At 41.5% G+C, this 1,153,433-nt stretch overlaps 2 protein-coding genes and 1 long non-coding RNA gene across 5 annotated transcripts in view; 1 reads left to right on the top strand and 2 right to left on the bottom strand.

Annotated features, from left to right (window-relative positions):
* Positions 1 to 53,077: 53,077 nt before the first annotated feature.
* On the top strand, positions 53,078 to 666,870 carry LOC106567646 (opioid-binding protein/cell adhesion molecule). Of its 2 annotated transcripts, XM_082960288.1 has the most exons (9): positions 53,078 to 53,502; positions 412,277 to 412,367; positions 547,433 to 547,665; positions 601,766 to 601,891; positions 626,909 to 627,037; positions 639,403 to 639,523; positions 642,995 to 643,146; positions 645,036 to 645,071; positions 662,192 to 666,870. In XM_082960288.1, the coding sequence occupies exons 1-9, from the start codon at positions 53,442 to 53,444 to the stop codon at positions 662,296 to 662,298; spliced, it is 1,056 nt and encodes a 351-aa protein (XP_082816414.1). In that variant the 5' UTR covers positions 53,078 to 53,441; the 3' UTR covers positions 662,299 to 666,870. The 2 variants fall into 2 exon arrangements, with proteins under 2 accessions (XP_082816414.1, XP_013992657.1); XM_014137182.3 differs by lacking the exon at positions 53,078 to 53,502 and having other exon boundaries at positions 411,550 to 412,367.
* LOC123726236 (uncharacterized) lies at positions 221,740 to 222,569 on the bottom strand. Its single transcript, XR_006758614.1, has 2 exons — positions 222,323 to 222,569; positions 221,740 to 222,052 (listed from the first exon to the last, which is right to left on the bottom strand). It is a non-coding gene; the product is annotated as an uncharacterized LOC123726236 (long non-coding RNA).
* Positions 666,871 to 692,074: 25,204 nt separating the features above from the next.
* Positions 692,075 to 1,153,433, bottom strand: part of LOC106567659 (opioid-binding protein/cell adhesion molecule) — a 469,819-nt gene continuing 8,460 nt past the window's right edge. The window contains exons 2-8 of one of the 2 annotated variants that reach the window (XM_045693500.2): positions 985,640 to 985,715; positions 831,051 to 831,286; positions 782,374 to 782,499; positions 710,902 to 711,036; positions 710,191 to 710,311; positions 699,163 to 699,314; positions 692,075 to 695,537 (exon numbers count right to left, since the gene is read on the bottom strand). In XM_045693500.2, coding sequence (XP_045549456.1) covers positions 695,434 to 695,537; positions 699,163 to 699,314; positions 710,191 to 710,311; positions 710,902 to 711,036; positions 782,374 to 782,499; positions 831,051 to 831,286; positions 985,640 to 985,715 — 950 coding nt within the window. In that variant the 3' untranslated portion in view covers positions 692,075 to 695,433. Of the gene's footprint in view, positions 695,538 to 699,162; positions 699,315 to 710,190; positions 710,312 to 710,901; positions 711,037 to 782,373; positions 782,500 to 831,050; positions 831,287 to 985,639; positions 986,358 to 1,153,433 lie in introns of those variants that run through there. The other variant, XM_045693499.2, reaches the window with a different exon arrangement.

Raw genomic sequence — 1,153,433 nt, forward strand, 5'->3', positions numbered from 1 at the left:
TAAAATCGGACACCGCGATTGCATAAAGGAGTTCTCTATCTATAATTCTTAAAATAATTGTTATGTTTTTTGTGAACATTTATCGTGAGTAATTTAGTAAATTCACCGGAAGTGTTCGGTGGGAATGCTAGTTCTGAACGTCACATGCTAATGTAAAAAGCTGGTTTTTGATATAAATATGTACTTCATTGAACAAAACATGCATGTATTGTATAACATAATGTCTTAGGAGTGTCATCTGATGAAGATCATCCAAGGTTAGTGCTGCATTTAGCTGTGGTTTTGGTTTTTGTGACATTATATGCTAGCTTGAAAAATGGGTGTCTGATTATTTCTGGCTGGGTACTCTGCTGACATAATCTAATGTTTTGCTTTCGTTGTAAAGCCTTTTTGAAATCGGACAGTGTGGTTAGATAAAGGAGAGTCTTGTCTTTAAAATGGTGTAAAATAGTCATATTATGTTTGAAAAATGGAAGTTTTCGAGGAGTTTGTATTTCACCTTATCATTGGATATTGGAGCAGGTGTTCCACTAGCGGAACGTCTAAATGTAAGAGGTTAACCATGGAAACTTGACTGGGAATATGGCCTAATATAGTAGTCATTCACTCCGCAAGGCAATCAAACAAGCGTAATGTCGGTATAGGGACAAAGTGGAGTCGCAATTCAACGGCTCAGACACGAGACGTACAGTATGTGGCAGGGTCTACAGGCAATTTCGGACTACAAAAAGAAAACCAGCCGCGACGTCTTGCTTCCAGACAAACTCAACACCTTCTTTACCCGCTTTCAGGATAATACAGTGCCACCGACATGGCCCACTACCAAGGACTGCGGGCCCCCCTCTCCTTATCTGTGGCCAACGTGAGTAAAACATTTAAACGTGTTAATCCTTGCAAGGCTGCTGGCCCAGGCGACATCCCTAACCGAGTCCTCAGAGCATGCGCAGACCAGCTTGCTGGTGTGTTTACGGACATATTCCATCGCTCCCCATCCCGGTCTGCTATCCCCACATGCTTCAAGATGGCCACCATTGTTCCTGTACCCAAGAAGGCAAAGATAACTTAACTAAATTACTATCGCTCCGTAGCACTCATTTCTGAAGTGCTTTGAGAGACTAGTCAAGGATCATATCACCTCCACCTTACCTGCCACCCTAGACCCACTTCAGTTTGCATACCGCCCCAACAAGTCCACAGACAACGCCATCACACTGCACACTGCCCTATCCCATCTGGACAAGAGTAATACCTATGTAAGAAGGCTGTTCATTGACTACAGCTCAGCATTTAACACATCATTAAGCTTGAGGCCTTGGGTCTCAACCCCACCCTGTGTAATTGGGTCCAGGACTTTGACGGGCCGCCCTCAGGTGGTGAAGGTAGGAAACATCTTCACTGATCCTCAACACTGGGGCCCACAAGGGTGTGTGCTCAGCCCCCTCCTGCACTCCCTGTTCATCCATGACTGTGTGGCCATGCATGCCTCCAACTCAATCATCAAGTTTGCAGATGACAACAGAAGTGGGCTTGATTACCAAAAATGACGAGACAGCCTACAGGGAGGAGGTGAGGGCCCTCGGAGTGTGGTGTCAGGAAAACAACCTCTCACTCAACATCAACAAAACAAAGGAGATTATCGTGTTCAGGAAATAGCAGAGGGAGCACTCCCCCTATCCACATCGACGGGACAGCAGTGGAGAAGGTGGAACGTTTTTAAAGTTCCTCGGTGTACACATCAGGGACAAACTGAAATGGTCCACACACACAGACAGTGTGGTGAAGAAGGCTCAACAGCGCCTCTTCAACCTCAGGAGGCTTAAGGAATTTGCCTTGTCACCAAAAACCTTCACAATCTTTTACAGATGCACAATTGAGAGCATCCTGTCGGGCTGTATCACCGCCTGGTACGGCAACTGCACCGCCCTCAACCGCAAGGCTCTCCAGAGGGTGGTGCGGTCTGCACAACGCATCACCGGGGGCAAAATACCTGCCCTCCAGGACACCTACAGCACCCAATGTCACAGGAAGGCCAAAAAGATCATCAAGAACAACAACCACCTGAGCCACTGCCTGTTCACCCTGCTACCACACAGAAGGTGAGGTCTGTACAACTGCATCAAAGCTGGCACCGAGAGAATGAAAAACAGCTTCTATCTCAAGGCCATCAGACTGTTAAACAGCCGTCACTGACACAGAGAGGCTGCTGCCTACATACAGACTTGAATCATTGGCCACTTCATAAATGGATCACTAGTCACTTGAGTAATGTAATATGTAAACATTATTAATCTCATATGTGTATATACTGTATTTTATACCATCTATTGCCTATGCCGCTCGGTCATCACTCATCCATATATTCAGATGTACATATTCTTATTCCATCCCTTTAGATTTGTGTGTATTAGGTAGTTGTTGTGGAATTGTTAGATATTACTGCACTGTCGGAACTAGAAGCACAAGCATTTCGCTACACTCGCATTAACATCTCCTAACCATGTGCATGTGACCAATAACATTTTATTGGTTGAAAGCCATGGTATATCAAATCAGCATTTGGGGCTCAAACCACCCAGTTTATAATTGTAAATAAATCCTGTTTGCGCTTGTGCGTAACTATAGATAAATCCGACAGGAGAGTTTGAGTGATAAAAGTTGGTCAGAGGATCTCAATATCTGTGCAAGAAACACTTGGACGAACTTCAAAAAACGAATGTTGGGCTATTTTCTGGCAATTGTGCTGTTATTATGTGCCAGATGTTAAGACTACAAACCCTTGTAAATGGCTTATTTTACAAGATTGACTTGTTATTCAATAGGCATTGGCTACTGACTAAAATCTGGGTTTATAATTGCAATTCAACTTTGCCATGATTTGCTGAGCTAGATGCAGGTAGCGTATAGCCCATGATAGGGCAGCATCTCATTTAAGGGAAAGGTCTACAATGAAACTGACATTTAAATGTGGAGAGTGATACATTCGCGATAGAGCGGTGACTACGATCACAATTGATACTGTGGCAGACCAGGGGGTTTGGTCAAGACGTTTACCCATATCACACACGGACAGAGAAGGATTAGCTCAGTTTCAAGGCTGTTTATTTAAATAATAGGTCTCCCCTATGAGACCCTCTCCAGGATGCCATCTTCTGGGTCTGGCTGTATCCCGTCAGGCACAAAACTGAACTTCCTCTTCTTACCTCTGCAACCGTCAACAATACCACAGGAGTCCTTTCTTCACACGTTCCTCCTGTGTGCTGCCCTTCTGGCAGCTTTATGGGCGTTGCACAGCTGGTGAGAAATCCGCCCTTGATTACTCACCAGCTCCCAATCAGCCCCAATTAGTCCTGGCTGGAGAGCCTGTCGAGACCTGGCACGTCCAGCAGATGGAGCCATCGCCTCGATGTATACTCCATTTGTTACCAGGCCTCGACGAGTCTCCCCCTGGTGGCTGACCTGCTGTACGCCACAATACCTTCCAATCTAATTAACTAAACATGGCCATTAACAATTGCATAATAATATAAGGCTACAACAACAAACTGAAGTTATAGGCTATTTATTAAATCCATTTGCCAGCTCCAGGTAGGGTAGGCTACACAAGTGGACCAAATTGATTTACAATGACTCCAGTGATATCGTAATTTCAACATATTTATTGTACTGTATGAAATGGTAGGCTACAATGTCAGTCGCCTACAATGGCATAGAAATGAATAGCCTACTTGATGGCCAACAAATGCAAATGTAGCCCATCACTCTCCAAAGTTAATGTCATTTTCCTTGTGGAAGCATGTGAATGAGTTCCATAACTTCCATTTCAAATTTCCACTCTCACAGCACTCCAGACCCTAGAACTGAGCATGAGTAAAACCTTTCGCTTGATACAGACATCCATAAGAAAAGTTGACATTAGAATGCAGTTTATTTTAAACCACCTCTGAGCAAATGTATCTAAACAGTTCTAGAGCGCCTTAAGTCTTTTTCCATTGCTCTGTCACCGTTATTTAAGTTCCAATGTGTTAATATGTTTTATGGAAAAGGGGTGTCTCCACAATGACCAATCGAAATAGACTACCTACAACTAGTTAAATGGTGTCACAATGTGTGTGCCTGCTGCTCTGTCTTCATGACTCAGCTGCTTTTTCTGCAGCACTCTCTCAACCAGTGCTCTCAACCCACACATAACCCTCTGCCCCTCCTCACTCACTAGCCCAATTTTCCGGAAAACCGAGAACAGGCAACCTTGCACATAGCTTACATACCCACGCCTCTACTGCAGCTTTTTTTGCAGTGAGAACATGCAGGGAGGTATTTTGCCAACATCTATTTAGGCATATTAAAAGACTTCCGTTTTTTCAGATGACGAGTAGTATCCGATCCAACAATCAACTGTCAGTCATGTGCGGTCTAAATAACTCAACTGGCTAGTTTGCCTGTCTGTAAAGAGAAGGGCGGGCTGTATGTTGATCCTACTGCTCTGATTGGATAGAGTGAAGCTGTATTTCTCGTCCACTAGCTTCAAAATTTCACCCATCACTTTTCAGTTTTCGGTCTGATCATTTACATTGCTGCTGCCTGCTAGTATGATAAATCACATGGTGAGGGCATTTGCTATCAAGCTATCAATGTGCATAATATCTAATAAATGGGACAAGGGTAGGGAAAAATAGGAAACAAACCCAGGTAGCCCAAACATCTAGCCCACATCTGGCCTGATTCCGGCATGCCAGATCTAAAACTGCTGGGCTGGGTCTGGCAGCCAGATTAGGACTGAGTCCGAAATGAATGATGGTACAGACTAGGACCAAGTCATTCGGCCCAGATCTGGCAGCCTGAACTAAGCCAAAACTGCCATTTTAGGGCCAGAATCAGCCCAGCAATGGCCCAAATCCACTCGATTCCCTCCCACCACTCCAAATGTTATTATATTAAATGTAAGGTAGTAATATTGCAGCTATCAACAGAACTAATGACAACATAAACATAAGTTCTCATTTTAAAACAAAAATATAAACGCAACATGCAACAATTTCATAGATTTTGCTGAGTTACAGTTCATATGAAGAAATCAGTCAATTGAAATACATTCATTAGGCCCTAATCTATGGATTTCACATGACTGGAATACAGATATGCATCTGTTGGTCACAGATACCTTAAAAACATGGGCCTCGCAATGGGCCTCAGGAACTCATCACAGTATTTTTTTGCATTCACATTGCCATCGCTAAAATGCAAATGAGTTCGTTGTCCGTAGCTTATGACTGCCCATACCATAACCCCACCGCCACCATGGGGCACTCTTCACAACATTGCCATCAGCAAACCGCTCGTCCACACAACGCCATACACGTGGTCTGCGGTTGTGAGGCTGGTTGGACATACTGCCAAATTCTCTAAAACTACATTGGAGGGAGCTTATGGTAGTGAAATTAACATTCAATTCTCTGGCAACAGCTCTGGTGGACATTCCTGCAGTCAGCATGCTAACTGCATGCTCCCTCAAAACTTGAGACATCTGTGGCATTATGTTGTATGACAAAACTGCACAATTAAGAGGTGGCCTTTTATTGTCCCCAGAACAAGGTGCACCTGTGTAATGTTCATGCTGTTTAATCAGCTTCTTGGTATGCTACACCCGTCAGGTGGATGGATAATCTTGACAAAGGAGAAATGCTCACTAACACGAATGTAAACAAATTATCTGGAAGTAATAAACTTGGGTAGTACCAAGTCGTCCATAATTTCCAGACAATGTACAAAGCGTCAGTGTTTATCCCTTACATGTTGGTATGTATGTAAATGTATCTATGTCTCTCTGGGTCTGTCAGCCCTTTCCTTGCAGTGTTCGGTCCTCTCCTTTCTGCCTCCATCTCTTTCTGGTGCAAGCTGCAGCCACCGTATGACTAACTTCTCCTTCTCTTCATCTGTAGGCTTAAATATGAAAGTGTTTCTCTTGACAGCACCTTTTGAATAACAGAAAAAAAGAGCAAAAGAAGTACTTACAACAATTAGTCCGATTTTGACACCACACAAAATCCTAGGAATCACAATCCAAACCTCAAATGGGAAGCACATCAACACAATAACTACAGAGGTTTTCAATTTCAACACTGAGTCAAGCAGATCAAGAGATATAAATATGTTATTGTTGTAGCGCCACCGTGTGGTCAATCTAAATATGCTTGCATATGTTGAATGTGGACAGGGTTTGGAACATGTGTACCAAGTTTGGTTACAATACAAATATATGTGTCTGATTTATGTGCCAGACCACGCCCACATGAATGCTTATTGGTCAGTTGTTTGACATGGTAGTCTGGAAAATATTGTGTTGAAAGACATTGGTCCATAACATATATCAAGTTCTGGAGGAGGTGTCATTTAACCTGTTGGGGCTAGGGGGCAGTATTTGCACGGCCGGATAAAAAACGTACCCGATTTAAACTGGTTACTACTCTTGCCCAGAAATGAGAATATGCATATAATTAGTAGATTTGGATAGAAAACACTCTAAAGTTTCTAAAACTGTTTGAATGGTGTCTGTGAGTATAACATAACTCATATGGCAGGCCAAAACCTGAGAAGATTCCATACAGGAAGTGCCCTGTCTGACAATTTATTGTCCCTCTTTAGCCTCTCTATCGAAAATACAGCATCTGTGCTGTTACGTGACATTTTCTAAGGCTTCCATTGGCTCTCAGAAGGCGCCAGAAAGTGTAATGAGATGTCTGCAGTCTCTGGGCTAAGTACAGCAGCAGAGTTTGTTACTGGCCTGCCTGGGGACAGTGACACTGGAGATGCGCGTTCATGTGAATTCTCCATTTTGTTCTTTCAGACTTTGAATGAATACAACATCGCCCGGTTGGAATATTATCGCTATTTTACGAGAAAAATCGCGTACAAATTTATTTTAAACAGCGTTTGACATGCTTCGAAGTATGGTAATGGAATATTTTGAATTTTTTTGTCACATAATGCGCTCGCGCGTCACCCTTCGGATTGTGACCTGAACGCACAAACAAAACAGAGCTATTTCAATATAACTATGGATTATTTCGAACCAAAACAACATTTGTTGTTGAAGTCCTGGGAGTGCATTCTGACGAAGAACAGCAAAGGTAATCAAACTTTTGTAATAGTAAATCGGAGTTTGGTCAGGGCTAAACTTGGTGGGTGTCTAAATAGCTAGCCGTGATGGCTGGGCTATGTACTCAGAATATTGCAAAATGTGCTTTCACTGAAAAGCTATTTTAAAATCGGACACCTCGATTGCACAAAGGAGTTCTGTATCTATAATTCTTAAAATAATTTGTTTTTTGTGAACGTTTATCGTGAGTAATTTAGTAAATTCACCGGAGGTTTGCGGGGGGTATGCTAGTTCTGAACGTCACATGCTAATGTAAAAAGCTGGTTTTTGATATAAATATGAACTTGATTGAACAAAACATGCATGTATTGTATAACATAATGTCCTAGGTGTGTCATCTGATGAAGATCATCAAAGGTTAGTGCTGCATTTAGCTGTCTTCTGGGTTTTTGTGACATTATATGCTAATGTTTTGCTTTCGTTGTAAAGCCTTTTTGAAATCGGACAGTGTGGTTAGATTAACGAGAGTCTTGTCTTTAAAATGGTGTAAAATAGTCATATGTTTGAGAAATTGAAGTAATAGCATTTCTAAGGTATTTGAAAATCGCGCCACGGGATTACACTGGCTGTTGTGTAGGTGGGACGATTTCGTCCCACATACCCTAGAGAGGTTAACACAGAGGCTGCAGGCCTTGCGTACTAGCCCAGAGAGGTTAATATTGCCTGCTAACATTAATTTCTTTTAACTAGGGAAAATGTGTCACTTCTCTTGCAAACAGAGTCAGGGTATATGCAGCAGTTTCGGCCGCCTGGCTTGTTGCGAACTGTGAAGACTTTCTTCCTAACAAAGACAGCAGACTTCGCCAAACGGGGATGATTTAACAAAAGCGCATTTGCGAAAAAAAGCACAATCGTTGCACGACTGTACCTAACCATAAACATCAATGCCTTTCTTAAAATCAATACACAGATGTATACATTTTTAAACGTGCATATTTAGCTAAAAGAAATCCAGGTTAGCAGGCAATATTAACCAGGTGAAATTGTGTCAGTTCTCTTGCGTTCGTTGCACGCAGAATCAGGGTATACAGAATCTGGCTCGTTACGAACTAATTTGCCAGAATTTTACGGAACTATGAAATAACATTGTAGGTTGTGCGATGTAACAGGAATATTTAGACTCATGGATGTCACCAGTTAGATAAAATACGGAACGGTTCCGTATGTCACTGAAAGAATGTTTTCGAGATGATAGTTTCCGTATTTGACCATATTAGCGATAAACTGAAGTCCAAACTGAACAGAACTACACTCTCTTCTACCATTGTCTTAAATATATTTAATGGTCTCGTTGCAAAAGCTAAATTGTCGCAAGGGAACTTTTATTTATTTATTTATTTTATTTCACCTTTATTTAACCCGGGTAGCAAAGATTATAGCAAACACCACTGAAACTGAATTGGTGCTCGCTAGCTTTGCAAATTCAGCTATTGTTGGAAGCCAGACAATATGAAACAAACTATTACAATTACAAAAGGTTGCAGCATATGTTGTGTAAATGGTGAACTCATACAGCTGTCAACTCTTGTCATTTTAATCCGTTTCACATTTGCTAGCTACCTTTTTAGATCGAAGCCCAAATAGAATGATAGAAGATGATAGAAGCCCATCTCCTACTGTAAATAACCTACACACTGTGTGTGTAGCCAGCCAGCCAGCCAGCCAGGTAGAAAAATGGCAGAAAAATAAGACGGACATCAGAGTATTTTTCAATACACCAAAACGCATAGTAAGAACACTAGTAGCCTAATATCTCAAAGACTAGTTGATAAAATGTTCATAAGAAAGAAATGAAATTCTAATGGAAATGTTTCACAATGTCATTAGGCAGAGCAGGCAACAGATGGCACACAGACAGCAGAGTTGGGGACAGATATGCAGGGACAGACTGGCAGAGACAGGGAGTCTCAGGTAAGTTTGTTGAGTCTTTGTTTGGCAACATTATGAAAGGTTCTCAATTTTTGTTGACTTGTAAAATAGGAACATAATTGGAAAATGCCATGGATACCCCCACTCTCAACTTAAACTGGTGACCTGAACTAAGATTTGTTAAAGGCAATGGTATTGCTGTTGTGATTAGTTGTGTAGTTTTGGGTACCGGTAGTTAGGAGTACGGCAAACACCTTATTTCTTTGGTTCCTCAATATACATTTACCATATTACAATGTAGGCTATGTGTTACAGCACTACTTTTGGTGTCCCCCTCAGGAATTGCTCTTGAGAAAATTTCATGTAATTGTCCCCTCCAAAGTTTATCAGATTTTCGCCCCTGCACTGACCATAAACATATAGGAGCTATGGATGCTAGGACTAGCTATCCATTATATACGAATTATAGTTTTAACCATGCTTTGAGGTGTTTGTTTTCAGTTAAACATGCCTATGTTTGGTTCTGATGGGGAAGAACAATTAAACTCAGTTCAACAAACATTTCTAACTTATTTTCTTCAAGAATCAACGGGTATACAGTGCCTAGTGAACGTCTACATACCCTTGAACAGTTTTCACATCTGAGATTGACTCCTTTAATTGTCCAGCCACACCATCTCAGGCTCAAGGTGCCAGCCTTCAGATTCACAGTTTGAGTATTTTGAGCACGGTGGTGGAAGGTGGAGACAGTCCATCAGAGAGGCTGAGGGTGGAGAGACAGAGTCTGCTGTTAGGGAGACAAACAAGAAGACATGTATTGTAGAGCACATCACTTTACATGGGGTTCAAGTAAGGAATGGGGTCAGCTGGAAACATTCATCTTTCAACCTATAGAATGTTGTTTTACATTATACTTAATAGTTATTATTAGCGGAAAGTAAAAATGTATTGTTAACCAGAATGGATGGACTTTAATTGTTGTTCAGCAAACAATATGTTATTATGAGTGATAACTGTTGGGTCACATACGTTTCTGGCTGTGAACTGTCTATTTGGAGCATGGTGGTCTAAGGTGGAGACAGTTCGTCAGAGAGGCTGAGGGTGGAGAGAGCGTCTGCTGGCAGGAAGACAAACAAGCAGAGGTGTGGACTCGAGTCACATGACTTGGACTCGAGTCAGACTCGAGTCACAAATATGATGACTTGCAACTCGACTTTGACTTTAACACCAATGACTCGTGACTTGACTTGGACTTGAGCCTTATGACTCGACCTGACTTGATACCCTCCCCAAGCCCAAATATAAAAAATTATGCTATTAAAAAAAGTGTGCAGCGCATCAACTCTGCATTTAACGGACTAAAGTTTGAATCGGACAGCAGCCAATCAAATTGTACCATCGGAGAAAAAGTTGTGCGTGGCAATGCAGAGGAACGTCGGCGGGTGAATTCAGATTGAGCCATTGGAACAAAAAACAGATTGCAACTTGCCAAACATGCGAGAAGAAAATTACAGATGGAGGCACAACAACTTCCAACTTTGTTCGACATTTGAAGCTGTGCAAAGAACGGTAAGTCGTGGCTAATATAGCCGACAGCTATATATAACTTTGCTAGTATAGCATGTAGGCTAACATAACGCTATATCAATGAGCCTCCACACAGTCAGTCAGTGCGGGAAAGTGATCATTGCACTCAAGATTGAGACCAGGCAAGATTGTGCTACTGCCCCACATTTTTTTTTATATGCTTACAGATTTGAACAATACCAGATGAACAAAAGTGTTACAAGTGAACCACGACAGTCTCCAATCTCACAGTTCATGGAGACCTGTGTAGGGCAGTACAGCATGAATAATCCACAGCAGAAAGCCATCAACAATGCAATACTGTCCGACCCGGTTATCGATTGCAACTTGCCTCTGTCTATTGTGGAAAACAAGAGTTTTCGTAACTTTCTGTCAGTGGTTGACAGTAAGTACAGCCCAGTGTGTCGTAGAACATTGACATCAAAAGTAGAGAACCTCGTAACAGGGAGACGTTGAAAACTGAAAACTCAGTTGAGCAACACTGACCATGTTTCAGTCACAGTGGACATTTGGTCCGACCGAAAGATGAGGAGGTTCCTTGGTGTCACTGTGCACTGTATGGAGAAAGATGGAGAGAGGATACAGCTCAAGTCCAATTTCTTGGCTTGTGACCGCTTCAAAGGCCAACACACAGCCAAAAGAATCTGTGAGCAATTTGAGGCCATATGTGGTGAGTACAGCATTAAAAATAAATTGGACTATATCATTAGTGACAATACTGCCAACATGAGAAAAGTATTCACGGTGTGCTTCCCCATTGAACAAGAAGAAGTACATGACAAAGATCACCATGATGACCCAGAGCTCTGGAATGACCTAACCCTGGAAGACCAGCAAACAGTGGATGCTGCTATTGCAAAAAAACAGCGCTTGCAATGTTTTGCCCACACTCTCCAGCTGGTGGTGGGAGATGGCTTGAAAGAAGCAAAAGTGATGACTCCTTCTCTTTCAAAGTTATCAAAAATCAGCTCACTGCTACATACAAGCACAACATTCAAAGAGGTGTTTGAGGCTGAATTTGGGGAAAGAGGCATCCCTGCTGCTGTCAACACAAGATGGAACTCAACACTGAGACAAGTGAAGGCAATTATCCAATGTGACCATCTAAAGCTCAGTCATGTTCTAGAAAAGGCTGGGCACAAGGAGTTGTTGTTCACAGTACGGGAGTGGAATAAGTTGAAGGCGTTGGTGGACATCCTGAAGCCATTTGGAGAAGCAACAGATATGACACAGGGGGAGAAGATGGTCACAATCAGTTCTGTTGTTCCCTCGATTCTTTCCCTGAATCACCACCTGGAGCAGCGGAAGCCTCAAGTCCATTTCCTGAGCGGCCTGGTCAGAAGTCTCCAGGCATCCCTGAACAAAAGATTTCTTGGAATCTTCATCAATGTAAAAATGGCCAGGACACAAGATGGAATCACTGCCCCCTTTTCAGATCCAGTCTACCTCAAATCACCTGCCTTGGATCCGGCTTTTTCTCTAATGTGGGTGGAGCACCATGTGCTGGTCAAGGAGGAGGTGGCACAAAGAGTGAAAGGTAAATATTATTGAGTTTAATGTAACTTTTTCTCATAATTTAATCCAATTGACTGCAACAATAATACTTTTTTACTTTAACCCACTGCGTCACCAATACTCTTAATACCGGCCTTTTTGTTTCTGCTATGCTTTTACATGTTTTGCCAGAACTGATTCTGCAAGATGCTACAGGGACTGAGCAAGCTGTGCCTCTTGTTGATGAGGAAGAGCGAGAGGACCATAGTCTTGGACAAGTAGAAGCTCTGTTTGCAGCATACTGTAAGAGGCAGAAGAAAGCTGTTGGGACCACTCCAGCACTACAGCCAAGTCACTACCTTGACATATGCGAAGGACAGAATGCCCTCTTGTTCTGGGCAATGAACAGGAAGGCTCTTCCTTCACTGTCCCGAGTGGCCATCAGGGTCTTGGCAGTGCTTGCCTCCAGTGCTCCGGTGGAGCGTGTCTTCAGCCATGGTGGCATCATACTGCGGCCACATCGTGCACAACTGACTGACAGACTTTTATTGAATTTGGTCTTTTGCAAATGCAATGCATCATAGGGCGCTGAGATAAGAGAAAAAATGTAACTGTTTATGCATTACACACACACACGTAGTCTCCATGTTCTGGTTTTATCTCCCATCTTTGGGATCTGTATTTTTTCTCAGACTTTAAGGCCAGTGTTCAAATCGTAGGCCTACTTGAAGTTCAGTGTCAGTTGTTTTGATTTACCTTTTAATAAATGATTAACTTTATGGCAGGATTGTTTTAGGTGTCTAGAGTATATCTGGAAAGAGAGCACTACAATGTTTTTGTGTTGTGATATTGATATTGATGTGTCTTTCTCATGGCTACCCATGTATTTCCATGGAAATATAAAGTTTATTTGGAAAGTAATATATATATATATTTTTAAAAGCATTCATGATTTGCGTAAATTTAATATACTATTACTCTTGTTAAATATGAAATGGTATTACATTTGGTGAAGAGCACATTATGACTTGTTTAGGACTCGAAACTCAAAAGTTTAAGACTTGAGACTTGACTTGATATTTGACCATCTTGACTTGAGACTTGACTCGGACTTGCCTGTTGACGTGGGACTTGACTTGGGACTTGAGTGCTAAGACTTGAGACTTACTTGTGACTTGTAAAACAATGACTTGGTCCCACCTCTGCAAACAAGAAGACATGCATGTATTGTCAAGCACATCGCTTTATATAGGTTTCAAGTGAGGAATGGGATCAGCTGGAAACACATCATTCAACCTATAGAATGTTGTTTTACATTTTCCTTATAGTTTATTTTCTTTTTGTTTAATATATTTTCTTTTCAATGAAGAAGACAGAAGCTGATTCACCATTGACTGTGTAGGGTCAACCATGAACAGTTTCGCAAAACTATTTATTGTTTTGTGGTCGACCAGTAACTATATCCAAATAATTTAGGTAGCTAACGTTACACAGAACCACCAGGACCATAAATATAAAAACATATATATTTTATGTGTTACTGTAATTTAGCGTTTAGCTTCCATAGAACACATGAAACGAAATAAACCATTGTCATCATAATTGAATCTTGAAGCGCTCTTTGCCATATCAGCTCGTGACCAGTAAGGGTCGCACGGTTCCTTTTGTGACACACTGGACATAGCTAGCTAGCTAATATTAGCTAGCTAGCATAGCTAACTGTGACTGTTAGCTAGCTAGTTATGTTAACAGGGGGAGGCGCTGGAAGATGGCGGCGAGTGTAGACGAGATTTCAGCTTGCTCCGAGTAACCTTAACTTTTATCCCTCTCAAACTTACTTAAATGTAACGGAACTTGGCTTATAGTAAACACAATAGAGAACAACACTTAGTTGACCGATAATTTGATTCATAACTTTGAGAAATGGAAGGAAAAAATGTGCGAAAGAGCAAAGGGAGGAGAAGGCAGTTGCTAGCTGAGCACTCATACGTTGGAGAAAAACCGCCACCTGACTCCTCAGGAGAAGAAATGGAGGATTCTGGACATTCGGTTGATTCTGAAAATGCAGTCAATAGTCCTGCACCCAAAAAGACACATAAAGAATTATCTTTGCGCGAACTACAGATCAACATAATCGATGCTGTAAACGAAAGAGCCGACGGTCTGGAGAAAATGATACGCGAAAACACATCAAAAATAGTTGACCTCGAGACCTCTCTGAATCATGCATACAAGAGTATCGAAGAGCTTAAACTTGCAAACACTGCTACGTCTGAGAAATGCATTGCTCAGGAGAAGACCATCGCAGACATGCAAGAGCACTTATCGGAAGCAGAGCGATACCGGAGAAGGTGGGGGCTACGGCTTTACGGTGTCCCCGAGGACCAGGATGAGAATGTGAAGCGCTTAGTAAGAGACATCTGTAACCGTGTGGCACCGGACTTTCCCGATGGATATATGGATATGGCTGTGGATGTCGCTCATCGTATTGGGAAGAAACAAGATGCCATCGTCAGCCGATCGATCATCATCCAGTTTGCTTTTTGCACAGCGAGAGATGCAGTTTGGAAGAAAGCAAAGGAAAGCGCCTTTCTGAAAGAAAGAAAACTTAGATTCGGTGAGGACTTGACTGCAGCAGACAAGGCAGCAAAGGCAAAATTGTGGCCTCTCGTACAACAGGCCCGAAATCAAGGAAACGGTGGATACTACAGGGGAATCAGAGCTTTTTTCACCAACAGTAAAGAAATACGACCGGGGTGATTTGATTTGTTCTGTCGGTAGGTTTACAAGGTAGTTCCTTCCCCACTGCAAACTGAACGTTCTACTTTTGAAACATGGTGTTACTATTTTACAAGTTAAGAAGTCTGTTAATACATATATGAAGCAACTTTTTATAGAGAGGGTAAAGTTGAGATTGCATAGGATTTTTCTTTCTATTCTATAGATATGGACTTGAAGTTTATGTCAATCAATGCCAGGGGGATACGTAACCTGTTGAAGAGAAAAGCTTTTTTTTTGTTTTGTAAGGACTGCAACGCAGATCTTGTATTCGTTCAAGAAACACATTCATGCAAAGAGGACTATAATTATTGGAAAAATCTGTGGGGCAGTGACATTTTTTTGGCCCACGGGACAAATCATTCAGCTGGGGTTGCAATTTTAGCACACAATTTCAAAGGGAAATTTTTGTTTACTCAAATGGACTCCAATGGACATTGGCTAGTAGCGGTCATCAACCACATGGACAGATTATTTGTGTTGTGTAATGTATATGGATACTGTTCTAGTCCTCCAAATAACTTACTTCTAGAGGAAATTGAAGAAATTCTTAAAAATCTTCTGAGAAAATACCCATCCAGTCAGATAATAGTTGGTGGAGATTTTAATATGGTTTATTCTAATGAGACTGATAGATTGCCTCATAGGCCTAACATTGGTGTGAACAAGTTGGTGAATTTCTGCCAAAGCCTGGACTTAATTGACATATGGAGAGTAAAAAACCCTGGAGAGATACAATACACATGGAGTAATAGAGATCGTTTCTTACAATCAAGAATTGATTTGTGGGTGATAACCTCTAGTCTTGTGCCCAACACTGTAGAGGTAAAAATACTGCCTGCAGTCCTGACGGATCATAAAGTCATATGGTTGACTGTAAGAATATGCAGTAATGATGGTAAGAAATACTCTGGTGGTTACTGGAAACTAAATAACTCATTGTTATTGCATGATGATTTAAAACATGTGATTAAGAATCTAATTTCTGTTTACTGGAGTTTAGCCACATCTAATGCAGAATATGGGAAATATTGGGAACTGCTGAAATTTAAAATCCGCTCAGCCTGTATTACTTATGGAAAACGGCTTGCTTTAAGAAGGAGATGTGAGGTAGCTGAACTCTCTAAGACAATTGCCGTTATCACAGAGATTGAGCATCTTGATCTTAATGAGAAAGCTAAATTGAATGATTTACAGAATCAACTAGATACATTGTATGAGGAAAAGGCTAGAGGAGCTTTCATAAGATCTAGAAAACAATGGCTTGAAAAAGGTGAAAAGAACAGTAGATACTTTTTTAATTTGGAGAAGAGGAGAGGGGAACTCAACACACTTCGGAAACTTAAAATTAATGGGGTTACCACTGAGGATAGAGAGTTGTTATCAGAATTTACCACTACATTTTATGAGAATCTTTACTCCTTAGATAACAATTTGTGTGACTCTAAGGATCTCCTTGATTCTATAGAGAATGTTAATTCGATTAGTGAAGAACTCAATCAGTCTTGTTGCCAAGATTTATCCATTATGGACATCCAGTACGGGGTTGCTCAGTTAAAAAAGAACAAATCTCCAGGTTGTGATGGATTAACCTCTGAATTTTACAAAACCTTCTTTGAAGAAATAGCACCTTTTTTACTTGAAACCTTTAAGGAGGCTATAAAGAAGGGAGAACTACCTGCCTCTCTGAAGCAAGGGGTTATTACTCTTATACCTAAACCACACAAGGATCTCCTAAGTATTGATAATTGGCGTCCAATCACACTCCTAAATAACGACTACAAAATTATAGCCTTAATCTTTGCAAAAAGGTTAAAGTCTTGCTTAAATGATCTGATTGAGGAATGTCAATCAGGGTTTATGAAAGGGCGCCATATATCTAATAATCTGAGGCTGATATTAGACTTGGTTGAGTATCGTGATCTATTAGATGACTTCGCTGTTATCCTATTTCTGGATTTTCAGAAAGCATTTGATACAGTAAGTCACAATTTTATCTTTGATTGTCTTAAGCATTTGAAATTTGGTCGTTTCTTTGTTGATGCTATTAGAACTCTGTATAATGGTGGCAATAGCTGTATCAAACTCTGTCATGGAACATCCTCAAGATTTAACATTTACAAAGGAATACGACAAGGTTGTCCAATTTCACCTTTTTTATTTTTGTTAGTTTCTCAAATGTTATGCTCATTAGTTCATAAAAGTCCATTTGAAGGCATTACATTCCAGTCCAGAGAGATCAAGATATCCCAACTGGCGGATGACACCTCACTTTTTTTGAAAAATGTATCTCAAGCTAGATTAGCATTGGATATCGTGAAGCAGTTCTCCAAAATCTCAGGCTTGACTTTAAATCTTTCCAAATGTGAGTTGTTTGTTGTGAAAGGAGCTGTCAACCCAGCAGATTGTAACATCTCTGAAAAAGATACTGTAACCTACCTCGGTGTAAAGATCACCAAAAATCTTAAGGCTATGAATGATCTTAATTTGAACCCTGTAACTGAATCTGTCCAAAAAAAATATCCTCATGGTTAGGGAGGGATTTAAGTCTTCAAGGAAGGGTGCTTTTATCCAAAGCTGAGGGGCTATCTCGTGCATCCTATCTTTTTTCATCTATTGACATTCCCAAATCCACTTGCTGTACCTTAGATAGGCTTTTGTACAACTTCATATGGAAAAACAAGCCACATAAGATAAAAAGAGATGTTATCACCAACAGGGTTTGTGATGGCGGTCTAAATGTCTTAGATTTCACTCTCTTCAATCAGATATCAAAGGTCAACTGGATTAAAAGGTACATAAAAAATCCTCATAGCTTCTGGAATATTATACCTCATTTTGTTTTTCAGAAGTTCGGCGGTCTTAATTTTTTACTACAATGTCCATATATTGTGGGTAAAATTCCTGTGAAACTGGCGGTTTTTCACAAGCAGGCTTTAATGTGCTGGGCTTTGTTGTATAAACACAACTTTTCACCTCATAAATGTTTTATTTGGAACAATGGGTCAATATTACAAAGAAATAAGATGTTATTTAACCATAAATGGTTCTCGAAAAACATTGTTCTTGTCAGCCAATTGGTTAATAACAGTGGGAATCTATTTACACGGAGAGAATTTATGGAAATATACAACTTTGAGGTTTCAAGCAAGGAATATGACACTGTTATTAAAGCTATACCTAGTGGGATAAAAACTTTACTTCAGAATAATGCATATTTTGGAATATCTCCGATTGTAAGCATTGGTCTACTAGATACGAAATTCAACAATCGTTTAATAAGGGATATTTTCTACAGGAAGTCTATTCCCTCTGCGATATTTTGTTGGGCTTCATCGTTTGATGTAAACTGGCGCCGTGCTTGGCTCACTCCACACAGATTTATGGTGACCAATAAAGTAAAGGAGATCTCCTTTAAGATAATCCATAGATGCTATCCGTGTAATAGCTTGATTTCTAAATATATATTTGACGTTACCAGTGAATGCAGTTTTTGTGAACTAGAAACTGAATCTATTGAACACTTATTCTGTAATTGTTTATATAGTGAAGTATTTTGGACTGATGTAAAACTATATCTTAGCCGTAAATTGCATACAACCATTGATATTACTAAGTTTGACATATTATTTTACTACACTGATTCCACAATTGAACGTGAGTATGTCATAAATCTCTTTATTTTATTAGGAAAATCTTTCATCCACAAATCAAAATTTATGAAGAAAAAGCCCCTTTTCTTAATTTTTTTATCTGATTTGGAACAGTACTTAGAATCTTTAAAACGTATACAAAACAATATGTCAAAAAAATGTATTCGATATATGTCTGTATTTGATTTGATATAATAGTTTTTTTTTTTTCTCTAATTTCTTTGGATTCCCTCTGGCTGTTATGTTATGTTTATGTTTTGCATGTTACTGTTATTTACAACAAGTTAAATAAAGATCTGTGCAAACTAAATTTAAAAAAAAAAAAGTTATGTTAACAGGGTGCTTTCTTGCCTAGTCTTAGCTAGACTACCGATGTTTTACAAACTAAAACACTAGCTAGCTAAATTAGCTACCTAATATCACACAGGCTAGACCCTAACTAGCTACCTTTGCTCTAACAGTTAGCTAAGATAGCTAGCTAACATTAACGTTAGCTGATGTTAATTTAGAAACTTTGACAACAACCATGACCAGTCCCGAAATGAAGCTAGCTACAGTGTCACAAACTAATTAGCGATAATATAATAGTTACAATTACCTATTTTGAACTTTTTGGTATCTTCTAAGGCTGTCCTCGACTGTTAACCAACTGACTGACTCTCACAACGACCATTGGAAAGTCAGGCGCCGAGTTCGGCTCGAGCAGCAACTGCTGGATCGTGTGTTTTTGGTTCCTTTAGGGGTAATGTTAGGTACCTATTAAGGATACTTCAGAAAGTATTGATGTTGGCAATTGACGATACATGTATGCTGCTATTTGCTATGTTGAAAATTACAATCACAGATTTGTAAAAGACAAGAAATAGTAGCCTATTTTTGACTTGGTGTCAGATCTCAATCCCAAATTAAACCTTATCTATGTTTAGTTTCAGCAAAAATTTGGCATGCAACCTTGGGTTATGACAAAGAAACACTAGAACAAAGTTACACAGTTGGGGATACAATTCCTGACTCATCCGGTTTACATACGTTGTTTTATTTTCTTTAGTCTTCTCAGAATGTGCAGGCAGCCCATAGCTACTGTCAAATGTTCTATGCAGAAAGATTGTCGATGTCTCACAAATATGAGGTGTTCAAAAATAATACATGTGACATTATGCAGATGCTTTTTTCCAAAGCGACAGTATGCATGCATTATTTTTCCGTTCGTGGCCAAGGGAATTGAACCCACAATCATGACGTTTCGAGCTCCATGATTTTTTTCATTGACTGTCATGGTCGTTATTTATTTAGCTATTATAATAGGCTATAGACTAAATTTGTAACAGTTTAATAGGCTATTGAAATAATTCAACATGCATGGTGTTGCGTCACTCCTTCAGCCTAGGTAGCAGATGATCAAATGGAAGATATAGGCCTATGTGTGCCTCCAGGCTGCGCTCTGCGTTCTCCGGGCACGCTCCACTATTGATATCATTAAGCCTATGTTTTTCGAAAATACAATTATACCACAACTGTCAGGTGGATGAATTACCTTGGCAAAGGAGAAATGCTCAATAACAGGGATGTATACAAATGTGTGTGTAACAGTGTAGGTTCCGTCCCTACACTCACCCCCCTTTTGACCTCCTCCTTTTCTGCAGCAACCAATGATCCGGGTCCCGGCACCAATGTAACAGTGTAGGTTCCGTCCCTCTCTTCGCCCCAACCCGGGCTCGAACCAGGGACCCTTGCACACATCAACAACTGACACCCACGAAGCATCGTTACCCATCGCGCCACAAAAGCTGCGGGGGGAACCCTACTTCAAGTTTCAGAGTGAGTGACGTCACTGATTGAAACGCTATTAGCGCGCACCACCGCTAACTAGCCATTTCACATCGGTTACATGTGCACAAAATTAGAGAGAAATAAGTTTGTTGTGCATATGTACAATTTTGGGGATCTTTTATTTCAGCTCATGAAACATGAGACCCAGACTTTACATGTTGTGTTTATATTTTTTTCAGTGTAGATACATTTCAATGTTTTTTAACACACAGTAACCAAAAACCTGATATAATTTGCAAACAAAATGTTCGCCACAAGTTTCCCAGAAATTATTTTTCTCCAGAAGTTCACAAGTTTTAACCGCAAAATTAACCGCAACAGTTTGTCACAAAACTCATTAGGCATGTGAAAATATGAGCTTGCTGCAAATTGGCTGAAGGTTTGCCACAACTGTTTGCCAGAAGCCTGTTTTTCCGGTTAGGGTACTTCTGTGGCTCCCCTTTTGTTGAGGCTTACATGCTGACCAAACCGCGCGTGCGACCACGTGCGCTATTGTGTGCAAGTTGATTTTGTTCACCCACACCAGAAGGGATCAGGACATACAGGTTGAAATATAAAAACAACTCTGAACCAATTCTATTAATTTGGGAACATGTCAAAAAGCATTACACATGTATGGCAATTTAGCTAGCTAGCTTGCTGTTGCTAGCAAATTTGTCCTGGTATATAAACATTGGGTTGTTATTTTACCTGAAATGCACAAGGTCCTCTACTCCGACAATTAATCCACAGATAAAACGGTAAACCAAATTTGTTTCTCGTCATCTCTCCTCCTTCCTTCAGGCTTCTTTTTCTTCTTTGGACTTCATATGGTAGTTGGAAACCAACTTTACAGCATTACTACAACTGACCGGAGTGTGGACCTAAGTTCATCTTTCAATCACCCACGTGGGTATATGCTCCTAAAAACCAATGAGGAGATGGCATGTGGGTATATACTCCTAAAAACCAATAAGGAGATGGGAGAGGTGCATTGCAGTGCATTGAGCGTCACAAATAGAACCAATTTCTATTTTAGCGCATGGCCACGCAGACAATGATTGAATAACATGTATGTGTACATTTATTTTGCAACGGCGCAGTGTGGTCAGCATGTTAGATGAACAGGCGAGAAAAGAGAATGTATACAAGAAATGTCTGACAGACAATTCTGTTTTCTTTGCCAGGCCAAAAAAGGCAAGTTTCCCTTTATGTTCTTTTACCTGTCCCTTAGTCCCTCTTCTGCTTTTTCTATTACCAGAAAACTGCCCTGCAAACGATGGTGAAAGAAATTATAATCAAAGTGAATATTTTGGACAGTAACCATAGTGTAGTGAAATGGCACAGTTTTTCAAAGCAAAAACATATAATTAGAGTGCATTAGCAATGCAGTTGATGGCCTCTCGAGTGAACTGTTTGGTCGTCAAAGTGTTGGACCGGGCAGGTTTGTCAATATGGAATTATTTTAATGGATTTTCACAGGAAAGGGGCTCATTTAGGACAATTGTGTGTTCTGAGTGGGATCTGCTGAGTAGGTGCTGATTTAATGCTTTACGTAATGTTGTGTTATTTTACAGTCTGACACACACAGTCCACCCACAAGGATATTGATGGGATTGCACAACATCTTCATTGGGCACACGTTTAACCCATTGCAAAGGAACTATACTTAAAGTAACTTTTCAGTGAAAATCTACTTTTAAAAGTTAATATTCTGATAATACATACCCAAATAATGTTGCTGGCTCATCCTACAGTGTATACTCGTATTTGTGGCAAAAGCATACATTGGAGAAAAAACAACATTTTTAGATCCCCAACTTGTCTCTCAAACAGACCGTTTAAAAAATGCTTGCTATTTCCTTATAGAGGATTGAACTGGCCAATCAGCGGTCTACTTACATGAATATTTTTTATGACCAGTATACGCCCACGCCATTCTGTTGTTTGGGTACACCCACACCATTCCAACACAGAAAAGTTGCTTTTCAACATACTTAATTTCTGTTTTTGGAAGGAAAACTATTTCACTCATATTCCAATTAATTATAGGTCATATTTCATAGTAATCTAGAAACACTGGACAGTTACTTTAATGCTATTGTCCCAACACTTGGTGCACCACAGAAAAGTGTACAGTAAGCATGGATATGTTAACACTATAAGTGTCACGTCCTGGCCAGTATAAGGGTTAATTGTCATTGTAGTTTGGTCAGGACGTGGCAGAGGGTATTCGTTTTATGTGGTTCGGGGTGGTGTGTTTGTTGAAGGGGCATTTGATTTAAGTATTCCGGGGTTTTTGGGCACTGTTTGATTTTCATGTATTCTATGTTTAGTCTAGTGTGTCTGTTTCTATGTTTGGTTAATTGGGGTTGGGACTCTCAGTTGAAGGCAGGTGTTGTCTATTTGCCTGAGTCCCATATATTAGGGTGTGTTTGTCATTTGTGGGAGATTGTTCTGTGTTTAGCCTTGTGCCTTGCCAGACTGTTTTGTTGATCGTTCGTTCTTTTTTTATTTTTGTACGTTCATTCTGAGTTAATAAACGTCAAGATGAGCATACACATACCTGCTGCGTTTTGGTCCTCCTTTACCAACGACAACCGTGACAGAATCTCCCACCACCAAACCAGGACCAAGCAGCAGAGGAACGAGGAGGAAGGATGGACGTGGGCAGAGCTAAGGAGGAGCGTTTCCAGGGCAATGGAAGAGTTTAGGAAACTCGAGAGGCCGCCCCAATAATTCTTTTTGGGGGGGGCACAAGGGCAGTTTTGTGGGGCAAGAATGGAGCCCCAGGCCAGCTCCCCGCACTAGCATGGAGGTACGTGTTCCCAGTCTGGTACGTCCAGTACCAGCACCACGCACCAGGCTTCAAGTGCGTCATCCCAGTCAAGAGTCGCCAGAGCCGCCCGTCAGTCAAGAGTCGCCGGAGCCGCCCGTCAGTCAAGAGTCGCCGGAGCCGCCCGTCAGTCAAGGGTCGCCGGAGCCGCCCGTCAGTCAAGGGTCGCCGGAGCCGCCCGTCAGTCAAGAGTCGCCGGAGCCGCCCGTCAGTCAAGGGTCGCCGGAGCCGCCCGTCAGTCAAGGGTCGCCGGAGCCGCCCGTCAGTCAAGGGTCGCCGGAGCCGCCCGTCAGTCAAGGGTCGCCGGAGCCGCCCGTCAGTCAAGGGTCGCCGGAGCCGCCCGTCAGTCAAGGGTCGCCGGAGCCGCCCGTCAGTCAAGGGTCGCCGGAGCCGCCCGTCAGTCAAGGGTCGCCGGAGCCGCCCGTCAGTCAAGGGTCGCCGGAGCCGCCCGTCAGTCAAGGGTCGCCGGAGCCGCCCGTCAGTCAAGGGTCTGCCCGGAGATGCCAGAGCGGCCAGACTGCCCGGAGCTGCCAGAGCGGCCAGACTGCCCGGAGCTGCCAGAGCGGCCAGACTGCCCGGAGCTGCCAGACTGCCCCATCTGCCCAGAGCTGCCAGACTGCCCCATCTGCCCAGAGTCTGCCGATGACCAAAACCCAAGGGAGTCTAGCAGCAACCTTGAACTGAGTAAGCCTGACAATTCAGAACTTAAAGAGATTAACTGTTTAATTGCTGAGTCTGCATACAGGGTGGAGAGACCGAGTCTGCGTCTCTCACATGGGTTGGCAGACCATTCCATAAAAATGGAGCTCTATAGGAGAAAGCCCTGCCTCCAGCTGTTTGTTTAGAAATTGTAGGGACAGTAAGGAGGCCTGCGTCTTGTGACCGTAGCGTACGTGTAGGTATGTACGGCAGGACCAAATCGGAAAGATAGGTAGGAGCAAGCCCACGTAATGCTTTGTAGGTTAGCAGTAAAACCTTGAAATCAGTCCTTGCCTTCACAGGCAAGGAAGCCAGTGTAGAGTGGCTAGCACTGGAGTAATATGATCACATTTTTTGGTTCTAGTCAAGATTCTAGCAGCTGTGTTTAGCACTAACTAAAGTTTATTTAGTGCTATATCCGGGTAGCCCGAAAGTAGAGCATTGCAGTAGTCTAACCTAGAAGTGACAAAAGCATGGATACATTTTTCTGCATCATTTTTGGACAGAAAGTTTCTGATTTTTGCAATGTTACGTAGATGGAAAAAAGCTGTCCTTGAAACAGTCTTGATATGTTCGTCAAAAGAGAGATCAGGGTCCAGAGTAACGCCGAGGTCCTTCACAGTTTTATTTGAGACGACTGTACAACCATCAGGATTAATTGTCAGATTCAACAGAAGATCTCTTTGTTTCTTGGGACCTAGAACAAGCATCTCTTGGCTCCAGTGACACAATCCCTCAATTGACTGGTCTACTGGTGCCATCGTGGGCTGGAGTCCATTCTGCCATGCTCATTGCCTGAAATCAGCTCTGCCTGCCCCTGGACGTCTTCCTGGGGGCTTGGAAATTGCCCCAAACCTCTCCGCCATTCCAGCGTAGTACCAGGACTTCCAGGAGGGGTTCAGTAAGGCCCAGGCCACTTCGCTTCCACAATACCAACCGGTGCAGCTACACCCCCGGAAGCCAAGACCTTTCCACCCTGCTCCAAAATCAATAGCCCCTCTGCTGTTCATTCTCTGTTGCCCTGTACCCTCCGTATACTTCCTACTTTTCATGTGTCTAGATCTAAACCCATGTCTCACAGCCCTTTGTCTTCTGTCTCCACCCCCCTCCAGGTGACGCCCATCTTCCCCACATATTTATACCTGTGTTTTCTGTCTGTCTGTGCCAGTTTGTCTTGTTTGTTCAAGTCAACCAGCCTTTTTTTCTCAGCTCCTGCTTTTCTCCAGTCTTTCTTTTTCTCATCATCCTGGTTTTGACCCTTGCCTGTCCTGACTTTGAGCCTGTCTGCCATCCTGTGCCTTTGCCTCTACTCTGGATTACCGACTTCTGCCTGACCTGACCCTGGCCTGCCTGCCTGCCTGCCGTCCTGTACCTTGGCCCCACTACTCTGGATTATCAACCCCTGCCTGCCTTGACCTGTCGTTTGCTTGCCCTTGTTGTTGCAATAAGCATTGTTACTTCAACACAGTCTGCACTTGGGTCTTACCTGAAACCTGATGAAGGCAGTGTTGAGCATGTCAAAATACTGAACCAGAAAAAAGGGAACAATACCTTGAGAGAGAGCATCAGAGATGGAAAAGGCAGGGAAAAAGAAAAAGATCAGTGATTTAAGTGAGAGACCAGAGTCAGAAGCGTAAACAGTGGAGTGGAACAGCATACAAAAGAAGCAAGGAGAGGAAAGGAGTACTGAGGAACTTGACCACTCCTCCACAAAGTCCAGATCATGTTCCAGAGCAGTCAGGAACATTGAAGAGTGTGGCGGACAGGTTGGTGGCTAAGGGCCGTGACATCAGTGATGCACAGGAACTTTACAAACACATCAGTGAAGCTGTTCTTTGTGAAGAGTGCCAATGTTGAACGTGTGATGGAGATGATGCCAAGCCCAATAATAGCAGTGCCCTCCGCATGAGAATACACCAGGTCATCACCCTTGCTCCTGGTGAGCTGTTGTCTCGTGATGTCAGCTGCCTTTGTTCAACAAACAAGGACCTAAACTGTACATGCTTTAAAACACAGCACTTCAGTTTCAGGCAGAAGGTCCTGGCTGCTCCAGAACAGCCAGCCAATGAGGAAAATCAACAACCTAGGGACAAAATCCAGTGGGGAAATCCAGGTCTATTTGGGCAGTGGTGTGTAGTGGAATATGATGATGACCTTTATCTAGGCATCATCCTCAGCACGGATGAAATGAGTCTACAAGTGCAATGTATGCATCGTGTAGGACCAAACCGTCTTGAGACGACATCCACTGGTTTCAGTTTGATGAAGTCCTTGCGATGATTCCACCCCCACAGCGTGTGACATCCCACCACGTAGAGGTTGAGAGAGATGTGTGGGCCAGACTCTCAGGAAGGAAACCATGAATTAATGAATATGGTGCTCCTGAGAAGAAGGATAGCCATGCTGACACTAGTGCTGTAGTTACAGCTGTTCTAGCATTCTAAATGCCCTTGGAAAATTGTCCTACAGTTTGATGACACGTTGAACTTTTCTGAAGTTAATGCCTTGTCATTGCTGAATTGTAATTTAGCTATACAAATTTGAATTAGGAATTAGAATACTAGAATGGACATTATCCTTCTGATAATGGTCTAAAGGTCAGCCATTTTGGTCAGGGAGTTGGTCAACCATGTGCTATTATAAGATAGTGTAAAACTAGATGGTAACTTTACATGAATTAAAGTTGTGGGGCTTGCTTTAACTCTTTAAAAATATGTTTGTGGTTGTGGAAGAAGTTCAAAAAGTTTTACTTTACTATTTAAAGCAAAGCAGTTACATATAGTCAAAGTTCAATTTAGTAAAATAATTGGTCTGATCACTTCAAGACTACTTTATCAACCTTATTACTTTGGACTGTGGGGCAGTTAAATGACAATGTCTAAACTAATGTCATGACTGTCATGTGAGGATCAAATTGCTCAGATCTTCTTGGCAATGGTTGACATAGACTTTTGCCCGCCCAAAACTCTAACGTCCAAAAAGTTAATACCTGGACAATATTTCTAACATAACCATTTGGGGAATGGTCAGTGGGGAACTATGGAAAACAAATGTAATATTGGTTTTCATTTTGTGATTAAAAAAAAATTAGATGGACAAAATACTGTAACTTGGAAAGTACATCCCCTTTATCTGTCAAGTTTCCATCCAATACGTTGTGCATATAATATGAACAATTATGAAAGTATTTTTGTTAAGATATTAATCTGATTTTAGGAGGTATGATATAATCTATCTCCTATAAACTGTGCATAAGTAAGTAGCCACATCCCGAGTGAGGTCGGAGAGAGTGTCAGTCGGACAGAGCCGTCCCCTTTGGCGAGAGTGTATAAAAAGCCTTGGTAACAAAATTAATGTTAGACCAAAAAAGCGTGGTGTGATCGCTACACGTCTGAAATGGTTGGAACTTTGAACCCCAACACGAGGTGAAGAAAATGAACTCACCTACCAGACCAGGACATCACCAGTCTGCAGCTGTGCGTGTAAAGTGGTTCAAACTCTGGTTATCCACACGAGGTGGAGAAAGGAGAAAGAAACTGAATGTTATCTAACCTGTTGGGAAAGTGGCCAGAAGTTTGAAAGAAAAGAAAAGCAGAAAGGCATGACATTTTAGCATGAGCCCTGCCCATTCCGGCGATGTTCAGGCCCTACCCTTCCCAGGCCCAATTGCTCAACATGAAATTAGAAATACAGTAACTTCCTCTGTTAGTATCCATAGCTGATTGTCTCTGTCTGTTCCTCACTCCCTGCGCTGCCCCATACGGTCCTCTGAGTATCCATAGCAATGGCTCCGTTTGGGCTGCTCAATGACGAGACATGATAGCACTGTTAGCTGATGTTAGCTAGCTACTTTTCGTTACTCTAAACTCTGACAAACAGCTGTAACTTTGATTGGTAGAAAACAATTATGTTCTGATTCCAGATTGTAAAAGCAGAGTAGACCAAGATGTCATGCCCTCTTAGTGTTTGTTTAAAGTGAACCTCTCTAGGGTAGGTGGGACGTTATCATCCCACCCACCGTGCACACTATTCAACAGCCAGAGTGCCAAATTCAAAATGTCATAATTCAAAGTTCTCAAACATAGGACTATTTTACACCATTTTATAGATACACTTCTCCTGAATCAAACCACGTTGTCCGATTTCAAAAAGGCTTTACAGCGAAAGCAAAACATTAGATTATGTTAGGAGAGTACATAGACACAAATAACCACACAGCCATTTTCCAAGCAACTGGATGCATCACAAATACCCAAAACACAGCTAAATGAAGCACTAACCTTTGATGATCTTCATCAGATGACACTCCTAGGACATCATGTTACACAATACATGCATTTTTTTTTCGATAAAGTTCATATTTATATCCATAAACCCCATTTTACATTGGCGCGTGATGTTCAGAAAATATTTTGCCTCCAATACTGCCGGTGAATCAGCACAACAATTTACAAAAATACTCGTCATAAACGTTGATAAAATATTAAACTGTCATTCAAAGAATTATAGATGAACATCTCCTTTATGCTAACGCTGTGACAGATTTTAAAAAAGCTTCAAGAGGAAAGCACACTTTGCAATAATCTGAGTACTGCGCTCAGAAAAATACACTAGGCAATACAGATACCCGCCATTTTGTAGTCATCTAAAATATTAAATAGCATTAGAAATATTCACTTACCTTTGATGATCTTCATCAGAAGGCACTTCCAGAAATCCCAGGTCCACAATAAATGCTGCTTTGTTCGATAAAGTCCATAATTTATGTCCAAATAGCTCCTTGTTGTTAGCGCGTTCAGTTAGCTACTCCAAGTGTAGGAAGCGTGCGGAAAATGTCACGACGAAAAGTAAAAAATAAAATCTATTTACGTTCGTTCAAACATGTCAAACGTTGTAAAGCATCAATCTTTAGGGCCTTTATAACTTGAAACTTCAGTAATATACCAACCGGACGATTCCATTGTCTTGAAAAATGTTTTTGAACACAGCTACGTCCTCACGTGAATTCGCGCCAATGAACTGATGTCCTTCCCTGGGTCACCAACTTCCCCACCTTCTTGTTCGCTCTCTCTCTGTTCATCATAGACGCCTCAAACAACCTTCTAAAGACTATTCACATCTAGTGGAAGCCTTAGGAAGTGCAAAATGAACCATCACTCACTGTGTGTTCGATTGGCAATGACTTGAAAGGACTACAAGCACCAGAATTCTCACTTCCTGGTTAGATTTTTCTCAGGTTTTTGCCTGCCATATGAGTTCTGTTATACTCACAGACATCATTCAAACAGTTTTAGAAACTTCGGAGTGTTTTCTATCCAATATGCATAATAATATGCATATTGTAGTTCCTGGGCCCGAGTAGTAGGCCGTTTAATTTGGGTACGTTTTTCATCCGGCCGTGAAAATACTGCCCCCTACCCTAGAGAGGTTAAAGTGCTGCGAAAGTTGTAAAAATGTCTGTTGTTTTGGAAAAGTAGAAAAAACACATGTTAATGTCCTTACTAAACAGCTGTATTGTTAGAATGGTAGCAGATATGTTTGTTCTGATTTGAATAGCAGAGAAGTAGAGGAAGATTTCATACACTTACTTTTTGTCTAACTTTTGGGAAAGTGTTCAACATTTTGTTCAATGCGATTCGTTAAACAGCTGTATCGTTTGATCGGTAGAAAATATTTTTGTTCTGATTTCAGAATTGAATAGCAGAGAAGTAATTTAAATAATTGAGTAAAACACTTTCTAAAAGTCTAAAGTAGTTTCTGCGAGCTGCCATGTTTGTTTTTTCGCATCAGCCAAAGATAAGAGGTGACAAGATGAATTGCAGTATGTTGAAGGGGTTTGTTGTCTGCCATCATTCACTTCCCATTATTCTCTTCCAAAAGTTTACTCTAAAGATGAGTGAACCATCCCTTTACCTAGATTTGTTATAACATCTTTGGTTTGACAGATGTTTACGTGACACCCAGAATGCATTGTGTGATATCAACAAACATGGCTCCACAAATAGTTGGCAGTCAGTACAACCTTCAAATAATATTTTTTCACACATTATACGTGTCCATTACAATCTATGCAAGAATTGGAATGCATGATTTGTCACCAGTACTTGAAAACGTGAATAAAAGTAAATAAATAATGAATTACTACACAAACCATTTTCTGATAATGATTTATTGATACAAGTGGTGCGTGCCAGCAGTCAATCACGTAACCTCTGACGCTCACTTGGAGCCATTCAGTGTTGTTATTTATTTATGTAGCTAGTGGGCTAAACTGTAGCGTTCACGTCACAAATGCAGAAATTCTGGAGATTACATTTTTTTTCTGACAATGAGTCTGAATATGAAAGTGAGGAATTAGATTCTGACAGTGACTGTGAGGAGCTGCCCCCCAACTTTGTGGCCATTGAGAACACTGAATCTGAGGACCCCTTGCACACTGACGAATTCCCAGGTTCCTCGAAAGATGGTGGAGGTGATGGAGGAAGACCAACAGTAGGTGAAGTACGAGAGGTCTGTGGTAGCTTGAAGCCATTTTACCCCTCCTGGCCCCGTTGTTGCTTTGAGTCCCAGTCTGGAGTGCAAAGCACCTTGCCATCTCCCTCTGAGGCAGAGTGCTTCAAGCTGTTTTTGACAGAGGAGCTGGTGGGAGACATAGTGGATGAGACCAATCGCTATGACTTGGAGCTACTAGGCTGGCGTTCCGCCAATATATTCCCTCCAAAAGGCACATTTTTGGGGTCAAGTTATTTGTTATGTGTTACTTATTGTCTATTTATTCTTCGTTTTATTAGCTTTCTATTATTTTTCTCTCTGCATTGTTGGGAAGGGCCCGTAAGTAAGCATTTCACTTTTAGTCCACACCTGTTGTTTACATTGCATGTGACAAATAACATATGTTTGATTTGTGAAGACAAGATTTGTCCAGGCCATTATAGTCTACAGAGGGTCCACCCCTGACATCCAACATTATGAGGGGCTTGGGGTATCCAGGTCCATGGTGATGACCATGCTGGCTCCTCATCTCGGGAAGGGCCATGCTTTGTATATGGACAATTGGTACTGTAGTCCCAGACCCTTCCATCATCTGCTCTCCAACAGCACAGGGGCTTGTGGCATAGTCCAGTTGAAAAGGAAGGGGATGCCAGCATTCTGAAGATGCAGACGGGGAGTTAAAGTTCATGGAAAGTGTCATGACAAATGAGATGTCCTTGTCCTCTCCACTGTCCATACAGCAACCTTGTTGGCCACAAAGAAGGTGGGCCACCTGATGGGAGAGAGAAAGATCAAACCAGACTGTGTGCTTGACTATAACCTCAAAATGGGGGCAGTGTCATTTTTCCTACACTTTGAAGGTGGGTGAGATTGTTGGCTTCTACTTGGCAGGTCAGAAGGACATTTTTCCCCTTGAAGGCTTTGACAAGGTTGTACATCTGATGTGCCAAAAGGTCCTTTCCTTGTAGTTTGGAATTCAGTTCATTCATGAGGGCCATGACGTCCATAGTGAAGGCAAAACCAGCCAACCAACCATTCTTTATCTTGCAGTTGAGGGAAATCTAGATATTTTCCTTTCATTTGCAAAAACTCAGCCATCTCCTACTTCAGGTACCACACCCTTTTAAGCACCTTCTTCCCCAAATTCAGCCATCTCACGTTTGTATGGTAGGGGCAATGACGGACTGGCCATCTGGAGCACTGGGAGTTATCCCGGTGGGCCGCTTGACAATTGGGGCCAATGCAATGCAAAATATAAATAACCCCAGCCCCCACTTAAATAAAAATAACCAAGTGCTGTGTGTCTGACTGGCCCAGGCGAGAGTGCTGCCGGCCCACTGCCACTGCGGTTGGGTTTTACATCTGTCAGCCTCTCTCTCCCAGCCAATTACTTTTGGTCCAGTCCATTCTAACTTACCTGGGCCCCACCCCTTTCCCATCTCTGTTAAGTGGTGACATTTGGATACATAGTGGAGTGGAGCAAGATGGACAACAAAAAGAGAAAAAACAAAGGTGGTGCTGAAAAGCAGAGAGAGAAGAGATTAAAGTCCCTTGAGGCTGATGCAGCCAAATGTTTTATAATAACAAATAATTAATTTGGTGCCGTTACCAGACAATCATCTCAGCCTAGTGAGCCTGAAGGCACTGGCAACAGAGAGGAGAGAGAGCAGAGAGAACAGCCCATTGAGCTCACCGATACCAGTTCAACTGTTAGTCAAGGTTTTGCAGCTGAAGCGGTAAGACAGAAGACAATAGGGATAAGATAAGCAATGTTTGGGTTTGGCTAGCTGGCTATTTAGCTACAGTATATCAGGTACCTTTTGTTGAAACAAGTACTCGTCAATGTCACTTTTTGTGAACCAACCAATCACAGCCTGGATGGGGCGGGACATTAAAAAAAGGTTGACATGAACAGCAACCTTTTGAAAAGTTGAACTCATTGTTATGCACGAATGGTTATGATTATTGACAAGTTAGTACTTAGCATTAACAAATTAGAGACTAACCAGCAATGTAGACCATCTATCTTGGAGGATTTAATGATGGACCAAAATCTGTAAAAATTCTAAATGTTGGTTGTGTATTTCTTAAACTGCTGCATTGTCCAATTGGAATTATTATTATACTAATGGTATATAGTATACTATTATATGAAATTATATGAATATACTAACATTATATAATTAATATCATACTAACATTATAATATTATATTAACATTATACTTTTTATTTAATGTAATACTATTATACTAATATACTCATTTATACTAAATACTCATCCAGGTTGAGGATAGTGCATCTGCAGTGGACAGATGTAGATTGAGCCAGAGTCAGGATGCCATTGCCACCCCAATATTTTATTATTTTAAGAGGCCGAAGTCAGGGGACCTAGATATGTTTTTTAATTTCCACCCCCAACAAAAGTGTGAAAAGTCTGTGGTGCAGAAGATGGGACCAACAGGAAGTGGCTGTCATACAGTGAAGAGAACCATGCTTTATTCTGCTTCAATGGCAGACTGGAAGCATATCCATCAGAGAGTGGAAGAGCATGAGAAGAGCATTATGCATAGAGATTATGCTGAGGCCTACTTTCTAAGGTCCTCCAAAAGGTAACATTGAGAGCCTGTTCATCGGCAGTCAGATGTCTGCTCATAGCACTCACTTCTGTCATCATGAAGTGCTTTGAGAGGGTAGTCAAGGATCATATCACCTCCACCTTACCGGCCACCCTAGACCCACTTCAGTTTGCATACCGTCTCAACAGATCCACATACGACGCAATTGCCGTCACACTGCACACAGCCCTATCCCATTTGGACAAAAAGAATACCTATGTAAGAATGCTGTTCATTGACTACAGCTCAGCATTCAACACCATAGTACCCTCCAAGCTCATAATTAAGCTTGAGGCCATGGGTTTCAACCCCGCCCTGTGCAATTGGGTCCTGGACTTTCTGAAGGGCCGCCCCCAGGTGGTGAAGGTAGGAAACAACATCTCCACTTCACTGACCCTCAACACTGGGGCCCCACAAGGGTGTGTGCTCAGCCCTCTGCTGTACTCCCTGTTCACCCAGGACTGCGTGGCCATGCATGCCTCCAACACATTCATCAACTTTGCAACCGACACAACAGTAGTGGGCTTGATTACCAACAACGACGAGAAAGCCTACAGGGAGGAGTTTTGGGCACTCGAAGTGTGGTGTCAGGAAAACATCCTCTTACTCAACATCAACAAAACAAAGAGATGATTGTGGACTTAAGGAAACAGCAGAGAGAGCATCTCCCCATCCACATCGAAGGGACAGCAGTGGAGAAGGTGGAAAGTTTTAATTACCTCGGCGTACACATCACAGACAAACTGAAATGGTCTACCCACACAGACAGTGTGGTGAAGAAGCCGCAACAGCGCCTCTTCAACCTCAGGAGGCTGAAGAAATTTGGCTTGTCACCCAAACCTCTGACAAAATTTTACAGATGCACAATTGAGACCATCCTGTTGGGCTGTATTACAGTCTTGTATGGCAACTGCAGCACCCTCAACCGCAAAGCTCTCCAGAGGGTGGTGCGGTCTGCACAACACATCAACGGCGGCAAACTACATGCCCTCCATGACACCTACAGCACCCGATGTCACAGGAAGGCCAAAAAGATCATCAAGGACAACAACCACCGGAGCCACTGCCTGTTCAACCCGCTATCATCCAGAAGGCAAGGTCAGTACAGGTGCATCAAAGCTGGGACTGAGAGATTGAAAAACAGCTTCGATCTCAAGGCCATCAGACTGCTAAACAGCAATCACTAACTCAGAGAGGCTGCTGCCTACATTGTGACCCAATCACTGGCCACTTTAATAAATGGATCACTAGTCACTATAAACAATGCCACTTTAAATAATGCCACTTTAGTAATGTTTACATATCTTACATTACTCATATCACATGTATATACTGTATTTTATACCATCTATTGCACCTTGCCTATGCCGCTCAGCCATTGTTCATCCATATACTTATATGCACATATTCTCATTCACCCCTTTAGATTTGTGTGTATTAGTTAGTTGTTGGGAATTGTTTGATTAGTTGTTAGATAATACTGCACTGTCGGAACTAGAAGCACAAGCATTTCGCTACATTGCGTTAACATCTGCTAACCATGTGTATGTGACCTATAAAATTTGATTTGATTTAGAGATCAAGTGTGCAGAAGAAGGCAAGTGCTAGAGTGCATTATAGATGTTGTTAAAGTCATAGGCAAGAGGGGTCTTAACATGACACAAGGCGAGACCCAGATGCAGACACAGGAGGTAGATGGTTTGAGCTCTGGTATTTGTTATAATCCAAGGGACAGACAAAAGGCAGGTCGGGGACAGGCAAGCGTTCATAGCCAGGGCAGAGTCCAAAACGGTACAGGGCGGCAGGCAGGCTCGAGGTCAGGGGCAGGCAGAGTGGTCAGGCAGGCGGGCTCAGTGTCAGGACAGGTAAGGGACAAAACCAAGAGGATGAGAAAAAGAGAGACTGGGAAAAACAGGAGATGAGAGAAAAATGCTGGTTTACTTGGCAAACATGACAAACTGGCACAGACAGACAGACAACTCAGGTATAAAAACCCAGGGTAAGAGTGGGGAAGATGGGCGACACCTGTAGGGAGTTGGAGACATGCCCTAGGACAGGTGAAACAGATCAGGGTTTGACAGGTCTGAGCTACAGAGGCATGCTGTCTGAAGCAGCTTATATGCTAGATGACAGCAACATTGACCATGGCAACTTTTTAGAGCTCATTCTGCTGGGAAAGTACGACCTGTGTATGAAAGAGCATCTCATTGCCTGCATTGAGAAAAGCAAAAAACTACATGGGTCTGGGGGGCAGAGGCTCTTTAATCCCTATTATCAAAGACTACCATCGATAACATCATTACCACCATCCAATACACAATGCAGGCCACCATAGCAAGTGAAATCCAGGAAGCTGGTATGTTTTCAGTCCAGATTGACACTACGCAGGACATTACAACACAAGATCAATGCTCTGTCATAGTCAGATATGTGACAAACGTCATCCATGAGAGGCTTGTGGCTGTGGTGAAATGCGAGGCATCCACTGGACAATACTTTGTCCAGGTACTGAGTGAAGTACTGGAAAACATGGAGGTTGACATCAGCAAGTGCATTGGCAATTCCACTGATGGAGCCTCCAGTATGGAAGGCCAGTATAAAGGCTTCTCTGCCCTGCTCTCTGCAAAGTCCACTAATCAAGTGCATGTGTGGTGCTATGCACAGATTTTTAACCTTGTTTTGACAGACACAACGCAGAGTGTCTTGACAAGTGGGTCAATTTTTTGTGCCATGAACAACATAGCTGTGTTTTTCCGTGAATCCTACCAGAGGATGAACATTTAGGAGAAGGAGAGCAAGGACCCAAGACACAGACATCTTGCTCCAATTGGAGAGACACGCTAGTGGGCTAAAGACAATGGCTTAAAGAAGGTCTTCGGAGCTTTTGGAAATCCAGATGAGGGTCTGTATGTTGATGTCCTTCTCACGTATCTTTCAACCATACAAGATCAGAAAAACATCAACACTACTGCACGGGTCAAGGCACGAGGATACATTGAGGAGTTGCTGAAGTATGAAACAATACTTACAGCTCAGATATTCCTTACAATCTTTCAGGTCACCTCACCAGTCTCAAATTATCTTCAAACAACTGGAATGGACATTCTGTCTGCATATCGTATGGTTGTGTCTACAGAGGAGCAGCTGGAAGGAATTGCAAGAGATTTTGAAAAAGTCAAGGCAGCTGCAGACACATTTGTTTAGTAGGCCAACTGGAAGTTGCAGCAACGGGATGAGGAAACAGTGCTGGATTTAGAGACCACTCTGCCAACGAAAAGGGCACGAAAGAAGAAAACCATGCCTGGAGAGATGGCACAAGTTGAGGCTTTTACTGGGGCAGATAATTATGGTGTCCATAATCAAATTCTGGATACAGTTATAGATGGCATCAATCTGCGATATCTGAGTAATGGCACTTTGTATGCCGACATGGCTCTTCTGGACCCTTAAAACTTTAGTCAGCTAACATCCAGTGCCAGTGACCTTCCACAGACAGCCCTTAAAGAACTAAGCAAATGTTTGATCAAATTTGACAGCAGAGCAATAGTGGCCAATTTATAGAGTGAGCTCATAAGTCTGGCAGAGCAGTGGACTAGGTTAACCTGTTGGGGTGTAGGGAGCAGTATTTTCACGGCCGGATGAAAAAACGTACCCAAATTAAACTGGTTACTACTCTTGCCCAGAAACTAGAATATGCATAATATTAGTAGATTTGGATAGAAAACACTCTGAAGTTTCTAAAACTGTTTGAATGGTGTCTGTGAGTATAACAGAACTCATATGGCAGGCAAAAACCTGTGAAAAATCCAACCAGGAAGTGGAAAGTCTGAGAATTGTAGTTCTTCTTTTGATTCTCTATCGAAACTACAGTTTCTGTGGGGTCACGTTGCACTTCCTAAGGCTTCCATTGGCTGTCACCAGCCTTCAGAAAGTGGTTTGAGCATTCTCCTGTCACTGGGCAGAGTATAGGAGCTCAGTTACTGAGTGGACTGCCTGGCAACAAAGGGATTGGATATGCTCGATCCCGCAAGCGTGCCGTTCTTTCTTTTTCTTCTTGAATGAATATGATATTGTCCGGTTGGAATATTATCGCAATTTTTCGTAAAAAATACCATAAAGATTGATTTTAAACAGCGTTTGACATGCTTCTAAGTACGGTAATGGAACATTTTGACTTTTCGTTTCTGGTTCAGCGCTCGCGCGTTATGCCTTTGGATAAGTGATCTGTACGCACAAACAAAACGGAGGTATTTGGACATAAATATGGATTATTTCGAACAAAAACAAAATTTCTTGTGGAAGTAGCAGTCCTGGGAGTGCAGTCTGACGAAGATCAGCAAAGGTAAGAGAATATTTCTAATACTAATTCTGAGTTTAGGTTGCCCCAAACTTGGCGGGTGTCTGTATAGCTCGCTGTGATGGCTGAGCTATGTACTCAGAATATTGAAAAATGTGCTTTCTCCGTAAACCTATTTTAAAATCTGACACAGCGGTTGCATCCAGGAGTAGTCTATCTATAATTCTTTAAATAATTGTTATATATTTTGTCAACATTTATGATGAGTATTTTTGTAAATTGATGTGCACATTCACCGGCAGTTTTGGTGGGAATACATTTTCTGAACATCACGCGCCAATGTAAAATGCTGTTTTTGCATATAAATATGAACCTTATTGAACAAAACATACATGTATTGTGTAACATAATGTCCTAGGAGTGTCATCTGATGAAGATCGTCAAAGGTTAGCGCTTCATTTAGCTGTGTTTTATGTTTTATTGACACATGTCCTTGCTTGGAAAATGGCTGTGTGATTATTTTTGTCTATGTACTCTCCTAACATAATCTAATGTTTTTCTTTCGCTGTAAAGCCTTTTTGAAATCGGACAATGTGGTTACATCAAGGAGAAGTGTATCTTTAAAATGGTGTAAAATAGTTGTATGTTTGAGAAAGTTGAATTATGACATTTTGTTGTTTTGAATTTGCCGCCCTGATATTTCACTGGCTGTGTCCCGCAGGTGGGACGCTAGCGTCCCACGTAGCCGATAGAAGTTAAAACAATCAGGATTTGAAGAATACACAACCAGGACTATGGAGGATCATGGACCTGAAGGAAATGAAGACGAGGTGGAGATGGTGAACAAAAGCTGTTCATCTTGCAAGGACTGTCCAGTGTGTTGCTACTGTATTCTTAGTCTGTACAACCTACTGACCGACGCATACCACATCCTGGGCCTTGCTTACAAGTTCCTACTTACCCTGTCAGTAACCCAGGTAGCTTGCGAGCGGAGCTTTTCTACTCTGAAGTTCATCAAGAGTAGGCTCAGGAGCATTCTATCTCAACAGCACCTGGAGGCTTTTATGCTCATGGCTACTGAGCGAGATGTTTTAATGGCCCTGGACAGTTACCTGGTTATAGATGGCATTGCGGAGATAATTGAGCTGCTGCAGAAATCACAATTTAAAGATGTAGGAAATATGTTTTATTTTATTCTATGACTTGCCTACTCACCAGTCTTTTCACTACCAAATTTATTCCGGTATTATACTCAGAAAAAAAGAAACGTCCCTTTTTCAGGGCCCTGTCTTTCAAAGATAATTCATAAAAATCCAAATAGCTTCACAGATCTTCATTGTGAAGGGTTTAAAGATTGTTTCCCATGCTTGTTCAATGAACAATAAACAATTAATGAACATGCACCTGTGGAAAGGTCGTTAAGACACTAACAGCTTACAGATGGTAGGCAATTAAGGTGAGAGTTCTGAAAACTTAGGACACCAAAGAGGCCTTTCTACTGACTCTGAAAAACACCAAAAGAAAGATGCCCAAAGTCCCTGCTCATCTGCATGAACGTGCCTTAGGCATGCTGCAAGGATGCATGAGGACTGCAGGTGTGGCCAGGGCAATAAATTGCAATGTCCGTACTGTGAGACGCTTAAGACAGCGCTACAGGGAGACAGGACGGACAGCTGATTGTCCTCACAGTGGCAGACCACGTGTAACAACACCTGCACAGGATTGGTACATCTGAACATTACACCTGCAGGACAGGTACAGGATGGCAACAACAACTGCCCGAGTTACACCTGGAACACACAATCCATCCATCAGTGCTCAGACTGTCGGCAATAGGCTGAGAGAGGCTGGATTGAGGGCTTGTAGGCCGGTTGTAAGGCAGGTCCTCACCAGACATCACCGGCAACAACATCGCCTATGGGCACAAACCCACCGCAGCTGGACCAGACAGGACTGGCAAAAAGTGCTCTTCACTGATGAGTCGCAGTTTTGTCTCACCAGGGGTGATGGTCGGATTCACGTTTATTGTCGAAGGAATGAGCGTTACACCAAGGCCTGTACTGTGGAGCGGGATCGATTTGGAGGTGGAGGGTCCGTCATGGTCTGGGGCGGTGTGTCACAGCATCATCGGACTGAGCTCTTGTCATTGCAGGCAATCTCAACACTGTGCTTTACAGGGAAGACATCCTCCTCCCTCATGTGGTACCCTTCCTGCAGGCTCATCCTGACATGACCCTCCAGCATGACAATACCACCAGCCATACTGCTCGTTCTGTGTGTGATTTCCTGCAAGACAGGAATGTCAGTGTTCTGCCATGGCCAGCGAAGAGCCCGGATCTCAATCCCATTGAGCACGTCTGGGACCTGTTGGATCGGAGGGTAAGGGCTAGGGCCATTCCCCCCAGAAATGTCTGGGAACTTGCAGGTGCCTTGGTGGAAGAGTGGGTTAACATCTCACAGCAAGAACTGGCAAATCTGGTGCAGTCCATGAAGATACTTAATGCATCTGGTGGCCACAACAGATACTGACTGTTACTTCTGTTCAGGGACACAATATTCCATTTCGGGTAAATCACATGTTTGTGGAACTTGTTCAGTTTATGTCTCAGTTGTTGAATCTTGTTATGTTCATACAAATATTTACACATGTTAAGTTTGCTGAAAATAAACGCAGTTGACAGTGAGACGACGGTTCTTTTTTTGCAGAGTTTATTTATTTTACTGGTCAGATGGTTCCAGAGATTCTTGCCACCTTGCTGCCAGTGCCATTGTGCCAATATCTGCTCATTCTAGCCAGCCTCCTCCTAAGAGCAACACGTTCCCCTTGTTCTATTTTACATCTATTTTAGATGTAGAAATATTGTTAGAAATATTGGTCAGTAATCTTGTTCACATAAAGTGTGGCGTGGGTTGTGTGGGTGGTGGTGGTGTATCGCTGGGGGGGGATTTGGTGGGTCGGTCTGAGTCAAAAAGTCCAGGGCCATTTTTCATTCCCAGTCCGTCCCTGGGTAGGGGAGATCTACATGACCCAACTCTGTCTCTTCCAACAGTGAGACAAACTGCCTGTGATTTAAAGATTTTGCTCTTATGAAGTTAGTGACTGTAGTGACTTTAGTGACATTAGTGACTGTATCCACAACATGACTCATTTTCAGAACACATTTACAGAGCACCTCCTGATGAATAATGCAATGTAGGAAAATAATTTTCTGATCTGTGTTCAGCTCAGCTACTTGATCTTGTATTCCTTTCAAAAGGCCAATGTTTTTTCCTGTCAAGTTTGGGCACCCATCAGTGGTCCCACTGGATAACTTTTCAAAACTCAGTCCCAGCTTTGCCACACACTTATTAACCTCCTCCAATAAATCTTTCCCTGTGGTTGTGCTCTTCATTGACTGCACTGAAGCAAGCTCCTCTGTAATTTCAAAGTCTGGGGTTATGCCTAGTAAGAATATCAACAACTGCGCTGTGCATCACTGCTCTCATCCAGGGCCAAGGAAAAAAAGGTGAAATCCTTTACCTTGTTCATCCAAGTATTCTAGCTACATTTTTAGATATTATAATTTTATAATTTTGTCATAAACTAGTTTTCATTGCAAGTTAAAGCATACTATTAGCTAGCTAGCTAGCTAGTTATGGTTAGCTGGCTGGCTCACTCGCTAGCTAACACTAAGTGTATGATCTGTGTAGGCGCTCTAGAAAGATGCCAGAGTTTTTTCAGTCTTGAGTTTTAATTTTTTCCAGAGTTCCCAGTTGGTGGTCTAAACAAAAGACTCCACTAAGCAAGTAACCATTTCATTGTACAGTTTACACCTTCTGTATCCTGTACATGAGACAAATAAACTGACATTTTATTTGATATAGTGGGTGTTACCCAGATACATTAATGTGAAGAACAACATGACCTGCACCAAAGTCAGATTAGGATATAAGCCAAGGACCTGATTAAGTTTATTTTTAGTACTACTTTTTGCTACTACTTTCACCACTTTTAGGCTTGAAATCTGTGGTTGTTTACTACACTGTGAATTCTTAAAGAGATGGGTGGGGCTAAGGCTTAAGAGGGTGTGAACGATGTTAAATGTGTGTAGAAAAAGTAATTCATGGACCATTTTCTCAAAAGTGGGGTTACAAGTTTATCAACTTTGAAAGCAGAATTACTTTCTCATTGTTCCTCAACTGCAGTGTATGTTATATTTTATTTTCTAGCTCGGAGTGTCTAGCTTTATCCAATGTAAAAAACACAATTTCAAATTTCGCTACATAGGACCGAATCCAGGTGGTGGTTCACAAATTAATACACAGGCCATGGTCATGATAAGGCCACGGCAGCTTCAAAGGATACAGCACAAGCTAATACTTCTCTGATGCCATTCACATTGTTTTACAGAGCTAATAGAATAATGTAGCTTGCTACATAAGCACAATTGAGTATAACACCATAAAGGTTATGAAATTAGTACCTTTCGTGTCCGCGGTTATAAAGGAAAACACACAGAATACATTATGCTCCATACATAGCTACATACGGTGTGCTACAGTAGAAACGACAACACAATATACAGAAACTATAAGGCATTTACTTTAAGGCATTTACTTTAATAGGAACACACACATGCCCAAAGAAATTGACCAGTTGAAACGTAGCCTATAGATAATTAGCATGCAGCATGCCTTGATTTAAGGACAGCGTTATGGAACGCCGTTTGGGTCTTTGCGTGTCAAAAAAGATACACTCCAGATAACACTATTTCAGAAATATGGCACGTCACATAATAATTCATAAATGAATGTTCATCATTTTTTTACATAATTATTACACATTGATTACACTATCACTTGTATTTCATATGTCACAGCGATTCACCTATAAGTATACTATGAGTAATAGATTTTGTTGTTAACTGTTCTTCTGAGGTAAAAAAATCTAGCTAGTTAACAATGGCTGCCCAGTTTCTCAAAAAAATTGTATTTACCATCTCTGATTGCACCAGACTGCTGCTCACAGACAGAAGAGAAGGACTTTAACCATCAATAGCCAGGTAACGTTAACTTAATGTGTTGAGTGAGAGTGGTGTAACAGCTGTAAAGAAAGTAGCTAGATAATATAATGTTACCTAGCTACCAACGTTAGCTAGCTAGATCTGCCTGCCTTTGACATTAAACTAGTCGTCTATAAATCGTTAGCCAGCTATTGTAGCTAGCTAGCTATAGTGATGTTTGTATGAAGAATCTTCTGGGTTTTGTTGCTAGTTTGTTAAAACTGCATCGCCTGTCAATGCACGATTGTCATCATACAGTAGGGCGGAGGCTCTGAGAGTTGGAACAGATTAAACAATTTAATTCTTTAGGGGTTGTTAGCTACATAAAAATTAAAATGTCACTGGAACAATCGGATTGGAAGGTATATCTTCAGCGCCACTCTTTCCTACTCTCCAACCTGACTTACTACACCCCTGATACTCCCCTACTGAGACGACGGATTGGACGCTATATCTTCAGCGCCACTCGTTCCTTTGAATCAGTTAATTTTTAAATGTTGACTCATGTTTTTTCAGTCCTTGAATCAGTTCATTTTTATATCACCAATAATAACACCACCAATTAGGACGCCACCATCAGTGAACTTTTCTTCAACCAGAGCTTTGGAAACCCCCTCCTCCTTGCACAGAAACTGTACCCGAGGTAACACTCCCCCTCTTTCACACACTGTATGATTTGGTCTCTAGAAAGGTACTACAGACATCTTCAGTCCTTAAAAAAGAGTCTCAAGGTTTATGGCCCCTCAGTGCGTTCAGAGACATATCTATGTGTTTAGGTACTACTGGAGTTGGCAGTGCGAGGTAACTAGACAAATCGTACTGTAGCTGAACTGGAGCGGACCTTGACCAGAGATGAAGCTATGAGAGGAGACCTTCCCAAAAGCAGAGTACTTCTCCATTCAACATATACCCCGCCTCTCCATTTACCTTTGATTTTGAATTACATTATCACGCTTTGTTGATTTCCCTATTGGGTTGTGGATTTATCTACTATTATTCATCATTGTTTTTTGCTTTGCCATTACTGTATTCCCTGCTTTTGGAAACACCTTCCACCCTCCCCCCTATACACACTGTATGATTTGGGTGTCTAGAAAGGTACGACAGACATCTTCAACTCTTAACGGACTGGGACCAAAGATTAGAAAGAGATGGCCATAACAAAAGTTAAGTACTTCTCTATTCCATCACGACTTATAAAATAAAATTTGGAGAGAGCCCGGTGCTTTTAAGATATACGACCTATGGTTAAGGTCTATTGTATTTTGCTCTATGGCACTTTAGCACAACAGTGCCATCTGCTAACATAATATTTGTCTTCCACTTAGTACAACACGGACCCAGGAGAGGCCTATCGCTCTTCTCAAACAAAAGCATGGTATTTCTTCTCTGTAATAGCTATGTTAAATCGGACAACGCAGTTTGATTACCAAGATTCTAATCTTTTGAAGGATGTAAGACACTTGTATTTTCAAGAATGTTTAATGTTACGATGTTGTATTTTTAGTTTGTCGCTCTGAAATTTCCCCCGGATGTTGTCAAATCGATCCCGATAATGGGATTTCTTCCATAAGAAGTTAAGGTGCCTTTTGGCAAACTCCAAGCAGGCTGTCATGTGCCTTTTACTCAGGAGTGGCTTCCGTCTGGTCGCTCTACCATAAAGTTCCGATTGGTGGAGTGCTGCCGAGATGGTTGTCCTTCTGGAAGGTTCTCCCATCTCCACAGCGGAACTCTGGAGCTCTGTCAGAGTGACCATCGGGTTCTTGGTCACCTCCCTGACCAAGGCCCTTCTCCCCCGATTGCTCAGTTTGGCCAGGCGGAGGCCAATGTGTTCTTGGGGACCTTCAATAATGCAGACATTCTTTGGTACCCTTCCCCAGATCTGTGTAATGACGCAATCCTGTCTCTGAGCTCTACAGACAATTCCTTTGACCTTATGGCTTGATAGTGCATGTAAGAGCAATAACCAGCTGTGGGACCTAATATAGACAGGTGTGTGCCTTTCCAAATCATGTCGAATCAATTGAATTTACCACAGGTGGACTCCAATCAAGTTGTAGAAACATCTCAAGGATGATCAATGGAAACAGGATGCACCTGTGTAAATAAGGTATTTCAGTAAAAAAAATACTAAATAGCTTTTTCATTATGGGGTATTGTGTGTAGATTGATGAGGATTTTTTAAAATGTATTTAATTCATTCTAGAATAAGGCTGTAACGTAACAAAATGTGTAAAAAGTCAAAGGGTCTGAATGCTTTCCGAATGCACTGTAGCCAATCTAGTAATTTACCCTTCACTAAGACCCACCTCCCTCTTGGGTACTGTTGCAACCTCGGTCAACGTGTTCCCGGGAAGCCCATTTCCCCATATGTACCACTGGCGAAATCCCCTCACCATGATCTCAAACTGTGTTTTTAATACACAATGCAATTAAACACATACTACCCCTTGTTAATCAGCAGACTCTCAGGTATGTTGTGGTGGACTGTCATTACAATTGCTTCACAGGAGCCTGGTAAAATGAAGGTTGTAGTGTGGGTAACCACTGCTGGATGGCTCTGAATGAATGCACCGTTACTCTCAGCATGCAGCCAAAGTTACTAACCACTTTTGGAGCTGACTACTGCTCTCAAATTGTACCTGATGTCGACAGCAGATGAGAGTTGTATTCAAACATGAGTATCTTACAGTAGCTAGTTAACATACTGTACATTTTGAGTTATATTAACTGGCTAGCTAGCTAGTGTTAGCAATGTTGTGTGATCAATGATACTGACTGGGAGCTAGCTAACCAGCTGAGCTGGCATCAACAGGCTCAGTATTTCAGGAATCACAAGAGCCAGTACCCCATTTAAACATTTTGATTTTGGATGAAAACTGTTTTTTCAATATCCTCAATGGCTTCTATGCATTTAAAACCTGAGCTTGTTGGAGGTGTCAGACTCGACAACAGTTGCTATGCATTGGAGCGCTGCGATTGGTTGCCCCAAATTCTGTGGCGGGGCTTAGCGAAGGGTCAATTTAATAGGATCTCTATGTATAAAACAGCACATTTTTCTCTCTGTCACATGGCAAAAAATAAATAATACCCCACCCCTTTTAGGAACACCTGCTCTTTCTATGACAAAGGCTGACCAGATGAATCCAAGTGAAAGCAATAATCCCTTATTGATGTCATCTGTTAAATCCACTTCAATCAGTGTAGATGAAGGGGAGGAGACAGATTAATTGAGGATTTTTAAGCCTTGAGATAATTGAGACATGGATTGTGTGTGCCATTCACAGGGTGAATGGGTAGAACACAATGTTTAAATGCCTTAGAACGGGGTATGGTAGTAGGTGCCAGGTGCATCAAGAATGGTCCACCACCCAAAGGACATCCAGCCAACTTGACACAACTGTGTGGAGCATTGGAGTCAACATGGGCCAGCATCTCTGTGGAATGCTTTTGACACCTTGTAGTCATTGCCCCAATGAATTAAGGCTATTCTGAGGGCAAAAGGGAGTGAAACTCAATATTAGGAAGGTGTTCCGAATGTTCTGTACACTAAGTGTATATTTTTTGGGTTGGGCTGGGACCTTGCTCGGACCTAGCAGGGCCCCATGAAACTGTTCTATGCCACTGTTTACATACTGTTCTCCACTAACACAAGTAAACTCAGGAAAAAAGCAAAGCTGTTTTTGAGCTGTAGGGTTATAAGTAGGTCCATAATGCTGAGTATACACTACATGACCAAAAGTATGTGGACACCTGCTTGTCGAACATCTCATTTCAAAATCATGGGCATTAATATGGAGTTGGTCCCCCTTTGCTGCTATAACAGCCTCCACTCCTCTGGGAAGGCTTTCCACTAGATGTTGGAAAATTGCTGCGGGGACTTGCTTCCATTCAGCCACGAGCATTAGTGAGGTCAGGCACTGATGTTGGGCGATTAGTTCCGGCTCGCAGTCGGCATTCCAATTCATCCCAAAGGTGTTCGATGGGGTTGAGGTAAGGGCTCAGTGGAGGCCAGTCAAGTTCTTCCACACCAATCTCGAAAACCATTTCTGCATGAACCTCGTTTTGTGCACGGGGGCATTGTCATGCTGCAACAGGAAAGGGCCTTCCCCAAACTGTTTCCACAAAGGTGGAAGCACAGAATCGTCTATAATGTCATTGTATGCTGTAGCGTTAAGATTTCCATTCACTGGAACTAAAGGGCCTAGCGCGAACCATGAAAAACATCCCCAGACCAAACTTTACAGTTGGCACTATGCATTGGGGCAGGTAGTTTTTTCCTGGCATCCGCCAAACCCAGATATATCCGTCGGGCTGCCAGATGGTGAAGTGTGATTCAAGACTCCAGAGAACGCATTTCCACTGCTCCAGAGTCCAATGGCAGTGATCTTTACGGTGAGCTTTATTTTAGCCAACTCTTGGTATTGTGCATGGGGATCTTATGCTTGTGTGCGGCTGCTCGGCCATGGAAATCCATTTCATAAAGCCCCCAACGAACAGTTCTGGTGCTGATGTTGCTTCCAGAGGCAGTTTGGAACTCTGTAGTGAGTATAACAACCGAGGATTTTGGTTGTAATACAGACATTTTATGAACTGAATTGTTGGACAGGTGGCGTCCTGTGACAGTGCCATGTTGAAAGTCACTGAGCTCTTCAGTAAGGCCATTCTACTGCCAATGTTTGTCTATGGAGATTGCATGGCTGTGTGCTCGAGGGCGAATAGGTTTTGTCGTGCCCTCTTCACGACTGTCTTGGTTTGCTTGGACCATGTTAGTTTGTTGGTGATGTACACGCAAAGGAACTTGAAGCTTTCAACCTGCTCCACTACTGACCCGTCGATGACAATGGGGGCATGCTCGGTCCTCCTTTTCCTGTAGTCCACATTCATCTCCTTTGTCTTGATCACATTGAGAGAGAGGTTGTCCATGCACCACACGGTCAGGTCTTTGACCTCCTCCCTATAGGCTGTCTCGTCGTTGTCGGTGATCAGGCCTACTACTGTTGTGTCATCGGCAAACTTAATGATGGTGTTGGAGTCATGCCTAGCCGTGCAGTCATGAGTGAACAGGGAGTACAGGAGGGAACTGAGCACGCACCCCTGAGGGGCCCCGTGTTGAGGATCAGCGTGGCGAATGTGTTGTTACTTTCCTTTACCATCTGGGGGGGCGGCCCATCAGGAAGTCCAGGATCCAATTGCAGAGGGAGGTGTTAAGTCCCAGGGTCCTTAGCTTAGTGATGAACTTTGAAGGCACTATGGTGTGGAACGCTGATGTCAGAAGGTGAGTGTAGCTGGTGCATGAAGTCAGGTGCAGGAGAGCAAAATGAGTGAGCAACGTACTTTACTCAAAATATAAAGGCACAAGGTAAACAAATACACTTGACCAAGAACCAACGGTAAAATAAGCACGGGTGAACACAGCACCCATTGAAATAAACCAGCCATAAAGAACCGAACTGAACATAGAAATAATCACACACAACAAACATGGGGGAAACAGAGGGTTAAATACATGAACATGTAATTGGATAATGAAAACCAGGTGTGTAGAAAATAAAGACAAAACAAATGGAAAATGAAAGATGGATCAGCGATGGCTAGAAGACCGGTGACGTCGACTGCCGAACGCCGTCCGTACAAGGAGAGGGACTGTCACGTCCTGACCAGTGAAAGAGGTCATTTGCCATAGTAATATGGTCAGGGCGTGGCAGGGGGGTTTGTTTTGTATGTATTTTGGGTTTTCTGTTTCTATGTGGGTTTGTTCTAGTTGTCTATTTCTATGTGTTGGTTTTCATGTTCGGCCGGGTATGGTTTCCAATCAGAGGCAGGTGTCTTTCGTTGTCTCTGACTGGAAGCCATACTTAGGCAGCCTGTTTTTCCTTTGGGGTTGTGGTAAGTTGTTTTCCGTTTTAGGGACTGATGGGACTGTGTTGGTCGTTTTTGTAATTTTGTCAAGTGTCATCATTAAAAGATTGAAAATGAGCACTATCCACACTGCGTCTTGGTCTCCATTTCACGACCCCTATGACAGAACTACCCACCATAAAAGGACCAAGCAGCGTGAGAGGAGGTACCTGGATTCATGGACGTGGGAGGAGATCCTTGATGGAAAGGGACCATGGAGCCAGGCAGGGGAGTACCAGCGCCCGAAGGAGGAACTGGAAGAAGCTAAGAGGGAACGATGGTATTACGAGGCGTTGTATCCTCCAATTGAGGAGGTGAAGAGGCAGCCCCAAACATTATTTTGGGGGGGCATAAGGGGAGTTTGGCGAGGTCAGGGGGGAACCCTGACCTAACTTCCCGGGCATTTTGGAGGGAACCATGGAGGAAACCAGAGCCAGTTGGGGAATCAAGAGCGGATTACGATGCTAGATTCCGGAGAGAGGGACTGGCGGAAAGGGCACGACGGAGCACACGCACAGAGGGAAGAGCTTTGCGGTATGGAGTAATGCGCACTAGGTCGCCCATACGCACTCACAGCCCGGTGCGGTCGAATACAGGCTCCTCAACGTAGTCGTGCGACAGTTAGCCGGCAGCCAGGTAAAAGTGCGCCGGCTCAACGTATCTGGCCACCGTCAATGACGGCTCCTGCGCTACACCCAGACCTTCCGCCAATCCTCCAGCTCCGGAGGTGGCTCTGCTCCGGGCGTAGCCCCCGTTCTGCCCGCAGATCCCTCTGCTTCTGGAACCCTGACCTGTGGATCATTACCAGAGGTTCTGCGCTGCCGACCCCTGCTGAAGGCTCTGGGTTGCAGACCACCGCTGAAGGCTCTGGGTTGCAGACCACCGCTGGAGGCTCTGGGTTGCAGACCACCGCTGGAGGCTCTGGGCTGCAGACCACCGCTGAAGGCTCTGGGTTGCAGACCACCGCTGAAGGCTCTGAGTTGCAGACCACCGCTGCAGGCTCTGGGCTGCAGATCACCGCCGAAGGCTCCGGACTGAGAGGCGTCGCCGGAGGCTCCGGACTGGGAGGCGTCGCCGGAGGCTCCGGACTGGGAGGCTTCGCCGGAGGCTCCGGACTGGGAGGCGTCGCCGGAGTCTCCGGACTGGGGGGCGTCGCCACAGGCTCCGGACGTACTGGGCCATGGAGGCTTACTGGAGGTCGGTGTTACAGAAGCGGTGGGATCTGCGAGCGGAACGGGGGTTAAGCCCGGAGTCGGAGCCACCTCCGCTGCTGGAGGATCGGAGGGATAGGAGGGTTCTGTGTTGAGCACCAGAGCCGCCATAGACTTTTGTCGCCCTCCCTACCCTCCCCTTGTGCTTTGGTTGTTGTGTTGGGGCGTTTGTTTTTTGGGGTTTTGTGTGCAGTCGGGGTCTGCACCTTTGGGGGGGGGGGGGGGGGGGGTACTGTCACGTCCTGACCAGTGTAAGAGGTCATTTTCTATAGTAGATGGGTCAGGGCGTGACAGGGGGGTGTTTGTTTGACAGTCTGTGTTGTTTGACAGTCTATGTTGTGGGTTCTAGGTTTTCTGTTTCTATGTCGGGTGTTGTTTGGGGTTGATCTCCAATTGGAGACAGCTGTTTCTTGTTGTCTCTGATTGGAGATCGTATTCAGGTAGGGAGTTTTTTTATTGTATGCTGTGGGTTGTTAATTGTGAGTAGTGTGTTTTCCTGCTCTGCGTCACGGCTTTATTGTTTTGTATTTTCAAGTTTATTGTATATGGCATTTGGTTTCACGATTCAATAAAAGATGTGGAACTATGAACACGCTGCGTATTGGTCCGATCCTTCAGAAAGCCCTGTCAGGGACTGACCTCGGCGGAAGTTGTGACAACTGAGCTGTAGTCAATGAACAAGATCAGTTTAGTCCTGAACCCTTATGTGAAAAAGTAAGTCCCTGTGATAAACTCTGCAGATTCTATTGACATAAATCTGATTTTGAAGTAAGATATATTTTGACCAAATGTGTCTTTGTGATGGCACGAACTGCTTCATAGTTCCATTCACAAAACTTCTATCAAGTTTATAACTAGTCTGTGTAGAGATATTTCATGCAAGTTAGTAGTGCTAACGTTTTTTTGGTTGTAAGGGTCAGGGTTAGTTGTAATAACTTGCACAGTTGTATGGCATATGTCATGTGACTCTGTACAGATTCTGTAAAGAGAGAAAGAAGCTACTGGAGAAGGGGTCAAGAGAGCTTCCTCGTGTATTATTTATGCCCACTGTGCCCACTGCTCTCCAGCTGCCTCTCAGCCCACCTCTCCAGCTGCCTCCCAGCCCACCTCTCCAGCTGCCTCCCAGCCCATGTTGGCGGATTAACCTGTCAAGCAGGCATTGGAAGAAGTGCATCAAAAGTTAAGCACTCAACAACAACAAAAATTGCCCTGCCTTAAAAAACAGCTGGAAAGAAGCAAGCCAAGACAAACCACACTGAACAAAAAAAAATAAAACTGTCCCGCTCAAGAAAAAAGCCAAAACAAAGCAGATTGGACCATAAGATTCCGATTCCTCCAACGAGGAAAACTTCTGCATTGTATGCATGGAGCACTTTAACAATTCCAAGTCCAAGGAAGTCTGGTTGCAGTGCTGGGAATGCATATTATGGGCCCACCAAGCCTGTACCCCAGGACAGCCATACAGTACCACTGTCACAACTGTGGTACTGAATGTGAACATGTCCAACATTCAGTCACACACACAGACACACACACGGACGCACACACACGCACACACACACACACCAGAAACGTCCAGGTTTTTAGTTTAGCCTAGTTGTTTGGTTGAGAAAGACCATTTAGTGGAGGGTAAAAAAATAAACATTTTATTATTTATATATATTTTTTTCTTCTGCCAAACAAAATGTTAAACATGGCAATGTTGCTCTCTTGGTCTCAATAAAGGCTTCTAATAATTTGTTGAATGTCATGATTTATGCACTTTTTCATTATTTTACAATTCACCCCACTGTTACAACTAACCCAGACCATGGGGTAAATTGTAACACTTCACTCCTTGTGTTTAAGACAACACTATGCATTTACAGTTTGATTTACATATATAATAACCACACCAATTTGTAAAGGACATATGTAGATTGTTTGTATCACGTTTTGAATACACTACCATAAATGATCTCTGAGAAACTGACGAAAAGGTGAAAAGTGTTACCATCCCCAGTCTCCCCTAGTGGTGCAAGGGTCAGCTGCGCCTGCAATTGCTAATAACCCATCTGCAACCGCCCAAATATATATGATGAAGTGAAAATCTGAGGCCATCACCCGACCCTAACCGACAAATATAGAAAATGCGCTGTACTGTAGGCTACAGTTAGAGACAGCAGAACGATTTTTTGACAAGGGGTGCAGCATATTATTTTGCCTAATTTCGATATGTTTCTGTTAATAATTTCAGAAATTTTGGCAGGTTATTTGTTAGTCAACTTGTCTATAATTAAATACATGCAGCTTATTTTCTGTCATATTATATGTTGCCACAGAAGACTAAATAAACATTTGCCCAGCAGAATAATATTATAGAATGAATGCTTCAAATTAGTTGACATCAGTAATGTTTTCGCTGTCATCTCTGTTTATTTCTTGGATCAAATACGTGACAGTCGAATTTGTATAGCACCTCACAACCATCACACATAGGCACTGCAATCATCATCCTCTTTTACCACTTCACCAAATCATTCTCAAACATTACTTTTCTGGGCCTCTCTTCTCTTTGTTTTCAGCTCTCCTTATCGCAGCTTTCCTCTTATTAAATGAAACTCCGACATTGTCCTTTTTGCCTCAGTGTAACTACGTTAACTTTTTCTGCCTGTTTCCAAAAGCGTTTGGATTGTAGGCTATTTGGGGCGCGTAAAGGTAGGCCCCAAAGCTTAGGTTTACGCACTAATGCCAGATAGCCTAAAAATAATGAAAGAAAAACCTCAATGTAGCTTATAGATATATAGATTTTTATGTATTGTTTTTTCTTTATTCAACCCCGACGGATATATATTACCGTGGGGAAAGCCAATAGCAAATGTGTGTGGTGTGGGAAGAATTGGGCAGTGACTTTTCCCAACAAATAATGCATGCCGCCTTATTGTGCCAAACACTGGCCGCGCATTCTGCTAGATTGATTGTCCTTCAGAACAATTTAAAAGTAAACGCTACACTCTACACTTCTAAGCAAAATACGAATTGTTGTTCAATATTTTGTTTATCAATACATGATTGTGTTTCTATCTCCTGCCTTGGTAAGTATACTTTAGGCTCTGAAATGAAACAGGCTAGGCTATGATGTCGCGCTCCTAATATCGCACAGCAATTCTGTAGCCTACCCATATTGTCACATAGGCTACTGTCTAGGCTAACGTTACCCGTATATTTACTTCAATTCTGTAGCCTACCCATATTGTCACATAGGCTACTGTCTAGGCTAACGTTACCCATCTATTTACTTTAGAGCATGCTTGGGTATTGAATGACCAATTAATCAATTTGTTGTGTATCCGGAATAATTTAAACCAATTTTGTCAGCAAAGGAGAGACATGTCCTGCAATATGTTTATGATTTAGACATATAGGCTGTAATAAAAGTAAAATAAATATTAGACGACATCCTGCTATGCGATTTACCAATGTCGAATGCATCTGTTTAATCATTACGCCTACGTTTTAATGTTTTTGCCTAAAATTATTATAATTCCCTGTCCATCAAACACCTCCCGTTTCCCCCAAACGAACAATAAGCATATTTGCTTGCAATACAGCTGATAACCTTCTAGAAGTTGTGCGCACGAATGGTGTGAGATTGGCGTGGAGATATGCACACTTCCCGTCAAGTTCAAAACTAATAAATACCAACCTTTGCGGGAAAACTGGCGCACACAAGATTTAGAGTATTTTTGTGCGCACGCACCTTTGATAAATGAGGCTCCTGGACAGCAGCGTCTTTGTAAGCCACTGGAAGCCTATCCAAGCAGCCTCTTACAAATCACGACCAATACATTAGTGAAGGAGGGACTTGGTACTGCTTGTGTTGGTGGCTGCTTTACAGTCAGAGGGACCCGGGACTTAGTCTGGTACACTTCACTTTTCCCAGGATTTGCGTTTGTAGTAGCCTATATCTGAGCGACAACACCATCTTCTACTACTACACAGATAAACGACCCGTCAAATCACCATGAAGAATCCAATGTTCTGGGTTTTGCTGACCGGAATGACCATTCTTCTGATTCAACAAGGTAGGCTATTTTAATTTTGCTGGAGAAATGGCAGGTGCCATTAGTTTTATAGCTATTGCATTATCATGTAGCATATATTAGGTGAGCGCGCACCTATTCTAGAGATGCGCGCGCTTTTTATATAGGCTATTGTAGACCCCTTACATATTGCGTGGATCCGAGATTTGACATCACATGCCAAAAAAAGTGGCAGCGTAGACCAAGCGATTAGTGTGAGACTTGACTGTCATGATGTTGGTGGCCTTAGTTATCAAGGGATTTCGAGGTTTGTCTTACTAGTATAGCTCCAAGTGCTTGTAAACCCAATTAAGGCTACATTATGAATACGTCCCCTATCATTGCTTCTGATGCAGCAATTTGTCTGTCTCTTGATGCACCTTGTGACTCTTCCCGCCGAGCTTATTGACGCATTGTAAATCTCACTCTGACAGGAGGACTTTGCGTAAAGTTGATTAAGTATTAGTGGTTAATCCGCATCAACAACGTGTTCAGGCCATCGAAGTTAAGCCAGGCAACCCCCCGTGATTGGAAATGCGACATTTGCTATTGAGGGAGTATCCTAGCCTACTTCATTAGTGACATGTGGCATGTTTCTAATGTTTTCTCTGTAGGCCTAAGTGTTGTGGGCAGCTTCACTGAATGTTTTTCTATTAGCCAACAAGTTGCTTCTTCACATAGTCCATATGTTTTAATATTTTAGTAAATACAGTAGAATCTTTTTACCTGGGGCGGTAGGTAGCCTAGAGAGTGTTTGGCCAGTAACCGAAAGAACGCTGGTTCGAATCCCCGAGCCGACTAGGTGAAAAATCTGTCGATGTTCCTGTGACAAAAATGGAAACGTTATAGACTCCATCAATCAAATTTAATCACCTGTCTTGTTATGCGCCATCATGAGAATGCCAAGGCAAGTGAGAATGGGATACATTAGGCAATGTAGCCTTGTAGATGAGCAGTTTGGTAATCAGTTTTTTTTTTGTGTAAGTGACATACGGTATGCCACTTACAAAAAAAGCAGATTACCAAACTGCTCATCCACTAGCCTACATTGCCTAATGTATCCAATTCTCACTTGCCTTGGCATTCTCATGATGGCACATTAGAGAGCCACAACAATGTGTAGAGGACAGGGATGTCCTTTGTGGAAATCAGCCCTATGACAATTTCCCCCTCCAACCACTCGGCTCTGTGTGTTGAGAATTGAGTGCATTAGATGAGCACAAGTGGCAAGGCTGTGCCTCGTTGTCTAGGAGGCTGAGCAGGCTTGTGTTTTCCTCCCCTCTACCCCCTCCCTCTTCCCCCTCCTCTCCCTTGAGCCTCTCTGTGTGGCTCCGAGGCAGATCTGGCCGAGCGTTGCCAGGATGCAGCACATATTCCTGTGGCGCTCCGGCCAAGATCCTCGCAGGTCCTGTCTATTGTGTCCCCCAGTCCTTCCACCAGCCTGCCTCAGCCAAAGGCGAGAATTATTGGTGGTTAAATCGAAATTTGGAGCAACAGCTGTTGTTCGACTTCCAACCGAGAGTGCGGGGGGGGGGGGGGGGGGGTAAGCATCGTGAGGGTGTTAAGCTTCCCATGTGAAAAGACATGAAGATCATTGCTGATGAGTAGAGTGTCCTTTTCTTATAACAAGGCTACTTAATAGAGATCCCCTCCCCTGGCAAAATATGCTGTTTTAGTGCGCCCTCCCTGTGGAAAGTTTACATTTGTACATTTTAGCAGACGCTTTTATCCAGAGCGACTTAGGGTTAAGTGCCTTGCTCAAAGGCACATCTACCAATTTTTCACATAGTTGGCTAAGGGATTTGAACCAGCGACCTTTCAGTCACTGTTCCAACGCTCTTTCAGTCACTGTTCCAACGCTCTTATCCACTATAGGCTACCTGCCACCCTGTCAGTCTATGCCCACTGTGCCCATCTCTTTGTACACAATGCACATAATACCTTATAGTGCTTTTGAAAAATGAATCAATGAGCATAACACACAGATGGAACACTATTACTAGCCAAATCTGACCAATCTGCATTGAAAAGTGATGTTTAAAATTTGACGAGAAAGAGGAACATGACCAATTCACATTGAAAAGTGAGGACGTTATACTATAGAACCCCAGAAATGACCTATTATTTTCCTTTGCTTTAAGTTGTGCAATTTTGTTGCAAGAAAGTGCCATTTTATTGGGTTCGCCCTCATTTTTCCAAAGTGACACTTCCCCTGTGCTTCCCAGCACAATATGTTATTAAGCAAATTAGGTGCATTAGGTGCAGATGAGGATCGTGAATAATTAAACACCGGTTACTACCCAGATGTGAAATTGCCACTTTGCCCGTTTCATCAAAATAACAACAGGGCTTGCTCATTTCCTGAAGGTGCAAATTATAAGTGAGAGGTTTTTAGAGGTCATAGTTATATTAGTGGCACATTTGTCACTGTTGTTTGGGACAATTTATTGTCGCAGCATTACAGTATTATAGCACAATATTTCAACACTCATACATGTTTGTAACTTGTTGATGTGCTTGTGCTCTGTAGACACTTCTTTGTCATTTCAATCCAATCATATATAAAACTGTCTATTGAAACACCATCAGGTGTGCATCAGAGGTGGTCTGTAAACCCGATTGCATGATGAGCAACCTTGTCTGAGACCTGACTTGTGTTAGCTCCCCGAGTGAATGTCTAAGCTTTAGCTCAGGGGACTAACACAGTCTTGTGGCACGCAGGAGACAAACCCTGGTTGGTCACATATAGAATCTGCTAATTATCAGGAAAAATATTCACAATGCTTAAGCCTACCCTTTGGCATGACATTGCCAATGCTATTGACTGCCATAAAAGTATACTCACTATTCAAATGGGATGTCGATATTTTATCAGTAAATAGCTAAGAAATATGATGCGAAAAGATTCCAAATATTTGCTTCTTGCAGCTTTTCCAAACCAAAGACATTTAATTAATTAACATAAACTCTTCACCTCAAATCCATATTAATTTAACGTGTGCACAAATTGCATTCTAAAGCCGTTAAATGTGTCTTCCCGGGAATATCAATGTGCTGAATTAGCCCCGTCCTCGTTGCAATTGGCTCTCTGCTTCCTTGAAAGAAAAAAACGCTGCACTGTCATTATGCCACATTATTATTATTATTAGTGTTATTGTTATTATTTTTATAATTTTTTTTGACAATTTGTTTTTTATTGTTTTTCCACAGCGCCCCACAAACAACACAAAACAAAGACAAATCTACCACTGTACAACACATTCCCCAAGGTGATCAACATATGATTTCCAAATTTTGGGGGTTTTGTTTAACTTTATAATATACACTGAACAGAGACTTAAACGCAACATGTAAAGTGTTGGTCCCATGTTTCATGTGCTGAAATAATAGATCCCAGAAATGTTCCATATGCACAAAAAGCTTATTTCGATCAAATTTTGTGCACAAATGTACAGTATATACATCCCTGTTAGTGAGCATTTCTCCTTTGCCAAGATACTCCATCCATTCTATTTATTTATCTAGGCAAGTCAGTTAAGAACAAATTCTTATTTTCAATGACGGCCTAGAAACAGTGGGTTAACTGCCTTGTTCAGGGGCAGAACAACAGATATTAGCTTGTCAGCTCGGGGATTTGATTTTGCAACCTTTCGGTTACAAGTCTAACGCTCTAACCACTAGGCTACCTGCTGCCCCATTTGGCAGGTGTGGCATATCAAGAAGCTGATTAAACAGCATGATCATTACACAGGCGCACGTTGTGCTGGCCATGATAAAAGGCCACTCTAAAATGTGCAGTTTTGTCACACAACACAATGCCACAGCTGTCTCAAATTTTGAGGGTGTGTGCAATTGGCATGCTGACTGCAAGAATGTCTACCAGAGCTATTGCCAGAGAATTGAATGTTAATTTCTCTACCATAAGCCACCTCCAGCGTCATTTTAAAGAATTTGGCAGTACTTCCAACCGGCCTCACAACCATGCATGGCGTCTGGCGAGTGGTTTGCTGATGTCAACATGCCCCATGATGGCGGTGGGGTTATGGTATGGGCAGGCATAAGCTACGGACAAAGAACACAATTGCATTTTATCGATGGCAATTTGAATGCACAAAAATACTGTGACGAGATCCTGTTGCCCATTGTGAAGCCCATGTTTTAAAGATATCTGTGACCAACAGATGCATATCTGTATTCCCAGTCATGTGAAATCCATAGATTAGTGCCTAATGAATTCATTTAAATTGACTCATTTCCTCATATGAACTGTAACTCAGTAAAATATTTGAAATTGTTGCTTGTTGCGTTTATATTTTTGTTCAGAATACAAAATCTAACGGTATATAGCTAGATTGTTCATTTGAAATATAGTATCTGTGACCAATGATTTTCCTCAATTTCTTACTTTAGATCTGTTTCCCATTTTTTCCTTGTAGGTTCTGAACCATCAGGTAGAGTTTCAATCAACCCTTGATATAACTTGGAAATCATCTTCTTTTGGTAATTCAAAAATATTTCTGAGTTGTATGATAAGACAGATAAGATGACGCCGACAGATATGCCAGCTCTGCTTCTAGCTCTTAAGCAACTTTGCAGTATTTTTTGTGTGTGTTATTTCTTACATTATTAGCCCAGAATTTGTTTTGTGTTATTACATACAGCGGGAAATAAGTTTTGGATATCAGCGCGCCAGTAACTCAGCAGAATTACAACCAGAAATACAACTTTCCCGAATTGGATCCTATGTTCGTACCCCCCAGGGCAATTGAAATTATTCCAGAGGCTGCTCTAAAACACCCCTGGTGGAGATAAGGTATTCGGAGTGGATTGTAGTCTGACTCAGGAGGCGTGCACACCATCCACCACTTCCGAGTATATGACTCGGTAATGTTCAGTCTCTGGATAATAAAGTAGATGAGCTCAGGGCGAGGATCTCCTTCCAGATTGACACCAGGGATTGTAACATACTCTATTCCACGGAAACATGGTTCTCTCTGGATATACTGTCCCCGTCCATTCAGCCATACTCCATGTTGCTGCTCCCTTTCTATAGGCAGAAACTCATACAGGAAGTACCCATGCTAAGGTCTATTCAATGCTGGTCTGACCAATCGGAATCCATGCTTCAAGATTGTTTTGATCACGCGGACTGGGATATGTTCCGGGTAGCCTCTGAGAATAACACCAGAAAGTGTATAGCGGATGTTGTTCCAATTGTGACTATTAAATCCTACCCAAATCAGAAACCTTGGATAGATGGCAGCATTTGGGCAAAACTGAAAGCGCGAACCACCTCATTTAACCATGGCAAGGTGACTAGGAATATGGTGGAATACAAACAGTGTACTTATTCCCTCCGTATGGCAATCAAACAGACAAAACGTCAGTACAGAGACAAAGTGAAGTCGCAATTCAACGGCTCAGACACGAGACATATGTGGCAGGGTCTATAGACAATCACGGATTACAAAGGGAAAACCAGCCATGTCGCGGACACCGACGTCTTGCTCCCGGACAAGCTAAACACCTTCTTCGCCTGCATTGAGGATAACACACTCCCAAGGACTGTGGGCTCTGATTCTCCATGGCCGACCTGAGTAAAACATTTAAACGTGTTAAACCTCACAAGGCTGCCAGTGCAGACTGCATCCCTAGCCACGTCCTCATAGCATGCGCAGATGAGCTGGCTGGAGTGTTTATGGAACATGCCCCTATTCACATCAGCGGGACCGCAGCGAAGAAGGTGGAAAGCTCCTCAGCGTACACATCACTGACGGCAAACTGAAAAACAGCTTCTATCTTAAGGCCGTCAGACTGTTAAATAGCCATCACTAGCCGGCTTCCAGCCGATTATGCGATTATGTTAAGACAGCGCCGAGCCACAAGAAACCATACAGACATTTTCCAGCCAAGGAGAGGACTCACAAAAGTCAGAAATAGCGATTAAATGTGGCTCAGTTGGTAGAGCATGGTGTTTGCAATGCCAGGGTTGTGGGGTCGATTCCCACGGGGGACCAGTACGGAGAAAAAAATGTAATTAATCACTTACCTTTGATCTTCGTCTAATGGCACTCCCAGGACTCCATGTTACGCAATAAATGTTCGTGTTGTTCGATAATGTCCCTCTTTATGTCCAAAAACCTCCATTTTGTTGGTGCGTTTAGTTCAGTAATCCAAAGGCACAAAGCGCGCTCTCAACATCCAGACGAAAAGTAAAAAAAGTACAATAAAAGTTCGTAGAAACATGTGAAACAATGTTTAAAATCAATCCTCAGGTTGTTTTTGTCATAAATAATCAATAATGTTTCAACCGGACAAAAGCTTCATCAATAGAAAAGGAGAAACAAGAAAGGCGCACTCCCGATCACGCGTTGGACTCATGTCTGTAAATTTCCACTGTCCACTCATTGAAAGTGCTGTATCTCCCTCATTTTTCAGAGTAAAAGCCTGAAACAATGCCTAAAGAGTTGCCGTATATAGAAGAAGCCATAGAGATCATGAACTGGGTCCTAAGTCTTTGTATGGTGGATATGCTTTCAATGGAAAAACAGCCTTTCAAAATAATAGTACTTCCTGGATGGATTTTCCTCAGGTTTTCACCTGCGATATCAGTTCTGTTATACTCACAGACATTATTTTAACAGTTTTGGAAACCTTAGAGTGTTTTCTATCCAAATCTACTATTATTATTTGCATATCCTAGCTTCTGGGCCTGAGTAGCAGGAAGTTTAATTTGGGCACGCTTTTCATCCAAAATTCCGAATGCTGCCCCCACCCTAGTGAAGTTAAATAATGTATATACTGTATTCTATTATTTTTGTCAATTCCACTCCAACATTGCTCAATCTAATATTTATATTTCTTAATTCCATTCTTTAATTTTTAGATTTGTGGGAATTGTTGTGAATCATTTTTAGATACTACCCCACTGTTAGATACTACTGCACTTTTGGAGCTAGGAACACAAGCATGTCACTACACCCGCAATAACATCTACTAAATATGTGTATGTGACCAATACAATTTTATTTTATTTTAAGGACTTAAAAAATGTACCTTGGATAATCCAAATCTTTTTTGTAATTGATTGAATAACAGTAGAGATCCTTCATAAAATTCATGATGGCACTTTGGAACCAAGACTTAAAGGTGTTGTCAACACTGCTGGTAAGGCAGGGTTATTCCAAATAGGGGTATCTGGCGATATCGATTCTCTCCACCTCATTAATTTATTTACATTTTCCCAAATACGGATGGAATTGAGAATCATTGGATGGTCTGTTTTTTTCTTCAACACCTTGGACCAAAAGTAGTGAAAATATTTACGATCATAAGGTAAAACATGTATGGCTTCAATATTCCTCCATGCACAAGGATAGTCTGCTGTCCATTGTTTAAGTGAACGCAGGTGTGCAGCCCAGTAATACATCTTTACGTGAGGTAGTTCAAGACTTTCAGCTTTATAGGGTAAGTCTAAAACAGTCAATTTGACTCTTTAGATCTTTCCATTCCAAATAAAGTTGGGGAGCGTTTATTTATTCAAACAGTTGGTTGGAATTTAAACTGGCAGGGCCTGGAATAAATACATCAACCTTGGTAGTATATTAATTTTGATTATTTTGACCCTACTTAACATAGAAATAGGGAAAGGTCTCCATCTCTGAACAACAGATGCAATTTGATCTAAAAGGAAAATGATAGATTTTATATGCCTCTTCCAGAATGCATGGTATCAGTACACCCAGATATTTCACATGTCTTTGTCCATTTCCACTTAAATTGACTTTCTAAACTTGAGAAGTCATAATTAGAAATGGGAATTATTTTAGTTCTCCCAATTCACTTTGAATCCTGATACTGAACCATATTTGTCCAACAGTAGTCAAATAAATGACAGAGAATGTTCTTGTTCAGATAAATAAAGTAAAATGACATCTGCATACAATGATATCACATGTTGATCACCAATCTCTATGCCCCAGATTGAGACATGAGTTATAATGATTGACGCTAAGGATTCTGGCAAAGGAAATAAATAACTAGACATAGAGCATCCCTGTTTTGTCCCTCTTGATAACTTAAATGATTCAGAGATCTGTCCAGTTGTTCGTATAGATGTTTCAGGGATTTATACAATAGCTCAATCCAGGAAAGAAATACAACACCAAAACCAAACTTTTTTTAAGGCAGCCACCAAATATGCCCATTCCACCCTATCAAATGTTTTTTTAGCATCTATTGATACTGCCACTTTTGGAAAGTTTGCGTTCTTAGCATGATGAATTATATGGAAAAACGGCTGAAGCTGATTGAAGACATCCTCTTCCGTATAAACCCTGTTTGATCTGAGTAAATTTACTTTTGTATTACTGTTTCTATACAAAAAGCCAATACCATAGCAATGAATTTGTAATCCACATTCAAGAGGAATAATGGTTGGAAGGATACTGGTTGGAATGGATCCTTATCTTTCTTTTAAAGTAGGGTGATTGTAGCCAAACATAGTGACTGGGGAAGTACATTTTTCTGTCAAGCTGCTATGAGCATAAGTAATATAGGCTTTAGTAATTTGGGATGAAAGTGTCTATACAATTCCACTGGGAATCCATCAGTACCAGGAGATTTCCCATTTTGTAAATTATTGATGGCCTCCAACAATTCACCTGGGGTTTCTATCAATATACATTTTCTCTTGTTCACTTATTGGTATTATTATTAAGGAAATTGTCTATATCCTCCTTTGAACTTCTGTTTTTTGGATTGATACAGTTTGTGATAAAATGTTTTATTAAAGACTGAGTTGATTTCAGAAGGATCCATTGTTATGCTACCATCTTGGATTTGAATGCTATGGATGGTACGTTCCTCTTCCTCTTTTTTAATTTGCTAATAAATTAAAGGTGAACTTACACCTTGTTAAACGTATTGTTGCTTTGATTCTATGGCAGCAATCTCTGCAGATCAGGTGTTTATTGTGTTATATTCAAGCTTCAAAGTATCAACTGTTGAAGTGTGCTAGCATTTCTATCTAACTGTGTTTTCTTTCTAAGTTGTGAATTTTCTGTTCTAGTATTTTTAATTCGTTATGGGTCTTATTTTTCTTTTGTGAAGAGCAAGACATCATACAACCTCTCATATGTGCTTTGAGACCTTCGCAGACAACAGATGGGCATACTAAATGATCAACATTTATTTCCAAAAGCATCCCGGAGTCGCCTCTAAACTGTTGACATTGAGACTGGTGTTTTGCAGGTACTATTTAATGAAGCTGCCAGTTGAGGACTTGTGAGGCGTCTGTTTCTCAAACTAGACACTCTAATGTACTTGTCCTCTGGCTCAGTTGTGCCCTGGGGCCTCCCACTCCTCTTTCTATTCTGGTTAGAGCCAGTTTGCGCTGTTCTGTGAAGGGAGTAGTGCACAGCGTTGTATGAGATCTTCAGTTTCTTGGCAATTTCTTGCATGGAATAGCCTTCATTTCTCAGAACAGGAATGGACTGACGAGTTTCAGAAGAAAGTTATTTTTGAGCCTATAATCGAACCCACAAATGCTGATGCTCCAGATACTGAACCAGTCTAAGAAGATCAGTTTTATTGCTTAGGGAATCATCACAACAGTTTTCAGCTGTGCTAACATATTTGCAAAAGGGTTTTCTAATGATCAATTAGCCTTTTAAAATGATAAACTTGGATTAGCTAGCACAACATGCCATTGGAACACAGGAGTGATGGTTGCTGATAAGGGGCTCTGTACGGCTTTGTAGATATTCCATAAAAAATCTGCCGTTTCCAGCTAGAATAGTCATTTACAACATTAACAATGTCTACACTGTATTTCTAATCAATTTGATGTTATTTTAATGGACAACAAAATGTGCTTTGATTTCAAAAACAAGGAAATGTCTAAATGACCCCAAACTTTTGAATGGTAGTGTAAGTATTCAGATCCTTTACTCAGTACTTTGTTGATGCGCCGATTACAGCCTCAAGTTTTCTTGGGTATGACGCTACAACCTTGGCACACCTGTATTTGGGGAGTTTCTCCCGTTCTTCTCTGCAGATCCTCTCAAGCTCTTTCAGATTGAATGGCGAGAGTCGCTGCACAGCTATTTTCAGGTCTCTCCAGGGATGTTCGATCGGGTTCAAGTCCGGGCTCTGGCTGGTTCACTCAAGGACATTCACAGACTTGTCCTGAAGCCACTTCTGCGTTGTCTTGGCTGTGTGCTTAGGGTTGTTGTCCTGTTGGAAGGTGAGCCTTCGCCCCAGTCTGAGGTCCTGAGCGCTACAGAGCAGGTTTTCATCAAGGATCACTCTGTACTTTGCTCTGACAGGTCTCCCAGTCCCTGCCGCTGTAAATCATCTCCACACCATGATGCTGCCACCACCATGCTTCACGGTAGGGATGGTGCGTGATTTACTCCAGATGTGACACTTCGCATTCAGGCCAAAGAGTTCAATCTTGGTTTCATCAGACCAGATAATCTTGTTTCTCATGGTCTGAGAGTCCTTTAGGTGCCTTTTGGCAAACTCCAAGCAGGCTGTCATGTGCCTTTTACTGAGGAGTCGCTTCCGTCTGGCCACTCTACCATAAAGGCCTGATTGGTGGAGTGCTACAGAAATGGTTGTCCTTCAATTGTAATTTACCACAGGTGGACTCCGATCAAGTTATAGCTCAGAGTCATATCTCCAAGTTATAGCTCCAATCAAGTTATAGTCTGGCTCAGAGCCTGGGGAACATGAGCCGTGTGTGTGTGAGTGTGTGTGTGCCTGAGTCACCAGCACTCTCTACCCCGTCGACTCCAACACCCTGCAGATTGCTGAGGTGGACAGGGGCAAATACTGGCGCAACCCCTTCAACAGCCTCGTTAGCCCATGGCAACTGGAGGAGTTTATTGTCATGGGTACTGACGTCATCAGGAACCAGAAGCTGGGGGCGGGAGCAGGCATAAGGTCCAGTAAGCACAGCCTGGCTGAGGTGTGAGTGCAGAAGATCTCAGAGATGGACACAGCTCAGCAGTACCACTGTCGCAACCACCTGGGCCACCTGCTCAACATGACTTTGCCAATTCCGATGTTACTGACAAGTTTCTGAACATATTACTGACGTGGTGCTGATCAAGGAGAGCTACAACTGCAGCAAGAGGGTGAATGGCAACTATATTGTAGTAGCTACTATATTGTAATCACTACATCCTATGGATTTGGATACTGCTTTAAAACCTGTTGGGGCTAGGGGGCAGTATTTGCACGGCCGGATAAAAAACATACCCGATTTAATCTGGTTACTACTCCTGTCCAGTAACTAGAATATGCATATAATTTGTATATTTGGATAGAAAACACTCTAAAGTTTCTAAAACTGTTTGAATGGTGTCTGTGAGTATAACAGAACTCATATGGCAGGCAAAAACCTGAGAAGATTCCATGCAGGAAGTGGAAATCTGATTTGTGGAATCACCTTCAACACTTTGCCTATGAAACAAACCGTGAGTTAGGATTCATTTAGCACTTCCTAAGGCTTCCACTAGATGTCAACAGTCTTTACAAAGTGGTTTGAGTCTTCTCCGGTAAAAACTGACCGAACGAGAGGCCTGTAAAGTTGGTCATAGGGGTGGGCCATTACTATTATGACGCAGGCACCTGTGGGTACCCTTTCATTCCGAAACGTTTAGTAAGACAATGCAATCGTCCGCCTTGAATATTATTGAAGCTCTGATTGACAAAGGCCCTAAAGATTTATGTTATACAACATTTGACATGTTTGAACGAACGTAAATATATATTTTTTGCACATTCGTGATGACAAGTCCCGTGATGACAAGTCCCGTACATTATGAGTAGCCTTCGGAACGCGCTAACAAGAAGGAGCTATTGGGACATAAATTATTAACTTTTTCGAACAAAACTACATTTGTTGTGGACCTGGGATTCCTGGAAGTGCCTTCTAATGAAGATAATCAAAGGTAAGGGAATATTTACAATAGTATATTTGATTTTAGATGAGTCCAAGATGGCGCTAACCTGTATCGCCTAGCCTATTTTTCTGAGCATAGCGGCTCGTTTATTGCAAAGTGTGATTTCCCAGTAAGGGCTAGGGGGCAGTATTGACACGGCTGGATAAAAAACATACCCGATTTAATCTGGTTACCACTCCTACCCAGTAACTAGAATATGCATATACTTATTACATATGGATAGAAAACACCCTAAATTTTCTAAAACTGTTTGAATGGTGTCTGTGAGTATAACAGAACTCAAATGGCAGGTCAAAACCTGAGAGATTCCTTTACAGGAAGTGGCCTGTCTGACCATTTCTTGAACTTCTTTTCCATCTCTATCATTTACTAAGGATCTCTGCTCTAACGTGACACTTCCCACGTCGTCCATAGGCGCTCAGAGCCCGGGAAAAAACAGAATGTCGTCATTCCAGCCCCAGGCTGAAACACATTATCGCCTTTCTCAAGTGGCCGATCAAGGGACACTGGGCTTATGCGCGTGACCCGACCGCCCCCGCCTTTGGGATTTTTTCCTCTGTTTGCCGAAAAGGAGATTCCCTGTCGGAATATTATCGCTTTTCTACGAGAAAAATGTCGTAAAAATTGATTTTAAACAGCGGTTGACATGCTTCGAAGTACGGTAATGGAATATTTAGAATTTTATTGTCACGAATTGCGCCATGCGCGCGACACTTCTTTACTATTTCGGATAGTGTCTGACGAACAAAACGCCGCTATTCGGATATAACGATGGATTATTTTGGACCAAACCAACATTTGTTATTGAAGTAGCAGTCCTGGGTGTGCATTCTGACGAAGACAACAAAAGGTAATCAAACTTTTATAATAGTAAATATGATTATGGTGAGTGCTAAACTTGCCGGGTGTCTAAATAGCGAGCCCGTGATGCCTGGGCTATGTACTTAGAATATTGCAAAATGTGCTTTCACCAAAAAGCTATTTTAAAATCGGACATATCGAGTGCATAGAGGAGGTCTGTATCTATAATTCTTAAAATAATTGTTATGCTTTTTGTGAACGTTTATCGTGAGTAATTTAGTAAAATGTTAGCGAATTCCCCGGAAGTTTGCGGGGGGTATGCTAGTTCTGAACGTCACATGCTAATGTAAAAAGCTGGTTTTTGATATAAATATGAACTTGATTGAACAAAACATGCATGTATTGTATAACATAATGTCCTAGGGTTGTCATCTGATGAAGATCATCAAAGGTGAGTGCTGCATTTAGCTGTCTTCTGGGTTTTGGTGACATTATATGCTGGCTTGAAAAATGGGTGTCTGATTATTTCTGGCTTGGTACTCTGCTGACATAATCTAATGTTTTGCTTTCGTTGTAAAGCCTTTTTGAAATCGGACAGTGTGGTTAGATTAACGAGAGTCTTGTCTTTAAATAGCTGTAAAATAGTCATATGTTTGAGAAATTGAAGTAATAGGATTTTTAACGTTTTGAAAATCGCGCCACAGGCTGCCAGTGGCTGTTACGTAGGTGGGACGCAAGCGTCCCACCTAGCCCATAGAGGTTAAATCTGGCAATGCGGTTGCATTCACGAGATGTTAATCTATAATTCTTTGAATGACAATATTACATTTTAACAATGTTTTCGAATAGTAATTTTGTAAATTGTAGCGCTGATTCACCGGAAGCATTTGAGGGAAAATATTTTCTGAACGTTACGCGCCGATGTAAAATGCTGTTTTTATATATAAATATGAACTTTATCGAACAAATAATGCATGTATTGTGTAACATGATGTCCTAGGAGTGTCATCTGATGAAGATTGTCAAAGGTTAGTGCTGCATTTAGCTGTGTTTTGGGTATTTGTGATGCATGCTAGTTGCTTTGAAAATGGCAGTGTGATTATTTTTGGCAGGGTACTCTCCTAACATAATCTAATGTTTTGCTTTTTGAAATCGGACAACATGGTTCGATTCAGGAGAGGTGTATCTATAAAATGGTGTAAAATAGTCATATGTTTGAGAAATTGAAGTTATAGCATTTATGAGGTATTTGTATTTCGCGCGACGCGATTCCACTGGCTGTTGACTAGGGTGGGACGCAAACGTCCCAGGTTCTCAGACAGGTTAAAGCAACTTTCTGCAGCATTAGTAAAGATGTGATCAATACATGTTGATGATTTCATTCCTGTGCTGTTTGTAACTAACCCTAGTACAGTGGCTTGTGAAAGTATTCACCCCCTTGGAATTTTTACTATTTTGTTGCCTTACAAACTGGAATTAAAATTCATTTTTGGGGGGTTTGTATCATTTGATTTACACAACATGCCTACCACTTTGAAGATGCAAAATATTTTTTCTTGTGAAACAAACAAGAAATAAGACAAAAAAACTGAAAACTTGAGCGTGCATAACTATTCACCCCCCCAAAGTCAATACTTTGTAGAGCCACCTTTTGCAGCAATTACAGCTGAAAGTCTCTTGGGGTTTGTCTCTATAAGCTTGGCACATCTAGCCACTGGAATTTTTGCCCATTCTTCAAATAAAAACTGATCCAGCTCCTTCAAGTTGGATGGGTTCCGCTGGTATACATCAATCTTTAAGTCATACCACAGATTCTCAATTGGATTGAGATCTGGGCTTTGACTAGGCCATTCCAAGACATTTAATTGTTTCCCCTTAAACCACTCGAGTGTTGCTTTAGCAGTATGCTTAGGGTCATTGTCTTGCTGGAAGGTGAACCTCTGTCCCAGTCTCAAATCTCTGGAAGCAAAAATTAAAGCAGGAACCACCAGTGACTCGATCAATAATAAAGTGGTCAGATGAATCAGATGCTAAGCTACAGCACTGTTTTGCTAGCACAGACTGGAATATGTTCAGGGATTCCTCAGATGGCATTGAGGAGTACACCACATCTGTCATTGGTTTCATCAATAAGTGCATTGATGATGTCGGCCACACAGTGACCATACATACATACCCCAACCAGAAACCATGGATTACAGGCAACATCCGCACTGAGCTAAAGGCTAGAGCTGCTGCTTTCAAGGAGTGGGACTCTAACCCGGAAGCTTATAAGAAATCCTGCTACGCCCTCCGACGACCCATAAAACAGGCAAAGCGTCAATACGTGTGCTCCCTCTCCGGCCTCTAGGTCACCAGGCTGCTCATTAGGGAGCACACCTGTCACCAGTGTTAGGCGCATAATGACACTCACATGTACTCCATAACCTCCTTGATTACCTGCCCTGTTATATATATGTCACTCCCTTTGGTTTCTTCCCCAGTCGTCAATGTTCCTGTTCTATGTCGGTGCGCTGTTTGTGTTTCTTGTTTTGTTAATTTATTTATTTCACTCTCTGAACTTGCTTCCCGACTCTCAGCGTACATCGTTACAACAGGACTAAGATCGAATCGTACTACACCCCCTTTACTGGCTTAAATAGCTGACCAATCAGCCCTTAGTAAACTTTTGGAAAAAATGGTGTTTGACCAGATACAATGCTATTTTACAGTAAACAAATTGACAACAGACTTTCATCATGCTTATAGGTAAGGACATTCATCATGCACGGCACTTTTTCAAATGACTTATGGCTTTACACCGCCTGCTATATTGTGGATAAAGAGTTACCTGTCTAACAAAACACAGAGGGTGTTCTGTAATGGAAGCCTCTCCAACATAAGTAAGTAAAGCCAGTGTGTCTTTGAGTAAAGCCAGTGTGTCTATGTATGCGGATGACTCAACACTACACATCAGCTATTTCAGCGACTGAAATGACTGCAACACTTAACAAAGAGCTGCAGTTAGTTTCAGAATGGGTGGCAAGGAATAAGTTAACTAAACCCTAAACCTCAACTAAATCTTGTGGCTACCTGGGCTACCTGCATTGACCCAATGATTTGGAAATTGAGCAAGTTGAGGTGACTCAACTACTTGGAGTTCTCTTGGATTGTAAACTCATGGTCAAAACATATTGATACAACAGTAGTTTAGATGACGAGAAGTCTGTCCATAATAAAGCACTGCTCTGCCTTCTTAACAGCACTATTAACAAGGCAGTTCATACTGGCCCTAGTTTTGTCACACCTGGACTACTATTCACTCTTGTGGTCAGGTGCCACAAAGATGTACTTACAAATTACAATTGGCTCAGAACAGGGCAGCACAGCTGGCCCCTGTTTACAATTTCAGCATCTTAGGCTGTATGGCATTTGAAATTCTAAATTCTTTTTATCCGCTGTTCTCTGGAGCTTTTCTCGCTTTTCTCATTTTGTTGTTGTTGACATTATCAGATATTTTCTTAATCTGCTTGAACAGTTTGTCATTGCCAGTGAGAATTTCTGTTATTAGTGTCTCTAAACTCACTTTGTCAGCTACTCTGTGGAGATTTCTGGTATGACGACCGTGTCCCCAAGCCATAAGACTGCTAAATAAGCCTGCTGAATAACTAATCAAATGGCTACCCGGGCTACCTGCATTGACCCTTTTTTGCACTAACTCTCTTGCACTGACTCTATGCACACACACTGGACTCTACCCACACATACTTACACTGACACCCCAACACACACACATGAACACGCACACACTACATATGCTCACACACATAACATGCGCACACATGCATACTGTCGACACACTCACACACATGCTTTCACACTCACCACATACTGTCTCTTATCTATCCTGTTGCCTAGTCACTTTACCGCTACCTATATGTACTGTACATGCAGTGGTTCTTCTTGTAAAAGTTGCGTCATACTGCAGCAAATGAAAAACAAAACCCTCAGGGTTTCCATTAGGAAAATGTGGTGCTGTACAACCTGACGGTCGGGAGTAGGCTAGAGTACTAAGAGCATAACATTTCCACACCCTAATTGTAGTCTAACCAATACCCAAACAGACCTTTATTTAGCAAAGCAAGTCAGTTAAGAACAAATTCTATGTACAATGATGGTCTACACCAGCCAAACCTGGATGACGCTGGGCCAATTGTGCGCTGCCCTAAGGGACTTACAATCACGGCCAACCTAACTAAGAATTACATTTGACAATACAATTCTCCCCCTACCCCCCTTCTCGGAAAGAGTCTATTGTCCTGCTAATATCCTGTAATGGCGCTTGTTCCTCGCCTTCTTCAATGCATCATTCTCCGCCTGACTCTCTGCCAATGACGAGTGACTCTCCGCCAATACCGCCTGGCTCTGGACCAATGCATCAGCTGTCGCCCGTATCTCTGCCCACAGATAATGTTTCTCTTTCGGATGTTAAGGGTGGAGTTTGGGGCGGGGTGAGGAGTACTGGAAAAGTGTGACTTTCAGGTTACAATAGGCCATAAGTATACAGCAGATCGCCGATTGTCCTCACTTTAACCTCTCTAGGCTAGGCGGGACGAATTCGTCCCACCTACGTTACAGCCACTGCTATCCTGTGGCGCGATTTTCAAAACCTTAAAAATCCTATTACTTCAATTTCTCAAACATATGACTATTTTACAGCCATTTAAAGATAAGACTCTCGTTAATCTAACCACACTGTCCGATTTCAAAAAGGCTTTACAACGAAAGCAAAACATTAGATTATGTCAGCAGAGTACCAAGCCAGAAATAATCAGACACCCATTTTTCAAGCCAGCATATAATGTCACCAAAACCCAGAAGACAGCTAAATGCAGCACTCACCTTTGATGATCTTCATCAGATGACAACCCTAGGACATTATGTTATACAATACATGCATGTTTTGTTCAATCAAGTTCATATTTATATCAAAAACCAGCTTTTTACATTAGCATGTGACGTTCAGAACTAGCATACCCCCGCAAACTTCCGGGGAATTCGCTAACATTTTACTAAATTACTCACGATAAACGTTCACAAAAAGCATAACAATTATTTTAAGAATTATAGATACAGACCTCCTCTATGCACTCGATATGTCCGATTTTAAAATAGCTTTTTGGTGAAAGCACATTTTGCAATATTCTAAGTACATAGCCCAGGCATCACGGGCTCGCTATTTAGACACCCGGCAAGTTTAGCACTCACCATAATCATATTTACTATTATAAAAATTTCATTACCTTTTGTTGTCTTCGTCAGAATACACACCCAGGACAGCTACTTCAATAACAAATGTTGGTTTGGTCCAAAATAATCCATCGTTATATCCGAATAGCGGCGTTTTGTTCGTGCGTTCCAGACACTATCCGAAATAGTAAAGAAGTGTCACGCGCTTGGCGCAATTCGTGACAATAAAATTCTAAGTATTCCATTACCGTACTTCGAAGCATGTCAACCGCTGTTTAAAATCAATTTTCACGACATTTTTCTCGTAGAAAAGCGATAATATTCCGACAGGGAATCTCCTTTTCGGCAAACAGAGGAAAAAATCCCAAAGGCGGGGGCGGTCGGGGTCACGCGCATAAGCTAGTGTCTCTTGATCGGCCACTTGAGAAAGGCGATAATGTGTTTCAGCCTGGGGCTGGAATGACGACATTCTGTTTTTTCCCGGGCTCTGAGCGCCTATGGACGACGTGGGAAGTGTCACGTTAGAGCAGAGATCCTTAGTAAATGATAGAGATGGAAAAGAAGTTCAACAAATGGTCAGACAGGCCACTTCCTGTAAAGGAATCTCTCAGGTTTTGACCTGCCATTTGAGTTCTGTTATACTCACAGACACCATTCAAACAGTTTTAGAAAATTTAGGGTGTTTTCTATCCATATGTAATAAGTATATGCATATTCTAGTTACTGAGTAGGAGTGGTAACCAGATTAAATCGGGTATGTTTTTTATCCAGCCGTGTCAATGCTGCCCCCTAGCCCTAACAGGTTAATTATGCTGTAACAACATACTATAGCACCATGACCAGGATCCTCATTTAATTTAAGTGAGCAGACTAGGGCTTTCAGGAGGAATGGGGAAATCTACTGGAGACATTTCAAAAATACTGGTAGAATTGGGGATTTTGGTCACGGACAGTGCTATTCACAAACACTATCATCAGATGCCTGTGTTACGCCAAACGCAAAAGCCTGGGAAAATGAACAGGTACAGTAAGCTACAATACTGTAAAGTAAGCCTAATAATGCAAAACAATAATGCTTACATAAATCGACTGCTGGTATTTACTGTATGCTGCACATTTTTACGTTGTATTCCATTTCCAGCAAGACTATTCAAGCGATCGACTCACTAATGGATGAAGATGCGCTCTGCAAAGGCCATCAAAATTGCTACAGAAAAAAGGAAGAAGATCAAGCATACTGAGTCCCAAGCATCCCCTCAAACTCCATGTGTGGGGGGAAATTTTTCGCCAGGGACCAGGCCCATATTTGATTTTTTATTGTAAGTTTAGCTATTTACAAAGCAAAATGAACATAAAATATAGCAATTTTTCATTTATTTAACCCCTGGTCGGGCACGGGACGGACATCCAGCGAAAAATCCTATCGCCATTAGCATAACAAAATGTAAAACATTTTTTTTTTCAAATATAGGACTATGTTATATCGTTTTATAGATACACCTCTCCTGAATCGAACCACGTTGTCCGATTTCAAAAAGGCTTTACAGCAAAAGCAAAACATTAGATTATGTTAGGAGGAGTAGTAGGAGACTCAAACCACTTTGTAAAGACTGGGGACATCTAGTGGAAGCAATAGGAAGTGCTCAATGAACCATTGCTCACGGTGTGATTTATAGGCAAAGTGATGAAGTTGAGTCCGCAATTCAGAATTCCACATCCTGTTACGATCGGTCTCAGGGTTTTGACTGCCATATGAGTTCTGTTATACTCACAGACACCATTCAAACAGTTTTAGAAACTTTAGGGTGTTTTCTATCCACAAGTATTAATTATATGCATATCCTAGCTTCTGAGTTTGAGTAGGAGGCCGTTTAAAATGGGCACACATTTTTTTCAAAAATCGCTGTAGCGCCCCCTATCCTAGGCGACCGTCAAGAGGTTAACTAGGCAAGTAAGTTAAGAACAAATTCTTATTTAGAATGCCGGCCTATCCCGGCAAAACCCAGATGACGGTGGGCCAATTGTGTGCCGCCCTATGGACTCCCAATCACAGCTGGATGTGATACAGCCTGGATTCAAACCAGGGACTATAGTGATGCCTCTTGCACTGAGATGCAGTGCCTTAGACCACTGCGCCACTCGGGAGCCATAACCAATATGACCAATATATATATATATATTTTTTCAGGACATTAACCTTGTGTGTTCTCTTGTTTTCTACTGTTCTGTAGTTTCGACCCAATGATTCGTCTGACAAACAAAGACATTTGCGTCCTGCAGGCCCAGGCATGGATCAAAGCTGGCGAGAGTATTTGTTTCATTATTTTATTTAAGAAAGCATAAAGATGTTGATGAAGAAGCCACATTTTCCTTGGGATCCATCCTCGTTGGTATTCTGTCGAACCATGCATTTTTTCAGTGCGGCCCGTTGTCCTGCCCTTTGTCCACTGATCTCCACGGATGGTTGTCGGCATGGTTGTACGTTCTTCAAAAACGCATTTACGTTTTTAGTACACAATTATCGATTGTGTTACACAGTATGCCTACACATTGATAGGCAATATACATTTTTTTTTAAGAAAATGCACTGAAAACAAAATACCTTTAATTTTGGTGATCCTCTCAGCTTCGGCTCATAATGGGTGGATGGTTGGCTTATTTTGTATTCCAATGTATTGAATGAATGTATTAACCTCTTGACGGTCACCTAGGATAGGGGGCGCCACAGCGCATTTTGAAAAAAAATTGTGCCCATTTTAAACGGCCTACTACTCAAACTCAGAAGCTAGGATATGCATATAATTAATACTTGTGGATAGAAAACACCCTAAAGTTTCTAAAACTGTTTGAATGGTGTCTGTGAGTATAACAGAACTCATATGGCAGTCAAAACCCCGAGACAGATCGAAACAGGAAGTGGAATTCTGAATTGCGAACTCAACTTCATCACGTTGCCTATTAATCACACCGTGAGCTATGGTTCATTGAGCACTTCCTATTGCTTCCACTAGATGTCCCCAGTCTGTACAAAGTGATTTGAGTCTCCTACTGTGAACACTGAATGAATGACACGCTGTGGAACGTGGTCACACGGAGAGGGCCATCACCATTATGACGCCGGCGTCCCTGGTTACACTCCCCTTTCGAAACGTTTTGAAACACAATGCAATCATCCTCATTGAATCTTATTGGCTCTCTTGTTGAAAAACGCCCTGAAGATTTATGTTATACAACGTTTGACATGTTTGAACGAACCTAAATGGGAAAAAAATGCATTTTCTTGAAATGGCTGTCCCGCGGCCGACGGAGCATTTGGATCAGCTTTCAGACGCGCTAACAAGAACAAGCTCTTGGAACATAAAGGAGTAATTTTTTCGAACAAAAATACATTTGTTGTGGACATGGGATTCCTGGAAGTGCTTTCTGATGAAGACAACCAAAGGTAAGGGATTATTGACAATAGTATACAAGACTAGATGTGATATGCGATTGTTCCAAGATGGCGCTGACCTGTAACGTTAGCCTATTTTTCAGAGTATCGCATCCCCTTTCATCGCAAAGTATGATTACCCAGTAAAGTTAATTTTAAATCAGGCATTACAGGTGCTTTCAAGAGATATTCATCTATAAATCTTAGAATGACAATATTACATTTTAAAAATGTTTTCGAATAGTAATTTAGTAAATTGTAGCTCTGTTTCATCGGATGCATTTGAGGGAAAATAGTTAGTCATCGTTACGCACCGATGTAAAATTCTGTTTTTATATATAAATATGAACTTTATCGAACAAAAGAATGCATGTATTGTGTAACATGATGTCCTAGGTGTGTCATCTGATGAAGATTGTCAAAGGTTAGTGCTGCATTTAGCTGTTTTTTGGTTATTTGTGATGCATGTGGTTGTTCGGAAAATGGCTATGTGGCTACTTTTACGATATACTCCTCTAACATAATCTAATAAATATCTATAAAACGATATAATTTGAAGAAAAAAAATTGAAAAAAAAATTATTACATTTTGTTATGCTAATGGCGATATGATTTTTCGCTGGAGGCCGCACAGGGGTTAATTACAGTCATTTATCATTCTCATTCTCGGACTGGAAACGTTGATTGCAGAGTTCACGATCTCATTTTCAAGTCCTTGTTTAAAAATAATGATATTTTTGAGATGATTTTCTTTTCAAATAATCGAAAGTGAGTGATTGTAATCTGAATAAAGGCCTAAATAATATTTATTAAGGCCAAAATATTTATTTCTGTTTCTAGAGGGAGAGAAACTAAAAGCTCACCATGCCTATTTTTTGGACAAGGACTTCCTGGCCGGCCAAACCCTCCTCTAACCCAGATGATGCTGGGACAATTGTGCGTCGCCTCATGGGTCTCCCAGTTGCGGCCGGCTCGGGTATCGAACCAGCATCTGAAGCAATGCAGTTTCCACTGTAACGCAGTGTCTTAGACCGCTGCGCCACTCGGGAGTTCCCATCCACAAAGTTTTTAATGCTGATCAATTGCCTTGCACAAAGTATCAAAATACAGAGAGGTGTTTGCAATAGTCTATTGTCCTGCTAATGTCGCTGTACAACAAGACCGGTCGGGAGTAGGCTACAATACGAGCAAAATAATCCCAAAATAATCCTAACATTTCCACACCTTAATTGTAGTCTTACCAATACACAAATGGAGATTCAGTGAAAATTTAAAAAATCTTGTTGATTTATCAAGACCAGTCCCCTTGTCTCAAAGCACCTCTGTCTTGACCTCTGAATTCTGTCTTTTCCCCCTTCCATTAATTTTGAAAGAGTACTTTCCAGTAATCAACAATTTGTTTACCTTCATTAGCCTACTTTGTTCCAATATTTCTGTCATTCAGTGATATTTATTCCCATCGTAATTCGGTATGGATCCATATGGAAAATGAAATGCGCAAGAGATGGTGGTAATATTTTTCCTTTTAGAGACTATAATACATGTTGTCCAGGTCAGGACAACCAAAACATTTCTTTATTAAAGACTATCAGAAAGAATGTTGGTACTTATTTATTTTGATCCAAAGCCATGAATACGTGAATTACTCAGCTTTATGTAGGTGCCGAGGCTATATGACTGCGCCATAAACTTGATTATTTAGCAGACATCACTTGCATATATTCAGTCAACACATACTACACTGCCGTTCAAAAGTTTGGGGTCACTTAGAAATGTCCTTGTTTTTTTAAAGAAAAGCACATTCTTTGTCCATTAAAATAACATCAAATCGATCAGAAATACAGTGTAGACATTGTTAATGTTGTAAATGACTATTGTAGCTGGAAACAGATGATTTTAAATGGAGTATCTACACAGGCATACAGAGGCCTGTTATCAGCAACCATCACAGAGAATAGGTCAAAGCAAAATGGTGGATGCCTATATTGAGCAATTGTTATAATCTGTCCAGGTGTTTCAGTATAGATGAAAGGGAGGAGATGAGGGGAGGAAGCCACTTTCGAGATGGCCCCATATGTCTCCTCAGTCCTCATCCACCCTGATAGTTGGGCGTCTTCACTCAATACTTTTCTCTGTCAGCCGAACATCCCTACCAGTGGGAAAAGTGCCTTTTTTGCATTTGGATCTGTCCTAGTGAAGCGGAACTGTAGCGGTGGCCGTTATCGTGGACCAGATGGCAGAGTTAGCCATTTGCTAGCACATGGTCAGTGCAGTTAATCCCTATATGTATGTGATTGCTGGGAGCCTGCCCGGGGCTGGTCCGTTTGGGTACAGGGAATGGGGTAGGGCCAATATTTCAATTAGTGCTATCACTGATTGTGCTGGAAATCTCTTGGCAAAGGCTTTGGCATTGGCAGTCTGCGAGAGTGTCATTAGGAGGCTTTTGAGGCACTGGAAACTGAGAGTAGTGTTTGGATGTTGTGAGATGATGACACAAACCACGTTTCCATCTAGCCATTTCATGCAGATGAATTATCTGAAGCATGAAAAAAGTCACGACTGGGCTGATGGAAACATGAAATTCCGATACAAGATTATAAAGGCCGACAGACAATTAGTTCGCATGACATGGTGGGACCTTTTTCTGTCAGTAAAATTATTTATGCGAGAAAGGGCAGGTCTTATTCTGGTGACATGATGATTGATGCTTGGAATCGTTTGACAAATACAAATAATATTGCTCTTATCCATAATAATCTCATAATGTAGGTAGCCTACCCACCTGTATCTACGAGCTGTTGGCTAGAGCGCATATGCCCAGACCTGAGTGGGCACATTTGCTTTATAATGCAACAGTTTCTGTGACAAAACAATAAATAGAGTTGAAAATGCGATGGAAACCAATTTAATTTCATTTAATTTGACATTCGGTACAATGTGAATGTAAATACATTTTACGGCAAAGGTAATTTTTTTGGTGCACTACGTCATCACGCACAGCCTTTTATCGGCAAAATGTCATATTGTTTGATGCAGATTTAAAAATATTAGCATTAAAATCTGTTGCAATTTGGATGGAAACCTACAGTTGAAGTCGGAAGTTTACATACACCTTAGCCAAATACATTTAAACTCAGTTTTTCACAATTTCTGACATTTAATCCTAGTAAAAATTCCGTTTTAGGCCAGTTAGGATCACCAGTTTATTTTAAGAATGTGAAATGTCAGAATAATAGTAGAGATAATTATTTATTTCAGCTTTTATTTCTTTCATCACATTCCCAGTGGGTCAGAAGTTTACATACACTCAATTAGCATTTGGTAGCATTGCCTTTAAATTGTTTAACTTGGGTCAAATGTTTCGGGAAGCTTCCCACAATAAGTTGGGTGAATTTTGGCCCATTCCTCCTGACAGAGCTGGTGTAACTGAGTCAGGTTTGTAGGCCTCCTTGCTCGCACGCACTTTTTCAGTTCTGCCCACAAATTTTCTGTAGGATTGAGGTCAGGGCTTTGTGATGGCCACGCCAATACCTTGACTTTGTTGTCCTTAAGCCATTTTGCCACAACTTTGGAAGTATGCTTGGGGTCATTGTGCATTTGGAAGACCCATTTGCGACCAAGCTTTAACTTCCTGACTGATGTCTTGAGATGTTGCTTCAATATATGCACATAATTTTCCTGCCTCATGATGCCATCTATTTTGTGAAGTGCACCAGTCCCTCCTGCAGCAAAGCACCCCCACAACATGATGCTGCCACACCCGTGCCTCACGGTTGGGATGGTGTTCTTCCACTTGCAAGCCTCTCCCTTTTTCCTCCAAACATAATGATGGTCATTATGGCCAAACAGTTCTATTTTTGATTCATCAGACCAGAGGACATTTCTCCAAAAAGTATGATTTTTGTCCCCATGTGCAGTTGCAAGCCATAGTCTGGCTTTTTTTGTGGCGGTTTTGGAGCAGTGGCTTCTTCCTTGCTGAGCGGCCTTTCAGGTAATGTCGATATAGGACTCGTTTTACTGTGGATATAGATACTTTTGTACCTGTTTCTTCCAGCATCTTCACAAGGTCCTTTGCTGTTGTTCTGGGATTGATTTGCACTTTTCGCACCAAAGTACGTTCATCTCTAGGAGACAGACAGCTGCGTGGTCCCATGGTGTTTATACTTGCGTACTATTGTTTGTACAGATGAACGTGGTACATTAAGGCGTTTGGAAATTGCACCCAAGCATGAACCAGACTTGTGGAGGTCTACATTTGGAGGTCTACAGGTACACCTCCAATTGACTCAAATTATGTCAATTAGCCTGTCAGAAGCTTCTAAAGCCATGACATAATTTTCTGGAATTTTCCAAGCTGTTTAAAGGCACAGTCAACTTAGTGTATGTAAACTTCTGACCCACTGGAATTGTGATACAGTGAATTATAAGTGAAATAATCTGTCTGTAAACAGCTGTTGGAACAATTACTTTTGTCATGCACAAAGTAGATGTCCTAACCGACTTGCCAAAACTATAGTTTGTTAACAATACATTTGTGGAGTGGTTGAAAATCGAGTTTTAATGACTCCAACCTAAGTGTATGTAAACTTTTGACTTCAACTGTAGCTACTGTGATGCAAAACTTTGTAGTGTGTCCTTTTTAGAGGATCATCATTGCCCTCTATGGCAGTTTTATTTTCACATTGATAATACAATTCATTTGACATCGTCCAAACACGCCTGAAGCTGACAGCGCAATTTTTGGAAATGTACAGAACCAGTCAAAAGTTCGGACACACCTACTCATTCAAGGGTTTTCTTTATTTTTACTATTTTCTACATTGTAGTATAATAGTTAAGACATCAAACCTATGAAATAACACATGGAATCATGTAGGAACCAAAAAATGCTAAACAAATCAAAATATATTTTATTGTTGAGATTCTTCCAAGTACCCACACTTTGCCTTGAAGACAGCTTTGCACACTCTTGGCATTCTCTCAACCAGCTTCATGAGGTAGTCACCTGGAATGCATTTCAATTAACAGGTATGCCTTGTTAAAAGTTAATTTGTGGAATCTATTCCCTTTTTAATGCGTTTGAGCCAATCAGTTGTGTTGTGACATGGTAGAGGATATATACAGAAGATAGCCCTGTTTGGTAAAAGAAGAAGTCCATATTATGGCAAGAACAGCTCAAGTAAGTAAAGAGAAACGAGAGTCCATCATCACATTAACACATGAAGGTCAGTCAATTTCAAGAACTTTGAAAGTTTCTTCAAGTGCAGTCACAAAAACCATCAGGTGTTATGATGGAACTGGATCTCATGAGGACCGCCACAGGAAAGGAAGACCCAGATTGCATCCCAAATATATGCTTCACGGAGTTCAAGTAACAGACACATCTCAACAACAACTGTTCAGAGGAGACTACATGAATCAGGCCTTTGTGGTCAAATTACTGCAAAGAAACCACAACTAAAGGAGACAAATAATAAGAAGAGACGTGCTTGAGCCAAGAAACACGAGCAATGGACATTAGACCGGTGGAAATCTGTCCTTTTGGTCTGATGAGTCCAAATGTTTGACTTTTGTTTCCAACCACCATGTTTTTGAGAGACGCAGAGTAAGTGAATGATCTCTGCATGTGTGGTTCCCACCGTGAAGCAATGGAGGAGGAGGTGTGATGGTGCTTTGCTGGTGACACTGTCGGTAATTTATTTAGAATTCAAGGCTCACTTAATGAGCATGGCTACCACATCATTCTGCAGCAATACGCCATCCCATGGCTTTAATGTGACTATCATTTGATTTTCAAGATGACAATGACCCAAAACACACCTCCAGGCTGTGAAGGGCTATTTGACCAAGGAGAGTGATGGAGTGCTGCATCAGTTGACCTGGCCTCCACAATCAACCGACCTCAACCCAATTGAGATGGTTCGGGATGAGTCGGACTGCAGAGTGAAGGAAAAGCAGCCAACTAGTGCTCAGTATATGTGGAAACTCCTTCAAGACTGTTGGAAAAGCATTCCAGGTGAAGCTGGTTGAGAGAATGCCAAGAGTGTGCAAAGCTGTCATCCAGGTTGGCTACTTTGAATAATCTCAAATCTAAAATATACACTACCTTTCAAAAGTTTGGGGTCACTTAGAAAGGTCCTTGTTTCTGAAAGAAACACATTTTTTTGTCTGTTAAAATAACATCAAATTGATCAGAAATACAGTGTAAACATTTGTTAATGTTGTAAATGACTTCTGTAGCTGGAAACGGCAGATTTTTTTTATGGAATATCTACATAGGCGTACGAGGCCCATTATCAGCAACCATCCCTCCTGTGTTCCAATGGCACTTTGTGTTAACTAATCCAAGTTTATCATTTTAAAAGGCTAATTGATCATTAGAAAACCCTTTTGCAATTATGTTAGCACAGCTGAAAACTGTTGTCCTGATTAAAGAAGCAATAAAACTGTCCTTCTTTAGACTAGTTGAGTATCTGGAGCATCAGCATTTGTGGGTTCGATTACAGGCTCAAAATGGCCAGAAACAAAGACCTTTCTTCTGAAACTCTTCAGTCTATTCTTGTTCTGAGAAATGAAGGCTATTCCAAGCGAGAAATTGCCAAGAAACTGAAGCTCTCATACAACGATGTGTACTACTCCCTTCAGAGAACAGCGTAAACTGTCTCTAACCAGAAGAGAAAGAGGAGTGGGAGACCCCGGTGCAAAAAGAAATCTGCGGTTTCCAGCTACAATAGTCATCTACAACATTAACAATGTCTACACTGTATTTCTGATCAATTTGATGTTATTTTAATGGACAAAAAATGTGCTTTTCTTTTAAAACAAGGACATTTCTAAGTGACCCCAACCTTTTGAACGGTAGTGTATTTTGATTTGTTGAACACTTTTTTGTTACACCATGATTCCATAGGTGTTATTTCATAGTTTTGGTGTCTTCACTTATTCTACAATATAGAAAATAGTAAAAATAAAGATAATTCCTGAAATGAGTAGGTGTGTCCAAACTTTTGACTGGTACTGTATGTGTCCAGATATATATATTTAAAAAAATATTATTTCACCTTTATTTAACCATGTAGGCAAGTTGAGAAAAAGTTCTCATTTACAATTGCGACCTGGCCAACATAAAGCAAAGCAGTTCGACACATACAACAACACAGAGTTACACATGGAGTAAAAGAAACATACAGTCAATAATACAGTAGAAAAATAAGTCTATATACAATGTGAGCAAATGAGGTGAGATAATGGAGGTAAAGGCAAAAAAGGCCATGGTGGCAAAGTAAATACGATATAGCAAGGAAAACACTGGAATGGTTGATTTGTAGTGGAAGAAAGTGCAAAGTAGAAATAGAAATAATGGGGTGCAAAGGAGCAAAATAAATAAATAAATAAATACAGTAGGGGAAGGGGTAGTTGTTTGGGCTAAATTATAGATGGGCTATGTACAGGTGCAGTGATCTGTGAGCTGCTCTGACAGCTGGTGCTTAAAGCTAGTGAGGGAGATAAGTGTTTCCAGTTTCAGAGATTTTTGTAGTATGTTGGTCTTGGTAATGTATTTCTGACCTGTCAGGAAAATCAACATATTGTTTTGTAACATTGAGACTTAATTTTGTTTATGTGATGCTGACTTATATGGATCTTCTGCATAATGCAAAATGTGAGTGTATTGCTGAACAGAAATTAGTTAGGCTCGGAAGTTTACAGATTGTGTGTGTGTGTATTCGTATGTGCGCACGTGGATACATACAGTGAGCAAATGTTTTGTTAGTTTGTCTCTGTACTCCAGCACTTTGGATTTAAATGATATAAAGACAATGAGGTTAAAGTGCAGACTTTCAACTTTCGGGTGAACCATTTAGAAATTACTGCACTTTTTGTAAATAGTCCTCCCATTTTATTGGGACAAATTCACTTATATGTGTATTAAAGTAGTCAAAAGCTTAGTATTTGGTCCCATATTCCTAGCACACAATCATTACATCAAGCTTGTGACTCTACAAACTTGTTGGATGCATTTGCTGTTTGTTTTGGTTGTGTTTCAGATTATTTTGTGCCCAATAGAAATGAATGGTAAATAATGTATTGTGTCATTTTGGAGTCACTGTTTTTGTTAATAAGAATAGAATATGTTTCTAAACACTTCTACATTAATGTGGATGCTACTATGATTACGGATAGTGAATTGTGAATAATGATGAGTGAGAAAGTTACAGATGCACTAATATCACACCCCCAAGATATGCTAACCTCTCACCATTACAATAACAGGGGAGGTATGATATTCATCCCTCAGTAACTTTCTCCCTCATTATTGTTTTAACCTCAGTCATTGTATAATTTCAAATTCAAAGTGCTGGAGTACAGAACCAAAACAACCAAAAATGTGTTACTTTTGGAGCTCACTGTATGTGTGTGTGGTGGAATCATGCAATGCAATGCTAGTGATTTGTGTCACAGCCCCAAGAGTGGAGCGCCAGCATTTCTCAGGCAAATCATGTTAATTATATTTTTTATCACTATATCATATCATCATATCAACAGCTGTCATAGATGAGCCCCAATGGCATTTACAAACATAATTAGGCTGTATGTGGGGATGCTTATATGGATGTGCTGTCAATCTGTAATGGTTCCCTCAGCAGGCATCCCTGAGCCCTTAGTGTGTAGGAAGATCTCCTTAAGCTAACACTGTGATATTATGTTGTCAACTGATGGGTTTTACATTCACTGGAAGAGGGACATTGTCCCAATATTGTCCCAATATTGTTATAGCATGTACTGTGTATGGATGACAGATTTAATGCTGTGGTTGCGTGATATCTTGATATGAATAGGCCATTGTCAAAGGTGACCACACTCAATAATCAGCTCTAGTTAATGGTGGTCCTCCTGTGGTAAAAGGGTCATTGGCGGCATGCTCAATCAATACAGAGATTGGCTCATCGAGTTGTTGTCGCGTTGTCTATGGTTTCACATTAGTGAGATTCAACTAATCTTTATTCATTCCTTGGAAATCTTTTTCAAGCTTCTCCGTCTGTTTTGTTAGTAAAATTGCAATGTCTCTAGAGAAATATCAGACCTAATACTGAAAAATATATAATTAGTAGGTGTGTATATTGAAAACACACTAACAATGAAAGTTGAATGTGGATGTTGATTCAGCACCTCATTTGCATCGGAACTTCTCCACAGATCTCTATGCGTGACTTCAGACTGCAATGTCAAGTCAAATCAAATGTTATTGGTCACATGCAGATGTTAATGCAAGTGTAACGAAATGCTTGTGCTTTTAGTTCCGACAATGCAGTAATATCTAACAAGTAATCTAACAAATTCACAACAACTACCTTATACACACAAATGTAAAGGGATGAATAAGAATATGTACATATAAATATATGGATGAGCGATGGCCGTGCGGCATAGGCAAGATGCAGTAGATGGTATAGAATACAGTATATACATATGAGATGAGTAATGTAGGTTATGTAAACATTATTAAAGTGGCGTTATTTAAAGTGACTAGTGATACCTTTATTACGTCCATTTATTAATGTGGCTAGAGATTTGAGTCTGTATGTTGGCAGCAGCCTCTCGATGTTAGTGATGGCTGTTTAACAGTCTGATGGCCTTGAGATAGAAGCTGTTTTTCAGTCTCTCGGTCCCAGCTTTGATGCACCTGTACTGACCTCGCCTTCTGGATGATAGCGGGGTGAACAGGCACTGGTTATCGTCCTTGATGATCTTTTTGGCCTTCATGTGACATCAGGTGCTGTAGGTGTCCTGGAGGGCAGGTAGTGTGCCCCCGGGGATGCGTTGTGCAGACCGCACTACCCTCTGGAGAGCCTTGCGGTTGAGGGCGGTGCAATTGCCGTACCAGGCGGTGATACAGCCCGACAGGATGCTCTCGATTGTGCATCTGTAAAAGTTTGAGTGTTTTAGGTGGCAAGCCAAATTTCTTTAGCCTCCTGAGGTTGAAGAGGCGCTGTTCCCAAAGTCCATGATCATCTCCTTTGTTTTGTTGATGTTGAGTGAGAGGTAATTTTCCTGACACCACACTCCAAGGGCCCTCACCTCCTCCCTGTAGGCCATCCCGTCATTGTTGGTAATCCCCCTACCACTGTAGTGTCGTCTGCAAACTTGATGATTGAGTTGGAAGCGTGTATGGGCACGCAGTCATGGGTGAACAGGGAGTACAGGAGAGGGCTGAGAATGCACCCTTGTGGGGCCCCAGTGTTGAGGATCAACAGGGTGGAGATGTTGTTTCCTACCTTCACCAGATGGGGGTGGTCCAACAGAAAGTCCAGGACCCAGTTGCACAGGGTGGGGTCGAGACCCAGGGTCTCGAGCTTAATGACAAGTTTGGAGGGTATTATGGTGTTAAATGCTGAGCGGTAGTCAATGAACAGCATTCTTACATAGGTATTCCTCTTGTCCAGATGAGATAGGGCAGTGTGCAGTGTGATGGCGATTGCATCGTCTGTTGACCTATTGGAGCGGTAAGCAAATTGAAGTGGGTCTATGGTGACAGGTAGGGTGGAGGTGATATGATCCTTGACTAGTCTCTCAAAGCACTTCATGATGACAGAAGTGAGTGCAACGGGGCGATAGTCATTTAGTACAGTTACGTTAGCTTTCTTGGGTACAGTAACAATGGTGGCCATCTTGAAGCATGTGGGGACAGCAGACTGGGATAGGGATCGATTGAATATGTCTGTAAACACACCAGCCAGCTGGTCTGCACATGCTCTGAGGACATGGCTAGGGATGCCGTCTGGGCTGGCAGCCTTGCAAGTGTTAACATGTTTGAATGTTTTACTCATGTTGGCCACGGAGAAGGAGAGCCCATAGGCTTTGGTAGCGGGCCATGTCAGTGGCACCGTATTGTCCTCAAAGCGAGAAAAGAAGTTGTTTAATTTGTCTGGGAGCAAGACATTGATGTCCGCAATGAGGCTGGTTTTCTTTTTGTAATCCATGATTGACTGTAGACCCTGCCACATACGTCTCTTGTTTGAGCCGTTGAATTGCGACTCTACTTTGTCTTTATACAGACGCTTTGCTTGTTTGATTGCCTTGCGGAGGGAATAGCTGCACTGTTTGTATTCGGTCAAGTTTCCAGTCGCCTTGCCATGATTAAAAGCGGTGGTTCGCACTTTCAGTTTTGCTTGAATGCTGCCATTAATCTACGGTTTCTGGTTAGGAAAGGTTTTAACCTCTCTGGGCTAGGTGGGACGAATTCGTCCCACCTACGTAACAGCCAGTTGAATCCTGTGGCGCGATTTTCAAAACGTTTGAAATGCTATTACTTAAATTTCTCAAACATATGACTATTTTACAGCTATTTAAAGACAAGACTCTCGTTAATCTAACCACACTGTCCGATTTCAAAAAGGCTTTACCACGAAAGCAAAACATTAGATTATGTCAGCAGACTACCCAGCCAGAAATAATCAGACACCCATTTTTCAAGCTAGCATATAATGTCACAAAAACCCAGAAGACAGCTAAATGCAGCACTAACCTTTGATCTTCATCAGATGACAACCCTAGGACATTATGTTATACAATACATGCATGTTTTGTTCAATCAAGTTCATATTTATATCAAAAAACAGCTTTTACATTAGCATGTGACGTTCAGAACTAGCATACCCCCCGCAAACTTCCGGGGAATTCGCTAACAATTTACTAAATTACTCACGATAAACGTTCACAAAAAGCATAACAATTATTTTAAGAATTATAGATACAGAACTCCTCTATGCACTCGATATGTCCGATTTTAAAATAGCTTTTCGGATGAAGCACATTTTGCAATATTCTAAGTACATAGCCCGGCATCACAGGGCTAGCTATTTAGACACCCAGCAAGTTTAGCATTCACCATAATCAGATTTACTATATGAAAAATGGTCTTACCTTTCCTGTTCTTCGTCAGAATGCACTCCCAGGACTTCTACTTCAATAACAAATGTTGGTTTGGTCCCAAATAATCCATCGTTATATCCGAATAGCGTCGTTTTGTCCGTGCGTTCCAGAAACTATCCGAAATGCTAAATAACGGTCGTGCGCATGGCGCATTTCGTGACAAAAAATGTCTAAATATTCCTTTACCGTACTTCGAAGCATGTCAACCGCTGTTTAAAATCTATTTTTATGCCATTTTTCTCGTAGAAAAGCGATAATATTCCGACCGGGAATCTCCTTTTTCGGCAAACAGAGGAAAAAATCACAAAGACGGGGGCGGCCAGGTCACGCGCCTAAGCCCACAGTCCCTTGATCGGCCACTTGAGAAAGGCGATAATGTGTTTCGGGCTGGGATGACGACATTCTGTTTTTTCCCGGGCTCTGAGCGCCTAAGGACGACGTAGGAAGTGTCACGTTAGAGCAGAGATCCTTTGTAAAAGATAGAGATGGCAAAGAAGTTCCAGAAATGGTCAGACAGGCCACTTCCTGTAAAGGAATCTCTCAGGTTTTGACCTGCCATTTGAGTTCTGTTATACTCACAGACACCATTCAAACAGTTTTAGAAACTTTAGGGTGTTTTCTATCCATATATAATAAGTATATGCATATTCTAGTTACTAGGTAGGATTAGTAACCAGATTAAATCGGGTACGTTTTTTATCCAGCCGTGAAAATACTGCCCCCTAGCCCCAACAGGTTAATAGTCACAGTGTGTATGACATCTCCGATGCGCTTGCTAATAAACTCGCTCACCGAGTCAGCGTATTCATCAATATTATTGTCTGAGGCTATCCAGAACATATCCCAGTCCACGTGATCGAAGCAATCTTGAAGCGTGGAATCCGATTGGTCAGACCAGCATTGGATAGACCTGAGCACGGCGTTTCCTGTTTTAGTTTCTGTATATAGGCTGGGAGCAACAAAATGGAGTCATGGTCAGATTTGCCAAAGGCAGGGCGGGGGAGGGCTTAACCTCTATGGGCTAGGTGGGACGCTAGCGTCCCCCCCGTGGTGCACTCCATCAACAGCAGGTGCATTTCAAGAGCGGCAAATTTGAAACCAAATAAATGTCAAAATTCAAATTTTTCAAACATACAACTATCTTACACCCTTTGAAAGATAAACATCTCCTTAATCTAACCACGTTGTCCGATTTCAAAAAGGTTTTACGGCGAAAGCATAAAGTTAGATTATGTTAGGAGAGTACATTGACAATAGCTGTGTGTAATGTTTTGTCAATTCAAAGACAGGGTCACCAAAACCATAAAACCAGCTAAAATGATGCACTAACCTTTTACAATCTCCATCAGATGACACTCCTAGGACATTATGTTAGACAATGCATGCATTTTTAGTTCTATCAAGTTCATATTTATATCCAAAAACAGCGTTTTACTATGGCATTGATGTTGAGGAAATCGTTTCCCTCCAATAACCGGCAGTCAAGTCAGCACCACAAATTAAATAATTAAAATTAGAAAACATTGGTAAAATATTATATTGTCATTTAAAGAATTATAGATTTACATCTCTTGAACGCAATCAACTTACCAGATTTAAAAATAACCTTACTGGGAAATCACACTTTGCAATAATCTGAGCACTGCGCCCAGAAAAATACGCGTTGCGATACAGACTAGCCGCCATGTTGGGGAGATCTAAAATCGAAAATACTATGTAAATAATCCATTACCTTTGATTCTCTTCATCAGATGTCACTTCCAGGTATCACAGGTCCATAACGAATGTAGTTTTGTTCAAAAAAGCTCATCATTTATGTCCAAAAATCTCCGTCTTGTTAGCACATGATCTAAGCCCGCCGGACTTCACTTCATGAACGAGGGGAAAAAATATATTTACGTTCGTTCAAACATGTCAAACGTTGTATAGCATAAATCATTAGGGCCTTTTTTAACCAGAACATGAATAATATTCAAGGTGGACGAATGCATTCTCTTTTATAACGTATTGGAACGAGGGTACCCAACATGAACTCGCGCGCCAGAGTCTAATCGGCCATCACCGTTCCATGGCTCTTGTTCGGTCAGATCTCACAGTAAAAGACTCAAAACACTTTGTAAAGGCTGGTGACATCTAGTGGAAGCAATAGGAAGTGCCAAAACATTAATCAACCCCTGTGTGTTTCAATGGCATAGGCTTAAAGGTAATTCAACACATCAGGTATCCACTTCCTGTCAGAAAATGTCTCAGGGTTTTGCCTGCCAAATGAGTTCTGTTATACTCACAGACACCATTCAAACAGTTTTAGAAACTTTAGAGTGTTTTCTATCCAAATATAATAAGTATATGCATATTCTAGTTACTGGGTAGGATTAGTAACCAGATTAAATCGGGTACGTTTTTTTATCCAGCCGTGAAAATACTGCCCCCTAGCCCCAACAGGTTAATATGCATTGCGGAAGTTAGAGTAGCAATGATCCAGAATCTACCATCTCGTGTCGCGCATTTGATATGCTGATAGAATTTAGGAAGTCTTGTTCTCAGGTTAGCTTTGTTAAAATCCCCCGCTACAATAAATGAAGCCTCAGGATGTATGGTTTCCAGTTTACATAGAGTCCAGTGAAGTTCTTCCAGGGCTGACGAGGTATCTGCTTGGGGGGGTACACGGCTGTGACTATAATCGAAGAGAATTCTCTTGGAAGATAATACGGTCGGCATTTGATTGTAAGGAATTCTAGGTCAGGTGAACAAAAGGACTTGAGTTCCTGTATGTTGTTGTGATTACACCATGAGTCATTAATTTTAAGGCATACACCCCCGCCCTTCTTCTTACCAGAGAGATGTTTGTTTTTGTCAGCGCGATGCATGAAGAAACCGGGTGGCTGTACTGACTCTGACAACATATCCCGAGTGAGCCATGTTTCTGTGAAACAGAATGTTACAATCTCTGATGTCTCTCTGGAAGGCAACTCGTGCCCTAATTTCGTCCACCTTGTTATCTAGCGATTGGACATTGGCGAGTAATATGCTCGGAAGCGGTGGATGGTGTGCTCGCCTTCTGAGTCTGACCAGTAGGCCGCTCCGTCTGCCTCTCCTGCGGCGACTGCATTGTTTTGGGTCGGCCTCTTGGATAAGATCCCATGTCCAGGATGGAGGTCCGAACAAAGGATCCGCTTTGGGAAAGTCATATTCCTGGTCATAATGTAGGAAGGTTGACATTGCTTTTATATCCAATAGTTCTTCCTGGCTGTATGTAAAAACACTTGAGATTTTCTGGGCTAACAATGTAACAAATAATACATTAAAAAAAAAATAACTGCATAGTTTCCTAAGGCCCTGTAGCGAGGCGACCATCTCTGTCGGCGCCATCTTAAACTTTGTTCATTGAGTTTCATGGAAGCTTATGGGGGCTCTCGTAATTAATGTTCAACGCTTGAGTGGCAATCTTAATGGTCTTTTGAGGTCAATATAAAAATATGTTTCTCATTAATCACAATCCCATTGTTGTGGTTTCTCCAAAATCGTTTTCTTAGGTAAGTAAAACACATCATTCAATTAGGCCACAAAGAAATCGCTACGCATTGTGCAATCTGAAATGTTGTTTCGTTTTTTTTTAAACAGGTCTCATTTTGAAACAATGAAAAATCATTGTTTTCATCAAAAGCCTTAGACTGATTTTCATATGCAAATGTATTTTAATGATCAACACTCACCAAAAGGGCTGGCAGCATGTTCCAGTTTTGCATACTGAAGCCGCTGGGATGTTAGCCATCCCAAATGAGGGGGCAATTAAAGCCGTTACACATGTGTGGCTCTCTGCCATTATAGTGATGGTACTACAGTAGTCCTGACACTAATTCTGAAGATTCTATTAGCAAAATGCTCATTCTTCCACGACAACAGACATGTCTTTGAAAAACATACGTGAATGGCAGCCCAAATTGAAGATGAGGGCTGTTTTAAAGTCCCTCTCTGTGGTTTTACTCCTGATTATCCAAGATAATTGGACAAAATTAGCCAGTCAGTCAATCAGTTCACACTACAAAGGTTGGATTTGAATAGACTTGACACCTTTCTCTAGCCATTAAATACAGTCGGTGGTAAGTAGTTATCCATCAAGTGAAGCAATTACACTTGGTCATTCTGTAGGCTACTCATCCACCAAGGTGCTTCCATTTGAGTCAGGAGGCAACATTGAAAGATTCCCATTCTTGATTGACCATTAAACAAATGTAAGCTCATGGTTAAGCACCAAATTGTATTTTTTTTTAATATAATATATATTTTCTTTTTGTGAAAAAACCCCTTAGACTACAGTTATACACAGCTTTATGTAATGAAAACCAAGTGTTGAATGGATGGGGTCTGAGTTGAAAATGGGGGGTGAAAATGCTGAAAATGGTAATGCTTTTAGAGTGTATTGGGAAGTAAGAGCTTAGAGCTTGTTTGGGGAAAAATACATTCATTTCATACCACGGTCAAGTTCCTTTTGTTTGAACAAATAGATTAACTCAGAAAAACCATTGACTTCTCTTCACCGTACTGTTCATTTTTTCTGACTCATTCTTATTAAACCAACACAGATTTGACTCGGGACTTTTGTCGATTGGAAATAAAAAAATGCAAGTCATCATCAATTTAAAAAAGTGAAATGTACTGCATATCATCACTCCTGAAAGTTGGATTTATATTATAATTTGATGATATCAGTCTACAATTGGGGGCCAGTCTATAATTCATATGTATAACATTTCTCTGAGACCCTCGGTATGCTAAATATGTAATATATTCGCCCATTCTTCTTAATCATAGCAGATTGCACTTGGCCTCATACTAACTAATCTCATTAAAAGTTGACACGTAAGTGACAAACGTTTGAAACACACTCATTTTCATGTCCCCAATGGATTTTGCAGTGGTGGTTGAACATTTAAAATCTGATTGAAAATGTAATGTCAGCTTTTCAGTGTCCAGGAGAGAGGATGGCAATACATTAAACGTTTGTATTTTTTCTTGTCCTCTGAACTGGTGTTGCTCTGTTGTTTTTTTAATACATGGATGAAAAAATTGTATTTAAAGGTTTGAGACCACTAAGACAGTAAGGGGAAATATGGTCTGTGTTTTTACCACAATCATCAGAAAATGAATCCTTTTCCATGCAGGTATTTCTAGAAAGGCTAGTTCTGTTCTGTGATGGTATCTATTTTTAGTGACCAGGGTATAAGTGAGTTGAATGTCTCTTTCATCCGAGAGACATCAAACATACAGTTTATAGATAAGACTTGAATACAATGATAGCCGTAACAATGTACATTTGTCTTGAGTTGGTTTGTCAGTTTAAACATCAGATTATATTGAACTTCCAACCTCACATATCAGCATCCAACTTCAAAACTTCAAACCTGTTGGCATACATGTTTAGCTTACCCATAAACCATCTTGGGTTCTAGATGACACTTAAGAGTAGTGTTTGTCGCTAGTCTAATCTTTCATCTCAACTGTACTGTAAGTTATGCGCAGAAATGGAATAGTATAAACCTACTTTGGTGTTATGAAGCAAACAGTGGCAATAAGATAATATGACATGGGCACTCTGCTGCCAAACGTGTCAAAGCACTTTTTATTTTAAATCTCACTTCTCATCTACTAGATTTGAATATCTCATTACCGGGGCACAATGAGATTTGTGTAGATCAAGATTAATTGTGATATAATAAAGACTCCAGCATTAGGCTCATTGTACAATTTCAATGAGCTAACGCCGCGCTAATGAAAGTGTCATGTGATGAACCTGTGTGCTGAGATTTGCTGGGGTTTTAAAAAGAGCTAGGGTTGGAAACATGAAGCACTGTCAAAACAGACTTTCACACACTGGCGACTGCTGATTGGCTGAATAAACGGGTCGCGAAGTGTTTGGAGTTGTCAATAAAGCAGCATAACAGAAATATGATGCCAACTTTTCTAACTACTGGTAGTTTCTTTGAGAAGATATACAAAGAGATCTGTGTATTTGAACAACAGCATAAATACACCTCTTTCACTTTAGCATGTCAAAAACCGAATGACCACTTCGGCACATGCTGACACCGTTTTGAACAGATTTAATTATACTATTAAGAACGAGCAGCCAGCTCACGAACGAGCGAGTGCACCAGAGAGAACGGTCGTCACTCGTTATCATACCTTACCGCCTATTTGTACAATTTATCTTCTTAAAGTTGGATTTAAACCTAACCCTAACCTTAACCACACTGCTTACCTTATGCCTTACCCTAACCTTAAATAAATGTTTGTTTTCATACATTTTTACAATATATCCAATTTTTACTTTGTGGCTGTGGTAACTAATGGAAAGCAAGGAGAACGCAAAAAGCATGCATGCAATAAGTGAAAACACATTATCTAACTGAGGATAGCTATTGTAGCAAACAAAATGTCACAATGATGTGCTAGCCAGGTAACTTTCGTTCTGAAATAACTTCTTATTTCTGAGATTAGAAAGACTATGGAGCCAACTAGCAAGCTACCATATATGTGTAGCTCGCTAGCTAGCTGCTTATTTGACAAGCCCTTAACCAACAATGCAGTTCGAGATAGAGTTGAGAAAATATTGACTAAATAAACTAAAGTAAAAAATGTAATAAAAAAAGTAACACAATAAAATAACAATAACGAGGCTATATACAGGGTGTACCGGTACTGAGTCAATGTGCGGGGATACAGGTTAGTCGAGGTAATTTGTACATGTAGGTAGGGGTAAAGTGACTATGCATCGATGATAAACAGCGAGTAGCAGCAGTATAAAAACATTTGTAAATAGTCCGTCTGGGTGGCCATTTGATGAATTGTTCAGCAGTCTTATGACTTGGGGATAGAAGCTGTAAAGGGGTCATTTGGACCTAGACTTGGCACTCCGGTACCACTTGCCTAGCGGTAGCAAAGAGAACAGTCTATGACTTGGGTGACTGGAGTCTTTGACAATTTTTGGGGCCTTCCTCAAAAATTATAGGTCCTGGATGGCAGGAAGCTTGGCCCCAGTGATGTACTGCACTGTACGCACTACCCTCTGTAGCGCCTTAAGGTCGGATGCTGAGCAGTTGCCATACCAGGCGGTTAGGATGCTCTCGATGGTGCAGCTGTAGAACGTTGATCTGGGGACCCATGCCAAATCTTTTCAATCTCCTGAGGGGGGGAAATGGCGTTGTTGTGCCCTCTTCACGGCTGGTGTGTGTTTGGAACATGATAGTTTGTTGGTGATGTTGACACCAAGGAACGTGAAACACTCTACCCGCTCCACTACAGCCGTCGATGTGAATGGGGACGTGTTTGGCTCTCCTTTTCCTGTAGTCCACGATCTGCTCCTTTGTCTTGCTCATGTTGAGGGAAAGGTTGTTGTCATGGCACCACACTGCCAGGTCTCTGACCTCCTCCCTATAGGCTGTCTCATTGTTGTCGGTGATCAGGCCTACCACTGTTGTGTCGTCAGCAGACTTAATGATGGTGTTGGAGTCAAGCTTGGCCACGCAGTTGTGGGTGAACAGGGAGTACAGGAGGGGATTAAGCAGGTCGTCTGCTTGAAACATGTAGGTATTACAGACTCGGTCAGGGAGCGGTTGAAAATGTCAGTGAAGACACTTGCCAGTTGGTCCGAGCATGCTCTGAGTACACGTCCTGGTAATCTCTCTGGCCACACGGCCTTGTGAATATTGACGTGTTTAAAGGTCTTACTCACATCGGCTATGGAGAGTGTGATCACACAGTCATCCGGAACAGCTGGTGCTCTCGTGCATGCTTCAGCAATTCATTGTACTCATCTGGACTCAATCAACTGCTCTCATTACCTCCCCTATATCTGTCTGTTCCCCAGCTCTGTTCCCCGCTTCAGCATTATTGTCATCATGTCGTTTTGTTCCCCCTGTTCTGACGCTGTTCCTGTCCTGTTCCATGTCCGTTCATTAAATGTTTAACTCCCCGTACCGGCTTCTCATCTCCAGTGTCGGTTCTTACACAAATAGACACACACCACAACCCCTCGTCTTACCTGATGTAGCTATTCTGTCCTGCTGATGCACGGACAACCCAGCCAACAGTATATTATCCATGTCGTCGTTCAGCTACGACGCAGTGAAACATAAGCTATTACAGTTTTTAATGTCCCGTTTGAAGGATATTCTCGAGCAGAGCTCATCCAGTTTATTCTCCAGTTATTGCACATTGGCCAATAGAACAGATGGTAGAGCCTGGTTACCCACTCACTGACAAATTCTCACAAGGCACCCCGATCTCCTCCCCCTGTACCTCCATCTTCTCTTCAAGCAAATTACAGGGATTTGGGCCTGGTCTCGCAGAAACAGTATATCCTTCGCGTCGGACACATTAAATAAAACATCTTTGTCCAGTTCGAGGTGTGTAATCGCTGTTTTGATATTGTCACGTTGGTATGTACAGTTCAAGTTGGAAGTTTACATACACCTTAATCAACTACATTTAAACTCAGTTTTTCACAATTTAATCCTAGTAAAAATTCCCTGTCTTAGGTCAGTTAGGGTCACCACTTTATTTTAAGAATGTGAAATGTCAGAATAATAGTAGAGAAGTCCCTTAGGGCAGCGCACAATTGGCCCAGCGTCATCCAGGTTTGGCTGGTGTAGGCCGTCATTGTACATTGAATTTGGACTTGCCTAGTTAAATAAAGGTCAGTTTGGGTATTGGTTAGACTACAATTAGGATGTGGAAATGTTATACTCTTAGTACTGTAGCCTACTCCCGTCCGTCAGGTTGTACAGTGCCACATTTTCCTAACAGAAACCCTGAGGGTTTTTTTATTTTTTTATTTTTTTTGGAATAGAAACACCATAATATTAATCAAATGAATTAAGCTACATTTCTTAAAATCAATCCCATATACTATGTTCTTACAAAAAAAGGTTTTAAAATCTCTAGTACAGCCAATATTGAAGACTATCAAATGCTTCCCAAAGATGCCCCCTGGTGGTCAAACTAGCACTAACTAGCATGGCAACAATGGCTGACAATTAAATAACATGCCATAGAATTCTGCGGCAGCCCGCAAGGTGTGCTGCAGTATGACACAACTTTTACAGGAAGAACCACTGTATGTACAGTTGAAAACAGAAGTTTACATACACCTTAGCCAAATACATTTAAACTCAGTTTTTCACAATTCCTAACATTTAATCCTAGTACAAATTCCCTGTCTTAGGTCAGTTAGGATCACCAGTTTATTTTAAGAATGTGAAATGTCAGAATAATTGTTGAGAGAATGATATATTTCAGCTTGTATTTCTTTCATCACATTCCCAGTGGGTCAGATGTTTACATACACTCAATTAGTATTTGGTAGCATTGCCTTTAAATTGTTGTTTAACTTGGGTCAAACATTTTGTGTAGCCTTCCACAAGCTTCCCACAATAAGTTGGCTGAATTTTGGCCCATTCCTCCTGGCAGAGCTGGTGTAACTGAGTCAGGCTTGTAGGCCTCCTTGCTCGCACGCGCTTTTTCAGTTCTGCCCACATATTTTCTGTAGGATTGAGGTCAGGGCTTTGTGATGGCCACGCCAATACCTTGACTTTGTTGTCCTTTAGCCATTTTGCCACAATTTTGGAAGTATGCTTGGGGTCATTGTCCATTTGGAAGACCCATTTGGGACCGAGCTTTAACTTCCTGACTGATGTCTTGAGATGTTGCTTCAATATATGCACATCATTTTCCTACCTCATGATGCCATCTATTTTGTGAAGTGCACCAGTCCCTCCTGCAGCAAAGCACCCCCACAACATGATGCTGCCACCCCCGTGCTTCATGGTTGGGATGGTGTTCTTCGGTTTACAAGCCTCCCCCTTTTTCCTCCAAACATAACGATGGTCATTATGGCCAAACAGTTTTATTTATTTCATCAGACCAGAGGACATTTCTCCAAACAGTACGATCTTTGTCCCCATGTGCAGTTGCAAACCGTTGTCTGGCTTTTTAATGGCGGTTTTGGAGCAGTGGCTTCTTCCTTGCTGAGCGGCCTTTCAGGTTACAGGACTCGTTTTACTGTGGATATAGATACTTTTGTACCTGTTTCCTCCAGCATCTTCACAAGGTCATTTGCTTTTGTTCTGGGATTGATTTGCACTTTTCGCACCAAAGTACGTTCATCTCTAGGAGACAGAACGTATCTTCTTCCTGAGCGGTATGATGGCTGCGTGGTCCCATGGTGTTTATACTTGCGTACTATTGTTAGTACAGATGAATGTGGTACCTTTAGGTGTTTGGAAATTGCTCGCAAGGATGAACCAGACTTGTGGAGGTCTACAGTTTTTTCTGAGGTCTTGGCTGATTTCTTTTGATTTTCCCATGATGCCAAGCAAAGAGGCACTGAGTTTGAATGTAGACCTTGAAATACAGCCACAGGTACACCTCCAATTGACTCAAATTATGTCAATTAGCCTGTCAGAAGCTTCTAAAGCCATGACATAATTTTCTGGAATTTTCCAAGCTGTTTAAAGGCACAGTCAACTTAGTGTATGTAAACTTCTGACCCACTGGAATTGTTATGCAGTGAATTATAAGTGAAATAATCTGCCTGTAAAGAATTGTTGGAAAAATTACTTTTGTCATGCACAAAGTAGATGTCCTAACTGACTTGCCAAAACTATAGTTTGTTAACCTGTTAGGGCTAGGGGGCAGCATTGACACGGCTGGATAAAAACATACCCGATTTAATCTGGTTACCACTCCTACTCAGTAACTACAATATGCATATACTTATTACATATGGATAGAAAACACCCTAAATTTTCTAAAACTGTTTGAATGGTGTCTGTGAGTATAACAGAACTCAAATGGCAGGTCAAAACCTGAGAGATTCCTTTACAGGAAGTGGCCTGTCTGACCATTTCTGGAACTTCTTTGCCATCTCTATCATTTACTAAGGATCTCTGCTCTAACGTGACACTTCCCACGTCGTCCATAGGCGCTCAGAGCCCGGGAAAAAAGAGAATGTCGTCATTCCAGCCCCAGGCTGAAACACATTATCGCCTTTCTCAAGTGGCCCATCAAGAGACACTAGCTTATGCGCGTGACCCCGACCGCCCCCGCCTTTGGGATTTTTTCCTCTGTTTGCCGAAAAGGAGATTCCCTGTCGGAATATTATCGCTTTTCTACGAGAAAAATGACGTAAAAATTGATTTTAAACAGCGGTTGACATGCTTCGACGTACGGCAATGGAATACTTTGAATTTTATTGTCAGGAATTGCGCCAAGCGCGCGACACTTCTTTACTATTTCGGATAGTGTCTGGAACGCACGAACAAAACGCCGCTATTCGGATATAACGATGGATTATTTTGGACCAAACCAACATTTGTTATTGAAGTAGACGTCCTGGGTGTGCATTCTGACGAAGACAACAAAAGGTAATGACATTTTTATAATAGTAAATATGATTATGGTGAGTGCTAAACTTGCCGGGTGTCTAAATAGCGAGCCCGTGATGCCTGGGCTATGTACTTAGAATATTGCAAAATGTGCTTTCACCAAAAAGCTATTTTAAAATCGGACATATCGAGTGCATAGAGGAGGTCTGTATCTATAATTCTTAAAATAATTGTTATGCTTTTTGTGAACGTTTATCGTGAGTAATTTAGTAAAATGTTAGCGAATTCCCCGTAAGTTTGCGGGGGGTATGCTAGTTCTGAACGTCACATGCTAATGTAAAAAGCTGGTTTTTGATATAAATATGAACTTGATTGAACAAAACATGCATGTATTGTATAACATAATGTCCTAGGGTTGTCATCTGATGAAGATCATCAAAGGTGAGTGCTGCATTTAGCTGTCTTCTGGGTTTTGGTGACATTATATGCTGGCTTGAAAAATGGGTGTCTGATTATTTCTGGCTTGGTACTCTGCTGACATAATCTAATGTTTTGCTTTCGTTGTAAAGCCTTTTTGAAATCGGACAGTGTGGTTAGATTAACGAGAGTCTTATCTTTAAATGGCTGTAAAATAGTCATATGTTTGAGAAATTGAAGTAATAGGATTTTGAAGATTTTGAAAATCGCGCCACAGGCTGGCAGTGGCTGTTACGTAGGTGGGACGAATTCGTCCCGCCGGTCCCATAGAGGTTAACAAGAAATTTGTGGAGTGGTTGAAAAACGAGTTTTAAGTGTAAGTAAACTTCCGACTTCAACCGTATGATTCGGGAGACAGGCGCAGGAATGCGTAATAGTTTTTTTTATTTAGCCCCAAATTATGGTGTGCTGTGTAAAGGCACGGGGACAAAGACCAAACATACACGTAACAAAAACACAGTGTTGAAACCCAAACAAAAGAGCGTGGAGTACCTCTAATAAATAACACTAGCGCACAATGATTATCACACGGGACGAGAAACGTAATCATCTGTGCAAACCACAAGGGCACGAAAGCCCAAAACACACAGCACAGGTATTCACACGCTAATCGACAGCCCAATGGAAACCGAAGGGGACACTTATACAAGTACTAATCAGTGGGAATAGGGGCCAGGTGTGCGCAATGAAAGTTCCAGAGGGATCCGTGACCAATATCCAGAAGCTCTTTTCAGTCGTAAGTAGGGCTGTGGCGGTCACAACATTTCATCAGCTGGTAATTGTCAAGCAAATAACTGTTGGTCTCACGGTAATTGACCGTTAATTACCATAAACACATTTGCATCACCTGGCTTCCACACATAGCTTACAAGCCACTGATGCAGACCTTTGGAAAATCTACATTTTAGAAAGTTTAATAAACCCATGTAATTTAGCCTACACCTTCACAATAAATCCATTATTTATTGTAGACTGGTCTAAAAAGCATGATATGAAGAAATTGTAGTCTATTTCAGAAGAAAATAATAGCATACTCTGAGTTGTCCTGATGTGGCTATGCCAAACGGCTGTGAGCTACACTAGTTCATTTAGCAGACAAGATTTGGCATTATTTTATAGTATGAAGAATACAATTGAACATAGCTGAATGAAATATAAATATTTTCTCCAAATGATTTGAGGGAGTGCGCACATGCGGCTATTCTGTGTTGAGCGGTTAACAAAGAAATAGGTACTCCTATATGCTTAATTTAGTTGATGTAACTTTAGTTGTTCTACAAACGTTGGCCTATATGTTTTGATTTTTAATACATTGTAAAGCTGGATGATGCGACTCTAATGATGCAAAGTCGCTTGAAAGGCATGAGCTCTGCTTTGTTTTTTTGCGCAGGCTGTACACACTCCAATAGTCTCTCATTCACAATTTGACAAGCACTTGATAATGCATCGAATTTCACGGAGGCATCCCCTTTGTGGCCGTAATGCACCCTAAACAAATCCATGCCTTTGTTATGCCCTTCGCCCTGTGTGCTGCAGAGCGAGATTAACGTGCTTAATTCTAAGAAGTTTTTTGGCCACTTTAGTTGTGGTACCTTATCAAAACATATAGGCTACATGAGGTGTGCGACTATGATTCGAAAAAGTAAACACGCAGAGCATCATTCACAAGCAATAATATATCATTCACAAGTGATAGGCTAATATTGTGACCCATCAGACTATTCTTGATTTAATCTTGTCTTTACATATACTGAACAATATATGTGTGAAATTTGTTCTGATTTAGAATGGACCATTATCATGCACCTCTCTCAAAACATGTCATCTATGCACTTAAATAGTGGATGGAGGATGCTTTTCCCATGATTCATTTTCATGCCAGCCAGGTAGGCTATACTCCTGTTGTAAATATAAGAAATGTGCTTAATATTAGGATAGTTGATAAATAAATACAGTAGGCCTAGCCTATAGATAGCTCATGGGAGCCTCCTCTATTTAGTAGAGGCCATCATTCTGTTTTCTCACGCAATTGCATAGCCTATAGAAATGTTGCACAACATGAGCTCATTGGCTCTTATGAAGTGTTTGATTTGATTTTCGATTACATTTGCATTGACGTCAGAGTGATTAGAGGGACAATAGGGTGCTGAGTACCAGGCAGTTAGCAAGTTTGGTAGGCTACTAATGGCCATGAGCAGCATCAGAGCTTGGAGAAGCCTAATTACCATGACTAAACAGTCACGTGGAATTTGACTGCATTCATGACTTGTGACCGCTGGTGTGGCGGTAATATGCTCTCCGCAACAGCCCTGGTCATAAGAGACTGTAGCACTAACATTATGTACAAAATAAGTTACAAACAATGTGAAAAAACGCACAAACTAGCACAGTTTGTTTGGAGCCTGTAAAACGGCAGCCATCCCCTCCGGCGCCATTCTCACCATCCACCATTTTTGTCCTACCAGATCCGCAATAAAAAGGTTCTAGCTAGTGTATACCTCTGTCCTTCGACTTTTGTTGGATGTAGTTGTCCGGTTTATCAGGTCCCAGGCTCCCATGACTGTTATGATTATTTGTTTAGAAGTTAATTACAATTAGCTTTTAACTTTAGCTCCATATGTAGTTGATGGAGTAGTTCTAGTCTCACATGCGAAAGTAAGCTGTCTGGCGCGAGAGACTCATTGGGAAGAGACTAGTGCAGACCCAGAAGTTCTGTTATAATTTATACTATGAAATCCTGCGATTTCATTGGGGCAGTTTCCTCTCATAGCAAATTGCCAGCAAGACATATCCAAGCAATGTTCGCTCGGCCTGTGCGCCCATGGAGGCACAGCTAACGCTGCTGGAAGTCACTGAGGGGCAGAGTACTAACTGACCAGCTTGTTTTGAACAATATATTTTTTTTAAACAATAAGATGTGCACATTTACCACGTAAAGGGATAACAGGTGTGGAGATACATACACTTACTAATGATGCTGCTAAGGGGAGTTTATTTAGCTTGATTGGCTAGTAGTGTCTGCCACTTTCCTTCAATAAACTGTCCCATGTCTCCATATCACCACTGTTAGCCAAAACCCCGTTCAGACCAGACACACAGTCTTAATTATGTGAAATGATTTCTCACGACGGTAGGTTTTGTGTATCCACTCCCACGTGGAGCCGATACGCCGGGTACAAGGTACACGCCGTTTCACTAAAAACAAGCCCACACTGGATCATCAATAGTCTGAAACCCTGTTGTGGAGGGGAGGGGGGTTAAAATAATATCTAAATCAGGAAATCCGGGGAGCCAAGACAGAAATGAATCACTCCTGTCTCTTAGCATATTTTCCTGTGCTCTTCTTTGAAAACCCAACACACTGTATCTCTCTCTCCAGATGGAGCGCCTTTTAGAAGTTTTTTGCTTTGCCGCTAGGTACTGTGTGTGAGAATGAAAGAAATAATATGGCTATTAATTTGCAAAAGGGTGGTTAGCCATTCCCCCCCCTATAACTTGGGCCCATTTACTTTGTAACTCACTGTTGGAATTTACCCGAACAAAATAATCCAAACAAGATCTTTTTATTTTTCCGGGGGCCGCAGCTAGCCTAGTGGTTAGAGCATTGAGCCAGTGATCATAAGGTTGCTGGTTCAAATCCCCTGAACTACCCACTGTTCCCTGGCAGGTAACCATTGTAAATAATAATTTCTTCTTAACTGACTTGCCCAACAATATTGTATTATATCAGCAATATGAGGCTGTTATCATGTTGCTAGTATCTGTGTGGGTTGTTAAATTCAAATCAGAGATTGATAAATTCAATTCAAAAGTTGCTGATGGACGAAACCAACCAATGCTTACAAAATAATGGGGATTCGGGGCCTAGATAGGTAGTGTTGGATGCATTTCCAAACACACACACATTGAAATGCATGACTTTAAATAGAAACTCCTAATAGATTTTTCCTTTTGCAAACTTTCAGCGCAACGGCCCAAAATAACCATGGGATTGATGACCAGTCCCCCCCCCCCCCGCGTCCCATTCTACACTAACAATTATGAGCCGTTGTGTAAAGCAATTTGTGCAATCACTTTGAGAGGTGCAGCATTTCTTTGCATAAAATCTGATTCGATTTTTACAGTCTGCTCCTGGCACAGGCGTGATTATCACTGAGAGAGGTATTCTCCGTCAATCTCCTGGATTTATTTGCCACTGTGGATGATTCATGGTCTGATAGCCCCGATTTAATTAAGAAATGCATCAGAGTTTCCAGATTTAGGAAGAGCTTAACAGGGGACGGCAGGTAAGGGCACAGCTAGGCCCTCTAGGCTTAACAACAAACAATGTGCTCTAATGTTGCTTATACTCTAGCCTTTTTTCCTTCCTAATCCCTCCGAGCATTCAGCGAGATATCAAAGCAAGACTAATGGGTGCAACGAGAAAAGGAGTCCCCCCTTTCGGGGAACCTAGAATTACACTCATGTTATATACATTGCTTGTGTAGATTGAAAGTAAACATGTTATTTTCCAATCCAGGCTGTATATCTTTCCAGCTTTAGGAATGTAGGCCTATGTGCCACTGTATTTCTTTGTCAATGTTGTATTTAGTTCCCATAATGTTGCTTTCAGTCAAAAACGTAAGTTCCAGTGTGTGAGAACAGTGTAATTGTGTCCCGGCTCTGTCTCAGAAAATAAATGGAAAAACATTAGGGTGAAAGTAGCCATTTCTAGAATAATGGAGGAAGAAATATTTAATGGGAGCTTTAAACGGCTTCCGGTATCCTTGTCACGTTGTGTTTTCTTTGTAACAAAAGTTTTCTTTGTCGTAACTTGTTTCCGTCATAATTGACAGAGATCTGGACTAAACTTACATAACCAGCATTTTTCCTACATCAAATTCAATGGCTTTCAATTAAATGTTTGGGTAATGTTAAAATGTGAAGGGCCTTTGTCACTTAATGCAGCCCAGCAGTACTTGGACTGTAATTTAAAAAGAATGATAATGTCCAATAGTTTTCCTTCAGAATTAAATGTAAATGAATCTTCTGTTTTGTGATTTCTTGGCATCCAAGACCGCCATCACCTTTTTCTGCCTCAATTCATGCAGAAAAAATAAGTCAACAAGGTATCAAGGTCAATACATTGAGTTGGGCAACAAACACATTGGCAGAGCAGGATGAGGAATGCGTATGGAGCAAGCAATGTGCAAATAGAATTGGTTTTACAGACATTCTGGATGTTTGTCAAAAATAGTTTTATTTCTTTGAAACGGATTCATGTCCCACTTCCTCCAATTTATCTCATATCCATTTGCAAAACAAATGGGCACAGCCAACCTAATGTATTAATATTTGCCGAAGTCAAAGGAAGTGCATTGCTATCTGTATTATTTTATTGGCTCATAGTGTTCAATGGTATAGGGCAAAAAAACTAAAAGTATTAACCAAGCAATGCCACATACATATAGAATTTTAATATAATGTAGTGGCACATAGAAGAAAACTAGTTTTGACGTTAACTGTAATCAATGATGGCTACGACCTTTCTGTTTGAATTAGTTGTGTCGTCCTCCCACACGTTTCCACTGTGAGTGGTGATGTTCCAACCAACACCAGACAACTCCGAGGGCGAGACACTTTGAGCTGACAGGTAATTTTGTCTTTGTCCACGGGGCTGCAGAGTACCACCTGCTTCCCTGAAACATGGTCTGTTCTCTTGTAATGTAGGGCTTTTGAAACGCAGTGCAATAAGACCTTAGACTAGGAGGAACAATGAGTCCAGACTGTCACTGAGAAAATGGACTCAACTCCAGCATTCTGTCTTTTACATCTCCCTATAATGCTGGAGGGTCCTGGAGAGCTGCAGTTTGTGCAGCAAAAGCTTAAATAGTGAATTCTTCCATTAAGTTTTCTCAACGCTCCGTCCGTCGAGCTGCTGCTAAACATACATAAGGCATGTTATAGGACAAGCCAGGGCCTTTTTGTAGCGAATTTGTAAAGTGATGTCCGGCCTCCACCAAGGGGATAAAACCTGGGACCCTTCCAAGTGCGTTGGCAGGCAGTCTGGCACTTGTTTCTTTCCAGCCAAAGTCACAGGTAGCAGTCAGTTGGGCCGTCGATATTCAATTCGTTTACCCAGGAATTCTTTGCATGGGCGCCTGCGGGGGGTGGGCATTCCTCCTTATACTCCACCACTCTCTTTCTTTCTACACTCGCTTATTTCAGCCTCGGCTGGACGACTGGACTGTCTTTATTGGATAAACATCGGAGGATGAGTGAGTGACAAAGGGCCCTCCTGGATCTTATCTCTGTGGCAGGGGAAGAGTACCCAGTGTGCAAAACCTGGTTGATATGATATCATTACAACCAGTTTACAACCCAAACTGGTTGAGAGAGTGGGGAGGGAGAGTGAGAGAAAGCAAGGTTGTTTTATTTTCTAATTACAATCTTATCATCAGATCGACCTGGGTACCCTCAATGTTCTGTTGAAATGGGGTTTGAAATAGCTTTCATACTCCTGCTGCAAAGCTTGTTAGAAGATGCAGGCACTACAGAAAGTTTGTGTTTTGTTATGTGATTTGATTACAGTACTAATTTAGAACATTCACAAGGGGTGTTTCTCAATATGCATTCCAACGTGCTCCGAGCACGCAAATTGGAGCACGGAGAACAGTCGGATTAAATCCAAATCAAAGTATGTGATACGGCGCACAAAGGGCAGTTCTCAGATGCTTACTTCGTTTGTACATATTTCGATTTCCATATACACAAAAATCATATTTCTCTCAAATTTTGTGAACAAATTTGCTTACAGTACATCCCTCTTAGTGAGAATTTCTCCTTTGCCAATATAATCCATCCACCTAACAGGTGTGGCATATCAAAATATATCAACATTATAATGCCACACTAAAATGTACAGTTATGTCACACAACATAATGCCAAAGATGTATCAAGTTTTGAGGGAGTGTGCAACTGGCATGCTGACTGCAAGAATGTCCACCAAAGCTGTTGCCAGATAATTGAACGTTCATTTCTCTACCATAAGCCACCTCCAACGTCATTTTAGAGAATTTGCCAGTATGTCCAACCGGCCTCACAACCGCAGACCACGTGTAACCACGCCAGCCTAGGACCTCCACATCCAGCTTTTTCACCTGCAGGATCGTCTGAGACCAGCCACCAGGACAGCTGATGAAACTGTGGGTTTGCACAACCGAATAATTTCTGCACAATCTGTCAGAAACCGTCTCAGGGAAGCTCATCTGCGTGCTCGTCATACTCACCAGGGTCTTAACCTGACTGCAGTTTGGTGTCGTAACCGACTTCAGTACTCACCTATGATGGCCAATGGCAAGCTGGAGAAGTGTGCTGTTCATGGATTAATCCTGGTTTCAATTGTACCGAGCAGATGGCAGACAGCGTGTATGGCGTTGTGTGGGCGAGCGATTTGCTGATGTCAACGTTGTAAACAGAGTGCTCCATGGTGGCAGTGGGGTTATGGAAGGGCAGGCATAAGCCACGGACAATGAACACAATTCCGTTTTATCGATGGCAATTTGAATGTAAAGAGATACCGTGATGAGATCCTTGGGCCATCACCTCATGTTTCAGCATGATAGCTCCCGAGTGGCGCAGCTTTCTAAGGCACTGTATCTCAGTGATAGAGGTGTCACTGAAGACCCTGGTTTTATCCCAGGCTGTATCGCAACGGGATGTGATTGGGAGTCCCATAGGGTGGTGCACAATTGGCCCTGCCTCGTCCAGGTTAGGGGAGGGTTTTGCCAGGGTAGGCTGTCATTGTAAAATAAGAATTTGTTCTTAACTGACTTGCCTTGGTTAAATAAAAAATGATCATGCATGGCCCCATGTCACAAGGATCTGTACACATGTCCTGGAAGCTGGAAATGTCCCAGTTCTGCATACTCACCCAGACATGTCACCAATTGAGCACGTTTGGGATGCTCTGGATCTACTCGTACGACAACATGTTCCAGTTCCAGCCAATATCCAGAAACTTCACACAGCCATTGAAGAGGAGTGGTACAACATTCCATAGGCCACAATCAACAGCCTGATCAACTCTATGTGAAGGAGATGTGTCGCAATGCATGAGGCAAATGGTGGTAACCTATTTTTAAAGGTTTTGTGACCAACAGATACATATCTGTATTCTCAGTCATTTGAAATTCATAGATTATGGCCTAATTAATTCATTTATTAATTTTCGTTATATGAACTGTAACTCAGTAAAATCTTAGAAATTGTTGCATGTTGCGTAATTTTGTTTGTTCAGTGTTTATATATTTATATAAACATTCAAATACAAAAAGTTATGGGAAGCACAAATAAAGCATCACAAATCACCCAGAAAAACAGGTACATTCCTCCACAAGTAAGTCCCCAATCAATACTTTAAATTGTCTGAACGGCACCAGAAAATCAAGATTTGTTTTGTTTTGTTCCAGCAATAAGGTGCATTTAAACTAAAAACAGATTTACCTAGCTCTGTGGAGACCCTAGCAACCTCAAGAGTTAACCAATCCTATGAATGGGTTAGTCAACTCAGGTGTCCGTACTTCAACAGCAAAGTTGGATAAGACGTAAGTTTAGGAAGTACGGCCTTGTAAATAAAAAGGAGAAATGTAGAGATCTACGGGCCTTTAGCGAAGTCCAGCCAACCTTTTTGTCACGGGCGTCGTAAGGATTGGACCAAAACGCAGCGGGTAAAGTGCTCATCTTCTTTCTTTATTAACCTGTTGGGGGTAGGGGGCAGTATTGACACGGCCGGATAAAAAACGTACCCGATTTAATCTGGTTACTACTCCTGCCCAGTAACTAGAATATGCATATAATTATTGGCTTTGGATAGAAAACACCCTAAAGTTTCTAAAACTGTTTGAATGGTGTCTGTGAGTATAACAGAACTCATATGGCAGGCAAAAACCTGAGAGGATTCTATATGGGAAGTGGCCTGTCTGACAAGTTGTTGTTCATCTGGGCTCTTTTTATTGAAGACTGAGGATCTTTGCTCTAACGTGACACTTCCTACAGCTCCCATAGGCTCTCAGAGCCCGGGAAAAAGCTGAACGATATCGAGGCAGCCCCAGGCTGAAACACATTATTGCTTTTGGCAAGTGGCCGATCAGAGTACTATGGGCTTAGGCGCGTGCCCGAGTCGACCCCATGCTTTATTTTCTTTCGTCTGTTTACCTAAATGCAGATTCCCGGTCGGAATATTATCGCTTTTTTACGAGAAAAATGGCATAAAAATGGATTTTAAACAGCGGTTGACATGCTTCGAAGTACGGTAATGGAATATTTAGAATTTTTTTGTCACGAAATGCGCCATGCTCATAACCCTTATTTACCCTTTCGGATAGTGTCTTGAATGCACGAACAAAACGCCGCTGTTTGGATATAACTATGGATTATTTGGGACCAAACCAACCAGCAAAACATGCATGTATTGTATAACATAATGTCCTAGGTGTGTCATCTGATGAAGATCATCAAAGGTTAGTGCTGCATTTAGCTGTGTTCTGGGTTTTTGTGACATTATATGCTAGCTTGAAAAATGGGTGTCTGATTATTTCTGGCTGGGTACTCTGCTGACATAATCTAATGATTTGCTTTCGTTGTAAAGCCTTTTTGAAATCGGACAGTGTGGTTAGATTAACGAGAGTCTTGTCTTTAAAATGGTGTAAAATAGTCATATGTTTGAGAAATTGAAGTAATAGCATTTCTAAGGTATTTGAATAACGCGCCACAGGATTCCACTGGCTTTTACGTAGGTGGGACGATTTCGTCCCGCCGGCCCTAGAGAAGTTAAAGAAAACACTTAAACTGACAACGAAAACAGTCCAGTAAGGTGCACAGACTATACTGGAAACAACCACCCACAAAAGACAAGTGAAAACAAACCCAACTAAATATGGCCTCCAATAAAGACAACGACAACCAGCTTCCTCTGATTGGAGGTCATTGCCAAAAACCCAACATAGAAATAGAAGACTAGATATACACATAGAAATAGACAATATAGAACATAAACCAAAAAACACCGAAACACACAAAACAAACCCCCCCTGCCACGCCCTGACCAAACTACAATGACAAAAAAAAACATTTTACTGGTCAGGACGTGACAGTACCCTCCCCCCCCCCCAAAGGTGCAGACCCCGAATGCACCTCAAAAACAAAAACCCCACAAAAACAACCACAAACTTAAAGGGAGGGAAGGGAGGGTGGCCACCGTCAACAACGGTCCCTGTGCTACACCCCCCCTTCCCATTCCTCCCACTACGGAGGTGGCTCTGGGCGTAGCTCCTGTTCAGAAGACCCTAGGCTGGGGAGCGTCGCTGGAGACTCCGGGCTGAGGAGCTTCGCTGGAGACTCCAGCCTGAGGAGCTTCGCTGGAGACTCCAGCCTGAGGAGCTTCGCTGGAGACTCCGGCCTGAGGAGCTTCGCTGGAGACTCCGGCCTGAGGAGCTTCGCTGGAGACTCCGGCCTGAGGAGCTTCGCTGGAGACTCCTGGCTGAGGTGCGTCGCTGGAAGCTCAGGGCTGAGGAGCGTCGCTGGAGGCTCAGGGCTGAGGAGCGTCGCTGGAGGCCGAGTGCTCACAGCAGGCACTGGCTGTACTGGGTTATGGAGGCGCACTGGAGGGTGAGTACGTACTGGATTGGGCAGGCGCACTGGAAGCCTGGTGCGTGGGGCTGGCTTTGGAGGCGCCAGACTAGTGACACGCACTTCAGGGCTATTGCGAGGAGCAGGAACAGGACGTACTGGACTGGGCAGGCGCACTAGAGGCCTGATGCGTGGGGCTGGCTTTGGAGGCGCCAAACTAGTGACACGCACTTCAGGGCTAATGCGAGGAGCAGGAACAGGACGTACTGGACTGGGCAGCCGCACTAGAGGCCTGATGCGTGGGACTGGCTTTGGAGGCGCCAGCCTAGTAACACGCACCTCAGGGCTAGTGAGAGGAGCAGGAACAGGACGTACTGGACTGGGCAGGCGCACTAGAGGCCTGATGCGTGGGGCTGGCTTTGTAGGCGCCAAACTAGTGACACGCACTTCAGGGCTAGTGCGAGGAGCAGGAACAGGACGTACTGGACTGGGCAGCCGCACTAGAGGCCTGATGCGTGGGACTGGATTTGGAGGCGCCAGCCTAGTAACACACACCTCAGGGCTAGTGCAAGGAGCAGGAACAGGGTAAACTGGACCGAGGAGATGCACTGGTGGCCAGATGTGCTGCGCCGGCGCACTTCTCCCTGGCTGCCGACCAACTCTCGCCTGGCAACGCTGCGGAGCCCTTATTGACCGCACCGGACTGTGCACGCGTATGGGCGACACAGTGCATACTGTATCTCCGCATAACAAGGTGCTTGCTTGATCCATCGCTCCCCATAATAAGCACGGGGAGTTGGCTCAGGTCTCATCCTGACTCTGCCCAACTCCCCGTGTGCCCCCCCAATTTTTTTGGGGGGGGATGCCTCTCGGCCTCATCTAGCTCCCTTAGTTTCCTCTCCCAGAAACATCGTTCTGCCTCCCACGTCCATCCTTCTCTTCGGTGCTCCAATCCCCGCTGCTTGGTCCTTGTTTGGTGCTCCAATAAAGTGCTCATCTTCTTTCTTTATTAAAGAAAATGCTTAAACAAAATAAACTGACGACAAAAACAGTCCTGTAAGGTGCACAGACTATACTGGAAACAACCACCCACAAAACACAAGTGAAAACAAACCCAACTAAATATGGCCTCCAATTAGAGACAACGACAACCAGCTTCCTCTAATTGGAGGTCATTGCCAAAAACCCAACATAGAAATAGAAGTCTAGATATACACATAGAAATAGAAAATATAGAACATAAACCAAAAACACCGAAACACACAAAACAAACACCCCCTGCCACGCCCTGACCAAACTACAATGACAAAAAAAAACTTTTACTGATCAGGACGTGACACTTTTGATTCAGGATGCTTAAAACCTGTTAGGGACAGACGTTCCGCTAGCGGAACGCCTCACCAATATCCAATGGTAGAGCGTGGCGCGAAATACAAATACCTCAAAAATGCTATAACTTCAATTTCTCAAACATATGACCATTTTAAAGAGAAGACTCTCCTTAGTCTAACCACATTGTCCGATTTCAAAAAGGCTTTACAGCGAAAGAAAAACATTAGATTATGTCAGGAGAGTACCCTGCCAAAAATAATCACACAGCCATTTTCAAAGCAAGCATATATGTCACAAAAACCAAAACCACAGCTAAATGCAGCACTAACCTTTGACAATCTTCATCAGATGACACACCTAGGACATCATGTTACACAATACATGCATGGTTTGTTCAATCAAGTTCATATTTATATATAAAAACAACATTTTACATCGGTGCGTAACGTTGACTAACTATTTTCCCTCAAATGCATCCGATGAAACAGAGCTACAATTTACTAAATTACTATTCGAAAACATTTTTAAAATGTAATATTGTCATTCTAAGATTTATAGATGAATATCTCTTGAAAGCACCTGTAATGCCAGATTTAAAAATAACTTTACTGGGTAATCACACTTTGCGATAAAAGGGGATGCGATACTCAGAACAATAGGCTAGCAATAGCAATAGGCTAGCCATCTTGGAACAATCGCATATCACATCTAGTCTTGTATACTATTGTCAATAATCCCTTACCTTTGGTTATCTTCATCAGAAAGCACTTCCAGGAATCCCAGGTCCACAACAAATGTATTTTTGTTCGAAAAAATGACTCCTTTATGTTCCAAGAGCTTGTTCTTGTTAACGCGTCTGAAGGCTGATCCAAAACTTCCGTCGGCCACGGGACAGCCATTTCGAGAAAATGCATTTTTTCCCCATTTAGGTTCGTTCAAACATGTCAAACGTTGTATAACATAAATCTTCAGGGCGTTTTTCAACAAGAGAGCCAATAAGATTCGAGGGGGACGATTGCATTGTGTTTCAAAACGTTTCGAAAGGGGAGGGTAACCAGGGGCGCCGGCGTCATAATGGTGATGGCCCTCTCCGTGTGACCACGTTCCACAGCGTCTCATTCATTCAATTTTAACAGTAGAAGGCTCAAACCAATTTGTGAAGACTGGGGACATCTAGTGGAAGCAATAGGAAGTGCTCAATGAACCATTGCTCACGGTGTGATTAATAGGCAACGTGATGAAGTTGAGTTCGTAATTCAGAATTCCACTTCCTGTTTCCATCTGTCTCGGGGTTTTGACTGCCATATGAGTTCTGTTATACTCACAGACACCATTCAAACAGTTTTAGAAACTTTAGGATGTTTTCCATCCACAAGTATTAATTATATGCATATCCTAGCTTCTGAGTTTGAGTAGGAGGCCGTTTAAAATGGGCACGAATTTTTTTCAAAAATCGCTTTAGCGCCCCTTATCCTAGGGGAATGCCAAGAGGTTAAAATAGCTTTTCGGTGAAAGCACATTTTGCAATATTCTGAGTACATAGCCCGGCCATCATGGCTAGCTAATTTGACACCCACCAAGTTTGGCCCTCACCAAACTCAGATTTACTATAAGAAAAATTGGATTACCTTTGCTGTTCTTCGTCAGAATGCACTCCCAGGACTTATACTTCAACAACAAATGTTGTTTTGGTTCCAAATAATCCATAGTTATATTAAAATACCTCCGTTTTGTTCGTGCGTTCAAGTCACTATCCGAAGGGTGACGCGCGAGAGCATTTCGTGACAAACAATTCAAAATATTCCATTACCGTACTTCGAAGCATGTCAAACGCTGTTTAAAATCCATTTTTATGCTATTTTTCTCGTAAAATAGCGATAATATTCCAACCGGGCGACATTGTATTCATTCAAAGACTGAAAGAAAAACATGGAGTCGTCTCGTGGACGCGCATCTCCATTGTCATTGTTCCCTGCCTGACCACTCAAAAAAACTCCTGCTGTTTTTCACCCAGAGACTGCAGAGACGTCATTCCACTTTCTGGCGCCTTCTGAGAGTCAATGGAAGCCTTAGAAAGTGTCACATTACCGCAGAGATGCTGTATTTTCGATAGAGAGGCCACAGAAGGAGAACAAATTGTCAGACAGGGCATTTCCTGTATGGAATCTTTTCAGGTTTTGGCCTGCCATATGAGTTCTGTTATACTCACAGACACCATTCAAACAGTTTTAGAAACTTCAGAGTGTTTTCTATCCAAATCTACTAATTATATGCATATTCTAGTTTTTGGGCAGGAGTAGTTACCAGATTAAATCGGGTACGTTTTTTATCCGGCCGTGAAAATAGTGCCCCCTATCCCAAACAGGTTAACTACCTTAGACCGCAGGCTAACTGACAAATAATGGGTAGTTAGCTAGCTACCCACAATGGATTTGTAACTAATGTTGCGATCTACCTTTCATAACAACATTCGTTTTAGCTCGTTTTGTACATGTAAAACTAGCTGGCTAGCAAGGTTAATATGATTCACAAAGAACTGGCTGTTAATTATGAAGTTACAAGTTTGCGTTTGCTTTATGTAGTTATCTTGTTTTGTCTGTATTGGTTAACGGTAATGCAGTAGCACGGTAGTTAGTGCGCAGTGCTTCTCAAATGTACATTTCTATGCGTTCTCAACACTCTTGTCCTCACAAGAACGTACTCCAGAGAACGTCCTCGCAGAACGAGCATGAGAGTGTGGAGCACAGTAGCATGCATATTGCGAAACAACCAAGGTCACGTTATAACGTCAAACAGTTAGATCATAAGACAAAAATATACAAAAATGACCCCAAGGCTACCATTTCTTGAGAAAACGAATGCACCTGAATTACATTTTTTTAAACTATAGATAACCCTTCAGCCTCTCTCTGTATCTCCCAAAAAAGGAGAGAGAGAGGTGATAAAATAAGCCACAGAAACAGCATATTCTGTTTGAACCGCTGCAGATAACAGTTCATTGTGGAGAAACAGGGAGATGGGAAAGTGAGAGAAGGCAAAGATGACTCTTAAAGGTAGACTTAGCGAGATTACTTTGCCTGCACAAAGTAAACACAAGAGTGGGTCAATTTTCGCAACAAATAAGAGCGTTAAAGCGTGAGGCTAAACTTCTCCCCTGTTTTGGTCCCATAGCTACCATGGTAAAGTGCACATGTGCAGATACTCTGTGAGACTGTGTGAGAGCGAAGACTTGCATCCCGCTCATCTCAATATCTGCGTTGCTGCTTGTTGCAATGTCATCTCGCTGAGTCTACATATCAACATCCACACCATGCCCTTTGATGGAAGAGAGCTATCAGATTCATTTCTCCATGTCCTCCGTAGCCTGCATATAGAGCAGCAGCAGGCGTTGCCCTCCCTTTTGTTTGCTTGAAGAGCTGGAGTGGCCACTGTAGTGTGTTTGTGGCACCTTTAAAACGCTGAGTGTTAACTTTGCCCCCTCCCCCCACACACACACCCACCGCCCTTTCCTTGAGGTCAGACGACAGCTTAAGAGCATGTAATACATGGTTAAGTCACTCCCTCTGTGTGAAGGTTGGCAAATGAGATTGCGGTTGCCATATATAGGCTACCCACAAAGCATATTTTTTTCTAGCCACCCAAACAAACACTTGATTTTTAATATCTCCTATTGGATTTGTGTGACGCTGATTCATTAACATAAACACATACTTCAAAGTGAACATACATCTTAGAAGAGCATCTGTCAGTATTAACTTGTGCATGTTGATGCTTTGTCTGGTGCACTCAAACTAGACAGCTTATGTGAAGATGATCAGGTTTTGGATGTATTATGCAACACGGTGGTTTACTGCCCATTAAAGATACATGAGAGTTTAGCTATGCCCCATCAACTTGTGACCGGTAGAACCATAGCAGAGGCTGGCAGCAATGATTTATTTAATGCTCAGTCCCCGCAATGGACATGTCGAGCCAACACACACGCAGACAGCAAAGACACAGCCAGACTTCGTTGGGACACATCCCTCACCGCCGACACATTGGAAAAACTGTTGATGACGGAGGTTGAAACGCCTCCCTCTTCCCCCGTTCTGAAAACAGTGCAAAAACAAATACCCATTCCCTTGTGTTAGCATTGAAATTAGCTTTGCATACCACTAGAGCGTCTGTCCGTGGCGGGAGGTAGCAGCCTAATCCTATTACAGGACGCATAGATGAGCAGACTTCTGCCTGCACAATTCTAATCTGGCCCAGCTCCCAGCGTAAGCACTTTTTTCCCTGAGCAAACTTTAGCTCAAAGGAGAATTTAGGTGCTTGTCGACTGCATTTTCTTTCTCTCCTTCGTAGAGAAAGATCATACAAATGAGTTCAATCATTTTTTTTACTCTGCTGTTTTTCCTGTGTGCTGGTGGTTTTTTAAGAGACCCGCCATGCCAAAAGCAGGGCCAGAGGCCCTCCCTGAAAAAGCTTTGTCTGCTGTATAAACTCTGTCAACAGCACTTTGACTATCAGATAGCCCCCTGAATTATTTCCTTCAGTAGGAGAGACTGATTAGACTAGGGTGAGATACCTGAAGCCTGATACATAGTCCCACTGGACACGGAGGATGTCAAATGGATTACACACATATGTGACTCGTTTCAGGAAATGTCGCACTTCACAGGAGAGGTATTTGAACGTAAACATAATTTTTTTAATCAAAATGCATTTTTGGGCAGAAATGCTTTATGGAAAATGTGAACTTTCATGTGCCTTAATAACAAACTTGTATTCCATCCGTAAATACAAATAAAATTGTTAAATTACGAAACCTAGTTGGTTTAGCCATGGAAAAAGTTAGGAACCTTCCTGCTTGCCATGATTGGTTGAGATAATGAATGGGCTGGACATGCCTGGAGATGAGTTTAGATTGATCTGCCATATAGCATGCTTCTGTTTATAACGTGAGCTGATCAGTATGTGTTGATACTGCTTTCTACCACGCCGTTTTTGAAATATGTAACGTTAGCCATCGAGAACTACAAAAGTTTTGAACTTTTCTCAACAACATTGATGCCTTGTATTTAGCAGTTGGTATCGACAGATCAGTTGGAAAAAGTGATTTGCTATTTTCTGCACACACCACGGTCAGTATGATCCGGAGTGACTTGACACAACGCTGGCAAAACAAGATGTAGCTACAAACAAAACAGACTTACTGTAAATGGTCCAGTCAGCTGTGAAGCGTTCATCCAAGTATACTGGTAAGAGTCTAGCTACATTTTCAGATATTATACATTTCTAATTTTATCAGAAAGTAATTTTCATTGCAAGTTAAAGTATACTGTTAGCTAGCTAGCAAACATTAGCTTGCTGGCTCGCTAGCTAACATTACATGTAAGAACTGTGTAGTAATATTATTCTAATCAGAAAACCATTTTGCATTCTTAGTTATAGCCTAATGTTAGCTAGCTAACATTGAACCTTGTTGGTTAGCTTTAGCTACCTGCAGATTCATACTACAGCTATGACAATGTTTCTACTGGTTGCTAGTAGTATGAGTTGGGATTATGCCGGTTCATTGTTTAGCTAGCTAGCTAGCTACATGTCTAAACAAATTACAAAAGTCTATATGTCTAAACAAAACACTTTGCCAGATGATTACATGACTCATCAAGTTAGCCAGGTATGTCTGGGCGTGATTAAGGATATCTATTGTATTTAATGAACATGTGTACATGTCTAGAGAATAGTGACCCATCCACTTAGCTAGATGTGGCTGGGGGTTGGTTATAGCATTTCCTTCACATGACCCATCAATTTAGACAATTGTGTCAGGTAAGCGTCATCTAATACACGTTCTGTTTTTGATATTGCTACTATGCAAGTAACCATTTTACTGTACTGTTTACACTTTCTGTATCCTGTGCATGTGACAAATCAACTTTTTAGTTTATTTGATATAGTGTATGTTTACCAGAGACAGTAATGTCAAGAACAACATGACCTGCACCAAAGTCAGATTAGGATATAGGCCAACGACAAGATAAAGTGAACTTCTACCTGGAATTTTCCATTATTGTAGGCTATCACTTTCACCACTTTCAGTCTTGAAATCTTTGGTTGTTTACTAAACTAATCACTTTGTTTAGCAAATTGCCTCATGTGAATTCTTAAAGAGATGGGTGGGGCTAAGGCTTAAGAGGGTGTGAACGATGCTGAATGGGTGTAGACAAAGAGGAGTGCTCCAGTACGTGTACCAAAACATTCAAGGGACATTTTCTCAAAAGTGGGGTTACAAGTTTATCAACTTTCCCATTGTTTTTCAACTGCAGTGTTTGATATACCATTTTCTAGCTCTGAATCTTTACTTTATCCTATGTAAAAAAATAAAAAATAAACACAATTTCAAATGTTGCTACTGAATGGAGGCGGTCGGTCACAAATTAGCTTTAAAATAAAACATGGTATAAAGTGGTGACCTATGCCTCCGGCTTGCACATTGCTTTGGCAATATTGGGAGCTCAAGGCAGCCAGGTCACCCGTGATGCAAGTCAGTATTCGACGTCCATCCATGTCTGATGACATCAGGAGATGACACGGAAACCGGTGACTAGGGGCAACAGTGAGCACTGTTAGCTCCAAGTAGGTTTCGGTTTTGCTAGGGAGTTGTGGACGGGGATGGCGGATGCATTTGTGTCTGATTCCAAAGGTTGCAACTTCGAATCCAGCTATAGAAATGTGTTTTTGAGAAATATATTTTAAGCCTATAATAAACATTAACCCTTACCTTAACCATTCGGGGTGAATGCCTAATCTTAAGATTTTGGAGTTAATCCCTGAATTTAACCTTCAACACTTCGAAATGTGATGTTTGCAACAACTTCTAAATGTCACGTTTGAGAAACATGGATGAACGTCTAATTCTTATGTGAGAGCTAGTTGCGCCAAGGACTACCAGTGCCCCAGGTCTGGCGATGTGGTTTGTGTGCTGCGTATTTTTTTATGCTATTGCAATCCTTCTTCGACTTGGATTTGCACAGTTAAGTGTTGAAAATGTATGCCTGCATCAGTCATCACTGTGTATCTTTCTGTAATAGGCAATGTCTATGTAACAATAAATCTTTCCTGAAAAGAAATCAGTACAGACGTCAAACATAGCACCTGAAATCCCCTTTTAGCCAAATGTGGATCTCTTGTCATTATCTGGAAAAATATCTTAAAACCTGTTAGGGCTAGGGGGCAGTATTGACACAGCCGGATAAAAAACGTACCCGATATAATCTGGTTACTACTCCTGCCCAGTAACTAGAATATGCATATAATTATTGGCTTTGGATAGAAAATACCCTAAAGTTTCTAAAACTGTTTGAATGGTGTCTGTGAGTATAACAGAACTCATATGGCAGGCCAGAACCTGAGAAGATTTCATGCAGGAAGTGGCCTGTCTGAGAAGTAGTGTTTCATCTTGGCTCTTTTTATTGAAGACTGAGGATCTTTGCAATAACGTGACACTTCCTACGGCTCCATAGGCTCTCAGAGCCCGGGAAAAAGCTGAACGATATCGAGGCAGGCTCTGGCTGAAACACTTTATTGCTTTTGGCAAGTGGCCGCTCAGAGTACTATGGGCTTAGGCGCGTGCCCGAGTTGACCGAATGCTTTCTTTTCTTTTGTCTGTTTACCTAAACGCAGATTCCCGGTCGGAATATTATCGCTTTTTTATGACAAAAATGGCATAAAAATTGATTTTAAACAGCGGTTGACATGCTTCGAAGTACGGTAATGGAATATTTAGAATTTTTTTGTCACGAATTGCACCATGCTCGCCACCCTTATTTACCCTTTCGGATAGTGTCTTGAACGCACGAACAAAACGCCGCTGTTTGGATATAACGATGGATTATACATTTTTCTTATAGTAAATCTGACTTTGGTGAGTGCTAAACTTGCTGGGTGTCTAAATAGCTAGCCCTGTGATGCCGGGCTATCTACTGAGAATATTGCAAAATGTGCTTTCACCGAAAAGCTATTTTAAAATTGGACATATCGAGTGCATAGAGTAGTTCTGTATCTATAATTCTTAAAATAATTGTTATGCTTTTTGTGAACGTTTATCGTGAGTAATTTAGTAAATTCACCGGCAGTGTTCGGTGGGAATGCTAGTCACATGCTAGTCACATGCTAATGTAAAAAGCTGGTTTTTGATATAAATATGAACTTGATTGAACAAAACATGCATGTATTGTATAACATAATGTCCTAGGGTTGTCATCTGATGAAGATCATCAAAGGTTAGTGCTACATTTAGCTGTGGTTTGGGTTTATGTGACATTATATGCTAGCTTGAAAAATGGGTGTCTGATTATTTCTGGCTGGGTACTCTGCTGACATAATCTAATGTTTTGCTTTCGTTGTAAAGCCTTTTTGAAATCGGACAGTGTGGTTAGATTAACGAGAGTCTTATCTTTAAAATGGTGTAAAATAGTCATATTTTGAAAAATTGAAGGTTTTGCATTTCTAAGGTATTTGAATAACGCGCCACGGGATTACACTGGCTAGCCCATAGAGGTTAATAAATGACATGTCTGCACTCTGACTGTCGGCTCACCAATCGGACAAAAGCATAATTACGGCAGATTAGTTGTACAAATGTAGAGGGGAAGTTTGCTGTCTCCTACCTGCAAGAGAAGGGGCGAGAAAAGGGAGTACAGAAAACGTTACTCATCAAATGGTCACGTTTGACCTTTTGGATGTTGACGTCAGTACGTTTTAGAGAGCATAGAATCCTAATGAATAGAACATGCCATCTCTCTCCTCTTTCTCTTTTCCTCTGATTTGAAGATAATGTGTCACTGGTGTTAGTCTGAGACAACAGATTCCTGCCAAAAGTGCAAACACACTTTCGCAGCCTTGCATCGCTATGCAGGGTTTATCAACCTGTTCTTAAACCATCCAACCACCTCCCACCCCTCCTAAATCCACCGGAAGTCACAGTTACAGGAACACGTGCTCTGAGTGCCTGTCAGCCAATGGAAAATGAAAACCTTTCCGGGGACACTTCGGAGCCGTGATGACTGCATTACGGCGATAACGTGACGCCGGCCTGATGGGTGAGGCAGATTTCCTCACCTCCCAACGTTAACGATATTTTAGGATTGCTTCTGGGGGTGGGGAGATTCTCCCCTCTCTCTCTCTCTCTCTCTCTCTCTCTCTCTCTCTCTCTCTCTCTCTCTCTCTCTCTCTCTCTCTCTCTCTCTCTCTCCTCTCTCTCTCTCTCTCTCTCTCTCTCAGCAATGACACATTCAAGACACACTTAGAGGGAGTGCAGGGGGGAGGTGGGTGAGAGGGGCAATGGTACATTGTGATTAAGTTGGGTTTTAGGCAAGTGGAAGCTGAATTGTGTGGCCCGTGAAGGGTGGCAGAGCTCAGTGCTTATGGCATTTTCTGGGACCTGCGTTCTCCTGGAGAGGCCTGGAAAACATGACCATGGAGCACTCTCTGCGGAATGATAAGTGAAGGGACGGGATTTCGCCGGCATATTCAGTAGCTGTGCTCAACCTTACAGAACGCTCAAGATGGACGCGGACAACCTAGAACAGACGTGGTTCTCTTATCTGGACAAGTAAACCACATTTCCTGCCAAGTCCAGTGGCATTATAGTTTGTTCGTAAAATTTTGTCAACTGTATTTGCCCTCCGGGGGCAGTCCATGTGACCTTGGCTGCATTCATTTGAATTCACTTGGTCTTTCATCTGATTCTAATTCACCCGACCTATCTGATTCTGTTAATTCTCAGAAGCATATTCTCACTTCTTTGGACTATTTTGCCTGCACTCTGAAAACAAGACCAAATTAAAACGGAATGGATTAACCTTAATAAGAACCACAACTCATGCTAAATGAGTCATATCATGATTCAAGTGTAGACTCAGAAAGCACCTGGTTGTATTTTTTTTATAACTGTGAATATATAACAAAAGGAGATGTCCTCGCTGGAATTGGACCTTATTTTCTATGATGAATAAACAACAATAACACAATGCTATACATTTGATGAGAGCCCTATTGAATGATAGTTTCTATGATTTCAGGGTAATTGAATGTGGGCTCATGAGCCTTTATGCAAGTCTAAAATAAATAAATAAATACACTTTATTGTATTGTGCTTATAAATCATATTTCCAAAAATACAACACTGAAGAATCAGAAGGAGGATTTTGGTTCTCATACTAGACCAGTCAATCCAGTTAACATAAAGATTTATCAAATCTTTAGTGCCAAAGTCTCGAATAAGGGGTGCAGATAAAGTGGTGTGTGTGTGCGCACAGTGCATATGTGTGGGGGAAAATGGCTTCCTGTAGACAGTTTTCCATCTGCGGAGACCTGCACGCACCAAGCTAATTCACTTTGAGTGTGCAGATGGATCGGAGCACCCGCTAAATCCTCAATAGACTGATAAATAGCATTCGCAGTGCTCTTGGCACACTATCATGGCTGCAAGAGCTCTGCCGTGGTCAGAAAGTGGTAGTCTCTGGTTGCCTCTTCTACTGAAGCCTAATGCTTTGCTCTATAAGCCCCAAACTAAAGTCATCTCTCTGCTTTGATAGAGATATGACCCCATGAAATAAAGAGTAATGACTAAAAGGTTAAAAGCAATATCCTTTCAGAGCTGCCATTTGTTTCTTAATACCTCTGAAACTCTGAACATTATTGATCTCTGGTGCTGCATGACTTTGCAAAGTAATTACTAGGTTATATGATGGGATTTTGTTCCTCAAAGGATACCTTTATTACTAGAATATAACCTTCTCCCCAAAGAAATACATATTGTATTCCATACAGCATGTTTTTTTTTTTTTTGCAAGAGAGATTAAGTTAAGAGATTAAGTAATGTCCAATTTATATTTGCAATTTATAATATAGAGGTTTGGAAAATAAAATAATTTCCCCCGTCAAAATCCTTCCTGTAATATTTCTTCACATGAAATTTGGTCCCTCCGTATCTGACGTGCGGCATCTCATACGCAGGAAAGCAAACCTCTATATACATAAAGATAATAAAGCCTCTTTTTATTTCACTGTTTTTGACTTGAAAGTGAGGGGAGAGAAGGAGAGAGAGGCATATACATGGCTGGTCTTGGGGGGGAAGAGAGTGTTCTGATTATTGTGCTCCATGCTGTTGAGCATGGCTCCTCTTCCCAATAGCCCGGAGCGGCCTGCTTCGACTCGGGCTGCCAACCAACCAAAGGTGGAAATCAGTATTCCTCTGAGGCTTTCCCGCCTTTCTTCCCCTCCAACTGTGATGTCGTCCACACAGGAAACTTATTTGGTTATGTGAATTATTTTTCTTCAAGTATAGGAGTAAGATGATGCTCTATCCAATGCTCAAACCAATTGAATCCAAATACATATTCATTATCCTATAGTATCAGTGTTGCAAGTTTATAGTTACCATAGCAACCCCTGTCAAAAAGGGGATGCAGGTGAAATGGGAGCTAAAGAAAATATGGTGTTATAGTGAACAGAATTGTAAAATGTTCTGTTTTGGTCGGACTTGAGCCTAGCTGCTGATAGCGAGATAATATGGGCAGCAAGCTTGACCAGACCCATGCAGATGCCCAAAGCACAGCCACTAATTACTCTACTGCATATTCTCAGGAAACATACATTTTGTATAGGGGAAGGTTCCATTGTTGGGAGGCTTGAACTCACAATTCACAATTATGCATGAGGCTCCCCCGAATAGCATTCAACAGCATTGAGGAGGGTAGGATGGCTGAAAACAGCATAAAACAGTCCTAAAATAACCAGTATCAGGTTGATAATTGTAATAGTTGTTAGCACGAAGACAAAATATATACAGGTCAACATTTTCAGGCATAATAAACTTCACAGGCCTCCTGATACCTCAGGTATAAGTTCTAGCCCATATTCATAATTCTCTGTACAGGTTACATAAACACCTGTGATATTAAAATCTCTGTTGTATAGCCCAGTCAAGGCACACACAGTCAGGTCCAAAATGATTGGCACCCTTGATAAAGATGAGCAAACAATACTGTATAAAATAAATAAAACAAATACTGAGCTATATTGTATGCAAAGAAAAGGGGGAAATTATTTTATGATATACTAATATAATTGCTAAAGTTCAGGTTGGTAGAGCATGGTGTTTGCAACGCCAGGGTTGTGGGTTCGATTCCCACGGGGGGCCAGTACGGAGGAAAAAAAATTATGAAATGAAATGTAATGTATGAAATGTATGCATTCACTACTGTAAGTCGCTCTGGATAAGAGCGTCTGCTAAATGACTAAAATGTAAAATGATTGGCAACCATGTTTTTAATACTCTAGCACCCTCCCCTTACGAGGATAATGACACAGCTTTTTTCTAAAATGTTTTATGAGATTGGAGAACACATTGGGAGGGATCTTAGACCATTTTACCATACATAATCTGTCCAGATCCTTGATATCCTTTGTCTGCTCTTATCGACTGCCCTCTTCAAGTCAAACCACAGGTTTTCAATGGGGTTCAAGTCCAGAGACTGACCACTGACCATTGCAAAATGTCTTTGTTGATTTTGATTAGTGCTTGGGGTTATTATCTTGATGGAAGATCCACTTGTGGCCAAGTGTCAGCCTCCTTGCAGAGGCAACCAGGTTTGTGGATAAAATGTCCTGGTACTTGGTAAAGTTCATGATTCCGTTGACCTTAACAAATAATATCAAAAATCAAATCAAATTATTTGTCACATGCGCCGAATACAACAACCTTACAGTGAAATGCTTACTTACAAGGCCTTAACCAACAATGCAGTTTTAAGAAAAAATAAGTGACAAGAAAGTATTTACTATAAACTATATAAACTGAAGTAAACAATAAAGAAATAAAAATGAAAAAATAAGAAAATAGAAAAATAACAAATAATTACAGAGCAACAACAAAATAACAGTAACAAAGCTATATATAGGGGGCACAGGTTAGTCAAGATAATTGAGGCAAATATGCACATGTAGGTAAAGTGACTATGCATAGATAATAAACAGAGAGTAGCAGCAGTTTAAAAATAAATGGGGGGGGGGGGGGGTTCAATGCAAATTGTCTGGGTAGCCATTTGGTTAGCTTTTCCGGAGTGTTATGGCTTGGGGGTAAAACAAGGGCCCCAGGACCAGTGGAAGAAAAAAAGATGCATAACATCAATGATCCACCACTATATTTCACTGTAGGTATGAGGTACTTTTCTGCATATGCATCTGTTTTTCAATGCCAAACCCATGACTGGTGTGCGTGGCCAAAAAGCTCTATTTTCATGCAATCTGACCCTAGCACTGGTTCCAATCCAAGTGCCAATGCCGTTTATCAAACTACAGATGGTGCTATGGTCAGGTAGAGCTCTTTGACCACACACACTAGTGGCGGGGTTAGCGTCGAAAACTGGAAGCATCTAAAATATGGTGATGTATATTTGATATAAAAATATTTTTGAAAAAGGCTCAGTGTCATTATCCTCACAATGGTAGAGCACTGAAAACAGGGTTTCCAATATATTTTTAAATGTATTACTTGTTAAAGGTCCAATGCAGCCTTTTTTTTTTTATCTCAACGTCAAATCATTTCTGGGTAACAATTAAGTACCTTACTGTGATTGTTTTAAATTAAAATGGTCATAAAGAAACAAAAATAGCTTTTTAGCAAAGGGCAATTGGTCTGAGTGGGGGGGGTGGTGGGGGGGGGGGGGGGGGGGGTGACGACTGAAAATGAGCTGTTATTGACAGAGAGGTTTTGAACACTCTTTCTTATTGGTCTATTAACTTTACCGCATGGTGATGTAACCATGGAAAGCCAAAACGCCATCCCATCAAAACAGGCAGAAATTTCAAACTGCTCTTACACTAAAAGGGCCTTATCATAATTGTACAAATTTCACAGTACTTATTATTACAACCTCATACTGGGAAATATATATATAAAACCTAGAGAAAAAAAAATCGCATTTTTACTGCTGTTGGCCTTTAAAAAAATAAATCTGAGCTTGCAATATAGGTCAGTATTTGTATTATTTATTTTATACAGTTGTTTTTGCTCATCTTTATCAAGGGTGCCAATAATTATGGACCTGACTGTATACACTGAGTATACTAAACATTATGAACACCTTCCCGCCGTTTTGCCCTCAGAACAGCCTCAATTCGTCGTGGCATGGACTCTACAAGGTGTAAAAAGCGTTTCACATGGATGCTGGCCCATGTTGACTCCATTGCTTCCCACAGTTGTGTCAAGTTGGCTGGATGTCCTTTGGGTGGTGGACCATTCTTGGTACACACAGGAAACTGTTGAGCGTGAAAAACCCAGCAGCGTTGCAGTTCTTGACACAAACCAGTGCACCTGGCACCTACAGTACTATGTCTCAATTGTCTCAAGGCTTAAAAATCTTTATTTTAGCTGTTTCCTCCCCTTCATCTAAACTGATTGAAGTGGATTTAACAAGTGACATCAATAAGGGATCATAGCTTTTACCTAGATTTACCTGGTCAGTCTATGTCATGGAAAGAGCAGGTTTTCTTAATGTTTTGTATATCACGCCAACAGTTCACATTCACACTGTAACACACGCCTATGAAGATTAGGCTGCATCTTTTCAGAGGATTCCAATTTTCTGGCTAAAAACTTTGTTCTCTGCTGGCTAATCGTCATAGGCCAATGTTTTCTCTCCACATAATTAGAATGGAGAACACAATTACAAATCCTCCAGTCAACATGATTACCTCCTGTCACTCCCGGCACCTCGTTCCCTAATTTAATGTATTGCTCAATGATCACTCCACAGTCATAAAGGCAAGAGGCTCACTGTCCCCACTTGAAGTCCATTTCATAGCCATCAGCCATCGGCTTGTGCTGTGTGATAAATGCCAGCTCTGGGAGGGCACTCTGTGTTTTGAAGCTATTACTTCACCCCCTGACCCACTCTCAGACTCTAGTGATTAATGCCCAGGCCATTCCCTCTGGGCACACTGGTAGAATCAACGTTGTTTCCACATTTCATTGAAATTACATTGAACCAATGTGGAATAGATATTGAATTGACGTCGGTGACCAGTGGGTTTGCTGTTCACCCCCATGTAACGTACGATACAGGATTAACAAGCCCCTGTCATCGCCAATGAGAGCAATAAATGGCTGCCTGAACTACAGTTTGGATACTGACGAGCTCTGTATATGCAATATTATGTAAGTACTGGTGTTTAATTACGCTGATGGTTGCTCGCCGTCTTGTACTAGCTGATTTGGCTTTCCTCTTAAACCTACACCTGCTCTATTGGATTCTCAGGAGATGAATTTGACATTCAGTTGTAGGTGTTTGTTCACATCCAATATTAATCAAGGGTTGAAGAAAAGTAGGCTACTTTTTTTCAAACGTTAAAGATGGGCTGCTATAAAGTGAATCGATTCTATCAACCGTGTAGCTAAACTAAAATATCCAGATGCTGATGTGAAATGGAATAACAATAATGAAAGATAACAGTTCATAACAAGTGTGAATATCATGATAAAAAATCATGTATTATTTTTAAACCTATACCATACCACCTGCATAATTACCTACACAATTCTACAGATCGCAGTGGCTTGTATAATTGAAAATGTGTATGAATAATCTCTTGTAATATGTAAATGGCACACCAGGGAAACACCTTGCAGTCAGTTAGACTGTAAAAAGCAGAAGCCAGAGCCTAATGTAATGAAGAGATATAGGCTTGTATGGAATGACTTTCATACAGCAGTGTTCAGAACAAAAGTGACACGCCTCGTCAGCAAGTACAAGGGTTGGTAATATGTGGAGGTTAATTTCATGCGAGGAAAGTGGAGAGGAAATCAAAATTTCATCCACAAATGGACACCCTTTGAAAGACTCCCTGCAGGAACAGTGTTTTTACATGCTGTGACATTTATGCTGTCTATTCTGATATTTTTTTGCGGGACTGGCTGCTCATTGTCAGTTCTGTCAGGATATTGGTGACGTGGCAGGTGTTGAATGTCATGTCAGCGAGAAAAGTGGATTATATTTGGTCAACAGAAGTAGGTTAGATATTGGAATGCAGCTGCCCAAGCATAGTCCCCAAAAGATCAACAAACACTATTATTTGTATTTTGCTGCCTTGGTGCATAGCATAGTTCAACTGGTGTTTTGCATCATGACCTTCATGTTGCTGTTTGGGGTTTTAGGCTGGGTTTCTGTACAGCACTTTGAGATATCAGCTGATGTAAGAAGGGCTATATAAATACATTTGATTTGATGTTTAGTGCATGCAGTTAATGTATTCAGGCTATTGTACAGTGAAAAACAGTCTACAATAATGCATTAACTGGTTTTAAAATGGTGCAAGTAACTTGTTATATTTTCCTTTAATGGGCAATCTGCCTTTAGAACATACATTTATGGACTTTTAGATTAATGATATTGATGCTGTAAGAATATAACTTATAAATGCCTCATAAGTTTAGTTCTACTGTCATACCCCATCATAACCCCCAAAATAAGCTTGTTTTACTCCATTGTTTGTAAACAATGGAATTGAAAACAAACACTGTATACCCTCAAAACATGGTCAAAACCCTCACTGTCCCTCACTGTCTATGAACTTCAGAGTGGTTACATCTCTCCTTCCCCAAACCTCAGCTGTTTACCAAAACAGTGGTGGGGTAGATATTTTGTATGAATTGCAGATTGCCCCTTTAAGTGGTCTATGAAAACTAAAAAAGTGTTTTTTTCTACTACTACAAGATGCTGCCTGCAGGTTACCCAACTACTCACACAATTCATCAATGCTTACTTTGCTGAATTAGATGAGACATCTGATAAATTTGTCTCAGAATATCATCCATCAGTGAACATGCCAACAGTAAAACCCCTATCCTCACCACCTCCACCTATTCTTCATCCCGCTGTCTTTCTCTCTTTAGTAGCACTCTTTGGTCATATCCTTCATGTGTCTGGCAAGGATTACTGGGCTTGCGGGAGATCTTTGGGGAATGGCTAATTTTCTGACTCAAACCTCTCACTAGATAAACGGCTCAAGCTGCTGTACACTGAATCGGAGAGCTTTCCACATTGCACATTCCGAGCCTGCGCTGAAAGCCTGTTATTAATGAAAAGGTCAAAGCAGGTGGGTGGTTTGATAGTGGCGGGCAGATACTGCCAATTCTCTCTCTTTACCGCCACGCTGCAGAGTAAAGTGAGAAACGAAGGACTGAGCTCATGGGGTGGGGGGTATTACTTAAGAAGCTCACTTAATTCACAAATGGTTTTCTGTTGCAGCCACCTTCAAATTGTAATTCAAAACATGCCAGCCAGCTTTTGTCCATCTCCTTCTAACTGCAGTCATAACCCATCTTCTTACCTCATCTTTTGTCCTTCTTTGGTGTTTGCAGCTAGATTGAGATATTAACATCCCTCAAATGTCTCAAACTCCCGACGCAGACAAATTCATTCATTTGTGTATTTTAATCTATTATCCATCCAAATTAAGGTTAGTTGTAAGGCTACTAATTGGTTCTTGGATTTGAGTATCAGACTATTCTCTGTGGCACTAATGGAAATGAATGGGCAGATCTCTGGTCTGTCTAATTTGGCAATAGAGGAAAAAGACAAGACAATGATATCCCCAGCCCTTTTATTTGCTCCAATATTTGAACTAGCAATTATACCACAGAAAGATAGGACAAGGACCTCCGCAAGTCATTTTGTTGTAGGGGTTATTATAAGTGGTCCTTTATCTTTTTCAAATTTGTTTCAAACGACTTAGTATCACTACAAGATAAGTGAAGGACATTTGTCTAAGACTTAACCAAGAATTTTGATATTTCTTTTATGACTGTTTGTAACTGCTATATAGACCAAAAGATCAATTTCTGTTGATGCAATGCTAACACATTGAGTGGTGATTATAGAATTTGGGGTAACGGTTAATTGTCATGCAAATAGCAAGGTTATTGTCATAATTGTCATTTTTGTTGAAATATGTTTTAAGCTTGTAATGTATCATAATGCATCTTTTAAAATTAGCTTCGACATACCTACTGAATATAACACAGTTTGGTGACACCACAGTCTCAAAAACAAATGGTTTTGACCGCTTTGGACCTTTTATAAATTAAGCTTCACCTCCCGAAGTGTCGTTCTGCTCATAAAATGATTACCAACTTTAACTACTTAATGTAAAAATGTTAAACTGCTTGAGTAAACTGTATCTACTTGAAAATAACGTTGAGACAATTATGCATTAAAGACAATTATGACTGTCCATAATTGTCTGTTACATGATTATACTGTTATTGCGCCAGACCTAACATTGAGGATAAATGAATAAGCAGTTTAGTTACAGGGTTTGGCACAATAATTTAATCAGGACCATGTGTCTTGATAGCAAGCAATACAAACCACTCCAGCCCGGTGCATTCAATAGACCGAAAGTTGTGTATAATTGATAACCAAGGGAAAATACTTCAGCTAATGTAAGACACAAGTTTGCAAGCTTTAATGTAGCTGGTTTTGGGCCCTCACTTTCAAACCTTCCAACAATGTTAGAGTCAGAATTACCCAGACAGTGACTGAGTATTGATAAACCTCCACAATGATCATTGTTTTCAGTATCTTCATTTAATGTCACTTGGACTCCCAGTGTTGGGGAAGCTACTCTGGAAATATAGTTTACTAAGCTACCAATTACTTCACACTGGAAGAAGATAAGCTACACTATAGTTACTCCTAAGCAGCATATACAGTGCCCTTTGTAATTATTGGCACAGTGAAGCATGTGAGAAAGTTACAGATGCACAAATATCATACCCCCACAATATGCTAACCTCCCCTGTTATTGTAATGGTGAGAGGTTAGCATGTCTTGGGGTTATGATATTTGTGCATCTAACTTTCTCACTCATCATAATTCACTATTAATTCAGCACTATCCATAATCATGGTAGCATCCACATTAATGTAGAAGTGTTTAGAAAAATATGGTATTCTTATTTACAATAAAAGTCACTCCAAAATGACAGAAAATGTTATCTACCAACTCTATTGGGCACAAAATTATCTGAAACACAACTAAAACAAACAGCAAATTCATCCAAAAAGTGTGTAGAGTCATATGCTTGATGTAGTCATTGCAAGCTAGGAATGCTAAACTTTTGACTACTTTAATACACATACAGCGGTTCTTCCTTTTAAGGTTACGAGCTTATGCCACAACCGTTAGTGGTAGATGGTGGCATTCTGTCATTGCACCACACTATCACAAGTGGGAGTTACAGTGCCTTGCAAAAGTATTCATCCCCCTTGGCGTTTTTCCTATTTTGTTGCATTACAACCTGTAATTTAAATTGATTTTTATTTGGATTTCATGTAATGGACAAAATAGTCTAAATTGGTGAAGTGAAATAAAAAATTATTCTTGTTTCAAAAAATTCTAAAAAATGAAAAACGGAAAAGTGGTTTGTGCATATGTATTCACCCCCTTTGCTATGAAGCCTCTAAAAAAGTTCTGGTGCTACCAATTACCTTCAGAAGTCACATAATTAGTTAAATAAAGTCCACCTGTGTGCAATCTAAGTGGCACATGATCTGTCACATGATCTCAGTATATATACACCTGTTCTGAAAGGCCCCAGAGACTGCAACACCACTAAGCAAGGGGCACCACCAAGTAAGTGGCACCATGAAGACCAAGGAGCTCTCTAAACAGGTCAGGGACAAAGTTGTGGAGAAGTACAGATCAGGGTTGGGTTATAAAAAAATATCCGAAACTTTGAACATCCATTAAATCCATTATAAAAAAAATTGAAAGAATATGGCACCACAACAAACCTGCCAAGAGAGGGCCACCCACCAAAACTCACAGACCAGGCAAGGAGGGCATTAATCAGAGAGGCAACAAAGATACCAAAGATAACCCTGAAGGAGCTGCAAAGCTCCACAGCGGAGATTGGAGTATCTGTCCATAGGACCACTTTAAGCCGTACACTCCACAGAGCTGGGCTTTATGGAAGAGTGGCCAGAACCAAATTCATTGCTTAAAGAAAAAAATAAGCAAAGACATTTTGTGTTCGCCAAAAGGCATGTGAGAGACTCCCCAAACATATGGAAGAAGGTACTCTGGTCAGATGAGACTAAAATTGAGCTTTTTGGCCATCAAGGAAAAAGCTATGTCTGGCGAAAACCCAACACCTCTCATCACCCCGAGAAAACCATCCCCACAGTGAAGCATGGTGGTGGCAGCATCATGCTGTGGGGAAGTTTTTCATCGGCAGGGACTGGGAAGCTGGTCAGAATTGAAGGAATGATGGATGGCACTAAATACAGGGACATTCTTGAGGGAAACCTGTTTCAGTCTTCCAGAGATTTGAGACTGGGACGGAAGTTCACCTTCCAGCAGGACAATGACCCTAAGCATACTGCTAAAGCAACACTCAAGTGGTTTAAGGGGAAACATTTAAATGTCTTGGAATGGCCTAGTCAAAGCCCAGACCTCAATCTAATTGAGAATCTGTGGTATGACTTACCCTTTTCACATGTACCAACACATGGGTGTGATCATTCTACAGAGGTCCCTGTAGCGTACGATCAAACCGGTGTGATTAGAATGCTTATTTAGAACGTCCAGTTTCGGTATCACGCAACAATCAGCATTTGAGCTGGCCACACTGTTTTTTCAGAAACATTTTGCACAAACACAGTCCTTATGTCCAGAATGTGAGCAGTTTATTTTTGGATGCAATGTTCAGACATTCACAGAAGTAGCCGGCATAACACGATCATCCAAACCGGAAATATGTAGGCTACATTTGTCCTACAGCTAACTGAGGAAAGATTGACATAACACAAGCTGATAGAAACTACAATATGAATTAGCTAATAGCAATTACTATTTATAATTATTCACATCACAGGTGAGCTCACCATTGATCGAAATAACTGAGTAAAACACTTTCTAGAAAAAGATAATAAGAGGAGACAAGATGAGTTTGGTCTGTTTATAGTATGCATGTTGAAGGGGGTGTGTCGTCTACGATCATCCACTTCCCTTCATTCATTTCCGGAAGTTTACCCGATAGATGAGTGAACCATTCCTTCACCTCATTATAATCTTTGGTCAGACAGATTACGTGACACTCAGAATGCATTGTATAATGTCAACAAACATGGCGCCACACATAGCTGGCAAATAGCTTAGCTCATTATAATCAGTACAACCTTCAGAAAAGTATTTTACACACATCATAGGTGTCCATTACAATATATGCAATAATCGGAATGCATTATTTGTCACCAGTAGTTGAAAACATGTGAATTTAACTGTAAATACATTATGCTCCATACGTACATACTGTATGTACCTACAGTAGAAACGACAACACAATATACAGAAAATAAGGAACTTACTTTGATAGGAACGCACACATGTCCAAAGTTATTATTTGCAAGGAAAACAACAAGGAAGGCAAAGCATGCGCAGCAAGAAAATGTTCCAATGCGGAAATACAGTTGAAGTCGGAAGGTTACATACACCTTAGCCAAATACATTTAAACTCAGTTTTTCACAATTCCTGACATTTAATCCAAGTAAAAATTCCTTGTCTTAGGTCAGTTAGGCTCACCACTTTATTTTAAGAATGTGAAATGTCAGCATAATAGTAGAGTGATTTATTTCAGCTTTTCTTTCTTTCATCACATTCCCAGTGGGAAGTTTACATACACTCAATTAGTATTTGGTAGCATTGCCTTTAAATTGTTTAACTTGGGTCAAACGTTTCGGGTAGCCTTCTACAAGCTTCTCACAATATGTTGGGTGAATTTTGGGCCATTTCTCCTGACAGAGCTGGTGTAACTGAGTCAAGTTTGTAGGCCTCTTTGCTCGCACACGCCTTTTCAGTTCTGCCCACATATTTTCTACAGGATTAAGGTCAGGGCTTTGTGATGGCCACTCCAATACCTTGACTTTGTTGTCCTTAAGCCATTTTGCCACAGCTTTGGAAGTATGCTTGGGGTCATTGTCCATTTGGAAGACCCATTTGCGACCAAGCTTTAACTTCCTGACTGATCTCTTGAGATGTTGCTTCAATATATCCACATAATTTTCCTACCTCATGATGCCATCTATTTTGTGAAGTGCACCAGTCCCTCCTGCAGCAAAGCACCCCCACAACATGATGCTGCCACCCTTGTGCTTCATGGTTGGGATTGTGTTCTTCAGCTTGCAAGCCTCCCCCTTTTTCCTCCAAACATAACGATGGTCATTATGGCCAAACAGTTCTATTTTTTTTTCATCAGACCAGAGGACATTTCTCCAAAAAGTACGATCTTTGTTCCCATGTGCAGTTGCAAACCGTAGTCTGGCTTTTTTTATGGCGGTTTTGGAGCAGTGGCTTCTTCCTTGCTGAGCGGCCTTTCAGGTAATGTTGATATAGGACTCGTTTTACTGTGGATATAGATACTTTTGTACCTGTTTCCTCCAGCATCTTCACAAGGTCCTTTGCTGTTGTTCTGGGATTGATTTGCACTTTTCGCACCAAAGCACATTCATCTCTAGGAGACAGAACGCGTCTCCTTCCTGAGCGGTATGATGGCTGCGTGGTCCCATGGTGTTTAAACTTGTGTACTATTGTTTGTACAGATGAACGTGGTACCTTCAGACCTTCAAGAAATTGCTCCCAAGGATGAACCAGACTTGTGGAGGTCTACAATTATTTTTCTGAGGTCTTGGCTGATTTCTTTTGATTTTCCCATGATGCCAAACAAAGAGGCACAGAGTTTGAAGGTAGGCCTTGAAATACATCCACAGGTACACCTCCAATTGACTCAAATGATGTCAATTAGCCTATCAGAAGCTTCTAAAGCCATGACATAATTTTCTGGAATTTTCCAAGCTGTTTAAAGGCACAGTCAACTTAGTGTATGTAAACTTGACCCACTGGAATTGTGATACAGTGAATTATAAGTGAAAGAATCTGTCTGTAAACAATTGTTCGAACAATGACTTGTGTCATGCACAAAGTAGATGTCCTAACCGACTTGCCGAAACTATAGTTTGTTAACAAGAAATTTGTGGAGTGGTTGAAAAACAAGTTTTAATAACTCCAACCTAAGTCTATGTAAACTTCCGACTTCAACAGTATATGCATATTTGATCTGTGCAAGCATGAGTGAAGTGCAGTGGGCTCTCCTCAAAGAGAGAAGTTTGTCCGGCTCAGTAAAGCCTTAAACATAAACTGTCCACAACGCAAGTCTTATTTCTTGTTTGTTTCACAAGAAAAAATATTTTTTTGCATCTTCAAAGTGGTAGGCATGTTGTGTAAATCAAAGCCATAAAAGTTGGTTGCAATTTCAGTTTAATCCACCAGAAAAGACAGAAGTTAGGAACTTGTCTGTCGGCCCTGCATTAAAGACCAAAATTGGTTAAATAAAATTGTGATAAATAAAAACTATATACCAGTTTCATTTAAGGACCAAAAAATTGACAGCTGTGCCATATAGATTGCAAAATAGTTGGGAAGAGATTTTCGATATACAGATTCCATGGCACATGCTTTAGGAAGTCAAATGCTTCTCAAAAGTGCCCTCTGGTGGCCAAACTAGCACTAACTAGCATTAATGGCCACAATGACTGACACGTAAATAACGTTCCATAGAATTCTGCGGCAGCCTGCAAGGTGTGCTGCAGTAAGATGCAACTTTTAAAGGAAGAACCACTGACAGAAAACATTATCTACTATTTCTATTGTGCACGAAATTATCTGAAAGACAACTAAAACAAACAGCAAATTCATCCAAAAAGCATGTAGCGTCACATGCTCGATGTAGTTATTGCATGCTAGGAATATGAGACCAAGTGCTAAACTTTTGAATACTTTAATACACAGTGGTTTTGGAAAGCAATTCCTTCGACCTCATGGTTTGGTTTTTGCTCTGACATGCACTGTCAACTGTGGGACCTTATATAGACAGGTGTGTGCCTTTCCAAATCACGTCCTATCAATTGAATTTATCACAGGTGGACTCCAATCAAGTTGTAGAAACATCTCAAAGATGATCAATGGAAACAGGATGCACCTGAGCTCAATTTCAAGTCTCATAGCAAAGGGTCTGAATACTTATGTAAATAAGGCATTTCTGTAGTTTTTTTGTAATACATTTAAAAAAAATTCTAATAACCTATTTTTGCTTAGTCATTACTGTCTTGTGTGTACAGTACATTGATGAGGGAAATAAATTGTTTAATCAATTTTAGAAAAAGGCAGTAAGGTAACAAAATGTGAAAAAAGGGAAGGGGGGCTGAATACTTTCCGAATGCACTTCATAAGTGTATTTGTTCCAATACTTTCGATCCCCTAAAATGGGGGGTTGTGCAAAAAGTCCTGTCATTTCTAAACGGTTCCCCAGATATGGATGTAAATACCCTCAAATTAAAGCTGCCAGTCTGCACTTTAACCTCATAGTCAATGTAGCATTTCAAATCTACAGTGCTGTAGTACAGAGCCAAAACAACAAAAAATGTATCACTGTTACAATAATTATGGAGGGCACTGTAGTTTACCTAACAAAGAAAATGTCATAGACTACAAATTGCTTTGGAGTAAAATATTAACAGAATGTGTAATTTAGCCTATTAAACACAAGTGAAAATGTGGCACGTCTGATGCCAAAAAAGAAAAAGATTCTTGCCTACTCTTTTCTTTCTGCTAAAGAAGTAGATGTGTAGTTCCAGCAGTTAGTTACACCACTACATGACAAAAAACATTTTTTTTTACTGATAACACTACCAAGATTTGAATTTATCACCAAGCCACAGCAAAATATAATTAAATTAGTCATTAAAATACATGTAGTTCACTACTCCCCAACACGTTGGATTCCCTGTATTTATCTATTGGCACAACATCTTCCAACTTCTTGTTTCTTGGGACATTTATCTTCATTTGCGTCTGTCCTCTTTCCTTTCTTCATTCCTTCCTCCTACATTTCCTGCGTCCTCCTTTTTCACGCCTTGGTTTGTATGTGCAGCACCAGTCAAACGTTTGTACACACCTACTCATTCCAGGGTCTTTCTTTATTTTTTACTATTGTCTACATTGTAGAATAATAGTGAACACATGAAATCTATGAAATAACACATTTGTAGTAATGAAAAAAGTGTTAAATAAATCAAAATATATTTTATATTTGAGATTCCTGGAATGCATTTCAATTAACAGGTGTGCCTTGTTAAAAGTTAATTCTTGGAATTTATTTCCTTCTTATTGCGTTTGAGCCAATCGGTTGTGTTGTGACAAGGTATCGATGGTATATAGAAGATAGCCCTATTTGGCAAAAGACCAAGTCCATATTATGGCAAGAACAGCTCAAATAATTAAAGAGAAACGACAGTCCATCATTACTATAAGACATGAAGGTCAGTCAATCCGGAAAATATCAAGAACTGATGATCTCCACATGTGTAGTTCCCACCGTGAAGCATGGAAGAGGAGGTGTGATGGTGTGGGGATGCTTTACTGGTGAAATTGTCTGATTTATGTAGAATTCAAGACACACTTAACCAGCATGGCTACCACAGCATTCTGCAGTGATACGCCATCCCATCTGGTTTGCGCTTAGTGGGACTATCATTTGTTTTCAACAGGACAATGACCCAAAACACACCTCCAGGCTGTGTAAGGGCTATTTGACCAAGAAGGGGAGTGATAGAGTGCTGCATCAGATGACCTGGCCTCCACAATCACCCGACTTCAACCAAATTGAGATGGTTCGGGATGAGTTGGACCGTAGAGTGAAGGAAAAGCAGCCAACAAGTGCTCAGCATACTTGGGAACTCCTTCAAGACTGTTGGAAAAGCATTCCAGTTGAAGCTGGTTGAGAGAATGCCAAGAGAGTGCAAAGCTGTCATCAAGGCAAAGGGTGGCTACTTTGAAGAATCTAAAATCTAAAATATATTTTGATTTGTTTAACACTTTTTTTAGTTACTACATGATTCCATATGTGTTATTTCATAGTTTTGGTGTCTTCACTATTATTCTACAATGTATGAATGATTAGGGGTGTCTAAACTTTTGACTGGTACAGTATGCTCCGGGTCAAACCCGTTAATTGGTCTCCAAAATATTTCCATCTGAAAGGTCAAATGGGCAGGATGTCTTTATTTGAAGAGCTTTTTGGTTGTGTTAGGCACTGAGTCATTCTAAGAGGCCCTCTTTGATCTCAAGGGGTTCAGCTAATGGATATTGAAAGCATGACACAGTAGTTGACAGCATGATGCCAGGTTCTTAGTTATTAGTGTCAAGGTTTAGTCACAAGGCACTCAGGAAATACCTGGTTCTCTCAAAAATCGATTTTGAAATATACAAACTAGTGCATTGAAAATATTTTTCATTTCAAGCCATAGGCATATGCTGAAATAAAACAGTCCTAAACATATCTTGTAAAAGCACTGTGTCTTTCTGAAATGATTGGCTAACAGATCTGCTCTCTCTATGCCAGTACATTAGTAATCATATTAGGGATGCAGATTATATCTCGGCATGAATGAATAAAATGTTCATGACATTGTAATCTGTTACACAAACTTTGAAGTAAACGCACCCTCCCCTTCTGCAATTTAAATACTTAAATTATGTAATTGGGTCAAGTTGAAAATAATACGGAATTCTCATTTCACAAAGAACCGCTGAAGCTGAGTTTGTATTCATTTATTTGTGATTACTCCACATTTGCCACATATGTTGCTGCTTCGTGAAGACTATTAGCAACAGCCTGCAGCTCTCAGAACCCCTCAAATTACGTGTTCTAGTTGTGAAGGTGTTCCACTCAGGGAAAGCATTCCACAAAGCTTGTTAGGGGCAGGTAGGATACTGAGGAACAGATAAGCCTTGTCATTTTGCAGCACAGAACCGCTCTCAGGTATTTTCTGCCACAGACTGGCCAAACTGTAAACAGCACATTTGCGCCTTAAATGTAGTTGTACAGTGCACTTTCATGGATGACGGCATGAGCACGGGAAATGGCCTCGAGACTACATGTACCCCATGCAACCTCGTAATTGAGACAAAAAGGGAACCAAGTTGAAGGTGCTGGGTTTATTAAATCGTAAATCACGTTTGGACAGTATAGCAATGATGGATGTGTCACACTGGCTGAAATTCGGGCATGTTGATTTGAGCTACCTTGTGTTGGATACCCTACTGTTTGCATTGCGTTGGCTGTATACGCCCACATCCCTCATTTATCTAATATCCATGTCCCTCTCCAACTCTGGTACTAAGATTGTGCCTGCTAACACATTGGACCCCATCTATGGCCACTGAATCACACTTGAACTGAGTGATATATTGTACCAGAGCCCTTAACGTCCACTGCATGTAATATTCATGTCCTCACATAAGAGACGTTTGGTGGCTCTTTCAAGTTCAGTGAACCAACAGTTTATAATGCACTATGACAAGTTTTACAATGCACTTTACCCTCTCTGTGCAATGTATTATGAATGCATTTATAGATTTAAAGCTTTTATAAAGAAAAACGTATGTGCCATGAGCTATAATTAATTGTGTTATACCAAAGTTGTATAGACAGTTTTATAATGCACTAGGCATCATATCTACACTGTTGTTTTCAACAAAGTGCTTCCAGATTATCAGCAGCTCATTTAGTGTAATTCAGTTCCTGCTTAGGGATTGAGGCTATGAGACAAGCATGTTAGAGGAGAGAGAGCTGGACACAACAGCAGTACAGAGAAGGCTGTGCCAAGTACAGCCAGACACACCATTGTAATCAAGATTTACAACCACACGCTCTTGTAAAGAGCGATATGTGGATATTAGAAACATTTATTTTCCATTATCTTTATTTTGAAACAACTCCAATACCTTTATGTTGAAGGTTGAGTTTATAGATGACCTCTCTTGGACACTCGTAGGTATAGTTGATTGCAATTGGTTGGAACCGGAGAAAAATGTTTTTTTTTATGACCTGCTTAAGCTTGAGCAGTTCCTAACTATCCATATTCATTTACAATCCTTGAACCCAACTGTATGCATCAATTGTTTGCCGTTATTCAATAGCATTGAACAGCCTAATTGAGCTGTGTTATCTAAATTTGCATCAATAAGGGAGTATCATATATGCACAATACTCATTAATCTTTAACCCCCTTTGGAGGTTTCCACCTACGTTTGACTGCAGGTATCAATGAGGGGAATGAACAATTGAAATAGGCTAAGGAAGCTAACCGCCACAGCTGTCAATCTACATTAGCACTTTTCATTTCAACCATATGAATGGTCCTCTGGCAGACAGTTTCACTTTAAGCTGCCAAGTAAACATGTTAACAAAATAATTCACGGTTAATTGTCATGCAAGGTGCCACTTTGGTGCTGTTGCTAGGAGTGGAGGCAGCTGGAGTTGGAGGATTGCTGGCGCACTCAAGGTGCACTACACACCCCATTGCCTTGGGAGAGTCTGACATTGTGGTGTGAGCCAAGGCACGGATCATAAAAGCTGCCGGGGCAGTGTTTCTTCACCTTAAAGGGATATATCACCCAAATTACAAAATGACACTGGTTTCCTTATCCTGTAAGCAGTCTATGGACAAGGTATGACACGATCCATGCATCGGTTTAGTTTCCTTGGCACTTTATCCACATACTGAAATTTTAGCATTTTGTGGCACAAATGCCATTCAAGTCATAGGATCAATAGTAGCATTTTTTGCACATCATCATCAATAAGTGACATTGTTGAGCTTCACAATCAATTTGAGGTACTTTGGGATTAACAAATACAAATGCAGTTCTGCACTCTTACATCTGGCTGCCATGTTCATTCATCATACAGAAGCTCAGCTGCTCAGCTTTCTCTATTTTCTTTGCTAAGAAAGTATATTTGAGAGAGGGCCGCAGGGAATCATGGACTGGCCTGGTTTCTGGGTGGAATTTGCTTTTCAGTGCACTGAAGAGCCAAATGACTTGATGGGTGTAATGTTCCACTCACCACTCTAAAGTTATACCAAATGTTATGGGAAGGACCATAAGGGCTCCAAAACATTGGACGACACTGACATGTCTTGATGTTGTGAGCATACTTTACGACTAGCTAGCTGTCGTTGGACTGGCAGCTAAAGGATAAAGATATTTAAACAGCACTCCCATTGAGAGCATGTTGACATTTCTCTAATGGCCCACAGCAAGATCAGCACAAAATAAAATGTGCTTCCCTAGCAGTACAGAAAGTCCTAATTCCCCATTTTGTCCCATCTCTAGTAACGTGTTGCTGCTCTGCTGACTTCAATGCAAAGTTTGAAAATAATCCAGTATTTTAAATTGGTTTTTAACCTTTTTCAAATGCTTGGCCCAATCAATTATTAATCAAAGAACTCAAATTGAACAAGCTCATTTCTGCATATGTTAGCGAGGACCCTGTGGAATTGAAAGCGGTAAAAAAAGCACAGGGGCATCTGCGTAATTTTTTAAAAGAGAATGAATGTTGTTACATTTTGAATTAAACATGAAAGGAGCCATGTTGAATTTTCAACCGTCACAGCCCTCTTATAGTTATTATGTTTATTGTGACAATTGACGGTTGAGTAGCAACACACAGCTCCTCTTATCACTGCTACTCAGGGTCTCTCTCAGCTTAAGGATATGTGTATGTCTCACCGACTGTTGGCAAGTGACAGGACATGGGGAGTGGTTGTTTCCACAAAATTACCATATAAAAGTGTGCCCAAATTGTGTTGAATTGAGCCCTGCCAGTATGATATTAGTATTGTTCTGTAACAACATGGCAGCTGACAATCTAAATGTAAGGACTCGGTCGCTCACAGCACCGACTGTAAAAGTACAACACCCATTGGTTCACAGAGGATGTAATCAAGAATCAGGCGGTGTCAATCAGGGTAAAACTGAAGGGAGGATGTGTCAGGGCATACCCCTCTCTCTGCATGAAGACAGACAGGCCTGGTATAGATCCTTTTCCATCGGTTTGCAATCGGGCAATCCAATTCACAATGAGATCCCTCCGGACTGAGTCAAAGTCCAAGCAATTGGCCTAGCCGAGCCTGTAATTTATATTTGCCAGAGGAAAGGGTGGATCCATGTCAGCTCAGAGACTGCTCTGGCACATTTCGAATGGCAGTACAACGATAGAAGAAACCTGCAATGGTGGAGGTGTCCATTAGATATGCCATCTGCAGGACTATTACGAAATAGTAGAAAAGTCAGGGCCAAGTCACAAGCAGTGTTCAAACTCAATATGATAGTCTCTTGACTTTGCTTTCACTTATCTATGTCAGAAAATATCATTTTCTTGGTGTTTGTCCTTTTGTTCCAAGCACCAGGCCCCCTCTGAAACCTAGACACGCTACAACTGACTCTGAAACCAATGTGGAAAAGCGCTCTGGGAACACGACAGCTAGCTGAGTGTTTGAGAACAGTCATCATGGTTTCCCCACTGTGTTTGAGGCCCTAGTTATTTCCTCAACTGTTGACCTTGTGGAAATTGGTGGTTGGATCCCTCGTGGTTCAGGTCACAGCAGACTGCATCTCATCCTCTAAGCTCGGCCGTGTGAAGTGCCCCTCAGAACTCTAGCTAGTACTCAACAGACTTCTCACTGCTAGGACCCAAGTGATCATTGAGTAACTGTGAGATGCTTCATGGGCCAATCCCTATATTATTAATAAGTAGATATGGCTATTTTTACAACAGAACAGAAGAGAATAAGCACAATAGAGTTTCATGTATTATTAGCAGTTTAGATGCAATGTGTTTTTGACAATATACACTACCATTCAAAAGTTTGGGGTCACTTAGAAATGTCCTTGTTTTTGAAAGAAAAGTACATTTTTTTGTTCATTAAAATAACATCAAATTGATCAGAAATACAGTGTAGACATTGTTAATGTTGTAAATGACTTTTGTAGCTGGAAACGGCTTATTTTTTATGGAATATCTGCATAGGCGTACAGAGGCCATTATCAGCAACCATCACTCCTGTGTTCCAACGGCACGTTGTGTTAGCTAATCCAAGTTTATCATTTTAAAAGGCTAATTGGTCATTTGAAAACCCTTTTGCAATTATGTTAGCACAGCTGAAAACTGTTGTCCTGATTAAAGAAGCAATAACACTGGCCTTACTACATCTGTCCATAGAACATTCTTCCAAAAGTCTGTGATCATCCAGGTGCTTCCAGGTGCTCTTTGGCAAACTTGAGTCAACTATTTGGATGAGATGGGTCCCATTATGTCTGTTGAAAACCAAACACTGCAAGACTTGAAAATGGCTGTCTAGCAATGATCAACAACCAACTTGACAGAACTTTAAGAATTTTTTAAATAATGATGTGCAAATATTGTACAATCCGGGTGTGCAAAGCTCTTGGAGATTTACCCAGAATGACTCACAGCTGTAATCGCTGCCAAACGTGATTCTAGCATGCGTTGACTTAGCGGGTTGAATACTTACAGTATGTAATCAAGATAATGATTTGTGTAATTAAATTTTTTACAAATGTTAGATTTTGTACCACTAGGACATTACAGAGTATTTTGTGTAGATCGTTGACAACAAAATGACAATTAAATCCATTTTAATCCCACCTTATAAAACAACGAAATGTGGAAAATGTTTATGTAATAAAATGATACTTTTTTGATCAGATTTTTATCAACGACTTATCAACAGCTACAACAAGTTGTCCACCACAGGAAATCCTGACACCCTAATTAATAGAAATGCCCTTTTGTAGCTGCAGCTAAAGCAATGGGATGTGCAACAACTTTTAGGTTTAACAAGCCATCCGTCTTTTACGCTCTTTGAGAATGTAGACTTTACTACTAAGATTAAGTGGGTTATTTCTGAATACAATCTCCTGGTGTCTGACCTGTCTGTGTCCCCACTCTACCCCTGAGGGAGATTGTAGTAGAAGAGACTGAGTCTGGTAAATGATAGAGCTGAGGTAAACTCCAAGATGGTGGAAAGCAACCTTGAGGCACGAGGCACGATAGATATAAATGTTATGACAGTGGCAATCTCCCTCTGGATTTTCTCCTCCCTTGTCATAATTAGAACAGGATATACCATTAGGGGAGTGTAGAGGAAAGAAGAGGGTGAGGCTCTACAGTGCAGCCCACACACTTTTGTTTTTCTCTTGTAGGCTTTGGGAACTGAGAAGGGCCCCCTTGCATTTATTGCAAGTTGCAATCTGTAGTGTCAGTTTTGGTCAAACAAATACATGTTTTTAACCCAGTAGATTGAAGGGAAAGGGTAATTAAGAGAGTGCTGTGCACTTATTGGATTAAATACAACTACATGTAGAGTTGTGTGTGCACAAGTGTGCATGCTTGTGTGTGTGTGTTTGAGCATATAGCCACAATAAGAACGATACATGTACACAATTGATCCCTGGGGGACAGTCAACTTCAATTTGCCTTTGGGCCAACGATAAAGCATTTGTGGAGCATCTCAGTAATGCTTGTACGCTACACCTCTTCTCAGAGACCTATAGTATATGAGACTTGAAGAAGAGTGTGTTAAACACAACTTATTGTTCCCAGCCAGGCAGGCACTACATTAATGGTTGCCTAGGGTGGTATTAAAAATGTATCAGTCACCCAGTGATAACAAGCTGCTGCTGTTCATGAGCTTGCTACTACAGCTCTATAAAGGCTTTCCAAAAACAGATGTGTGAGGTGTTTGGCCCTCGAACAAAACACAGGCTTCAAAATGATGACCCTTTGGGAAGAGAGACTCCTAGCTCTCAACCTGTGTCTGTTTCCCACTGATTGTACTGACTAAAATACTGCTTAGTTTACAGTTCAGTATATTAACTCCTAAATGAAATGAAAACAATTCTTTGATGTCATCGTATCACCTCAAAGTAATTGTAAGACCTTATTTCTGCCTGGATACTGGATATCTCACAGCAAGAGGAAGCCAGGGGATAGACATAGCTACTATTACGGCTATAGTGCCAGTGTCGGTTACATTTATCTGTAGAGAAACTCAAATGGCATTCCTCTTAGGCTCTCTCTTTCCAAGTCCTGAAAGTAATTTCATCTTGGCGCTGTTTTTATGTATTGGCGGTGATGGCTACACCCAGAGTCCAATACCGATATTAAATAAAATGCTGACTGCTTCTGCTGTGCATACTAACTGCTTGTGAGAATATGAAAACCAATTCACCAGAGGGAGCCATGTTGGGGCCTTAACAGCCAGTGGGGCTACCAGATGTCCCGTGACACCGATGCTTTAAACAAGACCAATTACCAACATACAGGAATAAGGATTGCATTTTTTTTTTTACAAGACTCTCGGTTCAGGGAGACTGCCGTTTATTTCTCACAGTGAACCTTAAAACTTTTCAGAACATTGAGGTTAATAGCGACAAAAATCGTAGAAGCATACTACCTCAAGATAAAATACTAAGAAATGTTCATGTATGTGAATTTGGTTTTACAAGCCATTACATTGTGCAGACTGCAGTTTTTTTTATGATATGCATTCATCATGTCCTCTCCATTCCAAGACTAGAAGGCTGTAAGCATTGTGGCATATTACATGCAGTTCTTTGTAATCCCACTTCAGAATTATATTTTGTGCACCATGTGAGGAGCATAAAAAAAGAACAATTCTGCTTAATTTAGTGTTCCCCCAGCTTCTGGTGTGGGACTAGAAAAGCATGGTTTGAAAAACAGTTATTGGGTCATAACCCTCTACAAGGGGCACCTGGAGAGGGTTAGGGGGAACTGGAGGCCAGATTCAGGGGACACAGATGGAACTCATGGCCAAATTTCATATCTTTGAATTAATGCTGCGTGAAATGGTCTACGACTTGTATTTTGTATCCTAAATATGGATAACATTTGCTTCAATGGGTATGACACCTTAGACCCTCTCCAATACATCATATTGATTGTCGAGTTTCCTCTTATGACAGACAACACAGTCGTTTCCTTGTCCCATATTTCGAGAGACTGACCTCGTCATACCTGCCAGTGCTGACGAGATAAATTGATACCATGCTGACCTGTGGTTTTGGATTTTCTTCCTTTTCTTGGGGAAAAGTTGCAGTACTTCCTGGTGCAAAAATGATACATCAGTGCCCTAGAAAAACAAGTAATTATATCAGTGGGAGTAGAATCCCAGTGAGAGAAATCTCATCTCGCTAGCATAGCAGCAGGTCCTCAGAATCTGCCTCTCCCTTTCAAAAACCCAGGAAGCAAATTGGGACGGTGACACCGGTGTGCCATATGGGGAGAATATTGTAAACAGACACATTTTTTGAGATTGCAGACTTTAAAGATGTTCTATGTGCATGTTGTTGTTTTGATGGGTGTTTTTCCATCTGAAGTGCTACGCCATTGTATTATCCACTCTGCCTCGAGTGCACAATACACAGAGGCGGCACCCGCATTGATGTTGACTGTCATCTATACATACAATGGGGTCTGAAATTATTGACACCTTTGATAAAGATGAGCAATAATGACTGTATAAAAAAATATTCAAAATCTGAGCTATTTTGTATGCTACAATTTTTGTTTTGATTCTAACATTTTAGACTAATACAATTGCTCAGAGAAGTACACTTTGTTTAACAAGTAATACAACACATTCTCAAAAGGTAAGGGTCAAAGTTATTGATACCTCTAAAGATTCTTATACATAAAGGAGTAAAAAGTTTAGTATTTGGTCCCATATTCCTTGCACGCAATGACTACATCAAGCTTGTGACTCTACAAATGGGTTGGATGCATTTGCAGTTTGTTTTGGTTGTGTTTCAGATTATCTTGTGCCCAATAGAGATGAATAGTAAATCATGTATTGTGTCATTTTGGAGTCACTTTTTTTGTAAATGAGAAAATAATGTTTCTAAACACCTCTACATTAATGTGGATGCTACCATGATTACAGATAATCCTGAATGAATCATGGGTGATGATGAGTGAGAAAGTTACAGAGGGTTAAAGATCATACCCCCACTGTTATTGGTTACAGCCTTGCCTTAAGGCTGTTGCAGCGTAGTGGTCACCTATACGGACTTGTAAAAAGGGCCCGTTCTTTTATGTTGCATGACAGCAGATCCCAGCAAAGTCACATTTTTCCCCATGTTCCTTCAAAGTAATGTCTACAAATGAGGAGTCTTTACATGATGAAGCTGGAGAATAGAGATGTAGGGTGCACTGCATTACGCACTAAAATGGAGCCGTGTAATGGCGTTTCTCCATTGGGTTCATAATGATTTAGTTGTTGAGGTGTAGCTGGCCTTTGTTTGCTTATGGAGTTCTATAGATTGGCCAGAACTACAGTACTTTCATCTATCTACCAATTACAGTACTTTGATCATGTGGATAAAGGCCAACCAGGAACTGGTTGGCATCATGTTTTGTAGCATATAGATCCTCAAAGTATATTATAATTCTGAGCAAGTCAAATAACACTTAGTTTAGGATTACAGAGGACATGCGAGAGGAAAAATAAAAAACGGACTTGACTTTATATACTGCACATATAGGAGCCCCTGTTAGTGGCTGAGCTATGTGGGCTGTAGGCCTATCTTGTTGATATTCCAGGCATGTCCTTGACACCTCCCAGATTTAATTTTATCAGATGCTGGAATTTGAGAACTACCATCTGTGTCCCAATTTACTCAGATGTGGGAGGTGTTCTTTTTTCTGCAGCTGACAAACTACACCTTGAGCTCTGTATTAATATAACTTGTATAACACCTAACCGTATATTTTGTGCACTGTGTTTAGTGGAACCCCAGACAGACTCAGGTGGTAGTGCCGTACTCTGTTGAAGATACTTTTTTGTCAGTAAATGAGGGTCACTTTCCCTTCATTTTATATCGATATATAGATATATCGGTATCATTTTCCGTGTCGTGGGAAGCAGCTGTGTGTGTATGCGTGTGTGTGTGTGTGTATATGTAGTGGCTTTGGCCTTCTTCAACAGCCGTTTGTACAATTATGCCTCTGCCTCTTTTCCATTAAGGAGATAATGCCGCCCATAACAGCAACAGACTCTCTTACCACTAATTATTTTGGAGTAGTGATCAAACATTGATGAACAAAACTGTTTTGTGTTTTGCAAGGAACAAATGCTAAATAATATTCCTCTTGAGAGTTGTAAAACAAAAAACAAATGGGTGGAGTGCCTAACTTGCATTAATGACACTTGTTCGAACATTGAGATGGCATGTATTCTCAACAAGACGATAATTTTGAGCTAGGTAAACACTATAAATAATGGAATATGATTTGGTACATTAAGTCTCAGTGCATGAATGCGCAGAACTAGGCTATATTCCATATTACTTATTGTATTGTTCTTTGGTGTAATGATGCTTGCTTTAGGGAGATGATACTGAGACTTCTTCTTTTAAGGTTTTAAGTCCTAGGGTTTGTTAGGGGATACATTCATGTATTCCTTTCACCCGCTTTTTTCTTTCATTCGGATGTTATTTACTTCGCAAATACGTATGTCAAATTAGAGATCTATTTTTTTAAGAACTTTGTTTTTCAGCTTGGAATAAAATGATCAGCCAAGCGCAAAGGGGAGGAATCATGATTTGCCTCAAAGATATCTGCACAAGGTTTATCTGTTCATGTATATCAAGCTGTGAGCAAGTCTGTACTGAATAAGAAATTATATTCCTGGAATGTGACCATGTTGTTCTCTGGAGAGGTTACGGCTATCAGTGATATGGAGGAGAAAACAATCACAACAGCACTGATGGTTATCATTGTGATATTACAGAGCTAATGTCCTTTTGACTCTGCGGTAGTTGGTTTGCTACCAGACCTCCTCAGACTAGCATTTCATTGAACAAATACATGTGTCCATATATTCTCTATGCTCCTCTCCTATGGTCTTGGCTAACTTAATTATTTTGGCAAATTAAAATAATTTCTCATATTAAGCTTGAGCGTTCAACACATTATTAAAACTGATTCCAAAGAACTCTATGGATTCTATGAAATTATCATGACTCAGGGTGAGACCGAGATGCAGACACTGGAGGCAGATTTATTGAGTACACTGGGGCAGGCCAAAGGCAGGTCGAGGACAGGCATGGGTTCATAATCCTGGTAAATAGTTGGCAGACGTAGACGGCAGGCAGGGTCAGGACAGGCAACCGGGGAGACTAGAACAAAAACCAGAAAGAGTAAAAACACGGAGAAAAACGCTGGCAAGAATTGACGGGACAAGACGAACTGGCAACAGACAAACAGAAAAGCAGGTATAAATACACAGGGGATAATGGGGAAAATGGGAGACACCTGGTGGGGGGTGGATACCAGCACAAGACAGGTGAAACAGATCAGGGTGTGACAGACCTACTCTCGGCCCAGACGAACATCTGGATCGAGGAGTATGTTGACCTTTTCCTCTACCAGTGGCTGAGCAGGGAAGGGTGTTCTGGGCATACTTCACCCACACGAGTTGCTGGCTCCAGGTGGTGGGGGTTGGCCGAGACGAGGCACCGAAGAGTCGTCAACAGGTTCTGATTGGCACACTCCGACTGGCCTTTAGATTGAGGATGAAACAAGGAGGACAGGCTGGCCGACGACCCAATGAGGGTGCAAAACGCCTTCCAGAATCATGACAAGAACTGAGGACCACGATCGGAGTCTATATCGACTGGAAGTCCATGGATTCGGAAGACGAGTTGGGCTGTCTCCTTGGCTGAGGTTAACGGACGTGGAGAACATGCTCCTGAACCGAACAGGAAAAGACAAAGGAGTTGTCAAGGTTGACAAACATGAACCGGTTCAACATGTCACGGAGTACATCATTGACCAGAGCCTGGAACACTGCGGGAGCGTTGATCAGTCCGAATGGCATAACCAGATACTTGTAGTGCCCTCTAGCTGTGTTAAAGGCCGTCTTCCATTCGTCTTCTTCCTGTATCCGAACCAGATGGTAGGTGTTCCGAAGGTCCAACTTCGAGAATACAGTCGCCCCCTGGAGAGGCTCAAAAGCCGAGGAGAGAAGTGGTAGCAGGTAATAGTTCTTTACCGTGATGTCATTAAGGCCCTGGAAGTTGTTACAAGGGAGACGGGCTTTGTCCTTCTTCTCCACAAAGAAGAACCCTGCGCCGGCAGGGGAGGAAGAAGGATGAATGATCCCTGCCATCCAAGGTCTTGGTCTCTAGACCAGAAAGGGAATAAAGACACATCCAAGGCAGTGTAGTGCAAGGGAGGAGGTCAATGGCGCAGTCATAGGGTCAATGTGGAGGAAGAGATGTAGTGTAGGCCTTGTTGAAAACCTCCCGGAGTTCCTAATACTCTGCGGAAATGGCGGAGAGATCTGAGGCTTTACCCAAGCCTGCAGGAGGACATCCAAGGGTGGGCTGCGCCGCATTGAGGCAATGTGCTTGGCAGAATGGGCTCCAACCCCTGATCGAACCCGTAGCCCAATTGATCAGGGAGTTGTGCCTCTGGAGCCATGACAACCCCAAAACCCCAAGTGCACGAGGAAATACAGTGAGTAGAAACTGCATGAACTCACTGTGATTCACTGACATTCGCAGGTTGATAGGAATCGTACTGTAAGTGATCCTGCCAATAGAGCGTCCGTCCAATGCTCTGGCATCCATGGAAACGGAGAGGAGTTGCATGGAGATACCCAGCTCCGACACCAGGGTAGTGTCCATAAAGCTCTCGTCAGCCCCAGAGTCTATGAGCACTCATTGAGATTTAGTCACCCCACAACAGGATAGCATGGAGAGGAGTAATGGGAGATGGAAGACTCCCTGTATGGCCCACCAGCATACTCGCACCTACTGATGATCCTGGGCTTTTTACTGGACAATACAGACAGCTTTTAGAGCTCAGTCTGCGTAAACATTCCCCAGGGGACAATCTAGCCCTGCCCAATTGCATGGGAGCCGGAGGAGGCGAGTCGATAGTCCTCGATGATTTCTGAGGGAACTCGGGAGAGAGAGTGCAGGTATTCCGGGGTATTCCGAGGCAAATGTAAAAATGTTGACGGGTGCGTGTGGCCAGGAACAGACCTCCTCTCCCTACTGCGTTCTTGTAGTTGCCCATCGGTCCTTATGGTCAAGGCTATGAGAGAGTTGAGGTCCAATGGCAGCTTCCGGGCTCCAAGCTCGTCCTTAACTCCTTTCGATAATCCATGAAGAAATGTGTCGAACAGGGATTCCGGGTTCCAGGCACTCTCGGCGGCTAAAGTGTCTACCGTGTAGTTTGCCACACTACGGGAGTCTTGACACAGTTGAAGTAACTTTTGGGGCACCACTCTCCCATTCAATGGAGAGTCAAACACCTTCCTTACTTCCAACATGAAATCCTCCAGACTAAGGCAAATGGTGGATTGTTGCTCCCACACCGCCATAGCCCAGGTGAGTGCCCTCCCGGACATCAGCGTTATAATATATGCTATCTTTGAACGGTCCGACGGAAATGAAGAGGGCTGCAGCTCGAAAATGAGGGAACACTGGGAGAGAAGAGCCCGGCAGGTTCCGGGATCCCCAGCGTAGCGCTCCAGAAGAGGTAAGCGGGGTTCCCGGGAAGCCGGGGTAGGCTGGGGAGAAACACCGCTAGTACCAGGGTTACTGAGAGTCTGGGAGGTTTCCGTTGTGGGTTGCTGCCTAATAGATAGTCTGCGGAATTGTTCCAACAATGCACTGATGGCATGGTCATGGTGTTACGCCAAGGTGTGGAATCCTTCCATAAGGTTATGTAGAAACTTCTTGTGTCTTCCAATGGTGGCTCCTTGTGAGGAGACAGTGTTGCAGAGCTGGTCTAAGTCTGCTGGGTCAGTCATGGCCAGGTCATGCTATCATGACTCAGGGTGAGGCCCAAATGCAGACATGTAAGGCAGATGGTTCAAGTCTCAGATTTATTGACTACACAAGGGCAGGCCAATGGCAGGTCGACGACAGGCATGGATTCATAATCCTGGTAAATAGTTGGCAGACGTAGTCGGCAGGCAGGCTCAGGACAGGCAAAATGTTGTAACTGGGGTGACTAGAACAAAAACCAGAAAGAGGAAAAACCACAGAGGAAAAACGCTGGCAAGTCTTGACGGGACAAGACGAACTGGCAACAGACAAACATAAAACGCAGGTATAAATATATAAAATGAGGGAAATGGGAGACACCTGGTGGGGGGTGGAGACCAGCACAAGAAAGGTGAAACAGATCAGGGTGTGACAGAACTACTCTCTCTTTTTATTGTTCTTCATCGTCAATTTCATTTAAAGTAATTCTTGAGAAACTTGTTTGTCGACTTGAGTTGTATAACTGCTATTATGTGTTTCATTAGAATAGCTTTGTTTAGCCAATGATATTATGTGTTTTTATAGAAACTGAAATAGATTAACCTAGTGTTGTATAACATCAAGCAATAAAATCAAGTACATCCGCAGAAAGCTCCACTCAACCCTTTGGAATATGTACTTGACTTTTATCAGATAGACACAACATGGAACAAGACATTTTCCCAGAAATGTCGAGAAGTCTATCTGACTGGGTAAGACGTGATATCATTTTAGGATGCATAGCTAGTTTTCTCAATGCTCTCGCACAACACCAATTACAGTTAATTCTCCAGGTCAGTGGGGCTTGTCAAATTTATACAGACTGGACCTGCCTCTCTACTTATGTAGATTTTAAGTTGATTAGCAATCTTTGTGCCTTTCCCTCATTTATTTGCAGACAACGAAGCCAGCTAGGTTCAAGGTGCAAATAATAGCCTGAGAAAAAAAGTTATGATGACGCCAGAGTAGAAGTCTATTGAAGGAAATAGCACTTTGACCTCAGTACTTCAAACATGATATTGTGTATAATACAGATACAGATTTTCTGTATTATTCTTCTCCCTTTACCATAGTTTCTATTCATAACAAACTCTCTATAATCTCTGGGGAAATTAAGCTTCTTAAAATACTGATTATTGATCTAGAAACACATAGGAATTAATGAACAAACATATACATTACATGACCAAAAGTATGTGGACACCTGCTTGTCGAACATCTCATTCCAAAATCATGGGCATTAATATGGAGTTGGTCCGACCCTTTTCTGCTGTAACAGCCTCCACTCTTCTGGGAAGGCTTTCCACTAGATGTTGGAACATTGCTGCGGGGACGTGCTTCCAATCAGCTACAAGAGCATTAGTGAGGTTGGTCACTGATGTTGGGCGATTAGGCCTGGCTCGCAGTCGGCGTTCCAATTCATCCCAAAGGTGTTCGATGGGGTTGAGGTCAGGGCTCTGTGCAGGCCAGTCAAGTTCTTCCACCCCAATCTCAACAAACTACTTCTGTATGGACCTCGTTTTGTGCACAGGAGCATTGTCATGCTGAAACAGGAAAGGGCCTTCCCCAAACTGTTGCCACAAAGTTGAATGCACAGAATCGTCTAGAATGTCATTGTATGCTGTAGAGTTAAGATTTCCAATCATGGGCCTAGACCGAACCACGAAAAACAGCCCCAGACAACTTTTCCTCCTACACCAAACTTTACAGTTGGCACTATGCATTTTGGCAGGTAGCATTCCCCTGGCATCCGCCAAACCCAGATTTGTCCGTCGGACTGCTAGATGGTGAAGCGCGATTCATCACTCCAGAGAATGTGTTTCCACTGCTCCAGAGTCCAATTGCGGCAAGCTTTACACCAATCCAGCCGACGCTCTGCATTGTGCATTGTGATTTTAGGATTGTGTGCGGCTGCTCAGCCATTGAAACCCATTTTGTGAAGCTTCCGACGAACTGCATTTCTCTCTGTTTGAGCCTGGTGTTTGAGTAGGCTAAACTAGCTAGTTGCATTCGCTAGTTAAGTAAGTGAAAGTGAAAAAAAGAAATATAGCTAGCTCTTTCTCTTGCTTCTCCTTCATTTTTGAAGAAATTAATTTGTTTGAAAATGTTTAACTATTGTCTTTCTCTCATTATTATTATTATTTTTTCTCACATTAAGTAGTTGACTCACCACTGCAGTGCTAGCTAGCTGTAGCTAATGCTTTCAGTACTAGATTCATTCTCTGATCCTTTGATTGGCTTGGCAACATGTCAGTTCATGCTGCAAGAGCTCTGATAGGTTGGAGAATGTCCTCCAAAAGTCGTCATAATTACTGTCTAAGTCTATGGAAGGGGGTGAGTACCATGAGCCTCCTATGTTTTGCATTGAAGTCAATGTTCCCAGAGGAGGATGGAAACTAGCTGTCCTCCGGCTACACCATGGTGCTACCCCAGAGAGTGCTGTTGAGGCTAGTGTAGACCTTCATTGCAAAACAGTGTGTTTTAATAAATGATTTGGTGACGTGAATATACACTGAACAAAAATATAAATGCAACATGCAACAATTTCGGATATGTTACTGAGTTACATTTGATATAAGGAAATCAGTCAATTGAAATGTATTAATTAGGCCCTAATCTATGGATTTCATATGACTGGGAATTCTGTTGCTCACAGTTAGCTTCAAAAATAGGTTGGAGCATGGATCAGAAAACCAGTCAGTATCTGGTGTGACCACCATTTACCTAACACAGCGTGTCACATCTACTTTGCATAGAGTTGATCAGGCTGTTGATTGTGGCCTGTGGAATGTTCTCCCACTCCTCTTCAATGGCTGTGCGAAGTTGCTGGATATTGGCGGAACTGAAACATGCTGTTGTACTCATCGATTCAGAGCCTTCCATACATGCTTAATGGGTGACTTGTCTGGTGAGTATGCAGGCCATTCTTCAGCTTCCAGGAATTGTGTACAGATCTTTGCCACATGGGGCTGTGGATTATTATGTCAGTCAGTCTGTGCATTCAAATTGTCATTGATAAAATGCAATTGTGTTCGTTGTCCTTAGCTTATGCCTGCCCATACCATAACCCCACCGCCACCATGGGGAACCATGTTCACAACGGTGACATCAGCAAACCGCTCACCCACAGGACGCCATACACGCTGTCTACCATCTGCCAGTTACAGCTGAAACCGGGATTCATCCGTGAAGAGCACACTTCTGCATCGTGCTGGTGGCCATCGAAGGTGAGCATTTTCCCAGTGAAAATCGGTTATGACGCCGAACTACAGTCAGGTCAATACTCTGGTGAGGACAATGAGCAAACAGATGAGCTTCCCTGTGACGATTTCTGACAGTTTGGGCAGAAATCCTTTGATTGTGCAAACCCAACGTTTCATCAGCTTTCCGGGTGGCTGGTCTTAGACAATCCCGCAGGTGAAGAAGCCGGATGTGGAGGTACTGGGCTGGGGTGGTTACACGTGGTCTGCGGTTGTAAGGCCGTATGGACGTACTGCCAAATTCTCTAAAACGACGAGGCGGCTTATAGTAGAGAAATTAACATTCAATTATCTGGAAACACCTCTGGTGGACATTCCCACAGTCATCATGCCAATTGCACGCTCCCTCAAAACTTGAGACATCTGTGGCATTGTGTTGTGTGACAAAACTGCACATTTTAGAGTGGCCTTTTATTGTCCCCAGTACAAGGTTCACCTGTTTAATGATCATGCTGTTTAATCAGCTTCTTGATATGCCAAACCTGTCAGGTGGATGGATTATCTTGGTAAAGGAAAAATCCTCACTAACAGGGATGTCAACACATTTGTAAATAAATTTGAGAAAATGTACTTTTTGTACGTATTGAACATTTCTGGGATCTTCTATTTCAGCTCATGAAACATGGGACCAACACTTTAGAAGTTGCATTTATATTTTTGTTCAAAATATTTAGTATAGTTTGATCTAAAAATGATAACTTTTTTAATGTTTCGCTTTTTAAAATAATTCACTGAGGAGGATGGTCCTCCCCTTCCTCCTGAGAGGAGCCTCCCCTGCTGTACATACCATTTCATTTTCCAAATTATATTCTGTCAATACACACCTCGTATTTTTATGGAAGTGTTAGGGCCAAGTGAAGATAAACAATTAATAAATGATGATGAGTGATGATACTTGGAGGTTGTTTTGCACAGATAGTACTATAAAAACTCAAAATACTTAGAGAATTAAGTCATTATATGGTTATTATGTGCTAAAAGAGCAAGTATGTTCTTGTTTGTATTTGCTGCCAAGGCAGCAGCTACTCTTCATGGGCTCCAGCAAAATTAAGGTAGCTATTCAATTTTAAAAACATTACATTACATTCACAGATTTCACCACGTATGCCCTCAGGCCCCTACTCCACCACTACCACATATCTACAATACAAAATCCATGTGTACATGTGTGTATAGTGCGTATATTTTTGTGTGTTTGTGTATGCATGTGTTTGTGCCTATGTTTGTGTTGCTTCACAGTCATCACTGTTTTTTAAATCAAATTTTACTGCTTAAATCAGTTACTTGATGTGGAATAGAGTTCCATGTAGTCATGGCTCTATGTAGTACTGTGCGACTCCCATAGTCTGTTTTGGACTTGTAGCATGTCTTGTGGGGTATGCATGGGTGTCCGAGCTGTGCACCTGTAGTTCAAACAGACAGCTCAGTGCATTGAACATGTCAATACCTCTTATAAATACAAGTGGGGATGAAGTCGATCTCTCCTTCACTTTGAGCCAGGAGAGATTGACATGCATATTGTTAATGTTAGCTTTCTGTGTATATCCAAGGGCCAGCCGTGCTGCCCTGTTCTGAGCCAATTGTAGTTTTCCAAAGTCCCTTTTAGTGGCACCTGACCACACGACTGAACAGTAGTCCAGGTGCTACAAAACTTGGGACTGTAGGACCTGCCTTGTTGATAGTGCTGTTAAGAAAGTAGAGTGACACTTTATTATGGACAGATTTCTCCCCATCTTAGCTGTTGTTGTATCAATATGTTTTGACCATGACAGGTTTCAATCCAGGGTTACTCCAAGCAGTTTAAACACCTCAACTTGTTCAATTTCCATATTATTTATTACAAGATTTAGTTGAGGTTTAGGGTTTAGTGAATTATTTGTCCCAAATACAATGCTTTTAGTTTTAGAAATATTAAGGACTAACTTATTCCTTTCCACCCACTCTGAAATTAACTGCAGCACTTTGTTAAGTATTGCAGTAATTTCATTCGGTGTAGTAGCTGACGTGTACGGTGTTGAGTCATCCGCATACGTAGACACACTGGCTTTACTCAAAGCCTGTGGCATGTCATTAGTAAAGATTGAAAAAAGTAAGGGGCCTAGACAGCTGCTCTGGGGTATTCCTGATTCTACCTGGATTATGTTGGAGAGGCTTCCATTAAAGAACACCCTCTGTGTTGTTAGACAAGTAACTCTTTAACCACAATATTGCAGGGTGTGTAAAGCCATAACACATACATTTTTCCAGCAGCAGGCTATGATCGATAATGTCAAAAGCCGACCTGAAGTCTAACAAAACAGCCCCCACAATCTTTTTATCATCACTTTCTCTCAGCCAATCTTCAATCATTTGTGTAAGTGCTGTGCTTGTTGAATGTCCTTCCCTATAAGTGTGATACTGACTGCAACTTTTGATTTTGACCCCCCCCCCCCCCCTTTGTTATTCCATTACTGTTAGTCACATGTCTGTGGGCCTTCTACTGCACTGTTGGAGCTAGTAACACAAGCATTCTGCTGCATCTGCCATTACACCAGCAAATCTGTGTAAGTGCCCAATGAACTGATTTGATCTAAGATCTTAGCATACCCACCGACCAAGTAAATAAAAACGCTTAAGCTTAGAGACTTAGCATTGACATTTTAATTCAGATAAACACCTGTCCAAATGCTTTATACTTCTTCACATCATATGCATGAGCTTCTCTATCTACAGCAGAGCGTAACCTAATCTACACTATACAGTGCCTTCACAAAGTTGACCTTTTCCACATTTTGGAAAGTTACAGCCTTATTCTAAAATGGATTAAATAAATACAAATCCTCAGAAATCTACACACAATACCCTATAATGACAAACCCTATAATTCCATTGGTCATCCTTGAGATGTTTCAACAACTTGATTGGAGTCCACCTGTGGTAAATTCAATTGATTGGACATGATTTGGAAAGGCACACACCTGTCTATATACGTTCGCACAGTGCATGTCAGAACACAATGGCCTCCATCATTCTTAAACTGAAGAAGTTTGGAGCCAGCAAGACTCTTCCTAGAGCTGGCTGCCTTGCCAAACTGAGCAATTGGGGAGACAGGCCTTGGTCAGGGTGGTGACCAAGAACCTGATGGTCACACAGTCAGAGCTCCAGAGTTCCTCTGTGGAGATGGGATAACCTCCTGGACGGACAACCATCTCCGCAGCACTCCACCAATCAGGCCCTTATGGTAGAGTGGCCAGACGGAAGCCATTCCTCAGTAAAAGTAAAACGCACATGACAGCCCGCTTGGAGTTTGCCAAAAGACACCTAAAGACTTTTTTTTTTTTCTAAGTTAGCAAAAAATTCAAAAAACCTGTTTTTGCTTTTTCATTATGGGGTATTGTGTGTAGATTTATGATAAAAAAAGTGATTTAATCCATTTTAGATAGGGCTGTAACGTAACAAAATGTGGAAAAAGTCAAGAAGTCTGAATACTTTCTGAAGGCACTGTGTATAGAATAGTATGTGTCCACCCCTTCAAATTCATGGATTAGGCTATTTCACCCTCCACATTGCTGACAGTTGTATAAAATCGAGCACACAGCCATGCAAACTCTATAGACAAACATTGGCAGTAGAATTGTATTTATTTACTTTTTTATTTCACCTTTATTTAACCAGGTAGGCCAGTTGATGACAAGTTCTCATTTACAACTGCGACCTGGCCAATATAAAGCAAAGCAGTGAGACAAAAACAACAACACAGAGTTACACATAAACAAACATACAGTCAATAACACAATAGAAAAGAAAAACTGAAAAATATATGTACAGTGTGTGCAAATGTAGAAGAGTAGGGAGGTAGGCAATAAATAAGCCATAGAGGCAAAATCATTACAATTTAGCATTAATACTGGGGTGATAGATGTGCAAGTAGAGATACTGGGGAGCAAAAGAGCAAGAGGGTAAGTAATAATATTGGGATGAGGTAGTTATTTACAGATTGGCTGTGTACAGGTACAGTGATCGGTAAGCTGCTTTGACAGCTGATGCTTAAAGTTAGAGAGGGAGATATAAGACTCCAGCTTCAGTGATTTTTGCAATTCGTTCTAGTAATTGGCAGCAGAGAACTGGAAGGAAAAGCGGCCAAAGGGAGTGTTGGCTTTGGGGATGACCAGTGCAATATATGACCTTACTGAAGAGCTTATTGACTTTCAACGTGTCAGTTCGCAAATCTGGGTTTGGCGGATCCTTGGAGAATGCTACCTTCCCAAATACATAGTGCCAATTGTAAAGTTTGGTGGAGGAGGAATAATTGTCTGGGGCTGTTTTTCATGGTTCGGTCTAGGCCCCTTAGTTCCACTGAAGGGAAATCTTAACGCTACAGCAATGACATTCTAGACTATTCTGTGCTTCCAACTTTGTGGCAACAGTTTGGGGAAGGCCCTTTCATGTTTCAGCATTACAATGCCCCTGTGCACAAAGTGAGGTCCAAACAGAAATGGTTTGTCGAGATCGGTGTGGAAGAGCTTGACTGGCCTGCACTGAGCCCTGACCTCAACCCCATCGAACGCCTTTGGGATGAATTGGAACCCTGACTGCGAGCCAGGCCTAATCGCCAAACATCAGTGCCCGACCTCACTAATGCTCTTGTGGTTAAATGGAAGCAAGTCCTCACACTAATGCTCCAACATCTAGTGGAAAGCCTTTTCAGAAGAGTGGAGCCTGTTACATAAGCAAAGGGATCGGACCATCTCCATATTAATGTCCATGATTTTGGAATGAGTTGTATGACGAGCAGGTGTCAGCATCCTTTTGGTCATGTAGTGTACATTGTAAACTTTAATTTGTAGGCTAGGTTGTAGCAACCTCATGTTGGTATAGAGAAAGTATAAGTATCATGTAGTAGCCTAAACCTATCAATGTTACATTGCGCTGTGTGAATGGAATATGAGTGACAGTCATCCAATATGCTGTAATAGCTGTAATGCTGTCCTCCCTAATCTTAAATATCACCGTTTGCCACTGATCTACAGTAGTAGGTATATTAGGATCAGCTATGTCGAGAATACTGTATATTCGTACTCAGGGAGTAAACAACAGCACTTACTCATCCATACTGAGAGGGTCCTCACTTCTAATCTTCAAAGATTCTGTGGCACCACTACCTGACTTTCAAACAGCATTAAAATAGATCTCAGCTCAACCATTGGCCGTGGAATGGTAAAGCTCTTATGTTGGGAGGGGGTTTAGAAAGAGTCAGTCAGTTTCGTTTTCACGACACTTTCTATCTTTGGTCTTATCCATTAATCTGTCAAAGGAAGAGCATACATATTTCCCAAATAAATTAGGCCCAGTTTTTAGTACCTTAATAATGGGCTACCCTGCCTGTAGACATCTTTGGTATTCATGATGATACGTTGGATTAAGTCAAGCAGCTGCTTACAAGAACATTGCTTTGTGCTCATTCATTTCTGTCGTGCCTCCAAATGTCATTTCACTTTGGAAAGATTAAGAATGACATGTCTTCTATATCATGGTCTGCTTATTTCTCTTAAGGAATATCTGATCGAGGCTCTCCTTTGAGTGTCATTTCTTGCTCGTCCTCAATTCATATTGCACCATAGCAACCATTTGAAGGGACATCTGAGAATTCTGTTTTAAAGGAAAAGGCCTAGAGTATAATTAAAGAGCAAGCAGAAAATAAGAAGGCATCTATGATGAGACCGACCTCAATCTTCATGATATAAACATTCACTTTCAGTCTTCATTTGAGGTGTAACTTTTTCAGTACAGCTAAAACTATTCACTGGATCTAAAGGGCTACCAAGGTGGATATGAAATACATTAGGAGACTGTACAGTTGGTGGGATGAATTGCTGAGAGCTGTACTAAACTTAGGTCTTTGCTTGTGCCAATGATATGGGGCCGCGCTCATACTGTCTGTGATCAACGAATTCAACGCAACATAGACATCAATTAGACTCCAGTGACACATGTCTGAATAGGTTTCTCATCCCATTAATGTATCTTCTGACGTAAAATAAGTTACACACATTCACCACAGAAGCCCTTCAGTCTGGGAGAGGCTGTCACCGCTTGACTCTGAGTTATGGCTTAAAGAGTATCATTGAGCAACAGAACAACGTGGCAACAAAGAAAATGGTACAAAGAGAGTTACAGGCAGCTCTGATATGACTTGAGGCTAATTGGCTTGAACAACGGCAAAAACTTGGTGCACCGTAGGATAAAAGCATGTCACTTAACGAGCGATGAGGAGGAATTCATTGTCGAGTTTGTTCCAGGGCGAGTTCGCTGCACTCCCGCTCATGGCCAACAGACGTTTATTTGACCGTCCAGTACACTCCTCTTTCATGGTATCGCTAATGGATGGAGAAGCGCTGTGTAGCCTGATTACCATTGATTCTTCCAGCGAATTCCCTATTCTCTCACTTTGTTTGCTTTGATAGAGGAAGTGTGTGAAAGAGCCTGAGAAATTGAAGTGGGGCACTGTCTTTCCACTGTTGTCTGGAAGAGGAACCAGTGAGATGGAAATTGAATGTTCTACTGCTGAGCTTTGCAATACCTGGCTGAGACGGTTTTTGTATGTTTCTTGTTCTATAACATATACCCCTCAACTGAAATACTAATGTTTAGTGATGTTGTCCATAACACAGGTTAAATATGTATTTGTATTAATCATCATCAATAACTAATTTGGTAGAAATACGTCAATGGAATATTGTAGACTGTAAGTCATAGACAGCTCTATGAAATACCCATAATCAAGCCAAGAAACACTTTGAGGTGTCATTTTGTTGTTTTAAATAGATGTTCAGTCAGTCCTAGAAAGAGAATCTCCTCGGATTCCAGTAGAAAGCTACCTACCCAAATTAAGTGCCAACTGTAATGTTTGGTGGAGGAGGCATAATGGTGTAGGGCTGTTTTTCATCGTTTGGCTAAGCCCCTTAGGTCCAGTGAAGGGAACTCTTAACGCTACAACATAAAATGACATTCTAGATGATTCTCTGCTTCCAACTTTGTGGCAACCATTTGGGAAAGGCCCTTTACTGTGTCAGCATTACAATGACCCCATGCACAAAGCGAGGTCCATACATAAATGGTTTTTTGAGATCGGTGTGGAAGAACTTGACTGGCCTGTACTGAGCCCTGACCTCAACCCCATCAAACACCTTTGGAATGAATTGAAACACCAACTGCAAGCCAGGCCAATGGAATATTGTAGACTGTATATCATAGACGGCTCTATGAAATACCCATAATCAAGCCAAGAAACACTTTGAGGTGTCATTTTGTTGTTTTAAATAGATGTTCAGTCAGTCCTAGATAAACATACGCAATGATAAGGATGTTCTGAAAATATAATAAAATCATTGTAGATTGGATTGAAGTTAGACAAAGACGATTACACTGTCAAATTGAATAGCATTACACAGTGTCTTCTTATCAGATACAGTGTGACACATTGTTATCCATGGCTTTGAATTATTGTTAATTAAATGAAATGGATTCCTTGTTCTCCATAGCATGTGTTTGAAAGTAGAGCTGAGGGTTGTCATTTTGACTGGTTACCTCGCCTCAAATTGGTAAAGTACATTTTTATCTTCTCTAGACTTTTTTTTAATTATTGAGTAGATGTCTGTGCCAAACGACTTCAAAGTGCTATATTTAGCTTTTTTTTTTAACTTGAAGTCAATTATACTTTTTTTTAAGTCCCTCAGTCCCTCAGAATTTCTGTGGTAATTCCAAACACGTCAAAAACATTCTCAAAGATAGTTGAATAACTCCAGTAGGTACATCCAGAATTTAATTAGGGCCCAGAACAGACGAAAACAAAAAGGAACACACAAAAATGCAAAATAAATGCAAAGACAGTTCCAATTTTCCTGTCCTCAAGCTTATTTTGAGAGTGGGGTAACTGCAGAGCTAATTTGTAACACCCAAAGGATCCTTCAATGTATTTGCCAAACCTCTGGAGAAGCCAGTTGGCACCAGTAGTGTCTGCTAGGGGTGTCTGCAGGGGGGGGGGGGGGGGTGCAACTGAGCACACATCATACAAACTCTGCTTTATTTGGGATTATACTGTCTTGCTCCCTAGAAAATATGACAGATTCATGTTCTGCTATAACAAACGCTGGTACGCAGTTATCTTTGACGTCTAAGTAGAGATTGTGGGCTTGTGGAGCTCATCTTGGAGGGATGTAGAAGTGTGAAGAGTAGGCTATAATTCTCCCAGGTATAGATGCCCACTGATGTGCCCTTCCACTCCTACCACTGCCACCACCAGCATCAGTTCTACATAGACTGTCATGGTTGTCTTGTACCCACTTAAGACAAACTAAACGAAACAGAGGCAATAATCAATATTCCCTGTTAATTGCTTTGTTTTTTATGTGTTCATGTTCACTCCATGAAAAAAAATAGCCATAAGCCTACGTGATGATGTTCTGATAATTTGTTTGAATGAATGACCTTTGCATAACCCTTGCATACAAACCTGTTATGGACACACATTTTGTTGTCAGCATCTTTGAAGAGAAATGGCAGAGAAACAGTTTGTGCTATTACAGTGGGCTGTTGTGTATTCCCATGCATTCCCATCCACACACCAGGCCTCCTCCCCTCTCTCCCTCTGTAGTTATTAGGGAGAGCCCTCTCCAGTTCATCGACTGTGGTGGGGTACACACATCATCTCACTAGCTCTCTATCACATGATCTGCAGCACACTGATGATACAGCCTTTGAGACTTTTGACATGAACCCATAACCTCCCCCTTTCCCCATGAACTCCCCACCCTAAACCCAAGGCCCTGTCTCTATCCCTCTCTGAGAGGGATACAGTACAGAGATCTCTCCTCCCAGCCCCACCATACCCCCCTATTTGGAGGAGCAGCGGAGCAATTTCCACCCTCCTGGCAGAACAGCAGGGACCCATGATTGATGTGGCTCTCCAGGAGTCAAGATTTTTTATGAGTTCCAGGAACTTGCGAGAAAAAAAATAAAAAAATAAAAGAGGTAAAAATAACAACAAAAAATGACAAACAAGAGAAGATAAATGAAAACCTTGTGGCAGTGAGCGAGCTTGGCATCCTCTAGGAGGATAAAACTCAATTTTTCTTTACCGTTTGACTGGATAAGGAGAATTAAACGGGGCTGAAGGGATTATTTCTTACGGACTGTACTGTAGAGTTACAGTACCTTCAGAAAGTATTCATACCCCTTGACTTATTACACATTTTGTTGTGTTACAGCCTGAATTCAAAATGGATTAAAAATATATTTTTAAATATATCACCCATACACACACAATACCCCATAATGACAAAGTGAAAACATGATGTAATTTTTTTTTGAAAATGTATTGAAAATGAAATACAGAAATATCCCATTTACCTGCTGTAAGTATTCACACCCCTGAGTCAATACATGTTAGAATCACCTTTGGCATCGATTACGTCTGTGGGTCTGTAATAGCTTTCCACACCTGGATTGTACAATATTTGCCCATTATTATAAAAAAGATTCTTCAAGCTCTGTCTAATTGGTTGTTGATCATTGCTAGACAACCATTTTCAAGTCTTGCCATAGATTTTCAAGCATATTTTAGTCAAAAATATAACTCAGCCACTCAGGAACATTCACTGTCTTTTTGGTAAGCAACTCCAGTGTAGATTTGGCCTTGTGTTTTTGGTTATTGTCCCGCTGAAAGTTGAATTCATCAACCAGTGTCTGGTGGAAAGCAGACTGAACCATTTTTTTTTTGTATATCTTTTTTAGGGGTAGATCAGCTTTAATATTGTGGATAGATTGTAGCTTCCATCAAATGTAATTGTCTGCATCATTTCCAACCCCCAATATATTTTTTGGGGTAAATATATATTTATATATATACATACATATACCCACATATATATAAATATACATACATATACACATACATATACATACATACAAATGCACATATATATATCTTTAAAAATATATATTTTTCTTGATTATTTCCCGCAAACCCTACCATTCACTGTCTTCTTGGTAAGCAACTCCAGTGTAGATTTGGCCTTGTGTTTTTGGTTAATGTCCTGCTGAAAGGTGAATTCATCTACCAGTGTCTGGTGGAAAGCAGACTGAACCATGTTTTTCTTTAGGATTTTGCATGTGCTTAGCTCCATTCCATTTCTTTTTTATCATGAAAAACTCACCAGTCCATAAAAATGACAAGCATACCCATAACATGATGCAGCCACCACTATGCTTTAAAATATGGAGAGTGGTACTCAGTAATGTCTTGTATTGGATTTTCCCCAAAAATAACACTTTGTTTTCGGGACAAAAAGTGAATTGCTTTGCCAATTTTTTTCGCAGTATTACTTTAATACCTTGTTGCAAACAGGATGCATGTTTTGGAATATTTTATTCTGTACAGGCTTTGTTCTTTTCAATTTGCCAATTAGCTTAGTATTGTGGAGTAACTACAATGTTGTTGATCCAGCCTCAGTTTTCTCCTATCACTACCATTAAACTCTATAACTGTTTTAAAGTCACCATTGGCCTCATGAGCGGTTTCCTTCCTCTCCGGCAACTGAGTTAGGAAGGACACCTGTATCTTTGTAGTGACTGGGTGTATTGATACACCATCCAAAGTCTAATGAATAACTTCACCATGCTCAAAGTGATACTCAATCTCTGCTTTTATTTTTGGGATGGCGGGTAGCCTACTGGTTAGCGTGTTGGGCCAGTTACTGAAAGGTTGCTGGATCAAATCCCTGAGCTGACAAGATAAAAATCTGTTGTTCTGTCCCTGAACAAGGCAGTTAACCCACTGTTCCCTGGTAGGCTGTCATTGTAAATAAGAATTTGTTCATAACTGACTTGCCTAGTTAAATAAATGTTTCATTAAAAAAACAATTTATATATAGTTTCCCTTCTTTGCGGGGCATTGGAAAACCTCCCTGGTCGTTGTGGTTGAATCTGTGTTTGAAATGTCCTGCTCGACTGAGGGACATTACAGATAATATTATGTGAGGGGTAAAGAGATGAGGTAGTCATTAAAGAATCTTGTTAAACACTATTATTGCCCACATTATTAGTCCATACAACTTATTATGTGATGTGTTAAGCAAAATTTTAATCCTGAAGTTATTTAGTCTTGCCATAACAAGAATAAGCAGACCACCAAAATTAAATAAATATTCAGAGGCTTTGATTTTAATCAGAAGCTGCTTCTTCTCTTTTGATCCTTTTCTTAGATAATAAATAAATGTACAGTATATTGAACACCTATGTAGCTACATTCATAGCCTACCTGATTGTTGTGCGTAAAGGAAGGCTCTTGATCAAGAGAAGACAGACTATTTTGTTCCCTTCAGATTCTGCTGTGATTGATGTATGCCGGGTCATGGACAATATCACTCTAGTTACTAGAGGGGGTCTGATGTGTGGTTAGGGGTACTTGTGTGTGTGGTTAGGGGTACTTAAAGTGTAGTTTGTTAACTAACTACACTTTAAGTACCCCTAACCACACACACGCACGCACGCACACACACACACCAACTCCATACTGTCAGTCTTTTAAGACAAGAAAAGTTTTTATATCAGCTAAGACTTCCCAACAGATTCAATTCATGGTTACTTAAATAAGGAAAGTGCTGTGAGCTGCACCTACAGTATTTAAATATAAAGCTGAGGATGTCAAATGTTATTAGCCTACTAACTGTTCACTTGTAATGGAATGGTATGTGACCGTGGTACATTTTAAAAGCCACAACAGTGGCAATAAAATGGAAAATACCAAGAAAGGGCATATTCAAATCTAATGTCCTTATCGCAACTGCACACAAAGCACGTTTGACTGTGAAATGTCAATGTTTAAGTGATGCACACATAGATAATTCTTTAGTAATACATTTTTTTAATCATTTGATTCATTGAGCAACAGAAATGACGAAAGCAGTCCTTTTATATTAAGGAAAAGAAAGATGACACATTGACAATGACAATTCATTTTGAATAGAGTCCTTGATCCTTCTACTAAATGGCATTTACAACGGACCTATAAATAAATAAATAAAAAGTAACACAATAAAATAACAACAATAGTGAGGCTATATACAGGGGGTACCGGTACCGAGTCAGTGTGCGGGGGTACAGGTTAGTAGAGGTAATCTGTACATGTAGGTAGGGGTGAAGTGACTATGCATAGATAATAAACAGCGAGTATCAGCAGTGTACAAAACAAATTGGGGGGGGTCAATGTAAATAGTCCGGTGTCCTTTTGATTAATTGTTCAGCAGTCTTATGGCTTGGGGGTAGAAGCTGTTAAGGAGCCTTTTGGTCCTAGACTTGGCGCTCCAGTACTGCTTGCCGTGCGGTAGCAAAGAAAACAGTCTATGGCTGGGGTGGCTGGAGTCTCTGACACCGCCTATTATATTGGTATTGGATGGCAGGAAGCTTGGCCCCAGTGATGTACTGGAAAAACCACTATTCTCTGTAGCACCTTACTCTCAGATGCCGAGCAGCTGCCATACCAGGCGGTGATGCAACCAGTCAGGATGCTCTCGGTGGTGCAGCTGTAGAACTTTATGAGGTTCTGGGGACCCATGCTAAGTCTTTTCAGTCACCTGAGGGGGAAAATGTTTTGTCATGCCCTCTTCACGACTGTCTTGGTGTGTTTGGACCATGATAGTTCGTTGGTGATGTGGACACCAAGGAACTTGAAACTCTCGACCCACTCCACTACATCCCCGTCGATGTTAATGGGGGCCTGTTCGATCTGCCTTTTCATGTAGTTCACAATCAGCTCATTTGTCTTGCTCACATTGAGGGACAGGTCGTTGTCCTGGCATCACACGGCCAGTTCTCTGACCTCCTCCCTATAGGCTGTCTCATCATTGTCAGTGATCAGGTCTACCACTGTTGTGTCGTCAGCAAACTTAATGATGGTGTTGGAGTCATGTTTGGCCACGCAGTCGTGGGTGAACAGGGAGAACAGGAGGGGACTAAGTACACACCCCTGAGGGACCCCAGTGTTGAGGATTAGCGTGGCAGACGTGTTGTTGCCTACCCTTACCACCTGGGGGTGGCCCATCAGGAAGTCCAGGATCCAGTTGCAGAGGGAGGTGTTTAGTCCCAGGGTTGTTAGCTTGGTGATGAGCATTGAGGGCACTATGGTGTTGAACGCTGAGCTGTAGTCAATGAATAGCATTCTCACATAGGTGTTCCTTTTGTCCAGGTGGGAAAGGGCAGTGTGGAGTGTGATTGAGATTGCGTTATCTGTGGATCTGTTGGGGCGGTATGCAATTTGGAGTGGGTCTAGGGTATCCGGGAGGATGCTGTTGATGTGAGCCATGACCAGCCTTTCAAAGCACTTCATGGCTACCAACTTGAGTGCTACGGGGCGGTAATCATTTTGGCAGGTTAACTTTGCTTCCTTGGGCACAGGGACTATGGTGGTAGGTGGACATGGCTCTGGCTTCTTATTCTTCACTTTGCCAAGAAGACAGATTCCACTGGATCTTTGCCACTTAATTCATATCAACTTATTATTTTCAATATGTTGTTCCGGATTTTTACTAAATGGAAATGTTTGTGGTGTAAAAAAAATATGGGTTGTGTGTAGAATGGTGAATAGCTTCTGGAAGTTGCTTGGGTACGGTCTTCAAAGAACTACTAAGCCCCTGACTTTATAGCATATTCATCAAAAGTATTTTTTGGTGACATTTCCTGGACCTGAATAAAGCAGAATCTTAGTTTACCGCCATGTATGCTGGCTCAGTTTGCCTACCTGTATGCTGGCTAATTTTGTTTGCACCGCCTCCTCCAAGACTTTAGTTCCAAAGAAAATGTGTTACATCAAACTGAGTATGGTGGAACACATGGGCACTGTCCCAGTCTGGTAACATCAGCCTTAAATAGACATTTCTTAGTCACAGTCCAGTCTCCGGCACACTCAATATGAGATAGTGGAAAACAATGAATGCAAGAAAACGGGGACTTGTAATGTGAATATTTATGAACTGTGTCAAATGCCATCTAATTCAAGGCTTCTTTACTTGCCCTTTCATCCTTCATAATATATCTGTCTAGCATAAGAAGTCGAAGAGTACTCCAACAAAAGACATATCTAGATCATAATGACATCATTACTCCTATAATTAATGCTACATTTCACTTGACATGCAATTACTAGGCTCCCATGAAAATCATCGCCATTTCACCAGTAGCTGATAGTTGACATTATTTGTTGTGTACAGACTTTGTGTGTGCCATTACTTTCAACTGAGTTGTAAAACTTCCCACCATTTTCTGGTTCTCATGAGGGCAGTGCAGGTTACCTTGCCAATCAAAACCCACAGTGCTATGTAGTACCAGTCCAAAGTTTGGAGACGCCTACTCATTCAAGGGTTTTTCTTTATACGTAATATTTTCTTTGTGAAGACATCAAAACTATGAAATAACACATATGGAATCATGTAGTAGACCAAAAAGTTTTAAACAAATGTTATATTTGAGATTCTTCAAAGTAGCCACCCCATGCCTTGATGACAGCTTTGCACATGCTTGGCATTCTCTCAACCAGCTTCAGCTGGAATGCTTTTCCAACAGGCTTGAAGGAATTCCCAAATATGCTGAGCACTTGTTGGATGCTTTTCCTTCACTCTGCGGCCCAACTCATCCCAAACCATCTCAATTGGGTTGAGGTTGGGTGATTGTGGAGGCCAGGTCATCTGATACAGCACTCCATCACTCTCCTCCAAAACAGATGGCGTAACAATGTAGAATGCTGTGGTAGCTACGCTGGTTAAGTGTGCCATGAATTCTAAATAAATCACAGACAGTCACCAGCAAAGCACCCCTCCATGCTTCACGGTGGGAACTATGCATGCGGAGATCATCCGTTCACCTACTCTGCCTCTCACTAAGACACGGCGGTTGGAACCAAAAATCTCAGATTTGGACTCATCAGACCAAAGGACAGATTTCCACCGGTCTAATGTCCATTGCTCATGTTTCTTGGCCCAAGCAAGTCTCTTCTTATTATTGTTGTCCTTTAGCAGTGGTTTCTTTGCAGAAATGAGAGCCAGTTTCATCATAGCGCTTGATGGTTTTTGCAACTGCACTTGAAGAAACTTTCAAAGTTCTTGAAATTTTCTGGATTGATTGTCATTTTGTCATATTCTTCGTCTTCAGATGAGGAGTATGAAATATCGGACCAATACGCAGCGTTTTAAGTGTCCATACTCATATTTTTATTCAAACGTGAACACTAAACAAAACAAGAGAACGAATGACAGTCCTGTAAGGTACACGACTATACAAAGAAACAACCACCCACAAACACAAGAGAAAATACACCCATATAAATATGGCCTCCAATTAGAAGCAACAACAACCAGCTGCTTTTAATAGGAGGTCGTCCCAAAACTAACATAGAAATAGAGAAACTAGAAAAACCCACATAGATATAGAAAACATAGAACATACACCAAAAACCCCGACAACAGAAAACAAACACACCCTGCCACGTCCTGACCAAACTACAATAACAAATAACCCCTTTTACTGGTCAGGACACTATTTTTTTTTTTTACAAAAACAATAACCACAAAATAAGGGAGGGAAGGGAGGGTGGCCACCGTCACCGACGGTTCCTGTGCAAACACCCCCCCTTCCCCAATCCTACCCCCCTACGGAGGTGGCTCAGGCTCCGGCCCTAGTCCCCAACCTAATCTGTCCACCCCCGCTGAAAGCTCAGGGCTGTAGGCGCGAATCTGGAGAGCTCCGGGCTGGAGGCGCGAATCTGGGAGCTCCGGGCTGGAGGGCGACTCTGGGAGCTCCGGACTGGAGGGCGACTCTGGGAGCTCCGGACTGGAGGGCGACTCTGGGAGCTCCGGACTGGAGGGCGACTCTGGGAGCTCCGGACTGGAGGGCGACTCTGGGAGCTCCGGACTGGAGGGCGACTCTGGGAGCTCCGGACGGGAGGGCGACTCTGGCTGCGCCGGTTCCGGACTGGAGGGCGACTCTGGCTGCGCCGGTTCCGGACTGTAGGCCGACTCTGGCTGCGTCGGTTCCGGACTGTAGGCCGTCTCTGTCGGTTCCGGACTGTAGGCCGTCTCTGTCGGTTCCGGACTGTAGGCCGTCTCTGTCGGTTCCGGACTGTAGGCCGTCTCTGTCGGTTCCGGACTGTAGGACGTCGCCGGAAGCACTGGACGGGGAACTGTCTCCGGAAGCTCTGGACGGGGAACTGTCGCCGGAAGCTCTGGACAGGGAACTGTCGCCGGAAGCTCTGGACTGTACAGGCGCACTACAGGCCTGGTGCGTGGGGCTGGCTTTGGAGGCGCCAGACTGGTAACACGCACCTCAAGGCTAGTGCGAGGAGCAGGAACAGGACGTACTGGACTGGGCAGGCGCACTAAAGGCCTGGTGCGTGGGGCTGGCTTTGGAGGCGCCAGAGTAGGGACACGCACCTCAAGGCTAGTGCGAGGAGCAGGAACAGGACCTACTGGACTGGGCAGGCGCACAAAAGGCCTGGTGCGTGGGGCTGGCTTTGGAGGCGCCAGACTAGGGACACGCACCACAGGGCTAGTGCAAGGAGCAGGAACACGACGTACTGGACTGGGTTGACGCACTGGAGGCCTGGTGCGTGGGACTGGCTTTGGAGGCGCCAGACTAGGGACACGCACCACAGGGCTAGTGCGAGGAGCAGGAACAGGGTAAACTGGACCCTGGAGATGCACAAGAGGTCTGGAGCATACGGCCTGCACAACCCTTCCTGGCTGAGTGCTCACCATAGCTTGGCCATACTGAGGAGCTTTCACCAAATGCACCGGCCTTTGAACGTGTCTGGGCAATACAGTGCGCATTTCCGCATAGCTCGGTGCTTTCTCGATCTGTCGCTCCCCGTAATAAGCACGAGGAGCTGGCTCAGGCCTATTGCCTGACTTGCTCCAACTCCCCGTGTGCGCTGACTCTCAGGCTTCCTTGCCAGCCGTGTTCCCACATAACATTCCCGGTTTTCTCCAGCCTTCTTCCATGGTCTCTCTCCAGCCAATATTTCCTCCCATATCCACGACTCTATATAGCTCCTCTGCTGCTCCTTCCTCCGCTGCTTGGTCCTGGTTTGGTGGGTGGTTCTGTCATAAGCTTCGTCTTCAGATGAGGGGTATGAAATATCGGACCAATACGCAGCGTGGTAAGTGTCCATGCTTATATTTTTATTCAAACATGAACATTAAACAAAACAAGAAAACGAATGACAGTCCTGTAAGGTACACGACTATACAAAGAAACAAACACCCACAAACACAAGAGAAAATACACCCATATAAATATGGCCTCCAATTAGAAGCAACGACAACCAGCTGCTTCTAATTGGAAGTCGTCCCAAAACTAACATAGAAATAGAGAAACTAGAAAACCCCACATAGATATAGAAAACATAGAACATACACCAAAAACCCCGACAACAGAAAACAAACACACCCCTGCCACGTCCTGACCAAACTACAATAACAAATAACCCCTTTTACTGGTCAGGACGTGACACATTTCTCTTTGTTTTATTTGAGTTGTTCTTGCCATAATATGGACTTGGTCTTTTAACAAATAGGGCTATCTTCTGTATACCACCCCTACCTTGTCACAACACAACTGATTGGCTCAAACGCATTAAGATTTAAAGAAATTCCAGAAATTAACTTTTAACAAGGCACACCTGTTAATTGAAATGCATTCCAGTTGACTACCCCGTGAAGCTGGTTGAGAGAATGCCAAGAGTGTGAAAAGCTGTCATCAAGGCAAAGGGTGGCTACTTTGAAGATTCTCTATTTGTTTAACCCTTTTTTGGTTACTACATGATTCCGTATGTGTTATTTCTTAGTTGTGATGTCTTCACTATTCTACAATGTAGAAAATAGTAAAAATAAAGAATAACCGTGGAATGAGTAGGTGGGTCCAAACTTTTGACTGGTACTGTATATATATAGATATATATATATATATATATATATATATATATATATATATATATATATATATTTATTTTTTTGTAATCTTTTTTTTTTTTTTTGCAACTGTTGGTAGCGTTAGCTAGAGCTAGTCGGCTGTACCTGCCGCAAAACCCCTCTATTTTTTACTCTATAGCTTGTTCTCCATCTTCTTTTTAAATATTGGGCATGTATTTCCCTGGCTGTTCAAAACTAGTTTTCTCATGTTCTCTCTTGTTTCTCCAGCAGACACACTGTATAGTGAGCAATATGTTTGGAACATCAAATAGCAATACTTACAGAATCATGAGTATCACAATACATATCATATCGGCACTAAATATCATGATACTATTGTATCGTGAGGTCCCTGGCAATTCCCAGCCCTAGTGCTATGTCTCTGATGTTACTGGTGGGAGGTTGTTCCGGCTAGCATAATCTGTGTTACCCTGTTGTTTCCTGAAAGATCTCAGACTGCTCTTCATCTCACTGTCCATTCCTGTGAATGATGGTGCATGAGGAGACACCCCTGGCATTCTGACAGTCATTCCATCTCCAATGTTTCCTCCCTGTCCCCAAGTGGAATTGTGTGCTGAAAGCCTCCCCCCAAAAAAGGCACCTTTGTTTTATCTCAGCACCATCAAACTGTGAATCCTTAAGTGCGTCTTATAATGGCTCCTCTCACATTCAAGTCAACAGAGCATCCTGACACCTACGATCTGGGGAAATCTAGAGAAAACATGGCTGGTAATGATGAATTTAAATGCAAACGGCAAGTTGACACGGGAAACAAATTACACCCCTCACTTGGCTAAATTGCTCCAAATCGAAGACGAGTCCTGAAACTTTAGCAAATTGCATCCCTGATTTATGAAAAAATAGAATATGGGAAACAAGGCAATGGCTAATTTCTCCCCCTAGTCCAATTGACTGTGGTGGCGGGAAGATACAGGCATCGATTTGATGGATAATTACAGAATCAATCTAAACGTTTTTTGGGGTTTTGAATACGTGCCATTTTTCTCATTCCCTGATCGACATGTAGGTGTTAGGTTAGCTATTTTAGGCCTGATTCATAGATTATGAACCGTTTTATACCCATCCATTATGGCCAACCAGGGTATTTACAGTATTTATTCAGTTTCAGGAAATGTCTCTTTCTGCTCCTATACTAATGCAACTTTGATGATTATTGATGCTCATCAGAAACATGGCAGTCATACATGTAGTTGAAAAATAAAGAGTGAACAAATGTGAAAGATGATGAAGGCCAATGATGAAGATGCATCTAGCGACTTGCTGGCACCAAGGCCCAACGTGATGACTCAATCACGATTTATGGCATTGTGCTGATTGATGGCTGACCATATGTTGGCTATCACAAGAGTCAAACACATCTTATTCGTGGCTTTCTCCGGGGCGGGATATTCCCACAGAACCCTGGGAGCATGGACACCATTCGAGGTATGAAGACAGATTAAAACTTTAATGGACAAAATTAATGTTACCGTGTGAATTAAATTGTCTTGTTTGGTTTATTTCAAGAGTTCACGAAGAGCTTCACATTTTTATATGTTCTATTGTAATGTACGAGTTATCAATGTCTTTTTACAGAGTTACTTTGCTAATCTCTTCGCCAGACGGCAGTTAGTTCAGATGTGCGCTCCTCTCATTTAGATAAGAGTTGTGATGATTAGATTCCAGAATGCGTGTGATGTTTTTATGCCCTTTGTGTTTTATTTTGGCCAAGCAAAGTGATGGTAAATAAATGATGGGGGTTATTGAGTTCCGCCGTAGTCAGGATAAAAATTGAAGTGATATTTCATTCGGCGCGTCATTGTAAACCAATCTCCTGGTAAAGCCTATGTTACACCAAAGTGGGTTTTTATACAAAATATCTAAGTATAAAAGTATCTTTTCACAATTGTAGCCTTCTGGTATGTACCATTTAATAATTGTATTCTTATTGCTTAACTGTAATAAATACCTTGGTTTTTGTGGTAAATGTGAATGAAAAAAACTTGTCATACACATACCTTGTCCATAATGTAGAGGCCTATTGGATTTTTATTGAAAAGGTAAAGGAGGAGGATGGTACATGTGATCTGCATAACATACCAATACTAATTGGCATACCTTTATAGCATACATATTCTTACCTCATTGTTGATTGATATCCATTGATTTGTGCCCATTTTCTCTTTTAGAAAGATTTGCACGAATATGAAAAGCTAGATGGAATCCTCATAAAACAATATACATTTAGATCATACAAGGGACAAATATTACATTTTTTAGTTAAGTGCCTGCACCTGCTGTCCTTTCAAATTCAAATCCAAATGTTTCAGTTGGGCAGTTAGGTTCCTGCAAGAACCCCCACCAACTAAGGAGGTTTCTTGATGAACCCCACCTCCTATGGAGTTCTTGGAAGAACCTTTTGGGGGCAAATTTCAGTGCCAAGAACACGAAGGTTCTTTGAAGATCATAGAAGGACCCTTGTTGAACCCCTAATTGTTTGAGTGTATCCACTTTTCCTTTCCTTTCCCATAGCATATTTGCTTGGCCTCGAACTGTGCAGCTTCCAGCTAAGGTTATCTCAATAATTTAATGCTGGGACATTCATTGCAAGATATTAGCTATTTGTCTCTTAACCTCATAATAATTGTATCAAGGTAAACCTAGACAGGTGCAAGTTATAGTACTCCATGTGGGGACGATAAGACTCGCTATCTTACTATCCAATGGAAATGTGTATTGGCCTATAGCATTCACATGATAATGAAGTCAGATTGATTATTATATTATGGTCGTATTCATCCTACACAAATTTCTGTCATCCTCAGTCGAAGTGGATTTTCCCTAATCTACATACACATTGAAAGGTGTTTCGTGTACTATCACCACACCAAGCAGTTTTCCCACTCTGAACTGGCAGAACAATACAGTCAGCTCTAGCACCTATGGATCTCTGCCGACACTGCTTGCACTCGGTGTAAGACATCCTATTAAAGTGCCTGGACAGAGTAATGGGAAATCATGCTCACTTGTTTATAGCGCTTTCTTTCTTCTGTGGGGCCCGAATAAGAATGTGGCGGGTGTATCAGTGGGATTGAACAAGCACCTCCCGGTTGTCTGATAGATTGATTGCGTGACACAGGGCTGACCTTTATCTTCATCCCATTTGAGCCCTCTTCCATTTCTTTCCCACACCTCCCACTAAAAGTGGCGGTCCATTGAAGAACACTAACATGTAGGAATATTGTCTTACATTTACCCCCATTAAACTGAGGAGGATATAAGAAAAATACAAAAACAACGCTGCCATTACCCCCCTGCTAATATTATCCTCAGAGAGAGACGTGGCTCGGAAATACATAAGGGCAGCCGGGAGTTAACTGGTGCCCAGCCTATTTAGCATACCTAATTGACCTCTAGCTCAACGCCCGTTTCTGTATTCCCCTTTCCTAATATTATTTTCTGACTGCGAGCAGACATTTTTGTGATTCTCAAGCTTAATCACGGTTCAAGTCACCATTCCTGTTTTGCTAGATGTTGATGCAACAAATGCGACACTGTGGCCTTCGGTATTGTGTGTTCTTTTCTTCCTCAGACAGTTGTAGTAAACGGGAGCCAAGTTCACTCAGGCTTGAATGGAGGCACTGTAATTTAAAAGGCCTTGCATAGTTCAAGGGTATGATTTGAAAGTGCCAAAGCAGCAATCACTGTTTAATAAATTGTAAGTTACAGTATAACTATTGCTGTGTTTGGCCATTATACATAACATTGTGTGCAATGGCACAAATCCAATTCACTTTTCCAGATAAATGTAAAACAAAACAATCACATAGCGTGATAGGTTTTTTATTTTTATTTCAAAGAATTAGACAAAGTGCTGGACACATTTGCATGATTTAGCAGAATAACAATAGGCTAATTCTATTTATTTCTTGTCTGCTTCTTGGAATCACCCATCAGATATTGGACACTGTCACATTGAACTATTTAGCGCATGAGTAGTGGCCTCAAATAGCCAGTCTATCACAATGGGATATCTCCGGAGAGACTTAGCATACTAAAAATACGCAGTGATTAACTGCTTACATCGTCCTAATGGGGATTATTAACCTGAAAACACAGAGACATCTTATTTTAAGCATGGCGAGGAAAATGACAGGAAAGAGGTTTGGATTTGCCGATAATCATGAATAAAAGTTCCACAGAATTGACAGATTTTCATACTTGTGAGCCCTAGTCAGTTTTATTGACCTTTCCAAACTTTCCATTGAAGTTTACTTTGAAAGGCCATTTTATTTGCTCATGGTGAAATGTCACCAATAATCATGAGAGGTACAGAGATTTTATGCATTAGACAAAGGCTGATCATATATGCACCCTGCGTGCTGATATGTTTAACTGTTAGTCAATGAAAGGCCTGAAGGTCAGCCACCGAGGCTCAGACCATTTGCCTTTAACAAAGGGTACTGTAATGGAGATCTGAGTGGCTCTGAGTCGGCTCCGTTTATCAACCCGGTTGTGGTTTAATTGATTTGGATTGCTGAGTAAGGCCGGCTGACACGGTAGTAAATGCTCGGCCCCACAGTTGTTTGCCGTTCAGCTAAATGTCCCCGCGCCAATGCTGCTTTGCATGGGCAAGACACCACCTCAACAGCTCTGTTTGGGATTCATAGACTGTGGCCACCGCTGGTTCAATATTTAGCAGACTGAGGAACTCATCGAGAAAGGACTCGCTTTTTGGCCCCCGGCCAACATCCTTCCCCCAAGAAGGACTTGAACCTGTGAGGGTATCGTGGCAACAAACTGCGGGCGAGATGGACATAGGCTGCTAATGTTGCTCCTGCTGCTTAATGAAACCCAGGTTGTACATTTACCAGGTTTCTATATCCTTAAGCCATTACACTGCCTCTGTGGTGTCACAGGTAGTAGTAGCTACAGCTCTGAATTGGCTGTCATGGTACCAATTTAGGCTACACACAGCAGAGGTCGAAGATTGGAACAGATGATATGACTCGTGGGTCTGCACTGCGTCGCCAGATGTATTACTCGAGCGGCTCCATAACCGTCCCATTATCCCCTGATTTAAGCTTCTCAGGGCTAATCTGTCATAACAAGCAGACCGGCCCAGCGGCCCCCAGAGATGGTCCTTGTACAGTCCCCCCGGCTCCCTTATTCCACTTCCCAACATTCACTAGATGTTTAGTACCCCACACCTACTCCCTCCCCCTCTTACACCCATCATCCCTCAGATAGCAGATCAATCAATCTCTGAAGGCCAGCGGGACCCTGGTTGTTGAGGGGAGGAGTGATAAGTTGAAGAGGCACGCGGCCAAATGCATTGTGATTAGCCTAGTATCAGTTAGCGATACTCTGTCAACGCGCGATTCCCGTGCCAGGGAGGGCTAACGTTAGATAAATGAAACAGGCTGGCATAAGGACATGCACATCTGCAGAGGGACTTAACAACAGGCACAGGGCTAGAAGTGGCACCTATCAATCAATATGAAGCAAATGTCCAGTGTGCTTTGTAGAGAGGTGCACCGTGCTTGTCACTGCCAAGATGGATGATCATCCTACATCTCTCTGTGCTAGGGGTCCAGTCTGAAAACAACCAACACACAATGATAACAAAAGTATAAACCACAAGCCTCTGTCTGTTGCATACCGTGTCAGTTGCCACAATGCTATTTATTCATGGTATTTTAACACGCTTCCCCCCACCCCCGCCACAGTTCTTAAAAAGAGATAATCAAATTCTAAATGTCCAACATACAAACCACATTGTGACTGCTACTCCCCCCCCCCCCACCCCCCCTCTATTGTAGAGGAATATAATCTCCCGGTTTGATCTTCAAACACATCTGAGCAGTGATCACACTGACACCTCGGTGCCAGCCTGTGTTTTTCGCAACGTGTTGTCTGTGGCATATGAAATGAATGCACAGGGGTGATTTATTGGAGCCGAGGCAAAGACTTGCTGCTGGGCACGTGCGGCGCGCCGGGGTGCAGGTAACCCCTTTTGCACACACTCGCACACACACACACACACACACTCGCCCACACACACACACACACACACACACACACACACACACACACACACACACACACACACACACACACACACACACACACACACACACACACACACACACACACACATCTCTTTCTCTATTTCTCTCTCATTCTCTCTACCTCCCCCCTGCTTGCTGCCTGTGCCGCATTTCATTTGTCATTGCCTAAGTAATCTGAGGAACGTGCTGAATGCACGGCCGGCCGCCCACTGATAACCCTGCCAAACCTGGAGGACCCCAGCTGGCAGCTCTCAGAGGGACGTTGTTCCCGAGTTAATAGAGACTGACTATAGCTCGGCTTCAAGTGGACCCTAATGTGCATCAGGAACAGAATACTTGTTTACACTTGAGAGATCTGTGAATATGAGAAGTAATCAGCACCACCAGTAATCGGCAGTACCACAAGTAGTAAACATGTCCTCCTCGACTGCTGGTTCTTTGAATCATGCTGCCATTGATTAAAAGTCTAATCGGGCTATGGAAATCTATGATAAATATATGGATGTATGTTTTGGTTGGTTGATTGAGATTGAAATAGATAGATTAAGATTGATAAATTGACAGACAGACAGAGACCGGCTGATAGTTTCCTATCATATAAGGTTAAGGAGTGTGGAATCCTTTTCTAAATCTTGAATCCTTGTTTTTGACTTTGATATCTCCCAGGCTCCTCTGCCCTTTGATTTATAACCCATTCATCTTCCATGTAGCGGGAGGTGGGTTGGACGCACTGCCATCCTCTGTTGATTATTCAGTCATTTACTCATTTAGACACAAAGTCACTATTGGAGAAAGATGTTGGCTAAAGGAATGACTGCATAAATAATCCATCTATTTTGTTGACATCAGAGAAATCAGATTTTTAACAGGCCCTCCCACCCAAAAACATACAGATTGGGAGATTGTGTGTGTGTGTGTGTGTGTGTGTGTGTGTGTGTGTGTGTGTGTGTGTGTGTGTGTGTGTGTGTGTGTGTGTGTGTGTGTGTGTGTGTGTGTGTGTGTGTGTGTGTGTGTGTGTGTGTGTGTGTGTGTGTGTGTGTGTGTGTGTGTGTGTGTGTGTGTGTGTGTGTGTGTGTGTGTTGGGGAGGTGGGGGTGAAAAGACATGTCTTTAGATTAGCCGATCATGTGATTAGATGCAGGAATTGAAAAGGCATGGGTTTTACGGCAATGTTGAATGTGCTGTTATGGAGAACTATCCTCAAGGTACGTTCATTTAAGGGAGGGGGGGAATTCTACCTCAAAGCCCAGGCCATCAGTTTTCTTTAACCAACTGTATTTAATAAATTGAACAAGCCATCACGCCTGCTGTTCTCATAACCAAACTAATTTTTGTTGCATACCAAAACCAAGTTGTTATAACCGCCCCCTTCCCAATATGTGATGTCTCATGTGTACATAGCTACTGTATAGCTATGTTGGGGCTGGCAGAACCAATAGACAGACCTATATCGGATTATGTAGATAGCAATTCTGATAGAAAACCATGGCAATCAGATTGTGTGTAGGCTACTTTTTACCAAGTGCCACATGTCACTTACCTTGTATACCCAGGCTTTTGAAAGTGATCGCCAATGTGTTTGTTTGTGCCCTGTGGGAGTTTAGTCTATAAGGGTATTCTTTGCCCCTGGTCCAGGAGGGCAGTGTGTGTGTGTCTGTGTGTGGTCAAGTGTCTGTGTTGGTGTGACCGGTGTAGATTGCCTCTGCGTTGTGTTTTGATCGGCTTACATATGAGCATAGGATCAGCGTTGGTGTCTTTTATTCTCTGATAAGGACAGGAAAAACTTACATAAACAAATGCTGTGCTGCCCTTATTCACCAACTCCTCTCTCTCACATGGGAATAGTAGACAGGGTGCAATAGAACAATAAACTTGTCTCATATAACAGTACAATATAAGGTAAATGCAATGTACAGCATGACATAGAAGTGTACAGTATAGTCTATGGGCCTAGGCTAACCAACTTTCTCAATGACAGCCAGGTGTTATGTACAGTGACATGATATGCACATGCGAACAGCTGTCAGTGTAAGGGGTGCATAACTGGTGGCAGGGAAGTCAGACGCAGGAGAGCAGAACTTTGTAATAGCCGGAGCAGTTTAATAGTAAAACCTACGGCATACAAAATACAAAATATGGGCACAATAACCCGACACGCACCAGTCAAACAAATGTGCACAAACACTTACAAATAAACAATACCACACAAAGACATGGGGGGAACAGAGGGTTAAATACACAACACATAATGAGAAAATGAAAACCAGGTGTGTGGGAAAACAAGACAAAACAAATGGAAAAATGAAAAATGGATCGGCGATGGCTAGAAGACCGGCGACGTTGACTGCTGAAAAACGCCCGAACAAGGAGAGGCATCGACTTCAGCGGAAGTCGTGACAGTACCCCCCCCCTTGACGACACCGGCCTCGGGGACGACCCGGAGGGCGAGTGTAATGGAAATTATATGATTAAAGGTTTGACTAAATGATTTCACCCTGAAAAGGTATAACCGAGTGATTATAAAATGAATGTACTAATGTGTGTGTGTCGGAAAAGTTGACGCTTAATGATTTAGCAATATAAGCAAGACATTCAAGGGAAAAGGGGAACTGTTACCAGACAGCAGACAACTTGTGACTACGGTGAAACTGATAACAGGAAGAAGGTCTCCTCACCCAGGGAGGGGAGAAACCGTTAGGCTTGCAGTAGATTATGTAGCATGTGCAGGATATGATCAGCAATGTATGTATTGGAGCAGCATTGACAATGTTAGAGAAGAGGAGGGGCATTTATATGATGAAATTAGTAATATAAATGGCTGTGTGCATTGTATGAATTTCAGAGCTCTCGTGAATAAACATGATTGACTATTGTAAGCTGGGCCTCCGTCTGTGTCATTTAACCAGAATCTTACAAACTCTGGGGTGCAGACTGAGTAGTCTAATTGAAGTTCAGTTTATGAACACTGGGAACAGAATTCCCATAACAGCAAGGCGCAGGGCGATCCGGCCGGAGACGGTGGAACTCCTGCAGCAATGTAGGGTCCAACACCACCTCCACCGGAACCCAGCATCTCTCCTCCAGACCATACCGCTCCCAGTCCACAAGGTACTGAAGGCCCGACGTCTCGAATCCAGTATGGAATGAACAGAGTACGCCGGGGCCCCCTTGATGTCCAGATGTCCCGCACCTCAGACTCCTGGAGCGGGCCAGCCACCACCGGGCCTGAGGAGAGACACATGGAACGAGGGGTTAATACGGTAATCGGGGGGAAGCTGTAACCTGTAACAAACCTCGTTCACTCTCCTCAGGACTTTAAATGGCCCCACAAACCGCAGACCCAGCTTCCGGCAGGACAGGCGGAGGGGCAAGTTTCGGGTCGAAAGCCAGACCCGGTCCCCCGGTGCGAACATCGGAGCCTCACTGCGGTGCACGGCGCACTGAAGGTGAACGTGGGTGGCGTCCCACTCACCCGGCCGGTCCTGGCAATAGGACCTCAGAAACCTACCCACATCCTGGTTAACTCTCTCCACCTGCCTGTTACTCTTGGGGTGAAAACCCGAGGTAAGGCTGATCGAGACCCCCAGACGTTCCATGAATGCCCTCCAGACCCTCGAAGTGAACTGGGGACCCCGATCAGACACTATATCCTCAGGCACCCCGTAGTGCCGGAAGACGTGCATAAACAAGGCCTCCGCAGTCTGTAGGTTCCTAGGAGCCTTACACTGGGCGTACACTGAGCAGGAGGAAACATAAACAGATGGTGCACGAGACGGAACCTCCTCCGGTCTCCCTGAGCGCAGCACCTCCCAGCTCCATGGGCATTGGAGTGGTGGTGCTGGGGGATGGAACCGACAGACCCCGATCTGGACATCCACGGGTAGCCAGCAGGTTATCCAGCCGAATGGACAGGTCCACCAACTGGTCGAAAGTAAGGGTGGTGTCCCTGCAGGCCAACTCTCGACAAACGTCCTCGCGCAAACTGCAGCGATAGTGGTCGATCAGGGTCCTGTCGTTCCATCCAGCTCTGACGGCCAAGGTCCGCAAGTCCAAAGCGAACTCCTGTGCGCTCGTTGTCCCCTGCCGCAGGTGGAAGAGCTGTTCACAGCTGGACTTATACCTGAGCACCGTTTACCTGGCTCCCTCGGGAAGGGAGAGGGTGTCCGTCCTCGTTTCGTGCCTCTCGGGGTGAACTCCTCGAAGTCATCCAACGCCGTATCTCCTTCTCCCCATTCGGCATTAGCCCACTCCAGAGCTCTCCCCGAGAGGCACGAAACGAGGACAGACAACCTCTCCCTTCCCGAGGGAGCCGGGTAAACGGTGCTCAGGTATAAGTCCAGCTGTAACAGGAAATGATTCGGCGATGGCTAGAAGACCGGCGACGTCGAACGCCAAACACCGCCCGAACAAGGAGAGGCATCGACTTCGGAAGAAGTCGTGACAGTCAGTAAGTAAAATATCGTAATAGTATCTTAACAAACAAAAACTCATGACCCACCTGATAATGACAGGAAAAACTTCCATAAACAAATGCTGTGCTGCCCTTATATGCCAACTTCTCTACAAAGTTCAAATCAACAATGAAAAGGGACAAGAATAACCATGCTAGCTCAATGATGACATCTACAGACAAAAATACAGTAGCTAGCTAGCATGTACTGTACAACATTTACAAATCAGAAATGACTGAAATGCATACATATCACAATATAATTGTGGGATGGCTGAAAACGTCACAAAAATGATGCAGGTGCATCGATGCGGTCGGAAGGTGTGGGTTCTTTTAATTATGAATGGTCAGATGGCAGCTTCTTCTCATTGTTGCTAGCTTTGTGGGGAATCATAGGTGGCTCGATTCAGCTCGGTGTATCTTCTTATTGATACCATGTCTTGTTTTGAGGTGTTTTGACTGATGTCATGTCTATGTTAATACGGCAAAACTTCGCTTGTTAACTAATCAACAACTGTAACTGTAACTGTAACGTATTTGAGAGACATGTGCAAATGTATTTATATTTTCAATAAACATTTGTTGACTAAATATAGTTTACATTACATTTGACATTTTAGTCATTTAGCAGACGCTCTTATCCAGAGCGACTTACAGTAGTGAATGCATACATTTCTTTTTTTTTTTCCCCGTACTGTTGTCAACCCCGTCTGTTTTGCCCCATAGTTGCGTACCCATCTCTTTTGTTGCTAAACAACCAACATGTCGATAGGACTGATTATGATTTTCACATGAGTACAGTGGAAGAGGTTTATGAGGGGAAATGCAGAAGGAGAAGAAATTGTGCTTCATGAAAAAGTGCACTTACAACAACAAAATGAATGTACACTAATATCAGGCAAGGGAACTATTCAGATTGTGTAATTATATAATTATGCTACATGGCCATTCATCCCAATTCAGCACTAACACTGAACAGCCTGTAACAGGTCAACAAGGTCTTGATTATTAATTGATTAGGTTGAACTAGGTGTTTAAGTGTGAAACTGAGACATTAGCCCACACACAAACTCCAGATCTAGAACAGGACACCCAGTTTCAGGATAACTTTCCTGTAATGCAGGACATTTAAAACTTGTAGTGCATTTGAGGTTTAAAAAGGCTTCTGAAGATTGTAATTTCCACTTTGAAATTTCAGACTTTATTTTCCCTTATGAGAAATGTATCTACCCCTACAAAATTGTCCATTAATTATAATCCACATAATAATTTACATTTCCTGTTGCTGCAGGATATTAAAATCCTACATCTGTATAGACCCCTGCCAAGTAAAATAAACATTTATATTTAGTTGGAGAAATTTGCCTTGTGCGTTGTAAATCCGTTACCAAAAACCCACATATCTTAAGATATTCAGTAATTTCTCTCCCTCATGAAAAGGGAGGAGAATGAAAGTTCACAGAGGTAACACGTAAAGGTAGACCTACCAATTAGTTATAGGGCTCTATTTTAGGCTGTCATTAAGGCAGCACTAGTCTACAGTTGTGGCCAAAAGTTTTGAGAAAGACACAAATATTAATTTCCACAAAGTTTGTTGCTTCAGTGTCTTTAGATATTTTTGTCAGATGTTACTATGGAATACTGAAGTATAATTACAAGCATTTCATAACTGTCAAAGGCTTTTATTGACAATTACACGAAGTTGATGCAAAGAGTCAATATTTGCAGTGTTGACCCTTCTTTTTCAAGACCTCTGCAATCTGCCCTGGCATGCGGTCAATTAAATTCTGGGCCACATCCTGACTGATGGCAGCCTATTCTTGCATAATCAATGCTTGGAGTTTGTCAGAATTTGTGGGTTTTTGTTTGTCCACCCGCCTCTTGAGGATTGACCACAAGGTCTCAATGGGATTAAGGTCTGGGGAGTTTCCCCGAGCCACTTAGTTATCACTTTTGCCTTATGGCAAGGTGCTCCATCATGATGGAAAAGTTATTGTTCGTCTCCAAACTGTTCCTGGATGGTTGGGAGAAGTTGCTCTCGGAGGATGTGTTGATAGCATTCTTTACTCATGGCTGTGTTCTTAAGCAAAATTGTGAGTGAGCCCACTCCCTTGGCTGAGAAGCAACCCCATACATGAATGGTCTCAGGATCCTTTACTGTTGACATGACACAGGACTGATGGTAGCGCTCACCTTATCTTCTCCGGACAAGCTTTTTTCCGGATGCCCCAAACAATTGGAAAGTGGATTCATCAGAGAAAATGATTTTACACCAGTCCTCAGCAGTCCAATCCCTGTACCTTTTGCAGAATATCAGTCTGTCCCTGATGTTTTTCCTGGAGAGAAGTGGCTTCTTTGCTGCCCTTCTTGACACCAGGCCATCCTTCAAAAGCCTTCGCCTCACTGTGCATGTAGATGCACTCACACCTGCCTACTGCCATTTCTGAGCAAGCTCTGTACTGGTGGTGCCCCATTCCAGCAGCTGAATCATCTTTAGGAGACGGTCCTGGCGCATGCTGGACTTTCTTAGGCACCCTGAAGCCTTCTTCACAACAATTGAACCGCTCTTCTTGAAGTTCTTGATGATCAGATAAAAGGTTCATTTAGGTGCAATCTTACTGGCAGCAATATCCTTGCCTGTGAGGCCCTTTTTGTGCAAAGCAATGATGACGGCACGTTTCCTTGCAGGTAACCGTGGTTGACAGAGGAAGAACAATGATTCCAAGCACCACCCTCCTTTTGAAGCTTCCAGTCTGTTATTCGAACTCAATCAGCATGACAGAGTGATCTCCAGCCTTGTCCTCGTCAACACTCACACCTGTGTTAACGAGAGAATCACTGACATGATGTCAGCTGGTCCTTTTGTGGCAGGGCTGAAATGCAGTGGAAATGTTTTTTGGGGATTCAGTTTATTTGCATGGCAAAGAGGGACTTTGCAATTAATTGCAATTCATCTGATCACTCTTCATAACATTCTGGAGTATATGCAAATTGCCATCATACAAACTGAGGCAGCAGACTTTGTGAAAATTAATATTTGTGTCATTCTCAAAACTTTTGGCCACGACTTTACAATGCACACATTTTGGCAATTTTGACTTGTAATAGCCAGCACTCTGCTATATTGTAACCCTGACGCCAGGGTTGGTAATTTACCTGTCTTTTATCAGCTAGCTTGCACTGAGGTGGGAGGGGTGGAAATTTCTGAGGTACAGTACCAGTCAAAAGTTTGGACACACCTACCCATTCTAGGGTGTTTCTTTATCTTTTACTATTTTCTACATTGTAGAAAATAGTAAAAATAAAGATAACCCCTGGAATGAGTAGGTGTGTCCAAACTTTTGACTGGTACTGTATGTCTTACAAACATGTGCCAATGTTCCAATTTCAAGAAGCACTACTAGAGATATTTAAGACTCTTAGCAGTAACGCAATTGGTTATGGCATTGATTTTGCCAGTGGAGGTTCACAGTAGCCTATAACTAATGTTTTATGAAAATAGCACAAGCAGCAAAAGTCAACATTTCTGTTTTTTCTTTATATTAGACATTATTTTTGTCCATGCAGCTTCTGTAAACATTTTAGACTTGTTAGGCTTATGAGTGACGCCCATTGGATGAAGTGACTGTAGGAAGTCTGTTTAGGAATATCAAGTTATTACAATATACTGCTTATTGTTATTCCTTTATCATTTAGTAAAAAAAAAGGCATCTTCTACTTTCATCTGTTAGACCGTTTAACTATCAAATCGTGGGAATTCTTGGTGCTGATTATGTTCCTATTTGTTTGTTAACCTTTCACGTGGCAAAGTCACTAACAGGCCATATCAACAGTGATGGTAGGCTAATCTTATTATAAAGTTTGGGCTATGTCCAATTGTCCATGGCTCACACATGGAGTGTATTGCGAATGCAATGTGTATAGACAAATATTTCCATGTTGAAGCCAAAAAAAAACAACTAGATTGGCAACATGTTTGTTATAACTAGGTCTATTGTAGTGTTACTGTATACTTCAATGGATACGACAAACATCCATGCAACCTGACGAAGAGCCTTTAGGCCTACTGTACGTATGCACACATTTGCTTATGCTCATGGAATGAAAGATGCGATTTATGATATCATGCTCCTAACACGATCCTTCTTAGAAATATTGTTGTTGTTTAAAAAAACAGATTGATTGTTTGTTTAATTTGATTAAAAAAAACACATTTATTGGAAAGATTCACTGTCCATGGGTTAATGTTATTACTTTTTCCAATCAGGATTTCAACATCACATTGAATGTTTTGGTTGAAATGATGTATAACCACGGTTGGTTCAACCGATGTCGATGTGCGTCAAGCCCTTGTATGTACAGTGCTTTCGTAAAGTATTCAAACCCCTTCCCTTTTTCCACATTACAGCCTTATTCTAAAATTGATTAAATTAAAATCCTCATCAATCTACTCACGATACCCCATAATGACAAAGTGAAAACAGGCTTAGACATTTTTGCAAATGTATAAAAAAAATTATAAACAGAAATACCTTATTTACATAAGTATTCAGACCCTTTGCTATGAGACTCGAAATTGAGCTCAGGTGCATCCTGTTTCCATTGATCAACCTTGAGATGTTTCTACAACTTGATTGGAGTCTACCTGTGGTAAATTCAATTGATTGGACATGATTTGGAAAGGCACACACTTCTCTATATAAGGTCCCACAGTTGACAGTGGATGTCAGAGCAAAAACCAAGCCATGAGGTCGAAGAAATTGTCAATAGAGCTCCAAAACAGGATTCTGTTGAGGCACAGATCTGGGGAAGGGTACCAAAAGATGTCTGCAGCATTGAAGGTCTCCATGAACACAGAGGCCTCCATCAGTCTCAAATGACAGAAGTTTTGAACCACCAAGACTCTTCCCAGAGCTGGCCGCCTGGCCAAACTGAGCAATCGGGGGTGGTCACTCTGACAGAGCCCCAGAGTTCCTCCAGAAGGACAACCATCTCTGCAGCATTTCACCAATCAGGCCTTTATGGTAGAGTGACCAGACAGAAGCCACTCCTCAGTAAAAGGCACATCAGTTTGGAGTTTGCCAAAAGCCTCCTAAAGGACACTCAGACCATGAGGAACAAGATTCTCTGGTCTGATGAAACCAAGATTAAACCCTTTGACCTGAATGCCAAGCATCACGTCTGTAGGAAATCTGGCACCATACTTATGGTGAAGCATGGTGGTGGCAGCATCATGCTATGGGGATGTTTTTCAGGGACTGGGAGACTAGTCAGGATCGAGGGAAAGATTAACAGAGCAAAGTACAGAGAGATCCTTGATAAAAAAACCTGTTCGAGAGCACTCAGGACCTCAGACTGGGGCCGAGGTTCACCTTCCAACAGGACGACGACCAGCCAAGCCAGCACATAGCCAAGACAACACAGGAGCGGCATCGGGACAAGTATCCGAATGTCCTTGAATGGCCCAGCCAGAGCCCGGACATGAACCCGATCAAACATCTCTGGAGAGACCTGAAAATAGCTGTGCAGCGATGCTCCCCATCGAACCTGACAGAGCTTGAGAGGATCTGGAGAGAAGAATGGGAGAAACTCCCCAAATACAGCTGTGTCAAGCTTGTAGCGTCATACCCAAGAAGAATTGAGGCTGTAATCACTGCCAAAGGTGTAAAAGATCTGCATACTTATGTAAATGTGATATTTCCATTTTCTTTTTTTTAAATGTGCAAAAATGTGTCATTATGGCTATTGTGTGCAGATTGATGAGGACAAAAAAATACAATTTAATCAATTTTAGAATACAGCTGTAACTTAACAAAATGTGGAAAGAGTCAAGGGGTCTGAATACTTTCCCAATGCACTGTATTAAATGCCCACAGGGAGCAATTATGATGCCTGTAACTGTTTAAAACAAGTTGTTGTTTAGTTTTATTTGAATTTGATTAGAATCATACACTGTCTTTTTAGGCCTTATCAATAGCCTAGCGAATGTAATCTTGGTTATTGACTACGTTTGGCATGTCTATGTCCAAACTTTAATTTACAGTAGGCCTAGCCCCAATATCAGTGTAAAGCCTATGTTAACAATGTATTTCCATATTGAAGCAATGTAATTAGAAAGATGTGGACTACAAACATTTAACATATTTAGCAAATTTGGGGCAATCTATTTAACAAACTAGGCTATAACGGATTAACATTTGAATTGGAGTTGATGACAACGCAATCCATAAAATACAGTAAATACATAATTTGAAGCAACCACATATTTAGCCATGTCAAGCATTGACATACCCACAACTTGTTTATTCATGAAAACCCAGCCCTTTCACTCCACCGCCAGCTACTGCACCTAATTTCCAGTTGTGAATATAGCCAGAATATTTCTGACACACCCCCGAACCTATAGCGCTGCTGCTAGAGGTAAGATTAAACATTGCATTGTTAAAATAGACCCCCCGTATTGTTTTTAACTCATATACATTTTTTATATGAATGATTAGGGATTAAAAATTGGTAACAGAATTACAGAAACATCTGTAATGGAATTACTGCAATTGAATTGGCTAAAATGGGAAATCAAAGTAGGACAGCTAGCTTTCGTCCTCCTCTGGGTACATTGACTTTAATACAAAACCTAGGAGGCTCATGGTTCTGTACTCTGTACTGCATAGTTGTAACTGGTTTACTAATGCGTTGGTTCTAGTAGCTATGTTGACTATGGCTTGAAAATGATGAAGGCTTTGTGTAGAGGTTAGTGGTCATGGTATGAAGGTTTGGCTTGGAAAGGTTTTTTCGTCTGGTCACAGACAGCTGATGTGTTGTGCAAGTCCACAAGCGAAAGTTATGTTAGTGATTACAATTTTGGACAGGTAACAAGTAACTGTAACAGATTACATTTTAAAAGAAACCTACCCAACCCTGCTAAGGACGAACCGACTTCAGACGACCATGGACGTTGAAAAGTAGTTGAAATTTGGTCAGTCCGCCCTGGCCTTGATTTCAATTTCCACAGACGTTGATTTTTGGTCGGGTCCGGACCGGCTTTGATTTGGCCCAAACATAAACATCAGTACTGTAGAGTTCAGTACAGTAGAGCAGAGTACAAGAGTAGAGTACAATACAGTAAAGAAGAGAAAAGTAGAGTATAGTTCAGTACAGTATAATATACTGTACTGAACTCCACTGTACTGTGATGTGTTGTGCTGTACTCTGATGCACTGTACTGTTATGGCCAAACTTGTGAATCATAGACGTCTATGATTGGTTCAGATTTGGTCCGGTCCGGTCCGAACCAACCAAATTTGTTCTTGTTTGGGGGCTGAGTTCATTAGAATGATAGCCAGTGTGTAGCATAATACCCATCCAGTATATGCAAAGGACGATATTGCATATTTCTACCTTTGTGTACCTATTGAGGATACATCACCATGAAGAGAATGACATTCTAAGCAAAAAATGAATGCAGTAAGCTAAAAAATATCAGCATACTAGGATTATCATGAGAATGCGTAGTCTAATGTGCAATTGCGTTGATTCCCGCCATTCGTTCATTTTGGTACAGCGTGCCCCTCAGCTGATTATCAGCTGTTGACGTACACACCTGGGTCTCCAAAGACAATTCTCCTCCTCGATAGTGTGCAACGAATTCTACTAGATAAGCCAAAATGAGTATGCCTTCCTGGCATTTAACACTAGAACCGCCATAGGCCAACAGCTACTTACATTTGATGTTGTAAATTTAAAATATCACCCCCAAAAAAGCTTTGTCCTTCTCCTAAATGTTTGTATTTTGCATTGCTAATTTGTCAAAATGTTGAACTCACAAACAGAAAAGTATTTAAAGCCTTTTTACCTGTTTTTTCACACCTATTCTCAACTTAACCTCTCCTTACTGAATGAATGACAAATGGATCATAATTGTGCACATTACTTCACGATTGAATTTAAATTAGGCCTAACTGAATGATAAGGAGGGTGAAGAGGTTGATTTAATTTACAAAGACAATAGTGTAATGATGAGTTTGTGTTATGCCTATTTATCAGCTTTGGCGCTCATGTTTGTAGGAAATAATTTGACCGTGCACCTTGCGAATTGATATCATTTTCTTTTACGTTTTACTTTGTAAAAAGAAGCTGTTACGGGACTGTTATATTCACTATAACTCTATGGTGACTAATCACATTTATTGTAAGGGAAACTAAAACATGCTACGTGTTGCAATAGGCCTTTAGAATAATGAAAAACATCGCTCATCAACTCGGATAGAGTCAAGGCTAAGAGGAAGCATAAGATGCCAGCCCACTGAATGAATGACAAATAGGCGAATGGGCAATAATTGTGCATGTTACTTCACAATCAAATTTAAATTAGGCCTAACTGAATGATAAGAATGGTGAAGAGGTTGATTTAATTTAGAAAAACAATAGTGTAATGATGAGTTTGTGTTATGCCTATTTATCGTTATTGGCGCTCATGTTAATAATTTGACCAAGCGCCTTGCGGGTTGATACCATTCTCTTTTACGTTTTACTTTGTAAACAGAAGCTGTTACGGGGATTTTTTATAGCAAAATTAAATTGACAATAGTGAGTGACAGTATTATCAGTTGTAAAATTGCACATGAAGAGAAGGGCGCATCTTATAATTGACAGATGCAGGGAACGGAGCCTTACTTTATCAAATCCTCCTTCAGATTCACATGCAAGTTAAACATTTTGATTTCTATATGGTATCAGAAAGAGCGTATTCTGCATTTTCTATGACACTTACCATTGTCAAAATTCAAGAGGTGCAGCTGGGCTGTGGCGGTCATGACATTTTGTAAGCTGGTGTATGTCAAGCAAATAACTGCCGGTCTCACGGTAATTGACCGTTAATTAACATAAACAAATGTAGCATTTCCTGGCTTCCACACATAGCCTACAAGCCACTGATGCAGATCTTTAAAAAGTGTAATAAATCCATGTAATATAGCCTACACCTTCACAATAAATCCATGATTTATTTTAGACAGGTCTAAAGAAGCATGATATGAAGACAATGTAGTCCATTTCAGAACAGAATAGCATACTCAGTTCTCTTTATGTTAGGCTCTGATCTGGCTATGCCACATGGCTGTAGGCTACACTAGTTAGTTTAGCAGACAAGATTTGCTTATAATTCTGTAACATTATTTTATAGCAAGAAGAATACAATTTAACACAGCTGAATAAAATAGAAAGGATATGCGCACATGCAGCTATTCTGTGTTGAGAGGTTAACAAAGAAAGAGGAATATGCTTAATTTAGAGTTATTTATGTAACTTCAGTTGTGATACAAATGTCGAGCTATATGTTTAGATTTTTATTACATTCTAAGGCTGCATGATACAACTAATGATGATTTGAAAAACATTGCATGAAAGGCATGAGCCTTACTTTTTTTGTGCAGGCTGTACACACTTCATCAGTCTCTCATTCACAATTTGACAAGCACTTGATAATGCCTCACATTTACCGATTGCATCTTCTTTGTGCAGCCGTAATGCCCCCTAAACAAATCCATGCCTTTTGCGGCCAAGTGTGTCCTTGGGCTGAACATAGCCTAATTATGTTCAGCCCAAGGAACCATGTGAGTGCCGAAGCACCTCTTGCACTCACATGGTTCTCCGACACATGATCGGGTCTTTCTCACAGTCTACAAGTGAAGACAGACACATCCGGGACGCAACTGCGTGGGTCCTTATTCAATTCCATGGTGCATATTTAAGATATTGGAAGAACTGTCCACATTTACTTTTCGTCAGCCAACAAGATCATTAGGCCTAACGAACAGCAAAAGCACTAGCCTATGTCTATCTACTATCCCCCACCGTACAAAAGTTGACCTATTCTATTCTGTGGGTGTCACGTTGTATAAGGATCAGAGACAGGTGCAGAAATACAAAATAGGGGGTTTTATCACTCCACCCAAAATACAACATGTCATGAAAAAGGCACAGGGACGAAGGCCAAAACAAATGCGTATATAAAATACATAGGGATGTAACCCAAACAAAAGAGCGAGGTTTAAACCTATAAAGATTGCACGGGACAAGACCCATAATAACACTACATGGGACAAGACGCGATAAGATAACAAGTGCACAATACACGTCGCATGAAAGCCGAAACAACAAATCACAGGTACTCACAAGACCAACAGACATGGGAAAAATAACCGACAAGGACAGTGGGGAAGAGAGGGCACATATATATCATACTAATCAGGGGGAATGCGAACCAGGTGTGCGTAATGAGACAAGAGTCCGGGGTTGGTGGTAATGAAACCAGTTCAGTCACGCCTAGAAAGCCGTAGACGTGAATGAGCAGCAGTACTGGGGGAATCCATGACAGTGTGAGAAATAAATATTCCAAACATATTCTGGGACAGTTGTGGGATGCGATAGATCCCAAATTAATAACACCACCAGCTTAGAAAAAACTGTTTTAAGCAATGAGCCTGGCGCAACAGATCAGAATGTTTAGCCTAAAATGTTGCTAAACTATAAAGCAATTTCTTTCACATTATAAGCGCAGTAATGCGTACACAGCAGTAGACTATAAGCGCAAATGTTCCATTAGTGGGAAAACACCATTCTCAAAAGTGACCGCAAATGCGATTATGCAAGTAATGCCTTTATTATAAAGGTACATTTTTATGGTGAAATTATCTTTCCCAAACTTGAAACTCAGTTAGGCTCTACACCCGTTGTAAAGTGGATTAATGCGCTTCATTTTAAGAAGTTATTTGGCCACTTTCGTAGTGATACAAACCTTATCAAAAGATATAGGCCTATAGGCTAGGCTACTTGAGATGTGCGACTATGATTTGAAAAAGTCACAAAAAAAGCATGCAATGTTTCTTGCCTTAAGCTGGGCATCATTCACAAGTTATAGGATAATATTGTCACCCATCACACTATTCTTGATTTAATCTTGTCCTTACATATACTAAATAATATGTGTGAAATTTGTCTTGATTTAGAATGGACCATTATCATGCACCTGTCTCAAAACAGGGGCAGGGGAAAAAATACCTGTCATCTTGTCAGATGGTGGGTGTAGCTGGTGCATGAAGTCAGGCGAAGGAGAGCAGAATCAGTGAGCAACGTACTTTACTCAAAATAAAGGCACAAGGTAACAATACACTTGACCAACAATAAACTGTAATCAGTTTATGCACGGGTGAAAACAGCACCCATCGAAAACCAGCCATAACTTACCGAATGAACATAGAAGCAATCACGCTCAAAAACGTGGGAAACAGAGGGTTAAATACATGAACATGTAATTGGGGAATGAAACCAGGTGTGTAGAAAACAAAGACAAAACAAATGGAAAATGAAAGGTGGATCGGCGATGGCTAGAAGACCGGTGACGTCGACCGCCGAACGCCGCCCGAACAAGGAGAGGGACCGACTTCGGCGGAAGTCGTGACACATCTATGCACTTCCATACTTAATTGTCATGGCAGCCAGGTAGGCTATACTCCTGTTGTAAAGAGAAGCTTAATATTAGGAAAGGTGAGAAATAAATATAGTAAGCCTAGCCTATAGAAAGATGATGGGATCCTCCTCTTTTTAATAGAGGCCATCAAAACTCTGTTTTTGCATGCAATTGCATAGCCTATATAAATGTTGCACAACTTGAGCTAATGGGCTCTCATTGAGTGTTTGATAAGATTTTCGATCACATTTGCATTGATGTCAGAGTGATTAGAGAGACAATAGAGTGCTGAGTACCAGGCACTTAGCAAATTTGCTAGACTACTAACGACCGTCAGCAGCATCAGAGCTTAGAGAAGCCTAATTACCGTGACTAAACGGTCACGTGGAATTTGACTGCCATCATGACTTGTGACCGCTGGTGTGGCGGTAATACGGTCACCGTAACAGCCCTAGGTGCAGCTCTGTTTCTAAATGTCACTTTTTTCAAGAATATATGTGCTGTTCATGCATTCAGCACATGACCAATCACATGGCAGCATTGCTCTGGCTACTAAGCAAACTAGTAACATAATACATGTAAAATTCTCTATTCGGTTTTCTTTTAAATGCATTTTCTTATTTCCACAATATTTCTTTAGACCTGCCAAAATGAAATTAAATGGACTTCTTTGTGATGGACTTAAACTCATGGTTTTTAGTTTTTACTTATAGACTAGGGTAACATAAACTCATGAAAATGCTATTATGTTCTTTGAAATAATATTTTTTAGTTTTCAAATGTTACCTAAGACCTTTATAAACACAACCAATTTATTATTGTTCTAAGTGCTTTGGAAAGTATTCAGATCCCTTGACTTTATCCACATGTTGTTACATTACAGCCTCATTCTAAAATTGATTATATAGTTTTTCCCCCTCATTAATCTACACACAATACCCCATAATGACAAAGCAAAAACAGGTTTGTATAATTTTTAGTAAAAAGAAAAGTATAAAAAAACAAGGAAATATCATATTTACTTTAATATTCAGACCCTTTACTCAGTACTTTGTTGAAGCACCCTTGGCAGTGATTAGAGCCTCAAGTGTTCTTGGGTATGACGCTACAAGCGTGGCACAACTGTATTTGGGGAGTTTCTCCCATTCTTCTCTGCAGATCCTCTCAAGCTCTGTCAGGTTGGATGGGGAGCGTCCCTGCACAGCTATTTTCAGGTCTCTCCAGAGATGTTTGATTGGGTTCAAGTCCGGGCTCTGGCTGGGCCACTCAAGGACATTCAGAGACTTGTCCCGAAGCCACTCCTGTGTTCAATCTTGGTTTCATCAGACCTTTGGGTGCCTTTTGGCAAACTCCAAGCAGGCTGTCATGTGCCTTATACTGAGGAGTGGCTTCCTTCTGGCCATTCTACCATAAAGGCCTGATTTGTGTAATGCTGCAGAGATGGTTGTTCTTCTGGAAGGTTCTCTCATCTCCACAGAGGAACTCTTTCTACTATTTAGGACGCAAGTACAGGTATTCGGACATGGCCCTGGTCTGATGTACACTAGGACCTTGTCTAGCCATTGCATTATCAATTATTTCATCAGTTTTTGAAATGAAGTAGGCAAATATTACTTAAGAGATGGATATCTGGTCAATTTCTACACAGTAAATATTTTACTACCCTCTGGACTCTCAATGTGGTGGGTTTTCACGAAACATGATTGATTGTAATCGCTGATTGACAGGAGAGATCCACAGAGTGATAACGCTGGCACGTGGGACCAAGGACCTGACTTTGACTGGAATACAAATAATACATAAAAGATGATAAGGCTGCACTGAGACACAGGGCTGCTGCCTCGGCTCATTCAGTGTGTGTGTGTGTATGGGTGTGTGCATGTGTGTGTGTGTGTGCGTGTGTGTGTGTGTGTGTGTGTGCTGGGACACTGATTTGTGTTTTATTATAGCCATGTGTCTTGTGCATGTCACACTGTGATTGAACGAGAGAAACAGATCATGTTCTCCAGGTTCAAATGGAAAAGAGCTCTGACTTCTTGGTTTAAGTCATGCTATAACCTGTCTGTTCAGTAGCCAAATGTTTAATTTATAAGCCACTTTTTTATAACCACCAAAGGAAGACTCTGCTCTTGCTTGTCAAGCTATGGCTCTGATTTCACATACGTTCAAGCCTTTTAAATACCCTTTAGTTTACAACCCATTTCTAGCTCTTTATTGAAGCACAACTTCAAATAGTATTTGAGCTCAGTTTGAAAACCTGATTGATTTGGTCTCTTTTCATCTCCATTGCCTATGGTAAAAAGCAGTCCTTCTACATTTCAAAATGCATTAATTAGACAAATAAATCACAGGTAGACTGCTGTTCTGTATCTAAGGCCGTCTACAGATGGGATACGCACATCACTATCTGAAGTTGGTTGGTGCGGTGATTGTCTCACTGAACTGTAGCGAAGCTTTCATCCCGCTGATATTCACAAGCATCACAAGGATTGACTTAAATGGGAAAGAAGGCTGGAGCTTCTCGCACCCTTTGTAAATATGCTCTAAAGTGGCAAGAGCATCAAAGGAACTGTCCAGGACTGTATGGGGAAAATGTAATGCTGGGAGGGAATCGCACACAGAAAGCTATTACAGACTACTCGAGCACTCTACTCTCTTGTTTTTTAATCAGTGTGAATGTTTGGGTGTAGATGTTTTTTGGAGTTTGATATTCGACATTTCGACATTGAAAGGAAAGGAAAATGCAATGAGAAACAATGTCTGAGTGTTCTACATTGAGAGATGTCTCCTTCCTATAAGCCTACATCTGGTCGTGGGTTTCTTTGTATCTAGTTCCTCTCTTCTAATCACTGGCTTGGGGGGTGACAGAAGAGACAATGTCACAGCCAGACCCCCGTGGACCCCTGTCACTTGTCATGTGTGAGTGAGCCTCCAGTACACCTTTATTTGCTCCACGAGGTGCCGGTGTGTGTGTGAGATGGTGTATGTGTCTGTGTGCACCAGTGAGCGTGTTTGTAAGTTTTGCACGCCAGTTTGTAAGTGCTCGTCGGTGTGTCTATTTTGTCCTCTATACCCGCCATGCTCCCAGCGCTACACTAGGGCTACTCTCTGGGGGTCCGGCCAGTGCTTCTGCAATAAGAGCCCTGCTGGGTGGAATAACAGAGGGCCGAGACTGAGAAAGCGAGGGGCTGCAGCAGCCACTTTCCCTCTGTCCTTTTGGTTTCCGCTATTATTCTATTGACTTTGCTCTCTGAGGGTCACTTAACTAGCAGCCACCCCAACCCTCCAACAATACTGAGTCATCTATGTCATACTGTATGTCCCCTATTGAATCTTCAATCCCCCCACAACCACCCTTCCTCCTTTCTCCTCCGGCATTTTGGAATCCTTATGTACCCAGCCAACAAGACTGATGGTGATCTGCATCGATTTCCTCTCGGCCGGTGAACGACATCATCGGCGGGAAGTTCATCAGAGGCGCAGGTCATGGTGACATTAATGAAGATGACAACAATGCGCCGGCTCAAATTGATCCCTCTCACTCTCTACCCTCTCACTCTCTGCTCTCTCATTCTCTCTCTGCTCTCATTCTCTATTTTCTGTCTCTCTCTTTCTCTCTTTACCCCCTCTCTCTCTGTCCTTTCATCGAACGGCGGGATTATCTCTGCACTGGTTTGTGACCGCTGAATATTTTATTATCGTTGGACATTTTTAAAAGTTGGGATGTCTGGTTAACGAGCGTGCTTTAACCCTGCTCCGTTAAGCGAGTCGAGGAGAATATCTCTTGAGATCTGTGCATGCTTTTTGTTTCTCCCTTATCTTCTCTGGATCTGTTAGGCAGATTGTAGGCCAGCATATATTTTTAACTGTGGAGTGGCAGACTGTAATTTTTAATGGCATGTTTCACTTCAAGTGCCGGTGGCAAAAGTCTCACTTGTTCTATTAGTAACTGATCTGTGAGGAAGAATTGGTCCCAGTATGTAAACCTTTCAATTAGTGTGTGCAATCTGGAGCTTTTTGTCTTTAACTGTAGAACCTAATATCTCTTATATTGATCTCATCCATTAACAAATCCTGAAGAAGGTTTAAAGGGTCATTACATTTCAAAATAAAAGTTTGTCAGATATTTTCAGACATCTAAAGTGGTCTTATTTTGAAAGAGTTTGATTTTGTTTGTATTAAGTGAAGACAGCATTCATTTCTCAAATTGGTTGAATCATTTGTTATTCAACTTTGAACAAGGAATTCCCATTGAGGTCAAAATACTTATTTCACAAGGGAGACCTAGCCAAAAAAAGCAACTAAATAATAAACACACGGATCATTCAACGAATACAGTGCATAATAGGGCTAGGACGATACTCATTAGGATTGTTGCAAGGAAACAAAACACGAAGCGTATTTCACTTAGAAAAACATCCCTAATGTTGGAAACAAACATCATTATGTTGTCAACCAGTCACATTTATTTATTTTCCAAGCTAAAGCACACAATATTTTATTTACAGCAGGCTTTTAAAGGACCAAAGAATTTGGTCTACTTCGTGTTTTCATTTTTTGTACATGAAATATACGTATATTGTTATACTTGTATCGTCACAGCCCTAGTGCATACACAGCAAAAAAATTACATCGATATCAACAAATACCCACCATCATTGTAAAACATGTAGACATCAATACTTTAAACAGTTGCTCACTTGCTGCAATAAGTCTGTAACTTTAGCGTTGAACTCCTCTAAATACAGTTTATTCGTCATTTTCACACCAATATTTTCCTACCAATTCAGGAAGTAGAAACATTCAACCTGAATGGAGGCATCAAACTCAAAGTATAATAACCATGCCCTTTGACATTACAAATATGTAATTGTTGCCTTCTCAGAAGTCTTCCTATAGACATTATCGGGGAATTTGCAAGGTCTATTCATTGAGCCTCACTTGTGTTATTGGCCTCAGTGAGAGGAGAGGAAGCTAGTGTTGCATAGTGTTGCATAGAGCCTTATCATTCAATTGTGCCACAGCATAAGTGGTTTGCTGAATAGTCACAAATGCTTTGCCAAGGGCATTCCCAAGGCGACAAGCCAAATCAATGTCAGTGTATTTGCTGGGGGTTCAACAGGCACTAAGGCAGTCATTTAACACCAACTACTTTTACTGACCCAGGTGGACTCTCAAAGGCACACATTCTCCCACTGTTTTCAGTCAATGTTGCCTGTGGAAAATCCAGACATTGACCATTTTGTCGGGTCACACTGCATGACGGTTTTGTCAAAGTGTTGGGATATGAGACATTTCTCAAGAAGCACAGATGAAATTACTGGTGTATTACACTGCACCTACGGCTGACTGCTGGAAAAATACATTTTGCTTTAGCTGCAATATGTCTGGCCAAATGAAGGCTTTACAGTAATGGTTAAACATTGGAAAAACATGCTTTTGTGAAGCATCTGTATTGGATGACAATGGACTGATGTTGGTCTGATGATGGTGCTGCACCTGGAAACTGGGTTTTGATCCTGATTAGTCCTGGACTAAAAAGCACTTTTAATGGATAATTTCAAACCTGAACCTATAGGGGAGGGCCCGGTTGGGCATCTATACTCGGTGGCGGCTCTGGTTCGGGGCATAGCCCCCACACCGCCCGCTGATCCCCCCCGCTTCTGTGTCGCCGGAGGAACCAGACCGTGGATCAGCGCCGGAGGCTCTGAACTGCCGACCGCCGCTGAAGACTCTGGGCTGCAGGCCGCCGCTGAAGACTCGGGGCTGCGGACCGTCGCTGAAGACTCGGGGCTGCGGACCGTCGCTGAAGACTCGGGCATGCGGACCGTCGCTGAAGACTCGGGGTTGCGGACCGCCGCTGAAGACTCGGGGCTGCGGACCGCCGCTGAAGACTCGGGGCTGCGGACCGCCGCTGAAGACTCGGGGCTGCGGACCGCCGCTGAAGACTCGAGGCTGCGGACCGCCGCTGAAGACTCGGGGCTGCGGACCGCCGCTGAAGACTCGGGGCTGCGGACCGCCGCTGGAGGCTCCGGACTGGGGAGCGTCGCTGGAGGCTCCGGACTGGGGAGCGTCGCTGGAGGCTCAGGACTGGGGAGCGTCGCTGGAGGCTCAGGACTGGGGAACGTTGCTGGAGGCTCCGGACTGGGGTATGTTGCTGGATGCTCCGGACTGGAGAGTGTCTCTGTAGGTTCCGGACAGGGGACCGTCGCTGCAGGCTCTGTGCCATGGATCATCACTACTGGTTCCGCGCCCTGGATCATCACTGGAGGCTTTGTGCCATGGATCATCACTGGAGGCTCCGGGCCATCGATTATCACTGGAGGCTTCGTGCCATGGATCATCCCTACAGGCTCCGGGCCATGGATCATCACTGGAGGCTTCGTGCCATGGATCATCCCTACAGGCTTCGGGCCATGGATCATCACTGGAGGCTTCGTGCCATGGATTATCACTACAGGCTCCGGGCCATGGATCATCACTGGAGGCTTCGTGCCATGGATTATCACCGGAGGCTTCGGACCACTGATCATCACTGGAGGCTTCCTACGTGGAGCTGGAACCGGTCTCACTGGACTGGGGAGACACACAGGAGACTGGGTGCGCAGAGCAGGCACAGGGCACAGTGGGCCGTGGAGGCGCACCGGAGGTCTGGAGCTCAGGGCTGGCACAACCCGTCCTGGCTGGATGGTCACTGTAGCCCAGCACGGGCGGGGCGCTGGTACAGGACGAACTGTGCTGCGCTGGTGAACGGGGGGTACCGTGCGTAGAGCAGGCGCAGGATAACCTGGGCCATAGAGACTCACTAGAGACCAGATACGCTGAGCCAGGGCACATCTTTCTGGCTGACGGCCAACTCTAGCACAGCAACGGTGAGGTGCTTGCACCGAGCGCACCGGGCTGTGAGTGTGCACTGGCGACACAGTGCGCATCACCGCATAACACTGTGCTTGCTCAGTCACTCGCTCCCCACGCTAAGCACGGGGAGTTGGCTCAGGTCTTAAAACCGCCTTAGCCAATCTACCCGTGTGCCCCCCCAAAATGTATTTTGCCGCTGCCTCTCGGCCTCCTGTTGCTTGCCTAGCTGTTCTTCCCAGTATCACCGTTCTGCTTTTGCTGCCTCTATCTCCTCCGATGGGCGGCGATACTCTCCCGGCCTTGTCCAAGGTCCTGCCCCATACAAGATCTCCTCCCAGGTCCAGTAAGCCTGCCCACGCTGCTTGGTCTTTTTGTGGTGGGATCTTCTGTAACGATCGTAAAGAGGAGTCAACCAAGGTGCAACATGGAATATGTTCATCTTGTGATTTATTTACTCAGAACACGATAAAAAGTAATGAACAAAGGAAATATGACCGTCACGTTCTGTAGGCACTCAAGCAATACAAAAATAAGATCCCACAAACACAGGTGGAAAAAAGGCTGCCTAAGTATGGTTCCTAATCAGAGACAACGATAGACAGCTGCCTCTGGTTAGGAACCATACTCGTCCCAACACAAAGAAATACAAAACATAGAATGCCCACCCCACACCCTGACCTAACCACATAGAGAAACAAACCCTCTGTCAGGTCAGGGCGTGACAGAAACAAGGTTTTCATCACTATTGATGTTTATTGCTTTGAACTGAACAAATTGGAAGGACAAATTTTACATGCTGTACAGTTTTTTTATGGAAATAATAAATGAGCCCCATTGAACACAAATTAAGGCAGGTCTACACACCACACCACGAGTTTTACTGTGTACTGTGTGTGTTGCAAATGTATTTCTTGCACTTGATGCATGTGTACTGTGTCTTCCTGTCCTTCTTGAGTCCACACACCTCACAGCGCTTCTTCTTGTTGCTACCGGCTGCAATCTAGAATGATGAAAACACTTAGTTCAGGAATTTTACTGGCATCTCATTCACTCACTCACATATATAGTTACAGCAGGCCAAGGTAGGAGAGTCAGACACACACACATGCAACAACATCATTCACACTTACTTCTGGTATTGGAGTTGTTGGTTCTGTGGGTCGGGCAGATGGGGCACCAGCATCCTCCTCCAGAACCCTCCTCATGATGGCTGCATATTATTCCTTGGGATATGTTGCCTCCTCTGGATTTGAGGTCTTACCAATGCCTTGCCCAGCTCCTTGAGAAAGAGCCATCTCTTCTGGAGCTTCCCTCTGTTCCAATCTGTGTTCAACGCCATCCAGATGACAAACGCGTTGTGTGCTGAGATGTCCAAGATGTTGAAGAATATCACAAGTGGCCAGCGTAAGGTTCTTCTTTTGCTGCTGTAGCCAGTCACCAGCTTGTCTAAATTGTCCACCCATCCTTTTGTAGCATTGTAATCCATTATGATTTCTGTTTTTTGATGTTCCTGGCCACAGATTCTCCCATCAACATGCAGCGTACGCAAGAGTACCACATTTTTGCCTTTCTTTGACACGTAGGACACTAGGGACGTCTCGGTCGTGAACACAAACTTTGAGGAATGGATAGGCATGTTCCATGTATTCAACAGCTGAGGTGGGAGCTCTGGCTTGTTTTTTCGTATTGTTCCAACTATCGTCAGCTTCTTCTTGAGGAGCTCCAGTCCCAGCTTGTGCGAAGTAAAAAAGTTATTGCATGTGATGTTGTGGTCACGGAGTCCCTGTGTCACATCCAGGACAACCCGCATCCCTTGGTTCATCTCAGGGGCTCCTCCATCTGACTTCTCCATATACACTTGCAAGTTCCACGCATATGATGAAGCAGCATCACAGGCAGCCCAGATCTTAATTCCATATTTTGCAGGTTTAGACAGTATTTATTGCCTGAAGGGGCAGCGGCCCCTAAATGCATAAGCTGCTCATCAACAGTAATGTTGGGCTCAGGGTTGTAAAACAGGGGAAGGCGGTCCACCCACTTGTCCAACACTGACCTGATTGTCCTGCACATGAGTAACCGCCATCCACGTCGGCCCTGGTTGCATCCTTATCACATTGGCAGCCATGCGTGTGGCTCATACCTTGGGCAAGTAGACCATACAATTTCAAAATGTTTTGACATCCATATTTCTCCTCCTGCAGGCTGCTGATGAGATGGTTGCTGACGAGCTGGTCCTGGGGCTGGCTGAGGGTCAGTCTCATCCTCTTCTTCCAACTCACTGTCAGACTCCGAATTGACAGAGACATGATCCTCATATTCGGAAAATTCTTAATCTTCCAAAGTGGAAGACACTCCTTCCACACTAGCTTCTCTTCCTGCAAAAATTATTTCTATGGCCCTCCGAGCAGAGATGATTTTTGCCATACTGATTTATTGTGGTAAGGAGGCGGACATGCAAAGCTATTTATTTGTTGTGTCCCTCCCCCAATTTGAATCTGGCTGGGGTAGAGTGTGGAAAAATACAGAATTTTTCACAATGTATAGAAATCATGTATTGTAATAACATTGTGCAGGTTCATGCAAGACATTGTGTAGTTTCACACACTACAAAGGGTAAATAGTGTGAGAAAAGCGGGAGACAGGCAGACCGGCAGGGAGACAGACAGGTTCTTCGTGCTATGTTGAAACAGCAGGCCCAGAGAGGAGGAAGACAGAGTGAAGGCACACAGCAAACCTTTATTGTTTCATTTTTACTTGTTTTCATCTACACAGACACTTTTCCACACTTTTTTTACCCTTGGCTCTAGTGGACCCGAACACCACATATGTAATATAAATGTGTAGGGGGGTGCACAGTGTGCACTCAATGAAAATGTGTTATTTTACATGTTCTTCACAGAAAATGAGCCAAGGCCAATGAGTCTCAGGTTGAAAAAATGATTCATTGTATTATTTGTCTTTTAGTAAACATTGAAAATGGGTCCCACAGACCCAAACACCACACAAGGGTGAAAAATGTGTGCCAGGTCAAGGGAATATACACTGAGAGTACAAAATATTAGGGACACCTTCCTAATATTGAGTTCCACCCCCTTTTGCCCTCAGAACAGCCTTAATGTTGAGGCATGGGTTTTACAAGGTGTAGAAAGCGTTCCACAGGGATGCTGGTCCATGTTGACTCCAATGCTTCCCACAGTTCTGTCAAGTTGGCTGGATGTCCTTTGGGTAGTGGACCATTTTTGATACACACGGGAAACTTTTGAGTGTGGAAAACCCAGCAGCGTTGCAGTTCTTGACACCCTCAAGCCTGGCACCTACTACCATACCCCATTCAAAGGCACTTAAATATTTTGTCTTGCACGTTTGAATGGTACACATACACAATCCATGGCTCAATTGTCTCCTTCAATTAGGGATAGTGACATCAATAAGGGATAATAGCTTTCACCTGGATTCACCTGGTCAGTCCACGTCATGGAAGGAGCAGGTGTTCCTAGTTTTTTGTACAATCAGTGTAAGTTATTCAGCATGGTGATGCATTTTAAAATCACACTTTTATTAAGTACAGACATGGGTTCAAATATAGTAGGCCTATTTGGGGGTTTTTCAAATACTTTGAGCATTTGATTGAGCCTGCATGTAGTGTGAGAAAAGGTGGGGGTCTCACTTTTGGGACTATTGTGTTGCTTCCATTGATTTAACCTCTATGGGCTAGGTGGGACGCTTGCGTCCCACCTACTCAACAGCCAGTTGAATCCTGTGGCGCGTTATTCAAATACCTTAGATATGATGTTACTTCAATTTTTTAAAAATATGACTATTTTACACAATTTTAAAGATAAGACTCTCGTTAATCTAACCACACTGTCCGATTTCAAAAAGGCTTTACAACGAAAGAAAAACATTAGATTATGTCAGCAGAGTACCCAGACAGAAATAATCAGACACCCATTTTTCAAGCTAGCATATAATGTCACATAAACCCAAACCACAGCTAAATGTAGCACTAACCTTTGATGATCTTCATCAGATGACAACCCTAGGACATTATGTTATACAATACATGCATGTTTTGTTCAATCAAGTTAATATTTATATCAAAAACCAGCTTTTTACATTAGCATGTGACTAGCATGTGACTAGCATTCCCACCGAACACTGCCGGTGAATTTACTAAATTACTCACGATAAACGTTCACAAAAAGCATAACAATTATTTTAAGAATTATAGATACAGAACTCCTCTATGCACTCGATATGTCCGATTTTAAAATAGCTTTTCGGTGAAAGCACATTTTGCAATATTCTCAGTAGATAGCCCGGCATCACAGGGCTAGCTATTTAGACACCCAGCAGGTTTAGCACTCATCAAAGTCAGATTTACTATAAGAAAAATGTTATTACCTTTGTTGTCTTCGTCAGAATGCACTCCCAGGACTGCTACTTCAATAACAAATGTTGGTTTGGTCCAAAATAATCCATCGTTATATCCAAACAGCGGCGTTTTGTTCGTGCGTTCTAGACACTATCCTAAAGGGTAAATAAGGGTGGCGAGCATGGCGCAATTCGTGACAAAAGAATTCTAAATATTCCATTACCGTACTTCGAAGCATGTCAACCGCTGTTTAAAATCAATTTTTATGCCATTTTTCTCATAAAAAAGCGATAATATTCCGACCGGGAATCTGCGTTTAGATAAACAGACAAAGGAAAAGAAAGCATTCGGTCGAAGCGGGCACGCGCCTAAGCCCATAGTACTCTGAGTGGCCACTTGCCAAAAGCGATAAAGTGTTTCAGCTAGAGCCTGCCTCGATATCGTTCAACTTTTTCCCGGGCTCTGAGACCCTATGGAAGACGTAGAAAGTGTCACGTTATTGCACAGATCCTGAGTCTTCAATAAAAAGAGCCAAGATGAAACACTACTTCTCAGACAGGCCACTTCCTGCTTGAAATCTTCTCAGGTTTTGGCCTGCCATAGGAGTTCTGTTATACTCACAGACACCATTCAAACAGTTTTAGAAACTTTAGGGTGTTTTCTATCCAAAGCCATTCTAGTTACTATATTCTAGTTACTGGGCAGGAGTAGTAACCAGATTAAATCAGGTACGTTTTTTATCCAGCCGTGTCAATACTGCCCCCTAGCCCTAACAGGTTAACTACAGGTTGAAGTTTACATACACCTTAGCCAATTACATTTAAGCTCAGTTTTTCACAATTCCTGACATTTAATCCTAGTAAAAATCCCTGTCTTAGGTAAGTTAGGATCACCACTTTATTTTAAGAATGTGAAATTTCAGAATAATAGTAGAGAGAATGATTTATTTCAGCTTTTATTTCTTTCATCACATTCTAAGTGGTTCAGAAGTTTACATACACTCACTTAGTATTTGGTAGCATTGCCCTTAAATTGTTTCACTTGGGTCAAACGTTTCGCGTAGCCTTCCACAACCTTCCCACAATAAGTTGGGTGAATTTTGGCCCATTCCTCCTGACAGCGCTGGTGTAACTGAGTCAGGTTTGTAGCCTCCTTGCTCGCACATGCATTTTCAGTTCTGCCCACAAGTTGTCTATAGGATTAAGGTCAGGGCTTTGTGATGGCCACTCCAATACCTTGACTTTGTTGTCCTTAAGCCATTTTGCCACAACTTTGGAAGTATGCTTGGGGTCATTGTCCATTTGGAAGACCCATTTGCGACAAAGCTTTAACTTTCTGACTGATGTCTTGAGATGTTGCTTCAATATATCCACATCATTATCCTCACTCATGATGCCATCTATTTTGTGAAGTGCACCAGTCCCTCCTGCAGCAGAGCACCCCCACAACATGATGCTGCCACCCCCGTGCTTCACGGCTGGGATGGTGTTCTTCGGCTTGCAAGCATCCCCCTTTCTCCTCCAAACATAACGATGGTCATTATGTCCAAACAGTTCTATTATTGTTTCATCAGACCAGAGGACATTTCTCCAAAAAGTACGATCTTTGTCCCCATATGCAGTTGCAAACCGTAGTCTGGCTTTATTATGGCGGATTTGGAGAAGTGGCTTCTTCCTTGCTGAGCGGCCTTTCAGATTATGTCGATATAGGACTCATTTTACTGTGGATATAGATACTTTTGTACCTGTTTCCTCCAGCATCTTCACAAGGTAATTTGCTTTTGTTCTGGGATTGATTTACACTTTTCGAGACAGAACCCGTCTCCTTCCTGAGCGGTATGACGGCTGCGTGGTCCTATCGTGTTTATACTTGCTTACCATTTTTTGTACAGATGAACGTGGTATCTTCAGGCATTTGGAAATTGCTCCCAAGGATGAACCAGACTTGTGGAGGTCTATAAATTATTTTTTTAGGTCTTGGCTGATTTCTTTTGATATTCCCATGATGTCAAGCAAAGAGGCAGTGAGTTTGAAGGTAGGCCTTGAAATTCATCCACTGGTACACCTCAAATTGACTCAAATTATGTCAATTAGCCTATCAGAAGCTTCTAATTCCATCATTTTATGGAATTTTCCAAGCTGTTTAAAGGTACAGTCATATTAGTGTATGGAAACTTCTGACCCACTGGAATTGTGATACAGTGAATCATAAGTGAAATAATCTGTCTGTAAACAATCTGTAAACAAAGTAGATGTCCTAACCGACTTGTCAAAAGTATAGTTTGTTAACAAAAAAAATTGTGGACTGGTTGAAAAACGAGTTTTAATCGCTCCAACCTAAGTGTATGTAAACTTCCGAATTCAACTGTATATGAACCCAGGCCTGATATGTAGCCTATGCCACCAGCCCGTCTTCAACTGTTTTTATTCAAGTCTAGCTACCCCCGCAGGCGAATATTCCGACAACGAAAAACTCCAACATTGTAACCTCATGAATCACAAAATATACCAATGGCCATACTCAGTAAAAAAACGATTACCGTGTATCTGGGGTTTAATAACAAAGCCATATTTCTCTTCTGCAAAATGGTTGAATGGCTACACATTTGGATCCACATAATCAATATGGATCATATCTGATGTCTGAAACTCAAATAAACACCACCACATATTATTGATACCACTAAACTTACTCACTGCACACTGAAAAATGTATTTATTTTGACATACCCTGGCTGGAAACTCTCGATTGCCAGTTTTGATTGAATATTGTCCAAAGTAAAGGGAATAATTTGTTGTCCTCAAAATAACTGCTCTTGGTCATCAGTCATCAGCTTAGCAGCAACGATTACACAGAGCTTCCCAGAATTACAATGAATAATTTAACAGACAAACAAAGTGGATTATTAGCTAAGCATTGAATTCTCAACCAACTGTAACTGTGATTCTTAGATCAGTGCCCATTTTCCTGGGTAGGGATTATAGCATAAGCTATATCCTAGAAAATGGTTGCTATGCTTGGCAGTAGCCCAGGGGAGCCTTGGCGCACATGTGTATTTGTGTGTCTTTTCTGTGTTTTCTATGTTTGACACATACAAGTGTGTATGTTTGTATGTGTAAGGTTCACATGTGTTTCTGTATTGTTGCCTATATGTTTTTGTATTTCAGTCTTGTGTGCATAGTTTCATGACTCTTTGTGTGTGTGTGTGTGTGTGTGTGTGTGTGTGTGTGTGTGTGTGTGTGTGTGTGTGTGTGTGTGTGTGTGTGTGTGTGTGTCGCTGCCATTTTGCTGGCGCTAAGCAACCCTAACCTTTGTTACGCTATGCCAGATCCTCTGGGAGAGCCTACTCTTTGACACACACTCAGGTAACTAGTTCTCCCCTCAGCTACTGCAGCCTATCCACTTCATGAATGATCTACGGTAGCAACACGGGACACCAGAACACACACTGTAGTCAGCAGGGTCCTTGATATCATGCATTGCTCTAGAGGTTGTGTGTGCTTGTATTTATCCTAATACTTTTATTTCAATCGCTATTTTTTGTTGGGCTATATTGACTCGCTCAAGTTCAATATCGAGACGGTTTACATTAATGTTTATCTTGTATAAGAGCTTATATATATATTTATCAATACACACTTTGTGGATGTCTTACTTCAGTAAACAGGAAATGATAATGCAGTCTATCCAGTAGCCAAAGCCGCTATCGCTCTCCACAGAACAGCAGCGATCTGATAGGGGGACTGTGCTCCAGCCCATGCATGTAGCAGCATAGTCAACATAGTCACGTTATCTCTTTCTCTCTGTTTGGGCTTCTCTAACCTAACGTAGCAGGCATAGAAAGACGCCTGAGCGGATTCCCTCTTCCCATAATGGAAGTTAGGTTGAAAATACCTGCCTCTCTCGGCCCGACCATGGCGAAACCTGCGTCTTGCCACAGGACACGTCATAAGACCAGCTCCTTTTGCCCTGTGTCCCATCCGCCTGCGTGAAGCGTGTCGACAGTGTGGGCCTTCATGGCTCCTCAAACCCAAACCTAGGCTCCTACTGGACATCAGTGTCCTCTGAGCCCATGTAGATTCCTACAGATGTCCAGTCATGCACACACCCGTTTGTTTTACTATCCTTGTGGGGACCAAACGATTGATTCCCATTCAAAATCCTATTTTCCCTAATCCTAACCCTTAACCTAACCTTAACCCCAAACCCCTAACCGTATCTCCTAAACCTAACCCGTAACCCTAATTCTAACCCTAATCCTAAATATAACCCTAAACCTAAACCTGACCCCTAAGCCTAAAATAGCCTTTTTCCTTGTGACATTTTCTTGTTTTACTATCCTTGTGAGGACTTCTGGTCCCCACAAGGATAGTAAAACCAAACACATACACATACCTTCTTCTCTAAGCTTCTCTCTGACTGCTATTTTAGTGCAGTGGCTAAATATCAGAAATAAACCAGGATGATGATGATGGTGGTGTTGGTGGTGGTTTTGGTGGTGGGGAAGGGGGAGGCTTTCCTCTGTGGCTGGGCCTTTTCATACTGATTGATGAGAAAGGCAAGCTGTGTTCTGGGCAGGCTGGGGGTCCATCCTCTGGCTGTGTCTGATATACTTATCTGGGTTCAATGGGGAAATACCATAGTATAGCTGGGGGATTAGCACAGAGAGCATCACACAATCGTGACAGGGGCCCCGAGTGAAACACAATCTGGACAAGGGGGGGAAAAAGCATAGAGGGGGTGGCTCGTGACAGAAAAGCCTCTGGCTTGAGTGGGGGTTGGAGGGAGAGAAGGGGACTGAAAGTCCACGTTTTCTATCTCTCTTGTCAATGGGTTTAAAGAGAATATGGCAATATCAACTGGGTGACAGAGCGGAGAGGGAGAAATGCAATGACAGTGTAACTGGGTTGGGGATTTGCTCGCGATTGATGTGATCCTGTGTGAAATTCTGACTGTAAAGTGTCTGGTCCCTCTGGTAAATTTCATTACCATCTTTGTGTTCGTGACAGTTGTTTTTTCCCCATCATTTTCTAGTCGTGTTTTTCTCAGCAAATTCAGCATAACATGCCTCCCGGGCTTCAAAAGAACAATACAGCTTGTTGCCATGTCACAGAATCACGTTATTTGTCACAGCAACGACTTGCTTAACTACAGGCCAACACGTTATTGCATCAACTTTCATAGCAGAGAGGATTGTAGACAAGTTAAGAAATAAGCTCATCGTATTCCCAGTTTGATATACACGTGTGGTTGGTAATCATGATCAAATGTGGAATTACTTGGGAGTGACATGACCATGCAAATTAAATTATCTGTTACCTTTTTTTGTTTTGTTTTCAGCGATCTATTTATTATTTGGTTCAATGCTATTTCTGTATTCCACATTGACTGCTCTTATAAAAAATGAAGGTTTGTCTCACACAGAGAAGCTTTGATATTCTGTCTGTAAACAATGGAGATTTGTAAGTCCTTAGTGCACAGGATCAAAGTAAGAACTGTTTGGTTCAGTGATGTCATCCACGCTTGCATGCTCGCACAAGCACAGATGCAGGCTCGCATTCTGAAACATGCAGAAACACACACCGACATTCAGAGAAATGCCAACACACACATACACACATGTACACACATTCACACATACGTAAGTGTGAATATTCATAAGTTCATACACTGAGTGTACAAAACCTTATGAACAGCTGCTCTTTCCATAACAGACTGGCCAGGTGAATCAAGGTGAAAGCTATGATCCCTTATATATATCAATTGTTAAATTCACTTCAATCAGTGTAGATGAAGGGGAAGAGACAGGTTAAAGAATGATTTTTAAATTAAGCCTTGAGACAATTGAGACATGGATTGTGTATGTGTGCCATTCAGAGGGTGAATGTGCAGGACAAAATATTTAACTGCCTTTGAACGGTAGTAGGTGCCAGGCGAAACGGTCTGCGTCAAGGACTGCAATGTTACTGAGTTTTTCATGTTCAACAGTTATCCATGTGTATCAAGAATGGTCCACCACCCAAAGGACATCCAGCCAACTTGATACAACTGTGGGTAACATTGGAGTCAAAATGGGCCAGCATTTCTGTGAAATGCTTTTGACACCTTGTAGAGTTCATGCCCCGACAAATTGATGCTGTTCTGAGGGCAATATTAGGAAGGTGTCCTTAATGTTTTGTACATTCAGTGTATACTGCAGTACAGAACATACTTTTGTAATATGGCTTGAGGGATGGGAAAATGTTCATTTAAACAAGTCAGAACAAGAGAGATGGAGAGAAAGAAACTCATCCAGGGACATTATCTACAGCAGAATCATACAGGGCGAAAATATCATGAACCCACTGCATCACCCTAGAGACCTAACCACAGAATAAACATTGCTAGATGTCTTTTTCAATACCTACACGGTCATTCATATTTTATACATCCCTCCTTGTCATCCTGGCGTAGGGCTTCCTGGTCATAATATAGGTGTCTTGAGATTGCAAAGTACAGTACCTCTGAGAGATTTGATGTACCAATATCCTACTTTAGACTCTTCCCTGTTTTACACTCAGCCAGGCTAACAATGTCCCAGTGGTCACTGAGGTAGGATTCAACATCTCAAGAATAACAATGCTCCAAACACTTTCACTACATGCTCACTTGAAGCAAAAAAAATGGCCTTTGTAAAGATTTCCACGCAAACGTGGTTGTCAAGGTGGTGTTCCAACAGACAAGCACCAGTGTTTATAAAGGATTCTAAATCAAAGCAAGATAAATGTTTCATACAAGAATAGTTTAGTATTGATGTTCAAACCTATGCTATAACCTCATGTAGTTTTCCAGATTATAGTTAATTCTGCAATATTTTCAGTAATCATCTTTAGGATGCCTCTAGAATGTCCTTGAAGACGGTAAAGTGTCTTCTACATCCTCAAAACAATCTTGTGACATTTATGACCTTCAGGAACATGGCAGTGTATCTTGTAGTCTGCAGTGTATCTTTAGGATGCCTCTAGTGTACAATGGAGAACATTTTGCATATGTTTGGGTATACAATACAAGGAAAAAAATCTAATATTCCAGATTAAGTGATACATTAGAAAGTGAGAATAGAGGTCATTCAGAAAATCTGCCTTCTGTAATAATGAGTTGTTAGCCCAATTCCCTCAAAAATGTTAGTTGTCTTCTTTAACAATAATTTCTGTAATGGTGTGCCCCAGGGCTCTGTACTTGGTCCCCTCTTATTCACTATTTATATAAATAATTTAGACAAAAATGTGCAAAATTCGCAACTTCACTTTTATACTGATGATACTGTTATTTATTGTGCCTCGTCTCTCACAAAAGCTTTCCAGAACTTGCAAACTGCTTTTTATACCTTGTATCAATTGAAGCTTATCCTCAATACTGACCAAAACTAAATTAATGGTGTTTTCTAAAGCAGGAAATAGATCTCTGAACCTTTCACCTATTACTACCTGTCAGGGCAATGAGATTGAGACTGTAACCTCATAAATATCTTGTAATTTTAATTGATGACGGCCTTTCTTTTAAATTGCATATTCAACAACTTATAAAATAATTGAAGCTGAAGTTGGGATTTTATTTTAGGAGTAAGGACTGTTTTTCTTTTGAAGCCCGAAGGAGGTATAGTATCAGTTACATTTATGCCTTTACTAGACTATGGGGATATTTTATATATGAATGCTTCCGCTTAGTGTTTGAGATCAACTGACACCCTTTACCATGGTGTTTTGAGATTAATTTTAAACTGAAAAACCCTTACTCACCACAGCACTTTGTATACCAGGGTTGGCTGGCCTTCTCTAATCATTCGTAGGCTCCGTCACTGGTATACTTTTATTTACAAAGCCATTTTGGGTTTACTACTATTTTATTTGGGCATTTTTATTGTTCAGAAATGTGGTGGGTACTCTCTTTGTTCACAGGACTTTATCCTGCTAACTGTTCCAAATGTCCGAACTGAATTTGGTAAAAGGGCTTTTATGTACTCTGCGCCATCGTCTTGGAACGCCTTACAAAATACTTTTAAACTGGAAGAACTTGTCCCGATTGGTGTTTTTAAATCACTGATTAATGATTTTGAGACTGATTCCCTGACCTGTCAGTGTTTTTAATTTGCTGTTTTATGATTTTGTTTTACTCTTGTGAATTCAATGGTTTTTGCTAGATTACTTGTAGTTTTTCATGTTGTCTGTCTGTAATTGTGTAATGACTTGGTGCTGCCTATCTTGGCCAGGACGCTCCTGAGAAAGAGATTTAAAATCTCAATGAGCCCTTCCTGGTTAAATAAAGGTTAAATAAAAATGTAATTACATTTAAGATTGCACTCATTTCTTGTTTCTCTTTATTTTTCTTGGTGCTCTGCCTGGCCTTACTGGACTTCTAAAGGTAAGATATTGTAGCCTTGTATCTCTCTAAAAGGGCTATTCTGGCATGGACATTGTGTACTGTTCCCCTAGCCTCTTGAATTGATCACATGATTTACTTAGAACTGTTGGCGAGATAAGTACATAGGCAGGCATTGGGTATAAAGGATCTAGCCCAGAAGTCTAGAAATACTGTGATACACAGTTTACTGTTGGTATGATCAGTGGCTCTGCTCATCATCATCACGGTGTTGATCCAGAAACAATCAATCAATATACATTACAGGATGATCTTTGACATCGTGTTATTGTTGACATCATGTTAAACCGATTGGAAATTGTACCCTTCACAGTATCTCCAATCAGATTGTGCTGGTACTTGCACAGACATATTCAAATGATCTAGTTATATTCAGAAATTGGCCTTTGTTCTGAAAACTGTCACTCCAATAAGCCACCCTATACATCACAGATGTCTAATTGTTTTCCACCATTCCACAAATGCCTAATGAATGATCCTCAATAAGAGAGCAGAAGTGAAAGGAAAAAATGAAAGTACATTTTTTGGAGCAGTCGGCTGGGCAGATCTTTAATCCATCGCAATGCAAGGGGCCACTGGCAATCAAATTAACATAATTATTCATTAATATGCAAATAAGCCCAGATGTTCAATGAGCAACAGATGTGCTCTTTATGTTTAACAACAGCACAATATGATGAACTGCCGGGGGAAAGCACTACTGACTGGATAGAAAGCATGGGTAATTTATTACAATGTGTTTTTAACGATCTCAAGTTATTATTATTTCAAAGCAGGCATAACATCAGATGCCCATACAAAATTAAACTTCCCTTTCACCACCACACCAAAAAAGCTCATTCTAATCTTCTGCCACAACATCCGGGTGATGCAGGCCCAGAAAATGTAACGCAAAAGGCTGCAAAACAATTACTTTAAGCAGGACTATCAAATCAGTCTTGACAGAGAACTGCCGGGCCAATACAAAAATGAGAAATAAGCGGGCTTAAATAGAGCCATTTTACTCGCCGATGAAGATGTGTCATTAATGTTTTAGAAAAGCAAATTTCACATACAATTACAGTACCTTTGCGATATCCAAAGGAGAAGGCACTCTTGAAGCCCAGTAAGGCGTGGACACTTTTAAAAGTGATTTAATGAAGTAATAGATTTAGGGTTATTTGGGGTGTTAACATGAGTATCCAGCATGTTCTCTCACCATGTGGCTCTCCCAGAAAGATGGAGATGACAGCCAGCTAATTATCCAAAATGATCCAAAATTGTTACCACAGCATTTTCTGAGAAGAATGCAACTCCACGGAAGGTCAGTGCCACTCAGCTGTGCGTCGTGGCAAACACCTTGCGTGTCGTGCATTATTTTCCATAGAAGGCATAAAATGTACAAGATATAATTGACTCAACAACCAATATACAAATGTAGCATTCTTAATCAACCAGAAAATGAAGTCATATGTGGCTGTTTATCAAAGTTAGCTGGCTAACTTAGGTTATTCCAGAAAGCAGGATAATTATGTTTTTGCTTTTGGCAAACCTTTCACCTTAAAGTGATAGATCACCCAAATTACAAAATGACACATTGGTTTCCTTACACTGTAATCAGTCTATGGACAATGTATGGCAGCAATCCATGCTTTGGTTTTATTTCCTTGGCACTGTTTCCAAATGATAATGTTTTAGCATTTGTGGCACAAATCCCATTCAAGTCATGGTGTCGATATGTCCAAATCATCTAAAAGCAGTACTCTAAAATAAAATGTTGGATTGGTAGCACTGGTGCTCCAAACTTAAAAAAGTTAGGAGCGCAACATAACATTTAGGATCACCAGAAAATATGTTTAAATTGATTGAGATACAGCATATATTGGGCCTATAAGAATTCTAGCTACTTTTTTGATACTTTTCCTTTCTTTCTGTGCCCCTAAAGGTTTGGATTTGTATGTATTTATTTAACCTATATTTTATCAGGGAGTCATAATGAGATCAAGGTCTCTTTTACAGATCAGCCCTGAATTACATAAATTACAGAAAATACACACCAATATAAATACAAAATGCAAGCAGAAAGAAAAACACAGTCATAAAAAACAAGCACATTCATCAGTAATAAGGTCCTCAATCAGCTTTCTGAATTCCCCTAGAGGCACCAAAACATTATATGTGTAAACATTTTTAAGATTGTTCCACAAATAAGGTACAAGAATTACCTAACTCAGTAGAGACCAAAATCCTTTCCAGAGCTAACCATCTCTGAGACCGGGTGTGTTAACTCATATGCTTAAAGTTTATTAAAGATGTTAGGTACAGTGAGACTTTTTGTAAAAGGGCTTTATAAATGAAAACATAGCAATGCATGAACATACGTGACATCAGGCAACCAACTTTCACGTAGAGAATGCAGTGATGAGTACTAAAATTGTTGCCCGTAATGAAGTGTACTGCTCGATTATAAACTGCATCTAACGGCTTTAATGAAGTGGCAACTGCTTCATATAGATGATGTAGCCATTGTCTAAAACCGATAGGAACGTCGACTGAATAATCTGCTTTCTATCATGACAAAAGGCGAGACCCAGATGCAGACACAGGATGCAGATGGTTGGAATCTTACAATGTTTATTCATCCAAAAAAAGAGAAGGCAAGAGAATGGTCGTGGACAGGCAAAAGGTCAAAACCAGATCAGAGTCCAGAAGGTACGGAGTGGCAGACAGGCTCGTGGTCAAGGCAGGCAGAATGGTCAGGCAGGCGGGTACAGAGTCCAGAAACAGGCAATGGTCAAAACCGGGAGGACTAGAAAAAGGAGAATAGCAAAAAGCAGGAGAATGGGAAAAACGCTGGTTGACTTGGAATACCATACAAGACAAACTGGCACAGAGAGACAGGAAACACAGGGATAAATACACTGGGGAAAATCAGCGACACCTTGAGGGGGTGGAGACAATCACAAGGACAGGTGAAACAGATCAGGGCGTGAAGGCTTTCTACTATTTAGTGCGAGGCAGCACCTATTTCAGCGAATTTTTAATTCCCAGCTTCTTAACTCACTCATCAATATGCCTTTTAAAAGACATATTTGTATCCATCCAGATGCTCAGATATTTGTAAGCAGGGATACGATCAATATGGACACCATCCAAAGTACATACTGTATGCTTAACCCTTTGACACGTACCATCACACGGGGTGTGATAGTTCTACAGTGGTCCCTGAAGCGTATGATCACACGCCGTGTGATTAGAACACTCATTTAGAACACTCATTTAGAACGGCCAGTTTCGAATGACGCAACAATCAGCATTTGAGCTGGCCACACTTTTTTACGAAACTATTTACACAAACACAGTCCTTACAAAGTTATGTCCAGAATGTTAGCAGTTTATTTTTGGATGCAATGTTCAGATATTCACAAAGTGTATATATAGCACAACACGATCATCCTAACAGGAATAATGTAGGCTACATTTGTCCTAGCGCTAACTGAGGAAAGATTGACCCAACACAAGCAGTCATATTTTCTAACTCTCGGCTGACATAAACTACAATATGAATTAGCTAATAGCAATTACTATGTATAATTAATCACATCACGGGTGAGCTCACCATTGATCGAAATAATTAGGTAAAACACTTTCTAGAAATTGAAAGTAATCCGTCGATTAGTTTCAGTGCGCAGCCATGCATTTTTTCCTCACAGAAACCGAAGATAATAAGAAAAGACAAGATGAGTTTGCTCTGTTTATAGTATGCATGTTGAAGGGGTGTGTCATCTACTGTCGTTCACATCCCACCATTCATTTCCAGAAGTCCTCAAAAAATGAGTGAACTCTTACTCACCTCATTTTGTTATAACATCTTTGGTCAAACAGATGATTACGTGAAACCCAGAATGTATTGTATGTTAACCTCTATGGGCTAGGTGGGAAGCCCACCTACTCAACAGCCAGTTGAATCCTGTGGCGTGTTATTCAAATCCTTAGATATGCTATTACTTCAATTTTTCAAAAATATGACTATTTTACACCATTTTAAAGATAAGACTCTCGTTAATCTAACCACACTGTCCGATTTCAAAAAGGCTTTACAACGAAAGCAAAACATTAGATTATGTCAGCAGACTACCCAGCCAGAAATAATCAGATACCCATTTTTCAAGCTAGCATATAATGTCACATAAACCCAAACCACAGCTAAATGTAGCACTAACCTTTGATGATCTTCATCAGATGACAACCCTAGGACATTATGTTATACAATACATGCATGTTTTGTTCAATCAAGTTCATATTTATATCAAAAACCAGCTTTTTACATTAGCATGTGACTAGCATGTGACTAGCATTCCCACCGAACACTGCCGGTGAATTTACTAAATTACTCACGATAAACGTTCACAAAAAGCATAACAATTATTTTAAGAATTATAGATACAGAACTCCTCTATGCACTCGATATGTCCGATTTTAAAATAGCTTTTCGGTGAAAGCACATTTTGCAATATTCTCAGTAGATAGCCCGGCATCACAGGGCTAGCTATTTAGACACCCAGCAGGTTTAGCACTCATCAAAGTCAGATTTACTATAAGAAAAATGTTCTTACCTTTGTTGTCTTCGTCAGAATGTACTCCCAGGACTTCTACTTCAATAACAAATGTTGGTTTGGTCCAAAATAATCCATCGTTATATCCAAACAGCGGCGTTTTGTTCGTGCGTTCTAGACACTATCCTAAAGGCTAAATAAGGGTGACGAGCATGGCGCAATTCGTGACAAAAGAATTCTAAATATTCCATTACCGTACTTCGAAGCATGTCAACCGCTGTTTAAAATACATTTTTATGCCATTTTTCTCATAAAAAAAGCGATAATATTCCGACCGGGAATCTGCGTTTAGATAAACAGACAAAGGAAAAGAAACCATTCGGTCGAAGCGGGCACGCGCCTAAACCCATAGTACTCTGAGTGGCCACTTGCCAAAGCGATAAAGTGTTTCAGCCAGAGCCTGCCTCGATATCGTTCAACGTTTTCCCGGGCTCTGAGACCCTATGGAAGACGTAGGAAGTGTCACGTTATTGCACAGATCCTGAGTCTTCAATAAAAAGAGCCAAGATGAAACACTAGTTCTCAGACAGGCCACTTCCTACTTGAAATCTTCTCAGGTTTTGGCCTGCCATAGGAGTTCTGTTATACTCACAGACACCATTCAAACAGTTTTAGAAACTTTAGGGTGTTTTCTATCCAAAGCCAATAATTATATGCATATTCTAGTTACTGGGCAGGTGTAGTTACCAGATTAAATCGGGTACGTTTTTTATCAAGCTGTGCAAATACTGCCCCCTATCCCCAACAGGTTAACAAACATGGCTCCATACACATAGCTGGAATTAGCTTAGCTCATCATAATCAGTACAACCTTCAAAACATTATTTTACACACATACTATGCCCCCATTACAATTTATGCAAAAATCGGAACGCATGATTTATCACCGGTAATTGAAAAACGTGAATAAAATAGTAAATATATCAATAATATCACACAAAACATTTTCTGATAGTGATTTATTGATACAAATGGCGCGTGCAGGCAGTCAATCACAGTAACCTCTCACTCCCACTCTGAGCCATTCAGTGTTGTTGTTTATGTAACAATCACGTTCTGGAATGGAGAGAACGTTCGAACATCACTTGCATAAAAAAACTCACGCGGGGGCGACCGTTAGAGATATTTGGAACTCAGGGTTAAATCGTCTGAGTTATTTTTGGGCGCTCTAGAGAAATACATTATACTTAGTTTTACCGGCATTCAATACTAATTTCAGGTCAATAAAGTTTTTCTGTAATACAATAAAGGCAGACTGTAGTTCAGATAGAGCCTGGTCAACCGTGGGGGCAATACCATACACAACAGTATCATCGGCATACCATTTTTTTTTATAGACAAGTCAATATTGTTAACCTGTTAGGGCTAGGGGGCAGCATTTGCACGTCTGGATAAAAAAATGTACCCGATTTAATCTGGTTACTAATCCTACCCAGTAACTAGAATATGCATATACTTATTATATATGGATAGAAAACACTCTAAAGTTTCTAAAACTGTTTGAATGGTGTCTGTGAGTATAACAGAACTCATTTGGCAGGCAAAACCCTGAGACATTTTCTGACAGGAAGTGGATACCTGATGTGTTGTATTACCTTTAAACCTATCCCATTGAAAAACACAGGGGCTGAGGAATATTTTGGCACTTCCTATTGCTTCCACTAGATGTCACCAGCCTTTACAAAGTGTTTTGAGTCTTCTGGAGGGAGATCTGACCGAACAAGAGCCATGGAACGATGATGTCCCATTAGACACCTGGCGCGCGAGTTCATGTTGGGTACCCTCGTTCCAATACGTTATAAAAGAGTATGCATTCGTCCACCTTGAATATTATTCATGTTCTGGTTAAAAAAGGCCCTAATGATTTATGCTATACAACGTTTGACATGTTTGAACGAACGTAAATATATTTTTTCCCCTCGTTCATGACGAGAAGTCCGGCTGGCTTAGATCATGTGCTAACAAGACGGAGATTTTTGGACATAAATGATGAGCTTTTTTGAACAAAACTACATTCGTTATGGACCTGTGATACCTGGAAGTGACATCTGATGAAGAGAATCAAAGGTAATGGATTATTTACATAGTATTTTCGATTTTAGATCTCCCCAACATGACGTCTAGTCTGTATCGCAACGCGTATTTTTCTGGGCGCAGTGCTCAGATTATTGCAAAGTGTGATTTCCCAGTAAGGTTATTTTTAAATCTGGCAAGTTGATTGCGTTCAAGAGATGTAAATCTATAATTCTTTAAATGACAATATAATATTTTACCAATGTTTTCTAATTTTAATTATTTAATTTGTGACGCTGACTTGACTGCCTGTTATTGGAGGGAAACGATTTCCTCAACATCAATGCCATAGTAAAACGCTGTTTTTGGATATAAATATGAACTTGATAGAACTAAAAATGCATGCATTGTCTAACATAATGTCCTAGGAGTGTCATCTGATGGAGATTGTAAAAGGTTAGTGCATCATTTTAGCTGGTTTTATGGTTTTGGTGACCCTGTCTTTGACTTGACAAAACATTACACACAACTCTTGTAAATGTACTGTCCTAACATACTCTAAATTTATGCTTTCGCCGTAAAACCTTTTTGAAATCGTAAAACGTGGTTAGATTAAGGAGATGTTTATCTTTCAAAGGGTGTAAAATAGTTGTATGTTTGAAAAATTTGAATTTTGACATTTATTTGGATTCAAATTTGCCGCTCTTGAAATGCACCTGCTGTTGATGGAGTGCACCACGGGTGGCACGCTAGCGTCCCACCTAGCCCATAGAGGTTAATGTTAACAGATAAAAGTACAGGACCCAGAATTGACCCCTGCGGGACACCTTTTGTAATATCCAGGAAACCTGATTTAACACCATCAGTAGATACACATTGAGTTATAATTGTCAAGTAATTTTTAAACCAGTTACATGCAGCCTGGTCTAGGCCAATTGAATCCTACAGACGAAGAACCATATATGTGACAATTTTTCCATTTTAAGATAATCAGTTATTTTTATATTATTCATTGTGTGTACCACATTGGGTGTTTTATGGTTGACAAATAATTCACCATACTCATATCTTCCAACAACAATTGATATTTTTTTGTTATTTCAAAAAATACTTTTTTTATTGTCGTTTTAATTTTTAGAATGTGGAAGAACAGTATATCTCCAGTGATGATTTCAGTTTGTGGAAGAACAGTATATGTGACATTTTGCATGACACTTGTAAGATGTCCTTTTTTAATACCTGATATGATGTTTTAAGTACTTTCAAGTACAGATGCCCTTCATGTAAATAACTTAAATGCAATATGTAGTTAATTCATTTAATGGAGGTTCATTTAAAGGTGGTCTATCAACTTTAGCACCGATGACTTTTCTTAAAAGTTGAGTCATGAAATCTTAGTCTCATTTAAAATGAAGCCCTCAATGTGAACATACCATAGAATAACTACAAAAATAGAATACAATTAAATTAATTCAATCAAAAGAAGTACAACTTGTACATATCAAATATGGATCAATGTGATGTGCCAATATGCATGTCCATTATGCAGGTCCCTAAGGTCAATATTACAAAACGTTCAGAAAACCATTCTCTTTGCGTTTAACACTATGATCTGCAATTAAGTTTTGAATTGCGTTAAACCCATGCTAAAGGCAAGAAACGTCCTGTACTGAGGTGACAGCTGTAAATAAGTATTAACTGCTTAGAGTTGATGCTAAATGTGGTGACAGAGATGTATATTGTAATGAATAAAAAAAGGGAATCATTAGGATATTTTATTGTTAGAACAACATGTTGCATGTTGATGGGATGTTAGTAAACTATTCTCTGTGCAATACATGTGACTTTTAACCACCTCACTGAAGTGGTCTGTAGTCCAGCTGGTCGCTTGAGAACAGAATCTGGGAGGTGACTGAAGTCTTCACATTGCATCCTCATCACCTTGAATGGTTTTGCTGGTTGTGCTTGTTGTTTCTCGTATGGGACAGTGTAGAAACTGTTGAACAGATGCAGCTTGCGCTCATCAATCAACTTTCCACAATCCTTTCTGCACGTCGTGGAACACGCTCTTCCCTGCAGGATACAGTGTAACGTTACATATAACTAGCTAGCTACTGTAGCCATGTCGAATCATCCGGTGGATGGACAAAAAGTAGCTAGCTATGTTTCTTCTATAATCTAGCAATAACATTTGTAACGATAATGTATAAGTTAGTAGCCAACGAACTTTAGCTAATATGTTTTCTCTATAGTTACAAATTAGACAACCCAGAACATACATGTTAGTTACTGTACTCTATAGCTAGCTAGCTTGATTGTTTGATATACGGTTCTTCCACATACCTCTTTTGGACAGCTTTTCCCAGTTTTTTCTTGACCCTTACGATTTGTATAGGGTTTTCCCGCATCCCGTAAGATCTTCCTTTGCCTGTCTTTCCATTCTTTTAGTTTTGTTTTACGTTTCTTTCCCACATTTCGGTGATTTTCATCAGCAACAGAAAAGTTGTGCGCTTGTCCGTCCATTCTGAGTGGTGCACATAAACGGTTATTCCACGAGAGCCTATCTTTAAATTTAAACATATCGTTAATTAGCGCGTGGAAAGCTTGTGAAACCGGTTCACTATAGAAAAAGGGTGTCCAATAATGATTTTTCATGTATATCTCGTTTTTTTGAAAAATGTCACATATACGGTTCTTCGTCTGTAGGATTCAATTGAGGAACTCCTCTGAATAGTTTCTATCAAATAAAAAGCCTGCCGAGATAAAATGATGATTAAAAGCAACACTTATTGCATTCTCAGTTATGATGCCAGCATCAGACAGAACTTGCTTAGGCAGGGAAGAAGAGACATTTGTATGATTCAGTGCATTAACTGTTTTCCAAAATTTAGAAGGATCACCAGCAGAGTCAAAGATATAGCTTAAAAAGTTGCTTGATTTAGTTTTCTTAAACAAGATACTTCATCTGTTTCAGAATTGTCTGAAAGATTGCCAGTCCACTACAGTCAGTTTTCCTTGTTCAGACCTGCTTTCTCATCTGAATGAGCTCAGATAGCTCTGAAGAAGCCCAAGGGTTAGATCTATCTTTGACTCTGAATTGTTTAAAAGGGGCGTGTTTAACTGCTAGAGGAATACATATGGAGGAGAATTTTTCCAGAGCCAACTCAGGGTCATGAATACAGGAGATAGTGGCTAAATCAAAGTAGAAAATGTCATGTAAAAACGCGAGGAGAAACATTTTTTTAAGTTAGCCTCTTAATTAAATAAGGATTAGTATTTTGCTGTTTCGTATCTCTATGCATACTATGGGACAATGATCACTGAGATCATATGCAAATACTCCACTCGACAAATATTTATAAGGGTTATTATTAAGAATTAAATCAATCAATGGTTATACTGGTAAATTACCAGATTGTTAGCTAGCTAGCTAATGAGGTAACATGACTGAATAAGGTGTTAACAAATGGTTAATGGCCCACGATTAGTTTTTGAAAGCCCCACGACATGGTTTATGAATGTAAAATTTGTCCACCAAAGCATGATAGAAGGAAAAAATGTAGTGCTGGTAATATAGGTACAACTGTTTAACAGTTTAGGCTAGAAACAAGCAGTTTTGTCTTTAGTAATGGTGTAACCATGGCAATCATGACATTCACTTTTTTCTCTAAGCCACACGGAAACAGTGGTACAGCGAAGCCTAATCATTATAACAATTATTACATTCCAGCTCTCACAGAAAAATATTTAGGCGCATATGCAACAAAAATGGTAGCAATTTAGAGCCCTGTCCGAGAGTACCTTGTGGTGGCTAATTTCTGCATTACCAAATGTGGAGAGTTACAAACTTCACACACCAGTCAGAGTTATACTTATAACTACATCTTGAATAATTAAGAGCTTTTTGCAAAAGCACTTTGACTTTCAATGATGCGCTATCTCTAATGAACCATTGAAAAGTGATTACACAAAAGTACAAAGATCTTTTATAGCCAAGATACACCCCTCTCAACGTACATGACAAACCACAGATACATAGAATGGGTCACAAGGTTAGGTTTTGTATGAAAGATATCTATAAAACATAGCAGACAGCAACTGCTGTATCAACAGTGTTCATTGTATAGACCAGTGTCTGGTCCTCCTACTCCAAACTGGAACAGTCTCTCTCTGGTACGGTATAGAACAGAACCATTAGCTCATCCAATGGCATAAATCAATTGACAACTCTAGATACTCCCATCTCAAGTAAACCCCCTCTTGACTCCACTCCTGGACAAGCTCACTGAGGGGAGTGAGCCTCTAGGTCATACACTATCCCAAGATAAGTGCAACATCAGAGGGGGGCATACAATGGTCCAGACACTGCTATACACCTTCCCCCAATGCCAAAGGAGGGAGTGACTTGCGCACAGACATTGTGGAGACAAGTAATTGGTTCCCCATTAATCACGCCATCCCTTCACATGGTTTAACAGATACATTCACATATGACAAGTATCTCACATAAGCATATTATGCAAATAAAACATTTTAATTATCTATGTTACCCAACTAATTCTGATTCATCCGCCACATTCCCCTCTCAAGGGACTCCGTCCCTTCTAGAGAATCAGAACAGTAACGTTACACCTTACTAACAGTAGTTGTAGATTATATGAATTATTAAAAAAAATAATACATTATCAAATTTAAAAGAAAATAAAGAATCAAATCCCTTCAATTTCGAGTACCTTAGCTTCATGTAAGCTTTCTCCCTTCGGAAACTGAGTTTACAACCTTGATTCTACAAGACAGACTTGCACGTTTAATCACACAGAATAATACATTGTTGAGGAAAATACAAAAAGAAAACAGAACATAGAAATGCTCCCTACGTTACAGGAGAACCAGAGTCTAAACACAGGCTTCATCACAACAGAAAGGACAGTCATCCCTCTGAGTCCCCTCTGAACTTCAAAGAAAATCACAAGATTTAAGAACATTCATTCACATAGAAAATACATATATTGTACATAAACCAAAAATCATCAAACAATAACTCATTGCATGGGGTTCCTGCACATGTCCAGCTTCCACAACACTAACTCAGCCTCATTCAAACCCCCAACACATTTTCTAAACACTCTAGCAATTTGTCTGGGAAGGTTATGATACACAGTCACCTTCACGAACCCACGAAGAAAAACAAAAAATGCATACAGTTCATGAGATTCAAAGCTATATTTTCCATAGACAGTGAAAAGCACATATTTAATGCATAATGCAGTGCATGCAACAATGGATTTTAATAAAATAATCTTTAGTTATCTATCACACTCCAATGAATCAGCATAGTATGTTGGAAATGACTATTTCCATCCCAGAAACTAAAATTAGCATATCTTGTTGAACAAATCCAGGTAGTGACTCCTAGTTAAAATAAAATGTATCCCCTTGGTACCTAATGAACATGACCCAAGACAAGCATCATGATTCCCATATTCATAAGACAATGCCTATAGATCAAATAGATTAGGATAATTTTCACTCTCCAGATCAGAGTTCACCCATGTCATTCACCATGGCATGCTTATAATAGCGTCAACATCTTTAGTTCATAACAACAATCAAAACAATCAATCCCTATCACATTAATTGCTTCACTCATATAGATTTTAACATACTCAACTCAAATCAATCCTTCAGTTTTAAAAATCATTACATTTCCAAATAAAATCATAATTAGAACCCAGTTAATTATCCAACCAAAATTTTAAAATGACATTGCTCAGTGATTCAAATTGGTCCTATCACTCAATTTAACAAACATCAATATTAGCAGAATGTACATTTATATTAACATCCAGTATAATTATCCCATAATTCTACTATTAACTTTTTTATCACGATTATTATACAGATCAGTATCTCAATGCATTCTTAATCTAGATTACAATAATTTTACGTGGTGTAGACCTCTACAGTCAACCTGATACCCCAAAAGTCTAAACAGTTTTGGGCACAGGTGACCAACCCCCTCCTCCAGGCACTGATTCTTCTGGCGTCCTTTTCGTTCTTCTTCAGATAGCTTTACAGTTCAAAGTGAATGGCCCATTATAATGTCCCAATTTCAATGTTTCACCTTAGACGCCCATTATGTCTTGTCCATTCGTCAACCAGTATAACAGCAACATAAGAGAAGTTTAGAAGAGCACCTTTCCCCATGCTCACTCCACGTGGACTCTTCTCACACTCCTGAGAGAAACATGAGAGAAAAGCAGTTGATAGCTTAGATCAGATACTGTACACCGGTTGCTGGCTCGGCCATTTCTCTCGGTAGAAATGGTGCGGACAGGGCCATATTCAACGCCTTTGTCAGTCTTCTTCAGCCAGTTAGAGAGGGTTTGAGGTACACACACTGTTCGGTCCAATTATCTATTCCATGCATTAAGATTCCGTCTGATGTCACTTTTCATGATAACCTCGAAAGAACAGATCAGAACAACAGTTTAGTTCAGTTCATTAACTACATGATAAATTATTACTTTTACCAATTATTCTTAATACAAATGTCTAAACATATTTCAAAGAGAATAACAACAAATTCTATTGAAACTTTTCTTTCAAATTGGCTTATACTTCCCATCACAATTTCAACTTCATCGCAGAGCCAAAAGATCAGGAAGTTAGATCTATAACCTATCTGGAATAGAACAGAACAAACAACACAACAATACACTCCTTCACATATCCCTCAAGGTGTGTAAACTTCAATCCAAAACCTCAAAGGACTGTATCCTTCCCCATTTTTAACATATAACTCTCCATGAGAGTAATGTATAAAAAAACACTACTACTGGTCAAAAGATAAAACAAAATTTCAAATAACATAATCAAATCAAAATCACTACTCTGAAAAACTCCACAAAGAAAAATCATTGTACCCATATGGTCATAGGAAAATAGACTTAAAGCAGCCTACCCTTAGTTAAAGGCAAAGCGTTCTATCACATTGGTCCAAATAACAAATATGTCTAAGAACTATGAACTCCATCATAATTATCAATTTCACGAATTACCTTGAAATCAGTGTAACAAATGACCTAAAATTCTTTATCCAAATGGCTTTTCAATGAGGGTGATCAAGCCACAATGAAAAGTCATGATACGGGTCATAGGTCATACAAACCCTTCAGAAAGTGTTTCTTACTATACTAGACAAATTAAAGAAAAAAACGTCAAACATTTTCTACATGTTGTATCCCAGGTTCCCGGAACATTTCTTTATGAAAATAATTCACATGTTTAATTAAAACTCAGAAAATAAAAACTTCGAAAAATTCCATGTGTGTATACCCCTTTAAGATATCTTAGCACTAAGTCAAATGGAAAACTCACTAAACCCAAAGGAAAGAGCCACAGGAAACATTCCAAAGAGAGACAATGAAATCCCCATTTTCCCCAAAGAAAAACACAAAACACTTCGTTAGCATTCATTATACTACACCAATTCAGAAACCCAAAAGGTAACTTCAAACAAAACCTAATAATAATTCCACTGTACTCCCTCAAATCATTAATCATTAGTTTAAATCTACATCAATGTATATGTATGCTTAGTTGAACAGGAAAAATTTCTGTTAGGAAAAATAAAAATAAAATAAAACCGTTTCAGACCTTAAGGGCAGTTTTATTTCAACTGTTGTACCCAGACGGAGATAATCCAATAAGCATTTATAGTTACATTGTTAGGGTAAGATAACCAAAAGTGGACACACTCCAATCAGTTTCTAGAGCATCATTTCCTAAACATTGTAGACAGTTTACAAATGCTTAAAACCTCATCTTTATCAAATTATCCATTAAAGATACCAACTCAAAACCTACGTATGTCTGCGAATGGGTGGTTCAAATTGAATCTAACTATATTCTCAGCATTACTTTGTCAAATATCTAGTAATCGATTATACACACATACAATTTATCATATTTTTATATATTCACAGAATCCATATAAAACGTTAGCAATTCTTAGGTACTCACACAGAACTTTAAGGATCACCCACACAGGATTGGCCAGATACTCACACAGAACTGGTCAGATGTCCATACAGAACATCAGAACATAATTGAAAGGTTACCCACACAGAGTGAATCTACCCCGCTCACACAGAATTCTCCTACCACGATTACCTAGTGGTAACGTTAACAAAATACTCACACAGAGTAACCCAGGGCATACCTGGCTAGCACATTTAAAATAATTGGAATTCACTACCTCTGAGGGTCACTTAGACAGTCACACAGACATTTTCAGAACGAGGTAGTTATTCCAATAGGGCTTCACCAAGTACCATGTTTCACACAGAACACACAGTCACCCTGGCCCCTCACCCCCTCAGACTGCACCAATCCCCACTGTGATCAATTCAGTGTCAGGATGGCTCTAGGTCACCCACAACCGACCAGTGGCAGAGTATCTTTGAGTCCGCAAACTCTCAGATTACGCTCCTCTGACTCGGCTCTGTTTACGCCTCCAAGGTGCCCCCCTCACAAAGGAATACACACTCAGAGCTCACGTAACAGAGGCTTTTCTAAAAACTCGACTTCAAGTGTGGTTTGCTCACCTCTTTCTTTAAAAAACTAAGTTCGAGATGTGGTATCCACTCGGCTCGCTACCTCTCAGATCAAAGGTGGGTCCATCTGCTTCGTTCCCGAAGTGTGGTTTCCCTGAGATCCCAAGTTTGAGGGATCCCTCGTGCACGATTTACCTAGGTCGTCAGGAGCGGTCACCAAGTGAAGATTCACATCCCATCCCCGTCGCCAAATGTGGTGGCTAATTTCTGCATTATCAAATGAGGAGAGTTACAAACTTCACACACCAGTCAGAGTTATACTTATAACTACATCTTGAATAATTAAGAGCTTTTTGCAAAAGCACTTTGACTTTCAATGATGCGCTATCTCTAATGAACCATTGAAAAGTGATTACACAAAAGTACAAAGATCTTTTATAGCCAAGATACACCCCACTCAACGTACATGACAAACCACAGATATATAGAATGGGTCACAAGGTTAAGTTTTGTATGAAAGATATCTATAAAACATAGCAGACAGCAACTGCTGTATCAACAGTGTTCATTATATAGACCAGTGTCTGGTCCTCCTACTCCAAACTGGAACAGTCTCTCCCTGGTATGGTATACAACAGAACCATTAGCTCATCCAATGGCATAAATCAATTGACAACTCTAGATACTCCCATCTCAAGTAAACCCCCTCTTGACTCCACTCCTGGACAAGCTCACTGAGGGGAGTGAGCCTCTAGGTCATACACTATCCCAAGATAAGTGCAACATCAGAGGGGGACATACAATGGTCCAGACACTGCTATACACCTTCCCTCAATGCCAAAGGAGGGAGTGACTTGCGCACAGACATTGTGGAGACAAGTAATTGGTTCCCCATTAATCACGCCATCCCTTCACATGGTTTAACAGATACATTCACATATGACAAGTATCTCACATAAGCATATTATGCAAATAAAACATCTTTATTATCTATGTTACCCAACTAATTGTGATTCATCCGCCACAACCTAAAATGTATTGTGAAGCTCAACACATTCACTTATAGATGATTTTAACATGATGCATGAAAAATTATATCTGTACCATGAATTGAATTGTGCCAAAAATGCTAAAATGTTAGCATTTGGAAACAGTGCCAGGGAAACTAAACCAAGGCATGGGTTGCTGTCATACAGGACAAGGAAACATCAAGTTTAAATGTCATAGGACACAACCAGGGCCTATTGTATAATATACAGCCAGACTACCTTTTGTAAACTTTCATTGAGTCCTAACAGATGAAAGACACCTCCACACATTTCCTACTCTGTCATTCCTTTTGAAACTGGCGTTAATATGCATTGTGTGGGGTCTGCTGGGTTACTGTGCAGCATGACAATTGCTGGGACTGTTTCTAATGAATACAGTATGACACCACATGAAATTGAAATAAGCATTGTAATTCTATGGCTCAAATTATATTCCATTTCTCTCTCTTTTTCTCTCATTTTCTTTTGCTCTTCAATCCCCTCTCAATCACCTCACAAGACATTCACCTGTCAGCGAATGTCTTGTGTCTGTGAACAACATCATTATTCATCATTGGCCCTCTACGGCTGAAAAGCAGCTCGTTCCTTCAAAAGATTTTGTCAGCTCTCAGTCTCAATCAACGGGCCTTAGTAGTGAGAGGATGCGTCAAGATCACAATATGATACTTGTAATGGCATGCTCCTGGTAAACAAATGAATAAGGCGGTGATGAAAGATCCCCCATGCTGCTTCGAATCATTTACATCTGATATGAAAATACTGGCTGAGACACCAAAGCAAGCCTTTCAGGCCTGTTGCTCAGAGTCAAACATAGGGTACACTACAGTAACTATAAATCTGTATCTTCCACCACTGGCGGAGAACATGCTCCCTCAGAAAGGATCCTACAGGCAGCAGGCAGACAGTGTTTTTTCTTATGATGGGAAAATAACTAGGTTCAGTGTCATTTGGTGTAACCTCACAGCTCAGTTATATCGGTGTCACTAGGAAGCACCCAGACGTATTTGACAAAGGTTTCTCCTGCAGTGTCGTGAGTTTATAGATGTCAGGTCCAACGATCGTTCCTCTAATGAGATTGTTTCATTGGGTATTTTAGACAGTCGCCACATGGCATGCAGGTCAATAACAAAGATGAATCTTTTAGTAAGCCTGTTGCTAAGTAACACAGTGGTACAAGGCTACTGGTTTTGGCTCCTATACTGCATGTACCTCAGACAACACTGAAACATCACCTCGCACATGCAGTGGAGCTGAGAACAGAGAATGGGTTTCATCGATCCAATTAATTCTAAATCGACAATACAAGATGGCCGTCACCCTTTTGTGGGGCACTATGTCCATAAAGCCTCTTGAAATGCATGTCTGAAAGCACATGGAACTAGCCTGTGATCATCAATACAACACGCTTAATTTCAATTGAATGAATTTTTTTTTTTTTTATATTTAAAACATACAACATACTTGCAGTGAAGCTGCTCAACAACTATATCACATTAGTCAACACCCTGCTCAAGGGCATGTTGACAGATCTCCCACAAGGTCAAAAAAGGGGACCCGAACCAGCGATCCATCAGCCACCAGCCCAAGCTCCCAACCGCCATCCTTCCAAGATCCCCCCCCACAGTTCCCCAAGAGCTGCTCCTCAACCATCCATACTTTTTGTTATATATATATTTTTTACTTTTATCTTTGACCGGCATTCTATCCCCCATCCAGCAACTCCACTCCCACTTGTTTCCAATTTTACATCCCAACACTCAGTTTCCCTCAGCCCATCCCACCTATCTCTGCTGGCCACCCTCTTCAGATTTCTACGCACCACATATCTTTCAAATATGCTGTGATGTTTAACATACAATTTCAATCTATCTAATCGAATAGAATCCACAGATTGTGAGTTGAAAAGAAATTAATATATTATTTTCAGCCATTCCTGAAGCTGAGACTAGAACAGACTACCTGAGGGCAATACCAAAATAAATGGTCTATTGATTCTGTATCCTCACAACAAAATCTGCAGAGCTACGATGATTGTATGCCCCAAATATTCAACATTTTGTTGGTGGCAAGAATTCTATATAATAATTTTAGCTGAAAAGCACGAAGTCTTGAATTTTGCGTTGTTTTATGTATCAACTCATTCACCCTGTACCACGGAATCGGTACATCAAAAATCTCTTCCCAACTATTTTGCAATCTGTATGGCACAGCTGTCATCATCATGGTACTCAAATGAAACTGGTATGCTTTCCTATTTATGATATTTTTATTCCTCTGCCAGTTTTGATCCTTTATATTGGGCAGACAGACCAGTTCCCTACCTTCTCCTGCTGCCACCTGCCACCTCCATTTTTGGTGGTTATATGGTAATCAATTGGTTGTAATCTTGGATTGAGCAGACCTTCCCGTACAATTCTGATAACTCCATGAAATACATATCTGTACCATTCCAATTTACAATATCATTTAAAAACAAAATACCCTTTTCAAACATCTTTCCCATAAATACAGGTCTTTTATTAACTAGCACATTTGAGTTCAGCCATAATATCTGTTGTAATATTTGTTCTATCTTTTCAGGGGAATGAAATACGCTTAATTTACCATTGTCCGTGTGGGGGAATAACACACAAAAGGAATGGCCAGCTTTAAACTCAAAGTACATTGTATGTTGTCTTTAGCATGACCTATATGGTCCCAACCACAGTGCCCACCCTCACACACACATCTTCCTGACACGCAGCCCATTGTGCGACCATTAGAGAACACACAAGGATAGCCATCTCCATTTGTATTGTGCAGAGAGTTTTTTCTTCCCTTTCTCCATGTTCAACTGAATTCAGGGCCGACCTTGCATCCCTCCTGAACACTTTTCCCTTTGTGCCTTTAATTAAAATCATTCTCAACTGTTGAATGAGACCTCGCTTTAGATGTATCACTGATTCCCTCCTGTTTCATAATTGTCTCTCCTTGAAGTGCAATTTGTGTTCTGAAGCCACACAGGGTGTATTTGTACCTGAAAGTGAACACAGTTTTTTTCTTCACTTTGTTGGTTAACAAAAACATACTGTATATTGAAAAAAAACACCCACAACCACCCACAGATTTTTATGTACAGTATTGAAGTATATGGCAACACTGTGGTTGAGGGATTATAAACCCTACATGATGCTGATCTGTCTTGAGGGATCATGGCAATCATATACAACACCATATGAGTTTGTGACTACTCTTCATGGAATTTATCACAAAAAAAAGTTGAAAACATGAGGCTGTGCTCTAGTATGCCTCTGTTTTGGGATTCATTAGTAAATATTTTGGTTTTGACAGTGGAGCCAGGTTGGCTGTGCACTGTCACAGATAATCTGGTAGTTGAAAAAAGATGCCATATTCAGCTGTAGTGTCTCAAGTGACAGAACAAAGTTAGGAAGTGGGTTTTAGTGGCTGTGTACCTCGCAGTTGGGAAATCATATGCTAATATGATAATAGGGAGAAATCCTACAAAACAAACTTCCACAGTACTCCTCACCGTTTAATGGAATGTACTTGTTAATATCCCAACTTTTTCAATTTTGTGCAGAGTATATTTCCAGTAGCATTTCAGAGTTTAGAGATGGTGAGGAACATATTTTGGTGGGACCACAGCCACCGGAATTGCCTGTTTACCGTTTTAGCGAGGCAATGGTAATTATGGTCATTCAACGGCTGATAGCACAGCGCTCTGCCTCATGTCTTCATCCCTAAGGCAAGCCATGTTATTACATGTCAACCTGAATCAATATCGCTGGACACCTTACATTTTCTATTTGCCGTAGATCAGTGCTCTCCCTCAAGACCCCTTTTCTAAATGAGGTCAACCCCTGGCCCTCACCTGGAAATGTATTAAATTAGAGCCATATATTTCAAATGACACTCGGCTGTCGCATTTTAATGAATTACCCAATATGACTGAGCACTGCTCCCTAGACATTTACAATTCTCCTTCTCCTCCCCCTCCTTCACCCCTCAAGAGGTGAGGACTACTGAGAAATGGGGCCTTTGTTTGTCGATGCTGAGGTATGTTGGTTCTTTAACCTACAGTACGAGGCATAACCTTCTCCTGAGGGTGCCTTGAAGGAGGCAGAATTCTAATAACTATGACCTTGCAGCTACCGCTTCTTGGATTGATGGTGGTCTATGCTTGCTGGGTGATGTAATCCTCTGATTTTTTGTCTGGACATTTGCCAGCAGCATGTTATTAAAAAGTGTAATGTATTGGAAAAATCCTTCATCCATTATACATGAAGATTCCAAAACTTAACGTGTGGGTTGGTAGACTCACATTTGGGAAGGATCAAGGGATGGGTTTGAGTGAAATACTTCCAGGAGGGCAAAACAGATCAGAGGGGTTAAGGTTAACCAAGAGGTCTGTCTCCCTTAGAGAGTGCCGATGTTCAATGGTTATTTATGTTTGGGACCTGTGGTAGACCCAGGTTTATTGGCAGTTACTAAGTGGGGTATTGAGTGTTTGTTTGCATTGTCTCTGATTGAATAATTGTAATTTTTTCTCTGGAGCGACCACAACAAATAACCGTCTTCTGCATTGCTATTGATTGCATCTCCTTGACTGTCAATCGATAGCAACTGGTATCTGTGTTCAAGAACAACAAATCACATTATAAATAATATTAAAACATTCCCTTTGTAAATGAAATGGGTCCTGAAAATAACAGAGCAAAATCTGAAAACTTTTTTGGGAAAATCAAACTTTTAGTTACATGGTAGTGAGTCATTCCACAAGTTCTAGTGTATATTTGGAAAACATTTCAGTAAACTTCAATCATAACATAAGTATGTGATGCATTGCATCTGTAAGTAGGCCGTCATTGTAATTAAAAATGTGTTCTTAACTGACTTGCCTAGTTAAATAAAGGTTAAATATATATATATATAGATTTTTTTAATCTGTAAAACATGTGTAAAATACACCAGAATAAGAATCCATCTAGTACAATATCTTAGGATAGCTCGTGGTTATTTACCAAAATACCATAATCTTTAAAGTAGCTTCATGATTGATGGTGCATTTCTTTTGGACTGAACATTGCCTTCAGGGACAGATTTCCTTGATTCATGGCAAGGCATTCTTACCAAACATTCTCTGTTTCAATTCTCTGTATCATACCGCGATGCAATATCTTCTGACTGAATGCTTGTAACATCTAAACAGGAATCTAGTTGTTGTTATGAGGTTATGATTCAACGCTACCAATATAGCACGAGACCTCCAACGTTCCCTTCTCAAAGTGAGTCACGGTGTTTTGCCACAGAAATCGAAGTTGGACAGAACTTCTGTGACCGGGTCAAGTGAAACGACTATTTAGCCCCAGTGCCGGTTTGGGTTTAGCCCTGGTTTACTGGGCCTGCCAAGAGGTGTCACTGTCAAAATCCTGTCCAAAGAGAGAGAGGGGGGCTTCAAGTGACGAGCCTAAGCAGGAGGCTCTTTCATAGAAAACCTCAGCAAAGCCTGAATTAAAAAGCTCTACAGTGTTCCGGAAATTGATTCCCCCCTCCTACTTTTCTCTCCATCACTCGATACTCACCCGAAAGCTTTTCAGCTGTAGTTTTTTGGCACAGCTTGTGCCCATCACTGATCTCTTAAATACAAAACCCCATGGAAACCCACATTGGTGTCATGTCAGTCCATTGTTGAAGCATTCAAAGTGAGAGATTAGAATTGTGAGGAGTCCGTTTTTGTGTTTTAGTGGCTTCGCCTTCCAAAGCTGGCACAAAGCACTGTAGTCACAGCAATTTGGCAAGGGCAAGTATTTAGTGAGCAAAGCCTCCACAAACAGCTGTGATTGTGGCCAATGGCATAGAGTGCATTGTGTTTGGGCTTTGCTCGTATTGCTCGAGTCAATTGTGTAAGCCAGGCTTTAGAAAGAATAAGCAAACTGTACTTATACCACAAAGAATAGTACAATCCAGTGTGAAATTAAAACTTTGAAACAAAAGACGGAAGAGAGAAATTCCAGTGTTCTTCTTCCTTCTTTTCACAATCTTATATTATAACTCATTTGCTGGGCAATGAGCTAATTAGTTTATGTGTCTGTATAATGCAGTATTGTACATTGAGATGTTCGTAGATAAAAATAACAACATACTGAAGAGCACCATTAAGAAAAAAAAACAGTTTTACAGAAACGCAATACAACACTCAATTAATTTAGTCTCAGTCAAGTGCAATATACTGATAGGCACTCTCTCCCTTTTTGCAGACAATATTTGATGTTTTAGTGAGATGTTGTGGTGATGTTTTGCAAACCCCCGTGGACAGAAGATAAACTCGAGGGTAATGTGCTGGTGCTTATCTTATCTGCCAACTCTGCCACACTGCTTACTACAGCTGCGGGCGCTAATACGAATTAACTGTAACACACAACTCCATTCAAACTCATATTATTCTCTCCTCATAACAACAAAGCCATGGAAAATAAGTGTATATGGATTCTCTCTGCACTAGATCTTGATATTGTATCTTTGTCCATGCAATTACCATCCCGCTCAATTGTGCTTAATTCAGTTATCGGCTTGCAGCAGAGTAGCAATAGCATCAGACCTTGGGCCATAATTTGGGCCTTGCACAACTGGATTTGTATTTAGAAAATCAAAAAAAAAAATTGGGGGGGTATATGCCATTTATGCATTATATTGATTTCTAGTATGCTCAGGCCTAGTATGTTTTTTTTTTACATATAGAAAGTGTTTCACTGTACAGCTGCTCATTCTCAATCTGTAGGTGCCCATTGGGACCATTTAGTAACAGAACATCTGACACTTGTACAAAGAACCCTACCTAACTACCTTGTGCAGAGTGAGCACATTTGCCACATCCCAAATGTACAATAAAAAGTCATTGGAACTATGAAATCATGGACCTAAATCATATTATAATCCAGAATCCATAGGGAAGCATTAGGTTAGGTACTCCTTGGAAAAGATCTAGGATTCCTAGTGGCCACATTAGAAACGTGACCTCTGCCAGCCCTGTCTAAACCTTTACAATACATTGGATTTTCTCCATTTGCTGTCTCCCTTTGAAGTGTTTTCCATACATTGATTGAATAGGCCCTCAGCTTCCCCATGCTCCTCATCTCTCAGGGCTGCCAACCCTATCCCTCTATCTGACTGGGGCACCTGAATGTGTGCCAACTCAATTGGGTTTCACTATTGGCAGTGGGATTTGCCACAGTAAAAGGAACTGTCCCCAAAATGGCAGGCCAGAGGCTTGATTAAGTATCACTGGTGCATTAGTTCAGGCCAGGGCATATTGGATTCACACCTATGGCCAAAGTGAGTATGGCCAAATGGGCCATGCGAGGGAAGGTCCATGCAAGGACAGGTCCGTCTGAGCCTGAGCGCCCCCTTGGCTTAAAGGGAATGATAGCACATTGAGGTCCACAGTCCCTTTTCAGGCAATAACAGCTCTTTAATGGCACCTGCCCATTCAAAGTCATTCAACAGTGCACAAAACATCCTGCCTTGTTCATTTGCTCTGGGCCTAGGGACTCTCTAGTATTTGGCCTCAAAGGTTCTTCAACAGATCACTGTCAAAGGCTCCTCGATGGATAGCTATATGGCCTCACTTTCAAGCAGAAGCGTCCAAAGCCAAGTCAAATATATATGATGGCATATAAATTGCATGTGAGGAAAAATTCATGGGACACAGAGAGACTGAGAGCTCACGCTGTGATTATTCTTTGGGGACAGTCAGAAAAATAGGTCACAGACAAACGTAAATCGGAGGCTGCTTTTGAAGGAGAGATGATTGCAGTATTGCTGCTCTGTGGCAATTCAAAAGAAAAGAGGATCTTACATTCAGGAAATTGTGAGGAGACACATAGTAAAGTTCAAAAAGGTCTCGGGAAGAGTGAACTCTTTTAAGATTTTACAGTAGCACTTGTTCTTCCTCATAATCAACGTTGTACTGTGTTTGGAATGGAAATTGCCTCTGCCAGGAGGTTGAAACTTGGACATAAGTGGATCTTCCAGCAAAACAATAACCCCAAGCACTAATCAAAATCCACAAAGAAATGGTTATTTGACCACAAAATCAACATTTTGCAATGGCCATTTCAGTCTTTGGACTCAGACGAATATCAAGGATCTGGAAAGATTCTGTATGGAGGAATGGTCTAAGGAATGGTATTTTTTTATCAAGGGATACAATAATTTTGGACCCCACCTGTACACACTCACTCACATACTGTACATATTTAAATGTCTGAACAGAGCCAATCTGCACTTCCCTCCACTCAAATGTGCAAAACACTCTTGGGTATCCCCCCTTTCCTCTGTGTTGTTCTTTGCCTTTTTAAACCTTTGCCTTGAAGGCTAGGCCATGCTCCCCTGCGAGAGCATGAATAAAAGGAAATCGATGTGTCTGCTACGGTGCGCCTGTGTGTGCGTCCTTCAGGGACGTCCAACTCCAAACAGACACTCTAGTCACTGGAGTTCCACACCTGATCAACTTAACTTTTGATTCATAGAATGTTTCTGCTAGGTAAGGAATAATGCAACAGTATACATATTTTATGTTTTACAGAATGCTATCTCTAGAAACATTGCAGGAGCAGTCCAGTGGGACTATAGTCACTGCATCAATTGAAGAGAATGTTTTTTGTTCTAATAATGTTTCATTCTATCCACTGTCACCTTGCAAACAAGACACAATTTCCCCCCTGTACATTCCGGGACGGTTTCCTGTTAGCTCTGGATGCTCAATGCACTTCCAGCCCAGCATCCACCACAGCACGGGAGCACACATTGTTCCACCTTTCAATAATGTTGGACGGGAGCTTCCACTCCCGTCCAACATTAGCGATATTAGCTCAGTTGTGACGTCTGTGGCGCAGCATACGCCCTACCTGTTAATGAAGCCATTTTATCCATGGCTTGCCATCCATGGCGGGTATGGTTATTTCAGAACTCTCTCAGTGATACGCTCATTAAAGCCCCAGTGTCTCAGAACAATTGTTTCTTTGCCGAAGTGAGTAAATCTCAGTCTTGAATAGAAGCCAGATCTTTGGAAAACATCTTCATATTAAAGCTACTGTGTGTAAAAAAAAGAAGCGTAAGTAGGGCGAACCCTGTTTCTGTTAAGATACGGTATGAGAATGATGTGCGCTACACCAAAACTAGAGTTTGGATAGAATACACCATAATTTCATATAGTCATTTGAAACAACTATGTGGAAATACGCAATGCATTTCTAACTAGGTGAGGCCCATAAATGCATTCATACTCCACCCATCCACTCATTATGGTAATCCAGTAACTCAGTAGCCTTATTTGATCAAAGGAAAAGTAATCAGTGTGACACACACAGACTGACATATACAAACACCGTCATTGTGGCGCACAGACGGCCACACAAAAACACACCTCGAAAACAAACACTCAAGACACCGAAACAAATAAACAAATTACAAAGCCAATTATGGCACGTGGCAGCATTGTAGCAAAGAGAGAGATGGAGCGAGACAGAGACTGCCGACCGTATTACCTCCCGAGAGAATTCTCTATATACATCGTCACAGCTGTGTATATTCCCCCTCAAGCCAATACCACGACGGCTCTCAAGGAAATACACTGGACTGGAAACCGCACATCCTGAGGCCGCATTTATTGTAGTTGGGGACTTTAACAAACAAATCTGAAGAAAACGCTATCGAAGATCTATCAACACATTGGCTGTAGTACTCGCGCTTAAAAACTCTCAGCCATTCTTACTCTCCCTTCCGGGATGGCTACAAGGCCCTACCCCACCCTCCCTTCAGCAAATCAGATCACGACTCCATTCTGCTCCTCCTTCCTCAAACAGGAAGTACCCGTGCTAAGGTCTTTCAACGCTGGTCTGACCACTGATATCATGCTCATGGACAAGGTAAACACCTTCTTCACACGCTTTGAGGATAACACAGTGCCACCGACATGGGCTGCTCCCAAAGACTGTGAGCTCTCGTTCTCCGTGGCCAACGTGAGTAAGACATTTAAGTGAGTTAACCCTCGCAAAGCTGCCGGCATCCCTAGACGCGTCCTCAGAGCATGTGCAGACCAGCTGACTGGAGTGTAAACGGACATATTCAATCTCTACCTATCCCAGTCTGCTGTCCCCACTTGCTTCAAGATGTCCACCATTGTTCCTGTACCCAAGAAAGCAAAGATAACTGACCTAAATGACTATCGCCTCGTAGCACTCACTTCTGTCATAATGAAGTGCTTTGAGAGGCTAGTTAAGGATCATATCACCTCCACCTTACCCGACAGCCTAGACACACTGCAATTTGCATACCGCCCCAATAGATCTAAAGATGATGCAATCACCACTGCCCTAGCCCATCTGGACAAGAGGAATACCTCTGTAAGAATGCTGTTCTTTGACTACAGCTCAGCGTTCAACACCATAGTACCCTCCAAGCTCATCATTAAGCTTGAGGCCCTGTATCTCAACCCCGCCCTGTGAAACTGGATCCTGAACTTCCTGACGGGTCGCCCCAAGTTGGTGACGGTAGGAAACAACACTTCCTCTACGCTGATCCTCAATACAGGAGCCCCACAAGTGTACGTGCTCTACTCCTTCCTGTACTCCCTGTTCACCCATGACTGCTTGACCACACATGCCACTAACTCAATCATCAAGCTTGCAGACGACACAACAGTGGTAGGCCTGATTACCAACAATGACGAGAGCCTTCAGGGAGGAGGTGAGGGCCCTGGCAGAGTGGTGCCAGGAAAATAACCTCTCCCTCAACATCAACAAAATGAAGGAGCTGATTTTGGACTTCAGGACACAGGAGAGAGCATGCCCCCATCCACATCGACAGGACCACAGTGGAGAAGGTGAAAAGCTTCAAGTTCCTCGGCGTATACATCACTGACCATCTGAAATGGTCCACCCACAAAGTCAGCATGGTGAAGAAGGCGCAACAGCGCCTCATCGACCTCAGGAGTCTGAAACTACAGATGCACCACTGAGCGCATCCTGTCGGGCTGTATCACCTCTTGGTACGGCAACTGTACCGTCCCCAACCACAGGGCTCTCTAGAGGGTAGTGCGGTCTGCCCAACGCATCACCAGGTCACACTGCCAGCCCTCCAGGACATCTAAAGCACCCGGTGTCACAGGAAGGCCAAGAAGATCATCTAGGACCTCAGGCACCTGAGCCACAGCCTGTTCACCCCGCTATCATCCAGAAGGCGAGGTCAGTACAGGTGCATCAAAGCTGTGAACAAGAGACAGAAAAACAAGTTTTATCTCATAGCCAACAGACTGTTAAATAGCCATCATTAGCCAGCCTCCACGCAGTACGCTGCCCTGAACTTAGTCACTGTCACTAGCCGGCTACCAACCCGTTACTCAACTCTGCACCTTAGAGTCTGCTGCCCTATGTACATAGACATGGAACACTGGTCACTTTAACAATGAAATACTGGTCACCTTAATCATGTTTACATGCTGTTTTAACCATTTCATAGGTATATACTGTATTCTAGTCAAGGCCATCCTATTCAACTATTGCTGCATACGTATTCTTCAGATATATTACATATTATATCCACATACTGTACATCATGCCTATACATCCCATCACATACACTGTTTATATATTTACAGTACCAGTCAAAAGTTTGGACACACCTACTCATTCATTAACATTTTAGTCATTTAGCAGACGCTCTTATCCAGAGCAACTTACAGTAGTGAATGCATACATTTCATACATTTTTTTCTCTGTACTGGTCCCCCGTGGGAATCGAACCCACAACCCTGGCGTTGCAAACACCATGCTCTACCAACTGAGCCACATGGGACCATTCAAGCATTTACTTTATTTTTTACTATTTTCTACATTGAAGAATAATAGTGAAGACATCACAATTATGAAATATCACATATGGAATCATGTAGTAACCAAACATTTTTAAACAAATTAAAATATATTCTATATTTGATATTGTTCAAAGTAGCCACCCTTTACCTTGATTAATGCTTTGCACAATCTTGGCATTCTCTCAACCAGCTCAACAGTCTTGAAGGAGTTCCCACATGTCTTGAGCACTTGTTGGTTGCTTTTCCTTCACTCTCCGGTCCAACTCATCTCAAACCATCTGAATTGGGTTGAGATTGGGTGATTGTGGAGGCCAGGTCAACTGATGCAGCACTCCATCACTCTCCTTCATGGTCAAATCACCCTTACACAGTCATTGTCCTGATGAAAAACAAATGATAGTGCCACTAAGAGCAAACCAGATGGGATGGCGTATCGCTGCAGAATGCTGTGGTAGCCATCCTGGTTAAGTGTGCCTTGAATTCTAAATAAATCACCGAAAGTGTCACCAGCAAAGCACCCCCACACCATCACACCTCCTCCTCAATGCTTCACGGCGGGAACCACACATGCAGAGATCATCCGTTCACCTACCATGCGTCTCACAAGACACAGCGGCTGAAACCAAAAATCTCAAATTTGGACTGATCAGACCAAAGGACAGATTTCCAAAGGTCTAATGTCCATTGCTTGTCTTTCTTGGCTCAAGCAAGTCTCTTCTTCTTATTGCGTCCTTTAGTAGTGGTTTCTTTGCAGCAATGATTAACACAGTCTCCTCTGAACAGTTGATGTTGAGATGTGTCTGTTACTTGAACTATGTGAAGCATTTACATTTACATTACATTTAAGTCATTTAGCAGACGCTCTTATCCAGAGCGACTTACAAAATGGTGCATTCACCTTATGATATCCAGTGGATATTATGGATTTATTTGGGCTGCAATCTAAAGTGCAGTTAGGGTTGTTGCCTTTGGTCACGGTGATTAGGCTTCTCCAAGCTCTGATGCTGCTGCTTATCATTAGTAGCCTACCAAACTTGCCAAGTGCCTGGTACTCAGCACTCTATTGTCCCTCTAATCAATCTGACATCAATGCAAATGTAATCGAAAATCTAATCAAACACTTCATGAGAGCCCATGAGCTCATATTGTGCAACATTTCTATAGGCTATGCAATTGCGTGAGAAAACAGAGTGATGGCCAGTAAATACAAAGATGAGGATCCCATCAGTTTTCTAGGCCTACTAGAAAACCCCCACCTCTTTAACCTCTTGGGGCTAGGTGGGACGCTAGCGTGCCACCCGTGGTGCACTCCATCAACAGCAGGTGCATTTCAAGAGCGGCAAATTTGAATCCAAATAAATGTCAAAATTCAAATTTTTCAAAAATACAACTATGTTACACCATTTGAAAGATAAACATCTCCTTAATCTAACCACGTTTTACGATTTCAAAAAGGTTTTACGGCGAAAGCATAAATTTAGAGTATGTTAGGACAGTACATTTACAAGAGTTGTGTGTAATGTTTTGTCAAGTCAAAGACAGGGTCACCAAAACCATAAAACCAGCTAAAATGATGCACTAACCTTTTACAATCTCCATCAGATGACACTCCTAGGACATTATGTTAGACAATGCATGCATTTTTAGTTCTATCAAGTTCATATTTATATCCAAAAACAGCGTTTTACTATGGCATTGATGTTGAGGAAATCGTTTCCCTCCAATAACCGGCAGTCAAGTCAGCGTCAGAAATTAAATAATTAAAATTAGAAAACATTGGTAAAATATTATATTGTCATTTAAAGAATTATAGATTTACATCTCTTGAACGCAATCAACTTGCCAGATTTAAAAATAACCTTACTGGGAAATCACACTTTGCAATAATCTGAGCACTGCGCCCAGAAAAATACGCGTTGCGATACAGACTAGACGTCATGTTGGGGAGATCTAAAATCGAAAATACTATGTAAATAATCCATTACCTTTGATTCTCTTCATCAGATGTCACTTCCAGGTATCACAGGTCCATAACGAATGTAGTTTTGTTCAAAAAAGCTCATCATTTATGTCCAAAAATCTCCGTCTCGTTAGCACATGATGTAAGCCAGCCGGACTTCTCGTCATGAACGAGGGGAAAAAATATATTTCCGTTCGTTCAAACATGTCAAACGTTGTATAGCATAAATCATTAGGGCCTTTTTTAACCAGAACATGAATAATATTCAAGGTGGACGAATGCATACTCTTTTATAACGTATTGGAACGAGGGTACCCAACATGAACTAGCGCGCCAGGTGTCTAATGGGACATCACCGTTCCATGGCTCTTGTTCGGTCAGATCTCCCTCCAGAAGACTCAAAACACTTTGTAAAGGCTGGTGACATCTAGTGGAAGCAATAGGAAGTGCCAAAATATTCCTAAACCCCTGTGTTTTTCAATGGGATAGGTTTAAAGTCAATACAACACATCAGGTATCCACTTCCTGTCAGAAAATGTCTCAGGGTTTTGCCTGCCAAATGAGTTCTGTTATACTCACAGACACCATTCAAACAGTTTTGGAAACTTTAGAGTGTTTTCTATCCATATATAATAAGTATATGCATATTCTAGTTACTGGGTAGGATTAGTAACCAGATTAAATCGGGTACATTTTTTTTATCCAGACGTGCAAATGCTGCCCCCTAGACCCAACAGGTTAAGGAATACCTGGGATAGGACAAAGTAATCCTTCTAACCCCCCCCCTAAAAGATTTAGATGTACTATTGTAAAGTGGTTGTTCGACTGGATATCATAAGGTGAATGCACCAATTTGTAAGTCGCTCTGGATAAGAGCGTCTGCTAAATGACTTAAATGTAAATGCAAATTTATTTCTGAACTTTCCTAATATTAAGCACCTTGCTGATATTTACAACAGCAGTATAGCCTACACAAATGTCACACATATATTATTTAGTATATTGAAATACAAGATTAAATCAAGAATAGTCTGATGGGTGACAATATTAGCCTATCACTTGTGAATGATATATTATCACTTTTGAATGATGCACAGCATAAGAAACAATGCCTTTTTTTTGCAACTTTTTCTAATCATAGTCGCACACCTCATGTGGCCTAGCCCATAGGCCTATATGTTTTAATAAGGTTTGTATGAAAACTAACGTGACCAAATAACTTCTTAAAATTAAGCACATTAATCCGCTTTACAAGGGGTGTAGAGCCTAACTGACATACACTACCGTTCAAAAGTTTGGGGTCACTTAGAATTTTCCTTGTTTTTGAAAGAAAATCAAAAAAATTGTCCATTGAAATAACAGCAAATTGATCAGAAATACAGAAACTACAGATTTTTTTTATGGAATATCTACATAGGCGTACAGAGACCCATTATCAGCAACCATCACTCCTGTGTTCCAATGGCATGTTGTGTTAGCTAATCCAAGTTTATCATTTTAAAAGGCCAATTGATAATTAGAAAACCCTTTTGCAATTATGTTAGCCCAGCTAAAAACTGTTTTTCTGATTAAAAAAGCAATAAAACTGGCCTTCTTTAGACGAGTTGTGTATCTGGAGCATCAGCATTCGTGGGTTCGATTACAGGCTGAAAATGGCCAGATACAAAGAAATTTCTTCTGAAACTCGTCAGTCTATTCTTGTTCTGACAAATGAAGGCTATTCCATGCGAGAAATTGACAAGAAACTGAAGATCTCGTACAACACTGTGTACTATTCCCTTCACAGAACAGCGCAAACTGACTCTAACCAGAATAGAAAGAGGAGTGGGAGGCCCCGGTGCACACCTGAGCAAGAGTACAATTACAATAGAGTGTCTAGTTTGAGAAACAGGCGCCTCACAAGTCCTCAACTGGCAGCTTCATTAAATAGTACCCGCAAAAAAAACAGTCTCAACGTCAACAGTGAAGAGGCGACTCCGGGATGCTGAGGGTACTATTTAATTTCTTTGCAATTTCTCACATGGAATAGCCTTCATTTCTCAGAACAAGAATAGACTGACGAGTTTCAGAAGAATATAATTTTTTTCCGGACATTTTGAGCCTGTAATCGAACCCACAAATGCTGATGCTCCAGATGCTCACAGGAGATAATGGGCCTCTGTACATCTATGTAGATATTCCATAAAAGATCTACCATTTCCAGCTACACTAGTCATTTACAACATTAACAATGTCTACACTGTATTTCTGATCAATTTGATGTTATCTTAATTGACCAAAATTTGCTTTTCTTTCAAAAACAAGGACATTTCTAAGTGACCCCAAGCTTTTGAACGGTAGTGTATATTGTTGAGAACACTTTGCATCTAAACTGCTAATAATACAAGGTGTAGGCTATGTTACATGGATATATTTGATTATTTTAAATTGCTTGTAGGCTATGCGTGGAAGCCAGGAGATGCTAAATGTGTTTATGTTAATTAATGGTCAATTACCGTGAGACCGACAGTTATTTACTTGACAATCACCAGCTGATGAAAATTCTTGATCGCCATTGCCCTAGGTGCAGTTAACTCTAATGAACTTATCCTCTGCAGAAGAGGTAACTATGGGTCTTCCTTTCCTGTGGTGATCTTCATGAGAGACAGTTTCATCATAGCACTTAATGGTTTTTGCTACTGCACTTGAAGAAATTGTAAAAGTTCTTGACATTTTCCGGATTGACTGACCTTAAAGTAATGATGGACGGTCATTTCTCTTTGCTTATTTGAGCTGTTCTTGCCATAATATGGACTTGGTCTTTTACCAAATAGGGCTATCTTCTGTATACCACCCCTACCGTGTAACAACACAACTGATTGGCTCAAATGTGTTAAGAAGGAAAGACATTCCACAAATTAACTTTTAACAAGGAACACCTGTTAATTGAAATGCATTCCAGGGGACTACCTCCTGAAGCTGGTTGAGGGAATGCCAAGAGTGTGCAAAGCTGTCATCATGGAAAAGGGTGGCTACTTTGAAGAATCTAAAATATAAAATATGTTTTGATTTGTTTAACACTTTTTTGGTTACTACATGATTCCATATGTGCTATTTCATAGTTTTGATGTCTTCACTACTATTCTACAATGTAGAAAATAGTCAAAATAAAGACATAGCCTTGAATGAGTAGGTGTGTCCAAACTTTTGACTGGTACTGCATATATTTATACTCCGGACTCCAACATTGCTCGTCCTAATATTTTTATATTTCTTAATTCCATTATTTTACTTTTAGATTTGCGTGTACTTTTGTGTATTGTTAGATATTACTGCACTGTTGGAGCTAGGAACACATGCATTTTGCTATACCCGCAAACCCATCTGCTAAATATACTAAATATGACCAACACAATTTGATTAGATTTGATTCGAGGGGGAGAGAGGGATTAGTGAACGAGACCAGATGGCAGAGGGAGGGAGTTCAGATGGCGTCATCTGAAGCCAGGACCTGAGAAGGGCTGAGCAGATTGGAGGATAAGCATATCATAAAACCATATTACTGGTGTTATTATTATTGTAATAATCAGAGTAATGATACACAAGATTAAGCTTGTTATGTCAAATGGTGGCAGTCAAGAGACCTGGGCCACTGATGGTGCTCTGCTCAGGGCAGAGATGAGCTCTAATCCCATTTTTTTATTTGATATACTCTGTGTGTGTGTGTGTGTGTGTGTGTGTGTGTGTGTGTGTGTGTGTGTGTGGTGTGTGTGTGTGTGTGTGTGTGTGTGTGTGTGTGTGTGTGTGTGTGTGTGTGTGTGTGTGTGTGTAAATTCAATGGAGGTAGAATTTAGTCGAGTCCATAATGGCTTAAAACTGCATTGCAGAAGAACAATATTTTCTCTGATTCTGAAATATTGCTCATATTATTGCTCAGTAGAATGTGTAAATAAAAATAAACCCAGTCCTTTGAAATATTTTGCAACTTTTTACTAAACTTCGCAGACAAAATATTTGCCAGGTCTTTGACATATTTCACAGCTTTTTACTGAACTTCACAGCCTTAAATACTTAGATGGCCTAAATATTTTGCAGACCAAAATATTTTGCTGCTGTGAGATCACTCAGAATGTTACCTGATGTGTTACAGTGCCTTCAGAGGTATTCACACCCCTTGACTTTTTCAAATTTGATTTAAAATTGATTAAATGTAGATTTTTTCACTGATCTACACACAATACCCCATAATATCAAAGTGTGATTGTTTTTATATATCTTTACAAATTAATAGAAAAATTAAAAGCTGAAATGTCTTGAGTCAGTAAGTATTCAATCCCTTTGTTACGGCAAGCCTAAATAACTTCAGCAGTAAGAATTTGCTTAATAAATCAGATAATATGTTGTATGGACTAACTAACTGTGTGCAATAATGGTGTTTAACATGATATTTGAATGACTACCTCATCTCTGTACCCCACACATACAATTATCTGTAAGGTCCTTAGTCGAGCAGTGAATTTCAAACACAGATTCAACCACAAAGACCAGGGAGATTTTCCAATGCCTCTCAAAGAAGGGCACCTATTGGTGGATGGGTAAAAATATTAAAGCAGACATTGAATATCCCTTTGAGCATGGTGAAGTTGTTAATTACACTTTGGGTGGTGTGTCAATACACCCAGTCACCACAGAGATACAGGCGTCCCTCCTAACTCAGTTGCTGGAGAGGAATGAAACCAGTCAGGGATTTCACCATGAAGCTAATGGTGATTTTAAACCAGTTCCAGAGTTAAATGGCTATGATAGGAGAAAACTGAGGGTGGATTTCATTGTATTTATTCCACAATACTAACCTAAATGACAGAGTGAAAAGAAGGAATCCTCTACAGAATAAAGCACTAAAGTAAAACTGCAAAAAATGTAGCAATGAAATTAACTTTTTGTCCTGAATACAAAGCATCATGTTTGGTGCAAATCATACACAACACATCAGTGAGTACCACTCTTCATATTTTCAACCATGGTGGGGACTGCATCATGTTATGGGTATGTTTGTCATCGGCAAGGACTAGGGATTGTTTTAGGAAAAAATAAAAGGAACAGAGCTAAGCACAAGCAAACTCCTAGAGGAAAACCTGGTTCAGTCTGCTTTCCAACAGACACTGGCAGACAAACCCACATGTCAGCTAAAACGCAAGGCCAATTATACACCGGAGTTAGTTACCATGACTACATTGAATGTTCCTTAGTGGCCTACTTACAGTTTTGACTTAAATCGGCTTGAAAATCTATGGCAACACTGGAAAATGGCTGTCTAGCAAAGATCGACAACCAACTTGACAGAGTTTTTAGAATTTGTAAAATAATAATTGGCAAATATTGTATAATCTAGGTTTGCAAAGCTCTTAGAGACTTACCCAGAAAGACTCACAGCTGTAATCGCTGCCAGACCCAGACCCAAGGTGATTCTAACATATATTGACTCAGGGGGTTGAATACTTATCTATTCAAAATATATTAGTGTTTTATTTTCTATTAATTATTAGTATTTCTTTGAATTGTTCTTCCACTTTGACATTACAGAGTATTTTGTGTTGATCATTGACAAAAAAAAGACAATTAAATACATTTTATCCCAGTTGTAACACAACAACATTTTGAAAAAGTCAAGGGTTGTGAATACTTTCTAAAGGCATTGTAAAACTGTAACACCACACAAGCTGTTCACACCACGCAAGCTTGTGGACATTGTGATTGGATATTGATGCTGTTATGTATGTTATGTAGTAAACGTGCAATCACACCAGTTCTGAGTGAACTCTGTGCGCATTCTGTTACCTGCAATTGATTGAATTGGGGCCCAAGTTCTACAGTAATGACTTACTCATTCATCTCCACCGATTACAAAACATGTTTGGCATTTTTTATGGAAGCTAGTAGGTGGGAAGTTGGTGTCAGTCAATGCATTTATCCATAATCCTTTTATTGATATGGACCTGTTTGGGCTAAACATACCAGAGAGGAAAAACAAGCTTGCTTGCTCTCAATATGCGCTGATCTGCCCACAAGGTCTGAACAGAAGCATATGCAGAAAAGTAACTCATTCCTATGGTAAAATGTGGTGGTGGATCTTTGATGTTATTGGGCTATTTTGCTTCCACTGCTCCTGGGGCCCTTGTTAAGGTTGACTTTAGCGGTGGTGTGTGTGTGTGTGTGTGTGTGTGTGTGTGTGTGTGTGGTGTGTGTGTGTGTGTGTGGTGTGTGTGTGTGTGTGTGTGTGTGTGTGTGTGTGTGTGTGTGTGTGTGTGTGTGTGTGTGTGTCTGTGTGCGTGTTTGATCTGATCTATCTAGTGAAGATTCAGTGTCTCAGTTCTCATGTAATCTGTCACCGTCTATATGAATGTGTGCATACATGCTTGTGCATGCATGCATATATGTATGTATTTGCGTGCATGCGCGAGCAGTCTCTGTCCTGCCAAGTGCATGTTAAAATATTTGTAATGTAATTACATTCTCCAGGCTGCATTGCTTAGCATTAGAGTGGGCATGGGGACATCCTCCTGCACTGTTGAATAATACAACAAGTTCATAAACCACGTCCCAAGAACATACCTCACGTGAACACAAGGAGAGAAAAAAAACTAAAATCTGTGATGGAAATGTTGCAGAATAAAGTGTCATGAATAATTGAAGAGGTTTTTGAAAAATGTATAATTACCCCACTAGTTTGAAGGTCACATATGCACTCGAAGGGGAAATTGAGTGAAAACATTCATTTCTTGAAAAAGTGATCGATGACCAAGGGGGAACAATGATTGAGATTTTCGCTAGGCTCCATAGCTGACAAAGGTTGGGGGAAAAGGATAGTGGATGGTAGTGAATGAGGATGTCATCTATCTGCTGGCTTCTCTTATTAATGACGTGATATATCAGTCATGCACAGCTGGGATGGAGTAAGGCTACCACCGGAGCCCTCGAGACCCAGACCAAGACCCAGACTAGATATTTTGAGACCCAGACCCAACCTCTAAAGACCCAGACCAAGACTGGATCTGTTGAGACACAGACCCAACCTCTGAAGACAAAGACCAGGGCTAAGTGTATCAGGACTGTGACAAGACAGTGACAAAGTGCATAAGGCATCTTTTCCCCAACTGTTAGTCATTGCATGCCCAAACAGCTCTCACATTATACTGACTCTTGTGTTGTGTCATTATTCGGCCAATAATGCTGACACGTGATGCACTGGTACCACATGAGTTGAGAAATGCCTAAGACTGGTATTTTCTGAAACCATTAACCAAGACCAGAACAGAAGGTGCCAAGAACCAGACCTGGGCACTCAGCCAGACCAGGACCACTGTTCTGTGTTCTCAGGACCATATGTATCAAGTGTGGGAGTGCTGATTTATTATCAGTTTTGCCTTTTAGATCCCCATTTTTAAGATTACAAGGACAGGGGGGGTCCTGATCCTAGTTCAGCATTCCTTCTCTGAGAAGCTTGATACATAGGGGCCCTGGACATCAAGACTTTATCCCTGATGCACGTGTTATATAACAAAAGAAGGCACACCAGGCATGTGTTAAGATATTTCAAGGCCAGGGTAACTACAGGGCTCCATAGAAAAACAACCTGTGATTTAATGTATTGGAGCATTTAACCCTACTAACTATGATTCTCATTTGGGCTTTGACATAAGCACACATACATGATATGAAGGAAAACACTGCAGACGTCTTCACAGGAAATGATACCCTTAAATTGCTTTTAGCTATTTTGCCACTTATCAGGCAGTTTTAAAAGGCTAATATGCATCAGGAAGATAACTGCTCTGCTAGTGTATCCAACACGACTTGACAGGTCTCTGATGATGTAAGGGTGGTAAACATAAGGCTAGTGAGCTTTTACGACAAAACAGTAGACAACATGTATATTTCTGTAAAGTACTGTATCTGTTAATATAGAGCCCTTTAAAAACTCTCTCCGGTTGAAATGTTCCTCTGTGGAAGACAGTCAGAAGTAAGCAAGCTGTATGAAATGTGAAGGTAACATTCCAACAGAGAGAATGCTGTTATTTGGCACCTTATTTCCCATTCCACTTTGTTATGGAATCTAAGGTCTTGTCATATGGAGGGAAAATGCACTATGGTGCTCTATTCCACAACTTGTAGTTTGTCTGGTTGGTGACATGACATCCATATGTTTTGTTGAGGATTTGTTAGCCTGTCAATTTTCCACCCTTTGATGGGGAACAGTTTTAACCCTCTATCTTCCCTTCTATCCCCCTCATTTTAATATGAATCGGCTGTTGTGTCTGGGCAAATATCTTACAAGATAATTAGTCTGCCCAAATATGATCAATAAAAGTAATTAGTATGGGAATTTAGCACTGTTTAATTATTGATCACTCTTCAGAAAATGGGATCGGCGCTGCTTATTAAAAATACTTCAGATTGCCATCATCGAGAGTGGAATTCATTTGAATTGGTCAGAGCACCAGCTAATCTCAATGTTTTTTATTAAATCATCAGGATTTGAATTTAGTTCACCTCCAGCGAAGTGAGACAAGAGAAGAATACCAACAAAGAAATGAGAAAAGAGGAGGAGGGCTTTCTTCAAAAACTAATCTTGACAATAGTGGTTATCATTATGAGCCCTTATGTTCTTGGGATCAATTAGAATTACTGCAGATTTTCGCTTTGCCTCACTTTGTTTAGAAGTTCAAATATGGGGTGTGGAGATACGTAAAGAGAAGGGGAGTGTGACTCTCCTTGTGAGCTGTTGCTCATAATCATTTTTTGTTGTTACCTTTGTGGAAGAGGCCTGAAGAAAATGAAAATAAATAGCAAACAGTTTTAAAGTCAAGGCTCCTAGCTTGGAAGCTTCCTCAAATCAAATCAAATCAAATGTTATTGGTCACATACACATAGTTAGCAGATGTTATTGCGAGTGTAGTGAAATGCTTATGCTTCTAGATCCGATAGTGCAGCAGTATCTAACAGGTAATATCTAACATTTCCACAATAAAACCTAATATCTAACAAATTCCACAACAAAACTTAAAACACAATCTAGTAAAGGAATTGGATAAGAATATAAAATATATGGATGAGCAGTGACAGAGCGGCTAAGATGCAATAGATAGTATAGAATAGATAGTGTAGTATACTGTATATACATATGAGATAAGTCATGTGAGATATGTAACATTCTTAAAGCGGCATTATTAAAGTGACAAGTGTTCCATTTATTAAAGTGGCCAATGATATCAAGTCTGTAGGTAGGCAGCCGCCTCTCTGTGCTAGGGATGGCTGTTTAACAATCAAGCTTTGATGCCCCTGTACTGACCTCGCCTTCTGGATGGAAGCGGGGTGAACAGGCAGTGGCTCGGGTGGTTATTGTCCTTGATGATCTTTTTTGCCTTCCTGTGACATCGGTTGTGGTAGGTGTCCTGGAGGGCAGGTAGTTTGCCCCCGGTGATGCATTGTGCCACCCCTCTTCACCACCCTCTGGAGAGCCCTGTGGTTGTGGGCAGTGCAGTTGCCGTACCAGGCGGTGATACAGCCCGATAGGACGCTCTCGATTGTGCATCTGTAAAAGTGAGGGTTTTCGGTGACAAGCCACATTTTTTCAGCCTCCTGAGGTTGAAGAGTGCAGTCCACGCACACTAGGGGGGTAGGGGGGTGCTCCCTTTGCTGTTTCCTGAAGTTCACGATCATCTCTTTTGTTTTGCTGACATTGAGTGAGAGATTATTTTCCTGACACCACACTCCGAGGGCCCTCACCTCCTCCCTGTAGGCTGTCTCGTCATTGTTGGTAATCAAGCTTACCACCGTTGTGTCGTCTGCAAACTTGATGATTGAGTTGGAGGCGTGCATGGCCACGTAGTTGTGGGTGAACAGGGAGTACAGGAGGGGGCTGAAAACGCACCCTTGTGGGGCCCCAGTGTTGAGGATCAGTGGAGTAGAAATGTTATTTCCTACCTTCACCACCTGAGGGCGGCCCGTCAGGAAGTCCAGGACCCAGTTGCACAGGGCGGGGTCAAGACCCAGGGACTCAAGCTTAGTGATGAGTTTGGAGGGTACTATGGTGTTGAATGCTGAGCTGTAGTCAATGAACAGCATTCTTACATTTTTTTATATATTTTTTATTTATTTCACCTTTATTTAACCAGGTAGGCTAGTTGAGAACTAGTTCGCATTTACAACTGCGACTTGGCCAAGATAAAGCAAAGCAGTGCGACATAAACAACAACACAGAGTTACACATAAACAAACGTACAGTCAATAACACAATAGAAAAAATCTATGTACAGTGTGTGCAAATGTAGAAGAGTAGGGAGTTAAGGCAAAAAAACGAGGAAGAAAACTTTATTTACATGGGACAAGACGGGACAAGACAAAACACACGTCCGACTGCTACGACATCTTGGATAAGGTATTCCTCTTGTCCAGATGGGATAGGGCAGTGTGCAGTGTGATGGCGATTGCATCGTCTGTTGACCTATTGGGGCGGTAAGCAAATTGAAGTGGGTCTATGGTGACAGGTAGGGTGGAGGTGATATGATCCTTGACTTGTCCCTCAAAGCACTTTATGATGACCGAAGTGCGTGCTACGGGGTGAAAGTAATTTAGTTCAGTTACTTTGGCTTTCTTGGGAACAGGAACAATGGTGGACATCTTGAAGCATGTGGGGACAGCAGACTGGGATAGAGATTGATTGAATATGTCCGTAAACACACCAGCCAGCTGGTCTGCGCATGCTCTGAGGACGTGGCTAGGGATGCCGTCTGGGCCGGCAGCCTTGCGGGGGTTAACACTAGAGGTCGACCGATTATGATTTTTCACCGCCGATACCGATTATTTGAGGACCAAAAGAGCCGATACCGATTAATCGGGCGTTTAACATTTTTTTTTTATTTGTAATAATGACAATTACAACAATACTGAATGAACAATGAACACTTATTTTAACTTAATATAATACATCAATAAAATCAATTTAGTCTCAAATAAATAATGAAACATGTTCAATTTGGTTTAAATAATGCAAAAACAAAGTGTTGGAGAAGAAAGTAAAAGTGCAATATGTGCCATGTAAAAAAAGCTAACGTTTAAGTTCCTTGCTCAGACATGAGAACATATGAAAGCTGGTGGTTCCTTTTAACATGAGTCTTCAATATTCCCAGGTAAGAAGTTTTAGGTTGTAGTTATTATAGGAATTATAGGACTATTTCTCTCTATAAGATTTGTATTTCATATACCTTTGACTATTGGATGTTCTTATAGGCACTTTAGTATTGCCAGTGTAACAGTATAGCTTCCGTCCCTCTCCTCGCTCCTACCTGGGCTCGAACCAGGAACACATCGACAACAGCCACCTTCGAAGCAGCGTTACCCATGTAGAGGAAGGGAAAAAACTACTCCAAGTCTCAGAGCGAGTGACATTTGAAACGCTATTAGCGCGCACCCGGCTAACTAGCTAGCCATTTCACATGGGTTACACCAGCCTAATCTCAGGAGTAGATAGGCTTGAAGTCATAAACAGCGCAATGCATTGCGAAGGGCTTCTGGCAAAACGCACAAAAGTGCTATTTTGAATGAATGCTTACGAGCCTGCTGCTGCCATCGCTCAGTCAGACTGCTCTATCAAATCATAGACTTAATTATAACATAATAACACACAGAAACATGAGCCTTAGGTCATTAATATGATCGAATCCGGAAACTATCATCTCGAAAACAAAACGTTATTCCTGTTACATTGCACAACCTTCAGTGTTATGTCATAATTACGTAAAATTATGACAAATTACCCAGTGTTGCATATACCCCGACTGCGTGCACTGAACGCAAAATGACACAATTTCACCTGGTTAATATTGCCTGCTAACCTGGATTTCATTTAGCTAAATATGCAGGTTTAAAAATATATACTTCTGTGTATTGATTTTAAGAAAGGCATTGATGTTTATGGTTAGGTACAGTCGTGCAATGATTGTGCTTTTTCGCAAATGCGCTTTTGTTAAATCATCCCCGTTTGGCGAAGTCGGCTGTCTTTGTTAGGAAGAAATAGTCTTCACAGTTCGCATTGAGCCAGGCGGCCCAAACTGCTGCATATACCCTGACTCTGTTTGCAAGAGAAGTGACACATTTTCCCTAGTTAAAATAAATTAATGTTAGCAGGCAATATTAACTAAATATGCAGGTTTAAAAATATATACTTGTGTATTGATTTTAAGAAAGGCATTTATGTTTATGGTTGGAGCAACGTGTACCTAAGCGATTATATGCAACGCAGGACAGGCTAGATAAACTAGTAATATCATCAACCATGTGTAGTTAACTAAGATCAGTTTAATGCTAGCTAGCAACTTACCATAGCTTCTTACTGCATTCGCGTAACCTTGTGGAGTGCAATGTAAAGCAGGTGGTTAGAGCGTTGGACTAGTTAACCGTAAGGTTGCAAGATTGAATCCCTGAGCTGACAAGGTAAAAATCTGTCTTTCTGCCCCTGAACAAGGCAGTTAACCCACCGTTCCTAGGTCGTCATTGAAAATTATAATGTGTTCTTAACTGACTTGCCTAGTTAAATAAAGGTTAAAAAAAAAGTTTAAAAAAAGTAAAAATAAATAAAAAAATGGCCAAATCGCCGTCCAAAAATACCGATTTCCGATTGTTATGAAAACTTGAAATTGGCCCTAATTAATCGGCCATTCCGATTAATCGGCCGACCTCTAGTTAACACTTTTAAATGTTTTACTCACGTTGGCCACGGAGAAGGAGAGCCCACAGTCTTTGGTAGTGGTTCAAGTTGGTGGCACTGTATTGTCCTCAAAGCACGCAAAGAAGTTGTTTAATTTGTCTGGAAGCAAGACTTTGATGTCTGCGACGGGTCTGGTTTTCTTTTTGTAATCCGTGATTGTCTGTAAACCTTGCCACATACATCTCGTGTTTGAGCCGTTGAATTGCGACTCCACTTTGTCTCTATACTGACACTTTGCTTGTGTGATTGCCTTACGGAGGGAATAACTACACTGTTTGTATTCGGCCATATTCTCAGCTGCCTTGTTATGATTAAATGCGGTGGTACGTGCTTTCAGTTTTGTGTGAATGCAGCCATCAATCCACAGTTTCTGGTTAGGGAAGGTTTTAATAGTCACAGAGGGTACAACATCCCCTATACACTTCCTTATAAACTCACTCACCGAGTCAGCGTATACTTTAATGTTGTTATCTGAGGCTACCCTGAACATATCCCAGTCTACGTGATCGAAGCGGTCTTGAAGCGTTGAATCTGATTGGTCAGACCAGCATTGGATAGACCTAAGCACGGGCGATTCCTGTTTTAGTTTCTGCCTATAGGAGGGCAGCAACAAGATGGAGTAATGGTCAGATTCTTTAAAAGGAGGGTGGGGGAGGGCCTTATATGCATCGAGGAAGTTAGAGTAGCAATGGTCAAGCGTGTTACTCGCTCGTGTACTGCAATCGATATGCTGATAGAATTTCGGTAGCCTTGTTCTCAAATTAGCTTTGTTAAAATCCCAGGCTACAATAAATGCAGTCTCAGGATATATGGTTTCCAGTTTGCATAAAGTCCAGTGAAGTTCCTTGATGGCCATCTTGGTATCCGCTTGCGGGGGGATATACACGGCTGTGACAATAACGGAGGAGAGTTCTCTTGGGAGATAATATGGTCAGCATTTGATTGTGAGGAATTCTAGGTCAGGTGAACAAAAGGACTTGAGCTCCCGTATGTTGTTACAATTACACCATGAGTCGTTAATCATGAAACATACACCCCCACCCTTCTTCTTACCGGCGAGAAGTTTATTCCTGTCGGCGCAATGCACTGAAAAATCCTGACAGCATGTCCCCAGCTAGCCATGTTTCCGTGAAACATAGCATGTTACAATCCCGGATATCTCTTTAGAAAGCAACTCTTGCCCTAATTTAGTCAACTTTGTTAACTAGGGACTGGGCATCAGCGAGTAATATACTCTGAAGCGGTGGGTGGTGTGTGCGCATCCGAAGCCTCACTAGAAGACCGCACTGGCACCCTCTCCTCTGGTGGCATTGTTTTGGGTTGGCCTCTGGAATCAGTTCGAATGTCCTGTGAGGTGCAGACAAAGGATCCGCTTTGGGAAAGTTGTATTCCTGATCGTTGTGCTGGTTGTGCTGGTAAGTTGACGTCTCTCTGATATCCAATAGTTCTTCCTGGCTGTATGTAATAACACTTCAGGTTATCTGGGATTACAATGTAAGAAAAAATACATTTAAAAAACAAAATACTGCACAGTTTCGTAAGGACTAGAAGAGAAGCTGCCATCTCTATTGGCACCATCTTATTATATTGCTTTTCAAGAGGGTTTTATTGCACTGTAAACTTAGATTTATTTTCTCTGAGCAGTAGTAACAATGACTTTCTGTCAGTTTTAATTACCACAAAACAGTGCACGAATGTCATTGAGCATAACCATGTCAGACTGAGTCTCAGTGGAATTAGAGTTGGGAGGGTTCAGAATTCGTTTAGTCATCACTATGTTTGACATGCTATTCCTTATACTATTCTTCCTACACTGGATCAATTAGACTACACTATTTATGAAGAAAAATGTAAATGTAAGATCTGGGAATCATTATGACCATCATTCATGAATATGATAAGAGACTTCACAATAGTCCAACTGCAATCAAATGTTTTTATGGGCTGCAAGCAACAATGAGAGAGAAATTTAATTGGGCGAGCTGGACATTTTTCAAAACACAGCTAAGTGCACTCCTCTGTATGAAAAAGGAGTACACGTAGCAAGCAGATAATTTGCAGTATGCGTTTTTATTGTACTGGTGTTTGAAGCTGATATTTAAAAAGCAATTTTTGCCTCAATTACATAGTCATGTCTGTTTCAATATGCTGCCTATTATGGTAGGTAGTAAAGTGAACAATGTCATTGACAAAGCAAACTCTTTCAATCCGGGAAATTCCAGGCCCAAATGAGAGGATGTCTAGAACAGAACAAAAGCAAGGGTCAAGGATATTTTTGAAAGTAAAACATTTTCCTCGCTTCATACATTAACGTTGATCAATATTTAATGTGTGGTATAGCAGTGTTTGTTTTCTAAATTAATACATCTGAGGTTATTGTGATTATTGTAGCAATGTATGATAATCATGGAAGTGAAATCGTAGAAATCTTTATCGGAAAACAGTAATTGTCTTGTAAGCAAAATGCAGGTATTTATTGATGTTGTATCGTAACATCTTTCTTACCGTAGTGTATGTATGTACAGTATGATCATGTTCTTGTTTACAAATAAAATATGTTAGATTGAACACTGTTTATTGAAAGCAAGCCTTCTTTACAGTATGTTCAGAACCCAAATGAATTCCTTCGTTTGTTATGTTCAAACATTTCATTTTGCTAATCTTGTAGCCAGAGTTTATACATCACACAACTAACTTTGGACTGAGCTCAAGCCTTCTCCTCATTCTTCTCGCAGTACTTTTGTTTAGATATTCAAACACTTCATTTCTTGTTGTGACAATGGCAAAGTCAGGAATGTCATGAAAATAGAGTTCTTTGGCCACGCACACCAGTGGCGGGTTTGGCGTTGACAAACAGAAGCATATGCAGAAAAGTACCTCATTCCAATGGTAAAATAGGGAGGTGGATCTTTGATGTTATGAGGCTATTTTGCTTCGACTGGTCCTGGGGCCCTTGTCAAGGTCAACAGCATCAGGACTTTACCAAGTACCAGGACATTTTAGCCCAAAACCTTGTTGCCTCAGCCAGAAGACTGCCATTTGGCCGCAAGTGGATCTTCCAGCAAGACAATAATCCCAAGCACTAATCAAAATCCACAAAGAAATGGTTAATATACCACAAAATCATAATTTTACAATGTCCAACTCAGTCTTCGGACTTGAACCTCATTGAAAACCTGTGGTTTGAATTGAAGAGGGCAGTCCATAAGAGCATACGAAAGATATCAAGGATCTAGAAAGATTCTGTATGGAAGAATGGTCTAAGATCCCACCCAACCAGTGGAGGCTCCTCAGAGGAGGAAGGGGAGGACCACCCTCCTAAGTGAATTTCAGGAAAATAAAATAGTGAAACAATAATAAAGTTTACATGATAAGTACATTAGAGTTACCAGCCTCAGAAATTGCAGCCCAATTAAATGCTTCACAGAGTTCAAGTAACAGACACATCTCAACATCAACTGTTCAGAGGAAACTGCATGAATCAGGCCTTCATGGTTGAATTGCTGCAAAGAAACCACTACTAAATGACACCAAAAGAAGAAGAGACTTACTTGGGCCAAGAAACACGAGCAATGGACATTAGACCGGTGGAAATCTGTCCTTTGGTCTGATCAGTCCAAATTTCAGTTTTTGGTTTCAACCACCGTGTCTTTGTGAGACGCAGAGTAGGTGAACGGATGATCTACGCATGTGTGGTTCCCACCATGAAGCATGGAGGAGGAGGTGTGATGGTGTGGGGGTGCTTTACTGGTGACACTGTCTGCGATTTATTTAGAATTCAAGGCACACTTAACCAGCATGGCTACCACAGCATTCTGCAGCGTTACACCATCCCATCTGGTTTGCGCTTAGTGGGACTATCATTTGTTTTTCAACAGGACAATGACCCAATACACCTCCAGGCTGTGTAAGGGCTATTTGACCAATAAGGAGAGTGATGGAGTGCTGCATCAGATGACCTGGCCTCCACAATCACCCGACCTCAACTCAATTGAGATGGTTTGGGATGAGTTGGACCGCAGAGTGAAGGAAAAGCAACCAACACGTGTTCAGCATATGTGGAAATCCTTCAAGACTGTTGGAAAATAATTCCAGGTGAAGCTGGTTGAGAGAAAGCCAAGAGTGTGCAAAGTTGTCATCAAGGCAAAGGGTGGCTACTTTGAAGAATCTAAGATAAAATATATTTTGATTTGTTTAACACTTTTTCAGTTACTACAGTACATGATTCCATATGTGTTACTTCATAGTTTTGATGTCTTCACTATTATTCTACAATGTAGAAAATAGTAAAAATAAAGAAAAATATTTGAATGAGTAGGTGTGTCCAAACTTTTCACTGGTACTGTATATAAAAAAAGAAATAACGTCATGCTCATAAAAAAGAAATCTTCCTCCGTCATCCACTGCTGTCAACATGTTTTTCAATCTTATAAAATATTTTTGAAAAAGGCCATTATCCTCACAAGGGGAGGGTGCTGGAGTACTGAAAACAGGGGTGCCAATACATTTGACACCTGTCTTTTTTATATTTTATTTTATTACTTGTAAAACAAAATCTCTTCCTCTGAGCTCAGTATTATTATTTTTTTCTTTGTCTTTTTTTGCTCATCTTTATCAAGTGTGCCAGTAATTATGGACCCGACTCTATATCCCAGGACCGAATAACTGGTGCCATGTGCAGAAATGTAGGTAGATCATGGAAATTGCTGGATGCAGAAGTTTTCAGTCTATTTTGTAAAAAAATGAAAAATAAAACCACGTGGCTAAGCGGTGTACAATTTATTTTTAATTGCACCACGACAAAGCATAAACGAGACAGAAACATAACAAGACAAGTAGACCACTTATTTTTTGTCTGGCAGATGGGGGGGATGTCTGTGCCCAGTGGGCTGTTTGGTAACTACATCATTTGGGACCTGCACCTGCCCTCTCCATTCTCCCCGAGGAGACAATATACTGTAGGCTATACTATAAGAGAGCTGGGACATAGTTGCCAGAGGCTATGTCACCTTTCTGCCTTGTTGTCAGTTTGCAGTGGCTAAACAGCCCTGAGCTTATTAAGTGGGTGACCAGGAGGTTAGAGACCCTCGGGATAGTAGGTAAGCTGCTAAAAATGGATTTAGCCACCCGGCAATAGGCAGTGATACTTCTTGCTGATCATTGTGCAATGAGTCTTCGGCTCAGAAGTATCCCTCCCATGGCAGCCTCTATGCTCATGTGGCTTCAGGCATGCACGCATGCAGACACAGGCAAGCGTACATGCAAAAACATAGACACACACACACACACACACACACACAAACACAGAATATTGTGTCGAAGCTGAAATAACTTTCACCAAATATCCCGAGAAACTTCAGATGAGGCACCAAATGAAAGCTTAGTGTCGTCTCTGCGACTTGAGAGATGATGGCGCTCATTCCCCATAGATCTCTCTGAGAGTAAGCAAGTCATCATCTGATTGGTTTTAACTATCTTCTCCTCAAAATACACCTCAACCTGTACTAGAAACGTATTCTTGCAGATGGCCACAACGCACAGGTACTGAGGTGCAGTCATGAGGGATCCTTAAATCATATCTCCCCTTCGGCTGTGATGGTAACAGTGTAGCTACCTCTTGCAATTCCTCTTAGTCAATTCATTCAAGTGTGAGCGAAACCTCAAGTAGAGTAATTATTCTTCATTTGTTCTTAACCGGTCCCTATTACAATTTTTACCTGGATGATTTCACCTTGACTTCACCTTGATGGAAGGTTAGGAAGACCAATTGCCTACAAATTAGAACAGTCCTTAGCAAACCCTCCATCAATAAGACGAACAAAATGCCTATCAAGTGACCTTGCTGATATGGTCATCAAACAGGAAAGGCAAAGATCTTTTCCATGTTTGGACTAACAGTAAATGCTCACGTTTGGCTGATTCTGACAGAAAGTACTGTAAATGAACATTGAAAGCATACAACATTTTAAAGCACAGATTGTGGGCATTCTGGTTTCCCTTTTATGAAATTGCCTTTTAATTTCTAATGAGGAATTGCACATTAGAGCATAATAGTCTCTAATTTAAGTAAATTTTGCTCCCTTGAGGGGATTCAAAATCAAGCAGCATCAAACAATATGTGGTAATGGAATTGAAAAAGATTATATGAATTATGATGATATTAATTATTTGTAAAAATATAATTGTGTAATATAATCTTCCACTAGAAAGAGCAGCTAAGTGCACTTTTAACGTTTTGTTATCAGTGATGTTATTTTGTACCACCCACAGTTAACACATTTGAAGATACATCTCTAGGATCCAATAGCCACGTTGGGTCATACTGAACTAGAATGGAGCTAAATGAAAAGACCAGTCTAATGAGGTTAATTGCTATATCAAAGCACAGTTCATTTGATTATCTACATGAATAAACCATGAATTGATCAATAAAAAAGTAAATGCATGTACTGTATACTTGAAATACTGAAAAAAAAGGTTCATTATGGAATAAAAGTGTAGATATACATACATCACAAATCAATGTTCACATTTACAAAATTAGTAAACATATAGAATCATATCCCAGAGGTAACATGCATGCACGTATATTGAATGAGTACAGTCAAAATGTTTAAAGGAGTTTCTTCAGTCAAATTTTTCCTCAGAGGAAGCCTGTGGTCCATTAAGTAGACCACATATCTTAAAACATAATCTCTCCAAATGAATCTTGTATAAGTAGCTAAGTGGAGGTCTGAGGCCTAGGGGGGGCCAATTAATGTGAGGCATTGCCTGAATCAAGCCATAATTCTTGCTAAAAGTTTGTCTTATGTGGCTGATACTTTAGCATGACATTTATAAGGCATTTGTCAAAGTAGCATTCCGTAAAAGGCAGACAGATTTTGAAGTTGAAAATAAAGGAATGCCAGAGCAGTGCTTTGCTCTGTATTTTGATGCACTTAAACGGATAGTTTCTCTAGAATGTAATGTGTGGTTGATGAGGCCTACACATACAGTAAATGTCTACTCTGAGTGCACGAAACATTAGGAACACCTAATCTTTCCATGACGTAGACAGGCCAGGTGACTCCAGGTGAAAGCTATGATCCCTTATTGATGTCACTTGTAAATACACTTCAATCAGTGTAGATGAAGGGGAGGAGACAGGTTCATTAAAGAAGGATTTTTAAGCCTTGAGACAATTGAGACATGTGCGTGCTATTCAGAGGGTGAATCGGCAAGACAAAATATTTACCGTAAATTCCGGACTATAAGCCGCAACGTTTTTCCCAGGCTTTGAACCTCGCGGCTTAAACAATGATGTGGCTAATATATGGATTTTTCCCGCTTTCAATTTTTTTTCTTCCAAAAAAACACATTCTGTGACGTGCTCAGTTTTTTGGCGGCATGAAGCTTTCATTAGACCAATGAAATTGCCGAACGGGTTAAGGTCAAACAACTTTTTTGTTTACTGTTTAGATTAAATCGAGCGCTCTCAAACTTCCCATCATTCTGATTACGGTATTCATTTTGTCACCCTCATCATGGCAAAGACACGGAGAAATGCATATGATGCAGCTTTCAAGTTGAAGGCGATTGATCTGCCTGTTGGAAAAGGAAATAGAGCTGCTGCACGGGAGCTTGGTCTTAATGAGTCGATGATAAGACGTTGGAAACAGCAGCGTGAGGAATTGACTCAGTGCAAAAAGACAACTAAAGCTTACTGCTAATTTTTTATTTTTTGTTACAAGCCGTGTTTCGTTAAAGCCTATTTATTTTTGTTACAAGCCGTGTTTCGTTAAAGCCTGTGTAAAGTTCATTTGTTTCAATGCACCGGTAGGCACCTGCGGCTTATAGACATGTGCACCTTATTTATGTTCAAAATAAATAAAACATTTAAATTCAGTGGGTGCGGCTTATATTCAGGTGCGCTTAATAGTCCGGAAATTACGGTAAGTGCTTTTGAACAGGGTATGGTAGCAGGTTTGACTGTTGAGGCTGTTCTGAGGGGAAAAGGGATGCAACTCAATATTAGGAAGGCGGTGTCCCTAAAGTTTTGTACAGCCAGTGTATACTGAAGTTTGGAGAAATCAGTGTTACTGGTAACTTGCGTATGGCAAGATGAAATCCAACACACTTTTCATGTGTGCTGGGCTGTAAAAAAAACTATGATAAGGTAGAACATGCACACTCAGATACTAAAACAAATGTCATTTGGATCGAAAAATGTCAAATTTAAAGATAAACAAATAACGTTATGGGTTGGAACTTCTGAGTGTGAGGGCCCCACTTTACCAAACCACTACCTTGTCTCCCATATTCCTTTACTTTGCCTTCTATACATACTGTTAACTTAATAGACTCAGAGAAACTATCAATCGCACTCCACACTGCCCTTTCCCACCTGGACAAAAGGAACATATGAGAATGCTGTTCATTGACTACAGCTCAGCATTCAACACCATAGTGCCCACAAAGCTCATCACTAAGCTAAGGACCCTGGCACTAAACACCTCCCTCTGCAACTGGATTCTGGACTTCCTGATTGGCCGCCCCCAGGTGGTAAGGTAAGTCGCTCTGGATAGGAGCGTCTGCCAAATGACTAAAATGTAAAAAAATGTAAAAATGTAACAACACATCTGACACACTGATCCTCAACACTGGGGCCCCTCATCAGTGCGTGCTTAGTCCCCTCCTGTATTCCCTGTTCACCCATGACTGCATGGCCAAGCATGACTCCAACACCATCATTAAGTTTGCTGATGACACAGCAGTGGTAGGCCTGATCACCAACAACATTGAGACAGCCTATAGGGAGGAAGTCAGAGACCTGGCAGTGTGGTGCCAGGACAACAACCTCTCACTCACAGTGAGCAAGACAAAGGAGCTGATCGTGGACTATATGAAAAGGAGGGCAGAACAGGCCCCCATTAACATCGACGGGGCTGAAGTGGAGCGGGTCGAAAGTTTCAAGTTCCTTGGTGTCCACATCACCAACGAACTATCATGGTCCATACACAACAAGACAGTTGTGAAGAGGGCACGACAACACCTTTTCCCCCTAAGGAGACTGAAAAGATTTGGCATGGGTCCCCAGATCCTCAAAAAGTTGTACAGCTGAACCATCGAGAGCATCCTGACCGGTTGCATCACCACCTGGTATGGCAACAAATACCCCAGTCACCCAAGTCATAGACTGTTCTCTCTGCAACCGCACGGCAAACAGTAACGGAGAGCCAAGTATAGGACCAAAAGGCTCCTTAACAGCTTCTACCCCAAGCCATAAAGCTACAGAACAATTAATCAAATGGCCACCCGGACCAGTACCCCCGCACATTGACTCGGTACTGGTACCCCCTTTATATAGCCTCGTTATTGTTATGGAAATATCTTGTGATACTTTTTGATTAGATTTTTTGTACTTACATTTTTTTTGTAAATACTTTCTTAACTCTTTCTTAATTTCTTGAACTGCATTGTTGTTTAAGGGCTTGTAAGGAAGCATTATACGGTAAGGTCTAAACACCTGTTGTATTCGGCGCATGTAACAAATAACATTTGATTTGATTTGATAGACCCCAGGGCAACGTATGTAGCCTAACCTTTTGAAAACCCAATTCATCATCAAAGCTCTAAGCAATCTGAAACAATCTGTGCGTGTTTGGCAATTTTATTTGTGATTCCAAAGCCATCAGCAGCCATTTTCACATAAAAACACTGTTTGAAGTGAGATGACAACAAAGTGAATGACATAAAAGGCTAGCACAGCTACATTTAGTGTTCCATCACAAATCTATTGTTGCGAGTGTTCCAACCCACTGGGAACAGTCAATTCAACATTTATTCCACATTAGTTAAACGTAATTTCATAAAAATGACGTGCAAACAATGTTGATTCAACCACTGTGTACTCAGTGAAGGTTGACTACATTTAAAATACCCAAATGCGGGACAACAGAATGATTTTGCAGGACATTTGCGATACAATGTAACCTATATGCATTTGTTGGGGGGTGGGCAGAAACCGTAATATTCATTTAGATCTTCTTGCAATTGAATTACTGTTTCATGAGCAAATTAGAGCAGATGGTGTTAACAAACTATATAGCTTCCCTGTATTTTGTTTAAATCAAAGCAAAGCAGTATGTGTAGCCCACGTATCTGATGCTGTCTTGACCAAAAGAGAATGACATGTTGCCACATTAGTATTTGATTGATTGATGCCATCAAGCATTTGGCCTCCCTTAATAAAAAATATACAATTATCGTTTTAATACAGCTATTTATTTACTTTTTTAGCTCTTCATCAGAAGCACACTTTTTGTAAGTAGTGAGGCCTAGCTGTCCTCTCCATGTTTAGCTGGAATTTAGCCCAAAAAGGTTTTGAGAAATCTGATTGATTGACGACAGGCCTATGACATTGGCCTACGTTCTGTCTTGCGCTGAAAATAATATAAAATCTCAACAACGATTGGAGAAGTGTTTAACATCACCAGTACCACATCCTTATGATATACTGTATATATCAGATTTGCCATATAACAGATTTGCCATATTTATTAACTCCGATTTAATTGTACTTCCTACTGCTTTCCACAACAGAAGTGAAGTGCAAATGAGCTTGGGAGCGTCAAACAGACAGAATAGCACCGAATTGAAGTTGGTGCCACGAATCAGCGCTGCCAAACTTTGTTGTTTGGCTAGCAGGATGTCTTCGCACACTCGTAATGCTGAGCACCTCCAAAAGTCAATAGCTTCAATGCCTTTCCGGTAACACTTCCTTAAGGATCCCCATCTGCCAAGAAAACTGCACAAACGCTTAGCCCGACTCAGTCGGCACATTGAGTAAATAGCGGCTCTGAACCTTAATAAAGGGACGACAAGCATTAAATTCTTCCAGATTTTTTTTAAACATAGGCCATCATCACATTTCTTTCTCTCTGTGGAAAGCAGGACTGTATTGCAGTTGCTTAATATTCTCCCTTAGTGAATATGAAACGGCGGGGCCTGTCTATTTGAAGGTACCATTTAAATGAGGCGGGGGCCAGTCGGGCGCCCATAGCTGTGCCCTGGCATGACAAGTCACTATGGAAAAAAACTCATCATAATAAACCTGCCAGTCATCTTAGCCACCTAACATTATGTTTTATGTCTTAAAAATAGTTATTTCCCCCTCTCTCCTTTGGAACTCAGGAACCGGGGAACGAGATTAAGCGGCGAATGTTTATAATATCAGCCATAGGTGCACTCATGCGCCGGGATGTTTTAAATCAGGCATGAAATTCATTTTCAAACTCGCTTTCAAAGGAGGCCAATGTAATGAGACCAATATACATTGTGTTTTGGATCTGACGGCTGGCAGTCGCACTAGTAGTCTTCTACAATCTGCGTGAGTTGTACGTCTCTGTCACAAAGGTCCCCCTTGTAGCCAACAACTGCTTTTGATCCAGACATCAGAAGCAAAAAGACTTTGACTTTGCTTGTGTTTATGTGTGTGCAGTCACAGACGGGACAGTTGTGGCAGGACTGTGTTGTGCTCGGGCTTGTCTTTTGGCACATGTGGGAATGCTAAATTATGGCACTTTGCTGTGATCTGGCATTTAGATTAGGCTTGCTTGGAATTGATCATGTGGCTGTCATGGTGTCTATCGCAAGAGCCTTTAGCTAGCTTGTCTGTTTCTTTCAGTCTCGCTCTCTCACACACACTACAGTATCTCTCTCTTTCTTTCTTTCTCCCTCTATCTTTGTCCCTCCCATTTCTTTCTCTCTCTCTATCGTTCCTCACTTGTCACAGCTGCTCGGGCAGTAACTTTAGTTCGCTGCACATCATATACTGTATAATCAGCGTCATACTCTCAGGCATGCTACACTTTGGTTCATGCTACACTCAGGCCCAAGTCCATTACAATGGCTTAGATACAGTGCCTTGCAAACGTATTCAGACCTCTTGGATATTTTCACATTTTATTGTATTACAAAGTGGGATTAAAAATAACTTGTCATTTTTTGTCAACAATCTATACAAAATACAATGTAACGTCAAAGTGGAAGAAATATTCTAATATTTTAAAATATTAATACAAATTGATTAACTAAAATATAGTCGTTACATAAGTATTCAGCTCCCTGAGTCAATACATGTTAGGAACACGTTTTGCAGTGATTACAGCTGTGAATCTTTCTGGGTAAGTTTCTAAAATCTTAGTTTGCACACCTTGCTTGTGCAATATTTGCCCATTATACTTTTCAAAAATCCTCAAACTCCGTTAAGATGTTGGGGCTCATGGCTAGACAGCAATTTCCAAGATTTTAAAGCAGATTTTAAAGCAAAAGTCAAAACTGGCCACTCAGGAACATTCAGTGTCTTCTTGGTAAGCCACTCCAGTGTATATTTGGCCTTGTGTTGTAGGTTATTGTCCTACTGAAAGGTGAATTCCTCTCCTAATGTCTGGTGTAAAGCAGACTGAAGCAGTTTCTCCTCTAGGATTTTTCCTGTGCTTTGCTCCATTACGTTTCTTTTTTTGTCCTGAAAAACTCCCCAGTCCTTAACGATTACAAGCATACCCATACCATGATGCAGCCAAAACCATGTTTGAAAATAAGGAGGCAGTTACTCAGTGATGTGTTGTATTGAATTTGCCCCAAACATGAGGCTTTGCATGTAGGCCAAAAACTGTATTCCGTTGCCGTGTTTTTTTACAGTATTACTTTAGTGTATGCACAACATAGAAATGTACTATATGTTTAGGAATATTTTTACTCTGTATATTTGTATTCTTCTTTTCACTCTGTCGTTTAGGTTATTACTATGGAATCACTACAATGTTGTTTTCTCCCATCACAGCGATTGAACTCTGTAGCTGTTTTAAAATCCCCAATGGCCTCATGATAACATCCCTGAGCAGTTTCCTTCCTGTCCTGCAGCTCAGATCAAAAGGACGACTGTATCTTTGATGTGTCGGGGTGTTTTAATACATAATTCACAGAATAATTATTAACTTGACCATGCTTAAAGAGATATTTAATGTCTGATGTGTTATTGGTACCGATCTACCAATCACTGCCCGTCTTTATGAGGCTTTCGAAAAGCTCCCTGGTCTTTGTAGTTGAATCTGTGCTTGAAATGCAATACTTGACTGAGGGACCTAACATATGTTGTTGTATGGGGGACAGAGGAAGGATTAGTCATAAAAAAATCATGGCAACCGCTTTTATTTCACACAGAGTGAGTCCATATTACTTATTATGTGATTTGTTAAGCCACATTTTACTCCTAAAATAATTTAGGCTTGCCTAAACAAAGGGGCTGAATACTTATGCAACAACTATCCACTGGGTGGACAAAACATAAGGGACACCTGTTTCCACTTATGCAACAACTATCCACTGGGTGGACAAAACATAAGGGACACCTGTTTCCATAACATAGGCTGACCACGTGAATGCAGGTGAAAGCAATGATCCCTTATTGATGTCACTTGTTAAATCCATTTCAATCAGCATAGATAAAGGGGAGGAGACAGGTTAAAGATGGATTTTGAAGCCTTGAGACATGGATTGTGTATGTGTGCCATTTGGAGGGTGAATGGCCAAGACAACAGATTTAAGTGCTTTTGAATGGGGTAGGTGCCAGGTGCACTGGTTTATGTCAAGAACTGCAAAGCTGCTGGGTTTTTCTTGCTCAACAGTTTCCTGTGTGTATTAACAATGGTCCACCACCCAAACGGCATTGGAGTCGACATGGGCCAGGATCCCTCTGGAATGCTTTAAACACTTTGTAGAGTCCATGCCTCAACGAATTTAGGCTTTTCTGAGGACAAAGGGCATGCAAGTCAATATTAGGAAGGTGTGCCTAATGTTTTGTACACTCAGTGTATTTTAGTTAATACATTTGTATTAATCTTTTAAAAAGTTTCTTCCACTTTGACATTACAGAGTATTTTGTGTAGATTGTTGACGAAAAATTACATTTAAATAAATGTTAATCCCACTTAGTAACACAATAAACGTGAAGGGGTCTGATAATATTATCTTGATACTGTGAGAGGGTAATCTTTAATGTTGTTCAATCTTTGAAACATTATTGAATTGGAGCAAACATCCTGTAGGCCTAAACTCTTTTAAGCTCTTTGTCATGCCAGTATGTAAATCCTGTATGGTAATTACACAATGGTTTGAAAAAACTAACAAAAATGTACATTACTCACTTCAGCTATTCAGATTAGTTTCACTTTGACCAGTGGTGGAAAAAGTACTCAATTGTTAAACTTGAGTAAAAGGAAAGATACCCTAATTGAAAATGACTCAAGTAAAAGTGAAAGTCACACAGTAAAATACTACTTGAGTAAAAGTCTAAAGGAATTTGGTTTTAAATATACTTCAGTATGAAAAGTAAATGTAATTGCTAAAATATATGTAAGTATCAAAATTCATTTTATTAAGCAAACCAGATGGCACTATTTTCTTATTTTTTAAATGTATTTCGACTGATAGCCAGGGGGACACTTCAACACTAACATTATTTACAAAAAACGAAGCATGTGTGTTGAGGCAATAGGGATGACCAAGGATGTTCTCTTGATAAGTATATGAATTGGACCATTTTCCTGTCCTGCTAAGCATTCAAAATGTAACAAGTATTTTTGGGTGTCAGATAAAATGTGTGGAGTAAAAAGTAAAAACATTTCTTTAGGTATGTAGAGAAGTAAAAGTTGTCAAAAATATAAATAATAAAGTAAAGCACAGATACCCATAAAAACGACTTAAGTAGTACTTTAAAGTATTTTTACTTAAGTACTTTACACCACTGACTTTGACCAAGTCCAGGAGAGAAATAATTTTGTAAAAGCCCCATCAATTCATCTTGCGTAGCCTACTGTAGCATACACCAAGGGGAGTTAAGAGGTTTACCTGGTTGGAGGTCAGTTAATTTAATGTAAGGTCACATAGTTTCCTTATTATCATCCCACAGGCATAATGACCAAATCCACAATGACATTGCATCCACACAATGCATCCCATTTCCTGTCCCCATGCTATATTTACGGTATATATGTATATGTTTTGCATAAATATGCTTTTACCTCAAGTTCAACTCATCAGATTCCACTCCCCTGTGACATGTTAGACGAATGCTTGAGAGAGGTTTTCCCTGACGTATTTGACAAAACTGACAAGCGGCGGCTGAGCGCAAGCATAATAATGACAATCTCAGGGGACTTCAACTGACGCTGTATCTGACTGCAAACGTCCATGCAGAGGCTAATACTGAGACTTCCTACCCTTGCCTTTGCCACAGACCTGCTATGCCCCCAGAACTACTGATTTCAATGTCCCAACCTCTGTATTGGAATTATTCTTCATTATCCTGTTGACTGAAGTTGACGCCAATTCAGCACAGTATTTTAGATCATGTTTACGTCACAGCTTTGGTTGAACACAATCACTGTATACAAATCACGAGTTCATATTTTTACATTGCTACAGCTTAATGGGAAGGGAAAACATTACAAATGTGATCTATGGTTACTGGCAAGTACAGATTCATGTTTTCTTTAAAATCCACAATTTGGATCGCTCCACAGCCTCATAGAGGATCTAGATAATTGTTCTAACCTCTCTGGAGTACAACTAAATAACTGTAATTTCCGGACTATTAAGCACACCTGAATATAAGCCTCACCCACTGAATTTAATATTATATATTTTTTGAACATAAATAAGCTGCACATGTCTATAAGCCGCAGGTGCCTACCGGTACATTGAAACAAATTAACTTTACATAGGCTTTAACGAAACATGGCTTGTAACAAAAATAAATAGGCTTTAACGAAACACGGCTTGTAACAAAAATAAATAGGCTTTAACGAAACACGGCTTATAACAAAAAATAAAAAATTTGCAGTAAGCTTTAGTTGTCTTTTTGCACTGAGTCAATTCCTCACGCTGCTGTTTCCAACGTCTTATCATCGACTCATTAAGACCAAGCTCCCGTGCAGCAGCTCTATTTCTTTTTCCAACAGCCAGATCAATCGCCTTCAACTTGAAAGCTGCATCATATGCATTTCTCCGTGTCTTTGCCATGATGAGGGTGACAAAATGAATACCGTAATCAGAATGATGGGAAGTTTGAGAGCGCTCGATTTAACCTAAACAGTAAACAAAAAAGTTTTTGGACCGTAATCCAATTTCATTGGTCTAATGAAAGCTTCATGCCGCCAAAAAACTGAGCACGTCACAGAATGTGTTTATTTGGAGAAAAAAAAATTGAAAGTGGGAAAAATCCATATACTTGCCGCGTCATTGTTTAAGCCGCGAGGTTCAAAGCCTGGGAAAAACGTTGCGGCTTATAGTCCGGAATTGACGTTATCCTAAGTATACTATATTACGTACTGGCCCACAAAAGAATAGAACTTAGACATTACCATGTAGTTCATCGATAAAATGGTCTGAAGGTGAAGTGGACATACTCGGTATTCATATCTCGAAAGAAAGACATCTTAGTACAATACATTTTAATAGAAAATTAGAAAAAATAAATAAGATCTTGCTACCGTGGAAAAGAAAATACCTGTTTATTTCTGGAAATATCACCCTGATTAACTCTTTAGTCATATCCTAGTTTACCTATTTGCTTATGGCCTTGCCTTCATCTAGCAAAAAATATCCAATATTATTTAGAACTGCAAGGCAGACAAAATTAAACGGGTCTATTTATAAAATGAATATGCATTCCAAATGTGTTATTTCATAGTTTGATGTATTCACTATTATTGTACAGTGTAGAAAATAGTCAAAATAAAGAAAAAAACAATGAATGAGTAGGTGTGTCCAAACTTTTGACTGGTACTGTATATAGTTTATACAGTTGAAGTCGGAAGTTTACATACACCTTAGCCAAATACATTTAAACCCAGTTTTAAACAATTCCTGACATTTAATCCTAGTAAAAATTCCCTGTCTTAGGTCAGTTAGGATCACCATTTTATTTTAAGAATGTGAAATGTTAGAATAATAGTAGAGAGAATGATTTATTTCAGCTTTTATTTCTTTCATCACATTCCCAGTGGGTCAGAAGTTTACATACACTCAATTAGTATTTGGCAGCATTGCCTTTAAATTATTTAACTTGGGTCAAATGTTTCGGGTAGACTTTGTTGTCCTTAAGCCATTTTGCCACAACTTTGGAAGTATGCTTGGGGTCATTGTCCATTTGGAAGACCCATTTGCGACCAAGCTTTAACTTCCTGACTGATGTCTTGAGATGTTGCTTCAATATATCCACATCATTTTTCTTCCTCATAATGCCATCTATTTTGTGAAGTTCACCAGTTCCTCCTGCAGCAAAGCACCCCCACAACATGATGCTGCCACCCCCGTGCTTCACGGTTGGGACTGTGTTCTTCGGCTTGCAAGCCTCCCCCTTTTTCCTCCAAAAATAACGATTGTCATTATGGCCTATTCTATTTTTGTTTCATCAGACCAGAAGACAACAAGTACGATCTTTGTCCCCATGTGCAGTTGCAAACCGTAGTCTGGCTTTTTTATGGCGGTTTTGGAGCAGTGGCTTCTTCCTTACTGAGCGGCCTTTCAGGTTATGTCGATATAGGACTCGTTTTACTGTGGATATAGATGATTTTGTACCTGTTTCCTCCAGCATCTTCACAAGGTCCTTTGCTGTTGTTCTGGGATTGATTTGCACTTTTCGCACCAAAGTACATTCATCTCTAGGGGACAGAAAGCGTCTCCTTCCTGAGCGGTATGACGGCTGCTTGGTCCCATGGAGTTTACACTTACGTACTATTGCTTGTACAGATGACCGTGGTACCTTCAGGCGTTTGGAAATTACTCCCAAGGATGAACCAGACTTGTGGAGGTCTACAATATTTTTTCTGAGGTCTTGGCTGATTTCTTTTGATTTTCCCATGATGTCAAGCAAAGAGGCAGTGAGTTTGAAGGTAGGCCTTAATTTCTCAGAACAAGAATAGACTGACGAGTTTCAGAAGAAAGTTCTTTGTTTCTGGCCATTTTGAGTCTGTAATCGAACCCACAAATTCTGATGCTCCAGATACTCAGCTAGTCTAAAGAAGGCCAGTTTTGTTGCTTCTTTAATCAGGACACAGTTTTCAGCTGTGCTGACATAACTGCAAAAGGGTTTTCTAATGATTAATTAGCCTTTTCAAATTATAAACTTGGATTAGATAACACAATGTGCCATTGGAACACAGGAGGGATGGTTGCTGATAATGGACCTCTGTACGCGTATGTAGATATTCCATAAAAAATTTTGCCATTTCCAGCTACAATAATTATAATAGTACAATAATTCACTGTATCACAATTCCAGTGGGTCAGAGGTTTACATACACTAAATTGACTTTGCCTTTAAACAGCTCGGAAAATGATGTCATGGCTTTAGAAGCTTCTGATAGGGTAATTGACATCATTTGAGTCAATTGGAGATGTGGCTGTGGATGTAGTTGAATGCCTACCTTCAAACTCAGTGCTTCTTTGCTTGACATCATGGGAAAATCAAAAGAAATTAGCCAAAGATCGGGAAGCTTGTGTAAGGCTACCCGAAACGTTTGACCCAAGTGAAACAATTTAAGGGCAATGCTACCAAATACTAATTGAGTGTATGTAAACTTCTGACCAACTGGGAATGTGATGAAATAAATAAAAGCTGAAATAAATCATTCTCTCTACTATTATTCTGACATTTCACATTCTTAAAATAAAGTGGTGATCTTAACTGACCTAAGACAGGGACCTTTTTACTAGGATTAAATGTCAGGAATTGTGAACAACTGAGTTTAAATGTATTTGGCTAAGGTGTATGTAAACTTCCGACTTCAATTGTATATACCCCAGAAATATATAGGGGATTGGAAATGATGCATACAATTACATGGATGGAAGCCACAATGTATCTATCTTCAATTTTAAATCTGATCTACCCCCTAAATTAAAGAAAGTACAGATCACAGTGATAGCGATGGATAATTTTATGAGGAGTGTCTACTGTATAATGTAGATGTTCCTTGTGAAGCTCTAACAATAGCAGCCAATGATAGTTACAACGATTTGAATTTAAATGCAAATAAAATGTATGACTTAGTCACATATACCATTTTCCATATCAGTGTTTTCTTATGCCTTAGAATAATTTGAATGCCTTTTACCATTCCTGTCCATGCGATAAACATGTTTTATTCTTAATGTAATGCATGTGTTTTTATTTTCTTCTCTTTCTTAGGTAAGTAAAACAAATTGTTCCAACTGATTGAAAGCGGACCACCTCAAGCGATCTCATTCAGCTGACCGCGCCGCCGGTAGAGTATTTACGCTTCACTTTGATGAAAGTTGTATTTATTCTCAATTAATGACAAACAAAGTGAAAAATGTTACAAGGGCCAACATCGGGCATCATTATGCATTTGCACTCGTTTACAACAGGGCGCAAGTGTTCAAAATAGTCCTCTGTAAATGTGAACCTTTCTTAGACTCCGATGCTCTTTCCAACTCATTCTTATTGCCATCTATTACACAAAATGTTTTGTTACAAGCAAAGCAAAGCAAAGAGTAAGCAAAAATTGTGAATGTTGATGTGGGCTTAGCCTGTCTATTGATTCAGTGCCACACGGCAGTGAAAAACTAAAGGCGTTACACAAACATCTTTCAACTGTACCATTGTCAGTAATTGTAGATGTGGTAGTAAGATGTGGTAGTAAATTACATTTTAGGGAAAGTTAGTGCTTTGCCAGTGTGCTGATGTCCCTCTCACATCTGTGTAATGCAGCGTAATTGAGTGCAAATTGCATATCAGCTCCCCATCAATGCAATTAATGCAGGAGTCGATTTTGTCTCATGGGGCATAGGGTGAACGCATATGCTCTGTGATCAGATGGTATCTTCCACATGGGTCCTGAGACAGTGGCATTACAGACACTCCATTTTGACAACTGAATAGATAATTGGCAGGTTGAATCAAGCGCAGACCCTGTTCGAATACTAAAGCATCCTCCCTTCCTCCCTCCATTCACTGATCGGACTTGACTTGATTAGTGCAAGCAAGCTTTTCTCTGCCAGATGTCATCATGTCAGATCAGTGATTACCACAAGAAACCTTGAACGAAGGAAGAAAGGAAAGAAGGATTAATGTTAGGAGTATACGAACAGGTCCGCAGTCTATACACTGGTATAGAGGACTGATAGCATTGGTTTGTTTAGTACTGTAGTTAGAGGTATGGAAATGCATTTCCATGAACAACAGAAACATATGCTGCATTTAATCATGAATTGCATTTCCTGATTAAATTTTACTTTAGTTCATCGGGTCCTTTGATAAATCCCTCCTTTGCCTTATTTAAAAAAATATATATATATATTTTTGACCTTGTCACAGGGGTCGATGAATGGAGACCAAGACGCAGCATGGATAAGGCTCATTCTTAATTCTTTAATGAAAACACTTTGACAGCAAAACAAGAAAACGACCAACAACAGTCCCGTCAGGTACTTACGACTAAAACGGAAAACAACTACCCACAAACCCCAAAGGAAAACAGACTGCCTAAGTATGGCTTCCAATCAGAGACAACGAAAGACACCTGTCTCTGATTGGAAACCATACCCGGCCAAACATGGAAAAACAACACATAGAAATAGAAAACTAGAACACACCCACATAGAAACAGAAAACCCAAAAACCCACACAAAACAACCCCCTGCCACGCCCTGACCATTTTACTATGGCAAATTACCTCTTTACCTGGTCAGGACGTGACAGACCTTTATTTAACTAGGCAAGCCAGTTAAAAACAAATTCTTATTTACAATGACGGCCTACCCTGGACAAACCCGGACGACGCTGGGCCAATTGTGCGCCACTCTATGGGACTCCCAATCACGGCCAGATGTGATACAGCCTTATCTGTGTCTTGTCTGTTTTGTTTTTTGGATGAACAGTCTGGTTATTGATGCACACTGCATATTACAAACAGCACGTGTTCATTCCTGAGCAAGCGCAGTGAGGGCAGCATGATGAAAATGTTTTAATTGTTTGAAAAGATTGTATCAAATAATAACATAACATGGGAGAAAAAGGGAAATTGATTGCCACAGGCTATGTTCAATACGATGCGTATACAGGTCTCTATTAGGTCTCTCTGTATGAAGCTCTTTTGAAATAGGTTTTCAATATCACACTTCCACTCTTTTATAATTTCCCATTGTGCTCTAGCGTGTATCGACAGGCTCCAGCCATGTCATTGTGTTGCTAATTTGGTGTTTTCTGATGTTCCATTTTGGTGTTGCCTGTAAACAAATTAGTATGCACCAAGGTGATAAAACACCCATCAGGGGAGGCGAAAGGGGACATTAATTGAGAAATGTAACTTAAATGTGCTCAAACCAAACAAATCTACCTCCTTCCAACCTCTGTCTCTACTCTCAAAATCTCTAAAAGTCCAATGCTGTCATTTTTTATCTCAATATCAAATAATTTCTTGGTAACAATTAAGTACTTTACTGTGATTGTTTTAAATTAAAATGGTCATAAATGTTGCTAAGACTGTCTGGGAGTTTGAGTTGGGACAGGAAAACTGAAAAATATAGTTATTGGCAGAGAGGTTTGGAACTCTCTTTCTTATTGCCCTATTAACTAATTTACTGCATGGTGATGTCACATGGAAGGCCAAAACTCAATCAAATCAAACTTTATTTGTCACATGTGCCGAATACAACAAGTGTAGACTTTACCGTGAAATGCTGACTTACAAGCCCTTAACCAACAGTGCAATTCAAGAAGAGTTAAGAAAATATTTAGTAAATAAACTAAAGTAAAAAATTATCAAAAGTAACACAATAAAATAATAATAACGAGGCTATATGCAGGGTGTACCGGTACCGAGTCAATGTGTGGGGGTACAGGTTCGTCGAGGTAACAGAACACCATAAATAGACAAAAACAGCTCAAGGACAGAACTACATTAAAAAAATATAAAGGCACACGTAGCCGACATCAATGCATACACACAAACTACCTAGGTCAAATAGGGGAGAGTCGTTGTGCCGTGAGGTGTTGCTTTATCTGTTTTTTGAAACCAGGTTTGCTGTTTATTTGAGTAATATGAGATGGAAGGAAGTCCCATGCAATAAGGGCTCTATATAATACTGTACGCTTTCTTGAATTTGTTCTGGATTTGGGGACTGTGAAAAGATCCCTGGTGGCATGTCTGGTGAGATAAGTGTGTGTGTCAGAGCCGTGTGTAAGTTGACTATGCAAACATTGTGGGATTTCCAACACATGAATGTTTCTTATAAAAAGAAGAAGTGATGCAGTCGATCTATCCTCAACTCTTATCCAAGAGAGACTGGCATGCAGAGTATTTATATCAAGCCTCTGATTACAATGAAGAGCAAAACGTGCCGCTCTGTTCTGGGCCAGCTGCAGCTTACCTAGGTCTTTCCTTGCAGCACTGGACCACACGACTGGACAATAATCAAGATTAGATAAAACTAGAGCCTGCAGAACTTGCTTTTTGGAGTGTAGTGTCAAAAAAGCAGAGCATCTCTTTATTACGGACAGACCTCTCCTATCTTTACACCCATTGAATCTATATGTTTTGCCCATGACAGTTTACAATCTAAGGTAACGCTAAGTAATTTAGTCTCCTAAACTTGTTCAACAGGCACACCATTCATTACCAGATTCATTACCAGTCTAGAACTTAAGGAATGATTTGTAGGAGACACACACATTGTCATGCTTCTGCCAACATATCCCCTTATACCAACAGGATCAGACACACACACACACACACACACACACACACACACACACACACACACACACACACACACACACACACAGATCACAACTGCTGCTACCAGACTCTTATTCTGATTGCAAAATTCTACACAATTTAAACACTTGTCCCCCAATTTCGCTTCCCCAAAACATGTGTAATTTCTGTACTACAAATTGTGCCTTCCTGTATTTTACTTACGCAAAAAAATGTATTCTATTCTACTGTGCCATTTACTTTATGTTCGTATTAATTTGCATTTCATTGGACAGTGTATACCATGTACATATAACTAATACAACTTGAAACTTATCTGTGAAACAGGTAGGAAATTATGCCTTTCTAAGGCCCTTCTCAGTAGTTGGTATTAATACTTATCTTATGAAGGTGCACAATGGGCTTTACAGACGTGGTTCCTTTGTGCATGTTGAATAAATGTAATATAACCACTGAGAACCCTCCCACTTGCTGGCTAACTCATGGAGTTTTCATTCAATAGGGTTTTCAGCAGTAGCGGTCGGTGCCGTTTAAGATGAGGGAGGATGATTTTTTTTCTATTACATCATATTGGATGACTGTCGTATTCCAGTCACCCAGCTCAATGTAACATTGACAGGTTTAGGCTACTACATGATACTTAAATGTAACTGCATCTAGCTGAACTAGGGTGTAATCATTAGTCTAACATTTGCAAATTAGAGTTGTTTAGGTATGTTTATCCCCGTGTTGTTCCCTTTGTTTCCGTTTAAGAAGCGTTTTTCAACAGAATCGGCACATTCTCCTCCTATCACCTTTCCTCTTCTCTTGTGGCAACACATCAGCTGTCTGTGACCAGATGAAAAAAACATTTCAAGCCAGACCTTCATATCATGACCACTAACCGCTACAAACAGCCTACATTGTTGTCACATCATAGTCAACATAGCTGCTAGAATGAACGTGTAAGTAAACCCGCTATAATCATGCAGTTCAGTGTACAGTCAGAAAGCAGTTTAGCAGTTACACTGGTGGGCCCCGGTGGCAATAAATTAATAAAAACAAAAGATTATCTTGACTTGGAAGAGTTCCAGTGTTGGATAGCCATAGCCAGCTAACTATCATAGCATCCCTCTCTGTTTGAGCCGGGTGTTTGAGTAGGCTAAACTAGCTAGCTGCATTCACTTGCTATTTAAAATAAAATAAAATACAACCAAATATAGCTAGCTCTCCCTCTCTCTCACTCTTTTGTTTTTCCTTAATTTTGGAAGAATTAACTATTGTCTTTATCTCTCTTTGAGTCACCTACTCACCACATTTTATGCACTGCAGTGCTAGCTAGCTGTAGCTTATGCTTTCAATACTAGATTCATTCTCTGATCATTTGATTGAGTGGACAACATGTCCGTTCATGCTGCAAGAGCTCTGATAGGTTGGAGGACGTCCTCCGGAAGTTGTCATAATTACTGTGTAATTCTAGAGAAGGGGGTGAGAACCATGAGTCTCCTGGGTTTGTATTGAAGTCAATGTACCCAGAGGAGGACAGAAGCTATCTGTCCTCCGACTATTGTATTTTACATTTTTTTTTCATCTTTATTTAACTAGGCAAGTCAGTTAAGAACAAATTCTTATTTACAATGACAGCATGCCTGCCCCAGCCAAACCAGGACGGTGCTGGGCGAGTTGTGCGCCGTCCTATGCGACTCCCAATCACGGCCGGATGTGATGCAGCCTGGATTTTAACCAGGGACTGCAGTGACGCCTCTTGCACTGAGATGCAGTGCCTTAGACTGCACCATGGTGCCACCCTATGGAGTGCTGCTGAGGCTACTTTTTATTTTATTTAACCTTTATTTAACTAGGCAAGTTAGTTAAGAACAAATTCTTATTTACAATGACGGCCTACCCCGGCAAAACCCTACCCTAACCCGGACAACGCTGGGCCAATTGTGCACCGCCCCATGGGACACCCGATCACGGACGGTTGTGATACAGCCCGGGATCGAACCCGGGTCTGTAGTGACGCCTCTAGAGGCCTCAGAACGCTGCACCACTTGGCCCCCTACTGAAGACCTTCATTGCAAAACAGTGTATTTTTGGTCAGTTATTTGGTGATGTGACTATATTTAGTATAGTTTTATCTAAAAGGGATACCTTTTTAAATGTTTCACTTTTTATTTTTATGAAATTCACTGAGTAGGATGGTCCCCCTTCCTCCTCTGAGGTGCATCAACTGGTTTTCAGTACATTTATCTTAAGCCATCCTTTTAAATAGAGTAGAATACATAGAGAGAATGGGTTCAGAAAATAGCGATCAATTAAAAATGCCATCTATGCATCTTCGTCTCAATTTCAGCACAAACTGGTAGATTTAAAAATACTCTGATCTTGTAGATTATTTAGGTGCATTTTATGGTTAGGAACATATGTATGAATCATTTAAAAAAAAATGGTTTGGAGAGCCTTTGCGCACAAAATACACTGCTCAAAAAAATAAAGGGAACACTAAAATAACACATCCTAGATCTGAATGAATGAAATAATCTTATTAAATACTTTTTTCTTTACATAGTTGAATGTGCTGACAACAAAATCACACAAAAATAATCAGTGGAAATCCAATTTATCAACCCATGGAGGTCTGGATTTGGAGTCACACTCAAAATTATAGTGGAAAACCACACTACAGGCTGATCCAACTTTGATGTAATGTCCTTAAAACAAGTCAAAATGAGGCTCAGTAGTGTGTGTGGCCTCCACGTGCCTGTATGACCTCCCTACAACGCCTGGGCATGCTCCTGATGAGGTGGCGGATGGTCTCCTGAGGGATCTCCTCCCAGACCTGGACTAAAGCATCAGCCAACTCCTGGACAGTCTGTGGTGCAACGTGGCGTTGGTGGAAGGAGCGAGACATGATGTCCCAGATGTGCTCAATTGGATTCAGGTCTGGGGAAAGGGCGGGCCAGTCCATAGCATCAATGCCTTCCTCTTGCAGGAACTGCTGACACACTCCAGCCACATGAGGTCTAGCATTGTCTTGCATTAGGAGGAACCCAGGGCCAACCGCACCAGCATATGGTCTCACAAGGGGTCTGAGGATCTCATCTCGGTACCTAATGGCAGTCAGACTACCTCTTGCGAGCACAGCGAGGGCTGTGCGGCCCCCCAAAGAAATGCCACCCCACACCATGACTGACCCACCGCCAAACCGGTCATGCTGGAGGATGTTGCAGACAGCAGAACATTCTCCACGGCGTCTTCAGACTGTCACGTCTGTCACATGTGCTCAGTGTAAACCTGCTTTCATCTGTGAAGAGCACAGGGCGCCAGTGGCGAATTTGCCAATCTTGGTGTTCTCTGGCAAATGCCAAACGTCCTGCACGGTGTTGGGCTGTAAGCACAACCCCCACCTGTGGACGTCGGGCCCTCATACCACCCTCATGGAGTCTGTTTCTGACCGTTTGAGCAGACACATGCACATTTGTGGCCTGCTGGAGGCCATTTTGCAGGGCTCTGGCAGTGCTCCTCCTGCTCCTCCTTGCACAAAGGCGGAGGTAGCGGTCCTGCTGCTGGGTTGTTGACCTCCTACGGCCTCCTCCACGTCTCCTGATGTACTGGCCTGTCTCCTGGTAGCGCCTCCATGCTCTGGACACTACGCTGACAGACACAGCAAACCTTCTTGCCATAGCTCGCATTGATGTGCCATCCTGGATGAGCTGCACTACCTGAGCCACTTGTGTGGGTTGTAGACTCCGTCTCATGCTACCACTACAGTGAAACCACCGCCAGCATTCAAAAGTGACCAAAACATCAGCCAGGAAGCATAGGAACTGAGAAGTGGTCTGTGGTTACCACCTGCAGAACCACTCCTTTATTGGGGGTGTCTTGCTAATTGCCTATAATTTCCACCTGTTGTCTATTCCATTTGCACAACAGCATGTGAAATGTATTGTCAATCAGTGTTGCTTCCTAAGTGGACAGTTTGATTTCACAGAAGTGTGATTGACTTGGAGTTACATTGTGTTGTTTAAGTGTTCCCTTTATTTTTTTGAGCAGTATACATTGATAAATAAAAAATAGTGGTTTGATTCATCCTAAAAGTTGTCATATTCATGGTCAATCCATTAAATGTTTGAAGATTGATTTTTTTTTATAAATAGGGGTTGAACAATAGTCCTATAAATCTACCCTAATTCTCTTATTAAAATAGGCTACATGTCCCAAATTATTGCACAATGTTAGCCTAATACGATCCACTAATGCTAGCGATATTTAAAACAGAGAAAAGCCCGGGCATAGGCTATAATTAAAACTTTCTAAAACACATACATCAAGCAGTTTCAGTCCTACAGAAGCCTATAGCTTGAGTGTCCAAATTTCATCCGCTTAAATTATGAGGGCATACAATTGAAATTCGGAATAACAGCACAGCTATTTATATCCTATTTTACTGTGGAAAAGGGGCCATAATACATGCCATGGTGATATGATTTTCAGTTTGCTTCCGTATGGCTGGTTTCACATTTTCTCCAGGGATCATAAGGAAATATATTCTAAAACAAGTACTATGTGTATTTACAATCCCCTTCTCCAAACGGATTATTAATTTACCTAGCTCTTATCAATAGGGCTTATCCATTTATAAGATACAGTGCATGGGGAATGCTGTTATTTCAATCAGAAAAAATATTAAGTAGATGCTTTTTCCACTTGGAACCGGCAGGTTTGCTCAACCTTATTCATGGTTTCCTCGCGCGTAAAAGTGGTGGAATTGAGGGAATTAAGTATCAGTAGACACCTCCGCCATGCCATCATTTATTCAATCTCCATCCTTCCTAACAAATAGGATGAATAGCTGGTTATTCTCATGCTTAAGTTCAAGGTCAGGATACGCATAAAGAGAACTAGATAAAAAGGGAATACGGCTCCATTTACACATGCTTAACTTGGGTCGGAATCAGGGCCTTAGTAAATAAATAGCAACATTTAACAGGCGTATGGACAACGCTGCATTGACAGGAAACAGAATGGCTTTTTTTATATATCTCCCTGCTCTGTCTTTATACCTTCTCGCAAAACTTTTGATCGACGTCCCCTTGGGCAAAGGGGGGTTTGAGGTGTTGTCATGCAGCCGGAGTATCAAGTCTCTCCTTGCCCCCACTATTAGACAACAGCAACTTTGAAACGAGAGGAGAGAGGAGAGAGAGGAGAGAGAGAGAGAGAGAGAGAGAGAGAGAGAGAGAGAGAGAGAGAGAGGAGAGAGAGAGAGAGAGAGAGAGGCCTGTGGCTGACAATAATTGCCTGTCCACAAAGAAGGTCGTTTTCAGACGGGGGGGGGGGGTAAAAAAGCCAGCAGAGTAACATACGTCAATCACAGTTACAGCGGTCGGAGTGGATCTCAAAAGAATACCTTTTTGAGGCCTTTCAGATTAAAATTTGAGGCCCAGGAAAAACTGATACAATGTAAGATTATTATTGGTCGAACGAGGAACCAGGGAGCGAGGTCTCATTTGTAGCGGTGCAGAGAGCGACGGCATTAGAGTGAAGCGACCAGCCAGAATTTAAAACGGAGAACCAGAATTAGAGACAATTATCCAGAAAAAGAGAGAAGCCAGCAGACAAGCAATGATGCTGCTATTAAGACTTCCATCGCTCCACACAATGGAATCTCCACTGCAGTAGAAGTCTCTCTCCTCTCTCCAATTTCAATTCCCATCACTTTTTCGTTATCAGCCGCACCACACAGCTTTGTCCTCTTGGTTGATATTGTCCCTGAAAGGCTTGTGTTGTCTCTTCGTCTAGAGCCTGTTCATTGTTATGATATCAGTTAGGCTGTAAGTAACTCTCCCTATATCATATACTGTAGCTTCATGCGCATCCACAACATTATAGACCAAAAAAAAACTTGTGTAGTTGATGATATTGTACTCAGCAATTATACCTGGCCTACGTCTGGGTTCTTGCCCAGACTCTGAAATTACAAAGGCATGAATAATAGGTACAGCACAGTCCCACTTCAGAAGTGAAATGTCATGCAGGTAGTGTAGTGCCACAGAGACAACCTTTCCATTTTAATACTGTATGCTCCATTGGCGGCTCCATTATGCTAATGTTTAAGGCGATGCTGTTGAAATGATTCGTTAACATAATAGCGGGGAGCTAATTGGGCGAATTCCACGCCAGATTACTGGGAGTGGTAAATCACCTGCCATAACCTCCCAGTCATATGTGGCCACACACACACAAACACACACACACACACACACACACACACACACACACACACACACACACACACACACACACACACACACAAACAAACACTAGCATGTACACAAACAAATGCATGCAGGCCCCCCCACACACACTAGCATATGCATGCATGCAAGCACGCATACATACACACAATACAGAGTTTAAATTAGAGTTCTACTTGTGGTTACCCGAATCACTCACTCTGGCTGGGTTGTAGCATAGCGAGGTAGCCTGCTCACAGTACAGAGACAGACACAACGTGAGAACAGAAGTGACTGTGAAGGGAGGAAAGTCCATCTGAATACTGAGTCAACGCCTGTTGTGTAGCTCAATCACATGGAAACCTAAGCAAATCTGACCTGACACTTTCAGATAACTTTTTACCTCGCTGACACCGTAATCACAGAACAATCTAACAATCTCAAGGTTTAAAAACAGTTTATCTTCATCAAAGGTGTTAATAATTTTAGACGCCACTGTATGCTAATGTAACATTATCTATTTAACTCACTGTAGTATTTCAACATGAAATCCCATCACAATTATGGAGCTGGAGACTGTTCAAATGACTAATAGGCATCTTTCATCTGAGGCTCTCAAGAGTCAAGGGTGTCAATCATTTCGGAACCGCTGTATATCCTCTTATTGCTGTGCCTTCCATGTTGTGTGGAGACGGGCCCATTGAGTTAACCAACTCCCCCCAGTATGTCTTCCCTGTAATCAGAAGGCAGTCATGTGTTAACCCAGGTCTGATAAACTGTAATACACAAAGGGACAGGTTGGCCAATATGTTTTTCATATGTGCTACATTTGCAGCTGCGTGTGTGTACAGTAACTGTCTATGAATATATGGGTGTGTATACACGAGTGCGCATTCATGCATGTACGTGTGTGTGTGTTCGTGGGTATGTCTGTGCGTGTGTGCATGGATTAAGAAATGATTAATGCCAGTAGACACTGAATCCTGTAATTGAAAATCCTTGTCGCAAGCTATCCTTTGTTGACTCTGCTGCTCTACTATGTTGATGTACAGTATTGTCTTTGAAGAATCAGAATGCATTCCGCCATAATCAAACAAGAAAACTGTCACCCAGAGGCGACGCTCCTAGTAGCCGGGGACCTTAATGCAAGGAAACTTAAATCAGTTTTACCTAATTTCTATCAACATGTTCAATGTGCAACCAGAGGGAAAAGAACTCTGGACCACCTATACTCCACACACAGAGATGCATTTAAAGCTCTCCTTCGCCCTCCATTTGGCAAATCTGACCATAATTCTATCCTCCTGATTCCTGCTTACAAGCAAAAATTAAAGCAGGAAGCACCAGTGACTAGATCAATAAAAAAGTGGTCAGATGAAGCAGATGCTAAACTACAGAACAGTTTTTCTAGCACAGACTGGAATATGTTCCGGGATTCCTCCAATGGCATTGAGGAGTACACCACATCTGTCATTGGCTTCATCAATAAGTGCATCGATGACGTCGTCCCCACAGTGACCATACATACATACCCCAACCAGAAACCATGGATTACAGGCAGCATTCGCACTGAGCTAAAGGCTAGAGCTACCGCTTTCAAGGAGCTTGAATCTAACCTGGAAGCTTCTAAGAAATCCCGCTATGCCCTACGAAGAACCATCAAACAGGCAAAGCATCAATACAGGACTAAGATCGAGTCGTACTACACCGGCTCTGACGCTCGTCGGATGTGGCAGGGCCTGCAAACCATTACAGTCTACAAAGGGAAGCACAGCCAAGAGCTGCCCAGTGACATGAGCCTACCGGATGAGCTAAACTACTTCTCTGCTCACTTCGAGGCAAATAGCACTGAAACATGAATGCGAGCACCAGCTGTACAGGAAGTCTGTGTGATCACGATCGCCGGAGCCGTTGTGAGTAAGCCCTTTAGACAGGGCAACATTCACAAGGCCGCAGGGCCAGACTGATTACCAGGACATGTACTGCGAGCATGCTCTTACCAACTAGCAAGTGTATTCACTGACATTTTCAACCTCTCCCAGTCCGAGTCTGTAATACCAACATGTAAAGCAGACCACCATAGTGCCTGTGCCCAAGAACACTAAGGTAACCTGCCTAAATGACTACCGACCAGTAGCACTCACGTCTGTAGCCATGAAGTGCTTTGAAAGGCTGGTCATGGCTCAGATCAACACCATCATCCCAGAAACCCTAGACCCGCTCCAATTTGCATACCGCCCCAACAGATCCACAGATGATGCAGTCTCTATTGCACTCCACACTGCCCTTTCCCACCTGGACAAAAGGAACACCTATGTGAGAATGCTATTCATAGACTACAGTTCAGTGTTCAACACCATAGTGCCCTCAAAGCTCATCAATAAGCTAAGGACCCTGGGACTAAACACCTCCCTCTGCAACTGGATCCTGGACTTCCTGACTGGCCACCCCCAGGTGGTAAGGGTAGGTAACAACACATCCGCCAAGTTGATCCACAACACAGGGGCCCCTCAGGGGTGCGTGTTCAGCCCCCTCCTGTACTCCCTGTTCAATCATGACTGCACAGCCAGTTACGACCCCAACACCATCATTAAATTTGCCGATGACACAACAGTTGTAGGCCTGATCACCGACAACAACGACACAGCCTACAGGGAGGAGGTCAGAGTCCTGGCCGTGTGGTGCCAGGACAACAACCTCTCCCTTTACGTGATCAAGACAAAGGAGATGATTGTGGACTATAGGAAAAAGAGGACCAAGCACGCCCCTATTCTCATCGATGGGGCTGCAGTGGAGCAGGTTGAGAGCTTCAAGTTCCTTGGTGTCCACATTACCAACAAATTAACGTGATCCAAGCACACCATGACAGTCGTGAAGCAGGCACGACAAAACCTATTCCCCCTCAGGAGACTGAAAAAATTTGGCATGGGTCCTCAGATCCTCAAAAGGTTCTACAGCTGCACCATCGAGAGCATCCTGACTGTTTGCATCACTGCCTGGTATGACAACTGCACGTCCTCCGACTGCAAGGTGCTACAGAGGGTAGTGCGTACGGCCCAGTACATCACTGGGGCCAAGCTTCCTGCCATCCAGAACCTCTATACCAGGCGGTGTCAGAGGAAGGCCCTAAAAATTGTCAACGACACCAGCCACCCTAGTCATAGACTGTTCTCTCTGCTACCCCATGGCAAGCAGTAGCAGGGCACCAAGTCTAGGTCCAAGAGGCTTCTAAATAGCTTCTACCCCCCTGCACCACTGCCACTTTCGGTTGTCACCTATGCATAGTCACATTAATTAATTAATTCTACCTACATGTACATACTACCTCAACTAACCGGTGCCCCCGCACATTGACTTTGTACAGGAACCCCCCTGTATATATTGTTATTTTTTACTGCTCCTCTTTAATTACTTGTTACTTTTATCTCTTATTCTTATCCATATTTTTTGAATCTGCACTGTTGGTTAGGAGCTCGTAAGTAAGCATTTCACTGTAAGGTCTACACCTGTTGTATTCGGCGCATGTGACTAATAAAATTTGATTTGATTTGCGATTGTGGTTTGGTTTCTGCGAAATATCATCTTGAGGCCTACACACAGGGTTAAATGTAATCTGATTACATAAAAACGTTAACTATTATAAATTAAATTACGAGCACAAATATTGTATTCAGATTACAGATCATTTAGAAAAACTAGATGATTTTTTTCTTTGATTACACTTCAGAAAGGATGTTTGCGGGAAAAAATACATTATGACACCTTTCTGTTTTCTCAATGACGTTCAATTCTGCACTGAAAAAAGGCGCTCGATTAAGTTTGCTCCACCTGAGCAAGTCTGACCACAAGTCTGAGACCAAATGCGTTTGATGGATTTTTTTGTCTTCTTCTAATGCCTCTTAAGGGGAAAGTAATCAGATTCTGTTTCTCAGTTTGGATAATCCAAAAATTACGTCACTGATTACAAATCTGGACAGGTAAATAGTAACGGTAATCGATTAAATTTTGAAAATAACCTAACCAACCATGGATACACAGTACAGTATATTGCACAACAGCTATTGAATATGTTAAAAAAAAAGAAGCTATGCGGGCAAGTAATTGGGCAAATATCTTTTGTGGTTGGAATATGTAGACTGGTAATTTGGCAGTAGGACAGGTATTTGGCAGTACTCTGTGAAATATACTTCATTATTGGACAATCATTTTGATGCTGTCGACCAATCGCATGTCTCTCTGTGGTCAGTCTCTCTGGTCTTTACATCTGTGGTATGCTTTCTGCTTGAGTTAGTGGGAGTAGTCAAATGTCAATCAAAGCCATTTACGCCCATTGGGTTCTGCGAATTATGAGACTCCGTGCCCAAGACGTGGGTGAATCTGTTCCTTGATCGACGGTAAGGGACATGTATGTAATCTATTAACGCGGTACACTGTAGCGTGATACAACTCCAGACAGTGGTCACCTTATGGAATGTCTTGCATGTTAATGTCAAAGCCACCATCTCCACTAACCGCCAAACCCTAAATCGACCCTTTATTGAGCCAAACCCCCATTGATAACCATCAATATGCATATATTCTATTCTATTCACACATCTATGCGGGTACTGTAGATCTAATGCCAGTCAATCCATATACTTTTGGTCTGTCCAGCTTTACCCACCATGTCAAGTCATGAATAGGCCATTGTATTCCGTTTCTGGGGCTACAAAAACACACATCAGACCGTAGGAAGTCCATTTATCGACATAACCCATGTACACAAAAGGAGTCATTCAGTGTTTCCCACATAGTCATCATGTGACATCTGATATTCCAGAGACCACCTAGGTCCCTTATTGAATCGATATTGCCTTGTAATGAACTCTGAAAGATTGAGTGTGGGAAGCCAATTTGCAATGTCAACGCCTACTATAGCTAACACATTCTACTTGTATTATCATCAGTGGTGGAAAAAGTACCAAATTGTCATACTTGAGCGAAAGTAAAAATACCTTAATAGAAAATGACTCAAGTTAAAGTGAATGTCACCCAAAAAAATACTACTTGAGTATAAATCAAAGTATTTGGTTTTAAATATACTTACAGTTGAAGTAGAAAGTTTACATACACTTAGCTTGGAGTCATTAAAACTTGTTTTTACACCACACCACAAATTTCTTGTTAACAAACTATAGTTTTGGCAAGTCGGTTAGGACATCTACTTTGTGCATGACACAAGTCATTTTTCCAACAATTGTTTACAGACAGATTATTTCACTTATAATTCACTGTATCACAATTCCAGTGTGTCAAAAGTTTACATAGAGTAAGTTGACTGTGCCTTTAAACAGCTTGGAAAATACCATAAAATGATGTCATGGCTTTAGAAGCTTCTGATAGGCTAATTGACATCATTTGAATCAGTTGGAGGTGTACATGTGGATGTATTTTAAGGCCTACCTTCAAACTCAGTGCCTCTTTGCTTGACATCATGGGAAAATCAAAATAAATCAGCCAAGACCTCAGAAAAAAAATTGTAGACCTCCACAAGTCTGGTTCATCCTTGGGAGCAATTTCCAAATGCCTGAAGGTACCATGTTCAGCTGTACAAACAATAGTATGCAAGTATAAACACCACGCATCCGTCATACCGCTCAGGAAGGAGAGGGGTTCTGTCTCCTAGAGATGAACGTACTTTGGTGCGAAAAGTGCAAATCAATCCCAGAACAACAGCAAAGGACCTTGTGAAGATGCTGGAGGAAACAGGTACAAAGGTATCTATATCCACAGTAAAACGAGTCCTATATCGACATGACCTGAAAGGCCACTCAGCAAGGAAGAAGCCACTGCTCCAAATCCGCCATAAAAAAGCCAGACTACGGTTTGCAACTGCACATGGGGACAAAGATCATACTTTTTGGAGAAATGTCCTTTGGTCTGATGAAACAAAAATAGAACTGTTTGGCCATAATGCCCATCTTTATGTTTGGAGAAAGGGGGACACTTGGAAGCCGAAGAACACCATCCCAACCGTGAAGCACGGGGGTGACAGCATCATGTTGTGGGGGTGCTTTGCTGCAGGAGGGACTGGTGCACTTCACAAAATAGATGGCATCATGAGGTAGGAAAATGATGTGGATATATTGAAGCAACATATCAAGACATCAGTCAGGAAGTTAAAGCTTGGTCTTAAATGTGTCTTCCAAATGGACAATGACCCCAAGCATACTTCCAAAGTTGTGGCAAAATGTCTTAAGGACAACATAGTCAAGGTATTGGAGTCGCCATCACAAAGCCCTGACCTCAATCCTATACAACATTTGTGGGCAGAATTGAAAAAGCGTGAGCGAGCAAGGAGGCCTACAAACCTGACTCAGTTACCCCAGCTCTGTCAGGAGGAATGGGCCAAAATTCACCCAACTTATTGTGGGATGCTTGTGGAAGGCTACCCGAAATGTTTGACCCAAGTTAAACAATTTAAAGGCAATGCTACCAAATTCTAACTGGGTGTATGTAAACGTCTGACCCACTGGGAATGTGATGAAAGAAATAAAAGCTGAAATAAATAATTATCTACTATTATTCTGACATTTCACATTCTTAAAATGAAGAGGTGATCCTAACTGACCTAAAACAGGGAATTTTTACTGGGATTAAATGTCAGGAATTGTGAAAAACTGAGTTTAAATGTATTTGGCTAAGGTGTATGTAAACTTCAGACTTCAACTGTAAGTATCAAAAGTAAATGTAATTGCTAAAATATACTTAAGTATCAAAATTAAATCATTTCAAATTCCTTATATTAAGCAAACCAGACGGCACAATGTTAGTGTTTTTTAAAATGTATTTACAGATAGCCAGGTGCACACTACTACACTCAGACATCATTTACAAAAGATGCATTTGTGCTTAGTGATTCCGGTGGATCAGAGGCAGTAGAGATGACCAGGGATGTTCTCTTGATAAGTGTGTGGACCATTTCTGTCCTGCTAAGCATTCAAATGTAACAAGTACTTTTGTGTGTCAGGGGAAATGTATGGAGTAAGAAGTACATTATATTCTTTAGGAATGTAGTGAACTCGTAAAAAATATAAATAGTAAAGGACAGATACCCCCAAAAACGACTTGTACTTTTTTACGTACCCTTTTCCTGCAGTCAAATGACCTGGTGGCCTCATGGGTGGAATGTTATTCATACAAAATAAACGCTGGTGTTTTTATGTCAAACCGTTTTATTATATTTCAGTCTTCTGTGATGTATATAAAGTGTAATTGTCACGGCTGTTCGAAGGAGCGGACCAAAATGCAGTGTGTTCGTAGTTCCACATATTTATTAAACGTGAAACTGAATGCAATGCACTTAAATACTTGAATATACAAAAACAACAAACCGTGACGCAGAGAGGAAAACACACTACTCAAAAGATAATAACCCACAAACAAATGAGAAAAACCCCTACTTAAATATGATCTCTAATTAGAGGCAATGAGGATCAGCTGCCTCCAATTAGAGATCAATCCCAACAGAAATAGACAAACTAGAACTTAAACATAGAAATAGAAAACATAGAACAACCCAAAACACCCCCTGTCACGCCCTGCACTACTCTACTATAGAAAATGACATCTTACTAGGGTCAGGACGTGACAGTAATATTGGGATGCAAACTCGAAATTGAATATATTTCGACTCTACAGTATATCTGACATAGTGCATGTGTTTTCTTTTTTGTAAGCCCATAACCATGTGTGTGAGGTGTATACTTTTGACCAAGATCAAGAAACACTCTGTGTGACCCTAATTTAGCCCACTGCAGTATAAGGTTTTAAGTACTTTTCACCACTGATCATCATCAACAGGTTGCCTGGTTTCATTTTGTCGACTGGTGTCTATGTAATCTTGTCTCATAGCGTGAATGTAAATATGTACTGTATTGCTTTTTCTCAAGCAGGGGTGGCTTACAATTGGCAATTGAAAAGAGGAGTTTTCGACAGATCAAACTCATCAACAGAGATATTCATGAGGTCTCACAGTGATTTTCAGTGCAGTCCTTGCTATTCATAATATAATGTATTATCTTGATACTAGACAAATTGATGGCACATTTATTTATGACTTAGTCAACTCAGTGGGTGGCATTTGAATGTTCCATTGTTCCAGACTTGTAACAGCATATCAATACATAGCATTTCATTGTAGTCTTCCACAGACTCTCGTTATGAAGCTGTGTGGGCAAATACTGTATTTTGGACTTGTTGGGTTTGGAATATTTAGTAATTTGGCTGTAGGGGGAATTTGGCATGCCTCCAAAGTCACTTTCTTTATTGGACAATAATTTTGATGCCGTCGACCAACCGCATGCATGTGTGTTGTCAGCCACTCTAGTCTGAAAATGTATGATATGCCTTGTGTCTGAGTTAATGGGAGTTGTCAATCAAACTGTGGCTCAGTTGGTAGAGCATGGTGTGTGCAACGCCAGGGTTGTGGGTTCAATTCCCACGGGGGGCCAGTACAAAAGAAATAAAAAGAATGCATGAAATGTATGCATTCACTACTGTAAGTCGCTCTGGATAAGAGCGTTTACTAAAATGTTAAAAAAATATATCATATTTGTAATCTTTGGTTGGACTGAGACACGAAAGGAAAGTGCCCACACAGCATTGTAAAACAATATTATTCTGTTTAGATTACAGGGGAAGGATTATAATGAGTTATTTTGCTGACCTCAAGACCCAGATAGTGACTTTTAACCATTTTAGTTTTATGTCACTGAAGCTGACATTAGTTATATGTCACAAGGATAACAGGAGAAATCTGGTGATAGGGAGGAGGTGGGGATGTATTGGGGGCATTCAACACCGAGTGGAAAACTGACAAAAATGTGGTTTCCCACTCGATGTTGCATGCCCCAAATACACCCCCACTTCCTCCCTAGAACCAAATGTGTCCTGTTATTCTTCAAGCCGTAGCAGTGCCATGATCATGTGTGGCTCAAGTGGTAGACCATGGCACTCGCAACATCAGGATTGTGGGTTTGATTTGCGCTGGGGTTTCCCATACAATAAATGTATTCATACATACTCTCACTTTGGATAAAAGTGTCTGCTAAAATGACATGTAATTGAACTACAGGTGAGGTGACGTATAACTACTATGGTTAAATGTCAACATTCTGACATATTTCTAATGATATGTCTGGATTTTAATACCTCTGTTCTGTCTCAGATGACACAGGTGGGTTTGTGTCTGTAATGTGCTTCCGAAGGCTCACAAAAATATCTGAACTATGCCTCGTAATTTTGCTTGTGTGGACCTGCTTGTGAGTACATACAGTAGAGCACTCTGCAGCCCTTTCTCCAATGCAATTTGAACTAGTTTAACTCAAGTGTATCTAGAATTGGTTCAGTAGCTGATTTCCATGCTGTTTTGCAATTAACTTCTTTTTTAAATGTTCCATTGAAAATGCTTTGACAATTTTGGGCCCCTACTCTCCCAAACTGACTATAATTAATTTCCTCTAAACTCAATTTTCATAACAACTACAATATGCTGGGAAAACCAAATTGCAATGTTGATTTCTAATTTATTTCCCCTCCAAATTGTGTGCAGGGAGACGTTGATGTATTATCAGCAATCCATTAACTAAGTTTCTAATAAGACACCTAATCCAAGGGGCATAAGGAGACTTCCGATAATGAAAGTGATTTAATGTCACTGTATAGACCTGTATATATCCCAGACAATGTGTAGAAAACAAAATAAATCATAGGGAATTGCATTATTTTGGATCGAAATGTACTTAAATGCAAAATTAATTTAAATACATGCCTTCTTTGTTTCCAAAACTCTACGGAAACACGTTGGAATTACATGGAGAGAGAACTGCGTCAACACAAATCAATGACAGCTAATTAAATGGTGAGGACGGAGTAAACAATGTATTGGACCACACCTTTAATGGTGACTGGCATATATTCTGCTGTCCAGGCCAATAGTCCCAACAGTGAACAACGGACTCACTATATTCTCTAACTTTTGTTCTATTGGATTGTGGATATGTTCATTTTATTGGTTGCCTTAAAGGGACATTTTTCTAAATCATCTCCTGCACCACCCCAACATCAAGATATGTGAAAATGGCTCTATTTTATGTTTGTAGTAAAAAGATATAGGAAGATAAGTGTTTCCAATTACTTCATCAACCAAATAGTTGACAATTAGTAGGCAATTACCTGCAATTGCCTACTCATAATTGGTTAAAATCACATGATGCACACCGATCATGTAGTTGGAAACACTTATCTTCTGTTATCTTTTTTATTACAAAACATAGAAAAACACGCCATTTTCACATATGTTGATGTTGGGGTGGTGTTGGAGATGATGAATATTAAGTTGAAACATTTCCCTATCACGGAATACATCAGTACAGTATTCCTTATGGTAGGAAAAAATAAATTAACAACTTAATGAAAGGTGTTTGAGAAAGACTTTTGTTTAACATCGAAAATTATTGAAATAAATCTTACTTTTCTTGACCAGTTTAGGTGCTTTGCCATCTTGTCCAAGGCACACAACTGCTCTACTTTATAAAACTACATTTGAAGTCGATAGTTTACATTCACTTAGGTTGGAGTCATTAAAACTCATTTTTCAACCACTCCACAAATTTCTTGTTAACAAACTATAGTTTTGGCAAGTCGGTTAGGTCATCTACTTTGTGCATGACACAAGTCATTTTTCCAACAATTGTTTACAGACAGATTATTTCACTTATAATTCACTGTATCACAATTCCAGTTGGTCAGAAGTTTACATAGAGTATGTTGACTGTGCCGTCAAACAGCTTGGAAAATACCATAAAATGATGTCATGGCTTTAGAAGCTTTTGATAGGGTTGTTGACATCATTTGAGTCAATTGGTGTACTTGTGGATGTATTTCAAGGTCTAACTTCAAACTCAGTGCCTCTTTACTTGACATCATGCGAAAATCAAAAGAAATCAGCCAAGACCTCAGAAAAAAAATTGTAGACCTCCACAAGTCTGGTTCATCCTTGGGAGCAATTTCCAAATGCCTGAAGGCACCACGTTCATCTGTACAAACAATAGCACAAAAGTATAAACACCATGGGACCACGCAGCCGTCATACTGCTCAGGAAGGAGACGCGTTCTGTCTCCTAGAGATGAACGTACTTTGGTGCGAAAAGTGCAAAGAAATCCCAGAACAACAGTAAAGGACCTTGTGAAGATGCTGGAGGAAACAGTTACAAAAGTATCTATATCCACAGTAAAATGAGTCCTATATCGGCATAATCTGAAAGGCTGCACAGCAAGGAAGAAACCACTGCTCCAAAACCGCCATAAAAAAGCCAGACTACTGTTTGCAACTGCACATGGGGACAAAGATTGTACTTTTTGGAGAAATGTCCTCTGGTCTGATGAAAAAAATATATAACTTTTTGGCCATAATGACATTGTGTTTGGAGGAAAAAGGGGGAGGCTTGCAAGCTGAAGACCACCATCCCACCTGTGAAGCACGGGGGTGGCAGCATCATGTTGTGGGGGTGCTTTGCTGCAGGAGGGACTGGTGCACTTGTATGTAAACTTCCGACTTCAACTGTAGATTTTTATGCTTCATATTCTTCTTATCCTTCCACTATATTGCTATTCCAGGCCTTCTATCCTGAATGGGCACACCATCAATGATGTGTCTTCTGAAGTGTGGTGAGTAAATGCTAATGGTTCATCGTATACATAAATAATAGAGCAGTGTGAAAAGGCAAAAAGTATCTAATTAACCTAAAACGTTGAAATTGCCTCTTACTGTCCTACATATCGTTAAGAGCAAATTTGCATATTTTAAATTCAGTTTGGGCGAGTACACTAACTTCACTAACACCTACGGATCTAGCATCAGTCAAGCTATGGAACTTTTATTATTATTATATAGCTCAGTTATTCCTAGAAGGCTGCCTCTGGATAGAGAAGCGTACAGTATCCTGGGAAAGTGCCACTGCATGAGTTGCTGGCCAGGAACTACTGTATCTGGCTACAGGCTGAGGTAGTGTTTTAATTGGTTAACTGCCATGTAGTATGTTTTGCATACGTCAATGCTCTTCCACGTTTACACGGAGGGGAAAACATGTTTTCTATTCCGTTTGCTGTCAGCCAAAACATGTTTATCCCTCTCTATAGCAGATTATTAACATAAACATGACATACATATGGGTCTTTGAACAAATCACTGCGTCTCTGAAGATATTTCCCCTTAGAAATAATGACTACATTTGTTTAATGATTTTACGTGATTGATGACCCTGGGTGGTTCCCAATGCTCTTCGTAGCAGTCAGACCATCACAAAATGATATTGTATATTACTGTATCTTAGTCTATGGCGCTCTGACATTGCTCGTCAAAATATTTATATATTTTTAATTCCATTCCTTACTTTAGGTGTGTATTGTGTGTATTGTTGTGAAAATGTTAGATATTACTGCACTGTTGTCGCTATAAACACAAGCATTTCGCTACACTCACAATAGCATCTGCTAAACACGTACAGATGAAGTCGGAAGTTTACATACACCTTAGCCAAATACATTTAAACTCAGTTTTTCACAATTCCTGACATTTAATCCTAGTAAAAATGCCCTGTCTTAGGTCAGTTAAGATCACCACTTTATTTTAAGAATGTGAAATGTCAGAATATTAGTAGAGAGAATGATTTATTTCAGCTTTTATTTCTTTCATCACATTCCCAGTGGGTCAGAAGTTTACATACACTCAATTAGTATTTGGTAGCATTGCCTTTAAATTGTTTAACTTGGGTAAAGCATTTTGGGTAGCCTTCCACAAGCTTCCCACAATAAGTTGGGTGAATTCTGGCCCATTCCTCCTGACAGAGCTGGTATAGGCCTCAGGTTTGTAGGCCTCCTTGCTTGCACACGCTTTTTCAGTTCTGCCCACAAATTTTCTATCGAATTGAGGTCAGGGCTTTGTGATGGTCACTCCAATACCTTGACTTTGTTGTCCTTAAGCCATTTTGCCACAACTTTGGAAGTATGCTTGAGGTCATTGTTGATTTGGAAGACCCATTTACGGCCAAGCTTTAACTTCCTGACTGATGTCTTGAGATGTTGCTTCAATATATCCACATCATTTTCCTACCTCATGATGCCATCTATTTTGTGAAGTGCACCAGTCCCTCCTGCAGCAAAGCACCCCCAAAACATGATGCTGCCACCCTCGTGCTTCATAGTTGGGATGGTATTCTTCGGCTTGCAAGCCTCCCCCTTTCTCCTCCAAACATAACGGTGGTCATTATGGCCAAACAGTTCTATTTTTGTTTCAGACCAGAGGACATTTCTCTAAAAAGTATGATCTTTGTCCCCATGTGCAGTTGCAAACCGTAGTCTGGCTTTTTTATGGCAGTTTTGGAGCAGTGGCTTCTTCCTTGCTGAGCGGCCTTTCAGGTTATGTCGATATAGGACTTGTTTTACTGTGGATATAGATACTTTTGTACCTGTTTCCTCCAGCATTTTCACAAGGTCCTTTGCTGTTGTTCTGGGATTGATTTTCACTTTTCACACCAAAGTATGTTTATCTCTAGGAGACAGAACGAGTCTCCTTCCTGAGCAGTATGACGACTGCGTGGTCCCCTGGTGTTTATACTTGCATACTATTGTTTGTACAGATGAACATGGTACCTTCAGGCATTTGGAAATTGCTCCCAAGGATGAACCAGACTTGTGGAGGTCACCAACTCTTTTTCTGAGGTCTTGGCTGATTTCTTTTGATTTTCGAATGATGTCAAGCAAAGAGGCACTGAGTTTGAAGGTAGGCCTTGAAATACATCCACAGGTGCACCTCCAATTGACTCAAATGATGTCAATTAGCCTATCAGAAGCTTCTAAAGCCATGACATCATTTTATGGAATTTTCCAAGCTGTTTAAAGGCACAGTCAACTTAGTGTATGTAAACTTCTGACCCACTGGAATTGTGATTAAGTGAAATAATCTGTCTGTAAACAATTGTTGGAAAAATGACTTGTTTAATGCACAAAGTAGATTTCCTAACCGACTTGCCAAAACTATAGTTTGTTAGCAAGATTTTTGTGGAGTGGTTGAAAAACAAGTTTAATGACTCCAACCTAAGTTTATGTTAACTTCCGACTTCAACTGTATGTGACCAATAAAGTTTGATTTGATTTGAAAACAAGGATTTAGTATGAGGCTTGCTCTATCTTATTTGACATCGTCCAACTGAATCAACACTGCTGGCCTGAGTAGATAGAGATGATTCATTCATACCCTTCAAATAGTCCCGGGTCAAACACATGCAAAAGTAGCCTGCACCATTGGTTGTCTGCGTGGTTTACAATGATTCTTTGTGCTTTATGATATGATTATGAAATGGCCCCCAGTCAGGCCCTGCCGACGAATCAGTATACGTGTAAATTGCTGATGAGTTTGATTAGAATTATTGTAGCGACGATTATAATGCAATTAGCATAAGCCATTTAATGAGTGGCCACGATATTGCCACATTGTTTTATCAGCTGCGGCTTAACACTAGAACCACAGAGGCAGTCATTTTGACTGCATATTAATTTAAAATGGAAATATAATTTTTAAAGTCAAGCCCCTCTCCGTCCTTGACTTTACCTAAATAAGTGTATTTAACAGACGTATTCTATTTGAATTTTTTATAAAGACGTTTTGATTTCTATATAGTATTAGAAAGAGCAGATTCCACGTTTTCTAAAACAATTACCTTTGTTTCAGAATATCACTTTTTCCAAGACTAACTGCTGTTCCATGTGATCCACAAGTGTGAGCACACAGCAGCAGATAGCCTACAGTAACATAATGTCACGTCCTGACCATAGAAAGCTCTTATTTTCTATGTTAGAGTAGGTCAGGGTGTGACCGGGTTTTTTTTCTAGTTATTATTTTCTATGTGGGGTTCTAGTTTAGTTTTTCTATGTTTGGTTGATTTGTATGATTCCCAATTAGAGGCAGCTGATAATCGTTGTCTCTAATTGGGGATCATACTTAAGTAGCTTGTTTTTCACTTGGGGTTATGGGATATTCTTTATGTATAGTTGCATTGTAGTCACGGTTCGTTTATTCTTTATTTGTTTTGTATTTTTCTAAAGTTTCACTTTCTAATAAATTATGTGGAACGCTACTCACGCTGCGCCTTGGTCCAATCATTATTATGACGAACGTGACACATAAGCTAATGAAAATGCTATTGTGTTCTTTGAATATGAATTTTTTTCATATTCTAATATTACCCAATACTTTCAAAAACACAATGAAAGGATATTTTTTTCTGATAGCATATATAAAATGTATTTATTACTGTTAGAATGTTGCTGTCAAAATGGCTGCTCATTGATGTTCTAAGGGGTTAGCGAGGCCCGGCAGTGAAGTGTTTAAGTTAACGTTGCATAATTACGACACTGCATAGCGCCAAGAAAACTCTGGTCAACACTCTGTGGTGCAGCAGGCAAGAATCCTCAAGAAAGTGTGGGCGTTTCAAGGATAAACAAATGTGTAAGAGGATATGAAACAGGAGAATTTGAGTAGAAGACCGTAAGTCTGTTTTGGGATATTTGGGCCAGTTTTACCCGTAATGCCCGACTGTGGGTCCCAGTCATTGGCTCCTGAAGGATGTCAAGAATCCTAAGTAATAAACAGAGAGCTTAGTGCCACCCCGGCTTAATAAATGTTACTTTTGGAATCTTATTACTCCAAACAGCCCCGAAACGCATGATTAATGACACCCCTCTAATTATAGATGCAGTGTTGGAAGGCGTTTGATGATCTCATCTCCAGGAATATTTATAACATGTTATTGCCAGTAGTGTTCAGATAATTCCTTTACCGACCACCCCTCACCCTCATATATGGACACATTCAAAAATGTAAAATGTGTCAATAGAATAAATCGAAAAAGGCAGCAGCATTAACTGGTGGAGATTCCATCATGGTGAGAAGAGCCACTAAATATTAGGCGAGAAGGGACGTTAGGAGTTTATAGCCGTCTATGACAAGTCGTTCATCGTCGCCAGTTGGGTGGCTGAAGGGCAGACTCGTAAATGTTCCCAAATATATGTGACAAAAAAAACAGGTCATCCTTGGAGGGCGAGTCGAGCCCTCCAAGGATGAGCCCTCACATGTCCTTAGCTAAAGCTCTGTGTTGACATTGCAGATTACCTACGGTATTAGGAGAGGGAGAGGCTATTGCTTGCCAATTGCTGTCACTGATTCTCTTAAATAAAATTACACATGATTGGCTGGACTGAGAAAGTTTTGTTTTAACACTGTATTCTCTTTCTACCCTTTCTCCAAACAGAGATTTGCATTCATGTATTCTTCTAACTATGTTTGATTCTTCAGATCTGCAACCTTAAAATGTTACTTTTCTGTTTCTCTGTCTTAAATGTGTCTTGAATATTCTGAGTACTTATTATACATTTGAAATCTGCATAATTGAGATTTAAATGCAAGCTTTCCTCAGAGTTGACGCTAAAACCACACACACTGGATTGTGTGTTTGTGAAGTAATGGAGAGGTGGACTGCTTTGCATCCATCAACGTCAATAGATTCTGTCTCCTCTCTTCCTGTTATCAATCACACGGCTCCAGGAAAAATATTTCCGGCACAGCCAAGGGGGAATGAGTTTGAGAAAGAAATCCATGTAACATTTAAAGGTTGCCCGGCTCATTAATGTATAATGAGGTGTCCTGAATCTTGCTTAGTTGTAGTCCAGTGTTGATTACTGTCCAGGAGTAATGTGGCGCTAAGGGCAAAGTATCTTTGGACTGAGGGGCTCATTTTCTACAAGGAAGATAGTTAGGGGGGTATGTTCCAATATTATCTCCTTTCTCCTGGATTGTGCACTCGTTCATTACTTACCACAAATCTAAAATCATTGGATTGGTGTAGGCATGGGTTAGTGGGAGTTTCAATCATATTTTTAAACCAGTAATATCCGTTAAAATCATTGGAGAGAAGTTCACAAGGGATTAAAGAGAGCAAAGCCTAGGTCTCTGGACAGGAAAAGATTTGTCTGGCACCGTTTGAGGATGCTCATGGGATAGGCCATAAATGTTTGTCTTCTCTTTTAGCATATTTATTTTGTCCTAAAACTCATATTCCCACCTCTACCAATTTAGAATTGCCCTGGAAGACTCCATGAATCTTGCATTTTTGGGCTTTCCATGAAAATGCGTACAGTACTTTAAAAATAGATAACGGTTCCTTGAAATTGAATTGATGCACATGCATACTGTAAGTTGGTCATATCTCGAGGATGTTTCCATTTGCGTAATATTGTGTTTTTTCAACATACTATATGGACAATTTATTTTCATAATCAACCTTCCTGTGTGCTGTTGATTGCGAATTGAAATGATGTGAAATCTCCTTTAGTACCAGTCTCTTTTAGATGTGGTACTTTAGATGGCCTCCCAACAACTCTCCATTTAATGCTATCGCCACTTGGTTCATTGACAATATCATTTCCAGTGGTGGTTCCCCTAGAGCAGTGGTTCCCAAACATTCTATAGTCCCGTCCCCCTTCAGACATTCAACCTCCAGCTGCGTACCCCCTCTAGCACCAGGGTCAAGGCACTCTCAAATGTTGTTTTTTGCCATCATTGTAAGCTTGCAACACACACACTATACGATACATTTATTAAACATGAGTGCGAGTTTTTGTCACAATCCGGCTTGTGGGAAGTGACAAAGAGCTATTATAGGACCAGGGCACAAATAATAATATAATAATAATCAATAATGTAGCTCTTTATTTAGCCATATTACATATAAAACCTTATTTGTTCATCAGAAATTGTGAATAACTCACAACAGGTTAATGAGAAGGGTGTGCTTGAAAGGATGCACATAACTCTGCAATGTTGGGTTGTGCTGGAGAGAGTCTCAGTCTGTTTTCACACACAGTCTGGGCCTGTACTTAGTTTTCATGCTAGTGAGGGCTGAGAATCCACTCTCACATAGGTACGTGATTGCAAAAGGCATCAGTGTCTTAACAGCTCAATTTGCCAAGGCAGGATACTCTGAGCGCTGCCAAATCCAGAAATCTGGCAGTGGAATTTCGATCAGGCTCTCTTGTTCAGATATCGGTAAGTGGACTGGAGGTAGGGCATGAAAGGGATAATGAATCCAGCTGTTTGTGTCATCCGTTTCGGGAAAGTACCTGCGTAATTGCGTACCCAACTCACTCAGGGGCTTCGCTATATCACATTTTACATTGTCCGTAAGCTTGAGTTCATTTGCACACAAAAAATCATACAGTGATGGAAAGACCTGTGTGTTGTCCTCCAACTTCTTCATCGTAGCCTCAATTTTGTACCGCACATTGAATATAGTTACGGAGAGTCACTGTAATCCTAGATTCAGATCATTCAGACGAGAAAAAACTGTGTCCAAAACGTCTTTCAAGCTGTCAAGCATTCCCTTGGCAGCAAGAGCCTCTTGGTGGATGCTGCAGTGTACCCAAATGGCGTCAGGAGCAACTGCTTGCATGTGCGTTACCACTCCACTATGTCTCCCAGTCATGGCTTTTGCGCCATCAGTACAGATACCAAAACATCTTGACCACCAAAGTCCATTTGATGTCACAAAGCTGTCCAGCTATTCAAATATCCTCTCATGTTGTCCTGGTTTCCAGTGGTTTGCAGAAGAGAATGTCTTCCTTAATTGAACCCCCATAAACATTATGGACATATACCAGGAGCTGTGCCAGGCCTGCCATGTCTGTTGACTCATCCAGCTGTAACGCATATAATTCACTAACTTGTATGTGAAGCAGTAATTGTTTCAAAGCATCTTCTGCCATGTCACTGATGCGTCATGAAACAGTGTTGTTTGATGAAGTAATTGTCTGTATAGTTTTTTTGGCATTTTCCCCCAGCATTGTCCCAGCCATATCCGCGGCAGCAGGAATAATTAAGTCCTCCACAATAGTATGGGGCTTGCCTGTCTTAGCCACTCGGTAGCTCACCATATAAGACGCTTCTAGCCCCTTCTTATTAATGGTATCTGTTGCTTTTATACATTTACATTACATTTTACATTTTAGTCATTTAGCAGACGCTCTTATCCAGAGCGACTTACAGTAGTGAATGCATACATTTCATACAATTTCATACATTTTTTTTTTTTTTTTCTGTGCTGGCCCCCCGTATTACTCGAAAGTCGTCTTTATTCTCGCTCAAAAAACTCCTGTGGTTTATTTTTCCAATTGTCATGTTTAGTTTCTAAATGTCTGGGCAAGAATGAAGGTTTCCCACGAGAGATTAATGGTTAATGTGATTGGATGTTAATTATTTGACTAGGCTACCTGTATTTGACATTGTGTTGTTATTTCACTGAACACTATTTCATTTTGGCAGTGAAACGAGGCTACTCAGGCGAGAAAATACCTCACCCAAATGTATAGCCCCGTTAGAAAATATAAATGTACTGTTTGAAAATGTGAAGAATTTATTTTTATTTTGTTTATTTTTTGAAAATGTGAATCACATTTTTATTTACCTCCGACGGCATTGCGTTCCCCAGTTTGGGAATATCTGCCCTGGAGAATTAGTCAGAATGTTAAAAAGCTTTCAAATGCAGCTGTCAGCTGCTGAAACACAGACTGAAGGAAAGAATCTTCTAAGCGTTTCCGGTGTTGATATCGTTTTAATAACGCTTTCAAAGATGATGACAGTTCACACAGGCAATTAGTCTAGTTTTATCACGTTTTCTTTGATATACAACACTCTTAAAGATGGAACGTTGCATTGATAGGACTATTAGGCCTACATAGAACTTTATTTTATGAAAAAGTGGTTTCTGTATTTATTGATGCTGTCGTCTAGTGTGAGGCATAATGCTCAGAGTTTCCACATTATGCAACCATTTTATAGAGCTGATATTCCTTTACTTTATCAAAGCTACGGAGTAAAGTGGACCTCTTTACTCTGGGTAGCGCTGTCCCAGATCAAATTGTCGGGATGAGAAGAACTGAGGAGCTAGAAAATTGGGTTTAGTTTTTTGATGTATGTGTAGGCAGATGCTACTATTCTCAGTCTCAGCTCGTGGGGAAAAATCTGTCTTCAAACCCTGAACTAACCATGCTTTAATGAAGGCACATTAACAGTAGGTTGATGTCGAGGGAATATTGGCAATTGAGAGCATGTTTTACCTGTTCTCATTTTATTTTATTTTATTTGACCTTTATTTAACTAGGCATGTCAGTTAAGAACAAATTCTTATTTTCAATGACTGCCAAGGAACAATGATGGCCACATAACAACAAAGTAGTCGATGTGGTGGGAGAACAAGACACACACATTGTGGAAGATGCAGGCATGGGAACAGAGGTGAATGATTTCTTGTTATTGTACAGGCCAATTGTTATTGGGACAGTGAACATAGCAGGGAAGCTACTCCCTATCTAATCCAACTACTGACAGAAGGAGAGATTTCAAATATGGACCGAGGTTAGTCCAGAATGAGCTCCCCTTTTTTGCTTCCCGTCGATCCTGTCAGGACTCCCAGACTCCAGAACCCAACGTCTGGGAGGGTTTTTAAGATGTAACACAAAGAAATCGTGACAGCTATATGTTCCCCTCTTTCTCTTAAAATTGACTTTAACACAGTTATAACTCATGAAAACTACATTTTCCCAATTGATCCATCATCATCTTATGCCCCTAATAGTGACATAGGGTTATCATTAGCTGCCTTATAACAAGTGCTGCATCATTCTTATGACATTGTTATCTATCTTAATGGCTCCCTTGCTCTGGTGAAGTGGTAGCGGACATATGTCACTGGTCCTCAAAATGAAATTGGGTTGTCATTAAATCAAATTATTTATTTGTCACATGCTCCGTAAACAACAGGTGTAGACTATCATTGAAATGCTTACTTACGGGTCCTTCCCAACAATGCAGACAATGCATTAGCTGCCACAATGCCTTATAACAAGTGTCGCATCATTCTTATGAAAGTGTTAGCTGGCTAGCTTCATGGCAGCCAAGTTGAGGTGAAGTGTTAGCTACTAGCTGAGTACCGAGCTAATGGAATGCACAGCATGGAGCCAGACTGTTCAGCTCTGGGCCTCATCGACAGGGAGAAGGAAGGAGAGTCTGGTCCCTGACACAATAACTCAGCGCCGTTTACCATCCGCCTCCGAATGAGGAGTAGAGGCAATAGGGGAGGCATAAATCTTGGCTGATATCTCCTAGATTGCATCCGAATGTCCCTTTAAACAACCGCCGTGGCTGCCACTGCGACACCATCAGAACGATCCATCGCCTTTGGCCTTGTACAATGAGTCTCTCCACTCCAATCACAGATAACAACAAAAACAAGGTGCCCCTGTGCAGAAAATGGGTATTGGCACTTTTCTTCTGTACTCGGAATAGCACGTCCTTTAGTGCACAAGGGAAAAAGAGTACTTACACATTCGAGTGGGGTTTGGCTTGTGTTTGAATGTAAAATCTATAAATGCAGAGAGCTATGTCGGAAGTAAGGTTTTTCAAGGTCAAGGAGAAAAGTGGAGCCACTTCAATCATGACTAGGCCTGTTGAAATGAACAAAGGGAAAAAGTATTGCGCACAATCTGTCAATTTATGAGCAGCCATGCCTTTGGACATCAAACAATAGAAGCAGTAAAGTAGGGATTATGTTACTCAAGGTGTTCGGTGAAACTGAGTAAATAATTTCTGTTCTTTTACTCCCCTTTTTTAAATTGATTGGTTGCGGACCATCCTTATTTTTTCTACTGTCCTGAAAGGTATATTACCAAAAACCGTCAAGTCAACTTAGCAAAGTCATCATTTGGATTTTCCGTTTTTGCTGAAATGGATAATACCACAACAAAGTATTATTATTTATTCATAAGCAGTTGTTGGCTGAGTTAACACTAAGAATGGGAAATTACTGTGCTGTTAAAAAATAAACTGTGTTGCAATTTAAGGAACACTAATTAAAATTTGAGGAGTGGTTTGATCGTTAGCGCCGGCGAGGCGGCAATAAGACAAAGTTTTATTTCTTTCCTTATTCATGGCTGTTGGGAATGAAAGGGAAACCTATTAAAGCGGGTAAAATGCACACCGTCCGATCCTGGGGAAACTGACGAAGGCATGACCTTTCAATTCGGCAATAAAATCGGAATGTATTGCTGTGCAATGAGGAAATGTTTTTAATCATAACAAAGTTGCTGGGTTGAAAGTCAGTCCCAATGAGGTCGTTTGTGATTTATTATTTATGATGTAAACAATTATGTCCTCGCCATATGGTGTGGCATCTGCGAGGAATACGATATGGCGGCTAAAGTTATTGGATTGCATGACCTGTCACTGACTAATGCAATGTGAAATGTCATGTGACAGTGTTGAGTGGGCAATCAGTGTTAAATATAGGTTTGACATATAGTACATTATATAATAACATTAACCATTTAATGCCTAATAAGATTTTTTTCCCACTACACAGTTCCACAAACTGCATTGGACTGCTTTGTCTAAGTGTTGGGCAGCCTATAGACCTTTCAATTGATTGTTAGTTTCAAGGCCATGATCATAGTTTGGAATGTGAATGGAATAATAGCTAGATAGTTAGACAGGCGGACAGAAAGACAGGAAGGCAGGGAAGTGCACAGGCAGGCAGGCATTGGGACAGACAGGCATTTTTTATTTAATTTAATTAGAATCCCATTAGCCGACGCCAAAGGTCGACAGCTAGTTTTACTGGGGTCCGACACATAACGAAAAATAAATTACAGACAAAATACTTTACAATTTACATACATTTTAAAACATTAACATGTTGTGTGTGTGGGTGTGCATCTATCAGTTACACATACTTGTAAGTACGTATACAGTGCATTCGGCAATTATTGAGAACCCTTGACTTATTCCACATTTTGTTACGTTAAAGCCTTATTATAAAATGTATTACATTGTTTTTTCATTCATCAATCTACACACAATACCCTATAATGACGAAGCAAAACAGGTTTCCAGAAAATTTTGCAAATGTATAACAATTTTAAACTCAAATATTACATTTACATAAGTATTCCTTTACTCAGTACTTTGTTGAAGCACTTCTTGGGAATGACACTACACTTCTATGCAGATCCTCTCAAGCTCTGTCAGGTTGGATGGGGAGTGTCGCTGCACAGCTATTTTAAGGTCTCTCCAGAGATGTTCGATAGGGTTCAAGTCCGGTCTCTGGCTCAAGGATATTCAGAGAATTGTCCGGAAGCCACTCCTGCATTGTCTTGGCTGTGTGCTTAGGGTAGTTGTCCTGTTGGAAGGCGAACCTTTGCCCCAGTCTGAGGTCCAGAGTGCTCTGGAGCAGGTTTTCATCAAGGATCTCTCTGTACTTTGCTTCGTTCATCTTTCCCTCAATCCTGACTATTCTCCCAGTCCCTGCCTCTGAAAAACATCCCCACAGCATGATGCTGCCACCACCGTGCTTCACTGTAGGTATGGTGCCAGGTTTCCTCCAGACGTGATGCTTGGCATTCAGGCCAAAGAGTTCAATCTTGATTTCCCCAGACCAGAGAATCTTGTTTTCATGGTCTGAGAGTCCTTTAAGTGCCTTTTAGCAAACTCCAAGCAGGCTGTCATGCGCCTTTTACTGAGGAGTGGCTTCCGTCTGGCCACTCTACCATAAAGACCTGATTGTTGGAGTGCTACAGAGATGGTCTCCCATCTCCACAGAGGAACTCTGGAGCTCCGTCAGAGTGACCATCGGGTTCTTGGTCACCTCCCTGACCAATGCCCTTCTCCCCCGATTGCTCAGTTGTAGGAAGCTGTAGGAAGAGTCTTGGTGGGTCCACATTTTTTCCATTTAAGAATGATGGAGACCACTGTGTTCTTGGGGACCTTCAATGTTGCAGAAATGTTTTGGTACCCTTCCCCAGATCGCTGCCTCAACACGATCTTGTCTCTGAGCTCTATGGACAATTCCTTCGACCTCATGGTTTGGTTTTTGTTCTGACATGCACTGTCAACTGCAGGACCGTATATAGACAGGTGTGTGCCTTTCCAAATCATGTCCAATCAATTGCATTTACCACATGTGGAAACCAATCAAGTCAAAAAACATCTCAAAGTTGATTAATGGAAACAGGATGCACCTGAGCTCAATTTCGAGTTTCATAGCAAATGGTGTGAATAATTATTTAAATACTTTTTCTTTTTAATACATTTGCAAACATTTCTAAAAACCTGTTTTTGCTTCATTATTCTGGAGTGTTGTGTGTAGATTGATGAGGGGGGGGGGGAAGTATTTTATCCATTTCAGAATAAGGCTGTAACGTAGCAAAATGTGGAAAAAGTCAAGGAGTCTGAATACTTTCCGAATGCACTGTACACAAACTAGCGCTACAGGAGATGGAAGTTCCATGCAGTTCCATGGAGTTCCTATCAATCATGGCTCTGTATAACACTGTACGTTTCCTTTATTTGACAGACAGACAGGCAGACATACAGGTATGTGGACAGACACGTAGGCATGCAGACAGGCTGGCATGCAGACAGACAGACAGACAGACAGACAGACAGACAGACAGACAGACAGACAGACAGACAGACAGACAGACAGACAGACAGACAGACAGACAGACAGACATGGGACAGACAGACAGAACAAACACAACAGCACAAACAAAAGAAAAATAACAGATGGAAAATAAGACGGAAAATAACAAACAGAAGAAAACCTGTGCAAAACAGTTGTTGACTGCTGATGATCCTTGATACAATCATTGAAAATGTCTTTGAGTGAGTTCAAAATAACCATTTCCCCACACATCTTGGGCCTTTACACCATGAACATGAGGTGAGTAGCAGACTACTACAAGCCTTTGTATACCATTTCAAACCTTTCAGACTGGATGAGGACTCTCAGAATTTTGTAATGCTCAACACAGATCACATAATCAGAAATATGCCATGTGTACGCACATACTAATGTGTTTGTAAGTGGAGTGTCCCCATGTAGTTCGGTACAGCTGCAGAATAGCGGAATCCCACGTGGGGATGCATGTACATCTGCCCCCCCACTTCATCTAGACAGCTGTGTACCTACCGATGCCATGCCGCAGACCGTGTCAAACGCTCCCACAGCGCCATATGGCACAGGCTCCACCCTCTATATAGTCCTGCTAATTTGTATGAATCAAACTCATTTGACTCCCCATTTTGGCTCCAGACGAAATTGAGTATTCATAATTGTTTGTTAGAAATTAATTAGAGACAAATTAAGGGCTCATTTTTCACATTCAGCAAATAATCTGAAACTGATATGGCTACAACTGATGTATAATTACAATTAGAATTTTGTGGGGAGATTAACCTTTGTGGGGAGATATCACCATTGTGGGGTTTAAATAGTATTTGTTAGCCGCGCTTGATTGAACTTGGCTGGTGCAATGGAGCCAATAGAATAGTCCCAAAAGTGCGAACCTTGCCATCTGGCCGGACAGGTTTTCAAATACTATGAAATAACGATTATTGACAGTGAAGGGTTCAGCCTAGAACATGAGGTTAGGGGTGAACCTAAGTTAAGAAAAAGGAAGTTCAATCAGAGACATGAGGGGAGACTGCTGGGCGGAGACCAACCAGGGTTGAGAAAATGGACGTTTAAGGAAAGGGAAGCTCAATCAAAGATATGTAATGTTAAAGTGGTTTAAAAAAAAAACATCTGTAAAAAAATATATAAAAGAAAGAATATATCTTGATTACATAAGTATTCAACCCCCTGAGTCAAATCATGTTAGAATCACCTTTGGCAGCAATTACAGCTGGGTTGAGCAACATTTGCCCATTATACTTTTCAAAATGCTTCAAGCACTGTCAAATTGGTTGTTGATCATTGCTAGACAACAATTTTCAGGTCTTGCCATAGATTTTAAAGCAGATTTAAGTCAAAACTGTAACTCCGCCACTCAGGAACATATACTGTCTTCTTGGTAAGCAACTCCAGTGTAGATTTGGCCTGTGTTTTAGGTTATTGTCCTGCTGAAAGATTAATTAATCTTCCAGTGTCTGGTGGAAAGCAGACTGAACCAGGTTTTCCTCTAGGATTTTGCCTGTGCTTAGCTCCATTCAGTTTCTTATTTATCCTGAAAAACTCCCCAGTCCTTAACGATTACAAACATACCCATAACATGATGCAGCCACCACTGCTTGAAAATATAGAGTGGTACTCACTAATGTGTTGTATTGGATTTGCCCCAAACAGAGCACTTTGTATTCAGAACAAAAAGTTAATTGATTTGCCACATTTTTTGCAGTATTACTTTATTGCCTTGTTGCAAACAGTGTGGCGAAATCCTGAACGGAGCCTTCACAGTGCGCTGCCACTTTAAGAGTGCGTCAGCAGTCAGGAAAGAGAAGATGAAGATAGCTCTTCTAGATCTGGGTTGATGCTCTTGGTTGGCGTAGCAGTTTGACAGTGTGTGCAACTCTTTGCAGAAGTGTTGTTAATTTTCAGCGTCCTTAGTTTGTAAAGTGTTTATGTCGATCACCGGTGTTACCGCTCTAGGTCCTGTTTGGAATCTTTTGTGACCTCTCCTGTCATTAATCTCATGTATTAGTAACAACATTGTTGCAAATCTTTGACAAACAAACCAACAAACCATCAGGTGTATCAGACGGACAGACAGTGCAACTGCAAGTCTGAAGTCAACAGCTAAGATCTCCCCCACTCTCACTCTCTCACTCTCATTTTCCCTTTATCGCTCCAGTGCTTTACACTCCCTTTGATGTTCAGTGTCTCTGGACTATTATTGCCCTGCCGGACATATATTTGATTTGACATTTTGTGTTCAAAGGAGTGCATTGGAGTTTGTTTGTTTATTATTTGGGATTATTGATTGGACGGGATTGTTTTTTGTGTTGGACTATTGTGATTTGGCCGAGGAGACTAGGGACGTTTTAAGGCCTTCTATGTTTTGTCTATGAACACACAGCCACACACATTCATACACCCCTCACTCCTCCACTGGGAGTTAATACAGAATATTGAAAATTCTATAAGGTTTATGAATGGGTTCTTTCTTGTAAATTGTTCCTATGAAGTTGCCTTTGAATTGTTCTGCCATTATTCTTGTATGAGGTATTATTGGTTGGGTTACCCCTGTGCTGTGACGTGTGTTTTATATGGTGTTTTGTCTTATCCTTTTTGTCTTATCCTTTTTTTGTCTTATCCTTTTTGTCTTATCCTTTATCCTTTTTCTCCACTGGCTATCTGGCTAACAAGCTACACTTCAGGTGGTCTCTTCTGCTGACGTGTGTGCGTCTGGTAGCGGGTCTCTATCTGTCCTACTCTTTTCCTTTCGGCAGGGATAATACCTGCCTGGCGCCCAAACAAAAATCTTTATCTTTACCTCTAACAATACCACTACAACAGGATGCATGTTTTGGAATATTTTTATTCTGCACTGGCTTCCTTCTTTTCACTTTGTCAATAAGGTTAGTATTGTGGAGTAACTGCAATATTCTTTATTTTTCTCCTACCACTCCTATTAAACTCTGTTTTAAAGTCACCATTGGCCTCATAGTGAAATCCCTGAGCGGTGTCCTTCCTCTCTGGCAACTGAGTTAGGAAGGACACCTGTATCTTTGTAGTGACTGGGTATATTGATACACCATCCAAAATATCATTAATAAATTCACCATGCTTAAAAGGAATATTGAATGTCTTATTTTTATTTTTTATCCATCTACCAATAGGTGCCCTTCTTTGTGAGGCATTGGGTCTTCCCTGGTCTTCGTGTGTTTGAAATTCACTGCTCGGCTGAGGGACCATACAGATAATTATGACTTGTTTCAAGAAACTAGACGTATGTCGCACGTTACTACTTCACAGTAGTGGCATTTGAACGTGAACATGAGCAGAAATGCCTTCCGGAATGTGCCTTAATAACAAACTTGTATTCCACCCACAATTGTATGTGTGGGATACAAAGATGAGTTAGTAATTCAAAAATCTGAGTTCATGCAACTTATTATGTGACTTGTTAAGCAAATCTTTACTCCTGAACTTATTTAGGCTTGCCATTACAAAGGGGTTAAATACTTATTGACTCAAGTCATTTAAGCTTTTCATTTTTTATTAATTTGTAAACATTTCAAAAAACAATAATTCCACTTTCACATTATGGGGTACTAGGTGTAGGCCATTGACCCAAAAAAATCAGAATTTAATACATTTTAAATTCAGACAGTAACACAACAAAATATGGAAAAAAAATCTACGGCGGTGAATACTTTCTGAATGCACTGTTGTTTAAGAAACTGATGACTGTCAATTGTCAAAACTGTCAAGACAGCCAAACTGAAGGGTGGGGAAAGGGTGTTGAGACTAATGTGATGTTCAAAACAACTAGGACCTCGGAAATCTCGGACATACAACTTCAGTGCATTCAAGACCTTGGAACTTGGAAAAAAAACGAGATGGAGTTGCACACACTGTCAAACTGCCACGCCAACCAAGAGCATCAACCCAGATCCAGAAGAGCTATCTTTATTTTCTCCTTCCTGACTGCTGATGCGCTCTTAAAGTGGCAGCGCACTGTGAAGGCTCCGTCTAGGATTTCGCCACAATGTTTGCAACAAGGCAGTAACGTAATACTGCAAAAAATGTGGCAAATCAATTAACTTTTTGTTCTGAATACAAAGTACTATGTTTGGGGCAAATCCAATACAACACATTACTGAGTACCACTCTATATTTTCAAGCAGTGGTGGCTGCATCATGTTATGGGTATGTTTGTAATCATTAAGGACTGGGGAGTTTTTCAGGATAAATAAGAAACTGAATGGAGCTAAGCACAGGCAAAATCCTAGAGGAAAACCTGGTTCAGTCTGCTTTCCACCATACACTGGAAGATTAGTTAATCTTTCAGCAGGACAATAACCTAAAACACAGGCCAAATCTACACTGGAGTTGCTTACCAAGAAGACATTATATGTTCCTGAGTGGCGGAGTTACAGTTTTGACTTAAATCTGCTTTAAATCTATGGCAAGACCTGAAAATTGTTGTCTAGCAATGATCAACAACCAATTTGACAGTGCTTGAAGAATTTTGAAAGTATAATGGGCAAATGTTGCACAATCCATCTGTGGAAAGCTCTTACCCAGAAAGCCTCACTCACAGCTGTAATCGCTGCCAAAGGTGATTCTAACATGATTTGACTCAGGGGGTTGAATACTTATGTAATCAAGATATATTCTTTCTTTTATATATTTTTTTTACAGATGTTTTTTTTTAAAACCACTTTAACATTACAGATCTTTGATTGAGCTTCCCTTTCCCTAAACATCCCTTTTCTCAACCCTGGTTGGTCCCCGCCCAGCAGTCTCCCCTCATGTCTCTGATTGAACTTCCTTTTTCTTAACTTAGGTTCACCCCTCCCTCATGTTCTAGGCTGAACCCTTCACTGTCAATAATCGTTATTTCATAGTATTTGAAAACCTGTCCGGGCCAGATGGCAAGGTTTACACTTTTGGGACTATTCTATTGACTCCATTGCACCAGCCAAGTTCAATCAAGCGCGGTTAACAAATACTATTCAAACCCCACAATGGTGATATCTCCCCACGAAATTCTAATTGTAATTATACTATAGCATCATCCATCAGTTGTAGCCATATCAGTTCCAGATAATTTGCTAAATGTGAAAAATGAGCCCTTAATTTGCCTCTAATTAATTTCTAACATAAAATTATGAATACTCAATTTCATCTGGAGCCAAAATGGGGAGTCAAATGAGTCTGATTCATACAAATTAGCAGGACTATATAGAGGGTGGAGCCTGTGCCATATGGCGCTGTGGGAGCGTTTGACACGGTCTGCGGCATGGCATCGGTAGGTACACAGCTGTCTAGATGAGGTGGGGGGGCAGATGTACATGCATCCCCACGTGGGATTCCGCTATTCTGCAGCTGTACCGAACTACATGGGGACACTCCACTTACAAACACATTAGTATGTGCGTACACATGGCATATTTCTGATTATGTGATCTGTGTTGAGCATTACAAAATTCTGAGATTCCTCATCCAGTCTGAATGGTTTGAAATGATATACAAAGGCTTGTAGTAGTCTGCTACTCACCTCATGTTCATGGTGTAAAGGCCCAAGATGTGTGGGGAAATGGTTATTTTGAACTCACTCAAAGACATTTTCAATGATTGTATCAAGGATCATCATCAGTCAACAACTGTTTTGCACAGGTTTTCTTCTGTTTGTTATTTTCCGTCTTATTTTCCGTCTGTTATTTTCCGTCTGTTATTTTTCTTTTGTTTGTGCTGTTGCGTTTGTTTTGTCTGTCTGTCCCCATGTTGTCTGTCTGTCTGTCTGTCTGTCTGTTTCTGTCTGTCTGTCTCTGTCTGTCCCCATGTTTGTCTGTCTGTCTGTCTGTCTGCATGTCAGCCTTTCAGCATGCCTTCCTGTCTGTCCACATACTTGTCTGTCTGTCTCTGTCTGTTTCTGTCTTTATGTTTCTGTCTGTCTGTGTGTCTGTCTGTATGTCAGCCTTTCACCATGCCTTCCTGTCTGTCCACATACTTGTTCGTCTAGCTGTCTGTCTGTTTCTGTCTGTCTCTCTGTCTGTCTGTCTGCATGTCAGCCTTTCAGCATGCCTTCCTGTCTGTCCACATACTTGTCTGTCTGTCTGTCTGTCTGTCTGTCTGTCTGTCTGTCTGTCTGTCTGTCTGTCTGTCTGTCTGTCTGTCTGTCTGTCTGTCTGTCTGTCTGTCTGTCTGTCTGTCTGTCTGTCTGTCTGTCTGTCTGTCTGTATGTCAGCATGCCTTCCTGTCTGTCCACATACTTGTCTGTCTGTCTGTCTGTCTGTCTGTCTGTCTGTCTGTCTGTCTGTCTGTCTGTCTGTCTGTCTGTCTGTCTGTCTGTCTGTCTGTCTGTCTGTCTGTCTGTCTGTCTGTCATCCTTTCAGCATGCCTTCCTGTCTGTCCACATACTTGTCTGTCTGTCTGTCTGTCTGTCTGTCTGTCTGTCTGTCTGTCTGTCTGTCAAATTAAAGGAAACGTACAATATTATACAGAGCCGTGATTGCATGGAACGTCCTTCCATCTCATCTAGCGCAAGTGAACAGCAAACCTGGTTTCAAAAAAAGAATAAAGCAACACCTCATGGCACCACACCTCTCCCCATGTGACCTACTTTTTGTGTACAGTGTATTTGGAAATGATTCAGACCCCTTGACTTCTTCCAAATGTTGTTACGTTACAGCCTTATTCTGAAACTGATAAAATACAGCGAAAACAGTTTTTTTGAATTTTTTGCAAATTTATTAAAAATAGAAAGTATTTACATAAGTATTCAGACCATTTGCTATGAATCTCAAATTTGAGCTTAGGTGCATCCTGTTTCCATTGATCAACATTGAGATGTTTCTACAACATGATTGGAGTCCACCTGTGTTAAATGCAATTGATTGGACATGATTTGGTAAGGCACACACCTGTCTATATAAGGTCCTGCAGTTGACAGTGCAGAGAGACGAGTCAGGATTGAGGGAAAGATGAACCGAGCAAAGTATAGAGAGGTCCTTGATGAAAACCTGCTCAGGACCTCAGACTGGGGGGAAGGTTCACCTTCCAACAGGACAACTGACCAGGTCGCAGTTGACAACTGTGTGCAGAGAGATCATTGATGAAAACCTGCTCAGGACCTCAGACTGGGGGGAAGGTTCACCTTCCAACAGGACAACTGGCCAGGTCGCAGTTTACAACTGGCCAGGTCACAGTTGTAAATGAGAACTTGTTCTCAACTAGCCTACCTGGTTAAATAAAGGTGAAATAAATAAATAAAAACAACGACTCTAAGCACACATCCAAAATAACGCAGGAGTGGCTTACATTTACATTTTAGTCATTTAGCAGACGCTCTTATCCAGAGCGACTTACAGTAGTGAATGCATACATTTCATTTCATACATTTTTTTCTGTGCTTCCGGACAAGTCTCTGAATGTCATTGATTGGCCCAGCCAGAGCCCGGACTTGAACCCGATAAAACATCTCTGGAGAGACCTGAAAATAGCTGTGCAGCAACGCTCCCCATCCAACCTGACAGAGCTTGAGAGGATCTGCAGAGAAGATTGGGAGAAACTCCCCAAATACAGATGTTCCAAGCTTGTAGCGTCATACCCAAGAAGACTCAAGGCTGTAATCGCTGCCAAAGGTGCTTCAACAAAGTACTGAGTAAAGGGTCTGAATACTTATTTAAATGTGATCTTTTTTATATTTTAGCAAACATTTCTATAAACTTCCTTTGCTTTGTCATTATGGGGTATTGTGTATAGATTGATAGAATGATGAGGGTAAAACAATGATTTAATCAATTTTAGAATAAGAATGTAACCTAACAAAATGTGGAAAAAGTCAAGGGGTCTGAATACTTCTGAAGGCATTGTAATATGGTCTGAGAAGAACAATATTGTCAGGCCAGGCATGTTGCCAATATGCTAGTATAGTGTATTAGGCCTACTGCCCAAACCACATTCCTACAGATCTTTTTTTATTACGCTGATGATACATTTTTCATGTAATGTTTTAAAAAGATTCAGAGCGGTAGATCTTGGCTTGCTTTTTGACTGCTAAAGTGATCTTGACTCAGAAAAGGTTGGTGAACACTGCTGTACACAATCCAGGCCTTGATTAAAAGGATGATCAGGTGATGGTGTATGTTTCATGATTAACTACTCATGGTGTGATTGTGAAAACGTACAGGAACTCAAGTCCTTTTGTTCACCCAACCTAGAATACCTCACAATCAAATGCCGATTTTCTGTTATAGTCACAGCCGTGTACATTCCCCCTCAAGCCGATACCACAACGACCCTCAAAGAGCTACACTGGACTTTGTGCAAACTGGAAAGAACATATCCTGAGGCCACATTTATTGTAGCTGGGAACTTTAATAAAGTAAATCTGAGGAAAATGCTTCCGAGGTTATATTAACACATTGCCTGTAGTACTCACGCATCCAAAACTCTCTACCATTGTTACTCCTCCTTCCAGGATGGCTACAAGGCCCTCTCCCGCCCTCCATTTGGAAAATCAGATCAAGACTCCATCCTGCTCCTCCCTTCGTATCAGCAGAAACTCAAACAGGAAGTACCCGTGCTAAGGTCTAGTCAACACTGGTCTGACCAATCGGAATCCATGCTTCAAGATTGTTTTGATCACGCGGACTGGGATATGTTCTGGGTTGCCTTTGAGAATAACATTGACGTACAGTATACATTGACACAGTGACTGAGTTCATCAGGAAGTGTATAGGGGATGTTGTTCTCACTGTGACTATTAAAACCTACCCAATCAAAAAATTGTGGATAGATGGCAGCATTCGTGAAAAACGGAAAGAGCGAACCACCACATTTAACCATGGCAAGGTGACTGGGAATATGGTTGAATACAAACAGTGTAGTTCTTCCCTCCATCAGTCATTCAAACAGGACAAATGTCAGTAAGGAGACAATGTGGAGTCGCAATTTCACGGCTCAGACACAAAATGTATGTGGCAGGGTCTACAGACTATCGCGGATTACAAAGGGAATCTGATGTCTTGCTCCCGGACAAGCTAAACACCTTCTTCGCCCGCTTTGAGAATAACATAGTGCCACCGACACAGCCCACTCCCAAAGACTGTGGGCTCTCGTTCTCCGTGGGCAAAGTGAGTAAGACATTTAAGAGTGTTAACCCTCGGAAGGCTGCTGGCCCAGACGGCATCCCTAGCCACGTCCTCAAAGCATGCGCAGACCAGCTGGCTGGACTGTTTACAGGACATATTCAATCTCTCCCTATCTCAGTCTGCTGTCCCCACTTGCTTCAAGATGTCCACCATTGTTCCTGCACCCAAGAAAGCAAAGGTAACTGAAGGCAACGGTAACTGAATACCGCCCCAATAGACCCACAGATGATGCAATAGCCATCACACTGCACACTGCCCTAATCCAATCTGGACAAAAGGAATACCTATGTAAGAATGCTGTTAATTGACTATAGCTCAGTCTTCAACACCATAGTAACCTCCAAGCTCATCATTAAGCTTGGGGCACTGGGTCTGAACCCTGCCCTGTGCAACTGGGTCCTGGACTTCCTGACGGGCCACCCCAGGTGGTGAAGGTAGCAAACAACACCTCTACTACGCTGATCCTCAACACAGGTGCCCCACAAGGGTGAGTGCTCAGCCCCCTCCTGTACTCCCTGTTCACCCATGACTGTGTGGCCACACAACTCAATCATCAAGTTTACAGACAACACAACAGTAGTAGGCCTGATTACCAATACATTACGAGACAGCGTACAGGGAGGAGGTGAGTGCCCTGTCGGAGTAGTACCAGGAAAATAACCTCTCCCTCAACATCAACAAAAGAAAGTAGACTGTGGACTTCAGAGGGAACACGCCCCTATCCACATCGACGGGACCGCAGTGGAGAAGTTCAAGTTCCTGGAAAAGCTTCAAGTTCCTCGGCGTACACATCACTGACAGTGTGGTGAAGAAGGTGAAACAGCGCCTCTTCAACCTCAGGAGACTGAAGAAATTTGTCTTGGCCCTTAAGACCCTCACAAACTTTTACAAATGCACAATTGAAAGCATCCTTTCAGGCTGTATCAATGCCTGGTACAGCAACTGCACCGCCCACAACCACAGGGCTCTCCAGAGGGTGGTGCGGTCTGCCCAACGCATCACCGGGGGCACATTGCCTGCCCTCCAGGACACCTACAGCACCTGATGTTACAGGAAGGCCAAAAAGATAATCAAGGACAACAACCACCTGAGCCAAGGCCTGTTCATCCGCTATCATCTAGAAGATGAGGTCAGTACAGGTGCATCAAAGCTGGGACCGAGAGACTGAAAAACAGCTTTTATCTCAAGACCATTAGTCTGTTAAATAGCCATCACTAGCCACCTCAACCCTGCACCTTAGAGGCTGCTGCCCTATGTACATAGACATGGAATCACTGGTCACTGTAATAATGTTGACATATTGCTTTACTCATTTCATATGTATATACTGTATTCTACTGTATTTTAGTCAACGCCACTTCAACATTGCTCGTCCTAATATTTATATATTTCTTAATTCCATTATTTTACTTTTAGATGTGTGTGTATTATTAGATACTATTGCACTGTTGGAGCTAGGAACACAAGCATTTCGCTACACCCGCAATAACATCTGCTAAATATGTATGTGATCAATACATTTTTATTTGATTTGAATCCCTATATGAACACTGTCACACACAGGAATCGTCGTATTCTTGCTAATGCTCCAGACTCATGTCATGGTCCGTTATGTGGCAATTGCTTTCTTCTAATGGTAGAAACAGAATCAGGGTTTTCACTTGGAGATTATACTGCATTTGGTCCTCTGTTTGATCTAGAATGTGGGTTCACGCTTGAAAGAATTTTAATTCCAATGTTATACGTCTTTAACATGAATAAACCATGAGGGGCCAAGCTGGTTGAAGTCTTATCCAGTCATTTACTGTTATGGGCTTTTGTTAAAAAATTAAGTCAAAGTCATCTCACGGGGCCCTGTGGATGTGTTTTATGTATCTGTTCATCAATGATGGTGCTAAATGGATTTTGCAGTTATGTATCCTATTCTGTTTTGTCATAGACTGAGTTTGTATAGCTGGAAGACTGGTACAATGTTGCAAATGAGGGGAGGCTAATTAGTGTTTGACAGCAGCACATGCCACATTAAAGGTCCTGCAAAGTTATCCTATTTCCCAAGTAAAAATAGCCTTTGAATGACCAAAACATCACCCATAACATTTGTACACTATTAAAATACTATTGTACCAATGGGCCACATATAATTCTGAGCCTAAATACTATACCTCACCCCATTTTCTCTTCAAAATGCCCTCATGGTCAACTGATAATGGACTGATAAGAGCTGATAATGGACTGTTGGATATCAGACAAACAGCAGTAATACACTATTTAATTTCTATTGTTTTGTAACGAATTACAAAATACAGTTAGTTCACTGATACAATTCTTCATCTTCAGAAGAATTAGTAAAGCTTGAGTCATCTTAAAACAGGGTTTCCCAAACTCCGTCCTCAGGACCCCAAAGGGTGCATTACACAGCTGATTCAAATAATCAACTAATCATCGAGCTTTGATAATTTGAATCAGCTCTGTGGTGTTATGGCAAAAACCAAAACGTGCATCCCTTTTGGTCCTGAGGACCAAGTTTTGGAAACGCTGCCTTAGAAGCTGAGACATAAGGGAATGTATACTAAACAAAAATATAAACACAACACACAACAATTTAAAAGATTTGACTGAGTTACATATGAGGAAATCAATCAATTGAAATAAATTCATTAGGCCCTAATCTATGAACTTAATGTGACTGGTCACAGAAACTTAAAAAAAAAAATGGGCCACACGATGTGCCTCAGGATCTCGTCACAGTATGTCTGTGCATTCAAATTGCCATTAATAAAATGCAGTTGTGTTCGTTGTCCATAGCTTATGCCTGCCTGCCCATACCACCGTCGGGCACTCTGATCACAATGTTGACATCAGCAAACCGCTCGCCCATACACGTTGTCTGCGGCTGTGAGGACGGTTGCACGTACTGCCAAATTCTCTAAAATGATGTTGGAGGCAGCTTATGGCAGAGAAATGAATGTTACATTCTCTGGCAACAGCTCTGGTGGACATTCCTGCAGTCAGCATTCCAATTGCACACTCCTTTAAAACTTGAGACATTTGTGGCATTGTGTTGTCTGGCAAAACTGCACAGTTTAGTGTCTTTATATTGTTCCCTGCACAAGGTGCACCTAGGGCTGGGAACAAAATTTCGTCAGCCAGTGATTGTCAAGCAAATAACTGTCGGTCTCACGGTAATTGACCGTTAATTAACATAAACACATTTAGCATCTCCTGGTGTAATGGGTGCGTACTGGCGGCAGAGAAGTCAGACGCAGGAGAGCAAAAACGGTGTTTCCAATGGCGCAGTTTGATAATAAAAAACCCACCGGATAACAGAACAATCAATAAATGGGTACAAAACCCAACGCACACCAGACATAACGTGCACAAGCACTTACAATACCAGATAAGGACATGAGGGGAACAGAGGGTTAAATACACAACATGTAACTGATGGAATTGAAACCAGGTGTGTGGGAAGACAAGACAAAACAAATGGAAAATGAAAGGTGGATCAGCGATGGCTAGAAGACCGGTGACGTCGACCGCCGAACATCGCCCGAACAAGGAGAGGGACCGACTTCGGAGGAAGTTGTGACACCTGGCTTTCACACATAGACTTTTCAAAAATGGCTAGTAAGCTAATAAATCCACGTAATATAGCCTACACCTTCACAATAAATCCATTCTTTATTTTAGACAGGTCTAAAGAAGCATAAAATTAAGAAATTGTAGTCTATTTCAGAAGAAAAGAATAGCATACTCTGAGTTGTCCTGATGTGGCTATGCCAAATGGTTGTGGGCTACATTAGTTCATTTAGCAGACAAGATTTGTTTATACATCCATGGCATTATTTCATATTATTTTATAGTATGAAGAATACAATTGAACAAAGATGAATAAAATATAAATATTTTCTCCAAATTATTTGAAGGGGTGCGCACATGCGGCTATTCTGTGTTGAGCAGGTAACAAAGAAATAGGTACTCCTATATGCTTAATTTAGAGTTATTAATGGAACTTTAGTTGTTCTACAAACGTTGGGCTATATGTTTTGATTTTTAAAGGCACAGTCAACTTAGTGTATGTAAACTTCTGACCCACTGGAATTGTGATACAGTGAATTATAAGTGAAATAATCTGTCTGTAAACAATTGTTGGAAAAATTACTTGTGTCATGCACAAAGTAGATGTCCTAACCGACTTGCCAAAACTATAGTTTGTTAACAAGAAATGTGTGGAGTGGTTGAAAAACAAGTTTTAATGACTCCAACCTAAGTGTACTGTATGTAAACTTCTGACTTCAACTGTACTTTCAGAGGTAAATGTATACAACCAAGTGCTGTGATAAAAGTTTTGTTGTTGTGCACTCTCCTCAAACAATAGCATGGTATTTTTTCATTGTAATATAGTAGCTACTGTAAATTGGAACGTGCAGTTGGATTAACAAGAATGTAAGCTTTCTGCACATATAAGACATGTCTATGTCCTGGAAAGTTGGATGTTACTTACAATGTCATTCTAGTCACCTTAGCGCACGTTAGCAACAATGGTCCCGGTATAGGGACACTGATCCTATAGAGGTTAACCTGTTAGGGCTAGGGGGCAGTATTGACATGGCCGGATAAAAAACGTACCCGATTTAATCTGGTTACTACTCCTGCCCAGTAACTAGAATATGCATATAATTATTGGCTTTGGATAGAAAACACCCTAACGTTTCTAAAACTGTTTGAATGGTGTCTGTGAGTATAACAGAACTCATATGGCAGGCCAAAACCTGAGAAGATTCCATGCAGGAAGTGGCCTGTCTGACAAGTTGTGTTTCATCTTGGCTCTTTTTATTGAAGACTGAGGATCTTTGCTATAACGTGACACTTCCTACGGCTCCCATAGGTTCTCAGAGCCCGGGAAAAAGCTGAACGATATCGAGGCAGCCTCTGGCTGAAACACTTTATCGCGTTTGGCAAGTGGCCGATCAGAGTACTATGGGCTTAGGCGCGTGCCCGAGTCGACCCCATGCTTTATTTTCTTTCGTCTGTTTACCTAAACGCAGAGCTGAAAATGATGTCATGGCTTTAGAAGCTTCTGATAGGCTAATTGACATCATTTGAGTCAATTGGAGGTGTACCTGTGGATGTATCTCAAGGCCTACCTTCAAACTCAGTGACTCTTCGCTTGACATCATGGGAAAAATCAAAAGAAATCAGCCAAGACCTCGGGGGAATTTTTTTTAGACCTCCACAAGTCTGGTTCATCCTTGGGATGTAACGGCTGTCTGTGGAAGTAGACCAAGGTGCAGCGGAGTTAGTGTTCATCTTTGAATTTTAATTAACGAACGAACACGATACAACACAAAACAAGGAAACCGACAGCCTAACAGTCCTGTCAGCTCTGGCGGCTCCGGGCTGGCGGGCGGCTCCGGCGGCTCCGGGCAGGCGGGCGGCTCCGGCGGCTCCGGGCTGGCGGGCGGCCCCGGTGGCTCCGGGCTGGCGGGCGGCTCTGGCCCAGGATTCACCAGGCTGGGGAGACATGAAGGAGGCCCTGGGCGCAGGCACAGGACTCACCAGGCTGGGGAGACATGAAGGTGGCCTGGCCCTGGGCGTAGGCACAGAACTCACCAGGCTGGCGGGCCGCCCTGGCGGCTCCGGACAGGCGGGCGGCTCTGGCGGCTCCGGACAGGCGGGTGGCTCTGGCGGCTCCGGACAAGCGGGCGGCTCTGGACAGGCGGGCGGCTCTGGCGGCTCCGGACAGGCGGGTGGCTCTGGCGGCTCCGGACTGGCGGGCGGCTCTGGCGGCTCCGGACTGGCGGGCGGCTCTGGTGGCTCCGGACAGGCGGGAGGCTCTGGCGGCTCCGGACTGGCGGGCGGCTCTGGCGGCTCCGGACTGGCGGGCGGCTCTGGCGGCTCCGGACTGGCGGGTGGCTCTGGCGGCTCCGGACAGGCGGGCGGCTCTGGCGGCTCTGGACTGGCGGGCGGCTCTGGTGGCTCCGGACAGGCGGGAGGCTCTGGCGGCTCCGGACTGGCGGGCGGCTCTGGCGGCTCCGGACTGGCGGGCGGCTCTGGCGGCTCCGGACTGGCGGGTGGCTCTGGCGGCTCCGGACAGGCGGGCGGCTCTGGCGGCTCCGGACTGTCGGGCGGCTCTGGCGGCTCCGGCCTGGCGGGCGGCTCTGGCGGCTCAGGCCTGGCGGGCGGCTCTGACGGCTCTAGACTGGCGGGCGGCTCTGGCCCTGGATTCACCAGGCTGGGGAGACCCACTGGAGGCCTGGTCCGTGGAGGAGGCACAGGATAAACCGGGCTGTGGGGGAGCACTGGAGTTCTGGTACTTAGGCCATTTACCCACACTCCAGGCTGAATGCCCACTTTAGCCCGGCACGGGCGGAGCGCAGGCATTGGGCGAACTGGACCCTCCCAGTGCCCTGGAGACACAGTGCGCTGAGCCGGTGCAGGATAACCTGGACCGAAAAGGCGCACTGGAGACCAGACGCGCTGAGCTGGCACAATCCGTCCTGGCTCGATGCCTGCACTCGCATGGCACTTGCGGGGGGCTGGCCTATAGCGCACCGGGCTATGCACGCGCACTGGAGACACCGTGCGCTTCACAGCATAACACGGTGCCTTACCAGTACCACGCTGCCTGCCGTAAGCACGGGGAGTTGGCCCAGAATTCCTTCCTGGTTCCGCCACACTCCCCGTGTGCCCCCCCCAAAAAAATGTGGGGCTGCCTCTCGTGCCTGTTGCGCTCCCTCGCTTTGTACCAGCGCCTCTCAGCTATCGCCGCCTCGATCTCCCACTGCGGGCGGCGATACTTCCCCGCCTGAGCCCACGGTCCACCTCCGTCGAGCAATTCCTCCCATCTCCTCAAAAGTCCATGAGTCCATATTTCCCCTCTCCTGCCGCTTCTCCTTCCTCCGCTGCTTGGTCCGTTTTTGGTGGGGGATTCTGTAACGGCTATCTGTGGAAGTAGACCAAGGTGCAGCGGAGTTAGTGTTCATCTTTGAATTTTAATTAACGAACGAACACGATACAACACAAAACAAGGAAACCGACAGCCAAACAGTCCTGTCAGGTGAAAAACACTAAACAGAAACAATCCCCCACAAAACCCAAAGGAAAAACAGGCTCCTTATGTGTGACTCCCAATCAGCAACAACGAACTTCAGCTGTGCCTGATTGGGAGCCACACACGGCCCAAAACAAAGAAATACAAAAACATAGAAAAATGAACATAGAATGCCCACCCAATGTAACACCCTGGCCTAACCAAAATAAAGAACAAAAACCCCTCTCTATGGCCAGGGCGTTACATGGGAGCAATTTCCAAACGCCTGAAGGTACCACGTTCATCTGTACAAACAATAGTACGCAAGTATAAACACCATGGGACCACGCAGCCATCATACCGCTCAGGAAGGAGACGCGTTCTGTCTCTTAGAGATGAATGTACTATGATGCGAAAAGGAAAATTATGTGGATATATTGAAGCAACATCTCAAGACATCAGTCAGGAAGTTAAAGCTTGGTCGCAAATGGGTCTTCCAAATCGACAATGACCTCAAGCATACTTCCAAAGTTGTGGCAAAATGGCTTAAGGACAACAAAGTCAAGGTATTGGAGTGACCATCACAAAGCCCTGACCTCAATTCGATAGAAAATTTGTGGGCAGAACTGAAAAAGCGTGTGCAAGCAAGGAGGCCTACAAACCTACACCAGCTCTGTCAGGAGGAATGGGCCAAAATGCACCCAACTTATTGTGGGAAGCTTTCGGAAGGCTACCTGAAATGTTTGACCCAAGTTAAACAATTTAAAGGCAATGCTACCAAATACTAATTGAGTGTATGTAAACTTCTGACCCACTGGGAATGTGATGAAAGAAATAAAAGCTGAAATAAATCATTCTCTCTACTATAATTCTGACATTTCACATAGTTAAAATAAAGTGGTGATCCTCACTGACCTAAGACAGGGAATTTTTACTAGGATTAAATGTCAGGAATTGTGAAAAACTGAGTTTAAATGTATTTGGCTAAGGTGTATGTAAACTTCCGACTTCAACTGTGAATAATGTTCTTACATTCAGTAATCTTGCTCTGATTTGTCATCCTGAGGGTCCCAGAGATAAAATGTAGCATAGTTTTGTTTGATAAAATACATTTTTATATTCAAATTTAGGAACTGGGTTCTAAAGTTTGAACCCCTGCTGTTTCTGTAGGCTGTGTGTAGTGGTTAGCGGTCAATGGTAATGATATGAAGGTTTGGCTTGGAAAGTTTTTTTTCGGATGGCCGGGGAAAGTAGGGAAAAGGTGAGAGGAGGAGAGTGCGTAGATATTGTAGTTGCGAGAAGGAATTATATTTACAACGAGCAATGTGATCATGCTGTTATGTGGCTGCTATGAAAGTTAACTGTGTTTACGTGTGGTCAGGGTTATATTCACTCCGCCGATTCTGTTGAAAAATCTTTCTTACTAGATTGTAAGGCTGCATGATGAGACTCTAATGATGATTTTAAAAAAGTTGCTTGAAAGGCATTTGCCCTGCTTAGTTTTTTTGCGCAGGCTGTACACACTCCAATAGTCACTCATTCACAATTTTACAAGCACCTGATAATGCCTCGAATTTCACGGCGGCATCCACTTTGTAGCTGTAATGCCCCAAGAATCCATGCCTTTTGCGGCCTGGAGTGCCGCTTTGTGCCCTTCTCCTTGGGTGTGCTGCGCAATCCAAAGCTTTCTCACTCACATGGCTCTCTGTCACTTGATCAGGTCTTTCTCACAGGCTACATACAAGTGAAGACAGACACATCGGGGACTCAACTGTACGCGTCCTTATCCAATTCCAAGGTGCATAATTGAAGATATTGGAAGAACGTTCCACATTTACTTTTCGTCGGCCAACAAGATAAGTAGGCCTAACGAACAGCAAAAGCACTAGCCTATGTCAATCTACTATCCCCCATTGTACAAAGTCGACCTATTCTATTCTGTGTGAGAAATAAATATTCCAAACATAGTCTGGGACAGTTGTGGGATGCATCAAAAAAATAATTTTTATGCAATGTGGCTGACGCAACAGATCAGACCGTTTAGCTTAAAATGTTGATAAACTATTAGGCTATTTCTTCACATTATAAGAGTAGAAATGTGTGCATGGTAGTAGGCTATAAGTGCCAATGTTCCATTAGCTGAAAACACCATTATCAAATGTGACCGCAAATGCTATTATGAATGATATGCTTTTATTATAAAGGTGCATTTTTATGGTGAAAATGAACTTCCCTAAACTTGAAACCCACCCACTGCTTATTTTTATTTAACCCTTATTCTACCAGGTAAGTTGACTGAGAACACATTCTCATATACAGCAACAACCTGGGGAACAGTTACATTGGAGAGGAATGAGCCAATTGTCAACTGGGGATGATTAGGTGGCCATGATGGTATGAAGGCCAAATTGGGAATTTAGCCAGGACATCAGGGTTAACACCCCTACCCTTACAATAAGTGCCATGGGATTTTTAGTGATCACAGAGAGTCAGGACACCAGTTTAACACCCCACCCTACACAGGGCAAAGTCCCCAGTCACTACCCTGGGGCATTTTTTAGACCAGAGGAAAGGGTGCCTCCTACTAGCCTTCCAACACCACTTCCAGGAGCATCTGGTCTCCCATCCAGGGACCGACCAGGACCAAACCAGCTTAGCTTCAGAAGCAAGCCAGCAGGGGGATGCAGGGTGGTATGCCAGTTAACCTCGATACCCCTTGTAAAGCGGATTCATGTGCTTCATTTTAAGAAGTTATTTGGCCACTTTAGTCGTGATGCAAACCTTATTAAAACATATAGGCCTAGGGGCTAGGCAACATGAGGTGTCAAATCAAATCAAATTGTAATTAGTCACATGCGCCGAATACAACAGGTGTAGACCTTACAGTGAAATGCTTACTTAGGAGCCCCTAACCGACAGTGCAGTTAAAAAAATTGATAAGAATAAGAGATAAAAGTAACAAGTAATTAAAGAGCAGTAAAAAAGAACAATATATACAGGGGGGTGCCGGGACAGAGTCAATGTGCGGGGGCACCGGTTAGTTGAGGTAGTATGTACATGTAGGTAGAGTTATTTAATGTGACTAGGTGTGCGACTATGCTTAGAAAATGTCGCAAAAAAAAGCTTTGTTATGCTGTGCGTCATTCACAAGTGATAATATATAATTCACAAGTGATAGGCTAATATTGTCACCCATCAGACTATTCTTGAAAGAATACATGTCATCTATGCACTTAAATATCGAATGGAAGATGCTTTTCCCCGTGGTTTATTTTCATGCCAGCCAGGTAGGCTATACTCCTGTTGTAAATATAAGCAATGTGCTTAATAATAGGAAAGTTGATATATTAATATAGTAGGCCTAGCCTATAGAAAGCTGATGGGACCCTCGTCTTTTTATTAGTGGCCATCATTCTGTTTTCTCCCGCAATTGCATAGCCTATAGAAATGTTGCGCAACATGAGCTCATGGGCTTTCTTGAAGTGTTTGATTCGATTTCCGATCACATTTCCATTGATGTCAGATTGATTAGAGGTACAATAGAGTGCTGAGTACCAGGTAGTTAGCAGGTTTGGTAGGCTACTAATGACCATCAGCAGCATCAGAGCTTGGAGAAGCCTAATTACGGTGACTAAACGGTCATGTGGAATTTGACTGCCTTCATGACTTGTGACCACCGGTGTGGCAGTAATGCAATAGCCCTAGGTGCACCTGTTTAATGATCATGCTGTTTAATCAGCTTCTTGATATGCTATACCTGTCAGGTAGATGGGTTGTCTTGGCAAAGTTGTACACAACATTTGAGAGAAATAAGCTTTTTGTGCGTATGGAACATTTCTGGGAACTTTTTTATTTCAGCTCATGAAACATGGGACCAACACTTTACATGTTACTATAATTGTACTGGACAATTGTTTTAAGCCTGCCTTTGCATTATAAATGACAATATGAATTGTACAGTATATATTGATCAGACATTTATTTGATCATTTACAATAGGCCATCATAGACAGAATATTGATTAACATGAACACTCTTGAGAAATAAAGGTGAGAAATAATGGTGAACTGTCATCTGACAGAAAACTAAATATTAGAACCATAAGACAAATATATTGTAGGCACCCCATTTGATTCGTACAATTTGTAACCCTCATCTCCCATCCGAATGCTTAAAAACAAAACAAAAAAAACAACGTGATAACATATCATGTAAAAGTGAATTACTTATGCTTCAGGAAATGCAACCAACTACAGAGATTGATTGGAAGGGAGCCGGGAGAGGAGAGAGACCCATGTACCCCACTTCAATCAAGCAGGCTTCAGTCACCCCCAAGATTTAAGAGGGAGACAAATCCAGCATTGGCCTCCTGCTTGTCAGGCCTCTCACACTGGGCAGACGGGTCCTGGGATGGACAGCTTGCACAGCTTCCCCACATATGACGATGGATCAAGGGTGACCTCATTGAAAAGGAGATCCAGTAGCCTGTCTTCGTACCCAGTAATGTTTTTGAAAGGGCAAATGTTTGTTAAATGGGTAGTGAATTGAATTTCCTTGTATCTACTGTTCTGTGTTATGATGCTATCAATTTGTTGATGTAGTGATCTACTCATTCTACAATGAGTTTTCTGGTGTTTTTGAAGTACTCAATGTGCAATATTTGGTTGTGCACGTTTTGGTGAAACTTTTCAATCTTTGTATTTGGAATGTGTGTACCAGAAATTATCAATTGATTTGAAATGAATAACTATGACTTACAGTATGTTGGGTCTGTCTTCACAGGCTTCACAGCATATCCCCCTTATTTGGTCTGTTTTCACAGCATATCCCCTTCCTTTGGGAAAGCTGATTTTTGTATCACAGCATTTCTGCTGTGGTGGTGGCCTGGGCAGCTGTGCAGACAGTAGATGTAACATTTTTGAAATGTCTATCATTACAGCTTGATGATAGTGGAAAGATAAAAGATGGAAAGTGAAACAATAATAACCCCCACCCCATCATCATGATTAGCCCCAATGACACAACCTACATCAACTGTAAGACAACAACCCACACAATGGAATGGCAAAATATGATTTTCAGGGGTATATTACAAAGAGTATACACACCGCAACATCTTTTGTGGACAACATTCATTAGTGTCAGCTGTGTGCTGGCAGTTCTCAGACTCAATGTACAGGGCTTAGGGATGGAAGAACAAAAACCATATAGTGACTATCAAGTGTGCTACAGAAAATATACCATTCACAAGTCAAAGCAGCCACAGCTACAGCCACCGTGTCAGACTCAACAAACTCTGATACTTACGTTATGATCAGTGCTTGCAAGATCCACTGATAAAGATGGTACAGCATCCGTCTTCAGGATTAGCTTCCTGGCAAGACCCATCGAATGTTCTTTCCAATTGATAAAGCAACTTCGCTCGATATTTGCACTGCACACACGTGTGACATGATCGTAATTTCCGGTGCGGCCTGTCCACCCGAAATGAAAAGCAGCCACTGTTGTTGGATGTCTTCATTCTTTGTAAAATAGTGTAATGTTGAATGAACACTATGGAATCCAGTCACAACTCAGTGTGCTGTTTCCGGGTTAGTTACCAGTATTGATCTGCCATGTTCTGCTTGAGCTATCTTACGGTTTGTAAACAAAGCTGTATGATGCGCATATGTGATGACGGTTTTAGCTACCATAGGTGTATAAAATGTATGGCATTGCATGACGTTGCATAATACCTGAAGTAATTGTCTGCCTCCTGAATCCAAGCGTTTGACATGGGGGAAGGGGACCAGTAACTTTATGATCAACTTTGTCAACGTACCAGCTACAGTAATTTTTCATACTTGGGTCAATCCAATTTGATGAAAAACATGATTTTTATCACTTTAAACAAAAAAATTAAGATAAAACAACAACATCCCCAAGTACAAGTGCAACCAAGTTTGTCACAAAATATAATCAGAAATACATAAATACTGCATGTATTGTTCAGCCTCCCCGCTACTCTATGATGTTGAATCGCCCCACTCACAGGGTAGCTAGATAGTAGTTAGAGCCCAGTTCATGACAGCCAGGCTGCTGCTGTATAAAGGGCCTGTGTATCTGTATTGCATCTCCCAGTTGGTTCTGTGTTGTTATCCATCTGCGGGCCTCGACTTAGCCTGCGTCCCAAATGGCACCCTATTCCCTATTGTGAGCTAGTAGTGGACCAAATAAGGAATAGAGTGCCATTTGTGACGCATTCTGAAGCCTTCTCCCTGTGCTCCTTCTGTACGCCTCAATAGAGTCATCAACCCTGGAGCTTTGGTAGGCCATAGACTGACTTATGTGGGTGGATATGTGAGTGTGTTTGTACAGTGTGTATGAATACATACTGTGTGTGTGTGTGCGTGTGTGCGTGCGTGCGTGTGCATTGAGTCTCCCTCCCTCTGATATTCACCAAACAGAAATAAATGCCATTAACTATGTTTCTTTTAAATGCACAATTTCTCTTTTATGTCAGCTGGAGAAAAATGGAACACCTCTATGGGGATGCCTCATTTCCAACCAAATTTGATTTGGAGCAAATTAGGATTCATGAGGAGTGATGAGTAAATACCTGTTGATATTTATCACAACCGGGAAATAACAATAAAAGATGGCATCTGGGAGCATCTGATTTTGCTGATTCTGTACTGGGAGGGAAAAGTTGGTAATTGGAAGAAAGTGAAATATACTATATTTATACTCAATTAATTCCCATGATGTCTCCTAGCAACACATTGATGTTGAATAGTCTTTTAAATTAGTTCAAATAAATTCTAAATACAGAGGATTCCAAGAAGTAGCAGTGTAAGGAGAATGGTTTTGAGACAGATTGATTAAAGCAGGGGTGTAAAACTTCAATTAAATGCAGTCTCTAATAGCAGCCTTTCCCTTTTAGACACATTTCAAATAAAAACCAGGTCTAAATTAAGTGTTTATGACTGAACTTTAGTGAGTACCATGAAGATTGTGCAAAAAAATTATAAAGGAGAGCAACATTATTGCCATGGATGAGACAGCAGTGTGGTTTGACATGGTCGGTTCAACTACTCTATGGGGGATACGGAACAAGATCTCACTTCAGTATTCACCATTTGTCCAGAGAAGGGAGTTTAGGTTGTTAAACGAGAAAAAACATGATAGTTCATTTTAGGCATTAATTCCGACTGAGGGACCAGGACAATCATCAAATACTGAAGTGAGACTGAGATGTTGTTGCAACTATGGGGGATACAAGGCACAACAAGGCATATCGAGTGAGAGAATGGTGCTTACGCGTGAAATCGGGGTGTATGATAGTCTGAGCTGCGATGGATTTGCTGCCATAATAGTCATAAACTGTGTGCTAGTCTTTTCAACATTTTATTGAGCAAAAGCTGTGTGCATTAAGGAAATAGACGCCTGGCTGAAATAGAAGAGTCTCTAAAAAGCGACGTTGTGTTCAGTGATTGAAGCAAATAAACGCCTGGGCTATTAATTCAAGTTTTACCGTACTCTCTCTTTTTCTGGTTGTCCGTCTTGCCTCTGTCATCCAATATGCTCACGGGCCCAACCTAAGCAATTAAAGACAAAATATACCAATACCAACACCAAAACTCTCCCTATCTCTCTCTTTCTGACCGGCAGGTTGTTACATCAATCTAATTTCAACATAATCAGCACTATGTATACATTGATTCAGTGTTGATAGTAAAATGGTATGTTTCAATCATCGTAATTGTCATGCCATCAACCTAAATAAAGAGGTAAATTTAAATAAACTGTGAAGCCAGAGTGCAATGATTCATGTCTGAACATTGACTCCTACAGGTATATGAGGGGTAATGCACTTCAGTGAGAAAACAAGTCGACCATCCAGATCAAAACTTTGTTCGATTCAGCTAAACTATCAGCAGCTTCCATACTTATTTGCGTAGACTACCTAAATAACATTGAATAGAAAGTAACTCCAAAGGACACCATGATTTCAATGTGAAGGTATAATATCATTCATCCATGGTTGATTGGGTTTTTTGAACTTTAGAAGTAGGTACGCACAATTCCTTCGACCTCATGGCTTGGTTTCTGCTCTGACATGCACTGTCAACTGTGGGACCTTATATAGACAGAATTTACCACAGGTGGACTCCAATCAAGTTGTAGAAACATCTCAAGGATGATCAATGGAAACAGGATGCACCAGAGCTCAATTTTGAGTCTCATAGCTAAGGGTCTGAATGTAAATAAGCTATTTGTTTTCATTTTAATACATGAGCAAAACTTTCTAAAAACCTGTTTTTGCTTTGTCATTATGGGCTATTGTGTGTAGATTGCTGAGGATTTATTTTTCATTGAATACATTTTAGAATAAGGCTGTAACGTAACAAAATGTGGAAAAGGTCAAGAGTTCTGAATACTTTCCGAAAGCACTGTACTATCCAAGCAGAAGATGCATCCTTCAAATGTTGATGTTTGTTTGCGTTTACAATTCAATATCCAGTTTGTCTACAATTGTAATGATTGATATGTTGGATTCACGTCTCCAACTTAACCAAAAATCTAAGTAAAAAAATGGCACTAAATCAAATCAAACTAAATGCACTTCAAATAAAGTTGGATTTGATTTTGTCCTATTAACTAACTTAGATTTTAAATTGAGATGGAGAGGAGAATCCAGCACATTAATTACTTGTAGATTAAATTTGAAATCGACCAATATACAAGACAATATCTAAAGGTAAAAGTGTATTATTAATATCATGAATTTGGCATTCTATTTGTAGGGCTAATGTTAACTACTTCTAAACTTCCAAAGATCCAATCAACCAAAGATGAATCATAGTTTACCGAGCTACACGTTGAAATTATGGTGTCCTTTGTTGGGCAAATCAGATGTCAATCACAGAAGGTTGGTGGCACCTTAATTGGGAGGGAAGGACAGGCTCGTGGTAATGGCTGTAGCAGAATGAGTGGAATGGTATGAAATACATCAAACACATGGTTTGATGCCATTCCATTTACACCATTCCAGCCATTCTTATGAGCTGTCCTCCCCTCAGCAGCCTCCACTGATGTCAATGTAGCCTACATAAACCCAACCTCAATCCAAATGTACTTTCACATACAGCTTGTATAAGAAAAGTTTGAGGAGTTACTTTCAACTATACAATGTTATTTATGGAGTCTACGCAAATGAGTATGGAAGCTGATCACTGTCTAAATGTGTTGACACGATAGCTCAGCCAAAATGAACACAGCTTGTTTCCAAAACTAAGCAGGGTACATACAGTTAGGCATCTGGATGATAGACTTGTTCTTGTTGAAGTGCATTTGCTTTCATAATTTTATTTTATCTTTATTTAACTAGGCAAGTCAGTTAAGAACAAATTCTTATTTTCAATGACAGCCTAGGAACTGCCTTGTTCAGGGGCAGAACGACAGATTTTTACCTTGTCAGCTCGGGGATTCAATCTTTCAACCTTTCGGTTACTAGTCCAACGCTCTAACCACTAGGCTACCTGCCGCCCCATATACCAGTAGGAGTCACTGTTCAGGCAGAAATCGTTGAACTGTAGCTGTGCATTTTATTTCAATATACCTCTTTATTTAGGTTGATAACATGATGTTGAAACAATGACTGATTCAAACATGCCATTTTGCTATCAACATTGAAACCCCATACCATTTTACTATCAACATTGAAACAACGTCAAATAAAATATGTCTAATCAAATCTAAAGTTTCAACCACCCAATCAATATATTGAATATAGGATCAAAACGATTGAATGCAATTTCAATGTATACAGAGTTCTGATATTGAAATTAGAATTATGTAACAACCTGTTAGTCTGGTTTAGTCAATGTATTTTTTTTTATTATTGTTTATCGAGATTTTGTCAATTTGAGGGACCTAGGAAATTGTGTTGTTTTGAAGCTCATTTCATGCATTTCTACATGATTTAATAGACTCATGACATATTTTAGGTAGGCTAATTCATAATAATAATAATAATAATAATGAATAAGGAAAATAAAGTCCAGACCTGATTTTCCAAAATTATATTCCGCTACCCAATGTTTTATTATGATCATTTATATGAATTTATTTATACGTATTTTATTTTACAAAAAGTGATTAGATCAATTGATAGCGACAGAGCTATACATTGTATAATATTATTTCCCATGTGCATCAGAGTCACATCTTCATCTGGCATTTTACCACTTGTTTCTAGCCTAAAGCATCATGGATTTATAAAAAAAACATTATTATTCTGAATATTTACTTTTTACTCCTCAATCAAGAAAGAGCAGCAACCCCCACAAAATGTTGGCGCCCCCTAGCTCGTGAACCTATCACTTTTCAGGGAAGACCCAGATGCAGACAATGTCGAAGTAACAAAAGTTTATTACTAGTCCAAAAGGTACAGAACGGCAGGCAGTCTCGGGATCAGGGCAGGCAGAGGTCAATAATCCAGGGTGGTGTGACAAGGTACAGAAACGGCAGGCAGGCTCAGGGTCAGAGCAGGCAGAATGGTCAAAACCGGGAAAACTAGAAAACAGGAACTAGACACAGACAGGAGCATGGGGAAAACCACTGGTAGGCTTGTCGAACAAAAGTAACTCGCAACAGACACTGGGGATAATGGGGAAGATGGGCAACACCTGGAGGGTGCACAACACCTGGAGGGTGCACAACACCTGGAGGGTGCACAACACCTGGAGGGTGCACAAAGACATGTGAAACAGATCAGGGTGTGACAGAACTCCTGGTCTAGATTGAACCTGATTGTCTCGCTCCTGGCAGGGCTGGGGGAAGAGGAGTGCTAACTCGAAGCGCCCTTGCCTTGCTCCCGTTCCCCATGCATTAGCTCCGTGCATGGTGGAAGGTGACTGGGGGCTAATAAATAGATTTTTCATTCCTCTCCTGTGGAGATCCCGTAGCACGCTGGGCCCGGGCTGAGGTGGTGGTGGAGTAGCGGCCCACTCCACTGGCTGTCTGATTCCTTCCCCAATGCCTCGGCCCCCTTTTCTCTTTTTCCACTGGGTTTTAGTGTGGATTGATAAAGGCCTCTATGTTGTTTTGTTCCCAACTATTTGTTGAGATGGGATATTATAACCCTGTGCCATGTCCTGTTATTTAGAAGGGTTGATATATGTTCATATTCTTTGTCAAAATTCTAGATCTATATTGTCGATATTCCTTGAATTGATGCAGATTCTCAATGTTCCTTAAATTGCTATGGCCCTATTCCTTGTTGTACTTTTTTATATTTCTTTTTTTATTTATTTAGCCTTTATTTAACTAGGCAAGTTTTGTGACTCCCTTACCTGACTCTCCATGGTCAGTGGATTGATACTTACTTGTGTGCCACGTTACTTGTCGAGGGGTTAATACAGCTGTGTCATATCATATCATGTGTTCTATTTTATTCTGTCATGTTGCCCTATTTCTTGCCTGTCAGCCTCTTTCGATCTAGACTCTCCATGATTGATGCAGGTGTGTGCTGTGTCACATATTTTGAGGCGTTATTACAGCCTTATGCCACATCTTCTCTATTTAGCCTTAATATGGATTAAGAAAGTAGTCCCCTTCACTTATTTAGAGAGGTATATGCAGTCCTATGGCTTCCCATCTCTTTTCAGACTTACTATGGCTTAAACTAGTCCCCTTCACTTCTTTAGAGAGATTAGTAAAGCCATATGGCTCGATCCCTGTTATGTGAAGTGCCAAACATCACCCCTCCCAGGCCTATGCTATATTAATAGTCATTTTCTCTAAGAACAACAACTGATTTCCAATAGAAATGCAAGTTATAGATCTGTCATTCTCATTGAAAGCATGTTTGATAAGCGGTAGATCTGTTCTATGTGCACTGTGCAGTATTTCTATGCTTCCCCTCTACAAGTTTAGTTTTTGCTTCTTTTTACTTTTGGTTTTGTACATCAGCTTCAAACAGCAATTTTGCAACAGAAACATATATTTTTGGTTATTTAAAATATATTTCAGTGCGGTTTCGATGGTACAATGATTCTCTACACTTGCTTGTTGTGTCACAAACATACATTTTGAATTTTGGAAACAGGAAATGGCTGAGATATTTCTATATATGGCAGCTTTAAGTTATTCTACACTGTATGTAAGTCACCCACTGTAGGCCTTTCTATAGATATACCTAAATAGTTCTAGCTGCAATTGCAGCCCAGTCCTCTTTTTATTAGAGGGGTACATATGGTACTATACTGTACCCGTATTCTCTTTACAGATCTTCACTTAGCTAAGACAGCTTTGCGTTACTGTCACGTCCTTCTACGAACATCCAATGAATAATTGCAGCCCAGTAGCATGTACAACTCTAGTGACGGGCTTTCAGTGGTCAGATACAAACACAGATTCAGTCCACACCTCCCTTCTCTCTGGAGATATTTATGGTTAATGGCAGCTTCACAATATGCCCACGTTTACTCCCCTGCCTTCAGAAGGATGGATTCTGTGGCATGGCACTTGCAACGTCAGTATTGTGGTTTTGATTCCCGGGGACAACCCTACGTAAAATGCATGCACAAATGACTTTAAGTTGCTTTGGATACAAGCGTCTACTATATAGCATATATTATTATATTATAGTTATGCCACTCTTATGGGCCCTGGTCAAAAGTAGTGCACTACATAGGGAATAGGGTGCCATTTGGGATGCATTGTCTGTGGGTGAAACGTTCATATGCCCCTATCTGTTGCCTGTAGATCAGGTTTGGGCAATCATACAGTATCCTGTGAGGGCTGTTGAGGTGCAGGCTTTTGTGCCAGGCAAGCAGTGACACAGCTGACTCTCCTAATCAAAGTCCTGATTGAGGATGGGCAATCTTACCCTGCGAGGGTCAATGTGGTTGCAGGCTTTTGTTCAATCAATGGCTTGATTGAAGACTATGACCAGTTGATGAGTAGAATCAGATGTGCTATCGCTTGGCTGGAACAAAAACTAACTTCGCCACACAAACTTGTCTACAGTGGGATAGATTCTGACTCCTGCCTTATGCTTCATTCCACTCTCTGCCTTCCAGCTCTAAACTGCCCATGTACCCTTCTTTCTACCGCATTTAGAGGGTAAAATACAGCCTTTTACCCAAAGCCTGCCTAACTATCCACTTCCTAAACAACTGTTGTAGACTAACAGTGAAATGCTTACTTATACGTCCTTTTCCAATAATGCAAAGCTAAGATAAATATTTTTTTAAATGATTTAGTGACATGAGGAATAAATACACAGTTGAATAACAGAACAACAATAATGAGTAAAAATAACATGGTACCAGTACTGAGTCAATGTGTAGTGGTACGAGGTAATTGAGGTAGCTACTGTATGTACGTAGGGGTAAAGTGACTAAGCAGCATCATAGATAATAGTAGCAGCAGTGTATATGATGTGAGGCGTCAGTAGCAGTGGAGGCTGGTGACTTGAATCTTTTAGGAGGATGGGAGACCCACGGTATAGGCGCGGAATGCATGGAGACAACAAAGTGTGTTTAAAAAAATTGTCATAGACAAATTTAATAAAGACATAGTACAATATTATGTGGAATGGGAATCAGAGGGCTACTTACATTGTTAGAAAGGGATCACAGTGTAACGATCGTCGTAGAGAGGTGACCAAGATGCAGAGCGGTACGTGTTCATGATTATTTATTTAAATCAAACAAACACTCGAACAAAAATAACAAAGGGACACGAAAGCGCACAGTTCTATCAGGTACAGAAACACAAAACTGAAAACTACCCACAAACACAGGTGGGAAAAGGCTGCCTAAGTATGATTCCTAATCAGAGACAACGATAGACAGCTGCCTCTGACTAGGAACCATACCCCCATCTCTTACACCACTGCTACTCTCTGTTGTTATCATCTATGCATAGTCACTTTAACAACTCTACCTTCATGTACATATTACCTCAACTAACCGGTGCCTCCGCACATTGACTCTGTACCGGTACCCCCTGTATATAACAGTAACTAAGATGGGGAGAAGTATGTCCATAATAAAGCACTGCTCTGCCTTCTTAGCAACACTATCAACAAGGCAGGTCCTACAGGCTCTGGTTTTGTTGCACCTAGACTACTTTTCAGTTGTGTGGTCAGTTGCCACAAAGAGGGACTTGGGAAAATTGCAGTTGGCTCAGAACAGGGCAGCACGTCTGGCCCTTAAAAGTACACGGAGAGCTAACATTAATGACATGCATGTCAATCTCTCCATGGCTCAAAGTGGAAGAGATTGACTTCATCATTACTTGTTTTTGTCAGAGGTGTTGACAAGCTGAACGTACTGAGCTGTCTGTTTAAAATGCTAGCACACAGCTCGGACACCCATGCATACCCCACAAGACATGCCACCAGAGGTCTCTTCACAGTCCCCAAGTCCAGAACAGACTATGGGAGGCACAGAGTACTATATAGAGCCATGACTACATGGAACTCTATTCCACATCAGGTAACTGATACAGGCAGTAGAAACAGATTTAAAAAGCAGGCAAAAATACACCTTATGGAACAGCGGGGACTGTGAAGCAACACAAACACAGGCACAGACAGATGCATACGCACACATGATAACATACACACTATTCACACACGTACACATGGATTTTACGTTGTAGATATGTGGTAGTGGAGTATGGGCCCGAGGGCAGACACTTAATGTGTTGTGAATTCTGTAATGATGTTAAAATTGCATAACTGTCTTAATTTTGCCGGACGCTAGGAAGAGTAGCTGCTGCCTTGCCTACAAATACAAATACAGCAGCGCCATCGTAGGTTTGGACAACGAGTTTCTCTATGAAGTTAAACTCAGACATCTCAAAATTCATAAAGTCAAACACAGACTGCGGTGCATCTTGCCCACTTGACACATCAAAGTATCCCCTGAAACGTTCCTGAATAAATCCCTGATCATTCACATACCTGACAACTGCAAGCAGACTGGTGGCTCCACAGGTCCCAGAGCGGTGGGGCACTTTTTACCCCCTGGGGCCTGAAGTTTTTCCTTATATGTTAACCTATCTAGGAAAACTCTGGACCCTATAAGGCATGTGTACCGGTCGTCGTTAGAAATGGCGGACCAAAACGCAGCAGGTATGTGTATACTCATCTTTATTTACCGGAAAAGAAGGAAAAAACCAAACAAACACGTATACAAAAAAAACAAAACGATGAACGACAAAATGACAGCCTTGAAGGCACCACAGCAATCCAAGAACAATCTCCCACAAAATACAAGACAAACACACCCAACTAATATAGGACTTCCAATCAAAGGCAACACCAAACAGCTGCCTTCAATTGGAAGTCCACCCCAATTAACTCAACACACTCACTAGACTACACATAGAAATACTTAAACATAGACCATAACCCAAAACCCGGAAATAATAAATCAAACGCCCTCCTAACTAACACACCACCCCGAACCACATAAAACAAATAACCTCTGCCACGTCCTGACCAAACTACAATAACAATTAACCCTTATACTGGCCAGGACGTGACAGTACCCCCCCCCCCCCCCCCCCCCTTAAAGGTGCTAACCCCGGAAGCACCTTAAAAAAACAAAAACAAAAAAAAACACAACCCCAAACAACAAAACAATTTCCCCTCTACTAAAAGGGAGGGAAGGGAGGGTGGCTGCCGTCAACGACGACACTGTGCTACACCCCCCCCTCCCCAACCCACCTATATCAGGAGGTGGCTCCGGTTCTGGCAGCTCGGGGCAGTCTGGGCGACTGTTGACTGGCGGGCAGCTCTGGCGACTGTTGACTGGCGGGCAGCTCTGGCGACTGTTGACTGGCGGGCAGCTCTGGCGACTGTTGACTGGCGGGCAGCTCTGGCGACTGTTGACTGGCGAGGCTGGGTTTACGCACTTGAAGCCTGGTGCGTGGTGCTGGTACTGGGCGTACCAGATTGGGAACACGCACCTCCAGGCTAGTGCGGGGAGCGGGAACAGGTTGAGTCGGACTGGGTTGACGCACTTCCGGGTCCGCACGAGAGTCAGGAGCTGGAAACCCAGGGCTATGGAGGCGCACAGGCGGTCTTGATCTTACCTCCTGCACAACCCGTCTTGGCTGGATGGAACTAGTAGCCCCGTACGAGCGGGGTGCTTGTACAGGGCAGACTGGGCTGTGCAGGGGCCTGATGGTAGCCGTGCGTAGAGCGGGAGTTGGGTAGCCTGGTCCTCGGAGGCGTACCGGCGACCAGATGCGCTGCGCAGGCATCCTCCTACCAGGCTGGATGCCCGCTCTAGCACGGCACCTGCGAGGGGCTGGAATAACGCGCACCGGACTGTGCGTGCGTATGGGTGAGAGTGCGCTCCTCAGCGAAACATGGCGCTCTCCACCTCATACGCGCCTCCATATAACCACGGGTAGCTGGCTTCCGGCTCTTCCTAGGCCTAGCCAAACTACCCGTGTGCCCCCCCAAAAATGTTTATTGGGGGTGCCTCTCGTGCTTCTCCCTCAGCGCGTCCATGGCCTCGTACCGCCGCCTCTCTGCCTTGGCTGCCTCAATTTCCCACTGCGGCGGCGATAATCCCCAGCCTGGTGCCAAGGTCCAGCCCCGTCCAGAACTTCCTCCCAGGTCCATTTCTCCCACCAGTCCAACTCGAAGTCCCCTTTCTTCTGCTGCTTGGTCCTTAGTTGGTGGGAGATTCTGTCACGGTCGTCGTTAGAAATGGCGGACCAAAACGCAGCAGGTATGTGTATACTCATCTTCTTTATTTACCGGAAAAGGAAAAAACCAAACAAACACGTATACAAAAAATAAACAAAACGATGAACGACAAAATGACAGCCTTGAAGGCACCACAGCAATCCAAGAACAATCTCCCACAAAATACAAGACAAACACACCCAACTAATATAGGACTTCCAATCAAAGGCAACACCAAATAGCTGCCTTCAATTGGAAGTCCACCCCAATTAACTCAACATAGAAACACACTCACTAGACTACACATAGAAATACATAAACATAGACCATAACCCAAAACCCGGAAATAATAAATCAAACGCCCTCCTAACTAACACACCACCCCGAACCACATAAAACAAATACCCTCTGCCACGTCCTGACCAAACTACAATAACAATTAACCCTTATACTGGCCAGGACGTGACAGCATGACAGTGATTCATCAGTTGTAAAAAGGTTTTATATGGGCTATCATGGGACCAGTTTTTCCTAATCAGGTCACATGGTTTTAAAAAACTCCTGAAAAAAACTCCTGGCCCTAGCGGGGATGAAAACCCTGCCAAACTGCAGCTACCTTATATTTGTTCATATAAATATATTTAGACTAGATTAGGTGGGTGATTTCCTCTACCCAGACACATAGACAACAACTGATAGACAACAGAACTCACAGGGCTGAGCTTGTTTTATGCATGTTTGCATCATGCAGGCCTATGCAACTGTACAGTAGGCCTTATAAAAAATGTACTCACATCTGTCATCACTATAATGTTGATTGAATAATTCCAGTTAATAATTTAAAATGTATAGGCAGCCTAGACAGCCCAATTTTGAATATTAACCGAATTTGATCACATTCACATTTTCTCCAAACACACAAACAGACAATAAATACATAACGTCACCAATTAGTTTACCCTGAACAGATGAACAGGGTGCATAGGCTATATGCAGCTGCTCTTACTAGTAGCCTACAGTTGATCAGACTGAAACATTGTCTCGTTTTCATCCCATACAGCATGTCAGATTTCCAATGTTTAGGTGTAGCCTAGGCTACTGTTACATTTATGTAATGAGTTTTTGCTTGTGTCTATCCGGAGTGATTATGTGTTATCATTTTTGATAAATATATACCAGAGGAAAGTGGAAAGCCTACTTAAGCGCAGGTGAAAAAATGTGCTGCGTCAACCTCTCTCTTTAATCTAACTTTTAATGGATGACGCGATGGAAGCATTCAAATAATTTGGAATTGTTTTCGACATCCCAAAAAAGACAGTCGAATGTTCGATATGTTCAGCAAGTAAAGCAAATGTAACGTGCAATTACTTCTGCAAGCTCCTTGTAGTTGCCCTTGTTGGCTTTCCCTCTCGCCGTGTCCCCTAGTGTAAAACCAAATTATTGCATCCCCAAAAACGCAGTGGTGTTGATAAGCCACTTTGAATACACTGACCTTCGTCATAATCGGTGCAGCTTTATCCCAAAAGCTTGAATCTAATGTGGGCATTTATATTCTCCCTGCTTTTGTTTTGTCGTTTAGCTGAATGATCAATGTTCTTCAGGTCACTGTACCCACCTTTCGACCAAGACTTAGACTTTCCAAAAAGCAGGCAAGGCCAGCAATACAGGCGGCTCGATGAAAGGCTCCCTGTTAACCAGCTATACTTTTGATACCAGTTTGTGTTGAACACCCTCACCTTTTCATCAAGAAACTGATCTCAGGCAAAGGTTGACCCTTGCTTTTAATTCGCACATTTTTCGTGTATCCCAGGGAATGAAAGGAGTTCTCAAACAAAAAGTCCACAACATTTTTGGCAGCATTGACCATTCTGGTGGAGAAACCTGCACACTCGCATTGGTAGAAAATATAAATAAATTGCTCTAACTGGACACAAAAATAAAGATAAAACCAAGAAAACTATTTATAATATACCTCCTCCATCTCCTGTAATTTGAAAAAAACTCATTTGAATTGAATATTATCCCAAAAATGCCTCAACTATCACTCTTCACCTCTATCCAACAATGTCACCAAGCTGCTCAACACATAGTACCCCCATAATGCCCCGTGGCACATTTCCAATACAACTAACTAGGTTTATTCTCTGATCCTAATTCTATGATTGGATGGACAACATGTCAGTTCATACTGCAAAAGCTTTGATTGGTTGGAGGACGTCCTCCGGAAGTGGTCATAATTACCATGTATGTCTATGGAAGGGGGTGAGGCCTCTTAGGTTTTGTATTGAAGTCAATGTAGCCAGAGGAGGACGGAAGCTAGCTGTCCTCAAGCTTCAACATGGTGCTATCTCAGAGCAATGTTGAAGTTACTGTAGACCTTAATTACAAAACAGTTTATTTTAATAAATTATTTGGTGACGTGAATATAGTTTTATCTAAAAAGCATAACTTTTTTAATGTTTCACTATTTGTATTTGTATAATTTTTCACTGAGGAGGATGGTCCTCCCCTTCCTCCTTTGAGGAGCCTCCACTGGTCAGTAGACGTGTTTGAGTGCTGTGTGTGTGTGTGTGTGTGTGTGTGTGTGTGTGTGTGTGTGTGTGTGTGTGTGTGTGTGTGTGTGTGTGTGTGTGTGTGTGTGTGTGTGTGTGTGTGTGTGTGTGTGTGTGTGTGTGTGTGTTGGATGTCAGTGTAAGTACTGTATGTATGAGTGTCTGGGTAGAGTCCAGTGTGTGTGCATAGAGTCAGTGCAAGAGAGTTAGTGCAAAAAAGGGTCAATGGACATAGTCCGGCTAGCCATCTGATTAGCAATTAAGCAGTCTTGTTTAGAAGTTGTATGGCTTGGGGGTAGAAGCTGTTCAGGGTCCTGTTGGTTCCAGACTTGGTGCACTGGTACCGCTTGCCGTGCGGTAGCAGAGAGAACAGTCTGTGGCTTGGGTGGCTGGAGTCTTTGACAATTTTTTTGAGGTCCTGGATGGCAGTGAGCTCGGCCTCAGTGATTTACTGAGGGATAGCAAGCAGGCATTCCGAGAAGAAAATGTATTCCACAGGTCATGTCTCCTCTTCTTTCCTTGACGGCATCCCAAATGGCACCTTATTCCTAATATAGTGCACGACTTTTGACCAGAGCCCTATGGGCCCCAATCAAAGGTAGTGCACTATAGTGTATAGGGTGCCATTTGAGACAGAGAACTTCTCTCTCCAGGCTGTCAATGGGTACATGCCCATTTGGGTGACTTTGGAGGGGTAACATTAAAGTCTTACTCTGTGTCCTCTCCAGTTTCCACACCTCCCTGCTTGCTTTCTGAGGGGGTAAATCCAAGACCTGTGCCTGGTCTTCACTGCTGCTTCTTCCTAAAGCTGGGTTAATGCCTAATACCAGGGCTTTTAATCCTCTTGGGTTGTACTGTAGGTTGTGAAGTAGAGGTCTGGCTGAGTGATACACCAATCGAAAGGGAGAGGGTGATCCTGTGTCTTCTTCTCTTATTGTGTTATGGATGAATGAATATGAGTAGCGGAGCATTAGCGCACACTATTATAGCGAGCTTCTACGTGAACTAGAAATGACTTGACATTCGCCACCCTTTAAATAGTGGATGGGATGACGCATTTCTTCCCAGTTCATACAATCCTTTCTTCCGCAACTACATTCAGTCAGTGTGTCATTAGTTGTTTTTTAAGAATGAGCTGTGTCGGTGCCCATGGTCTTATACAGCAATACAAAGGGGACAATCTACATTTTGAAATATCAAGAAATATGTGGGCCTACTTGGCAAATAGACATTTTAACAGACTATAATCTTAGTTTTCAGGGAACAACATAGCCTACAATGCAATTTCAAATGACAGCTACAACACAGAATAGTACATGGAGCTTCTGAATATTACAATAATTAATGCATATGGTGGGTTGGCACATCTACAATACTCTCAACAGTGGTTCAGCTGGAAAATGTGGTTCTATCACCACCTGCAGGCAGACCCAGGGTGGTGCTGTTGGCTCTCACTGACTTTCCTGGCAGGGGAAAACATTTAAATGTTATATTATATTGACTGTTTATTTTTATTTGTTTATGTAAGCTCTGTACTTTGGTAAATTATTTCATTCATTCCTTTCATTGTTGTAAAACCTTTGTACTACTAACAAGGCCAAGTACATTACAGGGTCTGTCATTGAATTTCATGTCACTCATGTTGTGGAGTGCCTCTGTCCCCGACCATTTTCTTTTCAAACTAAGAGGGGACGGAATGTGAGTATAACATAACATCAAACCTGGGTATAGTACTTGAGAAAAAAAAATGAGCTGCGCTTGACTGACTTGCTTGTCTGTCACAATGGAACTAACGCAATAGTCCCCTCACCCATCTGGCACTCCAGGCAAGCTCAACCAAATGTTCAAAACATCTGAAAGATTTCCAATACCATTTGAAACAGGGTTTGCATAAGATAACTCAACACAACACAATCACTTTTTAATCCGAATTGAATGTGAAGAAAATCTGTCCCTAAAAATGCATAGGTAAGGCCCAGTATACGGCCTAGAATGTGGATGAGAAATGAGCTGTGTTAGCCCTATCATCTAAATGTTAATAGCTTTACTACTGGAAAATACTATTGACCTCCCATGGGGAAAGTAGTTAGAACCTGGAAAATACATTCCACCTCTGCTATATTATGGACTATTATGTTGAGCATATTGATAATTCCATTAACATTTCCATGTGTTGACCTGTCCTTTCCACATCACTGTTTGTTGCAGAATAGTTTGTACTCAGTAATGTGTTAAATGTTTTGATCTTTGTGGGTTGGAAAAGGACTTCACATCAATTTTGGGTCAACAACATGTGGACTGCTGTAATGCAGTGAGATACGGCTTGAATGGAAATTGAACTTAAGCCTGAATAATTAAGCTACTTCAGCGATTAGTTATTTTGTCCGGATGTGTGACTACCATAGCTCATGTGGTTTTAGAATGGCAGAGGATATTATTGTAGAATGGCAGAGGAAATGATTTAAGCTTAATTGGTTTAGCATTATTATACAAAGAAACGACTACTACTACGAGGCTGCAGCTACTAATACTAAAAATCGCTACCACTTGGCTGCTACTATTTCTAATACTTGGCTACTTCTCCTTTACCCACTACTACTACTACTACTATTTACTACTTTATGCATTTAAAGGCCATTCCCACAGAGACAAGTGAATAATTGTTCAGCACAAATCCTCCTAAAGTCATAAAATCCACACTGCCTCTGTAACCCTTTCCCCTGCTGCCGTCCACAACTCACAAGCTGAGGCATTTTATTCTCTATATGCTACTTCATTGTCAAGAACGGAGAGTACTGTGCAGGAATTAAAATAGAACAATGTCTTCAACCCATTTGCACAGCTGAGAATCTATCCTACCTTTGGTAGCTTAGCAACCGGCATTGGTATGCGGTATAGAGAGTTTAAGGTTGAGCGGAGGGTTAATGGAACGTATAGAGACTCGTCCCCACATGTTTGCCATTATCATCCCTGATCACTATAAGCCTTGTGGAATCACTCTGTTTAATGGGGGATATCTGCCTGTCTCCCTGTGTCCTAATGACACATGCATCATCCTGTCACTCAGCAGATGTAAATATGGACATGGCCTTTGGCGGTGCGATGGCAGCGTGCTTATAGGATAAACTTAAAGCAGCTACTGTGGAATAATTTGGAAATGCTTCCTTCCTTCTTGAGATCAGTGATCGCATATGTTGGATAGGTTATGTTGGATCGATTACAGGAGATCAGTGATCGAATATGTTGGATATTTTAAAGTGAGGTTTTACAATGCGTTGCTTTCACTAGGCCTAATTGTTTCAAATCAGGGATCTCTTCAGTTTGGGAAGGAAAGAAGGGGGCCATTTGAGGGGACTTGAGAAATATGAATGGGTCCTGTACGGTAACTGAATTTTGTCACTTCAACACGTTCTCAATTGTTTGTTTTTGGTGTATAGAAATAAATAAATAAGGAGATGACGCAAACCACATTTCTTGAGAACGGAGGCAGATGGGTCATTGTCGGCCTTGAACTATCTGAATCAATGACTCGTGAACTGAGTACACAAAAACTATTCCATGTACTGTATTGTTTGTGTACATTTCACTCTCGCAAAACATATTTCACTGGACTTGTATAAGCAATCTGTCATGTCAAGTCGAAGCAACATTCAGGTGTTCGCACCACAACACAAACACACCCCATCCCGCATGTTTTCAATCATTGCGAGAGAGCGCATCGGAAGGCCTCACATACAGTGTACCCTTATTTCCCTATTGTTAAGAGCCCCCCCCACTCCTGTCCATCTGATGTGGGAAAAAGCAATTTCCCATTCAAATACAGTATGCTCGAAATTGCCATTAACTCCCACCACTGCAGCAATCCAAGTTCGCTGAAGCTTGCAAGGCTGCGGCGGCTGCAGTACCCTTTCATGTGGTTCAATTCTGAGAAGGGAAAGGCAACACTGAACACTGAGTGCAATCCCGTAGATGGCCTGTTTCAGGTGTTCACTGTAAATTCCAATCGATTGATGCTATCGAGCGCTGTGCTGCCTGAATCCAACTTGACGGATCCCGCAGAGGCCAAGGCGTCCAAATGGCCCGGTGAATAAGGTTGTTTTGACAGATCCGTTGTGGTTAAAAGGCCCTGTATTGAGCACAGGGAGTGACTGGAGCGCAGGAGCTGCGAGACGAGAGCATTTTAAAGGCACTGCCATCAGGCCGTCAACGCCATTCACTCGGTTCAATGGCATGGTAAACCCATTTAGACCATTTGAAAAGTCACAAACACTCTGGGAAAGACTAGTTCTCCAGCCAACCCTAGTGGGACTACAGATATTGGAGTTTGGCTTTGGCTTTTTAGTAGATTTGGCTTCTCCAAGGTATTCAGAAAGTAACATACAGAAAAGATGGATAACTTGTGCACACGCACACCTTTTCTTATGGCTCATCAGCTTCATCTTCAGACTATGTTAGGAAAAGACAATAGTCATTATGAGAACAGTCAGTTCTCTCTCGGTTGTATGAAGAAACCATATTCTCTTTCACTTGGAATATGCAAGGATTCAGTTCAGTATTCATGTATTCAGCCATTAAGATGTCTGCATGTGTTCACTGCAATTTGCATATTCAGTAGTGGACTCATCGTCATTGCATGTTCCGAATTATAACCACTGTATTGGTTACATGTTAAAAAAATAGCCATTGTGAATAACATCAGTGGTGTATGTGGATCACACAGTGAGCTACAAAAGTATTGGGACAAGTGCCAATTTTTTGTTGTTTTAGCTCTGTACTCCAGCACTTCGTATATGAAATTGTACAATGACTATGAGGTTAAAGTGCAGACTGTCAACTTTAATTTGAGGGTATTTTCATATCGGGTGAACCGTTTAGAAATTGCATCACTTTTTGTACATCGTCCCGCCATTTTAGGGGATCAAAAGTATTGGGACAAATTCACTTATAGGTGTATTAAAGTAGTCAAAAGTTGAGTATTTGGTCCCATATTCCTAGCATGCAAAGATTACATCAAGCTTGTGACTCTACAAACTTGTTGGATGCATTTGCTGTTTGTTTTGGTTGTGTTTCAGATTATTTTGTGCCCAATAGAAATGAATAGTAAATAATGCATTGTGTCATTTTGGAGTCACTTTTATTGTAAATAAGAACAGAATATGTTTAGAAACACTTGTACGTTAATGTAGATGCTACTGTGTTTACGGATAGTCCGGAATGAATCGTGATAAAGAGTAATAAAGTTACAGACACACAAATATCATACCTCCAAAGGCATGCTAACCTCTCACCATTACAGTAACAGGGGAGGTTAGTATGTTTGGGTGGTGTGATATTTGTGCATCTGTAACTTTCTTACTCTTCATTTTTCACAATTAATTCAGGATTACCCGCAATCATGGTAGCTTCCACATTAATGTAGAAGTGTTTAGAAACATTTGAAACAGTTGTTTGTGCTGGGCTATAACAAAAGCATGCCCACCCAGTGTTGGAGACAGCATGCTGAAGCTGGATTACTATAACATACGAAAGACATTGATTCTAAAAAAGCAGCACTGTGCACAGGCAACACTGCATATGTACAGTATGGGCTTATTTGTGGTTCTATTTGTGGCAACAGTGTGAGAAGCTGATAAAGTGGTAAATGTGGAAGTATTGGTAATGCCACAGCAACTGTAGCAGCAGTAGCAGCAACTGAATATATTGAGATTAACTGAATTAAGCTTGCTCCAGCATTCCCATGTCACGAATATCTGACTGGTTATCTTAGACAAACTTCTGGTTCACTAGGGTCAGCGTGAGCAAGACTCTACACATACTTATTATCTGGTTTATAAATCACCTCAACTACCAAACCGCTGGGCATAATCACATCCAAATGATGGTTAGCATCTACGCTCGTTCAATTACTAGAGCATGTCATGGAACATTAAGATGGCGCTGCAGTGGATAGAAGCCCTTTCTGCTATTTTGTGTATTTGTTACGCTGATCTTAACTTTTTATGTACCTAATGTCTCCACCATCATTTCCTATGACCAAAACCAGCTTCTGGAGATCATAACAGCGATCTCTAACCTTGATTTGGATTACAATTTCTAATTCAACAAGTCGGCAGCTCTGGACATTCTGCTTTCTCTGGACCAGGCCCTAATCCTCGGGACTCGAAAAAAGTTTTGTTGAGTCTGTCATGGTCAAGCTCAATCAGGGCAATTTAGTATTGAATGGGGAAGAATGTATTTTTTTTTTTTACCTCAGACGTTTTGGTGATATTTTTCATCACACATGTTTGATCTGATTGAGGAACAGTATGTTTTTTGGGATCGATGTCCATGTCATTGCAAAATAGATCACACTTATTTTCTCTCTCTGCCAAACCATGACTTTGAAACCATTTCAGAGATTGTGTCTGTTCGGTCAGGGTTGTGGATTCATTCTTGTGTCTTAATATTCCATTTTGATGCTACAGTAAAAAAGGCAGCACTTTATTTGGAATACAGTAAACCAGAAGAGGCATATATCTTTGTGGGCAGTTCAGTGTCCTACTACTGCTTAGCCCTACTGTGCACCTTAAATTATTTTACTATTCACAAAAGTCCTACACATAGTTAGTTATTCAAAGTATAATCTACCTTTAGATTACCTTCTCTGACCCAAAATACGTTTATTTGATTATTTTTCAATTTCCACCTTTAATTACACGAGATCATCATTCCACAGGAGTGAGTCTGATGAGCTGAGGGATTGATACAGAGCAAGAAAGCCTTTATACTTTTGACTTCATCAAACGACATTTTTTTCTCTCTTTTTTTATTGTGTCTATCTCGGCGCAGTTTTTTAACCTGAGTAAAATGTAAAATAATGGGCGGGAAGGAGCTTGAGTTCACCAGAGCGTAAGGGAATAGGAATTAGCCGAGGTTGGTTCTAATCAGCCCGTGCCATAGGTGGCTGGGAGACTATCAGCCCGGAGAGAAACTGCTTAATAACAGCTCATTAAGAGAATAGTCCATCACTGATAAGGGGGCCCATGGGACGTGCTAATTAAAAAGAAGGGCTGTCAGGGGCTGAATTGTACCTCGGCAGTACCAGATGAACATGGAAGTTTAAGTGCGAGACAAAAGGTGCTATATGCTCTCAGTTTTCCATTGTTCTACCCACCGTGAAGCGGGGTGACCCCAGATACACTGTGCCAGGTTCCTTTAGCTGTTGTTTAACACTGGTTGTATTAAAAGTTGAAAAGGTTAAATTTGTACAATGATTCCACAAAATACTTTTTTTTTTTCTTTCGTTTACTGTAATGTCATTGTGTGCAGGTCTGCATAGTGTGTGACCGTGTGAGCATGTGTGTATGTGTGCGTGTGTGTGTGTGCAGTGTGTGTGTGTTGCGTTCGTGTCTGTCGGTGTGTGTGTGTCTGTGTGTGTGTGTGTGTGTGTGTCATCCCCCACTTGGTGGCAGAAGAGTTCTACAGAATGAACCTGGTTCTTCCTCGATCACCACCACATTGTTAAATGCACTGCTCCAAAAACACCATATGAGATGATTCAAGAGCACACACTTCAGTCGCCAGAGATCAACATGTGATCATTGCAGGAGTGATGAAGTTCACCTGAGTTTCATGTTCAATTTGAATATGTCCAATGTGTGCTGAGCTCAATATATTTGTTTTTATTTGGTGGTACTTTAATGGAGGTGGTGGACTTCATTGTTATGGCCTCATGTTAGATAACACTTCATTTGACGCTTCCCCATGACATGAACATGACTGTTTCACTTTGAAATGTAGTCTACCATGCTATACTATAGGAAGGTTGTTATGCCGCTGTGCAATATCAGTACAGTCATAATGCAAACTGATACCTCTGTCATGACAAAGGTCATCTGACTTGCGTGGTCATGAATGGACATGACACCCATAGAAATAGAAGCACTAAGTCACACCAACACATTTCTTAACACATTAAGATATTTCCATATTTTCTGTTTGAATATTAGTATTCACTCACAAAGGCCATCCAAAGTGGAGGAGAAAATTCTTATTCCCCTTTATGTGCAGGCAAATGATTAACAGATGACAGAAGAGAGACTTAGAGCTCGATAGAGGTAGAGAGACATTGATCAGGGTTAAATGTATCTCTCTTATCTCTACATTGCCAGAAGCCATGAATTTTATTCCATGTCTGTTAAAAGCATCTGATCACTGGGTGGCACCCACTCTAGGCCACCGCAAATAGATAGGTTGAGAGGCTTGGCAACACTGTCACCGGCACCCAGACCCTTCATCTCCAGTGACCATATAAAAGGAAATAAAATAAAGGTGCTCGGTATTAAGATTCTGTTAGAGACCCACCATTTCCCACACGGAGTTCAGAGTTGGAATATCAGTCTTCTTGATATTCTCTCCTTCAGTGACAAATAGCTGATTTTGCCCAGACAGGACTTAGTTAAATATGATTAGAATGTGTTTACATCTTGGTTGTTTCCCCCTTATTCATTTCATTGGTGCTGCTGCCATTGATAGTAGGGGCAAGGAGCGTTCATACACAAACCATTTCTTTTCTGAGAAGAATTGACTTAATGACAACCTCCTTTGGCCGCAATCGATGGGGAAGAAGGCGGAGGTGCATTATGAAGAAAAGAAGACACATAGTATCAAAGCAAACAGTCATCTCCATCACTCTAAACTAGCGTCCTTAAAATGTCATCTCCAGAAAAGTACCCACCACATTCCTATAATGCATTGTAGATGCCACTACAATATATTTTTGAATGTGCTTCATTATTTAAAAGCAGTAGGTTTACGGCGTTCAAATTCTTCTTGTACTGTCAGAAGATCACTTTTGGATTCATGCACTGAACAAAATCATATTTTTCTAATAAAATGAAATGACTAAATAGTGATTCAAACATGCTTTTCTACTTTGCGGGAAGAGGTTTTTAACTTACTGTATCTTAGAAAATATGTACGCTGCTTTACTTTGAATAGGTCTGAAATAGCACTGTTACCTTGAAATGTCACAGGGTTTTATAAACCATTAATTCAACACAAGTTCTTTCCTCACCACTAAGGTCACTTAATCATATAACCATCAGCAGCTAACCTTTGTGTATTTACAGCAGTTGTTTTTCATTGTTTAGTTCAGACTGTCCGTCACATATTACCTTGACATTTCCTGCCATTTTCAGAGTTCAACAAAAGCCAACCATTACCACAACACTATAACGGTGAGTGGACATTCCCGCTTTATCTTTATATTGTATCTTTATCCAGCTCCTGTGAAAAGTCTAAGTTGCCTTGTATGTATTATACGCCCACGGGGAGCAATTATGGTATCTGTAACTGTATTTAGACAGGCTATTTAAAACAAGTCGTTGTTTAGTTTTTATTAAAATTTGATTAGAATTAGGCTATATACTGTCTTGTTAGGCCTTAGCTATACACTGTCTTGTTAGGCCTTAGCTATACACTGTCTTGTTAGGCCTTAGCTATACACTGTCTTGTTAGAGCCTAGTGAATTTAATCTTGCTTATTGACTATGATGCCCATGTCCAGATGGCAATTTACAGTATGCCTATGTTTAACAATGTGTTTCTATGTTGAAGAAACGCAATTAGAACAATGTGGACTGCAATTTTGCATTTCGATTCATCTTTAAAAAGTGTTGGAATGTTTATTTTAATATCTTATGTTGTTCTTGTCTATAACTGTTCTGTACTTTATCATGTATTTGTACATTGTATGTGGACCCCAGGAAGAATAGCTGCTGCATGTGCAGTAGCTAATGGGAATCCTAATAAACTAATTTAAACCTCATTGTTAAGCTAGCTAACTTGACCATTATATCCAAACATTTAGGGGCACAGAAAGAAAGGAAAAGGGATAGCTTCTTCAGGAAATCAATGATCATAGCAAGGAATGAATGACAGACCTCTTGCATGTGGTCATCACAAACCATAACAAGAGACAATGTACAATTTCCAATTGAATGTACCTCATTAGTAATCTTGTGCTTTTACACAGATAACTTTGTAATTTCAATGACAGGTATTCGTATCAACAATTTAGCTTTTATAATAAGCAGATGTCTTTACAGTGTTACCTATTAGTTTCTAGGGTAGAACATGTGCTTCAAAAGTAGCTAGAATTTATAAAGGCCCAATAAATGCTGTATCTCAATTTAAAAAAGTATTTTCTGGTGCTTCTACATTTCATGTGGTGCACCAGGGCTACCAATATATTTTTTTTAATTTAGAGCCCTGGATGGCACCATTATTTAATGTTAAACATTTGAGGCAAGACCAGCCGTGTTGGTATGTTTGGCTTAAACGTGTATACAAAATTTTGCAATATCAAAATCTGTGTTTTGCTACTGTATGTTGCCAGTGTAGCACATGGGGATGTGTGAAACTTACTCCACAGCCTGAAGTGTCCACACTTGTACCAGTGAATTGCTAGCTTTTATGTGTGGCGCCGACTTGTAAGACGCTTCAGTAGGGTGGTCACGTGTGCTAGCAAGGCAGAGTTCCTGGGTTCGAGCCTCGGTGTGAACTGAATCAGGAGGAAGCAGTATTCACTAAGCAAGCAGCATGACGTCTTTTACACCGGTGCCGTGACCCGGATCTACAGTTGCGATGTTGAGTAAGTTTGAGGGGTGAATGTATCACATGGGGATGTGTGAAGTTTTCCCACTAACTGGTAAGACACTTCAGGAGGGTGGTCACGTGCTAGCAAGGCAGAGGTCCTGGGGCCTCATTTATAAATATTGCGTAGAAACTATTCTAAAATACTACTTATGAACGAAATTTGGAATGTTCGTACACGTATAGAAAAAGTGTGATTTATCAAACCATCCTACCAGCGTCATACACACATCTAGAAGATAACCATAAATAAATACTAATTGTTCACAGCCTCTAGATGAATTTTGAAATGCACATAATTATTCATATGGTCAAAATCATCCCTTTAAAGCCTGTGGGGAATATACAACGCCGAACCATGAAATACAATGTCGCAACCAAAAAAGCTAAGAAAAAAAGACATTTCAGAGTCTGAAATACAGGTGCTAGTGTCAGAGATTGAGTACAACCAAAATGTTTTATTAAGCTCAGTCAGTTGTGACTTGACCAGTAAAAATAAAAACGTAGCTACAAAGAGAGGACCGTTAAGAAAATGAGTTGCTTTAGCTTCAAATATACTTTTAAAAGAGTAGTGAAAGACAGCGACCCGGCTCTATGTGTTTAACTGGTTTGTGACTCACTGACACCACCCCGGTATTAACAAGGGAAAGACTGTATGAAGATGTATATGCTACCAGCGTGTATTACAATACAGCTATACACAAAGGCAGCATACAACAATTGTAACTAACTATTAAGATCAATATTCAAATGTCACACAACTCACTTTCTGCACGCATACCATCCCACAAGTCCAGAAAGATGTTACTGAGTCCAGTTGTTGATGGGCAGAGATAGAGATGTTGCTCTCTGTCACTGCTTGTATTGTGTGACCTGTATAGATAAGAGGATGGGCAGATGTCCATTCTCTTAGTAACATTAGGGTTGTGAGGTACTGATAACAGTCACCGGCAGGGAATTCGTAACAAGTAGGCAACACTCACCAATAAGCCATTAATTCTCAGCATTCTCAGCAGCTCAGTCCTATAGGCGTATAGCCATGAACAGCATCTTTTAAGCATCACCTGCACATTAAGAGTGGAAGCATTTTCTGTTCACAGAGTTGAACTGATTTTGGGATTGTGCTTTTATGGTGATGTGGGTTGCCTTCTATTATTCCGTTTGTATTTGGGAACACATTGTTGGCAAAGAAACCCCTCTTGACTTCAACCTGTAGTGCGATAGTGTATGGCAATTGTATGTTACAGTTTGTTTTGCTGATTGCATCCAAACATTGGCTCATCGCGGTCTGTGAGATGCCGATCGGCAATCTCCCGCTGAAAAGTGTCCGTTGCCAAAAACCTGAGGGTAGATGGCACTTGGAATGGCATGTGTTTGTCTTTCTAAAGTAGGTCTTAAATCCTCACAAATCCACTTAAATCCTATAAGATTGGTTTTGGGAAACAATATCTGATGAGCCAATCTGTACTTCTGCAAAAAGTCTCTAATAACGCGCTCTCTTTGGCATGTGCCAAATCTTCCAACAGAGGAAGATCAGCCTCTCTGTCACGCCTGCTCCCGCTCTTCCCCCCTGGCGCTCGAGGGCGCCAGGCTGCCCTGCATTACGCACTCCTGCCACCATCATTTACGCACACCTGCCTTCCCTTGTCACGCGCTTCAGCGATATTGGACTCACCTGGACTCACTCAATCACCTGTTTATTACTCCCCGTACCTGCTTCTATTCTACAGCGTCATTCCTTACAGAATGCAGCAGCCATCGCACGAAGCATCGGGGAGTACTGGCGTTCTGGTTGGTGGTGACATCGGTCCTGGGTCGCCGCCGATGGAACCGGGGTTGCCTAAGCCAGCTCGTCGGGCGTCCACATCCAAGCTGGCTCGAGGTGTTTCCTTTCCTCGGTTGGCTTGGCAGGTTCCCATCCCACGTCATGCTCCGCCGGATCATCGGGCTTCCACGCCGCAGCGGGATCGACAGGCGTCCATGCCTCAGCCAGCTCGCCATGCTCCCACGCCCCTGCCGGTTAGAGGGGAGGTTACCCCCAGCCGGCTTGCCCAGCGCCCATGTCTCGGCCGGCTCGCCCAGGTGGGATGCCAGGTGGCGCCCCTAGAGGGGGGGGGGGGGGGGGGGGGGGTACTGTCACGCCTGCTCCTGCTCTTACCCCCTGGCACTCGAGGGCTGCCCTGCATTACACACTCCTGCCACCATCATTTACGCACACCTGCCTTCCCTTGTCACGTGTCATATTGGGCACACCTGGACTCACTCAACCACCTGTTTATTACCTCCACTATATTTGTCAGTTCCCCAGCTCTGTTTCCCGCTGCTGCATTGTTTGTCAACTGTCTTTGTGTTTCCCAGTTCTGACGCTGTTCCTGTCCTGTCCTGTTGCATGTCCATTCCTAATTAAATGTCAACTCCCCATACCTGCTTCTATTCTCCAGCGTCATTCCTTACACTCTAATTCGATTTCCCATTATCTCAGTCTTTTATAGTATTTCATAAATGGTTTCACTTTTACACGTGCCTCTAATTTAACAAATGACTGTACTTTATATGGATTATTATCATAACAAATGCACTGATGTAGTCAAATTATATGATATCGCCTGTCAAGATACAGTTGCATGAATTCACAATGGAAATACAAATAAATTATTTCACACATTTTCAACATATACACTGAACAAAAATATTAACGTAACATGTAAAGTGTTGGTCCCATGTTTCATGAGCTGAAATAAAAGATCCCAGAAATGTTTCATACGCACAAAATCTTATTTCTCTCTTGTGCACAAATTAGTTTACATCCCTGTTAGTGAGCATTTCTCCTTTGCCAAAATAATCCATCCATCTGACAGTTGTGGTATATCAAGAAGCTGATTACAATTTTTATTTTTTTACATTTTTTAGTAATTTAGCAGACGCTCTTATCCAGAGTGACTTACAGTAGTGAATGCATACATTTCATTTCATGCATTTTTTTTTTTTTTTTTTTTTTGTACTGATTAAACAGCATGATCATTACACAGGTGCACATTGTGCTGAGAACAATAAAAGGTCACTCTAAAATGTGAAGTTTTGTTACACCAGAGCTGTTGCCAGATAATTGAATGTTAATTTCTCTACCATAGCCACCTTCAATGTTGTTTTAGAGAATTTGTCAGGACGTCCAACCGGACTCACAACCGCAGACCACGTGTATGAAGTTGTGTGGGCAAGCGGTTTGCTGATATCAACGTTGTGAACAAAGTGCCCCATAGTATGGGCAGGCATAAGCTACGGACAATGAACACAAATGCATTTTATCGATGTCCAATATCCAGCAACTTCACACAGCCATTGAAGAGGAGTGGAACAACATTCCACAGGCCACAATCAACAGCCTGATCAACTCTATTCGAAGGAGATGTGTCTTGCTGCATGAGGAAAATGGTGGTCACACCAGATACTGACTGGTTTTCTGATCCTCTCCCATACCTTTTTCTAGAGGTATCTGTGACCAACAGATGCATATCTGTATTCCCAGTCATGTGAAATCTATAGATTAGGGCCTAATGAATTTATTTCAATTGACTGATTTCCTTATATGAATTGTAACTCAGTAAAATGGTTGAAATTGTTGCATGTTGCGTTTATATTGTTGTTCAGAATATTTTTGTTCAGTATTTTTCCCCCGTCCACTAGGCTAAGCTTCACAAGCAGTTCCCTTATTCCACAACTTGTAACTGTCCTTACGCATGGTCATGGCTGTGCGTGAATTTACGCACACTCTCAAGCATCATAATGATAAATCTCACACTTTGCGTGGAAGTGATCCTGTGCAAGGTTTACGCACATATTTGTGCCTACGCATGATTGATAAATGAGGCCCCTGGTTCTCACACCTCTAATCACCCTTTGCTGACACCATAACGGCTACTTCTGTGTCAAAACAATGTGTGAGCTCAGTGACCCGAGTGAGTCCTCATTCCTCTAGCTTCGTTGGGGGAAAAAGGAGCCTTCAGACTTTCAGAATCATCTTGAGCACTCCCAATATTGCACGGCAATGATTCTGCCCATCGCTGTCCCTCTGCACTGGGAGAGCACAGGTGTTGGCCAGGAACAGCTTGTGTGTTGGGCCCGTGAAATTGTGATGAAGTGACAGTTAGTAGCCTCTTTGGAATTCCACCGCCTCCATGTGGTGGTGGTGGCGTTCTGGGGTGACATGGCAGATCTTCGGTTCACACAGCTGGCCGTGGCGAGTGCCAACTGTGCCCGCCGACCGCTCCCTCCCACAGATGTCAGTGCCGGGACCCGTGACCGTATGTCTTGACCTTGTTCTCTCGCCTTAATGTCGCTGAATAGGAAGTGAAATGTGGATACTGGCAGGTGTCCCTTGAAAAAGTGATATTTGAATCTCAATGGGACAACCTGGTAGAATAAAATTATCCAAATATTAATGATTTGAGATGCACCAGGCTGCTTCACGACACACGGCAAAGCTGTGGAGAAAAGGAACATATTGCTTTCTCTCTGTACACCGTCGATAAGAATAAGATTATCGACCAAGTAACATGTTTGCAATAGAATGGTTTTAAAGGCTTGAGAGAGACTGTTGAAATGCAGCTCTCTATATATCCCAATCGTGGTTGCGGTTCCTTTTCTATTTTCCTTTTGGACAATGGCATTTCATTTGTCTTCAGTAGACTCTCTATGAAATGTGTGAAAGCTTGCTCAGTTTTGAGGAATGTGTGTGTGATAGGTTATTTCAGCGTGTGGCTTCGGTCATTCAAGATGTCTACAGTATTTCACTCCCTGCTGTTTTTATAGCTGTACACTGTTTTAAAATGGGTCACCTTCATGACAGTCAAATATCTCCATAGTATGAGATAGCATATTCATTCCAACAGCAGAGGGCCCTATTATTTATTGGTTCCAATTCATATTGGCCTTCACATGATGCTATAGCCTACATAACCAAGCTACAGCATCCCTTCATCATTGTAGACACAAGCTCATATCCACGCCATCCACCCCTCAAACTGGTACCACCACAATCACTGCTCTTTATCAGTTAGCACACTTCAGAGTCGACTGAATTAGACTGAGAATCCCCATGGAATCACTGATGGGGAGCAGGTGCTGTAGTGCAGGGTTTCCCAAACTCGGTCCTGGTTTTTGGTTCCCCCTTTGCCACCCCACTAAATAAATCCTAGAATCGCCCCTGACAATAGTTTGTTGCAATACTGTACCTTGTATGGCATAAGTATGGCATAGGTTTTGTCTGACAACTGACAATTTCCTAATATGGATGCTGTAACATTGGACTTAGAAGACTTTGACTTGAGCTTGCAAACTATCTCAAAGTCTTTGCCCGCTGTCATTAAATAGTCATAATGCCACATTCTTAAAGTGGCATTACACCATTTAAAAATAATCTAAAATGCATAACCTTTTGGCTTTATAGGTGCTTGTGAGCAAACCCATAAGCATTTTATGCCATTTGTTTGAAAGGTTTGGTATCCTAAAACAAAGGATATTGTGGTTTAATGAGGTAAGTAATGTATACATATTGTACCTCAACCATACAGAAATGTATACATATTGTACACAAACCATACCGAAATGTATACATATTGTACACAAACCATACAGCCTAAATGTAAGGTAAACAATTATCAACTAACCTCCGTCTGTATTGTACCTTTAAGACCCCTGATACAACAAATGCAGTAGCACATAGAGTTGGTGCTCATTCCTGAATCAATGGCTCTCAAAGACAAACCAGGAGCTTGAAACCATCCGTTGATTCACAGTACAAACAATAAGCAGTTTGGTGGGGTCATTTGTCAAGGTAAACTAATTGGTGGTAAATATACATAATATATTATAAATGCGTCATGGCAAAACATCAACCAACTCTGCCTTTGGAAAACGATCTAAGTCTAAAGTCTTCCTCGTTTCCTCATGTCATCCACATCTGTCTGGCTGTACAAACAACCCAAGGCTGCCAATATGCAAATCCAATGGTCCGTTTTGGAGGAAAGTGTCGACTGGTGTTTATATCAGTCAGAGTACTGTTTGTTTGTTCTCCCCTGCTTAACATTCTGCTAAGGTGCCATTTTCTCGGGGTCTCTCTTTTGAAAGAGGGAGCGACAGCAAACTTTTTAAATCTCTCTCCCTTTTCTCTTCATGAATATCCAGATTTTTTCTCTCCTTTTGCTCTGACAGATTATGCATCATGGTTTTTAATTGATCCCTCTGGGGTGGGATTTTCAATGTTTGTGGGATTTAGCATTGCTGCGGTTTGAACTCCACGCTGTGATTCCCACAGAAAACACAAACCCTTGAATACCTGACTGACTGGGGATGCATCTAATTGTCTATAGGATGATGTATACATCGCTTAAGCATGTTCTCTTTTGTACAATGTTGTTTTTAGGGCTTTTTAAAGGGGAAAGTGAATTTGTGGTGAATATGTAAAGAAGGTGTTGGGTTACGGAGAGAAGGAAAGCGTTTTAGATATTAAATATTAGGTAGGAACTAGACAGCCTCCTCTTCATTTTATCCTCCAATTTTTTATCTAGCGAGAATGAGCTTTATGGAGCGGTACTGGACTTTAATCAGTTTCCTGATGCCAAGCAGCCTGGTGCCCTATTCAATGCCGATGGCAAAGTTGTCTCAAAACAAAGTGACATATGTTAAGCACGTGGAGTAATGACTCAGGATTCAGATGCGAAAGTGTATGCTCTCGTGACAAAAACTCATACAGTGCATTTGGAAAATATTCAGACCCTTTGACTTTTTCCACTTTTTGTTACGTTACAGCCTTATTAAAAAATTGATTAAATATTATTTTATTCTCAATAATCTAAACACACTAACCCATAATGACAAAGCGAACAGGTTTTTCAAAATCTTTGCAAATTCATGAAATATAAAAAACAGAAATACCTTAATTAGATAAGTATTCAGACCCTTTGCTATGAAACACAAATTGAGCTCAGATGCATCCTGTTAACCTTTATCATCCTTGAAATGGTTGTTTAACTTGATTGGAGTCCACCTGTAGTAAATTCAATTGATTGGACATGATTTGGAAAGGCACCCACCAGTCTATATAAGGTCCCACAGTTGACAGTGTATGTCAGAGAAAAACCCAAGGCATGAGACAGGATTGTGTTGAGGCACAGATCTGAGGATGGGTACCAAAAGATTTTTGCAGGATTGAAGGTCCACAAGAACACAGTGGCCTCCATCATTCTTAAAAGTTTGGAACCACCAAGACTCTTCCTAGAGCTGTCTGCCTGACCAAACTGAGCAATTGGGGGAGAAGGGCCTTGGTCAGGGAGGTGACCAAGAACCCAATGGTCACTCTGAAAGAGCTCCAGACTTCCTCTGTGGAGATGGGAGAACCTTCCAGAAGGACAAACATCTGCAGCACTCCAACAATCAGACCTATCTGGTAGAGTTGCCAGACGGAAGCCACTCCTCAGTAAAAGGCACATGACAGCCCGCTTGGAGTTTGCCAAAAGGCACCTAAAGACTCTCAGACCATGAGAAACAAGATTCTCTGGTCTAATGAAACCAAGATTGAACTCTTTGGCCTGAATGCCAAGCGTCACATCTGGAGGAAACCTGGCACCATCCCTACGGTGAAGCATGGTGGTGGCAACATCATGCTGTGGGGATGTTTTTCAGTGGCAGGGACTGGGTGACTAGTCAGGCTGGAGGGAAAGATAAACGGAGCAATGTACAGAGAGATCCTTGATGAAAACCTGCTCCAGAGCGCTCAGGATCTCAGACTGGGGTGAAGGTTCACCTTCTAACAGGACAACAACCGCAAGCACACAGCCAAGACAATGCAGGAGTTGCTTAGGGACAAGTCTCTTCAGGTTCTTGAGTGGCCCAGCCAGAGCCCGGACTTGAATCCAATCCAACATCTCTGGAGAGACCTGAAAATAGCTATGCAGCAACGCTCCCCATCCAACCTGACAGAGCTTGAGAGGATCTACAGAGAAGAATGGGAGAAACTCCCCAAATACAGGTGTGCCAAGCTTGTAGTGTCATACCCAAGAAGACTCGAGGTTGTAATCGCTGCCAAAGGTGCTTCAACAAAGTACTGAGTAAAGGGTTGAATACTTATTTAAATGTGATATTTCCTTTTTTTTCTTATTTTTTTTAATAAATGTAAAAAATTCTAAAAACCAGTTTTTGCTTTGTCATTAATGGGGTATTGTGTGTAGCTTGATGAGGAAAAAACCCGATTTAATACATTTTAGAATAAGGCTGTAACGTAACAAAATGTGGAAAAAGTCAAGGAGTCTGAATACTTTCAGAATGCATTGTATGTACTTATCTGCCTTCCCAATAAAAACTGGTTCGCAAATTCTAACATATAATTTATGGGGAAAACATGTTATGTGTTTATGAAAGATGCACCATGCTGCCTTGTTGACAATATGACCAGGTGGCGCAGATTACTGTTCAATTTTCGAAGAGCGCTCCCCCCTCCCCGCTTTTGCCCCCTCACGGCTTTTTTCACATCCTGGGTCACAGCCCGGTGCACCCCGTTATATCTTAATAAACTCCCTCATTGACTGTATCCATCTTAAGATAGCCAACATCCAACCTACATCCCACCCAATGACTCATCAGATCTTCCAGTGCTCTCTCCCGTGCCCTTTGGTATTAATGTCTTCATCCCTGCCCTCTGGGTTTTTGAGGCTTAGAGGCCAGATGATCCATGCTCATTAATGTCATACGGTCCGAGGTCATGTGTCATTGCGGTATTCCCTCGTCATTACCACTCGTGAGTAACCCAATCTAACAAATCCTCTTATGAAGATATCATTCTCATATCATCCTATCAGTCTGTCCGTTAGCCATCCCCACCATCCCCACGACCGATGTGGTTCTCTCTGTCTCGACATCGATCAGATGGTATAGTGATGTATTAGGATGACAGGCCATATGGATGACTTGTAATACATTATGAATATATTTCCCTAAAGCGTTTTAGCCCGGGGCTTGATGTCTGATGCATGGCGATCTGAGTTAATTTCGTCTCGTTGGCATGCAGATGAAGAGTTGGGCCTCCAAACCATCAACCACAATAATTGAACTGTCGTCCAAAAAGCTGAATTCCCTATTCATAAAATTTGCATTAGCCCCGTATCGGGCGAGTTTTCTCTCCTTGAGTGCATTTTTAAGATATACAGTAACTGACAGAAGACAAGATTCAGAGCCTCAATATTTCAGATAGAGGTGAACAATTTAAGAGAGAGGAAACAAAGTTTTATAATGATGACCCCAAATTTGTAAAAAAACAACAGCAACAATCGTTTCCTGCCTCTTCTAATCTGACCCAGCCGCTGAGTGACTGATGCTGACTGCAGGTCGGTGTGATACTTTGTGGGCACGGGGAAGGCTACAGAATTGGACTACCAGGAGGTGTGAGGTACAGTACATTCAGTGAGAACATAACGTTAGGAGGAAGAAACAGCTCAATGCCTAAAGGAAATGTTATGAAAGGTGACCTGTACGTGGTGGGATATTTTGGGCGACATGTCAGTTGGAAGACTCTATGCGCTAATGGCACAGACAATGCCTGCATTATCAATGACATAACATCAGCATGACCATTCATTTCTACAGTGCCTTCAGAAAGTATTCATACCCCTTGACTTATTCCACATTTTGTTGTGTTACCGCCTGAATTCAAAATGGATTAAATAAAATACAAATCTCACCTATCTAAACATAATACCCCATAATTACGAAGTGAAAACATGTTTTTAGAAATGTTTGCACATTTATTGAAAATTAAATATATAAATATCTTATTTACATAAGTATTCACACCCCTGAGTCAATATATGTTAGAATCACCTTTGGCAGCGATTACAGCTGTGAGTCTTTCTGGGTAAGTTTCTAAGAGCTTTGCATACCTGGATTGTACAATATTTGCAAATGTAAATTTTTTCAAGTCTTGCTATAGATTTTCAAGACGATTTAAATCAAAACTATAACTAGGCCATTGAACCGTCAATGTTGTCTTGGTAAGTAACTCCAGTGAATATTTGGCCTTGTGTTTTAGGTTATTGTCCTGCTGAAAGATGCATTTGTCTACCGGTGTCTGTTAGAAATCCGACTGAACCAGGTTTTCCACTCTGATTTAGCCTGTGCTTAGCTCCATTCCGTTTTATTTTTATCCTAAAAAAATCCCTAGTCCTTGCCGATGACAAGCATACCCATAACATGATGCCACCACCACCATGCTTGATAATATGAAGAGTGGTACTCAGTGATATGTTGTGTTGGATTTGCCCCAAACATAACTCTTTGTATTCAGGTCATGAAGTTAATTTCTTTGCCACATTTTTAACAGTTTTACTTCAGTGACTTATTGCAAACAGCATGTTTTGAAATATTTGTTTTCAAAACAGGCTTCCTTCTTTTCACTCTGTTGTTTAGGTTAGTATTGTGGAGTAACTACAATGTTGTTGATCCATCCTTACTTTTTTCCTATCACAGCCATCAAACTTGAACTGTTTTCAAGTCACCATTGGCCTCATGGTGAAATCCCTGAGCGGTTTCCTTCCTTTCCGGCAACTGAGTTAGGAAGGACGCCTGTATCGTCGTAGTAAATGGGTGTATTGAAACACCATCCGAAGTGTAATTAATAACTTCACCATGCACAAAGGGATATTTAATTCATATTCAATTCATTTTACCCATCTACCAGGTGTCCTTCTTTGTGAGGCATTGAAAAACCTCCCTGGTCTTTGTGGTTGAATCTGTGTTTGAAATTCATTGCTCGACTGAGGGACTACAGATAATTGCATGTGTGGGGTACAGAGAAAAGATAGTAATTCAAAAATATAGTTAAACTCTATTATTGCACTCAGAGTGAGTCCATATAACTTATTATGTGACTTGTTAAGAACATTATTACTCCTGAACTTATTTAGGCTTGCCATAACAAAGCTGTTGAATACTTATTGACTCAAGACATTTCAGCTTTTCATTTGTAATTGATTTGTAAAAATGTCTAAAAACATAATTCCACTTTGACATTATGGGGTACTGTGTGTAAACCTCAATTTTATTCATTTTAAATGCAGGCTGTAACATAACAAAATGTGGAAAAAGTCAACGGGTGTGAATACTTTCTGAAGACACTATATGAACTGAGTACATTCTGATGTGTCACAGTTTATTCCATCATATTTATTTTGTTGGTGTTATAGCTTTGATTAGTGATTACCTATTTCCACTTTTCATAATTTCTTTCCAGGTTTAGAGCAGTTAATCAGGTTTTATGATGGAAAATATCAATGACATTGCCAGACCCAAAATAGAGCCCGATTCCCACTAAGTGTCTGATGTCGGTCCATGTCTTTTGGACGTCTTCTTTTGGTCCTCTGTCTTTTTTCACGTCTTTTTTAGGTGGTCCTAACCCGCCTTGAAATCCTAACCAATGATAGACATCCACAGACATTCGGACGGCCTATATTTGGCCAAAACATAGACGCTCAGATTTGGTCCGGTCCGGACTGTCCTTGATTTAGCCCAAGCATAGACATCTATAATTGGTTTAGATTTAGTCCTTTCCGGACCGGAACAAATCTGAACCAATCGTCAACATCTATGTTTCACAAGTTTGGACAGTACAGTACAGTAGAGCACAGCAGAGTACAGTACATTACAGTATACAGTAACGTAAAATGTAGAGTACAGAACATTACAGTACAATACAGTAGAGCACACTAGAATACAGTAAAGAAAAATAAAGTATAGTGTACTGTATTGTACCCTACTTTACTCTAAATGTACTCTACTGAATTAAACTCTACTGTATTGCACAGTACTATACTCTACTGAATTAAACTATACTTTACTGTACTGTACTATAGCATACTTTACTGTACTTTACTGTACTTCACTTATCTACTCTACTAAATTAAACTGTACTGTACTGTACTGTAGTCTACTGAATTAAGATAACTCAAGCAGCCTTATTTACAAGTTCGAACACTGGAATGTAAGATGTAATCTACACCTCGATTAAGCAGTTAGAAATCCTCAGTATTTAATTTAATGATTTTCTATTTGAGTGCAATAATTTATTTTTAGCCTACACTTTCTCGTTTTGGAGTTCTAACGCAAGTGGGATGGGTGTGGCTTCCTGACAATGAGCAAGGGCAGCTGCGAACCGACTTGACAGCTCCAAAGCAGTTACACCTTCAACATCAGCAAAATGTCAGGGGCGTATTCATTACGCCGATTCTATTGCAAAACGTTTCTTACGCGGAAGCAAACGGAACGAAACGGGGAGGGATATACCTGAATTTGTCAAATAGAAGCTCTTGTTTTTCTCTGTTTGCCTCTGTTTGGTTCTTAAAAGGTAAATGGTTTCTGTAATGCTTAAGTCCCTGCTATGAGGGTGTCAGCTATTGCCGGTTAACGCTTGATCTGATTGAATCTAGGCCTTAAACAGCTGCAAATGATCAAGATATCAAAGTGTCACCAACAAAAACGTAACCAATAGGCCTGTGACATTCATTTTTAACTTGCAATTAGCACTTTTTGGTAGTGCACAATGCATGCCATTCCATTAGAGCATAATTTATTTTTTAACTCATAGCAATGATTCCAAGTCCTATTGTTGAAGATCAAGGGGTACTAAAATAATTGTAATGACTGGAAATCTATATCTTTAATGTAAAGATATATCCTAATCATATTATTATCTGTACTGAAGTAGAAAGCAATGGGGTTAGAAGAAGCTTACATAAGCCATAAAGTAAAATGCAACATCCATTTATGGCCAGCTATGTAAACTCTGACGTTGATTTATCCTGCAACAGATGTCATTCAATTGATAATATTCATTTTTGTCTGCTTCTAATGCCTCTTAAGGGGAAAGTAATCTAAAAGTAACTGAAGTAATCAGATAATGTTACTGTGTTTGAGTAATCCAAAAGTTATGTTACTGTTTACAATTTTGGACAGGTAACTAGTAACTAATGGATTACATTTAGAAACTAGCCAACACCATCACTGTGCACGTTCGAGTTCAAGAGCATCTGTTTATTAATGTTCAAACTTTAAAGTAATAGGACGGAAGCAGTCAATACTGTTTTCTGGAAAATCAAGGCAACTGTCCAAATCTTGAGGTGGTTGATTTAAATCTCATGTCAGAAGAGATAGAGGCTGATTTTACTCATAAATTCCGACAAATCCATTACAAATCCATTATATATCAAGGTTAAAAATAAGGGCTGTCAAGGTTAATCAATTAACTTCAGTTAACTTTTTGTAATTTTAGTGCACACATTGTTTTAAATTGCGATCAATCACATTGTCTGAAAGCGTTGAAAATACACTGAAAACATCCAAAATACGAAATCTACATAGCTAAAATCTACAATGCCATGTAAAAACAAGTTGCCATTGAGGTTATAGAAAGTCTGCTTTCTAAATGTACCTAATTTTGCTAATCATTATTTAGACAAAATCAAGACGTCAATATTCTTGTAATGTTTTTGTATGACATTTTTTTTATTACAGCTCACTTTGAGCAAATTCTGAATTTGCGATTAATCACCGCAAATCCTGCGATTAACTCGATTCATTGTTTTTAACGTTTGACAGCCCTAGTTATAATCCAATACCTTGTAATTATTATAGTGGAAGTTTTAATGGATTCTACTGCATAACCCTCTACTCCTCCACATGTCCCATTTAGTGCAAGAATAAACATGATGTTTCTTTTGGTGAAATCATGTTAATATTGAGTATATTAAAAGTGTTTTCATCAAACAAAGCCTTGTGATTTTCATGACAAGCAAAATGGGCTCCAAGTAGCTTGACTGTCATCAATGTATTGACTTGTTCCAAGTTTTAATTCATAAATATTTATTCATATGTTTGTGCATTTGATGTAGGCCTACTGTGGCATCAACACCTCTAGAGGCGAATGGAATTCTTCATGATCACATTGTTGCATTGATATAACTGAGGCAATTGTGTTTGATACAAAACAAACAAACATGAATACAAACATGAATAAAGGCATGAATAATAGATTAATAAATTAGGGATAGAATGAAAGATGGAATTAAAATGTTCATGAGGTGGGAATTGAATGTGCTTGTGAACAGCTGCAGAAGAGAGAAGAGTTCCAAATGCTAGGTAAACGACACACAAACATATTCTCAATGGACCCTGGCCTCATTTCCCAGAGCCTTCGTAGCATTAAGATCATCGTTAGAACAATCTTATGATGTATCTTTAGCCCAGAGTCTTAGTTAGTAACACAGCTCTTTTAAACCTTGGACATGTACGAGTGATCCAGACCAAAGTGTATTGTCAGACGTCTAATGTAATATTACAAATACAGTACCAGTCACACCTGGTTTGGACACACCTTCTCATTCAAGGGTTTCTTTATTTGTAGTATTTTCTCCATTATGGAATAATAGTAAAGACATCAAACTATGAAATTACACATATGAAATCATGTAGTAACCAAAAAGTGTTAAACAAATCAAAATATATTTTACATTTGAGATTCTTCAAAGTAGCCATCTTTTTCCTTGATGACAGGTTTGCACACTCTTGGCATTCTCTCAACCAGCTTCACCTGGAATGTATTTCCAACAGTATTCAATGAGTTCCCACGTATGCTGAGCACTTGTTGGCTGCTTTTCCTTCACTCTGCGGTCCAACTCATCCCAAACCATCTAAATTGGATTGAGGTCGGGTGATGGTGCAGGCTAGGTCATCTGAAGCAGCACTCCAACACTCTTCTACATGATTCCATATGTGTTAAATCATAGTTTTGATGTCTTCTCTATTATTCTACAATGTATAAAATAGTAAAAATAAAGAAAAACCCTTGAATGAGTCCAATCTTTTGACTGGTACTGTATGTACAGTGGGGGGAAAAAGTATTTGATCCCCTGCTGATTTTGTACGTTTGCCCACTGACAAAGAAAGGATCAGTCTATAATTTTAATGGTAGGTTTATTTGAACAGTGAGAGACAGAATAACAACAGAAATATCCAGAAAAACGCATGTCAGAAATGTTATAAATTGATTTGGATTTTAATGAGGGAAATAAGTATTTGACCCCCTCTCAATCAGAAAGATTTCTGGCTCCCAGGTGTCTTTTATACAGGTAACGAGCTGAGATTAGGAACACACTCTTAAAGGGAGTGCTCCTAACCGCAGCTTGTTACCTGTATAAAAGACACCTGTCCACAGAAGCAATCAATCAATCGATTCCAAACTCTCCACCATGGCCAAGACCAAAGAGCTCTCCGAGGATGTCAGGGACAAGATTGTAGACCTACACAAGGCTGGAATGGGCTACAAGACCATCACCAAGCAGCTTGGTGAGAAGGTGACAACAGTTGGTGCGATTATTCGCAAATGGAAGAAACACAAAAGAACTGTCAATATCCCTCAGCCTGGGGCTCCATGCAAGATCTAACCTCATGGAGTTGCAATGATCATGAGAACGGTGAGGAATCAGCCCAGAACTACACGGGAGGATCTTGTCAATGATCTCAAGGCAGCTGCGACCATAGTCACCAAGAAAACAATTGGTAACACACTACGCCGGGAAGGACTGAAATCCTGCAGCGCCCGCAAGGTCCCCCTGCTCAAGAATAGAATACATATACATGCCCGTCTGAAGTTTGCCAATGAACATCTGAATGACTCAGAGGACAACTGGTGAAAGTGTTGTGGTCAGATGAGACCAAAATGGAGCTATTTGACATCAACTCAACTCGCCGTGTTTGGAGGAGGAGGAATGCTGCCTATGACCCCAAGAACACCATCTCCACCGGCAAACATGGAGGTGGAAACATTATGCTTTGGGGGTGTTTTTCTGCTAAGGGGACAGGACAACTTCACCGCATCAAAGGACGGGGCCATGTACCGTCATATCTTGGGTGAGAACCTCCTTCCCTCAGCCAGGGCATTGAAAATGGGTCGTGGATGGGTATTCCAGCATGACAATGACCCAAAACACACGGCCAAGGCAACAAAGGAGTGGCTCAAGAAGAAGCACATTAAGGTCCTGGAGTGGCCTAACCAGTCTCCGGACCTTAATCCCATAGAAAATATGTGGAGGGAGCTGAAGGTTCGAGTTGCCAAACGTCAGCCTCGAAACCTTAATGACTTGGAGAAGATCTGCAAAGAGGAGTGGGACAAAATTCCTCCTGAGATGTGTGCAAACCTGGTGACCTACAAGAAACGTTTGACCTCTGTGATTGCCAACAAGGGTTTTGCCACCAAGTACTAAGTCATGTTTTGCAGAGGGGTCAAATACTTATTTCCCTCATTAAAATGCAAATAATTTTATAACATTTTTGACATGCGTTTTTCTGGATTTTTTTGTTGTTATTCTGTCTCTCACTGTTCAAATAAACCTACTATTAAAATTATAGACTGATAATTTCTTTGTAAGTGGGCAAACGTACAAAATCAGCAGGGCATGAAATACTTTTTTCCCCTCACTGTATTTGTAACATTTTGTCAAGCTTAGTTTTATCCAAAGCTGAATCCTATCCGGTACAAATTGGAAACACCTGGAACACTATAAAGGCCAAGCTATTGTCAGAGGTCAGGGGAACAACAATAATACAGCATGCTCTCCAATATAACCGGCGGTACAGTCGGTTGGTGTATATAAATGTGCATATTTGCTACAACTTGAGCCCATTGCAAACTCACAATGATGGAGCTATCCTTAAAAAATACAGGCTCCCACGAGAGGAGATACTCAGACTGCTCGACCTGCACTGACATTCACAGGCAATGTGTACAGGGACATTCTATGGGCGAAAAAAACCTAATCGAGCAGTTAGGATCATACCCTCTGATAGTGAGGACAGTGAGCTTAAGGGCAGTGATAGTGAGGAAGAATGGATCAATGTAATCGCTGCCAAAGGTGCTTCAACAAAGTAGTGCTTAAAGGATCTGAATACTTATGTAAATGTGATATCTGTTTTTTATTTTTAATACATTTGCAAGAATTTCTAAAAACTTGTTTTTGCTTTGTCATTATGGAGTATTGTGTGTAGATTGATGAGGAAAAAAGCTGTAATGTAATTTTGGGGGGGAAAAGTCAAGGGGGTCTGAATACTTTCGGGAATGCACCATATGCTAAAATGTAAATTCTATTCTCCTGACATTTACTTTAACTTCATATTCTTATCTTGTATTATTTCTTATTGATGTTGCATTGTTGAGAAGGAACCTGCAAGTAAGCATTTTGTTGGGTAATGTATACCATGCTTATCCCATACATATAGCTAATGAAACTTGAAACCTGAAATGTGAATAACCGGACACGGCCCTTAGCTCTTAGCTGTCACACTTACAGGTTCACTCTGTTCTTGTTTTGGAAACACTCTTAACGTTTTAATCTCTGTCGCCCTCTGGTGGCATTTTCTGAGCTACACATAAATTGTAAACTACCTACATTAGATACACTTCAATTTCAAAACTAGTCCTACAAACATGTTTAGTACTGTTAGAATGGTAGGAACAGTGGGGTTCTGATTCAGTTCTACATCAACAACGCGACTACAGAGCCAGACCAACAGCAGGCAAAGAAAAGCAAAATAGAAATATTTAAGATATAAAATTGTGGGGTTTTGGTTCCCAAATTGTCCCCTTGTTGGGAAATAAGAGTTTTGATTGTCTCGATTTGAAATAAAATATGTTACCAATTACCATTCCAAAAGGATACAAAAAGGACAAAAAAATAATCTCTTACCTGGCGGTGGTGCTCTAAACAGGCACAAATTCTCATAGGAACACAGCCATTTTAAAAGTGCTTTTGCAATGTGCCATGCCTTCATTGTTCGTCTTACAGGAATGATATACATATGAGGAGAAAGCTGAAGTCGTAACCTTTTCCCTGGTGTAATCAGATCTCCTGTCTGATTTCCAGTTTGTCCATTAGAAAATCACATGACGTGACATGGCCACTGGAAACCAGATGTGTCTGGTGTGATCTGGTTTGGGTAGTACCTCACTGTGCGAAAATGGCACAGTGAGGTACTGAACGTATTTTCAAGCCTAAAAATGGCCCTAGCGATCTGGACTTTTGAGTTATCAAGCAGCTGGGAAACGAGGCCCAGAAATGGATCAGTGCTACCGAAAGCCAGCCAAAAGCCCCCTGTGTGCTCCTTTTGGGCTGAATCTAGGACCCAATTACAAGTCACACAATCACCCGGAGGTGTCCTGTGCACAAATATAGAGATGTATGAGGGAGAGAATATGCCTTATTAATCCTTCATTATGAGATCCACATGAGATCCATTATGAGATCCGCTCTCTACTTATTTCTATTAATCCTCTTTCCTCCTTCTGACTGAAAACTGTCTTGGCACGGTGAGGATGAAACGCGGCCCGCCGCCATCTGCTCAGAACAGCTAATAAAAGCAACGCAGTCAGACTGTTAAATTATGCCTTTTTATGATCATGATGTCTGATGGGAATGTTTGGCTACTATTGACGGCCGAGGCATTCTCTGGTGGCCCACTGTCCGTTGATTCCACCCACCTATTCCCTTTTAGATCATTCTCAGATGAGACATGGTTGACTGAAATACTTTTTTAGGTCAGGGACTCTGATCCTATCAATTTGACTGGGCTGCCTGTTCTCCAGTCACTCCTTGACCCCCCAACTGCCAATTTAAAACCGGTTAATATGCAGCTTATTGTCTGATGTCCCTCGTCTGTAGCACTCAAACATTACCGTGGCAACAAGTCAGGGGAAGACGGATGAGAAAAGGGGGGTGGGGGGGTCAGTTCATCGCTTGCTGTTGTACAGAAACACACCGGTCGACTGATGGTGGCCCGTCTGGTCCGAGGCTGCCCGCAGCTTTCTGTGTGTCTGTCTCATTTCACAATTCATCAAGCAAGCACAACTGTCTTCAGCCCCGGCCATCCATCATGGCCTGTCAGCCAGCCATCAAAACCTGAGAGATGAGGCCCTGGTGTTGGAATTCCATTAGTCCCAGTAGCTAGCCATCCCACCTTGTTTTGCCCTCAATGAGATAATAAAACCATCAGCAAATCAGGAGAGCTCCCGCCTTGGGATGTGATGCAGTATTAAAGCCGTATTGACTTACATTCTTTTTATTTTTCTATCCTTTTGGGTGTTTGCTCATAAATGAAATATTTTTGCTTTTTCCTCCCTCCATTTTTTTTCTTCACATCATCTTTCTGCCTTCTATTCTTTGCATATATAAGGGTTATTCCCCCCCCCCCCCTCACAAAATGCAGGAATAGTTTGGCTTAGTGATTCTATGGCAGCTCAGACTCCATTACGTGGCTGCTGGGCGTATGTAGAACAGATGACTTAGGCTCATAAACAGATTTTGTTTCTAAATATAACTTTGCGTGTCTGTCAAATGGCAATTTGTCTCATAATGGGGGATGGTAAACAAATATTACAACAGGTGTTTCGAGACGGAAGATGGCACAATGACAGTGTTTAGGGGAGACCGGGTTTGGTTGTCACAGTGCTTATTACTCAAAATCCAGGGGGGCTGTCTAATAATTTCAAGATAAAAATGTGTGTCCTCTATGGGAGAGGTCATCCATGTGGTCAATTCAGGTCAGGATCACAAAACATTTAGGTGAGAAGAATATTTGTATTTGTCATGGTTGAATGTAAATACTCATATGGTTGTTATTTCTTTATTATAATCCATAAACAATTACTTTTATTGAAAAGAGCTTAATTTCAAGCCTATTGTCAAGTTCCTAGGTCAAGCCGTGTGATAACTAGCATCTTAATTAGCGGGGGGGGGGGGGGGGGGGGGGGGGTTGTCACAATGGGCGGATTCGATTATACTGAGCCGCAGGGCACCGGTCTATAATCTACCCGGTGAGGTAGGAGCGCCCTTCTCAAATTGATCAGTAATATGCACTGCTCGGTCATGTTGTCAACAAGGCAGCATGGTGCATCATCCAGAAACATACATCTCTTTTCCATTAAACATGTTTTGAAGGCAGATAAACTGTTTTTATCAAAACCAATCACTTTTGCATCTGAAAACACAGAATGTCCAGGCCAGATTGTCACAATCTGACAACCATCCCCATTGTAACAATCTACCCAGTAAGCTAAATGGTGTTGAAAAGACGCCTACAGTAGAAGGCTTATTTTCCAGTAGTTGAAAAGATGTCTTTGTTTCACAAGTTGGACAGCACAGTACAGATCAGCAGTGCACAGTACAGTGCAGTTCAGAACAGTGCCGTGCAGTACAGTACAGTTGAATTCAGTGTAGCAAAGCACAGTACAGTTGTCACATGTGCTCCCTCTCCGGCCTCTAGGTCACCAGGCTGCTCGTTATGGCTACCTGGGAGGCCTCAGCCGGTTTATTGGAATCCCATGCCTCGGCGGATTTGACGGGTTCCCCTGCCTCAGCTGGCTCGATGGGTTTCCATACCTCAGCGGGATCGATAGGCTGCCATGCCTCAACTGGCTCTATAGGGTCCCATGTCTCAGCTGGCTCGATAGGGTCCCATGTCTCAGCTGGCTCGATAGGGTCCCATGTCTCAGCTGGCTCGATAGGGTCCCATGTCTCAGCTGGCTCGATAGGGTCCCATGTCTCAGCTGGCTCGATAGGGTCCCATGTCTCAGCTGGCTCGATAGGGTCCCATGCCTCAGCTGGCTCGATAGGGTCCCATGCCTCAGCTGGCTCGATAGGCTACCATGACTCAGCTGGCTCGATAGGGTCCCATGCCTCAGCTGGCTCGATAGGCTACCATGACTCAGCTGGGTGAACAGGTTCCCGTGCCTTGATGAGGCAACCGGGAAGGCCTCAGCCGGCACATCAGGCTCTCACGCCTCAGCCGGTTCGCCAGGTTTCTGTGCCTCAGTGGAGGCGACCGGTCCGCTCCTGATCCCCGGGATCGTCCCTGTGGTTGAAGTCCTGCGGCCGGAGCCGCGCGCCGGGGAGGGGGTACTGTTACATATACTCTCTCTCCGGCGCTCTAGGTCGCCATGCTCCCGCCCCTCAGCCGGATTGACAGGTTCCCGTGCCTTAGCAGAGGTGACTGGTCTGCTCCTGTTCCCCAGGATCGGAATTTTGGTTGGTGTCCTGTGGCTGGAGCCGCGCGTCGGGGAGGGGGTAGTGTCACGTGTGCTCCCTCTCCGGCCTCTAGATCACCAGGCTGCTCGTTATGGCACACACCTGTCACCATCGTTACACGCATCAGCGCATAATGACACTCACCTGGACTCCATCACCTCCTTGATTACCTGCCCTATATATGTCACTCCCTTTGGTTCCTTCCCCAGGCGTCATTGCTTCTGTTTCTGTTTCATGTCAGTGCGTTGTTCATGTTTCTTGTTTATTTATTAAATTATTCACTCCCTGAACTTGCTTCCCTACTCCCAGCGCACACGTTAAAACAGTAAAGCAAAGTAGAGTACAGTTGAGTTTAATTCAGACATTTCTAAGTGACCTCAAATTTTTGAACGGTAGTGTCTGTTGAATTCAAAAGGTACTCGCACTCAAAACCATGAAAATTGATAACCCAAGGAGGTCGAGACGCAAAAGAATACCAAAAGTGTCATGCCCTGATCTTTTTCACCTGTCCTTGTGCTTGTCTCCACCCCCCTCCAGGTGTCGCCCATCTTCCTCACTTAACCACTGGGTATTTATGCCTGTGTTTTCTGTCTGTCTGTGCCAGTTGGTCTTGTTTGTTCAAGTCTACCAGCATTTTAACTCAGCGTAAGCCTTTTCCCCAGTCTCTCTTTTTCTCATCATCCTGGTTTTGATCCTGTCCTGACTCTGAGCCTGCCTGCCATCCTGTGCCTTTGCCCCTACTCTGGATTACCGACCTCTGCCTGACCTGACCCTGGGCCTTCCTGCCGTTCTGTACCTTGGCCCCACTACTCTGGATTATCGACCCCTGCCTACCTTGACCTGTCGTTTGCCTCCCCATGTTGTTGCAATAAACATTGTTACTTAAACACAGTCTGCACTTGGGTCTTACCTGAAACCTGTTAAAGTGAAAGTGCAATGTGGTATAAAACAAAAATGGCGCATACGTTTCTGCTTATGCCTTCATCAGTGCTGTTCAAACAAATTAGGAAGAAACATACTTAAGGAGACACCTGCTGTGCATAACAGGCGCAACAGGTGCAAGCAGATAGTTGATTAGATACTAGCGAATAGGGAGTCAATGCATATTAACAAGGAATATGTAGAAGACTATAAAAAAATTGACAATTCAAATGTCACATATAATTAAAAAAAAGATATCAGAAGGTAATCAACTATCTGCTTGCACCTGTTGTGCCTGTTACGCACAGCAGGTGTGTCTCCTTAAGTACGTCTCTTCCTAATTTGTTTGTACAGCACTGATGAAGGCATAAGACAAAACTTATGCACTGTTTTTGTTTAATAGCACATTGCACTTTCACTTTTAGTATTCTTTTGAGCATGGATTAAATTATGTACATCAAATCAAAAGTTTATTTGTCACGTGCGCCAAATACAACAGGTGTACACCTTACAGTGAAATGCTTACTACAGGCTCTAACCAATAGATTATTAGGTATTAGGTGAACAATAAGTAAAGAACTAAAAACAACAGTAAAAAGACAGGCTATATACAGTAGCAAGGCTATGAAAGTAGCGAGGCTACATACAGACACCGGTTAGTCAGGCTGATTGAGGTAGTATGTACATGTAGATATGGTTAAAGTGACTATGCATATATGATGAACAGAGAGTAGCAGCAGCGTAAAAAGAGGGGTTGGGGGGGGGGGCTCACAATGCAAATAGTCCGGGTAGCCATTTGATTACCTGTTCAGGAGTCTTATGGCTTGGGGGTAAAAACTGTTGAGAAGCCTTTTTGTCCTAGACAAAAAGGCACTCCGGTACCGCTTGCCATGTGGTAGTAGAGAGAACAGTCTTTGACTGGGGTGGCTGGGGTCTTTGACAATTTTTAGGGCCTTCCTCTGACACTGCCTGGTGTAGAGGTCCTGGATGGCAGGCAGCTTAACCCCAGTGATGTACTGGGCCGTACACACTACCCTTTGTAGTGCCTTGCGGTCAGAGGCCGAGCAATTGCCGTACCAGGCAGTGATGCAACCAATCAGAATGCTCTCGATGTTGCAGCTGTAGAACCTTTTGAGGATCTCAGGACCCATGCCAAATCTTTTTAGTTTCCTGAGGGGGAATAGGCTTTGTCGTGCCCTCTTCACAACTGTCTTGGTGTGTTTGGACCATTCTAGTTTGTTGTTGATGTGGACACCAAGGAACTTGAAGCTCTCAACCTGCTCCACTACAGAATGAGAATGGGGGCGTGCTCGGTCCTCCTTTTCCTGTAGTCCACAATCATTGCCTGTTTGATGGTTCGTCGCAGGGCATAGCAGGATTTCTTGTAAGCTTTCAGGTTAGAGTCCCACACCTTGAAAGCGGCAGCTCCACCCTTTAGCTCAGTGCGAATGTTGCCTGTAATCCATGGCTTCTGGTTGGGGTATGTACCTCATTTGTACCTCATTTCTTACCTCATTTGCACTCACTGTATATAGACTTTTTTGTTTTCTTTATTTCTACTGTATTATTGACTGTATGTTTTGTTTATTCCATGTGTAACTCTGTGTTGTTGTATGTGTCGAATGTCTATGCTTTATCTTGGCCAGGTCGCAGTTGCAAATGAGAACTTGTTCTCAACTAGTCTACCTGGTTAAATAAATACAAAAATAAACATACAGTCACTGTGGGGACGACGTCCTCGATGCACTTATTGATAAAGCCAGTGGCTGTTGTGGTGTACTCCTCAATGCCATCGGAAGAATCGCGGAACATGTTCCAGTCTGTGATAGCAAAACAGTCCTGTAGTTTAGCATCTGCTTCATCTGACCACTTTTTTAAAGACCGAGTCACTGGTGCTTCCTGCTTAAATTTTTGCTTGGAATCAGGAATCAGGAGGATAGAGTTGTGGTCGGATTTACCAAATGGAGGGCGAGGGAGAGCTTTGTATGCGTCTCTGTGTGTGGAGTACAGGTGATCTAGAATTTCTTCCCCCCTGGTTGCACATTTAACATGTTGATGGAAATTTGGTAGAACTGATTTAAGTTTCCCTGCATTGAAGTCTCCGGCAACTAGGAGCGCCGCCTCTGGGTGAGTGGTTTTCTGTTTGCTTATTTCCTTATACAGCTGTCTGAGTGCGGTCTTAGTGCCAGCATCTGTCTGTGGTGGTAAATAAACAGCCACGAAAAGTATAGCTGAAAACTCTCTAGGCAAGTAGTGTGGCCTGCAATTTATCACAATATACTCGACTTCAGGCGAGCAAAATCTAGAGACTGCCTTAGATTTCGTGCACCAGCTTACAAATATGCACAGACCGCCCACCCCCCCTCGTCTTATCGGAGTGTGCTGTTCTGTCTTGCCGGTGCAGCATATATCCTGCTAGCTGAATATCCATGTCGTCATTCAGCCACGATTCCGTGAAACATAGGATATTACAGTTTTTTATGTCCCATTGGTAGGATATTCGTGATCGTACCTCGTCTAATTTATTGTCCAATGATTGCACATTGGCGAATAGTATTGACGGTAATGGCAGCTTTCCCACTCGCCTTTTCCGGGTCCTGACCAGGCATCCGGCTCTTTGTCCTCTGTACCTGCGTCACCTCCTTTGCAAATAACGGGGATGATGGCCCTGTCGGGTGTTTGGAGAATGTCTTGTGCTTCTTGCTTGTTGAAGAAAAAATCTTTGTCTAATCCGAGGTGAGTGATTGCTGTCCTGATATCCAGAAGCTCTTTTTCGCTGTAAGATACGGTTGCAGAAACATTATGTACAAAATAAGTAACAAATAACGCGATAAAAACACATAATAGCACAATTGGTTGGGCGCCCGTAAAACTGCTGCCATTTCTTCTGGCTCGTTTTTCTCGGCCTCCTTGGTTATCCCTTTTCATGGTTTTGAGTGTGAGTACTTATTATGTAAAAAATACTGTTCACTAAATAAAGGCTTAACTTTTTTTATATATAAAGCCTTTACTTTTTCAATTGTTGCTGAAAAAAAAGTGGCAAACACTGTGACAATCAAATCTAATTTGATTTGTCACATGTTTTGTAAACAACAGGCATAGACTGACAGTGAAATGCTTACTTACGGCCGGTACCAATAATGCAGAGAGAACAATTGAAAAAATTATAGAAAGATAACATGAGGAATAAATACACAACGAGTAATGATTATTTGGCTATATACACAATCCCATATGTGACAAACCAACCCTGGGATGGTGCTGGTTGTCACAAGTGGACAGAGTGTGTTTAATGGCTTATCACTCCAATGTTGGAAAAGATATGAGGATAAAAATGCTCCCCATTTCAACCCAAAACCTTAGTCTTGTAAGATATACTGGTGCTGAGAAATACACAAATTTGTAACCAACCCCATTCTCCCCTACCTGAAAACAGAGTTGTGCATTTGATTCAATGTTTAATTGTGCAGGATAAGCCTGTTGTTTTTCAGTGTGCTTTTGCAGTGTAAATAGGATGTCAGTCCCTCCATTTATGGCCCACTGTGAGCAGTATTATGTCCCTCTGTTATAGCAAATGTAATGTCTATCTACATTCTTGTAGCAAATGAGATGCACTGCACTGGTGTCCTAGTGAGAATGGAAGGGAAGGTAACATTATGTTGACAACTGAAATTGATTGACACTGTAGACGTAGACTGCCGAACCATGCCCCTGTGTACTGTGCCACACCACAAACATGCCTGATCACAAACATTATGAATCCCCCCCATGCTAATTTCACTCCTCCCCATGGCATAATTATACTGAACAAAAATAAAAATGCAACATGCAACAATTTCAACGATTTTACTGTATTACAGTTCATATAAGGAAATCATTAAAATGTTTAATATTCTTTAGGCCCTAATCTGTGAATTTCACATGACCTGGCAGGGGCACTGCATTTGTGGATGTGGGTACGTAGATCCGCAAGCCACTGCAACCCCTCATGATGAGTTTCACATTTTTGGGGGGCCAATCCCTGCTTTAGAGGCTGAGTAGACTCGTTTTCTATCCACAACAAGAATGATTTTCTATTATTTCTGTCCCTTTTCAAAGAATAGAATAGATCTCATGTGATATAATGATGTTTTAGGATAGCTCTAGGTGTAATTCTTATGGACATATTTATTCACAGATATTTAGTAAAATATTTCCTTTTCACTACAAGAGGGCAAGAGGGCAGAATTTTCAACTCAAGAACATTCCCACTAATAACTTAAGGGACAGATTAAGGCTCACATTTCCAAAGGAGACTTTGGGGAATATTTGACTTTGCGAGGTGAATTTCTGCGCTCTACAGTCTTATATTATACTTGGGGGTTCCTCTTTGCTGCTCACTGGAGAGAAAGTCTTTCTATGGACGTTGTTCCAAGCAAATGTATGCCCTGCCGTCTTTCCCCTCGTCGTCCCCGGTGACAGGATTATGTCCTGTCACTGTGCCTCTCTTTGGCCGAATGGAACGAGCCCCCAATTCTGAAATCACCCACTCTGTGGTGTTTTAGTAGGTAGAGAAGATGAGCAATGTTGTGTCATCTCCCAGCAATGGCATTACTCCTTTTCCTTAATCCCTCAAATGGACCTTCAGGCAGTCAATTTGCAGCCAGCCGAGTGTGAAGCTCATCTAATGATGGGTTATTGACCTGTTTCCTGTTTTGGGCGATGAGAGTAGAGGCAAACTGAAAGAGTTCCTGTTTTCACACATCAGGCTCGTAACGTCAGCCTCCCCTCTTTCCAGTCAAACACGTACATTTCAATAAGGAAGGCTTTTTTTTCGGGCCACATTTCTCCCGAGCGGTCATCTTCATGTCACAATGGGCATGTCATGTAATCCTCCTGCTGTTTTAGTTTTTTTTGTCAGCCGTCACCAGCTAGCCCTGGGTCTGTAATTAAATGCCAAGCAGATGGAATCATCCTTCATAGTTATTTACATTAATTCATGCGGGGTGTAATTGAATCGGGAGGGCAGGGCTTGGATGGAGGACAGGTCTCAAGGAACTCAAGGAAAAACACATGATATCATAGCGGGATTTTTTCCCATCTTCTACATAAATCGTCAGATAAAGATAGACAACCCATCATGGCTCTGTGCTAGTCAATGTTAGTCAACAGATTTAGGTGATTGAGGAATAACACTTAACTCTGGCAGTGCCAAAATGCCACTGGCCATTGCACTTTGCTTTCATTTTTTGATCTGTTGCCAGCAGGTTTACTCACTCACAGAGCACTGATTCAATTAAAATATATTAAGCTATTAGTTATATGCCGCATATATTACTTAAATTCCCAGTGCAGTCAACATTATGTTTTACCTATGTTTTATGTCATATTGTACAACAGCCGATGAAAGTAAGTGTGACTTTTTTTCTCAGTGTTATTTCCTGATAGTTGCTGGTTGAAAATACAAACTACACAGGACCTTCTAATCAGCAGGTTTGAAATAAATTGGTTAATAGACCGATATCAAAGAGAGTTCCAAACCTCTCTGCCAATAACAGCTAGTTTTTAGTTTTCCCCTCCCCACTCAGAGCACTCCCAGACAGTCCTAGCAAATTCTTGCTTCGGAAATAGTTTTGCCCATTTTAATGGAAATCTATTACAGTAAGGTACTTAATTGTTACCCGGAAATGATTTGATATTGATATAAAAACAGCTGCATTGGAACTTGAAATCTCACAGTAAAAAATATATTAGAGGAATTTGGATGCCTTTACCATTCAATTAATTACTGGCATGATGTTGCATTCGAAGATGCAAGTAAATGAGCATAAAGTAAGTTTGTGATTAAATCGCATTCCCAAAGGGGCTTGGGGACATCCTCTGGTAGTAGGCCGATCTCCCTCCCTCTCTCTCTCTCTCTCTGTCTCCCCAATCTCCCTTTAGCTGTGTTTGAATACTCATACTAACATACTGTATACTACATACTTAATGAGTATATACTACATACTATTAGTTCATTTTAGTATATTGTAAACGAACGGTATCCTTTCAGTTGAGCGTACTAGCGCTTCGCCTGTCTAACGGAAGTTGATGCTGTTGCTATGCAACTTCTTGCTAGCTTGTTAGCATAACAAATTACTAGCTAGACATCTTACGACTTAATTAACAATCTCCATTAAGAACGCACAACAACTATACCACTTAGATAAGCTAAGAATGATGTGAATAATCAAGTCAACTGGTTGCGTTCGTAAATTCACTCTGGCTATCTACTCCAATTTCAGAGCCCTCTTGTCTGAGTGTGCAAGAGCGCAGAATAACTGACGGATTTACGAACACTCAACACCATTGAATATGGTGGGTGTCAGTAAACATCGGCAAAAAAGCAGAATTAAATTGTTGCCAGGAGCACAGTTAGTCACCAACGCTCTGGATAACATGAAAAAAGCTTAAACAGCTCAGCTAGGGTGAGTAAAATGGTCAGAGTGAGGTGTTCACTAATGTGTGTCTGGAAGTAGCTAGCAAGCTAGCCAACGTTAGCCAATTAGCTTGAGGGCTTGACTGCCATTCTGAGGTCAGAATGCTCGCTCAGATCAACCCTACACCTCGACCAGAGTGTCCAGTGTACGTTCTGAATGCTCCGCGATCAAAACGCAATTTACAAACACACAGTTGGGTAGTTGGTTAGATAGCATATAAACTCAGCGAAAAATTCAACGTCCCTTTTTCAGGACCCTGTCATTCAAAGATAATTTGTAAAAATCCAAATAACTTTACAGACCTTCATTATAAAGGGTTTAAACACTGTTTCCCATGCTTGTTCAATTAACCATAAACAATTAATGAACATGCACCTGTGGAACGGTCCTTAAGACACTAACAGCTTACAGACGGTAGGCAATTAAGGTCACAGTTATGAAAACTTAGGACACTAAAGAGGCCTTTATCCTGACTCTGAACAACACCAAAAGAAAGATGACCAGGGTCCCTGCTCATCTGCGTGAACGTGCCTCAGGCATGCTGCAAGGAGGCATGAGGACTGCAGATGTGGACAGGGCAATAAATTGCACTGTCCGTACTGTGAGACGCCTAAGACAGTGCTACAGGGAGACAGGACGGACAGCTGATCATCCTCACAGTGGCAGACCACGTGTAACAACACCTGCACAGGATCGGTACATCCGAACATCACACCTGCGGGACAGGTACAGGATGGCAACAACAACTGCCCGAGTTACACCAGGAACGCACAATCCCTCCATCAGTGCTCAGACTGTCCGCAATAGGCTGAAAGAGGCTGGACTGAGGGCTTGTAGGCCTGTTGTAAGGCAGGTCCTCACCAGACATCACCGGCAACAACGTCGCCTATTGGCACAAACCCACCGTTGCTGGACCAGACAGGTCTTCGCAAAAAGTGCTCTTCACTGACGAGTCGCGGTTTTGTCTCACCAGGGGTCATGGTCAGAATCGTGTTTATCGTCGAAGGAATGAGCGTTACACCGAGGCCTGTACTCTGGAGCAGGATCGATTTGGAGGTGGAGGGACCGTCATGTGCTGAGGCGGTGTGTCACAGCATCATCGGACTGAGCTTGTTGACATCCTCTTCCCTCATGTGGTACTCTTCCTGCAGGCTCATCCTGACATGACCCTCCAGCATGACAATGCCACCTGCCATACTGCTCGTTCTGTGCGTGATTTCCTGAAAGACAGGAATGTCAGTGTTCTGCCATGGCCAGCGAAGAGCCTGGATCTCAATCCCATTGAGCACGTCTGGGACCTGTTGGATCTGAGGGTGAGGGCTAGGGCCATTCCCCCCCCAGAAATGTCTGGGAACTTGCAGGTGCCTTGGTGGAAGAGTGGGTTAACATCTCACAGCAAGAACTGGCAAATCTGGTGCAGTCCATGAGGAGGAGATGCACTGCAGCTCCTACTGCAGCTGGTGGCCACAACAGATACTGACTGTTACTTACCCCCTTCTGTTCAGGGACACATTACTTTGATTTTGACCCCCCCCCCCCCCCCCTTTGTTCAGGGACACATTATTCCATTTCTGTTAGTCACATGTCTGTGGAACTTGTTCAGTTTATGTCTCAGTTGTTGAATCTTGTTATGTTCATACAAATATTTACACTTGTTAAGTTTGCTGAAAAGAAACGCAGTTGACAGTGAGAGGATGTTTCTTTTTTTGCTGTATTTAGTTAATATACTGGCAAGTTCGATGTATTAGTAGCCAACTAACATTAGGTAGCTAGCTAACATACCGGTACATACTTCTGTAATGATTTCCTATGAGGTTCGTGAGGATAGAGTAGCTAACAAGTTTTCAGCCAACATAACGTGTAAAGTTACTTCTTTGAAAAGTCATTACTTTTTTAGATTGCTTAACATTTTCTTAACATTTGTCATAATTAGTTGAAGAAATTCATTTGTATCTGCTCTCGTCAAACGTCGGCTGCATATTTTCCACCATTTTCTTCAAATCTAGAAATGTTTTATGAAGCCACGCCCATTTTCGGAAGAATTGCATTATGGGCCCTAAAAGCACGGAAATCGTGTCCACTGCTTGTATACTTCGTATTTTGGCAAATGTAGTATGACATCCGGGAACTTTTATCATTCTACCTATATCCATACTATGACCAATAAGCATAATTCATACTCAATTTACTTCACAAATAGTATGGTTAGGGCGGTTAGTATGAGTATTCTAACACAGCTTTTCTCTCTCTCTCTCTTATGCTCTCTCACCCTCTCTCTGTCCTGGGTCATTCCATTTCAGCAAGCCATGACACCCACCTTCTCAGATTGTTCTGAAATTGTTTCTGTAGTTAGAAACAGATAAGTATTCCTGCAACATTATTTTATTGAAAGACAATTTGAACTCTAAGAAATTAAGCTAATTGATTGCACCCAAATTGACCATTTCAATTTATTGGATTCATACTGTATAATCTTCAATAAATATAGTATCCAAAGTCCGATTTGGACCAAAACTGATTAAGGCGTGAGGAGTCCAAATAAATGGTCAAAAGCTACCCACGGACCCCCCAGACCCAACACCAAATCCACCCCAGTGGCCAGTATACAGTATCAGTTCCTGTAAGTTGTCTAGGTGTAGCAGGTAAGGCGGAGTCAGGTGCAGGACACAGAAATGAGTAATTCACGTAACTTTACTCAAAACAACAAATATTCCAAGAAGGAAAATAATCAAGCTCACAAATACAGACCAACTTACAACGAATAAACACGCACAAAACCATGGGGGAAACAGAGGGTTAAATAAGGAACATATAATTATGGGAATGGAAACCAGGTGTGTACAATGAAGACAAAACAAATGGAAAATGAAAAGTGGATCGGTGGCGGCTAGAAAACCGGTGACGTCGACCGCCGAACGAACAAGGAGAGGGACCAACTTCGGCGGAAGTCGTGACAGTTCCCTATGTTTGACAAGTAGTATGAAGCTGCTCTTTGGATAATTATTTTTTCAACCTATGTAATGTATTCTCAGTGAATTTTGTGATGTTTTCCTTTCCCTGTTCAGAGAAATTAGTCATTGAAGTTGTTAGGTTTACAATGCATTTGGAAAATATTCAGACCCTTTGACTTTTTTCACATTTTGTTACGTTACAGCCTTATTCTAAAACTGATGATTTTTTTCAATCTACACACAATACCCCATAATGACAAAGCAAAAACTGGTTTTAAGAATTATTTTAGCAAAATAATTAAAAATGAAATATCACATTTACATAAGTATTCAGACCCTTTACTCAGTACTTTGTTGAAACACCTTTGGCAGCAATTACATCCTCGAGTCTTCTTGGTTATGACGCTAAAAGCTTGGCACACCTGTATTCATCTCTGCAGATCCTCTCAAGCTCTGTCAGGTTGGATGGGGAGCGTCGCTGCACAGCTATTTCCAGGTCTCTCCAGAGATGTTCCATCGGGTTCAAGTCCGGGCTCTGGCTGGGCCACACAAGGACATTCAGAGACTTGTCCCAAAGCCACTCCTGCATTGTTTTGGCTGTGTGCTTAGGGTTGTGTTCCTGTTGGAAGGCGAACCTTCGCCCTAGTCAGAGGGCGAAGTTGGATAGTTGGTTAGATAGCATATAGTTAATATACAGGCAAGTTCGATGTATTAGTAGCGAACTAACGTTAGGTAGCTAGCTAACATACTGGTACATACTGCTGTAATGATTTGTTATGAGGTTCGTAAGGATAGCGTAGCTAACAAATTGTCAGCCAACGTAACATGAAAAGTAAATTATTTTAATAGTCAATACTTTATTATATTGCTAAACATTTTCTTAACATTTGTCATAATTAGTTAAAGCAATGAATTTGTATCTGCTCTCGTTGATGTCGGCTGCATTTATTCCCCCATTTTCCAAAAAAAATCTTAAAACCTGTTTTTGCTTTGTCATTATGGGGTATTGTGTGTAGATTGATGATGGGGGTGAAAAAATCATCCATTTTAGAATAAAGCTGTAACGTAACAAAACTTTGAAAATGTCAAAGGCTCTGAATAGTTTCCAAATGCACTGTAAACCTAACAACTTCAATGACACATTTTCTGAACAGGGAACGGAAAGCATCACCAAATTCACTGAGAATACATTACATAGGTTAAATAAACAATTCTCCAAACCACAGCTTTATTTTACATACTTTTCAAACATAGAGAACTGATACTATATACTGGTCATTTTGTGGGGTTTTGGGGGTCAGTGGGTGGCTTTTGCCCATTTATTTCGATTCCTCACATCTTTGGTTCGAATCGGACATTGTGTACTATAGTTACTGAATATTATATGAATCCTATCAACTGAAATGGCCAATTTGGGTGCATTCAATTAGTTTAATTTCGCAAAGTTCAATTTCTTTTAACAAAATAATATTTCAGGAATGCTAATATTATGTGTTTCTAACTACAGACACGATTTTAGAACAATCTGAGATGGTGGCTGTCAAACCTCTTTTCTCTCTCTTTTTTCTCTCTCTTTCTTTAATGCTGGTTCTTTATCTTGGCGGACCCTACCGATCTGGGAGGAGAGGTCTCAGTGGAGGGCTAGACAGGGATCCCGACTCCATGAGTCCTGGCAGTTCTCTATATCCCCCTGCTGTCACCCTGTGGATGTATACCCGCAGCTAGGACGAAATGCTGTCATGTCACTGTCAGAAACGGTATGAAGAGAAAACCACCACCCATGCAATCCAAGGAGTGTGTGTGTGTGTGTGAGTCCCATTTTAGCTAATGTTCAAGTGTATAAAGCCCCTGCTCATCAAGTTCCTTGCCTGAGCAGTTGAAACCAGGATGTTTCAGTCAGAGCACTTCTCCTAAAAGGTCAACTCCTGCACAGTTTCCGAAGAACCCTGACACACCCTGACCCTGATGCAACATGAGTTATGGGAGAAGAAAATACGCCCTATTGATGGTATTTCTCTCTTCACCTTTGATTCAAGATGGCCAACAGATAGTAAAATCTACCCGCCAGAATGGACCATGGGTTTCTTCTTTGTTTATGGTTATGAGAGGTTAAATGGAAATCAACCTACAGATGAACATTGGCAAACGAATAGGCCAGTGACGAGTCACGAATCCCAAGGCCAAAATTAATAAAACAATGAGCGAGCGGGCTGTTATCATGGGCCACACTGACACATAGGACCATCCAGTCCAGGGCCTGATTATGTATCTGTAGTGTATATGACACTAACGCTTAGATAAAGCGCATATACATAACAAGCCTGAGGGTATTAAGATGAATGTGATAACTGTTACAGATGCTAGTCTTGTATCAGGAGGATAGTCTACTCTCGTGCCAGGTCTATAAAATGTCAGGGTATCTGAAAGATGTCAGAATGGGGCTCCAGTTGAATGAATGTAGATCTCCGCCTAAATAGACATACCTAAACATTATTATTTTTCATAAAAAAGAACTGGTATTGTTGCATAGTTTTACAAAAATCTGAAACTCACCTTTCTGGTGAAAATAGTTATACATTGCTGAGGTGTACTCACATTTGAGGACACAAGCTCAAGTACATAGTAGAAAATTATGAAAATATGAACAATTATATACTTTTTTTCTATTCAACAAAAGTGGGCTTGAAATGACTGAAATGCTTTCTAAATATAGTAACAATCAAATTATAAATGACTTACTATAAGATTTAAAATGTTATAACTATAAAATAAATATGATCATACTTAGTGACAGTCATATAACTGTCGACAGATCATTTTCTCCTAAATATCCACCGGGCGGCAAAGAGACATTTTTCAAATGTGTGCAGACTCGTTACAACTTCAGCTTTAAGCACAAAGTGATTTAGAGAAAAGTGGCGAAGAAAAAGTGATCTTAGTTCAATTCTATGAAATGATGTAGTATTTTTTCATGTTGAGAGTTTTAAATCTGGCTGAAAATATAACAGCGAAGAGATTCACACACACAGGAAATAGTTCCTTAGTCTGGATAGGCCAGAGAATGTGACACGTCACTCCCTATGCAAATGTGGGGTTTGAAACCTGACACTTCAAGTCAGCTCCCCTGGGAGAGTGGAAGCTGAGAGCAGAGAGATAGGGCTCTCTGACATTATAAGACATGGGACTTATAGGAACGGTTGCAACTCTTATTAACACTTGGCAACTCTTAGAACTGTTTTCAAATGTATCATATCAAAATGCAACTGATATTGATACCGACTTTCTGTGTTGGTGCCCACCACTTCTGTTTACAGTACCTTATTCAAGACCATGGATTTACCATCTTTAAATTGCATATGGAAAAGAAAGAATTAATTCAAGCGAGAATTGGTCATCTTCTATATCCCCTTAAGCTTCCTGTCTGTAATCAACATTGTGCAATGATATACCAAGAAACCAGTACCTTTGGTCCCTCTGTCTCTGCTTAAAGGCAGTTAGCTCTGCAGACCTTCAGTTCCTTTAAGTCTTTGTCTTGTGCAGGTGAGTGATCACTGGAAAGGTTTTGGTCCCATTGCACTGATGAACTAGTTAGATACCTCACAGCTACACCCTGTGTTTTCGACTGGCGTGTTGTGTATTTAGGATGACAGTGACCACCTCTCTGCTTCTAGGCTTTCAAATGTAGAATTGGGGCTCCTGTGCCTGAACTGAGAGAATGACTGTACTTCTGACTATTAGAGTGACAGGAGCAATATCCAATTCAATTACTTTGGGAGACACTGGGTATTGCTGGGATGTGTCTAGAGGCTAACCCCTATAAAAGATCAGCTTTCCCTTGCCCAGCTGTGTCCTCACTCCGCCTCTGGTACCTGCTACTACTAACCTACCTCGCTCATAAATGCAGATGGCAATTTCCTATTTGATCATTTCAAAGTGTTCCTTATGCACAAAATCAAATGGATTCCGGTAGTGTGAACGATATGGAAGAAAAGTTAAGTAACGTCTCTTAGTGTCGTGGAATATATCACAAACGAAAGTGGAGCGAGGGTCAGAGATTGAAGAGTAAGGGGTAACTGAAGAGTCTTGGAAGCAGATCGATCAGGTCCGATGGAATATGTCTCGGGTTATTCAGGTGGTTTTACTATGTCATTAAGACAGTGTTTACTGACAGCGTTGTTAGGGATCAGGTTGGCGAAGGTGTTTGGATTGGACAGGATTGTGGCCTGATCAGAAGAGCATAGCCTGTGACTGTGATATATGAGTTTGCTGTGCTGGACCCTCACCTTGGGCTGACTTTGTTACCATATTTATTGCGCCGGGATTGCTGACGACTGCCTATTTTTTCTTCTAATTGAACATCATCCGACCTAATTCACCTCATTCTCGTGAAAGAACCAGCCAAGAAGTAAAAAAAAAAAACAGGTCAAGGTTGTGGGAAGTGGTGCGCATTTAGCATATTGAGAGAGTGGAGGAAATAGTGCATCTTCTTCCTTCAAGTTATTGCGAGTAATAAAAGTTAGATTTTTAAAAAAAGATGCTGTGGTGCATCTGCAGTTAGTGCTGCTCCCTTGTCAGACAAGAATTGCAGTGTTTTTCTTCGCCCCTGAAGCCTGACATTAAAGGCTCATGTCTGGTATCAGTAGCAGCACCCCAGTGGTAGACCTGCTGAGGTTTATGCATTATTAGTGGGGGGGGGGGGGGGGGGGTGAGCAGAGCTTGTTATCTTTGCTACATGTGTGACCTCCCCCAGGAAACTCCTGTAATAACTGCTCAGTGTGTGTGCTGTTTTTGAAACATATCCGTGGTGCACCACATCAAAGTGTCTGTACTAATACTTTTACCCCACATTTAATGTTTGATGGGAAGATCTCATGAATTTCCACTCCTTATGTAATTGAAGGGGAGCGAGGGAGGGGTTATAATTCACCAGATAACATGAACACATTAGTATTTTTGTTGATGAGAGGGGCAGTATTTTATCCCTAATCAAAGAAAACATATAGGATTTAGTAGACAAAAATAGGAAAAAAACAAATAGGACAAAATGATTGGTCTTATTTGTCCTGTACAATGTTCTCATACTGTGTCATATTTCGATCAGTCAAGCAGACACTCTACGGTAGACCCATATCGTTACACTGATATGCTTATGGCTGTAGCAATTATTGCACATATGACTTCAACAATTGGTGTACCCTTCATAATGTTGTTTACATTTGCCCTTAAGCATAATGATGTGGGGTAGAATATTCAATTCAATATTTATCTAATGTAATCATTTCAGTAGCTTATCGTAAAGTAATTCCAAGGTTTTAACTGTTTGTATACTGAATGTACCTGGCTGTGAAAAGGGGTCAGAATAAGAGTTGCATTTGAATCCTGAAGCAGCATACGACTCTCGTGTTTCTGCATCCTAATTGGTTCAGTGTTATACTGTTGGTGTTATCAGTTTACACAATATTCATTGTGAGATGAACGCAAGAGCACTGCTGATCACTGGGCGTCGTAGACAATACGAGATAGTGATGACCATGAAGAGAGAATGAATAAACACTCAATTTTCTTGTTGTTGGATCTCTCCCCAGCAACAACCATATTCGTGGCCACTTCTTATTTGATCTTCATGTAAACATCTTCCAATGTTCACATCCTCCATCTAGTCCAATCTGTACCCAAACCCATGGCTATGTGGCCCGTGCTTTAGCAAATTGATGGTTTAAGATGGGCTCAAATGGCTTAAAGTGCAGACTGGCCACACCACACAAAATGTCCTGTGAAGCAGGACTCGGTCCGGTCTGTATCAGTTGTCGGCAGCTTGTGCTCTATGCAATATGGATTTGAACCATCTGCCGAGGGTTTGAGCTGCTCCTCCCCTGTCTGCCTCTTGGGCTGACATCAGAGGATAGGACACTGGAATGAGCAGGCTATGTAGGCCACTCTGAGCATTCCATCTGAGTATCCAAGGTTGCGAGTACATTATGGAGGCTTTGCATTTCTGGCTGTCTGTTTGTTGGCATATTATGAAGAGCCACAGCCATGCAGTGGGAGATATAAAACAGGGATCAATATGTTTATGATAAAAGTGTGTGCAATACACCAAGACAATTAATTTGGTCAGGATGCTAGCAGGCTAATTTGTTCACACAGTCCTTAGCTACGTTCATTAACTTGTCCAGGGATTTGTTGTTGACATTTAGAAAGTTTGCATAGAAAATAGATGTGAAACTTGCCTGCTACGGTGTGTTTTCATTGGTCTGTCTTATGTCAATAAAAACAACTGGAAATAATGACGTCACAAAAAAAGTGTTTTAAGTGTTTCTATTATCAATTTAGGCAAATTGCGCTTTAATAAATTGCCGACAGCCTGTATGCCCTCCCACCTATCTGTTTCATGTCTCAAGTAGCCCGCAAAAGCCAGCACGAATAGAATGTAGAAATGTATTAATACATTTCATATTCTAATAATTCTCATGTGCCAAAGTATCCTCATGGTCCATGCCATTGGGAAACTTGCTCTCCTGTAGATCTGAAATAATTGGATGGTAAAACTTGCATCCAGCCAACCAGAAATGCAACGTGAAGCAATTCAAGCATTCTTGAAAGTCAAGACCATCCTTGTCCTGCAAACAAACATTATTTTTTATAGTTGAACATTTTATTTAGCAAGCAGTAGGCATTTAGAATTAAACGTGGAGTGGAGCTTTATAGTTACGTGATGACATCACGTGCCCCACGGACCTTATTATTTGGCATTCATCATTTATTCGAAAAACACAGTTTTCAACATAATTTGATGCAATAAAGAAAGTTAGACCAAATAAAAATCTATCCGTGTCAAACGGATACAAATGTTATCGCTCTTTAGAACATTTCTCTTAAAGCTGCCATTTCCATTACACATGTTGCAAGAATCTTTGGTGTTGCAACATTGCTTTTGTCGAATAAACCTGGGTCAATGGAAACCTGCCTACTGAGTGATCAATATTTTGGAGCCACTATGACATTCAGGCTTTTGAGCAGTAAAAGAAGCAGGACCAGAAACTATTTTATCAGTCTGTTTTCCATCGAGTGCTGGGTTGATTGTAGGTGGCCATTTAGTCAATTTTTGTGTGTCAATATATTTTCAGTTATTTTTCATGTCCTCTTGGTTTATTTGTGACAGGAAAAGAGACAGGACCAGTTTTGAGAGTATGGATGATGATTTATGTCAATAGATTTTATGTCTGCTTCTTCTAAAGTCTCCCAACGGTTGCGCCAAAGAGCATATAAAGGATAAGTGTCTTCAGTTTTGAACTTTTTGAAATGTAGTGTTATTTATCATTAGCTAGAGATAAGACTTCAAAGGAAATCTTTAAACTACTGAAGGCGTGCATTAGTGGTGAGTAGTAGTATTAGTATTAGTAGTAGTAGAGGTAGCAATGAGTTAGGGTTATATGCATATGCATTTCTTTAGGATACATTAAAAGAAGCACCACTTTGTACCATTTACTACTATAGTTGGCAGTTAACCAAGTAGCCCAAGTACAGGCTGAGGGCACACAATACCGCTATTCTGCAGTCCTGTTTCCGACTGGTGTTATTTACTGAGAAACAGTGAGGTAATAACAGTGTTCAGATTTAATGGAAGATGTTTAGTTGTGTGGGACTTATTCCAGTAGGCTTTCGCCTCCAGATGGGGGTTAGCTAACCTTGGTTAGGTAGCCTCCATATAACCTGCACTGTGAACTGGCATTAATTTTGCAGTAGGTATAGGTATGAAATCGACTCGAGAGTCTGGGCCCACTTGTCCCCTATAATCTTTTTCACAGTGGTGAAATGGAACAGGATAAGAAGAAAGTGTTTTCCCTCCAAGGCTTGTCAAAAAGCTCTCTGACGCACAGAAACTTATCAGAGGAGTTTACCACCATGTTTTGTTTTTTACGTGAGAGGGAAAATAAAGGATGCTATCATATGAGGTGAAAGAAAAATTTGTTGATGTGGTATAGACTTAACTAGCCATGGGACACACACCCACGAGTGCGCACGCACGCACACACACACACACACACACACACACACACACACACACACGCACGCACGCGCGCGCGCAGACATCCATGCACACAAACACATACCCAGCCCAGCTGTGCATCTTCCCGCTGGTTCGTCCCCTCCAGAGAACCCAGGTGACACACCAGGAAGCCACGACAACAACCCTCAGGGTAGACATCGCTGTTTCATGTCTGCCACACTTGCACCTAATTCCTCCAGCGCGTAATGAGCCACTTGATCATCATGCCACCTTTGGCTGGATCAATGCAGAGAGAGAGCAGGGAATGGAGTGTATATTTCCCCTGCTGAGGACTCCTTCTTATCAACAAAGCATAGAGTTGCACAATGGGCCAGGCTGACCCCAATGGCTTCATGTACCGTTGTGGATCAGTATGAGAGGAGACAGCGAGAAAAGCCAGTGGAAGGTGTTAAGTGGTGGAATGCAGGGAGAGGTTATCTCTGAGTGTGGGGATTTGAACTTTTGAACACATTTCTGGTTTAAAACATCCTTCATGGTTCAAATGAGGTTTGTGAATCCTCTCAATAGCTCTAGCCAGCATCACTGTATTGCGCATACATTTGCGGTAAGTTGAAATTTGGTTACAGCAACTAAGACCAATAAATATAGTTTTATGACTTTGTGGAACAAATTGTGAATACATAATGGCATTGAGTGTCAACGAAAATAATACATCGTTATGACTCATACTCTTTGTGTTTTGCATATGTTGTCCGTCAGATAACAATGAATCAATGACAGTATGACACCATACTGTCTGCTGTCCACTCTCTTTAAATGCTCCCTAACAGCTATTCAAATTTTCCAGCTGTTTCTATGTCAGACAGAGGGGTCCTTTGTGCTCGACTCATAAGTAAAACATTTCCTTTCAAAAGGGAAAGGTTAACTTTTGATGTCCCTGTATGTAGTTTATTGAAATGGCATGCCAAGACCGCACAATGACAGCTGTAATAAAGGAAAATTAATAGCTGCTGAATATCATAAATAATTGGATGCCTAACAGGTGCTATGACATTTGTTCACTTTTGATTGCCATACAATGGCATTCGTTTCGTAATTGCTGTGCTCACGACTGAACTCGTCATCTAAACAGACTTGCTTGCCAATACTACCTATAGCTCACGGTAAACAACTATCTTACACAGTACACAACTATCTTGATGTGACAACAGTGAACTCTTATTGAATGGAATTCGGAGGAGAATATACAGTTGAAGTCGGAAGTTTACATACACCTTAGCAAAATACATTTAAACGCAGTTTTTCACAATCCCTGACATTCAATTCTAGTAAAAATTCCCTGTCTTAGGTAAGTTTGGATCACCATTTTATTTTAAGAATCTGAAATGTCAGAATAATGGTAGAGAGAATGATTTATATCAGCTTTTATTTCTTTCATCATATTCCCAGTGGGTCAGAAGTTTACATACACTCAATTAGTATTTGGTAGCATTGCCTTTAAATTGTTTAACTTGGGTCAAACGTTTCGGGTAGCCTTCCACAAACTTCCCACAATAAGTTGGGTGAATTTTGGCCCATTCCTCCTGACAGAACTGAATCAGGTTTGTAGGCCTCCTTGCTTGCACACGCTTTTTCAGTTCTGCCCACACATTTTGTATAGGATTGAGGTCAGGTCTTTGTGATGGTCACTCCAATACCTTGACTTTGTTGTCCTTAAGCCATTTTGCCACAACTTTGGAAGTATGCTTGGGGTCATTGTCCATTTGAAAGACCCATTTGCGACCAAGCTTTAACTTCCTGACTGATGTCTTGAGATGTTGCTTCAATATATCCACATCATTTTCCTGCCTCATGATGCCATCTATTTTGTGAAGTGCACCAGTCTCTCCTGCAGCAAAGCACCCCCACAACATGATGCTGCCACCCTGTCCTTCACGGTTGGGATGGTATTCTTCGGCTTGCAAGCCTCTCTCTTTTTCCTCCAAACATAACAAGGGTCATTATGGCCAAACAGTTCTATTTTTGTTTCATCAGACCAGAGGACATTTCTCCAAAAAGTACAATCTTTGTCCCCAGGCGCAGTTGCAAACCGTAGTCTGGCTTTTTAATGGCGGTTTTGGAGCAGTGGCTTCTTCCTTGCTGAGTGGCCTTTCAGGTTATGTCGATATAGGACTTGTTTTACTGTGGATATAGATACTTTTGTACCTGTTTCCTCCAGCATCTTCACAAGGTCCTTTGCTGTTGTTCTGGGATTGATTTGCACTTTTCACACCAACGTACGTTTATCTCTAGGAGACAGAACGCGTCTCCTTCCTGAGCGGTATGACGGCTGCGTGGTCCTATGGTGTTTATACTTGCGTACTATTGTTTGTACAGATGAACGTGGTACCTTCAGGCATTTGGATATTGCTCCCAAGGATGAACCAGACTTGTGGAGGGCTACAACTTTTTTTCTGAGGTCTTGGCTGATTTCTTTTGATTTTCCCATGATGTCAAGCAAAGAGGCACTGGGTTTGAAGGTAGGCCTTGAAATCCATCCACAGGTACACCTCCAATTGACTCAAATTATGTCAATTAGCCTATCAGAAGCTTCTAAAGCCATGACATCATTTTCTGGAATTTTCCGAGCTGTTTAAAGGTACAGTCAACTTAGTGTATGTAAACTTCTGACCCACTGGAATTGTGATACAGTGAATTATAAGTGAAATAATATGTATGTAAACAATTGTTGGAAAAATGACTTGTGTCATGCACAAAGTAGATGTTCTAACCGACTTGCCAAAACTGTAGTTTGTTAACAAGAAATTTGTGGAGTGGTTTTAAAAACTAGTTTTAATGACTCCAACCTAAGTGTATGTAAACTTCCGACTTCAACTGTAGATGATTCTCAGTGTTTCCTGTTCAGAAAAAATATGATTAGATTTCATATCTACATGGCCATGTAAATACCGTATTTGGGTAATATTGCAGACTAAAAAGCTATACATTCAAGGCGGTTACATATGTATTTCTGTGAGACCTTGTTGTCTTGTCCCGATTCCATCTTGTAGACACTTTAGTCATTACCATTCTCTTTGTACTGGGTGCTGAATCTGACACATGCACAAGGTTAACCACAGTAAATGCATAGCCTTGACCCTGGGCTCGTAATAAGTATGCCCAACATACCTCTGCACACTCACCGGCATCCTGCCTCCACTGCGAATAACCAAGGTTACTGTGTAATAGCTACTACAGTCTGTGTATTACTAGAATTGTATGCATGTAGCGCGAACAGTGCAAGCATCACAAAAATGCCTTTGAACATAGAAGAAATATATTTTTAAAAAACGAATCTATTCCATTGTATATTCAAAAGGCGTGCCAGATGCGTTTTTTATGATAGCACTTCAGCAATCATGTTATGTCACATTCCACGAGTTATTTGTCACCATGATTTTATAAATTTGATTTGCGTCCACACCCACCATTCTGTACTATTTAGCCAAGCCTATTTACATGTATACAACGCCAAGGCCTTAAACATACTCTTGACACTTCAGTCTTTTCAGTTTTTATTAAACCCTTGCGCTTCTCAATTAAATCAGTCAGTTAAAGGAGGTAGATACAAAGGAGAACCATCTAACTAGTGTTCCGTTAAATGCTTGTTTTAGATGTGAAGAGTCCATTCAGATAAGCGGAGTGATTGCGCACAGAAATCGTAGTGAAAATTTAGTCTGCACTTGTTTTTAATGACCAGCAGCGATATATATATATTTTTTTTACCTGTTCCTAGTGCTGAAGAGACAAAGAACTTGAACATTCATGACATTGGCTAAGTTCAGAGAGTAGGGTATTCAATTGCATATTTTGAGTCGGAAAGATAGCAGGCTGAACCTGATAAGCCCAGTGCCCTTGGAGTGTTAAACGATTAGGTGATCAATAAAATACCTTATATTTGAAAGAACTAATCCCAACATTTTAGCAAAAGTTTCTCCCAGGGAAGCAAACATCACTAATCAATCTATCGCTCAATATTTTCCGCTGCTCGACAAAGGGGCGCCGTGACATTAACATAATCTTAGATGGTAATAAGTACAAGGCATTTCCTTAATTCCAGCAAGATTCAATTTGTCCACACTTAATTTGTTTTAAATTGGTAAAAAGCATGTTGGAAATCGAATCTCCATACCAAGTAATTGCTGCCGAAACTCTCTCTGTGTGTGCTTGTGCATGTGCGCACGTGTGCTGGTTTCACCACATAGAGTAGAAAGACCTACTAGGGAAAACGTAATCTGGCAATTTCATAACTGGAATTTTAAGAAAAACTACTACGTAGATATGTAGGATCTTAATTTCACCTATATTGTAACAGCAAAATAATTCTGAAGCAACATGATTTGAACGTTTCAGCTCTTTGCTTTCTCTGTCTGAGAAAGGTCCGCTTTCTTTGGGAGAGATGGCAAATGGAACTTAATAACGGGATATATGGATGGTGACAAAATAAGTTACTTTTTTTGTACTCACACTACTGTAGGAGTTGAGTGAGTCTGTTCACCCTGGTGGGTGAGGCTGTAGAAAATGGCAAAATGGCAGTAACTAAAATGGACAGAGGCTAAGAAGGGATGAATGAGAGTGGGGTTTAAATGCACCTTGTGAGAGACAAATGTACAGTGGGGCAAAAAAGTATTTAGTCAGCCACCAATTGTGCAAGTTCTCCCACTTAAAAAGATGAGAGAGGCCTGTAATTTTCATCATAGGTACACTTCAACTATGACAGACAAAATTAGAAAAAAAATCCAGAAAATCACATTGTAGGATTTTTAATGAATTTATTTGCAAATTATTGTGGAAAATAAGTATTTGGTCAATAACAAAAGTTTATGTCAATACTTTGTTATATACCCTTTGTTGGCAATGACACAGGTTAAACGTTTTCTGTAAGTCTTCACAAGGTTTTCACACACTGTTGCTGGTATTTTGGCCCATTCCTCCATGCAGATCTCCTCTAGAGCAGTGATGTTTTGGGGCTGTCGCTGGGCAACACGGACTTTCAACTCCCTCCAAAGATTTTCTATGGGGTTGAGATCTGGAGACTAGCCAGGCCACTCCAGGACCTTGAAATGCTTCTTACGAAGCCACTCCTTCGTTGCCCGGGTGGTGTGTTTGGGATCATTGTCATGCTGAAAGACCCAGCCACGTTTCATCTTCAATGCCCTTGCTGATGGAAGGAGGTTTTCACTCAAAATCTCAAGATACATGGCCCCATTAATTCTTTCCTTTACACGGATCAGTCATCCTGGTCCCTTTGCAGAAAAACAGCTCCAAAGCATGATGTTTCCACCCCCATGCTTCACAGTAGGTATGGTGTTCTTTGGATGCAACTCAGCATTATTTGTCCTCCAAACACGACGAGTTGAGTTTTTACCAAAAACTTCTATTTTGGTTTCATCTGACCATATGACATTCTCCCAATCCTCTTCTGGATCATCCAAATGCTCTCTAGCAAACTTCCGACAGGCCTGGACATGTACTGGCTTAAGCAGGGGGACACGTCTGGCACTGCAGGATTTGAGTCCCTGGCGGCGTAGTGTGTTACTGATGGTAGGCTTTGTTACTTTGGTCCCAGCTCTCTGCAGGTCATTCACTAGGTCCCCCCGTGTGGTTCTGGGATTTTTGCTCACCGTTCTTGTGATCATTTTGACCCCACGGGGTGAGATTTTGCGTGGAGCCCCAGATCGAGGGAGATTATCAGTGGTCTTGTATGTCTTCCATTTCCTAATAATTGCTCCCACAGTTGATTTCTTCAAACCAAGCTGCTTACCTATTGCAGATTCAGTCTTCCCAGCCTGGTGCAGGTCTACAATTTTGTTTCTGGTGTCCTTTGACAGCTCTTTGGTCTTGGCCATAGTGGAGTTTGGAGTGTGACTGTTTGAGGTTGTGGACAGGTGTCTTTTATACTGATAACAAGTTCAAACAGGTGCCATTAATACAGGTAACGAGTGGAGGACAGAGGAGCCTCTTAAAGAAGAAGTTACAGGTCTGTGAGAGCCAGAAATCTTGCTTGTTTGTAGGTGACCAAATACTTATTTTCCACCATAATTTACAAATAAATTCATTAAAAATCCTACAATGTGATTTTCTGGATTTTTTTTCTTCTCATTTTGTCTGTCATAGTTGATGTGTACCTATGATGAAAATTACAGGCCTCTCTCATCTTTTTAAGTGGGAGAACTTGCACAATTGGTGGCTGACTAAATACTTTTTTGCCCCACTGTATATCCAAGAGGTAGATGGGATGCTTTGAACAAGGTAAGCACAGTTTTTGAAAGAAGTGCTCCAAGATACAGTACGTTATTTCCCTGCCGCACTGAAAAACAACCTTTTCACTTGTTGTTGAATTGGCCTGTTAATGAACTGGATTGCATTAATACACAACTTTCTTATGGTTTCACAATCCATTTGAAGCAATTTGTTTTAATATAAAGTCCTTGATGAAGTGGGAAAAACTGAATTTCAATCAACTGAATGTATTTTAGTACAGTCATAATGAAATAACTTGAATAATAATGTTACACATCCGACTGTAGCTGAGGCGCAGGAGATGACGAGCAATACTGTAATGGAATGAAGTGTCCACGCACTCAGGATCACGGCACACATTTCATTTTATTAGGCTAAGCTTTCGGTCGCAAGACCTTCATCAGAGCATGCTTAGCCTAATTATATGACAGTGTGCATTGCGCCTGCGTGTGTGTGGAGACTTCATTCCATTACAGTATAGTAATAATGAACCACGTAATCAGCTATGATTTTGATCATTATATCACTACCATTGTTTCGTTGATTAGCTAGACCACCCAATTTGGCATTTTACATCTTTGAGTGGCTATGTTTGATATTTAAGCTACCAATGCTAAATATCAGGGCAAAATACATAAAAATGCACCAAATTAAAACTTTTCAATTTAGTTGAACAGGAGTTATAGGTAAAACTATGTTTTCTTAGACTGAATGGATTATTCCTCATTAAAACCATGAATAATGAACGGGTAGCAGCTCATGAAGTTGTCTTGCTGCTATTCTGACATGCAGTAGACATAATGCACATCAGCAATATTACGAATAATAGATAAAATCATAAGATTAAGGCCATAAACATACAGAAGCTCTCATTGTACAGTAAATATTGTATGATACAGTAGACAAGGTAAACATGAAATCTAAGGCACTAAGTCATATTTCCATTATATTCCTTAAATAAATCACTGCAATTAAAAACAAATAAAATAATAATAATAATCTTTATCGGGATGGTAAAAATGTTTCAGTGTAAACTTAAATGACTAAAACCAGATATAAAATATGTAGAACAGATAATGGAGCAATATACAGTTGAAGTGGGAAGTTTACATACACTTAGGTTGGAATCATTAAAACTCGTTTTTCAACCACTCCACAAATTTCTTGTTAACAAACTATAGTTTTGGCAAGTCGGTTAGGACATCTACTTTGTGCATGACACAAGTCATTTTTCCAACAATTGTTTACAGACAGATTATTTAATTTATAATTCACTGTATCACAATTCCAGTGGGTCAGATGTTTACATACACTAAAGTTGACTGTGCCTTGAAACAGCTCGGAAAATTCCAGAAAATGATGTCATGGCTTTAGAAGCTTCTGATAGGCTAATTGAAATAATTTGAGTCATTTGGAGGTGTACCTGTGGATGGATTTCAAGGCCTACCTTCAAACTCAGTGCCTCTTTGTTTGACATCATGAGAAAATCAAAAGATATCAGCCAAGACCTCAGAAAAAAAGTTGTAGACCTCCACAAGTCAGGTTTTTCCTTGGAAGCAATTTCCAAATGCCTGAAGGTACCACGTTCATATGTACAAACAATCGTATGCAAGTATATACACCATGGGACCACGCAGCCGTCATACCGCTCAGGAAGGAGACGCGTTCTGTCTTCTAGAGATGAATGTACTTTGGTGTGAAAAGTGCAAATCAATCCCAGAACAACAGCAAAGGATCTTGTGAAGATGCTGGATGAAACAGGTACAAAAGTATCTATATCCACAGTAAAACGAGTTCTATATCGACATAACCTGAAAAGCCGCTCAGCAAAGAAGCCACTGTTCCAAAACTGCCATTAAAAAGCCAGACTATGGTTTGCAACTGCACATGGGGACAAGGGTGGCAGCATCATGTTGTGGGGGTGCTTTGCTGCAGGAGGGACTGGTGTACTTCACAAAATAGATTGCATCATGAGGAAGAAGAATTATGTGGATATATTGAAGCAACATCTCAAGACATCAGTCAGGAAGTTAAAGCTTGGTTGCAAATGAGTCTTCCAAATGGACAATGACCCCAAGCATACTTCCAAAGTTGTGGCAAAATGGCTTAAGGACAACAAATTCAAAGTATTGGAGTGATCATCACAAAGCCCTGACCCCAATCCTATAGAAAATTTGTGGGCAGACCTGACAAAGCGTGTGCGAGCAAGGAGGACTACAAACCTGACTCAGTTACACCAGCTCTGTCAGGAGGAATGGGCCAAAATTCACCCAACTTATTGTGGGAAGCTTGTGGAAGGCTACCTGAAATGTTTGACCCAAGTTAAACAATTTAAAGGCAATGCTACCAAATACTAATTGAGTGTATGTAAACTTCTGACCCACTGGGAATGTGATGAAAGAAATAAAAGATTAAATAAATAATTCTCTCTACTATTATTCTGACATTTCACATTCTTAAAATAAAGTGGTGATCCTAACTGACCTAAGACAGGGAATTTTTACTAGGATTAAATGTCAGGAATTGTGAAAAACTGAGTTTAAATGTATTTGGCTAAGGTGTATGTAAACTTCTGACTTCAACTGTATTTTTTGAAGAACAATCACCAAAATAAAAAATAAACAGTCAGGGAGAATCAAGAATTCCCAAAATATCATGTCATTTTGTTGGCATTGATTTTGTTATAATGTTTGCGTCACTCAGATTGCATAAGCATGGCAGAATGTGTAGAATTGCAGGAAATTCACTTTAAAACTGCACATGATCTCTCAGCCCCATGGCAAAATCTGTTGAATTGCAGGAAATGTGGTTTAATACAGAAAAATCTTCTATCTGCGGCCAAGAGGACGCCCTTTAAAACCACACCATTGGCCACTTCCACTACCCCAGACAGATGGAAAGATCAACGGAAGTGGGGAAAAATGTGATTTTAATCATTTTCAAATGGATGGCCCGCTGACATTACATTTAGTGTTATTATTGGTTGTCTCAGATTTCCCTAGGTGAAATAAATAGTTCTGACAGCTTTACTGCTGCATAGGCAGGGCAGTTATGTGTGACCTCTCCGTGTTATTGCTAAGGGAGTATAGGACGACCAGTGGTCTAAGATGGTGATATCAATCCAGTCATATTCAGATTTCCCTATTTCACCCGATCGAGAAACATACTGTGCAGCAGTCAAAACATAGGCCTGGCATAGACATGATCCTATTGTGGCCACAGAGAAGATCAAAGGTTGCAGATGATGGTAACGATCATGGATTAACCAACAGATGAAAGACTACTAGAGCCTTGAGTCAAGGCAGTGACAAATACCACCATCCTTTCTGTTCACCCTTGGAAAGAGAGAGAAAAAGAGAGCGAGAAAGAGCAAGCGAGTAAGAGAGAAAAAGAGAAAAAGTGAAGGCAAGCCAGTGAGAAAATTGAAGAGGGATGTGGGAAGCAGGTAAATCAAAGGGGGTTGTGTGGATTTCCTAAACCAAACAAGTTGTTCCAAGCGGTGTGTAATTCACTCCATAGATGATGGGTTTTACAGCCCTTTTGCCTGTATTCTATGCAGCGGTTATCTGTAAATCTGTCAGCGAAATAATAAATTCCATTCCCCCTCTCCATAATCTAATTTGCCTTTGGTGCCAACGGTGCATCAAATGCCTCTGACTTCTTCTCCGGTGGCGGAATCCTGCACTAGTTGCCTTGGCGCTAGCTGCTGTCGCCGCGCCGACGGAGCCCGGGAGTAAATCCCACCTGTCCCACATGAGCCGCTCCGTCAACTGCCCAAAAAATCCATTATCTCGGAATGTTTTATGGGCTTAATGGAGTCCTTATCTTTATTTTGCACTGGGAAAAATATTAATTACACAGCGTAAAAGTTCCTTGGTTATCATCACCCCCCCCACCCCCACCCACCCACACATGTACTGTATCTATCTATGCTTTTCAGTGCTGAATGCAAATGTTTTGTTAAGGCAGGTGTCGACTCGAGCCGATGTGTGTGTTTTCACAGTACTGGTGGCTGCCAATCATTGTGTCTGTTCTTGCACATCGCAACCAACCTCTGAACACAGGAGTTACTATCAACGAGATAAGGGAAAATAATAAGCATGTGAATGTCGCTTCTGTCTGGCAGGGTAGTTAAGAAACCAAGGTGAGGTTTTTTGTTGTTGTGTGTTTTCCCCTTCACACAGCGTGGTGTGACATTTCTCGACAAACCTTTGGAGTGTTGTAAAGGAGAAAAAAACATAATTGGTACTGTATGCTAAGATATCTACGGTGATGTATACATAGGAGATTCAGAGATCAAGCAGTATACACTTTCCCATTGTGTTCCTCTCCATAACAAGCCCTTTCCTACAATCCCTTGGTCTTAATGACTTTGTACTTCCTTTCGCATTTCACTGAAGCACTAACAGGCTGGAGCAGGGAGGCAGGCAGCATCCCTTCAGTAAGGCGAGTGCAAATGAAACCCCATAATTACTAGTCACATTGAGAGAGAGAAAGGACACAAAAACAGCAATGTTTTTGGTTTTTTATTTGTACTGGAAGCATAGCTAACACGTCTGTGGATGCTGTGAATTCAATAGGAGCAGGCTCATTACAGCACAACACTTGCATCCTCTACGTTGGCGGGGTCTCCATGGTGATTAAGGTCTCACAACCTGGTCTCAGAACATTTTGTATTATTCTGTACGTAAATCCAAGACACTCCATTTAGTATGATATGTTCTGTTTCGTATGGCATATATTCATTTGTGGATGTCCATCACCCATTTTGTATGATATGTTATGAATTACAATTTGTATTACATGTTACAAATTTGCAAAACATACAATATGTTACAAATTTGCTAAATGTATGATACTTACAAATTCTAGGTAGGTGACTAGGTGGCTAACGTTAGCTAGCTTGCTAATGTTAGCTAGGCTAGGAGTTAGGGTTAGAGGTTAGGGTTAAGTTAAAGGGTTAAGGGTAGGGTTAGGGGAAGGGTTAGCTAACATGCTAAGTAGTTGCAAAGTAGCAAAAAATGTGTAAGTAGTTGAAAAGTTGCTAGTTAGCTAAAATCCTAAAGTTGTCTGTGAAGAGATTCATCAAACTCGCAGCCTTTGGGTTGCTAGACATTCACATTATACGCCCACCCATCAACCTCGACCAACCACCCTCCTAAGTAACCATCTGTCTTGTGTAACCATATCAAACCTAAGATATCATACTGAATGAATCTACTTGCACATCATCATCTGCTCATTTATTACTCCAGTGTTAATCTGCTAAATTGTAATTACTTCGCTACTATGGCCTATTTATTGCCTACCTCCTCACGCCATTTGCACACACTGTATATGGACTTTATTTTTTTCTATTGTGTTATTGACTGTATGCTTGTTTATTCCATGTGTAATTCTGTGTTGTTTGTGTCGCACTGCTTTGCTTTATCTTGGCCAGGTCACAGTTGTAAATGAGAACTTGTTCTCAACTAGCTTACCTGGTTAAATAAAGGTGAAATAAAAAAATATATTAAAAAATGGAGTGTCTCGGATGTATGAACAGAATAATACAAAATGCTTTGAGACCAGGTTGGATCTCATCACATTGAGGTTAAAAAAGGATAAATATGACACGTGGGTAATTATAGGTAATATTGCAGAAGAGGTGAGATAAAGAAGAGGAAAATGTCGACACACATTGGTTTAGAGCTTAATGAAGGCTTATGGTTTTCTTAGCAAGAAGGTAGAAAAATAACTCTGGGGGTGGGCTTAAGCAACTGCCACCTCATCTTCGATGTTGAGGTCTTATCAACTGACCAGTAAAGCGGTCCATACTTACGCCTCTGTCTTTCAGAAAAGGTGTACTCAGCTGTTTTACTACAGATCAGTTCAGATGAAAATCAGCTGTGTTTTCTGTGAAAGGCATATGGTTGGTTCTGTGAAAGGGTCAAGGTTGGTTCTGGGTTAACTTCTGGACTGACTTATGTTTTCTTTTTTCCTTCTGACTTCTCAGACTACCGAGTGAGCTCATTTAGAATACTTTCATAAACCCACTGTGTTATTATTACAGATAAAGAATGAAACAGCAAGGGAGCTATGTAACAGCATTCAATCAAAAGCACTTTAAAGATGATTGACTAATCAAAGTCGGGGAATTGAATAGGGAAACACAGTGAACCAGATGGCCCTGCGCTGCACATACACTTTTCTACTTTATAAACTGTGAAAGAGATGTCAGATATATATTTTTAGATGCCTTATGACTGTGCTCCCTATTCATTGGAGACGTCTATGTAAGGCCTACTACACATGTTATGAGTTAGCTGACCATGACTCCATCTGCATGAACAAGAATGATGACAAACAGTGCACTACTGTTGGATAATGTATTTTAACTCACAAAATTAAGTTCTAACAAAACCTTACCAAACTGTGTGTTTGTGTGTCTTTGATAGTCAGAGTGAAATGAACTAGGCGTGAAAGCAGCTAAAGTTTATATATCATTATGGGTTCATGATGGTACATTATTAGTGACAGAGAGCAGCTTTCTCCCTCCAGAGGGAAATCTTGTCCAAGAAGATGGTATTATGTCCATGAGAATAGAACCCTATAACGAATAGCCATGTGCACAGTCCCGTCTCAAGCGGACACTTTTACAATGATCTACTGCAAAAGCCCTTAGAACAGCAAAACGTGTTTATTAAAGTGCAATCGTCGAGGGAAACAAACCTTCGAAGTGGAGCAGCTGTTGTGTCGCTGGATGTCGCTCACCCTCGAAATTGCTGAGGTAAAATAATCACACACACACCACCACACACACACACACACACACACACACACACACACACACACACACACACACACACACACACACACACACACACACACACACACACACACACACACACACACACACACACACACACACACACACACACACACACATCCTCACAACTCACTCACAATTCTCATTAATCTGTTCCTCCCCTAATAGCCCCAGTATAAATCTCCTATTGCCTCTAAGGCTGCGTTTACACAGGCAGCCCAATTCTGATCTTTTTCTTCTCATTTGTCTTTTGACCAATCAGATCAGCTCTGAAAAAGAGCTGATCTGAAAAGGATCTGATGTGATTACTCAAAATACCAATAAGAGAATATCAGAATTGGGCTGCCTGTGTAAATGCAGCCTTAGACTCGATTAAAGATAGAACAATAAAGTCAATTTTCTTATCAGCGCGTTGGCAACTGCATGTGAATAGATTCAAAACAGTACCAGACTACATATTTATTTTTTCCTCTTTTTTTTTGTGGTGATGATGCTTGCTTGATTGCCCATGCTGGAGACATACAGCACTGCGGTATTGAGTGTTTCAAGAGATATGCTCCCTATAGAATGATATACTGTACAGGGTGCAGTTATTCTCTCTTCCCACATAACTCTCTCGCAGAGACAGATTCAAACGAAGACACTTTAGAAAATACATGTAACTCCCGCCTAACCTGTGGTCAGGTAGAATGTATGTTCATCTCTCAAAACGAGTTGGTGCTCATACTGCCCAATACCTTTACTGCCCCCACACTGTGATGGCTGAATATAGTGTCACTGCAAAGTGCACTTAATCTGCCTTCCGTAATCTGCCTTGCCTTCCAGTCAGGGAGACATTACCAAGGGGTGATAAAGAGGGGTCCATCGGCATCAATCTTTTTATTAGAAACTAATGGTCTCTTCCACTTCCAAGATGTCCACCGGCCACCTTGAGCTATAGGGCCTTCTCTCTTGTCGATTGCTTGAGCCCCTCCTATGATTGAGATCTGGGAGATGACTCATCCCTGTGGGGCGGGGGTACACCATCACATTCCGAATCCCGAGCCACTTGGAGTCCCACTCCAAAGCCATAACCACTGTCTTCTTCAACAGACTCCTTTTGGTGACTGACGCCTCTCTGGCCGTTTTTCACGTCTTGTTTGCTTACTCCTAATCATAGTTTTTTTCCTGGAACTCAGAACTCTAGAGGAGCATATTGTGGTCGTGCACCTTCCTGGACGCGCCAAAAGCAATTCCAGTTATTCCACACTATGGGAAAACTCAGTAAAACATTCAAATTTGCTGTATTGGCTTTTCACAAAGTTCTGATGGGATGCAATTACACTGAACAAAAATAAGCATCATCAGCCGGGCTAATGACCATGGAGGACCTTCCCCTTTTGTGACTGGTCCAGACAGAAGTACAGACTGACATACACTAAGCTGCCACATAAATTACTTGACATGAACTGTGACAGACTGTGCATATGCATGCCTTTTGTTGAGGACCTAAATTAGGCTAGATTAAGCAAATTGCAATCTATTGTTCACTGAGTTTCAATGGCTCCGATGACATATACTGTATGTGGCAAATATGTGTGCGTGTATGACAAAGGATAATTTCTACTTCAGGGAACATTTTGGGTTATAAACATAATCAAGCACACCCAGCTTTTATAAAATGGCTGAAAATAAATATTTTGACTGACTCATAGGACTGATATCAGCAATAAATACAGTAAGAAAGTTGCAATTGTGTATGCCTTTACTTTAGGTGCTAAAACTATATGAAGCCTGTTTTTTTGTTTGTTTAATAATGCATAAAGAAAGACATTGAGCAAGTGGTTAGTTGTTGAATGGTATTGATAATGTACAAAAGCAAACTATCCACCCAGAGGTAATTGCTCATTGCATACCTGCTACAGTAATTGTTCAAGTATGTGCATGTGTTTTTCTTTCCTGATTGGTGGTTGTGTCCATATAAATAGAATCTCATTCTGTGATTGCGTCATTGTGATTGACAGACACAGGGTCATGTTCAGTAGTCACAAAATGGAGGTTGTACCTGCATTTCTACTATAAAAACACTCGTTTTTGGTTTCAAAGTGTTTCCTGTTCCATACTTTTAATAACGACTGCCTATAATTTCATTTGGCCCTACTGAAAAGATGGGCTTAAAGTGTATAGGAGAGTCTTCCACTAAATAGCTGCTGTTGAACTGCCAATTTTTAAGGACCTACCCTTCACACTCATTTAAACTTTGGCTGCACAAATGATTTTTAGGAATCAATAATGGAACTCCTGGAATGATGGCTCGCTTAGGCTATATAAATGCACTGCAATTAGGCCTCCCGAGTGGTGCAGCGGTCTAAGGCACTGCAGTGCTTGAGGCATCACTACCGATCCGGGGTCGATCCCGGGCTATGTCGCAGCTGGCCGCGACTGAGAGACCCATGAGGCGACGCACAATTGGCCCCAGCGTCGTCCGGGTTAGGGGAGGATTTGGCCGGCCGGGATGTCCTTGTCCCATCGCGCACTAATGACTTCTGTGGCGGGCTGGGCGCATGCATGCTGACACGGTTGCCAGTTATACAGTGTTTCCTCCGACACATTGGTGCGGCTGGCTTCAAGGATAAGTGAGCAGTGTGTCAAGAATCAGTGTGGCTTGGCAGGGTCGTGTTTCTGAGAATGCATGGCTCTCGACTTTCACCTCTCCCGAGTCTGTATGGGAGTTTCAGCGATGGGACAAGACTGTAACTACCAATTGGGGAGAAAAAGGGGTACAAATAAAATAAATGCACTGCTATTAGATGATTGACACAAATGTAATAGCCAGGGGTGTGAAAATGCATGCTATGAGTCATGGGCAGTATATTTAGTCCGCATGCCTTTATCCACACCACCGAAACAGTTGAGTCATACCCAGCAATTTCACTTCAATTTCCCCGGTTCAAGGTTTGAACAATATAGTCTATCTGTAGGTCTAGTCTATAGCATCTGCATCAAAACACACACAGTTTATCCATGTTTACAATTGCATCCCTGATTAACAGTAATGTCCACACACCTGTACAGAGCTATTCACCAAGGTCCCTGCTACCATGACAACCTCACCCCCCTCCCCCTTTCCCCCATTCTCCCTCCTCTTGCCAGAGCTCTTACTGTGAGGGGGTTTAGCAACAAACTCAAATTGGTGGCGCATACTTGTAAAGATTGGGGAAAATAATGGATTCAATGAACCTGATACTCGTTTTTGGTTTTGAGTGAAAATAGAAAGGACATTAGTGCTGCTGTGCTGCTATCCCTGCCTATTTGAAATATGCAACAAATCCCAAGTACTGACGGGATGGTGGAGATCACTAAAACTATATTGTATAGAGTCAATCACAAGAGATAATCACGCATGTGTGTTGTTGTTTGTGCTCTCTTCTTCGGATTTGGCACCAGTGGTTTAAGTTTTATCACGTCATCTCAACCGAAATACATATTTTAGGTTTGCTCTGCGTGGTGTCCACGACTGCAACCGTTAATTTTCCATGAACGTGAAATTGCGCACTGTCATCATCAATACAAGCATTTGGACCATTCGGAAAGGAAAAGTAAACATTTCCATGCGAGCTGCGGAACAGAATGGAACAGGCTGCCAATATATTTTGGAGTGCGCAGTAAGGATAGCTACCCTCTTGCATAGACTATGCTGTACCTGGAAAATATATTTGGATTAACAGATGAACAGTAGGCTATTAACTAACCCGCGCTCGCTCCACAGGACCGCTATACGCATTTGCCTTTTAAAACAACGGAAGCATTGTCTCGACAAGCAGTGGGATTTATAAACCGAAGATGGGTATTTGTGGATACTTTACCGTGTCTTGGAAGTGCCTGGTGGTTCTGTCTTTCAGACTGCTATTTCTTGTCCCCGCAGGTTTGCCTGTCCACAGTCAAGGGGAATCCCAAACCGATAGTAAAGTGATGGACAATATTACCGTCAGGCAAGGCGAAAACGTCTTTCTCAGGTAAAACACTTTCTCATTATTCTTACACTCACTATAAAAAGTTGTATTAACTATGAGTCCAACGTTGCTTTGCCAATTTAAAGTAAAAGAAGAGTGGTTTATGTCTGGTTAAATAATACGATTCTAAATGTTGGCTGTGCTTATGACGGAACTAAGGTGCTTATGATGGAAGAAGCCCCTATACAGGCATGTGCACAGATAGGACTTTACCTTTGCAGAGCACATGCTCCTTTGCACTTCCAGTCTCCAAAGTGCTGTTTTGGCTGGTGGTATAATTTCCCCCAAAATATTATTTTAAATTTTTATTTTGTCATTGTTTTTCAGAACCCACGCCCTCAAGTCCTCTTGACATGGTCAAATTCACCCCCCACCCAGTCCATTTGTTACACCTGTTGATTACGCAGGGCCAGCTCTAGCCTTTTAGGGGCCCTAAGTGAGATTTAGTTGGGGGTGCCACCGACTATTGGAAATTTTCCAGTACCTTGCGAATTTTACAGTATCTATACTGTTTTCTTAGAAGTAGTAAGCAGAATCAATATAGGGTTAACTATTAGACATATGTAAGCAGAATGTAAGCAGAATCCATGTGATTGTGCAAAACTGGATCAACACAGGCCTGGTCATTCTGGGTCTTGTGAAGGCCTTTGGATGTCTACCTCACAGCAAATCATTTTATTGGCCCCCCTCTTGATGGCAGAGATAATTTTTTTGTTTTGAAGTTAATTTCCTGCAATTTTACAGAGAGGTGGCTCCACAGGTTCAAAAGATGTGTGGCAAAATGCCTATGTGTCTTTTCTGGGGCTTGGAGTTTTTCCTGATCTCATGACCTGGTCAGGTAAAACTCTGGGTTCTATTCATAGGCTATGACAAAATATTATTATTATTATTATTAGAGATAGCTTCCCTTTTCATCTGTGCTATGACTATAGGTCTGGGGGTTTTCTTGTCGGGTCATGTGAATTCTAAACTCTCCTGACCTGAGGCGGAAAAAAACTTTCAAACTACCACATACCTTGTTGTGATTCATTATGAATCTGATATCAAAAGAGCCAGAGAACAACTTCAATGGACAACATACTCTGTAGTTTAGTGAACTCCTATGGCAGGGCTGAGCGTTATGCAAAGAATGGTTACAGTGTATTTCTAAATATTAATTTCACTCTTTACACACACACACTGTTAAGCAGTTGACTTTGAAAAATAAAAAGACAGACAGGTTTCAGTGTAGAAAAGTATTTACATTTTATGTCATGAAAACTATTAGTTCATCTCATTACAGTGCTCTTCTGTAATTATTAATTCTGAAAGCTTTATGTAAGGCAGGGTTACATTTAACACTATACACAGTAGACTTTGTAGCGAAGTATTGTTTTTATGTGTAAGTAATAATACCACTAACCTTGTGTTGTCCTGATTGGTTCCCTGGCGCTCACTGTAGGAACTGATTGCCTGTTAAATCTATATATTCAATCATTAAATCAACAATTTTCAACATTTTAATTGAAAATAATATCCCCGTTTTAATGAATTAAATTTTATTGAATGTCACTCATTCTATTGCACTCTATTCTAACCTAACCTGCTAGTCGAAAAAGACTGACGCCATGGCTGTATTTGTGAAAGTTATGGTGATGCCAGAATCTACCAATTCTCTCTTTCTGCATTAGCCATCCATTTTGTTATGGTTGGACAAATGTTTTCAATTGATCTGTGCCGACTGCTCTGTGGCGGATTTGGTGATTTTTTTTACTTTTAAGACAGTGAAATTTATGCCACAAATGTGAATAATCACCAGCAGTGGAAATAAAATAATATGACAACAAACATTAATGGACTAACAAACTGGCTGACTAACCCTTTCAGGCACTTCAGTATCCATTGGCCTTGGATAGCAGCAGCAGAAAATTTCATCTTTATCCTGTGCCAAACACATTTATTCAGTGAGTCTAAATTATTAATATTAGCTGCTGGCTGCATGATTGCATCAACCAAGCTAGCTGAAGTTAGCTAGCTATCTAGCTAGGCTACTCTAAAGCTAACGTTAGTAGTTTTGTGACCTAGATATAGATTGGATAATTCTAGATAGTTTTAGAGGATGACTAAACTGCTTTTATTAACACATATAGTGCCTTGTTTGTCATGAACATTTCTGTTCACTCTTTCATGAGGCAGGCAGGAGAGAAGGGTTTCCACTAAATAACACAGCCACAAAGTCAGATTCCGGCAGGATTCCACTTGGTTTCCACTAGCTTCTACAGTGAGGGGAAAAAAGTATTTGATCCCCTGCTGATTTTGTACGTTTGCCCACTGACAAAGAAATGATCAGTCTATAATTTTAATGGTAGGTTTATTTGAACAGTGAGAGACAGAATAACAACAAAAAAATCCAGAAAAATGCATGTCAAAAATGTTATAAAATGATTTGCATTTTAATGAGGGAAATACGTATTTGACCCCTCTGCAAAACATGACTTAGTACTTGGTGGCAAAACCCTTGTTGGCAATCACAGAGGTCAGACGTTTCTTGTAGTTGGCCACCAGGTTTGCACACATCTCAGGAGGGATTTTGTCCCACTCCTCTTTGCAGATCTTCTCCAAGTCATTAAGGTTTCGAGGCTGACGTTTGGCAACTCGAACCTTCAGCTCCCTCCACATATTTTCTATGGGATTAAGGTCTGGAGACTGGCTAGGCCACTCCAGGACCTTAATGTGCTTCTCCTTGAGCCACTCCTTTGTTGCCTTGGCCATGTGTTTTGGGTCATTGTCATGCTGGAATACCCATCCACGACCCATTTTCAATGCCCTGGCTGAGGGAAGGAGGTTCTCACCCAACATTTGACGGTACATGGCCACGTCCATCGTTCCTTTGACGCGGTGAAGTTGTCCTGTCCCCTTAGCAGAAAAACACCCCCAAAGCATAATGTTTCCACCTCCATGTTTGACGGTGGGGATGGTGTTCTTGGGGTCATAGGCAGCATTCCTCCTCCTCCAAACACGGCGAGTTGAGTTGATTCCAAAGAGCTCCATTTTGGTCTCATCTGACCACAACATTTTCACCCAGTTGTCCTCTGAATCATTCAGATGTTCATTGGCAAACTTCAGACGGGCATGTATATGTGCTTTCTTGAGCAGGGGGACCTTGCGGGTGCTGCAGGATTTCAGTCCTTCACGGCGTAGTGTGTTACCAATTGTTTTCTTGGTGACTATGGTCCCAGCTGCCTTGAGACCATTGACAAGATCCTCCCATGTAGTTCTGGACTGATTCCTCACCGTTCTCATGATCATTGCAACTCCACGAGGTGAGATCTTGCATGGAGCTCCAGGTCGAGGGAGATTGACAGTTATTTTGTGTTTCTTCCATTTGCGAATTATAGCACCAACTGTTGTCACCTTCTCACCAAGCTGCTTGGCGATGGTCTTGTAGCCCATTCCAGCCTTCTGTAGGTCTAAAATCTTGGCCCTGACATCCTTGGAGAGCTCTTTGGGTCTTGGCCATGGTGGAGAGTTTGGAATCTGATTGATTGATTGCTTCTGTGGACAGGTGTCTTTTATACAGGTAACAAACTGAGATTAGGAGCACTCCCTTTATGAGTGTGCTCCTAATCTCAGCTCGTTACCTGTATAAAAGACACCTGGTAGCCAGAAATCTTTCTGATTGAGAGGGGGTCAAATACTTATTTCCCTCATTAAAATGCAAATCAATTTATAACATTTTTGACATGTGTTTTTCTGGATTTTTTTGTTGTTATTCTGTCTCTCACTGTTCAAATAAACGTACCATTAAAATTATAGACTGATCATTTCTTTGTCAGTGGGCAAACGTACAAAATCAGCAGGGGATCAAATACTTTTTTCCCTCACTGTACATGGCCTCAAAGTCAGATTCTACAGTGACAAAGTCAGAATACACAGCCACAAAGTCAAAATTGGCTTTTTGGTATTAGTTTAAGGTTAGGATTAGTCATAAGGTTAGCAGTGTGGTTAAGATTAGGGTTAAGGCTAGGTTCAAAATCAGATTTTAAAAATACAAATTGTAGGAATGCGTGTGGTTTATGAGTTTGTGGATTTAGAAGCTAGTGTTAACCTTTGTGACGACTATTCCACAGACTGAAGAGGAGTGTGAGCCAAGAAAAAAACAAGTGCAGAGTGCAGAGTCAAACAACGAGGTGCTGGTGCAACCAAAAGAGTTGTTGAGAGGCGTGGTTTATAGGCTCTGTAAACTGTAGCTAGAAGACTACTGTGAAACCACCTGTTGCAGCGAGCGTGGGGGTTACTGCTTAAAATCCTAGGGACAGGGTTGTATTCACTATACAAAAGAGAGGCAAAGGAAATTGGGTGAGGTGCTATGTCAACCTGTCCAATAAGAAACACCTGCTTTCTTTTCCGTTGCAAAAGTTTTTCTATGACGTGAACTAATGAATAATGGTGCTTTCAAGACAACTTGGAACTCTGGCAAAAAAAAGGTCACATGACGTCAGTGATCTTCAGGTCGGAAAGTCTAAGCTCTAGAAAGATGTCAGAGTTTCCGACATGGAATTCAGAGTTGGTTGACTGCTCAAAACGATTTCCCAGTTGTTTTGAACATGGCATATGTCTGGTAAACACGTTCAGTGGTGCTGCTTTGAAAGTAGTGTGGTGGCGCCATACCAGATTGAAAAGTCCTGGTGCAAATGCTGTCTCGCCACATGTTTTCCGGCAGCTCTTATTCTACAGATTTTTCCATGGGACAAAGAATATTTTTTTGCAGTTTTACAGCTAATTTCCTGCAATTCTACCCATTTAGCCATGGGGTGGAGATAATTATTTTGCAGTTTTAAAGCATTTTTTTTAAAGCTACAACTGCCGCTTTTCTTTTAGGTCAGAAAATAAATACAAGTTACGGTCTCACTCCTACTTACTTTTAACAGTTCCTAAAATCAGAAAGTGATCATGGAAAAAAGTGTTTTAGTTACTCAGTTCCGTGGTCTTGGAATTCTCTCCAGACCAGCTTGAAACTCCAAGATCTTGTTTCCTTGGAGGAGTTTAAAAGTTTGGTTGAGTCACATGTTACTGAGGAATTTGATTGTCATTAGGACTTCATGCGGTGGTACATATGATAGATTTGTATCTATGATGCTTGTATGTTTCTGTAATTGTAACGTACTGTATGTGTGTATGTCAAATTTTGTTTATGGTGTGTCTATGTCAGTAAGTTGTTATGTCTGATATTTATCTGAAACATTATTCCCTCCTCCTGCCGTCTTGGTTGGACCAGGTGTCTCTTGACAAATAGTTTTTATCTCAATGAGACTTAACTGTCTAAATAAAGCTTTAAAAAAAATCCCTAAAATGATACATATTTTGCCATGGTTTATGCCATGTTAATATGGTATCTGAGTGAGAATGACAAAAGAAAGTTGGCTAGACTAACTACCAATAAAAATATTGATGCACATTATTCTTTTAATAATTCTTCAAGCTCTGTCAAGTTGGTTGTTGATGCTTGCTAGACATCCATTTTCAAGTTGTTGTGTCTTTGGCTATGCCGGATTAAGTGATATGACATGCTATTCTATAGAATCCTTTCTCTGTAATTAATATTACCTGATTGAGCTAATCATGTAAATATAATTAACTAGAAAGTAGGGGCACCACGTAAGAGTGTTTATAGAGCTGTTATCTTCCGAATAAACTCTTAAAGACCTAGTAATATTTTACATCAATAGCAGTCAATATTAATCGTCGCCTTATTTCAGTCTCATCTGAAAGTTGTAAATTCTTGGTTATCTTCACGAACCCTGGCTAACAGGTTGAATCAGCAATATAAAATTGGGTTTAATTATTTATTTACTAAATACCTAACTAATCACACAGAATTACATTTCCACAGAATGCAAATTATGTCATACAGAAAACGTCCCTGGTGGACGGAGCCGACATGATGGCTGGTTACACAAAGGAAAGGGGGTTGGGTTTGAATGAAAGAGCGGAAGACTGAGGAACAAAGAGAGAAGCTATGTTATTGTAAATACAGTATTTTATGCATTCTAAATTACCGCCCATTTGGAAAAGGAAAATGCAATAAATATTTACTCTGAGCTGCAATTCGGTAGGTTGGTCGTAGATGCTGGCCGTGTTGGCCAACAGAGATCTTCCTGTCCTCGGAAGAATGTCTCTGGTGGTAAATTGGATACGTTGTAGTATCGTCTTTGTGTGATAGACTGAATACGTCGTCCGTCCTTTCCTAGCCCACGTTTACAGCGGCCTCTGCAAACTCAACGGCTAGGAGGTATCACTTCTGTAGTGAATAAGAGTTCAAAGTTCATACCATTCGCAACCAAAGCTCACACTGAGGTTGGCTTCATTCTGTAGTTATTATCTGAATCCTTCTGACATCGGACCGTCGCCCTAATGTACCCGGAACAGCAAGTTATTCGCCCTTTTAACCTCTCTAGGGTAGGGGGCAGTATTTGCACGGCCGGATAAAAAACGTATCCGATTTAATCTGGTTATTACTACTTCCCAGAAACTAGAATATGCATATAATTGTTTGATTTGGATAGAAAACACCATAACGTTTCTAAAACTGTTTGAATGGTGTCTGTGAGTATAACAGAACTCATATGGCAGGCAAAAACCTGAGAAGATTCCTTACAGGAAGTGCCCTCTCTGACCATTTCTTGGCCTTCTACACTCTCTTTATTGAAAACTGAGGATCTCTGCTGTAACGTGACACTTCCTACGGCTCCCATAGGCTCTCAGAAGGCGGCAGAACGTTGAATGATGACTTTGCAGCCCATTGCTGAAAAACAGTAGCGCATTTGGATAGTGGTTGATCAGAGAACAATGAGACAGGGGCGCGCGTGCACGAGAAGAGTCCATTTTAGATTTTTAGTTTTTGAACGAAAACAGGGTTTCCCGGTCGGAATATTATCGCTTTTTTACGAGAAAAATCGCATAAAAATTGATTTAAACAGCAGTTGACATGCTTCGAAGTACGGTAATGGAATATTTAGAATTTTTTGTCACGAAACGCGTCGGGCGCGTCACCCTTCATCACCCTTCGGATATTGTCTTGAACGCACGAACAAAACAGAGGATATTTGAACATAACTATGGATTATTTTGAACCAAACCAACATTTGTTATTGAAGTAGAAGTTCTGGGAGAGGATTCTGATGAAGAACAGCAAAGGTAATACAATTTTTCTTATAGTAAATCTGAGTTTGGTGAATGCCAAACTTGGTGGGTGTCAAAATGGCTAGCCCGTGATGGCCGAGCTATCTACTCAGAATATTGCAAAATGTGCTTTTGCCGAAAAGCTATTTTAAAATCGGACATAGCGATTGCATAAAGGAGTTCTGTATCTATAATTCTTAAAATAATTGTTATGTTTTTTGTGAACGTTTATCGTGAGTAATTTAGTAAATTCACCGGCAGTGTTCGGTGGGAATGCTAGTCACATGCTAGTCACATGCTAATGTAAAAAGCTGGTTTTTGATATAAATATGAACTTGATTGAACAAAACATGCATGTATTGTATAACATAATGTCCTAGGGTTGTCATCTGATGAAGATCATCAAAGGTTAGTGCTTCATTTAGCTGTGGTTTGGGTTTATGTGACATTATATGCTAGCTTGAAAAATGGGTGTCTGATTATTTCTGTCTGGGTACTCTGCTGACATAATCTAATGTTTTGCTTTCGTTGTAAAGCCTTTTTGAAATCGGACAGTGTGGTTAGATTAACGAGAGTCTTGTCTTTAAAATGGTGTAAAATAGTCATATGTTTGAGAAATTGAAGTAATAGCATTTCTAAGGTATTTGAATATCGCGCCACGGGATTCCACTGGCTGTTGAGTAGGTGGGACGATTTCGTCCCACATACCGTAGAGAGGTTAACACAGAGGCTGCAGGCCTTGCGTACTTGGAACAGGAGGTTACATTTTCGTAAGGGGCTTATATAGTGGAGGGAGAGAAGGGTGTGTTTCATAGTTTATAACCCATGTCTCTTCACAGGGGCGGGCCACTGATTTGAGCAGAGGTCTAACCTTATGAAAACCCATTTCTCTCATTTGGAAGCTAAGATTACATTTAATCTTTTCACACATAGTTTCATATTTAACTTCCCTGGGCAAGCGTCCCACCCTAGTCAACAGCCAGTGGAATCGCGTGGCGTGAAATACAAATACCTAAAAAATGCTATAACTTCAATTTCTCAAACATATGACTATTTTACACCATTTTAAAGACAAGACTCTCGTTAATCTAACCACATTGTCCGATTTCAAAAAGGCTTTACAGCGAAAGCAAAACATTAGATTATGTCAGGAGAGTACCCTGCCAAAAATAATCACACAGCCATTTTCAAAGCAAGCATATATGTCACAAAAACCAAAACCACAGCTAAATGCAGCACTAACCTTTGATGATCTTCATCAGATGACACTCCTAGGACATTATGTTATACAATACATGCTTGTTTTGTTCAATCAAGTTTATATTTATATCAAAAACCAGCTTTTTACATTAGCATGTGATGTTCAGAACTAGCATACCCACCGCAAACTTCCGGTGAATTTACTAAATTACTCATGATTAACGTTCACAAAATACATAACAATTATTTTAAGAATTATAGATACAGAACTCCTTCATGCAATCGCGGTGTCAGATTTTAAAATAGCTTTTCGGCGAAAGCACATTTTGCAATATTCTGAGTACATAGCCCGGCCATCACGGCTAGCTAATTTGACACCCAAAAAGTTTGGCCCTCACCAAACTCAGATTTACTATAAGAAAAATTGGATTACCTTTGCTGTTCTTCATCAGAATGCACTCCCAGGACTTCTACTTCAACAACAAATGTTGTTTTGGTTCCAAATAATCCATAGTTATATTCAAATACCTCCGTTTTGTTCGTGCGTTCAAGTCACTATCCGAAGGGTGACGCGCGAGCGCATTTCGTGACAAAAAAATGAAAATATTCCATTACCGTACTTCGAAGCATGTCAAACGCTGTTTAAAATAAATTTTTATGCTATTTTTCTTGTAAAATAGCGATAATATTCCAACCGGGCGACGTTGTATTCATTCAAAGGCTGAAAGAAAAAAATGGAGAATTCTGATGAACGCGCTTCTCAGTCTCACTGTTCCCAGGCTGACCACTCACAAACAGAGCTCCTGTACTTCGCCCAGAGACTGCAGACACCCCATTACACTTTCTGGCGCCTTCTGAGAGCCAATGGAAGCCTTAGAAAATGTCACGTTACAGCAGAGATGCTGTATTTTCGATAGAGATGCAACTGAAGGACAACAAATTGTCAGACAGGGAGCTTCCTGTATTGAATCTTCTCAGGTTTTGGCCTGCCATATGAGTTCTGTTATACTCACAGACACCATTCAAACAGTTTTAGAAACTTTAGAGTGTTTTCTATCCAAATCTACTAATTATATGCATATTCTAGTTTCTGGGCAAGAGTAGTAACCAGTTTAAATCGGGTACATTTTTTATCCGGCCGTGCAAATACTGCCCCCTAGCCCCAACAGGTTAAACATTTAAATTGCACAACAATTCCATGTGAATTTGATAACTAGAATGTGCAGACTTTCCCAGATACAGTTTATGTCATCCTGACATCAGTCATAATGTTTCAGATGACAACCGAACTGACATCATATTCATTAAGTACCAACGCATATTCTCAACTGGTTGGATTACCGAAATATGGTTCCTTTCCCCCACCTTTTGATGTCCCCAGACTCTATATGTTTAACAAAGGCTTTTCAAGAGTCCTTCTGTAGTCAAGAGAGAGAGGGAAGGGAGAAAGGTATTTATGGGGGGTCATAAACCTACCCACAGGCCAATGTCATGACAAAGTCCTGCTAAAGATTTTCAAGTAGATTTAACTGGGCCACTCACAAACATTCAATGTCGTCTTGGTAAGCAACAGTGTATATTTGGCCTTGAGTTTTAGGTTATTGTCCTGCTGAAAGGTGAATTTGTCTCCCAGTGTCTGCTGATTCCTTGCCGATGACAAGCATACCCATAACACGGTAGAGGCTGTTGACTTGAAAAATTGAGGAGGATGGGAGACCACCGGTATAGGCGCAGACCGCACAGAGATGACAAAGCGTGTTTCAAAAATCACCAAAGAAATTATTTTAACCTAAAGCATTTAATAAAGACATTTATTGTATAATATTATGGGGAATGGGAATGAAAGGGCTACTTGCAGTGTTGGGAAGGGATCACAGCAGTGATTGAATGAGGGTATGATGAATGAATTGAGGTGTTCTGAGGCTTGACTTCAGTGCAGGACAGGGGTTGAGGTGTTCATAGGCTTCAGTGCAGGACAGGCTCATCATGGATGGATGGTGTTGGAGAGTTATTTCAAGTAAGGACTAAGAATGAGTTAGTCCAAGCAAGGACTAAAATCATTGATGCATGTTCATCCCATACAGTATGTCAGATCTCTAATGTTTAGGTATAGCCTGGGCTGCTGCAACATTTATGTAATGAGTTTTTACTTGTCTGTCCGGAGTGATTGTTATCACCTTTGCTAAATAAATACTGGAAGAAGGGGAAAGAAAGCCTACTTGAGCGCATGCAAAAACATGCCCTGCGTCAAACTCTTTTTAATCTCACTTGTAATAGATCATTCTGAATTGATTTCTATATCCCAGAGAAGACAGTAGAAACTTCCATATGCTCAGCAAGTAAAGCATCGTAATGTGCAATTACCTCTGAAAGCTTGTAGTTGCCCTTGTCAGCTGAATTTTCCCTTTTGTTAGCAGTTGATGTTATTCTTCAATAACACAGACCCCAAAGCAAATCAGGGGGAGAAACATATATTTATTCAAAGAGAACAAATCATAGTTGTTATGCTGGAAAGTAGATGGTAGATGGTCATTCTTCCCTGTTCTAAATGTCTTCTCATCTGAACAAAGAGACAGGATGTAGTTTATAACCCAACCCAACCCTACCCTGTAGTTGACCAATTTGAATTCCTTGCAGTAAAATTGGGCCAATGGCCAAATAACAAGTATCCCATTTCAAGCTCAATGTATAGACAATTTGGACCAATGAGAACTTACCACATGTAGCTATGAGTCCTGGACTGAAATTCCTCCCGTGTTCCTGACCCATTAATCTTCAGTTCCCCATTACAGAAAAACATTTTTTTTCCATTTGATTATTAATTCCCTCTTGACCTTAAGTCCTCTACGTTGTGTATTTATCTTTGAATATTCTTACACTTTCTTTGCGCCTCTAAGTAAAAGCCAACTCTTGCCTATAAGCTGCTTGTGACCCTGCAAGTCCCTGCAGCAATGTTCCAACATCTAGTCAAAAGCCTTCCCAGAAGGGTGGAGGCTGTTATAGTAGCAACGGGGAACCAACTCCATATTAATGCCCATGATTTTGAAATGAGATGTTCGACAAGCAGGTGTCCACATGCTTTTGGTCATGTAGTGTATTAAGAGTGGTACTCAGTCCATTAGCGGTTCTGGGGGGGGGGGGGGGGGGGGCTGTGACAACAATTTTGGACCCCCTTGTGGCCCCCCTAAATGTGGATTATGAAATAATTTTACATAACTATCGTTGCTATCGTTCTTTTTTTACATCCATTATTAGACATTGGCAACGCGGAACACTAATTTAACCCACACATTTTCTAGAGGGACGGCTTTAGGCGGAACACAACAGTATCGTACCACATGTATCTGCATTATGAACATGGTCTTTTGCCTGCTAATGCCTGCAGTGCAGTGAAGAAAACGACATGACAACAATAACGTCTAATGTAACTGGCCCCTCTAACAGTACAACTGGCCCCAGCTTGGCCCCCCCAGTTGAAATGGTCTAGAACCGCCACTGACTCAGTGGTGTGTTGTATTTTCCACAAACATAATGCTTTGTATTCAGGACATAGTAAATTTCTTTGCCATATTTTTTTCAGTTTTACTTTAGTGCCTTATTGCAAACAGGATGCATGTTTTAGAATATTTTTATTCTGTACAGGCTTCCTTCTTTTCCCTCTGTCATTTAGGTTAGTATTGTGGAGTATGTAATTGATCCATCGTCAGTGTTTTCTCCTATTACGGTCATTAAACTCTGTAACTGTTTTAAAATCACCATTGGCCTCATGAAATCCATGAGTGTTTCCTTCCTCTCCGGAATTGAGTTAGGAAGGATGCCTGTATCTTTGTAGTGACTGTGGGTGTATTGATACGCCATACAAAGTTGAATTAATAATAACTTCTCCATGCTCAAAGGGTTATTCAATGTCTGCTTTTTTTACCCATCTACCAATAGCTGCCCTTTCTTTGCAAGGCATTTGAAAACCTCCCTGGTCTTTGTGGTTGAATCTGTGTTTGAAATTCACTGCTCGACTGAAGAATCTTAGAGATAATTGTATATATGGGGTACAGAGATGAGGTAGTCATCCAAAAATCATGTTAAGCACTAGTATTTGGCATAAACATAATTCCACTTTGACATTATGGGGTATTGTGTGTAGGCCAGTGACACACAATCTCAATTTAATACATTTTAAATTCAGGCTATAACACAACAATACTCTCTTCCTGTGAGGTGTTAGCCATACAGTGCATTCGGAAAGTATTCAGACCCCTTGACTTTTTCCACATTTGTTAAGTTACAACCTTGTTCTAAAATGTATTAAATTAAATTGTTCCCTCATCAATCTACACACAATACCCCATGATGAAAAAGGAAAAACATGTTTTTAGAAATTTTTGCAAATGTATTGAAAATAAAAAACAGAAATACCTTATTTACATAAGTATTCAGACCCTTTGCTATGAGACTCAAAATTGAGCTCATGTGCACCTGTGGTAAATTCAATTGATTGGACATGATTTGGAAAGGCACACACCTGTCTTTATAAGGTCCCACACTTGACAGTACATGTCAGAGCAAAAACCAAGCCATGAGGTTGAAGGAATTGTCCGTAGAGCTCTGAGACAGGATTGTGTCGAGGCACAGATCTAGGAAAGGGTACCACAAAATGTCGACAGCATTGAAGGTCCCCAAGAGCACAGTGGCCTCCATCATTCTTAAATGGAAGATGTTTGGAACCACCAAGACTCTTCCTAGAGTTGTTGGCCCGGCTAAACTGAGCAATTGGGGGAGAGGGGCCTTGGACAGGGAGGTGACCAAGAACCAGATGGTCACTCTGACAGAGCTCCAGTGTTCCTCTATGGAGATTGGAGAACCTTCCATAACGACAACCATCTCTGCAGCACTCCACCAATCAAGCATTTTATGGTAGTGGCCAGACGGAAGCCACTCCTCAGTAAAAGGCACATGACAGCCCACTTGAAGTTTGCCGAAAGGCACCTAGATACTTTCAGACCATGAGAAACGAGCTCAAGGGTCTGAATACTTAAGTAAATTATATTTCCATTTTTTAATTTTAATATCATATGCAAAATGTAAAAAATAAACAGTTTTTGTTTGGTCATTATGAGGTATTGTTTGTAGATTGATGAGGGCAAAAAAACTATTTAATACATTTTAGAATAAGCCTGTAACGTAAGAAAATTTGGAAAAAGTTTAAGTGTCGGAATACTTTCCGAATGCACTGTAACTACACATACTGAGGGCAGGCTGCATTCAAAATCTGTTATCCTGGTGTTTCCGGGTTAAAGGGGCAGTGCAGTTCACTTGATTTTCCTCTTTTTTTAATGATATTTCAAATCTGGAATTTCAGCATGTTCAGGTGGGATGGAGTTTTTGGCCCAGATCATGACATCACAATCTGATCGGATTATTTTGACCAATGACCAGTCATCTTTTATTTGCATAATGTATGCTCCATACAATTAGGAATTAGAATAGTAATTTAATAGATTATCAATAAAACATCACAACAAGGTGCAGAGTGTTCAATTTGCTTGCTAGTGGGAAAGGTGACCCCAGCTCCGCTAAAACCATTGACAACTGTGTGCCGTTTTCAATGGATTGTTAAATAACCATTATCTATTTGGTTGTAATACTGTATCATCACCTCTTGAAGAGCATAGTCAGAACTACACATTTTGGATTATTCCATGCAAAATAATTGCACACATTTAGCTCTATCATCAGAGTTATACAGCAAGTAACTACATGCTTTTCATGATCAGTAAACAATTGATCATGTAATTTCAGAAACGTGAGAGTAGCCTCACGATATCTCTCAATATTGGCCACCATTAACAGTGGTGGAAAAGTACTCAATTGTCATACTTGATTAAAAGTAAAGATACCTTTATAGAAAATAACTCAAGTGAAAATGAAAGTCACCCAGTAAATACTACCTGAGTAAAAGTCTAAAAGTATTTGGTTTAAAAAAAACTTAAGTATCAAAAGTAAATGTATTTAATAAAATATACTTAAGTATCAAAAGTAAAAGTATAAATAATTTCTTATTCCTTATATTAAGCCAACCAGACTGCACAATTGTCTTGTTTTTTATATTTATGGATAGCCAGGGGCACACTCCAACACTTACACATAATTTACAAATAAAGCATTTGTGTTTAGTGAGTCCGCCAGATCAGAGGCAGTAGGGATGACCAGGGATGTTCTCTTGATGTGTGTGAATTGGACCATTTTTCTGTGCTGCTAAGCATTCAAAATGTAAAGAGTATTTTTGGGTGTCAGGAAAAATGTATGGAGTAAAAAGTACATTATTTTCTTTAGGAATGTGGTGATGTAAAAGTTGTCAAATATATATAGTAAAGTACAGATACAAAAAAAAATAACTTAAGTAGTACTTTACACCACTATCCATGAATGTGATATCAGTGATATAAAATAAAAGTGAACTATACAAGTATGAGTGGTTTAGGTTAATTTCCCATTCTTTGTGGGCTCTGCCTGTCAAGCAGCATTAGGGCTGTTTCTTCAACCAATGTAGGCCTACCTAGCAAAGTTAGCTAACATCCCCTTTTCAACATTGTTTTTAATAGTGTTTAATCACAATTGCTGCTGACAGACATGATAGGTTACATAGCTAGTTAGCGGACAACAGATCACGTCAATATGGCTAGTTAACAAGCTAACTTTCAGTGGATAAACTAGATGGTTATTCAAATATTGTTTGATTTGCTTACCATCTATAGTGGTCCGACTGACAACTTTACCAGGATGAGGACTTGCTGATGTCAAGTTCTTTCCAAAAGCCTATTCTCTAATTAAGCAAACCAAATGACATGTTGTTTGCTTACCTTGCTGGCTACATGCCAAATGAAGTCTACCCTCACGCATCTGAAATGACTGATCATGAAAGGCATGCAGTTACTAGCTGTATAACTCTGATGACATCTAAATGTGGAATAATTGGAATTGTGTAGTTCTGACTATGCTCTTCAAGAGGTGATGATATTAAAACCAAATAGTTATAATATTTATTTTAAAATCCCTTGAAAACGGCACATAGTTGTCAATGGTTTAGCAGAGCTGGCGGTCTCCTTTAGTCTTGCTAACACCAGCCTCTCTACGTCCTTGACTTGAGTCACAGCTCAAGGGTTTCTTTCGTAGAGGGTGGTGCCTTTTATTTTGCACACCCTGCACTCTGTTTTTGTGATTTTCTTCCGGGAATAAACTTTAATAAATATTCGCACGGGAAAAAATCACAAGAACGGAGTGCAAGGTGTGCAAAATAAAAGGCACCACCCTCTACGAAAGAAACCCAGGGACGCAGCGCAAATATAATTCCTCGTAACCCCAAGAAGGAAAAACACAAACCCTCATCAGCAACATGAACCCTGACAACAAACATCCCGCGCACCCCACAAACCTAACTAGCTAGCCTAAATACCCCTCCCCACTAACAACTAATACAAAACAGGTGCGTAACTAACCTAGACCTAACTAACAGAACGTGAAACATAGATCAGTGGCAGCTAGTAGGCCGGTGACGACGACCGCCGAGCGCCGCCATGGAGGTGTTGTGACATATATATCTATATATCTTTATGACTAGGTCTCAGAAGTATATACTTATACTTTTAAGTGATAATATTGCCATGGGTGTTGTTAGGCCCGAGACACCGGGTTCAGGGCGTTCTCACTTTTATGCAACAGGGTACCAATATATTTAAATAATGATTGATATATTTTCATTAAAAACGTTCTTTTGATGAATTTATTCATACTATTTCATCCTTCCAAAAGATATATCCCCAACACAAATCTAGGGTTGCTACTCAACCCGGTTGGTCAATCGAACTATCGGTTCAGTTGCCAGAGACACGACCTAGTCATTCGTTCTAAAGGTTCCATTGCTATACTGGCTGGCAACGTTCTTATCCCTTGCTTGTTAGCTAGTCAACTACGGCTGCCTTATAGTCACTTCAAAAAGAATATCAGCAACGTAGTTTAATTTGCGTTTGATTAAGCTGTTATCTAGGGACATTTATTTGGATACATCCATAACAATGAGCTAATGAGGCGCAATTTTGCCTGTTGTGAAAAAAGTGCTCACTTGTCAGGACACTGTTGTTCAGAGGAGCTAGCCAACAACACAATCACTTCAAACTGAAGCTTTTTTCAATTTACATTTCTTTGTATATAGCCATAAAAATTATGCCAGCTGATTCATGATTTCAACTGGCTGAGAAACACTGCCTGCCTGTCTGTCTCTTCCCGACTTGTTCATTACTATGGGACAGCTGGAGATCAAATTTGAATATTGAAACAATGTTGCAAATGTAGGAGGGACAGACAGTAAGGTTTAGACAAATCTCTGCTGTTGAAAACGAAATGTTAGTCTAAAAGAAATGTGAGCTAATGTCTAGATGATTTTTATAGTGGAGATCAAGTTTATAAATTGCTTGGCTGGGCTGATGAGACAGTGGATTCCGCGGTCAGATGGAACAGAGTAAATAGGCATTTTAACGTCATAGATTTAGCCGGTTGTAAGTTGTGGAATAGACACTAGCTGGAATGTGGTTTTAACCAATCAGCATCCAGGATTAGACCCACCCTTTGTATAAATCAGCAAGAGTGTAAATAATCACATACTTATTGCAGAAAAAATGTCTCTCATTTGGTGGAGGGGAAATCTACCCAGTACTTTGCCTCAAACACTCTGATACAATCTTTGATACAATTTTTACTCAGCCATGGTGCTTGTCCCTTCCATGTTGTCAGCTAATTTAGCTGCTCTCCTTATCACTGTTTATAGCCTTGTTATTGTTATGTTATTGTGTTACTTTTTATAATTTTAAGGGCTTGTAAGTAAGCATTTCATGGTAAGGTCTACACTTGTTGTATTCGGTGTATGTGACAAATAAAGTTTGATTTCATTTGAAATCCAAAGTTACTGGGCTGTATCAAATCCGCACAAATTTCCAGAGCAGAGGTGCACTGCTCACTTAACTTAAGCTGGGGGTTTTCTCCCTCGTCCTCATTTCAAATATAGCACTAAATAAGTTTTTGAATGACTCTTGGGAGATGTGGATGTACAGAAATTACCAGTGTGGCTGCCTGATGTTTGCACATTTGCAAAACTAAGTGAATGACTAGACATTTTGTGTTCCATCCCCACCTACCTGTAATCTGAAAATGCTGAGGTTAGCGATTAGCACCCAGCGGTGAATGTCACTATGGCGACCGTGTATTGAGTGTCTTCTGAGCTGCTTATCTTCCTGGAGAGATGAGTATAGTCCCACAGCCATGTGACCTCTCTCTGTGGTGGTATCACCATCCTCAATTTGCTGAACAGCAATCGTTAGCCACATTTTTTAGGTTGCGTTAAGCACATACGTAAGTCTTCATATGCTAACTAGCCAAGATATGTGTCTACTACATAATATAGTGCAGTGTCTGCATTGTGCTATGTCTTAAAATTGACATTTTCAGCTTTATTGGCTAGATTGATATTCAATTTAAGGCTCGGCACACAATCATTTTGGTAATCTTTTTCTTGTGTAACAGCCTCTGTCAACCAGTGACATCATTATTGCAATGTAAACCTTGAATATTGTGGTAGTTTAGCAAGGACTCTGGCAATGCCCCACAAGTCGAGAATGATTGTTGGCAACAAGAAATCTCACAGGAAACAATTTATCTTTCTCCTGATTATTGTGTTATTGATTTTCATTCATGCACATTTCCATTTAAAATACTAGATGTAACAACCGTTTTCTTTACAGACAAGCCATCAAATCTGTTAGTGCAGAATAATTAGTTGGTGCATATAACTCCTTGCTGTTCAACAATTTCAAAATGGAGATGTATTTTGCCAGTTCATGTGTCTGTCAGAGTTGTTCAAGCCCTCTTCAAAGAAATATTCAATTTCTCCCCAAAGTTACCCTAGACCAAGGTGATAATTTGATTTCACAGAGGGATGTTAGGGATTCTCTTTGTAATCCCATTTCCCCCACACCTTGCCTCATCTAGTCTTGCATCTATCATCTCCACGATTTCATGCATTGTCCTCAATTTGCAATTAACCTGATGCTGTCATCTGGAGACCAAGTCAGGTTTGGAGATGTCATCAGAGAACACTCAGGGGAGACAAGGAAAATAGTAGCAGAGTGCATGTGGAAGGAAATGGATACTCAAGACAAACTATAACAAGGTTTTGAGAAGCCATTATGCAAATGAATGGGGCAGTGTCGCTGTACATGCACATCCCTCACGTGTCTTGTCTGGCTTACCGTTGATAAGGTACTGTAAACCTGTTATTTTTTACTTTGGCCTTATCAAAGACGAAGCGAGGAGAGGGAGTGCTGTCCGGCTGCCATGGGGTATGTCTTTGAGACAGCTGTTCGTCAGCTATTTCTATCCACAATGTCAGGGGGCTAATGGCATTGTGCTGCCATTCGCCTGGTCTGGCTTGGAACCAAAAAGCTCAATATCAAACCCAGGGCTGTGAATTCGCCACAGCTCCTTAGCTAAGGGGCCCTGGCATGCAGTAAGCTCTGGCATTAACCCACTGCAGCCAACAAACACTGGCAGCTTCTTGTTATCCCCGCAGTGATAGCAATAATCACAAAAAAACGCAATCATAGACTTCCACAAAGGCTCCCCCCAGGGTATGGAATTTGCGGTCAAACATGATTTTGTTTTTGTCATTTCCACGTCTGTGGACAGAATATGATCACTGTCAGAATTGGCTATCTACCTCACTACACCTTTCCACAAGACTTAGGCCTATTCCATTCTGACAGCCACAGGACCCATTTGGCCCGGGCCCTAATGACACAGGACAGTTTTGCTGACTGCAGTTTTGTCGGTCGTAATAAATTGCATGTTTTTTCCTGACTTGTGTCTTTCCTTCCCTTTAAAAGCTCGGGGAAGGCTGACTTGTATTATCAAAACAAATGGGTGAACTTGCCAAATCATATCAACCCGCAAAATTGCCAATCTTCAACAGAGAAAGAGGAAGACACAGTTCGCTGGCATTGGATTTGATTGTATTGTCTCCGGCATATGCAGTGGAACCAGCTTGGCCTACATTCACCAGCTATTTTTTTTTATGGAAATAATCTTGTATTTCCTGTGGATTACAGGAGTGGGGATTCACTAAACTGAGGAACAGGGGCGGTTCACAGTATGATTTCATTTTTTTTCTCTTTCTTTCTCACTCCCCCGATTTAAAGACATTTTAAGGCCTCTGGTAAACTATTCAAGAAATTACCAAGACACTAATGTGGTGTGGGAAATTGAAATTGACAGATTCATGTTTAGCTACCCAGGAAATGTTATAGGATTATTTAGGTTGATACTGTGAGAACAGAACTACTAAGCAAACCCTGAAGCACATGAAGACAGACTCTTCTACTGTAATTTGTTAGCCATTTGTTACCAGTTCCACATAGCTGATAACCCCAGATAAATATGTCATTAGAATGGCCAAGCTTGCTCTTATTTGTTGGGTGTTATGGGCAAAAAGTAATATCATGATAAATTGACACATTTTGCTCGATAACAATAATACAATTAAATAAAATGTAGTTATTTTCCATTAGCGGCAGAGCTGTATGATTCAAGAAATACATTAGCTATTTCATCTAACATTTTCAGGGAATGCATAATTGAAATTGATGTGCTACCTGTCAAAATAGGATCAAGAATGATTAGATTTATTTTTGGCTCTTTAGAAATTAATTTGTCTTAATCTTTTTTGTGCATATTGGCCTAGGCCTCAGCAATATAATTCACCACCTGAGATACAGTGGTGTAAAGTACTTAAATTAAAATCTTTAAAGTACTACCTAAGTATTTTTGGGGGGTAGCTGTACTTTACTTTATTATTTATATTTTTGCTTACTTAACCTTTTACTTCACTACATTCCTAAAGAAAATAAGGTACTTTTTACTCCATACATTTTCCCTGACACCCAAAAGAACTCGTTACATTTTGAATGCTTAGCAGGACAGGAAAATGTTCCATTCACACACATCAAGAGAACATCCATGGTCACCCCTACTGCCTCTGATCTGGTGGACTCACTAAACACACATGCTTCGTTTGTAAATGATGTCTGAATGCTGGAGTGTGCCCCTGGCTATCCGTTAAAAAAAATTAAACAAGAAAATGGTGCCATCTGGTTGCCTAATATAAGGAATTTGAAATGATTTATACTTTTACTTTTGATACTTAAGTATATATAAAACCAAATACTTTTACTTGAGTAGTATTTTACTGTGACTTTTTCCACCATTGCTGAGATAGTGAGAATTCAAAACACATAACCTAGATTGCTAACTCAAAATATTAGTGCTGAGCGATTATTGCTTTTTGAGGTTGATTTGGTTTAGGTTCGTCCTTTGAAAAATAATCACGGTTTTCAATTTCGGTTTCGGTTATTTATTTATTTTATAAATGCATTGTGGGTTGAATGCTGTGACAACAAAGAATAAAACAAATTATGGTAGTGACTGCCCATTTTGTTTACTTATTAAAACCTCTTAAGGATCCTCCCCTTTTTTTCAAATTTTCGCCTAAAATGAGATACCCAAATCTAACTGCCTGTAGCTCAGGCCCTGAAGCAAGGATATGCATATTCTTGCTACCATTTGAAAGTAACCACTTTGACATTTCTGGAAATGTGAAAGGAATGTAGGAGAATATAACACAATAGATCTGGTAAAAGATAATACAAAGTATCTAAACAACTGTTGTTTTGAATTTTTTTTAGTACTATCCTCTTTGAAATGCAAGAGAAAGGCCATAATGTATTATTCCAGCCCAGGTGCAATTTAGATTTTGGCCACTAGATGGCAGTGTATGTGTAACGTTTTAGACTGATCCAATGAACCATTGTATCTCTGTTAATTTGTTTTAATCAAGACTGCCCAAATGTGCCTAATTTGTTTATTAATAGCTGTTCATGTTCAAAATTGTGCACTCTCCTCAAACAATAGCATGCTATTATTTCACTGTAATAGCTACTGTAAATTGGACAGTGCAGTTAGAGTAACAAGAATTGAATCTTTCTGCCAATATCAGTTATGTCTATGTCCTTGGAAATGTTCTTGTTACTTACAACTTCATGCTAATCGAAATAGCCTACATTAGCTTCTCCGAACTCAAAGAAGTTTGCTAATCATAATTTATTAACATTACTTTACTTAATAGGGCTAGGTGTCCCATCAGCGTCACCTGTCGACAACATCCGGTGAAATTGGAGGGCGCGCAATTCAAATAAATTATCTTAATATTAAACATTTATGAACATCTTATATCGGTTAAAAGCTTAAATTCTTGTTAATCTAACTACATTGTCCGATTTACAATAGGCTTTACAGCGAAAGCATACCATGCGATTGTTTGAGTACGGCGCGATTGTTTGAGTACGGTGTGAACTACATTTCTATTCAAGTGTTGATTGACATGGTAATAGACCAATAGAAATGATCAATGGTAGAGTGTAATGGTGATTGTAAAGTTAATTACTTGTCAGTTCATCAATAGTTAATTGAACAATTGTGCGAGCCATCATGACTCAAAAACCATGACAGCCGCAATTTAATTGTGAAGATACATTTAACGTTGCCCTAAAAACCCTATTCAAATTTGACACAAACCTTCAAATAGGTATAAGGACACAATGCGAGACCCAGATGCAGACACGGGAGGCAGATGGTTTGAGTCTTGATATTTATTAAACAATCCAAATGGGGTAGGTAAGAGAATTGTCGTGGACAGGCAAAAGGTCAAAACCAGTTCATAGTCCAGGAGGTACAAAGTGGCAGGCAGGCTCGAGGTCAGGGGAGGCAGAATGGTCAGGCAGGCGGGTACAGAGTCTAGAAAACAGGCAAGGGTCAAAAACCGGGAGGACTAGCAAAAGAGAATAGAAGCAGGAGGACTGGAAAACCACTGGTTGACTTGAAAAACATACAAGATGAACTGAGACAGGAAACACAGGGATATATAAACCAGGGATAATAAGCAACACCTGGAGGGGGTGGAGACATCACAAGACAGGTGAAACAGATCAAGGTGTGACAAATAGGTTCGTAATGAGACATTATATAAACTCTTTATAGTGTTTCATTGACATTTTAGAGGTGATAAGTTGGACAAATCGGGTGAAAACAGTCATTTCCTCACACGTTTCCACACCTCCCTTTCACTATCACGCAGTAGCTTTCGCTTCCCCAACTGCCATTTTTAATAATACTAGGTGGAGCGACATTGCCTTCTTGGTTAGAACATTGGCCGCAGATAGCCTAGTGGTTAGAGTGTTGGGCCAGTAACTGAAAGGTTGCTGGACCAAATCCCTGAGCTGACAAGGTCAAAATCTGTCATTCTGTCCCTGAGCAAGGCAGTTAACCCACTGTTCCCCGGGCACTGAAGATGTGGATATTGATTATGGCAGCCCCCCACATCTCTCTGATTCAGAGGGTTTGGGTTAAATGCGGAAGACACATTTCAGTTGAATGCATTCAGTTGTACAACTTCAAACATGAAGAGCTGGGCAGCATGAAGGTCTTGTCATTGATTTTGCTGGAAACGGTTGAAATTGTGCTTTACAATGGTATTCATATAACAGTTGACCTGGAAGTATTATTTTTTTGGGGCGCTTAAATAAGTTCAAATGTACGGAACAGTGCGATGTACAAAAGTGTGTTAGTTATCGTCAGCTGCCTGCTGTCTGACAAAATCACTATTTCAGTAGTTTTTCAAAGTAGATAAGGCATACTTTTAAGACTGCTGAATAACAACTATCAATCAATTAGATGTATTGTCGGGTAGAGATACCTAAGTAACTGTTCTCTATCCCTCTTGTTTGCAACACATTCTGGTTCTGTTCCTCCCTCTTCATGTCTGTCTGCCGGCCCCACAGGCTTTCCCGACCAAGAACCAATTAGAACAGGCAGCTGTAGGTGCAATGGATTCTAGTCAAGTAGTTCATTACCACATTTTCTGCACTTAACTATGATGCATATTGTAGCCTGTTGAAAAAATAATCTTCCTACAACATCCCACAGTTCATGCTTGATTAGATTTCTGTCTAGAGAAAAGGCATGTTGAGCTCAAACATACCAAAAAATTCTTATTTAACCTATCTGGTATCATTGGGACGCTAGCGTCCCACCTCGACAACAGCGAGTGAAATTGCAGGGCGCCAAATTCAAACAACAGAAATCCCATAATTAAAATTCCTCAAACATACAAGTATTATACACCATTTTAAAGATAAACTTCTTGTTAATCCAACCACAGTGTCGCGAGTTCAAAAAGGCCCTACGGCAAAAGCACACCATGCAATTATGTTAGGATAGCGCCTAGCCACAAGAAACCATACAGACATTTTCCAGCCAAGGAGAGGACTCATAAAAGTCAGAAATAGCGATTAACCTAGGGTAGGTGGCACCAAATCGTCCCACCTACGTAACAGCCAGTGTAATCCCGTGGCGCGTTATTCAAAAACCTTAGAAATGCAAAAACTTCAATTTTTCAAACATATGACTATTTTACACCATTTTAAAGACAAGACTCTCGTTAATCTATTCACACTGTCCGATTTCAAAAAGGCTTTACAACGAAAGCAAAACATTAGATTATGTCAGCAGAGTACCCAGCCAGAAATAATCAGACACCCATTTTTCAAGCTAGCATATAATGTCACATAAACCCAAACCACAGCTAAATGCAGCACTAACCTTTGATGATCTTCATCAGATGACAACCCTAGGACATTATGTTATACAATATATGCATGTTTTGTTCAATCAAGTTCATATTTATATCAAAAACCAGCTTTTTACATTAGCATGTGACTAGCATGTGACTAGCATTCCCACCGAACACTGCCGGTGAATTTACTAAATTACTCACGATAAACGTTCACAAAAAGCACAACAATTATTTTAAGAATTATAGATACAGAACTCCTCTATGCACTCGATATGTCCGATTTTAAAATAGCTTTTCGGCAAAAGCACATTTTGCAATATTCTGAGTAGATAGCCCGGCATCACAGGGCTAGCTATTTAGATACCCAGCAAATGTAGCACTCATCAAAGTCAGATTTACTATAAGAAAAATGTTATTACCTTTGCTGTCTTCGTCAGAATGCACTCCCAGGACTTCTACTTCAATAACAAACGTTGGTTTGGTCCAAAATAATCCATAGTTATATCCAAACAGCGGCGTTTTGTTAGTGCGTTCAAGACACTATCCGAAAGGGTAAATAAGGGTGACGAGCATGGCGCAATTCGTGACAAAAAATTTCTAAATATTCCATTACCGTACTTCGAAGCATGTCAACCGCTGTTTAAAATAAATTTTTATGCAATTTTTCTCATAAAAAAGCGATAATATTCCGACCGGGAATCTGCATTTAGGTAAACAGAGGAAAGAAAATAAAGCATTCGGTCGACTCGGGCACGCGCCTAAGCCCACAGTACTCTGATCGGCCACTTGCCAAACGCGATAAAGTGTTTCAGCCAGAGCCTGCCTCGATATCATTCAGCTTTTTCCCGGGCTCTGAGAGCCTATGGGAGCCGTAGGAAGTGTCACGTTATTGCAAAGATCCTCAGTCTTCAATAAAAAGAGCCAAAATGAAACACAACTTCTCAGACAGGCCACTTCCTGCATGGAATCTTCTCAGTTTTGGCCTGCCATTTGAGTTCTGTTATACTCACAGACACCATTCAAACAGTTTTAGAAACTTTAGGGTGTTTTCTATCCAAAGCCAATAATTATATGCATATTCTAGTTACTGGGCAGGAGTAGTAACCAGATTAAATCGGGTACGTTTTTTATCCGGCCGTGTCAATACTGCCCCCTAGCCCTAACAGGTTAAATTAATCACTAACCTTTGATGATCTTCATCTGGTGGCACTCCCAGGACTCTATGTTACACAATAAATGTTCGTTTTGTTCGATAATGTCCCTCTTTATGTCCAAAAACCTCAGTTTTGTTGGTGCGTTTAGTTCAGTAATCCAAAGGCACAAAGTGCGCTCTCAACATCCAGACCAAAAGTCAAAAAAGTACAATAAAAGTTTGTAGAACCATGTCAAACGATGTTTAAAATCAATCCTCAGGTTGGTTTTGTAATAAATAATCAATAATATTTCAACCGGACAAAAGCTTCGTCAATAGAAAAGGAGAAACAAGAAAGGCGCACTCCCGATCACGCGCTGGACTCATGTCTGGAAATGTCCACTGTCCACTCATTGAAAGTGGTGTATCTCCCTCATTTTTCAGAGTAAAAGCCTGAAACAATGCCTAAAGACTGGCCACATGTAGAAGAAGCCATAGAGATTGTGAACTGGGTCCTAAGTCTTTGTATGGTGGATAGGCTTTCAATGGAAAAACAGCCTTTCAAAATAATAGTACTTCCTGGATGGATTTTCCTCAGGTTTTCGCCTGCCATATCAGTTCTGTTATACTCACAGATATTATTGTAACAGTTTTGGAAACCTTAGAGTGTTTTCTATCCAAATCTACCAATTATATGCACATCCTAGCTTCTGGGCCTGAGTAGCAGGCAGTTTAATTTGGGCATGCTTTTCATTCAAAATTCCGAATGCTGCCCCCTACCCTAGTGAAGTTAAAAACTGTAAATAATCTGAAATGTCAGCTAATTGCTCAGAACTACCATGATTTTGTTGCTAGATTGCCATGTCATTTATTAATTTAACAGTAAATGTAATGTCCTACAAAAACGTTCCATTGGTAGTAGGGATATAACGATTCGCCAATATGTATCAGTCTCTGATTCAAATGTTTAAGACATGAGTGCATTGGTCCACAGGAACCCAAATTGATCCAAATGTAGCATGTACTGTAATCTGAAAATTGATTCCAACTTTACATCTCACCGGTTCACTAACTTTCAAATTACATTTTCTACCTTCCGAAAAAATAACTAATCTTTTGTGACAAATGACACGTCCTCTTCTTCAATGTAGAACTAAGCATCAAGCATGTAAGTGCTTTATAGTAATTGATCTACAAGTCATTTTGTATGCCGAACTACCCCAGGCAATAACAATAGCCTAGTCGAGCTGCGCACTGTGTGTAGCATCACGTGCTGACTAATGAGAGGTTGGCATATTCCTGATCTTGCACATCTGCGTGGCACCTTCCGCTGTAACGCTTTTGGTTTGGAGACGTAGCTGAGTCAGGCGCAGGACACGTTTGAGTACAAACAGTCTTGTTTACTCAAAAAACACAATCAAAATCTCCAACAGCAAAACAACAGGGTGAGGAGAAACACCTCCTACAACCACTGACAACGAACAATCACGGACAAAACAGCAAGGTAAGGCAGAGGATTAAATAAGGAACATAATAAGGGAATTGAAACCAGGTGTGTATAACCAAAACAAAACAAAACGAAAAGGGAAACATGGATCGGTGGTGACTAGAAAACCGGTGACGTCGACCGCCGAACGCCGCCCGAACAAGGAGAGGGGCTGACTTCGGCGGAAGTCGTGACATCCGCATTTAAATGCTTGTAAAATGGTTTGTGCAATATTAGGCTTTATTAGTTGAGTGACAACCAATGTAATTTGCTAGGTTATTGTTATCAAATGCAATGCATCAAAATTATTTGACCTAAATAAAAGTAAGCTCCCGGAGACACAACTCTCGTCTGGCTATACCTGCTGGTCTGAGCTTACATTAAAATTGACCTTCACCAATAGTTTGGTACTTTGCTTTAAACAATCAATGTATATGGTTATTTCTTAGATATAGTGGTTACTGTGATCATATAATAACGAGGACAGCAATAACTTTTGCGAGCCCCACTACATAGTCGAAGAAGGAGGAGAAGAGAAGCTCACTCCCTAAAAACTTCCAAACGGTCAAAACCATTCGAATGGGTGGTAGATGCCCATTCTACCTTATATGGCTCAGCTCAGGTGCCTACATACAACTTAGACATATTTACACGCACGCACGCACGCACACACACACACACACACACACACACACACACACACAGACAGACACAGAGAAAAAGAGAAGTCAGCTCAGAGAGGCCCAGCACATGCGTTCCATCAGCAGCAGATTTGAATTTAAAATAAATAAGTTTATGCAAAACAAGTGTGTGAATCAAATTGTATCGCATCGAACCAAATCGCATTGATTTAAGGAGCGTTGTATAGCCTAATCACTGAAAATTACCCTTGAAGCAAAATTCCTTCAGTAAGAGGAAGGCAATGATGGTGACGGTAATTTTCGGTTTATCGTCCCAACTTTACTGTTTCAAGTAGCATTAGCTTTTTTGGCTAATGGCTACATCTCCTTTTTATATGGTCTTCGGTCATTTGCGCTCTGACAGTCATGTCTTTCAGGCTAAGTCAGTGGACAACTAACCATGAACCTGCTACAGCACAATACAGTCAGCATTTCCTCAAGCAGGGCTTCAGCTTTGCTGCATTATTGTGGTAAACTGCAGTAGATTTGTCTGGCCCAGGTGCAGAGTTCAGAGAGCATTTGCAGTGCTGTAATGTTAGCGTAGCCTACTTATCGAAGACTGTAACCTTGCCCAGGTATTAGCTAGCAAGTGTGGAGAGGGAAAGGAAGAGGGTGCCCTGGATAATGTGCTTATGGGACATGCGGTTCCACCTCCCCTTCAGCCCGAATATATTCAGTGTCAATACTGAAAGAAATACAGAGCATGCTGCATACCCGCACACACACTCACTGTAAGCTACTGGTATTCAGAATGACAGACAGAGACTAACAGATGGATGCATTCTGACTAACACAGACACAGTCAAGACACGCGCACACGCACACGCACACCCACACACACCCACAATCAACTGCAAACAAACATACCCAAAGTGCACTGCAGTTTGTAGCCGTGGTTGGAAATTGTTTCTTCATACATAATTAAGTGGCTTTATGGATTGAAGTTCTCACACTTCATTCATACTGATGTTCACATTTATAGTACACGCCAGTCACCACACACACACATCCATAACTTCAGCTAAATGGCTGTCGGATGTCGTGGCAAAGATGTAGCTCATTACAATTTGTCTTCCTTGACGTTCACTTGAGTTCGAAGACTCAAGGGTTTGTTTTATATTTAGTGCAAAGGTCCGCATCGTAATAGTTTCCTAACGCGACACAATTTGAGAAAGAAATACCAGTGCCTCCCTACTTATTGCTCTGGGGAGGCTCCCCTACCATTAACAGAACAGAAGAGGGATGTTAAAGATCCGTCTCTGGGATAAGAGAGAATCAGATGGTATTTAAGACATATTATAAACTGGGTGGTTCATGCCCTGAATGCTTATTGGCTGACAACCGTAGTATATCAGACCGTATACCATGGGTATGACAAAACATGTGTTTTTACTGCTCTAATTATGTCGGTAACCAGTTTATAATAGCTATAAGGCACCTCAGGGGTTTATGGTATATGGCCAATGTATCACGGCTAAGGGCTGTGTCCAGGCACTCCGCGATGCATCGTGCATAAGAACAGCCCTTAGCCGTGGTATATTAGCCATATACCTCTGCCCCTCGTGGCTTATTGCTTAATTGTATCTTCCCAAATGGCAGTCAGCTTGCTATGCCAACACAACCAAAGTGATACACTCCTCCCCCCCTCCCCCATAGTGGGAACAGAGGGATGAGACTATTGTAAAGCACTGCTGGGTTTAAGGCATCTGGTAAGACTGGAATTTCTTATAGTTCGATATCACCTAATGTTCAAAGGCCAGTCGCTCAGTAGCAAGCGGTTCAATAGAAAGTCATTTACGATTCTGTTTCTTCCCTATACCATAAATACCATGAATATCATAAATAATAAACAGTACATCATATCATAAATACTGCCTATATACTGATTTTAGGATTGAAAATACAATATTTGAAACATACAGTATGTGCCGGTTAAAGACGACTTTCTACAAAATATTTAGATTTGCATGATCATATTTTTACCAATCATTCATGTTCATAAGCAAATTTAGTTTTTTGTTGGTTTTTCCCCGGAAGTGTGTGCTTTGAGGTCCCTAACTAGTATGCCTGGTGATGTAACGTATTGTATTTATGCCCAAGTGTACTGAACCCAATTTTGGACCAAATAAAGTGGCTTGTGAAAGTTTTCACCCCCTCATGGAATTTTTCCTATTTTGTTGCCTTACAACCTGGAATTAAAATGGATTTTTTGGGGAGTTTGTATCATTTGATTTACACAACATGCCTACTACTTTTAAAAAGCAAAATATTTTTTATTTTGAAACAAACAAGAAAAAAGACATAACTATTCACACTCCAAAGTCAATACTTTGTAGAGACACCGATTGCAGGAAATACAGCTGCAAGGCTCTTGGGGTATGTCTCTATAAGCTTGGCACATCTAGCCACTGGGATTTTTGCCCATTCTTCAAGGCAAAACTGCTCCAGCTCCTTCAAATTGAATGGGTTCCGCTGATGTACAGTAATCTTTAAGTCATACCACAGCTTCTCAATTGGATTGAGGTCTGGGCTTTGACTAGGCCATTCCAAGACATTTAAATGTTTCCCTTAAACCACTTGAGTGTTGCTTTAGCAGTATGCTTAGGGTCATTGTCCTGCTGGAAGTTGAACCTCCGTCCCAGTCTCAAATCTCTGGAAGACTGAAACAGGTTTCCCTCAATCATTTCCCTGTATTTAGCGTCATCCATCATTCCATCAATTCTGACCAGTTTCCCAGTCCCTGCTGATGAAAAACGTCTTTATCTTTGGTCTCTTTGTTGCCTCTCTGATTAATGCCCTCCTTGCCTGGTCCGTGAGTTTTGGTGGGTGGCCCTCTCTTGGCAGGTTTGTTGTGGTGCAATTTTCTTTAAATTTTTTAAATAATGGATTTAATGGTGCTCCATGGGATGTTAAAAGTTTCAGATATTTTTTTATAACAACTTATTTTTTTCATTTCACTTCACCAATTTGGACTATTTTGTGTATTACATGTAATCCAAATAAAATTCCATTTAAATTACAGGTTGTAATGCAACAAAATTGGAAAAATGCCAAGGGGGATGAATACTTTTGCAAGGCACTGTATTTGGCTAGAATGTGTTAAAGGGAAATTAAGTCTGGATTTCAATATATTGTCACTGCAATTCCCCATTTTGCAAATATACTGCAATAGTCTACCACCATAAAGTATATTTTGATTAAATGTTTGTGTTTGTCAATGGAAGTGACAATGGTGCCATTAACAATACAGATATTTATGTTCATGGATAGATTGAAAGAAAGAAATCTAAGGCCATCGATTGATTACACAAACAGCTATTCTACTTTATACTCTTTATTGCCATCGCATGAAGAGCTATCGTCAAGAAGGAGCATCGCAAATTACATGCATAACTTCATGACTAATTCCAGGCAGTGTGCTCTCTTCAATGTTAATCATATAGCAGAAAACCCATCACAAACATTTTGAAAGAAGTACTGAAATATAGGATGCATAACAGCATAATGTACATCTAAAATAGACTTCTATGTGCCTCAGTGTCGGTCTATGACACAGAGGATGTCAGCAGTGTTTTCCACTAGCGGTTAAACAGCCAATTAAACAGTCTAATTTTCAGGCAACTACCTTTTCCACTTAAATTAACTAGGCTATTTTTGGAAATCATAAGGAGGGGGTCTACGGAGATAGGTGGGATGGGCTGAGAGTATCAGAGGGCTGGGTTTAAAAAGCTCATGATCGGTAATGGTTATTACTGAAAACTCTATATTGATGTCCGAGTACGAACTATCCCAAATGTTATGTGTATATCAAAAAATCTAAATAAATGTCTTTGTTTTGTAACAGTGTAAAAAAAAGTACCATGTTGGTAAAATGTATGTAAAGTGTGTGTAAAATGTATATGTTACATATATGTAACGAGTGGCGCAGCGTTCTAAGGCACTGCATCGCTGTGCTAGAGGCGGCACTACAGACCCTGGTTCGAATCCAGGCTGTATCACAACCGGCTGTGATTGGGAGTCCCATAGGGGGCGCACAATTGTCCCAGCTTCATCCGGGTTAGGGTTTGGCCGGGGTAGGCCGTCATTGTAAATAAGAATTTGTCCTTAACTGACTTGCCTAGTTAAATAAAAATAAAATAAAAGCTGCAAAAACAACATTTTTAAAACAATATCACTTTTGTCCTCCAAAGCGGGGTGGTGGTGGATGGGCTAATAAAAAATATAAAAATTAAATTGGCTAATCAGAAAAAAAAGTTAGCCAAGCCCTCTCCCGCTAGAATGAACAATCTATTAATAGGACAGGCGCCTCTCCGTCACAAAGCGAGTTATGACATGGTCTATGTGAGTGAATTTGCACTTCCCATACATTGTGGTAACAATGAGTCGAATTGCCTATTGTTTTCTGGCACATTCATTTATTTTCTATCATGTGTTTCATATGCATCCATGTGGTGGTGCACAGGCTATTTACTGTGCTTTGATTGATGAACAGCAAGCTTGACTTGCTTACAAAATGGGTCTAATTTACTGAATAAAGTCGATCTCATATATCCTTGCCATTCATAAATCATACAACTTAATTATATGTCCATGGTAGGGCATCGGGACAACTAAGCTAAAGATCACGTTTGTATTTTTGATATGAAGTCCATTGCCAGACAGTGACTTTAAAGTGATTGTTGCGCCAGTAGCATACCGAATCGCATCGGTAATGCTCCGTATACATTGGCACGCGGTGCCGCGCGGTGAAACACCGCTACCCATTAATTTTCAATGGAAGGAAAGTGGTGAGAAGTGGAGAGGGCGGTGGACCGTTGGGCGGGCCGAACGTGGCGTGGGAGGCGGTGGAAAAAGTTCAACGTTTCCCAACTTTATGCAAATCACCAGAGGCGACCGCTGGGCAATGACCAATCATATCGAGTGGTTCCCATGACAAATTTGACGCTATGCGACCCAAGGCTGGAGACAATCTTCGGCAAAGATGGCTGACAAAAATACGAGGATGGAAGCAAATGTAAGTAATTATAACGTCATAACGAATCATGCAAAAAAAATTACAGTTGAGAGAAATATTTTAGGTAACGCAGAGAAAAACGATTATGCATATTTTTTTGTTATAAAGTTAATTTACAAAAATCGCTATTTAGCAAGCTAGCTGACTAGCTAACAGTAGCCAGATAGCTGACTAGCTAACATTAGCCAGCTAGCTGGCTAACTTTATGGGTGTTGTGACATGAGTATGAAATTGTAATTCTGGGTGTCTAATGTTTTAGGGACTCCTGAAACAACCAGCAAACCAGGCTGTCATCTTGTGAAACAGTGGATGTAAAGAATCTAGCTAGCATTTACTGTACATTGAATGTACAATTTTGTAAGCTTGCCTTGCTGATATTTGCCATGCAATGCAGCTGAAGCAATGTAGCTAGCTAACTATTTTCTTGCTTTTTGTGCAGTGGAGGATAAAAATACCTGTATCAGCAATCATAGCCAGTTGTTTCAACTTCAAAACAGTCTGAATGGCATTATGGATTGAAGCATATGGATTGAGTAGAATATAATATAACTTTGTACTAAGGATGCAAGTCGTATATACATGCAGTTATTACCATGCATGAGAGTCCAACATTGTAGCATGTACATTTAATATATTCACTGATCATGTACTCTGCCTTGTCAAATAAAGGTGTAATTCAGGTATGAATGTCTGCGAGATTCTTTTTCAGTCATATCTAATTCCAGCAGTATCAAATTCCAGTCTTTGAATGATGCTGTGTCTGCATGTATGTATTACAATTATACACTTCAACAGTGTTTACCAATCCTGGTCCTGGGACATTGTAACTATGCAATAGACTAGACACATTATTTAACTAGTTAAAGGCTGATTTGTAATTCGTATATACATAAAAAAAGTTTATAAAAAACAGTACACTACACTTCCTATGCGTCATGTAAATACTCTAAAACCGGTTCATCTCAATATCTCATTTCCTTCATCTGCATTGATCTGATAAACACAGGATAGGTGTAGTATTTCATCAAATGAGAGACTTAATTTCAACCAGTAGAGAATCTAAAATGCTTTATTGAAAGAAGATCATTATCCAAGGGTTATAAATACATAATACATGCATTATAAATTATATAATTGTAATATTATATTATAAATACAAGTTCAATCTCTATTTCAATGCACATATGGTGTGCATTATAAAAACAAAGGAAGAAAGAGGAGGTGGCAATAGTGGTGTAAAAGACAGAAAGGGAAAGAGTTGAGAACAGAGGAGCAGGGAAGGCAGCATATGATTAATGAATCACAAGGCTACCCTAATATTCTCTCAGTTCATCACAATTACATAATAGCGTCTCTAGTGGTGTCTGCTAACCAGCCTTGGGCTCCCAGTCGGCCGAAGGTTATCTTAAGTGCGGGTGAGGTGGCGATGACGGGACTGGGGGTTGGCATCCTCTGTCACATCAAAACATACCTGCAGACGAGAGACAGATTGAGAGAGAGAGAGCATGTTTAAGCCTTGTGTTTTTTTGTCATCATAATCATCAGGAAAACTGACCTTGGATCCTTACCTCTGGGACTACCACATCTATATATGTATTTCAATGTAAAGCATCTCTTTAATAATACTTCCTGTTGAGCCGACCAAGTTACCTCTCTCACCTCTGATCATGCTGTGCCCTCTATGTAGCCAGTTCAGATGCGGGAGGGGTTCAGCTGATATAACCTAGAGGATTTAGGGAGAAAGACTTATTGAGAAAAATTAAGTAGTTAAAGAGACAGTGTTCAACAGGAATCTGTGTGTGTGACCTCACTTGGTAGCCACACTAAGTGGCTGGAGAGTACTTTATGCTGAAAAACATGCACAGACTGTCACGTCCTGACCATAGTAAGATGTTATTTTCTATGGTAGAGTAGGTCAGGGCGTGACAGGGGGTGTTTTGTGTTTTTCTATGTTTTCTATATCTAATTTTAGTTCTAGTTTTCTATTTCTATGTTGTTTTTTGGGGGGATGATCTCCAATTAGAGGCAGCTGGTCCTCGTTGTCTCTAATTGGAGATCATACTTAAGTAGGGGTTTTTCCACCTGTGTTTGTGGGTAGTTATTTTCTGTTTAGATGGCCTGTGTACCTGACAGAACTGTGTGCTTTGGTTTTCTGGTTGTTAGTTTGTCTTTAGTATTCTGAGTTTAATAAATATTCATCATGATTAATCAACACGCTGCGCTTTGGTCCCCTCTCTACGACAGCCATTACACAGACACATGAGGACAAATAATATAACGTAGTTATAGAAATAATGAAATGTCTTACTATTCTCCATGGTTGGCCTTCTTGCCTATTCTTTGAAGGTGGAAGGAGCCACAGTTATACACCTGAGCCTGCATACTGCACAACACAGTCCATCAATCAGATTGATACATGTAGGTGGGGTTATAGGGTATTTAATTGTTCAAATCTTTTTCAATATGGTTGACTTCAAATAGTCTGTTTTTGTTTTTGTACAGACATCACACATTAACCTAAACAGCACCCTCACCTGAGAAGTAGAAACTTTGAATTGAATAACTGCAGTTGACATAGCTAAGTAAATGAAATAATACTCTTATTGCAATGTGGATGGCTCTTAAAAGAGGATTTGGTTGTTCATAGTGTAGTCTATGGTGTTGACAGTGAACACCACCCTCTTCGAAGAAGTAGGAGGTGAAGATCTCCTGCACACGGATTGCCTCTCTTGCTGTATTGTTGGATCCCATCCTTGCAACATCCAGCAGAGCAGCAGACTCCTCCTCTGGCACACGGCGGCGAGCTGCAGATCCTCTCCTGGTTCTTGTGTCCATCCTCATGAAGTTCTGCAGGACACAGTTAGCCTTCACACATCTGAATTCCCCCAGGATGCAGTCCCAGATGGCCCTGGTCACCCAACCATGCAGTGCCCTACACAGTAACTGTAGGCAATTGTTTTGAAGGAATCTCCAGTTACAAAGTATATGTAGGAATATGGAAGATAATGTCATTATTAGACTTTTACATCATCAGGTCATTGTCGATTACTACAGTATAATATCCCTTATTACAAATCATGGATAGATAGATAGATGCATGTGCACACACATGTGCATGTGTAATCAAATCAAATTGAATTGGTCACATACACATGGTTAGCAGATGTTATTGCGAGTGTAGCGAAATGCTTGTGCTTCTAGTGCCGACAGTGCAGCAATATCTAACAAGTAATATTTAACAATTCCACAACAGGAACCTAATAAACACACATCTAAGTAAAGGAATGGAATAAGAATGTATAAATATATGGATGAGCAATGTCAGAGCGGCATTGGCTAAGATGCAATAGATAGTACAGAATACAGTATATACATATGAGATCAGTAATGCAAGATATGTAAACATTGTTAAAGTGACATTATTAAGGTGACTAGTGTTCCATTTATTAAAGTGGCCAGTGATTTCAAGTCTGTATATAGGCAGCAGCCTATTTGTGCTAGTGATAGCTGTTTAACAGTCTGATGGCCTTGAGATAGAAGCTGTTTTTCAGTCTCTCGGTCCCAGCTTTGATGCACCTGTACTGACCTCGCCTTCTGGATGACAGTGGGGTGAACAGGCAGTGGCTTGGGTGGTTGTTGTCCTTGATGATCTTTTTGGCCTTCCTGTGACATCAGGTGCTGTGGGTGTCCTGGAGGGCAGGTAGTTTGCCCCCAGGAGAGCATTGTGGTTGTGCAGTTGCCATACCAGGTGGTGATACAGCCCAACAGGATGCTCTCAATTGTGCATCTGTAAAAGTTTGTGAAGGTTTTAGGTGACAAGCCAAATTTCTTCAGCCTCCTGTGACATCGGGTGCTGTGGGTGTCCTGTTGCGCCTTCTTCACCACACTGTCTGTGTGGGTGGACCATTTCAGTTTGTCAGTGATATGTACGCCGAGGAACTTAAAACTTTCCACCTTCTCCACTGCTCTCCCGTCGATGTGGATAGGGGGGTGCTCCCTCTGCTGTTTCCTGAAGTCGACGATCATCTCCTTTGTTTTGTTGACGTTGAGTGAGAGGTTATTTTCCTGACACCACACTCCAAGAGCCCTCACCTCCTCCCTGTAGGCTGTGTGGTCGTTGTTGTTATCAAGCCTACTACTGTTGTGTCATCTGAAAACTTGATGATTGAGTTGGAGGCATGCATGGCCATGCAGTCATTGTCACAACGTCCACAGGTGGCGCCTCTCCCCGTTCGGGCGGCGCTCGGCGGTTGTCGTCGCCGGCCTACTTGCTGCCACCGATTTCCTTTTCTGTTTTCGTTTGGTAATGTCTGGTTAGGGTAGCACCTGTTTTGTGTTTAGTAATTAGTGGGGTATTTAGTCTGTCTGTTTTGTGTTTGGGGTTGTGCGGGATTGTTTCGTGTCTGTTATTGTAGGTTGGGGGATTTTCTGTTCTGGTCCATTATTATTTTAGCGTTTTGGCGTTAGGGTTGCTGGGCTGCATTCCGATATATTCAGAAGACTGTGTTAGTCTTCCTCTGTTTGAATATTTTTTCCCTGGCCTTTTCGGCTGGATATTTTGGACTGGTTTTTCCTTCATTAAAGTAACTACGTGTTTCACGTACCTGAGTCTCCTGCGCCTGACTTCACCCCTCCTACAGAACTATTATCTGACAGTCATGGGTGAACAGGGAGTACAGGAGGGGGCTGAGCACGCACCCTTGTGGGGCCCTTGTGTGGAAGATCAGTGAAGGGGAGATGTTGTTTCCTACCTTCGCCACCTGGGGGGCGGCCCGTCAGGAAGTCCAGGACCCAATTGCACAGAGCGGGGTTGAGACCCAGAGCCTGAAGCTTAATGATGAGCTTGGAGGGTACTATGGTGTTGAATGCTGAGCTACAGTGGTTGCTCAACAAAAAATTTTGCGATTATGCTGTGGTTTAGTACAGTACCCTGCATCACTTACTTCATAGCTCCAGACCAGCGCAAGGGGGAGTTAGAGCACTGATTATGCTTTTGGGTCCCAAGGCGCTACTGTGCCTCTTAACTGACAATGAATGGGCGACATAAACCAAATAGAAAAGGATAATTGTGCACAACTTCAGTATTATTTACTAAAACTGTTGTTACACTAAGGTTTTTATACTAAGAGAAACTTAGACTACAATTAGGGTATGGAAATGTTTGGATTATTTTACTCTTACTGTACCACTGTAGCCTACTCCCAAACTGCGTTGCTACAGATGCTGGTTCTATACCCGTGCCGGCCACAACCGGGCAACCCATGAGGCGACGGTAGGCTTTTGGTTTGTCTCCCTATAAAAACAGAAATAAATAATTCTAAATAACAAACTGTCTTTATTTACAAATTAGTAACAATGTCTCACCCCATGTTCAAGAATGTCAAATTTCTCCCTGACTTTACGTTATTTGAAAACGCAATCATCTCCAAAATATCATAATTTTTTTAACAAAGCGATTATTTCTAGGATGGGCTATTAGCAGGACAATATATATTGGTCATATTGGTCTCCCGAGTGGCACACAATGGGATTGCCTTGCCTTCTCCAGCTTTATCCACTGAGATAGCAGTGGACACACGAGGTTCAAGGCACGAGGGCAGGGGGCACGGGACGGGCCGCAGAGCAGCGCACAGAAGACGAACCTAGCCCATGGGGAAGGGAGGCAGAGGAAGGGAGCCCCACTGGGTAGCACAGAGCAACACCTTAAGGGATATTGCACTAATATTGGCGCTGAATAGGGAAATGTTCCCGCTGTTCTTAGTGCCTGTCATGAGCGGATGCTTGAGACTCGGTTTGCTTGATCTTCTTCCTTTTTTTCTGTAGCAATTTTGAGCAAATTGCTCAAGGGCCATGGTTGATTCTTCTGTGAAGATGACATCATTGAATGTCTCGCCAGCTTTGATCCATGCCTGGGACTGCAGACACAAAGTTTTTTGTTTGTCAGACGAATCATCTTGTCGAAACTACAGAACAGTACAAAATAAGCAAACACACATGGTTAATGTTCTGAAAAAATATATACATACTGTATATACAGCATATATATCAAATGTCTTACAGAGCCTTTCCATAAGTCCACACAAGTTTCTTCAACTTCTGACTGTGATTAGAGCTATGTTGATGTTGTGCAGTGATGCCAGCAGATTACAGATTGCCTTGCCGATCGCTCATCATCTTCATCATCTTCATTTATTTCAGCTTCATTATTAGGCCTACTTTACATTACTGTACCTATTCATTTTCCTGGGCTTTCGATAGTGTTTGCGAATAGCACTGTCCGTGACCAAAATCCCCAAGTCTACTAGTATTTAGTCTCCAGTAGATTTTCCGGTTCCTCCTGAAAGCCTTAATCTGCTCACTTAAATGAAATGAGGATCCTGGTCATGGTGCTATAGTATGTTGTTACAGCATAATTAAAGTGAGGACAATTAGCGATCTGCTGTATACTTATAGCCTATTGTAACCTGAAAGTCACACCTTTCCAGTACTCCTCATTCCGCCACAATCCTCTTAATTGTATTATTGATGGAGAGCCATATAGATTTCAAAATAGCTGGGAAGCGATTCCATGGCACATGGTTTATGAATTGACAGGCAATTTTCCATTCCTCCTGAAAGCCCTAACAGTCAAATGCATTCTCTGCGTTGCTACAGATGCTGGTTTGATATGCATGCCGGCCACGACCGGGAGTCCCATGAGGCAATGCACAATTGGCCCAGCATCGTCTGGGTTAGGGGAGGGTTTGGCCGGCCGGGATGTCCTTGTCCAAAAGCCAACAGATGGAGAAAACCTACACCAGTCGAGCAATTCATTTCAATAATAAGCTTCATTTTCATTTGACTTTACAAACAACAAGAGGGCTTAATTGGAGTCTCTTTCTTCGGAGCCTAGACCTATATAAAATAACGTAGACAGACGGCTGAGGTAGGCTATGATACTTAACAGCCTTAACCTGTTGAGGACAGACGTTCCGCTAGCGGAACCCCGTTCCGCCTGCAGAACCCCTAGCCAATGGCATCGCACGGCGCAAAATACAAAACCAACTAAAATACCACAATTCAATTTTCTCAAACAATAAATTATTTTACACCATTTTAAAGATAAGACTCTCGTTAATCTAACCACATTGTCCGATTTCAAAAAGGCTTTACAGCGAAAGCAAAACATTAGATTATGTTAGGAGAGTACATAGACACAAATAATCACACAGCCATTTTCTAAGCAAGCATATATGTCACATAAACCAAAACCACAGCTAAATGCAGCACTAACCTTTGATGATCTTCATCAGATGACACTCCTAGGACATTATGTTATACAAATGCATGTTTTGTTCAATCAAGTTTATATTTATATCAAAAACCATCTTTTTACATTAGCATGTGATGTTCAGAACTAGCATACCCAACGAAAAGTTCCGGTGAATTTACTAAATTACTCATGATAAAAGTTGACAAAATACATAACAATTTTTTAAAGAATTATAGATACAGAACTCCTTTATGCAATCGCTATGTCCGATTTTAAAATAGCTTTTCGGCGAAAGCACATTTTGCAATATTCTGAGTACATAGCTCGGCCATCACGGCTAGCTATTTTGACATCCGCCAACGTCGGGGTCACCTAAACTCAGAATTACTATTAGAAAAATTGGATTACCTTTGCTGTTCTTCGTCAGAATGCACTCCCAGGACTTCTACTTCAACAACAAATGTTGTTTTGGTTCCAAATAATCCATAGTTATATCCAAATACCTCCGTTTTGTTCGTGCGTTCAGGTCACTATCCGAAGGGTAACGCGCGAGCGCATTTCGTGACAAAAAAATAGTAAATATTCCATTACCGTACTTAGAAGCATGTCAAACGCTGTTTAAAATCAATTTTTATGCTATTTTTCTCGTAAAATAGCGATAATATTCCAACCGGGCGACGTTGTATTCATTCAAAGACTGAAAGAAAAACATGGCGAGTTCTTGTGGCTGACCACTTGGCTGACCACTTACAAACTCTGCTGCTGTATTTTGCTCAGAGACAGCAGACACCCCATTCCACTTTCTGGCGGCTTTAGAGAGCCAATGGAAGCCTTAGAAAGTGTCACGTTACAGCACAGATGCTGTAATGTCGATAGAGATGCAACAGAAGGACAACAAATTGTCAGACAGGGCACTTCCTGTATGGAATCTTCTCAGGTTTTGGCCTGCCATATGAGTTCTGTTATACTCACAGACACCATTCAAACAGTTTTAGAAACTTTAGAGTGTTTTCTATCCAAATCTACTAATTATCTGCATATTCTAGTTTCTGGGCAGGAGTAGAACCAGATTAAATCGGGTATGTTTTTTATCCGGCCGTGAAAATACTGCCCCCCTATCCCAAAGAAGTTAACAGCCTAATAGAAGTAGCATTTTGTTTTGTTAGGCCTACTTACAATTGCATCTGGTCAAAAATGTAGCATCCTATATAAAACAATTATTTAAAGAAAGAAATGCTGTCTGTGTCGGGGTAGTCTGCTCTTGTAACGACAGAACAAAGAGAACATACTGTAAGCTTGAGATGTAAATATCCCTGGATAACCTCTCACAATAATATTAGAATTTACTAAATACAGTCGTATAGGCCACTAAGTTACTTATTCAATGAGAAAAGTTGAATTTCCCCTCAGACACAATCTTGTGAATGTCGGGTTTGATGGATGGATGTGATTTTGATGTGCAGGCAGTCCTTGATTGACTTATGTGAAAGCCAGTTCCTGTCGTGAGTCTATATTGTGTTCATAGAGGAAAATGAGGTCTCGCAGGTGTATGTCGATCCAAACATTGTTAGCACATAAAATGCAAGTTTCTTTATTGTGCTGTATTCCTCTGAGTATGCCACCTGCAACGCACACAGGGACTCGGCACTCCTGAGCTCATCTCTGATTTGGCTCGATGTCTGGAATTGAATTGCGGCTTCATCCAGCGAGGGTATAGTTTTCTTAGCAAGGGAGGAGTATTCTCCACCTGAGTGGACTGTGAGAGGATCACGTACAAATGCAATGATATCCTTGGGCATGCTGTAGTCTTCAAATCTGGTGGATAAGTTGTCCCTCAGCTGCTTGATAAAATCTTACATTACCTCTGTGACAATGCTGCGGCCTGGTCCAAATCCAACAACTCAAGCTTCCTAGTAAAGGCCTCAAATTACTCCACCATGTCCACAACAGTTTCCCTCTTCCTTGTAACTGCATATTTAACCCGTTTAAATTACAGAATATGTCCGCAAAGAAATCTGTGTGTGCATCTTGCAGTTAACGATTCAATGTTTCTACGTCGTGCTTCTATATGGGGCGGGAGTACCACTGAAAGTTCTATGCTTAGATTCACAATTACGTCTGAGATTGAATTATTTGCAAACGGCGATATTTTCATTACAAATAAGACACACGGGCTTGGCATTGGGAAAAGATGGAGAGCTGAACGCATATCTCGCTGTACATTCTTCTCTGAAACTTCGATTTTCATTATCCACATTTCTTGATACTTTTTGAGAGCGCCATTTTATCTTGCTATCAAGCAAATTATTCTGAACAAATGTTTACTTTAAAAAAAGTAGTGTAGCCTATAGTAGGCTACATACTGTAGACCTGTTTTTCCCCACCAATCAACACACAGAGAAATTGACAAATATAATAATTGAATAGAGACATAGTGATTTTAAGAGAGTAATCAGATCAAAATGATTATCTTATTGTCACTGAATTTATTATGTACTAAGCATATGTGTTAAACATGTTACATTTGTAGTGTAGGCCAATTAATTGTGATAATATTACAGTGGCTTGCGAAAGTATTTACCCATTGGCATTTTTCCTATTTTGTTGCCTTACAACCTGAAATTAAAATTGGTTTTTGGGGGGGGTTTGTATCATTTGATTTACACAACATGGCTATCACTTTGAAGATGATACAAACCCCCCAAAAATACACTTTAATTCCAGGTTGTAAGGCAACAAAATAGGAAAAATGTCAAAGGGGGTAAATACTTTCGCAAGCCACTGAAGCTGGAGGTGATATGATCCTTTGATTAGTCTCTCAAAGCATTTCATGATGACAGAAGTAAGCGCTACGGGGCAATTGTCATTTAGTTCAGTTACCTTTGCATTCTTGGGTACAGGAACAATGGTGGCCATCTTGAAGCATGTGGGGCCAGCAGACTGGGATAGGGAGAGATTGAATATGTCTGTAAACACACCAGCCATGTAAAAAAGTGAGTGAGTTTAGCTAATAATACATTGTTTTTTAACATTTTAGAAATGTATTTACTTACTTACTAGAATAGGTTTTCCCAGCCATGTGGACGATTGGAAACAGGGCAGCAAAGTTTGTTTGTCAGCAGAGCGTTTTAGAGCATATTACTATTTACCTCTCAATAAATTCATGAATTGGAGAATGTATTAATCTATTTACCCATTTAATAACCATAACCACCACATCTTCCACTAATCTCATTGCAACTCCCCTCCAAATCTCCGACCACTACCTTGTATCCTTTTCCCTCTTGCTCTCATCCAACACTTCTCACTCTGCCCCTACTCGGATGGTATTGCGCCGTCCCAACCTTCGCTCTCTCTCTCCCGCTACTCTCTCCTCTTCCATCCTATCATCTCTTCCCTCTGCTCAAACCTTCTCCAACCTATCTCCTGATTCTGCCCGACTCAACCCTCCTCTCCTCCCTTTCTGCATCCTTTGATTTTCTCTGTCCCCTATCCTCCAGGCCGGCTCGGTCCTCCCCTCCTGCTCCGTGGCTCGACGACTCACTACGAGCTCACAGAACAGGGCTCCGGGCAGCCGAGCGGAAATGGAGGAAAACTCGCCTCCCTGCGGACCTGGCATCCTTTCACTCCCTCCTCTCTACATTCTCCTCTTCTGTCTCTGCTGCTAAAGCCACTTTCTACCACTCTAAATTCCAAGCATCTGCCTCTAACCCTAGGAAGCTCTTTGCTACCTTCTCCTCCCTCCTGAATCCTCCCCCCCCCCTCCCTCTCTGCGGATGACTTCGTCAACCATTTTGAAAAGAAGGTTGACGATATCCGATCCTCGTTTGCTAAGTCAAACGACACCGCTGGTCCTGCTCACACTGCCCTACCCTGTGCTTTGACCTCTTTCTCCCCTCTCTCTCCAGATGAAATCTCGCGTCTTGTGACGGCCGGCCGCCCAACAACCTGCCCACTTGACCCTATCCCCTCCTCTCTTCTCCAGACCATTTCCGGAGACCTTCTCCCCTACCTCACCTCGCTCATCAACGCATCCTTGACCGCTGGCTACGTCCCTTCCGTCTTCAAGAGAGCGAGAGTTGCACCCCTTCTGAAAAAACCTACACTCGATCCCTCTGATGTCAACAACTACAGACCAGTATCCCTTCTTTCTTTTCTCTCCAAAACTCTTGAACGTGCCGTCCTTGGCCAGCTCTCCTGCTATCTCTCTCAGAATGACCTTCTTGATCCTAATCAGTCAGGTTTCAAGACTGGGCATTCAACTGAGACTGCTCTTCTCTGTGTCACGGAGGCTCTCCGCACTGCTAAAGCTAACTCTCTCTCCTCTGCTCTCATCCTTCTAGACCTATCTGCTGCCTTTGATACTGTGAACCATCAGATCCTCCTCTCCACCCTCTCCGAGTTGGGCATCTCCGGCGCGGCCCACGCTTGGATTGCGTCCTACCTGACAGGTCGCTCCTACCAGGTGGCGTGGCGAGAATCTGTCTCCGCACCATGCGCTCTCACCAATGGTGTCCCCCAGGGCTCTGTTCTAGGCCCTCTCCTATTCTCGCTATACACCAAGTCACTTGGCTCTGTCATATCCTCACATGGTCTCTCCTATCATTGCTATGCAGACGACACACAATTAATCTTCTCCTTTCCCCCTTCTGATAACCAGGCGGCGAATCGCATCTCTGCATGTCTGTCAGACATATCAGTGTGGATGACGGATCACCACCTCAAGCTGAACCTCGGCAAGATGGAGCTGCTCTTCCTCCCGGGGAAGGACTGCCCGTTCCATGATCTCGCCATCACGGTTGACAACTCCCTTGTGTCCTCCTCCCAGAGTGCTAAGAACCTTGGCGTGATCCTGGACAACACCCTGTCGTTCTCCAATAACATCAAGGCGGTGACCCGATCCTGTAGGTTCATGCTCTACAACATTCGCAGAGTACCACCCTGCCTCACACAGGTCCTAATCCAGGCACTTGTCATCTCCCGTCTGGATTACTGCAACTCGCTGTTGGCTGGGCTCCCTGCCTGTGCCATTAAACCCCTACAACTCATCCAGAACGCCGCAGCCCGTCTGGTGTTCAACCTTCCCAAGTTCTCTCACGTCACCCCGCTCCTCCGCTCTCTCCACTGGCTTCCAGTTGAAGCTCGCATCCGCTACAAGACCATGGTGATTGCCTACGGAGCTGTGAAGGGAACGGCACCTCCATACCTTCAGGCTCTGATCAGGCCCTACACCCAAACAAGGGCACTGCGTTCATCCACCTCTGGCCTGCTGGCCCCCCTACCTCTGAGGAAGCACAGTTCCCGCTCAGCCCAGTCAAAACTGTTCGCTGCTCTGGCACCCCAATGGTGGAACAAGCTCCCTCACGACGCCAGGACAGCGGAGTCAATCACCACCTTCCGGAGACACCTGAAACCCCACCTCTTTAAGGAATACCTAGGATAGGATAAAGTAATCCTTCTAACCCCCCCCCCCCCCCCTTAAAAGATTTAGATGCACTATTGTAAAGTGGTTGTTCCACTGGATATCATAAGGTGAATGCACCAATTTGTAAGTCGCTCTGGATAAGAGCGTCTGCTAAATGACTTAAATGTAAATGTAAATAACCAGACCTTCATACAAATTTGCTATGCTGATTCCTTGATGCACAATCGAACGTGCTGCCATATGCTGCCAGCACGCCCACAAGCGAGCCACTCTGGGTGGCCTCAGCGGCATGCGGCAATTTACCGCGTGCTAGCGTACACGAGCCGTAAGAGAGACATTCATTTAGCTCCCTAATTTGCATACTGGTAGGCTTTTTGGTGAATATCTGCAGATAAACTATGAAAGCATTCAATGAAGATGGTGAACCCTCCTCACTGTAGGAACAATAGGTAGGCTAGTGGAGAGAGAGCCTAACTCTGGTCCAAAATATTATGAAAGAAAACAGATTGAATTGTTTTAAAAGCTAATGCTATATGGTATTTTCAAAATAATGATATAGGACTACTGATTTACTCAAGGTGTTGACCTCACTGTCAAGGTGTGTGTGTGTGTGTGTGTGTGTGTGTGTGTGTGTGTGTGTCTGTGTGTGTGTGTGTGTGTGTGTGTGTGTGTGTGTGTGTGTGTGTGTGTGTGTGTGTGTGTGTGTGTGTGTGTGTGTGTATTGTTCACTTATGCCATAAACAGACATATCATAATAGAAACCACCTTTCCTGCCTCTCTTTTTCACCCAGTGTACTTTTTATTAAATATGAAATCTCTAAAATGTTGTTTTTAAATAACTTGAAGCTATGAAATTAAATTTTAAAGTGGAACTGACAGCGATTTAACCACTTTGCAAATATGAAACAAACAGACAATCTTAATATCAGAAAAAAATGTCAAATTCCCAGTTTATGCTTCAAAACCATAGGTTCTATTCGACTCAAAATTCCATGACGTACAGTAAGGAATTGTTGGCAGAATAGATGGATGCAGTTCAATGCATGATTGTTATAGTTCACTAATACGTGTCTTGGTAATCCCCAAAATATTACTATCAGGTTGTAAATCACAGCTGGATGGGTACATTGTTTGCTGCTTCCACCCATTCGGGATGCACTGTTTCAGTTTTAATGACTCAATATTTTGAACAAAAACATACAACTGTAACTAAGGCTGGGAATGTCAATACAATCAAACTAGCAAGGGCAATGATCACAAGTCAGTTATAACGTGGCTAATAGGCTAGCACACATGTCAAACACAAGCAGTATAAATTATTCAAAAGTTGAGTCATCTACTTTATGAAATTACAGCCTGAGGCGCTCTTATTGGTGAATTCAACTTCAACTGCAACTCTCGTTTGCAGCTGTGCAGAGGAGAGAAAGTGTACAGATACATGCCACAGTCCTAGCTAGGCTAATAAAGTGTTGCAATCTGGCTTCGGTTTTTAAAGCTTGACAATGAATAACTAAAAAACTATATCTGCAACAAAACACCATGCAAAGGAGAAATATAGGCCTATTACAGCAATATTTGAGCAGTAGTTTAGGCTGGCTACTCAACTACAATACATTTTGAGTGCACCATACATCAATGCTGCATTTAACTGCACCGGTGATCCATGCAGTGCAACAAAACAGTTAAACATGTTTTAAGTTTAAATGTTCCAACCAGCCTATAGTTCAGTTTTTGTTATTTGGAGTTATTACGTAATGTCATTGGAGGAATGGGTGAGTGACCAACTTTTTCCCCTCATATCGTTTTTTGGTGGCTACAGCTAGAGATGCAGGTGTAATTTGGTTTGCTAGCAAGACATGTTATTACAGTTAGCATATAGCATTAGTTGTTGATCTTGTTGTTGTAGATGTGCATAGGCAAATGAGGACTCTGGGTCCTGGACAAGACAGATGTATTATTTACTGCAGTATCTATTAATTGTCCAAACGCACAGCTGCTTTCCCACTCTGTATTGCTATAGAATTTTAACAAATGCTTTACTATACATCATTCACAAACATTCTATGAATGTATGAAAATGTGAAAATGACCATATCTAAGTGCTTGCTTGTTAAAAAAAAGTATAATTCTTCCTGGTGGTGTATTTTAATACGATTTCATGTTACTAAAACGCTGTCAGTTCCACTTTAACTTTCATTGTCGTGAAACACTTTTAATATAAACAAGAAGTCTATTTTAGAGATACCATCATCTACTCCTCAAACTCCAGTGTTTGTACAAAAGCTGGATTTCACATTGCTGATATGTTAAACCAGTTGTACTCTTCAAAAACCAAACAGTAAATCTCAGAAGCTAAGATTATATGCATGTATGGAGTATGTGGCTCCTTCACAGAGAACTGTGACTACCACTCCACGCGATGGGTTCAAAGGACCCATATTGATTCCCTTGAGCAAATTGGCCCCTCAAATCTGAGTGCTGTTGTCTTTTTGTAGAGTCAAGTGTCTTTTAAGTCCCTGGGAAGCGAGGGCAAATGGGGGGAATTGACAAGCAGACGAATCAATCTGAAGAAATTTCCACATCACAGAGGCTCTCAAGGCTCGCACGGAGAACAGGAGCATGTGAAGAAGATGAAGGTGCTCCAGCCGGGTTCTTCTAATCAGCCAGGGCTCCAAGAGTGACGCCATCCTTGCTCTCCCATGTTCGGCTCTGATAAAAGCATCCTTTCTTCCATAATCAATGAAGAGAGAGAGGGAGAGGGCGAGAGGGAGCTAAGCTGGGGAGCTAGATCTGCAAGCTCTGCATGGTTTTAAGGGGGGGGAAAGATGAGGTTTCTAACTTTTCTCTGTAATCATCTCCTGTTTGCGTTGATGCCAGGATGACATCCAGCTGAACGTAACACCTTGGAATAGCATTGATATGGTGTAGTGCAGGAATCGTGTTCCAGCGTAACAGTTAAAAAAAAATAACAATGCTCTCTTATCTGCTGACATATTTTCTGATGAATTCGAGCACAGCTGAGGTTGTAGACTTTCCTCCCCTTCAAAGGGGAATGTTTTAGTCAAATTTAAAAATGGGTTCATTTAGGTCTCTCATGCTGAGAAGGAACTATCTCTACTTTGAAGTTGGCCGTTTTAATATATATATTTATTTTTTTGCCTCTCTGGAAAGTCAAAAACGCTAAGCCACTTAGATAACTATTTTCGTATTTGGAAAATGTATAACCTTCTATAGGGTGTTCTTTATAGCAAGTTTTGACAAGAGCACAAAAGGTTTAAACTTTGAAGAGCTCTTTCAAAGATCTTGTTTCAGGTCAGAGGGAAAATAAGCTTACTGTTAATTCAACTAGTTTATCTTCTCCTGTAACCTTGTTCACTCCCATAATGATGCCGGGAGAACAACTTCCACCAAGGGTTTTATTAATACATTTAATATGGTGCCTTGGTAACTGCTGCACACTATTGTAGTTATTGCTTTTATTTTTGTCCTGTAATATATCTCAATGATACGTTGTGCGCCTCCATCAAAGCAACATAAATCTGCCATTTGAACATGCATTAAGATGAACTGCCAAACCCATTAAAACAATTACAAGCAACCCAGTCAGAGACATCAACTTGGCTTAGCACTATTACGGCAACTAACAACTCAACTCCTTAATTGAACCTTTCAACCGAAGAACCATATATAGTAGCTCCTTTTTGGAAAATATTGGTGATATGGTATATTTCCAGTTGTATAGTCAATATAAATCATCCAGAGTTTTGATATTGCATACAGACTATGAATAGACAACATGTACAATACATTTCCATGTCAGTTGAGAACTCTGGACATTATTGTAAACTTATAATAAGATACAAAATCAGTAATCATCTGAAAAATGCACATATATGGTTCTTCGGTTGAGGGGTTACATTTGAGGTGTAATCAGTTTTGAGCAGTCGTTTTTTAACAAAAGCCTGAGTGTTATGGCCAGGTCGGCCAACAAAAAAACCTTGCGGTTCAGCCAGCTCTCCGCTGCACCTGGGGAGCCTCCTGGAGAATGATTGTGTATTCTGCTGAGGTAAGCCAGGAGTTGCGCTCTCTCCCTCTGTTCTCTAACTACTCTTGAGCCAGCTGCCCCCCTACATGTTTCATGATCTAAATGTTGGCTGAGCAGCAGCGAATGTTACTTGGTATAATTTGGGATCCGCCAGAGGATTGGCTCTCGCCTCTTTTCCGCCTCTTTACCGCCTTGGCTGCATCTCAATATTTTTGAGGCAGTGTCTGCTTGCCTTTGTAGGGACTTCTAAAAAATAGTTATTTTTACATATACAGCAGGACAGGGTCTGCTTGTGTATCGGTCTATTCATCAATTGGAAAGTGTTATTCCAGCCGGCGACTCCTGGCTGCATGCAAATGCAATGGCGTCGGTGGGAAATTAATTATCACAGATAGGAAGCATCCGATGCGCAGGCTGACTGGCGTGAACACGGCATCCCCATGTGGGCCTTTGCCTTGTCTTATCTCGAAGGTTAAGTGTAGCTTCACACCAACTGTCTGGTCGACTGTTGCACATGGCTAGCTCCATCATTACGGCCCTGTGCACTCTTGACATTTCCATTATTTCTTATCGTGTAACAGGGCCTTTCTCCATAGAGAGCTGCGGATAAGTGTGTCTCTCGGAACGTTGGCAGTGGTTACAAATACAAACAAGCACAATGTGAATCATGTACAGTGCATACAGCATTCTTCTAAAATTGATTAAATTACTTTTTTATCTCATCAATCTCCACACAATAACACATACTGATAAAGTGCAAACAGGTTTTTAGATTATTCTTTAAAAAAAACATATTTATTTATTTACATAATTATTCAGACCCTTTGCTATGAGACTCAACATTGAACTCAGGTGCATCCTGTTTCCATTGATCATGTTTGAGATGTTTCTACAACTTGATTGGAATCCACCTGTAGTAAATACAATTGATTGGACATTTGGAAAGGCACACACCTGTCTCTGTAAGGTCCCACAATTGACAGTGCATGTCAGAGCAAAAACCAATCCAAAAAACAATTCCGTGCCTCAACACAGGATTGTGTCGAAGGCACAGATCTGGGGAAGGGTACCAAAAAATATCTGCAGCATTGAAGGTCCCCAAGAACTCAGTGGCCTCCATCATTCTTAAATGGAAGAAGTTTGGAACCACCAAGACTCTTCCTAGAGCTGGCCACACGGCCAAACTGAGCAATCAGGGCGAAAAGGTGTATTGGTCAGGGAGGTGACCAAGAACTCGATGGTCACTCTGACAGAGCTCCAAAGTTCCTCTTTGGCGATGGGAGAACCTTCCAGAAGGACAACCATCTCTGCAGCACTCCACCAATCAGGTTTTTATGGTAAAGTGGCCAGAGAGAAGCCACTCTTCAGTAAAAGGCACATGACAGCTCGCTTGCAGTTTGCCAAAAGGCACCTACAGGACTCTAGGACCATGAGAAACAAGATTCTTTGGTCTGATGAAACCAACACTGAACTATTTGGCCGGAATGCCAAGCGTCACATCTGGAGGAAGCCTGGTACCATCCCTACGGTAAAGCATGGTGTTGGCAGCATCATGCTGTGGGGATGTTTTTCAGTGGCAGGGACTGGGAAGACTAGTCAGGATCGATGGAAAGATGAACGGAGCAAAGTACAGAGAGATCCTTGATGAAAACCTGCTCCAGAGCGCTCAGGAAATCAGACTGGGGTGAAGGTTCACATTCCAACAGGACACTGAACTTGCCTGTGTATTAACTATGCTATCTAACCAACTATCCAACTATCCAACAAATTCCGTTACAGAGAGATCCTTAATGAAAACCTGCTCCAGAGCTCGGGACCTCGGACTGGGGCGAAGGTTCACCTTCCAACAGGACAACGACCCTAAGCACACAGCCAAGACAATGCAGGAGTCACGTCCTGACCATAGAAATATGTTATTTTCTATGGTAGAGTAGGTCAGGGCGTGACAGTTTTTTTCCTACGTTTTCTATTTCTATGTTGTCAGGGTCTAGTTTTGTATTTCTATGTTGGGGTTTTGTTTGGGATGATCTCCAATTAGAGGCAGCTGGTCCTTGTTGTCTCTAATTGGAGATCATACTTAAGTAGGGTTTTTTTCCACCTGGGTTTGTGGGAGATTATCTTTGAGTCAGTGTATGTTTCACCTCTGCGTCACAGTTTGTTGTTTTTTGTTATTCAAGTTTATATATATATGTATTGCGTAGTTTCACAGTGTAAATAAAATGTGGAGCGACACACACGCTGCACTTTGGTCCGCTCCTCCTTACGACAACCGTGACAGCAGGAGTGACTTCGGGACAAGTCTCTGGACGTCCTTGAGTGGCCCAGCCAGTGCCCGGACTTGAACCTGATTTAACATCTCTGGAGAGAACTAAAAATAGCTGTGCAGCAACACTCCCCACCCAACCTAAAAGACCTTGAGAGAATCTGTAGAGAAGAATGGGACAAACTCCCCAAATACAGGTGTGACAAGCATGTAGCTTCATACCCAAGAAGACTCGAGGCTGTAATCGCTGCCAAAGGTGCTTCAACAAAGTACTTAGTAAAGGCTCTGAATACTTATGTAAATGTGATATTTCAGTAATTGTTTTATAAATGTGCAAAAATATCTAAAAAACCTGCTTTGTCATTATGGGGTTTTGTGTGTGTGTAGATTGATAATTCATTTTAGAATAAGGTGTAACGTAACAAAATGTGGAAAAAGTCAAGGGTTCTGAATACTTTCCGAATGCACTTTTAAGTGGCAGGTATAGCAGTTACAGCCGACCATGTAGTTGTTGCTTTTTTCTATGAAAAATCCTGCAGTAGGTTGATAGATGAGAGGGCTCAATGATTACACAGAATCACAGCACAAAGCATATTACAGAAGAACATCCTCAAAAGCCCAAATGTTAACTGCATGTGCCATGTGTCCACTGGCAAAACTTAAATAAACACCCACTCCTTATTGTACAGGCTAACTTGTCCTTGAGCTCATGTTCAATCATTCAGTGTTTTCAATAGCTAATTGCAACACTGGGATTATTGTTTGACATTGTATGACCTCCATAATGTAATGGTTTGCATTTGTAATAAAAACCTGGCCTCAAGGGGCTTAAAATGCTCCATGTTGGATAACTGCAAACATTTAGGGGTTGGGCAACTAGTCAAGTGAACTCTTAAAATAATGTATCTTTTTTGTTAATTTTTACTTTTCCTCATATTCATGGAACTCAACTAGAGACACAAAATGTGGGTGATACCCAAACAGAAACAGCAGGTGTCTGAGTGGTGTTCAGTGTCACCACCTATTGTATGCAGTAATCATGCATCTATGAGCTATACTGTTAGCACTGAGGTGGTTTACCATAGTAGGAAGTCCACTGTGTGCAGCTCACCCTGTGCTATCAGCTCAAACATAAATGTCACTGTCATGTCTACCTCTGATATGCCTCCCAGTAAAGCAATAAAAAAAAATAAGATTCCCAGAAAAGTGCTAAAAATAGCCTAAATTAACATATGTGACTCGTTTCAGGAAACTAGGCATATGTTGTGTGTCACTACTTCACAGGAGAGGCATAAACTTTTTTTTTATCAAAATGCGTTTTGGGGCAGAAATGCCTTCTGGAACATTTGCGTTTTGGGGCAGAAATGCCTCCTGGAACATTTGACCTTTCATGTGCCTTAAAAACAAACTTGTATGGCATCTGTAAAAACGAATACAACTGTTAAATAATGAGCCTAGTTGGTTTAACCTCTCTGGAATTCGTTCCACCTACGCAACAGCCAGTATAATCCAGTGGCGCGATTTTCAAATACCTTAGAAATGCTATTACTTCAATTTCTAAAACATATGACTATTTTACAGCTATTTAAAGACAAGACTCTCGTTAATCTAATCACACTGTCCGATTTCAAAAAGGCTTTACAACGAAAGCAAAACATTAGATTATGTCAGCAGAGTACCCAGCCAGAAATAATCAGACACCCATTTTTCAAGCTAGCATATAATGTCACAAAAACCCAAACCACAGCTAAATGCAGCACTAACCTTTGATTATCTTCATCAGATGACAACCCTAGGACATTATGTTATACAATACATGCATGTTTTGTTCAATCAAGTTCATATTTATATCAAAAACCAGCTTTTTACATTGGCATGTGACATTCAGAACTAGCATACCCCCCGCAAACTTCCGGGGAATTTACTAACAATTTACTAAATTACTCACGATAAACGTTCACAAAAAGCATAACAATTATTTTAAGAATTATAGATACAGAACTCCTCTATGCACTCGATATGTCCGATTTTAAAATAGCTTTTTGGTGAAAGCACATTTTGCAATATTCTAAGTACATAGCCCAGCCATCACGGGCTAGCTATTTAGACACCCGGCAAGTTTAGCCTTCACCAAAATCAGATTTACTATTACAAAAGTTTGATTACCTTTTGTTGTCTTCGTCAGAATGCACTCCCAGGACTGCTACTTCAATAACAAATGTTGGTTTGGTCCAAAATAATCCATCGTTATATCCGAATAGCGGCGTTTTGTTCGTGCGTTCCAGAAACTATCCGAAATGGTAAATAAGGGTCGTGCGCATGGCGCAATTCGTGACAAAAAAAATCTAAATATTCCATTACCATACTTCGAAGCATGTCAACCGCTGTTTAAAATCCATTTTTATGCCATTTTTCTCGTAAAAAAGCGATAATATTCCGACCGGGAATATCCTTTTAGGTAAACAGACAAAGGAAAAGAAAGCTTTCGGTCGACGCGGGCACGAGCCTGAGTCTCACAGTACTGTAACCAGCCACTACCCAAACGCGCTACTTTGTTTCAGCCAGAGCCTGCAAAGCCACGATTCAGCTTTTTGCCGCCTTCTGAGAGACCATGTGAGACGTAGGAAGTGTCACGTTATAGCAGAGATCCTTTGTAATTGATAGAGATGGCAAAGAAGTTCAAGAAATGGTCAGACAGGGTACTTCCTGTACAGAATCTTCTCAGGTTTTGACCTGCCATTTGAGTTCTGTTATACTCAGACACCATTCAAACAGTTTTAGAAACTTTAGGGTGTTTTCTATCCAAAGCCAATAATTATATGCATATTCTAGTTACTGGGCAGGAGTAGTAACCAGATTAAATCGGGTACGTTTTTTATCCAGCTGTGTCAATACTGCCCCCTAGCCCTAACAGGTTTTAAGGCTCTCCACTTTCTGGAGGACCGAGTTTTGAAATCAGCGGTATGCCCGGTGGATGCAGAGTATCATAGCTAAGGAGATTGAGAAAATTCAGGCGTTTGATTGCAAATGCGGAGGGAATCGAACACAGAAGGCTGTTGTATAAAACACCTGTCTGGATTACATCTTTAAACTAAGGGCAACCATGGCAAGCATTCATCCATGTTAACGGGTAAGAGAGTCTAGTTGACTGCATTTTCAGATATTACACATTTCTAATTTTGTCAGAAAGTCATTTTCATTGCAAGTTAAAGCATACTGTTAGCTGGCTGGCTTGCTAGCTAACGTTACGTGCATGATCTGTGATGTAATGTTATTTGTATCTCAGAGCCATTTGCATTGCTATTTATAGCCTAATGTTAGCTAGCTAGCTAACTTTAAACATAACAAAATTATTTAACCTTTATTTATTGAACCTAGCTAGTTGGTTCGCTTTAGCTACCTGTAGATTAATATAGGGTAGTAATGTCATGAGTTGGGATTATGGTTCATTGTTTAGCTAGCTACATAACTCTGATGTAAACATTGTAGCCAACAAACATTGGATTTGTATGATAACTACATTTAGTTTAGTTATTGTTGGCTGTCGTGATAGAAATTAATCTAACTGGCTAATGACACAGCTCTGAGAGGCTGCACCGAGCACTAACACGTAGCACTGCGTAGCAAGGAACAGCCGGCGACCTGACACTCATAACCGACCCTGACATTACTCGCCCACCTGCGCTTCTCTCTCGCTCTTCACATTCAATGAGAGACAGACAACAACACAGTTGTGCAGGGGGCTGGTGGAGGGAGCATCTTAGTCCCAGTGGAGCCTGGAAATGTTTGTTCCCTTGTACTGCGTGTAGCAGTGAAAACTCATTTGAATCTGCTGGGTACTTGCATGCTATTAAATGTATAATCTGTGACATGTTCGTTGTTGTCACGGGGAAGGGTCTGATGGATACCTTAATTTGTGAAAAATGTATTGAACTTGATGCAGCTAAAGAAAGGATTGTTACTCTTCATGAATAAATAAATAATTTGACCAAGCACTTTGAATTGAATAAGGATTCTATGAGACTATCGGCATCTTTAAATGCTTCCTATCAAAACATCCAAGAGGATCATAAAGGGACCTTCCTGGACAATAATCAATTTCTGCCACTGCACCCCTCTACTAGCTTGAACCAGAAAATGGCTTCTCATTGTTCGACTCCAGGTGAGCGTAAATGGATGTGTGTCGGAACCAGAAAGAAGGAGAAGAATCGTTCTCGGTGCTCCTGCCTTCTTCCCCTGCGTCCGGACTTAAGACTTTCAAATTGCTTTGAGCCCTTGTACCAGCTGTCTTCTGCCGGGGGCTTGGGTGTTCCCTCCACTGTTGTGGATGCCCCTCCAGCTACCTCTTCCTGTCAAGGTCAATCAACTGCCTGGGCACAGCCTGGATCACCGCGGCCCCCCTCCGCTTTTCCATGCTCTCTGGATCAGAGCTATGTCCCTTTGGCTGTTAAGGCCTGCATGCAGTCGGTGTCTCAGCAGCCCTCTTCGCAGGTGAGTACTGTGGCTCTGGCCTCGCAATTTGCTTAGAGACATGGCAGAGGCCGGATCATTCTGGCAATTGTGATAGGGAGTTCGATGGTGAAAGATATATCTGTACCTGGGGCAAATACTTTGTGTTTTCCTGGGGCAAAAGTTCAGGATATCACCAAGTTGCTTCCCGAGGCTGTGAGTCAGTCACTGGGGGCTGATACTGTCATTGTTCATGTGGGGTCAAATGACATTATGAAGGGCAGCTCAGAACAGCTGAAGATGGATTTTAAAGAATTGATTGGGTCTCTACTTGACACCAACAAACCCCCCATAATATCTGGCCCTCAGCCCTCCCTAAATCGTCACTTTGAACGGTTCAGAAGACTTTTAGCCCTCCATAACTGGCTACGAGACTATTGCAGCTCTGTGAATGTAATATTTATTGACAATTTTGATACCTTCTGGAAACAAAGCTCCTATTATAAGGAGGATGGGATCCACCCAAATCATTTCACAGCATTATAAGGTGCCGTTTAGACAATGACTTATCAATGACCCAAGCCCAGCTTAGTTCATCCCTACCATTGTTTCGCTGAGTTGTCATAATCCTTCAGCGAATGTACATTACCCTAAGGGTGTTGGAAGACAATGTAAATGTATGTCCCTCTTACTGCCTGGAATGCCTCTGCTGATCCTACAGCTTTTGTTTGAAATAGTCTTATGCCTCTGAACCAGAGTAATACAGTTGGCACTGAGGTGGTGTGCCCTAGTAGGAAGTCCACGGTGTGCAGCTCACCCTGCCCTAATAAAAATAACCTGAGTATGTCTATCTCTGCTAAGCTTTCCAGTGAAGCAAGAAAAATAATCAAGCATCCCAGAAAAGTCTTACAAATATCCAACGTTAACATATGTAGCTTAAGAAACAAGGTTAATCAAATCAATAATTTGCTAGTAACTGATGACATTCATATTCTGACAATCTCTGAAACTCACTTAGATAATACCTTTGATGATACAGTGTAGTAATACATGGTTATAAGATCTACAGAAAAGACAGAAATGCAAAAGGTGGAGGTGTAGCTGTTTATATTCAGAACCACATTCCTGTAAAGCTTAGAGAGGATCTCATGTTAAATACTGTTGAAGTAATATGGCTACAGGTTCATTTAAGCTGGTATAGACCACCAAGTGAGTATCTGTCAGTATCTGGATAACATGTGTAAATGCTGGATAATGTATGTGATATCAGTAGAGAGGTATACTTTCTGGGTGATTTAAATATTGACTGGCTTTCATCAGGCTGCCCACTCAAGATAAAGCTTCAAACTGTAACTAGAGCCTGCAACCTGGTTCAGGTTATCAATCAACCTACCAGGGTAGTTACAAACAGTGCTGGAATGAAACCATCAACATGTATTGATCATATCTTTACTAATGTTGCAGAAATTAGTTTGAAATCAGTATCCAAATCCATTGGATGTATTGATCACAATATAATAGCCATATCTAGGAAAACCAAAGTTCCAAGGGCTTAATATTGTGTATAAGAGGTCATACAATTTTGTAGTGATTCCTATGTTGTTGATGTGAAAAATATTTGTTGGGCCATGGTGTGTAATGACGAGAAACCAGACACTGCACTTGACACATTTATGAAATTGCTTATCGGAGCTACTAATAAGCATGCCCACATTAAGAAAATGACTGTTAAATCCCTGTAGTTTGATGAGGAATTTAAAAATTGTATGGTTGAGAGGGATGAGGCAAAACGATGGCAAATAGGTATGGCTGTACAACTGATTGGCAAACGTACTGCAAATTGTGAAATCATGTTACTAAACTGAATAAAGAGAAGAAGAAACTACACTATGAAACAATGATAAATTACATAAAAAATGATAGTAAAAAGCTTTGTAGCATCTTAAAGGAAATATGGGAAAAAAGGCAAACTCCGCTCCATCATTCATTGAATCAGATGGCTCATTCATCACAAAACCCACTGATATTTTCAACTACTTTAATTAATTTTTAATTGGCAAGATTAGCAAACTTAGGCATGGCATGCCAGCAACAAACACTGACTCTACACAGCCAAGTATATCTCACTAAATTATGATAGACAAGCATTGTAATTTTGAATTCCATAAAGTGAATGTGTAAGAGGTGAAAACATTATTGTTGTCTATCAACAAGTACAGGCCACCTGGGTCTGACATCTTGGATGAAGAATTACTGAGGATGACAGTGGACGATATTTCCATTGCTATTTTCCATCTCTTCAATCTAAGCCTACAGGAAAGTGTGTGCGCTCAGGCCTGGAGGGAAGCGAAAGTCATTCCACTTCCCTAGAATAGCAAAGCACCCTTTACTTTACTGGTTACCAACTCTTAGTAAACTTTTGGAAAAAAATGTGTTTGACCAGATACAATGCTATTTTCCAGTAAACAAATGAACAACAGATTTTCAGCACGCTTATAGTGAAGGGCATTCACCATGTACGGCACTTACATAAATGACTGGTGATTGGCTGAGAGAAATTGATAATAAAAAGATTGTAGGAGCTGTTTTGTTAGACTTCAGTGCAGTTTTTGACATTATCAATCATAATCTGCTGCTGGAAAAACATGTGTTATGGCTTTACATCCCCTGCTATTTCTATATTTTTCGTAGCTGTTGTTAGGTTCTGAACAAACAGAGTAAAAATTCAAATGGACGGCTAGGAAAAGCTCAAATTAAATTTTATTCAACCCACTAGGTGCTTCAGCTGCAAGCATAACATACAATCACCTCCTTGCATGTCTAAGATAAACTATCCGTCTCTGACGCTAGGCAGGAACCCAGTCTGTTCCTCTTAATGGTATTGTCATGGCCCTGCCTAAGTCTAGAATCTTCATGTGTGGAAATGTGTGTGTGCAAGATAGGACTGTAGTTGGAGAGTTGTCCCCCCTCCCAGAGGTTTCTTCTCTTCTCTCTGTTGATCTTATCTCGAGTTGAGTTCCACATCCCTCCTCCTAGTTTCACCGACCTTGGGCTGCCTTATCAGAAACTGAGACTAGACTGTTGCTCTTTACCTCCTTTCTTAGGAATTTAATATTCAGCATAACATGTTTGAACAAACAGAAACATCTGTACTTCCTCTTGTCTTGCTCAGTAACTTTTCATACACAAAGCTAGTTAGAACCAAACAGTCCCCCTTTACTGTTCAACATTACATAAGCTTTGAAATTACTTATAAATTAGACACCTTCGAGACTTAGGGCCTCTGTCTGTATAATCTTCACCCACGGCTTAAGGCCCTGGTCTCAACATTATAATCACACCAACCACACTCTTACTTCCCCCTTTCTGTCATTACACCTCCCATTGTACAACTGATAATGCCATTTCAGCTGGAGCTTTTGACTTTCTCTTCCTCCTTCGGGTTCCTAAGAGAGTGATAGCAAAAGACTTGGAAAAAAGAGAGGGAACACAAAGTATTGCAATTGTTATTAATGTCTTAAGCTTAATAAAATTGGCAAAAATCTAAGTTTGACAACGTGACGATTCCCACTCTCCCTTATCCTGACTCTATACCTTCGCGATAATTTCTGCTGGGGTCCACAAAAATAAAGGCTTTATTCACCTCCTCATGCTTGTACCCAGACCACAGTCCCCCTTAGGCTGCAGGTTTACTGGAGGTGTTCCCAGGCCATGTCATCCTCACTTCGCCCTTTATCTCCCTCCATGGCCACACGATACACACGTGCTGTGGCCTTAATCAGCTGTATCTCTTCTTGAGGCAAGTCTGCACATTTCAGCATTAACGCTTTCAGAAGATGATATCCCAGCAATGCCAACAATGTCACTCCTGCTACAACTAACACTTCCCATGCTGCATACTTCAAGATACTCCTCACTTGTTCAGTGGTCCAATTCCAAGCTGTTACTATAGCATTCTTCACCACTCCTACTGAGTGTGATGAAATAGAACTACGGACGTATTCGAATAGACCCAGTTAATTTAGCTGTCACTGCCACACAGCCGAGATAGATTGCCACTGGGACAGTGACGCGTGCATTTGATGACACTCCCGGAACCCCATGAAAGGGTGCTTCACGTTGAGTCTATCACTCAAATTTAAGACCCTTAACTTAGCACAAACAGACACTGGCAGAATGTACATTTACAGGCAGGGAGTAATACTAACGTTAACATAAACTATATTCATCTTGTGTTTCTAGCATTAACTTTTCTCAGTACGGTCCCGTGTGTCCTTGTCTTATACTGTCGCGAGTGGCATGTTAATGACAGATCGGTATGAATGTATTTTTAGTCTAAATTACTATACATTTCCCCAGTGTGCAGACCTCCACAATCAACAAGATACCCCAAATAAAACAATTTTGAGTAATCGTAAATCAATTACAGCCAATGATGACCCCCCCTCCCGGCACTCATTCTTCTGGCATCTCTTCATTTTCTTCTTCAGATACACTACATTACCAAAAGTATGTGGACGCCTGCTCGTCGAACATCTCATTCCAAAATCATGGACATTAATATGGAGTTGGTCCCCCCCTTTGCTGCTATAACAGCCTCCACTCTTCTGGGAAGGCCTTCCACTAGATGTTGGAACATTGCTCCTAGGATTTGCTTCCATTCAGCCACAAGAGCATTATAGAGGTTGGGCACTGATGTTGGGTGATTAGGCCTGGCTCTCAGTCTGCGTTCCAATTCATCCCAAAGGTGTTTGATGGGGTTGAGGTCAGGGCTCTGTGCAGGCCAGTCATGTTCTTTCACACCGATCTCGACAAACCATTTCTGTATGGACCCCTTCCCCAAACTCTTGGCACAAAGTTGAAAGCACAGAATTGTCTATACCCAACAAAAATATAAACGCAACATGTGAAGTGTTGGTCCCATATTTCATGAGCTGAAATAAAAGATCCCATAAATGTTCCATATGCACAAAAAGCTTATTTCTCTCAAATCCATCCACCTGGTGTGGCACATCAAGAAGCTGATTAAATGGCATGATCATTACACAGGTGCACCTTATGCTGGGGATGATAAAAGTCCACTCTAAAATGTGCAGTTCTGCCACAGATGTGTTTACAATTGGCATGCTGACTGCAGGAATGTCCACCAGAGCTGTTGCCAGAGAATTTAATGTTAATTTCTCTACCATAAGCCACCTCCATCATTGTTTTAGAGAATTTGGCAGTACATCCAACCGGCCTCACTACCGCAGACCATGTGTAACCACGCCAGCCCAGGACCTCCACATCCATCTTTTTCACCTGCAATTCCATGCCCATGATTTTGGAATGAGATGTTCGATGAGCAGGTGTCCACATACCTTTGGTCATATAGTGTATCACCAATAATAAAGTGTTATAATGCCAGGCTTCGCCATCAGCTGTGTCCCTGGTGACATCTGTCTTCATCAATTGCACAGTGATTAATGCTAGCAGCTAGCGCCAGTCGTTGCTACAAAATAATCTCGACCCCATACTGTCGCATCCCATTTCATTTGCCTTGTTCATTAGAGGCGCAAAAAGATGACACAACACTCGATGACCGGCAGTGGATGACTATTACAGTCATTTACTCTATGAGAAACAAATGGTTGTCTATTTTGGCGTGTCGTCAGGCATGTTCCAGCATGCCACTTCTCTGCTCACAGCAGTGGCAATCAGTGGCGTGTGGCAGGCTGGCGCTGCCTTTTGTCCTCCACAGGAAACTCAAAGTGCCAATTCACCCAGGGGGTGTGTGTGGCGAGCGTGGGCACCAGATCAAACCCCCTCCACGGGCACGTGTACCATACCAAACCCAATGCACATCAAAGGCTGGAATGACATGAAACATTTAATACATACCACTACATCATATAGATGTATTATTTATCTGTGTGGTATAAATACAGTGTGACAGAGGTATGGTTGCACATTTTGGGGAATATTCAGAGGTGGAAACTTTCCGTGGGAATTAACGGGGAATTATGGGAATTAATGAAAATATATGCAAATTAATATTAATACCATTTAAATGTAGATGTTTTTTGCATTGGATATATTTACCATATCATATGGAGAAAGAAACATAAACATTTTACCTTATCATAAGTAGACATAATTGCAAATGATTAAATCCTTCCAATAAAAATAAAATAAAATAAATGTAGTTATGAATTGAACTTTAATTAAATGAGTTGACTCTTCACATGGGATGATTTCACTGAACAACAAAAGAAAGAGAATATTGAATGATCCCCAATGATCTCCCAAAAATTGGGTAAAATGTATCAAATGTATTTCAGCTTTTATTTCTTTCATCACATTCCCATTGGGTGAAAAGTTTACATACACTCAATTAGTATTTTGTAGCATTGCCTTTAAATTGTTTAACTTGGGTAAAACATTTCGGGTAGCCTTCCACAAGCTTCCCACAATAAGTTGGCCAAACGGTTCTATTTTTGTTTCATCAGACCAGAGGACATTTTTTATGGTGGTTTTGGAGCAGTGGTTTTTTCCTTGCTGAGCGGCCTTTCCAGTTATGTTGATATAGGACTCGTTTTTACTGTGGAAATAGATACTTTTGTACCTGTTTCCTCCAGCATCTTCACAAGGTCCTTTGCTGTTGTTCTGGGATTGATTTTCACTTTTCTCTAGGAGACAGTACACGTCTCCTTCCTGAGCGGTATGACAGCTGCGTAGTCCCATGGTGTTTATACTTGTGTACTATTGTTTGTACAGATGAACGTGGTAACTTCAGGTGTTTGTAAATTGCTCCCAAGGATGAACCAGACTTGTGGAGGTCTATAATTTTTTTTCTGAAGTCTTGACTGATTTCTTTTGATTTTCCCATGATGTCAAGCGAAGAGGCACTGAGTTTGAAGGTAGGCCTTGAAATACATCCACAGGTACACACCTCCAATTGACTCAAATGATGTCAATTAGCCTCTCCGAAGCTTCTAAAGCCATGACATAATTTTCTGGAATTTTCCAAGCTGAAAAACAAGTTTTGATGACTCCAACCTAAATGTATGTAAACTTCTGACTTCAACTGTACCTATTACGATATTTTTATTTGAAATCTTTTGGGCAACAGAGCAATCTTGAGGGAATCTTATTTGAATCAGAAAAGGATGTTCATATGATAGGTAAGATAATATCTTTCAAAGAGATTATCCAACTGACAATCTCTTTGAAAAAAATATAAACTATTGGAACGAAGATTTAAAAAGAACCGATGTTGGCATGAGATGAAGGGAAAGTTGGGGCATAATTAACGAAATTACAGTTAATGAAAATGTAGGCTTAATCCAATATAAACAAATTTATAAAACAATAGACACAATTCACAAATTCTACAACACAACGGCAGAGTCATGTCTTAAGTGTAAAACTAACAATGACGCAATAATCCATGCTTTCTAGGAATGCAATATTTATTATTGAAATAGCATGGGCAACCGAGAAAAACAAATTGGTACAATTTAAGGACATATAGTAAACAATAATGCATGCACTATGGATGGGGGTGTGAGCAGGCGGGTCTAGGCAGATGAGATGTACAGTGCCTTGCAAAAGTATTAATCCCCCTTGGAGTTTTTCCTATTTTGTTGAATTACAACCTGTAATGTAAATGGATTTTTATTTGGATTTTATGTAATGGACATACACAAAATAGTCCAAATAGGTGAAGTGAAAAAAACTACTTGTTTAAAAAAATGCAAGAAAATTCTAAATGGAAAAGTGGTGCGTGCATATCTATTCATCCCCTTTGCTTTGAAGCCCCTAAATGGGATCTGGTGCAACCAATTGCCTTCAGAAGTCACATAATTAGTTAAATAAAGTTCACCTGTGTGCAATATAAGTGTTACATGATCTGTCACATGATCTCAGTATATATACACCTGTTCTGAAACTGTACATCTGTAAAATGATAGTCTAGAAACGAAAGCTTTGGTTGTCTTCCTCTCAGGCTTCCATGTCTTCTCTCTGGACCTCCTCAATGAACGTCAGACACTGAGGCCTCATCTTGAACGTCAGACACTGTCTTCACTGTCACTTTCCAAAGTTGTTGAGGATGGCTCGTTGTCATGCTCAAAAAGCCTCAAATTTGCCCGGGTGGCCACCAATTTTTCAACCCTTATATTGGTAAGTAAGCCTGTTGCGTGCTTTGGTGTGTGTGTTCCCAAACAAGGACCTGTTGCGCTCTGAGCTGGCTGATATTGGTGGGATTTGGAGGATGATGGAGGCAACAGGGGAAAGAGCCTCGGATCCACAAAGTCCCATCCACCAGGTGGCTGATGAGATATGTTGGCACAACTGCCATATTGCATCTCCATCCCAAAGCCCTTGCTAAGAAGTATACTTCTCCAGACTGCCAAGAACCCTGCCCTCATCCGCCAAGGTGGTGAGACATGGTAGTGATGACACCATAGGCCTTGTTGATCTCTGTACCAGACAGGATGCTCTTGCCAGCATATTTCGGGTCCAGCATGTATGCTTCGGCATCTATGGGCTTCAGGCAGAAGTCTTCACGCGTTTTGATGTATTTCAGAACTGCAGTTTCCTCTGCTTGGAGCAACAGTGAAGTGGGCAGGGCAGTACGGATTTATTTTCTTACATCTGCAAGCAGAGTCTGAACATCAGACAGGATGGCATTGTCTCCCTCAATCTGTGCAATGGCTACTACTATAGGTTTCAGGAGTTTCAGGCTGCTTTCCACTCTCTCCCAAAATACATCATCCAGGAGGATCCTCTTGATGGGGCTGTCCATATTGGCAGACTGTGATATGGCCATTTCTTGGAGAGGCTCCTTCCCCTCCAGGAGACTGTAAAACATGATGACAACACCACCCCACCAGGTGTTGCTGGGCAGCTTCAATGTGGTGTTCTTATTCTCACTTTGCTTGGTGAGGTAGATTGCTGCTATAACTTGATGACCCTTCACATACCTAACCATTTCCTTGGCTCTCTTGTTGAGTGTATCCATTGTTTTCAGTGCCATGATGTCCTTGAGGAGTAGATTCAATGCATGAGCAGCACAGCCAATGGGTGTGATGTGAGGGTAGGACTCCTCCACTTTAGACCAAGCAGCCTTCATGTTCGCAGCATTGTCTGTCACCAGTGCAAATACCTTCTGTGGTCCAAGGTCATTGATGAATGCCTTCAGCTCATCTGCAATGTAGAGACCGGTGTGTCTGTTGTCCCTTGTGTGTGTGCTCTTGTGGAATACTGATTGAGGGGTGGAAATTATGTAGTTAATTATTCCTTGCACATTAACATTTGACCACCCATCAGAGATGATTGCAATACAGTCTGCTTTCTCTATAATTTGCTTGACCTTCACTTGAACTCTGTTGAACTCTTCATCCAGCAAATGAGTAGATAAAGCATGTCTGGTTGGAGGGGTGTATGCTGGGCAAAGAACATTCAGAAATCTCTTCCAATACACATTGCCTGTGAGCATCAGAGGTGAACCAGTTGCATACACAGCTCGAGCAAGACATTCATCAGCAATTCTCTGACTACGTTCCTCCATTGAGTCAAAAAACCTTCTGATTCCAGGAGGACCATGAGCTGTTGCTATCGATAAGGTGTCTGATTCATCATTTTCACTTCAAATAGAAGTAGAGGGACTTTTGTCAGAGGTTGCTTGTTGTGAGCGCTGAGGGAAATTTATGCACTTGGCCAGATGATTCTGCATCTTTGTTTTTTTCTTCACATATGATTTGGCACAGTATTTGCAAATGTACTCAGCTTTTCCTTCTACATTAGCTGCAGTGAAATGTCTCCACACATCAGATAGTGCCCGTGGCATTTCCTGTAAAGATTAGAAGAAAAAAAAGTTAAAAAACCCAAATACAATTCCATGTACAGTTAAATAGTTAAGCAGTTAGATTAAACAACTCCTTTGTAAGATAAATGTTTTAAAATGAAACATGTATTGAAACAGGTGAATTAACATTCCTCAGTTAGCAGTCTCAAGCAAACTTAAACCCACATGGTAGCAAAAACTAAATAGCAGAAATTGTTCACAAGTTAGAAATGATTTAAACACACTTTGCTGTAGGCTACTATTTACTAGTTAACAAAAAATCATGTATGTTATATAAAATATATTCACCTAACCCAGTATTGTAATCAAAACTTACCAGAAAGCATGTAGTCCTTGGCTCAGACAGTGTAGTAGTGTGGGCTCAATAGCATCTCATTCTGTGTGCAAGATATTGAGAATCTGCTGTACATGTGATGTAAGAGTGCACTGCACATGTGATGAAAAAATGTACTGTGCATGCAGAGGGTTGCAATTCCATTGAATGGGGATAGTTTAACCAAAATATGCCACAAGACCTAGAATTGTCTTATGTGTATCCCACAAAAAGGTTCACTGTTATAAGCTAACTTTTTTGATGAATTTAAGCTATATTCCCAAAATTCCAGGGCTTAACTTCCCAAGATAATTTCTGGAAATTTCCCGGAAAGTTTCCAACCATATGCAACCCTGAACAGAGGCCCCTTTCACAACACCACAACCAAGTATTAGAGATAAACCCCCCAAAATACTGTTAAAGGGACAATCTGCAGTAGCTGCAAATATTTTTAGACATATAAATTAATGACATATAAATTAAAGAATATAACTTATAAATGCCTCATGATCAAAGTTCAACTGTTATACCCCATCAGAACTCAAAATATAAGCTTGTTTTACTCCCAATGTTTGCAAACAAAGTAAATGTACAAAAAAAAGTATATAGGCTCAAAACATGGTTAAAACTATCATTTTGATATCATGGATGGTCAATCCTTGCATCCATAGCTCTGTCTATGAATTTGAAAGGGGTTACATTCTTCCAGCCCCGTCCTTCAGCTTTTTACTGAAACAGGCGGGGAGGGTACTTTGTTACTGTTTCAACTTATGTTTGCAGCTTTAAAGGAAAAAAGACCCCCGCGGACACGTGTACAGTACCAAACACAATGCTCATCAAAAGCTGTAACGACATGAAACGTAGTATACATCTCACTACCACATAAAAAGTAAGTACGTCTTGCACCTGCCTTGGCTTGTGCAAGCTTTAATGGCTCATTGGAGCAAGAGCCTATCTCCTGTTTCTGTAGTGTGAGGTATCCACAAGTACACCCCCTGGATAGAACGCTAGTCTATAGCAGGGCCTTAGCGCCAATCTATCATCTCAAGCAGAGACAAATCGGGTCCCATTTTTACTAGGGTATGACTCGGCTGGGAATCAAACTCCCAACTTTCCAATCTCAGGGTGTACACTCTACCTACGAAGCCACTGAGTGTGGCATTACCACGTACTATTTATTTGTGGGGTATAAGTACAGTAACAGAGGCCCCCTTTACGACATCAGAACATAGTATTTCTCAAATCAATAACATCTGGTAAATGAGAAGTAATGAAATTATCCATCTTTCTCAAATTCACGTGACACTGGTTAACATGAGGCATAGCGAAGAATAGCAATAAGGTGCTTTCACATTGACACAAGAATGAGACAATTGCTCTGGGGGAGATCACATTTTATTTTCACTTTAGCAAGAGATTAGTGCTTTCATCAATGAAGATTGGTTAATCACTTCCTTCATAATGGATGCAGAGACATAAAAATGGTATCCACGAGTTCATCTGACTCTGGGGAAGTAGATAAAGTTATTATTATTGCCAAAATCCCAAACTATCCCTTTAATAAATTCTTATTACCATTGCATTCCTCATGTTTTATGTGCAACAGAGTGCATTCTGTTTTGTTTCGAGGGGGGCTTTAACACACAACCTTCTACACAACATCATACGCAACTTAAAGCCAACAGTCTTAGAGACAATTTATTATTGATCCGAAAATGTGGTCGCAGGCACCGTATGGAAGGTGTGACGCAATTGCGAAGCCTCCGGAGGCACGCAGAGGCTCCGTACCGCATCACTGTGCACCTCTCAAACTTTGTAACAATGTGGAGGGCTCCGTATTGCTCCGCATTGAGATGATTGGTTGACAGTAGGTGAGGACGGGATGTCCTGTATAAACAAACTCACTTCCTTGACAACAGCTCTGCGCTGCTCAGCGAAGCGCAAGAAGTATGAATGCCCTGACTTCTGCAGAAGCCATATCACCGTAAATGCTGCACGGCCAATGCAGACATTGGAATGACCATATAGCGCCTTTTATCCAATAGAGCAAGAAACTGGTCTGTCAGCATGAGCGACGGTTGGGTTCAGATCACCAATGTACTCCAGCCAATAAACTGAGGGCGAGTTTCACATCTAATATACAGTTGAAGTGGGAAGTTTACATACACCTTAGCCAATTACATTTAAACTCAGTTTTTCACAATTCCTGACATTTAATTCTAGTAAAAATTCCCTGTCTTAGGTCAGTTAGGATCACCACTTTATTTTAAGAATGTGAAATGTCAGAATAATAGTAGAGAGAACGATTTATTTCAGCTTTTATTTCTTTCATCACATTCCCAGGGGGTCAGAAGTTTACATACACTCAATTAGTATTTGGTAGCATTGCCTTTAAATTGTTTAACTTGGGTCAAACATTTTGGATAGCCTTCCACAAGCTTCCCAGAATAAGTTGGGTGAATTTTGGCCCATTCCTCCTGACAGAGCTGGTGTAACTGAGTCAGGTTTTTAGGCCTCCTTGCTCGCACACGCTTTTTCAGTTCTGCCCACATATTTTCCATAGGATTGAGGTCAGGGCTTTGTGATGGCCACTCCAATACCTTGACTTTGTTGTCTTTAAGCCATTTTGCCACAACTTTGGAAGTATGCTTGGGGTCATTGTCCATTTGCGACCAAGCTTTAACTTCCTGACTGATGTCTTGAGATGTTGCTTCAATATAACCACACAATTTTCCGACCTCATGATGCCATCTATTTTGTGACGTGCACCAGTCCCTCCTGCAGCAAAGCACCCCCACAACATGATGCTGCCACCCCCATGCTTCACGGTTGGAATGGTGTTCCTTGGCTTGCAAGTCTCCCCCTTTTTCCTCCAAACATAACAATGGTCATTATGGCCAAGCAGTTCTATTTTTGTTTCATCAGACCAGAGGACATTTCTCAAAAAAGTACGATCTTTGTCCCCATGTGCAGTTGCAAACCGTAGTCTGACTTTTTTATGGTGGTTTTGGAGCAGTGGCTTCTTCCTTGCTGAGCGACCTTTCCAGTTATGTCGATATAGGACTCGTTTTTACTGTGGAAATAGATACTTTTGTACCTGTGTCCTCCAGCATCTTCACAAGGTCCTTTGATGTTGTTCTGGGATTGATTTGCACTTTTTTCTAGGAGACAGTACGCGTCTCCTTCCTGAGCGGTATGACAGCTGCGTAGTCCCATGGTGTTTATACTTGTGTACTATTGTTTGTACAGATGAACGTGGTACCTTCAGGCATTTGGAAATTGTTCCCAAGGATGAACCAGACTTGTGGAGGTCTACAATCTTTTTTCTGATGTCTTGGCTGATTTCTTTTTTTCCCCATGATGTCAAGCGAAGAGGCACTGAATTTGAAGGTAGGCCTTGAAATACATCCACAGGTACACCTCCAATTGACTCAAATGATGTCAATTAGCCTATCAGAAGCTTCTAAAGCCATGACATCATTTTCTGGAATTTTCCAAGCTGTTTAAAGGCACAGTCAACTTAGTGTATGTGAACTTCTGACCCACTGAAATTGTGATACAGTGAATTATAAGTGAAATAATCTGTATACAATTGTTGGAAAAATTACTTGTGTCATGCACAAAGTAGATGTCCTAACCGACTTGTCAAAACTATAGTTTGTTAACAAGAAATTTGTGGAGTGGTTGAAAAACTAGTTTAATGACTCCAAATAATGCAAAATAGCATTATAAAACTTGCTGTAGGCATTCGTAACAGCTCATGGTTTCTTACAATGTACAGTACACAAGCATTACATTCATAAAACATTTCACATACACAACATGACCAAAAATATGTGGACACCTGCTCGTCAATCATCTCATTCCAAAACCATGGGAATAAATATGGAGTTGGTCCCCCCTTTGCTGCTATAACAGCCTCCGCTCTTCTGGGAAGGCTTTCCACTAGATGTTGGAACATTGCTGCTGGGACATGCTTCCATTCAGCTACAAGAGAATTAATGAGGTCGGGCACTGATGTTGGGCGATAAGGCCTGGCTCACAGTCGGCATTCCACGGGGGTATTGTCATGTTAAAACAGGACCGGGCCTTCCCCAAACTGGTGCCACAAAGTTGGAAGCACAGAATCGTTTAGAATGTCGTTGTATGCTGTAGCATAAAGATTTCCCTTCACTGGAACTAAGGGGACACAACAATGAAAAACAGCCACAGACCATTATTCCTCCTCCATCAAACATTACAGTTGACACTATGCATTTAGGGAAGGTAGCGTTCTCCTGGCATCCGCTAAACCCAGATTCATCCATCGGACTGCCAGAGAGTGAAGCTTGATTCATAAGTCCAGAGAACACGTTTCCACTGCTGCAGAGTCCAATGGCGGCGAACTTTACACCACTCTTAGGCTTATGTGCAGCTGCTCGGCCATGGAAACCCATTTCATGCAGCTCTGGACGAACAGTTATTGTGCTTAAGTTGCTACCAGAGGCAGTTTGGATCTCAGTAGTGAGTATTGAAACCAAGGGCAGATGATTTTTACGAGCTTCAGCACTCGGCAGTCCCGTGCTGTGAGCGTGTGAGGCTTACCACTTCATAGCTGAGCTGTTGTTGCTCCTAGACGTTTCCATTTCACAATAACAGCACTTACAGTTGACCGGGGCAGCTCTAACAGGGCAGAAATTTGACGAACTGACTTGTTGGAAAGGTGGCAACCTATGACTGTGCCACGTTGAAAGTCACTGAGCTCTTCAGTAAGGCCATTCTACTGCCAATGTTTGTCTATGGAGATTGCATGGCTGTGTGCGCGATTTTATACACCTGTCAGTAATGGATGTGGCTGAAATAGCTGAATCCAGTAATTTGAAGATGTGTCCACATACTTTGTATATATAATGTAGGTTGTTCATAGAATGTGAAGAAAAAAACAATAGCAGACCAACCAGGCTATTATTCTGGATTTAAAGTCAATTGTCCTGGCTTGAATGCCAAACATATCCAGGGTTTTCAGAAAATGTTATTGGATTATTGCAACGCTTCTGTGTTTTTAATGCTCAACAGTTTCTCGTGTGCATCAAGAATGGTCCACCACCCAAGGAGATCCAGCCAACTTGACACAAATGTGGGAAGCATTGGAGTCAACATGGGCCAGCATCCCTGTGGAAATGCTTTCGACACCTTGTAGAGTCCATGCCTCGACACATTGAGTGGGGATGTAACCCAAAAGTAGGAAGGTGTTCCTAAAAGGGAGACAAGTCATACATACACTCTGCCCTCTCTCAACTTCTCTTTGATTACATGATAGGCACTCAAGTGTATAGCAGGGAAATTTCATCACTTGACTGCCAACGAGTGCAGTGCTGAAAGAAACCACCATGTATCCAGTCAATTTAGCCTGAGCGTCTTGTAGGGGGCGCCAAATGAATTTCCCTCTGCATTGACCTCTACACTCAAATGTTTCATGCTAATATTCATTTCATGTAACCCCCTGCAATTCTTGACCAAACCTATTGAACAAACTCCACTTGTCTGCTTGACCCATTGTCACGTCCTGACCATAGTAAGATGTTATTTTCTATAGTAGAGTAGGTCAGGGCGTGACAGGGGGTGTTTTGTGTTTTTCTATGTTTTCTATATCTATGTTTAGTTCTAGTTTTCTATTTCTATGTTGGGTTTTTTGGGGATGATCTCCAATTAGAGGCAGCTGGTCCTCGTTGTCTCTAATTGGAGATCATACTTAAGTAGGGTTTTTTTCCACCTGTGTTTGTGGGTAGTTATTTTCTGTTTAGTTATCTGTTACCTGACAGAACTGTTGGCTGTTTGTTTGTTGTTTTGGCTTTAGTATTCTGAGTTGAAATAAATATTCACTATGAGCACTCAACACGCTGTGCCTTGGTCCCCTCTATGACAGCCGTTACACCCATAATATAATTGGATGGATAATATACTTTTTCTAGTAAAGTTTCCTTTGTCACAACAACAGAGCCAATAATATTCCAGCACAGATTTTTAAGTAAGGATTCAACCCATATTAGATTGCAAAAGAGCCAGTTGGAGACCTGAGTTGGACATTAGAGTAGCTATAGCTTATTTCCTCGAGGTGTGGAATGCCTGTCGCTTGCTGTTATTTCCCTCCTCTGTTTTTTATGTGTATTACAGGGCCTTATCACTACCTACATAACAAGGCCTATATGTTCTGTCTTTTTTAAATTTCAAGCTTATTAACAGGGGATGAAACTAACGCGGGGGGGGGGGGGGTATTAATGGGTAGAATTAACATTTGTAGCGGGAGCCCCAACTGCTTCCAACTCTCCCTCGCTCTCTCTCTGTCCCTCTCTTGCATGCAAATATATAGATTGGTTTACTTGTTGGCTGCTGTCAAGGGATCAACTTGCAAGTGAGCTTGTAGATCTGCTACAATAATCTCAGACCAAATCATAGGAAAACCATATTCCTCTGGAAATGTTTGTGTACTGTCAGGTTGTTTACTTATAAGGTTTATGCACTTTCACAGCTACAACGTGGACGCCTTTCCACTCTGAGTTTTTTCAGTGGAATTGAGAGGATTTGAAGTGCCGCCAGTTTACATGCAAACACATTGAGAGCTGCCTTTGTAGGAGTGAAGGACAAATCAACCATCTATTCAGGCTCGTTGATGACGCATCAGGGACAATTCAGCAAACAGCTTGATTTCCTGATTGCAGCCTTTGATTTGTCTGCCGAAGGTATTTTACCCAATTGTTTTGTTCCCTTTGGACTTGGCTGGATCGAGTGTTCTTGGTTCCCTGATCGAAGTACCCCATATAGCCCCACGGCAAATTTATGATTTGATTAAAAGCTGCTGCCTTTTGAGGAGGAAAATTGTTCGAAAATTGTTCAAGGAACCAAAAATTGCATACTTGTATAAATGGTAGGAAGCAAAACAGTACAATAGATTACATCAAGGAGACATGGAAATTGCGGCAAAATATAAATAAAAGAATCCATTCTAATGCCCACAATGGCTATTCACAAAAGAGTGAATCCTCACCAATCGAGGACAAAAAAATACCATGATTTTCACAAGATTTGGAGAAAGGATTGTTGACATATATTTGACATTTGTAATTAAAGCATAATTGAGAACATTTACATTTTAGCAGATGCTCTTATCCAGAGCGACTTACAGTAGTGAATGCATACATTTCCCACATTTTTTGTTGTTGTTGTACTGGCCCCCCGTGGGAATCGAACCCACAATCCTGGCGTTGCACACACCATGCTCTACCAACTGAGCCACAGGGAAGGCCGAGAAAGCATAATTGAGAAATAATTTATCAAAGTTGGTATATTTATGACATTGTGGCCATAATGTTTAATCTGTAGGTGCTACAGATTTGTAATATGAGTAGTATTTTCATTTCAATAACAATTTAAAAAATATATATTATGAATAAATAAAATAAAAAATACAATATTGGTCACATACACATGTTTAGCAGATGTTATTGCGGGTGTAGCAAAATGCTTGTGTTTCTAGGGAAATTATTAGAAAATATAAACATGAATATAGAAAATATAAAAAATGTGATTTGGCAAATGTCTCAAATTACTGTTGAACACAAGTTTCAGAGTTGGATCTCTTCTAGTTTTAAAGATATGGCCCATTTTATACAGAGAAATTGGCATAGTAGGCAATGTAACCAATCACAGCCCTGCTTTTATTGTATCATTGCACATCCTGCAAATTACCAGCAAAGGGGACATTTGTTATCAATTTTCACATTCACTATGTTGGCTTACAAATTGGACTAAAAGTAGCACTCTGGAACTTTGATATGCATATAGAGTATTATGTTCAACAATATATTGACACATTTGCTGACCCAACATTTTTATGTTTTTATGTTCATGTTGATATTTTTCAATTTTCATAGAAAATTTTGATTGATATCAAAATACTACTCATATTACAAAGAAAGAGGTAATGTTTTATATGACACTAAGTTTACATTCTCACACCTTTATTAGGAGAGGAAGTACAAAATGAACAGTGGTGGAAAAAGTACCCAATTGTCATACTTGAGTAAAAGTAAAGATACCTTAACAGAAAATTACTGAAGTAAAAGTGAGTCACCCACTAAAATACTCCTTGAGTAAAAGTCTAAAAGTATTTGATTTTAAATATACTTAAGTATCAAAAGTAAAAGTATAAATAATTTAAAATGTATTATATATGACAAACCAGACGGCACAATTTTCTTGTTTTTTTTAATTTACGGATAGTCAGGGGCACACTCCAACACTCAGACATAATTTACAAATGAAGCATTTGTGTTTAGTGAGCCCGCCAAATCAGAGGCAGTAGGGATGAGCAGGGATGTTCTCTTGATAAGTGCATGAATTGGACCATTTTCCTGCCATGTTAAGCATTGAAATTGTAACAAGTACTTTTGGTTGTCAGGGAAAATGTACGGAGTAAAAAGTACATTATTTTCTTTAGGAATGTATGTGTGTAAAAGTGAAAGTGGTCAAAAATATGAATAGTTAAGTAAAATACTGATACTCCCAAAACGAGTTATGTAGTACTTTAAAGTTATTTGATTAAAGTAATTTACACCACTTGAAAAGGAAGGATAAAGGCTTAGAGACTGTGAACTTAGTTTGTTCCAAGGACCTGACATTTGAAGTGTTTTGCAGTATTAAAGTAATTTCTGCACTACTGGTTCCCTGAATGGCTTTGGTTGATTTGATCGGTGTTTTCCCCGAGGAACTCTACAGGTATTTGAATAGAAGAATGATCATGTTCACCATGGTAATAATCATGCCTAAAGATTCTCCCTGATGTGGAATGAATGCTAAACATTGTTAGTCCTTCTGTAATAGGCTTTCATTGATGGGAACATTTCAAAGCCAAATGAATGGACAATCAGGAGGTCCAAGTTGAAACATGTCCTACTGTGCCCATGTAACCGATGTGAAATGGCTGTGGTGCGCGCTAATAGCATTTCAATCAGTGACGTTACTCACTCTGAGACTTGAACTAGGGTTTCCCCTTGCGTTGCAAGGGCCGTGGCTTTTGTGGCGCGATGGGTAACGATGCTTCGTGGGTGTCAGTTGTTCATGTGTGCAAGGGTCCCTGGTTCGAGCCCAGGTTGGGGCTAAGAGAGGGACGGAATCTACACTGTTACATTGATGCTGTTGACCCAGATCATTGGTTGCTGCGGAAAAGGAGGAGGTCAAAGGGGGGGTGAGTGTAACCGATGTGAAATGGCTAGTTAGTTAGCGGTGGTGCGCGCTAATAGCATTTCAATCAGTGACGTCACTCGCTCTGAGACTTGAAGTAGGGTTTCCCCTTGCGTTGCAAGGGCTGAGGCTTTTGTGGCGCAATGGGTAACGATTCTTCGTGGGTGTCAGTTGTTGATGTGTGCAAGGGTCCCTGGTTCGAGCCCAGGTTGGGGCGAAGAGAGGGACGGAACCTACACTGTTACACCCGATAATAATAAATATGATTTCACAGAAATAAATTATATTGCAACTAATGAACACAAATCAAAGGTAATGCAAGTTTATGACCCCGATTAGGCCAAGGTATGAGGCACATTTCAATTATATATACTGTACCAGTCAAAAGTTTGGACACACCTACTCATTCAAGGGTTTTTCTTTATTTTTACTATTTTCTACATTGTAGAATAATAGTGAATACATCAACACTATGAAATAACACATATGGAATCATGTTGTAACAAAAAAGTGTTAAACCAACACTTTTTTGGTTACTATATGATTCCATATTTGACTGACTGCCTTGATTTCAGTCTTATGTAGCAACATTTGAAATTGTGTTTTTTATGTTGGATAAAAGCAGAGACACAGAACTACAAAATGGTACATCATACACTGCATTTGAGGAACAATGGGAAAGTAATTCTGCTTTGAATGTTTAAATGTCCTTTGAATGTTTTGGTACTAACTGGAGAGCTCTTCTTTGTCTACACCCATTCAGCATCATTCACACCCTCTTAAGCGTTAGCCTGGCCCCGTCTCTTTAAGGGTTGATCTGAGCGTTCTGTACTAACAACAGCAGCCAAGCACCCAAGCTAACTGGCTAACTTGCTAGCTACTTCCAGACACAAATGAGAGAACAGCTCACTGAACATTACTCGCCCTAGCACAGCTGGTTAGGCTGTTTTTATGTTATCCAGAGCATTTGTGACTTTAACTGTGCTGCTGGCAACATTTTAATAACACTTTTTTTGCCAACGTTTACTTACACCGGCCATATTCAATGGGTGTTGAGCGTTCGTAAATTCATAATTTACTCTGCGCATCAGGCACACAGTCGAGAGTGCTCTGAAATCGGAGTAGATGGTCAGGCTTAATTTATGATCACACCCAAAATGGTTACTTGCATAGTGGAGTCTTTTGTTGCAGATAGATAGCTAGGTAAACAATGAACCATAATCCCAACTCATGTCGTTACTTCCCTGCATGAGCTATCTAACATTAGGCTATAACTAGCCAAGCAAATTGGTCTGACATACGAATAAGATCATACACGTAATGTTAGCTAGCGAGGCAGCCAGCTAATGTTAGCTAGCTAGCTAACAGTAGACTTTGACTTGAAATGAAAACAACATTAGAAATGCGTAATATTTGAAAATGTAGCTAGATTATTTTACCCGTACTTAATTATCATGGTTGGACGCATCTCCCTGTCACGGATGCCATGGTTGCCCTTAATCCGGAGACAGGTGTTTTCTACATCTCCTTAGCTATCATACTCTAATTTCACTGATTTCAAAACTTGGTCCTTGAGGAAGTGGAGAGAAACACTTATGAAGTTCTACTAAGCAATATACAGTTGAAGTCGGAAGTTTACTTACACCTAAGCCAAATACATCTAAACACAGTTTTTCACAATTCCTGACATTTAATCCTAGTAAAAATTCCCTGTTTTAGGTCAGTTAGGATCACCACTTTATTTTAAGAATTTGAAATGTCAGAATAATAGTAGAGATAATGATTTATTTCAGATTTTATTTCTTTCATCACATTCCCAGTGGGTCAGAAGTTTACATACACTCAATTAGTATTTGGTAGCATTGCCTTTAAATTGCTTAACTTGGATCAAATGTTTCGGGTAGCCTTCCACAAGCTTCCCACAATAAGATGGGCGAATTCTGGCCCATTCCTCCTGACAGAGCTGGTGTAACTGAGTCAGGTTTGTAGACCACGCACACGCTTTTTCAGTTCTGCCCATACATTTTCTATAGGATTGAGGTCAGGGCTTTGTGATGGCTCTCCAATACCTTGACTTTGTTGTCCTTAAGCCATTTTGCCACAACTTTGGAAGTATGCTTGGGGTCATTGTCCATTTGGAAGACCCATTTGCGATCAATCTTTAACTTCCTGACTGATGTCTTGAGATGTTGCTTCAATATATCCACATCATTTTCCTTCCTCGTGATGCCATCCATTTTGTGAAGTGCACCAGTCCCTCTTGCAGCAAAGCACCCTCACAACATGATGCTGCCACCCCCGTGCTTCACGGCTGGGATGGTATTCTTCGGCTTGCAAGACTCCCCCTTTTTCCTCCAAACATAACGAAGATCGTTATGGCCAAACAGTTCTATTTATGTTTCATCAGACCAGAGGACATTTCTCAAAAAAGTACAATCTTTGTCCCCATGTGCAGTTGCAAACCATAGTCTGGATTTTTTATGGCGGTTTTGGAGCAGTAGCTTCTTCCTTGCTGAGCGGCCTTTCAGGTTATGTCGATATAGGACTCGTTTTACTGTGAATATAGGTACTTTTGTACCTGTTTCCTCCAGCATCTTCACAAGGTCCTTTGCTGTTGTTCTGGGATTGATTTGCACTTTTCGCACCAAAGTACGTTCATCTTGTCACAGTCTTCATCGTCTGACGAGGAATCATCGGACCAAAACGCAGCGTGGTAAGTGTTCATGTTTATTGAAATGACTGAACACTAAAACAAAAATAACGAAGAGAATACTGACAACAGTTCCGTCAGGTGCAAAACACTAAACAGAAATAAACTACCCACAAAAACCCTGTGGGAAAAGGCTACCTAAGTTTGACTCTGGCAGCTCCGGACTGGAGAGCGACTCTGGCAGCTCCGGACTGGAGGGTGACTCTGACAGCTCCGGACTGGAGGGCGACTCTGGCAGCTCCGGACAGGCGGGCGACTCTGGCAGCTCCGGACTGGTGGGCGACTCTGGCAGCTCCTGACAGGCGGGCGACCCTGGCAGCTCCGGACAGGCTGGCGACTCTGGCAGCTCCGGACTGGCGGGCGACTCTGGCAGCTCCGGACTGGCGGGCGACTCTGGCAGCTCCGGACTGGCGGGCGACTCTGGCAGCTCCGGACTGGCGGGCGACTCTGGCAGCTCCGGACTGGCGGGCGACTCTGGCAGCTCCGGACTGGCGGGCGACTCTGGCAGCTCCGGACTGGTGTGCGACTCTGGCAGCTCCGGACAGGCGGGCGACTCTGGCAGCTCCGGACAGGCGGGCGACTCTGGCAGCTCTGGACAGGCGGGCGACTCAGGCACAGGACTCACCAGGCTGGTGAGACATGCAGGAGGCATGGCTCTGGGAGCAGGCACAGGACTCACCAGACTGGGGAGACATGCAGGAGGCCTGGCTCTAGGAGTAGGCACAGGATTCACCAAGCTGGAGAGACATGCAGGAGGCCTGGCTCTGGGAGCAGGCACAGGATTCACCAGGCTGAGGAGACGCACTGGAGGTCTGGAGCGCACGGCCTGCACAACCCGTCCTGGCTGAATTGTCACTGTAGCCCGGCACGGGCGGAGCGCAGGCACAGGACGAACTGAGCTGTGCTGGAGATTGAGGGCTGCCGTGCGTAGAGCAGGCGCAGGGTAGGCTGGACCTAGGAGATGCACTGGTGGCCAGATGTGCTGTGCCGGCGCACTTCTCCCTGGCTGGATGCCCACTCTAGCACGGCACTTGCGGGGGGCTGGTATCGACCGCACCGGACTGTGCGTGCAGATGGGCGAGACCGTGCGCACTTCCGCATAGCACGGTGCTCTCCATGTCAACCGCTCCCCACGGTAAAACATATTTTGGGGCTGCCTCTGGTGCCTGCTGCGCTGCCTTGCCTCATTTCGCCGCCTCTCCGCTTTCGCTGTCTCTAGTTCCTCCCTCGGGCGGCGATATTCCTCAGCCTGTCTACAGGGTCCCTTTCCATCCAGTATCTCTTCCCAAGTCCAGGAGTCCTGAACCCTCTGCTCCTCCATACCACACTGCTTGGTCCGTTGGTGGTGGGTAGTTCTGTCACAGTCTTCATCGTCTGATGAGGAGGAATTATCGGACCAAAACGCAGCGTGGTAAGTGTTCATGTTTATTGAAATGACTGAACACTAAAACAAAAATAACGAAGAGAATACTGACAACAGTTCCGTCAGGTGCAAAACACTAAACAGAAATAAACTACCCACAAAACACTGTAGGAAAAGGCTACCTAAGTATGGCTCCCAGTCAGAGACAACGATAGACAGCTGTCCCTGATTGAGATCCATACCCGGCCAAAACAAAGAAATACACAAAACATAGAAAACGGAACATAGAATGCCCACCCTAGTCACACCCTGGCCTAACCAAAATAGAGAACAAAAACCTCTCTATGGCCAGGGCGATGACACATCTCTAGGAGACAGAACACGTCTCCTTCCTGATCGGTTTGAAGGCTGCGTGGTCCCATGGTGTTTATACTTGCATACTATTGTTTGTACAGATGAACGTGGAACCTTCAAGCATTTGTAAATTGCTCCCAAGGATGAACCAGACTTGTGGAGGTCTACAATTTTTGTTCTGAGGTCTTGACTGATTTCTTTTGATTTTCCCATGATGTCAAGCGAAGAGGCACTGCGCTTGAAGGTAGGCCTTGCAATACATCCACACGTACACCCCTCCAATGACTCAAATGATGTCAATTAGCCTCTCCGAAGCTTCTAAAGCCATGACATCATTTTCTGGAATTTTCCAAGCTGTTTAAAGGCATAGTCAACTTAGTGTGTGTAAACTTCTGACCCAGTGGAATTGTGATACAGTGAATTATAAGTGAAAGAATCTGTCTGTAAACAATTGTGGGAAAAATTACTTGTGTCATGCACAAAGTAGATGTCCTAACCGACTTGCCAAAACTATAGTTTGTTAACAAGAAATTTGTGGAGTGGTTGAATTACGGGTTTTAATGACTCCAACCTAAGTGTATGTAAACTTCAGACTTCTACGGTGTATATATATATGTATATAAAACATTTTTTACAAATGCCATATATCTCAAAGGTCTTTCACTAGCAAAAAATTTTTTGAGTCACATAGGAACAGAGTCACATAGGAAGTTTTTAAATGGAGGCTATTTGTTTTGAAGGGTTCCAAGTCCTCAAATGGGTGCAAGTTATTAAGAACTTGTTAGCAGTAAATATTCAATTGCTTTGTTTTCATCACTCTATGTCATTATTGTAGCGCAGAGAAATGCCACGCTACTCACCATTGTTTTCTACCCACAGCTACAATAGACTAGCCTTGTGATTACCAGACTGATTACAGCAGCGCTATCATTCGGTGGTAGCGAACATTCATGTCATCTCGCAAGATCAGGTGGCTTGCGAGTCTAACAATAGACATGCTGAAGTCAGTTTGTGTTGCATGTTGAATGAGCACAGCATCTCCTCCATATGGCTAATTGAAAACATGTAACAGAAGCCATTATTTGAAATTGTGCGATACCTGGAAACAATGTCTCAATTGCAGAAAAGTGAATCCACTCAAGAGCTTCACTTGCAAATGTGTTTGTTTCATGGCAAGTGACTTGAGCACAGCAATCACAACACCATTGTGTCTTAATTAAGTTTTCATAAACATGGGAAAGGCAAGTGGGGCGTGATGAAAAAATACAAATCAGCTCTCTCTGTGAAAGGGATCCAAAAGAAACAAAACCCACGTAACAACAATGTTAGAAATCACAATTTACTGTACATAAGGTCCTATTTTAAAATATAAGATGGAGTTCTGTCAGTGCCTCTGACAAAGCCCACCAACAGAGGGCGACACCAACACTACATAGAACAAAGGGCAATTCAGCTTTCTGTGTTGATGTATCTCACAACCATAACCCTTTTGACTGCAATTATTTTAGGGAATTGGCTGCAGTGGTGTCTTAGTTTTGATCCTCTACACATTTGTGAAATAGTTAGAAAGGACTGGGTGAAAGTGACCTGGCTGTATAGATATGACCATTACCTCAGAGATGTACTGTAGGTCTAGTAGAACTAGCACCAGGAACCAGGAAACAAACACTGTGTCACTTGATATAGGACTGAACAAGTTATTGCATGTCAATAAGTGCATCTGTAATGCTATCTATAAAATGCAGACTGTGAATAAATCTCTCGCTCTCTATCCCCCTCCTCTTTTTCTGTATCTGTCTCTCTATCCCCCTCTCTTCTTCCCTTACTTCCTCCTTTCTTCTCTTCCTCCTTTACTGTCTTCTCTCTCTTTCTCTCTTCTCTCGCTCTCTCTCTCAGATGCTTAAAACACTTGTCATGTGTAGTGAATAATGCATGCTAGCATGCGCCTGCAAACACACATATCCTGTAGTGAGACCACAGCAGTTGCGCCAAACAGGCTACCCCTCAGTCATCTTTTATCAAGTGAGTATTGTAATCATCACATATATTCCACTCAAGAATACACATTGAACTGATAAACACAGGGCTCCATTCACCTGAGTTCTAGAATGTGCGCTGTAGTCCTACTATTATCTTTGGGGTTCATTGTGAAAAAAACAACTATGTGCAGTTAGAGAAAGTCACATTACGGTGATGACTGTTATTCAACATTGAAAATCCACCCCTAGCATTTGAGGAGCAGATTGTTGTCAGCGGGACTGGCTGGTGGAGCATGTGTATGTGTGATAACCTGGATGTTGCTGTGGCAGATCGGAGCGTTAGGGGACCTTAGACAATCTTGCAAGGACATTGACTCTGTTGCCACTCGGGGAGCAGAGCTTGATCCGTGATGAGTATGATGGCAGACACATAGTTATAGCCTAAGATCAGACGATGCTGTTTGATCCTCAAGGGGGAGACATGGGCCCCCACCTCCAAAAAAACCCTAGCCCCTATAACCCCTAGGCACGTCATAGCTAGATCCAAAATAATTGGATATGTATAAGCAATATAGTAACGGGTCCGCCTTACCCTCTGATAGGCTTGTTGGAATTTTTGCCATATTGCTTAAACCAATTCAATCTTTTCAGATTTACAAGTGTATACAGGGTTTTGGAGCTAAAGTGTTGTCAGAAAGTATTCACACACTGACTTTTTCCACATTTTGTTGGGTTACAGCCTGAATTTAAATTGGATAAAATGTAGATTTTTCTCACTGCCCTACACACAATAACCCATAATGTCAAAGTGGAATTATGTATTTCACATTTTTTACAAATCAATTAAAAATGAAAAGCTGAAATGTCTTGCGTCAATAAGTATTCAACCCTTTTGTTATGGCAAGCCTAAATACGTCCAGTAGTAAAAATGGACATAAGTCACATAATAACTTGCACGGTCTAATAAGTGATTAACATGATTTTTGAATGACTACCTCATTTCTCTACCACACACATACCATTGTCTGTAAGGTCCATTAGTCGAGCAGTGAATTTCAAACACAGATTCAACTACAAACACCAGGGAGGTTTTCCAATGACTCGCAAAGAAGGGCACCTATTGCTTGATGGGGTAAAAAAAATAAAAAAGCAGACATTGAATGTCCCTTAGAGCATGGTGAAGTTATTAATTATACTTTGGATGGTGTATCAATACACTCAGTCACTACAAAGATACAGGCATCCTTCCTAACCCAGTTGATGGTAATGAAGGCAAATGTTGACATTAAAATAGTTACAGAGTTTAATAGGAGTGATAAGAGAAACCAGGATAGATCAACAACATTGTAGTTACTTCACAATAACATAAATTACAGAGTGAAAAGAAGCAAACCTGTACAGAATAAAATATTCCAAAACATGCATCCTGTTTGCAATAAGGCACGAAAGTAAAACTTTATATCCTGATGTTTGCGGCAAATCCAACACAACATATCAAGCATGGTGGTGGCTGCATCATGCTATAGGTATACTTGTCATTGGCAAGGACTAGGGAGTTTTTTTAAATACAAATAAATGGAATAGAGCTAAACACAGGCAAAATCCAAAAAGAAAACCTGCTTCAGTCTGCTTTCCAACAGACACTGGGGAACAAATTCACTTAAAACACAAGGCGAAGTATACAGTACACTGGACTTGCTTACCAAGACGACATTTAATGTTATTGAGTTGCCTCGTTACAGTTTTGACTTACATTGGCTGGAAAATCTATGGCAATATGTGAAAATGGCTGTCTAGCAATGATCAGCAAACAATTTCACAGAGCTTGAAGAATTTTTTAAATAATAATGTGCAAATATTGTACAATCCAGGTGTGCAAAGCTCTTAGAGACTTACCCAGAATGACCCACAGCTGTAATCACTGCCAAAGGTGATTTTAACATGTATTGCCTCAGGGGAGTGAATACTTACACTACAGTTCAAAAGTTTGGGGAGACATAGAAATGTCCTTGTTTTTGAAAGGAAAGCACATTTTTTGTCCATTAAAATAACATCAAATTGATCAGAAATACAGTGTACACATTGTAAATGAGCATTGTAGCTGGAAACGGCAGATTTGTTATGGAATATCTACATAGGCGTACAGATAGCTGAAAACTGTTGTTCTGATGCAAGAAGCAATAAAACTGTCCTTCTTTAGGACTAGTTGAGTATCTGGAGCATCAGCATTTGTGGGTTCGATTACAGGCTCAAAATGGCCAGAAACAATGAACTTTCTTCTGAAACTCATCAGTCTATTCTTGTTCTGAGAAATGAAGGCTATTTCATGCATGAAATGGCCAAGAAACTGAAGATCTCGTACAACACTGTGTACTACTCCCTTCACAAAACAGTACAAACTGGCTCTAACTAGAATAGAAAGAGGAGTGGGAGGCCCCGGTGCACAATTGAGCAAAAGGACAAGTACATTAGAGTTCTAGTTTGAGAAACAGACGCCTCACAAGTCCTCAACTGGCAGCTTCATTAAATAGTACCAGCAAAACACCAGTCTCAACGTCAACAGTGAAGAGGCGACTCAGGGATGCTGGCCTTCTAGACAGAGTTGCGAAGTAAAAGCCATATCTCAGACTGGCCAATGAAAATATAATATTAAGATGGGCAAAAGAACACAGACAGTGGACAGAGGAACCTCTTCACTGTTGATGTTGAGACTGATGTTTTGCTGGTACTATTTAATGAAGCTGCCAATTAAGGACTTGTGAGGCTTCTGTTTCTCAAACTAGACACGTATGTACTTGTCCTCTTGCTCAGTTGTGCACCGGGGCCTCCCACTCCTCTTTCTATTCTGGATAGAGCCAGGTTACGCTGTTCTGTGAAAGGAATAGTACACTGCGTTGTATGAGAGCTTCAGTTTCTTGGCAGGGATTCGTCGGACCAGGTAATGTTTTTCTACCCCTTAATTGTCCAGTGTTGGCGATCGCGTGCCCACTGGAGCCACTTATTCTTGTTTTAGCTGACAGGAGTGGAACCTTGTGTGGTTATCTGCTGCAATAGCCCATCCGTGACAAAGAGCAATGAGTTGTGTGTTCCGAGATGCCGTTCTGCACACCACTTTTGTACTACGCCCTTATTTGCCTTTTTGTGGCCCAATTTTGTTTCACAATTCCTGCCATTCTCCTTCGACCTCTCATCAACAAGATGTTTTCACTCACAGGACTGCCGCTGACAAGATGTTTTTTGTTTGTCGGACCATTCTCGGTAAACCCTAAACACTGTCGTGTGTGAAAAGCCCAGGAGGCTGGCCGTTTCTGAGATACTGTAACTGGCACGCCTGGCACCGACGATCATACCATGCTTAAAGTCACTTAGGTCACTCGTTTTGCCCATTGTAACGTTGAATCGAACAGTAACTAAATGCCTCGATGCCTTTCTGGCTGCTTTCTATAGCAAGCCACGGCCACATGACTCACTGTCTGTAGGACCGAACAATGTTCCTGAACAGGGTGGTGTACTGAATAAACTGGCCACTGAGTGTACTTCGCCATGCTGTATGAAGAAATGCAGTGATATATACAGTACCAGTCAAAAGTTTGGACACACCTACTCATTTAAGGGTTTTTCTTTATTTTTACTATTTCCTACATTGTAGAATAATAGTGAAGACATCAAAACTATGAAATAACACATATTGAATCATGTAGTAACCGAAAAAGTAACCAACATATATTTTATATTTGAGATTCTTCAAAGTAGCCACCCTTTGCCTTGATGACAGCTTTGCACACTCTTGGCATTCTCTCAACCAGCTTCACCTGGAATGCTTTTCCAACAGTCTTGAAGGAGTTCCCACATATGCTGAGCACTTGTTGGCTGCTTTTCCTTCATTCTGAGGTCCAACTCATCCCAAACCATCTCAATTGGTTTGAGGTTGGGTGATTGTGGAGGCCAGATCGTCTGATGCAGCACTCCATCACTTTCCGTCTTGGTCAAATAGCCCTTACACAGCCTGAAGGTGTGTTGGGTCATTGTCCTGTTGAAAAATAAATTATAGTCCTACTAAACGCAAACCAGATGGGATGGCGTATCGCTGCAGAATGCTGTGGTAGCCATGCAGATTAAGTGTGCCTTGAATTATAAAATAAATCACAGACAGTGTCACCAGTAAAGTACCATCACACCTCCTCCTCCATGCTTCACGGTGGGAACTACACATGCAGAGGTCATCCGTTCACATACTCTGCGTCTCACAAAGACACAGCGGTTGGAACCAAAAATCTCCAATTTGGACTCATCAGACCAAAAGGACAGATTTCCACCGGTCTAATGTCCATTGCTCGTGTTTCTTGGCCAAAGCAAGTCTCTTATTTTTATTTGTGTCCTTTAGTAGTGATTTCTTTGCAGCAATTTGACCATGAAGGCATGATTGACACGGTCTCCTCTGAACAGTTGATGTTGAGATGTGTCTGTTACTTGAACTCTGAAGTATTTTGCAATCTGAGACTGGTAACTCTAATGAACTTATCCTCTGCAGCAGAGGTAACTCTGGGTCTTCCTTTCTTGTTGCGGTCCTTGTGAGAGCCAGTTTCATCATAGCGCTTGATGGTTTTTGCGACTGCACTTGAAGAAACTTTAAAAGTTATTGACATTTTCCGCATTGACTGACTTTCATGTCTTAAGTAATGATGGACTGTCGTTTCTCTTTGCTTATTTGAGATGTTTTTGCCATAATATGGCCTTGGTCTTTTAAATAGGGCTATCTTCTGTATACCACCCATACCTTGTCACAACACAACTGACTGGCTCAAACACATTAAGAAGGAAAGAAATTCCACAAATGAACTTTTAAAGAATCTGACCCTTTTTTTCACTTTTCGCCTCAAATGACATACCCAAATCTAACTGCCTGTTGCTGGGGACCTGAAGCAAGTATATGCATATGCTTGATACCATTTGAAAGGAAACACTTTGAAGTTTGTGGAAATGTGATATTAATGTAGGAAAATGTTACACATTAGATCTGGTGAAAGTTAATACTAACAAAAAAACATGCATTTTTAATTTTTGGTTTTGTTCCATTATCTTTGAAATGCAAGAGAAAGGCCATAATATAATATTGCAGTTTAGGCGCAATTTAGATTTTGGCCACTATATGGCAGCAGTGTGGGTGCAAAGTTTCAGATTGATCCAGTGAAGCATTGCAATACTGGACAATATTTTGCATGTAGTCTGCCCAAATGTGCCAAATTGGTCAATTGATACATTTTCAAGTAAATAACTATAGAGAACATATAACAATTATATGGTAATACAATTAGGTGCCCCTATACCAGGACGGTTGAGCTAAGGTGCTCTCATGTGATTAGTATGACGTTGTAAGTAACAGCAAACTTTCCAGGACATAGACATGTCTTATATGGGCAGAAAGCTTAAATTATTGTTAATCTAACTGCACTGTCCAATTTACAGTAGCTCTTACAGTGACAAAAATGCCATGCTATTGTTTGAGGAGAGTGAACAACAACAAAAAACTTTTATCAAGGACCTTGGTTTGATACATTCACCTCTGAAGGTAAATAATGTACTAACATTCAGTAATCTTGCTCTGATTTGTCATCCTGAGGGTCCCAGAAATAATATTTCATAGTGTTGATGTCTTCACTATTATTCTACAATGTAGAAAATAGTAAAAAATAAAGAAAAACCCTGGAATGAGTAGGTGTGTCCAAACCTTTGACTGGTACTGACAATATATATACTGCTCAAAAAAATAAAGGGAACACTTAAACAACACATCCTAGATCTGAATGAAAGAAATAATCTTATTAAATACTTTTTTCTTTACATATTTGAATGTGCCGACAACAAAATCACACAAAAATAATCAATGGAAATCCAATTTATCAACCCATGGAGGTCTGGATTTGGAGTCACACTCAAAATTAAAGTGGAAAACCACACTACAGGCTGATCCAACTTTGATGTAATGTCCTTAAAACAAGTCAAAATGAGGCTCAGTAGTGTGTGTGGCCTCCACGTGCCTGTATGACCTCCCTACAACGCCTGGGCATGCTCCTGATGAGGTGGCGGATGGTCTCCTGAGGGATCTCCTCCCAGACCTGGACTAAAGCATCCGCCAACTCCTGGACAGTCTGTGGTGCAACGTGGCGTTGGTGGATGGAGCGAGACATGATGTCCCAGATGTGCTCAATTGGATTCAGATCTGGGGAACGGGTGGGCCAGTCCATAGCATCAATGCCTTCCTCTTGCAGGAACTGCTGACACACTCCAGTCACATGAGGTCTAGCATTGTCTTGCATTAGGAGGAACCCAGGGCCAACCGCATCAGCATGTGGTCTCACAAGGGGTCTGAGGATCTCATCTCGGTACCTAATGGCAGTCAGGCTACCTCTGGCGAGCACATGGAGGGCTGTGCGGCCCCCCAAAGAAATGCCACCCCACACCATGACTGACCCACCGCCAAACCGGTCATGCTGGAGGATGTTGCAGGCAGCAGAACGTTCTCCACAGCATCTCCAGACTCTGTCACGTCTGTCACGTGCTCAGTGTGAACCTGCTTTCATCTGTGAAGAGCACACGGTGCCAGTGGCGAATTTGCCAATCTTGGTGTTCTCTGGCAAATGCCAAACGTCCTGCACGGTGTTGGGCTGTAAGCACAACCCCCACCTGTGGACGTCGGGCCCTCATACCACCCTCATGGAGTCTGTTTCTGACCGTTTGAGCAGACACATGCACATTTGTGGCCTGCTGGGGGTCATTTTGCAGGGCTCTGGCAGTGCTCCTCCTGCTCCTCCTTGCACAAAGGCGGAGGTAGCGGTCCTGCTGCTGGGTTGTTGCCCTCGTACGACCTCCTCCACGTCTCCTGATGTACTGGCCTGTCTCCTGGTAGCGCCTCCATGCTCTGGACACTACGCTGACAGACACAGCAAACCTTCTTGCCACAGCTCGCATTGATGTGCCATCCTGGATGAGCTGCACTACCTGAGCCAGTTGTGTGGGTTGTAGACTCCGTCTCATGCTACCACTAGAGTTAAAGCACCGCCAGCATTCAAAAGTGACCAAAACATCAGCCAGGAAGCATAGGAACTGAGAAGTGGTCTGTGGTCCCCACCTGCAGAACCACTCCTTTATTGGGGGTGTCTTGCTAATTGCCTATAATTTCCACCTGTTGTCTATTCCATTTGCACAACAGCATGTGAAATGTATTGTCAATCAGTGTTGCTTCCTAAGTGGACAGTTTGATTTCACAGAAGTGTGATTGACTTGGAGTTACATTGTGTTGTTTAAGTGTTCCCTTTATTTTTTTGAGCAGTGTATATAGAAAAGGAGGGTGTCATTGGGGTAGGTGGGGATGGGGTTTGGAGCTGTTCTTTGTAAAATATAAATATGAAAAAACTGCTGCAAAAGTTTAAAATCGGTAATAAAATTATATTGAAAGAAAGTATAAATGCTATTTCATAAACCTTTATAAGACATATGTACCAGTAAAGTTTATTTTATATTGTGTGGGAAATGACAAAATTACATATTGGTTTGCACCAAAAATGCTATTATAGATACAGTACCCTGACTTGTATAGGATTTGTACCACAAATACCAAAATGTTAGCATTTTTAAACAGTATCAGGGAAACTTAAATTATGGATTGCTGTCACAACATGCACATAGACTGCTTACAGGGTAAGGAAACCAATAATTGAGTAAACCACTACTTTAAGCAATAAGGCACAACAGGCAAACTAGAAAAAAAGTAAAAAATAAATAAATGTATATTTAATTGGATATATGCATAACAATGATGTTGATGCGTGATTTTGCTTGGCTCAGAAAAAGTTGATGTCTCGTCTGGACTCCGTTTACTCTCTATTGCATAGGGGGACTGCATTTCAAAATGGAAACACTGTTTCTGAGGTCGGACAGGCAGACAGCAAGGTTTACTCAAACCCCCACTGTTACAAACCAAATGCTAGGCTAGAAAAAGGGGGAAATAATGTGCAAGTTGAGATATATTCAGACAGTCACTTGAACATAATTATATTCTTATGGAGGCGCAGTGATAATTCCGATTGAACTGTTAGCAGGAACAGATACGCCAATATCGGTGAATACAGCACGGCTTGGAACGCTGCTCATCCAATCAGCATCTAGGATCCAAACAACCCATTTCATAATTTATTTTACTGACATGTATAATCTATCAAATGCATGATACCTATTATTACTGTTGTTCATCATTCAATAGGTTAGTATTGTCAATACAATGTTTCCCAGGGCATTCATACAGTAGCCTATCCATCTCAGCTGTCGAAGTGGAGTAAAGAAAACAACAAGGCCCAACCCAATGGCAAAAAAAGTCCATCCATTTCTATTGCACGCACAAACTCGGCCTGGATGCTTTGCGTGTTGTCTCCTTTACCCTCTAATAATATTACATACATGTCAGTGAATGGCAGATAAACAAGCAGCCTTTTACTGTTCCACTTGTATGCATATTCTCCAGTGTGTGTCCGTGTGTGTGTGTTGTTTACCTGCACCAGGGGCCACTGTTCTTCCTTGCTTCTCTGCCCGAGTCCAGATTGATGTTCATCAGCAGAGGCCAGGCATCACTGTAAAGGCCTGACAATTGTACAGTATTGATTAGGCCCCTAGACTAATTTAAACCGCATATGGTATTATCAATATCAGGTTTCTGCCACGGTTCCGGTAGGCTAGCACATTCAATCACCTGGGTTAAGAGTTGGGGGCGGATTGGAGGATTGGATGGATGAGTGGAGCTCTGCAGCTTGAATATGGGATAATTAAACTGGAGGGAATATCCCAGACACACAGACCTTTATATTTGCAGCTAGGTGCGGTTTATGTTTTTGTGCTTTTTAAATTCTTTGAACTTGTTTTGAGGTTGATTTGAGATTATGGGACTGTTTGGTTCAATGATAGGAATGTGGTTAATTGATGTATGTCAAATGTGAAGGGCTAATCAGTGTCTTGACCAAGTTTAATGGTAAATGTGTATCTGCATTTTAGAGTTATTGTTAATCGTATTTGCTGGGTGTTTTGATAATGGTCATTCATTTGGCTGTGTGTTCTTTCTGCTGAAAGGTCATGCAAAGTTAAACACCGAACAATATGTAAGCTAGTTATACTGTACACAGTATGTTCAGATTCATATGCATTCCAAAATGTAATACTATAATTATCCAAGCTGTTAATTAGCCAAACTTAAGTTCTCAATTTTGGGGTCCCATTATCTACTGTAACTATTAAAACATTGTCTGTGGTTACATTGCCCACAGTGGGCTTGAAAGTTTGAGCATCAAACTGTGGCTCCAAAACGTAAAGGGGCAAATCCGAGGGTCAGGGCTCACATATTAACGAGGATAGCAATTATCCGAGTGAATGAGGCTGCGATTTCATATCCATCAAGTCTACAAAACTCTCCACTGGTAATCCTTCTTAAACTTTTCACCAGCAATTATGTCGTCGCCCGACACATTCTCCTTTAATGCCTCTTTCATCTTTCTTGGCCAACTTTTCCATAATCTTTGGCTGATTAAAAGATGGAAGGGTGAAACTAATTAAAGATAGGTTGATGACAATGGAGTCACTGTTAAAAAATAACTATACTGAACAAAAATATATAAATGCAACATGCAACAATTTCAATGATTTTACTGAGTTACAGCTCATGTAAGGAAATCAGTCAATTTAAACAAATTAATTAGCCCCTAATCTATGGATTTCACATGACTGGGCAGGAGTATAGCCATGGGTGGGCCTGGAAGGGCATAGGCCCACCCACTTGGAAGCCAGGCCTAGCCAATCAGAATTTGTTTTTTCTCACAAAAGGGATTTATTACAGAGAGAAATACTCCTAAGTTTCATCAGCTGCCCAGGTGGCAAGCCAGGTGAAGAAGCCGTTTGTGGAGGTCCCAGGCTGGCATGGTTACACGTGGTCTGCGGTTGTGAGGCAGGTTGAACGTACTGCCAAATTCTCTAAAACGATGTTGAGGCGGCTTATGGTAGAGAAATTTATATGAAACTATCTGGCAACAGCTCTGGTGGACATTCCTGCAGTCAGCATGACAATTGCATGCTCCCTCAAAACTTGAGACATCTTTGGCATTGTGTTGTATGACAAAACTGCACATTTCAGAGTGGCCTTTTACTCTCCCCAGCTCAAGGTGCACATGTGTAATGATAATGCTGTTTAATCAGCTTCTTGATATTATCACGTATACTCCCTCTCCGGCCTCTAGGTCATCAGGCTGCTGATTATCCCGCACACCTGTTACCATCGTCAAGCGTACCAGTGCCTCATGACACTCACCTGGACTCCATCACCTCCTTGATTATCTTCCCTATATCTGTCACTCCCCTTGGTTCCTTCCTCAGGTGTTATTGACTCTGTTTCATGTCGTTTCGTGTTTATTGTTTTGTTTATTTATTAAAACACTCACTCCCTGTACTTGCTTCCCGACTCTCAGCGCACTCGTTACAGATATGCCACCCCTGTCAAGTAGATGGTTTATCTTGGCTAAAGATAAATGCTCACTAACAGGGATGTAAACAAATTTGTGCACTAAAATTGAGAGAAATAAGCTTGTTGTGCGTATGGAAAATTCTGGTGTTGAGTGCGACACAAAGGATATACTGCTTTCCCGAGACCAGGCCCAAATCCCCGTCATTTGCGTGAAGAAAAGACGGAGATACCGGGGGAGGAAGTCGGGGTGCCTTGTGAGAATTCGTTGGCGAGTGGGTAAACCGCCACCACCCTCCGTCCTATTAGCCAACGTGCAATCACTGGAAAATTAACTGGATGATCTACGATCAAGACTATCCTACCAAAGGGACATTAAAAACTGTAATATCTTATGTTTCACCTTGTCATGGCTGAATGACAACAGACAATATAGAGTTGGCTGGGTTTTCTGTATATCGGCAGGACAGAACAGCTACGTCTGGTAAGACGAGGGGCAGGGGTGTGTGTCTATTTGTCAATAACAGCTGGCGCGCGATGTCTAATTTGAAAGAAGTCTTGAGGTATTGCTCCCCTGAGGTAGAGTACCTCATGATAAACTGTAGACCACACTATCTACAGAGAGAGTTCTCATCAATATTATTCATATCTGTCTATTTACCACCACAAACTGATGTTGGCACTAGGACCGCACTCATCGAGCTGTATAATGCCATAAGCAACCAAGAAAATGCTCATCCAGAAGTGGCGCTCCTAGTGGCCGGGGACTTTAATGCAGGCAAACTTAAATTAGTTTTACCTCATTTCTACCAGCATGTCACATGTGCAACCAGAGGAAAAAAACTATAGACCACCTTTACTCCACACACAGAGACGCATATAAAGCTCTCCCTCGCCCTTCAATTGGCAAATCTTACCATAATTCTATCCTCCTTATTCCTGCTTACAAGCAAAACCTAAAGCAGGAAGTACCAGTGTCTCGCTCAATACGGAAGTGGTCAGATGACACGGATGCTACGCTACAGGAATGTTTTGCTAGCATAGACTGGAATATGTTCAGGGATTCATCCAATGGCATTGAGGAGTATACTACCTCAGCAAACGGCTTCATCAATAAGTGAATCGATGACATCGTCCTCAGTGACCGTACGTAAATATCCCAACCAGAAGATATGGATTACAGGCAACATCCGCACCGAGCTAAAGGCTAGAGCTGCCGCTTTCAAGGAGTGGGACACTAATCCGGACACTTATAAGAAATACCGCTATGCCCTCCGGCGAACCATCAAACAGGCAAAGCGTCAATACAGTACTAAGATTGAATCCAACTACACCGTCTCTTACGCTCGTCAGATGAGGCAGGGCTGGCAAACAATTACGCACTAGAAAGGAAAACCCAGCCGCGAGATGCCCAGTGACGTGATCCTACCAGACGAGATAAATGCCTGTTATGCTCGCTTCAAGGCAAGCAACAATGAAGCATACATGTGAGCACCAGCTGTTACGGACGACTGTGTGATCACCACCTTCGTAGCCGATGTGAGCAAAACCTTTAAACAGGTCAACATTCACAAGGCCGTGGAGCCAGATGGATTACCAGGACGTATACTCAGAGCATGCGCGGACCAACTGGCAAGTGTCTTCACTGACATTTTCAACCTCTCCCTGACCGAGTCTGTAATACCTACATGTTTCAAGCAGACCACCATAGTCCCTGTGCCCAAGAAAACAAAGGTAACCTGCCTAAATAACTACCACCCCGTAGCACTCACGTCAGTAGCCAGGAAGTGGCTTTGAAAGGCTGGTCATGGCTCACATCAACACCATCATCCCGGAAACCCTAGACCCACTCCAATTCACATACCGCCCCAACAGATCCACAGATTACGCAATCACAATCACACTCTACACTGCCCTTTCCCACCTGGACAAAAGGAACATCTCTCTGAGAATGCTGTTCAATGACTACAGCTCAGCGTTCAACACCATAGTGCCCACAAAGCTAATCACTAAGCTAAGGACCCTGGGACTAAACATCTCCCTCTGCAATTGGATCCTGGATTTCCTGATGAGCCACCCCCAGCTGGCAAGGGTAGGCAACAACACATCTGCCACGCTGATTGTCAAGACTGGGGCCCCTCAGCGTTGCGTGCTTAGTTCTCTCCTGTACTCCCTGTTCACCCTCGACTGCGTGGCCAAGCACGACTCCAAACGATGAAACAGGACAACAACCTTTCCCTCAATGTGAGCAAGACAAAGGAGCTGATCGTGGACTACAGGAAAAGGAGGGCCAAACAGGCCTCAATTAACATAAACGGGGCTGTAGTGGAGCGGGTCGATAGTTTCAAGTTCCTTGTTGTCCACATCACCAACAAAGTATCATGGTCCAAACACACCAAGAGAGTCATGAAGAGGGTACAAAAATACATTTTCCCCCTCAGGAGACTGAACATATTTGGCATGGTTCCTCAGATCCTCAAAAGGTTCTACAGCTGCACCATCGAGAGCATCCTGACCGGTTGCATCACCGACTGGTATGGCAACTTCTCGGCATTCCGACCGTAAGGTGCTATAGAGAGTAGTGCGTATGGCCCAGTACATCATTGGGGCCAAGCTTCCCGCCATCCAGGACCTATATACTAGGCGATGTCAGAGGAAGACCCCAAAAATTGTCAAAGAATCCAGTCACCCAAGTCATAGACTGTTCTCTCTGTTCCCGCACGGCAAGCGGTACCAGAGTGCCAAGTCTAGGTCCAAAAGGCGCCTTAACAGCTTCTACCCCCAAGCCATAAGACTGCTGAACAATTAATCAAATGGCCACCCGGACTATTTACATTGACCCCTCCCCCTTTGTTTTTACACTGCTGCTATTGTTTATTATCAATGCATAGTCACTTTACCCCTACCTACATGTACAAATTACCTTGACTAACCTGTACCCCCGCACATTGACTCGGTACAGGTCCACCGTGAATATAGCCTTGTTATTGTTATTTTATTGTGTTACTTTTTAATACATTTTTACTTTACATATTACGTTTATACACAGGTGCTTCTTATTTAGCCATCATTATGTCCAGTGTATTACATCCCTTTTGACTTGATGTTGTTTTTATTGACCGCTAAACTGTTTTAACTGCACATAGCATACACTGGGTCAAGTTGTATGTAAAATACCACCTCTTACAAACTCCAGATTTAGAGTTGATATAAGCCAACAATGTAGACAATAGAAACCAGAAGATTAAGCCACAGTCCGAATACTAAAATAGTGATAAAGCACTGAGTTCTTTCTCATTCTAAACCTTTTGTGTTTGAGGATTCTTATTCTCATTCCGAACTCACTCAAGGTTTTTGAATTTGCATTCAGGAGAGACGGTCCTCTGGATAATTCTTCTTCCATTTAACCATCTGGTGAAGCCCTCTCAACTTTTTCCCGCCCATCTGTTGAGCCGAGCAAGCACCGCCAAGACGCTTTGGAATGTTTGTAGATCGCCGCTGTGACTCTCAGTTTCCTTGTCGCACAGATATGAAAAAAGTCTCTGTGACTGTCGCAACGTCCGTTGTTGTGGTTACTGGACTGCCACAGCAACCTGACCAAATCCTCCTGTGACAAGACGATACAGGTATTGTAAAATTATTAGATAGAATTACGTACTTTTATTTTGTCACACTGTGGCAGTAAGTTGCTTTCTGTACGCTCATCATTACCTTGCAAATAATTATGTTGTTGTGGGTTTATTTTCCTGTAATAATTCATAAAACATAGCTGAAGTTAAGACATCAGCTATCGTCTGGTCATTATTTGATTAGCTAACTAGCTAGCAACGAACCTAAACATTGATTCGAAAATTGCTTTTAATTGCCTGGCTTGTTACATTGACATTAAGTGAAAAAAATGTGATTGTTGTTAAAATAGAGAAAGTATGCTATTTGGAGCACTGGGTTGCTGATGTCATGCAGAGTCTGTTGTTTTGTGTTTGTACTTTGTCATAACAACAAGTTTGATGTTGGACGACAATAGAATGTCCATGATGTCGCTACGACAATTGTCTACAGACATGTCGATAGACGAACTGTAAACCACCATAAGACATATTTTTCAAGACAATATCCAATAGAAGGTGGAAAGGTGACGAGGGCCAGGCCAACGTTATTGCACACTGCAGAACCACATTTGAATAATGTGTTACTATTTTATAGACTATTGATAAGCCCACAGGGTTTCCTCCCTCCCACATTTGACCCAGAAAGACCACAGAGCATGAGCTATGCTGAGAGAGGCCTATATCTTTCTAGGGTTGTTAAAATAGATAGGAAATACACAGCTATTAACTCCACTAACTTTTCTTGAAGTTTCACTTTCTTCAGTCATCAAGTTTGTACTTATTTTTCACAAGACATTTAAACAAGATGACCCAGTGTATTTGGGTCTTTCTATAAATAATGGGCCAATGTGTGACATTAGGATAAACATTTCAAAATTGTTTGAAACTAAAATAAAAAAGATTTTTATGCAGTTCCACATGTGTACTTAGTGGAATATATGCAAATTGGCCCATAACTCCATCCAAACAACATAGGCCTAGGAGGACTAAAAATCCTTTAAGCAGGGTTCATACAGTCATTGGCAAGTCACATTCAAGGACTTTCAGGGACTTTTTCAAGCACTTAATTGTAATTTTCAAGGACCTCAATGTTATACAATTGTATACTTTATATAATTGTACATATAGGGCCTAGACACCCCCAAACAAAAACAAAAAACATGCAAAACATAGGCCAATGCTTTACTTAAAGAATAATGCATTTCTTAGGCCTTGCCAATGCATTGATATTAAAATTAAAATGTGAGAATAATGTTGACTTTCTGATTAGATAAATTGGATGCATTAATAGCGATTGTTCTGTAGCCTATGAAGCTGACGCTGGCACACGTAATAAAGCCATGAATAGTGGTAGCATTAATCTCACCATTTGAATGTCACCATCGCTGTTTTTATAATGAGAACACGACCAAAAATCAGGTTCCTTTTGTATTGGAAGGATTTATATGGAAAGCCAAATTGAAGCCAGCATTACACCATACCCAAACCGGCCGTGCGCCATCGTGCATGAATAGATTTTGTCTCCCCACACCAAACGCGATCACGACACGCAGGGTGAAATATCTAAACAAACTCTGAACCTATTATATTAATTTGGGGACAGGTCGAAAAGCATTAAACATTTATGGCAATTTAGATAGCTAGCTTGCAGTTGCTGCTAATTTGTCCTATTTAGCTAGCTTGCTGTTGCTAGCCAATTTGTCCTGTGATATAAATGTTGAGTTGTTATTTTACCTGAAATGCACAAGGTCCTCTACTCCGACAATTAATCCAAACATAAAACGGTCAACCGAATCGTTTCTAGTCATCTCTCCTCCTTCCAGGCTTTTTCTTCTTTGGACTTTATATAGTGATTGGCATCTAACTTTCATAGTTACCATGATGACCAACCGAACTCACTTCATCTTTCAATCACCCACGTGGGTATAACCAATGAGGAGATGGCACGTGTCTACTTCTATAAACCAATGAGGAGATGGGAGAGGCAGGACTTGCACCGAGTTCAGCGTCACAAATAGAACTAACTTCTATTTTAGCGCTTGGCAACGCAGACGCTCATTGGTGCGTGCGAGCACTGTGGTTGCAATATTTGAATAACATGTGTTTAAATGTATTTTTCAACACTCACGCACCCGACGGGAACGGTGTGGTCAGCATGTTAGATGTTGTCCTCATAATAACCACACATGGTTTTACCGCGCAACACCTTTCAATGGAAACGGCGGGCAACAAACAAAAGTGTCCACATCTCACACAAAAATGGATACAAAATGCAATCATGGATAATTATAAGGCAGCAGGGGAATTTATAAATTGGCTACAATAATTACAAGGACTTTTCAAGCACCAAATTGAGAAAAATCCAGATTTTCAAGGTAGGCCTATTACTGTACTTGAATTTCTGAGCTCCAAGCCCCTTGCATTGTTTAAAATTGCAGGTGTAACATGGAAACCAAAATGTATTTGTCATGTTATTTCATTATCAGATTATATTGTGAAGAAGCCCACTAGGCTATGTAATTTGTTGTCATTATATCAAGGATAATTAATAAGAATATGATTGGGTGTTGCACAATAGTCTATCCTTCACAATTGCTCACAGTTGATTCAGTGTCCAATCCTAAGCACAACAACATATGAAAACAACTCATTACCTTGATGCTTTCTCTGTTAAATCTAACGAGACCCTGCTGTAAATCAAGCCGACAACAACAGATGATCAGCATCAATTCACTAGGGATATTTCTAGGTCGTCATTGTAAATAAGAATTTGTTTTTAAATGACTTGCCTAGTTAAATAAAGGTTAAATAAAAATAAAATAATATTTTATATACACATACACACTACCGGTCCAAAGTTTTAGAACACCTACTCATTCAGGGGTTTTTCTTTATTTTTACTATTTTCAGATGATGATGTGTGAAAATATCACTCTATAATTACAGCTTGACACCAAATGTGCATCCAACAAGTATTATGCATAATTATTGAAGAACCACATTAACCCTCCTGCCGTGTTCCGGTTGAATTGGACTGATTTTCTCTGAAAAATGTAGTTCATTTAATCTGATTGTCATAAGGTTCCGTGACTTTGTCCACACAGGGCATCTGAACACACAAAATACATTTTGATGATTTTCATTTGATTTTGGGTGTTTTATTAAACTTTTTTACACCTGTGGTGTTCCCGGTCTTGAGTTTAGGCACATGCCCATTCATCTCACTCCCCTTCTTGGCTTCCATGGCAACCCCCACGGGAACCTTTCCCCAATAGAATCTTTCCCCCACAAGAACCACACCTGGTGGCATTCTCGCAAACAATCGCAACATTGTTTCAATAATATATAGAACTTTTCTGGAAGCTCTTGTATATAAAGGTTTTTTGAGGCCTTGTTCACAATTCATTCTGTGGCTGCACAATGTCCAAATGAGAAACTGTATGTGAGGCTCTTGATCATATCTTTGATCATGACACTGGTGAGGAGGAGAGAGTCGTTGTTAAACTTTGACACAAAGTAGTCTGTGATAAATAGTACAATATGTTTCATCTGAGTATTTGTTATAGTCAAAATAATCCATACATTATGCGTTTTTTTACTCAAAAACGAGTTGTGTGAGCTCTGGTCAATGAGGCCTACAGGCCATAAATAGCAAATATAAGTTCAAAACTTGTAATGTTCACAAGAACTTAAGTTTCTAAAAAGATCTAACACAACAGTAGATGATAATATATGTATTATTATGGATTTATAATCAGCTATAATGGGGCGGTCATTTTGGACCGGGAACACAGAATGAATTAACATGAAACGAACACAACAGGTGGGTTAATGACAGTATAATTTTAGGTTTTAAGTATCAAGGTAAGGTGACTTTTGGTTAGAAGCATTGGATTTTGCAATCACATACTTTTTGGGGGATTTGTGTGTCCATGAAAACTGTTTTCACCCCATAGCATAAGGAGACACAAAATTGTACATAGTTACATTGCATTTCTGAGATCTAGGATCAAGGATTCTTACAGGGTTCAAGTTCAATGTCTAATTTAACTGATTAATGCCTAATATATGATATAACAACAATTTACACAGCTATTAATGCAACGACAGAAAAGTAATGTTTTATGTCACCAGATGTTGGACAGTCTGTCAAGACACCAACCATGAGAAAGGGTCAAACAACGCGTCAATTTGATTGAATATGTTCCCCCCTAATGTTATGACATGAAAAAAATTGGCTGATTATTATCAAGGACTTATCAACAACTGTAACAAGTTATAGGAAATACTCACTGGTACCCTAGTTTATAGGAAGACTAATTTACTGTAATGGAAGTTTATTTGCCTGCTCGGTAACCAGGAAATCATTACAATTTCCAGCTGATTACAGTTAGGGCCATATGACACCGCTTCATTAAGGATGAACAGGGGTGCAGATTGTGTCACGTCCTGGCCAGTATAAGGGTTAATTGATATTGTAGTTTGGTCAGGACGTGGCAGAGGGTATTTGTTTTATGTGGTTCAGGGTGGTGTTTTTGTAGTAAGGGCATTTGATTTAGTATTCCGGGGTTTTTGGGCACTGTTTGAGTTTCACGTATTTCTATGTTGATCTAGTTAGTTGTATGTCTATGTTTGGTTAATTGGGGTGGACTTCCAATTGAAGGCAGCTGTGTGGTGTTGCCTTTGATTGGAAGTCCTATATTAGTTGGGTGTGTTTGTCTGTTTAATTGTGGGAGATTGTTCTGAGTTTAGCCTTGTGCCTTGCCAGACTGTGTGTTGATCGTCCGGTCTCTTTTGTTATTTTGGTGTTTCATTTTGAGTTAATAAACCTCAAGATGAGCTTACATATACCTGCTGCGTTTTGGTCCTCCTTAACCAACGACAACTGTGACAGATTGTGTATATTAGCTTTTTTGTATGTATATCTGGATATTGTTTTTGATTGACTGTATGACACAAGGTGCTCAAATGACTTGTTTTTGCACTGCAGCCCTTGCCTACCAATAGAGGACCAGAAGTCTTTAGACTTTGTGTGTGTATAATCCTCTGCAATTTTGGGATATGTATTTGATGCCTAGTGTAACAATTGTGTGTATTTTAAATAGTCAAATAAAATACATTAAAAACCCAAAACTTTTTGGCCGACTTTAAGTCTTAATAAGGCTCCATTTTAACAAACCTAATGCAATGGTAAAATCGAAGTGCTGTAGGTAGCGCTAAAGGTTCGGTGTTTTGTCAGAAATATGTTTACTATTTTCACAACCAGAATTATGGGTGCAGTAGCTGGCGCTGGAGCGAAAGGGCTGGGTTTTGATTAAGAAACAAGTTGAAGGTGTGTGGGCTTGACCCCTCACTGACCTATTAGAACATGCTCCGTGGCTAAATATGTGGTTGCTTCAAGTTGTGTGTTTACTGTCTTTTAAGTATTGCATTTTCATCATCCCCAATTCGAATGTTAGTCCATTATAGCCTAGTTTGTTAAATACCCTACAAAAACGAAATATGGGGACCACCGCCCTTCCGAAAATACATTTCTATTGTGTTTTAATGCAATTTTTTTCCCACCCTGCCCCCATGTATTCAATGTATTCTATTTCATATTTGGCTCCCAGTGAGGCTCTACTTCTTGGCTATAATGACGCATCTGGCAGTTCCTTCGCTATGTATTCCTAGAACTAGGGCTGTGGCGGTCATGACATTTTGTAAGCCGATTATTATCATGCAAAATACTATTCTCAGTTTAATCTTGTCTTTACTAGTATGTAAAATTTGTTTTGATTTAGAATGGCCCATTATCAAATGGGCAGGAACAGGGGCAGGGGAAAAAAGACATGTCATCAGTACTCGAATAGCAAGTTTTGCCGGGTAGACTACTCCGGTTCTATCTGCTTAATATGAGCAGCTGAGAAATAAATATTGTAGTAGCTGGAATCTAATTATTTTTAGTAGCAACCATCAAAACTCTGCTTCCACACAGGGTTGCATATATAAATGTCTGGGTTTAGTGACTGTACATTATTTATAATGAGTTCATACCTGGAAATGAAAATGGATGGCCCTAACTTCAGTAAAATATATATTTTACCTGACCTTTCTTGAACGCTTGAAAAAATAAAAAAGTGACCCTCCCATCTACCCCAAAAAATAACTAAAACATAAAGTGGATAGTAGAGAACATGCCTACTGTTTACCCTCACGCCTAGGACCGAACAGATCCTTTAGATATGCAGTTTTAGAAACTGTTCTTCGTGTTGTAAGTATTAGCCTACATGGCAAAGTAGCCAGAAGGTTGTGGATTCACATTCCACCCCGGACAAGGGTAGGGGTGAAAAGATCCTCATTATAATAAAAACACTGCATGAATCTATAATTTTATTTGCTGTCCGATTAAAAAATAGCCTTTTACATTTCATTTCATGCAATTCAACATCATTTTACATGACTGGAGACAAGCAGAATCTTTTAATACCACAACGGAGCATGACAACGAAAGGGTGCATGTAGCTCTTTCCAGTAACCACGAGCACAAATGTTCCTTGATTTTAACTGCCGTTTTTATTCTGTAGTTTTAGTCAGAATTATCACCTTCCGTGAGATTTATAAAATAAATCAAAATACAGTTAAGCACACTCTTAGAACTTTCTTGTCTTATGAGTGACTTATTAGCTTGATATAACTCTGAAGTGCTTACACACATAAAACAGTTTAGCTGGAGATAACAGTATCAGATTAAACACATGAATAAAGGAAAAATACCTCATTGGCTGCTTATTTCAGAAGGGAGGAAATCAAAACTTCACACTTCTTATTCCTGCCATGAATTCACGCTTCATCCTTAATTATTATAACGTTACCATCCGAACATACACACTTCAACCTTTACAACCTACACCCGACGACATGAAAAACCTAGCTAACACAGAGTGGGATTGCCTTCACTCAATAAGTGTGTTGCTACGATAATTATCCCCGTTACAACAGTTCTTAGCCACGTGGTTCCGCTTGTCTTACCATTTCCCCCGCATAGCGAACACGAAAACAATTCAAACAAAAAACAACAACATAGACTGACAAGTTAATTGTCAGTTACACTCCCAGCAATCACCTGTGATTTCTGTGAAGGGGTTCTGCAGTTCTGCGTCATTGCCTGAGATCTCTCCCACATTGACTTGTCCTTTGGGATGTTCCTCCTGCCAAAGAAAGTCTGGACCTTTGAACAAGTTGGAAGCCATGAGCTGTTCTGATGTCAGACCTATGGAAGCATGATCCGCAGGATTCTCTTCAGAGGTCACATATCTCCGTTGTTCAGGACCTGTTCTTTGATTAATGCGTTGAATACGGTTAGCCACAAAGATGTGGAATCTTCTGGCTTCATTGTTGATGTAGCCAAGAACTACCTTCGAGTCTGTCCAGAAGTATTCCTGTAGACCTTGTATCTCTAGCTCCTTTTTGAGCATGTCACTTGTTTGAACAGCTACCACCGCTGCTGAAAGTTCAAGTCGTGGTACGGTCGTAACCTTGGAAGGGACGACTCTCGACTTCCCCATAACTAGGGAGCAATGAACTTCTCCTGCTGTGCTGATTGTTCTGAGGTATGAGCACTCTCCATAGCCTGAGGTACTAGCGTCAGAGAAGTGATGGAGCTCATAACTCTGAACTTCCTTGAAACTTGATGACAAGTAGCCTCGTTGGATCCTTACTTCAGACAAGTTTTGTACACCTTGGAGACAGAATTCCCACTGGGAACATAGGTCATCTGTAAGGGGTCATCCCTGTCAATCTTGTCACAACACATCTGCTGCAAGATCTGCTTCCCTGCTAGGACAAAGGGTGCCACAAACCCAAGCGGATCTTGTTCTGAGGCTACTGTGGACAACACTCTTCTTGTGAGTGGGCGCCCCTTGACAACTACTCTGAACTGGAACTCGTCTGATGCGACACACCACAGTACACCAAGCACTCTCTCCATGTGTGGTTCACCCAGAGCCATATCCAGGTCTTTGGTACCCTTGGCACGTTCTTCCTTGGGAATTGTGGCTATAACTTCCTTGCTGTTGGAGATAAACTTGTGCAACTGAAGTTTGCCGATGCTGCAAAGCTCCCTTGCTTCTTTCACCAGCTGAGCCGCTTCAGCTTCAGATGATACGCTGGTCAACCCATCATCAACATAAAAGTTCCTTTCTATGAACTGGATAGACTCCTCGCTGAGCGGCATCTCGTAATGTCCATCGTCCTTGCGTCTGATGCCCACTTTAATTTTTGTCAGGAACTAGATATCCTCTTGAGATTTGAGGTCCTCTTCTGCGGCTCTCTCGTTGAAGTCGGATTCAAGCGTCTTGATAATGTCCAGTGCTGTGATTACCTCTCTTACGTGTGTTCTACAAACATAGTGTACTTGATTTGTGAGGTTGTAAGAGGGTTGAAGACTTGGCATCACCTGTCTAACGATAACCCGATGACTCACTCCAATAGCGTCGCCATAGTCGATACATGGGTTTCCACAGCTGACTATGCTCCAGCCAAGGTCTGTTCTCTGAGCAAAATAATGATTTCCCTTACCAGACACAATTTCTCTTGGAAGGAGTTGTAGCCAAATAAGAGCCCGACATCACAGCTCTGTTGAGAAGCAATCTCCTCTGCAATGTGTTCAAGATGAGAGCATGCTCTTGCAGTCTCTGGAGTGGGAATATGATCAATGCTTGCGGGAATAAACTCTCTCTCATTGGCAGAGGTATTTTCTTCTCCAAGTAAAACCCTCTAACCTGCAAAGTATACAGCTCTGGCAGGGCACTATGGTATTCCTTGAAGCCATTGTAGAGAGTTTCAGTTGTACTGGCTCCTTCCTTGTAATGAGAGCTTTTGTTGTCTCTTCAATGATAATAGTGGTGTCGCTCTGGGTGTCAAGAAGTGCATACATGAGAACTTCACGATCTGGCTCGCTTGTGGTTGACACCCATACTGGAATGATTGTGGAGGTGTGAGTCTTGTTAATGTCCCTTACGATATTTACATTTACATTTACGTCATTTAGCAGACGCTCTTATCCAGAGCGACTTACAAATTGGTGCATTCACCTTATGATATCCAGTGGAACAACCACTGTACATCTATATATTTTTGGGGGGAGTGGGTTGTTAATGTCCCTTACGATATGGCCTCACTTGACGCCCTTGTTTCCAACTGGCAGCTTCATTAAATAGTACCCACAAAACATCAGTCTCAACGTCAACTGTGAAGAGGTGACTCCGGGATGCTGGCCTTCTTTAATCAACAGTTTTCAGCTGTCCTAACATAATTGCAAAATGGTTTTCTAATGATGAATTAGCATTTTAAAATGATAAACTTGGATTAGCTAACACAACGTGCCATTAGAATACAGGACTGATGGTTGCTGTTAATTAGCCTCTGTGCACCTATGTAGATATTCCATAAAGAATCGGAAATTTCCAGCTACAAAAGTAATTTACAACGTCTACATTGTATTTATGATTAATTTGATGTTATTTTAATGGACAACAAATGTGTTTTTCTTTAAAAAAACAAGGACATTTCTAAGTGACCCCAAACTTTTGAACAGTTCTGCCCACAAATGTTCTATAGGATTGAGGTCAGGGCTTTGTGATGGCCACTCCAATACCTTGACTTTGTTGTCTTTAAGCCATTTTGCCACAACTTTGGAAGTATGCTTGGGGTCATTGTCCATTTGGAAGACCCATTGGCGACCAAGCTTTAACTTCCTGACTAGCTTAACTGGCGCTTCCAGAGATGCAGCCTCTCTCATCGTCACCCAATGCCTAGGTTTACCTCCACTGTACTCGCACCCTACCATTCCCCTGTCAGTGCATTATGCTCTGAATCTATCCTACCACGCCCAGAAGTCTGCTCCTTTTACTCTCTGTTCCGAACGCACTAGACGACCAGTTCTTATAGCCTTTAGCCGTACCCTTATCCTACTCCTCCTCTGTTCCTCTGGTGATGTAGAGGTTAACCCAGGGCCTATGTGTCCCCAAGCGCTCTCATTTGTTGACTGCTGTAACCGGAAAAGCCTTGTGTTCATGCATGTTAACATCAAACTCCCTAAGTTTGCTTTATTCACTGCTTTAGCACACTCCGCCAACCCGGATGTTCGAGCTACTACTTTAAAAATCCATCTCTCCAGAAATAAGTCTCTCACTGTTACCGCTTGTTATAGACCCTCCTCAGCTCCCAGCTGTGCTCTGGACACCATATGTGAATTGATTGCCCCCCATCTATCATCAGAGTTCGTACTGTTAGGTGACCTAAACTGGGATATGCTTAACACCCCGGCCGTCCTACAATCTAAGCTAGATGCCCTCAATCTCACACAAATTATCAAGGAACTTACAAGGTACAACCCCAAATCCGTAAACATGGCATCCTCATAGATATCATCCTAACCAACTTGCCCTCTAAATACACCTCTGCTGTTTACAACCAGGATCTCAGCAATCACTGCCTCATTGCCTGCATCCGTAATGGGTCCACGGTCAAACGACCACCCATCATCACTGTCAAACGCTCCCTAAAACACTTCTGCAAGCAGGCCTTTCTAATCAACCTGGCCCGGGTATCCTGGAAGGATATTGACCTCATCCCTTCAGTAGAGGATGCCTGGATGTTCTTCAAAAGTGCCTTCCTCACTATCTTAAATAAGCACACCCCTTTCAAAAAATTCAGAACTAAGAACAGATATAGCCCTTGGTTCACTCCAGACCTGACTGCCCTTGACAAGCACAAAAACATCCTGTGGCGCACTGCACTAGCTCGAAATAGTCCCCACGATATGCAACTTTTCAGGGAAGTCAGGAACCAATATACACAGTCAGTTAGGAAAGCAAAGGCTAGGTTTTTCAAACAGAAATTTGCATCCCGCAGCACTAATTCCAAATAGTTTTGGGACACTTTAAAGTCCATGGAGAATAAGCACCTCTTCTCAGCTTCCCACTGCACTGAGGCTAGGAAACACTGTCACCACCGTTATATCCATGATAATCGAAAATTTCAATAAGCATTTCTCTACAGCTGGCCACGCCAACCCCGGCCAACAGCTCTGCACCCCCGCAGCAACTGCCCCAAGTCCCCCCCCCCCCGCTTCTCCTTCACCCAAATCCAGACAGCTGAAGTCCTGAAAGAGCTGCAGAATCTGGATGCTCACAAATCAGCTGGGCTTGACAATCTGGACCCTCTCTTCCTAAAATGATCCGCCGCCGTTGTCGCAACCCCTATTACTAGTCTGTTCAACCTCTCTTTCGTATCATCTGAGATTTCTAAAGATTGGAAAGCTGCCACGGTCATCCCCCTCTTCAAAGGGGGAGACCCTCTAGACCCAAACTGTTACAGACCTATATCCATCCTGCCCTGCCTTTCTAAAGTCTTCGAAAGCCAAGTGAATAAACACATCACTGACCATCTCGAATCCCACCGTACCTTCTCCGCTATGCAATCCGGTTTCCGAGCTGGTCAGGGGTGTACCTCAGCCACGCTCAAGGTCCTAAACGATATCATAACCACCATTGATAAAAAACAGTACTGTGCAGCCGTCTTCATTGACCTGGCCAAGGCTTTCGACTCTGTCAATCACCGCATTCTTATCAGCAGACTCAACAGCCTTGGTTTCTCTAATGACTGCCTCACCTGGTTCACTAACTACTTCTCAGATAGAGTTCAGTGTGTCAAATCGGAGGGCCTGTTGTCCAGACATCTGGCAGTATCTATGGGGGTGACACAGGGTTAAATTCTCGGGCCGACTCTTTTCTCTGTAGTTATCAATGATGTTGCTCTTGCTGCGGGTGATTCTTTGATCCACCTCTACGCAGACGACACCATACTGTATACATCTGGCCCTTTGGACACTGTGTTAACAAACCTCCAAACGAGCTCCAAACGAGTAGGATACCATACAACACTCCTTCTGTGGCCTCCAACTGCTCTTAAACGGCAGTAAAACTAAATGCATACTCTTCAACCGATCGCTACCCACCCGCCCGCCTAGCATCACTAGTCTGGACGGTTCTGACTTGTGTGGACAACTATAAATACCTAAGTGTCTGGCTAGACTGTAAACTCTCCTTCCAGACTCATATTATGCATCTCCAATCCAAAATTAAATCTAGAATCGGCTTCCTATTTCGCAACAAAGCCTCCTTCACTCATGCTGCTAAACATACCCTCGTAAAACTGACTATCTTGCCGATCCTTGACTTCGGCGCTGTCATTTACAAAATAGCCTCCAACACTCTACTCAGCAAATTGGATGCAGTCTATTACAGTGCCATCCGTTATGTCACCAAAGCCCCATATACTACCCACCATTGCGACCTGTATGCTCTCATTGGCTGGTCCTCGCTACGTATTCGCCACCAAACCCACTGGCTCCAGGTCATCTGTAAGTCTGCTAGGTAAAGCTCCGCCTTAGCTCAGCTCACTGGTCACCATAGCAACACCCACCCGTAGCACGCGCTCCAGTGGGTATATTTCACTGGTCACCCCCAAAGCCAACACCTCATTTGGCTGCCTTTCCTTCCAGTTCTCTGCTGCCAATGACTGGAACGAATTGCAAAAATCACTAAAGCTGGAGACTGATACCTCCCTCACTAACTTCAAGCATCGGCTGTCAGAGCAGCTTACTGATCGCTACACCTGTACATAGCCCATCTGCAAATAGCCCATCCAACCTACTACCTACCTCATCCCTATATTTGTTTTTTGTTTTTTCTGCTCTTTTGCACATTAGTATTTCTACTTGCACATTGATCACTCCAGTGTAAATTGCTACATTGTAATTACTTCGCCACTATGGCCTATTTATTGCCTTACCTCCTTACTTAATTTGCACACACTGTATACAGATTTTCTATTGTGTTATTGACTGTATGTTTGTTTATCCCATGTGTAACTCTGTGTTGTTGTCTTTGTCCCACTGCTTTGCTTTACCATGGCCAGAACTTGTTCTCAACTGGCCGACCTGGTTAAATAAAGGTGAAAAAAAAATGAAAAAAAAAGAAATCATCCTCTGAGCATCATCTGACCACCCCATCTCTTGGACTACACCATGTGCTACATTCTCCCAATCTATGGCTCCTTCCCCCTGGCCACACCAAGTGTCTGGGTCAGGTGCACGATTGGCATGTGGAATGTAAACAAGGCTAGTGTAGTCTGTGTCTGCAGTAACTAAGGGTTCTTTGTTTCTGTTACTACAGGTTCACTGTTGGGTGACTGGACTGTGCAGTGTCCTGGCCTTATGAGCACCGCTCTCCCTTGTCTTCTTGCCCTAACATAGCCTTTGCACTGCTTCACCCAGCTCTTGACATCCTTACTCATTGTGGGCCAGTAATAGCTCTGTCTTTTCATTTTAAGGGTGCTTCCCTCACTATAATGCCTTCTGTGGTCAGGTTGTGTCCCATACACTTGGAGACGCAGTGGCTCAGGCACAACTAGCTGCCACACTCTCTCGCTGTCCCTAGGGTTCTTGATGCGTCAGAATAGCACTCTTCAGATGTTTCCACTGATAAGTTAACTTATTCAGCTTCGGCCCCACACCACGCAGCTGATCTCATCCTGGTTAGGCATTTGTCTTCATAGCAGTGAGGACAGGACCAATGGAGTCTTTGGATATCTTTCCAACTGTATCCATGGATTTCCCCTACCACATCAACTTCTTTCATTGCGGCCCCAGGTATGCACGTACCTCTCCTGTCATCGCCACCCATTTAGGCTCTCCCTGAGGAGGGATCCATGACAGGACTTTATTTTGCTTTAGCATTCTGCTTCCTGGTGGCCGTTACCTTGACACAACCAGTATTTCCACAGTCCTCTGTGTATGCTACCACGTGTTTCAGGCTGGCTTCCTCTGAACACTGAGTGTGGCAATCCATCTTCGCACCCTTTGCCTTGATGACGAGATCTTGCAGTTCACTAATCACATTCATCCCTATGTCTGTAAGTACGAACACATAGTTTCCATGGCGTTTTCTCTCCATATATTCATTGTCTGCATCTAAACACCCAACAATGGGGATGTGTAGTCCAATTGCAGCTTTGAGTCTGACCTATTTAGCAGACCCTCTGCCTTTGAAATGCTTCCTGAAGTATGATTATTTGATGGTGGTTACCTCTGATCCAATATCCAATAGAAAGTTTGTCTTTATTCCATCGATCACTTCAACAGTCAGGCAAGCCCCAAATGCTTTACTTTGGTGAGACTGTGTCACCCCACCTTCTGCCCATTCTGCTCTTCTGCTTCTTATCATGAATGAGCCCTGGGTACTTCTGTACATCACATGCAAAATCTTCTGTAACATCAACTTAATCTGTGACAGGCTTGGATTTGCGCTCTGCACCTTTGTCTTGCTGGCACAGCTTACTATTATGTCCTGGCTATCTACAAGTGTAACAGATGAACCTCAAGTCATTGTCTTTTGGAGGGGGCTTTTTACGTTTACCTTCTGGGTTATGTACAACCTTGAAAAGCCCTTCTTGATGAGCAGTCAGCTTCTGTATTGCCTCATGTAGCACTTCCAAGGTTAGGGGAGAAGTGACATCTCCAGCAGCTACAGCTTTCATGGCGGATCCAGCACGCCCACTATTCCTGGATGAAACAGTCGTGTACTCCTCTTCTTTCTCAGACCAGGTGATTGCGGCCTCCATGAGCTCAATGAAACTCAGTTTTGTGTCCTCCTTTTGTTTTCCGTTTAATTTCCCTCCTCAGGAAATTGTCCCTGAATCCCAGTACAAGCTGCTCCTTCAGAGCTGTGTCAGTGTCAACACTGTTGAGTTAATCCTGCAGGTTGCTGGCATACATGCGTATAGTCTCGCCAGACATCTGCCTCCTGTCATATTAGTCTTATACCAATAGGGACATTATCACCGTATGTTTCTTCCAGAATACGGAATATTTATTCTATATCAGCCTCTCCTGCACTGAGCATAGACTTCATGGTTAGCTTGGCTTCACCCTTTAGATGCTTTTTGACTAGCTCTATTGGGTCCTGGCACTCTTGATACTTTGAATGCAGAAAGCATGGAGGCTATCCACTCTTCGACACATAACTCACCAGTCTGGGTTGGGTAACCGCTACAGTCTGGGAATTTTCCGTTTTTTGGGATCTACAGTAGATCGTAGCTGGTGCCTGGTGAGCTGAGGCCTGCTTGTCAATGACAGTTTTCGCCAGTGAGAGAACTTATTTTTTCTCTTCTCTTGCCTGCAGCAAGGCACTAGATTGTTCTAACAGCCTAACCTGTAGCCTTTCAAACTATTTCTTTAAATCTTCTAGCTCGGCCATGTTCGAGCCCTCAAAGACCTTTAACTCATAGTACAGCATTTAGGAGGCTATATTTAAGGATTATTTATAATTTTGTGACGCCAGATTTGACGACGGGTAGACTAGTGCTCCTACTCGATACTCTATTGCTATGAAGTCCATTTTGTTTCTCTCACCATTACATATGATAGCCTATTAGTTAGTTCACATAAACATGAATTTATTTATTTGGACATTGAAGCTAAAACGTTTAATTTGGCTCTACTCCAGCAAATGTTTTATATAAGGTGACAGTACTGAATGTCACTTTTTATTTTATGGTATTTTCTTAGAAATGTCCTTGTTTTTGAAAGAAAAGCAATGTCCATTAAAATAATATCAAATTGATCAGAAATACAGTGTAGACATTGTTAATGTTGTAAATGACTATTGTTGCTGGAAACGGCAGATTCTTTATGGAATATCTACATAGGTGTACAGAGGCCCATTATCAGCAACCATCACTCCTGTGTTCCAATGGCACGTTGTGTTAGCTAATCCAAGTTTATCATTTTAAAAGGCTAATTGATCAGAAAACCCTTTTGCAATTATGTTAGAACAGCTGGAAACTGTTTGTGCTGATAAAAGAAGCAATAAAACTGGCCTTCTTTAGACTGGTTGAGTATCTCGAGCATCAGCATTTGTGGGTTCGATTTTATGGTTTCAAAATGGCCAAAAACAAATAATTTTCTTCTGAAACTCGTAAGTCTATTCTTGTTCTGAGAAATTAAGGCTATTCCATGTGAGAAATTGCCAAGAATCTGAAGATCTTGTACAACGCTGTGTACTGCAGTATTCGCAGAACAGCGCAAACTGGCACTAACCAGTGCCGCTGCGCCACCCCGGACGCTGTTACTTTAGAGAAGCCTAATTGGTATTTTTTGCAAAGTGCACCTTCATTTGTGTGTGTCTGTTCCTCGAGAAGACAAGGTGATTTTCAACTGGGAGCTAATCCGACTGCAGCACGCTACGAGCAGTTGGTCTGTCACACTTCATTTTTAGGCCCTGGCAAATCCAACCGAGTACTTTAATTGTCCATTAATTGTGCAATAATTATTCCCTCCCGCTCCGATTATTTGTACCCTCCCCTTGGTTAGGTGGAAATAAGGGGACTTTCATGCTTGCCGTGGATGTAATTATAACACAATTACTAGTTTGGTCCAGTATAAACAGATGTACTGACATGTTATGCTGCTAAAGAGAAAATGGAGGAGATGTAAGCGTGGACGATAGGGCTATGTATGAACTTAATTGTATTCGTCTCATTTGGTTCCTAGAATTAAATGAATGAGGCAGCCGTGTCTACAGTATGTATTTCCCTATTCACTGTTGGAGCACTCAGTATGTCTACTGTATCTTCATGAAAACATGTATCTGACAAAAACATATTTTTGGGGGATATTCAAAGTCCCTGAGAAACCATTTAATCAAAATTATGAATACCATTATGTCACTGCCTCTACATGTGAACTATTGGCATTCCTTTTTAGATTCATACAACTACACATATCTCACATCTCAGTACATTCTAACGTTTTTGTTGTTGAAAATTGTCTGCTTTTAGCCATCAAAGCGAGTTGCTAGTTCAAGGTAACGTGTGTCTGTATTGCTCCTTCATGTCCTCTTCCTTACTAACTTAAGTGCTGGGAGTATATTCAGACATATAAATGGCTTTGAAAGTCTAGAACAAAACGACACAACTTTTGCCCAGGTGACTTTTACGCACCTTTGTTGCACTAATACTGTACATTGGATTAGTTATTGTTATTCGCTGGGAAAAGGGAAACAAGGGCCTCCGTTGTCTCTGATGCCTTGATTTATTGTATTTACCCTGGTCCTGTGTAAAACATTTGTACAGGCGTGCAGAAGCTAGCGCCCCAGTGGTCTGGCCTCTGTGTGTGGGGAGCTGTGAGAGAGTTAATATGATTCATGTGGGTGCTGGATCCTTGGCTGGGTTTTGTGTCCAGCTCAATTAACCGAAGGTTCATACACCCCCCCACACGCCGGGAGACCGGAGCCCACCAGCCCATCCCAATAGTTTACTGTGTGTGTGTGTGTGTGTGTGTGTGTGTGTGTGTGTGTGTGTGTGTGTGTGTGTGTGTGTGTGTGTGTGTGTGTGTGTGTGTGTGTGTGTGTGTGTGTGTGTGTGTGTGTGTGTACGTGGTTGGTTGGATGGTGTGTGTGTGCACAAGCTAACTGTTTTGATGTGTTAATTTGGGACATGAAAACATGTGGGTGGATGTTTTCTTTCCTTTCTTTCCTGTTTTCTTTTCCACGGTGTCAATTGCTTTCACCCAGTGAAGCCAGCTCCAGACAAATCTCCTATTCCCCAAACAAGTGTACCGTCATCTCATTTAAGTGCCCCCGCGAGGCCCAAAGCAAGTAAGTCAACCCAGCCTATATGACCCGCCAGTGACCCCAGCTAGGAGCGGATATAAAACCAGAGATGCAGTATAGTGCATTCATCTCGGAACACATGGGAAATCCCAGTGTTATTACACAGTAGCATTACAGCTTTAGCAGTGCTTGCTAATTGCAGCTTGTGGTTCTATGTAAGAATTGAACCAATGAACAAATCAGTTTTTACACTCATGCTGTCTTCATTCCTTTTAGGATGGTAATTTGCACTGACTATGGCAAGGCTGTTTCAAATATGGCCTGAAAACATTACTCATACATTACTCGTACATTGTTTTCAACTGTCATGTCACAATGGATCTCACTGAATTGTAAGCTACAGACAAATGTTACCGCCTGCTTTTTTGATTTGTGTTCTAATGAAAGGCTTTGGCCATGTTAGTACTGGTCTATGAGATCACTAGTGAATCGTACTGCATGCGGACATGAGATGTCCCCCAATGTTTTAAATGAGGGCCGGACCCACTCTATTGCCTGCCTGTGTGTGCGTGTGCGTGTGCGTGTGTGTGTGTGTGTGTGTGTGTGTATGGGGGTGTGTGTGCGGGTGTGGAGTGTGTGCATGTGGAGTGTGTCACAGGTAATTCGTGTCTATTTCACGATCATTTGTGATAGCGAGTTAGTGCGTCTGTGTGAGTTTGGGGTTGGAGGCTCAGGGCTATGGATCCAGCCGGCACATCAGCTCATTCAAATCGCCAGGCATCCAGAGAAACGAAGCGATCACCATAGTAACTATGGAGGCAGAAGCCGTGTGGGGTTGGTTCACCAGTGTGGTTAAAGGGAATAGAATCAATGAACTCTGACTGACTGAACAGAGCTGGGCTGGGGTGTCTCGGTGGAAAGTCTCTCTCTCTCTCGTTCTCTCCTCCTCTGCCTTTCTCTCTCCCTCCCTCTCTGCCTTTCTCTCTTGCTCCCACTCTCTCTGCCTTTCTCTCTCGCTTGCCTTTCTCTCTCGCTACCACTCTCTCTATCTCTCTCATCTTAACTGAGCCCACTATGTAATCAGAACATAGTTGTTTATATCTGTTTTATAATTAGAATGATAAAGAAAAACTAATTCTAGTGGTAGGATGTTATTGTATTTGTTGTCTAAAAACACATTTCTGAACTGTAGTGTTTGTTTCTAGAGTTCACAGTTAAAGCATTCAGTTATGTAAAAAAAACTCTAAGAACAATTGAATATTGCCTGATAATGGCCACCTGCCTGATAATTGCAGAACCATTATAGAGAACTGTATTCTCAATCGAATGTGTGCGTTGCCCCCCCAGGAAATGGTTCATGGCCACTTCTCACCTTGTTATTACCAAATCCCCCATATACTCAGCAATCATTCAGTCACCATGTTTCGCAGAGTCAACTGTTTGCTTAGGGCAGATTTACAGTGCACAGACACAAACATGAACATTGTGTGTGAGAGAGCACTTTTCTGCCCTCACTAAATAATCAAAACAACAATGGGTCCAACTTGTTTTCATGAAACAAAAGTCTCTATTTGACATTCTGTACTATGCTATCCTAAATGCTACGCTATGCTAAATCATTTTGTGAAATTGACCCGACTGAATAGATACCGATTCATGATCAATGGTGAAACAGTAGACGATAGCAGACATACATATGGCCTAGCAGTTGCGGGGACGACTATTCCAAAGACTAATGTCGCCTGGAAGTTAGGGCTGGGCGTTATGGCCTAAAAATCATTAAACTTATGGGCGATTCACAATATCTTGTTTAAAAAAAACATCTCTAAATAAGTGTTGTAGTACAATTAAAGGTCAAATACAATGCATTTCAAACAGACAGCAAAAATCTAATGAATGCAGGGCTTGTGAAGTTATACCTAGGCTAAATATAAGCCTTCCACAACCATAAGACCCACTGATAATGTAATGTTATTTTATCAAATAGTTTAATTTGCTCTTTTTTTTAGCAATAGTCACTTTTCTGGCTTTCAAGTCTGTCTATGAAAATGCCCTTTTTTGTTACAAATTTAACTAGAACCGGACTAGACAGATAGTATAACAGCTTTTGAAAAAAAATGCTGCTAATTGTATGTGGTACAAATGCCGTTTGCGACAAACTGAGCATTCATTTTCCAGAATCAATGTTCATTGATACTAGAGATATAAAAAGGGTATCGTTTGAAAATGTAACTTCTTTATTAAAGTAAATTAATGTCTTAATGTGTTTTATTGTCCATATTACGGATTATTTTGGACCAAACCTCAAATGAAAATAGCGAGTTGAAACCGTTGGCATAGAGGCAGGGGGAGAGGCTTGGTGTGTGTGTAAACCATTGAGGAAGAGGCGAAGCGCTAAAATCTGTCCAAAATAAGGACAATTTGTTTCTATGGGCTTATTTTGGACCTAAACTTGTCACCTGCCTTCCCGCCTTTGGGACAACGACTCCCATTGTTAGGGCAGAGCGACGTAAAGCTCATCATTATATACAGATCTCTAGTGTAAATTGGGAATGTGCACACAGCCCAGAGGAACGAAGGAGAGGAGACCAAAAATGCAACATGAGAACAAGCGGACATAAACGCTCAGATAAACGAAAAATAACAAAACCTTGATTCTTGCGATACAGGCATTTGGAATATCGCGCAAAAACATACATTCAAAGGAATTTGATCTATCGCCCAGCCCTACTGGAAGTTATCCAGTTATACATTACAGCTGTTTATTTCTCCTGGGTACGTGGAATCTTAATCAATCTAAGCCAAGCAAAAATAAATATATAACTTTGTCGCAAAACAATCAAGGCTGTTTGTTGTAAAACATATTTTCCAAATAAGCTTACTGTAGCCTCTGATGCTGATTCTAAAGTCATTTCCCAGGAAATGCCATTTTACCCCACATGCCATGTAATTGATTTATATGTTCAATCTCAGGTATTTCCACACAAAACAGAATAAATAGTGAGGCTCTCATTATATAGTGAATCTCTTATTATGTTTTAAATGACCTCAACTATTCAGCACTATGGACTTCTTTCTGTTCATTGGCAAGTTTATTGAATGTCATACAGGTATAGCTTGTGCTGTGTATGAGAGACACCTGTATAAGTGTCACTAAACTAGTAGTTTGTTGTACACACAAGTATCCTGCAGAAGGTAACTGTAAGACAAGAAAACACACTGCACATATAGGCACTTGCTCTAAGGCTAATGGATTGACATGCACTTTGGTAAAAACATTATTTTCTCCCTTTCAGGGTTAGTTTAGATCACCGAAAGCATGATGTGTGTTTGTTTGTTTGAGGTACAGTATGTTGTTATTCCTCTTAGCTGTTACCTTGGAGCGCTAACGCTGACAGATACCTATTTGTGTTGGTACACCAAAATAATCCTCTAATAATAATACAGGATTGACCATGACGATCCTGTCATTCCTTTAAAGTGCATTTAAATTACATTAGCGACCTTTTCTACTTGAGAACTAAAGTTCTGCCTCTACATAAACACTGCCAACAAAATCTATTTCAAGGTGCATCATTTCAAGGTTGAATAAACAATCTTTTTTACTTTACTTGCAACAGAGACTCTTAAAATGCACATTTTTTCATACAACAAAAACACATCTATGATGTTGAATTTACATAGGGCTGGGGGCATGTTCAGCAGGGCACAACGTTGTGGACCCTTCTGTTAGAAATATGTTATGTAGAACAAATCTGATATTTTTTCCACTAATTGGGTCTTTTGACCAATCACATCAGATATTTTTCAGAGCTGATCTGATTGGTCAAAAGATGAATTAGTGGAAAAAATATCAGAATTGGGTGGCTTGTCTAAACGCAGCCTCTGGCATGTAGACGAAGCAATCATATCAGTTCTATTTATGACATTTCTATCAGCAACATTCCTGAATGTTTGCCAACTGACACAACTGATGTGAAATAACACAGGGCATCCTTTGCCTTTATATGCAATGCTTTTACGTGCAGATGGACTAAACAAGTAAGAACAGGTTGTGTCAAAGCTTATTATGCAACTTTATTTAATTAATACAGACCCCTCAAATGATCATGACCTCACATTTGTCGTGCAGGGAAGTTCATATGACAAGCGATAGTGTGAAATTTAAGTGACAGCTACTGATTCAAATATAATGGGGTTAGGAAAGGGGGTACCATTCTTATTCAGAGATGGTACCTGAGTTAATGGACTGTTGATATCGTCTCATTTAGCTTCACTTCACCTTGTTATGGTGCTCTCGAATAAGGAAGCAAGCACGTGTGTTTGTGCCTCTGTCTTCTTTCGTCATGGGATGATACTATTTATAGGGATATCATTGATGGGAGACATTTGTGTTTCTTGTTGATTATTGTTTATTTTTGTTTATTTCCTCCAAGATTGAGTGACCGATGAAAGCTCTCCCTTCCTCTGAATGCTTTCACATTTCTTTTTTACATGTTTGAATCATGTTTTTTTTCTTACGACTCTATTTTTCTTTACAATTTTTGTTGTTGTTGTTGATCTAAAAAGGCACGTTTATTTCCTTTTGCTTTCAGTTTGTATTTGTTTGGTTACAGATATTAATAATTTCAACTCAATACTATTGGCATCAAGTTGTCTTCATAGAAGATGACCTCTAACTGATATTGGTTGATCAAAGACGTAAATCTGTGAGTTAAAATAGCTTAATAGAATACGCTGGTCAAATCAATGCCTCTCCCCTGATCTGCAATAACCCACAAGCTGTGCATCTCTGCAATGTCTGATGTTTACAGGCAATGGCAATACATCCCCAGACAGTCTCCTCCTTCAAATTCATGAGAAACCCTCTGACTAATAAGCTTAGTTTAGCACCACATTTTGTTTGATATTCTCCCGTACATAGCCCTTCCATTAACTGCCTGTGGATATTCCAAAATGTGTAAAAAAACAGCAAGACCAGCCAACACCCAAATATAAAATATGTATGTCACAGGAAACCAATATTTACCTTCCTAGTTTTTGTATTTGAACAGTATTAGTTTTACAATTGCATGTAGACTCTTTGCAGAGCCGTCCATATTGTTTAATACATTTCAACCATATAAAATGAATCTTTTGTAGTACTTAAAACATAAATTGTTGTATTCCCTATGAACTAGCCAATGATGACACTGCATTAAACATTAACCAACTCCATTGAAGCTCGCACTGAACAAAGTACACTAGAAACCTCTAATTGTGGGGAAGAGAAATGGCATGCATTTTTTATTATATGCACAGTGCACCAAGGAAGAGGCAAAAGTTGTTTATTTCACTGCTTCATTTTCACTTCTTCCTATGCTGTAGTTGGATCCCTTTCATAGCGCTGAAAGGGTCAACACTTTTTCAGGATTAAATTGGTTTGCAGTCTGTGCTATGGTGTTGAGGGAATAATGCAGGATAAAATATTTATTTTTATTTATTTATTTGTAGGCATAATGGGGATTTGGTGTGGAGGTTGAACACACTGTACTGTATGATGACCTTGCATAGCACATGGTTTGAAAAGCAGGGCTCTTGCTTAACAGCACCCCATAGCAGGCGAGGGCTTTTTGCAAGTCGAGAATAATTTTACCATATAATCAATAACATGCAACATGAGAGCGATATTGTTTTTTCTCAACAGGCTTTGCAATCTCAAGAGACCCAAGTAAGTGCTACAACATAAGGGGACATCTTCCTTATGTTATGTCTATTTTATCATCCTCATATCACCTTGTCAATTACAAATTCTTAACCAATATCTCTGACTTTCCTATTACTTCTCTCCCAGTGTCTCTCAACGTGCTGTTGAGGTATCTTTACATTTATAAGTACCCAGTAGGGTTCTCCAATCCTGCTGTGCTCTCCTCGGTTTTATCTTCTGTAAGGTTTCTGGAATCATAAATAAAATCCTAACTATGGCACTTTGAGCATTTGCAATTCTGAAAAACTGAGACAGAAGGGACTGAATATTAAGTAAATAGTTGACTCTGGTGACATCATTTCTATTTTGAGTCAAACCAGAAGGTCCTGGGAGAGTTGCTAATGCACCATGTGTCTCTCTCGACAACCTTGTACTTTTTGCACCTCGCAATGCATCTCCTTTAGGTATTACTGGTAACAAATCCTTGTAGAGGCTTTGTGGTTACGTTCACCATGGGACACATTTGTCACAGTAGCCAGGTCCCAGGATTAATTCTTGATTCACTGTGGTGCACTTCAGAGCAAGAAGACAAAAATAGTGTCATACTTGGAGAACATAAAAAAAAAACATTTTAATGTTTCCATGTAAGGATAGCCCACAGTATATCATAAAAGAACATCCCACCGGGGAAACAAATGATCTTCACACTTTTAACACTCGCCCATTACAATGCATGACCGGCGCTCTACCCAGTTCCTGTGCCCTTGACTGGCAGTCCAAAAAAGGCAAAATCAGCTACACCTCAGCCAGCTCCCAGGTGATTTTGGAGGTTACCCTTTGTGAAAGAAAGTAGTCCAACAGGGTAAATAAGGCAGGAGACACCATTATGCCATCAACTGGCAACTGGGTCAGGGATTCATCAAGATCATTTATATTTCATAATGAAGAATAAGGAGATGTTTTATAGAATGTGTTGTTGTCAATGGCTCTCTACCTTGAAGTAGCGTTTGATGAATTATTACACTTCCTGTCAAAGAGGTGGTAGTCTGTGGATTATGTTAAAGGACCCCTCCAGAGGAAGTTGCCGTCACTATTTCTTCTTAATTCCTGTCCTAGTGTGGTTTAGTTCAACCCTCCGAACACTGAGTTATGGCTCCTTATAAATATTGATTAATCAGGCATGCACATCTCCACCTTCCGTGTGCACGGCCCATATGTTCTCTGGCACAGCCCACACTCCGCAAATTGTAAACAGAGCAAAAAGCCACGGCCAGGGTTGCTTTGCTAATGCTACGGAGCATTACGGTTTTACCGGCGAAGCTAGAGGCTAGCTAACCTACTCCCTGGACCAATAAAGCTATCTAGTTACTAATACAATAGCCCAACTTCTTGCACATTGTTTTGATGAGTCGGTTAAAATAAGGCTGTCACTTAGTCGATTCATAAATCATGCCTATCAATAACCATCTGACAATGTATACATCATGTAATTCTATTGTATGTGCCTTATTAGCACTCAGGACTCGAACCACCCGGTATATTATATAGGTTATAGCCAGTGTTGTAGTACTCCAGACCGGTCTCACATATTGAGTGTCTCGGTCTTGTCTCTGTGTTGGATACCTTTGTACTCGGTCTTGACTCAGTCTCAGACAGCAATTTCTTCCCGAGACCAGCGGAGTAAAAAACTCATAATAATCAGCTTCCATTCAGTCAGCGCATAAAACCGCTTTGCCAGGCTAAATTTATACACTCCTTTCTTGAAACATTATTATCTTAACAAGCTTTATATCTGTCATAGACATGTTTGTGCAGTGAATAACTGATAAGCCTTCAGTGTGTGACAGGTTTGTGATTCTGAAAGGACAGCAACTGTAATACCGGCGCACTCATGTAGGAGAGTGCACTTTTTGTCAAACACAAAGGGCCTGTGGTGTAGTGGAGGGTATACTTTTTTTTCCAGTGAATATTACGTATACTCACTTCTTAATACCTACTGATGCGTATCAAAGTGGTGTAGTGGAGGAATACAACTTATACAATCGCAAAGCATGTGAAATAGCCTAGTTTCACCGGAATATCATCTGCAGGCAGCAAGAGTGTGCAGCTCTCAACTGGTTTTGGCATGGAGCATCTCACAGAAGAATGACATTGGTACCCGGTAGGGTAGGAAAGACGTTTCAACTTATCATATCAACAATGGGTATGCAAACCAGGTATTGAAAAAGTTTAGTCAGAAGTGTTGGTTAGTAAAAGGGGGTACATAGTCAGTTATACAACTGAATGCATTCAACTGAAATGTGTCTTCCGCAGACCCGACCCCGGTCAGAGAGGTGTGGGGGGCTGCCATAATCGACAACCACGTCTTCGGTGCCCGGGGAACACTGGGTTAACTGCCTTGCTCTGGGGGAGAACGAAAGATTTTTACCTTGTCAGGTCAGGGATTCAATCCAGCAACCTTTCAGTTACTGGTCCAACGCGCTAACCACTAGACTACCTGCTGCTATTTATGATGCGCAATTGTCATCATAACCTGCTTGCTGTAGAGGCGTAGTCATGGATGGGCCTGGGTGGACACAGGTCCACCCACTGGGCAGCCAGGCCCTAACAGGCCCACCCAATCAGATTGATGTGGTTTAAGCATTGTTGTGGACTTAAAACATCACATTTTTGTCCTTTTCTATGAAAAAAATGTATGTGATTTTGAGAGTGTAAATCGGAAAAATCTATAGGAAAACAGGATTTTTCACACAGGGTGCCTTTCCTTCGCTGGGCAGTCCGTTTGGGAACTTTTTGGAAAAATTTGAGTATACCCACTTCTCCAGGCACCACTGCATAGGGCCGATGGAAAGACAGCAGTTACACACAGCATAATGTTAAAGGATAAACAGTCTATAAACTCGGACGTAATAAGCCAGTCGGTCCCAATCATAAGAATACAAAAAGACAACCATCAAGCATTTCCCAATCGAAATGTACAACTATTAATTCCCATTGCAAAAAACATTTCACGTTTAGCACACAAAGTAAATGATGACCTAAAGTTTAAAGTGGAACTGACAGCATTTTAACTACTTTGCAGATATGACACAAACAGACAATCATAATATCAGTCAAACATATCAAATTCCCAATTTATGCTACGAAACCAACTCTAAGAGGTTTTAAAAATAGGTTATATTTGACTCAATGTTCCATGACGTACACTAAAGCATTGTTGGCACAATAGATGGATGCAGTTCAATGCATTACTAATGTAATTCACCAATACATTTCTTGGTAGTCCCCAAAATATTGCTATCAGGTTGTAAATCACAGCTGGCCTGGTATGTTGTTTGCTGCCTCCATTCGGGATGCATTGTTTCAGTCTCAATGACTCAATATTCTGGAAAAAAACTGATGAATGTAAGTAAGGCAGGGAAGGTCAATACAATCAAACTAGCAAGGACAATGATCACAAGTCAGTCATAACGTGGCTAATAGGCTAGCGTATATATTTATGTAGCAAGCTAAAAACACAGAGCCTAATGTTAGCTAGGGTGCGTGACTGACTTTTTCCTCTCATAACGTTTTTTGGTGGCTATACACAGCTAGGGATAAAGGTGTTATTTGGTTAGCTTGATTGAACTTGAACGACTGTTATCCAGTTAGCAAATCTCTTGCATTCGCAAATTCACTCTGGTTATCTACTTCGATTTCAGAGCACTTTCGTCTGAGTGTGCCAGAACGCAGAACAACTGATGAATTTACGAATGCAACACCTGCTGAATATGACCGGTGTCAGTAAACGTAGGCAAAAAAAAGTAAGTTAGTCAAGAATGCTCTAGATAACATGTAAACAGCCTAACCAGCTCTGCTACGGCGAGTAAAATGGTCAGAGTGACCAAGCCTAGCATTAGTTGTTGATCTTGTTGTTGTAGCTGTGCATAACTGAGGGAGAGCGAGACTACCTTTTCATGGTTGTTTGATCAATATCACTGTAAAGTTCCCAAATGTAAGAGGACTCCCGTGGTGTTTACATATTTGCAGGAATCCATTCAGGTGGATTTTGGTGAATGCGTTCTAATGATTTAAAGCCACGCTGTTGCAACTGCCTGTAAACAAACATTCCAGTTCAAAGTGAATGATGGCATGCCCGTGTGACAAATGGCTTGTTTGTATAAAGGCCTACTGTACCTCTGATTGGCAATATTTGGTTTAATTTACTGCACGGCCGCTTTCCCACTCTATATTCTATAGAATTTTCACAAATGCTTAAGTATTCATAATTCCCAACCACTCTAAGAATTTATGAAAACATGAAAATGACCATATCCAAGTGGTTGCCTGTCTGAAAATGTTTAAAACATGTCATATTCTTCCTGGGGTGTATATGAACCGATTTCATGTTGCTAAAATGCTGTCAGTTCCACTTTAAATGCAGCAATGTTTCACACACATACGTTATTTTTAAAGAGATGGCTAACAGCTGCACCATCGAGAGCATCTTGACCGGTTGTATCACCGCCTGGTATGGCAACTGCTCGGCATCCGACTGTAAGGTGCTACAGAGGATGGTGCGTACGGCCCAGTACATCACTGGGGCCAAGCTTCCTGCCATCCAGAACCTATATACTAGGCGTTGTCAGAGGAAGGACCAAAAAATTGTCAAATACTCCAGTCACCCAAGTCATAGACTGTTCTCTCTGCTACCGCACGGCAAGCGGTTCCCGGGGTGCCAAGTCTAGGTCCAAACGGCTCCTTAACGCCTTAACAGCTGCTATCCCCAAGCCATAATACTGCTGAACAATTAATCAATTGGCCACCTGGACTATTTACATTGACTCGCTGTTTATTATCTATACATAGTCACTTTATCCCTACCTACATATACAAATTACCTCGACTAACCTGTACCCCCGCACATTGACTTGGTACCGGTAACCCCTGTAAATAGCCTTGTTATTGTTATTTTATTGTGATACTTTTTATTTAATTTTTTTAATTTAGTAAATATTTTCTTAACTCTATTTCTTGAACTGCATTGTTGGTCAAGGGCTTGTAATTAAGCATTTCACGGTAAGGTCTACCTACACCTGTTGTATTCGGCGCATGTGACAAATAACATTTGATTTGATTTTAACAACAGCACGTGTGCTGCAATTAAAAACACAGTTCCACTCAGCAGATGATAATAATTTGAAACTTAACTTCTTGTTGAAAGTTATTCTTGAAAAGGGAGAAGCTAACAAATTAGCAACAACATCCGCTTTGATAAGACCTGCTGCAGCCGCTGCAAACTAGTCGACAACAAAAGCTAGCTAGCTAGACCGTGGGAAAACTACTGTTCGCTATTGCGTTGTGACCTGTTGGCATTCAAGAAGGCAGATGTTTCCATACATTTTTGTAAAAACGGTTCCACCCATAAAGCCAAAAGGTGATTGGTTGATTCCACTGTCACTCCAAAATGTTGCCCTAATAGAGTTGAATGGCAGATGCCTTTATCTAGCATCTGATGGCCTAGACAATGGCTGACTTAGCTAACTAGATGCATCCCCCCAGAGACCAGCAAAGAAAAATCCTGATTGGATATTTATTTAGCTTCAGTGTTAACCCTTTCCAACAAACACTAAAGAGGTTAAATCAGATTATTGAAAATGTAATTATAATTATTATATTATAATAATAATTTGATCAATCCTTAGCCCTTCTCTGAAGGCGTAGAAGACCCATTGTTCCCCACTGTGTTTGAGTTATTAATAATTTGTAGAGTGGCTCTATTTTCCCTCAGCAGCATTTTTACACTTCTGAATGTCTAAAGAATCCATATCTTGTTCTGAAAGATGGACACAGAAATACTGGACATTTTGAACTCTTATGATGGTGATGATTTTACAAAATTACAATCATGGTCTTGAATTGGACTGGCATTTTTCTGGTCTCAGTCTAGACTAGGTCTCGGGCCCCTTGTCCCCCCTCCGGTCTTGGTCTTGACTCGGTCTCGCTTTTGGTTGTCTCAAACACAACACTGGTTATAGCCAAGAGAGGAGGAAGTGGTGGCTTGTTAGAGCACAGACATGGTTCTAATTTCAGTGGTGCTCATGAGGACCCCAATAGCAATTAAAATGTCTATGTGGCCCCCCTCAAACATATTGTAATATTTGGAACCTTCAGTAGTCAATGTGTGATTGGTCCTGAGCGCAGGAGTAGACTATAATGAACATGTGGGCTTTCTGTACATTGCAATGATTTATTTTCCTTTGTTTTCTCAGCTTGTAACTGTAGTTGGTTATGTTAACATTATCAGAACCTGTATTGAATGATAAACAGAACAAAACAAGGACCCATTCTGTGATTTATATTTTTTAATGATCCATTTAATCAACATCCTCACTTTATGTCAATATTACAACATTGCTGCTTGCTCAGCCTCTGCCCTTGGTCTGCATCCCATAGCCCGGGAGTCCTCAGTCCTGTATGACACATGAAACAGATAGGTAGGTTATTGAACTGCCATTATGTCTGTCATAGATCCAGTCCTACATTACCATTTCACTGTTTTTAGTTTAGCCCAGAGAACTGAGAATCAGGCAGCTATTCTCTCTGTCTGTATACAGTCAAGACATTGCTGTCAGGTTTCTACCCGCTGTGTACATCAACACCTGGGTCATGCCACCCATGATTGTCCAGCCTTGTTGTAGTCCTGACTATACTCTTCTTCACCTAGGTGGCGTAGGGATTTTAGCAGCGTTGGACAATCATAGACAGTGACCTGACTTGCATTTTTGGGGAGATAATCCTCTGTCAGTTTTCTGGGCATGTGTGAGTTGGGATGTTATTTACAGTGATATAGGCCTACCTTCACAATAAGCTACTCAAATGATTGTAGACACTGCATTCTTCTGGAATAACTTCAGTGAGGATTAAATATTGTGTTCTTTTGACTCTACAAAATAACACAAAGGTGGAGTTAGTGAATAGTCACATTGTCTGTCTGTCTTGGATCAATGTATAGCCTAAATTCTATGAATTTGACAATTACATATTCAAGCGTTCTCCACTTGAATATGTCATGGTTTCACTTTAGTGTCTAAGAGAAAATAGCATGTAGGCAACTACAATATTAGTTCTCACATTTGGAGCCAGTTGAATAGGACAGAATGTTACTCTGCTATACACAAATGTGCAAAATTGGGGGATGAACTAATTTCACTAGCCATATATACCTAATCTCTTTTTTTAAAGCAAGCTAGCTAGCTAATTAAAGATGCTCTATGCAGAAATCACTCCTCCATTTCCTGGTTGCTAAAATTCTAATGGTTAGCCTAATTTCAGTTTGTGACAAACAAGCAAGTGTAGTGTAGAGCATCATTGTACCATCTAAACCGCTGTGAAATAGATTTCCATAACAAAAAATATTGTATTTTCAGCTGTTTAAAGGTGGCGTACAAAATAAAATCATAGAAATAGCGCACATAGAACAGATCTACAGATATATCACATTTCTATGTAAATTTGGTCGTGTCGCCCAAAAAATTACATATTGCAGCTTTAAAACGTAGTTATGTTTTGTCCTTACAACCTTACCTGAACTGTAGTTTGCACGTTTTGATATTACTTTGCAACATTTTGTATCACATTGGCCAGCAAGCACACATTCGCTTTGACAGCTAGGTTTACTGTAGAGACACCTTGCAGTTTTGGAGTCAGCTTTGTGTTTGGTAACATAAAAGGGAAAGGGGATACCAAGTCAGTTGGACAACTAAATGCATTCAACTAAATAGTGTCTTCCGCATTTAACCCAACCCCTCAGAGAGGTGCGGGAGCTGCCTTAATCGACGTCCACGTCATCGGCAGTGGTGCAGTAGTATTAGTTAGTACTGGTAAAACAGTGATTTACTCACTGAGCTATATACACTGCTCAAAAAAATAAAGGGAACACTAAAATAACACATCCTAGATCTGAATGAATGAAATAATCTTATTAAATACTTTTTTCTTTACATAGTTGAATGTGCTGACAACAAAATCACACAAAAATAATCAATGGAAATCCAATTTATCAACCCATGGAGGTCTGGATTTGGAGTCACACTCAAAATTAAAGTGGAAAATCACACTACAGGCTGATCCAACTTTGATGTAATGTCCTTAAAACAAGTCAAAATGAGGCTCAGTAGTGTGTGTGGCCTCCACGTGCCTGTATGACCTCCCTACAACGCCTGGGCATGCTCCTGATGAGGTGGCGGATGGTCTCCTGAGGGATCTCCTCCCAGACCTGGACTAAAGCATCCGCCAACTCCTGGACAGTCTGTGGTGCAACGTGGCATTGGTGGATGGAGCGAGACATGATGTCCCAGATGTGCTCAATTGGATTCAGGTCTGGGGAACGGGCGGGCCAGTCCATAGCATCAATGCCTTCCTCTTGCAGGAACTGCTGACACACTCCAGCCACATGAGGTCTAGCATTGTCTTGCATTAGGAGGAACCCAGGGCCAACCGTAACAGCATATGGTCTCACAAGGGGTCTGAGGATCTCATCTTGGTACCTAATGGCAGTCAGGCTACCTCTGGTGAGCACATGGAGGGCTGTGCGGCCCCCCAAAGAAATGCCACCCCACACCATGACTGACCCACCGCCAAACCGGTCATGCTGGAGGATGTTGCAGGCAGCAGAACGTTCTCCACGGCGTCTCCAGACTCTGTCACGTCTGTCACATGTGCTCAGTGTGAACCTGCTTTCATCTGTGAAGAGCACAGGGCGCCAGTGGCAAATTTGCCAATCTTGGTGTTCTCTGGCAAATGCCAAACGTCCTGCACGGTGTTGGGCTGTAAGCACAACCCCCACCTGTGGACGTCGGGCCCTCATACCACCCTCATGGAGTCTGTTTCTGACCGTTTGAGCAGACACATGCACATTTGTGGCCTGCTGGAGGTCATTTTGCAGGGCTCTGGCAGTGCTCCTCCTGCTCCTCCTTGCACAAAGGCGGAGGTAGCGGTCCTGCTGCTGGGTTGTTGCCCTCCTACGGCCTCCTCCACGTCTCCTGATGTACTGGCCTGTATCCTGGTAGCGCCTCCATGCTCTGGACACTACGCTGACAGACACAGCAAACCTTCTTGCCACAACTCGCATTGATGTGCCATCCTGGATGAGCTGCACTACCTGAGCCACTTGTGTGGGTTGTAGACTCCGTATCATGCTACCACTAGAGTGAAAGCCCCGCCAGCATTCAAAAGTGACCAAAACATCAGCCAGGAAGCATAGGAACTGAGAAGTGGTCTGTGGTCACCACCTGCAGAACCACTCCTTTATTGGGGGTGTCTTGCTAATTGCCTATAATTTCCACCTGTTGTCTATTCCATTTGCACAACAGCATGTGTCTTTTATTGTCAATCAGTGTTGCTTCCTAAGTGGACAGTTTGATTTCACAGAAGTGTGATTGACTTGGAGTTACATTGTGTTTTTTAAGTGTTGTTTAGCTACTTCATATGGATTTACTTCACTGCACTGTTACCTACAGCACATTCGGATAGTATTCAGACCCAATTACTTTTTCCACACTTTGTTACGTTACAGCCTTATTATAAAATGTATTAAATTAAAATGTTTCCTATTTAATCTACACACAATAACCCATAATAACAAAGTGAAAGCAGGTTTTTAGATTGTTTAGCAAATGTATAAAAAACTAAAAACAGATACCTTATTTACATAAGTATTCAGACCCTTTGCTATGAAACTCAAAATTGAGCTCAGGTCCATCCTGCTTCCACTGATCACCCTTAAAATGTTTCTACAACTTCATTGGAGTTCACCTGTGGTAAATTCAATGGATTGGACATGATTTGAAAAAGGCACACACCTGTCTATATAATGTCCCACAGTTGACAGTGCATGTCAGAGGTCGAACCAATTGTCTGTAGAGCTCCGAGACAGGATTGTGTTGAGGTACAGATCTGGGGAAGGGTACCAAAAAATGTCTGCAGCATTGAAGGTCCCCAAGAACACAGTGGCCTCCATCATTCTTAAGTGTAAGAAGTTTGGAACCACCACTAAGACTCTTCCTAGAGCTGGCCGCTTGGCCAAACTGAGCAATCGAGGGAGAGGGGCCTAGGTCAAGAAGGTGACCAAGAAGTAGCTCTGTGGAGATGGGGGAACCATCCAGAAGGACAACCATCTCTGCAGCACTCCACTAATCAGGCCTTTATGGTTGAGTGGCCAGACGGAAGCAACTCCTCAGTAAAAAGGCACATGACAGCCCGCTTGAAATCTGTGAAAATACACCTAAAGGACTCTCAGACCATGAGAAACAAGATTATCTGGTCTGATGAAACCAAGATTGAACTCTTTTCCCTGAATGCCAATCATCACATCTGGAGGAAACCTGGCACCATCCCTACGGTGAAACATGGTGGTGGCAGCGCCAGGGACTGGGAGACTAGTCAGGATTGAGGGAAAGATGAATGGAGCAAAGTACAGAAAGATCCTTGACGAAAACCAGAGTGCTCAGGACCTCAGACTGTGGTGAAGGTTCACCTTCCAACAGGACAATGACCCTAAGCACACAGCCAAGACAGAAGGAAATAAACAATTTAGTAAATTTTAGAATAAGGCTGAAACGTAACAAAATGTGGAAAAAGTCAAGGGGTCTGAATACTTTCCTAATTATATATTTTTATTTTTTATTTAGCTAGGCAATTCAGTTAAGAACAAATTCTTATTTACAATGACGGCCTACCCCGGCCAAACCCTAACGACACTGGGCCACATGTGCGCCGCCCTATAGCACTACCAATCACGGCCGGTTGTGATACAGCCTGGAATCAAACCAGGGTGACACCTCTAGCGCTGAGATGCAGTGCCTTAGACCACTGCGCCACTCGGGAGCCAACAGTATTCTAATTCACTGTATACTATAGTTAGCTAGCTTGCCAGCGAAATGTTTATAGTTAGTGACCCATGGGCCTATTCTTGATGCTGTAGTGCTGATGTGCATAACATGTCTCCAGAAACGATGATGTATCCCAGCTGTGTTGACATTTCACCTGTCCATTTCTTCATCCACTTTTGATGTCACTAGCTAGCTATCCAGCTCATGTTAGCTAGGTGACGTTAGCCATGAGGCTAGCCCCTGATAATTCGTTCACCTAATGTGTGCCTAGCCAGGCTGTTTACTTTAATGTTTGCTTTTTTTTACTCACCGTTTCACATTCAGCCCATTCATCAGCTCCAGATCATGCATTACAGACAGCAGTAAGCTGTAGTATGAGGTTGTAAAAAGGGGTAGATGTTTTGTAGGAGGTTCCAAAGGAACTAAAGCCATCCCTCACAAGACACGTAAAGTCAGATATAAATGTACATAATTTTATCATGAAACACGTGAAAAGAATATGAAGTTTGACTAAAACAATGACTTAAATTGTTGTGCAGCATCACAGGTACGCACTGGGCATCATCTGTCAGCTGAAAAAAGTGGATTTTTGCTGGTGTTGGGCGTTTAAAGACATGATCCAGTACTTTGTCGACTAGGAAGTATTTTATGAACTTCTGTTTTGGGCTGGATATGTCAATGTGTAGTTCATACATGCATAGTCTATGAGCAGAATTACTTACTTCCTCAATTAGCCATTGAATCCATAGTTTGAAAGCCAGTTTTCTGGAAGCTGTGCAGCGCACATTTTCCTTACATTTACTCCCACGTGGGCTAGCCCCCTTGCAATTAGAGTTTCAGCCACTCGCCATTTGAGTGATAGTTAGCCAGACACATGCACAGTAGATTGAGCAATGCACATTTGTGATGTTGTACACAATTTTCGGGACCAGTTTTGGCTCGTGGGTGCTACTTTCAGAACTACTGGCTAAAAAGTATACAAAACGTACCAGAGAATATCTTTAACTTGGCAAACATCGGTATTGTGCAAGTTTTTCAGGAGTTGCTCTTAAAATTGCATTTGCTGCCTTATCTTTCAAAAAAATATACAATTGCCAGGGGTAAAAACAGCAGTTTCTTTGCACTTATACATATATATGACGTTAGCCATGACGTAATATATGTACAGCAGCAAGAAAATGAATGTGATCCCTTTGGAATTAGCTGGATTTCTGCATAAATTGGTCATACAATTTGATCTGATCTTCATCTAAGTTACAACAATAGACAGACTTATAGTAATAACACCCAAATTATTGTATTTTTCTTGTCTATATTGAATACATAATTTAAACATTCACAGTGTAGGTTGGAAAAAGTATGTGAACCCTTAGGCTAATGACATCTCCAAAAGCTAATTGGAGTCAGCTAACCTGGAGTCCAATCAGTGAGACGAGATTGGAAATGTTGGTTAGAGCTGCCCTGCCCTATAAAAAACCCTCACAAAATGTGAGTTTGCTAGTCTCAAGAAGCATTGCATGATGTGAACCATGCCTCGAACAAAAGAGATCTCAGAAGACCTAAGAACTGTTGACTTGCATCAAGCTGGAATGGGTTACAAAAGTATCTCTAAAACCCTTGATGTTCATCAGTCCACGGTAAAACAAATTGTCTATAAATGGAGAAAGTTCAGCACTGTTGCAACTCTCCCTAGGAGTGGCCGTCCTGCAAAGATGACTGCAAGAGTACAGCGTAGAATGCTCAATGAGGTTAAGAAGAATCCTAGTGTCAGCTAAAGACTTACAGAAATCTCTGGAACATGCTAACATCTTTGTTGACGAGTCTCCGATATGTAAAACACTAAACAAGAATGGTGTTCATGAGGGGACACCATGGAAGAAGCCACTGCTGACCAACAAAAAAAAAACATCGCTACACGTCTGAAGTTCGCAAAATAACTCATGGATGTTCCACAGCGCAGCTGGCAAAATATTCTGTGGACAGATTAAACTAAAGTTGAGTTGTTTGGAAGGAACACACAACACTATGTGTGGAGAAAAAAAAGGCACAGCACACCAACATCAACCTCATCCCAACTGTAAAGTAAGGTGGAGGGAGCATCATGGGTTGGGTCTGCTTTGCTGCCTCAGGGCCTGGACAGCTTGCTATCATCAACGGAAAAATTACTTCCCAAGTTTATCAGAATGTAAGGCTATCTGTCTGCCAATTGAAGCTCAACAGAAGATGGGTGATGCAACAGGACAACGACCCAAAACACAGAAGTAAATCAACAACAGAATGGCTTCAAGAGAAGAAAATACACCTTCTGGAGTGGCCCAGTCAGAGTCCTGACCTCATCCCGATTTGAGATGCTGTGGCATGACCACAAGAGAGCAGTTCACACCAGACATCCCAAGAGTATTGCTGAACTGAAACAGTTTTGTAAAGAGGATGGTCCAAAATTTATCCTGACCATTATGCAGGTCTGATCCACAACTACAGAAAACGTTTGGTTGAGGTTATTGCTGCCAAAGGAGGGTCAACCAGTTATTAAATCCAAGGGTTCACATACTTTTCCCACCCTGCAGTGTGAATGTTTACACAGTGTTCAATAAAGACATAAACATGTATAATTGTTTGTGTGTTATTAGTTTAAGCAGACTGTGTTTGTCTGTTGTTGTGACTTAGATGAAGATCAGATCAAATTTTATGACCAATTTATGCAGAAATCCAGGTAATTCCAAAGGGGTCACATACTGTTTCTTGCCACTGCATGTATATACCTATCAGTGGAGGCCGCTCAGAGGAGGAAGGGGAGGACCATCTTCCTCAGTGAATATTTAAATAGTTGTCCTTTTAGTTAAAACTATACTAAATATATTCACGTGACCAAATAATTCATTTAAACACACACTGTTTTGCATTGAAGGTCTACAGTAGCCGCAACAGCACCCTGTAGGGTAGCACCATTGTGTAGCTGGAGGACAGCAAGCTTCCGTCCTCCTCTTGGTACATTGACTTCAATACAAAACCTAGGAGGCTCTTGGTTCTCACCACCTTCCATAGACTTACACAGTAGTTATGAAAGGTTGGAGGATGTCCTCCATAAGTTATCAGAGCTCTTGCAGCATGAACTGACATGTTGTCCAAAAAACCAAAGGATCAGAGAATGAATCTAGTACTGAAAGCATAAGCTACAGATAGCTAGCACTGCAGTACATAAAATGTGGTAAGTAGTTGACTCAAAGAGAGAGAAGGACAATAGTTGAACAGTTTTCAACAAAGTAATTTCTTCAGAAATGAAGGAGAAGCAAGAGTGAGAGTGATTGACATTTTAGTAATTTTTTTTCCACTTTCAGTTTCATTTAGCTAGCAAATGTAGATGGCTAGTTTAGCCTACTCAACCACCCGGCTCAAACAGAGTGATGTCATGTTAGCTAGCTGGCTATGACTATCCAACACAACACTGGAACTCTAAGTCAATGTAAGCTTTTGGTTTTATTCATTTATTGCCACTGGGGCCCAATGGTGTAAATGCTAAACTGCTTACTGACTATACACTGTAACGTTACTGCATGATTGTAGCGGGTGTACTAACACATTAGTTATATTAGCTATGTTGACAAGGACATTACTTTAGCTAATATGGGAACAACGATGTAGGCTGTGTGTAGCAGTTATGACATGGTTTGGCTTGGAAAGCTTTTTTTGCCTGGTCAGATACAGCTGATGTGTTGTGCATTGAAGTCCACAAATTAAGTGAAAAGGTGAAAGAAGGAATACAACGTGGCTGCTATGAAAGTGAACTGTGTTTACGCATGATCAGGGCTGTATTCATTCCGCCGATTCTGTTGAAAATCGTTTCTTAAAAACTGTTGGACTAATGATTACACCCTAGATCAGCTAGATGCAGGCAAGAGTGTGCAAGGCGGTATTTAATGTGCCACTGTCTGTCACCTCAACATTTTATCTCGACCTGTGTGCACCTATGTTGTAAACTTTCATCATAGGCTAGGTTGTAGCAATCTCACAATGGGTATAGGGAAGATTTGAGTATCATGTAGTAGCCTAAACCTATCAATGTTACAATGAACTGGGTGAATGGAATATGAATGACTCTCATCCAATATGCTGCAATAGAAATAAGGTGAAGCTCGTGATAAAATGTTTTGTCCTCCCTCATCATAAACGGCACTGACCACCACTGATGCCTTTGCTTTTCCCATTTCGAAGGAATGGCGTGAATGAACAACTAAGGAAGGTGACCGACCAGATATGCCAATCAGCCAAAGAAGTTACAGTGTGTTCTGTTGGATCTCTTCCAGCAAAGTGCCTAAGGAAGTTCTCAGCTTTCCATTAATTGGAGTTGCATGGGCAGAGATGCACACACACGTCACATGCACGCACGCACACACACACACACACACACACATACACACACACACACACACGTGCACTACCCACGTTGTAAGTCTTCTCGTGTGACCTTCAAGTCAAGTCATCATATAACAGTAAACCTAAGGTTATCCAGGCGTTCGACAAATAGAGTATGATGAAAATTCCATTAGCTCCTACTGTAATTGCATATGATTTAGCATAGTTAACATAATCAATATAGTAATCTATTGACAGATATTAGTGATTTGTCAAACACTTGACATAGATAACCCTGGACCAACACCTCCAAAAAGTTAGCTGAGCATGGGTTAAGGTTCATTTGACTTTGATGAAAAGGATATTGACATTTACTGTATCTCACAGAAGATGTTTGAATGCACCACATGCAGTACATATTTCTAAAGCAACAAAGGTCGGGTTTCTTAGATATCCTATAGAAATCCGTCCACAGAGGCATCACAAGCACTGTCGTCATTTGCTATGACCGCCATCGACATTCGATATCGAGCCTACACAAGCATGTAACTTCTGACTTATTTTTCCTTCATGACACGACAGCCCCCCTTGACACTGTCCTACCACCCTCACTCTCATCGCTGGAACAAAAGTGACGAATGCCATAGAGGGAAAGCTGTGACATCGCAAATAGGGCCTGCTGTGGTCTCTCACCTGCTGCAAAGCAAAGTGTTACTTTCCATTTGTATTTCACCTTGTGTTTGATTTGGCAATGTTCTTTCTTTCTCGTCCTACAGGTGCGCACAGGGGGACATCGTCACACACACGGCCTGGCTCAACCGGTCGAGTATACTGTACGCCGGCGAGGATAAGTGGTCTGTGGATCCCAGGGTGAGCCTGGTCACACTCAATCAGGAGGAGTTCACCATCAAGATTGAGGACGTGGACATGACAGATGAAGGCCCATACATCTGCGCGGTGCAGACGAGCAGCAGACCGAGGACGACGTCAGTGCACATCCTCGTCCAAGGTAAGCCAAAGCCTTAGAATCTAGATACAGTCTGGGCGGATGATGGAAAAAAACATATTTTGTCTGATGTACAGTATGTGTGTGTGTGTGTGTGTGTGTGTGTGTGTGTCTCTCTCTTCTATCTCTCTCCCGCTTTCTGTGTGTGTGTCTTTGTGCTTGTGCCTGTGTCGCTCTCCCTCTCGCTCTTTCACTGTATATGTGTGCATGTGCATCTCCCTCTCTAGTGTATTTGTTGGCCTTCATGCCCCTCAGTGAATGAGAACCTCTTATTACCCCATAGAAAAACAAATTGGTATACTTTCTCTTTCACTGTGGAAGGGATGTAAAAATGAATAAATATATATAAAGGGAGAAGCACATGTAGAACAACACCAGTCTGGGAATGCACTTCACTAAGTCATCCATTATTATCTGTGCAGTTGGTGGTGTACTTGTTTTATTAGCTTTTACAATCTCCCAGTAGATTCCACCTAACTTGTAAAAACGTACAGTATGGAAAGCATCCATCGTGTGGTGCTCGTTCACAGTCTAATCAATTATATACAGCACCAGTCAAAAGTTTGGACACAGGGTTTTTCTTTATTTTTACTATTTTCTACATTGTAGAATAATAGTGACGACATTAAAACTATGAAATAACACGTAAGGAATCATGTAGTAACCAAAAGAGTGTTTAACAAATCCAAATAGATTTTATATTTTAGATTCTTCAAAGTAGCTACCCTTTGCCTTCATGACAACTCTTTGTCACGCCTGCTCCCTCTCTCCCTCTCGCTCTAGGGCACCAGGCTCCCATTCATTACGCACACCTGTCACCATCATTATGCGCATCAGCGCTCATTGGACTCACCGGGACTCCTTTAATTTGTAGATGGACCCATCTACTGTATATCTGTCTGTTCCTCTGTTGGTTACCCGTGTCAGTATTATTGTCGTTTACGTTTCCCCAGTCCAGACGCTGTCCGTGATCTGTTTCATGTCCGTGTTTCATTAAATGTTCACTCCCTGTACTTGCTTCTCGTCTCCAGCATCTGTCCTTACAGAATGCTGACACCAATATGTGAAGCATCAGGAAATTATTATAATTTTTTTGTTGTTGGTGACGGGTCCGGGTGCCGTCGCCGATGGAACTGGGGGTGCCTCAGCTGGCTCAAGAGGGTTTCTTGCCTCGGTTGGCTCGGCAGGGGCCCATCCCACATCATGCCTCAGCAGGATCGTCGGGCTCCCGCACCTCAGCCGACTCCCGCGCCTCAGCCGGCTTGTCCAGCGCCTGTTTCATGTCCGTGTTTCATTAAATGTTCACTCCCTGGACTTGCTTCTCGTCTCCAGCATCTGTCCTTACACTCTTGGCATTCTCTCAACTAACTAGTCTTGAAGGAGTTCCCACATATGTTGATCACTTTTTGGCTGCTTTTCCTTCACTATGCGGTCCAACTCATCCAAAACCATCTCAATTGGGTTGAGGTCAGGTGTATTGTGGAGGTCAGGCCATCTGATGCATCACTCCATCACTCTCCTTCTTGGTCAAATAGACCTTACACAGCCTGGAGGTGTGTTGGGTCATTGTCCTGTTGAAAAACAAATGATAGTCCCACTAAGCACCAACCAGATGGGATGGCGTATCGCTACAGAATGCTGTGGTAGCCATGTGTGCCTTGAATTCTAAATAAATCACTGACAGTGACACCAGCAAAGCACCCCCACACCATCATACCTCCTCCTCCATGCTTCACGGTGAGAACCACATAATCGGAGATCATCCGTTCACCTACTCTGTGTCTCACAAAGACACGGCGGTTGGAATCAAAAATCTCAAATTGGGACTCATCAGACAAAAGCACAGATTTCCACCTGTCTAATGTTCATAGCTCGTGTTTCTTAGCCTAAGCAAGTCTCTTCTTCTTATTGGTGTCCTTTAGTAGTGGTTTCTTTGCACCAATTTGACCATTAAGATCTGATTCACACGGTCTCCTCTGAACCGTTGATATTGAGATGTGTCTGTTATTTAAACTCTGTGAACCATTTATTTAACTCTAATGAACTTATCCTCTGCAGCAGGGGTAACTCTGGGTCTTCCTTTCCTTTGGAAGTCCACATGCACTTGAAAAAACATTCCAAAGGTCTTGAAATTTACCAGATTGACAGACCTTCATGTCTTAAAGTAATGATGGACTGTCCTTTCTCTTTGCTTAATGAGCTTTTCTTGCCATAATATGGACTTGGTCTTTTACCAAATAGGGCTATCTTCTGTATACCACCCCTACCATCGAGGCAAAGGGTGGCTTCTTTGAAGAAATATAGTTAACACTTGTTAACACTTTTGGTTAACACTTTTTTGGTTACTACATGATTCCATATGTGTTATTTCATAGTTTAGATATCTTTACTATTATTTTACAATGTAGAAAATTATAAAAAATAAAAAGTATGTGTGTCCAAACTTTTGACTGGTAATATGGATGCGTGTATTGTTATGTATTACTGCACTGTTGGAGCTAGCATTTCACTGTACCTGCAATAACATCTGAAAAATATGTGTATGCGACCGATAAACTGTGATTTGTTTTCATAATGGAGCAGTGGCTAACATCTGTTTTGAGGTAGGCTAGCTATAATATCCTATAGGCTACATGTCTTATCGTTGATGTTTGATGGCAGACTGTAATACTCATGGAACCACATGTAGAAGAAAGGTTAGTTATAAATATATGTAATGGAACTGGAACTGTGCAATAGATTAAGCATATTGTTAACCGGGCCCCTTTGTAACAGGCAGCCAGACAAACGCTGTGTAACAATATTGCAGACCGATTATTAGCTAGTTTACTCTATAAAAGTATCCTCGACTACCGTGGTCTTCCATGCAATAAGAGCTAAAGATATGGGAAGTAGCTATTAACTGATCATAACCCTAATGTTATAACGTTTATGTGTGTGGCTCAAAACTCATTTCTGGGATTGGTTATTAGTGCATTCAATGTGTAGCCAGTGTAGTGTACTGGCTTCAATGCATATAAGCTTTGTTGATGGAGTTTGCCCGAGCAATATTTTAATGTTAAAACCGACAGTGTTCAAGCCATATGTTCTAATGAAGTGGATAATGGTCTGATTTGAGCCCCATTAACGGCATTGCACTCCTGAGATAGTATATTTTTCCTAATCAGCGGATCCTGAGGCAATTTGATTGATGGCGGTGTCATTGCTGAGCACCAGAGCATTAGGGCGGAACAGAAGAGAACTGAGCAGGCTGAGATGCAAGGCTAGCCTGTACAGTGGGGTCCGGAATGCCTTCTTAAAGATGAGCAAGAAAGACTGTATAAAATAAGTAATGCAAATACTAAGTTATATTGTATGCTTATTTTTTTATTTATTATATTAATACAATTGCTCAAGGAAATGGATTTTGTTGAACAAGTAATAATAATAATAAAGATAGGGGTCAAAATTATTAACATCCCTGTTTTCAATACTCTTGCACCTTTCCCTTGTGAGGATAATGACGCTGAACCTTTTTCTAAAACGTTTTATGAGATTGGATAAAACATTGGGAGGGATCTTAGACCATTCCTCCATACAGAATCTTTCCAGATCCTTCATATCCCTCGTCTGCGCTTGTGGACTGCCCTCTTCAATTCAAACCACAGGTTTTCAATGGGATTCAGGTCATTTTGTGGTCATTTAAACATTTCTTTCTGGATTTTGATGTGTGTCTGGGGTTATTGTCTTGCTGGAAGACTCACTTGCGGCCAAGTTTGAGCTTCCTGGCAGAGGCAACCATGTTTTTGACTAAAATGCCCAGGTACTTGGTAAAGTTCATGATGCCGTTGTCCTTAACAAGGGCCCCAGGATCAGTGGAAGCAAAATATCCCCATAACATCAGAGGACCATAACCATATTTTACAGTAGGAATTAGGTATTTTCTGCATGTGCATTGTTCTTTCGAAGGCCAAACCCAAATCTGGTGTGTGTGGCCAAAGAGATCTATTTTCATGTCATATGACCATGTGACTCAATATTTTATACAGTCTTTCTTGCTCACCTTTATCAAGGGATCCAATAATTCTAGAACCCACTGTATGTTCTCTAATAGCTTGAAACTTCCTTTTCTCCCAGCTTTGATGGAAATTAGATTTAAAAACCGCTGTGAGCCTTAAAGGGGGGAAAAAAATGGTATGATGTAGAATACCGGTATAGGTGCAAATTAAGGCTTTTCTGAGGCTTGGTTTATGATGATGTTATGGGGAGTTTTAGGACAGTGATCTTGGATGTTCTTTGGTGCAATATTGCTTACACCTACAGTATTTAGTCTTCTCAGATCTACACAGGTGCATAGGGGCTATAGGGGCTAGGTGTTCTCTGGGGCTAGGGTTTTTCAAGAGATTTAATCATGAACTCTAGAAAGCTCCTGTGGTGTCTGTTTCCAGTTCCACAATATTACCTGCATGTATCAAGGCACAAGGCGAGACCCAAATGCAGACACAGGAGGCAGATGGTTGGAGTCTTACAATGTTTATTAATCCAAAGGGGTAGGCAAGAGAATGGTCGTGGACAGGCAAAAAGGTCAAAACCAGATCAGAGTCCAAGAGGTACAGAGTGGCAGACAGGCTTGTGGTCAAGGCACAGAGAGACAGGAAACACAGGGATAAATACACTGGGGAAAATCAGCGACACTGGAGGGGTGGAGACAATCACAAGGACAGGTGAAACAGATCAGGCGGTGACAGAAAGGGTATTGCATATGTGACAAACCGGCTCGATTCAGTCTTATGTAGCAAAATTTGAAATTGTGTTTTTAACATTGGATAAAAGTAGAGACACAGAGCTATACACTATAGTTGAGGAACAAAGGGAAAGTAATTCTGCTTTGAAAGTTGATAAACTTGAAACCTCACTTTTGAGGAAATGACCTTGAAATGTTTTGGACCTACTGGAGAGCTCTTCTTTGTCTACTACACCCATTGAGTATCATTCACACCCTCTAAAGCTTTAGCCCCACCCATCTCTTTAAGGGTTGATCCGAGCGTTCTGTCCTAACAACATCAGTCAAGCACCCAAGATAACTGGATGTGTCATGAATCCCGCTTCCTGAATCTGTTTTCTGCCTGAGCTGACTGTTTTCTGTTTTGGAGTCTGTTTCCTGAGGTTCCTGAACGCACCCTGTCTGGTTGCCAGGCGACGGAGCTAGACGGGAGATCTCTCGATTACCCGCACCTGCATCTCATCAGCGATCTGCACACCTGGTCCTGATCATCACATCTTCACTTTATAAGCTCTGACCTGACATCCATTCCCTGCCGGATCGTTAGCAATGAACAGTATGTTTTGTCAGCGTATCAGCCTCAAGTCACTAGAGTTAGTTTTGTTGTTCTGTACTTTTTACCGGTTACTCACCTCCGTTTACTCTGTCTACAGTCATTCTCCCGGAACATTCATCCCCCCCTGCCTGGTTGTCGGTGGCTTCTGTGACATCATTGGATCTGCCTATTCACTCTTATCAACTCACCTCCACTGCCGGTCCGTCTCCTGGATTATTCTGCTTTCACCTTGACTCTGTAAATAAATACTCAACTTCATTTTACTCACCTTGTCCTGGTCGGCTTCTGGGTTCTTCTTTAGAGAATCGTGACAGAACGATCCGGCCAAGAATGAACCCAGCGGACCTGGACTCCGTTCGCCATGCCATTACCCTTCAGGAGAAGATGTTGGGACAACACAGCATGGCGCTACAGGAGATAGCACTTTCGGTTCGGAACTTTTCTGCCAGTCTGACGAGTATCCAGGCTCAGCTCCGGTTGCCGGCGGATCATCCACCACCTGCTTCACCCCTCTCACCTGTCGCTTCTGGAGATGTTTTCTTCCGTGAGCCCAAGGTTCCGACACCAGATAAGTACGAAGGGGATTTGGGAAGATGCCGTTCGTTTCTTATGCAGTGTGGATTAGTGTTTGATCTGCAGCCCCACTCTTACACCACAGACAAGGCTAGGATAGCTTTTGTTATTGAACTGCTGCGTGGAAGAGCTCTGGAGTTCCGTTCCCATACGGCTGAAGCCCGTATGGGAACGACAGGACATACCAGGAGTTCACGGCAGAGATGAGGAAGCTTTTTGACCATCCTGTCTGAGGAAAGGACGCAGCTAAGCATTTGTTCTCTCTTCGCCAAGGAGCTCGCAGTGTGGCAGACTTCGTTATTGAATTCAGGACATTGGCTGCGTTTTTTTACCCGGGGTTGTTGGAGCAACTCAAGGATGAGTTGATCTCCTATCCTGAGCCCGGTGACCTGGACAGTCTGGTAGCATTAGCTATTCGGGTGGATAACAGAAGAGAGAAGGAGGGAGAAGCAATGGGTCACGTCCAAGCAATCAGCTACTCGGTTACCATTCGGGTCAGGAAGTGGACCGGAACGAGTCGATCTTGATTCACCACACGGGATTAGTGGAGGGGTCCTGCCTCCAGATCCTGAACCCATGCAAGTGGGGCGGCACAGGTTAACCAAGGAGGAGCGCCAACATAGATGTGAGATCAACAGCTGCCTCTACTGTGGTAGCTCGGGACATTACATCTCCGCTTGTTTCCAGCGCCCGTTAAACTGCCCGGCTGGCTACGTTTGGGAGGACTTTTAGCGAGTCAGTTTCAAACTCTCAATAGTTCAGTTAGACCCCGTTTTCCTGCTACTCTCATGAACAAAGATCAGAGTTTAGCGATTAACGCTTTTATCGACTCAGGTGCCGATGGCAGCTATATAGATGCCGACTTGGTGGAACAGCTGGGGCTTTCCAAGGAGCAATTACCGGAAGCCATTGAAACTACCTCTCTGAACGGCAGTAGTCTGGCACGTATCACTATGAGGACTGAACCGGTTAAGATGCTGTTGTCAGGGAATCATTCAGAGGTTATTTCCTTCTTCATTTTGCCTTCTCCCCATGTTCCTCTGGTTCTTGGATACCCCTGGCTGAGAGAACACAATCCCACGTTCGATTGGGTGACTGGCAAGGTAACTAGTTGGAGCATTGAATGTCATGCTAACTGCCTTAAGACTGCCTGTTCCCATTCTGTTCCCAGTCAGATAATTTATTCTACCCCCCCCAGATTTGTCCCTGGTTCCTGAAACATATCACGAATTGGGTGAGGTGTTCAGTAAGCAGAAGGCTCTGTCACTTCCTCCCCACCGACCATATGATTCTGCCATTAACCTGTTCCCTGGAGCTGCCTATACCAAAGGACGGTTATACAGTATCTCTCTACCTGAACAGGTAGCTTTGGAGACCTACATAAAGGAGTCTCTAGCTGCTGGTCTCATTCGTCCCTCGTCATCACCCCTGGGGGCAGGATTCTTTTTTGTGAGTAAGAAGGATGGCTCTCTTCGACCTTGTATTGATTATCGGGGGTTGAATGATATTACGGTCAAGAACAAGTATCCCCTGCCATTGATGAGCTCTGCTTTCGACTCCTTACAGGGTGCTACGGTGTTCACTAAGCTAGATCTACGCAATGCGTATCATCTGGTCCGGATCAGAGAGGGGGACGAGTGGTTGACTGGGTTCAATACACCGATGGGTCATTTCAAGTATCTGGTGATGCCGTTTGGACTGACCAATGCTCCAGCAGTGTTCCAGAGTATGGTTAATGACGTCCTGAGAGATATGATCGGTCTTTTTGTGTTCGTTTACCTGGATGACATTTTGATCTTCTCTAAGGAGCCTTCCAGCCACGTCCAGCATGTCAAGCAGGTTCTGCAGCGATTGTTGGAGAACCGCCTGTTTGTGAAGGCCGAGAAGTGTGACTTTCACGCCCACACTACATCCTTCCTCGGGTACATCATCTCCCGGGGAGAGATTAAGATGGACCAAGAGAAGGTTAGGGCAGTTCTGGATTGGGCCCAGCCCGGTACGAGATTGCAGCTCCAGAGGTTTCTGGAGTTTGCGAATTTCTATTGTAGATTTATCCGTGATTACAGCCGTGTGGCCACTCCATTAACTGAGTTCTAGCACCAGGACCTTCAGTTGGAATCCTGAGGCAGACCGAGCATTTTTGGATTTGAAGAGTCGATTCACTAACGCCCCGATTCTCTCTCAACCTGACGCTGCCCGTCAGTTTGTCGTTGAGGTGGACGCATCTGATGTGGGGGTTGGAGCCATCTTGTCCCAGCGAAGCTCCACTGACGGTAAACCCCATCCCTGCGCCTTCTACTCTCGTCGTCTTTCGTCTGCGGAGAGGAACTACGATGTGGGTAACCGGGAGCTTCTCGCAGTGAAACTGGCCTTGGAGGAGTGGCGCCACTGGTTGGAGGGGGCAGCGCAACCGTTTATTGTCTGGACTGACCACAAGAATCTTGCTTACGTGCAATCGGCTAGACGTCTCAACTCCCGTCAGGCCAGGTGGGCTTTGTTTTTTGGACGCTTTAATTTTTCCATGACGTTCCGACCTGGGTCTAAGAACGGCAAGGTGGACGCCTTGTCCCGGATGTTCTCCAAGACGGAGGAGAGTGGGGCCAAGACCGAGACGATTCTTCCACAGAACTTCGTCGTGGGAGCAGTTACGTGGAGGATTGAGAAGGATGTTCTGGCGGCCCTTCGGACGCAGCCCGGTCCCGGTAACGGTCCACCCGGTCGGTTGTTTGTGCCTGAGTCTGTCCGTTCTGCTGTCCTCCAATGGTCCCACGCCAGCAAGATGGCTTGTCACCCGGGCGTGGCTCGGACGATGGCATTACTACGCAGACGATTTTGGTGGCCTGCCATGGGAGAAGATACCCGGAGGTTTGTTGCTGCCTGTCCAGTTTGTGCACAGAATAAGAGTGCCAATCGGCCCAGCTCTGGACTTCTTCACCCCCTACCTATTCCCCGGCGACCATGGTCGCATCTGGCCCTGGACTTTGTCACTGGGTTGCCCTCTTCTGATGGGAACACGGTCATTCTGACTATTGTGGACAGATTCAGCAAGTTCGCCCACTTTGTGCCCATCTCCAAGCTTCCCTCTGCCTCTGAGATGTCCGAGATCCTGGTTAGGGAGGTTTTCAGGGTCCACGGGTTGCCCAGTGACATTGTTTCCGACCGTGGTCCTCAGTTTACCTCTGCTGTCTGGAGATCCTTCTGTTTGGCCATTGGAGCTACTGTCAGTCTCACATCTGGATTTCATCGCCAATCTAATGGTCAGGCGGAGAGAGCCAACCAGAAGATGGAATCCACGCTGCGCTGCCTTGTCTCTTCCAACCCCGCCTCTTGGGTCTCTCAGTTGCCATGGGTCGAGTATGCCCACAATACTCTCCCTACATCTGCCACTGCGATGTCTCCCTTCCAGTGCTTGTACGGTTACCAACCTCCCTTGTTTCCTTCTCAGGAGAAGGATCTCTCGGTACCCTCTGTCCAGGCCCACATTCGTCGTTGCCACCAGACCTGGCATCGGGCCAGAAAGGTCCTCCTTAGAGTTTCTGACCGGTATCAGCTCCAGGCGAATCGTCGCTGAATTCCAGCCCCCGCTTATGCCATCGGAGATAAGGTCTGGTTGGGTACACAGGATCTTCCTCTGTGGAATGAGTCGAAGAAACTGTCACCGAAGTTCATTGGTCCGTTTGTGGTGGAGAGAGTGATTAATCCTGTTGTGGTTCGACTCAAGTTGCCTAGAACGCTCAGAGTCCACCCCACCTTTCATGTCTCCTGCCTCAAGCCTGTGCTCCTCAGTCCTCTGCAGCCGCTTCCTCCTCCTCGGATGATTGGTGGTGGTCCTGTCTACACGGTGTGCCGCATCATGGATTCCAGACGGCGGGGTCGGGGTTTCCAGTACCTCGTGGACTGGGAGTGGTATAGTCCTGAGGAGAGGAGTTGGATTCCTCGGCGTCAGATCCTTGATGCTGACCTCCTTCGTGACTTCTACCGCCTCCATCCTGGTGCTCCGGGTAGTCCGCCCGGTGGCATTCATCGGAGGGGGGGTACTGTCATGAATCCCGCTTCCTGAATCTGTTTTCTGCCTGAGCTGACTGTTTTCTGTTTTGGAGTCTGTTTCCTGAGGTTCCTGAACGCACCCTGTCTGGTTGCCAGGCGACGGAGCTAGGCGGGAGATCTCTCGATTACCCGCACCTGCATCTCATCAGCAATCTGCACACCTGGTCCTGATCATCACCTCTTCACTTTATAAGCTCTGACCTGACATCCATTCCCTGCCGGATTGTTAGCAATGAACAGTATGTTTTGTCAGCGAATCAGCCTCAACTCACTAGAGTTAGTTTTGTTGTTCTGTACTTTTTACCGGTTACTCAACTCCGTTTACTCTGTCTACAGTCATTCTCCTTGACTCTGTAAATAAATACTCAACTTCATTTTACTCACCTTGTCCTGGTCGTCTTCTGGGTTCTGCTTTAGAGAATCGTGACAGGATGACCTTTGGCTAGCTACTTCCAAACACAAATGAGAGAACAGCTCACTCTGACCATTTTACTCGCCCTAGCAGAGCTGGTTAGGCTGTTTTTATTTTTATCCAGAGCGTTTGTGACTGCAACTCTGCTGCTGGCAACAATTTACCTTTTTTTGCCAACGTTTACTGACACCGGCCATATTCAACGGGTGTTAAGCGTTCGTAAATTCGTCAGTTATTCTGCGCTCTAGCACACTCAGACGAGAGTGCTACCACAACAGATCCACAGATGATGCAATCGCCATCGCACTGCACACTGCCCTATCACATGTGGACAAGAGGAATACCTATGTAAGAATACTGTTCATCACCCACAAGGATGCAGGCTCAGCCCCCTCCTGTACTCTATGTTCCCCCATGACTGTGTGGCCATGCACACCTCCAACTCAATCATCAAGTTCGCAAACGACACAGGCTGAAAAAAAATCAGCTTGGCACTTAAAACTCACACACTTTTTCAGATGCACAATTGAGAGCATCCTGTCGGGCTGTATCACCACCTGGTATGGCAACTGTACCGCCCGCAACCGCAGGGCTCTCTAGAGTGTGGTGTGGTCTGCCCAACGCATCACTGGAGTCAAACTACCTGACCTCCAGGACACCTACAGCACCCGATGTAACAGGAAGGCGAAAAATATCATCAAGCACAACAACCACCCGAGCCACTGCCTGTTCACCCCTCTATCATCCAGAAGGCAAGGTCAGTACAGGTGCATCAAAGCGGGGACCGAGAGACTGAAAAACAGCTTCTATCTCAAGGCCATCAGACTGTTAAATAACCATCACTAGCACATAAGAGGCTGCTGCCCTATATATATTGCTCAAAAAAATAAAGGGAACACTTAAACAACACATCCTAGATCTGAATGAAATAAATAATCTTATGAAATACTTTTTTCTTTAGATAGTTGAATGTGCTGACAACAAAATCACACAAAAATAATCAATGGAAATCCAATTTATCAACCCATGGAGGTCTGGATTTGGAGTCACACTCAAAATTTAAGTGGAAAACCACACTACAGGCTGATCCAACTTTGATGTAATGCCCTTAAAACAAGTCAAAATGAAACTCAGTAGTGTGTGTGGCCTCCACGTGCCTGTATGACCTCCCTACAACGCCTGGGCATGCTCCTGATGAGGTGGCGGATGGTCTCCTGAGGGATCTCCTCCCAGACCTGGACTAAAGCATCCACCAACTCCTGGACAGTCTGTGGTGCAACGTGGCATTGGTGGATGGAGCGAGACATGATGTCCCAGATGTGCTCAATTGGATTCAGGTCTGGGGAACGGGCTGGCCAGTCCATAGCATCAATGCCTTACTCTTGCAGGAACTGCTGACACACTCCAGCCACATGAGGTCTAGCATTGTCTTGCATTAGGAGGAACCCAGGGCCAACTGCACCAGCATATGGTCTCACAAGGGGTCTGAGGATCTCATCTCGGTACCTAATGGCAGTCAGGCTACCTCTGGCGAGCACATGGAGGGCTGTGCGGCCCCCCAAAGAAATGCCACCCCACACCATGACTGACCCACCGCCAAACCGGTCATGCTGGAGGATGTTGTAGGCAGCAGAACGTTCTCCACGGCGTCTCCAGACTCTGTCACGTCTGTCACGTGCTCAGTGTGAACCTGCTTTCATCTGTGAAGACCACAGGGCACCAGTGGCGAATTTTCCAATCTTGGTGTTCTCTGGCAAATGCCAAACGTCCTGCACGGTGTTGGGCTGTAAGCACAACCCCCATCTGTGGACGTCGGGCCCTCATACCACCCTCATGGAGTCTGTTTCTGACCGTTTGAGCAGACACATGCACATTTGTGGCCTGCTGGAGGTCATTTTGCAGGGCTCTGGCAGTGCTCCTCCTGCTCCTTCTTGCACAAAGGCGGAGGTAGCGGTCCTGCTGCTGGGTTGTTGCCCTCCTACGACCTCCTCCACGCCTCCTGATGTACTGGCCTGTCTCCTGGTAGCGCCTCCATGCTCTGGACACTACGCTGACAGACACAGCAAACCTTCTTGCCACAGCTCGCATTGATGTGCCATCCTGGATGAGCTGCACTACCTGAGCCACTTGTGTGGGTTGTAGACTCCGTCTCATGCTACCACTAGAGTGAAAGCACCGCCAGCATTCAAAAGTGACCAAAACATCAGCCAGGAAGCATAGGAACTGAGAAGTGGTCTGTGGTCCCCACCTGCAGAACCACTCCTTTATTGGGGGTGTCTTGCTAATTGCCTATAATTTCCACCTGTTGTCTATTCCATTTGCACAACAGCATGTGAAATGTATTGTCAATCAGTGTTGCTTCCTAAGTGGACAGTTTGATTTCACAGAAGTGTGATTGACTTGGAGTTACATTGTGTTGTTTAATAAGTGTTCCCTTTATTTTTTTGAGCAGTGTACATAGACTTGAAACCCCTGGCCTCTTTAATAATGGAACACTAGTCACTTTAATAATGTTAACATATTTTGCATTACTCATCTCATATGAATATACTGTATTTTATCCTACTGTATCATAGTCTATGCCGCTCTGACATTGCTCGCCCAAATGTTTATATATTCTTAATTCCATTGACTTTAGATTTGTTTGTATTGTTGTGAAATTGTTACATATTACTTGTCAGATATTACTGAACCATAATCCCAACTCATTACTACCCTGCATGAATCTGCAGGAAGCTAACCAACCAGGTTCAATGTTAGCTAGCTAACATTAGACTATAACTAGCAAAGCAAATGGCTCTGAGAAAATAATATTACTACAGAGATCATACACGTGACGTTAGCTAGCGAGCCAGCTAACATTAGCTAGCTAGCTAACAGTACACTTTCACTTGAAATGAAAATTACTTTCTGCAAATATTGGAAATGTGTAAAATTGAAAATGTAGCTAGCTAGTCTATCTTACCCGTATACATGGCTGGACACTTCTCCCTCTCTGTCACGGTTGACAAGGTTGCCCTTAGTTTGAAGATGTAATCCGGAGACAGGTGTTTTCTCCATCTCCTTAGCCATCATGCTCTAATTCCACTGATTTCAAAACTCGGTCATCCAGAAAGTGGAGAGCAACACTTATGCAGTTCTACAATGCAACATTTTTTTTAAACCGCGTTAGACAGGATTACCTACACATACTGACCAGCTCAAATAGACAGAAGTGTGGCAGACCAATCCGAACTCATCTCTCGGCATGTCCAGCCAACTCATCTCAGCCAATCATGGCTAGCTGGAAGGTTGCTGTCTTTTTCTCTGGCTAAACCAACTAGGCTTGTGTATTAACAGATGGCATACAAGTTTGTTATTAAGGCACATGAAAGTTCACATGTTCCAGAAGGCATTTCTGCCAAAAACCGCAGTTTGTTAAAAAAAAAAGTATGTTCAAATGTCTTTGCTGCACAGGTACAGCACTAGATTACACTTGGAACCTTTCATTTTGACAAAATGCACCATGAACAATAGTTTTTTTTACTTTAGTGCTTGGTGATAACTGCCAAAAGAATGAAACTGCCAGCCCATGACTCAGACAGTAGGAGTAGTTGGCTATTGGCTAACCCTCTGGGTTTCTAGATATTAACAAAAAAAACTGAAGTTGTGTGGTGAAACATATCCTCATAAGTGGAGAGAGCTGTTAGATTTCTACTTCAGAGAGGGATGCTTGCTACTGTGTTGGGAGTAGGATGTGCTCGTTAGAACAGACTTTTTGGAATAATTTATCAGAGAGAGTTATTGTCGTCATGCTTCATTCCAAATGGCACCCTATTCCCTAATAGTGCACTGCTTATGACCAAGGGACAGGTTAAAATAGGGCACTAAATGGGGAATAGGGTGTAATTTGTTTCACAGCATAGTCATCGCAGTCAGTCTTCTTATGTGGGTTTTTAACATGAATAGTCGATGTCTTCTCAAACCTCGCTGATCATAATCTGACATTGTAGTTTTCAGATCTCTGTGTGCTTTAATTGAGTGTGCTCCTGTCAGGCGACTGTGCATGTGTATTTACATTTGTAAATGTGTAAACTCTAATAAAAGGCAAAGAGGAACGGAGGGAAAAAGTAACATGTGGGAGGGAAGCAATGGGGAGGTGTCAGCAAGGGGGAGCAACATGTCAACATCTCCTTGTTTTTTAAAGAAAAGCAAATTTTTTTGTCCATTAAAATAACATCAAATTTATCAGAAATGCAGTGTAGACATTGTTAATGTTGTAAATTACTATTGTAGCTGGAAACTGCAGATTTTTTTATGGAATATCTACATAGGCGTAGAGGCCCATTATCAGCACCATCACTCCTGTGTTCCAATGGCACATTGTGTTAGCTAATCCAAGTTTATAATTAAAAAAAAGGTAACTGATCATTAGAAAACCCTTTTTCAGTTATGTTAGCAGAGCTGAAAACTATTGTGCAGATTAAAGAAAGCAATAAAACCGGCCTTCTTTAGACTGGTTGAGTATCTGGAGCATCAGCATTTATGGGTTCGATTACAGGCTCAAAATGGCCAGAAACAAATAACTTTCTTCTAAAACTCATCAGTCTATTCTTGTTCTGAGAAATGAAGGCTATTCCATGTGAGAAATTGCCAAGAAACTGAACATCTCGTACAACGTGGTGTACTACTCCCTTCACAGAACAGCACAAACTGGCTCTAACCAGAATAGAAAGGAGTGTAGAATAGAACAGATGCCTCACAAGTCCTCAACTGGCAGCTTCATTAAATAGTACCCGCAGAGCACCAGTCTCAACGTCAACAGTGAAGAGGCGACTCCGGGATGCTGGCCTTCTAGGCAGGACAAAAAAAATGTGTTTTTCTTTAAAAAACAAGGACATTTTTAAGTGATCCCAAACTTTTGAACGGTAGTGTATATTAAGCTACTTTCCATGATGTGGACACATGTGTTACTACAATACACAAGCTGACCAGTATGAAAAAAAGTTTGAAAATGTATGCACTCTGGATAAGAGCATCTGCTAAATGACTAAGATGTTAAATGTAAATATATTTCACCACATAGAATTAGGGGGAATTACACATCCTATAGTTAACACGATGATCAGTTGCTTAAAACAGATGAACATCTTTGGTTTTGTACAGTTGATTTTGTCATACGCGTTGGGGGGGTCATAGGACTTAGAACACAGCTATCATTTTCTTTCTCAAATCGAACAGATATTTCGGGTTGGGCTCTCTATACAAGTAGCTGGCCACACACCAATACACTGATTTGAAAGTCAAACTATTACTTAAATGGCAGCCAACCGTTTTCACTGTTCCTATGGCGGGTTGTGATTCGTTGAAGTTAACAGAAAAAGTTGTTTTTTTCCCTTTTCCATGATGGCAGCCTCCCGATATCAACATCCACCATTCCAAAATATAGATGAAGCCTTGTACAAATGTTCATCTAACCAACCATGTATAGGTTATTCCAAGCTTCAGTGAGGCCTTTGAATAGTGTTTGTTTAAACATCTCTACACCCCAAATGTTTGCCCCCTGTTCTATTGATTTCAGCGTGATATCAATGGAAGTGATTAACAAAAAAAGTGTTGCTTTACACTTACCGTGTTGGCGACCCACTTGAATCAAAATGCAACACTTCAAAATGTAGGTAGCTAGCTGTCTTCTACATATTGCCCTCTAACCAGTGAGGTACACATTATTCCCAGATTCTGTGTGGTTTTTGAGCTGTGTTCATTTTAACAGGACGTGCAATTTCATCTCCCCCCTATATCCAGTTACCATGTGTTTTTTGAGTGGTGGTAGTTTCAAGAGCGCATCCCCCCCTCCCCCAATCGATGAGTGATTGCCACTTAACAACACTACAGGGTTTTTGGTGCATGTGCAGTTTATAAGATGCTTGTTTAAAAAAATTCAAGTGATATGAGTTACTATTGTTGCACATGTATGTGTAGACAGTACATTTTATGTTTATGTTTTCAATATATCACAAACTGTTTCTGCATATTGGTTATTGATTTGGACACTTTAAAACTGTTTTGACATTCGGCTATTTATCAATATGTCTTGTCAACATGAAGCAGCGACATCATTTTCCTCTAAAGTTTTAGTAAAATAAATGTAAAAATGCGTGTGCGCTTTGAAGCCCACAACAGAATGTTTACTGTATTGTGTACACAAAAGGTACGCTTTCTAGTACTCCTTTCTGCCACCTCTGGTCTCTTGCTCCTCCCACCCCTACGGGAGGGAAGCTCCTGCTCAGCCCAGTCAAAATTGGTGGAATGGTGGAACCAGATTCCCCCTGAAGCTAGGACAGCAGAGTCCCTGCCCCATCTTCCCGAAAACATCTGAAAACCTACCTCTTCAAAGAGTATCTTAGATAATCCCACAGCACCCCCGCACCCACACATTTGTTTTGCCTTTCGTGAACTAACACTAGCACTTCACTCCCCCACCCACGCCCCCATACTAGTACTGACTTTGCTAATATCTACTTTATTGAGGAAAAAATTACTTATGAGTGAGATATGTAGTTGTCCCACCGAACTATCTTAAAATGATTGCACTACTGTACCTGTCGCTCTGGATAAGAGTGTCTGCTAAATTAATAAAATGTATTGAAAATGCATTTGGAAATGTATTCAACTTTATCATCTGCCAAAACAAGCCGCTGCTATTTTATAATAACCATGTTTTAGTTGTTAATGAGAATGATTGAGTATTTCATGGCTATTATATTGAATATGTTTAAGAGCTGTGTTTAGCGATCCTCGACTGACTGACATCCAATGGCTTGACCCGTAGATACAGGTGTGATCAGATAACGATGAGATCATTACCATTTTAGAGCGATGCAACGCTGGCAGTCCTAATCAAAGACTCCCCAGACCATCAACGTTGCCAAGTGCTAATTTTGCTGCCTCTAGCGCTATATACCTTCCAGAGCTAATATACTGTAGCTGTTGACATATTCACAATCCTCTCTCCTAGTCTTGTTTTGCCTCCGGGCTACTAGACACAATGCCAATATCCATAAAAGAAAGCGTGGACTATAGATGTGTCTTTACTATACATGCATTCCTTGTCATATTATGCACAAGAGGCCCAAAAAATATATATATAATTCTGCATTGAAACTGTTCTAGATGGCAGAATCTTTGTACAAAAATGTGCGTTGTGTAACAGTCACATCAGCAGAATACCCCTTTCTTTGCAGGGCCTCTAGTTGATGCCAACAAGTCTATTTGTGGAAAAATTACCCTGATTAACTCTTTAGTCATATCCCAGTTTACGTATTTACTTATGGCCCTACCTATGCCTAACGACTTGTTTTTTTTTATTATGAGCAAAAAAATATTACATTTTATTTGGAACGGCAAGACAGGCCTATTTATATAATGAATTCTGAGGGCAGAAATTACTAAATATTAATGCATTGGACCTCTTACTAAAGGCTTTAGTCATACTAAAACTATACTTAAATCCGAACTGGTTCTCTGGCAGATTACAACATCTCCAAAATATCTCTATTTCTAAAATAAGCCATAGAAAGCTGGTTGCAATTTCAGTGTAAAAGACCAGAAAAGACAGAACAAATAACACAATAAATATTATGGTTAAACTTAAATATTAGTAATTGATAAAAACAAACATTATAAAAAATGTTATATATGTATATATACACACAGCACACACACACACACACACACACACACACACACACACACACACACACACAGACACACACACACACACACAGTATAATCTTTGTAAATTACATCATAAATAGGACTGGTGGAGTTATGTGACACTCCATTACAAATCAAATTTCATTGGTCACATACACATATTTAGCAGATGTTTTTGCAGGTGTAGCGAAATGCTTGTGTTCCTAGCTCCAACAGTGCAGTAGTAAAAGAATGGAATTAAGAAATATATAAATATTAGATTGAGCAATTGTAACGGTTGTCGTAAGGAGTGGACCAAAATGCAGCGGGTATATGTATCATCTTCTTTATTTTATAAAGAAAAAACACTTAAACAAAACAAACGACGAAAACAGTCCAATAAGGTGCACAGACTATACTGGAAACAACCACCCACAAACACAAGTGAAAACACACACAAATAAATATGGCCTCCAATCAGAGATAACAACAACCAGCTGCCTCTAATTGGAGGTCATTGACAAAACTAACATAGAAATAGACAAGCTAGATAACACATAGAAATAGATAATCTAGAACATAAACCAAAAACCCCGAAACACACAAACCAAACACTCCCAGCCACGCCCTGACCAAAACTACAATAACAAATAACCCCTTTTACTGGTCAGGACGTGACAGCAATGTCGGAGTGGCATTGATTAAAATACAGTAGAATAGAATAGAACACAGTATATACACAAACGATATGAGTAAAGCAGTATGTAAACATTATTTTAACATTATTAAAGTGACTAGTGTTCCATTATTAAAGTGGCCAGTGATTCCAAGTCTATGTATATAGGGCAGCTGCCTCAAAGATGCAACATTGTGTAACCGGGTGGAAGCCAGCTAGTGATGGCTATTTAACAGTCTGATGGCCTAAAGATAGAATCTTTTTTTCACTCTCTCAGTCCCAGATTTGATCATCAAATCAAATCAAATGTATTTATATGGCCCTTCTTACATCAGCTGATATCTCAAAGTGCTGTATAGAAACCCAGCCTAAAACCCCAAACAGCAAGCAATGCAGGTGTAGAAGCATGGTGGCTAGGAAAAACTCCCTAGAAAGGCCCAAACCTAGGAAGAAACCTAGAGAGGCACCAGGCTATGATGCACCTGTACTGATCTCACCTTCTGGATGATAGAGGTGTGAACAGTCAGTGGCTTGGGTGGTTGTTGTCCTTGGTGATCTTTTTGGCCTTCCTGTGACATCGGGTGCTGTAGGTGTCCTGGAGGGCAGGTAGTTTGCCCCCGGTCATGCATTGGGCAGACCGCACCACCCTCTGGGGAGCCCTGAGGGTGGTGCCGTACCAGGCGGTGATCCAGCCCGACAGGATGCTCTCAATTGTGCATCTGTAAATGTTTGAGGGTTTTAGGGGCCAAGCCAAATTTCTTCAGCCTCCTGAGGTTGAAGAGGCGTGGTTGAACCTTCTTCACAACTCTGTCTGTGTGGGTGGACCATTTCAGATCGTCAGTGATGTGTACGCCGAGGAACTTGAAGTTTTCCACATTCTCCACTGCGGTCCAGTCGATGTGGATAGGGGCGTGCTCACACTACTGTTTCATGGAGTCCATGATCAGCTCCTTTGTTTTGTTGATGTTGAGCGAGAGGTTATTTTCCTGGCACCACTCTACCAGGGCCTCACCTCCTCCCTGTAGGCTGTCTCATCATTGTTGTTAAATCAGGCCTACTACTGTTGTGGAATCTGAAAATTTGATGATTGAGTTGGAGGCATGTGTGGCAACGCAGTCATTGGTGAACAGGGAGTACAGGAGGGGGCTGAGCACGCACCCTTGTGGGGCCCCTGTGTTGAGGATCAGCGAAGTGGAGGTGTTGTTTCCTACCTTCACAACCTGTGGGCAGTGAAGTCAGGCCCTACACCCAAACAAGGGCAATGCGTTCATCCACCTCTGGCCTGCTGGCCCCCCTACCTCTGAGGAAGCACAGTTCCCGCTCAGCCCAGTCAAAACTGTTCGCTGCTCTGGCACCCCAATGGTGGAACAAGCTCCCTCACGACGCCAGGACAGCGGAGTCAATCACCACCTTCCGGAGACACCTGAAACCCCACCTCTTTAAGGAATACCTAGGATAGGATAAAGTAATCCTTCTAACCCCCCCCCCCCCCCTTAAAAGATTTAGATGCACTATTGTAAAGTGGTTGTTCCACTGGATATCATAAGGTGAATGCACCAATTTGTAAGTCGCTCTGGATAAGAGCGTCTGCTAAATGACTTAAATGTAAATGTAAATGTAAGTCCAGGACCCAGTTGCACAGACCCAGGCCCCTGAGCTTAATGATGAACTTGGATGGTACTATGGTGTTGAGTGCTGAGCTGTAGTCAATGAACAGCATTCTTACATGGGTATTCCTCGTCCAGATGGGATAGGGCAGTGTGCAGTGCGATGGCGATTGCATCGTATGTGGATCTATGCGGTAAGCAAATTGAAGTGGGTCTAGGGTGTCAGGTAAGGTAGAGATCAACTGATCCTCTCAAAGCACTTCATGATGACAGAAATGAGTGCTACGGTGCGATAGACATTTAGTTCAGTTACCTTTCTTTTCTTGGGTACAGGAACAATGGTGGACATCTTGAAGCAAGTGGGGACCGCAGACTGGGATAGGGAGAGATTAAATATGTCCGTGAACACTCCAGCCCGCTGGTCTGCGCATGCTTTGAGGACGCGGCTAGGAATGCCGTCTGGGACGCCAGCCTTGCGAGTGTTAACCTCTATGGGCAAGGCGGGACGAATTCGTCCCACCTACGTAACAGCCACCTGAATTCAGTGGCGCGATTTTTGAATCGTTTGAAATACTATTACTTCAATTTCTCAAACATATGACTATTTTACAGCTATTTAAAGACAAGACTCTCCTTAATCTAACCACACTGTCCGATTTCAAAAAGGCTTTACAACGAAAGCAAAACATTAGATTATGTCAGGAGAGTGCCCAGCCAGAAATAATCAGACACCCATTTTTCAAGCTAGCATATAATGTCACAAAAACCCAAACCACAGCTAAATGCAGCACTAACCTTTTATGATCTTCATCAGATGACACACCTAGGACATTATGTTATACAATACATGCATGTCTGTTCAATCAAGTTCATATTTATATCAAAAAACAGCTTTTTACATTAGCATGTGACGTTCAGAAAAAGCATTCCGGGGAATTTACTAACAGTTTGTTAAATTACTCACGATAAACGTTCACAAAAAGCATAACAATTATTTTAAGAATTATAGATACATTACTCCTCTATGCACTCGATATGTCCGATTTTAAAATAGCTTTTCGGATGAAGCACATTTTGCAATATTCTAAGTACATAGCCCAGCCATCACGGCTAGCTATTTAGACACCCGGCAAGATTAGCCTTCACCAAAATCCTATTTCCTATAAGAAAAATGTTCTTACCTTTCCTGTTCTTCGTCAGAATGCACTCCCAGGACTTCTACTTCAATAACAAATGTAGGTTTGGTCCCAAATAATCCATCGTTATATCCAAATATCCTCTGTTTTGTTCGTGCGTTCTAGACACTATACGAATGGTAAATAACGGTCGCGCGCATGGCGCATGGCGTGACAAAAAATGTCTAAATATTCCATTACCGTACTTCGAAGCATGTCAACCGCTGTTTAAAACCAATTTTTATGCCATTTATCTCGTAGAAAAGCGATAATATTCCGACCGGGAATCTGCAATAAGCTAAACAGCCGAATGAAATTTCTCCACGGGGGCGAATCGTGCACGCGCCTCATTCAATGGTCCTCTGATCGGCCACTTGGATAAGGCGATAATCTGTTTCAGCCAGAGGCTGCCTCGTCATCGTTCAGGTTTTTCCCGGGTTCTGAGAGCCTATTGGAGCCCTGGGAATTGTCACGTTACAGCTAAGATCCTTACTCTTCAATAAACAGATGCAAGACGCACGACTCCTTGTCAGACAGGCCACTTCCTGCATGAAACCTTGTCAGGTTTTTGCCTGCCATAGGAGTTCTGTTATACTCACAGACACCATTCAAACAGTTTTAGAAACTTTAGGGTGTTTTCTATCCAAACCTGAACAATAATATGCATATTCTAGCTTCTGAGTTGGTGTAGGAGGCAGTTAAAAATGGGCACATATTTTTTCAAAAATTCTCAATACTGCCCCCTAGCCCAAACAGGTTAACACGCTTAAATGTCTTACTCAAATCAAATCAAAGTTTATTTGTCATGGGCGCCGAATACAACAGGTGTAGTAGACCTTACAGTGAAATGCTTACTTACAGGCTCTAACCAATAGTGCGAAAAAAAAAGGTGTGTGTGTGTGTGTGTGTGTGTGTGTGTGTGTGTGTGTGTGTGTGTGTGTGTGTGTGTGTGTGTGTGTGTGTGTGTGTGTGTGTGTGTGTGTGTGTGTGTGTGTGTGTGTGTGTGTGTGTAGGTAAGTAAAGAAATAAAACAACAGTAAAAAGACATTTGAAAATAACAGTAGCAAGGCTATATACAGACATCGGTTAGTCAGGCTTATTGAGGTAGTATGTACATGTAGGTATGGTTAAAGTGACTATGCATATATGATTAACAGAGAGTAGCACACAATGCAAATAGTCCGGGTAACCATTTGGTTACCTGTTCAGGAGTGTTATGGCTTGGGGGTAAAAACTGTTGAGAAGCTTTTTTGTCTTAGACTTGGCACTCTGGTACCGCTTGCCATGCGGGAGTAGAGAGAACAGGCTACGGAGAAGGAGAGCCCACAGTCCTTGGTAGCGGGATGCATCAGTGGCACTGTGTTATCCTCAAAGCGGGCGAAGAAGGTGTTTAGCTTGTCCGGAAGCAAGATGTGGCTGGTTTCTCTTCGTAGTCCGTGATTGTCTGTAGACACTGCTACATACGTCTCGTGTCTGAGCAGTTGAATTGCGACTCCACTTTGTCTCTGTACTGACATTTATCCTGTTTGATTGCCTTACGGAGGGAATAACTACACTGTTTGTATTCGGCCATATTCACAGTCACCTTGCCATGGTTAAATGCGGTGGTTCGCTCTTTCAGTTTTGTGTGACTCGTTTTTGGTCGCAGGTTCAGGAATGGCTGAAGAACTGCAACATTTACCTGCAGCTAACTCTTCGAATAGCACTTCTGGGTGATTTGAAAAGTCATAACCAATCGATCAAAATTACTCTTAGCACAAATGTTTATCGTTAATTTATAATCTGTAGAAACTATGAGAATAGAAATGTTCAGAACATTTGTGAAATATCACAGCAAAATATAAGGCAATTAGGAATAAAAACGGGATGGTTTTCAGAGGTAGATGGGAGGGGATGAGGGTAGCTGAAGGGTGAGACTAAAATATACTGTGTCCGTACAGTTTATATAGTACAGTACCAGTCAAAAGTTTGGACACACCTACTCATTCCAGGGTATTTCTTTATTTTTACTATTTCCTACATTGTAGAATAATAGTGAAGACATCACAACTATGAAAAACACATATGGAATAATGTAGTAAAAGTGTTAAAAATATATTTTATATTTGAGATTCTTCAAAGTAGCCACCCTTTGCCATGAAGACAGCTTTGCACACTCTTGACATTCTCTCAACCAGCTTCATGAGGTAGTCACCTGGAATGCATTTCAATTAACAGGTGTGCCTTGTTAAAAGTTCATTTATTTTGCAGACGACACAACAGTGGTAGGCCTGATCACCGACAACGATGAGACAGCCTATAGGGATGAGGTCAGAGACCTGGCAGGGTGGTGCCAGGATAACAACCTCTCCCTCAATGTGATCAAGACAAAGGAGTTGATTGTGGACTACAGAAAAAGGAGGACCGAGCAGGTTGAGAGCTTCAAGTTCCTTGGTGTCCACATCACCAACAGCTGCACCATCGAGAGCATCCTGACTGTTTGCATTACCGCCTGGTGTGGCAACTGCTCGGCCTCCGACCGCAAGGCACTACAGAGGGTAGTGCGTATGGCCCAGTACATCACTGGGGTCAAGCTTCCTGCCATCCAGGACCTCTATGCCAGGCGGTGTCGGAGGAAAGCCCAATAAATTGCCAAAGATTCCAGCCACCCTAGTCATAGACTGTTCTCTCTGCTACCCCACGGCAAGCTGTACTGGAGAGCTTGCCGTCTAGGTCAAAAAGGCTTCTTAACAGCTTCTACCTCCAAGCCATAAGACTCTTGAACAGTTAATCAAATGGCTAATCGGACTATTTGCATTGTCCCCACCACACCCCCCATATTTACGCTGCTGCTACTCTGTTTATTATCCATGCATAGTCACTTTACCTCTACCTACAGATAGCATTTACATTTTAGTCATTTAGCAGAAGCACTTATCCAGAGCGACTTACAGTAGTGGATGCATACATTTCATACATTTCATTTCATGCATTTATTTTTATTTAGAAGAAAAACAATTGTACTGGCCCCCCGTGGGAATTGAACCCACAACCCTGGCGTTGCACACACCATGCTCTACCAACTGAGCCACATTGACTCTGTACTGGAACCCCCTGCCTCCCTACTGTTATTGTATTGTTGCTCCTTAATTATGAAAACTACATTGTTGGTTAAGGGCTTGTAAGTAAGCATTTCACTTTAAGGTCTACACCTGTTATATTCGGCACATGTGACAAAGAAAATTTGATTTGATTTTGAATGAGTAGGTGTGTCCAGACTGGTACTGTATGTTTTAGCTAGAGGTAGAAGCCTAAGTATTGTTGTCCATTAATTTACTCCAATTATGGAAAAGTGGTAGGGTTAGGGGAAAATAAAGGGAAAAAAGTATAATAATAATAATGTTTTCAGTCTGGCCACTTAAAAAAAAGTCAAACGGCATTATTATTATATTAAAACAAAAATTGATAGGTATGGTGATTATCTAATAGCCGAAAAGAAAGGTTAATAACAATCTTTATGTATTTTGTGGTTCAAGATCATTTGTATTTTATCATTGTTTTGAGAGAGATAGAGAGGGGTTAGAAGCTGGAATGAGCTCCCTTGCTCAGAGGTAGTTTAACACAGCTGTTTTTACAAAACAAATTCAATTAATTGCAGATAAAGGCATACTCTGGATCCTGTCAGAATGTTTACACTGTATCTCAGGTGTTAACCATGTTAGGAGAAGACCCAGATGCAGACAGTGTCGAAGTAACATAAGTTTATTACTAGAACAGGGGGCAGGCAAAACGACAGGTCAAGGGCAGGCAGAGGTCAGTAATCCAGATCAGAGTGCATAAGGTACAGAACGGCTGTCAAGGCTCACTAGAGTGATGGGGGTGAAGTCAGGTGCAGGAGACCAAAGATGCGTAGTAGGGTGTTTTATTCCTATGTCCAACAAATCCAAACAGGCTATGAACAAAAAACATTGTCCACCTCAACAGGGTCGGAACACAGTCCAGAAACAAAATAACGTTCGTCCATAAAATAAATCAGGAAAACAAAACAACCCCAAAACCCCACGACAGGCAACAACGAACAATCCCGCACAAAAACCTAAACCTAGACAGCAAGACTAAATACCCCACTAATTACCTAACTCAAAACAGGTGTAACACAAAACCAGACAAAACCAAACGAAAAGGGGATCGGTAGACTTCGTGACAGTACCCCCCCCACCCCCCGACGCGCGGCTCCCACAGCGCGCCGACGCCGGCCTCGAGGACGACCCGGAGGGCGAGGCGCAGGGCGATCTGGATGGAGGCTGTGGAACTCACGCAACAGTGATGGATCCAGAATGTCCTCCACCGGTACACAGCACCTCTCCTCCGGACCGTACCCCTCCCAATCCACGAGGTACTGCAGGCCCCCCACCCGACGCCTGGAGTCCAAGATGGAACGGACTGTGTATGCCGGGGCCCCCCCGATGTCCAGGGGGGGTGGAGGGACCTCCCGCACCTCAACGTCCTGCAGTGGACCAGCTACCACCGGCCTGAGGAGAGACACATGAAACGAGGGGTTAATATGGTAGTAAGAGGGAAGCTGTAACCTATTACACACCTCGTTTATTCTCCTCGGGACTTTAAATGGCCCCACAAACCGCGGACCCAACTTCCGGCAGGGCAGGCGGAGGGGCAGGTTCTGGGTCGAGAGCCAGACCCGGTCCCCCGGCGTGAACACGGGGGCCTCACTGCGGTGGCGGTCAGCGCTCTCCTTCTGCCATCCACCAGCCCGTTTAAGAGATTCCTGGACGGCTCTCCAGGTCTCCTTTGAGCGCTGCACCCAGTCTTCCACCGCAGGAGCCTCAGTCTGGCTCTGATGCCAGGGTACCAGGACCGGCTGGTAACCCAACACGCACTGAAATGGCGACAGGTTGGTAGAAGAGTGGCGGAGAGAATTCTGAGCCATCTCGGCCCATGGCACGAACCTTGCCCACTCTCCGGGCCGGTCCTCGCAATAGGACCTCAGAAACCTGCACACATCCTGATTTATTCTTTCAACCTGCCCATTACTTTCGGGGTGAAAACCTGAGGTCAAACTAACCGAGACCCCCAGACGCTCCATAAACGCCCTCCATACCTGGGACGTAAACTGGGGACCCCGATCAGATACTATGTCCTCAGGCACCCCGTAGTGCCGGAAGACATGAGTAAACAGGGCCTCCGCGGTCTGTAGGGCCGTAGAAAGACCGGGCAAAGGAAGGAGACGGCAGGACTTAGAGAACCGATCCACAACGACCAGGATCGTGGTGTTCCCCTGAGAAGGAGGGAGATCGGTGAGGAAATCCACCGACAGGTGGGACCAAGGCCGCTGTGGAATGGGGAGGGGCTGTAATTTCCCTCTAGGCAGGTGTCTAGGAGCCTTACACTGAACGCACACCGAACAGGAGGAGACATAGAACCTCACGTCCCTCGCCAATGTGGGCCACCAGTACTTCCCTCTAAGGACCCCGCACCGTCCACTCAATCCCCGGATGACCCGAGGAGGGTAGCGTGTGCGCCCACCTAATCAATCGATCACGTACACCAAGGGGAACGTACTTCCGACAAGCAGGACACTGTGGTGGTGTGGGTTCTGACCGTGACGCCCGCTCGATGTCCGCATCCACCTCCCAGACCACTGGTGCCACCAGACAAGAGGCCGGAAGTATGGGAGTGGGATCGATGGACCGTTCCTCGGTATCGTAGAGACGAGACAGTGCGTCGGCCTTAGCGTTACGAGAACCTGGTATATACGAGATGGTAAAACGGAATATGGTGAAAAACATCGCCCACCTAGCTTGACGAGGATTCAGTCTCCTCGCCACCCGGATGTACTCCAGATTACGGTGGTCAGTCCAGATAAGAAAAGGGTGTTGCGCCCCCTCAAACCAATGTCTCCACACCTTCAGGGCCCTTACTACAGCCAGCAACTCCCTGTCCCCCACATCATAGTTACGCTCAGCCGCACTGAGCTTCCTTGAAAAGAAAGCACAGGGGCGAAGTTTCGGGGGCGTGCCCCGAGCGCTGTGACAGCACACCTCCAACACCAGCCTCGGACGCGTCCACCTCCACTATGAATGGCAAAGAGGGGTCCGGATGCGCCAGCACCAGAGCATCGGTAAACAGAGTCTTCAGACGACCAAAAGCTCTGTCCGCCTCCGCCGACCACCGCAAACGCACCGGCCCCCCCTTCAACAGTGAGGTAATGGGAGCCGCCTCCTGCCCAAACCCTCGGGTAATAATTGGCAAACCCTAAAAACCGCTGCACCTCCTTCACCGTGGTCGGAGTCGGCCAATTACGCACGGCCAAAATGCAGTCACACTCCATCACCACCCCAGACGTGGAAATGTGATACCCCAGAAAAGAGACGGCTTGTTTGGAGAACACACATTTCTCTGCCTTGATGTACAGGTCATGCTCCAACAGTCGCCCAAGCACTTTACGCACTAGAGACACATGCGCGGCACGTGTGGCGGATTAGATCAGAATGTCATCGATATATACCACCACACCCTGCCCGGGCAGGTCCCAGAGAATCTCGTCTACAAAGGATTGGAAAACGGCTGGAGCATTCTTCAACCCATACGGCATGACGAGGTACTCATAATGGCCAGATGTGGTACTAAACGCGGTTTTCCACTCGTCTCCATCTCGGATACGCACCAAATTATACGCGCTCCTGGGATCCAGTTTTGTGAAGAAGCGTGCCCCGTGAAATGACTCCACCGCCGTGGCGATGAGAGGTAGCGGGTAACTGAAACCCACTGTGATGGAATTTAGACCTCTATAGTCAATGCACGGACGCAAACCTCCATCCTTCTTCTTCACAAAAAAGAAGCTTGAGGAGACATGGAGGGCCAAATGTATCCCTGCCTCAGCGATTCAGTGACATGTGTCTCCATAGCCACCGTTTCCTCCTGTGACGGGATATGTGACTCTTGGGAAGTGCAGCGTTAACCTGGAGGTCTATCGCACAATCTCCTCGTCAATGAGGTGGTAATTGAGTCGCCTTCGTTTTGCTGAAGGCGATAGCCAAATTGGCATATTCTGAGGGAATGCGCACAGTAGAGGCTTGGTCTGGACTCTCCACCGTAGTCGCACCGATGGAAACTCCCACACATCTACCCGAGCACTCCTCTGACCACCCCTTAAGAGCCCCCTCTCTCCACAAAATATTTGGATTGTGAACAGCTAACCAGGGAATCCCCAGCACCACCGGAAACGCAGGGGAATCAATGAAGAGGCTAATCCGCTCCTCATGACCCCCCCGCCTTACCATGACCAGTGGAACTGTGGCTTCCCTGACCAGCCCTGACCCAAGTGGTCGACTATCTAAGGCATGCACGGGGAAGGGTTGGTCCAACTGAACCAAAGGAATCCCTAACTTACTCGCGACCCCACGGTCCATAAAACTCCCAGTTGCACATGAATCAACTAGCGCCTTAGGCTGGGAATGAGGGGAAAACTCAGGGAAAGAAATCAATACATGCATATGACCAACAGGGGGCTCTGGGTGAGCCTGGTGCTGACTCACCTGAGGTGTCTGAGAAGTGCTCTGCCTGCCATCTCGACTCCAGGACGAGCTCCTCCAGCACCGGTCAGCAGTGTGCCCTCTCCGACCACAGTTGGTGCAGGAGAAGACTCCCCCTCCTGTCTTCCTAGGAGCAGCACCCCGTATCTCCATGGGTGTTGGAGCAGGAGTGCTGGGAGGTGGAACGAAGAGGGCCTGATCGGGACGCCCGCGGGCAGCCAGCAAGTTGTCCAATCTTATGGACATGTCAATGAGTTGGTCCAGAGTCAGAGTGGAGTCCTTACATGCCAGCTCCCTGCGGACATCCTCTCTCAGGCTACACCTATAATGGGCCAATCATGGCCCTTTCATTCCACCCCGAGCCAGCGGCCAGGGTCCGGAACTCCAGCGCGAAGTCCTGCGCACTTCTCGTCTCCTGTCTTAAATAGAACAGCCTCTCACCCGCCGCTCTGCCCTCCGGTGGATGATCGAACACAGCCCGGAAGCAACGGGTGAACTCTGGGTAATGGTCCCTAGCAGAATCCGGACCCTTCCAGACTGCGTTGGCCCATTCCAGGGCTTTACCAGTAAGACAGGAGACGAGGACGCTGATGCTCTCCTCTCCCGAGGGAGTCGGGTGAACGGTCGCCAGGTAAAGTTCCAACTGGAGCAGGAACCCCTTACACCCGGCAGCCATCCCATCGTATTCCCTCGGGAGAGAGAGTTTAATCCCGCTGGGGCTGGTCGCCATTGGCGAAGGTGGTGGCGCAGGTTGGAGAGCAGCTGATGGTGGTGAAGGGAGAGCGCTTCTCTCCCAACTCTTCATTCTTGCTAATACCTGGTCCATTGCCGATCCCAGACGATGTAGAATAGTGATGTGTTGCGCGACATGCTCCTCCGTCGATGAGTGGGGCGCGTCCGCTCCTGCTGACTCCATATAGTTTGGTGCAGGATTCTGTCAAGGCTCAGTAGAGTGATGGGGGTGAAGTCAGGCGCAGGAGACCAAAGATGCGTAGTAGGGTGTTTTATTCCTATGTCCAACAAATCCAAACAGGCTATGAACAAGGAAAAACGAACCAGACAAAAAAAAAAGTCCACCTCAACAGAGTCGTAACACAGTCCAGAAACAAAATAACGTTCTTCCACAAAATAAATCAGGAAAACAAAACAACCCCAAAACCCCACGACAGGCAACAACGAACAACACCGCACAAAAACCTAAACCTAGACAACAAGACTAAACATCCCACTAATTAACTAACTCAAAACAGGTGTAACACAAAACCAGACAAAACCAAACAAAAAGGGGATCGGTAGACTTCGTGACAACGGCAGGCAGTCTTGGGGTCAGGCAGAATGGTCAAAACTAGAAAACAGGAACTAGAAAAAGACAGGAGCTAGGGGGAAAACGCTGGTAGGCTTGATGGATAAAACGAACTGGCAACAGACAAACAGTGAACACAGGTATAAATACACTGGAGATAATGGGGAAGATGGGCGACACCTGGACGGGGTGGAGACAAGCACAAAGACAGGTGAAACAGATCAGGGTGTGACATGTTAGAACTGACACAAGCTGTTCTTCCAATGTGTTCGCATGAAATTGCATCTGTCCTTTCAATAGAACATAAACATTCCTGTTGAACCCACAGTAAGGCATTCTTTAATCTGCAACTGATTGTTTTAAGGCCATAGCCAGACATTCTGAAATGGAAAATGGCTTATGCCTTATCTCCAATTCAGTGTGTTCTGTCTTGGTGGTTCAGTGTCATAGTCCCTCATGACTGTATATGGCACAATGTAGATTTTTTGTTGAAGGGAGATTGCATCACATCATGAAATAGTCTCCTCGCTTCACCACTTCAAAAGAGTAGTCCGCATCACCTGAGCAATGGAATCAGACGTAGACATGAAGGATTTGTTTAGTTGTGTTTTTTTGGGGCCGTTTTGAAGAACTGACATTCTGGGGGATTGGATTCTCAACCTGCCTTGGTGCCTTCAATGCCTACAAACTGTTAGGGTTGCTGGGGTCAGGAGATTGTTGATGGGAAGCAATTACACAAATTTACACTTCGCAAGCTTTTGAATGCTTGCTTTGCCGATTTTAAATCAAGAGCCCGTTAACCTGTTGGGGGTAGGGGGCAGTATTTACACGGCCGGATAAAAAACGTACCCGATTTAATCTGGTTATTACTACTGCCCAGAAACTAGAATATGCATATAATTATTGGCTTTGGATAGAAAACACTCTAAAGTTTCTAAAACTGTTTGAATGGTGTCTGTGAGTATAACAGAACTCATATGGCAGGCAAAAACCTGAGAAGATTCCTTACAGGAAGTGGCCTGTCTGACCATTCCTTGAGCTTCTTGCCTCTGTTTATTGAAGACTGAGGATCTTTGCTGTAACATGACACTTCCTACAGCTCCCATAGGCTCTCAGAAGGCGGGAAAAAGCTGAATGATATCGAGGCAGCCCCAGGCTGAAACACATTTGCGCTTTTGGCATGTGGCCGATCAGAGGACAATGGGTTTAGCACGAGTCGACCCCATGCTTTATTTTCTTTCGTCTTTTTACCTAAACGCAGATTCCCGGTCGGAATATTATCGCTTTTTTACGAGAAAAATGGCATAAAAATTGATTTTAAACAGCGGTTGACATGCTTCGAAGTACGGTAATGGAATATTTAGAATTATTTTGTCACGAAATGCGTCGTGCTCGTCACCCTTCTTTACCATTCGGATAGTGTCTTGAACGCACGAACAAAACGCCGCTATTTGGATATAACTATGGATTATTTTGAACCAAACCAACATTTGTTATTGAAGTAGAAGTCCTGGGAGTGCATTCTGACGAAGAACACCAAAGGTAATAACATTTTTCTTATAGTAAATCTGACTTTGGTGAGTGCTAAACTTGCTGGGTGTCTAAATAGCTAGCCCTGTGATGCCGGGCTATCTACTGAGAATATTGCAAAATGTGCTTTCACCGAAAAGCTATTTTAAAATCGGACATATCGAGTGCATAGAGGAGTTCTGTATCTATAATTCTTAAAATAATTGTTATGCTTTTTGTGAACGTTTATCGTTAGTAATTTAGTAAATTTTTTGTAAATTCACCGGAAGTTTGCAATACACTAGCCTACTCAAATGGAACACATCCCAGGAAGAGTCAGGATATTTTCCATGTTACTACAAAACTACCACCGATGCAAAGCTGGCATGTAAAATGGTATGCTAGTTCTGAACGTCACATGCTAATTTAAAAAGCAGTTTTTTGATATAAATATGAACTTGATTGAACAAAAAATGCATGTTTTGTATAACATAATGTCCTAGGTGTGTCATCTGATGAAGATCATCAAAGGTTAGTGCTGCATTTAGCTGTGGTTTGGATTTATGTGACATTATATGCTAGCTTGAAAAATGGGTGTCTGATTATTTCTGGCTGGGTACTCTGCTGACATAATCTAATGTTTTTCTTTCGTTGTAAAGCCTTTTTGAAATCGGACAGTGTGGTTAGATTAACGAGAGTCTTGTCTTTAAAATGGTGTAAAATAGTCATATGTTTGAGAAATTGAAGTAATAGCATTTCTAAGGTATTTGAATAACGCGCCACAGGATTCCACTGGCTGTTACATAGGTGGGACGATTTCGTCCCGGCGACCCTAGAGAGGTTAAGTACGTCAATGTCTTTCCTATTCATGTGCTAATTCATTCTCAAGCCGATTTTGCTGATGTGGGAGGAAAACATCTCCACGATGATGTTTGCAGAGGGGGCAGGGAAATGTAACCGTGAGTTTATGCCAAGATGCTAGACGCCCTGATTGAAAGGCCCAAGCTCGAAGTGGTTTAGAAAGGTAAGAGTTACTGGTGGATATTTAACGTATATATCTATATATATATTCTTTAAGTAGTTCCTTGTTGTGTGTGATAAGGAGAGGAGGTCATGGAAAAACAAAGCCAGTTTGTCATAATCCCCACACACAGCTCTTCCGAGCTCTCACCACTGTCACCGCATTTACGAGGGAAGATGAGAATGTTGAGGCTACGGGACTGCACGGCATGTTGTTTGGTCTCTTTTCCCATAGTTGTTGTTTTTCCCTCCAATTCGCTCAGTGCTTGCAGTTCAAACTTGGTCTAATTCCTCCGCACGCTTTCTTTTCTCATCCATATATTATGCTGGAAACTCATTAAATTGAGATTTAGAGCATGAATTAGTCTGAGCTGAATAAGGATAGGATTTGCCTGAGATAATCCCTTTAAACTGTGCTTTGGCTTGAGTTAACATTCTAATGTATTGTCTAACGGTAAAGGGATCATTGACTGTATTTTATGTGATGTGGCCAACCTGCAGACAAAATTATTTAAGGTGTTTGATTGAATGACTTCAGATATGACCTCATTTGAAATACAGTGCCACACCAGTAGATCACTGCTTTATGATGAATAAGATAGAGTGTAAGCCATAACACCTCAAGTATCTACCCAGATGAACCGTTCAAATTAATTTAAAGTAGCCCAAGTAACTGCCACTGTGTTTTGGTTGTTGTCTGCAAGTCTAGTTGATGTACACGCTTAGGAAAAAATAGGTGCTATCTAGAACCTAAAGGGGTTATTTGGCTGCCCCCATTGGAGAACGCTTTGAATAACCCTTTTGAGTTCCAGGTAGAACCCTTTTGGGTTCAATGTAGAACCCGTTCCACCCTTTTTGGGTTCTACCTGGAACCCAAAAGGGTTCCCCTATGGGGGCAGTCGAATAACCCTTTTTCTTGGAGTGTATAGTGGTTAGAGCATTGGGCCAATAACGGAAAGGTTGCTAGATCGAATCCCCGAGCTAACAAGGTAAAAATCTGTCGTTCTGCCCCTGAACAAGGCAGTTAACCCACTGTTCCTAGGCCGTCATTGTAAATAAGAATTTGTTCTTACCTGACTTGCCTAGTTAAATAAAGATTCAATAAAAAAAATTAAGTCCATGAAAATACACCCCTGAAAAAACCCAGACAATTCCTATAAATCCAAATCAATAATCTTTTGCTCTAGTAGCTGCGAGTTTTTTGGATACGCTTTAAGCAGATAACATTTTAAGATCATCAGTACTTATTTAATATGTCTGAGAAATGAAAAGGGAATTCTCTGCAAAGTAGCTATCTCGCTCAAAGGAATGACGCAGGCCTGTTTACGATAGAAGGCAAAGTGCATCAGTGGAAATGCAGATGCCGCAAATATGCTGTGCTTGATTACCAAATGTACATGTTAATCAATGCCTGGAAGAGGTCATCATTTGCATGTCAAAACATCTGACATTTCCACAAGATGCAAACAATGTTGCCGCAGCTGTGGAGCCAACATTTGAGAAGATTAATTCACTCTAAGGGTGTATATTTCTTCACTGAGGAGCAAGAACATCTTGTCTTGTCACATTGGACAAAATAAAGTGGATTGCTTACAACTTAAGTGGCTGTATATGAGATGTTACAGCGTTGGAATTATTGGTTTCACCTGGATGTGCAATGAAACAATATTTTTGTTGGCAATCACAGTCAAGATGACTGTAGTTGTTATTCTGGTGGATATCCTAGTTTGCTAATTGAGATGTCCTGGTTTTAGTAATCTCTACGGGCCTGAGCTTGGAAATAATTGGGTTCAGTGTCTCATAAGGCCTTGTTCAGGTAGGCTTCATTTCATAACAGATCAAAATCTCGAAGACCATACCACCAATGCGCAGGCAGTAATCTCCATTTTCTGTAATAATATTTTATTTTCCCCTGGCTTCCAATGGTGAAGCAGCTGGGATTCTAGGTTAAGAATATAGGGCTAATACAGCCAGCTAGACACAAGCTAATTATTTTCATTCAGCATAGCAGCCTGCTGACTTAAGAATCCTTTGAAGCTCTGAAATCCTCCATCAAAAGTGAAGGGAAGGGACAGCTCTATTATAAATAAATGTAACATACTTTACCTCATATAAAAGATTGGAGAATTCCAATCTGGTGGCAACACATACACAGAGGTTGCATCCCAATTCACATCCTATTCCCTACATAGTGCACTACTATTGACCAGGGCCCAAAGATTGCCATTTGGGACACATTCACACAGGCCGATCTCTTTATTGGCCGTGTGACAGACTGTGCAATATAAAAGGAAAGACCCTCACAGGAAGCACTTTATTGGCTTTGAAAGTGCTTTTTGTGCACTCGACTGGTTATTCGCATTTGTAAAAATATGGTTGGTAAATAGGCCTATATGACTACCAGTAAATATGCGTATATTTTGAATGATCCGTCACACTCGTGCAGCTTTCTTTAATTGAGGATGTTTTGATGAATAAAAAAAGGGTCCTTTATTTCAGACAGTCCTTTATTTTTAACTGTTGAATTAATTTTAGAAGCACCGTTGATGAACGTTTTTATCGAAATCTGTATGTAAGACCTCCAAAGATAAGAAAATTGAATACAGTCGATCCATCAAAATAAAGATATGATTGTCATGAATATTGATGCTCACTTACTATTCAAAGTAAAACATTGATAGAACGATATGTTTTACCAATTACTTGAAACACGTCATCTACTATAAATGGCTGCCGCTGGTAAAACCCCTCAGGTCATTATAACTAACACACAGAGGGGTAGATAATCACACAATGGAGGGGGTACAGTGAATACAAATATGAGATACATATTTTACATATAGTCAGATTTGGGTTGCACAGTTGGAGAGGGGAAGAGAGTGGGCTGTCTTTGAGCCTCCAGTTGTGTTGGTGTGTTCTTTTCTGTCAGTAGACTGGATAACTCAAATGTTTTAAGATGATGTGCTATTTCCTGCCGGGACAACACCCAAATATATATTTTTTAATACCTGACTGACAGGCAATATCTGCAAAATACAAGCATTAGTACACCAATTTGACAGTATCAAGTGGGTTTAAAATGTGTCACTGGCAGAGGATATGTCACATCCATGTAGACTACAGTCTGTTCGATAGGAGGATTTCAATTGAATATCAGTTTCTATTCAATTTTGACACATGCACTGACTAGAATCTAGGAATAGAAATTGAACGGAGCTGTGCCATGGTAAATGATAAGAGCAGTCAGATGAAGTTCTGCAGTGACATGACAGCTCAAATTTAGTTCCTAAACTGAAGGTATTTTTTTAGCTCCAGAAATATTGGAAGATTCACCCCTAACTCGAAGAACAACTACAGGCCGGGAGAACCAAGACAAACAAAGTGTAGCTGACACACTTTCTGGGCACTTGTCATTCATACGGGAGGGAACTAAGGATTAACTTGACATGTGATACATTATTCATGGCAAATGTCTAGCAAAACAAGCCCAATGTGACAAAACAAGATAAAATAGTGGTGTTGCAGTTTTGATATTTATTCAGTTAGTGATCGTCAAACTTTGTATGATGGGACGCATTACTTTAAATTGTAAATACCAAATCTAGGAAACAGACACTGAAACAGATGCATACAGTCCCAGTCAAAAGTTTGGACACACCCACTCATTCCAGAGTTTTTCTTTATTTTTACTATTTTCTACATTGTAGCCGTCAAAACTATGACATAATGAATATGGAATCATGTAATAACCAAAAAGGTGTTAAACAAATCAAAATATATTTTATATTTGAGATTCTTAAAAGTAGCCACCCTTTGCCTTGATGACAGTTTTGCACACTTGGCATTCTCTCAACCAGCTTCATGACCTAGTCACCTGGGATGCATTTCAATTAACAGGTGTGCCTTGTTAAAGTTAGTTTGTGGAATTTCTTTCCTTAATGCATTTGAGCCAATCAGTTGTGTTGTGACAAGGTAGGGGTGGTATACAGAAGATAGCCCTATTTGGTAAAAGACCAAGTTTATATTATGGCAAGAACAGCTGAAATAAGCAAAAAGAAAGGACAGTCCATCATTACTTTAAAACATGAATGTCAGTCAATACCAAAAATGTAAAGAACTTTGAACGTTTCAAGTGCAGTCGCAAAAACCATCAAGCGCAATGACGACTGGCTCTCATGAGGACCCCCACAGGAAAGGAAGACACAGAGTTACCTCTGCTGCAGAGGATAAGTTCATTAGAGTTACCAGACTCAGATTGCATCCCAAATAAATGCTTCACAGAGTTCAAGTAACAGACACATCTCAACATCAACTGTTCAGAGGAGACTGTGTGAATCAGGCCTTCATGGTCGAATTGCTGGAAAGAAACCACTACTAAAGGACAACAATAAGAAGAAGAGACTTGCTTGGACCAAGAAACATGTACAATGGACATTAGACCGGTGGAAATCTGTCATTTGGTCTGATGAGTCCAAATTGGATTTTTGGTTCCAACTGCCGTGTCTTTGTGAGACACAGAGTAGGTGAACGGATGATCTCCGTATGTGTGGTTCACGCCATGAAGCATGGAGGAGGAGGTGTAATGGTGTAGGTGCTTTGTTGGTGACACCGTCTGTGATTTATTTTATATTCAAGGCACTCTTAACGAGCATGGCTACCACAGCATTCTGCATCGATATGCCATCCCATCTGGTTTGCGCACAGTGGGACTATCATTTGTTTTTGAACAGGACAATGACCCAACACACCTCCAGGCTGTGTAAGGCCTATTTGACCAAGAAGGAGAGTGATGGAGTGCTGCATCAGATAACCTGGCCTCCACAATCACCCGACCTCAAAGCAATTGAGATGGTTTGGGATGAGTTGGACCGCAGAGTGAAGGAAAAGCAGCCAACAAGTGCTCAGCATATGTGGGAACTCCTTCAAGACTTTTGGAAAAGCATTCCAGGTGAAGCTGGTTGAGAGAATGCAAAGTGTGCAAAGCTGTCATCAAGGCAATATATTTTTATTGGTTTACTACATGATTCCATTTGTGCTATTTCATAGTTTGGATGTCTTCAATATTATTCTATTATTCTAAAATGTAAATCCTTGAATGAGTAGGCTTGTCCAAGCTTTTTGCTGGTACTATACTGTAACGGTTTTGGCTTGAAGTTATTGTTTGTAGGGGTGCCAGGTAGGTTGTGCCTACCAGAGAAAATATTGATTTCTCCTTTTTGTTTGGGAGGGAATGAGTCCCATCTGGTCCGTCAAGTCTACACCAATACAAAGGACTCATGTAAAAGTCAGTATGGAAATACACTTTTCATAAAATATTCACTGGATATCATAAGGTGAATGCACCAATTTGTAAGTCGCTCTGGATAAGAGCGTCTGCTAAATGACTTAAATGTAAATGTAAATGTAAATAAACCCTTAAAACATTGGAAATAACTTCAAAACAACTGTTCTTTTGCATTAGTTGTATTACCCAAAATAAATGATCACACACATAATGTAAACAAACAATGAGCTCTGGTTCCTCAAGAAAAACCCCGTACCTCGGGCCCAACAGAGTCCAGCCCGGTAAGGAGTACAGTGAACCCAAGTGACCAATCAGATTGCAATAAACTATTTTACCACACAATTATAAAGTGTCACATCTCTGTAGTCTTCACTACAACTGAACACATAAATCATCACGGTATAAATCACACCAAAACAAATGGAAATACCATATGCAAAAAGTTGTAGTCAGTCAGACAATCCAATCTGCCATCAGATCTCCAGCGGGGAAAGGCCATGAAGAAACAGCAGAGACCAACATAAATCAGTAGTCCAACAATAGACATAGGTAGATCCAATAGTGGTTGATCCTGCGTCACGTTTATAATACACACTTTTTACTACAAACAAAACAAACTGGGTCTCAACGAGCTTCCAAGCTGAGGGTAGAACACTTCCCCTCTCGGGCCAATATCACAATCCCACTTTTGTGCAGCTGATGCTGGCTATTTAATAGGGAATTAAAGGGGAAGCGCCCTATTGGAAGGAGAAGTACTGAGACGGTTCAGACAAATTCAGGGCCGTCACACACCCCCTCCCCTGGAAAACGCCGACCATTGCCTTGGAAGGGACATCTTGGTCTGGGAAACCGAGAAAGTCTCCTCATCACTTTCCTCTTCAAAGATATCCAGGACCTTACGGTGCTCAATCTCCTCCAATTCCTGAGCCGAGGGGTAACAGGCCTTAAGGTGTGAGACATGGACAACGCGCATATCTTCACCTGTGTCCTCATTCATCACTAGGTAGTTCAGAGGGCCCATAAGCTCCACAAGCCTACAGTGGTTGCTCAACTAAAAGTTTTAAGATTATGATGCGGGACGTAGGAGGTAATTTGTGGTTTAGTACGGTACCTTGCGTCACTGCTTCATTGCCCCAGACCAGCGCAAGGGGGAGTTAGAGCACTGATTATGCTTTTCGGTCCTAAGGCGCTAATGTGCCTCTAACTGACAATGAATGGGCGACATAAACCAAATAGAAACTAATAATTGTGCACGATTTCAAAATTGTATTTTAAATATCTGAATGATGAGGACGAAGAAGGTGATTGAACTTAGAACAATAGTGTAAGAATTGCTTTTCCACACCCTGAAAAATACACTTATTTTTTTGTTTTTACTCGTCAGTATTACTTACTAAACCTGTTGTTACACTAAGGTTTTTATTCTAAGAGAAATTATATTCTATGATCATCTTAAAATATATGTGTTGACTGAATATAATCAAATAAAATTGTGTTAGTCACATGCACCGAATACAACATGTGTAGACCTTACAGTGAAATGCTTACTTACGAGACCCTAACCAACAATACAGTTTTAAAAAATACGGAGAAGAATAAGAAGTAAAAGTAACAAGTAATTAAAGAGCAGCAGTAAAATAAGAATAGCAAGACTATATACAGGGGGTACCGGTACAGAGTCAATGTGCGGGGGCCCCGGTTAGTTGAGGTAGTATGTACATACATGTAGATTTATTAAAGTGACTATGCATAGATGATAACAGAGAGTAGCAGCAGTGTAAAAGAGAGGGAGGGGGGGGGGCAAAGCAAATAGTCTGGGTAGCCATTTGATTAGATGTTCATGAGTCATGGCTTGGGGGTAGAAGCTGTTTAGAAGCCTCTTGGACCTAGACATGGCGCTCCGGGACCGCTTGCCGTGCGGTAGCAGAGAGAACAGTCTATGACTAGGGTGGCTGGAGTCTTTGACAATTTGTATGGCCTTCCTCTGTCACCGCCTGGTATAGAGGTCCTGGATGGCAGGAAGCTTGGCCCTGGTGATGTACTGAGCCGTACGCACTACCCTCTGTAGTGCCTTGCGGTCAGAGGCCGAGCAGTTGCCATACCAGGCAGTGATGCAACCAATCAGAATGCTCTCAAAGGTGCAACTGTAGAACCTTTTGAGGATCTGAGGACCCATGCCAAATCTTTTTAGTCTCCTGGGAATAGGTTTTGTTGCGCCCTCTTTACGACTATCTTGGTGTGCTTGGACCATGTTAGTTTGTTGGTGATGTGGACACCAAGGAACTTGAATTTCTCAACCTGCTCCACTGCAGCCCCGTCGACGAGAATGGGGGCGTGCTCAGTCCTCTTTTTCCTGTAGTCCACAATCATCTCCTTTGTTTTGATCACGTTGAGGGAGAGGTTGTTGTCCTGGCACCACACGGCCAGGTCTCTGACCTCCTCCCTATAGGCTGTCTCGTCGTTGTCAGTGATCAGGCCTACCACTGTTGTGTCATCGGCAAACTTAATGATGGTGTTGGAGTCGTGCCTGGCCGTGCAGTCATGAGTGAGCAGGGAGTACAAAAGGGGACTGACCCCTGAGGGGCTCCCGTGTTGAGGGTCAGTGTGGCGGATGTGTTGTTACCTACCCTTACCACCTGGGGGTGGCCCGTCAGGAAGTCCAGGATCCAGTTGCAGAGGGAGGTGTTTAGTCCCAGGGTCCTTAGCTTATTGATGAGCTTTGAGGGCACTATGGTGTTGAACCTTCAGCTGTTGTAGGTGTTCCTTTTGTACAGGTGGGAAAGGGCAGTGTGGAGTGCAATAGAGATTGCATCATCTGTGGATCTGTTAGGGTGGTATGCAAATTGGAGTGGGTCTAGGTGTTTCTGGGATAATGGAGTTTATGTGAGCCATGGCCAGTCTTTCGAAGCACTTCATGGCTACAGACGTGAATGCTATGGGTCGGTAGTCATTCAGGCAGGTTACCTTAGTGTTCATGGGCAAAGGCACTATGGTTGTCTGCTTAAAACATGTTGGTTTTACAGGCTTGGACAGGAAGAGGTTGAAAATGTTAGATACGACACTTGCCAGTTGGTCAGCGCATGCTCGAAGTACACATCCTGGTAATCTATCTGGCTCTGCGGCCTTGTCAAAGTTGACCTGTTTTAAGGTCTTACTCACATCGGCTGCGGAGAGCGATCACACAGTCTTCCATAACAGCTGGTGCTCTCATGCATGTTTAAGTGTTATTTGCCTCGAAGCGAGCATAGAAGTAGTTTAGCTCATCTAGTAGGCTCGTGTCACTGGGCAGCACTTGGCTGTGCTTCCCTTTGTAATCTGTAATCTGTTTGCAAGCCCTGCCATATTCGACGAGAGTCAGAGCCGGTGCAGTACGATTCGATCTTAGTCCTGTAGACGCTTTGCATGTTTGAGGGTTCGTCAGAGGGCATAGCGAGATTTCTTCTAAGCGACGTCATCGATGCACTTATTGATGAAGCCAATGACTGATGTGGTGTACTCCTCAATCCCATCGGAGGAATCCAGGAACATATTTCAGTCTGTGCTAGCAAAACAGTTCTGTAGCTTAGCATCTGCTTCATCTGACCACTTTTTTATTGATCTAGTCACTCGTGCTCTGGGTGTGCGTTTTCATGTTTGCTTATGGCGGAATACAGCTCATTCAATGCTGTCTTAGTGCCAGCCTCTGACTGTGGTGGTATGTAAACAGCTTCAAAGAATACAAATGAAAACTCTAGGTAAATAGTGTGGTCTACAGCTTATCATGAAATACTCTACCTCAGTCGAGCAATAGCTCGAGACTTCCTTAGATGTCGTGCACCAGCTGTTATTTACAAAAATACATAGTCTGCCGCCCCTTGTCTTACCATACAACGCTGTTCTATCCTGCCGGTACAGCGTATAGCCAGCTGAATGGTGATAGTGTCGTCGTTCAGCCACAACTCAGTGAAGCATAAGATATTACACTTTTGAATGTCCCGTTGGTAGTTTAATCTCCAACTTAGGTCATTGATTTTATTCTCCAAAGATTGCACGTTTGCTAGCAGAATGGAAGGAAGTGGGGGTTTATTCGATCGCCTATGAGTTCTCAGTAGGCAGCCCGCCCTCTGGCCCCTTTTTCTCCCCCCAAGGGTGTGTGCTCAGCCCTCTCCTGTACTCCCTTTTCATCCACCATTGCGTGGCCATGCACGCCTCCAACTCAATCATCAAGTTTGCAGATGACACAACAGTAGTGGACCTGATCACAACAACGACGAGATGGCCTACATACAGGGAGTCGGTGAGGGCACTCGGAGTGTGGTGTCAGGAAAACAACCTCTCAATCAACGTCAACAAAACAAAGGAGATGATCGTGGACTTCAGGAAACAGCAGAGGGAGCACCCCCTTATCCACATCGAAGGGACAGCAGTGGAGAAGGTGGAAAGTTTTAAGTTCTTTGGCGTACACATCACAGACAAACTGAAAGGGTCCACCCACAGACAGTGTGGTGAAGAACCTCAGGAGGCTGAAGAATTTTGGTTTGTCACCCAAAACCCTCACAAACTTTTACACATGCACAATCGAGAGCATCCTGTCGGGCTGTATCACAGCCTTGTATGGCAACTGCACTGCCCTCAACTGCGAAGCTCTCCAGAGGGTGGTGTGGTCTGTACAACGCATCACCAGGGGCAAACTACCTGCCCTGCATGACACCTACAGCACTCGATGTCACAGGAAGACCAAAAAGATCATCAAGGACAATAACCACACGAGCCACTGCCTGTTCACACCACTATCATCCAGAAGGCGAGATCAGTACACGTGCATCAAAGATGGGACAGAGAGATTGAAAAACAGCTTCTATCTGAAGGCCATCAGACTGCTAAACCACAATCACTAACTCAGAGAGGCTGCTGCCTACATTGAGACCCAATCACTGGCCACTTTAATAAATGGATCGCTAGTCACTTTAAACAATGCCACTTTAAATAATGCCATTTTAATAATGTTTACATATCTTACATTACTCATATCACATGTATTACTGTATTTTATGTGTTATTGACTGTACGTTTGTTTATCTCATGTCTAACTCTGTGTTGTTGTTTTTATCGTACTGCTTGGCTTTATCTTGGCCAGGTCACAGTTGTAAATGAGAACTTGTTCTCAACTGGCCTACCTGGTTTAATAAAGGTGAAATGTGTATATATATATATATATATATATATATATATATATATATATATATATATATATATATATATTTATATAAGCAAGGGATGTCTGCTAAATAATCAAGTTCATGGTGCAGTCATATAGCCTCGGCACCCACATGACGCTGAGTGACTCATTCATTCATAACTTTGGATCAAAATAAATAAGTACCAACATTTTTCTGATAGTCTTTAATAAAGAAATGTTTTGGTTATCCTGACCTGGACACCATGTATTATAATAGCCCATTATGGGCTATTAGCAGGACAATAGACTCTTGCCAACACCTCTCTGTATTTTGATACTTTGTGCAAGGCAATTGATCAGCATTAAACACTTTGTGGATGGGGCCTCCCGAGTGGCGCTGTGGTCTAAGACACTGAATCGCAGTGCAAACTGTGTTGCTACAGATGCTGGTTCGATACCCGTGCCGGCTGTGTCCGGGAGACCCATGAGGCGAAGGTGGGCTTTTGGTTTCTCTTCCTTTAAAAACAGAAATAAATATTTCTAAATAACAAACTGCCTTTATTTACAAATTAATAAGAATGTTTCACCCCATGTTCAAGATCGGCCTTTTTCCTCACTCACTTTAGGTTATTTGAAAACGGAATCCTCTCCAAAATACCGTTATTTTTTAAACAAGCCATAGAAGGTTGGTTGCAATTTCAGTTTAATCAGAAAAGACAGAACAAATAATACAACAAATATTGTGGTTAAACTCAAATATACTAATTGATAAAAAAACTTTATTGGCTGTACTACATTTTCCATTCCTCCTGAAAGCCCTAATCTGCTCACTTAAATGAATAGAGATCCTGGTCATGGTGCTACAGTATGTTGTTACAGCATAATCAAAGTGAGGACAACCGGCGATCTGCTGTATACTTATGGCCTATTGTAAACTGAAAGTCACACCTTTCCAGTACTCCTCTCCCCGCCACAAACTCCACCGGAAAAAACGCATGGTTGCCAAGAAAGCAGTTAGTTTTGCTAGATTGTGTGCTGAAGTCACTTTTAATTCTTAATTGATCTACCATTTCTATCATGGGCCACTGTAATCGATGGGGGCTTAGGGTGGTACCATTCTGCTCATCTGAGGAAGGTGCACATGGATCAGATTCAGCCTTTGAAGACCGAGATCGAGTCATTGAAGGAAGAACAGCAGAAAGAGAATCATTATATGAGGGCAGAGATACGGGCAACAGCTGATGCATTGGTCCAGAGCCAGGCGGCATTGGCGGAGAGCCAGGCGGCATTGGCGGAGAGCCAGGCGGAGAATGACGCGTTAAAGAGGGCGAGGAACAAGATGGAGTCACAATCCATGCCAGACACAGCTGTGAGCTCTGGAACTCCACCACCGACAGGCAGAGTCAACATACGTGGCGGGTTTGTCAGGTTGTCGGTTCAGCCTGACATTTTCATTCCACTTCTTACAACAGAACTTGACCAACTGCTCACCAGGCACAGCAAGGGCCATCCGGACCGTTAGGCTGTTTTGCTATTCCAAGGATGTGCAACCGAAGAGAGATACCACGAGTGGACACCGAATACCAACTCAGATGGATCCCGAGGCAAATGTGGCTTATCAGTGAACCTCCCTATATCAAGGCACAAGGCGAGACCAAGATGCAGACACATGAGGCAGATGGTTGGAGTCTTACAATGTTTAATAATCCAAAGGGGTAGGCAAGAGATTGGTCGAGGACAGGCAAAACGGTCAAAACCAGATCAGAGTCTAGGAGGTACAGAGTGGCAGACAGGCTCGTGGTCAAGGCAGGCAGAATGGTCAGGCAGGCGGGTACAGAGTCCAGAAACAGGCAAGGGTCAAAACCGGGAGGACTAGAAAAAGGAGAATAGCAAAAGGAGTACGGGAAAAACACGCTGGTTGACTTGACTAAACATACAAGACGAACTGGCACAGAGAGACAGGAAACACAGGGATAAATGCACTGGGGAAAATAAGCGACACCTGGAGGGGGTGGAGACAATCACAGAAACAGGTGAAACAGATCAGGGCGTGACACCCTAGTGTTCATCATTAATACTGTGTCTCAGAAGTTTCTGTCCATGACTGATGCAACCCGAAAAAGCATTAAAGACAGAGTTAACCTCCCTGGGCAAGGTGGGACGTTTGCGTCCCACCTAGTCAACAGCCAGTGGAATCGCGTGGCGCGAAATACAAATACCTCAAAAATGCTATAACTTCAATTTCTCGAACATATGACTATTTTACACCATTTTAAAGACTCTCGTTAATCTAACCACCTTGTCCGATTTCAAAAATGCTTTACAGCGAAAGCAAAACATTAGATTATGTCAGGAGAGTACCCTGCCAAAAATAATCACACAGCCATTTTCAAAGCAAGCATATATGTCACAAAAACCAAAACCACAGCTAAATGCAGCACTAACCTTTGATGATCTTCATCAGATGACACTCCTACGACATTAATTATACAATACATGCATGTTTTGTTCAATCAAGTTCATATTTATATCAGAAACCAGCTTTTTACATTAGCATGTGATGTTCAAAACTAGCATACCCACCTCAAATGTACGGTGAATTTACTAAATTACTCACGATTAACGTTCACAAAATACATAACAATTCTTTTAAGAATTATAGATACAGAACTCCTTTATGCAATCGTGGTGTCAGATTTTAAAATAGCTTTTCGGCGAAAGCACATTTTGCAATATTCTGAGTACATAGCCCGGCCATCACGGCTAGCTAATTTGACACCCACCAAGTTTGGCCCTCACCAAACTCAGATTTACTATAAGAAAAATTGGATTACCTTTGCTGTTCTTCGTCAGAATGCACTCCCAGGACTTCTACTTCAACAACAAATGTAGTTTTGGTTCCAAATAATCCATAGTTATATTCAAATACCTCCGTTTTGTTCGTGCGTTCAGGTCAGTATCCGAAGGGTGACGCGCGAGCGCATTTCGTGAAAATTTTTTTTTCTAAATATTCCATTACCGTACTTCGAAGCATGTCAAACGCTGTTTAAAATCTATTTTTATGCTATTTTTCTCATAAAATAGCGATAATATTCCAACCGGGTGACATTGTATTCATTCAAAGGCTGAAAGAAAAAAATGGAGAATTCACATGAACACGCATCTCCAGTGTCACTGTTCTCAGCCTGACCACTCACAAAATCTCCTGCTGTTTTTCGCCCAGAGACAGGAGAGACGTCATTCCACTTTCTGGCGCCTTCTGAGAGCCAATGGAAGCCTTAGAAAGTGTCACGTTTCGATAGAGATGCCACAGAAGGAGAACAAATTGTCAGACAGGGCACTTCCTTTATGGAATCTTCTCAGGTTTTGGCCTGCCATATGAGTTCTGTTATACTCACAGACACCATTCAAACAGTTTTAGAAACTTTAGAGTGTTTTCTATCCAAATCTACTAATTATATGCATATTCTCGTTTCTCGTTTCTGGGCAAGAGTAGTAACCAGTTTAAATCGGGTACGTGTTTTATCCGGCCGTGCAAATACTGCCCCCTAGCCCCAACAGGTTAAGGAGTACTTGTGGTCACCGAGAAAGTCTGGACATGACCCATTCTCCCCTATGTAAGGAATTAGGCACTTTACCATGTTTACTACAGTATGTACTGTAGGCTATGTTTACTTATCAGACTGCACAGTAGCCTAATAAACAAATGCAGGTGTATTTCTGCATCAGCATCTTCATGCTTTCGTTAATAAAATAATGACAAAAATACTCTTTCAAAATGCAGATGTTTATTTTGTTATGGATCCATGACGATTTACTATGGGAATAAATATCACTGAATGACAGAAATATTGGAACAAAGTAGGCGAATGAAGGTAAACAAATTGTTGGTTACTGGAAAATACTCTTTCAAAATTAATGGAAGAGACAGCATTCAGAGGTCAAGACTGCGCTACTCTGAGATGAGCATGGGGACTGGTCTTGATAAATCAACAAGATTTTTATTTTTCACTGAATCTCCGTTTGGGTATTGGTTAGACCACAATTAGGGTGTGGAAATGTTATGCGCTTAGTACTGTAGCCTACTCCCGACCGTCATGTTGTACAGCGCCATATTTTCCTAATGGAAACCCTGAGGGTTTCATTTTTCTTGGAATAGAAACAGTATAATATTAATCAAATGAATTAAGCTACACTTCTTAAAATCAATCCAATATACTATGTTCTTACAAAAAAAGTTTAAATTCTCTAGTGCCCTCTGGTGGTCAAACTAGCACTAATGGTAACAATGGCTGACAATTAAATAACATGCCATAGAATTCTGGGTAGCCCGCAATTTGTGCTGCAGTTTGGCACAACTTTTACATTTACATTTACATCATTTAGCAGACGCTCTTATCCAGAGTGACTTACAAATTGGTGCATTCACCTTATGATATCCAGTGGAAGAACCACTTTACAATAGTACATTTATATATTTTGGGGGGGGAGGGTGGGGGGGGGGTAGAAGGATTACTTAATCCTATCCCAGGTATCCCTTAAAGAGGTGGGGTTTCAGGTGTCTCCAGAAGGTGGTGATTGACTCCGCTGTCCTGGAGTCGTGAGGGAGCTTGTTCCACCATTGGGGTGCCAGAGCAGCGAACAGTTTTGACTGGGCTGAGCGGGAACTGTGCTTCCGCAGAGGTATGGAGGCGAGCAGGCCAGAGGTGGATGAACGCAGTGCCCTTCTTTGGGTGTAGGGACTGATCAGAGCCTGAAGGTACGGAGGTGCCGTTCCCCTCACAGCTCCGTAGGCAACCACCATGGTCTTGTAGCAGATGCGAGCTTCAACTGGAAGCCAGTGGAGTGTGTGGAGGAGTGGGGTGACGTGACAGACATGCAGAGATGCGATTCACCACCTGGTTATCAGAAGGAGGAAAGGAGAAGATTAATTGTGTGTCATCTGCGTAGCAATGATAGGAGAGACCATGTGAGGATATGACAGAGCCAAGTGACTTGGTGTATAGCGAGAATAGGAGAGGGCCTAGAACTGAGGCCTGGGGGACACCAGGTGTGAGAGCACGTGGTGTGGAGATGGATTCTCGCCATGCCACCTAGTAGGAGCGACCTGTCAGGTAGGACGCATGCCAAGAATGAGCCGCGCCGGAGATGCCCAACTCGGAGAGGGTGGAGAGGAGGATCTGATGGTTCACAGTATCAAAGACAGCAGATAGGTCTAGAAGGATGAGAGCAGAGGAGAGAGAGTTAGCTTTAGCAGTGCGGAGAGCCTCCGTGACACAGAGAAGAGCAGTCTCAGTTGAATGACCAGTCTTGAAACCTGACTGATTTGGATCAAGAAGGTAATTCTGAGAGAGATAGCAAGAGAGCTGGCCAAGGACAACACGCTCAAGAGTTTTGGAGAGGAAAGAAAGAAGGGATACTGGTCTGTAGTTGTTGACATCGGAGGGATCGAGTGTAGGTTTTTTGAGAAGGGGTGCAACTCTCGCTCTCTTGAAGACGGAAGGGACGTAGCCAGCGGTCAAGGATGAGTTGATGAGCGAGGTGAGGTTAGGGAGAAGGTCTCCGGAAATGGTCTGGAGAAGAGAGGAGGGGATAGGGTCAAGCGGGCAGGTTGTTGGGCGGCCGGCCGTCACAAGTCGCAAGATTTCATCTGGAGAGAGAGGGGAGAAAGAAGTCAAAGCATAGGGTAGGGCAATGTGAGCAGGACCAGCGGTGTCGTTTGACTTAACAAACGAGGATCGGATGTCGTCAACCTTCTTTTCAAAATGGTTGACAAAGTCGTCCGCAGAGAGGGAGGAGGGGGGAGGGGGAGGAGGTTTCAGGAGGGAGGAGAAAGTGGCAAAGAGCTTCCTAGGTTTAGAGGCAGATGCTTGGAATTTAGAGTGGTAGAAAGTGGCTTTAGCAGCAGAAACAGAGGAAGAAAATGTGGAGAGGAGGGAGTGAAAAGATGCCAGGTCCGCAGGGAGGCTGGTTTTCCTCCATTTCCGCTCGGCTGCCCGGAGCCCTGTTCTGTGAGCTCGCAATGAGTCGTCAAGCCACGGAGCAGGAGGGGAGGACCGAGCCGGCCGGGAGGATAGGGGACATAGAGAGTCAAAGGATGCAGAAAGGGAGGAGAGGAGGGTTGAGGAGGCAGAATCAGGAGATTGGTTGGAGAAGGATTGAGCAGAGGGAAGAGATGATAGGATGGAAGAGGAGAGAGTAGCAGGAGAGAGAGAGCGAAGGTTGCGACGGCGCAATACCATCTGAGTAGGGGCAGAGTGAGTAGTGTTGGAGGAGCGCGAGAGGGAAAAGGATACAAGGTAGTGGTCGGAGACTTGGAGGGGAGTTGCAGTGAGATTGGTAGAAGAACAGCATCTAGTAAAGATGAGGTCAAGCGTATTGCCTGCCTTGTGAGTAGGGGGGGACGGTGAGAGGGTCAGGCCAAAAGGGGAGAGGAGTGTAAATAAGGAGGCAGAGAGAAATGAGTCAAAGGTAGATGTAGGGAGGTTAAAGTCACCCAGAATTGTGAGGGGTGAGCCATCCTCAGGAAAGGAACTTATCAAGGCGTCAAGCTCATTGATGAACTCTCCAAGGGAACCTGGAGGGCGATAAATGATAAGGATGTTACGCTTGAATGGGCTAGTGATTGTGACAGCATGGAATTCAAAGGAGGAGATAGACAGATGGGTCAGGGGAGAAAGAGAGAATGTCCACTTGGGAGAGATGAGGATTCCAGTCCCGCCACCCCGCTGACCAGATGCTCTCGGGGTATGCGAGAACACGTGGTCAGACGAGGAGAGAGCAGTAGGAGTAGCAGTGTTTTCTGTGGTAATCCATGTTTCCGTCAGCGCCAAGAAGTCGAGGGACTGGAGGGTAGCATAGGCATATACAGGAAGAACCACTGTATATGGTCCTTGCAATTTAGGAGTGAGCTTGGCTGAGAAGAATTGTTCAGCTTTTGAGTATGGATGAGAGCGAAGCCACACCCGATCACTAACCTGGAACGGCATGTCTTTTCTCTTCTTATCATAATTTCTCTTCTGCTTGAGATGTGCCTTGATCATGTTCTTTGAGACAAGAGCTCTCAAGTCATGCAGATGGCCTACCTAGTCATAGTATGCAGAGTCTGGAGTAACCTGCTGGGGCTGTAGCACCATATCCAAAGGTTCTCAGAGGCGACGACTCAGGTTCAGCTATGCATGGGTGACTCCAGTGGACTCTTGTACAGCAGAATTCAGGGCAAATCGAAACCCGTGAAGGTGCTTGTCCCAGTGTTTGTGCTGGGTACCAACATAGGAAGCAACCATTGTCTTCAAAGTTCGATTAACCCTGTGGGTGATAGGCCGTGGTCAACATCTGTCTCAGGTTCCATCTTTGGCAGGTCTCAAAGAGATCAGAGACAAATTGGGAACCTCGGTCCAGCGAGTCAGGATCTCTTTCGGGAGGATGTTAGAGACGGTCCTCGCTGTAGCCTGATGAAGGGCAAAAAGCTCCACCCACTTGGAATATTAATCAACAAAAACAAGCATGTACACATTCTGATTGGAGCTTCTAGGAAATGGACCCATCACATCCATGCTCAGATGTGGCCAATATAGTAATGCTTGCAACCGCTTGTAGGTTTGGAACCTGCCCAAATTACTAGCTAACGGGTCTTCATGGAAATGTTGCAGCAGTGGAAGGCGTAGAGGTTCAGGTATGTACATTTGGTAGAGTGTTCTGTGAGGTTGCTGTACAACTCGGTAGACTTTGTCTTCAATGATGGTCAGCATTGTGGTACGATTGACCATCTTTTCTCCATCTTCCAGGATAGTCTGGTACAAAGCCTGTACTTCTGGATCATCCTGTTGGGCCTTCCATATGGCCTCATGAGAAATGGGAAAGTCAGTTTTGGGTGAGTCTTGACTGCTAGACAGGACAGTAGCACATTCACAGTGGTTCGTCCTTAAAAAGTTGAAGTGTACTGCGGTGCAGCTTGCATGGTGCTGCAGAGTTTTATGGCATGTTATTTAAGTGTGAACCACTGGTACCGTTAATGCTAGTTAGTGCTAGTTTGACCACCAGAGGGCATCTTTGAGAAGGATTTGATAGCCTTCAATAGTGGCTGTACTAGAGGATTAAAAATAATAATTGTAAGAACACATGCTCTCAATACTCCTCAAGGAAATGTTGGAGGACATTTATTTGAGTGGGAATGTACTAATCTTTGAAGTTGATTGCTTGTTGAACTATACAGCAGTTGGTGGCAGGTAGAGAGACCAGCCAGCAACGGGAGAGTTGTTGGTTCGAATCCCAGGTTGTTGACAGGAAAAATCTGGTGGGAGTGGGTGGAAAATCAGATGATTGCTGGTATTAGTGTCCTGACCTAGTCACCATCTCCTGCCGTTTTGCCTTTGAGCAAGGCACTTAATACCTAAACTGTGGTTAATCCTGTTCTCCAACTTCTCCGTGGATATGTGTGTAGGTGTGCATCTCGGGGGGAGGGGGGACTCAGTGAAGAGTCACCAAATCATTAGACATTCCTCTGGCTTGTTGACTAAAGTGATGGTGTGACATTTGACACGCATTTAGTTCACAAATTTCCCAAAAATTCTAAACGGTGCTTCAGCATTTTAGGGAGTGGCACGGGCTTACGCATGGCATGCCATTCTGTTCCCAGTGACTCGCTAAATAATATGATTATTTGTATATTTATACTGACTGTTTATTTATATTTGTGCTGACTGTTTCCTTTTTGTTCTCTGCAAGGGTTCCACAAAGACAAGGATTAGGTCTTGCACTGCACTCTTCTCAAATATTGTTCCAAGTACAAAGGCAATCAATACATCAGCCATGAGGTGAATTGGGTCTTGTTTGTGTTTTTCTGGTACTGAACCCACATTTTTTGGGGCTCCTCTCAAAAAAAACATACATCTCACTGTCTTCTTGGAAATAGAAATCCTTGATAGTTGAAAAAGAATAAAGAGAGAGAAAACAAAACGTGTCCGTTGACAGGACATATTGGAGATGTCGAAACACAAGGACACCTCTCTTTGGTTTGGCAGATACCTTGCCTATCACTTGCTGGTGGGATGAAAAGCTTCACAGGTGGGGCACATTGTTCTTGGTAAATACCTTGTCAGTCTGCCATTACACTTCCTCAAAAAAAAAGTGGAACGGGGATGGGCAACTCCAGTCCTCAGGCGCCTGATTTGTGGTGTCACACTTTTGCCCCAGCTAACACACCTCCAACTAATCAACTAATTTTCATTTGAGAATGCAATTAGTTTAATCAGCTGAGTTTGCTAGAGATGGGCAAAAAGTGTGACACCACTCCAGTCCCTGATGTGGAACATACAGCGCCTCATTTAAATGTAGCCTACAATATCACTATATTTCCATGTCTCATTCAAAGGAAGTTGTAGGAAATGGATGACATTTTCACTACCTGAAGTGGCTTGAGAGGAATTATACATATTGTTAGTGGAAAAGCACCCAATTGAACAATGTTTATTGCTACCTCACTCTGGTGCCAGGTCCAGAGTGACATTGAGGAGGGACATAGAAAGGGCTATTGTCACAGCTTTTGTCAAAATGGAGTTTTCGTAGCAGGTTAAGGCGAACTTATACAGCAAGTTAGGATAATTAATGTAGCAGGTTAGGATAATTAGGTGAAGGTTAGGAAAAGGGTTAGGGTTAGTTAAAATGTAAAAAAAAAATCCACTTTGGACATCAATTTCACAAAAGCTGTATCCCATCTACACATGACCATAGAAAGGGGAGACATTTTAAGGCTTGCTTGCAGAAGTCCCTTCTTGTATAGTAAGTAGCTCACTGCTCAACTCGCTCCCCTTCACACTTTGACAGTTTTTAGGTCAAGGTGCTATTCCTGGTGCTTCTGCTTTTTGAAGAATAAAAAATATTTCAAAGACTATTTTCCGGATCTTTGCAGAATTTCAGTGCTTTGCACTGTCAGGAGTGAGCTTTTGAGTGAAGAGCAGGTGTAAAGTAAAAGCTGAAATGTGTGTTCTGGTAAGAGACTCCTGAATGTGGCTGGCTGTTTCTCTTTGGATCTGCACTAGCAACACTCAATGTCATAGCTTTCAGATCACATCCCTGGTTTGCGACCATGTTTTGCTCTCTCTGTACCACCTTCTAAAACCCCATGTTTATGATCTGTATAAATGGTTTCATCTGAATGTACTCTAACCAACCATAGTAATGTTTTGTGTACTTTGTTCTTTGTTCTTACATTACGTTCACCCCCAACTTGAGTAGGCCTAGTTCTAGCTGAACTTATCCGAGTGTATTGATGGTGAGCAGGCTACGGTGGCCCTTAGGTGCACCCATGGCCCAAACAACAATCTAAGGCCTATTTAATACACTATCTTCCTTTGAGGTGGAATAACTCCTGTGACACGGTCACATTTTGATTGAGGTTATGGTTGAATAGCTCTGGCTATTTGTTCAGTCCACTGTACCAGCAATGAATGCTTTTAAGGGTAAACTGTAATGTTAGGAAAGGCTATCTTTTTCTGAGTGCTCCTCCACTTTTCGGAGGCTGGCTTATAGGTTATAAGAGACACTGATGTAGCTGTCACAACGCCAACTTGATATCAAGATTCAGAGAACTCCGTTGCTCGCACCTGTCATATTTACAGTATTTTATATTTCAATATTTTGTATTTTATCTTTTATCCAAATTCTTGGTAACAAAGTTACAATAATAATGTTCTATTAAAATGGTCAAATAATGTTTGTTTTTGTTAATTGTCCAAAAAAGTCAAATAAAATATTACAAAAATAAAATGGTCAAACAAAGCAAATAGCAAACAAGTGTCATTTTCTGTTTTGCAGTGCCCCCCACAATCATCAACTTGTCGAAGGACATCGTGGTCAACGAAGGCTCCAACGTCACCCTGATGTGCCAAGCCAGTGGCAAACCAGAACCCTCGCTCACCTGGAAACTCCTCTCTCCCTCAGGTAAGACAAAACCTACAAACCTCTCACCTCAATTACTTGTTTATTTACATTCCCGGTCTTTCTCTCTTGCTCTTTCTTTCTCACACTCTCTCGCTCATTCCCCAGCCCCCTCCCCCCCTCTCGCACTCACTCACTCTCTCACACACACACGCACACTCCCCCTCTCTCTCAACTCTCCCCAGTCTGTCACCTTGACATTAGGTAACCCCAATGACACTTGGTGAACTGCATCCTTTTCCTTTATGAGTATCTCATTATCTGTCTACTACCTGTTCCCTAATCACCATTACCCACTAATCATATGTATAGAAATACATTGCAGTCAATTCATTTGGGATAATTAATTGGAGAAATGTAATATTTTGGAGGCAAGTGAGTGAATGATGGAATACATTTTAGAATCATTTGCATATCGTGAGCGTTGTTGCAAAGAGAAACATGTCACGGTTGACATCGAGTAGATTTAAAGCACTGTGCTCAAACATACCGCTATCTTGTCAAGAGGACCGAAAACCACAAAATAGTCTGCCTATCTAAGAGTCTATGCTTCACTTAATCAGGCGAGAGGAAGCTTGCATTTGTAATGAGCTACATTTCACGTAGATGTTATTGCGCAACGGTTTCCTCCCCTCTCTCTCTCTCTCAATCTCTCCTTTTTTTGTCGCTACAAGGATCGCAGAATTTAAATGTTAATACGACAAGGATGTGACTGGCCCCGTCTTTTAGGAGATAAGTGGCAAGTTGCTTTGATAGGGCTCCATTTCCACGCACTCCAGGATTCTTCTCGACTGGGGGGAGCCATAATTGGGCCCAGTGACTGAAAAAGAGAAACTGTCACTTGTTGTGCCCCCTGAAAACATTGAAGACTTATGCACATTTACGCAATTATCGCCTCCTTCGGTGTCTATACTTTATAGAATGGCTAAAGTGCACAAACAAGCAGTTAGTCTTTGAGCTATATCACTTGGCATCAAAAAGGTTGATGTGCATGCAGTCAGCTGGAGGGACAGGTGGGGATGTACATACAGTGCCTTCATCCAAAGTGTAATTAATAACTTCACCATGCTCAAAGGGATATTCAATGTCTGCTTTTTTATTTATACCCATCTACCAATAGGTGCCCTTCTTTGCGAGGCATTAGAAAACCTCCCTGATCTTTATAGTTGAATCTGTGTCTGAAATTCACTGCTCAACTGAGGGACCTTACAGCTAATTGGATGTGTGGGGTACAAAGATGAGGTACTCATATAAAAAAAATCATGTTAACCTCTCTAGGGTCGGCGGGACGAAATCGTCCCACCTACGTAACAGCCAGTGGAATCCTGTGGCGCGTTATTCAAATACCTTAGAAATGCTATTACTTCAATTTCTCAAACATATGACTATTTTACACCATTTTAAAGACAAGACGCTCGTTAATCTAACCACACTGTCCGATTTCAAAAAGGCTTTACAACAAAAGCAAAACATTAGATTATGTCAGCAGAGTACCCAGCCAGAAATAATCAGACACCCATTTTTCAAGCTAGCATATAATGTCACAAAAACCCAGAAGACAGCTAAATGCAGCACTAACCTTTGATGATCTTCATCAGATGACACACCTAGGACATTATGTTATACAATACATGCATGTTTTGTTCAATCAAGTTCATATTTATATCAAAAACCAGCTTTTTACATTAGCATGTGACGTTCAGAACTAGCAAACTTCCGGTGAATTTACAAAAAATTTACTAAATTACTCACGATAAACGTTCACAAAAAGCATAACAATTATTTTAAGAATTATAGATACAGAACTCCTCTATGCACTCGATATGTCCGATTTTAAAATAGCTTTTTGGTGAAAGCACATTTTGCAATATTCTCAGTAGATAGCCCGGCATCACAGGGCTAGCTATTTAGACACCCAGCAAGTTTAGCACTCACCAAAGTCAGATTTACTATAAGAAAAATGTTATTACCTTTGGTGTTCTTCGTCAGAATGCACTCCCAGGACTTCTACTTCAATAACAAATGTTGGTTTGGTCCCAAATAATCCACTGTTATATCCAAATAGCGGCGTTTTGTTCGTGCGTTCAAGACACTATCCGAATGGTAAAGAAGGGTGACGAACACAGCGCATTTCGTGACAAAAAAATTATAAATATTCCATTACCGTACTTCGAAGCATGTCAACCGCTGTTTAAAATCAATTTTTATGCAATTTTTCTCGGAAAAAAGCGATAATATTCCGACCGGGAATCTGCGTTTAGGTAAAAAGAGGAAAGAAAATAAAGCATGGGGTCGACTCGTGCACGCGCCTAAGCCCATTGTCCTCTGATCGGCCACTTGCCAAACGCGCAAATGTGTTTCAGCCTGGGGCTGCCTCGATATCATTCAGCTTTTTCCCGGGCTCTGAGAGCCTATGGGAGCCGTAGGAAGTGTCACGTTACAGCAAAGATCCTCAGTCTTCATAAACAGAGACAAGAAGAACAAGATCTTGTCAGAGAGGGCACTTCCTGTAAGGAATCTTCTCAGGTTTTGACCTGCCATTTGAGTTCTGTTATACTCACAGACACCATTCAAACAGTTTTAGAAAATTTAGGGTGTTTTCTATCCGTATGTAATAAGTATATGCATATTCTAGTTACTGGGTAGGAGTGGTAACCAGATTAAATCGGGTATGTTTTTTATCCAGCCGTGTCAATACTGCCCCCTAGCCCTAACAGGTTAACCACTGATTCCTCGACTGCTCTCTTCTCTGCACCTTGGTCCATCCTCACCACGTCACAGCAAGCTTCTGCCTCATCATGGACCCATGGACTCATGCGCGATGGCTGCTGCCTCTGCTGTGGCGCTCTCGGCCATCTCCGTTCTACATGCCCAGAGTTGACGGGAAATGCTGGGGCTCGCCAGGACAATGGGAGACCCTGCTGAGCTGTGTAGTTACACCCCAGCTACCCGAACACCATCTGACACTACCCGCAACCATCCATTGGGACAACCATCAGCACCACATTCAAGCCTTTGTGGACTCCAGGGCTCTGACTTCGCCAGAGAATTACAAATCTCCTGCATGAAATGTCCCATCCCTCTACAGATTCAAGCCCTTGATGGACGCCCCATCGACTCCGGCCAGGTGGAATATCAGTCCAAGCCCATTCTACTGCAGGTTGGGATGAACCACTCAGAGACTCTTAGTTTTATTTTGATCACTGCTCCCGAGAACCCCCTTATCCTAGGGTACCCCTGGCTAGTGCTACATAACCCACTATTCTCCTGGTCCGCGGAACACCTACTAGATTGGGGTAAGAACTGCCTGACTAAATGCCTAAGACCCCCACCAAGAGCCTCGCCCTGTTGCCTGTCATGCATTGAAAACCAAGACTTTTCCGCCCTCCCTCCTGAGTACTTCGACCTCTGTGGAGGTCTTCAGTAAGACGCAATCCACCACCCTCCCTTCTCATCGTCCATACGACTGCGCCATAGAACTTCTACCCAGCTCCACCCTTCCCCGGGGCGGTCTGTACTCCCTCTCGAACACCCTGAAGCAGCAGTCATGGACAATTACATCCGGGAGTCGCTGGAGGCAGGTTTCATTCGCTCCTCCACATCCCTAGCTGGTGCAGGCTTCTTCTTCATGGGAAAGAAGGATGGAGGTCTGCGTCCCTGCATCGATTAGACGGCTGAACAGGATTATGATTAAGAATCGTTACCCCCTACCCCTGATGTCCGCCGCCTTGGAGTTGGCCCATGGGGCCCAATTCTTCACCAAACTGGACCACCGCAACGCTTACAATCTGGTGAGAATCAGGGAGGGAAATGAATGGAAGACTGCCTTTAACACCCCGAGTGGCCACTATGAATATTTCTTCATGCCCTTCGGATTATCAAACTCACCGGCAGTCTTCCGAGCATTGGACAATGACACGCTTTGGAATATGTTGAATTGGTTCATCTTTGTTTACCTCAACGACATCCTGATCTTCTCCAAGACCCATCCGGAACACATCCTGCACGTCTGCCAAGTCCTGAGACTCTTCCTGCAGATTCAACTATACATCAAGATAGAGAAGTGTGAGTTCCATGTATTCCAAGTTTCTTTCCTGGGCTACATTATCTCTACCGCCGGCATCCAAGTTGACCCTGTAAAGGTGAGGACGGTCACCGACTGGCCGCGTCCCGCCTCACTCAAACAAGTCCAGCGGTTCCTCGGGTTTGCACATTTTTACAGGCGTTTTATACACAACTTTGGTGCAGCGCCTCTCACGCACCTAACCCGCAAGTCCCAGAATCGTTTTTCCTGGACCCCCAAGGCTGACAGGGCATTCGGGAAGCTCAAGGGACGTTTCACCTCTGAACCCATCCTCGTCCATCCTGATCCTAACCGCCCCTTCGTGGTAGAGGTGGACGCCTCGGACACCGGAGCAGGGGCGGTCCTTTCACAGCAGAACAAGGGGAACAAAAAACTGCACCCATGTGCCTTTCTCCCCAAGAGGTTCTCGCCAGCCGAACTCAATAACGATGTAGACAACCAGGAGCTCTTGGCAGTTAAGTGGGCCCTTAAGGGGTGGAGACACTGGTTGGAGGGGGCACCTCGTCCTGTCGTGATCTGGACGGACCCTAAGAACTTGGTTTCCATTCAAGAAGCCAAGAGGTTGAACACTCGCCAGGCTAGGTGGGCTCTGTTCTTTAACAGGTTCAACTTCACACTAGCCTATCGCCTGGGATCCAAGAATCAGAAAGCAGACGCTCTGTCCCGCCAACACAATGCCTCTAATGAGGAGATTGACTCTGAGCCCATCATTGTGGCCCCCATGATATGGAGTTTTGAGACCACGGTCCGACAAGCCCAGACCCAAGAACCTGACCCTGGTGGGGGTCCCACTAACAGACTTTATGTTCCGTGATCAGCTCGTTCCCGAGTACTACAATGGGGACACGCATCCAGGGGTTAATCGGACACTGGAGTTCCTGAGGTGGAAATTCTAGTGGCCCAACATGATTGAGGATGTGAGATCCTTCATTACGGCCTGCTCCACCTGTGCCTAAAGCAAGTCCTCACAACAGCGACCGGCTGGGTTGCTCCAACCTCTGCCCATCCCCAGCCGCCTTGGTCCCACATGTCTGTAGACTTTATCACAGGGTTCCCCCATCCCAAGGGCTTACCACTATCCTAGTGGTCGTCGATCGGTTTTCCAAGGCAGCCCATTCATCGCCTTACCCAGGTTGCCCTCATCGAAGGAGACCGCTGATCTCATGATTACCCATGTCTTTCAGTTAGAAAAGCCAAGGCTAGCTTTTTCAAGCAGAAATTTGCTTCCTACAACACAAACTCAAAAAAGTTCTGGGACACTGTAAAGTCCTTGGAGAATAAGAGCACCTCCTCCCAGCTGCCCACTGCACTGAGGATAGGAAACTCTGTCACCACAGATAAATCCACTATAATTGAGAATTTCAATAAGCATTTTTCTACGGCTGGCCATGCTTTCCACCTGGCTACCCCTACCCCGGTCAACAGGCCCCCAACATTTCTCCTTCTCCCAAATCCAGTCAGCTGATTTCCTGAAAGAGCTGCAAAATCTGGACCCTACAAATCAGCCGGGCTAGACAATCTAGACCCTTTCTTTCTAAAATGATCTGCCGAAATTGTTGCAACCCCTATTACTAGCCTGTTCAACCTCTCTTTCGTGTCGTCTGAGATTCCCAAAGATTGGAAAGCATTTGCGGTCATCCCCCTCTTCAAAGGGGGGAGGACACTCTTGACCCAAACTGCTACAGACCTATATCTATCCTACCCTGCCTCTCTAAAGTCTTCGAAAGCCAAGTCAACAGACTGATTACCGACGATTTCGAATCCCACCGCACCTTCTCCGCTATGCAATCTGGTTTCAGAGCTGGTCATGGGTGCACCTCAGCCACGCTCAAGATCATAAACGATATCTTAACCGCCATCGATAAGAAACAATACTGTGCAGCCGTATTCATTGACCTGGCCAAGGCTTTCGACTCTGTCAATCACCACATCCTCATCGGCAGACATAACAGCCTTGGTTTCTCAAATGATTGCCTCGCCTGGTTCACCAACTACTTCTCTGATAGAGTTCAGTGTGTCAAATCGGAGGGCCTGTTGCCTGGGCTTCTGGCAGTCTCTATGGGGGTGCCACAGGGTTCAATTCTTGGGCCGACTCTTTTCTCTGTATACATCAATGATGTCGCTCTTGCTGCTGGTGAGTCTCTGATCCACCTCTACGCAGACGACACCATTCTGTATACTTCTGGCCCTTCTTTGGACACTCTGTTACCTACCCTCCAGACGAGCTTCAATGCCATACAACTCTCCTTCCGTGGCCTCCAACTGCTCTTAAATACAAGTAAAACTAAATGCATGCTCTTCAACCGATCGCTGCCTGCACCTGCCCGCCCGTCCAGCATCACTACTCTGGACGGTTCTGACTTGTGGACAATATGTGGACAGCTACAAATACCTAGGTGTCTGGTTAGACTGTAAACTCTCCTTCCAGACTCACATCAAACATCTCCAATCCAAAGTTAAATCTAGAATTGGCTTCCTTTTTCGCAACAAAGCATCTTTCACTCATGCTGCCAAACATACCCCCGTAAAACTGACCATCCTACCGATCCACAACTTTGGCGATGTCATTTACAAAATAGCCTGCAATACCCTACTCAATAAATTGGATGCAGTCTATCACAGTGCCATCCGTTTTGTCACCAAAGCCCCATATACTACCTACCACTGCGCCCTGTCCGCTCGCTGGTCACCATAGCAGCACCCACCTGTAGCACGCACTCCAGCAGGTATAGCTCTCTGGTCACCCCCAAAGCCAATTCCTCTTCGGCCGCCTCTCCTTCCAGTTCTCTGCTGCCAATGACTGGAACGAACTACAAAAATCTCTAAAACTGGAAACACTTATCTCCCTCACTAGCTTTAAGCACCAGCTGTCAGAGCAGCTCACATATTACTGCACCTGTACATAGCCCATCTATAATTTAGCCCAAACAACTACCTCTTCCCCTACTGTATTTATTTATTTATTTATTTTGCTCCTTTGCACCCCATTATTTCTATTTCTACTTTGCACTTTCTTCCACTGCAAATCTACCATTCCAGTGTTTTACTTGCTATATTGTATTTACCTCGACACCATGGGCTTTTTTGCCTTTACCTCCCTTATCTCACCTTATTTCCTCACTTTGTATATCGACTTATTTTTCTACTATATTATTGAAAGCATGTTTGTTTTTACTCCATGTGTAACTCTGTGTTGTTGTATGTGTCAAACTGCTTGCTTTATCTTGGCCAGGTTGCAATTGTAAATGAGAACTTGTTCTCAACTTGCCTACCTGGTAAATAAAGGTGAAATAAAATAAATAAAAATACATGTAAAAATGAGCTGTCAAATGCACAATTTATGTTAGGCCTAAAACTAACACTGAAGTGGATCTGACAGCGTTTTAACTACTTTGCGATATGAAATATATTAGTCAAAAATATCAAATTCTCAGTTTATGCTTCAAAACCATCTTTATAAGAGGTTTTAAAAATAGGTTATAATTGACTCAAAATTCCATGACGTACAGTAAGGCATTGTTAGCAGAATAGATGGATACAGTTCAATGCATGATTATTATTATACACTGAACAAAAAAGTAGACGCAAGATGCAAAAATTTTTAGGACTTTACTGAGTTACAGTTCATTTAAGGAAATCGGACAATTGAAATAAATTCATTAGGCCCTAATCTATGGATTTCACATGACTGGGAATATAGATATGCATCTAGTGGTCATGGATACCTTGAAAAAAGGTATGGACGTGGCTCAGAAAACCAATCAGTATCTGGTGTGACCACCATTTGCCTCATGCAGCGTGAAACATCTTCTTGAAGAGTTGATCAGACTGTTGATTGTGGCCTGTGGAATGTTGTCCTCTTCAATGACGAGCTAAACTAGACGAGCTAAACTACTTCTATGCTCGCTTCGAGGCAAATAGCACTGAAACATGCATGAGAGCAGCAGCTGTTCTAGAAGACTGTATGATCATGCTTTCCGCAGCCGATGTAAGACCTTTAAACAGGTCAACATTCACAGGGCCAGATGGATTACCAGGACGTGTACTGCGAGCATGCGCTGACCAATTGGCAAGTGTCTTCACTGACATTTTCAACCTCTCCCTGTAATACCAACATGTTTTAAGCAGACCACCATAGTGCCTGTGCCCAAGAACACTAAGGTAACCTGCCTAAATGACTACCGACCTGTAGCACTCACGTCTGTAGCCATGAAGTGCTTTGAATGGCTGGTCATGGCTCACATAAAATCCATTATCCCAGAAACTCTAGACCCACTCCAATTTGCATACTGCCGCAACAGATCCACAGGTAATGCAATCTCTATTGCACTCCACACTGCCCTTTCCCACCTGTACAAAAGGAACACCTATGTGAGAATGCTATTCATTGACTACAGCTTAGCATTCAACACGATAGTGCCCTCAAAGCTCATCAATAAGCTTAGGACCCTGGGACTAAACACCTCCCTCTGCAACTGGATCCTGGACTTCCTGACGCGTCGCCCCCAGGTGGTAAGGGTAGGTAACAACACATCCACAATGCTGATCCTCAACACAGGGGCCCCTCGGGGGTGCGTGCTCAGTCCTCCTTCTTTACTCCCTGCTCACTCATGACTGCACGGCAAGGCACGACTCCAGCACCATCATTAAGTGTGCCCGATGACACAACAGTGGTAGGCCTGATCACCGACAATGACGAGACAGACTATAGGGAGGAGGTCAGAGACCTGGCCATGTGGTGCCAGGACAACAACCTCTCCCTCAACGTGATCAAGACAAAGGAGATGATTGTGGACTACAGGAAAAAGAGGCCCGAGCACGCCCCCATTCTCATTGACGGTGCTGCAGTGGAGCAGGTTGAGAGCTTCAAGTTCATCGGTGGCCACATCAACAACAAACTAACATGGTCCAAGCACACCAAGACAGTCATGAAGAGGGCACGACAAAACCTATTCCCCGTCAGGAGACTGAAAAGATTTGGTATGGGTCCTCAGATCCTCAAAAGTTTCTGCAGCTACACCATCGAGAGCATCCTGACTGATTGCATCACTGGCTGGTATGGCAACTGCATCACTGGCTGGCAAGGCACTACAGTGGGTAGTGCGAACGGCCCAGGACATCAATGGGGCCAAGCTTCCTGCCATCCAGGACCTCTATAACAGGCAGTGTCAGAGGAAGGCCCTAAAAATTGTCAAAGACTCCAGCCACCCTAGTCTGTTCTCTCTGCTACCGCATGGCAAGCGGTATTGGAGCGCCAAGTCTAGGTCTAAGAGGCTTCTACCCCCAAGCCATAAGACTCCTGAACAACATAATCAAATGGCTACCCAGGCTATTTGCACCCCCCCCCCCCTTTACGTCGCTGCTACTCTCTGTTGTTACCATCTATGCATAGTCACTTTAATAACTACCTACATGTACATATTACGTCAACTAACTGGTGCCCCCTCACAATGACTCTGTACCAGTACCCCCCTGTATATAGTCTCGCTATTTGTATTTTACTGCTGCTCTTTAATTACTTGTTACTTTTATTTCTTATTCTTCTCCAAATTATTTTTAAAACTGCATTGTTGGTTAGGGGCTCGTAAGTAAGCATTTCACTGTAAGGTCTACACCTGTTGTATTCGGCGCATGTGACAAATAACATTTGATTTGATTAGATTTTATATTTTTGGATATTGGCGGGAACTGGAAAAACCATCGTACACGTCAATCCAGAGCATCCCAAACGTGCTTAATGGGTGACATGTCTGGTGAATATGCAGGCCATGGAAGAACTGGGACATTTTCAGCTTCCAGGAATTGTGTACAGATCCTTACAACATTTAGCTGTGCATTATGTTGAAACATGAGGTGATGGCGGTGGATCTCGTCATGGTATCTCAGAGCATTTAAAAAGTTCACTTATATAACCCAAGGCAGTGTATGTATGTACATGCTTTTGTAGCCTAGTCCCATACTGTATGTACTGTAGTCAACTCTTCCATTGTTGTCAAGCCTTATGTGTGACGTATGTTAAAGATATAAGAGATGGCAACAGCACACACGGGACTGAGTTCATTATTATGCACTTATGAACCTGCCTTTTCATTTGAAGATATATTATTTGAATTATATAAAAGATACTGCCATTGGGATCCAATGAAAAGTAAGAGTGTGCAGAGGCTCATTGTCAAACGACCAAACAGACGGAGCAATCCAGTCATCTTGAATATGAAGTTACTGCTGATTTGTTAAGTAGGTTAACGAAGTACAGAAATACCCACCCGCACAAAACATTACCAGACAAAAACAGGTTGCACTTATTACAAGATAATTAAACCAAATCACATGACGCCAATTTACGGTAATCAATTTCCATTCCAAATGGATACTTGCCGTATTAAAAGTTTACGGGGGGTGATCATGACGTGTATTTATTTTTCAATTGGTGAAATAAGTAAGCCGATTTGAATAGGTCCACAGCTGGATGTTAAAAACTGTCTTATATTTCCATGTGGGTAGTTTGGCGTTCCAGCTGGGAAGTTAAGAAGATAACATTCTCCCTAATTAGGAAAAGCCGCTTATTCTGTTATTCCCTTGAACAGACCCATCACTAGCCTATAAAACCAACAGAGGGAATATTATGTTTATAACAAGAACATATTCCACATTAAAATCCTATTTCAATTTGAGCTGGAGCATCAAGTGCATCCATTGCTTTAGAATACCATTAACAGAGTGTGCCGCCAGTTGGACTCCTCAGCAGAGCTAACTTTGGAGTCTGATAGATTACACCCGATTTGGCCAAACTCAGGACTTTTAGAGATTCAATTCGTCATAATTGCCTATAAGAGGAGAAGCAGTTTTAAATGTGTGTTGTGGGTTTATGTGTGTACTGTGTATGCTGAATCATGGAGAACATTTTAAAGTGATTGCATAATGGAGATAATAACCATGCAGATTGTATTTACCACAGAAAGGGGAAATTTACAGTACAACAGTGCTGCAGTGGACACTGTACTTGTTCTGCTCTTCTTACTTCAAGGTCCTCTGTTTGATAGTGCTATATTTGTTTATGACTGTCAACTGTTTTTTTGTTCGTAGTGTAGCTGACATAACATGATGTTTACTATTGTGTAAAGCAAAGGTGTAGTCTTTTGTAAAACTAGCTGAAGCATGTGGTAACACCTCTGACACAAACCATACAGTATATTACAGAGCATACAGTATATTACTTTGGCTTCCCCTGCTCTTTATTCCCTGCTATTTCTGTACTGTCTAAATAATAATACAAATACTGAAGGTGTATGGAAGTTTACTGGAATTGTGCAACACTAATTAGTGGACCCATAATTGCACCCTGCTACTACATATACAGTATATTGTATTACGCTTTAGTTGGAATGTGTTGTAAAAATAATCAGTTATGACACAGATAATAAATACTATTAGACCCACATTTGTGACCTACCATAGTGTTTTTACATTGGATAAAATTAGAGACTCAGAGCTAGAAAATGGTATATCATACACTACAGTTGAGGAACAATGGGAAAGTAATTCTGCTTTGAAAGTTGATAAACTTGTAACCTCACTTTTGAGAAAATGGCCTTTGAATGATTTGGTACCTACTGGAGAGCTCTTCTTTATCTACACCCACTCAACATCGTTCACACCTGTTTAAGCTTTAGCCCCAACCATCTCTCTAAGGATTCACATGTGAGGCTTTGTACTAAACAACCAAAGGTTCAAGACTAAAGGCTGGCTTATACTACGGGTGTGTTTGTAAATTTAATCTGGAGTGCCAGTGTGCTCTGGACGTTCGTAAAGTCAGATTGTTTGGCTCTCGGAAAGTTCAGAGCACACACTGGACGCTCTGGCTGAAAAGTAGGGTCAATCTGAGCGTTCTGCCCTAACAACAGGATTCAAGCACCCAAGCTAAGAGGATAACGTTGGCTAGGTTGCTAGCTACTTCCAGACACAAATGAGAGAAGAGCTCAATCTGACCATTTTACTCGCCCTAGCAGAGCTTTAGTAAGCTATTTTTATGTTATCCAGGCATTGGTGACTGCAACTGTGCTGCTGGCAACAATTTAATTACACTTTTTTTGCCAACGTTTACTAACACTGGCCATATTCAACAGGTGTTGAGCATTTGTAAATGTGTCAGTTATTCTGCGCTCTGGCACATTCAGACGAGAGTGCTCTGAAATCAGAGTAGATAGCCAGAGAGAATTTACTTACTTCGTCTATCGACAGTTGTCGTGGTGACATCATTAACATTCTATTGAAATAGTTACTTGCATAATGGAGTCTTTTGTTTAGATATGTAGCTAGCTAGCTAAAAAAATTAACCATAATCACAACTTATAATGTTACTACCCTGCATGAATCTGCAGGTAATGAACCAACCAGGTTCAGTGTTAGCTAGCTAACAGTAGGCTATAACTAACAATGCAAATGGCTCAGATATGATTAATATTACTACACAGATCATACATGTAATGTTAGCAAGCTAGCCAGCCCGCTAACGTTAGCTAGCTAGCTAACAGTTTCACTTTAACTTGAAATGAAAATGAATTTCTGACTAAATTAGAAACGTGTAATACCCATATACATGGATGGACACTTCTCTCTCTCTCTCTGTCACGGATGCCATGGTTGCCCTTAGTTTGAAGATGTAATCAGGAGACCGTTGTTTTATACAACAGCCGTCTGTGTGTTCTCTTTTTGACTCCATCTGCATATTTGCTATCAAACATCAGAATTTTCACCATCTCCTTAGCTATCATACTCCAATTCCACTGATTTCAAAACTCAGTCCTCCAGAAAGTGGAGAGCTACCTTGTGCAGTTCTACTACGTGATATCTTTAAAAAAAAGCTGCATAGTAAAGGATTACCTACACATACTGACCAGCTCATATTATAGACAGAACTGTGCTACATGGCAGACCAATCCGAACTCAACTCTCGGCATATCCAGCCCATTCATTATCTCAGCCAATCATGGCTAGCGGGAAGGTTGCTGACTTTTTCTGTGGCCAAAGCAACTAGGCTTGTAATTTAACAATTTTGTTCTTATTACAGATGGCATGCAAGTTTGTTATTAAGGCACATGAAAGTTCACATGTTCCAGAAGGCATTTCTGCCAAAAATAGCATTTTGATTCAAAGAAAGTTTAAGTTCAAATGGCTCTCCTGTGAAGTAGTGACACGCAACATACAACTAGTTTCCTGGAACATGTCACATTTTTCTTTAGTATGATAGGGAGTTTGACCCAATAATGGATTCAGGATACTATCCAACTGCAAAACGTACAGAATCTCCATCTAAACCTGTTTGATTGAAAGAGCAATTAGCTTGGAAATACAATGAATTCAATTGTTTGTTTTTGTTTTCATTCAACTGAAATCAATGAGCATTATTCTAGATTTCATATTCCCAGAAGGTTGGCATGGAAAGTTAAAGCATTGTCGTTATTAGCAATTTGTGTATCCATCAATACTTAGCTACTTTTAATTCCTCAGAAATGCGAGAACAAATGATAGTGCAATACAAACATCCTAATAGAGACACATTTCCATATGAAATAAACCAAATAAGCCATTTCAGAGGTTTTATCTTTGCCCCCCCAAAAAATTCTCCCAGATGCTCTCCTGTGATCAAAACAGGCACCCTGACAGCTTACTTATTTTTTATTAATCTCTTAACCATCCCCAACTGGGAGCCGCCACTGAAATTAATGGAAGGGATTTGTTATATTCCTTGCACTAATCAAAACCAACAAACTGAGAGATGTAGAGGTCGAAGTCAAGGGCAAGGGGCATTTAGTGGAACAGGGGAAGGGAAGTGTAGATAACCAGCAGTCTGTTGTATCGACTTGAAGTTAAAGTATGCTGTTGTCAATGCTTTGTGTCCCTTAGACAGCACAAGGACGCCAGTGATTCTGACTGTATCCAATTGTTTTTTGTTTCCAACTACGTACTATATGGCACTATTTAAGTTGTTTATGGTTTTGCATTGTCATGGTGTTCAGCCTAAATTGGTGTTATCCAAAGTATTTTGCTATCCAGGTTGGCGTGTTTACTGTAGTTCCATGGCAACTCCAAAATGTGTGTGATTGATAAAGACAGGAGAAATGTTAGACTATTCCAATACTCTGATAATTTAACTGCTCACTGTTCTGTTTCCCTAAGATACAGGCAGTATACACAACCGGATTCAGTTGAATACAGCCAAACCCAATGCCTATTTTCATTGCAGTAGCAGTGCAAGCTTCAATCTCTCAGCCCCACCACCACCATCACAAACAGTTCCAGTGCACTATCCTCTTGCCACGAGGCCATTCAGTGTGGGCCCAGTTATTACAAGGCTTTTCCAGAGTGACAAATAAAGAAGAAAATACGTATCCATCCCAAGAGGGAGAGGAGGGAGGGAGGACAGAGGAGGAGAGGAAGGAGGGGAGGGGGGATTGGTGATATTTCCAGCCCTGTATAGAGCTCTCGATGTAGTCATGACCTAGCTCAGCAGCCGCCCTGCCGCCTCACCGCTTCTCCCCGCTTCATGATAGATAGATGGCTTAGAGGCTTCTGCCAGATCAGAAGGGATCCCTGGTATCTCACACCACCACAGTACTTGACTGGCAATGTTTGTCCGCTAGACCAGGGTTGCGTCCCAAATGGCACCATATTCCCTATTTACTGCACTACTTTGGACCAGGGCCCATAGGACTCTGGTCAAAAAAAGTACACTTCATAGGGAAGGGTTTCATTTGGGACGCTGACCTGAAACCATTGGTAGTGGCCTCGGATTAATTAATATAGCCTCTCCTAAAAAGGAATATATATATGATGGAAATCGGGAATGAAAGCAGTAATAAAAAGCCACTGGAATTGACTTGGCGTCCACGGTTTTTTTTGGGGGGGGGGAGGGGGGGTATTTGCATGTCTTGGTACTAAGACTTTGCCAGCTATTACAGACTACAAAGGGAAGCACAGCCGAGAGCTGCCCAGTGACACGAGCCTACCAGACAAGCTAAATTACTTCTATGCTCGCTTTGAGGCAAGTAACACTGAAGCATACATGAGAGCATCAGCTGTTCTGGACGACTGTGTGATCACGCTCTCTGTAGCCGATGTGAGTACGACCTTTAAACAGGTCAACATTCACGAGGCCGCAGGGCCAGACGGATTACCAGGGTGTATACTCCGAGCATGCGCTGACCAACTAACAAGTGTCTTTACTGACATTTTCAACCTGTCCCTGACGGAGTCTGTAATACCAACATGTTTCAAACAGACCAACATAGTCCCTGTGCCCAAGAACACTAAGGTAACCTTCCCTAAATGACTACCGACCCATAGCACTCACGTCTGTAGCCAAGAAGTGCTTTGAAAGGCTGGTCATGGCTCACATCAACACCATTATCCCAGAAACCCTAGACCCACTCCAATTTGCATACCGCCCCAACAGATCCACAGATGATGCAATCTCTATTGCACTTAACACTGCCCTTTCCCACCTGGACAAAAGGAACACCTATGTGAGAATGCTATTCATTGACTACAGCTCAGCGTTCAACACCATAGTGCCCTCAAAGCTCATCACCAAGCTAAGGACCCTGGGACTAAACACCTCCCTCTTCAACTGGATCCTGGACTTCCTGTCGGGCCCTCCCCAGGTGGTAAGGGTAGGTAACAACACATCTGCCACGCTGATCCTCAACACAGGGGCCCCTCAGGGGTGCGTGCTGTCTCCTCCTGTACTCCCTGTTCACTCATGACTGCATGGCCAGGCACGACTCCAACACCATCATCAAGTTTGCCGATGAAACAATAGTGGTAGGCCTGATCACCAACAACGATGAAACAGCTTATAGGGAGGAGGTCAGAGACCTGACCTGTGGTGTGGTGCCAGGACAACAACCTCTCCCTCAACGTGATCAAGACAAAGGAGATGATTTTGGACTACAGGAAAAGGAGGACCGAGCATGCCCCATTCTCATCGACGGGGCTGCAGTGGAGCAGGTCGAGAGCTTCAAGTTTCTTGACATCCACATTACCAACTAACTTACATGGTCCAAGCACACCAAGACAGTCGTGAAGAGGGCACGACAAAACATATGCCCCCTCAGGAGACTGAAAAGATTTGGCATGTTTCCTCAGATCCTCAAAAGTTTCTACAGCTGCACCATCGAGAGCATCCTGACTCGTTGCATCACTGCCTGGTATGGCAACTGCTTAGCCTCCGACCGCAAGGCACTACAGAGGGCAGTGTGTACGGCCCCGTACATCACCGGGGCCAAGCTTCCTGCCATCCAGGAACTCTATACCAGGCGGTGTTAGACGAGGGGCCTAAAAATTGCCAAAGACTCCAGCCACCCTAGTCATAGACTGTTCTCTCTGCTACCGCACGGCAAGCGGTACCGGAGCGCCAAGTCTAGGTCCAAGAGACTCTTAAACACTTTCTACCCCAAGCCATAAGACTCCTGAACATCTAATCAAATGGCTACCCAGAATAGTTGCATTGCCGCCCCCCTTCTACGCTGCTGTTACTCTCTGTTATTATCTATGCATAGTCACTTTAATACGTCTACCAACATGTACATATTACCTCAATTACCTCGACACAGGTGCCCTCCTGAAATGGACTCTGTACCGGTACCCGTCTATATAGCCCCGCTATAGTTATTTACTGCTGCTCTTTAGTTATTTGTTATTCTTTTTGGGGTATTTTCTTAAAACTGCACTGTTGGTTAAGGGCCCTACACCTGTTGTATTCGGCGTATGTGACAAATAAAATTTGATTTGATTTGAAAGGCCTGATTGGTGGAGTGCTGCAGAGAGATGCTTGCCCTTCTGGAAGATTCTCCCATCTCCACAGAGGAACTCTGGAGCTCTGTCAGAGTGACCATTGGGTTCTTGGTCACCTCCCTGACCAAGGCCCTTCTACCCCAATTGCTCAGTTTGGCCAGGCGGCCAGCTCTAGGAAGTGTCTTGGTGGTTCCAAACTTTTTCCATTTAAGAATGATGGAGGCCACTGTGTTCTTGGGGACCTTCAATGCTGCACAATTTTTTTCTCCTGAGTGTACACTTTTTCTCAGTCTGCGAGAAATAAATGGCGACTGGGGATACAGCGTGCAGAAAGCTGTGTTATTTTTGTGGCATCTCGTCTCTCACTGACAACTTGTCCTCCTGTACCCTTTCAGTATCAAGTACTACTTGAATACTTCAGTATTGAGCATTCAGGACTTTCAAGTAGTGTATTGCATTTTAACACAGTGTTTATTTGTTAGATTTTTTCCAAAGTGTACAGTCTGTTATATTTCAGAGTCCATTTCAGTATTTCTCACACAAGCTTTTTGTGTTCATAGTTGCACAGTAACGCCTGCAGTTGATAGGCAACTCTGCCTCAGCTGAGCTAACATGGCCCCCATGGCCTTCCTCTCTTCTTACTCCACACAGGAAGCGGAAGTCCTGCGGGTGCCCACCAGCGTACGCTGCTGCGTTTTCTCTGTTTTTTGTGGGATTTGTCTCCTCTGTGACTGCAAATATCAGCTAGCTACTTTCCCCCAACGGCACACATATTTTACGGCAGCCATGAAATGGTCTAGGAAACATTGATATCATATGAACACCTCCAACTTGGCAATCATGGCCCCTTCAAACTGTCTGTGTTGTACCGTAAAAAAACATGCTTAACCCAGACACTTTAATGTGCGTTAGATATACTCTTGCTTGTATTTTCTCTTCAAATCATCCTTGTTGGTAATGTCTGAAGAAAATGTCCAGTCTGTACACGTGAAGTTGTGAAGTATATGTTATTGCAGTTTGTCTACTGTTGCCTACACAGTATGTACAGTAGTTGAGCACAAGGTCGGTCTGTCAATTTCTGTCCTCTGATGATCCCTCAGTTAACGGTCAGCCAGGGGCACTGTCTTGAGAATCTGCCATAAGTCTGTCGATAGATACCCAGCCTGCTATAAGGCATATTGTTAGTGTTCATAGGGTGTATGGTATGGATTCAGCTTGTTCTTTGGACAGTGTGGTACACATATACATGTAAGTTAGTTTGTAATTTCTGAGTTTCTGAACAGAACGATAAAGGGGAAAGCCACAGTCTAGACAAAAAACGCTATTTGCAAAGTAGGCTACATAACATTCCTTAGAACATTTGTTTTATTGACGCTTGTCACACAACTGCATGGATTACATGCATGGATTTGAAGATCTAGTGCTCCAAATACGTTTTTTTATGAAGCAGATACTTAGCTTCCTGATGCAGTCTGAATTTGATTTTGCAGTAGTGAAAAAAGTAGTAAGTTAATAGAGTGAGAGGCTAATGAGAATGATGAAAGACAAAGAGAGGGAAATGGAAACGAGGGAGAGGGACACAGGAGAGAGACACATGACAGCGATAGAGAATCAGGGACACGAGCGAACCTGTGCATTCCGAGGGTTCTCCTGACCCTCGTCAGGTGATTCGAGTTGTGAGCAGAGCTGTGATGGTTAAAGCGCAATACTACAAAGGCTAGTGAATCAGCTAGTCATGTTTTCCATAGGAATGTGTCAGTATGTGGAATGGTGACGGGCGTGAAGGCTGTTTTTAGTTTTGGGTCGACATGTTTAAGGAAAGGTGTCACGTCCTGACCATAGAAAGCTGTTATTTTCTATGGTAGAGTAGGTCCGGGAGTGACAGTGGGGATTTTCTAGTTTAGTTGTTCTATGTTGTGGTGTTCTAGTTTTTGTATTTCTATGTTGGGCTTTGTATGGGATGATCTCCAATTAGAGGCAGCTGGTCATCGTTGTCTCTAATTGGAGATCATACTTAAGTAGGTGTTTTTCCCACCTGGGTTTGTGGGAGATTGATTTGGAGTACGTGTATGTTAACTCTTTGTCACGGTTTGTTGTTTTTGTTCAGTCAGTTTATTTTGTATGTATTGCATAGTTTCACAGTGAAAATAAAACGTGGAACGACACACACGCTGCACTTTGGTCCGCTCCTTCCTACGACAACAGTGACAAAAGGATAGAGTGAGGAATACAACATAAATGGGCTGCTCCAAAAGCCTCTGTTGATGTAGTCTTTTCAAAATAGTGTATTTTCATTAAAAACTTAAAAAACTTTTTTTTTACATTTTCAGTTTTCCAAAGACATACAATAACAGTTGAATAAGGACATTTAATATACAAGACATGAAAGGTTTTGTCGTGCCCTCTTCATGACTGTCTTAGTGTGTTTGGACCATGATAGTTTGTTGGCGATGTGGACACCAAGGAACTTAACCTGTTGGGTCTAGGGGGCAGCATTTGCACGTCTGGATAAAAAAAATGTACCCGATTTAATCTGGTTACTAATCCTACCCAGTAACTAGAATATGCATATACTTATTATATATGGATAGAAAACACTCTAAAGTTTCCAAAACTGTTTGAATGGTGTCTGTGAGTATAACAGAACTCATTTGGCAGGCAAAACCCTGAGACATTTTCTGACAGGAAGTGGATACCTGATGTGTTGTATTGACTTTAAACCTATCCCATTGAAAAACACAGGGGTTTAGGAATATTTTGGCACTTCCTATTGCTTCCACTAGATGTCACCAGCCTTTACAAAGTGTTTTGAGTCTTCTGGAGGGAGATCTGACCGAACAAGAGCCATGGAACGATGATGTCCCATTAGACACCTGGCGCGCGAGTTCATGTTGGGTACCCTCGTTCCAATACGTTATAAAAGAGTATGCATTCGTCCACCTTGAATATTATTCATGTTCTGGTTAAAAAAGGCCCTAATGATTTATGCTATACAACGTTTGACATGTTTGAACGAACGGAAATATATTTTTTCCCCTCGTTCATGACGAGAAGTCCGGCTGGCTTACATCATGTGCTAACGAGACGGAGATTTTTGGACATAAATGATGAGCTTTTTTGAACAAAACTACATTCGTTATGGACCTGTGATACCTGGAAGTGACATCTGATGAAGAGAATCAAAGGTAATGGATTATTTACATACTATTTTCGATTTTAGATCTCCCCAACATGACGTCTAGTCTGTATCGCAACGCGTATTTTTCTGGGCGCAGTGCTCAGATTATTGCAAAGTGTGATTTCCCAGTAAGGTTATTTTTAAATCTGGCAAGTTGATTGCGTTCAAGAGATGTAAATCTATAATTCTTTAAATGACAATATAATATTTTACCAATGTTTTCTAATTTTAATTATTTAATTTGTTACGCTGACTTGACTGCCGGTTATTGGAGGGAAACGATTTCCTCAACATCAATGCCATAGTAAAACGCTGTTTTTGGATATAAATATGAACTTGATAGAACTAAAAATGCATGCATTGTCTAACATAATGTCCTAGGAGTGTCATCTGATGGAGATTGTAAAAGGTTAGTGCATCATTTTAGCTGGTTTTATGGTTTTGGTGACCCTGTCTTTGACTTGACAAAACATTACACACAACTCTTGTAAATGTACTGTCCTAACATACTCTAAATTTATGCTTTCGCCGTAAAACCTTTTTGAAATCGTAAAACGTGGTTAGATTAAGGAGATGTTTATCTTTCAAATGGTGTAAAATAGTTGTATTTTTGAAAAATTTGAATTTTGACATTTATTTGGATTCAAATTTGCCGCTCTTGAAATGCACCTGCTGTTGATGGAGTGCACCACGGGTGGCACGCTAGCGTCCCACCTAGCCCCAAGAGGTTAAAGCTCTCAACCTGCTCCACTGCAGCCCCGTCGATAAGAATGGGGGTGTGCTCGGTCCTCCTTTTCCTGTAGTCCACAATCATCTCCTTTGTCTTGATCACGTAGAGGGAGAGGTTGTTGTCCTGGCACCACACGGTCAGGTCTCTGACCTCCCTCCTATAGGCTGTCTCATCGTAGTTTGTGATCAGGCCTACCACTGTTGTGTCATCGGCAAACTTGATGATGATGTTGGAGTCGTGCCTGGCCATGCAGTCATGAGTGAACAGGGAGTACAGGAGGGGACTGAGCACGCATCCCTAAGGGCTCCCATGTTGAGGATCAGCGTGGCAGATGTGTTGTTACCTAACCTTACTACCTGGGGACGGCCCGTCAGGAAGTCCAGGATCCAGTTGCAGAGGGAGGTGTTTAGTCCCAGGGTCCTTAGCTTAGTGATGAGTTTTAACCTCTATGGGCTAGGTGGGACGCTAGCGTGCCACCCGTGGTGCACTCCATCAACAGCAGGTGCATTTCAAGAGCGGCAAATTTGAATCCAAATAAATGTCAAAATTCAAATTTTTCAAACATACAACTATTTTACACCCTTTGAAAGATAAACATCTCCTTAATCTAACCACGTTTTACGATTTCAAAAAGGTTTTACGGCGAAAGCATAAATTTAGAGTATGTTAGGACAGTACATTTACAAGAGTTGTGTGTAATGTTTTGTCAAATCAAAGACAGGGTCACCAAAACCATAAAACCAGCTAAAATGATGCACTAACCTTTTACAATCTCCATCAGATGACACTCCTAGGACATTATGTTAGACAATGCATGCATTTTTAGTTCTATCAAGTTCATATTTATATCCAAAAACAGCGTTTTACTATGGCATTGATGTTGAGGAAATCTTTTCCCTCCAATAACCGGCAGTCAAGTCAGCGTCACAAATTAAATAATTAAAATTAGAAAACATTGGTAAAATATTATATTGTCATTTAAAGAATTATAGATTTACATCTCTTGAACGCAATCAACTTGCCAGATTTAAAAATAACCTTACTGGGAAATCACACTTTGCAATAATCTGAGCACTGCGCCCAGAAAAATACGCGTTGCGATACAGACTAGACGTCATGTTGGGGAGATCTAAAATCGAAAATACTATGTAAATAATCCATTACCTTTGATTCTCTTCATCAGATGTCACTTCCAGGTATCACAGGTCCATAACGAATGTAGTTTTGTTCAAAAAAGCTCATCATTTATGTCCAAAAATCTCCGTCTTGTTAGCACATGATCTAAGCCAGCCGGACTTCTCGTCATGAACGAGGGGAAAAAATATATTTAAGTTCGTTCAAACATGTCAAACGTTGTATAGCATAAATCATTAGGGCCTTTTTTAACCAGAACATGAATAATATTCAAGGTGGACGAATGCATACTCTTTTATAACGTATTGGAACGAGGGTACCCAACATGAACTCGCGCGCCAGGTGTCTAATGGGACATCATCGTTCCATGGCTCTTGTTCGGTCAGATCTCCCTCCAGAAGACTCAAAACACTTTGTAAAGGCTGGTGACATCTAGTGGAAGCAATAGGAAGTGCCAAAATATTCCTCAGCCCCTGTGTTTTTCAATGGGATAGGTTTAAAGGTAATACAACACATCAGGTATCCACTTCCTGTCAGAAAATGTCTCAGGGTTTTGCCTGCCAAATGAGTTCTGTTATACTCACAGACACCATTCAAACAGTTTTAGAAACTTTAGAGTGTTTTCTATCCATATATAATAAGTATATGCATATTCTAGTTACTGGGTAGGATTAGTAACCAGATTAAATCGGGTAAAAAAAAATTATCCAGACGTGCAAATGCTGCCCCCTAGCCCTAACAGGTTAAGGGCACTATGGTGTTGAACGCTGAGCTTTAGTTAATGAATAGCATTCTCACATAGGTGTTCCTTTTGTCCAGGTGGGAAAGGGCAGTGTTGAGTGCAATAGAGATTGCATAATCTGTGGATCTGTTGGGGCGGTATGCAAATTGGAGTGGGTCTAGAGTTTCTGGGATAATGGTGTTGATGTGAGCCATGACCAGCCTTTCAAAGCACTTCTTGGCTACAGACGTGAGTGCTACGGGTTGGTAGTCATTTAGGGAAGGTTAACTTAGTGTTCTTGGGCATAGGGACTATGGTGGTCTGCTTGAAAAATGTTGGTATTACAGACTCAGTCAGGGACAGGTTGAAAATGTCAGTGAAGACACTTGCCAGTTGGTCAGTGCATGCTTGGAGTACACGTCTTGGTAATCCGTCTGGCCCTGCGGCCCTGTGAATGTTGACCTGTTTTAAGGTCTTACTCACATCGGCTGCGGAGAGCGTGATCACACAGTTGTCCGGAACAGCTGATGCTCTCATGCATGCTTCAGTGTTACTTGCCTCGAAGCCAGCATTGAAGTAATTTAGCTTGTCTGGTAGGCTAGTGTCACTAGGCAGCTCTCGTCTGTGCTTCCCTTTGTAGTCTGTAATAGTTTGCAAGCCCTGCCACAACCCAACGAGCTTCGGAGCCAGTGTAGTGCGATTCAATCTTTATCCTGTATTGAGGCTTTGACTGTTTTATGGTTTGTCGGAGGGCATATTGGGATTCTTATAAGCTTCCAGGTTAGAGTACCACTCCATGAAAGCAGCAACTCTACTCTTTAGCTCAGTGTGGATATTTTTCTGTAATACATGGCTTCTGGTTGGGGTATGTACGCACGGTCACTGTTGGAATGACGTCATTGATGGACATATTGATGAAGCCAGTTACTGATGTGGTGTACTCCTCAATGCCATTGGATGAATCCCAGATTATATTCCAGTCTGTCCTAGCAAAACAGTCCTGTAGTTTAGCATCTGCTTCATCTGACCACTTTCTTATTGACCGAGTCGCTGGTGCTCCCTGCTTTAGTTTTTGCTGGTAAGCAGGAATCAGGAGGATAGAATTATGGTCAGATTTGCCAAATGGAGGGTGAGGGAGAGCTTAGTAAGCGTCTCTATGTGTGGCGTAAAGGTGGTCTAGAGTTTTTTCCCTCTGGTTGCACATTTAACATGCTGGAAGAAATTAGGTAAAACGGATTTGAGTTTCCCTGCATTAAAGTCACCGGCCACTAGAATTGCCGTCTCTGGATGAGCGTTTTATTGTTTGCTCATGGCCATATACAGCTCATTGAGTGCTTTCTTAGTGCCAGCATCGGTTTGTGGTGGTATATAGACAGCTACGAAAAATACAGGTGAAAACTCTCTTGGTAAATAGTATGGTCTACAGTTTATCATAAGATACTCTACCTCAGGCGAGCAAAACTTTGCGACTTCCTTAGATTTCGTGCATCAGCTGTGGTTTACAAATATACATAGACCGCTACCCCTAGTCTTACCAGAGGCCACTGTTCTATCCTGTCGAAAAAGCTTAAAACCCGCTAGCTGTATGTTATTCATGTCGTCATTCAGCCATGACTCGGTGAAACATAAAGTATTACAGTTTTAATGTCCCGTTGGTAGGATATACGTGATCGTAGTTTGTCTATTTCATTATCAATTGATTGTACGTTGGCTAATGGGACCGATGGTAAAGGTAGATTACCCTGTCGGCGTGTGATCCTTACAAGGCACCCGACCTTCGTCCCCGATACCTCTGTCTCTTTCTCCTCCAAATGATGGGGATGAGGGCCTTGTCGTGCGGCTGAAGTAAATCCTTCCCGTCCGACTCATTGAAGAAAAAATATTCCTCCAGTACGGGGTGAGTAATCGCTCCTCCTGATATCTAGAAGCTCTTTTCGGTCATAAGACACGGTGCCAGAAACATGATGTACAAAATAAGTTACAAATAACACGAAAAAACATACAAAATAGCACAATTGGTTACGGGATCGTAAAACGGCAGCCATCTCCTTCAGCGTCGGTCTTCATACAACCTGAGTTATTTCATTCCTGCTTTACGTGAGGATGAGGCTTTTATCAGTTCAAACACCCTGCCTTTTAATAAGTTGGTCGGTCTAGAAAATGATGGCTGACCCTTTTCTCCAATGGGAAAACATGTACGATAGGTATTTTGGAGAACAGTGGGGTGAATAATTGGGCCATTGATTTGATATAGGATGGCCGTACACTTCACCTAACCTCGTTGTTGTTGTTGTTTACCTCACATGTTGGGGTTGTTGTTGTTGCTTCTTACTTCACCTATTGTTTACCTCTCCTCTTGTTGTTGTTTACCTCCACAGTTGACTTGGTATCGGAGGACGAGTACCTGGACATCCCCAGTATCTCCAGACAGAGAGCGGGGACGTACGAATGCACCGCCATCAACGACATCGCCACAGATGTCCAGACCGTTGAGATCACAGTCAACTGTGAGTTCAATGTCAGCCCAGTCCTGGCGTGTATTTACTAGGAACCAAACAGAAGCAAACAGGCCAAAACAGGGAGGGGCTAACCTGAACAGTAAGAGAGACTTGTTGCAAAACGGTTTGCTACGATGTGCAGTAAGCATTCTATTCTCTCGCAGACAGTTTCACTGGGTCAATGGTTTCATGAGCAGGGATTTAATATAGACACATGGATGACGCACGTGGCAGCTGCTGATTGGCTGAAAGTGTGGGGTGGTTGGAGTTTTTGAACTACCGGTAGTTTCTTTAAGAAGATATATAAAAACATCTGTGAATTTGAACAACAGCATAAATAAACCTATTTCACTTTTACATGTAAAAAACCGAATGGCCACTGCTACACATGCTGCCACTGTTTTGAACAGATTAGATTATACTATTTAGAACTAGCAGCCAGCTCAAGAATGAACTAGTGCACCAGGGAGAGCGCAACAACATGCAGATGTAATAAGTGAAAACATATGATCTAACTGGGGATATGTAGCTAATATAATGTCGCAAAGCATGATGCACTAGCCATCCTGAAATAATTGAAATATTTCCGAGTTAGTCAGATATTAGCTTAGAAAGACTTGAAATTGGCATGGAAGGTAACTAGCTAGCAATAGCTGATGAACAATACAATTGGCCAGCCACAGTAATGCTTTTTTGTCCTACCAGATCCGCAATGAGAAGGTTCTGGCTAGTGTATCCCACTGTCCTTTGACTCTTGTCGAATGTAGATGTCCGGTTTATCAGGTCCCAGGCTTCCATGACTGTTATGATTATTTATTTACAAGTTAATTACAATTAGCTGTTTGCTTTAGCAGCATCTGTACCTTCTAGTCTCTAGTGCGGAAGTAAGCTGTCTGGCGCGAGAGACTCATTGGGAAGGATACTAGATCAGACCCATAATTTCTGACTGAGCGCACTTTTGAGGTCCCTAGGATCGTCCATTTCCTTTGTGCTGTTATAATTTATGCTATGAAATCCTGCAATTTCATTGGGGCGGTTCCCCCTGATAGCAAATAGCTGACAAAACAATCCAAGCAATGTTCGCATGGCCTATGTGCCCGCGGAGCTGCTGGCAGTCACTGGAAGGAGTGTAGTAAGTAACAACTTGTTTTGAACCGTGTATTTTTTTTACAGGAAAATGGACACATTTACCACACTTTTATGAGCATTTCAAACATAATCTATGAATTATAGTATAATTATAGTATAATTATAGTAAATATATATATATATTTATTTTTATTGACTAATAACAATTGGGCCGCCGCCCCTAACGCACATGTGGGTGGACTGCGTCTGGATGAAGCTCAGTTTGTGTTTAGCTTTATTTTGTTGCAGTTCATCAGAAAAAGTTGCAAAGAGGTTGTGCATGCTATGCATCATGTCTTATTGGACAATTATGGATTACGGTATTTGATGCACTTTGGAAATTATTCTACCCTACATGAAATATGTAGTGTGACTCAGTAACCTAATAAAGTCAAATAAAAGCATTGCAAATTATGCACACTACAGATAATTCAAATGATAGCAGAAATAGATGGGGTACAACAGGGATGTGATGTGGTTTCAGGTCATTTGGTTTGATTCTAATCATTATAACATTAACTGTGCTATACTTGGAATGCAGCCCACATGCTCTGAAGTACCAGCTCAATTAAACGCCACTGCATTTACAAATTTGTTCTCCAAAGAATCACAATTCAACTTGATTACAATTGTTCAACTGTATTTACAGATGACCCCATGTGATACCTTGACTAGGGCTGTTGCGGTGACCGTATTACCGCCACCTCGGCGGTCACGAGTCATGAAGGCAGTCAAATTTCAAGTGACCGTTTAGTCACGGTAATGACGCTTCTCCAAGCTCTGATGCTGCTGGTCATTAGTAGCCTACCAAACTTGCTAACTGCCTGGTACTCAGCACTGTATTGTCCCTCTAATCACTCTGCCATCAATGCAAATGTAAACTGACTATATTTATTTCTCAACTATCCTAATATTAAGCACATTGCTTATCTTTACAACAGGAGTATAGCCTACCTGGCTGGCATGAAAATAAATCATGGCAAAAGCGTCCTCCACCCGCTATTTAAGTGCATATAAGAAAGGTTTTTCCGCTGCCCCTGTTTCGAGACAGGTGCAAGACAATGGTCCATTCTAAATAAATACAAATTCACACATTATTTAGTATATGTAAAGACGAGATTAAATTAAGAATAGTCTGATGGGTGACAATAATATCACTTGTGAATTACAGTTGAAGTCAGAGGTTTACATCCACCTTAGCTAAATACATTTAAACTCAGTTTTTCACAATTCCTGACATTTAATCCTAGTAAAAATTACCTGTTGTAGGTCAGTTAGGATCATCACTTTATTTTAACTATGTGAAATGTCAGAATAGTAGTAGAGATAATTATTTATTTCAGCTTTTATTTATTTCATCACATTCCCAGTTGGTCAGAAGTAAACATACACTAAATTTGTATTTGGTAGTATTGCCTTTAAATTGTTTAACTTCAGTCAAACGTTTTGGGTAGCCTTCCACAAGATTCCCACAATAAGTTGTGTGAATTTTGGCCCATTCCTCCTGACAGAGCTGGTGTAACAGAGTCAGGTTTATAGGCCTCCTTGCTCGCACACACTTTTTCAGTTCTGCCCAAAAAATCTCTATGGGATTGAGGTCAGGGCTTTGTGATGGCCACTCCAATACCTTGACTTTGTTATCCTTAAGCCATTTTGCTACAACTTTGGAAGTTTGCTTGGGGTAATTGTCCATTTTCGACCAAGCTTTAACTTCCTGACTGATGTCTTGAGATGTTGCTTCAATATAACCACATCATTTTCCTACCTCATGATGCCATCTATTTTGTGAAGTGCACAATTCCCTCCTGCAGCAAAGCACCCCCACAACATGATGCTGCCACCCCCATGCTTCACAGTTGGGATGGTGTTCTTCGGCTTGCAAGCGCCCCCCTTTTTCCTCCAAACATAACGATGGTCATTATGGCCAAACAGTTCTATTTTTGTTTCATCAGACCAGAGGACATTTCTCCAAAAAGTACGATCTTTGTCCCCATGTGCAGTTGCAAACCGTAGTCTGGCTTTTTCATGGCGGGTTTGGAACAGTGGCTTCTTCCTTGCTGAGCGGCATTTCAGGTTATGCCGATATAGGACTCGTTTTACTGTGGATATAGATACTTTTGTACCTGTTTCCTCCAGCATCTTCACAAGGTCCTTTGCTGTTGTTCTGGGATTGATTTGCACTTTTTGCACCAAAGTACATTCATCTCTAGGAGACAGAACGCGTCTCCTTCCTGAGCGGTATGATGGCTGCGGACCACGCATAGTATTTATACTTGTGTACTATTGTTTGTACAGATGAACGTGGTACCTTCAGGCATTTGGAAATTGCTCCCAAGGATGAACCAGACTTGTGGAGGTCTACAATTATTTTGCTGAGGTCTTGGCTGATTTTTTTGTTTTTCCCATGATGTCACTCAAAGCGGGACTAAGTTTGAAGGTAGGCCTTGAAATACATCCACAGGTACACCTCCAATTGATTCAAGCTGTTTAAAGGCACAGTCAACTTAGTGTATGTAAACTTCTGACCCACTGGAATTGTGATACAGTGAATTATAAGTGAAATAATCTGTCTGTAAACAATTGTTGGAAAAATTGCTTATGTCATGCAGAAAGTAGATGTCCTAACCGACTTGCCAAAACTATAGTTTGTTAACAGAAATTTGTGGAGTGGTTGAAAAACGATTTTTAATGACTCCAATCTAAGTGAATGTAAACTTCCGACTCAACTGTATATATTATCACTTATGAATGATGCCCAGCATAAGAAACAGCCTTCGAATCATAGTCCCACACCTCATGTAGCCTAGCCCATAAGCTTATATGTTTTTATAAGGTTTGTATCACAACTAAAGTGGCCAAATAAGGACATTAATCCGCTTTACAAGGGGTTTAGAGTTTAACTGGCATACATAAGCAGCGCATGAGTTTCAAGTTTCGGGACAATAATTTTCTCCATAACAATTCACATTTATAATAAAAGTATTACATGCATTACCACATTTACAGTCACTTTTGATAATGGTGTTTTCCGCAAATAAAACATTCCCTCTTATAGCCAACTGCCATGTGCGCATTGCTGCACTTATAATGTGAAGAAATAGCCTAATAGTTTATAAACATTTTAAGCTAAATGTACTGATCTGTTGTGTCAGCCATATTCCGATGCTAGTGGTTATATTAATTTGGGATCTATTGCATTGCACAACTGTCCCAGACTATGTTTGGAATATTTATTTCTCGCACGGAATAGGTCAACTTTTGTACAATGGGGGATAGTAGAGTGACATAGGCTAGTGCTTTTGCTGTTCGTTAGGCCTACTCATCTTGTTGGCTGACGGAAAGTACATTTGCACCTCGGAATTGAATGAGGATGTGCACAGTTGCGTTTCCGATGTGTCTGTCTTCAATTGTAGCCTGTGGGAAAGACCCAGTCATGTGATGGAGAGCTATGTGAGTGAGAGGCGCAGCACGCTCAGGTAGAAGGGCACAACACAGCACTCCGGGCTGCAAAAGGCATGGATTTTTTTAGGGTGCATTAGTATATGACGTTAGTATATGACATTTTCAAAGGGGATGCTGCCGTGAAATTCGAGGCATTATCAAGTGCTTGTCAAATTGTGAATGAGAGACAATTGGAGTTTGTACAGCCTGTGCAAAAAAACAAAGCAGAGCTCATGCCTTTCATGCAACTTTTTTCAAATCATCATTCAAGTCTCATCATGGAGCCTTACAATGTATTAAAATTCAAAACATGTAAACCAAACCAACTTGTCGTGACGTGACTATCATTAATGTGTTGACTGTTATTTATTGAATAATTAACTACTATGTTTAATTGTTACTCAATTAAATGAATCATGTAACAATTAACTCATTATGAATTTAGGGCACTACTGGAAAAGTTGTTTTCCAAGTTACTATCTCCCAACTTAAACTCTAAACTCTAAAGATATATATATATATATATATATATGACATCAATAACAGTAAAATCGCGCCGGAGCAGAAGGCAGACATTTACCCCAACCGATTGTGTTTTTTTGTTCGTTTATCTGCATTGTTTGTAAGTTATTTTTTACTATTTTGTACATAATGTTGCTGCTACCGTCTCTTTTGCCCGAAAATAACTTATAGACATCAGGACTGCGATTACTCACCATGGACTAGCAGAATCGTTTTTCTTTTTTCACGACTCTGACGAGCCCGAGGCGGAGGATATATGGCTCCCTTGGGAACAGGCCTGACCCCAGTGATCTGCGTGAATAGGCAGAGAAAGAGAGGCCGGAGGGCGGGCTGCCTTCTGAGGAGTAGGAGGCAATCAAATAAACCCCCACTCCCCTCAATTCTGCTCGCAAACATGTAATCTTTGGACAATGAAATGGACAAGTTATTGGAAGGATTAAACTACCAACGGACATTAAAAACTTAAACATCTTATGCTTCACTGAGTCGTGCCTGAACGACGACAATATCAACATACAGCTGGCTGGTTATACGATATACCGGCAGGATAGAACATCGGCGTCTGGTAAGACAAGGGGCGGCAGTCTATGTCTGTTTGTAAACAACAGCTGGTGCACGATATCTAAGGAAGTCTCAAGTCATTGCTCGCCTGAGGTAGAGTTCCTCATGCTAAGCTGCAGACCACGTTACCTACCAAGAGAGTTTTTCTCTATATTCTTTGTAGCTGTTTACATACCACCACAGTCAGAGGCTAGCACCAAGATAGCATTGAATGAGCCTTATTCTGCCATAAGCAAACAAGAAAACTCTCACCCAGAGGCGGCAATCCTAGTAGCCGGGGACTTTAATGCAAGGAAACTTACATTTATTTGACCTAATTTCTATCAACATGTTAAATGTCACCCCAGAGGGAAAAGAACTCTGGACAAACTATACTCCACACACAGAGATGGATACAAAGCTCTCCCTCGCTCTCCATTTTGCAAATCTGACCATAATTATATCCTCCTGATTCCTGCTTACAAGCAAAATTAAAACAGGAAGCGCCAGTGACTAGATCAATAAAAACGTGGTCAGATGAAGCAGATGCTAAGCTACAGGACTGTTTTGCGAGCACAGACTGGAATATGTTCCGGGATTCCTCCAATGGCATTGAGCAGTACACCACATCTGTCATTGGCTTCATCAATAAGTGCATTGATGACGTCATCCCCACAGTAACTGTACATACAGTACATACCCTAACCAGAAGCCATGGATTGCAGGCAGCATCTGCACTGAGCTAAAGGCTAGAGCTGCCGCTTTCAAGGAGCTTGACTCTAACCCAGAAGCTTATATGCCCTCCGACGAACCATCAAAAAGGCAAAGCTTCAATACAGGACAAAGATTGAATTGAACTACACCAGCTCTGACGCTCGTTGGATGTGGCAGGGCCTGCAAACCATTACAGACTACCAAGGGAAGCACAGCCAAGAGCTGCCCAGTGACACGAGCCTACCGGACGAGCTAAACTACTTATATGCTCGCTTCGAGGCAAATAACACTGAAACATGCATGAGAGCACCAGCTGTACCGGAAGATTGTGTGATCACGCTCTCCGCAGCCGATGTGAGTAAGACCTTTAGACAGGTCAACATTCACAAGGCCGCAGGGCCAGACAGATTACCAGGACGTGTACTGTGAGCATGCGCTGTGTCTTCACTGACATTTTCAACCTCTCCCTGTCCGAGTCTGTAATACCAACATGTTTTAAGCAGACAATCATAGTGCCTGTGAAGAACACTAAGAAGAAGAACACTAAGGTAACCTGCCCTAAATGACTACTGATCTGTAGCACTCACGTCTGTAGCCATGAAGTGCTTTGAAAGGCTGGTCATGGCTCACATCAACACCATCATCCCAGAAACCCTAGACCCACTCCAATTTGCATACCACCCCAACAGATCCACAGATGATGTAGTCTCTATTGCACTCCACAATGCCCTTTCCCACCTGGACAGATGAACACCTATGTGAGAATGCTATTCATTAACTACAGCTCAGCATTCAATGTTTTGATTTTTTTAATTTTATTTTACCATTATTTAAATAGGCAAGTCATTTAAGAACAAATTCTTGTTTTCAATGACGGCCTAGGAACAGTAACTTGTTCAGGGGCAGAACGACAGATTTTACCTTGTCAGCTTGGGGATTCAATCTCGCAACCTTCCAGTTACTAGTCCAGCGCTCTAACCACTAAGTTACCTGCCGCCCCAATCAATAAGCTAAGGACCCTGGGACTAAACACCTGCAACTGGATCCTGGACTTCCTGACGGGCCGCCCCCAGGTGGTAAGGGTAGGTAACAACACATCCGCCACGCTGATCCTCAACACAGGGGCCCCTCAGGGGTGCGTGCTCAGCACCCTCCTGTACACCCTGTTCACTCATAACTGCACGGCCAGGCTCGACTCCAACACCATCATTAAATTTGCTGATGACACAACAGTGGTAGGCCTGATCACTGACAACAACGAGACAGCCTATAGGGAGGAGGTCAGAGATGTGGTGCCAGGACAACAGCCTCTCCCTCAACGTGATCAAGACAAAAGAGATGATTGTGAACTACAGGAAAAAGAGGACCAAGCATGCTCCCATTCTCATCGATGGGGCTACAGTGGAGCAGGTTGAGAGCTTCAAGTTCCTTGGCGTCCACATCACTAACTAACTAACATGGTCCAAGCACACCATGACAGTCAAGAAGCGGGCATGACAAAACCTATTCCCCCTCAGGAGACTGAAAAGATTTAGCATTGGTCCTCAGATCCTCAAAAGGTTCTACAGCTGCACCATCGAGAGCATCCTGACTGGTTGCATCACTGCCTGGTCAGGCAACTGCTCGGCCTCTGACCGCTAGGCACTACAGAGGGTAGTGCGTACGGCCCAGTACATCACTGGGGCCAAGCTTCCTGCCATCCAGGACCTCTATACCAGGCGCTGTCAGAGGAAGGCCCTGGAAATTGTCTAAGACTCCAGCCACCATAGTCATAGACTGTTCTCTCTGCTACCACACGGCAAGCAGTACCGGAGCACTAAGTCTAGGTCCAAGAGGCTTCTAATCAGCTTCTACCCCCAAGCCATAAGACTCATGAACATCTAGTCAATTGGCTACCCAGACTATTCACATTGCACCCCCCTCCCCTCTCCACACCACTGCCACCCCTCTGTTGTCATCTATGCATAGTCACTTTAATAACTCTACCTACATGTACATACTACCTCAACTAACCGGTGCCTCCACACTTTGACTCTGTACCGGCACCCCCCTGTATATATTGTTATTTTTTACAGCTCCTCTTTAATTACTTGTTAGTTTCATCTCTTATTCTTATCCATATCTTTTGAAACTGCACTGTCGGTTAGGGGCTCGTAAGTAAGCATTTCACTGTTGTATTTGGCGCATGTGACTAATACAATTTGATTTGAACAGTAAATTATTAATTAGTACCTCATCAGTCTCATTCTGAACGTCGTGTATTTCTTGGATATCTGCACAAACCCTAACCTAATTGATGAATCAGCAATACAAACATTGGCTTAATTATTTATTTACTAACTAACTAAATAAAGAATCACACAGAAATACATAAACACACACACGGTATAGGTTGTCGATTACTAACTTAATACAATGAAAAGAGGTCCCTAGTGGACTAAAAAAAGCATGACCATTTGGTTACACAATGGGAAAGGAGGGGTAGGTAAGGAGAGGGAGAGACAAAGAGAGTCAACTTATCGTACATACATTTGGAAGCTACACTCACGGGAATATGAATACTTTGCACATGAACGACTGCTCATTCGGAAAATAAATGCAATGTATATATTTACGCGTATGTGAGGACAGACGCTGGGAGACGAGAAGCAAGTACAGGGAGTGAATATTTAATAAATAACCGACATGAAACAAAACAAGGACTGCGTCTGGACAGGGGGAACAAAATGACATTAATGCTGACATGGGGATGAATCTGAGAAATAGACAGATATAGAGGAGGCAATCAATAAGTGATAGAGTCCAGGTGAGTCCAATGAAGCGCAGATGCGCGTAACGAGCGCCGGAGAGGGTGAGCAGGAGAAGGCGTGACAGTACCGCCCCCTCTAGGGGTGCCACCCTGCGTCCCATCTGGGCGAGCCTGACGGGCCGGCCAAGGCTTGTGAGCCGGCCAAGGTGTGGGAGCCCGACAAGCCAACCGTGGCGTGGGAGCCGGACGAGCCGGCTGAGGTATGATGTGGGATGGGAGCCTGCTGAGCTAACCAAAGAAAGAAAACCTCTCGAGCCAGCTAAGGCATGGAAGCCTGACGAGCCAGCTGAGGAACCCCTGGTTCCTTCGGCAGCGGCACCTGGACCCAACATCACCAACAAAAAACTAAAAACTCCCTGATGCTTCCAATATTGTGCTGTCAGCATTCTGTGAGGGCAGACGCTGGGAGACGAGAAGTAAGTACAGGGAGTGAATATTTAATAAATTACCGACATGAAACAAAGCAAGGACAGCGTATGGACAGGGTGAACAAAACAACATTAATGCTGACACGGGATGAAACTGAGGCAATCGATACGTGATGGTGTCCATGTGAGTCCAATGAAGCACTAATGCGCGTTGATGGTGACAGGTGTGCATAATGATGGGCCGCCTGGCGCCAGAGAAGGGGAGTGGGAGCAGGTGTGACAGCGTAGATGTCTTTGTCGTCTCTCTGTTGAACTCGATGGGTGCTATGGGGAAGTTATCGAGGGATGTAAGACTCTAGTTTGTCCACCAGAGGTCAGAATGTCCTTTGTAGTGGAGCTTTTCTCATCTTGGGGTGTTCATTAGACTAGATACTTCAGAGGGATCCGTTCTTCCCCCTCGCCTTTGGTCAAATGTCCTAGACTACTTTACATACAAAGCTGCAGACTGTGAATGTTCTGGTCTAGTCTTTCATAAGTTCCAACCATTTCGTAATGTTCAGCTCATGCTTTCTGTCACGCTGATCTTAGGGTCTCACCATTTTCAGCCGTGTAGCCACTGCCCCACGCTGTCTGGTCTCAATGGTTGATTATTCATCGTTCAGCTGCTGACCACTTTATACGCCAGCAGTAACCTGGCATATTTTGGTCTAATGTAAATTTTGTTAGCGAGCCCTTTTAAGCACTCTGGCCAAAAGGGGCGTTCTGGGCACAAGTTTATATAAAAAGCCATTATCTCAGTTAGAAGGCTAAAATTACATTGCTATCTTCACAAAAGTATTGTCATACTTAATCATATATTTTATACAACATTTAGATACAAATCTGACAACTAGAATGTGTACACCCTCAGAGATACAGTTATTTAGTTGTACCATCCTTAATGACATCACAAAATAATAAAATAATAAACACTTTGACAGGATTGTTCTTTAACTTCTTATGGGCAGGTGGGACGCTACCGTCCCACCTGGCCAACATCCGGTGAAATTGCAGAGCGCGAAATACAAACTACAGTATTATAAATATTTAACTTTCATAAAATCACAAGTGTAATACATCTTAACTTCTTGTTAATCCAGCCGATGTGTCAGATTTCAAAAGGCTTTACGGCGAAAGCAAACCATGTGATTATCTGAGGATAGCACCCCGCATACAAACACATGAAAAACATATTTCAACGGGGCAGGTGCGACACAAAAGTCAGAAATAGCGATATAAAAAATGCCTTACCTTTGATGATCTTCTTCTGTTGGCACTCCAAAAGGTCCCAGTTACATCACAAATGATCCTTTTGTTTGATAATGTCCTTCTTTATATCCATAAAAACTCAGTTTAGCTGGCGCGCTTCAGTCAATAATCCACCCAGTTTCCCTCCATCAAAATGCATACAAAATGAATCTCAAACGTTACTAATAAACTTTTCCAAACAAGTCAAACAACGTTTATAATCACAACTTAGGTACCCTAATACATAAATAAATCATGAAATTTAAGACGGAGTATCGTTATTGTCTTTACTGGAGAAAAATACCAAAGATCACGCTCTATTCCACGCACTTGGAAAACTACACCTTAAATGGGAGCCACCTAGAAAAACTACAATTTCTGGCAAATTTTTCCAAAAACCAGCCTGAAACTCTTTCTAAAGACTGTTGACATCTAGTGGAAGCCCTAGGAACTGCAATCTGGGAGGACTTGGCCTTATAATAAAAGTGATAGCCATTGAAAATAGAGGTAGGCAGAATTCTTTTGGGGGGAGGATGGATTGTCCTCGGGGTTTCGCCTGCCATATCAGTTCTGTTATACTCACAGACATAATTTTAACAGTTTTAGAAACTTTAGAGTGTTTTCTATCCAAACCTACTGATTATTTGCATATCCTAGCTTCTGGGCCTGTGTAACAGGCAGTGACTTTGGGCACACTTTTCATCCGGACGTCAAAATACTGCTCCCTACCCAAGAGAGGTTAACCATTTCCCACATTCGTTATGTTAGAAATATTGTTTCAATGTCCAATCATTTGACGTTTGAGTTTTTAGGCGGACCACACTCTCTCTAGACAAAGCATTCCTTTGGTGGATACTGAAAGGCAGAGGGGGAAAGTTCCCTCCTGCTTACGATCCAGTGTTAAGGTGTAAAGACCGGCACAGTCCCCCCTTTTCTGTGGGAGAGAGGGGTCTGGCTATCTTCAAACATGTGCCAAGCTGATCTGGCACCTTTGATCCTCACCAAGGAGAGAGAGTCAGGACAAACTAAAGTTACATTAATAACTCTAAATTAAGCATATAGGAGTACCAATTTTTTTGTTAACTGCTCAACTCAGCTTTGTTCAATTGTATTCTTCATACTATAATATAATATAAAATAATGACACAGAATTTTAAGCAAGTCTTCTCTGCTAAATGAATTAGTGTAGCACATTAGGACCTAACATAAGGACAACTCAGAGTATGCTATTCTGTTCTTCTGAAATAGACAACATTTTCTTCATTTCATGCTTCTTTAGATCTGTCTAAAATAAATAATGGATTTATTGTGAAGGAGTAGGCTATTTTACATGGATTCATTCGACTTTTTAAAATGTAGATTTTCAAAATGTCTGCATCAGTGGCTTGTAGTGGAAGCCAGGATATGCTAAATGTGTTTATGTTAATCAATGGTCAATTACAGTGAGCCCGACTCTTATTTGCTTGACAATCACCGGCTGACAACATTTTGGGACCGCCACAGCCCTAACCTTGACTCCCTCTCTGGCATGCTGATCCCATGGGTGCCCTCTTGTGTGCCCGTAGATGCCCCCAGTGTGTCAGAGGGCAGAGACGTTGGCGTGACCCTTGGCCAGAGAGGGGTGCTGGAGTGCGAAGTGGATGCGGTGCCCAAGGCGGACTTTGAGTGGTATCGAGACGAAAGAAGGTAAATTGTTGTGGATGTTTGCAAACATGTTGAATCTGTGCTTTTCCAGGGTTTTAGATTTTCCTGGAAGTTGATTTTCAAGGAAGGTCATTGGGTCATCAGCATATAATATATATACACTGCTCAAAAAAATAACGGGAACACTTAAACAACACAATGTAACTCCAAGTCAATCACACTTCTGTGAAATCAAACTGTCCACTTAGGAAGCAACACTGATTGACAATAATTTTCACATGCTGTTGTGCAAATGGAATAGACAACAGGTGGAAATTATAGGCAATTAGCAAGACACCCCCAATAAAGGAGTGGTTCTGCAGGTGGTGACCACAGACCACTTCTCAGTTCCTATGCTTCCTGGCTGATGTTTTGGTCACTTTTGAATGCTGGCGGTGCTTTCACTCTAGTGGTAGCATGAGACGGAGTCTACAACCCACACAAGTGGCTCAGGTAGTGCAGCTCATCCAGGATGGCACATCAATGCGAGCTGTGGCAAGAAGGTTTGCTGTGTCTGACAGCGTAGTGTCCAGAGCATGGAGGCGCTACCAGGAGACAGGCCAGTACATCAGGAGACGTGGAGGAGGCCGTAGGAGGGCAACAACCCAGCAGCAGGACCGCTACCTCCGCCTTTGTGCAAGGAGGAGCAGGAGGAGCACTGCCAGAGCCCTGCAAAATGACCTCCAGCAGGCCACAAATGTGCATGTGTCTGCTCAAACGGTCAGAAACAGACTCCATGAGGGTGGTATGAGGGCCCGACGTCCACAGGTGGGGGTTGTGCTTACAGCCCAACACCGTGCAGGACGTTTGGCATTTGCCAGAGAACACCAAGATTGGCAAATTCGCCACTGGCACCCTGTGCTCTTCACAGATGAAAGCAGGTTCACACTGAGCACATGTGACAGACGTGACAGAGTCTGGAGACGCCGTGGAGAACGTTCTGCTGCCTGCAACATCCTCCAGCATGACCGGTTTGGCGGTGGGTCAGTCATGGTGTGGGGTGGCATTTCTTTGGGGGGCCGCACAGCCCTCCATGTGCTCGCCAGAGGTGGCCTGACTGCCAGTAGGTACCGAGATGAGATTCTCAAACCCCTTGTGAGACCATATGCTGGTACGGTTGGCCCTGGGTTCCTCCTAATGCAAGACAATGCTAGACCTCATGTGGCTGGAGTGTGTCAGCAGTTCCTGCAAGAGGAAGGCATTGATGCTATGGACTGGCCCGCCCGTTCCCCAGACCTGAATCCAATTGAGCACATCTGGGACATCATGTCTCGCTCCATCCACCAGTGCCACGTTGCACCACAGACTGTCCAGGAGTTGGCAGATGCTTTAGTCCAGGTCTGGGAGGAGATCCCTCAGGAGACCATCCGCCACCTCATCAGGAGCATGCCCAGGCATTGTAGGGAGGTCATACAGGCACGTGGAAGCCACACACACTACTGAGCCTCATTTTGACTTGTTTTAAGGACATTACATCAAAGTTGGATCAGCCTGTAGTGTGGTTTTCCACTTTAATTTTGAGTGTGACTCCAAATCCAGTCCTCCATGGGTTGATAAATTGGATTTCCATTGATTATTTTTGTGTGATTTTGTTGTCAGCACATTGAACTATGTAAAGAAAAAAGTATTTAATAAGATTATTTAATTCATTCAGATCTAGGATGTGTTATTTTTGTGTTCCCTTTATTTTTTTGAGCAGTGTATATATACTGCTCAAAAAAATAAAGGGAACACTTAAACAACACAATGTAACTCCAAGTCAATCACACTTCTGTGAAATCAATCTGTACACTTAGGAAGCAACACTGATTGACAATACATTTCACATGCTGTTGTGCAAATGGAATAGACAACAGGTGGAAATTATAGGCAATAAGCAAGACACCCCCAATAAAGGCGTGGTTCTGCAGGGGGTGACCACAGACCACTTCTCAGTTCCTATGCTTCCTGGCTGATGTTTTGGTCACTTTTGAATGTTGGCGGTGCTTTCACTCTAGTGGTAGCATGAGACGGTGTCTACAACCCACACAAGTGGCTCAGGTAGTGCAGCTCATCCAGGATGGCACATCAATTCGAGCTGTGGCAAGAAGGTTTGCTGTGTCTGTCAGCGTAGTGTCCAGAGCATGGAAGCGCTACCAGGAGACAGGCCAGTACATCAGGAGACGTGGAGGAGGCCGTAGGAGGGCAACAACCCAGCAGCAGGACCACTACCTCCGCCTTTGTGCAAGGAGGAGCAGGAGGAGCACTGCCAGAGCCCTGCAAAATGACCTCCAGCAGGCCACAAATGTGCATGTGTCTGCACAAACGGTCAGAAACAGACTCCACAAGGGTGGTATGAGGGTCCGACGTCCACAGGTGGGGGTTGTGCTTACAGCCCAACACCGTGCAGGACGTTTGGCATTTGCCAGAGAACACCAAGATTGGCAAATTCGCCACTGGCGCCCTGTGCTCTTCACAGATGAAAGCAGGTTCACACTGAGCACGTGACAGACGTGACAGAGTCTGGAGACACCGTGGAGAACGTTCTGCTGCCTGCAACATCCTCCAGCATGACCGGTTTGGCGGTGGGTCAGTCATGGTGTGGGGTGGCATTTCTTTGGGGGGCCGCACAGCCCTCCATGTGCTCACCAGCGGTAGCCTGACTGTCATTAGGTACCGAGATGAGATCCTCAGACCCCTTGTGAGACCATATGCTGGTGCGGTTGGCCCTGGGTTCCTCCTAATGCAAGACAAGGCTAGACCTCATGTGGCTGGAGTGTGTCAGCAGTTCCTGCAAGAGGAAGGCATTGATGCTATGGACTGGCCTGCCCGTTCCCCAGACCTGAATCCAATTGAGCACATCTGGGACATCATGTCTCGCTCCATCCACCAACGCCACGTTGCACCACAGACTGTCCAGGAGTTGGCGGATGCTTTAGTCCAGGTCTGGGAGGAGGTCCCTCAGGAGACCATCCGCCACCTCATCGGGAGCATGCCCAGGCGTTGTAGGGAGGTCATACAGGCACGTGGAGGCCACACACACTACTGAGCCTCATTTTGACTTGTTTTAAGGACATTACATCAAAGTTGGATCAGCCTGTAGTGTGGTTTTCCACTTTAATTTTGAGTGTGACTCCAAATCCAGACCTCCATGGGTTGATAAATTGGATTTCCATTGATTATTTTTGTGTGATTTTGTTGTCAGCACATTCAACTATGTTAAGAAAAAAGTATTTAATAAGATTATTTCTTTCATTCAGATCTAGGATGTGTTGTTTAAGTGTTCCCTTTATTTTTTTGAGCAGTGTATATATATATATATATAGACAGAGAGCGAGCGAGTGAGAGAGCGAGAGAGAGAGAGTCTTCCCTAGAAGGACGTTTTGTGTATTGTTTTACTCGCATGGCTGAGGCAGCTCTATATGCATTTTAAATTGGTCAAATAAATTCATAAATGTATTCACTGACTACAGAGCTGTTTTCTTCTCTCTCAAGGATCTTCAACGGTTTAGACGGCATGGAGATCGAGGACGCCGGGCAGCTCTCCAAGCTGACCTTCTTAAACATCTCAGAGGCAGACTACGGCAACTACACGTGCATCGCCATCAACAAACTCGGCAGCTCCAACGCAAGCTTTGTCCTGTATGGTGAGTACATTATACCATTCAAGGTGCAAAAAAATGAAAATATTTTGTTGGTAACACTTTATAATAACTTTCATGAATAAGCTATTATACATGTTTCTAAATGCTTCGTAAATTATTAAAGATGTTATAAATGTTTATTATGAATGGTTAGAAATAATGAAATGTTTATTTATTATTAGTTTAGAAATAATTTATGAATGCCTATTCATGAATGTTATGATAAAGTGTACGGAATATTGTCTTGTGTTATTTCTACACAGTGCATGACTAACACAGAACCCAAACCGGCTGCGCGCGTGCTCCATTGTGCGTCATCGTGCATAAATGTATTTTGTCCCCCAACACCAAACGCAATCACGACACGCAGGTTAAAATATCAAAACAAACTCTGAACCAATTATATTCATTTGGGGACAGGTTGAAAAGCATTAAACATTTGTCCTGGGATATAAACATTGAGTTGTTATTTTACCTGAAATGCACAAGGTCCTCTACTCCACCAATTAATCCACACATAAAACAGTAAACTGAATCATTTCTAGTCATCTCTCCTCCTTCCAGGCTTTTTCTTTTCTTGACTTTATATTGCGATTGGCAACTTTCATAAATTAGGTGCATTACCGCCACTGACCTCATTCATCTTTCAGTCACCCACGTGGGTATAACCAATGAGGAGATGGGAGAGGCAGGACTTCCACCTCGATCTGTGTTACAAATAGAACTGACTTCTATTTTAGCCCATGGCAACGCAGACGCTTATTGACGCATGCGAGCAGTGTGGGTGCAATAATATAGATTTCTAAATTTATTTTGCAATGCTCGCACATGCAACGCGAGCGGTGTAGTCAGCCTGTCACAGTTCACTTTGAATGGACTATGATATTTCTTTATTTAATTTGTTTGATATAAATAACTGAGGCAATTTCCATGCTTAACATCAAAGCCTCAAACTGATTTTGTGTAAGAAGAACTGCATATACTAATACCCTGACTACACCGCTCGCGCGTAAAATGAATTTAGAAATATATATTATTCAATTATTGCACCCATACTGCTTGCACGCGCCAACGAGCGTCTGCGTTGCCAAGGGCTAAAATAGAAGTTAGTTTTATTTGTGACGCAGATCGCGTAGCAAGTCCTGCCTCTCCCATCTCCTCATTGGTTTATAGAAGCAGGTACCCACGTGCCATCTCCTCATTGGTTATACCCACATGGGTGACTGAAAGACGAACAAGGTCGGTGGCGGTAATGCACCTAATTTATGAAAGTTGCCAATCGCAATATAAAGTCCAGAGAAGAAAAAGCCTGGAAGGAGGAGAGATGACTAGAAACGATTCGGTTGACCGTTTTATGTGTGGATTAATTGTCATAGTAGAGGACCTTGTGCATGTCAGGTAAAATAACAACTCAATGTTTATGTCCCAGGACAAATTAGCTAGCAACAGCAAGCTAGCTAAATATTACAAATTAGCTAGTAAGTGCAAGCTAGCTAGCTAAATTGCCATAAATGTTTAATGCTTTTCGACCTGTCCCCAAATTAATGTAATTGGTTCAGAGTTTGCTTTGATATTTTAACCTGCATGTCGTGATCGCGTTTGGTGTGGGGGAACTAAATAAATGTATGCACGATGGTGCACATGCGCAGCCGGTTTTGGTTCCGTGTAAGTCTGGGAATCTGTGCCTTAATCTAACGCAACATCATCATAATGATTTAGGTTAACAGCAACACCTTTCACATCACTGTATGCCTTTAATACTGCACCCACAAAGCTAAAAACATATTCACCAGCTTGACTTTCACATTGTTCACATTAAGGTAACATTGTCAATGATTGTTTGCTTTTTGTTTGTTTTATATATTTTGCTGTGTTCTGTTCTTCTGGTGTAGAGGTTATTGAGCCTACTAGCTCAACACTAGTGCAAGGTTAGTACCGGTATTCAGCATGAGCATGCGTTTCGACTCACTCTCACCTCTCTGATGCGCTAACAGAATTCTAACAACGCATCTTAAACATTGCCATTTTCACATTGACAACAAACTGATTAGATGCCAATATCACTGGAGTGGCACTCAGTGCTAATACTGAGGTGACAGGAGGAATATGTTTCTGCCACTGGAAGGGGCCAGATAATGTTTGAGCAGTGCCTGACAAAAATTAGATTGTCAGAAGTTTACTGGGCTGCTCCTGAAAACTTTATTAGCTTCTAATTCCATTGATTAATATTGATAACAAGTTAAAAATGTATCTGACAAGTGACATTTCCTGGAAGAGGGCCGGATGAGGAGAAAGTAAGTCAGTAAAATCACTGTGGAAATGGTAAATGAAGAACTCTGTAGCTTTTTTAAATGTTTTGTTAACTCTGTTTTGTTTTTCTTATTTCAACCACCTCTCCGCCTCGCTATGTGGCATGGCTTCATTTTTATTTTGCATGTGCTTCATCTGCTGTGTAAGTATCTATCTGTCCTAAAACTATCATTTGTGTTGTATGTGTTAAAGCTGTTGTGACAATTTGTTAAATAATTTGTCTGTCTGGTTGTGGAATGGTGTCTTTATAGGAATCACAGAGACACATTCCTAATTCCCGTTTTTTAATCAATGCCATGTGTTCTTTTCCAATCCAAACTTCCCTCTAGTTAGTTTGAACTAATACTTGTAATGAACGTTACTACTATAGTGTAGCCCTACAACTGACCTCTTAGCAATGTGTTAGCAAAGCAAATTTTAATGATTGATTTGATGTGTGCTCAACGTCATTGTATTAATTAGACAGATGTTTGGAATTTAAGTGAAACTGGATCATTAACTGTGGGGCCCCTCTTCAGAGATGTATTACTTGCTTTGATTTGGATTGTGGGGGGAAAGGGCACTATTATTGTAATTATCCACATGCAGGTTTAGGAATAATCTACTGTGGCAGCATAATTGGATAGATGTCCCAATAGAATAGCTGGTGAACTCCAAGAAAATCCAAAGGAAATTAGAAATCATTGTATTACTCGGCTTCAAAGTAAAAAAATGCAATAATTTCGTCCCTCTCTCTCTCTCTCTCAATAATGCCCCATGTGGTCCAATATTTATTTATATGGGATTTCGAAAGCCCTTCTGAACCATACGACCCCGCAAGACCAAAGAATGGAAGTATGTTTAACTCATATAAGCCTTATTATATAGATCATCTCGTCAGCCTCCGAAATACAGTATAAATTCACATTCAATATGAGCTTCGCACAAAGGTCATTACTGAGATTAAAAATGTAATCTTGAAAGGTGACATAACACAATAGCTGTGACAATTGTCTCTAGAATTGCACCTCTCTCGCCTTCAAGAAAACTTGTTCCAAATCATATACAATACAAGTGTTCCTTGTCAAGGGCATTAGTTTATGGAGTTCGAGGACTACTCTACTTTGGCCTGGATTGTTGTTGTCTGGCCTGGATTCAATTCTTAATGTTAAGAGCAAATCAATAATACTACATTTTATCTTTAAATGAACAAGTCTTGTACCCTCTCTAGGTGAATAAAATCCCAGACCTTATGGCACCATATTTTTTTATGCAGTACATGATGGATACAACATGACATACTGGTGACAAAACAGTCCTATACATTATTGTTATTAAATACTGATGACAAAACAGTTCTATACACAGTTTATTAGGTACACCCATCTAGTACCGGGTCAGACCACCATTTGCCTCTAGAACAGCCTGAATTATTCGGGCCATGGATACAAGTCGGAAACGCTCCACAGGGATGTTGGTCCAATAGGACCTGAAGGCATCACACAGTTGCTGCAGATTGGATAACAATAATACACCACTGCCACCATCCTAGTTCCGTTGACACCCGGCAGTATGAGTCCAGGAACTTATGCTGCTCATGCCCAATCTTCGCCAAATCTCTGCCATCAGCATGACACAACAGGAACCGGGATTTGACGAACCAGGCAATTTTTTTCCACTCAATTGTCCAGTGTTGGGGATCGCGTGCCCAATCGAACCATTTCTTCTTGTTTTTAGATGATAGGAGTGGAACCCAGTGTGGTTGTGTGCTGCAATATCCCTTCTGTAACAAGGATCAACAAGTTGTGCGCCCCGAGATGCCGTTCTGCACACCACTGTTGTACTTTGTTGTTATTTTTCTGTTTGCGGCCCTCCTGTTAGATTGCACAGTTCTTGCCATTCTCCTTCGACCTCACTCATCAATGAGTTGTTTTCGCCAAAAAGGACTGCCGCTGACTGGATGTTTTTTGGTTGCTGCACCATTCTTAGGAAACTCTAGACACTGTCGTGGGTAAAAAGCCCGGTAGGGCATCCGTTTCTGAAATACTGGATCCGGTGTGACTGGAACCAATCATACCATGCTCAAAGTCGTTTAGGTCACTCGTTTTGCTTATTCTAATGTTCAATCGAGCAGTAACTGAATACCTCGATGCCTGTCTGCCTGCTTTATATAGCAAGTCACAGCCACATGACTCACTGTCTGTAGGAGCAATACATTTTCATAATGGGGTGGTGTACCTAATAAACTGGTGAGTGTACTTTACTGTTATTATATACTGGTGACAAAACAGTACTAAACATTATTTTACTATATACTGGTGACGAGGGTGTTATGGGTGGGCCTTAGGAGCCCTGGCCCACCCTACCATACCTCCTTGCCAATCCAAATAAAATATTGAAATATTGATCATATATTTGAACAAGACGCGAGCGGCAGAAAGACTCATCAATTTCAGTTAAAGCATCCGAGCGAGAGAAACAGCACCCCTCTGTCTCAGTATGTTTACAAAAAAAATAAAATGTAACCTTTATTTAACCAGGAAGGGCTCATGAAGATTTGAAATCAATTTTTCAAGAGCGTCCTGGCCAAGAAAGGTAGCACCTAGTCATTACAAAATTACAGACAGACAACATGAAAAAATACAGGTAATCTAATAAAAAACCACAGAATTCACAAGAGTATAACAAAATCATAAAACAGCAAATTAAAAACATTGACAGGTCAGGGAATCAGCCTCAAAATCCTTCATCAATGATTTAGAAACACCAATCGGGACAAGTTCTTCCAGTTTAAAAGTATTTTGTGAGGCATCCAAACCAATGGCGCAGAGTACAAGCCCTTATACCAAATTCAGTTCGAACATTTGGAACAGTTGGCAGGATAAAGTCCTGCGAACGAAGAGAGTACCCACCACATTTCTGAACAATAAAAATGCCCAAATAAAATGGTAGTAAAACTAAAATGGCTTTGTAAATAGAAGTATACCAGTGACTGAGCCTACGATTGACAAGAGAAGGCCAGCCAACCCTTGTATATAAAGTGCAGTGGTGCGTAAGGATTTTGCAGTTTAAAATAAATCCCAATGTTCCATAGTAAAGGGTGTCAATTGATCTCAAACACTGAGCGGAAGCATTCATATATACAATATGGTTTAAACCATGTATCTGATACTGTCTGGACTAAAATAGTGTGGCATGTCATACAGCATCAGATACAGTCATGGCCAAAAGTTTTGAGAATGACACAAATATTAATTTTCACAAAGTTTGCTGCTTCAGTGTCTTTAGATATTTTTGTCAGATGTTACTATGGAATACTGAAGTATACTTACAAGCATTTCATTAGTGTCGAAGGCTTTTATTGACAATTACATGAAGTTGACGCAAAGAGTCAATATTTGCAGTGTTGACCCTTTTTTTTCAAGACCTCTGCAATTCACCCTGGCATGCTGTCAATTAACTTCTGGGCCACATCCTGACTGTTGGCAGCCCATTCTTGCATAATCAATGCTTGTAGTTTGTCAGAATTTGTGGGTTTTTGTTTGTCCACCTGCCTCTTGAGGATTGACCACAAGTTCTCAATGGGATTAAGGTCTGTGGAGTTTCCTGGCCATGGACCCAAAATATCAATGTTTTGTTCCCCAAGCCACTTAGTTATCACTTTTGCCTTATGGCAAGGTGCTCCATCATGATGGAAAAGGCATTGTTCGTCACCAAACTGTTCCTGGATGGTTGGGAGAAGTTGCTCTCGGAGGATGTGTTGGTACCATTCTTTATTCATGGCTGTGTTCTTAGGTAAAATTGTGACTGAGCCCACTCCCTTGGCTGAGAAGCAACTCCACACATGAATGGTCTCAGGATGCTTAACTGTTGGCATGACACAGGACTGATGGTAGCGCTCACCTTTTCTTCTCCGGACAAGCTTTTTTCCGAATGCCCCAAACAATCAGAAAGGGGATTCATCAGAGAAAATGACTTTACCCCAGTCCTCAGCAGTCCAATCCCTGTACCTTTTGCAGAATATCAGTCTGTCCCTGATGTTTTTCCTGGAGAGAAGTGGCTTCTTTGCTGCCCTTCTTGACACCAGGCCATCCTCAAAGTCTTCGCCTCACTGTGCGTCCAGATGCACTCACACCTGCCTGCTGCCATTTCTGAGCAAGCTCTGTACTGGTGGTGCCTCGATCCCGCAGCTGAATCAACTTTAGGAGATGGTCCTGGCGCTTGCTGGACTTTCTTGGGCGCCCTGAAGCCTTCTTCACAACAATTGAACCGCTTGCCTTGAAGTTCTTGATGATCCGATAAATGGTTGATTTAGGTGCAATCTTACTGGCAGCAATATCCTTGCCTGTGAACCCCTTTTTGTGCAAAGCAATGATGACGGCACGTGTTTCCTTGCAGGTAACCAAGGCTGACAGAGGAAGAACAATGATTTCAAGCACCACCCTCCTTTTGAAGCTTCCAGTCTGTTATTCGAACTCAGTCAGCATGAAAGAGTGATCTCCAGCCTTGTCCTTGTCAACACTCACAGCTGTGTTAACGAGAGAATCACTAAGCTAGTCCTTTTGTGGCAGGGCTGAAATGCAGTGGAAATGTTTTTGGGGGATTCAGTTCATTTGCATGGCAAAGAGGGACTTTGCAATTAATTGCAATTCATCTAATCACTCTTCATAACATTCTGGAGTATATGCAAATTGCCATCATACAAACTGAGGCAGCAGACTTTGTGAAAATTAATATTTGTGTCATTCTCAAAACATATAAAGGAGCGCTGTTTCGTTCGCTCGAATGCTTTCTCCGTTGATATAGTTTAAGCAGAAAGGAATAGGCGACGCGAGAGGGCTCACTCTCTTCCCAATGCGTTTACATGGGAATAATATGCAGACCTAAGCTTGTCGCCTGCCTTCCCACCTTTGGGACAAAGACTCACATTGTTAAGGCGGAGATATGAGCATCTCGTCATTACATAGGCTACAGATCTCTGGCTTCAGCCTCTTGAAAATTGGAAAGTAAAGTTGGTGGGTGCACTGTTAGGATGGTGCATTGTCCTAAAGTAAAATGTTTCACCAAAATTACATAATTACTCCTGTCTAAATAAAATCTGTCAAAATACTTCACCAGGGAGCATGACGTAGCCACAGAGGATCATTAACTTATTTAAAAATAAATTGCTGTGTATTGTTTCAAATCAGAAGTGTCTAGGCCTATGCCTATTTGGGAAGCCCGCAATTTTAGTAGTGCGTGTGGCAATAGGTCTAGCTGATTGAGTTGCGACTGTCAGTGAAAAGAGTCTTAAATATGTGTGAAGATAATGTGTCTTGAGTATAATTTCAAATGTTGCCTCAAGAAGAAGGGGAGGGGTGTGTGGCGAAGATATGGTGCATCTTTTTCCAGAATGAATGCATACTTATGAAAGTGCCCATTTGGCAATGTCTGATTTCTGATTGTCTTAACTCACCACGTACACCACTAATAAGCTGAGCTTTCAGTCATTTTTTATTCGCTTCACACAAGTCAATGAAGTCTGTATTTTAACACCCATTGCGAATGATAGTTACTCAGTATTTGAAAAATCTTTCCAACACTCCCGGCCTCCACATGGGCGAGGATATTGGAAATTTTATCAAAGCCTATTGGATGATAACTTGTTTTTAACTAGGACAGAATAATTTATGACTGACTTTTTCCAACATAATATAGATACAGCTGATCCCCTTATTGTATGGGACACTTTTAAATGTGCCTTTAGAGGCCATGCAATTCAGTACTCATCTCTAAAACAAAAGCAATTTACGTCAAAATTGTCCAAATTAACAAATTAAATGGAAGGACTATCAGTACAGATAGATGGCAATAAAAACTGTACCATAGAGGCACAGAATAAGTTAGAGAAAAAACAAAAATAAATGTAGGAACTTATTCAAGAACGATTAAGTGTAATATATTATACAAATAAAGTGAACTGGATGAATAATTTTTTAGTCTTCAACATAGAAATGCTATCAAAAATAATTTACTGAAACTTGTTAAAAATGTCAGAGTCACCCATGATTCACCAAACAACATTTTGAAAGAGGAAGCAACATACTTTAAGCATATGTTTTTGTTTCAGTCTCCTCCATCTCTACTAAACAAAGTTAATTGTATGGATTTTTTTTCTATTAATTAATGTAGAATGAACAGCTGTACAGAAAGACTCATGTGAAGGCCAAATTACACAGGAGGAACTTCTTGATGCAATTAAAGCCTTTAAGTCTGGGAAAATTCCAGGGCTGGATGGCATACCAGTGGAGGTATACCAAAACTTTTTTGATGTACTCAGAGGACCGTTATTAGCATGTTTTTACCACTCCTTGAAACATTTTAGATTATCAGATTTCTCAACAAGAAGGTCTGATTTCATTAATACTGAAACAGGATCCAAGGTGTAAATATAAAGGTCCAGTCCATAAAAAAAATTGGAGGCACCTTACACTTCAGTGTTGTCATGCAAAGATTCTCGCAAAATGCATAGCGCATAGAATTAAAAAAGGTATTGTTGAAATGTTAGCTATTAAAATCAGATCCAACAATAATATCAAGTGGTTAGAAATACATAGGTTCTAGATACTTTTTCTAACCTCTCTGGATTACAACCAAATTATGTGTACAATATTACGTATTGGATCACAAAAATATAAATATATTATTGTGTAGTTTACCAATCAAATGGTCTGACGGTTATGTGGACATACTCTGTATACATATCCAGAAAGAAAGAAATTATCTCACTACAATACATTTTAATAGAAAGTTAACAAAAATAGATAGAATCTTGCTATCATGGAAAGGAAAATGCCTGTCTATTTGTGAATAAATCACCCTGATTAACTCATATCCAAGCGACCTGTTTTTTTAATTATATGAGCAAAAGATATTCAATTTTATTTAGAATGGCAAGACAGACAAAATTAAACGGGCCTATTTATATAATGAATATGAGTTTGGAGTGCAGAAATGATTAAATATTAAAGTGTTAGACCTCTCACTAAAGGTGTTAGTCATACAAAAATTGTACGTAAATCCGAACTGGTTCTCTAGCAGATTAGTAAGAATGTCCCAGCCCATGTTCAAAATTGCCTTTTTCCCTTTATTCAGATTACAACCTCTCACTTTTGGTTATTTGAAAATGAAATAATCTCCAAAATATCACTATTTTTTTTAAAAGCCATAGAAAGTTGGTTGCAATTTTAGTTTAATCAGAAAAGACAGAACAAATAATACGACAAATATTGTGATTAAACTCAAATATACTAATTGATAAAAAGAAAATGTTTTGTTTTAATAATATATATTTTTAAATCATCGTTGTAAATGTATCATAAATAGTCCTGGTGGAGTTATGCCACACATGCAGCTAACAAAAATATATGGAAATATCTGCTCTACCCAAAATTACAACCACCTAATTGCAGCATTACCGCAAAAATGGAAGAGGAAAATGGAAGGGGGAAATGTAAGCAACTTGTCTGTTGGCCCAATTGGTTAAAGAACATTGCGATAAATAAAAAAGTTGTGATAAATAAAAAAGTATACCAGTGTAATCTAAGGACCCCCCAAAAATACAGCTGTGCCATATAGATTGCTAAATAGTTGGGAAGAGATTTTCAATGTATCGATTCCATGGCACATGGTTTATGAACTGATACGCAAAACGATGCCGGATTCAAAACGTCAAATTGTTCTATGTAAATGATTATACATAATTCTTGCAACAAATAGAATGTTATATATATGGGGAATACAACCATCTCAGCTCTGCAGATTTTGCTGTGAAGAGACAGACTCATTAGATCACTGTGCATATGTAGCTTGTTTTTGGTCACAGGTCCAGGAATGGCTGAAGAATTGCAACATTTACCTGGAGCAAACTCTGCAGATAGCACGACTGGGTGATTTGAAAAGTCATAGTCAATCAATAAATAATATAATAATACTTTTAGCAATAATGTTTATATTTTATTTACAATCTGTAGAAACTATGAGAATAGAAAGGTTCAGAACTTTTGTGAAACATCACAGCACTGTTGAAAGATATATGGCAAATAGAAAACCAAAATGAATGGTGTTAAGAGATAGATGGGAGGGGTTGAGTGGAGAACTACTGTAAATATACTGTTTCCGTAAAAGGTATATAGGTTCAGAACTTTTGTGAAACAGCACAGTTAAAAATATATGAAAAATAGAACTGGATGGTCCTCAGAATTAGATGGGAGGGGTTGAGGGTAGCGGAAGGATAGAAGTAAAAACAAACAACATTTTACTATTGTAAAATAAATTGTGTCCATACAATGTATGTAGTATGTACAGTAGAAGCCTAAGTGTTGTTGTTCATTAGTTTACTCGAATTAGTGGAGGGGTGGTAGGGTTAGTGGAAAATAATAAAGGAAAATATTATTTGAAAATATGTGTATTTATGTAGAGTGGCTTATGAAAGTATTCACCCCCTTGGCATTTTTCCTATTTTGTTGCCTTACAACCTGGAATCAACATTTATTTTTGGGTGGGTTGTATCATTTGATTTACACAACATGCCTACCACTTTGAAGATGCTAAATGTTTTTATTGTGAAACAAACAAGAAATAAGACAAAAATACAGAAAACTGGACCATGCATAACTATTCATCCCCCCAAAGTCAATACTTTGTAGAGCCACCTTTTGCAGCAATTACAGCTGCAAGTCTCTTGGGGCATGTTTCTATAAGCTTGGCACATCTAGCCACTGGGATTTTTGCCCATTCTTCAAGGCAAAACTAGCAGTATGGTTAGGGTCATTGTCCTGCTGGAAGGTGAACATCTGTCCCAGTCTCAAATCTCTGGAAGACTGAAACAAGTGTCCCTCAAGAATTTCCCTGTATTTAGCGCCATACATCATTCCTTCAATTCAATTCCCAGTCCCTGTCGACGAAAAACATCCCCACAGCATGATGCTGCCACCACCATGCTTCACTGTGGGGATGGTGTTCTCGAGGTGTTGGGTTTGCTCCAGCGTTTTCCTTGATGGCCAAAAAGCTCAATTTTAGTCTCATCTGACCAGAGTACCTGTCACGGGCGGATAGAACAGTTTAAGGGTGAGTCAATCGCAGGAGACTGAGGTCCGTTGGAACAAACGTGATTTAATAAATCCAAAGGCAAAATCCATATAAGGCTAGGAGCACAACAGTCAAAAGACTAAAGGAAGCTCCGCTCAAAAAGGCAGACGGGGCGCAGCCCGGCAACCCTAATGCCTAGACAATAAGTAGTAAACCAACGACATAAAACCAACACCACCTCTACCACACGTAACAAAGAACAATCCCGCACGAATCCTAACTAAACACAGACAGACTAAATACCCCCCCACTAATGACAAACACGAAACAGGTGCAATCAAAAAACAGACATAACTAACAGACACTGAAACACAGATCGGTGGCAGCTAGTAGGCCGGCGACAACGACCGCCGAGCACCGCCCGACCGAGGAGAGGCGCCACCTTCTGTGGACGTTGTGACAGTACCCCTCCCCTGACGCGCGGGTCCCGCAGCGTGCCGACGCCGGCCTTGGGGACGACCTGGAGGGCGAGGCGCTGGGCGATCCGGGCGGAGGCTGTGGAAATTCCGCAACATGGCTGGATCCAGAATGTCCCTCGCCGGGACCCAGCACCTCTCCTCTGGACCGTACCCCTCCCAGTCCACGAGGTACTGCAGGCCCCCCACCCGACGTCGGGAGTCCAAGATGGCCTGGACTGTGTGCACCGGGGCCCCTCCGATGTCCAGGGGGGGCGGGGGGACCTCCCGCACCTCAGCGTCCTGCAGCGGACCAGCTACCACCGGCCTGAGGAGAGACGCATGAAACGAGGGGTTAATACGGTAATATGTAGGAAGTTGTAACCTATAACACACCTCGTTTATTCTCCTCAAGACTTTGAATGGCCCCACAAATCGCGGACCCAGATTCCGGCAGGGCAGGCGGAGGGGCAGGTTCCGGGTCGAGAGCCAGACTCCATCCCCTGGGTTAAACACAGGGGCCTCACTGCGGTGGCGGTCAGCGCTCTCCTTGTGTCGTTCTCCAGCCCTCTTTATACACTCCTGGACAGCATTCCAGGTCTCCCTAGAGCGCTGGACCCATTCCTCCACCGCAGGAGCCTCTGTCTGGCTCTGTTGCCATGGCACCAGGACCAGCTGATAACCCAACACGACCTGGAAGGGTGACAGGTTAGTAGAGGGGTGGCGCTGAGAGTTCTTGGCCATCTCGGCCCAGGGCACGAACCGCGCCCACTCCCCTGGCCCGTCCTGGCAATACGACCGCAGAAACCTGCCTACGTCCTGGTTAATGCGCTCTACCTGCCCATTACTCTCGGGGTGGAAACCCGAGGTCAGGCTGACCGAGACCCCCAGCCTCTCCATAAACGACCTCCACACCCTGGACGTAAACTAGGGACCCCGATCAGATACAATGTCCTCGGGCACCCTGTAGTGCCGGAAGACGTGGGTGAATAGGGCCTCCGTGGTCTGTAGGGCCGTAGGAAGACCGGGCAACGGAAGACCGGGCAACGAAAGCAGACGGCAGGACTTCGAGAACCGATCCACAACAACCAGGATCGTAGTATTCCCCTGAGATGGCGGGAGATCCGTAAGGAAATCCACCGAGAGGTGAGACCAAGGTCGCTGTGGAACGGGGAGGGGCTGTAATTTCCCTCGAGGCAGGTGCCTAGGAGCCTTGCACTGGGCGCACACCGAACAGGAAGAGACATAGTGTCTTACATCCTCAACCAAGGTGGGCCACCAGTACTTCCCCTTCAGGCCTCACACTGTCCGTTCCACCCCAGGGTGACCCGAGGAGGGTAGAGTGTGGGCCCATCGGATCAAGCGATCGCGAACACCCAGCGGAACGAACTTCAGACCCGCGGGACATTGAGGTGGAGTGGGTTCTGACCGACCCGCCCGCTCGATGTCCGCATCCACCTCCCATACCACCGGTGCCACTAGACAGGAAGTAGGGAGTATCGGAGTGGGATCGATGGTCCGCTTCTCGGTGTCGTAGAGACGTGACAGTGCGTCGGCCTTCCGGTTCCGAGATCCCGGAATGTACGAAAGGGTAAACTGAAACCTCATAAAGAACATGGCCCACCTGGCTTGACGAGGATTAAGTCTCCTCGCTGCCCGGATGTACTCCAGGTTACGGTGGTCGGTCCAGATGAGAAAAGGGTGACGTGCCCCCTCAAGCCAATGTCTCCACACTGTCAAAGCCTTGACCACGGCTAACAACTCCCTGTCCCCCACATCATAGTTGCGCTCCGCCGGGTTCAGCTTCTTAGAAAAGAATGCGCAGGGGCGGAGCTTCGGAGGAGCACCCGAACGCTGCGAAAGAACAGCTCCTATCCCAGCCTCAGACGCGTCCACCTCCACTATGAATGGCAAAGAGGGATCCGGATGTGCCAGCACCGGAGCGTCGGTAAACAGAACCTTCAGACGACGGAAGGCTCTGTCCGCCTCTGCCGACCACCGCAATCGCACCGGACCCCCCTTCATCAGTGAGGTAATGGGAGCTGCCACCTGACCAAAACCCCGGATAAACCTCCGGTACTAATTGGCGAACCCCAAGAACCGCTGCACCTCCTTCACCGTGGTAGGGGTCGGCCAATTATGCACAGCCGTAACGCGGTCATCTTCCATCACCACCCCTGTGGTGGAAATGCGATATCCCAGAAAAGAGACGGCTTGTTTGGAGAACTCACATGTCTCAGCCTTGACGTATAGGTTATGCTCCAGCAGCCTCCCAAGCACTTTACGCACCAGAGCCACATGCGCGGCGCGTGTGGCGGAGTAGATCAAGATGTCATCGATGTACACCACCACACCCTGTCCGAGCATGTCTCTGAGAACCTCGTCCACAAAGGATTGGAAGACGGTGGGGGCATTTTTTAACCCATACGGCATGACGAGGTACTCATAATGGCCAGATGTGGTACTAAATGCGGTTTTCCACTCGTCTCCATCTCGGATACGCACCAGGTTATACGCGCTCCTGAGATCTAGTTTGGTGAAGAAGCGCGCCCCGTGAAATGACTCCACGGCCGTAGCAATGAGAGGTAGTGGGTAACTGAACCCCACTGTGATAGAATTTAGACCTCTATAGTCAATGCACGGGCGCAGGCCTCCCTCCTTCTTCTTCACAAAAAAGAAACTCGAGGAGACGGGTGATTTAGATGGCCGAATGTATCCCTGTCTCAAGGACTCAGTGACGTATGTCTCCATAGCCACTGTCTCCTCCTGTGACAGAGGATACACGTGACTTTAAGGAAGGGCCGCGCCAGCCTGGAGGTTTATCACACAATCCCCCTGTCGATGGGGTGGTAATTGAGTCGCCTTCGTTTTACTGAAGGCGATAGCCAAATCGGCATATTCAGAGGGAATGTGTACAGCAGAGACTTGGTCTGGACGCTCCACCGTGGTTGCACCGATGGAAACTCCTATACACCTACCTGAGCACTCCCTCGACCACCCCTTAAGAGCCCTCTGCCCCCATGAAATCTGAGGGTTGTGAGAGGCTAGCCAGGGAAGTCCCAGCACCACCGGAAATGCCGGGGAATCAATAAGGAACAGGCTGATACGTTCCTCATGACCCCCCTGCGTCACCATGACCAGTGGCACTGTTACCTTACATTTACATTTAAGTCATTTAGCAGACGCTCTTATCCAGAGCGACTTACAAATTGGTGCATTCACCTTATGATATCCAGTGGAACAACCACTTTACAATAGTGCATCTAAATCTTTTAAGGAGGGGGGGGGGGGGGGGTTAGAAGGATTACTTGATCCTATCCTAGGTATTCCTTAAAGAGGTGGGGTTTCAGGTGTCTCCGGAAGGTGGTGATTGACTCCGCTGTCCTGGCGTCGTGAGGGAGCTTGTTCCACCATTGGAGTGCCAGAGCAGCGAACAGTTTTGACTGGGCTGAGCGGGAACTGTGCTTCCTCAGAGGTAGGGGGGCCAGCAGGCCAGAGGTGGATGAACGCAGTGCCCTTGTTTGGGTGTAGGGCCTGATCAGAGCCTGAAGGTATGGAGGTGCCGTTCCCTTCACAGCTCCGTAGGCAATCACCATGGTCTTGTAGCGGATGCGAGCTTCAACTGGAAGCCAGTGGAGAGAGCGGAGGACCGGGGTGACGTGAGAAAACTTGGGAAGGTTGAACACCAGACGGGCTGCGGCGTTCTGGATGAGTTGTAGGGGTTTAATGGCACAGGCAGGGAGCCCAGCCAACAGCGAGTTGCAGTAATCCAGACGGGAGATGACAAGTGCCTGGATTAGGACCTGCGCCGCTTCCTGTGTGAGGCAGGGTCGTACTCTGCGAATGTTGTAGAGCATGAACCTACATATGTTACATTATATGTTACTCCCTCACTTGGCCAGACCTTAGTGGTCGACTATCTAAAGCGTGCACGGAGAAGAGTTGGTCCAGTTTAACCAGGGGAATCCCTAACTTATCAGCAACCCTACGGTCCATAAAACTCCCAGCTGCGCCTGAATCGACTAGTGCCTTATACTGGGAGTGAGGGGAAAACTCAGGGAAAAAACAGAGACGTACATGTGGTCGACAGGGGGCTCTGGGTGTGGCTGGTGCTGACTCACCTGGGGGGGTCGATGTGGTGCTCTGCCTGCCATCTGAATTCCCGGGAGAACCTCTCCAGCACCGGTCCGCAGTGTCTCCTCTACGGCCACAGTGGGTGCAGGAGAGGCCCTCCCCTCCGGTCCTCCTAGCAGCAGTCCATCCTAGCTCCATGGGCGTTGGAGCAGGAGGGATGGGAGGTGGAATGAATAAGCCCCGATCGGAACGTCCCCAGGCAGCCAGCCTGATGGACAAATCAATCAACTGGTCCAGGGTGGTGGTATGGTCCCGGCGGACGTCCTCACGTAGACTACACCTGTAGTGGTCAATCAGGGCCCGCTCATTCCACCCCGATCCGGCGGCTAGAGTCCGGAACTCCAGGGCAAAGTCCTGAGCGCTCCTCGTCTCCTGCCTCAGATGAAATAATCGCTCGCCCGCCGCCTTGCCCTCCGGGGGATGATCGAATACCGCCCGGAAGCGGCGAGCGAACTCTGGGTAGTTGTCCTTAGCTGAGTCTGGGCCCTCCCAGACGGCGTTGGCCCATTCCAGAGCTCTACCCGTGAGGCACGAGACGAGGACGCTCACCCTCTCTTCATCGAGGGAGAGGGCCGGACGGTCGCCAGGTACAGGTCCAACTGGAGCAAAAACCCCTTGCACCCAGCGGCCGTCCCATCGAACTCCCTGGGAGCCATGATCCGGATCCCGCCTGTACTGGGTTCGGTGGGTGTCGGTAGGGGCGCAGGGTGATAACTTGGTCCTGGTGGGGGTGAAGGAGCGACTTGCTCCCAGCTCTCCAAACGGGTCAGCACCTGGTCCATGGCCGTGCCCAGTCGGTGGAGGAGGCTGGCATGTTGGGAGACTTGTTCCTCCATCGATGGTGTTTCGGTCCCTGCTGACTCCATATTGTGGTGCGGGATTCTGTCACGGGCGGATAGAACAGTTTAAGGGTGAGTCAAGCGCAGGAGACTGAGGTCCGTTGGAACAAACGTGATTTAATAAATCCAAGGGCAAAATCCATATAAGGCTGGGAGCACAACAGTCAAAAGACTAAAGGAAGCTCCGCTCAAAAAGGCAGACGGGGCGCAGCTCGGCAACCCTAATGCCTAGACAATAAGTAGTAAACCAACTACATAAAACCAACACCACCTCTACCACACGTAACAAAGAACAATCCCGCACGAATCCTAACTAAACACAGACAGACTAAATACCCCCCCACTAATGACAAACACGAAACAGGTGCAATCAAAAAACAGACATAACTAACAGACACTGAAACACAGATCGGTGGCAGCTAGTAGGCCGGCAACCGCCGAGCACCGCCCAACCGAGGAGAGGCGCCACCTTCTGTGGACGTTGTGACAGTACCTTCTTCCATATGTTTGGGGAGTCTCCCACATTCCTTTTGGCGAACACCAAACGTGTTTGCTTATTTTTTTCTTTAAGCAATGGCTTTTTTTCTGCCCACTCTCCCATAAAGCCCAGCTCTGTGGAGTGTACGGCTTAAAGTGGTCCTATGGACAAATACTCCAATCTCCGCTGTGGAGATTTGCAGCTCCTTCAGGGTTATCTTTGATCTCTTTATTGCCTCTCTGATTAATGCCCTCTTTGCCTGGTCCGTAGGTTTGGTGGGCGGCCCTCTCATGGCAGGTTTGTTGTGGTGCCATATTCTTTCCAATTTTTAATAATGGATTTAATGGTGCTCCATGGGATGTTCAATGTTTCTGATATTTTTTTATAACTCAACCCTGATCTGTACTTCTCCACAACTTTGTCCCTGACCTGTTTGGAGTGCTCCTTGGTCTTCATGTTGCCACTTGGTGGTGTCTCTTGCTTAGTGGTGTTGCAGACTCTGGGGCATTTCAGAACACATATACTGGGTCCCCCCACTTAAACATTCCATCAGCAGGAATCGGGATTGGAATATATATATATATATATATATATATATATATATATATATATATATATATATATACACTCTTTTACAATTGTTCTTCCCTTTTGATATTACAGAGTATTTTGTGTAGATAGTTGACAAATAAAATTATAATTAAATCCACATTAATCCCACTTTGTAACACAAGAAAATTTGGAAAAAGTCAAAGCGTGTGAATACTTTCTGAAGGCATTGTATCTATACCGGGTAATAAGAAACCAGAACTTAAAATAACAATAATATCCTCTTTTGAATTGGGTACCTAATAGATCTGGGTGAAAATACATTTGTGTTTGTTATTTAAATAATTTGGCCCAAATCAAGTATTTGAAATGTTTTTCAAATAATTTCCTATACATATCCTACTCTTTCAATGTATTTTCAAATACTTATTTCAAATATTATTTCCAAATACCTGGGTTAAATACATGGGAGTTTATTTGCGTCAATGTATTTGAGTATTTTCAAATACTTTCCAAGTGTATCTCCAAATACATTCCTATATTCAACTACTTGTCTTTTCAAATAAAAAAAACTTCTAAATAATTACTTCCAAACGTCTTTAAAAGTAATAGAAATACCCTAAATAGTATTTGAACCCAGGTCTGGTACCTAATGACACTAGCATCCGTTTGGCCCAGGGGGTAGTTTATTTTGTGCTGAGTGTCAATTACTCAGATAATTTTGCATGTGAGCAGCATTTGCTTGTGAGCTGCTCTGTTGCCATTTTTTTGAGTGCCTTCTTTCATATAATCTCTCTTTTTAGAGGGGTCAACCAATGTGTTATTGTTGACTTCATCTGTGTTAGAAAAGACAACCTCTGAAACCTTTGCATTACCGGCAGGTTTGTAATGAATCCACTTTAAAACCTAACACCCACAAAACTAATTATAAAAAAAAAATGTGATCAACACATGATAAAATACTAACCCGTAGATTAACAGTACTGATACCTGTAGGTGATGTTAGGGGAAAGGGGGATGTAGTTGTATATTGTTGTACTACCACACAAATTTGCGAGTATCGGTGAGACACACCTCTCCTTGAGCAGACAGTGAGTTAAGAGTGCTGGTGAGAAGGTATTAGAGCAGTGAATCACTTGTTTAGGCAAGAGAAAGGGCAAAACCAATCTTGAACGCCTCAAACTCATCCAAATGTTTTGTTCCCTCTCCTCCGCCCTCCACCTTCGCCATGACAGGACCCGGAGCAGTGCAGGATGGGAACAGCGGCTCGATGGGGACACACGTACACACCTACACCTGTCTACTTCTGGTCACCCTCCTTCCGTTTCTGCTCAGGTTTTGATGCAGTAGGCTTTCTGGAATCCGAGGGCAAGGTTGCATGTTTTGTGTGTTTTCTCTCACCTGAAACCACAAACGTGATGCACAGAGTGCTTGGGCTACCCTACTACATCATGTCGAACCGCTAAAAAGTATTATGTAACATATGCTTTTTTTAAATTCATTTTAGTTGAGTTTTAAGGACATAACAAATAGCTTTTTTTTGTTTTGATTTGTTTAGTTTTGTCTCCCATTATGATATGATTCTTAAATGTTTATTCATGTGGGTCTTAAAAATAGACCTGTCCGATGTGGTTTGTCTGTTATTTACATTTCATTTATCTCAATTTCCCCCGACTGACAGTCATCTTAGCCCCAAGAGTCTTAGCGCCAAGAGTTAAATGTATGAGGTGAACTTAACACCTCAAACACAGGCAAGGAACAGAAGGACTGAAATCCCTCTAGGGTCTAAAAGCCTGTAATCATGTTTGTTTTTGCTGTAATTATTTCGAATTCTGATACATTGACAAACCACAACGGTTAAGAAGAAATGGAATTTCGACAAATGTTCTAATTCCTCTCGTCATTGTAAATTGTGATCTTTTCAGTTGTTTGTGCTATGCTATTTTTTGGTTTTTAACACATATATTGAAAGGGGTAAATAAAATATAAAAGTTGTATTTATTTGTGCAAAGACCATGTTTATCTTCCCTTTGAACTGGCACAAGTCTATACAAGGTGGTTTGAAGAATAATTACTTAACTAGTTATGAATGGAAAGGGAGTTTATTTCCATTTTTGTAGACATATAACTTCAACTAATGTAATCACTTGCAAAGTTTATTAATGTCTCTACAGCTGGTGTTACCTTAAGGTACTTTGTAAGTTATACTGTATTTACAATGGTCACTTGCACACTTTGGGGTCAATTCTGAAGTGTTCCCATCTAAACTAACCAGTGCTGGTAGCTAAGGAGTAAGATCGTGTCCAATAGCAACTCTATGGATCCCTCTAAGTGCAAATCCTAACTTCCACTTCAGTCACTTAGTGATGCATTGATGTCAGTGGGAGACTAAGTGAAAATTGGACTGAAGTGGAAGTTAGGATCCACCTCTGAAGGTTCTCAGCTGTTAATATCAGTATTTTTGTATGGTCATTGTTTTGAGTTTGTTCCAAAATACTCTCTCATAACCAATAACTATTAACTGTTTGGTTGTGTTGAACCGGTACGTTTTGATTGGAAATTCAAATAGATTGCTTATATTGTCTCCCAATAGAGTGCAGATACATTAAAATATTATCATACAGAGTTAAATAATCAGGGTTGAGTTTGGATTGATTTGAAATCGGGTATATCTTCTAGTCGACGTCTCTGTGACACTCAGGAGCTACAATAAAACGTTCTATAACCATCCACTTAATTTTACGCAATTAGATTTTGTTTAACATTCAAGCACAAACCATGCTTTATGAAATCACTGAACAAAAATATCAACGCAACATGTAAAGTGTTGGTTCCATGTTTCATGAGCTGAAATACAAGATCCCGGAAAGGTTCCATACGCACAAAAAGCTTATTTCTTTCAAATTAGGTGCACAAATTTGTTTACATCCCTGTTAGTGGGCATTTCTCATTTGCCAAGATAATCCATCCACCTGACAGGTGTGACATATCAAGAAGCTAATTAAACAGCATGATCATTACACAGGTGCTCCTTGTGCTGTGGACAATTAAAGGCCACTCTAAAATTTGCAGTTTTGTCACACAACACAATGCCACAGATGTCTCAAGTTTTGAGGGAGTGTGCAATTGGCATACTGACTGCAGGAATGTCCACCAGAGCTGTTGCCAGATCATTTGTTAATTTCTCTACCATAAGCTGCCTCCAACATTGTTTTAGAGAATTTGGCAGTACGTCCAACCGGTTTCAAAACCGCAGACCACGTGTATGGCGTTGTGTGGGCGAGCAGTTTCCTAATGTCAAAGTTGTGAACAGAGTGCCCCATGGTGGCGGTGGGGTTATGGTATGGGTAGGCATAAGCTACGGACAACGGACAAAATTCCATTTTATCTACGACAATTTGAATGCATAGAGATACCACGATGAGATCCTGAGGCCCATTGTCGTGCCATGCACAGCCCCATGTCACAAGGATCTGTGCACAATTCATGGATGCTGGAAATGTCCCAGTTCTTCCATGGCCTGCATACTCACCAGACATGTCACCCACTTAGCATATTTGGGATGCTCTGGATTGACGTGTACGACAGTGTGTTCCAGTTCCTGCTAATATCCAGAAACTTTGCACAGCCATTGAAGAGGAGTGGGACAACATTTCACAGGTCACAGTCAACAGCCTGATCAACTCTGTGCGAAGATGTGTTGTGCTGCATGAGACAAATGGTGGTCACACCAGATACTAACTGGTTTTCTGATCCACACCCCTACCTTTTTTTTAAGATATCTGTGACAAACAGTTGCATATCTGTATTCCCAGTCATGTGAAATCCATAGATTAGGGCTCTATACATTTATTTCAATTGACTGATTTCCTTATATGAACAGTAGCTCAGTCCAATCTTTGAAATTGTTTCATGTTGCATTTATATTTTTGTTCAGTATACAATGATTTTGCAGTTTTCTGTGCAGTGCATCAACTCTTTTTCCCAGTTTATAAACTACATAGCAGGTTCCCTTCTCCATGCTAATTTTTTTTACTTTATTAAAATATCTGTGCCCATATTCACAAAGTGTCTCAGAGAAGGAGTGATAATCTGGGGTCAGTTTTGCCTTCAAAATGAATGTGTTGACATGTACAGGGGGGAATTAATCCTAGATCAGCACTCATACTCTGAGACTCTTTATGATTGCTGACCATGGTCTTGATTTATTTCAGTCTGTCCTCTAAACACCATGTTTTTCAATAGATACATGTGCTGTAATGTAAATGTAAGCAAGACCAACGTTCAGAGTAGCGTTGACAGATGTAATAAGGGATGGATTACACGCAATGAAAAGGGATATATTTGCTGTGGTATTGCTATTCCACAGTTCTCTGACAGGACATTGCAGAAACACCTGAATGTTCATCTCTCATCGCTGCCTCCTAAATGATTAATTCCTGTGTTGGTTTTAACGTTGCCTATATCAGACAAAGCACTTGTGGAGCTCATGACAAACAAATCCTAATTCAGAGGTCTTAAAGGTAGACTCAACATTATGACATCATCATGAACAGCGGGGAAACTTCCTGCTTTCTCCCAGAAATCAACAACAAAATCTAATCTGCCAGGACTGCCAGTATTGGCTCTTCCTTAAGTGGGAATGCCTCAAGGAAGGGCACAAATTAGGAGTCTGTTTTGTCAGTCTTCTGTTGTTGATGTCAGCACGCGTGTACGATGAAGTCTGACTTTAATATTGTATTCACAAATGTGGAGAAAGGGACACATTTTGATGTTACAAAATATTTTACTTTTTAATGTTTCAAACCTGTGGTGCTGCCATCAAAATAGGCCATATTACAGCAGATATATGGGTGCATTTATCACACATTTCAAATGGGCTATGTCTGTGTGAGGGTTGCATTGATTTGATAATGATAAGAAATATACATCACTGTAATTTATGATTCACAAGGCATCGGCATTATTGTAAATTATTCTTGAACTTGGATTTCATTTGAATACATTGTTCCATATGGCAGAACACTTAGCTAATAAAGTGAGATAGCGCACCTATTATCCACTCCACACCGGCATAATTGTTTGAACCCCAAATCCATTTAGAAATAAATACCACATGAGTATTACCCTAGTAAAAAAGGTATTCAGACCTCAATGGGATAAATAAAGGTTAAATAAGTACCACACAATTAGTAAAGTGTTCTACTGTGGTAAATGTACTGATAAAACAGATCCCAATGTCTGTTGAAAGATAAGCTCATTCTAGTGACTGAAACTATATAATATGGGCTCAATGAAGGCCATGCTAAGGGTAGATTCAATAAAAGTTGTATTACTTTTTTTGTAGTTGTTTTAAAACATATGTACAGAAAGCAACATCTGGGGCTTCTGAGAAGTCCACGGTATAACCATTGCAGAAACTTATTTCCAATTATTATTTTTGACTGAGCTTATATTGGACCTACCCTATAGTATAGTGTTGTTTGTGACGTGACATTTAAGTATGCATTGGAGTTTGGTATAATTTATTTTTGAATAGGGACTTTAGAAATAGCAGTGAATTGAAACAAAATTGTAGACATTTGCGGCATACGGATGCACTTTCATCTCAGTTATCAAGAGAAATGTCTTTGTTGGTGCCTGACCAAATCTCATGATCAACATAATGTGTATCTCTGGTGACTGGCACACACACATTCCCTCTACCCCAATACAAGACAGTCAAGTCATTCACCCGACAAAAGTCAGTCAATGTCGTCCCTTTATTCTGGTTGATTCCACAGTGAATGGAAAATTACATTCTATTTGACTCCCTGTAATGTAAAAGATTGTTGGTTCATATGTATTTTCTTGTTGAAGACTGTGTGTTCATATTTCAAACTGACAATAATAATAAAAAAGGATCTTAAATGCCCCATGCTTTGACCATCTTTGTTTGATTGCGCACATTGCTATGCTTTGGAATTGCAAGTCAATCATTCATGTGTGTTTCCTTCATTGGGTAATTGAACTAACCTGGTGTCTCCAGTTACTGTGTTGCTCCATATTGTCAGCCATACAGTACCTGTCTAGGACCCACATGACAGACCTGCATATTTTGTATTTTTCTGTTTGGGAGCCATCTCCAATCTGCTAACCTGCATTAGGTAAATCAATCACCTTTCACGCCAGGTGTCTGCCAGAAGGTGGAGAGAGTAGGCAGGGCAAATCCGTTTTTGTGATTTCTGGTATATCATCAAAATAAATAAATCACAGCATGTTTTTGGACTCATTCAGCAGTTTTTACCAGATTAAGTACAATACCATTGGAAATAATGTTGAAAGTTCAAATGATGTTCCTAAATAGCCAAATGTAAAAACAGTTTTAATGTGTCCAAATCAATAACTAATATGCAGAAACAGTTCATGCTATATTGAAAACCTAAACATAAAATGTACTATCTACACATAATGTACATGTGCAACAACAGTAATCATATTACTTGTATAATTTTTATAATGAGCACCCTATAAACTGCACACGTACCAAAAACCCTATTGTTTTGACAAATGGCAATAAATCACTCATATTGATTAGGGAGGAAATCAGGTTGTATACGCTGTTGAAACTACCGCAACTCAAAAAACACTTGGAAACTGGAGATATTTTGACATTATTGGTTAGAGGAAAACCTGCATTAGACTGTCAGCTAAATTTTATAATGTTGCATTTTGATATGTGGATCACCAACAAAGAGAAATGTAACACTGTCTTGTCAATCACTCAAATATCGATTATCAGGTTGAAATCAATAGCGCAAGCGGGGGGAAATGAGGTTGCAGGTCCTGTTAAAACTAACACAGCTCAAAAAACACATGGAATCTGGGAATAATGTGTACATCACTGGTTAGAGGACAACTTGCAGAAGACACCTAGCTCAATTTGTGTTGCATTTCGATTCAAGTGGGTCGCCAAAAATCATTTTTTATATATCCTGAAAACTTGATTGCTGACATGCAAGACATTTTGGGACTAAATCAACAATGGACTAATGAAACTAATTTTCATTTAAGTGATAGTTTGACTCTCAAATCATTGTATTGGTGTGCGACCATCGACTTTTATACAGAGTGGCCCGGATTTTCTGTGCCAGTTGACCTTAAAAATAATTGCGTTGTAAGTCCTACAACACACAGGCGCGTATAAAAAAAATCTACGGTAACAAACCAAATATATTAATATGTTTAAAGCGATCAAATGAATGTATTTGGGATGACTGTTAACTTTTATTTAAAAAAACACCAATCTGAAAGAAAAAGTAATTCCACTAAATGTTGTGCTTTTATGAAAATGGGAGATTGTGTAATGTAATAACAAAAACTGTCGACATTGGGGAAATTTGGGACAAACTCTACTTTTTGTTCACAAATATTTTTCATAATATTTACAACATTTGAAGTAAATATTTTGATAGATCAAAGTATCAGCTATCACAAAATGTATGCAACTAATTGGATTTATCCTCTACGGCATCGGTGTCCCTATACCGGGGTGGTTGAGCTAACATGCACTAATGTGATTAGCATGACGTTGTAAATAACAGCAAACTTTCCAGGACATAGACATGTCTTATATGGGCAGAAAGCTAAAAGTCTTGTTAATCCAACTGCACTTTCCAATTTACAGTAGCAGTGGAAAAAATATCATGCTATTGTTTGAGGAGAGTGCACAACAACCAAAAGCTTTTATCACGGCAACTGGTTTGATACATTCACCTCTGAAGGTAAATAATATACTTACATTCAGAAATTTTGCTCCGATTTGTCATCCTGTGGGTACCAGAGATAAAATGTAGCATAGTTTTGTTTGATAAAATACATTTTTATATTCAAATGTAGGAACTGGGTTCTACAGTTTGAACCCCTGCTGTCTCTGGCCCCACACCCAACCTGCCCGGCCATCTAGATGTGTGAAAGGTAGTGTATAAGCTAATGATCCATCATGTATGACATTCCTGGGAGTTGGGTTGAGGTCGGGTGATTGCGGAGGCCAGGTGATCTGATACATCACTTGAATTCTAAATAAATCACAGACAGTGTCACCAACAAAGCACCCCCACACCATCACACCTCCTCCTCCATGGGAACCATACATGCGGAGAGGCTGGTAACTCTTATTAATAAACTTATGCTCTGCAGCAGAGGTAACTCTGAGGCTTCCTTTCCTCTGTGGCGGCCCTCATGAGAGCCAGTTTCGTCATAGCGCTTGATAGTTTTTGCGACTGCACTTGAAGAAACTTTGAAAGTTCTTGAAATTTTTCGGATTGACTGACCTTCATGTTTTAAAGTAATGATGGACTCTCGTTTCTCTTTGCTTTTTTGAGCTGTTCTTGCCATAATATGGACTTGGTCTTTTATCAAATAGGGCTATCTTCTCTATACCACCCTACCTTGTCACAACACAACTGATTAGCTCAAACACATTAAGAAGGAAAGAAATTCCACAAATTAACGTTAACAAGGCACACCTGTTATTACTTGAAATGTATTCCATGTGACTACCTCATTAAGCTGGTTGAGAGAATGCCAAGAGTGTGCAAAGCTGTCATCAAGGCAAAGGTTGGCTATTTTGAAGAATCTCAAATATAAAATATATTTTGATTTGTTTAACACTTTTTTGGTCACTACATGATTCCATATGTGTTATTTCATAGTTGTGATGTCTTCACTATTATTCTGCAATGTAGAAAATAGTAAAAATAAAGATAAGCTGTCACGGCTGTCTGAAGGATTGGACCAAAATGCAGCGTGTTCGTAATTCCACATATTTATTTATTCCGTGAAACTAAATGCAATACATAAATACTTGAAATACAAAAAACAACAAACCGTGACGCAGAGCTGGCAAACACTACTCAAAAATGAATCACCCACAAATACAGGTGGGACAAACATCTACATAAATATGACCTCCAATTAGAGGTAACGAGGATCAGCTGCCTCCAATTGGAGATCAACCCAAACAACCTCAACATAGAAATACAAAACTAGAAACTGAACATAGAAATACAAAAACAGACAAACACCCCCTGTCATGCCCTGACCTACTCTACCATAGAAAATAACAACTTACTATAGTCAGGACGTGACATCACCCCCCCCCCCCAAAAGGTGCGGACTCCGACTACACCTCCGAGCTGAGGCTGAGGCTCCAAGCTGAGGAGCGTCGCTGGAGGCTCCGGACTAGGGATGCGCACTGAAGGACTGGCATAGGTGGCGCCAGACTGGTAACACGCACCTCAGGTCGAGTGCGGGGAGCAGGAACAGGACACCCCGGACTGGGCAGGCGCACTGGAGGCCTGATGCGTGGAGCTGGCATAGGAAGCGCCAGACTAGTAACACGCACCTCAGGGCGAGTGCGAGGAGGAGGCACAGGACGTACTGGGCTCCAGAGGCGCACCGGAGGTCTGGAGCTTAGGGTTGGCACACCCCGTCCTGGCTGGATGGTTATTTGAGCCCAGCAAGGGCGGAGCGCCGGCACAGGACGAACTAGGCTGTGCTGGTGAACGGGGGGTACCGTGCATAGAGCAGGCGCAGGATAACCTGGACCGAAGAGACGCACTGGAGACCAGATACGCTGAGCCGACGCACTTCTTCCTGGCTGATGGCCAACTCTAGCACGGCAACGGTGAGGAGCTTGCACCGAGCGCACCTGGCTGTGAGTGCGCACTGGCGTCACAGTGCGCCTCACCGCATAACACGGTGCTTGCTCAGTCAGGACGTGACAAAAACCCGGCAAAAGAATAGGTGTGTCAAAACTTTTGAATGGTACTGTATATATATCTTTTTCCAAACCAGATAGAAACATACACATACGAACATCAATTTACAGATGGACACAAACAACGACTGCAGTGGCTTGCGAAAGTATTTACCCCCTTGGAAGTTTTCCTATTTTGCTGCCTTACAACCTGGAATTAAAATAGATTCTTTGGAGGTTTGTATCATTTGATTTACACAACATGCGTACCACTTTGAAGATGCTAAATATTTTTTATTGTGAAACAAACAAGAAATAAGACAAAAATACAGAAAACTTGAGCATGCATAACTATTCACCCCCCCCCCCCCCCTTTTGGAGCAATTACAGCTGTAAATCTCTTGGGGTATGTCTCTATAAGCTTGGCACATCTAGCCACTGCTCCAGCTCCTTCAAGTTGGATGGGTTCCGCTGGTGTAGAGCAATCTTTAAGTCATACCACAGATTCTCAATTGGATTGAAGTCTGGGCTTTGACTAGGTCATTATCAAGACATGTAAATGTTTCCCTTAAACCACACGAGTGTTGCTTTAGTAGTATGCTTAGGGTCATTGTCCTGCTGGAAGGTGAACATCCGTCCCAGTCTCAAATTTCTGGAAGACTGAAACAAGTTTCCCTCAAGAATTTCCCTATATTTAGCGCCATCCATCATTCCTTCAATTCTGACCAGTTTCCCAGTCCCTGCCGATGAAAAACATCCCCACAGCATGATGCTGCCACCACCATGCTTCACTGCGGGGATTGCTTAACGTGTTTGCTTATTTTTTTCTTTAAGCAATGGCTTTTTTCTGACCACTCTCCCATAAAGCCCAGCTCTGTGGAGTGTACGGCTTAAAGTGGTCCTATGGACAGATACTCCAATCTCCGCTGTAGAGCTTTGCAGCTCCTTCAGTGGTCTCTTTGTTGCCTCTCTGATTAATGCCCTCCTTGCCTGGTCCGTAAATGTTGGTAGGCAGCCCTCTCATGACAGGTTTGTTGTGGTGCCATATTCTTTCCATTTTTTAATAATGGATTTAATGGTGCTCTGTGGGATGTTCAAAGTTTCGGATATTTTTTTATAACCCAACCCTGATCTGTACTTCTCCACATCTTTGTCCCTGACCTGTTTGGAGAGCTCCTTGGTCTTCATGGTGCTGCTTGTTTGGTGGTGCCCCTTGCTTAGTGGTGTTGCAGAATCTGGGGCCTTTCAGAACAGGTGTATATATACTGAGATCATGTGACAGATCATGTGACACTTAGATTGCACACAGGTGGACTTTATTTAACTAATTATGTGACTTCTGAAGGTAATTGGTTGCACCAGATATTATTTAGGGGATTCAAAGCAAAGGGGATGAATACATATGTATGCACCACTTTTCCGTTTTTAATTCTTTTTAGCTTTTTTAAACAAGTCATTTTGTTCATTTCACTTCACCAATTTGGACTATTTTGTGTATGTCCATTACATGAAATCCAAATAAAAATCAATTTACATTACAGGTTGTAATGCAACAAAATAGGAAAAACGCCAAGGGGATGAATACTTTTGCAAGGCACTGTACATCTCATCTGCCTAGACCCACCTGCTCACACCCCCATCCCTAGTGCCTGCATTATTGTTTACCATTATGTCTTTGTACCAATTTGCTTTTCTCGGTTGCCTATGCTATTTCAATATTTAAATAATAAATGTAGCATTCCCAGAAAGCATGGATTATTGAGTCATTGTTAGTTTTACACTTAAGACATGACTCTGCCGTTGTGTTGTAGAATTTGTGAATTGTGTCTATTGTATAATAAATTCGATACATTTGTTTATACTGGATTAAGCCTACTTTTTCATGAACTGTAACTTCGTTAGTTATGCCCCAACTTTCCTTTCATCTTATGCTAACATCGATTCTTTTAAATTTTCGTTCCAATAGTTTATATTTTTTTTCTAAGAGATTGTCAGTTGGATATGCTCTTTGCACGATATTATCTTACCTATCATATGAACATCCTTTTCTGATTCAAATAAGATTCCCTCAAGATTGCTCTGATTCCCAAAAGATTTCAAATAAAAATGTTGTAATATGTACTGTAACTTTTAAGTTGCATGTATTTGAAAAAAAATCTACATTGATCAGTCCAAAATTGCTTTTTAATTATGTAATGGAAATACATTTATTTCCTGTTAGCAACTACTTTACGGTTTCTATGCCTTTAATTTTCCTTGTGGACCAATTTATCGGTGAATTCTGAAAAGCTATCCAAGGATTGTTCCATAAGGTTGTGTTTTTATGGGATTGATATTGGTTCTTGTAGAATACATTTAATTTTCTTCTATATTGTTATAGTGTTCTTAACTAGAAAGTTGTTAATGTTCTTAGCTTTGTCCTTTGAAAATATTCTGGTGATGAGCATGCGCGTCTTCAATATGTACCCATTGTATCTCTTTAGTGCATTTAACTATGCAGTGCATTTTGTTACATTACAGCCTTATTTTAGAATGGATGAAATGTTTTTTCCCCATCATCAATCTACACACAATGCCACATAATGAAAAAGCAAAAACAGGTTTTAGAAATGTTTGTAGATTTATTACAAATAAAAACTGATATCACATTTACATAACTATTCAGTCCCTTTACTCAGTACTTCATTGAAGCACCTTTGGCAGCGATTACACCCTCAAGTTTTCTTGGGTGTGATGCTACAAGCTTGGCACACCTGTATTTGGGGAGTTTGTCACATTCTTCTCTGCAGATCCTCTCAAGCTCTGTCAGGTTGAATGGGGAGCATTGCTGCACATCTATTTTCAGGTCTCTCCAGAGATGGTTGATCGGGTTCAAGGACATTCAGAGACCACTCCTGCGCTGTCTTGGCTGTGTGCTTTGGGTTGTTGTCTTGTTGGAAGGTGAACCTTTGCCCCAGTCTGAGGTCCTGAGCACTCTGGAGCAGGTTTTCATCAAGGATCTCTCTGTACTTTGCTCCCTTCATCTTTCCCTCGATCCTGACTAGTCTTCCAGTCCCTGCCGCTGAAAAACATTCCCCAGCATGATACTGCCTCCACCACTCTTCACTGTTGATAATCAGGCCAAAGAGTTCAATCTTGGTTTCATCAGACCCGAGAATCTTGTTTCTCATGGTCTGGGAGTCCTTTAGGTCCATTTTGGCAAACTCCAAGCAGGCTGTCATGTGTCTTTAACTGAGGAGAGGACTCGGTTTGGCCACTCTACCATAAAGGTTTGGTGGAGTGCAGGAGTGCAGCAGAGATGTTTGTTCTTCTGGAAGGTTCTTCCATCTCTACAGAGAAACTTTGGAGCTATGTCAGAGTGACCATCGGCCCTTCTTCACCTATTGCTCAGTTTAGAAGAGTCTTAGTGATTTCAAACTTCTTGGGGACCTTCAATGCTGCAGACATTTTTTGGTACCCTTCCCCAGATCTGTGCCTCGACACAATCCTGTCACAATTCTTTCGACCTAATAGCTTGGTTTTTGCTCTGACATGCACTGTCAACTGTGGGACATTATATACACTGGTGTGTGCCTTTCCAAATCATGTCCAATCAATTTAATTTACCACAGGTGTTCTCCAATCAAGTTGTAGAAACATCTCAAGGATGATCAATGGAAACAGGATGCACCTGAGTTCAATTTTGAGTCTCATAGCAAAGGGTCTGAATAGTTATGTAAATAAGGTATTTCTGTTTAAAAACCTGTTTTCACTTTGTCATTATGGAGTATTGTGTGTAGATTGATGAAGAACATTTTTATTTAAAACATTTTAGAATAAGGCTGGAACATAACAAAATGTGGAAAAAGTCAAGGGGTCTGAATACTTTCCGAATGGACTATACATTGGAGAAAGACTGCCATTTAAGTACTGTGGTCAGTTTGTGTTAACTTATAAACTAAATTAAAGTCTAGTGGCTGGTGGGGGTCTGCTTCGGGAGAGTGGGTCCATCGGGAGACTGAAATGGGATGAGTGGAGGCCCCACTCTCACCTCAGAGAAGTGTCTGATGCCCTCCCAGTCACCCCATCCCAATCCCCCGGATAAAGCCCCTCGCCATTCTCCCCAATAACCACCATTGAATCTTAGTTATAATGACAAACAAGGAATAATAATAATTCGACATCCTTTCCTAATCTCTCCAGAACTCTTATTAATTTTTCAGCGGGTTTGCAAGTCACAAATAAATAAATACAATTACACTGTAATATAATGAAGTCCTTCTCTCTCTCTCTCCCAAACCAAATCCATCCCTCTCCACCACACTCTCACAGTTCCCACCCCTTTACCCCACCCAAGTCAAGCTTATCACCAACTCCCATCCTTGCCCTCTCTTACCCACCCTTGACAAGTGTTTCCCAACCTCCCATCTTTTCCCCCTCCCTTCTTCTCAGTCACATTTACACCCTTCTATACATCTACTAACTCATCTATTCTTATTCATTCATACACAACATATACCTATGCCTCTGCACACCCATTCTCTCCTGCCCTCCTACACATATTCATATTCAACCTCCTTCACTCTCTCATTCATATGCACAGACTCATACACAAACATACACCCACTCACAACCTCTCGCCCACACACACACACATCCATAGAACAATTATTGACAATTATTGACATACATGCTATATTTCTCCTTTTATATTGTCTTTTCACTGTCCATGTATCTCATTGCAATAGAGTAATTGCATCATTACTTCCTAGAGGAGAACAGTTACTTGGGGAGAATAAAGTCTAGATTGTATTGTTGAGAGGGGGAAAGAATATTGTCTCAACTTACGATAAACTGGTCTTGGGCATCACTGTATGTAGCCAAGTGTGCTTATCACTTTTTTCTGCTTCTTCCTCTCCTCAGGTCATTGGGCTCTTTTTCAACTGGAAAGGTTTCCTGCAGCCTGTTCAGGGCTACATCGGCGCTTGTGAACTCCATCCTCTGTGTTCCCTTCCATACTGTAACGGTTGTTGCAAGGAGAGGACCAAGGTGCAGCGTGGTACGTGTTCATGATGGTATTTATTAAAACTGAACACTGAATCAAAAACAAAGAGGAACAAAACGCAACAGCTCTGTCAGGCGAAAAACACAAGACAGAAAATAACTACCCACAAAAACCCTGTGGGAAAAAGGCTACCTAAGTATGGCTCCCAATCAGAGACAATTGAGAGCCATACCCGGTCCAAAAAAAAACTGATTGAGAGCCATACCCGGCCAAAACAAAGAAATACACAAAACATAGAAAACGGAAAATAGAATGCCCACCCTAGTCACACCCTGGCCTAACCAAAATAGAGAACAAAACCCTCTCTATGGCCAGGGCGTGACAGTACCCCCCCCAAAGGTGCATACTCCGGCCGCAAAACCTGACTCGAAAGGGGAGGGTCCGGGTGGGCCTTCCTTACGGCGGCGGCTCTGGTGCGGGACGTGGACCCCGCTCCACCTTCGGCTTGGCCCACTTAGGTGGCGCCTCTGGAGTGGGGACCCTCGCCGCCGATCCCGGACTGGGGACACTCGCAGCGGGCCCCGGACAGGCGGGCGACTCTGGCAGCTCCGGACTGGAGGGCGACTCTGGCAGCTCCGGACTGGCGGGCGACTCTGGCAGTTCCGGACTGGCGGGCGACTCTGGCAGCTCCGGACTGGCGGGCGACTCTGGCAGCTTCGGACAGGCGGGCGACTCTGGCAGCTCCGGACAGGCGGGCGACTCTGGCAGCTCCGGACAGGCGGGTGACTCTGGCAGCTCCGGACAGGAGTCAGGCACAGGACTCACCAGGCTGGGGAGACATGCAGGAGGCCTGGCTCTGGGAGCAGGCACAGGATTCACCAGGCTGGGGAGACTTGCAGGAGGCCTGGCTCTGGGAGCAGGCACAGGATAGACCGGGTCCTGGAGACGCACTGGAGGTCTGGAGCGCACGGCCTGCACAACCCGTCCTGGCTGAGTTGTCACTGTAGCCCAGCACGGGCGGAGCGCGGGCACAGGACGAACCCAGCGCCCCGGAGACCCAGTCTGCAGAGCCGGCGCAGGATACCCTGGGCCGAAACGACGCACTGGAGACCAGACGCGCTGAGCTTGCACAATCCGCCCTGGCTGGATGCCCACTCTCCCATGGCACTTGCGGGGGGCTGGCCTATAGCACACCGGGCTATGAGTGTGTACTGGAGACACTGTGCGCTTCACCGCATAACACGGTGCCTGACCAGTACCACGCTGCCTCCGGTAAGCACGGGGAGTTGGCTCAGTTCTATTGTCAGACTCCGCCAATCTCCCCGTGTGCCCCCCCAAAAAATGTTTTGGAGGCTGCCTCTCGGGCTTCTTTGCCAGCCGTGTGCCAGCATAGTGTTCGCTCCACTCTCCTGCTGCCTCCACTCTCCTGGCTGCCTCCACCTGTTCCCAGGTGGAGGCTGGAAGGCAATCCCTTCCAGCCAGGATCTCCTCCCATGTGTAGGATCCCTTGCCGTCCAGGATATCCTCCCATGTCCAGGAGTCCTTCTTACCATGCTGCTTGATCCATTTGTGGTGGGTAGGTCTGTAACGGTTGTTGCAAGGAGAGGACCAAGGTGCAGCGTGGTACATGTTCATGATGGTATTTATTAAAACTGAACACTGAATCAAAAACAAAGAGGAACAAAACGCAACAGCTCTGTCAGGCGAAAAACACAAGACAGAAAACAATTACCCACAAAAACCCTGTGGGAAAAGGGCTACCTAAGTATGGCTCCCAATCAGAGACAACGATAGACAGCTGTTCCTGATTGAGAGCCATACCCGGCCAAAACAAAGAAATACACAAAACATAGAAAACGGAACATAGAATGCCCACCCTAGTCACATCCTGGCCTAACCAAAATAGAGAACAAAACCCTCTCTATAGCCAGGGCGTGACACATAACGACAGCACTGCCGGGAATCAGAGTTGAGATTTGATTCCTTTTTCCTCCATTGACTATGCGATCATAATGAATTGCTCACGTTTTTTTCCTCAGTTTAGCAGAAAAGTCTTGGACGAATCAAATGGACTGGCGATGGATTTTGACTTTGGTCTGATAGTTCCACAGCTTAAAGATTACCATGTGAGGTTATTTAGCGTTCTTCTGTTTCACGCCGATGCGATGGCATCGCTCCAGATCCTCCGGTGATACATCCATGCCAAGCACCTCCGATATCAGCTTGATCATGTGGCTGGAAAGGTCTCCTTTTTCCTCATCTTCTGGTAGGGACAATATTCTCATGTTGTTTTGTCTCAATCTGTTTTCTTGCTGGTCCAGTTCATCTTCTAAAGTTTGCACCTTTGTTTCCAGAAGGCCAATTTTGTTGTCCTGTTCGTCCACATGCCCAAATCTGACACAATAGACTCTACTTTCCTTTCAAGAAAATCTACTTTCTAACAACATATTGTAACAGTTTGTTTTGTTTTGGTGAGCATTGAGAGCCTTTTAGCTATGTTTTCCTGGATATTTTTTAGTTGGTCATTGCTCTCATTTGCATCTCCAATTGTTCTTTGTCTTTTCCTCTAAGGGAAGCCATGACTTACCCACAGATTGGTTCAGTGTTGTATATAACTGACCATTTACTCTCTCCCAGTTGCTTTTGAATATATTGAGCTACAGATTATAGAGGCTTAATTTAAACTATGTTGAAAATATAATCACAGTTTTGACAGAACAAAACAGGAGTTACTCACTCCCTGTCACGATCCTCGTCTTCTGACGATATCGCGAAATCACTGTCGGAGAACGTGGACCAATACGCAGCAGGTTGTGTGCTCAACATCATATTTATTAAACACGTTGATCACGGAAAAACAACAAATGCAGACAACACGACAGGAGACAGTTTCACAGGCTATACCTAGCAGTGCAAAAAACAACTACCCACAAAACACAAAGACAAACACACCCTACTATATAGGACTCCCAATCAAAGGCAACTCAACACACCTGCCTTCAATTGAGAGTCCAACCCCAATTAACTAGACATAGAAACACAGACATAGACCAGTGACGAACCCCATAAACTTACATCAACTCCCCTCTGCCACGTCCTGACCAAACTACAATAACCAAATATATTCTATACTGATCAGGACGTGACACTCCCCATCGGTACGTGCATGCGCCTCTCTTGATTGTTTATTTCTAATATTAGGTTATTTAAATACTGTATGTAATACAAATCTCCAAACTTCTTTCATTTTTGTATTTTATAGCGCTATATAATGCTCCAGGGCTAATTTAGTTAGCATTTTGACATGTTTTTTTTAGTTCTAAAGCGAACATTATCCCTTAGATCTAACACAGCAAATATGTCAATACTTTAAGCATATGTTGCCGAACAGTGATTAAAATATTATTTCATAATATTGACCCAAAAAAATTATCATAAGGGATGGAGTGACAAGCCACTGACAGAGTTGACAGAAAAAACTCAAAACAGACATATTTTTTACTCTAAAAATAAAAATATTGAAAAATATAGAAAATTATTCATTTGAAAATCCCCAATAAAAACAACCATTCCATCAGATCTTTCAGCAATCTGACAGAATTTCTGTTTTACAGTGTTGACAAGAATTACATTCTTCTCTTTCTTCATTTACGTGGTATACAACATAGCAATGTTCCTTTTCCTCAGTTGCGTCATGATTCTATAACCTAATTAAAATAAACATATTTTAACCAGAATTCATATCCTATCTTAATCTATCAGGGAGATGAAGTTGACAGTTTATGGTTGTGACCATGGTGATTTCAATATTGTTTGTTTAAATATATAAAAAGTAGAGAACATTTACTACATGTAATGAGAACATGAAATAGGGGTGCTTACGGTGTAGTTGACCCTGCTCATTCCTGATTAATTTTAGACAAATCTGACGGAGTTCACCAAATCTCCAGACACATATTTTAGGAATCACAGTTTTGAGAGAAACATTCTTTAAAGTTAGAGATGGCTATTGTAAGAAACTACATACGATCATTTTTCAGTTAATATTCATTATTGCCAGCTAAATTTACTTTAAAAAAAAAACTTTGGGGGCTTAAAAATGGAATCCTTTACTCCGGATAAGGGCCTTCCATGCATAGGGCCAACATAGAAATGAATAATATTGAAAATATTTGGACAATTCCAAAACAAATCATTTCCCTCATAAAATACCCCTAAACATATTTTTTTTGCTCAAATAATGCAACACATTTTTTTTCTTTTTAATTCAATGTTTTAATTAGGATGATACTACTCACAGTCACAGTCTTTTACAACTATGACATCTATTTCTTACTGCTTTAGCCATGGAGAGAATTGAAAAATACTGTGTGCTCTAGACTAGAGCTTCCTTCGTGCATTAGCCTGAACATTTGTCGTCTCTAGAGAGGGTGTGTGGTGACTGTCACAATAACCGGAGAGCCCCATTGATTTCTCACTGACCCTGGCCACGACTGACTGTGGCCCGATCCAAATAACAGTGCCAACTCCAGCTAATGGCCATGCCCCAATGACTGGCCTCTTGATTCTGAGTACAAACTGTAGTGGTCTGTTTCAAGTGCTCTCCTCTCACCTATCAATTATGTACCATTACAGCATGGGGACTTCCTTAATAGGTTGAATCTTGTTTCTCTACCCTGCCATACCACCACGACACCGGTTGTTAATTGCACAGAGTACAGAGCGACATTTTCACATTCTCATTCATTTCCCCATAGATTATACATGTGAAAAGAGGTGCAGAGCGCCTAGTGTTCTCCTCCAAGACATCACTTAGAGAATAGGTCATTACCAGGAGGAATGCTATGCAGACAGATTATTATTTAAAGCCAGATTTTTCCATTGGGTGTACGGTTAAGTGTGTAGCACATATTTAGGTTTGTGTTGTTTATTGGTGTCTTTTCCCCCCAAAATGCTTCCAAATTGGGCTCCTCTGCTGCTCTGCACTTGCTACCCTGCTGTTCTACTTCATCCTCAACCGATATTTAATTCATGCAAGCATCTGTTAGCTGCAATTGTGAGAAAGTACAGAACGGCACCATTAAACAGAAAATGGACCCATCGATAAGATTACATATTTAACTGTACGATACTTTCTTTATTTTGCAAAGGGGATTACATTTCTTTAACAGGCAATTTTCCAGGAAAAGTACATAATCAATTAGGGAGAAGTTGAGTAAATACAATGGAAGTCAATGCATGTCTGTCTGGAGTCATGTTGGCTGATAATGAAAGGAGTCTCCACGCTGTAACTTACTTCATGATCGATGCAAACAGTCTATCCTCAGTTGACAGTCAGCACAGCTGGTTGCCATCAATAGCAGATAGCAAGGCAGCCACTTCCCTGCTTGTATAGGCATTGAAGCACTTGTTGGTTAAAAATGTAAGAAGTACATGAATAAGGCAGACAAAAAGAAAACGACAATGTTACACTTTTGAAACCATAATGACTGAATGTTTGTCAGTAATTTGATCAGTTTTTGAAAGTTAAGCGTACAACATGTTGAATGTGAAACTTAACATACATAACTCCAAAAGGGATCCACTGAATTCTGTATATTCTTCCTTATCCCTATAAGTAGATTTACTCACATACTGCATACTGGCAAGCTGAACTCAAGTTGTGTCATATTCAGAATAACATGTTTGATGTGTATTGGGTCTTGTAAATACAAACACATGTATATTCAAGTGTTTACCACTTTATATTTAGTTGGAAATGGCTTTCCCACAGCTTACATAAGTAGTTGGCTCTTCAGAAGCCGAATACGAATGTTAATGTTAAGAGAGTGGACAGGTGGATTGGTTATGCACCCAAACCCATGATAGACATTTAAACACGGGAGAAAAGTCATAGCTGTTTGCTTCCTGGCTCCCCGCAGAAACCATATCTCCCAGTGTTATTTCCCCTCTTAATTAGTGTCAAAATGGAGTCACAAAGTTAGAAATCCTTCCTTACCAACTGTTTATTTCTCTCACCACCTTCCCCCCCAATTGTATCACTCTTCAAGGCAGCCGATTATCTTAATGGCAGGTAAATATCTTTGTTTGGCCCGAAAAATATTGCCTCACAGGTCCATGCAGTGCCGACTGAGGAACAGAGGTTCACAGTCTGGGTATTTGGTGCTTATCAGAACCAAAGTGAATACCATCTGTGCTGAAAGGTACCGGGGTGCAGCTCCTTCCACGTGGGATCTCACTCAGATGGAACATGATTTTCTATACTTGCACTTTCATGTTTTTCTTTGTGTGTGTCAGCTAGACTGATTGTGGAGCGCTAATGATGATTGGGAAACTGTGTTTCACACTAGCAGCCTTTTGCTCCCCAAAACAGCACGAAAAAAAAACTGTTTTAAAGACAAGGTGGGGTGGTATAGAGAAGATAGCCCTATTTGGTAAAATACCAAGTCCATATTATGGCAAGAACAGCTCAAATAAGCAAAGAGAAATGACAGTCCATCATTACTTTAAGACATGAAGGTCAGTCAATGCGGAAAATGTCAAGGATTTTCTTCAAGTTTCTTCAAGTTCAGTCACAAAAACCATCAAGCGCTATGATGAAGCTGGCTCTCATGAGGACTGCCACAGGAAAGGAAGACCAAGAGTTACCTCTGCTGCAGAGGATAAGTTCATTAGAGTTACCAGCCTCAGAAATTGCAGCCCAAATATACGCTTCACAGAGTTCAAGTAACAGACACATCTCAACATCAACTGTTCAGAGACTGCGAGAATCAGGCCTTCGTGGTCGAATTGCTGCAAAGAAACCACTACTAAAGGACACCAATAAGAAGAACAGACTTGCTAGGGCCAAGAAACACGAGCAATGGACATTAAACTGGTGGAAATCTGTCCTTTGGTCTGTTGAGTCTTTGTGAGACGCCGAGTAGGTGAACGGATGATCTCCGCATGTGTGATTCCCACCTTGAAGTATGGAGGTAGAGGTGTGATGGTGCTTAGCTGGTGACCCTGTCAGTAATTTATTTAGAATTCAAGGCACATTTAACCAGCATGGCTACCACAGCATTCTACAGCGATACGCCATCCCATCTTAGTTGGACTATCATTTGTTTTACAACAGAACAATGACCCAACACACCTCCAGGCTATATAAGGGCTACTTGACCAAGAAGGAGAGTGATGTAGTAGGTTTGAGATGAGTTGGACCGCAGAGTGAAGGAAAAGTGGCCAACAAGTGCTCAGCATATGTGGGAACTCCTTCAAGACTGTTGGAAAAGCATTCCAGGTGATGCTGGTTGAGAAAATGCCAAGAGTGTGCAAAGCTGTCATCAAGGCAAAGGGTGGCTACTTTGAAGAATCTAAAATCTAAAATATATGATTCCATATGTGTTATTTCATAGTTTTTATGTCTTCACTGTTATTCTTCTATGTAGAAGATAGTACAAATAAAGAAAAACCATTGAATGAGTAGGTGTGTCCAAACTTTGGACAGGTACTGTATATAATTTAGATATTTCTGTATTTCATTTTCAATACATTTGCAAACATTTCTAAAAACATGTTTTTTTTTCACTGTCATTATGGGTTTTTGTGTGTAGATGGGTGCTAAAAATTTAAATTCAGGCTGTAACACAACAAAATGTGCAATAAGTCAAGGGGTATGAATAATTTCCGAAAGGTACTGTAGGTACAATATTCAGCCCTGCCATTTGCATGTTCAACCCGACCTTTCACGTCAAATATTTATGTTCAATAGACCTTGATCTAAAACCAACTGTGGTGGATTCCCTGACCTCACCTGTCAATGCTACAGCCATTTGTTTTTTCAAATGTTTCACTTGTTTGATTGTCTACTAATATTCATTTTCAATATTAAATATAGCTATCTGGATTAGGAATAGTGTTCAATAGCTCATAGACCAAATGTTCTAAAGCTTCCTATCTGCATGGGGTGCAGATCTAAAAACCAACTGCAGCAAGTTCCCTGATCACTATTGTCCATGCTACAGCAATTCATTTCTTAAATGTCCAATTGTTTGATTGTCTACATAAACAATGTGTACATACCAAAGGAATAACTACACAAAAATCAGAATCATGTCTACAATTCCCTAGCCATGATTTGTCCCTTTATTACTGCCATAGGCCTACTCACACCCCATCACAGTAGGTGAGGCCCTTGAGTATATCAATTTACACATTTGATCTATTTCCTGGAGTAAAAAAAGGCAGACTTGGTATATTGAACTTGTGAGGTCCTCTTGATATTTTGTGTGACTATCCCATGCCTTAATAACATCTATACGCGTGAAGGTCAGAGCACTGACAATTTTCCTGTGAAATCAGGAGTGGAGTGTTAAACGGTAACATAATTAGAGGCATGGATAGGCATAATTAACTAGCACAGATCACATGAAAACTCATAAAGACAAGAAAATTAATTTTGTAGAGGTGAGTTCATTAACTCTTTCAAACAAGACAATACGTTGTGCAATTTAAGATTTACTGTACGGACTAGATTGTAAGAAAATCCCTTTAGTCTTCATTCCTTCATACAAATTACATTAAATAAAATGTATAAGTTAAAGTAGTTATATTCATATATTCATTATATTAAAGTTTGTGATATCACATCAAAAAAGGATGGTACTGAACATACTGATACTAAATCAACATACGAAAGTTAATTCAATGATCAAGCTACCTAAACGGTTATGAGGACACATTTATTAAAGACGAATCTTCGTACAGTACCACCAAGTCATGGTAATCGAGTATCAATACAATTGAGATGGATTTCAAGGTGATTTGTTGTAAGGATGTTTGGTGGTTGAAGTAGCAGGAATGGCTAATGTACTTTGATGTTCATCCTTGAAATATGGCACATCTTCTGTGTTGCAAAGTCAAGGAGCAAAACAATTACAATGAAGTCTGGGCTTAATTTGGTTTTGCACGATTCATTGGCTACATAGGCCAACACTGCCTCAAAACAAAAGGCGATATGAGCAAAGAAATACACCAGTGCCGAGGCATCCGGAAAATAGTCCCTCTTTGTGGAGGAAACCAAAACATGATTAATGAGGTGACAGTCATCTATCTACCTTCTCATCCCTTTTGTCAAGGGCCAATGAATGTGTTGTCTGAGCACAAAAGACAGAATCCAGGGAATGATCACCCTATGTGCTCCCTATGTATTCCAAATCCCAACCAAACAACTGTGTGTTTAACTATGCTTTCTGGATGATATTCCATATGGAGTTCTTTATCTAATGCCACAGGAGTGACCTATTGGGCCAACTAATGCCTGGTGGTGAGACTGACGAAGCTAAATGCATGCAGAAAGCCAGATAAACAAACAAACAAGCATTTCATTATCTGTTTAGTACATGACATTTATTTGTTTGGCAGGGGCAGTCATGAGTCATGGCCACAGTAAAATTCCATGTAATCTCCTTTTATGCACGCTGGACATGAGTTGGTAGTACCCAACTTGCTAACGATCATCAGGTCGCTAATGGCCTGGTACTCGGGGCTCTATTGTCCCTCTAACCACTCTGATATCAATGCAAATGTAATCGAAAATCACTTTCAACACTTATCATGAAAACAGTATGTCCTTTTAAAACTCACGTCACTGTGATTAATCAATTTGAAGATAGAAGTTCAACAATAGGTTGAGCGGAAAACATGACCATTGTGGATGTTGTTTCAAAGCCTAATGCAACAAAATGGACAGCACTTTCTAAGGTGATGATTGATTCAAAACACACATATGCATATTAGAGCTTATGCATATGCATAGGCCTATATAGTGTATGAGCCTAAGCCTGAAAAAAATTACTGAATTAAAAATAATAATTGTGTCATTATACAATACATAGACTACCTAATATAATGCATGGAAGAAAAACATAAACAACTGATTTATGATGTCTTTGGTACATAATTGGTCTAGCCTATACTCCAAAATTAAACTAATTCAGAGTTAGCCTACAATTATAGTGAATTTGTATTTGATTTTGAATAGCCTATTAATTTTCATAATTAATAATGAATAAATTTACATTTTCATAATTAATACGCTGAAATTACTTTTAGCAGAATATCTCACCTCCGTGCGTTTCCTTCTCCCCTCTCTCCTTCACACCTTTCTCAAGCGCGCAGAGAGAGGGGCTGTCAACAGTTTAATTAAATATTTTTTGTTGTGAAAACAATCTTCCTGAACAGATTTGACTTGGTTTCCCAAATTAAGCACTTGGTAGATGGAGGAACAGGGTTGGAGAGCCCATGGCATACAGAGTTTGGGCGTAATGTCACCTGTCAGGCAGCTGGAGGCTGCATGCTCATGAAACAGTGGTTGATGTGTGGAGTGAAATAACCGGAGTAGCCTTCCCAGCATGAGTGAAAAACGAACCAGTGGAAAAGTGGCCTCCATTCGCTATTCGGGTGCATATGTATGATATGTCTTTTTCCCCCTGTTTCTGCCCATTTGATCATGGACCATTCTAAATCGAAACTCATTTTACATATTAGTAAAGATAAGATTAAATTGAGAATAGACTAATGGGTGAAAATATGATCACTTGATGAGAGAACAACATCAATAGCCTACAGTCACATCATGCAGTCCGTATATTTTTTGATTTCTAAGAGATTCTAATGTTTGTGTCATTCACAACTAAAGTTGCCAAATAACTCTTAATCTAGCATATAGGACCTATTTCAAATGATCACTTTTACGCTGAACATAGCCACTTCATATCTTTTCTGCTAAGCCAGATAAAATACAATAGGCCAACTTGTATTCTGTTCTGAAATACGTTTTCTTCATATCATAATGTTTCTTTAGACATGCCTAAAATAAATAATGTATTTATTGTGATGGTGTATATTCAATTGATTTATTAAACTTTTTTAAATGTAGATGTTCCAGAGGCGTGCATCAGTGGCTTGTATGCTGCTTGAATGCATGGAGGCATGGAGATGCTAAACGTGTTTATGTTAATTAACAGTCAATTACTGTGAGACTGGCAGGCTTTTGCATGACAATAACCAGCTGACAACATTTCATGACCACCGCAGTCCTAATTCTGAATACCGGTTTACTTGCTTGCTGATTATTGGCATTGGTTGTAAGTGGCCTGTAAAGTCATAAATACAGTGTACAATACAAAACATTGCTTCTGAGCATTTAAAAACCCACTAAAGCTGTTTTTTTTTTACTTTTCCAGTTGAAAAAGGATATTCAAAGTATAAATACAGTAGTAAAGCAAACACTTAATTGGGTGATCTGCAATTGCTGCATCCATTTTTGGACATTTAAATTCATGACATATACCTATTGATTCTTTAAGAATATAACCATTTTCTTACCCCATCAGGACCCAAAATGTAAGCTTGTTTTACTCCTTTGTTTGTAAACAAAGTAAGTCTAAATAAACACTGTATAGCCTCACAACATGGTTAAAACTGTCATTGTTATCTCATGGATGGTCTGTCCTTGCTTACATTGTTCTGTCTAGGAATTTGAGAGTGGTTACATTTCTCCAGCCCCATCCCTCAGCAATTTACCAAATCATTGATGGGGTGCCACTTTGTTATTGTTCAAGAAGTTGGCATTTCAAGGAGTTGGTCTGAAGTAGTGCACTCTGATATCATCGGCCTCCCCCTTGTGGGATCAATCGAGGACAAAATAGTAAATGTCCAAGAAATGCCTTCTTGAACATGTTTAATTGAATGTGCCTTAAATACAAACTTGTATGGGATCTGTAACTATGAATAAACATTTTAAATGATGAGCCTAGTTTAGCCAAGGAGAAGCACTGAGCTATATAAGGAGAAAGACAGGATGAAATAATTGAGGGGTTGACAATGCTGACGGTTGGCCATGCGTTTACATGTAAATTCTTAAAGAGATGGGTTGTGAACGACGCTGAATGGGTGTAAACAAAGAGCTCTCTAGCATATTTCTATGCTGCAATATTTCAACAACTGAAAAATAGCTTTAAACATTACACATTAAGATAGAACAAAAGGCCTACAACAGCTCATTAATTTACTATTTCAACACAGCCATTGCTTTTTGTTAGTTGTGTAAGGTGCAAGGCACATTCTGTTATCATTTAACAGATTCCCATCAAATGTGTACACATTCTTTCTTGTCTAAGGAATTGGATGTAAAACATTTGGACATCTGTAAATTTAATTAGGCGTCTGCTTGTTGCTGTAAATACACAATGGGTCTGTCTTTGATGACATTGTCGTTTTGTGATATGTTCTACCTTGTGACAGCTGTCATCAGGCCTGTGCTGTGAAACCATTGTCTTCTAAAAAATAAATTTGTAAAGTACTCTAGAGTCATTTAAGTGTTTACAAAGGAAGCACACCGAGAATGACAAATACAAGACAGCAATGCTTGAGTTATTGGTCAGATTGTGAGTAAGGACACTTCCCCTAGCTTCTGTACTGTAGATAAGAGGTGTTTCAGTTTCAGTTAACATGTTTATATAACATTTTATATATACTATTTCAGTTTTCACTTAATTTATTATTATATATTTTTTTTTATATATAAATGTTATGTTGAAGGCAGTTCTCTAACTTAGCAGCCAATTTCTATTTGAAGAATGCAATGGACTCATTACATTTACAAAATTGTTCTTCGGCTTTAACAATAGAACCATTTTTGGTTCCAACTGCCAGGCCGCAGTTGTAAATGAGAACTTGTTCTCAACTGACCTACCTGGTTAAATAAAGGTGAAATAAAATGAAATCAATTTAAAAAGGGTTCTTCAAAGGGGTTGAAGAACCCTTTTAGGTTCTAGGTCGCACCTTTTTTTCTAAGAGTGTAGATGGAAACCTAATAGACGGACAAAACAGATGGTTTATGTTGACAGGCATCTTGCAACAGACTACATGATGCACATTGTAGGACACCCTCATCACAAAACTAGCTATCAGCCAGCACTGAAGATTAGTGGTGAAGAATAGCATCTGTTCATTCTCAATTTCTTAGTAAAAGCCTAAAGCAAGTTCCTATGAGAGTGCACATTGCTATATATATAGTTATGAGTTATAAACAAGGGATAAAACACTTATTTAGAGGAAAATATCATTAAGCTTTATTACACTGAACAGATACAACCATCTCTTACTCATTCTCAAATAGAAAAGATACAACTACGCCTTAACATGCACAAATAGTTCAATACTATTACGTTCATTTTGTTTCTTACCAAAAGTCATTGACATACAGTTTTTGTTAATACTTTTGACAGAACAGAAGGGAAAAATAGAAAAAGGAAATGTACAATACCATTTCATTTACAGATAGCGAATAACCTGACAAGTTACGCTGAAAAACAAATGTGCAGCATATTATCTCCTGTAGTCAGTCAATAAACGAGGCAAAAGTATTTGAACATTTGAATGTTAATAAAGTTGATCGCTTACAAATTCCTGTTCCCAGTTTGAATGAATGGGATGAAGATCATAATTTAGGGTAGAACACTATTTTGAGATTAGTGCTCATACCTCACACTTTGGTGCAAATCTTTCATTGACATCATTGCATGGTTTACGCAAACATTTGATTAATGTGCATATCTCGAATTATGATTTGTCCTATGTGCAACTGCCAAATAGTTATTTGAATTCTGCAGTAGTTGCTCCCCCCCCACACACTCTCACTGGTTTTGGGGTAGTTACAATATAATTCAAATAACTACATGGCGGTTACATTTTCCAAGACCCACAAATGTTTACAAACATACGTGTTAGGGGCTCACTGTGGGTGGAAACTGAGATTGAGTAGTGTTCCTTTAAAGTGCAAATACTTATGTGTCAGATGTTTTATTATTCTAGCATGACATTTGCACATGTGGTTGATTTATTTTATGTTTTTATTCAGATGTGTAATAATCATAGCAGAATGGTTAATGTTGCATTTATTTAATCTGAGAATGCAAGTTGCAGTGATGATGTCAAGGGTATCATGTGGAGACACTGATAGTGTCTTGCTCTTCTTTACAGTTTGATACATTAATGTACTTTATATGTTGTGAGGCTACAAGAGTAGGAACCCCGTTGGTTTGAATAAACATCACAGGCGTAGCACACACCACACAGCCCCCACAAGGCGGGAGGGCCCACAAGCTTTGGGCGGGGTCCCCCGGAGGTCGGGCCCCTCAAATAGTATATGAAAGCGTCATAAGCCATGAAAGAAAAGTTTAGAATTACAGGAAATTATCTTTAAAACTGCAACATTTTCTTTCAACCTCATGGAAAAATGTGTAGAATAGTAGAAAATTAGCTTAGAGAAAGTTAGGACAATCCTTTTCCGGCAGGGATAAAAAAAAAAATTACAGTAGATTTTTTGGGGGAATTTTGTTGCATTATTTCGGCTTAACATGTATATTTAGGGCAATTTTAGAAGGGAAAAGATCGGACCTTGCGGGGGCCCTGTGAATCTGTGCTACGCCACTAATCAACACGATCCCGATAAGTGCAATTGACATCCGTTGTTTTCTACTGTATGAATTATAAAATAATTGTTAAAAGTTGCCACGTTTATCGTAAGGATATTGTAACCTGAAATTAAAAAAGAGACATCAAGAGTCAGCAAACTCCAAAACAATTGATATTGGAAATTGAAACATTCACAATATGCATTTCTGATGAAATTGCACCCACTGTTTCCAGATAATACCATTGTTGTTGAGTGTGGTATACTTAACCTGTGGACTGTGGTCCAACTACATTAATAATTTCAACAACAAAAAAGCAAACAAGGCACACTGCTAGCGTGATATAGATCAGGGATGGACAACTTTGATGGGGATGGGGGCCACAAGAAAATGGAACCCATCATGAGGGGCCGCAGTAGCCCCCCCCCCACCTTGCGAGCAAAACATTTTAGTGGCCCCCCTCATGACAGCAAAGAGAAACAATTTGCTGACTTGCCCGTAATTGGGTGACTGCTGATGCGCAACCACATTTTTTAATTGCAAATTAAGTTGAGACCCCGACTGAGTAAAAAATAAAATAATAATAATATGTATTATTATTTATTTTAGGGGGTGAAATTGGTCCATAGACCTACAAAAGGGGGGCCGCCAGTTGCTCATCCCTGATATAGATAATTGTACCCTCTTTCAGTTATACTACATACCTTTCATGTTTCATGATAAACATACTTCCATGTGGTATGACACTGCAATCCATTATTTTGAACTTAATTTAGCCAGAGAACAAATTACTTTAGCGAGGAAGTATTGCATTTTCCAGTTGCATGAAGCCAAATGTGTGTTAATTGTTTCCAATTTAACAAGTTATACTTGAAAGTGGATCCCCATGGTAACTCTGACCCTCATTTTGCTTTTGGTTTATTTACAAACCCAAATCATGGATTGCTATCTGTGAAACTCTACTGGGGGCCACAAGAAAATGGAACCCATCAGTTATTTTTAGAAAATGAAACCTTTCATTAGGTATGGAATTTTGGTGAACTATCCCTTTAAAATAATGCCGCAGGAAAAACAGAGAACTGTTTCTGATTGCGTATTAGTTGTGTTGTATTATGTTGGTTCTGAGGGGTATTACGTTCATACTGTTAGCTGGACATAATGGTTTTTCGCACACAGACATACTACTTGGTGACACTTCCTATCTGTGTGCCATTTGCTAAAGGAATCATTAACAAACATGAATGGAGTCATGTAAAACAATGAGAAAACGTGTATAGATACTTATTACTTGCCAAACGCTGAGCCTTGTTACAAAAGGCTTATCATTCGACAATTAATAAAAGGTTTCCTATGCAAATTCTGTTTGTTGTTTATAGTTTTTTACATAATTAATTAATGCATACGGGTTCATTAACTATTAATAGACCATTAATAAAGCTTTTATTGACAGCATATGTACAGTTTTGCCGAGTACCCAGTATGGTTAAAGATTTGACACTTTTGTACAGTAAACTGGATGAGATTTGATCAAAAAGAAAAAACAACAACAGCTCCCTAGCTAGCCAGTCATTTGCATATGTGCTGCTTAGTTTAGTTTAGTAATGTACGTTGACTCCAGGCATGGAACAGTTTAACTAGATATGACATCGCTATTGTTACTTTTGTTACTTTTGTTTCTTAGGGGGCTCGTAAGTAAGCATTTCACTGTAAGGTCTACACTTGTTGATATTCTGCGCATGTGACTAATAAAATAGGATTTGATTTGTTTCCCAGGGATCTAAATCTATCTTTCGACCCTCTCTTTGTCATAACTGCAAGATTACAGTTTTGACTAATACACCTTTCATGATCATTTATACACAGATTCGCATTGAACTTTAGGTTTATGACAGTGTGACTGCACTTGTGTTGGCTAAAAAAGCTTTCCTTTGAGTTTTCCTCAATTGACAGAGACATTTATTTTGTGGATAAGTTACGACACTCTACAGTTCTTCATAAATAAAAGTGCAGAAATTGGAGAACTTTGAAGAAATACTCATCAAAGGGCCACTGTACATGTGTGGCAAGAAAAACAAAACAGTTTATCCTTCTGACCTAGGAGACACCAGTCTTGATAATACTCATGTTTTACATATAAACATCAAGTTCAAAACCTTGTGTATTGACAACATTTCATTTGATCCGTATTCATCCAGTAATAGTAAATCATTGAATGTTCTCTTTTATAAAACACAATGCACTACATAACCTTAGTTTGTTTTCTCTTACTTTGCATGGTTAGGGCTCTATTCAATCAGATCCGCTTTAGCCGACATCCACATAGCAGTTGTTTTGGCGGCGTCGGAGGTGGAACTGTGTTAAAGCTGTCAAATCCACAACCGGTTCCTGGCATACCTAAAGTGGACATTGCCATTGGCTGCACGGAGTCACATTAACAGAAATCCCATGCAGCCTTGTTTACAAGGTCTAACGCTGGGATGTGAGATGTAATCTACACCTCAATAAGGATGATAGAAATACTCACTATTTCAGTTAATGATTTTTCAGTTTGAGCATTATTATTTCTATATATCCTACACTTTCTCATACACTACAGTGAGTACTGTAGTATTTACAGTATTTACACTAGAGTATAAATACTGTGGAAATGAATTCCCAAGACAGGAGGCCCAACTTTAACCCATTATAGTCTTCAAAATGACATTGTCTGAAGGGTGTCTGTGTGTGTGTTTACGTATATGCATGCACATGTGTCTGCCTGTGTGTGTGTGTGTGTGTGTGTGTGTATACACACTCTTCTCTGTTGCTTCCTGATAACCAGGCAGTTTTGGGACAAGACCAACATGCAACAAACCAGGTGGTGATTGCATTGTGGGGTGGCTGTGCGAAGGCTGATCAGAAGTGACAGCTGTGACATTGAATGGTTCTTATTCATTTGAAAGAAAAGGAGTAGATATAACAGCTTGAGCCCCCCCAAATAGATAGAGTTGATAGAGATACAGGGGACATACCTATCCTCACCCTTTATTATTCAACCCTCTGATTGATAGAACACTGGGGTCAGGGCAAAAAATGTAGAGATCAAATGGCAAGCTACATTTGTTATGGCAAATGAATTGTTTTTCACTGGACATTTTATAATGAAAGAACTTTAGAGCCTGCATTTGATACGCATGTGATCCTAATTGGATTCAAAGCCTCCTACACTTGTATGTCATTGTTTCATTTTGTGTCACATAGTAATGTGTCACATAGTCAAAAGGACTAAGGACTTTGTTTTTACAGTTCATAATTTATGGACAATGTAAAACTTTATCTTCAGCTGACATGTTGATTACTCACCATAACGGTGACATCATTGCGATTAATGGACTCACATGTACGTATGTTTTAAAGTACATTTCCTGCAATTCCACACATTTTGCCATGGGGCAGGGATAAAAAAATGGCAGTTTTACAGCTAATGGGGTGGAGATACTTTTTTTCAGTTTTAAAGCTAATTTCCTGCAGGTCTCCACAATTTGCCATAACTTATGCCATATTAATGATATGTTAATGATATCTGAGTGAGAGTGTCTAATCAAATGAATGGGGGCTCCCTTGAGGTCAAGGTCAGGGCACCTGGGCACGTGCCCTGCGTGCCTGGTCGGTGATTGGCCATGATTACTACAAGTGTAGATAGCTGGCTAGACTAACTTACCAATCTAACATTTTTTTTTAGCTGACATGGCTAATTGAGATAAAAATTGCTGATGCACAACCAAATTTCATACTTGCACCCTGTGTATTCTACTATTTTAACTCTCAACAGTAAGTTGAGATCCCCGAGTTCCTTAAAGAAAAAGTGTTTTGTTGTTGCTGTTCTGGGGCACCCTAGCAGCCTGAGGCCGTAAGCGACCGCTTATGCCTGGAGCCGGCCCTGGCTATATCAAACAGTTAACCATGCAGGTAAAGTACATGAGAAACATTCTAAACTAGAGGAAATAAATAACGTGGTTCAGTGAATTTCTGATAGGCTCTTTGCAGAATTTTTAGAATTGATTGTGACAGTAATTTAGGTAATCAGGCGACGTCATTTGGAAACTGTTCCTAAATCAGAAACCTTTGTGTCTGTTCAATAGATATGCAGATATACACATCCAATATGCACACCAGTTTCAATGTTTATTTGAATAGGGCCTGAAACAGTGGAAGGACACAAACCGACTGACATTCACAATGTTTCAATCTCTGGTCAATGCAGAGGGCTAGAATGACTTCTGGGTTTATACTCTCTTGTTTTCTGCAAGGTTTTACCATTTAAAGAGAGATCAGAACATTTGATCAATGACTCTCAAAGACTCATTTCTCTTCACTTCTTGTAATGGGGAGCGCAGTACGCATTTCTACATATATCCTGTTGGAATCATGTTGTTTTTACTTTACCGTTTGTGGTTTGTTCGTAGACACCCACATTAGCTAAATGGGATTGTGGGATGTCACTGTAGTCAGTGAGAGAACAAATCACTTAAACTGTTTTCATTGTACATCTCTGCCTGTGTATATCAGTCTTGTCTGTCTCAAAACTTCCTTTCAAAAAGGCGTTAGCCAATTTCAGACAACTTAAAAAGCACTGTCATCATTTGTCTTTGACTATGAAGTTATTCTCAGTGACAACCCCAAAAACTGTGTTAGTGCTGTTTATGTTTCAACAGTGCTTTTTTGCTGTGTATGGACTTCATTTGTCACAAATAATCCTTAAATATTTGATATTGTATTGTTCTGCCACTGAAGTTGACATTGTTTATATTGAATGGTCTGTTTTTGTTATTATTCTGTTGCATACAACTGTAAAAATACAGTAAAATGAACAATCACATTGCATGTTTTATTTTTTTGTAATTTACTTTAAAAAAGCTTATGTTATTGTACAGAGAACAAACAGGACAGGACACACCAGTAATCTGAATGTACACCTCAATATTTGGGCAAAACCAGTCAACTATCAACACTTACATTAACTTTTTGTTTCCCCTTTTTTACATACAAAAGCTTGGAGTGACACAAACTTGGTAGTACTACCATCACCTCAGATCAGCTTCCAGGTCGACCCTCTCCCTCCCCACCCTCCTAGATATGTCCCGTCTTCTGGTTTTTGTCCAAAAGAAAACATACCGCCAATGCAAACCCCCCAAAAAAGAAGAGCAAACCAACGATGTTATTGGTGGTTCCTTTTGTTCCATTTCTTCTTCTGGGACCAAGAGTCTTGTTGTTTTTCAGTGCTGATAGAAGCTGAGGATGGCCTGTGTTGCATCAAAACTTGAGTAGGAACAAAAAGAAAACAGTCAGCAGTAGGCAGAACGAGCAGTGGGGCGACAGGGCTGCCCTGTTCACATCGTGCATCATGGTCCCGGGGCCTGTTGGGAAAAATATTTAGATATTAACTTCACAGTAAGGCATCTAAAGAGGCAGTGCTTCCCCCACTTAGCTCTCTTACTGCGTCGAGCTGCATTCCTCCTGCACATTGAATAGGACAGGTTGCTTTGAAAACTGAGCATAAGCTCCATTAGACACTGACCATCTTAACAAAGCATAGCCAGGATCTCAAATAGCTTTTTAAACACAAATCCATCATTCATATCAGAGATGACAGGGTATTCTATACCCTTTGATGATCAAAAAGAAACATGCAGTACAAAACAAACAACATTCCCCAAATACCTTGGCATGTGAAGTGAGGAGCACGACTGAGGCTAGAGGAGATATTCATGATTATAATGTTGAGAATAGGATAGTGTAGAATGGCTAAAATTGCTTCTTAATATGTGTTTTTGTTGAAGTTTGTTACTCTCTGTAAACTGCTGGAGCTGCATTCAAAGGAAAAGTTGACAATACACTGTGGATTAACTGTAATGCTATCCTAAGAGTTTTAGAAGTTTTCTATGACTCAACACATTTGTATACTGGGCTATTGTATTCGCTCAATAGCTATTGTATCCAAATAGGCTCAGCTCATTCACATGATATGCCTCTAGAGATAATCAAGAAGTTGGTGCTTTTTGTCCTATTCATGGCAACAATGTTACAATTAATTAATTCATGGCTTTATTCTACATTACAAAACTGCAAGTTTGGTTCACTGTGGATTATTCCCCCACAACTATGAATAAGACCACTGACAAACCAAATGTACAGTATATGTCTGCTTTATACCCCACCATACAGACACATCTACATTTAGGCCAGGATTCAATCAGATCAGCGTTAACCCCCAGTTACCAGCAACTGCATAGAATATAATTACTTTTGTTTAGGCAATGTCGGAGGTGTAACTGCATTCTGTAGCTAATCTGTAACCATGAAGTGCTTCAAAAGGCTGGTCATGGCTCACATCAACACCATTATCCCAGAAACCCTAGACTCACTCCAATTTGCATAACGCCCTAACAGATCCACAGATGATGCAATCTCTATTGGACTCCACACTGCCCTTTCCCATCTGGACAAAAGGAACACCTATGTGAGAATGCTATTCATTGACTACAGCTCAGCATTCAACACCATAGTGCCCTCATCTCATCAATAAGCTGAGGACCCTGGGATTAAACACCTCCCGCTGCAACTGGATCCTGGACTTCCTGACGGGCTGCCCCCAGGTGGTAAGGGTAGGTAACAACACATCCGCCACGCTGATCCTCAACACAGAGGCCACTCAGGGGTGTGTGCTCAGTCCCCTCCTGTACTCCCTGTTCACTCATGACTGCACGGCCAGGCACGACTCCAACACCATCATTAAGTTTGTCAATGACACAACAGTGGTAGGCCTGATCACCGACAACGATGAGACAGCCTATAGGGAGGAGGTCAGAGACCTGGCCGTGTGGTGCCAGGACAACAACCTCTCCCTCAGTGTGATCAAGACAAATGAGATGATTGTGGAGTACAGTAAAAAGAGGACCGAGCACGCCCCCATTCCCATCAATGGGGCTGTAGTGGAGCAGGTTGAGAGCTTCAAGTTCCTTTGTGTCCACATCACCAACAAATTAACGTGGTCCAAGCACACCAAGATAGTCATGAAAAGGGCACGACAAAACCTATTCCTCCTCAGGAGACTGAAAAGATTTGGCATGGGTCCTCAGATTCTCAAAAGGTTCTACAGCTGCACCATCGAGAGCATCCTGACTGGTTGAATCACTGCCCGGTATGGCAACTGTTCGGCCTCCGACCGTACGGCCCAGTACATCACCGGGACCAAGCTTCCTGCCATCCAGGACCTCTATACCAGGCACTGTCAGAGGAAGGCCATTAAAATTTTCAAAGACTCCAACCACCCTAGTCATAGACTGTTCTCTCTCCTACCGCACGGCAAGCGATACCGGAGTGCCAAGTCTAGGTCCAAGAGGCTTCTAAACAGCTTCTACCCCCAAGCCATAAGACTCCTGAACATCTAATCAAATGACCACCCAGACTATTTGCATTGCCCCTCCCTTCCCCTTCTTTTACACCACTGGTACTCTCTTGTCATCTATGCATAGTCACTTTAATAACTCTACCTACATGTACATACTACCTCAACTAACCGGTGCCCCCGCACGTTGACTCTGTACCGGTACCCCCCTGTATATAGTCTCGCTATTGTTATTTTACTGCTGCTCTTTAATTACTTGTTACTTTTTTCTCTTATTCTTATTCACATTTTTTTTTAACTGCATTGTTGTTTAGGGTCTCGAAAGTAAGCATTTCACTGTAAGGTCTACACCTGTTGTATTCGGCGCATGTGACTAATACAATTTGATTTGATTTGATTCAATCAGATCCAGGTTAACCTGCGGTAACCGACAACTGCATAGCATATCAGTACTTGTTTAGGCAATGTCGGAAGTGTAACTGCATCGTAATTGTCAAATCCACAAGTGGCTCCAGGCGTTATACCTATCGCAGACATTGCCAGTGGATGCATTAATAGAAATCCCATGCAGCTGTATTAGAAGATCAAACACCGGAATATGTGATGTAATCTAAACCTTGATTAGGCTGATATAAATCCTTATTGTTATGTTTAATGATTTTAAATTTGAGTGTCATTATTTCTATATAGCCTACAAAAGCCACATTCGTTGCTGACAGGTGTATAAAATCGAGCACCCAGCGATGCAATCTCCATAGCTAAACATTGGCAGTAGAATGGCCCGAACTGAAGAGCTCAGTAACTTTCAAACTGGCACCGTCATAGGATGCCACCTTTCCAACAAGTCAGTTCATCAAATTTCTGCCCTGATGGAGCTGCCCAGGCCAACTGTAAGTGCTGTTATTGTGAAGTAGAAACTTCTAGGAGCAACAATGTCTCAGCCGCGAAGTGGTAGGCTACACAAGCTCACAGAATCGAAGTGCTAAGTGCTGAAGCTCGTAACACGTAAAAATCTTCTGTCCTCAGTTGCAACACTCAATACTGAGTTCTAAACTATTTTTCATGGTTCGGGCTTGGCCCCTTAGTTCCAGTGAAGGGAAATCTTAACTCTACAGCATACAAGACGATTCTGTGCTTCGAACTTTGTGGCAACAGTTTGGGTAAGGCCCGTTCCTGTTTCAGCATGACATTGCCCCTGTGCACAAAGAGAGATCCATACAGAAATGATTTGTCGAGACCAGTGTGAAATAACTTGATCGGCCTGCACAAAGCCCTGAACCTCAACCCCATTGAATACCTTTGGGATGCATTGGAATGCCGACTGTGAGCCAGGCCTAATCGCCCAACATCAGGGCCCGACCTCACTAATGCTCTTGTGGCTGAATGGAAGCAAGTCCCCACAGCAAGGTTCCAGCATCTAGTGGAAAGCCTTCCCAGAAGAGTGGAGGCTGTTATAGCAGCAAAGGCGGGACCAAATGCATATTAATGCCCATGATTTTGAGCATGTGTCCACATACTGTTGTGTTTAAACTATAGCATCTTCAATTGCTATAATTGCATCCCCAGTGCACACAATAACATGTACAGTATTAAACCGATATTGTACTTTAACAGTAACAGTAAGGCAGTCTTACCATAGAGGATTATACTTGCATTGGTGATCCCCATGGTGTTCAGTGCAACACACGTGTAGTTTCCGTAGTCCTCTTCAGAGACATTCAGAAACATAAGCATGGATTGTTTACCTTGGTTCTCTATCTTAACCCCATTCAGTCCATTGAAGAGTCTGTAAAGAAGAAAATACATTCTTAAAATATTGGTACTGGAATCCCATATCTACTGTATATGTTTATCCATAACAAATCCCTATATCCGTGAAGTTAAAAGCTACATCTTATCTCAATCAAATTTGGCCCATTGAGGGATATGGTTTGAAGGTGTAGTCCAGGGGTGTCAAATACATTTTGCCCGGGGGCCGCATTTCCATGCCAACAAAATTAGCAAAAAATATCTCTCTATCCATTGTTTTGGTAATTTTCTATGCTCCCCTGACTGTCTAGCTATTATTAGCAAGCTGAACAGTCAAGAAACTGTATAAATATAAGTCCATTATCATTTTTACACAGTTTCGATTTGGTTTTAGTCATAAAGAAAATATTGAGTTTATCCCCCAGATTGGACGCCCGTATGTTTAAAACCCTTGGTGTAGTCTGTAAACAATATCAGTATAATCCAGTCCAGTTTGATTTAACAAGGCCCATTGAGTGCATTGCTGTGTAGGTATTTGTGTATGTCACAGGAGGTTGGTGGCAACTTAATTGGGGAGGATGGGCTTGTGGTAATGGCTGGAGCGGAATAGATGGAATTGTATCAAATACTTCAAACACATGTTTTCCATGGGTTTAATGCCATTCCATTTGTGCCCTTCCAGCCATTATTATGAGCCATCCTTCCCTCAGCAGCCTCCACTGGTGTATGTGTCTGTCCCTGAGAAGGGTTTAGCACAAGCATGGCTGCTAGGTAAAGACTATTAGTCTCGGGAACTTACATCGACAAAAATACTTCTGAAATAAGTCTCTAGAGCCCTAATACTGAACACAGCTCATTGGGTCATGCTGAGACGACAGCTCTGGATCGCTGTACAACAATCTGCATTGTGTAAAAAATATATTTGTCTGCACCACTAATATTCCCCACACTTCACTGTGCCGGTTATTTTCGAAACAAGATAGTGTAGTGATTTATTATTAAAAAAACTATACTTTCTCAGAGGTTGTCCAAGCAAAGCAGCCCATTGACAGAAACAAATTATGCAAAAACAAACACAACTCGACATTGGTGGCCATGATGGTTCTTGTCCAAAGAAAGTAAAGTAATTTGAATAGTAAATTATAATTATACAAAATTAAATATTTCCTGTGGAAAATAAAAACAACTGGGGGATATAAATCTCCTAACAACCAACAAAGGCTAAGACCCTTAAAGGCCCAGTGCAGTCAGAACATGAATTCCTCTGTTATATGCATTTCCAGACTATGTTGGAATAATACTGTGAAAATGTGAAAAGGATGACAATTCCCTTTTAGTGTAAGAGCTGTTTGAAAATACCTCCTGAAATTTCAGCCTGTTGATGGGTGTACATGGGGTGTGCTCTATGGCCTATATACAATGGTGGAAAAAGTACGGTCCTACTTGAGTAAAATAAAGATACCTTAATAAAAAATGACTCAAGTAAAAGGGATAGTCACCCAGTAAAATACTATTTGAGTAGAAGTTTAAAAGTATTTGGTTTTAAATATACTTACGTATAAAAGTAAATGTAATTGCAAAATATACTGAATTATCAAAAGTAAAATGTAAAAGTGTAAATAATTTCAAATTGCCTATATTAAGCAAACCAGACGGCACAATTTAATTTTTCTTTATGGATTGCCAGGGACACTTTCCAACACAGACATATACAAACAAAACTTTTGTGTTTTTGTGTTTAGTGAGTCCACCAGATCAGAGGCAGTAGAGATGACCAGGGATGTTCTCTTGATAAGTGCGTGAATTTGTCCTGCTAAGCATTCAAAATGTAACGAGTACTTTTGGGTGTCAGGGAAAATGTATGGAGTAAAAAGTAAATTATTTTCTTTTGGAATGTAGTGCAGTAAAAGTTGTCAAAAATATAAATATTAAAGTAAAGTACAGATACCCCCCAAAAAATATTTAAGTAGTATTTTAAAGTATTTTTACTTAAGTACATTACACCGCTGCCTATACAGTGAGGGAAAAAAGTATTTGATCCCCTGCTGATTTTGTACGTTTGCCCACTGACATAGAAATGATCAGTCTATAATTTTAATGGTAGATTTATTTGAACAGTGAGAGACAGAATAACAACAACAAAATCCAGAAAAACGCATGTCAAAAATGTTATAAAATGATTTGCATTTTAATGAGGGAAATAAGTATTTGACCCCTCTGCAAAACATGACTTAGTACTTGGTGGCAAAACCCTTGTTGGCAATCACAGAGGTCAGACGTTTCTTGTAGTTGGCCACCAGGTTTGCACACATCTCAGGAGGGATTTTGTCCCACTCCTCTTTGCAGATCTTCTCCAAGTCATTAAGGTTTCGAGGCTGACGTTTGGCAACTCGTACCTTCAGCTCCCTCCACAGATTTTCTATGGGATTAAGGTCTGGAGACTGGCTAGGCCACTCCAGGACCTTAATGTGCTTCTTCTTGAGCCACTCCTTTGTTGCCTTGGCCGTGTGTTTTGGGTCATTGTCGTGCTGAAATACACATTTTCAATGCCCTTGCTGAGGGAAGGAGGTTCTCACCCAAGATATGACGGTACATGGCCCCGTCCATCGTCCCTTTGATGCGGTGAAGTTGTCCTGTCCCCTTAGCAGAAAAACACCCCCAAAGCATAATGTTTCCACCTCCATGTTTGACAGTGGGGATGGTGTCCTTGGGGTAATAGGCAGCATTCCTCCTCCTCCAAACACAGCGAGTTGAGTTGATGCCAAATAGCTCCATTTTGGTCTCATTTGACCACAACACTTTCACCCAGTTGTCCTCTGAATCATTCAGATGTTCATTGGCAAACTTCAGACGTCCATGTATATGTGCTTTCTTGAGAAGGGAGACCTTGCGGGCGCTGCAGGATTTCAGTCCTTCACGGCGTAGTGTGTTACCAATTGTTTTCTTGGTGACTATGGTCCCAGCTGCCTTGAGATCATTGACAAGATCCTCCCGTGTAGTTCTGGGCTGATTCCTCACCGTTCTCATGATCATTGCAACTGCACGAGGTGAGATCTTGCATGGAGCCCCAGGCCGAGGGAGATTGACAGTTCTTTTGTGTTTCTTCCATTTGCGAATAATCACACCAACTGTTGTCACCTTCTCACCAAGCTGTTTGGCGATGGTCTTGTAGCCCATTCCAGCCTTGTGTAGGTCTACAATCTTGTCCCTGACATCCTTGGAGAGCTCTTTGGTCTTGGCCATGGTGGAGAGTTTGGAATCTGATTGATTGCTTCTGTGGACAGGTGTCTTTTATACAGGTAACAAGCTGAGATTAGGAGCACTCCCTTTAAGAGTGTGCTCCTAATCTCAGCTCATTACCTGTATAAAAGACACCTGGGAGACAGAAATCTTTCTGATTGAGAGGGGGTCAAATACTTATTTCCCTCATTAATATGCAAATCAATTTATAACTTTTTTGACATGCGTTTTTCAGGATATTTTTGTTGTTGTTATTCTGTCTCTCACTGTTCAAATAAACCTACCATTAAAATTATAGACTGATCATTTCTTTGTCAGTGGGCAAACGTACATAATCAGCAGGGGATCAAATACTTTTTCCCCTCACTGTATACCACGACTAAGGGATGTTCTTATGCACAACGCAACGCGGAGTGCCTGGATACAGCCCTTAGCTGTGGTGTATAGGCCATATACCACTAACCCCCGAGGTGCCTTTTTGCTTTTAGAAACCATTTGCCAACACAGTAAGGCAAAGAACGACACATCTATATTGAAAATGTTGTTTTAATAAATACATTCCGCCAGAAAAAGTAGTCTCGTTGCTAGACTGGTTGCTATGCAACATAACCGCAGGCTAGCTAGCAAGCTTTCATTAAACATATGCAAAAACAGAGCATTAGCGCCACTTCTCGAGTGACTAACACACAGCAATTATTTATTAATGTTGATCTGAATGATGCCTTTTATTGTGCACGAATGAAAAAAATGCCACGTTATTGTTTGTTGTTGGCTTGCCCATGTTGTTGTTTGTTAGATCCATGCTGCTGGAAATGGATGCCATTCTTCTAGTTGGGGAAGTTGCTGCTTTGTTGTCAGAGAGAATAGTGCTCCACCGCTTTGTCGCTTCCAGATTTGGCATCCAGTAACTTTAAAGTTAGGTTTCAGATCTGTGTCCACTGACAGACATTATTTATCGTGCCTTTAGTCCGACATCCGACAGTTTCTGGATCATGGTGGTTCGGAGGCAGTGGTTTGTGTAAATCTGCGACTCCCATCGGCTTTTTGATGTACCTGAAACATATAAAAGACAATAATGTTAGCTAATAGGTAAGCCTACATAGCTACCAGTTATATTGTCAGGGTAAATTTGATTTAGAAGGCTAGCTAACAGTTACATACCATATGTATCCATTCACTGCTTTCCGTTTCGGGAGGAGGTATAACGCCGGGGCGATGGAGGGAAGGAGGGACAGATGCTACTTAAGCGTAGCTATCGGGCAGAGGGGATCACCCGGCAGTTCAAACATGTATCCCCGTCCACTCTCCCTGTTCTTCTCCTGCGGGCAATTGTGTTTTTTTGTGGGTTTGTGGAACGAGAGTCGCACACTGTAAGCCGTTCTCGTCTGTACATATATTAAATGAGTCAGGTTTCAACAGACGGTTTCCCTCCTTCCCCTTTCACTCAAAATGAAGTTGAACATCAAACCATACTTTGTTCACCAAACCATCAGGTGTTTCAGTGTCCAGAACCTTGGATTGTTTGATGAGCTGCATGTCGTTTTCAGTTATGGCTGAGTAGTGGGCAGCTTTGTCGCGTGCCTCTTTCCTCACGTTTTTAATTACGTCGACAAACACATTGTTGCTCGTTGTGAATTCGGTGTCTTTCTGTATATTCCATGCCAAACTGATAGGGGGGGGGTCTTTGATATGTTGGTTCAAACCAGCTCTGAGTCCAGCGTAGCTGCTAATCTCATATTCTTCGCCATTCATGTTCCTGACTGAACCATAAAAGTCTTGTAAGATGTCGTTAAGCTCCGTTTTTTGTTGTATTCCCAAACTCAGAATGTATCCCTTTTTCCACACACCAGTCAGTGAAGCAGGAAAGAGCCCATTTTGTTTGTTTCACATTGTTCTTGTTTCTCTCAAGTTCATCTAAACTCTTATTTTCTACATGGGCATGTCAAACTTTTGTTGATGTAGCCAATTTATCAAAGTGAAAAGGCACAATGATATCAAGATGAAAAGGCTAAACATGGTATACAAGCTCGCATACACACAGCTAAATGTTGCTTTAGCCAATAATCATCCAGTATCTTAACTACCCGGTTTATAATAGTTACTAGACGAATAAGAAATACACTTCCAAACCTCTCTGCCAATAACAACTCGTTTTCAGTTTTCCCCTCTCCACTCAGACTATGCCCAGACAGTCCTATCAAAATTATTGCTTGAGAAATTGCTCCTTGCTAATAAGCTATTTTTGTTTCTTTTAGACCATTTTAATAAAAAAACAATCACAGTAAGGTACATAACCTTTTCACACATACCAACCAACGAGTGTGATCATCTACAGTGGTCCCTGCAACGTATGCTCAAACCGGTGTGATTACAACACTTATTTAGAATGTCAAGTTTCGATTGATGCAACAGTCAGCATTTGAGCTAGCCGCACTGTTTTTTCACAGAAACATTTTGCACAAACACAGTCCTTACAAAGTTATGTCTTGAATGTCACCAGTTTATTTTGGGTTGCAATGTTCAGACATTCACAGAAGTAGAGACAGCATACACAATCCTCAAAACCGGAAAATGTAGGCTACATTAGACCTTGTGCTAAGTGAGGAAAGATTGATCTAACACAAGCCGTCATATTTAGATAATTCTCAGCTGACAGAAACCACAATATGAATTAGCTAATAGCAATTACAATTTATAATTCATCACATCACGGGTAAGCTCACCATTGATTGAAATAATTGAGTAAAACACTTTCAGAAAAACTAAAGTAAACCGATGATGGCTAGTTTGTGCCTGCCGCCATGTTTGTTTTTTCGCGTTAACCAAAAATAATAAGATGAGTTTGGTTTGTTTGTAGTGTGCATGTTGAAGGGGGTGTGTAGTCTACGATCATTCATGTCCCTTCATTCACTTCCGGAAGTTTACTTGAAAGATAATTGAACCATTCCTTCACCTCATTATAACATCTTTGGTCAGACAGACATTTACGTGACACGCAAACGGCATTGTAATGTCAACAAACATGGCGCCACACATAGCTGGCAAATAGCTTAGCATTAGGTCATTATAATCAGTACAACCTTCAAAAAAGTATTTTACACACATCATAGGTGTCCATTACAATCTATGCAATCATCTGAATGCATTATTTTCACCAGAACTTGAAAACATTTGAATAAAACTGGACACACCTACTCATTCAAGGGTGTTTCTTTTACATTGTAGAATAATAGTGAAGACATGAAAACTATGAAATAACACATATGGAATCATGTAGAAACCGAAAAAGTGTTAAACAAATCAAAATATATTTTAGATTCTTCAAAGAAGTCAGCCTTTGCCTTGATGACAGATTTGCACACGCTTGGCATTCTCTCAACCAGCTTCATGTGGAATGCTTTTCCAACAGTCTTGAAGGAGTTCCCACATATTCGGAGCACTTGTTGGCTGCTTTTCCTTCACTCTGTGGTCCATCTCATCCCAAACCATCTCAATTGGGTTGAAGTTGGGTGATTGTGGAAGCCAGGTCATCTGTTGCAGCACCTCATCACTCTACTTCTTGGTCAAATAGCCCTTACACATCCTGGAGGTGAGTTGGGTCATTGGCCTGTTAAAAGACAAATGATAGTCCCACTGAGCGCAAACCTGATGGGAAGGGCATATCGCTGCAGGAAGTGTCCATTGAATTCTAAATAAATCACTGACACTGTCACCAGCAAAGCACCCCCACACCTCCTCCTCCATGCTTCAGGGTGGGAACTACACATGCGGAGATCATCCGTTCACCTACGAATACACGGCTGTTAGCACTGTTAGCACAAATTTGGACTCATCAGACCAAAAGACAAATTTCCACCCGTCTAATTGATCGTGTTTCTTGGCCCAAGCAAGTCGCTTCTTTTTATTGGTGTCCTTTAGTAGTGGTTTCTTTGCTTAAATTCGACCATGATGGCTTGATTCTCACAGTCTCCTCTAAACAGTTGATGTTGTAATATGTCTGTTACTTGAACTCTGTGAAGCATTTATTTGGACTGCAATTTATGAGGTTGGTAACTCTAATGAACTCTGGGAGTTCCTTTCCTGTGGCGGTCCTCATGACAGGCAGTTTCATCATAGCGCTTTATGGTTTTTGCGACCGCACTTGAAGAAACTTTCAAAGTTCTTGACATTTTCCGCATTGACAGACCTTCATGTCACACCATGATCTGTTCCACCTGTCTTTGTCCTTGTCTCCACCACCCTCCAGGTGTCGCCCATCTTCCCTATTATCCCCTGTGCATTTATACCTGTGTTTTTTGGTTGTCTGTGGCCAGCTAGCCTTGTCTCGTCAAGCCTACCAGCGTGTTTTTCGTACTCCTGTTTTCTTGAGCCCCTGTTTTTCTAGTTATCCTGGTTTTGATCATTCTGCCTGCCCTGATCCTGAACCTTCCTACTATTCTGTACCTTTTGACACTGCCCTGGATTACTGACCTCTGCCTGCCCTGACCCTGAGCCTGCCTGCCACTCTGTACCTTACAGACTCTGCCGAGGACTACCAACCTCTGCCTGCCTGTCGTTTGCCTGCCCCCTCTTTTACAATAAATGTCTGTTATTCTAACTGTCTGCATCTGGATCTTATCCTGAGTCGTGATAGTACGAACTGGCCATGACGGACCCAGCAGACTCGGACCAGCTCCGCAATGCCGTCTCCTCCCAAGGAGTCACTATTGAGAGGCACGAGGAGTTGCTTCATGGTCTTATGGAAGGTTTCCAGAGCTTTGCAGAAAGCCATGACCGTGTGTTTATTACATTGATGGAGCAATTCCGCAGGTTGTCTGTTAGGCAGCCTATCACGATGGTAACCTTCCAGCCCCTCAGTAACCCGGCTGTCAGCAGTGCGTCTTTCCCGGCCACCCCGGCTTCCCAAGAACCCCGCTTACCTCCCCCGGAACACTTCGCTTGAGAATTTGGAACCTGTTGGGGGTTTCTCTCTGTGTTCACTCATCTTCGAGCTGCAGCCCTCCTCCTTCCGCTCGAAGATAGCATACCTCATCACGCTGATGTCCGGGAGGGCTCTTGCCTGGGCTACAGCAGTGTGGGAACAACAGTCTGCCGTGTGCTTCAGTCTGGAGGAGTTCGTGGCTGAGGTGAAGAAGGTTTTCGATTCTCCGTTGTCCGGGAGAGAGGCTGCCCGGTAGTTACTCAAGCTTCAGCAAGACTCCTGCAGTGTGGCAGACTATGTGGTGGATTTCTGCACGTTAGCTGCCGAGAATGCCTACAACCCGGAATCCCTGTACGACACGTTCCTACACGGATTATCGGTGGAAGTTAAGGACCAGTTCGCAGCCCGGGAACTGCCGAAGATGTCGAAACGTTCATCGCCTTGACTATCTGGATCAATGGGCGGCTATGGGAACGTAGGAAGGAGAGGAGGTCCAATTCCTGTTCCCCTCGCCCACCCAAGGATTCCACCTTGTCTCTGAAGCATCCTGGAAGTCCCCAACGTCTACGTTTCTGAGACAATCCAAGGCTACCTGAGTTCTCCTGAGAGTCTCTGAAATCTGCCAATTCGCCTCTTCCCGAGCCGATGCAACTAGGCAGAGCTAGGTTGTCTCCAGCTGAATGTTTATGCAGACTTAACACGAAGAGTTGTCTGTATTCCGGGACTAATGGTCATTTCGTGTCTACCTGTCCACTAAAAGATCAGGCTCACCGGTAGGTGTGAGTACTCTGGTGGGCCATACGGATAACTTTTCTTCTCCCCTTACTAGCACCCCTCTCCATGCCATCTTGCTTTGGGGGAACCAGTCAAAATCTCTCCCGGTACTCATCGACTCTGCGGCCCACAATACCACTCCCATCAACCTGCATCAGGGAACCACAGGGAGGCAATACACAACCACAGCTGTGTCAGGGATCCACAGAGAGGCTTTAGAGTTCATGATTATTAAGTCTTCCCAAGTTCCCGTGGTATTGGGATTCTCTTGGCTCCAGTGACACAATCCCCTCATCGACTGGACTGGAGGTGCTATCATGGCCTAGAGCCCATTCTGCCACGCCAATTGCCTCAAGTTGGCGCAGCCTGCCCCGGAACATCTTCCTGTTGGCTCAAAAGTAGCCTCAGATCTCTCCTCCGTTCCCGCAGAGTACCAGGACCTCCGGGGGGTGTTCAGTAAGGCCCGGGCCACTTCGTTTCATCCACATCGACCCTATGACTGTGGGATTGATTTTCTCCAGGGCACCACACCACCCCGGGGACGACTGTGTTCACTGTCAGGTCTGGAGACCAAGGCTATGGAGACCTACATCAAGGACTCCCTGGCCCTGGACTACCGACCTTTGCCTGCCTTTGACCTGTCATTTGCTTGCCCCCTGTTTTATAATAAACATCTGTTATTCGAACTGTCTGCATCTGGGTCTTATCCTGAGTCGTCATACTTAATATGTTAAAGTAATGATGGACTCTCGTTTCTCTTTGCTTATTTGAGCTGTTCTTGCCATAATATGGACTTGGTATTTTACTTCATAGGGCTATCTTCTGTATACCACCCCTACCTTGTAACAACACAACTGATTGGCTCAAACACAACTTTTAACAAGGCCCACCGGTTCATTGAAATGTATTCCAGGTGACTACCTCATGAAGCTGGTTGAGAGAATGCCAAGTGTGTTCAAAGCTTGCATCAAGGCAAAGGGTGGCTATTTTGAAGAATATCAAATATAAAATATATTTAGATTTTTAAACACTTTTTTGGTTACTACATGATTCCACATGTGTTATTTCATAGTTTGGATGCCCTCACTATTATTGGGCTCCCGAGTGGCGCTGTGGTCTAAGGCACTGCATCTCAGTGCTAGAGGCGTCACTACAGACACCCTGGTTTGAATCCAGGCTGTATCACAACCGGCTGTCATTGGGAGTCCCGTAGGGGACAATTGGCCCGGATTTGGCCGGTGTAGGCTGTCATTGTGAATGAGAATTTGTTCTTAACTGACTTGCCTAGTTACATTTTTTATTTTTTTATTCTACAATATAGAAAATAGTAAAACTAAAGAAAAACCCTTGAATGAGTAGGTGTGTCCAAACTTTTGACTGGTACTGTACACATATACATACATACTGTATGCTACAGTATGCTACACGATATACAGAAAATAAGGCACTTACTTTGATAGGAACGCACACATGTCCAAAATGATTCATTGTAAGGAAGACAACAACGAAGGCAATGCGAGCGCCAGTCAGAAAATGTTCCAGTTCGTGCAAGACTGCGCAAATATCTGCATACTTGATGTGCGGAAACACTGTGGAAGTGCTTGGGCTTTCGAAGAGAGAAGTTTGTCCGGCTAAGTAAAGGTTCAAACATAAATTCCTTGAAATGGGCTACTTTAATGTAAATTAACGAGGAGGCGGAACACACCTCAATAAAATTGTATTACATTTTTTTTGTTAGAAATAATAAAAAATTCACAAGTTGAAACATAGCCTATAGATAATTAGCAGGCAGCACGTGTTAATAATCCTGAAATCATGTGTATAAAACAACTCACGCTGGGGCGACCGTTAGAGATATTTGGAACTCACATGTGAAAAGGTTAATTGTTTCCCAGAAATTATTTGATATTGAGATTAAAATGGCTGCATTGGACATTTATAACATAGACTATTTAAAAAATATATTTTAAGGACTTACCTGCGGTCCTCTTTGTACCACTCAAAATCTGCCCCAGGAACAGCAGAGGCCTCACATTGGAGCACCCCTTTTTGGCCCACTGGGGTACCTGTACTCCTGGCATTCGAAATGAAGGGAGCGTCTGTAGGATGCATGACATGAAATTAGTTTTATAGCGGTACATATCCATTTTTATCATTAAAGGTAAAATCAGCAATATGACATCATCACACACAGCTGGGCAACTTTCTGCTTACAGAAATCAACACCAACATTCTGATCTGCCAAGACTGACACTATTGGGTCTTCCTAATGTGGGTATGCCTCACGGGATGGTGCACATTGGAAACAGCATGTTTTTGCAGTCTTGAAAGATTGAAATGATGCTTTTATGAATTATGTCATATTGCTATGTCTACCTACCTGATAACCATTAATTTGCTGTCCTTTAAACTGAACTGTTTCAAACAGATGAAGTATCTGTTATCCTGAATATTCTGTGAAGTCCTTCAATATGTTTTCTGTTGATACCAATGTACACGCTAGCTAGCATGTTAAACTAACAAAAGGCTTCTTAAATTAATTTATTTACCCCAGTAAGCTCTTACAACAAGCTAGGATCAACAACAGCCTTGAAAAACCATGTAGCTGATAAAAGAGCCATATTAGCTGACTATTTAGCTTTGTTTGAGTGTTGAGCTGTTTGCCGTCATTGTTTGTTTTTATGCTTACAATTGACTGTGACTTTCACCGTCCTCACATCTGGGGCTGAGATGTCATTGGAGGAGATGCATTCATACGATCCCGACTGTTCTTTAGTGATCGCTGTCATATCAACGTATTCCCCTTCAGTGACAAATTTGTGGCCTAAAAAAGAACACAAAAACATCAGTGTTTAAATGTAGAAAGCATACAGAGGTGCACAAGGTATTACCTAAAATGGCTCCCCAAAAGCCACATAACTCAAACCATGATAATTACATAAAAATACATAGAACCATAACAAATTCCTAGCAGCAGCTGTTGAATTTGACATACACATATGCATGTACACATACTTCAGTTTTCTAACCTTCTACTGATTATGAAACAGTACTTGCAACCAGGTTAAATCAACCTTTCAAGCTGTCTGCCACATTGACAAAGGTGGCGTGTAGGCTATACAACCTTATGATGTATTATTGCAAGAGAGTACGGACCGTACCTTTTCTCTATACATCAGACACTACAACATAACATTTCTTCACCTGTTCGTTAAATATTTGAAAGCAGGAGCCACTCAAGGGGGAAATTCTCAAGAGATACAGTAGCAGGGTCTTGTACACAACAGCAGCAGGTACCACATTACAGAAATACTGACACTCAAAATGTTATCGAATGTCAACACACGTAGCATCAAATCTAATTTCCCCAGACATCAGCAGTCTTGTAGGATAATCACTGCTCTCGCAACGGACATCATAAAGTCTCTAAAGTCTTGCTATTCAAAGAAACGTGCCAGTATCAGTTATTTATCCTCTGTGTGTGTGGATGACTGTGTGTGTGCGTGTGTGCGTGTGTGTTTCTTTCTGTGTGTGAGGAGGGGGAAATGGGGCTGAGACTAAAATGGAGAGGCACCTTTACTTGGAGATAACCCCTTCCCAATCAGCTGAAATGTCACATACAACATTAGCATGATCTCATTACTTTCCAAAAGCCCTGGTCCCACCAGCAGCTGCTACTGCAACTTACAGGGGACTGACTGGAAAGGTTGTGCTGGGCTGGGTTGTTACTTTTAACTTTAATGGGAAACGGAAGCACAGGTAATTGAGCATTTGTATTTTGTGTTTCTATCAACATGGCAACATTAGATTGAGGCAAAGAAGTGGAAATTGAGTTATTGACCATTACTCTGTTATTTTATGGTTGCAGGGTGAGTGATGGCAAGGTTAACCTAAGATAATTTGGGCTTTAGCGTGACAGCAATTCCTTGTCCAAAAGATGGGCGGAAATGGTTAGGCCTGTATTTTCAGTCCAATCGATTAAATAATGATGTTAGGTTGTTAATGAAAGGGAAAAAGTTTGTGTACTTTCTTAAGATTTGTGATAGAGTTACTCTGCTTTTGTATCTCAGCAGCATATTCTACTTTAAGATTGAACAGATGGTCAAGGCATATGTCACAGCAATTCATTTGGAACGGGAGGTCACCAAGGGTAGGACACTTCAGCCTTAGAGAGAAATAGCGTGTGCAGGCACTCTTGATTGTTGTGATTTTGCTAATTGGCCCAATGAAGACCATGATGAGTTGAACCAGGTGACAAAACAACTAGACCTTCTGGCATTCTATGTTAACCTACCCTGACTCCTGTTGGGGTTTCATTTATACATTCATATCAGTAGTGGTATGTAAGCTACACTAACCAGAGTAAGCAAAGAAATATCCAGGACTTGAGTAGGAGAAAGTTTGAAAGTAAAGTCATGTCTCTCATGGTTGATCTTAAAATGAACCTTGTGTCAAAGCAAAAAACATGTCTTCTGTTCTAATATTCATGCCAGTTTTGGGGGGGTCTGGAGAGATTTGAGAAACACATCAAACTTGACTACATATTCCCAAAATATTATGCCACTAACTTGCTGCACAGATGAGCCATATCCTCCAAACACTGTTTCCTTCTCTTTTGCAACTTTTGGAAGAGTTGGAAATTTGCTGCGCACATAGGCTCTGCCTGACTCAACCCTATTCATATTTTATTATTTTCCTTATCGTTGAACGTTTTCATATTATTTCCACAACACTGCAGAAAAACAGCACCGCTGGTGCACAATTGACAATAATTAATGTTTGCAGAGCGGTTTCTGCTTCAGCATAAGTTGTCTTAGCAACCAAGGCTCTTTCACCTTTTGCTGCTAAACCAGTTAACAATTCTAGAGAAAAATAATGTTTTTGTAATGCTACCCGTAATGGTCCCCAGATGTTTGTGTCCTGTTTTCCGTTAGTAAGGGAGCATTCTATGTACAGTATGTGGGCAAAAACCTAGTGTGAACCTATTTTGCATGTTTTAGAGTTAGAGTTAGGAGAACATTCCCTAAATGTCAAACAGAACTTACCCAGAACCCAGTTGCAATGTTCACTTAAGTGAAAATACTTTAAAGTACTAATTGAGTAGTTTTTGGAGGTATCTGTACTTTGCTTCACTATTTAGATTTTTGAGAACTTTTACTTTTACTTCACTAAATTCCTAAAGATAATAATGTACTTTTTACTCCATACATTTTCCCTGACAGCCAAAAGTACTCATTACATTTTGAATGCTTAGCAGGACAGGAAGGTAGTCCAATTCACGCACTTAAGATGAGAACATCCCCGGTCATCACACTACTGCTTCTGATTGAGTGGACTCACTAAACACACATGCTTTGTTTGTAAATGATGTGTGAGTGTTGGAGTCTGTCCCTGGCTATCCGTAAATAAAAAATAAAATGGTGGTTTCTGGTTTGCTTAAAATAAGGAATTTGAAATTATTGATATTTTTCCTTTTCCTTTTGAAATTTAAGTATATTTTAGCAATTACATTGACTTTTGATACTTAAGTATATTTAAAACCAAATCATTTTAGACTTTTACTCAAGTAATATTTTATTGGGTGACTTTCACTTTTACTTGAATCATTTTCTACTAAGGTATCTTGACTTTGACTAAAGTATGACAATGAGGTACTTTTTCCACCGCTGCCATGTTCTCAGAATATCTATTATTAATGTTCTAGACACGTTTCACTGGAACGCTGCAAGAACATTCCTGTGTCCGGTTTTCTTAGGGTTAGGGCAATATTCCATCAACATCCCACCAAACATATACAGAACATGATTGGTCTAATGTTGGTGGGAAATTTTACAGTGTTTATTTTATATACACTACCGGTCAAAAGTTTTAGAACACCTATTCATTCAAAGGTTCTTCTGTATTCTTACTATTTTCTACATTGTAGAATAATAGTGAAGACATCAAAACTATGAAATAACACATATGGAATCATGTAGTAACCAAAAACGTGTTAAACAAATCAAAATCTATTTTAAATTTGAGATTCTTCAAAGTAGCCACCCTTTGCCTTGATGACAGCTTTGCACACTCTTGGCATTCTCTCAACCAGCTTCATGAGGTAGTCACCTGGAATGCATTTCAATTAATAGGTGTGCCTGTTAAAGTTAATTTGTCTGAATTTCTTTCCTAATGCGTTTGGGCCAATCAGTTGTGTTGTTACAAAGTAGGGGTGGTATACAGAAGATATCCTTATTTGGTAAAAGACCAAGTCCATATTATGGACAAGAATAGCTCAAGTAAGCAACAAGAAATGACAGGCCCTCATTACTTTAAGATATGAAGGTCAGTCAATCTGGAAAATGTCAAGATCTTTGAAAGTGCAGTCGCATAAACCATCAAGTGCTATGATGAAACTGACTTTCATAAGGACCGCCACAGGAAAGGAAGACCCAGAGTTACCTCTGCTGCAGAGGACAAGTTCATTAGAGTTACCAGCCTCAGAAATTGCACCCAAATAAATGCTTCACAGATTTCCAGTAACAGACACATCTTAACATCAACTGTTCAGAGGAGACAGCATGAATCAGGCCTTCATGATCGAATTGCTGAAAAGAAACCACTACTAAAGGACCCCAATAAGAAGAAGAGAATTGCTTGGGCAAAGAAACACGAGCAATGGACATTAGACCGGTGGACATCTTTGTGTCTTTATGAGATGCAGAGTATGTGAACGGATGATCTCCACATGTGTGGTTCCCACCGTGAATCATGGAGGTGGTGTGATGGTATGGGGGTGCTTTAGTGGTGACACTGTCAGTGATTTATTTAGAATTCAAGGCACACTTAACCAGCATGTTTACCACAGCATTCTGCAGTGATACACTTTCCCATCGGGTTTGCGCTTTGTGGGACTATCATTTATTTTTCAACAGGACAATGATCAAACACACCTCCAGGCTGTGTAATGGCTTTTTGACCAATAAGGACAGTGATAGAGTGCTGCATCAGATGACCTGGCCTCCACAATCAACCGACCTCAACCCAATTGAGATGGTTTTTGGATGAGTTGGACTGCAGAGTGAAAAGCCAACAAGTGCTCAGCATATGTGGGAACTCCTTCAAGGCTATTGGAAAAGCATTCCAGGTGAAGCTGGTTGAGAGAATGCTAAGAGTGTGCAAAGCTGTCAAGGCAAAGGGTGGCTACTTTGAAGAATCTAAAATTTAAAATATACTTTGATTTGTTGACCACTTTTTCAGTTACCCTATGTGTTACTATAGTGCATGTGTTATTTCATAGTTTTGATGTCTTCACTATTATTCTACAATGTAGAAAATAGTAAAAATAAATTAAAAACAATTAATCAGTAGGTGTGCCCAAACTTTTGACTGGTTCTGTATTTACAGTGCATCCGGAAAGTATTCAGACCCCTTAACTTTTTACATATTTTGTCATGTTACAGCCATATTCTAAAATTGATTCAATAGTTTTTTTCCCTCATCAATTTATACACAATACCCCAAAATGACAAAGCAAAAACTGATTTTTAGAAATGTTTGTGAATTTAGACAAAAACTTTGAAATATCACATTTACATAAGTATTCAGACCATTTATTCAGTACTTCGTTGAAGCAGCGATTACAACCTCAAGTCTTCTTGGGTATGATGCTACAAATTTGGCACACCTGTATTCGGGGAGTTTTTCCCATTCCTCTCTGCAGATCCTCTCAAGTTCTGTCAGGTTGGACGGGGAGCATTGCTGCACAGCTATTTTCAGGTCTCTCCAGGGATGTGTTTTGGTACGCTTTACCAGATCTGTGTATACAATCCTGTCTCGAAGCTCTACGGACAACTCCGTCAACCTCATGGCTTGGTTTTTGCTCTTACATCCACTGTCATCTGTGGGACTTTATATAGACAAGTGTGTGCCTTTCCAAATCATGTCCAATCAATTGAATTTACCACAGGTGGACTCCAATCAAATTGTAGAAACATCTCAAGGGTGATCAATGGAAACAGGATGCACCTGAGCTCAATTTTGAGTCTCATAGCAAAGGCTATGAATACTACTGTAAATAAGGTATTTCTGTTTTTTAAGTTTAATACATTTGCTAAAATTTCTAAAAACTTGTTTTCACTTTGTCATTATGGGGTATTGTGTGTAGATTGCTGAGGAACATTTTTTATTTAATCCATTTTAGAATAAGGCTGTAACGTAACAAAATATGGATAAAGTCAAGGGGTCTGAATAATTTCCGAACGCACTGTATATACAGTACAGTATATACATGTATATATATTTTGTAACTTTTTACCCCTTTTTCTACCCAATTTCGTGATATCCAATTGGTAGTTACAGTCTTGTCCCTTCACTGCAACTCCCGTACGGACCTGGGAGAGGCACACTTTCTTGAGTGTACTTTTAACAGAGCTGAGAAAGTTCTTAGTTCTCAACTTCCATACTGTCATTATCACAATCTGACTTAAGTGTGAGAACCACTCACCCAGCTGCTGTTTGGACGATAAGTCTTGCAAGATAGCCTAAGCCTAGATACCCTGTGGTTAGCGTTGAAGAGAATTAGGTTCAGTATCTTAAGCAATGACACTGGTAGTTCATTCAGAAGATTAGGCACAGCCCCTGTAGCACAGCTACTCAAATCAAGCAGTTAGCTACTACTGCATGGCCTGTATGCCCCAATTCTATTATTGGAAAGTCTGGAGGGACCCCTTGCCCCCCTTAAGTCTACATTTAGGATCACTAGAAAGCTTTGTTAGTGCTTTACAACACTGACCTTAACCTGTTGGGGATAGGGGGCAGTATTTGCACGGCCGGATAAAAAAACGTACCCGATTTAATCTGGTTACTACTCCTGCCCAGTAACTAGAATATGCATATAATTATTGGCTTTGGATAGAAAACACCCTAAAGTGTCTAAAACTGTTTGAATGGTGTCTGTGAGTATAACAGAACTCATATGGCAGGCAAAAACCTGAGAAGATTCCTTACAGGAAGTGGCCTGTCTGACCATTCCTTGAGCTTCTTGACTCTGTTTATTGAAGACTGAGGATCCTTGCTGTAACGTGACACTTCCTACGGCTCCCATAGGCTCTCAGAAGGCGGGAAAAAGCTGAATGATGTAATTCCAGCCCCAGGCTGAAACACATTAGCGCTTTTGGCAAGTGCTCTATCAGAGGACAATGGGCTTAGGCGCGTGCACGAGTCGACCCCATGTTTTTATTTTCGTTCGTCTCTGAACCTAAACACAGATTCCCGGTCGGAATATTATCGCTTTTTTACGAGAAAAATGGCATAAAAATTGATTTTAAACAGCGGTTGACATGCTTCGAAGTACGGTAATGGAATATTTTGAAATTTTTTGTCACGAAATGCGTCGTGCGCATAACCCTTATTTACCCTTTCGGATAGTGTCTTGAACGCACGAACAAAACGCCGCTATTTGGATATAACTATGGATTATTTGGGACCAAACCAACATTTGTTATTGAAGTAGAAGTCCTGGGAGTGCATTCTGACGAAGAACACCAAAGGTAATAACATTTTTCTTATAGTAAATCTGACTTTGGTGAGTGCTAAACTTGCTGGGTGTCTAAAAAGCTAGCCCTGTGATGCCGGGCTATCTACTCAGAATATTGCAAAATGTGCTTTCACCGAAAAGCTATTTTAAAATCGGACATATCGAGTGCATAGAGGAGTTCTGTATCTATAATTCTTAAAATAATTGTTATGCTTTTTGTGAACGTTTATCATGAGTAATTTAGTAAATGTTTAGTAAATTCACCGGAAGTTTGCGGGGGGTATGCTAGTTCTGAACGTCACATGCTAATGTAAAAAGCTGTTTTTTGATATAAATATGAACTTGATTGAACAAAACATGCATGTATTGTATAACATAATGTCCTAGGTGTGTCATCTGATGAAGATCATCAAAGGTTAGTGCTGCATTTAGTTGTGGTTTGGGTTTATGTGACATTATATGCTAGCTTGAAAAATGGGTGTCTGATTATTTCTGGCTGGGTACTCTGCTGACATAATCTAATGTTTTGCTTTCGTTGTAAAGCCTTTTTGAAATCGGACATTGTGGTTAGATTAACGAGAGTCTTGTCTTTAAAATGGTGTAAAATAGTCATATGTTTGAGAAATTGAAGTAATAGCATTTCTAAGGTATTTGAATAACGCGCTACAGGATTCCACTGGCTGTTACGTAGGTGGGACGATTTCGTCCCGCCGACCCTAGAGAGGTTATGGTCTGCAAACCAAAGCAAACATGGCACTATTTCCATGTTATTTAACCCAAATATTGTACGTTATTAAGTCGCTAGCCGTTAGCAATGTACTGTAGCTGCTAGCTGCACAACTGTTGCTTGCAACCATTTCAACATATTAACTGTTATATTTTTGTAACAAATTAATACCTGCACAACTTCACTTTATTTGTGACATTGTAAAATAGTGTTGTTTTTCTTAATACAAATCAGTATTTTCCAAGTTTAGAGCAGTTTGTTTAGGTTTGGATCGACTGCTTGTGAAGCTTCACAAACTCTTTCAAGAGAAAGCTTTATGTGAAATATTATCACATTTCACATGGCTTTGTGTAGTGGCTCAAATCACCTTAGAGCATTGAATAAAAAAAATAATAATCTGCCAGCAGTCTTGAAAAAGGGGAGAGATTTGTTATCTAATGTTTATCTAAGAAGTTGTTCTATTGCCTGATTCGAAACAAACGATAGAGCACAATCAGACAGGAAAGGGCAAGATTCTCCAAAGGCAATTCGGGCTGATGGTTCTGAGTTTTTCATCTCAGAGCCTTTTACCTGGGAACATATTCAAAGAACAAGTTCTTAAGAGAATGGATATACAGTAGGCTTATGTGAACAGTGCCTTGGGTGACCGTTACTCCACATAGCTTGTATGTTAGTTATTAAACATAACACTCAAAACCTCAAGTGCACTTAGTCCATAGGTATATTAGGAAATGCACAGACAGAACTACTGGACTGTTGCACTTTGCATCACTACTCATTCCTGAAACAGGGCCAGATAGGGTCAGCCAGTTGCTACATCTGCCATGTGGGTTGTTCAGCTCTTCACGTTACTCCTAAAAAAGAATGGTATGATGGAATAGAAATCCTAGCCAATATTAGAAAAATATCTTAAACAGCTACAAACATTTGAAACCAAAGATGTATCAGTGAACCATGTATCAGTTTGAATCATATTGATATTAACACATACCAATATTCAACTAGAATGTAACATTTCTAAGTTAATCACACAAACAAACGAATCCCACAGGAGTTGATAAACATACATCATCATATTTAATCAAATTTCACTTGCCCACTTCTTTTCTTTCAGTAACACATTCTTGATTTGCTTCAGAAGACAGGACATTGTGCCTCAAAAAGTGCCTCAACTTTTCTAAACTGAATGACAGATTTGCCTTGAATACTCTGACACAGACAACAAAGGAACTGGAAATGACTGGAAATTGTCAACAGCAGAGCGATTTCTCCAAAGTCCCTGCTAAATTCAAGACAAGAACACAAAACCACAATCTTTACAGATCAAAGCAACTATTTTCAACCTACGATACTCACTTCCCTTCATCTTCTATTGTGTGTGGTTCTACAACAATGTGATTGCATTGACAACGGAGACAGATCATCTGTGCATTAGAAAAGTAAATGAGAAACATATAAATAAACACCCAATGGGAGAATGCGGCTTTTGATTGACTCCGATGCCGACCGATAGCTGATTTGAGTTAGGCGTAAACAAAGCCAGAGGCCCATTGCAATTACAGCCAACAGCCTCCCTAAGAATCCTGCGGCCATTATGGAATTGTCTGTCCACAGTGAGAGAAGGCTTATTAGATTGTTAAAGGGCGAGAGTGACTGGGACATTATGAGGAGAAATGAATAATAGAGCCATCCCATCTCCTCCACCTCTGGTTTAAAGCCCCAGTGATAAGTTAGGTCCCGGCAACATTATTGAGATTAGCATCGAAAACAACAGGCTCTCCACGTTACACTTCATGTGGACTTGTTTGCATCAATCACCGAGTTCTCCGAGGAGGATGGAGTAGCTTGATGAGAGTGGAGAGTGAGTGCACGTTTGCCATAGACAAGTCTCTTGGTTGTAACAACCACATCTTTGGGGTTTGGCACACTTTTATGAGGGAAAACAACACGCACACATGCACACACACACAGCATCAACATAGGCAGACACTGACCTGTGGTAATTTACCCCTTCAACTATAGAACCATATACACTGTCCTTTGGGTGGTGGAATATTATTGATACACTCAAACCAGTGCGCCTGGAACCTACTACCATATCCTGTTCAAATGCACTTAAATATTGTATCTTGCCCATTCACCCTCTGAATGGCACAAATACACAATCCATGTCTCAATTGTCTCAAGGCTTAAAAATTATTATTTAACCTATATCCTCCCCTTCATCTACACTGATTGAAGTGGATTTAACAAGTGACAACAATAAGGGATCATAGGTTTCAACCGGATTCACCTGGTCAGTCTGTCATAGAAAGAGTCGGTGTTCTTAATGATTTGTACACTCAGTGTATGTTGGTGTTTCCTTTATTTTGGCAGTTATCTGTATATCTTATTCAGTCAGCTAAAATGGGCCGTTGGATACTGTTACACTAATCTGATATGAAGTCTGTCCTATAATTGAAGCCAATGGTCTGTCTTGTTGTATTCTCCGTATTTCCCCAGTCCATTCAGCTTGAGCTGGCTAAGGGGAGCAAGGTTGTCTGTCGCTTTAGCTCCTACCTTTCTGGTTTTCAGTAAATTAATATAAACGCATTATGGGATGACGTTCTACTTCTAATGAGATTCTAGAGTGCTAATGATTTTATAATAAACCATTGACCATTATCAATGTTTGTCAACAAATCAAATTGCAATACGCAATCATCGCTGGATGGAATGGCCCCTAATAGGTCTTCAAAGCGTTGATTATGACTTTTGTCTGCGTAAACCAATTAGGAGACTGCTGAGAAACTTGATAAGGGGTGGTTATATTGAAAATAACGAGAGTGCACCGGGGACTTAGCTACTACTGTATAGCAGAAAGAAGAGGACAAAGCATTATCTTAGCAGGACAGAGGCACATTCACACACAGGCACACAATAGGCTCACTTCAAGTGATTTACACCCTGGTTCATTCATAACCTTGCTATTTAGATCTTTAGTCTTTTTGCAGGGCTGATTAGGACACTTCAGAATTTGTGCAGTTAGCAGGTGTGTAAGTGTAGTGCTGTAATGCATATAAACACTTAGGTACTTTACCTGGAAATTAAACTGGTAACTCTGAATGCACTTTGAATCCACATTGTAGCACTATTACATCACAAGTTGCTGTTTCACATAACCTCTGATGAGCAAAGTCAAAGATGTTAGCCAAACAGTATAGTTGTGTGTTTCTCAAAAGATTCCTCTCATTGAGCACTCTGACCTCTCCTCAATGCTCTGGGCATCAATCCAACACACTAAAAATAATAGCACATGGAAGTGAATAAGAAATGTGATTCTAAGACATTACAATGTTAATTGGAAACGGACTGTATACATGTATAGCTGTATTCTGTCAAAGCCTGTCAAAGGAGTTATTAATATTTGTTGGTTTAATATTGGCTAATATAAGGCTTAATGATGTAAGTAAGTACTACGTACAGCATAGATGGAAGATAATCATGGACCGTGAATCAATTATGTTCATCACAGCTTTTCATCAAGAGTTGTGTATGGATCTCTGTTGTCATTCGTGGAAGCCTTCCCAATATTTATACCTCAACACTTACTGTTATGTCAATCCATTACCATGCTCTGAGTCTCATCCATGTAAAATCTTGGATCTGCTGTCAAAATAGAAATAATAAAAAATAAAAAATATAATGACAGAAAAAGGTGTCCATATTTAGAATACCTACAAGCTATTCAATTATTTGTCAGCTCTTGTTAAATAATTTTACTAGTCTCATCCTAATGCATTATGATAGGCGTGTAACTCCCCCTCCTGTCCATTTTGTGGGATCTTTTTTTTTTTAAAGCCTTTTGAAATGAAATTGCTCTCTCAATTATCCTCCTTATTTCATTAATACTAGCCCTACATTGTGAGAACTGCTCACCAGTTCAGTTAATTTTATTATATCTTAATCGGCAAACCTTTTGCATAGAGGTCAGAGGCACATATTGTGAGGGAAATCCTATTGTTACAGCCAGTGGACAATTGGAGACCTGAGTTGTATTCAGTAGGCACTAGAAGGGAGAATAAGTTTTGATACGAGGAGTGAAATGGGGATTTAAAACTTGACCTTGTCCAGTAACAAAAAACAGCCATTGGATAGGACACATAAACGGTGTGCCCTACTGAACACCATCTGGTTACTGAATTGGTTTATCTATACACTTTAGCCTACTTCTTCACTGTAGCTGTGTAAAGCTGTGCCAGTTGATAACAAAACCTTAAACAAACTTGGATCAGAATCTGTCTGTACCACATCATACAATAAGACCGCAGTAAAAACTGCACATGGTCAATGATTTCAGGGGTCATATGGTTGGGTAACCACTTACTAATTGAGCTTCCCTTTTACATATTATATTGAATTATAAATGAGACAAAAAAGTTGAATACTATTTCTTGAACTACCAATGCATTAAGTGGTGAATTCCGACCCAAGTTAAGTGCGCGTAAATGAAACGTATTTCCCTTTTTATGCACTTTTTCTCTACACGTATTCTTTTCTATTACATTTTTTTGACCAACTTTTTATTTGGGGGAGGGAGGGTTAAAGGTACATTCATGTCAATTTACACAGTTTATACCACATGTACCCGTAGGCTGCAACATACAGAGAAATTATCATATTGATCAACAGGATTTTGTAATAATAAAATTGGTACGGAAATAAAAGAGAAACAAAAAGAGATAGGCCCACCCCAACTGCCCAACCTAACATGTCTCCTTCCAAACCCCCCGCATTAATTTGAGGGTATTTTCATCCATATTGGGTGAACCGTTTAGAAATTACTTTTAGGGGACCAAAAGTATTGGGACAAATTCACTTATATGTGTATTAAAGTAGTCAAAAGTTTAGTGCTTGGACTCATATTCCTAGCATACAATGATTACATCAAGCTTGTGACTCTACAAACTTGTTGGATGCATTTGCTGTTTGTTTTGGTTGTGTTTCAGATTATTTTGTGCCCAATAGAAATTAATATTAAATCATGTATTGTGTCATTTTGGAGTCACTTTTATTGTAAATAAGAATAGAATATGTTTCTAAACACTTCTAAATGAATGTGGATGCTACCATGATTACGGATAGTCCTGAATGAATCGTGAATAATAATGAGTGAGAAAGTTACAGATGCACAAATATCATACCCCAAGTAATGCTAACCCCTTAGTATTACAATAACAGGGGAGGTTAGCATTTGGGGGGGGGGGGGGTGTATGGTATTTATGCCTCTGTAACTTTCTCACTCATCATTATTCACGATACATTCAGGATTATCCATTTCTTGGAGCATTGTTATATCGATATGGTTTCTTGCTAGAATATCAAGACAGCTGGAATGCATGATAGGAATATTAAGGCCTTTGCAATTCCATGAGAGGAGTGAAATGGGGATTTAAAACTTGATCTTGTCCAGTAACAAAAAACAGCTGTTGGATAGGGCACATAAACGGTGTGCCCTACTGAACACCATCTGGTTACTGAATTGGTTTATCTATACACTTTAGCCTACTTCTTCACTGTAGCTGTGTAAAGCTTTGCCAGTTGATAACAAAACCATTTTAAACAAACTTGGATCAGAATCTGTCTGTACCACATCATACAATAAGACCGCAGTAAAAACTACACATGGTCAATGATTTCAGGGGTCATATGGTTGGGTAACCACTTACTAATTGAGCTTCCCTCTTACATATTACATTGAATTATAAATGAGACAATAATGCTTAATACTATTTCTTGAACTACCAATGCATTAAGGGGTGAATTCTGACCCAAGTTAAGCGCGCGTAAATGAAACGTATTTCCCTTTTTATGCACTTTTTTTCCTGCACATTCTTTTCTATTACATTTTTTTTACCAACTTTTTCTTTGGGATAGGGAGGGTTACAGGTATATTCATGTCAATTTACACAGTTTATACCACATGTGCCCGTAGGCTGCAACATACAGAGAAATGATCATATTGATCAACAGGATTTTGTAATAATAAAATTGGTACGGAAATAAAAGAGAAACAAAAAGAGATAGGCCCACCCAAACTCCCCATCCTAACATGTCTCCTTCCAAACCCCCTCGCATTAATTTGAGGGTATTTTCATCTATATTGGGTGAACTGTTTAGAAATTACTTTTAGGGGACCAAAAGTATTGGGCCAAATTCACTTACATGTGTATTAAAGTAGTCAAAAGTTTAGTATTTGGTCCCATATGCCTAGTACGCAATCATTACATCAAGCTTGTGACTCTACAAACTTGTTGGATGCATTTGCTGTTTGTTTTGGTTGTGTTTCAGATTATTTTGTGCCCAATAGAAATTAATGTTAAATAATGTATTGTGTCATTTTGGAGTCACTTTTATTGTAAATAAGAATAGAATATGTTTCTAAACACTTCTAAATGAATGTGGATGCTACCATGATTACAGATAGTCCTGAATGAATCGTGAATAATAATGAGTGAGAAAGTTACAGATGCACAAATATCATACCCCAAGATATGCTAACCCCTTAGTATTACAATAACAGGGGAGGTTAGCATTTTTTTTGGGGGGGGGGGGGGGGTATGGTATTTATGCCTCTGTAACTTTCTCACTCATCATTATTCACGATACATTCAGGATTATCCATTTCTTGGAGAATTATTATATCAATATGGTTTCTTGCTGGAATATCAAGACAGCTGGAACATATGATAGGAATATTAAGGCCTTTGCAATTCCATGAGAGAATATAGTGTTGCCATTATTTTTCTAAAATGTAATTGTTATCTTTAGTGTTGATAAGCCCATGTGAGTAAAATAAAAAGCAGGACACACAGGGAAACCCACCAATTTGTCCCTCTCCACCCAGAAGACCCTCTCTATAAACTGTTCCCCCAGCCTTTCCTCCCCGGTTCCCCCTGCCCTGCACTATAATTACAGGGTTGTAGCTCAATGGCGAGTGGCAGCCTTACATTTGAAATCTCTTAAGCAGTATATTTTTGGTCTTAAGGTATTAAAACACTAATAATAAAGTAAAACTAAATAAGTAACCAATTCAGACCTTTACAATTAAGTTAGCAGACTTGACGAGTAGGGGTGTGTAACGAAGAAAAAAAATACGAAAATTAAGACAAAAATCAGATATGACAGATATGCAAGCCTAATGCCTAAACAGTCAAAAATAGGATAGATGTAGGATCCATATATTGTCCATTGTTCATCATTGTGTAAATGACCTGGACCATAGGCAATATAATTATAACAAGTTCAATGCTCAGAAATAATAGTAATTTTCTTCCTTGTACCCACACATGAGAGGTGTCTTCATAATCTTCTTATGCTGAGGACAGCATCATAGCCATAGGCTAAGCTGCATGATTCTGCATGGATAGCATACCTGAATAATGAGCCAGTCATGGGGCTCCATCTGTTGGCTAGTCCCCCTTGTGTGTTGGGTTTGATGTGCTTCTTGAAGAAGTCTTGAGTTGGGACCCAGCTTCTCCTGCCCGAACAGTTCATAAAAAAATATTGCTTTTGAAGGAAGTTGGGTTGCCCGCTTCCAAACCAGTTTCAAGCCCTGTGACCCACACACTGAATTTACGGGAATTCTTTTCAAGTGATTCCGTTTTCTCTTTAATGAGTTTGATTATCCCTTCCAACTTAGCTTGCGCTGTTTCCAGGTCATGGAGTCGCACCTCTGTCACATTGGCTGTCTTCTCCAGACTTTCCAATTTGGTTGAATAGGTATCCACTTTAGCAGGTATCCACTTTGTAAGTTGAGGGGCAGAGGTAATCTCCTCACGAACAATCTCTCGTATAGTGGCGGCCATTACTTTCTGTTGGCTGGTGTTGTGAGCCACCATGTTCCCACAGTTGAATTGTGGACAGACAAATTCTAGATGCTGGATTGTAATAGATCTGCTAGTTATTTCTTGTCAAACAATGAATGTCCCACACCTTAATAAAATGTTTAGGATTGACAAGTTTTGGGAAATAGAGTAAGTCAGTTAATTCATAGTAATTTGCAAAAGAAAGCATTCGGAGCAACCGGAACTGGAAACCATCTGAACAAATAAAGTCAGGATTTCTGTCACTCTCTACACGTATTCTGATCTTGAACTTAAGCATGAGAATAGCATGCTATTCACCCGCTATACTTTTGGGGTGGAGCTCACAGAAATGAAGGTGTGGCGGCGGTGTGTCTACCTATATACCACATTCTGACCTGGACTTACTTCCCTCATAATTCAAACACCTTTACGTGCGGTCAAATGATGAATAAGCTCGAGCAACATGTCGATTCCCAAGTGGAACAACATCTACTTACTTTTTTGTCGATAGAAATAACACTATTCTCCATGCACTGTAATTTACACATTTTTAAGAGCTATTGATAAGAGCGAGGTAAATGAGTAAGCCGTTTGGACAAGGGGATTGTAAATCTAAATTATAATTGTTTTATATATGTTTTACCTTACGATCGCTGGAGACAAATGTCCTTAATGATTACAAGCATACCCATAACATGATACAGCCACCACTATGCTTGAAAATAGGAAGAGTGGTACTCAGTTTTGTTGTATTATATTTTCCCCAAACATAACACTTTGTAAAATGTAATTGATTTGCTACATTTTTAGCAGAATTACTTTAGTGACCTGTTGCAAACAGAATGCACATTTTGGAATATTTGTATTTTATACAGGCTTCCTTCTTTTCACTCTGTCAATTAGGTTGGTATTGTGGAGTAACTACAATGGTGTTAATCCATCCTCAGTTTTCTCCTATCACAGCCATTAAACTCTATAACTGTTTTAAAGTCACCATTGCCCTCATGGTGAAATCCCTGAGTGTTTTCCTTCCTCTCCGGCAATTGAGTTAGGAAGGGTGCCTGTATCTTTGTAGTGACTGGGTGTATTGATACGCCATCCAAAGTGTAATTAATAACTTCATCAAAGGGATATTCAATGTCTTCTTTTTTCCCATCTACCAATAGGTGCCCTTCTTTGCAAGCATTGGACAAGCTACCTGGTCTTTGTGGTTGAATCTGTGTTTGAAATTCACTGCTCGACTGAGGGACCTTACAGATAATTGTATGTGTGGGGTACAGAGATGAGGCAGTCAATAAAAATCATGTTAAACAGTATTATTGCACAAAGAATGAGTCCATGCAACTTATTATGTGACTTGTTAAGCACATTTTTACTCCTCAACTTATTTAGGCTTGCCATAACAAAGGGGTTGAATACTTAATTTGTAAACATTTCTAAAAACATAATTCCACTTTGACATTATGGGGTATTGTATGTAGGCCAATGAATCAATTTTAAATTCAGGCTGTAACATAACAAAATGTGGAAAAAGTCAATGGGTGTGAATACTTTCTGAAGGCACTGTATGTACATACAGTATGGGTAGGGGTAAAAAGACTAGGCAACAGGATAGATAATAAACAGTAGCAGCAGCATATGTGATGAGTCAAAAGAGTTAGTGCAAATGGGGGTCAATGCAGATAGTCCGGGTAGCTATTTGGTTAACTATTTAGCAGTCTCATGGTTTGGGGGTAGAAGCTATTCAGGGTCCTGTTTTTCCAGACTTGGTACATCGGTACCACTTGTCATGCGGTAGCAGAGAGAACAGTCTATGACTTAGGTGGCTGGAGTCTGACACATTTTTTTCAAACCCTATTGTACACTTTTCTCACCTTCCAATATTTCATGGATTGATCAATTAAATCTGGCAACTTTCAGGATGAATCTGTATTTTTGATTCACCAATAAAAAAAATTGCGTAAAAGCTCTCCAAAACAGTTTTTTTGTTGTTATTCATAAATAACCCTAAATAATATATAAGATCAGAATATTTTAAAATCTACCAATTGGGGCTGAAAATGAATATGTGTGTATTTACATGGCTTTCATTCATTGATGCCTAATATTCTGAACCGTTTTCTCCATATATTCTAGTGAGTCTGTCAAGAAAATGTTAATTAAAGGTACACCAAATTTAAAGGATTGGCTTTAGATAAATGTACTGAAAACCCTATTGAATGAAAACTCCACGAGAAAATCTGTTGGCCAGCAAGTGGGAGGGTTTTCAGCAATTTAATGAAATGTATTCAGCGCACGCAAGGGAACCAAGCCTGTTAAGCCCGTTACACACCTGCATAAGGTACTGTAAGTCTGAATACCAACTTCTTAGAAGTGCGTAGGAAAGGCATACATTTCCTGTCTGAATCGGGTCATTACTCGTCAACAGGATTTCTTCCTTGTAGATTCAGAGCGTATTCTGATATTTCTTTGAATGGTGATATAACAGAGAAATTCACAGAATTCTTTTTAAAGTACTCGTATTTTTCAAATGTGTTTTTGCCTTTCAAAATAAGGAAATTACTTATCAAGAGCCAATTTAGGGAATGACATCCGAATATCAAGGACATTACTGCACATAGAGAGAGAACTGAATCATTTTGATAGCGTATAGAGCAACCGTTGAAAATACTAATTTAAAGCGGCTAAATTCTACACTCTTAGAAAAAAAGGTTCCAAAAGGGTTCTTTGCTGGGGGATAGGGTTCTACCACTTGGCTGTCTATTGTATCCCCCTGTCACAGGCCCTCCTAGTCAACCCCACCTCATAAGTTGAGGAAGTACATTGTTTATGAGGATTGCCTGCTGCAGTTGTTCAAGAGATGTCTAGTTGGCAGTCGAATATGTAACATAGAGAAGACCAGCAAGGGGACCCTGAGAATCACGTAGACATGCCCACGCTTTGAGCATTCCTATAAATGGAACAGGCAGGACACTTGAATCTGGTTGGTGACATTTGACCTGGTCAAAGGTCAAAACAGTTTAGAGTTGTGTCCCAATTCACCTCCATAACCTTGCCTGGTGGACCCATCCTTATTGCTGCGTTTACCATTCTATTTCACTTCACATATCATGATATCTGAAGTGAAATCGAAAGGTGAATGCTGCGATCAGGTTGGTTCCACCATGCTTATCATAACCACCATTGACAATGTAATCAGTGCTGTGTGTGTTTATGTGTGAACAACGAGTATCGTTGATGAGGGGCCAGGAGCGGTTCTACGTTGCCATGCCCATCAATGGGGTGCTGGCAAATACCTTACCTCCAGCCTCACCTTTTGCCTGCTCACCAACGGTCATCGATGGTGAGACCAGAATTAGGTAGGTTTAGTCTGACTGACCTGTTCAAAGTTCAACATGTATAATAACGTGAGTATATTCTTGTATGTCAGATATCAGCTATTCTAACTGTCATTGGTAATAGTTGTGGCTGTTTCGAGTGATGTATTGTTGTCTCTTCCTTCTTGCCCTTTGTGCTGTTGTCTGTGCTCAATAATGTTTGTACAGTACCATGTTTTGTGCTGCTACGATGTTGTGCTGCTGCCATGTTGTTTTGCTACCATGTTGTTGTCACGTTGTGTTGCTATCATGCTGTGTTTTCATGTGGTTGCTGCCATGCTATGTTGTTGTTTTAGGTCTCTCTTTATGTAGTGTTATGGTGTCTCTCTTGTCGTGATGTGTGTTTTGTCTATATTTATTTATTACATTTGTTTTAAATCCCAGCCCACGTCCCCGCAGGCCTTTTGCCTTCTGGTAGGCCGTCATTGTAAATAAGAATTTGTTCTTAACTGACTTGCCTAGTCAGATAAAATAAAAAATAGAACAGTGACTGTGTATGTGTTCACAGATGCATCTATGGAGCCAGCACTTGGAGACTTGCAAGATGATGTGATGATGTCCAAACTGACAGACGGGCTTGATACTGATGTCTCTAAATGGAGAGGGACCTGGCACTCGGCATACCTTTTTTACCAGACACAACTTTTACTTGTATTGTCTTTTTGTATTATTGAATTGAATGGTATCAGTCAATATGGGGAGGGAGAAACCTTGGGCACCAGGATCAGGGACACCACCCTGACATGTTTGCCAAGGTAGCCCCATTACCACCAGACAAAATGCCGATAGGCACAGTATCTGTATCGGCTGGGAATGACAATGAAAGGTGAAAGGTCCACATTGTTATATTAGCAGAACACTGCTTCTATGGTATTATGTAAATGGTTGTGTACATGGACCTGTTACTACATTTGAAAGTTGTCAAAACACTTAGTTTAGAATATGTACATAAATTAGGAATTGCATTATTCTCAAATAACTGTAGGCTACTGACCTATTCAAAGCTTCCTCTGGCATTTCACCATACCTGCAGGACATTTATTTATTGTGATTGAGTGGGGGGAAACAACTGCGGGAAAGGTTCTGACAGATGGGTGTGTCTTGGTGGTGGCAAGGACACACACAAGAAACACCCACATCAAACCACAAACTCAAGCCAATTCACGTTTGGCTCCCGTCAAGCCAAGGCAAAAAACTAACCCTTTAATAACCAGAGTTGAGGATGATTGTGTAAAATACTCAAAACCTCACCCATCATTATCATATTTCCCAGCATGCTCTATTGCAGGTTCATTTTCAGATGTATTTTTGTTTCAATGCCTGTATTTTTGCATATACATTGATTGGTTGATTAAGCTTATGCTACACAAAGATGAATATATTTTTTCTAAACTAATCGAATCCGTTACTAAGATGGTTGTCCTAGTTTAGATAATTTAGGTAGTCCCATTAATCAATCCTCCTTATCCTGGCAGCCATTCTGAATGCAGTTTGTGGGTGATTAAAAGTTCCAATTGTTGGATATCCTCAATCTAGCAATAGGAATTTCCCATCACTTTGCAAGCCAGCATAAGGTGAACTGCAGGCTTGATGTGGCCTGTAAACTACGAGTTTCCTAACACCACTGTGTTAGGGTATAACTAGTCCCTCAAAGAAAGGCCTTCTGATGTAAACCACCGTTCAAAAGTTTGGGGTCACTTAGAAACGCCTCACAAGTCCTCAACTGGCAGCTTCATTAAATAGTACCAGCAAAACACCAGTCTCAACGTCGACAGTGAAGAGGCGACTCTGGGATGCTGGCCTTCTAAACCGTAGTGTATGTCATGTCTTTTCATAAAGTGTTTAATTTTAAAGGGTAATAAGGCTGGTGGAACCGTTCATGGAGGGTTCTAGGAAGAACCCTTCAAAAATAAAAGGGTTATCTTTCAAACCCTTCATAGAGGGTTCTAAGAAGAACATTTAGAGGATAAAGGGGTTGTTAGGAGAACCCTTCATTGAGAGTTCTAAGAAGAACATTTAGAGGATAAAGGGGTTGTTAGGAGAACCCTTCATTGAGAGTTCTAGGCAGAACCCTTCATAGACAGTTCTATGTAGAACCATTTACAGGGGATTCTATGAAGAACCCTACATAGAGGGTTCTAAGTAGAACACTGCAAATTGTTCTACCTATACCAAAAAGGGATCCCTTATAGGAACAAACTGAAGAACCCTACACGGTTCTACTTAGCACTTTTTTTCTAACAGTGTAGTGTTTTGCTTGCTCGCTGTCACCTCTCACTGGAATGGGGCGGAATCCCCCCCAGTCAGCTTGCGGATAAGTAATGGGTCACCATGGTTATGCGGTTCAGCCCGACCAAACCTCAAATGCCTCCCTGAACCCCCTTGATTCTGCATTCTGATCTTTAACAAGGCACTGGGAGATCGCCTCAGCTCTTTACAGTACAAATATATCTTCATTAGGACAGTCATCGCCAAGACAGGGTATAATTACTGAGAGGTTTTGATTACTGACTGCCAATCAATTACTCTGATGTAATTCCTCACCCCTGAGATGGGCTGGAGTGATTACCGCTTCATTGAGTCTCTGTCTTTCTGTCTGTCTGGAGTTGTTGTCTGGGGGTTTTGTCTTGAAGGCATAAACAGCGAAGAGGTCGGAGGCACGGAGAGACAAAGAGACCTGTCAGAGCTAAAGATTAGTGCCAGAGCCGATCCATTCCCTGGCTGGCTTTTCTTTCTCTTCCATGTCTGGTCAGAGCGTTTGAAATCATTCTTTGTACCAGAACTAAAAAACGTCGATAAGATTTACACACATTTGTAGCCAGACTGGCTGGCTGGCCCTTGAGAATTGTGGGCAGTTAGTTAAGAATAGAGTGTCAGCACTGAGGAAGAATGCCTCAGGTACATTGCTTTACCTGGCATAAGCTATAGCTACAGATGTTATCCAAGATATATTAGGGAATATTACTTGAACAGCTTGTTCAATTTACAAGCTGTTGATTATAATCAATAGGTTGTCCAGCAATGTTTTGGCATGTGCATTATCAAATCACATAACTACCCAACCTTTTGAATAATCAAATAATCAAGCCATTGCCTCTAAAAAAAAACATAGAACTATTTTGCATATCAAGACGTATTGTTTAACTACAGTCTAACTTTTCAGACATCAAGGTGGAAAACATTTGACACAACTTTGGCACTGCTGTCATGCCTGCCACGTAACAAGGAACATTCGATGGCATCACTTGTGGCAATAGCATTTTCTTCTTGTAAAAAACATGCCCACCAATCAGCTACAGATTTGAGCAGGACACATCACAGCCGAGAGATACACGACAGCATGTGAAATTCCAGGGCTGGTGTCGTATCAGCCCATGAATTGTACCTGATGATAATTAGTAATGATCCTACCAGTGAGGCGTTCATGCGGTCCCTTTAGACGGGAACCGTGACAATGTTCCGTGCGGGGATGGGAAGGCACACATCAGAGTTTGGAAAGGAGAAGATAAGGGGGGACAGGGAATCAATACGAACAGGCTTCATCAGGTATGCGACTGGTTTAATAACGTGAGAATAGAGTGATTGTGCATGAAACACAGTGTAGCATGGCTAGCGTAGCATGGCTCGCTAATGATGTGGGAGGCTGATGTAGGATAGGAGAGTTAGGTTATGTCGGAGAAGTTAGGCAGATATAGTACTCTGGAGAGACAACAAGCCATTAGCCATTGCATTGGGGACCAAAGAGAGACAGTGTATTGAACTGGTCATTATTGTTTTTTCTCAGGAACCATACATACGGGAAGAGTAGCTTCCAATGAGGGATTTCTGTGAAGGTGGTCATTAGGAAAGAAACACAGGACACTGTTATTGAACTACAGGCCGGAAAGTCAGGTTGATGGTAAAACCCAGGCACAAGTATTTAGGCCTACTCTTTTCCAATGGTGATGATCTAATTATACTGAACAAAAATGCACCATGCAACAATTTCAACAATTTTACTGAGTTACAGTTCATATAAGGAAATCAGTCAATTGAAATAAATTCATTTGGCCCTAATCTATGGATTTCAAAAGACTGGGTAGGGGCACAGCCATGGGTGGATCTGGGAGGGCATAGGCCCACCCACTTGGGAGCAAGGCCCAGCCAATCAGTATTAGTTTTTCCCCACAAAAGGGCTATATTACAGACAGAAATACTCCTCAGCACCCCAACCTGCCCCACCTTCAGATGATCCCACAAGTGAAGAAGCCAGATGTGGAGGTCCTGGGCTGGCATGGTTACACATGGTATGCGGTTGTGAGGCCGGTTGGACATTCTCCTAAATTCTCTAAAACCACGTTGGATAGAGAAATTGTCACACCCTGACCTTAGAGACGTTTTATTTCCTCTAGTGATGATCCATGGCCCGGAGCCTGTAGTGATGATCCATGGCACAAAGCCTTCAGTGATAATCCATGGCAAGAAGCCTGTAGGGATGATTCATGGCCCGGAGCCTGTAGGGATGATCCATGGCACGAAGCCTCCAGTGATAATCCATGGCCCGGAGCCTCCAGTGATGATCCATAGCACAAAGCCTACAGTGATGATCCATGGTGCGGAGCCTGCAGGGATGATCCATGGCACGGAGCCTGCAGCGACGGTCCCCAGTCCGGAACCTCCTGAGACGGCCTACAGTCCGGAACCTCCTGAGACGGCCTACAGTCCGGAACCTCCTGAGACGGCCTACAGTCCGGAACCTCCTGAGACGGCCCACAGTCCGGAACCTCCTGAGACGACCCACAGTCCGGAGCCTCCTGAGACGGCCCATAGTCCTGAGCCTCCAGCGACGTCCCCCAGTCCAGAGTCTACAGCGACGGAATGCAGTCCAGAGTCTACAGCGGCGGTCTGCAGTCCAGAGTCTCCAGCGGCGGTCTGCAGTCCAGAGTCTCCAGCGGCGGTCTGCAGTCCAGAGTCTCCAGCGGCGGTCTGCAGTCCAGAGTCTCCAGCGGCGGTCTGCAGTCCAGAACCTCCAGCTGGGGTTTCCAGTTCAGAGCCTCCGGCGATGATTCACGGTCCGGTTCCTCCGGCGAAAATTCACGGTCCGGTTCCTCCGGCGACGATCCATGGTCCGGTTAAACAAAAGTGGAGGGATCAGCGGGCGGAGCGGGGTCTACGCCCCGAACCGGAGCCGCCACCAAGGATAGATGCCCACCTGGACCCTCCCCTATAGGTTCAGGTTTGCGGCCGGGAGTCCGCAACTTTGGGCTGGTTACTGTCACGCCCTGACCTTAGAGACGTTTTATTTCCTCTAGTTTGGTTAGGTCAGGGTGTGATGTGGGGTGGGCAATCTAGTTTTTGTATTTCTTTGTTTTGGCCGAGTATGGTTTCCAATCAGAGGCAGCTGTCTATCGTTGTCTCTGATTGGGAATCATACTTAGGCAGCCCTTTTTCTCTCCTTCAGTTGTGGGATCTTGTTTTTGTACAGCTCAGTGACAGCCTGCAGAACGTGATGTTCGTTTTCCTTTGTTTGTTATTTTTGTTTAGTGTTCTGAGTATAAATAAAATGTAATCATGAGCACTTACCACGCTGCACCTTGGTCTCCTCTCTACGACGAACGCCGTCACAGAAATATAGTAGAGAAATTAACATTGAATTATCTGGAAACAGCTCTGGTGGACATTCTTGCTGTCAGCATACCAATTACACGCTCCCTCAAAACTTGAGACATCTGTGTCATTGTGTTGTGTGACAACGGCACATTTTAGTGGCCTTTTATTGTTCCCAGCACAAGATTTATAATGATATATAATGATCATGCTGTTTAATGAGCTTCTTGATATGCCACACCTGTGTGGATGGATTATCTTGGCAAAGGAAAAATGCTCACTAACAGCGATATAAACAAATTTGTGCACCAAATTTGAGAGAAATAAGCTTTTTTGTGCGTATGGAACATTTCTGGGATATTTTATTTCAGCTCATGAAACATGGGACCAACACTTTACATGTTGCGTTTATATTTTTGTTCGGTAAATAATGACTGATTCACACAATAGGGCTGACCTGAACCTCTATGCTGGCACATATCATTTTCTTTTCACATTGCTTTTTCTTTGGCCAAAGAATGAATCAGGCATAATAGTCATGTTCTCAAAACATGTCAGTAGGATGTTTACTCTCAGTGAGAGATTAAGCGAACAGATGATAAAAATAGAGGGCTGTTCCCGCGGGATACCCGCAGGCCCTGACAGAGATCATTGAGGTGTGGTCTGCATTTTTCATGCTGATGGCGGGAGCAGGCCGTCAGACAGACAACTTTGGGATGAAAATATGTTTTAGTCCCGCACATTAGGCTACTTGGAAACTGACAACTTTCTGTTTTGTAGGTTATGATTTAGTCAATCTATTGTATTAAAACTCCTCTTTGTCGCACTATTCACACACTCTCATAATTCACTGCTTCAAGTTCAGCAGCACCTCTCCTCTCCTAGTTGGGCGTGCAAGATCAAGTGCGCCCATAGGCTATGTGTGTGGTTTCAATTAAATGCATAGGCGGAGAAGCACAGCACAGTTATCATTCCAAAGGAGAAAAAAATATATATGATTAAGCTATAGATTAGGCCTACTACATTGTCTGGAAATAAATACACTCTCTGCCTGCAAATCGTTCCGCTCCTAAAACGTAGTTCAAGAGAAAGAGAAAGTGCAAGTGTTTGTTCTCGCACCAACTTTGGCTCTCTTTCAAACTATGTCTAGCCTATTGGCTAATATAGCCCAGTAATACCTATAGTGGTGCTGAGTAATTTTGTTAAGTAGCTCTCATGCTAGGAAAGTTTGGAGACCTTTGATCTAAGTGATTGATTGCCTCAGTGGCAACCCATCATTCAGGGCAGGTGGGGCATATCACATATCAGTTTGCAAACAATGTAAAAAAAAATATATATAATTGAGTTAATAAAGCTGCATACAAACATGCTCTCTTTTTTGTATTCTTGAATAAGGCAGCTCCAAAATGCAGTTGTTTCAGCCGTGCCAATCACGTTGCACCATGATTGGCTCATTGTTGTGTCACTCATGGGAACACTACGTCCCCGCCTCATGGTGACACACACTACGTCACCGCCAAATCTAAGGGTGGAGCTCAAAACATCCAAGAAGGTTTAAAGTCATTGGCCACAGATAAAATTCCATCAAATCATGTTATATCTAGAGTAGCTTTGATTGGACTAATCATGTCAACATCATACTTTCAAAATCTTAGCTAGCAGTTATCATCATGAAGTCGACAGTCTACTGGCAAATCCTTTTTAATCCTTGTCATATGAAGAGAAATAATGAAGAGAAATTATAGATAAAACTTATCAGTGCTCATCGGCCATTTGACATAAACATTACACAAGTTGGAAATCGCAAATTCAACAATGAGTGGTTTGGAAGGAATCAGTGGCTGACTGCAAGCATCGCAAAGCAATCATTAGCCTGCTATTCAGTGGAGTGGTTGTGTGGTCCGAAGTCTAAGATTAAGGGTCTCTTTTCCTAGTTTAAAATGAAAAAACATTCAACATTGGCCATGCTGTCAATGAAGCATGATTTGTGCCGCGCTCAAAACAACTGTTAACTCGGAACTCTGGAAAGCCACTGTTCACTCGGGACTCTGGAAATATTAGCTACGACTTTCATTCAACTCTGAATTGTAAATTGGGAACTTGGGCCTCTTTCTAGAGCTACGACCTAGAGATCACTGACATCATCATGATTCAACTTTTTTCCCCCTAGTCTTGAAAGCACCATAAATCCAAAGAATGTTAGACTTTGATGACAAAGCTTGATGACAAAATTTTCCCACGAAGGACAGCCGCGCCACCTTCCTGTTCAAGTGAGCACAGCACAACAAGGTGAGTCCAAAAATGTATTGTATGGTGCTGTATAAATGATGTATTATGCCAGGGAGATATGTATACTGTAGCTAAGAAAGTATTACTAAGTGTATGTTGTGTAGTAAGCTGTTAGTAGCCCATGTGCCTCACCCTAATAATTTGGTCTATTATCACTTCTTAATTTCGCCTACTGTTCTGACTTGGTGGTGCATATGTAACCTATAACCTGTTTTTGAGAAATGTAATCATCAAATATTGTAAGAGCTTTCATTGTCTGCTTATATGCCCCCTTTATTTATCCTACGGTTCTGACTTGGTGTACAGGGAGCACACTTTAAGAACGGCCCATGTTCTGAATTCTGTTGCTGTACATTTCAAAAGTGTTGAACAAATAGTTATATTGACTACGTCCGTCCTAGCTCGCTCATTAATGTCTTAATCAAAATTACGGATTGCCTCTTATCCGCTTGTCGTTCCCTTATGTCATAGTTTGCACATGAGGCTGAATTAACTGTTTCGCTGCCAGACAAGGCTCCGCTGATAGCAGTGGTAAGGTAGCAGTGGTAAGGTGTTGGGATTGCTGTTGGGACTCTGCTGTTGGGACAGCTTTTTGTAGGCCCCAACAGTTTTGTGGGCACCGTTTGTCACCGTTATAGTGCAATTCGTTTTTTACCCCACCAAGATTTACATGGTAAAATCGCCACTTGATTGCCTTATTCACTTTGAAGAACTACTAAAATTGTGATTTTGTCAGACGGCATTGGCAGCAGCTCTATAGAGGTGAGATAATGACTTGTAATTAAATAATACAGTTATCAAATAAAAATAATAAAGTAAGTAGTGTGAATAAATTATGGTTAATAAGTGATCAGCAGTAATGGCAGTCACTACCTGTCACGACTTCCGCCGAAGTCGGCTCCTCTCCTTGTTCGGGCGGCGTTCGGCGGTCGACGTCACCGGCTTTCTAGCCATCGCCGCTCCATTTTTCATTTATCCATTTGTTTTGTCTTGTTCCCTGCACACCTGGTTTTCATTCCCCAATCACACTACATGTATTTATTCCTCTGTTCCCCCTCATGTCTTTGTCTGAGATTGTTTCGTGTTACGTGTCTATTTTGTTTGTTTGCGCGTTTTGCACTTTTGCCAATTGGCTGGAGGTTTCGACGCAGTGGCGTCCGTTTGTTGGTTTCTCCTGCCTAAATAAAGTGTGTGCCTGTTTACAACTCTCTGCTCTCTTGCACCTGACTCCGCTCCCAGTACGCACACCTTTGACACTACCATCATGGGACTTTTAATAATTGTTTTATTCTGTGTTGTAACAGCATTCAACCCACATAATGCAGAGTGCATTCAATGTCCAAAAAATGTGCGAATTCGAAATCCGCAATTTTTTTTTTTAATTCAACCGAAACCAAACCGCCCGCAAAAAACACGAATCGCTCAGCACTAACCGATAGCCTAATAATGGGCCATGTGATAATCTCTGTTAATTGAACCTATTTCATGGGTTATTTTTACGCATTTTGATATTGCATTTTAATATATGTGCATTTTACCAGTATGCATATGGTCTCGAGAGTCTTCTCAAGTACTCCCTGTGGATAGACCAAGCACCCCCGGTTGGGAACCACTAGCCTATAGGGTGCAGAATTGCTTGGACCATGGCTGCCAAGCAAGCTGCGTCACATACGCGGGACTGCGGTCAGTTTTAGGACTTCTTGAGTGAGCGGGTAGAAGTCATAAAAAAAAACAGAGGGTGTGGTATGAAAAGCCGCAGGATGAAAAAATCTGTCCCATGAAGACCTCTAGATCAAAGCATCATTGCTGTCACGATCCATAACTGATGATAGATGACTAGGGGCTCTATTCAATCGGTATCGCGGAAGTTCAGCGTTACAGCGTGATTGAAATTTAAAGGCAATGTTTCTGCGGCGTTAGCTGAGATTGCATTCAAGGTAAAGGCTGCATATGTCAGCTCAATCAGAAATTACCTTCAAATTTATTTAGAGCAATCTGTAACACTTCAGCAATACTGATTCAATAGAGCACTAAATCCTTTTAAAGCGAATATCTCAATGATACATTTATTCAGACTGGGGTTATTTTATTTGCCTGGTACATAAATGCACTGATGCAATCAAATAACTGATTGAAGTGGTTATCCCTTAAAAAAAGTAATAGGCCTAAAAAAAAGAGACATACTTCTGAAGTCAGCTGACAGACTAAATTGCTCTCGAAGCGCCAGACGTTCTGATTCGCCGCTTTAATCACAATTTCCCTGTTTAGTGCCAGCCTTGACATGGGAAAGAAACATTCAAACATTCCACTGGCAGCAATTCCCCCAGCGTAGAAGACCACGTGTCCCCCCTAAGTGACTGTATCCTGGGCTTTTTACAAAAGTATGACAGCCACTCAGTGTGTTCCCTTTTCACCTGTCTCTCCAGCGGCCCTGTCATCCATGAAGGGGGATGAGGACACCTGTCAGAGGGGCCAAAGCCATAAAGAAAGCCTTCACTTAGCGGGAACACTGCAAAATGAAAATGACACTGCTACTGACGAACACCGACACCCAACGCAACGCACCACACCACAACCACCTTACACTCTTAAAATAAAGGTGCAAGTTGGAACCAAATAAGGTTCTTGAGAGCAGTGCCATATGTGAACCATTTTAGGTTCTCTGAAGAATTATAAATGGGATGGTTCTTTGAAGAACCATACAAAAATCCCAAACCAGAAATGTTTTGGCCCTCCAGGACTGGAATTGAATAACCCTGCTGTAGCGTTTTAAGCCTTATTTGCATATTTCCCAGGGTGCCTTTCGAGTGAATTTTAGAGTTACAAGTACCACCCATGACTATGTTTGCTAGTGACCGGCTCGTTCGGCTCAGCTCACCAAAAAGAGCCGGCTCTTTTGGCTCCCAAACCGGTCTTTAAATTTTTTTTTGTATTTTTTCAAGACAAACAGTTTGCGTTAGTTTGACTATGATTGGTGTTAAAACAATTATTATTAAATGAAATCATACTCTACCTGAACCACAATGTATTTAAAAATGCATTGGTTTGTTATGAAAAAGAATGCTATTAAACATTTGCATTTAAAGTATAACTTTTTAATGTATATAAACAAAGTGCATATAAATCTAACCATTCAAAACTAATACAATCTGAACAGCATAATAGAATATTGCACCATATCAAAGAAAAATAAATAACAATTTGTAAAACTGCAGCATCCCACTTAAAACATTAAACTGGTCCCGCTTTTCTGTCTCTTCTTTATTGCCATGTTATAACCAGCAGCACACAGCAATGCTGACCATATTTTGCTTTTATGAGAGATTTGCATTCAGAAATGCAAGCTGCCTCACTTTCGAGGGGCTGATGCGGTTTCTTCTCTCAGTAATTATTTGTCCCATTTTCGAGAAGACCCTCTCAGAGGGAACGGATGTGGCCACTATGCAGAGTCTCCCTGTCATGACTTTAGTAAACCGTGGGTAGACAGAGGCCTTGTTCTTCCACCAGGAGGGGCTCCTCCAAATAGGATCGGACCTCCATTATGGCATCAGCTGAGGGATTCCTTCGTGCTGCATCCCCAGTTGCTCTCTCGTCAAACAGCATCCAAACAGCAGATGTTTGTGGCACTACTGCTGGTGCTTCTCTCCATCTGATCCCTCTTCTTCCTGTTGCCCTGGTACCTGAGCCAGCTGACTGCTGGGGCTGTCCCACCCTGCTGCTGAGGTTATTCTTTGAAGTGCCTCATCAATCGCTCTGGCATCACTGAAGGCGAACTTCTTAAACCCAGGGTCAAGTGCAGTAGTTTCTGATAGCACGTTTTTATATTCCATTCTGTGGAACTTTCTGTCCATTGATGAACATAGGGTTCATCAACTCTGTCACGTGTCCTGTGGTTACATTTGCTTCTCTCTGGCGGATGGCTGTGATTCGCTGCAGACCCTTACACAGGAGTATCATTTTTGAGGCTGTCACATAACTGAAAAGAGAGAACAGTAACTTATTAGTTCAGGTTCATGTTTTGTCTACTGATACTACATTCTCATCTACTGCTCATATACATATATAATACTGGATTAAATAATGATGTAGTAATAACTGCTTACTGTACCTCTCTCCACTGATTTCCACAGTGACCTGCTCAAAGGGTTCCAGGACTCTGCACACCTCCTCCACCACCTCCCATTCCTCTTGGGTCATAGCATCAACAGGTGCATTGACAATGGCCAGGGTAGAGATGATGGCATCCTTTGACTCAAGAAACCACTTCAACATATAAAATGTTGAATTCCGCCTTGTAGTGCAGTCTTGTTTAGGCCTCAGCTCAGGCATCCCCATCTGGCATTGTGTAGACTTTAGTTTTTCCACACCTACTGTGCTCCTGTGGAAGTATTCCACAACTGCTTTCACCTTGTCCACAGTGGGCTTCATCACCTTCAGAGCATCTCTTACAATCAGGTTGATTGTGTGGGCAAGACACGGATGATGGGTCCATTTAAAAATGTTCATGGCTTTGGTTATAACAGCTGCATTGTCGCTAACACAACAAATCACTTTTCCATCTACTTGCCATTCTCTGGCCACTTTCAACAGTTCCTCTGCCAACTTCTCTGAGATGTGTCTGTCGCTGAACTCAAAGCAGTCCAGAAGACAGCTAGACATTGAAAAATCTTCAATGACGTGACATGTAACCAACATGTAAGAAGTGGTTACCCTTGATGTCCAGCAGTCAGTGGTAAGGCAAACTGCAGTAGCTTTTTGGACTCTTTCCTGCACTGAAGCCTGTGTGATCTCGTACAGTTATGGAATAAGTGATTTTTAAAGGATTTTCCTGCTTGGAATTGTGTACATTGGATTTAGGCTATTGCTATAATTTCTAGAACTTCTATCCTCCACGATCGAAAATGGCTGGAAATCGGTGGCAATCATTTTAGCCAATGCAATATCAATTTCTCCTTGTTTTGCTACAGACATAGACTTTGGTATAAACTGGTCCATAGAAGACTGTGGGTCGCGGAGTAGGCCTTCTTGACTGAGTGGATACATCTCCACGTGTGGTGTGCTGGCTCCACCACTATCACTAGCAGGCCCGCTAGTCTCTCGAAGCTCCGCTACAGCTAGCTTCACAGTTGGGTGCACAGTTCGCATATGCCGGTGTAGGTTATGCGTAGAACCGGCTTTATAAGAGATTTTGTTTTGGCAAATTCTACACTGTGCTCTAACATTGTCTACATTATTAAAATACATCCAAATGCTACTGTGCTTCCGACTCATTTTCCAGCTGTTGTTTTCACAGCTGTCCTTCCTCTCTCTCCTCGGCTGCTAGGTGTGTGACTGTGAGTGAGTTGGCTCGGCCCTCCCTCACGCGTCTTTGGTTCATTGGTTTGCATCTTTGGTTCTCTTAGAGCCGACTCGTTCAAGAACGACTCATCACTATTTCATGCGGCCTTCTTTTGAGGGCCTAGTTTTACCCTAATCGCCCTGATCTGTTTCACCTGTCCGTGTGATTGTCTCCACCCCCTCCAGGTGTTGCTTATTTTCCCCAGTGTATTTATCCCTATGTTTCCTGTCTCTCTGTGCCAGTTCGGCTTGTCTGTTTCAAGTAAACCACCGTGTTTTTCCCGTGCTTTTGCTATTCTCTCTTTCCTCACGGTTTTGACCCTTACCTGCTTTCTGGACTCTGTGCCCGGCTGCCTGACCAGTCTGCCTGCCCTGACCTCGAGCCTGCCTGCCACTCCATACCTCCTGGACTTTGATCTGGTTTTGACCTTTTGCCTGTCCATGACTATTCTCTTGCCTACCCATTTTGGAACTAATAAATATCAAACACTCAAACCATCTGCCTCCCGTGTCTGCATCTGGGTGTGGTCCTGAGCCTTTATAAATACAGTGGCCTGAAACTCAGGATACAGGCCACATCAGGCCTGCACGTCACATTGTGCTGGCTTGTAAAGTGATTTTTATTAGAATCCATTTATTTATTATTTATGAATTTCTATTAGAATCCATTTATTCAAAATGACTGTTTAGGAAGACTAAGACAGAAGACCCTCGCAAGGCTGCAGGCCCAGACGGCATCCCCGGCCGCGTCCTCAGAGCATGCGCAGACCAGCTGGCTGGTGTGTTTACAGACATATTCTATCAATCCTTATCCCAGTCTGCTGTCCCCACATGCTTCAAGAGGGCCACCATTGTTCCTGTTTACAAGAAAGCTAAGGTAACTAAGCTAAATGACTACCGCCCTGTAGCACTCACTTCCGTCATCATGAAGTGCTTTGAGAGACTAGTCAAGGACCATATCACCTCCACCCTACCTGACACCCTAGACCCACTCCAATTTGCTTACCGCCACAATAGGTCCACAGACGACGCAATCGCCATCACACTGCACACTGCCCTAACCCATCTGGACAAGAGGAATACCTATGTAAGAATGCTGTTAATCGATTACAGCTCAGCATTTAACACCATAGTACCCTCCAAACTCGTCATTAAGCTCGAGACCCTGGGTCTCGACCCCGCCCTGTGCAACTGGGTCCTGGACTTCCTGACGGGCCGCCCGCAGGTGGTGAGGGTAGGTAACAACATCTCCACCCCGCTGATCCTCAACACTGGGTCCCCACAAGGGTGTGTTCTCAGCCCTCTACTGTACTCTCTGTTCACCCATGACTGCGTGGCCTTGCACGTCTCCAACTCAATCATCAAGTTTGCAGACGACACTACAGTGGTAGGCTTGATTACCAACAACGACGAGACGGCCAACAGGGAGGAGGTGAGGGCCCTCGGAGTGTGGTGTCAGGAAAATAACCTCACACTCAATGTCAACAAAACAAAGGAGATGATCGTGGACTTCAGGAAACAGCAGAGGGAGCAGCTCCCTATCTACATTGATGGGACAGTAGTGGAGAGGGTGGAGAGTTTTAAGTTCCTCGGCGTACACATCACGGACAAACTGAAATGGTCCACCCACACAGACAGAGTGGTGAAGAAGGCGCAACAGCGCCTCTTTAACCTCAGGAGGCTGAAGAAATTTGGCTTGTCACCAAAAACACTCACAAACTTTTACATATGCACAATCGAGAGCATCCTGTCGGGCTGTATCACCGCCTGGTACGGCAGCTGCTCCGCCCATAACTGGAAGGCTCTCCAGAGGGTAGTGAGGTCTGCACAACGCATCACCGGGTGCAAACTACCTTCCCTCCAGGACACCTACACCACCCAATGTCACAGGAAGGCCAAAAAGATCATCAAGGACAACAACCACCTGAGCCACTGCCTGTTCACCCCGCTATCATCCAGAAGGCGAGGTCAGTACAGGGGCATCAAAGCGGGGACCGAGAGACTGAAAAACAGCTTCTATCTCAAGGTCATCAGACTGTAAAACAGCCATCACTAACATTGAGTGGCTGCTGCCAACATACTGACTCAACTCAAGCCACTTTAATAATGGAAAAATTTATGTAATCAATTTATCACTAGCCACTTTATATTATATAATGTTTACTTACCCTACATTACGCATCTCTTATGTATATACTGTACGCTATACCATCTACTGCATCTTGCCATCTGATGTAATTAAATGTATCACTAGCCACTTTAAACAGTGCCACTTTATATAATGTTCTCATACCCTACATTGCTCATCTCATATGTATATACTGTACGCAATACCATCTACTGCATCTTGATGTAATCTATCACTTGCCACTTTAAACAATGTCACTTCATATAAGGGTTTCATACCCTGCATTGCTCATCTCATATGTATATACTGTACTCTATACCATCTACTGCATCTTGCCTATGCCGTTCGGCCATCACTCATTTTATATATTTTTATGTACATATTTGTATTCATTACTTTACACTTGTGTGTATAAGGTAGTTGTTGTGAAATTGTTAGGTTATATTACTTGTTAGATATTACTGCATGGTCAGAACTAGAAGGACAAGCATTTCGCTACACTTGCATTAACACCTGCTAACCATGTGTATGTGACAAATACATTTGATTTGAAGACTACCTTAAACATATAAACTGGAACAACCATTTCAGTAAAGGGTGCAATATGTCCAAGTAACAGATTGGAATATGTTAGAAAAATTTATGTTATTTATGTTTCAGTAGTATAAGATTATCAATCAATTTACATGCAAAAACATAGATATTGGGGGAAAAAACTACTCTAAAAATCAACCAGCAGTAGAGCATGCTGGGAAATATGATAATGATAGTTATGGTTAAACTCTGGTTATTAACATCAGCACTGGGGTTATTTTACACCACTAAGTGCTAATTTAACTCATTACAGTGTTAATGTAACTTTTGAATCAATACTAGAAATGTTACACTGAGAAATCAACACTAGTTAACACTGGCCAATTTGCTGTGTGCTATGAAAGGGACACATCTGCAGGCTTCCATACATTTCAAGTACCTTTTAGAATTCTGAAAAACCATACATGCCACAACAAGAACCCAACTCTTAACTCAAAGGTTCTTTCTTGGGAAAGAGTTCTCCAAGGAACCTTAATAGCTGAAGAAGAACCATTTAAGAACCTATACTTTTTCAGTGTATCTAGAAACACAGCACATTGTCGCCACTGAAATACTGAAATTCCCAGGCATATCAAGGGTGTAAATCAACACAGCACGTTGTCGCCACTGAAATTCCCAGGCCTATTCTATCAAGGGTGTAAATCAACATCGACAGGAATATGTGTCCTTTTCATCACTTGACGAGGTTGGATAAAGTTTGAAACCGGCAAACCTAAGAGGACGTGACACGTGTTCAAACCTATATTTTATATTTCATCTTATTCCTCAAAAACAGAACCTTTTTAATAAAAGGGTTGTTTTGAATTGAATCCATTACAAAAATGTTTTTATCCCTCCTCCATTTCTTGAGGTAATTACTAATCTGTATGTCAGTAGATAAGTGAAGACAATGCTTCCATCCTATTACTTTCACCAATCAAACCTTGGCAGATCCGTAATTACTTCAAGGAGGTGAGGACTCCTTCATACTGAGCCCCACATCTTCAACTGCCGTGCTTCAAATGTTCCTGTATCCTATGTATTTTTGTTCTGGTATGATATAGGCCTAACTATTGCTGCTAATCACATTCTGAGCAGGAAAGTGTAGCGGACAATCAGACGCTACACATTTCACAGTGGCACTGCTCTTAGTCATGTCCTGGAGGATTAATCATTGTCTGTTGACAGCCCAGCATTGATCTCTACAACCCATATGACACAGTCCTGACACACAGACTTCCCTTGACTCTCTAGGTCACTCTGCCACAAAGACCCACACACATGTAAGCAGGGACATACACAAGCAATCACACATACACAAGTAAGTACACATGCATGCGCACACACACACTCAACAGCCCCACACCCCTAAAGACGTAGCCAGTGTTCACTGTAGATAACACAGACAATAATGTTGAAGAGCATATATTTTTAACATAGTATGTGCCTAATGTGTGTGTGTGTGGGGGGGGGGGGGGGGAGTATTGGATAGGAACAACTTGACATATCTACATTTGAAACTTAATTTGACAAGAAAGGAATTTATTTGTGAATATTTGCTATTATACATATTAAGACTTTATCATTAGGCAATATTCCATTTCATGTTATGGTTAGTATAAATACTAGAGCAAACTATAGACAGCGTATTACTTATGGTTCAATGTTTTGAAAAAATTGAACTGGGTGAATATTCCGATGTTCACAGACTAAACCCAGAACCAATGCTAATATGGATTTCCATAACAAACATACTTGCCAGAGGCAAGTATAAGAATCCAGGCATTGAGGCACAACAAAGGAACTGCCTCAGTACTCTTATGCAAAACATCTACACTGAAAAAAAAACAAAAATAATGCAATTGCTTTTTATGGCTGGTCTCCTTAAGCCAATATTTAACAGAATGTCTCCTGAAGGGGAGAAATTTAGAAGCATAAAGAGCTTAGAGTAAGCCATTGATTCAGTGAAATCTAACCCCAAGGTGATATATTTGTTAATTAGACAATAAGAACAATAAAGACAGAAAAAGCTGTCCTACTTAATATGAATTAAACCTTCTCTGAAGAAAAGTATTTCCCCAAAGTTTCCATCTCCCGATATACACATACAAACCCCAAAAAACAACCTCCTCGCAGGCATAGGGAGGAGAACGAGAGATAAACAAATATTGTCTGTTCGTTTGGACGCATCTAGTTTAAAGAATACATCTGCTTGGTCTCACACTTGCTTTTGACCCACATCCTCCCTGAGCAAAAAAAAAAAAAGAAAGAAAAATCAATTTGCAGCCAAGAAAGTACTTCCACTTTCTTGGCTTTGAAGACATTGACAGAATGGAGACAGTTTCAATTTGATTTAATACAAATATTGCTCTCTCAGCAGAGCACAAAAATAAACTATTGAAAAATATTCACACTTTTATTTCCACAATGCCCAAATTACGGGGAGATAGCAGCATAGTCATGTGAAAAACATTTGTCACTTTGCAGCTAAGTAGGTTGTTTTAAGGTTTGATAAATAACCCAAGGAGAAAGAAAAGCAGTCAGAATGTGACAAGTCCTGGAATAGCCCAGAAAACATTACGACACTGTCTTGCAACTTTGCAGAGCAGGAAAAAAAGAAGAGAGCTTTTACTTTCCTTTTTGCTTTCTGAGAGAACTGATTACACTATAATCATCACATTGTAGAACAGAAGGACAGAAAAAATATATTTTCACACCTGACTCTGCAGGTTCTGCGGGCTTTTTATGACTAAAATACACATACAGGTCGAAGAGATGATCAATCGAGTTACCTCAGCCCTGTACACATTGTAAAAGCAATATCATCATCGTATTCCTGATTGCTCCTGCTATGTACAAAGAATAAAAAGCCCCTTCCTTCCTCTATAAGTCTCCCTCTTGAAGACATGAGTTAGAGAGCAGATTTAAGTTCACAAACATCATCACTGTACCATTTTAATTATCAACTGTACCTGAGAATCAATATCGGCCTGGCATGATGCAACTTAATGACCAATGAGATTACCATATTCATGAGTGACCACAGAGGACTTCTAATATAACAGTAAATGTCAAATTTCAATAAACATCCGTCTGGCAGTAAGAACCACCGGTGAACAAACTCAGTTGAATTAAAGCTGGGACCGAGAGACTCAAAAACATCTTCTATCTAAAGGTCATCAGACTGTTAAATAGCAATCTCTAGCCATCTTCCACCCAGTACCTTACCCTGAACTTAGTCACTGTCACTAGCTGACTACTGCCCGGTTACTCTACCATTAAAAGGCTGCTTCCCTATGTACATAGTTATGGAACACTGGTCACTTTAATAATATTTACATACTGTTTCACTCATGTCATATGTATATACTGTATTCTAGTCAATTCCATCCTATTCAACTATTGCTATATATAGTATATATACAGTTGAAGTCAGAAGTTTACATACACTTAGGCTGGAGTCATTAAAACTCGTTTTTCAACCACTCCAAAAGTTTCTTGTTAACAAACTATTTTTTCGGCAAAATGGCTAGAAACAAAGAACTTTCTTCTGAAACTATCAGTCTGTTCTTGTTCTGAGAAATGAAGGCTATTCTATGCGAGAAATTGCCAAGAAATTGAAGATCTCGTACAACGCTGTACAATCGAAACCACAAATGCTAATGCTCCAGATACTCAACTAGTCTAAAGAAGGCCAGTTTTATTGCTTCTTTAATAAGCACAACAGTTTTCAGCTGTGCTAACATAATTGTAAAAGGGTTTTCTAATGATCAATTAGCCTTTTAAAATGATAAACTTGCATTAGCTAACACAACGTGCCATTGGAACAGAGGAGTGATGGTTGCTGATAATGGGCCTCTGTACGCCTTTGTAGATATTCCATAAAAAATCTGCCGTTTCCAGCTACAATAGTCATTTACAACATTAACAATGTCTACACTGTATTTCTGATCAATTTGATGTTATTTTAATGGACAAAAAATGTGCTTTTCTTTCAAAACCAAGGACATTTCTAAGTGACCCCAAACTTTTGAACGGTAGTGTATATATACGGCGAGTATGAAGCGAGGGCCAGCGAACGAGAGCGTACAGGTCGCAGTGGTGGGTAGTATATGGGGCATTGGTGACAAAATGGATGGCACTGTGATAGACTGCATCCAATTTGTTGAGTAGAGTGTTGGAGGCTATTTGGTAAATGACATCGCCGAAGTCGAGGATCGGTAGGATGGTCAGTTTTACAAGGGTATGTTTGGCAGCATTAGTGAAGGATGCTTTGTTGCGAAATAGGAAGCCGATTCTAGATTTAATTTTGGATTGGAGATGCTTAATGTGAGTCTGGAAGGAGAGTTTACAGTCTAACCAGACACCTAGGTATTTGTAGTTGTCCACATATTCTAAGTCAGAACCGTCCAGAGTAGTGATGCTGGACAGGCGGGCAGGTGCGGGCAGCGATTGGTTGAATAGCATGCATTTAGTTTTACTTGCATTTAAGAGCAGTTGGAGGCCACGGAAGGAGAGCTGTATGGCATTGAAGCTCACCTGGAGGTTAGTTAACACAGTGTCCAAAGAAGGGCCAGAGGTATACAGAATGGTGTCGTCTGCGTAGAGGTGGATCAGAGAATCACCAGCAGCAAGTGCGACATCATTGATGTATACAGAGAAGAGATTCGGCCCGAGAACTGAACCTTGTGGCACCCCCATAGAGACTGCCAGACGATACGAAGAGAGGTTGAACAAGCTAGTAATAGGGGTTGCAACAATTTCGGCAGATAATTTTTTGGGGAATCATATGGAATCATGTAGTAACCAAAAAAGTGTTAAACAAATCAAAATATATTTTAATATTTGAGATTCTTCAAAGTAGCCAGCGTTTGCCTTTCTGACAGCTTTGCACAATCTTGGCATTCTCTCAACCAGCTTCACCTGGAATGCTTTTGCAACAGTCTTGAAGGAGTTCCCACATATGCTGAGCACTTGTTGGCTGCATTTTCCTTCACTCTGTGGTCCAACTCATCCAAAATCATCTCAATTGAGGTCAGGTGATGGTGGAGGTCAGGTTATTTGATTGCAACACTCCATCATTATCCTCCTTGTTCAAATAGCCCTTACACAGCCTGGAGGTGTGCTGGGTCATTGTCCTGTTGAAAAACAAATGATAGTCCCACTAAGCGCAAAGCAGATGGGATGGCGCATCACTGCAAAATCTGTGGTAGCCATGCTGGTTAAGTGTGCCTTGAATTCTAAATAAATCACAGTCAGTGTCAACAGAAAAGCACCCCCACACCATCACACCTCCTCCTCCATGCTTCACAATGGGGACCACACATGCGGAGATAATCTGTTCACCTACACCGGTCTAATGTCCATTGCACATGTTTCTTGGCCCAAGCAAGTCTCTTATTATTATTGGTGTCCTTTAGTAGTATTGGTTTCTTTGCAGCAATTCGACATGGAAGGCCTGATTCACGCAGTCTGTAAATGCACATCCCGTCCCATCCAAAAAAGAAGAAACAATAATAACTTTAAAACTTAAAAACACTTTATCACTTAAACATTTAAATCATATGAATATTGCCTTACCAGTATGCTTGCTGAAACAGTCAACTGTGCCTGTATTGTAAGTGAGTGAGAGCAGTGTGATTAGCAGTGAACCACAGCAGCGGAAGCTCTGGGTCATAATGACTACAGGCCCCAGATTGTCCACACCCCTTCCCTTGCAGCCTCAGATGGCCAGAGTAATTTCTCCTCGGCTCCTCAGACCTCTGATGATTGGGTTCAATCTGGCCCACATTGATCACACTGTTTGTTCCACTTGAGGCCCACATGAGTAACCCCCTGCCTGAACGTCATAATTTCATCGGAGACTTGCCGATGACTGTCCCTGCCTCATTCATTTGAAATGCATGACCTCTGTGGAAAACAATGACCAATCAATATGTGCTTTTCCTCATCTTACTACCGCAGATGCAGGAGCAGGTGAAAATATGAGTAAAAATGGGGGGGAATTGGAATTGTTTATGAACATGATTTCATAAATGAGGACTGGGAAGTTTGATCATGGGCAAACTATCACAGAAGTCAGTAAGTTATGTGCGAAACGACTATAACAGTGGTTCAATAAAGTTATTTTGGTAATAGTCTTGGTATTGTTGGTCATGTTGGCTTTATGGACTACTAGCATGTAAAAGCATTTATGGCAGTTCAAAGGAGCTGTTGTATGAATGCCTACAATACCTACCATGCAATAACCCACTATGTAATATACCGCCTGGGTACAATGCATTCGAAATACACAGGCATTTTATATATTAATACAGGTTATACCACAGCGTTATCGAACACTCATTTCTGATTGGCTAGAAGGGCATTCTAGAAAATACATTAAAACCAGATAATGGGACAGTTGGAAAAGATATCGGGACACCATGCAATCATGACTCAATAAGCGCCTACACATGCAGCCCGTATTTGCTACAACGTTACAGAAAGCTAAACCAACAACCACACAACCCGAAATTGGATACATTGTAAACACAGGTCCAACTAGGACAAAACTTAGCTAGCTAACTAACTAGTATTGATATGTTTTTGCAGATAAATGTTTTTTGGAGCATCTGATGACCTAACATGGTGAGTGAATAACATTAATTTATCTGGTCCCTACTGTTGCAGTCATGACGCAAGTGGCGCTATGCTGTCAAATCATCCCATGTTTCTATTTTGACCAGCTGTTTTCAGTAACTGATATTTTTCAATTTGGTTGTCATATTAGCAACAAACTATTTAGCTAGCTTCTAGCCTAGTGTTTGATATGCAATGAGATCAGGGACGAAAATCTGATATCAACTTTGGAGGGGACAATTACATGAAATTTTCTCAAGAGCAATTCCTGAGGGGGACACCAAAAGTAGTGCTGTAACACATAGCCTACATTGTAATATGGTAAATGTATATTGAGGAACCAAAGAAATAAGGTGTTTGCCGTACTCCTAACTATTGGTACCCAAAACTACACAACTAATCACAACAGCAATACCATTGCCTTTAACAAATCTTAGTTCAGTCACCAGTTTAAGTTGAGAGTGGGGGTATCCATGGCATTTTCCAATTATGTTCCTATTTTACAAGTAAAAAAAATTGAGAACCTTTCATAATGTTGCCAAGCAAAGACTCAACAAACTTACCTGAGACTCCCTGTCTCTGCCAGTCTGTCCCTGCATATCTGTCCCCAACTCTGCTGTCTGTGTGTCATCTGTTGCCTGCTCTGCGTAATGACATCATTGTGAAACATTTCCATTAGAATTTCATTTCTTTCTTATGAACATTTTATCAACTAGTCTTTGAGATATTAGGCTACTAGGGTTCTTACTATGCGTTTTGGTGTATTGAAAAATACTCTGATGTCCGTCTTTTATCTTTCTGCCATTTTTCTACCTGGCTGGCTGGCTGGCTGGCTACACACACACAGTGTGTAGGTTATTTACAGTAGGAGATGGGCTTCTATCATCTTCTATCATTCTATTTGGGCTTCGATCTAAAAGGTAGCTAGCAAATGTGAAACGGATTAAAATGACAAGAGTTGACAGCTGTTTGAGTTCACCATTTACACAACATATGCTGCAACCTTTTGTAATTGTAATAGTTTGTTTCATATTGGCTGGCTTCCAACAATAGCTGAATTTGCAAAGCTAGCGAGCACCAATTCAGTTTCAGTGGTGTTTGCTATAATCTTTGCGACCCGGGTTAAATAAAGGTGAAATAAAATAAATAAATAAAAGTTCCCTTGCGAAAATTTACCTTTTGCAACGAGACCATTAAATATATTTAAGACAATGGTAGAAGAGAGTGTAGTTCTGTTCAGTTTGGACTTCAGTTTATCGCTAACCTTATCACAGGGACTTTGAAGTACTAACTTACATCATCTGCATGCTGATCTTGGAATAAATTGACGATAGCAAAGATTCCATCTTTGACGACGCCACAGAAATGGAATAGGTACTAGCTAGCTTAATAGTTAATATTTGCGCGCTAGCTCTGCATATTCAGCTAGTGTGTGTGCGCGATTGACTGGATTAACCTTAAGTCAGTTACGTTCATTGAGTGCCTTTCAGACAGTAGACATGACCCCTCTGTTACCTTGCCAACTAAGGAACTGGCAGTGGATCAAACCATTGTGAGGCAAAGGGTGGGGGGGTCGCAATCTTTTGAAACTTAAAAACGCGCTATTAAGTGTCTATAATCAGCACAATTGCTTTCATTGCGTATTATTAATATTATTTAAATGACATAGTTATGTTTCAGTGATATATTGGGGGGGACAAATCATATTTTTCCCAGGATGGGGGGGTCGTGTCCCCCCCGTCCCCCCCGGGATTTCCGCCCCTGAATGAGATACCCTCGCAATGAACAGTGTTGAGTGTCCTAACGAAAAGGCAAACTTTCCTAGCTATGCCAGGCAAAATCAGGCATTCATTTTTTATTTAACCAGGCAAGTCAGTTAAGAACAAATTCTTATTTACAATGACGGCCTAGGAACAGTGGGTTAACTGCCTTGTTCAGGGGCAAAATTACAGATTTTTACCTTGGGGGTTCGATCTAGCAACCTTTCGGTTACTGGCCCAACGCTCTAACCACTAGGCTACCTGCCACCCTGATTATCAGCTCATTGTTATGGATGTATCCAAATGAATGTCAATAGAAAACAGCTACTTTGCTGTTATTCTGGCTGCAGAGGTCGTGACTGTGTAGCCGTAGCTAGGAATAAGAACGTTGCCATGGAACATAAGAAAGGGTCGCTCCATAAATATCAAACTAATTGAATGAATGACTGGGTCACGTCTCTAGAAACCAAAAGTATGAATTTGCTTATAAAAATGAAAATGTCAACGAAAAAAAAGTATTTCTACCAGTAAATGTGTGTTTCATATTGTTTTCTTATCGACAACTGTAGTATAAGAGGGATAAACGCCTCCATTCTGTACATTACATGGGAAAAATGAACCCCGCAAAGAGCTCCCGCTGGGTTGTCCATTATTTCCAAGGTAAAGTACAGAACATTGGCATGTATCCACTACTTATATTATTGAGCCATGATGCATTATGAATGGTTATGTGGTTCATAACACTACCAATAGTATTAGTTTAATAAATTATTTTAACAGAGTGGGTGTTAAAATTGTGGTGAAAATATGTTGTTCAGTAAAGTTTCACCATCACTGCACATAATCTCTCAACAAAACAAGCCCTACTAGCTGTATCTGAACGGAGATGGAGACAGACAGCCTTTGTATCAACAGACAGACCGACAGAGAAGACATCTTGTAGGAGGCCTGGAGATCCTCCAAGGAGTGATGCATTATTAATCACTGCCGTTAAAAACACAGATGTGTCTGCATCTGGGCCCAGTTGAGAAGTTTCCTAGAGGTCTGTTGATTATGCCACCTTGCCTTCTGTGTTTTAGGAAGAGGCATCTGCAAGCTGCACCACAGGTACAGCTTTATCACTGCACTGCAATCTGGGAGATTCATGAAGGAGAAAGTTTATTTTCTTCTCCAAATATTCAGTTTCCAAACTTCATGTCTCAAAATTTTACTTCATTGTTGTCAATCTTTCATCAGTAACATTCAAGTTCGTATGGAGATCATTTGTATTCATTAGCAAAACATGTATTGGTAGTGGGTGAGGGTTACTACTCTTATTGCACCATGTAGTACTGTATCTTCGCCCTAACAATTGTTAAAGAAGAAATTAGTATGACCTATGCAGCAAACTTTAAAGTTACCCACTCACCTGGTACAGTACTTTTGCCAACACAAGCTGTTATTGTGCAATGTTTCACTTCTTAATCCAGAAAAAGCAATTGCTATAACCAAATTAAAGAAATCAAATAATAAATACATTACCGTAATTTTACCACAGTGGGCTAAATCAGGGTCACAAATAGTCATTCTTGGTAGTCTTAAACAAATCTACTTTGAAACAAAAGTATACACCTCTCACACATGGTCGTGGCCAAAAAAAAGAACACACCTGTGCCTTGTTAGATATAGAGTTGAAATGTATTCAATTTGGCGTTTGCTTCCCAATATTACACTTTATATACATCACAGAAGACTGAACTATAACACAACTGACATAGAAACACTGGATTTGTCAGTTAAAAAAAAATAATAATAATTAATTATGAAATTAAGAAAAATATTAATAACATTCCACCCATGAGGCCAAAGAGGGCACTTTTGGTCATTGACTGCAGGAAAGGGCTACAGTGTTTACTTACTGCTCGAGGTTAAACATTGAACATAAAATTAATAGTTTTGACAATAAATTTGTTTCCCAGAAATGTTTCCATGTTTTTTTTACTGGTTCTGCTCCCATAAAGATGAAGCTGTGTAGTGTTTAGGACTGATGTGATATTGCCAGAACAACGCTCAGGAGCCTCATAGGATAAGAATCTCCAAACAACAACCCAACACAAATTACAACAAACGTGACTAAGCCAAACAATGCAGACATAATATGTCATGAGAGGTAAATCAATCTTGATTTGTTTACACTTTTCTTTAAGGAGATAAAGCCTTCACACACAAAAAAAATGCTTTAGGAGAACCGATGGCAGAGGAGAAATACAAGGCTACCCGTTGAGTCCTAAGCATAACTCTGTGTATGCCGAGTAACAAGCTTTTATAATACAACACACCCTGGGCAATATTGTATCAGATTTAGGTTTCATCTTAAATGTCATGTCCTTTCTCGCCTAAGTCACTTCTAATCTTTCTCAGCAAGTGCCTCCTGAAAGACACCCACAACCCAACCAGTTGTTCGAACCTTCAGTTTTTCTTAGTGCTGGGAAGATGGCCAGTGGTGGATTAAAATATTGACATGTAACTAGATAAAGGGAAGCCTTAATGGATTTACACCCCACATTATTGCACAGGCCATGTTACTCAGCTCACTCCGGGGACCATCCGTGACGTAGGGATGGATTTCAGCCTTCCGTAGGCCCTACCTCAAAACATCTCTGCTGGTTTACCTACAGGAGCCACATGTACTGTAGTTTTGTCTGTATAGTTCACTTCCCTTACAAGTATCACATCCATCATGGACCATTTGATAGAACTACATTGTTAGTATTGTTTGACCACTATGAGAGGATGGTGTTCATATCCGTGATTCGTACAAGTGGAGTGCACTGAACTTAAGGGCGTTTAAGACAAAGGACTGTACTTTACCCCAATTTTTTTAATCATTCACCACATATCCAACAGCAGAGTGAAGTAATTCCATTGATTCAATAGTAATTCAGAATGTGCTTTTGTTTTTTTACCAAACATCAACTTTTCTAATCTAAGACACATTACAAAGAACAGTTTCTTCAGTTCTTGTGCCACCGCCACATGGAAACCCCCAGTAAGATAATCAAGTCAAGAAATTAAATTATGAACCCCCATCACCTCATCCCCCTTTCCCCTAATCCCTCCACCCTGGCTTTGGGGAATCCCATCCTGCTGACCAACTGTTTCTCCCACCTGCTTCATGATTCCTGCTCCTGCTCCTTCACCCTCTACCCCATCACCTGAGAGTCCAGCTCATGGGGTTTCTACCACAGGCCAGTACCCCTCTGGCTCCCTCTCACATCAAGCCTTGAGGGTGTCTGAAGCTCTCCAGCCCCCCTGTTCGGATGTGGGTGGTCAGTCCTCAAGGAGGCTCAGAAAAGGCCGGACGTCCACGGCCATTCACCTTCTTCCAGCCATCATTGGTAGCTCCATGGTGAGGCACATCTCGAGGAAATCCTGGAGTAAAAACCCTGTGCTACCCGGGGGCTACAGTTTAGCATATCACAGGATTTCCTCTGTCCATCCTACATAAGCAGCCAAGGGCTGCTGCTGTCGTAGCGCATGTGGGATCAAATGATATCAAAAAGGGTAAATCAGAGCTAATAAAACAGGATTTTATTGGGCTGACCAACACCCTGAAAGGCTCTCAAAAGCAGCCGATTATCTCTGGTCCCGTGCCGTCGCTGGGAAAAGTTCAGCATGCTCTTAGAACTTCATATCTGGCTTAAAGACTACTACCACTCTGTTGGCATAAATTGTATTGACCATTTCAAAACTTTTTGGAAACAAAAGATGCTCTACAGAGATGATGGACTCCACCCAAACCATCTAGGAGCCTGGAACCGCTCATCACATTTCAAGATATTGACTCAGTGGCAGACCAACCCCTGCTTAGGTAATACCTCCCATCCTTTCTAAGTGTTATCAGCGTACTGTTGTCTATACTGCCAAGAGTGTTGTCAGTTGTAATCTTGTACCTATTCGTTTGAACTCCACTCTTAGATCTGCTATTGTTAGCTAAAAAGAGAAGCCCATTGTGGTCTGCTCACCCAGTGCTTTTAGTTCAAATGTGAATTCCATAAACTTGAATACCCCTCGGTTTTCAAATCAAGTATAGGGCTTGGGCTGCTGCATGATAGCAACCAAAGCCCATGTAATTCAGTTTATAAGATTTCATCATTGGTTACTCTGATATTTCCCTATATTGCCATCGCCTACGGCCTCAGGCCCTATGGTGCTAACCTTGGAAAAGTAATTTCTACTCCATCCTCTATTACTAATAAGGATAGACCAAATGGTGCAGTTCTATGCAATCTTATAGCCATACCGACTATATCAGTATCAACCATCAGACAGGGCCTGCAACCGCCTATTGAACGTAGCTTGTTTGAGTTGGAGATTCCATGTGACTTAAAAAATTGCAAAGGACTTGGGTTGATGCATCTGAACATTAGGAGCTTACTTACTTAGAGGTGGTGGAGTGGCCATTCTTATAAAAAATTATTTCTCAGTCTCCTTACTGAAATCCATTTCCCTTGCCAAAAAATTGGAGCTACTATCTTTAAGCCTTTGTCTTGAAAAAAATGTATCCATAACTGTTATAGTGGTCTACCGTCCTCTCTCGTCTAACCTTTGTGCATTCGAGGAGTTAACTAGTTTGTTGTCTTCTTTTATTAAATCAAACGTTATTATTCTGGGTGATCTAAATTATGATTGGGAAATGCATGCTTCAGACAATCTAACGGCTTTAGTGACCATTGCCCAGTTGTTTGCGTGAGAGATTTGAGAATAAAATAAATCTAAGCCTTGTATCACTTTAAAAACTTCAGTGAACAGGCTTTTTTACATGATGTTATTTTGGTGACCTTGCTTGTATTTCAGCTATCCCTGAACCTGAGTTAGCTTTAAGCCTTTTTGCATATGTTTTCAATACTATTGTGGATATTCATGCTCCCTTCAAAAAATTAAGGGTTATAGGTTACTCCGGAATTATCAGATGTTTTTAATAAAATAGATGATGCTTCGGTCAAGGCCAGGAACACAGGCTTCGGCCCAGACTGTCACATTTTTAAGCAACTGGGGATTCATTGTGTAAGAGTAATCAGAAAGGCTAAATCTGATTATTATGTATCCACTCTTTCGGATTGTTGTGGGAACCAGGCTAAATTCTGGAAAACTGTCAAATCCCAGAAGGGTTGTACTTCCTCCTCTCTGTCACAACAAATTATTTCAAACACTGGACTCATTACGAGAAAAAAAATGCCATCACTGATGCATTTAATCACAATTTTATCTCTTTGAAATAATTTCCAAGCCTATTCACAATGATATTGGGCTGGATGCTGATAGGGGAAACTTGCTGAATGATTAGAGAAATGATAGTCAAAGCTTTTCTTTTCGGCTATTTACAGAAAAGTCCTGGATGCTTTGCTAGCAATAGACAACAAGAAATCCACAGGGGCCGACCAATTGGACCCTGGTCTGCTTCAGCGTGCAGCGCCCATCATTGTTGGCTCAATAACCCACATTTTTTATTTAACACTGTTATCAGCAAATATTCCAAATGTATGGAAATCAGTTATTGTGCTCATAAGGGCGGGGATAGTAGTAATGTTAATAATTGTCACCCCATTTCAAGGCTTCCTTGCCTAGCTAAGATTCTTGAATCCTTGGTAAATGTACAATGTTGCTCTTTTTTGTCTGAGAAATGTATTTTGAATGTAAACCAATCAGGATTTAGGTCTGGGCAAAGCACTATTACAGCAACCACTTTAGTTGTTAAGGATCTTATCAATGCTTAGACCCTAAAATTAAATGGGCTGCTTTGTTGTGGACCTGTCAAAAGCTTTTCATACTGTCATGCTATTTTATTGAATAAGTTGTCCTCGATAGGCCTGAGCTCTGACGCCTGTTCATTGTTCATCGTACAAACCGGTGCGCCTGGCACCTACTACCATATCCTGTTCAAAGGCACTTAAATATTTTGTCTTGTCCATTCACCCTCTGAATGGCACACATACTGTACACAATCAATGTCTCAATTGTCTCGAGGCTTAAAAATTATTCTTTAACCCGTCTCCTCCCCTTCATCTACACTGATTGAAGTGGATACAACAATTGACATCAATAAGGGATCATCGCTTTCACCTGGATTAACCTGGTCAGTCTATGTCATGGAAAGAGCAGGTGTTCCTAATGTTTTATATACCCAGCGCAGATGAGATGGTTAAGAAGCTAAGATTTAAAGTTGTTTTTTCTACAGAAACAGATTGTGCCTTTCTCTAAGCAGTAGGAAGCAGATTATTCAGTCAACCTTTTTATCTGTTCTTGATTATGGTGATATTATTTATCAAAGTGCAGCTGGTACTGCACTTAAACCATTGGATGCCATCTTCCATACCAACTGTTGGATATCCTAACCCTGGGCTGGAGTCCAATAGGAATTACACATCACTTTGCAAGCCAACATATAGTGACGAGCAGGTAGGGTTGCAAAATTCGGGTACATTTCCCAGGTTTTACAGAAATCCCAGTTGGAAGATTCCTGGAAATCCTTCAACCAGGATTTATTTTCTCAAATCTGTGAATTTTGGGAAAGTTAGCATAATTTAGCTAGGCCTCAAAATAAGGCCTTATGAGATATGCAATATATTGTCGTAAAGAGTTTAATATATTTATAACATTTGCCTAGGAACTCACTTGGTGAAGGCCAAAGGACTTCACCAACGGGACATTAAAAACTGTAATATCTTATGTTTCACCGAGTCGTGGCTGAACGATGACATGAAGAACATACAGCTGGTGGGTTTTAAAATGTATCGACAGGATAGAACAGCAGCCTCTGGTAAGACTAGGGGTAGCGGTCTATGTATGTTGGGAAACAACAGCTGGTGCACAATATCTAAGGAAGTCTCTAGGTTTTGCTCGTCTGAGGTAGAGTATCTCATGATAAGCTGTAGACCACAGTATCTACCTAGAGAGTTTTCATCTGTATTTTTTGAAGCTGTCTACATACCACCACAGACCGATGCTGGCAGTAAGACCGCACTCAATGAGCTGTATACGGCCATAAGCAAACAGGAAAACGCTGATCCAGAGGCAGCGCTCCTAATGGCCGGTGACTTGAACGCAGGGAAACTTACATTTGTTTTACTAAATCTCTACCAGCATGTTAAATGTGCAACCAAAAAGGAAAAAAACTCTAGACCATTTACAATTCTATCCTCCTGATTCCTGCTTACAAGTAAAATTAAAGCAGGATGTACCAATGACTCGGTCAATAAAGAAGTGGTCAGATAAAGCAGATGCTAAGCTACAGGACTGTTTTGCTAGCACAGACTGGAATATGTTCCAGGATTCATCCGATGGCATTGAGGAGAACACCACATCAGTCACTGGCTTCATCAATAAGTGCATTGATGACGTCATCCACACAGGGACTGTACGTACATACCCCAAACAGAAGCCATGGATTACAGGCAACATCCGCACTGAGCTAAAGGGTAGAGCTGCCACTTTCAAGGGGCGGGACTCTAACCCGGAAGCTTATAAGAAATCCTGCTATGCCCTCCGACGAACCATCAAAGAGGCAAAGCTTCAATACAGGACTAATATCAAATCATACTACACCAGCTGCGATGCCCGTCGGGTTGTGGCAGGGCTTGCAAACTATTAGACTACAAAGGGAAGCACAGCTGAGAACTGCCCAGTGACACGAGCCTACTGGACCAGCTAAATTACTTCAATGCTCGCTTCAAGGCCACTAACACCGAAACATGCAGGAGTGCATCAGCTGTTCCGGATGACTGTGTGATCACACTCTCCGCAGCCGATGTGATTAGGCCCTTTAAACAGGTCAACATTCACAAAGCCGCAGGCTGAGATGGATTACCAGGACGTGTACTCCAAGCATGTGCTGACCAACTGGCAAGTGACTTAACTGACATTTTCAACCTCTCCCTGTCTGAGTCTGTAATACCAACATGTTTCAAGCAGACCACCATAGTCCCTGTGCCCAAGAACACGAAGGTAACCTGCCTAAATGACTACCGACCCATAGCACTTACGTCTGTAGCCATGAAGTGCTTTGAAAGGCTGGTCATGGCTCACATCAACACCATTATCCCAGAAACCCACTCCAATTTGCATACCGCCCTAACAGAGCCACAGATGATGCAATCTCTATTGCACTCCACACTGCCCTTTCACACCTGGACAAAAGGAACACCTATGTGAGAATGCTATTCATTGACTACAGCTCAGCGTTCAACACCATAGTGCACTAAAAGCTCATCAATTAACTAAGGACCCTGAGAATAAACACCTCCCTCTGCAACTGGATCCTGGACTTCCTGACGGGCCGCCCCCAGGTGGTAAGGGTAGGTAACACATCTACCATGCTGATCCTCAACACCTTGCCCCTCAGGGGTGCGTGCACAGTCCCCTCCTGTACTCCCTGTTTCCTCATGACTGCACATCCAGGCACAACTCCAACACCATCATTAAGTTTGTCGATGACACAACAGTGGTAGGCCTGATCACCGACAACGACGAGACAGCCTATAGGGAGGAGGTCAGAGACCTGGCCGTTTGGTGCAAGGACAACAACTTCTCCCTCAACGTGATCAAGACAAAGGAGATGATTGTGGACCACAGGAAAAGGAGGACCGAGCACGCCCCCCATTCTCATCGACGGGGCTGTAGTGGAGCAGATTGAGAGCTTCAAGTTCCTTTGTGTCTACATCACCAACAAACTAACATGGTCCAAGCACACCAAGACAGTCGTGAAGAGGGCACGACAAAACCTATTCCCCTTCAGGAGACTGAAAAGATTTGGCATGGGTCCTCATATCCTCAAAAGGTTATACAGCTGCACCATCGAGAGCATCCTGACTGATTGCGTCACTGCCTGGTACGGCAACTGCTCGGCCTCCGACCGCAAGGCACTACAGAGGGCAGTCCGTTCGGCCCAGTACATCACTGGGGCCAAGCTTCCTGCCATCCAGGACCTCTATACCATGCAGTGTCAGAGGAATGCCCGAAAAATTGACTCCAGCCACCCAAGTTATAGACTGTTCTCTCTGCTACTGCACGGACAGCAGTACCGGAGCACCAAGTGACAGATTTGATTTGACTGAAAATCTAAGAATCTAATAATCATGTCTCTGTCACTTACCAATACGGTCATGGGTGGTAACTCTATAATTCACTCGAAAAGGCAAGACACACTGGGACATTTTATTGGAGGTGTGGCTTAGTTGGGGTGTTACACAAAATGTTCACGCTGATACAACTCAAATCTGGACCTCCACAGCGACTCTATTGGTTTGAGTAACGACTACAAAATCACTTTGTGAGTGTACACTCCGATATATTAAGTGCAGCGGGTTTCCCCAAAGGTTTTAGTAATGACAGCACATTGGGGTTTACAGTGTTGCCTCATTCTACTATAGTGATCAGCTACCACTAAATGGCAGTCATTAGGCTTTATAGGCAATTGAGTTATCTAGTTTCTTCAAGATAAAATCACTACGTTTTAGAGGCATTGCCAAGCAGATGCTTTGGATATTGAGTGCGGAATGTCTTTTCCAATCCCCTTGGCCTTTTTTGAGGCACAGCCAAGCAGATATAAATGTGTGGGATATAGTCTGCCACAAAGCCACTGTTTTCTACCATCATTGAAAAAAGCTCTGTCTAAGGCAGCTTTCACTGGCCCGCCCTATAGGGCGGCGCACAATTGGCCCAGCGTCGTCCGGGTTAGGGGAGGGTTTGGCCGGGGTAGGCCATTATTGTGAATAAGAATTTGTTCTTAACTGACTTGCCTAGTTAAATAAAGGTTAATAAAATAAAACATTCCAATAGCAAGCTAATGGTGCTGAAGGAGTGGAACATATATTCTGATTCCATTGGAGAAGTAAATAGGTATTAGGTTAGGTAAAAGGTATTAGGTGTTTGGTATTAGGACATGCATCAATGAAAGTTGTGTTAGAGTCACTTGGAATTGGTGTCAGAGACACTTGGAGTTGGATGTGTGACTGTCCTAATATGGACACTATATACATTGATTATTGACGTCATACCCGTCCTGATGTCAGCCTCTGACAAAAACCATGAACAAGTTTACTTGAAGAAATAAACAGAAGGTGTCACAACTGGGTGAGGTTGTCACCAGCTGTAATAATTGCATAAAATGTCTGTCACAGTATGCAATCATAATAACAGCTTGGATCATATGGTGGATGTGTCACATAAAGTGATACTGATTCCAGATAAGCTTGGTAGATCAGAAACACACCCACTCCAAACTATCAACAAGTCATGGGAGCATTTAAAACCTTCTATTACAGACATTGAAAATAGTTTTAGACAATGGTTATGACTGTACTTCACACTGACTTTTATTGTGTCCTGTTTTTCACTGCAGGTGATAACTGTAAAAACAGATAATACTATGCGGCAGATGCACACAGAGGAAGTGGAGCACCAGGCATTTGGTTTCAAAGGCATCCAATTTTACACACGGGATAATGGCATAGAAGTTACTTCAAGTAATATGTGAATCTCATTTTGAGAATGAATGGGGCATTCTTATATCCTCCCAGCATAGTTCAAAATCATTAGAGGGACTTTTTAAACTGGGGCAGGATTCTCAGTATTTACCACAGTATAATTGTTACATGGTAATCCTATTAAATGCCCAGCACAGTCAAAAATGTGATTTTCCTGTGTTTTATATATAAATTATTCATAAAATACAAGGTTGGACTAATATTGTGAAATTGTGAAAATGATGATAATGCCCTTTTAGTGTAAGAGCTGTTTGAAAAGACCGCCTGAAATTTCAGCATATTTTGGTGGGATGGCGTTTTGGCCTGCTTGGTGACATCACCAGGCGGTAAATTAGTTAATAGACCAATAAGAAAGAAAGTTCCAAATCACTCAGCCAATAACATCTAGTTTTCAGTTTCCCCCTCCCCACTCAGACCTCTCCCAGACAGTCCTAGCTAAATTCTTGCTTGAGAAATTGCTCTTTGCTAAGAAGCTATTTTTGTTTCGTTTTGACAATTTTGATTGAAAACAGTTACAGTAAGGTACTTAATTGTTACCCTGAAATTATATGAAATTGAGATAAAAACAGCTGTATTGGACCTTTAAGACTTCCTGACTACAACACCAACACCATTAGAAAGCCAAACACTCATTGGAGACACTAATGTGTAAGATGTGGTTTTCCAGATATCCTGGTTGTGGATTACGGATTTCTTGCTTATTCCCTCCTGATTCCGAGAATCCTTCAACAGGGATTTCGGGAAAACCTGGGAATTTATTGAAAGTTCACAGAATTTTGCAACCCTACTAATTATCTTATTATGTTTTAAACCTAATGACAAGACGGTACTGTTGATGTCAGTGTATTAGATTTTTTCCCCCTTCTCAGAGTGTTGCCAGTATTCATCGTTCTCTGTCCAATGGATAATCCCACATGATCAAATACTACAGTTTAATATAGAATACTACAGTACTTAGTATATAATTCTATAGTAAACTGTGATATACTGTAGAATACTATAGTAAATACTACAATATTATCCCCCCCCAAAAAACACTAGTAAATACTACAGTAATGTCCTCAAAACCACTACAGTCCACAAAAACACTACAGTTTTTGAACTATAGTAACGCTGCAGTATCAATTTGCATATACCCTTCCTATTCCCCTACTCAATATCTCAATTTCTGCCACCCATAAGTGAGAAACCTACATGCCAAGTATAGACCATATATTGTGTTCTCTACAGATTATAGAAAAGAGCAGAAGTGTTGAACCTATCCATTCAGACCCCAGTCCTACCTACAGTACCTATCCTGAGCAAGGCAGTTAACCCACTGTTCCCCGGGCTCCGATGACGTAGATTCAGAGGGGTTGGGTTAAATGTGGAAGACAAATTTCAGTTGAATGCATTCAACTGACTAGGTATCCCCCTTTCCCTTACAGGTTATGAAAAATTTGCTCTTTTAGTGTTTCCTCAAGGAGAAAGCCCCCACTTCTATGTCAAAGATAATAAAACAAAACACTATAGTAAATACTACAGTACACTAAAGTAAGCAAAAACAGTACAATATATATATTTTTTTTTTACTAGAGTATTTATAGTATAGCAAGTCCGCAAAAACACTACAGTGAATTGGAGCTCTGTTACCCGACCTGAGCCCGATGGGCCCTGACATTATACATTGGGTTAGGGCCGAATAGGGCCTGTTTTTTCATCAATAATTAGAGTCCGGTTAGGGCTCGGCATCACTAAATTGATAATTAACATTTTGAAGCTGAGCCATTTGCTCGTGCTCTGCTACGCAAGCACATATCATGGTGTCAGAAGTGCTTCAACCTCAACATTGTCAGAATCCACAGGAGAGATTATTTGACCAAAAATAATAATGTTCCTTGAGTTTTGGCGGAGTTTAGAGAGACGAAAAGTAGCTTGTTTACCGCGAACTGCTCTCTGTCTTGTCATTGAGCAGAACAGCAATCAGAAGCGTTGCTATGGATACTCACACAAGCAGAGTCATGCACAGAGCACATGCAGCGCAGGGAGCGAGGGAGGTTAGAGCCTGAACCTAGGGATTAAAATTCATACTGTAGTAGCTATACCATATTATAAACTTGGTGGTTCGAGCACTGAATGCTGATTGGCTGACAGCCATGGTATACCACAGGTATGACAAAACATTTATTTTTACTGCTTTAATTACATTGATAACCAGTTTATAATAGCAATAAGGTACCTCTGAAGTTTGTGGTATTATATGGCCAATATACCACAGCTAAAGGCTGTATCCAGGCACTCCGCGTTGCGCGTAAGAACAGCCGTTAGCCGTGGTATATTGGCCATATACCACACCTCCTCATGCCTTATTGCTTAAGTATACTATAGTATTGTTTCGTGAGGGATACTACAGAGAAAGCCAGCAGAGAGGACCCAGTGTATTACATCCTACAACAACATGATTTTCAGAATATAATTTTATGCAGCACTGCAACTTCAATTCATCAGAAATGAATATGTCTCTCTGCTTATGTATCCTGTGGGCACTCACAAATTGCACATGAATTGTCGAGTGCCATTTTGTAAAGTGTCAAATGCTTCAATGTCAAAGGAAAAGGGACGAATCAAATTCTCTGCCATATGTGGCGAATTAGGAGGTCTGCAAACAAATTACAACAGCTGGCTTCTTGAAAAATAGTGTTTTCACTGAGGCTTTGGATAACTTTGGCTCTGCCTAATTCAATGGTCATTAAGGACAATGAGCTTACAGTAATGCCTATTAACAAATACATGCGTACATAGATGCAGGCACACAAACATGCACACACATACAGTGTTAGTAATTACCAATCATGTCTAAGTGTTTGACAAATGTGCAAAAGCCTTTGCAACATGATTGCAGACAGTTTTCTATGATTCTTGCAAACAACTGTATCAACATGGACAATATTGCGTTTCAAATATTGTTCGCAGAGGAGAACAAGGCAATATGAAACATTTGTGTCATCTCTGACTACATTACCTTTAGCAAAGAGTATTGATATTTATTCACAATAAATGGAGATACAGGAAAGTTATAATGAATAAAGCAACCAAGGGGGACTACATGGAAGCAAAGGCACCTTGCTTGTCAACCTCATTTGTCTTTTCCATCCATAAGTTTCCAGTACAGAGAGATCAGAGTCGATGCTCTTGAACATACCCCCAGATTCATTGCCTAGAGACCACATGCCCTGTTTCTAATGCTGGTTTGTCATTGGCTAATGGTTATTGGTTGATTTGCAATGAGGAGAAAATGGAAATGTGTGAAAAGGTTTGTTTTCTTGACTTTTTAACCTTACACATACCTTTCATCAAACCAATTTAAGTATTGATCAAAAGGCCTAAAACTGACGTATATGTTTTGCACTTCAACTGTTTTGTAGCATTTCCTTTCATGATTGACCTTCTTTCATGGACTCCTGACATCAATCTTGTCCAGAAGTGGATCCCCGTCTTAGACTATGAGGATCTTCGATAGTAAATGAAAGGCAGCATAGAGGGGAGAAAGTTGGTGTTTTGCGAGTCAGTAATACAGTCTTGTTACTAAACCAGTGTTCACCAGTGATCAGAGTGATGAGCTAGTTTCCCCAAGTGATCAGGTGGATCAGGGGACGGAGTCTCTCAAGAAGAGTTTTGAGGTATCCCTTGTTTGTGAAGTTTCTCATGTTCAGAGGAGTGTTGATGGCAAACCAGATAGGGAGGATGATTTTTGTGGGGACTTGGAGGAAACATTTTTTGCCTAGACAGTGGTTCCCAGAAAATAGTTCTCCCCAGTCAGGACGGTGAGTCTTGTTGTCTCTAACTGAGACCTTCTGTGCAGAGAAATGTGATGTAGTGTGGCCTCGGCAGGTTGAGGATGAGGCTGATTCAGGTGTCACTGAGCAACTTGGTGGTCTTAGTGGTATGATCATGGATTTGATTCCCCCAAGTGATCTGTTAGACTCAGACACTGTCAGTGATTCTTTGGTTCCTTTAGCTGACACGTTCTTAGCCTAAGTAGAGTAGGTTGTGGTCTGCAGGCTGACCATGAGGTTGTTTGGGTGTCAGGTGTTGATTTGGCTGACACACTTCTCACTGAGCTATGGGAGGGAGGAGATTCTTCCCAGTCGTGTTGTGAGGTTAGTGAGGATTCGTTGGAAGATCCGGTCTGGGTTTTGCAGGGTGACATGGCTGTGTCTTGTGATGAGAATCAGGAGCTTGAAGAAGTAAGGTTGGTAGAGAAGCCAGATCCTCCGGTGTTGTCACTTTCTGTCATTGAGGAGCAGTTGACAGTTCCTGCAGCATGTAGACCTAGTGTGTTTAGTGTTAAGGTGGAGGAAAGTGAGGAGTATATGGCTAGAGGTTCCCATCCAGTGAGTGTGCAGGGTTGGAGCAAAGAGGCATTGGGCAACATGGATGGTGTTCCTAGTGAATGTTGTGGTCGATGTTCGAGTGTCCCTCCTGATGGTTGCTTCAAGTCTCTCGTTGTTGCCTACATATCAGATGGAGCTTGGCGCTTGTGACCATAGGCCGAGTGAATGGAGTTGGTCACTCAGTTCAGAACCAGAGGGATTACAGGTTGTCCTATGGTTTGTTCAAGTCAGATACTTTTGTCAGGAAGAAATTACCTGAATGCAGAGCAGTGCATTTGTTGGTTTTTGTTTTGACTGGCTTCTTGTTTTGAGAATGGCTTTATCTCAGAGTTGAGTGTTTCTGTAGTCAGGTTGTGTAACTGCAGCTCTAGTGTTTAAAGTGTACATATTGTGTCTTGGCAGTTAAATACGTTTAATAGAAAATAAATAGGAGGGAAAAAAGTATACAAGTTTTGAAAATTCAGGAAAATAGAAATGGGTGACAGTAGTTAGGTTTAGAAATGGGTGACAGTAGCTAGGTTTCAATCCAATAGGCAACAGATTTTCATGCAGATATTCTAAACTCCACATAAAAACTTTGTAATTTTTTTCACCAGAGATGTTTTACCATCAAATTGACTTGTTACAGATAAAAGGCTGTGTGATGATTTAGTGCACATAAAAATTACTTTTGCTTCCCAGAGTTGAAGTGTGAGAACCACACAACACATCATCGCGTGACTCCAAATTTACTTTGATACGATGGTTATTATATCAATATTTGGCATAAAGGTGTTCCCACCACGATTTCTCGCATAATTCATTTTAGTTTTTAGTTTTGTCGATATTTGGAATGTTTCCAGACATATTTGGGCCTGGTTTATGTGACTTTTTACATTTTGGGACATGTTGGGGAATAGGTTAGGTAGTTTAGACAGCACACTACAGCTCACTACCACTTCCACACTCCAGGGGACAGCAACAACCTTGTCCAGATGCTGAGCCTGGTTGATAAGCACATCGGGTGCTGCCAATTCGTGTGATCGTCAGTCAGGGTTTCAGGTTTCAAGCTATGGGGCTGCTGCTGTTGTTTGGTGGCAATGACGCCTTTAATTTATTTTTGAGTCTTTATTCCGGGCATGCCTTTGGTATTTTTTCCTTTTGTACATATTTATCTTTTTTCACCATCTGAACAAATGTGACTCGTTTCAGGAAACTATGTCACGCGTCACTACTTCACAGGAGAGCCATTTGAACATAAACTTTTTTTTAATCAAAATGCATTTTTTGGCAGAAATGCCTTCTGGAACATGTGAACTTTTATGTGCCTTAATAACAAACTTGTATGCCATCTGTAAATACGAATGCAATTAGTAAATTACATGCCTAGTTGGTTTAGCCATGGAAAAAGAGTCAACCTTCCCGCTAGTCATGATTGGCTGAGATAATGAGTGGGCTGGACATGCCGAGAAATGAGTTCGGATTGGTCTGCCATGTAGCTCGCTTCTGTCTATAATATGAGCAGGTCAGTATGTGTAGGTAATCCTTTCTAACGCTGCTTTTTTGAAAGAAATCACATAGTAGAACTGCATAAGTGTTGCTCTCCACTTTCTGGATGACAGAGTTTTGAAATCAGTGGAATTAGAGTATGATAGCTAAGGAGATGGAGAAAATTCTGCTGTTTGATTGCAAATATGCAGACGGAGTCGTAAAGAGAACACACAAAAGGTTACGGATTACATCTTCTAACTAAGGGCAACCATGGCATCCATGACAGAGCGGGAGAAGCGTCCATCCATGTATACGGTTAAGATAGTCTAGCTAGCTACATTTTCCGATATTACACGTTTCTAATTTTGTCAGAAAGTAATTTTCATTTCAAGTTAAAGTGTACTGTTAGCTAGCTAGCTAACGTTAGCTGGCTGGCTAGCTAGCTAATGTTACCTTTATGATCTGTGCAGTAATATTATTCGTATCTCAGGATATTTGCATTGTTAGTTATAGCCTAATGTTAGCTAGCTAACATTGAACCTGGTTGGTTAGCTACCTGCAGATTCATGCAGGGTAGTAACGTTATGAGTTGGGATTATGGGTCATTGTTTAGTTAGTAACATGTCAAAACAAAAGACTCCACTATGCAAGTAACTATTTCAATATAATGTTTATTATGTCACTGCGACAACTGTCGATAGACATAGCTGGTAAATCTACTCTGATTTCAGAGCATTCTCGTCTGAGTGTGCCAGAGTGCAGAATAACTGACGAATTTAAGAACAGTCAACACCTGTTGAATATTGCCGGTGTCAGTAAACGTTGGCAAGAAAAGAATAATTAAATTGTTGCCAGCAGAGTTGCAGTCACCAATGCTCTTGATAACATAAAAACAGCCTAACCAGCTCTGCTAGGGTGAGTAAAGTGGTTAGTGAGCTGTTCTCTCATTTGTGTCTGGAAGTAGCTAGCAAGCTTGCCAAAGTTAGCCAGTTAGCTTAGGTGCTTGACTGCTGTTTTTAGGTCATAACGCTCGGATCAACCCTAATTTTCGTCAAGAGCATCCAGTGTGTGCTCCGCGAGCGAAACGCTCTGAATTTACGAACGGCCAATCTGACAACGCTTTGAGTTTACAAACGCCCAGAGCACACGCTGGTACGCTGGTTAAATTGACGAACACACCCATAGTATAAACCAGCCTTTAGTCTCGAAATCTTTGGTTGTTTAGTACATAACCTCACATGTGAATCCTTAAAGAGATGGGTGGAGCTAAAGCTTAAAAGGGTGTGAACGATGTGGAATGGGTGTCGAAAAAGAAGAGCTCTCCAGTAGGTACCAAAATATTCAAGGGCCATTTTCTCAAAAGTGAGGTTACAAGTTTATCAACTTTCAAAACAGAATGACTTTCCCATTGTTCCTCAACTGTAGTGTATGATATACCATACATATACAGTACATTCAACACCTAGATGCTTACACTGATTTATCACATAGATGCATATCTTAAATCAGGTTACAGACCAGTTAAGTAGGCATAAGACCCAAAGACATAACGAGTACAGCACAATCAGTAGGCTAGTTATCGGTTTCATAACATAGGTTAGGGCTGGACTGAACCTACAGGACAGTAGATCTCCAGGGAAAGGTTTGGGCAGCCCTTCTTTATGCCCTTAAAAAAACAGATCTTCTGTAAAAGCATGAAGCAAATTGGGCCATGCTCATCCAAGACAGTACCAATAACTACATCAGGTCAAAGCCTTTTGCCAGTGGTAGACAGGACATTGGCCAATGTCTTAACCCAAACCTTACAAGAAAACCTATGCTCATCCCTGCATGTTCAATTTGCATAGTATACAATCCATTGCTGTTTGTAGAACATTCCCATCCCACTGGGTAAGCAAACCTTTAGCATTCTGACTTTTCTCCCCACTGATTACGTGATCACTCCACTGACAGACAGCAATCAGTAATAATGTAAGATTGTTCCCATTGAAAGACGTATCACAGCAAATGGAATGCCATACGTTTTCCCCTGTATAATATAATAGTCTGATTGCCACTCATCACGAGAGCTGCCAAGAGCCAACAACGTCAGTCCACAATGCCATAGAGCTGTCAATCATCCACTGACACTGCCAAATTAGAGGGCACAGACCTTCAAGCCTCCAACAGGAACTTTCCTAACTGGCAATTTTGTCTCCCCCAAGAAACAAATTAGAACACAATTTGGAAATAAAAGTGGATCGTTGAAGGAAAGTAGACAACTTGATTGACGGCCGCTGTCACTTCTGTGTTGTCTGTGCTGTGTCGTGTAAAAGTTGCAATCTTACAACAACATTGAATGGGAGAGTGGATAAGGCAGCAAAAAGAATATCAAGCTGTTGATCAGATTGTGACAGTGCAGCAGGCACGGTGTAGGCCGCACAATGCAGCACTCATTTGCAAACTGCAAAGTCTTTAGTATTTACCATCGTTTTAAATTAGGAATGTCCAATATGAAGTTTATGACAGTTGGACGAATGGACACTCGTAACATCCTCCATATAACATGTGCCCCCTTTAATGGCCCACATTGATCCATTTGGCCCGGCAGTGCATGTCCTCTACATGCACTGTTTTCCTCATGCATACATCTTCTAATCCTTTTAGAGAGGCTGGCAGCCAAAGATGAAGGGGCAGCGTTGAATAATTCACGGTTGTCCCCGATGAAAAAGAAGTGGAGACACAGGCTTGTAGTGCACTGAATCAATATTAAACTTGAATTGATCACATGCAAATAAGGGAATGACTGAGGGCAACTACATATACAGTATTAAGGGAATGACTGAGCCCCCCCCCCCTCCCCACTGGGATGTGGACTGTAAAATGTCAACAGCAGTATTGAAAATATAATTTAGCTAATATTGTTCTCAGTGACGGCTGCTCTCCTGTCCTGTCACTTGTCATCCTCCACATTGTGAGGTGAGGTGTCTTTCTGCTTCAGTAGCTGCTTCAGTTACATTTCCTCATGTTCTTGGCTGACACCACTGAATGTGATACTCAATATTCACACCAGATAGAATAATCCCCATTCGATGCCTTGGCGGTTCTCTCATTGATTGTTTGATATTTAGTCATGCTTGTTTAGCTCAGTTATGTATAATTTGGTTTATTGGACGTATTTTCAAATGTGTCGTCAAAATATAGCCCAGTCACTTAGCAGTCACTTTACTGCAATTCTTACAGACATAAATGCTTTTTTGGGAATGGTCCATAATCAGAAGCGACAGAGATGGAGGCAAACTGGGAAAAGAGTGGAGAAATATCACTCTAGAACGCATTTAAGTTCCTACACACGTCTGAGAATTTCTTTCCGAGGCAGCCAAACATCCCTCATCTTCTTCCTTTCTTTCTTTCATTACAGCTCGCACATAAATGCCAAGTAAGATAACCCGCCATATCTCTGCATTTCCCTGACATTAACAGACAGACTCAGCTAAAGACATTGCTTATTGGTTTTCACAGAAGTGATTTGTGATGCTTTTGTTGGTGCTACGTCTATGGCTCCTGTAATGACAACTAAATTAATTTTGGTTTCCTTTCTCTGTTATTGCCCAACTCAATAGAGTAGAGTTGGTAGATCAACATTGCCACCATAATGTATGCATTGCATTGAAATTGAGTATGGTTTTAATTACACTCAATTCCAATCACGGAGAATGACACCATCTGGTTTGTTGGTGCTGGTTTATTCATACAGGGCTTTCATTAAACAGTTACCCTTTGATTGTAATGAGACAGAAGTTAGCAGGAAAATGATGATATTCAAGTTAAATATTGGAAAATCTGGACATTTGTTTTATGTTGGTTGTTTAATAAGGATTGGCCCCTTATTTTCCAATTTTCACCTAAAATGACATATACAAATCTAACTGCCTGTAGCTCAGGCCCTGAAGCAAGGATATGCATATTATTGATACCATTTGAAAGGAAACACTTTTAAGTTTATGGAAATATAGAGAATATAACACATTAGATCTGGTAATAGGCAACAGTTTTTTTCTTTGTACCATCATTATTGAAATGCAAGAGAAAGGCCATAATGTATTATTCCAGCCCTGGTGAAATTTAGATTTTGGCCACTAGATGGCAGCAGTGTATGTGCAAAGTGTCAGACTGATCCAATGAACCATTGCATTTCTGTTCAAAACGTTGTATCAGGACTGCCCAAATGTGCCTAATTTGTTTATTAATAACTTTTCATGTTCAAAACTGTGCACTCTCCTCAAACAATAGCATGGTATTATTTCACTGTAATAGCTACTGAAAATTGGACAGTGCAGTTAGATTAAAATTAGTTAAAACTTCTTCAGGATCGGTGGGTCACCTGCGGGACGGTTGAGCTTACGTAGGCTAATGAGATTAGCATGAGGTTGTAAGTAACAAGAACATTTTCCAGGACATAGACATATCTGATATTGGCAGAAAGCTTACATTCTTGTTAATCTAACTGCACTGTCCAATTTACAGTAGCTATTACATAATCCAAGTCCTTTATACTGCAGCATTATATGTTTATGCATTGTTTAAAAGAATTAGGGCAAGCATTATTGGCTTGTCCCAGTAGTGATGAATACATGGCAGATATGCCAGTGTTACCTAGTGTTGATTTTTCAGTGTAACATTTTTAGTGTTGATTCTTGCGGTAAATTAACTCTGTAAATGTTGGTGTAAAATAACCCCAGTGTTGGTATTACGTTGAGTGTGAGTGTGATTGTGTCAGTCTTACTCTGTGGAGAGTAAAACATTCCCATCAAAACCCTAACACTGACAAAGTGTAACAGTGTCAGCATTAAGCACCACACTGTCAATTTAAAGAGTTACTGAAACTGTTTTAACTACTGTACAGAAATGAAACAAACATACAATCATAATATCGGTCTAAGATACTGTGTCAAATTCGCAGTTAATGCTTCAAAACCAACTTTATAAGAGGGTTTAAAAATAGGTTCTATTTGACTCAAAATTCTATTACGTGATATGCAATGTCTCCAAACCCCCTCTGATTTTAAATCAAGATCTGGTCTTGGTATTTTTCATTTAAATGTACGCAGCCTGTTGTCAAAAATGGATGGGGTTAGGATTTGGGCTAAATCAACTGATGGTGATATAATTGTGTTTTCTGAAACCTGGCTCAGCAAGTCTGTTCTTGATACGGATATTTGTATAACTGGTTACAATGTTTATCGCACTGATTAAAACCTGTTGGGGCTAGGGGGCAGTATTGAGAATTTTGAAAAAAATATGTGCCCATTTTTAACTGCCTCCTACACCAACTCAGAAGCTAGGATATGCATATTATTACCAGATTTGGATAGAAAACACTCTGAATTTTCTAAAACTGTTTGAATGGTGTCTGTAAGTATAACAAAACTCATATGGCAGGCAAAAACCTGAGAAAAAATAATAATTTTGTGGCTGTTTTATTTCTTTTGAGTCATTGTTAATAGATAACACAGTGAGAAAGGATTCATTTCGCACTTCCTACGGCTTCCACTAGATGTCAACGATCTTTATAAAGTTGTTTGAAGCGTCTATGATGAACAGAGACCGGATGACAAGGAAGAGAAGTTGACCTCCCTGGGATGTCGTCACTTCATTATTGGCTGCACCTGCGCGATCATGTGATGCGATACATTTTTCAAATACGTTTTTGGTCGGGTTGAAACATTACTGATGTTTCACGTTAAAAATGGCTCTAAAGATTGATGCTAAACAACGTTTGACATGTTTGAACGAACGTAAATAGATGTTTTTCTTTTACTTTTCTCCGTGACCCCCCCCCCGCGCTACTTTTTAGTAGCCTACCGAAGCGCTAACAACTTGGAGTTATTTGGACATCAATTATGAACTTTGTTGAAAGAAACCACATTTGTTGTGGACATGGGATTCCTGGAAGTGCCAATGGATGAAGATAATCAAAGGTAAGGGATTATTGACAATAGTAATTTTGATATTACATGGTTACAGGTGCTAACCTGTATAGCCTAGCCTATTGTTCTTAGCACAGCACCCGGTTTATTGCAAATTGTGATTTCCCAGTAAAGTTATTTTGAAATCTGGCAATGCAGTAGCATTTACAAAATGTTAAACTATGAATATTTGAATGACAATATTATAATTTACCAATGTTTTCGAATAGTAATTTTGTAATTTGTAACGTTGTTCACCGGAAGCATTTGAGAGAAAAAAAAAATCTGAATTTCACCGCTACTGTAAAATGCTGTTTTTGGATATAAATATGAACTTGATGGAACAAAAAATGCATGTATTGTATAACATAATGTCTTAGGAGTGTCATCTGAGGAAGATTGTCGAAGGTTAGTGCATAATTCTAGCTGGTTATCCGCTTTTGGTGACGCCTGTCTTTGAATTGACAAAACATTACACACAGCTATTTTCAATGTACTCTCCTAACATAACCTAACTTTATGCTTTCACCGTAAAGCCTCTTTGAAATCGGACAATGTGGTTGGATGTAGGAGATGTTTATCTTTCAAATTGTGAGAAATAGTTGATTGTTTGAGAAATTGAAATTATTAGATTCTTGCAGTTTTGAATTTCCCGCCATGGTCTCTTGACAATGAATCCCTATACCGGGATAAGATCCCCAACAGGTTTTAAGAAAGATGGGGGTGTGGCTATATATGTAAAAACGAAATTCCCTGTAAGTGTGGCAAAGTCTGAAACTATTTGTAAACAGTTGGAATTTCTTGCTTTGAATATTGAGGTTTCAAAGGATCTTTCTATAACTGTGATTGGCTGTTATAGACTCCCCTGTGCTCTCGGTGATGCATTTTCTTTCTTTCATGTCTAAACTTCTTTACAGTGAAATTATTTTGATTGGTGATCTCAACTGGTGTTGGTTAATGCCGGTGTCTGATGATTTAAAAATGTTTTGTAATTCTATGAATCTTACCCAGTTGATTAACTCACCCACTCGCGCAAATCTAAAATGCCCAGATAAATCTACCCTGATTGATTTGATATTGACAAATGTTCCTCATAAATATTCTGCGGTTGGTGTTTTTTGTAATGATTTAAGTGACCATTGTGCTGTTGTTGCTATTAGAAATACTAAGATTTCTAAGTCTAACCCGCGTTTTATTCGTAAGAGAAATCTGAAGTGTTTCATTGAGCAGGCTTTCTTTCATGAGTTGTTTTATTTTGACTGGAGCAAGATTGAGCTTATCCCTGATGTGGAAACTGCCTGGAAATTCTTTCATGACGGTTTTCTCCAAATAGTAAACAGACATGCTCCATTCCACAGGTTCAGGGTTAAATGGAGGGATAATCCATGGTTTTCGTCTGAGTTTTCTTGCATTGTTCACGACCGTAATCTAGCCTGGGCTAAAGCAAGGAAACCGTGTTCTGATGCTGATTGGCTTGTTTTTAGGCAGTTATGAAACAAGTGTCCTTTTCTTCTTAGGAAGGCCAAGTCTGAATATTTTATGTCTGTTACCACTGATAACCTGAATGACCCTAGAAAGTTTTGGAAGGCTATAAAGTCTATGTCTGGTAACAGTAATGTTAATGAATTACCGTCATGTGTATTGAAGGACTCTGTTGCTATATATGACAAAACTGAAATGCTGAATTGTTTCAATGAGCACTTTGTATCATCTGGTAGGCTGTTTGATTCAGTGTCCTCTGTCTCTGTACAACCCTGTGTGGATGAACCAGTGAGAGCTGGTCAAACTTTTAGCTTTTTGCCATTCTCAGTGCAGGTGGTACATAAAGCCCTGAAAACCTTAGATCAGAGAAAGCCTGCAGGTCCTGATCTTTTGGATCCCTGCTTTTTAAATCTGGCAGCTGATTTCATAGCTGAACCACTTACATATCTGTTTAATCTAACCCTGGAATGTAATGAAATTCCAAAGATCTGGAAATCAGCATTTGTCCTGCCACTTTTAAAAGGGGGAGATCCAACTCTTTTAAATAATTATAGGCCAATCTCAAAGCTGTCACCCCTGGTGAAAATACTTGAAACCCTTGTGAGTGAACAGCTAAAATAGTTTTTATTTACTAACTCTATTTTATCAATGTACCAATCGGGTTTCAGGAAGAAGCATAGCACAATTACAGCAGTCATGAAGGTTTTAAATTATATCACTGAAGCTCTTGACAAAAACAGCATTGTGTCTCACTTTTTATTGATCTCTCTAAGGCTTTTGATACAGTTGATCATGCTATACTAAGGCAGAGATTGTCGAGTGTAGGTCTTTCAGAGCATGCAGTTGCATGGTTTGTTAACTATCTGTCTGATAGAACTCAGTGCACTCAATTTGATGGGCTTAGGTCTGTTAAATTGTCTGTCTTAAATGGTGTGCCCCAAGGCTCTGTACTTGGTCCTCTCTTATTCACTATTTATATAAATAATTTAGACAAAAATGTCCAAAATGCACAACTTAATTTTTATGCTGATGATACTGTTATTTACTGTTGTGCTTCATCTCTTACAAAAGATTTCCAGAACTTGCAAACTGCTTTTAATACTGTTCAACATACCTTGTCAGAATTGAAGCTTATCCTCAATACTGACAAAACCAAACTACTGGTGTTTTCTAAAGCAAGAAATAGACCTCTGAACCTTTCACCTATTACTACCTGTCAGGGCAAGGAGATTGAGGTTGTAACCTCATATAAATATCTTGGAATTTTGATTGATGATGGCCTCTCTTTTAAAATGCATATTCAACAACTTACAAAAAAATTGAAGCTGAAATTAGGATTTTATTTTAGGAATAAGGCTTGTTTTTCTTTTGAAGCCAGAAGGAGGCTAGTATCAGCTACATTTATGCCTTTACTAGACTATGGGGATATTTTATAAATGAATGCTTCCGCTCAGTGTTTGAGATCAATTGACACCCTTTACCATGGCACTTTGAGATTTATTTTAAATTGCAAAACCCTTACGCACCACTGCACTTTGTATACCAGGGTTGGCTGGCCTTCTCTAGTCACTCGTAGGCTCAGTCACTGGTATACTTTTATTTACAAAGCCATTTTGGGTTTACTAGCTTTTTATTTGGGCATTTTTATTGTTCAGAAATGTGGTGGGTACTCTCTTCGTTTGCGGGACTTTATCCTGCTAACTGTTCCAAATGTCCGAACTGAATTTGGTAAAAGGGCTTTTATGTACTCTGCGCCATCGTCTTGGAATGCCTTACAAAATACTTTTAAACTGGAAGAACTTGTCCCGATTGGTATTTTTAAATCACTGATGAATGATCTTGAGACTGATTCCCTGACATGTCAATGTTTTTAATTTGCTGTTTTTGATTTTGTTATATTCTTTGTTAATTCTATTGTTTTTACTAGATTAATTGTAGTTTTTCATGTTGTTTGTCTGTAATTTTTGTAATGACTTGGAGCTGCCTATCATGGCCAGGACGCTCTTGAAAAAGAGATTTTAAATCTCAATGAGCCCTTCCTGGTTAAATAAAGGTTAAATAAATTAAAAAATAAAAGTAAGGTATTGTTGGTCAAATTGCATGCATGTATAGTCAATGAATGATTAATACGATTATCCAATAGATTGCTAGGTAGGTCGTCATTGGAAATGAGAATTTGTTCTTAACTGACTTGCCTAGTTATATAAAGGTTAAATAAAATAGGTTGTCTAATGAATATTGCTATCAGGCAGTAAATCACAGTTAGTACATCATTTGGCAAGTGACTTAACTGACATTTTCAACCTCTCCATTTTCAACCTACTTATTTCCCTCATTAAAATGCAAATCAATTTATAACATTTTTGACATGCGTTTTTCTGGATTTTTTGTTGTTGTTATTCTGTCTCTCACTGTTCAAATAAACCTACCATTAAAATTCTAGACTGATAATTTCTTTGTCAGTGGGCAAACGTACAAAATCAGCAGGGGATCAAATACTTTTTTCCCTTACTGTATAACAGGCAGTGTCAGAGGAATGCCCGAAAAATTGTCAAAGACTCCAGCCACCCTAGTCATAGACTGTTCTCTCTGCTACCGCATGGCAAGCGGTACCAGAGCACTAAGTCTAGGTCCAAGAGACTTCTAAACAATTTCTACCCCCAAGCATAAGACTCCTGAACAGCTAATAAAATGGCTACCCAGACTATTTGCATTGCCCCCCCCCCCCCCCCCCCCCCCACCCGACCCTCTTCTACACTGCTGCTACTCTCTGTTATTATCTATGCATAGTCACTTTAATAACTCTACTCACATGTACATATTACATCAATTCCCTCGAACCGATGCCCCCGCATATTGACTCTGTACCGGTAACCCCTGTATATAGCCCCGCTATTGTTATTTATCTCTTTAATTATTTGTTATTTATATTATTTTATGTTGTTGTTGGTATTTCTTAAAACTGCATTGTTGGTTAAGGGCTTGTAAGTAAGCATTTCACTGTAAGGTATTGTGACAAATACAATTTGATTCGATTTGTTGCCTCCAGTCATCCTGGCGACAAACTGTTTCAGTTTCACTCACCCAATATGTTGGACAAAAACGGATGAAAAGGGCAGTTATTGGGAATCTCAACACAATCAATCCAACTATGTAGTATGTGGCTAAGGCACACATATCTATTTACTCTTTATGCAGGTCTGCTTATTAAGCAACCTAGCTACAGTGTATGACTTGATAGCTCAATCATTAAGCTAGCTGGAACCTAAAATGACACAGAGCCTTGTACTGTAGCTAGCTAGCTGCTGGAAGGATGTCATGTCATCGCCTGGAAGTGGGTGAGTGTCAGACTTCTTCTGCAAAACTTTTTCCAGCTTCGGTGGCTACAGCTACTGGGATTGCAGTCATTTGGTTAGCTACCAAGAAATGTGACTCATTCACTAATAAAATAGCTACTCATCTACTCAAACTTGAACGACTGTTAGCATATCTCATAGTTGTCCAAATGTGTTTGGCATCGATGAAATGAGCAGGCAGGCCAGCTATAAATCACATCACTTGTTAAAACGTTGGTTATTATGGGATTGGGGCAGGCTGCTGCAGGCCGAGCAGGGAACTATTCGTCATTGTATTCCTAGTGCAATTTAGACTGGCAACTGCACGCTGAAAAATTTGAGGGTTTAGCTACCGTCCCCTTTGCTAGATTTGAGCTAATCTGGCTCAGGCTAATGTTGTTGTTGTTGTTGTTGTGCATAGGCAATTGATGGATAAATAGCCTACTTCTTGGTTGTTGGATTCAATTTAAAGTCCCCAAAAGTAAGACGTGGTATTTATATATTTGAAGAAAACCATTCAGGTTTCTTTTGTGACTTTGGCTAGTGCTTTCTAAATAATTATCTAAACCAAGTTGCATTGTTCTGCTGCCTGTGAGCACAGTCCAGTAGTGCAACATCAATGTGAATGGCATAGGCTATATGGCATGGTGTTTTTGCATAACAGGTCTACTCTAGTTGTGATTGGTAATGGAGCACCGGGTCTGTGTAGAGTCCGACCTGGACAAGACGGACACGTTTTATTTGCTTTTATTTACTGCAGTGTCTATTAATTGCCCAAACGCATGGCCACTTGCTCATTCTTTACTATAGAATTTTCACAAACACCGACTACTTAATTTCCAAACATTCTATGAATAATGAAAACATGAACATGTGCATATGACCTCGTCACAAAATTTCATTACATTTGATGGTGCTAAATCTGTGTCAATTCCTCTTTAACACTAAAAAGTGTGGAACCATATACACACTGGCCCAGGGTTAATTTATAAAATTTCAATTACCTTAGATTTGAGCATCTGTGGCCTCCATATAAGGACATCCTCAATTACTTAAAATGTGTCATTGGTGTAACCATCATTGATGTTACTACTCCTAGCCTACTGCTTAAAAATTATTGAAAGTCATTAAGCTGCCATATCAGTTGATTTAGAATAGAAAAATTCTGTTAATTTGATAAAAAATGACATGCCCAAATGCCACTGCAATTCAAGAACGACCCACCTCAAAGGTTTGCAGAGTTAGTATTGGTTGAGGCCCTGTCTTACCTTTTGCCGAGCGATGCTTCCATATGATGTTGGGTTCTGGTCGTCCAATGGCAAGACACATTAGAGTAATGTTGCTGCCCTCGTTCACTGTGATGTCCGTCGATATGTTTGTGATCTTTGCAGGTACTAAGGAAAGTGGAGAAAAAAGTACTTTCAATTATAATTTAATTCAATCATTCAATTATACATTTAGTAAGAATATATGTACAGTACTTTTGTTAGAAAAATGTTGACCTCATCTCAGCCATCACAATTCAAACCATCAAAACCATGAGGTAAGCTTACAACTAATTTATGGTCATTACCATGTAGAACATTGCACATTCTCATGAGACACTGTATCATATATCAATGTATAAATATATACTTTAGATAGGCATATGCCATTTGAATGTTGGATTTCAGTTTGCATTGACTGCTATGTGGGTGTAATAAAACTCAAACTTGAACCTGGACTTACATGTTGCAATTGTCACATCCAGTGTAGCTAATAATGGTTATTATAGTGGATAGGAAAGGCAGATAGGTAGGTAACCAGTGACTGGGGACCATGGGGTGAGTGGTTTGCTCTCCTACATCTCATTGACCTTTGGATCTAATGCTCTAATTATTATGCGTTTCTAATGTTCATTTCTGGCTCATTTAGGGGACAGTTCCTAACCTACTTTTAAATGCCACATAATAGCTTTCTCCAATCCTTACAGATTTGGCTTGTCACCTAAAACCCTCACAAACTTTTACAGATGCACAATTGAGAGCATCCTGTCGGGCTGTATCACCGCCAGGTATGGCAACTGCACTGCCCACAACCGCAGGGCTCTCCAGACACATCACCGGGGGCAAACTACCTGCCCTACACCACCCGGAGTCACAGGAAGGCCAAAAAGATAATCAAGGACAACAACCACCAAAACCACTGCCTGTTCACCCCGCTACCATCCAGAAGGCGAGGTCAGTACAGGTGCATCAAAGCTAGGACCGAGAGACTGAAAAACAGTTTCTAGCTCAAGGCCATCAGACTGTTAAACAGCCATCACTAGCACAGAGAGGCTGTTGCCTACATACAGACTTGAAATCATTGGCCACTTTAATGAATGGAACACTAGTCACTTTAATAATGCAACTTTAATAATGTTTACATATCCTGCATTACTCATCTCATATGTATATACTGTATTCTATACTATCTATTGCATCTTCGCCTATGCCGCTCTGCCATTGTTCATTCATATATTTATATATTCTTATTCCATTCCTTTACTTAGATTTGTGTGTATTGGGTATTTATTAAGGAATTGTTAGATATTACTTGTTAGATATTGCTGCACTGTCGGATCTAGAAGTACAAGCATTTCGCTACACTTGCAATAACATCTGCTAACCATGTGTATGTGACCAATACAATTTTATTTCATTTGATTTTGATGAGACGTTCCGTTACAAATCAATGAAGAAAATAAAAGTAAATTACTGAAAGTATACTGAGCAAAAATATAAATGCAACATGTAAGTGTTGGTCCCATGTTTCATGAGTTGAAATAAAAGATAAACAAAAAGCTTATTTCTCAAAACATTTGTGCACAAATCATCGCTGTTAGTGAGAATTACTCCTTTGCCAATATAATCCATCCACCTGACAGGTGTGTTATATCAAGAAGCTGATTAAACAGCATGATCACTAAACAGGTGCACCTTGTGCTGGGGACAAAAAAAAGGTCACTCTAAAATGTGCATTTATGTCACACAACACAATGCCACAGATGTCTCAAGTTTTGAGGGAGTGTTAAATTGGCATGCTGACTACAGGAATGTCCACCAGAGCTGTTGCCAGATAATTAATGTGCAGTTCTCTACCATAAGCCACCTCCAACATTGTTTTAGAGAATTTGGCAGTACGTCTAACTGGCCTCACAACCGCAGACCAAGTGTAACCACGCCAGCCCAGGACCTCCTCATCTGGCTTTTTCATCTGCGGGATTGTCCAAGACCAGCCACCAGACAGCTAATGAAACTGTGGGTTTGCACAACTGAAGAATTTCTGATAAAACTGTCAGAAACTGTATCAGGGAAGCTCATCTGCGTGCTTGTCGTTCTCACCAGTGTCTTGCCCTGACTGCAGTTCGGCGTCGTAACCATCTTCAGTGGGTAAATGCTCATCTTCGATGGCCACTGGCACGCTGGACAAGTGTGCTCTTCACGGATGAATCCTGATTTCAACTGTACCGCAGATGGCAGACAGCATGTATGTCGTCGTGTTGGTGAGTTGATCTCTGATGTCATTATTGTGAACAGAGTGCCCCATGGTGGCGGTGGGATTATGGTATGGGCAGGCATAAACTACAGACAACTATCACAGTTGCATTTTCTCGATGGCAATTTGAATGACATGACGAGATCCTGAGACCCATTGTCTTGCCATTCACCCACCGCCATCACCTGATGTTTGATCATGATAATGCACGGTCCCATGTCACAAGGATCTGTACACAATTCCTGGAAGCTGAAAATGTCCCAGTTCTTCCATGGCCGGTATACTGACCAGACATGTCACCCATTGAGCATGTCTGTGATGCTCTGGATCGACGTGTACAACAGCGTTTTCCAGTTCCCGCCAATATCCAGAAACTTCACACAGCCATTGAAGAGGAGTGGGACAACATTCCATAGGCAACAATCAACAGTCTGATCAACTCTATGTAAAGGAGATGTGTCGCGCTGCATGAGGCAAGCTACTGACTGGTTTTCTGATCCATGCCCCTACCTTTTTTTAAGGTATCTGTGACAAACAGATGTATATCTGTATTCCCAGTCATGTCAAATCCATAGATTAATGCCTAATGAATGTATTTAAATTGACTGATTTCCTTACATGAACTGTAACTCAGTAAAGTATTTGAAATTGTTGCATGTTGCGTTTATATTTTAGTTCAGGGTAGTTCTTCTTTAAGTAAGGCCAATTTCACTTAAGAATTTGGTGCCCTATGAAATATACTTTTGATTTCACTAGCTGGAAATATCCGTTTTGTTGAACTCAGCCGTTTGCAAAGTAAGCATCTGAAGGTGGTCAACACAACATGTACATATCAGAGCCTGATTTTAGTTACAGATACCTTAATCAGCCATCACTGGTTCTTATCACATCAATAATGCCATATGTACATTATAAACCATCTCCAACCCTCTATTAACCTTAGCCGGTCAACAGTCGCAACAGCAGTCCAGTGCTTTCAAAACAGGTATAACACCTCAACCAAGGAATCTGACATTTTGTTGTAAAGCGAAGGGACATGCTAAACTGCACTGCAACTCCCTCAGCGGGTCTTAACCTTTGGCAGTCTAGTTTCCCTCAGTGTGACTTCAGAGCGAGGAGACCTGACCCGACTAACTGGCTGATGAAAAGCAGGGAGCAGAGTCTACACATCTCGGCCCTCCAAGTCTCCTGTTGAGATGAATGGGCTGGAGAGTCTGTGAAGGAACAGTTGACCATAGTCTAGAGGGTTGAGATCATTGTGTCAGTATTTTTCATGCTGCGGTTGGGAGCGGGTAGTAAGACAGACAACATTGGGCTGAAAATATATTTTGTCATCCCGCAGATTATTTGGAAACGGTTGTCTTTATGCTTTGTGTGAGTTAGCCTAGGCGTACCTATTGTATTAAAAGCACAACTTTGTCGCATTATTCACACACACTCAAGATTCGCTGCTTCAAGTTAGGTAGCCTACCTCTCCTCTCCTAGTTGGTCATGAGAGATCAAGTGCGCCTAGTATACTGTATGTGTGGCCTCAATTAAATAGTGTAGGATGCCTATGCATGGGCGGAGAAACACATAGCATTTATCTTTCCAATTCAATTAAATATGACAATGAATATCCCATTGAGCATGGTGAAGTTATTATTTACACTTTGGATGGTGTAACAATACACCCAGTCACTATAAAGATACTCAGTTTTCGGAGAGGAAGGAAACCCCTCAGGGATTTTACCATGAGGCCATTGGTGACTTTAAAACAGTTAATAGCTGTGATAGGAAAAAAACCGAGGATGCATCATCAATATGGTAGTTACTCCACAATACTAACCTAATGAAAAGAAGGACGCCTGTACAGAATAAAAATATTCCAAAACAAGGCACTAAAGCAATACTGCAAAGAATGTGGCAAATCAATTCACTTTTTGTCCTGAATAGAAAGTGTTATGTTTGGGGAAAATCCAATACAACACATTACTGAGTACCACTGTCCATATTTCCAAGTATAGTGGTGACTGCATCATGTTATGGGTATCCCTCTAATCGTTAAGGACTGGGGAGTTTTCAGGATAAAAAAATAAATGGAATGGATCTAAGCACAGGCAAAATCTTAGAGAAAAAAACCTGGTTCAGTGTGCTTTCCACCAGACACTGGGAGATGAATTCATCTTTCAGCAGGCAATAACCTAAATCACAAGGCCAAATCTACACTAGAGTTGCTAACCAAGAGGCAGTGAATGTTCCCGAGTCGCCGAGTTACACTTTTGACTTAAATCTGCTTGAAAATCTATGACAAGATTCAAGTCTTGATTGTCTAGCAATTATCAAAACCAATTTAACAGAGCTTGAAGTCTTGGGAAAATATTGTGCAATCCAGGTGTGCAAAGCTTTTAAAGACTTACCCAAAGGTGATTCTAATGTGTATTGGCTCTAGGGTGTGAATAGTTATGTAAATGGATTTCAGTATTTCAATTTCAATACATTTGAAAAAAAATCTACAAATACGTTTTCACTTTGGCATTATTGGGTATTGTGTGTAGATGGGAGAGACAAAAATCAAATGAATCCATTTTGAATGTAGGCTGTAACACAACAAAATGTGGATTAAGTCAAGGGGTATGAAAACCTTCTGAAGGCACTGTATTTAGGTCTCTGCCTGCAAATCATCCTCATAAAAGATAGGCTATATCCTATATACAAAACGTAGCTCAAGAGAAAGTGCAAGTGTCCGCTTTCATCATTATTGCTGCTTCAAGTTTAGTAGCCATACGTGCGGGATCAGGTGTGCGTATGGTCTCAATTAAATAGAGTAGGCTTACTTGTCCCAAAATTGCTGGGACAAGTAGGCTGAGTCACATACGCATAAAATAACATTACAGGACTGCGGTTGGGTTTGGGACCAGTTCTTTCAGTAGCGCCCAGCGGGTGTGGGCAGGTGCGGTATGAAAACCTGCAGGTGCGGGCTGGAGCCAATGACTAAATAAGTCCTGCTCAAACCTCTACCAAAGTCATCTAGCTTGATAATGGCGGTTGCCAGAGATTAAAACATGCTCAGTTGCAGTGCCCTGATGGTAGTCAGAAATCAAGACCCCAGGAAATGCGTCACTCTGTTCATGTCAGCACAGCGAGGGAGGGAGCTGATAATCAAGGTCTGTGGATGTTGGAAGATCTCTTTAGAGTGTTTATTTCACGATGGAGCTTTTCAATTTTCTGTTCTTATATGTATGCTCCAAATGGAAAAAGTTACATACAGTTGAAGTGGGAAGTTTACATGCACTTAGGTTGGAGTCATCAAAACTCGTTTTTTAACCACTCCACACATTTCTTGTTAAACAAACTATATTTTTGGCAAGTCGGTTAGGACATCTACTTTGTGCATGACAAAAGTAATTTTTCCAACAATTGTTTACAGACAGATTATTTCACTTCTAATTCACTGTATCACAATTCCAGTGGTCAGAAGTTTACATATACTAAGTTGACTGTGCCTTTAAACAGCTTGGAAAATTCCAGAAAATGATGTCATGGCTTTAGAAGCTTCTGTTAGGCTACTTGACATAATTTGAGTCAATTGGAGGTGTACCTGTGGATGTATTTCAAGGCCTACCTTCAAACTCAGTGCCTCTTTGCTTGACATCATGGGAAAATCCAAAGAAATCAGCCAAGACCTCAGAAAGAAAATGTAGACCTCCACAAGTCTGGTTCATCCTTGGGAGCAATTTCCAAACGCCTGAAGGTACCACGTTCCTCTGTACAAACAATAGTACGCAAGTATAAACACCATGGGACCACGCAACCGTCATACCGCTCAGGAAGGAGATGTGTTCTGTTTCCTAGAGATGAGGGTACTTTGGTGCGAAAAGTGCAAATCAATCCCAGAACAACGGCAAAGGACCTTGTGAAGATGCTGGAGGAAACCGGTACAAACGTATCTATATCCACAGTAAAACAAGTCCTATGTCGACATAACCTGAAAGGCAGCTCAGCAAGGAAGAAGCCACTGCTCCAAAACCGCCATAAAAAAGCAAGACTACGGTTTGCAACTGCTCATGGTGACAAAGATCGTACTTTTTGGAGAAATGTTCTCTGGTCTGATGAAAGGTGTATGTAAACTTCCGACTTCAACTGTAATGTATCATTAGCTAGAAATTGTCAAAGACTTTTGCCACCCAATTCATATACTGTTCTCTCTGCTACCACACGGCAAGCGCCAAATCTGTGACCAAAAGGCACCTGAACAGCTTCTACGACAAAGCCATAAGACTGCTGAACATTTTATCAAATTGCTACCCGGAAAATTTACATTGACCCCCTTTATTATTTATTTATTTATCTTAACTGACTCTCCCACACAACACACACACAAACCCACATGCATGCATATTGATGCCACACACACACTTACACATAGACACACTTTCACACTTCACATACGCTGCTGCTACTCTGTTTATTATACAAGTATATCCTGATTGTACATACTGTATTACTTCAATTACCTCAACTACCTTGTACCCCTGCACATTGACTCAGTACTGGTTCTCCTTGTATATAGTGTTATTATTATTTTTCTATTTTCTTTTTCATTTAGCAAATATTTGTCTCACTTTTTAACTCTGCACTGTTGGGAATGGGCTCGTAAGTAGGACAAAACTATAGGTAGAAACTGTAGTGTAAAATAATTTTGGAAGCAAAACGTAGCTGGATTCTCAAGTTTGGCAGCGACGATTCAGAAATCTCAGGTTTTATAGCAGGATGCTCTAAAGAGCCAAACAGCAGAGGAAATTCTGAAGAGGTCAAATACTTTACACTAAGAAATAGAGGAGTATGAAATACATGGCCACATTGTTTCCTCAGAAAACCCAGCAGAGCAAAATGTGTGTGTATGTTTTTTTATGTGCGTGCATGCGTGTGTTTGTATGTCTCTGCAACCTTTGACTACTTTTTACAGCGGATGTGCAACCTATAATAGACTCAAAATCCACATTTTGATTTAATTACTATATAATTTGTATCTGACATTAATGTAATCTTTTACCTTAGAAATCATGACAATGTACTTTTGGAAATTCTCATCCATTGACATCTGCCCACACGTCAAAGGCATTGTTAAAGCTATGTTCTCCAAATCTATAGTTGATGTTCATTTATAACCAATACAAAATGCAGCAAAAATGTCAAACGGATTACTAAAGATTTTCCAACCTTACTACCTGTACACCTAGTCCCCAAAAACATCAGAGACAACTTCTAGGGTCTCACCAACATATAAGTATGTACTCATATGTACTCATAAACTAAGTATGTACTCATTTTCAATTCAGGGAAGCACCCAGAGTCATAGAGCAGTATCATCTCCAAATATTTGAGTCTGGGAAGCATCATAAAACACTTGGGCTTGGGGCTGCTTGAGCATTGACGGGAGGAAAAACTAGGCCGATATCCTGCTGGTTGGTGGGAGGGAATAGGGTGACACCTGCCTTTAAACTTCCAAGCTCTTCAATTCAAAGGCAGCTCTGCTCCAGGGACTGGAACTCATACAGTAGCATGCCTGTGTTCTAGGCTCCAGTCCAAATAATGATGTTGCATGAAAGTCAAATGGAATTATTATTATTTGACCCTGCTGGTCATCCATGAACTTTTGAACATCGTGGCCATGTACTGTTATAATCTCAACCTGGCACAACCAGAAGAGGACTGGCCACCACTCAGAGCCTGGTTCCTCTCTAGGTTTCTTCCTAGATTCCTGCCTTTTTAGGGAGATTTTCCTAGCCACCATGCTTCCACATCTGCATTGCTTGCTGTTTGGGGTTTTAGGCTGGGTTTCTGTATGGCACTTTGTGACATCGGCTGATGTAAAAAGGGCTTTATAAATACATTTGATTGATTGATTTGATTGAATCACAAAGGTATGGCTTACGCTTATAGCTGTATTCCGTTTATTTTTATCCCCCCAAAAAACTAATATCACAACCATTATACTCTGTAATTGTTTTCAAATCACCATTGGCCTCACGCTGAAATCCCTGAGCAGTTTCCTTCCTCTCCAGCAACTGAGTTAGGAAGGACACCTCTATCTTTGTAGCGACTGGGTGTATTTATACACAATCCAAAGTAATAGTAGTTAATAACTTCACCATGCTCGAAGGGATATTCAGCATTTGCTTTTTTTATTTTTACACATCTACTGTACCAATCGGTGCCCTTCTTTGCGAGGCATTGAAAAACCTCCCTGGTCTTTGTGGTTGAATCTGTGCTTGAAATTCACTTCTCGATTGATTACAGGTATGGTCTGGGGTACAGAGATCGGTTAGTCATTCAAAAAGCATGTTAACCACTATAATTTAACACAGAATGAGTCCATGCAATTTATTATGAGATTTGTTAAGGACATTTTTACTCCTGAACTTATTTAGGCTTGCCATAACAAAGGGGTTGAATAGTTATTGATTCAAGACCTTTCAGCTTTGAATTTTTTATTAATTTAAAAAACAAATCTACAAACAAAGTTCCACTGAAATTATGGGGTATTGTGTGTAGATCAGTGACACAAAATCTCAATTTAATAAATGTTCAATTCAGGCTGTAACACAACAAAATGTGGAAAAAGTCAAGGGGTTTGAATACTTTCTGAAGGCACTGTATATGCAGACACGTGCACAGATAGGGGTCTACATGTGCCCTCCCACCTGCCCCTTTGCCCTCCCACTCCCCATGCGCCCTTCTGGGAGGTGGTATATATTATGGCAATAATTGCGGTAATGGAATTTCATCATGGGTCCCTGATATGTAATACACAGAAATGTATAATTATGGATATCAATGTCATTCTCTTCATGGTGATGTATTATAAATAGCTACACAAATGTAGGAACATGTAATATCCTCCTTTGCATGTTTGGGTATTATTCTACAAATTATTCTACATTATTTTAATGAGCTCCACCACAAACAAGACCAAATTTAGTTGGTATGGACCGGACCAATTCTAAACCAATAATAGACAAGTTTGGACATCAAAGTACCTAGTTTAACGTCTGCTTCCAACTCACACCCTCGAACACGTAGATCCCCTGAATGCAGCTCACTCTCCAGATCCCAATCACCTGAATTCTAATCACCTGTTCACACACTTGTATGGCATTATCACACACTATTTAGTTCAGTTCTTTGCACCCCATCACTGTGAGGTATTGTTTGTTTTGTGACACACGTCTTTCAGAGCCCTGTTTTTCCCCTGATTTACTCCTCCCGTGTATGATAGTTTTTGCCTTCCTCACTAATGACGCCTTTTGCCTATTCCCTGCCTGTACTTTAGCCTATCGAATTTTCTATTATCTACCCATTGCCTGATCTCCCGGACTACGTTTGCTAGCCTTTTCCCTGCCTGTACTGTTGCCCTTTTGAACCCCCTGTGTATGACTTTCTGCCTGCCCCTGGACCCAGCTACCTGCCTCCTCCTGTGGTCCTTTGCAATAAACACCTGCTGCGCCCTGCACTTGAAACCAGCTCTCTGTCTCCCCTCGTGTTCCTTATACCTAACGCTTGGTGGTAAACCATATTTGACTATATACCAGTATTGATACACGGACCGGTTTAGATTTTTATTTTACCTTACATAATGGTATTTCAATGTTTGGTTTGTTAAGTGTTCCAAATATACCAAGGCACGTTGCCTGTTAATTATCTTTAAGCTATGTTTTAACTTGTCAATTTCAAATAATTTTTCATCACAGTGTTATTTTCAAACAATAGTTTTAAATGAGGTGTGTTCTGCCTCCTCATTAATTCACATAGAAGTAGCCCATTTCACTGTGGCAAAAATTTACATTTGAATGCATGCTATGCTCATGTAAGGCGAGGACTAGCTAGATTACCCAGATAAATTTCTCTCTTCGATGAGAGCCCAAGCACTCCACCTTTGATTTCCCAGGTCAGGTTTGCAGACATTTGCACATCTCCAGTCAGAACAGAAAAATGCACAAACTTTTCCCCGTTGCATTTTCTGTCTGGTGCCTGCATTGCCTTCATTGTTGTTTTCCTTACTAATGATACTTTGATAGGAACGCATACATGTCCAGAGTTAAGTGCCTTATTGCGTTATCATAATAGTTTCTGCATATTATGTTATGTAGTTTCTACTGTAGTACACAGTATGTACAGTGCATTCGGAAAATATTCAGACCCCTTGACTTTTTACACATTTTCTTATGGTACAGATTTATTCTAATATAGATTTTTTTTTAAATTCCTCATCAATCTACACACAATACCCCCTAATGACAAAGCAAAAACATGTTTTAGATTTTTTTTTTTAGCAAATGTATAAAGGCCTGATTGGTGGAGTGCTGCAGAGATGGTTGTCCTTCTGGGAGGTTCTCTCATCTCCACAGAGGAACTCTGGAGCTCTGTCAGTGACCATCACGTTCTTGGTCACCTCCCTGACCAAGGCCCTTCTCCACCGATTGCTCAGTTTGGCTGGTCGGACAGCTCTAGGAAAAGTCTTGGTGGTTCCAAACTCCTTCCATTTAAGAATGATGGAGGCAACTGTGTTCTTGGGGACTTTCAATGCTGCATACATTTTTTGGTACCTTTCCCCAGATCTGTGCCTCGACAAAATCCTGTCTCTGAGCTTTACGGGCAATTCCTTCGACCTCATGGCTTGGTTTTTGCTCTGACATGGACTGTCAACTGTGGGACCTTATATCGACAGGTGTGTGCCTTTCCAAATTACGTCCAATCAATTGAATTTACCACAGGTGGACTCCAATCAAGTTGTAGAAACATCTCAAGGATGATCAATGCAAACAGCATGCACCTGAGCTCAATTTCGAGTCTCATAGCAAAGGGTCTGAATACTTATAGAAAGAAGGTATTTCTGTTTTTGTTTTTTTATAAATGTGCAAACATTTCTAAAAATCTGATTTCACTTTGTCATTACGGGGTATTGTGTGTAGATCGATGAAAAATAAATATTTAATCAATATTAGAATAAGGTTGTAACGTAACAAAATAGAAAGGGGAAGGGGTCTGAATACTTTTCGAATGCACTGTATGTATGGAGCATAATGTATTCTGTTTGTATCCCTTTATAGCCGCAGACATGCAAGGTACGAATTTCATTACCTTCATGGTGTTATACTCAATTGTGCTTATGTAGCTAACTACATTTGTCTATTAATTATGTAAAACAATGCTAATGGCATTAGAGAAATATTAGCTTGTGTTGTATCCTTTGAAGCTGCCCTGGCATTATCATGACCATGGCCTGTGTATTCATTTGGCCTGTCTGCATAGCTCTGCTCTGCCCTGCCCCCTTGTGAAGCCTTTGTGGAGCTCTTCAGTTACTGTTTCTTATATCATTCATAATTGTGATTTCATCAATGCAACTTATTATTTTTATAGCAGTGTTATTATGTTACTTCATTGTAATATTGTTTTCTTGCTATATCCTGATATTTTATTCTAATTACTAATAATCCCTCTGTATTCTGTACTTTCAGAAATCACACACACAAAAAGTATTGAACATTATTTGCCAGCATCATAACTGGAACTGAACATCTTTCATTGCCAGCTTTTGTATGCTAGCAACATACTGTTTGAACACACACAAAACAGCAAGAAAAGACATAGGCCTATATGTAATGGTTGTCTATTTTATTGAAGTATTGGTAGTGGTTAAACAGCAGAAACAAAAACCAAAACACTGCAATAAAACACTAACCACTTATTAATATGCATAACCCACATTTCAATATTAATGTAATGATTGAACAACACCTGCATTCCCAGCCCCCACCCCTAAAGGCATAATATCATGGCAGGTCACCTGTCAAGTCAGTTGGTCAGTAATTTCTGCAGATCTGCTCAATAGTGCTTCAGAGTATGGTACTCCCCAAAGCATTGCGCAACACACAGGAGGTTGTCACAAGCTAAACACATGTACTTTGTCAGTCTTCTCTGCTTCCTTCTCCTGGTATCGGACATGCAGACTTTTCAGTGCCTCCTTGTGCGACTGTCTTGAGCAGCAGTTTGAGGGACTTCTGAGGGTATTGTTTGCAGCAGGACGGCCCCCAGCGGATGGATGCCGAGTGGTGTGGTGCTCCTCCAGTAGCTCTCTCATGATGTTCTCTCTGTACTTTTGGTAGGTAATCACCTGGGGGAAAGGGGGAGGGAGTGGGGATGATGAGGGAGTGGAGATGATGATGAGTGAGTGGGTAGGTGGGTGAGATATTGTCAATATAATTACATAATTGAACTGTATGTGACTTGTACAGAATGTGAACTGTATGTCAATTTACAAACAAAACGTATTCAGTAATCATCTCACCTGTTAGCTGGCAATGAACCATGTGGCCATTGAGGACAGCAGTGTCAATCAGATGGAGAAATATCTTATGCCATTCCACAAATCTGTTTATCATGTCCGCCTTACCCACTGCCACCATTTTGAGGTTATAGTCAAGTGCAAAGTCTGGTTTGGTCTTTCTCTCTCCCGTCAGGTGGTTCACCTTCCCTGTGGCCGACATATTTGCTGTATGGACAGTGGAGTGAATGGACTTCTGTTGGGCCAGTAACCGAAATGTTGCTGGATCGAATCCCAGAGCTGACAATGTAGAAATCTGTCGTTCTGCCCCTGAACAAGGCAGTTAACCCACTGTACCCCGGGCGCCGAAGACGTGGATGTCGATTAAGGCAGCCCACCTCACCTCTCTGATTCAGAGGTGTTGGGTTAAATGTGGAAGACACATTTCAGTTGAAGGCATTCCCTTTCTCGATTGTCATGCCACTTTACTGCCAGCTGTTGATTGTTCTCCTTGAACTCCACCTCCCCCCTCTGCATCTTACTGCTTACGAATGCCGGCATCCCCTTCCTGTTCAACCGGACTGTGCTACAGGACCCTATGTTGTTGGAGAGCAGATGCTGGAAGAGTGTGGGATCTCTGTACCAATTGTCCACATACAAGCGTGGCCCTTCCCAAGCTGAAGAGCCAGCATGGTCATCACCACAGACCTGGACAACCCAAGCCCCTCATAATGTTGATGTTAGTGGTGGACCTTGTGTAGACTATAATGTCCTGGACAAATCCTGACTTCATGTCGCACATGACAAAGAACTTGACCCCAAACCTGTGTTTTTTTTTAGGGAATATATTGACGGAACGCCAGCCTACCCTTCCATAAAATCAGGGACTCATCAAAGCATAGGTCCTTGTATAGCAAAAATGTACAACAAAATGTCGATGTCAGGCTTGTAAGAACATTTCTTATTTTGTGTAACGGGTCATTTAGGTTGGCAGTAGCATTGTTGACGAAATGTAGGCATCGCAACATAACTAGGAAGCAGTCTTGGGAAAAGAGAGTAGCAAATAAGGGAGTTGCAAACATAGGATCCGTGCTCCATTATTCCCTTAGACAGTTCATCTTCACTATTCCCATGAGAAGGACTGTCACCAGGAAGGTTTACATTTCACTAATTGTGGTTGTCATCCATTTAGTGAGCTTCCCCCTCACTCCTGGCTCTCTCTTCTCCTGTATCTCCAAGGCATAGCGATTGGTCTCCTCCACTGTCTCCCACCAGCTCCTCTATCAGAAACAACTTGAAGCACTCTGCCTCAGAGGGAGATGGCAAGGGGCTTTGCCCTCCAGACTGGGACTCAAAGCCAACAGCAGGACCAGGAGGGGTGAAATGGCTGACGGACTTCCAGATACCGCAGACCTGTACTTCACCCAGTGTTGGTCGGCCGTCATCAACACCAGCATCTTCAGAGGGCCCTGGGACTCAGATTCTTGGCGGGCAAGGGGTCCTCAGATTCTTGGCCACAAGGATGGGGCAGCACCTAACTGTCACTGTCAGAATCTGATTCCTCACTGTCATACTCAGACTCATTGTTAGAATTTACAAAAATCTCCAAAATGTCCACATTTGTGAGTTGTCTCCTTTTGAAAGACATTGCTAATGCTACAGCTTAGACCACTAGCTACATACAGTACACACACAACAACACTGAATGTGAGTTCCAGAGGTTAAGTGAGTGACTGCCAGCACTCGCCATTTGTATCAATAAATCATTATCAGAAAATTGTTTGTGCAGTAATAATTTATTTATTTACGGTTTTATTCACATTTTCAAGTGCTGGTGACAAATCATGGATTCTGATTCTTGCATAGATTGTAATGGACACATATGATGTGTGTAAAATCATTTTGTGAAGGTTGTACTGATTATGATGAGCTAATGCTAAGCTAATTGCCAGCTGTGTGTGGAGCCATTTTGTTGACATTAAACAAAGCATTCTGGGTGTCGCTTAAACATCTGACAGACCAAACAAGTTATAACAAAATGAGGTGAAGGGATGGTTCACTTGTCTTTCGAGTAAACTTCCAGAAGTGAATGATGGGAAGTGAATTATGGTAGATGACACACCCCCTTCAACATGCATATTGCAAACAGACCCAACTCATCTTGTCACCTCTTTTTATCTTTGGTTGACGTGGAAAAACAAACATGGCGCCGTGCACAAACTCTACCAACCGTCGGATTACTTTCAACTTTTAGTAGGTGTTTTACTCAATTATTTTGAACACTGGTGAGCCTGTGATGTGAATTGTAAATAATAATTGCTATTAGCTAATTCATATTATGGTTTCTGTCAGCCGAGAGTTAGCTAAATATGTCCGCTTATGTTAGCTCACCGTTTCTCAGTCAGCGATAGGACTAATGTAGCCTGCATTTTCCAATTTGGGTGAGAATTGTTATAGTGTTGCTACTTCTTTGAAAGTCTGAACATTGCATCCAAAAATAAACTGCTCACATTGAGGACATAAAGACTGTGTTTCTGCAAAATGTTTCTGTTAAAAAAACTGTATGGCCATCTCAAACCCTAACTGTTGCATCAATCCTAACTAGTCGTTCTATGAAGTATTCTAATCATACCAGTTTGAGTGTTCGCTGCAGGGACCACTGTAAATTGATCACACCTGTGTGCTCATACACATCATAGGGGTAAATGTAATATCAAAATTATGTCAATCATTCGTTCTTACCAGCAGTAATAGACTGCAAACAGTTAAAATGCTAATTTGCTACCAAGAGCTTTGGGTGAACCTTGCCTGCAAGGCATTACTGATGCCTAAAGCACCCTAGAAATGGGCACAATAAGAACTGCCATTGAATCCATTTAAAATGCATGGTCATAAAGGAGAGTAATTATTCTGATAACTGAAAAGTGACTTTTTCACAAAATAGAGGGATACAAAGACAACAAATGTGGTACAGTGTGGAAATTATATAAAATGAGTGAATGAAATGCAGAAATGTATGGAAATGCAGAAATTGAAAATGCAGAAAATTATTTTTGTTTGATGTTTGAACAGTTTATTGGTTGCATACACCGTTTGGCAGATGTTATAGTGGGTGCAGCAAAATGCTTATGTTACTAGCTCCTAACGATGCAGTAAAATCTCAATCAAGTACACAAATAATAATAATTCTTAAAAAAAATATAAAGAAATCAAGACACTTCAGAATGAATTAAATTAACAACCCAAATAGCACTGTAACAGTAATCCAAATGCAATCTATGCATTCAGATACCAGATTGAACTCTTTGGCCTGAATGCCAACCGTCATGTCTGGAGGAAATCTGGCACCATCCCTATGGTGAAGCATGGTGGTGGAAGCATCATGCTGTGGGGATGTTTTTCAGCAGCAGGGACTGGGAGAGTAGTCAGGATCAAGGGAAAGAAAAGCAAAGTACAGAGAGATTCTCTATGAGAACCTGCTCCAGAGCGCTCAGGACCTCAGACTGGGGCGACGGTTCACTTTCCAACAGGACAACGACCCTAAGCACACAGCCAAGACAACACAGGAGTGGCTTTGTGACAAGTTTCTAAATGTCCTTGAGTGGCCCAGCCAGTGTCCGGACTTGAACCCGATCGAGCATCATCTTTTTTTATGCTTTGTCATTATGTGGTATTGTGTGTAGATTGATGAGGGGAAAAGAACGATGTAATCCATTTTAGAATAAGGCTGTAACGTAACAAAATGTGGGAAAAGTGAAGGGGTCTGAATACTTTCCGAATGCACTGTATGTTCACCAGATGAATTTACACAAGATATACTAAGAATATTATGTACAGTAGTAGATATATTAGAGTGAGCTATGTCAAGAATCCAGTATATAAATAAATATGTGGTGTGTATAAAACGTGTAACTAAAATGCAGTGTACAGTAGTAGAAGTATTACAATCAACTATGGCGAGAATACAGAATTTAAATACACAGTGTGAAATAGGAAGTGTCCAGTGGTTTAATGTCTTTATAACATGGGACAGTAGCATTGGCTGTGCGTGCGTGTGAGTGTGTATGTGCGTGTGTTTGTGAGTATGAGTTGTGTGTGTGATAGCTTGTGTGTGCGTTTTATGTGAGTGAGTGTGCTTCAACTGGTAGACGGTTAGTCTCTCGGTCTTGGCTCTGATGCACCTGTACTGTCCCCGTGTGTCGGACAGTAGTCAAGTGATCAGTCTGTGGCTCGGTGACTGAGGTCCTTAATGATCTTCTTGGCCTTAATTTGACACCGAATGCTGTAAATGTCCAGGGCTCGGTTTCCCAATAGCGATGGAACTTAGGCTCACGAGTGCTTTAATGATCTTTCCTACTATAGCCGAAGATATAATGTGTGTTTCCAAATACACCATGCAGAGAGAACGGTCGCTAAGTGCGTTGTTGGAGCATGTGTCAATACTGACAGGATCAAAGGAAAGGGAGCAATGCTGTCGGATCAGCTTTCTCCATTCAAATCTTACCTTTGCATTCAAATGATTTCACAATACTGATGACGGATCAGATCCTAGAGAGATATTACCACCTATGGCTGGAAATATTGAGGCGTCTTATTCTAATGCTTACCCAATAAAAATTAACTAAATCTCAGATTTGGCACATCATTGCGCACATGTTAGTCTCCACATCATGAAAATATATTGAGACGAATTACAGACAGTAACCTACAGGTAGCAAAATAGAACTGAATTGATTGAAAATGAAATGTATTTCAATATGATTGAAATAGGTGTCACACCAGCCTTCGCTTTGACTCCCCCTCCTGTCCAGTTCGGCGTCGCTGGCCTTCTAGCTGCTGCCGAACCTGCTGCTTGCAAACGCCCTTCACTCATCAACCCTGGACTTGTCTCGTCATCATTACACACACCTGGTTCCAATCCTCACTCTATCACTGTATATATACTTCCTCTAACATTGGGAGGAGATGCACTGCGGTACTTAATGCAGCTGGTGGCCACACCAGATACTGACTGTTACTTTTGATTTTGACCCCCCCTTTGTTCAGGGACACATTATTACATTTCTGTTAGTCACATGTCTGTGGAACTTGTTCAGTTTATGTCTCAGTTGTTGAATCTTGTTGTTATTTTCATACAAATATTTACACATGTTAAGTTTGCTGAAAATAAACGCAGTTGACAGTTAGAAGACGTTTCTTTTCTTGCTGAGTTTACATAGTGCTTTAATACATTCAGTAGTTCTAAACCTCCTGCCTACTCCTCTCTACACTTGTAATAGCATGACCAACCCAAGAGAACAGGAAGCAGCAGGACATCCCGACCACCCCTCTATAGGAGCAAAGCTCCTACACCACGACTCGTGTCTGGAACACCTCGGGACTGCCATTGTTTCAGTCATTAACGAGGTGTTTAGTGACATGTTGGGTCGCTGTGTAGTGGTGTACATAGACAACATCTTGGTGTACTTAACTACACACAAACAATATGTCTCTCATGTCAGGTCCATTTTGGAGAGGCTGATAGGGCATCACCTGTACGCCAAAGCGGAGAAGTGCCTTTTCTTCCAGCAGGCGGTCTCCTTCCTGGGCTATCGAATATCCACCACGGGAATGGAGATGGAAGAGCAGAGGGTCAGTTCAGTACGGTCGTGGCCTGTTCCCGCCAACATAAAGTCAGTGCAGTGCTTCCTAGGTTTTGACTACAATTTCAGGTGCTTAATTAGGGTTTTCAGCACAGTGGTGGCCCCTCTCTGAAAGGAGGTCCTAGACAGCTGTGCTGGACTGAGGAGGCCATCGAAGCCTTCCGTGCCCTTAAGGAATGTTTTACGAATGCACCTATTCTGTCTCATCCTGACCCGTCTCTGCCCTTCATCGTGTAGGTGGATGCCTTCGAGGTTGGAGTAGGGCTGTTCTCTCCCAACACACTGGGTTGCCGCCTAAACTCCATCCATGCACCCTCTACTCACGGAAGATGTCTCCCGTGGAGCACAATTACGACTTGGGGAATCGTGAGTTGCTGGCCGTCAAGGAGGTGCTGAAATCATGGCAGCACTGGCTGGAGGTTGCTCAACACCCATTCCTTGTTTGGATGGACCACTAGAACCTAGAGTATATTCGAGCAGCGAAGAGGCTGAACCCGCGTCACGATACATGGCCCCATTCATTCGTTCCTTTACACGGATCAGTCGTCCTGGTCCCTTTGCAGAAAAACAGCCCCAAAGCATGATGTTTCCACCCCCATGCTTCACAGTAGGTATGGTGTTCTTTGGATGCAACTCAGCATTCTTTGTCCTCCAAACACGACGAGTTGAGTTTTTACCAAAAAATTATATTTTGGTTTCATCTGACCATATGACATTCTCCCAATCCTCTTCTGGATCATCCAAATGCTCTCTAGCAAACTTCCGACGGGCCTGGACATGTACTGGCTTAAGCAGGGGGACACGTCTGGCACTGCAGGATTTGAGTCCCTGGCGACGTAGTGTGTTACTGATGGTAGGCTTTGTTACTTTGGTCCCAGCTCTCTGCAGGTCATTCACTAGGTCCCCCCGTGTGCTTCTGTGATTTTTGCTCACCGTTCTTGTGATCATTTTGACCCCACGGGGTGAGATCTTGCGTGGAGCCCCAGATCGAGGGAGATTATCAGTGGTCTTGTATGTCTTCCACTTCCTAATAATTGCTCCCACAGTTGATTTCTTCAAACCAAGCTGCTTACCTATTGCAGATTCAGTCTTCCCAGCCTGGTGCAGGTCTACAATTTTGTTTCTGGTGTCCTTTGACAGCTCTTTGGTCTTAGCCATAGTGGAGTTTGGAGTGTGACTGTTTGAGGTTGTGTCTTTTATACTGATAACAAGTTCAAACAGGTGCCATTAATACGGGTAACGAGTGGAGGACAGAGGAGCCTCTTAAAGAAGAAGTTACAGGTCTGTGAGAGCCAGAAATCTTGCTTGTTTGTAGGTGACCAAATACTTATTTTCCACCATAATTTGCAAATATATTCATAAAAAATCCTACAATGTGATTTTCTGGAATTTTTTTTCTCTCATTTTGTCTGTCATAGTTGACGTGTACCTATGATGAAAATTACAGGCCTCTCTCATCTTTTTAAGTGGGAGAACTTGCACAATTGGTGGCTGACTAAATACTTTTTTGCCCCACTGTATACTCCCTCTGTCATTGGTCTTTGTCGGTCATTGTAAATGTTACTTGATTTCCTGAGAGGAATCTCTCCTACTATTTCCTGAGTACTTCATTATTTTGCACTTTGGGTTTCGTCCCGCTTTTATATATATATATATATATATAGTGCTTTAATACATTTCGTAGTTCTAAACCTGCGACTGCCTCCTGCCTACTTCTCTATACACTTGTGACAATATGCCTATAGCCTACTGCTTATTTCAATGCAGTCATCTCGGTTTTCATTTTAAGCATTTTTTGTATGCGTCACTTGATTGTATCAATTGCAAAGACAGTGGACACTTTGTATTTGTAGTCAACTTCGTTCAGAAATGATCGGCATCGGCGGTCACAGAGACGGATAAACCATGTGATTCTATGTTTAGCAGAGATCTTCTGTGTATAAAGTGACATGGGAAAGCAAAAAAGCATCTAACAAGGCACTTAGCTGTTCTATGAGTGGTTTGAGGCAGGCGTTAGATTACGATTTTTTTCAAGTGCAACATTAATAACGATGGTTTTGGGAAACAGCTCAGAGATTTAACGATGCTCCTACAAAGGTTCTAACGATGAACTTAGCCTTAAGATGCTTTTGGGAAAGCGCGTCCTGGAGGGCAGGCAGCGTGCCTCTGGTGATGTGTTGGGCTGACCACACCATCCTCTGGAGAGCCCTGCGGTTGAGGGCGGTGCAGTTGCCGTATGCAGCTTGACAGGATGATCTCAGTTGTGCATCCTGTAAAAGTTTGAGAGTCTTAGGGGCCAAGTCAAATTTCTTGAGCCTCGTGAGGTTGAAGAGGAGCTGTTGCGCCTTCTTCACCACACTGTCTGTGTGGGTGGACCATTTCAGATTGTCAGTGATGTGTATAACGAGGAACTTGAAGCTTTCCATCTTCTCCACTGCGGGTCCCGTCGATGTGGATAGGGCCGTGCTCCCTCTGCTGTTTCATGAAGTCCACGATCAGCTCCTTAGTTTTGTTGAGGGAGAGGTTATTTTCCTGGTACCACTCCGCCAGGGCCCTCACTTCCTCCCTGTAGGCTGTCTCGTCATTGTTGGTATTCAGGCCTACTACTGTTGTGTCATCTGCAAACTTGATGATTGAGTTGGAGGCGTGAGTGGTCACGCAGTCATGGGTGAACAGGGAGTACAGGAGGGGGCTGAGCATGCACCCTTGTGGGGCCCATGTGTTGAGGATCAGCGAAGTGGAGGTGTTGTTTCCTACCTTCACCAACTGGGGGCATCCCGTCAGGAAGTCCAGGACTCAGTTGCACAGGGCGGGACCCGAGCTTAATGATGAGCTTGGAGGGTACTATGGTGTTGAAGGCTGAGCTATAGTCAATGAACAGCATTCTTACATAGGTATTGCTCTTGTCCAGATGGGATAGGGCAGTGTGCACTGCGATGGCGATTGCATCGTCTGTGGATCTATTGGGGCGGTAAGCAAATGGAAGTGGGTCTAGGGTGTCAGGTAAGGCAGAGGTGATATGATCCTTAACCAGCCTCTCAAAGCACTTCATGACGACAGAAGTGAGTGCTACGGGGCGTGTCATCAGTCTTGTGTGTTTTCATGTTCATCACTCACTCACTGTCAAAGTCCTGACATCAGCGCATAGCTACTCTGCTACAGGTTTTTTTTATGTGAAAATGCAAGCGCATCACTCAAACGTCACATTGTAAACAAAAAAATGACTCTATATCCTTTCATTCTCATAACACACATCGCTAACTGAGTTCTACATTTACGTTAAGATTTTTTTTTAAATGGGTAAAATCATTTAATTGGGATTATATTTTGATATATCAAATTGCTATGGAAACATGAAAAATCAGGGAACCGGTGAAGTAGTGATCGACAGCATCACCTTGAAAGGCAAACATTTCTCAGAGACGCAAGCTTGTGAATGTCACTCCAATCCCTGTTTGCCCCTTAGAGATGCCACCAGAAACCCCAAGGGTGAAAACTAACTAGTACCCTCAACATTGATGCGATGTTAAATCCTTACATGGGCGATAGATTTATTTCTGGCCTTTATTATAATTGCTTGCCTGTTACTACCTCTGGGGGATCATGGAAGCTAAGCTGTTTGTGCAGAACATGCTGAGTGAACGTAACAGTGGGTTTGTGTAGCAATTGCCACATCCCTTCCACTCTAATAATGTTATTAATGGGGCTGTGTTTATGGCAGTGGAATGGGCCACTGCTTCATCACCCCTGTTAAAGTGGATCCTTTGGGCTGCTCTCACGTTATTAGAGGTTAGGTAAAATGCACTAAGTAATTACATTTGCTGTCTTTGCTGTCAAAAACAGCAGTCTGTTGTAGATGTGCAGGTATTTGTCTATGAGAAAAAAGCTGACGTTTGTTTACACAAATGTTGTGGTTTATGATATTGAGAGCTTGGTACTATAAGGTTCTATCTGCATTTTTGTCACCTACTGAGTTATTGACTTAGCCTTGTTCTGTTCAATGTTCTCTACATACTGTATATAGTACTCTAAATACCCCAATTCATGTTAAATTCAAACCAATGAGAGTTCGAAACTTTGCAGCCAGTTATCTCAGAATTATATTTTTGCAGATAGAACATCATAAGCTCACACACACACAAAAAAAATGTTTTAAACCGCAATAGACTTCTTTGAGTTCATTTTGATTGGGGGAAATCTTTGGCATTGTGACATGGATATGGATGGAAAATATGTAAATAAGGTTGGTTTCATGGCCGGTTTCAGGCATAAGCGACATAAGAGACCACTTAGGCTCCTGCAGACGCAAAGCCCCCTCCCCCAGAAAATAAATAAGTATATATATATATATATATATATATATATATATATATATATATTTGACTTTGACTTTTTCCACATTTTGTTACGTTACAGCCTTATTCTAAAATTGAATAAATGTTTTTTTTTCTCATTAATCTACACACAATACCCCATAATAACAAAGCAAAAACACCTTTTTAGACATTTTTGCAAATGTATAAAGATCACATTTACATAAGTATTCAGACCCTTTACTCAGTACTTTGTTGAAGCACCTTTGACAGAGATTACAGCCTCGAGTCTTCTTGGGTATGACGCTACAAGCTTGGCACACCTGTATTTGGGAGTTTCTCCCATTCTTCTCTGCAGATCCTCTCAAGCTCTGTCAGGTCGGATGAGGAGCGTCGCTGCACAGCTATTTTCAGGTCTCTCCAGAGATGTTCGATCGGGTTCAAGTCCAGGCTCTGGATGGGCCACTCAAGGACATTCAGAGACGTGTCCCGAAACAACTCCTGCGTTGACTTAGCTGTGTGCTTAGAGTCGTTATCCTGTTGGAAGGTGAATCTTCACCCCAGTCTGAAGTCCTGAGTGCTCTGGAGCAGGTTTTTATGAAGCATCTCTCTGTACTTTGCTCCATTCATCTGTCCCTCTACCTGGAGTCCTTTAGGGGCCTTTTGGCAAACTCCAAGCAGGCTGTCATGCACCTTTTACTGAGGAGTGGTTTCTGTCTGGCCACTCTACCATAAAGGCCTGATTGGTGGAGTGCTGCAGAGATGGTTGTCCTTCTGGAAGGTTCTCCCATCTTCACAGAGGAACTCTAGAGCTCTGTCAGAGTGGCCATCGGGTTCTTGGTCACCTCCCTGACCAATGCCCTTCTCCCCCGATTGCTCAGTTTGGCCGGGCGGCCAGCTCTAGAAAGAGGCTTGGTGGTTCCAAACTCCTTCCATTTAAGAATGATGGAAGCCACTGTGTTCTTGGGGACCTTCAATGCAGCAGAAATGTTTTGGTACCCTTCCCAGGTCTGTGCCTTAACACAATCCTGTCTCGGAGCTCTACGGACAATTCCTTTGACCTCATGGCTTGGTTTTTGCTCTAACATGTACTGTCAACTGCGGGACCTTATGTAGACAGGTGTGTGCCTTTCCAAATCATGTCCAATCAATTTAATTTACCACAGGTAGACTCCAATCAAGTTGTAGAAACATTTTAAGGATGATCAATGTAAACAGGATGCTACTCAGCTCAATTTCAAGTCTCATAGCAAAGGGTCTGAATACTTACTGTATGTAAATAAGGTATTTCAGTTTTTTTATTTATAATACATTTAATATATTTAAATATATATATTTTTTCTTCATTATGGGGTATTGTGTGTAAATTGATGAGGAAAATGTTTAATTTAATTCATTTTAGAATAAGGCTGTAAGGTAACAAAATATGGAAAAAGTCAAGCGGTCTGAATACTTTCTGAATGTATATATACAAGAAATGTCTGCAGCACTAGCCAATGTCAGCAAAACATTTTTTGCCAGCTGTCTAAACTTAGTTATCATGGTCGAATTACTGACGCAGGGCATGTGCCCAGTGTCCCTGACCTCCACGGGCCCCACTTGAGTTTGTTAGTCACTCTCACTCAAATGCCATATTAAGATTGCATAAATCATGGCAAAATGTGTAGAATTGCAGTTAATTCGTTTCAAAACTGCAAAGTTTCTCTCAGCCCCATGGCAAAAGGTGTGGAATTGCAGGAAATTAACTCGATAACATTTTCGCTCTGCCATCATGAAGGGGCCACTAAAATGTTTGGCTTAGGGCCTCCAAAAAGCTAGAACCGGCCATGGTTGGTTTAGTAAAGTCCCAGTCACTACTGTAACATGTTAAGGAAAAATCTTAGAGCAGCTGATACTTATTAAGCATCAGACATTATGTACATGCATAATTTGCATCTCTGCCTTTGGATAAAAGCCCAAAATAAAGCTTGGCAAAATAGCCTTGCATGTGCTCCTGGTTCACACCCGCGCTAATATCATTATGTAAATGAGTATGGGAAGGCAGCGCAAAGCAGGCCAAATAGCCGTAGAACTCAATAGGTGAGAAATTGACTCTCCACTCCCTGTGGTAGGAAAAAAAAATGAAGAGAGCACTTCTTAATGTGTTACAAAGAAAAAAGCTTAGGAGCTGACTCTCCAATTTCTATTCTCCTAATGTCGCCAGAATATTTCAAATGCCTCATTACTTGCGTTTGAGGGACTAGATTAGAGGCTCTTCTCCATCCAATAATGAGTCCTAACACTTATTACGCCAATGTGCATTAAATTGAGAGGCCAATCCTTCCTCTTTTAGACTCCCCTTATGCTAGAGAGTGCTAGGGCCTAATCTAAAAACAGAGAGTCACATCATTACACTTGAGGAAACCATAGAGGATAATCCAGTAGTCTGTTTAGAGGGCTTTATAATTGAATTGAATTATGCTTGCCCTCTGACACGCCACATTGTGAGTGACATTTTGCTCAGGAGATGGCATACGTTTCGAGGCCAGCCTGGAAAGACTGCCAGAATCCACAACTGTTAGGAAGGCTAAAAGGATTAGCGTTGTCTGAAATAACTCACCGAATCAGGTTTACAGGCAATGGAAGCCAATGTAATTTTGGTCAGATATGAAAATCTTTATGCTATATACTCTTATCTATAGTTGAAGTCGGAAGTTTACATACACTTAGGTTGGAGTCATCAAAACTCGTTTTTCAACCACTCCACAAATTTCTTGTTAACAAACTGGAGTTTTGGCAAGTCGGTTAGGACATCTACTTTGTGCATGACACAAGTAATCTTTCCAACCATTGTTTACAGACAGATTATTTCACTTATAATTCACTGTATCATAATTCCAGTGAGTCAGAAGTTTACATACACTAAATTGACAGTGTCTTTAAACAGCTTGGAAAATTTCAGAAAATTATGTCATGGCTTTAGAAGCTTATGATAGGCTAATTGACGTCATTTGAGTCAATTGGAGGTGTACCTGTGGATGTATTTCAAGGCCTACCTTCAAACTCAGTGTCTCTTTGCTTGACATCATGGGAAAAATCAAAAGAAATCAGCCAAGACCTCAGAAAAAAAATTGTAGACCTCCACAAGTCTGGTTCATCCTTGGGAGCAATTTCCAAACGCCTGAAGGTACCACGTTCATCTGTACAAACAATAGTATGCAAGTATGAACACCATGGGACCACAAAGCTGTCATACCACTCAAGAAGGAGACGCATTCTGTCTCCTAGAGATGAATGTACTTTGGTGTGAAAAGTGCAAATCAATCCCAGAACAACAGCAAAGGACCTTGTGAAGATGCTGGAGGAAACAGGTACAAAAGTATCTATATCCATAGTAAAACGAGTCCTATATTGACAAAACCTGAAAGGCCGCTCAGCATGGAAGAAGCCACTGCTCCAAAATCGCTATAAAAAAGCCAGACTACGGTTTGCAACTGCACATGAGGACAAAGATCGTACTTTTTGGAGAAATGTCCTCTGGTCTGATGAAACAAAAATAGAACTGTTTGGCCATGCTGACCATTGTTATGTTTGGAGGAGAAAGGGCGAGGCTTGCAAGCCGAAGAACACCATCCCAACCGTGAAGAACCGGGGTGGCAGCATCATATTTTGGGGTTGCTTTGCTGCAGGAGGGACTGGTGCACTTCACAAAATAGATGGTATCACGAGGGAGGAATATTATGTGGATATATTGAAGCAACATCTCAAGACATCAGTCAGGAAGTTAAAGCTTGGTCGCAAATGGGTCTTTCAAATGAACAATGACCCCAAGCATACTTTCAAAGTTGTGGCAAAAGGACAATAAAGTCAAGGTATTGGAGGGGCCATCACAAAGCCCTGACCTCAATCCTATAGAAATTGTGTGGGCAGAACTGAAAAGCATGTGCAAGCAAGGAGGCCTACAAACCTGACTCAGTTACACCAGCTCTGTCGGGAAGAATTGTAAATGAGAACTTGTTCTCAACTTGCCTACCTGGTTAAATAAAATAAATAAATAAAGGTGAAAAAAGAATGGGCCAAAATTCACCCAACTTATTGTGGGAAGCATGTGGAAGGCTTCCTGAAACGTTTGACCCAAGTTAAACAATTTAAAGGCAATGCTACCAAATACTAATTGAATGTATGTAAACTTCTGACCAACTGGGAATGTGATGAAAGAAATAAAAGCTGAAATAAATCATTCTCTCTACTATTATTCTGACATTTCACATTCTTAGCATTTAAAAACAAGTGGTAAGCCTAACTGACTTAAGATAGGGAATTTTTACCGGGATTAAATGTCAGGAATTGTGAAAAAGTGAGTTTAAATGTATTTGGCTAAGGTGTATGTAAACTTCCGACTTTAACTGTAAGTAAAAAAATCCACTAAAATGTTAAGTTAGAGAACAAACAGCTAGAAGGTGCCAGTAAGATATTCTCTTCATAAACTTTAGTGAAAATAAATGTATGCTATGGGCTTAATCAGGTCTAACCTGTGTTACAGTACTGTCAAATAAAATGGAAGAATAATGTAGTGTACTATAAGACTCTCCTTACAGATAAATGCTTTCAGTTTTCAGAAAATCATGCATTTGTGTGGAAAGGAGCTGGGAATACAAAGATGGAAACAACGCCTGGCAAAGCTAATTAGTACTCTATGTTGCCCAAGGCCAGTATTTAATCAAACCTGTCACAGAAATACTGTACATTGCGGTATCTTTATTTTACACTACTATTACTACTTCCTGTGAAAACTGAAGTCTCCTTAGAATTTTCACTGTACCCAGAACCATTCCGCCATTTCATTTCCTGATGGAAGGAATGGAAAAGTACAATGACTCAATCATTCATGTCTTCCGCGAGTGATATAAAGTCCAAAAGTTATGGGCAGAGTTAGTAAGCTGTCTCTCAAAAGTTTTACGATGTAAGTTTACTTTTAATCCGTCTATCTGCCTATTTCAAGACATGGCATATGGGGGTGCGGTAAGATACCCAATGGGTTGGACAATACTCTTTCCGTCACTTATATTGAAGAAGCTACTACTTAAATACTGGAAGTAAAATGATACTCCAATGGAAGAATCAAATACTTTATTATTTAAATATTGGAAAAAAATCTGGCCACAGACAGAAACAACATAACACAATTTGAAGTCATATGGGGTAGAATCTTACAAGTATTAGAAACAACATTGGGTGTGGATACAGTGTGAACATGTGGGTCTGAGCAAGTGTGATGTCATTCATGTTTGTGGAAATGTATGTACACTTTAAGTTGTTTGTTGTTTTTGTCCATGTATGTTTTTTAATTGTTTAAAACAAAAGTTAAATAAAATATTACAAAAAAAGGAATGGAAAAGTACATTTGCACGCTACTGGGTAAATATGCCAATGTGGATTTGATTGAATTTAGCCCTTAGTACCTATTGATGTCTACTGCTCACAAATTGCATTTGTTGCTACTGAGCTAATGATCCAACTCCTAACGACTACCCCATTGTTATTAAGAAGGCAGAGATTTGATTGCTTGGTTGTGTCTCTTAGAACACAGTTAGAAAGTCTGCTGAGGATAATGACTTTGTTTTCTCTCTGTTAGCCAAGTTGATATTAAATGCATCTCTTGTTTCATGTCTTCAAAGAGTTCCACACTTTGTTACTAAGCATGATAAAAAGCACACAAAAAGTATTCACATGATCAATTGTTTCAATTCTTCAGAACCTGCTTCTATTGATATCCTTCATGCAGTATTCAAGAGTTATGAATTAAAAGGAAAGCTTATGTTCTCTGGTGTTTGAAGTCTAACCTACACTTCAAAAACAATCCATAAACTGGGATATTCAAATCAATTGACTGAAATACATGCTTCTGAGTACTCTCTCAAGTTTTAACTAGGCAGCACATGTTAATACCTATGAAAACATGATTTGAGATTAAACAAATTTGAGCTCAAACAACCTCATAGCTAAAAATTCAATATAAAACAAATTTATTCCCAAAATGCACTGTATCACTTATTCGTCACTATTAAACCAAACAGCAGACTAATACCACGCATACTAAATAAGACAGCAGATGTACATTGCACAACTTCATAGACACATTTCAATAAAAATTCCCAAAATGCACTAGCTCTGTATCGCTTATTCATCACTTAACAAAACATGAGAAATCACTCATATTAAACAAAATATACTTAAATGGCAGTCCCATTTTATTAGTATGGATTGTGATGTCAACTACCTTTTAGGTGTGGCGTAAATCTGCCTTTCTATCGTAGCACAGACGCTTGAAAAAATACCAATGTCAGTTATCCCAGTGTGTTAGAGGGAGATTAGATCTGTGAAGTGTTCTAAATTATTCACATGGCATCCTATTAGGCATATGGCCAGCCAACCTTATTACCTCTAGCACCTGTCCTGAACCCTGTCCCCTGCACTCTTTCCTCTTACGTCCGACTCACTGTCTGCACTAGTGTGACGGCAGTACATCCCATGGTACCAAGCAGGGTTATTTATAGCCAAACAAACCTGGCCTGTCTCTGCGTGGGATCACACCACAACTCAGTCAAATTTTCAAGCTGCTATTACCATGAGTTTAGGGTCGGCAGTCATTAGTGAAATAGGCCTGTAGCGTGCGCATGTTTTATAAACCATAGAACCTGGGAAAAATTCCAGTTGTGTACACAGTGTTAATGAAATCAAACAACCATTGATAATCATCTTCAGATGATTGCATTTCATTTTAATAATCCCCTTAATAAATATCTTAATTCCCACTAGAAATCAATAAATATCTTAAGGGACCACAATCAAAAGGAGACTTAACTAATTTACATTTTGCACATTATTTGGTTCTATCACTTGTGATTTGCCTTAGCTAGGATTGATTGTTCTATTGAATCTCAAACTAACTGGGACAGAGAGTAAAAAGGCAGTCGGAGATGTGGCCACGCACATTTCCAACTCAATCAACAACACGTAGGGTCTCAGAGTGATGCTTTTTCTCCAATAACTTTTCAAATATTATGTTTTCATTCCCCTACCCAACTACAGGGTGCTAAAATGTCCGTTTTTACAATCCATCATGAGTTGAATTAGTAATAGAAGTAGTTTTTAATGTTGCTAATTTTTCTATTGCAAGCAAATAAATACATTTTCCAATTGAATGTCAATGAGTAGAACAAAATGGCTGTACTTGTTTTCCCATCACATAGCTGATAGTAGCATAGGAATGTACTAGTTTCGGCAGTATTCCATTCGGATTTTGTGAATTCCCCATTTTGAGAATTGGAATGCACTCAAATTTATAGCAGTAGTGGTTGACTGCCACCTCACATATTTTCCACTTACTTCAACTCTAGTACTGGAAGTAGACTGAATAAGATATGCAGCAACGAGCTTCAGATAACATATTCATTTTGGTAGTGTTCAACACCATAGTACCCTCCAAGCTCATCATTAAGCTCGGGGCACTGGGTCTGAATCCTATCCTGGATTCAGACCCCGTCAGGAAGTCCTGGACTTCCTGATGGGCAACAACACCTCCACTATGCCGATCCTCAACACAGGGGCCCCACAAGAGTGCGTGCTCAGCCCCCTTCTGTACTCCCTGTTCACCCAGGAAGGCCAAGATGATTATCAAGGACCTCAGCCACCCAAGCCACGGCCTGTTCACCCTGCTACCATTGAGAAGGCGAGGTCAGTACACGTGAATAAAAGCTGGGACTGAGAGACTGAAAAACAGCTTCTATCTCAAGGCCATCAGACTGTTAAATAGTGACCACTAAAACTTGATTGGAGTCCACCTGTGGTAAATTCAATTGATTGGACATGATTTGGAAAGGCACACAGCGGTCTATATATGGTCCCAAAGTTGACAGTGCATGTCACAGCAAAAACCAAGCCCTGAGGTCGAGGGAATTGTCCGTAGAGCTCCGAGACAGGATTGTTTCGAGGCACAGATTTGGGGAAGGGTATCAAAACATTTCTGCAGCATTGAAGGTCCCCAAGAATACAGTAGCTTCTATCATTGTTAAAAGGAAGAAGTGTAGAAACTCCAAGACTCTTCCCAGAGCTGGCCGCACGGCCAAACTGAGGAATTGGGGGAAAAGGTTCTTGGTCAGGGAGGTGACCAAGAACCCGATGGTCACTCTGACAGAGCTCTAGAGTTCCTCTGTAAATATGGGAGAACCTTCCAGAAGGACAAACATCTCTGCAGCACTCCACCAATCAGGCCTTTATGGTAGAGTGACCAGACGGAAGCCACTCCTCAGTAAAAGACACATGCCAGGCTGCTTGGAGCTTGCCAAGTGGCACCTAAAGACTCTCAGACCATGAGAAACAAGATTCTCTGGTCTAATGGAACCAAGATTGAACTATTTGGCCTGGTTATGCTTTATGTACTGTATTCTAGTCAATGCCTATTCTATTTAATGGTTGCTGTATATATACTATTCTTCAGATATACTACATATTCTATCCATGTACTGTCCATATTGTCTATATATCCCTTCACACACACACACACACACACACACACACACACACACACACACACACACACACACACACACACACACACACACACACACACACACACACACACACACATATATATATATACACACAGTTGAAGTCGGAAGTTTACATACACCTTAGCCAAATACATTTAAACACAGTTTTTCACAATTCCTGACATTTAATCCGAGTAAACAAATCCCTGTCTTAGGTCAGTTAGGATCACCACTTTATTTTAAGAATGTGAAATTTCAGAATAATAGTAGAGAGAATGATTTATTTCAGCTTTTACTTCTTTCATCACATTCCCAGCGGGTCAGAAGTGTACCTACACTCAAATAGTATTTGGTAGCATTGCCTTCAAATTGTGTAACTTGGGTCAAACGTTTCAGGTAGCCTTCCACCAGCATCCCACAATAAGTTGGGTGAATTTTGGCCCATTCCTCCTGACAGAGCTGGTGTAACTGAGTAGGTTTGTATAGGCCTCCTTGCTCGCACACACTTTTTCAGTTCTGCCCACACATTTTTTTTTCATTAAATAGTACCCGCAAAACACCAGTCTCAACGTCAACAGTGAAGCGGCGACTCCGGGATGCTGGCCTTCTAGGCAGAGTTCCTCTGTCCACTGTCTGTGTTCTTTTGCCCATATTAATCTTTTCTTTTTATTGGCCAGTCTGAAATATGGCTTTTTCTTTGCAACTCTGCCTAGAAGGCCAGCATCCCGGAGTCACCTCTTCACTGTTGACGTTGAGACTGGTGTTTTGCGGGTACTATTTAATAAAGCTGCCAGTTGAGGACTTGTGAGGAGTCTGTTTCTCAAACTAGACACTCTAATGTACTTGTCCTCTTGCTCAGTTTCCTCTTTCTATTCTGGTTAGAGCCTTTGCGCTGCTCTGTGAAGGGAGTAGTACACAGCGTTGTACGAGATCTTCAGTTTCTTGGCAATTTCTCGCCTTCATTTCTCAGAACAAGAATAGACGAGTTTCAGAAGAAAGTCCTTTGTTTCTGGTCATTTTGAGCATGTAATAGAACCCACAAATGCTGATGCTCCAGATACTCAACTAGTCTAAAGAAGGCCAGTTTTACTGTTCTTTAATTAGAACAAAAGTTTTCAGCTGTGCTAACATAATTGCAAAAGGGTTTTCTAATGATCAATTAGCCTTTTAAAATGATAAACTTGGATTAGCTAACACAATGTGCAATTGGAACACAGGAGTGATGGTTGCTGATAATGGGACTCTGTACGCCTATGTAGATATTCCATTAAAAATCAGCAATTTCCAGCTACAATAGTAATTTACAACATTAACAATGTCTAACCTGTATTTCTAATCAATTTGATGTTATTTTAATGGACAAAAATGTGCTTTTCTTTCAAAAACAAGGACATTTCTAAGTAACCCCAAACTTTTGAATGGTAGTGTACATATTTATTTATACTCAGGATTCCGACATTGCTTGTCCGAATATTTCTATATTTCTTAATTACATTCTTTTACTTTTTAGATTTGTGTGTATTGTTAGATATTACTGCACTGTTGGAGCTAGGAACACAAGCATTTCACTACACCCACAATAACATCGGCTAAATATGTGTATGTGACCAATAAAATGAAATGTGATTTGTGTCATGAATGTGGTTGGCTCATCTTTAGCTTTACAGGTGCCTTATTCCTGGGGTTATCAGTGGACAAGGTCACTTGGCTGATTGATGTTTACCTCTGGAGGCCTTCCCTCTGTGCAGGTTAACATGAATCTCCATTTCATTGGAGGTGGTAGAGGGGAGGGCCTGCAGGGGCCAGAAGGACGACTAGAGCAGTACTGTCCCCATAGACTTTCTGATGTTTTGCTCTCCTGCCATAAAGGTAGCTTCCTGGTGCCAGTTCTGAGGAACTCCAATGTATCCCTCTCCCAACCCAAACTGCAGTGAGTGCACTAAGGCTGAAATGTTCCATTAGCTAAGTGAGCTAAATCCTTGGGGAGATCATGGACTTCTGGCTATTAAGTTGCATCGACCATGTTGATGTATATCATGTTGATGTTTGGGCCTCCACGATGTGTAGAAGTTTGTCTTAAAGCAATAAATTAAACAACATTTGCTCATGCATTTTCGCATTTCTGAAACATCTACAAGCACATGAAGTGTTCTTCTTTCATACTGGTTTGCAGCACTGCAAGTCTGAGTCTGGCGTAGGAGGTTGCTAGTGAGAGTTCATTGGGTTTCCTTTGAAAGAGGCTATCAGACAACTGGATCAGGTATGGAGAGTGTCTCAGTATGAAATATGCATGGTTCAGCATCTTTCAATGTAAGGGTAGAATGAAATACCTTGTAATGTGCAATACGATGCTTATTGTAGTAGGCATACATGCCTTTGTAAAATTGCTTTTTGTTGATGAAATTCCTGAGGTGTGCCCTTTAATAATCTTCTGTGGTTTTATGTCATCCATTTTATGACTTTATAAAATACACTTCATAATAACTATGGTTACATGCACACAATAAAATTACTATTGTGAGTAGTCATATTAATATAAACTTTGATTAAACGTTTACATGTTTTGAAAGAAGAATGATTTCACTAATAATCCTGTTTTCATGAACACAACTGAAATCAGGCTTCCTGATGGGACTTTAATAAATTCAGAAAATCCCCAATCAAAATAAACGTTCTACCCTCTCCGGACATACCCGAGGACAACTAGACCCGTTCCCGAATCGACCCAGTAGGATCCAGACCCGGTACGATCCAAGTGAGGGAAGCAGCAGAAAAGTAATGTTTTAAGATAATTTATTAACCAGAGCTGATAAAGTGTGAGAGGAGGGAGAGGTGCCACTCTGGCAGGCAGGGGATGGACAGTAACCAACCAAGCCGACTCGCGCTGTAGTAGAGTAATAGCTGCTATAGCTAGATTATTTATCATCAAATATGATTACGTAGTACCAGTCCTGGACGGCATCAAACCGGGAGAAGTTAGATAAGATAGCTCATTTCTTTCTCTCTCTCGCTGCTGCAGTCACGTTCGGATCTGTATGGGCCTGCCAGACAAATCAGTTATAATTACACATACCCGAGACCTGTGACAATCATATCAGATCCGACCCAGACCCGTAACATTATTTAGAATTCTGGATCCGCTCTGGTCCCAGATCGGGTCTTGAGTATTCGGGTACAGGTGGATTCGTGAAGACCTCTAACGCAGAGTAAGGTGTTTACATGACTATTGCCATACTAGTCCTACTGCCATATGTCTACCTGTACCATGACTACTACTGATGTTTAATATCTAATTATTAGTGTGCATGTAAACATACTCAATTTTAAAAATCCACAGAGAAGTTACACCTCACAATGTGAGATCAGGGCTGAGAAACAAGTTACACTGAACAAAAATATAAACGCAACATGCAACAACTTCAAAGATTTTACTGAGTTACAGTTCATATAAGGAAAACAGTCAATTGAAATGAATTCATTAGGCCCTAATCTATGGATTTCACATGACTGCGAATACCGATATGCATCTGTTGGTCACAGATACCTTAAACAAAAAGTATGGGTGTAGATCAGAAAACCAATGTCACGCCCTGATCTGTTTCACCTGTCCTTGTGCTCGTCTCCACCCTCCTCTAGGTGTCGCCCATCTTCCCCATTATCCCATGGGTACTGTATTGCGGTACTGCCAGTCATTATGTGTCTACCTGTCCCTTCAAAAGACCTAGCTCATTGATAGGAATGAGTACTCTGGTGGGTCTTAAGGATAATTTTGCTTCTCCCCCTACTCGCCCCCCTCTCCATGCCACCCTGCGGTGGGGCGACCAGTCCAAGTCTCTCCAGATACTCATCGACTCGGAGGCCGATTATGAGTCTTATGGACGTTACTGTGGCGTCCGAGCTGGGCATCCCTACACAACCCTTCTCCATTCCCATGAATGTTAGAGCGCTGGACAGGCGCTCTACAGGCCGGGTCACCTACCATACCACCCCCATCAACCTACGTGTGTCGGGGAACCACAGCGAGACGCTCCAATTCCTGCTATTTGAGTCTCCACAGGTATCTGTGGTAATAGGATTCTCTTGGCTGCAGCAACACAATCCCTCGATTGACTGGTCTACTGGTGCCATCGTGGGCTGGAGCCCGTTCTGCCATGCTCATTGCCTGAAATCAGCTCTGCCTGCCCCGAGAGGTCTTCCTGGGGGCTTGGAAATTGCCCAGAACCTCTCTGCCATTCCCGTGGAGTACTAGGACCTCCGGGAGAAGTTCAGTAAGGCCCAGGCCACTTCGCTTCCGCAAAACTGACCGGTACCCAAGGATGTTAAGCCGGGTGCGCTGGCACGCCGCTATAGCCCTGCGGCTACACCCCCAAAAGCCGAGACCTTTTCCCCATGCTCCAGAGTCATTAGCCCCTCTGCTGTTCGTCCTCTGTTGCCCCGTATCCTCTGTATACTTCCTACTTGTCATGTGTCTAGATGTAAACCCATGTCTCACAGCCCTTTGTCTCCTGTTGCATGCCGTCCTGTGCCTTTGCCCCTACTCTGGATTACTGACCTCTGCCTGACCTGACCCTGGGCCTGGCTGCCGTCCTGTGCCTTTGCCACTACTCTGAATTATCGACCCCTGCCTGCCTTGACCTGTTGTTTGCCTGCCCCTGTTGCTGTAATAAACATTGTTACTTCAACACAGTCTGTATTTGGGTCTTACCTGAAACGTGATAACCAATCAGTATCTAGTGTGACTACCATTAGCCTCATGCAGCGTGACATATCTCCTTCACATAGAGTTGATCAGGCTGTTGATTGTAGCCTGTAAAATGTTGTCCCACTCCTCTTCAAAAGCTGTGTGAAGTTGCTGGATATTTGCGGGAACTGGAACATGCTGTCTTACACGTCAATCCAGAGCATCCCAAACATTTTCAATGGGTGACATGTCTGGTGAGTATGCAGACCATGGAAAACTGGGACATTTTCAGCTTCCAGGAATTGTGTACAGATCCTTGCGACATGGGGCCGTGCATTATCATGCTCAAACATGAGGTGATGGTGGCGGGTGAATGGCACAACAATGAGCCTCAGGATCTCGTCATGGTACAGTGTCTCTGTGCATTCAAATTGCAATCGAGAAAATGCAATTGTGTTCGTTGTCCTTAGCTTATGCCTGCCCATACCATAACCCCACCACCACCATGTGGCACTCTGTTCACAACGTTGACATCAGCAAACGCACACCCACACAATGCCATACACGCTATCTGCCATCTGCCCGGTACAGTTAAAACCAGGATTCATGCATGAAGAGCACACTTCTCCAGTGTGCCAGTGGCCATCGAAGGTGAGCATTTGCCCACTGAATTCAGTTATGACGCCGAACTGCAATCAGGTCAAGACACTGGTGAGGAAGTCTCTAGATTTTGCTCGCCTGAAGTAGAGTATATTGTGATAAATTGCAGGCCACATTACTTGCCTAGAGAGTTTTCAGCTATACTTTTCGGGGCTGTTTATTTATCACCACAGACAGATGCTGGCACTAAGACCGCACTCAGTCAGCTGTATAAGGAAATAAGCAAACAGGAAACCACTCACCCAGAGGCGGCGCTCCTAGGGGCCGGAGACTTTAATGCAGGGAAATTTAAATCAGTTCTACCAAATTTCCATCAACATGTTAAATGTGCAACCAGAGGGAAACAAATTCTAGATCACCTGTACTCTACACACAGAAATGTGTGCAAAGCTCTCCCTCGCCCTCCATTTGGTAAATCTGACCACAACTCTATCCTCCTGATTCCTGCTTACAAGCAAAAATTAAAGCAGGAAGCACCAGTGACTCGGTCTATAAAAAAAGTGGTCAGATGAAGCAGATGCTAACCTGTTAGGGCTAGGGGGCAGTATTGACACGGCTGGATAAAAACGTACCCGATTTAATCTGGTTACTACTCCTGCCCAGTAACTAGAATATGCATATAATTATTGGCTTTGGATAGAAAACACCCTAAAGTTTCTAAAACTGTTTGAATGGTGTCTGTGAGTATAACAGAACTCCTATGGCAGGCCAAAACCTGAGAAGATTTCAAGCAGGAAGTGGCCTGTCTGAGAAGTAGTGTTTCATCTTGGCTCTTTTTATTGAAGACTCAGGATCTGTGCAATAACGTGACACTTCCTACGTCTTCCATAGGGTCTCAGAGCCCGGGAAAAAGTTGAACGATATCGAGGCAGGCTCTAGCTGAAACACTTTATCGCTTTTGGCAAGTGGCCACTCAGAGTACTATGGACTTAGGCGCGTGCCCGCTTCGACCGAATGCTTTCTTTTCCTTTGTCTGTTTATCTAAACGCAGATTCCCGGTCGGAATATTATCGCTTTTTTATGAGAAAAATGGCATAAAAATTGATTTTAAACAGCGGTTGACATGCTTCGAAGTACGGTAATGGAATATTTAGAATTCTTTTGTCACGAATTGCGCCATGCTCGCCACCCTTATTTACCCTTTAGGATAGTGTCTAGAACGCACGAACAAAACGCCGCTGTTTGGATATAACGATGGATTATTTTGGACCAAACCAACATTTGTTATTGAAGTAGAAGTCCTGGGAGTGCATTCTGACGAAGACAACAAAGGTAATAACATTTTTCTTATAGTAAATCTGACTTTGATGAGTGCTAAACTTGCTGGGTGTCTAAATAGCTAGCCCTGTGATGCCGGGCTATCTACTGAGAATATTGCAAAATGTGCTTTCACCGAAAAGCTATTTTAAAATCGGACATATCGAGTGCATAGAGGAGTTCTGTATCTATAATTCTTAAAATAATTGTTATGCTTTTTGTGAACGTTTATCGTGAGTAATTTTGTAAATTCACCGGCAGTGTTCGGTGGGAATGCTAGTCACATGCTAGTCACATGCTAATGTAAAAAGCTGGTTTTTTAAATAAATATGAACTTGATTGAACAAAACATGCATGTATTGTATAACATAATGTCCTAGGGTTGTCATCTGATGAAGATCATCAAAGGTTAGTGCTACATTTAGCTGTGGTTTGGGTTTATGTGACATTATATGCTAGCTTGAAAAATGGGTGTCTGATTATTTCTGTCTGGGTACTCTGCTGACATAATCTAATGTTTTGCTTTCGTTGTAAAGCCTTTTTGAAATCGGACAGTGTGGTTAGATTAACGAGAGTCTTATCTTTAAAATGGTGTAAAATAGTCATATGTTTGAAAAATTGAAGGTTTTGCATTTTTGAGGAATTTGAATAACGCGCCACGGGATTACACTGGCTGTTGAGTAGGTGGGACGCAAGCGTCCCACCTAGCCCATAGAGGCTAAACTACAGGACTGTTTTGCTATCACAGACTGGAATATGTTCCGGGATTCTTCCGATGGCATTGAGGAGATCACCACATCAGTCACTGGATTTATCAATAAGTGCATCGAGGACGTCGTCCCCACAGTGACTGTACGTACATACCCCAACCAGAAGTCATGGATTACAGGTAACATTCGCACTGAGCTAAAGGGTAGAGCTGCCGCTTTCAAGGTGTGGGACTCTAACCCGGAAGCTTACAAGAAATCCTGTTATGCCTTGCGATGAACCATCAAACAGGCAAGGCGTCAATACAGGGCGAAGATTGAATCATAACACACCGGCTTCGACGCTCGTCTTATGTGGCAGGGCTTGCAAACTATTACAGACTACAAAGGGAAGCACAGCCGCGAGCTGCCCAGTGACACGAGCCTACCAGACGAGTTAACATGTTGGGGCTAGGGGGCAGTATTGAGAATTTTGAAAAAAATATGTGCCCATTTTTAACTGCCTCCTACACCAACTCAGAAGCTAGAATATGCATATTACTGTTCAGGTTTGGATAGAAAACACTCTGAATTTTCTAAAACTGTTTGAATGGTGTCTGTAAGTATAACAGAACTCATATGGCAGTCAAAACCCTGAGACAAATTCTGACAGGAAGTGGATACCTGATGTGTTGAATTACCTTTAAGCCTATGCCATTGAAACACACAGGGGCTTATTAATTGTTGAGCACTTCCTATGGCTTCCACTAGATGTCACCAGTCTTTACAAAGTGTTTTGAGTCTTATACTGTGAGATCTGACCGAACAAGAGCTTTGGAACGGTGGTGGCCGATTAGACTCTGGCGCGCGAGTTCATGTTGGGTACTCTCGTTCCAATACGTTTTAAAAGAGAATGCAATCGTCCGCCTTGAATATTATTCATGTTCTGGTTAAAAAAGGCACTAATGATTTATGCTATACAACGTTTGACATGTTTGAACGAACGTAAATATTTTTTCCCCAATCGTTCATGAAGAGAAGTCCGGCGGGCATAGATCATGTGCTAACAACACGGAGCTTTTTGGACATAAATTATGAGCTTTTTCGAACAAAACTACATTTGTTATGGACCTGGGATTCCTGGAAGTGACATCTGATGAAGAGAATCAAAGGTAATGGATTATTTACATAGTATTTTCGATTTTAGATCTCTCCAACATGGCGGTTAGTCTGTATCGCAAAGCGTATTTTTTCTGGGCGCAGTGCTCAGATTATTGCAAAGTGTGATTTCCCAGTAAGGTTATTTTTAAATCTGGCAATCCGGTTGCGTTCAAGAGATGTAAATCTATAATTCTTTGAATGACAATATAATATTTTACCAATGTTTTCGAATAGTAATTATTTAATTTGTCGTGCTGATTGACTGGCGGTTATTGGAGGGAAACGATTTCCTCAACATCAACGCCATAGTAAAACGCTGTTTTTGGATATAAATATGAACTTGATAGAACAAAAAATGCATGTATTGTCTAACATAATGTCCTAGGAGTGTCATCTGATGGAGATTGTCAAAGGTTAGTGCATAATTTTAGCTGGTTTTCTGCTTTTGGTGACGCCTGTCTTTGAATTGACAAAACATTACACACAGCTATTGTCAATGTACTCTCCTAACATAATCAAACTTTATGCTTTCGCCGTAAAGCCTTTTTGAAATCGGACAACGTGGTTAGATTAAGGAGATGTTTATCTTTCAAAGGGTGTAAGATAGTTCTATGTTTGAGAAATTTGAATTATGACATTTAATTGTTTTCAAATTTGGCGCTCTTGATATTTCACCTGTTGTTGATAGGGTGTACCAGGGGTGGGACGCTTGCGTCCCACATAACCCTGATTGAGTCTGTAATACCAACAGGTTTCAAGCAGACCACCATAGTCCCTGTGCCCAAGAACACAAAGGCAACCTGCCTAAATGACTACAGACCCGTAGCACTCACGTCCATAGCCTGAAGTGCTTTGAAAGGTTGGTAATGGCTCACATCAACACCATTATCCCAGAAACCCTAGACCCACCCAATTTGCATACCGCCCAAACAGATTCACAGATGATGCAGTCTCTATTGCACTCCACACTGCCCTTTCCCACCTGGACAAAAGGAACACATGTGAGAATGCTATTCATTGACTTCAGCTCAGTGACGAGACAGCCTATAGGGAGGAGATCAGAGACCTGGCCGGGTGGTGCCAGAATAACAACCTATCCCTCAACATAACCAAGACTAAGGAGATTATTGTGGACTACAGGAAAAGGAGGACTGAGCATGGCCCCATTCTCATCGACGGGGCTGTAGTGGAGCAGGTTGAGAGCTTCAAGTTCCTTGGTGTCCACATCAACAACAAACTAGAATGGTCCAAACACACCAAGACAGTCGTGAAGAGAGCCTATTCGTCGTGAAGAAAGCCTATTCCCCCTCAGGAAACTAAAACGATTTGGCATGGGTTCTGAGATCCTCAAAAGGTTCTACAGCTGCAACATCAAGAGCATCCTGACTGGTTGCATCACTGCCTGGTACGGCAATTGCTCGGCCTCTGACCGCAAGGCACTACAGAGGGTAGTGCGTTTGGCCCAGTACATCACTGGGGCTAAGCTGCCTGCCATCCAGGACCTCTACACCAGGCGGTCAGAGGAAGGCCCTAAAAATTGTCAAAGACCCCAGCCACCCCAGTCATAGACTGTTCTCTCTACTACCGCATTGCAAGCGGTACCGGAGTGCCAAGTCTAGAACAAAAAGGCTTCAGTTTTTACCCCCAAGCCATAAGACTCCTGAACAGGTAATCAAATGGCTACCCGGACTATTTGCATTGTGTGCCCCCCCCCCCCCCAACCCCTCTTTTTACGCTGCTGCTACTCTCTGTGTATCATATATGCATAGTCACCTTAACTATACATTATGTACATACTACCTCAATTGGGCCGACCAACCAGTGCTCCCGCACATTGGCTAACCGGGCTATCTGCATTGTGTCCCACCCACCACCCACCAACCCCTCTTTTACGCTACTGCTACTCTCTGTTCATCATATATGCATAGTCACTTTAACCATATCTCCATGTAAATACTACGTCAATCAGCCTGACTAACCGGTGTCTGTATGTAGCCTCACTACTTCTACAGACTCGCTACTGTATATAGCCTGTCTTTTTACTGTTGTTTTATTTCTTTACCTACCTATTGTTCACCTAATACTTTTTTGCACTATTGGTTAGAGCCTGTAAGTAAGCGTTTCACTGTAAGGTCTACACCTGTTGTATTCAGCGCACGTGACAAATAAACTTTGATTTGATTTGAGCACGCAGATGAGCTTCCCTGAGATGGTTTCTGACAGTTTATGCAGAAATTCTTCAGTTGTGCAAAGCCACAGTTTCATCAGCTGTCCGGATGACTGGTCTCAGATGATCCCGCAGGTGAAGAAGCAGGATGTGGATGTCCTGTGCTTACACATGGTCTGCAGTTGTACTGCCACATGTCTAAAACAACGTTGGAGGTGACTTATGGTAGAGAACATTCAATTATCTGGCTACAGCTCTGGTGGATGTTTCTGCAGTCAGCATGCCAATTGCACGCTCCCTCAAAACATTTTAGAGTGGCCTTTTATTGTCCCCAGCGCAAGGTGCACCTGTGTGATGATCATGCTGTTTAATCAGCTTCTTGATATGCCACACCTGTCAGGTGGATGGATTATCTTGGCAAAGGAGAAATGCTCACTAACAGGGATGTAAACACATTTGTGAACAACATCTGAGAGAAATAAGCTTTTTGTGTGTATGGAACATTCCTGGGATCTTTTGTTTCAGCTCATGAAACATGGGACCAACACTTTATACATTACGTTTATATTTTTATTCAGTGTAGAATGACTAAGAATTCCTCAAGAGATAATAACTTGCATATCAGAGGTTCCAGGTTGAGAAGCATGGGTGAAGATTACAGCTATGAAATCTTACTAAGAAACACAAGTGAATGTTAGGATTTGCCAGGGCTTCCTATAAAGTCTGTCTTTTCTTTGAAAGTGGCATTGTTATCTTGTGAATACAAACTGTGATTCTCTCACTTCTCTCAGGTTTAAATTGTTGAGAGATAATTGTAGTCAAATGCCGCCTCTGCAATAATAACAACCTTGGTCCCCTTTGTAAGTATTAAGCCTTGTTACAATACTTCTTTGTGTTTTCTACAAAATTAAAAGTTTGAGGTTAAATCCAAGTTTCAGGTTTCTGTCTGGGGCTCCTGTACATTCTCCTTTGTTACTTATACCCTATTGAATTACTTCTGATCGATATCACAGATGGATGTTTCTGGAAGTGCATGCAGGTTTTCGCAAAGATATGGTTTTCCAGTTGGCGTCATTCTCAACCAAAATAGATGTAGCACTGACATTACAGCAATATCCAAGCAGATCATAATCCAAAATAGTCTTTACCAACAGTGGTTTAAAAGTTGGTTAAAACACCCATTTGCAGAAAAACATGTTTTAAATTAACTCAGCATAAGATCTATATATACAGTAATTATGAGAGACAAGAACAATCCTACTCTTACCTCTTCCCTGTGGTGTATAAATAGGCAGGATGTCAGAGAAGGTGGTGCGGAGAGAAATGTGATAAAAACCCATCTGTGAAGCATTTCATGGCTAAACACAAACCCTAAAATGTCCTGGCACCCATGAGTCACCTTTGCTCTCACATAGCGTTCCTCAGAGCGCTGCTCTCCATTGAAGTCTCTTTGGTTCATACAATAAGAGCCCCCCGACAAGATCAGCCATGTTGTACCCACCAACTTAAGAGTTGTGCAGTATCTGAGAGGGTCACATTTAGGACACATATAAAGTATAGGCGAAAGTCTGCCATCAGAAAACACAGCAGTTGGGAAAGCTGATTCCTTGTGTGAGAGTTATTTTTCTTTAGGCAGTGGCTGCGGAACCAACCTTTCAGGACCTTTCTTCCTGGTCAAACATCCATGCAGCCTTCCAACCATTTGTTCTCAATCAGTTTCATGGGGATATGCATTTAGATCGTCTTGAGTTATACAGTGTTGATTCAAAATAACCTAAAGTGTTGTTTTGAATGATGTACAGTGAGTTAATTTTAGAGCAGATTCGGTTCAACTGTAACATAGCCGACCTGTGTATTTTGCCCAGCAGTGTGCGCTGTTGAATTTTGGCCACATGAGAGAAAAACGTGGTGGCGTTTTTGTCTTAGAGTAACGTTATACTATGCTATTATATTCAGTTCTGTTAGTGCCTTCAGAAAGTATTCATCCCCCTTGACTTATTCCATATTTTGTTTTGTTAAAGCCTGAATTCAAAATGGATTAACATTAGAACTGCCTGGTCTTTCAGCCTATAAGTACCCGATAGAGAACGTTGAGAACGTTGCCGGGTTTTCCCTTTAGCATCAGATGCATATCAACCCGCAAGGTGCCCAAACATAAGCACCAACGCTTGATAACAATTGTAACAACGCATCAACAATTGTAAAGCATGAATTTCCTGAATAAATATTTGTGGAAATATATCCATGTAAAAATATAACAACAACAGTTATTTGTTTAGATAGAATCAATTATATGTTTTGTATAGTTCTACAAGTCCTAGTGAAAAACGTAGGCCTAAAGCTGAATTTTCGATACTTCAAGCCAATGACACAAACATTCTAAAGGTCTAATAAATACATTTCATATATGCTATTAGAATAATAATAATTTGGCTGTGTTTATAAAAAGCTTAGGGAACATTAGAATACTAAATAACTATTATTTCAAAGAACATTACAGCATTTTCTTTAGTTTATGTTACTCTAGGCTATAAGTAAAAATTAAAGTTGAAAGTTGAAGTTGAAGTCCATCACAAAGATGTCTATTATAATTTCATTTTTGGCAGGTCTAAAGAAACATTGTGGAAATAAGAAAATGTTTTAAAAAAAAAACAGAATAGCATACTTAACGTTTATTATGTTACTAGTATTTGCTTAGTACCCAGAGCAATGCCGCCGGGTGAGTGGTCATGTGCTGAACACATGGGCAGCACAGATATTCTTGGAAAAGTGACATTTGGAAATAAAGTGCCACCTCTTGAATGTTGAGTTATTAGACAAAGGTAAGTGCCATACAAGCTGCAGAATATGCTGCTTCTGATACTATATAGAAACATTTTACCTCCATGTGACTCTGAAGGAGGATTTGATAAAGTGATGCTCCTTTCCCTGCATCTGTCAATTACAACTTTGGTATAGTTTATGTGTTGTTTCGATGTGCAAGCTGACTGAAATAGTTTATTTCCCGCTCATCAACTTGGATAGAATCAAGGATATGTTTTATATTATTCTAAAGGCTTACTGCAACATATTAATTTCCCTTAAAATAAATATGATTAGTAAAAGAGTTAGTAAATAAAACAGTCCCGTAACAGATTATTTTTACAAAGTAAAACGTAAAAGAGAATGGTATCAACCCACAAGGCGCACAGTGAAATTATTAACACGAGCACCAACACTGATAAATATAGGCATAACAAAACTCATCATTACACTATTGTTGTAAATTAAATCAACCTCTTCATCATTCAGTTAGGCCTAATTTAAATTGTAAGTAACGTGCACAATTATCACACATTCATCCATTTGTCATTCATTCAGTGGGCTGGCATCGTTTGCTTCCCTTCCCTCATCAACTCGGATAGAGTCAAGGATATGTTTTGCATTATTCTAAAGGCGTACTGTAACATGTAAGCATGTTTTAGTTTCCCTTACAATACATTGAACTAGTAATAGAGTTATAGTAATTAAAACGGTCCCATAACAGCTTCTTTTTACAAAGTAAAACTTAAAAGAGAATGATATCAACGCACATGGAGCACAGTCAAATTATTTGCTATAAACATGAGTGTCAACACTGATATATAGGCATAACACAAACTCATCAATATTGACTTCCTAAATTAAATCAACCTCTTCACCCTCATCATTCAGTTAGGCCTAATTTAAATTAAATTGTGAAGTAAAGTGCACGATTATCACCCATTCATCCATTTGTCATTCATTCAGTGAGGAGAGAGACGCAGTAGCACCAGGCTAGGTACCAATGTCCCATATCGCATCATTTTGGCGGGTTAAGTTGGGAATAGGTATGGGAAAAAAGAAGAAAAAGGCTCTAAATACTTTTCTGATTGTGATTTCAAAAATCGGACAAATGAGCAATGTAAAATACAAACATTTAGGAAAAGTCAGGGAAGGAGTAGGACGTAGCTTTTGGCCTATTTTTTTTAATTTACAAAATCAAACATCAGTGGCCGTTTGTGGTTCTAATGTTATTGATTTTTTTTCTCACCCATCTATAGACAATACCCCATAATGACAAAGTGAAAACATGTTTTTAGACATTTTTGCAAATGTATTGAAAATGAAATACAGAAATGTCTCATTTACATAAGTATTCACACATCTGAGTCAATACTTTGTAGAAACACCTTTGGCAGTGTCTTTCTGAGTAAGTCTGGGTAAGAGATTGCTTTCCACACCTGGATTGTGCAACATTTGCCCATTATTATTTTCAAAATTCTTCAAGCTCTGTTAAATTTGTTGTTGATCATTGCTAGACAACAATTTTCAGGTCTTGTCATAGATTTTCAAGAATATTTAAGTCAAACTCGGCCACTCAGGAACATTCACTGTATTCATGGTAAGCAACTCCAGTGTGTATTTGGCCTTGTGTTTTTGGGTATTATCCTGCTGAAATGTGAATTCATCTCCCAGCGTCTGGTGGAAAGCAGAGTGAACCAGGTTTCCCTCTAGGATTGTCTGTGCTTAGCTCCATTCTGTTTATTTTTTTATACTGAAAAACGGTTACAAGCATACCCATAACATGATGCAGCCACCACCATACGTGAAACTATGGAGAGGGGTACTCAGTAATGTGTTGTATTTGATTTTCCACAAACATAACATTTTGTATTCAGGACAAAGAGTTCATTGATTTTGTCAAATATTTTGCAGTATTACCTTGTTGCAAACAGGATGCATGTTTTGGCATATGTTTTATTCTGTACAGGCTTCCTTCTGTTCACTCTGTGATTTAGGTTAGTATTGTGGAGTAACTACAATGTTGATGATCCATCCTCTGTTTTCACACATCACAGTCATTAAACTCTGTAACTGTTTTAAAGTCACCATTGACCTCATGGTGAAATCCCTGAGCGGTTTCCTTCCTCTCCTGCAACTGAGTTAGGAAGGACACTATGGTGTTATTTGCATATTGCATCCTGATTGGCCATATGCTAATGAGGGCCTGTGGGAATGTAGGGGTTTATGAGGGTCTCTCTCTCTCTCTCTCTCTCTCTCTCACACACACACACACACACACACACACACGTGGCTTGTAATGTGAAGCAACGTCAAGTTAGCAATACATTTGCCTTCATAAAGATACATCGTTGGTAGTTATTTTACTCACGTATAGACATGTCTGATTACACGACAAACACCTGTATCTTTGTATTGACTGGGTGTATTGATACACCATCCAAAGTGTAATTAATAAATTCACCATGCTCAAAGGGATATTCAACGCCTGTGTTTTATTTTACCCATCTACCAATAGGTGTCCTGCTTTGCGAGACATTGGAAATTCTCCCTGGTCTGTGTGGTTAAATCTTGTGTTTGAAATTCACTGCTCGACTGAGGGACCTTACAGACAATTGTATGTGTGTGGTACAGAGATGAGGTAGTCATTCAAACATGATGTTAAACACTATTATTGAACACAGAGTGAGTCCATGCAACTTATTATGTGACTTCTTAATCACATTTCTACCCCTGAACTGATTTAGGCTTGCCATAACAAAGGGGTTGAATACTTATTGACTTAAGACATCTCAGATAACTTAAAAAAATTAATTTGTAAACATCTTGAAAATGTCAAGGGGTGTGAATACTTTCTGAAGGCACTGTATGTAGAACAGGCTACTATCATGATGATCTTGCAGACACTGATTCAGCATTGATCTTACTTTATTAAACAAGCACCATTCGCCAGAATAGCATATTCTCTATGAGTAAAGCAGAGACTCTGCGCAAAGTAGATAATAAAGACATGCGCAGTAAGTGATCCGGACATGTGCAGAAAGTTTGGGACCTTTAGAAAAAGGTCAGAGAAAATGTCGGATCCGCAGCCACTCCGTTTTCTTTATCTGAAAACAAGCACCTTTACAATCTGATAGTGAAGTGTGAAAATATAATAAGGTAGCATTAAATCAATCTGTAAATCAAACTTCAAAAATAAACAACAATAATATATTAATGATACATTATGAAGAGTAATCATACAGTGTAGCTGACATTCTCCTCAATGATCTGTTAATTACAGTTTGAAAACACAATTTAAGTACACTAATTTGTTCTGGGTTTACAGACTGAACAATTGTTTTAATCTGCACGCCACTGCTAATTAGGGAGCATCTAATATTTTCAAAAAAAATGCACTGGCTATTATTTTATAAATGTTTCCTGTAATTAGTGTCAGAGCTAAATTCAAAAGTTTAATGAATAACAGATAGTACATTGTTTTCTTAGCAAAATGTTGCATTTCCAAACAGGACAATAAACAATCCTTGGTGACTCTTGAGCAAGAAATAGCTATTGCCAAATTATGTCTAGTCCAGCAGTTATCAGTTGTTTTATGATTGCATACTATTGTCTGTTGTAGCGTTGGTCCCTTTGTAAATGCAAGATCCTCTCATTGTTAGTTAATCTTGTTCAGTTTTAATTCAATGTTAAATGAGTGTGTCTACAAGATCTGTACCTCAAAATCCGACAAAGGGCAGTGGTGCTAATTGTTTTTGGAAACTGAGCGTGAGGGAAATTGATTTCACTGTAAATGATAACAAAAGTCCAGGTATCGACAGCTGATTTAGCAAGCCCTTGCTCTGAAACTGGGCCATGGTTATCCAACTTGCTGTGCCCCCAAATCAATATCTATCAACGATCTGAAATTAAACCTAGATTAAATCCCAATTAATCTAAGGGAGTCACGTTTGGCGAGTTCCAGTTAATTACATCATCCTGGCAAAGGTTTTTCTTCTCTTTATCTACCATACCTCCCCACCGGTTAAGTCAAAACGATCACAGCCACGAGTTTGAAATATTGCATCTGTAAATTCAACACTAAAGTCAGACTACCATGCAAAGACAGTGATATCAATCAACCCTGTAAGTCTAGATGACAATTTGACTAAACTCTAATCGCAAACCCCAAGAGAACTATGGAAAATGGGCTAAATCTGACTGAAGAAAAAGTGCAGTACCTTGAACAATGAGATGCACTTTGGACGATTTGGGTTTGTTGCTCATGAGGATGGAGCACACGTAGGGCCCCTCATCGTGTACATTCACGTTCTGGATCTTTATGCTGTACTCTGTCACGGGTGTGTTGTCCATTCGGACAACGCGAGGGTCCAGAGACCACTTGTCAGTGCCCGCATAAAGAATGGTGGTGCGATTGAGCCAAGCCACTCGCGATACCTTGCTGTCCACAGTACATCTGTGAGATAAAGAGAGAAAACAGAGAGAGAGAGAAGAGGATGAGTGTTAAGCATTCCAGCATATTTTTACAGTGTTCTATGGTGTCCATTCTATTGTAAAGCACATCGAGTGATATTCATTGACTGATATGTCTGACTGATAATATTGTGTGAGGATGTGGCTTTTGTATGACGTTTTTGATAAAGTAAGACCTTGGGCTCTCTTATACAATATAATGTTCTTCAACACTGTTGCTGGGGACCCACATGATGCACATGCTTTTGTTTCAGACCAATAGCATGCCCTTGAGTATTTGAATCAGGTCACCAGGACCTTGATAAAAGAACTGACTTAATAGAGAGGATAGCTCTCAACGATGCTATACATCCACAATATACTTTTATCTCTGGAGATTGGCACACCAATACAAGTACTGTACACAGTCGAAGATTGTTTCTCTGTTAATCTGGGCTGGAATACTCATTGACAGTAGATGCGTGTTGCATGATAACATATTCCTTGAGGTTTTGCATTGAAGGGGGATTGCAGAAGTGTGTTCAAAAAGTTTCCTTTAATATAGCTTCTCATAACCTCTAATTGTGGCAGAGGTAAGTGTGTAAGAGTGTAAGAGTGTTGAATTGAGAAGTTCAAAACCCACTTACAGACCTCCCACAAAGTTCCACTCCAGAACCTATTCACCGCTATTTCCTAGGAGTCTGGGGGGTAACACTTTACATTAAGTTGCCCCTATTACTATGCAACCATCTTAGTAATAACTGTGTTAATAATTTAGTAGTTACATAATAGGGTTGATGTGGAATCATTTTTACTATTATCTATATTGTAGAATAATAGTGAAGACATCAAACAATGAAATAACACATATGGAATCATGTAGTAAGGAAAAAAGTGTGAAACAAATCAAAATATATTTTATATTTGAGATTCTTCAAAGTAGCCACCTTTTGCCTTGATGACAGCTTTTCACACTCTTGGCATTCTCTTAACCAGCTTCACCTGGAATGCTTTTTCAACAGTCTTGAAGGAGTTCACACAAATGCTGAGCACTTGTTGGCTGCTTTTCCTTCACTCTGTGGTCCAACTCATCCCAAACCATCTCAATTGGGTTGAGTTCAGGTGATTGTGGAGGTAATCTGATTGTGGAGGTCATCTGATGCAGCACTCCACTGTTAGTCCAGACAAGCCCTGGACTAACAATTGAGTAAAACAAGATTATGTTTTGGGATCTGATGGGGTACAACAGTTGAACTAAGCTCATGAGGTATTTATTAGTAACATTCTTCAAGAATCAATGAGTTAGAAATGGATATACCAGTCGCAGATTGTCCTTTTCAGTGAGTTTATACCCTATAGTTTAACTATACTTGCGCATGTGTCCATTGATTGGTGGTAAATGTTTGCTCATAAATTAATTTTATTCACACTTAACACCAAATTACATACATGAGGCTTAATTAGAAGTGATTCATGCATTCTATGGAAACAAAACATATGCTTAGCATTTTACAAACAAATTCTGTCACAATTACCATGGTACATTGCTTTAAATGTCAGCACCTGTGCAAAATTCCCATTTATACTGGGAACCTACGCCAAGTCCGATTTGTATATCCTTAGTATTCTCCGGTTGACAGGCCCTGTGGAAAATTCCAGTCGAACCATGTATTTGAAAAAGAGAGAAGCATAACAAACAACGTGATTTAAATTCAGGACAGATTATTGGATCATAACCTCCATGCCTAACCTTCAATGAACTTCAGTGGAGGAATATCATAATGCTCATAATACCATTTCCACTTCCACTGCATTGTCACGCCCTGACCAAAGAGAGCCTTTAATTCTCTATGTTGGTTAGGTCGGGGTGTGACTAGGGTGGGTAATCTCGGTTGTTCTAGTTCTATGTTGGCCTGGTATGGTTCCCAATCAGAGGCAGCTGTTTATCATTGTCTCTGATTGGGGATCACATTTAGGCAGCCATTTCCCCACTGTGTTTTGTGGGATCTTGTTTTTGTGTAGTTGCCTGTGAGCGCTTCACGTTTCATTCATTCGTTTATTGTTTTGTATTTGCTGAAGTTTCACTTCATAATAAAGATGTGGAACGCTACGTATGCTGCGCCTTGGTCCAGTTCTTACGACGATCGTGACATGCATACTAAACAGGGAGAGAGGAGAGCAAGAAAGGGAAGGATGGGAATACAGCTACAGTGGTGTATCTAACAGTATTTGCAGACAGAGATCAAAACTATTGGGCAACTGTACTTCTGTACAAACTTGCAATGCAAATCTAAGGCTAAAGGTTAATGTGTGTGATTGAAGTATTACCTAAAGAAAAGCAAAATAACAATATTCAGCAGTATAACAAAAGTTATACAGTATCTACTGACAAAAGGCCAACAACCTTTGCTCTGTCCAGAAATACAGCCTTATCGGATTGTTTTAATGCAGTGACTCTTCGTTCACTTTGCAATCTCTCATCATATCATATTTGTTCTGAAAAATTGGTTATGCATTTATTTATCTGACAGGATAAATAACTGACTATGGATTCCCATTATGATCTGTAGATTGTAGACCATCAGCAATTCCCACTAGATTCATTAGTCAACTGCTACTCTGTTGGCATGCAGTTACTAAGTCATCTTTGTTGTAATCAATGTTCAAGTTTATTTCATGAAGTGTTACCTAGTTAGCTACCTAGTTGTCTTTGTCATAGCTTGATAATTGTTAATTGATAATTGTTAGCTAGCCAGCCATCGAGGTTAGCTAGCCAGCTATTTCCGTCCCCCGCGACGCCATTTTTCCTAACCTAGCCAACTATTACCGACGAGCAGCATTGTTGAAACTAAATACACTACAAGGAACGTCTTGATTAGTGTTATGTTAGCTAGCTAGCTACAAAGTTGCTTTGTATCATGACAAGGTGTAGTACTGAAACTACCGAGGTTACCTAGCCAGCTACACGTTCAAAGTCAACAACGCAGCCACTGCTAGCTAGCCTACTCCACCAGCCAGCAGTACTGTATCATTTTAGTCAATAACATTTTTGCAACGTAAGCTTAACTTCCTGAACATTCGAGACGTGTAGTCCACTTGTCACTCCAATCTCACTTGCATCAGCGTAGCCTCTTCTGTAGCTTGTCTACTATGTGTCTGCCTATCCCTGTTCTCTCTCCTCTGCACAGGCCATACAAACGCTCCACACCGCGTGGCCGCTGCCACTCTAACCTGGTGGTCCCAGCGCGCACGACCCACGTGGAGTTCCAGGTCTCCGGCAGCCGCTGGAACTGCCGGTCTGCGGCCAACAAGGCTGAGTTCATCTCAGCCTATGCTACCCTCTAGTCCCTAGACTTCCTGGCGCTGACGGAAACATGGATCACCACAGATAACACTGCTACTCCTACTGCTCTCTCCTCGTCTGACTACGTGTTCTCGCATACCCCTAGAGCATCGAGCCAGCGGGGTGGTGGCACTGGAATCCTCATCTCTCCCAAGTGGACATTCTCTCTTTCTCCCCTGACCCATCTGTCTATCTCCTCATTTCAATTCCATGCTGTCACAGTTACCAGCCCTTTCAAGCTTAACATCCTTATCATTTATCGCCCTCCAGGTTCCCTTGGAGAGTTCATCAATGAGCTTGACGCCTTGATAAGTTCCTTTCCTGAGGATGGCTCACCTCTCACAGTTCTGGGTGACTTTAACCTCCCCACGTCTACCTTCGACTCATTCCTCTCTGCCTCCTTCTTTCCACTCCGCTCCTCTTTCGACCTCACCCTCTCACCTTCCCCCCCTACTCACAAGGCAGGCAATACGCTTGACCTCATCTTTACTAGATGCTGTTCTTCCACTAATCTCATTGCAACTCCCCTCCAAGTCTCCGACCACTACCTTGTATCCTTTTCCCTCTCGCTCTCATCCAACACTTCTCACTCTCCCCCTACTCGGATGGTATTGCGCCGTCCCAACCTTCGCTCTCTCTCTCCCGCTACTCTCTCCTCTTCCATCCTATCATCTCTTCCCCCTGCTCAAACCTTCTCCAACCTATCTCCTGATTCTGCCTCCTCAACCCTCCTCTCCTCCCTCTCTGCATCCTTTGATTTCCTCTGTCCCCTATCCTCCAGGCCGGCTCGGTCCTCCCCTCCTGCTCCGTGGCTCGACGACTCACTGCGAGCTCACAGAACAGGGCTCCGGGCAGCCGAGCGGAAATGGAGGAAAACTCGCCTCCCTGCGGACCTGGCATCCTTTCACTCCCTCCTCTCTACATTTTCCTCTTCTGTCTCTGCTGCTAAAGCCACTTTCTACCACTCTAAACTCCAAGCATCTGCCTCTAACCCTAGGAAGCTCTTTGCTACCTTCTCCTCCCTCCTGAATCCTCCTCCCCCTCCCCCCCCTCCTCCCTCTCTGCGGATGACTTCGTCAACCATTTTGAAAAGAAGGTTGACGACATCCGATCCTCGTTTGCTAAGTCAAACGACACTGCTGGTCCTGCTCACACTGCCCTACCCTGTGCTTTGACCTCTTTCTCCCCTCTCTCTCCAGATGAAATCTCGCGTCTTGTGACGGCCGGCCGCCCAACAACCTGCCCACTTGACCCTATCCCCTCCTCTCTTCTCCAGACCATTTCCGGAGACCTTCTCCCCTACCTCACCTCGCTCATCAACGCATCCTTGACCGCTGGCTACGTCCCTTCCGTCTTCAAGAGAGCGAGAGTTGCACCCCTTCTGAAAAAACCTACACTCGATCCCTCCGATGTCAATAACTACAGACCAGTATCCCTTCTTTCCTTTCTCTCCAAAACTCTTGAACGCGCCGTCCTTGGCCAGCTCTCTTGCTATCTCTCTCAGAATGACCTTCTTGATCCTAATCAGTCAGGTTTCAAGACTGGGCATTCAACTGAGACTGCTCTTCTCTGTGTCACGGAGGCTCTCCGCACTGCTAAAGCTAACTCTCTCTCCTCTGCTCTCATCCTTCTAGACCTATCTGCTGCCTTTGATACCGTGAACCATCAGATCCTCCTCTCCACCCTCTCCGAGCTGGGCATCTCCGGCACCGCGCACGCTTGGATTGCGTCCTACCTGACAGGTCGCTCCTACCAGGTGGCGTGGCGAGAATCTGTCTCCGCACCACGTGCTCTCACCACTGGTGTCCCCCAGGGCTCTGTTCTTGGCCCACTCCTATTCTCGCTATACACCAAGTCACTTGGCTCTGTCATATCCTCACATGGTCTCTCATATCATTGCTATGCAGATGACGCACAATTAATCTTCTCCTTTCCCCCTTCTGACAACCAGGTGGCGAATCGCATCTCTGCATGTCTGGCAGACATATCAGTGTGGATGACGGATCACCACCTCAAGCTGAACCTCGGCAAGACGGAGCTGCTCTTCCTCCCGGGGAAGGACTGCCCGTTCCATGATCTCGCCATCACGGTTGACAACTCCCTTGTGTCCTCCTCCCAGAGTGCTAAGAGCCTTGGCGTGACCCTGGACAACACCCTGTCGTTCTCCACCAACATCAAGGCGGTGACCCGATCCTGTAGGTTCATGCTCTACAACATTCGCAGAGTACGACCCTGCCTCACACAGGAAGCGGCGCAGGTCCTAATCCAGGCACTTGTCATCTCCCGTCTGGATTATTGCAACTCGCTGTTGGCTGGGCTCCCTGCCTGTGCCATTAAACCCCTACAACTCATCCAGAACGCCGCAGCCCGTCTGGTGTTCAACCTTCCCAAGTTCTCTCACGTCACCCCGCTCCTCCGCTCTCTCCACTGGCTTCCAGTCGAAGCTCGCATCCGCTACAAGACCATGGTGCTTGCCTACGGAGCTGTGAGGGGAACGGCACCTCCGTACCTTCAGGCTCTGATCAGGCCCTACACCCAAACAAGGGCACTCCGTTCATCCACCTCTGGCCTGCTCGCCTCCCTACCTCTGAGGAAGCACAGTTCCCGCTCAGCCCAGTCAAAACTGTTCGCTGCTCTGGCACCCCAATGGTGGAACAAGCTCCCTCACGACGCCAGGACAGCGGAGTCAATCACCACCTTCCGGAGACACCTGAAACCCCACCTCTTCAAGGAATACCTGGGATAGGATAAAGTAATCCTTCTAACCCCCCCCTTAAAAGATTTAGATGCACTATTGTAAAGTGGTTGTTCCACTGGATATTATAGGTGAATGCACCAATTTGTAAGTCGCTCTGGATAAGAGCGTCTGCTAAATGACTAAAATGTAAATGTAATGTAAATGAAGTTAAAGAAGTCCGAGTAGACGGGCAGAGACAACAGTACCATCCTCCCGTTTCTCTTAAACTAGTTGCTACTACCCTTGCTGTAAAGGTTTGTTCCATGTTGCAGTGAATGAAACTGTCAGTAAGTGCTTATTAAGTTGAATATGTACAGAGCAGAGATCTCCAACGTTGGTCCTGGTGAGCTACTGAGTATACAGGCCTTCAGTCAGAACCACGATTAGTTTCATCAGAATACAACATTTCCTCTTCTTGTAATTGAAATACTAATGTATAGCCACTCAAGTCATTCAATTTTTTGACTGAGAGACTTCACGTTTATTGTTAATCTAAATAACGTCGCAATTCATTTTCAAATCAGCTACATCACTACATGACCACTTTAAACATGAAATGAAATGTTGAGTTTGCGCATACCCAAAACAATCAGCTATACTGTAGATCTGAGACAACAACAAAAAAATTGCTTTGACTCTTGGAATAATATCTCGTCCGAACGACTTAGTCGTTTGAACAACTTCATTGATTGTTTTGTCTAATTAGGCCTAATTTGTTATGCAGCAACAGTGACTGTTGCTGCAGCCATTCATTCAATGATTAAATCCATTGATATGATTATTCATTAAAAGCTATTTGATAGGTCTGCTTTTGAATGCATGTAAGTGGGCCAAGATTTCAGAGTTTTACCAATTTCACTTCAGATTCTGTTGTTTATGCACATTTCTCCAAATGGACAATTTTCAAGTTGATCCGAAAGTCACATTCCGAAGTGATTTTGACACCCTGGGTTGCTCCTCCTGCTCAGCATCGTCCTTCTGAGGGTCGCGGGCTTACTCTTCCTGCTCAGCATAGTCCTACCGAGGGTCACGTGTTGAATCCCAGTGGTAGTGATACCCTATCCCAAACCTTAACTCTTAACTAAGGCATTCAGAATTATTAAAGGATGACGCTGAGCAGGGGGGAGAAGTAACCCAGGGTGTCAAAAACACTTTCACATTTTAGGTTTGGAGCAACTTCGAAATTTGACGTTTGAATGGCACACAAACAATCCATGTCTCAAGGCTTAAAAATATCCTCTTCATCTACAATGATTGAAGTGGATTTAACAAGTGACATCAATAAGGGATCATAGATGGATTCACCTAGATTCACCTGGAAAGACCAGGTATTCTTAATATTTTGTATACTCATTGCAAATTGCTCTTCCTTCAAAAAACAAGGCATGAAATTATGATAAATTATTTATTGGGTATTCATTTATTCAAGAGCAAGTTCAGCAGTGTTGGATGTGTACACATTCTCAAGGCATCTTACTGTAATATCACAATTAATGATAGGGAATATATGATAGCTGTCAGAGCCGCTTGTAACCCTGTGTCAAGGTTTTCGCTTCGCAGTACAATGGTGGGTGTCAACGTGAACCGCTTACAGCAAAAACTGTCAGTTTCACTGTGTTCTCTGTGTTCACCCCATTCAATCAACATTCCAAGAGAGGATTAAATGGGTGTTAATGTCACGTCCTGATCAGTAAAGGGGTCATTTGTCATTGTAGTATGGTCAGGGGGTGGCAGGGGGTGTTGTTTTTGTGTGTTTTGGGGTTGGTTTATTTAGAGGGGATTTGTTCTAGTTTTCATTTTCTATGTTCGTTTTCTATGTGTGGCCGAGTATGGTTTCCAATCAGAGGCAGGTGTCTTTCGTTGTCTCTGATTGGAAGCCATACTTAGGCAGCCCATTTTTCATTTGGGTTTGTGAGTAGTTGTTTTCTGAATAGCCGGTATGCCTTACGGAACTGTTTTGTCGTTCGTTTATTTTGTTTGAGTGTTCTCTCTTAATAAAAAGAAGGAAGATGAGCACTTTACCCGCTGTGCCTTCGTCTGTCCCTTACGACGCCTATGACAGTTAACCTCACTAGGGGGTGTGGGACGCTACAGAAATACTCATTATAAAAATTCATGAAACATACAAGTGTTATACATGGTTTAAAGATAAACTTCTTGTTAATCCAACCACGGTGTCAGATTTCAAAAAGGATTTACGGCGAAAGCAAACCATGTGATTATCTGAGAACAGCGCCCAGCAGACAAATCATTACAAACAGTAACAAGCCAAGTAGAGGAGTTACACAAGTCATAAATAGTGATACAATTAATCACTTACCTTTGATGATCTTCATATGTTTGCACTCACAAGACTCTCATTTACTCAATAAATGTTTGTTTTGTTCAATAAAGTCCATGTTTATATCCAAAAACCTCCGTTTTGTTGGTGCGTTATGTTCAGCAATCCAATGGAACAAAGCGCGGTCACAACAGACAGACGAAAAATCTAAAAAGTACAATAAAAGTTCGTAGAAACATGTCAAACGATGTTTAAAATCAATCCTCAGGTTGTTTTTGTCATAAACAATCAACAATATTTCATCCGGACAAAAGCTTCATCAATAGAAAAGACGAAACAAGAAAGGTGCGCTCCCAATCGTGCGCAGGACTCATGTCTGGAAATTTCCACTGTCCACTCATTGAAAGTGCTGTATCTCCCTCATTTTTCAGAGTAAAGGCCTGAAACAATGCCTAAAGACTGGCCACATGTAGAAGAAGCCATAGAGATCGTGAACTGGGTCCTAAGTCTTTGTATGGTGGATAGGCTTTCAATGGAAAAACAGCCTTTCAAAATAATAGTACTTCCTGGATGGATTTTCCTCAGGTTTTCGCCTGCCATAACAGTTCTGGAAACTTTTGAGTGTTTTCTATCCAAATCTACCAATTATATGCATATCCTAGCTTCTGGGCCTGAGTAGCAGGCAGTTTACTTTGGGCACGCTTTTCATCCAAAATTCCGAATGCTGCCCCCTACCCTAGTGAAGTTAACAGAGTAAAACATGGAGATGTGAAGAGTGTACAGAATGTTTGAAATGCAACAAATGACCCAAGGTTGGAAGTATTATATGGGCATTTAACATTGAAAAAAATATATAAATCAGACCTTGTGACTCCAGTATAGTTCAAATAGTACAATGCCTACACAAATTGTGTTTCTGATAAACTACAGTAAGAAGGCAAAATAAGGATTCTGCAGCAATACAGACAAAAGCCCTCTTTAAAAATTTGAAATACTTTGACAACAACACAGCAAGTGAGTACATTTTTTTCACAGGACATTCTCTAAAGAAACATCTAATTAACCATGAGTGCTAATGTGCAGCAGAAGTGTAGGCAAGGTGATTGGAACCAATGACAACCACAAGATTAAACCGCTCTCAATGATCTCAGACACTTTGACGTTGCTTGGCAATGACTGCATTCACAATCAAAAGGGTCATTCCATTTGATTTCAATCACTTTTTGACCGCAGCCATTTTGATCTGAACAAAACTTTCCATACATATTTCCCAACGGTAGAAGTGGTCAGAAAGTGACTTTTTTTTAACCTAATTTCCCAAACATTCCGGAGATAGAGGTGCTCAAAGTTCACCCATTTTGCATACCCCATGATACCATGAAACATCCATGCCTTCATCACCCGCAAAGATTAACGTTTGAGTTTGATATAATTTAAAATGGGGCAACCATGGGTGAGCCTGGGAGGGCACAGGGCACCCACTTGGGAGGAAGGCCCACCCACTGGGGAGTCAGGCCCAGCCAATCAGAATTAGTTTTTCCCCAGAAAAGAGCTTTATTATTATTATTACTTTATTTATAAATTCTCTGGCAACAGCTCTGGTGGACATTCCTGCAGTCAGTATGCCAATTGCATGCTCCCTTAAAACTTGAAACATCTGTGTCATTGTGTTGTGTGGCAAAAATGCACATTTTAGAGTGGCCTTTTATTGTCCCCAGCACAAGATGCACCTGTGTAATGATCATGCTGTTTAATCAGCTTCTTGATATGCCACATGTGTCAGGTGGATGGATTATCTTGGTAATGGAGAAATCCTTCTTAACAGGAAAAGAAAAAAAATTCTTCACAACATTTGAGAGAAATAAGCTTTTTGTGCATATGGAAAATCTCTGGGCTCTTTAATTTCAGCTCATGAAACCAACACTTTACATGTTGTGTTAATATATATATTTTTTAATAAAAATTGTAATTTTAGAACCTTTAACGTCGATTATCTTAAAACGTGTAAACACCGATTTATTTTTCATTTTCACATATGTTGTAGCTCAGACCCTAATTTACATGATCTGGGGTGTTTGTGTAGTGCCCGCTATCGTTTGAGACACAGCATGGTCTTGAATACAGGGTGGTTGTCATTTCAATCATTGAGATTCATAGAATGGACCTATCCCTTCAGATCTCTGCAATTTAGCTGGTACACCATTTAAATTTTAAATGAATTGAAATTGTAACTTCCAATTAAGATGGCCACCGGTCCACCCACGTTGAATGTCAACTTAAATGGGAATGTCTATTCTATTATCTATATTTACTATATGATTGCAACAAGTTTCCTATGGAAGGCTGACATAATAAAAAATATTCACATTCAAGTCAAAATTCTCCGATGTGTGGACCTCCAACCATCTTTGTGGTACCATTTAAAAGTTGAAATGTTAATTTAATTCCCATTTTAGTACATTTATCAGCTCCAAAATGACACCAACCCTGTATTCCAATGCATGTTGTGTCTCAACCGATGGCGGGCACAACATAAAATATCAGTTTACACGTTTTAGATAATTGACGTTAAACAGCTATATAACACATTATAACATTTGTCATAAGCATCATAAGTAGGTTTCAATAGTTATCAGTCACGTCATGACATGTTATAAAACCAGTTATAATGACTATTAAAAATGACTGTTCATCCTGTTGTCATATGCTCCAATGTCAACTGTTAATAACAACTGCTATCATATATCCTGCATGACAACTTGTGTCATATGTTAGTACATACAGTCTACATACAGTCTACATACAGATGTTATAACAGGGTGTTATGTAATTTACTAACCTCTGTGTCACATTAACACATTGAATGAAATGATGGGTGTCATAACCATGTCATATGCCCTCATAGAGTGTGTATTGACACCTTAAGTAATTTTACATTAATGAATGTGTTTATACCACAGGATGAGTTGTGAATATCACATAACTTTACCATTCATATTATGTCATTTTTTTAAGGACAAATTATAATACCAGCAACTTGACAAGACAACACAGTAACACTATTTTAAGGTACACATATTAGCCACTACTTAGTAGTGTGTATATAAGTAGCTAATAAGGTATTTATTCTATGTTATTAGTCATGTATTAGGCCTTAATTAAGTATTTTCATATAAAAACATTATACTGTAAGTCATATTACTGCTCAATCATTAATAACTTCATTGTTAACCATATAAAATACGTATTAATTGTTAATTCATTCAAGTTACACAAGAAACAGACTCTTAATAAGCTGTCTCAATATGGGACTAATAAGGACATAGTACCTAAAATGTGTTCCTTATTCTGAAGTGTGACCAAATTTTGACTTGCATAAAACATGTCCAGCAATGATGTCATTGGACAGAAAGGGGCACACCTTCCCACATATTTGTCATACAGCCAACATTCAAGTCAAAGTTTGATGTAAACATGACTAAACTTCCTTAAACTTCCATATACTGTATATGAATGCTGGCTGTATGGCGTATATTATGTAACATGAAACGTAAAGGGGCACACCTCCCCACACTCAGGAGCAAAAGCATACAATGCTTGCATGAAACTGAAAGTGTTTGTCGTTTTATGAAATAAGAAATGTATTCATATATATGGCATATATCCAACAATCAAGTACACATTTGACATGAACAATTAGCATCTAAACTTCCATAGTGTGTCTTTAAATCAGAATGACCATAATATTGTTAATAATCGTGGCAAGTATATCTATGGACGTTTCGTGGCTAATTGTTGACGGCAAATTTTGATTTGTGCTGGGATTCAATCTGATTGCGCATTGCAGCATGATTGACTTTTACAGGTAATTTATTGCTAGCTGTTCTGGCTTCCTGAGTGGCGCAGCGATCTAAGGCACTGCATTGCAGTGCGGAAGTGTCACTACAGCCTCGGGTTCGTTGCCAGGCTGTGTCACAGACATCCGTGACCGGGAGACCCATGAGGTGACGCACAATTGGCTCAGCATCGTTAGGGGAGGGTTTGGCCGGCCGGGATTTCCTTGTCTCATTGTGCTCTAGCGACTCCTTGTGGTGGGCTGGGTGCCTACAAGCTGACTTCGGTCGTCAGTTAGACAGTGTTTCCTCCGACACATTTGTTGCGGCTGGCTTCCGGGTTAAGTGAGCAGTGTGTCAAGAAGCCGTGCAGCTTGGCAGGGTCGTGTTTCGGAGGACGCATGGCTCTCAACCTTATCTTCTCCCGAGTCTGTAAGGGAGTTGCAGCGATGAGACAAGACTGTAACTGTAACTACTAAAAATAATAACAATAATAATAATAATGCTAGCTGTTTCTGTAGACTTCCAGTCATTGCTCTAATGCTAGTTATTAACGCTAACATCCTTCATATTGGACACCAGGGGTTGGAAGCAGTTCAGGGAACAGAACCAAAAAACGAAAAAGAACACGAAACCTGAAACAAAAGTGATCCATACTGATCCGGAAAACAGAACCATTATTTTAAAAGCATGGGAACCGGTTAATAACGTTATTTTACATTCCAGGCAAAAAATGCAACAAAGCACTCATGTAAAGCCCTCACTCTGTCACTCAGAAATGTATTCCAGTGTCTGCCTGCAAGCTGAAAATCTTTGCCAGTGTGTGTGCGTGTTTAGGCTACCTGCCACTCCCCCCTCTGAAGCATACTGTAGGTTACTGTACTGACATTACAACTGTGATTCAGAAGATCAGGAGAGAGATTTTTAATTAGCTAGAGAAGTATGGATAACATTTTCCAATGCCAGTTAAGGATACTATAGGCCTAGTTATCAGGTTTCTCTAGCTCAAAGGACATTCAAAGTTCCTCCATAGAACCTGCTCCTCCTAGGTATAATTCTGTGGAGCTAATTTAGATAATGCACGTCATAACAAGATGCCCAGCGCTTCAAGCATTCTCCTAAACTCTCTCTTGCTCTCTCCCCAACCGCTCTCTCCCCAAAACAGGTTAAAAGTAACAACATAAACCTTTTCTGGTTCTGGTTACTTTTTCTGGTTGGAAAAGGTTCAGGAATTTATTTTGCTGGTCAGAACAGTGGAATGGAACCAAAAAAATGAAAGAAACGATTGGGAAATAATTTCACTTTCCAACCTCTGCTGGACACAGAGACATACAAATGGGAACATCAGACTCTGGGGAAGTAAATAAAGGGCTTCATTGCCAAAATCTCCAACTATCCCTTTAAAAGTGCATTGTCAACATTGTGCGATCAGATTGAATCCCAACCTTGAATGTGTTGGCTATATGACATGTAAATGAATCCATTTCTTATCAAATGCAACTACACAAATCCTCAGTTCCAGGCAAACAATATATACTGTTGCTCACACCAATCTCGACAAACCATTTATGTATGGACCTCGCTTTGTGCATGAGGGTATTATCATGCTGAAACAGGAAAGCGTAGAAACAGAAAAGTTGGAAGCACTGAATCGTCTAGAACGTCATTGTATGCTGTAGCGTCAAGAATTCCCTTCACTGGAACTAAGGACCATTATTCCTCTTCCACCAAACTTTACAGTTGGCACTATGGTAGCAATCTCCTGCTATCCGCCAATCCCAGATTTGTACGTCAGACTGCCAGATGGTGAAAGGTGATTCATCACACCAGAGAACGCATTTCCACTGCTCCAGAGTTCAATGGCGGCAAGCTTTACACCACTCCAGCTTGGCCATGGAAACCCATTTCATGAAGCTACCGACGATCAGTTCTTGTGCAGATGTTGCTTCAAGAGGTAGTTTTGAACTTGGTAGTGAGTGTTGCAACTGAGGACAATTTTTACGCACTACCTGCTTCAGCACTCGGCAGTCCCGTTCTGTCAGCTTGTGTGGCCTACCACTTCATGGCTGTGCCGTTTTTGCTCCTAGATGTTTCCACTTCGCAATGAAAGCACTTACAGTTGACCGGGATACAGCTCTAGCAGGGCAGACATTTCACAAACTGACTTGTTGGAAAGGTGGCATTGTATTACGGTGCCACGTTGAAAGTCAATGAGCTCTACAGTAAAGGCATTCTAGTGCCAATGTTTGTCTATGGAGATTGCATGGCTGTGTGCTCGATTTCATACACCTGTCAGCAATGGGTGTGGCTGAAATAGCCGAATCAAGTCATTTGAAGGGGTGTCCTCATACTTTGTATATAGAGTTGTGGCACAAATATGTTACTATGGAATACTGAAGTATAATTACAAGCATTTCATAAGTGTCAATAGGCTTTTATTGACAATTACATGAAGTTGATGCAAAGAGTCAATATTTGCAGTGTTGACCCTTCTTTTTCAAGACCTCTGCAATCCGCCCTGGCATGCTGTCAATTAACTTCTGGGCCAAATCCTGACTGATGGCAGCCCATTCTTGCATAATCAATGCTTGGAGCTTGTCAGAATTTGTGGGGTTTTGTTTGTCCACCCGCCTTTTGAGGATTGACCTCATTTCTCAATGGGATTAAGGTCTGGGAAGTTTCCTGGCCATGGACCCAAAATATCGATGTTTTGTTCCCCGAGTCACTTAGTTATCACTTTTGCCTTATGGCAAGGTGCTCCATCATGCTGGAAAAGGCATTGTTCGTCACCAAACTGTTCCTGGATGGTTGGGAGAAGTTGCTCTCGGAGGATGTGTTGGTACCATTCTTTATTCATGGCTGTGTTCTTAGGCAAAATTGTGAGTGAGCCCACTCCGTTGGCTGAGAAGCAACCCCACACATGAATGGTCTCAGGATGCTTTACTGTCGGCATGACACAAGACTGATGGTAAGCGCTCACCTTGTCTTCTCCGGACAAGCTTTTTTCCAGATGCCCCAAACAACCGGAAAGGGGATTCATCAGAGAAAATGACTTTACCCCAGTCCTCAGCAGTCCAATCCCTGTACCTTTTGCAGAATATCAGTCTGTCCCTGAAGTTTTTCCTGGAAAGAATTGGCTTCCTTGCTGCCCTTCTTGACACCAGACCATCCTCCAAAAGTCTTCGCCTCACTGTGCATGCAGATGCACTCACACCTGCCTGCTGCCATTCCTGAGCAAGCTCTGTAGTGGTGGTGCCCCGATCCCGCAGCTGAATCAACTTTAGGAGACGGTCCTGGCACTTGCTGGACTTTCTTGGGCGCCCTGAAGCCTTCTTCACAACAATTGAACCTCTCTCCTTAAAATTCTTGATGATCCGATAAATGGTTGATTTAGGTGCAATCTTATTGGCAGCAATATCCTTGCCTGTGAAGCCCTTTTTGTTCAATGCAATGATGACGGCATGTGTTTCCTTGCAGGTAACCATGGTTGACAGAGGAAGAACAACGATTCCAAGCACGACCCTCCTTTTGAAGCTTCCAGTCTGTTATTCGAACTCAATCAGAATGACAGAGTGATCTCCAGCCTTGTCCTCGTCAACACTCACACCTGTGTTAACGAGAGAATCACTGATATGATGTCAGCTAGTCCTTTTGTGGCAGGGCTGAAATGCAGTGGAAATGCTTTTGGGGGATTCAGTTCATTTGCATGACAAAGAGGGACTTTGCAATTAATTGCAATTCCTCTTATCACTCTTCATAACATTCTGGAGTATATGCAAATTGCCATCATTCAAACTGAGGCAGCAGACTTTGTGAAAATTAATATTTGTGTCATTCTCAAAACTTTTGTCCATGACTGTACAGTTGAAGTCGTAAGTTTACATACATGTTAGCCAAATACATTTAATTTCAGTTTTTCACAATTCTTGACATTTAATCCTAGTAAAAATTCCCTGTTTTAGGTCAGTTAGGATAACCACTTTATTTTAATTTAAGAATGTGAAATGTCAGAATAATAGTAGAGAGAATGATTTATTTCTGCTTTGATTTCTTTCATCACATTCCCAGTGGGTCAGAAGTTTACATACACTCAATTAGTATTTGGTAGCATTGCCTTTAAATTGTTTAACTTGGGTCAAACATTTCAGGTAGCCTTCCACAAGCTTCCCACAATAAGTTGGGTGCATTTTGGCCCATTCCTTCTGACAGAGCAGGTGTAACTGAGTCAGGTTTGTAGGCCTCCTTGCTCGCACACACTTTTTCAGTTCTGACCACACATTTTCTATAGGATTGAGGTAAGCGCTTTGTGATGGCAACTCCAATACCTTGACTTTGTTGTCATTAAGCCATTTTGCCACAGTTTTGGAAGTATGCTTGGGGTCATTGTCCATTTGGAAGACCCATTTGCGACCAAGCTTTAACTTCCTGACTGATGACTTGAGATGTTTCTTTAATATATCCACATAATTTTCCTTCCTCATGTTACCATCTATTTTGTGAAGTGCACTTGTCCAATCATGCCAATTAGCCTATCAGAAGCTTCTAAAGCCATGACATCATTTTCTGGAATTTTCTAAGCTGTTTAAAGGCACAGTCAACTCAGTGTATGTAAACTTCTGACCTACTGGAATTGTGATACAGTGAATTATAAGTGAAACAATCTGTCTGTAACAATTGTTGGAAAAATTACTTGTGTCATGCACAAAGTAGATGTCCTAACCGACTTGCCAAAACTATAGTTTGTTAACAAGACATTTGTGGAGTGGTTGAAAAATGAGTTTTAATGACTCCAACCTAACTGTATGTAAACTTCCGACTTCAACTGTATAATGTAACTAGCGCTAGCACACTGCTAACTAGGTAGCTAGCACTAGCAGTTGCCAGCTAGATAGCTAGCTAGCCATCAGTGGGCCAACAAAATGTTGCATTTGCAACATCAACTACCTCATTTTATCTACCTCATTTTATCACAATTTATAATATAGCTGTCATTGTTACTGTAGCCTGCACATCTTTTTCACAGCTGTCACAAATCCTGTTGTTCCCCAGCAACGTTGATTTTGTTGTCCATTTTGTTTCAAAATTTGCCCATGTTTCTTGGAGATCATTTGAATAGTAAAGTTTTGTGATACTCTCAACGCATCCTCGTGTCATATATGCACATTCATAACTGCTTTATAACACCTCAAATTATTGTCACTTTACTTAAGGTGGCTGTGCACACTATATTAGGGCATATGACATGGTTATGACGCCCATCATTCCATTCAATGTAATAGTGTGACATAAAGGTTGGTAAATTACAAAACACCATGTTATAACATCTAGTATGTAGACTCCTATGCAGCATGTAATAACATATGACATAAATTATCATGTAGACTGTGTGATAGTAGTTGTTATTAACAGTTTACAGAGCATATGACAACAGGATGAACAGTCATTTTTAACACCCATTATAACCGGTTTTATAACATCTCATGCCGTGACTCATAATTATTTTAAACTACTTACAATATATCATGACAAATGTTGTGTTATATAGGTGTTATAAAGGCTTTATGAATGCATGCATAAGGACAACTACATTAAAGTGTAAATAGTTCACAAAATAGTTTGACAACCCTGTTTGTAAGCTTTTAAATGGCATCATACTCAACTGTTAATCTTTTCCAATGATGAACACTTGGATGTCTCATGGTGTGGTTGGGTATGCAAAATGGGTCAACTTTGAGCACCTCTATCTTCTGAATGTTGTGGCATTCAGGTCATTTTCTGACCACTTCTACCATGGTCAAATATGTGTAGAAAGTTTTGTTCAAATCAAAAGGGTCAAAAAAGTGATTGAATTCAAATGGAATGACACAAAAATATGATTCCTCCTTTTTTCCCTCCACTTCCTTCAGCTCACACCCCCTCGTTTCCAAAATAACTATGTCATTTTGGGATTGTGTTTCGACTGCTGCAGTGAAGACAGTCATGTCTGTAAGCCATCCAGTGTTGCTGCCTCTCCATCCTTCCCTAATGATTATAGTATGAGCTCTTACACCATAAATCCATTTAACTGGAGCGGACATCCAGCAGGTTTTTTCTGGGCCTATCAATTCTGGCCGCCATCAAAAATATGGTGGTGCACTCGAGCATACCTTCATGTGTGCCTCGATGATAAGTGTTACTTATGATGTGTCCTCAATTCTTCATTTAGGAATCTGGGCTGAGAGATATACAGAGTTTACCCACCGCCATAGAAGCCCAACCGGACAAACACTGTTGATTAAGCGGCCCACAAAATCATTCGTTCTGGAAGGTCATTGAAAGGCGATAAATACCAGGGAATAACGAGTTGATAAAATGTTGGGGAGTGATGTCTGTGCTTCAAGGGTGTTTGCAGAGACCAGACGGCCCGTTTTCCGCAACGAGCAACATTCTCATTATTGACTGTTACTGTGTGGACTGGGCTTTTGCCTTGGCCTCTAATGGTGAGGCCACATTGACATCATACACCCTGAGCTAACGAAGTGTCAGACACTCGAGTGGAGAGAGATTCAATAGAAGAATTACTAGAATTCCACTCAAGATTTCTTATTACCATTCAACAGACAGATGCCTTATTTACACTATATAAAAATCATCCTTAATTCTTCCCTTCATCTAATAATCATATAGGTTATATTAGACACCATACAGTATTTAGCTTGATTAATAGGTTATGCATTAAACAGCAAAACCCAGTAAGTTATGCAGGAGAGAACATTTCACTTCAACTGAGCAATGCACCATGGGATTCCCATCATGGTTTAGTGCGTTGAATGAAATATAATAACATATTCATGTACTTTGTTCCTCCTTGGGAGAACTGCACGGAGAGAAATATTTATAAATATTGAGAATTAACATTCTATGAACCAGGATATTTAAATGTACAGTTTTTTGGCATGCCAACTCATTAATTCAACATAATTAAATTGCCTAAATTGCCACCCTTAAGCATTAGCCAGTTCAGTATGTGGTCTTGAGTTGCCAGCTACAATAGTAGAAGCAATTGTTAAAAAAAGTATATCATAGTTTGCATTTACAAGCAAATACTATTCAAATTGGTTGTGTGCAATCACCTAAATCTTTAGATGACCTAAATAGAACCCCAATGGCAATAGAACTCTAATGGTAAAACAACGCTGTAGTGTAAATAGACCTGTCAAACTGGCCATTTACATTTCATTATGTTACATGGTTTTAGTATCTGATGAAGTCATATTACTCTTCAATGTAGTTTACTCTGGAATTGCAAGCTGTAATTCTATTTGACTCTCACTCCAACAATATCATTCTATCCGGATTGAAACGCAGACTAGTAGTGACAGCGGCATCAATTTGTGTTCATTTGCTTTCTAATAGACAGTATAAACCTATTTTCGCAAAATGTTCAGACTGATTTCTATGTCCTCACATTTTCATTTCCCTTGTGTCGCTTTTTTATCAGGTTGCGGAGTGCCTTGCAGTTTAAACTTTCCAAACTGATTGACTCCAGCATGCTTCAGTGGGTTAATAGCACTACTGGGAAATCTAAATTGTTGAACATTATTAATGGCCAAATGCAGATCCAATTTGGAGACATCTTGAATAGATAGAACATAAAATACAGAATCAACCTGGCACAGCAGCAGCATAACATGTAAGGGTGCAAGCAAACATATTTGGTTGATAAAAACGGAAAATGCCTTGTACTGTACATGGTGTTAGTAGTATAAGTATTTTTTATGGGATATTGATTCATAGCAACAACATATGTGAAACCCAATGTAAAACATAACACCAGTATCATCCTATTGATATGTATCTGAAGGACATTGATACTGACAGCTGGAAATATGGTAACATTAGGAACAGGATGCATTAGAAAGATCTCCATTGGCTACAAGAAAAAAAGACACAGTCAGACAAATAACATCTTCCAGAGCCTCAGATCCTCTTTCACTATATAGCCTTGTACAGCTATTGTTTTCACTCCAGTACAATGACTGTCCCTTAAATTATTAATCATGTCATAACCAGAACCCGACTTTGGAGAAAGCTTTAAGCATAAAATGTTGTATACTAGTAGCTAGCTTATTATTTATCTGTGGACTACAGCTCTAAGATATGGATAGGTCACCAAATCGCAGCAGAGGACATTTAGTGATTGCAGATCATTGTCAGTAGCCCGGGCTGCTCCCAGGGCCCCAGCCAAGAGATAAATGATAGCCCGGCTCTAGTTGCTAGGTGGATTGATGACCATCATTACATTGGCTACAATGTACGGTAGCAACTTTGTTGGGCGCCCTCAGATAGGAGATACATATAAATGATCTCGCCACTACCTGTTACTAGCTGTCAAATCCTTGCTTCCTCCATTCTTGTTACCTCGTCTCCTCTCAAAAAGGCATTGGAGGAAAGGATCCAAGGTCACTCCCTGGGACCTCCTCTTGCAATAAGCTTTGCGAGGAATAGAGGAAACAAGAACAGAAGAAGGATTTCACGGCTACATGAGAGAAAGCTTCTGAGCCCCAAAGGATCATGGGACGGGATGACAATCTGATAACATAGTTACAAAAAGTAATGACAAAGCACAATCAGGTTAAATTAAAGAGGAGTTCGCTAACGAGAGCCTTCAATTCTGTTGTAAATTAAAAATGTAAATGAAGGATGTAATGTCCGAGCTACTAATTAGCAGCCCTGTCATTGTGAGCCTGATTTGGGCATTAGTTTGAACTGTAATTAAAGAACGTACCTGTGATTCGCTCTGAACTCCCTGTGTTCGGCTTGTCTGAATTGTTGATTTTAGTGGTCAAGTGAATATGTTGTGTCATTGTCAACACAATGTGCATTATTAGACTAACAAGAGTGGGATACTATGTTTAGGCACAGTGCCATAAGCTAAATGAAAGTATTCCAGCTAAGCATTCAGAGTGCTTGACCCACGCACACATCCACATTACACACATGCACACACACACAAATGAACACATGCACACACACACAAATGAACACATGGACTCATAGGGGCGGCAGGTAGCCTAGCAGTTAGAGTGTTGGGCCAGTAATCAAAAGGTCGCTAGTCGAATCCGTGAGGTGACAAATCTGTTGATGCACCCTTGAGCAAGACACTTAACACTAATTTCTCCAGGGTTACTGTTGATAATGGCAGACTCTGACTGTCACCCCACTCTCTGAGCGTGACTCTAGGGGAGTTGTGACATGCAACAAAGAAAAAATCCAAAATTTGACCAATATAAGCATCCACCTTATTATATCACACACTCACATAATAAAGCAAAAGATGTATGTTGTTGTACCAGAGGGCCTATCTTGTCATAACACTGCTGCACCGAGTACGTCTCTTGTGGGTCAGCAATGAAAGATCTTCTGCCAGGTCTCACCTCACTTCTGCCATTAATTTCAACACACACACCTTGTCCCCATCTGGCTTTTCATAGTGTTTTGCCACCTGTGAAGTTAGTAATCAACTGCACACAACAATCTGCATTTGTTATTTAGAGAACAATCACTTTGTTTGTTGAATTGATTAATCTGCGTTCATCTGAGTTTAACGTGACTGGTATTTAACTCAAATCTATTCTGTATTGTGGGGACTATCACAACAAAAATATAGTTTTGTGATTCAGAGGGTCACTGAGATTGCAGTATGATATTGAAAGCTGATCAATTATTTATTCACTATAACTATAATAAGAGCCTTTCAAGAAAAACTCAAATTTCAAGAAAACTCAAAACCTGGAATTAATGCACATGCAGCAAAGCTGTTTTTCAAAATGTTCAACCATCTCAGGTCTCAGAGTCAATGTTTCTGTTGCTTTACCTACCACTAAGAAATCAGAGCTTTGTTCTTGCCAAATAAAAACTAAAATAGTTTCTGGTTAATCCTTATGTCCATTCTAACATACTATCTTAGTGGTTAACAATGTATACTATATATACAAAAGTATGTGGACACCCTTTAAAATTAGTGGATTTGGCGATATCAACCACACCCGTTGCTGACAGGTGTATAAAATCAAGCACACATGCATGCAATCTCCATAGACAAACATTGGCAGTAGAATGGCCTTACTGAAGAGCTCAGTGACTTTCAACGTGGCACCGTCATAGGATGCCACCTTTCCAACAAGTCAGTTTGTCTGATGTAACAGATGAGAACGTTTAGCTTAAAATGTTGATAAATTACGTGGCTATTTCTTCACATTATAAGCACAGCAATGCACGCTCGGCAGTAGGCTATAAGCACAAATGTTCCATTAGCAGGAAAACACCATTCTCAAAAGTGTCCACAAATGTGATTATGCATGTAATGCTTTTATTATAAAGGTGTATTTTTATGGTGAAAATGATCTTCCCCAAACATGAAACTCACGCGCTGCATATGTATGCCGGTTAGGCTCTTAGTTCCAGTGAAGGGAAACCTTAACGCTACAGCATACAATGACATTATAGACGACTCTGTGCTTCCAACTTTGTGACAACAGTTTGGGGAAGGCCCTTTCCTGTTTCAGCATGATGATGCCACTGTGCACAAAGCGAGGTCCATGCAGAAATGGTTTGTTGAGATTGGTGTGGAAGAACTTGACTGGTCTGCACAGAGCCCTGACCTCAACCCCATCGAACACCTTTGGGATGAATTGGAACACCGACTGCGAGCCAGGCCTAATCGCCCAACGTTAGTGCCCGACCTCACTAATGCTCTTGTGGTTGAATGGAAGCAAGTCCCCGCAGCGGAAAGCCTTCTCAGAAGATTGGAGGCTGTTAAAGCAGCAAAGGGGGACCACCTCCCATGAGTTTGGAATGAGATGTTCGACGAGCTGGTGTACACACACTTTTGGTCATGTAGTGTAAAAGACAGATTATTGTCACATCAGTTTTGATTCCCAGTTTGGTTGTGCCTTGTGAGTACTTGCTCTATTAGGACAGTGAATTTGCACATGAAAAGAAAAAACATTTTAAAAATCGAGAAATAGTAACAGGCATTTATTCCAGGGCTTGATAATAGTATTTTAAAGCTGAAGATGCCTGTCTAAAAGCTGTTTGTACAAGGCCTAATTGGTATGTGTCAGGTGAAATTCATTCTCTCTTCAGACCTTTTAAATATTATCAAAGTATAACATTTTATAGCGTTACGCCATAGTTTAGGGAATAGAGATCAGCTCTGTTTTCCATTACCAAACACAAGACAACGCTAGACAATGGTGCACTGTTGCAATATTAAACATCCATTTTAGTTTAAGGGTGCTCAAACCATGCATTACTATTTAAGGGAAAATGCTTTCACTGGCTTGTGGACTCTGAAATCAGAGTAGCAAAACAATTATTTCATTTTTTTTACACTTTGTTTTAAAGGTATACCTTCCTTTAAGTACTATGACAGAACTAGGATTATTATATCCACTATACTGTATTTTCTTTAATAATAAAATATAAAGTTGAAATTAAACAGAATGTTGTGATTTTATTACAGATCTCTCTTTCTCAAGGATGAATGATGGAGTGCCCTTTATTTGGAGAGTGAACACATGACACTGAGGATAATGACAGTGCCATTTGTCAAGTCCCGACCAAGACTAGACCAACAGAAAATATTAGATATGTGCTCCACTGGTGGGCTGTCTGTAGGGAATACAGTTGATTGAGGAAATTGAGAAGTGAAGCAAGAAAACCATCAAAACTTCAATACCCTCTTTTCACAGAATTATTGGCTTTTCTTGAAATGTGAAAATGGCACTCTAATCCTAGTTCCCTCTAGAGCTGTCAACAACAGAAAAGGGTTGGCATTATCTTGTAAATCTAGGCTAGCTATGAAGCTTTGTGAGGCTTTGTGTCTATTGTATCACGTTGGCTCACTATTACCTGTTTATGTTAAAGTGCTGGTCAAAGAAGTAAAAGAAATGTTTATATATGTTATAATGTTTATATACAATACCAGTCAAAAGTTTGGACACACCTACTCATTCAAGGGGTTTTCTTTATTTGTACTATTTTCTACATTGTAGAATAATACTGAAGACATCAAAACTATGAAATAACCCATATGAAATCATATAGTAACCAAAAAAGTGTTAAACACATCAAAATATATTTTATATTTGAGATTCTTCGAAGTAGCCACCCTTTCACTTGATGACAACTTTGCACACTCTAGGCATTCTCTCAACCAGCTTCATGAGGGAGTCACCTGGAATGCATTTCATTTAACAGGTGTGCCTTGTTAAAAGTTCATTTCTTAATGCGGTTGAGCCAATCAGTTGTGTTGTGACAAGGTAGGGGTGGTACAACAGACCAAGTCCATATTACGGCAAGAACAGCTCAAATAACCAAAGAGAAACAACAGTCCATTATTACTTTAAGACAGTCAATACGAAAAATGTCAAGAACTTTTAAAGTTTCTTCAAGTGCAGTCGCAAAAACCATCAAGCACTATGATGAAACTGGCTCTTGTCATGGATCCCTCTGGAACTTTCATTGCGCACACCTGGCCCCTATTCCCACTGATTGTATTTGTATATATGTTCCCTTTGTTCACCATGGGGCTGTTCATTATGTTTAAAATGTCTGTTGGTGCGTGTGAGTACCTGTGCTGTGTGTTTTGGCTTTCATGCCCTTGTGGAGTGCGCAGATGATTACGGGTCTCGTCCCATGTGTTAATCATCGTGCGCGTGTGTTATTTATTCAAGGTACTCCTCGCTCTTTTGTTTGGGTTTCAACCCTGTGTTTTTGTTACGTGTTTGTTTGGTCTTCGTCCCCGTGACTTTACATGGCACGCCGTAATTTGGGCTGAATAAAGAACCCTATTACGCATTCCTGCGCCTGTCTCCCACATCTCTTCATACCAGCGTGACAGCTCTCATGAAGACCGCCACAGGAAAGACCCAGAGTTACCTCAGCTGCAGAGGATAAGTTCATTAGAGTTACCAGCCTCAGAAATTGCAGCCCAAATAAATGCTTCACAGAGTTCAAGTAACAGACACATCTGAACATCAACTGTTCATAGGAGACTGTGTGAATCAGGCTGTCACGGATTCCCCCTGTACTACTGCTCATTCTGTGCACCAGCTTTCGGATGTCTATATCACTGGCCTCTAGGCGTCACTGAACTGTTTCATTACGCACACCTGGGTCCCATTCCCCCTGATTAGTAATTGTATATATGTGCCCTCTGTTCACCATTGTTTTGTTGGTTATTGTTCCCATGTTCGTTGGTCTTGTGAGTACCTGTGCTTTGTTGTTTCAGCTTTCGTGCTGCGTGTATTGTGTACTTGTTATTACGGGTCTCGTCCCGTGTATTGTTGTGCATTTGTTATTATGGGTCTCGCCCCGTGTAGTGTATTGCGGGTCTCGTCCCATGTATTTATTAGAGAATTAACCTCACTCTTTTGTTTGGGTTACATCCCTGTGTTTTTGTATACGTGTTTGTTTTGGGCTTTGTCCCTGTGCCTTTTCATGGCACGTTGTACTTTTGGGTGGAGGATTAAAACCCATTAGTATGTATTCCTCTGCCTGCCTCTGATCATTTATACAACGTGACACAGGCTTTCATGATCGGACTGCTGCAAAGAAACCACTACCAAAGGACACCAATAAGAAGAAGAGACTTGCTTCGGCCAAGATACATTAGCAATAGACATTAGACTGCTGGAAAACTGTCCTTTCGTTTGAGTCTAAATTTGAGATTTTTGGTTCCAACCGCTGTGGTTTTGTGAGACGCAGAGTAGGTGAATGAATGATCTCCGCATGTGTGGTTCCCACCGTGAAGCATGGAGAAGGAGGTGTGGGGGTGCTTTGCTGGTGACACTTTCAGTGATTTATTTACAATTGAAGGTACACTTAATCACATGGCTAGCACAGCATTCTGCTGTGATAAGCCATCCCATCTGGTTTGCGCTTAGTGGGACAATAATTTGTTTTTCACAGGACAATGACTGAAAACACCCATCCAGGCTGTGTACGGGCTATTTGACCAAGAAGGAGAGTGATGGAATGCTGCAACAGATGACCTGGCCTCCAAAATCACACCACCTCAACACAATTGAGAGGGTTTGGGATGAGTTGTACTGCAGAGTGAAGGAAAAGCAGCCAACAAGTGCTCAGCATATGTGGGAACTTCTTCAAGACCGTTGGAAAAGCATTCCTCATGAAGCTGGTTGAGAGAATGCCAAGAGTGTGCAAAGCTGTCATCAAGGCAAAGGCTGGCTACTTTTGAAGAATCTAAAATATATTTTGATTTGTTTGACACTTTTTTGGTCAGTACATGATTCCGTAACACATACGGAATCATGTACTGACCAAAAAAGTGTCAAACAAATCAAAATATATTTTAGATTCTTTCTTTCATTCTTTCATAGTTCTGAAGTCTTCACTATTATTCTACAATCTAGAAAATAGTAAAAATAAAGAAAAACCCTTGACTGAGTACGTGTGTCCAAACTTTTGACTGGTACTGTCGGTCAGGATTCAAACCTGCTACTTCACTATGGGCCGACTCCTTAATTAGGATTTGGCTCTATATGCACCCACTAGTTGCTAGCTTAATTATTCATTAGTTGCTAGCATAGTTACTTATTAGCAGGATTGGGTAGGTCACTTTCGAAATGTAATTTGTTACAATACATACAAATCATTAAAATCCAGACAGAAAATATTTACACAAGAAGCAACCTATTATCACACAGTCAAACTCTCATTTCATTTGAACATTACCTGTTCAAAATTGTAATCAGTAACCGAACTTTTGGATTACCTAAACTCAGTAACGTAATCTGATTACATTCAGTTACTTTAAGATTACTTTCCCTTTAAGAGGCATTAGAAGAATACAAAAGTGTATGTTACCAATTGAACGACATCAACTGAAGGATAAATCAATGTTAAAGCTTACATAGCTGGCCATATATGATACATTTTATTTTCTGGGTTAGTTATGTAGGCTTCTTCTAACCCATTGCTTTCTACTACATATGATTCAATTACATCTTTACATTAATATATATAATTTATAAGTCCAAAAAGGTATGTAGCAACTACAGATTGCCCCTTTAAGTCTATCAAAACTGTGTGAGTTTGAGCATGTGTCCATTAGGCCAATGGATTTTCTTTTTTTATCAGCATGAATTAGATTGAGCAATAAACACCCCACTTTTATTCCATAGGCTGGGATCTGCACTATGCAGCTGTTACAAGAGTGCATTTTTAAAAAACAATTATTTATAAGCAGCTTAAACTTCTTGAAATCAAATACAACAACCACAATCCGTAAGGCGCAAATAGCTAAATGAGAGAGCAGCAGTGTGATTCACATCAATGTGCTATGTAAATAACAACAATAAGTGATATCCGTATCGCTGTAGACCACAACGCTGGTGTCATCCTTACCTCCAAGCATTTATTCAAGTTGGATAATCTTTAGATGCCGACAGAAGTCACACCATTGGAAGGCATAGCTTGGACTGTAGCCTACAAAAAAATATTCCTGCTCTTTTCCTACGATCCATCAAACACATTTGTGTCATCATAGTGGTCTCTGACTTGTAGTCAGACTCACTCAGGTGGAACAAACATGAACTTGCACCTTTTTTTCAGTGCTGATTTGAATGTCATTGAGAAAACAGAGAAGTGTCAAATATTTTTTTTTTCAGAAACATCTTTTCTGAATGTAAAATTAATTCTCGAAGTAATCATCTAGTTTTTCAAAAGTATCTGTAACGTAACGGATTACAGTTACCGTTTTTGTAATCCCTTAATTTCTGTGCAATTTCCGGCGTGGGTTTATTGTGAACACTGAGGCTGTACCCACTTTAATTTACTCTTTTAACAGTGGCCAATCAGGCTACAGTGGCTATTTCATCAGAATGTAGGCCAACAGTACCAAAGTGGCCTACCATCAAAAACAATGGAGAAAATGCAGAGGCTAATATTGCGTTGATTCGATCATAATTCCCACAGTAAAGGGAAATGTTGATAGTGTTAACTAATGGGGAAAACTGTAGAAAGTTGAGTGAAGTTCAATCTTGTGCTTCTCTGGGTGGGCTGATTTTTCTTCTGGGCAGCAGTCCCTGGGGAGCTGCGCGCCTGCACACACACACAGCTTAGAGGGAACATTGAATACAGCTTTTGTCAAAATGTACTTTTCATAACAGGTTTAGGAGATCTTACACAGCAGGTTAGGATAATTAACATATCAGGTTAGGAGAATTAGGTTAAGGTTAGGAAGAGTAAAAAATAAATAAACAACTTTTGACGTCAATTTGACAAAAGCTGTATGCCATCTAGACAGACCCCACATACCAGCTATCACATTGGAGAGGTGAAGATTGACTCATGCCAATTAGAAATCAGTACGGAATTGCGAAACAGTATGATTACTGCTGAAATTAGATACTTAATTGGTGACCACAATGGCATAACAGTTCACAAACCAAAGATGTGGCATTGCTGTCAAAATAGCTGCGACGGTAGACATTATCGAGCTGTACTGTATGCCTTTCCACTGAGTGAATAGCTTGCTGGCGGGCCACCGCTGCTGCATGTAGCCTTTTGTGTTTGTTATTGCTTCGGGGTCTTGTCTGTGCTTCATTCAGATTGGTGTCGTGCAGCTGCCTGTCCACACCAATATAGACATACTGTATGCAGTATCTAACCCTGACTTTGTAATGCTTTTCATCAATAACAGCCTTGTACATTGTAATACATGGCTGGCATTCCACAAAGAGTTATGTTGGCATTTATTAGCTATTAATTTCTCCTACAAATTGGTTTAGAACCATTGTTGTGTATGATTCATGATTGTGTGTAATACGTCATAATCTGGGTGTAGGGTGACTAGATGTTCCCTCACATACTGTATCTGTACATTAAATAAGGTAAAGAGGATTTCAATGGTTTGAGCACGGTTTATAGTTATACCGATAAGCTAACAGTTGGGGAGACACATTTAATCTGGAGCATATTAGTGTAATTACCGATACAATTTTGCCACTTTATGATAAATGTCTCTAATACCTATAATATGTTGTATAACCAGTTTTAATATCTCGGCATCTTCATATACCGGAATGTACTACAGCGTTATCTACTATAATACAAATTCCACACAAAAAAAAGATTACAAATGTTGCTTATTGTCAATTAATTGAACTGCAATGCTAAAAGAAATCTGACAACTGTCTGTGTGCAGCGTCATTTGGTGGCTTTGAACTAATTAGACAAATAATTAACAAAATATCTGTAATATGCCTTAATGAAAGAATGATAAGGTCAAAACAGTATTCAAAAAAAATCCTTTACACTTATTTGCAATTTGCTCTAACCACACAGCTTTCACTGCTGGAATGAATTCCAGCTGAAGTTAATAATGATATTTTTCTCAGACAGGTGATAGAAGCCAGATGGCTTGCTTTCGTGCTAATGCATATTTATTCAGTTGCATCTTGCCTGAATATCTTCATAGCTCTATTGTATTCTCTGGGACCTATTTCCCCAACTAATGAGAATCTTTAAAGAACTAAATATTTAACACAAAATTCCAAATTATATAGAGAAATCGAATGGAAACAAAAACATTAATAATGAATGCCTTCGAAGTGGTTTAAACTGCAAATATGTGCACAGATGGACCAGAAGACCTATTTTGCAAACATATTATAGAGTTACAGTAAAGGGAAAAAAGTAATTTGATCCCCTGCTGATTTTGTACGTTTGCCCACTGACAAAGAAATGATCAGTCTATAATTTTAATGGTAGGTTTATTTGAACAGTGAGAGACAGATTAACCACAAAAAAATTCAGAAATACGCATGTAAAATTTTTTATAAATTGATTTGCATTTTAATGAGGGAAATAAGTATTTGACCCCCTCTCAATCAGAAAGGTTTCTGGCTCCCAGGTGTCTTTTATACAGGTAACAAGCTGAGATTAGGAGCACACTCTTAAAGGGAGTGCTCCTAATCTCAGTTTGTTACCTGTATAAAAGACACCTGTCCACAGAAGCAATCAATCAATCAGATTCCAAACTCTCCACCATGGCCAAGACCAAAGAGCTCTCCAAGGATGTCAGGGACAAGATTGTAGAACTACACAAGGCTGGAATGGGCTACAAGACCATCGCCAAGCAGCTTGGTGAGAAGGTGACAACAGTTGGTGCGATTATTCACAAATGGAAGAAACACAAAATAACTGTCAATCTCCCTCGACCTGGGGCTCCATGCAAGATCTCACCTTGTGGAGTTGCAATGATCATGAGAACGGTGAGAAATCAGCCCAGAACTACACAGGAGGATCTTGTCAATGATCTCAAGGCAGCAGGGACCATAGTCACCAAGAAAACAATTGGTAACACACTACGCCGTGAAGGACTGAAATCCTGCAGCACCCGCAAGGTCCCCCTGCTCAAGAAAGCACATATACATACCCGTCTGAAGTTTGCCAATGAACATCTGAATGATTCAGAGGACAACTGGGTGAAGGTGTTGTGGTCAGATGAGACCAAAATGGAGCTCTTTGGCATCAACTCAACTCGCCGTGTTTGGAGGAGGAGGAATGCTGCCTATGACCCCAAGAACACCATCCCCACCGTCAAACATGGAGGTGGAAACATTATGCTTTGGGGGTGTTTTTCTGCTAAGGGGACAGGACAACTTCACCGCATCAAAGGGACGATGGACGGGGCCATGTACCGTCAAATCTTGGGTGAGAACCTCCTTCCCTCAGCCAGGCATTGAAAATGGGTCGTGGATGGGTATTCCAGCATGACAATGACCCAAAACACACGGCCAAGGCAACAAAGGAGTGGCTCAAGAAGAAGCACATTAAGGTCCTGGAGTGGCCTAGCCAGTCTCCAGACCTTAATCCCATACAAAATCTGTGGAGGGAGCTGAAGGTTCGAGTTGCCAAACGTCAGCCTCGAAACCTTAATGACTTGGATAAGATCTGCAAAGAGGAGTGGGACAAAATCCCTCCTGAGATGTGTGCAAACCTGGTAGCCAACTACAAGAAACATCTGACCTCTGTGATTGCCAACAAGGGTTTTGCCACCAAGTACTAAGTCATGTTTTGCAGAGGGGTCAAATACTTATTTCCCTCATTAAAATGCAAATCATTTTATAACATTTTTGGCACGCGTTTTTCTGGATTTTTTTGTTGTTATTCTGTCTCTCACTGTTCAAATAAACCTACCATTAAAATTATAGACTGATCATTTCTTTGTCAGTGGGCAAGTGTACAAAATCAGCAGGGGATCAAATACTTTTTTCCCTCACTGTATACAGTATCTTGGACTCTGGGTTTTACAGTTCTTGGATTCCTTTTGTATCTACCTACTCAATAATTATTGGCATTATTATAACATAATATCATGGACAGAAAAGCTTACATGTCAAATAATATATTTACAGTAGCCTATATGTACAACAAGATATAACAATATTATACTCATTGGTAGTATACCACAGCAATTATTTCAATGTTTTTTTGCATACACATATCAAAGGTCATTTGTTTTTCAGAACATAGCCAAAAACTACAATGAACAGACCAGTAACAGGCCACAATGGTGTAGTTTGTCCTTGGAAGTCTGATTGGTGTAAATTTGCATAGGAAAATGACCTAAAACGTGTTAAGCAGACCAAATGGTAACGGTCTTAGATTACAAATAGAGGAATAACTACCACAGCAAATGGACATGATTATAAATAGCCAAACAATATTTTGCAAAGTTCAATATCAACTGTAACTGTCAAAAGTGACATTTAAAAAGATTGTCAGTCAGTGCTTTCATATCATTGTTAAGCTCTTTGTACAAATTGTAACCATTCAATTATCCAATCGTCCAAATATCATCATATAAGGAACAAATAATGCTGACAGATGAGTGATATCTTATACGGTTTGTCTGTTTGTAAATATGTATCAAATATGTATAATTTGCCATTAATCAGTCCATTGCCATAGCAAATCAATCAGCCGGGAGAAGAAGGCCTTCACCTCAAAAATACATTTACATAATTGGAATGGTGAAGGACTCAGAGGCAACGCCACGGCAGGGAGAGGCTGGGCAGAGGCCCTAACAGATTGAACATTGGGGCCAGCGTAAAAAATTATACATTAATTTGATTTGTTGTTTGTATTGTGTCCTGACTACTCAGAAATGTTGAGAAATGCAGTAGGATGTTCGTGGGATCTAATTGGTTATATCACAATCATATGCCATACCCTTCCTATGACTTCATGTAGTGTTAGGAAAACTCTTCTCCACTACAGACCGTATCAAAACATCAATCAGTCTTGCATGCTTACTGTACATCTCAACAATCTAGCCCTGTTGTCCATTGAAAGGGAACTCAGTGACTCTTTGGATGACATTTGGCAAGTTAACAAACTATGTCAGTGTCTGTAATGGTAGCTAGCTAAAGTTAGCTAGCAAGCTAAGTCTGACACCTTTTCTGGACTGTTTCGGACACTGTTTCACTCATTTGCTGAATAACTTTTTGAGCGTGAGGGGACAGAGTTTTGGGGGGAAAATAAACACAGATTTTGATTGACCCTGTGTAAAACCATCAATAACCAATAGTACAACCTTAATGGAAACGTGAAATACTTCACCAGACCCTCTTAAAACCATTCAGCCACTTTGGGACTAGATACATTACATGGACAGCTACCATAGATATTCTGGCCTTCATTTTATCATACTTGCTTTATTGGTAATTTGCATAGATATTCTGTCACAGTGACCAACCTGACACACAACACACACATCACAGGCTGGGAGCAGCTCATGGGCACTTATAAGTAAAGTGCCTTGCTCAAGGGCACAACAGCAGTAGGTAGTATACAGAGATATTTTAGCTGGTAACCCTCTGGCTGCCGGTTATCATCCTGCCTTTCTAACCTCGAAGCTACTGCCACCCCTTAATTTTGCTTTACTTACTCCCTTGCCTTTGTTCAACCTTTTCACCTGGCTTATCAACCCGTCCCTCCTCAAAGTATGTCATTTAAAAACGCGGGTGAAACTATCCATTTAAATCTCCCCCCTAGTGGTTAAGCCTAGTGTTTAAGCGCTTTGGGCCAGTAACAAAAAGGTTGCTGGTTCAATTCCTGGAGCCAGCAAGGTGGAAAAATCTGCCTTTCTGCCCTTGAACAAGGCGGTTAACCCCTAACAACTGCTCCCCCAGCACCGACGATGTCGATTAAGGCGGCCCCCACACCTCTCTGATTCAGATGGGTTGGGATAAATGCGGAAGAGAAATCTCGGTTGAATACATTCAGTTGTGCAATTGACTAAGTAGCCCCTTTCTCTTTTGCAGCAGAGGAGACAGACCAGGAAACACTCTTGCTTTTGGACGACTCGACTATAGCCTAAAGTTAAAGAAAATATGATGAAAAAAAACCTGACTGTAAGGAATTCATACCAACAACAAAGGATTTAAGAAACAAACTTTCAAACGAAAGGAAACTTCTTCTCAGGGATTTAAAAAAATAAATGTGGGGTTTGACACTCTTATGTAGGTGTCATAACCAGACATAAAATAACATAATATACGCTACATGACCAAAAGTATGTGGACACCCGCTTGCTGAACATCTCATTCTAAAATCATGGGCATTATTATGGATTTGGTCGGGCACTGATGTTGAGCGATTAGTCCTGGCTCGCAGTCGGCGTTCCAATTAATCTCAAAGGCGTTCGATGGGGTTGAGGTCAGGGCTCTCTGCAGGCCAGTTAAGTTCCTCCATACCGATCTCAACAAACTATTTCTCTATGGATCTCGCTTTGTGCATGGGGGCATTGTCATGCTGAAACGGGAAAGGGCCTTCCCCAAACTGTTGCCACAAAGTTGGAAGCACAGAATTCTCTAGAACGTCACTGTATGCTGTAGAGTTAAGATTTCCCTTCACTGGAACTAAGGGGCCTAGCCCAAACCATACAAAACAGCCTCAGACCATTATTGAAACTTTACAGGGACAGGTACCGTTTCCACTGCTCCAGATTCCAATTGCAATGAGCTTTACACCACCCAGCCGACGCTTGGCAGTGCGCATGGAGATCTTTGGCTTGTGTGCGGCTGCTCGGCCATGGAAACCCATTTCATGAAGCTCCTGACGAACAATTCTTGTGCTGACTTTGCTTCCAGAGGCAGTTTGGAACTCGGTATTGAGTGTTGCAACCGACAACAGACAACGTTCAATCAGCTTGTGTGGATACCACTTCACGGCTGCGCCATTGTTGCTCCTAGACGTTTCCACTTCACAATAACAGCCGGGGCAGGTCTAGAAGGGCAGAAATTTGACAAACTGGCATGTTGGAAAGGTGACATCCTATGTCGGTGCCACGTTGAAAGTCACTGAGCTCTTCATTAAGGACATTCTAGTGCCAATGTTTGTCTACGGCGATTGTGTGGCTGTGTGCCCGAAATGGGTGTGGCTGAAATAGCCGAATCCACTAATTTGAAGGTGTGTCCACACAATTTTGTATATATAGTGTATGTCACAACATGTATAACTATATGGGTCATGACAGGTAATTACAAATTATGTCAGCTGTTATGACATATGACATGATTATGATCGTGTGATAACATGTTATGACACTAGGTGACAAGTAAAGTGTTACCAAATAATGTAATGATTTTTATCTAACAAGTTGGGACCAACATGGTTGAGTATCTGCTACAGGCAGAGGTGACCAGACCCTACCCATTTTGGTTGGCTCTTGGAGATTGCTCACAGGTGTTTACAGTCATTAGTGGACAGGCATTGGAGCAAGGTACATTGTTTGAGCCACTCAATGTGTGCTTGAAGTCCTATTATATGTTTGATGTCAACTCTCCCAGACTATGTGCTCCAGCATGGTAATTCCTACAGACTACAGTGTATCAGCTGCCTGGAACAGAATCTTCTGCAGTAAGACTGTTACGAGCATATATTTTTTCCACTGAACAATAGTGGATAAGTATATCTACTCTTCTACGTAGTGTGAGAAGTGACTGGAAGAAGCACAGCCTTTCCGGCTGATGTGTTTGTGTTTCTGTGAATTAATAAATCAGTGGATGGATGAGCCATGAGTGTCTCTCCGATTCAGATGGGCTGGGTTAAATGCAGAAGACACATTTCGGTTGAATCAAATCCCATTGTATTGGTCACATACACATATTTAGCAGATGTTATTGCGGGTGTAGCGAAATGCTTTTATTCATAGCTCCAACAGTGCAGTAGTATCTAACAATACACACAAATGTAAAAGTAAAAGAATGGAATTAAGAAATATATCAATATTAGGACGAGCAATGTCGGAGTGGCATTGACTAAAATACAGTAGAATAGAATACAGCATATACATATGAAATGAGTAAAGCAGTATGTAAACATTATTAAAGTGACCAGTGATTCCATGTCTATTTATATAGGGCAGCAGCCTCTAAGGTGCAGGGTTTAGTAACCGGGTGGTAGCCGGCTAGTGATGGCTATTTAACAGTCTGATGGCCTTGAGATAGAAGCTGTTTTTCAATCTCTCGGTCCCAGCTTTGATGCACCTGTACTGACATCGCCTTCTGGATGATAGCAGGGTGAACAGGCCGTGGCTCGGGTGGTTGATGTTCTTTTTGGCCGTCCTGTGACATCAGGTGCTGTAGGTGTCCGGGAGGGCAGGTAATGAGTTGGGCAGACCTCATAACCCTCTGGAGAGCCCTACGGTTGCGGGTGGTGCAGTTGCTGTACCAGGCGGTGATACAGCCCGACAGAATGCTCTCATTTGTGCATCTTTAAAAGTTAGTGAGGGTCTTACGGGCCAAGCCAAATTTTATCAGCCTCCTGAAAAATTCAAATTGTGCAACTGACTAGGTATCCCTTTTCCCCTTTATATTCTAATGCTAATATGATATTAAGGCACTATTTATAGCTCTGTTAAATTGACTTTTACTTTGTTTCAATGCATTTTTGCCTACTGTACAGTATGTACTTGTTTGTCTTTAGTTCAACTTCTGTTGCACATAAATCTTTATATTTGTATGATAATATATAATGGTATTTCTTGTTCTTTTATACAGGTAACAAGCTGAGATTAGGAGCACTCCCTTTAAGAGTGTGCTCCTAATCTCAGTTTGTTACCTGTATAAAAGACACCTGTCCACAGAAGCAATCAATCAATCAGATTCCAAACTCTCCACCATGGCCAAGACCAAAGAGCTCTCCAAGGATGTCAGGGACAAGATTGTAGAACTACACAAGGCTGGAATGGGCTACAAGACCATCGCCAAGCAGCTTGGTGAGAAGGTGACAACAGTTGGTGCGATTATTCACAAATGGAAGAAACACAAAATAACTGTCAATCTCCCTCGACCTGGGGCTCCATGCAAGATCTCACCTTGTGGAGTTGCAATGATCATGAGAACGGTGAGAAATCAGCCCAGAACTACACAGGAGGATCTTGTCAATGATCTCAAGGCAGCAGGGACCATAGTCACCAAGAAAACAATTGGTAACACACTACGCCGTGAAGGACTGAAATCCTGCAGCACCCGCAAGGTCCCCCTGCTCAAGAAAGCACATATACATACCCGTCTGAAGTTTGCCAATGAACATCTGAATGATTCAGAGGACAACTGGGTGAAGGTGTTGTGGTCAGATGAGACCAAAATGGAGCTCTTTGGCATCAACTCAACTCGCCGTGTTTGGAGGAGGAGGAATGCTGCCTATGACCCCAAGAACACCATCCCCACCGTCAAACATGGAGGTGGAAACATTATGCTTTGGGGGTGTTTTTCTGCTAAGGGGACAGGACAACTTCACCGCATCAAAGGGACGATGGACGGGGCCATGTACCGTCAAATCTTGGGTGAGAACCTCCTTCCCTCAGCCAGGCATTGAAAATGGGTCGTGGATGGGTATTCCAGCATGACAATGACCCAAAACACACGGCCAAGGCAACAAAGGAGTGGCTCAAGAAGAAGCACATTAAGGTCCTGGAGTGGCCTAGCCAGTCTCCAGACCTTAATCCCATACAAAATCTGTGGAGGGAGCTGAAGGTTCGAGTTGCCAAACGTCAGCCTCGAAACCTTAATGACTTGGATAAGATCTGCAAAGAGGATTGGGACAAAATCCCTCCTGAGATGTGTGCAAACCTGGTAGCCAACTACAAGAAACATCTGACCTCTGTGATTGCCAACAAGGGTTTTGCCACCAAGTACTAAGTCATGTTTTGCAGAGGGGTCAAATACTTATTTCCCTCATTAAAATGCAAATCATTTTATAACATTTTTGGCACGCGTTTTTCTGGATTTTTTTGTTGTTATTCTGTCTCTCACTGTTCAAATAAACCTACCATTAAAATTATAGACTGATCATTTCTTTGTCAGTGGGCAAGTGTACAAAATCAGCAGGGGATCAAATACTTTTTTCCCTCACTGTATACAGTATCTTGGACTCTGGGTTTTACAGTTCTTGGATTCCTTTTGTATCTACCTACTCAATAATTATTGGCATTATTATAACATAATATCATGGACAGAAAAGCTTACATGTCAAATAATATATTTACAGTAGCCTATATGTACAACAAGATATAACAATATTATACTCATTGGTAGTATACCACAGCAATTATTTCAATGTTTTTTTGCATACACATATCAAAGGTCATTTGTTTTTCAGAACATAGCCAAAAACTACAATGAACAGACCAGTAACAGGCCACAATGGTGTAGTTTGTCCTTGGAAGTCTGATTGGTGTAAATTTGCATAGGAAAATGACCTAAAACGTGTTAAGCAGACCAAATGGTAACGGTCTTAGATTACAAATAGAGGAATAACTACCACAGCAAATGGACATGATTATAAATAGCCAAACAATATTTTGCAAAGTTCAATATCAACTGTAACTGTCAAAAGTGACATTTAAAAAGATTGTCAGTCAGTGCTTTCATATCATTGTTAAGCTCTTTGTACAAATTGTAACCATTCAATTATCCAATCGTCCAAATATCATCATATAAGGAACAAATAATGCTGACAGATGAGTGATATCTTATACGGTTTGTCTGTTTGTAAATATGTATCAAATATGTATAATTTGCCATTAATCAGTCCATTGCCATAGCAAATCAATCAGCCGGGAGAAGAAGGCCTTCACCTCAAAAATACATTTACATAATTGGAATGGTGAAGGACTCAGAGGCAACGCCACGGCAGGGAGAGGCTGGGCAGAGGCCCTAACAGATTGAACATTGGGGCCAGCGTAAAAAATTATACATTAATTTGATTTGTTGTTTGTATTGTGTCCTGACTACTCAGAAATGTTGAGAAATGCAGTAGGATGTTCGTGGGATCTAATTGGTTATATCACAATCATATGCCATACCCTTCCTATGACTTCATGTAGTGTTAGGAAAACTCTTCTCCACTACAGACCGTATCAAAACATCAATCAGTCTTGCATGCTTACTGTACATCTCAACAATCTAGCCCTGTTGTCCATTGAAAGGGAACTCAGTGACTCTTTGGATGACATTTGGCAAGTTAACAAACTATGTCAGTGTCTGTAATGGTAGCTAGCTAAAGTTAGCTAGCAAGCTAAGTCTGACACCTTTTCTGGACTGTTTCGGACACTGTTTCACTCATTTGCTGAATAACTTTTTGAGCGTGAGGGGACAGAGTTTTGGGGGGAAAATAAACACAGATTTTGATTGACCCTGTGTAAAACCATCAATAACCAATAGTACAACCTTAATGGAAACGTGAAATACTTCACCAGACCCTCTTAAAACCATTCAGCCACTTTGGGACTAGATACATTACATGGACAGCTACCATAGATATTCTGGCCTTCATTTTATCATACTTGCTTTATTGGTAATTTGCATAGATATTCTGTCACAGTGACCAACCTGACACACAACACACACATCACAGGCTGGGAGCAGCTCATGGGCACTTATAAGTAAAGTGCCTTGCTCAAGGGCACAACAGCAGTAGGTAGTATACAGAGATATTTTAGCTGGTAACCCTCTGGCTGCCGGTTATCATCCTGCCTTTCTAACCTCGAAGCTACTGCCACCCCTTAATTTTGCTTTACTTACTCCCTTGCCTTTGTTCAACCTTTTCACCTGGCTTATCAACCCGTCCCTCCTCAAAGTATGTCATTTAAAAACGCGGGTGAAACTATCCATTTAAATCTCCCCCCTAGTGGTTAAGCCTAGTGTTTAAGCGCTTTGGGCCAGTAACAAAAAGGTTGCTGGTTCAATTCCTGGAGCTAGCAAGGTGGAAAAATCTGCCTTTCTGCCCTTGAACAAGGCGGTTAACCCCTAACAACTGCTCCCCCAGCACCGACGATGTCGATTAAGGCGGCCCCCACACCTCTCTGATTCAGATGGGTTGGGATAAATGCGGAAGAGAAATCTCGGTTGAATACATTCAGTTGTGCAATTGACTAAGTAGCCCCTTTCTCTTTTGCAGCAGAGGAGACAGACCAGGAAACACTCTTGCTTTTGGACGACTCGACTATAGCCTAAAGTTAAAGAAAATATGATGAAAAAAAACCTGACTGTAAGGAATTCATACCAACAACAAAGGATTTAAGAAACAAACTTTCAAACGAAAGGAAACTTCTTCTCAGGGATTTAAAAAAATAAATGTGGGGTTTGACACTCTTATGTAGGTGTCATAACCAGACATAAAATAACATAATATACGCTACATGACCAAAAGTATGTGGACACCCGCTTGCTGAACATCTCATTCTAAAATCATGGGCATTATTATGGATTTGGTCGGGCACTGATGTTGAGCGATTAGTCCTGGCTCGCAGTCGGCGTTCCAATTAATCTCAAAGGCGTTCGATGGGGTTGAGGTCAGGGCTCTCAGCAGGCCAGTTACGTTCCTCCATACCGATCTCAACAAACTATTTCTCTATGGATCTCGCTTTGTGCATGGGGGCATTGTCATGCTGAAACGGGAAAGGGCCTTCCCCAAACTGTTGCCACAAAGTTGGAAGCACAGAATTCTCTAGAACGTCACTGTATGCTGTAGAGTTAAGATTTCCCTTCACTGGAACTAAGGGGCCTAGCCCAAACCATACAAAACAGCCTCAGACCATTATTGAAACTTTACAGGGACAGGTACCGTTTCCACTGCTCCAGATTCCAATTGCAATGAGCTTTACACCACCCAGCCGACGCTTGGCAGTGCGCATGGAGATCTTTGGCTTGTGTGCGGCTGCTCGGCCATGGAAACCCATTTCATGAAGCTCCTGACGAACAATTCTTGTGCTGACTTTGCTTCCAGAGGCAGTTTGGAACTCGGTATTGAGTGTTGCAACCGACAACAGACAACGTTCAATCAGCTTGTGTGGATACCACTTCACGGCTGCGCCATTGTTGCTCCTAGACGTTTCCACTTCACAATAACAGCCGGGGCAGGTCTAGAAGGGCAGAAATTTGACAAACTGGCATGTTGGAAAGGTGACATCCTATGTCGGTGCCACGTTGAAAGTCACTGAGCTCTTCATTAAGGACATTCTAGTGCCAATGTTTGTCTACGGCGATTGTGTGGCTGTGTGCCCGAAATGGGTGTGGCTGAAATAGCCGAATCCACTAATTTGAAGGTGTGTCCACACAATTTTGTATATATAGTGTATGTCACAACATGTATAACTATATGGGTCATGACAGGTAATTACAAATTATGTCAGCTGTGCTATGACATGATTATGATCGTGTGATAACATGTTATGACACTAGGTGACAAGTAAAGTGTTACCAAATAATGTAATGATTTTTATCTAACAAGTTGGGACCAACATGGTTGAGTATCTGCTACAGGCAGAGGTGACCAGACCCTACCCATTTTGGTTGGCTCTTGGAGATTGCTCACAGGTGTTTACAGTCATTAGTGGACAGGCATTGGAGCAAGGTACATTGTTTGAGCCACTCAATGTGTGCTTGAAGTCCTATTATATGTTTGATGTCAACTCTCCCAGACTATGTGCTCCAGCATGGTAATTCCTACAGACTACAGTGTATCAGCTGCCTGGAACAGAATCTTCTGCAGTAAGACTGTTACGAGCATATATTTTTTCCACTGAACAATAGTGGATAAGTATATCTACTCTTCTACGTAGTGTGAGAAGTGACTGGAAGAAGCACAGCCTTTCCGGCTGATGTGTTTGTGTTTCTGTGAATTAATAAATCAGTGGATGGATGAGCCATGAGTGTCTCTCCGATTCAGATGGGCTGGGTTAAATGCAGAAGACACATTTCGGTTGAATCAAATCCCATTGTATTGGTCACATACACATATTTAGCAGATGTTATTGCGGGTGTAGCGAAATGCTTTTATTCATAGCTCCAACAGTGCAGTAGTATCTAACAATACACACAAATGTAAAAGTAAAAGAATGGAATTAAGAAATATATCAATATTAGGACGAGCAATGTCGGAGTGGCATTGACTAAAATACAGTAGAATAGAATACAGCATATACATATGAAATGAGTAAAGCAGTATGTAAACATTATTAAAGTGACCAGTGATTCCATGTCTATTTATATAGGGCAGCAGCCTCTAAGGTGCAGGGTTTAGTAACCGGGTGGTAGCCGGCTAGTGATGGCTATTTAACAGTCTGATGGCCTTGAGATAGAAGCTGTTTTTCAATCTCTCGGTCCCAGCTTTGATGCACCTGTACTGACATCGCCTTCTGGATGATAGCAGGGTGAACAGGCCGTGGCTCGGGTGGTTGATGTTCTTTTTGGCCGTCCTGTGACATCAGGTGCTGTAGGTGTCCGGGAGGGCAGGTAATGAGTTGGGCAGACCTCATAACCCTCTGGAGAGCCCTACGGTTGCGGGTGGTGCAGTTGCTGTACCAGGCGGTGATACAGCCCGACAGAATGCTCTCATTTGTGCATCTTTAAAAGTTAGTGAGGGTCTTACGGGCCAAGCCAAATTTTATCAGCCTCCTGAAAAATTCAAATTGTGCAACTGACTAGGTATCCCTTTTCCCCTTTATATTCTAATGCTAATATGATATTAAGGCACTATTTATAGCTCTGTTAAATTGACTTTTACTTTGTTTCAATGCATTTTTGCCTACTGTACAGTATGTACTTGTTTGTCTTTAGTTCAACTTCTGTTGCACATAAATCTTTATATTTGTATGATAATATATAATGGTATTTCTTGTTCTTTTATACAGGTAACAAGCTGAGATTAGGAGCACTCCCTTTAAGAGTGTGCTCCTAATCTCAGTTTGTTACCTGTATAAAAGACACCTGTCCACAGAAGCAATCAATCAATCAGATTCCAAACTCTCCACCATGGCCAAGACCAAAGAGCTCTCCAAGGATGTCAGGGACAAGATTGTAGAACTACACAAGGCTGGAATGGGCTACAAGACCATCGCCAAGCAGCTTGGTGAGAAGGTGACAACAGTTGGTGCGATTATTCACAAATGGAAGAAACACAAAATAACTGTCAATCTCCCTCGACCTGGGGCTCCATGCAAGATCTCACCTTGTGGAGTTGCAATGATCATGAGAACGGTGAGAAATCAGCCCAGAACTACACAGGAGGATCTTGTCAATGATCTCAAGGCAGCAGGGACCATAGTCACCAAGAAAACAATTGGTAACACACTACGCCGTGAAGGACTGAAATCCTGCAGCACCCGCAAGGTCCCCCTGCTCAAGAAAGCACATATACATACCCGTCTGAAGTTTGCCAATGAACATCTGAATGATTCAGAGGACAACTGGGTGAAGGTGTTGTGGTCAGATGAGACCAAAATGGAGCTCTTTGGCATCAACTCAACTCGCCGTGTTTGGAGGAGGAGGAATGCTGCCTATGACCCCAAGAACACCATCCCCACCGTCAAACATGGAGGTGGAAACATTATGCTTTGGGGGTGTTTTTCTGCTAAGGGGACAGGACAACTTCACCGCATCAAAGGGACGATGGACGGGGCCATGTACCGTCAAATCTTGGGTGAGAACCTCCTTCCCTCAGCCAGGCATTGAAAATGGGTCGTGGATGGGTATTCCAGCATGACAATGACCCAAAACACACGGCCAAGGCAACAAAGGAGTGGCTCAAGAAGAAGCACATTAAGGTCCTGGAGTGGCCTAGCCAGTCTCCAGACCTTAATCCCATACAAAATCTGTGGAGGGAGCTGAAGGTTCGAGTTGCCAAACGTCAGCCTCGAAACCTTAATGACTTGGATAAGATCTGCAAAGAGGAGTGGGACAAAATCCCTCCTGAGATGTGTGCAAACCTGGTAGCCAACTACAAGAAACATCTGACCTCTGTGATTGCCAACAAGGGTTTTGCCACCAAGTACTAAGTCATGTTTTGCAGAGGGGTCAAATACTTATTTCCCTCATTAAAATGCAAATCATTTTATAACATTTTTGGCACGCGTTTTTCTGGATTTTTTTGTTGTTATTCTGTCTCTCACTGTTCAAATAAACCTACCATTAAAATTATAGACTGATCATTTCTTTGTCAGTGGGCAAGTGTACAAAATCAGCAGGGGATCAAATACTTTTTTCCCTCACTGTATACAGTATCTTGGACTCTGGGTTTTACAGTTCTTGGATTCCTTTTGTATCTACCTACTCAATAATTATTGGCATTATTATAACATAATATCATGGACAGAAAAGCTTACATGTCAAATAATATATTTACAGTAGCCTATATGTACAACAAGATATAACAATATTATACTCATTGGTAGTATACCACAGCAATTATTTCAATGTTTTTTTGCATACACATATCAAAGGTCATTTGTTTTTCAGAACATAGCCAAAAACTACAATGAACAGACCAGTAACAGGCCACAATGGTGTAGTTTGTCCTTGGAAGTCTGATTGGTGTAAATTTGCATAGGAAAATGACCTAAAACGTGTTAAGCAGACCAAATGGTAACGGTCTTAGATTACAAATAGAGGAATAACTACCACAGCAAATGGACATGATTATAAATAGCCAAACAATATTTTGCAAAGTTCAATATCAACTGTAACTGTCAAAAGTGACATTTAAAAAGATTGTCAGTCAGTGCTTTCATATCATTGTTAAGCTCTTTGTACAAATTGTAACCATTCAATTATCCAATCGTCCAAATATCATCATATAAGGAACAAATAATGCTGACAGATGAGTGATATCTTATACGGTTTGTCTGTTTGTAAATATGTATCAAATATGTATAATTTGCCATTAATCAGTCCATTGCCATAGCAAATCAATCAGCCGGGAGAAGAAGGCCTTCACCTCAAAAATACATTTACATAATTGGAATGGTGAAGGACTCAGAGGCAACGCCACGGCAGGGAGAGGCTGGGCAGAGGCCCTAACAGATTGAACATTGGGGCCAGCGTAAAAAATTATACATTAATTTGATTTGTTGTTTGTATTGTGTCCTGACTACTCAGAAATGTTGAGAAATGCAGTAGGATGTTCGTGGGATCTAATTGGTTATATCACAATCATATGCCATACCCTTCCTATGACTTCATGTAGTGTTAGGAAAACTCTTCTCCACTACAGACCGTATCAAAACATCAATCAGTCTTGCATGCTTACTGTACATCTCAACAATCTAGCCCTGTTGTCCATTGAAAGGGAACTCAGTGACTCTTTGGATGACATTTGGCAAGTTAACAAACTATGTCAGTGTCTGTAATGGTAGCTAGCTAAAGTTAGCTAGCAAGCTAAGTCTGACACCTTTTCTGGACTGTTTCGGACACTGTTTCACTCATTTGCTGAATAACTTTTTGAGCGTGAGGGGACAGAGTTTTGGGGGGAAAATAAACACAGATTTTGATTGACCCTGTGTAAAACCATCAATAACCAATAGTACAACCTTAATGGAAACGTGAAATACTTCACCAGACCCTCTTAAAACCATTCAGCCACTTTGGGACTAGATACATTACATGGACAGCTACCATAGATATTCTGGCCTTCATTTTATCATACTTGCTTTATTGGTAATTTGCATAGATATTCTGTCACAGTGACCAACCTGACACACAACACACACATCACAGGCTGGGAGCAGCTCATGGGCACTTATAAGTAAAGTGCCTTGCTCAAGGGCACAACAGCAGTAGGTAGTATACAGAGATATTTTAGCTGGTAACCCTCTGGCTGCCGGTTATCATCCTGCCTTTCTAACCTCGAAGCTACTGCCACCCCTTAATTTTGCTTTACTTACTCCCTTGCCTTTGTTCAACCTTTTCACCTGGCTTATCAACCCGTCCCTCCTCAAAGTATGTCATTTAAAAACGCGGGTGAAACTATCCATTTAAATCTCCCCCCTAGTGGTTAAGCCTAGTGTTTAAGCGCTTTGGGCCAGTAACAAAAAGGTTGCTGGTTCAATTCCTGGAGCCAGCAAGGTGGAAAAATCTGCCTTTCTGCCCTTGAACAAGGCGGTTAACCCCTAACAACTGCTCCCCCAGCACCGACGATGTCGATTAAGGCGGCCCCCACACCTCTCTGATTCAGATGGGTTGGGATAAATGCGGAAGAGAAATCTCGGTTGAATACATTCAGTTGTGCAATTGACTAAGTAGCCCCTTTCTCTTTTGCAGCAGAGGAGACAGACCAGGAAACACTCTTGCTTTTGGACGACTCGACTATAGCCTAAAGTTAAAGAAAATATGATGAAAAAAAACCTGACTGTAAGGAATTCATACCAACAACAAAGGATTTAAGAAACAAACTTTCAAACGAAAGGAAACTTCTTCTCAGGGATTTAAAAAAAATAAATGTGGGGTTTGACACTCTTATGTAGGTGTCATAACCAGACATAAAATAACATAATATACGCTACATGACCAAAAGTATGTGGACACCCGCTTGCTGAACATCTCATTCTAAAATCATGGGCATTATTATGGATTTGGTCGGGCACTGATGTTGAGCGATTAGTCCTGGCTCGCAGTCGGCGTTCCAATTAATCTCAAAGGCGTTCGATGGGGTTGAGGTCAGGGCTCTCTGCAGGCCAGTTAAGTTCCTCCATACCGATCTCAACAAACTATTTCTCTATGGATCTCGCTTTGTGCATGGGGGCATTGTCATGCTGAAACGGGAAAGGGCCTTCCCCAAACTGTTGCCACAAAGTTGGAAGCACAGAATTCTCTAGAACGTCACTGTATGCTGTAGAGTTAAGATTTCCCTTCACTGGAACTAAGGGGCCTAGCCCAAACCATACAAAACAGCCTCAGACCATTATTGAAACTTTACAGGGACAGGTACCGTTTCCACTGCTCCAGATTCCAATTGCAATGAGCTTTACACCACCCAGCCGACGCTTGGCAGTGCGCATGGAGATCTTTGGCTTGTGTGCGGCTGCTCGGCCATGGAAACCCATTTCATGAAGCTCCTGACGAACAATTCTTGTGCTGACTTTGCTTCCAGAGGCAGTTTGGAACTCGGTATTGAGTGTTGCAACCGACAACAGACAACGTTCAATCAGCTTGTGTGGATACCACTTCACGGCTGCGCCATTGTTGCTCCTAGACGTTTCCACTTCACAATAACAGCCGGGGCAGGTCTAGAAGGGCAGAAATTTGACAAACTGGCATGTTGGAAAGGTGACATCCTATGTCGGTGCCACGTTGAAAGTCACTGAGCTCTTCATTAAGGACATTCTAGTGCCAATGTTTGTCTACGGCGATTGTGTGGCTGTGTGCCCGAAATGGGTGTGGCTGAAATAGCCGAATCCACTAATTTGAAGGTGTGTCCACACAATTTTGTATATATAGTGTATGTCACAACATGTATAACTATATGGGTCATGACAGGTAATTACAAATTATGTCAGCTGTTATGACATGATTATGATCGTGTGATAACATGTTATGACACTAGGTGACAAGTAAAGTGTTACCAAATAATGTAATGATTTTTATCTAACAAGTTGGGACCAACATGGTTGAGTATCTGCTACAGGCAGAGGTGACCAGACCCTACCCATTTTGGTTGGCTCTTGGAGATTGCTCACAGGTGTTTACAGTCATTAGTGGACAGGCATTGGAGCAAGGTACATTGTTTGAGCCACTCAATGTGTGCTTGAAGTCCTATTATATGTTTGATGTCAACTCTCCCAGACTATGTGCTCCAGCATGGTAATTCCTACAGACTACAGTGTATCAGCTGCCTGGAACAGAATCTTCTGCAGTAAGACTGTTACGAGCATATATTTTTTCCACTGAACAATAGTGGATAAGTATATCTACTCTTCTACGTAGTGTGAGAAGTGACTGGAAGAAGCACAGCCTTTCCGGCTGATGTGTTTGTGTTTCTGTGAATTAATAAATCAGTGGATGGATGAGCCATGAGTGTCTCTCCGATTCAGATGGGCTGGGTTAAATGCAGAAGACACATTTCGGTTGAATCAAATCCCATTGTATTGGTCACATACACATATTTAGCAGATGTTATTGCGGGTGTAGCGAAATGCTTTTATTCATAGCTCCAACAGTGCAGTAGTATCTAACAATACACACAAATGTAAAAGTAAAAGAATGGAATTAAGAAATATATCAATATTAGGACGAGCAATGTCGGAGTGGCATTGACTAAAATACAGTAGAATAGAATACAGCATATACATATGAAATGAGTAAAGCAGTATGTAAACATTATTAAAGTGACCAGTGATTCCATGTCTATTTATATAGGGCAGCAGCCTCTAAGGTGCAGGGTTTAGTAACCGGGTGGTAGCCGGCTAGTGATGGCTATTTAACAGTCTGATGGCCTTGAGATAGAAGCTGTTTTTCAATCTCTCGGTCCCAGCTTTGATGCACCTGTACTGACATCGCCTTCTGGATGATAGCAGGGTGAACAGGCCGTGGCTCGGGTGGTTGATGTTCTTTTTGGCCGTCCTGTGACATCAGGTGCTGTAGGTGTCCGGGAGGGCAGGTAATGAGTTGGGCAGACCTCATAACCCTCTGGAGAGCCCTACGGTTGCGGGTGGTGCAGTTGCTGTACCAGGCGGTGATACAGCCCGACAGAATGCTCTCATTTGTGCATCTTTAAAAGTTAGTGAGGGTCTTACGGGCCAAGCCAAATTTTATCAGCCTCCTGAAAAATTCAAATTGTGCAACTGACTAGGTATCCCTTTTCCCCTTTATATTCTAATGCTAATATGATATTAAGGCACTATTTATAGCTCTGTTAAATTGACTTTTACTTTGTTTCAATGCATTTTTGCCTACTGTACAGTATGTACTTGTTTGTCTTTAGTTCAACTTCTGTTGCACATAAATCTTTATATTTGTATGATAATATATAATGGTATTTCTTGTTCTTTTATACAGGTAACAAGCTGAGATTAGGAGCACTCCCTTTAAGAGTGTGCTCCTAATCTCAGTTTGTTACCTGTATAAAAGACACCTGTCCACAGAAGCAATCAATCAATCAGATTCCAAACTCTCCACCATGGCCAAGACCAAAGAGCTCTCCAAGGATGTCAGGGACAAGATTGTAGAACTACACAAGGCTGGAATGGGCTACAAGACCATCGCCAAGCAGCTTGGTGAGAAGGTGACAACAGTTGGTGCGATTATTCACAAATGGAAGAAACACAAAATAACTGTCAATCTCCCTCGACCTGGGGCTCCATGCAAGATCTCACCTTGTGGAGTTGCAATGATCATGAGAACGGTGAGAAATCAGCCCAGAACTACACAGGAGGATCTTGTCAATGATCTCAAGGCAGCAGGGACCATAGTCACCAAGAAAACAATTGGTAACACACTACGCCGTGAAGGACTGAAATCCTGCAGCACCCGCAAGGTCCCCCTGCTCAAGAAAGCACATATACATACCCGTCTGAAGTTTGCCAATGAACATCTGAATGATTCAGAGGACAACTGGGTGAAGGTGTTGTGGTCAGATGAGACCAAAATGGAGCTCTTTGGCATCAACTCAACTCGCCGTGTTTGGAGGAGGAGGAATGCTGCCTATGACCCCAAGAACACCATCCCCACCGTCAAACATGGAGGTGGAAACATTATGCTTTGGGGGTGTTTTTCTGCTAAGGGGACAGGACAACTTCACCGCATCAAAGGGACGATGGACGGGGCCATGTACCGTCAAATCTTGGGTGAGAACCTCCTTCCCTCAGCCAGGCATTGAAAATGGGTCGTGGATGGGTATTCCAGCATGACAATGACCCAAAACACACGGCCAAGGCAACAAAGGAGTGGCTCAAGAAGAAGCACATTAAGGTCCTGGAGTGGCCTAGCCAGTCTCCAGACCTTAATCCCATACAAAATCTGTGGAGGGAGCTGAAGGTTCGAGTTGCCAAACGTCAGCCTCGAAACCTTAATGACTTGGATAAGATCTGCAAAGAGGAGTGGGACAAAATCCCTCCTGAGATGTGTGCAAACCTGGTAGCCAACTACAAGAAACATCTGACCTCTGTGATTGCCAACAAGGGTTTTGCCACCAAGTACTAAGTCATGTTTTGCAGAGGGGTCAAATACTTATTTCCCTCATTAAAATGCAAATCATTTTATAACATTTTTGGCACGCGTTTTTCTGGATTTTTTTGTTGTTATTCTGTCTCTCACTGTTCAAATAAACCTACCATTAAAATTATAGACTGATCATTTCTTTGTCAGTGGGCAAGTGTACAAAATCAGCAGGGGATCAAATACTTTTTTCCCTCACTGTATACAGTATCTTGGACTCTGGGTTTTACAGTTCTTGGATTCCTTTTGTATCTACCTACTCAATAATTATTGGCATTATTATAACATAATATCATGGACAGAAAAGCTTACATGTCAAATAATATATTTACAGTAGCCTATATGTACAACAAGATATAACAATATTATACTCATTGGTAGTATACCACAGCAATTATTTCAATGTTTTTTTGCATACACATATCAAAGGTCATTTGTTTTTCAGAACATAGCCAAAAACTACAATGAACAGACCAGTAACAGGCCACAATGGTGTAGTTTGTCCTTGGAAGTCTGATTGGTGTAAATTTGCATAGGAAAATGACCTAAAACGTGTTAAGCAGACCAAATGGTAACGGTCTTAGATTACAAATAGAGGAATAACTACCACAGCAAATGGACATGATTATAAATAGCCAAACAATATTTTGCAAAGTTCAATATCAACTGTAACTGTCAAAAGTGACATTTAAAAAGATTGTCAGTCAGTGCTTTCATATCATTGTTAAGCTCTTTGTACAAATTGTAACCATTCAATTATCCAATCGTCCAAATATCATCATATAAGGAACAAATAATGCTGACAGATGAGTGATATCTTATACGGTTTGTCTGTTTGTAAATATGTATCAAATATGTATAATTTGCCATTAATCAGTCCATTGCCATAGCAAATCAATCAGCCGGGAGAAGAAGGCCTTCACCTCAAAAATACATTTACATAATTGGAATGGTGAAGGACTCAGAGGCAACGCCACGGCAGGGAGAGGCTGGGCAGAGGCCCTAACAGATTGAACATTGGGGCCAGCGTAAAAAATTATACATTAATTTGATTTGTTGTTTGTATTGTGTCCTGACTACTCAGAAATGTTGAGAAATGCAGTAGGATGTTCGTGGGATCTAATTGGTTATATCACAATCATATGCCATACCCTTCCTATGACTTCATGTAGTGTTAGGAAAACTCTTCTCCACTACAGACCGTATCAAAACATCAATCAGTCTTGCATGCTTACTGTACATCTCAACAATCTAGCCCTGTTGTCCATTGAAAGGGAACTCAGTGACTCTTTGGATGACATTTGGCAAGTTAACAAACTATGTCAGTGTCTGTAATGGTAGCTAGCTAAAGTTAGCTAGCAAGCTAAGTCTGACACCTTTTCTGGACTGTTTCGGACACTGTTTCACTCATTTGCTGAATAACTTTTTGAGCGTGAGGGGACAGAGTTTTGGGGGGAAAATAAACACAGATTTTGATTGACCCTGTGTAAAACCATCAATAACCAATAGTACAACCTTAATGGAAACGTGAAATACTTCACCAGACCCTCTTAAAACCATTCAGCCACTTTGGGACTAGATACATTACATGGACAGCTACCATAGATATTCTGGCCTTCATTTTATCATACTTGCTTTATTGGTAATTTGCATAGATATTCTGTCACAGTGACCAACCTGACACACAACACACACATCACAGGCTGGGAGCAGCTCATGGGCACTTATAAGTAAAGTGCCTTGCTCAAGGGCACAACAGCAGTAGGTAGTATACAGAGATATTTTAGCTGGTAACCCTCTGGCTGCCGGTTATCATCCTGCCTTTCTAACCTCGAAGCTACTGCCACCCCTTAATTTTGCTTTACTTACTCCCTTGCCTTTGTTCAACCTTTTCACCTGGCTTATCAACCCGTCCCTCCTCAAAGTATGTCATTTAAAAACGCGGGTGAAACTATCCATTTAAATCTCCCCCCTAGTGGTTAAGCCTAGTGTTTAAGCGCTTTGGGCCAGTAACAAAAAGGTTGCTGGTTCAATTCCTGGAGCCAGCAAGGTGGAAAAATCTGCCTTTCTGCCCTTGAACAAGGCGGTTAACCCCTAACAACTGCTCCCCCAGCACCGACGATGTCGATTAAGGCAGCCCCCACACCTCTCTGATTCAGATGGGTTGGGATAAATGCGGAAGAGAAATCTCGGTTGAATACATTCAGTTGTGCAATTGACTAAGTAGCCCCTTTCTCTTTTGCAGCAGAGGAGACAGACCAGGAAACACTCTTGCTTTTGGACGACTCGACTATAGCCTAAAGTTAAAGAAAATATGATGAAAAAAAACCTGACTGTAAGGAATTCATACCAACAACAAAGGATTTAAGAAACAAACTTTCAAACGAAAGGAAACTTCTTCTCAGGGATTTAAAAAAATAAATGTGGGGTTTGACACTCTTATGTAGGTGTCATAACCAGACATAAAATAACATAATATACGCTACATGACCAAAAGTATGTGGACACCCGCATGCTGAACATCTCATTCTAAAATCATGGGCATTATTATGGATTTGGTCGGGCACTGATGTTGAGCGATTAGTCCTGGCTCGCAGTCGGCGTTCCAATTAATCTCAAAGGCGTTCGATGGGGTTGAGGTCAGGGCTCTCTGCAGGCCAGTTAAGTTCCTCCATACCGATCTCAACAAACTATTTCTCTATGGATCTCGCTTTGTGCATGGGGGCATTGTCATGCTGAAACGGGAAAGGGCCTTCCCCAAACTGTTGCCACAAAGTTGGAAGCACAGAATTCTCTAGAACGTCACTGTATGCTGTAGAGTTAAGATTTCCCTTCACTGGAACTAAGGGGCCTAGCCCAAACCATACAAAACAGCCTCAGACCATTATTGAAACTTTACAGGGACAGGTACCGTTTCCACTGCTCCAGATTCCAATTGCAATGAGCTTTACACCACCCAGCCGACGCTTGGCAGTGCGCATGGAGATCTTTGGCTTGTGTGCGGCTGCTCGGCCATGGAAACCCATTTCATGAAGCTCCTGACGAACAATTCTTGTGCTGACTTTGCTTCCAGAGGCAGTTTGGAACTCGGTATTGAGTGTTGCAACCGACAACAGACAACGTTCAATCAGCTTGTGTGGATACCACTTCACGGCTGCGCCATTGTTGCTCCTAGACGTTTCCACTTCACAATAACAGCCGGGGCAGGTCTAGAAGGGCAGAAATTTGACAAACTGGCATGTTGGAAAGGTGACATCCTATGTCGGTGCCACGTTGAAAGTCACTGAGCTCTTCATTAAGGACATTCTAGTGCCAATGTTTGTCTACGGCGATTGTGTGGCTGTGTGCCCGAAATGGGTGTGGCTGAAATAGCCGAATCCACTAATTTGAAGGTGTGTCCACACAATTTTGTATATATAGTGTATGTCACAACATGTATAACTATATGGGTCATGACAGGTAATTACAAATTATGTCAGCTGTTATGACATATGACATGATTATGATCGTGTGATAACATGTTATGACACTAGGTGACAAGTAAAGTGTTACCAAATAATGTAATGATTTTTATCTAACAAGTTGGGACCAACATGGTTGAGTATCTGCTACAGGCAGAGGTGACCAGACCCTACCCATTTTGGTTGGCTCTTGGAGATTGCTCACAGGTGTTTACAGTCATTAGTGGACAGGCATTGGAGCAAGGTACATTGTTTGAGCCACTCAATGTGTGCTTGAAGTCCTATTATATGTTTGATGTCAACTCTCCCAGACTATGTGCTCCAGCATGGTAATTCCTACAGACTACAGTGTATCAGCTGCCTGGAACAGAATCTTCTGCAGTAAGACTGTTACGAGCATATATTTTTCCCACTGAACAATAGTGGATAAGTATATCTACTCTTCTACGTAGTGTGAGAAGTGACTGGAAGAAGCACAGCCTTTCCGGCTGATGTGTTTGTGTTTCTGTGAATTAATAAATCAGTGGATGGATGAGCCATGAGTGTCTCTCCGATTCAGATGGGCTGGGTTAAATGCAGAAGACACATTTCGGTTGAATCAAATCCCATTGTATTGGTCACATACACATATTTAGCAGATGTTATTGCGGGTGTAGCGAAATGCTTTTATTCATAGCTCCAACAGTGCAGTAGTATCTAACAATACACACAAATGTAAAAGTAAAAGAATGGAATTAAGAAATATATCAATATTAGGACGAGCAATGTCGGAGTGGCATTGACTAAAATACAGTAGAATAGAATACAGCATATACATATGAAATGAGTAAAGCAGTATGTAAACATTATTAAAGTGACCAGTGATTCCATGTCTATTTATATAGGGCAGCAGCCTCTAAGGTGCAGGGTTTAGTAACCGGGTGGTAGCCGGCTAGTGATGGCTATTTAACAGTCTGATGGCCTTGAGATAGAAGCTGTTTTTCAATCTCTCGGTCCCAGCTTTGATGCACCTGTACTGACATCGCCTTCTGGATGATAGCAGGGTGAACAGGCCGTGGCTCGGGTGGTTGATGTTCTTTTTGGCCGTCCTGTGACATCAGGTGCTGTAGGTGTCCGGGAGGGCAGGTAATGAGTTGGGCAGACCTCATAACCCTCTGGAGAGCCCTACGGTTGCGGGTGGTGCAGTTGCCGTACCAGGCGATGATACAGCCCGACAGAATGCTCTCATTTGTGCATCTGTAGAAGTTAGTGAGGGTCTTAGGGGCCAAGCCAAATTTTATCAGCCTCCTGAAAAATTCAAATTGTGCAACTGACTAGGTATCCCTTTATATTCTAATGCTAATATGATATTAAGGCACTATTTATAGCTCTGTTAAATTGACTTTTACTTTGTTTCAATGCATTTTTGCCTACTGTACAGTATGTACTTGTTTGTCTTTAGTTCAACTTCTGTTGCACATAAATCTTTATATTTGTATGATAATATATAATGGTATTTCTTGTTCAAGCTGGCTAAAGTGTGTTCTGGTACGCTTTCATTCTATCACAATTTATTTTCAATAAACGTAATGAACGTCATTAGTCGATGTCCTTGGTAGAGTGACTTAAACATAATCTTTTACACTGTTCTGACTCAACCCAAATGCAGACCATTATTGTATGGGAAAACAGCATGATGTGTGTGTGTTGCCACCTAAAATAGCTGAACTGTGTCAGTGAATGTGAATACATGTATCTATTGATTAGATCTGGCACTATCTGTGTTAATAACACTTAAAACAGACGCTGTCAAGCCCAGATCAACAGAAAAGCCTTTTTACGCACGTGAACGAGTGTGTACACGCTGGAATTAGAATGCATGGTAGTGAATGGATGAAATCAGGTGGGCCGCGAGCATCAACAGCATTATAGCGTATAAAATTAGAGGTCTAATTTTCTCACGTCTATGCTAAGCAATGCAGGTAGAATGAACGAATACATTTCCTGAAAATACACTCTTTGTGCATTGTTACGTCTGGAATTGTGACATGTATAGTTTGTGTTGATAATAACAATACTGTCAGTGTCAATAATACATATTTGAAAACAATGTTATGCCTACCTGTGTTGATTTTGATCAGTCATATAGCCTTGGCAGGCTACGGCTGGGAAACTCAAGGAACTCAAAAGACAGATTTCAAGAGAAAATACTGTTAGTAGAAAGAACGAGACTAGCTACATTCTTTATAAACTGCTCGGGTGTATTAGCTGCAACTATCCTCACGTTCGTAAACTAACACAACAACTGTTTAGCGCAGGAAGGTACGTTGGCTCCGTATGACCTATAAATTGAGTCAAAAGGAAAGGAACACAGAAGAATAATTCAGGGCTACATAGTGAACATAACAAATAAAGCTGTTTATTATGGCATATGCTATGCAGTGTACTGTATGTGAATTGACACTCCAATCTCGCGTGCTAATTTTGACGCAGTTGACATCGTCTACGTGATTTGGCCTTTACACGCACGCATGCTTTGTTTTTCTCAGATTGCAATCTGAGTGTGAACATCAAGTTCAACTGAGGCTTTAGTCTGATGTTTGGACTGTTTGTTTCATGAAATCATATAAATAAATTGTAATAATCAATCCTATCTCATGAAATCTTATCTTATGAAATAGCACATACTTACACAATAGGGCTTTGTTTCAATTTGCTATTTACATGTTTTACATATTGTACAATTCTCTGACATTCTGTGATGTATGTTCTGAAATGCAGGCAATACAAATGTATGATTTGACATTCAACATTGTATCTTGACTGTGGAAAAGGGAGGGGGTGGGATGGTAGAGAAGGTAAAAATATATAAGCAACATTTTAATCAGCATTACACTGACAATAACCCAAGGATTAAATAAAAAAATGACCCAGCTGCTGGGTTAAATCCCCCAACCCAATGTGATGGGTTTTGTCACAACCCAACACACTGGGTTGTTTTAACCCAGCAATATAATCCAATTTTCCCAGCAGCTGTGTCAAGCACTCAACGCCAGGCACTGGGTTACAAGCACAACCCCGCTGGGTTGAATTTAACCCAATGCTGTGTTTTGCCAATATTGACACAGAGTTGGGTTATTGAAATGACCCGTATTGGGATATTTGTTACCCACAATAATTAATTTTGAAAAATAATATGAATTGTCATATTAGGCATAACTCAATTTCTACCTTTTTTACGATGGCAAAATAAATAATGTCAGTATAATAATTTAGCTTCTTTGTGTTTTCTGATTGAACGCATGCCCTGAAACCACATGCTTTTGCCGAAGGACTTCCAAAGTTCACTCAAAAAGGCAATAGTTCTGAACTGGGATTGATTTAGTTTAATTATTTCAATTGTTAATTATCTTTTAAACTTCCATTGGTTGAAATCTATTGCTCAGCTCAAAGAGGCACTGAGTTTGAAGGTAGGCCTTGAAATACATCCACAGGTACACCTCGAATTGACTCAAATGATGTCAGAAGCTTCTAAAGGCATGGCATTTTCCAAGCTGTTTAAAGGTATGTAAACTTCTTAGTGTATGTAAACTTCTGACCCACCGGAATTGTGACACAGTGAATTATAAGTGAAATAATCTGTCTGTAAACAATTGTTGGAAAAATTACAGTACTTATGTCATTCACAAAGTAGATGTCCTAACCGACTTGCCAAAACTATAGTTTGTTAACAAGAAATTTGTGGAGTGGTTGAAAAACTAGTTTTAATGACTCCAACCTAAGTGTATGTAAACTTCCGACTTCAACTGTATATATAAAAATATATATACTGTGGCAAACCTCTTCAAAGTTAGGAGCGTTTGTCACAAATTAAGTGGGAAACTGTCACCAAAGTCAGCCCAGAATGAAAGTTCTTTCGAACATGACAGTACCTGTGTGTTTGTTTCGCTGTCCTGGTCCACCCAGGCCACAGGTAAGGTCAAGGACAGCAGGGTTCGGTACACAAATCTGGTTCTCGGTAGGTCCAGGTCTAAACGCCAACAGGTAAGTCCAAAACAGTCCAGCTCGTACACGGTAAATCCAGCCAATGTAGATTGTCTCTTTCTCTATGGTTCATAGATCCTTCCCGCCCTCTCTCTCTCTTCCTGGTTTTTCTTGACCTTTTATCTGTGGGTCGGCTCCACCTTCTGAGGGTTCCCCTTGCTTCTGGGAATTGTATTTTGTGATCTGTAGTTCTGATCGGGGTGGCCATTTTAGTGATCGGGCAGAGCCCGTTTATTAGTTCTGCCCTCACATATCTGCCATTTATCACTCGACCCCCTTCTTTGCCACAATACACACACACTACCGGTCAAATATACAATACCGGTTAAAAGTTTCAGAACACCTACTCATTCAAGGGTTTTTCTAATAATTATGAAGATGTCAAAACTATGAAATAACACATATGGAATCATCTAGTAACCAAAAAACTGTTTAACAAATCAAAATATATTTTATATTTGAGATTCTTCAAATAGCCACCCTTGGCCTTGATGACAGCTTTGTACACGCTTGGCATTCTCTCAACCAGCTTTACCTGGAATGCTTTTCCTTCTAAATCTAAATTTGGTTGAGGTCGGGGGATTGTGGAGGCCAGTTCATCTGATGCAGCACTCCATCACTCTCCTTCTTGGTAAAATAGCCCTTACACACCCTTGAGGTGTGTTGGGTCATTGTCCTGTTGAAACACAAATGACAGTCCCACTAAGCCCAAACCAGATAGGACGACGTATTGCTGCAGAATGCTGTGGTAGCCATGCTGGTTAAGTGTGCCTTGAATTCTAAATAAATCACAGACAGTGTCACCAGCAAAGCACCCCCACACCATAACACCTCCTCCTCCATGCTTTACAGTTGGAAATACAGATGTGGAGATCATCCGTTCACCCACACCGCGTCTCACAAAGACACGGCTGTTGGAACCAAAAATCTCAAATTTGGACTCCAGACCAAAGGACACATTTCCACCGGTCTAATGTCCATTGCTCGTGTTTCTTGGCCCAAGCAAGTCTCTTCTTATTATTGGGGTCCTTTAGTAGTGGTTTCTTTGCAGCAACTCGACCATGAAGGCCTGATTCACACAGTCTCCTCTGAACAGTTGATGTTGAGATATGTCTGTTACTTGAACTCTGAAGCATTTATTTGGGCTGTAATTTCTGAGGCTGGTAACTCTAATGAACTTATCCTCTGCAGCAGAGGTAACTCTGAGTCTTCCATTCCTGTGGCAGTCCTCATGAGAGCCAGTTTCATCATAGCGCTTGATGGTTTTTGCGACTGCACTTAAAGAAACTCCGTATTAACTGACCTTCATGTCTTCAAGTAATGATGGACTGTCGTTTCTCTTTGCTTATTTGAGCTGTTCTTGCCATAATATGGACTTGGTCTTTTACTAAATCGGGCTATCTTCTGTATACCCCACCTACCTTGTCACAACGGAACTGATTGACTCAAACACATTAAGAAGGAAATAAATTCCACAAATTAACTTTTAACAAGGCACATCTGTTAATTGAAATGCATTCCAGGTGACTCATGATGGTAGTCACCTGTCTTCACTATTATTCTACAATGTAGAAAATAGTAAAAATAAAGAAAAACCCTTGAATGAATAGGTGTTCTAAAACTTTTGACCGGTAGTGAATATATATATATATATATATATATATATATATATATATATATATATTTTTTTTTTTTTTTTTTTTTAATCCATACAAAGATAAAGAACAATAAAAAACAATTTGGTATGCAAGGAAAATAAACCAAAAAGTATCCCCCGCCCCAACCCTCTGTTCTAACTTCTAATACTAACTGTCTGCACAGGTAAAATGGGAGAGAGTGAGGTGGTTGACAACATTATTTTTGCAGTAATCTTCCCTGATTGATTGAGGGATTCAAGGAGCCATCATCATTAAGTAGCATAATGGTTGGGGAGCATTTAATATTTAAATTCATGCTCTTTGAAATTAATTTTGTAACTTCGTCCCAAAAGCATTTAACTGCAGGGCACGCCCACATCATATGAATGAATGTGCAAACTTGAAATTAATAAATTGATGGTTTGGATTACGGGATGCCAAAGTCATATTTTTCCATATTCCTTGTCCAGTTAAAGGATGATTCCGTTACATTTAGATCTGTGGCCCATACTTTTTTAATGAAAAGCTCAGAGTATGATCTTTCCTATTGTTTTATATATTACAGAGATTATCTGATCTCCCGAAAGGACTAATCTTTTTACAAATTCCATCATTGGATAATTCGACAGCTGGGTATCGCATGGAACTTCATATGCCAGCATAGCTAACCTAAATTGGAGATGAAGAAAAAAAAGAGTTACCTGGTAATATAAATGCTTCTTTCAGATCTTGGAATGTCCTCAAACCATTATTATCCATGATATCGTCAAGGGTACAGATATGGCATTTAGACCATTCGGGTGATGTGCAAGGCGTTATTGTTAAATATTGGAGTCTGGGCATGCAGTTGCATAGTTTTTACATTTTGTGCCAAAAATAAATTGTTTGAGCAATTATAGAACCAAAGTGTAGTTTACATTTTTAAGAGATCAATTAACACCACTTTTTCCAGGGCAATGGGAGCCATCATATTTCTCTCCCTTCTCAGCCAGGGAGCGGAAGAGTCATGCCTAAACCAATTTAAAATTGGGCGAAATGCTTGTGCCCTAGAAATACAATTTGAAGTTTGGAATGGATAGTCCTCCAGCGTCTTTCCCTCTCTGTAAATTTGTTCATTTAATCCGAGATCTCTTACCTTTGCATATACATTTTTATAATGCAGTGTGGATTTTATCCAAATAGCTGGAAATGGGAGACATAGGAAGCATTGAGCTCACGAAATTCAACCGCGGCAATATATTTATCTTCACAATAGTAATTCTGCCGGTTAGAGCGACTAGGATGTTAGTCTATCTACGAGGTCTGATTGAATTGATTTGAGTGTTCTGTTTAAGTTTTTGGCAATGGTTTTATCTAAATAAATAAATATATCTATTCCAAAGTATTTCAAATGAGAAAAAAATTGGGATTCAGTAAGTAGAGATGGGGTCCTCTGTCAGGTTCTTGAGGGAGAGTAGGGCAGATTTGGTTAGATGTATTTTAGAACTTGAGATGGAGCTGAATTTGTCTGACGTTCAAAATGTTTGGGAGAGTTGATATATATATTGTGTGGATGAAGTAAGATATAGTCGATGTATAATGAGATGACGTGATCTGTAGAATTGAGAGATATTGGTGTAATTTCTTTAGATTTTCGAATTGCCTGGGCCAGAGGCTCCATAAACAAAAATAGCAGAGGTGAGATGGGGTCAACTTGCCTCCTACATCTACTTATTCTGAGCGCAGCAGAGCAGATATTGCCTCTTATTACTATGACTGAGGGATTGCCATATAGTATTTTAATCATATTAATGAAATTGGAGCCAAGTCCCATATGTTCCAAAACCGACCAAAGACATGACCATTCTAGTCTATCAAAAGCTTTTTCTGCATCAAGAGATTGAACTGCCTTAAGAGCTTTGGTTTCTGATGAAGCATGTAAGATATGTAATAGACTTTAACGAACGTGCTTTCGTCTGGATGTACCAATTTGGGTAAGTTTCGAGACAGGACAAAATAATTGTTGAAAATAGTTTTAAATCTGTGTTTATCAAAGATAGGGAGCAATAGTGAGATCACTGGGTGGCGTCCTTACTTTTTGTTTTAGAAAAAAAGTGAAATTAGCTCTGTATTTACATCCTTTCCAAATGAACCTTAGTAAATGGTTGTTAACCATTGAGAAATAGTTAACCTAATTGGTTCAACAATTTTAAATAGACCAATGGAAGAATACTGTCCAACCAGGTGATTTGCCTTTATTCATGTTAGCCAATGCCCTTTTGAGTTCATGGAGAGAGATTTGGGCTCCCAGCAAGCCGGCTTCCTCAGTTGAGTTCTTATATCTTTTAATAGGGACTCAATCTGGCTTGGTGTTGATTTACAATCAGAGGTGTACAGTTCTTTATAAAAATGGGATAATTAATTTGGGTTCTGACTGTAATTCACCTGATTCAGATTCAATGGTTGCAATATCCGCTAATTGCTCATTACTGCGAAGCTTGTTGGCCAGTAAACGACTGGGACAAATACCATGGAAATAATGGTTGAGTCTAACTCGATGGATGGCAAATTCTGCACTCTGTCTTATCAATAGATTTACTTGACTTTGGAGATTGTAGTTGTTACCTGGTCTGAAAAAGGTATTTGTTGAGAACGCTCTGTCATTAACAACTTTTCCAATTCTGATATCTTCTTTTGATTGTGATTTAATCAGCACAGATGCAAATGCAGTTGCAATGTTTTGAATAAAACCTTTGATGGCGTCCCATAAAATATGAGGATCATCAACTTAACTTTTTCTAATCAGTATGAATTCATTCAATTCAGTTTAAAATTGGAAACATTAATAAGGAAACATTAAAGCGCCATCTTGTGGCTACTTTAGGAAATGCTGACATTGTTAGCTGGCAGTAGTAAGAACGATGATCAGATAGGCTCATATGCTGAATTTCTGTTTTCTTGATCAAAGAAAATAGAGTAGATAATAGTACAACATCGATTCTGAGAATGTTTTGTGCCTGTTTGAATAGAAAGTGTACTCGGTTGCATTTGGATTATGTGCTCGCCAGGCATCAATGAGGTTGTAATCAGAGAGTATATGTTGGAGAGCCTTGGTTGCGTATGAATTGTAGTTGGTCTTATTAGATGTCCAAAATGGCATTCACGTCTGTGCCAATAGCCAGTTGGAATTCAGTTAATTCTAACAATATTCTGTTCAGAGAATCAAAAAACATAGGATCATAATAATTTGGAGCATACACATTAATAATAGCAATTTTCTTTCCATGTGGATACATTTAAGGAAAGTGATTCTGCCTTCTTGGTCTTCACCTTTACCAAGGCGGGAGATTGTGTATCATTATGATTACACCCTTATTTTGTTTGGGGCTGATGAAAAAGCAGTCCGTTTGTATAAATGGTTCTCTATTCTAGGTGCTTGGAGCAGGTGTGTTTTTGGAGCATTGCTATATCATTATGGTTTCTTCTAGAATATCAAGACATCTGGAACATTTGATATGACTGTTAAATGTCCCAGCAAATTCCACAAGAGAATAGCCAGTGTTGCCATTGTTGTTCTAAAATGTAATTGTTATCTTCAGTGTTGATAAACCCATGGATAGGAACTAAAAAGCAGGACTCACAGGGAAACCCACCCATTGGTTGCTCCCCACCCAGAAGACCCTATCTATAAACTATTCCCCTTAGTATAATGCCTAAACAGTCAAAAAGATAAGATCGCTGCAGGAGCAATAGCAATTAAACTTCATCTATTATTAGCAACATGCTTTGATATGCAAAATATATATTTTTAAATTCAAGGTGTCATGTCATAGACTACACTCCATTATTTTTGCAGACACCTTTGAATCTTAATTCGGAGCAGATATTTACCAGTTTTTGGAAAACGTGGTCGCATAAAAAACTGTGGGATATTTTACAGTAATTCTGTTACCAAACATTGCATCTGCACAGTTATTCCAGTAAATGTGTTTTTGTGATGTTTTTGGGTACATTTTTCAAAGTAGTCCTTGTGCGTAGAGTTGTATGGTTGGTTCAAATCTGTAATCAATGTTTTTTTTGTTGGACTAAGTGTAATTCCATTACCTTGGAATTGCCCATATTGAAAGCAGGTGCTTCCTCAGAGGTGTGGTGATGTAATTAACATCTCATCAAATGTAGGGTCATGTAAAAAATGCTGGGAAGGCCATTATTTTGGACTGTTTTTCCAAGTAGCTTATCTTAAGATGTGCTACAGGCGCATCAGCCATCGCCGGTGAGTAGCTTAGGCTTCATCTTCATAATTTAGTGGTGATGCAGTGCCACTGGAAAGTTAATTTAGTAGCTTACGATATACACAGGAAAAAAAAATCAACTCAACATGTAAAGTGTTGGTCCCATTTTTCATGAGCTGAAATAAAGTACTTTCCATATGCACAAAAAGCTTATTTCTCTCAAATCTTTACATCCCTGTTAGTGAACATTTCTCCTTTGTCAAGATAATCTATCTACCTTACAGGTGTAGCATATCAAGAAGCTGATTAAACAGCATGATCAGTACATCTTGTGCCGGGGACAATAAAAGGCCACTAATGAATGTGCTGTTTGTGTTTGTCACACAACACAATGCAATATATCAAATCAAATCAGATGTTATTTGTCACATGCGCCGAATACAACAGCTGTAGACCTTAGAGTGAAATGCTTACAGATCCTGAGGCCCATTGTTATGCCATTCATCCGCCGCCATCACCTCATGTTTCAGCATGATAATGCACGGCCCCATGTTGCAAAGATCTGTACACAATTCCTAGAAGCTGAAAATGTCCCAGTTCTTCCATCGCCTGCATACTCACCACAAAAGTCACCCATTGAGCACGTTTGGGATGCTCTGGATGCGTGCCGCGCAGCCGTCCCGCCCCAGCCCCCGAGCCGGGGAGCAGGTGTTGCCGCCAGGGGGGGCGTTCCCGGGGGCCGCCGGGGGCCCCGAAGCGCCGGATGAGCGTCTGCATGCGGGAACTTCGCACAGCCATTGAAGAGGAGAGGGACAACATTCCACAGGCCACAATCAACAGCCTGATCAACTCTATGCGAAGGAGATGTGTCGCACTGCATGAGGCAAATGGTGGTCACACCAGATACTGAATGGTTTTCTGATTCACACCTCTACTTTTTTTAAAGGTATCTGTGACCAACAGATTCATATCCATATTCCCAGTCATGTGAAATCCATAGATCAGGGCCTAATTAATTCATTTCAGTTGACTGATTTCCATATATACGATTCCAGCACTAATAATTTTCTCTTCAGCACAGTATCATGGGATATCATTTTCAGAGTTTGCCACTGATGAGCCCTAACCCTACATATTGTAGCACGTACACTACTTTCAGCAGTGAAAAAGGGTCCATAAGAAGAGGGGGAAAAAACATGCATAGCCCCACACAATCAGTATGAATCATCAGAGCTTTTTCACATCAGTTTTATGTTGAACAGTCCATTTAATTTGCATCACATTAGCCATTCTAAACTTTTTTCACCACAAATGTTTCCTACCACGGTCTCGCAGTTTCTCGCCTCTCAAAGGAGCAATAGTAATTTGAGAGTAACAAGCTCCACACTGTACACATCAGGACAAAAATTGCAACATGAAATTCTGATTCTGAGCTACTATTCGGTCAGAACTAACCGCACAGCACACATTGGTGTAGCTGAACATTTCTTTGGTGCATTTTTTTGTGTCAAAACTGTCAGGCTGAGTTCAATAGCATTCTTTTTGTGTCAGCCTACAAAAGATTCCCTTGAAGGTTCCTGCCCACCATGATGGCTAACTAGTCGAGTGGATGATTGATCCGCTGCAGTATGTGACGATACAGTCTGTCAATAATAAAAAGGAATGGGAAACGACCTGCCAATAAACGGGTATGTGTCCACAAACTCTAATTACCACTCTGCTCACCAAATGGGGATGTTTCATCACACCATAGACCAACAAAGAATTCTTGACAATATAGCTTGTTGATGTATAGCTAGCACTACACAAAATGGATTGATGACATGCCCTTAGAATAACCTAATAATAAAAACCTAACAACATCTCCAATGTTAGCACAGATTGGAAATAACCCTCAATAACCCCGTTGCTGATTGGGAATAACCCTAAAATAGCTTCTGTCTGATTCCATTCTACAAAGGTAAACATGAGTACAGAGGTACTGTAACGACGGGAACATTGCCTCCATTTCATTACCTAAAAATAGCAGCTTGATATGTTTGACAGTGGCACAGATTCCTACACACTATGGGGATTGTGTTGCATTAGAGAAACTCACACTCCAACACTCCAGAAACCGACTGAAGTTTTGCCAAAACGTGTTTTACAGTTCAATGCACACTCTAGTATATTGTGTGCCAAATTTGAATTGAATATCAATGCCATACACATGCACTGTTCTTTCTAAATCACAATTAGTAAGTGGATGTTGACAGCATTTGCTCTGTTGCTTCAGACAGCATGTATGCAAATACATTTTAGTCTTGTTTTGTACTTTGTTGAAAATAATAACCCAAACTTACTACCATAAATACTCCCTCAAATTACCCCCTCTCTGTACAACATGTTTTTATGTAGAATCTTAACATTAAACTACAAGAGGTGGTTTAATCAACAGAGTACTCTAACACAAAGGGTTGCCAATTTAAGATCTGATGGTATCGATATAAAAGCAATCCATAAATTCTAAGCACTCATGGAGATGCTGTTAGTAATCCAGTGGTATTCAGAATCATGCACTGAGCAAGTATCACTCGATAAATTCCCTGTCATTAGAATTGAACTACTATCAGTCCATTCAGACACGGGGGCATTGAAGTGGGAAACAGCATTCCTTGCCCTGGCTGAGGTAAAATGTATGTTTTGGGATTTCCAATGCAGATTAAAGAGGATGACGTGTCTCCTGGATATATGGTGCAGTGAAATAGGTATATCTTAATGTTCCCCCCATGCAATGACACAATCAGCCACTCAACCAGAGTTCTTCAATTAATTTTTTTCGTTATTTTCTCAGTTGGTAGTGGGGCCTGTCAATGCGATGCAGCAATGCTGCTCTTGTATTATCTATGCTACATATACTGGATGACATCACGTGGCAGATAGTTACTGTATGATATAAAGTGGACCGCTGTTTGTGGTCAAATTTTCTCCCGTTACAAGTCTCTGCGTAATTTGCATTCACGTTCCAGATGAATTGTGTTCCATTAATACACACTAACATTACAAATGACACAATGTCCAACAGCCACAGCACCATAACCAATCACATGCAGATTCATTTGTCGATAGCATCTCAGATTCTGTGTATGGATACCATATCAGATTTCTTAATAATGGCTGTTTATTGCAGCAGTATAAATCACAGGGAATTGATATCAACTCTGTACATAGATTGACATACTGTGTACCGTCACATCCAAATACAAATCCATGTCTAAAGTTTGATCAAACACACAAATAGATACATAATTGAAAGACTAAAATAGTGTAAATACCAGAAAAAAAAACAGAATGACTCCAGTGATTTCAAATTAAAGATCAAGAATACAAACTATATTACATCACAGCACACTTTCACATACAGAACAGTGCATTGACCCTGTATAAACAAATATGGTGACCTGTATTCCCTTCACAAGTTATTATTTTCCATAAGCCAGGGCCATCCCCCATGTTGTTCAGCCTTGACACCACTGTTGTTATCAGTTTCGACAATTTACATTATTTTACACGCATTCCACCGGAGCGCAGGGACTTTGCTGCTTTCAATCGAGTGCAGAAAACATTTCGCTAACACCCGTAACGGAGGCAGTATTACTTGCAGCATCTGCCATGAATATAAAAGAATAGAAGCAAGACGATGTCCCTGTGGTGAATGTGTGGACCACTGGAGATAACCTGATCAACTTCTGATACGTAGCTGTCCATCATCCAGACGATACCATTGCCTTTTCTTTATCTTTCATCAATCTGAATTAATACAGATGGAGTGAAGGTCTGATACTAGAAGCCAAGCCTAGCCACAGGACATGGAAGTTAAGGCCTCTCATTCCATGAGGTGTCTCATTTCCCAATGGGTGTAGCTAAAACTGATTTCTAGTCTGATAAGTGTCAAAAGGGGAGATTTATTAACTGGACCACCTATCATTCATGATGTGATTCTAAATGACTTATGGAATCTAAATATATAATGTATTGTTAAATCTAAATGTATAATCTACACTTGCCAAGATATTGTATCTATGGATCATCTTCATATCATGGGTCACCATGCAACTACACCGAACAAAAATATAAATGAATGTAAAGTGTTGGTCCCATGTTTCATGAGCTGAAATAAGAAATGTTCCATATGCACAAAAACCTTCTTTCTCTCAAATGTGCACAAATGTGTTTACATCGCTATTAGTGAGCCTTTCTCCTTTGCCAAGATAATCCGTCCAACTGACAGGTGTGGCATATCAAGAAGCTGATTAAACAGTGCGCTCATTACACAGGTGCACCTTGTGCTGGGGACAATAAAAGGCCCCTCTAAAATGTTCACACAACACAATGCCACAGATGTATCAAGTTTTGAGGGATAGTGCAATTGGCATGCTGATTGCAGGAATGCCCACCAGGGCTGTTGCTAGATAATTGAATGTTAATTTCTCTACCCTGAGCCACCTCCAACATCATTTTAGAGAATTTGGCAGTACTTCCAACCGGCCTCACAACCACAGACCACGTGAATGGCATCGTGTGGGCAAGCGGTTTGCTGATGTCAACGTTGTGAACAGAGTGCCCCAAGGTGGCGGTGGGGTTATGGTATGGGCAGGCATAAGCTACGGATAATGAACACATTTGCATTTTATCGATGGCAATTTGAATGTACAAACTTACCATGATGAGATCCTGAGGCCCATTGTGAGGCCCATTTTTTTAAGGTATCTGTTACCAACAGATGCATATCCGAATTCCCAGTCATGTGAAATTCATAGATTAGGACCTTTTACATTTATTTCAAATGACTGATTTCCTCATATGAACTGTAACTCAGTAAAATCAATGAAATTGTTGCATGTTACATTTATATTTTTGCTCAGTATAATACATTTCATGACTGGACAGTCCTAAACTGAAGATGTATCCTTTGAGATTATATCTAAAGAGGGCAAGCAAATCCAAAATGTGTGTACAGTACGTTGATTCATCATCATCATATTTAACTTTTTGGTTGAAATGACGTGGAAACAACCTTTCAACCAGTTTTTGCCCAGTGGGCTGTGACGAAGACTTAGAATAATGAAGTATAATTGTAGTGCTTTATGCAAAGAACCATGATCCAGGCAATTAGCTCTAGATGAGACTTGTCAGTATCGCTGATTAATCTTAATTCTTTCCCCATGTCATCTCCCACTTTCATCTGAAGCCGGTTTCTCTAACAAACACGGGCTGTGCTGACAAATGCCATCTAAGCTCAGATAAGTTTACCACATTCCCACTGGGCACACACTGGTTGAATGAACGTTGTTTCCATGTCATTGCAATGGAATTACATTGAATTACATGGAAAATGCCCAATGGGTTGTTTCCTGCATTGGGACCATTCCCAAAGTGAAGCAATATTTAATTATGCTCAGCATTAACTAACACTTAGCCCAATGATGGCATTGCTTTCCTCATTTGTGGGTTTGAAGCAGCCTTCCAGCGCAATAACAGGGAGCACATGACTTTCACAGCTTGTACTCGGTTCATAACACACACCATGATTATCTTTGTGATATAAGTGAGATAACAAAGGTGATATGCCATCTGCTTTCCAGCAACAACAAAAAAATGTAACGTGTACCCATTGTGGTGAGGGATCACGGTAGGCTATTAGATGTGAAATGGAGAGTGACAGGAAATATGTAAAATGCCCAGCCCACACACCGCACCAGGGGGATGTGTGAAGCAAATAATGGACAAAGCAGCAGCGCAATAACCACATTCTAACCCTTTGAGCACAAGTTGGAGCTGAGGAGACACATAAAATTGATTATATGGAGCAGGGTGGAAATAAGAGCATTAAAACACCCTTTAAATGTATTTTCGGGAAAGGCTGTGGTCACCATTCATGCAATACAGCGGTCGCCAACCGATCGATTGCGATCTGGTCGATCTTCAAGGCATTCCTAGTCAATCACCAAACATTTATATAGAAAAGCCAACGATAAAGACTTGCGCTCCTTTTTTAAAATTCGTGTTGAGCTATTGGCCGCAAGTGCACTTGATTCAGAAGCCCTGCTCACCGGGTAAGCAAAGTGTTCTCATTTTGAACCATTTAATTTGTCTGAAAGAACAAACTCCACCTACCCGGCGGACCGGGAGATCTGTGACTAAATCGAGTTGGGCTACTGCACTGGCAGATTGGATAGCTCAAATCACAGTGCCTACAGACCTTCTGCGACCCCGGCCACAGCAAATCTTGATACTAGCCTATGTAAGATTTAATAACTGTTAAACATGACCACAGAGACTGTCAACGAATACAGCAAAGAGCTACTGATTTTATGAATGAGTTCATGTTTAAGTTTTTATTATTTAGCACTGTCAACCCTTTTTATTCAACACTTACACAACATAAAAAATGCTTATCCGTTATTCAACTTGCGCTGAAGCTCCAATGAATGAGTCTCCAAGTGTATCGATAGCCCTGCGTTTTTATTATTATTAGCAGATCGACGTGTCTATTTTAATATCAAGGACTATTTAACTTTCTCTGGTCATAGGAACAACATTAATTTGTGCATGAGGCAAATGCGGTGCACGAAGCAAATGCGGTCCGACTCGAGTTACGTCATAAATTGGAAGACGGTGTCCCCTCTCTCTGGTCAGAATTCCAATAGGGCATTTTCTAGAGCTCCGAGTTTCCGACCTGAGGATCACTGACATCATGATTTGACCTCATTTTTCCCGACTTCTTAGTTATCTTGAAGGCACCATGATCATCAAATGTAGGTGTCATACCATCTGGCAGGCCAGGGATATAGCCAATATTCTGTGATAATGTACTATTAGGCCTACTGCCCAAACCTCATTCGTACAGAACCGTTTTATTAGGTTAATGTTACATTTTTAAGTCATGTTTAAAAAAACATCGGAGCAGTAGATCTCAGCTTGCTTTTTGACTGCAAAATAAATCTTGATTCAGAAAAGGTTGGTGGCCACCGATGTAATACATTTAAATACTGTACATCAGACAGTATTGGGGAGCTATTTCATAGTTTTTCGCAGGTATATTACTTTCCCATTTCAATCTTATAGCAACCTTATACTTTTTGGCGTGACTGTTATGGGAAGAGCAGACCATCCGATATGCCTTTAAATATTTTGATATGCATCCTGGAATTAACATTTAAGAGAACCATTGCTTCTATAGTGAAACAAATCTCACATATGGGCAGTTTGCAAGCGATGTTGTTAGGCTACATTGTATTGGTGTTTCTTCTTCAGAGTGCACTGGCGAGCAACAACATAATTTCACTTCAAGGAGTTCAAGTTTTGCACTGTATCCACACATGTCTGAATTATCTAAATGATGATGATGGTGAAAGGGGTGATTGAATTTACAATATACAATGGGGGTTTGTAACTAGGTTTTGTCACACCCTGATCTGTTTCACCTGTCTTTGTGATTGTCTCCACCCCCTCCAGGTGTCGCCCACCTTCCCCATTATCCCCTGTGTATTTATACCTGTGTTCTCTGTTTGTCTGTTGCCAGTTCGTTTAACAGCGTTTTCCCCTCTGCTCCTGTCTCTCGATAATTCCTGTTTCCTGGGTTTTTTACCAGCGTTTTTCCCTCTGCACCTGTCTCTCGATTGTTCCTGTTTCCTAGTTTTCCCGGTGTTGACCATTCTGCCTGCCTTGAGCCTGCCTGCCTGTCTTCCTGTACCTTTGCCCCACCTTTTTGGATTACTGACCTTTGCCTGCCCTGACCCTGTGCCTGCATGCCATCCTGCACCTTTGCCCCACCTATCCGGATTACTGACCTCTGCCTGCCCTTGACCTGCCTTTTGCCTGACCCTGTTCGATTAATAAACTGTTGTTACTTCGATGGGCCAGAACATAATTAGCTATTTGCAAATAGCTTATATACTAGGTGCCCAATTCATAGCCATTCACATTTAACACGTGGTTAGTGGGCTAATCAATTCAATTACATAATTTCGATCTGAATACAGCGGTACAATCACCAATGTCTCTATTAATAGGCCTACCTACCATAAAAGATATTCAACTTATCGTATTTCTCCAATGCCAAAACAGTGTTTCTTGTTTTCAATGAAACTGTCGTTGTTTGCAAATAATTCAATCTGATATGTCATTATAAATCCAAGTATGGTATGTTCAGAAGTTGATTTCTCACCCCAGACATGAGGCCTGAGTCCAACGCAGAAAGAAGGTATAGGCCTATTTAAGGAGTGCATGGTGACAGCATTGGAGGAAATCGCTATACCGACAAATATATGGATAACATAATTGTGTCTGTCAAACAGGCAAGCCTACATCTTATTTCTTAGTGCTCCAACAAAGCCCACTTGTTAGTAAATTTGTCAACTCAACTTTCAGCACCGGACGCTGTCCATATTGATTTTAGAAATAGTGATCCACACGCGAGTGCTGGCTGTATCTCAACTAATCTTTTTAATGTATTTATCCAATTATATTCCATTCTCTTGTTTTTATTACATAAATACCCCCACTAGTATTGTAATTACGTTTTTAAAATTGTATTAAGCTGTTGGTGCTTGCTTCTAGGTTGAGATTCTTGTTTCCTAATATTATTCCTTTACAATTTTCTGTAGCGAATAGAGCAGACCATATATCCATCACATCCTACATTATGTTAATGAAGTCCCCGTGTGTGTGTGTAAGTCAAATGTGTGTTTGGATTGCGAAGGTGTGAAACGAGAGAAAGAAGCCAATCAATCATATAACTTCCCTTCAGTTTATGAGCCATCACTCCTCATGCAATGAAGGAGAACATAATACCAGCATTAAACTTTGATTCATTTACTGAATGAAGCTATATCAATGCATTTGAATTATGACGATCACCTTTGTCCTACAGAAGGACATCTTAGCACTACTCACACATCACATAGGCCCAAACAAAACATATAGAAAACACAGCAGGAAACAAACAATAGGAACAGTCAGAGAAATACCTTTCCTACCCTACCATCCCACCCCACGCCTGCCCATTTGGGGAGTTGTTCATAATAGTGATAGCCCCTGGCATGACACTCCTCCCGATGCGCGCAGTGAGCACCATTTAATTGTCTGATTTAATTGTCTGATTTCTCCGACCTAATTGGAGATCAAAGCAGTGGTGGAGTGGGTGGTCTGGGCTGGAGCTCATGTGGCGGGCTTTGCACTAGTTTAGCATTATTTCAGTAGGTGAGGGGGATCCAATCAGTTTAGATGCCGTGAAAAAATGAAATAGTAGGCCTATAGGCTACTCCAGTGGCATGTTATAGCCTATACATTTTTTGTGTTATACAAACCTTCAGACCATACAGTGCGAAACTTGAAAGAACTTGTGGTTCTCATGGTCAAGCGAAATGATCAAATGTATCACTTGTGCACTAGTGCGCTCTGAAGAGGAAACAACGATATGTAGTCTAACAACATCGCTCCCAAGTGGCACAAATATGAGATTATGTTTCGCAATAGAAGCACTGGTCCTCTTAAATTGTAATTCCAAGTTGCACATCAAAATATTTAGGGTCATATGATGGTATGCTCTGCCATTCCTCCCCTTCACACCAGTGCTGCCAAGAATATATGGTTGCTATAAGACATAAATGAGAAAATAATGGACATGTGAAAAAACTCTAAAATAGCTCCTCACTACCATGAGAAGTTTATATTTAATGTATTCATTGAATGGTGATCACAGCCCTTCCGGAAATACATTTAAATAGTGTTTTAATGCGATTTTTTCCGACCTGCTCAATGTATTCAATGTACTCCATTTCAAATTTAGCTCCCAATGCGGCTTTACTTCCGGGCTATTATGACGCATCTGGCAGTTCCTTCTCTGAATATTCCTAGATCACAGAAACTGGACAGCCTCCATCCTGATGAGAGAACACCAAATGGCCTCTCTTTAAAATAAAATAAAATAGTTGCACAATACAAAAGCTAGTAGAAGCGCACAGCATGAGCCATTATCTTCACCATTCACCCCAATACAGATAGATGAGTGGCGCAGCGGTCTAAGGCATTGCATTGCAGTGCTAGAGTCGTCACTACGACCCTGGTTCGAACCCGGGCTGTATCAATTAGGCCTGGCTCGAAGTCTTCGTTCCAATTCATCCCAAAGGTGTTCAATGGGGTTGAAGTCAGGCTCTGTGCAGGCCAGTCAAGTTCTTCCACACCGATCTCAACAAACCATTTATGTATGGACCTCGCTTTATGCACAGGGGCATTGTCACGCTGAAACAGGAAAGGGCCTTCCCCAAACATAAAGTTGGAAGTACAGAATCATCTAGAATGTCATTGTATGCTGTAGCAATCAGATTTCCCTTCACTGGAACTAAGGGGCCTAGTCCAAACCATGAAAAACAGCCCCAGATGATTATTCCTCCTCCATCAAACTTTACAGTTGGCACTATGCATTCAGGGAAGGTAGCATTCTCCTGGCATCCGCCAAACCCAGATTCCTCCGTCAGACTGCCAGATGGTGAAGTGTGATTCATCACTCCAGAGAACACGTTTCCACTGCTCCAATGACGGTGAGCTTTACACCCCTCCAGCCGACGCTTGCCATTGCACATGGTAATCTGGCTTGTGTGCGGCCATGGAAACCCATTTCACAAAGCTCCTGACATTTCACAAAGCTGCTGACATTGCTTCCAGAGGCAGTTTGGATATCGGTAGATGAAATTTACACGCTACGCACTTCATTACTCGGCTGTCCCGTTCTGTGAGCTTGTGTGGCCTGAGCCATTGTTGCTCCTAGATGTTTCCACTTCACAATAACAGGACTTACAATTGACCGGGGCAGCTCTGGCAGGGAAGAAATTTGACAAACTGACTTGTTGGAAATGTGGCATCCTATGATGGTGGCACATTGAAAGTCATTGAGCTCTTCAGTAAGGCCATTCTACTGACAATGTTTGTCTATGGAGATTGCATGGCTGTGTGCTCGATTTTATACACCTGTCAGCAACGGGTGTGGCTCAAACTGCCTAATGCACTAATTTGAACGGGTGTCCATATACTTTTGTATATACAGTATAGTGTACCTGAACACGAAAAGCTTTAATTTTGACCATAATTAGGCTGTGAATCATGCCACATAGAGAACCTTGTCAAAAGAATTCCTTGGTTACAAAAATATTTAATTTATATTTCCTCCTAAATAATGTAAGAGACTACCCTAGCACTGCTTTTGCTGTGGGATCTGATTCATGGGAAGACACTGTGGCACTTTCTTATGTTGCCTACGTGGCTTGCGAAAGTATTCACCCCCTTGGCATTTTTTGTATTTTGTTGCCTTACAACCAGGAATTAAAATAGATTTTTTGGGGGTTTGTATCATTTGATTTACACAACATACCTACCACTTTGAAGTTACAAAATATGTTTTATTGTGAAACAAACAAGAAATAAGACAAAAAACTGAAAACTTGAGCGTGCATAACTATTCACCCCCCCCCCCCCCTGCAATTTCAGCTGCAAGTCTCTTGGAGTATGTCTCTATAACCTTGACAAATCTAGCCACTGGGATTTTTCCTCATTCTTCAAGGCAAAACTGCTCTAGTTCCTTCAAGTTGGATGGGTTCCGCTGGTGTACCGCAATCTTTAAGTCATACCACAGATTCTCAATTGGATTGAGGTCTGGGCTTTGACTAGGCCATTCCAAGACATTTAAATGTTTCCCCTTAAACCACTCGAGTGTTGATTTAGCAGTATGCTTAGGGTCATTGTCCTGCTGGAAGGTGAACCTCTGTCCCAGTCACAAATCTCTGGAAGACTGAAACAGGTTTCCCTCAAGAAAGAATTTCCCTGTATTTAGTGCCATCCACCATTTCTTCATTTCTGACCAGTTTCCCAGTCCCTGCCGATGAAAAACATCCCCACAGCATGATGCTGCCACCACCATGCTTCACTGTGGGGATGGTGTTCTCAGGGTGATGAGAGGTGTTGGGTTTGTGCCAGTCATAGCATTTTCCTTGATGGCCAAAAAGCAACATTTTAGTATCATCTGACCAGAGTACCTTCTTACATATGTTTGGGTATTCTCCCACATGCCTTTTGGAGAACACCAAACGTGTTTGCTTATTCTTTCTTTAAGCAATGGTTTAGTTCTGTCCATTCTTCCGTAAGGCCCAGCTCTGTGGAGTGCACGGCTTAAAGTGCCTATGGACAGATACTCCAATCTCCGCTGTGGAGCTTTGCAGCTCCTTCAGGGTTATCTTTGGTCTCTTTGTTGCCTCTCTGATTAATGCCCTCCTTGCCTGGTCTGTGAGTTTTGGTGGGACGCACTCTCTTGGCAGGTTTGTTGTGGTGCCATATTCTTTCCATGTTTTAATAATGGATTTAATGGTGCTCTGTGGGATGTTCAAAGTTTCAGATATTTTTTTTATAACCCAACCCTGATCTGTACTTCTCCACAACTTTGTCCCTGACCTGTTTGGAGAGCTCCTTGGTCTTCATGGTGCCACTTACTTGGTGGTGCCCCTTGCTTAGTGGTGTTGCAGACTCTGGGGCCTTTCAGAACAGGAGTATATATACTGATATCATGTGACAGATCATGTGACACTTAGATTGCAAACAGGTGGACTTTATTTAACTAATTATGTGACTTCTGAAGGTAATTGGTTGCACCAGATCTTATTTAGGGGTTTCATAGCAAAGGGGTGAATACATATGCACAAACCACTTTTCCGTTTTAATTTTTTTTGAATTTTGTGAAAGAAGTAATGTTTTTGATTTTCACTTCACTATTTTGTGTATGTCCATTACATGAAATCCAAATAAAAATCAATTTAAATTACAGGTTGTAATGCAACAAAATAGGAAAAATGCTAAGGGAAATGAATAGTTTTGCAAGGCACTGTATTTATCACCAGTAAAGAAAATGGGAAAACAGCTAGCTACTTCTGAATGGGACAGTGAACCTCAGACTTTTCAATTCCATTAACCCACAAGTGACAAATGACCTCAGGCATGTTGTATGTTGTTACTTCCTAAAAGGTGGTTTCTTCAACCCATACACATCTCTCTGGTTTTTGCATTAATGTGGAATTCTGGTTAATACTTGGTCTTGGTTGTTTCAATTAAGAAAAATATTCTGTTGATGATTTTAATGAGATAAAACTTTAGATTTTATAGGTGGTTACTTGACGGTTGAACCCTATTCAATCAAACCAGGAAACCGGGATACGTACAAAATGTAAATGTTCTGGTATGAAACAAACTCAACTGTTTGTTCATTGAAAGAATGTTCTCTCTTTGGGCTGGAGCAACAATGTACATTTTTACTCATATCCCGGAAAACCCATGGACTCAATTACATTCCAAAATACTGTATATTAAATCTCTCTCAATCTCTCCCCCTAACATGCATAGACACATGTACGTACACACACAAACCCACACACACGTATACAACTGCAAGTCACCCCAAGTCTGTTTTTAAACGCCTGTGGACTTGCTGTCAGTAAAACCAATCCTTAATTGGGGACAATGGTGTGCCAACAAGGCCCTTACAGGCAGTGAAACAGCGATCGAGACCAGACTTCTTGAAAAACAAGCCCACACTAATAGGAATCAACAATGCCTTCCTTTCTCTCCCTACACCTGGACTGCTTTGCATGTTCATGTGTGGAGTCTGTCTTGTGTAGACAAGAAAGCCTCCCCGGCTCAGTGACCATCCTCCCAAACTGATGGTAAATGGGCCTTGTTTTTTTTCTCAAAGCCACATCCTGCTAGGAGATGGGGAGGGGAGGCAGAGATACTTTAATTCAGGCTTAATCAATGCAGTATTATATGCAGCCCTTCTAACACACGTGTAAGAGGATCTCTGGCACCCTGCTGTGCTGCGAATCAGATTTCAATGATTTGCTTCTTTTCCCAGGGACCCCTGGCTTCACAAGTCGGCCATGTTTTCTGAGATGTTTCACGTGAAATCAGCAGGTAAATCTCTTTTAAGTTATTGTAAGAAAAGGGAATTTGTAACAGTCTTCCCTGCCCACTTAACCGCCAAAACCAAGAATGTTGAACACGGAGTGAAATCCTTTCTAGTGCATTGTAGCGACATGATGAAATTTAAAGGGATTACTTGTGATTATGGTGTCCGAATATTATGACATCCTCGGCGTCACAAGGAGTTGGTCCGAGTATGAACAATGTAAAAATAAAATACAAGTAAAGTGCAGTGCAGTGCCAAACTGATGTACAGTTTCCATTCAAATGGGATGTCTTAAACTACAACAGTGTGAAGAGTGACAGAGAGGAGCTATCACTGTAATTATTTTATTTAATCAATCAATCAAAGGTATTTCATGAAGCCCTTTCTACAACAGCAGTTGAAACAAAGTGATTTACAGATACCCAGCCTAAACCCCTAAAGAACAAGCAATGGAGAGGCAGAATTACAGTGGCTAGGAAAAATGAAGAAACCTAAGAAGAAACCCAGAGCGGAACCAGACTCCGATGGGTGGCCAGTCCACTTCTGGCTGTACCGGGTAGAGATGTAAAAGTGCTCTTACATCATCACAGACTGACATTGTCGCAGACTAAGAGCATCTGCTGTTAGAGCAAAGGGTTCAATTCAAGTCAATCCAACTTTATAATTAAGAAGGCGCTGCTAGATCTCAAATAATTACAGGTTATAGCTAGCTAGTTCTCCAATTCATTTTGATGTTATGACCCCATAATAATATTGTAATATTGTAAATTCTGTCCCAAAACATTGATTTCTATTCAATGCTTTCGTTCAACAGTTTTCTGTTCAACACTTCATACCAAGGAAAACATTTCCAATATGTCCAGGAAAACGTGCGAAATGGTGTGTATGTTCTTTTATTGCTTTTTGTCTGCTTGTGATGCTTTCTGACACCAAAAAAGGTCTCTCTCCCAGAAGTCTGTAATAATAAAACTGGCTACTTCTGTGCTCTGTCAAAAATGAATGCATTGGCTTTCTACTAGAATTCTTTGCAAAGCAGAATGAGTTTGTGATTGTCATCCGTACAGAGAACCCAAAACATAATCAACTTTTGAACACACTTTCTCCCCCATCACTCTCTTTCTCTCAGTCACACACACACACACACACACACACACACACACACACACACACACACACACACACACACACACACACACACACACACACACACACACACACACACACACACACACACACACACACACACACACACACACACACACACTCTCTCTCTCTCTCTCTCTCTCTCTCTCTCTCTCTGACTGCTACCTGCAGTGCAGCTGGCCGAAATTGAGGCGGTCTGAATCAAAAAGCGGAACTCATTTTCCTTTAATTACAGGCCATGCCATTCTCGGGGACAGAACAACAGCTATTCCTTATGACCTGTGGGCAACCTGGGAGGCTCAAACTGAAGATGATTTTACACTCTGAGCCAGGATTCCTTCTGCAGTCAAATGGCTGGTGCCCCAGTAATAGCTTATCATTGTGCAATAATAATGTCAGAGAAAATAGAGCAGCTGAAGCCTTTAGTGCGCCCATCTTATAGAGACTTATTGTTTTTCATTGTGTTGACCTCTGTCGTGGTAAACACAGGCAATTGGATATGAATCTGCTCACCTCAGATTACAAAGTTTATTGCGTTTACAGAGACGGTGCAATTTGGTGTCTAGCTGCCAGCTCTGTGAACTATTGAGCTGTATCAGTACAACACATTTACAGGTCTGGAAAGCCAGCCTTGATCACTCTCATACTGTCAGCAACTTATGAGTTTTAACGGCTTATCAGCAGTGCCTAAGGCAGGGTCTACAATTCCGGTTCTGGAGAGCTATTGGTTATACAGGCTTTTGGTCCATCCCAGTACTAATACACTTGACTCACATAACCAGATTCCAGACTGAATCGCTTGAACCAGTGTTGGAGACACATAGGGTCAGTTTCAAACAAAACACAGAACTTAACGCGCAGCTGCTGGTAAGCACTGCGTGTTAAAATAAACTTGCTTGCAACCAAAAACCCACAAGAATAAACCAGCAGATCAGTTAATCTCCCGTTGTTACTGTCAAACAAGTTAGATAACTTAAACACAACAGTCTGGTATCTACTCTCGGCCCCAATGAAATATCGATCTATAAGGAAAATAGCAAGGCTGGTAATTAATCAAAAATATTTATTGTAAGAATATAGAACCAATGAATTGTAAGAAAGATACTCACAGTAGAGTACAGTACAGTAGAGTACAGTACAATACAGTAAATTATAGACATCTATGTTTGGGTCACATTAGAATATTATTTGTCATTTGACATACATTGATGAGACTAATTTAATGAAAACACATTATATTGACTCAATCAGGATTGGCTTGATTTAGTAACCAATTTTAGATGTGAACAGTTCAGGGATACAAAGTATACCAACCCAAGCTTTACATTCTTAAAATGTATAAAATATACTTTATTTCAATTGTGCGGAATGATTGTCAAATAGCTAAATCACACTTAGTCTGCTCATATAGTAGGACTACATTTTCCAGATGATAATATCAACCAGGGGGGTTAGCTGCAATCAAGACCAAAACATAACCTTGACATCCTCCTTAGCGTTGTCCAATGTTGGTTGCAATTGAGATCAGCTGTGAGGGTGATTTAGTGCGTATTGATGGTTTAACGAGAAATCAGTTGGCGATGATCTGGTGGATTTTGATGGTTTTAATTGGCCCATAGTCGAAAGATTGTGGGTTTTGGTAATATTTGGAGGAGACATTGATCAATCAGATTTCAACCATTATTCATCCACTCAAAAAGACACCCAGATGTTTGTTGAAATCCCAAAGTGTTATCACTATGCTTTCAACCATCTACAGTGGCGTGCGAAAGTATTCACCCCCCTTGGCATTTTTCCTATTTTGTTGCCCTACAACCTGGATTTAAAATAGATTTTTGGGGGGGTTTGTATCATTTGATTTACACAACACTTTGAAGATGCAACATATTTTGTTTTGCGAAACAAACAAGAAATAAGACAAAAAACTGAAAACTTGAGCGTGCATAAATATTCACCCCCCCAAAGTCAATACTTTGTAGAGCCACCTTTTGCAGCAATTACAGCTGCAAGTCTCTTGGGGTATGTCTCTATAAGCTTGACATATCTAGCCACTGGGATTTTTCCTCATTCTTCAAGGCAAAACTGCTCCAGCTCCTTCAAGTTGGATGGGTTCCACTGATGTACCGCAATCTTTGTCATACCAGATTCTCAAATGGATTGAGGTCTGGGCTTTGACTAGGCCATTCCAAGACATTTAAATGTTTCCCCTTAAACCACTCAAGTGTTGCTTTAGCAGTATGCTTTGGGTTATTGTCCTGCTGGAAGGTGAACCTCCATCCCAGTCTCAAATCTCTGAAAGACAAACAGGTTTCCCTCAAGAATTTCCTTGTATTTAGTGCCATCCATCATTCCTTCAATTCTGACCGGTTTCCCAGTCCCTGCCGATGAAAAACATCCCCACAGCATGATGCTGTCACCACCATGCTTCACTGTGGGGATGGTAATTCTCGGGGTGATGAGAGGTGTTGGGTTTGCGCCAGACATAGCGTTTTCCTTGATGGGCAAAAAGCTTAATTTGTTGTCTCATCTGACCAGAGTACCTTCTTACATATGTTTGGGGAGTCTCCCACATGCCTTTTGGCGAACACCAAACGTGTTTGCTTATTTTTTTCTTTAAGCAATGGCTTTTTTCTGGCCATTCTTTCGTAAAGCCCAGCTCTGTGGCGTGTACGGCTTAAAGTGTTCCTATGGACAGATACTGCAATCTCCGCTGTGGAGCTTTGCAGCTCCTTCAGGGTTATCTTTGGTCTCTTTGTTGCCTCTCTGATTAATGCCCTCCTTGCCTGGTCTGTGAGTTTTGGTGGGAGGCCTTCTCTTGGCAGGTTTGTTGTGGTGCCATATTCTTTCCATTTATTAATAATGGATTTAATGGTGCTCCATTGGATGTTCAAAGTGCAAATGCAACAAAATTGGAGAAATGCTAAGGGGAATGAATACTTTTGCAAGGCACTGTAAAAGCACAACCTAATTCCAATGGAAAAACGATGTTAGATGTTTGGTTGTGGTGTCATCTAAATGTGTTATCACTGAGCTTTCAACCATTTAAATGTTCAAAGTTCAAATGGGAATACAATGTCAGATATTTTGTTTTTATACAACTTCAAGTGTTATCACTGTGCTTCATCTAATAGCACAGCCAAATGATTGTAGTTTAGATTACATTAAAAGTACATAGTGCAAGTGACCAATGGTGTTCAAGATTCAGAACAGATTATTACAGCAATTGTGAAAATAGCCACAGACCTGGGACCTTCGCATGCCATCTTGAACATGCACGCTTTCTATGATTACATAGAAAGCGTGGCATAGGCACCCCCGGTTCCATCGGTGAAAGCCCTCAGACCCGAAGTCACCGCCAACCTGAACGCCAGCACTCCCCGATGCTTCGTTAGCCTAACAATGTGGCCATGGGTGTGTTACTCATTTTCTGGTTGAATAAATACTGTTACATTAGTTTGTAAGATAGCCTTCACTGTACGTTATTTACGGTATTACAAAAATATTATTGAACTGTTAAAAAGGCACAGTCAACATAGTGTATGTAAACTTCTGACCCACTGGAATTGTGATACAGTGAATTATAAGTGAAATAATCTGTCTGTAAACAATTGTTGGAAAGATTACTTGTGTCATGCACAAAGTAGATGTTCTAACCGACTTGCCAAAACTTTAGTTTGTTAACAAGAAATTTGTGGAGTGGATGAAAATAAAATTTGAATGACTCCAACCTAAGAGTATGTAAAATTCCGACTTCAACTGTATATGTTATGACCGACGCTGGAGATGAGAAGCAGGTACGGGGAGTTGACATTTAATACGGAACAGACAGGCAATAAAACAGGAACAGTGTCAGCACATGGGTAAACAAGGACATATGACAATTAATGCTGCAGCAGGGAATAGAGCGGGGAACCATATAGATATAGGGGAGGTAATGACAGAGGTGATTGTGTCCAGGTGAGTCCAATAATCGCTGATGCTCATGACGGGGAAAGGCAGGTGTGCATACTGATGGTGGTAGTAGTGCGTAATGCTGGGGAGCCTGGCGCCTTCACGTGCCTGGGAGGGAGAGCGGGGGCAGGCATGACAGTACCTCCCCCTCTAGGGGCGCCACCCGACATTCTTGCAGAGGTATGGGAGCCTGGCGAGCCGGCTGAGGGCATAGGAGCTTGTCGATCCCGTTGTGGCATGGGAGCCCAATGATCCGGCTGAGGCGTAGCAGCCTGACGAGCCGTCTGGGCATAAAAACCTGATGATTCGGCTGAGGCCCGACATGGGCTGGGCGCCTTCTGAGCCAACCGGGGATAGAACCTCTCGAGCCAAATAGGACGTGACAGCCCGACGAGCTGGCATAGGGACCCCCGGTTCCATCGGTGAAAGCCCCCAGACCCAAAGTCACCCCCAACCTGAACGCAAGCACTCCCCGATGCTTCGTTAGATGCTGGAGATGAGAAGTCACTGTATCCGAGTATTCGTCAATGTTATTCTCAGAGGTTACCCGGAACATATCCCAGTCCGCGTGATCAAAACAATCTTGAAGCATAGATTCCAATTGGTCAGACCAGCGTTGAATAGACCTTAACACAGGTACTTCCTGTTTGAGTGTCTTTCTATAGGAAGGGTGGAGCAAAAGGAGTCATGATCAGATTTGAAGGGAGGGCAGGGGAGGGCCTTGTAGGCATTTCGTGAAGTTGAGTAGCAGTCGTCCAATGTTTTACCAGCGCGAGTACTACAGTCAATGTGTTGGTAGAACTTCGGAAGCGTTTTCTTCTTTGTTAAAATCCCCAGCTACAATAAATGTGGCTTAAGGATATGTGCTTTCCAGTTGGCATGAAGTCCAGTGCAGTTCTTTGAGGGCCGTCATGGTATCGGCATGAGGGGGAATATACACGGCTGTTACTATAACCAAAGAGAATTCTCTTGGGAGGTAATACAGTCGGCATTTCATTGTGGGGTATTCTAGGTCGGGTGAACAAATGGACTTGAGTTTCTGTATGTTATCGCAATCACACCATGAGTGGTTGATCATGAAACAAACACCCCCCGCGTTTCTTCTTCCCGTTCTTTATCTCTGTCTGCGTGATGTACTGAGAACTCAGATTTCTGAATGGACGGGGACAGTATATCCCGAGAGAGCTATGTTTCCGTGAAACAGAGTATGTTACAATCCCTGATGTCTCTCTGGAAGGAGATCCTCGCCCTGAGCTCGTCTACTTTATTACCCAGAGACTGAACATTAGCGAGTAATATACTCGGAAGCAGTGGATGGTGTGCACACCTCCTGAGTCGGACTAGAAGTCCACTCCGAATACCTCTTCTCTGCCGGCTGTGTTTTGGAGCAGCCTCTGGAATAAGTTAAATTGTCCTGTGGAGTACGAATAAAGGATCCAATTCGGGAAAGCCGTATTCCTGGTCGTAATGCTGGTGAGTTCTCACCACTCTGATATCCAACAGTTATTTCAGGCTGTATGTAATAACACACAAAACAAATTGTGGGCTAATAATGTGAAAATAACACACAAAAAAAAAAAATACTGCGAAGTTGCTGAGGAACTAGAAGCAGAGCTGCCATATCCGTCGGCGCCATCTTACATATCCTCAAATGTGCTTTTGTTATCATGCTGAAATATGAGGTGATGCTAGAAGATGAATGGCACGACAATTGCCGTCAGGATCTCGTCACGGTGTCTCTGTGTATTCAAATTGCCATCAATAAAATGCAATTGTGTTCGTTGTCAGTAGCTTATGCCTATCCATACCATAACCCTAACACCACCATGGGGCACTCTGTTCACAATGCTGATATCAGCAAAACGCTTGCCAACACGATGCCATACCCGGTACTGCCCGGTACATCTGCCCGGTACAGTTGAAACCGGGATTCATCCGTGAAGAACACACTTCTCCAGCGTGCCAGTGGCCATCGAAGGTGAGCATTTACCCCCTGAAGTCGGTCACGACGCCGAACTGCAATCAGGTCAAGACCCTGTTGAGGACGACGAGCACGCACATGAGCTTCCCTGAGATGGTTTCTGACAGTTTGTGCAGAAATTCTTCGGATGTGCAAATGCACAGTTTCATCAGATGTCCGAGTGGCTGGTCTCAGATGATCCCGCAGGTGAAGAAGTCAGATGTGGAGGTCCTAGTCTGACATGGTTACATGTGGTCTGCGGTTGTGAGGCCGGTTGGACGTACTGCCAAATTCTTTAAAACAACATTGGAGTCAACTTATGGTAGAGAAATGAACATTACATCTCTGCCAACTGCTCTGAGGGACATTCCTGCAGTCAGCATACCAATTGCACTCACCCTCAAAACTTGAGACATCTGTGGCATTGTGTTGTGTGACAAAACTGCACATTTTAGTGTCCTTTTATTTTCCCCCAGCACAAGGTGCAACTGTGTAATGATCATGCTGTTTAATCAGCTTCTTGATATGCCACACCTGTCAGGTAGATGCATTATCTTGGCATTATGGGGTATTGTGTGTAGGTGGGTGATAATTGTTTTAATCAATTTTGAAGTCAGGCTTTAACACAACAAAATGTGGAATAAGACAAGGAGTATGAATACTTTCTGAAGGCACTGTATATTTGTTTTAAAGAAGAAAACATTACAGAGGTACGGACCTTGGTGTCTTCATATGTAGCTATGGCCCTGTATGTAGCTAATTTAATGAGTTTGGTTATGCGGATATTCCTTGAACACAACCTTCTACTTATCATTGGCCCAGGCAGATGGCTCAACTGGCTGGTGAAGGGGCCCCAGCTGCACCCAATAGACAAATCAAGGCTGTGGTTGGCCATTGAATTAGCCACTACATTTTGACATAAAAGGTGATCCTTCTAGTCACTACGTACGATACATAAGGTATCTGGTTGTCTGTCGTTTCATTTTTGGCTGAAACCAGTAGTTTGTTTCCTGAAAACCATCACTACTCCACACCTTCAGGCTCAGATTAGAGTACCCTTTGTTTAGGACTTCACACTTTGCCTACTGAGGCTCCATACCTCAAGACCCTGCGTAGCTATGGTTTGTGTCAATGGCACTCACAAGATGCCCCAGGGGCATCCAAGCAGGGCCAAATGTCATAGATTTGAGAACTATCAACAAAACCCCACAAAAGGACTCTTTCTTTTTCTCTGAAAAGGACCTGAAAAAAATCCAACCAGCAACCCAGTGAGGCTGAGGTAAAAGGCCATCGTTCCCCTCGCTGCGTAGCCTTATTCCAAGGCTGCCACTCAACCGGCTGCCTCCCCAAGAACTTATTCTGTGGTCAATCAGAGATCCGCTCAACCTTGGAATATAAGTTAATACCAGGCCCCCCGCTTCTGTTGTGGAGCTTCAGGTAAGACTGACAGGGTTTGGCGTATCCCCCCCCCCCCAACATTCTCTTACTGAGTCACCATCATACTCTCTGCCTCTATTTAAGCTGTCAGCATCGTCAGTACAAAACAGCCCAGATGGATTCGCACAACATTTGCATACTAAGATTGATGACAGCGAGTGTGGCCAGTGGAGTGAAAATTACTTTTTTAAATCACACTTGTGTCGATAAATTCGTGCTTCACAGTGTGGTAATCTTTACAGTGGGCCTTTGTGTATGTCTGTCTGTGTGTACACATCATTTTCTCTAATTCCACTGGAGGCTTTACAACGGCAGATTAAATGACATAATTCATTTGCCGTCAACCTTGGTGGTGGGTACAAGTTAAAATTGAATATGTTCATGTGTATTTCTCAAAGTATTCAATATTTCCTAGTACTAATCGTGCACGAGTTGTAGTACTAATCAATGCTGTATAATAATATCACCATGAGAAACAACAGGTCGACACATACTTTTTCCAACAAAAATGTAGTGGTGGATGGTATCATGATCCATCAAGCTCTGGTAGCTGCTTAGTGACTTCTTCTATGCTGTTTTGACATTTAAGATATGCCATAACCCCAAAGAAGATGCAGAGGTATTGTCAGGGGTGGAATTAGTGGCTAACTAGGAGGATATTTTTACAGCCTCACTCAGTGTTACTCCCTCCCTGTTCCGTGACCAGAGGGGTTGCATTGAGAGTTAGACTACATTAGTTTCATATATTATTCTATCAATTAAACTTTCCAGTTTCCATCACTACCAATCTGATGTCATGAAGACAGGAGGTTAGCATTAGTAACAGGAATCTTTTCTCACTCACCTAGTCTACGTTCATCTTAAACATACTTTTCTGATTCAGTTTAGAGTAGAAACGCAATACAAGGCTGGTAAAATGGCTATTGACGCTATCAAACAAAACAACTCCTTAGCAATCCCTTTTCAATCCCTTTTCACTTCAAGAAAGAGAGGCGCAATGGCCATATTAATCATTGTCATTGCACTTTAGAATAGAGTGGAGAGCTAAGTATAAAATAAATAATTGCCTTTCCACTGTAATTCTAGACAGGACACACTGTGAAAAGTGATCTTACTTGTATGAGTGGGCCGGTGAATAGACCTTACAGCCGTCATAGTCTCATTGAGATTTTTTCCCCTTGCTCCGAGACGACGATGAACCGATTAAGGACAAGAAAACCCCTTGGCAATGGGAATGCAGTTAAATCTCTCTCTGCTTTGAACTTTTCCCATCATGCTTAGTTATCCGGCTTCCTAATGTTTGCAGTCCATTAGACCAGCACCCAGTTTATGAAGGGAATGCCAGGGAAATATTAATAGATAAACTGATAGTCTGAATGGAGTCACATATGTGCATGCAAAAGCAAAGCACTCATACAGCATGCAGAACATCCAGGAAAACAGGCTTAGTATAGGCTGGGGAGGGGAAAAGTTGCACAGAGAGTGGACTGCGTGGTGAACATTAGCATAACATTATTTCAATGTAATTTATTTAACCCTGAGATTTGTTGAATGTGTTGGTTGGTAACACTTTGTAATTACTCTCTGATCCTTATACATATTTAAATAGTATATCTACACTACTTATAAATATACTGAACAAAAATATGAACACAACATGTAAAGTGTTGGTTCCATGTTTCATGGGCTGAAATAAAAGACACCAGACATTTTCCATACAAACAAAAAGCTTATTTTTCTCAAATATTGTGCACAAATTTGTTTTCATCGCTGTTAGTGAGCATTTCTTCTTTGCCAAGATAATCCATCCACCTGACAGGTGTGGCATATCATGAAGCTGATTAAATACTGTATGTATTTCATTACACAGGTGCACCTTATGCTGGGGACAAACAAAGGCCAATCTAAAATGTGCAGTTTTGTCAAACAACACAATGCCACAGTCTCAAGTTTTGAGGGAGCGTGCAATTGGCATACTGACTGCAGGAATGTCCCCCAGAGATGTAGCCAGAAAGCTGCATGTTAATTTCTATATCATTAGCTGCCTACAATGTTGTTTTAGAGAATTTGGCAGTAAGTCCAACCGACCTCACAACCGCAGACCACGTGTAACCACGCCAGCCCAGGACCTCCACATCCGGCTTCTTCACCTGCAGAATTGTCTGAGAACAGTCACCCGGACAGCTGTTCAAACTGAGAAGTATTTCTGTCCGTAATAAAGCCCTTTTGTGGGGATTTTTGTGGTTGTTGATTGGCTGGGCCTGGCTCACCAGTGGGTGTGCCTATGCCCTCCCCGGCCTACCCATGGCTGCGCCCCTGCCCAGTCATGTGAAATCCATAGATTAGGGCCTAATGAATTAATTTAAATTGACTGATTTCCTTATATGATCTGTAACTTAGTAAAATCAATGAAATGATTGTATGTTGCCTTTATATTTTTGTTCAGTATAGTTGTAATACTTATTCACAAACATTATTATTCAATTTAACCATTTATTTCTATCCCTAAAAGATAAAAAACTGCCACTGGAAGCAACATCAGCACACAAACTGTGCATCGGGAGCTTCATGAAATGGGTTTCCATGGCCAAGCAGCTGCTCACAAGCCTAAGATCACTATGTACAACGCCAAGCATTGGCTGGAGTGGTGTAACACGTTCTCTGGAGTGATGAATCATGCTTCACATCTGGCAGTCCGACGGGACGAATATGGGTTTGGCAGATGCTAGGAGAACGCTACCTGCCTGAATGCATAGTGCCAACTGTAAAGTTGGTCCATACAAAGCGAGGTCCATACAGAAATGGTTTGTCGAGATCGGTGTGGAAGAACTTGACAGGCCTGCACAGAGCCCTGAGCTCAACCCCATCTAAGACCTTTGGGATGTATTAGAACGTCGACTGCAAGCCAGGCCTAATCGCCCAACATCAGTGCCCGACCTCACTAATGCTCTTGTTTCTGAATGGAAGCAATTCCCCACAGCAATGTTCTAATATCTAGTGGAAAGCCTTCCCAGAAGATTGAAGGCTGTTATAGGAGCAAAGTGGGGACCAACTCCATATTAATGCCCATGATTTTGTAATGAGATGTTCGATGAGCAGTTATTGCTAGTTAGACAAGAGAGGGCATCTTTGAGAAGCATTTCATAGTCTTCCGTATTGGCATTACCAGAGAAACCTTTTTTGTAATAACATAGTATATGGGATTGATTTGAAGAAATTTGGCTTAATTAATTTGATTCATATTATGGTGTTTCTATTCAGAGAAAAACGAAAAACGAAACCTTCAGGGTTTCCGTTAGGATGGGATGGAAAATATGGCGCTGTACAACGTGACGGACGGCAGAAGACTACAGCATGAGGATTGGAGGATTCTAAATCGTTTGCCTTCCTTAGACAACTTTGTTCCAATATTTCTGTAAATCAGTCATATTTACAACGTGACGGTTGGCAGTACAGTACTGGGCTATTTAGCTAAAGAATCCCCACAGGGAACACGGGAGACCGGGGTTGAATTCCCTGACAGGGAGGAAGGAGTAGACTGCCCTTGTAAATAATAATTTGTTCTTAACTGACTTGCCTAGTCAATAAAGGTTACACTAAGAGCATAACATTTCTGCACCCTAATTTTCTAAATCATGTCTAACTAAAACCCAAATGGAAATGTATTAAGTGAAAATAAAAAATCATTGATTTATCAAGACCAGTCCCCATGCTTGCCTCAGAGCAGCACGAAACGGTGCTAAAATAGTTGTACGCTTTTTCTTCTAACTTCAATATGCTCTTTAAATAAATAAGACCTACAGCACTTTTAACAGCACATTACTCAACACTAGTGAGACTCATTTCACCTATGGTAGGTCTACATTATATCAACAACAAAAAAAATTCAATGACGTGACTCTCCTCCAATAATTACATTTAGAGGATTGGAGGACTCTAAATTAATATCTAAGGGGCATTTTCCATTAGGATCTGTGAGAATGTCTAAGGGGCTTTTATATAATTCTAAATTAATGAATAATAATAATAGCTTTGTTTAAAAAGTAACGATATTTTGGAGATTTCATATTCATTTAACCTAGAGTGAGTGAGAAAAAGACAATTCTTGAACATGGGGTGAGACATTCTCACTAATTTGTAAATAAAGCGTTTTGTTATTTAGAATTTTTTATTTCTAGAGAAACCTAACATGATTATTTAGCAAACATCACTTGCTTATATTCCGTCAACACATATCTTAAGAATACCATGGAATATTTGAACAAGTAATTAATTAATTCACATTTGAACAAGTAATTCATCCACTGGGATTCTCTGCCTCTAACCCTATTACAGGGGCTGAGTCACTGGCTTACTGGTGTTCTTCCATGCCGTCCCTGGAGGGGTGCGTCACTTGAGTGGGTTGAGTCACTGACGTGGTCTTCCTGTCTGGGTTGGCGCCCCCCCCTTGGGTTGTGCCGTGGCAGAGATCTTTGTGGGCTATACTCAGCCTTGTCTCAAGATGGTAGGTTGGTGGTTGGAGATATCCCTCCAGTGCTGTGGGGGCTGTGCTTTGGCAAAGTGGGTGGGGTTATATCCTGCCTGTTTGGCCCTGTCTGGGGGTTTCATCGGATGGGGCCACAGTGTCTCCTGACCCCACCTGTCTCAGCCTCCAGTATTTATGCTGCAGTAGTTTATGTGTCGGGGGGCTAGGGTCAGTCTGTTACATCTGGAGTATTTCTCTTGTCTTATCCGGTGTCCTGTGTGAATTTAAATATGCTCTCTCTAATTCTCTCTTTCTCTCTTTATTTCTCTCTCTCGGAGGACCTGAGCCCTAGGACCATGCCTCAGGACTACCTGGCATGATGACTCCTTGCTGTCCCCAGTCCACCTGGCCGTACTGCTGCTCCAGTTTCAACTGTTCTGCCTGCGGCTATGGAACCCTGACCTGTTCACTGGACATGCTACCTGTCCCAGACCTGCTGTCCCAGACCTGCTGGAACCCTGACCTGTCCCAGACCTGCTGTTTTCAACTCTCTAGAGACAGCAGGAGCGGTAGAGATACTCTCAAAGATCGGCTATGAAAAAGCCAACTGACACTTACTCTTGAGTTGCTGACTTGTTGCACCCTCGACAACTACTATGAATATTATTATTTGACCATGCTGGTCATTTATGAACATTTGAACATCTTGGCCATGTGCTGTTATAATCTCCACCCGGCACAGCCAGAAGAGGACTGGCCACCCCTCATAGCCTGGTTCCTCTCTAGGTTTCTTCCTAGGTTTTGGCCTTTCTAGGGAGTTTTTCCTAGCCACCGTGCTTCTACACCTGCATTGCTTGCTGTTTGGGGTTATAGGCTGGGTTTCTGTACAGCACTTTGAGATATCAGTTGATGTAAGAAGGGCTATATAAATACATTTGAATTGATTTGATTATGAATTCATAACGAAATAAACATCAGCATTTTGAAAGAGTATTTTATCATTATTTTATTAATGAAAACAAAGATGCTGATGAAGAAATAGGGTACTGTACAGTATATGCTTTTACATTTGGATAATAAAGCATTTTGAAGATATAACATTTTTACATTTTTACATTTTAGTCATTTAGTCATTTTTTTTCTTCCGTACAAGCCACCTGTGTTTGTTTTTTAGGCTACTGTGCAGTCTGACAAGTAAACATAGCATACAGTACATACTGTAGTAGACATTGGAAAGTTCCTAATTCCTTACATAAGGGAGAGCAGGCCATGTCCAGACTTTCTCGGTGACCTCAAGTACTCATTAACTCTGTCTGTAATGCTTTTTCGGGTTGCATCAGTCATGAACAGAAACTTCTGAGACACAGTATTAATGTAGAACACCTGGAGGTTCACTGGTAAGCCACATTTGCTTCGGGATCCATCCCAGTTTGTATTCTGTGCCCACTCGTGGTATCTCTCTTCAGTTACACATCTTTGGAATAGCAGAACAGCATAACGGTCAGGGCAGCCCTTGCTGTGCCTGGTGAGCAGTTGGTCAAGTTCTGTTGTCAGAAGAGGAATGGAAATGTCAGGGTGAACCGATGAAAAAGTGACTTCAACACACAATTGCTGTGTACACATTTTAAGAATCTAGCTTAACTAACCACCTTCTTGGCAACCAAGCATTTTTTGGGTCTGGCCCGTTGTCCAGCCCTTTTTCCACTGATCTCCACAGATGGTTGTCGGCATGGTTGTAAGCTCTGCAAAAACACATGAATGTTTTTAGTACACAATTATCGATTTTATTACACAGTATGCCTACACATTGATAGGCTATATACCTTCTTTATTTTAATTATAAAATGCTCCGAAACCAAAATACCTTTAGTATTGGTGATCCTCTCAGCTCTGGCTCATCACTCGAATTACAGTCAGAAGACAGTTGAAGAACCTTGCGTGGACTTATGGAAAGTCTCAGTAAGAAATGTTTTATATATATATATATATATATTATTATTATTATTATCATTTTTTACATTTTTTATTATCAGAACATTAACCATGTGTGTTCGCTTGTTTTTTACTGTTCTGTAGTTTCGACCCAATGATTCGTCTGACAAACAAAAAACTTTGCGTCCTGCAGGCCCAGGCATGGATCAAAGCTGGCGAGACAGTTCAATAATGTCATCTTCACAGACGAATCAACCGTGGCCCTTGAGCAATTTGCTCAAAACTACTACAGAAAAAAAGGATGAATTTCAAGCAAGTCGAGTCCCAAGCATCCACTCAAACTCCATGTGTGGGGGGCAATTTCTCGCCAGGGACCAGGCCCATATTTGATTTTTGATGGTAAGTTTGGCTATTTACAGAGCAAAAGGTACATAAAATATTGTAGCCTACACCTCACGGACTGTTATGTGTTCCACAATAATTCACCCTTGCCTCCTTTTTCAGGTATCATGGCTCGAGATTTCTTTGAGGAAGAAATCATCAAGAGATATGCTGGACCCTATGTCAGAGGTGTTTCTGGGTACACATCGTTTCTTTCAAGGTAGGATTATAGCAATATTTTGCTATGTTTAGGCCTATTTACATGTATATTTCTATTATTGTACCTAATTTTGGCTGTTAGGCTAAATGTCTTTTTGTGGAATTGCAGTAAATTAGCTTTAAAACAGCTACATTTTGTCACTGCAGCCAACAGGAGGGCCTCTAAACTTTTCAGTCGGCGACCACACCATTGGCCATGCCCATGCCCATGGCCATGCCATGACCACCACCTAAGCCCCATTTTGATCCTGAAAAAAACCCTGGATAGACACACCAGGCTCTAAAGTGAGGGTGAATTACATTTGTTATTGTAGACTGACTGGAAGTCCTAACGTTTCCTTATCCATGTTTCATGATACTGCTTTGGAGGACATTGAATCCTTTGTTGGGACTTCTGAAATAAGTATGGACACTAAATTATGTTTTCTGAACCTCTGAATAAGGTATAATAGCTTGGGGTAAAATACGTTCCCATTTGCAGAAGAGGTATTTGTTTCGTCTAGAGTCTAGACCAACACTATTCTGAGACAAACTCATTGCACCTGGCTGCACTTACTGTAGTGTCAAATGATAACCCTCACAGTTTTAGGTACAAAAACAAAAATCCATTAACTACTTAAGCGTAAAAGTATATGCATATCAAGGGAGTGAGTGGGTGTGTTTGAAGCGCTGTTTAATGTCTCTGGGGTCAGAATGAGCAGATGGGCCCCTTTTTGTGAATAACTGATGATAAAGGAGGCTGATATTTGGCCAGACCCATCCAGCCGAATGGAGAGTGATGGTGGTTTGCGATGTGGGGAGGTGTTGAGGATAGAATAGAGAGCCCTCTCTCCGTAAAGCAGGCCTTGTCAATCGATAAGACAAACGTCAACCAAACATATATTTCATTTACAAAGTAAGAGCTCCTTTTTTCAAGCTGAAGGAAGAACTTTCTAGACTTAACCGCGTGAGGTGCCAAGCAATGAGAACTTGGGCCAATACCATCTCTTATGTACTCCTTCATCTGTTCACGTTGAAGTACCAGATGCTAAGCAAAATACATCTGTATTTTTATGTTACCCACTTGCCAAAACTTTGTAGCCAATTTGACTAACCACTCAAGAGCACATATAATGAATCTGACCTTTGTAAGTGCTATTCTTTACTTTGTAAAGCGTTAATAATCCAATTTATAATAGGGTTCATTATTTATTTAATCCGTTTTCTCAAGTTGTAATGTAAAGTAATAAACTAAAGTAAGCGTTTTTCTCTCAAAATATATTGTTTTTGTGTGTGTGTTACTGCAAAGCATTACTGCACATGGGAAAGCAAATGTTGATATTCGATATCAACTGAGATACCAAATGAAATAACTTCTAAATATCCTCAAAATGTAGCTAATTAACTGACCATAACTTTGCTGCTTTTAGCTAACCACTGACAATTGTTCTTAGAAACACTGAATTTTGACGTTGACATCCTTGATAATATCAAGTTGATACATGAGAGCCACACTTCTTTTGTCTGCTTTGTTTTACTCTCAGTGTGGGTCAAGTGGACTAAATGGAGCTCCACAACAGCAATACAATCAGGGACCATTTCATTCTGAGCCTTGTACGAACAAGTAAGTCACTCGCTATATAATTGCATTAGCAGAACAAATTCAACCAGTTTCGAGATTAAAAAAAGTAAATATCCCACGAAGCCTTAATTGTATATTTTAACACATTTTGTCAAATTTTATCCCAATGCTAACACCAATTGGCTGCTAAAAGATGTGACTATGGAATAAACCATGCCCTTCTACCCAAGACAATGTCCTTATGACCCACTTATGCATTTAAGTTTTACATTTCCAAATGGTTCCTAGAGGCTTAACCCTTGAGGCATTTTAATAAATTAGTGACACTGAGTGATGATAACGTAACTTGAACAGCATTGCGAAGTGTGCTCATAAACGGAAACTTAAAATAAAAGTGTCAGGATCTAACATTGCGCATCGGTCACCGCTGCACCAAATTAATAACTGGGTAGTTCATATTTCAAATGGTGGCACAAAATGTTTATACTGAATTTTAGGGCAGGTTGAAGTAGTATAATTTGAGATATTTTTTTTTTACAAGCTTGAAGTATAACTCGAGATTTACACTGGCTATAAACAAAAGCTAAGCAGTGTAGGACCTGATTGGTACTTGGACGGGAGATCACCCTCATTCTTCCCTGTACTTGAAGGAGATCCAAATACCCTCAGGCCAAGACGGGGACACAACTTTGTAATTCTGTAGTGGTGCTCGAGATCATCTATTTTTCAGTTGTGCTGCACATCTCAGAAGATGTCCATAAAAGGTTAATGTGTTTAATAAGACTTTCAACACTGTTAATCTGAGCAAAATGACTTCCAAAAAGACAACCTGGAACACCATCAAATCAAATGAAATTGTATTTGTCACATACACATGGTTAGCAGATGTTAATGCGAGTGTAGCGAAATGCTTGTGCTTCTAGTTCCAACAGTGCAGTAATATCTAGCAAGTAATCTAACAATTCCCCAACAACTACCTAATACACACAAATCTAAAGAGGTGAATGAGAATATGTACATGTAAATATATGGATGTGCAATGGCCGAGTGGCATAGCCAAGATGCAATAGATGGTATAAAATACAGTATATACATGTGATATGAGTAATGTAAGATATGTAAACATTATTAAAGTGGAATTATTTAAAGTGGCGAGTGATCCGTTTATTAAAATGGCCAGTGATTTGGTCTCAATGTAGGCAGAGTTAGTGATTGCTGTTTAGCAGTCTGATGGCCTTGAGATAGAAGTTGTATTTCAGTCTATCGGTCCCAGCTTTGATGCACCTGTACTGACCTCGCCTTCTGGATGGTAGCGGAGTGAACAGGCAGTGGCTCGAGTGGTTGATGTCCTTGATGATCTTTTTGGCCTTCCTGCGACATCGGGTGCTGTTGGTGTCATATAGGGCAGGTAGTTTGCTCCCGGTGATGCGTTGTGCAGACCGCACCACCCTCTGGAGAGCCTTGCGGTTGAGGGCGGTGCAGTTGCTGTACCAGGCTATGTATGATACAGCCAGACAGAATGCTCTCGATTGTGCATCTGTAAAAGTTTGTCAGGGTTTTGGGTTACAAGACACATTTCTTCAGCCTCCCGAGGTTCTTCACAACACTGTCTGTGTGGGAGGACCATTTCAGTTTGTCTGTGATGTGTACGCCGAGGAACTTAAAACTTTCCACCTTCTCCACTGCTGTCCCGTCGATGTGGATAGGTGGGTGCTCCCTCTTCTGTTTCCTGAAGTCCACGATCATGTGCTTTGTTTTGTTGACGTTGAGTGAGAGGTTGTTTTCCTGACACCAAACTCCGAGTGCCCTCACCTCCTCCTTGTAGGCTGACTCGTCGTTGTTGGTAATCAAGCCCATTACTGTTGTGTCGTCTACAAACGTGATGATTGAGTTGGAGGCGTGCATGGCCACGCAGTCGTGGGTGCGCCCCCACTCCTGGGATAGGGAGTAATTGAATATGTCCGTAAACACACCAGCCAGCTGGTCTGCGCATGCGGCTAGGGATGCCGTCTGGGCCAGCAGCCTTACAAGGGTTAACACGTTTAAATGTTTTACTCACATCAGCCACGGAGAAGGAGACGTGGGGGCGCAGTCCTTGTTAGCGGGCCGCGATGGTGGCACTGTATTATCCTCAAAGCGGGCAAAGAAGGTGTTTAGTTTGTCTGGAAGTGTGACGTCGGTGTCCGTGACGAGGCTGGTTTTCTTTTTGTAGTCCATGATTTCCTGTAGACCCTGCCACATACGTCTCGTTTATGAGCTGTTGAAGTACGACTCCACCTTGTCCCTATACTGGCATTTCACTTGTTTGATTGCCTTGCGGAGGGCATAACTACACTATTTATATTCAGTCTTATTCCCAGACCTCTTTCCATGGTTAAATGCGATGGATCACGCTTTCAGTTTCGTGTGAGTGCTACCATCCATCCACGGTTTCTGGTAAGGGTAGGTTTTAATAGTCAGAGTGGACACAACATCTCCAATGCACTTCTTTATAAACACACTAACTGAGTCAGCGTATAGGTCAATGTTGTTTTCTGAGGCTGACCGGAACATAATCCAGTCCGCGTGATCAAAACAATCTTGAAGCGTGGCATCCGATTGGTCGGACCAGTGTTGAATGGTTCTCATCACTGGTACATCCTCCTTGAGTTTCTGCCTATAAGACGATAGGAGCAAGATGGCGTCATGGTCAGATTTGCCGAAGGGAGGGCGAGGGAGGGTTTTGTATGCAACGCGGAAGTTAGAGTAGCATTGGTCGAGGGTATTGCCCATGCGCGTAGCACAATCAATGTGTTTGTAGAATTTAGGTAGCCTTGTTCTCAAATTTGCTTTGTTAAAACTCCCAGGTACAATAAATGCAGCCTCAGGACAAATGGTTTCCAGTTTGCATGTAGTCCAGTGAAGTTCCTTGATGGCCATCTTGGTGTCTGCTTGAGGGGGAATGTACACAGCTGTGACTATAACTGATGAGAATTCTCTTGATAGGTAAAATGGCCGGTATTTGATTGTAAGGAATTCTAGGTCAAGTGAGCAGAAGGACTTGCATTCCTGTATGTTGTTATGATTACACCATGAGTCGTTAATCATGAAGCATACAACTCCACCCTTCCTCTTCCCAGAGAGGTGTTTATCTCTGTCGGCGCGATGCATGGAGAAGCCTGGTGGCTGAACCGATTCCGACAACATATCACGAGAGAGCCATGTAGTTTCCCAAACCATTTCTAGGGGACCACCTGGTGTGCACTTTTTTTGTTCTAGCCCAGTTTCAACTACTCAACTAACTACCACATCCAATATTTTTTTTAACTAGGCCTATTAACGACTCACTGAAAGTGACATCATTTGAATGATTGGTGCTAACTAGCCAGAGATTCCACAGCAGCTACACACATCCTGTGGGTCCCCCCAGAACTTGCTTCCCAACTCAGCGTACATCATTACAGAATGACGACTCAACAAAGGCAAGCATCAGGGGAGTGTTTTTTGTTTGTTTTTGTGTTGGGGGTGATGTTGGGTCCGGGTGTTGGAGCCGGAGCTACCTGGAAGGCCTTAGCCGGTTTGTAGGCTCCCATGCCTCAGCGGGTTCGATAGGCTCCCATGCTGAAGCTGGGTGAACAGGTTCCGTGCCCCAGCCGAGGCAACCGGGGAGGACTCAGTCGGCTCATCAGGCTCACTCCTCAGCCGCTCAGTCAAGTTTCTGGCAACTGGTCCGCTCCGGTTCCCCGGGATCGTCCCTGTGGTTGGCATCCTGCGGCTGGAACCAAATGCAACGGGAAGGGGGTACTATCACGTATGCTCTCTCTCCGGCCTCTAGGTCACCAGGCTGCTCTTTAGGGCGCACACCTGTCACCCGTGTTATGCGCATAATGACACTCACCTGGACTCCATCACCTCCTTGATTACCTGCCCTATATATATATACTCCTTTTGGTTTATTCCCCAGTCGTCATTGTTCCTGTTTCATGTCGGTGCGCTGTTTGTGTTACGTGTTTGTTTCATTTATTTATTAAATGTATTCACTCCCTGAACTTGCTTCCAGGCTCTCAGCGTACATCGTTACAGTATGGAAAATGAATTCAAAGCTTGCAAAAGTAATGGAATGAAAAATACTGATTTGGTTCCCCTTCTCTCACAGATGAGATTTAAATGTTCAATATGACTTATTAACAACTTGTTATGGATATGCAAATCATTTTGCTTAAACTACCAACAGGGTGGGAAATTAACTTTTTGGTCCATCAGCCACTGTGGCAGGAAGATTAAAAAAACAGCCACTCAGTTTTTTTTTAACAATAAAATATTTAGTGATTTTTTTTAAAAACATTTATAAATAAAAGATGAGCATGCTTTGTTTTTTAAAAACAACAAATGTATTACTAGTAACACGTAATGGGGTATTATTGCTTAATTTCATTTCATATTTGTGTCCTGCGTCTTTTTAACCAATGTTCAATCAAGCAAAATCATTAGGCGAGACAAAAATGTTCAGCTGCCTTTTTAAGGGACAGGCCATTATCGTGGTAACTTGGGCACTCAGCTGTCTGTGATTAAAAAAATCTCAGACTGCGATGTCTTCCTAGCAGCAGACAGTTGCAGCAAACTCAAACTAACATTGTAAAACAACCTAGCATGTGAACAAAACGATGGCCAAGAAACACGAGGACAAAGTCACACTTTTTTAGCCTTTGTTAATTACATGGCTTTTTTTTGTTAATTCGACCAAACTTCTACATACTGTTTGGCCTTTGGAAAAAAAAAAAATATCCAAAATTCTCTGTGACCCTCCACCAACGTGGCTGGTGAAATAGACATTCTTACCGGCCAATGACAAAATCTACCCGCACCTGTTTTGTAATGCAAGAGAAAACCAAACTCACCAACAGACTTCAACTGGTCCAGAACTCTGCTGCCAGAATCCTCAACCGCACCAGACCAACCAAACACATCACACCAATCCTCATCAATCTACACTGGGAGCCAGTGCAATCCCGTATTAACTTTAAGACACTCCTCCTTACCTACCAAGCCCAGCCACAATTTGGCACCCACCTACCTCTTTTACCTTCTCCCAGTCAATGCCCTTCCCACTCCCGCCGCTCCTCCTCTTCTGGTCTCCTTGTCTCCCCCAATTCCGCCTCTCCACTAGCTGCTTCAGCTGCTCTGCACCAAGGCTTTGGAATGCACTCACCCCACACATACAACATGCAGACAGTCATAAACCAAGTCCGTATCCTATTCCTAACCTTATCCTAAACTGGGTTTGTTTCCTCTACCCAACCCCTCCATACACGTTGTATTTCGGCCATCAAATCAAAATTGATTAAAGGGTAGGGAACATCTGCCACCTTTGGAAGGCTGTAAAAAGAGATTGATGATGTTTATAATATTTCTATAAAGCTCCAGAAGTGCCTTCACAGCCTATTCATACCGGCCCTCTAAATCAATAGCTGTAAAACAGACAAGTGAAAGCTGATGGAGGCATGATTTGAGTCAAATGTGCTTGCTTTTTATATGTTGGGAATTGAAGCATCTGGTATGCCCTCTACATCTATCCTGTGTAGAAATGAGTTTGAAACTGTTAGGTAAATAACTCACGAACACTAGAGAAGCTTTAACCAAGTTTAATCTTTCCCAAAGGTTCTGTACAGCTGAAATCAGACAGCAAAATATTTCAGACATCACAGTTTATATGCATCCTACTTAAGACACTCCTCCTCCTTACAGTTTATGGCTCCACAGGAAAGAAGGTAACCAGATACCAACCCTGATTACTCTCTTAACGGGAACTGTCCTCACCCCTCACCTCCTAATCCACAGATATCCCATCTGTCTTCACTATATCAACACATCGCTCTCCTCTCCTCCATCAAACACATTTCAAAGCCTTCTGGCTTTTTACAAACTCTTTCTTGTCAAGACTTTGTCTCTATCATTTATTTAATATCTCAATGTTCAAAGTTTAGACGATTCCAACAAAACAAACCAATAAGCTGGCTGGAAATGGACTAGCCAAACTGTAGCTGGATGCATTCGTACGATTAACTCCATCATAGCTGGGAGAAAAAAAAGGGACGTGAAATCAACTTGTGGACTTGAACCCGGTACATAGGGCCCAATCTGGACCTGTGTTTCCCATCTCCAAATTAAAATGGGAGAGAAAAAATACACAACAAGGAAATACAGAATATACCACACCAGGAGTGTAACCTATATTCTAATAATAAGGTCCTATCCAAGAATAACACGTTTCATAATAGAGTGAAAGTATACCTGAAAGCTGCGAACGCCTTCAATTAATATGACCTGCTCACATATCCCATTTCCTCCTGGAGAATGTTGGGACCATGACTCGTCAGGTAAACGTTGCCTGAGTGTTTAGATGTTAACCCTTTCCTCCCACTTAGAACATACTGCAATCATAGTTATGTCAAATCTTTAACGCTACCAGAATATTATTGTCACATGTGCTCCCTCTCCGGCCTCTAGGTAACCAGGCTGCTCATTATGGCACACACCTGTCACCATCGTTACGCGTACCTGCGCGTCATCAGACTCACCTGGACTCCATCACTTCCCTGATTACCTTCCCTATATATGTCACTCCCTTTGGTTCCTTCCCCAGGCGTTATTGTTTCTGTTTCATGTCTGTGCGTTGTTCGTGTGTTCTTGTTTTGTATTATGTTATGTTTATTTATTAAAACACTCATTCCCTGAACTTGCTTCCCAACTCTCAGCGCACTTGTTACAATTATCTTATACTGTAGGTAATTTGTTATAAAATATTTCTATGCAGGGTGGGATAATTAATTTGAGCAGGATGAGACAATATTCACATAAGTAGTGTCCAACTGATGAGAAAAGGAGATAAATGTATTGATACAAATGTCAATCTGCACAGGTTTGTGCTGAATTAATATTCACTCAAACTACTTAGCATGGGGAACAACATTAAAACAAAACATCTCACATTGTACATTGTCAAAAGTCATCCTGGTGACTTAATACAAAATGTAACCACATCAGAATGGGTGAGGCGCCCAACTGTACTTGCTTACCCTTTTTTTATTGAATGTTTAAAACATACAATATACTTGCAGAGAAACCGCTCAACAACTACATCATACTAGTCATCTAACAGACTGCCATCCAGAGCGACACACAGAAGCAACCAGGATCAATGCCCTGCTCAAGGGCATGTCGATAGATCTCTCACAAGGTCAAAAACGGGGACCCGAACCAGCGAGCCACCAGCCCAAGCTCCCAACCGCCATCCTTCCAAGATCCCCCCCCACAGTTCCCCAAGAGCTGCCCCTGAACCATCCGAGACCCCCTCCGATAAATATTTAATAAAAAATGTATAAAATACATTCTCCCCAAGACCCCTCCCCTCCAGCGCACCAACAAACCAACAGAATGAACATAAAAGAAAACAGAGAAAGACAAAGGAAAACACAAAACAACAATGCAAAAAACAAAGACATCAAGGACAACAAAAATCATAACAGCAAGGCCAACTGAATATGTTTGAGTGCATGTACGGCACTATTTACATGTGTGTGTGTCCGTGTATGTGCACGTGTGCATTTGAATGAGAGTGTGTGTATATGCATGTGTACAAACACCTGCACGGCATCAGCCTCGGGCAAACCGGCCTTAGCAGTAAAAACACTGCCCCTCAGTGTCATTCAAACTTACTTTTTGTTATGTTTTATTTTGAGTTTATTTTTTTAATACTTTTGTCTTTGACCTTCATTCTATCCCCCGCCCAGCAACTCCACTCCCACTTGTCTCCAATTCCACATCCCAACCCTCAGCTTCTCTCAGCCCCTCCCACTTATCTCTGCTGGCCACCCTCTTCGGATTTCTACGCACCATATATCTTTCAACTATGCTGGGATGTTTAACATACAATTTCAATCTATCTAATCAAATTGAATCCACAGATTGCGAGTTGAAGATAAATATTTTTACTAAGAGTATTAGTATATTATTAATTGACTGACCCGGTCTCTAGAGATCTCCCAAAAGTACAATTTCCATGGTCAATTTTAAATCAATGTTCTGCATTTTGAGCCATTCCTGAACCCGAGACCAGAAATAGGCTACCTGAGGGCAATACCAAAATAAATGGTCTATTGATTAAGTATACTCACAACAAAATCTGCAGAGCTTCGATGATTGAATGCCCCGAATATTCAACATTTGTTGGTGGCAAGAATTCTATACAATCATTTTAGCTGAAAAGCACGAAGAAGTCTTGAATCTTGCGTAATTTTATATATCAACTTATACACCCTGTACCATTGAATCGGTACATCAAAAATCTCTTCAAAATTATTTAGCAATCTGTATGGCACAGTTGTCAACATCCTGGTCCTCAAATTGAACTGGTATATTTTCCTATTTGTGCTATTTTTATTCCTCCGGAAGTTTTGATCCTTTATATTGGGCAGACAGACCAGTTCCCTACCTCCTCCCGCTGCCACCTGCCTCCTCCATTTTTGGGGTGATGCTGTAATCAATTGGTTGTAGTCTTGGATTGAGCAGACCTTCCCATACAATTCTGATAACTCCATGAGACTTCTACCATTCTAATTTACAATATCTCTATGGATTGGATTATAGTTAATTTAGCTATCTAGCTAACGTTAACATGACATGTCTAAACAAAAGATCCGAAGTTAAAGCTTACTGTTAGCTAGCTAACGTTAGCTGAGGTTAGGTGGCTGGCTTGCTAACATTAACTTATGTGTATGAAGTGCGTGCAACGTTAGTGATGTTTTCTCAGAATTCCATTTCACATTGCTAGTTATAGCCTAATGTTAGCTAGCTAACATTGAACTTATTGGTTAACTTTAGCTAGCTATGACAATCGGTTTGTATTGCTAGTTAAAGCTTGCTGTTAGCTAGCCAGCTGACGTTAGATGCCATTACCTGTATGAACTGTGTGTAGTGATATCTCAGAATGACATTTCACATATATTGTATAATAATGCTAAAATATTTGATAGCAAACTAAAGTTGTTAGTTAGCAAGCCAGCCATCAAACTCCAGCTGGCTAGCTAACAAGAAGCTTAAACTTGCAATGAAAACAACTTTCTGACAAAATTAGAAACGTATAATATCTGAATCTGTAGCTAGATTCTTACCTGTATAGATGGATGAAAGCATTACGTTAGGTTCATTGTTAGTTAGTTCATTGTTAGTTAGCCAGCCAGCCATCAAACTCCAGCTGGCTAGCTAACAGCAAGTTTTAGCTTGCAATGAAAACAACCTTCGGACAAAATTAGAAACATATAATATCTGAATCTGTAGCTAGATTCTTACCTGTATACATGGATGAAAGCTTCACGGCAGACTGCAACCCCTTTTATAAAAGACATCCTGTGTTGTTTCCATTTAGTTTGCACAGCTTGTTTGGCCCGCTGTGTTCCACTGATTTCAAAACGTGTTATGAAATGAGAGAGCCAGCATTGCATGGCATGATCGTCGTCCAGAAAGTAGTCCATCACAACTTTTTCCCACTGACCTTTGTCGATAGCACCTGACAAATTCAGAGCAGCAATGCTACTGAGAGCAGTAGCAACATATTTGCAGTTCTCCATGGCATCCCCTTATATTAAAAGGATCACATAGTCATACATTCTCACATCATTCACGTTTTAACCAGTCAATCCATCATATTGCATACACTAAAAAGGACATTGATACATTCACTCACAACTGACCGCTGTCCCAAATGCACTGGATAGATAAGTACATATACCAATACAATTTACATTGCATTTAGTAGTCCAACAGCACAAGGAACGAATGAAAAAACTGCAGTACGAGCAGCTCATTTTATAGACACAAGATGCAACACCGACCAATCCAAACTCATCTCTCGGCATGTCCAGCTCACTCATTATCTCAGCCAATCATGGCTAGCGGTAAGGTTGCTTGCTTTTTCTGTGGCTAAACCAACTAGGCTTGTAATTTAACAATTGTATTCGTATTTACAGATTACATAAGTTTGATATTAAGGCACATGAAAGTTCACATGTTCGAGAAGGAATTTCTGCCAAAAAACACATTTTAATGAAAAATATATTTTACGTTCAAAAGGCTCTCCTGTGAAGTTGTGACTTGCGACATATGCCTAGTTTCCTGAATCGGGTCACATTATATAAGAGAATCACCGAAATTGAAAAAATACAGGCATTTATGAATAAAATCCAGTCTTACTTTATCAAAGGCCTTTTCAAAATCTGCTATAAATACCAGACCTGGCTTCTTAGATGTTTCATGATGTTCTATTATTTCTAGTAGTTATTTCTAGTATTATTTCCAATGTATCATCCATGTAAAAAACCTGTCTGATCAGGATGAACAATACCTGGTAAAACCTTTTTAATTCTGAGTGCTATACATTTCGCAAGTATTTTTGCATTACAACATTGAAGTGTAAAAGGCCTGCAGGTTTTTAGATAGATTGGATCTTTATATTTGCCATCTGGGTCTTGTTTTAACCTCTATGGGCTAGGTGGGACGCTTGCGTCCCACCTACTCAACAGCCAGTTGAATCCTGTGGCGCGTTATTCAAATACCTTAGAAATGCTATTACTTAAATTTTTCAAAAATATGACTATTTTACACCATTTTAAAGATAAGACTCTCGTTAATCTAACCACACTGTCCGATTTCAAAAAGGCTTTACAACGAAAGCAAAACATTAGATTATGTCAGCAGAGTACCCAGCCAGAAATAATCAGACACCCATTTTTCAAGCTAGCATGTAATGTCACATAAACCCAAACCACAGCTAAATGTAGCACTAACCTTTGATGATCTCCATCAGATGACAACCCTAGGACATTATGTTATACAATACATGCATGTTTTGTTCAATCAAGTTCATATTTATATCAAAAACCAGCTTTTTATATTAGCATGTGACTAGCATTCCCACCGAACATTGCCGGTGAATTTACTAAATTACTCACGATAAACGTTCACAAAAAGCATAACAATTATTTTAAGAATTATAGATACAGAACTCCTCTATGCACTCGATATGTCCGATTTTAAAATAGCTTTTCGGTGAAAGCACATTTTGCAATATTCTCAGTAGATAGCCCGGCATCACAGGGCTAGCTATTTAGACACCCAGCAAGTTTAGCACTCATCAAAGTCAGATTTACTATAAGAAAAATGTTATTACCTTTGTTGTCTTTGTCAGAATGCACTCCCAGGACTTCTACTTCAATAACAAATGTTGGTTTGGTCCAAAATAATCCATCTTTATATCCAAACAGCGGCGTTTTGTTCGTGCGTTCAAGACACTATCCTAAAGGGTAAATAAGGGTGGCGAGCATGGCACAATTCGTGACAAAAAAATTCTAAATATTCCATTACCGTACTTCGAAGCATGTCAACCGCTGTTTAATATCAATTTTTATGCCATTTTTCTCATAAAAAAGCGATAATATTCCGACCGGGAATCTGCGTTTAGGTAAACAGACGAAAGAAAATAAAGCATTCGGTCGACTCGGGCACACGCCTAAGCCCATAGTACTCTGAGTGGCGACTTGCCAAAAGCGATAATGTGTTTCAGCCAGAGGCTGCCTCGATATCGTTCAGCTTTTTCTCGGGCTCTGAGACCCTATGGAAGCCGTAGGAAGTGTCACGTTATTGCGCAGATCCTGAGTCTTCAATAAAAAGAGCCAAGATGAAACACTACTTCTCAGACAGGCCACTTCCTGCATGAAATCTTCTCAGGTTTTGGCCTGCCATATGAGTTCTGTTATACTCACAGACACCATTCAAACAGTTTTAGAAACTTTAGGGTGTTTTCTATCCAAAGCCAATCATGATATGCATATTCTAGTTACTGGGCAGGAGTAGTAACCAGATTAAATCGGGTACGTTTTTTATCCGGCTGTGTCAATACTGCCCCCTAGCCCTAACAGGTTAATAATAGTGAAATCTGACCTTCCTGCTGAGTACCTGACAGACAACCATTTCTATAGGAGTAGTTCAAACAAGCTAGCAATGGAGCTTTGAGTATATCAACAAAGGTTTGATATACCACTACCAGTATGCCATCAAGCCTTGGGGTTTTTCCAGACCGAAAGGATTTAATAGCCTCAAAAAGTTATTCCTCTGTAATTTGGCCATCGCACTGATCTTTCAATACATTTGTTAATGAAAAAAATATATATATTATTTGGAAAGAATTCCTTACAATAATCGTCATTCAGTGGGTGAGGATGAGAAGGAAAAGAGAACATCTGCTTGAAATATGTATCTTCCTCTTTTAAAATATAATTCGGAGAATCATAGATGGCTTCATCTTCAGTAACGAGATTCTGCAGATTATTTTTGTTAGTGTTCCTGTGTTGGAGATTCAGGAAGAATTTGGTGCATTTTTCTCCATATTCCATCCAGTTTGCTTTATTTTTGTAATAGATTACATTATGTTCTTGAATAAGTTCCTCCAGTTCTTTTTGTTTTTCTTCTAACTTATTTTGTATCTCTGTAGTATCGTTTTTATTGCTATCTATCTGTACTATTAGTCAATGTATTTCCATTCTTAGTCTTGTGTCTTTAGCCAGAAACAGCTTTTTTATTATTGTTGAATATTGAATTGAATGACCTCTGAAGAACCTATATTAAACTGGAAAAATCTAATCAAAAATGATTTTGTCTTAGTTAAAAAATAAATTGTCCTCCAGTAAACTTTGATTAAATTTCCAATATCCCCGTCCACGTGTAAATTCTATAAGAGTTATGTGAAAACCAATTAGATGATGATCCGATCGCATTCTGTCTCCTATTAAAACTTTTTTAACCTTTGATGCAAGAGAGAAAGAGACAAGAAAGTAGTCAATACGACTAGCTTTTTTAAGTCTCCTCCATGTATATCTCACTAGGTCGGGGTTTTTTAGTCTCCAAATATCCACTATTTCTAATGTGTCAATAATATTTGTGATTTCCTTAATGGCACGGTGATGATAGTTTGTAGAGTGATTTCCATTATAGTCCATTGAGGTACTTAACACTGTGTTATAATCTCCCACCATAATGATTTGATCATTTGTTGCCTGTAAATTCAATAAATTGGCCTGATTTGGACCATATAGATTAATGAGCCAAATCTATTTTTCATCCACTTTCATATTCAAAAAGATCCACCTTCCTTGCGAATCATTCTAGACTATTTGCAGATTCAGATTTAAATTTTTGTTAATTAATATCATCACACCTTTTGAGTTCCTTTGTCCACGACAGAAAATAATTTCACCACCCCATTCCTTTTCCCACACAACTTCATCTAAGGATGTAGAGTGAGTTTCCTGTAAACAGTATATAGTGGCAAGAAAAAGTATGTGAACCCTTTTGAATTATCTGGATTTTTGCATAAATTGGTCATAAAATTAGATCTAATCTTCATCTAAGTCACAACAACAGACAAACACAGTCTTCTTGAACTAACACACAAATTGTATTTTTCTTGTCTATATTGAATACATAATTTAAACATGTAGGTTGGAAAAAGTATGTGAACCCCTAGGTTAATGACTTCTCCAAAAGCTAATTGGAGTCAGGTAACCTGGAGTACAATCATTGAGACAAAATTGTAGATGTTGGTTAGAGCTGCCCTGCCCTATAAAAAACACTGACAAAATTTGAGTTTGCTATTCACAAGAAGCATTGCCTGATGTGAACTATGCCTCGAACAAAAGAGATCTCAGAAGACCCAAGATTAAGAATTGTTGACATGCATCAAGCTGGAAAGGGTTACAAAAGTATCTCTAAAATCCTTGATGTTCATCAGTCCATGGTAAGACAAATTGTCTATAAATGGAGAAAGTTCAGCACTACTCTCCCTTGGAGTGGCCGTCCTGCAAAGATGACCATAAGAGCACAGCGCAGAATGCTCAATGAGGTTAAGGAGAATCCAAGAGTGTCAGCTAAAGACTTACAGAAATCTCTGGAACATGCTAACATCTCTGTTGACGAGTCTACGATACATAAAACACTAAACAAGAATGGTGTTCATGGGAGGACACCACGGAAGAAGCCACTGCTGTCCAAAAAAAAACATTGCTGGACGTCTGAAGTTCGCAAAAGAGCATCTGGATGTTCCACAGCGCTACTGGCAAAATATTCTGTGGAGAGATTAAACTAAAGTTAAGTTGTTTGGAAGGAACACAAAACACTATGTGTGGAGAAAAAAAGGAACAGCACACCAACCTCAAAACCTCATCCCAAATGTAAAGTATGGTGAAGGGAGCATCATGGTTTGGAGCTGCTTTGTTGCCTCAGGGCCTGGACAGCTTGCTATCATCAACGGAAAAATTAATTCCCAAGTTTATTAAGACATTTTGCAGGAGAATGTAAGGCTATCTTTCCGCCAATTGAAGCTCAACAGAAGTTGGGTGATGCAACAGGACAACGACCCAAAACACAGAAGTAAATGCCGAAGGCCAACAGAAGAAAATACACCTTCTAGAGTGGCCCCAGTCAGTCCTGACCTCAACCCGATTGAGATCCTGTGGCATGACCTCAAGAGAGCGGCTCACACCAGACATCCCAAGAATATTGCTGAACTGAAACAGTTTTGTAAAGAGGAATGGTCCAAAATTCCTCCTGACTGTTGTGCAGGTCTGATCCACAACTACAGAAAACGTTTGGTTGAGGTTACTGCTGCCAAAGTAGGGTCAACCAGTTATTAAAACCAAGTGTTCACATACTTTTCCCACCCTGCACTGTGAATGTTTACACGGTGTGTCCAATAAAGACATGAAAACGTTTAATTGTTTGTGTGTTATTAGTTTAAGCAGACTGTGTTTGTCTATTGTTGTGACTTAGATGAAGATCAGATAAAATTTTATGACCAATTTATGCAGAAGTCCAGGTTATTCTAAAGGGTTCACAAACCCTTTCTTGCCACTGTATGTTATATTCCTTTTCCTTTTAGCCACGGAAAGACTGTTCCTCTTTTTTTTAGAATCTGCTAAACCATTACAATTATAACTGGCTATACTTATTTCACCACTAGATACTATTCTCAGTCTAAATTTACCATTATTAGTGTTTGTAACTTTACTGCCATAAGCGGTTTTATGATGGTCAAAATGAGAGATTTCAAAATGTCTGATATTTAGAATTCAAGAAACAGGTTCTAGCAATATTTTTTATACTCCCTTGCTTGTTTGCCTGTGAGCCAATGCCACAGATGTAAGAAAATTGGGTCAAGATATTATGTGTGTAGTAAATCTGAGTAGGTTGATGTGTATGATATTGGATGTGAGATAGTGAGAGTGTGTATGATGTCTGGATTAGAGTACAACTATAATGTGTGATGTCCAAATAAATAATAACGCAGCCAATTTGCATGGTTGAGTGTTTGTAACATGAAGTGAATATAGCTTTTATATTCAGGATGATAATTGTAATCCATATCGTATCACCATCATAGTTGCATCATAATTACCTTAAACATCATTTTCATAGAAAAACACATCCCAGCATTTTCATAGCAATTGACGTTTCACATGACCATGAAAGAGACCTTGCATTACTATAGACTATGACTACAGTACAAATGTATCCCATACAATATGGTATTATTCCACAATGTCCCTGTTCTGATATCTTCCCCTTGTTTGTTGTAAACATAGATAAACATGTAGATAAAGACATACTGTAGAAAAGATGGACAAACAAAAAACATATTAAATTATAGAACATTTAGAGAGAGGGAGAGAAGAGGAGAGAAAGAGAGCGAGAGAGAGATCAAGTGTGTATGTGTATGTATAAGTCCGTATGTATAAATGGGCATGTAATTGAGTGTGTGTGTGTTCATATCAACTTCATAGTGTTCACATATTTTTACAGTTCTCATACTTTTTTTTCGTAACCTGACGTCACCATAGAATTTAGTACAGCCTTGGTGTTATGGAGCTGTCTCGGAAGAGCTGTCCGTCTATAAAGAGTTTGTCCACAATGAGAAAAGCACGATTATCCCTCTCCCTTTGTTGCCTCTGTACAGGATACAGCCTCTTGCGGCATTCGTTTATCTCCTGTGGAAATAGGTCATTGAGACCGAATTTGGTCACTTTTAGCTCCCTTCCTCTGCTTTTGATCAGCTCCTTTTGTTGGTAATGTTAAAATCTTGCGATGATAGGTCAGGGACCCTTGGTCTTGTCGCTCCGATCTCCAAGTCTGTGTAGTTGGTGGAAAGTCACCTTGTTTACGGTCATCTAGAGGAAGTTTCAAGGCGGATTGTATGAACTCTCTGGTCTGGATTATTATAGGCGTACTCTTTATATTTACTGAGTATGAGTCTGTGACAACCGCCCAGAAAAGCATGGTGCCGCTATAATATGCATCAGGTCATGCAGATAAAGATAAGGTTGAATCATTCCTTAGATTTCATATTCGCTGCACATCAAACTCTTTTACTGTAAATCCTGCCAAGTTCAGATAAGAAGTGCTGTACTTATTGTTGTGGAATCTAAGTAGATCTGATCCTTATCATGGCTTCATGTAACTGTTTTGCATTAATATAAAACATTTTGTGCTGCTTTAAAGCAGAGAGAAAAAAATCTAAGCCTGGCGAGACGGACTACTCACGTGAGCGAAACCGAGAGGACTATTGACTGCAGGGTTATCTTCACCCCATCACCGATGTTATCCTCAAGGATGGCGATATGCATCACTCTCCAAGAAACCTTGGAGGACTCCCTGCTTTGATAAAGAGTGACCTTTTCAACTTCAAATTAGTACAGGTTTAAGTCAATTGCATGGGATAGTACATGTCATTTTGCACTTCTCCTTACCCCTGTATCCCTGTCTGTCACATAGAACATGGGAAGTAAGATAAGGTCCCTTCAGTGATGACTCCAAATGAACACTCATTCGCACATTCAATTCCCAAGGGAGCTGGTAAAGTTAAAAGTGCATCAGTAAGACAGTATGCTACTGAGGTTTATGAAGGTGGAATTGCTCGTCCTTGTTCTGGAGCTAATTTTATCAGATGTACCGACATGGTCTGGAAACATTCTATTATTTGCAGGACAAATGTGCTACCCCTTAGGCAGACAAATGTGCGCAATGCACTCTACTGAGAACACCGTTGGTCCCTGCACCTTCACAGCTATAGATCCTCCTCCAATGCTAGCTCTTATATCCAACACTCCATAAATACCAACACATCCAAATTATTAATTCAACTACTATCAGTGCCTATTCAGATATTCATCTATAGGAGGGCACCTTCCCAAAGCATTTCACATGTCAGCAAATGACCATGTTATTTAATGCGGTACCCTCTTAAAACGATATGTTTATCTTTTATTCATAGCTTCTCTGTGCCGTGGTCTGACTAGGTGTACTAAAGGTAAGAAATATTTCAGACGAGCACCATATTTCAGACGAAACATTTTCCCTCTTGATGTTCTTTCTTCTTGAACATTACTGGGCTGGATTTTCTGTAAGATAGGAACATCATCAAGGGGTGAAATAAAAGCTTTGTTATACGGCTGTTGATGTAGAGAGATCACACTTGTGGGGAGGCTCTGGCAATCCTTCACACTGACACACAGGGCAGGGGGTGGGCACTTAAAAGTACATCATCCTGGCTGGCTGCTGGAAAAAGAACCTTGAGTCATTCCGATAAGAAGTTTCTCTTCCTTGTTCTTTTTCCATTTTCACAAAACTGTGTCTGAAATGGACACCATAGGCTACAGTACGCATGTGAATTGTAAGTATCCATGTAAGGTAAAAACATTGATATAAAATAGTACATAAAGAATGACTTCTCCAAGCTGGAATCAATATGAAATTGTTTTGAAAAACTCTGCTTAGAGTGTACAGTATCACATAGGCAAAAAAAGTATTAAGATAAACACTATAAATAATGTTCTGACTTTGTAAATGAAGAATCTGCTCACAGAAAGCACAAATATTATACAGAAGTGTGTGATAGAACAGCACATACTTGTTGGCAGTCCATTGCATAGCCTGCCCTGTATACAGACAATGTAATTTACATCCAGGCAAATCCATCCACACCTGTGTATAACATCCCTACAAGAGAGAGAATATGTTGAGGATGCCATGATTTATTAACTTTGCTTCTTCTTCTGGGTAGCAACTAACTTAACTACATTGCCCTTGTCCATACAACACTCGCTTTCCCTTGCAAGTATTCCCCATTCATGGTTATTTGAAAAAAATGTTTTTTTAAGAACCAGATGGGCTCGACTGTAGATTTCATCTGATCATCTTGGTGGGTTGTCGTTATCGCGGACTAAAAAGACACCTCCGGGCAAATTAAACAGTGATGGACACAGTACCTTTGACCTCAGAGAAAGGTCACGTCTTGCCTCCATGTGAGCACTGTACATTTAATATGGGAGTCGGAAGGGTCGCTGTAAACAACCTGCCTTTTATTGCTATCATTTCCAATGCCAAGTGAGGGACATTGGATTCTACAGACGAGGAGATAGACTAGGAGAGAGCAAAACCATTAAGTGAATAGGCAATATACTTACATTATGCTACAGTGGTTCTTCCTTTAAAATGTACTTCGTACTGCAGCACACCTTGCGGGCTGCCGCAGAATTATATGGCATATGTGCATATTATTATTGCCAAATAACTTCCCTATGCGATGTGTTGCTGTAAGGTTGTCACAGTCTCTGCAATTTAGTGAGAACAGAATGCATGTATAAGTGCAGTTTAACACTAGAACTGCTAAAGCAGTCATTTAGACTGCTCATTAATAAAAAATGTTTTTTTATTACTCTGCCATTTTTAAATAGTCCTTACCTTTTCCTACATAAGTCTATATAATACTCTGTTGTTGTTAGAATCTTAATATCACAGACAGAATTGGAGTTATAACCAGTTTTAGGAGGGCACGTCAGTTGATAATCACCCCGATTATTGCCTCGAAACTGAACCGAAACTATACCGAAACTAATTTCACACATATAACTACAGATTAAATAAATTAAGTAAATAAAGTATGATGGGGAGAGAGGGAAAATGGTTGAGTTGATGAGCGAGGGGAAGCGAACGATAATTATCATTTAAGCGCAAAAAAAAAACCAAATGTTGAGCACAGAACAGGTGCTTGTATCACTACCAAATGAAAAGGGGAGAGAGAGAAGATAGGAAGGGACTGCACCGTTCGGATAGATAGAACAAGCCGGTGACAATGCTACGGGCCTATTATCAGCACAAAATGTCATCACTGAGAGAACAAAAAATAACATCAGAAACGCACTTACCAGCTTAGGTGACATGTACATACTCCAACTGATGTCATTACGTGAAGATACACATGTAAGCACGAGCTGACAATAATTGACTATTTTTGACTGCTGTCATATCGAAACATATTTATTATAATGCCATTATTGCTTTTGTGCTGATTTTCACTATTTATAAATCACATTTGGCACTTATAAATATGTATAGGCTACTGATGTTTTCATCATTTGAATATATGAAATGTATTAAATACAATGTAGAATGTTGCAGGCAGAATGACTGATCATTAGCTAGAGGTCACTAGAGGTCTTCATGGATTCACCTGTACCCGAATCTGATATGTTTGTCATGGGCCTCGGATATGTGTCGTTTTAATTGACTTGTCTGAAAGGGCCTGTACAAATTCCGAATGAGGCTGTTGCAAAAAGAAAGAAAGAAAGAAAGAAAGAGAAAAGAAAGAAAGAGAAAAGAAAGAAAAGAAAGAAAGAAAGAAAGAAAGAGGAAAAGAAAGAAAGAGAAAAGAAAGAAAAGAAAGAAAGAAAGAAAGAAAGAGAAAAGAAAGAAAGAGAAAAGAAAGAAAAGAAAGAAAGAAAGACAGAGGCGTAGAGTGTGTAGCTTGTTGTTCTTGGCAAATCATAAGTCATCAAAGCGGCAATAGGTTACAGTCATAGAGCCTCCGTGTGTGGCAAAAGTTAGGAGATATCTAATCAATGGAATATGGAATAAAAATTATGGAATTAAAAGTTGAAGGATAGGCTACATCGACCAAGACTCAACAGGTAAACTGCTACTTAATATTCTGAATGGAGTGCTGTTATTTGTAACTGTAGGATGAGAAAGCGCATGCACCGCAGCATCAATTAGCCTAACTAGCTAGCCAACATTAGCTAGCTTAACTAGCTTCTCCTGGTTTGACAGGTACTATGTAATCATATTTGATGATAAACAACTTAGCTATGGCAGCTATTAGTTCACTATAGCGTGAGTCAGCTTGGTTGGTTGCTGTCTCATCTCTGCCCCCATCCTCCCCGTATCACTCGCTCACAGTACGGCCCCTCCGCCGCCTGCTAGAGCAGCACCTCTCTCTCCCTCCTTTCTGCTGCTTCCCTAACTCAGATTTGACCGGGTCTGGTTCCAACCAGGACTATACGGAAAGGTTCTAGTTGTCCTCGGGTCCTTTCGGAATGGGTCTATATATTTAAAAAATATATTTATGCATATCAGGTCCGGATGGGAAAGCCCCAGGTCCAATTTGGAATAGGTCAAACTTTTTGGACCCCTGAAGACCTCTACCCAGCGGTTCTAGTGTTAAAGAGTGTACAATGCTGTCTCGGATAAGAGTCACAGTGTGTCGTAATTCTTTACTACTTCCAGTCAATATGCTGTTGCAAAGGCATATTTGCTCTTTTTCATCCTCCCAAGAATGAAGTGAAGACAAATGTATAATAATGATACTGAAGTTCAATGGCTTAATTTCCTCTGCATTTCAAAAACCTTTTAAAACTGCACACACACACACAAACTGCACACACACACTTAATCTCTCTATACACACAAAAAGAAAAGCCTAGATAAATGTTACATATGCTCTCGATGCTCCTGAAATGACAATCTAGGCACAAACATCAATAAGAGATGTCCAACAAACAAAGTATCCAGCAATTCATCACACTCCCACAAAGACTCCTCATCGACTCCCCATGCTCCAGCACTCTCACAATGACACTGTGAGAGCTCCTTCGTTTTGTCAAGGCTCTGTAAATGCAGCCAGCTCTGTTGTGTTGTGATGAAGGCCCACGAGGGGGCAACACGGGGTGATTTACAATTACACCTTAATCCAGGAACCAGGTTCACCCTTCTTGTCTTTGAGGAGTTTACCAGAGCTGGAATGCCGGTTCCATGATATGGTGGGGCCATGAAGTCCACTAGGGACAATAGCTCATCTATCACCCCCCCCCCCCCCCCCCCCCCCCCCCCTTCCCCTACCACCCTGATGAGATCGGGAGATAGGAGACAGAAGCCTTGTTATCAGATACTTTAGTGCCAAAGCGGTGTTCCAAGAAACAAAGAAGAGTCAGGGACTTTTACTTCACTGGGGCATTGTCATACTGAAACAGGAAAGGGTCTTTCCCAAACTGTTGGAAGCACAGAATCGTGTAGAATGTCATTGTATGCTGTAGCGTTCAGATTTCCCTTCACTGGAACTAAGGGGCCTAGCCCAAACCATGAAAAAGAGCACTAGACCATTATTCCTCGTTCATCATACTTTACAGTTGGCATTATGTATTTGGGCAGGTAAAGTTTACCTGGCATCCGCCAAAACCAGACTCGTCAGTCAAACTGCCAGATGGTGAAGCATGATTCATCACTCCAGAGAATGCCTTTCCACTGCTCCAGAGTCCAATAGCTCGAGTTTTACGCCCCTCCATCTGACACTTGGCATTGCGCATGGTGATCTTAGGCTTGTGTGCAGCTGATCAGCCATGGAATCTCATTTCATGAAGCTCCCAACGAACAGCTATTGTGCTGACATTGCTTCCAGAGGCAGTTTGGAACTCGGTAGTGAGTGTTGCCACCGGGGACAGACGATTTGTAGGCGCTACAGCACTCGCCAGTTCCATTCCGTGAGCTTGTGTGGCCTACCACTTCGCGGCTGAGCCAATGTTTCCATTTCACAATAACAGCATTTACAGTTGACCGGGTCAGCTCTAGCAGGACAGAAAATAATTAGGGAGGAGTGAGGAATTTGGGCCGAGGTCAGGTCAGAAGAGGTGACAAGGAACAGTCACCACTTAAGTTCCTGCCTAGCAACAGAGTATGTATTGGCTGTCTAGAAGTGCAAGGAGGAGACTCCACCTAGAAGAAGGGTATAAATATATGTGCTTGTGTAAACATGTCTTTGTGTTCTACAGCTGTTTGACCCAGTGGGTGAATAAACTTGGTTTGAGCTTTGACTACACTGCGTGCACAATTGTTAGGCAAATTGTATTCCTCGGGATTAATTTTATTGTTCAACAAACTCAATGCTCTCAGTCAATCCAAAATGTTATTGAACCTCAAACCTGAATGTTTAACAAAGGAAAAGTGAGTTGTCTTTCTCAGGGAAATATATAAGTGTGCACAATTATTAGACAACTATTAGTGTGCAGAATTATTAGGCAACTAAATTACAAAAATAATTTCTCTCAACTCACTTGTTGATTCTCAATTTTTAGAGTAAGTGTAACAGATAAGTAACACAAAATGACAATTATATAACATTTTTGGCCTTTCAAAAATATTCAGTGACCAATATAGCCACCCTTATTTTCAAGAACTGCCATGAGCCTTCCATCCATGGAGTCTGTCAGTTTCTTGATCTGTTCACGATCAATTTTCGCTGAAGCAGCAACCACAGCCTCCCAAATGCTGTTCAAAGAGGTGTATTGTGTCTTCCCTCACTGTAAATCTCACATTTGAGAAGGGCCCACAAGTTCTCAATAAGATTTAAGTCAGGTGAGGAAGGGGGCCAGGTCGTTATTCAGGCATCTTTGAGGCCCTTGCTGGCTGGCCAAGCAGTGGAGTACTTGGATGGAGCATTGTCCTGCATAAAGATCATGGCCTTCTAGAATGCTGAGGACTTCTTCCTGAACCACTGTTTGACGAAAGAATCTTCCAGAAACTGGCAGTAGGTTTGGGAGTTGAGTTTCAGTCCATCTTCAACGCGAAAAGGTCCAACTACCTCATCCTCAATGATAGCAGCCCATACCAGTACCCCTCCATCACCTTGCTGGCACCTGACTCAAAGTGGTGCCCTGTGTCCATTACTGATCCAGCCACGGGCCCATCCATTTGGTCCATCAAGAGTCACTTTCATTTCATCTGTCCATAAAACCTTTGAAAAATCTGTCTTCAGGTATTTCTTTGCCCAATCTTGACGCTTCAACTTGTGAATCTTATTCAGTGGTGGTCTTGTTTCAGTCTTCTTGACCTTGGCCATGTCTCTGAGCACTTAACACTTGTACTTTTGAACACTCCAGGTAGGTTGCAGTTCTGGAATACGGTGGCACTGGAGGATAATGGGTTCCTGGTAGTTTGACGTTTAATTCTTCTAGTTTGACGTTTAAGTCTTTTGCAGTTAATTTGCGCCTTTTCTTCCCCATGCGTTTTTTGCGCCCCAGTTGACTATTCGCAACAAAACTTTTGATTGTCCAGTGGTCACGCCTCAATAGTTTAGCTATTTAAAGAGTGTCGCATCCGTCTGAAAGGCATTTTACATTTTTGGCTTTTCAGTGTCAGTTAAATCTCTTTTTTGGCCCATTTTACCTGAGGTAATGAGGCTGCCTAATAATTATGCACACCTTGATATAAGGTGTTATTCACTTTCGCCACACCCTCCCTCATTACGAAATTAAGGTTGGGTTTGGATTACATGCCCCCTTTTGCCAAGCTCCACATGCAAATTGCCCCTCCGCCCACTTAGCTTCCCTTCATTGAAAGAGTTCTATTATGCTGGCCCGGGTTGAACCGTGCAATGGCTCGTCACGTCATCGGGGAAAAGCGGGGAGGGAGGAGAGAATCCTTCTCAAATCAAACTGTAATGTTGTCAACAGAGGCAGCCTGGTGCATCGTCCAGAAACATACATCTCTTTTCCATAAAATAAATGCTTGAATTTTCATTGTAAAGGCAGATAAAACAATCACTTTGAATGTGAAAACACAGAATCCTACTCATCACTCCACATCCTTGATTACGTCACTTTTGTTTTGAGCTGACTTCACAACTGTCTCACGGCCGGCAGGCAGCCTGGTATCAAAACAAATGTAATCACTTTTCACCCGATTGAAACTCCTCCCCCTGTTGTAACCAGGGCCAGATTCACGAACCCCCTCATTGCCCCCAACGCGTTCAAAGAATCGCGGACGTTTGAGACTGAAAAGCCCTATTTTAATTGACCAACTATGGTTTGCATGCCCTGCTGAAGGACCCTATCATGCCGAATAGGGTCCTTCGTTGGTCCCCAGTGCTGGTGAGTATACCAGTAGCTAGACCATAGACTGTTGGTTATGTAACATTATCATCGCTAGCATAGCTGGTGTTAGAAATAATTTGTAAGAAAACCTTTTGTCATGATTATGATGTTGCCAGATTAACTTTAGATTCGGTATAACTTTAGCCAGCTAACTAAGATTGAGGGGACCACCGTATTTAAGCTAGCTAACATTAGCATTGCTTGCTATTTTTGACAAACTTTGCTTGCTAGTAACAGTAATGGCAACATTGCCATATCTATGAAATAAATTTGACAACGTCAAAGTTGTTTCCTAGTAATTATTTGCATCCTATTAGCAAAGTCATCATATTTCCATGTTACTCTAAGTAAGTGTAATTTAGATGAAACAGTCACATTAGCCTCCGAGGTGCAACCCATGTCTAGGGCACATATAAATATTAGATGCAGCTATGGTGGTACTCACGTCTGGCAACAACAGCGTACTAACCAGCAGCAACAAACGCAAACCAACCCAGGGCCATAGTAAAACATGTCACAGTTGGTTGCATAGTGTAACGGCGTCACTGGCCTGAACCTAATCCAATCTGGAGCCAGTCAGTCTACATCTGTAAAGCATAGAATTAGCTTCCAAACAAGAAAACATTATTTCTCAAGCTATGTTTATCATTGAGGGATGATGACAATCGTCTACCCTGTTTTTCTGTTAGACAAGGTGCACAGTTGGGTGCCAGACTGATCCTTTGGTCATGAACAGATGCTGGGACCTACCAGAAGGAGAAAAGGTAAGTATCATAACATGTCCAGCACCGTGATTGCAATGGTTAGCGACCTATCCAATTGGTAGTTACAGTCTTGTCCCATCGCTACAACTCCCATACGGAGAGGCGAAGGTCGACAGCCACGTGTCCCCCGAAATGCGACCCTGCCAAGCCACATTGCTTCTTGACAAACTGCTTGCTTAACCTGGAAGCCAGTCGCACTAAAGTGTCGGAAAAAACACCGTACAACTGGCGACCGTGTCAGCATGCATGTGCCCGGCCGGCCACAGGAGTTGCTAGAGCGCGATTGGACAAGGACATCCCGGCCGGCCAAACCATCCCCTAACTCGGACGATGCTAGGCCAATTGTGCGCCACCTCATGGGTCTCCCGGTCGCGGCAGGGATCGAGCCCGGGTCTGTAGTGACGCCTCAAGCACTGCGATGCAGTGCCTTAGACCACTGTGCCACTCGGGAGGTCCTTCAAAAATAATTTCATTCATTGTTCACTTGCTATTTTTGAATCAAATCAAATTTTATTTATCACATACACGTGTTTAGCAGATGTTATTGCGGGCAAAGCAAAATGCTTGTGTTTCTATCTCCAACAGTGATTGTTCACAGCTTGCTAGGCAAGACCTCTGAATAAAAGTGTGTCATGTGACATAAGTACCCTTGTTACACCTCCTCCACTGTTGCCAGTCTCCCTTGACTCCTATGAACCTCCATCGTGAGGCCTCTGACAGTGGCCGGAGTTACTGCCCTGATAACACAGACGGCTTCCTCAACAACGACAGGTAATGTGTGTTATATGAAAAGTTGTATTCAGAAATACCCGGCTTGATAAACTAGTAGATAGACTAATTCCCCAGGCAAGCAGATACAACTAGTAGAGTCATATTGTTTGTGAAGTGCATTAGCAAAAAACGTTGTCCTTTCTTTAGAACAAAATGAAATTTACCATTTGGCTGTCTATTATATCACTCTGTCACAGGCCCTCCCAGTCAACACCATTTCACAAGATTGCCTGCTGCAGTTGTTCGAGAGATGTCCAGTTTGCAGCAGAACATACAGCATAAACAAAACCAGCAAGGGGGCCCTCATCAACATCATGCAGACAAGCCCTCGCTGTGAGCATTCCTATGAATGAAACAGTCAATCACATGTTGGCAAGTATCCGGCGAGCAAACTTCACCTGTCAGCGGAAACAGCTTTCACAGGCTAATTATTTGTACAAATGCAGAAAGTACTTTGATACATTTGAGAAGCCAATTGTGAATCATAATTTACAGTGCATTCGGAAAGTATTCAGACCCCTTGAGTTTTTACACATTACGTTACAGCCTTATTCTGAATTTGATTAAATTATATTTTTTTCCTCATCAATCTGCACACAATACCCCATAATGACAGGTTTTTGTAATTTTTTGCAAATGTATAAAAAATGTAAATACCTTATTAACATAAGTATTCAGACTCTTTGCTATGAGACTCGAAATTGACCTCAGGTGCATCCTGTTTCCATTAATCCTTCTTGAGATGTTTCTATAACTTGATTGGAATCCACATGTGGTAAATTCAATTGATTGGACATGATTTGGAAAGGCACACACCTGTCAATATAAGGTCCCACAGTTGACAGTGCATGTCAGAGCAAAAACCAAACCATGAGGTCCAAGGAATTGTTCGTACACGTCCGAGACAGGATTGTGTTGAGGCACATATTTACAAAGGATATGAAATATAGACAATATCTAACTACTTTGGAATTATACACCTCAACATTTTGAAGCATGGCACGAACAGGACAGTTACCTAGGCATATACTGTATACATACTGTAAATTCAAAACACAAAGAAGCAAAGCACAACTGAATACATGTTTTGTTACAGATCTTAAACGGGATCCAATCCTTCTAGAAAACATTCTTCCTCGACCGAGTCAAAGTCCTTCTCGTCCAAGTTGCTCCCATCATCTGAGTCTGACTTATAATATTCAGTGTCACTATGTCTGTAAATATCCTCCAACGCCTCTTCATCGGCATACCTAACTTTTAGAAACAAATCCTCCCTGCACAATATTCTTAGTTTTTGCTTTCTTTTTGCTTCCCTAGGAAGCAGTTTTTATGCCAAAGCTATGAAAAGAATCCGTTCAAAATAGCAGGAATGAACCATTGAGCTGCGCACACAGAGCGCCCCGGATACCCATAGTTCGTAGGATAACAACAACAACAAAATGTGTGTTCAAAGATTTAGTCAGTGGGTGGACAATCGATATTCTAATTCTGTCATACATTGACAATCGGTTACTTTTGTTCATAAGAACCAAACGATTCCTTTGAAACCATGTAGCTCTATCTCAAACACAGACCAAATCGAAGCTGACCTGAGATGTTTGTAGTTTGTTCAAAACAAAGTATAAAATAAACGTCTTGACTCTTTGGGCTGTTGATAATGCTATTTCACAGACCGACAACTAAGATATCCTTATGATCTGTGGAGTCTCAGCTTTCAGCTCATATCAACATTCTTTATGACTTACAGTACCAGTCAAAAGTTTGGACACTTTTCTTTATTTTTAGTATTTTCTACATGGTAGAATAATAGTGAAGATATCAAAGCTATGAAATAACACATATGGAATGATGTAGTAACCAAAAAAGTGTTAAATAAATCAATAAATATTTCAGATTTCAGATTCTTCAAAGTAGCCTTCACTATTTTGCCTTGATGACAGCTTTGCACACTCTTGGCCTCATCTCAACCAGCTCCACCTGGAATGCTTTTCCAACATTCTTGAAGGAGTTCCCACATACGCTGAGCACTTGTTGGCTGCTTTTCCTTCACTTTGTGGTCCAACTCACCCCAAACCATCTCAATTGGGTTGAGGTTGGGTGATTGTGGAGGCCAGGTCATCTGATGCAGCGCTCCATCACTCTCCTTCTTGGTCAAATATCCCTTACACAGCCTGGAGGTGTGTTAGGTCATTGTCCTGTTGAAAAACAAATGATTTTCCCACTAAGCGCAAACCAGATGGGATGGCGTATTGCTGCAGAATGCTGTGGTAGCCATGCTGGTTAAGTGTGCCTTGAATTTTAAAATCAATCATGACAGTGTCACCTGCAAAGCACCCCCACACCACCTCCTCCATGCTTCACGGTGGGAACCACACATGCGGAGATCATCCATTCACATACTCTGCATCTCACAAGAACTTCTACCGGTCCAATGGCCATTGCTTGAGTTTCTTGGCCCAAGCAAGTCTCTTCTTCTTATTGGGTCCTTTAACAGTGGTTTCTTTTCAGCAATGAAGGCCTGATTCACGCTGTCTCCTCTGAACAGTTGATATTGAGATGTGTCTGTTACTGGAACTCTGTGAAGCATTTATTTGGGTGGAATTTCTGAGGCTGGTAACTCTAATGAACTTATCCTCTGCAGAAAAGGTAACTCTGGGACTTCCTTTCCTGTGGCAGTCCGCATGAATGCCAGTTTCATCATACAGTGAGGGAAAAAAGTATTTGATCCCCTGCTGATTTTGTACGTTTGCCCACTGACAAAGAAATGATCAGTCTATAATTGTAATGGTAGGTTTATTTGAACAGTGAGAGACAGAATAACAACAAAAAAATCCAGAAAAACGCATGTAAAATTGTTATAAATTGATTTTCATTTTAATGAGGGAAATAAGTATTTGACCCCCTCTCAATCAGAAAGATGTCTGGCTCCCAGGTGTCTTTTATACAGATAACGACCTGAGATTAGGAGCACACTCTTAAAGGGAGTGCTCCTAATTTCAGCTTGTTACCTGTATAAAAGACACCTGTCCACAGAAGCAATCAATCAGATTCCAATCTCTCCACCATGGCCAAGACCAAAGATCTCTCCAAGGATGTCAGGGACAAGATTATAGACCTAAACAAGGCTGGAATGGGCTATAAGACCATTGCCAAGCAGCTTGGTGAGAAGGTGACAACAGTTGGTGTGATTATTCGCAAATGGAAGAAACACAAAAGAACTGTCAATATCCCTCGGCCTGAGGCTCCATGCAAGATCTCACCTCGTGGGGTTGCGATGATCATGAGAACGGTGAGGAATCAGCCCAGAACTACACGGGAGGATCTTGTCAATGATCTCAAGGCAGCTGGGACCATAGTCACCAAGAAAACAATTGGTAACACACTACGCCGTGAAGGACTGAAATCCTGCAGCGCCCGCAAGGTCCCCCTGCTCAAGAAAGCACATATACATGCCCGTCTGAAGTTTGCCAATGAACATCTGAATGATTCAGAGGACAACTGGGTGAAAGTGTTGTGGTCAGATGAGACCAAAATGGAGCTCTTTGGCATCAACTCAACTCGCCGTGTTTGGAGGAGGAGGAATGCTGCCTATGACCACAAGAACACCATCCCTGCCGTCAAACATGGAGGTGGAAACATTATGCTTTGGGGGTGTTTTTCTGCTAAGGGGACAGGACAACTTCATCGCATCAAAGGAACGATGGACGGGGCCAGGTACCGTCACATCTTGGGTGAGAACCTCCTTCCCTCAGCCAGGGCATTGAAAATGGGTCGTGGATGGGTATTCCAGCATGACAAAGACCCAAAACACACGGCCAAGGCAACAAAGGAGTGGCTCAAGAAGAAGCACATTAAGGTCCTAGAGTGGCCTAGCCAGTCTCCAGACCTTAATCCCATAGAAAATCTGTGGAAGGAGCTGAAGGTTCGAGATGCCAAACGTCAGCCTCGAAACCTTAATGATTTAGAAGATCTGCAAAGAGGAGTGGGACAAAATCCATCCTGAGATGTGTGCAAACCTGGTGGCCAACTACAAGAAACATCTTACCTCTGTGATTGCCAACAAGGGTTTTGCCACCAAGTACTAAGTCATGTTTTGCAGAGGGGTCAAATACTTATTTCCCTCATTAAAATGCAAATCATTTTATAACATTTTTGACATGCGTTTTTCTGGATTCTTTTGTTGTTATTCTGTCTCTCACGGTTCAAATAAACCTACCATTCAAATTATAGACTGATAATTTCTTTGTCAGTGGGCAAACGTACAAAAGCAGCAGGGGATCAAATACTTTTTCCCCTCACTGTAGCACTTGATGATTTTTGCGATAGCACTTGAAGAAACTTTCAAAGTTTTGACATTTTTTCAGATTGACTGACCTTCATGTCTTAAAGTAATGATGGACTGTCATTTCTCTTTGCTTATTTGAGTTGTTCTTGCCATAATATGGACTTTTACCAAATAGGGCTATTTTCTGTATACCATGCCTACCTTGTCACAACACAACTGATTGGCGCATTAAGAAGGAAAGAAATGACACAAATTAACGTTTAAGAAGGCACACCTGTTCATTGAAATGCCTTCCAGGTGACTAACTCATGAAGCTGGCTGAGAGAATGCAAAGAGTGTGCAAAGCTGTCATCAAGGCAAAGGGTGGCTACTTTGAAGAATAAAATATATATTGATTTGTTTAACACTTTTTTGGTTCCACATGTGTTATTTCATAGTTTCGATGTCTTCACTACTTTTCTACAATGTAGAAAATAGTAAAATGAAGAAAAACCCTTGAATGAGCAGGTGTGTCCCAACTTTGACTGGTACTGTATATATATATATATATATATATATATATATATATATATATATATATATAATTAACAAACATATAAATCCAACATGCAACAATTTCAAAGATTTTACTAAGTTTTAGTTCATGTGTGACCCGTTTCAGGAAGCTAGGCGTATGTCGCACATCGCTACTTTATAGGAGGGGCCATGTATCATGCTTCTGTCGATAACGTGAGCTGCTCAGTATGTGTTGATAGTCAATTCTACCGCAGTTTTCTTGAAAGATATAACGTTAGCCATCGAGAACTACAAAAGTTTTGCTACTTTTCTGAACAACATTGATGCCCTGAATTTAGCAGGCGCTATCGACAGATCAGTTGGAAAAAGTGATGGGCTCCTTTCTGCAAACGCCAGGGTCAGTGTGAACCAGAGTGACTTGACACAACGCTGGCAAACAAGATGTAGCTACAAACAAAACTGAGTTAAATGGTTCAAGTCTGCCTTGGAGCGTTCATACATGTATACGGGTAAGAGTCTAGCTACATTTTCAGATTCTATAAGTTTCTGATTTCGTCAGAAAGCCATTTTCATTGCAAGGTACAGAGACCAGTTAGCTAGCGAACGTTAGCTTGCTGGCTCACTAGCTAACATTACGTGTATGATCTTTGTAGTAATATTATTCAAATCAGAAAACCATTTGCATTGCTAGTTATAGCCTAATGTTAGCTAGCTAACATTGAACCTAGTTGGTTATTTTTAGCTACCTGCAGATTCATACTACAGCTATGACAATGTTTGTATTGGTAGTAGTATGAGTTGAGATTATACCGGTTAATTGTTTAGCCAGCTAGCAACATGTCTAAACTGAAGACTCAACTTTGCCAGATGATTACATGACTCATCAAGTTAGCCAGGTGTGCCTGGGGGGGGGGGATTACGGCCATCTATTGTATTTAATGAACATGTGTACATGTCTAGACAATAGTGACCCATCCACTTAGCTAGATATGGCTGGAGAATGGTTATAGCATTTCTTTCACATGACCCATTAATTTAGGTCAGCGTCATCTAAAAATTATGTCATATTTATGACAGATTTTGATCTGGACACTTTCTGTTTTTGATATTGCTACTATGCAAGTAACCATTTCACTGTTCAGTTTACACCTTCTGTATCCTGTGCATGTGACATTTACATTTTGATTTGATATAGTGTGTGTTTACCAGAGACGGTGATGTTTTTTCACATTACCATCTCTGGTAAACACACGCACCTGCACCAAAGTCAGATTAGGATATAAGCCAAGGACTAGATAAAGTGTATTTTACCTGGAGTTTTTCCTTACTCTAGGCTACTACTTTTACCACTTTTAGTCTTGAAATCTTTGGTTATTTACTACACTACTCACTCTGTTTAGCACATGACCTCCCGTGTGAAACCTAAAAGAGACGGGTGGGGTAAGGCTTAAGAGGGTGTGAACGATACTGAATGGGTGTACACAAAGAATAGCCCTCTAGTAGGTGTACCAAAACATTCAAGGGCCATTTTCTCAAAACTGAGGTTTTGAAAAGCAGAATTACTTTCCCATTGTTCCTTAACTGTAGTGTATGATATACAATTTTCTAGCTCTGTCTCTACTTTTATCCTATGTAAAAAACACCATTTCAAATGTTGCTACATAAGACCGAATCGAGCCCGTCGGTCACAAATGAGGACACTCCAATAATGATGGGAGAACCAGATACTGTAACATATCTAGCATACGAAGTCCTCCTGTATGTCCCATTTTGCATAAGTGATGGGTAAGATGGGTAATTCACATTTCACACAAGGGAATACTTGTCAGTTCTCTTATGTTTGATAGAGTATTTATTTCATCCAGTATCAATATGATTGCGTTCCTGGTTGTATCATATCACAATTACTCTTTGCTAATAAAGCAGAGGATCTCCGTGGATGACATGACACATTTAATTGAAGAATGTGTATATGTTGAGCAACAAATGTGTCAACCTCATACTTTGCTACAAAATTCAATAGAGGAATATACGTTTGCGGTCATTTGCTTCACATATGAAACATTATCATAACATCTGGATTTGATTAAATACTTGCTGTTGATGCATGTGACAGCAAAGAGTAAATGAGGATGTGTGAGATACAGTGTGCATCCAGATTCTGATCAGCACACCTTGCTATTGAAAGAAAAAATCTGTCTGCTTTCTCACAGATAGCCAAATATATATAATGCTACATTTACTTGCTGGTTAGTAAAATGCACAGAATATAGTCGAAAACAACTGGTAATTAGCAACAGAAATGTAATATGTACTTTTTCCCTCACCAAACACATACAATTACAACAATAATGCACAGGAACGGCTTGGAATATCAATAGATTGATTACTGCGGAGGGAGCTAATTGCAATCATAAATAATGATCCCATTGTCTTGACTGTCTGATTGTAATTACATCTAATTACATGTACTAATTGTTATCATTACACGGCATGATGGGGGACTGGATGAAATGTGCTTGTAATAATTTCTCTAAGTCAACACCCTCTCTTTCTGTCTGTGAGTAAACATAAGACCTAACTGTATAATGTAAAAAAAATATAAAAAAATACCGTCTAATATTGTTTTTCGTCCCTTTGATCAATATGTTTAATTTCCAGGGGATATGTGTCAATGTAATATCACAATATTGCAGTTTGGGCCTTTGGTCAATATGTTTGCTGTGGATGTGTCAATGTCATGTGCAGGGTTTTGGAGTGTATTTTGATTGTTTCAGGAGAATTCATTCATGTAATGAAAAACAATTAAAGCGTTGTTTCAATGAGGTTATGGTAATTTCATGTATATGGTGTAGGAATATTCAAAGATATTCAGGACTCATAGCTAAGTATGGCAAGATCTGATTGGTCCAAACTATCTATACATTGAAGCCTGAAACGGGATACTTTCTATTTGGCCATTGGTCAATTTTACTGCAATGAATTCTAATTGGTCAACCACAGGCTAGTCTTTGGTATAACCTAAATCTTTTCTCTTTGTTCTGAGGAAAAACAACGAGAACAGGAAAGAACGAACGTTGAAGATCCACTTTCAAGCATAACAACTAAGATTTGTTCTCTTTGAATAAATATATTTTTATTTTTCTCAGCTCTAGTCACTACTGATGAGAATTGTTGGCCGTACTGGTCACACTGTCATTTTCTGTATTTCTACCTGCCATTTGAGAGTAGCAGTGCATGCATCCCCACCCACATTTTAAATCGCCTTTATTTATTTACTCAATGTCAACTGTAACAAGGGAGCCATAGCAAGGAAAATGTTTGAATATCAAAAGTTTGTAGGTCTTTTCAAACATTGCAGACAAAGAGTGATGATGCGATAGCTTACAATTTCATACTAAGAATGATGGACATCTCTCATCAGACGTCAATGTGAAATTATGATTCACTATGTCATCAAGAACTATGAGATCAACAGCACTAATGGAATGAATCGGTAAGGTATTATGTTTTGTGACAGAATGCGAAGTGAAGAGAATCTCACGACTGCAACAAGTTGAAAGACAAGATAATGATTCTGCAAAAGTATGTATGGTGAGGTATCTGCGATACTTACAAATATTGTTACAGGTCTCCCGAGTGGCACAGCAGTCTAAGGCACTGCATCTCTAAGGCACAGACCCGGGTTCGATCCCAGGCTGTGTCACAGCCGGTCATGACCAGGAGATCCATGAGGCGCTGCACAATTGGCCCAGCGTTGTCCGGGTTAGACCGGCTGGGATTTCCTTGTCTCATTACGCTCTAACAACTTCTTGTGGCGGGCCAAGCGCCTGCAAGCTGACCTTGGTTGCTAGCTGGACGGTGTTTCCTCTGACACATTGGTGCAGGTGGCTTCCGGGTTAAGCGAGCAGTGCGGCTTAGCAGTTTTGGAGGACACATGGCTCTCGACCTTCGTCTCTCCCGAATCCGTAGGGCAGTTGCAGCGATGGGACAAGACTGTAACTACCAAATAGATATCATGAAAAAGGGGTAACTTAAAAAATATATATATTTTACAAAACAATTGTGCAGTTGACAATATTGGTCAAATATACAGTGAGGGAAAAAAAGTATTTGATCCCCTGCTGATTTTGTACGTTTGCCCACTGACAAAGAAATTATCAGCCTATAATTTTAATGGTAGGTTTATTTGAACAGTGACAGACAGAATAACAACAAAAAAATCCAGAAAAACGCATGTCAAAAATTGTATAAATTGATTTGCATTTTAATGAGGGAAATAAGTATTTGACCCCTCTGCAAAACATGACTTAGTACTTGGTGGCAAAACCCTTGTTGGCAATCACAGAGGTCAGACGTTTCTTGTAGTTGGCCACCAGGTTTGCACACATCTCAGGATGGATTTTGTCCCACTCCTCTTTGCAGATCTTCTCCAAGTCATTAAGGTTTCGAGGCTGACGTTTGGCAACTCGAACCTTCAGCTCCTTCCACAGATTTTCTATAGGATTAAGGTCTGGAGACTGGCTAGGCCACTCTAGGACCTTAATGTGCTTCTTCTTGAGCCACTCCTTTGTTGCCTTGGCTGTGTGTTTGGGTCATTATCATGCTGGAATACCCATCCACGACCCATTTTCAATGCCCTGGCTGAGGGAAGGAGGTTCTCACCCAAGATTTGACGGTACATGGCCCCGTCCATTGTCCCTTTGATGCGGTGAAGTTGTCCTGTCCCCTTAGCTGAAAAACACCCCCAAAGCATAATGTTCCCACCTCCATGTTTGACGGCGGGGATGGTGTTCTTGGGGTCATAGGCAGCATTCCTCCTCCTCCAAACACGGCGAGTTGAGTTGATGCCAAAGAGCTCCATTTTGTTCTCATCTGACCACAACACTTTCACCCAGTTGTCCTCTGAATCATTAAGATGTTCATTGGCAAACTTCAGACAGGCATGCATATGTGCTTTCTTGAGCAGGGGGACCTTGCGGGCGCTGCAGGATTTCAGTCCTTCACGGCGTAGTGTGTTACCAATTGTTTTCTTGGTGACTATGGTCCCAGCTGCCTTGAGATCATTGACAAGATCCTCCCGTGTAGTTCTGGGCTGATTCCTCACTGTTCTCATGATCATTGCAACTCCACGAGGTGAGATCATGCATGGAGCCCCAGGCCGAGGGAGATAGACAGTTATTTTGTGTTTCTTCCATTTGCGAATAATCACACCAACTGTTGTTACCTTCTCACCAAGCTGCTTGGCAATGGTCTTGTAGCCCATTCCAGCCTTGTATAGGTCTACAATCTTGTCCCTGACATCCTTGGAGAGCTCTTTGGTCTTGGCCATGGTGGAGAGTTTGGAATCTGATTGATTGATTGCTTCTGTGCACAGGTGTCTTTTATACAGGTAACAAACTGAGATTAGGAGCACTCCTGTTAAGAGTGTGCTCCTAATCTCAGGTCGTTACCTGTATAAAAGACACCTGGGAGCCAGAAATCTGTCTGATTGAGAGGGGGTCAAATACTTATTTCCCTCATTAAAATGAAAATCAATTCATAACATTTTTGACATGCGTTTTTCTGGATTTTTTTGTTGTTATTCGTCTCTCACTGTTCAAATAAACCTACCATTAAAATTATAGGCTGATAATTTCTTTGTCAGTGGGCAAACGTACAAAATCAGCAGGGGATCAAATACTTTTTTCCCTCACTGTATTATTGTAATTTACTCAATCCTATGTTGACACTAACTGCAAATAAAAATGTCAATATAGCTCAACATTAGTGTTGCTATTCAATCAAAACCTGTATTTAGAATTCCATGATATTACAAATAATCATACACAGTGAGAATATATCAGTTGAAGGCAGATTTATTTTACTTATCCCAAAAATCAACTTTCTGTTCTGATTAAATCAAATTTGTGTTTGTGTTATGTGTGTATTGATCAATACAGGTAGTCCTGTTTGCCATTTTATAGCTATTTAGCAGGCTTGGCGGTAGAAGCTGTTTAGGGTCCTGATTGTTCTGGACTTCGTGCACTGATACTGCTTGCTGTGCGGTAGCAGAGAGAACAGTCTATGGCTTGAGTGGCTGGAGGCTGTAGCGCCTTGCAGTCGGGTGCATTGCAGTTGCAGTACCAAGTGATGATGAAGCCACCCAGTCACGATGCTCTCAATGGTGCCCCTGTATAACTTTTTGAGGATCTGAGGGCCCATGACAAATCTTTTCAGCCTCATCAGGGTGAAGGGGCGATGTCGTGCCCTCTTCACAACTGTGTGGGTGTGTGTGGAACATGTTAATTCCTTAGCGATGTGGACACCGAGGAACTTGAAGCTCACGACCCGCTCGACTACAGCCCCATCGATGGGGTGTGCTCACCCCTCCGTTTCCTGTAGTTCACGATCAGCTCCCTTGTCTTGCTGACGTTGAGGGAGAGGTTGTTGTACTGGCAGTCTCTGACCTCCTCCCTATGGGCTGCCTCATTGTCATTGGTGATCAGTCCTACCATTGTTGTGTCGTCAGCACACTTGATGATGATGTTGGAGTCGAGATCGGCCACGCAGTCGTGGGTGAACAGGGAGTACAGGAGGGGACTATCCACACACCACTGAGAGACCCCCGTGTTGATGGTAAGCGTGACAGATGCGTTGTCGCCGACGATCACGACCTAGGGGCATTCCGTCAGGAAGTCCAGAATCCAGAAGCAGAGGGAGGTGTTCAGTCCCAGGGTTCTGAGCTTGTTGATGTGCTTGGAGGTGACTATGGATTTGAATGCTGAGTTGTAGTCAATGATCAGCATTCTTACATACAGTTGAAGTCAGAAGTTTACATACACTTAGGTTGGAGTCATTCAAATTTGTTTTTCAACCACTCCACAAATTTCTTGTTAACAAACTATAGTTGAGGCAAGTCAGTTTGGACATCTACTTTGTGCATGACACAAGTAATTTTCCCAACAATTGTTTACAGACAGATTATTTCACTGTATCACAATTCCAGTGGGTCAGAAGTTTACATACACTAAGTTGACTGTGCCTTTAAACAGCTTGGAAAATTCCAGAAAATTATGTAATGGCTTTAGAAGCTTCTGATAGGCTAATTGACATAATTTGAGTCAATTGGAGGTGTACCTGTGGATGTATTTCAAGGCCTACCATCAAACTCTGTGACTCTTTGCCTGACATCATGGGAAAATCAAAAGAAATCAGCCAAGGCTTCAGAAAAAAACATTGTAGACCTCCACAAGTCTGGTTCATCCTTGGGAGCAATTTCCAAATGCCTGAAGGTACCACGTTCATCTGTACAAACAAAAGTACGCAAGTATAAACACCATGAGACCACACAGCTGTCTTACTGCTCAGGAAGGAGACGCATTTTGTCTCCTAGAGTTGAACGTACTTTGGTGCGAAAAGTGCAAATCAATCCCAAAACAACAGCAAAGGACCTTGTGAAGATTCTGGAGGAAACAGGTACAAAAGTATCTATATCCACAGTAAAAATGAGTCCTATATCGACATAACCTGAAAGGCCGCTCAGACTGGGGTGAAGGTTCACCTTCTAACAGGACAACAACCGCAAGCACACAGCCAAGACAATGCAGGAGTTGCTTAGGGAGAAGTCTCTGAATGTCCTTGAGTGGCCCAGCCAGAGCCCGGACCTGAACCCAATCGAACATCTCTGGAGAGACCTGAAAATAGCTGTGCAGTGACACTCCCCATCGAACCTGACAGAGCTTGAGAGGATCTGGCGAAAATAAATGGGAGTATCTCCCAAAATACAGGAGTGTCATACCCAAGAATACTTATGTAAATGTGATATCATTTTTTTTTTTAATTATACATTTGTCAAAAAACAAATCTACCTATTTTTACTTCGTCATTATGGGGTATTGTGTGTAGATTGAAGAATAAGGCTGTAACGTAACTATGTGAAAAAAGGGTAGTTCGGGCTTCTTGCGGTCAATTTGCAGTCTACTAATATTTTGTAATTATGTTCCGACACTCCGCTCAAGAAAAAAATTGGCCTGTGGCTAAATCTAGTTCCTGGTAAAAATGAGGTAAAATGGATTTCAGTTTCCCTGCATTAAAATCACCGGCCGCGATAAATGTGACCTCTAAATGTGCATTTTCTTGTTAGCTTATGGCCATATAGAGCTCATTGAGTGCTGTCTTAGTGCCAGTGCAGTCTTAGTTTGTAGTGGTAAATAGACAGCTACCAAAAATATAGATGAAAACTCTCCTGGTAAATGGTATGGTCTGCAGTTTATCATGAGGTACTCTTAACTCAGGAGAGCAAAAACTAGAGACTTCCTTAACATTAGATATCGCACACTAGCTGTTGTTAACAAAGAGACACATCCCTCCTTCCTTCATCTTACCCAAGTCTGCCGTCCGGTCTCGACAATACATAGAAAAACCAGTGAGATGTATATTATCCATGTCCTCGTTCAGCCACGACTCTGAAAAACATAGGATATTAGGTTTTTTCAGGTCCCGTTGATAGGAGTCTTGAACTGAGCTCATCCAGTTTATTCTCCAGTGACTGCACGTTCGCCAATAGAATAGAACGCAATGGTGGTCTATTTACTTGCCAACGTAGTCTCGTCAAAAAGCCTCCTCGCCTGCCACTCTTTTGCCGCCGCTTCTTCTTTCGAGTCCCGGTAATTAGGGCCTGGTCTGGAATAAGCAGAATGTCCAGAGCTGCTTACCGCTTGAAGAAAGTTTCATCCAAATTGAGGTTAGTGATCGCTGTACTGATGTCCAGAAGCTGTTTTCGGCCATAGGAAATAAAGGCATTATGTACCAAAAAAATTACGCATAAATAAACACACAAAATAGCTGAATTGTTAAGGAGCCCGTAAGATAGACGCTATCCACTGCAGCGCCATCTTGTATCTTGATTGATTAAGTCCCAATACCGCTTTAGTTTAGTTGCCTTTGGATTGCAATGTTTTATTCAAGCAGCTCAACATAGAGATAGTCTAGCACCTGTAGATCACGGCAAAGAAGGGAATTATACAGCACTAAGGTGCACAGTGTTACATTGTATTCTTACCGACACCTACTCAACCTTAAATTCCTTCTCAACTCTATGCGCCCAGGGCCACATCTCAATCGAACTCATCTTGAAAAGCTTTTAAAGGGAGCTGGTAAAAATGTGGTAAAAATGGTACTGTACCTATTGAAATTAGCCTATATCACTATAAAAAAGAAAATCAGGCAATAGCCAGTATTGTGCACAAAATTATGTTTTTGTAACACTGTCGCTGCACATATAACAACCTGTATACAATTTACAGACATTCTTGTTTAACTACAATAGGCCTTTGTTCGACCATTAACATTTGTCTTGGTCGGAACAAAAGGTCAATAAAAGTCAGACAAAGAAAAGTTGGTCAGAAAATACCTAAAACAGTGCACTGAGGGAACTAGGAGGAGAGTTCAGGTGGTGGAGAGAGAGAACATTTGCCAGGGAAGAGTGACACGAAGGAGGTTTTGCCACTGATGAGAATGAATTAACGATGTTGAAAAGGTGCAACTAAACATGCAGTAGGAAGGGGGGGAGCACAGGACATAATACATTTAGATGCAGGCTGGCATCAGAAGAGGAGGAGCGGCTAGGATTACACTGCAGTGCCAAGGTGGCCGGATATAAAACATTTATGACAATCAATCTCTGTGATTTACGACAACACAGAAAAGATGAAACCTAACTTGTGTAAGATGGATTTCACAGTCGGTGCGAACAGGAGACTGATGTGTGCTCAGATGACTTTCAGAGACAAAAAACACAAAGGCACTCATGGATAATATCTAATAACTGCAGGTACAGTATCTCCCTGTAAAATGGATTTACCTTCCTTTGAACAAAAAATGTTGAAGGTTGGTTGTTTCATTGATGCAAAACCACTCAAAAATGCAATGAATGACGAAGATAAGATGTCACCATTTCTATGAACTTGGGTGATGCTGAGGCACCAGTAGTGCACCACCAGTTCTGCATACACCCTTAGAAAAAACTGGTGCTATCCAGAACCTAAAAGGGATTTTCGGCTGTCCCCATAGGATAACCCTTTGAAGAACCCTTTTTGGTTCCAGATAGAAGCCTTTTGGTTCCAGGTAGAACCCTTTTGAGTTCCATGAAAAACCCTTTCCAGAGAAGGTTCTACATGGAACCCAAAAGGGTTCAACCTAGATCTGAAAAGGGTTCTACCTGGAACCAAAAAGGGCTCTCCTGTGGGGACAGCAGACGAACCTGTTTGGAACTCTTTTTTCTAAGCGTGTACCTTACAAACTGCTGCGTACCACTGTCTCCAACATATTTAAATGGGATGCAACTTTGGGTCTTACTGTTTCACTATAATTTCGATATTATGGTCCAGATAATGTCAAATAGAAGAATAAGAGCCAAATATAGTTATATTGTCAATCATCTTCAATGTAGAGCATGACGATTGTGACCTAATTTTGCCAAACAACAGTTATGGGTGAGATCAAAAATGTTGACTAAAGCTCTGTATCATATCCTTCAATGTATCTCCATTCAATGTTCCTACCATATCTTCCCCTTTTTGTTTATTATGGGGCAAATGTTATCTTTTCAAACACGTTTTGATTGCTGATTTCTTGGCAACCAATATAAAAATCAAGCCCCTAGAGCCCAGCAGCTCAAGCTAATGATACCCTAATTTAAGCACCAGGGGGTATGTGGGCCCTCTGCATGTTCAACACTTCATTTATGTTATTACTCTGAGTAATTTGGCTTCATAAAAATTATAACTCATATCCAGCCAAGCTAATAATGGAAACCAGAGCCCAAGGACCATCTGCTTGCTCCTTGGATCCAGCTGTCAATTCTCATTGATAGATTATTTTCAAAATATCAATTTTCTATTTTGTGCTCGGACATCCACAACACACAAACAGAGTTTGAGGGAATGAGGGAATTCAGTGAGACATGTTATTCCACGAATAGAGTGCCATTTGAGTAGTGTTATTGGCACTCGTGTAATTTGGTTCAAAATAACTATTTATTTCACCTAATGAGCACATGTTCAACTTCATAATAAACATGTTTTCCCACATAAAGAGGTTAAATCAAGATAAATTACTATAAAAGTGACGATTAAAGTGACAGGGTTGACCATAACAGTGTTTAAGACTTCAAATCAGCCATAATTCCCCTTGTGACAGGAATAATGGAAGCTTGTTGTGTGCATTAGGGAGGGGCAATTGAATGAAAGCTTAACACAAAATGCAAACGTGTTATGTTCGACGCGCTCAGCTTTCCACCACAAATCACCAGAAAATGGCCAAAAAGAGTAGAAGCAGCTCAACTGCTTTTACATTATGATTTGACTATTACATGTTGAAGGTTTAAAACGTGTAAATTACTAATTTTACCATATTACAACGAGAGATAATTTCATGTTACACTAATCAAATTAAATACAGTTGAAGTCGGAGTTTTACATACACTTAGGTTGGAGTCATTAAAACTCGTTTTTCAACCACTCCAAAAATTTCTTGTTAACAAACTATAGTTGAGGCAAGTCGGTTTGGACGTCTACTTTGTACATGACACAATTAATAATTTTTCCAACAATTGTTAACAGAGATTATTTCACTTATAATTAACTGTATCACAATTCCAGTGGGTCAGAAGTTTACATACACTAAGTTGACTGTGCGAGTCCTATATCGACATAACCTGAAAGGCTGCTCAGCAAGGAAGAAGCCACTGCTCCAAAACCGCCATAAAAAAGCCAGACTAAGGTTTGCAACTGCACATGGGGACAAAGATCATATTTTTTTGAGAAATGTCCTCTGGTCTGATGAAACAAAAATGGAACTGTTTGGCCATAATGACCATCATTATGTTTGGAGGAAAAAGGGGGAAGCTTGCAAGTTGAAGAACACCATCCCAACCGTGAAGCACAGGGGTGGCAGCATCATGTTGTGGGGGTTTAAACTGAGTAAATGTATTTGGCTAAGGTGTATGTAAACTTCCGACTTCAACTGTAAGTACAAATCTTGTGAAATTACTTTCCCAAAGCAACAAAAAAAAAAAAAAACTAGGGCTTTACAATGACGGTGAAAACTTTGGACAATATTGGTGGTAAGTGTGTTCAAATCTTCCTAGAAATTGGACAAACATAATCTGCTACATGTCAAAAGGGGATTTTCTGATGAAACAAATAACTTATTAAAATGCCAATAGGAGTGTGTTTTTATTAAAATATGGTTTAGTTAAGTTAGAGCATAGATGTATGTGATCCAACTGTAAACTGTTTTATACAAATGTACACCAGTTGAGGCTACTCAGAGGAGGACTATCCTAATTTCCAAAATATAGAAATAGTGAAACAATAAAAAGTTTACATTTTTAGATAAGACTATACAAAATATATTCACGTCACCAAATAATTGAATAAAACACACTGTTTTGCAATGAAGGTCTACACTAGCCTCAACAGCACTCTCTCACCATGGTGTAGCCGGAGGACAGCTAGTTTCCATCCTCCTCTGGGTACATTGACTTCAATACAAAACCGAGGAGGCTAATAGTTCTCACCCCCTTCCATAGACTTACACAGTAATTATGACAACTTCCAACCATTCAGAGCTCTTGCAGTATGAACTAACATGTTGTCGACCCAATCAACAGATCAGAAAATGAATCTAGTACTGAAAGCATAAGCTACATCTATCTGGTTTGCAGTGCATAACATTTTGTGAGTAGTTGACTCAAAGAGAGAGAACGATAATAGTTGAACAGTTTTGAACAAATATACATTTCTTCATTGTATTTTTTTCCACTTTCACTTTCCTAGCTGGTGAATGCAGCTTGCTAGTTTAGCCTTCTCAAACACCTGGCTCAAACAGAGAGGGATGCTATGTTAGCTAGCTGGCTATGGCTATCCAACACTGGTTTTATTCATTTATTGCCACCGGGGCCTGCCGGTGTAACTGCTAAACTGCTTGCTGTACACTGTCTAAGGATCATAAAAGGCACTCTATTCATGGAACGACCTATCTAAAATGTGCCATTACAAAAATACTGAAAGAAAGTGTATGTTCATCAGTATGTTTCTCATTTGAGTAGTTAATTTCTTTCTAAACCAGTAATGTATGTTAGTCTGAATTACATATTCAACAACAAAAACCACAAACAAATTGTTATGATTGAAGTCACAACAACTGCTCCCTGGGAACCTAGTGTGGCAGCCCCCTGCTCCAACCTCTCCAACTCAGTGTTGCCAACAATTTTTCAGTGACAATCACTATTGGCTCCTTGATTTGTCGTTAGAAATCGCTAGATGATGTTTTGCCGTTGCCGCGATGACGTCACAGCAGCAATTTGCCTTGCTGCGGCACAGCTGTTGTTCCTGACAAAGCGTTTCAGCTCCCTCTCCCGCTGCACACCCCCTCACCTTGTGCCTCTCTGCGTGCCATTAATGTGACTTCTGTCGCGCAGACAGCTTCTCCCATTCTCTTTTGTGGCAGAATTTTGTGGGAAAAGTCTCTAAATGCTTTCAAAACCAAAGAAGCCCTCTGTGTCAAAACTCCCCAAAGGCAGCCTGAAAAGTATCTGAATTTGGCGCTAGACTCTATAACCATTAAAAGTTGCCAGAGGTCTGAAAACGTGCTAAATATAGCAACAAGTCTCTAAATTGGCAACATGGAGGGGTTGGGATGAAGCAGAAGTCAAATTTCAGTTGGACCTTTTCTCCAGTTGACAAATAAAGTTATCGTAATCTGAATTTTTATTGTGATTACCCCATGTGGAGTACCCCTCCTCTTGGTAATTCCCTTTTATTTCTTCCATAGGTCTAATATATTTTCTTAATATCATAAATATGTAGTCATAATGTTGGATTCTGCCATGGGTTTTAAACCTCTGCATAAATTGGGACATGGATTTTATTTTATTTTTTACTTAACTAGACAAATCAATTAAGAACAAATTCTTATTTACAATGACGGCCTAGGAACTGTGTTAACTGCCTTGCTCAGGGGCAGAACGACAGATTTTTCACTTGTCAGCTCTGGGATTCGATCTAGCAACCTTTCAGTTGTTACTGGCCCAACACTCTAATCACTAGGCTACCTGCCCCCCCCCCCCCCCAATCTGGATGTTCCAGATGCATATTTGTGTGAGGCTGTACTTGTCGCAAGAATGTTCTTCAATGTGTGTCTGATATGATTATCTGTACCAATTGTTAACATGACTTTAATGCTGATTAACTTTTCTGATGGTTTCAGGTCAATTTTGGGCCAAAGTGAGGCCTGTGAATTGATTCTCACTCTTGACTTTGACCAATTCTTTACTGTACAAGGGGTGTGCTGCAGACCACCCCTATTGCAATGTTGAGGTTAAAAAAGGTTTAATTCATGGAATGGTTGTTAATTTGGGTGAATTGATCAGATTATACTGATTTGTGTTCAACTATCTATTATGTGTTCTCAACAGCAAGCATAACACACTTCCCCTCCATGTTTTGTCAGGATCAATGCATGCAGCAATATGAGTAGAGGATAATATGGTTACTGTTCCATGCCATGTTAACATCCATCTTTAAGGGTTTTCTCATCCATTGGACTTGCTATGCATTTGGTTCATAATCTATTTTATGCAGTGTTTCCAGTTGTCTTATTGAATGGCCCTTTCCCATTTCCAATTTCTTGTTGAATAATTGATGAAACAAAGCATTGATTCTCTGGTCGTCTTTTTGTAATTTGAGGAATGGTTGGATGAATGGTCTTTTGTTTCTAAACCACTCCGAGATCATGCATGTCACGTGGAGTATTTTTCCCCGATGTGATTGAAATGGGTGACCTTGTAATTTCTGTGTTGTGCAAGATGAATGCTACCGACCATTTGATAAAATTTTAGTACAGTAGTATTTTAATAATCTGAGATTTCAACTACTGCTATGTATTATTGGCGCAGATCGGAAAGTGGCTCCAATTACCAGCAGCAGTTGGTTACTTTTGCTTTATGCTGCTGCAATGCTTTATTCTAGAATATAGACCGAGAATAAAGCATAAGGCTGAACCTGTGACTGTAATCGGTAGACATTTCTTACTAATTTGGCAAACTTTAGAACACCAAGCAGTGCACAATAAATTACTAAATCCAGTTGTTATATACTACCCCCCTCCCCAGAAAAAAAATCGGACATGGATTAAGGGCTGTCCCTGACAAAAAACTATTTTGGTCGACCGAGGGTGGTCTGTTCTTTTGACCAATCGATTGGTTAATTTTTTTTTTTAAACTTGTTTCTTTTCTATATAGAGTGCATTTGGAAAGTATTCATACCCCTTGACTTTTTCCACATTTTGTTACATTACAGCCTTATTCTAAAATGTATTAAATATTTGTTTTCCTTCATCAATCTACACACAGTACCCCATAACAAAGCAAAAACAGGTTTTTAGAAATGTTAGAACATTTATTAAAAAGGAAAAACAGATACCTTATTTACATAAGAATTCAGACCCTTTGCTATGAGACTCAATATTGAGCTCAGGTGCATCCTGTTTCCATTGATCATCCTTGAGATGTTTCTACAAGTTTATTGGAAATCCACCTTTAGTAAATTCAATTGATTGGACATGATTTGGAAAGGCACACACCTGTCTATATAAGGTCCCATAATTGACAGTGCATGTCAGAGCAAAAATCAAGCCATGAGGTCAAAGGAATTGTCCGTAGAGCTCAGAGACCGGATTTTGAAGAGGCACAGACCTGAGAAAGGGTACCAAACAATGTCTCCGGCATTGAAGGTCCCTAAAAACACAGTGGCCTCCATCATTCTTAAATGGAAGAAGTTTGGAACTACCAAGACTCTTCCTAGAGCTGGCTGCCCGGCCAAACTGAGCAAATGGGTGAGAAGGGCCTTGGTCAGGGAGGTGACCAAGAACCCGATGGTCACTCTGACAGAGCTCCAGAATTTCTCTGTGGAGGTGGGAGAACATTCCATAAGGACAACCATCTCTGCAGCACTCCACCAATCAGGCCTTTATGGTAGAGTGGCAAGACGGAAGCCACTCCTCAGTAAAAGGCACATGACAGCCCGCTTGGAGTTTGCCAAAAGGCACCTAAAGGACTCCCAGACCATGAGAAACAAGAGTATCTGGTCTGATGAAACCAAAATTGAACACTTTGACCTTGATGCCAAGCGTCACATCTGGAGGAAACCTGGCACCAACTATACGATGAAGCATGGTGGTGGCAGCATCATGTAGTCGGGATGTTTTTCAGTGGCAGGGACTGGGAGAGTAGTCAGGATCGAGGGAAAGATGAACGGAGCAAAGTACAGAGAGAAATATGACAAATCTGCTCCTGAGCGCTCAGGACCTCAGACTGGGGGCGAAGGTTTACCTTCCAATAGGACAACAACCCCAAGCACACAGCCAAGACAACGCAGGAGTGGCATCGGGACAAGTCTCTGAATGTCCGTGAGTGGCCCTGCCAGAGTCCGGACTTGAACCCGATCATACATCTCTGGAAAGACCTGAAAATAGCTGTGCAGCGACAATCCCCATCCAACCTGACAGAGCTTGAGAGGATCTGCAGAGAAGAATGGGAGAATCTCCCTAAATACAGGAGTGTCATACCCAAGAATACTTACGTAAATGTGATGTTTCAATTTACATTAGGGGAAAAAATGTAACCTAATTTTGCTTTGTCATTATGGGGTATTGGGTGTAGATTGATAAGGAGAAGAAGAAAAAAAATCCCCAAATACAGGTGTGCCAAGCTTGTAGTGTCATACCTAACAAAATAATCGAGGCTGTATTCTCTGCCAAAGGTGCTTCAACAAAGTACTGAGTAAAGGGTCTGAATAGAATGTACATTTTTATAAATAATAAACCTGTTTTTGCTTTGGCATTATGGGGTATTGTCTGTAGATTGATGAGGGGGAAAAAAGTATTTCATACATTTTAGAATAAGCATATCAGGTAACAAAATGTGGAAAAAGTCCAGGAGTCTGAATACTTTCCAATTGCACTGTATAGACACGTGTTTTAATAAAATCAACTACATGCACTGAGCTTGTCTTGATGCTTTAAGCACACTGTGTGATTAAATAATTAAGACAGACAAATGACTAGAGGGAGAGCGACCACAATTGATTTGATTGGGCCGGGCTGGGCACAGACTTGCTGCGCTGGGTTTAAAAAAAGAAGACAGCATGTGTGTACCCATTGTCTACCAACTCTGAGGCCATAAGCAAAAAAGAAAATGCTCTCCCAGAAGCAGCGCTCCTATTGGCCGGGGACTTTAATGCAGGCAAACATGTGCAACCAGGGGGGAAAAAACCCTAGGCCACCTTTACGCCACACACAGAGATGCATACAAAGCTCTCCCCAGCCCTCCATTTGGCAAATCTGACCATAATTCTATCCTCCTGAGTCCTGCTTACAAGCAAAAACTAAAGCAGGAAGAACTCGCTCAATACGGAAGTGGTCAGATGACATGGATGCTACTCTACTGGCCTGTTTTGCTAGAACACACTGGAATATGTTCTGGGATTCATCCAATGGCATTGAGGAATACCCCAACTAAGTCATCGGCTTCATCAATAAGTGCATCGATGACGTCGTCCCCACAGTGACTGTACGTACATATCCCAACCAGAAGCCATGGATTACATGCAACATCCGCATCGAGCTAAAGGCTAGAGCTGCCACTTTCAAGGAGCGGGAGACTAATCCGGAAGCTTATAAGAAGTCCCACTATGTCCTCAGTTGAACCATCAAACAAGCAAAGCGTCAAGATTGAATTTTCCTACACTGGCTCTGACGCTTGTAGGATGTGGCAGGGCTTGAAAACTATTATGGACTACAAAGGGAAACTCAGATGGGAGCTGCCCAGTGACACAAGCCTACCAGACGAGCTAAATGCCTTTCATGCTCACTTCGAGGCAAGCAACACTGAAGCATGCATGAGAGCACCAGCTTTTCTGGATGACTGTGTGATAAAGCTCTCGGTAGCCGATGTGAACAAAACCTTTAAACAGGTCAACATTCACAAAGCCGCTGGGCCAGACAGATTACCAGGACATGAACTTAAAGCATGCGCGGACCAACTGGCAAGTGTCTTCACTGACATTTTCAACCTCTCCCTGACCGAGTCTGTAATACCTACATGTTTCAAGTAGACCACCATAGTCCCTGTGCCCAAGGAAGCGAAGGTAACCTGCCTAAATGATTACCGCCCCGTGGCACTCACGTCGGTAGCCATGAGGTGCTTTGAAAGGCTGGTCATGGCTCACATCAACAGCATCCTCCCGGACACCCTAGACCCACTCCAATTCACATACCGCCCCAACAGATCCACAGATGACACATTCACAATCACACTCCACACTGCCCTTTCTCACCTGGACAAAGGAACACCTATGTGAGAATGCTGTTCATTGACTACAGCTCAGCGTTCAACACCACAGTGCCCATGAAACTCATTACCAAGCTAAGGACTCTGGGACTAACCACCTCCCTCTGCAACTGGATCCTGGACTTACTGATGGGCTGCCCCCAGGTGGTAAGAGTAGGCAACAACATGTCTGCCACGCTGATTCTTAACACTGGGGCTCCTCGGGGGTGTGTACTTAGTCCCCTCCTGTATTCCCTGTTCACCCATGACTGTGTGGCCAAAACACGACTCCAACACCATCATTAAGTTTGCTGATGACACGACAGCCTGATCACCGACAACAATGAGACAGCCTATAGGGAGGAGGTCAGAGAACTGGCAATGTGGTGCCAGGACAACAACCTCTCCCTCAATGTGAGCAAGACAGAGGAGCTGATCATGGACAACAGGAAAAGGCAGGCTGAACAGGCCCCCATTAACATCGACGGCTGTAGTGGAGCTGGTCAAGAGTTTAAAAGTTCCTTGGTGTCCATATCACCAACAAACTATCATGGTTCAAACAAACAAAGACAGTCGTGAAGAGGGCACAACAAAACATTTTCCCCTTCAGGAGACTGAAAAGATTTGGCATGGGTCCCCAGATCCTCAAAAGGTTCTACAGCTGCACCATCGAGAGCATCCTGACCGGTTGCATCACTGCCTGGTATGGCAACTGCTCGGCCTCCGACTGCACGGCGCTACAGAGGGTAGTGCGAACAGCCCAGTACATCAGCTTCCTGCCATCCAGGACCTCTATACCAGGCGGTGTCAGAGGAAGGCCCTAAAAAGACTCCAGCCACCCTAGTCATAGACTGTTCTCTCTGGTACCGCACGGCAAGCGCTACCGGAGCGCCAAGTCTAGGACCAAGAGGCTTATAAACAGCTTCTACCCCCAAGCCATAAGACTCCTGAACAGCTAATCAAATGGCTACCCAGACTATTTGCATTGCCCTCCCCCCTCCCCACTACTGGCACTCTCTGTTGTCATCTATGCATAGTCACTTAACCTGTTGGGTCTAGGGGGCAGCATTTGCACGTCTGGATAAAAAAAATGTACCCGATTTAATCTGGTTACTAATCCTACCCAGTAACTAGAATATGCATATACTTATTATATATGGATAGCAAACACTCTAAAGTTTCCAAAACTGTTTGAATGGTGTCTGTGAGTATAACAGAACTCATTTGGCAGGCAAAACCCTGAGACATTTTCTGACAGGAAGTGGATACCTGATGTGTTGTATTGACTTTAAACCTATCCCATTGAAAAACACAGGGGTTTAGGAATATTTTGGCACTTCCTATTGCTTCCACTAGATGTCACCAGCCTTTACAAAGTGTTTTGAGTCTTCTGGAGGGAGATCTGACCGAACAAGAGCCATGGAACGATGATGTCCCATTAGACACCTGGCGCGCTAGTTCATGTTGGGTACCCTCGTTCCAATACGTTATAAAAGAGTATGCATTCGTCCACCTTGAATATTATTCATGTTCTGGTTAAAAAAGGCCCTAATGATTTATGCTATACAACGTTTGACATGTTTGAACGAACGGAAATATATTTTTTCCCCTCGTTCATGACGAGAAGTCCGGCTGGCTTACATCATGTGCTAACGAGACGGAGATTTTTGGACATAAATGATGAGCTTTTTTGAACAAAACTACATTCGTTATGGACCTGTGATACCTGGAAGTGACATCTGATGAAGAGAATCAAAGGTAATGGATTATTTACATAGTATTTTCGATTTTAGATCTCCCCAACATGACGTCTAGTCTGTATCGCAACGCGTATTTTTCTGGGCGCAGTGCTCAGATTATTGCAAAGTGTGATTTCCCAGTAAGGTTATTTTTAAATCTGGCAAGTTGATTGCGTTCAAGAGATGTAAATCTATAATTCTTTAAATGACAATATAATATTTTACCAATGTTTTCTAATTTTAATTATTTAATTTGTTACGCTGACTTGACTGCCGGTTATTGGAGGGAAACGATTTCCTCAACATCAATGCCATAGTAAAACGCTGTTTTTGGATATAAATATGAACTTGATAGAACTAAAAATGCATGCATTGTCTAACATAATGTCCTAGGAGTGTCATCTGATGGAGATTGTAAAAGGTTAGTGCATCATTTTAGCTGGTTTTATGGTTTTGGTGACCCTGTCTTTGACTTGACAAAACATTACACACAACTCTTGTAAATGTACTGTCCTAACATACTCTAAATTTATGCTTTCGCCGTAAAACCTTTTTGAAATCGTAAAACGTGGTTAGATTAAGGAGATGTTTATCTTTCAAATGGTGTAAAATAGTTGTATTTTAGAAAAATTTGAATTTTGACATTTATTTGGATTCAAATTTGCCGCTCTTGAAATGCACCTGCTGTTGATGGAGTGCACCACGGGTGGCACGCTAGCGTCCCACCTAGCCCCAAGAGGTTAAATAACTCACCGGTGCCTCCGCACATTGAATCTGTTACCGGCACCCCCCTGTATATATTGTTATTTTTTTACTGTTTCTCTTTAATTACTTGTTCCTTTTATCTCTTATTCTTATCCGTATTTTTTTTAAACTTTTCTGTTAGATAGGGGCTCGTAAGTAAGTATTTCACTGTAAGGTCTACACCTGTTGTATTCGGCGCATGTGTCTAATACAATTTGCTTTGATTTAATTGTGCCTTGGCAGCAGCTTATGAGGATCCCTAATAAATAGAAATACAAATCCACATCGATTGAAGTGGATTTAACAAGTGACATCAATAAGGGATCATAGCTATCATCTGGATACACCTGGTCAGTCTACGTCATGGAAAGAGCAGGTCTTCATAATTTTTTTGTACTGTCGCTGTATTGCTAGTATTACTTTGACATTTCGCTAGGCAGACACATTTTACTTCAATTTGTTATCTCTTCAGCCTGATCTAATGGCTATTGTATCATGTTTTATATCTTCAAGTAATGGCAATCTGAGTGGGACTCAATACAAGGTAAAACATGCGTTATAGTTACTTACGGCCCAGATATACCAAAAGATACAGTATAATAAGAAAATGCTAAACTCCCCCCTATGAAATTGACTGGACTCACTGTTCTACACAATCTACAACATTCAGGAATGGCATTAAACACTTGAATATTGGCACTAGACTGGATTTTATGCAATAGTTCTGAATTTTGAGGCTCCAAGGTAAGATTCAGATGTCTAGCATTCTAATTCCACCTTTTTATTTTTCCACGTTTCGTAAAACTCCCTTTGTTCATCACAGTAACCCACACTTTCATGTGAGTGGGTGCTGAGAACTTCCATGCAACAACAATCATTTGGCAAGCAGTTCTCTGCCAGAACATGAAGCCCTGGGGGCTCAACACAGATGTCCAAGTATGTTATGTGCATGAAATGGCAACATCTCCATTAATTTAAAGTAAGGAAATTTGCTCAAAACCATTAATATATGCCATTTAGCAGACACTTCTATCAAAAAGCGACTTACAGTCATGCATGCATATGTTATGCAACAGGTGGTACCAGGAATCAAACCCACTATCCTGGTGTTGCAAGGACTATGCTTTACCAACTGAGCTAGAGAGGATCATTCTCTGTGTGTGTTGATCGACAGATCCAAGACTGGTTCACCATGCAATACCATTGGTACATCCCATTGTATGTAACCACTGTCCCAAAGATTTCTTCTATGTTCCCATCACAGTTGCCATGTACAAAATGATCCGACAGTGGGTTGATCTGTTAAGAAATATTATGCTGATTTGTTTGAATTTTGCTATGTTGGAGTCTGCTGTACAGTTATTGTTGTATTTCAGCAAGATATCTTAGGATGCAGTGCTCAGAGAAGCTCATCATGCAAGGCCATTGGATGCAACTTCCAACTGGAGTGAAGATATTCCCACTATCAAATGATTGCCGCCATTATTACATCATGTATACAACATTCACACGCTTGAAAGAGGTGGATAGATAAATGCTAATTTGCTGATGTACATCATTAGGTTGTTGCCTGTTCGAGTCACTGTTATGTTTTACTTCACCATGGCCTCAGGAAGAACTGCTCATACAGACTGACTGTGCAAGATCAATTGGAGAATTATATGTATAGATGTATCAACTGAGGATTTCCAGTGCCTTGGACCTCTGTTGGTTTGGAAATTATCAGGTTTCAGGTAAGACCCAAGTGCAGACTGTGTTGAAGTAACAATGTTTATTGAAACAACAGGGGCAGGCAAATGACAGGTCAAGGCAGGCAAGGGTCGATAATCCAGAGTAGCGGCAAAGGTACCGGGCGGCAGACAGGCTCAGGGTCAGGCAGAGTGGTCAGGCAGGCGGGCTCGGAGTCAGGACAGGCAAGGGTCAAAGACCAGGAGGGCGAAAAAAGAGAGACTGGAAAAAGCAGGAGCTGAGACACAAAACGCTGGTTGACTTGAACAAACAAGACGAACTGGCACAGACAGAAAACACAGGTATAAATACCCAGGGGATAAGTTGGGAGGGGGTGGAGACAAGCACAAGGACAGGTGAAACAGATCAGGGCGTGACAGTGTCATGACGTTGCCCTATTGGGTGAGGTTTATGACCCCCCCATAAATACCTTTCTCCCTTTCCACTCCACTCTACAGAATTGACTCTTGGAAAGTCCTTTGTTAATAAATATGCCAATTATATGTGTGTCTATTCCAATGTTGATTGTTTGGGTATTTTGATACATTTTTAATATACACTACTGTTCAAACGTTTGGGGTCACTTAGAAATGTCCTTATTTTTTAAAGAAAAGCACAAACTAGACACTAATGCACTTTTCCTCTTGCTCAGTTGTGCACCGGGGCCTCCCACTCCACTTTCTGTTCCGGTTAGAGCCAATTTGTGCTGTTCTGTGAAGGGAGTAGTACACAAAGTACACAACGTCGTACAAGATCTTCAGTTTCTTGGCAATTTCTCACATGGAATAGCCTTCATTTCTCAGAACAAAAATAGACTGACGAGTTTCAGAAGAAAGTTCTTTGTTTCTGGCCATTTTGAGGCATTAATCTAACCCACAATTGCTGTTGCTCCAGATACTCAACTAGTCTAAAGAAGGCCAGTTTTATTGCTTCTTTAAATCAGGACAACAGTTTTCAGCTGTGCTAACATAATTTCAAAAGGGTTTTCTAATGATCAATTAGCCTTTTAAAATGATAAACTTGGATTAGCTAACACAACGTGCTATTGGAACATAGGATGCTGATAATGGGCCTCTGTATGCCTATATTCCATAAAAAATCTGCCATTTCCAGCTATTTATTCTTTTACCTTTATTTAACTAGGCAAGTCAGTTAAGAACAAATTCTTATTTTCAATGATGGCCTAGGAACAGTGGGTTAAACTGCCTTGTTCAGGGGCAGAATTACAGATTTCACCTTGTCAGGTCAGGGATTTGATCTTGCAACCTTTACGGTTACTAGTTCAATGCTCTAACCACTAGGCTACCTGCCGCCCCAGCTACAATAGTCATTTACAACATTAACATCTACACTGTATTTCTGATCAATTTGATGTTATTTTAATGGACAAAAAAATGGAATTTCTTTCAAAAACAAGGACATTTATAAGTGACCCCAAACTTTTGAACGGTAGTGTACATTTTTTCTGTATTTGGTTACTATACAAGGTGTACACCTTATTGTTCTGAATTCCTGTTGATTTTATGTTCAACTCATGGGGTCTGTGTGATATGAAGTGTTTCCTACTAAACTCAGCAAAAAAAATAAACATCCCTTTTTCAGGACCCTGTCTTTCAAAGATAATTCATAAAAATCAAAATACCTTCACAGATCTTCCTCGTAAAGGGTTTAAACACTGTTTCCCATAGTTGTTCAATGAACCATAAAACAATAAATGAACATGCACCTGTGAAATGGTCGTTAAGACACTAACAGCTTATAGATGGTAGGCAATTAAGGTCACAACTATAAAAACTTAGGACACTAAAGAGGCCTTTCTACTGACTCTGAAAAACACCAAAAGAAAGATGCCCCTGCTCTTCTGCGTGGGCATGCTGCAAGGAGGTATGAGGACTGCAGATGTGGCCAGGGCAATAAATTGCAATGTCCGTACTGTGAGACGCCTAAGACAGTGCTACAGGGAGACAGGACGGAGAGCTGATCGTCCTCGCAGTGGCAGACCACGTGTAACAACACCTGCACAGGATCAGTACATCCGAACATCACACCTGCGGGACAGGTACAGGATGGCAACAACAACTGCCCGAGTTACACCAAGAACACACAATCCCTCCATCAGTGCTCAGATTGTCCACAATAGGCTGAGAGAGGCAGGACTAAGGGCTTGTAGGCCTGTTGTAAGGCAGGTCCTCACCAGTTTGTTGTCATTGCAGGCAATCTCAACGCTGTGCGTTACAGGGAAGACATCCTCCTACCTCATGTGGTACCCTTCCTGCAGGCTCATACTGACATGACCCTCCAGCATGACAATGCCACCAGCCATACTGCTCATTCTGTGCATGATTTCCTGCAAGACAGGAATGTCAGTCTTCTGCCATGGCCAGCGAAGAGCCCGGATCTCAATCCCATTGAGCACGTCTGGGACCTGTTGGATCGGAGGGTGAGGGCTAGGACCATTCCCCCCAGAAATGTCTGGGAACTGGCAAATCTGGTGCAGTCCATGAGAGGAGATGCACTGCAGTACTTAATGCAACTGGTGGACACACCAGATACTGACTGTTACTTTTGATTTTGACTTTGATTAAACTTGGGTGGTAATACTTCAGAGATTTTAACTTTCAAACTGCTTTTAACTTTCAAACTGCTCAGTTAATTTTACACGTGTCATCATTTTTTATCACATGAAAAATCAGGCTAGGTATGCACTGGTCTATGAGTACCACTAATATTGCATTTGAATTTCTATGCAGATATGTGGTTTGTAAAATGGTTACATGGCAATTATGTGTGGGTAAAGGGTAAAGTCACCACAACTACTGATGGCAACTACTCCAACCCAGGCTGTTACCCCATTGTCTAGCATCCACCTAGGTATGACACAGCAAAACATTTACACCATGTTCATCACTGGCTATGACAGTGGAGAGGTGAAGAGTGAATGGTGCTAATCAGCAGACCAGAGATGATTAGCTGGCCAGTGGTATTAGGGCCAGGTTGGGAACTGTGGTTAACATGTGTACTCTTTAGAAGTGTCATAAGATATCTAGTAACCCCAGATGTAGGACTTCTGTTAACATCTCAAGATTTCACCCTTGCAGCACTAAGTCCCTGTTGCTGCCTTTTGGGCAAGAGTGCCCCTTATTGGTCCTCCAACACCACTTCAAGCAACAACTGGTGCCATATGTATCAAGTGTCTCAGAGAAGGAGTGATGATTTAGGATCATTTTTGCCTTTTAGATGGTAGAGCATGGTGTTTGCAATGCCAGGGTTGTGGGTTCGATTCCCACGGGGGACCAGTACAGAATTATTTTATTTTTTTAAATGTATGAAATGTATGCATTCACTACTGTAAGTCGCTCTGGATAAGAGCATCTGCTAAATGACTAAAATGTAAATGTAATTTCATGGACAGAGGGGACCTGATCCTAGATCAGCACTACTATTCTGAGACTCTTGATACATACAGCCCCTGGTCTCCCATCCACAGATTGACCAGGCCCAACACTAGATAGCTTCAGTCGAAATGTGCAGCATATTCAAGGTGAGCAGAAATACTGTTATCATCATCTCCATACTTTGGAGAAATTAGGTTCAGTGACATTCACTTTTGTTTTTAGCCATAGCTTATAAAATATGAGGGTTACTGATGCAGTCTAGTTAACTATGACGTCTCGAAGCACTGCTTATTCTGCAACCACTTGCCCCCACCAGCTTCCTAATGATATTTTCAGACTGATCACTAGAAATAGATGGGTGATTTGGGACGTTTGAAAAGGTCCCCAGAACGTCGATATATGCCTCACGAAAAAGTATTGCCCAGCACTGGGAGCAAACTCGTGATGCTCAGAGCCGGAGCTTGCCGCTTAGACCACATGCTAGAGTTCATAACGCTCTAGCAAGCCGCAATAATACTTGAAGATACTTGATTGTGATAGCACGTCATTTTTAATTACTTTGTTTTAAGCCTTCCCCAAACCATTGCCCGAACCTTAGCCTCTCAGACTAAAAACTTAAACTTAACCCTTTGAGTTGTTTCTGTTTTAACCCATTACAGTCTAAGCCCTGTCTAAGCCGGGGGGATCATTTTGCTAATGACCCCTTAGGTATCAAAAAAAAATATTTGAAAAATAATTGATGAAAAATTGTATTTAGCCTTACTGCTATTAGCCCATAGAAACACATTGAATAAAATATCCACTACATGGAACAACAGATCGTTCCCCCCCCCAAAATCGAAAGAAAGTTTGTTCTTAAGTGTCTGTCCTATATCTGAGAGATATATTAAAGGAAACATTTGTTCTTTTTTTAATACATGTATTTAACCCCTTATTTTTGTCACTAAACAGTCTCCATATGTACTTCCATTAATTTTCTCAACTGGTACCGGGGGACCTTCAGACGAGTCTTGTGAGGCCTGTGGGCGTCCTAGAGCACATGTATGTGTTCATGAGTTTCCCCCTTCCACCGAGGGGTCATAATAGTGTGTAGCCCAAACTGTTCGGATGCTACAGACAGAAGTTGGCAGATCGGCTGTACCGACTTCAGATGAGTTGCAAGATGCTTGAGGGGGTCGTAAAGCAAAATGTCGGCCAAACCGCTACGCTACAGCCGATTTTGTGAGAAGGCCGATTTTCGGGTTGTCTCATGGTCTGACAAACACTGCAGCTCTGTCACCTTTCACCACAGATGCGGAAGTGTGACATCGGCGGATGCGGTGGATTGAGACACTTCCAATGCAAAAGGATATCTCTAGCTTAAACTGACGGGGGCGTGGATATCGACTCTAGGGGGTTAACCCTGTAACCACACAGAATTAACTCTGTAACAACACAGAATGAATACGTCAAAAAATTTCAAAGGGAAATCATAAGATCATGTTGGATATTTTATAGTACCACAATAATGTGCTTGTCGACAGCCCAATAGTACAGCAGAAGCAAACTGAAAAGGGTTTGAAATGTTTTGATGCAAAAATGGAAGAAAACCTAATGCTTTTATTTTTTACCCCTTTGTATCCCCAATTTGGTGATATCCAATTGGGTAACTACCCAATTCTTGTCCCATTGCTGCAACTCCCGTACGGACTCGGGAGAGGTAAGGTCGACAGCCATGCATTCTCAGAAATACAACCCTGCCAAGCCACACTGCTTCTTGACACCCTGCTTGCTTAACCCGGAAGCCATCCGTACCAATGTGTCGGAGGAAACACTGTACAACTGGTGACCGTGCCAGTGTGCATGCGCCCGGCCCACCACAGGAGTCGCTAGAGCACGATGGGACAAGGACATCCTGGCTGACAAAACCTTCCCCTAATCCAGAAAATGCTAGGCCAATTGTCCGTCGCCTTATGGGTCTTCCGGGCGCAACCGGCTGCGACACAGCCCGGGATCTGTAGTGATGCCTGGATCTGGATCTGTAGTGACGCCTCAAGCACTGCAGTGCCTTAGACCGCTGCGCCACTCAGGAGGCCCAACCTAATGTTGTTTGGCAGCAACATGGGATTCATTCTTAGCATTTTGACAGGTTACGCACACTAATTGCATATTCTTGAGAGAAACACATTCTAGCCACTGTCCAAATGTAAATACTGTAGATTCAGATTAAATGTGATGGCTTGTTTGTCATTACTCCAAATAGCAGACACCAAGGGCACAGCCTCTGTAAATGTAAATCTCTCTAAATGTTTATGATTTAAATCAAATCAAATTTTATTCGTCACATGCGCCGGATACAACAGGCTTTACCGTGATATGCTTACTTACAAGCCCTTAACCAACAATGCAGTTCAAGAAATAGTAAATACAAATCTTGTCAATCATAAAGTAGTACAATAAATGTACATAACAATAATGAGGCTATATACAGGGGGTACCGGTACCAAGACAATGTGCGGGGGTACAGGTTAGTCAAGGTAATTTGTAAAGAGACTATGCATAGATAATAAACAGCGAGTAGCAGCAGTGTAAAAACAAGGGGGGGGGGGGGGGGGGGGCGCACGCACAACCCTCTGTTGTGCCTTACGGTCAGATGCCGAGCAGTTGCCACACCAGGCAGTGATGCAACCGGTCAAGAAGCTCTCGATGGTGCAGCTGTATGACTTTTTGAGGATCTGGGGACCCATGCCAAATCTTTTCAGTCTCCAAAGGGGGATAAGGTGTTGTCGTGCCCTCTTCACAACTGTCTTGGTGTGTTTGGACCATGATAGTTTGTTGGTGATGTGGACACCAAGGAACTTGAAACTCTCGACCCCTCCACTTCAGTCCCGTCAATGTTAATGGGAGCCTGTTCGGCCCTCCTTTTAATGATTAGCATTCCAGCATGCATAATAAGATGTAAAAAATCCATTATGCCTTTAACAGCAGACTACATACATACAGCTTTGTTTAATGATCAAAATGAAATTCTCTCAAGGATGGCTCTCCAAGGCTCCATTATGTATCAAGAGAAGCCACCCCACGCAACTTTCTCTTTCCAGAATGGCTCTTACTTTGCATGGTGCCAGGCTCTTGGCAAACCCAGCTGGGATGTGACATAAGATCCACTTTTTCTTCAGTCACCCCAGGAATGAATACACAGTTTGATAGCCCTGCTCCTCTCAATTAAGTCTTACATGACATGGGAGATTCAGATAGAATTTGATCACATTGTTTTCCCTCTCTAATTTTTGTGATTTAGCAGACACTCTTAACCAGAGTGACTTACTGTAGTGAGTGTATACATTTTCATACTGGTCCCCCATGGGGGTTGAACCCACTATGCTGGTGTTGCAAGCACCATGCTACCAACTGCGTGTCTCTCTCTCTCTCTCTCTCATTTATATATAAATAAATAAACATCATCTGACGACCCCATCCCACCCCTACATAGATAAGAGTATCCCAGCAGCCCACAGCATCCTTAAAAATACATTAACTGAATCAATAACATGGGAGGAGAATCAATAACATGGAAGCACAAATAAACATGAAGCGGATCTGCGTTTAGCATGCTATAGTTATTGCTTGAGATGAACATATGAGGTAGTTATTTTTACTAATATGGCACGATTCAACAAACCAATAAGGTAAAAATTAAATGACTTACTTTAAGACGGCGCTGTCCCCTTGTCTGACAGTGATGTTGTCCTTTGAAAAAGAATCCCCGCTCCTCGCTGGCACTCCTGCAGGTACAAGGAATAGCAGTCTTAGACCGATGACAACAAGGCATTTCCAAGGCGCCACAAAATAACCATAAATGCCCATTTTCCGTCACTGCTCAACTTGCACGGAAACTTGAATGTCAAATATTCCTTGCTCGGTGCAAAGTAGGTATGGCCACAGCAATTCGACTCCACTCAAGATGCTGTTGTGGTGGTCGACCTCTATTTCTTTGCCTCAAATAGAAGGTGAGAATGTGGCGTGTTATCGTTCAATATAATAAAGTAGGCAATATCTGCGGCTCCAGTACTCTTGGATATCTCCAAGAAATGTCCAGCAGCTACAACAGGCGATGTGTTTTTTCGGAAAGCTGATGTAGGCTAGACTGTCTCCCCTGCTCTGTGTATGTTATTTGTACTCGCCAAGAGATGGACGATCGCGCAAAGATGCATCAGCAAAGTCTCCACTTGGGTAGTTCTCCCGATAGCCTACAGCACAACACTGCAGTGACTCCTGAAACAAGTATGCTCTGAAATCAGTTATGTATTCCTATTTGTCAAGTAGACTACATAAACTAAATCCACCAGACAGCCAGATCCGCGGAATCAAGTGAAATCACTCCTTCATAATGAGTGTGCCTTGCGCAGGCAGTGCTCTCTGGCGCGCAGGTTACACAACTGTGTACCATCTGCGCAGCATCCCTACTCCCGCTATTTTTACTACCCCAGTGGATGATCAAGAAAGTGATTTGTATTGATAAATCTATATACATCTGTGTATATACTTCTATATATCCTAGTCTGCGTTATAATGGCAATAACCACCACAATGAATAGGCCAATCGGGTTGCCTAAATAATTAACATAATGCAGCCAATTATTTGAATACTGTATTGGGAACGCTTAGCTAATCAACTGACATGTACTCACTTTAACATATCAATGATGATCTATGCTCTGCTGAATAGTATAAGTGGAAGGCTATACTATTGTATCTGTGTGTGTGTGTGTGTGTGTGTGTGTGTGTGTGTGTGTGTGTGTGTGTGTGTGTGTGTGTGTGTGTGTGGTGTGACTGTCTGCACATGCGTGTGTGAGAGATGGGGGGGGCCATGTATTTGGAGAAATATTTCATAATTTATTTTCAAATACTTATGAAACGAACATAATTGTGTACATTTAATGCTTAAATAGTATCGGAAAGAGATTTTGTTTTGTCTGTGCAGCTCATTGCCGAAATGTATATGTGTAGCCCTAAGACATACTGTCAATGTTGAAATTACACAATATTTGGTCCCAGTGAAGTTCATGTGTAAATACATTTTACCTATACCAGTAGGTACCATACATAGGTTTTTGCAATGTATGGCATGAGTTGGTTGTTGAATAGCTCTGCCCAAACATCGTTCCATAGCATTATCATAAGCACTTATGTGTCCTCAGGGTCTTGGCTGCAAGTAACCCTGTTCCTGGAGAGGTACTGACCTGTAGGTTTTCCCTCCAACCCTAATCTAGCGCACCTGATTCTAATGATTAGCTGGTTAGTTACAACTGAGGTTAGAGCGAAAACCTACAGGGGGGTAGCTCTCCAGGAACAGGATTGGAGAGCCCTGAACTAGGGTATGCAGTGCACATCACTGTGCTAGGAGAAGTTTGCATTGTTATTGTAAGCATGTTATTCCATTCTGTTATTCCATCCCAGATCACATATTAACACACCCAAAGCATTGGCCTTCTAATTTCATCCACGGAAATACGCATATTTGTATGCATGAGGGTTGATTTGGCAGACGGAGCCAGGGATATAGGGGTCACTGTTTGTTTTGACATGCACACAGTCCCTTGGATTTACTGAGGCGGTGTTCAATTTATTATAAGGTTGTTAGTGGGGGAATTATGATGATGATCCGATCCGAAAAAATTGGGCTAAGATAAGAGTTAATTCAAACTCTATCTAGCCTGCGATGCAACCTGAGCATGGTCTGCTTGCACGACGTCCACATCGAACTCAATGGCTTTTTAATTAAAACCCCTCATGCTGACCTCAGCAAATCTAAGATGTGTGTTCTTAATTAATGTGGGTTGCTAGGTAGGGAGGAACGTCTCGGTGAAACACTTGTTCCAAAACACCCCCAGCTGATTAGGGTGACAACATTTTGTGTATGATAGACTTACTATAACATCAGAGCTGTTTATCAGCTTGAACAACCTCATCTTAATTAAAAGGCCTACACTGTGATATTTACAGACATTCTGGATAATGTAAATTAATTATACGGTATATACAAATATAACTAATAAATACCCCATGTCGTGAGCTTTGAGCAACTGTCTAACCCCACCATAACCCACATTATAAGGACGTTCTACATCCCTCAACTTTATAGCAAACCAAGTGGCAGGGTTGTGGTTTTACTGTTTTTCGAATTGCGTAGTGGGCCTTTAAGCTACAATATATAGGGCGATGGAACGTTACATTTTTAACTATATGGCTGAGTCTACCATTTCAATTACCTGGGGGTTAGGAGTAAATTCACAGGTATATTTAGGAAACTTACAGTACTTTTAAAGAGTCTTTAGTCACAGTAAGACTGTGTAATCCAGAGGAAATGATTTAAGGATCTGGTGCCCTTCAATTAATTGAATGTGCAGTCATCTTCTTTCTGAATTATCAATAGCTCTATTCACTCAGTTCCCTGGAGAGATATTCAACATATACATATACAGATATGCTGATACCTTGTATTAGGTAGGCATGGCTCATCTGACCTTTATATTATGACTTCCCTAGGAGGAAATGACATGCATGCTAACTAGAGTATCATTGATACTGAGCCCAGTCAATGAAGGTCTTGACCTTGAGCTCAACTCTGAATATGGCATCAATTAAGAATTTGCTCTAATTTAGACTAAACATGCAAGAAACATGGTTTTTGGAAACTTGTTAATTTTCAAAATGTCTGAAAATAAACATTTGTCTGCATATGTAATTTTTGAAGGCTAAGTAATAAAGCGGTACTTTTTGAAGGCTCTAGCGATTTTTCTAAGCTATGCAGTCTACATTTATTTTGACAGTAGGCAAAGCATGAAAGATATCAGCAAGCACATTGGTGGGTACACGGCCTGGTGAGCACTATAGCAAATGAAAGTACTTATTTATTCCTAAGAAGTCCAGGGACAGAGAGAATGGTGGTGTTCTCTCACCCTGAAAGGGCCTGCACACAGTACTTCTTGTGCAACAGTAAATGTTGTTTTTCCTCATCTGTGGTTATACTTAGTCAAATGAAACTATAATCTGGGGATGGATGGAATCAACCACTCTGATTAAAATTTGGAATGGCAAAGTGAGCAAAAATATGCTTAAATTGTCAAATATTTCAAAAGAGATTAAGAATAATTTCGCATGGATAATTGTCAAAATTCAAGAGAGGACACCATTGCAGTTTTGGGCAGCTCAGGAAATCGGCAGAGACTATTAATAATGAATGACCATTCTAGGCCAATATAATGGCCCTATATCGGACCACACTGACAAGCAGAGCAAACACTCATGATAAAAGCCTTGACCCTCAACCTTTTCGTTTGCTGGTTTTGGGGCATCTTCTGCCTTAAGTTGCTTAGAGGTTCATATTGTTTCTCATAATCAGCAGAAACATACTCCCATGGTAACCGCATGTAGCACGCCATGCTAGGCCTGAGGGCACTGTAGAAATGTTGATGATGAACGAGTAAGACTACACAATGTTATTTACCGTACACTTGCTGTGGCCATACTAAGCTTGCAGATGAACATTAGATTTAGTATAAAGGGACGTTTGCATACCTGGTCTATGTGTTAAGGTAATGTATTTATTGAGAAGGGATTTCTTATTATGACATTGTTAGAAATATGACCCCCCCAAAAAATTATGAAAGTGAAAGTTTGTGTGAGATGAGAAAATTGGCAGGTTGTCCTCCAAGGCTTCCCGTAGGAGACGGTTCTGTTTGAATTTTTTTTTCTACTTCTAGCATGTTAGAACAAGTTTGAAAAGAAGACTCTTTGCAGAAAAAAATCTGGAAAAATGACTGTCTTGACAGAACTGGCCAACATGAATTGCTCTTCTCTGCAGTTGGAGACAAACTTTGTCCAGACCATTTTAAAATACAGTACATACAGTAGTAGGATTATTTTGCCTGAGTATTTCTAAGTGCCCTCAATGGAACACTGTACTAACTCTGTGTGACGCTAACACACTTCACACACTTTTTGCGGTATCAAAGCTGCCATGCCCCATAATTATAGAGCCCCACAATGGACTCGTCATAATACCAATAAAACCGGTCAAACACGGAAATGGTTCCAATCGTTTTTTCATCATTCATTTTTCCCATAGGGGATTTTAGAACCACTTCAAACAAGGTCTGTGTTTTATGTAGGCTTTCCCTGATGTGACGTTTGATAACCGTGTAAATCTCTCTCACACAAGGTGACTTTTGTCAATATAATTGTCTCTATTTACTCTCAGATTTGAAAATGTTATTAAATAGCATCAAAGTAGACATCATGCAAGACTACAAATCCCTGCAAGCTCCTGCGCTTTATCTCTAGCTGACACCTTTGCTGTCAGCTAGCAAGCTAGCTACCTTGACCCAAAACAAAAGATATGTTGAACAATTTCATTTACTGTTCCATAATTTATTTAAATAATTGTTGTTGGCTTATTTATGCACTCAATGCAGTCAAAAATTATGCAGTCAAATATTTTCAATGTTCCATGAATACTAAGAAAATTGTTTGCAAAGAACCAAGTTACCTAGCTACCTACCTAGACAATATTGGGACACACCCTTTTCACGCCATTTCGCCCAGTGGGCGGTGCTATACATCACGGTGGGCATAGATTTCAGAGCGTATATGGACGCACACAGGGACGCACTCTTAAGTCTGAATTGTGGAATCTATTCAACACAACGTTCTAGGTTGGCTAATGTCGGTTGGACACTACACAATTTTCAAAATCCTAACAATGCTGAGCCTCTCAAATTAAATAACCGTCTTTCCTGTAGTTTTCTGTCTTGTAATGGATGCTACCGTTTCATCAGGGTGCCACAAAGATTAACTAAACAAATGGCATTGCTGAATTCACATTGTTTGATATTTCATGCAGCCACAGAATAGAAAAAAGATAAACAATGATTTTGTTTTCAGATTGTTTAAAGTTGAAAGATATCACTCAAGCAAAAAAAAGAGACTGTACAATGAGTCTGAGTTCTGTAAGTATGCCTCCGGGATAATATGGTACATTTGGCCTAATGTATAGGACCTCAAACAAATATATAAGACCAAAGACAAGGTTTTAATGAAGCCAGCAACGCTGATACCACATTATTTTTCTAGAAGAAACATTGGGAATTTGGGAGAGAGAGAGAGAGTACTTCATCAACTTTTAGATTGCTTAAAACACCAGTAAAATTATGCTAACTGAAACCTTTACAATATAACCAGCAGTTCAAAGGGTAGGCTAGGGTCAGTTAATCTGATTTTGTTAAATCTAATCTCAAAGAATTCATTTTAGTGATTGATAGTATATAGGTATTATTGCATGTTGACTAACCAAATGCAGTGAAATTAGTTTAAATATAGTCATGATCAGTTTTATATATATATGTCTTTCAATAGTGTAAATTTAGTAGATTGGCTTGAAAGCATCATTCATTGATGTTGTTGCAAAACTTGATGTTACACATCGTTCACTTTTGGGAAAACTGGTCCATTCACTTGGTAGCTAGCTATCATTAGTTCAAATAAAGCAAAATGATGTACTAAAATGAAAGTATAAACCCACTATAGTGATGTCGGTTAGAAGTTATGAATGAGGTCCCAGGCGAAGGGTTCTCTGTTGAACGTGGACACGCATCGGATAGTCCTTGCACTTTGAAACCCACGCCCACTGTGGCCTATAACACCGCCCACAAGCAAAATCATCTTATTTTACCAGATCCCCTTCTTCAGCCAGTGGAGGTCTATATTTAATCCCTCATAAAGTCTGACAAAAATATATGTACAAGGTGAAATCTATTTCAATTAATGGTGTCAGAATGCACTGCTGTATTAAAGCAAACTTGTTGACATGTTCTTTTGCAGATTTAAAGCCAGATTAACACATTGCAGAATGTATCCATAATCATGAATGAATAAGCATATTTATTTGACAAGGATGAAAAACCTGAACTCCAACAATTACACTGTTGAAATTCAATCTAAATAGTAAACAATGCATACATATGCATTTCATACATAACATATAAATATCTGACTTGAAGTAAACATTTAAATGATTCATTCATCAATGCCACAAACCTGGGACATGGAAGAGCACCATATTAACTATTATTACTATCCGAGGGTGCACAGATTCTTCTGTTTTTCTATTACAGGAATTAGACCAACACAAAATCAGCATATTGTGATTTTTGGTGGGCGAGTTACAAATGGAGAAGCAACTGGATGCATACGGTAGGTTTAATATAAAATACTCGGTCAACTCCAGCAGAATGAGAAACACACTTAACAGACTCAAAACAAGGAAGCCATGCCTAAACACAGCTATATCAACACACTTGAACTCTGCTGTCAATTGTGAGCCGTGCATTTACCACGGCATTCACTCAGAATAAGCAGGACAGCATTACACAGGTAAAGAAAAGCTAACAAAAACAGTCCACAACAACACTTTTAAACGTGTTACTGAGTCTAAATGCTATTAAATCAGGGGAAGTGAAGGAACCAGCATTGGGAAAATAGGTGAAGGTAGGGAGGGTTTATAGATATAAGATGGAGTGTTCCAAAGTGATGGAAGTTGCCTTTATTGTCATGGGACAATAAAGGCACAGTGTGGAATAAGTGGTAGCTAGAGAGATGGTTGGCCATAGAATAAACATAAAATGGGGTGCTGATGTGCTTTTGCACCCCTTTTAGGTCGATGTCACAAATATCCAGTTCATGTCCAGCAATACTCTTGAGTCTCAGTTTGTGTCCCTCGACGTCATTCCGTCTCAGTTGTAGCGTTCAAATCGTGGTCATCGTGTGCCTGTGACTCACAACATTAAAGATGATAAGTGATCACAGAATTTCAACAAATTGAGCCATACATAATACAACTTAAGCATTGAGGACAGTATTTTGCTGACAACATGGTCGTTTACACTATGTCTACTGTGTGTGAATGATGGAATAATCTTACCCCGGCTGTAGGTCCATTTGAGAGTGTGTGGTCAATAAGGCCTGCACATCAACCAGTACTGGACCGTTGAAGACTTGGGATGCCTGCTCTCTCTCTCAAAGTGCTGCTTGAATGTCTTTGGATCTGCGTCTATAAAGGTCAAGTACAAAATGGAGGAAGTAAAAAATCTGTGGCTTAGATGCATTCTATTGCTTTGAATTCCAACAAATTACTACACATATGAAAGACTGTACCACACAGGCCTGTACAATAGCCTACACATGGAGATGAACCCAAAGGCACATAGAGTACCAACCAATAATACTCACCCGACAGACAGGGTAGGTGTGGACCAATGTTGCCTTGGAAGCAGTCTTCTGGTCTGCAGCTGCTCCCTTCTTCTTAAATCAAATCAAATCATATTTTATTGGCCACATACACATATTTAGCAGATTTTATTGCGGGTGTAGCGAAATGCTTGTGTTCCTAGCCCCAACAGTGCAGCAGTATCTAACAGTTCACAACAATAGACACAAATGTAAAATTAAAAGAACGGAATTAAGAAATATATCAATATTAGGACGAGTAATGTCGTTCGTCTTTTCAGATCGCTGCAGCTGGCGACTGGAACGAGCTGCAACAAACACTCAAACTGGACAGTTTTATCTCAATCTCTTCATTCAAAGACTCAATCATGGGCACTCTTACTAACAGCTGTGGCTGCTTTGCGTGATGTATTGTTGTCTCTACCTTCTTGCCCTTTGTGCTGTTGTCTGTGCCCAACAATGTTTGTACCCTGTTTTGTGCTGCTACCATGTTGTGCTGCTGCCATGTTGTGTTGCCACCATGTTGTTGTCATGTTGTGTTGCTATTATGATGTGTTGTCATGAGTTGCTGCCATGCTATGTTGTCGTCTTCGGTCTCTCTTTATGTAGTGTTGTGTTGTCTCTCTTGTTGTGATTTGTGTTTGGTCCTATATTTTTATTTCATTTATTTATATTTTTAATCCCAGCCCCCATCCCCGCAGGAGGCATTTTGCCTTTTGGTAGGCCGTCATTGTAAATAATAATTTGTTCTTAACTGACTTGCCTAGTTAAATAAAGGTAAAAAAAATGGAGGAGTGGCATTGACTAAAATACAGTAGAATGGAACACAGTATATACATATGAGATGAGTAAAGCAGTGTGTAAACTTTATTCAAGTGACTAGTGTTCCATTATTAAAGTGGCCAGTGATTCCATGTCTATGTATACAGGGCAGCAGCCTATAAGGTGCAAGGTTGAGTAACCGGGTGGTAGCCGGCTAGTGATGGCTATTTAACAGTCTGATGACCTTGAGATAGAAGCAGTTTTTCAGTCCCTCGGTCCCAGCTTTGATGCACCTGTACTGACCTCACCTTCTAAATGATTACGGGGTGAAAAGGTTGTGGCTCGGGTAGTTGATGTCCTTGATGATCTTTTTGGCCTTCCTGTGACATTGGGTGCTGTAGGTGTCCTGGAGGGCAGAGATTGTGCCCCCGGTGATGTATTGCACCACCCTCTGGAGAGCCCTGCGATTGCGGGTGGTGCAGTTGCCGTACCAGGTGGTGATACAGCCCGATAGGATACTCTCAATTGTGCATTTGTAAAAGTTTGTAAGGGTCTTAAGGATGAAGCCGAATTTCTTCAACCTCTTTTCTTCAGGTTATTAATCAACCTACCAGGGTGTTTACAAACACTACAGGAACAAGATCATCCACATGTATAGATCACATTTTTACTAATGCTGTAGAACTTTGTCCTAAAGCTGTATCCATACCCATTGGATGCAGTGATCACAATATAGTGGCTATATCCAGGAAAGCCAAAGTTCCAATAGCTGGGCCTAAAATAGTGTATAAGATTTTGCTGTGACTCTTATGTGGATGATGTTAAAAATATTTGTTGGTCTGATGTGATTAATGAGGAGCATCCAGACGCTGCACTTGATGAATTTATGAAATTGCTTCTTCCAATTATTGATAAACATACACCTGTTAACCTGTTAGGGCTAGGGGGCAGTATTTGCACGGCTGAATAAAAAAATGTACCTGATTTAATCTGGTTACTAATCCTACCCAGTAACTAGAATATGCATATACTTATTATATATGGATATAAAACACCCTAAAGTTTCTAAAACTGTTTGAATGGTGTCTGTGAGTATAACAGAACTCATTTGGCAGGCAAAACCCTGAGACATTTTCTGACAGGAAGTGGATACCTGATGTGTTGTATTACCTTTAAACCTATGCCATTGAAAAACACAGGGGCTGAGGAATATTTTGGCACTTCCTATTGCTTCCACTAGATGTCACCAGCCTTTACAAAGTGTTTTGAGTCTTCTGGAGGGAGATCTGACCGAACAAGAGCCATGGAACGATGATGGCCCATTAGACACCTGGCGCGCGAGTTCATGTTGGGTACCCTCGTTCCAATACGTTATAAAAGAGAATGCATTCGTCCACCTTGAATATTATTCATGTTCTGGTTAAAAAAGGCCCTAATGATTTATGCTATACAACGTTTGACATGTTTGAACGAACGTAAATATATTTTTTCCCCTCGTTCATGAAGTGAAGTCCGGCGGGCTTAGATCATGTGCTAACAAGACGAAGATTTTTGGACATAAATGATGAGCTTTTTTGAACAAAACTACATTCGTTATGGACCTGTGATACCTGGAAGTGACATCTGATGAAGAGAATCAAAGGTAATGGATTATTTACATAGTATTTTCGATTTTAGATCTCCCCAACATGGCGGCTAGTCTGTATCGCAACGCGTATTTTTCTGGGCGCAGTGCTCAGATTATTGCAAAGTGTGATTTCCCAGTAAGGTTATTTTTAAATCTGGCAAGTTGATTGCGTTCAAGAGATGTAAATCTATAATTCTTTAAATGACAATATAATATTTTACCAATGTTTTCTAATTTTAATTATTTAATTTGTGGTGCTGACTTGAATGCCGGTTATTGGAGGGAAACGATTTCCTGAACATCAACGCCACAGTAAAACGCTGTTTTTGGATATAAATATGAACTTGATAGAACTAAAAATGCATGCATTGTCTAACACAATGTCCTAGGAGTGTCATCTGTTGGAGATTGTAAAAGGTTAGTGCATAATTTTAGCTGATTTTATGGTTTTGGTGACGCCTGTCTTTGAATTGGCACAACATTACACACAACTCTTGTAAATGTACTGTCCTAACATAATCTAAATTTATGCTTTCGCCGTAAAACCTTTTTGAAATCGTAAAACGTGGTTAGATTAAGGAGATGTTTATCTTTCAAAGGGTGTAAAATAGTTGTATGTTTGAAAAATTAGAATTTTGACATTTATTTGGATTCAAATTTGCCGCTCTTGAAATGCACCTGCTGTTGATGGAGTGCACCACGGGTGGGACGCTTGCGTCCCACCTAGCCCATAGAGGTTAAGAAACTGACTGTTAGAACTGTTAAGGCTCCATGGATTGAAAAACTGTATGGTTGAAAGAGATGGGGCAAAAGGAGTGGCTAATAAGTCTGGGTGCACATCTGACTGGCTTACTTACTGCAAATTGAGAAATTATGTGACGAAACACAACAAAAAGAAGAATAAACTTAAATATGAAGCCAAGATCAATGATATAAAGAATAATGGGAAAAACACTTGAGTACTTTAAATGAATTTATGGGCAGAAAGACAAATTCAACTCCATCTTTCATCGTGTCAGATGGCTTATTCATCACAAAACCATTTGATGTTGCCAATTATTTTAATGATTGTTTCATTTGCAAAGTGGGCAAACTTAGGCAGGAAATGCCAACCACGAACAGTGAGCAATTGTATTCATGCAAACAAATAATGAAAGAAAAGCAGTGCAAGTTTGAATTTTGTATAGTTATTGTGGGAGAGGTGGAAAAATTATTGTTATCGATCAATAATTACAAATCTCCTGGCATTGACAACAAGATGGAAAACTACTGAGGATGGTAGCTGACTCTATAGCCACTACTATCTACCATATTTTGAATCTGTCCTCAGGTCTGGAGGGAAGTCAAAGTAATTCCGCTACCCAAGAGTGGTAAAGCGGCCTTTACTGGATCTAACAGCCAGCTCTTAGCAAACTGTTGGAAAAATTGTCTTTGACCAAATACAATGCTATTTCTCTGTAAACAAATTAACAACATATATTCAGCTGCTTATAGAGAATGGCACTTAACATGTACTGCACTGACACAAATTACTGATGATGGTTGAAATAAACTGATAATAAGAAGATTGTGGGAGCTGTACTGTTAGATTTCAGTGCAGCCTTTGATATTATTGACCATAACCTGTTGTTGAAAAATGCCATATTGTGGATTCAGAGCTATCTATCTAATATAACTGAGAGGGTTTTCTTTAATGGAAGCTTCTCTAATGTCAAACATGTAAAGTGTGGTGTACCGCAAGGCAGCTCTCTAGGCCCTCTACTCTTTTAAATTTTTACCAATGACCTGCACAGGCATTAACCTCTTGGCGTTCCCCTAGGATAGGGGGTGCTAAAGCGATTTTTGAAAAAAATTTGTGCCCATTTTAAACGGCCTCCTACTCAAACTCAGAAGCTAGGATATGCATATAATTAATACTTGTGGATAGAAAACACCCTAAAGTTTCTAAAACTTTTTGAATGGTGTCTGTGAGTATAACAGAACTCATATGGCAGTCAAAACCCCGAGACAGATCGAAACAGGAAGTGGAATTCTGAATTGCGAACTCAACTTCATCACGTTGCCTATTAATCACACCGTGAGCTATGGTTCATTGAGCACTTCCTATTGCTTCCACTAGATGTCCCCAGTCTTTACAAAGTGATTTGAGACTCCTACTGTGAAAACTGAATGAATGAGACGCTGTGGAATGTGGTCACACGGAGAGGGCCATCACCATTATGACGCCGACGCCCCTGGTTACCCTCCCCTTTCGAAACGTTTTGAAACACAATGCAATCGTCCCCCACGAATCTTATTGGCTCTCTTGTTGAAAAACGCCCTGAAGATTTATGTTATACAACGTTTTACATGTTTGAACGAACCTAAATGGGAAAAAAATGCATTTTCTCGAAATGGCTGTCCCGTGGGCGACGGAAGTTTTGGAGCAGCCTTCAGACGCGCTAACAAGAACAAGCTCTTGGAACATAAAGGAGTATTTTTTTCGAACGAAAATACATTTGTTGTGGACCTGGGATTCCTGGAAGTGCTTTCTGATGAAGACAACCAAAGGTAAGGGATTATTGACAATAGTATACAAGACTAGATGTGATATGCGATTGTTCCAAGATGGCGCTGACCTGTAACGTTAGCCAATTTTTCAGAGTATCGCATCCCCTTTCATCGCAAAGTATGATTACCCAGTAAAGTTAATTTTAAATCTGGCATTACAGGTGCTTTCAAGAGATATTCATCTATAAATCTTAGAATGACAATATTACATTTTAAAAATGTTTTCGAATAGTAATTTAGTAAATTGTAGCTCTGTTTTATCAGATGCATTTGAGGGAAAATAGTTAGTCAACGTTACGCACCGATGTAAAATGCTGTTTTTATATATAAATATGAACTTTATCGAACAAAAGAATGCATGTATTGTGTAACATGATGTCCTAGGTGTGTCATCTGATGAAGATTGTCAAAGGTTAGTGCTGCATTTAGCTGTTTTTTGGTTATTTGTGATGCATGTGGTTGGTCGGAAAATGGCGATGTGGCTGCTTTTACGATATACTCCTCTAACATAATCTGTTTTGCTTTTGCTGTAAAGCCTTTTTGAAATCGGACAACGTGGTTCGACTCAGGAGAGGTGTATCTATAAAACGATACAATAAATTATTATATATTTTTTTTTAATTATTACATTTTGTTATGCTAATGGCGATATGATTTTTCGCTGGATGTCGAGGCCGCACAGGGGTTAAACAAAGCATGTGTGTCCATGTATGCTGACAATTCAACTATATACGCATCATCAACCACAGCTAATGAAGTCACTGAAACCCTTAACAAAGAGTTGCAGTCTGTTTTGGAATGGGTGGCCAGTAATAAACTGGTCCTGAACATCTCTAAAACTAAGAGCATTGTATTTGGTACAAATCATTCCTTAACTTCTATACCTCAGCTAAATCTAGTAATGAATGGTGTGGCTGTTGAACAAGTTGATGAGACTAAATTACTTGGCATTAACTTTTAAACTGTCATGGTCAAAACATATACAGTTGAAGTCGGAAGTTTACATACACCTTAGCCAAATACATTTAAACTCAGTTTTTCACAATTCCTGACATTTAATCTTGTAAATATTCCCTGTCTGAGGTCAGTTAGGATCACCTTTTTATTTTAAGAATGTGAAATGTCAGAATAATAGTAGAGAGAATGATTTATTTCAGCTTTTATTTCTTTCATCACAGTCCCAGTTGGTCAGAAGTTTACATACACTCAATTAGTATTAGGTAGCATTGCCTTTAAATTGTTTAACTTGGGTCGAACGTTTCGGGTAGCCTTCCACAAGCTTCCCACAATAATTTGGGTGAATTTTGGCCCATTCCTCCTGACAGAACTGGTGTAACTGAGTCAGGTTTGTAGGCACCCCCACAACATTATCAGTGAAATAATCTGTCTGTAAACAATTGTTTGAAAAATTACTTGTGTCATGCACAAAGTAGATGTCCTAACCAACTTGCCAAAACTATAGTTTGTAAACAAGAAATTTGTGGAGTGGTGGAAAATTGAGTTTCAATGACTCCAACCTAAGTGTATGTAAACTTCCGGCTTCAACTGTAGATTCAATGGTTGTAAAGATGGGTAGAGGTCTATCCGTAATAAAGATATATTTTTACACCACACTCCAAAAAGCAAGTTCTGCAGACCCTAGTTTTGGCTAATCTTGATTATTGTCCAGTCGTGTGGTCCAGTGCTGCAAGGAAAGACCTAGTTAAGCTGCAGCAGGCCCAGAACAGAGCGGCACGTTTTGCACTTAATTGTAATCAGGGGGCTGATATCAATACTATGCATGCCAGTCTCTCTTGGCTAAGAGTTGAGATGAGACTGACTGCATCACTTCTTCTTTTTAAAAGAATCATGAATGCGTTGAAAATCCCAAATTGTTTGCATAGTCAACTTACACACAGCTCTGATACACACATTTCTCCCACTAGGGGTCTTTTCACAGTCCCCAAATCGAAATCAAGAAAGCATACAGTAATATATACAGCCCTTATTGCATCTCATATTGCTCAAATAAACAGCAAACCTGGTTTAAAAAAACAGATAAAGCAACACATCGTGGCACAATGCCTCTCCCCTATTTGACCTAGATAGTTTGTGTGTATGCATTGATATGTAGGTTATGTGTGCCTTTAAAAAAAATGTATGTACTTCTGTCCTTGAGCTGTTCTTGTCTATTGATGTTCTGTATTATGTCATTCTGTATTATGTTTCATGTTTTGTGTGGACCCCAGGAAGAGTAGCTACTGCTTTTGCAACAGCTAATGGGGATCCAAATAAAATACCAAATACCCCAAAAGGTTGAACTATAGTCAATGAACAGCATTCTTATGTAGGTATTCCTCGTCACTAGATTGAAAGATGGTGCTGTCATATATGGAAGCTTTACTTCTAGCTCCTAAGCAACTTCGCACAAGCATTTTGCTATACCCGCAAAAACATCTGCTAAATAAACTCAGCAATAAAAGAAATGTCCCTTTTTCAGGACCCTGTCTTTCAAAGATAATTCGTAAAAATCAAAATAACTACACAGATCTTCATTGTAAAGGGTTTAAACATTGTTTCCCATGCTTGTTCAATTAACCATAAACAATTCATGAACATGCACCTGTGGAACGGTCGTTAAGACACTAACAGCTTACAGACGGTAGGCAATTAAGGTCACAGTTATGAAAACCTAGTACACTAAAGAGGCCTTTCTACTGACGCTAAAAAACACCAAAAGAAAGATGCCCAGGGTCCCTGCTCATCTGCGTGAAAGTGCCTTAGGCGTGCTGCAGGGAGGCATGAGGACTGCAGATGTGACCAGGGCAATAAATTGAAATGTCCGTACTGTGAGACACCTAAAACAGCGCTACAGGGAGACAGGATGGACAGCTGATCGTCCTTGCAGTGGCAGACCACGTGTAACAACACCTGCACAGGATCGGTACATCCGAACATCACACCTGCGGGACAGGTACAGGATGGCAACAACAACTGCCCGAGTTACACCAAGAACGCACAATCCCTCCATCAGAGCTCACACTGTACGCAATAGGCTGAGAGAGGCTGGACTGAGGGCTTGTAGGCCTGTTGTAAGGCAGGTCCTCACCAGACATCATTTGGGCAAAAACCCACCGTCGCTGGACCAGACAGGACTGTAAAAAGTGCTCTTCTCTGACGAGTCGCGGTTTTGTCTCACCAGGGGTGATGGTCAGATTCACGTTTATCGTCGAAGGAATGAGCGTTACACCGAAGCCTGTACTTTGGACTGGGATTGATTTGGAGGTGGCGGGTCTGTCATGGTCTGGGGTGGTGTGTCACAGCATCATCGGACTGAGCTTGTTGTCATTGCAGGCAATCTCAACACTGTGTGTTACAGGGAAGACATCCTCCTACCTCATGCGGTACCCTTCCTGCAGGCTCATACTGACATGACCCTCCAGCATGACAATGCCACCAGCCATACTGCTCGTTCTGTGAGTGATTTCCTGCAAGACAGGAATGTCAGTGTTCTGCCATGGCCAGCGAAGAGCCCAGATCTCAATCCCATTGAGCACGTCTGGGACCTGTTGGATCGGAGGGCCATTACCCCAGAAATGTCCGGGAACATGCAGATGTCTTGGTGGAAGAGTGGGGTAAGATCTCACAGCAAGAACTAGCAAATCTGGTGCAGTCCATGAGGAGGAGATGCACTGCAGTACTTAATGCAACTGGTGGCCACACCAGATACTGACTGTTACTTTTGATTTTGACCCCCCCCTTTGTTCAGGGACACATTATTCAATTTCTGTTAGTCACGTGTCTGTGGAACTTCTTCAGTTTATGTCTTAGTTGTTGAATCTTGTTATGTTCATACAAACACTTACACATGTTAAGTTTGCTGAAAATAAACGCAGTTGACAGTGAAAAGACGTTTATTTTTTTGCTGAGTTTATGTGTATGTCAGCAATAAAATTTGATTTGATTTGTCCAAATGGGATCGGGCAGTATGCAGTACGATTTTGATTGCATCGTCGGTGGATCTATTAGGGCAGCAAGCAAATTGAAGTGGGTCTACGGTGTCAGGTAAGGTAAGGTAGCAGTGATTATCAAGATGGCGCCGGAGGGGAGGGCTGCCGTCTTATTGGCTCTTAACCAACCATGCTGTTTTTTTTTTATTTTTATGTTGTTCGTAAGTTGTTTTGTACATAATGTTGCTGCTACCATCTCTTATGTCCGAAAAGAGCTTCTGGACATCAAAACTGGGATTACTCACCTCAAATTGGACGAGGTGTTCTTATTCAAGAGTCGGATGCGAGGGATATACTAAACACCCGATCAGGCCCAGATCCACGTGATCCGCTGGAAAAGGAAATGTAGGTTTCGCAGAAAGAGGATCAGGAGACGAGTGGCTAATCTGCCCTTGCCTTCCGTTCTGCTAGCTAACGTTCAATTGCTGGAACATAAATGGGACCAACTGAAAGCACGAATATCCTACCAACGGGACATTAAAAACTGTAATATCTTATGTTTCACCAAGTCATGGCTGAACAACGACATTAAGAACAAACAGCTGGTGGGTTATACACTATCAGCAGGATAGAACAGCAGCCTCTGGTAAGACACGGGGCGGGGGCCTATGCATATTTGTAAACAATAGCTGGTGCACGATATCTAAGGAAATCTCACGCATTTGCTCGCATGACGTAGAGTATCTCATGATAAGATGTAGACCACACTATCCACCTAGAGAGTATATCTGTATTTTTCGTAGCTGTCTACATACCACCACAGACCGTGGCTGGCACTAAAACCACAGTCAATGAGCTGTATTCCGCCATAAGCAAACAGGAAAACAAACGCTCATCCAGATGCGGTGCTCCTAGTGGCTGGGGACTTTAATGCAGGGCAACTTAAATCTGTTTAACCTAATTTCCATCAGCATGTTAAATGTGCAACCAGAGGGAAAATAATTCTAGACCACCTTTACTCCACACACAGACACGCGTACAAAGCTCTCCCACGCCCTCAAATCTGACCACAATTCTATCCTCCTGATTTCTGCTTACGAGCAAAAATTAAAGCAGGAAGCACCAGTGACTCGGTCTATAAATAAGTGGTCAGATGAAGCAGATGCTAAACTACAGGACTGTTTTAATAGCACAGACTGGAATATGTTCTGGGATTCATCCGATGGCACCGCATCAGTCACTGGCTTTATCAATAAGTGCATCAAGGACGTCGTCCCCACAGTGACTGTACCTACATAACCCAACCAGAAGCCATTGGTTACAGGCAAAATTTGCACTAAGCTAAAGGGTGAGCCTTTCAAGGAGCGGGACTCTAACCCGGAAGCTTATAAGAAATCTCGCTATGCCCTCCGACGAACCATCAAACAGCAAAGCATCAATACAGGACTAAGATCGAATCATACTACACCGGCTCCGACGCTCGTCGGATGTGGCAGGGCTTGCAAACTATTACAGACTACAAAAGGAAGCACAGCCGAGAGCTTTCCAGTGACACGAGCCTACCAGACGAGCTAAATAACTTCTATGCTCGCTTCGAGACAAGTAACACTGAAACATGCATGAGAGCATCAGCTGTTCCGGACTAATGTGTGAACACACTCTCCGCAGTCGATGTGAGTAAGACCGTTAAACAGGTCAACATTTACGAGACCGCTGGGCCAGGCGGATTACCAGGACGTGTGTACTCTGAGCATGCGCTGACCAACCGGCAAGTGTCTTCACTGACATTTTCAACCTCTCCCTGTCTGAGTCTGTAATACCAACATGTTTCAAGCAAACCACCATAGTCCATGTGCCCATGAACACTAAGGTAACCTGCCTAAATGACTACCAAGCAGTAGCACTCATGTCTGTAGCCATGAAATGCTTTGAAAGGCTGGTCATGGCTCACATCAACACCATTATCCCAGAAACTCTAGACCCACTCCAATTGGCCTACCACCCCAACAGATCCACAGATAATGCAATCAACACTGCCCTTTCCCACCTGAACCAAAGGAACACCTACAATGAGGGAAAAAAGTATTTGATCCCCTGCTGATTTTGTTCGTTTACCCACTGACAAAAAATTATCAGTCTATAATTTTAATGGTCGGTTTATTTGAAAAGTGAGAGACAGAATAACAACAAAAAAATCACATGTCAAAAATGTTATCAATTGATTTGCATTTTAATGAGGGAAAAGATTTTTGGCTCCCAGGTGTCTTTTATACAGGCAATAAACTGAGATTAGGAGCACACTCTTAAAGGGAGTGCTCCTAATCTCAGTTTGTTACCTGTATAAAACACACCTGTCCAAAGAAGCAATCAATCAATCAGATTCCAAACTCTCCACCATGGCCAAGACCAAAGAGCTTTCCAAGGATGTCAGGGACAAGATTGTAGACATTCACAAGGCTGGAACGGGCTACAAGACCATCGCCAAGCAGCTTGGTGAGAAGGTGACAACAGTTAGTGCGATTATTCGCAAATGGAAGAAACACAAAAGCACAGTCAATCTCCCTCGTCCTGGGGCTCCATGCAAGATCTCACCTCGTGGAGTTGCAATGATCATGAGAACGGTGAGGAATCAGCCCAGAACTACACGGGAGGATCTTGTCAATGAACTCAAGGCAGCTGGGACCCAAAACACACGGCCAAGGCAACAAAGGAGTGGCTCATTAAGGTCCTGGAGTGGCCTAGCCAGTCTCCAGACCTTAATCCCATAGAAAATCTGTGGAGGGAGCTGAAGGTTCGAGTTGCCAAACGTCAGCCTCGAAACCTTAATGACTTGGAGAAGATCTACAAAAAGGAGTGGGACAAAATCCCTCCTGATGTGTGTGCAAACCTGGTGGCCAACTACAAGAAATGTCTGACCTCTGTGATTGCCAACAAGGGTTTTGCCACCAAGTACTAAGTCATGTTTTGCAGAGGGGTCAAATACTTATTTCCCTCATTAAAATGCAAATCATTTTATAACATTTTTGACATGCGATTTTCTGGATTTTTTTGTTGTTATTCTGCCTCTCACAGTTCAAATAAACCTACCATTAAAATGATAGACTGATAATTTCTTTGTCAGTGGGCAAACGTACAAAATCAGCAGGGGATCAAATACTTTTTTCCCTCACTGTATATGATAATGCTATTCATTGACTTCAGTTCAGCATTCAACACCATAGTGCCCTCAAAGCTCATCACTAAGCTAAGGACCCTGGGACTAAACACCTCCATCTGCAACTGGATCCTGGACTTCCTGATGGGCCGCCCCAGGTGGTAAGGGTAGGTAACAACACATCCACCACGCTGATCCTCAACACGGGGGCCCCTCCAGGGTGCGTGCTCAGTCCCCTCCTGTACTCCCGTTCACTCATGACTGCACGGCCAGGCCAGGCCCGACTCCAACACCATCATTCTTTTTGCTGATGACACAACAGGGGTAGGCCTGATCACCGACAACGATGAGGCAGCCTATAGGGGAGGAGGTCAGAGACCTGACAATGTGGTGCAAGGACAATAACCTCTCCCTCAACGTGATCAAGACAAAGGAGATGATTACGAACTAAAGGAAAAGGAGGACTGAGCACGCCCCCATTCTCATCAACGGGCTGTAGTGGAGCAGGTTGAGAGCTTCAAGTTCCTTGGCATCCACATCACTGACAAACTAACATGGTCTAAGCACACCAAGACAGTCGTGAAGAGGGCACAACAAAACCTATTCCCCTTCAGGAGACTGAAAAGATTTGGCATGGGTCCTCAGATCCTCAAAAGGTTTTACAGCTGCACCATCGAGAGCATCCTGACGGGTTGCATCACTGCCTGGTATGGCAACTGCTCCTCCTCCGACTGCAAGGCACTACAGAGGGTAATGTGTACGGCCCAGTACATCACCGGGGCCAAGCTTCCTGCCATCCAGGACATCTATACCAGGTGGTGTCAGAGGAAGGCCCTAAAAATTGTCAAAGACTGCACGGCAAGCAGTACCGGAGCGCCAAGTCTAGGTCCAAGAGGCTTCTAAACAGCTTCTACCCCAAGCCATAAGACTCCTGAACAGCTAATCAAATGGCTACCAAGATTATTTGCATTGCTTTGATTGTGAGGTATTCTAGGTCGGGTAAACAAAAGGACTTGAGTTTCTGTAATAGCAATCACATCATGAGTAGTTAATCATGAAACATACACAAATGCCTTTCTTCTTCCCGGAGAGTTATTTATTCCTGTGTGCGTGATGTACTGAGAACCCAGCAGGCTGTATGGACGGGGACAGTATATCCAGGATTCCGTGAAACAGAGTATGTTACAGTCCCTGATGTCTCTCTGGAAGGAGATCCTCACCCTGAGCTCATCTACTTTATTATCCAGAGACTGAACAATAGTGAATATACTTGGAAGCAGTGGATGGTGTGCACGCCTCCTCAGTCGGACTAGAAGTCCCCTCTGAATACCTCTTCTCCGCCGGTGGCATCATGGAGCAGCCTCTGGAATAAGTTATATTGCCCTGGGGGACATGAACAAAGGATCCATTTCAGGAAAGTCTTATTTATGTTCGTAATGCTGGTGAGTTACGGCCGGTCTGATATCCAAAAGTTATTTCTGGCTGTATATAATAACAAAAAAACGTTCTGGGCTAATAATGTAAGAAATAAAACACAAAAAAAACAAAATACTGCAAAGTTGCTTAGGAGCTAGAAGCAGAGCTTCCATGTCTGTCGGCACCATCTTAGCAGCTGTGTTCCAGGTTGAAACAGCTTACCTAGTTGAGAGTTGATAAGACTCAGGCACACCCATTGGCTACCCACCCCTTACCCACAGACACAAATAAACATTATCAAGAACACCTAGTTTCACCATCTAAGTTAGCTAGCTAGTTAACTAGCCAGCTAGACTGTTGGTTTATAAAGCCAAAGAAAGCTAAACTCATTTGTATGAATTTCTAACGCATTTAAATGGCTAGACAAATAGATGGCTAATGTAGTCATCTAGGCAGGCTAATGTTTCTAACTATCTAACCATGAGCTAGCTAGCTAGATAACAGGTATTGTGTACATTTAGAACTTGCCCAAGACAGTTCACAGAATTGTCAGTTTAAACAAATGTATTAATTACTTAATTTAGCTAAATTAGATAGTTAATTCCGAGATCCTTACCTTCGGCAGTCTCATCCAGATCCTCAAGGCCCTGGTGAGTGACGTGAAGCTTGAGACAGGCAGGGTAGCCTAGTGGTTAGAGAGTTGGACTAACCGAACGGTTGCAAGTTTGAATCCCTGAGCTGACAAGGTACAAATCTGTCGTTCTGCCCCTGAACAAGGCAGTTAACCCACTGTTCCTAGGCCGTCATTGAAAATAAGAATAAGACTTATATAAGAATAAGACTTGCCTAGTTAAATAAAGGTCAAATAAAAATGTCTACTTCTATATGTTAGCCACATTAGCAACTAATTAGTGTTTCATTGTGAGGGGTAAACACAGGAAAATAAATTGATTAATGTCACCTTTTCCGAGAGCGATTTACACGGTTATCAAAACATCCCGCCAGGCTAAGCCTACACAAAACACAGCCCTTATTGGAAGTGTTTATAAAATCCCCTATGAGAAAAATTAATGGTGGAAAAACAATTAGAACTATTGCCATGTTTGACTGCTAGGTTTTATGGGTATTATGAATCATACTGCGATACTCTATAATCACCATGTACTTTAGGCAGACTATCCTAAGTCTGCCTGTTAGGAGGCTCATCACACACACACACACACACACACACACACACACACACACACACACACACACACAGACTACTCTGGCATTTCCACAGGCGACAGTCTGACATGTTTCATTCCTCAACCACTCTCTCCGCCACTCTCACTGAGACAATAACAAATAGAATCTCAACCAAAAGACAATTAAGTAAAAAGCCAAGAGAGCCCACAATGACATGCACTCGACATGCAGAAATGTGTTTCACAATTCTTCCAGACAGTTATCCCTTTGGAAGAATGGGTGGTAATCAGGTAATGAAATGTGATATTTTCCATATTTAATTTAACTTCTTACATGTAAATGGATTAAGTTATTTGGAAAAGTTTTAAGTTACTTGCTTATATAGCCGAAACCACATTTCTCTCTTACCGTCAGTAACATTTCCATATTTGATTATATTAACTCAATATAAGATGATTGCTTTCCAGCATATTTCACTGTAACACAGGCAAATGGCCCGCCCACAATGTTATTTTCTTAGGCTAACCAATTGCAGAGCACTGTTATATGAAAGACTGGGGGGCACAATTACAAATGGCAATTTAAAGGAACATTTTGGTATTGAGAAGAAAAATGGGGTTAAACGTCTACATGTTCTTCTCTGAAGTAGTCCAAGAGGCCTGAGAAAGTATATTGCATAAGTGGCCTGATATCATCTACTTCCATAAACACCATACTACCATATTTTTTGTTTTTCACTAGCCTATATTGTTATTTGTTAACTAACTTCTGACATTTGATGTCAGTTTAAAAAATGTCCTTTCTTTGAGCCAACTGCATTATGAATGCATAGAAATCGATTAGATATTATGAATCAATACAGCATGTTATATAATACAATGCATTATACTACCTGTCTGTGATTCAAACAGTATTGTATGTGGGTCGTTCCACCAATTCAGTGCCTTTTGAGAAGTGTAACTTAAAAAAAAAAAGAATGTTTGATTTCATCTCATTTTAACATTCTAATTTCAACTTAATAAAAAACAAGTTTGTCCATCTGAAGAGTCTAACAAAAACAAATACTATAGTAAGTACCTATTAAGTGCCAAATAACGAAACAGGGTTGACCATAACAGGGTTGATGATTTAATCTAAAATCAGCCTTAAAACCTCTTATGGATAGGGGGCAGTATTTTCACATCCGGATGAAAAGCGTGCCCAGAGTAAACTGCCTGCTATTCAGGCCCAGAAGCTAGGATATGCATATTATTAGTAGATTTGATGTGGATAGAAAACACTCTGAAGTTTCTAAAACTGTTTGAATGATGTCTGTGAGTATAACAGAATTCATATGGCAGGCAAAAACCTGAGAAGAATCCAACCAGGAAGTGGGAAATCTGAGGCTTGTAGTTTTTCAAGTGATTCCCTATCCAATATACAGTGTCTGTGGGGTCATATTGCACTTCCTAAGGCTTCCACTAGATGTCAACAGTCTTTAGAATGTTGTTCAGGCTTCTACTGTGAATGTGGAGAGAATAAGAGCATATGGAGTCAGGTATCTGAAAAAAAGGCATGAGCTCAGTAACGTGTGCAGCCTTGGGAGCGAGCTGAGTTCAACTTCATTCCTAAAGAGAAAGGAATTGTCCGGTTGGAATTTTATTGAAGATTTATGATAAAAACATCCTAAAGATTGATTCTATACATCGTTTGACATGTTTCTACAAACTGTAGTATAACTTTTTTGACTTTTCGTCTGGACTTTGTAAGCATGCGCCTTGCATTTGGAATAGTAAACCTAACGTGCGAACAAAATGGAGGTACTTGGACATAAAGATTAACTTTATCGAACAACACTAACATTTACTGTGGAACTGGGATTCCTGGAAGTGCATTCCAATGAAGATCATCAAAGGTAAGTGTATATTTATAACGCTTTTTCTGGCTTTTGTTGACTGCACAACATGGCGGGTATCTGTATAGCTTCTTTTGGTGTCTGAGCGCTGTACTCAGATTATTGCAAAGTGTGCTTTCGCCGATTTCAAGCTTTTTTGAAATCTGACACAGTGGTTGCATTAAATCCCCTTGTGACAGGGGGAATGGAAGCTTGATGTGTGCATTTTTCTAATTGTTAAAACATTTCTAGGCTCTTAGAAAAAAGGGTTCCAAAAGGGTTCTTTGCGGAGGGATAGGGTTCTACCAAGAACCATTTGATCCAAAGAACCCTATTTGGAAGACAAGGGTTCTTTGTAAGGCAAAAGGTTCAAATTAGAACCTAACATCCTAAGAAACGTTTTTGGAAGAAAAGGCTCTTTTACGATTCTTTGGAAGGCAAGAAGTCTTCTTTGGAAAGTAAGAAGGGTTCTACATAAAACCATATATAATATTTTCCAGCATGCTCTATTGCAAGGATATTTTCAGAATTCTTTGTTTTAATATAATACTTGTGTTTTTGCATGTACATTGATGGGTTGATTAATTGTATACAACAAAGATAAACAACATACAGTTTTCTAAACGAATCCATTCTGTTAGTAATTTGACATATTGCACCCGTTACTGAGATAGTTGATCCAGTTAAGATGATTGAGGTAGTCTCAGTATTCAAGTTCTCTACCCTGGCAATCATTCTGAATGCAGAATGCGGGTGATTAACAATTCCACATGTTGGATACCCTAACTCTGGCTGGATTCCAATAGGAATAACACATCACTTTGCAAGCCAGTATAATGTGACTTGCAGCATGATGTGGCCTGTAAACCAAGACATTCCTAACACCACTATGTTTGGGTATAACTAGGCCCTCAAAGCAAGGCATTTTGATACACTACATGACCAAAAGTATGTGGACACCTGCTCGTCGAACATCTCATTCCAAAATCATGGGCATTAATATGGAGATGGTTCCCCCTTTGCTTCTGTAACAATCTCCACTCTTCTGGGAAGGCTTTCCACTAGATGTTGGAACATTGCTGCGGGGACTTGCTTCCATTCAGCCCCAAAAGCATTAGTGAGGTCAGGCGATTAGGTCTGGCTCGGAGTCGGCGTTCCAATTCATCCCAAAGGTGTTTGATGGGGAATAAAAAAAAAAGGATGTTTCTTTTTTTAACCTTTATTTAACTAGGAAAGTCAGTTAAGAACAAATTCTTATTTCCAATGACGACCCAAACCCGGACGATGCTGGGCTGATTGTGTGCCACCCTATGGGACTCCCAATCACGACCGGATGTGATGCAGCCTGGATTCGAACCAGGCACTGCAGTGACTGACGCCTCTTGCACTGAGATGCAGTGTCGTAGACCACTGCGCCACTCGGGATGAGGTCAGGGCTCTATGCCAGTCAAGTTCTTCCACACCGATCTCGACAAAACATTTCTGTATGGACCTTGCTTTGTGCATGGGGACATTGTCATGCTGAAACAGCAAAGGGCCTTCCCCAAACTGTTGCTACAAAGTTGGCAGCACAGAATCGTCCACTAATTTGAAGTGGTGTCCACATACTTTTGTATATATAGTGTATATGTAATATACTGTCATAAATAATAAAAATGTTATGGCTAATAAGGCTGGTGGAACCGTTCATAGAGGGTTCTAGGTAGAACCATATACAGGGGGTTATTTGAAAAACTAGATAGAAACCTCTGCATAGTGGTGAAAGAATGGTGAAAGATAAGATCAATGAAGTTCCAATGATACCAGGAAAGGACATTCGCTAAAATTGACTATAGTCAAACCATCATAGATCTCATTTAACTTAGCATGGCTATGTACAGTGCATCTGGAAAGTATTCAGACCCCTTCCCCTTTTTGTTACGTTATAGCCTTATTCTAAAATGGATTAAATACAAATATTTCCTCATCAATCTACGCACAATACTACATAATGACAAAGCAAAAACAGGTTTATAGAATTTTTTGCAAACGTATTAAAAATAGAAAACAGAAATACCTTATTTACATATGTGTTTTGAAATTGAGCTCAGGTGCTTCCTGTTTCCATTGATGATCCTTGAGTCCACATGTGATAAATTCAATTGATTGAACATGATTTGGAAAGGCACATACCTGTCTATATAAGGTCCCACAGTTGACAGTGCATGTCAGAGCAAAAACCAAGCCATGAGGTTGAAGGAATTGTCCGTAGAGCTCCGAGACAGAATTGTGTCAAGGGAAAGATCTGGGGAAGGGTACCAAAACAATTCTGCAGCATTGACGGTCTCCAAGAACACAGTGGCCTCCATAATTCGTAAATGGAAAAAGTTTGGAACTAAAAAGACTCTTCCTAGAGCTGGCTGCCCGGCCAAACTGAGCAATCTGATGAGAAGGGCCTTGGTCAGGGAGGTGACCAAGAACCTGATGGTCACTCTGACAGAGCTCCAGAGTTCCTCTGTGGAGATGGGCGAACCTTCCAGAAGGACAACCATCTCTGCAGCACTCCACCAATCAAGCCTTTATGGTAGAGTGGCCAGAAGGAAGTCTCTCCTCAGTAAAAGGCACATGACAGCCCACTTGGAGTTTGCCAAAAAACACCTAAATGACTCTCAGACCATGAGAAACAAGATTCTCTGGTCTGATGAAACCAAGATTGAACTCTTTGGCCTGAATTCCAAGAATCACATCTGGAGGAAACCTGGCACCACCCCTACGGTGAAGCATGGTGGTGGCAGCATCATGCTGTGGGGATGCTTTTCAGTGGGAGGGACTTGGAGACTAGTCAGGATTGAGGGAAAGGTGAACAGAGCAAAGTGCAGAGAGATCCTTGATGAAAATCTGCTCCAGAGCGCTCAGGACCTCAGACTAGGACAAAGGTTTACCTTCCAACTGGACAACATTCCTAAGCACACAGCCAAGACAACGCAGGAGTGGTTTCGGGACAAGTCTCTGAATGTCCTTGAGTGGCCCAGCCAGAGCCCGGACTTGAACCCGATCGAACATCTCTGGAGAGACCTGAAAATGACGCTCACCATCCAACTTGACAGAGCTTGAGACGATCTGCAGAGAAGAATGGAAGAAATTCCCCAAATACAGGTGTGCCAAGCTTGTAGCATCATACCCAAGAAAACTTGAGGCTGTAATTGGTTCCAAAGGTGCTTCAACAAAGTACTGAGTAAAGGGTCTGAATACTTATGTAAATGTGATATCAGTTTTTTATTTTAAATGCATTTGCAAAAATAAAAACCTTTTGTTTTTTCATTATGGGTAGGTTGCTGAGGGGGAAAAAATATTTAATCATTTTTAGAATAAGGCTGTAACGTTACAAAATGTGGAAAAAGTCAAGGGTTCCGAATACTTTCCGAATGCACTGTAGATTGACTTTGCGTCAACTTGATTTGCTCACAAGAGTCAACGCAAGTCACTTCTGTTAAAGGTGGAGGTCATCATCCAATTTGAAACATTTTCCTTCAAGTTCACTATTACAAATGTACTATTAAAATTGTAGAGTTTGAATCTTCTCAAAGGACAAAACAATGCTTGTGTCTATTGCTAAGATACAGATATATTACGATAGATACATTCCATGACCGCAAAAGCGGCATCATCGTGGAAGTATTTTCAGCTTAGCTCTTTCCATGGTAATAATAATGCAACATTAGGTTTTATGACTTTTAAATTGAATGTTAAAGCATGTCTGTCCACAGAGTCAATGTAAGCAATTATTAAAATTTTCATTGTTTTAATGTCAATTAATATGAAAGATGCATTTCAGCCTATGAAGTGTAGGCTGACAGTATTTTCCCTATTCTCTTCCTGTCAACAGAGGGAATAAACATTACCAACAGACAATCTTTTCATATATTTTAATAGCTCCGAAGGCAACATTAAACAATTTTTCTTCCACCAGCCAAAAGTATCTGATTTAGGCGCCAATGTGTTTACAAACATTTTTATGACAGAACTGAGGATGCATTGAAGCCCTTTCAATTTTCTCAATGTCTCTGACAAGGATGAGTCAAAAAGCCTGAAGGACGGGTTTATTATCCTTATCAATAGCAAAACCGCAAGTAAATATAAATCATTCTTTTTCTATTCTCTGCCTCTCTTTCAGCGGAAATGCCTGAAGGAAGCAGCGAATGTGGCAAGACATGGATATCTGAAAAAGTATATTGGAGAAAAGGCTATAAACTGTTGCACTAACATGATAAAGTATGTAAAATATTACACTGTTGCAGTCATATTATAGTCTCTCTATAAAGCCTATAGTGTAACATTTAATATTATGATTGACTGGTTTTGTGGCAATGTTCCAGAAATTGTTTATTTGTCTTTATTAGCATTGTGGCGTCCTTTTGGTGATCTACTTGCCATCACAGCCAGGTGTGATCTGCGCTTGTTCAAACATGAGATAATTGCTAGAATAAATGACTTAAAAGTCATATATTCTGTTAAGAGGACATACATTGCATTCGGAAAGTATTCAGACCCCTTCACTTTTTCCACATCTTGTTACGTTACAGCCTTACTCTAAAATGGATTAAATAGTTTTTCCCCCTCATCAATCTACACACAATACCCCATAATGACAAAGCAAAAACAGGTTCTTAGATTTTTTTCGTAAATGTAAAAAAAGATATATATATGTTTTTTTTTCAGGTCTCTTCAGAGATGTTCAAGTCCGGGCTCTGACTGGGCCACTCAAGGACATTCAGAGACCTGTTCCGAAGCCACTCCTGCGTTGTCTTGGCTGTGTGCTTAGGGTCGTTGTCTTGTAGGAAGATGAACCTTCACCTTAGTCTGAGGTCCTGAGCGCTCTGGAGCAGCTTTTCATCAAGGATCTCTCTATACTTTGCTCCGTTCATCGTTCCCCCGACCCTGACTAGTCTCCCAGTCCCTGCCGCTGAAATACATCCCCACAGCATGATGCTGCCACGACCATGCTTCAGGAATGGTGTTGGCCAGGTGATGAGCGGTGCCTGGCTTCCTCCAGACGTGACGCTGGGCATTATTTGTTACATCAGACCAGAGAGTCTTGTTTCTCATGGTCTGAGAGCCCTTTAGGTGCCTTTTGGCAAACTTCAAGTGGGCTGTCATGTGCCTTTTACTGAGGAGTGGCTTCTGTCTGGCCACTCTACCATAAAGGCCAGATTGGTGGAGTGCTGCAGAGATGGTTGTCCTTCTGGAAAGTTCGCCCATCTCCACTGAGATGACCATCAATATTTAATCCATTTTAGAATAAGGCTGTAACGTACCAAAATGTGGAAAAAGTCAAGGGGTCTGAATACTTTCCGAATGGATTGTATGCTACAATATAGTAGCAGTTGTGTTTAAACTGATTATAAAGTATAACAATTCAATGCTAAACTCAATCAGCGGTCTTGAGAAAACCCGAAGAGACCTATTGCAAATAAAACTTGATGGATGTTCATTCCTTCTAACGTCGGCTCTACTCATTCCAAGATCAGCTCTGTGCTGTATCAAGAAACAAGACTACACTGCCCTTTCATCAAAAAAACACTTTTTGTGATCTTGAAATGATTGCAGGGCTATGGCATTAGCCTAGGATTTTCCCTCTTAGTCAACAAATTGCTGTCCCAGTAATATACAGTACAATCAGAGCGGCTGCTCCAGTGAAGGTGTGAAATCATTATGCTATGGACATGCAAGATGACCTCATAAAGATGGCTGCCACCCAGAATGAAGCAAATAGCTTCAGGCATGGAAGAGAATTTCAGCTCTCACATTAATACGACAAGACATTCACCCTTTTGTCCATTTCATTGGAAGGTTTGCTGTATTGTTATCCTACAGTTGTCCCATCTTGAGAGATAGGGTCCTTTTGACCTAAGCCGAAGATTGTACTTGAAGAGCATGCATTATCGACTATCGAACACATTTGCCTGTTTTGTGAACGATTTGAAAAATACTGTCCTTCTTGGGAAGGTAAAATACTCTAACCTTGGCACAGACTGAGAAATGGTCCTTTATATAACCAGCTTCAACAAAGATCAGAGTCGGTAGGAAGAAATGTACTTGTCAATGTCTTTTACATAGGAGTATTGAATAGCTCGGTTAACTATTTAATTCCCATGTATTATCAAATGTTGATTAGCTGTTCAAATGTAGTTACTATGTCAATACAACAATCATTTTTAAATCTGGTGTACATTTTGCTGGTCTTTCCTATGAGTTAATGCTTTTGTTAATAGAACTCAGGAAAGAAGTGTATGCTTCACTTAGTTCCAATAATTTGCCCATTAACAGTATTAGGTACAGTAAAGTTCACACCAGTCCTAATTTAGGCTTTAAATTGGGCCTATACTCAACGGGGAGGTAAAGTAGACCAGAGAGATGGGATATGACTATCAAACATCTTACTTAAAACTGTCCCCATAGACAAAATCGGGCAAACCCTATCAGATATGGTTTGAGTTTGGGATATAAAAAAAAATCTAATTGGTATGCAAACACTATCTTTGTGCTTTTTATTCTGACACTCAGGAGTATTCCTGGAGATGCTTGGGACCACAGTGTGTGGTATTGGGGGTAATATTTGAGCTCCTCTTTCGAAAATGTCCTTTCTTCATGTAAGTGCCTCTGAGGTTTAGGCAATGTGAGAAGTGGTTAGTGCATTGTGGAAATGAGGTTGTTCTGTTGTCCATTCACTGCCTGGAGGCAGAATATTTGAAACAAATACGGGTGAAGAAAATTTGAATCTGTCTCGAACAGAACAACATTTACCTCGGAATATTGAATGTTCTCAGAAGCAACCATTGAATTTTTTGTAATGAAGTCTTTGTATCGTTTATTTCAGAGCCATATATAGAGACATGGCTCTGGATCTTATGTATAGTATTTCAATGCTTCTGTATTCCAGGAATGTTGGCCTTGAATGTTGCAGACCAATTTCAATAGTATTACCTTATAAGGTTTATGCAGAATCGAGTATGGGTCAAATCCTATTCTGTTCAATCCAGGATGTTACCGTTTGTGTGAGCCTCATACAGCTGCTCGATAAACAGATCTGGCATTCCTGCCTGTTTTATTTTGAAACATTTGAGATGTTAGTTTGTGACAATTGTTGACAATTGTTCTGTCCATCTATTCTCTAAATACGTGGCAGCGGTGGGGAGGTAGGGAGGCTTTTATCATAACAACAAAAGAACCCTACAATCTGTCTGACCTCCGTTTTTAACCACACACTGTAAATAATGAAGGTCGTCTATGAGCTGATGCAACACCGGCTTCTCCCGACCCCACCCCAAGCCACCGGGACATTGGTTGCGTTGTTCATAAATACCTGAATCCTAGGTCGTACTGTCACTCACCCAGACTCTCTCAAGTCATTCCAAGATTAATATGTGCCCTAACCCTGAAACGATTGAACTGGAGATTGATTAATATTGCACAGGGAAGGACTCGCAGTGCCCCAATCCTTCACTGTCACAAAGTTGTGCTCATCCCCAAACTGCACAGAGGGGAGACAGTCAGTGACAGCCATCTTTGATGGTGGCCATATTGGGTTAAGCGGCTGCATTTTTGGGAACAAGCAAGGGGATGTTGTGTAAAGGTTTTTATGACTCCATGTTCTGTTGACACCACACAGTGAAGTTTTATAACAGAGACGTGACTGGTTTATTAAATGTTATAGCACAGCAGGGAGTTGTAGAGATGCCCGTCTCTCTGTTATGTGGAGGAATTGTAGAATTCTACCCGAAGATTCTCCACACTCCACTTTCATTGCAGCGCCTTATACATACAGTGCTTTCAGAAAGTATTCACACCCCTTGACTTTTTCCACATTTTGTGTTACAGTCAATTTGAACATTGATTAAATTCTGATTTCTTGTCACTGGCCAACACACAATGCCACATGTCAAAGTGTAATTATGTTTTTTGGAATTTTTACAAATTAATAAAAAATGAAAAGCTGAAATATATTGAGTCAATAAGTTCAGGAGTAAAAATGTGCTTAACAATTCAGATAATAAGCGGCATTGACTCACTCTGTGTGAAAGAATCATCTCTGTACCACACACGTACAACTATCTAAGGTCCCTCAGTCGAGCAGTGAATTTCAAAAAACAGATTCAACCACAAAGACCAGGGAGGTTTTCCAATGTCTCGCAAAGAAGGGCACCTATTGGTCCAGTAGGTGAGCATGGTGAAGTTATTAATTACATGTTGGATGGTGTATCAATAAACCCAGTCACCACAAAGATAAAGGCATCCTTCCTAACTCAGTTGCTGGAGAGGAAGGAAACCGCTCAGGGATTTCACCACGAGACCAATGGTGACAGTTACAGAGTTTAATGGCTGTGATAAGAGAAAACTGAGGAGGGATCAACATTGTAGTTACTCTACAATACTAACCTAATTAACAGAGTGAAGCCTATACAGAATGAAAATATTCCAAAACATTGTATTCAATTTGTATTCATTAAGGATCCCCATTACTCTTCCTGGGGTCCAGCAACAAAGGCAGTTACAGTATACACAATAAAAAATATTTCATGACATTATATTTCATAACACTTTTCACAACACATTAAGTGTTCCCTCAGGCCACCACTCTACTATCACATATCTGCAATACAAAATCCATGTGTACGTGTGTGTAGAGTGCGTGTCTTGTTATGTGTATGTGTGTCTGTGTGTGTCTCTTCACAGTCCCCGCTGTTCCATAAGGTGCATTTTTATCTGTGTTTTTAAATCTGATTCTACTGCTTGCATCAGTTACCTGATGTGGAATAGAGTTCCATGTAGCCATGGCTCTATGTAGTATTGTGCACCTCCCATTGTCTGTTCTTGACTTGGGGATTGTGAAGAGACCTTTCGTGGCATATCTTGTGGGGTATGCATGGGTGCCCAAGCTGTGTGCTAGTAGTTTAAATAAACAGACACCTCGGTGCATTCAGTATGTCAACATTTCTTACAAAAACAAGTAGTGATGAAGTCAATCTCTCCTCCACTTTGAGCCATGAGAGATTTACATTCATATTATTAATTTTAGCTCTTTGTGTACATTTAAAAGGGCCAGCCATGCTGCCCTGTTCTAAGCCAATTGTAATTTTCAGACGACCCTCTTTGTGGCACCTGACCACATGGCTGAACAGTAGTCCAGGTACGACAAAACTAGGGTCTGTAGGACCTGCCTTGTTGATTGTGTTGTTAAAAAGGCAGAGCAACACTTTATTATGGACAGACTTCTCCCCATCTTAGCTACTGTTGTATCAACATGTTTTGATCATGACAGTTAACAATCCAGGGTTACTCCAAGAAGTTTAGTCACCTCAACTTGCTCAAATTCCACATTATTTATTACAAGATTTAGTTGAGGTTTAGGGTATAGGGAATGATTTGTCCCAAATATAATGCTTTCAGTTTTAGAAATATTTAGGACTAACTTATTCCTTGCCACCCATTCTGAAACTAACTGAAGCTCTTTGTTAAGTGTTGCAGTGATTTGACTCGCTGTAGTAGCTGACGTGTAAAGTGTTGAGTCATCCAAATTCATACAGTGCATTCAGAAAGTATTTAGACAGCCTTATTCTAAAATGGATGAAATCGTTTTTTCCCCTCATCAATCTACACACAACAGGTTTTTAGAATTGTTTGCAAATGTATTAAACAAAAAAACTGAAATATCATATTTACATAAGTATTCAGACCCTATACCCCTTACTTTGTTGAAGCACCTTTGGCAGCGATTACAGCCTTGAGTTTTCTTGTATATGACGCTACAGGCTTGGCACACCTGTATTTGGGGAGTTTTTCCTGTTTTCCTCTGCAGATCCTCTCAAGCTCTGTCAGGTTGGATAGGGGCGTTGCTACATAGCTATTTTCAGGTCTCTCCAGAGATGTTCGCTTACGGTCATTGTCCTGTTGGAAGGTGAACCCTTGCCCCAGTCTGAGGTTCTAAGTGCACTGGAGCAGGTTTTCATTAAGGATCTCTCTGTACATTGTTCCGTTCATCTTTCCCTTGATCTTGACTAGTCTCCCAGTTCTTGCTGCTGAAAAACATCATGACAGCAAGAGGTGGTGCCAGGTTTCCTGTGGTTCTTGGGGACCGTGACGCTGCCATTCAGGCCAAAGAGTTCAATCTTGGTTTCATCAAACCAAATAATCTTGTTTCTCATGATCTTAGAGTCTTTAGGTGCCTTTTGGCAAACTCCAAGCGGGCTGTCATGTGCCTTTTACTGAGGAATGGCATCCGTCAGGCCACTCTACCATAAGCGCCTGATTGGTGGAGTGCTGCAGAGATGGTTGTCCTTCTGGAAGGTTCTCCCATCCCCACATAGGAACTGAAGCTCTCTCAGAGTAACCATCAGTTTCTTGGTCTCCTCCCTGACCAAGGCCCTTCTCCCCCAATTGCTCAGTTTGGCCGGGCGGCCAGCTCTAGGAAGTGTCTTGGTGGTTCCAAACTTCTTTACTTTAACAATGATGGAGGCTAAAGTGTTCTTGGGGACCGTCAGTGCCGCAGAAATGTTTTGGTACCCTTCCTCAGATCTGTGGCTCGGCACAAACCGATCTCGAAGCTCTACGAACAATTCTTTCGACCTCATGTCTTGGTTTTTGCTTTGCATTTCCAAATCATGTCCAATCAATTAAATTGACAACAGGTGGACTCCAAACAAGTTGTAGAAACATCTCAAGGATGATCAACGGAAACAGAATGCATCAGTTAAATTTTGAGTGTCATAGCAATGTCTGAATACTTACGTAAATAATTTATTTTTGTTAAAAAATATATATACATTTGCGCAAATTTCCCAAAAAATGTTTTGCTTTGTGATTATAGGGTATTGGGTGTAGATTGATGAGGAATTGTTTTATTTAATACATTTTAATATAAGGCTGTAACGTAACAAAATGTGGAAAAGGTCAAGGGCTCTGAATACTTTTCTCAAGGCCAGTGGCATGTCGTTAGTAAAGGTTATATAAAAAGTAAGGGGTCTTGACAGCTGCCCTGGGGAATTCTTGACTTTACCTAGATTATGTTGGAGAGGCTGCCATTAAAGAACACCGTCTGTGTTCTGTTAGACAGGTAACTCTTTATCCACAATATAGCAGGCGGTGTAAAGCCACAACACATGTGTTTTTCATTTAGTTCAGTTATCTTTGCCTTCTTTGGTACAGGAACAATGGTGGCCATCTTGAAGCATGTGGGGAGAGCAGACTGGGATAGGGAGCGATTGAATATGTCCATAAACACACCAGCCAGCTGGTCTGCGCATGCTCTGAAGACGCGGCTAGGGATGCCGGTCTGGGCAAACAGCCTCGCAAGGGTTAACACGTTTAAATATCTTACTCACGTCGGACATGGAGAAGGAGAGGGGGGTTGCCCACAGTCCCTGGTAGCGGGCCGCGTTGGTGGCACTGTATTATCCTCAAAGCGGGCAAAGAAGGTGCTTAGTTTGTCTGGAAGCAAGACGTCAGTGTCCGTGACGTGGCTGGTTTTATTTTTTGTAGTCCGTAATTGCCTGTAGACCCTGCCACATACGTCTCGTGTCTGAGCTGTTGAATTGTGACTCCACTTTGTCCCTATATTGACATTTAGCTTGTTTGATTCCCTCGCAGAGGGAATAACTACACAATAAATGTAGCCTCAGTATATATGGTTTTCAGTTTACATAAAGTCCAGTGATGTTCCTTGAGGGCCGTCTGCTCGGGGGGGGGGGGGGGGGGGAGGATATACACGCCTGTGACTATCATCGAAGAGAATTCTCTTGGGAGATAATGTGGTGGCATTTAATTGTAAGAAATTCTAGGGGTCCGATGAACAAAAGGACTTGAGTTCCTGTATGGTGTTATGATTACACCATTAGTCGTTAATCATGAAGCATACACCCCCGTCCTTCTTCTTACCAGAGAGATGTTTGTTTCTGTCAGCGCAACGCATGAAGAAACCCAGTTACTGTACCGACTCCAACAACATATCCCGAGAGAGCCATGTTTCCATGAAACAGAGAATGTTACAATCTCTGATGTCTCTATGGAAGGCAACTCTTGCCCTAATTTCGTCCACCTAGTTGTCTAGAGACTGGACATTGGCAAGTAATATACTCGGAAGCGGTGGGTGATGCGCACGCTTTGAAGTCTGACCAGGAGGCCGCTCCATCTACCTCTCCTGTGGCGACATTGTTTTGGGTCGGCCTCTAGGATTAGATACAATGTCCTGGGTGGTGGTCCGAACAAAGGATCCGCTTCAGGAAAGTCGTATTCCTGGTCGTAATGTTGGTAAGTTGACGTCGCTCTTATATCCAATAGTTCTTCCCGGCGGCTGTATGTAATAATATTTAAGATTTTCTGGGCTAACAATGTAAGAAATAATACATTTTAAAAAAAAAAATACTGCATAATTTCCTAAGGACTCGAAGCGAGGTGACCATCTCTGTCAGAGCCATCTTGCTTATCTTATTTACGCTAGTGCAGGGTGAGATGCACACAGTGGACTTCCAACTAAGACTCACCGCCTCTGTGCTAACAGTAGAACTCTGGTTCATAGACACATGATTACTGCATACAATAGCTGAATGATCAGCAGAGGCATTCAGGGCAGTTAGAGGGACATAAATTAGGTTACTTACATTGTGCCTTCCAACGCCCCTGGGATAATGTATATTTGCTGAAGCACAATGGTAAGGAATAACTGAGCTGGGCTTGGGTAATTGATCATTCATTGTCTCAACGCAGCCTTATAATGCTGTGAAAGGATCCAGGAACCCAAATGATTTGGTGGATCCCATCCTCCTTATAAAACGAGCATTGTTTCCAGAAGGTATCAAAAAAATGTTCAATACATTTTGCACCCTCAGACCTGCAATAGTCACATAGCCAGTTATGGAGGGCTAAAAGTCTGCTGAAACGTTCAATGCCACGATTTATGGAGGGTACGGGGCCAGATATTATGGGGGGAAATTAACTTTATGGCCTGAATACAAAGCATTATGTTTGGGACAAATCCAACACAACACATCACTGAGTACCACTCTTCATATTTTCAAGCTTGGTGGTGGCTGCATCACGTTATGGGTATGCTTGCCACCGGCAAGGACTAGGGAGGTTTCGTTGGATAAAAATAAAAGGAATAGAGCATTGGCAAAATCCTAGAGGAAAACCTGGTTCAGTCTGCTTTCCAAAAGACAATAGGAAACAATTTCACCTTTCATCATGACAATAGCCTAAAACACGAGGCCAAAAATACACTGGGGTTGCTTACCAAGAAGAGAATGAATGTTCCTGAGTGGCTGAGTTACAGTTTTGTCTTAAACCTTGGCTTAGCTCCATTCCATTTATTTATTTTTTTATCCTGAAAAACTCCCCCGTACAAAAATTACTATTACATGATGGAGCCACCACTAGAGGTACTCAGTAATGTGTTGTTTTGGGTTTGCCCCAAACAACACTTTGTATTCAGGACAAAAAGTTAATTGCTTTGCCACATTTTTGGCAGTATTCCTTTAGCGCCTTTTTGCTTCCAGGATGTATGTTTTGGAATACTTTTATTCTGTAACAAGCTTCCTTTTTTTCACTCAATTAGGTTAGTATTTTGGAGTAACTACAATGTTATTGATCCATCCTCAGTTTTCACCTATCAAAGCCATTAAACTCTTTGACCTCATGGTGAAATTCCTGAGCGGTTTCCTTCCTCTGAGTTAGGAAGGACGCCTGTATCATTGTAGTGACTGGGTATATTGAGTGTAAGTGAAATTAATAACTTCACCATGCTCAAAGGGATATTCAATGTCTGCTTTTTACATTTTTACTCATCCTTGACCCATTTTACCCATCTTGACTCAAGACATAATTTGACATAATTTTTTCATTTTTATGTAAATGTCACGCCCTGACCATAGAGAGCCTTTTTATTCTCTATTTTGGTTAGGTCGGGGTGTGACTAGAGGGGGTGTTCTAGTCTAGGTTATTTATTTCTATGTTGGCCTGGTATGGTTCCAAATCAGAGGCAGCTGTTTATCGTTGTCTCTGATTGGGGATCATATTTAGGCAGCCATTTCCACACTGTGTTTTGTGGGATCTTGTTTATGTGTGGTTGCCTGTGAGCACTCCATGACTTCACATTTCGTTTGCTGTTTTGTGCATTTCACTAATAAAGATGTGGAACCCAGATCACGCTGCACGTTGGTCCGAGTATGCTTCCAGTTCGTATGATGAGCGTGACAGTAAAATATATATCACATATGTTAAATGCTTTGGAAAATGTATTTAAAAAAGAAATCACATGTATTTATATATTTTAAAATGTATCTGGAAATGTTTTGTAAAATATATTCCAACATGCATTTTTTAATTAAAATGTATGCAAACAGTATGCAAACATAACTAATTAGCCAAAGCATAATGTAACAAAATGGTGACTGTCTTAAAAACCAAACTTTAGTATGTGCTTTGGTATCACATGCACTTATGTCAGTCTCATTAATATGTCTGAAGAACTATCCATGTACAAGCTTAACCTTTAAACACATAACATATTAACTGTCATGACAATCCATCTCATGGGAGGCCCAAAAACACGAAGCTACGCCCCCAATGCCTCTCCCCTATTTGACCTAGATAGTTTGTGTGTATGCATTGATCTGTAGGCTACGTGTGCCTTTTTAAAAATGTATGTAGTTTTGTGCTTGAGCTGTTCTTGTCTAATGACGTTCTGTATTATGTCATTCTGTATTATGTTTCATATTTTGTGTGGACCCCAGGAAGAGTAGCTGTTGCTTTTGCTAATTGGGATCCTAATAAAATATCACATACCAAAACTAACATGTATTTAAGTTAATATAAAAATGACTACAAACATGATACATTATAGGTCATGTGGTGACTCCGTGGTGACTCCATGTCTGTCATGTGCATATGACAAATGGACAAATGAACTTGACAAGAGCATTGCAACCAACATCCAAAACTTAAAGGCCAAGTACAGTCAAAAACATGATTTATGTGATACACACTGAGTATACAAAACATTAAGAACACCTGCTCTTTCCATGACAGACTGACCAGGTGAGACCAGGTGAATCCAGGTGAAAGACATGATCCCTTGTTAAATCCACTTCAATCAGTGTAGATGAAGGGGAGGAGACAGGTTAAAGAAGGATTGTTAAGCCTTGAGACAATTGAGACATGAATTCTGTATGTGTGCCATTCAGATTGTGAATGGGCAATACAAAATATTTAAGTGCCTTTGAATGGGGTATGGTAGTAGGTGCCAGGCGCACCGGTTTGTGTTAATAACTGCCACGCTGCTAGGTTTTTCACGCTCAACAGTTTCCCGTGTGTAACAAGAATCGTCCACCACCCAAAGGAAATCCAGCCAACTTCACACAACTGTGGGAAGCATTGTGGGAAGCATTGTAGTCAACATGGGCCAGCATCCCTGTGGAACGCTTTTGACACCTAGTCCATGCCCTGATAAATTGAGGCTGTTATGAGGGCAAAATGGGACAGGTGCAACTACATACTAGAAAGGTGTTCCTAATCTTTGGTATACTCAGTGTATATTTCCACAATATGAGGTTGGAATAATACTGTGAAATTGTGAAAATTAGGATAATTCCCTTCAAGTGTAAGAGCTGTTTGAAAAGTGGCAGAAATTTCAGCCAGTTTTGGTGGGTTGGAGTTTTGGTCTGCCTGATGACATCACCAGGCGGTAAATTAGTTAATAGACAAATAAGAAAGAGAGTTCCAAACCTCTCTGTAAATAACAGCTACATTAAACACAAATATAAACGCAACAGTTTCAAAGATTTTACGGAGTTACAGTTCATATCAGTCAGTATCTGGTGTGACCACCATTTGCCTCATGCAGTACCTCCTTCTCATAGAGTTGATAAGGCTGTTGATTCTGGCCTGCAGAATGTGCCTGCAGAATGTTGTCCCACTCCTCTTCAATAGCTGTGCGAAGTTGCTGGATACTGGTGGGAACTGTAACACATTGTCGTACACGTCGATCCAGAGCATCCCAAACATGCTAAATGGGTGACATGTCTGGTGAGTATGCAGACCATGGAAGAACTGGGACATTTTCAGCTTCCAGGAATTGTGTACTGATCCTTGCGACATGGGGCCGTGCACTATCAAGCTGAAACATGAGGTGATGGCTGCGGATGAATGGCACGACAATGGGCCTCAGGATGTCGTAGCGGTATGTCTGTGTATTCAAATTGCCATCGCTGTCTTCCATCTGCCCGGGAAAGTTGAAACCGGGATTTATCCATGAAGAGCACACTTCTCCAGTGTGCCAGTGGCCGTCGGTTACGACGCCAAACTGGAGTCAGGTGAAGAACCTGGAGAGGACGACGAGCAAGCAGATGAGCTTCCCTGAGACGGTTTCTTTGGTTGTGCAAACCCACAGTTTCGTCAGCTGTCCGGGTGGCTGGGTCCGGGTGGCTGGTGTCAGACGATCCCGCAGCTGAAGAATCCAGATGTGGAGGTCCTGGGCTGGTGTGGTTACATGTGGTCTGTGTTTGTGAGGCCGGGTGGACGTGCTGCGAAAGTCACTAAAACAACGTTGGAGGTGGCTTATGGTAAAGGAATTCAATTCTCCTCTGGTGGACATTCCTGCAGTCAGCATGCCAATTGCACGCACCCTCGAAACATAAGATATTAGTGGCATTATGTTGTGTGACAAAACTGCACATTTTGGAGTTGCCTTTTATTGTTCCCAGCACAAGGTGCACCTGTGTTATGATCATGATGTTTAATCAGCTTCTTGATATGCCACACCGGTCAGGTGGATGGATGGATTTTCTTGGCAAAGGAGAAATGCTCACTAACAGGGATGTAGACTCATTTGTGCACAGAATTTGAGAGAAATAAGCTTTTTGAGTATGAACAATATTGGGATCTGTTATTTCAGCTAATGAAACATGGGACAAACACTTTACATGTTGCATTTATACATGTTGCATTTATATTTTTGTTCAGTATAGTTTTCAGATTTCCCCTCCCCACCCAGACAGTCCTAGCAAAATTCTTGTTTGAGAAATTGCTCTTTGCTAAGGTACCATTTTTGTTTAATTTGTATCATTTCAATTTAGAACTACCACAGTAAGGTACTTGATTGTTACCCTGAAAGGATTTGATATTGAGATAAATAACTGCTGCATTGGACCTTTAACATGGAACTGGGTCATTCCACGAAGTGAGTCCCTTTTGCATTTGTTTGACATAAGTAGAAATGATATTGAATTTTTGTTAAATATGTTGTATGAAATTAAGTGCCCTTTAATATAGACCTTGTGGAGAATTCAATAAAACAGATTTTCAATTTGAATAAAGACTTGCTAAAGTTCCAAAATTGAGCATTGTGACATGTCCCTCCATGCACCCTCTGTGACTTCTTAATCCACTAACCCCCAGAAATACTTCATGTTTTCACATTGTAAAGCCCAAGTTTTGGTAAATTAATTAAATGACTAATTAATTAAATGACTATCGCCCTGTAGCACTTACTTCTGTCATGATCAAGTGCTTTGAGAAGCTAGTTAAGGATCATATTACCTCTACATTACCTGACACCCTAGACCCACTTCAATTTGCTAACCGCCCCAATAGATCCACAGACGATACAATCGCCTTCTTACTGCCTTATCTCATCTGGACAAGAGGAATACCTACATCAGAATGCTATTCGTTGACTATAGCTTAGCCTTCAACGCCATAGTACCCTCCATGCTCATCATTAAGCTTGGGTCCCTGGGTCTGAATATCACCCTCTGCAACTGGGTCCTGGACTTCCTGACGGTCCGCCCCCAGATGGTGAAGGTAGGAAACAACATCTCCACTTCACTGATCATCAACACAGGGGCCCCACAAGGGTGCGTGCACAGCCCCCTCCTGTACTCCCTGTTCACCTATGACTGCGTGGCCACGCCTCCAACTCAATCATCAAGTTTGCAGACGACACAACAGTAGTAGGCCTGATCTCCAAAAATGAGAGATCCAAAAATGAGAGACAGCCTACAGGGAGGAGGTGAGGACCCTGGCGGAGTGGTGTCAGGAACATAACCTCTCAACCTCTCAACAACAACAAAATGAAGGAGCTGATTGTGGACTTCAGGAAACAGCAGAAGGAGCACGCCCCTATCCACAGACAGGACCACATTGGAGAAGGGTGGAAAGCTTCAAGTTCCTCGGCGTACACATCACTGACAATCTTTAATGGTCCACCCACACAGACAGTGTGGTGAAGAATGCGCAACAGCGCCTCTTCGACCTCACGAGGCTGAAGAAATTTGGCTTGGCCCTTAAGACCTTCACAAACCTTTACAGATGCACAATTGAGAGAATCCTGTCATGCTGTATCACTGCCTGGTATGACAACTGCACCACCTGCAAACGCAGCGCTCTCCAGAGGGTGGTGCGGTCTGCCCCATACATCACCGGGGGCACACTGGCTGCACTCCAGGACACCTACAGCACCCGATGTTACAGGAAGGCCAAAAAGATCATCAAGGACATCAGATCATCAAGGACATCAACCAAATGAGCCACAGCCTGTTCACCCTGCTATCATCCAGAAGGCAAGGTCAGTACAGATGCATTAAAGTTGGGACCAAGAGACTGGAAAGAGCTTCTATCTCAAGGTCATCAGACTGTTAAATAGCCATCACTAGCTGACCACCACCCGGTTAGACATGGAATCACTGGCCACTTTAATAATGGAACATTAATCACTTGAATAATGTTTACATTATGCTTTACTCATCTCATATGTATATACTGTATTCTATTCTACTGTATTTTAGTCAATGCCACTCTGACATTGCCAGTCCAAATATTTATATATTTCTTAACTCCATTCTTTTACTTTAAGATTTGTATATTGTTGTGAATTGTTAGACGCTACTGCACTGTTGGGGCTAGGAACACAAGCTTTTCGCTACACCTGCAATAACATCTGCTAAATATGTGTATGTCACCAATAAAATTTGATTTGATTTCATTGCTTTGACTAAGTTATTTCTGAAGATGATTATTTATTGCAAGATGATTATTTATTGCATGCGAAATAAAAAAAATGCCCCTCATTTTAAGGTCAACCGTGAACTGACCTCTCTTTTTAATATGGTCAAACTATTCATATTGTCATATCATAGTTAAAAGCATCCTAGTACCCGATAATTTAAAATCGTGCAATGATTACATCAAGCTTGTGACTCTACAAACTTGTTGGATGCATTTGCTGTTTGTTTTGATTGTGTTTCTGATTATTTTGTGACCAATATAAATGAATGGTAAATGTATTGTATAATTTTAGAGTAATTGTTATTGTAAAATAAGTAAATAATATGTTTCTAAACACTTCTGCATTAATTAATGTGGACGCTACCATGATTACAGATAGTCCTGAAGGAATATTTAATAATGATGAGTTAGAAATGTAAAAAAAAAAAGTCGGGGGGGTGATATTTGTTCGTAGCAAGCTTAATGTAATTATCACATGCTAGGAATATGGGACCAAATACTAAACTTTGGACTACTTTTATACACATAAGCGAGTTTGTCCCCATAAGCGAGTTTGTCCCAATACTTTTGTTCACCTAAAATGGGGAGGTAGAAAAAGTGCTGTAATTTAAAACAGTTAACCCAATAAGGATGAAAATATCCTCAAATTAAAGCTGACAGTCTGCATCTTAACCCCATAGTCAGTGTATAATTTCAAATCCAAAGTGCTGGAGTACAGAGCCAAACCCCCCCAAATATGACACTGTCCCAATACTTTTGGCGCTTACTGTATATCACTGCCTATGTTTTGGCTTGGTAGCCCCCCAAAAAATATCACCTTTCATCAATACTTAAAGAGTCATTTAAGAAGCTGAATTCAGAACCACTTTGGCCACCCTGTAGACTAGATGTCATAGCCATGCATTTCTGGAATATTGTCAGCCATTACATGGATTTGAGCAAAGATGCAAATGTGTCTGCATGCATTTGAAATAGATTTTAAGTGACGTTAAATATATATAACTTTTTTTCTTCAAAAGGGATGAGTTTAATTCCAAAACGCTAGATATCAATTTTCTGAGATGTTGGTCAATTTTCTGAGATGTTGGTAAATTATTATTATTATTTTTTTTTTTAATGAACTTCCGAAAGAGGTTGTTAAATGACAGACATGTATTTGTTTGAAACCTATCACTACATGGTTTCATTTCAGAGAGACAAACAATCACATTTTGTGGCAAAACGAGATATATCCACCTCACTCTCTGAGAAAAAATTTGCACTGCAAAGTTTTACACAGTCAAATGTCACATTTTTAGTAAAGAACTGTACAAAGGATACATGTGTGACATCATGTTTAAATATATACACTACTGTTCAAAAGTTTGGGGTCACTTAGAAATGTCCTTGTTTTTTTTTAAGAAAATCACATTTTTTGTCCATTAAAATAACATCAAATTGATTAGAAATACAGTGTAGACATTGTTAATAATGTAAACTACTATTGTAGCTGGAAACAGCTGACATTTCTAAGTGACCCCAAACTTTTGAACGGTAGTGTGTGTGTATATATATATATATATATATTATTGATACATTTTATATATGTGTGTGTACATATATATATATATGTGTGTAGATATATATATATATATATATATATATATATATATATATATATATATATATATATATATATATATACACACACATATATAAAATGTATCAATACAGTAATATGACATATGGGCTCTGGTCAAAAGTAGTGCACTGTACAGTATAGGGAATAGGGTGCCATCTGGAATGAGGCTAGATTTGGAAATTATATGTGAAATATAGAGGATACAAACATTCCATTCCAGCTAAACAACGGATATACTGTACAGCGTTTTGCAACAAAACCAGTTGTAATACATATCTGAAATCTATACATTTTAAATCTGAGGACAGTAATATTTTACACACACACAAAGGTACCCCGTAAGCATTCATTTCTGATGAAAGAACACAAATGTGAAAAATTGGTGGATCATAACTAGGCCACAACATCCTATTCCTTGAATTGACTTACAAAAATTAAAAGAAATCCCAATAGGCTGTGTTCAATACCGAAATAGTGCTTTATGCTTTATGATATAATTTGAAGGAGTACAGTATCTGATATCTAACGTTTTGTAACTGCAAGAATTGGGAATGTTTCAAAGTGCACAACATGATTTACTCAAGGAATAAGGCCCGAGGGTGTTTGGCATATGGCCGACATACCACAGCTAAGGGCTGTTTTTACGCACGATGCAACGCTGAGTGCTGGGACACAACCCTTAGCTGTGATATATTAGCCATATACCACAAACCCCAGAGGTGCCTTATTGCTATTATAAACTGGTTACCAACGTAATTAGAGCAGTAAAAATAAATGTTTTGTCATACCCATGGTATATGGTCTGAAATTCTCGAACCAACCAGTTTATAATGTAGTTTATACTTAATTGGGTACTGCTTGCAAAATTGTCTTTAGAGAGGGGGAAAAATAGATTTAAATTACAAACTGAATCACCTGTAATTAATTCTTCATGCTTCAGATGACTAATTTGTGAAAGAATGATGTCATGACGACTTCTTAAATTATCCCTTGTTTTGTTGACATTAATTGGCTACACTGTGCGCAACAGTAATTATTATTCAAACTTCTTGCTGTGTTTTCCAAAGGTGTCTAACACCGAGATATGGTATTCATTTCAATTGTCCCCATATAAAGTTTCAATTCAATTTGATATAGGAAGTTGTCACAATAGTTAGCCAAGTAAAAGCAAGTTAATACTCCCTTATTAGTCGTTCTTGCTTCTCATTTCAAAGTCATATATGCCAAGTATTCAATTTAGTTGTCCATAACAAATAAAGTCTATTACGGTTGGCCATGATTCCACATAACCTTGAACAAAATGCTAGGTAACCTGCGACGAGAATAGGGCTGTGAGTGAAGGATGTTGAACAATGTACAGAGTTCTTACGGCCGCAGTATCACTGATTTTGCCCTCGCAAAATGGACTGAAGCTTGCTTGGATAAGCAGCTGTCATTCAAAGCGCTGCTATCTACTGACAGTTTGCAAGGCTCATCAAAAATAGGATGGGATGCTTGCGTGTGTTACTCGTAAGGAGGGATCTACAAAGACGGACAACTTGGCTGAATTCAGACTAAGGGCCGCAGTCAATCAAAATAGTCCTTTCTATGTTTAGTCAGTCTGTGTTTACAGAGGGGCTAGCTATAAGGTACACGCAAATGGACACGTATGCAGGCAGGCAGGCACAGACACACACACACATACACCTCATTTAACCCTCACCCTAACCTTAAACCTTACCTTAACACTTATTCTGAACCTAACCGTAACCTTAGTAAGCATTTGTTTATCAACTGATCATTTGTTGATAGTATGACCATCTGTAGATCATCTATATGGGACTATCCAAATAAAGTGTGACCAAACTATGTAACAACCACAGATAGTCAGACAGACACATACACGTGATCCCGGAAAAATGAAAAAATATCTGGCTGTGAGGGAGGGCAGTCAATCAGGGGGCTTATTCAGTGGGCTGCAAGATAGGAAAGTGATGTATAGCACTGATACGATACTTTATCCTACCTGCCAGACAAGCATGTGGGCTCTACACAAAGCATTTCTTCCTGAACATTCTGTAACGCTGAGTCCTCCTGAAGTAATGCCTGGTGTCCTTGGAAACCAGACTGCAATTGTATTCAACAACAGGAAAAAGAAAAGGTATTCATTCCTATTGCATAAACACTACAATGTGGGTTTAACTGAATAGAGCAATGAGTGCACTGCAATCATTTGCGAGGGGCACAAACAAAATACAACCTACGATAAAGTATAGCCCCTTACATTAGCCAAAGCACAATAGCAACTAAGCAGACAATTTCAAAAAGCATACGATCTCATACCTACATCCAGTTACCTTAATTGTGTAGAATCAGAGCAGGAAAATAAAAACACACCTTTTTCAACATCTCATTCTTCAAGGTGCGAAATAAGAAATGATACAGTTAATCATTCACACACATCTACTTTATTTTACATGAAGCAAGTCATAGAAATGTTCTTATAAACTGTAACATGTCAATGCTACTCTATAATCAACAACAGGAGAGGGGAGCACAGCTTGAGAGTCCATAGTCCCAGCCTTGCTGTATTTCAGATTACAAACCAAACTAACCATTTTCACCACTACTGTATTAAATAATAACCAAGTCAGAGAAATGTTCTTCAAAGGTTACCATATCATTTTGATCAGCTTAAATGAAGAGAAGAAAGAGCTGTACATGTATCATTTATAAGAAAACAGACAAACAATGCAGTATAGACAGGCCCCCAGATGGAGCCACAGATTTCTCAAGTGCAATGACCTTGGAGATACAGTCAAGGCTAAACTGGTTGCCAGATTCTGTCTGATTCAATCAGCATCTTACAAGAAATCAAGGGCTCCTGTTTCACTTGCTGTTCCAGCAACTGCCATTCCCTTTGAAACTAACAAGCTGAGGGAAATACAAATAATACCAATAGTTTTATATACAATTGTGACCATAGCATCTGATTTCTGTGTGTGAATCCAGCTAAAGTATACCCACTAAAATAACCCCAAGCGACATGTACTGGAATTGTGTGTTATAGTGTATATAGTGGTTGGACAATCTGTTAGCAACATTTAGCATTCTCAAAAAACATAACATAACCTATGTGATATGTTACAAATGATGCCTGCAAATTAAAATACTGCTAATTAAATAATAGCCATTGTGGGGGAACAAAGTACATCTGACTATAATTTACCGTAAAACTGAAAGTACAGTAGGTGATTATATTGTAATCTCCAATTCCAAAAAAGATACACAACAATTAGGGCATGTGTGTGTAAACATTTGGTACCATTTTGAGGTGTTTGAGCAGTACTGCTGCTACCTAATCATCTGAATTCACCGATTGTTTTTGTATGGCCTAAAAATAGCTAATAATTCCATGCCTTTCATCCTCAAACAGCTGTGGGTGCTTACGTACCATGTACAAACACTGTGACGAGGGCATACAAGTGACCTTACATTTCTTATCTGCGAAGGCGGTGAGTGGACCCCGCACATACAAGAAGTTTCAAACATCCAATTCCGTTATGTTTACAGAGTGCGATTCACAGGAAGACGCAGACAGCATCGCAGCCTGGATGAAACCTATAGGTCTCGGAGTGCTGGATATTTCCGTAAAGGGTAATCGGTAGCGGAAGGTGTATTGCAAGCTTTGATTACAACTGCCATGTTTCTATAATGTTAAGAAAGGAGTATGCTGCAGTCAGATGTGGTGTTTATTTGTGTTAAGTGTATGGTAGCAGCATGTGTATATGTCTATATACAGTACTGTAGCATCTACAGGTACTTTCTTACAATTATAAAGCGGGAGAGAAAGGTATTGACAAAGCACTTCATAGCCTTGGGGAGGGGTTAAACTATGGATGGATAAGAGCCTTTTTTTATCTAAGCCCTGATGATGCATAGTACTGCAGAGTAGAACAATATGGATTGCGGATTCTGTGATCTATTAAGCCATTGCATGATCGTTTTTTGATGACGATGTTAAGGCAGATACAATGCACTATGATTTTATTTATGCTTGGATATTTTTTTTTAATCTACTGAGCCAAACATAATTCCCCAATGTCATCACAGTGTCTGGTACAAATGTGTTCATGTAAAAAGGCTCCTGTTATGGTTTTTATGAGAGGAGGGAGTGTTAGTGGAGAATGAGGGTTGTCACCAGATCCCTTGAGACCGCACTAGGCTGTAGTGTCCTACTCCATTCTGTGCTTGTCCCACAGGAATAGAGAACACGATAAATCAAATACAATTCGCTGCTTAGATGCCCCCAAAGTATGGTCCGGCAATATTTTTAATTCCATCATATTTTGCATACCGTTCAATTCAATGTGATTCTGATGGCTAAGTTCATTGGAGCATGGTGCTTGCAAGACCAATGTCAAGGAGTTGAATTAATATGGGCTGATATACTATATTGACTGAGTGGCTTTGAATAAAAAAATAAAAACATGGTGAGGATTATTGAAGGCTAAAACAAGGCAAAACAGGCAAAACAGCGTAGAGATGAGCTTGACCATTGGTGTTCCAGACATCCACCCATCTGACAAGACACTAAACCGTCTATGTAGGGGGAAGGTATTATGCTAACAGCATATATTAGCTCAGGTCTGTTTGGTTTACTATATTGGCTTTATGATACAATCATTCCATGTTTTACTCTTTCTGCTAGGGTATTACCGCTGAGGCAGTGGTCAAATAAAATCTTTATTTTACCTTCAACTCAGGCACTGGTAATGGCATAGGTCGATCAAAAGTGATGGTGAGAGAGCGAGCGAGAGAGAGAGAGTGAGCAAGTGAGACGGAGAGAGAGGCATTTACTGAGAGTGAATCGGTCACGCTAATTATCTGGTGGTATTAACAACAGCCTTGCCTCCATCAATCTCTCTTTTCAGATTACCAAGCAGATTTTGGTAAACGATGCAGGGGTATTAAAACTAATGGTGACGATTTAAGGCAGGCGGTAGGGGACCTGGCATAGGAACGTGATCTGAATTCGCGATAGCAGTAACTACTGAGAGGAAGTAAGAAGGACACAGATAATCATGTTGAGGCTTCCATTCCCCTCACTTTCCTCTTGTAGTTTGAAAAATCTGTATCAGCTTTGACCATGGGAGGATTTCCAAACCAAAATTCCTCTGGGTTGGGAGAGAATTTCTTAAATATTTTAAAATGCACAGTTTTAGGTTTAAATTAATCTAAACATGAAGTTATTTCCCATGCACTTCAATTGATTTGGGACCCTTTTCTCCCCCTCCTCAAATACGGATTTTCAACAGAAGCCCAAATCTAATGGGGCAGACGTAACACCCCCTTGCCATATGGCAGAACTGAGTAGCTGTGGATGTGGACCTGTTGAGGAGGAACTTGCGAGACTAGCAGTGACGCAAGGCTCCTTTGAAGGATGACTCTCTGTTATATTAGGTTTGGGAAATTGGAAAGCACTTGACAGATCCCCTTGATCTTCATTGACTTTCATCGAAGGTTGCGGACTGCATAGGAAGATTGGAGGATTACTTCAGAGTGTTTGTAGGCTTTGGTGTTAAATTAGTCATGGTTTAGAACATAGAGAGCCTTCCTGCCATTTAAAAGCTACACTTGTTCGGATATCTAGGAGGCAGGCTGCTGCTCCTGCCGGGGTAAGGGCTCTGTGGATGATTACCCTGTGAAAGCATGAACTGAGATCATTCCAGTTCCCTGCTCTCCTCATACGCCAAACGAAAGGTATCATCAGTAGCCAGATGGAGGAGAAAAAAAAATATTAAAAAAATTAACTAAAAGTGGGATTAAATTAGGTACAGTATTCAATTCTATATTCCTTGTTTGGAAGAGAGAATGTTTTAGTTTATAAGCACGTCCAACTTTGCAGTGCCTCATAATGAGGGATTTGAACTATGGACTATACAGTTGGCTTTTTTCCATTATTATCCTTAAGCCTTGTTTTCAATTTGCATGAAAACACAAAATTATACACTGATGACTTCTGTTTTGGTCCAGAGACACACTTAACTTTATTTAAAACGTGCAAAATTACATTAAACCATTGTACACCGGATCTGAGGATATTTTTCAAAGACATGCTGTATTTCTTAAAAGACCCACGGAACTATTGACGGGCATGTGGTTTTGATGCTTTAAATAAATAAATGTTAATTATCTTTCTTCAGAAAATTCTACAAGAGGCGTATTGATAAAAGGGCTGTTGTGCTTGAGAGTGAGTGATGTTGTTTCCTCACGAGGCATAAATACAGTATTGATTACCCATCTCTAGAGTTTTGGCTGTCATTTTTCTCTCCGTTCACAGTGGGACTACTGCTGGACTGTAATGACTCGGCACTCCACTGGCACTAATGTCGTCCATTAGAGCTATACCGAAATAACGAACACAATATGGTATTCCATAAATCACACGCAGCCACTTCCAGCTGTCTCGTCGAAAATATTTACGAAGTAGTGCATGGAATGTTAGACTTCGCTCTCGTTTGCTGGCCTGAGGACGAGGTCAGGGGATATTTTTCTGATGTATCAACTTTTGGGTTCTTAATTTATGTGCTCGCAACAAGGAGACACGTATCTCATTTCTACCATGTCTTGTTTCGTTTGGGGTGCTAATTTGCCACAAACAAGAAGTGGCTAAATTAGTCACACAGACAACAGGATTATGCAAATGAAGCCCAACGACTCCTATCACGGTTAATAGGGTCTTGAGGCTCTCCTTTGCGTGGGTGCTTTAAAAGGGGAATTTAGTCCTTGAATGACTCTTGCATTTCCTGGAAAGAAACAAATCCTCCACTAGAACGTGTAAATTGTGGCTGGCTATGTTGTTGTTGAAGCCACCTGGGAGCAGCCCTGCTCTGTTGGGAAACCTAGTCTATCTGAGGAAGAATGAGATGCAAGCTTAACATGAATAACTAATGTAGCCTACCATTGGGGCAGGAACTGCCTTTTAGGGGGCCAAACAATACAGACAATGAGGTTTCGATCATAGAAATATAACTACTGAATTCTGAACTGCCTGCTTTTACTTCCTGGTATGGGGACATTCAATATGGTTGCCGGTTCAGCCATCACGGAACATGGACATGGAAAGCCAATGTTAGTCATCCTGGACCTATCGAGGGAGTTGGTTCCATCCAATACAGATCTGTGCTGCTCTGAATGACTCTGGCAGTCGCCATGACAGAAAGGCACATACACCTCACACTTAATGATGTCATCTCTGCCATCTGGTGGCGGTACGAAGTGTCATGGTCCCTCATGCTGTGATCACTGATGTTGTTGATCTGAATCCATTACTGGAGGCCTACAGTACATGACACCATTTCCATTTTTTGGGACTGTAAAAAACTGTTGTGATGGTTGTGTGTGTGGTGATGCAATGTGATGAAATGTCAAACGGTGTTTTCGACGTGATATCAGCTTATTAGACAGCTTGTGAGTCAACTGACTATGAACATCATTCCTGTGGTTCCCACTTAGCCCTTCTGCTAATCTTTTCTTACTTTCACACTGACGCGACTCTATGTTATGTTTCCAAACTGAGATAGATTACAGAAGATTACAGGATCAAGCCCCGATTCCGAGCAAGTATACGAGGGTAATCACACGTATTTTGTCCTTGGAAGACTAGACTTGGACGATTATAGCTCACTAATGACACACGTCTGCGGGCTAAAAGAGATGCTAATAACCGTTACACACCAATGTTCATGACCAGCTACAGTATACAAGACATTCTAAAAGACATGCATCATTCAGTATTAATGACAGGATTTTTTATTTCTTACTAATTCATCTTAAATTAGAAGTATGGCATTTGCACGTGTTTTTATTCATATTACGGATAATTGCCATTCAGGCAATGGGGATTTTTGCATTCCTCTGTTACAGCCTTCAGTATAGGTTTTACTTTTAAAGGTTATTAGTGGCCTCATGTTCATATCTGAAAAGATGTACTCCTTGCCGTTCTATTTCACAATTGGGTGATTAATAGCTACTTTAAAACAGTAAAAATGTACATGTATCTGGCCAGGAAAGTGGGGATTAACATATATCTATTAAATGAATCATGTCCATGATACGTTCCATGATCTGATGTCCTTATGAACAAGTTATTTTAATAAATATATCCCTTTGTATGGGTCTCTGAAAAAAATGGGAATAGGAGCGGCAAGGGATGAAGAAAAGAAGAGGAGAATGACAAGAAGAATAGCCTTTGTAGAGAAGAGTAAAGCAGAAAGAACCTAGTTACTCGTAGTTCTCTCTGCACCTGTATCCAATTCTCCCGGACAGTAGTTGATTCATCTCTCTTCTCTATACCTGTTTCAAAAGATTTTCAACTTTATTTTAACCAACTGGAATCCCATTGTTTGTGCTGCAGTTTGAGGCATAAGATAGTATCTGCGGGGTTGTCATTCCCTGCTGTGACAGAATTGCCTACACAATAAATGAGACGGATGATTTAACATCCACAATACCCCAACTGAAACATAGCTCGAACCTGGTGCGCCGTCTTCCATGAAGGGAGAATAACATGACGTCAATAATGAGGGAGTGGCGTGCAGACTTGACGTAGGGGGAAATTCTCATTTCCCTCGTTGGATATACAGATACAGTAGCTCTATATTATGTGGAAAATATCAACTGGTTTGTCATGTCCAGTGGTGCATATGAATTCCCTTCTCTCTGTTATATTCCTTGTGTGGTATCTATATATGCAGTTTATAGCACACGCCATACATAGAAATAGGAGCTGCAACATGGTTTGTCTATTTTACAGTGTTTGAGGGATCAATACACTATTTCTCTGTAGACTCATAGAAAAAAAGGAGCTATCTAGAACCGAAAAGGGTTTCCATAGGCAAACCCTTTTAAGAACCCATTTTCGTTCCAGGTAGAAAAAACCCTTTTGAAATCCATGTAAAAACCTTTACACAGAGGGTTCTACATGGAACCAAAAAGGGTTCTACCTGGAACCACAAAGGGTTCTCCAATGGGGACAGCCGAAGTACCCTTTTGGAACACTTTTTTCTAAGAGTGTACTTTGGTTGTCAAAGTACAGTATACTGTACACTCGGGAAGGTGCTATTGGGGGGGGGTGATCCACTTCAATCATCTAGCTTTCACCTGGATTCATCTGGTCAGTTTATGTCATGAAAGTGCAGGTGTTCCTAATGATGAAGGGGAGGAGACAGGTAAAATATATATTTTTAAGCCTTGAGACAATTGAGACATGGATTGTGTTTGTGTGCAAGACAAATGTTTGGACAAGACAAATGTTTTAAGTGCCTTTTAACAGGGTATGGTAATAGGTGCAAAGAGCACTGGTTTGAGTGTGTAAAGAATTGCAACGCCACAGTTTCCCGTGTGTATCAAAAATGGTCCACCACCCAAAGGACATCCAGCCAACTTGACAGAACTGTGGGAAACTGTGGAACTGTGGAATGCTTTCGACACCTTGTAGAGTCCATGTCCGACTAATTGAGGCTCTTCTGATGGGTAAAGGGGGTGCAACTCAATATTAGGAAGTTGTTCTTAATGTTTTGTACATTCAGTTTATGTACACCATAATATGTGACTCATTTCAGGAAACGAGTGTGTCGCGCGTCACTACTTCACAGGAGCGCCATTTCTTTTTTTTGGCAGGGGTACCGGTACAGAGTCCATGTGCGCGGGCACTGTTTATTTGAGGTAATTGAGGTAATATGTACATGTAGGTAGAGTTATTAAAGTGACTATGCATTGATAATAACAGAGAGTAGCAGCAGCGTAAAAGAGGGGGGCAATGCAAATAGTCTGGGTAGCCATTTGATTAGATGTTCAGCAGTCTTATGGCTTGGGGGTAGAAGCTGTTTAGAAGCCTCTTGGACCTAGACTTGGCGCTACGGTACCGCTTGCCGTGCGGTAGCTAAGAGAACAGTCCATGACTAGGGTGGCTGGAGTCTTTCACAATTTTCGGGCATTCCTCTGACACCGCCTGGTATAGGAGGTCCTGCATGGCAGGAAGCTTGGCCCCAGTGATGTACTGGGCCGTACGCACTACCCTCTACTACCGCTCGAGAGGGGAAGCAGGAGCAGGCGTGACAGGGACGACGTTATCCATACACTTATTGATGAAGCCAGTGACTGATGTGGTGTACTCCTCAATGCCATCGGAAGAATCCCAGAACATATTCCAGTCTGTGCTAGCAAAACAGTCCTGTAGCTTAGCATCTGCTTCATCTGACCACTTTTTTATTGACCGAGTCACTGGTGATTCCTGCTATAATTTTAGCTTGTAAGCAGGAATCAGGAGGATAGAATTATGGTCAGATTTGCCAAATGGAGGGCATCTCTGTGTGTATGCATCCACACACAGAGATGCATCTGTGTGGAGTAAAGGTGGTTTAGAATTGTTTTTACATCTGGTTGCACATTTAACATTCTGGTAGAAATGAGGTAAAACAGATTTAAGTTTCCCTGCATTAAAGTCCCCGGCCACTAGGAGCGCCGCCTCTGGATGAGCGTTTTCCTGTTTGCTTATGGCCGTCTACAGCTCATTGAGTGTGGCCTTAGTACCAGCATCGGTCTGCGGTGGTATATAGACAGCTACGGAAAATATAGATGTCAACTCTCTTGGTAAATAGTGTGGTCTACAGCTTATCATGAGATACTCTACCTCAGGCGTGCAAAACCTTGAGACTTCCTTAGATTTCGTGCACCAGCTGTTGTTTACAAATATGCATAGACATAAATTATGAGCCTAATTGTTTTAGCCATGCTCTAGCCATGATTGGCTGAGATAATGAGTGAGCTGGACATGCCAAAAGATGAGTTCGGATTGGTCTGTCATGCAGCATGCTTCTGTCTATAATATGAGCTGGTCAGTATGTGTAGGTTATCCTTTCTAACACGGCTTCTTTTTTAAAAATTATCACGTAGTAGAACTGCATAAGTGTTACTCTCCACTTTCTGGAGGACCTCATTTTGAAATCAGTGGAATTAGAGTATGACAGCTAAGGAGACGGAAAAAATTCTGCTGTTTGATTGCAAATATGCAAACGACAAAAAATGTTACGATGGGAGTGAAGTGTTATGCCAGAGAAAACACACAGCTTCACACTGTTTCCTAAACCCTGACGATTTGTTCTCTTTAGGAAGAAGGTGGAGGGAAGGAAGGAGGGATGGTTGAAGGGAGAGTGGGGAGGGCAAAGCCCATGTCTGCTGAAATGACACATCCCTAGCTCAGTGGGTTCCGTAAGCCTCTTTTCAGCCTCTTTTCTCTGGCATATCCCCATCGGCTGCCTGTACGCAAACATGAACGTGTGTGGAATAAGTCATGCTCACTCAGTGATTATGTCCCAAACATTGCCTCTTTCCCCACCGCTTTAGGATGCTGCCTCCTCTCCATTTTGTGCTATGGACAGCTTTCTCCTCTTTTTCAAGAGTTAATTGCTTGACAATAAAAGCAAGGGCACGGAGAAGGTCATGACAGCTCCAATGCCAGTAAAGAACATTTCACCATCATAATGTACCCACATTCAAATAAAATGTATTGAGAAAGCCTTGGCACTAAGGCTAGCATTGTCAGGCCTCACAATGATTTATCTGCTGTTGGCTCGAAATTGTTCTCCACCTGCCCTGTGTTTAGAACGCCCATCATTTTGCCAGATAGCTATTTATGAGCCACTCAGAGGGCGTTAGTTTTTTAAGTACAGCCAAACCACACTCTCCTCTCTCTCCAACTGCTGTTTCTCAGGCCAGTCAACCCTGCGCTACAAGTGGAGGTGGATAGGACGTGTTCCTTTGTTCCCGGGTGAACTCAGAGTGGCTCGCCACATCCTACCACGTAATAAAGCATTTATAATGGATTAGTAAATACTTTATTCATCATTTATGAATCATTACCCCCACATTTGTAAATGTTAGTAACCTAGTTATTCACACTCTTATAAAAGCATTTAATAATGATTCAGAAAAATGCTCCAGAACATGCTCAATTGCACTCCACACGGCCCTCTCCCACCTAGAGAAGAGGAATACCTATGTTTGAATGCTGTTCATTGACTACAGCTCAGTGTTCAACACCATAGTGCCCTTCAAGCTCATCAGCAAACTCGGGACCCTTGGACTGAACACCTCCCTCTGCGACTGGATTCTGGACTTTCTTACGGGCTGACTCCAGGATGCGAAGGTAGGCAACATCAAGTCCGCCACACTGACCCTCAACACGAGGCCCTAAAGGGGTGTGTGCTTAATCCCCTCCTGTACTCCCTATTTACCCACGACTGCGTGGCCACGCACAACTCCAACTCCATCATCAAGTTTGCTGATGACACGATGGTGGTAGGCCTGATCACCGACGGCGATGAAACGGTCTACAGGGAGGAGGTCAGATACCAGGCAGTGGTGCCAAGACAACAATCTCTCCCGTAAAGTCAGCAAGAACCCGGAGGTGACTGTGAACCACAGGAAACAAGAGGGGCTGCACACTACCATCCACATCGACAGGGCCGCAGTGGAGAGGGTCAAGAGGTTCCTCTGCGTTCACAACACTGAGGACCGAACATGGTCCTCTCACACCAGCACAGTCATCAAGAAGGCACAACTGTGTCTCTTCCCCCATAGGAGGCAGAAGAGATGTCATGACTCCTCAAATCCTCAGTGATTTTTAAAGATGCGCCATCGAAAGCACCCTGACAGGTTATATCCCCACCTGGCTATGCATCTGCTTTGCCCTCAACCGCAAGTCCCTACAGAGGGTGGTGCGGACGCCCAGCGCATCACTGGGGGCGAGCTACCAGCCATCCAAGACATTTATGCCAGGCGGTGCCTGAGAAAGGCCAGATAAATTGCCAAAGACTCCAGCCACCTTAGCCATGGACTGTTCTCTCTGCTCCCGTTTGGTAGGCGGTACCAGTTCTACAGGTTCTACTAAGCTATATGGAATTGTTTTTTTAAAGGGTCATACCAAGGATCATTTTCCTATTTGATTCTGAATTTTAAGACCCCTTGAAGTATACAAAAATATAGATTTTGTTCTTTATTTGGCCTTACTGTAATTAGCCCATACAAACGCACTGAATAACAGATTTTTATGGGGAATAGTTTAACTTAACTTAGCCTACTTCAATATAATCAATCAATCATTCATTCATGCCATTAAACAGCATACGGGTCATTCATGCCTTTAAATACAATCAAGCATTTTATTATTATTCCTCTTTCCTAAAATGTGCAATTAAAGGGGTATTAAAAAACCCAGAATTTGTTTTTTTTGCCCTCAAAAATTGTCTTATGTGATTTAAGCATTGACAAGGACTCAGAACATCCAATTTCACTGTTTCCCTATGAATAATTGTAATATTGAGAGTGAAAAACTGGAAAAATAAAACATGGAAAACGGATATGCTATTTGAAAGCAAGGGAAAAAATGAGTAGCTCGCAACATGTTTCATAATTTAAAAGTAGCTCTCCTGCTAGAAAAGGTTGGCGATCCCTGCTCTATGCCCAACCACACGTCTCTACCACTCAGCCACACTGACACTCTTCTAATTCAAGCATACCCACATACAGTAGACACACACACACGCACCAGCGCTCACACACTCACTACTGACAACACACACATACACTCATTACCATGCATACACCACATACGCTGCTGCCATAATTGATTATAGTGATTTATATTACCATTCGCTGCTGCTATATTGTTTATTGCCTTTAGTATTTATTCTGCTACCAGCACTTTATCACCAGTGGGTGGTGAAGACGGTCCAGTACATCACTGGGACCGTGCTTCCACCCATCCAGGACATCTACTCGAAACAGTGCCTAAGGAATGCATGCAGCATCATCAAGGACACCATACACCCCAGTCACGAACTGTTCTTGGGTAGACATTATTGGAGCATGAGGTCTGATACCAACAGGCTATGAGACAGTTTCTATTTAACCCATCGGACTGCTGAACACTTGAACTGGACTGACCACCTGCTCTGAATCTCCTCACCTAAGCACACAACCAAACATATATACATTCATTCTACACAGACACACATCACAACTGCTGCTACCAGACTGATTGTCCTGCTCAGTTTATACACCGTGCCCCATCCCCCCAATACAGGTGTAAATATAGGACTATAAATTGTGCCTTCCTGTATTATACTTATGCTAAAATGTTTTTTTTCTATTGAACTGCCATTTACTTATTGTTTGTATTCTTAACTTCTATTATTTCTTATTGTTGTTGAATTGTCGAGAAGGAACCTGCAAGTTCAAGTTCAATAAAACTTGAACTTTGAACTGTTCTATTATTATAATTGATATTTAAGCTACTAGTCATGTTTACCCATTTATAGTGCATCCGGAATGTATTCAAACCCCTTGACTTTTTCCACAGTCTTATTCTAAACTGGATTAAATCATTTTTTTTCTGTCATCATTTTACACACAATACCCCATAATGACAAAGCAAAAACAGGTTTTTAGAAAGTTTAGCAAATTTATTTAAAAAAAAGTATAATATGAAATATTACATTTACATAAATATTCAGACACTTCACTCAGTACTTTGTTGAAACACCTGTGGTGTGATTACAGCCTTGAGTCTTCTTGGGTATGACACTACAAGCTTGGAATGGGAGTTTCTCCCATTCTCTGCAGATCCTCTCAAGCTCTGTCAGATGTTAGATTTGGATGGGGAGCGTCGATACAGTTATTTTCAGGTTTCTCCAGAGATGTTAGATCGGGTTCAAGTCCGGGCTCTGACTGGGCCACTCAAGAACATTCAGAGACTTGTCCCGAAGCCACTCCTGTGTTGCCTTAGCTGTGTGATTAGGGTAATTGTCCTGTTGGAAGGTATACCTTCACCCCAATCTGAGGTCCTGAGCACTCAGGTTTTCATTAAGGATCTCTCTGTACTTTGCTCCGTTCATCTTTCCCTCAATCATGACTAGTCTACCAGTTCCTGAAAAACATCCCTACAGCATGATGCTGCCACCACCATGCTTCCCCGTAGGGAGGGTTTCAGGTTTCCTCCAGATGTGATGCTTGGAATTCAGGCCAAACCTTGGTTTCATCAGACCAGAGAATCTTGTTTCTCATGGTCTGAGAGTCCTTTATGTGCCTTTTGGCTAACTCCAAGTGGGCTGTCATGTGCCTTTTACTGAGGAGTGGCTTCCCGTCTGGCCCCTCTACCAGAATGTCCTGATTGGTGGAGTGCTGCAGAGATGCTTGTCCTTCTGGAAGGTTCTCCCATCTCCACAGAGGAACTCTGGAGCTCTGTCAGAGGGACCATCGGGTTCTTGGTCACCTCCCTGACCAAGGCCCTTCTCCCCCGATTGCTCAGTTTGGCTGGGCGACCATCTCCAGGAAGACTCTTGGTGGTTCCAAATGCTGCAGACTTTTTTTGGTACCCTTCCCCAGATCTGTACCTCGACAATATCCTGTATTGGAGCTCTACGGACAATTCCTTCAGCCTCATGGTTTGGTTTTTGCTCTGACATGCACTGTCAAGTGTCAGACCTTATATAGACAGGTGTGTGCCTTTCCAAATCATGTCCAATCAATTGAATTTACCACAGGTGGACTCCAATCAAGTTGTAGAAACATCTCAAGGATGATCAATGGAACCAGGATGCATCTGAGCTCAATTTCAAGTTTCATAGCAAAGGGTCTGAAAACGTATGCAAATAAGGTATTTCTGTTTTATAATTTTTTTATAAATGTGCAAAAATGCCTAAACACCAGTTTTCGCTTAGTCATTATAGGGTAGTGTGAAGATTGATGAGGATTTAAAAAAGAAAATCAATTTTAGATTAAGGCTGTAATGTAACAAAATGTGACTAATTTCAGGGAACTCTGCGTATGTCGCGAGTCACAACACACAGAAAAGAATACAGGAAGACAACACAAAGAAGGCTGTTGTATAAAACACCAGTCTCCGGATTACATCTTCAAACTATGGGCAACCATGGCATCCGTGACAGACAGGGAGAAGCGTCAATCTGTGTATACGGGTAAGAGAGTCTAGCTAGCTACATTTTCATATATTACTAACATTACGTGTATGATCTGTGTAGTAATATTCTTATTCGCTCAGAGCCATTTGCATTGCTAGTTATAGCCTAATGTTAGCTAGCTAACATTGAACCTGGTTTGTTAGCTACCTGAAGATTCAGGCAGGGTAGTAACGTTATGAGTTTGGATTATGGTTCATTGTTTAGCTAGTTAGCTATATGTCTTAACAAAAACTCCACTATGTGTGCGCTCTGAACACTCCGAGAGCGAAACGCTTTGACCTCCACACTCTGGCACTCCAGATTAAATTGACGAACACACCCGTAGTATAAGACAACCTTTAGTCTTGAAATCTTTGGTTGTTTAGTACAAAGCCTCACTGTGAATACTTAAAGAGATGGGTGGGGCTAAAGCTTAACCTCTATGGGACCGGCGGGACGAATTCGTCCCACCTACGTAACAGCCACTGCCAGCCTGTGGCGCGATTTTCAAAATCTTCAAAATCCTATTACTTCAATTTCTCAAACATATGACTATTTTACAGCCATTTAAAGACACGACTCTCGTTAATCTAACCACACTGTCCGATTTCAAAAAGGCTTTACAACGAAAGCAAAACATTAGATTATGTCAGCAGAGTACCAAGCCAGAAATAATCAGACACCCATTTTTCAAGCCAGCATATAATGTCACCAAAACCCAGAAGACAGCTAAATGCAGCACTCACCTTTGATGATCTTCATCAGATGACAACCCTAGGACATTATGTTATACAATACATGCATGTTTTGTTCAATCAAGTTCATATTTATATCAAAAACCAGCTTTTTACATTAGCATGTGACGTTCAGAACTAGCATACCCCCCGCAAACTTACGGGGAATTCGCTAACATTTTACTAAATTACTCACGATAAACGTTCACAAAAAGCATAACAATTATTTTAAGAATTATAGATACAGACCTCCTCTATGCACTCGATATGTCCGATTTTAAAATAGCTTTTTGGTGAAAGCACATTTTGCAATATTCTAAGTACATAGCCCAGGCATCACGGGCTCGCTATTTAGACATCCGGCAAGTTTAGCACTCACCATAATCATATTTACTATTATAAAAATGTCATTACCTTTTGTTGTCTTCGTCAGAATGCACACCCAGGACGTCTACTTCAATAACAAAATGTTGGTTTGGTCCAAAATAATCCATCGTTATATCCGAATAGCGGCGTTTTGTTCGTGCGTTCCAGACACTATCCGAAATAGTAAAGAAGTGTCGCGCGCTTGGCGCAATTCCTGACAATAAAATTCAAAGTATTCCATTGCCGTACGTCGAAGCATGTCAACCGCTGTTTAAAATCAATTTTTACGTCATTTTTCTCGTAGAAAAGCGATAATATTCCGACAGGGAATCTCCTTTTCGGCAAACAGAGGAAAAAATCCCAAAGGCGGGGGCGGTCGGGGTCACGCGCATAAGCTAGTGTCTCTTGATGGGCCACTTGAGAAAGGCGATAATGTGTTTCAGCCTGGGGCTGGAATGACGACATTCTGTTTTTTCCCGGGCTCTGAGCGCCTATGGACGACGTGGGAAGTGTCACGTTAGAGCAGAGATCCTTAGTAAATGATAGAGATGGCAAAGAAGTTCCAGAAATGGTCAGACAGGCCACTTCCTGTAAAGGAATCTCTCAGGTTTTGACCTGCCATTTGAGTTCTGTTATACTCACAGACACCATTCAAACAGTTTTAGAAAATTTAGGGTGTTTTCTATCCATATGTAATAAGTATATGCATATTCTAGTTACTGAGTAGGAGTGGTAACCAGATTAAATCGGGTATGTTTTTTATCCAGCCGTGTCAATGCTGCCCCCTAGCCCTAACAGGTTAAGAGGGTGTGAATGATGCTGAATGGATGTAGACAAAGAAGAGCTCTCCAGTAGGTACCAAAACATTCAAAGGCGATTTTCTCAAAAGTGAGGTTACAAGTTTATCAACTTTCAAAGCAGAATTACTTTCCCATTGTTCTTCAACTGTATTGTATGATATACCATTTTGTAGCTCTGAGTCTACTTTTATCGAATGTAAAAAACACAGTTTCAAATTTTGCTACATAAGACCGAATCGAGCCGGTCTGTCACAAATGTGGAAAAAGTAAAGGGGTCTTTCCAAATGCACTGTACATGTACATACCGACCTCAATCCCTCCAGTATCCCTGCACACTGTAATAACGGTACTGGCACTGGACTGACCTGTATATAAATGCCTTTCTCTGTTTCTCTTCTTTTCTTTTTTATTCTCTCGTATTTTATGTGGTTTTCTTCTTATCTATATTATTACCTTATTGTGCATTGTTGGGAAAGACCTTGCAAGTGAAGCATTTCACTTTCTGCTGTATCCTGCGCATGTTTAATGATTAGTTCATGTTCACGAGGTTGACAACACAAGCAAAACATTCACATTACAAATCTTCCTCAAGTCCTTGCAACAGTTATAAACGGATCAATATATTTCATTTCACATCCTGTGTTGTGCGCTTTGTCTTTTACCATTGATATGTTCTAGGCTATTTTGAGACCTTAACGAACATCAGGTAATGCTGTAATTTCTACCAATGGCATATCTAGCTTTTGTGAGAAATTACACTGGTCACTCAAAACATTTATGAAGTATTTATAAAGTATAAACAGTCCACAGTTTAAACAAGGCCACATAAAAACACGTAACTAATGATTAGTAAATGGTTTATAAGGACCTATATTAAACATCTTATGAATGGATTAATGATGAATAAAGATGAATAAACAACTGACTAGTCCATTATAAATGCTTTATTAAGTGGAGTTATTATAAAGGGCTATCCGTACTGTCTTACAGTAACATTACAATAACATAACATCTCCAGTGTAGCAGGCCTGTAATAAATGAACCTAGATGGAAGACCTACATTGTCAGCTTGCATTATAGCTATGACAATTAAAGCTGCAACATGACTGCCTTTACTTAGTCATCCAAGAGGATAAATAACAAGCTAGAGGAGAAGTTACCGGAAGAGATGAGATGAATATTGTTCATATATTGACTCAGCCTCAAAATGTCCGCTAGAACAGCCAATTAACAAAACGTCAAATCAAATGTGTATTTAGAACATTGCAACCACAGAAGCCGGTGAAAAGTGTGCTCAATATAATCATTTTGCTGAGCGTGACATGTGCCGTAGATATTGTAGCACCTGCCATGTTTACTTTTGTCTGGAGTCTGGTGCTTTTACACAACAAAAAAACAACACTTTGATTATCTCAACGCAATTTCCGAGACTGTGACAGGAGTGCCAAAAAGTTAAGTGGAAGAGCATCCAGTGGGAGATACTTTGCTAATTAGCCCACTGCATAACTATAGGGCGCCCATCCCATTCTCTCAGTGGCACCAATCTGCCAGTGCCAAGCTCATTCAATGCCTCATCCCGCAGGAGTGAAGATAAAGGGTGGGCATTGTCCCTGCACGCTATACTGTAGCTAGTTAATTCCGTCTTTGCCAATCTCTTTCTCTCTCGCTCGCTCCCCCTCTGTCTCTCTCTCTCCGTCTTTCTCGCGCTCTCACTCCATCCCGCCTCTTTCTTTTTCTCTCTGTGTGTCTGTCTCTTGCCCTCTATCTCTCTCACCCTCTCTCTCTCACTCTCTCTCAAATGCCAACATTCCCTCCCATTAGATTAGCTGCAGCTGGATCTCCCTCTCCCACCTTATAATTGCCAAGCAAGAGGTGATTGACATCTGAATCGAGGGTGTCTGAAAAATCGGAATATTCATCGGGAGTGTAGGTGAGAGCATGTAGGTGTCTTCATGTCACCTGCTCACTTTCATTACGCTAAATCATTCTGAAACCCTACCTTTCTGATCCCTCCGGGGATTATAAACAGTCTGTCATGTTTCATGAGCTCTCCAGCTAATATTGCTCTGTTGCTCCAGCTGTTTGAGGGATGTTTGAGAACCAAAGGAGCAATTTGGAAAAACTATAATCTACTTTTTGCTCCCGTTGACTGGAGATGTCAGCTCTGGTGGAGAGGAGCTTCATGCTCAAAAGGCCTTCTTTCAATATGATATCAAATATTTAGTACTAATGCGATGTAAACAGAACATTTAAAACAAAACTCCACTTGTTTATGCTAAGACTATTACTTTGACATTACTTGTTGAGATTCACTGAACGTCATTTTCTGAGCAATTAAATACCCATAGTCAATAAATGATTATGGTAACTACTGGCTTGGCTGGTTGCCAGTTTGTTTTAGTTTCAGTAAATTATTCTCCATGTTGTTGTCTTGCAAACAATCTGGCTACAGCAGAAACAGACTGACAACCAAGCTACTGTGATAGCCATGTAAACAAGTATGGAGTGACTGGTACAGTGCCTTCAGAAAGTATTCAAATCCCTTGACTTTTTCCACATTGTTAGGTTATAGCCTTACTCTAAAATTGATTACGATTGTTTTTTCCCCCTCATCAATCTACACACAATACCCCATAATGACGAAGCAAAAATAGCTTTGACATTTTTGCTAATTTATAAAAAATAAAAATAAATGAAATATTTCATCTACATAAGTATTCAGACACGTAGTACTTTGATGAAGCACCTTTGGCAGTGGTTACAGCCTTGAGTTTCCTTGAATATGACGCTACAAGCTTGGCACACCTGTATTTGGGGAGTTTCTCCCATTCTTCTCTGCAGATCCTCAAGGTCTGTCAGGTTGGATGAGGAGCATTGTTGCACAGCTATTTTCAGGTCTCTCCAGAGATGTTTGATCAGGTTTAAGTCTGGGCTCTGGCTGGGCCACAAAAGGACATTCAGAGACTTGTCTCGAAGCCACTACTGCATTGTCTTGGCTGAGTGCTTAGGATCATTGTCCTGTTGGAAGGTGAGCCTTCACCTCAGTCTGAGGTCCTGAGAGCTCTGCAGCAGGTTTTCATCAAGGATCTCTCTGTACTTTGCTTCTCAATCCTGACTAGTCTCCCAGTCCCTGACGCTGAAAAACATCCCCACAGCATGATTCTACCACCATGCTTCACCATAGGGATGGTGCCAGGTTTCCTCCAGACATGACACTTGGCATTCATGCCAAAGAGTTCAACTTGGTTTTATCAGACCAGAGAATCTTGTTTCTCATGGTCTGAGAGTCTTTAGGTGCCTTTTGGCAAACTCCATGCGGGCTGTCATGTGCCTTTTACTGAAGAGTGGCTTCCGTCTGGCCACTCTACCATATGATCAATGGAAACAGGATGCACCTGAGTCTCAGAGCAACAGGTCTGAATACTTGTATTAATATTAAAAAACAGAAATAGCTTATTTAACATTTGCATTCTAATACATTCTAAAAACCTGTTTTCACTTTGTCATTATGGGGTATTGGGTGTAGATTGCTGAGGATTTGCATTTATTTAATACATTTTAGAATAAGGCTTTAAGGTAACAAAACTTGGAAAAAGTCAAGCTGTCACGCTCGTCGTAAAGATGGGACCAAGGCGCAGCGGGAATGTGTGAACTCATCTTCTTTTATTGAAGGAACGTGAACACAAAACAAAATAACAAACAATGACGACGAAGACAGTCCTGTCAGGCTAAACGCTAAACATGGAACAACTACCCACAAAAACCCATGAAAAAACACCCCTACTAAATAGGACCTTCAATTAGAGGCAACGAGAAACAGCTGCCTCCAATTGAAGGTCAAACCAATAAACTAAGCATAGAAATAGATAAACTAGACACAGACATAGAAATAGACTAACATAGAAAATTGCCCAACAAACCCCGAAACACATTAAAGAAACACCCCCTGCCACGTCCTAACCAAACTCCCAATAACAAATAACCTCTTTACTGGTCAGGACGTGACAGTAACCCCGCCCCCCCCCCCCCCCCCCAAAGGTGCAGACCCCGGATGCACCTCAAAAAAACAAAAAAAAACACACAAATAAACCCAAACTAAAGGGAGGGAAGGGAGGGTGGCCACCGTCGCCGGGAGCTCTAGACGGGGCACTGTCGCCGGGAGCTCTAGACGGGGCACTGTCGCCGGGAGCTCTAGACGGGGCACTGTCGCCGGGAGCTCTAGACGGGGCACTGTCGCCGGGAGCTCTAGACGGGGCACTGTCGCCGGGAGCTCTAGACGGGGCACTGTCGCCGGGAGCTCTAGACGGGGCACTGTCGCCGGAAGCTCTAGACGGGGCATTGTCACCGGAAGCTCTTGACGGGGCAATAGTGTGGCCTAGTGTGTGGGGCTGGTACTGGAGGTACCAGACTGGAGACGCGCAGCACAGGGCTAATGCGAGGAGCAGGAACAGGACGTACTGGACTGGGCTGACGCACTGGAGGCCTGGTGCGTGGTGCTGGCTTTGGAGGCGCCAGACTAGAGACACGCACCTCTGGGCTAGTGCGAGGAGCAGGAACAGGGTACACCGGGCCATGAACAAGCACTGGAGGTCTGGAGCGCACAGCCTGCACCACCCGTCCTGGCTGGGTAGTCACAGTAGCCCTGCACGGGCAGAGTGCTGGCACAGGGCGAACTGGGCTGTGCAGAGGCCTGATGGCTGCCGTGCGTAGAGCAGGTGCAGGGTAGCCTGGGCCTAGGAGACGCACTGGTGGCCAGATGTGCTGCGCAGGTATACTCCTACCTGGCTGGATGCCCACTCTAGCACGGCACTTGCGAGGGGCTGGGATCGCTCGCACCGGACTGTGCGTGCACACGGGCGAGATCGTGCGCACTTCCGCATAGACCGGCACTCTCATGATCCGCTGCGCCCTATAATAAGCACAGGCATTTGGCTTAGGGCTCACCCTTGGCCAAGCCAAACTACCCGTGTGCCCCCCCCCAAAAAATTATTGGGGGTGCCTCTCGTGCTTCCGTCGTAGGGCCCGCTCTTTGTACTGTCGCCGTTCCTCCCTCGCTGTCTCCACCTGTTTCCATGGCAGGGTCATGTCCCCTGCCATTACCTCCTCCCATGTCCATGATGTCCTCCACTCCCTTCTTTCCCTGGCCCAGGATCCTTGCTCCTCCTGGGCCCGCTGCTTGGTCCGTTGGTGGTGGGTAGTTCTGTAACGCTCGTCGTAAAGATGGGACCAAGGCTCAGCGGGAATGTGTAAACTCATCTTTCATTGAAGGAACGTGAACACAATACAAAATAAACAATGACGACGAAGACAGTCCTGTCAGGCTAAACGCTAAACATGGAACAACTACCCACAAAAACCCAGGAAAAAACACCCCTACTAAATAGGACTTTCAATTAGAGGCAACGAGAAACAGCTGCCTCCAATTGAAGGTCAAACCAATAAACTAAGCATAGAAATAGATAAACTAGACACAGACATAGAAATAGACTAACATAGAACATTGCCCAACAAACCCCGAAACACATTAAACAAACACCCCCTGCCACGTCCTGACCAAACTACAATAACAAATAACCTCTTTACTGGTCAGAACGTGACACAAGCGGTCTAAATACTTTCCGAAGGCACTGTATATCAACCCAATAAAGGGGCATAATATACAATACATGCAATCATCCATTTTAGATGGGAAGACCCGTGGGACTGATAGTGGAAGATATTACATGAGATGTGTGCAACAGTTATTTTGATATGAGTTGTGTGCATTGAGCATTGCACACGTAACAACCATGCTGAATAGAACTGCCAGAATAGAGTCAGCTAAGAGGTATGCGTAGGGTTGCAAAGGGAGAGTATATTACAGGAAACTTTCTGATTTTAACAGTAAAATACCAGAACTTTGGTATCTTTCAAGTATTTTCAACCAACGAATAAGCTAAAAGTTATTTTGTTTGTCTCTGTACAAATATACCCAATGAGAAATTCCTCTCGTCTTGTCTGTTTGTGAGGAGGTGATTTCCCCAGCTGTGATTAAGTAAACTCAATGTTTTGTTTACCGCTCAACCCCATCTCGGTGGGTTTAACAATAGGGCATTCTCTAATTGTTCTCAGTGGCTGTTAAAAACACAGCACGGAATGTGGTTGACTAGACGTAAAATTGAATAAAAGCGTATAAACCGTCAATGCCTGTTTATTTTATAGATTCATCTATAAGTAGTGCAACTGCAAAATTTGGTTTTGGGGAAAACAGCCAAAAGACTGAGGCTATGATGATCTAATGTGCCCTAAATCAGAGGTTGACGTTTGTCCGTGAACTAAGCAGGCTGCTGACTGTGGGGCTGAGAGTCGCTGCAGCAAAGATGACAGTTGGCGAAGCTAATCCACTGCAATAATTTGGTCTGCTGTTTGAACTTTAGCATTATCTTCCTCCTCCTTCCGTGTGCCGCCAACGACTTAAACGCCTAAGCCCGCTTTGACAGGTAAATTCCAAGTCTGGAACTTTCCTTATAAGAACGCAGTCTGACATTAAGGAATAGCCCTGTGTTTTGGCCCTGAGTTTTCATTTCTGTGATATGCCAGATGTGAGACGAGAGTTATTCTTTTAGATCAGGGAAAGTTTTGGCCAGGCTGAGGGAGCCAGCGGGAGATGAGCCACAGAGCTGGAATATGCTTGCACAGCTACTTCTTTGGTTTCAAGGCATCAACCGGTGACAGCGGATGGCATATTCTACTGGTTACCCGTCAGTACACAAACACGACAACATATCTTTATTTAGCATGTTCCCTCAAGTAAGGTGGAACTGCAACACTTGCTAAGCTAAGGATGGGGAATTGTTGATTATCTAGTCAGGTAAGTAAATAAACACGTCACTCAAAAGAAAACAAGTGAGGATTTAATATTGCTTGCATTTCTTTATTGCAATCCATTTCACATGAAAACATTAAATGGATATGGCATTGTAATAATAATAATAATATTTGTCCTGTTACACATAAGTGTGTAATGTAAATGTCATTTTTTTTGCATATCCCAACTCCCCCGAGACACCCGCAGGGAGTGAGGTCATGGCCAGAGTCACTACTGTACAGCGCCCCTGGAGCAATTAGGGATACGTGTCTTGCTCAAGGGCACAGCCAGATATATTTATTTGTTTAACTTGTCGGCTTCGGTATTTGAACCATCAACCTTTCGGTTATTGTGTTATAGCCTGAATTAAATTGATTCAATTGAGAGTTTGTGTTACTGGCCTACACACAATCCCCCACAATGTCAAAGTGGAATTATGTTTTTTATGTTTATGTTTTTTACCACAACAAAAATGAAAAGGTGAAATGTCTCGAGTCAATAAGTATTTAACCCCTTTGCTATGGCAAGCCTACATATGTTCAGTAGTAAGAAAAAGTATTGTTGACAAAAAATGTGCAATTAAATAAATGTTCATCCCACCTCATAACACAACAATGTGGAAAAAGTCAAGGGGTGTGAATACTTTCTAAAGGCACTGTATATTTCCTGCACTATGAATGCTGTCTTCTGCCATTGTCATTCACCTGTACGGCTGAATTGTACTCCTATATTCGGATTTGAATTCTCTGCGGTATCCACAAACTAGCAGAAGTATATTTATTTTGACATCGAGCTTTCTAGCTAGAGTGCATTATTTCCTTACACCAGACAAGTGACTGTAAACAAGAGAGCTCAACTGCAAAGATCTAGCCTGTCTTTAAAGCGAAGCAGAGAAGCACCAGGGGCTGTCTCGCACTGTAGCCCCACATCACACTGCATCACACGCCACATGCAGTCTGTCGCGCTGTGTTTTTCCTCCACAAACACCAAGAAGTAGGCTAAGGCCTTGAGAAGTCCCCCAAGTTACTTATCTCAGCAGTACGGCTGAGGATGAGCCTCCCCCTTCCTGGGATTACTAAAGTTTTATAATGTCACAGTGTTGTCCTGCAACCTGCAGTGCATGTGTGTATAGTTGCACAGCTATTGATTCTCTACACAGCTGCAGCACAGCCTACAGAGTAACAAATACATTTGATTATAAATCACTCGACTAGTCTTCGGTAATGCATTATTGAAAAGCACATTTCTCTCACGGGTTTGCTCGTGAGCAAGGCTTCTATTTGTTGCATTAACATTGAATAATCATGTTCATTCAATGTGCTTAGTTAAAAAACAAATCAGTCTCTTTTTACTTGAATAAAAGAGACAATTATTTGCATTAAAAAAAACGTTCTTATCGAAGCAGCTCTATTGGAACACTATGTTCTCTCAACAGATTGAACAGAACCCTGGTGTCCTAGAGACTGACCCTCAGCGCCTTCCATCCAACCCCCAGCTAATTTCTCACACACCCCGGGTGCCTTCCATCTCCTCTGTCTAATCTCGACCGCCCCTGGGTGGTCTTTTCTTGCCCTAGTTAATGCTCACGCATCCTCCTCTCCCCTCGGTCTGGGCTGCAGTAGAGCCCAGCAGAGCAGGCTGCCTCTGAAGATTTCAGACACAATCAGTAGCCACGCTGGAGCGCTCGCTAGCAGGAACGCATTTCAATTTGCCTGCTTCCGGGTGCATCAAGATTTCATGGAGGACGCAAACAATTAGCTGTGAGTCATGCAAATGACCCTAGGGGACAGCCTTGCCTAGTACACAACTGACAGTAAGCAAACATTAAGAGTGGAATAACTTTACAGTCATATAGCCAAAGGATGCATCGCTCTACCAAACTATTTATAGTCCTTCCCCCCTTAGTGAAAGCAAAAATGCTAATCTTAAGCCGACATCTCTTTGAAGTGTAAGATGATACTTGAGGTGGATTATTTATGGCCATGTAGATGGAGTTGAAATCCAGTTAAGTATGCACAAATGGTCTCCCAAGGACCCAACTGACAGGACGTTAGAGGAAAAAAATCAAACAACATTGCCTTCCATTTTGATGTTATGGCGTATATGCGTGTCAGTTACTGCGAAGTCAGTAATCAGGCGCACACACTTTTTAAAGCCTCTGCTCTCTCCTTCCCCCTGACGTTGGCTCTATCTGTCCCCTCTAATGATGGCTCATCATGGAGTCTGTTTGTTCCTCAGTAGTGTTTGATGCAGGTGCATTGTTAATGATATGCTTGGCCTTTCTGCTATGACACAGCAGCATCCGGGCTTGCAAAGAGGATATGGTAATGGTATTGTATGTTTATGCGCACGTACACATTTTCATTTCAAAGAAAGACAACAAATACCTGAGCTCTTAGCACAAGCGTTTGAAAAATAGGTCATTGCCACAACTTCTCGGAGCGTCTGTGGCACTACTTTGCCCCCCAGTGGCGCACAAGTAAGCAGCAAGTATAGGTATTATTTTAATATCCTGCAGGCTTGACATTTTCTGTCTAAGACCCTATGGAGTAAATGCATATATTATCTTGCTTTCAGGGGTCAAATGGGATGTGTTGGCACACATATTGAAATGACGTGTGTATTAGTACGGTGGTTCTAAGAGGCAAAGTAGCCAAGTAGTAGTAGTAATGAAATGCATCAGACCATAACTTGTAGGAGTCCCAAGTAATTAATTAATGTTGTTGCCTAACTAGCTTACATTATATGCAGGTAGCGGTAAACGACAGATCTTTTACAACTGTTTCAACAATCAATCCCTTTAGGAGGACCAAAGAGTACATGTAGATGAGCAAACGCCAAGGAATTTGGAAAATCTTGATATTGACCTTATTTTATGTTTCACCAGTCAAATAGTCAAGGGCAGCTTCTTTTATGGAATACTTTGCCCTTAACAAAAGTCCACCCTATGATAGCACAAACATATTCACAACTAAACATAAACAATAACAAATGGTGTTTTAGTCAGTGATTTATGCTGGAGTTTCTTTACTGTAACAATTTCTCTACTCCATTATGATAACATTGATTGCTTATTTTTTCCCCATCTAATTGAGATGAGTTGATATTCGCCTCGTGGATTTAAAATCATGCCCATAGCTTGAGGTCCCGACTATGATTCCCTCAACTAATTACAGTCCAAAGCCTTGAGAAGCACCAGGGGTCACTGAAGGATTTACATATTTGAACTAGGGTGGAGCTTGGCACCTATGGTGTTTACCCATCAATGTGTCATGCACCTATGACACTAGAGCAGAAAAAAATGAACATGATGCATGCTGTTCTGCATGACACATAGCTTGAGTCTTTTTATAGGACTACAGATGTATGTTTGCTGTTGAGGCAAAGGAAGAGACAAGTCTCTCTCCATCTATATCTCTCTCATTCTCTCTCTCTCTGGCTGTGTGACTCACTGTCACGCCTCAGTCCTTCAATAGCCAGCCTTGAATAGCAACACGTTTAGCTGGCTTGGTGGTGTGCCTGTATTCTGACCCTGCAGTAAGTCATGTGAACTGGCTGTCACGAGTGTGAAGGGTCTGGCGAGATGTAGATTGTGTCACATTATTGACAGGTATGTAAATGCCCTTGGGGAATGTGAGATTTTTGTGTATTTTGTTCTGCTAGTCTACCATATTTCTTCCAAAACTTCTCACACTATTTTATAGCTTACGAGATTTAAATCTGTGGATATTTCACCCATCACCCATAAACAGGGTGCTCCCTCTTTATGGGTGATGCCAGCCCCCAAGAAGCAAGCCATTGTCATCCCTTATCATTCCAATCTCTTCATATTCCAGCAACACCTCGAAGTGATCGAAATATCCACAGTCATTCCAAATCACAACATCCTCCTTTCAATCTTACTCTCCTACACCCAAAACATTTGAGATTCACTATTTGATTGTGTTGTTTTATTTTAGTAACTCCGAAGATGGCTATGACGTTGGCTCTTAAATACAGAATCTAATACAGGCTCAGTTTGAGACAATTAGACTGTTCCAGACTGCGATTACCCACTGATGAAAGAGAGAGTGGAAATGATAGGTGTGAAATTCAAATGGGCCGGGGTCCTCATTAGAGGAGGAAGAAGGCAATCTTGTGCTTTTTGGTTTACATAACATTACTCCACAGCTGCTAGGTCATCAGACATGGAAACGTGTGAAATGCGAATCGATCCCTGTAGACTACAGGTTTAAGTTGTTTTAAAGTCGTTTGTACCGAGAAAAAGTCATAAATGTGTCAAAGATAGTGCATGTGTTTTTACAGGTGGAAATTGTCATGTCAATGAGTTTGTTTTGTCAACAGAGAGAATAGGAAGTATATTACTGGTGTATTCATTTCTGTAAAGTAACATCTTCATGAGAAACACAGCCGTAACATTCATGATTGCTTAAAGAGATACTTCGGTATTTTGCGTTATTTCCATCATACCCAGATTTAGATTAACTAATGGACGTTAGCTTAGCGCAATTGCTGGAAGTCTATGTGTATCTACTAGCCAGCTCCTCCCAAAATAGCTCCTCTCTAACTACTCCAAAGCGGGGTGGTTGGTCATTTATAGTCTTACAAAGCTACACATACAGTTGAAGTCGGAAGTTTACATACACCTTGGCCAAATACATTTCAACTCAGTTTTTCACAATTCCTGACTTTAAACATAGTACAAATTCCCTGGCTTAGGTCAGTTAGGATCACCACTTTATTTTAAGAATGTGAAATGTCAGAATAATAGTAGAGAGAATGATTTTATTTCAGCTTTTATTTCTTTCATCACATTCCCAGTGGGTCAGAAGTTTACATACATTCAATTAGTACTTGGTAGCATTGCCTTTAAACTGTTTAACTTGGGTAAAACATTTTGGGTAGCCTTCCACAAGCTTCCCACAATAAGTTGGGTGAATTTTGGCCCATTCCTCCTGACAGAGCTAGTGTAACTGAGCAGGTTTGTAGGCCTCCTTGCTCGCACAGGCCTTTTCTATAGGATTGAGGTCAGGGCTTTGTGATGGCCCCTCCAATACCTTGACTTTGTTGTCCTTAAGCCATTTTGCCACTACTTTGGAAGTATGCTTGTGGTCATTGTCCATTTGGAAGACCCATTTGCGACCAAGCTTCAACTTCCTGACTGATGTCTTGAGATGTTGCTTCAATATATCCACATAATTTTCCCACCTCATGATGCCATCTATTTTGTGAAGTGCACCAGTCCCTCCTGCAGCAAAGCACCCCCACAACATGATGCTGCCACCCCCGTGCTTCATGGTTGGGATGGTGTTCTTCGGCTTGCAAGCCTCCCCCTTTTTCCTCCAAACATAACGATGGTCATTATGGCCAAACAGTTCTATTTTTGTTTCATCAGACCAGAGGACATTTCTCCAAAAAGTACGATCTTTGTCCCCTTGTGCAGTTGCAAACCATAGACCTGCTTTTTTATGGCGGTTTTGGAGCAGTGGCTTCTTCCTTGCTGAGCGGCCTTCAAGGTTATGTTGATATAGGACTCGTTTTACTGTGGATATAGATAATTTTGTACCTGTTTCCTCCAGCATCTTCACAAGGTCCTTTGCTGTTGTTCTGGGATGATTTGCACTTTTCCCACCAAAGTACGTTCATCTCTAGGAGACAGAACGCGTCTCCTTCCTGAGCGGTATGACGGCTGCGTGGTCCCATGGTGTTTATACTTGCGTACTATTGTTTGTACAGATGAACGTGGTACCTTCAGGCGTTTGGAAATTGCTCCCAAGGATGAACCAGACTTGTGGAGCTCTACAATTTTTCTTCTGAGGTCTTGGCTGATTTCTTTTGATTTTCCCATGATGTCAAGCAAAGAGGCAATGAGTTTGAAGGTAGGCCTTAAAATATATCCACAGGTACACCTCCAATTGAATCAAATAATGTCAATTAGCCTATCAGAAGCTTCTAAAGCCATGACATCATTTTCTGGAATTTTCCAAGCTGTTTAAAGGCACAGTCAGCTTAGTGTATGTAAACTTTCGACCCACTGGAATTGTGATACAGTGAATTATAAGTGAAATAATCTGTCTGTAAACAATTGTTGGAAAAATGACTTGTGTCATGCGCAAACTAAATGTCCTAACCAACTTGCCAAAACTATAGTTTGTTAACAAGAAATTTGTGGAGTGGTTGAAAAATTTGTTTTAATGACTCCAACTGTCGTAATCGATATTTTATTAATTCGTAAATATTACTGATAAATGTAAGGAATTAGATTATATACATTTCCTCATTCATAGACTACTTTGGCTTCTGCCTGCACTCTCTTCCTGTGTGATTTGGTGTGGTTTTGTAAACAAAACTCCCTGGAGGCAGCCAGCTGTTGCCTACTCTAGTAGCTAAAGTAACTAGCTTGCTTGCTTGCTTATTGGCAAATCATCATATTAACATTTGATAAATCATGTCATGTAGAAGAAGAAGATCAAGGGTTGGAACCGGATGAGGGAACAGATCCGAAAACCGGAAAATAATGTAATCTTTCGAGGAACAGAATTAGAACCGGGAGCGATAGTGATCTATACTCGTCCGGAACAGGGCCCAGTTTCCCAAAGGTATCTTAAGGATAAATTCAATCGTTAGAACCTTCGTAGGAGCATCATTAAATCTCAGAGCTGGTTCCCAAAATCATCATTAACGTTGCACTTGAGAATGCTCGGAATCTAACGCCTGCCTCAGACCTCTCGTAGAAGTTTGTCGTTCGATGCTTTTTCGCACTCCCGTGTCACTTTATACACAGAAGAGCTCCGCTAAACATAGAGATGGATAATCCATGTGATTCTATGTGACCATCGATAACTTCACAACAAAGTTGACTATAAACACAAAGTTGTGAATGTCTTTGCCACAAGCGACGTATAAAAATATGCTTAAAATGAAAACCGAGAGGACTGCATTAAAATATAAACAATAGGCTATAGGTCTATTTCAATCATATTGAAATACATTTCATGTTTAATCAACTGAGTTCAATTTTGCTACTTGCAGACTACTGTCTGTAATTTGTCTCAATTTATTTCATGATGTGTAGCCTAACATGTGTGCAATGATGTGCCAAATCAATGATTTAGTGCATTTCCATTGGGTAAGCATTAAAATAAGCCACCTCAATATTTGCAGCTGTAGATGCTAATATCTCTCTGGGAGCTGATCCATTGTTAGTATTGTGAATTAATTCTAATGTTACGGAAATATTTTAATTGAGAAAGCTGACCCGAGAGCAGCGATGCCTTTCTTTCGACCCTATCAGTATCGACAACACTGAGGTATAATAAGAACTGGAGACTGCATCCAAGATGTCCGATAATTGTTTTCAAGGTAATCTACTCATGTTCTCATACGCCGATTCATGGACCGTATATATCCGGGTTGCATTCAGTTTACACACCAACATAACATGTTCACTAGCACAGGGAGCAGCGTCGACGTCATCACGCCACCAAAAAACATGGCAGACATTGGATGAATATAAAATGTTTATATCTTCAGCTTCTAAGAGAGAATAGCAAGAGAGTTGGTCAGAGACAGCACACTCAAGTAGTTTTTGACATCAGAGGGGTTGAGTGTTGGTTCCTTGAGAAGGTAGCAAATTGGGCCACTTTGAAGTCAGAGGGGACGCAGCCAAAGGTCATGGAGGAATTTATGAGGGGAGTGAGGAATGGGAGAGAAGGGAGGAGGGGATGGGGTCGAGCGGGCAGGATTTCAGGAGGCCTGACCTCACTATTCGCAGGATTTCATCTGGAGAGAGAGGGGAGAAAAAGGTCAAGGCGTAGGGTAGTTCTGTGTGAGTGGGACTAGTCGATTCAATAGGCTGAGTGAATGAGGAGCGGATGTCCTCAACCTTTTTTTCAAAGTGGTTGACAAACTCGTCCGCAGAGAGGGAGGAGGAGAAGGTGGAGGATTAAGGTGGGGAAAAAAACAGTTTCCCAGGGTTAGAAACAGAAGCTTGAAATTTAGAGTGAGAGAAAGTGGCTTCAACAACGAATACAGAGGAAGATAAAGTAGAGCGCAGGGAGTTAAAGGATGACAGGTCCTTTTAAGTTGCCCACAGCCCTGTTCTGTAAGTTTGTAATGAGTCACTCAGCCAGGGCGCAGGAGGGGAGGGCCGAGCCGGCCGGGAGGAAAGGGAACAGTGCGAGTCATAGGATGCGTAAAGGGAGGATAGTAGGGTAGAAGAGGCAGAATCAGCAGACAAAAGGGAGAAAGATTTACCAGAAGGGAAAGATGATAGGATAGAAGAGGAGAAGAGTAGTGGGAGAAAGAAAGTTAAGTTTGCGATGGTGCATAACCATCTGGGTAGGGGCCGAGTGGCTAGGGTTGGAGGAAAGGGAGACAGAAAAGGCAACATAGTAGTGATCAGAGACCTGGAGGGGGGGTTCCGTGAGATTAGAAGGCGAACAGCCTCTAGTAAAGATGAAGTCAAGTGTATTGCCTGTCTTGTGAGTGGGAAGGGACTGGGAAAGTGGGAGGTCAAAAGAGGCAAGGAGGGTAAAGAAAGCGCTGTAAAGAAATTAATCAAAGGCAGAGGTCGGGAGGTTGAAGTCGCCCAATATGCGGTGAGCCATCGTCAGGAAATTAGCTTATCAAGGTGTCAATCTCATTGAGGAACTTTCTAAGGGCACCTGGTGGGTGATAGATGACAACAGTACCAAAGCAAAACTATAGGCGCAGATCTACACATCCAATGACGCACTTAGCGACCGTTCTCTCTGCATGGTGTTTTGGGAAAAGCATGTTACAGCTTTTGGTCGTTGTAGGAAAGAAGCATCATTAAAAACACTCGTAAGACTAAATTCCACTGCTATCAAGAAACCGGACTTGAACCGTTATTTTAAAAGCATGGGAACTGATTAATAACGTTCTTTAACGTTCCGGGCATTTTTCAGTCCCACAAAAAAAAAGCACCTATGCAAAGCCCTCACTCTGTCACTCAAACGTATTACAGTGTCTGCCTGCCAGCTGAAAATCTTTGCCAATGTGTGTGGGTGTAGGCCCCTCCTCCTCCGAAGCATAGTCTAGTAGCCTATTGACATTACAAGCCTGATTGAAAAATTAGGGAGCTACTCTTCCTGGGGTCCAGCAACATAAGACAGTAACATACAGTTAAAATACTGAATGACATTTCATTTCATAACACCTTACCCAGCACATTCAGTGTATTCCCCTATTCTCAGAGAAGAATATATTGACATTTTAAATGCTAGTTAAGAATACTACAGTTATCACGTTACACATTGGATTTATTAACTACAAAAAGGTAAGACGTTTTGATTCTAGCTAGCTGGTCCAACGTTAAGCCACCTTTCTGAATATCAAAGACATTCAAAGTTCCTTCATAGAAGCCGCTCCTCTGCCCAGCGCTTCAAGCCAAGCCTCCTCCTCCACCCTCTCTCCCCATCAGAAAAATTTCAGTCTCGTTCCCTACACTCCGCTGTTGAATGCATATGAATAGATTGACCGCTGCTTTATTCACACTGATTGCTTAAGTAATTTAATGTTGAGCTAAATGTGCAGATTGCCATGCCTCATTTTCGATTAATTGATAATGAAACCTTGTTCAACGCATCTCTCTTTTTCAAACAAGCATTGCAGAGCTGGATACAATTTCAATATCATCCCCCAGAAAAGATAGAACAAATATTCCAGCAAATAAAATACCTGTATGGAAAATGGTATTTTGTTTTTACATGATATTGTACATTTGAATGGTAGAGTTATGTCTTTCATGGAGTTATCGGAATTGTATGGAAAGGTCTGCTCAATCCAATAATTGATGACAGCATTACCACAAAAATTGAGGAGGCAGGTGGCAGGGGGAGTAGGTAGGGAGCTGATCTTTCTGCCTAATATAAAGGATCAAAACTGGAACAAAAATAGCATAAATAGGAAAGTATACCAGTTTCATTTGAGGACCAGGAGGTTGACAGCTGTGCCATACAGATTGCAAAGAGACCTTTGATGTACAAATTCCATGGCACATAGTGTATGAATTACTATATAAAACAAAAGAAGATTCAAGACTTCGTGCCTTTCAGCTAAAATTATTGCAAAGAATTCTTGCCACCAACAAAATGTTGAATATTTGGGGCATACAATCATCACAGCTCTGTAGATTTTGTTATGAGGATGCAGAATAAATAGACCATTTGTTTTGTTATTGCCTCAGCTAGCCTGTTTCTGGTCTCAGGTTCAGGAATGGCTGAAAAAGCATAACATTAATCTAAAATTGACCCTAGAAATAGCATTGTTGGGAGATCTGGAGAGACCTGGTCAGTCAATTACTAATACTCGTAGTAAAATTATTTATCTTCAACTCACAATCTGTGGATTCTATTCGATTACATCAGTGGTGGAAAAAGCACCCAATTGTCATACTTGAGTGAAAGAAAAGATACCTTCATAGAAAATGACTCAAGCAAAAGTCACCCAGAAAAACACTACTTTTTAATTCATTTTATTTAACTAGGCAGTTAAGAACAAATTCTTATTTACAATGACGGCCTAGGAACAGTGGGTTAACTGCCTTGTTCAGGGACAGAACGAGAGATTTTTACCTTGTCAGCTCAGGGATTCGATCTCGCAACCTTTCGGTTTCTGGCCCAACACTCCAACCACTAGGCTACCTGCCGCCCCACTTGGGTTTAAGTAAAAAAATATTTGGTTTTAAATATACTTAAGTATCCAAAAGTAAATGGAATTGCAAAAATACACTTAAGCATCCAAAGTAAAAGTATAAATCATTTCAAATTGCTTACAATAAGAAGATCAGACGGCACAATTTTCTTTTTTTCACGGATAGCCAGGGGCACACTACAACACGCAGACATCATTTACAAATGAAGCATTTGTGTTTAGAGAGTCCTCCAGATCAGAGACAGTAGGGATGACCAGGGATGTTCTATTGATAAGTGAGTGAATTGGACCACTTTCCTGTCCTGCAAAGCATTGAAAATGTAACAAGTACTTTTGTGTGTCAGGGAAAATGTATGAGAGTAAAAAGTACATTGTTTTCTTTAGAAATGTAGTGAAGTAAAAGAAGTCAAAAATATAAATTGTAAAAGACAGATACCTAAAAAAAACTACTTAAGTAGTACTTTAAAGTATTTTTACTTAAGTACTTTACACCACTGGATTACATAGATTAAAACTGTATGTTAAACATCCCAGCATAGTTGAAAGATATACGGCGCGTAGAAATTCGAAGAAGGTGGCCAGCAGAGATAGGTGGGATACGCTGAGGGAAACGGAAGGTTGGGATGTGGAACTGGAGACAAGTGGGAGTGGAGTTGCTGGATGGGGGATATAATAACAGTCAAAGATAAAAGTCCAAAATAAAAAAAGGTACGTTTGAATGACACTGAGGGGCAACACTGTTACATCCTATGCCTGTTTTTTCCTGAGGCTGATGCCCGCGCAGGTAATTGTATGTGTGTACACATGCATACAGTATACACACACACACTCACATTCAAAATGCACACATGTGCACACACACGGACACACTATTACACATATAAATAGTGCCACACATACACTAAAACATATACAGTTGGCATTGCTGTTTTGTTTTTGCATTGTTGTTTTCCTTTGTTTCTCTTTTTTTTCTATTTTGTTAATTGTGTTGTTTCTTGGTTCATTGCGGAATGGAGGGAGAGGTGTTTTGTTGTTTTTTCGTGAGGGGGAGACTGTGGGGGTGGGTCACAGATGGTCGTTGGCGTGGCGTTTGGGAGCTTGGGCTGGTGGGCAATGGGTCACTGGTTCGGGTCCCCGTTTTGACTTAGTGGGGGCGGGGCGCTTAACCCTGGTTGCTCCTGTGGGTCGGGATACAGTTAAATGACTGAATGTAATGTAAATGTTGAGCGGCTTCACTGCAGGTATGTTTAGCAAATGGTCTAAATACTTATGTAAATTAGTTTTTTTAAATTTTTTTATATATATATATATACATTTGCAAACATTTCTTAAAACCTGTTTTTGCTTTGTCATTATGGGGTATTGGGTGTAGATTGATGAGGATTTTTTTTCATTTAATCCATTTTAGAATAAGGTTGTAACATAATAAAATGTGGGAAGAAGTCAAGAGGTCTGAATACTTTCCGAAGGCATTGCATTTTACGAATGTGCAAAATATACTATATGTTACAAATTCTGGCTAGCTGGCTAACGTTAGCTAGGCTAGGGGTTAAGTTTAGGAGTTAGGTTAAACGGTTACGGTTGGAGTTAGGGGAAAGGTTAGCTAAAAGGGTTAAGTTTTAACACAGTGTCCAAAGAGTGGCCAGAAGTATACAGAATGGTGTCGTCTGCGTAGCGGTGGATCAGAGAATCACCAGCAGCAAGAGCAACATCATTGATGTATACAGAGAAGAGAGTCGGCCCGAGAATTGAACCCTGTGGCACACCCATAGAGACTGCCAGAGGTCCGGACAACAGGCCCTCCGATTTGACACACTGAACTCTATCAGAGAAGTAGTTGGTAAACCAGGCGAGGCAATCATTTGAGAAACCAAGGCTGTCGAGTCTACTAATAAGAACGTGGTGATTGACAAAGTCGAAAGCCTTGGCCAGGTCGATGAATAAGGCTGCACAGCAATGTCTCTTATCGATGGCGGTTATGATATCGTTTAGGACCTTGAGCGTGGCTGAGGTGCACCCATGACCAGCTCTGAAACCAGATTGCATAGCAGAGAAGGTACGGTGGGATTCAAATTGGTCAGTAATCTGTTTGTTAACTTGGATTTCTAAGACCTTAGAAAGACAGGGTAGGATAGATATAGGTCTGTAGCAGTTTGGGTCTAGAGTGTCACCCCCTTTCCAATCTTTGGGAATCTCAGACGATACGAAAGAGAGGTTGAATAGGCTAGTAATAGGGAATGCAACAATTTTGGCAGATAATTTTAGAAAGAGAGGGTCCAGATTGTCTAGCCCGGGTGATTTGTATGGGTCCAGATTTTGCAGCTCTTTCAGAACATCAGCTGACTGGATTTGGGTGAAGGAGAAATGGTGGGGGCTTTGGCGGGTTGCTGTGGAGGGTGCCGGGCAGTTGACCGGGGTAGGGGTAGCCAGGTGGAAAGCATGGCCAGCCGTAGAGAAATGCTTATTGAAATTCTCAATTATAGTGGATTTATCGGTGGTAACAGTGTTTTCTAGCCTCAGAGCAGTGGGCAGCTGGGAGGAGGTGCTCTTATTCTCCATGGACTTTACAGTGTCCCAGAACATTTTTGAGTTAGTACTACAGGATGCAAACTTCTGTTTGAAAAAGCTAGCCTTAGCTTTTCTAACTGCCTGTGTATATTTGTTCCTAACTTCCCTGAAAAGTTGCATATCATGGGGGCTATTCGATACTAATGCATAACGCCACAGGATGTTTTTGTGCTGGTCAAGGGCAGACAGGTCTGGAGTGAACCAAGGACTATATCTATTCCTAGTTCTACATTTTTTGAGTGGAGCATGCTTATTTAAGATGGTGAGGAAGGCACTTTTAAAAGAATAGCCAGGCATCATCTACTGACGGGATGAGGTCAATGTCATTCCAGGAAACCCCGGCCAGGTCGATTAGAAAGGCCTACTCGCAGAAGTGTTTTAGGGAGCGTTTGACAGTGATGAGGGGTGGTCGTTTGGTTGCAGACCCATTACGGATGCAGGCAATGAGGCAGTGGTCACTGAGATCTTGATTGAAAACAGCAGAGGTGTATTTAGAGGGCGAGTTAGTTAGGATGACATCTATGAGAGTGCCTGTGTTTACGGATTTGGGGTTGTATCTGGTAGGTTCATTGATAATTTGTGTGAGATTGAGGGCATCAAGCTTAGATTGTAGAATGGCCGGGGTGTTAAGCATGTCCCAGTTTAGGTCACCTAGTAGCACGAGCTCAGAAGATAGATGGGGGGCAATCAATTCACATATGTTATCGCGTCTTCCCTGTGGCTCAGTTGGTAGAGCATGGTGTTTGCAACGCCAGCATGGTGTGTGCAACGCCAGGGTTGTGGGTTCGATTCCCATGGGGGGCCAGTACAAAAAAAATGAAATGTATGAAATGTATGCATTCACTGCTGTAAGTCGCTCTGGATAAGAGCGTCTGCTAAATGACTAAAATGTAAATAATGAGGGCACAGCTGGGGGCAGAGGGAAGTCTATAGCAAGCGGCAACAGTGAGAGACTTGTTTCTGGAAAGGTGCATTTTTAGAAGTAGAAGTTCGAATTGTTTGGGTACAGACTTGGATAGTAATACAGAACTCTGCAGGCTATCTCTGCAGTAGATTGCAACACCGCCCCCTTTGGCAGTTCTATCTTGGCGGAAAATGTTATAGTTAGCAATGGAGATTTCAGGGTTTTTGGTGGTTTTCCTAAGCCAGGATTCAGACACGGCTAAGACATCCGGGTTGGCAGAGTGTGCTAAAGCAGTGAGTAAAACAAACTTAGGGAGTAGGCTTCTAATGTTAACATGCATGAAACCAAGGCTTTTACGGTTACAGAAGTCAACAAAGGAGAGCACCTGGGGAGTGGGAGTGGAGCTAGGCACTGCAGGACCTGGATTAACCTCCACATCACCAGAGGAGAAGTAGGATAAGGGTACGGCTAAAGGCTATACGAACTGGCCATCTAGCACGTTCGGAACAGAGAGTAAAAGGAGCAGGTTTCTGGGCACGATAGCATAGATTCAAGGCATAGTGTACAGACAAAGGTAAGGTAGGATGTGAGTACATTGGAGGTAAACCTTGGCATTGAGTAATTGAGTAACCAGGTGATGTCATCGCATATGTAGGTGGAACAACATGGTTGGTTAAGGCATATTTACATTTAAGTCATTTAGCAGATGCTCCTATCCAGAGCGACTTAGTGAATGCATACATTTCATACATTGTTTTTCTTCCATACTGGTCCCCCGTGGGAACAGGGCTAGAGGCTCTACAGTGAAATAAGACAGTAATCACTAACCAGGACAGTAATGGACGAGGCATATTGATATTAGAGAGAGGCATGCGTAGCCAAGTGAACATATGGGTCCAGTGAGTGATTGGGCTGACTGGGGACACGGCGATTCAGACAGTTAGCAGGCTGATGCTAACAATCTAACAGTTAGTAGGCCGGTGCTAAACAAGCTAGCAGTTAGCAGACCGGGGCTGGCAAGCTAGCAGTTAGCAGACCGGTTAGCAAGCAAGCAGTTGGCAGACCGGGGCTAGCAGTTAGCAGACCGGGGCAGGCAAGCTTGCAGTTAGCAGACCGGGGCAAGCAAGCTAGCAGATAACAGACCGGGGCTAGCAAGTTAGCCTTTGGGGGACGTCGCGATGGGGGTAAGTCTGTTTTTGCCTCTTCGTGCGGTGACGTCGATAGACCAGTCGTGGAATTAGTAGGGTTCCAAGTAGCTCTAGGTAGCTAGTAGGCTGCGGTTAGCAGAATGGGCCTTCAGCGGACGTCGCGCCTGAGGGGCCTGTTGGAATCATCGGGCAGATTATGGCGGTATTCCAGTCGTAGAGGATCGGCGGGGTTCCGTGCACCGTACCGGCAGTAGAAGGGGTCCGGATATTGTAGCCCAGGAGTGGGCTTTGGTGGTAGCACAGGAGCCCTGGCCGGGCTATCTTTAGGTTAATTGGTGCTTGCTCCGGGATGGAAATGCTAGCCAGGAGTAGTCACCCGGGATTGCAGTTAGCTAGTTGCAAAGCTCCAGATGAAAATGTTCAGAGTTTGCGGTAGGAATCCGGGGACATGGGGGAAAAAAATATAAAAATATAATAGGTCCGTTATGCTCTGGTTTGAGTCACGTTGTTCGAACTGGCGAGAGCTTTCCGAGCTAAAGGTTAGCTGATGATTGCTAGCAATGGTTTGCTGACTGATACCTGGTAGGTAGTTAGCTGGCTAGCTTCAGTTGAGAGATTCCAGATCCGAAGTAAATATAAATACTTTAGATTAAAAAAACAGATCCACGCCACATTGGGCGAGGCGGGTTGCAGGAGAGTATTTAGAAGTTGAGGTTTAGGAAAATATTTGAAAAAGATATGCAAAGAAAAATATGTAGAAAGATATATACAAGGGACAGGACAAAGGCGTCTGACTGCTACGCCATCTTGGATTTGGTTGCTAGACCTTCGTGTCTTTTGTGTTGCTATGCGTTCACGTTATACGCCCACCCATCCAATTATCCTACTTTCGTTATTGCCTTAAGTAACCATCTGTCTTATGTAACCATGCCAAACGTAACATATGATACTAACTTGAGTGTCCCGGATTTACATTTACTATGTTACGCCTAGTCTATGACACAAGGCTGTTTAGAGAGAAGCTGGCAAGTAGAAACCCATAGACTTCCAGCAATTGCACCAAGCTAACGATATGTTACCTTCAACTTCCTTCAAACTGCATGCAGGGCCATAAAAATGGTGTCCATAAATTTGTCAGTATCCCTTTAAAATCTTAGCAATGCAGGATGGTGTTTATAAACAGTTTTGCTAGAATTTGAATGACGTGTTTCTGTATGTACCGGTAGTACAAAAATACATTTTTTTTTTTTTAATTAAGACAATGTATGCATCCTTATTTTATTCTTGCCATAAAAAAAGGTTAGCAGTGTTTGGGATTATCCTGTTCAAATCCAAGCAACAGTACAACAACCTGGAGAAAGCCTGGATTCCTAAGCAGTAAACATTGTGTTTCTCTGTGTGTTTCCTCCTGTAAATACTGTGTCTGTTTGGAAAACATTTCAGCAAAGCAAATGGAGTTGGTTACCCTGCGTGACAATGTTAGGTGACCTTATCAGACAGTGATAAACTGGAAATGGGAAACAGAAATCAAAATACCATCGGAGACAGGCTACATCAGTTGCTGGATGGGCTTTTGGCCGGTGAAAAATGGGTTGCCTTGTTGAAAAACAGACAGTAGGACTGTATTCCATTGCCCATACCAATACTCTACAGACAACTTGATTCAACCAGTATTGCCAGCACTGCATGTATATACTATTCAGATAACGTCAAATTATTCCAAATCAGAAAACATTTTAAAACATTCGCTCTGCTATCTATGGACAGTGTAGAGAAGCTTAATAGGAGAGCACACTCCAAAAGCAAAGCTTGTTGTCGGTTTTCTGACTGAAAGTAGTTGAATGTCAAGATGAACCAACCCAAAATTAATGGAAAAGATAAGCACCACAAATCTGGAAATGACAGGGTGCCCATCTTTTCGATTCATTTTGGATTTTGACATACAGTGTACAAAATATTAGGAACACCTGCTCTTTCCATGACATAGACTGACCAAGTAAATCCAGGTGAAACCTATGATCTCTTATTGCTGCCACTTTCTACATCCACTTCAATCAGTGTAGATGAAGGGGAGGAGACAGGTTAAAGGAGTTTTAAGCCTTGAGACATGTATTGTGTATGTGTGCCATTCAGAAGGTGAATTGGCAAGACAATAATATTTAAGTGCCTTTGAATGGGGTATGGTAGTAGGTGCCAGGTGCACCGGTTTGTGTCAAGAACTGCTATGCTGCTGGATTTGTCACACTCAACAGTTTCCCATGTGCATTAAGAATGGTCCACCACCCAAAGGACATCCAGACAACTTGACACAACTGTGGGAAGCATTGGAGTCAACATGGGCCAGCATCCCTGTGGAATGCTTTCGACACCTTGTAGAGTCCATGCGCCGACTAATTGAGGCTGTTCAGAGGGAAAAGGGGGGTGCAACTCAATATTAGGAAGGTGTTCCTAATGTTTTGTACACTCAGTGTTTAGGCCTATCTACAAAACAAATTGAACCTGGGATATGGACGCATCTCTACAGAAGACAACGTTTGACATCTGAAACACGAGACTGAGGTTGTCCTAATATGGGCACCGTACAATTGACTGGCAATGATCCATCGCAGCTCTACACATTTTTAATAACACACCTTCAGACTGCTGTACAGATGCTAAAGTCTCTTGATTGATGTGCTTGTTTTATCTTGTTGAATGGGTGTCAACATATCTCCAATTATTTTCTCCAGTCTAGCCGAAGGATTTCAACAATCAGAGATATTATTGATTTATTTGTTGTCCTCCTTGAGACTTAATGACTGATCCAAGCAAATATTAGCTCTGACTCACAATTATCACCCCCAACACGTTTGACATATAAAAATGTCAGCTAAAACCCTATAATTTATGATTTTGTTTGGGTCGTTATTGAATTGCGGGTGCATTTGGCATCCCTTCCCTTTGCAACCATGATATTAAAATAACAAATAGTTACACATGTTTTTGTTTATATTGAACTAATCAATGATAAAGCATAAGTCCTTTATGCTGTAAAACTTTGTTAATGCATTTTTTAAAGTACTTAAGTTAAGCAAATTGGCTTGTCCCAGTAGTGATGTGTAGAGTTGTAGTGACATGTTTTGGGAATTTAGAGATATCCATCTATTATTTTGAATGCTAGAATGTGAACACAATTATTTAATATATTATATTGATAAATAAAACAAATAAGGCTATTGAAATACCAATTTTTTTTCACCAGTATACTGCGTATCCCTCAGCATTGTCATTGCTGTAACTACCTTGAAAATCATTCATTACAAAGATATACAAGGACCTTGAGCATTTTCTCCAGAAAATTATTAGCTACTCACACCCTTTCAGTATGTCATACATTTGAGGATTCAATAATTAGGTGTGTTTAAACCCAAAGTGTCACATGGTGTTATTCAATTTAAATGAACATTGTGAGGCAAATTATTAATCATATCACTTTAGTAAATTATTTTTAAAGGATGGATGACCATAGCATAAAATAACTCATTCAGTTTGCGTCTTTTAGGCCAACAACTAAGGTCACAGATGACAGAGAGTCTCAGTAGTTCGGAATGAATTCTAAATTGCAGCGATGCATATCAATAGAGGCACACAGACTTGAAATAAACGGGGAGCAATGAAAGAGCTTGTCATAACCTCTCCCACTCAATCAACAGGGATATGTGGACTAATTCAGCTTAAGATTGATTTCTGGGTTTAAATGAATCATAATGAAATATCAAAAAGAGTTGTATCTTGAGCATGATCAGCAGCTCCATCTTACTGTACAATACCCTATGGAGATAGAGGTTGCTCTTGGCTGTTCACAGTTCCACTGCTGATAGGGAGAAAGCTTTCTTACCTGAAAAGAGAGAGAAATTGCAATCAGTGCTGGGAAGCTTGAACACATAAATAGTGCAATATAAATGAATTCATTTGTTTTGTATGGAAAATGTACTATCGTTCCTCACAAACTAATCATTGTAAACAACTCCTTGCTGTCTCAATTCAGTTTTGATTTCCTTTTTTACTTCCATATTGTCCCAGCAGGTGTCAGTATTACTCAAGGTAAATACAATTTGAGTAGATTCCACTACAATTGCCTTTGACAGAAACAATACCCTTCTGGTTGAATTTTCTATCCAATGTGCACAACAAGAATGGCTCCAATATCCTAACCAATTTCAATAACAATAATATGGAGAGCAAGTAGGTCACTATAGTGTTTAACAAATGAATATTAAAATACACCAGCAGATTGTTGCAGTTGGCTGCCAACTACAGCTTAGGATTCATTTCTAAAGGTATAATTCCATTCTAAAGGACTAAGTTGGAATGAAGGACTTGATTTACTGGGTCTCATCATTGATTTCCTTGTCAGCTTTTAATGAATGAAGGAGTGATTAACTGGTCCTGGAACTTTGCAGTAGCCGAGAGGTCATAATTTGATTAAAGATAAAAGGACACGAGACAGAAAAGGAAAATGGCTAGACTGTTACATTCCTATTATCGTGGTGATAAGTCTTCCTGTCTCCATCTCAACATTAAGGGTAGTTACTGTGCCAGACAGCCACAACAACGAACCATCAATATCCTCCCATCAATACCAACTACAGTCTTTCATTGTTTAAAGGATTTTTTTTTTTACTCCATTTAAGTCCTGCTGTTCAGGAGTCATTTCAATTAATTACAGAAAAACATCGGTTATTGGAGAATGCAACTTATTAAAACTGTAAAAGTTAAGCTTTGTACAGCGGTCTTACAAAATTATTACCAAATAATACCATATTAAGCAAAGTGTCAGGCTGTTGTGGCTTTAAATGTATTTATCTTTCAATTCAATTGATCTTTCACGACATTGGAGTGAATGATTTTAAAGCTATTAAAATCCAATTTGGCTTCATTTGGTATGTAGAATAATCAAGTCCCCTTAAGAAGTTGTCTTGACAAAGGTCTATCACTGTCACATTTGTTATTGAATGCTTACTCCACAACAACAGTGTGTGGAAGCCTACTCTCTCTGAATTCTCTCTAAGGAAAGTATGGCTATAAAGTCAATGGAAGAATCACATCACTCATACAGTGATCAAGCTTTTCTTTCTTTCATACCGTGTAAACACACCAGTCAGTCATAAGCACTACAACAACAACAACTCTCAAGTGTGTGGTCTGTGGTCTGTGTATTTGGGGATTCTCTGCTTACAGTTTTTTCTTGACACCAAATGTCAGCAGGAGGGAGCGGGGAAGCGATATGAACAATTGTCTAAGCACAATACTCCAGCGGCTATTGCTTGTTTCATCCTGTTTAAGCACAATGGAGTCAAGGCCCTGGAAATACGGCAGACAGAGACTAGCTTAAGTCACTGGAGTGCCAGTGTGCCCCCCCCCCCCAAACCCCCATGTGCTGGCACACAGCAGCTGGCACACAGCAGACAGACAGCCATGCTAGCCTTCAGGGGTGGCAGAGGAAAGGGCACAGCTTGGCAGCAGCTCAGGATGCCATCCATCCTTTTGAAAGGCAAATCATATTACATGGGTCTGAGCATTACCTTGCCAGCTAAATTGCCAATTTAATAGGATGTAATTGATTTATGGATACAAATTAAGGTAATTATCATCTGGGCCATAAGAGCAATATGCAGGAGGGGTTCAATGCATTGCACTTTCAGAAGTATGTGTTTAATATGTGTGTCGTCAATGGAGGGACATGATTTAGGGATTGCAGTCTTGTTGCTCACGCAAAATAGCTTCTCAGCTAGATCCACCGTCAGTACGGAACCAATCACACCAAAGGTCAAATCAAATTTGTATTTGTCACATGCTTCGTAAACAACAGGTGTTGACTAACAGTGAAATGCTTACTTACAGGCCCTTCCCAACAACGCAGGGAGAGAAGAAAAATAATAGAAACATTTGAAAAGAATAACAAGGAATAAATAGAAAAATAATAAGGAATAAATACACAATGAGTAACGATAATGTCATTTGTCAACCTATTGTGACGTGGAATCTATGTGGAAAACACATTTGGATTTGCAAAAAGTCATCAACCAGTACAGTTTTCATCTCATTTCAAACAGCGTTGTAAACATTGAAAGTAGGATAAAATGTAAACTTAAATACAATCACTACATCAATCTAATTTAAACATAATCATCAGAAATATGTATACTACTTTAAATGAAATCAATCGTACTGAAACACAGAAAATCCAGATCCATTAACACCAGGACCCAGAAGGACATTTATTTACTTCAAGTCTCTTTGTGGTGAAATCGTCAAGTATCTAGATACAGATTTCAATGTATAATGGACTGAATGGCAATTCCACATTGACTACATCAATATGCATATGAGAAAAACACACTGCCGCCTGTAGTCTCTTTCAGTCTATTCAATGTCATTCTAACAGTCCTTTACAAAGAAAGAACCCCAAGGCTGTCATTTATATAAACCGCCAATATTTTCAAGTCACAGTCAGGTACTGGTCAACTGCTGGCCACAGTAGTTAGAGCACAAACAACACTACCATCTCTTGACCCAGCATCACCCTTTGCTCTCTGTCTGACACAGTCACTGGTAGTCACTTCATGCTGCTAGGCTTCGGGCCGAAGTCACGTTGTATTAGGCCCAAATACCGGTACAGTCGTGGGAATAAGTACTAATGTTGCACTGACGTGCAGTATGATGATGTAACATGTCAAGGACATGACAAAAAACAGTTGGTTGAAATTATATCATTGCAATGACGTTTGCCCGCTGGATAAGTATATCATGTTAACCCATTTAATCCAGATTTTTTTCCAGACATGAAAATATCCAAATCATGTGTCATTAGTAACCCTTTGAAATAATCAATCATTATTTTTTTTTAACTTTCATGGAAAAGTAGGTGAAAAAGTGTGTTTTATGGTCGGTCACAATTGTGACCGGTGGGATAATGTGATCTATACTGAATTAACGTATTTCTCCTATGCAGTCATCAAAATTCTTATATATCCCAGCCCAGTTATTAAAACATTTAAAATTCTGTCACTGGCAGTCCCCAGCATTGCCACTAGGATGCCCCATCACATTCTAGTGTGACTATTTTACACATCAAAAACCCTTATACAACACCAATATTAATACTAAGAGCAAAGACAAAAAACAACAAACATATACGTATTTCAACATTGTTACTTTATTGTAACATTGTTACTTTAGTGCAACATATATTGCAATATTCATTGTAACATTGTCTGACATTTTAGTGCAACATTCACTAGAATATGCTTTCAAGTAGAGGTCTACACTGAAAAAAAAAATATATATATAAATAAATAAATAAATAAATACATACATAGACAGCTGAAGTCAGAGGTTTACATACACTTATGTTAGAGTAATTAAAACTCGTTTTTCAACCACTCCACAAATTTCCTGTTCAACTATAGTTTGGCAAGTCGGTTAGGACATCTACTTTTTGCATGACACAAGTAATTTTTCCAACAATTGTTTACAGACAGATTATTTCACTTATAATTCACTGTATCACAATTCCAGTGGGTCAGAAGTTGACATACACTAAGTTGACTGTGCCTTTAAACAGCTTGGAAATTCCAGAAAATTATGCCATGGCTTTAGAAGCTTCTGATTGGCTAATTGACATCATTTGAGTCAATTGGAGAGTACCTGTGGATGTATTTCAAGGCCTACCGTCAAACTCAGTGCCTCTTTGCTTGACATCATGGGAAAATCAAAAGAAATCAGCCAAGACCTCAGAAGAAAAATTGAAGACCTCCACAAGTCTGGTTCATTCTTGGGAGCGATTTTCAAATGCCTGAAGGTACCACGTTCATCTGTACAAACAATAGTACGGAAGTATAAACACCATGGGACCACACAGCCATCATACGGCTCAAGAAGGAGACGTGTTCTGTCTAGAGATGAATGTACTTTGGTGCGAAAAGTGCAAATCAATCTCAGAACAACAGCAAAGGACCTTGTGAAGATGCTGGAGGAAACAGGTACAAAAGTAGCTATATCCACAATAAAATGAGTCCTATATCGACATAACCTGAAAGTCTGCTCAGCAAGGAAGAAGCCACTGCTCCAAAACCGCCATAACGAAGCCAGACTATGGTTTGCAACTGCACATGTTTGCAACTGCACATACAACTGCAACTGCACATAAAACTGCAACTGCACAACTGGACAAAGATCATACAAAAGTATGAAATGTATGAAAAGTATAAAATGTATGAAAAGAGAAATGTCCTCTGGTCTGATGAAAGAAAAATAGAACTGTTTGGCCATAATGACCATTGTTATGTTTGGAGGAAAAAGGGGGAGGCTTGCAATCCGAAGAACATCATCCCAACCATGAAGCACGGGGGTGGCAGCATCATGTTGTGGGGGTGCTTTGCTGCAGGAGGGACTGGTGCACATCACAAAATAGATGGCATTATGAGGTAGGAAAATTATGTGGATATATTGAAGCAACATCTCAAGACATCAGTCAGGAAGTTAAAGCTTGGTCGCAAATGGGTCTTCCAAATGGACAATGATCCCAGCATACTTCCAAAGTTGCGGCAAAATGGCTTAAGGACAACAAAGTCAAGGTATTGGAGGGGCCATCACAAAGCCCTGACCTCAATCCTATAGAAGATTTGTGGGCAGAACTGAAAAAACGTGTGCGAGCAAGGAGGCCTACAAACCTGACTCAGTTACACCAGCTCTGTCAGGAGGAATGGGCCAAAATTCACCCAACTTATTGTGGGAAGCTTGTGGAAGGCTACCCGAAACATTTTACCCAAGTGAAACAATTTAAAGGCAATGCTACCAAATACTAATTGAGTGTACGTAAACTTCTGACCCACTGGGAATGTGATGAAAGAAATAAAAGCTGAAATAAAATCACTCTACTATTATGACACTTCACATTCTTAAAATAAAGTGGTGAACCTAACTGACCTAAGACAGAGAATGTTTACTTGAATTAAATGTCAGGAATTGTGAAAAACGGAGTTTAAATGTATTTGGGTAAGGTTTATGTAAACTTCCAACTTCAACTGTATGTATGCGCACACACACACACACACACACAATTCCAAAAACATTTCAGTCATTTTGATTGTCTTGTTCATCGACTTTTCATTTCTTCATAGAGTCCGTTGTACTGCTTCTCCTCACTCTTTATTGACTTTGCTATTTTTCTTTTATTGGCTTTTTCAGCCATTTTTCATTTACTCCTATCTCCTTTTCTATTGTCCATGGTATATCTTGAAGCACTCAATGTGCAGTGGCGCTTTGCATTTCTCACATGCGTAGGTAGTGTGTTTGTCAGAATCACGACATCTCTGGAACCGGTGCATCGTGTTGATTGGCCAGTGGGAAGCTTTGTCATATCTTGCCTGATCTTCAACAGTAGCAGCCAGTAGAGATCTCCTTACGTCGCTTAGAGGTTTCGTGCCAAACATTTTCATAAGAGACTGTGCCACTATCCGTGAGAAGGTGAGCAGGTCGATGGTCCCTCCCATAACGTCTCTGTAAAAGAAATGGCTGTTTATGAGTGCACTGTTCAGAGAACATGCAAAGGTGGGCGGGCCACCACCACTTCTTAGACCTGATGGAGATATGGTATCTTGAAACCTGTAGGTCGTGAAATTCAACACCACCCATGTGCTCATTGCAATGGTTGATGCATTTTGGTTGTGGGACTTTGTCAAAGGCACATTGCTCCTTGTTCCATCTCTTGACAGAGGTCTCACTGTATTTCTCCTCCATGTTTGTTGCCACTGTGACAATGTTATTGTCTTTCCAACTGACCAGCAACTTGTTTCCTTGGTTCAGAACCTCAAGAGGTTCCCCGGGGTAACTTCATTTAGTCCTTCTGTGGCTTGAATGAGACATCAAAACAGATGATTTTGCCTCATCGTTCCAGAGCTCTCATATCCTCTTTTTGTCATTTCATCGAGGAGTGCAAGCGAAGTGAAGAGGTTGTCATGAAGGAACTTGCAACCTTGAGGCACCTAAGATTGCTCTGCAAGACCAAGAATGACACTGGGTCCCTGACCCAACCCAGTCTCTGGGAGGAGAGAGTGGGATGCACCATATGGCTCCATGTGATACATGTAACCAGTGGATGAGGCAAGGCTCCATAGCTTGTAACCAAAACGGATTGGTTTACCTCTTATGAATTGCTTACATCCATGTCGGCCATAGTATCATGCTCTCATCAACTGACAGCCAGGCAACAGCCATCACTGATAATGTTCCTGTCATGATCTGTTTACATAGGTTCAGCATATGCATTCAACAGCCTGGCTGGCAAATTGCCCGTCTCCCCCTCATAGTCCATATCTGACCCATCTCTCTTACAATCACTGAGGACAGCATCTTTCTAATTTTGAGTGATAACTGCAATGTTGCATGTCTTGTCTGGGTGGTCACCTAGATCCAACATATCCAGAACTTGACTCAAAGTGAAACTGAAAGAAAGAACAGAGTAGAAAGTTAGGTAGAACAAGAACTATGTATGTGTATAAGTATGTGTATACCTCGTTATCCCGCCGGTCACTATTGTTGCCGTCAACATGTTTACTCATTCTATAACCACACTGAACAAAGTTGAGTAATTGCAAATGCATATATCACTCCTAGACACCTTAAAGATGATGTGTACTAAAAATCTTTGTCCCATCTTTATGTTAACATAACTTTTGTTTGGGAGTTTTGACACAGCCATCCACTTCTCATGGTGCAATCAGGAAGTAAACAGTTCTGGTCATGTGACAATTTGCACTAAACATGTGACACTGCACCTATTTCATTGAGTCCCTTTAATATTTTAATATTTGCTGGAAATGTATTGATACATCAATTCAGTCATATTTTTAGAGCCTTATAACTGAAAACATTTTTTTACGGTCACTATTGTGACTAATGGGATTAAAGTGGTTATTTTTGCATCACGCTCAGTCAGTATGGCGTGTGCCTTGTGTACTTGTGGATGATTCCCAGTACTGCTTATTTTTAGGATCTGGCCACCTGTACCAACACAGCTGTGTGGCACCGCCAGGGAGAGTCTGATTAGACTTGCCATTTCTCTTCCCAAATTGAATTATCAAAGGCTGCAATTTTCATTTTCTCCCAAAAGTACATTTCAAAAGTGTGTATTCCTCTTTTCTTCTCTAAGGGGCAGCAATCAGAGGCAAGGTGCAATCTATACCGCAATTACTGCTGATTACAGTCTGGTCTTCATGTATAATTACAAAGGCATTTGCTGCTAGTAGTCAAAGGAGTGACCATTTGTCATAGAAAAGTCAGTTTCACTTTGAAAGCAACTATTTGATCAAAGCAAATGCATTTCCAACATTGTGAGAGATGCAGTAAACATTTACAACCCAGCCTAATTGTTACCACAGAACAGTTAAATCAGTACTTCAGTGTTGGCTTTTTGTGTTTTACTTTTCAAAACACCGTAACTAAAACACTAATACATTTTCATCAAATAAATGAATGCTCACAGCACAGATTCTGTGACACATTCATTCTATACTTGGTAGCAACAGATGCAACAACAGCACATTTTCAATCCCATTCTTCTGTCAGTCTTCAAAATCCTAAATTAGATAGTTAAGCTGGTTCAAATTCTGATATGGCCAGTGGCGATTTTAATATGTAAATCTTGGTGGGGCAAACTCAAAACATTTGTTTTAGATGCATGACAGCAAAGCCACTACACAACACTAAACAATACATTGATTGGACTATAACGATGACCACAAACGGTTAGGGCCTACATTAAGTTGTCCCAACAGCAGAGTCGTAACAGCAGTCCCAAAATCTTACCACCGCTGCACCTGGCTATCAGCGGAGCCTTGTCTGGCAGAGAAACAGTTCATTCAGCCTCATTTACTGCCTTTAAAAAAAACATAGCTGATATGACTGACTTGCTTAAAAAAAAAGTTTCTACTGACAATTGAGATGTACAAACTATGGCATATGGGGACGACGAGCAGATAAGAGGCAATCTGTAAATTCGATTAAGACATTAATGAGCGAGCTAGGACAGACGTAGTCAATATAACTATCTGTTCAGCACTTTTGAAATGTACAGCGACAGAATTCAGAACATGGGGTCATTCTATTTTTCCTGTACATAAAGTCAGAACTGTTGGATAAATAAAGGGAGCATAATAAGCAGACAATGAAAGCTCTAACAGTATTTGATGATGACATTTCTCTAAAACAGGCTATAGGCTACATGTGCACCACCAAGTCAGAACAGTAGGCTAAATTATGACGGGAGAAGGGAGCAAATTATTAGGGTGAGGCAGATGGGCTACTAACAGCTTACTATACAACATACACTTACAGTATAACTACTTTCTTAGCTACAGAAAACATATCTCCATGGCATATTACATCATTTATACAGCAGCATACAAGACATTTCTGGACTTGAACAGGAAGGTGGCGCGACTTCCTTCGTGGGCAAATTTTGTCATCAAACTTTGTCATCAGTCTGGCAATCTCTGGATGTACGGTGCTTTCAAGACAACTGGGATCTCGGAACAAAAACAGCGTTGAATCATGACGTTAGTAATCTTCAGGTCAGAGCTCTAGAAAGAGGCCAGAGTTCCCGACTTGGAATTCCAAGTTGGATGACCGTTCAAAACACATTGTCCCTGTCGGAGCTCGTTTATTTCTGAGTTCCCAGTTGTCTTGAACTTACTGAAGTATGAGGTTTCCAGTTGTTTTGAACACAGGAGAAGTCATGCTGGATTGACAGCATGGTCAATGTCGAATGTTTATCCTTTTAAGGTTGGAAAAGAGACCCTTAAACCCAGACTTGGACCAAACATACACTCCACTGAATAGCAGGCTAGTGAATGCTTTGCAGTGCTTGCAGTTAGCCACTGATTCCTTGAAAACTACTCATTGTTGAATTTCCAACTTCATGTGTAATGTTTATGTCCAATAAGCACCGATACGTTTTATCTATAATTTCTCTATATCATTTCTCTTCATATGACAAGAATTGAAAAGGATTTAACAGTAGATTGTCAACTTTATTCATGATGATGACTGCTAGCTAAGATTTTGAAAGTATGATGTTGACATGATCAGTCGAATCAAAGTTACTGTAGATATAACATAATTTGACATCATTTTATCTGTGACCTTGAGCCTTCTTGGATGGGCACTTCTAATGTAACTCTATGGCAGCACCCAAGGGGTTTGAATTTTTGAGCTCTCCCCGTATATTTTGTGGTGATGTAGTGTCCCCATGAGTGACAGAACACTGAGCCAATCACGGCACAACTAGAGAACATTGCAAACCCCTATGCTCCGTGTTTTCCTGCATTTTGGAGCTGCCTTACTAAAGAAAGCAAAAAAAAGGGACCATGTTTGTACGCAGCTTTATTAACTCAATTACATATTATTATTATTTTTTTTACATTGCTTGCAAACTGATATGTGACACATATTAATGCCAAAATAACACGCAAAACAGGCAACAAAAATATCTGTAATAATTGTTTCAGTCCCTTCGTCAATATTATGCAATGACATTCCCCCAGCATTATGGCCAAGCTGGGGTATATTTGATATACAAGCTGAGGTCATTTCAATCTTTCTGCACTCTGTAGCCCAGAGATTGACTGAGAGATAACAGAACTAGGAGAGAGAGAAAGAACAACCGAGGACAAACCAGACAGGCCATTTGAATTAAGCAGGCTTCATCCACCACACATTTCCTCTAACTGGCACCCAGTCATATCTCACAAACGGATAAAAGCATCATAAACTCCCCTGCCATCGCAATATACTTGCCACAAATTCAATAACAAAAAGGTGAATAGACGTCTAGTTAGATATCACTGACAGAAGCCAAAAGCCCAATGTATTTTCTGGAAATCTAAGTGAGGTGTAATGGACTGGCTATTTGCTATTTTATTAGCTTTTGTGGCTTTTACAGAGTAAGAAAAATACAAATATATCATACAAGAAAACAAGGCTGAAAACAATAGACACGGGAATAAAGAGCATAATTTACAAATACAAAATATACAAGCAGATGCATAAAGACGTCAAACACACAGACAAGACAATAAAAAATGAATAAAAAAGACCATTCATAACTATACAGATCAGACACACAACAAGTGTCTGTCAGACTACACAATCACAAAGGCCAAGCATATAAATAGCCTATATAGACTAGGGTTATTCTCAAGTAGCTAAATCAGGCCAGGCCCGACAGTCCTGAAATGAAAACTTGGGCTTTGTTGGCAAGGATTATTTTTCAATGCTGTAGGAAAAGTCTCAATGGGAATTAAATCAATGACTCTTTGTTCCCTTTGACTATTTGACGTTTCTAAAACCAAATTATCAACTCCATTATACTCCACTCTGTCTGTGTGATGTCGCTTTTTCTTCCCAAAAGCCGAATGAATGCTATGACTGGTTAATTCACTGGACTGGCTAGAGCCAGCCCTTCTAATCAGCACTGACACACATAGACAGTAAATGTAATGAATTTTGCAATAGAGTGAGCAATTGATGCATTGCTAAGTGACTCCACTTGGCTGTCTCTGATTAGATACTCTACAGCTACTAAGCACATTATCATCCCATCATACGGGTCCAGGTTAAATGTCATTATTCCCCACCTGGGGCCTACTTGAGTTCATTCTGACCATGCACCTGTAGTACTGAATATGTCTCTCTTGAAGGAAGGGAGTGACTTGCCCTTTAATTAGGTTTACCAAATAATAATTGTTCCTGAAATGTATGCATTCATAAGCCATATTTACATATACTGAGTATAGAAAACATTACGAACACCTGCTCTTTCCATGACAGACTGACAAGGAGATTCCGGGTAAAAGCTATGATCCCTTATTGATGTCACTTGTTAAATCCATTTCAAATCAGTGTAGATGAAGGGGAGAAGGCAGGTTATTAAAGAAGGATTTTTAAGCTTTGAGACATGTATTGTATATGTGTGCCATTCAGAGGGTGAATGGGCGAGACAAAAGACTTAAGTGCCTTTGAACAGAGTATGGTAGTAGGCGCACCGGTTTGTGTCAAGAACTGCAATGCTGCTGGATTTGTCATGCTCAACAGTTTCCCGTGTGTATCAAGAATTGCCCACCACCCAAAGGACATCCAGCCAACTTGACACAACTGTGGGAAGCATTGGAGTCAACATTGACATAGTCCAACCCTAAACATGAGCACAAGTGTTCACTGCACTCCTTCAGCCCACAGTTGGGGGCTTGTAGGGTCCACATTCATTTATATTCCTTAACAGTTTATCAGTTTTCAAGTGCATTTTAAAGTACCTGGAAGAAATGGAATGTCAGTCGAGAGAGGAATTAGGAATCCAGGAAGGTGACTTCTGGAATGTAATCAGACCCAAAACTCAGCTAAAAGCCCATATGTAATAACTCTACTAGTATGAATAATGTAACTGATGACGCCATGAGGTGTTGACTGACTTTAGATCGTATTCACATAATAGACCTAGACGCGACACCAATATGGCCAAGAAACAGAAAGTCTGCCAGCCTTGACAATACTGCTGGCAGAATACAGATGATTTTGGATATCAAACAAGAAGTTGTTGGGAAAACCAGGAATCCTGAACTTCTGCTTTGAATTCAATGTATTTTTTTTAGTGTGTGTCTTCTTAACTTCAGCCAACGGCATGCTCTCACAATCTGACTAAAGCCACCACCCAGACTCTCATGTAGAATTCCCTCTAACATATTATTTATTCTTCTCTGAACATCATAGAGGAAGACACCAGCATGGGGTGATACATGTTCTTTAAATAATATCACTGAATAACAAATGTCCTCTTAAACCAAAACCAAACCCTTAGTTGCTATGGAGAAAATATGACAGGCAGATCAAAGGGAAATTGTCTCACTTTTCTGCAGGCAGTCGCTTCAGACTGAGCGTCATAAATCAATTCATCAATTGCTTAGCATCCTGTTATCTCTTTCTGTCTGTTCCTAAGGGGAGCTAAAGCCTTTAGATCAGGGCACTAATTAAGAGGGTCTTCACATTTACTTGACATTTTGCAAAACTATCCTCAGCTACAGATATACTGAAACTAAAAACTTGCAAACGTGTCACGTCTCGACCTCTACTTCCAGAGGTACCGCCCGACAGTTACCTCAATTGTCTCATTGAGGCAACACTCTTTAAAGTTTTTGAAAAGTTAACATTTTCCTTATTTTTGAGACTTGTTTCATTGATTTTTTTTTACCTGAAATTATAGTAATAGCCTGTTACATTCTGAAATTCTCTCAGTAGCTTTAAATCTCAAGTGTTACTTTTTGGGGGGGTTGACTGCACTGAGCTCCAGGCAAGAAGGGAATTATTTACATTTTCATTCGGAATTTGCTTTTACCTCATATAATGACTTCAATGATATTGATAAAATTAAGCCTGGTCACTTTAATACGTTAGCTAACATCCACCTAAGAGCTCCTGTCTAGCTATGGTGCATCTAAACGTCAGCATTCAGCTACAGCCAGCACGTTTGTGAAGATGCAGAAATGATTCTGTTTAGCTAACGTAAACTCACTCACTTTTGTACATCGCATTGGTCCGTACAATTGACCTTATTTTAGCGCCCCAAAAACGTAATACTTCCAGATCAACTGTAATGTCAATACCATTGTAAAGCACAATTTCTCCCCTTTCCAACAAAATTAATGACATGACCTTCACGCTGCCCGTTTCTGCAAAATTCAAGAAGGCAATGAGCTCCTTCGGGTCTTTTTAAAAATGGCGGGTGGGGAAGCAAAACTAATGCGGGATAGTGAAGGAGAGGAGATGTGTGGGAAAACTTCTTTTTTTCACTCGATCGGTCCAACTTATCACCTTATCGCCTCTAAAATGTAAATAAAACACTATAAAGAGTTTATATAATGTGTCATTACATACCTATTTAAAGGTTTGTGTCGAATTTCAATCGGGTTTTTAGGGCGGTGCTAAAGTGATCTTCAGAAGTAAACAGCGGCTTTGAAAGTCATGATCGCTTACAGTGATGATGCAAAAAATGACTAGGTATCCCCCCTTACCCCCGTCACTGTCCATTTCTTGTTTTTAAACGATGAGAGAAGTGCTACACCTGGTGGAGAGAGATTGTAAGACAGAAATAGTTGCTTTATGCGTGCTGTACGTTACGGCATGACACGATGTAACGGAGGGTCACTTTTTTTCTACTTTTCTCCAATACTATAGAGCCATTACCATGTCGATCAACGCCGAATAGAAGCGTAGTTCACACCCCAGATTTTGAAGTCAACACAGTCCCATTAGTTTTCTTTGGTAGCCTCGTTTGAATGTCACGGTTGCGCACATTTGTACGGAATGGGGCTACGTTAGTTAGCTAGCTAACGTTACCTAGCTGTGTAGCCTATATTATAATATGAATGACCCTGTATGATAACGTTACTGTACTTTTATATTTGTTTGGGAGGGGTAAACATTTATTATTGATATGCTAACGTTACTTGATCATGAAGTATGCTGTTAGTTAGCTAGCTAGTTAGCTGTGTATTGTAAGCTAATTTAATGTGTATTGACAAGAAAATAAACCATTTAGCAAATTTTACTCACATGCTTGTGGATTGTTGCATTTTCAAGAGTGCAATATGGTTTGGTTGCATTATTCAATTTTGGAATATGTTTTAGAAGAAAAGTTGCTTGGATTGTTAAATAGTTTGTGCTTACTGACTACCGGCTACATTGATATTTGTAGTATCTACTGTGATATTGACGCCACAACGAAGGTAAGGCAATGGCATAATGTGATTTGAAGAGTAGAAATCTCTTCCGCCAATCTGCTCCTCCGATATCTCTCGTGGTGGGAATAGGGCCTAAAACAGGATAATCCGCACAAGGCTATAACAAGCACCTCCTGCACTTGTATGACAGTCATCAGAAAGTAAAGACTGTTTGCACACCGTGTACTATGTTCACATGTGATGTATTGGAAAACAACAGGTCTTTATCAGGTCCTAAGGGTTGAAATGTTGTTTGATAAGCCACATGGGAACAATCGATCACAGGGTGCTTAGTCTGCTTTCACTTTTTACTGAACATTTCCTTCGATCTCAAACACCTACTAATGTACTCATTGTACAGTATGTAATGCTTTCATATAGTAAATAATAACATTTGCATGAAATTCCACCCAGACACTGTAGTCAAAATTAGCACTGTGAAATGTCATGCTCTCATTCTCTACAGTACCAAGAGCCACTGTAAGGATCAACTGCAGGCCAGCCCCCCGTCTTAGCTGAGGATGAGAAGTCCGGTTTTAAAGCTTGAAACAGAGCTATCTGCTGGTATTGACCATGAGAAGCCTGCAGCTGACAATGATAGGCATGTCAAGCATCTCTGCAGCAAAATACTGTGTGTATTATTCCTTGCACACATCCGATGACTGAATGGATTTTTGTGGTTCGTGTTTGGTGCGAGTTCTTTTCATTCTAATCTATAAGAATGTATTTAATGGACCTATACTGATTCAAAGATAACAGTTGTTGATATAAATGTAATGTGTCACCATAAATGGGAGAGTATTCTCACTTGAGGATGACTTTCCTACGCAAAAAAATACTATTTGACATATATTGACAATACTTAACCCTCCATGTGAGGTGTGTGTGTGTGTGTCTGTGTGTGTGTCTGTCTGTCTGTAAGATATATCCATTTGTCTATACGAAAAACATTTGGCACATTAGTACATTATTTATTCCCTCATGATAATTCATTAGCCGTAAGTGAACACCTTACGTGGTACTATGGATTGGCATATAAGAGAGCCGTTAGCTTGTTAGTGCTAAAAATCCCCTTCAGATTGCACTATGAACACTACAGAGGTTGCATGGGAGGCTATTGGGCCTGTGTGGGAGACTGAGCAGTGTGAGGAGTCTCACCACTTTTAGCGTTACAGCCCTCCTGCTGTCTGCAGGCTGTTCAGAGAACAATAATGCTCCCCTGTCGTAGAGCCGGCGCAACACGACCATCTGCCGTGTCATATGAGATTTCGACTGAGAAAAGGTTGAGTCGTGTTCTGTCGCTGCATGCATATTACATAATAGTGGGCTGCCATGTTTTCTGTCTCAGGGGTTCAGGGGATTTGAGTCATTGACTCTAAGGTTTCGACCCCCGAGTGTGATATTCAATAGGCCGTAGATCATCCACGAACAACTATTGAAGGACATATTGTAGATGAGTATTTCTCAGTGGTCCTGGTTTTTGTCATAGCCTTAGATAAGCACATCTGATTTAACCAGTAAACTAATCACCAAGCCCTTGACTTGTTGAATCAGATCTGTTTGTCCAGGGCTACTAACCAGTCACTCCAGAAGCAACAGTTAACCTATTTAGATCTCAGGAAAGGAACACCACATTAGATAACCAATTAGCAATCAGCTTGACTCCGCCACATCTGCTTGCCAGTGTTTAATATAAGCAAAGACATTCTGGCACGACATAACTGAGCCCATGCTGGCCAAGAGAAGACTAATAATGAAAACTTCAACAACAAAAAATCTTTATTTCATAAAAAAAACAATTGTCCAACCACAACCATGCTTTTTTGGAGATTCTGATTTCAAACCATTGTAGAGGAAGCTGGAATCATATAAAAGATTTAAGAAAAAAATACCAGAACTACTGTTGGTCTTTTGGACCTGAGCTGATAATGTTTTCACAGATCTGGACTGAGATACCTCAGTTCCGATCCTCAAAAGCAGCAGTAGCTGGACTTTTTGGGTCATTTCAGCAGAATTTTTAAATGTCTAGACCATAGAGATCCTATTACATTACAAGAGGGGCTATGTCATAAACCCTCAAGGTTCCAGAATGGGGTGAAAATGGCAGCCATATGGGTCAGGGAGAAATCCAAACCAGTTTAATTGGAATGCAGTAGAAGCATAATGCTGATTTTACTTAAGCAGGAACATAAAAGTAAGGCATGTGATATCATAAATGTTGTAAGGGAATTAATGTAAATGTAAAAGAGTCATATAATAATAAATACAGTTTATACAAGTTTTATACAAATGTTCTGTATAGCTTCTAAAACATACACCGAGTGTACAAAACATTAGGAACATCTTCCTAATATTGAGTTGAATCCCTTTTGGCCTCAGAACAGCCTTAATTCGCCAGGTATGGACTCTACAAGGTGTCCACAGGGAGGCTGGCCAATGTTGACTCCAATGCTTCCCACAGATGTGTCAAGTTGTCTGGATGTCCTTTGGGTGGTGGACCATTCTTGATACACACGGGAAACTGTTGATCGTAAAAAAAACAGCAGCGTTGCAGTTCTTGACACAATCAAACTGGTGCGCCCGGCACCTACTACCATACACCGTTCAAAGGCTCTTAAATCTTTTGTCTTGCCCATTCACCCTCTGAATGGCACACATACTGTACACAATCCATGTCTCAATTGTCTCAATGTTTAAAAATCCTTATTTAACCTGCCTCCTCCCCTTCATCTACACTGATTGAAGTGGATTTAACAAGTGACATCAAGGGATCATAGCTTTCACCTGGTCGGTCTGTCATGGAAAGAGCATGTGTTCCTAATGTTTTGTCCTCTCAGTGTATGTAAACAGACCATAAAGTTCAAAATGTTTGTTTTCTTGGAAAGCTATGTGCTATTACATGACACAATATCAGTACTTGTAGCATTTACATCTCGTCTAAGTCCTGTCATCAACTGATTTCAGCCAGTGTTTGGCTTTGGATTGACTGCATTGTTTGAAATGGAATGTTGGCATATTGGCAACATTATAATGCCTATAAAACTGGTTGGCTAGCTAGCTAACAAACATTTAGCGCAGATACATTTCAAATAAAATGTTTTAATAAAATTCAAATTCATTATTTTACACTATCACAGCACTGGCAAACCATGGTTGACCAACTCCCTGACCAAAATGGCTGATCTTTTATTCCATCATAAGAAGGTTCATGTCCATTCTATTATTGTAATTCCTAATTCTATGGTTTCGACTTCCTCCCCAACGGTTAACAATCAAACTATACAAACAATAATAATAGCACTAGGCCTGTGTGTTTCAATTATCAGTCTCACCTCAGGTTGAGCCCACCACAATCATGTTATGCGAGAAAGTGAGACATTTGCAGATGGCGTTTCATGATGAGATTGTTTTGAACATTTGTTTTATAAGGACGTCGAGCTGTTCTCCTTTGGGGAAAGCTGTGGTGAGGTGTTATCTCTCAGTGACTCGCTGTGCCCAGCTCCTGGAGAGCTTCCTCACTTTTCTATTAAATAATTAATTACTAATTGTGAAACAGAGAAGCTCAGCAGGACTTACACCGAAGCTGAGATGGAAGTCTGTTGCTCAGCCAGAGTGATACATCAATAGTCATACATCAATTGATGATAGCAATAAGATGTTTACTCAGTGGTAAGATGAATCACAGTCTTTGCCTTTTGAGTCTTAAATACTTAAACACCCTGTCGGGAAGAGTGGGGTGGCCTCGACTACACAAGCAGCAATGAGTAAACAAACAAAAGTTTCAAATGCTTTTACTTTAGCTTTTAGTCTTACAGCTTTTACAAAATAAGCTTTTTATTGTCGCTGGAGTTTTAGTCACAAAGCCGTTCTGGGAAGAGGGTAGTTAAAGATGGATGCCACCTGTAGTCTCTTGCGTCGGCGTTGCTTCACAAGAGATGTATGTTTGATACCGGAGCTCCGATGAATGCTTTGAACTCGCTAATCAGTTTACTTCGAAGCAGTGTGTCAATGCCTATATCACTATCAGAAGCACGTGATCAATGACGTCCGACGTTTCGTGTCGTCAATCAACCACCTTATTGGTTTGGTATTGGCGTCGGTAGAAGACAAAAAGCCTACCCTGCGCATGCGCTATGGCATGTGGCACATCATCTATAATAATTTGGCTGCTCTAAATTATTTCGGCGCAGATGCCACTAGTGTACACTGCGTTAATCAAACTCTTGAACAATGAACCTACAGTGCCTTCAGAAAGTATTCACACCCTTGACTTTTTTTGTTAAAGCCTTCTTTTAAAATGTATTCAATTAAGATTCTGCTTCACTGGCCTACACATAATACTCCATAAAGTCAAAGTGGAATCATGTTTTTAGAAATGTTTACTTAATAAAAAATGAAAAGCTGAAATGTATTGAGCCAATAGGTATTCAACCCCTTTGTTATGGCAAGCCTAAATAAGATCAGCAGTACACATTTACTTAACAAGTCACATAATAAGTTGTATGGACTCAATCTGTGTGCAAAACATTTTTTTATGACTACCTTATCTCTGTACCCCACACATATGTAAGGTGCCTCAGTCGAGCAGTGAATTTCAAACACAGATTCAACCACAAAGACCAGGGAAGGTTTCCAATGCCTCACAATGAAGGGCTCCTATTGGTAGATGGGTAAACATTTAAAAAAGCAGACATTTAATATCCCTTTGAGCATGGTGAAGTTATTAAATACACTTTGGATTGTGTATCAATACACTCAGTCACTACAAAGATACAGGCTTCCTTCCTAACTCAGTTGCCGGAGTGGAAGGAAACCGCTCAGGGATTTCACCATGAGGCAAATGGTGACTTTAAAACACAGAGATTAATGGCTGTGACAGGAGAAAACTGAGGATGGATCAACAAAATTGTAGTTACTCCACAATAGCAACCTAATTGACAGTGTCAAGAAGGAAGCCTGAACAGAAAAAAAAATATTCCAAAACATGCATTCTGTTTGCAACACAGCACCTATAAGAGGTTAAGTAATACTACAAAAAAATGAAAAGGCATTTCACTTTTTTGTCCTGCATACAAAGTGTTATATTTGGGGCAAATCCAATATCTTACTTAGTACCACTCTCCATATTTTCAAGCATAGTAGTGGCTGCATTATGTTATGGGTATGCTTGTAATCGTTAAGGACTGGGGAGCTTTTCAGGATAAAAAAAAAGAAGTGGAATGGAGCTAAGTGCAGGCAAAATCCTAGAGGAAAACCTGGTTCAGTCTGCTTTCCACCAGACACTCAGCAATGAACTCACCTTTCAGCAGGACGATAACCTAAAACACAAGGCCAAATAAACTGTACACTGGAGTTGCTTACGAAGACGACATTGAATGTTCCTGAGTGGCCTACCTCCAGTTTTTACTTAAATCGGCTTCAAAATCTATGGAAAGACTTGAAAATGGCTGTCTAGCAATGATCAACCACGAACTTGACAGAACTTGAAGCGTTTAAAAAAAGAATAACGTGCAAATATTGTACAGTCCAGGTATTCAAAGCTCTTAGAGACTTACCCAGAAAGACTCACAGCTGTAATCACTGCCAAAGGTGATTTTAACATGTATTGACTCAGTGGTGTGAATACATATGTAAATAAGACATTACCTTATTTTATTGTCAAAATATTATTATAATTTTTTTTACAAAATTCACTTTGTCATTATGGGGTATTGTGTGTAGTTGGGTGAGAGAAAAAAAAAGATAATACATTTTGAATTCAGGTTGTAACAACAAAATGTGGAATAAGTCAAGGGGTATGAAAACTTTCTGAAGGCACTGTATTTGACACAATTGGCTTGACACAAATGCTTCAGGAAGGTTTGTTTCCCCATCACTAGGCTTCACTGGCAGTCTGTAACTCTCCTTCTGAGGAGTCTGTACTAGGGGAGAGAGAAACAGTGTACGTTGGAGAGTAGGACGCTGTGTCTTCCTAACTGCTCCAGTTGAGTGACGTCCAGCCTGCACTCTTATGCCTGTCAGTTAATTAGGGAATGCCTTGCAGGTGTGCTGATTAGTAACCCTGCACAGGTGTGTGGGTGAGCAGCACTGGCCTGGTGCTGAAGGGACAGCAGCTTTCCACAGTGCTGAACTGAGTGCCGCTGTCCGTTGTGCTGTAGCCAGTACTGCTGTCCATGGGCCTGAAGTGAGCGCATCGGTCTCCTGTACATTTACGTCATACTGAGGTGGGTAGTTCTGTCCATGGTGCTGAACTGGGCATACATGTCTTCTGTGCTTTCGCTTGTGGCCCTGTCCATGGACCTGAAGGGGGCGTCCTTCAGCCACAACTATGCCCATGCCTCTCACGGTACGATATACCCAAATACCCCAATTATGTGATGTTCATTTACAAGACCATTATATATTATTACATTTACTCCACAAAGAACTAAATGTAAGACACCAGTTCTTGAAAATTCCTTGTTTATGCTACAGTATTAGTTGATAATGTCACCACAACAATCATTGATATAACATTCATTAAAAAAAAATCAATGATCCAAAGTTTCAATGTAGATTAGTTAATGTATAATGAGCTAACACTTTGTTTCCTTTTCAAAATGCACGTTATGCCGAATCCTTGCATGAGACATCCAAAGTCATGTGAACACATTAATAGCCGTTTGAATCTGCAAGGAAGCTGCGGAGCGAGATATTATTTCCACAATGAACATTAAATTAAATCACCATGAGGACAATGAGGCCTGATTGGGCGCTCAGACTCCCAAATGCATGTAATTGCTGTCTAATACCGCATTAGATCTAGCCACTGGTCACAGGCATAAAGGTAGACTATCATTTTCCAACCCAGGAAACACCAATACAAAAACCTGGCCACTTGAATCAAACCACTTTCAGGCCACTTGGTCACAAATTATTATGATCTGTAGAGGGAAACTCAATTGTTAATACATATAAAGTTGGCTCTATGAGTTTTAAAAGTAAAGTTACATCATTATTGGAATTTAGCTAATTTAGTCATAAAGCCTTGCAGATTACAGTCACCAGTATCTGTTCTTCCAGTATTAACCCCAAATATTTTTGTTTGTCAGCTCAAATCCCTCCAAAATAGTAGTCAATATAAATAACCCCAAGAGCACACGCTTGAGTCAACCCCACTCCCGTCCTGTCCGCTGGCAGGTATCCCATACTGTCACATCACGCAGGTGCACCTGAGATTAGGTTAGCTGATTTGTACTGCTGAGTTGCGGGTGCATATGTTCTACTGGCATACTGTCAAACCTGCCTTGTCCCAGTGCAACCTATATAGGAGGCTTTTATGTATTGTCTAGGACTTCTCTAATCATACAACAAAATGATATGCATTTTAAGCAAACAATAAGAAGAATCCATTTTTAAGCACCAGATGTAGACACTTTACAAATGGTTATATCAACTATGAGCATCAACAGTTAGCTACTGCCATCTACCATTGAGTACCTCTGGGATGCATCCAGTAGTGTAAAGTTGTTTCCTCTCTGTGACTCCTCTTCCTCATCTGCACTGATGTGAAAAGACAGGTTGAAAGCATTGGTCAATCTGATGGCTGTAAGTCAGTAGCTCTTTGGCCGATGCTTCGACACTGCACCCAACGCTGACGCTAATAGATAATGGAACCAATTCATCAACGGTGTACCGTGAATTTAAGCAGAGGCCTCCAAGGTGGTAATAATCAATCAACTTTTATGTCTCCTTGACATCTCATTACGCCCAACATAAATTGAAACCTTGATGATCATCCAATGACTAAGAGCGTCCCTAGCTGGTGCACCCTAAATACTCGTATTTTCCTTTTCAGTCTGTCGTCGCTGAGGTCTCTCTGTCCTGAACATTTTCTCACTAATGAGGTACGAGTCTCAAAATGCTGAGAAAGGTTTTGTATTAATATCTTTGTTTAAGCAGACAATGGTCTACTAGAGGATAAAAAGAATGCTTGAAAAAAATGATGGTAACTGTGGCATATTTATATAGTCTCTGTGATTGTGCTGATTCAGGTGAATCACTGGGCAGCTATGGCCACAGGTCTGTGTTTTGAACTTCTCCTCTACAAAGGAGTCTGTCATGAAGGAAACCGCAAGGGAGGGATGGCATGGCCTTAAGTAAAGGGTTAAGACACGACATGACCAAAAGTATGTGGACACGCTTGTCGAACATCTCATTCCAAAATCATGGGCATTAATATGGAGTTGGTCCCCCTTTGCAGCTATAACAGCCTCCACTCTTCTGTGAAGGATTTGCACTAGATGTTGCTTCCATTCAGCCACAAGAGCATTAGTGAGGTCAGGCACTGATATTGGGTGTAGTCGGCGTTCCAATTCACCCCAAAGGTGTTCGAAGGGGTGGGGGTCAGGGCTCGGTGCAGGCCAGTCAAGTTCTTCAACACCGATTTTGACAAACCATTTCAGTATGGACCTCGCTTGGTGCACATTGTCATGCTGAAACATGAAAAGGCCTTCCCGAAACTGTTGCCACAAAGTTGGAAGTATAGAATCGTCCCTTCACTAGAACTAAGTGGCCTAGCCTGAAACATGAAAAATAGCCCCAGACAATTATTCCTCCTCCACCAAACTTTACACTTGGCATTATGCATCGGGGCAGGTAGCGTTCTCCTGGCATCCGCCAAACCCAGATTAATCTGTTGGACTGCCAGATGGTGAAGTGTGATTCATCACTCCAGAGAATGTGTGGCATTGCACATGGTGATCTTAGGCTTGTGTGCGGCTGCTTGGCCATGGAATCCCATTTCATGAAGATCCCGATAAACAGTTATTGTGCTGACATTGCTTCCAGAGGCAGTTTGGAGCTCGGTAGTGAGTGTTGCAACCGAGGACAGACGATTTTTACATACTATGCGCTTCAGCAATCGGCGGTCCTGTTCTGTGAGCTTGTGTAGCCTACCACTTCGCAGCTGAGCCGTTGTTGCTCCGAGACATTTCCACTTCACAATAACAGCACTTGAAAACTGACTTGTTGGAAAGATGATATCCTATGAGGGTGCCACTTTGAAATTCACTGAGCACTTCAGTATGGCCATTCTACTGCCAATGTTTGTCTATGTAGATTGCACGGATTTGTGCCCGATTTTATACACCTGTCAGCAACAGGTGTGGCTGTAATAGCCCAGATCCACTAATTTGAAGGGGTGTCCATATACTTTGTTTATATACTGTACCTTAAACCACCTTCCCATAATGGCCTGTTGGTAACTCTTCCTATGAATACCCTCTTCTAATTTCATTAGGAAACTATTATAATGCATTATGAAGAGGGTATTCATGGGATGTTTTACAGACCTGTTGTTGTAAGTGAATAGTTAAAGTCTTATTACTTGGCACCAAATTATGAACAATACTGCTCCCGGTGACGACAGTGGTAGGTATACAGAAGTGACGGCACAGTTTTCTCAAAGGCATAGAGTCTGCACTGCACACATCTTTAGCATAAAATAAATTGCCCCATGAAACAAATAGACACGTTTAAAATGAGGTTGCATATCTACTGCTGTCATTTATATGAGCTCATAAATCCTCAAAATGAAAATGTAATTTACATTTCATTATGTTTCATGAGAAGAATGATTCTTAAATGTTCTCATTAGGCTTTGTAGATAGGAGCAGGCTACTATATCACAATATAAGATCTGTCATTCATTTGCATTTATTGTAAAAAATAAAATGTACTTATTTACTAAGCATTTGAATATATTTTTCACAACAAGCAATTCCCAATCCCAAATAATAGTATACCATGAGAGATAACAAATAAAACAACTATCTTTGACAGCTTTTAAGATGATTGCAATAGTTGGAAATCAATTCAGTAAAATCCCTAGCCATGTAGTATACACATCAGACCTTTTGGCTTCTAAAGTTGCGATCAATGTTCCAGGAGTCCGGATTCAGACCATGCATGGATTAAAATCACGGGTGGCATGCACCACCATCTCCCGGCCAGCCACTCGCTTCTAGATTTATTCATCCTGCATCACCAAGGCATTGGGGCTTGTTTGATTGCACAAACCTGGGCTTGATTTTCAATGTTTTTCTTTTTAGCATTTGGTAAACATGTCAGTAAGTTTCTCCTGAGGTGTACATAATAGTTTCCTTCAGTAGATGATTCCAAATAAATGTATTTATTATACATCTTCCTTACAATTTGCCAAAAATATCCACTAAGTAATGAATGCAGCAGCACTTACACTCTGTAATGACATACTTCCTTTGATTACAAAAGTGTAATTATAACAAAGTACACAATGCCTGATTTTCCTGAGAGGCACTGTGTTTTCAAGGGCTTTCAGGGCAAGCATGCATTAACATTAGGGGATATGATATGTCTCTGTAGCATCTCTGAAAGAATGCAAATCCTGTCAGTTATGCTCTGAAAGATTTACCCATATTGTTACAGTAATTCTTTAAAATTTGTCCACAAGGTTAACAATGCTCTCTGGTCCTTTCCCCCTTGCCTTCGTCATGCCAGAATCTCCTCAGCCTCTCAAAATAACATTGACAGTCCCCTCCAGTTACATTTGTGACATTTTAAATAGTTTTGCCTTTTTCTTACCCTTCTAAGTGCATTACCCAGACTGTTAAACAAACCATAAAGACAAGCAATCTCTTCGCTTGCTGAGCGCTTTCCAAACACCTTTCCCATCTGATCAAAGTGGATATACAGGTGTTATACACAAGACTGTATTGCCTTCTCTGTAATTCTGTAGATACGTTTATATTGCTTTGTTTAACATTTACTGCTGCTGACAGAAAATGTGATCGTAAATATTAGGTTTCTTTTCCTATACTGAGAACTGCAGGGCCAGATGGGGGAAAATGGAAAATTTTTGGGATGGCTCGTATACTAGTAGTTCATCTTGGCAAACATCGTTATGAGTTACTGTTTACATTGTTTGGCAGTGTAATGATTTCTCTGGAACAGCAAATAAGGATTTTTCGGTAACATTTTACTTGACACCCAGTGTCATAACACGGTCATAACCATGTCATCATCACTGTGCCAATATATCTTCCATACACCGGCTTGGGGGACATAATCACTTTTATACAACGGCTTACCAAAATATTCAAATAATGATTGACGTATTTTCATTAAAAACATTATTTGGATGAATTTATTCATACTATTTCATCCTTCCACAAGATTTAGTCCCAACACAAATCTAGGGTTGTTATCCAAGCCGGCTGGTCATTCGTTCTACCGGTTCGGTTGCCAGAGACGCAACCCAGTCGTTCAGTCTTTTTGTTCGGTATTTATGGAAGCGACCCAGTCCTTTGTTCTAAATGTTCCATTGCCATATTGGCTGGCAACATTCTTATACCTTCCTTGCTAGCTAGCCAACTACGGCTAATTTACAGTCATGTCAAACAGTGCAGCCAGAATAACAACAAGGTAGCTGCATTTGCATAAGCTGTTTTCTAGTGACATTTACTTGTATACATCCATAACAATGAGCTAATGATGTGCGATTTCACCTGGCATAGAAAATGTGCTCTCTCGTCAGGACACTGTTGTTCACAGGAGCTAGCCAACACAGCTAACACAATCAGTTGAAACTGAAGCCGGAAAGACTTCAAACTAGCTGCACTTCATTTCATTTTACCTGTTCTCTATTGATTGTTCTTTGTATATATCCATAAAAATGATGCTGATTCATGACTTCGACTGGCTTAGAAAAGCTGCCTACCTCTGTCTCATCAAGACTCCCGACACGTTCATTGCTATGGGACAGCTGGAGATCAAACTTGAATACTGAAACAATGTTGCAAATTTCAGAGAGACAGACAACAAGGTTTATACAAATCTATGCTGTTGAAAACTAAATGTTAGTCTAAAAGAAATGTGAAATAATGTCTAGATGCTTTTTATAGTGATCAAGTTTATAAATTGAGATCAAGTTTATAAATTGCCTGGCTGGGCTGATGAGACAGTGGATTGCGCAGCCAGATGGAACAGAATAAACAGGCATTTTAACGTCATAGATTTCGCTGGTGGTAATTTAGCTATTGGTAACGCGTTTTTAACCAATCAGCATTCAGGATTAGACCCACCCGTTGTATAATATGTCATAACAGCTGACATAACTTGTCATAATATGGTCATAACACTGTTATAACCCAAATATTTACACCTGTTGTGACATATATTGCGTTATTTTATGGCTGGTTATGACACGTACATAAGTGTCAAAACTCACATTTATTCAAATTAATGAATTCTTTAAAGTCGTGTTTTTTCATCATATTTTAAATACATTTTATGACACTGCCTTGAAACATTATGGCCATCCTGTGTCACTTTACCTGGACTAAGAAAATATTCTTTAAGACACTGTCAAGAAGCATTATGACCATCATAATCATATAAAGCTAGAAAGGCCTATCACATACATGCCCTTATAAACTGGGTGGTTCGAACCCTGAATGCTGATTGGCTGACAGCCATGGTTTATCAGACAATATACCACGGGTATGACAAAACATGTATTTATACTGCTCTAATTACGTCGGTAAGCAGTTTATAATAGCAATAAGGCACCTCAGGGATTGCGTCGTGCCTAAGAACAGCCCATAGCTGTGGTATATTAGCCATATACCACACCCCCCCGAGCCCTATTGCTTACCGTAAATTCCGGACTATAAGCCGCAACTTTTTTCCCAGGCTTTGAACCTCGCGGCTTAAACAATGATGCGGCTAATATATTGATTTTTCCCGCTTTCAATTTTTTTTTCTCCAAAAAAACACATTCTGTGACGTGCTCAGTTTTTTGCCGGCATGGAGCTTTCATTAGACCAATGAAATTGCCGAACGGGTTAAGGTCAAACAACTTTTTTGTTTACTGTTTAGATTAAATCGAGCGCTCTCAAACTTCCCATCATTCTGATTACGGTAATCATTTTGTCACCCTCATCATGGCAAAGACATGGAGAAATGCATATGATGCAGCTTTCAAGTTGAAGGCGATTGATCTGGCTGTTGGAAAAAGAAATAGAGCTGCTGCACGGGAGCTTGGTCTTAATGAGTCGATGATAAGACGTTGGAAACAGCAGCGTGAGGAACTGACTCAGTGCAAAAAGACAACTAAAGCTTACTGCTAATTTTTTATTTTTGTTACAAGCCGTGTTTCGTTAAAGCCTATTTATTTTTGTTACAAGCCGTGTTTCGTTAAAGCCTATTTATTTTTGTTACAAGCCGTGTTTCGTTAAAGACTATTTATTTTTGTTACAAGCCGTGTTTCGTTAAAGCCTGTGTAAAGTTAATTTGTTTCAAAGTACCGGTAGGCACCTGCGGCTTATAGACATGTGCGGCTTATTTATGTTCAAAATAATAAAAAAAAATTATTCAGTGGGTGCGGCTTATATTCAGGTGCGCTTAATAGTCTGGAAATTACGGTAATTATATCAGTCATCAATCAAAAAGAGATTGCCTTGTCCTCAGCCTGAAATCTGCTCCTGCATTCATCCCAGTCATTAGCAACAGAGCATTAGGCTAAGTGCATGTCTGACATAAATGTGTGCGCAATAACAATGATTATTTAATATGGTAAAAAAATAAAAATACAAATTATATAACAAACATACTATTGACAGGTAGGCTATGGTGTAATGGAATGTTTTGCCTTGTGTTATAGCTTTTGTGGGTTTTTACACTCTTATGTAGGTGTAATAACCAGTCATAAAATAATGCAATAAATATGCCACAATAGGTCTATATGTGTCATGACTAGGGCTGGGCGATATATCGATATAAAAAATATATCGATATATTTTAAATGTGATATGAAATTAGACCATTTCGCATATATCGATATAGTTCAAATTTGCGCTTTGATCCTTGCTCCAAGCAAGCTGCAGACCCGGAGCTCTCTGCGCTGCTCCCCACGCCCCGCCCCTCCTCTTTCATGCACAGAGGGGGGAGGGGCAGGAACAGACACTTCAACAAACATGGAGGAAGCAACAGCGTCTGCGGAGCGTTTTGAGGAGGAATTGGTTAGTAAAAGAAAAAGCATTGGCTCAGTAATTTGGAGATGGTTCGGATTCAAAGTCTCAGATGAGCAACAAAATCACGTTATATGTAGGCAGTGCCATAAAAAAAAGTTACAGCCAGGGGTGGAAGCACTACAAATCTTTTTCACCACCTAAAACAGTGGCACAAACTGCAATACGAAGAGTGTGTGAAACTGCGCGCTGCAGAAGCCCCAGCCGCAAGCCGTCGACAACCCGAAAAAGCTCCAGCCCCGAAACAAAGCTCACTGCAAACTTCATTTTCCCGCAGTGTGCCTTATGAAAAGAAAATTGGCAAGTGGTGTACTATAACTACAGCGGTGTCCTATCACATTGCTAAAGATATGGTCCCTGTTTCAACTGTGGAACAAGTCGGATTCAAAAAGCTACTGAAAACTATGGACCCGAGATATGAGCTTCCCAGTCGCAACTACTTTGCACGAGAAGCACTGCCACAAATGTACACTGAAGTCAGGCACCTTATGGAGCTTTGATTTCAAAAAAGGTACTCCTGTTGTTATACAGTGTTTATGTTTACATGTTATTGTTATTTGAACAGCTGAGCATTTAATCTGAACCAGATGAAGAGCCCTGTTTATTATTTATTCATTTGATTTTTCAACTGTTCACTGTTCACTGAAATAGCCGGTTTCAATAAAACTACTTGAGACATGTCATATCTGGCTTTGACTTTGACTGAACATTTGCTCTCACTTTGCGGAAAAAATATTGGGATATATATCGATATTCAGCCTAAATATATCGGGATATGACTTTTGGTCCATATCGCCCAGCCCTAGTCATGACAGTGTTATGACCATATTATAGCATGTTATGACAAGTTGTGTCAGCTGTTATGAGCTCAAGATGGTGCCGACAGAGATGGTCGCCTCGCTTCGAGTCCTTAGGAAACTATGCAGTATTTTTTTTTAATGTATTATTTCTTACATTGTTACCCCAGGAAATCTTAAGTCTTATTTACATACAGCCGGGAAGAACTATTGGATATAAGAGCGACGTCAACGTACCAACATTACGACCAGGAATACGACTTTCCCGAAGTGGATCCTCTGTTTGGACCACCACCCAGGACAATGGACCTAGTCCCAGAAGCCGACCCAAAACAACAGCACCGCAGAAGGGGCAGACAGAGCAGCCTCCTGGTCAGGCTCCATAGACGTGCACATCGCATCTTGACAACAAGGTAGATGAAATTCGAGCAAGGGTTGCCTTCCAGAGAGACATCATTGATTGTAACATCCTCTGTTTCACGGAAACATGGCTCTCTTGGGATATATCGTCAGAATCGGTTCAGCATGGCTTCTCCATGCATCGCGCCGACAGAGATATACTCCTCTCTGGGAAGAGGAAGGGCAGGGATGTATGCTTCATGATTAACGACTCATGGTGTAATCATAACTACATACAGGAACTCAAGTCCTTCTGCTCACCCGACCTTTTTTTACAATAAATTTTTTAACAATCAAGTGCCGGCCATATTATCGGCCAAGAGAATTCTCGTCAGTTATCGTCACAACAGTGTACATTCCCCCTCAAGCAGACACCAAGATGGCCCTCAAGGAACTTCACTGGACTACATGTAAACTGGAAACCATATATCCTGAGGCTGCATTTACTGTAGCTGGGGATTTTAACAAAGCAAATTTGAGAACAAGGCTACCTAAATTCTATCAACATATTGTTTGCACTACGCGCGGGTGTAATACACTCGATCACTGCTACTCTAACTTCCACGATGCATACAAAGCCCTCCTCCACCCTCTCTTTGACATATCCGACCACAACGCCATCTTGCTCCTACCGTCTTATAGGCAGAAACTCAAACAAGATGTAGCAGTGACGAGAACCATTCAACGCTGGTCTGACCAATCGGAATCCACGCTTCAAGATTGTTTTGATCACGCGGACTGGGATACGTTCCGGTCAGTCTCAGATAACAATATCGATCTATACGCTGACTTGGTGAGTGAGTTTATAAAGAAGTGCATTGGAGATGTTGTACCCACTCTGACTATTAAAACCTACCCTTACCAGAAACCGTGGATGGATGGTGGCATTCGCGCAAAACTGAAAGTGCGAACACCCGCATTTAACCATGGAAAGAGGTCTGGGAATATGGCTGAATATAAACAGTGTAGTTATTCCCTCCGCAAGGCAATCAAATGCGAAATGCCGGGTCAGGGACAAAGGGGCATTGCAATTCAATGGATCAGACACGAGACGTATGTGGCAGGGTCTACAGGAAATCACGGACTACAAAAAGAAAACCAGCCAAGTGACGGACACCGACGTCAAGCTTCCAGACAAACTAAACACCATCTTTGCCCGCGTTGAGGATAATACAGTGCCACCATCGCGACCCACTAACAAGGACCGCACCCCCCTCTCCTTCTCCGTGGCCGACGTGAGTAAAATATTTAAACATGTTAACCCTCGCAAGGCTGCTGGCCCAGACGCCATCCCTAGCCGTGTCCTCAGAGCATGCGCAGACCAGCTGCCCGGTGTGTTCACGGACATATTCAATCGCTCCCTATCCCAGTCTGTTGTCCCCACATGCTTCAAGATGGATACCATTGTTCCTGTACCCAAGAAGGCAAAGATAACTGAACTAAATGACTACCACCCCCGGAGCACTCACTTCTGTCATCATGAAGTGCTTTGAGAGACTAGTCAAGGATCACATCACCTCCACCTTACCGGCCACACTAGACCCACTTCAGTTTGCATACCGCTCCAACAGGTCCACAGACAATGCAATCACCATCACACTGCACACTGCCCTATCCAATCTGGACAAGAGGAATACCTATGTAAGAATGCTGTTCATTGACTACAGCTCAGCATTCAACACCCTAGTACCCTCCAAACTCCTCATCAAGCTGGAGGCCCTGGGTCTCAACCCCGCCCAGTGCAATTGGGTCCTGGACTTTCTGACGGGCCGCCCCCAGTTGGTGAAGGTAGGAAACGACATCTCCACTTCACTGACCCTCAACACTGGGGCCCCACAAGGGTGCATGCTCAGCCCCCTCCTGTACTCCTTGTTCACCCACGACTGCGTGGCCATGCACGGCTCCAACTCAATTATCAAGTTTGCAGACGACGCAACAGTAATGGGCTTGATTACCAACAACGACGAGTCAGCCTACAAGGAGGAGGTGAGGGCACTCAGAGTGTGGTGTCAGGAAAACAACCTCTCACTCAATGTCAACAAAACAAAGGAGATGATCATGGACTTCAGTAAACAGCAGAGGGAGCACCCCCCCCCCCCCCATCCACATCGGAGGGACAGCAGTGGAAAAGGTGGAAAGTTTTAAGTTCCTCGGCGTACACGTCACAGACAAACTGAAATGGTCCACCCACACAGACAGTGTGGTGAAGAAGGCGCAACAGCCCCTCTTCAACCTCAGGAGGCTGGAGAAATTTGGCTTGTCACCCAAAACCCCGACGAACTTTTATAGATGCACAATCGAGAGCATCCTGTTGGGCTGTATCACAGCCTGGTACGGCAACTGCACCGCCCTCAACCGCAACGCTCTCCAGAGGGTGGTGCGGTCTGCACAACGCATCACCGGTGGCAAACTACCTGCCCTCCATGAGGTCAGTACAGGTGCATCACAGCTGGGACCGATAGACAAAAACAACTTCCATCTCAAGGCCATCAGACTGCTAAACAGCAATCACTAACTCAGTGAGGCTGCTGCCTACATTGAGACCCAATCACTGGCCACTTTAATAAATGGATCACTAGTCACTTTAAACAATGCCACTTTAAATAATGCCACTTTAATAATGTTTACATATCTTACATTAATCATACCACCTATTGCACCTTGCCTATGCCGCTCGGCCATCGCTCATCCATATATTTAAATGTACATATTCTCATTCACCCCTTCAGATGTGTGTGTATTAGGTAGTTGTTGGGAAATTGTTAGATTACTTGTTTGATATTACTGCACTTTCGGAACTAGAAGCACAAACATTTCGCCACACTTCCATTAACATCTGCTAACCATGTGTATGTGACCAATAAAATGACATGGTTATGACAATGTCATAACGTGTTATGACACTGGGTGTCAAGTAAAGTGTTACAGATCTTTCTTCATACAGTAAGCAGAATCCTGGCACATTGGTAATTATCTAGGAAAGAAACAGGCCACTGTCTTCTAAAGCTCTGTAGTATACAGACGAGAGACAGAGACAAACAGACAGAACAGGAATCTAAAAGACAAGAATTGTCAATGTCTAGTTTCAATTTAACTTCCCAGATTGCTTTTTGGCAGTAAAATATCTTCAAGTGTCAGTATTCTGCAACCGCTGCCCTCTGACACATCCCCCTGTGTGTATGTGTGTGTGATTTCGTATTGCTGTCCATTCTACCTCTAACCCTGTAGTGTGTGTGTCTGCGCGCGCATGCCTGCAAGTGTCCGTCCTCTTAGCCTGCAGTTTGTCTGCCTGTGTTTATACAGTAGCAGTCCATGCTACCGCTAGCCCTGTGGTGTGTCAGCTTTGGCACAGGGGAGTGTGTGCTGAGGCCTGCAGGTTCTGCCTGCACTGTGGCCTGCTGTCTAATTCGATGCACACGCTGGGGATTCCGTTCAGAGGCCTCCGATGCCTGGGTCTGCACGCCCACATGCCTTACCTCCACGCCTGGTCTGCACGCAAGCATGCTTAACCTCCACGCCTGGGTCTGCACGCAAGCATGCTTAACCTCCACGCCTGGGTCTGCACGCCCGCATGCTTTACCTCCACGCCTGGATCTACATGGCCGCATGCTTAACCTCAACGCCCGGGTCTGTCTGACAGCAGCATGAGTCTGCCTGTCCCCAATACCTGACAATGGCCCCACACCTGGGTATGCATGTCCACCCGCCTGCCTCACATCTCTGTTTTCATCCTCTTCCAAAAAGCCCATTCATTCACACGCATGGACACACACACACACACACAATTTGGAAATTACCTTCTGCTTCTCCTAAACACTCTTTACTCTTCAACAAAAGCTGCAGTTGTTGGTTTATATCATTCTGACAGCAAAGTGGGTACCCAACAACTGTCCTCGTAGCGCACTTGTGAATTTCACTTGTACTGAAAAGGTCACTGCAGTCATCATTGAGTGGCCTAACTATACTGAACAAAAATATAAACGCAACATGTAAAGTGTTGGTCCCATGTTTCATGAGCTGAAATAAAAGGTCCCAGAAATTTTCCATATGCACAAAAAGCTTATTTCTCTCACATTTTGTGAAGAAATTGATTTACATCCCTGTTAGTGAGCATTTCTCCTGTGCCAAGATAATCCTTCCACTTGACAGGGATGGCATTTCAAGACGCTGATTAAAACAGCATGGTCATTACACAGGTGCACCTTGTGCTGTGGAAAGTAAAAGGCCACTCTAAAATGTGCAGTTTTGTCACAAAACACAATTCCACAGATGTCTCAAGTTTTGAGGGAGCGTGCAATTGGCATGCTGACTACAGAAATGTCCACCAGAGCTGGTGCCAGAGAATCCAATGCTCATGTCTCTACCAATTTGTTTAAAAAGATTTGGCAGTACGCATAACTGGCCTCACAACTGCAGACCACGTGTAACCACATCCGGCTTCTTCACCTGCGGGATCGTCTGAGACCAGCCACCCGGACAGCTGACGAAACTGAGGAGTATTCCTAGCCCTTTTGTGGGGAAAAAACTTTTCTGATTGGCTGGGCATGGTTCCCCACTAGGTGGGCCTGGCTCACAAGTGGGTGGGCCTATGCCCTCCCAGCCCCACCCATGGCTGTGCCCCTGCACAGCCATGTGAAATTCATAGATTAGGGCATAATGAATTTATTTCAATTGTTGATTTCTTTATGTGAACTGTAACTCAGTAAAATCATTGCATGTTGCATTTATATGTTGTTGAGTGGTTCTGCTGTCTTGGTTGAGTCATATTGTATATTTATTGGCTTGGGAAACAGAGACAAATACCCTAATTTACAGCTTACACTTTTAGACATTTTATTTAATTTTCAACCGTGGTCTCCAGACATAGATTGCCACGACCAACTGGGCATTAACTGCCATGTCGTCTGCAGCCTCGTTTGCATTTTCTCCCACTTGGTAAATGTATCCAGCATGATATCTGTTACATAAACACTGTCTGACAGATATGACCCCGAGTCATACACGCAATCTGTTAAATTGTTTTGCAACCCCCTTAATAAACTACCTCTCTGCGCTCGACCTTGTGCAACTCCGACATTGCTCGTACTAATATTTATATATTTCTTAATTCCATTCTTTTACTTTTAGATTTGTGTGTATTGTTAGATACTACTGCACTGTTGGAGCTAGGAACACAAGCACTTTGCTACACCCACAATAGCATCTGCTAAATATGTGTATGTGACCAATAAAATATGATTTATTTTTGGCCTCCTCCCCCCCGACTTGTCCCCAGCAGCCTCTAAGCATAAATCAGCAAGGTGTCTTTCCATGTCTAAGCACACCAGTGGTACTCCTCTCTCTCACCAGTGCCAACACCAGGAGGGCGAAGCAAGCGCCAACAATTAGTGAGCAGGTGCTGTCGTGTGACTTCTATGATGGCATTGCCTGTGCCTTTATTGCAATGATGCGTCTCTGACATAGTGGTTTAGCAGGCATTTGATATTTTGTTCGATGACAGACACGTTTGAGATTTATTTTCGTAACGAGTTTATTGCCTCATCGAGTGCAACTGATTATCTGGCATAGTTTTTACTTAATCCACTACTTTCCACTTAGATCATTAATACTACCACATTTGGGTCCATCCGGGTAAGCTATACTATCTGTACATAAATGTAAAAAAAAAAACTTGACTCAGCTTATCAAATTGGAGCCCACTTCAACCCAGTGGCATGTTATTAAAGCTGTAAGAACCATTTTCTAGTAATGCCCTCTTCAATAGTATATCCCGCAGTCTGACACGTTTCATTCACCAATGGGTTCACCAAACAATTACATTGAGATGTGTTCCACTCTGTGCTTCCACTTTCAAACTGTGCTAAGCTGATCTTATTGCTGGTGGTATTGTTGGTCATAATGTTCGCTTCAAAGCACTGGCTGTAAGTGCATTGTCACTCTGTACTTCATCTCTAGCTCGCTCTGCTGTATTTGTCATTTTCTCTCTTAGTCATGTCCTTTTCCTGATTTGACCTTGTGTTACATAGAGACTCCAAAAGAGCATATTATGAACTCCTACTTCTTCCCTATTCTTCCTGACATTTTAAACCTCCTCCCAATAACCTGAGTGATGTATGTGGCAACTGTTTACCCTCACCGCAATAAACACATTTCCATTGTAAGTCACAAAGATGCTTTTGTTGTCATTTTCCAAGACATTTGCATAGTCATACTGCGGGGACACAATACATTCCAGAGGACTGTTGATCTCTATCTGGAGAAGGAGAATTGAAGGACAGAGAGCAGTTATAGAGTTATAGACTTTTTGAAAAGTACTTTGTCTTTCTGCAGTTTGAGTCCTTGCTTGACCCTGAAAAGCCAAGCGTTTTACATACTCACACATAGGGTACTCTCCTCTCTCCTGAGGTAGTGATGGGAAGTCAATCACTCCTGCCGTTTATGACAAGGTCATACAGTTTTCACATGAAACCAATGGAAAAGGAGCCACAACTTTCTTAAATTCTAGTATACCATTGTCTTCTAATAACAATTACATATTAACTATCATATGATTATTTTATTGACGACGATATAAATGATGCAGTAAATTCTCATACTGTCACGCCCTGATCAGTTTCACCTGTCCTTGTGCTCGTCTCCACCCCCCCCCCCCCCCCAGGTGTTGCTAATTATCCCCAGTGTATTTATCCCTGTGTTTCCTGTCTCTCTGTGCCAGTTCGTCTTGTTTGTCAAGTCAACCAGCGTTTTTGGCTCTCAGCTCCTGCTTTTCCCAGTCTCTCTTTTCTCGCCCTCCTGGTTTTGACCCTTGCCTGTCCTGACTCGGAGCCCGCCTGCCTGACCACTCTGCCTGCCCCTGACCTCGATCCTGCCTATCGTCTTGTACCGTTTGGACTCTGACCTGGTTACTGAGCCCCTGCCTGTCCTGACCTCGAGCCTGCCTATCGCCTGGTACTGTTTGGACTCTGACCTGTTTTATGAACTCTTGCCTGTACCCGACCTGTCTTTTGCCTACCCCTCTTGTTATAATAAATATCTAAGCTCAACCATCTGCCTCCTGTGTGTGCATGTGGATCTCGCCTTGTGCCCTTATAGTACGAACTGGCCATGACAGACCCAGCTGACGTGGACCAGCTCCGTCACGCTGTCTCGCTGCAGGGAGCCACCATTGGGAGGCATGAGGAGCTACTTTGGGACCTTTTGGAAGGGCTTCGTTCACTGACAGAATGCTACGACCACGGGTTTAAGGCGATAATGGAGCAAATCCATGAAGTAGCTCATAGGCAGCACACCACATCTGAGACCACCCTCCCAACCACTCAGTAATCTTTCTACTAGTTGTGGATTTGTTCAACCTACCCCGGCTCCCCGAGAACCCCCTTACCTCCTCCAGAGCGTTACGTGGGTGATCCTGGTACCTGCTGGGCGCTCTCCTGGGCGACGGCTGCATGGGAGCAGCAATCCGCTGCGTGCCATAGCCTGGAGGAATTTATGTCAGAGAAGGTTTTTGATTCTCCGGTGCCCGGGAGGGAGGCGGCTCAAACTGCAGGTTCGTCAGAAATCCCCTAGTGTGGTAAATTGTGCTGTAGATTTTCTCACATTGGCCGCCAAGAGTTCCTGGAATTTGGAGGCTCTGTTAACCTCTTCGCTATAGGGGGCAGTATTTTCACGGCCGGATGTACCCAAATTAAACGACCTACTACTCGGGCCCAGAGTCAAATATTTGCATATTATAAGTAGATTTGGATATAAACACTGAAGTTTCTAAAACTGTTTGAATGATGTCTGTGAGTATAACAGAACTCATATGGCAGGCAAAAACCTGAGAAAAATCCAACCAAGAAGTGGGAAGTCTGAGAATTGTAGTCTTTCAGACCATTTTCTATTGAAACTACAGTGTCTGTGGGGTCAACTTGCACTTCCTAAGGCTTCCACTAGATGTCAACAGTCTTTACAAAGTTGTTTGAGTCTTCTATGGTGAATTTTGACCGAATAACAGCCGGTTCAATCAGTGGACAGTCTGAGGTCATGTAGTTACTTCATGCGCGTTCACGCATGGATAGCATTTTTTATTTTTCTTCTGTAATGAATAAGCTATTGTCCGGTTGGAATATTATCGATTGTTTATGTTAAAAACACCCTAAGGTTTGATTGGAAACAGCGTTTGACATGTTTCTACAAACAGTAATGGAACTTTTGAGCTTTTCGTCTATTGATTTGCGCCCCCGTCTCGTGCCTTTGGAATAGTGTTCTGGACGCGCCAACAAAACGGAGGTATTTGGACATAAATTACGGACTTTATCAAACAAATGAAAATTTCTTGTGGAAGTGGGAGTCCTTCCGAGTGCATTCCACCGAAGATCAGCAAAGGTAAGAAAATATTTATAACAGTATTTTAGAGTTTTGACGACGCCGTGGCTTGACGGCTAACTGTATAGCTTGCATTGATGGCGGAGCTCTGTACTCAGAATATTGAACAATGTGCTTTCTCCGTAAAGTTATTTTGAAATCTGACACAGCGGTTGCATTAAGAGGTAGTATATCTATAATTCTTTAAATAATTGTTTTATATTTTGTCAACGTTTATGATGAGTATTTCTGTAAATGAATGTGTACATTGTGGTCATTCACCGGAAGTTTTGGAGGCTAATCATTTTCTGAACATCATGCGCCAATGTAAAATGCTGTTTTTGGATATAAATATGAACTTGATCGAAAAAAAACATACATGTATTGTGTAACATCATGTCCTAGGAGTGTCATCTGATGAAGATTGTCAAAGGTTAGTGCTTCATTTTAGCTGGATTTGGGGGTTTTGTGACATCTCCTTGCTAGGAAAATGGCTGTGTGGCTTTTCTTGTTTAGGTGGTGTCCTAACATAATCGAATGTTTTGCTTTCGCTGTAAAGCCTTTTTGAAATCGGACAACGTGGTTGGATTCAGGAGAAGTGTATCTTTAAAATGGTGTAAAATAGTCATATGTTTGAGAAATTGAAATTATTAGATTTTTGATGTTTTGAATTTCGCGCCCTGCTGTTCCATTGGCTGTTGGCTAGATGCAAGAAGTTAAACACCTTCCTCTACGGACTGTCGGAGGGGATAAAGAACGAGCTCGCAGCTTGGGAAATACCACTGGACCTCGATTCCCTCATCGCCCTTTCAATTATGATTGATGGGCGCCTACGAGAACGCCGGTGTGAGAGGAGGTCGGGCCTCAGGAACACTCGTTAATAAGTTGATGCTGGCACACGCCCTAAGGAATCCGGAAATCCCCGAAGTGTGTATTTCCGAGGAGAGCCGAAAACACCCAAGGTTCCTCGAGAATCATCGGCAATGGGTGAGTTGGATACTCCAGAGCCCATGCAACTGGGAAGAGCTAGATTATCAGTTGGGGAACGCTCACGTAGACTGAGTTCTAACTGTTGTCTGTACTGTGGAGGTGTGGGACATTATATAGCCACCTGCCATGTTAAGAAACCATTTTTTCTAGCGGGTACAAGTACTCTGGTGAGCCGGACTGGGAGTCCCCTAATTCCCTTCACCCGTACACCTTTTTTTTGTGATTCTGCTGTAGGGAGAGCAGTCTAAGTCTCTCCGAGTGCTCATTGACTCTGGGGCGGATGAGAGTTTTATGGATGCTACCATGGTTCTGAATGAGGTATTCCCACTCAACCTCTCTTTGTCCCCATGGATGCAAGGGAACTGGACGGCCGCTCAATTGGAAGAGTCACCCATAGCACAGTGCCATTCAGATACGGGTTTCAGGAAACCACAGTGAGACCATACAGTTCCTCCTCATCGATTCACCCCAAAACACAACCCTGTTATTGACAGGACCACGAGCTCCATCCTGGGTTGGAGCCCGTTTTGTCATTCCCATTGCCTTAAAGTGGCACAGCCGTCCCCAAGACGTCCTTCTCAGGGCATAAGCAAAGCCTCGAATGTCTCTGCCATTCCCACTGAGTACTATGACCTCCTGGAGGTATTCAGTAAGGCACGTGCTACTTCTCTTCCCCCGAACCGTCCTTATGATTGTGCCATTGATCTCCTCCCAGGCACCACACCACCTCGTGGTCGGTTATATTCTCTATCCGGCCCGGAGACCAAGGCCATGGAGGAGTACATTGAGGATTCTGTGGCTACTGGAGGCATCCGTCCCTCTGCATCTCCTGCCGGCGCAGAGTTTTTCTTTGTGGAGAAGGACAAGACCCTGCGTCCAAAAATGTGAAGCCTGACGCCCTCTCCCACCTATACAGTTCCTCTGCCACACCCTCGGTCTCCGAAACCATTCTCCGTACATCATGCCTTGCGGCTTCAGTGGGTTGGGGTATTGAAACCTTGGTTCGCAAGGCACATCGCTCCCAGCCTGAACCTGAAGGGGGTTTGTCCCAAACTTTGTCCCAAACTCAGTCCGGTCCCGGAATGGGCTCATTCCTCCAGGCTGACCTGTCATCCAGGTTCTGTTCAAACACTAGCCTTCCTCAGACAACATTTCTGGTGGCCCACAATGTTTCCTGACATCTCTGCCTTCATCGCCGCGTGCACTGTGTGTACCCAGAACAAGACTCCACGGCAAGCTCCTTCTGGCCTCCTTCAACCACTACCTGTCCCTCATCGTCATTGGTCCCATATCTCTCCCATTTCATTCCTCTCCCCAAACTACCCTCTGCCAAGGAGACGGCCCAGCTCATGGTGCAGCACGTCTTCCGGATCCATGGACTCCCGGTGGACATTGTCTCTGACCGGGGTCCTCAGTTCTCGTCTCAGTTCTGGAAGGCGTTCTGCACTGTTATTGGGTCGTCAGCCAGTCTATCCTCCAGATTCCATCCCCAATCCAATGGCCAGTTGGAGCAAGCTAACCAGGTCCTGGAAACCACCCTAAGATGCCTAGTCTCAACCAACCCCACTACCTGAAGCTGGTTGAGAGAATGCCAAGAGTGTGTAAAGCTGTCATCAGGCAAACGGTGCTTACTTTGAATAATCTCCAATATAACATATTTTAATTTGCTTAATAACCTCTTGGGGCTAGGGGGCAGTATTGAGAATTTTGAAAAAAATATGTGCCCATTTTTAACTGCCTCCTACACCAACTCAGAAGCTAGAATATGCATATTATTGTTCAGGTTTGGATAGAAAATACTCTGAATTTTCTAAAACTGTTTGAATGGTGTCTGTAAGTATAACAGAACTCATATGGCAGTCAAAACCCTGAGACAAATTCTGACAGGAAGTGGATACCTGATGTGTTGAATTACCTTTAAGCCTATGCCATTGAAACACACAGGGGCTTATTAATAGTTGAGCACTTCCTATGGCTTCCACTAGATGTCACCAGTCTTTACAAAGTGTTTTGAGTCTTATACTGTGAGATCTGACCGAACAAGAGCCTTGGAACGGTGGTGGCCGATTAGACTCTGGCGCGCGAGTTCATGTTGGGTACTCTCGTTCCAATACGTTTTAAAAGAGAATGCAATCGTCCGCCTTGAACATTATTCATGTTCTGGTTAAAAAAGGCACTAATGATTTATGCTATACAACATTTGACATGTTTGAACGAACGTAAATATTTTTTTCCCCCTCGTTTATGAAGACAAGTCTGGCGGGCATAGATCATGTGCTAACAACACAGAGCTTTTTGGACATAAATTATGAGCTTTTTCGAACAAAACTACATTTGTTATGGACCTGGGATTCCTGGAAGTGACATCTGATGAAGAGAATCAAAGGTAATGGATTATTTACATAGTATTTTCGATTTTAGATCTCTCCAACATGGTGGTTAGTCTGTATCGCAAAGCGTATTTTTCTGGGCGCAGTGCTCAGATTATTGCAAAGTGTGATTTCCCAGTAAGGTTATTTTTAAATCTGGCAATCCGGTTGCGTTCAAGAGATGTAAATCTATAATTCTTTGAATGACAATATAATATTTTACCAATGTTTTCGAATAGTAATTATTTAATTTGTCGTGCTGCTTGACTGGCGGTTATTGGAGGGAAACGATTTCCTCAACATCAACGCCATAGTAAAACGCTGTTTTTGGATATAAATATGAACTTGATAGAACAAAAAATGCATGTATTGTCTAACAATGTCCTAGGAGTGTCATCTGATGGAGATTGTCAAAGGTTAGTGCATAATTTTAGCTGGTTTTCTGCTTTTGGTGACGCCTGTCTTTGAATTGACAAAACATTACACACAACTATTGTCAATGTACTCTCCTAACATAATCGAACTTTATGCTTTCGCCGTAAAGCCTTTTTGAAATCGGACAACGTGGTTAGATTAAGGAGATGTTTATCTTTCAAAGGGTGTAAGATAGTTGTATGTTTGAGAAATTTGAATTATGACATTTAATTGTTTTCAAATTTGGCGCTCTTGATATTTCACCTGTTGTTGATAGGGTGTACCAGGGCTGGGACGCTTGCGTCCCACATAGCCCATAGAGGTTAACACATTTTTGGTTACTACATGATTCCATATCTGTTATTTCATAGTTTTGATATCGTCACTATTATACCACAATGTAAACAAATAGGAGAGTTTTTTCCCTTATCGACATAGGCAGTGACATAATTCCTCTATACCAAAACAGTCCATCATTGAAACCAGACCCTGTGTGTGTGTGTGTGTGTGTGTGTGTGTGTGTGTGTGTGTAAGTAGAAAAAAAAACATGTTGACTCACCCATCTTTCATGTTGCTGAAATGCTCTATGATACAGTACACACTTTTAGTTTTTGTTGTCCTAAGCTACCTGGCTAAAATGCTTCCTTGCTAGCCTAATTTACTTCATGGGCAACGATTCGCCATTTATAGTTGGATCAGAATTTAAGGTTGGATTATTAGAATCACCGTTACAATCGTTGGACAGTACAGGCAGTAATTAAGTAAAACCACAAGTCCAAATTCTTATCTCCATCCATGGCTACTTTAGGAAAGGGACGGTTTTAGCTAGCTAGCCACCAGAGGACAACAACACGACGAGATGCAACAATGACATTTTTTTCTGAAAATGACGTTCTGCATTTGATGTGATGTGATTGGTGTGAAGTCAAATCCAAACTGGCTTCCATTTACACCTTTTTTTTGTGCGCCAGGACCATTCAGAGTAGAGTTCACTCAGTTTAGCTCAACACTGATTGGCTATTCTTTTATTTATTTTTTATCAATTGAGGCCAAATGGATGCTGACGTCCCTTGCATTCAATGCAACAATGTTATACTATTTTTGAGCAGATTGCATCAGATAGATGGGCTACACATACACATGAGAAAGATTGTCATTCACCATCTTGCGAATTGAAGGAAATGTATGAATCACAGAGACGAACGATACATGTTTTTGTTCTTTTTTCTTGGGGAAGCCTGGTTTCCCTTGGTATCCATGAGTACACGCCACTGTGTATGTGGTCATCAGAAACAGGTAATGCTCCATTGATATTATACTGCACTGTTTCATTATCATGGTCTTTCCCACTTTCAGCAAATCTCAATTTGTTTTCAGCACATACCTGCATGAAACTGAGGATCCACGATCACTGCACTGCTTGACTCTTACAACTGTATTTTCTTTCTGTGATGACCAAATCAGACCGATACCTCAGCGAAGTGCAGTGAACCATTTCATTTTTAGAATGGTATGTCTCATGGCTCAGTGGAAATGAGCATCTGACGTATTGACAGAATCTGATTATGTATTTCATTCACTGTGAAATATAACACTGCATGTAAAGTCGTTTAGACATTTGGCAAAGGTGGGCACAGATTGAAGACTATACCTACTATGTTGCTTAAGCCCTAATACCCATTTAGTTGTAATGTTTAATGTTTCCTAATACCCATTTCATTTTACATTTACATTTTAGTCATTTAGCAGACGCTCTTATCCAGAGCGACTTACAAATTGGTGCATTCACCTATAATATCCAGTGGAACAACCACTTTACAATAGTGCATCTAAATCTTTAAGGGGGGGGGGTTAGAAGGATTACCTTATCCTATCCCAGGTATTCCATGAAGAGGTGGGGTTTCAGGTGTCTCCGGAAGGTGGTGATTGACTCCGCTGTCCTGGCGTCGTGAGGGAGCTTGTTCCACCATTGGGGTGCCAGAGCAGCGAACAGTTTTGACTGGGCTGAGCGGGAACTGTGCTTCCTCAGAGGTAGGGAGGCGAGCAGGCCAGAGGTGGATGAACGGAGTGCCCTTGTTTGGGTGTAGGGCCTGATCAGAGCCTGAAGGTACGGAGGTGCCGTTCCCCTCACAGCTCCGTAGGCAAGCACCATGGTCTTGTAGCGGATGCGAGCTTCGACTGGAAGCCAGTGGAGAGAGCGGAGGAGCGGGGTGACGTGAGAGAACTTGGGAAGGTTGAACACCAGACGGGCTGCGGCGTTCTGGATGAGTTGTAGGGGTTTAATGGCACAGGCAGGGAGCCCAGCCAACAGCGAGTTGCAGTAATCCAGACGGGAGATGACAAGTGCCTGGATTAGGACCTGCGCCGCTTCCTGTGTGAGGCAGGGTCGTACTCTGATTTCATCATTACAATTTCAACTTATGAAACAAAGACTATAACAATGTTCTGAAGATGATATTAAACCTACCAGCCCACAGCAGGCTTGATAGAGGACAATGGATATAGAGAACAGATACATAGAAAGGCTCACTGCAGACTAGTGAAAAAATGCGTTTTTCGGAGCAGTAGAAAATACCCCAAAGCATTCCGACCCATGCATGCCACTGTTTCAGTGGTTCAGCACTATCAGGGATGCCAGCAAAGGAGAATGTACAGTACATGTCAATGTCTTGCTTTCTGTAAACAACATTAGCAGGGGAACTGGACTCTCTCTACAACAGCTTCCCTGATGTAGAGTACAAGTTTACTCCACTCCCTTCCCTTGCTCTCTCTAGTGAGTTATGGCAGGAACACAAGAATACATGATACACACATCTGTTCCCTAGTGCTAGCGGCTCTTGGCTCATTTAGTGGGCATATCAAAAGGCATTCATATTCAAGTCTGCCACTGGGGGCCTGAGATGTGAGTTTGTATTAAGGTTTGGGGTCAACTGTCTAAGTGTAGCTGTGTTCTTTTCATTATAGCTGACATTTCTAAGGGTCACTGTCTTTCCTCAAATAACCAGTGGTGTAAAGTACTTAAGTAAAAAATAATTTAAAGTACTAGTAGTTTTTGGGGGTATCTGTACTTAACCATTTATATTTTTGACAATGTTTATTTCACTATATTCCAAAATAATGTACTTTTTACTCAATACATTTTCCCTGACACACAAAACTACTTGTTAAATTCACTCACTTCTCAAGAGAACATCCCTGGTCATCCCTACTGCCGCTGATTTGGTGGACTCACTAAACACACATGCTTCGTTTGTAAATGATGTCTGAGTGTTGGAGTGTGCCACTGGCTATCTGTAAATAAAATAAAAAAACAAGAAAATGTTGCTGACTGGTTTGCTTAATATAAGGAATTTGAAGTGATTTATACTTTTACTTTAGATACTTAAGTATATTTTTTAGCAATTACATTTTCTTTTGATAGTTAAGTATATTCTAAACCAAATACTTGTAGACTTTTACTGAAGTAGTATTTTACTGGGTGACTTTCACCTTTACTTGAGTATGACAATTGGGTACTTTTTCCACCACTGCAAATATCCCAAACAGAATATTCCTTGCTTCAGAATAGTTTCTCATTGTCTACAATTTGCTGCTGTGGACAATATGTCGGTGTCAGAAAATCTGTCTTGGCTACTACTTACTTAAACTACAAACTGTGTACTAATCGTACTACATACTATTTAGAACTCACTGTTTACTAAAAATGTATGGAGTAAGCAACAAATATCACATTACTAGGCTCACTCATACTATGCCATCTAATGTGCAATTGCGTTGATTCCTACTATTTGTTCATTTTGGTACATCCCGTCTGATTATCTACTGATTATCAGCTGTTGTCAAACACACGTGGGTCTGAAAAGACAATCCTCTTCCTCAATAGCATGTAGATAATTCATACTACGTGAAAAGCCAAAATGAGTATGACATCCTGGCATCGAAAGCATACTACATTTTCAAAAATGTCACATACTATAATACTTTCTATTTAGCATTACCCAAAAGGCCTACTATTCACGATGCAAGTATGGGTATCCGGACACGGCCTATGACATTCATTCCAAAGTAGTTTTCCTGCTTGTAATTTCTTTCCAACCGCAAATTCCCATTTATAGCTACTTTTGTGTAAAGACCCCAAAAATATATTTGATTGCTACTTTTTATACAGTATGGGCCTCAGACAACAAAGCATATATGTTTGTATTAAAAAGACAATATCAATACAAAATACATACATCCATACTTAAACAGTATCTGTGGAATCCATGATTCTCTCACAAATCCCAACATTATTCCTCTATAATACAGTTTAATGGGAAAAGAGTATTACTGCTCAGCCATTCAGATAGTGACGCATCATTTCCAATTATATAACGTATGACAAAGCACTCTGAGCAGGTTGTGAAAATGAAGTTTTTCGGGTGATTTGATGGCCCTTATCCAGATGGAGGAACATCTTTCCCTCCGAGAGGATCGTTAGCAGATGAGACCGGTTTGCTGAACAACCACTTCCTGATGGGGGAAAAAAACAGTGCACGTACAAACTTCAATTTGAAAACCACAATTGCTGCAGTCTGTATAGGTGAGGGATTCTTAAGGATCGGAATGCTGCATACCAATTGCGTGGACGGAAATACTGGACTCATCGCATTATCATATCGCTGATATAAGTTATGCGAGAATCATCCATTTCTGCTATGCGTTTTCTAAACAGCTAGGGTTGCATTTCACAATACACAATGCATTGTGTACACTTCACTCCAAATGGAAAAGTTGCAGTTAGTTTCAAACTTTTTTCTTCATCATCCCCAGTTATGGCTCTATAGCTATCACAAAGTCATCAACCACCACAATGCTTTCCCCAAAAAGTCTCAGTGGAACAAGAGCCACAACATAGACGGCAATTCCATATCCCCAGAAAATTCTATTTGGTTAATGGTGCATGTCCATACATGCCGGAATAACACATGTTACTGCACCAATGTGAGTCAGTAGTATCATGGAGGCAGGACACACCATAACAATAACCAAGCAAGGTCCACTCCAACCAACCCTTAACCATGACATTGCCTAATGGAAGATGTTCCTTTTAACATGGATGACATAATCGCCCTGAAGAAGCACTGGCTCCACCAATCACAGAGCCTCTTTGTGCACTGTTTGTGACAGCAACCCCAGAAGCTACACAACACCAAATGCAATCTGACAGCTGAAAACATAAACGCACCAGCTGATTGGGCTAAAAACGGGACATCTCCCAGTGCTAGAACATTGAGTACAAAGCCAAAAATAAGTCGTTTTTGTGTGTGTGAAATACACGAAAAGGTCAAATAACGCTTGTGTTTTGTTAGATGAGTAAACCTATTTCAGAGACTAAATCAACCATGGCTAGAATAATGATACAAGAATACTTCATTACGAATCATCCTTACAGCCCAGTCCAGCTAGAGTGTCTTTGAATTACCCTGATTGTGTGATGCCTTGTAAACCTGGCAAGTTTCACATTTGGAACAGGATTGTCTGTCAGCCAAGATTGGAGCTGTCACCATGATACAAGGGGCGACTCTGAATGAAATAAATAAATCATAAGAGGCAAAGTGCTGATTACCGGCGTGACTCTGATGTACGATCAGAAAGGTCTGTTGTCCTGCTTTCAGACTGCTAAATCCATACTGTCATTATGTGTTCCCAATTGTTGGTATTTTATAGATGTGAAGGAACATGCCACTAGTTCAGGATGTGAATACTGGTATAACTTCATGAAGCCAGGCAATGATAGTTTAAGATTCCAACAGCGGAGGCTCCTCAGGGGAGGAAGGGGAGCACCATACTCCTCAGCGAATTTTTCCAAAAATGTAAACGGTGAAAGCTTACAAAAGTTACCCTTTTTAGATAAAACTATACTAAATATATTCAAGTCACCAAATAATCGATTAAAACATACTGTTTTGCAATAAAGGTCTACAGTAGCCTCAACAGCACTCCGTAGGGTGCGCCGTCCTATGCGACTCCCAATCACGGCCGGTTGTGATTCAGCCTGAAATCGAACCAGGCTCTGTAGTGATGCCTCTAGCACTGAGATGCAGTGCCTTAGACCGCTGCACCACTCGGGAGTCCGAGTGATGTAGCCGGAGGACAGCTAGTTTCCGTCCTCCTCTGGGTACATTGACTTCAGTACAAAACCAGGGAGGCTGGTAGTTCTCACACCTTTCCATAGACTTACACATTAATTATGACAACTTCCAGAGGACGTCCTCCAACCAAATCAGAGCTCTTGCTGCATGAAGTTACATGTTGTCCACCCAATCAAAGGATCAGAGAATGATCTAGTACTGAAAGCATAAGCTACAGCTAGCTAGCACTGCAGTGCATAAAATGTGGTGCATAGTTGACTCAAATAGAGAGAAACACTATAGTTGAACAGTTAAGAAATTAATTTCTTCAAAAATAAAGGAAAAGCGAGAGAGAGAGATAGCTATCGAATGCAGCTAGCTAGTTTATCCTACTCAAACACCCGACTCAAACAGAGAGGGATGCTATGTTAGCTAGCTGGCTATGGCTATTCAACACTGGAACTCTTACAAGTCGAGGTGAGCTTTTGCTTTCATTAAAATATTGCCACTGGGGCCCGCCGGTGTAACTGCTAAACTCCTTGCTGACTGTACACTGAACTGCATGATTGTAGCAGGTTTACTAACACGTTAGTTCTTGTAGCTATGTCGACTATGACGTTATAATATGGTGACAATGATGTAGGCAGTTTGTAGCGGTTAGTGTTTATGATATGAAAGTTTGGCTTGCAAAGGTTTTTTCGCCTGGTCACAGACAGCTGATGGGAAAAGGTGAGAGGAGGAAAGTGAGTAGATGCGAGAAGAAATTATGCAACGCTGAGAGCCTTGGCTGCCCTCCCTCTCCACATCTGTGTGTGACTTTTCCCACCTACGGCTGTGTATTACATTACCCCAGTTACCTCCATGATACATCCCTCTTGGTGTCTGGGCCAGACCCCCCCAGCCCAGCTACCCCAGACAGGAGAGGAGAGGACACTGTCCGCAGTGAGGGACAGTGTGGTAGTTTCTGTTGGATTTTGGAGACAACTTTGCTCAATTTGTAAGACCAGGCTTTTCCTTTGTTCCCTCTTTTTTTCTTGTCCCGACAGTGCATATTACTTGTTGCTGTTTGTTTCGGTTTTTGTTTGGTGTAGGCTACGGCAGGACATTAGCCTGTGAGAGTTCGCGTTCAATAAACTGTTTTAATTCGAGAACTGGCATTCGTTCATTTGTGATTTATCGAGGTCATTACAATATGTAAAATATGCATTTTTCCCATTCAGTTTCACTCTCTTCACTCACCCCCCCCCCCCCAGAAAGTTCTCACTTTGAGAACCACTGTGCTAGCTCAACCGACCTGTGTTAACTGACAGTTTGCTGGTGCAATCAGAGGGGCGAGTTTGCGTTCGACTAGTTGATGCTGCGTATACAGTCTCTGGCTGTGTGTAGAGTATTGCACTGAGACTGCCACAAAATAAGTGACAAAATTTTAGAAAACCTAGCCAGATAATTTCAAGTCATCAGTCTCAAGTCAAAGCTGTGTCCCAAGTCTTGAGGCTCCAAGTCAAGTCTCAAGATATTTTATATTAAGTCGAGGCTCAAGTCATTCAATTTGGAACTTGAGTCAGACTCGAGTCCAAGTCATGTGAATCGAGTCCACACCTCTGAAAAGATCTAAACTTTCACATAAACCACATGCCACAATCTTATTACAACCACAATAGCATATGTTAGTGACTTGATTGCTATATATCAGCTCTCAACACGTTTTTATCTAACAAAAGTAGAAGCCAACTGACAGTCATAAAAAGATGAGTGAAATGTGTGATTCCTTTAAGCCCTAGATTCAATCAGATCAAAAGTTAACCGACACCTGCATACTAGGTTTTTTAGTGGTGTCGGAGGTGTAACTGCATTAGAGCTGTCAAATTTGTGAGCGGCTGCTCGTGTGGTCATTGTCAACAAGCCTTAGGGTTACACCTTGCCAGCAGCATACCACCCTACATCCCACTGCTGGCTTACTTCTGAAGCTAAGCAGGGTTGGTCCTGGTCAGTCCCTGGATGGGAGACCACATGTTGCTGGATGTGGTGTTGGAGGGCCAGGAGGAGGCACTCTTTCCTCTGGTCTAAAAAAATAAAAATATCTCAATGCCCCAGGGCAGTGATTGGGGACATTGCCCTGTGTAGGGAGTTGTCTTTCAGATGGGACATTAAATGGGTGTCCTGACTCTGAGGTCATTAAAGATCCCATGGTACTTATCGTAGGGGTGTTAACCCTGGTGTCCTGACTAAATTCCCAAGCTGTCCCTCATACTGTCACCTAATCCTCCCCAGTTTCCAATCGGCTCATTCATCCCGTAACTATTTCCAAGTTGTTGCTGTAAATAAGAATGTGTTCTCAGTCAACTTACCTAGTAAAATAAAAGCCACTCGAGTTAGAAGTTCTGAAAGTGTAGGCTATATAGAAATGACACTCAAATTGAAAATCATTAAATAGACTAATAAGTATTTATATCAGTCTAGGTGTATATTACAACACACATTCCAGTGTTGGAACTCGTAACAAGGCTGCATGGGATTAATACTAATGCGACTCTGTGCTTCAAATGGCAATGTCCGTGATAGGTATAGCGCCCGGGAGACAATTTCTGATTTGACCGCTCCAATGCAATTACACCGCCTAAATAAAAACAATGAAACTGCTATGCGGTTCTCAGTTATCACGGGCTAATTGAGGCAGAACTGATTAAATTTATTCTATTCAATCTGTATCGCTGAAGTGTTACAGATTGCGCTATAAAAAGGTAATATCTGATTGAGCTGACATATGCAGCGTTTACATTTCAGTCATGCTGAACTTCAGTGAAACTAAATGGAGCCCTTAGTTTCCTCACACTCCTCTGAATCTCTTTCATTTTCTCTCATTCCCACCCACTCCGCATGAGGCAAGTTCTAAAACAACGTTTTTTTTCCTTCATGTTTCTCTTCAACCCAGCAAGCGATGACGTCTCTGACCTTTCTCTCTTCACCACCATAAGGCCATTCGGGTATGAACAAAATTCATCCCCATGTATCTCTCTATATTGCTCTTTTCTCATATCTATGCCTTGGTGCATTTAATTCTGATTCATATAATAAAATGTAACTCTTCTTAACGCTCCAGGTGAAGATGATGGATCGTCCGATAACTGACCTTTATCCAACCTGGATTTATAGTCTGATAGAACTGTAAGGACAATTTAGAACATCCACTGGTTGCATCTCCCACTTTCACGATGCTTCCAATTTAGAACACACTTGGTAACAATGTTTATTTATTAAGATTGTGTAGACTGAATGCATTATGACTTGTTGCTATGTAATTCATTACATTTTGTTCCATGCTGGAATTTTACAGTGATAAATACATGACCAAACCAACAAACTAGAAAACATCTAACTCCTATGAATCTGTTAATAACCTGTGAGTAAACCTTGCTGTCAAATAGAGCTAAATGTAAAGTGAGTGTGGTGCCCTTCAAATGATGCCTCTAGGGCTGTTCTCGCTTTCCTGTCTTATGAACTGTAATCACACAGATGGTGGCACTCGTACCGGGACTGTCCTAATATGGGCACCGTACACTTGACTTGATATCCTGAGAGAAGATCTATACTGAGAGAAGGGTGTCTGCGACGTAAGCCTGTTGAAACTTTCTGAGGGGTTAAACTTTTCTGCCCTCAACTGGGAAAGGCTGGCACTCAGTGGAATGCTTATCTCTGGTAGTACCAGTTAGTCTTTCTCCTCAAAATGTTCTACAGCTACACCATTGAAAGCATTCTTGACTGGCTGCATCGTCACTTGGTATGGCAACTGCTTGGCTTCCGACCACAAGGTGCCACAGAGGGTAGTGTGTACTGCCCAGTACATCACTGGGAAAGAGCTCCTAGACATCTAGGACCTACATATATACAAGGCGGTGTCAGAGGAAGGCCCATATAATTGTCCCACTCCAGCCGCCCAAGTCATAGACTGTTTTCTCTGCTACCGCACTGAAAGCGGTACCAATGCACCACTATGGAACCAAAAGGACCCTGAACAGCCCCCCAGGCAATAAAACTGCTAAATAGTTAACCAAATAGCTACCCGGACTATCTGCATTGACACTTTTTTCACTAACTCATTTGACTTATCACATACTCTGCTGCTATGGTTTATTATCTATCCTTTGTCTTGTCACTTTACCCCAACCTACAGTATATGTACAGTGCCGTGAAAATGTATTTTCCCCCCCCTTCTGATTTTCTATATTTTTTTATACTGAATGTTATCAGATCTTCAACCAAAAACTAATATTAGATGAAGGGAACATGAGTGAACACATAACACAACAATTACATACTTATTTAATTTATTTCATTAAAGTTATTCAACACCCAATGCCCCTGTGTGAAAAAGTAATTGCCCCTTACACTCATTAACTGGCTGTGTCACCTTAAGCTGCAATGACTCCTACCAAATGCTTCCTGTAGTTGTTGATCAGTCTCTCACATCGCTGTGGAGGAATTTTGGCCCATTCTTTCATGCAGAACTGCTGTAAATCAGCAACATTTGTTGGTTTTCAAGCATGAACTGCTCGTTACAAGTCCTGTCACAACATCTCAGTAGCGATTAGGTCTGGACTCTGACTAGGCCATTCCAAAACATCAAATGTGTTGCTTTTTAGTCATTTTCAGGTAGACTTGATTGTGTGTTTTGGATCAGTGTCTTGCTGCATGACCCAGCTGCGCTTCAGCTACAGCTCACAGACGGATGGCCTGACATTCTCCTGTAGAATTCTCTGATACAGAGCAGAACTCATGGATCCTTCTATTAAGGCAAGTCGTCCAGGTCCTGAGGCAGCAAAGCATCCCCAAACCATCACACTACCACCACCATGCTTGACCGTTGACCGAATGCAGTGTTTGATTATCGCCAGGCATAATGGGACCCATGTTGTCCAAAAACTTGTACTTTTGAATCATCTGTCCATAAAACATTCTTCCAAGTCTTGATGATCATCCAGGTGCTTTTTTGGCAAACTTGAGTCAACTTTTTGGATGACATGGGTCCCATTTTGCCTGGTGAAAAGCAAACACTGCATAACCCTAACCCTCCACAGCGACGTGAGAGACTGATCAACAACTACAGGAAGTGTTTGGTTGCAGCTAAAAAGGTGACACAACGAGTTATTGAGTGTAAGGGGGCAAGTACTTTTTCACACAGGGGCATTGGGTGTTGAAAAACTTTGTTTACGAAATGTCATTGTTGTGTTATTTGTTCACTCAGGTTCCTTTTATCTAAAATTAGGTTTTGATTGAAGATCTGATAACATTCAGTATAAAAAAAAATGCAAAAGTAGAGAAGATTTGAAAAGGGGCAAATACATTTCGCAGAACTGTAAATATCTACCTCAATTACTTCGTACCCCTGCACGTCGACTCGGTACCAGTACCCTGTGTACATAGAAAAGTTATCGTTACTCATTGTGGATGTCTTCCTTGTGTTATTATTATTTGTATTTTTTTTGCATTGTTGAGAAGGGCCCATAAGCATTTCACTGTTAGTCTACACCTGTTGTTTACAAAGCATGAGATTAATCAAATTTGATTTGATTGATATCAGCAATCTCTAGTCAATCTTGATTCCTGGGCCTGACAGCGAAGCTAGTTCTAGAACCATAAAGATATGGCATTCAAAGGTCTTAGACGATTTCATAGGTCCTCCAGGCTCCAGCTAACTCAATATCCATGCATTTCTAGTTGATAGGCGTGTATTGGGTGGCACTTTACTTAAGGGTAGACTTAACAAAATGACCTTGCGACGAGCAGCCCCGGAGATTATTGAGCTGAGCGAGATGCAAGACTTCACAGTCACACATAGTATCTGCACGAGTTCGCTTCATACTGTCTACAACGTGGTAGCCAGGGCACCAAAACAGCATATAATGTCACATAAACCCAAACCACAGCTAAATGTAGCAATAACCTTTGATGATCTTCATCAGATGACAACCCTAGGACATTATGTTATACAATACATGCATGTTTTGTTCAATCAAGTTCATATTTATATCAAAAACCAGCTTTTTACATTAGCATGTGACTAGCATGTGACTAGCATTCCCACCTAACACTGCCGGTGAATTTACTAAATTACTCACGATAAATGTTCACAAAAAGCATAACAATTATTTTAAGAATTATAGATACAGAACTCATGTATGCACTCGATATGTACGATTTTAAAATAGCTTTTCGGTGAAAGCACATTTTGCAATATTCTCAGTAGATAGCCCGGCATCACAGGGCTAGCTATTTAGACACCCAGCAAGTTTAGCACTCACCAAAGTCAGATTTACTATAAGAAAAATGTTATTACCTTTGCTGTCTTCGTCAGAATGCACTCCCAGGACTTCTACTTCAATAACAAATGTTGGTTTGGTCCCAAATAATCCATCGTTATATCCAAATAGCGGCGTTTTGTTCGTGCGTTCAAGACACTATCCGAAAGGGTAAATAAGGGTGACGAGCATGGCGCAATTCGTGACAAAAAATGTCTAAATATTCCATTACCGTACTTCGAAGCATGTCAACCGCTGTTTAAAATCAATTTTTATGCCATTTTTCTCATAAAAAAAGCGATAATATTCCAACCGGGAATCTGCGTTTAGGTAAACAGACGAAAGAAAATAAAGCATGGGGTCGACTCGGGCACGCGCCTAAGCCCATAGTACTCTGATCGGCCACTTGCCAAAAGTGATAATGTGTTTCAGCCAGAGGCTGCCTCGATATCGTTCAGCTTTTTCCCGGGCTCTGAGAGCCTATGGGAGCCGTAGGAAGTGTCACGTTAGAGCAAAGATCCTCAGTCTTCAATAAAAAGAGCCAAGATGAAACAACTTGTCAGACAGGCCACTTCCTGCATGGAATCTTCTCAGGTTTTGGCCTGCCATATGAGTTATGTTATACTCACAGACACCATTCAAACAGTTTTAGAAACTTTAGGGTGTTTTCTATCCAAAGCCAATAATTATATGCATATTCTAGTTACTGGGCAGGAGTAGTAACCAGATTAAATCGGGTACGTTTTTTATCCGGCCGTGTCAATACTGCCCCCTAGCCCTAACAGGTTAACCTTAGATCATCAAAGGTTAGTGCTGCATTTAGCTGTGGTTTGGATTTATGTGACATTATATGCTAGCTTGAAAAATGGGTGTCTGATTATTTCTGGCTGGGTACTCTGCTGACATAATCTAATGTTTTGCTTTCGTTGTAAAGCCTTTTTGAAATCGGACAGTGTGGTTAGATAAAGGAGAGTCTTGTCTTTAAAATGGTGTAAAAATAGTCATATGTTTGAAAAATGGAAGTTTTTGTATTTGAGGAATTTGTAATTCGCGCCACGCCCATCATTGGCTATTGGAGCAGGTGTTCCGCTAGCGGAACGTCTAGATGTAAGAGGTTAACCAAATCAAAACTTTGAAATGTAGTGCAATTACCGTAAATTCCGGACTATAAGCCGCAACTTTTTTCCCAGGCTTTGAACCTCGCGGCTTAAACAATGACACGGCTAATATATGGATTTTTCCCGCTTTCAATTTTTTTTTCTCCAAAAACACATTCTGTGACGTGCTCAGTTTTTGGGCGACATGAAGCTTTCATTAGACCAATGAAATTGCCGAACGGGTTAAGGTCAAACAACTTTTTAGTTTACTGTTTAGATTAAATCGAGCGCTCTCAAACTTCCCATCATTCTGAATACGGTAGTCATTTTGTCACCCTCATCATGGCAAAGACACGGAGAAATGCATATGATGCAGCTTTCAAGTTGAAGGCGATTGATCTGGCTGTTGGAAAAGGAAACAGAGCTGCTGCACGGGAGCTTGGTCTTAATGAGTCGATGATAAGACGTTGGAAACAGCAGCGTGAGGAATTGACTCAGTGCAAAAAGACAACTAAAGCTTACTGCTAATTTTTTATTTTTTGTTACAAGCCGTGTTTCGTTAAAGCCTATTTATTTTTGTTACAAGCCGTGTTTCGTTAAAGCCTGTGTAAAGTTCATTTGTTTCAATGTACCGGTAGGCACCTGCGGCTTATAGACATGTGCGGCTTATTTATGTTCAAAATAATATTTATTTTTACATTCAGTGGGTGCGGCTTATATTCAGGTGCGCTTAATAGTCCGGAAATTACGGTAGCCACAAACTGCTATTTAGAACCCAAAACAACATTCCTAGGAATAGTATTCAACTTCTATTCAGGACTTTCTCATTTAAATATGTGTTCAGGAAATATGTGTTCCCATTTAATTGCTGGTTGTTTGCAGATCTAACCTGGAAACTGCTGTTCTATTCATTCCAATGCCACATTTTTAGCGCTAGCCTCATTCCCACTGCCCTTGAATACTGCTACAGGCAGCAGATGTCAAGATTTCTGTTTGAACAAAACAGAACAAAATGCCTATTCCTCCACTTTAAATAATGACATTTGCTACAGCGGGAGTGCTTTCTTATGAGCCCCCCCAGTGAATGTCATTCTAACTGGAAACAATGACAACTGTAGGACATTAGTCTGAGCATATAATCAACGGAATTACACACAATCTCTTGATATTACTTTTTTTCCTATTTGGGTACATAAACAACATGTGGTAGATGCAAGTATGTCTGGATAATAATTATACTCCAAATTGTTTGTGGTTGTGATCATTTGTTTCCAACATGCATTTGCAAGTGCGTGAAAAAGCCCAACCCCTTTTATGATATTAAGTCATCTTTAGATAGTGGGTAGTTGCATTAATAAGAGAGAGCATATTGACTATGCACTCATATCTAAAAAAGGTATGTTATCAACCATTCACTACCATTTAGGGATATTGAACAAGAGTTAAATTGAGGCAGAGATAAATAATTCATGGCGATGATGAACAATTATTTTCCAAAGGAAAAGGAACATTATCACAAGTGCAGAAATATTCCCCCGTTGCTTTTGGCAGGTTGATTGATAAGGTTTGCCTTTGAAAGTGAAGTGAGAGCGAGAAATAAGAAGGGTGAGATAAAATAAGAATGATATAGAGAGCGGGAGGAAGAAAGGGAGAGTGCTGAGGACCTGACGTGGCTCCACCGGGGGAACGGCAGACAGAATAACAGCTCGTCTGAGTGGAGCTCTCTCTACCACCATCACCTCCCCTTTCATCCATATAAATGCATTATGCATCGCTCATAAGGTTTTATACATGTGCTTATAATCATAAAAAAGGGTGTTCAAATTAAGTGTTACCAAAAATGTGTTATAATTTTTGTTTTTTTTAAATAAACATTCCATAGCTGAAATTGCACATGCACCAGGAGTGTGGCTACATACTGTAGTTGTGCTTTTATCCCTGACTGGGGATGCATATGGAAGGAAGCATTGTATCCTCCTTGCTTTCCTCAAACCAGCAGCGAATAGCCGGTGCTCAACAAAGTGAGGTCCTTTTGAAGGGCACAGGGTGTACACAGTGGCATATGGGGCTTGGCATTGAGCTAGTGGGCCTGGCACTCACTCCAGGGTTTCTGCTCCAGCACTCCAGCCTTAGACTTCGCAAGGATGAGTGGGCAAATGTGTATCTGTGCATGGAAGGTACCAGGACATTAGCAATGCAGTGTGCCTGTGCTTTGTCCTGCCTGTCTGTCTGTGATTATGCAATACACATTGTGGATAGACAAGCTGGCAATTTCTGGCACTCCCTTGCCGTGACAATATATCCAATACACACCATGGTCTCTCTGGCATTATCGGTTCAATATTCAAGTCCATGCTGTGATCCCATGAAATATTTCAGATGGTGACTTTGTTCAACTCTTTTTGCACAGAAGTCAAGTAATGCATCTGTCCAAAGGGCCTACAACAATAGCACAGCAGTGAGCTAAATCCATTATCTTTCTGCATTTCCCCTCAGTTAGTTGGCTGATGGAATAACAGTAAAGTTTCTCACGCTGACTCACATAATCAATTCTCCAGTGAATGATGAGGCATTGTCACATTCATTCTGAATGATGGAGCTTTCACTGGTCTCACTTTACATTCATGTTAAACACTGAGCCACTGAAATCTAAACTCTAGCACTCATCGCTTGATGATGCAACAGGACATCGCCTTGTCTCTAGACAGAGTGAAACATGGGCGAACTACAGATGTAGGATCTTAATTAGACCTATACTCACCAGACAGGGGTGGTGTACCTAATAAACTAGCACAAAAATGGATCTCTCCTACAGACAGTGAGTCACGTGGCCATGGCTTGCTATATAAGCATGCAGACAGGCATCGAGGCATTCAGTTACTGTTTTATTGGACGTTATAAATGGGCAAAACGAGAGACCTAAGCGGTTTGAGTGTGGAATAATCGTCGGTGCCAGGCACGCCGGATCTAGTATCACTTCTGACAGTGTCCAGGGTTTACTGAGAATGGTGCAACAAACATCCAGTCAGCGGCAGTCCTATGGGCGAAAACAGCTCGTTCATGAGAGAGGTCGAAGTAGAATGGCAAGAATCGTCCAAGCTAACAGACGGGCCACAAACAGACAAATAACGGTGCAGTACAACATTGGTGTGCAGAACGGAATCTTGGAACGCACAACCTCGTCGAGCATTTTCACAGATGAGCTATTGCAGCAGACGACAACACCGGGTCCCACTCCTATCAGCTAAAAACAATAAGAAGATGCTCCAGTGAACACATAATCACCAACACTGGACAATTGAGGAGTGGAAAAACGTCGCCTGGTCCGACGAATCCCGGTTCCTGTGGCGTCATGCTGATGGCAGAGTCTGGATTTGGCATAACCAGCATGAATCAATGGACCCATCTGGCCTGGTGTCAATGGCGTACTGCCATCCAATCTGCAGCAACTGCGTGATGCCATCGCATCAGCATGGACCAACATCCCTGTGAAACATTTCTGACTTGTAGAATCCATGCCCCGAAGAATTCAAGCTGTTCTGAAGGCAAAGGGGGGGGGGGGGGGGGGTTCAACCCAGTACTAGATGAGTCTACCTAATAAACTGTCCATTGATTGTATATTGTCACAGCAAAACAATCCTTCAGCAACAGGATTTGAACATTTAGTCCATAATGTTGCTTGATTGGTGGTTAGGCTATTAGCTGGCCAAAAGTAGGCTGCATGAAAACTGTTTTCAGTGAATTGATGTAAATCACAACGCTCATCGGCATTTCCTGTGCTGTAGGAAAATTCTCAGCAGCAAGAGAGTCAAATTAAGATATTGCATCTGTATTGGCTATACTCTAAGAATGTTAGTGAACGCTGGACAATATCCTTACAGTATCAACGTCATCATTAGTGATGAATAACTCACAGCAATGATGTGTGTCTCCTATTTGTCTAGTGTCGTCCATGTGTGTGTGTAGAGTTCAGTGTGTGTGTTAAGTCTTACACAGTAACCCATTAGCTGGCCGTCCCTTCCCAGTAGAGGTGAGAAATTACAGCATTCCCAGAGGATAGGAAAGCACACTTCACAGCATCTTAGCCACATAATTAATTTACACTGCTTCCATTTTAGGACAGCCTCATGAGACTGACACAAGTCCTTCTGAGACTAAATGTTGTCCTATTAAGGACACCTTAAATTTAATTTAGAAGTCAGCAAAAGTGGGGCTACCCACAGACAGGCTTATAAAGAAGAAAACAAGATTATATGTTTACTTCTAACCTGTGGTGATACAAGGTGTTGGATCTGTGCTGACAAGAGTTGAGTAGTTTGTCTCATTAAACTGCCTGTTTAAGAATCCGTAGCTGTTAATGCTACCATTCAAATGGAATCAAATTTTATTATAAGTTAATCTAAACATCTCAATAGGCTTCACAGTAAAGTAGACAATTCCCAGCTCTCTCCAATGTTATGGGTATTTCAAATCAAAATGTATTTGTCACGTACACATAGTTAGCAGATGTTAATGCGAGTGTAGCGAAATGCTTGTGCTTCTACTTCCGACCATGCAGTAATATCTAACAAGTCATTTGAATCTGTAATGGGGATAGATTTTACTTGATTTTAAAACGTGTACTTTAGAGAGGATATATTTTGACAAAGTATACTAAATAAACTGAAGCCTCATTTTCACAACCAATTTGATCCCCCGATCATAGCAATCCATCATGTTAAGCCTAGCGGATCAATGGGCAGAAACAATCTGTACTGTGTGTTAGAGTTAGCAGGCTCTTAGCGGGATATTTTGATTAATGATTCTATCAATTTAGACAGAAAATAAAAAAAAATGGAATGTTCTTCGCAACTATGTCACTTAAATCAACCATGACCATCTGCTTCAACAAACAAGAATGGATAGATAGATACATTAATGAATACATTTAGGAAAAGTTAAGAGTGTGGAAAACAAGTCGCTGGCTTCTATGCTCTCAAGAGTGGAGGAGGAATTGTAGCTCATAAACCCACTACTTGACATCATAGGTCAAACGGCACAAAGGACATACATATTCCGCTTCATTTTTTATGACATGCTTTGACAGATAATGACAACCCACCTAACAATTATTTACAGTGCATTCGGAAAGTATTCAGACCCCTTGACTTTTTCCACATCTTGTTACGTTACGGCCTTATTCTAAAATATATATATATCTTTTTTTATCAACACACAATAATACCCCAGGTTTTTAAAGTTGTTTTCAAATGTATTAAAAATGAAAAAAACGGATATGTAAATGATAAGTATTCGGACCCTTTACTCAGTACTTTGTTGAAGCACCTTTGGCAGTGATTACAGCCTCGAGGCTTCTTGGGTATGACTAATCGTATTACCGCCACACCGGCGGTCACAAGTCAAGAAGGCAGTCAAATTCCACGTGACCGTTTAGTCACGGTGATTAGGCTTCTCCAAGCTCTGATGCTGCTCATGGTCATTAGTAGCCTACCAAACTTGCTAACTGCCTGGTACTCAGCACTCTATTGTCCCTCTAATCACTCTGACATCAATGCAAATGTAATCGAAAATTTGCCATTTGGCATAACCACATCAGGACAACTCTGAGTATGCTATTATTTTCTTCTGAAATACACTACATTTTCTTCCTATCATGCTTCATTAGACCGGTCTAAAATAAATAATGGATTTATTGTGAAGGTGTAGGTGTAGGCTATATTACATGGATTTATTAGACTTTTTAAAATGAAGATGTTCCAAAAGGTCTGCATCAGTGGTTTGTAGGCTGCGTGTGGAAGCCAGGAGTTGCTAAACGTGTTTACATTAAATAACGGTCAATTACCGTGTGACCGACAGTTATTTGCTTGACAATCACCGGCTGACGAAATTGTGACCGCCACAGCCGGTCACAATTTGACGCTACAAAATTGGCACACCAGTATGACGCTACAAAATTGGCACACCAGTATTTGGGGAGTTTCTCCCATTCTTCTCTGCAGATCCTCTCAAACTCTGTCAGGTCCGATGGGGGGCGTCGCTGCACAGCTATTTTCCGGTCTCTCCAGAGATGTTCGATTTGGTTCAAGTCCGGGCCACTCAAGGACATTGCGACTTGTCCTGAAGCCACTCCTACGTTGTCTTGGCTGTGTGCTTAGGGTGGTTGTCCTGATAGAAGGTGAACCTTCGCCCCAGTATGAGGTCCTGAGGGCTCTGGAGCAGGTTTTCATCAAGGATATCTATGTACTTTGCTCTGTTCATCTTTCCCTCAACCCTGACTAGTCTCCCAGCCTTGAAAAACATCCCCACAGCATGATGCTGTCACCACTATGCTTCACCGTAGGGATGGTGCCAGGTTTCCTCCAGATGTGACGTTTGGTTTCATCAGACCAGAGAATCTTGTTTCTCATGGTATGAGAGTCCTTTAGGGGCCTTTTGGCAAACTCAAAGCGGGCTGTCTTGTGCCTTTTACTGAGGAGTGTATTCCATCTGGTCACTCTACCATAAAGGCCTGATTGGTGGAGTGCTGCAGAAATGGTTGTCCTTCTGGAATGTTCTCCCATCTCCACAGAGAAACTCTGGAGCTCTGTCAGGTTCTTGGTTATCACCCTGACCAAGGCCCTTCTCCCCCAATTGCTCAGGTTGGCCGGGTGGCCAGCTCTAGGTGGTTCTAAACTTCTTCCATTTAAGAATGATGGAGGCCACTGTGTTTTTGGGGAACTTCAATGTTGCAGACATTTTTTGGCACCCTCAGATCTGTGCCTCGACACAATCCGGTCTCTGAGCTCTACTGACAATTCCTTCGACTTCATGGCTTGGTTTTTGCTCTGACATGCACTGTCAACTGTGTGACCTTATAGACAGGTGTGTGCCTTTCCAAATCATGTCCAATCAATTTAATTTACCACAGGTGGACTTCAAATCAAGTTGTAGAAACATCTCAAGGTTGATCAATGGACACAGTATGCACATGAGCTCAATTTCGAGTCTCATAGCAAAGGGTCTGAATATTTATGTAAATAAGCAATTTGTTTATTTTTTTTATAAATTTGCAAACAATAAAAAAAAATAAAAAAATTCACTTTGTCATTATGTGGTATTGTGTGTAGATTGGGGAGTAATTTGTTTTATTTAATTGATTTTAAAATATGGCTGTAACGTAACAAATGTGGAAAATGTGAAGGGGTCTGAATACTTTCTGAATGCACTGTAAATAGACAATGATATGTTGCTGAAAATAAAGGCAGACAAATGGTCACTGTTTTGTTAGTCACAAAAGTCTATAAATGTGCACCTAAAGTGCCTTTCACACGTTTCTTTTGAATGAGAGAATGAGAGAAACAGAGAATGTACGTTGTCACTTCATATACAAAATCAAATGTGTTTTGTCATGTCTAAATGGCAATTCAAATGTTGTCATAGCGTTTATTCTGTGGAATTCCACATACAGCTATAGTCGGAAGTTTACATACACCTTAGCCAAATACATTTAAACTCAGTTTTTCACAATTGCTGACATTTAATCCTAGTAAAAATTCCCTGTCTTGGGTCAGTTAGGATCACCACTTTATTTTGTGGCCGCTGCCACTCTAACCTGGTGGTCCCAGCGCGCACGACCCACGTGGAGTTCCAGGTCTCCGGCAGCCTCTGGAACTGCCGGTCTGCAGCCAACAAGGCTGAGTTCATCTCAGCCTATGCTACCCTCCAGTCCCTAGACTTCCTGGCGCTGACGGAAACATGGATTACCACAGATAACACTGCTACTCCTACTGCTCTCTCTTCGTCTGCCCACGTGTTCTCGCATACCCCTAGAGCATCGAGCCAGCACTGGAATCCTCATCTCTCCCAAGTGGACATTCTCTCTTTCTCCCCTGACCCATCTGTCTATCTCCTCATTTGAATTCCATGTTGTCACAGTTACCAGCCCTTTCAAGCTTAACATCCTTATCATTTATCGCCCTCCAGGTTCCCTTGGAGAGTTCATCAATGAGCTTGACGCCTTGATAAGTTCCTTTCCTGAGGATGGCTCACCTCTCACAGTTCTGGGTGACTTTAACCTCCCCACGTCTACCTTTGACTCATTCCTCTCTGCCTCCTTCTTTCCACTCCTCTCCTCTTTTGACCTCACCCTCTCACCTTCCCCCCCTACTCACAAGGCAGGCAATAAGCTTGACCTCATCTTTACTAGATGCTGTTCTTCCACTAATCTCATTGCAACTCCCCTCCAAATCTCCGACCACTACCTTGTATCCTTTTCCCTCTTGCTCTCATCCAACACTTCTCACTCTGCCCCTACTCGGATGGTATTGCGCCGTCCCAACCTTCCCTCTCTCTCTCCCGCTACTCTCTCCTCTTCCATCCTATCATCTCTTCCCTCTGCTCAAACCTTCTCCAACCTATCTCCTGATTCTGCCTCCACAACCCTCCTCTCCTCCCTTTCTGCATCCTTTGATTTTCTCTGTCCCCTATCCTCCAGGCCGGCTCGGTCCTCCCCTCCTGCTCCGTGGCTCGACGACTCACTACGAGCTCACTACGAGCTCACAGAACAGGGCTCCGGGCAGCCGAGCGGAAATGGAGGAAAACTCGCCTCCCTGCGGACCTGGCATCCTTTCACTCCCTCCTCTCTACATTCTCCTCTTCTGTCTCTGCTGCTAAAGCCACTTTCTACCACTCTAAATTCCAAGCATCTGCCTCTAACCCTAGGAAGCTCTTTGCTACCTTCTTCTCCCTCCTGAATCCTCCTCCCCTTCCCCCCCCTCCTCCCTCTCTGCGGATGACTTCGTCAACCATTTTGGAAAGAAGGTTGACGATATCCGATCCTCGTTTGCTTAGTCAAACGACACCGCTGGTCCTGCTCACACTGCCCTACCCTGTGCTTTGACCTCTTTCTCCCCTCTCTCTCCAGATGAAATCTCGCTTCTTGTGACGGCCGGCCGCCCAACAACCTGCCCACTTGACCGTATCCCCTCCTCTCTTCTCCAGACCATTTCCGGAGACCTTCTCCCCTTCCTCACCTCGCTCATCAACTCATCCTTGACCGCTGGCTACGTCCCTTCCGTCTTCAAGAGAGCGAGAGTTGCACCCCTTCTGAAAAAACCTACACTCGATCCCTCCGATGTCAACAACTACAGACCAGTATCCCTTCTTTCTTTTCTCTCCAAAACTCTTGAACATGCCGTCCTTGGCCAGCTCTCCTGCTATCTCTCTCAGAATGACCTTCTTGATCCTAATCAGTCAGATTTCAAGACTGGGCATTCAACTGAGACTGCTCTTCTCTGTGTCACGGAGGCTCTCCGCACTGCTAAAGCTAACTCTCTCTCCTCTGCTCTCATCCTTCTAGACCTATCTGCTGCCTTTGATACTGTGAACCATCAGATCCTCCTCTCCACCCTCTCCGAGTTGGGCATCTCCGGCACGGCCCACGCTTGGATTGCGTCGTACCTGACAGGTCGCTCCTACCAGGTGGCGTGGCGAGAATCTGTCTCCGCACCATGCGCTCTCACCACTGGTGTCCCCCAGGGCTCTGTTCTAGGCCCTCTCCTATTCTCGCTATACACCAAGTCACTTGGCTCTGTCATATCCTCACATGGTCTCTCCTATCATTGCTATGCAGACGACACACAATTAATCTTCTCCTTTCCCCCTTCTGATAACCAGGCGGCGAATCGCATCTCTGCATGTCTGTCAGACATATCAGTGTGGATTATGGATCACCACCTCAAGCTGAACCTCGGCAAGACGGAGCTGCTCTTCCTCCCGGGGAAGGACTGCCCGTTCCATGATCTCGCCGTCACGGTTGACAACTCCCTTGTGTCCTCCTCCCAGAGTGCTAAGAACCTTGGCGTGACCCTGGACAACACCCTGTCGTTCTCCACTAACATCAAGGCGGTGACCCGATCCTGTAGGTTCATGCTCTACAACATTCGTAGAGTACGACCCTGCCTCACACAGGAAGCGGCGCAGGTCCTAATCCAGGCACTTGTCATCTCCCGTCTGGATTACTGCAACTCGCTGTTGGCTGGGCTCCCTGCCTGTGCCATTAAACCCCTACAACTCATCCAGAACGCCGCAGCCTGTCAGGTGTTCAACTTTCCCAAGTTCTCTCACGTCACCCCGCTCCTCCGCTCTCTCCACTGGCTTCCAGTTGAAGCTCGCATCCGCTACAAGACCATGGTGATTGCCTACGGAGCTGTGAAGGGAACGGCACCTCCATACCTTCAGGCTCTGATCAGGCCCTACACCCAAACAAGGGCACTGCGTTCATCCACCTCTGGCCTGCTGGCCCCCCTACCTCTGAGGAAGCACAGTTCCCGCTCAGCCCAGTCAAAACTGTTCGCTGCTCTGGCACCCCAATGGTGGAACAAGCTCCCTCACGACGCCAGGACAGCGGAGTCAATCACCACCTTCCGGAGACACCTGAAACCCCACCTCTTTAAGGAATACCTAGGATAGGATAAAGTAATCCTTCTACCCCCCCCCCTTAAAAGATTTAGATGCACTATTGTAAAGTGGTTGTTCCACTGGATATCATAAGGTGAATGCACCAATTTGTAAGTCGCTCTGGATAAGAGCGTCTGCTAAATGACTTAAATGTAAATGTAAATGTAATGTAAATTTTAAGAACGTGAAATGTCAGAATAATAGTAGAGAGAATGATTTATTTCAGCTTTCATTTTTTTCGTCACATTCCCAGTGGGTCGGAAGTTTACATACACTCAATTAGTATTTGGTAGCATTGCCTTTAAATTGTTTCACTTGGGTCAAACGTTTTGGGTAGCCTTCCACAAGCTTCCCACAATAAGTTGGGTGAATTTTGTCAGGAGGAATGGGCCAGAGCTGGTGTAACTGAGTCAGGTGTGTAGGCCTCCTTGTTCGCACACGCTTTTTCAGTTCTGACCACACATTTTCTATAGGATTAAGGTCAGGGCTTTGTGATGGCCACTCCAATACCTTGACTTTGTTGTCCTTAAGCCATTTTGCCACAACTTTGGAAGTATGCTTGGGTTCATTGTCCATTTGGAAGACCCATTTGCGACCAAGCTTTAACTTCCTGACTGATGTCTTGAGATGGCACCGCAGAAGGGGCAGACGGAGCAGTCTTCTGGTTAGGCTCCGTAGATGGGCACATCGCTCACCGCTCCTGAGTATACTACTCGCCAATGTCCAGTCTCTTGACAACAAGGTAGATGAAATTCAAGCAAGGGTTGCCTTCCAGAGAGACATCAGAGATTGTAACATTCTCTGTTTCACGGAAACATGGCTCACACGGGATACCTTATCAGAGTCGGTACAGCCACCCAGTTTCTTCACGCATCGCGCCGATAGAAACAAACATCTCTCTGGTAAGAAGGGCGGGGGTGTATGCCTTATAATTAACGAGTCGTGGTGTAATCATAACAAGATACAGGAACTAAAGTCCTTTTATTCACCTGACCTGGAATTCCTTACAATAACACGCCGACCGCATTATCTACGAAGAGAATTCTCTTCGATTATAAATCACAGCCATGTATATCCCCCCCAAAGCAGACACCTCGACGGGCCCTGAAAGAACTTAATTGGACTCTATGTAAACTGGAAACCACATATCCTGAGGCTGCATTTATTGTAGCTGGGAATTTTAACAAGGCTAATCTGAAAACAAGGCTCCCTAAATTTTAGCAGGACATCAAATGTGCGACCTGAGCTGGAAAAATTCTGGATCATTGCTACTCTAAGGCAACGCATACAAAGCCCTCCCTCGCCCTTCTTTCGGCAAATCTGATCATGACTCCATTTTGTTGCTCCCAGCCTATAGACAGAAACTAAAACAGGAAATGCCCGTGCACAGGTCTGTTCAAAGCTGGTCCCACCAATCTGACTCCACGCTTCAAGATTGCTTCGATCACGTGTACAGGGATATGTTTCCGGATTGCCTCAGACAACAACATTGATGTATATGCTGAGTCGGTGAGCGAGTCTATTAGCAAGTGCAATGGTGATGTTGTACCCATGGTCACTATTAAAACCTTCCCCAACCAGAAACCGTGCATTGATGGCAGCGTTCTCGCAAAACTGAAAGCGCGACCAACTGCTTTTAATCATGGCAAGGCGACCAGAAATACAAAACAGAAATACCAAACAGTGTAGATATTCCCTGCGCAAGGCAATCAAACAAGCTAAGTGTCAGTATAGAGACAAAGTGGAGTCGCAATTCAACGGCTCAGACACGAGACATGTGGGTGGCAGGGTCTACAGTCAATCACGGATTACAAAAAGAAAACCAGCCCCATCGCGGACCCCGATGTCTATGCTAGTTCTGAACGTCACATGCTAATGTAAAAAGCTGGTTTTTGATATAAATATGAACTTGATTGAACAAAACATGCATGCATTGTATAACATAATGTCCTAGGTGTGTCATCTGATGAAGATCATCAAAGGTTAGTGCATCAAATAGCTGTGGTTTGGGTTTTTGTGACATTATATGCTAGCTTGAAAAATGGGTGTCTGATTATTTCTGGCTGGGTACTCTGCTGACATAATCTAATGTTTTGCTTTCGTTGTAAAGCCTTTTTGAAATCGGACAGTGTGGTTAGATTAACGAGAGTCTTGTCTTTAAAATGGTGTAAAATAGTCATATGTTTGAAAAATTGAAATTATAGCATTTTTAAGGTTTTTCGTATTTCGAGAAATTGAAGTAATAGCATTTCTAAGGTATTTGAATAATGCGCCACAGGATTCCACTGGCTGTTACGTAGGTGGGACGATTTCATCCCGCCGACCCTAGAGAGGTTAAAGGCACAGTCAACTTAGTGTATGTTGACCCACTGGACTTCTGACCCACTGGAATTGTGATGCAGTGAATTTTAAATTGAATAATCTGTCTGTAAACAATTGTTGTAAAAAAAAATACTTGTAGATGTCCTAACCGACTTTCCACAAATTTCTTGTTAACAAACTAGAGTTTTGGCGTGGTTGAAAAACGAGTTTTAATGACTCAAAACTAAGTGTATGTAAACTTCTGACTTCAACTGTAACTGTGGACTATTTTACACTGTGTGATTGAGACAAGGATGAATGCTATCTTACTGTGTATCTTACTGTGTCAAACACATTTCTGAGTAAACGCACACCTGGGAATTCCACACCTGGTCTTTTGAAAGTCTTAATTAGATGTTTCTGTACATTTGAGATGCTGTTATTTCAAGGCTCATTATCTTACAAATAACAGAGAGCAAAATATTGCGCTCCAATTTCATGGAGCTGTCAACAATGAATTGTTGAGTATGCAAAATTGATGAGAACGCTTTGTAAATCCACCTGCAAGTCTATAGCATTATTGTACGGAAATTAACAAGAGAAACCCAATATTTAATAGGATCATATTCATCTGCCCACTCATACATGTTATGAAAAGCTTCCTGCAAGGACCATATAGACAGCTGGAGTACCAAACACTTTAATACATCATAGTTTTATGACGTATTAGGGACAGATCACAATTCATTGGGGATGAGGGGTGGTCCAAAATAAGGAAGGATTGCTTTGAGGAGGGTTGTGTGTTTTATTTTATTTTATTGGGCACAGGGGAGGGTAGTGTTTTTTTCCTTCTGGTTAACATTCACTCTTTTGCAGGTTTTACTATATAATTTATTTTATCCCAGCCACATTTCCTCATCTTCTTGCATGCGCCTCCCCTATATCAAGGTGTTTTGGTACTTCCCTCATGCACTACGCTTTTCAGTGAGCTAACTTTTACTATACCACAGGTCAGTATAGTCTACCAGTCTGACTGTCTGTCAATCCTGCCCTCAATCACCCATTCATTCCTTTTTTCCAAGATGGCGTAGCAGTTCAGAAGTCCTCTACCCTCCTCTTGTCGTGTCCCGTGTATATATATATATTTACATTTTTTTTTTTCTTCACTTATCTTTATATATATATATATTTTTTATTTATTTTTTTATTCTAAATACTCAACCTCAAAGCACTCTCCTGCAACCCGCCTCACCAATTTAAAAAAGAAAGTATTATTTACCTCATCTGAATTCCACAACAGAAGCTAGCAAGTGTTTAGCCATTTTCACTGGCTAACGTTGAAGTTCAGCTAGCCACGGTTAGCTGTCCTCAGCTATCCATTAGCTCGAATAGCTATCGGCAGTTTTTGTACAGCGCGACTCAGACCAGAGCATACCGGACCTATTCTCTCTCCTTTCCCCGATTTCTACCGCAGGCTCTGGACATTTACACCTGGATCTTGCAGCTAACTAGCTGCTACCTGAGTGACTATTGGCAACGTCGGTCACGGAATTAACACACATTATTACGGAGCTAGCCAGCTGAAGAGTTCCGTCAGCCACTCCTGGGCTATTCCTGAGCTAGCCAGCTGAAGTGTCTCCTGGGCTACAACTCACCTATCCTGACCCGTTTTACTGCCGATGCGGAGCCCCATCGGGTCTTCACGACTGGACCACCGACGTTATCTGCCCGAGGGAGTTATCCAACTGGCCCCTCCGTCGCGACGTAACCTGATCGCCCATCTGCGGCCCGCTAATCGTTAGCCGTCTTTTCGGCTGCGATCTGAATAGGTCTATCGGACACTTTTCTTGGGCCACTATAACTAACTATTTTGCCAACTTGGACTGGTACCCCCTTCCACACGGAACCCCACTAACCCACAGACGGAAACGCACGAGGTGGCTAAAAACAGACCTCCCTCCCATCTTCCACCAGCTTGCTACCTATGGCCCGGCTAGCTGTCTGAATCTCACTGGACCCTTTGATCACTCGGCTAAGCATGCCTCTCCTTAATGTCAATATGCCTTCTCCATTGCTGTTCTGGTTAGTGTTTATTGGCTTATTTCACTGTAGAGCCTCTAGCCCTGCTCATTATACCTTATCCAACCTCTCAGTTCCTCCACCCACACATGCTATGACATCTTCTGGTTTCAATGATGTTTCTAGAGACAATATCTCTCTCATAATCACTAATTGCCTAGGTTTACCTCCTCTGTACTCACATCCCACCATACCTTTGTCAGTACATTATACCTTGAAGCTATTTTATCGCCCCCAGAAACCTGCTCCTTTTTCTCTCTATTCTGGACGTCACAGACGACCAATTCTTATAGCTTTTAGCCGTACCCTCATACTTATTCTTCTCTGCTCCTCTGGGGATGTAGAGGTGAATCCAGGCCCTGCAGTGCCTGGCTCCACTCCTACTCCCCAGGCGCTCTCTTTTGATGACTTCTGTAACCGTAATAACCTTGGTTTCATGCATGTTAACATTAGAAGCCTCCTCCCTAAGTTTGTTTTATTCACTGCTTTAGCACACTCTGCCAACCCGGATGTCCTAGCTGTGTCTGAATCTTGGCTTAGGAAGTCCACCAAAAACTCTGAAATCTTCATCCCTAACTACAACGTTTTCAGACAAGATAGAACGACCAAAGGGGGCGGTGTTGCAATCTACTGCAGAGATAGCCTGCAGAGTTCTGTCCTGCTATCCAGGTCTGTACCCAAACAATTTGAACTTCTACTTTTAAAAATCCACCTCTCCAAAAACAAGTCTCTCACCGTTGCCGCCTGCTATAGACCCCCCTCGACCCCTAGTTGTGCTCTGGACACCATATGTGAACTGATTGCCCCCCATCTATCTTCAGAGCTCGTGCTACTAGGTGACCTAAACTGGGACATGCTTAACACCCCAGCCATCCTACAATCCAAGCTTGATGCCCTCAATCTCACACAAATTATTAATGAACCCACCAGGTACAACCCCAAAGCCGCAAACACTGGCACCCTCATAGATATCATCCTAACCAACGTGCCCTCTAAATACACCTCTGCTGTTTTCAACCAAGATCTCAGCGATCACTGCCTCATTGCCTGTACCCGTAATGGGTCAGCGGTCAAACGACCTCCACTCATCACTGTCAAACGCTCCCTGAAACATTTCAACGAGCAAGCCTTTCTATTCGACCTGGCCCTGGTATCCTGGAAGGATATTGACCTCATCCCGTCAGTAGAGGATGCCTGGTTATTTTTTTTAAATGCCTTCCTCTCCATCTTAAATAAGCATGCCCCTTTCAAGAAATTTAGAACCAGGAACAGGTATAGCCCTTGGTTCTCCCCAGACCTGACTGCCCTTAACCAACACAAAAATATCCTGTGGCGTTCTGCATTAGCATCGAACTGCCCCCGCGATATGCAACTTTTTAGGGAAGTTAGAAACCAATACACACAGGCAGTTAGAAACGCCAAGGCTAGCTTTTTCAAACAGAAATTTGCTTCGTGCAACTCCAACTCTAAAAAGTTCTGGGACATTGTAAAGTCCATGGAGAATAAGAACACCTCCTCCCAACTGCCCACTGCACTGAGGATAGGAAACTCTGTCACCACCAATAAGCCCACTATAATTGAGAATTTCAATAAGCATTTTTCTACGGCTGGCCATGCTTTCCACCTAACTACCCCTACTGCATTCAACAGCACTGCACCCCCCACAGCTACTCGCCCAAGCCTCCCCCATTTCTCCTTCTCCCAAATCCATTCAGCTGATGTTCTGAAAGAGCTGCAAAATCTAGACCCCTACAAATCAGCTGGGCTTGACAATCTGGACCCTTTCTTTCTAAAATTATCTGCCGAAATTATTGCAACCCCTATTACTAGCCTGTTCAACCTCTTTCGTGTCGTCTGAGATTCCCATAGATTGGAAAGCAGCTGCTGTCATCCCCCTCTTCAAAGGAGGTGACACACTTGACCCAAATTGCTACAGACCTATATCCATCCTACCCTGCCTTTCTAAGATCTTCGAAAGCCAAGTCAACAAACAGATTACCGACCATTTCCAATCCCACCGCACCCTCTCCGCTATGCAATCTGGTTTCAGAGCTGGTCATGGGTGCACCTCAGCCACGCTCAAGGTCCTAAACGACATCGTAACCGCCATCGATAAGAAACAATACTGTGCTGCCGTATTCATTGACCTGGCCAAAGCTTTTGACTCTGTTAATCACCACATCCTCATCGGCAGACTCAGTAGCCTTGGTTTCTCAAACGATTGCGTCGCTTGGTTCACCAACTACTTCTCTGACAGAGTTCAGTGTGTCAAATCGGAGGGCCTACTGTCTGGACCTCTGGCAGTCTCTATGGGGGTACCACAGGGTTCAATTCTTGGGCCAACTCTTTTCTCTGTATACATAAATGATGTCGCTCTTGCTGCTGGTGAATCTCTGATCCACCTCTACGCAGACGACACCATTCTGTACACTTCTGGCCCTTCTTTGGACACTGTGTTAACAACCCTCCAGACGAGCTTCAATGCCATTCAACTCTCCTTCCGTGGTCTCCAACTGCTCCTAAACACAAGTAAAACTAAATGCATGCTCTTCAACCGATCGCTGCCTGCACCTGCCCGCCTGTCCAGCATCACTTCTCTGGACGGTTCTAACTTAGAATTTGTGGACAACTACAAATACCTAGGTGTCTGGTTAGACTGTAAACTCTCCTTCCAGACTCACATCAATCATCTCCAATCCAAAGTGAAATCTCGAATTGGCTTCCTATTTCGCATCAAAGCATCCTTCACTCATGCTGCCAAACATACCCTCGTAAAACTGACCATCATACCAATCCTCGACTTCGGCGATGTCATTTACAAAATAGCTTCCAATACCCTACTCAACAAGCTGGATGCAGTCTATCACAGTGCCATCCGTTTTGTCACCAAAGCCCCATATACTACCCACCACTGCGACCTGTACGCTCTCGTTGGCTGGCCTTCGCTTCATAATCGTCGCCAAACACATTGGCTCCAGGTCATCTACAAGACCCTGCTAGGTAAAGTCCCCCCATATCTCCACTCACTGGTCACCATAGCAGCACCCACCTGTAGCACGCGCTCCAGCAGGTATATCTCTCTGGTCACCCCTAAAGCCAACTCCTCCTTTGGTCGTCTCTCCTTCCAGTTCTCTGCTGCCAATGACTGAAACGAACTACAAAAATCTCTGAAACTGGAAACACATCTCCCTCACTAGCTTTAAGCACCAGCTGTCAGAGCAGCTCACAGATCACTGCACCTGTACATAGCCCATCTATAATTTAGCCCAAACTACTACCTCTTCCCCTACTGTATTTATTTATTTTGCTCCTTTGCACCATATTATTTATATTTTATCTCTGAACTTTCTTCAAACTACAAATCTACCATTCCAGTGTTTTTCTTGCTATACTTTATTTACTTTGCCACCATGGCATTTTTTTGCCTTTACCTCCCTTATCTCACATCATTTGCTCACATTGTATATAGTCTTATTTTATTTTTGTTTATTTATTTATTTATTTACTTTATTATTTATTTATTTTTTCTACTGCATCATTGATTGTATGTTGTTTTACTCCATGTGTAACTCTGTGTTTTTGTATGTTGTCGAACTGCTTTGCTTTATCTTGGCCAGGTCGCAATTGTAAATGAGAACTTGTTCTCAACTTGCCTACCTGGTTAAATAAAGGTGAAATAAATAAATAAAATAAATTCATAGTGACAATAGTGGTAAGTGGATTGCTTGCCCAGATCTGCAATAGTCTAACTAGTAATTATACCACACATAAAAGCATTCAAGGCTGCATCAAATTTCTTAACTAGTAAGATGTTGGCCTTCTCCATTGGCACAATCTTTTCATCTTTACCTGACAAGAGAACAGGGCTGTGACGGTCATGGAATTTTAGATGACGGTGATTGGTAAGCCACATGACTACAGTCTCTGTAATAACCGTTCAAATTGCGATATCTACAGTACCAGTCAAAAGTTTGGACACACCTACTCATTCCAGGGTTTTTGTTAATGTTTACTATTTTTTACACTGTAGAAATGTGAGGACATCAAAACTATGATGTGAGGACATCAAAACTATGAAATAGCACATGGAATCATGTAGTAACCAAAAAAAGTGTTAAACAAATCATAATATATTTGAGATTTGAGATTCTTCAAAGTAGCCACCCTTTGCCTTGATGACAGCTTTGCACAGTCTTGCATTCTCTCAACCAGCTTCATGAGGTAGTCACCTGGAATGCATTTCAATTAACAGGTGTGCCTTGTTAAAAGTTCATTTCCTTCTTAATGTGTTTGAGCTGTGTTGTGACAAGGTAGCGGTGGTATACAGAAGATAGCCCTATTTGGTAAAATACCAATGGCTAGGGGGCAGTATTTTCACGGCCGGATAAAAAAACGTACCCGATTTAATCTGATTATTACTCCTGGCCAGAAACTAGAATATGCATAATTATTAGCTTTGGATAGAAAACACTCCAAAGTTTCTAAAACTGTTTGAATGGTGTCTGAGTATAAAAGAACTCAAATGGCAGGCCAAAACCTGAGAAGATTCTGTACAGGAAGTACCCTGTCTGACCATTTCTTGGCCTTCTTGAATATCTCTATCCAAAACAGGGGATCTCTGCTGTTACGTGACACTTCCTACGGCTCCCATGGGCTCTCAGAAGGCGGCAAAAAGCTGAATCGTGGCTTTGCAGGCTCTGGCTGAAAAACATTAGCGCGTTTGGATAGTGGCCGGTCACAGTACTATGAAACTGAGGCGCGTGCACGAGTCGACTCCATGTTTACTTTCTTTCTCTTTGAACGAAAACCACCACTCCCGGTCGGAATATTATCGCTTTTTTACGAGACAAATGGCATAAAAATTGATTTTAAACAGCGGTTGACATGCTTCGAAGTACGGTAATGGAATATTTAGAAATTCTTTGTCACGAAACGCGTCGGGCGCGTAACCCTTCGTCACCCTTGGATAGTGTCTTGAACGCACGAACAAAACGCCGCTATTCGGATATAACTATGGATTATTTTGAACCAAACCAACATTTGTTATTGAAGTAGCAGTCCTGGGAGTGCATTCTGACGAAGAACACCAAAGGTAATCAAACTTTTGTAATAGTAAATCAGAGTTTGGTGAAGGCTAAACTTGCTGGGTGTCTAAATAGCTAGACCTGTGATGCCGGGCTATGTACTCAGAATATTGCAAAATGTGCTTTCACCGAAAACCTATTTTAAAATCGGACACCTCGATTGCACAAAGGAGTTCTGTATCTATAATTCTTAAAATAATTATGTTTTTTTGTGAACGTTTATCGTGAGTAATTTAGTAAAATTCACCGGAAGTGGTCGGTGGGAATGCTAGTTCTGAACGTCACATGCTAATGTTAAAAAAGCTGGTTTTTGATATAAATATGAACTTGATTGAACAAAACATGCATGTATTGTATAACATAATGTCCTAGGGTTGTCATCTGATGAAGATCAAAGGTTAGTGCTGCATTTAGCTGTGGTTTTGTTTTTTGTGACATTATATGCTAGCTTGAAAAATGGGTGTCTGATTATTTCTGGCTGGGTACTCTGCTGACATAATCTAATGTTTTGCTTTCGCTGTAAAGCCTTTTTGAAATCGGACAGTGTGGTTAGATTAACGAGAGTCTTGTCTTTAAAATGCTGTAAAATAGTCATATGTTTGAAAAATTGAAGTTTTTGTATTTTTGAGGAATTTGTAATTCACGCCACGCCCATCATTGGATATTGGAGCAGGTGTTCCACTAGCGGAACGTCTAGATGTAAGAGGTTAAGACATGAAGGTCAGTCAATCCGGAAAAAGTCAATAACTTTTAAAAGTTTCTTCAAGTGCAGTGGCAAAAACCATCAAGCGCTATGATGAAATTGGCTCTCATGAAGACCGCTGCTTGAGTTACCAGCCTCAGAATTTGCAGTCCATATAAATGCATCACAGAGTTTAAGTAACAGACATCTCAACATCAAATGTTAAGAGACTGCATGAATCAGGCCTTCATGTTTGAATTGCTGCAAAGAAACCACTACTAAAGGACACCAATAATAACAAGAGACTTGCTTGGGCTAAGAAACACAAGCAATGGACATTAGACCGGTGGAAATCTGTCCTTTGGACCGATGAGTCCAAATGTCAGATTTTTGGTTCCAACAGCCGTGTCTTTGTGAGGCGCAGAGTAGGTGAATGGATGATCTCCGCATGTGTGGTTCCCACCATGAAACAGGAGGTGTGATGATGTGGGGGCGCTTTGCTGGTGACACTGTCAGTGATTTATTTAGAATTCAAGGCACACTTAACCAGCATGGCTACCACAGCAATCTGCAGCGATACTCCATCCCATCTGTTTTTCAACAGGACAATGACCCAACACACCTCCAACACACACACCTCCAGTAAGGGCTATTTAACCAAGAAGGAGAGTGATGGAGTGCTGCATCAAATGACCTGGCCTCCACAAATCACCCGACCTCAACCCAAGTGAGATGGTTTGGGATGAGTTGGACCACAGAATGAAGGAAAAGCAGTCAACAAGTGCTCAGCATATGTGGGAACTCCTTTAAGACTATTGGAAAGCATTCCAGGTGAAGCTGGTTGAATGAGTAGGTGTGTCCAAACTTTTGACTGGTACGGGGGTGTATATATATATATATATAAAAAAAAATATATATATATATAATAAAAAAGACGCACATTTTTCTCCTCTCCTTCACTCCTGACTAGAGGTCGACCGATTAACTTCTTGGGGCTATGTGGGACGCTAGCGTGCACCCTATCAACAGCAGGTGCATTTCAAGAGCGGCAAATTTGAAACCAAATAAATGTCAAAATTCAAATTTTTCAAACATACAACTATCTTACACCCTTTGAAAGATAAACATCTCCTTAATCTAACCACGTTGTCCGATTTCAAAAAGGTTTTACGGCGAAAGCATAAAGTTATGTTAGGAGAGTACATTGACAATAGCTGTGTGTAATGTTTTGTCAATTCAAAGACAGGCGTCACCAAAACCATAAAACCAGCTAAAATGATGCACTAACCTTTAACAATCTCCATCAGATGACACTCCTAGGACATTATGTTAGACAATGCATGCATTTTTAGTTCTATCAAGTTCATATTTATATCCAAAAACAGCGTTTTACTATGGCATTGATGTTGAGGAAATCGTTTCCCTCCAATAACCGGCAGTCAAGTCAGCACCACAAATTAAATAATTAAAATTAGAAAACATTGGTAAAATATTATATTGTCATTTAAAGAATTATAGATTTACATCTCTTGAACGCAATCAACTTGCCAGATTTAAAAATAACCTTACTGGGAAATCACACTTTGCAATAATCTGAGCACTGCGCCCAGAAAAATATGCTTTGCTATACAGACAAACGGCCATGTTGGAGAGATCTAAAATCGAAAATACTATGTAAATAATCCATAACCTTTGATTCTCTTCATCAGATGTCACTTCCAGGAATCCCAGGTCCATAACGAATGTAGTTTTGTTCAAAAAAGCTCATCATTTATATCCAAAAAGCTCTGTGTTGTTAGCACATGATCTAAGCCAGCCGGACTTCTCGTCACGAACGAGGGGAAAAAATATATTTACGTTCGTTGAAACATGTCAAACGTTGTATAGCATAAATCATTAGTGCCTTTTTTAACCAGAACATGAATAATATTCAAGGTGGACGAATGCATTCTCTTTTATAACGTATTAGAACGAGGGTACCCAACATGAACTCGCGCGCCAGAGTCTAATCGGCCATCACCGTTCCATGGCTCTTGTTCGGTCAGATCTCACAGTAAAAGACTCAAAACACTTTGTAAAGGCTGGTGACATCTAGTGGAAGCAATAGGAAGTGCCAAAACATTAATCAACCCCTGTGTGTTTCAATGGCATAGGCTTAAAGGTAATTCAACACATCAGGTATCCACTTCCTGTCAGAAAATGTCTCAGGGTTTTGCCTGCCAAATGAGTTCTGTTATACTCACAGACACCATTCAAACAGTTTTAGAAACTTTAGGGTGTTTTCTATCCATATATAATAAGTATATGCATATTCTAGTTACTGGGTAGGATTAGTAACCAGATGAAAATCGGGTACGTTTTTTTATCCAGCCGTGAAAATACTGCCCCCTAGCCCCAACAGGTTAATCGGAATGGCCGATTAATTGTGGCCGATTTCAAGCTTTCATAACAATCGTAATCGGCATTTTTGGACACCGATCATGGCCGATTACATTGCACTCCACAAGGAGACTGCATGGCAGGCTGACTTCCTGTTATGCGAGTGCAGGTAAGCCAAGGTAAGTTGCTAGCTAGCATTAAACGTATCATATAAAAAAACAATCAATCAATCTTAACATAATCACTAGTTAAACTAGGAATATCATCAACCATGTGTAGTTATCTAGCTTGTCCTACGTTGCATATAATCGATGCGGTGCCTGTTAATTTATCATTGAATCACAGCCTACTTCGCCAAACAGGTGATTTAACAAGCACATTTGCGAAAAAAGCACTGTCGTTGCACCAATGTGTACCTAACCATAAACATCAATGCCTTTCTTAAAATCAATGCACAAGTATATATTTTTAAACCTGCATATTTAGTTAATATCGCCTGCTAACATGAATTTCTTTTAACTAGGGTAAATTGTCACTTCTCTTGCGTTCTGTGCAAGCAGCGTCAGGGTATATGCAGCAGTTTGGGCCGCCTGACTCGTTGCGAACTGTGTGAAGACCATTTCTTCCTAACAAAGACCGTAATTAATTTGCCAGAATTGTACATAATTATGACATAATATTGAAGGTTGTGCAATGTAACAGCAATTTTTAGACTTAGGGATGCCACCCGTTAGATAAAATATGGAACAGTTCCGTATTTCACCAAAAGAATAAACGTTTTATTGTCGAAATGAACATTTCTGTATTTGACCATATTAATGACCTAAGGCTCGTATTTCTGTGTGTTATTATATTATAATTAAGTCTATGATTTGATAGAGCAGTCTGACTGAGCGGTGGTAGGCAGCAGCAGGCTCGTAAGCATTCATTCAAACAGCACTTTCCTGCGTTTGCGAGCAGCTCTTCGCAATGCTTCAAGCATTGTGCTGTTTATGACTTCAAGCCTATCAACTCCCGAGATTAGGCTGGCAATACTAAAGTACCTTTTAGAACATCCAATAGTCAAAGGTATATGAAATACAAATGGCATAGAGAGAAATAGTCCTATAATAACTACAACCTAAAACTTCTTACCTGGGAATATTGAAGACTCATGTTAATAGGAACCACCAGCTTTCACATGTTCTGAGCAAGGAACTTAAACGTTAGCTTTTTTACATGGCACATATTGCACTTTTACTTTCTTCTCCAACACTTTGTTTTTGCATTATTTAAACCAAATTGAACATGTTTCATTATTTATTTGAGACTAAATTGATTTTATTGATGTATTATCTTAAGTTAAAATATGTGTTCATTCAGTATTGTTGTAA

Source organism: Salmo salar, chromosome 13 (assembly GCF_965601325.2).
Source record: "Salmo salar chromosome 13, fSalSal1, whole genome shotgun sequence".
Classification (NCBI taxonomy): domain Eukaryota; kingdom Metazoa; phylum Chordata; class Actinopteri; order Salmoniformes; family Salmonidae; genus Salmo; species Salmo salar.

Bases quoted from the DNA above. Each gene is read 5' to 3' on its own strand.
- LOC106567646 (XM_014137182.3), top strand. From the start codon at position 412,195: ATGGGTATTTGTGGATACTTTACCGTGTCTTGGAAGTGCCTGGTGGTT. The intron at 627,038-639,402 runs GTGAGTTCAATG...GTGTGCCCGTAG, and splicing joins CGTTGAGATCACAGTCAACT to ATGCCCCCAGTGTGTCAGAG. The intron at 643,147-645,035 runs GTGAGTACATTA...CTTCTGGTGTAG, and splicing joins CGCAAGCTTTGTCCTGTATG to AGGTTATTGAGCCTACTAGC.